A 1153433-nucleotide genomic window follows, 5' to 3' on the forward strand; every position below is an offset into this window, starting at 1 on the left:
TTTCTTGCTACAGATTGCTTAAGCTCTTCTAGGTCTCTTATTATTCCAAATAAATTTCATGATTGTTTTTTCTATTTCTATGAGGAATGTCATTGGGATTTTAATAGGAATTACATTAAGTCTGGATAATGCTTTTGATAGTATGGCCATTTTGATAATATTAATTCTGCCTATGTTTTATCTCCAGACTAAAGTGTTGTGTGAGGGTAGTGGAAGGTGAAGTTGTTTCCATGCCTGGTTACCTGCTCATGTGGACTAAGGGTGTGGATCCTTGTTAGATACCACATTTCTGTGACAGAGACAATATTTTCAGTACTAAACAGCCTCCTTTAAATTCACCTGCAGAGGATAATGATGACTCAACATCTGTGCAAAATAACAGCTCTGGAAATGAACAGAAAAAAATGGTTAAAAATAACTCACTTCCATTTGTGTGTGTGTGTGGGGGGGGGTGGGAGGTTACAACTCAGTCTTTCAAAGGGCTTACTTTTTCCAATATCTTAGTCTAGACCTAGGAAGTGATATAAATGTAGAACACAATATAGGGGTCAAATCATGGCTACATATTTCCAAATTGCAGTGTGTTGCATCTTGAGAATCAAATTCTTCTCTAAGATAGAGGTAATATCTAATTGAGAAATTAACATGAAGACTAAAACAGATAACACATTTGCAAAGCATTGTTCTTGGAAGACACTAAAAATGATCAATAAAAATATAAGTGATTATATATGTATTTCTCATTAGGAAAACCAGAAATTCGTCAGGGTGAGACCCACAAACTGATTCACGAGAAATAATAAAAGTAAGGTATTTGTGCTGAGAATGCATGCAATGGATGATGTCAGGTTGAAGTTGTTCGAAAAAGCTTCAATAACAAAGAACTGGAGATTATATGGTCAAGTGAAAAAAAAAAAGGTAATATTCAAAAATAAGAGTTCACCTTCAATTGGGTGTAGTGGAGCATGCCTGTAATCTTAGTGGCTTGGTTGGCTGAGGCAGGAAGATTAAGAGTTCAAAGTCAGCATCATCAAAAGCAAGGTGCTAAGCAACTCAGTGAGACCCTGTCTCTAAATAAAATACAAAATAGGGGTGGGGATGTGACTCAGTGGTCAAGTGCCCCTGAATTTAATCCCTTGTACCCCCAAAATAAAAGAGTTTGCCTTCATAAGAAAACAATACTACCAGATGTTCTATTAAAAAAATGTTATTAATGCCAGGTATGGAGGTGCATATCTGTAATCCCAGTGATTTGAGAGACTGAGGTATGAGGATCACAAGTTTGAGGCTCACTGCAGCAACTTAGTGAGACCCTGTCTCAAAACAAAAAATTAAAAGGGCTGGAATATGGCTCAGTGGTTAAGCTTCCCTAGGACCAATCCCCCAGTACCGAAAAAAAAAAGTTATTAACTCATGTTCAACTGTCAAGATCATACCCACATGTTTGGCATAGTTGGTGTTATGAAAATAGTGATGGCTAAAATGAACAAGGTACCTCTCTCAGTGAGCTTATCCTCCAGGAGAGAGTATAACAATGTAAAAATAAAAAAGACATTATGAACCCAACATTTAGTGATATGAACAATAGTAAGAGTTGCAACATAATCCAATTTATTCCTTAAACAATTACTCTTTCTATAGTGTGGAGAGGGATTTGGGGAGCGAAGAACGAATGAGTGAAGACCATAATTTCATTTTTTCTCAAACATTATTGAACACAAACTATTTGTTAGGCTTGGTATTAAATATAGAAAAAGGCAATAAATTCTTTGTCTTTATGTATTTTATAAGCTTGCAAGGATATGTATGAGAAAAAGTAAACAAGTAAGGAAATTAAAATAGATTTTTATTGGTGCAAGAGAGAAAACAAATGAGGGACCTAGATAGAACTTGGCAGAGGGTATTGCTGACTTAGAAAATCTTCAAGAAAGACCATGTGAAAAGGTGACATTTTAATCTGAGAGTAGTACTGTGGAAACAGCTAGACATGTGTAAACCATAGGAAATCTAGTTGGGACCCAGGAGAAGATGATGGTACACCAACACATGGGAAGGAGCATACAAATTTAGATACATCTTAGATGTATCAGTCAAATTGGTGATACATAGAAGAGCAGATAATGGAGAGTAATTTGCCAAGACTGACTCAGGTTTGTGTGTGTATGTGTGTGTGTAGGTAACGCAGTAAATAGTGTAACATTAGCTGATTGGTGGAAAAATGTAGGAAGTGATAGTTTGCATGGGAATATCAGGAATTTACATTAATTTTGAGAAAACTATGACAGTATCTACGAGTGTTTAGGTATAGGATTCATGAACCTGGAGTACAAAGGTTGTGTCCAACTTGCAAAAGTAATTTTGGAAGTAAGTGATTAACACTAGATGACTTTTCAAACCATGAAATCGGCTCCTAGTACTTGAGCAGAAATATATAGAATGAGTAGAAGAGAGCATTATGGGGTGAGTTTCAAAGGACTCCATCCTTTAAAGATCAGGTTAAACTAGCATTAATGAGTATAAGAGAGCTAAACCTCAGTCTTGAGGAATGAAGGTTTCACATGTTGAAATGAATTGCATAAGGATAGGAATAAGGAGTATCTATTGAATTTTTGAGTCCAAGATTGTCAATTCCCAGAGCAACTCCTATTTAGGTGGAGAAGAGTATATGGAAGCCAGATTATATCAGGTCAGGGCATGATGGAAACTGATATGACTCAAGAGACTTGAGTGTCCAAAGAAATAGAGAAGCAAACCTGAAGCTTGAGTGAAAGGTGAAGTCAAAGGAGTTCTTACTGTTCTTTTGTTTTCTCCCTTTTCATGAAGTGAAGTATGTTGACACTTATCATTATAAAAATCCATGAAAAAAAAAAACAACCTGAAAATTCATGGGCAAAGAGAAAGACCAGAAGAAACAGTACTGGCCAGCATCCAGATTTCTAGTTTGATCATCAAGGATATGCAATTTCAAATAGTATTGACATATTTTAACCCACATGTTGATCAAAGTATAATCAGGATATTGAATTTTTTATACCCATGGAACATAAAACTAATTCCAACGTGAACCATATCACAAGTAACATATACACAAAGAAATATCAGAAAAGCATAAAGATAAAATGATAAACTGACAGAAAATATATTAGTTCTGAAAATCATCATAAACAGATTAAACTTGCTGATTAAAGATAAAATAAAGTATGGCTTTGTTAAGAAAAAAAAAAATCACAGTTCAAATGTAAAAGAAAACCTAAAACAAAAGTCTTAGAAAATAAATTAAGCACCGGGCATTGTGGCCCATGCCTGTAATCCCAGTGGCTTGGGAAGCTGAGGCTGGAGAACGGCAAGTTAGAAGCCAGCCTCAGCAACTTTGTAAATCCCTCAGCAACTTAGTGAGACCCTGTCTCAAAACAGTTAAAAATCAAAAAAGGACTGAAGATGTGGCTCAGTGGTTAAGTATCTCTGGGTTCAATCCCCTGTACCATAAAAAGAAAGAAAAAAGAAAGTGAACTTTTTGTATTTGAGTCAGATAGTTTGATGCATTGTGCTTTGTTATTGAGAACTACAAAGTACTCCTTGTATCAATCTGTCACTCATATTTCTGTGATTTAGTTTTGAACTTATTTTGTATCAGAAATGCTCGACTGGAACTTCTTTATTCTAGAACCATGTTAAAAAAAAAAAAAAAAAAAAAAAAAAAGAATCTTGCAGTAGCTTCTGGGTGTCCAGCAGGGATTTTTGTTCCTCATGTGCATGGCTGGCTCTGATTCATGGTGCTGAAAGAAAGGAGGACAGTGTGTGCTGCCGGGGAGCCCTCAGGCTCTTCATTCATTCATCTCTTGCCTGGCAAGCAATTATTGTTTCATTGAAAATCTATTTACTTTTAGCTGATCTCCCCTAAATCAAATCCAGCCAACAATCAACTCTCATTTTCAGAGTGCCTGCTGTGCGTAGGATGCACTTGGAAAGCATTTTTTAAAAAGCAAAGTATAAACATTGGAGATATTAAGATAGTTACATATTTATAGAAGATGTGGAATCTTTCCCTCTCAGAATTAGCAAATTTAAAGTTCTTGAGGAAATATGTTAGACTTATTTTTTCTTCCTTTTATTAATGGCCTTTAGCAAACCTTCCTTATAGTTTGTTTAGAATTCTCTTTCTGCATTTCACATCTTGTTTCTGCCAGCAGGACACATTCTTGGTAAGCCCTGTTGTTTGTTTTCTTTTTCTTTTCTTTCTTTCTTTTTTTTTTTTTTTTGCCATTTGATAAAGGGTGTGGTATTATTGTGTATTTTTACAAGCAATGGGTGGACAAAAGTGATTTTGAATGTAGATGAAATAAATAAATTGGTATTTTGCAAACCAAAAATGTAGTAGAAAGTAGAGTTTGCTTTTCTTGATTTGTAGTTTTGTGTATTTTTGGCCACATCCCATTCCAGAATGACCCATGATGACAGAAAATACCAGACAACTAGATTTCTGGTTATTCATGCATGTGTCCTTTTGCAATGGAGATGCTTGGATTTGGCTGGTTGTGAGACTTGGAAACCTATGTTCTGAAATGCTAAAACGCCATAAAAATCTATGCTTAGTGCTTGCCAAGGAATCTTTTGGAAAAAAATGCTCCTAGTACTGAATGGATTTTCAAGTCTGGTTTTCCCTGTATCATCATCATTCTCTAAATTTAATCCTTTAAGTTCACTGAAATGTAAAAGCTCAACTAGAAATTTATTGCTTTGTCTCTCTTGTATGGCAATTTGAATAATACCAGAAGAAAATGGAAGCACAATTATGTGCTTTTGCTATATTCAGAACTAGTCGACGTGCTATTTTTATATGTATTGTTAGCTCAGAGCTCAGATAAAATTTAGTATTCAAATATAATCTCCTAGACACAAAAAGAGCCATCTGAACGTGAGTTTTCCATATCTATGGCTCACAAAAAGGGTTTGGATTAAAATAGTAGAGGAAGGTAGAGCACAGGAATTACTTTGTAAAGCAACGTCCATTAAATTTTATACTAGAAATAAAAGTTCAGTATGTGAACAATCACAAGAGTTATGAACAAGTACTTAAGAGTAAGGTAATTCTTCTATCAGCCTTAAAATAAATAAGCACTTTCTTTTTCCCAATCTCTTTATCCTCATTGTTCAGAATCACTTTTGGGTCATAATCACCCCCTAAAATATAGCAATTGAAAACCAATCTCCATTTCTTCTTACTTTGTACAAAACACCATGACATAACTGAGATTTTGTTGTTGTTTTGTTTTGCTTTTACAATTACCTCTAAAAAGTAAAGGGAGAATTTTTAAACTACAAGTACTAACAAAGTCTAGAGAAAAGAATAAATATTATCCATTAAAGTAAATGATGCTATATTTTATGTGGTGTGAAAGTATCAATACAAATCAATCCAACTATGTCTTCTGAGTATAAAACTTGCAATTTAGATTTAGATATAAAATGAGAATAAGAATCTGTTTACAACAAAAAGGCAGGTTTTTATTAGCTTTTTGTATGGAAAACATGATATAATTGCCCAGTAAGTAGAGAGATAAAAATCATATATATTTTGTATTAATTTAAAAACTGGGAAAGCACTTTCATACACACTATGCATAGCCCTGTGAAGGAGAAGCAGAGATATCACTTAGTTTTGTATGTTAGTTTCTTGAGACTCACAGAAAATATGGGGCTTGCATAATATATCATAGCTATAAGAGGGAAGAATTCTCTTGTGTTTTCAAACTCTAAAAAGCATTTTTCAAAAAATGTGCTTTCTTAAAAAAAAATCAACTCTTTCATTTGAACACCAATTTAAAATTTCAGCATATAATGATTTTAAAAGATTTTAGTGAATGATACAAATGAAGTTTTTTAAAAAATTATTTAAATGGAAAAATAATCTCTCTGTCTTATATAAGCACTATTTTTACCTTTAGAGGCTCATGGATGTTTACTTAAACCAATTTATTAAAAAAATTTCTTTGCAGGGCACAGTGATACACATCTATAATCCCAGCATCTAGGGAGGCTGAGGCAGCAGGATTGGAAGTGCAAAGCCAAACTCAGCAAAAGTAAGGCACTAAGCAACTCAGTGTGACCCTGTCCATAAATAAAATACAAAAAAAAAAAAAAAAAAAATAGGGCTGGGGATGTGGCTCAGTGGTCAAGTGCCCCTGAGTTCAATCCTCAGTAACTCCCCCCAAAATATTCCTTTGATTGGGAAGAACTTCCCAATCATATGGAGATCCTTCAGTAAAGTTTTTATTAATTTAAAAATGGTTAACATTTATGTGGGAATTATAAATATGCAAAAGATATGGAGTGCCACTTATAGATGGCAAATGATACTTTTGATCTGATTTTCCCCAATAGAGTTGATATGTTGAGTCATTAAATTAACATTCTAAGGGTGCTCCCAAATAACAGACTACAAAAATCTGCCAATTCTCTTTTTGAAATATGCCATCAGTGTAATTTTAAGTGTCTTCTCCCTGTCATAAGGCAGGCATGGTGTAAAAAGAAACACAATTTTTTAATTCAAACAATAATATTTTCAAATAAGTATTATCATTCTCCTATGAATAGAGGAGAGAACACTCAGAGACAACAAGACATTTGATCAAATCCTGTGAGGAGACATGGTGTAGCTAGAAGTCAAATTCAAGGTTCTTGTCTAGAAACCATGATCTTTCTTTTAGGTTCAGTGATGAAATGGTCACATAAATGGAGTACAAAGAGTTTCATATGATCCCACCTGACATGCAAATCATCGATGTCATTTTAATGCTAGCTTTTTAAGAAACCAAAAGGGCAACAAATAAAAGAATTATATATTATCTCAATCTTTAATTCAAATTGCAGTGTGTGTGAATGTATGTGTGCATCTATCTTTATATATACTTGGAAAATGATTGAAGAATTTTAAGCCATTTAAAAATTTTAAACTATGGGGCTGTGGTTGTGGCTCAGCGGTAGAGCACTCACCTAGTATGTGGAGACATTGGGTTCCATCCTCAGCACCATGTAAAAATAAATAAATAAAATAAAGGCATTGTGTCCAACTACAACATATATATATATATATATATATATATATATATATATATACATAAAACTTTTCAAAGAAATATACCTTTTTTATAATCTTTAAAAGGCTTTATGGTTAGAGATAGAAAACCCCAGGTAGAAATATTTTCTTCAACTTTTTTCTGTGATACAGTATAAAAGGAGCATGGATATGAATTTGACTTATTGCTATATTAGTTATGTGAACTTTGATCTTTCTTATAACACAGCAGTTTTTGGGTTGCAATGAGAATTTATTGAGATTCTATGTTTCAATTTTTTCCTACAATAATCTCTTAATATTTGAAAATTTTTTATATCTGTACAAAAGAATGCTTATATATTTTAGGGGAAATAATTGTTATGAAGAATATGATTTAAAAATTGTGGAAAATTTCATGGTAATTAATCATAGTTTGCAGAATAGTCATAATTTTTGTTATGCTTCAGTAACAAATAAAACCAAAATCTTCGTTGTTAAGCACAATTTTTTTTCTCTTTGTGAACATTAGTATTGGGAGTTGGCAAGAGAAGGAGGAGCGAAATGTTATTCTATAAAATCACTCAGAAACATATTGTAGCTGTACTTTCTGCAAAATGCAGTTTCCAAGGACATGGAGACGGAGAGGCAAAGCAATAGGCCTTACACGAGCAATTAGTTCCCCAGCCTGGAAGTGAAATGCCAGTTCTACTCACAGGATATTGGCCAGAGCTAGTCACTAGATTCCATCTCTCTGCAGAATGATGGGAAAGTGTAGAATTCTGTATGCTCAGAGGACAGAAGAATTAAGCATTGGTGACCTCCAGAGAGAGAGCGCATACAAGTGTTAGAAAATTTGCAGTGGTTTCTGCTAGCCTTGCCTTTAAGTCTCCTTTACATTTGAGAAAGAATTTTTTAATCAAAGAAATAAGCAAAATGTAGATTTTGCTGACTCACCAATTTATTAACTATATGTCCTCATATACATATCTGAAATGCCACAAATTTTGGTAATGATGAATTTTTAGAATGAAAAGAAAGATAGTCTTTGATTAAACAGAATTATGTAAGTATCATGTATTACAGTAGTATTTGGATCTTTTTCTATGCTTGTAAAATCACTGTTCATTTTTTAGGATACATTGTAAAAAAGAACCCCAACCCCCCCAAAAAAAAACAGATTAAAATTCTTTTACTTCTTATCCTGCATGTGTGTATCTATGACAAAATTGTTCTTCTATGGACAGGGTTAGATTGATAGCCTGATCATGGTTACAATTTTTGTCTGCCGCAGTCCGGCTGCAGCAAAGTAACGGGGGGGGGGGGGGGGGGGGGGGGTGGGGTGGGGGGGGTGGGGGGGGTGGTGATGAGCAACTTGTGTACATTGATACAGCAGGAGTAGGAGCCGTTTATTGTAGGACTGGAGGGGTATAAATACATTCCACACAGCTTATCTTAATTAACATAAACTAGATACAGCAGCCAACCAATAAGGAATCTCCACACTTAATGCCTCTCTGGCGTAACTTCACAAACCACTCCCTCTGGCAAAATGCCAGGCGCCATCTTGACTTGTTTAGGACCCTAACATTTGTCTATCAGACTTTTCCCATGTTGTGTAGTACTGTCACTTTCTGTGCTCCAAGGCCTTCCTTAGACTGTTTCCTCAGGTTCTAATGCCTTCTGCCGTCCAATTAAATGGAGAAATTCCTCCTTAAAGAATCATTCAAACTCCATTTTAAGAAAACTGTCCCAGTTCTCCGAGTTTCAAGCCCTCCCTGGGAGTCCTAGAGCACACATAAATCTAAACCTTTGATCAAAAGAAACAGGCTGTGAAGGGCAGGTCCCCAGGTAGAAATTCCACTGGGTAATTTGTCTAACTCAAATTTCACATTCTCTTCCATAGCAAGAAATACATAATGCAAAACAACAACAACAACAAAAATGGGTAGAGTGTCTGAACAGATGTTTCTCAAAAGAAGATGTACAAATGGCCAGAATATGTATGAAAAAATGCTAAGCATCAGCAAGCATCAGGGAAATACAAAATAAATCCATTGGGAAATAGCTCTTTATACCTGTTAGAATGGCATTTTTCAAAAAGATGGAAGATACAAATGCTGTCTTATACTGACATAAGGGAATGCCTATATGTTTGTTTTAACATAAATTAGTACAATCATTATGGAAAATAGTTTTGAATTTCCTCAAAAACAAAATAAATAAATCAATAAATCTATTATATAATCCAGTAATTCCTCTTGGGAGTATAGATCCAAATTATCTGAAATCATTATGTAGAAAACATATATACATTTTCAAGTTTAATACAGTATACTTTATGATAGCTAATATATGGAATTAAAAGAGGTGTACTTTCAGGAATGGATAGGTAAAGAAAATTTTAATATATATATATATATATATATATATATATATATATATATACACATATATAAAATGGAGTAATATTTACACTTTTAAAAGGAGGAATTCTTTCATTTGGGGTAAGACTGATGAATAGAATGCATATTGATATATAAAATAAACCAGGAGCAGAAAGACCTATAGTACATGATGTCACTTACACATAGAATCTTAAAAGAAAAAAATGAACTCATATAAATCAAGATTAAAAGATGGTTACCAAAGTTATGGGCAGGAAGGAGTGACAAACGGGGAGATGTTACTTAAAGGGTACACAGCTTCAAATAGATAAGAGCAGTAGATTGGAAAATCTTTTGCACAGCAGGTGAATATAGACATTAATTATGTATTATATATTCCAAAAAGACTAAGAGTAAATCTATAATCGCTCACCCTAAAAAAATTAAATGTGTATGGGCATGTCGTTTTAATTTTACAATTCCACCTTGTATAAATGTATCAAAGATCATATTATATCTTTCAAATTTAAAATTGTCAATCAGAAACAGTATCAATAATAATAAAAATTCTATTTGATCAAAGGTTTAATAATCATACTCTACACATGTTGTGTGTCTATTTTTACTGAGCTGATATATGATATCAGATTTTTAAAAATATTTTTCCATACTGGGATAAAAGTATCTCTCTGAATGTTTCTGTATTTTTTATGCATCAAAATAAATCCACTTATTTTACTTTTAGTTAACTGCTTATTCATCCTTTGTAGATGTAAAAAAAAAATGCATTTACAACCATAAGATTGTGTTTAATAACTAGATTTAATCTCACTAAAAGTTTATAGTTTAAAATAACCATTTTGCTGGTATTCAATAATGAGGCCATTAATTCATCATTGTCTTGATTGATGCATTTTACTTAATATAGTGAATATTTATACATTAAGACATTGAATATTTTCAAATTATAATAAAGGAAGTAGATATCATATCACTACATTATTAAAGGTGAGTGTACAATAGTCTCAGGGAAGTCACTTTCCTAGTTATTAAGCATTTAATTTTGTTATCTCCCCCAATTAATTTCATCATATTACAAAAAAATTAATTCAATCCTTTCTAATCCCACAGAACATTGAAATGATCTGTATAGAAAACTACAAGCATAAATTTCCTTTGCAAAATGAAATCTTGTGCCTCAACTTTGTGCCTTAATCCTGAGTCTTCTTACTTTCAATGTCCTTTAGCTCAAAATAATCCATATACCAAACAGGATACTTTGTGGTAGCATAATTTATTTCCCACAATTGAATGCGTGAGTGCTTTATGAGATTGTTTGGAAGCTTAAAAATCACCTTTTTGGGAAGCTACAAGCCAGGTTGCATAGTTATAGTCTCTGTGGTTCCAAATTCTTCAATTGCTTTTCTTTTTCTTTTTTTAAAATTTTCTTAATTTTTTTCATCAATTGCTTTTCTTCCAATGTATCATTGTGTATTATAATTCATTCATTTCATATTGTTTCCAAGTAATTTTTGATGCAGATTCTATTTTTTTCTTCTATAGATATTCAACCCTGAATGAATAGTTTGCTTAAAAGTAACTGTTTGAGAGGCCAATCTTCTCATGATGATGCAGGAGATTGGCATGGAGTGTTACTGCCTAAGCAGAGTCCTGAAGAATAAGTAGACATTTTGTAAGGAGCAGAAGACTGAGGAAGGGAATGAGCTAATTCACATAACTGTAACTGTATGGAAAGTTAGGACATTAACAGTTCCTTAGTTGTGCCTGAACTATTTCTAAGAAATAATTTAAGCAATTAATACCAGAGCTAAAAGTAATGAAATAGAATTTTAAAAATACATAGGATCAATGTTACAAATATTTAGTTATTTGCTGAAATAAACAAGACTGATAAAATTTTAGCCAAACTAACTAAAAGAAAAGAGAGAGAAGACCCACATTAATAAAATTGGAGATGAATTTCTGTACTGCTTTTCAGAGTGGTTGCACTAATTTGCAGTCCCACCAGCAATGTATGAGTGAACCGTTTTTCCCACATCCTCATCAACATTTATTGTTACTTCTATTCTTGATAATTGCTGTTCTGACTGGAGTGAGATGGAATCTCAGTGTAGTTTTAATTTGCATTTCTAGAGATGTTAAACATTTTTTTTTCATATAGTTTTTTGACCATTCAAGATCCTTAGAAAATGTGAAAAGGAGCAACCATTTGACCCAGTTATCTTACTCCTCAGCTTATATCCAAAGGACTTAAAATTAACATGTTACAGTGACACAGCCACATCAATGTTGATAGCAGCTCAATTCAAAATAACAAAGCTATGGAACAAAACGAGATGCCCTTGAGCAGATGAATGGATAAAGAAAATATGGTATATATACACAAGGAATATTACTTATCCATAAAGAAGAATAAAATTATGGAATTTGTCAGTGAATGGATGGAAATGGAAAATATGCTAAAAGAAATGAGCCACTCCCCCAAAATCAAAGGCCGAATGTTTTCTCTGATATATGGATGCTAACAGATAGATAAACAAGATAGGAAGGGAGGGAAAGTATAGAAGTTCAATAGATTAAAAAAAGGGGGATGAAGGAAAGGAAGTGGAGATGAAAAAAGGAAAGACAGTAGAATGAATTGGACATAACTTTCCTATGTTCATAGGTGAATTCACAACCAGTGTAACTCCACATCACATCATGTACAACCACAAGAATGGGATCCAAACTGGAATGGGTTGCACTCCATGTATGTATAGTATGTCAAAATACACCCTACTGTCATGATATCTAAAAACAACAAATAACAAATAACTAACTAAATAAATAAAAATAAATAAAATTAGAGGTGAAAATGAGATTTAAATAACAGACATCATTGAAATCCCTAGGATCAGTAGAGGCTATTTTGAAAACTTATATTTCAATAAGCTGGAAAATATAGAACAAATGGACAAATTTTAGACATATATGACCTACCAAATTCATATCAAGAGAATATAGATAATCTAAACAGACCAAACACAAGCAATGAGATTGAATCAGTGATAAAAGCCTTCCAACAAAGAAAATCAAGCCCAGGACCAGAGAGATCCTCAGCTGAATTCTTCAGACCTTCAAAATAAAAACTAACACCAATTTTACTCAAATTAGTACATTAAATAGAAAGGGGAGTACTTCCAAACTCATTCTACAAAGCTAGCATCACCAAACACAGAAAAGAACGCATCGAGGGAAGAAAACTAATATCTTTGAGGAACATAGATGCAAATCACAATCAACAACAACAACACACACACACACACACACACACACACACACACACACACACATATATATATATATATATATATATACATACTCATTTTATATATATATATATATATATATATATATATATATATATATATACCCACACACACATACATACCACGGAGTTCTGTTCACCCATAAAGAAGAATGAAATTATGTCATTTGAAGGAAATGGATTAAAATGGAGAGCATCACACTGAACAACAACCAAAAAAAATGCAGCCATACTCAGAGAGTCAAGGGTGCTAGGTTTTTTTTGATATGTAGAAGCTAGAAAGAAAAAAGTGGGAAAAATTGAATCTCATGAAAGGAGAAGGGAGACTACTAGGGTAGAGGAAGGGGATCGAGGTGACAGAGAAGGGGAGAGAAAGAGGATATTCTGAGGAATGGAATTGATCAAATTATGAGCATGTATAAATATATCACGATGAATCCCATGATTGTATATAATCATAATGCACCAATAAAAAGGAAAATAATCTTAATAAACATAATGGGCTAGATCCTGTTCTAAGTATGTTTCATCCATTGAGTGATGTAATAACTCTGACATCAATAACTCTGACATCAATACTATGATATCCATTTTAAACATATCAAAGCTGAGGCAAGAATATCATGCCCAAAGTCATAGAGAATATAAATGTCGGAGCCAAGGCTGAGCACAAATGCTGTATATTTGCTTCACAGTTGAGGAACTAGAATCTTACAGAACACAAAACTCTTCATCTTTCCAGCTCAATTTTAAATGGTGCTATATTTAATTTGGGTTTCCACATGTATATTATTATTACATATACATCAGAGATTGATTTTTGTGTGTTGATGCTTTCATCTGCTCCTTTGGATAACCTAACATTTTTTGGTAACCGGGAATTGAACTCAGGGTCACTAGACCACTGAGCCACATCCCCAGAACTACCTTGTATTTTATTTTGAGACAGGGTCTCACTGAGTTGCTTAGTGCCTTGGTTTTACTGAGACTGGCTTTGAACTCTCAGTCCTCCTACCTCAGCCTTCTGAGCTGCTGGGATTACAGGCATGTGCCACCATGCCTGCCTCAACTCAGTTTATGAATTCTATGAGTTGGGTTGTAGATCCCTTGGGATTTTCCAAATAGACTTCCATGTCATCTGTATGGAGAGAACTCACTTATTAATTCCAGTTGATTTATAAACCACTTGGGACTTTTTAAAAGGACTATCATGTCATCTGCAATTAGGAACCATTTTATTTCTTCATTTTCAATCATTATGTCTTTATTTCTTTTTCTTTCCTTATGATAATGACCAGAATATCCAGAAAACAACATTACCTATGAATGGCAAGACCATACATATCTTCCTTGTTCCAAAATTTAGTGGAGGAATACTCCATAATTTCACTTCTAAGTATGATGTTAGGTATAGGCTTTTGCAGATGATATTGATCAGGCAAAAAAAAAAGTCTCCTCTATTCTAAATTTCCTCAAATTTTTTATTATGAATATGTAATGTATTTTGTGAAATACTTTTCCTGCATCAGTTGATATGATTATGTTTTTTTTCCCCTTCTTTATCCTGTTGATATACTGGATTATAGGGTTTGATTTTCAAACAGTAAACTAACATTGCATTCCTGGAATAAATCTTCCTTGGTTAGGATGTTTAATTCATTTTGTACACTGCTACCTTCAACCTGAATACATTTTGTTTCAAAGATTTGCATATAAGATAATGGGTGATATTGATTTGTTATTTTCTTCTTCTCTCTCTGCTTTTCCTGTCTTTGGTTTAAAAAGAAAAACAACAATATGAGCCTCATAAAATGTACTAAGAGGTTTTTACTTCTCTTTTGTTTTTAATTATAACATTGATATCAATATTGCTATTAATTTGTTAATTCTCCTTTGAAAATCTCATGGAATTTTTTTGTGAAACCATTTGGGGCTAAATGATTTTTTGAGAGCTTTAAAATTATTAGTTGAAATTGTTATTGGGCTCTTCAAATTGTCTGTTTTATGCTGATTCACACTTAATAAGATTTGATTTGTGAGAAAGTGGTCCATTTCTTACATCATATTTATGAGCATAAATAAGTTTATAGTATACTCTTACTGGTCTTTTCAATGGCTATAGGATCTGTACTGATAGTCCTGATACTGAATATTTGTGTCTTAATCAATAAACATTGATTTTAAAAAATCCTTACTGTTTTGTTGATATTCTATATTGTGTTCCTATTTTCAATTTCTTTTGTTTCTACTCTTATAATTTTCTACCATGTGCTTGCTTTGGGCTGTAAGGGAGGAAAAATAAGTTTCCTTCTAACTTTCATAGTTGTTAGCACAAACCCCTGTAACAAAAATACAGCTTAACCAGAGAAAATCAAACAGAAGTGTATTAACATTTCTCTCTCAGGTATATATCTGAGATTCTCAGAGTACTGAACCACTCTTCAGAGTAGACCTTAAAGAGGTGACTTTGACCTCAGGCGTAAATAACTCCTTCGAAAAGTGCATAGCCACTTTCTCCTTCCTATGATGCCTCAAGAACTATTGCTAAGGACTGGGGTTGTGGCTCAGTGGTAAAGCGCTTGCCTCACATGTATCAGGCACTGGGTTTTATCCTCAGCACCACATAGAAATAAACAAATAAAGGTATTATGTCTATCTACAACTAAAAATATTTTTTAAAAGAAGAGCTATTGCTAAAATGAAGATGTAAGACAATAACTGGGGGTAAGTATCAGACCAGCTAAAAAGACAGCAATGTGCTATACACTCCTGAAGAGATCAGTATTTCAAATCTTTCTGGAAAGCACATTCATTGGTGTCAATGTTTTGTTCACTTGTGTAAATGTAAACTGTCAAGTTATAAACATCCCTGCCCCCACTGTTTCTCAACCTATGAGAAAACTTCCTTGCTGAAGGAACTTTGCAAGGTTCTCGAAGACAGAAGGAACATCTGTCCCAGATATGGGCTCTGAGGTAACTGCTGATAAATAAAAGGAAAGTTTGCTTTCTATTGAGGATAGATAGCCTCAACCAGATGTCCAACTTTGTCCATGAAATATCAAGGAATGTCCCCAACAGAAAGCTGTGCCTCTTCTCTAAGTATTGGAAATTCTGTCACAAGTTTGCAAATCTTGTGGACTTTATTTTTCTTCCTTGTTCAATTCCTGCTCGAATTAACTAATTTTGTTTTTGTCTGGAATAAGAAGCATGCCGTCTGGCATTGGCATATACACATGGATTTAACTCTGAGTATCATAGCTTTTAAAAAGAATCAGTACTTATGCAGATCATCTAAAGTTATTGCTTTCTCCAGAATTACCTGTTTTTAAAATTTAGTTTTGTAAGCTCATATAAATAGTAAGGAGTTAAATCTAATAGAAAAGGATAATCTATTTCTACCATATATTATTTTTATTTTTTGGTTTTTTGTATCAGGTATTGAACCCTGGAGTTCCTAACTACTGAGCAACATCCTCAGCGCTCCCTCCCCTTTTAAAAATATTTTTTAGTTGTCAATGTACCTTTATTTTATTTATTTATATGTGATGCTGAGAATTGAACCCAGTGCCTCACACATGCTAGGTAAGTGCTCTACCAGTGAGTCACAACCCTGTCCCCTCCCTTGTTTCTTTTAATTTTGGGTCTTGCTAAGTTATTTAGGGTTTTGCTAATTTGCTGAGGCTGGCTTTGAACTTGCAATACTACTGCCTCAGCCTCCTGAGTGGCTGTTATTATAAGCATGCGCCACTGCATTCAGCTTTCTATCACATAATTTTTATTCTCCATAATTTTTATTTTATAAAAAATTCATAATTTTTTATTCTCACTGTCATATTGTTTCAAAGATCTAGTTGTATATCTTTTGAATGTTTTATTTTTCCTGTGTTGATTTTGAGAATGGAATTTTAGAGTCCATTCAAATACTTGTATTTTTTTTAAGAGAGAGAGAGATAGAGATTTTTTTAAATATTATTTTTTAGTTTTCAGTGGATACAACATCTTTATTTTATTTTTATATGGTGCTGAGGACCAACCCAGCGCCCCACGCATGCCAGTCGAGCACGCTACGTCTTGAACCACATCCCCAGCCCCAAAAACTTTTAAATGAAACTAGTCAACCTGCCTAACAAAACAAAATCATAGTTTTACATGTGAAAATGTATGATTCTTTTCACAGTTTGGTGCTAAGAATTTCTGTGAATTCAGTAGACATAGTGCCACCATACCACAATAAAGCAGTTAAATTGCTCTCTCTCTCTCTCTCTCTCTCTCTCTCTCTCTGTGTATGTGTGTGTGTGTGTGTGTGTGTGTGAGAGAGAGAGAGAGAGAGAGAGAGAGTGCATGTGTTCACACACTTATGCACATGTAATCCTGAATTTTTTTTTTTTCAGGGAAATATGCAAGATAATGTCCGGTGTACTAGATGCAGTTGGTACTAGTTTGGAAGACAAAGTCAGTTTTAAGGGTTCTCACCCTTAGCTAAGATGATAGATCTGATAATTGTCAGATAACACCAAAAATTAATCTATGTCGGTAATGAGGGAGGTCTGCCTTCACATTCTGCAGGGTTTTGTCTTTCAGACAGATTTTATCACTGGCACAGTTGAAGCCGGTTGTGTGAGGATACAGCAAATGTGTAAATGGCAAAATCAGATAAGTCTTCAGTGAATAATATCATGATATGAACCAAACTTCAACTGAGCTCAGATGACTTTCAATTTAAAAAACATCTCTCAAATCAAAAAATATTTGGCTCAAAGTTTAGGAAGATGCAACTTGTATTTCCATTTAACTTTAAAGTGATTCTTACCCTCTCTTCACATAATATTCTTCCAAGTGAACGTGTCTGTTATGAACACAGATTGGTCTCATTGTCTAATTCATTGATGTATGGATCATTGTGCATTTTTAAATCAATATGCTCTAAGTTCATATTCTTCACTTACTGATGCGTGCAAGTGCTGTAATACAAAAATAACTTTAGTAGTCTTCTCATCATCATGATTCCAAATGATAAACTAAAAGCCTATCATTTAAAACCATCTGCAGCTCTGGGTAAATATCACTTTCACAACATGATCTACAGCCATTAGAGATCTTTTGTGTAAGAGCATTCAGTGGCCTTTTATTATCTCTACCAAAAAATGCATAAAATAATGATCTCCAATTAACTCCACTAACAAATGTTGTGAATGTCAGAAGAGACGAAGGTAAGTTTGCTGTTTATTCTTTTGGTAGCTATCCATCTACCACTTGCCAAATAAAGGTTAACATGTTAATGAATGAGGCTGAGTACATGGAGTCTACTAATTTGAGCACAGATTTAGATATAGCTATGAGCAGAACATAATTCACATTTGATATTTATCAATAACATTTCCTTTCAGACTGGTTCTTTGTTAGCATTTTCCAGCATTACTAATGTGCAAGGAGTCTTCACCTATTTTCAGTTACCCAGATTATAAGAATATAGTCATCCAAGGTGCAAGTGCCTTGCTTCCTGAACTCTCTGGAAAATCCAATAAACTTCATTATAATAAAAACAGGCTCTAGGAGAAGGGTCAAAGCCCTCAGTGTTAGTAGACCTTTAGTCATGTAACTCTGAAACATAATGCTTAACCTCTCTGAGCCTCATTTTCTAAATGGGTCAAAGGAGACATTTTGACTCTTGGTCAAAGTTGCTTCTTGGTGTTTAAATTTTGTAGCTCCAGCTACAAAATAAAATAAAAACGAAAGGACTCATGACTTTTATTTTCAGTGGAATAAATTAATGGAGATGCAATTCAGCTACTCTGGTTTAAATTGAATATGAGCATCAGTTGTAGAATGTGGTTAAAGTCAAGAACCCTAAGACTCATCCTTCACAAGCTCTGGTTGGAGAGAGAGAGAGAGAGAGAGAGAGAGAGAGAGAGAGAGAGAGAGAGAAGGAGAGTGGTACAAAAGAAATGTACAAAACAGGAAAAGGGTAATCCACCCTAAAAATAAGAGTTCACTAAAATCTGGGCAGAAACTGGAAGGAATGTGAAAGCTAGTTGCAAAGACATGATAAGAAAGGATGGGATGATGCAGGGGGTCTGTTAGGATAGTCACAGGAGTAGTGTGAACAGTCTCTTTCTGGCATAGATCTGCAGCATAGATGCCTAACTGGTCTTCTTTCATGCTCTGTCAACTTTTACCCAGCTCACACTGCTGCCTCCATTTCCCTAGCATCCATGGCCACATGATTACTCCTGGTGTTGCTATTCTTCAAAAGGTCCTGAAAATACTGCCACTGATCCAGTGGACACAGCCTCTACTACTCAGGGCATGTTTCATGGTCTTCCTGCCCTCTCCTGTTGCTCCACCATGTGGTTTCCAGATACCAGAAAGCTTCTCCCCAACAAGTTTTCTTTCCTTGTGCCTCCCTATTATCTCACAGGCTTTCTTTTTTGTCTTATTCATTAATCAACAATAACTTATTGCCATATATATATTTTTTTCAAATATTACATCCCTGTGAAATGTCTTGTACGTTTTCCTGCTTTATTTTGTTACTTGGACCTCTATGTTTCCAGTAGTTCTCTAGCATGTATCAACCATAGTGTGGCCATTTGCATACTAGATCATGATAAATGCTTTTGTTGCATCTTCTACAATTTTATTACATATTGAGATAAAGTATTTTTAAAAAGGTAGATTGATATGTAAACTTTATTTTACCAACAACATTTTCTACTTAGGAAGGGAACTAAGGATGCACACAAAATATAGAACCTGGTAAAATTTAATTTCCCATACAATATTTGGCAGGTATGCTAATGAAAAAGTTAACAGATTTTATTCAGAGATAGACTTTATTCAGAACAGCTATGATAACTACAGGGACTATTGCATTGTAGTTTTGAAGCAGGGAAAAGAGATGGATTCAACCAGGAATACAACAAGAAAAAACAGGAATTTTATATCCAATGAGCAGGGTGTGGGTTCAGTGGAAAGAATATTACTAAGAAGAAAAATCAGGGGTAAGGGTGATTCTGGGTAGACTGACTGAAGAAAATTCTTGCTGAAGGCAGGCCAGGGTGATCCAATACTACCTGGGTGTGGTGAAGACTCTGGTCAGATAATAAGGGTAATCAGAATATCCAGGGTTGGAAGATTCTAGATAAATCAACATAGAAGTACTTTTGCTTATTTGGGAGATGCAAAGACAAACATGTACATGGAAGCCAAAAAGTTTAGCTCTCCTTGGGAAGATGATACAGAAGAGACTAAAATTTGGTCTGGAGAGGTCATTTGTCACATATTTACACAAAGACAATTCAATCTTATCTGAAATTCAAATTCAACTGTGCATCTCATATTTTTATTTGCTAATTCTCACAAATGTCAGAGCCCACAAATGATTCTAAAGGAGCCAGGAGACTTTAGCATCCCAGAGGGTGGAGGCAGAAAGTTAACTGCAGACCTAAGTATGGGTTCATGGGCCCCTTGCTGCCTAGAAACACATCTGAGAAAGAAGTGACACAGCCAAGAGAGTACATTAGGGGATGTCCAAGTGGGCCTGGAAAGGGCCATATTTGCTTCATACACTGGCTAACGGGTCTTAAATATATTCATGTACAGAGGAAATCCTTAGCAAATTGCAACTTAACCTGTGAAGTAGAACTTGGCTAGATCTTTTATTTTCCTTCCTCTTTTATCATGGAAGATCCAAAATGGTACAGTGGGTGGGAAAAGGAAGGTGGAGCCAAAGAGTAGGGAGTAGTGGGAGACAAGACGGATGATGTTTCTTTCCTCCCCCAGCTTTCAGGCTAAACCCAACCAAAGGAGGGGAGGTAGGGCGTTTTACCATGGGCAATTTGACTCTGAAGAAAAGAATACTTTCTTTACAAAACTTGTCCTACAATAAAGTAGGCACATGCTTTGATATTCCTATGGTAAAGAGAATAAGCTTAAGAGAGTGAAATTGTCAGATGAGCCATGGTACAGAAACTTCAGAGAATCTTACAAAGTCATTAGAATCTCATGCCTGTATTCATTCAGTAGGCATTTCCATGCCTATTCCAGAATACCCAGGCACTGGACTGGTGATAAGGCTAAAGTAATGAACATAAACAGAGAAAGTTGTGAAAAAAAAAAAAAAACACAAATAATGGTTATAAAGTTTATGTAACAACATAGAAAATGGTGGGCTGTGAGGTTCATAGATATTGAGACACACAGGGTGACATTTTGTTCTAACTCCAACAAATGATACACTGCTACTTAGAGGATGAGAAGGTCCTATAGAAAAAAAATGGACATTATTTTCTTGTTATTCCTTTTATTTTGTACTATGTTCAGTTTGGTTTTGTTCATTCTTTCCATGATATAATTGGTAACTGTCAGTGAATGAATGTGTGCATGTGCATGTACAATATCACCATTACTCATGTAAGGGGTGAATTTATGTGCATTATAATAAGAACACTTCTTCTAAAAGAGTTGAGTCTTGAAGCAAAAGGACCAGAATAAGTTCGATCCATCAGGAAATGGGTAAAAATTGTGGGAGCTGCTTTAATAAAATAGCACGCAATACTTCTGTCTCCCCTCCAGGTAAAATCAATACATTTCCCCATGATACTGGTCTGAGAACACTATTTTCCAGATCTGGATTTGGGATTCCTGTGTGGCAGGACCAAGGTATACACTTGCAATATGGCCTCTGCCTGGGTTTTTACAATTCAATTGAATTGTTTTATAAAGAAATAAAACTTGTGGCACATAAACAAGTATCCGAGGTAGATTCCTATAACGATGCAAAAGTCAGAGGCTAGAAAAATGGGGTAAAGATAAAATGGAAGAGTGGGGAAATCAGAGGTTACCACCACCCTGAGGACAGTCATTATAATGCAGTGCTGGGATAGATCACCTGTAATGTCTTTGAGACTGGAGGAAGCTCTTGGTAGGACCCAATTAGCAAGAGCTCTGCAACCCAGACTTATCAGCCGCCTCCAGCAAACATTCCGCTCCCTCCATATCATTCGGCACAAGTTTATCTTCTCTCAGCATACTCCACTAATAGTGAAGGGAGTTTTGTAGTTCCAGATATTTCTTAGGGGGAAATGAGAGAAGGACAACCAGGGAAGAGCATCAAAATACTTTTATTGCCAAGAACAGTTTGGGTACATTCTTTTCTTAGTTTTTTTTTTTTTTTTTTTTTTCCTGAAACACACAGGCCTACATTACAATTAAATGCAAATTAGCTCAAAGAGTTACCATGGTGGGTTTTTTTAGACCTAAAAAGACAATTTTTTTTTTTAAATATGGCAGATGGAATTAATTCTCTGCTCCTTGAGGACTATGCAACTTTCTGTTATACACAGAAGCTTGTTACTATCATTCCTCAAACACCTTGCCTAACTAGAATGTTCTTTAAAAGAATAGGGCATATGCCAGGTTGTGAAGTCAGGTCTAAATTCAAAACAACCCATTTAGCTCTTCAACTGTATGGATTTTTACAAAAGCATTAAGCATATCTGAACTTTACCTTACCCACCATCAGTTGTTGAAATTTTTACCTAATTGTTAAGAAGTCTGACTGAAAAGATGCTATGGGTTACTTGTATCCATGCATAGAGAAAAAATTCTTTATACCTTGCTGCATTCTTTTCTGCCACATAACAAGAATTCACTTATGGAATTTTGCAATAGATCATATGGCCAAAACATGTAAATCAAGATCAATCTCTTATTCTAGCATCTTTTTCTTTCCTTCTTTCTTCTTTCACTCCATCCCTGAGTTCATTCCTCATTGCCTTCCTTTCTTTCTTTTTCTACAGAACTCCATATAAATTAGTGCAGAAGCTTTTGTTGAAAATATTACTTCTTCAAGTGAATAAATTGAATCTATATCTTTGTAAAAAAACTGAGGGAGGGGTAAATTAATGATTCAACAAAATCAACCTATTTAGTCTCTTAGAATCTATTTTGCATACTTAGATAATGACCAAATATCCTTAATTGTTGTAAAAGCTCTAGCATAAAAAAAATGAAAAAAAAAACTCAAGTAATATTATGCAGTTTGTATGAAATATATGTGTAACAAATGAGGAATGGAATGAAATCTGTCACATGTAAATATTTGAAAATGCAAATCCTGGAATAAAACAAACTATCTGTAAATGCTATTTCCAAACTCAGAACAAGATTGAAAACTTACATATGTTCAAAGTAAAGAGTGTGAGTACTGAGTATTTGAAGCAAAGTAAGCAAATCTCATAAACTTATTTGAAAATTGACAAAGGTTGAAAATGCAAAAACCTTGGAAATGTCTTTTATTGAACAATGAAAGTGTTAGTGGAAAAATTTTTGAGGCATTTATTTTTGTCTCCTGCTAATGATCAAAGTTAAAAAAAAAAAGGTTGGAACTTGCAAAATGATTGATTTGTTGTCTCTTTCAAATAATAGTGTTTGTTGTGGAATCATAGATATCATCACAAATGAAACACAGCAATTTTTATTCGACATGTAGCAAAGTCAATTGAATATGCCTGAATAAAAAAGATGGATGTACTGATAATCTGAACTCATTTAATCTTTTGTTTTGTGAATAAGTTATCAAATGAATTTAAAAAATCTATGAAGACATTTAGTAACAAACACATCATACAATTGAAGTGGAAAATTCTAAACTTATTATTGACTTCATAACAAAGTGTGAGCTATCAGGTTACAAAGAGATGGTTCTCGATGTATTTGCCCAAATAAATGAGCTTCTTCCACATATCTAAGTTATAGCTTCTAGGGCAAATCTTATAGAATTATATAGACACATATAAACATTGCTAATCTATGAGTATCTAATAATAAGAAGCACTTGCCAGGCATGGTGGTGCATGCCTGTAATCCCAGCTGCTGCGGACTCTGAAGCAGGAGGATCATGAGTTCACAGCCAGCCTCAGCAATAGCAAGGTACTAAGCAATTCAGTGAGACCTATGTAACTAAAATACAAAATAGGGCTGGGGATGTGGCTCAACTGTCGGTTACCCATGAGTTCAATCCCTAGTAACCCCCATCACCACCACCAAAAAAAGAAGCACTTAACATTTTTAAAGTTTTCAATCATGTTAAAGACAGATGCTTCCTAGTTAACTCTTTTAGCTGTCTGAAAAGAAGGACAATATCTACAAAAAAAAAAAAAGAGAAAAAACAAAAAAAACAACTGGATTACTGAAGATTATTGCTTTTTTTTAATGGAAATATCCTCATTCCATACAAACTGCAAATAAACTGTAGCATGGGGGAAAGACTTGAGCAAATTGGCAGTTTCCAGAATGTCTTGCTGAAATGTTTGCTCATTTGAACAACTTAAATTTATTCTAATAAAGCTCCATTCCATGAATATAATAATTCTGATAACTGCAAATTTGAAGCTAAGAGATAAAACAAGTTCATTTTGATGAATTTGATTCTTTTCATTGTCAGAACTGGATACTAACTTTCTGGAATATATTTTGAACTTAATGAAGAGCCCATCGAAAGACTTGATACAAATATAATAAGCATTTTCTTGAGGAAGTAAAAGCAAAACTGAATATAAAACATTTTCCTCTCATCGGTTTGCATACTTTATCAAATAGCTTAACCCTGCAGTGTTGATTTAGAGAGTTCTTCAGCTGATCTGTGGAAACCAGATAACACTGAGAATCACTTATAAAATTTTAGCTAGTTTTTTTCTTTTCTTTTTTTTTAATCAGAGGATATGATTATATCTGTATAATCATATGTATGTGTATTTAATATTATAGGAACAGATAATCAAGATATGGGATTTCCAGAGTTGCTTGATATGAACTTCTCAGAGAAGGTGAATCTTTTCTTAAATCTAAGATCTTTTTTTGTATAGATCAGTAAAAGCCATTTTATTCTCTTCATTGAGATATTTCCATTTATGAATTTTGTGTTTCAATTAAATTACTAGAATTTGTGTGTTGTTGGTTTGTAATATATTTAGTTTTATTTTCTATATTGGAATTTAATATCATTATTTGGTTTTCATTGTACTTATTTGCACCAGTAGCTACTGATGCTGTTTACATCTAGGAAATATGTGGGGATTGGTGAGTGATGAGAAGTTTGTTTCTTTGTACCTTTCAAAAGAGTTTTGACACTTGGAAACAGGTAGTTATCTTACATACAGAAAGTAAAATGCAAACAACCACCACAAGAATAATAACAAAAATGAAACAAGATTGGGGAAAAACAACCAAAATGAAATATAAACAGAAACAAATGCACGTAAATTTATTTCTGTTGAACAATAATTTACACTCAAGCAATTCAATAATTTATCCAAATTACTTTTGAACATGAGAAATACCCTTAAACTAAGCAAAAATGAACTGTTGACTCAGTTTGAACTCTTGTGCCTACTTGGTTTTTCATGGTTATATTGATTAGTAATTATTAAGATTGAGCAAATGTTGAGGTTAAGTTTCATTGTTAGAGAGGTGAAAATGTAATTGTATGATGTTAGGTTTGACTCAAATGTGCTGTGTAAGATTGAGAATGACATCATGGTTTTGACAGACAAATAGATATATACATGTGTGTATATATTTGTCTGTATATACATGCATACACATACAGGTGCACATTTTTTAATGTTGTTCTGCTGAAAACCTCTAGGATGAGGTATAGAAAAGTGCAGAGTTTGTAGTCTGCCTTTATGCGGCAGCCCATTGACTATGGCAGCATGGGTGTGTGTTAGTTTTAGGCATTTGGGACTCCATAGTCATTGTGGGTTTCCAAAGCTGAGCTCAGCATACAAGGTGTAAAGCTACCAGTTGACTACTCAATTTGCCAGACGCCTTACACCTTTGCCAGGAAAAGTGGCTTTCATGCCAGGAGGACCAGGATCACTTCCTGCCTCTTTTTTTAATCCTTCAGACTGCATAAGCCCCAAGGTCCAATCCCACAGAAAAGAAGTACCAAAACTGATTGAATCAAACAAAGTTGACTTTAGGAAGTAATTTAAAAAAGAAATAAATACAACTCCCATTAAAATAAATAGACTCATATCTTAATTTGTAGATAGCATTTCTCATGAAAAGAAGCCTAGACTCTTTGGCAAAATGGTTGATTTCAGTGCTGGGGCTTGGGGATATCTCACTGTCAAAAGGTAAGGATGCCATTTAAAAATGATATCATGTCAAAGTGAAAAAATATCAGTATTATAGAATTGACTCTGGATCCAGAAAATATGAATATAAAAATATATAATCAGATGAGTGAATATAATTCACTGTCTGAAATGGGAGAGGGAAGGAGAGGAAGGAGAGAGAATTAGTGGAACAAAATGCTAGCTTAGCTGAATTTAGGTAATAATACAAGGGAGCTCTTTGTATTATTGTTGAAACTTGTTCTTAAGTTTGAAATCATATTGAAACAAAAATATTAGAAAAGGTCTTTCAAGTCAATGTACATACATGGAGGGCATGCTTAAGCAGTGGAAGTCAGTTCAACAATAACTGAGGATGAAGCAGGAGACTTTAGGCCACTCCCTTCCCATTGGGTTTTATTTCCTTGTTATTTCAACATCATGCCACAGAAATTCAATGATGTGGGACTTCTGATGAGATTTCTCTTACTGTTCAATAAGAGATATAAAGCTTAGAGTTTACACTAGAAATGATTTTTAAAAACAGCTGGCATGTTCCAGTTCTGGATGACATTAAGTAATGATGCTTCACACTCACTCTTCCACTAAAGACAAAGATAAAACCTGGAGAGAATGTGTCTTTGGGAATCTTGAGGACTGAAAAGTAAATATGAAGATGAGTTTAACGCTCCCCCACTCTTTCTCTCTTACCTTCTGCCAGAACTCCACCAGCCAGAATCTGAGAGATGATAAGCACCATTACAAAATAATATGATTATTGGCTTACAAAATTACAAGGAGTCTATCAAAAAAATTCCTAGGACTAATCAATGGATTCAATAAGGTAATTGGTAACAAGTTTGGCACATGAAATAGTATGTATTTTTACATACAATCCATGCACCAATGGGGAGGAAATACAGGAATAAAGTCAATTTTTAACATCTTGAAAAAACCCACTTAGCTGTAGATATCAATACGTGTGTACCAGATTTATAGAAAACTGCAAGAAATTTATAAAGGAAATCAAGTAGAGGAAAACAAATGGAGATACTTATAATGAACTTGAATTCAATTTCTCATAGTAAAAAAAAATGTCAGTTCTAAGTTAATGTATAGATTCAATTGAGTAAGAATCAAAATCTACCAGATTTCTTCTGATATAGATGAGTTGATTGAAAATTCGTATAAAAATCAGAGGACCCAGAATAGCCAAAACCTTTCTTTTAAAAAGAAGAATAATCTGGGTGTAGTGGCACATGCCTGCAATCCCATGGTTTGGGAGGCCGAGGTCAAAGGATCACAAGTTCAAAGTCATCCTCGAAATTTAGTGAGGCTTTGAGCAACTTAGTAATATCTTGTCTTCAAACAAAAAATAAAAAAAGGGCTGGGGATGTGCCTCAATGGTTAAGCGTCACTGGGTTCAATCCCTGCTACCAAATTAATTAATTAGTTAATTAATTTGGGGAACCACTTGGTTTTTCAAGCCATTTAAAATAAAACAACAGTATTCAATAGTGTGATTTTGGTCAAGTGATACTGCTATATTTTGATGCAAATCAATAGACAGTCCAGAAATAGAACCCACAGATATGGCCCACTAATGTTTGATAAAGTTGTAAACATAATTCAGCAGATAAAGATAATCTTTTCAACACACGGTATAGAAATCTCCATGTATAAAACTCTCAAAGCTTTTAGAATAAAAACCAGGAGATGGGTTCTTAGACATTCCATGTAAAGCAATAAGAAGAAAACATTGATAAATTGAATTTCATTAAATTAAAAATATTTTCTCAGTAAAAGACACTATTAAGGGAAAAAAAAGACAAGCTATAGACTTAGAGGAAATATTTCCATGTCACATATCTACAAGTATATATGTCTCAGATGTAAAATTAGAATCTGTTTTTGTCCCTATAATGATTCTATCCTTAATAGTGATCATCTGCATCAACTAGCAAAAGGCATCATTATTGTCCAATGGGAGGGAGCTTGATGTGCGCCTGTTCTTCCTTTGGATTCTAGGTAGTAGAAGGATTTTGTCCTTTTTCAAAAGCATGTTAGCCGAATTTAGCTTTACCATGAATTTTAAAATGCATTATCTTGAATAAAATAAACCCAAACTAACCTAAGAATCATCTGATGTCCAATCCAGCATCAGTTTAGAAAGTCTTAGGAAAGGAAAATAGGAGGGAGCAATGTTTTTTCCTTCCCAATATTTGATGTGTAGTTTAATATTTCCCCTCCTTGTTGATTGTTATGAATCCTCTCCAAGTCTATAGGAACTTGAACATTTTACCTATCATATTAAACATATCAAGTGAATTAAAAGTGACCACCACGTGACTTACGTGGCACTTCTCTTGTCTTCTGACCACTGTCAAGGAACAAAGGGGGTATAGCTTTGTTATTAAATGAAAACTGTGTTTGGCAGAGCATAGTTGCACTCTAGCAAGTGTCAAATTGGACCTGAGCAATGGTGGATGGATGCTCAAATAACAAAGTAGAGTTCAAGAAGATTAATTACCTGAGGATACAGCCATAGCAATGTTAAAAATCAACAAAAAAATCTGCTTCAGAGAAAAATCTCAAGTCTCTGTAGTGGTAAACACATTTCGGGTCTTATGCCAACCTACCGTATTCCAATGTTGATACTCTTTTTTTTTCCTTCTCCCTAATGTGTGAGCTGACATGAAGTAAATGGTACTATTTTTGAAGAAGATAAATAACACAGAAAAAAAATCCACATCAATGAAAAAGGCATCCGTCCCTTAGTCCTAATTCTTCTTGACATTTAGAACTTTCATTTATGTGATGGGATCTTGCTACATAATAGACGAATTATAGGAAAATGTTTTATACTCATTTATCCTGATTTTCTGTGAAAAGCTCTTTGTACTTTCATTCTAATTCAATTTTCAGCAAGCCCTATTGACCCTTAAATATGCCCTGTTTGGGGATATAAATTATACTATTACCCTAATTATGAATTCATCCTTGTCTATATGGAAAGGTTTTTGTTCAGGATTCCCCTATCTCTAGATTTCAGGAGCATAAACAATCTATCCCCACCTCCACAGACAGCATTGTTCTTAGTTATCAGGATAATGCAATAGCTTCTGACTTAATAAGTCAATCTCATTGACTCATAGTAATTAAAAACTTGGCCTTTTAAGAGAGAGTGTCAAGGCTTCAGACTACGTTTTGTCATTCACCTGCTGTATAACCATGGACAAATTATTAACATCTACATAGTTCATTTCCCTGATCTGTAGAAGAGAATAATAACAGTACCTGCCTTGTGAAATTACTGAGAAGATTAAATAGGTAGCATATGCAATTCACTTTAGAAAGACTGGTGCCTGTTAATCAGAATATTGAAGTGATATTACCTTAAATTAATCCTCTTATGTGGCATCATTATATTTCAACAGGCTTCCAAAATGTGTTTTTCTTCACATAATCCTGAAAACATAACTATTAATTTATTCAAGTTTTCCATTGAACACTCAGTGTACCACCCACCTACTCATTTCCCTATCTCATGTTTAGAAGTTCATTTTCTCTGATTCAGCTTTAAGTTTTTTGCTTGTTTTGATATATATATTTTATTCATAGCTAACATATTTCTGTGTTTTGCTAGGCATTCACATAATAGCTGGATATCTTCAGGATATTACTCATAAAGATCAAAATCCTTTGTGTCTTAAAAGGAACATGATACAATGTGATGAAATTGATGGAAATGAGCACCTTCATGTTGCTAAGTTGATTAAACAGTTTCACATGCATAATGCCATATTTGAATTTCATGAAATTGCTTTGTGTTCAGAAATAAATCAGAAATAAAACTAATATATGGAGTATACTTGTGCAGATTTAAGTGAAGTATGAGAAAGTTGTTTCCAACTCAAAAGTTTCAAAGATGTACTGATCTAATAATTGATAAATTTCCCAACACTGCATGTCTTTAAATGTATTATGTGCATGGATAATCATTTGGTGTGTGTGAGAAGGGTGGAAATTACAGGATAGGTGGCTGGAACCATTGATAATTTTGAAGTCTCCTTTTCTGCAAGGCTTTTAATCCTCCAATACAAATAAATACATTTTTTAAAAAGTTTGTTATCTAGCGAAACAAGTGGTTATACATTTTTGAGAATGAAAAACATTTCAATTGAAAGATTTTTTTTTATTAAAACATATTTATTGTACATATTTACATTTTGATTCATGTGTGCATTAAAGAATAATCAAATCAGGGTAATTAACATATACATCACCTTAAACTTATCATTTCTTTATGATAAGTATCTTCAAAGTCCTCTCTCTTTTTTTTTTTAGCAATTGTGAGATGTACTATACATTATTAACTATATTCTCCCTACTATGCTCTCAGAAACAAGACAAAAATAATCATGCTGATTAGTTATCTACTTTTTAATCAGTCTTTTGAATGCAATGGTCAGTTCTCAAATTTAATTTAAACTGTGTGCTCCTTTCAAGCACAAGTGCAAACCTATATCTTTTTCTGTCCCTCACTGTCTGCAGGGAAATATTTGATGAGGAAGGCATCTGGCATCTACAGGCAGAGATCTGCTTTGATTGGTATGCGATTGCGGTCTTCTTTATTTCTGTACACATTACTTGAAGGGAAGTGTTGATGAACAATAAGTTGAAGAGTAGACCCACATGATTATTTTGTATTGGAGTGGTCCAAAGACCAAGGATAAGGCAGAAGTGATTAATTATCTTTTCATGATCATATTGGGTACCTTATACTCTGAAATAACTAAGAATCAGGATTGCTTTTATCAGTATAGGAAAGTGCCATAGTGACAACCAAGACTGTCTATTGGATAACTTCTCAAGTTGACTATTCTTTACTTTCTAGAGATTGAATCTAGAATGTTCGCTAAAGGGCAAGTTTTAAAAGCTTAGTCCTCAAGGTGGCACCCTTGGGAGGTGGTAGAACCTTTGAGGGACGAGGTGTAAAGGGAGGTCTTTTGGTTATTGGGGTGCATTCTTGAAGGAAATTGTGGGACTCCAGATCCTTTCTCTCTCTCTCTTTGTTCCCTGGCTCATTAGGTGAATGGTTTTGTCCTTACATATTCTGCTGCCATACAAGTACTGCCTTACCAGGTGCCCAAAATGAATGGGATCTCTTAATCATAGATTATTACTTCTAGAATCATGAACCAAAATTAACCTTTTATCCTCATAAGTTGCTTATCATGAGTATTTTTTACAATAACTGAAAACTAACGCAAGACAATGAGTAATTTTACCTTATACCAGTAAAATAAAATTATGGCCTGTTTGTTTTAGGGCAAGCCCTAACTATTGGATGTACTGTCAAGACTGGTCTGTGTTTTCTTAATCTCTTTTATCCTCTGAATACTCCATACATGATATGAAATGGAAAATACAGTCCAGTTTGTTAAACTCAAAGCACAGAGAGCTTTGCTGTGGAAGCGCCAGTCTGTAATCCAAGCCACTTGGGAGACTGAAACAGAGGAATAACAAGATTGAGACAAGCCTGGGCAATTTAGTGAGGCCTTGTCTCAAAGTAAAAAAAAAAAAAAATGCTTGGGGTATAGTTGAGTGGTACGGCCCTTGCCTAGCATTTGCAAGCCTCTGGGTCCAATAATAAAAGACTATCTTTTAAAAAGAAACCTTTCTCAATTACTCTCAATTTTTGAGACATACTAACAAAATTTTAGGAAAGCCAAATTGGGAAATAGGAGAAGCTTTGGCTTTCTTCCTGACTAAAGAGGGCAGCATCTCTGGGCAAACAAGGCAGGTGGAAAGAGGCAATTGAAAGAAAATTGGGCAAACATGTTTACTATACAGGTCACTCTGAGAGAAGGGACTCCAGGGAAGACAGAGAGAATGGCTACCCTGCAGCCTCAGGATGAATGCTTAATTTTTGCAGGTGTGTCATAGGGCAGAGGGGCACCGATGGGCCTCTGTGTGAGATGCATAATAAATTGTGTTGAATGGTGTGAAAAGCTAAGTATCATCAATCACCATTCTTGAAAACAATTCAGCGATTATGATCACAAATTAGTAAGCCGAGTATATGCAGCTCCCATCACTTTCCTGAGGTACCCTTTCATAAATCAAATTTCAATTACAAAATCCACCTGAATGTTTCATGAGCACATAATTTCAACATGTCCAAATTTGTCCTCAACCTCTTTGTCCCCACTCTGCACAATGCATCCCAAACTTTTTCTTTTCTTCTTTTTTTGTTGTTGGTGAATCTTTCAGATCTCTTCACTCAGGCAGGATATCGGCATCACTTTTAGTCCTTCCTTCTAAAGGTTTCTCTTCTATGGCTAATAAGCAATAACTCCTGTCAATGTTGTTGCAGTCTTTCTGCTCACTCACCATCAACACTTCTGTTGTCCCAGTTCAGATCTAGGATATTGTCTGCCCGGACTTGCAGTTAACCTTTACTTTGCACTCTTGAGTTGTTCCTTTCTGAATGGGAAGGTGATTGCATTCTCCCTATTCTTTCCCTTGCTCACTGACAGTTTTCTCAGAGGGACAGGGTCAGCTTTTTAAAGGATGCCATCCAGTGTTCTTTCTGCCCTGACCTCTCTCCACTTCCCCCACTTTAGTTGTGTGGTCTGGGTTTTTGTGTTGGAGTAAACCAAGCATTATATTCTCATGCTCCTTCTGCCTCTGAGTCTTAATAAAAATGCTCTTTATCTTTTTGTGTACCTCGCATTGTGCCCCCTTTGAACTTTCTCCTCCCTTCTGCAGCTTGAAGCAATCTTTCTCTTCATACCCCTAAAATCTTTTTTGATTATAACCACACTTTATATGAAACTACTTGTTCACTTGTCCATTTTTCTATTTGCCTGCAAGCTTTTGGAAAGTGAAGACTATGTCTCGCTCATATATCAAACCCTAGCTTCTGGCACAAAAGTTAACATGTAATAGAGCTTCAATAATGGACTGGGTAATTAAATTGATGAATAGATTGCAATAATTCAAGCATCTTTGAGTAAAGATTATATGTTGTTGGCTTAGTCTTTGAGTGTAGAATAGCTTTTGTAATCACATTGTGAGCCACCTTTGTCTCAGGCACCCCGGGTGCAAAAGAGGAGGGAATGTGAATGAGCTGCCCTGCTGCATTCCAGCTCCTTCTGTCATTACAACAGTCCTCCTGGGTGGCCAACTCTAAGCCAGCTTAACATCAATAACTCAGGGGAGATTGGGAGGAGAAAAATTATTGCTGGGCTCAAAGTTTCTAATTAGCACATTTATAGCGTAGTACCCCAAATAGCTTGGTTCATAAAGCAGTGGGTATGTGCAGAGTCAGAAAGGTTTGTTGGGGGTTATCAGTGGGGAAATAAATGCCAATTCTCAGGCTACCTATGACTAGAAAACCTGGTCTGGAGAATATTCAGACTATGAGAAGGAGACTCTCAGATAAAGAGAACCTGTTAAACACGTTGTGAGATCATTTCAGACAAGAACGGGAGGGCCTCACTTTACTTTGGATTCTGTTTCTGTATTATAGTCACTTATTAGTTTACAAAGACCACTAGAAAGAAATATATATATATATGTATATGTGCATATACACACACATATATGTAAATGTATATATATACACATATATTTTACAAAATTTTACATCTTTGTGTGCTTAAAACTAGGTAATAAAATTATATTTTCAGTAAAACACCAGTGTCCTCCTTATTTTTTATAGTAGGCTAAAGCATTTGTAAAAATGCAAAAAATAATTAGATATCTGATCTCAGCTTTCAATAAAAAGTTCTATAACTAAACATTGGAGTGAGAACATATCAGTGATTCTTGTATCTATATACACTTTTGCCTCTGTCTCTGACATTCACTAATCCTTTAATCATGAAACACTTATTCAAATTCTCAGAGTAAATGTCCTCACCAGGATAGATAGTGGATTAAACTCATGAGTGGATATGTAAGTATTATAATCCAGTTTCTGGATTATAGCAGGAAGTCACTAAATAGAATTTTTTGCTTTTGTTAGTTTTATTTTTCTCTTTTTCCTTTGACTATATTATTGAGTGATTTTTTTCTAAGTGCCACAAGCTGGGCATTTAGGGATTTCAAGCTCAACTCCACCATATTCATTGTCCTGTGAGAACCTGCTGTCTAATGGTAACAGACAGGACAGAAGCAAAGTAGCATGAAAGGTTGCAGGTGAGATCATGGGAATATGCATGTGGAGTGGCATGTTGGGGAGGCAGATGGAAACACCTGCCCAGATTTTCTTTTAAAATAAAAATATGTTTAATATATGACAAAGTAAAAAAACAAAAAGGTTCCATGTTAGAGAAATAGGCAAGAGAAAGGTCAGAGAGGACTTGAAGACTTCCTGCCTATCAATATGGGGGAATCCTAAACCACAAGGCAGGGAAGGACAGAAGGATACAGCAAGGCTTGCATAACAAACCATGGAGAGTATACCCACAAACTCAGGATATTTTCATTTGAGGATTCATTTTCATTAAATATACCCCCACATTTTCTGTACTTATTCATTCAATTAAAAAGTTATACATTTTATTAAGTGATCATTTTCATTTAAAATTATATATTGAAATTTATTGTGCCCTTATAGAAATAAAACAATGGAATATTTGAAGAATTGAACAGTATTTCAATTTTTAAAAATGTTATACTTAATTGGACAAAATTCATTCTCTTATTACCATTATCATTATTATATTCTAGCAGAGCATGATTGAATATATTTTAAAATCTTGCTTTAACACTTGTTATACAGAAAATTGAAGGTTTCATTCTAAGTTTGCTTTGTTCCATTGATTAAAATTAGTAGCTGTCATATCAGAAGAAGAAAATTTTAATGATATGAAACTATAAATGGAAAATAGGCATGGCTGATTTTCTGCACTACCAAATTTATACTTCAAGATGCACATTAGTATTTACTTTTACATCTTCACATTACTGAAGCTGTTATGTATTTTTTTCATTTTACTTTTTTTATTATTTTTTTTAATTTGTAGATGGATACAATGCTTTTCATTTTATTTATTTATTTTTATATGGTGCTTGCTGAGGATTGAACCCAGGGTCTTGCACTTGCTAGATGAGCACTCTACCACTGAGCTATGACCCCAGCCCCATTTTACTTCTTTTATCTTTTTTTTTACTTTAAAAAAATTTACATATCACAGCAGAATGCATTACAATTCTTATTATGCATATAGAGCACAATTTTTCATATCTCTGATTGTATACAAAGTATATTCACACAAATTCCTGTCTTCATGCATGTACTTTGGATAATAATGATCATCATGTTCCACCATCATTTCTAACCACATGCCCCCTCCCTTTCCCTCCAACCCCTCTGCCCTATCTAGAGTTCATCTACTCCTCCCATGCTCCCTCTCCCTATTCCACTATGACCCATTTTACTTCTTAATTCAATAAAATACAGCACTTTGAAAATTATGTTTTTAATCTCATTCCCCAATTATACAAACTTTTGATAAAATTTAGCTAGTAAATTATCATTACTCCGATGCTACTTCATTGCAACCTAATCAAATGGTTTGCTTCTTAATATTTTTCACAAATTAAAATTCCAATAAATTGTTATAGTTGGGAGAATCTTAAGCAAGTTAGATAATTCTGGTTTTGAATTATTTAGTGTGAAAAATGAGAAGTTTTACATTTTTTACATATCATTTTTAGCAACAAAATCACATACAATAAAATCGTTTTCAAATAACTGTTTTTAAAATGCAGTTTGTATTTTACATTTTACGTAACTTGAAGACACAAACTAAAGTAGGTCTTCTTTTCAAATTTTAAAACTGCATATCATGTGACTGACTGGATAAATAGAACAACAAACAATATCTTATGAAAGAAAAATTATTAATTCATATTTATATTTAATAACTCTTCCAAATACATAGTCATGAAGAATCTGAAACTCTTCATGGTTAAAATACAAATATCTTCATGACCTTTCCCCATCAATTGCAATATAAAATAAAAATAGCAATGCATTTAGAAGACTTGACTTTATTGCATTAATTCGTTGTATTTGTGCTTTTTTGATGACCTCAGCTTCTTCACATAAATACTTTGCCTGAGACGGCAAAGACTAACTGAGGCTTCACTAAAAACATACTATTATATTGGCCTAAGTAGGGAGACTATCTATTCAAGCCTCCAGCAGAGATTGTTAATTTGCATTTTTTGTGGCTGAATTTTATCTAATGAATCTGCACAGAAATGACTTTCTGCATTGTTCGATCTGGCCTATGGAATTCTCTCAATCTTAGTATTTTTCTTCCTTCTCAGTCAAGAATAGTAAAATTGAGGACTATGTTAAAAATGTGGGGGCCAAAAAATGATAGAGATCTGGTGTTCACCAGATCACCAAGTGGTCAAAACACCCACTGACAAGGAAACAGCTCACTGGTCTGTCAAGTAATTTAGAAACTTATTTTGTGTTTTAACCATTTGTGATTGATGGAATAATTCCTCCTCCCCTCTAAAGGGTTCCTACTTTTAACACTGGGAACCAGTGAATATGTTAGGTTTCATGACAAAGGAGAGTGAATATTACAAATGGAATTGAGACTGCTAATTATTTGGCCTTGGAATGTGGAGATTATTCTGGATAATCCAGTTGGATCCAGTATAACCACAAAATTTTTTTCTAGTGAAAGAGGTAGAGAGAAGTAATTATCTTGGAATGATTCACTATGAGAACCACTCAACTGTCATTACTGGCCTTAAAGATGGAAATAAACCACAAGTCAAGAAATCCAGGCAGCTTATAGAAAAAAGAAAAGGAAACAAAAACAAAAACAAAAACAGCTCACATTCTCCTCTGGGGTCTTTAAAAAGAACATAGCCTTGTTGATGCTAATTTTAGCTGAGGAAGATCCATTATGGACTTGAGCCTTCCAGAACTGTAAGCTAACCAATTTGTGTGTTTTAAATTACTGTAGTAATCTGTTATAGCAGCAGTAGGAATCTAATACTCACATAACATCTACCCTCAATGTCTATATACATCATGAAAATGGGTTTATTTAATAACTAAATTAGAAAATGATACTTTGCAGTATGTTTCTGCATCATCATAACATTCTTGGAATTATCAAATGGGTACGTGGTTCTGAGCTCAAATGTTTTCATAGTTTTGGACCGCAAACATTTACATTATGCAGGGAAAGCACATTCAGTTAAACTATATCATGAAATAATTTGGCAGATAGGCCGTAAGCCTGATAAACCTGCGGCTTTTAAGCGAAGTGGTTGGAAAGAATCAATAATATACTTTGAATGTTTTTAGTTGTTCTTAGCAAGGAATTATAAGAAAGAATTTTGACTAATGTAAGTGGCTTGTAAAGAAGAGACTAAAAGAACTAGAAAGTCCAAAGACTAAAGGGCTGTACATTTGAAGGATGACTGCTCTTCAGTCTATAGCTCATTAAAATCCCTTTAATGAGCTATAGACTGAAGAAGGCTTTGAGTGATAGAAACTTGATTGAAATATTGGAACTCACCCCCAAAATAAGAGTAGGACTCTGTGTTGGGGAGGGCAGAGATAGAGAGAGAGACTGGCAAGGACATTTCTCCCAGAAGCAGAATCAGAGTCTTGTCAAGGATTCTTCTCCATTCTCAGGTTAGGAACCTTCCTAATAACTGCCCCAGAGGAAATTATAATTTTGTAAACTTTAAATATGATAAACTAATATTTCCATTTTCCCCTTTTATTTTCCTTTTTTAAATGGGAATTCTTATTTTGATTCCTGTCTTTGCTACACTAATATTTCCATGTATGTTTGTGGCTATTAAGCACTTGGAGTTGGTGAAGAAGACGAACATTACCTGAAAATTCTAAGTCTTAAACTCTACAAAGCGACTGCCTCCCTGGGGAGAGGAAGGCAGTGTGCTGTGTATGTTAAGAAGGTTGCTATATGCATCTGGTGACCAATAGGGTAGTTTGGGACACTGTCTGGTTGTTTGACACAAGCCTATTCTCTTGAATATGCCCCAGCCACTCTTGCAGTCAGATGTGGCCTTGGACTGGGTTCAGCTGATTAAATGAGAAATAGTGCTGTGATCACTTTCATGTGTCTATCTTCTTTTGTGACTAGATGATGCTCAAATAGAAATCTTGCATTATAACATGTAGAAGTTGGCCAATTCACAAGAAGGAAATAAATTAGAGCTGGTGGTTGTTCTATGGAAGTTATAATGTTGACTAAGAAGACACATGGTAGATTCATAATGAATAAATCAACTACAATGAAGCCATGGTAGAAAGCCATTAAAATTTTGGTGTTTCTTTATTACCAGTTGTCATTACTAAACTAAGCACCCAAAAATGTTAAAGCATTTTTTTATTTGATGTCATCTCTGCATTCTCTGCATTATTATTATTATTATTATTATTATTATTATTATTATTATTTGGTATTTGTTGATTTGTTTCATTCTAGTCAAAGCAGTTGTACTATCATGAATTAAGTTTCCATATTTTTAACATGACTTAACAACTGAAACATCCTTTCTTTTTTGTAGTTTTGGTATAATCTTGATACTAGGTTTTAAAATATCTTGGTAGGGACTATGAATGTATCCCGGTGGAAGAAGTGTGAGGCCCTGGGTTCCATCCTTAGCACTGCAATAAGTGAATGAATCAATTAATAAATAAACAGTATGATAAACATGACTGAATTTATCTTACCATTAGCAAGTAATTTTAGGGTCTAAGTATGAAAGTTTCAACTTTAAAATTGTATGAAGTCATGGTTCATGAAACTTGTTATAAATACACATGTTGTATTTGTTAAATTATAGTGTTTAGTACCATTCTCTAAAAATCTGTGTTTTGCATCAGGCAGATAAGTTTTGATATGAAAATCACCAATTCTCAATTTTTTATGGAGTGTTAAACTTCACATTTTCCCCAATATTTCAATAGCTTTTTGAAATATTGTCTTGGTGGATAAAAGATTGTAAATATGTCAAGATTTCCACTTATGCCTTCTAACTATAAATTCCCTCACTGCACAGATCAGGAAACACTGTAAGGATACAGTAAGTAAATATGTATGGTATTTCTAACTATAGGTGAAACAATCATATGTGGAACTATGATCCCATTGTGTCAACTGTAGGACAAATATACAGTAAAACTACTATTAACTGACATTGTAGGATGCTACATTGGATAATGGATCATAGTGAGTTTTCAGGTCTCTAAATATTGATGTCAGAATGTTATTACTTTGCAGAATCTCTTGGTATTTTATTTCTTCTGTCCAGAAGACAAGATTCGAAAGAATATTCACAGTAAATAGCTGTGACTGTTTTGTGCAGTCCTTTGTTAAGAGGATCCAACCTTACACTCAGTCAAAGGCTTTTACTGTTTGTTGAACTTTGGTACCTGAAAAGATGGGTCTATCATGTGATGCTAAAGTCAAGTTTTAGGCAGTTTGACAGAGTGCTAAAAGAATGTCCTAGTTCAGAAGCAGTTTTAAAAAACAGAGAAGGTTAATTTTTCATAAGTTTGTTTCAGCATTTAAAAAGATCTCTGTTCAATTAGCATCTGTACCTCAAGATGAAGAACTAGATAGTTCAGTGACCACACATGAGTCTTTGAAGCAATAATTTGAAAACATCATATATAAGACAACTGTAGCCCTGAAAATCAACACAGTGAACTCTGAGAGATAATCTGCTATTCAGAGTCATCACTTAAATATTCAAAGTGTCCAGGTTTCAACAGCATTTTAATAGCAATTTACCAGGAATTTATAGGAGTGGAAAAAAAGGAGTTCATTTTAAAACAATGACAAAATAGATTGGCAGAAATTATTCTTTGGGAAAACTTGACTTAGAATATACTAGACAAAGACTTTAACTTAGCTATCAGACTCAAAGAATTCAAGGAAACTATGGAGGATGATACATGGAGAATAAGAGAATATCAATAAATAGAGCTAATTAGAAACTTTAGAATTGAAACGCACATTTGGGCAAGTAGAAGGAAAAAAACAGTAAATTTCAGATTTAGGGAAGTTGACATTAATCTGTCTGAAGAACAAAATTAAAAAAAAAAAAAAAAAAAAAGAGACAACCAGGTGCTGTATTGCCCGCCTGTAATCCAGCAGCTTGGGAAATTGAGGCTGGAAGATAGCGAGTTCAAAGTCAGCCTCACCAAAAGCAAGGCACTAAGCAACTCAGTGAGACCCTGTCTCTAAATAAAATACAAAATAGGGTTGGGCATGTGGTTCAGTTTGGGTGCCCCTGAGGTCATTCCCTAGTTAACCCCATCCCCCCATAAAAAGAGAGAATTGATTAGACACTATGGGAATCTTAACTATGGGAATCTCAGAATAAAAAAGAAAGGGAAAAAAATAATGTGTGTGAGTAGTATCTCACTGTGGTTTTAATTTGCATTTCCCTGTAACAAGAGACAGAATCTTTTTATACTTTTATCTGCTTGCTAGCAAATTTGCATACCTCCTTCAACAAAATGTTTATTCAGATTCTTTCTTCGTTTCTTAAGGTAGATTTTTATCTTTTAATTGTTGAACTTTAAGGGTTCTTGATATATTATGGATTATATACTCTTATAGCATGTATGATTTTTAGAAAATATCTAAATGATTTTAGAAAATATCACCTCCAAAAGATTATCTTTTCAAATTCTTGATCACATCTTTTCATATATGTTAGTTTTAAATTTAGATGAAATCTATTTTTTTTTCTTTTGTGCTTTTGGCACCTATATAAGATGTATTGTTAAATCTAAGGTCACAACATTTTGCTCCTGTATTTTCCTCAAAAAGTTTTATAGTTTTAGATCTTAGATTGTTGATTAATTTTGAGTTAAATTTTTTTACATGATGTGTAGTATGGGTCCAACTTCATTCTGTGGCATGTGTATATCTAGTTGTTCAACACCATTTATTAAAGAGGCATTGTTTCACCATTAGTGGTCTAGGCACCTCGTAAAAACTGTGCTCAAATAAGCATATCAGATAGAAATTAATATAATATGTTTTGATAATGATATGAAGAAACTGGAACCTTTGTGTATTGGTGGTGAGAACATATAATAATTGAGCCAGTGTGGTAAATAGCTTGAGGCTTCCTCAAAATTAAATATGTAACATGACCCATTAAGTTTACTTCCAGGTGCATGTAAAAAGAATTGAAAATGAGTACTCAACCAAATACTTGTACATAAATGTTAAGAGCAACACTCTTTATCAATAACCAAAAGGTAAAAAGAAGGCAAATGTTCATCAAAAAATTAATGGATAAACAAAATGTGGTATATCTATGCCATGGAATATCAGTCACAAAGATACTAATATGTGTGACATGGATGAAAGTTGAAAACATTACTAGGTACAAGAGGCCTGATAGAAAAGTTCACACATTATATAGTTTCAGTTTTATGATATTTATAGAATAGTTAAGTCCACAGAAACAGAAAGCAAATTGGTGGTTTCTAAGGGATGGCAAGAAGTCCAAATGTGGTCAACTGCTTAGTGGATTATCTTAGTATGTTTTGACTGCTATTGAAAAAACACCTTATAATAAATAGTTTATGAATAATAAAATTTTTTTTGCTCAGATCTGGAGGCTGTGAAGTCAAATATTAAGTTGTGGTAGGTGGGTGAGTACCTGTTCCTCACAAGTGGTGCCTTCCTCTTATGTAAGGATATTTTCCTGCTACTGTACCAGAATACACAAGACTGGGAAATTTATGCAGAACAGAGATTTATTCTCATAGGTCTAGGACCACAGAAGTCCAAAATCAGGCTCTCGGAAGCCTCTGTGTCTGCTGAAGATTTGTCACTTTCCAAGATGTTGCCTTAAATGCTAAATTCTCAGGAGGAGACAAATACTATGTGCTCCTGAGGAGAAAGGATGGCCATAGACAAAGCCTCAATAATTTTATAGGGTCTCTTCGAATACTTGTGTTCAGTTCCTCTTGTTATATATCTAAGAGTGGAATTGATGGATCATGGTGTGTGTAACATTTGAGGAAACTTCACAATTTTTTACAGTGGATGAATAATTATATATTCTCACCAGCAGCGTGAAAGAGCTCTGCCATCATAAATTAATCAGTCATCCTTGGTCCCATTTCTTAATATTATTCCATTAGAAATTAAGTGCCAACATAATTTTGGGGAACACATTCAGGCCACAGAATGATTTACTTCTTTCATAAGTACAGAGCCCTCATGACCTAAACTTCTTCCTAAAATCACACCATCATATTGGAGCTTATGTTGCAACATGAATTTTGGGCGACAGATCTTAGATAGGTGCCAAAACCATAGCATAAATATAGGGTTTTATTTTGGGGTGACTAAAATATATTGGTCTTAGAAAAAAGTTAGAGTTGCACATCAATGTGAATGTACTTGATATCACTGAATTTTCACTTAAAACTTTCCATTTGTGTTAAGCTATGTGAATTCATCTCCATTAAAAAAAAAATCATCAAACGATGATGTGCACACTCTGGGTGCACATTATAGTTTTTAAAAAAATAAAATGTGGTTCTTGGAAAAAATAAATGATCAAAACACTATGTCAAATGGTTTTTAAGCACAGAAGTGATTATTAACAAAATTATTATAAAATTAAGAAATAAATATCAAAACAGACACTTAAAAACACACGTTTATTTTGCAAAATTTTACACAAAGAAATCAGACGATCTGGAAAATATGCTTTCCTAAATAGCATGCAAGACGGTACGAAAATCTAAATGTCATCATAGCTCTACAATTGAACATCAAAACTTCCTTCTGCCATGTAACCACAAATTAATTAATCAACCTTTTCCCACCCTTCCCTCACCTCCCCCCTCATTCTTCCTAGCATTTGGTAGACACAATGTTACATAGTTTCTTTTCTTACATTTAGCTCTTTAATCCATTTTGAGTTAATTTTTACAACCTGTAAGAGACAACAGCTGTTTAATTCATTTTTTCTGCATATAAATATCCAATTTCCTAGCACCATTCATTGGAAAGACTGTCCTTTCTCCAATATTGTCAAATGTCAAAGATCAGCTGGCTGCAAATGCTTGAGGTCAGTTCTGTAGTCAGTTCTAGGCTCTCTATTCTGTTTCTTTGGTTTATGTGTCTGTATTTATATCAATACCATGGCATTTTCATCACTATTGTTTTGTAGGTTTGCAGTATATTTTGAATTTGGTTAGCACAATAACATGATGTACTCTGCTTTGGCATTACTATTATTATTATTATTTGCCACACAAATTTTAGCCTTATTTTTTTTTATTCATTGAAGAATGCCATTGATATTTTGGTAGGAATTTCCCTGAATCTGTTGATTGCCCTGGATAGTATGGACACATTAATAATTCTGACTCTTCCAATTTATGAACTCATGAGTATTAGATATCTTTTCATTTCTTTGCATTCTCTTTAATTCCTTTCATCAATGTTTTATAATTTTTATTGGAGAAACCTCTCACTTCTTTGGTTAGAATTTCTAAGTATTATTAATGAAATGGAATTGTTTCCTTGATTTCTTTTTCCAATAATTAGCTATTGCTGTATAGCAGTACTACTAAATTTTATTCTTTCTTTTTCATTTTTATGTATTATAGTTGCAAGTAATGATGGGATTTGTTGTTATATAATTGTACATGCACACAATATAACAATCTAACTTAGCCAATATCATTCCAGAACTTCACTTCCTATAGTGCTACTAATTTTTCTGTGTTGATATTATATTTGCAAATAAGCTGAATTTTTAAATTAGTTTTGATATTTCGGTGGAGTATTTGGGGTTTCTAAGTGTAGACACTCTTAGCTGAAAACAGAGACAATTTTACTTCTTCCTTTCGGTTTGGATGCCCTCTATTTCCTTCTCTTGTTGAGTTGCTCTGACAGGGGCTTTCCATTATTGCAATCAAAAAGTGGTCAAAATTAGTATCCTTGTCTTGTTTGAGACAAGGATACTTTCTCATAATGAAAGTTTTTAGCTTTCCACCATTCAGTATGATGCTAATTTTTGGCTTACTATGTGGCCTCTACTATATGAACTTAGTGTTCCAGGAGTGGTAGCATGAGGATATGACCAAGTGGGAGAATAGTAGGCAATAATAGCAAAGTGGATTGGCATAATGGTGGGCCTTAGAGAAGATAAGACATTTTGGATTTTTGATGAGTTTTAAGAATAGCTTAAGTGAAGACTGTCTAGAGAAATACAGACATGGAAATGAGACATGTTTGTAATCCTAGTGGCTCAGACATGGAAATGGTACATGCTTGTAATCCTAGTGGCTCAAGAGGCAGAGACAAGAAGGTTTAGCAATCAAAGCCAGTCTCAGAAACTTAGTGAGATCCTAATCAACTCAGCAAGACCCTGTCTCTAAATTAAATATAAAAAAAAAGGATGGAGATGTGGCTCAGTAATTAAGTGCCACTAGGTTCAATTCCTGGTACCCCAAACAAACAAACAAAAAAATGGTAAAAGAGTATGAATTAACTTAGGATAAAGGCATTGATAGAAGTAATTGAATTGAAATTGAATTCTTGGTAGATTTAAAAAGTAGTAACTCATTAGAATTTGATAATAGGTATAAAAATAAATCAGGAAATCTAAGATTAGGCATAAGCAACTGTAGAATGCTCTTTTACAGATATGTTCCTGCGGTCTTCAAAGAATAAGTTGTAGGGGAAAAAAAAAAGCAAGTTTTTTTTTTGACAAATTAGTTTAGCAATGTCTCATAATTCTGCAAAAGAAAATGTAAATACAAATTTAGACACATGAACTTTAAGTGGTAAAAATAGTTTATGACTTAAGGAGGAAACCATGGGGGAATTTAGGGCTTTGATATTAAAGAGATAATAAAAGATTAGATATAGGTAGAGAAAAGAAAGGGGTTGGTAGATTGAGCTCTAAGAAACACTAGTTTTGTTAGTCCAATTTCTATTGCTATGACAAAATACCAGAGATAATCAACATGAAAGAAGGAAATATTTTGACTCAAGGTTTCAGAGGTTTCTGTAAATGGTGACTTGTCTTCCAGGCTTTGAGCCTGTGCTAAGGTGAAACATCATGGTAGAAAGTGCATGGCAAAGGAAATAAGAAGAAATGCCATGAAAAACAGAAGAAACACAAAAAGAATAGTGTTGCTATTGTCGAGTGAAGTAAATATGTCAGCTAGAAGGACTGTTCAACTGTATCAAATGCTGCTGGCAGGATGAGTGTGATGAGGACTAAGCTATATTCATTTTGTTTTGAAGTCTGGATTTCACTGATTAGCTTTAATTGATAACCCAGATTTAGGTGCTGAGTATAAAGCAAAGAACCTTCTATTTAAACAAAGATATGCAATTTGGAGTAAACTGAGCATAAAGTGAACAGATTTATAGTTTGTAATCTTAAGGAAGAAAGTGCAGCAAATTACCAATGAAAAGGTATGTAGTCAATTGAAAAAAAAATTAGGATGCTATGACTTCTAATAAGCATATATTTGCATTACCCTAGATAATATGTAACTCACACAATGGTCCAGAAAGAAGTTAAGTAAATTACCCCCACTTTATAGATGATAATACTAAGTTGGAAATGGCTTTACTACATGCTTGGGATTATGAGGCTGTTATTATAACTATAGTCAGGATTCACTCACAGGGTTGACAATGGAGCTCAATGCCAATCAAAGCACATGATCATCCTGTATTATGAACATTTGTTTGCCAGGATCATATCTTCATGTTTTTCATATACCTCAAATCAGTGCCACAGATGCTTGTTGACTTTGGAATAAAGTAAGGCAAAGAAACTGAAATCGAGAAAGAAATAAAGCCTCAGGGACAGACATTAATAGAAAATTTTAAAAATGTAATCTTGAGACAAATAACCAAAGCCAAAGTGGGTCTTACAGTCACCTGTCTTTAGAATCAAGTTAAAAAACCACTGTGACAGAAGAGAGAGCTGGAAGCCAGACAATAGGCAATCCTCTCCTGATCTGAAAGATGTGCTCCCGAATAAAGTGGTCCAAGCAGGGTTATAGCCATAAAATCAAATGGCACATATGAAGGTTAAATTGATTATTCTGTCTTTGGAACTAATCATGGGTGTAGAAAGATGGAGATGAGTGTTCAGGGTGACAGTTCACTTCAGAAAATTCATCAGCTTTTATAACCAGGGTGGAAATATGGCAATGGAAAAAAGTTTACAGTTGCTTTTAAATGTTTTAGAGGCATTCTAGGTGCAATCTACTAGCAAATGACAACATTGGATTATGAACAAATTATTGCTAGCTTGCTACTGGGCAGGAAAACTACTAGAATCGGATCTAAGCAAGTAAGAGGAGATAAAATATATGGAATAAATTTATAAATGGTTTCCAAGAATTGCTCCAAGAATCTGGATTGCCATTCCACATAGCAAGGGTAAACTAACTATATTTGAGCTCTGATCCTTTGGTTAAAAAAAAGAAAAAATGAAGACATCACAATAAACTCATAGTTCTTGGGGTAGAGATGGAAGTTAGTTGAATAGAGCTAGAAAAAAATTTGATTTTGGAAGGGTTAAAATGTTAAAATTAAGTAATGTTTTTGATGTTCTGTATGTTTTTTACTCCTCATATAAGTCCTGCTATTCCAAGATTTGTTTAGTTATTAGATATTGTGTCTACTGGATTTTTTTTCAACCATCACAGAAAATTTAGCTTAGGTTCAGTGAGATTTTTGTCAGTGTTTTCAGACATTATTTCTCTTTTATTGTTCACCTCTGTTTATCCTATTATTTGATTACTCATTTCCCCCCTATTCCTTTGCATTGAAACATATGGAATCCTGACATTACTCTAAACAAATTGTATTATGGATTCTTAAGAGCAAATTGGCCTAGGAAAGAGAGCAGGGCTGGAGCTGTGACTCCAAATGCTTTGGAACCAGTATGGCACCTCCCCTCAGCTTCCCACCCTTCCTGGAAACCAACATTAACATTGTGTGTTGCTTCCATGACTGTGGTGGGGTAGAAAATAGTTGAGAGGCATCACTTTCTCCTTTTCAAACCCTTCACAGAAAACCCATTTTACTTCTTTGCCTGAAGAAAAACATAACCCCCCTTTTACATTCACTCATACTCAATTCCTGAAGCCCCCAAGATGACAGTTTGTTCTCCTGAGTGCCAATAATTATAAAATGCTTTTTATGAGATAAGTAGTCTCCTACTTCCCTAATGTAATTCTCAATCCATGATTGTTTCAGTTAAGCAGTAAAATATTTGTTGCATAGTTCATGGAATTCATGTAAACCCCTCTACAAATGATCTGGTGAACTATTCGATTCATGTAGTTTTTGATCAACACTCATTACTTCAGTGCCCAAGATGGTCACCATCTCACAGTTTAGTCTTTCAAGTGCTTAATTTCCCCATTTCAGTACTTTGACTCCATGAGAAAGCAATCTTCCTGCTGTTCCAAACTGGACTATTTCACACAGCTGGATTTGTGGAGGGAAGTGGCCCAGAGTAAAAACCATTTACTGTGTTATTTAACTCATAACACACGATCCATGGCCTTTACACTTTCTCATTCTCACACTCACCTTTTTTTCTTTGGCTTCTTGAAACTTCCAGACACTTCTTAAAATTTCTTCCAATCTTTCAATTGCATCTGAATTTCATTTCTGGCTCTGAGATATGGGTTTAAGGGTAACCAACCGAAAAAAGGAGAGATCTATAAAGCAGGTCAAGGAGAAATAAATACAGAAAGTATGAAATGAGAAAGGAGAACATGAAAGATATTTCCATCACCTAAAGCTGTTTTACACAGGAAAAGAGGTTAACAATTCTTCTATACAGCCTCCTCCTCCCGAGTCCCTAACCATAATTGAGAGACTTCTTTGCACAAACTGTTTATGTGTTTTATAAAAGTAGAGCAGAATCAATTACTATATTTAAAATATAACTTTCATATTCATGGGAAGAAAAGGTTTTGTTTGTACATTTGTTTTGATCATTGATGTATCTAGAATACCTGAACCATAGGGGACAATAAACAAATGCAATCTAATGAATGAATGGCTAGATGAGTGAATGCATAACTTTTCTTAAAGAGTGAAACAAGCTATTGTACCAGGAACTCTGCACATATCATCATTGATCTTTTAGTTCAACAGTTCAGGTGCACAGCCCTTTCTGGAATATCATTAATGGCCCTGGCAATTCTACTCCCAGGGGAGTCTGCTCCACATGCAATATGTGCTCAAGCAGAAAATAGATTAGAGGAACTGCTCCACTAGGCAGAACTAGAAAAAACAGATGGAAAGTATGGAGAGTTAAGCTTCAATTTGAAATAAAGTAGAATGTTCTAACCATGATAATATTTTTTAATGCAGAAAGAAAGGAGTTGGAATAGATGGAGAATCAAATGCATAATTTTCATAAACATTAGCTATTATATTTTTTGGGAGCACAGATTTTCCTCCAACCATTTTGACTTTCAGAAAGTTGTCCTTGAAACTGAACAGGTGCTAAAATTTTGGTAAAATTTGACCAATGATCTTCAAGCTCCACATCAGACTTCTTCAGATCTTCTTTTGATTTACTCCTTCCCCAGAATCATACATTTTTACTCAAATCTCTGTCTCATATATATAATATTAACAGAATGTATTTAATGAAATAGGACAGAGTCCAAATAATTTTTATGAGGTCAGAGAAAGATGCATTGCTGGCTATTCTCCAATTTGACTAGAGTTTTAGAGGGAGGCTTTGTAAAAAAGCATATTCCTTCAGAAGGAAGCTTTGATGAGCTTGTAAGTGAGAGGAGTCAAGGAAGAAATCTACCAAAGATGCGAAAGAGGTATATTCTCCTTTAAAATTTTGTATTGAGCCTAATCAGCACAGGAACAGTAGGTCCTCCTCACCAGCAAAGATTTTTTTCAGTTGCAATAGATCTCAAGTTCACCTAATTCATATTTTATAAATGAACACCTTTAGCTATCACAAACATAAAGTTTTTCAGACAATTATGTGAAAGTCAGATCATCTGCTATGTGTGTTCAATTATTTCACTTTTTAAAATATAAGTTGTTGAATTAACTTCCACTTGTGTGCTGTATACATGAATGAATTAGTCTGTCTTGAAAACTTTATTAACATTTTCAAAATAGTGATATTATTATTTACAGAATCAGATATAAATATTTTACATGTTTGACCTGCCCCTTATTTATTCACAATACCAATAACTCCCAGATCCTTAAAGAAAAAGAAACATTTCTTTATGTAAAAATAGGAAAATAAAATTGAAATGCTAATGATCATATAAGGCACATTACTTCACAGTGAAGTAATGGGGAATGCCTAATACCTGTTATTATTTTATTGTTGCTATGGCCCATGACTGTTCTCTGAAGCTATCAGTGAAATACTTACTTTTTGATTGATGGAAATTTTCAGAACATTTGTTGTTGTTCCCATTGTTGTTGCTGGATTATTTGAATGTTTTATCTCATTTAATTCCCATGAGGTCAGTGTTATTATGCTCATATTTCAAATGAAGTAACCAAGTATATAGGTTCATTTTCTGGTTTCCTTTTCTGTAACAGAAAACTGGTTAATTTATTGTAAAAAGAGATGTATGTAGCCCAGGTTCAGAGGTTGAAAATGTAAGATCTGGCAGCTCCATTTATTTGGCATCTCATGAGGGCGGTGTATGGCATAATGATGGGAGCACAAATGGAAGGGATCACGTGGTAAGATAGGAAACCTGAGGGATTTAGGGACCAGGCTTGCTCTTTTTATAATATCTTACTCTCTTGGAAACTAGCCAGGGTCCGTGAAAAACTATAGCAAATTTCTTCTAAGAGTGGTGCCCCCAATGACCCCCCTAGTTTCCACTAGGCCTCAATTCTTAAACGTCTCTTCTCCTTCACATCACCATACTGCGGATGTGACCTCCAACATCTAAAGCTTTGGGGGACACATTCACACAATATCAAGTGTTCCAAAATATAAGTCACCAATGTATTGTCACATATACCCTGCTGTTAAGGATTTCAAATATATCCGATGCTGGTCACTATGATCTCCAGTGACACTGTTTACACTCATGATTTTTGAATAATGGGAGGAAATCTAACTCTAATTCCTTGAATGCCTGCCCAAGACTCTCCAATGGTCCAGGCTACCCACTGGAGGATTACTATGTGTTTGCTTCTAATGGTGGGTCTCAACTCCACTTGGAAAGAGGTTTGGGGACCTTTGCAATGAGCCTTACTTCAACATCTAGTTTTTATTCTTAAGCAGAAAGAAAGTGGTTGCTGTGGTCCAACTGTTTCATTACAAATGCTCAAAGGAAGTCATAAGGAAGAAACATGGAAAAGAGTAAGCAGTCTAGAATTCTCCAGTGAGATGACCCCCTCCCCACTCTCTCTTCCTCCTCTCTACTTTTCCTCTTGCTTTGTGTTTCCCTTTTCCTCCTTATTCCCTTTTCCTCCTTATCTGCAGTTAGTTCCTCTTCCTCTCCCACTGTCTCTCTCATTTTCCTGGAATTACCTTCCCTTTTAGATGTGTTACAGTCACTGCCTCCTATGCTAGCAGGCATCTTTGGAAGAGAGATGCAAATTAGTGCAGGATCTTGCCTCAGTGCACAGTATCTTTAGCACCCCAGTTTCCTGCTTTGAGCTCGCCTCTGCATGTTAAGTATGGCTTGAACTTTTCCCCTTCTTTCAGAAATGTTGTTTCTTCCAAATGCTCATAAGCACTTCTAACCACTTGCAGTATGTTTTGATTTGCCAGCTGTTTCTTCCTGGCACTCATATAAGGATCCAGCCATCTGCTTGCCAAGCAGAAAAGGGGAGTGTTAAAAAGATGCTTTTCCTCCAGCAACACACATACTTTAACCTTTATTTCTAACCTTGCCCTCAAGCTTGGCCACTATGGGATGTACAGCATTTCTGTAAATATCCTCATTGAAATGGCAAGACATAACAACAATGACTTTTTCCGTGGGGGGAAAAAATTGCAAATAAGCCACCCTTTGTAATAATTGGGAAGGACATATAGAGATACGGGAAAGAACGGAACAAGCCTTTAAGCTGTGGGGTAAGAACTGGGAATGAAAAGCTGTGGTCTTGACTCCCAGAGTTGGCATTATTCCCTAGGTCTCTGAGTTTCTGATTTGAGCATGGGAGAGGGTTAGCAAGAATATTTGTAAAATTTCTAATCTTCTTTCAGGCCTCAAAAAGTTTTAATAGAAAGACCATTCCCTTGAGGGCTTAGATTTAAATAATGAATTCATTGGTGATTTAATCATTTTAGTATAAATTGTATGCTTATGTCAAACACTTGTATGCGAATTCAGAGAGAAAGCGATTTGTAATATTTATATGATAGTATGAGAAATAATTTAGGTCTGTGGACTCTGGAAAGTCAAGGTCCTTAACTGTGAAATAATGTTCAGAAAAGATATTTTCAAAAATATTCAAGTGTGTTTAATGTAGATATCTGTGCATATACTTCAGTTTTTATGGAATATAGGATCTCTGTGGGAGTACTGAGCACTCTCTTCCATCAACATTCAGAGATTTGCCTATCTCATGGATATTCAGAACTTCAGGATGGATAGACGGACAGCTGTACTGCAAAATATTTCCTGTAGTTTACAGCATATCTCCATTTCCATTGATACTGCCCTCATTTGGGTTGGTACTATCCTTAGACATTGGTCCTATGCTCTTGGATGGCCTAGGTTCACCTTTTCTTGTTTGTGCCCTAACTATAATACTACCATCAGGACTCAGTTTAGGGATATATGGGATTGGCTCAACCATTCAACAGAAGTCATATGCTCTCTTAAAGACCTTATCTCTGTTCAAGGATTAACGAGAAGATCCACTTGACTACTGAAGCTGGAGGATATTAAGACTCAGCCAACAATAGTTTCTTCTTCTCTTTCTTTTTATATTTTTTGAATTTTAAGGAAGAAACTGAACTCATGCATGTAAAACTACAAAGACGAAAGAGATTTCCACCCAGAATGTCTCTATGCATGCTACCAACTGATTTATTTATTTTATAGGAATGGAATTACTTTTATTCCAGCCTAACTGTGAACTACAAGAGTTGGAGTAATAGCGTTGTCATCAGTAATTCATTTTCATTCTTGGGTGCTTAAACTGTGAGCTAAAGCAGAACAGTTAAATATACTGAAACCATGCTTTATAAGATTAATTCCACATTTTCTAAAATTCACCAGACGAAATCATGCACTACTTAATTCATGCAGCACTTGAATTCTATTTAAGAGGAAAATAAATCAGAGAGCATTACCCTTGATTTCAAAGACATATGAAAAGATGCTGAACATGATGTTTCCTTTAAGCCAGAAAATGACAGAAGTTGCCTGGGAGGGATAATGGTGGAGAGAAGGCAGGTGTCAGCCTCACACTCTGAAGAAACACTCCTGAGTAAATCCATCTTCTCCAAAAGATAGGCCAGGACTGATAATGTGGCTTTATTTCCAGCTAAAAAGATTGATTGTTTGATTAAATCACTTGAGATAATTATTCTCCATCACTCTTGACTTATTTTCCTCTTATCAAACCAAATCTCCATAATCTTTACAAAAATTTTGTACCACCAATAAGTTCTGTAATGGCACACTTTATATTTGTAGGAATTAATAATCTGACAGCCACAGACAGGAGTGAATTAATACCTGTAATGAATCAGTTTATTGTGGGTGATTAATAGGGGGATTGAAACTCAAATACCCAAAACATGACATCTGAAATCATATCATTTCATTCTTTAAGAAAAATGAACTGTCATAACACAATATGTTTATGATTAGGATAATAAGTTAATTATCTAGGTGAGCTTAAGGCCTCATTTAATTGTACAGATACATGATGAAGATATGTAATGTGAATGTGAGTTTCTATTCATATTGGAATTTAGCATTGATGCAATTATGAGAATTAAGGCTAGAGAGGCCTGGGGTGCTGATTGATTGAGAGTGAACCCAAGTATACAAAACACCTTCCAAGTCAACTTTCTGCATCCTTAAAATTTTTATTGAACCTTCCATGTTTGAAGTCTATATGGGGTAGGGTTTGGGCCCTGTATGCCCTGGTTAGGCATATTTCACTACTGAAGTCCTTTAGAATGACGTGTGCCTGGTGACCATTGGTTGTTATTGCTGCGGGATTCTCTAAAGTCAATGTGCCCCTACTGCCTGTATCAGAGAAGCTATTCTCACTTCCAGCCACACAAAGTCCCCAACTTCAAACTGTCCTCAGGGTTAGAGATGAGGGTAGTGGTCATAAGGCACTTTCTCTGTCATTTAAAATCATAAACTGATTTTCCTACCTTGACGAGCTTTTCTGTTTTCTGAACAAGGAGGAAATCTATCTTATATATGAAACAATCAATGATAAACCTAAGTACAACAATAGCTCATTTATCTTGGTAAGTGATATTTCTCAGTATCACTTTCCTGCTTATAGGCCAAAATGCAAAAACAATGTGTTCTTCTAACCATGAAAAAAAATATAAGCTGCACTGTGTTCAGCATGCAACATGACTATTTTTGCCTAAAAATTTTGTTATGGTATATTGACATTTATCTGGTCAGTAGGGAAGTTATTCATAGAAGGTAATTTAATTGAAACTATGCATTTTGGAAAGCATTAAGTAAACTTTACACTGTTGCATAATGTAAAGTGCTATAATTATAAAGTTAGGATTTTAGCGCCCATATATTTACTCAGAACTGTAGAAAACCTTTTGAATTTAAATGGATATTTTTCTAAATATTCTATAAGTAAGAAAATCCTGAGGGCATTTATACATGAATAGAGAGAGGGAAATATTGCTGAGCTCTTGTTATTCTATTATTCTCATCTCTTTATTTTTTCCCTTTTAAAAAAATCTCATTATAATGTATTAATTTTTTCATTTCTGTATTTTTCTAGTGGACATGCTTTAAATGCCTACTAGGTTCCTGGTAATGATGGTCAAGTTATAGGTCAAGATCAGATCAGAAAAGCTTTAGGGATAATTAAATATTAATTTTATTTGAGGAGTACTATAGTTTGGATTAATGTCCCTCAGAGGCCCATGCATTGAAAAATAGACTGCCAATCTCTGGAATTAGTTGGAGGGGAGGAACCTTTAAAGAAGCCTAGTGAAAGGAAGTTAGATCATTGGGAATTTGCCCATTAAGGAGATAATGAGACCTCAGCCCCTTCCTTTCTCCTTTTGATTCTTAACATCATAAGCAGCTTTCACTGCCATGAGCTCTCACCATGATATTGTGCTTCTCCATAGGCAAATAAGCAATAGGGGAATGTCCCATGCACTAAAACCTTCAAATTTTAGCCAAAATAAATCATTACACTTTTTATTAGTCTTTACATGGTCTTATGTGTTTTGTCACAATACTGGAAAACCTGACTAATACCTAACGGGAAGTAAATGTGACTGCATTTCTCCATTACTTAAGATTTCTATTATTTAAGAGTCCATTACGCTATTACCTGGCCATCCAAAACATTTAAGTCTTTTGAGTGCAGTGCTTCAACATCCATTATCAAATTTCCATCATCAATGTGTGGCAGTATACTGGTATTCCAGTTACATAAATTCTTAAATTGTGAAGATTAATTTACTATACAATTTTTATATTAATTGCTAGGAGTAATGTGAGAGTTATTGTTGAATACTTGAAGTAAGTAAGGAGTCACTGAAAGACCCTGATTTGCCAGAATATACAATGTCTTCTTGCATGAGCCACAAAGAAGGGTGGAGGTAGAATAAGAATGGTATAATTTCAACTTAAATGAATACAATTGACAAAGATGACAGAAAGATAAAAGTAGTAAGCAGGAAAAGTCAGAAGTAGTAATCTCTGTGTTTTTAAACAGAAATTAAAAGATCCTATGTTGGCATCACTGAATAAATTCATAATGCTTGTCAAAAGTTCATAAGTGGATAAATTTTAAACAACTTCTTTGCTTTAGACTTCCCTATAGTTAATGAATATTTTAAAATGTTCCAATCATTGAAACCCAAGGTAAAAAGAAGTGATTCAAAAAGGAGTCATAAAAACATGAATGAAATTGAAAGACAGAAGTTGAATTCATTATAATAGAGATATATTATGCATGTAACCTTTCTAAATGGCCTCATTCATTCCATTGAATTTGTCCCCATTTCTCTAGTTCTGGCATACACAGCTTTCTCCCATGACACAGAAACCATGCTGCAATGTGTTACAGGCCAACAGAATTTAGATACTCTTTGCTCCTGTGTTGATAGCCTTTTATACAGGGAAGTGCAGCCATTTACATGCCTGAGATCAGGGAAGTAAGATCATTTATGTGGTTTTACTGATATTAAAAGATTGAGTGACAAGACTGCTATTTTAGTCAGTTTTTTGCTACTGTGACCAAAAGACCTGACAAGAACAATTTTAGAGGAGGTAAAGTTTACTTGGTGATCATGGTTTCAGAGGTCTCTCAGGTGGCCAAATCCATAACCCTGTGTTTGAGGTGAGGCAGAACATTCATGGTAGAGGACAGCATCTCAGGACACTGTAACAAAGAAGCAGAAAGAGAGAGCTCTGCTCACCAGGGACAAAATGTAACCCACCAAAGACACAATCCCAGTAACCACCTTCCTCCAGCCAAACCCCATCTACCTACAGTTATCACCCAGTTAAACCATATTTGTGGGATAATGTACTGATTAGGTTAAGGTTCTCATAAGTCAATTACTTCCCCTCTAAACTATCTTTTCTTACATATGAGCTTTTGGGGGACAGATCATATTTAAACCATAACAACTGCAAAGAATCAACTTACAATAGAAAGTCAAGAGGTTTTCATTGCTATTGTTGGAAATCTGCTTTTATTCAGAAGGAATGGTGCAACTGTCCAGTTGGACCTGAAGCAATGATGCTCATCTCCATGAAAAGGGAGACAGAAAGGTGGGTTATATAGTTCTCATAGATGAAGATGTTTCTTTTATTGTTCTGGCCTCCAAACTAAAAGACAGTGACTGATATATAAATAAAAATAAGCTGTGTCAGACTTTATTCTATCATAAAACAAGTATATGAATTAGAACTAAAGAGAGGGCAAGACAATTTATGGTGGATGCTGACAGGAGTTGAGCCTAGAAAGAGAACAAAATGAGTGGCAATGAGTATGGAACAGAAGACCAGAAACTGTAGGAAGATTATTTTAATAAATGGGAAAGAGGGGATTTTACAAGGGTTGTTCTGCTTACAAGAAGACAGGGGAAGAATATACATACTTTTAAAAAAAATCTTTTTGCCTTCTTGTATTCTCGGCTTTTTTGCACTAAGTCCTCAAATAGTATTAGATATTTATATTTTTTATGAATTTTAGCAAGACGGAGGTTTTATTATGCCATTTTGAATCCTAATGCTAAATATATATACTTACAATAATCATTTCTTGATAAAATTTAATTTAATGTAGAAAATTAAATATTTGATAAGTTCAACATTAATAGGCCAAGCAATAATGAATCTTTGTCAGAAAAATATCTGTCAGAGGCATGCATGATAATAGAATTGAACTCTTTCACTTTAGGTAATTTTAGCAGCTAATTATCTTCTTTGTATATGTTTGAGTAAATTTACAAGTATTATAAAGTTATTTAATGTATTGTACATAAAATACAATGAATAAAGAGGTTTCATTCTAACATTAGTTTTTAAAAAGAGAGATTAAATTCACTTATTTATCTATCTGTGAGAGGTTAAACCCATTCAGCACAATACATGTCCATTCACTTAGAAGGTAGCTGTAAGAACAAAAGAAGTGAAATTCTATTTGGTTATTCAAGATGGGTAAATAATGATTTCAATGTTATCTTAATCCTCTTCATGTGTCTCTGATGTCTTTGGATTAGGCATAATGCTCATGACCCATTCAGAGAGCTGTGTGACCCTGAGTCCATTGAGAGAGAGCTCCTGAAATTCATTTCCAGCAATTTGGCTGACTTTTGAATACTATGACCATCTGGAATTTAAAGAACTTTAAGCTCTGTAGGTCAATGCCATCGTTGAGATTCCAAACCAGAGTGGCAAAAATACTTGATGTGTTGGCTTCCAGGCTTGTGGGTGTTGGAGGAACCATTTCCATGCAACTGTGTGATAGAAGTCCCTGTTTTCTTGTTTGGTCACCCAGTGCCTGCTATTCAATTCTAAAGGCTACTGAAGGTCCTTGTCATGCAGCTTCCTCTTCTTATAAGGAGGGTATTGGCTACCTTCTGAGGCCCGCAGGTCTCTGACACTTTATAGGGATTCCTAATTACATCAGACACAAGCAAAATCATCTCCCTTTTGATTAACTTGATGTATACTGATTAGTATTCCAACAATGCAAGTGGCATTCCACCATATTCAATTGCTGTACCCACATTTATGGGTAAGGACAATACGGGGTAAGAATCCTGGGGTTCATCTTAGAACATTGTCTACCACAGACTGATTATTTTTAAATTTCTCTGAAACTCTAAATTTCTTTGATGCTGAGAAGTATTTAATAGTTCCAATGTTTCAGTATCTTATAGGTGAATTGGAATAGCTCTGGCTTTTGTTTGAGATGCTTGGAAGTTGGGTACTGACCTTAGCCTAAAACAAGAGGGACTAGTTAGTGAGTTACAACATGGTGTTTAAAGTTTGAAACATCTCTGGAGGCACCAAAGCATTTCTATATTTAAATGGTAATGATAATATTGGAGGTGACATATAGGCCATGGCCTATGTTAAGTGAGGGTATTGAAGACGAGTCCACTACAATACTTTGATAAAATACTCAAGTCCCAAAACTTGCCATATGCTCTGCGCTCATGCGTGATTCAGACTTATGTTCACTGGCTAGGTTTTGTTTTTACAAAACTTTCTCTTATACATGAAAATATACGTTTGGTATTATTACCTTATTCTTACCACATGCTTTCAAGTTCTTATCCAAGTGGAACTTGGCATAGAATCTGTGACTTGGGCTGAAAGAATTGGGAAGGAAATCAATTTATATGTATTCCTTTTATTATTTATTGATTACACTTGTTATCATTATGTGTCAAGCACATTTTTGTAAGTTGTGTAGGAATTTTACTTTGATACAAGAAATTTACTATGAAGATGAAAGTCTTATCCAGATGTGTTTCCTAGGCTTAGAGAACTTTAGTAACTACTTCAAGTTTTCATGGATTATAAAAGCTACCTCCTTTTGTTTCCTAAGACATACTTTTTATGAAGCTATTTTCTAAAGCCATATTGGGCAGTTTGAAAGGACTGTAACACCTGGCTGTTTAAAATTCTGACTGTATTCAGTATCTAGCTGAAACACCTGTTGGGAAGTAATTTTTTTTCATGGCATTTCTCTGCATTTGGGGGGCATTTCATTTGTGTAAAATTTGCCCTCTCAAATTAAATCTCCCTTTAACTACCATAAATTGGTTTAATTTATTCTCTGAAAATCCCCACCCATGCAGATGCTAGATGCCAGAACATATAAACATTTCCTGGACTTGGAAAACACCATCCCATGTTACTTTTTAAGTTTTTTTTTTTCCTTCTATGAGCTGTGTATTCAATTTCTCCAACCATTCTGTGTGTAATTCACCAGAATTTCCCATGGGGAAGTTCTCTTGATTTTAATCCTATGTGTCAAAGTCCCCCCTTCCATGTGGCACACTCAACTGTGCACAGTCCTCCCTATACACCCTGATAGGTAACCAGGAAATTTCCTGTGTGAACACTCTTTGAACATTTTGTGCACCCATTTGAACAACTGAGTCTCTCAAGGTCCTGGTATATATTTGTGGTCCTGTGTTAATTGGAAATCCAAGGCAAAAATATCAACTCATAATTTTATATAGATGGATAGGTAAATAGATATAATTGTGTATAGTTGTGTGCATATCTAGATATGTAGATATGGTGATGTAGTGAAATATATATGAGTTAGAGAAAAAGACAGATAGAGAACTTTCCAAATTGAGACAGTATGTCAAAACAATTTGCCATCTTGATTTTACAAGATCTTTACAAAAAGTGAAATCCTGTATCACTGGAAGGAGACCTTTTCAAGAAAGAGAGAAGCTAAACTTCAGTTTTTGGTATAAAAATGGAAGGGTAATTCAGTGGACCTTCTACTGTCAAATTAGGAAAATAATTTAGGGTTTACAAGATGTGCTAGTCAGATTTTTGTCACTGTGACCAAAACACCTGACAAGAGCAATTCAGAGGAAAAAATAGTTTATTCGGGGCTCACAGTTTCAGATGTTCCGTACACGGTCAGCTGACTCCATTGCTCTGGGCTTAAAGGGAGGCAGAACATCATGAAAGAATGGTGCCATAGAGAAAAACTAATCAGCTCATGATGACCAGGAAGGGGAGAGAGAGGGAGAGAGAAAGAGAGAAAGAGAGAGAGCTGGGTTGGGGGAGAGAATATAATCCCCAAGAGTATGCCCTCAGAAATCTACTATATTCAGCCATGCCCCTCCTGCCTACAGTTACCCCTCAGAATTGTAATCTTTCCCTGCCTAGGTCACAGTTCTCATAATCTAATAATTTTACCTCCAAACACTGTCTTATGAGATTTTTAGGGATTACCTTGTATTCAAACTGTACATAAGGAAAATAAGAAAAGAATAGCTCTAAGAAATATATGTGATTTGAAACTGTAAGGGTCCGGCGAAGCATCGGAGGAAGAGACCACCAAGAGACTGACTCATGCAATTGCAGAAGGGGATTTATTGAGGATCCAATTCAGTGCGCTGAGGCTCCAGGCTCACTCAAGAAGGGAGAGTAGCCTAGCCCAGAGCAGAGGTCAAGCAGTGCTTAAGTACACTTTTTGGGGAGGGCGGGGGCTTTGCATACATCAGAACAAATCATCATGAGGCACGGGAAAATTGAACAACAACTCTGAGACATGATTAGCACATTCATTGGCGGGAACAGGTCCGGGCGGGGGTGATTGGTCATTCCTAAGGGGGGTACACATTCAAACTGATTGGTTCGGGCCCTGTATGCCTATGTGACAAGCTGCACAGGGCCCTAGGCTATTAATCAACTAAATGGCCAGTAGGGCGTTGTCTTAACTCCCTCAGGAATTTCAGGTTCTGGGTGTAGCAGAGGAACTTAACAATACAATGCCAGGTCTTTTACACTTTAACTCAGGCTTTGCAGCTTAGAAGCAGCTTAGAAATTTTACCCTTACAGAAACTATTTGCTGAATTTTGCTTTAGAATAAAAATATACACACAAACTGAAAGTCACTGTAAAAGCATCTGCATGTGGAGCGCATGCATTGTGAATGAAATTGTGCACACAGTTTCATGAACTTGTCTTTATGAAGTCAGTCAGATGAGACTTTTCCAACTTTACTATTAATAGGATTTGTAGTTCCTCCTGCACTTGTCCATACTTTAACTGACTGTTATTGGAAATCCATACACTGATTTTCTTTCTTTTTTCTTTTTTTTTTTTTTTCCTTATTGATGGTGGGAAAGGTGAGAGGAAACCTGGAGGTCCAAATGCATCAATATATGTGAGTGAAGATGAAAGATAGTTTGGTCTCACTCACCTCTATCCAATATTCTCATCCCTTTTCCCCTCATTTTCTTTTGTTGAACTCTTTAGTTGGCTGGGCAGCTGCATTTTATCAGCTTTGCTGGAGCAGAGGCTTTGAGCTGTATGTACTTCCTCAACTCTGCCTGGTTGCCCAGACTCCAGCTTCTGTTTCCTTATCTCTTGACTGATTGAGCCTGTAACATTCTGGGACCATTCTTGGACTAGTGGAGCTATTCAGCCCCAGACACTCAGGATTTCACTTCATCGGAAACCCACCCCAGCTCCATTCCTTCCTCTTCCCTGCTCTGCTCCCTTGTGCCTCCTGGAAATGCATCATTTATAATTGGAGTGGTCAGCACCCTTAACTCAAGAGATGCTTCCAGACAACCCAAACTATCATCATTTACAATTATGAAAATTTTGATAATAAAGTGTAACTTCTGTTGTTCATTCTTAAAAAAATTTAAAAGCCTACTCTGTTTGATTAGAATGGGAAGGAATAAAGGTCATTTGAGAGAATATACTCAGCATGGAGGGAAGTCACTTTTGTAAGTATTCCTTCTTGAATAGTTGACATATAGAATCATATTAATGTTTCATATAGTATACACATACAGCAAGGGTGGGGAAAACCCCAAATAAAAATGCATTAATGTACTTAAAATGTATAATATTGACCATAATAAGGGCAAAAGTTAGAACTAAATAACCCAAGAAACACTTTTTTATATGTAACCTAAAGCTTGGTCCTTGTCCCCAATGCTAATTAATGACAATTTAATATTGAGGACATGATTTTTGAGGGAAAATAAAAGAATGTTTAAATGTTTATTGCTTTGCTAACAAAGGAGAAACACAGGGAACTACTGTCTGGAAGGCTAGGACTCTGCCCATGGAGATGGGGGGATATTTTAAAGAAACTCTTCAAGGATCATATTCCAGGTGTGCTCTGGTAGGGGGATCCCAAACACCCTGCTGGCTGTTAGGATTCACCTGTTAATTTGGGAGATATTAACTTCCCAGATCCCTCAGCAGGCATCTTTTTCCTGTAGTGGGTGTATTCAAGGGCAATTAACTAAGGGAAGAAAACATAACACTGTCTCCCTAATCTTGTTAGGAAGGGAGAGAGGGGAGAAAAGAGAAAAAAAAATTTTTTTTTTTTTTAAATAAGCCTTAGAGCAACTAGGGATATATTCAGAATGCAAAGGGACCACTGTTAAAACAGTAATTTGACTTGATTTTTCTCCGCTAATGTAAACAGAAAATTTTTTAATAACTATTTTTTCAAAACTATAATTTAGTTAATCTGTTTAAATTTGGGGCATGCTAATATTAAGCAATTAAGAAGCAAATGTATTGTGAATAATGGGAGTCATGTTCCTCACTGCTAGTGGTGCAGGGTTATGTATTAAGAAAATGTGAAAATGAACACTGTGAGGTTGTATTGAAGTCAAAGTCTCCAATAAGAACTCATGATTTTGTATAGATACATAGATAAATAGATTTAACTTTATATATGGAATTAATGTATAAAGACAGATATAGTCATGTATAGATAAAGAAATATTTATGTAACTCTTTAGATGTATATTTGCAAAATTAATGTAGTTATGGATAAAAATTAATATATAAATATGTCTCTCTAAGCTCAATCCATCAATGCTATCAAAATATATATTAAAGCAAATGAATATTTTTTAAAGCTGTGTCTTCTGAAAAAGTCTAAAAGCATAATACCCTAGTGGGAACTAGAAACTTTAGCACCCATCTTGATTGAAAGTTTCCTCAGAGAAAAGGTTCTAACCTGGATGGGGACAATGAAAGGAGACAGGTCTGCAGCAGCATTGTCTTTGTGGAAAAAGTGAGGAGGATGCTGAGAGCTTAAGGAATAATGTATATGCTAATATATCCCCCAACCACCATTACACACACCCCAGAGTTGAATATAAGGGATTCTCACTGGAAAATGCTGTTAACAATTTTCAAGTCAAAGCGAAATTATTTATTTGATTATTATTTATTAAGTAAAATAAAAATCCATGTGTTCATACATAGAGGAAAAAATAAGCAGATTAGTCGACAAATCATCATTGGTGGGGGACTTGTGACAACAGGAGTTCCAACTAATGTTTACATAAAGACTGACAGAATGAGGGAACTACCTTCTAGCATTCATCATAGTAGCTGCTCCAGCAAGGAACATCACTGGATCTTAAAGCTAACTGGAGACCCTTGACAGTAAGAGGGCATGGACACATTCTCAAAGTATCAACACAAAATAAATAGTTATTGCAAACCAAAAACTAAATTGAATGTGTAAAAATGTTAGTATTTGAAGAATATGTGGGAAAACACACTAGAAATTTCAGACTAGCCTTTCAACTTCTCTCTAAATATGAAATTAGGTAAAGAGAAAAAATATTTATTAATTTACTGTATTTCAATTATATTGCAAAATTTTCTTTTTAGTGTGTTGATCTTTAATATTAGTTTTTGCATTTTCTTCAGTAGAATTTTTGTTACGGAGTCTGGCTTAGATACTATGCTTGAAGAGTAATTTCTACATTGCTTGGAAATTCTTCTCCCACCAAAGATCAAGTTAGTAATTCCCTGCTTTTTTTCTTTACATTTCATTAAAATCAAGACATTGTGATTTTAAAATAAATAATTATATAGAGAATTATTCTATCACATGTTAGTCACCGGATGATGAGTCATTATTTTAATTTTATTATAATACTGAAGCACAAAGACATTAGAATTGAAGAAAAAATTATATATATATATATATATATATATATATATATATATATATATATATATATATATTCTTTTTTAAAAAAATTATTTTGTAAACATTCAACCAATTCTTCTAAAATGTATTCTGGTATATACTATTACAGGTTAACCTAAGGTTCTTTTCTCATCTGATTGTATAATTTTCTAGCGCTTCTTATTGTTTTCTTATTCTCTGTATCTGCCTTCAGCTTTTAATGGAGAAATTATGTTGATAATCAACAATCAAATTTTAATCTGAAATTTATTAGTTTTCATTATGATTTATACTTGAATATCTACTTTTGATATTTGATTTGCACTCCTGGGCTTTAACTCAGGGCTTGACAGCCATTAAAAGATGGTATAAGGGCTGGGGCTATGGTTCAGTGGTACAGCACTTGTCTTGCATGTGTGGGGTACTGGGTTCAATTCTCAGCACCACATAAATAAATAAAATAAAGGTATTTTTTTAGATGGTATAAATTGCTGTTTCCTGCTCTCCTACCTGAGGTCACAGCTTGTCAGGTATTAAAAGCTTGGTATGTGCCTTATCCAGCCCCTTTGAAGTACCTATCATCTTCAGAGAACAGGTGCATCATTATGGACAGAATGCTCTATTGCATGGCTCTCCCAGGATAAACAACATAAAGGACAAAAACTGTTTAGGAGCCATAAAAAAACAGCAAATCCCCATGCCCTTTAACTTGTTTTTTGCCATGATATGTGTTCTCCTCCATTTCCCTCTTATGTAATCTCTTAACAGCCACAGCAATTCATCCTTATCGTAAGACAAACATGTTTATATAGAATGTGGCCCTGATTGAAAAATTAATACTTGGATCTAGGATGACCCACTGACCAGGCCTTTTTCCATTCACCATGCCTTTGTCAGAATTAAAGTACCCTCAGAGCAAAAGATAAGCACTTTGAAAGGTACCCAAAGATCATTAATATTCCTAAACGTTAGCCCCCTCTCTTGTAAATAGGCCATCCACATGAATAAAACCAACTCCCCCACTTAGTTGAAGAGCCAGTCAGGGATGAGTCTCCTTTCTTTTTGGAAAAGCCCTAGTGAAAGCCTTGCCTATACATTCTGACCCTTGACTTTTCTTCATTTCTACTATCATCAAGTCAAAGTCCCCACGTTCGTCATCACTGGGCCATGACTGGCTCTTCTGTTGGCTTTCCACATGACTGCCGATTTAGTATAATAAGGTGAAATATTGAGCCACTCTAGAAGAATCTTCCTTGAATACCTCATTTTCTATATGTCCAAGAAATTTCCAGAAGAAATTTGCAATTCTTCCAAACAAGCGAGTGAGCCAAGAAGAGAATTCTGGTGTATTAATATAGCAACCGTACTTCCTGGTCCTATTATGTTGAGAAGAGAAAGGTTAGGTAAAGTTCTGAGAATGTACTTGATTCTCAAGGCAGAATTTCTCACTCATGGATTTCCACAAAAATAAAGACTGTTAAGGATAATACAACCATTAAATTAATTATACCAACGGAAAATGACACTGACTCTAAGTAATACTAATAGAGAAAACTGAGTCATACCATCTCCTGTGAGATGGATTCATGTGATGCTCCCTTATCAGTTTCCATTTTCTGAATGAGTTAGTAGACAAGGTCACCTGTGATGAATGAATGACAATACTGGGTATGAGGAGTGTGAGGAAGTTTTGAAAAGACATACAAGGCCAAAATAAATTATAGGAAGAATGAATAAATGAACATAGAAAAATAGTGGGCTAGGGACATTCAATTAAGAGCATATTCCATGTTTAATTAGCATTCAACTAAGAGCATACAGTGATAAAGCCACATCTTCAGATTGATTTGATTCCATATAAATTAGTCATATCAAAGATAAATGCTATTTCCTTCTATATTACCCATTGTACAATATTTGACAACTTTCTTGAATACTTAAAAATGACAGAAAAATAACTTTATGCTTAAAAAGATACTGCATAGTTAAACTTCTCATTTTTAAAATGCCCTACACTCAGGAAAAATACTTATTTTGTTCTTTTTGCCTGTTGATTTTGGGATCTGTTCCCTTGAACTTTATCATAATTTAATGTTTTGCTATCAGTCTTTTCTGGAAAATGGACATGTTCACTCATGACTGCCATCACCTTTGTGGGGGCGAGGAGGCAGCTCTATTTTAGGACATGTACTTTGTCCTTGGAGGGACACAAGTTTCTGCTTGTTGGTTTTTCCTGTGCTGTAAAGTACTCAAACTCAGAGTTCATTGCCACAGGGATCTAAACACAATTATCATTGAATTTCTCATCTTGACTAATTCATCTTATACTATGATATCTTACTTGGTATAAGAGGAATAAACTAAGACGCTTACAAAAATGATTTTAACAAAGAAGACAAAAAGTTATTTTATAAGAAATTTCAGAAACAAACAAAAAAGAATAGTACTGATGACTCCAGGCAGGATTCGTGCTTGCAGCTTTTTCTTCTATTCTCGCAGATTTAAAATAAACATGAACATTTTAGCATTAACTCAATCATATGCTAATTCAATATCTTGGGAGGAAATGAATAAAAAACATTCACTGATAAACATCTGAAAGTGCTTTATTTATATTTCACATACCTGGTATAATGAATAAAAGCCTTTAGACAGTGTGACTTTCCTTGGGAAAAGTGAGGATGTAACATATAGAGGAGGCAAAAAGCATAAACAGCAGTAGGTGTAAATCAGCCACAAAACTCAAGGTCTGTATGGAAATTGTTTACAGTAATCCTCCCATAAACCCAACAAAAAAGAAACGATTTAAATTTATAGTACATTTAAGTTAATGTTGCTATACAGGGTCATTTAACAAAGAGTTACAACTTCAAGGTATACTGTTAGTCTATACTATTTACTTATAATTTACTCACAAGAAATACAAAACCTCCAGTGTATCTGCAAGATCAGGAGGATATATAGCACTATGAGATGCAAGTCCTGAACATTGTAAAAGGAAGCTATTTGCTACCTGAAGTGAAGATTTAGAAAGTAGGCTGTATTCACAGATAATTTTTACCATTAGTATTTAGCTGAACAAATGAGAAATAATTATATAGAACTGAAGGACACCGAAGTATTTTCTCCCTACAAAGAAACAATGTAGAGCAGAGTACATTGAACCTAAATAATAAAAGCTTCTACTCTTTTCTCTTTGTTTCATATTTTAAAGCATACTTTATCTATTTTAATCAATTCACTGCCCACAGGAGAGATTTGGGGATATTTTCTACTTGTTTTTCTTCACTGAAATCAAAATTCAAGGATCAAGCAACCCTGGCCTATCATAGGGCAATCATCACCTGAGCTCCCCAAATCACTCTTAGTATAACTCAAGTTAACTGCAAAACATCCTTCCTTGGCTGGGTGCATCCCACTTGGAAAAATCCCTAAAAATTGCAGCAATCAACACAAGGGAGATAAACCTTCCTATTTTAATAATAATAATAATTTGCAAAGCTCCTCATTTTCTTTCTAATCAAACAGCCTACATTTTATAAAGTAATTTTTTTTTTTGTTAACCACTGAGCTACATCCCTAGCCCTTTCTATATTTTATTTTGAGACAGGATCTTGCTAAATTGCTCAAGGCCTCATTACAATTGCTGAGGCTGTCTTTGAACTTGCAATACTCCTGTCTTAGCCTCCTGAGATGCTGGTATTGAAATAATTTTGTTGTAACAAAAAAGCCCAGCAGTTAAACATTTAGAAGCTCTAAGAAATGTTCTATTTACATAATTTTATACTTACATTAAAACATACAAGGCACTTCTCTCTTTCTTTCATATGTGCACACATTCCAACACACACATGAACACACATAATTAAAAAGAAATATGTAAATGTCCATCATTAAGCAGTTGGCTATGCAAATTCCATAATTTATTAAAAAAAATATTAGGCAGTTGTACCCCAAAAATGTTTAACTATAGACTTCCACAAATCCTAGCATCCACTGCTTTAAAGCATTTTATATTGTGAGACAAATACTGCATTAGCAACAATTTTAAATAAATATTTTTTCTGGAATAATAAATTGCTCAAGGTCTCATTAGAATTGCTGAGGCGGCTTTGAACTTGCAATACTTCTGTTTAGCTTCCTGAGATGCTGGTATTGAAATAATTTTGTTGTAACAACAAAGTCTAGCAGTCAAACATTTAGAAGCTCTAAACTTAAAAAATAAATGTTTATTTCTGGTTACAGTTTTAAGTTAAATTTGGAGGGTTAAAATTTCCTCTTTTTTCTCTGTTATAAATAAAAGCTATAATTTATCATAAGTATTAAAGTACATAATTCTATGTTTTATAACATAGAAAACATACAAATATGGATAGAACTATTAATAGTTATCAGGTTTTTATAAATTTCCTTTGTCTGTTTTCTACTCCTTATTTTGTTTGTCCAGAATCATTTTCTTGATTCTTCTAGATGTAAGAATTTGCTTTCCTTGTTAGTATTATATGTGATACAAGTTCCTAGCCACCATCTGTAATGACCAGGTGGGATCATCAATCAGGTCTGAAGAATGCTTCTGGCCGCAGTGATTGCTCAGGCTTGAGCATGAGGCCAGGCTAGGTGAATCAGAGCTCCTTCGAGAACTCCCAGAAAGGCTTCTAAAAGTCTCTTTATGTTTATGGTGAGTTTGGGACTAGGTGTCCTCATTCTTGTCATGGAGAATGAACCTACATATAGAATGAGGTCAATCAGAGATTCTCAGTCCCAGTGCTTTTTCATCTTCTGAACTGACAGTGTAAACCATTTCAGAACACTTCCCACTGAGGTCAATGAACATAACTTAAGTTGGTCTGAGTTAAATTTGTGTCATTTGCAATGGGAAGACATTTGTTCATCTTCATTATTTCAATATTTATGTTGAATCAAATATTTATACTAAATTCAATATTTATATAGAATTCAATATTTATACTCAGTATTTCAGATTCACATTGTTTTTTATGTCATTAGTCTTTATCTCCATATGAGATTAAATCTTTGACCCATGCATAATAATTATATACTAACAAATGAGGACAAATATGCTCTTAATTCTATCATGTTATCTTATGGTTTGTTCTTCACGATTATATATATTTGATCTCTTGCATCTAATTTTGTTTTCCCTGTATTCTTTCTTTATCTTTTTGTATCCTATAAAAAAAAATATAGACTTAGAAGGTTCACGTGTCTCTCAAGCTGCTGACATATTTCAAGTATTTTTTTTTTCAGAAAAAATATATGGGTGTTATACATCCTTAGTTTTTGGTTCTCTGTGTCTCTTTGTGCCCACACATAAATGATAGCATGTCTGAAGATAGAATATTTACCTCATTATATAAAATGCTTTGAAGCAGTGGGTACTAAGATTTTTAGAAGTTTAAAGTCAAACTTTTTTTTCTTTTGTGTAAGTCTGTTTTTATACCTCCTGTATTTCTTCTTAATTACTTAAGTGTTCTACAGCTATTAAAAGCATCAAATTTGTAATTAGAAAGCACCCAAGAAGAAAATACAAAATATCTTATTTCAACAGTAAATTCCATTAAATTTTTAAATGAAATGGTAATAATATTCATTATCTCTCCAGATAGTAGGAGAAAAGGAATCATCCTTTAACACTTTGTTTTCTGATTCCACCATAAATAAGACTGATGTAAAGACTAAAGAGTACTATTTCTCTATTTTGCAATATGAAGTATATGCCACTAGATGAGCTCTTCTGCCTACAACCACTCTGCACCTGTAAAGATTATAAAAAGCAACTCTTTTTAAGATATTGGATTTTATGATTGATGGTTGATGTGAAACAAGCAAGAGATCAAGGTGCCTTTCTTTTTAGAGGCAATTTCTAGACTGCAGTACAGAGATACAGTGCGGAATACAGTAAAGCAACCTAGGAAGGTAAGCAGGCAGAGATGATAGTCCTGCAAGACTGGGGAAGCTGGCCTTTGTGCATCAGAGTCAGGAAGGGAATGCTGAACAGGAAGAGTTTCAGAGTTTTGGAGTTACCAAAACTTGGCTTCAGGCTTAGCTGAACATATAAAGTGATACAGTGAAGCTTGGAAGACAATATGCATCAGGACATTTAAAAATCAAATGCAACTTCTAGAGATAAAAATAAATAAACTGAAATAAAATATATACTTGATAAGATTAACAGTAGCAATTGCAGACTGCAGAAGAAAAGGTCAGAAAATTACAGGCATCACAATAGAAACTATAATAAAATGAAGCACAGAGAGAAATAAGATTAGAAAAATGATTAGAATCATTAGGACATCAACTGCCTATGGCAAAATAATAACTTAAAAAATATGTGAAATTGAAGTTCAAGAAGATGAAGGGAATATGTAACAAATATTTGATAGAATATCAGTCATGATTTTTGAAGTTAATGAAAATGATTTCATAGGCCCCCAGAATCTCAGTGAACCCCAAATATAGTAAAACTAAAGAGGAACATAAGAAGTCATAAAATAAACCCATCATGAAAAATCAGTGGTAAGGAAGAAAATCTTAAACAACATTCAGAGTAGGGGAAATGTCACATCACAGGGTTGGGGACATACTTCAGTGGTAGAGCACTTGCCCAAGCACTAAAAATATAAATAAATAAAAAATAAAAAATAAAGAAATCCTGTGATGTACACAAAAGTGTACCTAAGAATGGCAATAAACCTCCCATCAACAGTATAAACTAAGAAGACAATGGAGAGACATCTTCAACATCCTAGAAAAGAAAACCTAGAATTCTATAACTAGTGAAGTTTATCTACATGGGGCTGGGGATGTGGCTCAAGCGGTAGCACGCTCTCCTGGCATGTGTGCAGCCCGGGTTCAATCCTCAGCACCACATACAAACAAAGATGTTGTGTCCGCTGAAAACTAAAAAATAAATAAAATATTAAAAAAAGAAAAAGATTATAGCTCAGGGCTGAGAATATAACTTAGTCAGTAGAGTGCTTATTTTTTTAAAAAAAACAACATTTATCTACAAACATAAAGCAAAATACAAACTGTTTTAGATGAATACAAGTTTAGGAAACTAATTACCAGGAAACCAGCTGTATTAGAGTTCTCTAGAAGAACAGAATCAATAGGATATGTATATGTATGGTGATGAATAGGATCTATTAAACTGATTTACACAATCAAAAGGTGCATAGTTCCACAATAGCATCTGTGTGTTGAAGAGCCACAGGAACCTGTAGTTGCTCAGTCTGTGTGGATGTCTCTGAACAAGAGGGACCTTAGATGTATTCCTGGTCTGAAAATGAAGACCATCGGGAACTCCCTGGAGAACTGTTGATAAGCGTTCATTTTGAAAGAGAGGAGGAGCTTGGAGCCCATATCCTCTAATGACTGCAGCAGCAACAGAGGCATGACTCAAGCAGAATCAAGCCTGTATCTGCTGCAGCTTCCTCCTTCTTTCTCATTTTGTTCCATCTGGGATCCTGGAATAGTGGACTATGTTGCCCACCTTCAGAGTATGTCTCCCCCTCAGTGTGTCAATTATTTCTAAAAACACCCAGAATCTCTTAATCCTGGACAACTCTCACTGCAATTAAATTGTCAATCCAGATTACTGTCATACCAGCACTAGAAACAATCTCAAAGTAAGTCTTCCTGTTGGGAGCCGGGGGTGACACAGGTAGGAAATTTAATCTATAAAGCAATGGAAATTTAAATTTTAAATATAGTAATAAAAATAAAACCTGACTTTTTAAATTTTTTAATCTGTTTTGAATATAATTTTTTATAAAACTTTGTTTACTACATACATAAAACATTCATAAAATATAGTGTAATCTTAATTTCAGCCAATCTGTAAGTCTGTTTTTAATTGAAATGTTCAAGGAACTTACATTTAACTATCAATATGATGGAATATAAAATGTAATGTTCTATACCATATGCATATGTTAAACTGGCTAAAACATTGCCAAATATGTATAAATAAGTACTGACATATTTATGTGATAATAGTCTAAGGGATAAAGGAAAGGAGATGCAAGTACTATGGTATAACTCTCACCCTATACTCAGGAGGTATGATATTATTTAATAGTTGGTTATACTGAGAGAAAACTATGCTGTAAATCTTAAGCAGTTTCTTTCACAAACACACATACAATACAACAAGGAGTCCTAGTTTATGAGCCAAAGTTCAGATTAAATGGAATTAAAGAAAGGCTAAGTGCTGCAGCCTGGCTGGCTGGGCAAAATAACCGGGGGTGGTGGGGGGGGTGACGAACAGCTTGTGTAGATTGATACACCAGGAGTGGGAGCCATTTATTGTAAGACAACAGAGGTATTTATACATTCCACACAGCTTATCTTAATTAGCATAAACTAGATACAGCAGTCAACCAATAAGAAATCTCCACACTTAATGGCTCGCTGGCTGGCGTTACTTCATAAACCACTCCCTCTGGCAAAATGCCAGGCGCCATCCAGACTTGTTTACAGACTCTAACATTTGCCAGGTGCCATCCTGACTTGTTTACAGACTCTAACAGTTAAGAAAGAAATGTGATAGTAAATTTTAAACTCAGTCATATTGGTAGTTACATTAAATATAATTTCTCTAAGCACTGGCATGACACACTATCCAGTTGGATAAAAATTAAGATTCAACTATGCTTATTTTATACAGAAATATCCATTTTAAATATAAAGGCAGGTTAAAATTTGAAAAATTAAAAAAAATATGAAAAAATATTAAAATAATATACCACAAAATTTTAAAGTAGTATTTCATTAAGTATTATAGACTTCAAAACAAGAGACATTTCCATAGATTAAAAAGTGTCATTTCATAATAATAAAAAGGTTGATTTGCCAAGGTCATCTAATGATCACACACACACACACACACACACACACACACACACATTTTATACCTAAGAGGTGAACTTCAAAATGCGTGAATAAAAACCAATATAACTACAATAATACACCAAAAAAATTACAATTATAGCTGGTTATTTCAATATTGCTATCACACTAAATGATAGAACTTGGAAAAAAACAACTTTAGAACACCAAGAATTGGAACAACACTGTTCTGACTTCCATTTACTTAATACTTTACTTCATATTATTAGAATAAAATTGCACAAAAGAGTAATCAGGGAAAGGGCACCTAGAATGCTCATGGTGATAGACTGATTGCTTGGTTTATGTCAATTTGACTTCACTAAAGGATGTCCAGATTGCTAGTAAATGTTATAACAAGACTGTCAGAATCTTTCTGGGTAGTAGCATTTACATCAGTAGACTGAGTTCAGAATTTTGCTCTCACTCATGTGGGCTGTCATCATTTAATCCACTGAGGGCCAGAATGGAACAAAGAGGCAGAAGAATGAATTCACTTTCTCTTCTTGAGATGGGACATCCCTCTTCTCTTTCCCGTGGATAGCAGAGCTCTTAGCTCTCAGAACTTCAGGCTTCAGGACTTACATCAGCAACTCCCATGTGTTTCATCTCCCCACCCATTCCACCTCCACCATTGTTCTCAGTCCCTCAGGCCTTTGTTCATACTTTGGACTCCACCTGAATTACACCACTGGCTTCCCTGCTGCTCTGGCTTGCGGATAGCAGATCATAGGATTTTTCAGCCTCAACAATCACTAATAATAATCCTCTCTTACCCATCTCTATGTATCCTTTTGGTCCTGCTGCTCTGGAAAGCACTTGCTAAATACACACACCACAGTTCTGCCATAAAAATGTTAAAATCATGCAAAGTGTGTTCTTGGACCACATGGAAAACAAGAAAGAATTGATAAGAGAAAGATATCTGGAAATCCTTCTAAATATGAGCATATTAATCAGCAAAATCTTTTTTTTTCTTCATAATGGGTGTTAAACTCAGGGGCATTTAACCACTGAGCTACATCCCCAGGCCCTTTTATTTTTTTTTTAATTTTGAGACAGGGTCTCACCAAGTTGCTTAGGGCCTTAATAAGTTGTTGAGTCTGGCCTCAAATTTGAGATCCTTCTTCCTCAGTCTCCTGAGTTGCTGGAATTATATGTATGCACCACCATGTCTAGCTAATTAGCAAATGTTTTAATAACTTAGATATAAAATAGAAATCAACAAAATATATTTTAATATTTTTAAAGGAAGAAATGCAACATAAAACATACAATTGTGAATTGCATTTAAAGTTCTGCTTAGACCAAAAATTAGAGCATAAAAAGCTCATATGGAAAAAAAGAAAGGTTTCCAATCAATTATTTAAGCATGTACCAAGGGAAAATAGAAAAAGTGGGTAAAGGAAAACAAGACTCTGCACCATGTACAGGCAGAGGAATGAGAAGTTGTGCGCCATCAAAATGCATTCTACTGTAAAATAAATAAACAAACAAACATATTATACAAATAACTATGTATGTATGTTATAACTGTAGTTTGTATAATTATGAGTTTAATGTATATTAATATGCATTTAAATTTTTTTTTAGTTGTCAATGGACCTTTATTTTACTTATTTATGTGTGGTGCTAAGTATCGAACCCAGGGCCTCACACATGCTAGGCAAGAATTCTATCTCTGAGCCACAAACTTAGCCCTAGCCCCTTAATATGCATTTTATGCAAAATGTATATATAAACAGCAACAAAACAAAACAAAAAAAACAGAAATTAGTGCAGAAAAGTGCACAAGAAAAACAGAAATTAGTGCAGAAATTAATAGCATAAGAAATAAGGGTGGATACAGAAAACATTGAAACCAAAACCAATTCCTTGGAAAGATCAATAAAGTTAACATAAAAATAAATTAATCAGGAGAAGAAAAGAGTGGACACAAATAAATAAGAGGAGATAACTTCAGATATCCCAGATACTATTCAAATGAAAATGCAGGCTGTAAAATGTGACAAAGTAATTTTAACACATAATCTGACAAAAAGATACTGCACAAAAGGATACTGTGAATTAAGAAGAGCCAAAGTGCCAAACAGGATAGTCAGCAAACTCCTAGACAAAGATTCCCTAAACAAGGACATCTAAACGGTGATACACAAGAACAACTCTATTGTTGATACACAAGCTCAACTCTATTTCTGATCAGGGAATAGAAAACAACAACAGAAGCGGCAAAGGGCTCTCACCTCTCAGTTATACTTTTTAAAATACTTTTCAGGAGGTGAATCAATAGGTCCCCTTATACACTGCTGGTGTAAAAATGTTAACCAGGTTTCTAATGGGTCATGGTTTAACTTAAATTGTGACTCTGGAGCAGGTGTTCGTTAATAGAAACCATTGTGACTTTATGTTTAATTTTAATTTGAAAAGAAAAATTAGCTTCAAATCAATAGGGAAATCATTGTTTATTTAATTAATATTGTAAAGATAAATGAGCCAAGTTTTAGGAAAATAATACCTATCATATACTCAAGTGTATTTGATCATGCCTTATGAAAACATACCACTTATGACTCATTTGGGACTATTTATTAGCAGACAATTAGTAGAGTAGATTAAAAAGGGAAATAATGTTTATGAAATCTCTGGAGAGCTGCAGAAGCAAAAAGAACTCCTGGACCTTAGGATGGAGGGAGGCAAGACCCCCTGAGATGGGAGTGGACTGCTGACAGCCCATGGTGCATGTAAGCATGTGTCAGAGTTTGGCAAGAGCAGGACACAGAGTTGACACTAGCAGTGGAAATGGGGGATGCTGGGAGCCTTCAGCCAAGTAGGTATGACAATTTCCTTGCCAGCGTACCCCCATGTTTCTTTAGTGGAAGGACTCATGGAAAAAGGACGTTTTGCAGCGACATTGCATGTAAGGTGACCTTGCTCAAGGACCAGGGCGGATCCGAGTTTAGGGCGTTGCCGGTTTAGGAAGATTATTCCTGCCGGGGAATAGGGCGTATCCTGCTGCCTGAGTTCCTCTTGAGTTCTTAGGGTCAGACAGTATATTTTGGGAGACAGAAGCCCAGTGTGTGTGGATTTGGGCAGAGAACGTGGATTTCCCCAGAACGTGTTTGTAGACGGCCGGTGTGAGATCCGGAATAAAGAATTGCTGTTTGAATCTACAAAGCTGTGAGTGGCTGGTGATTTGTGCCCAGCCAGACTGCGGCAGGGGGACATGTAGATCAGCACATATCATGGAAGAGAACTGGGGAAGGGCTGAGTACATAGCCAGTTCACCCACATCCCCAAGGTATTGCAGAACACTGTAACTGTATGCCGATGAAGATAAATAAGCTAAATAGAAAGCTACTCTGAAGAAGGATAGAGATCTTAGGAGGTTCTGTGAGACTGAAAATAGTGATCAAGTCATGGCAGGGGAGCAGAGAGGAGTACAGACCATAACAGGCTGTTAGCTGAAATCTCCACAGGGCCAGGGTGCATTAGTCTAATTAGGGCTTCAATTCTGCCTCAATTTAGCCTCAGCTCATTATATTCAGATAAATAGGTACTATTCCTTCTCACTATGGAGGGAAGAATAAATCTTTTTTAGAGAAAAATAATTTCATCTGGGATGCTCTGTAGTTTTTACGTGTGTTGTCTGGTTTGATCAAAAATTTCAATGAGCATCAAAGCTAAAAACATCATTATCAAAAAAAATTTTTAAAAAATCCAAAGAAAAACTTCATATGAGTTATAGAAATTGCAATTAACATGAAGATATTTAAAGGGAAAACTATGATTAAATAGGCAAAAGGCTATGGAAGTATAAATTAGAGAATTTTATAGATAATTCAAAAATCTGTATAATCAAAAGAGTCAAATAGTAATACAAAATTCATAATACATTTGAAAATAAAGGATAATTAGAAAGTTTTAGCTGAATACTAAATACACCAAAAGGCAGTTGTTGTAAACTAATGGTTCAATAGAAAATATTCAAACTGAAGTGAGGTGCTCAGAATAGAAACTACATGAAACATAATTTGTACTATGAAGGATTCATGAGAATTTCTGAAACCAACTTAATTGGAGTCCTAGATGAGAGGAGAACGAATGGAGCATAAATAATATTTAAAGTGGTACTTAATGAGAATTTTACAAATATGTTGGAAAACTTCTACCTATGAAACCAAGAATCTTCACATACCAATAGAACAATTTACACAGATAACCACTCTTAGATATACCAATAAGGTTGGTGAAAGACAAAAAAAAAAAAAAAAAAAGAAAGAAAGAGGAAAATTATAAAAGCAAACAAAGAAATAAAGGTATACTACCAATAATGAAACAAATTAATGCTAGATTTTTTAAGAAAGGAAGAACAAAATCTAAAGCCAGAAAGCAATGAAATGACATCTGCATGTTTTGAAATAAAGAAACTGCCAACCTAAAACTCTATGCCCAGAAAAAAACTTTCAAAAACAAAAGAGAAATAGTAATATTTTCAGAAAAACCAAGACAGATGTAATTAACTGTAAGAAATACTAAATGGAATTATTCATGCAGAAGGAAATATGGGGATTCAGGAGTAAAAATATACTAGGAGAAGATTAATGTAGGTAAATATATATGTGCATGATGATAGTAATAGTAATGTCAGGGGGATTTTAGATACATAAAGTATAAAAGAGCACTAGAAGAATGATGACAGATGGGAAGAGACTAAATTGAATTAAAATACTGTAAAGCTTTCTCTCTGTGACATAGAAAAATATTTTTATTAGATTTTTAAAATACTAAGTATGCTTTAGCTCACCTCTGAAGTGCACCTTAAAACACAAGGAAAGAATGTATGACAAGTATAATCTATGGGAAAATCAATGAAACAACATATTAATCTAAAAGAAGGCACAGTGAAAACGGTAAAGCCAGATGGTCAAAGAAAACATATAAAGAAATAGAAAAAACAGCCATAAAACTCATTTGGAAAGAATAAAGATATTGGTCTGAAATTTTCTTTTCAATGTGTCTCTATCTTGTTTGGGTTTCAGGGTGATACCCAGCTTCATAAAATGAGTTTGGAAGGGTTCCCTTCTTTTCTATTTCATGGACTAATTTGAGGAGAATTGGAGTTAGTTCTTCTTTGAAATTGTGATAGAACTCAGTTGAGAATCTAATCTGTCTGGTTCTGGGCTTTTCTTTCTTAGTAGGCTTTTGATGGCATCTTCAATTTCATTGTTTGAAATTGATCTGTTTAAATTGTGTACATCCTCCTGATTCAATTTGTGTAGGTCATATGTTTCTAGAAATTTGTCAATGTCTTAAAGATTTTCTATTTAATTAGAGTATAAATTTTCAAAATAGTTTCTAATTATCATCTGTATTTGAGTAGTGTCTATTGTGATAGTTCCTTTTCCATCATAAATTTAAGTAATTTGAGTTTTCTCTTTCTGTTAGCTTGGCTAAGGGTTTATCAATTTTATTTATTTTTTTCAAACCAATTTTTTGTTTTGTTGATTTTGGGGATTATTTCTTTTGATTCAATTTCATTGATTTCAGCTCTGATTTTAATTATTTTACTGTATTCTAATGTTTTTGGTGTTGATTTGTTCTTCTTTCTCTAGGGCTTTGAGAGAAAATGTTAGGTTATTTATTTTTTGGCTTTCTATTCTTTTAATGAATGAGCTCAATACAATGCACTATCCTCTTAGTACTACTTTCATAGTGTCCCAGAGATTTTGATATATTGTATCAGTGTCCTGATTTACCTCTAAGTAGTTTTTATTTCATCCCTGATTTCTCTTGCTATCTATTCATCAATCAAGAGCATATTATTTAGTTTCCAGGTGTTAGAGTAGATTCTATTTTTTATTTTATCATTGATTCCTAATTTCATTTCTTTATAATCTGATAGGATTCAAGGTATTATCTCTATTTTTTTTTGTATTGCTAAAAGCTGATTTTGTGGTCTAAGATATTATCTATTTTAGAGAAGGATCCATGTGCTCTTGAGAAGAAAATTTGATGGATGAAATAGTCTATATCTATTTCTCTCTCTCCATATATGTATATATATATATGACTATCATATATGTATATATATATATATATGCTTATCATATATATGTGTTTTTGTGTGTGTTAAGACTAAATTATTAATTATATTTTTTAGTTATATAGCTTTTTTATTTAGTTTTCATTTGGAGGATCTATCCAGCAGTGAGAGAGGTGTGTTAAAGTCTCCCAGTATTATTGTGTTGTGGTATATTTGTTTCTTGAAATTGAGAAGCATTTATTTGATGTACATAGATGTTCCATCCTTAGGAGGCATAATATTTACAATTTGTGTTATGTCTTGTTGATATATAATTCCCTTAAGCAGTATGAAATGTCCTTCTTTGTCCCTTCTATTTAACTTTGCTTGAAGTTCACTTTCTCTTGTTTACAAAATCCATGTGAGTGATATGTATTTTTCCATCTTTCACCTTCACTCTGTGGATATCTTTGCCTATGAGGTGACTTTTTTGCAGACAGCATATTGTTATGTCTTGTTTTTTTTAATCCAATTTGCTGGTTATGCCTTTTGATTGTTGAATTAGGCCATTTACATCCAACGTTATTATTGAGATGTGATTATTATTTCCTATCTTTTTGATTAATTTCTGATTTCTAATTTGAATTAGTTTCTCACTTGGTTGACTAAACTAGTGTAGTTCCTCCCTTTGCTGTTTTTCACATTTATTTCTCATTTTTTTTGCATGGAATATCTTATTGAGTATGCTTTGTAGCATTGGCTTTCTAGTTATGAATTCTTTTGTTTATCCTAAAAGTATTTCATTATCAGTTCTGAAGCTTAAGTTGGCTGGGTATAGTATTCTTGGCTGGCATCCATTTTCTTTTAGAGCCTGATATATATTATTCCAAGACCTCTTAGTTTTGAAAGTCTTGAATTGAGCAATCTGCTGAGATATGGATTGATTTCCCTCTAAATATTACCTATTGTTTTTCTCTGGCAGCATTTAAAATTTTATCCTTACTCTGTATGCTGGGTATTTCCATAATAATGTGCCTTTGTGTGGGTCTGTGTATTTTGTATATTTGGAGTTCTGTAAGCCTCCTGATTTTCCATTTTATTCTTTAGGTTTGGGAAATTTTCTGATATTGTTTCATTGTAAAGATTTTGCATTCCTTTGTTTCTATTTCAGAGCCCTCATCTATCCCAATAAATCATAAACTAGGTCTTTTTAGGTTACCCCATAGTTTTTTTATCCCATAGTTTTTGGAAGTTCTGTTCATGATTTCTTAACATCTGTTGTCCACATTCAACTTTGTTTTCAAGATTATATATTTTGTCTTCATTGCCTGAAACTCTGTCTTCCAAGTGGTCCATTCTCTTGGTAATTCTTTGCAGTGAATTTTTAATTTGGTTTATTGATTCCTTCATTTTGAGTCTTTCTGATTGTTTTTTTTCCAAGAATCTCTACCATTTTATTGAAATGATTATCACTTCCTTTATTTTCTCTTATGTCACTCATACTGCCCTTTACTTCTCAGATCAGTTGAATTATGCACATTATAAACTCCTTCTCTGATATTTTGTCAACTTTGGTGTCCATGGATTCTGTTATTGGAGTGTCTTGGTTTCTTTGGGGCAATTTGTTCCCTTGCTTTTTCATGTTTTTTGTGTGTACACTTATCTAACAGTTTGGATCAAAGGCCATACAATTCCTACCCTGTGGACTTATAGTGTCCCTTGTCCCTGAAGGTTTCCAGTACCTCACTGTTTAGAGGGAGAAAAATAATAACAACAACCAGTGAAAACAATACATAGCATTAAATGAAATAATTCCTACTATGACATCTATAATATTCATTATCGCAATAAACGGAAATGATATGATGAGTTATTGCCAACAATAAAAACAGCAAGTTTGCAAAATGGTTTATAATTTCAAATGTAAGATAGGCTATGATTATTATGAGGGAGGAGGAGAGAGGATAGAAGTAAAATTAAATGAAGAATGAAAGAGAGAACAATAGAGATTTGCTATTAGTGAAGGAGAAGAGAATGAGAATCAGGGGAAACAGGTAGGTAAGAGTAAAAAAAATATGAAGTAAAAAATTTTAAAAATTAAAGATAAAAATAAAAAATTACAAGACAAAACTAAAATATACAAATCAAACAAACTAGTCATCAAAAAACTTACTCATGAAAATAATTGGCTTCAAAATGCTAGAAATGAAAAAAAAAAACAAATATGAGTAAAGTATAGATGCCTGTGTACCATTAAGGTTATAGATAAACAGAGAAAAGAAAACAACAACAAAAAAAAAAACTTGATGAAAATTTAAAGAATTTTTTCCATTGGAGTTCAAAAGATTCTCAGCTTCTCTTAGCAATTTTAGGTGGGTAATCTGGGGTGTGACACTCCACCTTCCAAATTGCTGGTGTGAGGTAATGCCATAGGCAAAATTCCTGGTAACAGGGTTTATGTTTAGGTGGATTCTCAGCTCCTCACTGAATGCCAATTGTTTTGGAGATTTTAAATTGGCACATCTCCAGGCCCCAGGAATTTCTGATCCATGCTGGAAGACTGTATCCTAGGGACCTCCCCTGGGTTCCACTTGTGTGGTGAAGGAGCCAATTCTTAGTTCCCTATGTCACCTGTGGACCTCCTGTTTCCTGGTCTTGGGTTCATCTCCAAACTCAATCTCTCCCATCTCTGCATTTCTGAATTCCAGGTCAGATGCATCTCTACCAGCTGGTCCAGCAAGCAGCTGGATTGGAGGTGAATGGGTAGATCTTGGTAGGTTTCCAAAACCAGTTGCACCCTATATAAACCTCTCCCCATATTTGATTTTCTCCTCTTGACTTAAGTACACTCTATGCTGTGCAGTGTGTGTTTACTGACCCTGTATTTCCGGTTTACCAGGAATCAGCACCCTCAGCTGCTGGCCCCCATGCTACTGCTGCAAAGTTGTTCCTTCCTTTGTCCTCCACATGTCACCTGGAGAGATATTCCACCAGCTTTTTATGATATAAATAACCAAAATTGTTGTTTGTGGCAAATCATAGAAAAACAAACAAATAAAAATAGATAACTGCATAATTCTTACCTGCTTGGAAATCATGCAATATACTTCTAAATAAGCAGCCAAGCAAGAAATTACAACAAATTAAAAGCTATTTTGAGCTAGACCAATACTGATGCTGTGATTAAATGAAAAGAATACAGCTATCCCTGCAGTTAAGCAAAAGTTTGTGACCCTGAAGGCACACATTTGACTAGCAAATTAAAATGAAAAATTTAAATGTCATTGTTAATAAGCTAAGAAAAATATAGCAAATTAAATTAAGAAGAAAAAATTAAAAGGGAAAAATGAGAAAAGCAGATATTAGTGGAAGAAAATATATATACAGGGCCCTATAGATATTTAAAATATCGAGAGGATATATGATCCAAGACATTTTGTGCAAAATGAACATCAGAAAACTGATGATATATAATATTACTTATGAAGTAATCTTATGGAAATAAATAATTATTGAAACAATGAGAAAATCATGTGAAAAGTGTAACGTCAATAAAGATGAGAGAAAAATCGGGTAGTTCCTATATTTATTAAATAACTTAAATGTAAAGTTAAAAACAATACAAGAAAACTCCTGGTGTAGGTAGTTTCACTAGTGATTTTCAAAGAATTAAAAAAATAACATCAATCATGCACAAACTCTTCCATAGAATAAGAAATGTTGGAATATGCCTCAACATTTCTAACAGAGACTAAAATAAACTTTAATACCCAAACTAGACTTGGATATTACATAAAATGTAAATTAGAACTCATCATTCTCAGGAACACAGATCAAATTTTTAAAATCTCAAGCAAAGAAGATGCCTTAGTAGGTTATCAATAGGTATGGTCCCTCCTATTTTTTTTTTTTTTTTCTGAATACAGCGGAAAATCTAGGGCATTTTGTACAAAACAAATATCAGAAAACTGTGGAAGATGAAATAGGAATCTCTACCCTGTGAAAGAACAATAGTGAGTTTCCTGAATTTTATTTATGCCCTGTGCATCAATACCTAGAGTTGAAGATGCTACCAATCTGAAAACAAAAACAAGTGAAGACAAACAAACAGACAAACAAAAAAGAAAGTAAAGAAAAGAAAAAGAAAAAGCAATCATCAAGAAAAGCCTGATTTCTCTTGCCAAATGACCAGGAAGAGAGACAACCTGACAATCCAAAATGATTTTAGACATAATTGATCTACCCCAAAAGCAAAGAGAGTATGGGTAAAAAAGAATTATGTTACCATAACCACTGAAATCACCAAGGACTTTAAGAGTGACTAGAATTCTATCCTTGCCAGATTGTAACAATTGTCTCCACCCAAATTTTCTGTTGAGATGATGCCAGAGGTATGCTATTAGAGAAGCAGGATTTTAATTACTTTCCAGGAATATTGTCCCCTTTGGTGTCAGGACACATAGGAAACTGTAATGAAGCACTCATTCTAGGCAATACTTGGTGGTGCAGTTTCAGAGGAAGTCAGCTAACAAAGATGGCTTTAAAATAGTATAGAGTCTCATAGCACAATACTCCAATTTTCTGGCTTTATAAAATTTGTCCATCAAACCAAGAATAAGAAAGATGAAATTATGAAGAAAAGTGATCAAAAAATGCCAATTGAGATTACAGAGATATTAGAATAATCTAATACTAAATATTAACCACCGTAAAAATATTTTAAGTAATTTGTGAGCAAGCTTGAATAATTAAAAAAAAAATAAATACCAGTTAAGAATGGAAAAGTTCAGCAAAGAAATCTGCATCAAACCATGTAAGATTTAACCTGCTGTAAAACTAAGGATAAAGAAAAATTATAAAACTCACAAATGAGAAGATAACATCATGCCTTTAAAGGGAAAAAAATAATTAGAATTATAATTACAGAATAATTTACAGCAAATTTCTTACTGAAACCAGGAAATCCAGAAAGAACTTGCGCAGCATTTTCAAATATTCTAAAAAAAGGTAGACTTGGAATCCCATTTTCAATAAAAATATTCTCTGAAAATGAAGGGGAAATTGACATACCCAGATAAAAAATACTAAAACCAATTTGTTACTTGCAGACTTACTCTAAAAAATGACCTAGCTTAAATTCTCTAAACATAAAGGAAGAGGTAAAACAAGCAAACTCTTAGAGAACTTGGAGAGACAGAAGAGTTTCCGTGTGGATTAGTGCAATAGGATTTCCTTCTTCTTTGGGGTTTACTGAATAATGTGTGATGTTTGTAGAAAAAGTTATGTGTATATAATGCAATGTCTAGAGCTACCACTGATAAAGCTACACAAAGAGTAAAAAAAAACTATAAATAAATCTAATAAATTCTGGAAAATATTTAACCAACAGAGAAGCAAGAATTGAAAAAGAAAAATGAGGGAGAAAAAAAATCAGGAAAAAAATAGCAGTTATAGTTCCCAAAGCATCAGTGATTACATTAAATGTAAATAATCTAAATGTACCAGTTAAGAAACATTAATTAACAATGATTAGAAATCATAACCTAACCTAGAAACTTACTTCAAATGCAATGATATATGCAGTTAGCATAAGAGTGGATATATCAGGCATTGATCAACCAAAAGAAAGTAAGACTGGCTGTATTTTTTTTTCTTAGTTGTAGATGGACACAATACCTTAATTTTTTTTTTTTTTTTTTTTTTTTTTTTAATGTTGTGCGGGGGACTGAACCCAGTGCCTCACACATGCTAGGCAACCACTGAGTCACAACCCCAGCCTCTGGCTGTAGTTTTATCAGGTAAAGTTGGCCTCAAAGCAAAGAAAATTATCATGGGCAAAAAGAGATGTTATATAATGAGTCATTTATGTACAAAAGTATATAATTGATTCACTTTATATGAAGACTAAATACATCAAGAAGATTTAGTAATCCTAAATGCACATTTGTCAAAAAGCAGGGATTAAAAATGCATGAAGAACAATTGATAAAACTACAAGGATAAATAGAGAAACCCAACTTTACTGTCAGAAACTTTAGAAACTTCTCAATAACTGAGTAAAAATGTCATCAAAGATGAAGAAAACTCAGCAACATTATTAAAACAACAGATGTCTAATTGACACAGAAGATTGCATCCAATAATATTGGGATACATATTATTTCTAAAGGGCCACAGAAACTATACTGAGTGAGATGACATCCTGGGTCTTAAACTACTTCTCAGTAAATTTAAAGTAATTGAGGTCATGCAGTTTGTATTCTCCAACCACAATACGGATGAAATACACATCAATTTCAAAATACCAGAAAAAAGTTTCTAAACACAGGGAAACTCAGTTGTGAACAAAAAATCCAGGGTCAAAGAGATAATCTGGAAATAACATTGTCAAAATGTTTAAAGGATCTGAAAGTTTACCTCAGTTGCAGTCTGCTAGGTACATGTGTTGCTGTTTCATTGATGCTAACAGAAGAGCAGAGCAGACCAGGGAATCAGGCAAAGACTGCATCCTCACAGCATGCCAAGCACTCTGAGCACCATGCATGTATCCCTTCCCTTTCTCCTCCAATCATGGAATGCTGATCAGCCTGGTGGATGCTGTGCACAATGAAGGCTTGCCTCACAGCAGAGAACCCCTGAGATCAAGGAACCTGAATGTTTTGCAGTGGTTGAAAGCAGATCTAACACTTGCCCTGGAGGGAGACATTATCTTTGTTATTGTAGAGAGTAAACAAATCTGCCCTTTCTCCAGAGGAAGATAATCTCTCTAGTTTTCAAGGCTGTGCACAATTCAAATGTCTCTGAAAAATTAGACTAGAACCAAAAGACAGCTGTAGATTACTTGTAGGATACTCAGGAACATGAAAACTCCATGGAAAATTTCATCCAACAAAGAAACTGTCCCTACTTTCATAAAATATTGCAATATGTGCCTTAGTCCTTCTAATGGGTTAAATAATAGGGAGGAATTGATTTGAATGTTACACAGGAAAGCAGAATTATTAGTACATGATATGACAGTGAACACAGAAAACCTAAAAAAACATGCTGTATGGTATCTTAATAAAAAGGAATATTAAAAACACCATGTCCTTGAATGCCCCTATTATGGTTTAGATGTGGTTTCACCCAAAAGCTCACATGTGAGACAATGCAAATTTTGGAGGAGAAATGATTGGGCTGTAGCCTTAACCTAATCACTGAATTAATCCCTCCTGGGATTAACTTAATGGTAACTGGAGGCAGGTAGAGTGTGCCTGGAGGAAGTGGTTCACTGGGGGAGTGGCTATGGGGTATATATTTTGTATCTGGAGAGTGGGGTCTCTCTTTCTCTCTGCTTTCTGATCATCATGTCAGTTGTTTCCCTTGGCCACACTCTTTGGCCATGATGTCCTACCTCACCTCTAGCCCTGAGGAATGGAGCCTGCTGACTTTGGATTGAGACCTCTGAAACAGTAAGCCTCCAAATAAACTTTTCCTCCTGAAATTGTTATGGTCAGATCTTTTAGTCTCAGTATTGAAAAATCCGAGTAAAACAGCCCCCTTCCCCTAAAACCTAATTAGGTTAAAGGTAACAGGGAGATCAAGCCTGGGCCTGAATGTCCAGATACCTATTATCTTGAAGGACCATACCTTTCTCTTGTGCTCATGGGGAGAACCTGGAAGGAGGAAGGAGTATGGTTGTATGGGTTGGTGAAATAGGCTTTCCTTATCCGTTGGAGTTTCAGAAATTATATGTGATGTTTGTAGCCAAAGTTACATGTATAAAATCTAATACCTAGAGCCACCACTGACAAGCTATACAGAGAGTCAAAAGCACTATAAATTAATCTAAATGAAATTCTAAAAAGTTTTTAACCAACAGGGACAAGTTAGTGTTACCCAAGAAAAGCAACTTTCTTGTATACATGCAAGATAGAATAGTTTCTCCTTGGGATATTGGTTATAACAGAAAATGAAGCAAGCTAATGCTGATGATGTCATTGCTTCTGCTGTCTAACATACAACACCCCTCTCAGTGGGGACAGAGGCAGAACTAAGGGTATTATGGAAAGGATGTGGGTCACTTGTTCAGGTGGCTGCACCCAGACAAAACATCATGAGAGAGGTATGCCAGGCAAAGTTCCATGAGTATGGAGGAGCACACTGCCAGTCTCTTGCCATTGAATTCTTCTTGGTGCAGCCTCTGATCTTTTGGAAGTTTTCCCCCAGCAAATCATATGTCTCCCATGCTGTATTCAGGGACTTACTTTAGCGTCTGCAACCTACCCCACTGCCCTGGCACAACTGGGCTGCAGACCAGACTAATTTATGCATAGGTATATATAATAGGATCAACGAGGAAGTTAGCAAAATGATAGAATTCAAGGCTAATATGCAAAAAAAAGTTATTTCAGTACTCTCTCCTCAATAAATGAAAACAAAATTTAAATTATAACACAATTCACATAGTATTAAAGAAATAAAATAGCTAAGAGTTAATCTGATAAAATATGTGAAAGTTCCCAAGAAAGAAAACAAAATAGTATCGTTAAGAAATATCCAAGGACAAATATATATCATCTTTAGAATTTGGGGAATTTAGTATTCTTAAGATGTCAATTTTACCCAAGTAGCCTTAAACTAAGTGTTCAGCACAGTCCTCCTCCAAATGTATTCCACATGTGTGGTGTGTATGTATTCTAAAATATATACGTAAATGTAAATATTCAAGAATAGTGAAGGAAACTTGGAAAAGAAAAACAAAGCACTTTCACTAATGGGATCAGGTCTTGTTACTAAGCTACAGCAGTTAGAATAATTTCACTATGATTTAAAAGAATAGAGCACATAGTACATTCATATGCTATAATTACTCATGACACCACCAACTGTGCAGTTTCAAGAAGCAGGAGAGAATGGTCTTGTCAATAAAAGTTGAATCCTTTGAATCTCAAAAACTGAACTTTACCCCTTGACTGTCTATGTAAACAAAAACCAATTCTAGTTGGATTGTGGTATAAAATCTAAATAGTAAAATAACACAGCTTTAAAAGAAAATATTAAAGAGCATTTTCTTAAATTTGGGGAATCCAAATATTTCTAAAATGGAACCTAAATCACTTGGTAATGAAAAAAAATTTAAAAATGGGCTTCAATAAAATTAAGAAGTTATATTTAGCAAAAGTCATCTAGGAAGGAAAATGGGAACAGCAGATCTATAGCTCTCTTGCTCTCCCTTTAGGAACACCTGAGGCAATGTCAACTTCATCAAATCTTGTGGTAAATAAGACAATGGTATTATAGAGCAGAAATATAACTGGGAGGATTTTGAACCCAAAATGCTTTACAGGATGTGCCTTGTGATCTAGAGTATTTCTGTAAATATACCAGAATTTTGTGGATTTAAGGATTACTTCCAGGAGGAGAATGCAAACTAGTCATGTCAACTCTCTAATCTTCATGCTTCCTTTGAATTGATCTGTACCACACAAATTGTGAGTGCTCATCTGTTCCTTCAAAGCCAGTATATGTCCTCTTTTATAGATAAAATGAAGATATTTATAATATATGTAGTAAAAAAAGTAATAGCATCCAAAATTTAAGATGTATATAAACAACAAATCAATTAAAAAAACTTAACCCAGTAGGAAAAAAAAGAGGGTCTCAGTTGTTAATATTTATATGTGAAGATATTCAGCTGGAAAGTACATATTGAAAGCATAAGATGATAGCCCTGAAGCACATCAGCATGAAAATCAATCAAACAAGTTATCAGCAAGGAAGCAGGACAACTGAAATTATCTACCCTAAGCTTCTGAAGTGGGTGTAACTTGACAAATTGCTTTGGAAAATGGCTTGAAGAGATCTAATAAAGCTGAACATAGTATACTCTGCATTGCAGGAATTTCATTCTTAGGTTATGTTTTTGACAGAATTCCTCCTGTGTTCAGCATGAATATATCCCAGTATATTCAAGCAACACTGCTTTTTAATTGCCCCAAACTCCAAACAACGAAAAACCAAATTGACACAGTTGCATGCTATTTTCACAAGCATAATATTAGGCAAACAATACAGAGGAATCCTGTCTGAAGCATACCATATAATTCCATCCATAAAAACAAGCAGAATCTTCCTTATAATGTTAATCATGAGGTTAATGGTTAGCAGTGTGGAATGAGTGGGTGAGAAAAGACTGGGAGGTAACTAAGGGATCTAAGTTTTCTTTTGACATCAGTGCTGGTTGCACAGACCCGTATGTTTAATATGTGATAGCCTATCACATTGCACTCATATAACTTAACACTATACATAAGTGTCACACACCAATTTGGTTTGCATTATGTTTTTAAATAAAATTTCCAATCATTAAACACACACCATGATTAAGAAATAATGGACTGGGGATGTGGCTCTCCTGGCATGCGTAGGGGCACTGGGTTTGATCCTCACCACCACATAAAAGTAAAATAAAGATGTTGTGTCCACAGAAAACTAAAAAATAAATATTAAAAATTTTATATTCTCTCTCTCTTAAAAAAAAGAAATAATATTTTAAAAACCAGCATAAATGAAGCAACACAAAATGTATTTGTTAAATTTAACTTCAGAAAATAATTTTTTAAAACTTTAACTAAAGGAATAAAATAACAAAATATTAACTCATTTGAAGTATAAAACTATGAAGTTATAAACAACCATGGGAAAATAAATGTCACATAGAAAAGGGTTAATGTCTTCATGAGACCAAGAAGTATTAGAACTCATTAAATATATGTAATTTTAACAAAGGAAAATGGATAGAAGCTATAAAATATGCAATTCATAAACGTGAAATAAGACAACAGAAATATAAAAAATAGTGGTCACAGCTGTAATAATGTAGTATTTTAAACAATTTACTATGAAGAGTTTTTAATCTAATTGGTGTTGCTTTATATATGTGTGCATGTGTGTTTGTTCATACTTAAATATGGGCACATGTACATTTGTGCACATGTTATATATGCATCTGCACATGTATATGTATGTGTATCTGCATATGAATATAAATGTGTGTAGATATATATGAATACATGTGTGTGTAGGTATATATGCACATATGATAATCATCAGAGGAGTTGTGGGTGCATTTCAATTTCCTTAAAGCAAAAATAATCTTATTCACCAGATAAATAAATTTATCAAATTATATAATCTTTAGGATAAAATTTCATCAATTAAAATGACTAATGATAAGGCAAGAACACAAAAGATACACCTAACAAGAGACTCTTAGAATGATACTAATGCAAACTATTATTCTTTCAAGAATATGGAGTTGGTGAAATAATGATATATCCCCACATTTTTTGGGCATACAACAGTTATTAAATACCAGTACAGAAATTAATATTAAATTAGAACTTTCATGGGAATAATTACATAAAAGTACAGTACTATATCTCCACTATCAAAAGATGTAGGTACATCTAATTATGAATGTATACAAAATATTAGCAACATTTATACTTCTGTTTTTTTACAAATTTTTACATTCATTAATATTTTGTAATAACTATAACCTATAGTCATTTATAATAATTATAGCTTTCTTATAAGAAAAAAGAATAAAATAACAAAATTATATATAACAAGTATTTGTCTTAGACATTAACTTATTAATATATATAACATGACATGCATTAGTATCCCTCATATGTAAGACTCAATGTGGTCAGAAATATCTGTGACCATAGTTTGATATTGATAAAGAGGATTAAAATCAACATAGTATAGATGAGAAAATATGAAAATGTTTCAACATATAGGAAAGTGGGCATAAAACCATAATTGGAGGTATCTTTGGCTTATAAGATTTAATTTTAAATAAATAAAATAACTATTTTTTATTCCTTTTAGTTACACATGAGAGTAGAGTATATTTTGATGTTTTTATACAAACATGGAGTACATCATATTTTAATTGGAATGCCAGTTTTCTAGTTGTACATAATGTGGTGATTCAATGTATCATATTGATATATGTACAAAGGAAATTGTGTCAGATTCATTCCTCTGTCTTTTCTATTCTTGTTCCCCCTCCCTCCCCTTCATTCCCCTTTGTCAAATCTACTAAACTTCTATTTTTCTCCTTCTCCCCCTTGTTGAGTAACAGCATCCAGGTATAAGAGAGAATAATTGACCTTTGGTGTTTTGGAATTGGCTTATTTTTTTAGTATAAGAGTCTCCAGATCCATCCATTTACTTGCAAAAGTCATATAGTTATTGTTTGTTATAATTGAGTAATATTCTACTGGGTATACATACCACATTTTCCTTATCTGTTGAAGGGCACCTAGTTTGGTTTCATATCTTAGTTATTGTGAATTGAGCTGGTATAAATATTGATGTCACTATAGTATGCTGATTTTAAGTCCTTTGGGTATATACCAAGCAATGGAATAACTGGGTGAAATGGAGGTTCCATTCCATGTTTTCTGAGTAATTTCCATACTGCTTTTCAGAGTGGTTACACAAATATGCTATCCTATCAGCAATGTATGAGAGTATCTTTCTCCCTACATCCTTACAAACACATGTTGTTACTTATATTCTTGATTGTTGCAATTCTGACTGGAGTGAGATAAAATCTAGCTCTAGTTTTTAATTTGCATTTCTCCAGTTGCTAGAGATGTTGCACGTTTTTTCATATATTTTTTGGCCATTCATATTTTTTTTTGGGGGGGGGAAACTGCCTGTTTAGTTCCTTTTCCCATTTTTTGATTAGGTAATTGGGTTTTTTTGGTGTTAAGTTTTCTGAATTCTTTATATTCTGGAGATTAATGCTCTAACTGAGGTGCAGGTGGCAAAAGTTTTCTTCCATTCTCTAGGCGCTCTCTTCATGCTCTTGATTGTTTTCTTTGCTGTAAAGAAGTTTTTAAGTTCCATACCATCCTATTTATTGATTCTGCATTTTATTTCTTGTGCTTTAGGAATCTTGTTGTGAAAGTCAATTCGTAAGCCTACATATAGGAGTGTTGGACCTACATTTTCTTCCATTATGTGCATGGTCCCTGTTGTAATGCATAGGTCTTTGATCAATTTTGAGTTGATTTTTGTGCAGGATGAGAGAGAAGGCTTCAATTTCATTCTGCTACATATGGATTTTCAGTTTTCCCAGCACCATTTGTTGACAAGGCTATATTTTCTCTAATATATGTTTATGGCACCTTTGTCTAGTATGAGATAAGTGTATTTATGTGGCTTTGTCTCTGTGTCTTCTATTCTGTTCCATTGGTGTTTTGTTCTTCTTTGTTGCTAATGCCATGCTGTTTTTGTCATTATAGCTCTGCAGTATAAGTTAAGATCTGGTATTATGATGCCTCCTGCTTCACTTTTCTCACTAAGAATTTCTTTGGCTATTCCAGGACGCTTATTTTTCCTCATAAATTTCATGACTGCTTTTTCTAGTTCTATGAAGAGCATCATTAAAATTTTATGGGAATTGCATTACCTCTGTATAGTGCTTTCAGTAGTATGGCCATTTTGACAATTTTAATTCTGTCTATCCAAGAACATAGGAGATATTTTCATATTCTATGGGGTCTTCTTCAATTTTTTTCTATAGTGTTCTGTAGTCTTAATTGTACAGATATTTCATCTCTTTGGTTAGAATGGTTTCCAGATATTATATTTTTTGAGGCTATTATGGATTGGATAGTTTTTCTAATTTCTATTTCAGCTGATTTATCATTGGTGTACAGGAATGCAATCAATTTATAGTTGTTAATTTTATATTCTGCTACTTTGCTGAATTTGTTTATGAATTTTAGAAGTGTTCTGATGGAGTTTTTGTGTCTTCTAAATATAAGATTATGTCATTAACAAATAGGGATAATTTGAGCTCTTCTTTTCCTATCTGCATCCCTTTAATTTCTTTCTTTTGTTCAATTGCTCTGGCTAGAGTTTCCAGGACTGTGTTGAACAGAAGTGATTTAATGGGGCATCCTTGTCTTGTTCTAGGTGTTAAAGGGAATATTTTCAGTTTTTTTCACTTAGAATGATGTTGGCCTTGGGCTTAGTATATTAGCTTTTATAGTGTTGAGGTATGCTCCTACTATCCCTAGTTTTTCTAGTGTTTTGATCATGAATGGATGCCATATTTTGTCAAATGCTTTTTCCGTGTTTATTGAGATAATCATGTGATTATTGTCTTTAAGTCTATTGATATGATGCATTACATTTATTGATTTCCATATATCGAAGCAGTTTTGTATTCCTGGGATGAAACCCATTTGATTATGGTGCACTATCTTTTAAATATATTTTTGTATGTAATTTGCCAGTATTTTATTAAGAATTTTTGCATCTATGTTCATCAGGGATATTGGTCTGAAGTTTTCTTTCCTTGATGTGTCTTTGTCTGATTTTGATATCAGGGTGATACTGGCTTCATAAAATGTTTGAAATGGTTTCCTTATTTTCTGTTTAATGGATGTTTTAGTCAGGTTTTTTTTTTTTTCTACCGTGACTAAACAGTAGCAAATTGAATAGCCATAGAGGAGGAAAGTTTATTTGAGGGCTCATGGTTTCAGAGGTCTCAATCCACAGACAGCAGGCTCCATTCCTCAGGGCTCAAGGTGAGGCTAAATATTATGGTGGAAGACTTTGCCAGAGGGAAGCAGTTCACATGATGATCAGGAAACAGAGAAGAGACTCCACTCTCAACACACACACACACACACACACACACACCCCTTAGCCCCACCCCCAATGAACTACTTACTCTGATTACAATCTACTTGCTTCCAATTACCACTCAGTTAATCTCATTAGGGATTAACTCACCTATTAGATTAAGGTTAGAACCCAATAATTTCTCCTCCAAAACTTCTTGCATTGTCTCACATGTGAGCTTTTGGAACACATCATACCTAAACCATAACAATGGAATGATTTGAGAAGGATTGGTGCTAGTTCTTTTTTGAAAGTCTAGCAGAACTCAGCTGAGAATCCATCTGGTCCTGAGATTTTCTTTGTTGGCAGTCTTTTGATGGTGTCTTCAATTTCATTTCTTGAAATTGATCTGATCTGCTTAAATTTCTATCTACATCTGATTCAATTTGTGTAGGTCATTTGTCTAGAAATTTGTCAATATCTTTAATATTGTCTATTTGACTTGAGTACAAGTTTTCAAAATAGTTTCTGATTATCATCTGCATTTCAGTAATGTCTGTTGTGATATTCCTTTCATCACAAGCTTTAGTAATTTGAGTTTTCTTTCAGTTGCTCTTCATTAGCTTGACTAGGGATTTATCAATTTTATTGATATTTTTCCCCAAAGGCTCACCTTTTCAATATGTTGATTTTTAATTTTTTTTGCTTCAATTTTATTAATTTCAGCTTTGATTTTAATTATTTCCTGTCTCCTACTACTTTTGCTGTTGATTTGTTCTTCTTTTTCTAGGACTTTAAATGTAATGCTAGATTATTTATTTGTGACTTTCCATTCTTATGCGAAATGGGCTCAATGCTAGGAACTTTCCTCTTAGAACCTTATTCATTGTGTCCCAGAGATTTTGACATGTATTATCACTATTCTTACTTAACTCTAAGTATTTTTTATTTCACTGCTGATTTCTTCTGCTTTCCATTGTTCATTCAGTAGCATATTATTTATTCTCCAGGTGTTAAAGTACCTTCTATTTTTATTATATTGTTGATTTCTAATTTTATTCCATTATGATCTGATAGGATACAAGGTATTATCTCTTTTTTTTAATATTTGTAAGTGTGGCTTTGTGTCTTCAGATGTGGTCTATTTTAGAAATGATCTGTGTGCTGCTGAGAAGAAAGTGTATTCAGTCATTGAGGGATGAAATATTCTATATATGTTTATTAAGTATAAATTATTAATTCTGTTTTTTAGTTCTATATCTTCTTTGTTTAGTTTTTATTTGGATGATATATCCAGTGATGAGAGAGGCATGTTAAGATGCCCAGTATTATTATTTTGTGGACTATTTGATTATTGAAATTTAGAAGTGTTTGTTTGATATAGTTGTAGGTTTGTTTTAATTTTGTACATTTGGAGTCCTATAAGCCTCCTGTGTTTAATTTTTTTTTCATTTCATTTTTGATCTTTGGGAAATTTTCTGATATTATTTCATTGAAAAGACTGTGCATTACTTTGGTTTGTATTTCCATGCCTTCATTTACCAGGATGAATCTTAAGTTTGGTGTTTTCATGTTATTCCGTATTTCTTGAAAGTTCAGTTCATGGCCTCGAAACATATTTTTCCCTGGTCAAATTTATTTTCAAGATTTTATATTTGTCTCTGCTGCCTGAAACTCTGTCATTTAAAGTGGTCTAGTCTGCTGGTGATGCTTTCTATTTTCTCTTTAGTTGGCATACGGATTCTTTCATTTTGAGAATTTATAATTAATTCTTCAGGATTTCTATTCTTTATTGAAGTGATCTTTCACTTCTTGGATTTTCTGATTTTACTCCTTGCATCATCTTTTACTTCACAGATCATTTTAATTATGAACTTTCTGAATTCCTTCTCTGACATTCTCTCAACGGTGATATCATTTTACTCTGTTAATGATATATTTTGGATTGTTTGGAATGATTTGTTCCCTAGTTTTTACATAATCTTTGTATGTCTATCCATTTATCTATAAGAATCTAAGGTACTAGAGTTTCTAATCTATGAATTTTTAATGTCCCTGAAGGTTTTTCTATTTTTTCTTGAGTATGCATTGCACACAAGAGTAGTAGTTGGAGGCTGTCCAAGTCCTCCTCCTTTATATGAAGCTAGTTGAGTAGCCCTTTCTCAGCTCCCCTTCTTGGCAGTATGAGGTAGGGCAGGTTGAAGAGTTTTGTGTTCTCCACTCACAGTGAGGGGTTGCTGTAGAATTTTCTGAGAAGAGTTCCTAGAGATGGAGCTCCAAGAGGCAGTGTTTGGGTCTAGCTTTCTTGAATGATGTTTGTTCTAAAGCTTTTAAATCAGCACACCTACAGAACCCAGCTGATTCTGATTCACGCTGGGAGTCTGTATCCCTTGAGTCTCCTCTGGACTTTGCTTCTGTAGTAGAGGAGCTGGTCTTTCGCCCACCCTACCTCCCATGGCTCCTGTATTTCCCAGCCTGTTGGCTCAGTCCCAAAGGGAGTGAAAGCATACATTCACTCCCCCCCATCAAGTTCATGATCTTCCCCAGCTGATCTTGTGAACCGCCAGACTCAAAGGGTAAGAGGTACCAAATACTCCAGGGTCTGAATGTCCTGAATCCCCCTAGGTACAGCCTCTGCTAGGTCAGGTTTTGGAACCAGCTAGAATTACACAGGTTTGGGCACCAGGGTGTTGACCTATAATCATTGGCCTCCACAGCACATCATGAAATAACGGAAGCTATCTTTGCTCTCTGTAGGCCCAGGAGATGCATAGTGTCTCTCCCACACAAGAATAGTATATCTGGCCCACTGTTTTAGTATGACCATGTCTTTGATCACTGATTTCTCCATTTTGAGACACTCCATGGTGCTACCTAAAATATGGGTCTTCTTAGTCTCCCTCTTCAAGTTGCCTGTGGTGGGTCTGCGTCAGGAGCTGCTGGTGCTGGTGGTGAGTTTTTTCCTTAAAAAAAAAAAAAATTAAATAATTTGTTCTAACCAAACTTCTGGGTCCCTAGGCTATTCTGAGAGTTTCTGGTATTAAATTGCAGAAAGGTTTCTCTTTTCACCCACCCCAAAGAAAATCTGTCTGTTCATTTTCCTGAGTCTACACCACAGAGCAGTTTAGAAAGTAGCCATCTCTATTCTGCCATCTCAAATATAGTAAATTATGATATAGTAGTAGATGTAAGTATTTATACACTGGTGGTAAAAACCTAAATATACAACTTAAAACTGTGTTTTGCAATCAAGATATATAATCAATACTTTAAAATGTTTTTGATATAGACCTGATTACCTCTATATTACTCTAGTTTTTTGCTCTAACAAAATGCCTGAGACTTGGTATGTTAATAAAGTAAGAAATTTATTTAGCTCACATTTTGGAGGCTGAAGATCCAAGATTAGATAGCTCCATTTGTTCAGCCTTTGGGAGGGCCTCCTTTTATTAGAGTATGGCAGATGGAATAACGTTGGAAGTATGGGGGAGAAGGAGAGATCACATGATGAGAAAATAAGTTCTAGAGATTCAGGGATGAAGCTCACTTTTTTAATACAAACACTTTCATAGGTTTCTGTGAAACCTACATAAATTCCTTCAGTGGGCAGTGCTTTTATTAACCTTCATGTCTTGAAAGTTCTACCATCTCTCAAAACTGCCATACTGGGAACCAACATTTCAGCTCATGAACCTTTGGAGACTCACTAAAATCATATCATCATAGCACAGCAACCTCACTGGTAGGAATTTATGCTGATAATTGAAAATTGCATTTTAGATGCAGAGGTATTTCTTGTAATAGCACTTTTAAGAGTGAAGCTAAATTCTGCCTCAGTGTACCCTGAATATGATTTTGCTTGACCACACATATCCCTACAGAGTTAGAAAATGCATTTTAATGATTATTCTCCACATTATGTGATAGTATAGAAATAATCTGATTAATAAATCACTTCAAATACTAGAAGAGTTAGAAAGATTCAAATTATGCAAGTACCATACATGAAAAGAGGAGGGAAACAAAAATTTGGGTATTTTTGGTTGTGAGATACAAATAAATATTTTCTTATGGTTTTCTCAATTGTCCTATTAAAAATTTCTTCTAAATTGAAAATCCAATATTTTGATACACAAATAAAATTTAAAGTTTAAAAATACATAACCTGTAAATGTAAGATATATTTATTTCAAACAGGTAATAACACAGAGTGCAGAGTTAGAAACGAACAAAGAAAAAAACCTTTCTAAGATGAGATAATTGAAAGTAGACTTGATTCCTATTAGGAATACCTTTTCCTTAATAGACACATCCTTTAAAGTTATGTGAAAAAAGTCCATCCACATAACAATGCCTTAAGAATTATCAAAGCATTACTAACAGAATCAGGACCCAATGTTCCTTTAGCATTATACACCATTTCACAGGAGATGCTAACATTTTCACTGTTGATCTTAAACCATGAACTGTTCAAAATCACCCATTTTAGAGTTGGAGCTCCTTTTGTTTGAATCTTGTTATAGTTAAATGATATATAACTAGAAGGATGATAGGGTTCACAATTATTATATTTTAATGAAACAGAAGATTCACTAATAAAATTATGTCAAATTTATATTTTTAGCACACTCTAATGAAAATACACTGTTTTATCATTGCTGATTTGGTCACTGAGTTGTCAAATTTCTAAAATTTTGCCCTCATTAATCATGGTAAAAAAAAAGGGGATAGAAAATAAAATTAAATATACCCTAGAAAATCCTATTAATTTAAATCATATTATCAATAGACATTCTTATAAAATAAATACTGTAGTAACATAATAGAGATATTTAACCTTATGAAATACTAGAGTCAACAAAGATAGATGGTAACTTCTAAAAAAGGGTCTAAATTGCATTTTGAACATGCTTTTAAAATTTAAAATCTCACCTAACTTTGAAATGGTAACACCTCCTTCCAGTGTTTTGGAAACACTTTACACTTCATAATATTTTTTTCAGCATTTCCAATAAGAAAAAAAATTAAAGTTGTCTTGCTCAGATAGTTCTACTGAGCAAAGAAACACTCAGCATTTCCTTAGAATAGAATTGATTTTTATCCATAAACAACATTGCACCTTATGGTAAAAATTAAAAAATAAAAACAAAAAAACAGGAATTTACAGGCAAAACAGATGAGACTCCTAACCTTTCTGTCTCTAATTGTTCATATACTCAATGACTGAGAGAGGTAAATCCTCTTTCATGGGATTTCTTACAAAGGGATATATAATATAAAATATTATATATATAATATATAAGATTATATAATTAAAAATTATATATATATAGTGATATATATACACATATATGTGTGTGTGTATATATATATATATATATATATATATATATATATGTATTATAGTAATGGAAAAGTGACTAACGGTGGAGTTCAAATATCCAACTTTAATTGCGGATAGGTATACAGAACTTTTCAATTTTGATATATTTTGGCTTCACATATTTTGAACATGTTATGTATGTGACACACATTTGGGATTATTTGCTCTTTTGGGGAATGTATACATTCATCATGATATATATTTCTTTTTATGGATGTATATTCCTTATTTTGAACTCTTGTCCCTCTGGCTTTCTTTGCTTAGCATTAGCATTATGGACTTTTTACATGGTGCATTTTTAAAGACAATAACAATTATGTGCAAATATTTAAAAGAAATTTCTACTAATTGCATATAGTTTAATTTTGCATTTTTATTAAGTATAAAAATCTGGCATTTAATGGATATGTTTACAACATTTATACTTAAGGAAAATATTAATAGGATTGTATTTAAGTCTATTACCTTGCTAGATTTTTGTTTTGTTTTTATCTATTCTAGTTTTTCTCCTTTTCTGCCTGACTTTGGATTAATGGAATGTTTTCCATGATTTAATTTTTCCTCTAATTTTTTATGTTTTTCCCTAAGGCTAACAATATAAAACTTTAGTAACTTATCATACACCTTCAAAATTATTATACTATTTTTATGTAAAATGTAAAGACTTTGTAGTTTTACTTATTTTTTTTACTAAATATTAATTATCTTTTAAGTAAATTAAAATGAAGAAATAGGTACTTTAAAATTTGTGTGAAGATGTTCACTTCTTTATGTATATATAAGTTCATATCAAATATTTTATCTTTCTGACTGAAGAAAATTCTTTAACAACTCTCCAGCTCTTCAGGAATAAGTATTCTGTTTTGTTTGTTTGTTTGTTTAGGAAATATTATGGCACCTTTATTTTGAAAGATAGTTACACCGAATATAGATTTTTTTTTTTTTTTTTTGTACTGGGGATTGAACCGAGGGCACTTAACCACTGAGCCACATCCCCAGTTCTATTTTATATTTTATTTAGACAGAGGATCTCGCTGAGTTGCTTAGTGCCTCCCTAAATTGGTGAGGTTGGCTTTGAACTTGCAATTTGCCTGCCTCACCCTCCCAAATTGCTGAGATTACAAGCCTGCACCACCATGCCCTGCTTGAAGTTTGTTTTTAATATTACAAAGATGTTACTGTAATTTTTATATTACATACTTTCTAACTAGAGCTGTGGTCTGTTTTTCATCTTTCTCTGTATAGTATGTCTTCTTCCTCCTGCTCTCTCCAAGCATTTCTCTTCATCTTTGCCTTGTTACTCTTCAAATACTATGTATATAAGAATTTTCTCCCTCAGGAGACTTTTCTCCCCTTTGGATTCTCTGAAATTCTGACATCTGTGATTTAATTTTTGTCTCACTTATTGTTTTAATCCTCATCCCTCTTTTCTTCTGTACCTTCTCCCTCTGATACTCTAAATATGTTAGGACATATTTTCTATTGTCTACCACTTGTGAATTCTTTTAAGTCCTAATTTTTCTAAGTTTAGGTAATTTTTCTTATTCTGTCTTCAAGTTCACTTATATTTTTTTTTCTTAATTTGAATCTGCACATAAGTTTATGAAAAAATATTCATCTCTAATGCTATATTTTATTTCTAGCATTTCCATTAGATTATTTTTGTAGCTTTCATTTATCTGCTGAAATTTAAAATTATTATTTTTAGGCATGTTTTCTAATTTTCCACTATATGTTTTTGATAAATTAGTCCTAAACTTAAAATATTGGATGGTTGAGTTGATGGAGTTGCCCAAGGCCCGTGTCAATGCCAGCGTGCTAGCTCAGTTCATTGACAGGACCGTCTGCTTCGTAGGAGGACTGGAAAAGATTTACCCTACTAGAAAGATGTTTATTCTTTCAGATAGAGAAGGAAAAAATGGAACCATTGAATTGATGTAGCCTCTTGATGAAAAATTGCTGGAATCATGGAAGTAGTTGGCAGAGTAATGGCAAAAGCAACCATCATGTGTGCATCTTATGTCCAGTTTAAAGAAGATAACAATCCTTTTGATCTTGAACTTTATAATGAAGCTGTGAAAATTACCCATGAGTTCCCTCAGTTTTTTCCCTAAAGGGTTACACAACGTGATTGATCTTAATGAATTTTCTTGTGGTTGCAAGTGGCTATGATGAAGATAATTAAAGGAGGCCCCACTTGTTTGAGGGAGAGACTCCTATGAGTTCTAAGATTTAATGTGCTCCATTTAATTTTTCATTTACTGAACTTTAGACATCTTAATCTACATTTTTGTTGAAACTGATATATTGACCGTTCTCACCCAAGTCCTTTTATAAACTATTGCCACTCCAGCATGTGGTCAGATAAGATATAAGATCAAAGCAGTTGTCAGGAGTCTAAGTTTCTATTTTATTAATAAAAAAATTAAAATAATACAAAAAATGTTGTTTTTCCTGAAAGTGATCTTTAAATCTTGATAGTTCCGTTTTCTTTGTCTGTTAACGAAAGGATGTTTTCCTCCCTCTCTCCCCGTAGTCCTTCCTTTGTTCCTTCATTTCTTCCTTCCTTCTTCTGACCCTTCTTCTCTCCCTCCCTTCCTTTCTCCTTGCTTTGCCTTCCTTGCAGATGCCATGTGCATAGAAAAATGATGTCTACAGGGGTGTTCATGCTGAATGGGGCATAACTTTGTTGTGTTAAAACAACAGTAAATGTGTGTGTGTGTGTGTGTGTGTACTAAAGTTTTGAGATGGGTAGGATTTCTCTTTCCTATGGTTATCTTTGTCTCACTACAGGCTTCATATTTTTCCAACTATACATTTTACTTTGAGTGTGGGCTCGGGGTTCCAGCAGGGTTTTTAAAATCTTTATATTCTTGGCTTTTATCTTCCCCATGTGACTATGAGAAAGAAGGAGCCTTCATCATCTGATCCTGAATCCCAAAGTAGACTGTTGTGACTTTATGGCTTTTTAAAATTATGTTGCTTTTTGGAATAGACTATTTTTAGATCAGTTTTATGTTCCAAGAAATATTAAATGGAAAGTATTAGGAATTTGCTACGTCTCTTTCACTCCCTTTCTCACACACATACACAACACATATATAAAATTTCCCCTGTTATTAGAATGACTGTGACACTTTTGTTAAAATGGATGGAAGAAGAATCATACATTAATTTACTCTTTTGTAGTACTTCCTGGGATTTTGACAAATGTGTGATAACACCCGTCACAATTGTGTCAAGAGGTGTTACACAGCCTAGCAATCCATGGGCTCCTCCCATGTCCCTTCCTTAGGTCTCCATCCTCAAAACTCTGACAACTACTGATATTTTTAATGCCTGCATAGTTTTGCCTTCTCTAGTATGCCACATATTTGTAATAACACAGTATGTAGACTATTAATATTTGGTTCTTTTACTTAGGAATATTCATTGACGATTTCTTCATAACTTTTGATATCTTGATAGTTCATGTCCTTTATGGCCAATAATACTCCCTTGTATGCCTATACCAGTCTGTTCATCCATTCATCCGTTGAGGCCTATCTTCATTTCTCTTACAGACGTCAATTTACAAAATCCTCCATGTTGAGCCTCCAGCCATTCATGAATCACAGTTTGAGAGTTCCCAGGGTTATAGAAAGATGCTTCCTGCTCATAGATTTCTGTCCCGAGAAGTATGCCTCTCTGTATTCACCTGTTTCACGCAGTGTTTGAGAAAGCTGTTTGCCCTGTGACCTCTTATCTCTGATGGATCTAAAAAGAGTTGATGATTTTTAATTTGTTCAGCTTGTGTTTTGAAGTCTGTTGCTGTGGTAATCATTGTTAGAAGGTAGGGGATTCTTTGTTGTCCTGGCTCATCCACAGATCTTATTATTCCCTGTATGCCTGCTCCTTGAAGATGAGACTCATTTCTTTCCCTCTTCCCAAGGGCAAACCAACTCTGTCAGCTATTGATGGCTGGTCATTTTGGGGAGACAGGTTTCTGCTTCTACCTTTCTGATGATGTTAAACTTATAACAGCAGTAGGTCTTGGGTTACAGTATTTCCTGTTCGTTTTGTATGTGTAAAGTGATTTTTGTTTCATCATCTCCCATCAATGATGGATCTTTTTCTGAATCTTAAGCATGACAAAATTTTCTGTTTCTTCTCTTGAGGCTTAAGTTGTTTGCTGCATAAAGGACAAGGGAGCCGGAGAGGACCGGCTTCATGCCTTCTGACAAGGTTGGCTATTCATTACAGGAGACTTTCTCTGGATCACAGATCTGCTTTCTAATATTCTTGTGAGTGTCCACTGAAGGATCAAAGGAAAAGAGACTGTGAGTGAGGGTGAATTCCTTTGGTGTTTCCGGAATTTCCTATCATGCTGACAAAGAGACAGAAAATAGCAATTTGTTAAAATGTAACTGCTTTCTTTCTTCCTATACAAATCGCATCTACTCTTTTCTTCCATGCTTTGCCTCAGGTTTTACACTCTGCAATACTGCCTCTCCATAAACTTCAGATTTCTGGGTTGGACTGTAGTTTAGCTTCTGAGGGTTTCAAAATATGTTGTGATTTTGCAGCATATCCAGCTTTGTGTTTTTGTACTTCTTGCTGTTATCATTGGCATCATACAGACTCTCTTTCTAGCTTCCTAAGCAGAAATAGAATCCAGGCTATATTTGAGAGTCTAAGTTGAGTTTTAATTATGGTAGCCTCAACCATCAGGATGTGCTCAGTAATGTCTCTGCTTTATTCATCTATCAATATAAAAAAGGTGATAATGTTTTATACTTTTTATCTGTGTGTCAAAATTAAAAAAAAAGATATAGTGTGACCTACAGAAATAACTACAGTATGTTATGGGGCTAAAAACAGAAAGAAATTCATGGTAAAGGATAATGAGGTGAAGAATATTATAAGGTCTTGTATAATTGTTATAGATGGAAGAGCAAATAAAGAATGTCCTCAAGAGAAGAATAAACCATTTTCTCAGGAAATGAACACAGAGATTTGAAGGGAAGTTACTCCCTTGAGTCATCATAAAAGAAGAAAATTGGAGTACAGCAGACAATACCCAAAACAGCATCCCAATAATAAATACAAACTTTAGGTGTCTATAGGTTTCTTATATGTTTCTCTATGGAAATTGAGGACATAATGCCCAAATTGGGAAAAGTAGCATACAAAGAAAGCACAAAAGCATACCCCCACCCGCCAATCCACATAGGTATTTCTGTTTCTTGATCTTTGAATAAGATAAAAGATATAGATAATAATGGAATAAAGGTTGTATGGACCATATGTTCTTTAAGTAGTGCTCTAAGCCTCTAGGGATATTGATTTCATAACTGAAATATTGGTTAATGTTGAAAAAATATATATACATCTCAAAACCCAGGAGAGAATGCAGTGTTTTGTAATGACAACTAGAAGAGATATACATTAAAATAGGCTTTTGTGAGCTAAAGTACTTTAAAAATTGGTGTGAACATATGTTTACCCCCATTTTGCATTATTAATATGCTGATAAAATATATATGCAGTGTACAGAACCCCTTGCTACATTGAAAATGAGAGGTGAAGGCCTGTGAACTTTATATCAGTGTTGTGAAAACTGTAAGCCACACTGTGTTTGAAAACTTTTCATTATCTGCAAATTTATTTATTCTTACTGGTTTTAAAACTCTTACTGGCACTTTGTATTTAATTTCCCTTTGTAAATTCAATAATATAGCTTTATGTCTTTTCTATGTCTTACTCTGTGATCACTAATGCAAATGAAAGTTTCCATATAAGACAAGGGGTGTTAGTATTTTTAAAATACACATGGACTTCCCTCTTCAAGGTAAGAAAACAGTGTTTTACCTAATGTACATGGACTGGAATAAATCCTTCTGTAGAGTTACAACATCAGGCAGATTAAACACACTTTAACCATTATATTTTTTTTTCCAAAGATAAATGAAGTTATTATTGGCAAAGTTAAAAGGATAATATTATCAGCTAATACCAGTTTATCACTTTTGCTTTGAGAAGTTAATATTCTTTGATGATAAATTAACAACCACACAGATCAATTTAAGTGAAGTTTGTTAGATGATGCCTTTATGTTTAAGACATAGATGGTAATCAATTTGATATCTCTGTTGAATGGGGAAAATGTACCATGGAGGAATGAAATTAAAATCATGTTAAATAAAGAATGCTGCATTTTTTCTTATTATTCTCCTTTTACCTCTGAGATATATTGTAATATAATTAGCTACCTATGGTGGGTCAAACACAAAAGCCTTATACTTTAAAATGCAAATTTCATTTTAAATCCCATAACTTGTTCTACTATTAAGTAGAGGGAAACTTGCCTTTAGTTCAGGACAATCATATATTTGATGAGAAAAAATTTCACCTGGAAGAAAGAAGTATAAATAATATATTTCTGATGTAGCCTACACATTTAACATGTGTAAACCCCCTGTATAATTTTAGAACGAGTGAGAGTCCAGGAGCATATCAATATTCAATATGAAACAGGACTGATATGTAGGTATTGGAGATACATTTTTGAATTACTTAGATAGTGCTCTGACAAAAGATTGTATCCAGTTGGTCACAGGTTTAAAAATTCAGTTCCAGTATTTTCCAACACTAGTTGTATTGGAAATACTACAGATAGACTTGGAAAATCCTCAAACCATTTGGCATGTTATAACAATCCTCTGTGAGATAGGAAAATCAATCATATCTCACCTCCGAGGAGCAGCTCTGGAGAGTAACAGCCAACATTGAAGATGCTTATTGTCGACAGTGCTGATAATATTAATAGAATATCACCAGTCTTATGGAAATACAGTTGCAACAGTTCTCAAGCCTTAAAGAAAACATGAATATTTTTCCACATGAAAGAAATAAGAGGATATGGTGTTATATTTTTGAGCATTTGAGGAAAATTTGCCAATGGAAATCCTGGTATAAAACTGGAACAGAAGGGTAGAAACCCAAATTTAAGGTCAACAAAGACATATTTGTATATTTCTTTGCTTTTTCTTCTTTTCTGTCTTTTGAACTTTCCGTCTAAGATAATATTTCTCCTGCCAGAAAACACCATTAATTATTTGCTTTAGGTCAATTCTACTGATCACAGATTTTTTTTTTTTGCCACATTTTGTTTGTGTGTAAATTTCTTCTCCCATTCTTTTGCTGGAAATACAGCTGTGATAGGTTTAAATTACAAATTGGAAGTTATTTGTTCTACTACTATGTATTATTTTCTGGGTTTCCTTTCTTAAAATTTTTGGCTTGTTTACTAAGTTATGATTTATTTTTTATTTGGAATGTATAAGCAAACAATAACTTCTCAATGACACATAGGGCATCAGGTTAAATCTGATCTTGCCTTCAGTTCTGATGACCTTCCATACACTCCCCAAATCATTGTTCCCTTCCAGGTCAGGGAATAGTGAGTGGATTGGTGGGCTAAAATTTCTCAGAAAACACCTCATTTTATAAATACCAATATTCCTAGGAAGTAGAATGATAATGAATTATGACAAAAAGAAGTCATAAATATGAGGAGGCAATAAATTTAAAGTATATTTTTTCAAGGTAATATCTTAAAACACGTACATATGTCTCTAACAAATGCTCCTATTAATTATGTCTGGAAAGTAGGATTACTTATATTATGTTGTTGGCACTTTGAATTCTCTGCATAGCAAAAATTTTATTTTGCAATAAAATTGCCTCCCTACAAGTTATTTTACAATCTTTGCAATATTATTTGTCAGCAAAATATCAATGTGAACTTTTTCTATGTGTATATTTCTTTAAACTTTTACAACCTTAATATGAGAAATATTAAGTAAAAATAACTTTTTTTTTTTTTTCATTTGAGAGAAAGCTTCTCAGGAAGAATTATCAAATTAGGAGTTCCTATGGATTAAAGACAGTTTCTGATATTGAGCTGAAAAATACAATGGTTCAACTGATTGGGTCCTTCATTTTGAATATATAATGCTTATGATATTTGTATGATAGTATTTAGAAGAAATTCACCTTTTTAGAGATATCAGTTTATTGACTATCTGACACATTTAACCTGATACTGACCTAACTAGCCATTTAGGAGTTAAGAGACTCTTTCAAGAAAAAAAAAAAAAAAAAAGACAGATGGAAGTAAATGTTTTTAGAATCACAGGGACCAATACCCATTTGTTTCACAATATTTTTAAAATGACACAATAGTGATGTACACACTTCAGCATCATCACTGCCAAATTCCCTATGCTGTCAATTTTTCATTATCTATCTGAGAACTGACTGATCATTTCTTACATGCTTTACAGAATTTCATATCCATGTAAATTATTTACAACACTTCCTATATCCTCCAGCACTACTAGAAGGAGTTTGGATTGAATTTTATATTTATGTGAAAATATCACCTCCAATGAGAGCTGTTGTATTGACATAATTAACCCTAGGGAATTTCCCTGGCATATTTCAATTTTTTTTTTTTTATGTTTGGAGAGATAGCCAGTTATTAGATTCCTCTCTAACCCAAAACAAGAAATCAATTTGGTATATGCCAGATGCTGGTGTGTGCATAGGGATGACTATCCCTTAGCATGAGTTAGATGTATGTATATGGTCTAATTTATTGTGAGGCAGAAAACTTGTAGAGAAGCTGATAATTCTGATTAGGCTTGCTTCTAATAAACATTAATTAAAGACCTCAACAAATGGCCATATTTTCCCTCTCTGCCTTGTGAATATATTTAAATAAAAAACCATTTGACTAATTACTTATTGATAAGCTATTTATTGTTTTTACAATTTTTTTTTTTTGTGTGTGTGGTTCTGGGGATTGAACCCAGGGTCTTCAAAATGCTTAGTGTGTGCTCTACCAGATAGTTCCACCTACAAGCCCACAAAGTACATATGATGAAAAAATTTTCCTTTTTGACCCAGATAGTTTCAGAGTTACCACTGAATAAACTTAAAAGATTTCTGCAGGATGTAAAGGATGGTGTGATTTCAGAACCAGCAATCTCTTTCTTACCTTTTACATGCAGCCATTCCAGAGTAAGGGTATCAAGATCATTTTAAAGGCATATAAAGGATTGCTTCACTCTGACAATTTTGAAGATTAAAGGCCAATCATTTTTCAGAATGTTTTCTGTTTCTCATGTTTTCTTATGATTTGATTTATTATTGAAATTTGGCAATAGCCTGGAATACATGGATCTTTTTACTGCATCCTATCTGGTAATGTGTAATTTCTATGAGTGCCGTGATCAGTAATATTAATTTAACTGAATGCTGAATACTTTGCATGAGATATTAGCCTGAGATACTCAACAGCTGGAAAACCTGGCATTTGGGGCCCTGTTTTCCTGAGAAATGGCTCACAGTACCAGTGTTGATTGTTGACTTCTTCTTCCATGAGAGAAGATAAGAATTTGACAAGCTTAACATAGCTATTAAACCATTTGTAAGTCTAATAAGACAAAAATTGTTCTCAATAGAGCAGCAGAGGCCCTGGAATCATCATCTACCATTAAACTGGGGCCATAATGAGGTTAGAGGTTTTTTTTTTTTTTTTTTTTTTAAATAGGACTCAGGGGATCTGAAGCACAGCTTGAAACAAAATTAATCCTTGATTCAATTATCTGGTTGTTAGATGACATACCTCTGTTTACCAAAAATTAAAAAGTAAACCAACTCTATATATTATTAGAAGATACTGATAGTTTGTAAGTTTGTTAAATGAAAGGACAAAATAAATGTCAATTCTGTACTAATATGCCAATGATAATCAGTATAATATCTTGAAAATCTCTACTTTTGATGAAGTTTCAATATTATCAGTTTATCAATTCTCTTTGGATTGATTTAGGTTGATTAAAATTGATAACAAGATGCAATTTTATATGGGAATAAAAGTGCAAAAAAGTAATCAAGACAGGTTATTTGTCTCTCAACATTGGCTTTTATTTCTCTTATATAAATGGCTAGGAGTGTGATTGCAGGGTTATCTAATAAGTGTACATTTCACTTTCTAAGTAACTGCCAAACTTTCTTCCGAAGCAGCTGCACCATTTTGCAATTCCATTTTCAGTGTTTAAAAATTATTCCACATCCATGTCAGAGCTCAGCAGTTTCATTTTTTAAAATCCACTGTAAGATATAAGTAGTCTTATCTCAGTGTGGTTTTAATTTGCATTTCCCTAATGCCAGGGAAGTGTTTTTAAGTAAACTTCCTAAAGAATCTAATAAATACATGCTTCATCCACCAAGAAATGTCTCTGATGAGAGAAGGTGACATTAATAGTACTAAGCTACATGGTAAATCTAGGATTTATTAAAAGCAGGTCTTGGGTGGAAAAATAGTATATAAATATTTCATTATTTGATTAAGTAGAAATAACATCTTAAAATGGGAGAAAAATAGTAAGAGATTAAAAATGTTTACAAGGCTATTAATTTATGATAGAATATAGATGACAGTCAAGAATATTATTTAAAGATGATTAAACAAATACTAGACACTGAAAATAAAAACAGTTGAGTGTATTATTAAAGGTGTTATTAAAGTCTTCTATTTGAAGTTTCACATAACCAAAAGGAAATAAAATTTAAATGAGAGAAAATCACATGAAGAAAAAATTATGATAAACATAGTTTAATACACAGTATATTTAGTTATCTAATATATTATGATATAGTTGAAGATAATTATGTTGGTTATTTTCATAAATTTCAATTTGCTTAACTCATATATTAAAAAACTATAATTGGCTCAAATAACCTATTTATTATATTTGTTATTTATAAGACACACCAAGCACATATTGACTGACAATAATTGAATTGGGACGGATAGTTTTACAGAAATTATGACAAAAAATTAAAAAATGTTTGACATAATATAGAAAAAGGAAAACCAGAACCTTGTGAACTTCAAAGAATGTTCTACTTTATAAAGGATAGAATTTTCACTGATGATAAAGGTAGTTATAAATACCCTTGCATCAGATAACACAGTGTTTTAGTCAATTTGTGTCTCTGTGTTCACAATATCTGCCAAGAACAATATAGAGGAGGGACAATTTATTAATGTCTCACAATTTCAGAGATTTAGGCCATTTAGACTCCAATGCTTTGGGCCCAAGGTGAGGCAGCACATCGTGGCCCAAGTCTGTGTTGAAGGGAGAGGAAAGCTGCTCCTCTTGTGACAGCCAGGAAGCACATTGTGATGTAGGGTGACCCAGGGAAGATGAACCTCTCCAAGAGACATCTCAGGGACTTGCCTCATCCAGACACACTCCACTTGCCTACAGTCACCATCCAGTCAGTCCATTCAAACTAGGATGGGTTGATTACATTATTCCTCTCCAAATCCAATAACTTAACTCCAAACATTCCTTCATTGTCACAGGAACTTTAGGGGGACAACTATGTTCAAAACATAACATGGTGTATACATTTCATACAGTGGAAATTATAGAACATGGAGTGGTAAATGAACAAGGAAAATGGGAATTTCAGTCCAAAATGTAACTAGAGAACAGATGCAAACAACAACTGAAAAGTAAGACATGAAAATCTGTAAAATAAAGGCCAGGCATAGTAACACATGTCTTATCTATAATCCCAGCAGCTTGGGAGGCTGAGGAAGGAGGACTGCAAATCAAAGCCAGCCTCAGCAGTTTATTGAGGTCCTGAGTAACTTAGTGAGACCCTGTCTCAAAACCAAAAAAAAAAAAAAATTAAGAAGTACTGAGGATATGGCTTGGTAATAGAGCACCCTTGAGTTCAATCCCTGGGACAAAACAAAACACCCTGAAAAACAATGATCATATGTATGTTTTCTTCCTATCTCAATAATATAAATAACCCCCACCCCAAATCTCAGCATTTCAACAGAGCACACATTTTTTTTTAATTAATTTTTATTGTTGGTTGTTCAAAACATTACATAGTTCTTGATATATCATATTTCACACTTTGACTCAAGTGGGATATGAACTCCCATTTTTACCCCGTATACAGATTGCAGAATCACATCAGTTGCACATCCATTGATTTACATATTGCCATACTAGTGTCTGTTGTATTCTGCTGCCTTTCCTATCCTCTACTATCCCCCCTCCCCCCCTCCCCTCTTCTCTCTCTACCCCCTCTACTGTAATTCATTTCTCCCCCTTATATTTTTCCTCCTTTCCCCTCACTTCCTCTTGTATGTAATTTTGTATACCCCTGAGGGTCTGCTTCCATTTACATGCAATTTCCCTTCTCTCTCCCTTTCCTTCCCACCTCTCATCCCTGTTTAATGTTAATCTTTTTCTCATGCTCTTCGTCCCTACTCTGTTCTTAGTTACTCTCCTTATATCAAAGAAGACATTTGGCATTTGTTTTTAAGGGATTGGCTAGCTTCACTTAGCATAATCTGCTCTAATGCCATCCATTTCCCTCCAAATTCTATGATTTTGTCATTTTTTAATGCAGAGTAATACTCCATTGTGTATAAATGCCACATTTTTTTTTATCCATTCGTCTATTGAAGGGCATCTAGGTTGGTTCCACAGTCTTGCTATTGTGAATTGTGCTGCTATGAAGAGCACACATTTTTTTGATAGTTCATTAATGTAGAAGAGAAGCTATATGTACATATCTGTAATCTTACCCACTAAGGGGGCTGAGACAGAGGATGGCAAATTCAAAGTCAGCCTCAACAACTTAGCAAGGTCATAAACACATTAGCAAGTCCCTGTCTCAGAATTTTTAAAAATGGAAAAAATGACTGGGGAAGTAGCTTAGTGGTAAAGCATTCCTGGGTTCAATTCCCACTCTGGAAAATAAGTCATAAATTCAACGAAGGTAGAAATATATAGTTATCTTAAGCAGTAAAATCAACAATGACAAAATGTCTAAAGTCGCATGTATTTGAAAGTTTTATTAGTCAATTTTTAATGTATAATTTAAACTTTCAAATTTTCTTAAAATGACAAAAATACCCTAGAAATCAGACTGAGTGAAATAATAACAAAGAAGCCTCAATGGTAATTAATAACCTTAATTAGAGAACTACAGTGATATCTGAGGAAAAATGAAAATAAAGAAATTAAATGCTCAATTCCATATCACTGGGGGCAAAAGAAAAGAGTAAAGAAGAAAATAATAAAGGCAAATGAGAAACTATGGAGGAAAAGGAAATTTGGCAGAATTAATAAATAATAATAATGATCTTTAAATTTTCAACAACAATAGATAAACCAGTAGATACACAGAAAGGGTAAAACAAATATTCAAGTGTGGGCATAGTAGAAAATCATGATTCAGACATGGGGAATATTTTAATAACAGATTAATTCAGATTTTTTTTTGAAAATACATTTGGAAATTTAAATGAAATGCATAAACTTGTAGAAAACTTTAGTATGCTACAATTAAGTCTTCTTAGTTGAAATAGTTTCTACGAAAAAAAAAAAACCAAGAGATTATTATTCAAGTACTTCTGTCAAGGTAAAAGAAATGTCTCTGAAGATGCATGCAAGTAGTTCTTGGAGAGAAGGAAACTCAACTCAGGATCACCAGGATTCTTGACAAATGAGAGGGAAAAGAATTTCAGCATGTGCCAGTCAAAGGAATAGACAGAAGTTTACTTACAAAAATCAATACATATTAAAGGGAAGATAGGGGTAATCTTTTGAGAATGACAGACAGCAGCGCATTGGTGTGGTGTGTAAATATATATAGAAGGACAGGTGAAGTCAAAAGCAGTTTCATAAAATTTTACACTGGTGTTCCCTGGGCTTGAGAATCATCCTCATATTGCATATAAGAACATCTGTCAGTGTTGTGGGCTGGGTCAGTTGTCACTGTTTATGGGTCCTATCTATATTTCAATGGCTCATGGGCATTTCCTTTGAGTTGCAGTAGTTCTTTCTCTCTATTGGATCACCAAATTCCTATCTCACTTCCATTAAAAAGTCAGCAAACCCAGAATTTTTTTAAACAAGAATACTACAAATCCAAGGACACATAAAAAATTTCAGAATTGAGGAGATGAAGAAAATTCAGCTTGACATGAAGCAAGTAAAACAATGATGTTCCAATGTGATAATGATAGCAAAATAGAAATCTCATTGTCAATCAAGCATTTGTATAGCATCATAAAATTCCTGATTAAAATATCTGCAAACAGAATTTAACAGTCTACTAAAAAAATAACATACCAAGATAAGGAAGAATATATTCCAGGAATGTAAAACTGGTTCAATAATAGGAAAGCATTAACATAATTCATCATATTAATTTCATCTAGGATAAAAATAGTACAATTATCTCCATAGAACTTGAAGAGGCCTTTAAAAATTTAAGTTATTCATGTTTAAAACACTCATAGAATAGAAATTGGTGGTAATTCTTCTATACAATAAATATGTTAATGTTCCTAGCTCAAAAGCCAACAGCCTATTTTGGGGAATATTGATGGAGGCTTTCCACTTAATTGTTTTCTTTAAAAAGTAACGAGGTCCACTATAATTCGATATTATTTTGAAGAATTTAGCTGCCATATACAGACATGACGCAAAGTGGCTAATAATTTCTTAAACATTAAAATAAAATTTAAAATTTTCTGTGGTCACATAATACAATAATATACCTGGAAGGTGCCAAGGGGGCTGGAAGTGGAGCTTTCCCCCTCCACGCACCTGTGTAGCCCAGGTAACTAAATCTCCAGTCACACACTTCCTGGCTTTTGTCTCCTTTTGTCTCTTCTCCTTTGAAAGCTGTGCTTGCCTTCAGAGATTTCAAAGATGAAACTTTTGAAACAATATATTTCTTTGATCTTTCTTCAAAGCCGACTCTGAATGAAACCTATTTTTCTACCAGTTTGGCTCAAATATTTCTGGAATAGTAGCCATTGTATCCTAGCCACTTCCCCTGGTGTCACAGATAACAAAAGTAAGTATAAGAAAAAAGTTTAAATTAAAAGAAGAAGTTATTGCAATGATAAAGAAAATTAACAATCCAAACATTATTTTTTGAAAATTTTGATTAAATTATTAAGCTCTTAGACTAAGTATGAGAAAGGAAAGGAACCCATAAGTTACCAATATTAGTAATGGAAGACAGAAAATTGCTACATATTCCAGACATTAAAATAATCAAGTAATATTAAGCAACTTTCACCAGTAAATTTGAAAACCTCTATAAAATAGATATGTTCATGGAAGAGCTTAGAAAAACCAAACCAGATAGAAGCAGAAACTCTGATATGCATACAGTTAATAAATTAATGATCAATATCATTCCATAAGGAATGCTGTTGTCATGATCAGCTAAAAAATCACATCTTCCTCTATTTTCGGAAAGACACTGTGATTTGGCATTGTTCCTCTTTATTTTTGTGGTTCACTTTTGAAATCATCTGCATCTGTCATTTTCATTATGGAAAAGAACCTTGATGTGGTGGGATTATCCTATCATCTGGATTCTAATAGAATCACATGAGCTCTTAAAAGCAGAGAATGTTTGTGAAGTTTGTCAACAAACTTCAAAATGAACAAGGAAATAGCTCCTACCCTAGAGTTTCTGTTAGAAATGAGGTAGCTAGATAGATATGAGCAAGGGAAGTAGGGAAAGGAAATTCAGGTTCTGCCCCTTGGTGGCATCCAACTGGCTATTAAAATGCTCTAACCCTTCTTTCGGTCAGACAGCTATCAGTCAGTCTGAAGAGAATGAATGCAGTCTATGCTGTACAAATTTCCAACATGGCAAAATTGGTGCAGACTCACGAAATCATGGCAGGAAACCACAGTAACCATACAAAATAAGTAATTCATGGGATGGGAAGATTCGAAGCAGGCCATAAAAGCCTACAGCCAGAAAAGGAGTGACTCTTTTTCTCTCAGAGGTGGTTCGCTCCATGAGCGAGTCCTTTCATTTTAGTACATAAACCTCTATCTTGACTGAAAACTTCCCTTTGGAAAGAGAAGAACCAAGGAAACCTTTGCCTAGTTAACACTTCCAGAGAGGAACATGGCCCTACTAACACCCTGATTTTGGCTAAACGCGACGTGAACTTTAGATCCTTGTACTAGATAATCTTAATATATTTTTTAACTCTGTTAAATTTGTGGTAATTTGCTATGGCAAATGTGAAGAAAACTACACCTACTCTCATACTTAAATTTAACAAAATAAACACACAGTTATTTCTAATATTGGAAATAATTCAAGGATGTTTGTCCTCATCACTTTTTTTTTTTTGAACTATTTTACAAGTTTAGTTACAAAGTATAAACAAAGAAGAGAAGTGAAAGTACTCACATTGGAAAGACATCTCTCTTAAGAGAAAGACATGGTGTAATCGTATAAAAACTGTTACTTTTTTTTTCTAGAATTAGTTGAATCTATTCTAGAGATGATATGACTGCATAAACCCACTATAGGTATGCAAGGAAATTCTGAAAAGAGAAACAAAGCCAAAAAACCTACAGAAAAGTAATAAAATTTACTTGGTTTAATTGCCATAACTTTTTTGGGGATGAATCTGAAACTATTTTGTGGGTATTCTAAAGTACAACTAAGGAATAAAATTATTGGTTTCTTGGTAGCTATTGTTTTTACAATGGGATTTAAAAAACATACAATGGGAAAATGAGGGAGAAAGGAATAGTGTTAGTTTGAACTCAAGGTGTGATTATAAATACATGGATTTTTTAAAAAATATTTTTTTAGTTGTAGATGGGCATGATAATTTTATTTATTTTTATGTGTTTTTGAGGATCGAACCCTGTTCATCACACATGCTAAACAGGCACTCTACCACTGAGCTACAGCCTAGCCCCTAAATACATGGATTTTAATTATATGTTTGGCTCTATCTGCTAAAATTGCTTAGAAGCAATGGTGGCCCATTAATGATGAGAACAACAAGATATCAGATAGTAAAAATTTTTGCATTTAAGAGAATCTAAGGCTCCTTGGAGAAACACTTTATTACAGGTTTCAAGCAGAAAAAAAATAATGTGGGCATAAAACTTTTTGTTATTTCAGAAAACAAGAATAAAATGATCTTTTTTTTTTTGTAGAATGATGCATGCCAATAATTCTAGAATAATTCAAAGATGCTAAAAAGTAATTATTTTCCATATGCTATTTAATATTTCATTGAAACAACCGTGATTAATGAAAGTCCCTGGAAAAAATAAGGAACTTATGAAGATAAATATAACCAATATCAATAATAAAAAGATAATATAACAACAGACTATAGAATATTGAAAAAGGATTAAGAGAATATTATCAGCAAATTTATGCAAATAAAATTGAAAAATTAGGTGAAATATATAGTATTAGATAAAAATACAATTTATTAAAACTGATCCAAAAAGAAAATATAAATATTAAAGAAATTAAATATTATTTTAAAACCTTAAGGAAACTACCAAGCCAAAATGAGTTCAATGATAAAGTCTACTAAATTTTTAAGGAATAATAATGCTAATATTTTATAAATTATAACACTAATATTTTATCAATTTCTCCAGAGAATAGAAAAAAAGGTAGAATTTCTGAGAGTTCAACACATACCATATGATTCAAGTTGTAAAATTCAAAGACAGCATGACTTCAACATGTAAATCTAAAAGAGATTATGAAAAATATATATTAGAGACTAATCTCATTTATAATGTAGGTGCAAAACTCTTTTTAAATTAATAAAAGAAATCCAGTAATATATTAAAACATGACATATTAGAAGTGAGTTAATTTATTTCAGGAAAAGTAAGGTTAATTTTACACTTGTAATTTTATTAATGTAATTTGACACATTAAAATAAAGAAAAATATTATAAATATGTTAATAGATAACACTTGATTAAAGTTCTTTCATCTGTAGACTAGAAGTCCGACAAGATTAACAGCACTGTATTAGTAAGGCACTCTAAATGTCACAGAAATAAGGAGGCATTTGAAAGTATTTTAAGAGGTGCCTAAATCTGTGTTCAATCATAAACATACCTTACGCCACAGAAGTTTTACTGGTAGGCATAAAACCAACGAATTGCATACATGCCTGCACAAAATATATGTGCAGCAATAATCAAAGCAGGATTATATGTACTAGCCCCAAACTTAACATAGCACTAAATCTATTATTAAATGCAGAAATCATTACTGAATTAAAATTTAAAGGGCCTGAACCAAAAATTAGATCTTATCTCCCTTGTATGCGAGCCAAGACTAATGGGACTCAGAGCAGATAATTTCTCTCACATTTTTACATCCTATAGACTTTTCTGAGGTTAGTTCCTCCTTGTCACCTACACTAATTGTGAAGCCACAGACAGTGAAATTACTATACTACATTGCATGATCTGTCTTTCCCTTGTTGCTTTCCTGCTGACCATGACCTTCACTCATTCCAATAAAGTGTTGATATCTTAATCTATACCTTAGATACTAAGACCTAGGTCCCAGATAACATATTTTCAAGTTTATAGTGTGCTGCCAAATAGCGATCTATGTGGATGGGTCATTTTCACTTTCTAAAATAGTGTAGTTGATTGAGTTCTGGTTATTCTACATTCTCTGTGACACTACTGTTGGTCTTTGAAATTTTAGCCAAAGGGTGGGCCTATTATGGTACTTAATTGTAGTTTTTATTTACATTTTTATGGTAACCAATGATGGTGAGAACCTTGTCATTTAGTTTAAATATAATTGTAGATATTTTGAAGAACTTCATCCTCTTGGTATTTGACAGAGATAAAACTCATGAGCAGGAGGTATAATGGCCATATCAATAGATGTTGGTTAGACAGTGGGTTTCCAATGTGTTAAAAATTTTTGACTCCTATATCATTCATAACAATCAGCCATAAATGAATTGCAGACTTCATTATTATGTTAAAGTTATAAAAACTAGAAGATATTTTAGGATCATTATGATCTTATGATATTTAAATGTACTTTAATAACAAATATTTAGTATCACAAGAATGATTATTTAAAACCACATCGAGGAACAGTCAATCATGATACAATGGCCAAAATTCACAAGTCAGAAAACACCACATAATGAGAGTAGAACAACAGAAACTTCCATATTCTGCCAAGGGAAATTTTAATTGGCACCTGCCAGATGGAAGATTGTCAGTTATCTAAGAAATTTGAATATAAGGAACTTAAGACCTAGTAATTACCTCTTAGAAAGAATCAATTCATATTTGTTTTAGATACACATAAAATAATTCTCCTGACAGTCAAAAAGGAGGGAAATTTTTAAAAAGGTTCATCAAAAGTTGAAAGTATAAACATATTGTTGTCTGTTTTTAGATTTAGGTACTAGGAGGGACTCCAACTACTTACATAAACATGAATGACTCAGAGTTTTCCATGGTTTTGCATGGAAAAAAGCAAAGAATAAAAAATAAAACACATACCATATGATTCAAGTTGTAAAATGCAAAGACAGAATAAAAACTCAAATATAATTTTCTGCGAAGCAACATGTGTATGATAAATTATTTCAAAAAAGAAAAGCAATTAAGGGATTATAAGAAATTTGGTGTGTTCATCTCTGTAGTGACTGTGACTGGGTTATATTTTATTCACTTTCTTCCTGTACATTGTCTGTTTTGTGATAGTAAGTAAACAACAAAAGGGTCTAATTAAGTAATATAAAGGTCTATAAATAAAAGACAAATATTAAAAGGTTTATATGTAACTAAGTTGGTTATATATGTAATACAAATAGTTAAAACTTGGTTGTTCCCTAAGGACAAATAATAATGTACTGATATATTTCTATGTTAAAGTGACAAAAACTTCTAAAAATATTAATTACATTATGTCTGTTAAGTTATATCCCCTAGAAAAAGAGAAATTAAGGTTTGTACATCTGTGCCTAAATAGCAACTGTTATTTTAAAGTATTGTCCTACATTACAAAATCTAGATTTTCCTTTAAAAGCTAACCTTGGTTAATATAAAAACATTAATAAAAGTGTGGTACATTACTCTTCTTTACAGATTAAATGTGTTCATATCTTTCAGGTATACAAGTTTATAAGATAAAAGTTTTAAAGAAACATTTTATCAAGGTGGTATTCTCCAAACTAAAATTGTCTGTAATGGTAATTTAAACTTATAAAGATAATAAATTTTATTGGGGATTTATTTATATTATTTGATGTTTTATAACCAAACCTTATGTTATCTTTTACATTGGGATATAAAAATTTAAAGATATTTTAAAAAGTTATGAGAGCCTAACCTATTTAAAGATTAATATTATAAAACATTTTGCCACTATTCCACATGTAAAAAAAATGTTAAGAGCTCTCCCCCTTTCCTTCATTAATATTTCAGATGTGTGTCATATTGTGCTAGTAACATTCACACAGAGTCAAAAAACAATATATGTAAACTTTATAAAATGATATCTAAAAAGAGAGACAAAGATCAGCTTTAAAAGTAAAACACTTTACCTAAGATTTTTAAAGAGCCCCACCTTACCTGATATAAGGCTCTGCCTCCCACCTTACAGCATGTCAGATGACTTCAAGTAGGCCAGATTTCAGTTAATTTAAAGTTATATTCAAAGATTAATTTATTGGAAAGATTACTGTGATCTCAAATAGAAAATATAATGTATAACTCAGCCAAGGTTCAAAATTATATACAAGCTAAATATGTTTTTACTATTGTTAATTTCACTTTGAATTTTCATTATAGATAAAAAATGTGACCAATACACTCAGAGCAACCAAGAGACCTTTACCATGATAGTGTCTGATTAACACAAAAAAAGAGAGAAAGGAAAGTGCAAAAGAGAGAAAGAGAGAAAAATGCAAGAGAGAGAGAGAGAAAGAGAAAGAAAAAGAGAGATGACAAAAAGTGAGAGGGAGAATGGGAGACAGGGAAAGGGAGAGAAAAAGGAGAGAGCAAGAGAGGAGGACCTGGCAAGAGAAAATTTTTATAGCCAAAATCTAATGGAGTCTCTGGGTCTGCAAGCTGCCTTGTTGGCATACAGTGATTGGATTCATACAGTAGATGCTAAGGTGTCATCTTCTGTCTTCAGGCAGATCTTCAGCATTACATAAATTAATAAACAAAATAAGGATATTGTGTTATGTAAAAATTAACTGTAAAGTTATAAACATTAAAGTTAAAGCCCAGCATTCTTACTTTAAAACTGGTAAAACTGACTTGCTGGATGTTTAAGGCCAAATTTAAATATTAAGGTTAAAATAAAGGGGCCATAGAAACCAAATTTGGCTCTTGCCCTCTAAGACAGCCTGAACCCAGGACAGGGGGAAAAGCTTTGCAACTCCAGGCCACATAACCTCCTGATAAGGGAGATTAATGAGACCCCTGGAGAACAAAAAGCCAATGAGTGTACATGCTGCAAAAGAGGAGGGTCATTGAAAAGGGAGATATGCCTGACGCTTCCAAGGGAAGCCATATGGTCAGCAAGACCTTGACCCATCCTAATGCAGATGACACTAACGGAGCTAAAATGCTACTCACACGTTCCCCAAGAATGTCCTCCAAGGAGACTCAGCTGACTCTTACCAATAGATAGAAACAAGGTCAGTTTGACCAGGTTGGTCTTAAACACCTAGCAAAAACAGTTAAAACCAAAGCATAGCCATTCCTGGACATTTAAAAAGAAACAACAGTTATTTTAATGTAACTTAAGATGTACACTTATGTTAACACCCCTCAAAATAAGTAAGACTGGAGGCAACAAAAGAAAAATTCTTAAGCAAAAATGCCTGATAACTCTCAATAAAATCTGCCAGAAGTTTTTAGTCAGTTTAAGGCCTACAGATCTTCCTAACTTTCTACACAGATAGATGTAATCAATGTTTATTAATATAATTATCTAGCCCTAAGTAACAAAAGGATCTTCACTGAACACAGAGGTCATTCCAAAAAGATATTTTACAAAAATCAGATGACATTAACAATAACTTAACTAAATGTTGTGTCTACATTCCTGATAATTCTGACAATGTTAAAGATTTATGTTTTCTTAAAAAAAAAAAAAAAAAAAGTGCCGTATTAGGCTTTTTTAGACCTTGTTATAGGGACAATTTCTCAGGTCTTCCACCTCTTGGTAAACAATTATTAATTTCTGTCTTGACCCACTCAGTTTCTAAAAAGGAACTCCAAACTGCTTGCCCACTGCACATCGCCCCCTTTCAGTTGGAAGTAGCAAGAACAGTCATTGCCCTTTTCCCTTACGGTAGTTGGAGGTCCCTAACATTAGAGAAAAAATTACAGTCAATATAGATGTTCACCAATATGTCTAGCTCAGGAAGATGTACCCGGGGAACTACTCCCAAGATCACCCTGGGTGATCTCCCATAAAGAGACACTTGTTTCCATAACCCAACTTATAAGTGGGACAATTCCCTATTCACCAAAAAATTGTGCTTCCTGGGTCCCACTTTGAACTCCTTGACTAAATCTCCAAACTGTCAATTACTCTGAACTATGTAACCTACTATTTTGATGGAGTAAAGGGAAAAGAACACCTAGACTTATTGAAAGTCCAGGCCCCACTGATTTATCAACATAGACTGGCTACCCCCTTTTAGTTCCCCTCCTGGCTGGTATCTACTGCTTTGGGAACTACAACTTTTATCACAGGCTCTAAAAACTTTAAGTCCCTCAGCCATCAAATAGATATAAATTTAAACTTCAGGCAATTGGTTCCAAAACCTATTCTCATGGTCCCCTTGGTTGACTACCATCATTTCAGCCATAGTTGGGCCCCTAGTTCTTCTCCTGACTGGTACTACTGTAAGACCCTGCCTCTTAAAAACCCTCCTAAACCATATACACAAGAATGTAGGTGAGGTCAGACTTATAGTCTTGCGAGCCCATTATAGGCCCTTAGACACAGAAGGGTGGAACAAAAACTGAGGGCTAATGATGTTCAAGATTGACATCAAACCTACTAAAACCAGTGGGGAATGTGATAGTAGGAGCAAATGTGACTCCATTTTGTTTTATGACTTCATCCTGTAAAACAACCATGCCAAGTAGAAGAGTCATGACTGGGGCAAGATGTTCTTTTCCTTTTGCTATAGAAACCTTTAAGAACACAAAACTACCTAATGGGATATTGTTTCTGTAACTAGGGTAACTGGGCTCAGTTTCTGTAACTGAGGTGACTGGGATAACTGTGATTGGTTAGGCTTCCCTCCGCTTGGCTGCACTGTCCTGCTTCTGTAACCTGGCTTGCTTGCGTTGACTAGACCCCCCAAACATCCCTTTTGTGGTTTTCAGGCTTATAAGGAGTGCCCTTGCAATTGTTCAGGGCTGATCAGGGGAACAGCTTTATGTTCTGGTCAGCCGCCACCGGTGTGCTTCAATAAAGGTTTGATTCAATTATACGTGAGTGGTCTGGAAGTCAGTTTATGAAACCCTGGGACGAAGCTTTAAGTGTAACAGTTTCACTAAAATATGTTAGGCAATATACAGTTACCATATGTCACCTAGTTCCAGAGGACCACAGACATATCTTCGAGCTTAGGACCTGTCCTGTGAAACTCCAGGTTATCTCATGCAGTTCAAATTTATGGCATGGACTTCAAAGGAAAGCCAACTCACTTCAGTACTGAAAATAGGATTCTTTCAAGGTGGACAAGCTGAATTATACCTCAAAATAAATACCACATAATTTTAATTAGGCAAGTATTGTAAAACAAAATATTCATAAAGTTTGTTTCTTCCCAAAATGTTGTCTTTTCACTATGGATTCAACATTGACCTTGCTCTTCCTATCATAAAGGGCAAACAACCATTGTTTTCCCCTTTGTGACAATGAAAAGCTCTGCATCTCTACCATGTGCACAGCATTCCTGAGATAATAAGTAACAGCTGGTGTTTTTTTCATAGTGCCCTAGGAGAAAATAATATTTCCTGCAATTAATAGTGATAATGATAATCACATGATGTATTGATAATGACATTTGGCGATTTTATAAGCCACCCCTGACCTATCCAAGTCAAAATAATAACCATGTGCCTACTATTTCAATACTATCCAAGGAGGAGCAAGATAAGACCTGAAATTTTAGTTTTCCGCAGTTATATATTATATAAAACTCCATTCAGTGAGATGAGAAATGTACCTTTCTGCTGAGTAAGATGGGTGGAGAGCACAAGCCATTCTAAGCATTAACATGGAACCTACACCTAGGTTTTGCTGGCCCCTTCATAGGTACGAATGACACTATGAGTGTTCTCTCTCTCTCTCTCTCTCTCTCTCTGTGTGTGTGTGTGTGTGTGTGTGTGTGTGTGTGTGTGACTGTGAATAAGCATATTAGAAAAAGATTCAAAGATGTATAACAAATACATTATGCATTTTATTCATGGTATTTTATTTATTTTTAAAAAATATTTATTTTTTTTAGTTGTACTTGGACACAATATCTTTATATTATTTATTTATTTTTATGTGATGCTTAGGATCGAACCCAGGGCCTCACATGTGCTAGGCGAATGCTCTAGCACTGAACCACAATCCCAGCCCTCAAGGTATTTTAATGTTAAAGAAAATAATTTTCAACTCATGTAAGAGATTAATATGAGAAATATTCATTTCTAGTTTGCAATGGTTCTGTGATTTGCCATTGATTCATTTTGTTTTATAAAATTTTGTTAATTTTATATCAATTTGGAAATGACATTATTCCAGTATTGTAACTTGCATTTACAGTATTTACTAAATATCCACTATTTTTACTATGTGTGTTTTTAAAAGATATTTTAGGGAACACATAACTATACAATTTCTGCTATAGAGATTTTAGAAGTTTAAGAACAAATCACTATGTTTTGTCTTCCTCTTCTTTCTTCTCTCCTCATAAACCATACTGATGGTTGTGTGCATAAATAAAATGTGTGATTAATTCCAATGCATTTGTACAGGGGCATAGATTTTAGTTTGGCTCTGGTAACAATTAAAGAAGAGAGCATGACCAATTGTCTCTTTTTAAAAGTAGTATTAAATAAAATTAAGACAACATTTGATTGTCAGCAACTCTTACAGCAACATGGTCTCTTACATTGAATGCTTATAAACATGTCAATGTTTACAAAAAAATGTGAATTTTTCTTTGTAAAAATTGCACAATTTTTAATAGTTTTTTTTTAACACAGGATCTTTAATCAAAATACAGTTAGCTTTTTTCCCCCATTTTTGGATGGATGAATGATGGGAGTTTCCAGTGTAATTGATGTATTACTGTTAGTTAAATGCTTGAATTACCATTTTCTAACATAATCAACTACTTACTTGGAAGTGTGTTTTAACTTCTGGTGTTTTACTTGTGTTGATATAAAACCAAGATATTTTAAAAAGTGTTTTAAAAATAATTTATGAAAATTTTTGGCAATTTCACTAGACCTCAGAAATGCAGAAAAAACCCCGGAACATATACACCTCTGCACACATCATAGGATAGCAAATTAGAGCACAGACATCCTACAGAGCATACCAAGGTATGCTAACCATCAAAAGTTGTGAATAAGAACGGGATAACAGCAAGATGATGCCCATGCACAAGGTGTGTAGGTGATCCCTGTTCATGTTTGCATATTTTGAAGGTTAATTTTATGTGTCCGCTTGCCTGAGCCACAGGTACCCAGATATTTGGTTAAACATTATTCTGGATATGTCTGAAAGTGTTTCCAGATAAGATTGACATTTGAATCAGTAGACCGAGTAGGGTTGCTCATGGCAATGTGGGTGGAAATTGTATAGGTAGTTGAAAGCCTAAATATAACAAAAGAGTAGGAAGGAACTACTTCTCCCTGACTGATGGAGCAGGAATGTCTATTTCCTCCTGCAGTTCTGTTAGGACTTACCACTGGTTTCTCTGCTCCTAGGTTCTGTGGGCTTGGACTGGAATTTTAGGATTGGCTTTCTTTTGTCTCTGGCTTGTAGATAGCAGATTGTGAAAATGTTTGGCTTCCATATCTTATCAATCAATTTCTTACACTAGATATCTTTAAATAGAATCAATTCCTAATAATAGAAATTCACAATCACATGAACATTTCCTTACAAAAATTTCTATAAATCTTGATTGATAAATAGATGATAGCTAATAGAAACAATACAGAAAGACAGAGATAGAGAGAGAGAGGAAGAGAGAGAGAGAGAGAGAGAGAGAGAGAGGGAGAGAAGTCAATATGTCCTGTTAGTTTTCTTTTCTGGAGAACCCTCTCTAATACAGATATATATTACCTTATAAAACCATTTACACAGGTAAGTTTCATTCTCTCAAGATCTCATTTGTTTAAAGCTTTTATTGACAAACACAATTTGAAGAAGTGTCTTTTGTGCATCATCATTTCTCTCAGGAAAATTTTGTTGTTAATAAATGAATGTCAACAATAAAAGGAAATATTTTTAAAGTTTCTCTCAATCTTGGGCTGGGGATGTGGATCAAGTGGTAGCATGCTTGCCTGGCATTCATGGGGTGCCGGGTTCCATCCTCAGCACCACATAAAAATAAAATAAAGATGTTGTGTCTACCGAAAACTAAAAATAAATATTAATAAATTCTCTCTCTCTCTCTTTAAAAAAAATTCTCTCAATCTCATCTCTCTCACTTTCTCTAATCATGTAATTCTCTCTTCCCTGAAAACAATATTTCTTTCAGGTAATTCCATATTTGCATAAACTATAACTACATAATAGAAATTTAAGGGATAATAAAGGGAACATTTGACACTGTATTTTCTTTTTATATATATCTGTTTCACTGGAAATATGAGATTTTAAAATTTAGCAATGTTACATTAATTTTACAGGATTGATGCATTAAGCTCTTGACTATAGGGTATATTTCAGAAACTAGAAATGTTAATTTTTACTAGGTTATGTCATTTACTAACTGAGAAAAATCACAATGGGAAACTGCCACATTATACTCCAGAAAATCTAAAATTATCAGGGCTACAAATATTCATTTTGGTAAAAATATGTATCAACAGTAATTCCTACATACTAGTGGTAGGAATATGAACTGCTATATGCACTTTGGAAAATCATATATCATTGCTTATGAAAATTAAACACAAGCACACCCTGCAGCCAAGAGAAATATTCAAAAAACGTACATGCACATACTTATCAAGAAATGCAAAATTATTTGTAGCAGCTGTATTTGTCAAAGAAAAAAGCAAATGAAATGGGAATCAAAGTGTGAAATATGATATATCAAGAACTATGTAATGTTTTGAACAACCAACAATAAAAAAAAAGCAAATGAAATTCCAAATGTTAAATCACAGTAGCATTGATAAGCAAATTAGTGTATATTCATACAATTCAGTAATAGAAAAGCAATGTCGATGAATTTGTAATATCATATGCCATGCAATGTGCCAAGAGAAGACAGAGAATATGAAACTTACAATTTTATTTTAATAATTATCAATTCCATAGTGTTAACACGTAGTTTGTAGGCAACATTCTGAGAGGAGAGAAAAGAAATGACTTTGAAAGGACATAAAACAAATCTTGAATGTTGGTGGTCACAATTTCTCAACCTGGGTTATGGTTGCTCTCTGTGATCATCTAATTCCATATAAATATGTATATAGAACATAGTGCAATGGAATCTTGATGATGACATTCCTTGGCCTTCTCTCTCAGCCTAACTATCCTTGGACCCAGGTGTCTTCCTCTTATTCAAGGAGAAGGTTTGATCTTATTCCTGCATTGAATAGCCTGTTTCCTGGATGCTTAGTGATGCTGTCCTTGATTCTTTCTCTCAGAACCTTCTATAACTTCTTTATAAATGGTACAACCCCTTGTAATAATAATTTGAAAGTTTACATTTCTGAAAAAATATATATATTTTAAATTTTACCACCATGCTCCTCAAAATATGCCTGAGGATATAATTCTAGGTTTAGTATCCTGTTTCTTAAGAATTTTTATTTATTTATTTATTTTATTTATTTAATTTATTTTAACTGATAACATAAAAACATTTTAAAAGGTACATATAAATATAGTAGCATTTCACATCATGAAATGTATGTACACATCATGAAAAATTTAGATCGGGTAAATCATATTCATCTCTTCTATTGTCAGTCATTTTTTTCATGGTGATAGCATTTAATATTCTTTCTTCTCTTTTGAAGGGCAATTATATTGTTTTCTTGTTCCTAGGATTGCCATTTGTATGTTTACATACCTCTCTTGCTCTTTCTTCGAAACTTTGCCAAATGTTCTATTTTTCATGAACACTCTAGATATTCCTACTGATGTACTTTGCTGAGAATCTATTTCTTCCAATGTGTGGGTATGTAAGAATCTTTTAATTGTGGAGGAAACTTCCTTATGGATTCCTTAACGATATATTCAACTAATTCAGGTTTTTTCTTTCTTATTCTAGATTTCTTATTATTTGAGTTTCGAGTTTCTGTGCAATTATATTATTCTATTTTCTATATTTTTTTGTATTTTTTTCCACTCTACTTATTCTAAGATATCATCAATTTTACTTTCCAAATTCTAGTGTTTAGTGTTTTTTAAAATTTCTCATATTTTTTATTTCTCAGGGCTCTTTTATGTTTTCTGTAGATCCCTGTTTATGTTTATATCTTGATCTCCAGAGCCCTCATGCTGGTCTAGAGGGATTGGTGTCACTTCAAAGACAGTATCTAATATTTCTTAAATGACTGATTATGGGGTTTTTTTGTCTGTGTGCAAAATGAAAAAGACAAGAAAAGTTGGAACTGCTAGCTATTCTCTGAAATCTCTTCTGGCACTTCTAGCCAGGCTCTGGGATCTAGTACTTATTTAATATTAGAAAATTCACAAAGCACATATATCAGATGAGGTGCTGTGATGGAGAAAAAAAAAAGGAATACCGTTTAAATAAACAAAACCAGTGAGGCCAAAATATTTATCAAATTCTCCCCTATGGATAACAAGAATTATTGCAATATTACACTTCTTTTCTGATGAAAGCTTTAGCACTCCTTCTGTTAAAAACAAAACCAAACAAAAACTCATGTTTTCTATTTTTTTTAATTTAAAATACATATTTTTAGGTGTCATTTGATGTCTTGCTGATGCATGTGCACTTTACATAATGTTTAAAACAAGAGTAAACATCTCTATCTGCTCAAATATTTGTCATTTTCTTTACAGTGAAAACATTCAAAATCCTTTCTTCTAGCTTTTTGAAATGCACACATATTATTCTTTTTAGTCTCCCTCCTGTGCACTAGCATACCAGAATGTTCATACTTTCATCCAACTACAACTTAGTATCCACTGACCAAGTTCTCTTTATCTCCCTCCCCTTCCCTCTCCCAGGCTCTCAACTTCTAGATCAACATTCTTTATCTTCCATAGATGAAGGAGTTCACATAGTAATTGCCTTCCTGTGTCTGTACTTATTTGATGATCTACAGTTCCATCCATGCTATCACATAAGACAGGATCTCATTCTTTTTTTTTTTTTTGTGGTTGAATAGTATTCTGTTTTGTGTATGCACCACATTGTCTTTATCCATCACCCAAGATAGAAAGCACCAAGAGGCCAACTTTAGAATTTATCTTATTTCCCAAAAATACCAAATGTGTAGGCAAGCCCTCCTTTCTTGTTCTACCCCCCAATTATTTATCAAAAGTTTAAATCTTATAATAGTTGTTATGATTAATTTTAAGTAAGAACTTGGCTAGGGCACAGGAGTCCCAGTATTTGATGAAATATTACCATTTTTATGAGTGTTTTACCATGCAACAGTAATATTTAACTTTTTGTACTTTAATAAAGCAGATCGCCATCCACAATTGGTGGGTGGGCCTTATATCTAATCAGTTGGCAGACTGAATAGAATAGAAGAACAACCTTCTTCTAGCAAGAAGAAATTCTGCCAGCAGATTTCTGTGGTGGTGAGATTAAATGTCCAGCCTGAAGATTTTGGACATTAACCTTAAAACAAACACACACACACACACACACACACACACACACACACACACACACAGTTGGTTCTGGGAAGAACCCCGAGCAATACAGCCCTCCTCTCCTAACACCCTCTTACCCAGACACTTCGTGGTTCTCCATGATATATAATTTCTCTTATTGTAGCAAATAGTGACCCCAACTTTGTTAACTGTAGGTATTGTTGGTCATCTTTGTACCCAGGGCGATAATGATAGTCACCCTAATGAATAGCCAGAGGTTTGTTGGCCACAGTTTGAAGAAAGCCTCAGGAAAATAACTGTGGTTATATTTTAGAGTATTTTTTTTTCTTAATGGGTGTTGATTTTTTCTCCCATGAGGTGTTCTAAATCCATGAGGTGTCTGTGTCTGGGAATATGTAAGATTTAACTTGTGAAATTTTAGCAAGGTTACTTCAATCTTGTATCTGTCTACCATTCATATAAAATATGTATAATAGTACCTCAGTATGCTGCCTATTATTTCTTTTCTGGGAGCCCTGTGATCACCACATATCCCTGTGGGCCAAATTATCCTTATTTCCAGATCTCATTATTTCCACGGAGACTAGCACAGTGTAGGTCCCCAGTGGCTTTGGCTGACCCAGTTCTCTCCCATTCTCACTTGTAATTTTAAAGACTAACTGCACAATATGCTGGAAATACAGTATCCTGAGATAAGAGGAAAATTGACTGGAACAGCCTGCGCTCTGTGCTTTTTTCCTTCTAGAATAGTGTGTCCTGCAGTGGTGTAGCCCAGAAAAATAGGTGAACCCTGGTGCATAAAAAGCTAGAGTGAAATACTTTTGAGGTCCCTTACTGTAATGCAATATGGGGAAAGACTCCATCTACCCTCAGCAGATTTCATGAGATTTCATGAGACCTCAGGGACTGGTCAGTTTGTCATGATCCTTAGGTTCCTCTTACTGTTTACCTGTGAGCAATAAAATTGCTTCCCTTATGTTTTAGTCAGCCTTTTTATTGCTGTGACCAAAACATTTGACATGAACAATTTGAGGAGGAAACTTTTCTTTGGGGGTCACAGTTTTAAAGGTCTCTATTGTTTCAATTGGGGAAGACCATCATGGTGGAATAGTTAACTAAGGAAAGAAGCTCAGGACATGACAAAAGGAGGCAGAGAGAGAGAGAGAGAGTTCACTCTGTTTACCAGAGACAAACTAAAAACTCCAAAGCCGTATGCTCCCTGTGATCTACCATATTTAGCTACATTGTACCTGCCTACCATTACCACCTAGTTAATCAATATCAATTGATTCCATCTATCAAATAAGTCACAACTATCATAATCTAATCATTTTAACTGAAAATTCTTGTATTGGCTCACATATAAGCTTTTGGGTGACACCTCATATCTAAACCATAATGTTCCCTTGGACCCCGAAAGCTCATATTCATTTCACATTGAAAAATACACTTAGTCCAGTTCAAGAATCCTATGGTCTTAATGGTTCTAGCATTGCCCAAAAGTCTAAGTCCAAAATTTCACCTAAGACTCAAGGAAAACTCTTAGCTGTGAGAATAAAGATCATAAGCAAGTTAAATAAATCCAATATATAATGGCACAGAGTAAACATTTTTGTTGTAAAGGGAGAAATTAGGTCATAGGGTGAAGGATGTGTATAAAGTAAAACAAAAATCCGGCTGGGCAAAGAAGTCCTGTAGCTCCATGTCTAGTATTTGGGACTCATAGCATCAAGATGTTCTTTCCAAAGAGATTTTGTAGCTCTACCCTTATGGCCTTATTGGTTGTAGCCCACATGACCTCTCTCTTTGCTTGTTTCTGCTGCACATTCCATGTTCTTTTTATCTCTTAATCTCAGTGTTCTGCTCACAACTTCCTTTTTACTTATTCACCCATCACCTTCTTGGGGACAGTCCACAGGGACTTAGCCTGGCCTCCCAGATTCCTTTAAAATCTCAATAAAATTCTCCATGAGCTCCTAATGCTAGTCTTCTACATTTCTATAGAACCAGCATCATATGGTTGTCGCCAAGGTCTACTATCATCTCAAGCAATAGCTAAGTCTCCTGGGACCACTTCTGTAGCAGCCTCTGAGTACCTGGAGGAAATGAGAAATCTGAAAAAGCTTCCTAGCCCTGTCCCTCCATGCAAGCAGGCTATCCCTATCATTTCTTCTCAAAAGAATTGTTAATTTTGCATCTTTCAGATTGAGATGGGTATAGTCTTGCCAATTTCTGAGATGACCTCAAACATCCTTCCTATTGTCTTTGGATAAAATAGCATCTATTTAATGGCTGTAATAGCTTTAACAATCACAAAAGTGAGTTTTACTCTCACTTTTCTGGCCAAACTGTAAATTTTTCAGATCCTTTTGTTTAGCTTTCTTTTCCTGATTATCATAGTAAACTTGGATAAAAGCTGATAGAAATACACATGCCACCAACTGAATGCTGTGCAGCCTTGAAATTTTCTTTAAGTTAGATTAATGAATTCATCTTCTTTAAATTCAGCCTCACAAAAAGAGTGAGGACATGACCAAAATGTAAAAACTCATTTTTACATTTGCCAGAATATTATAAAATTGACCTCTAGTTTAATTTCCAATTTGGTCTTCCCATTCTGAAACTTCATGAGCCCAGTCTTTACTGTCCAAATTCCTATCAGTATTCTCATCTTTGGAGCTCCTAACAGAATCACCAATTAAACCCTCCTGATAACAATCTAAAGGTTTTCCAGTTTGCATCTCTAAGCTTTTTAAAATTCCTCCCACAAATTTCACAAAGTTCCAAAAACTTTTGAACCACATGTTTGGATTAGTAACAGAAATGATCCCCTTCCTGGTACCAATTTTCATTTTAATCATCTTTTTTATCACTGTGATCAAAAGACCTGGTAAGAATAACAGAGGAGAAAGTTATTGGGTTTATAGCTTCAGAGGTTCATAGATGGCTGACTCCATTGCTCTGGGTCCAAGTTGAGGTAGAATATCTTGGAAGAAGAGTATCCAGAGAAAAGCAGCTTAGAATAAGCTGGCAATAAGGAAGCAGAGGGAGCTTGCTATGCTCAATGGGGACAAAATTATAAAACTCCATAGGTATATCTCAGTGACCACCTCTTCCAGATTCATTTCACCTGCCTACAGTTACCACCAAATTAATCCATACAATTGACTAATACACTGATTAGGTCATACCTCTCATAAACTAAAATCATTTCACATCTGAAAATTCTTGAATTTTTCTCACACATGAACTGTTGGGGAATGCCTCATAATTAAACACTTTAACATGTTGTACGAGTGCTCAGAGTCACCAGAGTTGTGCAAGAGGTAGAAACTGCAGAATGGTAACTGGTGCATGGTAAGCCTATTTCACAGTTACAGAGCCTAATTTCACTGAAGCATTATTACTGTTTACTTCTCTCTGAACTATATATGAGACCAAATGTTTAAGGACAGTGGAGAATTCCACACCAAAGTATTTTGCATTAATAAAGAGGATGTCTTGAGAACCACTTAGAGAGTATTAGTTTGAGGTGGGTGATCACCACATACTAATACTTTCAAATAGTGATACCTTTCAAATACTTTCAAACAGTGTTACCACCCTGAAATTTTGACTCCTCCCCCTAGGGTATGAGAGAGATCCTGGTTTTGCATTCTTATTTATATAAGCATTATATCTAAACTTCAATACATATGTGCTGGAAAGTAAGGGCCACTGTCAGGTGTTTGAGTACATATTAAGTTCTAAACCTAAAGTGATTGTGTTTATTTAAGTTAATCCAGACCCATTTAAACTTATATTTTTCTATTGCTTTTACAATCCACTAGCATATATACCCTGCAGTTTTCTGGCACTACAGCATCATGAAGTACTATAAATTTTTCAAAATGTGGGTGAGCTCTTTCTGTAAAAGGTCCTGTACTTCCCGTTGTGAGCTTTGTTGGAATATAAATCTACTATGGGGATGGAGGCAATGGAGAATGGTGGATCTGGGATTTCAGAAGCTTCTTGTAAGCAAGTACCCTTTAAAATAGTGTTGGAAATCATTTACGCAGGATGCTGTTTTCCATAGGAAGGTTGGTGTCTGGATTTCTCAGACTTTGGAGAGACCACTTAAATGTTCTCCTCTATAAATAATACAAAATATTGAATTAAGTTTAAAACTAAAGAGAAAATAAAAATCCCCCTTTGTGATCTCAGGATCCCTTTTAGCATAAATATCCCTCCCTCAGGCCCTGAATTAATCCTCAGATGTATCTGCTTAGGACTTCAAGGGATGAAGGATTCCTTCAAGCCTGTCATTGAAGGTTTCTGATTCTTCCTCTGTATTATCAGTCAGATTTCCAATTTTTTTACATTTTTCTGTCTCTTAGGTACTTGAGCCATCAAAAAGTACACTGAGGCTTCATCTTCACAATTGCTTTGGATATCATAGGAAAAGTTTTCTCAGGCAATGTATTTTCTATAGCCATGTGCTCTTCCTGCTGTGCATCTCAAGTGAGATCTACTGTAAGCCAGGGATCATCTGTGTTCTACCCCTCCTAACCAGTCAGTTGTCCTGCATTCAATCATGTAATAAATACAACTGCAGAATTCTGGAAGAGTCCATGTCCTCAGACAATCTCTAGTACCGATTACCAAATCAGGGACCTGACAAGATAGGAGATAGCATTCTGTATCTGGATGATTTGGGGAAAATAATGAAATTATTTGAAAATGGTAATTGATGGGTGGAAAACCAACAAGGACTGAAATTCCAGGATTAATAGGAGCGTACATCATCACGATCACAATTTTAGCCCTAGAAGGACAGGAAAAAGTAGTTCTTAAGGGAAAAAGAAAGAGAGAAAGGGGGGAGGTCCTTAGGTTGACTTCTTAACAGAACCTGTTGCTTTTGGTTAAAGAGCCCAGCCCAAGACGACCTACCAGGGATAGGACAAAAACCTGGCCCACACATTCCTCTTTTCTTTGTGATCCTCTTTGGCTGAACTCAACCACAATCCAGGTGTGTAGGATTCTATTGATTATATACATGTAGTTCTGCCTTGGGGTACAAAACTGGGTGGGAAGAGGAGAATGGATTGGTAGGAGTTAAGCAGTACATACCAGCTACTTAGTAACTCCAGGGCCAGTCACCACTCATCCATCTTCTTTCTAACATGTTTTTACATTTGCATATCTATCCTCTCTCAAAATAAAATGAAGACTGTATAAAGTTTCTGTCACTAATATTGTTACAGTAGATTGTCTTTCCAATGGGGCTTCAAAAGAACGGAGAGAAATAAGTCCACTAGTATGCAGTCCCAGGTTCCAAGTGTGCTTCTCAGTCATTATGCTTATCTGATGGGATGTGTCTTGTGAGAAGGATGTAGTTTTTAAAATTCAGGATCCAAAACCTATCATCCTGGTGCAAACTTTGTGTTAACCATATCTTATCTTGTTATAGAGATATATAGGGATCTGATCATCACTTCTTTTTCGGAACTGGACTTCTCTTGCATTTTCCTAGATTTCTGCACTGATCTCATTCATGCTCTTGGTTTTGGGGGTTTCTTTGCTTGTGACACACATTTAAATTTAGGCTAGTTTTCTTTTTACTCCTTCTTCCAAAGCTACATTTTGTTGTTGTAGCATTGGAACCACATGCATGCCCTTCCAACTTTTCAGAACCTTTTCCCTATATTATGTCACCATGGTAACTTCTGGCCATCCTTAAATCTCAGGTTCTCACATCCCTCATTGCTCCAACAGGGCTAAATTGTCCCTTTATTACAAACAGATAATTAATTTTTGTGCATACCCTAGAAATAAGGAGTATAAACCTCAGTCTATGGTGTTTATTTATTTATTGCATTACATAGTTTGTCATTGCATAAATTTTAGTTTGTCTTTATGGTCAGCCCAGTACTTTTAGGAAGGTCACTGATAACTGCTCTGAGTCTTTTTCTTCCAAGGACACTTTAAATGTCAGGAGCCACATATATTTTATGGCATCTTTAAAATATAATTTAATTCTTGCCTGGATATGTGTAGTCTTTGAATATTATTTTGTCATCTTGATAAAAGAATCATGTTCTGCTATCCGACTGATGGTGTAAAAAAGAAAAGTGAAACTTGAGTATGCAGATGGCATCTTGAACCACCTTTGTTTGTGGCTGGAGTGGGGAAAGTTGTGGGTCAATATTTCCTGAGTCTAGTATTATAGAGATATATAGAGATCTGATCATCACTCACTGGGCTGGTGAGTCTATCTCATTTACCCAAATACAAACTCGATTTCTTATCTGAGTGCATAGCTGCTTAATGTAGCTTGACTGGGTCATCTATCATTCCATAGGAGTTTACATTTTCTTGCAAATATATAATGGGAATGCCATCGAAAGAGAAAACACTAAAAACATCATTTTTCAGAGGAACTGCTAAATGTGAATACTAAGTAACATATGCTAATAGTTATTGAGGGAACATATTATTAAGTGATAGGAGTGAAAAATATTCTTAACTAACTTCAGGACTTTAATGGCTAGCATTTGAAGTTTTCAAGTAACCATAACTTTCCTTTTCTTTGGTTTTGTTTTTTAAAATGGTATTTTAGTTATGAGAGATGTTAAAACAAGTCTGAAATGGGTTTACATATAGAACTGTGATAGTTGCTTTGCCTTACTAATACTGATGAATTAGTATTAGTACATATTAGAATAGAATGTAAAAAATAGCTTTTCTTTTAATTTCGTATATTTCTCATGTATTATTCATTCAAATCTTCATTCTGTGTAAGAGTAATTCAGACATTGTTCTCAGAGATATATATAGCCAAGAGAGCAAATGTACTTTGGAATTTATTTATTTATTTATTTGTCTTCCAAGAAAAAAAGTTCTAAAACAAAAAGTATAAATAAATAAATTAATTAATAACAAGTAATTATACTTTAAGAATTTTAAGAAATGCATTATTTAGAATATATTTTAAAGAAATAATAAATGTGGTTATATTGTGCTCTTTGTAATATAAACTATAGCACTTGCAGAAAGTTCAGACATCTAGTCTTGGTACTTCTTGCTTTTTTTTGCTTTAAATACTTTCCTTTTATAGAATGCACAATATTTCCTACCCTTGGATCCTGCCACTCAATACATATTTTGGAAAAACTTTCAGTGAAGGGACCTTGGCCAATGGGGAGGCACATCACCTAGGTAAGGTGAATTGGGTGCCCCCTCAGAGATTTTCACGATGAGCTAAATTGATACAAGGACAATAGAGTGCCAAATTAACCAAGGCAAGGCCCTCACAACACTGTCCATTGGTTCTGATTAGTTCCTACTTGCCCAATAATTAAAATAAAAACTTGCTTATTTTTTTATTAGTACCAAATATTGAGCCCAAGGTATCACAAAAGCTAAGCAAGCAAGTAAGACACAGCTCTATCCTCAACCCTTTTATTCTGATACCGGACCTTGCTAAGTTGCCTAGATTGATCTGAAGCTTTTGATCCTCTTGTGTCAGCCTTCCAAGTAGCTGGAAGTGAATCACTTGACACAACTTATCAACACCAGTAATACATAGCTCTGTAATTCATCTTCTAGACATTGAAGAGATCAAGAAAGTCTGATTCATGTTCATGCTGAGAAAACTGGCATACACTATGGTTTGGGTAAGCCCACTGGGCCATCCAGTCCCTCTATTGCTAACTGCCTTTGTGAACCCAATTCAGAATTTTCAAGCACCATAAAATAGACAAACACTGGGGAACAGTGTTTAGACATATTGGCATACAGAGAACGTATTAGTTTCAGGAACAATTTTATCTTTAGCAGTTATTTAAATACTTAGTTACATTTTTCTTATTTATTTTACATAAACAAGTTGAAGCAGAAAAGTTGAAATGCTGATACTGTGACAACACATTGTAGTTCTTACACAATTAGTGTATATTTTCAAAGAGGAAAATCATCTCACAAGATAAATGCAGAAAACATTTTGAATGAATTATTCCAGCTTACAATCAATCAGGAAATTTAAGATGAAATATTTAACACATAGTTGCAATTCTGCACAGGCATCATTAAAATTTTGACTAAAAACCATGCAAACTTAGGAATTTATAACATTATTTATATATTTGGGATTTTTGCATAGCCCATTAATAATATAAATACAAATCACTTGATTTGTATATTTACTGTTCACATTTGCACTTTTTCGCTCAGTGTATGGATAAGACAGATATGCAATTGAGAGAGACATACGAAGAAAAATGGCAGACAGGAGAGAGAGATATATATCAATATAAACTATGGAAGAGAATAAAGGACTTCATCAAAAATCTTTGACTAAGAACATCTTTTCCAAATACTCAGAAGAAGATGCTGTATACCATTATGAATATGTGAAATAAACGACAACAAAAAATAGTTTTCTCCAGTAGAAGACATGCTACAGTTATGTTGTTTGTAATAATTTGGTCTGCTAATGAATATAGAATAAATGCATACCTTTCCAGAATCAGGTAGAAATGTAAATGTATAATTATATATAAAAGACTGCAAGATGTCTGAGCTTATCAAATTGGAGAAGAAGCACTATCCCCAACTAAAGACCTTAAAATGTCATCTCCAAATATCATTCAGGCCCAAAGAACTTCTGAGTAATAGGTATGGCTTCATAGCTACAAGTCTGTGGTTATATTTTTTTGAGAGGAGAAATCTAGAAGAAACCAAATGGACAAAAAATGGATATGCATTAATGAAGTGTGCACTAAATTCCTTACTGACATGGTCAGATGTTAGGTCATCTTTAGAAGTTATTATTCATCCTATTTCGTAAGTAAGGAAATTGAGGCTTCAAAGTTTTCAATTATTGTTTTGCAGTTACCCAAAGAGTTTATGAAAAGCTAATATTCTACAGAGTATTTTCTGACACTGAAATCTACACACATATGGTCCTAATTTCTTTTGTGTTCATTTCCCATGTTTAAAATCAATAGTGTGAAGAATTATCAGGCACTAAACATTCACAGTAAAATTCACAGAGACTAAAATTTGGTTCAGAATGAATACTGGCCCAAATCAGGAATTGCATTTTGATAGTTGGCAAATATTATTGGAAAATGTATGCATTTTGACTTTGAGAAAATAAAATCTTAAGAGCATTTGAGTAGTCTGGCAGAGTTGATTAAAAATGAGGTTTTAAACATCACTATAGTGTAGACCCCACTTGAATGGAAATATTAGTTGAATGGCAAGGTTTGGAGCTTCTAAAGCTGCTAAGATTAATGGAAGTGAATAAGCAATGTTTTCCCTAGGAATATGTTTGGGAATCAGTGAAGAATGAGTCTTAATCCTAAATAGATGTCCCCCCATTCTTTTAACACTATATTAAATATTAAAATTGTGAAAAATCTTTCTGTATCTCAGAATTCCTGTGTGTCTTTGATGCTATTGGATGACACATGTCTAAAGGTTGATTAAAAAGTTTCAAGAAACAACTACTTTCATTAAGGTCTGGAATCGTTTAAAACATCTTTAAACTCTGATCACCATCAATCTCTTTACAGTTATTAAAATATATTAAATAATAGGAAATAACACAAAGGAGGTAAAGAAAGCCATCTAGCTATGATGTTATGCCAGGCAATTTCTTTGGCTTGTTGACAAGCCAGTTTATATTTAGTTATTTAAAATTTATCCAAAGGAAGCAAAATGTGGAATGAAAATGATTAATCTCATTTTTCCAACAAAGGAACTAAGATTCAAAAGATTTAATCATTGTTCCTAAGTGTTCAATGAGTGAGTTTTGATAGAAGTATTATCTCAGGGAATAAAGACCACAGTGATTTTAAAACCTTCTTCAGTTAATGACCTAGCCAAATACCTTGGGTGTAGGCATGTGTAAACAAAATGACTTATTCACTTGCTCAGTAAGTTTCTACCCCTTAGACCATAATATAAAATACCCCAAATTACTACACATTACTATGTATAAAAATAAGTTTCGATATATTTTACATATTTATGTATGGAAGTTAAGTTTATTGACTGGATTGAATTTTATGTCAATGGGACAGAAAAGTATATCATGTAATACAAAGAAAAAAAAAGGAAAAACTAACAAGTGAAAAATAGCATGGAGTGTTCACTGTCCTCAGTTGTCTGAATATCCCACATTTTAGTCTAGGTGAAGAATAGTCTGCATGTAGCTTGAGCAATATTCCCAAGGGGGACACACCCTCTTGAGATTCTACCTAATTACAGGGTGAAAGGACATGACTACGAAAATAGGGAAGACCCCTGAAGCAGGAAGAGGTCTAGTTGGGGAAAGTGGGGAAAAGAGGCTCAGAAATGGCTTTGTTGCAAAGGAGAATGACTCTAAGCCCCATGGTTCACACCAACTTTTTCTTTTGAATTACCTCAGCTCCACTGGGTCAACTCTCTGCTAAGTCACCATAAAGGTGGAAAAGATGAGCCTCCAGGACCATTCAAATCTGTCTCTTCTCAGCTCACATAAGATGAACTGAGATGGTATTCAATCAAGTGGAAGAACTCCCTTCTCATGTGGAAGGCCCCTCATTCCCCAGTTTGTGAGCAATGAGTATACAAATGAGCCCCAGGGAGAAGATGCCCCTAAAGGAGGTGGAAACCCATTCATTTCAGAATAGTTAGAAATGCTGATTTTTAGACCATGAAATGAATACCCTGAGGTTCCCAACTCTTTTACCCTGTGTTTCTCATCTACTGTGGAAGTGAAGCACAATTTGTCACATGCATGACTATAGTCAAAATGCTTTACAAATGCCAGTTAGGAATTTGTTCCTTTCAATGTCTGCTGAGGGGAAAAGCAATATTCTTCCATGCTGTTTACCAACATTTAGAAATATTATAGATGATAATTCTTTGGGCAGTAACATTGTCACTTGATGTTTTAAAAACATACCTTCTAGAAATTGTAAATGATTCCAAGTGTTAAGACCACTTATGTAATAAATGGCCAATATATGAATGTATCGTACTGCTTAATTTGCTCACCATGTCCTTGAACACATGCTCATTTTTATTCTCTCTTCACTTTATTTTCTAATAATTGAATTTTATGTTTTTTTTTTGCTCTAGGAAAATACTACTTTACTATATTTCTATTTTCTGAATTCTATATTTTTATTAGTGCTAAACAAAATAATCTTTGCAAAGGACTGTGTTTCTGAATTCCAAAATGAATCCACTGTTAGTGTGATGAAAACTAAAACAAGTGTAAAAATTATTAGTAGGATTCTCTTCTAAATATGTTCTGAGTTTCTGAGCAAATAACCAATAGATGATGAAAAACATAGCAAGATATGTTTCAATAGAAATAAGTGTAGAACAGCAATTAGAAGTGTTTCTTGATCCAATCGTGGTAGTACATGCCTTTTGTTCCAGCTACTGTGGAGGGCAAGTAAGAGGATCAGTTGAGCTGAGGAGTTCAAGACTAGCCTGTGCAACATAATAAGGCCCTGTCTCAAAAAATAGTTATTAAACAATCCAATAGCCAAAAGAGCTGAAGGACATTGAGTCTTTGAACATCCATTCATCATATGTATTTGAAAAGCCAACAGAGATGACAAACAGGCCTGTTAGTGCTGGTCTGCCTTATGTGAGATTAATAAATACACATGTATAATATTTTAAGTGATTTCATGTGCCAAATCTATCCTTACAAGAGTATGAGCTCACATTAGTTAGTAAATTTATCATTGCTTTCAAAGTAACTTGAATTACATATAAGAACAGATTTGTTTGATTTCATTTTCCTTTGTAGGTGTAATCATTATAGTGTCCCATTGCCAAAATGATCTAAATGTGATTTCTCAGCCTTACCAACTCAGTCTATTTCTGATTGTAAACAGGACACCACAAATTTAGATAGTTACAGTTCAATTCCAGTAAGAATAATATACTATGGATCTAGATATTTTATTTGAGCTTAGCATTTTATTCTGAGAATGCATTCATAATCATACATAAAATTTAAAGAAATTATACTATAGCATTTATAATTATGTCACTTTACTGTAATTTTATGAGCTATTATGTTATTGAAACTAGAGGATTTTTGCTCTTGAAGTTTTGAGGCTGTTCTAAGTTTTCATATTATGCAAGCTGTATTTTAACATAATATTTAAGGGCCCTACTGAACATGATACACAGAAATGACTTGCAATAGTGCATTAAATATACTAGCACATATTTTCAGTTATAGGTATGCATTTTATCACACAAAAGACATGCAGTCAAGAAATCTATTTTATTTTTCCTCTCTTTTGAAATCTATAACGGAGACAAACATTTTAAATCTTGCTCCTGGGCTAATGCTGCTTTGGAAATTGGAGCCCATCTTGAACTCTCTGAGGTAAGGTATAAATTCATGTAAATTGGAATTTGTAATGGAAGCAGCATGATACTTTATTGTAAATGCGCAAGCCAAGCTTCACTTGGAAAAAATTTAAAACAAAGAGCATGGCAGACCACCCTCCACTGTGCTTTTATTAACTTTATATTTCCAACATAAGAGTGATCGTGATTGTGGCAGTACTGCATGCATTTCAGTTGACTTCCCTGAAAGCACTTTGCTTTACATTTGGAAGTCACTGAATGTGGCATTTTACTTCATCAGCCACTGCACTTTTGAGAGCTACTTGAATGTGAGAAACAATAGTCTAAGATTCAGTTCTCAGTAAATATGCAGAGAGATATATCTAACACTTCTGCATTGGATTGGAAGGCTGAACTTGACAGATTGTGGAAATAAAATAAAAGTCATTTTCTTTTACGTTCAAGAAGTATAAAGTTTCCATTTTCTGCATTAGTTAGAAAATGAGTAATATTAGGTAAGTGCAGGAATGACTTTCAGCCTCTTCTTGGGGGGACAATTATTAGGAAGACAGTATAGAATGTGATTAAATTTTTTAAAGCGTTAGTCCTGGTTACATTTGCTTATTATTTGATGGGACAGTTAGAAAGTTTCAGCAATTAGACAGCTTAAGTCTAGGGATGGTACAGTTGACAAACTCTATTGTAAGCTTTCTTCTAAAGTCATTGAATGGAAAGAAAAGAATATTTGTGTTGGAGTATAGGATAAACTAATAAACATGAAAAACATTGCATTTTAGCACAAATGAATCCCTGTTACAATATGGACTTTCAGTTTCAGCTCAGAGATGGAGCTAGAAAGACTGCTGCTCTTATCTAAGATAAAGTTGGGCATTTATTAAAATGGTGAGGATGTATTTAATCAGTACTATTCTAGCCATTGCATTGGGGGAAAGAACAGAAATTCCTAGCCTGAAGACCTGGGTTAACTATACTTTGTCATCACTAGGCTTAATCTGAGAACAAGAGAACACTTCCTTTCTACCCCAAAGACCACACTTACAAGCTCTGGGTGGAACCACTAATGGAATGTATCTGAAAGAACACCCATGAACACACTTTATCTGGGGGAAAGATCAAAGCCAAAGCCAATATAGACACTGGGGGAACTACAGACTATAAACATTCATTCTCACTAGAGAAATTTGAGGCCTCTGGAAGAATGAAGGTAACCATAACAGTCATTAACTTTAAACCTAGCCTACTTCCTAAGTAGATGAACATAACCTCCCCTCCCAGCAAAGCCCCCTAAGAAGGAAAATTACATGATCATTTTAAAGCACAACTTAAAACCTAAGTACTTACAATGTAACTAATTTTCAGTAAATAGAATTGCAAGGCATATAAATGAGTCATATAAATGGTACAATGTGCAGAGATGAAATAATCATCAGACCCAATCTGACCACAAGGAATGTTAAAACCATCAGGTAAGGAATTTAGCTAAGTATTTCTAATAGGTCAAATACAGGCTTTTATGGAGAATGTCAACAATATATACAATCAGATAAGTTTATTCAGAAGAAAAAGAGAAACTGGAAGAAAGAATCAGAGGGAGAGGCTAGAAACAGAAATCATATCTCTGAAATTCTCTTCAGTAAAACTACATAGTTACAGGGAAGAAATGAAACTATTTCAATTCACGGAGGACATATCTGCCTCTGTGCAAAATTCTAAAGAATCTACAAAGCACCTCTAAGAATTAATATGAATTTAGTGAGGTGGAAAGTTACAAGGTTGACATGCAAAAGCAAATCACATTGCTGTATGTTAGCAGTGATCAAGTGAAACTTGAAAAACAAAACTACTTTTCCTTGAAATAGCTAATTTCCATTTGTATTTTAGTTCTCTAGACAACCTTGAAAACTCAGCTTTTGCTGGACTCAAAACTTATAATTTTGCAGAATATTTTCAATTATTTTCTTTGGCCATTGGGAAAAAAATAATGTTTTCTTGGGATTTTTCCATGGTTTTTAATTTAAACTGTTTGTATTTAATGAAATAATGTCTGCCTTTTAATCCACAAGTTTGATGTCATATATTTAATAGATAAGATTGTTGGATAATCTTACTATACAGTTCACTTTACCAGTGTCCTCTGGTAAAGAGAATAGTGTACAAAATTATTAATATCTCCTTATAAATCTGGAGCAACACATTACCTTCTCTCTAAAACTCATTTTGAGAAAAAAAAATTGACCAAAAATCTTTGACTTCTACCAGTGCATCTACCACAAGTAGACTAAAACCTGGTAGAGAAGGGGAATGAATTAAGAGAGTCCAATATGCTATGTCATTTTCCCCCTTAGTGTATTTATGGCTATTTATGAAGAGATAATAAGGTTTGAGGTGTTTTCAGAAAGCACTATATAAGAGGGAAAGACTCTTGAGAATTCACTTGTTTCTTGGTGAAAAAGTTAAATTCCAGGAATGGGCAGGAAAAAGGGGTCGAATAAAACCTCTAGCTACAGGTTTTCTAACCTTGAAGGACTTCACCATAAGGATAAGTAAAATCCAAGTGTAGATTCATGCTCATAAAATTGAATCCATCTTTAGCTCTGTAACTACCTTTATTTAAATGATCCTGTTTTGAAGTAACTATCTGTAAGAAGCAAAAATACACATTTACTAGAGAAATACAACCATCACCCAGAACTTCTGTCATTCAAGAAAAAAATTCCTAGATATACCAGATGAAAAAATAGAAAGAAAAAGACACATGAGCAATGTACTCTTAAAAAATACAAACATTAAATTCATAAAAAAAATGTTAAAATAGTTATGGTTCAAATGATTTTTAAAAATTATATGTTTTTTTTCTAAATTTACCAGCAATTTGGCATTAATAAACAAAAATAAAAATTCTAAAACAGCAAAATAAGCATACAGTAACTAAAATAATGCACTCAATTGATGAGTTTAAAGGAAAGTGTATGTCATAGTTGAAGAAAAATTATAATTTTTAAAAAGTAGTTTAGCAGATGTTCCCAACAAAGTAGAGGGAAAAAAGGATTAAGATACATATGTATATATTAATATATGTATTAATATCAGAGTTTCTGACACACATATAATTGCTGTGCAGTCAAAGAAAATAAGAATTAAACTGAAGATAAAATTAGACTTACAGGAGGAGAGGAAAGCACAACAATAATACTGGAATTTGACATCTCAGTGAAAGCAATAGTAAAGCAGAAGATAATAGAATAGAATTATAACTTTCACATGTTAAAAGAAAATAGCTGCCTAATGAAAATTGTGTACAAAGTGAAAAGAAGAATAAAAATAAAATATTTTCAGAAGAAAACCTGAGAGGATGTGTTAATGGAAATTCCTCATTAAACAAAATTTAATGAAGATTATCCAGCTAATACAAAATTATTGCTAGCATAAGCCAGTAAATGCAGGGAAAGTGAAGAGTCATAGAAGTAGTAAATAGGTGAGCATTTGACACAAGCATATATATTGGATATATAAGGTGATAATGATAATATTTCTAAGAAAATCAAATATAATTGGCAATGAAACACTAAGAGCAATTATTTAACAGGAGGAACTGTTTTTACATTCTACAGGAAGTGATAAAACTAGCTATAAATTGGCTCTATTTAGTCAAGACTATAAGTTAACTACTAAAACAGTACTAAACTTAAGGAAATAAAGATCATGAATAATACATTATTACAGAAAAATAAACATACTGATTTGTGAAGAAAAAAATAAAATTGTATTTGCAGATGACACAATTGTCTATGTAAGACAGCTAAAAGAATTATACACATTCATGTACACACAAGCTAAAGCAAACTTGGAACTATTGATTATAAAAACTTATATATAAAATTTGCTTTCCCATATAGCAGCAGTGGTAAAGTGAACCTTGAAATATAACAATAAAATACTATTTTTAATCATTAACCACTAAAACATAATATTTAGGAATAAGTATAACAAAAAAATTGTCAGACTGTATATGAGAAAAACTATAAAACTCTGATGAATGAAACCAAAATATTAAATAAATGAAGAGATATTACATGTACATGGATATAAAGATGTATTAGTATCAAGCCTTCAGTTTTTCCAAATTTAATCTATAGTTTTGACATTACGTCAATAAAAATCCAAGCATGTTACTTTGTAGATACTGACAAATGATTTTATAGTAAAAACCCAGAGTAATTAAGGCAACATTGAAGAAAAAGAAAAAAAAACTGGAAAATTGATACTTTCAGTTTTTATAATCTAAACTACTGTAGTCAAAGCACTGTTCTATTGGTGAAAGAACAGACAGATTAGTAGAACAGGATACAGATTCCAACACTAGACCATGTAGATACAGTCAACTTGGTTTTGATAAAAGAACAAAGGAAAGCAATGAAGAAACAATAGTCTTTTAACAAACAGTGATAAACAGCTTCATGGAAACAAAACAAATATAAACAAAAACTTTACACTCCTCACAAAAATTATCTCAAGAGGTCTGGGTAGTAACCCACTGGTAGATTGCTTGCTTTATTTACATGAGGTGGTGGATTTCAACCCCAGCACTGAAAAAATATTTAAAAAAAATATTGACCTAAAATAAATTATAGACCTACATGTAAAATGCAATAGTATAGAACTAGAAAGTTAACACAGGTGAAAATACAGTACAGGTGCTTTGGGTTTGGTGATGGCTTTGTAGATACAACACCACTGTCAAATTCTGTGAATTTGGACTTCATTAAAATTAAGTATTTCTTCTCCGTGAAAGACACTGAAAACAGAAAGAAAAGAACAGCCACAGACTGAACATATTTGAAAGATACATCTGAGAAATGGATATTATCCCAAATATATAAAACTTTTTAACACTAAGAAAACTAAACAATTTTAAAAAAATGTTGAATACCTTAACAGACTCCTAAGCAAAGAAGATATACAGAGAACAAATAAGCATGTAGCAAGATGCTCCACATCATATGTAAACTGGTTAAGACATTAAGCTATATACTGATTTCAGTAGCCAAAATTGAGAACAATGACAACACCAAATGTTGGTGAGGATGTATAAGAGCAGTTTTCCAATTCATTGCTGACAGGAATGCAAAATTGTACAGGCACTTTGGAAGAAGGTTTGACAGCTTTTACAAAACTACTCATCCTCATACCATATGATCCATCATTATACTCACATTTATATGAGGGGGTTGAAAAGCTAAGTCCATATAAAACACTACATATGCATGTTTATATTTGCTTAATTTGAAATTATTTAACTTGGAAGTAATAAAAAAACAAAACAAAATAAAACTGTGGCACATCTAGATAATGGAATATTATTCAGTATAAAAAGGAGGAATGAGCCATCCAAAAACAAGGCTTAGACAAAATATAAAAGCATATTGAGATATGAAAAGAGGTAATCTGAAATTAATAGCCATGTAATAATTGGATCAACTTGACATTATGGAAAAGGCCAAACTATGGAAAGATCAAAGATATTAATGGGGGTTAGCAGCAGAGTGGGATGAATAGGCAGAGTATAGAGTATTTTTAAGACAGAACAATTCTGTATGACAGTGTTACACTGGCTATGTGTCATTTAAAATTTATGCAAATCCATAGAATATGCAATACCCAAAGTAAACTTAATGTAAACTAGGCCCCTGGTCACAATGAGGCGTAAATGTAGGTTCATCAACGGTAACAAAAGTACCACTCTAATGAGGGATGTTGACAATGAGGAAGGCTGTGCATGTGTGGTGGCAGAGGGTATATGGAAAATTCTGTACTGTCCTTCAATTTTCCTGTGAACCTATAAATTTTATACAAGTTTGTCTTAAATAATAATAATAAAAGAACCAAGGTAATTAATGGGGAAATAGAATAATAAACTATACAAATAATTCCCCCAGGAAAGGACAAGATAGAAGCCCAAAAGAATATTCAGGATAGAGATTTAAATTCTACTATATCAGTAGTTATATTGACTAACTTTTAAGGTAAGTAGATATACCATTACTGAATGGAATTGAGATACTTGATATCAATAATTTCTATTTAAATGCAAAAATCTAACAATTTTTATTTTGTATATACCTAATAATTCAGCTCCAAATATGTTTAACAACAATAGTAAACCCATAAATTTTGACAATAAATAATGAAATCCAAATTCACAGTAGAACATATTTCAAATATCTCTCATTTTGTTTTAAATATCTCTCATTAACTAATAAAATATTTTTGTAGGTAACCATTTTTTATCAAATCATTAATAAATTCTAGTTTCTATGTACATAAAATTTGGAAATTAATCAGTGAAGCCCCTGTACAACAGATTAGATCCAAAGAATGTAAAACAAAGTAATGCAAAAATCATAAAAGAAGAAAGTAATAAGATAGAAGCATAAGATAAAGAAAATGTAAAACATATTCCTTTGACATTCTCTAGAAACACTAATAAAGTCTCAGAATAATAGAGAAATAGAGAAAAAAACCCTAATAGAGAAAGGCTAATAATAATACTAATAAAAATAAAGAAAACACTAATAATGAATCAGATCTAACTTATTAAATTATGATAAAACTGGTACAATGCAATCATTTTTTTGGCAAAAATTTCAAATTTATTTTTTAGGTGATATTTAAATTAATGGGCAAAAGAATCTACTAAAACAAATTTTAAAATTCTTGGTCATCCTTTTATATAAAATTAAATTTTTAATATAAAAATTTGCTTTAAGAAAACTATAGGTTCAAATGGATTCACTAGTAAATTCAAATGATTTAAGAAAAAAATAGAAGAAAAAACACACAAATGGATGAAAATCACTAATCCTTTCCTACATTTCTAATTTAGAGTATTTCCCACCAAATTTTTTTGGATCAGCATAACATTGATACCACATCCTAGAAAACACATCATAATAAAATAAAATTATATGTCATTCTGTATCACAAGAAGAAGGACAAAATTGCTTTAGAGAAAGATGAGCAAATTCAGTATAATAATGTAGGTAACATTATAGAATTTATCATTATCATGCTTATCTCTTTTCTCTCTAAGAATTTAAGATTGTTGTCATGTTTTTAACTGGTTGATTTAATTTTATATGCTAACAATTTTTTTAAAAAAATCTGATCTTAGTAAGTATAAAAAAATTTTGATATAATTCAACGTTCTTTTATAATTTAAAAAGGAAATAATTTTTAGAATATTTTTAACACTATATATCTTCCCAGGAATGCAGTTCAAGTATACTTGAGGAAAAAATTGTAAATTATTCTCTCTGAGTTCAGTAATCAAAATGTTAGTTTAGATCCATCACATTTCTTTAGCTGTGCTCTAAAGAACTTAACCAGGACATTCAGTCAGCACAAATTAATGAGGCTTTTTATAACCATGTAACCAATTGACCCTTCAATACCCAGTCTGTATTGAACTCCAAAAGGTTCAAATTTTAACCAAGGAGGAAGAATCATTCACTCCCCATCAAGCTCTTTCCTCCTGTGCTATCTCCATCTCTCACTAGGTCCCTCTGTCTGTTTTTCCCTCTCTCCCTCTCTCCCTCTCTCTGCTTCTGTCTCCTTTTTTCTTTCCCATGTCACAAGACATCTTTGTTCCTGAATTGATCTCCTGAGAAAAGTATAGATTAAAAACAAAACAGCCATACTAGAGGGCAGGGGGCAGAAATTATAGGATCCTTTTCAGGAAAAAGGTGAGGATAGTTTGTTTGCTTTCCAGCCAAAAGCATTTTCTTTTTAAATTGTCTTAGAAAATATGTTTTTTAGGGCTGGGGATATAGCTTAGTGGTAAAACTCATGCCTATTGAGGCCCTGGATTGGGTCCTGACACTGGGGGTGGGGGGAAGAGGAAAGAAAAGACTATGTTTTTGTTTGAAAAGCCAGTTTCATGGTTATGTAGTGAAGCTCATCTTGCCTTTTCTCTGAAGTGTCATTTCCGCCTGGCTCAGGTGAAAGGGTCAATTGTAGGACAGAAAAGTTTCTCCAGGAAAAGTAGAAAAGGATTCCTTAATCAGTTTTATGTTCTTGGGCAAGTTACTTTGCATCTCTGGTTCTCTCCTTGGGCATCATAAAGAAAGGGGACTGGGCCACATGACCTCTGAGCTTCTTCCACCCCTGAAATTACATAGGGCTGTGATTTTCAAGCGAAAACCTGTTTATTGTCAGTAAAGGACTACTGCAAGCACAAAGCTATTAACATTGCAGATAAAGTGTTCCACTAAAAAGCTAGCAAGTTAATAACTGCCTCTAAGATTTTGCTTTAAGACCTATGCTTTTTTCTTCAATGGAAAGAAACCACAGCATTTCTACAATGTAAAACCAGGAAAAAATAACACTATTAACCAATTAAAACCATCTTAGATAAGAGTCACTCTCGGGAACATGATGTGTACTCTTTAGCCCCCTGCTAAATTTTCCAGTCTAAGTGACCCAGATTTTTCAAAACCAACCAGGCATAGTTTCTCTTTGGAGGAAAAACTCAGTGAAACTTAGTTTTTCTTATCTCAGAGATATTTGTAGAAGATATGAATATGCCATGTGGCAAAAACATGTTTTTTTGAAGTCATACTTGGAGTTAATCACATCAAACAAGTTTCTTCAACTCAAAGTTAGTTCACTCTCAGAGTCTCATTTTTCTTACGGCTAAAATGGGCAAAAGAGCAACTGCTCTTTGGCAGCTCTTCTTTCTGGAACAGAAGATAGTGTATGCAAATGTTTCTGGGCCTCATTAGTCACTCAATACATGGCAATTTTGTTGCTATTTTTGGTCCTGTGGATTTCATTCTATCTCTACTAGTTAAAAATCATTCTCTCCTCAGCATTCATTAGTTAGGCTATAACTACTTGAGACAAGATACACCAAGAATGAAGTAGCCTAAAAGTCATACATGTATACCTATTTCTCATGGGACTATCCAGGTAGATTGGGCAAGGGGAGGAGGTCTTTTGGTTCTTCTTCTCCATGCAGTCTATTCAGGAAGCCAAAGATAGAGCGTCCTAACTAGTGTCATTAACTGGGTTCCAGACGTACAACTGAATCTACTATTCTAGGGAACAAGAAGTGAGAAAGAAAGAGGTAGAGGATAAAGGGAAGTGAGTATTTCTTTTTATTTTTTCCCCCAATGCTGGGGATCAGACTAAGCGCCTCACACATGCTAAGCAATTACTCTAGCCTTGAGCTATAGCTCCAGCCCTAAGAGAGTGTTTCTCTTTATTTCCAGGGTCATATATCTCAGTCCAAGTGAGAGGGTTTGGACAAATAGCCATGACATAATTCTGGAAGAAGGAAAAAGGGAGAATGGATTTTGATGGAAGAAAATGACAACCACCTTTTGGGAAGTTCATGCTGTTGCTTCTCACATAGTGTGACAACATGTTCTCCAATGTATTTGTTGAGCAGTGACTCTCAATACCATTGTACTCAGAAACATGCAGACAAACTTATTTTCCAAAAAAATACGTGTTGCATCTTTGTTTCTCATTTTAAGCATTCACTGTGGTCTTAGTTTCAATATAAAATTCCAAATCCTGATTTTAGCTTTTGAGTCTCTTTTTATAATAGTTTGCTACACACAGATAATGTCTCACACATATGATTATAGCTGCTTCAGTCCTGGAACTGAGTTTATATTTACATTTATCTGTCATGGTCTGCCAAATTTGTGTCCCCCAAAATTACTCTGTTGAAACCTAATCCCCATTCATTATTATTAAGTGGTGGGTGCGTTGTGAGGTGATTGAGGTGATTTTATGATCATCAGCCTTATTAATGAAATTAATGCCCTTGTAAAAGAGACCTGTGGAGGTTTATTCTCCTCTTCCATCCTGTGAGAACATAGAAGATACATCAGAGACCAGGAAATGGATCCTCACCAGGCAATGATTTTTACTGGCATCCTGAGCTTGGACTTGCCACTATTCAGAACTATGATAAATAAATTTATATTGTTCATAAGCTATAGGAATTATGGTATTTTGTTATAGAGGGCCCAAAAGAATAAGACATTATCTAATGCATAATTATAATATTGGTCTGAAATAAGTAAATAAACAAACAAATGAAGAAACAGAGTTCCTAGACATTCCAAATAGGTATAATCCCATACTACAGACCTAGTTAATCAGTAATTTATTTTTCTTATACACTGTATATTTATTATCTCCTTCAGAGAAAGGCAATAAGGTCCATCTCTGCAAGTCAAAGTTCAGAATCAATAACTGAGCTTTTGGGTGGTATTCCTGAGTCAAGCCAAACCTTATACTTTTTATGCTAATCAAAAAATCTAATATTTTATTAAAACATGGTGTATAATTACAAAGAATATAAAATTCAGGTGCATTTTCAAAAAGTTTAAGAGATTTAAAATGAAATTTTCTGTATCAAGCTAGTGTTTTTTTGATCCACACTCTACTGTCTTGTAAGACTAATTGAGAGAAAGAAACTGCAGACTCATAACACCAGATTCTTGGGTGGCTGATACAGGATGATCTAAAATTCAAGACCAGCTCAGGCAGCATATTGAGACCACATCTCAAAGGAAAGAATAAAATAGAGGAAGGAAAACTGGTAGATGATGGGATGGGAAGATGCAGGTGGATTCATATCTGCTTTGTCTTCATCTTCATTTAAATCTCTTAATTTCCCCTAAGTTTAGCTCCTGTCAATGAAAGATAACCGATGCTACATTAAAGAATGCTATAAAAACATAATTTGAGATGATGTACTTTGAATAGCCCAATAAATGTTAGTATACTTCTGCACATTCAGCTGAACCTCCCTAAACATCCATAGATAGTAGTATTTGCCAAACCTCAAAAATGTTCTCCATGATATATATTAAAATTTTTCTTATTTTGCATTTCTGCATGTATATTGTTTTAATTTTATGCATATGTACTATATGATATGTATATATAAGTCAGTTATATATGAATCTTTTCTCATATTACATCTAAAAAATTTAGTTGTAGATGGACACAATGTCTTCATTTTATTTTTTATGTTTTTTATGTGGTGCTGAGGATTGAATCCAGTGTCTTACATGTGCTAGGCAAGTGCTATACTTCTGAACCATAATCGGAGTCCTCATATTACATTTTTATATGTGTCTTGTTTTTACTTTGTTCATGTATATCGCCACATATTATCAGTGTATTTGCAGTATTGTGTTCTGTTATACACATTTGTTAGTGATTACTGAGAATATTGAAACAGTATCATTAAATATAAGCATATAATATTAACAGATTAAAGTGTCCTGGGAAATTGATGCTGATAAACTTGCATATATGTGAGTATCCTCAGAAGGAAATTTTGGTGATGAAATAGGAATGTAGTTGATGAAAGCAATGAAATAAAAATCTTTTAACACATAAAAGCTGGCACAAATACTGACCCTAGGTGTCCCAAGAGCTAAACATCAGTGTGTGCAAACTTCATGAAAACAAGTCTCTTTCATCTCTCTCTCTCTCTCTCTCTCTCTCTCTCTCTCAAACACACACACACACACACACACACACACACACACGCCTACCCCTCTAAGTATATAACAATTAAGTCACATTAACTGGACTGTGTATGATGAAGCAGCAACCTGGCAACCTGTTCCTAGGGATACAGAAGACCAAGGAAAGCAGTCATTCTTCATCAAAAAAATAGCTTCTGGGAAACAGAACAGTAGAACTTAGTTCATCAATTTACAGTTTCAATCAGACAACTGTTGCAAATTATCAAAGAAGAATGCAGTGAAAATTAGAACAGTGAATATTTAAGTTTATGAATTCTATTGCCAATCATCATTAACCCTTCTTTTTCCACTTAGATAATGACTGTTTGTATTTCTAGCCTTATACTTTACTCATGGATAGTACATTTTTTGTGTGCAGCGTTAATATATTGCTATCTTTTGCATTTTTTAATCTTGACTTCCACCCTCATCCCTCCTGCCTCCAGAGGTATCCCTTTGCCTCCGGGATAAAAGACCCTGCAATGATCTTTTGATATGTCAATGTAACTAGGCTATGGTTTCTAAATGTTGCTATCAAGTTATTCTGTAAATGTGATGGAAGGTTACAATCCATAGTTATCTGATTCACAGTAAAGGGGATTATGCTAAATAATCTGGGTAAATTTGATTCAAGAAATTGAGTGAACTTGAGCAGGGTTGGGCATCTCTGAGAGAAGAAATTCTGGGTGCGGACAGCAGCTTCACTCTTTCCTTTCTTCTCTTGTACTTCCTCACAGACTGCCCTACAGATTTTGAAGCTGCCTAGCCAGTTCCTTGTAATAAATCCTTTAACACATATTTCCTTTTGATTTCTTTTTCTCCATTTGAAATCTGAGTAATACAAATCCCATAGAAGAAATGCAAAGAAAGGCATTGTTCCTCAGGGTCTGATAGTGAATAGGTTTTTTTTTTTTTTTTCATTCTGTGACAAGGCCATGAATTTACAGTGGTTCTCTTAAGGAGTAAAACTCAAAATCTGACAAATTAGCTATGATAATGACAATAAGCAAATTTGAAGAAAATTCAGGATGTGACTTAAGATAATATTTCTTAATTTTCAGAAGCATCTGTTCACTACGGTCTTTTAAAATTTATCTTCCGATTTTGTAATTCTAGATTGTGTTCCAAGCTTGTGCATTTCTCAATAATGTGCCTGTAACTTGGAGACTGATGGTCCTTGGGACACATTTTGAGTAGCAAGAACTTAAGGGATATTATGAGGACAGAGAAAATGTTCTGAATTCCCTTCCTTGATATCTTGTAAGGAGGCAATATGTTAATAATACTGAAGGGAAAGATGAAGGCTGCTGCCTTGTTTAAAATATGAACCCCTGGAAAAGTTTTTCATTGGTGCAGTGCTCTGTCTATGGCCACACTGGCAAAGAGGAGACTGAGAGCTGAGTTGTGTACTGGGGTCCAAGTTTTAAAATGTCTTTACATTTCTCTTCAGGGAATACAAGAGTCCTTCCTTCTCCTCTAAGATTCTTTCCAAAAGTCCATGGAAATACTGAAAACACAGAGTAACTGAAGTCTACAAGCAGAAACCCAAAGCTTTGAAACTTTGACAGATGTCAGGAATCTGACTCCAGTGATGGGTGACAATATCAAACCCTGGCTGGAGAGGCAGGAGTGGTGACATCTCACTAATCAGTCTAAACCACATAGATATGAGGCTTCTTTTCATTCAGCTTAAGCACATTAATGGAGGCCTTCCTAAATAACCAACATACCATCTTGAGGAGGATTTAGGCAAAAGAAAACCTGAACTACAAATACTCCCAAAGTAAGTAAAATCCCAACTTATCTCAAAGTGTAGCATAATTCCATACAGGAAAAGGAGGTGACTTTACATAGTTATAGAAATGTTATGGTTATTGTAACTCAAGGGCATTATGGATTAAAAAATGCTTTGCACATTGGCCTATAATCCTAATCAACATTTATTACTTTATTAGTTAGAGAACTAGCAAAAAGTGAAATTTTGGATCCAAGCCTAGTAAACTAGGCTTTAAATTGACAACATAGCTGACCAAATATCTGTAACTTGATTCAAATTAGAATTCTATTTCTGAAAATAGCAAGATGGATTATCTTGTAAGACCCAGGCTACTAAAGCAAACAAACAAATAAAAAACCCCTGAAAAATCTAGATAAAGTTGTTTCAGAGAAAATATGTATTTGCAATTTCTAAGACCATGAGGAATTAAAGGCTCAAAATCTGGGGCAGGTGGGAAGACTTGAATTATACCCCATTTATAGTCTCTCGCTTGGAAGCAACTGCCTCTGAATGTGGTGTGTGGGAGGCTCAGACACTTGGTAGAGCTCTGGAGAGATACACCTAACGGGGACAACAAAAACTGAAGTTTACAGTCTGTCAAGTTAGAGAATTCCTGGCCAAAATCCAAGGTCCCCTTCTAAGTGTAAAAGTGAAGGAGAGTAGACCCACAGGATCAAGAGAACCAGACTAGGGCATGAAGCTGTCATTAGGCATTTAATAATATGGCTTTAAATTAAATAAAACTTGACAAAATAGAAAGGGAAAAATGCATGATGATAATCATTATGTGAGATTTTAATACTCTTATTAGTAACTGATAGAATAATCCGGCAAAACAATCATAATAAAATAGGATATTTGACTAAAATAAATAATTAATCTAAGTAATCTAAGTAGAATACTGAATGCAAGCCTTCAGAATATGTGGTTCCTTAGCCTACCTGGAATGGTTACCAAAGTAACCCATGTGCTGTGCCATAAAATAAGCAGAAAGATTAATTTGGTAACTTCCTTATGTAAAGCAATCTATACTCTTATTTATATAGATTTAAAATATTATCATACAAAGAAGCTTGGTACTAAATTTAAACTGGAATTCGGAATATCAAGGATCTCATTCTTAATAAAAACTCTAATTCAAGGAAGAAAATACAAAGGGCAATGTTCTGTGAAAATTTAGAGAGAAAAGAGAGAAACATTGCTCCTATCAGGCAATATCTTCTATGATTGAATGCCTAGTATATGTCAGTCACAGAGTAGATGATGAGAGACAACACTGAAACAAATCATTCTACATTCAAGACTTGATTGTGACTATATTCTGATATCATTAAATTTCTTTAAAAATATGATGTTATGGTAGATTATTATTATTATTAGTAGTAGTAGTAGTAGAAGTAGTACTAGTGCTAGTAGTAGTAGTAGAGATTAAATCCAGAGGTGCTTAACCACTAAGCCACATCCTCAGCCCTTTTATCATGTATTTTATTTTGAGACGGGATCTTACTAAATTGCTCAGAGCCTCTCTAAGTTGCTGAGGCTGGCTTTGAGCTTTTGATTCTTCCACCTCAACTTCTGCAGCTGCTGGGATTATAGGCATGCACCACCATGTCCTGCTGATGGCAACATATTATTAAGTGTGTGTGTGTGTGTGTGTGTGTGTGTGTGTGTGTCTGGGTGTGTGACTGTGTGTGTGTATCTATATGTGAGATTTCCCATATCTTTGGTACATTTTGCCTAGTAAAACTGTTATATCTCATGTTCTAAAAAAAAAAAATATAGAAACCATGTCTTCATCTTATTATATTTTAGCACAAAATTTACTAAAGTAATGAATAAGAATATTTTAAATCTATATAAATAAGAGCATAGATTGCTTTACATAAGGAAGATACCAAATTAATCCTTCTGCTTATTTTATGGCACAGCACATGGGTTACTTTGGTAACCATTCCAGGTAGGCTAAGGAACCACATTCTGAAGCCTTGGATTCAGTATTCTACTTACATTACTTAGATTAATTATTTTTTTTTATTTTAGTCTATTTACAATCTAGGTGTGAGAAGATTGTCAGTTCACTTTCTTTTGATTAAAAAAGACAAAAACTTTATAAACTATATATGTAATGTTCACAAAAATATAAAAGTTATTGTTGAGTAGCTAACTTCATCATATACTAGGTGAAAAATACATTATCAGTGGAATTAATTCATGTCAAATATATGTTATTTTTAGCACTCTAGCCATGTCTTGATTCATTTATCTTAAAAGATTCTGCTTATTTCAGTGTTTCTGGGAGTGGATCAACTCACTAAATTTTTCTCTCTACTGCTTTCTTTTATTTCCTCGCTTTGCCGGGGGTCACTTATTAACTCAGAAAGAAAATAGCACCATTAATCCAAAGTCTACATAACTCTCAGTGAAGCATTCCCTGTCATGCATTCTTGCTTTCCAAAGTGTTAAAGTACATCACATCTTCGGATATTCCTTTTTGTGAAGAAGACATCCTCTAATTGAAGAGATTTATCATAATAAAACACCATTTCCTAGCTTTTTGTAAAACACCTATGAGAAAAAAAAATGCATATGTCTTGATATTTAAAAAAATCTCCTCTCAAGCAAATACAAAAGTCAAATAATCTAGAGGAAGATATCTTAAATGATAAACATAAACCTTGAAGTGAAACTAGTGAAAACAAATATTTTTTTTTTTCTTGTAAACACAGTATTCTTTGTCAGTTGATTGTTTTCATGTTTAGTTTTTCACCTTTTTTTGCTGGAGGCAAAGCAAACAGTGCTACAAGCACAATGCTATTCCTCCATTCTTATGTACAGCATGTAAATACTGTTCTATAATTGTTACTTAAATTACCATGTCAATCAGCCAATAAAGAACAAACAACATGGGAGTGAAAACACTGTTTGTAACAGCTTAGAAATTGTAGGATGGGACACAAGAGGCAAGGAGCTACTGAGAATTAAGCAGAAGAGTTTTTAACTTTCTAAAGATAACCAAGAAAAAAAAAGTCTTTTATTAATGACTAAAAAAATCTGTTTTCAAAGTGAGGTTGAAACAAATTATAATTCAGTTCTAATATGGGGGCACATCCCTATTTTGTTTCTTCTATCATTTTGGTTCATAAAACTGTCACAGTCCTATCAAGCTGGACTGTAATGCCATATAGTACAAAAATCAACATCCTAACTTCGTATACTTTCTGGTTCCTAAATATCTTTGCTGTTTCCATTGCTTTTGTAGAGGTTATGGCTGCTATTTTAGATTGGAATACACAATTGTGGCTTAACTGGTGCAATTTTGAGAGCTGCCTGCTGATACTTCCAAAATGATGTTTCCATTGTTCAGAAATTCTGAAGCCAAACAATACAAAGAATAATTTCCTTTAAATTTGAAATATTAATCCATTTTTCATGGTACCCTTGAAGTTCTGTAGTTCTAAAGCTTACAAAAAAATTAAACAGTAGAAATACAAAGTACCACAAGTGGAATGCTTTTGACAGATGAAAATTTCACACATGTAACACACACACACACACACACACACACACACACACACAGTGTTGAACATAATTGTTTATATGGAAACTACATTGCCCTTAGAAAAAAAGGTGAAGAGTTGGGGTAGTGGCTCAGTGGTTAAGTACTTGCCTAGCAGGTGTGAGGCACTGGGTTCCATCCTTAGCACCACACACACACACACACAAATAATAAAATAAATAAATAAATAAAGTAAAAATATTGTTCCAATCTATAACTAAAATATTTTTTAAAAAGAAAGAAAAATGTGGTGAAATAATGGAAAGTAGGTAAGTTTGGGAACTGAAAGACAGTCCATAGGAAGAGATACTTGTTGCTTCTGAATAAGTTGGGGTTAATAATAATGGAAGATTTATCCAGACCAGACATGGTGGCATCAGTGGTCAAGCAACTTGGGTTTTTGAGTCAAGGTCTCAACATACAATCAACAACTTGAACTACCTTTTATTATTTTGTCCTATAACTGATAACTATCCTCCATCTACATCTGTTCCTATCCTGTATCTTGCAGCCCATGTAATTAAATTTAGATAATCTCAGAATTTTTGTTTCATCACTTTTATTCCTCAGTGGTTAGTGGTTTCAGTTAATAATACTGTGAGCCACAAAACTTCTTTCATTGGAAAGTTAGCAGATGAAATGTTTTCTCAATTTTATTAATTCTTATTTTAGTCATCTTTCCCTTACTGTGACAAAAATCCTTGAGAAAATAAACATATAAAAAGGAAAGGTTTATTTTGACCCACATTATTGAAGATTTCAGTCTATGTTCAGTCATCATATTGCTTTTGGGCCTGTGGTGAGGCAGTCCATAAAGCTGGGAGCACATAGTGAAAAGAAGTGGCTCCTCTCATGATAGTCAATATGTAAAAGGGAAAGACATGAAGTGATCCAGTTCCCAATATCCTTTTCAAGGGCATGTCCCTAATAACTTAATTTCCTTCCACTGGGCCTTACCTCTTAAAGTTTCTACCACCTTCCAGTAGGGCCATGGGTCCTTTGGAGGACCATTCAAATCCAAAATATAGCATTTAGCATTATAGACTGGTTCCTAAAGGCTCATGTTCATCTCATAATGCAAAGCAGATTTAGTCTACTTCCAAGGGTCACCAGCATTTTAACTCTATAAGCATTGCTGAAAAAACCAAGTCCAAAGTTTTATCTGAGACTCAGGCTGAATTCAACTGAGGGATCCTCCAGAAATTTGAAAACTTGTTACACACATCCTGTAAAGGTAAAATTTCTAAGCTGTTTCTAAACTGCAAAGCCTGAGTTAAAGTGTAAAAGACCGGGCATTGTAAAGCTACAAGGCTTGGGTTAAAGAGTAAAAGACCAAGTATTCTTAAGTTCCCCTGCTACCCCCCAAAACTGTAATCCCTGTAGCTGTTAGGACAATACCCAAATTGCCCAGTAAATATTTCCACTGACTCCCGGGTTGCCTAATAACTTGGGACTCTGTGTAGTATGTCACGTAGGTATTGCGGGACCTAAACCAATCAGTTTGAATGTGTACCCTGCTTAGAAGTGACCAATCACCCCTGCCCAATCTGTTCCCGCCAATGAATGTACTAATCATGTCTCAGAGTTGTTGTTCAATTTTCCCGTGCCTCATGATGATTTGTTCTGATGTATGCAAAGCCCCCACCCTCCCCAAAAAGTGTACTTAAGCTCTGCCTGACCTCTGCTCTGGGCTCTGGGCTGCTCTCCCTTTTTGAGCGAGCCTGCCTGGAGCCTCTGCGCGCTGAATCGGATCCTCAATAAACTCCCTCTTGCTTATTGCATAAAGTCAGCCTCTTGGTGGTCTCTTCCTCCGACGCTTCACCGGACCCTTACAATCCAAAATGGAAGAATTTAAAAAAAAATGGTAAGGAGAAATCAGACCAAAGCAAGATCAAATCCCAACAAGGTCAACATTAAATCCTGGTGCTCAATGTTCAGAATCTAGGGTATACAGTAACAAGCTAGAATTCTGACTCTGCCATAAACTGCCTGGCCTCTCCATTTTTCTTTGGAAATCTTTCTTGTTAGAACCCATGACCGTACAACTCTTGGATTCTGCATGCTTTCAAAACCAGCATCACATGGATGATGTCAAGGTCTTCCTATTGGTATTACCTCTGCCAGAACAGCTTGGATCATGGCTATCGGGCCACAGAGCATATAACTGGCTGAATGCAGGGCAGTCCTGGGAGTGCAGGCTTCTTTGTCTTCCTTTCCAGAAAAATTCTGTCCTACAAAGATTTTTAACAAATTTCACATTTTGGCCTTTCTGAGCCCATGATGGATGGTGTGGCCATGCTGATTTTTGAGATGTTCTCAAGCCATCTTCCTATTGCCTCAATGCAAAACATTTGGATTCTCTTTTTCAGTGCTAATCTCATTTGCATCTGCACCCTCCTTGGTTGGACCTTTATGTGCATTCCTCCTCTGGCTGAGCTGAGAATTTTTAAAATCTTTCTGTTGTGTTCACATTTGTTCTTGATTCTTATTGCAAATTTAAATAAAAGCAGACAAGCTAATCATCAGTGTTGTAGCCTAATTGCTTTGTTGTTTTGAAGTTTCCTCCACCAGATTAATTAGTCTGTTAGCTTTAGGCTTGGATTCCTATGAAGTTCATGGCATGTACACAACACACCCAGATTCTTTGTCATGGATTAACAAGGTTGGTCTCTAGTCCAGTTCACACCAGAGTCCTCATTTCTGGCTCAGATTTCATCATCCTGCCCTTCAGCATATGTATTTCTATCAGCATTCTGCTCTTCAGAGACCTCTCCTGAATCACCCATTAAGCTTCACTGAAGCATTTCAGGTTTCCTCTCTCCTTTCTCTAACCTACTCCTCCACACTCATCCAACTCTTCCACATCATCAGGTATAGGTACAGTTAACAATACCACTCTCTGGACAAAATTTTGTTGTTATTTGGCTATCTGTCACTGTAATGAGATATCTGAGATAACTGAAAGAGAAAAGGTTTCTTTTGGATCATAGTTTTGGAGGTTCTAATCCAAGAGTCTAAGAGGACCCATTGCTTTGTGCCTCTGGTAGTTGTGCTGGATGGCAAAACTATGGAGCACATGGCGGAACAACTACTTACTCCAAGCCAGGAAGCAAGCGGGGAAAGGAAGAGGCCAAGGTTTCACAATTCCCTTCAAGAACACAACCCCAAAGACCTAACTTCCTTCCACAGACCCCCCTCTGCATGTTTCAACTACCTCCCAATAGTCATATCTTAGAGATCAGGCACTTAATACACAGGTCTTTGGTATATACTTACCCACACCAAAGAATGGACTCAAATAGGTATCTGTAATTCCTTCATCAAACTGAACACAAAGCTCTGATTGATTCCCTTAGCTACATGGAAACCTCTGTCTTTACCCTGCATCTATGTCAAGTAGGATAAAGGCCTTCATAACCTTGACTATGAAAATCTACTTGTCAAAAAATTTCATGTGAGTTATTTGAGAGGGTGTTTTAGTTGTGACACTATATAAAAGTTTCATTGTTTTATTATTTAAGAAGCAAACTAAAGGAACAGAGGGGAAAAAAAAAGACCCATTAGATACTTATGTTCTGACTGGTGTCAGTTTTTGTTCAGAAACACGCTCTCTCTCCCCTGCCCTGCTTCACTCTCTCCAACTGTAAATGTCTACTAGCTCCCGTCTTTATTATTCTCCAGCTTCACCCTTGGTTTTGTGGAACAATTTCATTCTCTTGTGTATTTACATACTCAGTTTTACGGAAAGAAAAAGTTATTATCATCGTGAAGATGTAGTGGGCATTTGATGGTTTCAATGCTACCATCAAAAATTTTATAACCTTACTATGAGGGAAAATTTTACATAATGAGACCTGCTGGAAAATAATCTCCTAACTTCTGCATTGCAAAGCTCAAATATCTGAAAATGAAACATGCAAACGAAGCCTATTTTTGTGAATTAAATATCTGCTGAATTGGCTGCTAGACCTTGGGGACAGGGAAGACAGTGTTTGGCACTCAGGAGAGCCTGCCCATATCTGTTGGTGCTTTCTTGCTGAATTTTCATTATAAATGAATAAATGTAGTAACCTTAGTCTTAGAAGGGTTCAGGTAATCAGGAGTACCAACGCTTCTGCTGATAATGCTAGAAATTTTGTCATAGTCCCACCATTCTTTGAAGCTGTGTTCATTTTAAAAAAATATTTTTTTTATCTCTGTTATTCAGCTTATGTTATTTCTACTCTATTCATTTCCAGCAACTCTGGATATGTCATCCACAAATAAGGTACTTTGGTATGGTAATAGTTTTGAACTGAGAGAAAACAGGTAAGGACTTGAGTGAGGTCCCTACAATCTGCCTAAGTCAGATTCTCCAAAAACTCAATGATCACTCATCTCCTCCCTGAGGCATCTTACCAACCAAAGAGACTGGAGGTTTACAGCACTCCTAACCAAGGTATCATTCATTCTTCTTCAGGTTGCTCCAAAATAACTCTTTTCTTCTTATCTGCATAAGGAGACAGGAATGTTCACCATATACCCAATCCCCCAAAACACTACTGATCTCCCTTAACTTGTTTCACAACTACCTCCAGAAGCTGGAAGCCTCTATTCCTTTTTATGGTTTGGGATGCTGTAAAAACATCAATAACCTAAAATGGATATTTCTGGAGCTCATATATCATTATGCTTTTCTTGGACTCTTATATTTTATGAGACTCCCAGGCATACATAAATACATAACTAAAATGCCTTTTATTCCTGTTAATGTGCCTCATGTCAATCAAATATGTAGGCCTGCTGAAGAATCCAAAAAGTAAAGAAGAGTAATTTTTCATTTGTACAACTTTGTCCTTTCTTGTCTCTAGTCTGGTAGTGTGCCTTTCTAGGAAATCAATATTTTCTCTTCTTCTTCTCTCTCCCTCCCCTTGCTCATGCCTTCTCTTATTTTCTTTTTCTGTTTTATAATTTTCAGTTGTAATTGTTTTATTGGGTTCATCTTTACAGCTTTTATTTATTTACTAAAATTTTCTCTTTTTAATTTATTTTAATGACTTCTTTGAATATTTTGTGAGAGCTGCTTCTATTTTTTGTCAGTAGTTTAACATTGGTATAATGTTGTTTTTGACATCTATAGAACATCTTTACTTTTCTATATTGATATAATCCTCTTTTCTTTCTACGTGAAATAATAATTTTGAATTGTACCTTGTATGTTTCAATATTATACCATAAATCTTGCTCAAATACTTTAGAAAGTATAGTTTTTTTTGTTTGTTTGTTGTTGTTGTTTTGTTTTTTTTTTTTTTTTTTCAAGCTGGTTACCAATTTAGTTAGGTTCACATTGCAAACTCCGACCTGCATTCTATGACTTCTGGTGCCAATGTGATTTTATTTTTCAAATTCATAGCCAGCATTATTTTGGTCTGTCTCATCTTCATGCATGCTATGTCCAGTCTGGGACTTGGATACTGCTGTCTTTTTTATTTCAGACCTCAAATTCAGTATGCTGAATATGGTGAGATCAACACAGAATAGCTTGCAGTAAGCCCAGGAGTCAGAAGCAACTGTCTGTGGTTGCTTTCCTGAATGCTTCCTTCTCCCGCATCTTGCCAGTTCTATCCAGTCTGTATGCTTCTCCTTGTCAGTTCCCTGTCCAGAAAGCCAGCACTTTGATAATCTTCTGATACACATTGCTTTGACTGTGCCTGGAACAGAAATAAATGACTGGAGGACATAGAAAGAAATATCTTAATGTGGGTTTCCCCACAATCTTGAGGCCACAGATATTTGACATGAGAAGAGGATTTGGTTCCATCAGAATTTCAGTTTCTCATTATTTGGAGATAATATCCCAAGAGAAGAAATAACAAAACAAAAATAACAGGGTTTCACTATGTCTCTGAGCATTAGGATTTCCTTTTCCTTCTCTTCAACAGAACTAAGAGTGCTTCTGTGCATACATCAAATGTTTTGGATTGTGTTGAGATTAGTCCAGGGATAGAGAGCAGAAAAAAATGTGGACACCCATAACCAATTAGGAGATATAATTCTGGTCTGTTTTGTTGTTGTTGTTGTTGTTAATTAACCTGATACTATTTACTTTTGAATTCTGAAATAATTGGCTTTTGTATTCCTTCCAGGTTTTATCCTATGTTCACTGAGAGACACAGTGTGCTTATCCTAACATACCTTGAATTAAAACTCTTAACATCTTAACATATTAAAGAATGACTATGGGATAATTGCCATTACTTTAAAACAGGTTATATTATTTCATGAATTTTTGTGTTATAATAATACATAGATCGTATTTTTTGGAAGTCAAATTTCCATATACAATGTTCAAAGGCTCACTTGAAAACTCGTAGGATGGAAATCTGCCACTGTTTCTGCTGTTACCCTGAGCATCAGAATAAACACCCATTGGAGCAATGTTTTGACGGGGGATGGGAGTGGGGGCTACTATCTTGAATTTGCAAATTTTTCCTATCTTAATTTAGTTAAAATATATATTTAACTACTCTACTTCTAAATTCTTCTTTTCTCTTTTTCTGTTGATGGCTTCAATGACTAAATGTGGAAGCTTTTAAATCCAAGGGTTAAATTTATCTAACAGAGCAATATTTTTGGGGAATAACTTGGCTTGGAGAACAATTTGTTTAGTAGCAACTTATTGAATTAACTTTGGCAGTCCTATTCAATTTTCATATATGAATAGACACAATAAAACAAGGAGTCAGAGGTTGCATGGAACTATGCATAGGTGTAGATCTGCAAGCTCCTTCTTATTCTCTAGGGCCTTGCTTAGAGGTCTTTTATCTTACTTATAAATTAGGCTTTTCAGCATTTCTCATGAAAAATTATAAGTCTTTCTGATCTATTTGAAATTTGTGGATATTTCATTCTCTCCTGCCCATGCCACTGGAGAGTTTCCATTTTATTCTTATCTTTACCAAACAGAACCACTGAGAACCTTTTAATTACCTTCATGTGAGTGAGAAATAGATCCTCATTCTCTCATATGCTCAGCCCCTTTCCAGGAACACACAGAGCAGAACTTAGAGTTTAGCAGCTAACCACCCATCCTGCTTTCAACAAAACCTCGATATCCACATGTGTCCCAAATCTTTCCATATTGAGTGTTGTCATTTTACCCACTTTCTTTCCTGGACAACTATATTTATGGGCCTTCACTAATAGTCACAAGTCATTAGCTAACACTCAAATGCTGAGTTTCTTAACTATGTTGTTTTAGGCTTATCTCTCCCTAGTAATTCAAATTCTTATTTATTTATTTAGTACCAGAGATTGAAACCAGGGGCTCTCAACAACTAAGCCACAACCCCAGCAGTTATTTTTATTTTTATTTTAGACAGGCTCTCTCTAAGTTGCTGAGGTTCATTTTGAACTTTTGATCCTCCTGCCTCAGCCTCCTGAACCATAGTAAACCAAATTCTTACTTCCTCTGGCCACAGTTTCCACTATATTCTAAAGTTTCTTTCAGGTAGCATATTCCTAAAAGAAATGAACATTTATTGCGGCTCAGAATAAAATGCTAATAAAAAATATCCCATCTTTTGCTCTCTAGTTATTAAAGAAGCCACCACACATCAATATTTTCAATAATTTAATTTTCATTTCTCTTCATTGGAAAAATATATCTAGAAGAAACAGGAAGACTCATTAAGACACATAATCATTGTTTTAGTCAATTTTTTCACTGGTATGACTAAAAGACCTGACAAGAACAATTAGTGTAGGAAAAGTTTATTTTGGGTCTCGCAATTTCAGAGGTCTCAATCCATAGACAGCAGGATCCATTCCTCAGGGCTCAAGGTGAGGCAGACATCATGGCAGGAGAGTGTGGTGAAGACAAGTAGCTCACAATGTTCAGGAAACAGAGAAAGGGAGATTATGTTCACCAGTTGCAAAATATATATTCCAAAGGCATAACCCCAATGACCCACCTCTTCCAGCCATAACTTACGTACTTGCAGTACCTACAGTTACTATTCTGTTAATCCTCTCAGGGGATTAATTCACTGATTGGTTAAGGCTCTCATAACATAATCATTTCACTTCTGAATGTTGGTGCATGGCCTCACACATGGGGGGACACCTAATATCTAAACCATAGCAGTCATTTATTCAAAAGAATCTTTCTGAACTTCTGAAGAATATATTTTCATTCTTTTAATTCCTATATATGGTGATCTACTTAAAGAAGAAAACAAAATTCCAATTAAAAAGAATCTGCAAAATCTATCATAACTTTTCTTAAGCAACAATATCAAATATCTGCGACTTTTAACTAGTGCATCATCCTTATTATTATTATTGTTTTAAATTTAAAGGGCATATTCTTTGGTTAAAAAACTCCTATTGCACTCAGGGTGTGGTAGTGCACACCTGTAATCCCAGCGGCTCAGGAGGCTGACACAGGAGAATTGCAGATTCAAAGCCAGCATAAGCAAAGGCGAGGCGCTAAGCAACTCAATGAGACCCTGTCTCTAAATAAAATACAAAATAGGGCTGGGGATGCAGCTCAGTGGTCCAGAACCCCTGAGTTCAGTCCCTGGTAACCCTTCCTCCCCCCACAAAAAAACCAGCAACAACAACAAAAAAAAACTCCTATTACCCATTTCTCTATGGCATAATATAAGACATTTTATTTTTTATTTTATTTTTTTATTGGTTGTTCAAAACCCTACAAAGCTCTTGACATATCATATTTCATACATTAGCATACATTAGCTTCAAGTGAGTTATGAACTCCCTTTTTTACCCCAAGTACAGATTGCAGAATCACATGGGTTACACATCCACATTTTTACATAATACCATAATAGTAACTGTTGTATTCTGCTACCTTTCCTATCCTCTACTATCCCCCCTCCCCTCCCCTCCCATCTTCTCTCTCTACCCCTTCTACTGTAATTCATTTCTCACCTTGTTTATTTTCCCATTCCACTTACAACCTCTTATATGTAATTTAGTATAACAATGAGGGTCTCCCTCCGTTTCCATGCAATTCCCCTTTTCTCTCCCTTTCCCTCCCACCTCATGTCTCTGTTTAATGTTAATCTTTTCTTCCTGCTCTTCCTCCCTGCTTTATTCTTAGTTGCTCTCATTATATCAAAGATGACATTTGGTATTTGTTTTTTAGGGATTGGCTAGCTTCACTAAGCATAATCTGCTCTAGTGCCATCCATTTCCCTGCAAATTCCAAGATTTTGAATATAAGACATTTTAAAACACAGCAAGAGATCCCAGTATGTTAGTGCTTAAAGTCGCAAGCATGCAGGAATAAAATAAAATAAAAATTATTTTAGGCATAAACACATTCTCTGAGTGTATGACTTGCATGTCACACATCAATGTAAGCCAGGTCTTAGTGAACTTGCAGTGCAGGGACCCCTCTGCCAACTCATTTAGCGTCTGTATTTTGTTTTGTTTCTAATAAATATTCATGTAAATTTCTTTCTACCTGGATCTACAGGAAATGCATAATAGGTAACCTTTTGACGCTACTTTCCCATTAAATGTGCTCTTTCAGGCACTCGCTTTGAGTACTTATAAAAACTTTTGTGTTGAAAGTAATATGCATTATTCCTATTTTATCAGTGAATAAACTAATGCCCAGGAAAAGTTTAAAGCATTATCTGCTTGTTATTAGTGGAGTGGAAACAGAACCCATCTCATATTTCTCCAACGGTGGTGATCTTCACTGTTTTGTTTTGCTTTTTATTATGTAATTTATTAAAGCAACTGGAATTAAAATCAAATTATTGGATACTTGGTCAATAATGATGCTTGGTTTATTTAAAGGATGTGAATAGTTTATTATAAAAAAAGAAAAATGTCAACTTTTCTAATGGTAATTTAGGAAAATAAGTTATTTTTTTAATCAGTTTTGATAGAACAAAATTGTGGACTGCATTGTTGATGTCAGATAAAGCACCTAAGAGCTTCCATCACCAAGGGCACTAGTGGAGAAGTGATAGACATTTTGTCTTTAAAATGCAAATTAGATACAAGTGAAAGAACACTATATTTAACATATGAAACCGATTCTGAAGTCTCCATAGCAACTACTAAAACATTAAGCATAAATTATGTGATTAAAGTTATCAAAGATAGCTTTCTTTCAGTGGAAGCACATATTCAAACCAGATGATGAGCCTGGTTCTTTTTCAGAATTTCCTACCAAGTACACCTCTGGATGATAATTAGAACAGCTTTTGTCTGATATGAAAATCTGATTAATAACTTTAGAAAAGAAATACTTTGCTTTAATATAAGTGGAATCTAGGACTAATCTCTGTATTAAAAAAAAAGAGAGAGGTTTATATTAGTTTGGTAGCTTGTATTAGTTTGGTAGCTTATGATGATCCTACATTGGAACAGGTAGGAGCAAAAGCTCCTTATTTTACCACACCATTTATAGATGATCCTCATACTTTAATTAATTTTATTCCTTACATTATATGTGTGTGTGTGTGTGTGTGTATGTGTGTGTGTCTGTCTATCTGTAACTGTGTTTCTGTGACTGTGTTAAATTCTTTTGCCTTAAGCAATTGCATGCTAATGGTTTTGAAGGGTAACAGAATAGGTTACCCCAAAATATGCCACTTTGGCATCAAGATTATTTTGGACTGGAAGTCAGTTGGGCAGAGAGTATGAGAAAAGCTCCATGACTTCCCCCTGTGTTCCCTTCCTAATGAGAAGAATGAAGGTTGATCAACACAAATGACTTTGGACCAATATTCACTTGGAAGTGACAGCAGAGGACTCTGTATGGCAATCTTTACTAACCTGCCTATCTCTACCTTGTGTTTATTTGCCCACAACTTGGCGTCCCTAGAGGCTTAAGGTTCTTCTTTGTCTTGTCACTTGTCTAAAAATGTATTCTTATTGGTTTTTTTGTTGTTGAAGATGCCATACAAAAGCTAGAATTCTAAGCTACTTCCTGAGGAATCATCTGTTTCCTGGGTAACTCTCATGTATATTTAAGATACACGTTAATGAGCTTTTTTTTTTTTTTTTCCCCTCATTAACCTGTTTTTGTTACAGAGATTCCAACTAAGAACTCATAAGAGTAGAGAAAAATCTTTTTTTCCTCCACTACCGTTTGGTTTCAGAGTCAAATAAAGAAGGTTATATTGTAAAGAATAAAATTACTGGTTCCTCATGGATTTCCAGAGCATTGTTTTGTAAAACATTTTAGGCTTGATCTATTAAAAGTCCAACTTTGCAACTGTACAACATTTAATACATATTTCATGCAATTATTTTGCCACAAATGAACTCACTATAACTCTGAAAGCTTGTGTATATTTTTAAAGTATTCTATTGAGCTCTGAGAGGTCTTGATGGATCATAGAAGTTGTCTAAAAAATTACCAATGTCAATAAAATTAGATGGAAAAAGTTATTAAATTTGGGTCAAAAATCAGCTATAAATAATGGGCCAAAATGGACAACAATACTTTGTGTATATGCATATCCCTTTTGTGTCAGTAGCATGAGAGTTTGTTACAAAAGCAAACCAACAAACACAGCGTCTGCAGAGAATATAGTTTTTGTTTTGTTTTGTTTTGTTGGTGCTGAGGATTGAAGCCAGGTATGTTGTGCTGTACCTCTGAGCTCCATCCCCAGTCCTTTAAAGTTTTTATTTACAGAACAGGGTCTCACAAACTTGCCTAGACTGTCCTCCAACTTACTGTGTTACCGTACGAGGTAACCCAGCAAGAAAAGTCTAATGTAAGGGCAGAATGAAATGTTTATGTGGTCCCTTGTTTACAAAAAAACAAAACAAAACAAAAAAAAAAACAAAAACAAAGAAAGAAAGAAAGAAAGAAAGAAAGAAAGAAAGAAAAGAGAAGAAGAAGAAGAAGAAGAAGAAGAAGAAGAAGAAGAAGAAGAAGAAGAAGAAGAAGTAGTAGTAGTAGTAGTAGTAGTAGTATAAAATCTCAAATACATCTAGTAGAACAAAAAACATCCGTCATTATGTTTTTTATGGTTTTTTTTACAACATTTTTTGGAAGAGTTCAACATTATTGAGAACAACTAATTACCTATTGTTTTTTGTTTATCTCTTTTACTTTTCATAGTTGCATAAATTATCATAGTAATAGTTCCATTTTCTTTCAGTAAGTAGTGTGATTGCCCTTCCTTAGATACCTCTTCAGGTATTGTTTTCATTCAGGGCTTGTCTTCTCATTGAAATCTTTCTTTCTCAAGTTGAACACTGTTCTTTCTCCTAATGCTTGCCATCTTTTCATTTTTTGGTAGTTCTGCCCTTTCTTTCTCCTTTATTTTTGGGCAGTGCCTTGAGTTTGTCTTAAACATTTCCGAATCATTTTTTTGAAGGATCAGTTTTGCTTTTACTTTTTTGTCTGCTGTTGATCTGAGTGGCCTTTCATTCTTTCAACCTGACATTCATTCCAGTTCTCATTTTGCAATATGCCCACCCTTTCCTTGCTTATGGTTTTCTAATTCTCCTTCATCAATACCACTATTTCTTTATATTTTATACCTTATATTTTGATATTCAGAGCACATAGCAGGAAGGATCTTTTTCTTAATCTACATTAAGACTTTATGTATTCTGATTACTGAAATTTTGCATAGCTTGTAGTTCCAGCATGGTATTATAAATCTCTTTTCATTGATGTAGATCTTACTTAAAAAAATTTCACTGTAGTGTGACATATTGTTCATCTCTCTTTCATTGCTACTACCACTTCCAATTTTTATCTTTTCAATGAGAGCTTGAAAATATTTTGCTTGTGCATATCAGACCTTTAACTTGAAAGTTGGAACAGTTGCAAAACCTTTTTGTCCTTTTTTTTTTTTTTTTGATGTACAGTGATCAAAGCTGAATACTTTAAAAAATAAAATTGAGTACTTATAATTAGGTTCTTCACATTACCCAGATATTCTTCTTAGTCATTTATAATAATTCATTCATAATGGTCCTGTAACATGGGTTTAGTCATTACCCAAATTGTTGAGATGAGACAACTGTGGTAGAGAGAGACTAGACAATCTAAGAATGCATAGAGTTACTGGCAGAAGAAAGTTCAAGTCTGTAACATGTGGATCCTAAGCCCAGACATAAACCTAACCCCAGGCATAAACACTCCGTCAAGGCCTTTCTTTCATTTTAGGTATCTGTCACGAATTTCTGAACCTTTGCTTTGAATGTGGCCTTGTGTTCTGGACACCTGCTCCATGATCACTTGTATTTACTTCCTTGAATGCTAGGAGATTCAGATTCTCATGGTTAAGTCCCACTGGCCACTGGTTAGAGATATTCTGAATAACCCTGTAAAATTAGGGTGACAAGGAAGTTTATTTCTTTATCATACTCCTCCATAGGACTATTTGCTTTTATAAATTATCATATTAATATTTGCATATTCTTGAATTGTCCTTCCTTAGATACCTCTTCAGGTATTTTTTTTTTAAATCTGTTCTTTGTCTTCTCATTGATATCTTTTCTTCTTAGGCTCAACACTTTTCGTCCTCCTCAGTACTCATTTCATGCCCCATGTTTCAGAAGTCCTCAAAGTTTCTGAATGTGAGGATGACAATGCAACTCCATTTAATTTGTTCTGTTGTTCTAAAACATTCAGACAACAGATGTGACAGTGGCATCCATCACAGCTCTCCTATCACCGCCCCCCCCCCCACACCATTATATTGACCCACATACACAAAACACCAACAACCTATATCATAGCTCTTGGAACATTGGCTCAGAGAATACTAAAAGGAGGAAGAATAGTAGCATTTGCTTGTACATGTCACATATCAGAAAATATTACTACTAAGACAATGTGCTAAAGACTTATTTGGAAGCAGAAGCACTGTTAAATGTTTTGCCAAAAAATTTTAAAAATCCACATTACAAATATACTTGAAGGGAATCATCAATGTAAATTATGAATTTCTGTAAAGAACATTTGAAGGTAAGTTTGCAAATGAGAAATACAAAAAACACAAAGTTCTAAAATGTGACCATTAGCAAAATGTTGATGGCTAGGGAATTGTTATGAGAGTTCATGGGAGCTGCCACATTTTGGGCAATGTATCTCTCCTTTTTTTTTTTTTTTTAAGATTTTGTGAGTAATTAGCATTAATTTCTCTTTAAATTTGTAGTAGAATTAAGAATTAAGACCTGGTCTTATTATTTTTTTCCTTTTGTAAATAGTTTTTTACTTATGCAATATTCCATTTGTTAAACATCTATTCAGATGCTTCTTCTTGAGTTAGACCCTGCAGTTTTTGCTTTTTGGTAATTTTTTCACTTTATTTACTTTATCTACTTTATTGGCATGCAATTGTACATAATACTTTTTAATGAAATTAACTAAATTAAATTTAAAATTAAATTTGAAATTTGTGCCTTTTGCTGTATGTCATTTTTATCTGGTTGAACAGAGTCTGCCTTTTGATTGGATTCAATTTAATGTTGTTTTTATTTATTTAATGTTACATCTAGTTGGATTTGTGTCTCTGTTGTACTTTCATTTTCTATAAGTATCATTTTATCTTTGTTCTTTTAGTTTTTTTTACTGCATGTTTTTGCATTAAGATTTTTTTGCATTAATATATCTAGGTTATCATTTCATTTAGTTGTTTTTTACAATATGGATTTTTGAGGCTTTTTTTGTGGTTACTCTAAAGTTTAACACATACATCATAAGTTTTCAGAATCTACTTCAGACTTATGATATCTAAATTCTAACATAATATTGACAAGCTATTCCTGTACATTTCTATATACCTTTTCCCTTTCTGTGATATTATTTTAATACATAATTACCACTATAGATGTTATAAACCCAAACATATATATGTTAATAATTAATACTTTATATAATCATGTTTTTATATACATATATATGTCGTTGATAGAGCTTTTTAAAATTTATTTATTTATATGTGGTGAAAAGAATCAAACCCAGTGCTTCACACATGCTAGGCAAGACCTCTACCACTGAGCTACAACCCCAGACCCCAAATATGTGTTTTTCAAAGAAGCCAAGAACAGAAAACAAGTACATATTTACAGCTCTTGTTATATTAACCTATTTAATTAACATTTCTATTTTTCTTTATTTGTTCCCTTGGATTCAGATTACCAACTGGACCCATTTAACCCAATATCGCATTGTTCTCAGTTTTGTTTTTTGTTGGCAAATAACATTTCTAATACTATAATTAAAAATAAATTAATATGCATATTGTTTTACACATTGTTTTAAAAATTGGACAAGAAAGGGGAATAAATATGTTTTTATAATTTTTTTATAATTATAAATCTTTTCATTTTTTGCACTTGATTTTAAATTACCATTAGGAGTCATTTGTTTCATTCTGAGAACTTCTTATAAGGTATGTTTGCTCACAAGAATAATTTCAGTTTTTACTTACCTGGCAACATCTTTATTCTATCATTATATCTGAAAGATAGATTTCCTGGATTTTAGATTCTGAGTTGGCATTTGGGAGGGAGTAGTGGTGTTTTTAAGTGCTTTGAACTCCACTGTTTTGACCTATATCCCTTCTGACAGTGGGGTCAAACTTAGTTTTCAGGGTTTCCTTTTAAATTAACTCATTTTTTTTCCTTTCTGTTTTTGAGATTTTTCTCATTGTTAGCATTTTCCTTATGATTTACCTGTTTATGAGTTACCTTCTTGGATTTTTTTTTTTTTTTTTTCCTGCTGGGGATTGAATCCAGGGCCTTTGGCATGGGAGACAAGCACTCTACCAACTGAGCTAGATCCCCAGCCCTGCTACTTCAAATCTGTTGAGCTTTTTCCATGTTTAGATTTGTGTTTATTAACAGATTTTTGACTGTTATTTATTTGAGTGTTTTGCCACCTCTTTCTGATGGCATGCTCTTATGTTAGTAACCTTAATTCACAACATCCCATTTTTTTCTGAAGTTCTATTTGTTTTTCTTCATTCTTTTTGATTTTTATTTTTCAGCTTATAGAAGTGCTATCAATATATCTTGAAGTGCACTAATTCCCTGTTTTTTTCCAATTCAATTAACTTTTGAGTCCCTCTAGTGAAATTTTCACTTGAGTTATGATTTTCAATATAAAATTTTCTTTTTCAATAATTTCTATCTCTTTATTGATATTCCTTTATTGATGACATATGATCATCATAATTTCTTTATTCTGTTGAGATTAGTTTTATTATTTTTTGAACATATTTGCATTGGATCTTTTGAAGTATTTTTCTGTTAACTCACATGTCTCTCTGTTTAATTTTACAAGCCATTTCTGGTGCCCTGTTTTTTGGTCTATGTGGGTCAGACTTTTCTGTTTCTTTTCATATTTCACAAATTTGTGTGGAAACTAGACATTTTATATAGTTGTTGTTGCGTATCTGAATATACCACCCCCCTTTGAGGATTGTGTTGGTTTTTACTTGTTTATTTTTCTTTAGTGATTGGTGGGATTCTTCTAGTGAAAATAATAATCTAGAGATTATTCTATCCTCTTGTCCCCACAGTGTGAATCCTGTAATGGATTTCCTCAATCATTGCAGTCTTGGGTATGGGCACAGTAACCCAGTCTTGAGAGCAGATTTAAGAGGCATTCTTTGAATATATCTTGAGACATCCTCCTATTAAGCTTCATTAATTGCTGGCTGATTGTTCTGTTGTTTCCAACATACATAGTTGGAAAACAATATCTCAAAAGAGTAAATTACATTTTTTATTTTTACTGATGTGAATATGGAAAATACTTTCTTTGTTCCTTTACTCTTTTGTACATGATTTTAGTATACCTGAGTGAATTATTTAGTGAAGACAAGTGAGATAAATAAAAAATGAAGGTTGTACTCCTGTCTCTGTTGCATATGTGTTATCACACTACAGACACTCCTCCTGGTTGGTTCCCTTTATTTAATGAAACAATGTGTGTAGTGTATGGCTTTTATGCGAGTCTCAAAATTTCATGTTCTAGATGCAGTCATATTTGCCCAGGGCAAAATATGTTGTCTCCATTTTATGTTGCAGTAAAGTATTTTGATAATTTCAGTTTACATGATTGAAGCACCCCATTATAACCACCTGACTCACCTTTGAAACTTCTCCAAATTAATTTTACATTTATAACTCATTTGAGTAGCTAATTTGGATTTCAAAACAAATTTATGTTAAATAGTAGTTTGCCATTACGCCTTCTGAACATCCAAGTGTTTCTATCTCAAAGCTATAAATAATATTAATGAATTGCTCCACATATTCAACAATGACATTAAAATATGGAAATTTTCTTAAAAGATTGTATAAATTTCAAAAATTTAATTAAGTTCAGTTACCATGTGTGGAATTATTAAATCCAATAGAGCTCTGTGCACATGTTAGATTAGGTAAAAGAGGTATAGCATTTAAAAAAGTGTGTGATATCACATATTTGCCAAAAAAAATCTCAAGTAAAATAATTTATGCACACATGGCACAGGGAAATGGTAAGTAGGTAATAGTAGGAAAATGCACCATTTATTAACAATCTCAAGTTAACTGAGGTCTGTTGTGGGTGTAGCAATTTTCTCTACCTCATCATTGCAATCAATCACACCTGTTTTTTGTTTGTTTGTTTGTTTTCTGTACTAAGGTAGAGGCCAATCTCATCCCATGTTACCTTTCATATAATCCATTAAGTAGCCTCTTAAAAGGTTTTCCTGCTCATACCGTTTCACTTCCTCCAATTCAGTCTACATCTTGGAACACAGTAAAAATTAGTTTGAAAATCAAATCCACTTTTCAATTAGAATTGCATAATAGGAACTGGTTCTGGCCCTGCCTCTTCTCCAAACTTGTCTCCTGCCACTCCACCTGTGGGTACTCATTCTAGTTCTTGTCTTCAGGTTGTATTATTCCTTCTGACCAAACACTCTTCCCTCATTATGCTGAGTTCTTAAAGACACCAACGCCAATACCTCTACGACCATCAGGGTTATTACAGGCTCTTCACTTTATCCACAGTCAGTCTTTAACTCAACACAGCATTTTATTCTATAGAGTAAGTTTTATTAAACTTATTTATTGATTGAACTAACTATCTACTACCCATCTTTCCTCCCTACGGTGTCTACCTAGGCATCTGTTCTTATCTCTTGATGTCCACAATAACAAGAACATTGCCAGATATATATTCGATGCTAATTAATATTTGCTTGTATGAACAATAAACTTATTTCAATTCCCATATCATTTTTATTACTCTGATGTGCTTTATGTCTTTTTAGTGACTTCACCAATATTTTTGTGAAAACTAACTGAACTTTTTAAATTTTCGGAATAAATGAAATAACTTTTATTCTACCCTTGGCCTTAAGGTGCTGAGAAGGGTATTGAAAAATCCAGGGGAGTTGAAAGTACATTACCAGGATATTCCTCTGATGTTTGATAATATTTAAGTGTTAAAAAGAGCATATGTTGTATAAGTACAACCTTCTCCCTCAGTCTTTTCAAAACAAACAAAGCTGAAATTTCACCGCTGCAATATCTAGTTTACTGTGCTATTCCTGGATGATGCTTTTTGGCTCATAGTCTTTGGTGTGCACCAAAATCACAGATGAAACTTTAATCCAAAGAATCTGCCAGGTTACTAAGCCTTGAAAAAAACATAGAGGAAACTTGAATGCATAGTACTATGTGAAAAAAAAGTCAATCTGAATAAACTATACACAGCATGTTTCCAACTATATGATGCTTCAGAAAGACAAATGTATGGAGACAGTTAGAAGATCAGTGGGGTTATTGAGGAGAGAGAAATAGTTAGAGCATAGAGAGATTTGAGAGCAATGTGTGGTTCTGTATTGATGGGTTTGTGTCATCATGCATGTGTCCAAACTGAGAATGTACAAGAGTTTGACCTAAAGCAAACTATGGACTTTGAGTGATAATAGCATGTTTGTAGGTTTATTAATTTTAATAAATATGCCATTATAGTGCAGTGCCGCAGTCCGGCTGGGCAAATAACCTGGAGGTGACAAGCAATTTGAAGGTTGAAATGGGAACTGCTTTATTATGGAACAACAGTGGTATATATACCCAACTGATTACACACAGCTTGACTCAATTAGCATCATCCAGATACAGCAATCAGCCAATAAGGAATTCTCACCATCTTAATGGCTCGGTGGCGTTGCCTCACAAACCACTCCTCCTGGCAAACTTCCAGGCGCCATCTTGACTTGGTTGCGGCCCTCAACAGTGCAGGATGTCATGAATAGGAGGGGCTATGCAAGCATGGGGACAGGGAATATAGGGGGATTTCTCTATCTTGCTCTAAGCTTTGTGTGACTCCCAAAATTCTATGGTGTTTCATAAATATGAAAATAAAGTAAAAAACAGTTTTACAAAATTAAGGATGTATAGGAAAAAAGAAGGCAGAAGATGAAGGAGGAGAAGGAAGAGGAGGAAGAAAAGGAATAGGAGGAAAAGATTTCGGGATTCTCCTTGGGCTCCTCTTTTTTGCTCTATTCAGCTGTTTGGGGTGGAATCGGGACCTCTGTAGGTTGACCGTGCTGCAAAGGTGGATCCATGAACACAGGAAGTTGAGAAACTACCTTGTATGTGATCATAGCTTCTCCACCAGGGGTATACTAGAACTACAGATTCCCTGCTCAGCTAGACATGGTCAGAAATGCTGTTAACTGAATTCACACATATTGAGTGTGAATTGAATGTACTAAGTTACCTTCAATGACATTTCCAACCATAAAGTCTTAAAAACAGATGCACAAAATTCTGGAAAGATATATCTGAACACTTACTTAAATATAACTTCAGTGATACTGCTGTTAGGCATTATCAATTCTACAGGTTACTTTAGAAGTGTTTTTCCTTCTAAACCCCAAATTTCATTTTTGAAGAAAGGTACCCAGAAGATTTAAATTTAAATATGTTCCTAAGTCTCTACATGCATCAAACTACCTTGCTCAAGAATCTCTCCCTGATCCTTTCACTAATCATTTTAAAATTCTATGTCAGATTCCTGTTTCTTAGAAAGATTATACTTATGTACCAGTTATGTGAAGCAGAATAGTGAAATAAAACCATGAATCTGAATCTGGCAAATGCACTAAATTTCAAAATACTTAACTTTACTATTGGTAGAAAGTTTATGTTATTTGAGATTAGAAAAATCATAACAGTATCCATGAGATTTGTTGCTAGAAAGATATCCTATCGCTCTTTTCTAAGCTCAATCCTTGCCTTCAGATATTCCCCATAGGTAAATGTATGGTTAGTGTTTGATTTGGGACTGTGATTGCAGGCTCTGCTTATATTTATTTTCTGACTGTGCCTTAGAAACCTATAGATCGTTCTCAGTTACTTGTCTTACTGCTCTTCTGTCAGTTTAAACCTCCAATCTATATACATGTATTCTGCTTTTTCACATTCTGATAACTAAACATTTTTAGTAGGCTGCCTAGTGAACTGAAAAAGCAAGTTTTATTTATTTTTTTCCTGAAATAAGTATAATCTTTATTCCCTGAGTGAGGTTAAGCCTGATAGCAACTTTTATCTTCATTCCTTGAATTTTAATACTCTCAATATTAATTTCTGTTTTAGGGAATGAGGGAGGAAAGTAAGGTTTATTTGTTTGCTTGTTTGTTTGTTTGTTTGTGGTACTGGGGATGGAATCCAGGGGCACTTTATCGCCACATCCCTAGCCCTCTTTACAGGATCTTATTAAGTTACAAATATTTCCACAATGTTGGTGAGGCTGGTCTTGAATCTGTAATCCTCTTATCTCAGCTTTTCAAATTGCTGGGAATACAGACCTGCACACCATCCTTAAAGAAAATTTTTACCTGAATTACCTTTTTAAATCATAAAACATTAGACAAAGATATTGTTTTGGAGACAATAAATTAAATAGATTTAAAAATAAAAGCAATAAAAATAAAAGGAATGAAAATTGGGGCAGTAAGAAGGTAAAGAAGGTGGGAATAATCTGAAAAAGAAGAAACAATTTGATGGAGCTCAATTGTGATGAATAACTTTATGTGTCAATATCAAGGGTGATTTGGATGGTGCTTACATTTAAATCAGTGTGCGCTGGGTGAAGCAGAATGTTCATAATGTGAGTGGGCTTCATAGAATCATTTGAAAATGTGAATAAAGTGTGACCTCTCTGAGGAAGAGGTAATTCTCCAGAAAACTGCCTTTAGGTACTAAATCTGCAACAATTGCTGCTCTTTGTTCTGCATCAATACAAATTTGGAACTTCTTGACATTTACAATTAGGTAAGCAAATTCCCTACAATCACTCTCTCTGTCTCTTCATCTCTTCTTCCTACCCCATCCCTCTTCCTTACTCTGAATAATTTCTAGGGTTTCTGGACTTTAATTTATAATCTGATTAGATTTAAAGACACCAATGACTATTTCAGTAGAAAATGACTATTTTAGATTTAAAGACACCAATGATTATTTCAGTGATCTGGCAATAAAGAAGCATAAACTATCTCCATTCTTCTCATCACTTATAAAAAACAAGGATATGAGTGGCCATTTGCAGAAGACTAACTGGTTGCTCCATTGTCCCTGGACAATATGGAGACAGGAAAGCATGAGCTCAGGAACTTGAATTCCCAGCTTACATGCCATATAAATAACCCGTAGGAAGACTGATGAAGCTGGGAACACCAAGGCCCTGGATTCAGAGGTGTCCTCCTTGCCATTAAAAATAAAATCTCCACCTCTAATCGAAAAATCTCTCAACCTTCTTTCGGGGATATTAACCCTGGATTACCTGAAAAACACATAATGGCTTTCTCTGTGGCCCTTAATGATTGTCTTTATGACACACAGCTCCTTTTTTCTTCCAGACCCCTTACCAAGGTCAGGTACCAGCAGTACCAAAGGTAAAGTGCAGTATAACTTATGAAAAGGTGTCCTATATTCCAAAAGAATTGCTTACCATCATCAATGTATATAGACAGAAATTTGGAAAATATATACAGAAATGCATATTGGGAGGTTCCAGAAGACATGCCTTTCACCAGGGTTCTGAAAAATAAATTTGTGAGGTAGAATGTTTGAAGAGCTCGGTGACTGCTCTTCTCTGTAGGCCAGACCTTATAGTGGGAACTGCAGCCTCTGCATTTGGAAATCGAATGCAACTGGAGTAATTGAATCTTAGGGTGGTAGGGGACAAGTGGTGGCCCTCACATCCCAAAGGCCATGGTAATTGTAATGGGACAACAGTTGAAACAGCAATCTGAATGGTCTGACTCACATACATATGGCATTCCCTAGGGGGTACTTTGTTCCTAGAAACAAAAGAGGGAGAAAACTAAATTTTTTAAGATTTGTGTAAACCTAAGAGTTCAAGTCAAATAAACAAGTCTAACCTGAATCATGAAAACAAGGAGTTGAAAACTGAAAAATTTTCTAGACTTCAGCCAGGTTACAGATTCAGAACCCCTACATCTCCTTGAAGAAAAGTGCTAATAAACTATTAATATTTGTGTTGTTAAACTTTCCCCTAATCTTTCCCAAAGGGACTTAAATAAGGAATGAGTTAAAGGAAATAATCAGAACTCTGGGGGGACTACCAGATGTTATCTCTAAACTGACACTATTTCCAGGAGGTGCAGAAAGTCACTGTGGCCTACCAATCTGTCCACAGGCTTATGGAAGTCAAATGACCAATGGAATTTTAGCTCAGGTCTGTCTCACAGTGTATCCAGTGGGTTATTTCTCTTTTAGTGGTTATTTCCTCAGTTCCATGTTTCATGATAGGAATATATGTACTTCTGCTAAAGCAGAAGGATCGAAACTTCAGAGGCAGCCTCAGCAATTTAGCAAGGCTCTAACATGCAAAATCCTCACATTGGTTCCAGGACTGTGGAACGAAGACTGTTAAGGTGGAAATGGCAACATGGCCGGCACTAGAATTGCCTCTATGTAAAAAAGTAGTAAACCAAAAGCAATACTTCATCCCTAAAGCCATTGAAATGATGAATGCTATCAAAAAGGTCTTGAAAGATATAGGGGTGGTGATTCCCTTCACATTCACATTCATCTCTCCTCTTTGGCCCATGCAGAAGACAGATGGACTTTGGAGAATGACAGTAAGTTAATAAGATTTTCTGAGTGACTCCAATTGTAGCTGCTGTAACCAGATTTTCTGAACAAATGAATGCCTTTCCCCTGGTATTTCGCATGCAGCTATTGATCTGGCAAATACTCTTTTCTTCATGCTGATTTGTAAGATCCATCAGAAAGTTTGCTTTCATCTTGGCATGACCAGCAATAGACCTTCATTGTTCTACCTACCTTTGCAAGGATCTTGATTGCCTTTTTCCATTCCAAAAGATACCACACTGGTCCATTACATTGATAGCATTTTGCTGACTGTACTGAGTAAAAGAGAAATAACCACTCTAGACCTGTTCACATTTATAAGTCAGAGGTTAAGAAATAAATTTGACTAAAATGCAGGACCTTCTATTTCACTGACATTCTAAGAATCTAATGGTTTGGGGCATGTTGAGACTTCCCTGGTAAGATAAAGAATAACTAGTTCCCTCTCTGACTCCTGCTAAAACATCAAAAACACACAATGACCAGCTAAGATGCTACAAAATGTGTATTAAAAGAAAATTGTTATAAATACCACTACTGACCATACAACTAAAGAAATAAAAACCATAATAGTCATAACTATTTCTTTTTAATTTTGCTATGAAGAAGAGTATCTGAGTATATGTCTATCTACCATCATCATGCTCATTTGTTTCAATTTTGTTTTCTTCATTCCCTGTGATGTAATACATGGCACATTTATTTACCTGATAGGATTTTGTGTCATTAACTTTGCATCATTATATTAAAGTTGCAGGATATCAAGAAGAAAATTCAACATTAACAAAGACTTTTCATGCTTTGTTGGTTTGTTTGCAGATGGTTGTATCATGTTAGGGACAAGCATGTGCTTTGTTATTGTTCTTATTTGCACATCAAGTGTTATTTAAGATGATATACATCAATCTGGACATGGTGAGTTATGTCTGTAAGACTGGCCACTCAGAATGCTAAAGCAGGAGGATTGCAAGTTCAAAGGCAGCCTCAGCAACTTAGCAAGGCTCTAAGCAATTTATCAAGATCCTGTCTCAAAATTAAAAATAAAAAGGGCTGGAAATGTGGCTCAGTGGTTTAGTGTACCTGGGTTTAATCTCATATACAAAAAAAAAAAAAAAAAGCATATCAATGCCACATTGAAGTAGGCTCATATGGTTAGTTTTATGTCAATGTGCAGGGTGTCGAGGAATGTGATTAACATTTCAATTGGTGAACTTTGGTTTAAAGCAGATTGTCCTCCATAGGAGGCCTCCTCCCATCAGTTGAAGAGCTGAACAGAGCAAAAAGATCAGCCAGTCTCCCTTACTCTCCAGCAGAGTTCTCTCAGACTTTGTTCCTACCATGGTTTGCCCAGGTGTCATCTTTCATCCTGATACTGCATTGACCTACAGAGTTTGGAAACAACAGCCAGTTACATAGACAATAACTATCTATACATATAAATACATCCTTTGGGCTCTGTTTCTCTGTAGAACTTTACAACACCACCCCACAGCCTTTCAATCAACATCTGAGAATCTCTCAATGAGGGATATTTGAAGAACTCAGGTGATTCTAATATGTAGATGAATTTGAAACTTCTGAATTTTAACCCTGTAATGTGCATGTATAGTTTCAGAGAGTAAAACCTCTATTTTCAAACCAAAAGAACTGAAAGATTTTATAAGTATTTAACTCTTTTGTTAAACTCTTATGGTGACCATAAGACAGAAAGCACAGATGGGTTAAATAAAAATAAAGAAAGCCAGATTTCTGCTAACTGGAGCACTGCTGCCATAAATAGCAAGTGTTTGAAATCTATGGTTACAAATGTGTGTGTGTGTGTGTGTGTGTGTGTGTGTGTGTGTGTGTTTGCAAGACTATGATGAAAGCCAATTAAACATTAGCTAGGAATGAGATTGGGACTTCATGCTTTAAATGGATCAAATTTGAAATATGTCAAAACAGTCTCTGGTTTAATTAAATTTTATCCAGTAACATTTTTGCTGTTAGAAGCTTATGTGTAATGTTGTTAAAGGGAATTTTATTTTTTTATCAATAATTGGTTAAAGCAGGAACACTAACTAATAAATGCAGTCCTAAACATTATACTCTTGTTGACATTAAAGCATTGGATTCAATAGCAAAGAATACACCTAAGTTATATTACATGTGACTGTGCCAATCCTGAAACATGGCCTAAATTTGAATCATTGTCTTAAAAATTTTGTGCTAGTTTTATTTGAAGATAAGAAAATATATGTGAAATAAGGATCTTTTCTTCTAGTTTGTGTCCAAAGAAGAGTTGAATAGCAAAAAAAAATAGTAACATTTTTCTTATTTTTCGTCTTTAATGGGGCATGTTAGAGATCAAGTCAATTAAGACTGATGAAATCCATGTTTCTGTATACACTCTGTGGGAAATCTAAGAGTAATAACTTTCTAATTCTATGTTGAAAATAATAAAATCCTTTAAGCATTATAAATATTTTAAAGTCAGGGTCAGAATCTGTCAATCTGACGGTGTTATACTGCAGTGGAAATGTTTCAGGTGTGTGGAGTATACTGATGGCACATTGGAAATTTCACCTGCTTTACACATTAGTATAGACATTTCAGGAAATTAGTGAGAGGCTCTGGAAGAAAATTAAATATGTGATTCTCAAAATAGCACATTTTTCACCAAATGTTGATGCTAGGAGCAAAACTTGTTGAGAAAGCCAGTAAACAGTCAACCTTAAAAGTAAATATGGTTCTAGGAACCAAAGTGTGGCTGTCTTCTATGTATTTATATTTTGTAACAGAACACCAGGTACATAATGTATTAGTAATGCAAGTTGAATCCAGCATGGAGCCTAATAGAACAAAAGCAATTTGCTTTATCTGACTAATTAGGGCATAAATAATTATAATGATCAGTCTTGTAGAAAATAAAAAAGGCTCATTAAAGGGAGGGTGTGAACAGGAGTGCAATGTTAATTTGGTTAACATGCCTAAACCCATATTGATTTTTAAATTGCCATTCTTGAATGTCCAAGGTTCAAGAATCCAGAAAAACTTGGCATAATCCTTAGTGCTTACATGCTGCAATTAACTAGCTCAATTCTTTTTAGTGAAGTAGTGTTTCGTGTATGTAGTTGGACTTCAGAGGTTAGAATTAATAACAATGAGATATTTATGATCCCCATAGGCAAAGGTCTTTGAGGAAATGTGGAGACTTGTAGCTAAAATGAAGCAAAGTATACCAGTTAAAGTTCAAGGTAAGTTAACGTACTAGAATGTAATACCTATGCCCTCCTAGAGAGATTCATCTTGGCTAGATGACTAAGATTCCACCTGTGTAAAACACTCTTAATCTTAAAACTTTTTAAGTTATTTTGCATGTCAATCATTCCTATCCAAGTGACAGAGCCATTGTACCTTGGCAGGATGATTTTCATGCTTTCTTGGCACTCCTTTGATAAGAAGCAAGCAATTGTTGATAATGTGCCTAATGAGGGGCAGATGACAAGGAAAGAAGAGGAAAACCTAGTGTGCTGTACAAAAATAATTTTACAACCTCTTATTTCCTATTTTTTCTTGGACAAAGATGGTAAAATCATAATGTGGAGCTTAGAACGATCTGTGGACAGGATAAGTTAGTAAACTGCACAGAAGTTATCAACAGAAATAGAGAATAATACATTTTAGAACCTGCCTCAAATAAGATGCCTACTATTCATGAGACAGACATTTACTGTGTTTTAAAGTTGAGGTATATTTTCTAACATATTCTTTTCTGTGATTGTATTTTTCATGAGTCCAGCCATAAGGTATGTTTGGATTATTTAAAGCCTGCTTCATACAGGAAGATGCTCTACTGAGGAACTTGATGTATAATTATGCTTATCATAAGATGGTTTAAGATACTGTCTATTAGGAGAAAAATTCCCAGTAACTATTTGGTGTGATTCTGGAACTGTGAAAAAGTAAAACAGCCTTCTGCGGGGAAGGACAAAAGCAGGCATTCTGCTGCTTTAAGGAGCTCACTTTTGTGAAGGAAGCAGTTTCTCTTTGGGAACTAGTTCTTCTAGTATACAGTCACACAACCTGAACAGTGGATGCATTTTGGCAAGGGCTGTGAGCAAGGTGATACCAGTTATTCCTAAAGAAGTTGAAGTCCACGTTGAGAACTCCCATCTGGACCATGATGTTAAGAAGATGGTCTAAGAAACAAGTGCCTTCGTGTTGGCAATGTAAAAAGAGAAGTAATCAAATACCTCAAATCTGGCACAGAGAAAATAGAATGTTTGTCATCATTAATTATTATGTATTTATTTGAAATGACTAATTTGTCTTGCACATATCTCAGATCACTGATGAGTAGCAGGAAAAAAAAAAAAAACTGACCACAGACTTTCTAGGATTTAAAGACCTTAATGACAGTTGAGTTTGGTTCCTGGGAAAGATCCAACCAGTATTAGCTGACTAAATGCATCTAAGAACTCTCTTGGTTCAGCTTTTATGGTCTTTGTGGTGGCTAGCCTTGTTCCATCTGATGATATGTTCAGTTTATTGTCACAAATAGGTTGTTCTGAACAGTCACTCCTGTATTACTTCAAGCCTGGAGCAGAGGGATGTAGGTTAAGTTTTTTTTCTCTCCAAGATTATGCTCTTAAATTGCATTTTAGGAGCATAAAGAGACACACAAACGGTGTTTTTAAAACTTTAATGTGTGTGGATCACCTAGAGATCTTGTTAAGATGTGGAGAATGTTCTTAGCATGTACAAGTCCCTGGGCTCACTCCTCCACACAAAAGGTAAACAAATAAATTAAAAAAAAATAAGAAAAAAAGTGTATTCTAATTAAACATAGTATTAACCTGATATTCTGCATTAACCTGAAAGCTTCCAAGAGATGCTAATGATGCTCATGTGTGGATACAGTGAGTACTCAGCAGGCAAGAGCACAGTAACAAGTGCATAGTTCTTTTTTCCTCCTAAGTACAAGCTAATTTGTTCTTTTTTAAAAGTCCATTTATTTATTTTACAAATTTTTATTCTATACCCATATGTACCTGATACTGTTAGGTATGTGTAATACATGCAAAAACAAAGAAGCCAAAAAATTCCTGTTTTATGGAGCTTACAATCTAGCAGGGAGAGAGAGATAATGAATAATAATTATAGTAAATATATAAGCTATATAATAAGACAGAAGGTAATAAATGCTAAAATAAAATGTAGAGATGGCTAAACAGCTTTAGGAGTGTGGAGTGGAATGCAGGTTGCATTTCAAATACGGTGGTTTGGAGCCCTTTGAGCAGTGGGAGTGAGGAGGAATATTTGGATTCTAGATATACAAAAGCAGAGCCCAAAGGACTTCTTGATGGATTGGATGTGGAAAGAGAGAGAAAGGGAGGCAAGATTCTAGAGGGAATTGATTTGGATGAAAGTGTCAAGGCTTGGTAAATGAGAGAGGCAGTCTATTTCTTTGGGGTTTGTGCAAATATTGAAAACACTGAGCAACACAGAGAGTTCTGAATTGCCCACTCAATAGTGCCTGCTATATTTCTGTAATATATTGCATTCACATTCTTCCACTTTTGTTGTGTTAATAATTATTTTATCAGAAACTGTTAACAGATGCCATTTTAAAACAGAAGTGTAGACTATTTTCTCCACTCTTTTCTTGCTTTTAAACATTTGAGGATTATCATATTTTCCAAACCTGAAAATCAGTTCCTGTTAAGAAAGACCTCAAAAAATGTGATATATTCAGAGAAATTCATTCAAAGTAGTTAGTTCATATATTAAATGTTCTCATGCAATTAGTCTCTGGAACTTGGAGATCCCATGACAATCTGACTAATGGCAAGTCAGATGTGGAGTGAAGCATCCTATAAAGGTTATAATTCGGTGCACTCAGAGTGAGTCTTAATCAATTCTGTTACAAAATTAGAAGTTACAGACTGTGATCATCTATTCAGAGACTTAAGAGTTCATGGAGGTAAAATTGTTTAGCAAACATTCTCTTACCTTTCAGTTCCCCTGGCAGCTGTAAGTCACTGGGGTAAGCTAAATGCTTACTTTTCAGTCTGATAATTCCAAGCAAGTGTGCCTACAGCCTATTGGAAAGCATCTGTTATTTTTTTAAAATTTTTTTTGCAACACAACCTTGGTAAATAAATGAAAAAGGGAAACAATGGAAACTCTCTTTAATTTAAAAAAATAAAATTTGAACAAATTCATACCCTTATTCATCTTACGGTCCAGCTGAGCAATTGTCAGAGACTAGCAATAAATCTCTAAGGTATAGGGGAATTTGGTAATGATGTGGATATTTTAATAGAAAAGTGAGTTCATTAAAAATAAAGCCGAAAGCTGCCTTTGTGAAAGATATTGAAGCCAGGAGAAATTGTCAATGGAGAATCCAACTCCAAAGTGTTATTCTGAGCAAGGAGCTCACTTCCCTACCCCACCTACACCAACATTCCTCCTTCTCCTTATTATCTACCTGGGACTGTATCCTCATCATGAGAAATTCTGCTTTAAATGTGCCCACACAACACTAATTCCTTGCTGGGATTTTTATCTTCTGATGACTTAGTGTAATTTCCAAAGCATCATAAAAGAATATATTGATGCAATACTAACTTTGTGGTCCCACAAAAGGTTTTGGATGACTGTCATTTATTATGGAATGTGGAAGCATCTATATTGCTCTGGGGCATGAAGATGAAAAAGAGAAACTTACATTTCTTCAGTCCTGAGATGCCTCTCTAAATTATATACTGCACCATATAAAAGAAAATTTAGTTAAGAATAAGCTTTTAAAAACCATTATAATTCGGAAGCAATCAATGCCCACCCACGGTTAGAAAAGGAAAATATATGTTCTGAGTCCTTGAAGGGAGACCTTCATCTTAGTTGATCAGTGACACTTTATACAAATAAAATTATCATGTTCCTTAAAAGATGTCAATACCACAATAATGAGCTTTCTCTCATTCCCTGGGCAATGTTTTCTCACTGTTCTGAGCACAATGCACTTGATCTGTATCTATGGTGTTACAATTCTTATTAGCAGCATCACAGATATTGCTAACTTCCTGCCATGAAGTTTTCCCCTAGCATTGCAATCCTGATCACACATACCTTGTTGGAACAAACGTAATTTAATTTTCAGAACTTCCCTCTGCTTAGGCCATTAAAATGTGCATCAGAAGGAATAAACTATTACTCATTCCCATACCTAACAAAAATCCAACAAGTAAAGTCTCATTACTAAGTACCAAGGAAAAGTCTATAGGTAGGTAGACAGGTCTGTGTATTGATAAGAAATGTATTTCTTAGGGGAGAGGCTATACAAAGCAGTTATTCAATAGTCTAGCTCAGAAATCAGGCTGCCTTGATACAGAGAGATGCTTCATTATTCACTAGTTGGGGCAAGTTATACAAATGCTCTGAATATTTGTTTCCTTGGCTGAAAACCAGTGATAAATGAGTACTCATGTCATATTGCTGTTCTAAGAATTAAACAACTTAGTAACTTATAAAACGTGAAAAACTGCTTGGCACAAAATATGCAAACAATAAATATTATCCACTGTATAACCTATTTTCCATGAAATTGAAAACTGCACAGGATTTTCTTATTTTTTTCCACTGCTAACTCACCAGAACATAGTGTGTCTTCCTTGTATCAAATGTTCAGTAAACACTGAAAGAACAAATGAGAAGAACAGGGACATATGCAAAACTTTGTTCTGAATAGTTTGAGGATTCAAATACATTGTGTTTTTGATTTCTGCCTTCAGAAACTTTAAGGGTTTATAGGGTATTATCAACATAATCCTTTTCTATAAAACCCAGACTCATTAAATGTAACTTTATTGGGGTATTTTCCAAGTGCATGTAAGAGAAAAATTAATTAACAGCTTCATAGTGACATTTATGAATAAAAACTGCATCGTGCAAAATCGCACAAAGTAATACATCTCCTAGATGTTGTCCTTGAAAGTTGGAATGTCTCATGTTTTTAAGAAGTTAGTAGGAAAAAATGGTTCTAACAAGGATAGAAACCTTCTACATGGGATGATTATTCTATCCAGACCATGACTAAATAAGGCTCTGTCAACATACTACCAAGATCTTTTTTTTTTTTTTAATATTTTTTAGTTGTAGTTGGACACAATGCCTTTATTTATTTATTTATTTATTTTTATATGATGCTGAGGATTAAACCCAGGGCCTTGCACTCTAGGTGAGTGCTCTACCACTGAGCCACAACCCCAGCACCCCCACCAAGAACTTAAAAACAGAAAGATCAAAGAAGGATGTCAAAGAATAAGGATTTAATCATTCTCAGGGTGGGGGTGAGAGATATTTATCTGAACAAGGCCAAAAATCTTTTTAAATTTTTAATCTTTCTTTTCCCTTCCTTTTTACTGGTGCATTTTAGTTATACATAATAGAATTCATTGTTACACATCCATATACAAGACATAATGATAGAATTTGGTCAGTATTATTCTCCAGTATTTCCCCTCCCCCTACCCTCCCTACCCTGGTACTTCTCTTCTACTCCAACAAATCCCCGTTTTTATGAGATTCTTCCCACCACCTTTCTTTTCCCTTTTTCTCTCTGGTGTCCACATGAGAGAAAGGATATGACCCTTGACTTTTGAGTTTGGCATATTTTGCTTAATATGATGCTATCAAGTTCCATCCATTTTCCTAAAAATGGCATAATTTTATTCTTTATGGATGAAAAGACTTCATTGTGTATATCTACCACATTTTCTTTATTCATTCATTGATGAAAATCTACACTGGTTCCATGCACTGGGAATTGTGCTGCTATAACCATGCCTATGCATGTATTACTATAGTACAATGACTTTAATTCTTCAGGGTAGATACCACAGAATGATTTAGGTGGGCCATATGGTGGATCTATTTCTGGTTTGTTGCGTAACCTCCATACTGATTTACATAGTGGTTGTCCTAATTTACAATCCCACCACTATAAAATAGTTCCTTTTATCTCACATTCTCCTCAGCATTTATTATTGTTTATATTTTTGATGACTGCCATTCTAACTGGAGTAAGATAAAATCTCAGTGTTGTTTTGATTTGCATTTCCCTGATTGCTAAAGATGTTGGACATTTTTTTCCTATAGTTGTTTGCCATTTCTATTTATGGATCAGTGTTGTTATTTCGAGAAGTTTCTATCTAGTTCATTTCCCCATTTATTGATTGAGATATTTGGTTTTATGGTGGTAAATTTTTTGAGTTCTTTATATACTCCGGGTATTAATCCTCTGTCAGAGGAGTTCCTAGTAAAAATTTTCTCCCATTCTTCACACTTTTACTTTATTTATTTTGCTGTTGAGAAGCTCCTTAATCTGATATCATTCCATTTATTAATTCTTGGTATTATTTGCTGAACTTTAGGAGTCCCATAACAAGTCCTTGCCTGTAACTATATATTGAAGTGTTAACCCTATGTTTTCTTCAAGAAGTTACAAACTTTCTGGTCTTAATTTTAGGACAATGATCCGTTTTGAGTGGACTTTTGTGAAAAGTGAGTTCGAGATTTAGTCTTCTTCTTCTATATAAAGATAATTAGTTTTCCCAACAACATTGTTAAACAGGCTGTTTTTTCCAATGCAGGTTTTTGACAGGTTTGTTAAGGATCAGAGGACTACATCTGTGTGGGTTTGTCTATGTGTTTTCTATTCTGTTCCATTGGTCTATGTGTCTATGCCTGTACTATATATATATATTTTTTCCCACTATCTTTCTGTAGTATAATTTGAAGTCAGGTGTTGTGATGCCTCCAACATTCTTTTGTTCTGTTTTTGTTTGGCTTATAATTGCTTTGGCTATTATGAATTTTTATTCTTCCAAATGTATGTAAGGACTGTTTTTTTTTTTCTAGTTCTATGAGGAAAGTCATTGGTATTTTGGTGGAGATAGCATGGAATCTCCAGATTGTTTTTGGTAGTATGGCCATTTCAACAATTTGGTTTTGCCTGTTAATGAACATGGAAGGTCTTTCCATCTTCTAGTGACTTTTTAATTTCTTTTTCAGGGTGGTCTAGTATTCACTGTAAAAGTCTTTCACCTCCTTGGTTAGATACATTCATAAGTAATTTCTTGTTTTGTTTTATTTTTTGAGGAGATTGTGAATGGGAATATTTTTTTGATTTCTTTCTCTGCAGATTCATTATTGGTGTATAAGAAAGCTATTGATTTTTAGATGTTGTTTTTATATCCAGCTACTTTGCTGAATTTATTAGCTCTAGCATTTTCTGTTGGTGCTTTTTGGACTTGTAAGTATATATTCATACCATCTGCAAACAATGACAATTTGACTTTTTCCTTTCCGATTTTTATCCATTTCATTTCCTTCTCTTACCTAATTGCTCTGGCTAAAATTACTATTACTATATTGTAAAGGGGTAAAAATGGAAATCCTTGACTTGTTCTGCACTTTAGAGGATGTGCTTTTAGTTTTTCTCCATTCACTGTTGTTGTCTTTAGGTTTTTCATAGGTTTTTGTTGAGAAAAGTTCCTTCTATCTCTAGTCTCTTCAGTGCTGAATTTCATCAGTCTTTTTTTCTATTAAGCTGACTATGTGATTTTTGTCCTTAATTCTGTTTATGTAATGAAGTATATTTTTGCTAAATCATCCTTGCAACCCCAGAGTCAAATCAACTTGATTATAGTACACAATCTTCTTAATATGTTGTTTAACATGATTTATTAATATTTTGTTAAGAACATTTACATCCATGTTCATCATGGATACTCGTCTTCAGTATCTTTCTTTGATATGTGCTTATCTCGTTTTGGTATTGGGGTAGTACTGGCTTCATAGACTGAATTTGGAAATGTTCCACCCCTTTTTATTTCATGGAATAATTTGAGACATGTTGGTATTATTTATTTTTTAAAGTTATGATCAAATTTAGCTGAGAATCCATCTGGTCCTGGGCTTTTCTCGGTGGGAAAGCTTTTTATTACCGTTTCTATCTCACTGCTAGTTATCAGTTGATTTAGGTTTACTATATTCTTTTGGTCCAATTTTGGAATGCTATATGTGTCTAGAAATATATCCATTACTCCTATCTTTTCAGTTTATTGGAGTATAAGTTTTCAAAGTAGAACCTGGTGACCTTCTTGATTTCTATGATGTCTGTATTGATGTCTCCTTTTCCATGTCTGTTTTGTGGATATTCTCTCCTTTTCTTTTGGTTAGTTTGGCTAAGAGTTTATCATTCTCATTTATCTTTTCAAAGAATCAACTCTGTATTTATGGGTCCTTTGTATTTTTTTCCCCTTCATAGCTTTTGGCTCTTATCTTAATTATTTCCCTCCTTCTATTGGCTTTGGAATTGATTTGTTCTTGCTTGTTCAGAGCAGCATTTTCTAGGTGTGTGATTAGGCTGTTTACTTGGGATCTTTCTAATGTTCTTATGTAGTCACTCATAGCTATAATTTTTCCTCTTAGAACTGCCTTAATACTGTTCTAGGTGTTCTGATATATTATATCACTATTTGTGCTTAAGTCATTTGCTGGTGAATTATGAACTTTAGAAGTGTCATGTTACCTGGATTTTCCATATTTCTTATATTGCTGTGTTGTGTTTGTGCATCTGTAGGGATGGATTTCTCTTGTACTTTTAGGTTTGTGACTTTTGGACCACAGCCTTCTCTTGGAAGAGTGTTCTTGGATAAGATGTTATTGTGAATTTTTTCAACATGTTTTCAAATGGGTTTTGTAGTGTATTTTACCTGATAGTTCTTTGATGATAGTATATTTTGATGCAGTGCAAATTGTGAAGGAGCTTGAAGATCCCACTTTTCCTATAGGTCTTACAAAAGTGGGAAACTTCTAGTGTATCTTGTATATCTGTGTTGTATATTGCACAATATGTGGGGTATAGACCTGTGATTTCTCTTTTTCACAAAACAACTCTGCATATTCCAAAGGGGTACAGGAGCAATCTGGATTGAGACCTGTTGTAGGTATGGTGTCCCGAGCCTTTGTCTTAATTCAGTTTTTGTAGGAGAGGATGTCCATGAGTGGGACCTTAGGACACCCCACCCCCAGACAAGGCTAAGGTTCTTGAAGGTTTGTACATCAAGGCACTCACTGTGATTTTCTTGCAACTACAAAGGGTACCTAAGGAAACTGGAATGCAAGACAGCACAGACACACCCTTTCTGAACTTCATGGTTGGAATCAAGGCGAAAAACAAAGTGTTACCCCAAAGAGTAAGTTTTCCATAAAGCTGCAATTTTTATTTTGAATGCATGGAACATATTAGGTATGCATTTCCTAATAAACTTTTAAAGCTATTCTTTTACTTGTGTGTCAGTAAGTGGTTTGGGTTGTCCCCTTAACTTACATTCCCTGTATCTCAGGGATGAAGATGAAGGCTTCATGTCAGCAAAGCTGATACCTCTTACTCAGTTACCTTAGATAGTCCCAAAAATAATTTCCTTGAATATAAACTTTGTTACTCTTTCAATGTTTTATTTTTAAGTAAGTTTTATTTTATCATATATCTGAGTTTATCTCCTTTCTCTGCAAGCTATGTGATTGTTGGTTGCTTTGTGGTTGATCCCTTCAAGCATGGTGTTAGATGTCCTGCTACTGTTAACCTTAAATTGATCATCACTATAAACCATATCTGCTAACTCAGAACTTATAAGCAGTCCATTGAGATATGGGTTATTTCCTGGTTCACTAATAGAGAAAACAATTATATAGCTCCTTAAATTCAACAGGGAATATTCCATATGTTATTACGAAGATATTTCTGAAATTATTTTTATTTATTTACAAATGTCAAATGTCAATAAATTTGCTCTGAGCATGAAAAGAAAATTTTACTCTATAGTAAAGAAAAAGACATTGTTACATAGGGGGCATAAGTTATTATTCCACATTTTTAGTCATTGGAATAGTGTATTAGAATAACTAATAACAGTTCAGATCTTCCACTATACACAAACACTTAATGGTAGGCAGTGGTAATTTCTGGCTACCTTGGAAATACAGTTAGTTGTTTGAAATAATGTATGGAGTCATTGTGAAATATGTTGTAAGATATGGCCTTCAATATCCAAGAAGGTTAACTGCATTTTTTTTTTTAAATGCAATGTACTAAGTTTTGTATGTCAGGAGTTCTTGGTCTTAGTGTACTTCATTTAGAAGTGCTTTTCTGTGCTAAGGATTTGGTAAGTGACTAAATACTTCAAAAATGACATTTTTTAAATATAGGTAAAGGCATTACCATAGGTGGAAGTGTTCATATATACCAAGGAGAAGACCAGAGTGAAGATAATATTTGGAGATTATTATTGGGGCTAATATAACTGGGGATAACATAACTAGTCATCAGTGGTCAGATTATTGCCAATAACAGACTCAATAAATTGACTTGGATTAATGTGGCAAACTGTGTCTTTTTAATAGTCTTTTAGGAAGCGCTGCTTATTCTGCAGAGAAGATCTTCAGAGTGTGACAAAATACATGATTTATGAGTCACCATTAGAAAGTGGTTTGACTGGCAGACCTTGGAATTTCCAACTGCTTCCCAGGTACAGTCTGGAGTTATAAACAAGGAATGGTTTAATGTCTTAATTGATGGGTCTTCTAGTCAATTAACAAGGTAATGAGGTAAAACTTCTTTTTGTGCAAAGATTTTCAGAGGCACTGTATTATAAACTATAAATACCAACTAATGAGAATTATAAACATGAGCACATTGGCTCACACACCCAATGGTGTGATGTTTCCTTCAAGATAATTGTTCCATGAAGTAAAAGATTAAGAACTGTGGGGGGTCTAGGGGCCTTAACAGGGATTCCCCATAACAGCTAGGCCACTGGACTTTGTGCTTTTGCACCCAGAGTTCAGCAGTGCCATGCAGTAAGAGAGTTCAGCCCTGAGTGATCTGTACATTGCCCCATCATGGAGGGTGTGCACTGGACAAGTCCACAGTTGAAGAGGCTCTCAGGGACATGTGAGGCATAGACTAGCATATGTCTGGGTGATGAGTGATCTTGGTCCACTGCAGCTGTGTGGGGAAAGGACTGGACCTAGAGGGAAAATATATGACGCCTAAAAGGACATTATCATCCATAATCATGCTCCTCCTGGCAAAGTGTTTTCATTTGTTTGGAAAGATGTTACAAATATTTTTTCCCTCTCCACTCCAGATTGTAGTTTTCTTAAGCACAAGAGTTTTGATTAATTCACACAGGAGTTGTCTGAGTCACATTTTATTTCAACAACCAAAATAAGGGCTGGCAGAAAGATATCGTATTATCAGAATAATGATGTTCAACTAATTTTTTAAATTCCATGTTTGAAATATCTGTGTTCTTGCCCTCACTATTTTTACCCCAGTCAACGAAAGGCAGATAACATGAATGTTGTGATCAAGAATTCCTTCTTCAATTCTATATTTGTTAAGATGAGTTTTTTTAAAACTGATGGGGAGGGAGTCCAGTAGTAGAAAAGGCCTCATCTCAACTCAGGCTTCCAGCCTCCAGAAGTGTGGAGAATTAATCTCTGTTGTTTAAGTCACTGAGCCTGCAGTCATATTTACTTCTTCCTTCTTTTCTTCCTCCCTTCCTTCCTCTCCTTCTCTTTCTCTATCTCTCTAGTAACACACACATACACACAGACACAGACACCCAGAGATTTTTAAAAGAACTGAATTATGTAATAGAAAATTTAGCACAGAACATAGAATCATAATATATATATATATATATATATATATATATATATATATATATATATATATATATTTTTTTTTTTTTTTGGAATGATCTCATAGAAAGCACTTATATTGCCCATTGAATCAGATACGTATGTATATTCCATGGCACTCTCCAAATTTTTAGTCCTTTAGGAAATTTAGTACTTTGAAAAAAAAATACTTCCAATGAAAACAAAGACTAACAAAAAATTCAGATGAGCATATAAAACTATAAAAGAATAAACACCTAACATTTAAAAAATCAGTTGGCTAATGTGAGAAGGCTAGCAGACTTTGGATTACCTACTCAGACTGGCTCTGGAGCTTAGAGTCCACTCTCTATTGTGACTACTCCTCTGATGCTTTGCCTGTGTCTCTCAGAAAATCATGGCCTCCCCCACCTTCCTCTCAGGCTTCCAGCCTCCAGAAGTGTGGAGAATTAATTTCTGTTGTTAAGTCACTCATCTTGCAGTCAGTATTTACTTCTTCCTTTCTTTCCTTTTCTTTTTCTCTCTCTTCTTTCATGCCATACCTAGCCAACCAATACAAGTTTCCAACACAGTCTTCTTTGAAAACATGCACTGTGCCACTAAAACAAGAAATTCAAAATAACAGAAAGACAAAACTGAATAAAACTAAGGATCAAGTAAGTCACAACACGGTTTATCTTCTTGTAGCCCTAACCGTCACATCACTCATGAAGATGTCTCTCCTTTTGCCAGTACACTGAAAAGCCTTCTCTGTCATAAATCAGATTTCTAGACAAACATGAAACTGTATCAGAGCTTCTTACTCTCTTTCCATGGTCCATTTGCCTCTTCCTGTAATGATTCCAACTTTCAAATATATAATGTATACTGTGATTAACACATATGAAGCTAAATTTATCCAAATTTATTTCTAAGAAAATTTCATTTATTATCCTCTCACTGCTTCAAACTCCTTCAATTTCTATATGCCTTTGGGCAGGAAATCTGATAAGTTAGATATTAAGTTACTGTTTTCTGCTTTACGTATTTTAGTTCCTTGTTTATAAGTGCTACATTCTGGGTATTTTTTTGTTTGTTTGTTGTAACCTATAAGATCTAATTTCTTGTCCTTTGATGTTTCTCTTCCAATATGTTGCTTTGTTGAGAGCCACAGCCGAAGGGGCTCCAGCAAACTTTCAGACTGCCAGCTGATGATTGGCTCACAGTGGCCCCAGCAACACCTAGCTGATTGGCTCCTCTGTGGAGATGCTCATTGAGCTGTTTCCCTGCCCTTTCAGACTACCAGCTGATGATTGGCTCACAGCGGCCCCAGCAACATCTAGCTGATTGGCTCCTCTGCGGTGATGCTCATTGGGCTGTTTCCCTGCCCTTTCAGACCACGGAGCTGCTCATTGGGGGACTTTTTTGGCTCCGCCCATGCAACCCAGCCAATCGGCCTCAAGAGCAGGAGGATGGTGGGAGGAAGAGGTTGTTGGAGTGTGTGGCTTGTGGGAAGCCGGTGGTGGCAGTTGGGCTCTGAGGGTTTTATTCCTGAGGAGCTGTTTTGTTTATCGTGTGTGGTTCTAAAAATAAAGTTAGTTTCTTTTGACAAGTGGCTCCTGAATTGTGCCCAGCCAGACTGCGGCATTGCTTAACATGTGTATTAAAAATGCTATGTCAATTTGCACATCTTTTTTCTGTTTGTTTGTTTAGATATTTTTTTAGTTGTAGTTGGATACAATATCTTTATTTTTATGTGGTGCTGAGGATCAAACCCAGTTCCTCACATGAGCGAGGCGGGTACTCTACTGCTGCAGTCTGGCTGGGCACAAGATCACGAGCCACTCAATCAGAAACAAATTTTATTTTTGAAATAGCCGCCAATACCCTGTACGCGCCCGGGAAGATTCCCGATCCACACACGCGGCGTTCCCCTGGTCTCCTCCCGGAACCCCAGAGCAAGTTCCTCCCCCGGAATTCCCTCCTACTGCATTTTCCCAACCAATGGGAACTCTCCAGGAGTCCCGCAGCAGGCCGAGGTAAACATCAGGAGTCCGGTATCCATATGAATGTAATTTTTAACATAATCATATCATCTCAATGGCTAGCTGGCATCACCTTTCAATCAAAAATGCCATGCATCATATTAATTGGCTGTGGCTCTTAGCATCTCCCCCCTTCTGTTTAATTAAGCAACAAGCAATGTGGCTAGGGACCGTGCCTGTTAGTTTTGTCCAATTCAACATATGGTTCTTACCCGTCATCGGAAAACTGACCTTTAGGCGTCAGCCTCCTGTCTTAGGTTGATACCACTGCAATTGGATCATACCCGTCACTGACTACCGGTCCAGCATACAGCCATACTTGTGGATAGGCCTATGCACCAGTGGGGGGGTGAGGTTCTTTGCCTCACCTCTGTTGGCCCCCAGATTTGGCCTTGGTGCCAGTGGGGGGGTGAGGTTCTTTGCCTCACCTCTGTTGGCCCCCAAAATTAGACCATCACTAGTAGAAGGGAGGCGGATACAGAAATGCCACGACACTGATGGCTCCTTAGGAAAAATTGCATCACTGGTGACACATCAGCAAAGATACGCCAGCATTACCATAATTCGCTGCATCAACAGATAGATCACAGTGCATACAAGTGATACATAGTCCAGGCAAGTTTTGTAAGCAGTTCAAAGTGGAGGAATCTATCAATATGTCCATTTCCTCCCAAGATAAATCGACTCATTGATTGAGCATTACTTGTTGAGTTATTATTCATTGATGTATCAGTTTATACAGTTTGTTGTGATAATTATCGAAGAAGTTGTAGTCTGGTTTCATCTTTGTCTTCACCAGCACTGGGATGAAAATAGGAATTTTGACAATGATGTTAAAAAAAAAATGTAACATTTCAACAGGTAACAAGAAAACATATTTTAGAACAATTTACATTATCCTGAACAGAATTATTAAATATAATGAAAAGGAAAGATGAAAGTAAACAAACAGATCTGTTAACCTGCTTATTTGTATACATATTAAAATAATCTTCAACAGCTGTTTACCCAATTTAAATTAAACCATTAAAATCACGTGAATAATAAAAAAATTTGGATCCATTTATTCATGAGCGCTCCTCATATATGATATATGGACATACGCACATACAGACATACAACACAAAACAGAAGTATGCACACGTAACATACAACACATAAGATAATAGTAAAGGCCTTGTAGCTTTATCTAGGTGAAATCTCCATTGCAATGTTAAAAACTCCACAGTCAAAAAATAATCTGATCAGAAAAACATTAACCTAGGTCTGTATGAGCTCAAAAATAAAATAGAAATTTATGATGTGGGAAAAAGCAATAATAAAATAGATATTGAAAAAAGCATCCTGGTTAATCACTGTCACAGATGTAAGAATAGCTAAGCTGGAGTTCTGGATATCAGCTTTTATAGATTTGAGTCAAATCATCTTTTTTTTGATCTGTAGAAATTGTTTTGGTTAATCTTTCTGGAATCCAAATCGGCTGCTGTTCTCCCTGTGGAAACACACAAACAGAGCCCCGACTCCAGACAATCACTGGGTCAGAACCTTTCCATTGTCCTGTTAGAATATCTTTCCAAAGTACCTTAGGCTTATGTACATTTTTTGGATACATATGTCTTTCTGCAGCACTAAGTCCTGATGAATCCAAATTTAAAAAGTTTAGAGTAAAAAGGGTTATTTTGAGTTTATCTTTGGGGAATATATACCCCTTTCCAATTCCCTCTTTTTGCTTTAATAAGTACGTTTTAATAGTTTGATGAGTTCTTTTAACTATGCCTTGTCCCTGTGGATTGTATGGGATTTTTTTTATATGAGTAATACCAAATGATGAGCAAAATTGTTTAAAAGAGGTAGAAGTATAACCAGGACCATTATCGGTTTTAACTGTTTAGGAACGCCCACAGTGGCAAAATTTTGTAAGCAATGAGCTATAACATCTTTAGTTTTTTCTCCGGCATGAAGGGAGCCCATCAAAAATCCGGAAGAGGTATCAACTGTAACATGTAAATATTTTAATTTTCCAAATTTTGGCAAGTGTTTGATGTCCATCTGCCAAATATGGTTAGGTATCAGTCCTCTAGGATTGACTTCAAGATTAACTTGTGGTAAAAAGGTCACACAATTTTGACATTGTTTTATTATATGTCTGGCTTGTTCTTTAGTTATTTTAAAACATTTTTGTAAAGTATTAGCATTGACATGGAACCTTTTATGAAAATTTATAGCTTCTTCTATTGTGGAGAAAATATGTATGTCATGTGTAGATTTATCTGTTAATTCATTGCCCAAACTAAGGGCTCCAGGCAATTCTGTATGTGCCCTGATATGTCCTATAAAGAATGGATCTTTTCTGTTCCAGATTAGACTTTGTATAGTGGAAAACAAAGAGAAAACAGTAGAAGAAGGGGAAATCCTACCAGCATCTTCAAGGGATACTATAGCATTAACTACATACTGACTATCAGAAAATAAATTAAATACAGAATTTTTAAACATCATAAAAGCTTGTAATACTGCATTAAGCTCTACCTTTTGAGCTGATTGTTTGGGTACTAAAAATGTAAAAGTTTGATCAGGGGTAACTACTGCTGCTGTACCATTTTTGACCCATCAGTGAATATATTTGGAGCATTCATGATAGGGTTTTTTTTTTTTGTCATTTTTGGAAAAACTACAGGATGCTTAGACCAAAAAGACAACAAAGGATTAGATGGTAAGTGATTATCAAATGCAACATTAGATTTACACATGATTATTGCCCAAGTATTTAACTCATTAGCTAACTCATCAATTTGATCCATAGTATATGGAGTAATAATTTTATTGGGAGAAATCCCAAATACTCCCTTTGTTGCTTTTATTCCTTTGAGTATTAATTGTCCTACAGCCTCAGGATATCTAGTAAGAATAGTATTAGGAGAATAAGATAAATATATCCACAATAATGGACCTTCTTGCCAAAATACTCCTGTAGGAATATTTTTTGTTGGTAGTACAATAAATAATAAAGGCAAACTTATATCAATTCTATCCAAATGCATATTTTCTAATGATTTTTAATGCCTTTCTTGCTTTAGGCGTTAACATGCGGGGTGAATTTGGATCTGATGGACCTTTTAGGATATCAAATAAAGGTCCTAGCTCTCCTATTGGTATGCCTAGATAAGGCCTTATCCAATTTATGTCTCCCAATAACTTTTGAAAGTCATTAAGTGATTTGAGTTGATCTACTCGTATTTGAATTTTTGGTGGATGGACAATGGTTGAGGATAGCAGAACTCCTAAATAATTAATTGGAAGATTTAATTGTACTTTATCTATTGCTATCTCTAGATTATAACTTTTTAATAAATTTGTAAGTGTGGCATAACATTCTAGCAATGTGTTTTTATCTTTATGTGCCAATAACCTATCATCCATATAGTGAAATATTTGTAGTTCAGGATTTTGATTTCTAAGTGGTTGGATTGCTTTGTTAACATAAATTTGACATGTAGTTGGGCTGTTAGCCATCCCCTGAGGGAGTACTTTCCATTCATATCTCTGATCAGGACCTTCATGATTTAGTGCAGGGATAGTAAATGCAAAATGTGGACTATCCTCAGGATGAATTGGAATTGAAAAAAAACAATCTTTAATATCTATAGCTAAAACATACCAGGTTTTTGGTAAAGCAGACAATTGGGGAATCCCTGATTGAGCAGGTCCCATAATAACCATCTCATTATTAATGGCTCTTAAATCTTGCAATAATCTCCATTTACCAGATTTCTTTTTAATGACAAAAATGGGAGTATTATGGGGAGATACGGAAGGTTGTATATGTCCCTCCGCTAATTGTTGTTTGACCAGGTCATGGGCTACTTGTATCTTTTCTTTAGTCAAGGGCCACTGAGGAACCCACACTGGTCTGTCTGATTTCCAAGTAATTTTGATTGTCTCAGTGGCCCTTTTTGAAAACCCAATCCATGTCTATTTATTTCTTGATCTATTTGAATTGGTGCTGTCATACCTTGTTCTTGTTCTCTTAATCTTTTTTCTTTCCTAAAGCCTTGTCTAGCCCTAGTAGTGGGCACATTAGGACTGATGTTATTTGTTAATGTCAAACCTAATTGATCTAGGACATCTCGTCCCCATAAATTTATAGGAAGATGATCCAATACATATGGCTGTATAGTTCCTTCACATCCTTCAGGATCCTTCCAATCTAATACCATTGCACTTCTATGGGGATTAGTCGCCACTCCTAGGCCTCAAAGCGTTTGAGTGGCTTGTTGTAATGGCCAATGTTTTGGCCATTCTTGACAAGATATGATGCTGAGGTCAGCACCTGTGTCCAGCAGCCCATTAAATTCATGTCCTTGAATATTTAGTTTTAGCATGGGGCGAGAATCTAAATTTAAAGACAGCATAGCCCAATCTACACCTGTGGAGCCCAATCCCCTGGTACCTCTTTCTACAGTATGACTGGAAAATTTATCATGTAGGCTGGGCACTATTAAAAACTGTGCTATTCTATCTCCTGGTGAAATTACTGATATACCTCTTGGAGAACTAGCTATAATTTTTATTTCACCTTCATAATCGGGATCAATTACCCTGGGACTTATCATAAGTCCTTTTAGTGTAGAAGAACTGTGTCCCAATAATAAGCCTACTGTTCCTTGGGGAAGAGGTCCTTTTACTCCTGTGGGAATGATTTGAACTCCCATCTCTGGAGTTAGTACTGCTCTTGCAGAGGTGCAGATGTCCAACCCTGCACTCCCACTAGTTTGTCTGATGAGGGATCTAATGGATAATGTGTCCTGGGCACTACCTTGATGGTGCTGCTGGGTTCCTCCATTGCCCCGTATATTTGTGGTTGTGGGCCCCAGAGCATTGGGCCCTCCAGTCCGTTTTTTGGCAATGGAGCCTGATGCCTTTCTCCACGATATCCTGGGTAAACACTTGGTCCTTGTCCGTTTTTTGATAACGGAGTGCCCTCTATGGTGGTTTGAGAATGGCATTCATTAGCCCAATGTCTCCCTCTACGGCATCGTGGGAAAATACCTGGTATTCTATTCCTTTGATACCTAGCTTTGTTAAACCCTCCTCCTATGGTGCAACTCCTTTTAAAATGTCCTGTTTGTTCACAATTGTAGCATGTTTTTGGCCTGGCATCAAAAGCCTGTTGTACTGCTGCCAAGACTTGCCCTTGTTCATTAATGTCTGTACATAATTTAATATATGTGTTTAAATCTTCATGTTTCCATAGTCTAATGACCTCTCTGTAGCAACGATTTGCTTGGTCATAAGCCAGTTGTTTTATAAATGGCATTGCCTGTTCTGTATCTCCAAATATTCTAGAAGCTGTCTGAATAAGCCTATCTACAAATTCAGTGTAAGGTTCATTAGTTCCTTGTATTACCTTAGATAACTGTCCTTGTAAATCTCCATGCCACTGTAAAGTTTTCCATGCCCTAACCGCATCTACAGCAATTTGTGCGTATACACCAGGATCATATTCAATTTGTTGCCGTTGACCCTCATAAGGTCCCTTTCCTAACATTTCTAGATTTCTTTGAGGGTAACTGGCTGCTGCATTTCGCCTAGCTGTCTCTGTGCAAAATTCCTCATTGGCAACCTTCCATAACAAATATTGTCCTCCATTTAGCACAGATCGACACATGTTAGCCCAATCTGCTGGTGTCATGTCCAAGTTGGTAATAGATTTGACCATACTTATGGTGAAGGGTGCTTGCAGGCCATAGGTTGTTACAGCCTCCTTTAATTGCTTCACTGTTTTGAAATCTAGAGCACGGTAAATTCGTTGCCCTCCTGCCTGCTCAAGTACAGGGCATGCTAATCTTTGGGGTCCTGCCTCAGGATTTTGTCCATCAACTGCGGGGGTTGAGGGCCGCTCAGCTGTAGGTGGAGCTGTTGGTTGAATTACGCCCTCTGGTGATAGAATGGAGTTAGTAGCAGCCTCCTGTTGTAATTCCCTGCCTGATGGTTGTTTTTCCTCTAAGCTTTCTTTCTTCAAATTTTCCTCTGTCTGACTAACTCGAGAGACCTTCTCTTTTGCTTGACCTGACATGTTTTTTACCACAGTCTGGACCTCTAATAATTTACTTAACAGTCTTTCAGTTTGTTTTTTACTAGTTTCTAATCTACTATAAAGGTAATGCAACCCAATAAGATAACATAAAACAAAACCAAAACAGAATGAAACAAAAACGGAGCAAAGAATAGTTGTATCAATTTTCTCTTTCTCAGGGCCGAACAACTTCAAACCTTGAGGCAACCATTTTTCCCAGTTTGCCTGAGAAAATTCTAGGGATAGGCAGCTTGAAACAAAACCAAAATAAATCAAAAGAAGAACACATTGTTTTTTGAAATGGTCACCCATTCTGTCGCCTTCCCTCAGGGGCGAGCAATTTTACTCACCTCCAAGCTTCAGGCGTCCCCCGCTCGGGCCACCAATTGCCGCAGTCTGGCTGGGCACAAGATCACGAGCCACTCAAACAGAAACAAACTTTATTTTTGAAATAGCCGCCAATACCCCGTACGCACCCGGGAAGATTCCTGATCCACACACACGGCGTTCCCCTGGTCTCCTCCCGGAACCCCAGAGCAAGTTCCTCCCCCGGAATTCCCTCCTACTGCACTTTCCCAACCAATGGGAACTCTCTAGGAGTCCCGCAGCAGGCCGAGGTAAACATCAGGAGTCCGGTATCCATATGAATGTAATTTTTAACATAATCATATCATCTCAATGGCTAGCTGGCATCACCTTTCAATCAAAAGTGCCATGCATCATATTAACTGGCTGTGGCTTTTAGCACTCTGCCACTGAGCTACAGACCCAGATCAATTTGCACATTTCTATTACTATACATATCATCAAGTTATTATTTAATTCTTCCTGGACATGTTTTCATTGTTTTATTCATAGACGTGTGCCAAGTGTTTTGTGGTTGTTGTTCTTTTATCTCATTTTTTTTTAAAGAGAGAGTGAGAGAGGGAGAGAGGAAGAGAGAGAGAATTTTTTTAATATTTATTTTTTAGTTCTCGGCAGACACAACATCTTTGTTTGTATGTGGTGCTGAGGATCGAACCCGGGCCACACACATGCCAGGTGAGCACGCTACCACTTGAGCCACATCCCCAGCTCCTCTTTTATCTCATAATTCAAAAGTGTCTGGTCAGAAAACCATATTTTTTTTGTTTGTGCTGATCCTCACTATCTTTATATTTTTGTGCTGAATGGTGAATTCATTTACTGCATTATATAAGAATGGTTTGAGGAATCTGGTAAATGTATGAATTTTTAGAGAAATTTAAGCATTTTCTTCTCAATCACATTTGGAAAATATGAATTTGAAATTATTTTACATGTTATTTATTCTGTTTCTCTGGTTTTTATTTGCCTGCTTGTAAAGAAAGCATTGTGAATCCAGGATCTCAAATCACACAAACAATGATTTGGATGGGGATTTCCAGTGGAGATTGTTTACCCTCCATTATCCAGAGCCATAGTTGGAATATGCAAGTTTCTTTGATGCTTCTCCTTATGGGATTATTATTATTTTTTATTATTACTATTATCATTATTATTATTGTTTGTAGTTCCATTGTCATCTAGGGCCAGGCTTACTGCAAAATGACAGCTTTATTTGGGATCCCAGATAGAACATCTGATCATAATCATTAAACCTAGAGTTACTTTACATCATGGTTTACCTTTGTTGTTCTGGATTCCATCAGATTTATATTTGTTCTGGATTTTTAATTTTTAAAGACAAAATAATATTATTTTTGGCAGATTCAAGAAAGTTACTGTAGTCTTGGTAGAATTTCCCTTCACGTTCACAGCTTCTGCTATGATCTGGTTGAGTAGTATGTGGGGTAATGTTTGAGACCAGGAAAACAATTCTTTTAGTACAAGGTTAAGTCAGAGAAATGACCTGCTCACCTGTGTAAGTTCTTCTAGACCCAACATAGCACACATGTTGTTTTAAGAACAGAATGCTGGGATCTTTCTGATAATATAAAATGCACTTGGCCATAAGAAAAGAAAAACAGGATGTGTTATTGTGAGGGCTTCACTACTAGAAAAACATTTTTTCTTTCAAAGAGTGAAATAACTGTTTTGTATCATGTCATCAGTTGCTAAAATAGAAAAATCAATTAATTCTAAGAAAGGTTTGATATTTTTTCCAGGAGATTCAAGAAAGCTTTTGAATGTTTATTCTGCCCAAGGTGAAATAGTATTATTGTGAATGTTTTTATAAATTCAAATGAAAAGCTCAATAATGTGTTTTACAATAGCATATCAGATTCAAATACAGATTTGGGTGATCTAAAGCATCAAGGAAAAGAGTATTGTTACATTAGGAAGCTTTTGAAGCAGAAATGAACTTGAATTGGTTGTTCTGAGGTATAATTCAAGCTGTTTCCAAAACAGCTGTACTATTCTACCAATGAAAATAAAATCTATGATTGTTTAAAATATTTAATACACACAAACACACTGCTCTTGTATACCAACTACATATCCAACAAATGTCTACAAAAACTAATGCTAAATTCCATACAAGAATAGATACATGAGCTGGGGATGTGGCTCAAGCGGAAGCGCGCGTGCCTAGCATGCGTGCGGCTTGGGTTCTATCCTCAGCACCACATATAAACAAAGATGTTGTGTCTGCCGAAAACTAAAAAAAAAAAAAAAAAAAAAAAAAAAAGTATTAAAATTCTCTCTATTCTCTCTCTCTCTCTCTAAAAAAAATATAGATACATAACAGATCATATGAATAGACATACCTATCTGTATATTTACTTAAACATGTACATCAATATGGAAGAACATGCTTACTTTTTTGCTAACTATCAATAAATTATTATTAAGGTATATCATCTCTAAAAACTTTCAAAAGTCAGCCTCGGTGTCTACAGTGGCATTGAACTATATTTAGTAAGAGTCCTCTAAAATCAGTTTATATAGTATTTAAATTCTCATTAAGTAACTGAAAACATATGTTTTCAGATTTAGAAAAGTATACTTTTTAAAAAATATTTATTTTTTTTAGTTTTAGGTGGACACTATATCTTTATTTTATTTTTATGTGGTGCTGAGTATCAAACCTACAACTCAAAGTCAATGTGTGTTCAGCTAAGAAATGGATGAAATGCATACTTGCTCAAGTTAATTAGAGAGCCCTAACTGTGGCAAGTTATTTGTTCTGCCTCTGTCTGAAAGAACAAACCCATGATGCTCTGGCCACCTCCTGGCTGCTCAGCCAAGTTTCTCACCCTCACTCTGGTTCTTGTAGCTAGATCAGCAGCAGGGATGGCCATTATGGTGGCAAGAACAATAATGCATATGACAATATGTATGCATTCAGGTGGTTTGAGCTTTACATTCCTTTGTTACTCTCATGATAAGATCATGTGTGAAACTCCTAGAAATCATTTGGCAGCAAGGAAAAAAGAAAGGAATCAAGGAAAACTGACTGTTTATGTAAAGGAGACAAAGTTAGGGTCTGGGAGTGTAGCTAAGTGGTAGGGCTTGTATCTAGCACATGAGGCTCTGGTGCCTTATCCACCATTGGGTGGGAAGAAAAAAGGGACAAGATAAAGATTTAATCTGGAAATTACTAAATTCCCTTGAAAAAAATGGCCAGTTTCACTATTAAGAAGTTATAGGAGTTCATAAGAAAATTGAACATAATTCAAATTATATTGAATTTCTTTACATTGAGGTTATTCTTTCTTAAATTCCAGTCCTACTCTGTATGTTTGTGTGTGTGTTTGTGTGTGTGTGTGTGTGTGTGTGTGTGTGAGAGAGAGAGAGAGAGAGAGAGAATATGAGTGACGGAGAGAGACAGAGAATGCCAAAATTATTAGGAGATTCTACATGTGATGAAATTTCAGGAAAATTTGATCTTGTATTTGATACATTTACCCATATATAATTTATCTACAATGTTATAGTACAAAGAAAAGTAAATGCTATTCTTTTTTAATTTTTAAATTTGTTTTAATGAGTTATACATGACAGTAGAAAGCATTTATGCACTTTAAAAATAAAAAGATATGACTTTGGAGGCTGAGGCAGGATGATCTCAAGTTCTAGGTCAGCCTTAGCAACTTAGTGAGCCTCTCAAAAACAGACCTTGTTTTAAAATAAAAAAAATAAAATAAAATAAAAAGGGATAAGCATATAGCTCAGTGGTAAAGAACCCCTAGGATCATTTTCCAATACCAAAATAATTAATAATAATACAAAAATCTCAGTCCAGTTTGGCATGTTAAGCCCAATAGAAGCAACACATATGGTAAATTTCACAGGAACATGAGTGTCTGAATCAAAATATGCTAAATCATGATTTGATTCATTTCTGGCTGATTTCTATCCTTGCTTTCTTGCATTTTTTTTACTTGCTTATTCTTTCATTTTGGTGACCCTTTGATTGACAGTCCTATAGGAAAGCTGATTCGAAAATCTCAGTAATATATAGGATTTGGATTGTAGCTGCCGGGGAGTGCAACCAAATACACAAATAAGCCAGCATCAGAAATTGTCAGTTAAACACAGTTACGCTGAGGTATTGGTCATTCCTGCCATGCTTAGACTTCCTGTAGTGCTTCTAGTTAGTCAACTGGCAGTATAAAATCTATTCCATTCCCCCACCCATTGAGATCTTCATCATAAAAAGAAATTGTTTAACTTTTGTGTTAATGAGAATTCCTTTCATGGTTATACTTCCCCAGCTTCAATGACACTGATCTCAGATCTATTCTGTGTAATTGAGTGGGAAATCACAGTCCAGCAATTTGTCAGTGGCTTTTGTGCCTTTCATGTTTGTACCATAACATTTGCTGGATTCAGATTAATAGATGGCTTTGGTCCTCTCAAAAGAAATAACAATGTCAACTTCACACTCATTTTATGATGGAAAATCTTTGCCATCATAGTTTTCACATGAAAGATATATTTGCCACTTCTCAACTGTCAAGTCTAATAGAAAGGGGATATAAATGATGTATTTCTTTTTAGTCATCAACCCTTTAAGGTTATGACATGATGTGACATACCTATTTGTCATGATAAAGTAAGCACTTTTATTGATGTCTTGAATTTTTAATGTTTTCCAGTACTGGACATATTCTGAGTTTATTCTGAGGTGTACAAACTTTTACAGCATGCTTCATGTGAGGGCTTGTTTAGAGTTAATTACATTGTTACTAGTGATATATCAAATAGTAAAATATTCACTGTAATTATTGTTAATATCTTGCATTAAATATTTCACTACAAAGCAATATTTATCTGAGCTTATGGTTTTTAAGTAAAAATAAGAATAAACTTTCAAAAATGACGAAAGAAATGAGATATAATCTAATAGACACAACACAGCTGGAACATTAGCTTTTTTTCTAAAAATATAGTTATTAAAATCTTTTATTTCATTCTAAAAAACATACATAGAACATGGCACTGATTTTTTTTTTTTTGTACCAAGGATTGAACTCAGGGGCACTAAACCACTGAGACACATCCCAAGCCCTTTTTTGTGTTTTATTTAGAGACAGGGTCTGAGTTACTTAGTGACTCGCTAAATTACTGAGGTTGGCTTTGAACTCGCCATCCTCCTTTCTCAGTCTCTACAGCCACTGGGATTACAGGCATGCACCACTGTGCCTGGGTCATGGCACCAATTTTTAAAATCAAATCTAGATCAAGTGAACATTAAAAATTCCCAAATTGAAATAGTTAATATTTTTGTCATGAGAACATCAATGGTTGTCAAGAAATATTATTCTAAAAATTTCAAATCATGAGATACTTTTTTATTTTTTCTATTTTATACTTTATTTTACTTTTTCCTTAATAATACATATATACATTTTCATTAGTCACCATTGCATTACTTCTTGGTTTTCCAAATAATTCTATTGTCACAGTCCTGTCTTTTGATGAAGTTGTACCAGAAGTTTGAAAATATTTATATTTTAATTTTCTGTGCTTTTGACCTCTAAATGAATTTGTTTTGCCAACTGTTCCAAATATGTGTTAGCGAAGTAGACATTTTCTTTTGGACATCACTCTACCAGTATTTCAAATATATCTTTACTTAAAATATATTTTAGGAAGTGTCTTGTTTTGTCTACTAGTCCTCTGACCTAGCATTGTTGCTACCATCTCCCACCAGGTCCTGCCCAACTGCCTTCTAGTAGCACGCAGAACCTATTTTTCATGAAAAACACTACAGTGCATATAGTGGTGTCCTCCTTATACAATTGAATCTACATGAAGGTGTGAATAACCACTGAGCTCTAGTGAATACTTCTTATTTAACTACTATCTAAGAGCTCCATTTCCCTACCAGCAGAAAGTCCTTGACCTTTGTTCTTTCTCCTTCTGACTGACCAGCTGAGACCTGTGTTGAATGGAGGAAGTATCATTTTGATGTTCAGAGTACTATGCCAGTGGGTATTTTGGTTGAACAGATTAGTCTGAGAATCATACATATGCATTTTGCACACATGCACACACACACACACACACACACGCACACACACATATTTATATATAATCATGCATATAATAAATGTAATTTATTTACAAATGAGGTTCAACACAAATAAATTATATTGTTGTGCATATTGAAAATATAAAACTTTGGAACCTTGCCTGGTTGGAATATGGTATCTGAGTTGTCTGCCGTCCTGCAATCCCTTGTTCTTCCTTTTGTGCATTTGCTTCTATCCATAAGATTGAGGAGTCAGAGTAAACTGCCTTTTTTGAATCATGATCACTTGGATGAATTCTTGTATTGGATCTGTTTCTTTTCTACTCTCAATCTTACAATATGTCTTGTTTGTGATAAGTTTTGTGTTGTGGCCAGCAGTGTGTCCCCACAAACTAGCGAGTGTTCTCAGTGAATATTAATAAAGAAAGGAAAGAGCCATTCAGTAATAACAAGAACAACCAAACCAGAATAAATTAATGATTACATTTTTTTAAGTCCAAAGTCTTAAGTCGCTTGAGGCATTTTATGTTAATTGCAAGTACAAAGCATTGCATTTCTACACAAATAATAATCATAGTGTCATTGACGTTTCTTTATCAGAAACTAGGGATTATGAAAATTATTTACCAATAACACATTCCTTATTCAATATCCACCCCAACCTTTGATGAAGGGGATTATTAGCCTGTACATAAATGTGGGCTGTATGAGTTGCTAAAGTTTGAAAACTAGTAAGCATCAGATCCAAGCTTTGCACAACGAATGGAGGCCACAGCATAGTATCTGAACCCTTAGATCGTATCACCCCTTCATATCACTGTATGCCCAACATCATGGTATTTTGTGATTACTAGAGATGGGCAGCAAATTGACCATTATAAAGCTTACTAGCTGGAGACTTTCTTTAGCTTTTTTAATTGATTTTATTTTCTTCTCTACTCCAGAGGAATTTCTTACTTTTGTTCTGGTAAAATTTGTCTTATTCTTCCATGTAAATTTCACTTGTGGGTTGCACTATCTTTGAATGAAGTATTTTAGTTGTGTTTTATTTGTTCCCAATGTTTATGTTTTGAAAAACAAAGATAAGATTTTAAATAAACTGTAACAATCAATTATGCCTTCTTAGAGATATTTTCAGATTTTTTTTTCATATATGTAACTCAATGGATAATAAATATGATCACTATGTATTCTACCTCTCAGGCACACAGTAATAGAATAAGGTGAGATTCATATTATAGACTGCTTCCTCCAGGAACTACCCAAGATTCAATTATTATGCAAGATAAACAAAGCATAGTTTGAAGATTTTGTCTGGGTAAATGGACAGAGCTACTTTTAAATTGTGGATGTTAATCCAGGATTTATATGTTTTAATTCAGTCTCTGGCAATAGTTCACAACCCTGGAATCCTTATACTCTTCTGCTATACGCAAATATTCTTTGGCAATATCAACCTTTATATTATAATTTCCATAGCAAGTGTTGCAAGCAGATGTTAGAAAACATTTTTTCACTTTGAATCTTCATGTTGTGTATCTACACAGTTATACCATACTCTACATAAAAATTTTGATCCTGGAAATAAGATGTTAATTTAAACATAGAAACCTAATAAATATTTGAAATTTACAGCCCTATTTAAAGTCACCTGTCATGAATATTTTAGAACTCAAATGATGACTTGCTCATATATATGATTAAAATTGATACTGTCTCTACACAAGTCATTTTAACTTCTTTTTTTTAAACAAAAAGTCATTTTCTCTCACAGATGTTCCCTCCATTCTTCAACATCTCTTGTTTGACAACCCAAGTATGTGTGTGTGCTTATGCATATGTATAAATTATGTATTATGTACATTTTTGAGTTCTGAAAAACACAAAAGCTTGTTATCAGTAACCCAAATTCTGAGGCATAGGATAATTAGAAGCAGATACAATTTCACTGATAAGAAAAGCCAACCAGTTGAGAGGATTTGAGATTTAACACAGAGAAACTATGAACTATGTGCTTGCCTTGAAAATAAATGTCCAGATTTTCTGACTTCCATAGGAACACAGGAAAAAGAATAGGACTTGGGGATAAATAGAGTCCCCATAAGCATAAAGAAGAGAGCAGCCTCCACACACTAGCTCCTCAAGTTCCTTAGTACTAGATGCTTTTAGGATCTTCCATCAGAAGACAGAGAAGCCAAGGAAGTGGAGCTGTATGTCAGTTAATTTCAGGTGACTGCTGCAAAGAGGTATACTGGATAGAGGACATATTCTGACCATAAATGCCACCAAGGATGAAGGATCCTGTTGAAATAGCCACTTAGAGGTCTATTCTGGTTTCACTTGGTTATTTATTTTTCTGACATAATGACTAAAAGGTGTTTTGTTATACTGAACTCTTTGCAGTAATTTAGATTTAAAAGCATAGTCCTGGAGGTGAGAGCTCATTTTTACTGCATAATGAAAGATGAAGAATTTAGAATGGGAGTGGTGGGCATAGAGAAGGAACAACTCAGAAACTAGAGAAGCAGGTAAAGGAAACCAGCAACTGTCAAGACCGTGGTGGGGCTGCACCTTGACTGGCACAATGGTAAGGGAGCCTGGGGCTCAGGAGGTTGAAAGGGCAGTAAAGGAAAAGGCCTTCTGATATTGAAGTTTTTTTTTTTTTCCTATTGATATATAAATTCACTCCAAGTCCTGAAACATTCAGCAAAATTCTCTACTTTCTTGAGTGCTTGATTTATCTGTGTTTATTGTTGTGTTGCTTGTTTATTTATTTTTTTCTTGTATGAAATCAAGGAAAGGGTTTCAGTGCTCCACTTAGGCTCTGGTCACATGAAGTAAGAATAAACGTACTGGACACTAAGATGATCCAAAATACAGTAGAAGCCAGAGCTCAGAAAATGGGAGATCTTTTAGGCTTAATATGTCATTAAATGAAGATCAAGTCAGTATTTTTGGAAATGAATTGGCATGGCATTTTCTGTTTGTGTTAGCCTGAACAGGTAAAATGTGACTCTGCACAGAAATTATCTACCTTTGCAGGAAATTTTTTCTTACATCCCTTGAGCAGCTACTCATGTAGAAAGAAGTGACAAACCTCAAAGGCCTTAGGAAATCACAGGTTCAGCCCAGGGTTTTTGTGGTACAAGCTGGAGGTTATGTGTGGAGGAATTCTTGACACAAATTTCTACACAAAGGCCTTGCTTGAGTGGACCCTGATCTGTGTCCCTCTGTTGGCTCCCTATTTATGGGCTGTGTTGAGAGGCTTTTCTGGGAGCTCTGCTTACCTTCTCATAGCACCTGGAATACCTGAGTGAAGACCATTCCTTTTAGAGTAGGGATACAGTCAACTTAATTGTTTGTTTATTTAAATACCAAATGGTTCTTTTATAACCTTATTCACATTTTTCTGTTGCTGGCTCCTATAGGATCCTACAATGGGGAGAAATGTGTATAATAACCTTAGAATATAAGGAAAATAATATATATTTATATTTTTCTTGTCTCTTCCTTTCTTTTCCCTCTGTTTCCATGCTGAGATATTCTGGAGTGAAACTGCTTCACAGGTAATGAAATGGTTGAAATTTGTGCATTGATTAATGGAAAACTATCAATTAAATTATAAAACATCAGTTATAGAAGGAGATATGAGAATACATGTATCAGAGAAAACAACTTTGAAATCACCTATCCAGTATTGTACTTATATCCAAATATACACAGTTCTCTTGAATCTCAAGAGTAAGAAAAAAAAAACAGTGTTATTACAACATGAGCAAAAGCACATGTATATTTATATAAGAACATAAAATAATGCTAAATACAAATATATTGTTAAGAAAATCCAGTTCACATCTACTAGAATGCCTAAAATAGGAGGAACCTCTGAAAAACCAATTTCTAGCTGGACTGTGAAGCAAGGAGAACTCCCATTCATTACTGACCTGAGTGCAAAGTGGTACAGCTACTTTGAAAGAAAATTTGGTAGTTTCTTAGAAAACTAAATATGACCTTGTAATACAAAAGGTAATGGTATTCCTAGGTATTCTTTCTAGAATTTCTTCTGATTTGAAGATATGTGTTTCCACAATAACCTGTGAGTGTTTACAGAAGCTTTAATTGTATTCTCCCCTAACTGGAAGCAACTAAGATGGATGTATAATCCAAATGTTGTCCTTTGATATGGTGAGATACCACTTAGCAACAAAACAGAATAAGCTATTTAACTAGAAAAAGGTGTAGATGAATTGTAAAATACATTACTAAGTGAAAAAAATCATTGTGGAAAAAAGTCAGTTATTATTCCATTTATATGTTATTCCTGAAAAAGCATAACAGAGAAACAGTGAACAACTCAAAAACTGTCAGGAGTCTAGAGCAGGGAATGGGTTCAGTAGATGAAACATACATGAATTTTTATGGAGGAGAAATTATTCCATATCATACTTTAAGGGTAATGATATATGTATATATGTAATATATATAATATTTGATACTATGAATTTGTCAAGACCTATTTAACTTCTGTATCTGTATATATACATACATTAAAAAACATGATGAGGTTTTCCAGGTTGTTATGCAAAATGTGACTAAATAATTTTAACTGGATTACAAATTCATTATACAACCTCACTAAATGGGGTGGGTGTACAGGTGTCAATCTACTAAATTTTGGAAGTCAGGGGAGTCTGAAAGACTAAAGACAAAAGGAACGACTCCAAACCAACCTACTCTAGCAAGTAAAATTGTTTCCCATAAATATATATCTTAAAAATTCTGAAACCTCTAATTAAACGATTAAATAAGTAGCTTGCAGATTATTAGGTTCAGATTTCTCACTTTTAAGGTAAAAAGTTACAGATAAGTCACAGTAAGTTAGAATAATCTATATATTAATGGTTTAGAATAAAAAATATCAATATAACTCAAGTTTAGCTTGAGGAGGACTGGTTGGGTATTCTGCAGGACATCCTTCTATTAGAATTTGTCTGGTATTTCTTTCATGAAAAGAGAAAATGCTTATGCATTTGGGTGACACTGACCAATAAATTACCATTCCATTTTCATCACATTATAACCGATGGATGTATATACTGTCACTCAATGGTTGCTGCTTTCGTCATCTTCCCTTCCCTGTGACAAAAGAATTGAGATAGACAACTTATAAGAGAAAAAGTGTACTTTGGTTCATGGTTTGCAGAGTTTCAGTCTACTGTCACCTGGCCCTGCCACTCTGGGCCTGTGGTGAGTTGGAACATCATGGTAGAGCAAAGCTGCTCACCTTAGGGAGAAAAGGAAGAAATTTTTAAAAATGAATGAATAAAAGGTGGCAGTGGGGCTCTGATGCTGATATTTCCTTCAAGGGCACACCCCCAGTGACATGAGCTCTTCCCACTAGGCCCTACCACCCTCCAAAAGAAACACAACCAATATTTAGCATATGGATCTTTGGGGGACATTTAAGACTCAAACTTTAACAGGTATGAGCTGTGAATAATGATTTCTGTTCAAAGAGTACAGACTGAAAAGGGAGGAAAATAGAGCAATTTTGTAGTGGAGGAACTTGATGAACTTCAGGAAGATGATCAACGTTGAAATCAATAGTCATGAGTCAGGTTGAGAGTATATGAACTTGATATAATGTCAGGAAAATGGCATTTTACCTCATTGGTCTCTTCTTTGCCAAAATCCATAACCATTTTCTCTTATCATGTGAAAAATATCAGACAAATTTTGATTGAGTGGTGTCCTATGGAATACCTGACTAGTTTTCATAAAAATGGTCAATATCATCAAAAATAAGGAAAGTCTGAGAACTGCCGCAGTCAGGAGAAGCCTAAGGAGACAAGATATAACAATGAAATGTAATGTGGAATTCTGGATGGGAGCCTGCAACCAAAAAAAAAAAAAAACAAAAAAAACCAAAAAAACAAAAACCAGATATTAGAGGTTTAAAAAAAAAAGAGAATCTAAATAAGGCTGGACTTTAATTAATAACAATGAGTCAATATTTCCTCCTCATCTAGAGTTTGTCTATTCCTCCCATTCTCCCCCCTCCCTACCCTACTATGAGTCAGTCAGATAGGGCAGAGGGGTGGGAGGGGAAGTGGGGGGAGGAGGTTATCAATGATGGTGGAATTTGATGGACATCATTATCCAAGCACATGTATGAAGATATGAATTGGTGTGAACATACTTTATATACAAACAGAGATATGAAAAATTGTGCTCTATATGTGTAATAAGAATTGTAATGCATTCAGCTGTCATGTATTTGAAAAATAAAATCAATTAATATGAAAAATGTTTCTTCCTCAATTGTAATAAAAAAGTACATTACTAATGCAAGAGGTTAATCAGGCCAACTGAATGTGGGACAAATAAAAACTCTCTGGACCCCCTTTTAATTTTTCTGTAAGTCTTTAAGTATTCCAGAATAAAAGGTTTATTAAAATAAATAAAGTACACCATATTATTTGTCTTAAATATGACATTTTTACCACTTTATATCTCTGTTTTCCTACAAGCAACTGGTAATTTGACTTCAATTAAAAATCAATGCATAAAAAAATCCCTAGCAACAATAAAGCAAACCCATGAACAACTCGGCTTTTCATGTAAATATTCTCACAGCAGTCTTCTCTCAGACATCATTTCCTAAAGGCTCCCCACCTCTGGATTCATTTCCCTACCTCTGTATTCAATTATCATCTCAATCACTCATTTTACATTTTCACTTCATTGCTTGTGTTCTCCTGCCATGCTGAGGGCCCTTATATTCACTGGTGTCCATTGGGTGCCTAACTTGACAGCAGGCCAGTGGATACTGACTTGATTATGCAAATATTCCTTTGCAGTTCAAAGTTTTTCTTTTACATTTTTTTTTTTAATCTGCAAGTTTCTTCTCCAAGTGCTTAGTCATAGGTGGCAGTAGCTGCTCCCTGTAGTGCACTCGAAAGTGCATATTAAAGGGATGAGTGTTTGCATAGATTTGATAGATTTCCCTCCTGTCTGTTGGCCTTTACTTTAGAACACATGGGTAAAGCTATTTTATAATTACCTTTTTTTTTTTTCTTCAACCATCAAGCCAAAGTGATGAACTTCAAATTAGTGTTGTCCACTAGGGCACATCTCCTCCCTTATATGAAATGGAAATAACTTTCCTCTTTACTCCAGATGAAATAATGATTTCCAAATATAATTGTAATCTACCAAAAGTACTGAACCTTAGCATTTCTATGATTCATTGGAACCAAGCTGGCTTTCCTATTTGAGTGGCAGTGGCAGAAAAGGCCAATCTTTGCAGCATGGCAATCCCTGCTCTTTGAGGGAGTTTGTTTTGATGCATGATTTTCTTTATAATACTTGCAGCTTCTAGTATATTGTTCCTTATGAGTTTTCTGTCAGGATCTTAAAATATCTGTTATAGCTCCCCACAAATATAAAAGTTTAAGCTCTAGATGCATCCTGAAAATTCCTAAATATCAGAGTTCAGTTTATGTAAATAGAAAATAATTTTTAAGAAAGACTTATCTATCACTTTTAAATATTGTTTTTACAGAGACACTTCATGACTCCAGTTAATCATGTGTTTGTTTTAGCTTGTACCAGACTAGTACAAAAAGACAATCTAAATTTTTGGAACATGTTTTCGTTACACTATTTATTACATAAAACATCTAAGGGCAAAATTCCAACATCTGACATATTATAAATTGGAGAGAAAAAATAGGGAAGAATCGTGTTTGATTCCATGTTTCAAGATGTGTTCATTAAATTTTTAGGAATAAAAAAATACTGAGAGACTCACTCTGGGGTTTAGGTCCTGGCCCAGGACCACCACTGATCATGCCTAGGACTACCCCTACCACCCATGAAGAAGCCCAGGCCCAGGTTACACCCAGGTCTGCCCAGCTGACTGGCAGATCCATGCTGGAGTTCAAGCCCAGATCATATCTAGCACACCGCCTGGGCTCACCTGGGAGCTCAGGTCTAACCCACCTCTATCTTAGGACACTGCAGTCTAGCATACTGTGACATGCTGCACAAGTGCTCTACCACTGAGCTACAACCCCAGCCCTCATTCTAGTTTCTTGATGTCTCTTGATTACATAATCCTTTACAACACACTTGGAAGAAATGCTTCCCCCAACTCTGACATAGCCCTCCCCACACAGCAGCCTCCATCCTGCAACAACAGACAGGGCCTAGAAGCAGCTGTGTCTTGAAACAGGTATCTCAAAGCCTTTGTAAGGCCCCTCCTTTTAGCCCAATCTATGAAAGTGGTTGCATCCATCTCGGAACATCCCCTTTAGTTGCAGTAGCATCCATTGTGGGGCACTGGCAGGGTCTGGAAGCCCTTGGTAGGTGGGATACAGATAATCTGCAGGAACACTATAAGATTATAGGGTAGAAACTATAATACCTTATATACACATTTCAAGAACAGAAGAAAACATACACAATATGAAAAAACAAGGGAAGAAAGTATCCCCAACAAACCAAGATACTACAATAATAGAATTCATGAATAGTCAGTGGATGAAATGTCAGAGAAAGAGTTCAGACTGTACAAAATTAAAATGATCTGGGAATTAAAGAAAGACCTGAATGAGCACATACAGGCAAAAATTGGTCACTCCAACAAAGAGATAAGAGAGCAAATAAAGGCAACCATTGATAATACCAACAAAGAGAAAAGGGAGCAAATACCGGTAGCAAAAGATTACTTCAAAAAAAAAAAAAAAAAAAAAGCACATCACATCGAATTAGGCCCTGACTTCCTGTACAAGACTCCTAAAGTACAAGAAATAAAATCAAGAATTAAGAAATGGGATGGACTCAAACTAAAAAAGCTTCTTTTTAGCAAAAGAAAAGATCAATGAGGTAAACAGAAAGCCTACATTTTGGGAGCAAATTTTTGCCACACACATGTCAGATAAAGCATTAATCTTCAGAGTATATAATGAACTCAAAAAACTTAATAACAAAAAAACCAAAAACCCAATCAATAAATGGGCTAAGGAGCTGAACAGAGACTTCTCAGAAGATAAACATTCAATCAATAAATATCTGCAAAAATATTCAACATCTCTAGTAATTAGAGAAATGATCTCTAGTAATTAGAGAAATGCAAATCAAAACTACTCTAAGATTTTATCTCACTCCAGAATAGCTATTATCAAGAATATAGACAACAATAAATGTTGGAGAGGATGTGGGAAAATAGGTGCACTCATACATTGCTGGTACAAGTTGGTGCAACAAATCTGGAAAGAAGTATGGAGATTCCTTAGAAAACTTGGAATGGAACCACAATTTGACCCAACTCTTCCACACCTTGGTCTATAGTCACCTTGGTCTAAAATCAGCATTCTATAGTAACACAACCATATCAATGTTTAGACAGCTCAATTCACAATAGCTAAACTGGAAGCAACCTAGATGCCTTCAATAGATGAATTGATAAAGAAACTGTGGTATATATAGACAATGGAATGTTACTCAACATTAAAAGAGAATAAAATTATGGCATTTTCAGGTAAATAGATGGAGTTGGAGAATATCATGCTAAATGAAGTAAGCCAATGCCAAAAAACCAAAGGTTGAATGTTCTGATAAGTGGATACTGATCCATAATGGGGGGGGGCATGTGAAAAATGGTGGAATTTTGATGGGGCAAAAGGGAGGGAGGGGTAGGGAGCTGGTATAGGGGCAGGAAAGATGGTGGAATGACATGGGCTTTATTACCCTAGGTACATGTATGACTGCACATATGGTGCAACACTACATTGTGAACAACCAGAGAACTGAAGAGTTGTTTTGCATTTGTGTATAATGAATCAAAATGCATTCTGCTGTCATATATAACTAATTAGAATAAATTAATCAATTAATAAAAATTTTAAAAAATGACTGGTGATGGGTCTCAGTGGTTAAGTACCCTTAGGTTCAATCCCCAGTACCAAAAAAAAAAAAATGTCACCAACTTCTAGATCCTCATTGTATGCTTAAAAAGCCAATGTTCAGAAACAGCAGAAATAGCAAACAACTTTGCCATAGTTATTAACATGTAACAATTTCTTTTAGCTCATGTTTTCATATCAGAACACTTTGGGGCTAAAGCAGGGGTGCAAATGATCATACTACTGTGTTCATCTATATGGGCTTTAGGAGACACAGAAAAATCTAACAAGTAAGTTTATTCACTTTGTAAAACTTTACATCCCTTCATAAAATTCATACAAATTTTGGCTCAGGACAGCAGAGGCTAATTCTCTAAACCTCCCTCTTACCTCCACCACAGGAATAGAGGGAAAGAGGCCACATCATATTCTCAAAGCTCTGCCAAGATCAACAAACAATCTTATCACACTAAATATTCCCTTCCCTGCTTTACATATTTTAAAGTAATCTTGTTAGTGTAAAAACCATGCACCACTGTGCTGCACTACAGACCAGGAAACTAAGACAAACTACTAGAGAACCTCACCTAGGACCTGGTAATCAGAATAATTTCAGGGACCCAACTGACCTCAAGCTCTATTTTGTACCATGAATTCATATTGCTCATTTAGTCCTGAACATATGGGATATAAGCCACTGCTTTTATAGAGGTGAAACATGTAGACTGAATTGTATTAGTTTCAAGTGTAATACTTGAAAATCTTCTCAATATGATTGCACATGTCTATGGTACTTAATGATGCTGTTTATGTAATAGCTTGAAATTTTCAGAAGATTTCACATGTACCCTCTAGCTATATTCCTACAATGCCCCTATGGTTACTATTACTCCTATTTTGCAAATTAGAGCACATTTCCAGGCATTTAAATGAGCCAATTAACAAGTTAATTAATTAATTCATTGGAAAGCAAAGAAACAGATTGTCTTCCACACTCCTGTATCATTGTACAAAAATCACATTTTATAACTGGCAAAGCCAACACAAAGGTTTAAAATTCTTTTCAATCTAGGTTAAATCACAAGCCTCAGGTTCCTGGAATATGAAACATGAACAACGGCTATTTCTTCCCTTTCCCTTCCCCTCTCCATACTTCCTTCTTTATCTCCCTACAGGCCTTTCATTACTGACAATTTACAAACTTTCCTCTTACCAGATTACAATTGGCTTTGCAATGCCTACAGCATAAACTTGGTTGCAAGCCTGACTCTCCTGTCACTAGCAATTCACATACAAACTTTCGTCTCACCAGATTACAACCATACAAACTTTCCTCTCACCAGACTATAACTGGCTTTGCAAAGCCTACAACATAAACTTTGTTGCAAGCCTGACTCTGCTGTCACTGGCAATTCACATAGCAGCAATATTGTAAAGCCACAGAAACTGCCATGCATTTTCACCTGCAATGGTAAGAAGCTGAGAAGCTAGCTATTGCACATCCCCAGGAGCTCTCCCTCCTGTAATCTCATGGACCTGACTGTCTCTACCAGAAAAATAACAATCCATTATGTGCTGTCTTACACCATCTCTTGCACCATGACACGGTACTCTTACACTTAAGTATGGGTATGTCCTACCTTCCTAGCCTACTTCTCATCTCTCCCTAGATAGAGAATGTGGAGCTGTTGTGTTAGTTGGACATGAGGAATATGCTGGCTTCCCAATTTATTTTAATTAATTTTGAAGATGAGTTATGTGTATTTCTGTTTTTAAAGTCAATATTTCAATCAGAGACCCAAGAGACTGAGAGTGACAGTTTTTCTTTGGAAGCTATGATCATTTATAGTCATATCTTAATTTCCCCCTTCATACTATAGCAATGTTTATATAAAATCAGTATAATACATTACACAGATGGCTTAAATACCATAAGAAATATGAGGTTTAATAAGATGATGTTTATAAATACTTTAGGAGCTCTCTGAAAGGAAGCAGCCATATTGACATATTTCATTATGAGAAATCCACATATATAAGCAGATACTTATATACTGAAAATACTCTAAAATATTAGAATCTTTAAATTACTGACTTATTCTATGATTTATAGTAATTTTAATTTCTGATTCAATAAGCTTTTAAAGATCAGTTAAACATAAAAATTGGATTTGCTCTGTGGCTTATAAATTGTTTGTAATAAAGTAAAATCTAAATATGAAAAAAAATACTGAGATAGAGATCCTCAAAAAAATTATTATTTATACTAAAGAAAGAATTCCTTAGAAAAGCAGCCAAATGTAGCTGCTATTGAGTAAAACAGAAATCATATTAACAAGTACCCCAGGTAGCTTCATTAGGAATGAACTCCCTCAGATTATAGCATTTACAAGGATTTTCCTGATGCCAAATTAAAAACAGAAATAATTAGAACTATAATAATAAAATACTAAAATTCTGAAGTTAATGTCCAACAAATGATCATTTATAGACAATGAGCCCTGATAAAAAAATAATTTTCATGTTTAGTATCTTCTTTCATTTAAATTCTGTAGATTGTGATTTAATTTCTTATGTTTTTCATGTAGATAATGGAATTATCCTAATCTATTATTTTTTATTCTTTTGTAATAATCATTTACCTTAAGTTCATTTTATGTCTTACTCATTGACCATATATTCCAGCATTATTGAAAATAATGATGATATTAGCAGTCATTAGTGATGCTAAATTTCAAAAGTATTATCTTTACAATTTTGCCATAGAAAACAATGATTGGAAATATATCTTCCTTATTGTTAAAAGGAATTATCACTGTGTGCGATCTTTGAAAGATTTTGTATATTATTTTTAAATTAGAGAGTACATTTAATTTCATTGAAAGGCTTCTGATATAATAAAATGTATCTGTTATTTTGATGTATTATAGAAATGGATTCCCAAATATATCATTAGAGTTTTTATTCTTGGATAAAATGATATTTAATAGCAGTAGATTATTTTTAATTTACCATTGAATTTATTTTTTTTTCTATTTTATTGTACTATTTTAATTTTTAGAACCATGGTCCCTAATTGCAATTGATTCATCGGGTTTTAGAGTTAGGATTGTACTAGTCTAGCAAAAAAAGACAATCTAAATTTCTTGAGCATGTTTTAGTTACCCTATTTATTACATGAATCAATTAAATGGCAAAATTTCAGTATTTTACTAGGATAGGAGATATTATATATAAGAGAGAGAAAAATAGGACAGAATAGGGTATTTGATTTTGAGTTCAAGATGTGTTCATAAAAGTTTTAGATATGAAGTAACATACTGAGCTAGAGATTTTAGTAATGTAAAAGCAAGAGCCAAGATCAAAATCCCAAATTACATTTTGACTCAAATAATGTCTGAAATTCCTTTAACACTGCACAATTGAGAAGCGCATTCCTGCTACGACTCGTACTATACCTGCTTGATCCTTTAAATATACACATCACTAAATTGCCCATTATTTCTATTTTGAACAGTTATCAGAGTAGCCCTTCATATAGAAATACATAAATGAACTTATGATGAAAAGGAAAATTCCTAACCTAACTTTGTCAAGTTCAAGTTGTTGCTATTTTCCAGAAGCAACATTTTTTTTTTTTTAGGTCATATGTACACATGTACCTCTATTCCTCTAAAAATATATTTTCCCACTTTTACTGGATATATTTTAATTCATCTACATTGCCTAAGTTAAGTTGGGGACATGCTCAACTCTTGGTAAATTGTGATCCCTTGAGAGTTAGGGTCCTGCCATGTGCAAACGAGCAGGCTGGACCAAATACCACAATACCATGGAAGTATGATTACAAAGGGGAGATTGATACATATGCAAATGATTTCAAATTAACTTCACTCCTCCTTTGGAGGAGCTAATGAAAGCAGAAGGATTGATACACTTTTGCTTTCAAAGAGTACAAGGACCACATCACTTGAGTTGTGCTAGATGAAAATTGTGCACAACACAGAGGAAGTATAAGTTAGCAAGATTAGACCAGTTCCCTAATAACATTTGGTGAGCATTCAGGGCCACTTGGACATAGAGATAAAAATTATATGTATGTATGTGTGTGTGTGTGTGTATATATATATATATATTGTTCAGTTAAAGGAGCCCAACATTCTTTATATAAGATAGTTTGTAATGGATTTCTCTTACTTACAACTGAAAAAAAATCCTAGCAAAAATTTGACTTTTACTGACTTTGTGAAAGGTAGAATATACATTTGGGAACTGATATAACTACAGTCACACACAAGGCAGTAGCAATTCTCTGAGAGGACTAAGTTGGTTAATCCATTATGTTTGGTGACTTGAATCTCCTGCCAGCGGACTGGCAAAGCTTAAGCATTGGGGATATAGTAGGAACAGTAACCAGTTGTTGTAACAAGTTGTTTGTTTGCTATAGACTTGAAAAGCATCCTGTAAGACAGAGTCAGGATTTAAGGAAACCTGAAATACCCTGACAGAGAAAGAAAACAACATTGTTGGTCATATGGAATACATCTGCAGGTAGTCAGGAGTCTTAAGGTAAGTTTTTGATTGTGATGGGAACTAAAGTCTAGGCCTTAAGTTAAAATTATTATAATCAAATAAAGTGAGGTAAAGAGGTGGAAGAGGAGCATGGCTTTATGCCTGGAGTAATAAGTGAACACTTGCATTTTCCTCCAGGGAAATGGTCAAGTTAGAGCTGAGACCTTACCATATGCTCCTTTATTCCAAGAGAATAAACTGAGAAGTTAATGATTCAACTGAGGGTTGGAAGAATCAATAGTGCCAGCATGTATTTTGCTCAATAGCTTAAACCCAAATACTAAGCTTCAGATTCAATGGACCAAAGTTTGACAATCTGTTTTAAACTTATTTTTTTTTCATAAACTCCAAAGATAACAAAAACTGTTTTTAGAATACTATTTCCAGAAAAATCCTATCCATTCCTGGCTCAAGTAGCTTATGCCTGGTTGGTTCCCCCAGATAATTTGTGGACCCCAGAGGTAAACAATGAGGTGTTGCCCATGAAGTATGCCTCTGCTCCCTGAATTATCTGTGGGTTTCCACAATCCATCAACTATTGATTTCGTCTTTCTCTTTCACACTGCTAAATTTGTTCTTGCGGTTGTTGGTCTGTTTTTATGTATTTATATTTCAAAGTGCAGGTAGCAGTTTATGGTTCTTTTGCTGTAGGGTACATAAATGTATTTTCTTCTAGGTCTTTATATTGATTGAGAAAGCTCCCTGAGACCCTTGGCTTGTTTATGGATTTCATCACAACTTCCCCAAATAGCACAAGAAGGGTTTTTCTCTTGGGAGTCCACTTACCCTCTAGGAGTTTTATTTCTACCTGGATAGATCAATCCATTTCTTTATCACAGGAACTTTAGGACTTTCCTAAGTGCTATTGGATAGATGGTTCCCAGTTTCATATACTATCATTCATGTGTACTGGCTGTGTTTGTTAGATTGTTTCCAATTGGTGTAGTCAGTCCTTTGTATCTTCAACATCCACTAATTTATTAAATCATGGGTTAAAAATGTTAGGAAAAAAAATTTCATCTGTATTGAGCATGTTCAGACTTTTCTTCATGTCATTATTCCCTAAATAATGGAGTTTAACTACTAATTGCATAGCAATTATACTGTATTAGTAAATAGAAGTAATCTAGAAGTGATTTCAAGTATATAGGAAGACATGCCCAGATTATATGTTTATACATACACACACACACACACACACACACACACACACACACATACAGCAGGACAAGCATCCACAGATTTGGGTATCTGCAAAGGATCCAAGAGCCAGTCCTCTACAGATACTGAGGGACAATTGTTACATTTCAACACATTGTAGTAGACTGGGAAAATCCTTGGGAAAAAGCACAATTGTAATACAGTCGTGCCTAAGGGGAGAAGGGAATTCTCTAGGAATCACGTGGACAATGGGTTTGGGTTCTGAGGCGAGACAATCATGAAACATGATGAACCAGACAGGGAGATAGGCACAAGATAATGCAGGGCCGATTGGTGTAATATAAGAGCATCTATCTTTACTAGATGAATTGTGGAAAGATATTTTTCTTTATAAAAAAATAACTAACTACACTGTGGAGAATGATATTGTGAACAGGAAAGAATTAGAGACCTACAATATAATTTATACTATTAATAATTCATAATAATTCAGGAGTGATTATAGGGCAAATGAGGGTATTTTATATATAAATTTTTTGAATACTGAGGTTTAAGTGGCTGATATCAATATGGAGCCCAGATATCTAGTTTTTTTTAGCCTGCTGAAGGCTATAAAATGAGATACAGCACCTAATGTAGTACTATTTAGGAATGGTAAAGGGAATGTCCAGTATAGTGTTGCGTATGTTGAACATGAAATGGTTTGGGGATACCCATTTGGACATGCTAAGTAGATTGGGTTTGCATGGGCTTGGATCTCAGAGGAGAGGTTTAGCCTGGGGAGAAGTGATATTGAGTCCATAGTATTTAGATGAAAATCACAGCATAAGGGCAGAGTGAAAAGACTACAGAGCCTGATGCACAGTAATAGTATTTCTGATGAGATTCAATTACTGCATGTGGCCAAAAATCAAAATAAAAATACTTAAGCAGAAGGTTTAATTCTTTCATGTCAAATATGCAATCAGCACAAATACATAGTCCTGGTATATCAATTAAAGTCTCCTTCCTTCTCACTACATGATTATGGCTCCAAATATGGGTTGATATATGACTCTGTAAAGGAAAACAGGCACTTAAATCCCAATGTATTGCTATCTATAATAGGGCGTCAAATGTTTAATTTATGTTATGTTGATTCTGTCTTGACATATGCAGAGAAAGTATTTGGGGATTTAAAGGCTCAGGGAAAATGGAAGAGCTCCTATTGGATGACTAGGAAATTTTCACAGCAAATAAAATAAACAATAACAACCTTTAGTGAGTACTTACTCAGGGACATCTAGTCTCTCAAATATTTTCTTAAATGAATTGGTTTGATCTTGACCATAGGTACATGTACTAAGATCATCCCCATTCTAGAAGAGAATGGTCCAAAATTTAAGCAGCACTGAAATCTTGTACCAACTAAAATTTAGTCTTCAGAGCAAGAGCAGAACCTCTCAAAATCTCACAGAAGCAACAAAATGGAAGGAGAAAAGCAGATTTGGCCAGTTGTTACCAGATAAATGTGCCCTTTTTACATTTATGAATATATATGAAAAAACCAATCCATAAATATGACTATTAACTGCTTATTACTTCATCTATGGACAAAGTACTGCAGAACCTAGGAGAATTTCTTTTTAATGTAATGCCATTAAAACTTGTCACCATATGGGCACTTGGTAATAGGACAATCTGAAGGCAAGGGACAAAACTCTATATCTTTAAATTATTGGTAAATGTCAACATAGATCTGTCTCTTCCTATTTCCTTTACATATATATGTTATACATACATACATATATATATATGTAATATATATATATATATATATATATATATATATATATACACATATGTATATATACATAAATGTGTGTATGTATATATATACATACACACATACATACCTATTCATTTTTCTGAGGAACTTCAAATCCCTGAAACCTGAAACCAGAAAGTAGAAAGTAGAGATTCATGAAACAGTGGCTAGGCACTGTATAGTGGGAGGTAAATTTGTTAGAAATGATGAAAGGAGAAAGCGGAGGCCTCCCATAGAAAGGCTTGTAGGTCTTTGTGAACTGCATCAATATAAAGTGTCAAAGAAAGAGACAGTAAAGATAGGAGAAATTGTCCCCACAGAGTTCCAATAAATGAAACCCTATTAACCTGAAAAACAGATTCAGGATGAGCACATCAGACTTACTGCAGACCTCTGTCTGGCCAGAGGAGTGAAACTTTTACATATGAACAACACAACATTTTTTCTGTTGGAAATCAACTGGTGTGGATAGATTCTTTCTAGGGATGTAATGAAAGAGTATCCCAGTGGGAGCAGGGATGAAAACATGGTACAAATAAAGAAAAGAACTTTATTCTAAAGACTCATGTCTTTATAACTCAGGTTGTAAAAACATCTTTGAACATACATTTTAGTGACATGAGAATGGAATTGTAAAAAGTTGCTATTCTCAATAAAATGCAAGATAACTTTCATTCTGTGAAATGAAAGCATGCTATAAGATGATATATTCCTAGTGAAACATTATTTCAGAAGTGTTAGAGTTAAAAATTCACATTGGGACTGTTAATCAGCTTTTCCTCATTGTGACAAACATCCAAGATAAATAACTTAAAACGAGGGAAAAAGTTCGTTTTGGTTTATGTTTTCAGAGGCTTGGTTCATTATTATTTGATCATTTTGCTTTGCCTCTTGGAGGGGCAGAATATCATAGTGGGGAGTGCACTGTGGAGCAAAGCTGCTCATCTCATGGGAGAGAGACAGAGGGGGAGGGAGAGAAAGAGAGAGATGCAAAGAGAAAGGGGAAGGAGCCAGGGTCCCAAAATATCAGTCAAGGGCATGTCCCTGATGACCTGTCTTCCCTACTAGGCCTCATTTCCTAAACGTTCTTCTTCTTACCAGTAGTAACACAGACTATGAGCCAATCAATTGACACATGAAACTTTGGGGGGCATTTATGATCCCAACCACAATAGCCTGAGATGAAATGTCCATATCATCCTTGGAGAAATCCAACCTGGGATATGGAGGGCCCATAGGACAATCAGCTATAAACAATGAGAGAGGATGAGAATATTGGGTAAAGGATGGTGGTTATACATAAGAATAAAAGTATTGCAAAAGACAGAGGAGGATGTTAACCTTTAAATAAAGGGGAGACTGTAAGAGAAAGAATTGGAGCATTGAGTAAGACTGGATTGATTTCATAAATTGCAAGGTGATTTTATAGCACTGGGTTCACATTAAAAAAGAAATCTGCCTATTTGGATTAGGAAGAAAAACCCGAATATATAAATGAGAAAATCATGCTGAATACAGAAGGGAACAAAAGACATCTATCATCTCCTTTTTCACCAAATAACATGTACACTGAAACAAAAACTTATACTAAAAGTGAAGATATTAAATGAAGATGCATATCCATATAATTATGATGCTTTTATGTAAGAAATTAAATAAAAATCCATTAATGTGCCAATATGCAGAATGTTTAAAATGTGTCATATATATGTGTTTGTGTGTGTGTATTTAAAAATGTTTTAAAATATCATAACTTATAAAGAAAGGCCAATATAGAAATAGGATATACCACATTTTATATTGCTTGAAAGATGTACTTGAAAATGTCTTCTTCATTTGCATCAGCAATGATCATTCAGACTCCGCAAGTGAATAAGTGGAGAATTGGACAAAAATTTGATATTAAAATTGTATTTAAAATTTGGCTTGCCAGGATAAAAAATATAAGTCTTTACTTTTTATTTTTATCATATTACAATAAACATAGCTTATATTTATTCTTGAATCATACTTTATCATATATAATTTCTTGCAATGAAAATTATATAAAGTTCTATGTATTTCTTTTCATGTACTACTAGATTATTTTGTGTTTTCTTTCTTTTTATCCCAAGTGATAGTGTGTATATTTTCATTAATAATTAATTGATTACTTTTAAAATTAATTAAGGTAAGTTTGGGATAGAAAATTAAAATGTTACAAAAGTCTATCCAGACAAGAGCAAAGTTACCTCTTTCTCATCTTCATATTTATTTATTTTTTTAATCTTTGGAAATTATTAATTTCTTATTTAAACTCCACAGTAGAATACTTATAGGCACTATTTTAAAAGCAATTTATTTTAAAAGTAAAGTGTTTTAAAAAATAAGAGTTTTTGTTTTCTTGAGCAAAAAAATATTATGCTGATAAAATTTTCAACATTTAATATAGTTTTTAACTTTAAATACTTTAAGAATGTTCCATGAAGTTGTTGTAGTTTCTTAATTGTCATGTAATTTATTTGTACAGTCTTGTTATTTACTAGCACAGTTAGTAGTGTGAGATTGGTATATGAGTTCAATGAAAGTCTTCAATATTTTCTGTTTACTCATATCCATATTAAATATAGTTATCTGCCTTTGGAAAGACTAATAAATTATTTAAATTGAACAGAAGCATGGTGGCTTCTTCTTCCCCTCCTGGATGTACAGCAGGTGGCTCTACTATCTTGGCATTACATGGAGACAGAACCACACCTGGCCAATGAGATGTGAATTTTAATGGTGTGAACTACTTCCAAGCTAATGGGTGAAAAGCTCTTGTCAAAATTTCCAACCTTTCTTCAGCTGGCATGATTATGGAAAAAGCCTCCTGATGAGGTTGAAAGGAAGTAAGATTCAATTTGCCTCCAGGGAGCAAAATTATCCTGGAGAGTGATGCAGACTCTATAGATTTAGCATGTACAGTTTTTTTTTTCTTTTTCTTTCTTTCTTTATTATTATTATTATTATTTTGTGTGTGTGTGTGTGTGTGTGTGTGTGTGTGTGTGTGTTGATGCCCTGAATTTTTGGTGCTCTTGGTTACTATAGAGAATTACTCCTACAGTTTCCCTTTTCAAATGGGAACTGATGTGTTGAGCTTTGTGTTTGTGCAGACAGCTTTTTCATATTTAAACTAATATGTGCATATAATTCTCCCACACACTGTTCTATATCTTGCTTATTCATTTGCATAAATATCTTTGAGATTGTTTTGTGAGTTAACCTCTTCATTTTTCCTATGACTATATTTTGTCTGGATATACTGTAATTTAACAAGGCTACTTAATAATGGATTTCTGGTATTTTCGAGCTTCACAGTAAAAAACAACTATATATAATTTTTAAATATGTCTTCTTAATTTGTTTGTATTTGTAGATAAATACTTAGAGGTAGAGTTAATGATGGGAGAGTGACTAAAAGATATGTGTGTTTGAAGCTGACTCTAAATTTTTTTTTCTGATATCTGTGTTCCAATTGATAAATGCACTAGTTCATTTCATGATGCTAGGAACACAAAACCACAGTCTAGGTAAGTTTTAAAGAAAGTAGGTTTATTCTGCTTGTGATTTTGGAGATGAGAGTTTGAAGAACAATATCCAGGGATTGCATTCTCACTGGCAGAATTCCAAGATGATTGAGGACATCATGTGGGAAGAGAAATGGCACACACATGTATATCTGTGTTAATTAGGTTTTTGTCACTGTGGCCAAAATACCCAACACAAACTACTAGAGAAGAAAAGGTTTCTTTGGCTCCTAGTTTCAAAGGTCCCAGTCTGTGGTATTCTGGTTCTATTGCTATGGGCCTGAGGCAAGGCAGAACATCCTGGCTAAAGGGCTTGGCAGAGGAAAGCTTCTCAGCTTATGGTAGCTGGGAATCCCGAAAGAGAGAGAAAAGGGGTATGGACAAGACATACCCTTCCAGGGCACAGCCTCATTGGCCTATTTCTGCCATTATTGGGTACAATGTTTATTCAGTGAATTAGGTTAAAATTTTTACTCATATTTTTCAAACCTTCCTGTTTTGTATGCTTCTTTGTCATTTAGTGAGGCATATGTGTTACAGTCTTTAAGACTGAAATTGTGTACTTTCTTTGAACTATTTTTCTTTAGATGTTTTCAAATTAATTTTTTTGTGAATTTTGATAGAGTATGCATAATATAAAACAAACCATTCAACCACTTCTAAATGATTTACATACATTCACATTGTTTGGCATCTATTGCCATCATTTATTTGTTTGTTTTTGTCCTGAGATATTGATTCCTTTTACTAATTAAAGATTAATTACCCATACCTCTAGCTCTAAGCCCTAATAATCAACCTGTGTGTATCAATTTGAGCACTCTAAGTATCCTATATGAGTGAAAATGCATGTCCTTTTGAGATTGGCTTATTTCACTTAGTATAATATCTGTAAGTTTAAGCCAAGTTATAATATGTGTCAATTTTTTTTTCTTTTTTAAGGATGACTACTCTTCTATTTACTTTTATTTTTTATTTTTTAATTTAATTTATTTTATTTAAAAAAACCACGACAGTGAAATGTATTACAATTCTTATTACACGTATAGAGCACAATTTTTCATATCTCTGTTTGTATATAAAGTAGGTTGATCCCAGGATGTAGGCTCCCTATTTACCTCACTTATTATTTCTCTTGCTGAGAAAAAATTTTTTAGTTTGAATATGTCCCATTTGTTGATTCTTGATTTTAACTCTTGTGCTATAGGTGTCCTGTGATCCTGCAATTTGTACACATGGAAAAATGAGAATTCATACCCTGTTTGAATCAAATGTATGATGTGTCAAGATCATTGTATTGTCTTGAGCAACTAATAAAAATAAATAAATAAAGTAGGTTGACACCCAATTTGTGTCTTCATACGTGTACTTTGGATAATAATGTCCATCACATTCCATCATCCTTGCTAATCCCCTGCCTCTTCCTTTTCCCTCCCACCCCTCTTACCTATCTAAGGCTGACTACTCTTCTATTTTATGTATATTTTAGGTTTTACTTATCCATTCATCCATTGACTAGTATTTGGGTTGCTTCTATGTTTTAGCTGTTATAAACAATGCTCCTATAAACTTAAGTATACAAATATCTCTTTGAGAAACTGCTTTCAATTATTTTTTTATTAGTTGCACATGACAATACAATGATCTTGACATATCATACATTTGAATCAAATGGATATAATTTCTCATTTTTCTGAGTGTACAGTTTGCAGAATCACATTGGTTATACAGACATGTATATACATACAGAAATACTATTGTCTGTTTTATTCTGCTGCCCTTCCTATTCCCCCTGCTTTTAATTATTTTAGGCATATACCTAGAAGTGGAATTGCTGGACTGCATTTCTTAACTTTTTAAGAAATTACCATATTTCTCTCTGTCATGGCTAAGCCATTTTATACCTCTACTAGTTATATACACGGGTCTAATTCCTCCAAGACCTCACCAACACTTACTATTTTCTGTTTATTTGTATGACCATTGTGATAATACCGATTCTAATGGCTGTGAAGAGGCTTCTTACTGTGGCTTTGATTTCCATTTTCCTAATGATTAGGGATGCTGAGCACTTTTCAGGTGTTTGAATGTTTTCTTTGGTGAGATATTTATTCAAGTCCTCTCCACATTTAGGAAGGGGGTTGGTCAGGCTTTTTGTTGAGGTTTAGGAATTCTCTCTATAAATGTTAATATCTTTTTAGATACATATTTTGCACATATTTCCTTCTATTCCATGTATTTTATTTTTTTTAAATCTAAAGCATATTTTCTGTGTTGAGTGTATATTTATTATATATGTGTGGGTAAGACAACTTATGTTAACCTTCATATAAATAAATCAAATGATTGTATGTTTGACCAGGTTAAACTGGTATCGTTTTTCTTAGAGAAGTAAAAGTTTAACAATTTGTGTTGTCAGGTTTTCATATAACAAATACAGTCTATCTTGTATATAATCTTGTAATTATAATAAAAATATTAAATACCCCATTAACTTTTATAGTTTCTGTATTTATTTCCTCATTGCCCAGTGGTTTTTCTCAAATAGTTTAACATTAATTTTTAAATCTATGACTATTTTTTAAAACACCTACATTGTCATTTGGAAACTCAGTGTTTTTCCATGTATTTGATGCCAGACTCTCATTTTCCCTTTAGTTAGAATATAAAATGATAGAACTTATTCACTGAGTTTATATTAATAGATGATAAGAACGTAATGTAAGCCTCAATTATTTTTAACTTGACAAGTTCTTCAGCAGAAAAGAATGTATTAAGAAATTATAGTTCATAATAAAATCCATTGAGGAATTCATTAGAGTACTTTCCATTTTCTTCATGATATATACAATTTGGTACCATGATAATGTAGGAGAGCTAAGAATATTTAGCAAGTAAAAATGAATAAATGGGAACATAATATTATTTATGATAGAATAAAATGCATCTTGTTATAAAAATCATTAACTACTTGAAGGTAGTTTTATAAAACTTAATTTGGAAACTTTATGCTTTGTGTCTGACATAGCATGTATTCATCTCCCTTTCCCATAAATGAACATTTCTCTCCATTTAAGATACTATTTTGCTAATTTGCTTAGCAGTTTCAAAGCAGAAATCTAAGAGTTTAATCAAATCAATGGGAGAAAAACAAAACTTCACTGACCTTGCCAAGAGCAAGAGTGGCCTGTTGAGTGGTGGAGGGACTGTATTTCTCCACACGGTGACCATTTCACCCACTGGTGGAAATGTCTATGGTTCTACTCTCAGAGTGAAGGATTTCTTATTTTTAGAAATGCACTAATAAAATAAATTCACCTAAGCTCTGGAGCAGAGTTTCACTTCTGGTAGTATAAAATTAGAAATCTTTTTGACCCACTTCCCAGTGAATCTAAAAAAAAAAAAAAAAAAATGAAAAAATTTAAAAGATCTAGAAATGGTCATTAAAACGGAGGACAAATTAAAAAGGAAAAAAAAAACTCTTTTCAAGGAAATTTATTAAAATAAAAGAATCTCTGGTGTTTGAACTAAGACTCACTTCCCTGCCCTTATCAATTAGAAAATTCACTACAAATGCTGCATCAAAAAGCACAGGATTCCCTCTGCCACATGCCAGTTTGAGGCCTTTCTTCCCTGGAGCAGAATTTCAGAGTTTCTCATCCTGCTCTAGGTTGCTGATTACTGAGGCTAACTCTTAGATGACTGCAGTTGACAGGTGAGTACTCACCTGTGGTGCCTAACTCAGACTCATAGAATGAAGGCTTTACCTTGGCAGCAGTCTGAGGAGATTGCTGTTGTCCTAATAATCATTGTCCTGGCTCAGGAAGTGGTGATTATTTGCCAGGAAAAGTAAGCTGAGAGCTGACTGCCAAGTGCTGACTCCTTGAGGTAGTCATTGTCCCCACCCGATTCTGGAGCAGAGTTTAGTTAGGAAAGGAAGCCATCTGTAAAGTAGATAGCTCCAAACTTATCTATAAAGAACGGAATTTCATTTGTAACAGAGAATTCAAATGTGCAAATGTTGTGAGAAACAGTGGAAGTTGTAGTAAGAGGACATGCAGACATCAAAGGAAAATACAGCATAGACTATAGGTTGGTTACTTTGCAGGAAAGAACTGGGAAGCAAAGATTAAGGCAACTGGGAGGATCCCTGCCAGGGTCAGAAAAAAAATAAATAAATCAAAGGAGCTAGAAATCTATTTCTTCTAAAGAGCTAAAATTAGATTGGATTTGTCAGAAATTTAGTCTTCCAAAGCATTGATGAAAATACTAGAGTCACTGGCCTACAATTAATGGCATTTAACAGCTTATTGTTAGTCAGAGAAAGAATAGAAGGGAGGCTCATCATTGCTATTGTGATCACAAGAGGACTGTAGGAATACCCCAACCTGTATCTCTCTGAGCAGAGTATAGGTGGCTTAGCCCTGAGCAGGGGAAGCTAGAATTTTTCCAAAGAATCCAGCAAGGCACTAAAGAAATGAACAAAAAACAGTAATAAGGCCTGGGGATGGGGCGTTTCACTACCTGAAGTTGCTGCTGTTTACTACCCAAAATATTCAGCTTCCAACAAAAATCACAAGGTGTGCAAAACAATAAATACTATAAGGCATGTAAGAAAAATAAATTACATGGCTTGCGAATTTATATGCCCCACATTTATATTCATTATATTATGTTATATATTTTCCAGTTATATGTGTAACATTGAACATAAAAAGTAGCATTTATGGAATATTCAGACCCTTTCAGGCAATATTAAATTTTGAGCAATTTTCTTTTACTTTCACTTGAAGCAGGCTAATGAACTATGAAATTACTACCAAACAAGTGTCTAGATAAGTAAGACAAATATGATAAATATGGCCAAAATACAAACATTCATATTTACTTCACTGAAATTGATACCTTTATTAGCAGCTGACATTTCCTTCCTCTTAGAGAAATATTTCAAAAGATATTTATGGAACAATCTATTAAAATAACTATATCTTCAAAGATTAATTCCAAATAAATATAACAGAAAATATACTGGGAAAAACCATAACTTCTTAGGGTCATGCCAGCAGTAATATAAAGCAGTCACTGTATAGGTAAAATTTCATGACATTTTAGAAAGGTAAATTGCACCTGCCTTAATTTTTTGATTGAAGGGAATTTTTGTTGTTATTTTCTTATTTTTGTTACAGGGCTGGGGTCTTCCAGGAAACTAACACTGTGAAGTTTCTCCTTTAAACAAAAATTCTTGTGGATAAAGTCAGTAAAATTTCAGACATGTTGCTGAGACTTATTGGCAGGAATCTATTAGAAGGAATAGGAATGAGGAAACGGACACTGTCTCAAGGGAGAGAGTGGGTCCTCTCAGAGAAGAGAGGGATGGCGTGCCTTTCCTGCTCTTCAGTTTTATTGGTGTTCATCTCTTGACATTTAAGTAGATGACTTCAGACTTTCAAGTCCCTCCTGCCATGACCACTCTATGTTACTTTGACCCATATTACTGCCATGGCCACTCTATGTTACGTTGGCCCGTATGGACTGGTTCTATTTGAAATCTGTTCTTACAGATTTTATGGTTCAGGGGAATTCTTATGTCCCTGAGTTCTGGGATCTGGTCTGTGTAAGGGTCACAAAGAATCATCCTTACCTGCTCCCTGCCTCTTCAGAGCAACTTGTGTTCTTCTTATCATTAGCATTTCAGCATTTGGGGCCTACATTTTTCCTGCAGATAATAGGTAGCTTGCTGAGGAATGTAACATATCCTGTCCACTTATGCCAGGCAGGGCTGCAGGTAAATTGCGTCTCAGGGAAGAAAGCATGTGGGGGTCAGCACAGTGGAACCCGTTTTGTAGAATTATTCCCTTGACCTCATATACCTGCCAATCACATCTGTCTGTCCCCTACCATTATGAAGTGGCAGTTTTGTAATAACAAATAAACAGTCAAGGTAAAGATAAGCAAAGAAGAAAGGTAAGCAACACAAACTGAATATTTGGAAAATCTAATGTTAAATTTCTTTATATACTTTCTTTTATATAGCATTTTTTTTTAAACTGGACCTATTCAATGTTCTGCTTTACAATAACATTTTTGTTTATTTGTGAATTTCAGGATACATCAACAACTATTATCAGAGATGTTATTTTTAAAAATTAGATAATACATCACAAAGCAGCAGCATTATTTATTTTCCAGTCTTGATCAGTGAACATTCAAGTTTTCTAAATATTTTCTATTGTAAAATATTTAAACTGAGACCTTCTGTATGTAAAAGTTGCACATGTATTTAAGTATTTATTTGGCCTATAATTTTAGGGGCATAATTGAATGATCAGTGGCAAGTAATATTTAAAGACTTTTAACATAAAATGATCTCTCTCCATTAATGAAGGTTTTGTGAATTTGTATTTTTTATCAACAACTTGACCAGATTTTCTAAGCCTTTAATAACACTGTATATTTTTATTTGTTTCCCGTTTGCTTTTTTCAGCTAAAATAGCAATTTTTTATTACAATTTGCATTTTTAAATTTCCCATAGAATTTAAATATGTTACATATTCTGCTTGTTCAATTAAGAAACCTCTTTTTTGTGACTTATCAGTTAATTTTTTTTTTACTTATTATTCAATGGGTGTATTGCTATTTTTTACTATTCATAAAATCTCTATATGAAGAATGAATATACTTTTCTATGCAAAATTCCATATTTTTATACTCAATAATTCAATATTTTTCTAGTTTTACCTTTTGTTATTAAAATTCTTCTATCCCCAGATTTAAATAAATATTTAAGTATACATATTATATATAATCATACCTTTGGATTTTTCAGGTTTTGTTTTGATTTTAGTACTGGGGTTTAACCCAGGGATGTTTTACCACTGAGGCAAATCTCCAGCCTTTTTTACAAGGTAGGGTCTCACTAAGTTGCTGAGGGGATTGTAGCTAAGGTTGCCCTTGAACTTATTATTCTCCTGCCTCAGTCGCCTGAGTTGCTGTGATTAGAGGAATGTACCACCATGCCCAGCCAGGTTTTTTTAAATTGTAATAAAATAAGCATAGCAGAATTTTCCATCTTATCCATTTTAAAGTATACAGTTGAATAGTGCTATGTTGATGTATATTGGTATGCAAAAATTATATATCCATCTTCACAACTCTTTTCGTCTTGCAAAACTGAAATTCTATACCCATTAAACACTGACTCCCAATTTTCCATTGCAGCAGACTCTGGAAACCATCATTCTACTTTCTGTCCCTAAAATTTTGACTACTCTAGGAAACTCATGTAAGTGGAGTCATTCAATATTTATCTGTTTGCTATTGGCTTAGTTCACCTAGCACATTTCTCTGAAAATTCATCCATGGTGTAGAATATATTAATATATATATATATATATATATATATATATATATATATATATATATATATATTTTAAGACTGAATAAAATTTCTTTATATGTATATACACAGTATAGCATGTTTTACTTATTTATCTGTCTAGAGCCTCTTAAATTGTTTCCACATTATAGCCGTTATGAATAATGCTGATCTGAATGTAGGTGTATTAAAAAATATTTGTTTGAGATTCCCCTTGCAGTTCTTTTGAACACAGTATAGTTGATGGATCATCTGGTAATGTTTTCGAAGTAAAGCAACATTGTTTTCTCCATTGGCTATGCCATTTAATATATCTACCAACAGAGCACAGGGTTCTGATTACTTTACAACCTCTCCAATGTGTGTTATTTTCTGGTTTTCTTTTTTTTTTATAGTAGCCATCATAATAGGTGTGAGGTGGTATGTTTTCCTGATTTTTATTTTAATTTCCCTAGTGATTAGTGATCTTGAGTATCTCTTCCAGTGCTTATTAGTGTTTGTATGTCTTTGTTGGAGAAATGCGTATTTAAGATCTTTGCCAAGTTTTGAATTGTTCTGTCTGGTTTTTAAATGGTTTTCTTTTATTGAATTTTAAGCATTTTCAATATGTCCTGGAAAATTGTGGTTTGGATCTGGAATGCCCCCCTCCCTCAAAGCTCATGTGTTGAAATCATGTTCAAAGTTCAGAAGAAGGGGATTTTAGGCAATGATTGGCTCACAAGGACTCTGATCTCATCACATTGAGAGATGAATGGCATTCTGAGAGATGGATGTAGGTGGTGAATTAGGTCCCTGAGGGCATGCTCAGGAAGGGTTTATTTTCTCCCTTACTCCTTCCCCCCTTACTCTCTACTTCTAAGTTGCCGTGAGCTAAGAAGTTTTCCTCTGCCATACCCTTCTGCCATGATGTTTTGCTTCCTATCAGGCCCAAAGGAATAAAACTGTCAAACCATGGACTGAATCCTCTGAAACAAAATCCTCTGATCCAAAAGAGTTCTTTCTTCCTTTAAGTTGTCCTTGTCAGGTATTTTGGTTGCAGCAATGAAAAGCTGCCCAACAGGTATATTAATACTTTATCAGATAGATAATTTGCAAATATAATCTCCTATTCCATAAGCTAAGTATTTTTGTCTATTAATAATATTTTAATGCATAAAAGTTTTTCATTTTCATGAAGTCCAAATTGTCTGTTTTTCTTTTGTTGCCTATACATATAGTGTACTATCCAATAAATCACTGCCCATTACAGTACAGGGAATCTCCCCACTATGTTTTCTGTTAAGAATTTTATAGTTTCAACTCTTTGATCCAGTTTGAGATAATTTTGTTGGAGTTAGTTAATTGCCCAACTTCATTATTTTATATGTGGATATCAGGTTTTCTGCTCCTTTTGTTGAAGATATTGACCTTTGTTTCATATAATGGTTTCAATATATCTATTGGAAATTATTTTCTCATATATGCAAAGCTTTATCTCTGGGGTCTAGTGTATTTCATTGGTCTACATGAGTACTACAGTTTCCATTATTGCAGATTTAAAATCAGGAAATGTAAAGCATCCTTCAACTTTGTTTTCTTTTTATTTTTTAAGAATTATTTTGGCTCTTCAATTATCTCTGAAATCAGATTCCACATCACTTTAAGGATGGCTTTTTCTAAATTTTCAACAAATGTCATTGGGATTTCTGTAGAAATTGTATTGAATCTATATATTACTTTTGGAAGCATTGTCTTTCCAGCAATAATCAATCTTTCAAATCATAGGCATGAAATTTGTTTTCATTTACTCATATCTTCTTTGATTTCTTTTAACAATACTGTGTAGTTTTCATTATGCAAGTGTACTTTCTTGATTAAGTTAATTCTCAGTGTTTTATTCCTTGCAATGCTTCGTGATTCTTCATTTTTTTTCCAAATTTCTCATTGCTAATGCATAGACATGACAGCTAAATTTTACACATGACTTTTTATTCTGCTGAATTCATTTATCATTTATTATTTTGCTACAGTTTGGACATAAGTATATGTGAAATCTTTGGAATTCATTACATGTAATAATTATGTCATCTACAAACAGAGATAATATGAAATCTAACTTTTAAATCTATTAAATTTGTGGCCTGACTTATTGTTGATCTTGGAAAATATCACATGGTAACTTGAGAAAAATGTGAGTTTTGTTGTTCCTGGTTTTAAATAAAAACATTAAATTAAGAAGTAAAGTAAACATTTTGGGAGGATTTTAGGTAAAAAAATTTTCCAGTTTCAACGGTAGCATTTTTAAAAAAAATTATTTCCATGTGCTTGTAAAATTTATATTTGTCCATTTACTCTGAAGTCTTAAAAGTAAGTATGTAAGTCTTTGATTATATATATATATATATATATATATATATATATATATAGTATATGCATACTGGTGTATATCATTTTTCTCTCCATATTTCCTCTTTGCAGATTATAATACTATAGTTTTTATATGCTTTATATTTTTCATTTTAGACAAAAGCACATTGGAAGTCTTAGAAAATATGCAGAACATATATATGAGGATAACAATAAAACTCTGATGAAAGGGAAAAATATCTAAATAAATGGAGGGACATTCCATGTCCATGAAGGCAGATTTAATACTGTCAATCTACCTATTTTTCCAGAATTGACATCTAGAGCCAGTGCAATTCCAAAAAAAGTCCCAGCAAGTGGTTTGTGCATACTGACAAGTTTATTCTATAGTTTATATGGAAACACAAAAGATCCATATTTGCCAACAAACCATTAAAAGAGAAAAAAAAAATCAGAGGGCTGATATTACTAGGCACAAAAGTCTCTAAAGCTGTAGAAGTCTAGACAGTGTAATATGTGGAAGGATGGAAGAAAGAGAATGAAAATAGACAAATGATCAATGCAAAAGAATAGAGAAGCCAGAAGTTCAAATAGATAAATAATCAGGATTGTACAGAAATAGAATCACACAATTACAGCCAATGGATATTTGGCGAAGGAGCAATAGCAATTCAGTGTGTACAGAAAATCTTTTGCAAAAAATTGTGCTGCAACAATTGGACATCCACATTCAAAAAAGAAAAATATAGCTAAACACAGATGATATTCCTTCAACAAAAATGAACTCATATTTGATTATAGAACTAAAAGCAAAATGCACATCATAAAACTCAGAGGATAACAGAGCAGAATGTCTAGATGATGCTTTTTGCTCATGCTGTATTTGACATAATTAATATTAGTAATGCTGTCCACAAAAGAAAACATGAGTAAGGGGACCCTATTATAAATCAAAACTGCTTTTCAAAAATGCTCCCTGAGATGTGCCACACATTGGAGAAAATCCTTATAAAATACACATCTGAAAAGTATTAATGACAATTTTTACAAAAATAAACTAGGAAAATAAGCCTGGCCTTTTGCATTTTTGTAACAGCAAAAGAAAAAACAAATGGCAATAATTGATCATCTAATTTTCTTCAACTTTAACCTCTGGTCCCACTTTATAGATCTGGATTTGAACATTTTGTGTCCATTTATTCTAAAAGTGGTTGATATTCCTTACACCACCTGAGCATGTTGGTCCCTCTCCACTCTTGGTTCCTAGATCTTTCGAAGAGGATAAATAACCTGTATTAAATTTGGGAACAAAACAAACTAACTTAAAAAAAAAAAAAAAGGATTCCTGCTGAGTTTTCTGGTCAGGGTTTTCTTGTTCTTCTTCTACTATCTGAACCCCCCACCCCCATTCATGGCTCTATCCCTCCCCAACACACACATCATTCTATTTATTAGAAGCAGCTCCATAGCTGATAGGTACACTTCTCTGAAAACTGTTATTAAAAAAAGAAATGTGCTTTCTTTAGCACTTTTCTAACTTGGGGAGAAAAGTGAGTACCCAGTCATTTTTATCTTCACTATTTTATCTTCATTAGATAAACTTTGACTAATACTTAAGATTAAGATATTTCTCTGATCAGGTCATGTGTCCAGTTCAAAGAAATGGCTTTTTAGTAATATTATAATGCCGAATATTCTCAATATAAGTGGAAGTTACTCTGTTTGTACAACTGCAGAGCCACTGTATTATCAATCTGTATATATATTATGGGCTATATATTATGGGCTTTGTTAAAGAGGTTTACCTATTATACATAGATATAAATTTTTCCACATTACTCAGATCTTCTTTATATTTCCTTGAAGAAATATGTTATATTAAGATCTTTCATCACATCTTTTCCTTTCTACAATTCTGAAAAACATGCAATACCATTATGTCTTCCATTATTTCCTGTTTTCATTTTGAAACTTATGCCCCAACAACATGAAACAACCCTCTGGTCTATTTTTGTTGTTGTTTTGCCTCATTCAAATGACATTATTATAACTGTACTTCCTTATCTTCTTATAATGTGTAAGATACAGCTTTCATTATTGTATGTTTGAGAAATGAATGGCAAAGCTTTGTTTTAGATGAGAACTTCATAAATATTCTAGTTGAATTTTTATATTTTACTATTTTGTGTGTTTTTAAAGGATTAATTTTTATGACTCATCTAATTCACTAATTATTTTTTAATTCCATCGTATTAAGCATTAATAATTTTTATATTTATTCACATTTTTTCCCAGAGTTGGAAAAAATACAGAAAATATTGTTTGAAGATTCTGGTGGTTGTATTCAATCATTTTAATGGTTTTCATTATTCTTATTGCATTATCATGTAGATTCTCTCTGATGAAAGAAAAGGCATTTCAATTTTATTCTCTTTTACTCAACCCCAATTAAAATTTTAATTTTAAGCTTTACATGCATGTAATGTAGAATCAATGAGTCTCAAACAATTTTTAAAAAGTGAAAAACAGCAGTCTCTGGATAGTTTCTTCCATATTCTATTTTACAAATATACTCAATCCATTTGGCTTTTTTTTAAAAAAATATTATTATTCCCATATTTTTAAACAGTATGATTAAGCTGGTGCAAGTTTTTCCCTTAGGTTTTGACATTTTCTATTGTCCACCATATGGAAGAAGATGATTTGTTTTTTCTCTTCTCCATGACTGAAAGGAGTGATACAGAGAGGGAAGCATGGAGACAGGAAAAATACAATAAAGGATAATTATTTCATGTTCTCCCAAACTCTTCACCACTATGAAATACTAATCACAGAAGAGCTAAATTTTAGAGAATGAGGTTTTTTATTTTCCCCAGGGTCATTTATCATTTCTGAGAATTGGATTGCTTATCATTTTAAATGACTTATCCCTTTCCCCATTGCTGGTGTCTCTTGATATTCTCCAGATCCTTTCCTTCTCCTCCCTTTGACAGCATTTCTTCCAGCAATTTCTTGAAGACCAGCTCCAATCATGACAAGACTTTCCTCAGACCTATACAAATGTGCTTTCTCATTTTGGTTGAATATGACTTTTACTATAAGTAATATTTTTTCACAATTTTTATTCCTGAAAATATTTTTGTTTTTTTTCTAATCATCTTGTGATAGTTTACTTGAATCTCTACTAGATTCTAATAATAATATCACATGGTAAAACATATCTTATCTAAAGTAGCAAACAGAACTGTTCCTTCTCAATCGTCAGATGAGTGGATTCTCTTATCTATGTTTATCATCAGGTACTTTCTACAATCTAGTCCTTTACATATGAAAAGATTTTGTATATGTGGATTTAGTTTATATTTCTTCATGAGTATATGCTAATGTTAACATATTGTCTAATTCAAAATAAACATAATATCCAAAATGAAAACAATAATGAGAAGTTTTATTTTTCATTGATTTCTTTGTTTTATATTAAAAATTTTTGTTAGTACATTATATTTATACATAATATTGGGGATCATTTTGACATAATTCTCTATATATGTAGATTATAATTTGCTCCAATTCAGTCCCTAGTCCTTCCCCTTTCCCTTCTTTGTTCTCTCCCCCATTCCTCTTCTCTGCTCCATGGTCTTTTATTTATTCAAAGATTTTTTTTCAAATTAGTACATTATAGAGACACATAAAGGTAAAATTCATTGTGGTATATTCATAAATACATACATATGATAGTGTGATCTTTGTTTTACTTTTCTTTGCCAATCTCTTTTATCTCTGGTTAAATATTAGAATTGGTTTTGCATGCCTGTTTCTACATTCAATTGTATACAATATGTTGCTTTCACTGAGTACAAAAGAAAACTTGACTTAACTCAGATACTTAGCAAAGGAGAATAATATTTTATGTTTTTTTAAAAAAATATTTTAATATACTTTTTGAATATAAAAAACTCAACAAGTAGTAGAATTTTAATGGTTAGGAGCATTGCAGATTTTAAATGAATATCAAGTTTTTTTTTTTTTTTATTCTCAGGTACAGTACAATCCATTCATTGGTTTATCTTATATTTTGAATAGAATATTTTACTTAGGTATTAGTTGGTGATATGTGTTAGTGATTTGGATAATGTTGGTTTATTTATTTATACATCTTTATTTATTTATACAACCTTTTTGAAGTTTTGACCATTTCAAAATACAATATAAAAATATTGTATTCATTATTAATATAGTTATCAATTTTATTAGAGCATTCTTTTAAGTTTTGGGAAGCTAGCTGTTAAGTTTATTGTGACCTATTCAAATTTTCAAAAATTATGATGTATTTTCCTTGTTAGGAAGAATTTTATCATTAGCAAAACTATACACACATCAACATGCACACGTGTGTCTATCATTTATCTATCATTTTTCTATCTATACTTGAAGTTGTTTTCCTACAGGTGACAGGCTCGCTTTTTTTATTTTCAAGAAAATTACCCCTAAATCTCCATGTCTAAATAAACTAAATCTGGCTGCCATTTGATGTTTCAATTTAAAATTAGAATACAAGAAAATCCGCTGGTTTAATTTACAACTCAATCTGCCAGTGCTTTTCATTGAGAAAAAAAAAATTGGGTTGTAGAAGTGTTTTACCTTTCATCCTGTTTTGTCCTACCACATATTAAAAAATACAGGTATTCAGGTTGTTTTCAATCATTTTAATATCAGATATTAAAAAGTAATAATTCTTACTGATTTATTAAAATTAAAGACATTCTAAAGTGAAATTGGCATCATTTTTTTCTTCTTATAAAATGCCAAATAACTACTGCTAAGAAAATAATGACTATTTGAAGAGTTTATTGTTATCATTATGATTTTTGCCAAAGAGTTCAAATCACACACATCATCGTTTCAGTAACACCAGAGAAAATGTAAACTCATGGAAAATAGCAAAAAATATCTTTAGTATTGATACAGAAATAATTTTGAACCTCTGAAATCTCCAAAAAGGTCATGGTGCCCTCAGGCATCTGAGGGAACATTTTAAGAACTTTTAATATTGATCTCAAATCTTAGGATGAGGACATTCATAATGGATCTATAGAAGTCATTTTTATGATTATCATGTTTTATTTAGAAGTATTTATTTTACAAATTAAAAGTGGAACAAAGTTTTTTTTTTCTTATTTCCATGTGCCTTAAGAATAATGTTCATTCATCACAGATAGCTTCAGTTCAAATTTTCACGTTTGTGGTCTTCTACACTTTTCCATATTTTTCTGGCTATTTTAATGAAGATCTATAGAAGTGGAATTGAAAGTAATAATCAAATGTCATTTTGAGCCAGAAGTGATTAAGCTCTGAGGGATAACATTGGTTCTGTACTTCAGCAAATAGGAACATGGGGAAGCAAACTTCAAGCTCTTGGAGTCAAGTCTCAACTCTATTTAGTAGTCTTGAGTACATTTTGACTTACATATTTCTTCACAATCCTTTAGTCATATTTCTAATGTTGAACAGGAACATGTCCATATTTGCAGAAGCAATACTGACATTTTATTATATCATATGCATTCCATAGCAGTTCTGTACCATAGTACAATAGGAGAGGGGCTGCAGGGATCAAGACAAAGGCAAAAGTTAGATAGATGGGTAGTTTGAAGTTTGCATCAGTTGAGAAACTTGTAACTTAGTGTATTTCTCGTCTGTTTTCTGGCCTTTTTCTCTCACACTTGAAATAATCCAAAACCTCAGTAAATACATTTTAATATGTAAACTATAATAAGCAGAAATGGGCTTTAAAAAGCTTAATGATACTTAAACTAATTATTTAGAAGTGCAAATTTCCACATTTATCCAAGATCATCAAGCCTCCAGGAATGACTGATTGGGCCACTCTGGGTGCAATGCCATTTAAATGCAATAACTTGAAAATATTCAATGAAATATGGCCTCTTTCCTTTGCAATCTATAATTAAAATGTCAATTTTATCTCAGCAATCTATGTAAATTTACATTTAGAATGAGCAAATTAAGTTTTTATTATAGCCTAAAGTATTTATTGTTCCTTTTTATGTTTGGGCATTTTTAAGGGAAAGAGAAAGAGTGTTAAATGGAAAAGCATTTGAAAAATAACCCTTGTAAGTGATAATAATGTAGCAAGTTCAGCTTTATCACATGACCCATAGGTGGTTATTCAAGCCCACTGCAATATCAGATGCAAGACAGCTTGTTTAAACAAGGGAAAGCCAATTGCACTATGAAGGAATATACTTACTCTACAATCATAATTTACATGCTATAAAGCCACCATCTCAGAAAATACGTTAGTATGCACTACAGATGACTAGTCAGAAGATAAAAATCAGCATAGGTTTTCAAAGTAACTCTATCTTCCTATTTAAGGATACTTTTCTAGTCATAGCAGCTGGGAAAACTCATTAAGTTACTGGAAATGAGCCTAGCTTTGCCTTTATTATCAGTACTGTGATAAAGCTTCCTGGACTGCATAAGAGAACTGTTAAAGAGAGAGTTTTGTGGTTTTCATTTTTTATATAGTTACATATTTTTGCAATAACAAATGTAGTAGTAAAACACAAGATGTTTTTCATTCCCAAACTGGTTGGGGGTGGGTCTTAGAAAGGGAGAAGTCTATGTTTGATGTAATTTGAATATTGTAGGAGGATGCTTTACATAGGTTTTCCCTTCTATAGGCCTAGTTTCCAAACAGTGTTGCTGCCAAGTATCTTTTGCCCAGTAGGATTGAGTAGAAATGGAAGAGTGCAGATGGAGTGAGAGCAGGACTGCTAATCAAAGATGAACCATTTCCCCCCATAATGCAAGAGTAAATTCATGGTGAGAGCATGGCTTTGGAAAGAAAACATTGATATGTACAAAGTGTTTCCAATTATTATTTGCATTCGAAAAATAAAGAAATTGAACTGAAGGGTATAATAAAATGCTTACACAAAAGTACTTAAAAAAGAAGGAAGATGTTGTTATGGTTTATATATTAGTGTCCCACAAAAGTTCATGTGTGAAACAATGCAAGAAATGATTGGGTTATGAGACTCTTAAGCTAATCAGTGCATTAATCCACTGACAGAAGTTTACTGGGAGATAATTGTAGGAAGGCAAGTTATGACTGGGGAAGGTAAGTCATTGGGAGCATGCTTTGGGGGTATATATTTTGTTTTTGTGAGTGGAACTCTTTCTCCATTTCCCACTGTACTGTGCTGAGTTGCTTTCCTTGGGCCCAGAGCGGTGGAGCTGGCCTTCCATGGAATGAGACCTCTGAAACCATGAGCACCAAATTAAATTTTTCTACTCTAAAGTTGTTCTTGTTGGGTTGTGACAGTGGCAAAAACAAATATGACTAAAAGAGATGGGTTCAAATCCATATCCATCTTATTCTGAAGTGCATGTACTCCCTGACCTATGGGAGTAGCCAGGAGTCCTCTGAGTTCTAACTCTAAAAATGTTAACAGAAATGCTGTTCATTTATCTTTACTCAGTGGAAATAAGTACTGCTTCAAATCTGGCAGAGTAGTATCAGAGGTACTGATCAGACAGCAAATCTTCTATCTCCTGTTTAATGGAACCAGGCAATATTTTGATTTACCTGCTGAATCAAAATCACCTTCTCGGTCTGAGAAGGAAGCTGAAATTCCATTTCCACTGGGTAAAGCAAATATTGCTCTCACTCCTCCATCAGGACATTCTCAGCAGAGCCCAATGTCAACTTGAATCTCCACCCCCACCTAGAATCAAGACTAACAAAGTCTTACAAGGCAAGGCACGTCACCACTAGGATAGCTACTCCAGTGTGATGAAGCTTAATGGGAGCTTAACCTACACATCCACGTAGCAGCAATGAGTGTGAACAATGAGCTTTTGCCTTCACCCTGCAGCAACAAGGAGGAATGAGTCATCCTGCCATGACTCCCCTTCTTGGCATTATTGAGGTCTATCGGGAGATTCACATCCTGCCTCTCATCTGTGAAGAAGCTATATGAGTCTGTATCCCATTTTGCTTAGGTAATTTGGGCAGGACCATCAAAAAGCTGCATATACACAATTATCTGGTCTGTCTCTCTCTCTCTCTCTCTCTCTCTCTTTCATCCTAACAGTGAAACTGTATTAAAAATAAAGATTAAAAAATATTCGTATCTTAATTTAACATCCAAAATGAAAAAAATAAAATAAAAAGTGTCTTGATATACAAGAAGTGGGTGAACCATGATTTTAATTAGAAAAAAAATTCAGTACCAAGATATCAGCACCAAGAAGGATCAGATGTTGGATTATTCTGTGAAGAATTTTAAAGCTTCCATCATTAAAATGCCTTCATGAGCAACAATGAATTCTCTTAAAACAAGTGAAAAAAAAACTGTAAAATTTAATAAAAATTGCAAAGTATGTAGAGATGGAAATAGTGTATAATACAAGGGTGCTAATTATAAAATGGAGTAGCTTTTAAATTGATGAAGGTCTGAAATTTTTCAGGAACAATAGAATATTCCTAAAAGAGAACCCTTTAGACAGAACTGACCTTTTAATAGAAAGAATGGCTGTCTGAAGGCAATGGAATGATATTTTAAAGAGCTGAAAGAAAATGACTGCTACCTAGAATTCCATACCAAGTGAAAATATATCTCAAGAATAAAGGTTTAAAAGAGGGCATTTTTTAAAAAAGCAAAAATGAATGAAATTCATTACCTATAAAATTTATACTCAAGAATACTAAAAGGAAAATTTGAAGAAAGGAATATTTTGGATAATGTGGTGATGAATTTTATGTTCCAAATTAACTAGGAAATAGTGTGTCCAGATATTTAGCCATACATTCTGTATAGGTCAGTAATGGTGTTTTGGATAAGATAAACATTTATTTTAATTAGTATATTGGATAAAGCATCAGACGGCCCTTCCAGATGTAGGTGGGAGACACTAAGCCACAGATCCAAAAATTCAGAGAATGTCAAGTGGGAAGAATGTAAATACTAAAAAACCAACTCCCAAAACAAAACCACAAGTGTGTGTATATATATATAAATATATATATTATATTATATTATATTTAAACTTCTTCCATAATTCAAGAAAAGGGAAAATATTGAAAGAAGTCAGGGAAAAAGAACATCTTATCTTTAGAGAAGTAATCTGATTTCAACAAAAATTCAAGAAAGGGAGTGGAGTGAAATTTTTAAAACAATGAATGTAAAAACAAACAAACAAAAATCAGCCTAGAATTCTTTGCCTTAAAAAAATTGCTTAAAAATGAAGGGGAAAATTTTCTGAATCTAGCAAAAATGTTTAGATTTGTGGCCAGCAACCTACTGTTATGGTTAGAATGTGAGGTGTCCTTCAAACCCTCATGTGTGAGACAATGCAGAAGTTTTAGAGAACAAATGATTGGGTTATGAGAGTCTAAACCCAATCAGTGAATTAATCCCTTCATGGGAATTAACTGAGTGGTAACTGAAGGAGAGGAGGGTGTGGCTGGAGGAGGTAGGTCATTGGGGTGTGGCTTTGGGGTATATATTTTGTATCTAGTGAGAGGAATCTCTCTCTCTGCTTCCTTTTCATCATGGGAACTACTTACTTCTACAACACTTCCATGATGTTCAGCTTTACTTCAAATGAGCCTGCTGTCTATAGATTGAGAACTTGGAAACAGTGGGCACCCACACAAACTCTTCCTTCCTAAAATTGTTCTTGTTGAGTCTTTAAGTCACAGCAGTGAAAAAGTTGACTAAAACACCCCCCTTTCAAAATATATTAAAAGAATTTACTCAGGAGGAACATAAAAGAGGTCAGAAACTCAGATCTACATAAAAAATGATGAACATCAGACACTGACTAAATTAATGTCAGGTAATTTTTCTTATTAATTGATGACAGACCAATGTTTCATGATATTACTAATAATTTATTTGACTATGTGAATGTTTTTATTTATGTTTAAAATTAATGTCATCAATGACACATGTGGAAGAAGGGATATATTAGGAAGTTAATTATAATAAGGTACTGACAGTAAAGTGCTATAGTATTATTTGTAAATAGCCTTGGGTAAGTTGTAAATGTACATTTCAAAGCCTGGGTCAATCACTAAAAAGGACAACGAATATAAATCAAGAACAAATAAAGTAAATAGAATTCCAGCTATATCAATAATCACTTTAAACATGAATAGTCCAAATTTATCAACTAAGAGATAGAGATTGTCAGAGTGGATTAAAAAAAGATCTAATTGTATATTATCTGCAACAAATTTACTTAAAGCATAAAGATACTTCTAGATTAAGAGTGAATGTAGAAATGATGTAGCATGGTAACATTTATTAAAGGGAAATGGGAATATATGTATTAAATTTAGCTAGAGAATATTTCACAGCAAAAAGTTATTAGGTGTTGTAGAGGTGCGTTATACAGCAATAATTGGGTAAACATTCTTTATAATCCTTAATGCATGTAGGCGTAACAATAGAATATCAAAATATATTACACAGAAATTGATAGAAATGTAAGGAGAAATAGATGAGTCCACTATCATAGTTGTAAATTTTAGCATACATTTATCAAAAATTGACAGAACCAACAGGTGGAAAATAAGTTAAGGATATAGTTGAACTAAACAGCATCATTTAGCAACTTAACATAATGGACATCTATAAACTATTTCACCCAACATTACCAGATTACATGTTCTTCTCAAACTCATACAAAAAAATTCACCAACATAGAGTATATTTCATATTATAAAACAGCTCAACAAACATAAGAGAGCAGAAATCATAAAACAAAAAACATTCAACAATAGTGGAATTAACCTAAAAATTAATAACAAAAATATAGTTAGAAAATGGATATTGAGTAATACACAGGCTCTCACACATGCTAGCCAAGCACTGTACCTCTAAGCTACACCCCCAGGCCCTCAAAACATCTTTAAAAATAAAATTTTAAAATAGATTTTTTCCAAAGCATAAACCACATCAAATATCCAAGAAAAGGCTTAACCTGAAAGTAGAATGTTTCTTCACATAAAGTTACTAAAAAGTCCTTGAGAAAACTATAGACCTTTGCAAACTAAAAGAATATATCATTCTTATTGCTTGGAAAACTTAGTTCTTTGAATATGTCAGAATTTCAATTTTCAATGAATTGACAATAAAGATCTCAATTTGACCTGCTGATTTTAACACTGCTGTATTCATGGAAAGGTTAAATCCTACAATTGTGAAGATAAACTAGAAAAGGCAAATACAAGGCAAATATATTTACTATACTAAATTTCAAGAATTAGTAGAAAACCATATTAAATAATTCAACATCAGATTACTTCATCATCAATTAACCTAAAGTAAAAGATGATACATGTATAGGAATTTTGATTAATGGCAAGTTTCCATTTCAAAGCAGTAGATACAAGATGATCTTTTGAAGAAATAGTGTGTTTTTTATTAAAAATCCATAGAGAACAAATAATAAAGTATGAACTCGATGATATACTATGTCATATTAATTCCAAGTAGATTATAGATCAAAATCCACAATAGAATAACAATTGTTCTAGAAGATAATGTAAGAGAAGATATTCATGATTTTGAACTACTAAATGAGTTTTATAAGAAGAGACAAAAATTGAGTTTTTGTAAAGGAAATTATCAATATATGAAATTGTATTAGAAATAGGGCCAAGAGAAACCATTAGCAGAAGGAGAAAGGAATTCACTGTTTGGGACAACATAATAGTACTAATATTATGCTTATAATAAGACAAGGGGAGTTTGTAGTTTATATTACTAATAATGACTAAAAATTTTATAAAGACAGGAAGCCCAAGTTACAATTGACCAAAAGCTTAAATAAGCAGGGACTTTAAAAAGAAAATCCTTTCTAAGGAAGAGGATACAGGGAGGTCGAATAAGAGGCACTAGAGAAATACTACGCATGCTATAGCCAAGTGGGGGGCACAGTTTTCAATAACTTCTTGCATATTTTATGAATACTTAAAGAGGAACTTAAGCTGGGTGTGGTGGCACACACTTGTAATCCCAGGGTTTCAGGAAACTGAGACAGGAGGACCACCATTTCAAGGCTAGCCCCAGTAATTAAGCAAGATCCTATGGCAACTTGGTGAAACTCTGTCTCAAAATAAAAAATAAATAAATTAATTAAAAAAAAATAAGCCTGGGGATGTGACTCAGTGGCGAAATGCCCCTAGGTTCAATTCCCAGTACTACAAACAAACAAAGCAAAAAAAAAATAAAATAAAATAAAGGAGCTCAAATATCCCAAACATCAAGTAAAAATAAAGAGATAGAAATGTTAATTATCTTGAATTGGTCAATACACATTTATACATGTATTGAAATACTGTTCTGTATCTCATAGTTTACAATTATTAAATATTTATAAAAAATTGAAAGACATCTTTATGGCAATGGAAATATTAAATACCCTAGTTTGATCATTATATATACTTATATATTATAAGACATTATCACACTATATCCCATAAACATGCAAAATTAAAAATAATTGATAATAGAAAATTTCTTACAAAAAATCACAAATAATAAACATATAAAGATGAATCAGAAATGAAAATCAAAACCCATAGAGATAAGCCATAGTAAAAGCACCAGCATGGCTAAAATGCAAAACAGACCATCTCGAGTCCTGGACCCAGTGCAGCACAACTTGATCTCTATATGTCACTGATAGGAATATAAATTGGTATAATTACTTTGGAAGAACTGGAAGTATCTGTTTAGTTGACTAATGCATATCCAATAAGTTAGCAATTCACATCCAAATCATAGTCAATAGAATTGCATGAGCATGTAGCAAAAATAGGGGCATAAATGCTCACAGAAGCATCATAATAGCCCCAACCTGGAATTACTGAAAAATATTTCCCATATGGAATGCCATGTAGTTTTTGTAGTAATGATATGAATGTATATCACATAATTATAAAAATAAATGAGAGTTATAACCAAGGATACAAATATTACAAATGTAATATCACATAAAAAGCAAATTAAAATGATAATAATCTATTTTTCATTTATATAAAATGTAAAACCATGTATATCTGAGACTTTGTTTTTTAAACTCAGGACAGTGGTTGCCTTTGGGGCAGAGGATTGGTGCTGCTTTGGGAGGGGACCACAGTGGGAAGGGAGACAGAGATACTTGCCTTTTCTCTTGCCTTTGGTGATGTTTCTGCAGACTGATTTGATTACATTACATTGGGCTGAAGTTTTTTTCATTCACTTTATATGGGTTGTTATAAAGAAGTTCAAATGTAAGTAGAATAGAGTCCTTTGTATTAATTATGCTTAATTAAACTTAAAGTTGACATAAAACTAGGTCTTGGGCATACAGAGTGAAGAAATGGAAGACTTTTTAAACCTAATGACTTGAAGAAAAAGAGATTGAGTGACTTGGGGGAAAGGAAACTTTTAAGATGTGGTCAGGTCTTCTTAATCACTCATGTGTACAAACCATCTATAATTAACAGAATGGAGGAAAGTGTTTTTAGTTTTTCATAGATTCAAGTCTTTTCAATAATTATTATGTGTTTTCCTATATGTTTAATAATTTATAAAATGCTTTAAGGTAAAAAGGTAAGTTGAAATTATTAAGACTGCCAAAAGTGTCACCAAATATTTGTAATGGCTTTAACTAAAAACAAGCAAAATAAAATAAAAATACTAATTTTTACTAAAAAAATTTAACTCAAATTTAAAAATGTAAAATAGTTAAGAATTTAAAACATTATTTAGTATGCTGACATTTCAGTCCTTTTTTTAAGTACTATATTCAATTTTATTGCTATTTAAATAGGCTCATTTTATGTACCTATTGTTGTATTAAGGTTTAAAAAAAGATGCCTTTTTTAGGATTACAATGTTATCTGCTTTTTAAAGTTCTTAATTCATTTTTTAATTAATTTTAATCAGTTATACATGACAGTACAAAGCTCTTCATTCATTGTATACAAATGGAGCAGAAATTTTTGCTTCTCTGGTTGTACATGAAGTACATTCACACCATTCGTGCAATCATACGTGTACCTAGGGTAATGATGCGTCTCATTCCGCCATCTTACCTACCCCTTTGCCCCCTCCCCGCTCCCCTTTGCCCTATCCAACATTCTTCCACTCATCCCATGCCACCCCCCATATGGATTAACATCCACTTATCAGAGAAAACTTTGGGCCCCTGGTAATTTGGGATGGGTTTATTTTGTTTAACATGATGTTTTCCAACTCCATCTATTTACCTGCAAATGCCATAATTTTATTCTCTTTTAATGCTGAGTTATAATCCAGTTTCTTTATCCATCTTTTGAAGGGCATCTAGGTTAGTTCCACAGTTCAGTAATTGTGAATCATGCTACTATAAACATTGAAGTGGCTACTTTACTGTAGTATGCTCTAAGTCCTTTGGGTATAGACTGAGGAGTGGGATAACTGGGTCAAATGGTGGTGCCATTCCAAGTTTTTTAGGGAATGCATCTCCATACTGCTTTCTGGATTGGTTGCACCAATTTGCAGTCCCACCAGCAATGTATCTGTGCCTCTTCCCCGGTGTCCTTACATGCCAACACTTACTGTTGCTTGTATTATTGACAACTGTCCTTCTGACTGGAGTGAGATGAAATCTTCAAGTAGTTTCAATTTGCATTTCTCTAATTACTAGAGATGTTGAATATTTTTTCATATATTTGTTGATCAAATGTATATCTTCTGAGAAGTGTCTGTTCAGCTCCTTAGCCCATTTATTGATTTTTTTTTTGTGTGTGTGTGTTTTAAATTCTTTATATATTCTGGAGATTAATGATCGATCTGATGTGCTAATCTCCACAATTCACTCTTATTTGGAGTAAGAGTTTTTGTGGATCATGCCTAAGTCTAGGTATCTTTTAAAGAAAAGCACAGCAAGAACTGTAGTTGTCACTGACTTCCACACAGAGTTAACCTTGCCTCCTCCCACACAAGTGGAGCTATGGCTGTCAAGTCCTGAGGACTGGAGGACTTTGCTTTGGTCTTGGTTTTCTGTCTTCCCTGTTGTCTCTGTTAGCATTTAATTCTATGAACTGGATCTTGTGCTGCTGCAAAACTGATAATTTGTAGATGAGGGTTTTGAAAAGTTGGGAGGCCTTTCATGAGTGTGGTAATAAAGTGACCAAAAGTAAAGGGATTAAAATTTGAGCAAGCATCTGTTATCAAACTAATATGTCCGCAGGGTGCAGAAGGACTTCCCCACTTACGGCTGTGTGGACACGCCAGGCAGAGAACCTGCAGCTTTACATTTTACAAATAAAGCAGTAAAGAATTTGATCATTAAAGTTTTGATCAGGATTATGGAACTACCTTTTGATGTAGTTGCTCTTTAAAATGAGCAAATAGGTCTGTTTTCCTCTCTGACAATTTATCTCCTATCTAGTATAGTGCTACGTATAGATCAGAGATTTTAAAATTCTCCTTGATTTCAGTGGCTAATGGCATTTACTTGGGGGAATTGCTGCAATTTTGGAGGCAGTGTTGATGTACTCAACTGTCTACAATTTAACATTTTTCTGTTCAGAATTATAGGTAAACATGGAGGGGAGAAATAAGAAAGAGTTGATCTGTGCTTTATGTAACCCTATAATTTTTAAAAATAGTTTCATATATTTTTTAAAATAAAAAACAGAAAGCAGGTATTCACAATGAAATAATATAAAGGCTTTAATTGTATCAGAAAGAATATGCCTTGTAGTCATAAAGATTTGAATCTCTGTTATTCGATTCTGCCACTTTCTACTTGTCAATTTTGGACAAATTATATAATATCTGTCTCTCTATCTCAGATAGAAAATGATTGATAGATAGATAGATGAGACATAATAGGTACATCATGATTATGGTATACTCTATTTACATATTTATATAGTTAGGTTAACTAGATATTATAGACATGCCTTAAAGTTATTATATCAGTTAAACTTAGATTATTATCCAGTTGAATATAAATGAAGTTGAGATAAGGTAGCTTAATCCTTTAGATTTTTATTTTTTCACACAGTTATAGAAGTCCTGATCTTGGTAGTCTAAGAAGTTTGTAGCTCAGGCACACTCTCATTTACCCAGGAACTTCTATATTTCTTATCAAATATATAACAGGTCATTTTAATCTTCATGATCACACAATGATTATTCCATCTCTAGGGGAAAAAGCAATATGGAAAAAGCCAATGATTATTCAATAGCCTTATTAAACCTTTTTTATCAAAGTGACATTGGTGATTCTAAAACACTAGTTTTTATTATATTAGTAGGATATAAAAGCTTCTCTCCTTTTATTGTTAACTAGGATATATCTCTGCATCTCAAATTGAAATATTGTTTAATAAGGAAAAAGACAACAATATTTAGTCTTGAACCACTAGTTTTGTATACAACACCTCACCATTGTGACTAACCACTGCCCATACCATTCCTCTTCTCATGAGTCATTTTAATTCCAAAGAAAACAGTTCTCAAGTCTCACCTGGAGATTGCACAGAGCTTGAAATGCACCATCTCTAGATGATATGAAAGCCCTTTCTTTGCATCATGATGAAAGTCGAACCATTAAACCTATTCATAATCATGATTATTTATTATTATTATTATATTATTATTCTTTGATGAATGCAGTAAGATTGAACTTCCCCATTCAAAATTCATGTGACCCAATGATATGAGAGGAGATGTCACACATACTGCTTCTCTTCTGGGTTCAAGGTTTAAAAGTCAGCACATGCTACACCATGAACTTCTTATCTCTAAAACAAAAAGGGCCTTTCACCTTGTTGACTCTTCTATCTTGGAAGATGCCATGGAACAGGGTTTCCTGATGGTTGTGCTGTGGGTACAATAATAATAAAAAAAAAATGTTGTGTTGCTTTTAACCACAGACTTTGGGGACTTGTTTGTTACCTGATTAATTTAGAAGTTGGCTCTTGATGATGTGTGTTTCTGTAATAGAATTCTAAAATGTGAGGCACTCGCTTAATGATCAGTTGGCAGGTGATAAGGAAAATTATATTACAGGCTGGCATAATGTGGATCCTTTTTTGCAGTGGGAATCATTTATTAAAACTCTTGCCTGAAATATCTTGGTAGAGAGATATGTACCCAATTTATTTGTAACTTTAAAGTGAGAGGTTGAACAAACAGAACATACCTGGTGTGAGATGATTACCATGCATTACAATTGAAAAGAATTTATAACAAACAAATTCAGAAAAGAGAGCTGGTTTTAGAAAGGACTAGAAAGAAATAGAGCAAGTTCAACTTTCAGAAGTAAGGTTCCATATGCCAGTTATATCATCAACCTCTTACTTGTAAAAAACAAAACCAAGCACAGTATTGAGTGGTGAAAACAATCTTTTTTTAAAAAATATAAAGTCTCTTTAGGCCAAGATAAAGTCATTCCATTCAATCCTAGTCTTTTTTCTTACCAATACAAGCAAACAAGAAAACAAACAAAAAAATCTGGACATAATACAAACCACCCCAGAAAAACTTGGAAAAATGGAAAGAGGAAACTGGGCTGCCTACATGTCTTGGGAATTAAAATAAGACATGGTAGTGAGTCCCTGTGTTTCCCTGTGGCCTCCTATAAATCCTACATGGGATGCTGCAAACACCTCCATATTTTAACACCCAACAGACTTCCAAGAAAATTTTCCAAGCCTGCTTCACTAGGGAAAGAATAGGGAAAATGGTGAACAAAAAAATAAATAAAAAATGACAATATGTGATCAACATACAGCAAACCCTAATAGAAACAGAAGATCCCCCTCTGAAGGCTTTCTGAGGCCAAGTAGAGAGCTGAGTTTTTACCCTAGGCAGGGGTGCTCTGATTTTCACAGTGCTGTCTGGAGAATGTGCCAATTTTTCCAGCAGAAAGGTCAACATCAACTGAAACATTAAGGAAGAAATATACAAGTATGTAATTGTCATTAGAAGCTTCTCAGCATTTGAACGAACAAGTAAACAGAAAATCAACAAGTATACAAAGCACTAAAGCAACACACTCAATCAATGTGATCTAAGACATAGAAAACAGTTCACAAAGCCACAAGTACATATATTTTTTAAAAGTCTATGGAGCATTTACCAATTAGATCATTTCCTAGCTCCCCATCACCTTCAAAAATCAAAATAATTGAAATTATACAAAATATTTTCTTTGACCATAAATAAATCAATCTAGAAATCAATAATAATAATAATAATGAATATAAGCAGATAAATTCAACCAACATATTTAAATAATCCATGGTTCAATAAGAAAATCTCAAAGAAATTTTTAAAATACATAGAAACTCAACAAAAATGAAAATTCTTTAAGTAAATTATGAGAAGCAGTCAAAGCAGTCTTGAGAATGATGTGTGTGGTACTCAGTACTTAAATTAGAAAAAATGAAAGTCTTTTTTTTTTTTGGTACCAGGGACTGAACTCAGGGGCACTCGACTACTGAGTCACATCCCCAGCCCTATTTTCCATTTTATTTAGACACAGGTTCTCGCTGAGTTGCTTAGCGCCTCACATTTTCTAAGGTTGGCCTTAAACTCACGATTCTCCTGTCTTAGCCTTCTGGGCTAACTGGGATTATAGGTGTGTGCCACCACATCCGGAAGTTGGAAGTCTTAATTAGTAAATTCTTCATAAACTTAAGTTACTGATTGAGGAAAGAGGAGAGACATTATAAATAAATAAATATAAAAGAAAAGCAAAATAAATTAATGTAAAACAGAAGGGAGGAAATAAAGCAGAATCAACAAGATTGAAAAAGAAAACTAATTGAAAAAAAATACATACTTTTATCCATAAGATAGGAAAAAAAATATGGTAAGACTGAATATTCTGGGTGCTGTGGCAAAAGCCTGTAATCCCAGTGGCTGGAGAGGATAAGACAGGAAGATCACAAGTTCAAAGCCAGTCTCAGCTATGGCGGAGGCGCTAAGCAACTCAGTGAGACCCTCCCTCGAAATAAAATGCAAAATAGGTCTGGGGATGTGGCTCCGTGGTCAAGTGCCCCTGAGTTCAATCCTCTGTACCCCCCAAAATAAAAAAGACAAATATAAAGATAGTGGAGAATAAATCACTATTATCATAAATTAAATATGAAACACTGCTACCAATTCTGTCATTAAAAAAATAAGAAAAAAAAAAAAAGGCAGGGAATACTTTAAATACCTTTTGGTCACAAATTCAACAACTTGGTAGAAACAGATCAAATCTTTAAACCACAGAGATACCAAAACTAAGCCAAGATGAAATTGACAATCTGAATGGTCTTATTATAGGCTAAAGAAGAAAGAATACATGAACATATCTATTGACAGAGAAAAATTTTTTGACAAAATTTAAAATTCAACCCCATTTAAAAAAAACACTCAATAAACCATGAAAACAGGAATTTAGCATAACTTAGAACGTCTATAGATACTAAGATTTAGCAATTAAAGTTTGAATGTTTTTATCCCAAAGATTGTGAATAAGAAATGAATGCTCTTACCATTATTTTTCATCATAGTGCTAGCATTATAGCCAGCCTGTGAAACATGAAAAAGAAAAATATGCATATTGGAAAGAAGAAATAAAATTGTCTTCATTTATACAAGACATGATTGTCTACAGAATCAAATTCTAAGATTGCTAATAAAATTCCTAGAATTATGTCAGGCACGGTGGCACATGCCTATAACCCCAGCTCTTTGGGAGGCTGAGGCAGGAGGATCAAAAGTTCAAAGTCAACTTCAGCAAAAGCAAGGCACTAAGCAACTCAGTGAGACCTTGTCTCTAAATAAAATACAAAATAAGGCTGGTGATGTGGCTCAGTGGTCAAATGCCACTTTGTTTAATCCCTGGTACAAAAAAAAAAAATTCCTAGAACTAACAAGAGAATTTGGTAAATTTCTAAGACACAAACTTAACTCATGTAAATCAATCACTGTTGTGTAAATAAATAGCAAGCATGTGGCAACCAAAATAAAAGACAATGCTATTTGTAATTTCTTAAAAATTAAATACATAATTATAAATCTAATATGCCATTTACACTATCTATATACTAAGAACTGTAAATAACCAATGATACAACCCAGAAAAGACATAAAGAAAGAGTGGATATTCTATTCTTATGCAAAAAAGTCAATATAACCAAGATAGCTTTTTAATCACTTTGTTCAATAAATTTAATGCTATCACTATAAAAATCCAAGCAAAGTTTTTTATAGGTATACCTATCCTGAAATTGACATGAGAAGACACACAATCTAAGTAGCTAAAGCCACCTTTATAAACAAGAATGATGCAGGATAAAACACTCTATTATATACTCAGAGATGACTTATAGCTGAAGTTATCAATGCATTTTTGCATTATTTATGTAGAAATAAACACACCGATGAATAGAACAAGATAGAGAACCTAGATAGACCCATGAAAATGTGCCAGACTGAGATTTTTTTCTTAAGACTTTTAATCATTTACTTAATTTTCTTTTCTCTCTTTTTTATTAATTAATTAATTTTAATTAGGTATATATGACAGCAGAATGCATTTTAATTCATTGTATACAATTTAGCACAACTTTACATTTCTATGGTCACACCATATGTACAGTCATACATGTACCTAGGGTAATGATGTCCATCTCACTCCACCATCTTTCCTGCCCCCATGCACCCTTCCTTCCTTCCCTCCCCTTTACACAAAGTTCCTCCATTTTTTCTCATGCTTCCTTCCTCCCTGTTATGGATCAGCATCCACCTATCAGAGAGAACATTCAGCCTTGGGGTTTTGGGGATTGGCCTACTTCACTTAGGATGATATTCTCCAACTCCATCCATTTACCTGCAAATGCCATAATTTTATTCTCTTTTACTGCTGAGTAATATTCCATTGTGTATTTATACCACAGTTTCTTTATCCATCTATTGAAAGGCATCTAGATTGCTTCCACAGTTTAGCTATTGTGAATTGAACTGCTATGAACATTGATGTGGCTGCATTACTATAATATGCTGATTTTAAGTCCTTTGGGTATGGACCAAGGAGTAGGGTAGCTGGGTCTAATTGTGGTTTCATTTCAAATTTTTCAAGGAATCTCCATACTGCTTTCCAGATTGGTTGCACCAATTTGCCGTCCCACCAACAATTCATGAGTGTGCCTTTTCCTCCACATCCTCTCCAACATTCATTGCTGACTTTTGAGGTACAAAAACACTCTGACTGGGAAAGGATAGCCCCTTCAACAAAAAGTGCTGGAGCTACTGGATGTCCACAGGCAAAACATTGAATATCATGAAATTACACCACAAATAAAAATTAGCTTAAAATTTAGTTACCTCAAAATGGACTATGAACTTAAATGTGAAAATAAAAAGCTAAAACTTTTAGAAGAAATTGGAGAAAAATATTAGGATCTAGTTTCAGGTAAAAACTTTCTAACCTTGAGAGCAAAGGATAATCTATAAGAAGAAAAATTGATTGACTGGACTTCACACACACAAAAAAAATTTGTTCTGCAAAAACATATGTGAAGAGAATAAAGACAAGCTATAGACTTAGAGAAAGTATTTGAAAATCAGAAATGACAAAGAAATAATATAGAGAGAAATAAAGAACACTCAAGTTTTTTTGAATTTATGATCTTTTTAAAAATTTTTTTGCATTACAATTCTTAATACACCATTATATCATAATTTATCATATCTCTGATCATATATAAGATATGTTGACACCAAATTCACATATTCATACATGTATTTTGTAGAGTGATGAGGGTCTCCTTTCACCATCCATGCTATTCCCCTTCTTTCTCCCTTTCCCTCTAACCCCTATTCCCTATCTAGAGGTAATCTTCCTCCCTTGTTTCAATAATAATGATTTAATTATGAAATAGGCAAAAGACATTTAACCAAAGAGGGCATTTGGATGGCAAATAATTCTATGGAAATATGTTTGTAACCATTAGTCATCAGAGAAGTGCAAATTCAGACTGCATTTACTTATATACCTATCAACATGATCAATAATGACAACCACATGGTGGTAGAATATGGAGAAGCTAGATTACTTGTGCATTGCTTGTAGAATAATACATAGTACACTTGCTTTAGAAAAGATTTTGGCAGCCTTTTCCAAAACTAAATTTACACTTGTCCCACTAACAATTCAACAGTGGAACATTTATCTCAGGAAAAAAAAGAAAAAAAAATCTTTTTCATGTAAGGAAAAACATGTAGGATTGTCCCTGGCAGCTTTATTTTTAAGAGCCATAGCTGGAAACAAACCAGCCCTTCATGGGATGAATAACTGAGGCACATACATGACACAGAATACTGCTCAGCAATAAGAAATAATGGATTACTGATACACATAGAACAAAAGGGTTATTTTGAATAATAGGAGGCAAAAATAACGAGTTTGTGCACTGTATTATTTTACTTACATTTTGCATTGTTAAAATTAAAAACATACAATTGGAAAACCATTTAGTGACAAGTTTAGGAAAATAGAAAGGGATGTTTTTCACTATAAAATCATAGCATGAGAAGTGTTTGAAGTGAAACTTATTTTTCTTGATTACATTGATGGTTCATGAATCTATACCTGTAGTAATGAAATGCACACACACACACACACAACACACGTGCATACACACACGAGTAGTACTGAAGAAGATGAGTGGATTATGTCATGCTAATTTCTGATTGTGATATTTTACTATAGTAATGCAAGAATTTACTCTCAGGGAAAATTGAGTAAGAGTATGTGGAATCTCTGTTTATTATTTCTGGTAACTGCTTTTGAATCCACAATTATCGCCACAAATTATTTTTAGAATACTTCATGCCAAAATTAAATTTTGGGTTTGACTAACATCTATTGCTAGTCCCCAAAGGAAAAAAAATGAACAATCTAAAACAGAAAATTATACTACAGTTTTCATTAGCAACAGTTAACTTGGCCAATCGGCCTACTGCCTATTTTATGAATAAAACATCAAAGCAAAATAATAAGAATCAGAAACTACTAAAGAATACAAAAACGTTCTGACTACACTGAGTTTTTAGTGACATGTTATACCAATAATGTACAGGTTTTAGTCACATAAAAACACAGTACTTTTCAAGTTATTTGATATGTCCATAAACAGTATATAGAATATATTTAAATCTTGAATAACAATCAATTGAAAGTATGGAGATAGGACTCTCTGATGGTGAAGATTAATAGAGGAAATGTTCTTTGCATTTGATAGATTAGGTAAGTCTACTTTATAAAAATCTCACTCATAAGAACTTTAGAAGTTTGAAATTAAGTGAAATATAAGCAAATATCTATCCTCTAAGAAAAAGACGATGCAATCATGATCCTTTAGTGTTACCAAATGGTCAAGGATAAAAGGCTGCTTTTAATTTTTTTTTTAATTTGAAAGTAAATTTAAAATATAAGCTGCAAATATCTTTATAATGGGAACGGTCATAAAAAAAAAGTCATTCTGTAGGCACAGAGTGTTTTCAAAGTCATATGGAAACCCTTTCATTTGTTTGAGTGGCTAAGATCAGCAAGCCAAGGCTCATAACAAGTACTTATTAGTCCATGCATTTCTTTTTAGGGCAGGTACTGGGATTGAACTCAGAGGCAGTAAACCTGTGAGCCACATTCCTAGACCTATTTTGTATTTTATATAGAAACAAGGTCTCACTGAATTTCTTAGTGCCTTTTGCTGAGGCTGGCTTTGAACTCACAATTCTCCTGCCTCAGCCTCCAGAGCCACTGGGATTACAGGTGTGTGCCACTGCGCCCTGCTCATGCATTTCTTTTTTATGCATTATACTACAGCATCTGCAGCAACATTTCTTGAGGAAGTTCTGGATATAAATGTAGTCCCAGTTCTCAAAGACTCCAGCTAGTAGTATGACCAATAATCAAAAAATAGTAGAAACAAGTCATGTTTAGTTAAAAGGGAACATAGAAATTTATCTAGTCAGAAATTAACTTGTTCACCTTTCTTTTACTCAAATCTTTCTGATGTTATAAGTTGAGATGGCAGGATCATTTTAAGAGATGCATAGAAAATTGTGTAATGAACTGATTACTTACCAGTTTTCTGAACATTTGCCCCATACATATGCAAATATAAAATTTGACATAGTGTAATTATTAACACTCTTTTGTTCAGTATTTGTGAGATTTGGTCCACTATTTATAACAAATTTAGCCTCAAAAATAGTATTTGTTCATTCAAAGTCATTATTTTTGCTCTTAAAAATTAGTATCACATTTTTTATATAAAGAGGAATTTATACCATAAATTTACACAAATATTTTAGTATGAACAGTATTTGCCATTAATAAGACAAGGTCTATAAGGCTCACTCTTTATTAACTATAGGAGACTTAATGAGCTTGAGTTAATAGAGATAAGTTTGGAAATACCATTATGTACAAATTGTTATGCCCAGCACTTTATTTTCTTGTGACAGTGATGTTGACAGACACACTTTAAAGATGAATGAACTTATTGTGTATTTGATAGATATATGCTTATTGGCACATAGTGAATAGTTGTCAGTAAAAAACTCAAAAGATTGCTGCCTTCAACATTGTTTACAATATACAACTGGAGTTCAGACCTCTCTGGTGGGGAATCAGATATTATATGTTTGCTATTCTTTCATCTCTATACATCTCCTTTAAACTGGATGAAAATTCTGTGGTAGACACTGCTTTAACAACTTTTCAGAAATCAGTACTTAAAAATTTTCAGAAACTTGTGATATCACACAAAAAATAATCTGGTGAAATGCAGCTTTAAACCAAGACTTGCTGAAGCCTTCTTGAAACCTAAGGCATGAGAATATTAAAGAACACTGATTGCCAACTCAGGAATGAAAAAATTGACATTTCCTAATCAATTTCTAGTCTGTACAGCCCTATTATGTGTTAGATTTAGGGATAAAATTGGGTAATAAACAAGAATTGTTTAAGAACAGAAGTTTCAATAGTAGCATTAGGCTTCTGCAACAACAGAACAAAGACTATTTGACCATAATATTTTGTTACAAAATTATTTTTGCTGGGGAAGAAAAACATAAGTGAAAATGAAGATATACAATACTTAACAAAAATTAAAAAGGAAAAAATCATTATCATCTTTTCATAAATCTGAAACAATTTTCAAATATTATATATTTCTTTCTTCTTGCATGGTAATTAGCTACTTAACATTCCTCGAATTCTATTTCTTTTTTTAATGCATTTCTTACTTTCTCAGTAAGCAAATATTTGTTGAATATGTACTCTAAGTATTCTGATACCCATCACTCAGAACTTATTTTGGTTTTTATCAGGTGGAGATTTGAATGTCTCATAGTTTATAAACTAATTGATATTGATATGAGCTTTCACTGAAATTGTTCTTTTACCAGTTATAAGTAATAAAACAGCTGTGGACTCTCTAAGGGGAAGACATTGGAAAATCAATCTCTCTCTCTCTCTCTCTCTCTCTCTCTCTCTCTCCATCTATCTATCTATCTATCTATCTATCTATCTAGATATCTATCTATATATATGTGTTTGTGTATGTGTGTGTGTGTGTGTATTTATTTATTTACTTATTTACAATTCATATCCTCAGGGAAAACAAAACAAATGTAAACTCCTTTTTAATTGGACTACACTGTGCCCAGAACCAGTGATTGATGCTCAATGGAGGTCGTGAGCCGCTCTCTGCTAGAGTGAGATTCATTTCTTCTCATGCCTTTCAGTTTCTTTCTTTCTTTCTTTCTTTCTTTCTTTCTTTCTTTTGGCTGAAAATTGAATTTGACTTGCTTTCAGAAAGAATACCATAAAATTTTTAATAAATACTATCTTTATGGTGAGATCCTACAGCAGAATAGAGATGACCCTTATTTTAGAATCTGAGAAGCCTGATTTGGAAGGTAGGCATTTTAATATGTTAGAATTGTGGACTGTTTCTTAACTTATCTATATCTCAAGTTAAGTCACTCAACACCTAATGACTGCCTTCAGGTGGCCTGCAATATAATAGGCTTCAGAGAATGAAACATCACCAAGTAGTCACTGTCCTGAAGGAGTTCAGATTTCAATATGAGAGGTTAGATTTTTCAAGCAAAAACAGTATTGGGCATTGTAAACACTAGTAATACCTAGTTGTGTATAGATTCAGCAGATTACAAAGACCAAAATGGATCCATACCCCTCCAATGAGAAAATCTTTCAAAGAATTAAACTCATCAACTAAATTATGCAAATAAAAATGAAGTGGACTCTTGGGAGAGAAAACAGTGTGAGCCATGTTGAGGCATCTTTACACACATTCGTTTGGTTGGGATATAGTGTTATGCATGTGTAGGAGAAGGTGAAAAAGAAAGTGGAGTATGAAGTGGGGAGGGAAGAAATGTAAGAATGAGATAGATGGTGGAGGAGAACTTTGCTGCCAGATTAAAAAGGGTGGGGGAAGCTTTGTTCTATAAGGCTTTGGGAGCCAAAGAAGATAGGAGTACAGTTAGTTGTACATGAAGGCATGGCTGTCTTGAGCCAGAAAATGGGCATTCTGAGAATGACTGTAGCAATGAAACCATCCACATGTTTAGGGATATGAAGATGAGCCAATTTATTTTGCAAAGGAGATGACATAATCATCCCTGTTATATATATGTATTTGTGGTGTTGATCATCCTTTTTGAGAGAAAGAAACAATGAGAATGACAGAGGACAAGAATTACATTCTGACTACCAAAAAGAACAGCCCACAGGCCTGATAGAATACATACAGAGCAACTGTCAAAAGACAACATGGGGTCACCTGAGGTTCCTTAAAAATAATTGGGAATGGCAAAAATCAATACAGTTTGTGATTTTCTATAGCAGCACTCAGATACCAAGCTTTAGGAAGGGAAGCAAATTTTCAAAGGATCCAAAGCTGCCTTGAATTGTCACAGTTCAGTCCACATAATCTTCGTCCTGTAAGAAAAGTTATTGCTGTTTGTAGGTCTGAAGGATTCTCTGTTTGCTCTAGATGGTTGATTACTAACCCATAATATTGATCATTGAATGCGTTTTCAGAGAATAGATGGTTCTATTTTGATTTTTTTGATTTAATTATTCCTTTAATTGAAGGATTAAATCTTTATTATATTTTAAAAACATTATTGTTAATTAATTGGCTTTTCACTTCAAAATTTAAATTTACATTTTATTGTTTTATCCTTGGTTTAAAATATTGGATTTTTTTTCTTTTGTTTTATTTCTCTTACTCAGTAGGATTAATTCAAGTCACAAGAATAATTCAATTTTCAGCTTTGCTATTCTGTTGCTTAACATTTCTAAGTTATTTCTAACTCTTGGTTAGCCATGGTCCTTAAGTTATTTTCTTTTATGAGATCCCTTTTGATCTCCCTTTTAATTTTCTTATGCATTTTATCTTTGTTTGTATTTAATTCATGCATTTTTCAGTCCTTCCAAATTAAAAAAGGACTTATTGAGAATTTTCTCCTTTTACTTTCAATACATGTTTTAAAGAATGGATTCTTGGATGGTTGTATGCCTGCTAAGCGGCTTTCCTTTGGCTGTAAAATATGTGCATAATTAGGATGCTGTTTCTTTTCATCTTGTTCATATTAATGTTGGCAGTTTCTTTTAGATATTTTGTGTACATTAACATGTTCTCTTCTCATTTTGCTGCGGCCTATTCTTCTCTCAACCTCAGCTTGACTGTGAGGAACGATCTTCCATGGCCTGTTTTCTGTCAAGAATAGATAAAAAGGTGAGCACTTACCTGTAGTTACCTTCAACTTTGTTAGCTAAGTAGGATATGGGAAACTCTCTGATGATTTAGGCAAATTTTCTGCTTCAGTGTGACTCCAACTTCTTATGCTGTATCTTGTCATGGATTCTGGGTCATTTAATTAACACAATAGGAAGAGATCTTGGCTGTCTCTTGTTGAGATGGCCTGAGTATTTCTAAGGTTTTTACTATGAATTCTTTGTTAATTTTTCTCTGATCTCCACACCTTTCCCACAGTTTGCATTTCTTTTTCTTAAAGTATGTTAATGAGGATTCTCAAATATTAACTTCTCTGATATTGTCCCCAAATCAGTAAGTAGATAAGTGGGAACACGCCCTACCTGAAATGTTAGCTCAGAATTGTCAATTTTGGACTAGAGCTATGTATTAATTAATTAGCTTTCTGTTGTTGTGCAAAAATACTTGAGAAAATCAACTTAAAAGGAAGAAAGAGTTGATTGGACTCACAGCTTCATAGATTTCAGTCTATGGCCCATTGGCCCTTTTGCTTTTGGGCTTGTGATGAAGTGGAAGATTATGGAGGGAACGCACAGAAGAGGTGGTCTGTTATCTCAATGGCAGCCAGAAAGCAAAAGGAAAGAGAAAGAAAGGGGCCATGGTTCCAATATTTCCTTCAAGGACAAACCCCCCGAGTGACCTTATATTCTTTCAGTAGGCCCTACTTTCCAAAGCTGATGCTTTCAATAACACCATCAACTGGGGACAAAGCCTCTAAAACTGAATTTTTGTAGGACATTTGTGGTTCAACCATAATAGGATGTCTCAGACTAGAGGTCCAAAGAATGTTAGAAATATCTGGTACTGTTGGTCTTGCCTGTGAATCATGAGTCCTGACTGCTGTGAGTACCACTAGGGAGTTCTCAAAAAGGTTAAGGAAACTCCTGCTGAAAAGGGTTTTCATTGTGCACATTTGTGGATAACTTTATCTTTTTGAAGTATCTATTTTAGGTTAATTTATGTCCCCCCCCAAAAAAAGTGTCTTGAAATCCTAACCTCTTGTACATGTAATAATGTCCTTATTTGAAAATAGGTCTTTGCCTATTTAAGTAGGTTAGAATTAGGTCATACTAGATTACAGTGAACCCTAACTTCAGTGACTGATGTCTTTATAAGCAGAGAGATTTGGAGAAACTGGAAGAAGACAGCTAAGCAAACTGGATGATACTGCCACAAACCAAGGATTTCTCAAAGCCATCAGAAGCTGACAGAAGAAAAGAAGGAAGAGTTATGCCATTAAAGTATTCAGAGGGAGTATGAGCCTTCTGGTACTTTGATTTTGAATTTCTAGGCTCCAGAACTGTTAGAGCATGCATTTTTCTGTGGTTTTAAGCCATTCAATTTATGACAATTGGTTAGAGCATCATAGGAAATTACTGCAGGGTCCCAGGGGTTTGCTATGAATGGGAAGCACTATACTTCCTAGTTAAAAGCTTGGTACTGCTAATACCTGTTTTGAGTTCAATTCTGCCAGTTTTCAAGAAGTAGATACATTCATCCGTAAGAATCCATGGAGGATTTGTCCTAAGATCTCCACGTTTATTGGATGCTTGTGTGTTTTACATAAAATGACATTGCATTGTCATAGAATATATTCACATTCTACCATATACTTTTAATCATCTCTGTAATACTTAAAATACCAAATATCATAAATTATATGTAAATAGATTTACTGTATTTGTTGGGAAAATTTCAGTACAGATAAAATTTTTTTGATCTGAATATTTTTTAATTTGCAGTGGGAATCCACAGATAAGGGACCCATAGATGCAATGGGCCATCTATATTGGAATAATTGATATGACCTCTTAAGGCTGTTTCTGTAAAGTGGGATAGCCAAGTCCAGGTCATGAAAGCACTGAAAGGGCATTTTTAAAGTGATGGGAATTGTGCTGTTCCTCCCCAAGTCAGTACTGGATAAAAGCCTTTATCTTTATGATGGGAATAGCTGTACTTCTCCCAACAAGCATTATGAAAATTAAATAAGATAAATGCAAAAAAAAAGTTGGCAGCACATATTATTTTTGTCTCCCTAAATTTCAGTTTTAACATCTCTAAAATTATAATTATAGCACTTTCCTTCACTCATTAAACAGGCATTTTATGAGCATTTATGATGTGCCACACATTATACTTGGCACCAGAAATGCAATGGTGGATTCCAGGGATACAGCCTCTCCTCCCATGAAGCTTGCACTCTGTTTGGGGGACAGGCAATTAAAGCCTACCAGAAAAAGCACAAATATTTTAATTACAACTTGCAACATATAATTCCCTCCAATAAAAAGAGATACTCTAAAAGACAATGAGGGGACCTACATTGGAAAACAAAATTTCCTGCTAACATGACCTTTAAGAAAATAAATGAAGCATTTTAAAGAAAGGACTAAAAGAATGGCCATGTGAAAAATGTTCAGACAGGAGGAATTCTGTGATGAAAAGTCTGAAATGGAAAAGAATATGCATCTGAAAGTGAGACTCATAAAAGAAACTAGCAGGTAAGGAGAAATGAAATGAGGTTGTGGTTTTCACTAAGAATCAAATAACAGGACTTTCTAAACCACAACACCAAATTGGATTTTATCATAATGATATCCCTTGAAGAATTTAAGTGGAAGCATCATGGTCCAACTTATTAATTAAAATAATTGTTCCTGCTCTATTTTCTATATGGATGATAGATTTGAGGAGTATACAAGGGGACATTGAGTTCAGGAAGAAGGCACCTGGTGGTGTACTTGGGAAAGGAGACAGCAGATGGATGGAAATCACTTTTAAGATAAAATATTCTTAATATTTGAAATGACCAGACTTGAAAAACTTCCTGAGAGGTGCAACAAAGAGAGCTATGAAGGATTATTTCTGTATTTCAGGTTTAAATAGCTGAGTAGATGGGACTTACATTCCCTGAGAAATGAAATAAATAAATACTGAGATTAGAATGGACCAGAAAGTGGGTGAATTATTGTTTGCGCATGATATTTTGAATGCTTATGGACGTCCAAGAGGACATGTTAAATTGAAATTGGATATGCACAAACAGAGCAATCAGGACATCAATATGAAATACTAAATAAGCCACAAAATTGGCCAAGATTACCTGTGGGAAATATAAAAGAGGAAAGAAGATGAAGCCACTGGATTGGGCAATAGAAAGTGGCAACATTTTACAGTAAGATGAAGTAGCCAAAAGAGGGTATTAAACAGAATCCAGAGAGCTTGGAAGGAAACTAGGAAAACACCTCTCCAGAGAAACCAATGGAAATGGCTATTGTGGAAAAGAGCCTAAGTCAACTCTATTGAAGCTGCATAGAAGTTCAGCAACTGCATAGAGTAAACTGTAATGTAGACCTGCCTACAGGGAAGTTGGTAGAGGTTGAAAAAAGCAGTTTCATTAAAATGAGGGGAAAGAAGCCCATTGTGGCGCTTTGAGAAATTAATTAATTAGGAAGTTCAGAGGTTACCTAGGGTGACTCTTTTAAGAAGGCTTATGGTAAAGATTAACAAAACATTTGAAATAAATATAAGGGAATGAGAGATCAAGATCAGCATATTATTTAATGAGAAGTATACTATAATTTATACAAAAGATTCTGGAATTTATTAAATAGGAGAGTAGCAGAGAACATGGCGATAAAGGAGAGGAATATTTTTTTATTGGTTGCTCAAAACATTACAATGATCTTGACATCGTATTTCATACATTTGATTCAAGTGGGTTATGAATTCTTACATTCACTAAAGACAAAATTGTAAAACCCAAAGGCACACCCCCAGAGACCTACTTCCACCAACTATACCCTATCTGCCTACAGTTAACACATAGATAATTCATATCAGTGAATTAATCCACTGGTTAAATTATAACTCTCATAGATACTTCACCTCCAAATATTCTCACACATGAGCTTTTGGATGATATTCCAGTCAGCTTATTTGCTGCTGTGATCAAAAGACCTGCTAAAAACAATTAGGAGAGGAAAATTTTATTTGGGGGCTCAGGCTTTCAAAGGTCTCATTCTGCAGAGAACTGACTCCATTTCTCTGGGTCTATGGTGAAGCAGAACATCATGGCAGAGGAGTGTGGCAGAGGAATACAGCTCAGTAAAGAACACAAGGAAGGAGGGAGGGAGGAAGGGAGGGAGAGGAGGGATTACTGCACTCACAGGAACAAAATATGTATCTCAAAGATATACCCCTAATGATATGCCTTCTCCAGCCACACCCTAACTGTCTTCCATTACCACCCAGTTAATCTTTATCAGGGGATTAATGCACTGATTAGGTTGGGGCTTTTATAACCCAATCATTTCACCTCTACACTTTCTTGCATTGTCTCATGAGCTTTTGGGAAATACCTAATATATAAAACATAATGAGCCAAACATCTCATATTTAAACAATAACAAAGAGTTTAACAGAAAGGAAAAAAGAAAAAAAAAGGAAGTCTGAGAAAAGGTAATAGAGGAAAACACAGAACCCATAGAGAAATAGATTTTGAGGGGAGAGATGGTATTTATCTCCATTTATCTCCATTTTAATATATGGAAGATATGGATGCTGCTGATGCCAGGGGCCTTAACCATTTTGAAGGAGAAAAAAAAAAGATACTTTCTGCTCAATGCCTTTATTTTCTATTGCAATATAGTTATTAGCAGTGAATGGGGAAAGTTAAAGACTTAATGCAACTGCCAAGTATTTTGTTTGTGATTCTTTTGGGTAGTGAATTCATCTGTGCTTCTCTGGGATAGTCCCTTGGTTTTACCTAAAATCATTGTGCAGATAATTTGGGATGCGTGGGGTAAAGAACCTCAATTACGTGACTGTTGGTGTGCATACTGGCTGGAACACAGGCTTCCAGAAGACTAGCCCTGGCTTCTTCACATGGCAAATGAATTCAAAAAACAACAAAGAAGACAACAAACTCCAGTGAGCTAGTACTTTTCAAGTCCCTTATCACATCATGATTATTCATGTCCCAGTGATAGAAACAATATAAATAATATTGTCAAGCTCAAAATAAGTTGAAAATTACACAAAAGCAAGAATATGTGAGATTATTCATTGGAAACCATTATTGTAATGACTTATAGTAGAAGAATTTGGTGTAAGCCTTAATGGAGGGCTGACTTAGACAATAAGAAGAAAAATATATTGCCTAGAGGAAGCAATAAGAAAAATGGAGAATACTGACGCAAATTTTGAGGGATATGATTTCTATAAAAGAAGAAAAAATGTAAAACATATACAAATACATGCAGATATGCAGATATATGTATATGTTTGTGTGTCTGTGTGTTTATATATATATATATATATATATATACAGAGTAAGAGAGAAACAGAGACAGAGGGAAGTGATATGCCTGGGACTAATCAAATATGTAAATTAAAGGAAGTAGTGGGATGTTCACTGAAACTTTCATGGAAAAAGGGGTTTGCTTATTACAATAAATGCAAATTTTAAAAATATGTGACACCTGATAGAGAAAGTGTCTGGAAAATTTTGATTGTCATTAATATGTTTGGAAAGGGTAGTATTAAAACCAAAGTCAGTCTAGATATCATAAAGCCATACAATGCTCCAAATCAATAATTAATGCAATAACCTTTGGATGAAGCTTCACCTGCAAAATTAATTCAATATGCGTTAAATATGAATCCTGACATTAAAAAGAATTGAAGTTGGAAGATCATTAATAACAGCTAAAATAAATGACAGTGTCTTTAGGAAGATAGTACTTAATGAAGTGTCACAAAGGCCAACAATACCTCAAATATTAATTAACTTTTTAATTAATTATATGATGGAAGGGATAGGCTTCAAATAAATGCAATGCTCTGTTGATAGGTAGTGAGGAATGGTGAAACATTAGTAAAGATGGAAAGTAGAAACTGATCTGATGAAAATGAAATCATTCATTTGGTAAATTTTACAAAGAAATCGTTGCTTTTATAGTTGACATAATTTGGACAGAATATAACCCAATATGTTGGGATTTAAAAAACTGGTGCAATTATTTTTAGATATACTTACATATCAAATTAAAAGAAAAAATCATGTCATTAAATATATTATCAAAAAACGAAGTAGAGGGCCCAAGTGTAATTTAAACATCAGATAATGCTTATATTTTTATTTACATATAAGCCTTTTATTTCAACTTGTAAGAACACAAGTTAGCAAAGACCTATTATATAGTCTTTATAATATATGTTAAGCATGAAGGAAGCTAAAGCCTGCATTGGGCTGTGGTTCCATAGTGATCATGTATATATAATATCTCTGGCTCAACATTGTTTAACAGAGGGATAAAATAAAAAAAGATTCTTTGGCTATATGCATCAGATGTGTATGTGTAAACAAAGGAAATACTATATTTTCCCTATATTTCCAATGATCAATTCCATCCATGATTTCCAGTCATGTCCACTGTGACCAGCCTGGTTCAGGTCATTATTTTGTGTCTGAATTACTGCAACCACCATTTAGTTAATACCCTAACTTCCAACATTACCTTGCAATGTATGTTCTATGCAGAAGCTGGAAAATTGAAAATGCTTTGTAGCATGGCAGCTTTCTGTGGAGTACTCTCCTGTCACTCCAGATCTCATTCAGAGTAATAGCTACATAGACCTGATGTGTTATAGCCTGAGTTTTTTCTGACGCCTTGTGCTCCCTCACACCCACTCAACTCTTCCTCACAAAGATGGAGCATTCTTCAGACTCAGGGCTTTCCTTCCTGGCTCTGACTCTCCCTGGAGCATTTTCCCTGAGAGCCATGTGTGGTTCATCATGTCTTTGATAAAATGTTACACTGAGTGACACTTTCCAATGCACGACAATTAATATATTACTCAAAACTTCTCATTTTCATTCATTACTGACAATTAAATTTAATTCTCAACAGACAAAATGTTTTATTTTATTATTCTTCCATGTGTATCTTCCCAGCTAAAATCCAAATTTTATAAAGGCAGGGCTTTCTACCAGTTTTACCTTCTCTGTATTCCTAGTGCTTAAAAGGAAGTCTGGCATACATTGGTCTTCAATAAATATTTTCAGTTAATAGACAAATGTAGAAGAGAAAGGATAAAATTGGTGGAGTGATGTTCTAAAGAACTAGATCAAAAGAACTAGATCTGTTTCATTAGTGGAATATTGGAATATTCATTTTTAGGCAAGAACAAAGGAAAGAAAGAAAAGGGAGGCAAAAAATGAGTCCACTTCTATTTCATCCATCAGAAGGCTGCAGTTTTAGTACTTAATTGTTTCCAAATGTAAATACAAGAAAGGGGAGCTATATATTGGCCCCCCAAAGATCTCAATATTTGGCATATGTACCAGGTGCATTAAGGAATAACATAGAATGTAAAGTAGTAAAAATCAAGCATGGAATTTTTAAGATTCTTGTTATGCCCAAGCGGTTCAGTCTTTGGCTTAATGTATAGATAAGATATTATGACAATGGCATTTTTTAAGAAGATCATATTAGACTAAGTTTAATTGTTTTAACTAAGGTATGAAACATCAGCCTTAAAACACATGGTAGAATGATCTCAACATTCAACTAATTACAACTTTGCCTTAAGATAATGGTTGTTTTTTAGTGGCCTGAATGTAAACACTGTGTTCAATCAAACATATCCATGAAATGAGCGCCAGGGTAAAGAAAGTGACACTCAGATTTAGAAGCCTCTGCAAAAACATAGATCAGAAGAGTCTTAGATAATGCATGCAGTGAGGATGCCTTCCAGAGGGTTGCCTATATTTGTAAACAATGCTATGATTAGTTCTTAGACCTCTATGTACTGTGACCTCTGGTGATGTGGCCAGGTCAAAGTTCTGGCCAAGACTGGTATTACACATAAAGAAAATGCAGAATTCAGAGTACTTAAACTTTCTATGCAGGTGTAGTCTTCCTTCACAAAGGGAGTTTTCTTACACCAGCCTCATACATACATATCAGGGGAAAAAAGGATATTTACATATCCCCTCCCAGATTTATTAAGGTCCTATTCACAAATTGAAATTGTTTACATTTATAATGTTCAATGTGGTATTGTCTTATATGGTTATATTATGATTAAATCAAACTGATGAACATATCCATTGCCTCACATACATTCATTTTTTTCTCCCTATTGTGAGAATATATGAGGTGAAATTGCTTGTCTCTTTTTGATTAGAATCAATATACTAAAATTCACCTGACCACGTTAGAAACTTTTCCAATAGAGCAAGTCTTATAATTTTGTAAGGTTTTTCTTCCACCCTGACTGGCTTAATAAAGTACCTGGATGGTAATTACTTTCTTATTCAATTGATAGAATGATGTCAAGGAAGAAGTTAGAATGGAGAAGCATTGGTTTAGGACATTTAAAATAGAGTCAAGACGCCATTGTTCAATCAGATCCTAGGTCCACAGATGAACCTTTGAACTGAGCTAACTTTGGACTGGGCCCAATCTCAGTTTTCAGAAACATTATTTGCTAATCTCTGATGATCTTCTGTGTAAGCAACTCCTTTCCCATCTAGGTTGAGAAGGGGCTCAATTCCTTTCTTAATGACTTAACTTTGTCAGCACAAATCATGATTCCCTCCTGGCAAGTGATGTAATTTCTGATCCCTCATGTGGTTTAAAACTGTTAATACCACTTAATTTTGTAAATTCTTGGGGCAAATTTTTTCAAGATTGCTTGAGTCTGTGTTTTTCTATTTTAAAATCCTAATTAGATCCAAATAGATATAATTTTCTTTGTTCTTAACTATATTGATTTTATCCTAAGTGGACAATATTTTTTAATTTAAAATATGCTATATTTCCTACATATGAAAACAATTATATAGCATACATGTAAGTAATAAAGCATAAAATAAAACAGACCCTCATAAATCCACCATCCTGCTCAAAAGCTAAACAAATGGTGTCATCAATGTTATTTGCTTGCCACTCAGATCCTTTTTGTGTGCCATCCAGATCCTATCTCCTGCTTTGTACTCCAGCCAAACTAAATACTATCCTGCATTTTATATTTATCATTCTTTATACTTAAATTGAGTCTTCATTCTTTTTTCAGTTTGTGCTTTTTAGATATACATGACAGTTAAGTGTATTTTGATATACATACATGGCGTATAATTTATTCTAATTAGAATCCCATTATTTTTTTTTGAGAGAGAGAGAGAGAATTTTTAATTTTTTTTTTTTTTTTTTTTTTTTTTTTTTTTTTTTTTTTTTTAGTTTTCAGTGGACACAACATCTTTACTTTATTTTTATGTGGTGTTGAGGATGGAACCCAGCGCCCCACGCATGCCAGGCAAGCTCGTTACCACTTGAGTCACATCCCCATCCCTAATTAGAATCCCATTTTGTGGTTGTACATATAAAAACCCAGAAAGAATGACGAAGGACCCTCCACAATTTTCATGCAGAACAATAAATGTGTTTGTTGTCCCAGCAAAATAATTTTACAAGCTACTTATGAATTCCCTTTCTGGTGAAAATTTATAAGGATGCCAAGTGTGTGTGTAGGTGAGAGAGTATTGATTTTTTTCCAGAAAATATATCCAGAAACATAGGTTCTATGATCATCAGCTTATGTTGATTCACAGTCTCTGAGACACAGCTAGGATTTGCAGTGTCTAATCAGGTGAATGAGGCTATGGTAGAAATTAAAGGTGAGACTAATTTGAGGTACTTCCCCATGCCGGTAAATTTGCTTTGGGTTAATTATTTTGATGGGGCAGATGGCTCTCCTTAATGCAATGACCTTCACTCAGTGGGTCAGAGAGCTGATATGGGGGAATTCGAGACTAAGAAAATAAACACAATATGGATCTATGAACCTCCTGGGATTCAGGATTAGAAAGTGTCAGGTCAAGGTCCAATTCTAAGTAAATTATCATTGTTGTGTTGTGGGTCTCTGAAAGCCATAAGCTCAGATGAATCTTAGTTTAATGGCTTGATGCTCATTTTCATTTCATGTGTTTTCATCATTTTATCACTGCCCCAAATCTATGGTTGCTAGATAAAATACAGGAAGCCTAGTTAAATTGAAATTTCAGAAAAGTAATTTGTTCATCAGCTTTCTGTTATTGAAGCAAATATCTGATATAAAGAAACTTATAAAGTGGAAAAGTTTATTTTGGCTCTAAAATTTTTAAGATTTAATCCACGGTCAGGGTACCTACTGCTTTTGGTCCTATTGCAAGGCAGCATGTCATGGTGGAGAGAAGATGGTGGAGCAAATTATTCCATTCATGGCTAGAACATGAAAGAGAGAGAAGAAGAGATGGAAATTCTATAATTCCCATCAAGGCATTCCCTCATTGACTAAAAACCTCTCACTAGGTCCTTCTTCTTAAAGAAGACACTATCTTTCAATAAAGCCACATTGGAGAAAAAGCCTTCAACACATGGGCCTTTGGGGAACATTGCAGATCCAAACTATAGCAATCACAACATGTTTTCAGTAAACTATTGCTCAGAACACACTTACATTAAAAAGTTATTTGATGTTTATTTGAAAATCTGATATCATTGGGCATTTCATTCCCCCCAAACTTCTACAACTGCAACCCTGTGCAGATCTGGGCTCCTTTCAAAGGCTCTTCTCCTGTGTCTTCTGGTTATCTCATATCATTTCATAGAATCAGTGCCATCTGCCCCTTTGAACCCCTGATTAAGACTTTTACATGAACAGGAAAAAAATTAAAGAAATTATCATGAATCAATCAAGAATGGGTCAAAATCCTATACAATTACCTTGCTTCAGAGAAATTAGAATGCCTTATTTACCTCAAATTAAGGAATTATGAGATGGGAAACAACATATTAAAGATGGCCAGGCCTCCAGGTAAACTCAATTTTCCTGGAGTCTGTCCGCAGTAAGTCACCCTGCTGCCTCAGTTCTCACACATTCCTCAATGTCAGTCAATATCTTCTTTCTCAGAAGTTGTATGTGAAGATAACAAGTAAAGATTTTCCATTGGAATTTAGATTTAATGTGGACACAGCATCAAGTTAAACCCAATTCTGTCTTAAACACACAGCTCAGGAGAGTGCTGTCATTGTAGTCTTCATGTAAAATTTAGGTCATATTTCTCATATAGTTTTAATGTGAAGATCCAGAGTGAATATATACTTGGTTCAACTTAGTAATATCATTTAGTGTTTTAATTTCTAAAAACTACTTCATTTCCTTGCTGTGACATTGTGTTGTAAATTGAAGGAGAAAACTTGGCTTTAGAATGAGAGGGTAATGGGCTCTAATCAATATTCCAGGTATCATCATTACACTGCAAGTTTCAAGTTATCCATAAAATGGAATATTGCAAACATATATAATTGTTGAACAATTCAATAAACAATCTTTGGATGATTATTTGCAGAATGACTAATAGTTGTTATAGGTGGTATTAGTCTTATTATTATTACTAACAGGACTCATTTTTCCTATGCAATTTACAAATAAGTTGCAAAGTAAATGAGTGATAAAAGAGATCAAAATAGTACCATCAGTTCAGAAATCCTATGTTGATTTTCCAGGCTAGTGGCAGAAGGCACATTCTGATATGAGGAGCACAGAATACTGACTCCGGGATCCTGCTTTTTCCTAGGGAATAAAGCAGGGCAAGTATGTCCAGGTTTTCCTTCCAAGCCTGCAAGTGAGGCATGGATCTGCCAAGTAAAGAATGGAGAAGAAAGAATGGCATGGGTGGTACCATAGACTTTCACCTAGATTACTTCTTCCCCTTCTTCAATTGCTCACTCTTGAAATCCAATATGTTTGACTAAGGGCTGATATTATGCCCCTTGGAGTTATCCAGTGATGAGCCCTGTTGAAATTCAGAGAGGAAAGAGAGAGAATAGGGTATCAATCACCCAGGGTTTCTCCCAAATGGTACTCTTGGACTATTTGAGTCTCCTCATTAAGGTCACTTTTCTTCTTAATGAAGTGATTACTTACACAAGCCTATGTTAGAAAATTTCTCCAGGGAAACTGAACCAATACAGTTGTTTGTGTATATATACACAGAGAAATAAAATTTTATGTATGATAGATATGTATTATATAATGTAAAATGTACATAGTATTTATATAATTAAATATTCTGCTATGTAAATAATAATTTATTTGATGTATAATTAAAATTTAAATTGATATGTGATATATTAGCATATACTATTTATGACATATATGTGTCATTTTATTGTATATTATGTAATATGTCATATATAATGAGTAATATTATTAAATATTAAATTATATATTATTAATAACATTTATAATAATTATATGTAGCAATATGTATATATAATATCTTCTTTAGAATATATGATTATAAATAAAATATTCTATTCTATTTTATGTATAGAAAAATACATAATGTGTGTATATATACGATATCAGTATGTATATTATGCACTAAAAGAATGAGAAATAGAGAAAGAAAAAATGATTGATCCTAAGGAACTGGAAGGTACATTGAGTCCCCCAGGTCTGAAATCTATAGGGCAGGTTTGAAGACCCAAGGAGGAATTGAAGTTGCCATCTCAACTCTGAAGGCCTTCTGAAGATAAAATTCCCTCTTTATTGAGGGACCTCCATCTTTATTCTTCATTCCTTTAACTGATTGGAAGAGGCCCCTCCACATTATAGATGGCGATATATCTTACCTAAAAGTCACTGATTAAATTATGAATCTCATCCAAACAACACTTTTATAGTGACATCTAAATTAGTGTTTGACCAAAAACTGGATAGGGAACCTTGAGAACACATGAAATTAACCACAGCAGCCACTCTCCCACTGGATTCCCTAACCCTTCATCCTGTCCTCTGTTTGAACCTACACATGATAATTGCTTGGCCACTCCTAGTTACAGGTTTATGCATGATCACTTGTGGTTCAATTGTGCTCCAGCATTTGTAAGGGGTCTCAGTATAGTCAACCCTCCTCAAATGACTGTATTTTCATGTACCATATTTTTTTATTTGAGTTTCTGACAAATAAATATAACAATTGGCATTAGCCTGGATCTGAGCATACAGACACTTGAAATTCTGAGATTGGATTGGTCATATATAAAAATAAATAATAAAAAGGATATATTGTATTGTCATATCTAACAGGTGGGATAACCTGAAGGAAGATGGGGAATATGTACTGTGTGTCATGTGATGGCCTAAGTTATTCTATCAGTGCGTTAACATGAGATGAAGTGGTCACAATGAGAGTCTCTTGCATGGCCAATACTCTGTATCTGAGGAAAGAACAGAAAGTATACACAGGGAAAGAGAAAAATAGAAAACTTTCACATAACCACTTATCTCTGGAGTAGATTTGAAAATGTCACAGGAAAGTGTAGCTGAGGAATAAACTCTGGAATTGTAAGGCATCTTTTTTATTTTTCCTTTTCTTAAAATAGCTTATTCCAAAGTATAAAAAATCAATTTCAAACAGATTTCAAATACATATGAATAAAAGAACAATTGTACTAAAATGGTCACAGTGTATCATTAAGAATGAGGTGGGCAAAATTGCCAAACTAATCTTCTGGAACAGATCACTTAGAAATAGAGCAAGTTGGGATGCCTTTCATCTTTAATTATGCTCAGACTCTGCTTTAGAGAAAATTTCTGAACTTTGATGGCTTTTAGAAGACCACCCACATCTGTTACTTTGCCCTCTTAACGTTTATGAACAACCAGGAAAAATACACCAGTGTTCTCAGAGAGACTGAATTTAGACCATTTAGACAGGATAATGCTGAGCTCCTATTCTGTGGACTATAAACCTATTTTGTGTGCAAATGTGTGTCAGTCAGTTCTTCATTCTTGTGACCAAAATACCTAACAATAACCATTTGGAAGAGATAAAGTTTATTTTGGCTCACAATTTCAGAAGTACAGCCCGTGGTCAGCTAGTTCCATTGCTGGGCCTGAGAACATCATGGTGGAAGAGGGTGGCAAGAGAAAGCCACTCAGTTCACAGAATCCAGGAAGGAAGGAAAAGGGGTGGGGGAAGTGGGGAAGAGAGAGGGAGAACACAAGCACAAAACACTAGAAACAAGATAAAAATCTCAAAGGCATGCCCCACCAGTGACCTAACTTTCTCCAGTTATGACCCACCTCTCTATAATTACCATATAGTAATCCATTAAAATTATTAACCTAACAAATGAATTCATCCACTGATCAGGTTATAGCTCTCATAAACTAATCATTTCATTTTTGAACACTCCTATATTATCTAACATGAGCTTTTGGGGCACACCTGATATCCAAACTATAACAAGTAGAATCCTATTGTATGCTCTATTTCAGTCACCTAGAAAATAGCATACTTCAAATGAAAGGGACTTTGAGGGAGAAGCATACATTGTTTTTTTCCATTTTGTTCTCACAATCCATCCCCCCAAGAACAACATAAAGGTGAACATGAGTCATGATATAATGAAAGGGGAAAGCTGTTGTATTCTTAATATGTAATTTAATGCTTTGTTAGGATCCAAGAAAATAATTTAGCTGATGAGACTGAGAATTCAAAATGCATTACAAAAACAAATCATAAATCACAGAAGAGCAGAGAGGAAAATTGATTAATCAATCTACTGCTGAAAATACCAAATAAACTCCTTTAAAAAAGCATCTCTAAAGTTCCAGTGAAAAAAGTTTGGCTTCATGTACTACATCTACCCACTAATTTTAAGTAAGAAGAGGAACAACTACCTTCTACTAAGACACTTGAGGAGATAATGGGAGCAAAATATAAATACCTTTCAAAAATCTTCCATAAGTTTTCTGATCAAACTAACTGCTATTAAATGAGATCAGGAAAAAGGTGAAGCCTACTAATGCCAGGGTTTAAACATTTGGTTGCAGATCTGTCAATGTAACTGACAAGAATATACTGGGCATGGCTCAGCCTTTGCTCCAGGTATAAAATTCATTGTGTATTTGATGTTCTTGTAATTTTAGGGGAAGAAAAGGAGATGATACCTTTCCTGCCCATCATTGTCAAAAGAGACACTGTCATAACAAGAGAAATTAATAAGAGAATATCATAACATATATTTATTATAATTTTACCCGACACAGGGGTCTTCAGATTGAAGACCCAAGAACCTATGGTAAACTATCCATTTCTATCCTTATATTTTTGAAGCTTAAACAGCTGTGCAAAAAATATAATGTAACAAAACAGTAGGGTAAAACAGTAATAGACTAATGGTAGTAGCCCAGCAAGACCTCTCTATTCAGGTTCTCCTTTGCCTCTCTGTGTGGCATTGATTTGTCTGAGTTTTAGGGCCAAACTCTGGATACAAGGACTTATGACCTATAATAAAATAAGGTAAGTAAGAGAATTTATGACAAATTCATATACAGGAAATATTTAGAGTAATATGTTTAGGTTTTATGACTAACTTTGGGAAAAAGAGGCTCTAGTTTCTACGATTCACCTTAGAACAGAGGGATTCTAGTTTTGGTGGTTTGTCAGGTGGGAGAATGAGGTACAAGAGTGCAGGAGAAGGTCAGAGAGGAACTTTGTTTCTGAGGCAATACCCCTCCACAATTAGGCATTGTTCCTGAGCCCCAATATCAGTATTAATTTACTCTATGAGAAATACCACCTGAATGACTTCAAATCTCTTGGTATAAATCTTCTTTTAATTTTATGGTATCACTGGCAAAAGAAAAAGGGTAACACTTTAAGAACATATAGCATGAAGTGGAAGACTGAAGTGATTTGGCTTTGACATTTGACTGTCTACTCTCAGGATTTAGGAGCTTGTAATTTTAAAACCCAAGATGTTGGTCTATTATTCTTGGCCCACTTGCTTGCAGTTTTTTCCCAGAATGCTGGCATCCAGCAACGAACCACACAAGTCAGAACATTAGTAATATTGATACAAATAACTCAATAACATAATCTATTTTCTAAAAAATCCTGCTGCATTAACAATGTCATAAATTAAGTTCCCACACTATAGAGTTGTTGCTAGCACTCTACAGTGGTTATTGACTAATGGCCTCGCACCAGGCACCATGTTTAATGATGGAGGATGGATTCCCAGGATACGTTTCATAAATCCTTTCTGTGAAACCTGTCGCATGTTGTTAGAATAATGCTGCATTTAATCACGTAAACCCGACTCCAAAAAGTAAGAGAGCTGCAGCCTTCACTCTTACGACAAAAGTGAACAGAGACAGAGACAGAAGGTTTCTCTGGAATGTGCCATGATGAATGGCATTAAATAACCCTTGTGAAGAAAAAAGAAAAGAATATGCTTGGATCAGGGAGGGAGTGGAGAAAATGCAGCAAGAATGAGTGCTTCGATTATAAATGGCATCTATTGCAGCTTTGCTAACAGTTCTTTTGTCTGGGGAAGCAAAGTCGCCAACTAGGTTGTTAGTAACAATGATTTCCATTACTTTGTCATGTGTCCCTCCTGGAGGAGAGTCTCTGCACAATTCATTACATAGTGTGGGTTTGTTCATTCTCCTTATAGAGTTTCTGTCAGATTTACTGTCATTTAGCTTGCCAGCTTTGTATCATGTTATTAAAGCATAGAATAAATGAGAATGATTTCCTTCCATACCCCTAACTCAAGGTCTTACAACATTTGTTTAGGTTACAGTATGTAATCAGTGAAATATCCTCCCCTAAAGCATAGGAAGGATTTTAATTTTAATCCATTTGTCAGGTGTCATGCATTTTTAAAAGACTATATTTAGTGCAAAAAGCCCTCTGGCTCTTCTCAACCAGCATATGACAGTGGAAGGAAGCAAATGTAATGTTAGAAAACCCTGTGGGATCACCAGAAAGTGTCTAGAAGATTCCTAACTGTGGAAGGAAACAATTTAGGGTTTGCCATCATTTTAATGTCATTACAGGGCAGTGCAGCTGTTGAGATCCATTTAAGAGGAACATCTGATGAGAGTGAAATGTCACGCTTCTGTGTCTCTTCCCCTGTCTCATGCCAGAGAACATCACCCTAAAGAGGAACATCACCCTGAATAGAGTAACTGGGGATTCGGGTAATTGAGACTTGCCGAAAGTCAAGGGCAGCTCTCGTCGCAGACTCTTTGATTGCATCCCTGTTGCTGGTGCCTGGTTCCTGATTCATCATTTCTTGCCCAGACTAGAATCATTTCCTCCTCCTTTTTTTTTTTTTTTTTTTTGTTTTACTTAAAAATCAGTGTTCCTAGTTTTCCCTCCTGTAGTTGCAAGGATGTGCATCTTACAGACAAAACCAGTACATCTCCTTGCTCTTTATTTTGGAAGATACAAGTAGTTGAAATATTGATATTTTATTTGACTCTTAAAATGACCTTGAAAAAAATAGGTGAGCTGTTATTGCTGCCCACATGAAAAATGTATACTTTGGAAGATCTATGTATAAACTGTTTGCTTCTAGACACAGAACTCATAAATGACATATGCTGTTGAAGATTTATTTTTTAAAGATTCTAGGTGTAAGATAATAAATATAGGAATAGATTTAGATTTGCAGGTGGGATAGTACAAACTGTGTTAGAAAAGTAAATATTTATCAATAAAGGGCAGTGTTTTCAGAAGCCACATTCTGTTCTTCATATTCATTTATTTTTTTAAAGATGGGCTACGGACGCAGCCTCTTTTAAAAATAAATCTAAATTTGGGCTGGGGATGTGGCTCAAGCAGTAGAGCGCTCGCCTGGCATGCGTGCAGCCCGGGTTTGATCCTCAGCACCACATACAAACAAAGATGTTGTGTCCACCGAAAACTAAAAAATAAATATTAAAAAAATTCCCTCTCTCTCTCTCTTCTCTCTTTCTCTCTCTCAAAAATAAATAAATAAATAAATAAATCTAAATTCTCTGAGACCAGTTATGTTTCAAATTACTGAAAGGTTGTTTCTCATGTCTCACACAAAGCCATGATAAGGAGTAACCCCTTTTCAGTAATTTTTCCATCTCCTGATTCTCAGTGATTAAAAGAAAAATGATCTATGTTCATAACCTGTTATAAATATATTGTCTGGGAATATAACCAGGTAACAAGCTGAATGCTTTTCTTGTCAGCTTGTCCTGACCCCAGATGTCCTCAAGAACATAGTAAGCCTAACATAGGACATAGGGTCAATGTAATGGCTCATGTATTGCTGTAGAACCCTAGTGGTAAATGTTCTGGCTTTTCTAGTAGCCATCTGGTGCGGAAGGATCCTCTTTAAATTCTCCTTGGTATACTGTGACATTTTGTCTTTGCCTTCCAAACAGTGAGCCACTACCTAAATTAACTAAACTTCATGACTAGGTTTAAAAAAAAATCTCTCCTTAATTTTCTCCTGAAAACTTTCAAAGGAAGATAAGTGACATTTCATGGGGCAGGCCCCAAGGCATGATGACTCTTGGTCCAAGAATGATGAAAAAGAATAAATCATTCTTGGCTGGTCTTTTCTGCCTATAAAGGACCTCATAACTTTTACTCAATATAATATTGATCAGGGATAGACACTTAAAATCATTGAATGTCTCTCAGATCACTACTAAATTGGTGAATACCTTTAAGAAATACTATATATATATACTATTCAAATAGAAACCATATACCAGGCAAAATAGCTGCTTTCATGTAATTTACCATGTACTGAGAAGCAGAGAAATCAAGCAGATAAATAAGAAAATAATATAGTAAATCCTATGGCATACATTATCCTGGTAAAGGGAAATAGGTGAGGAGATCAAATTTCATGAATAAAGGAACACTTATGTAATAGACTTAAAGAAATGAGGGAAGTGTTTCTGCTATAAGGAATACAAGTGTGAGTTCAAATCCTTGAGATTAGAGCATAATTAGTGTTCTGGAGAATAAGCAAGTAGGCTATTTGACTGTGATTGAATTCACAGAGGTTTTGGAGAGATAGAACATGAGGTCATATAGCCATTGATAGTCTTGGGCTATTTACCTGAAAATGCTGCAAAGCCATTGAAGAGTTGTGGTTTATGAACCAATTGATGCAAACCATTTCATAAGGATTGCTATTGCACTTTTTTGAAAATAGATTGAGCACTTGAATAGAACTAGACCAAATCAGAGGTGTCGTGAGAATAGATTAGAGTCCAGTAGGATCTTGCCAATCTTGTCAGGAGCACTTTCTGGTTTGAAGAACATTTACACATCTAATTTATAAAACTAAAAACAACTGACCAGACCAACAAACAACAAAGCAAAACAAAAACAAAAAGAAAGAAAACAAAAATGCTACAAATTATAAATGTTGTGGTGCTTATAAGACTAAAGTTGTTAAAATTTTATATTTCATGTCAAAAAAAAAAAAAACTTCCCTAACAGAAGCTACATCTAGGTAAGCCTCCATTACTCTATATTGGCTGTTCTCCTCTCCTATGCATAGCTTCTTGCTTTTTCCCATATTCTACTTTCACTCAGCTTTCAAAATCCCACCAAAGACCTGTTCTGACTACCATTTACAGATTGTAGTTTATAGAATTCACATAGCTCTCAAGAAGTTGCTAATCTTTTTCTACCACCATTTCAATTTGATAGATGAAATATATTCATTGAGACAGCTCCAGAAAAATGTGCCTGAGGCTTGCTCTTTGTTGTCCCCTCTAGGGTGAAGCCAAGCACTTCACAGAAGCTCTACCTATTCTTCCCTTGTAATGAAGAAGGTCTACCAGTTGGCCCAGAGTTGTGGTACTTTTTTCCCTTCTATCTAACCTCACAGAGGTCTGTGCTTTGTAGTGTTTTGCCAGGTCTTTTAACAGAAAAAAACAAACAAACAAACAAAGCAATCACCTTTTCTTTTCCTAGTTTCCTCTCACAGTCTGGCACTGAGGAGCACAGTGTATTATCATCCACAGGATTCCAGGTGATTTTTAGCTTGTGGTATTCATATCTAAGTGAATGCAATAGGATATGGCCCAGAGGCGCACAAAGGATATAGCATAAATATCTCACAAATAGCCATAGGATATAGCATAAATGTCCCACAGAGGCCAATGTGTGGAAGCCTTGGTCCCTAGCCTGTGATTATTTCGGGAGGTTATAGAAACTTAAGTATAAGTAAGTTAGGTCATGGGGGTGTGTCCTTGAAAGGGATATTGGGTCCCTGGACCTTTCTTTCTCTTTGCTTTCTGGTCAAAAAGAGAGACAAAATTCCGGCACCATGTGCTCCATGATGAGCTTTGATGCCATGGAACCAAAGCAACAGAGCCAATGGCCATCAACTGAAATTTCTGAACTATGAGGCAAAATAACCCCTTTCTCCTTTAAAGTTTATTAATCTCTGATATTTGTCACAGCAGCAGAAATCTGACTAACATAAGGTTTGAATAGCTTTTTTTTTTTTTTTTGGTAAAAAAAAATACTCCAAATGAGAGTTATTTGCCTTCATCTTAATTGAGTTCTTTGAAGATAAATGCTATGCAGTTTACAATCTCATGAAAAGTCAAATCCTTTCTAGAAAATATCTACCTCTTTTGGTGAAAGTTAAGCCATTTGTTTTCTGCAGCTGATTGGCTGAAAAACTACAGCATGTCAGGAAATTTATTCAGTTTTAAATTGAATATGGCAGAAACAGCCTTAAGAAATGAGAAAAACATAGGCCTAGACCAATCCTTCATTGAAGAGCTCATGTGCTGAGCAAGTCACCTGATACCCTGGAAAAGAATTAATAACAACATTGAAATTCAAAGGCTTCTCCAAGTTTTGGGTTCCCACTGGAGATAATGGTAAAGGTGACTTGGGGTCTAGAATTGTTCAGGAGTACCCTTCCTGTTTGCTTTCATCCCCCTGGGATTCATATATACTACAATTTGGGATCTCTGACTTGCTCATTCCCTCACTCTAAGTGTAGGCATACAATCACCATTCTGCTCAAACCTGCTAAACCTTGAGACCCCCTCCTGGACAGCCCCCGCCCATGGTCACACAGGCACAGAGAATGAAGTCGTGTCTGGTCCCTCTAGCCTGCTTTGCTGATTTTGATTTACAGACCAAATTATAGCCTTTGCTCATTCCATTTACAGAACATAAATATTTCTTAACCTCAAAGTATTAGCAGATAAGATTTTTTTTTCTTGAATGTCCCATTTATTTTGCCACCTACCATCAAAGATTTCTCTAAAGCATGTACATCAAGAAAAAACAGAAGTTACTAATATTGACCTTTTGATTTGAATGTCCATCATTGTCTAAACTGGGGAAATAAGTCCCTCATTTTTATTCGACTCAAGTTAGAGTTCAACTTTCAATTCCTAGTCTGGCAATCCATAGCCATAAAATTTCTGAATATCTTTAGGGAAGTCAAGTGGTATGAAAATACTTCAGTAGCTGGCTCTCTAGTGTCTGATTTAACTTGTACTTAAATTTAGCTTCTTAAGTATCTTCTTAAGGGAAAGTAGTTCAGCAGGAGCCAAATAAAATTGAAGTGCCTATTCTCATCGAGTTGTTAGATCATCTAGTCTCCATTTTACCCCCAATTCCTTCTTTTCTTTTCTTGTGAATCTTAAGTCTTTTTTTTTTAAAATCTAGATCTCAAAGGAAATCAGAAAAGACTTGGACAAATGCCATATTCTCCTCTATGAAGGATTTTGCATTGACTTTCATCATCATATTATAAATGAGACAAGTAAGTATTTCTTGAATATGTATTCTTTTCCTTGCCCATGCAATGCATTAGGTTGAATACAGCATGTGCACATAGGCTTTATCCCTATGTCCATAGCAATCTGCTGGGGAGATGAAAATATCATCATAGCTAACATTTATTTAGTAACAGGATGGGCTTTGTTTAAAATATTTTGCTTATGTAACTTATTTAATCATCACAACAATCTTAGAAAGCAGACACAATTATCTTCTTATACAGCTGTGGAAACTGCAGTTAACAAAAATAAGAACCTGCCTTAAACCTTTTTCTGTTGTTATAACAAAATATTTGAAATTTATACTTCATAAGAAAAAGAGGCTTATTTTCCCCACAGTTCTGGAGATTCGGAGCATGGTGCCAGAATCTGCTGTTTTGGTGAAAATCTGATGGTGAATAGCATCAAAACAGCAGGAGCAATGGTATGGAAAAGAAATGTTGGGGAAGTTCCAGATTCACTCATTAACAAACCATTCTTGTGAGAAGTAATCCAGTCCCACCAGATCTGATGCACTTTCTGCTTTAGCACATGGAACTCTGTGGAGATACACTATATCCAAACGATAGTAAACTTAAGGAAGATAAGAAGATTGGTAGAAAACTGAACATTTTTGTCAGTAGGGTAAACCTCACCTGTTGCCCCCCCAACCTCCCCCCACGAGTAATTAAGGCTTTTACAGCATCTACTGGTCCTGACAGTGGGATTTCAGAGAAAGGATATGGCTAGTGCGTATTTGCCAATATCAGGACTGATCATGTCCACTAAAACTTCCTTTCCTTAAACCTCCCCAGTACCTGATGGAGAACAGGGTTCTACTCTTATCTGAATTATCTCCATTTCCTATGCCATTGGTAAGGTTGTTCATTGCCTGGAAGATCTTCATCTGTTCCTGTCCCAGACCCACCTGTAGATTGCAGGTGGCATACTTTCTCCCCTGCATGCATCTTTTCAAAACTACTCACAGGTGAGCATATTTTCTCCCCTTGCAGCAAACCTTAACATCACTCAAATCAATTTCCCTTGAAGCAATGGTTATTTTGACATAAGACAGGACTGTGTAAAAGGCATTAAAATCAGGGTGACAATATTTAAGTTTAATCATCTATTTAATAGGACACTTTCCTAGGGTCATGGGAACTGTCAGTGACATTAAAAACAGTTTAACTGTTTAAAGGCCATTAATCTGGTAGGAGATGTACACACTATTTCAGGGAGAACCTAAATTGTTTTAGAGTTGCTTTGCTAAGAGACACTTAACCAGTATTGTTTATGAGACTACAATTAAACAAAAACAAAGAACCATGCAAAAATAACAACAACAACAACAAAAACAGGACAGGAATTGCTCTAAAACTTGCAGAAAGAAAAACCACCCATTTGCAGAATATAATTTCAAACAAATATTCTTTGTCTCAGTACCACACAAATTTAGTTCTGAAGGAAAGCTGATATACTATGAAATACCCCAGTTCTATGTTGAGTCTCATTTTTAATATTTCTTTTCATGCACATCTTGGGACAGGCTTCCATTCCTTTCCTTTCTCGAGGCAGAAGAACTACATGGCAGGTAGGATGAACATTATCTTCAGCTCTCTCTCCAGCCTCAAGCTTACAGATGTCTCAGTTCTTGAGCATTTGAGGCACACAGATGGAATATTTGAGATTTTGCTCCCCTAACTAATAGGGAAACATCTGAGTAAATTAAAACTTCAGGTCAAGAAGGGGAAGAGGAAAAATAAGAAAGAAATTGGAACAGGTCTACCAATGTCACAACTGAAGAGTGTATGCTTCATTTCCACGGAAAGTTTCATGGAATGATTGAGACCTGGCTTCAAAATGAATTGCTGCTTGATGTGTCTTTGCAGAGATTTCACACACCTCTCAGTTTAATTTCCATTCTAGCTTTCAGGTGAGCACAGGAGTAGGTGGGAATGAGGTACATCTGAAAGGATCAGGCAGCCCAGAATGAGCAGTCAATGATAATATAAGACTTTTGTGGCACATGACTAAGCATTTTTAGGTGCTTGTGTTTGAGCGAGAAGTTTGACCTCCATCCTTAGTATTCTAAAAATTAGACAAAATTCTATGCCAAGGAAAGGTCTGGAGGGGTTCTTCTCTTTCTCTAAGAATATGTTTCTAACCACTCTGGAGAAATGAAAATTCAAAATATAAGTGAAGTTCAGTCTTAGAAAAATAAAATTGTATTTTTCACATCCAATCTCTCAAGAGACTTCAAACCTACTATGTGCAAAAAGGACTCGAAGAAAAACATGTATACGACTGTTAATTTCACCACCCTGAATTAACTAACTACTGTTGACATGTCAATATCTTTTCTAATTCTCTTTCCTAAAGCACATAATTTATATGTTAATAATAAAAATGGCAGTTCAGATTCCTCGTCATCTCCAGTAAGCCTCTAAGGGATGTAGCAATATGTGCCTGCAGGTATGGATGTTTAGCAACACACTTTTACACACCTAAAGTGTGTGTTCTTAAAAGAGAGAAGAATAAGAAGAGTTGAGTTAGTTGAATTTTCTACTGCAGATTCAAGGGTGAATGGGAAGAATCTTGAAATCACAGTAAAATATTGTTCCAATAAGGACCTTAACAGGAATGAGAAATGTTCATTTTCTGGGAATTTTCAAGAAAATTTTGGGAAGTTCTTATTTCATGCACAATTGTAACTGGGTTTGCATGTTTTGTCACTGAAACTCCTCCAAGCCTCAGAAAATCATCTACAAATTTCCTTTTTGTGTGGTAACTTACATTGTATTTTTGGAGTTTTTTTTCCAGGTCATGGTCCATTAAAGGTCAGAGAGAGAGAGAGAGATGTTTGTTCCAGGATTCAGACAATAGTAAACAAAACACAGCAAAACAAGACAAAACTTGCCCACTGAGCAAAAAGCTTGTTCCCCCGCCCCTTTGGCTGAACGGACCCCACTTTGTTTTTTAATTCACTCCCCAAGCATGATATCTTATCTAGGTGTGATTAGGGCTAAAGATTTTTCAATCAATTCAATAAATGTTAGTTTGGACATAGACAGTGCATCCAAATCTGGCCAATCAGAACAGAGGAGAGATTGCTGGAAGCTTTAAAAAAAATTCTTTGGTCATGGCTGAGAGTTACCGAGTCTACCTTGTTCTCCTGGATATCAAAATGGAAAACTGACTCCCTAATTCTGCATCCATTTTCCAGCAGTGAAAGAGACAAGACCTCTGCCTCATCAGACAGCTCACAGGAGAGAATGAAGTGCCAAATACCTGATTCTACGCTGACTTCCCAGAGTCATGTACAGTCCAACCTGGAGCTATTCAGACCAGTGGCCAGGTTTGCTGTATGAATCATTAATGTTCTCTGGGAGTTTCATGCCAGGATTGCATTTAGTACTTAGGGTCAGCACTTCTATTCCTTGTATCTCTGCTTGATAGAGATGACCTGTAACACTCTGGTTTCAGTGTCTTTAAGAGTTGAACTGTTTATAAACATTTATAGTCTACTTCCCTGTTTAATTGTCTAATCTAATTTTGCTGCTAATTTTAATAAATGCATTGCCTAGAAAAATGGTTTTAAAACTTGTTGGAAAATAGTTCTGTGTGCCAATCTAAACTATTAATTCCTTCCTCATATTTGGTTATATTCTTTTTCTCATTCAGTGTTTTGTTCATATTTCTGATTAAATTTATTTGACATTTATCCCCTTTGTTATTTTTAAAGATTAGCATCTGATTTTAATTTTAAATTTCAAATTATTTTGTAAAACAAATTTTTCTCCCCCCCCCGTATTTCTCCTACTTGTCTTTAGTATTTTATTTCAATGGCTTCTTTCTTTGAAAATTTACTTCATTTATTATTTTTTTCCATGATAAAAACACACAAGATTGTGATCTTTTTCAATGGCTTACTTTTGGCAAGATTTCACTGGAATTACCTTATTTTTAAATTTTTTTTAATTAATAATTTATTTATACTTTTTATTGATTTTTTTAAAAAAATTAATGGCAGAGGAATGCATTACAATTCTTACTACATGTACAGCACAATTTTTCATATCTCTGTATATAAAGTATGTTGACACCAATTCATGTCTTCATAATGTAGTTTGGATAAAAAGGAAAACAATCTTTCTTAAGCTGATGGGCAAAGAGAAAGTAAATGTATCTAGCAATTTCATTAGTTATAAATGAAAATTTCTATACATGAAAATATTACACCAAATGAAAGGATAAGAAAGTAGGACTCTATTATCAGGTTGGGAAAAAATGCAGGGACAGGGAAATGCGTCTTCTTACAAAGATCCTAGGACAAGACACTGCTGGTGAATCAAAAATAGACAAAACAAAGCAATGAACACTTCAGACAATTGGCATTACTTTATAATATTCTTTTATTTAATCTTGAAAGAAGGACTGTAAACCTATAAATGTGAAAGTCTGCTAGTACCAATATATTGTGATTTCAGCCACTTTTAATGTCACATTCACCTTCCCATACAAGTTACATTCCCTGTCCCCATAGTTGCAACGTAGTGACACTTGGTCTTTGAATAAATGGAAAAATAGATGACTCTAGTAGAGAGAATAAATTGGTCAAGTAACATTGGACAACGTGGTTGTGGTGCTTTTTCAGCTTTCCAATGAGTATAGATGTTGCCTCGCTGGTATGTAGAGATAAAAATTGGTAAAAAGGTTACATTTTATTTTCCTCATTCTCTACTTGGTGTATTATGTTCTTCTAGGTACTTGACCTTGCTTTAATTAGGGTGCATCAATTTTGTAATTGTATAGGCTGTGAGTGAAATAACTCGTAACAGCATTCTAAAAACATGTACAGACTTTTCATTGTGACCTGTCATTGTGGTTCCCCTCACCACATCTTCCCATCTTTTCCATTCCCCAGTGCAGTCAGTGCTTTGGACCCATAATTAGAACCTTACTTGCAGTTTAACTGTGCAAGCTTATTAGGGTAGTTATTGTCAAAAATAGAAAGAAAAAAAGGGAATGAAGAAATGAAGGAAGGAAGGGAGGAAACAAGTATTGTTGGGTATGTTTGGAAAGTAAACTGGTACAACCACTGTAGAAAAAAGCCTGGTTATTCCTCAAGAATTTAAACAGAGAGCTGTCATATACTACAGCAATCCCACTTCTGGGTCTACACCCTGAGTTAGTAAAGCAGTAGTCATAGCAGCATTGTTGACAATAATCTAAAAGGAGAAAGAAAACAATTGTGGAAGAGTAGCTTCATGGATAAATAATATCTGCCATATACATACAATTAAAAAATTATAATTTAAAAAAATGTATTTCTGATACAATTATAGTGTTGATGAACCTTGAGAATACTTACCAACTGAATAACCTAGTCATAAAAAATATTGTATGATTCTATGTATATGAGGTTTCTAGAGTAATGAAATTCACTGAGAGAGAAAGCAGAATGGAAGTTACTGGTGGCTAGAGGGAAGGTATAATCAGTACTTATTTTTTCATAAGTATAGAGTTTCTGTTAGGGAAGGTGAAAAATTATAGAAATAAATGATGCTTATGATGTACTATATTGCGAGTATGTTTAATATCAGAGAATTATATATTTCAAAGTGTTAAAGTGGTAAATTTTGTGATGTATATTTTACTACAGTAAAAAAAATGATAATAAAAGTTGGTTTGGGTTCCACTTAATTCTTAGCCTTCTAAAGTACTCATGGGTAAGTCATAAAATATGAGTGCTTAAAAACATGAATGTAGTCAAAATGTCTCACTTCTAAGCATATTTCAGTGCATTGAGATTGAGATTCCTACTTTTAAACTCTTTCTGCAGGAAATTCTACTAATCTCATATATAAAACTGCAAGTTATGTATAGCTGTTTTGTGATTCTTGTTTCTGACTTGATGAGATATACTTTACTTTCATTGGTGCATTATCATTATACATGGTAGTGGGATTCATTGTGATATATTCAATTCAACATGAACAAAATAGAACAATATGATTAGGTCAGTTTCACTCTCCAGTGCCTGCTCCCCCATACCCTCTCTACCTCTACCACTTCTCTACTCATTTCTCTTCTACTTTCATGAGATATTTACCCGCACCTCCCACCTCATTTTTTCTTTTCTTCTTTTTTTTTTTTTTTTTGGTTCCACATATGAGATAAAATGCATGACCCTGGACTTTCTGCATTGGGCTTATTTTGCTTAACATATACTCTCAAATTCCATCTATTTTCCTATAAACCATATAATTCCATCTTTCTTTAAGGTTGAATAAAGTCCTACCGTGTATACATGCCACATTCATCCATTGATAGAAACATACGCTGGTTCCGTAATTTGTGCCACTTTTTTTTTTTTTTTTTGACTTAGAATTGCTTTGACTACTCTGGACCTTTTTTCTTCCATAAGAATTTTAAGACTGTTTTTGTTGTTTTTAATTCTGTAAATAATGTCATTGGTCCTTTGATAGGGATTTCATCGAATCCATAGATCACTTTTTGTAATGCAGCAATTTTACCAACATTTATTTTTCCTATCCATGACCAGAGGAGGCATTCCCATCTTCTACTGTCTTCTTCAATTTCTTTCTTTAATGTTGTATGATTTTTGTTGATGAGGGCTTTCACCTCCATGGTTAGATTCATCCCTAATTTTCTTTTTTCCAATTGGCTGCGTTTTTTAAAGGTATTATTCCTTTAACCCAATCTTTCAGGATATTTATTTGATACCTATTTTATGCTATATCATTATAGGAGTGCTGGTGATTTGGCAGCAAATATACCAGATAAAAATATCTGGTTTTATAAAGTTGATATTCTGAAGTGGGTAGCCTGGGGAATAACTTTGTAAAAATAAATAAAGCATATGATATTGCAAAGATTAACATATATTATAAAGAAGAGTAATACATGAGCACATTCATACGACAGTACCATATAGTTGTCACTAGTGTGGGGTGAAGGTACAATGGGTAGAGGGCATCTGGACAGGAAAGCAGTGAGAGGGCAAATCATGAAGCCAGCAGAAGGGCAGAGATGCAGGAGGAGGTAAAAAATCACATTCCTTCACAGGAGAAAACACAGCTGGCAGGTTTCAACACAGGAAGACAGTGTGGCTAGGGCAGTGGGCAATTGTAGCATAACAGAAAACGATGCCAGAGAAATGGGAAGAAGGGAGGGCATAGCAATATCTCTCTGGCCTTGGAAACATCTGCAGCCTCTTTAGACTTCTCACTCAAGGGAAAAGGAAATGTTAGGTTGAGGGTAGAGTTAGGAAGTTCAGCAGAAGCCCTAAAATTACCAAAATCTCAGTGGTACCTTGTTTCAAAAGATGTATGTGACAATTTCCCCATGTTTCTCTGCAACCTTACCTTGCAACTCCTAATATCAACAGGTGAGGTTAATATTCCCCCTGTTGAAATGGGGGCAGCTTGTGATTTATTTTCCCCAAAAGAATGTGACAGAAATGTCTTCTGAATCTGAGCTAAAAGGTGCTTTGTTCACCTATTAGGGCTAGTACTGCAAGAACAAAGTACCAAGAACTGGGCAGCCTAGCCAATTAGTTCTCAAAGTTCCAGAGTAGAAGTCCAGGTCAAGGTGTCGGCAGTTGATTTTTCTTGAAGCTCAATCTTGCAGCTTGTTGCTTGCCTGCTCCTTGGGTGTCCTCTTCTCTGAGACACCTCTGCTATCCCATCCTAGTGGACTTGGGTCTCTGCTTTTAACTTCATTTAAGCTTAATTGTCTGTTTAAAGGCCCTATTTCCAAATAATGTTACATTAGGGGTTAGGTTTAGGACTGCAATATAAAAATCTGGAGTGGACAAAATTCAGTACTTATCCGATGCCTTGCAACATCTCTAATGTTCTCACTTCCTGGGCCAGTCCTATAAAGGAAGAGCCTTGTCTTCTGGGATTCAGGTCTTTTGTAGGTTCACTGAGTCAGCAATGTCATCTTGGGTTTTCAAGCCTAGTTGATGCTGTACCTGGATGTGGAGCCCATTTGAGATCAATGAGGTATTATCTACCAACATAACAAATTTGAAGAAATAGGAAACTACTCTTGTTTTACACCAGTAATTTGTTGTTGTTTTTTTTTTGTTGTTGTTATTTTGTTGTATAAGAGCATTATAGCTACAGAAAATAGTTGACAAAATAATACACATATGATATTTTTATTTACTACATTTCAGTCCCTGACGTCGACTCCTTTCCCTCCACTTTTTTCTACTGTTTTCCTTCCTCTATTAATCTTCCTTTCACTCATTTATTTATTTATTTTTGATGGATGCTTCATTCATATACATAAGGGTAAAATTTATTGTGGAATATTCAAATATGCACATAGCATAATTTTATCAAACCCATTCCATTTCTCTTCCTTCCTCTCTTCTTCTCAATCTCCTTCTTCCACTCCACTGATCTCCCTTCAATTTTCATAGGACCCTACCTCCACCTTCTTTTCCCTTCATTTTGCTCTAGCTTTTGCATATGAGAGAAAATATTTGACCCTTGACTTTCTAGGTTTGGCTTATGTCACTTAACATGATGTTCTCCAGTAAGTCATTTATCAGCAAATACCATGGTTTCATTCTTTATGAGTAAATTCCACTGTGTATATATAAACACCATATTTTATTAATCCATTCATCTATTGATAAACATCTGGGCTGATTCCAATTTTGCTATTGTGAATTGTGCTTTGTGGTTGCATCCTTAGAATATGCTGATTTTAGTACTTTTGGATAAATAAAGAAGTGGGATAGCTGGATTATATGATGGCTCCATTCCTACTTTTTGAGAAATTTCCTTATAGCTTTTCAGAGTTCTTGTACTAATTTTCAATTCCACCAACAATGTGTGAGTGTAACTTTTTCTCCACATACTCATCAGTACTCATTATGTTTATTTTGATAATTGCCTTTATGACTGAAGTGAGATGAAATATTTAGTTTTGATTTGTGTTTCTATGATTGCTAGAGATGCTGAACATTTTTTCATAAGTTTGTGCTTCTTCTCTTGAGAAATATCTGTTTCATTCTTTTTCCATTTATAAATTGGGTTATTTGGTGTGTGTGTGTGTGTGTGTGTGTGTGTGTGTGTGTGTGAAGATTTTTGAGTTCTTCATATATTCTTGATATTTATCCTTTATCCGAGGAGTGGCGGGCAGATTTTCTTCTATTCTGTAAGCTCTCTCTTCAGGCTTTTAATTGTCTCCTTTGCTCTGCAGAAGTCTTTAAATTTGATGCCCATCCCCATTATTAATTCTTGGTTTTATTTACTGAGCTTTAGAGGTCTTGTTAAAGAAGTTGGTGCCTGCACCAATGTGATGGAATATTGTCCCTATGTTTTCTTTTAGCAGTTGCAAAGTTTCCCAAGTCTTTGATCAACTTTGACTTTTGTGCAGAGTGGGAGAGAGGAATTACATTTCATTCTTCTACATACAAATATCTAGTTTTCTATTCTTTTTTCCAACATGTATTTTTAGCACCTTTGTCAAGCATCAGATGACTGTCAGTATGTGGGTTCTTTTATTCTATTCCATTAGTCCTTATGTCTACTTTGATGCCAATACCATGCTGGTTTTTTTTTAATATAGGTTTGTAGTATAATTTGAGATCAGGTATTGTGATGCCTCCTTCTTTACTTTTCTTGCTCAGGATGGCTTTGTCTATTCTGGATCTCCTATTCTTCTAAGTAGATATTTAAGGACAGCTTTTTTTCCCCAATTCCATAAAATGAGTCATTTGTATTTTAACAAGGATTTCATTGAATCTATCCAGTGCTCAGGTAAAATACCCATTTTAACAATATTAGCTCTGCCCAACATGGGAGGTCATTGCATTTTCTTTCTTTTTTTATTTATATATGACAGCAGAATGCATTACAATTCTTATTAAACATAAAGAGCACAAATTTTCATATCTCTGGTTGTATACACAGTATATTCACACCAATTTGTGTCTTCATACCTGCACTTTGGATAATAATGATCATCACATTCCACCATCATTAATAACCCCATGCCCTCTCCCTTCCCTTCCAACCCCTCTTCCCTATCTAGAGTTCGTCTATTCCTCCCATGCTCCCTCTTCCTATTTTACTATGAATCAGCCTCCTTATATTAAAGAAAACATTCAGCATTTGTTTTTTTGGGGATTAGCTAATTTCACTTAGTGTTATCTTCTATAATTCCATTCATTTACCTGCAAATGCCATGATTTTATTCTCTTCTATTGCTAAGTAATATTCCATTATGTATATATGCCACATTTTTTTATTCATTTATCTATTAAAGGGCATCTAGGTTGGTTCCACAGTTTAGCTATTGTGAATTGTGCTGCTATAAACATTGATGTGGCTGTGTCCCTGTAGTATGCTGTTTTTAAATCCTTTGGGTATAGACCAAGGAGAGGGATAGCTGGGTCAAATAGTGGTTCCATTCCCAATTTTCCAAGAAATCTTCATACTGCTTTCCATATTGGCTGCACCAATTTGCAGTCCCACCAGCAGTGTATGAGTGTACCTTTTCCCCTACATCCTCACCAATACTTATTGTTGTTTGTATGCATAATAGCTGCCATTCTGACTGAAGTGAGATGAAATCTTAGATTAGTTTTGATTTGCATTTCTCTAATTGCTAGTGATGATGAACATTTTTTCATGTATTTGTTGACTGATTGTTCATCATCTTCTGAGAAGTGTCTCTTCAGGTCCTTGGCCCATTTATTGATTGGGTTATTTGTTCTTTTTTTTTTTGTGTGTGTGTGTGTGTGTTTAGTTTTTTGAGTTCTTTATATACCCTACAAATTAGTGCTCAATGGTCTTTGATTTCTTTGTGTGTGTGTGTGTGTTCTATAATGTTTTATTGCAGAAATCTTTTATTTCCTTGGTTGGATTAATTCCCACATATTTTATTTTTTCAAGGTTACTGTGAGTGGAATAGTAGTTTTCCTTCTCATCAGACTCTCCATTAGAGTTAGAAAAGCTACTGATTTATGAATGTTGATCTCGAATCCTGCTACTTTGCTGAATTTAAAGTAGATGCTCTAGATGTCTTTTGATGCAATTATTTGGGTTTCCTAGATATAATGCCATGTCATCAGCAAACAGGGATAATTTGATTTCTTCTTTTCCTATTTGTATCCTTTAAATTTTCTTCTCTTGCCTGATTTCTTTACACCTCTAAGGTTTTTTGTTTTATTTTGTTTTGTTTTTGTAGTACCAGGGATTGAACCCATGGGTGCTTAACCACTGAGCCACATCCCCAACCTTTCTTATATTTTATTTTGAGACAGGGTCTTGCTAAGTTGCTTAGGGCCTTGCTAAGTTGCTGATGCTGACTTTGAACTTGTGATTGTCCTGCCTAAGCCTCTCAAGTTGCTAGGATTACAGATGCCACCATGTATGGCTCCACCAATAAGTTTTGAGATTTTTTTTTACACAACGGATATCTAAATCAAAAATCTTACCCTAGAAATGGAATCATGCCATAAAAATATTTTAATACTGTGGTATTGTCTTTGGAGCCTGATTGTGGGCAGAGGCTAAAATGAATCTCTGAAAAATTTGAACAACTAGTTATATGAAATTTACCAATATAAAATCTCTGACTCTGTCTTAAACAACTTGATTAGAAAATGCTACACAAGGAATTTCTATGTAAATTGAAATTGCTGTTGAATGATGCTTCCTTTTGTTGAAAATTATTCTTTAAAAATTCTAATGACTCACATATGGAACATTTCAGCAGAAAGTGTACACTTGACCTGATTCTTACTTGCTGAATAACAAGTAGTAAACAGCTTCAAGAAATTGAATGAAAAGAAAATTAATTCACAAATGTGTTTGTGGTATCTAGATGGTTCTCCTGATCTCTTCTAACAGGAGCAGCTCTTGCATGGGGAGAAATTCAAGTAGAGCATGTCACATGATTTTTTAACATGATTTGTTCTTTCAAAGCAATACATAAGCCCACTTGGGAAAAGAATCACTCATATCATTTTATATTTCAAAGGCAAGTGGAATTTGGAACTAGGATGATGATATACTTAGTATGAAGGTTCTGATTACTCCAGCAACACTTTTTCTGTGCTTTCTTCTCCCTATTTGAATTAACAAAATAGGAAAATACTGGGAAATCTTGATTCATGTTTTGTGTACATGTTTCTACTTGCTTAATATGCCTTATCAACCTGGCAAACTCCTTCTGTTATTATTCTTTTAGCCTTAGTTTCAATCAGCATCTTTGCTCTAAGGAATTTTCTTTCCATTAGCTCTCCTGAGTCTTTTATACTAAGTAAGAATTTTTGTTGATGGTACCTCCAAAGAATTTTATATATCAACATTTCTTTGGGTTAAAATAGTGGCAATTGATATTTAAAGTTGCTTTTATATTATCTACACTTTGGTATACATGTGTGCATGAACACGTGTTTTTCTGTCATTACAATTACCTTAACCAAATATACTGTTCCTATTATCCTTGCTATTGAAAGAGGAAATCATCAGAAAGGCTCTCCAACCAACGATGGTAGGGTCTATTTTCTTTTTTGCCACAGAGTGTGTGCTATGATTTGAACATGGTTTGTCCTCTGAAACTGATGTTGATATTTGATTGCCCTTGTGGTGATGTTGGAAGGTGGGCCCCGGAAAAAGTGATTAAAGGTTAATGATTAAGAGATATTAATGCCTTTCACACAGAAATGAGTTTGCAGCAGAGTGAGTTCTTATAAAGCAAATCTGCCCCTCATGTTCTCTCTTCCACATGACCCACTTGTTTTTTTTTCTTTTAAGTCCCTTATCTGAAGTCTAGCAGGTGTCAAAATCAAAAGGTTTGAGCTACATCTGGGTCTTTGTTAGCTCTTATCAATGCTCATGAACTTCCCAGCTTCCAAAACTGAGCAAAAACCATCTCAATTCTATATAATTCACCCAATCTTAGGTATTGTGTAACAGTGGCAGAAAGCAATCCAAGACAGCTTTCCACATCCTTGATCATTCTGTCTGTTTTTCCTCTCTGCAACCAAATATAGTGAAGTCAAACTTAGCTGACTTTTTTGAAGTTCTAAGGTATCTTTATCTGTAACATTTCAAGGTCATGAACAAGATAACATTTCAAGGTCTACTCCAATGGAAAGCCTTCCCAACAACTAATTGTAATGCTTATCATTAACATTGTGTACTAATCATGTGGCACAACACTAGTCAAGGTACAATAGAATTCCAGGGTCACACTAATGATGTTAACATGCTGTGATTTGAGAAATGCAGAATTCTACCATCTTTCTGTATTATATTTTTTTGAATTTTGACCTTCTCTCAGAAGAGAAATTTGGGACTTTCTAGGTGTGACCTCCCAGGGGTACAAAGTAACAAACCAATACTGAAATTGGTCTGTGAATACCATTTGAGGAAATTCTTCTATTTATCACTCCTATGCTAGCAAACTAGTAGTCAGTTTTGTGGTTGTAAACCCAACCCAAACAGGATCCGACTCTGTACCCAATTTACTCTCCACATCCAGTTCCAAATCCATCACCCTAACAAGTTATATTTTAAATTAGAGTCACCATTATCAAGAAAGAGAGCAGATGCACTTCAACAAACATTAATGGCATTCCTGATGCAGGGATATTTGTCTTTTGGGCTTATTGTGATTCTGTTTTAAGTCATTGGTTTTCAGTGCTACTAAATTCCACCTAATCCTCACTTGAAGATCATCATTTGGTTTAGTATCCTTTTGAGGTACTTCTAGGGAGGACTTTGCTTAGAGCAACATGTTTTCTATCACTTTTATCATCAGTAAGTTAGCACATATGAAGACAACACAGAGTATAAAAAGTATATATGAAGATGGAAAAGAATCTTTAAAAATCTATCTTTGTCTAACTGAATCTTGGTCCACTGTTTCCTTTTTTCATACACATAAATATTTTATTGGGAGTAGTAATTTAAAACACAAAAACACACTCCCCCATATGTTCAAACACACACACACACACACACACACACACACACAGAGGAATGCCATGAAGTTAGTGGACAAAGTTTTGGAAACTGTTTCCTAATATATTTCCTTTGCAAAGTACTTTTCCCTTATGCATTCTCTGAAAATTCCTGCAGTGAACAAAGTGGTTCATCTTGATTTAATCTAATTTAGTTTCCAAAATTTATTTGAGCACTGATGAGGGACAAGATTATAGAATCTGTCTGCATACCTATCAAATTACCAAGAAAAAAAAAAAGAAGTACTGATGTCACCAGAAATATCACTGAATAGAAGAATCCTCTAGGACTAAAGAAGGGAAAGGAGGTGTATTTGCCTGCAAAGAAGGCTTGAAGTGTCCTTCTACTTCACCTCTCTGAGAGCTCACATTGAGGTCCAACTGATTCATAGCAATTATCTGAATATTTCCTCTTTAAGCTCCTTCAGGATCATCAATTGATATTTATTTCTCAGTGCTTTATAGACCCTTAGGATTTGTCTGTCAAATGCAAGCCCCCCTCAGAGAAGTAATAGGCACTCACAAGAGGACTACCAAAGTATTGTCACATGGTTGAGGAATTGTGAAGCATTCAGATCAGAGAACATGGAGAACAAAGTGTTTCTGGGGGCCTCCCCGCTGCAAGATTGGTCTGTGTGGGGCAGCATAAGAGCCAGAAAGACCCAAGAAGGCAAGTTAGGAGGTTAGTAGCCCCAACTAAAGGGGCAGAGGCACTGCAGATTCAGCTACTATTTGATATTGCTGAAGTCCAGCACTGCCTATAGTTTCCTCCAACAGAGAGGGGTTAAGCCTCACAGTGCCCCTTCTTATTGATTGTGTTATTGATCCTGCTCTTTTGTGTGTGTTTGTGTGTACATATGTGTGTGTGTATATACACACACATGTGTGCACACATACTATATATAAATATACAATAATATAACACATATTATTGGAAAGATTATTGATCCTTTCAAACATTATAAATTTTCCCCAGGAAAAGAAAGAAATTTGTGCAAATAAATTAAATTTTATTTCTTATAATATAATTTGAATTTATATATTTCAGAAATTCTGAATCTGTATATCTCAGAAATAGGACTGGGACTGGCCATTATAACTTAATAGAAAAAAACTTTTAAAATCATATTTAATCTTTTTTGGAATCCTTTATTAAATCCAAATACTGATTAGATTTATAGGATTCTGAAAACTTTCTCTTAATATTTCTTACTTTGTAATTAAAATTTAGTTAAGGCTAAATGTTTTTCTCAAGGAATGATGTTGCAGAACCAATGTCTTCTCAAAATACAACCATTTCAAAGATACATAGTAGATTTATTTTAAAAGTAAAACATTCTACTTGGTATTTTCCTCGGTATTGGCAAACATGTAGATCATTTGAAAGCATATGGTTAATGCTAAAGACTACGTTCATGAATGCCTATACCAAGTTTGGAAGTTTAACAGATGTTCTTAGTACTCCTGTTTAGAAAATGAATTGAATCAAAATTTGTTGAAAAACTATACTAAAATTACTATAGTGTGCCATTATGGAAGGCCAAATTTCATCAGAGAATGTTAACCATTCTTGCTGATTTGTGAAAGATTGTGTGTTAAAATTTATCATAATATATTATTGATAAAGTCTTCTGCTCCACACATGAAAGTACCACAAAAATAGCAAAACTCATACAGTAGATTCTTTATTTTATTTCAGAAATTCAGCCAACATGTTTTCCATGTGGTTGAAAGTAAGCAACATGAGTATGAGCTGGGAATATAAGGGAGGATAGGAGAAATATAACTTATAAGATAATTTTTATAAAATCCTAATATAGCTTCTATTTATTGAGTGTAGATAAGGCTTATGTCTCATAAGATGAAACTTCATTTAAATACTTTGTGTGGGGAGAAGAAGTATTACAAAACTCATGGATTTTCTCGTTTATTATAATATGACCGTATTAAGCTAAAAACATGAAAATTATTCTTTATGAGTTCCATTAATTTGCTATGAAAATATATCAAAACTACCTACATATTTGTGAGTAAATAATTCATAGTATTTTTTTAGCTCTTAATTTTTTAAACTCAAATTTTAAATTATTATTGTTAACAGTACAAGTTTATCTGAGTTGCAAATATTTTCTTTCCATGATTTTTTCCTTGTATTACTATGTTTTTCTTTTGTATTCTCCCATTCAGTCTTGGGTGTCACAGTCAGATACACAGAAAACACATAGATGCCTTTTTCTTAAACCTGTAGAAATCTATAGCAGCATCTGCCAAATTGATATATTAGTTTTTCTATTTATTATATCCTGGGTTTTATGCTATAGGTTTTTTCCACCATATACCATGCTACTAAGAAAATGGTTTAGAAGTGGTGTCCACCAAAACTTCATGTACAAAACAATGCAAGAAGGCTCAGAGAAGAAATGATTGGGTTAAGAGAGTCTTAACCTAATCAGTGAGTTAATCCTCTGATAGGGATTAGCTGAGTGGTAAAGGAAGTGTTAGGGCATTGCTGTAGGAGGCAGGAATTGAGGTGTGATTTTGGGTTATATATTTGTATCTTGCAAGTGGAGACCTCTCTCTCTCTGCTTTCTGATCACCATGTAAACTGCTTCCCTTTACCACTCACTCTCTCTCACCACAATGTTCAGCCTCACCTTGAGCCTCAAGGAATGGAGTCTGCTGCCTGTGAATTGAGACCTTTGAAACTGTGAGCTCCTAAATAAACCTTTCCTCCTCTACAGTTTTCTGGCTGGGTCTTTTAGTCACAGCAGGAAAAATGCTGAGGAGAACACCTATGATACCATGAGTTTCTAGTAAGCAAGAATCATATGATAAAACAGAAACAATGTACAAATATTTGCCAAATAAATAAGTTAATGAGGAAGTCTGAACATTACTCTCATAGCAACTTGATTTCTATATGTTGTCAAACACATCATATGATTTAGTATTATTCCTTTAGCTTCCTCACTATACCCATTATTAATTCAAATTGTAGATATTTTTTAATCACCACAAATATCTGAAAATTGGAAATGGGTAATTTATTAGACTTCTATTCCCCCCGTATTTTATTTACTATTTTATTAATATTCCATCAAATTGAAGTGCTGTGTGATTGAGCATATGGAAATGTGCCATAGAAAGGATAGAAAGTATTTGCATTCCATTTTTACAACCAAAATTAGTTTAATTGTTACTTTAATGACTACACAGATGCTATGTGTACTCACTTGCTATGGTTTGGATTGTGTCCCCCATGGTTTCATGGGTTGGAAACTCAGTCACCAGTGTGATGGTGCAAGGTTGAGGAACCAATAAGTGATGGGGGTCTAGTGGGTGATTACATCATTGAGACAGTGCCCTTGGAAGAGATTAAGTCCCACAAGATAGGATCAGTGTAATAAAATAATCAAGCCTGGCTTCTCAATCCCTCTGGCTTATTGTCTTACCATATGACTGCTCTCTTCCTCTCACACATATTCCTGCCATTGTGATGTAGCCAGAAGGTCCTCACCAAAAGCTGATCCAAGGGGTCACCTGAACTTAAACCTTCAGCCTCCATATTTGTGAGCTAAATCAAGCTCTTTCTTTATATAGCATCCAGCCTTTGTATCTTGCTATAGCAACAGAAAACAGACCAATATAATACCTATTTCTTAGTTTGTGTTCAAAACAGCTAAACATGGTCAAACTAAGACTATTTTTACCTTGTTCCCCTTAAGAAATTTAAAAAAAATATTCTAACAAGACCTGCAAAAGTATGGACATTAAAATTTTGTGCTGGGTGTGGTGGCATATGCCTGTAAACCCAGCAACTTGGAAAACTGAGGCAGAAGAGTCATGAGTTCAAGGCTAACCTCAGCAATATAGCAAGATCCTAAGCAACTTAGCAAGACCCTGTCTCAAAATAAAAATTTAAAAAGGTAGGCTGGAGTTGTGACCCAGTGGTTAAGTAGCCCTGTGTTCAATCTCTGTTACAAAAAATAAAATTAAAAACCTCTTTCAAACATTGTTAATCCCTTTATATCTAGGTCTAGAGTAATTTATTTTGCAGGATAATGATTTCATATTATCCCAAATCATAACATTATACATGTTTTCCTGATATGAATCTAGTTTTTGAGCAAATGGTCTTTGTTTTGTCCTATTTAAAAGGCACAGGGATATTTATTCCAAAGAAGTGACTCACCATGAAAAGTAACAAGCTAGCAGGCAAGATTGTGGAGTTAAGTCCACATTTCCATTAGGTGATCAAGCCTGCTTTCTCTTTGTTCACAAATCCTGTGCGACAGGCTCAAACTATTGGCAAGTTGCCCTACTTCAGCCAAAATAATAGGAGAAGGATAGATCATTAATACAAAGATAGCATGGCACTGAAAATGTCCCAATGCTGTCCGAGTAAGAAAAGCTTTCAAATTGGTACTGTTATGCCCTTGATTTGCCACCTGCGACTAGGTGTATGCACTACCTGTCTCCCAGAACATTAGTAGAAAACAGACTCTGCAGAGCACAGGTCACAGTGCTGCTCTGGTGGAGCTGCCATGATTAGTATTCTAGACGTTTCTGCTGAGTGCAGCAGACAGTGAGCACTGCACCTCAGCCGTTCAGTCTGGACCAGGAAGAAGGCTGTTTACATTTAGTTTGGGAAATTGATGTTTGGACGAAAGGAGGGCATGATGGGGTTGGAGAGATAAATAATGAAAAATACCATTTAATGCTATGGTTGTGAACATGGGCATTTAGACAACAATTTTGATGTTTCTGTTAGTGTGCCACAGGAGCAGTGCATCCAGAAGAGTGGAACCAAACACATTCCCAGTACAGGGTATTTTCTACCTCTTCCAGAATATATCCAAAGTCCAAGTTGCCTTAGATTTTACTCTCAGAAAGTCTGGTAACATAAAAAGCATGTGAAATTTGTAATTTTAAGATTGTATAGAAATATTTTTCTTATATTTTATATCAACACTTAGGAATTTCTGATAATGTCTGAAGTGTTTTTTCATTATGATATAAAATTTTAGTCAATAAAGTGTGAAGTACTTTATTTTATATATTCATTAATGCATTCACAAATGTGTATTTTCCACTTAATTTGTGCTGTGCTTTATTGTTACTGTAGGCTGGGAACATGACTACCAAAAACAATACCATACCTCTGCTCTTTCAAAACCTATCAAGAAGTCTAATGATTCCAAATAAAACAAGTTTGAAAAGGAGTATGGCATATGATGAAGCTGGCAACAATTCCACATTCTGAGAAGCTGGAAGGTTGTGTCCATCAGGCTAGACAAGATACATGTCTTACTACAATAACAAAGAACTCCTACTTCCCAGTGGACTGACATACTAGGACGTTATTGTTCAATGTCTCTGCTTGGACATCCTAGATCAGCAGGAGATTCTGTCACTAATCACTTAAAGACACTGAGTGGGCACAGAGAGAAACATGCATGGTCTCAGAGCAGTGAAAACCTTCAGCAGCTTGGTGAAAGCATGTTGCTCATTCACAGTCTTCTGGCTAGAATTGGTCCCACAGCCAGAAGCAGTCCCAAAGGGACCAGACATTCAGTCTTCAGTGTGGGATGGAAACAGAGTTAGACAGCAGGGGTCCCAGTAATGGCCGCTGTAGAAACCCTGCCCCACGTCCTTAACTCATCTGAGTTTCCCTCTAATTCATGATGTTTTATTTCCCCAGTTTAGACATTATTCAAAATCTCCTACAAATGGAAAATGTCTTCCCTGAGCCAAGATGGCACTTATTTGTTATCACTTAAATCATTTTAATTTAAAAGATTTCTTTTTTTTCTGCACCATATGCCCAGGTCTTAGCCTTCAGTAAGTATTTACTGAAGGAATTAATGTTTGGCACATTCTTTGTGCTTGATAACAATGAGACTCACATTTGTGTGTATCATGAATATTCCTCAACATTTTTACAAAGGCATATACCAAATAAGCTTGAAACAATTGGCAATGTATAACTCCTCTTAGACATCTATAATAAAAGGCATATAACAACATTTAATTTAACAAAAGGAGTTATGTTTTATGATATAGTAGCTTAAGGAATCATTTCATTAGTCAAGTAGTTTTTCTTTACTCCTAGGTCCTCTATTAATTTTAGCCAAAATTTTAATTTTTCTGATCCTTAAATTTCTATAATTGGATAATGATGACAGTACTCTATAGCTTATTGTGTTGTTTCTTCAATTAAAATATATAGCCAATACTTATTCAACAATAAAAAAGAAAGTTATTATTCTTATTTTTGTTATTGTTTTATAGTACTATAAATCAGAATGTAACTCAAATCCTTCTTGCCAGGAGACAAAATTTTTATAACTTTTAAGGAAAGTTATTCATACAGAACTTTTTTTTTCTATGCTCCCATGAATGTATTAAGAACTCATAAGGTATTTATATTTTAAAATTCATATAACAAAATCTTAAATCCTAATTAGAAAAATTAACATTAAAAATTAGAGTAAATAAAATTTATAAAAGGATACAGAAAGTCTAATAATAAATGCAAAATCAAGAAAAAAATCATTGGTAACATAGGACAAGCACAGCTTAAATCTCTTAATATACTAAACTTACAGATCAATTATAAAAATCACTATATCGATGCTACTCAAAAGAGACCAGTAATAAAACAGATAGAAATAAAAATCTTTGGGGATGTAAAATTATACTAAACCTTGTTAATAAAGAACTGCACACTTAGAATTACAGTGAGACTTTGTGTCTTCCATATTGGCTTAAATCTTCACATAAATAAATACATAAATAGCCAAACATTTAAAAACACAACCTATCTTACTGGGAAATTTGTGAAGTAATTCACTGGAGTTCTGATGATAGAGATTTCACTCATATGTGAAATCTAAGAAAGCTGAGTTCATACTAGTAAAAACTAGAATAGCGGTTAGCAGAGACTGGGCAGGGTAGGGGGATTGGTTAATGAGTTTTCAAGTCAGGGTGAATAAGCTCTAATGGTATGTTACTCAGAATGGTGATGATAGTTAACAGTGCTATAATGGTGATATAGTTATATATAATGGTGATATACTATAAGGGTGATTATAGTTAAATGTACTACAATGCATAATTAAAAACAACTTGAAGAGAGACTTGAATATTCTCATCATAAAGAAATGATAAATGTTTGAGATGGTAGATAAGCTAAGTAACATGAGTTGATTCAAACACTATATATACTTGTACCAAAACATCACATTGTATCCATAAAGATGTACAATTATTATGTTAATAAACACAGATTTGTGTCAGGATTAGAACAATTAATTGCAAAAGACTATATTATATTGACCAGCTTAATCATTGCCATTCTGGAAAGTACAGAATTGGAATTGTTTCTTAGGGAAAAATGTTGTATAATGGGAACAAGCAGGTTATTGAACACTGTGGGAAAAGAGATTATTTAAAACACCAGTAACTGTTATGTGATGTAAGTATGGAGATCATAGGCAGATGTCAAGATGCCATTTATTGAAAAGCTAGTTGAAAAAAAGAATAAACAAATTTGATCATATAATATTACTACAGTTCTGTAAATCACATAATAATAGAGTATGGATTAATAGGAATTACCCCTAATGTGTTTGGATGAAGAAAAATTAAGAGACATTTTGTGAATGTTCTTAATATCATATCATCTTCCTATAATAAATGTATAACTAAAAACCTATAAGGTAGGGTCAACTGATGATTTTCTTTAATATAATGCCTTATATTGCTGGTCAAGGTGGTGCATGCTATGATCCCAGCTACTTGGAAGGCTGAGGTAGGAAGGCTGAGGTTGCAAATTGTAGGCCAGCATGGGAAATTTAGTAAGACCCTGTATGAAAACAAACAAGTAAATAAAAAGGGCTGGTGACATAGCTTGGTGACTAGAATGCCCCTGAATTTAGTGCTAGGGCTGGAGGGGAAGCCTTATGTTATTATCATAGATTTTTTTTTTTAATTTTGTGTTTTTATTTTATTTTATTTTATTTTTTTCATCTTTCATACATTTGATTCAAGTGAGTTATGCACTTCCATTTTTACCCCAAATACAAATTGCAGAATCACATCCGTTACACATTCACAATGTTTACATAATGCCATATTAGTGACTGTTGTATTCTGCTGCCTTTCCTATCCTCTACTATCCCCCCTCCCCTCCCCTCCCATCTTCCCTCTCTACCTCATCGAGGTATAGCGATACCAGAGTTCAAACTGTACTACAGAGCAATAGTAACGAAAACAGCGTGGTACTGGTACCAAAACAGGCAGGTGGACCAATGGTACAGAATAGAGGACACAGAAACCAATCCACAAAATTACAACTTTCTTATATTTGATAAAGGGGCTAAAAACATGCAATGGAGGAAGGATAGCATCTTCAACAAATGGTGCTGGGAAAACTGGAAATCCATATGCAACAAAATGAAACTGAATCCCTTTCTCTCGCCATGCACAAAAGTTAACTCAAAATGGATCAAGGAGCTTGCTATCAAATCAGAGACCCTGCACCTGATAGAAGAAAAAGTTGGCTCTGATCTACATATTGTGGGGTCAGGCTCCAAATTCCTTAATAGGACGCCCATAGCCCAAGAGTTAATAACAAGAATAAACAAATGGGACTTACTTAATGCCGCAGTCTCTGGCTGGGCACAAATCACGAGTCTCCACACAGCTTGTAGATTCAAACAGCAATTCTTTATTCCCGAACTCACACCGGCCGTCTACAAACACGCTCTGGGGGAATCCACGTTCTCTGCCCAAATCCACTTCTCCCAAAATCACTCTCTGCCCAAATCCACCCGCATGGGCTTCTGTCTCCCAAAATATACTGTCTGACCCTAAGCACTCAAGAGGAACTCAGCAGCAGGATACGCCCTATTCTAAAGGGGGAACACCCTAATCTCCTATTATGCTAAACTGCCCTATTCTAAAGGGGGAACACCCTAAACACGGATCCTGCCCTGGTCCTTGAGCAAGGTCACCTTTCAGAAGTCCTTCCACTAGACAGCATGGGAGCAAGCTGGCAAGGAATTTGTCATACCTACTTGGCTGATGGCTCCCAGCAACTTAAACTAAAAAGTTTTTTCTCAGCAAGAGAAACAATAAGAGAAGTAAATACGGAGCCTACATCCTGGGAACAAATCTTTACTCCTCACACTTCAGATAGAGCCCTAATTTCCAGAATATACAAAGAACTCAAAAAATTAAACAATAAGATAACAAATAACCCAATCAACAAATGGGCCAAGGACCTGAACAGACACTTCTCAGAAGAGGACATACAATCAATCAATAAGTACATGAAAAAATGCTCACCATCTCTAGCAATCAGAGAAATGCAAATCAAAACCACCCTAAGATATCACCTCACTCCAGTAAGATTGGCAGCCATTAGGAAGTCAAACAACAATAAGTGCTGGCGAGGATGTGGGGAAAAGGGTACACTTGTACATTGCTGGTGGGACTGCAAATTGGTGCGGCCAATATGGAAAGCAGTATGGAGATTCCTGGGAAAGCTGGGAATGGAACCACCATTTGACCCAGCTATCGCCCTCCTCGGACTATTCCCTGAGGACCTTAAAAGAGCTTACTATAGGGATACTGCCACATCAATGATCATAGCAGCACAATTCACAATAGCTAGACTGTGGAACCAACCTAGATGCCCTTCAATAGATGAATGGATAAAAAAAATGTGGCATCTATACACAATGGAGTATTATGCAGCACTAAAAAATGACAAAATCATAGAATTTGCAGGGAAATGGATGGCATTAAAGCAGATTATGCTAAGTGAAGCTAGCCAATCCTTAAAAAACAAATGCCAAATGTCTTCTTTGATTTAAGGAGAGCAACTAAGAACTGAGCAGGGGGAAAGAGCATGAGGAAAAGATTAACATTAAACTGAGATGAGTGATGGGAGGGAAAGGGAGAGAGAAGGGAAATTGCATGGAAATGGAAGGAAACCCTCATCATTATATGAAATCACATATATGAGGTTGTGAGGGGAAAGGGGGTGGAGGGGGAGAACTGAACAACAATATCATAGATTTTTGTTGTAGTTTGTTTGTTTTTGTTATAGGGGATTAAACCCAGAGTCTCACATATGGTAACTAAGTGTTCTACCACTGAACGACATTTTTTGCCCTTCTTTCTTACTAATTTTTGAAAGGTAAATTTTCAGGTTAAGTGTTGCTTTGGATTTTTTGTAAGTATCTACTCCTTAGAAAATAGTCATTACCTGTGTGAGGGATAAAAATTTGCTCCCACGATGTGGGCTCTCTGTTCACCTCACAGATTGTTTCTTTTGCTGAGAAGAAACTTTTTAGTTTGATTCCATCCCATTTATTGATTCTTGGTTTTAATTCTTGTGCTATAGGAGTCTAATTAAGGAAGTTGGAGCCTAATCCCACATGATGAACTTTTTAGGGCCTACTTCTTCTTCTATTAGACACAGAGTTTCTGGTTTAATTCCTAGGTCCTTCTTCCACTTTGAGTTGAGTTTTGTGCATGGTAAGAGATAGGGGTTTAGTTTCATTTTGTTGCATATGGATTTCCAGTTTTCCCAGCATCATTTGTTGAAGATGCTATCTTTTCTCCAGTGCATGTTTTTGGCACCTTTGTCTAATATAAGATAATTGTAATTTTGTGGGTTAGTCTCTGTGTCCTCTATTCTGTACCGTTGGCCTACCAGTCTGTTTTGGTGCCAATACCATGCTGTTTTTGTTACTATTGCTCTGTAGTATAGTTTAAGGTCTGGTATAGTGATGCCACCTTTTTGTTAAGGATTGCTTTAGCTATTCTGGGTCTCTTATTTTCCCAGATGAATTTCATGATTGCTTTTCTATTTCTATTAAGATTGCAATTGGGATTTTGATTGGAATTGCATTAAGTCTATATAGTGCTTTTGGAAGTATGGTCATTTTGATAATATTAATTCTGCCTATCCAAGAGCAAGGTAGATCTTTCCATCTTCTAAGGTCTTTTTGATTTCTTTCTTTAGGATTCTATAGTTTTTATTGTATAGATATTTCACCTCTTTTGTTAAGTTGATTCCCAAGTATCTTTTTTTTAGGTTATTATGAATGAGGTAGTTTTCCTCTATTTCCTTCTCAGATGATTTGTCATTGATGTACAGAAATTACTTTGATTTATGGGTGTTGATTTTATATCCTGCTACTTTGCTGAATTATTTACTAGTTCTAGAAGTTTTTTGATGGAATCTTTGGGGTCTTCTAAGTATAAAATCATATTGATAGCAAATAGTGCTAATTTGAGTTCCTTTTTTTCCTATACATATCCCTTTAATTTCTTTCCTCTAATTGCTCTGGCCAGTGTTTCAAGAACCATGTTGAATAGAAGTGGTGAAAGGGGGCATCTCTGTCTTGTTCCAGTTTTTAGTGGGAATGCCTTTAAATTTTCTCCATTTATAATAATGTTGGCCTGATGCTTAGCATAGATAGCCTTTATGGTGTTGAGATATGTTTGTGTTATCCCTAGTTTTTCTAGTGTTTCAAACATAAAGGGGTGTGGTATTTTGTCAAATGTTTTTTCTGTCTATTGATGTGATGAATTACATTTATTGATTTCCATAGGTTGAACCAACCTTGCATCCCTGGGATGAATCCCACTTGATCATGGTGCACAATCTTTTTGACATGTTTTGTATTCAATTTGCCAGAATTTTATTGAGAATTTTTTCATCTGTGTTCATTAGAGATACTGGTCTGAAGTTTCCTTTCTTTGATGTGTTTTTGCCTGGTTTGGGGATTGGGGTGATATTGGCCTCATAGAATGAGTTTGGAAGTGCTGTCTCTTTTTCTATTTTCTGAAATAAATTGAAGAGTATTGATATTAGTTATTCTTTAAAGGTCTGGTAAAACTCGGCAGTGTATTCATCAGGTCCTGGGCTTTTCTTGGTTGGTAAGCTTCTGAGGGCCTCTTTTATTTCATCACTTGATATTGGTCTGTTTAAATTGTATATATCTTCCTGATTCAATCTGGGAAAAGCATATTACTTAAGAAATTTGTCGATGCCTTCAATGTCTTATATTTTATTGGAGTATAAGATTTCAAAATAATTTCTAATTTTCTCTGTATTTCTGTAGTGTCTGTTGTGATATTACCTTTTTCATTACGTATGCTGGTAATTTGAGTTCCCTCTCGCCTTCTCTTTGTTAGCGTAGCTAAGGGTCTGTCAATTTTATATAGTTTTTCAAAGAACCAGATTTTTATTTTGTCAATTTTTTCAATTGTTTCTTTTGTTTTGATTTCAGCTCTAATTTTAGTTATTTCTTGCCTTCTGCTGCTTTTGCTGCTGATTTGTTCTTCTTTTTCTAGGGCTTTGAGATGTAGTGTTAGGTCATTTATTTGTTGACTTTTTCTTCTTTTAAGGAATGAACTCCATGCAGTAAATTTTTCTCTTAGTAGTGCTTTTATAGTGTCACAGAGATTTTGATATGTTATGTCTGTGTTCTCATTTACCTCTAAGAATTTTTTAATCCCCTCTTTGATGTCTTCTGTAACCCATTGTACATTCAGTAGCATATTATTTAGTCTCCAGGTGATGGAGAAATTTTTACTTTTTATTTTGTCATTGATTTCCAATTGCATTCCATTATGATATGATAAAATACATGGAAGTATCTCTACTTTTTTTGTATTTGCTAAGAGTTGCTTTGTGACATAGTGTATGGTCTATTTTCGAGAAGGATCCATGTGCTGCCGAGAAGAAAATGTATCCACTTGATGCAGGTTGAAGTATTCTATATATGTTACTTCAGTCTAGGTTATTGATTGTATTATTGAGTTCTATAGTTTCTTTATTCAACTTTTGTTTGGAAGATCTATCCATTGGTGAGAGAGGTGTATATAAAAAACTCAAAAAGATAAGCAACAGAAAATCAAATAACCCAATCAATAAATGGGCCAATCACCTGAACAGACACTTTTCAGAAGAGAATATACAATCAATCAACAAATATATGAAAAATACTCATCATCTCTAGCAATTAGAGAAATGCAAATCAAAACTACTCTAAGCTATCATCTCACTCCAGTCAGAATGGCAGGTAGAAAGAAGACAAACAAAAATAAGTGTTGGTGAGGATGTGGGGAATAAGGTACAGTCATACACTGCTGTGAGACTGCAAATTGGTGCAGCCAACCAAGATGCCCTTCAGTGGATGAATGAATAAAAAAAAAAACATGTGGCATATTTATACAATGGAATTTTATTCGGCAATAAAAAAGAATAAAATCATGGCATTTGTAGGTAAATGGATGGTGTTGGAGAAGATAATGCTAATTGAAGTTAGCCAATCCCCCAAAACCAAATGCCAAATGTTTTCTCTGATATAAGGAAGCTAACTAATAGTGGGGTAGAGAGGGGGAGCATCGGAGGAGTAGATGAATTCTAGATAGGGCAGAGGGGTGGGATGGAAAGGGAGGGGCCAGAGGATTAGCAAGGATGGTGGAACGTGATGGACCTCGTTCTCTAAAGTATGTGTATTAAGTATGTGTCAAAATACTTTATATACAAACAGAGATATAAAAAATGTGTTATATATGTGTAATAAGAATTGTAATGCATTCCACTGTCATTTATTTTTTAAATCAATAAAATAGAAAATAGTCATTACTCTATATCCTGTATTTGTTCCAGACTTATTCCCACCAGAGATTTTCAGATATCAAAATCCATAGCTGCTCAAATCCCTTATATAAAATGATGTAGTATTTGCCCAGAACCTAACCATAATGATCCATATACTTTAAAACATCTGTAGATTTCTTTCTTGTCTAATACAATGTATGTGCCATAAATAGTTGTCACACTGAGTCCAGAGAATAATGACAAGTGGAAAAGTCTGGATATGTTCAGTAAGGGTAAAATTGTTCCTTCAAATATTTTCAATTGGTTGAACCCACAAATTAGAATACAGAGGGTTGACTATAAGTTAATAATGATAAATGGTTATAATTCAAATAGTTGGGATCCTTGTTTCTAGACTGCTATGAGACCCATCATCTAATTAGTTACCCCAAGAATGCTTGAACATTGCCCAAAATTTGAATTGTCAACCATCACAGATGGCCTTATAGCAGCTTTTACATTTTCTCCTAGAAATCCTGATTCCATCAGAATCTTCCCTGCTAGTGGAGAGGCAGAGGACATGACTACTCAATGGGGACAGGGTCAAGGACTCAGGGGACAGGGTTCCCTGGTCTAGTCATGCCTTTATTATTACTGATCTCCTACCTGCCCCATTCTTAAGGTCTCTGTTATCTACCAACTGTTTTTTTTTTTTTTTTTTTTTTTTAGCAATGACAAAGCTGTCATGCCTTTTATATCTCATGAATTCTCCTTCAGAGAATACCTTTCAACCTCACACGAGCTACCTTTGCTGTTGTTCTGAACACTGCTCTTCGAATTTGATTTTTTCTCAGTATAAATTTGCCTGTATAGCACTGAACTTAGCCCATGTGCTGCTCACTGCTCTAGGCCCAGTTCCTTGGCCACAATGAGGAACATTCTATATTCCCACTCACCCTCACTGGGTCAATCAGGTTTCATTTTCCCCCAGACCTTAATTTTGGTTGAGGTCATCATGGTACCCCAAACTCCTTGTACTGATAACTTATTTCAAGTAATGGTGATTTTTCAAAATCCTGTTCCCACCTCCTAATATTAGGGTTAGGATGATTTCAACTAAAAATATTGGAGGACAATTTAAGTCGGTTTGACCAATGCAGGAGTCATTCCCTCCTAGAACAGAGACATAGATGGAGCAGTTTCAGAGCCAGGGTACACAGCCACTCAAAGCTAAAAAGAGAGGGACTGGGGATGAAGATTTCATAGAAGAAAGCTGAAAGCAAGGGCTGGAGAAACAATTTCAATAATTAAGCACCTAAAAGAGGTAGGGAAGAAGCTGAGGAACACAGAGAGGATTGGATATAACTGCATTCTGGAAAGAGGAGAAGGTCTGGGCTGAATCATTCTCATTAGAAGGGAATATCAAAGAAGAGCTTGATGGAGCCATGACTTCTTTAAGGAAGAGAACCTGTCCAATTTGACCACCCCAGAAACCTGAATAGATACTGGAAGAAGCCAGATATATTGGAAACATGCCCTCACAGAGACCTTGCTGAGTTGATCCAGTAGAGGTTGAAAATGAATTTTTTTTTTTTATGGCAGGAGGTTGTGATCCCTGATGGTGCCTGACCAAGCTTGACTTGCCTACTGTGGCTGTCAGGCAGGTAAATGGTCCTAGGCAAAGGTGAATCAAGTAACATGCAGTATTGAGGGTAATGTGGAGTAAAAGGTACTTTTACTACAATTATCATATGTCCACAGTACCCCACTGGTAGGGTCTCACTGGAAGATGTCTTTGCATACCAGTAAAAATTAAACATCGTCATGCCCCTTTTGATCCAGCATTAACACAAATATATTTTTTCAAGTAAACAAAAAGGCATACATGAGGATGTTCATTGCATTGCTGTTTAAAATGGTAACAATTTGTAAACAGTACAAATGTCTTATAGTAAGCAAAGACTGGTTTAATAAATAATATCATCATCATTCTATAATATGCTATGCATCCAGTTAATATGATTAGATACAAATAAATGTTCCATAATGGAATAATGCCAAAATCTGAATATTGATTGAATGAACATAACAAGATGGGCATCAATGCTCATATCCTTGACAGAACTGAAGAATGTGTTTATATATCCACTTAAAATACATTCTGGAAAGAACGCAAGAAACAGGAAAGAGTTATTGCCCTTGGAAAGAAGAATCTAGGTTCCATTTGTAGTTTGTAAATAAATCATTAAATCTCCTACAAAACACACACACACACACACACACAAACACACACACACACACACACACACACATGCTTTTAGCCCCTTTTTCTTTCACCATTCTCAGAGGTTTTACCTTACTTTTCAGTTTTTTTCTTTATTTTTTGCATAATGATCATAGGCACTACTAACATCTCATTCTACCCAATATCAGTTTGCTTGAATGCAATACACAGTGCACATGCTTTTAAAATCTTTGCAATTGATATAAACTTTTATGGTTGAAAAACAATGGGAAACTTTTGAAAAGGTTAAAGTAGGTAATATGTCTAATTTGCACTTTAAATATATCTTTGTTGCTAGCGTAGGTATCAAATTAGATGGTTCATTATGACCATGGCAGGTAACCAGGTAAGACCACCTGGCTCAGTGTCACCAATGGTGATAGAGAACAGATTTTCTGGTAGTATTTAGGTGGTACGATCCACTGGCCTGGAGAAGTGAGTGAACACATTGGGGTCATTATGGGAAATATCAGGGGTGACACATGAGTTTGCTGCTGGCCATGTAGCATTGTTGATGTTTCCATTCACTTAACCCTGGAAACGTGGAGGTGGAAACTCACATTTTCTGTTTTGGATAACTAAGCATTCTATACTGATGAAATATTGAACAGATGATGATCTGAATTTTGAATAGTCTTTATTATGTTTTTAAACATACTATTCCTTATTACTTGTAAATTACACATCTGTGAATTTAACTATTCACTAAAATTTGTGTGTAATCCCTAAATCTATACATGTGGTGCTTTCACGGTCAGTTTAGACATGCACAGAGCAGCCAAAAATATATCTTGATGTACATGCTCCCAGCTAGGGTTGAACAAGAAAGCATTCTTCCTTCTTATTTCAGGTCTCACACCCTGCCAAAAGTGCCTTTTCTCCAGTTTATTTAGTGCCATGTTTTCTCACTTTTGTGCTTTTTGTTAGTGATTTTGCAACTCAAGATACTTCTCAAATGCAGTGTTTGGATGTGCTTATGGAGAAAATATAAATGTGAGATAAGTGTCATGGAAGTATGAGTTATAGTGCCCTCAACTGTTGAGCTCAATATTAGTGAATCAATATATATCACAAAAGGTATGTGCAAACAGAAACACACATAAAAGAAGGATTGTAAACCAGTTGATGAAAATGTGGCTGAAGGCTCATGAGCACTTGTGTATTTCTCTGGGAACAATGGTTCAGTATTCACTAGTTCAGGGTTTGGACAACTTTACAGAACATGACCACTGCAAAAAATGAAATCAAATACATAGGCATATTTGCCAGAGAATCCGTGCATAGAGATGAGTTTGCACTGGGGAGCTTATATAGTGAACAGAATAGTGACACCTGTGTTGATTGTAATGTTTATTGTGAAGCATTTCAGAATTTGAAGACCTGGCTGAGAATGTATAGCCTAACTAAGCATGCCAGGTGATGTATATATGTGGAGATAGAACACTTTCTTAATTCCTAACTTAGTCTTTTTGTACATAAGCATTCATAATAAATGCTTCTTGAATTAATTTTCAATTAGTTAAATTTTAAGGAATATTATCATACCTGTTGTTGATTGGCCTCCAAATAAATGAGCATACTATTAGGGTCATGAAATGTCCCAATTTATTCAAAGAATGCTATAAAAATAGCATTTCCTATTCAAAGTAAAAACTCACTCTTTTTTCCAAAAATTTTATTCAAGTGAATATTGCAAAATACTTTGTCAGTAGATTAAAAAAAAACAAGGACCCAAATCATAATATCATAGAAATGCATGAACATCTCTTTAACAACTAAATGTCCTTTTCAATCAAAAGTCTGGAATACTAGTAAAACAAGTACATCTGATTTGTAAAAAATAGTTCTGTAATATTGTATGTATTTTAAAAAACATTTAAATTTATACAATTAATATATACTAAAACTAATACATTAACACTCTTTCCTTTGGAAACCACATTAATATATTTTGTGTGAAAATATTTTGGGTATTTTTAGTATATTTTGTTTTTGATGGTTGTATACAAATTTTGCATAAATTGAAACATTGTTCCACTATCCCAATGGATCATTTAGAACTTACATGAAAATTTTTAAAATAGGCAACAATAAAGAAGAATAAGGCTATACTATGTTTCTTGAGGGTGTCATTTGACTATGTAAGTATGTGATTTTATGTATTCAATAAACTGGAAATCAAAACTAACTTGCAAGCTATACTGGTCTTTGGTGAGAGAAAGAAACACTGCTGTAGAGGCTCAAGTAATCTAGATGCTGCTGAGAACCTCCCTGTGGTTTTGTCCAACATTTCCACGTTTATCATTCCCTAATTGGTAACTGACAGGACCTTTTATACTACCTTTCCGTATGTACATTATTACCCAAAATACATTTCACTAGTTTCCCAAATAAATTTTGCGAAATGAAATAAAATGGTCTCATTGGCCTTCATTCTCCTGTTTTTATTTTTTCTTAAAATACTTTTTTTTTTACGAATACTCAAGTGGCTCAAAACTATAAGTATTTCCATGAGCTCATTCTATGTACAATTTAAACATAATTTATGTGAAACTTGACATAAATTACTCAGAAATTGCAAGGAAGTGATATAGGCATATAAACTATGTAAAAGAAAAATGCTATGAGTCTAGAATACACCATATTCAGTAACTGTTGTTATTCAGTTCCTTAAATATGGAAAAATCTGTGTGTTAATGAATGGACTCAACTGTGGTTTGACTTAAATTATAAAACAATACCAAACTTGAGGCTCTTACCTCAAGTTCATTCAAGAAAAAAAGATCTTCCTGGATGATCAGAGGTCCCAGTGAGATAGATGGGAGGAAGTGTCCACATGATCAAGCAAGCCCTTGGGAAGTGGGAGTAAGAGGTCTTTGTGCCATGTGCTTTTTGAGGCAGGTGTGCAAACGGTGGCCTCTTATCTCACTATTCTCATTTTCCTGCAGCACTGAGTAATTTCTTGACTGCTTCTTCTTCCTGGATCCACACTCACTGGAACTAATAACTCTTTCTTCACTTTGGTTGCACACAGAAAAACTTTCAATGCCAGGAATTACACAAAGACAATTCATATGTATATGTACTTTTCCATTTAATGATTAAGAGAGAAAAAAATCTAAACATTAAAAATTGTATATTATATGTAAATTCCAATGAAAATATATTTAAAATTAGGAACATAATTGGCCTTGAAACTATGATCAAATTACATATATTGCTTTTATTAGATGTGTATTGCTTCTGGAATATAATGCTCATTCATGAAGACTAATGACTCAAAAGCACTCCAAAGAAAATTCTTGCATTTTTTTAATCTCCATTAGTTAGATAATAAAACAAATAGTGATTATTAGCCATTGTATATCATAATAAAATTTTCAGATAAATATATAATAAATAGATAACATCTGTCTTAGTTACAATTCACATTTTCTTACAGTTTTCCCAGAATCACAGTTCATAGGTAATTCTTTTAAAGTAATAAGCAATGTCAAATTCTACTTCATAGCTTCAGGAAAGGAAGAAGAATTTACAAGTTTTATAACCTGTATTGTATATTAAAAATTGTATTGCAAAATCATTATGTATCAAATACAATCACTGGAATTATTTTCTTTTGGAGCTGTTGTTTCAATTTAAGATTTATTCAAAATATTTTCTACACATATTATCTTTAGTTGATACTTCATGTTATTTCAGTGACTTTTTTTTCTATGAGTTTTATGTTTCTTCTTTGTAAGTTTAATCACTCTTGATCTATGATAGGTTCTAGTATCTGATATGATCTTTATTCTTTCATTACTATTCTTTTTATTTCAGAATGTATTAAACAGTCTTACTCATTTATAGTTTTAATGAATTTCAGAATCATTTTGTCAGGTTTCACAAAGTATCTCATTAGGCTTTTAATTAGAAATGTGTTAGATCTATAATTTTACTTGGAAAGAGTTGTCATATTTTCATGTATTCTTTCAAGTTACAATTAGACAATCATAGATTTTCATGCCCATAGAGCCTATAAGAGTTTACTACTCATGCCTAAATCTTCTAATAAAGTATGTATTCGTAATATGCTTTAGAGCATGATTTGTTGTTATTTTTTTATTGATATTTGATGACATATTTTTCAGATGACAAAAAAATGATGGGAGTTCAGAGAAGGGACATCTGTCAGAGGGGGTGGAATTTAAGATCTGTGTGAATTTGAATAAAAATAAATGAAGGCTTACTTCATAGATGTGGGTTTTTAAAATAAATACCTAGCATGAGAAGTTTTGAAAATATCAGTAGGTTAAATTTTAAAGTTCTAATTCATTACATGTTAGAGAGTTTGAAACACATTTAAAAAAATTGAGCCAAAATCTACACAATTCTGTGTGTAGTACTGAGCACTTCCAGTACACCCTGGAGTAGTCGTGCTCAATGTCCACCATGGAACAGGACTTTGTCCCCGACTCCATTTTCAGCACTGGCATGTGAGGTGTATCAACTGTTAGTGTGCCTTCCTGTCTCTTTATGTAAAGCGCATGTCACAGGGATGTTACCATTGAGAGTCATTTTGAGCACCCTCCAATCAGCTCACATTATAGTTCCTGCTCAAAGTGGCCCACTAAAAGCTTTCAACTCTAATCACTTCCACGCTTACAATGAATCATTTATAAAAGTGTATGCTTTCTGTGAGATTTTGATATTCTTCGATATTATGACAAATAGTTTTCTTTCTGTAGCATATTATCATATTTTGAAATTTGTATGATGACATAGGAATCTGTGTTTTTTGTATATTCAGGATATTTTTTAATTTGGAATTTTCAAATAACTTCCATCAACCTAATACTACATCTTCATAATTTAAAAAAATCCCCCATTTATAACATTTGTGTCTAGGTTTAGGCTTTCTAATATCTTACTATATAAATAGCACATCTCCTAAGTAATCTTCAATTCCATATTTCTGCATCTCTGGGAATATTTTTATATTCATCATTTCTATTTTATGACATTTTTTATTGTGTTCATCATGTCTTATATATTTAATATGTTTACAAAGATGTAGTTCATACTTTTCTTTATAAATTTTACTGTTATTTAATTTACATGTTATTACAAAACATAATTGATTGATGCATATTAGTGGTAACTGTTGTAATTAGTTGTTAATTTTGTTAAATTTTTCATCATAAATACTTAGTAAAACAACTTTTAAATTTTTTATGTTGGTTTCTTAAGTGTCTCATTTTCATTTGCAAAGAATTACATATATTTTCTAATAAACACTGACAAATGCTTAGTAATTATATCTAAATAAGAATGTTGAAATCTTCTATGTTCTATTTATTTTCTCTACCTAATATATAACATACTGATATTTGTAAGTTGTTACTTACTAATGTTTTATACCTTCAATTACTTTGACATATTTTCTTTTAATTTATATTTTCTATATTCTAATGCTATACTTGGCATTATATAATAGGTACTATAGAGTATTTCTTATAAGTTGCCAAATTAATCATCTGACTGATTTTCCTTCAATTTTATCATTTTATAAAATTACACAAAGTAACTTTCTCACAATTAATATGGGAGAATATTTCCAGATTGATGATATGGTTGTTCATGTTGTTGTGAAACACACATTTTGAAAGAGAGAAACCCTTAGGCAACCTAAAACCTGTAATTCCTAAACTCTACTGGGTCCTGCTATGTCCAAAGTGCCCATTGGATGACAGTACCATTATGAGGATAGCAATATATTCATTTGTCAATCTGGCAATCTTTGCCCACCTGCTCTTTCTTTTAGTAGCCTCACTTTCTCCAAAACTCCTACAAAAAAATGTGACTTTGCCACTCTATTCAAGGTGCTTTTTCATCTTTAAGATTTTGTTCATAAGTCTGGTACAATGGTGAATGGCTGAAATCCCAGTTGCTTGGGAGGCTGAGGCAGGAGGATCTCAAGTTTGAGGTCAGACTTGGCCACTCACTGAGACCCTGTCTCAAAAAATTAAAAACAAAAATTAGAAGGTCTGGGATATAGCTCAGTAGTATAGCACCCTTGAGTTCAATCCCTATTACTGAAAAAAAATAGATTTTATTCATTAGTTTCATAAGTTGTTCCATTTTTTAACAACTAATTTAGAAATTTGTCAGTAGCTTAGGCTATTCAGTTATAGCTCCTACTTTTAGCTAAGATAATCAGGAAACTTGCCTAGAATTGTGGGCATGAGTCACAGGTTGAGTGTTTTTTTATTCTTATCAGTTAAATATGAAGCTCATAAAAACTATGCAAAGCCATTTTTCCAGACCAAGAAGAATGTCCATATTAGAGAATAAATATTACTGACAGTAAGAGTCAGGTTAAGTGGTCAGGGCAAGAGAGTCTTGTAGCCATTTCAATCTGTGTCACTTTTCCTGGCAGCCCAGCTATAGCCTTGTTCCTCTTAAGTTACAGAGGTCTTCAGATCCATCACTTATTTTTCCTTGGTCATTTTTAATTTTTTTTTTCTGTAAGCAAACAGATTTCTAAACATCTTCCAGTTTCAGTTTTCTCAAATTAATTCTTCTTTTGTCAATCCACGGCAAAATACACTCATTATCTAAATTCCTGCATCCTCTCTCTACCAAGTGTGGGTTGGGTTTGGTCACTGTGCTAGTCAGCTTTCTTTATCTTCAACAAATACCTGAGATAAGGTGACTTCTAAGGAGGAAAGTTTTAATTGGGCTAATGGTTTCAGCTCTTGGTTGCTTGGCTCTGTTTGCAATAGACCTGTGTCAAGGCCAGACATTGTGGTGAAGGAACGTGGTCAAGAAGGTCCGTTTACCTCATGGCAGATGAGAAACAAAAAGATAGCAAAAGAGAAGATTGGTGTTACTATATTGCCTCAGGCCACCTTCCAGTGACCCTACTTTCTTCTAAAAGGTCCCAGGTCCTAAAGGTTCCACCACCTCTGAATAGCAACAGAGGCTGGAAAGGAAACCTTCAACACATGAAACTTTGTGTGTGGGGCGGGGCACTATATATCTAAACTACAGCAGTCACTCACTGGAAAATCATGCATCATAGAAAGGGACAAATAGGAACTTTTCAGTGGAGAAACCTAACAATCATGATTGTAGCTATGTACCAAGGGTTAACATCATCCATGATGCCATGTGAGTATCAGGGACCCCTTGAGTGGTCCAATGCAAAGGAAATTCAACATTATTCCTTTCTTCTAAGAACTCCAAACCCTAGCCTGATCATGGAAAAAAAAAAAAGAAAGAAAAAGAAAAAACAGACACACTCAGATTCAGGACATTACAGGATACCCAAGTTATCCCCAAGAATATTAAGGTTACAAACATAAAAATAAGGAAAGACTGAAAATCACTCACACACCAGAAGAGACTAAACCTAGTTAAATGTATTTTAGTGCACTGGATGCCTCCTGAAAGAGAAAAAGAACAGAAATAAATAGAAAATTTGTAAAACCAAAGTAATGTGTAGAGTTTAATTAATAGTATTGTGGCAACATCAATTTTTTTAGTTTTGACAAATACACCTGCTAACATTAGAATGTATAAAAAATGAAAGTAATGAGAAGATTAGGTGAGGGATATACAGAAATATGTAACATTTTATTTAACATTTGTAACATTTTATCAGTCTAAAGTTATTCCATTTGTTTTAGAAAAAAATACCTAAATTAAGAATATGAGGGAATTTTATGAAAACTTTATAGTGGTGTATTTATTTCTTCTGATCATTGAGTTTAGTTATGAAGTTTGGTGAGCAAAAGTGTGTATTGCAGTGATTCAGATTTTTTAAAAATCTAGTCGCAATAGATTACAAAAATTCTAATAGAAAAAAATTAATCCAAATCTATGCATTAAGGTCCTGTGTTGTAACTGCATGGGATGAGGCTCAGTGCAAGGAAACTATTTCATATACACCCCAGAGATGTGAAAGAAAATGACAAAGAAAGAAAACTGGGTACATTTCCATCTCATTTATTGGTTCAGCACAAATTTATTGAGAACTTCTGTATGTAAATGGTGTTCCAGGAGCTGAGCAGATGGGTAAATGAGACAAACCCCTCTCACCCTTCCGGAGCTTTTTCTCCAATGGGAGAGACAGTAAGTAAGCAAACTAAGAGACACAAGATGTAGAGTCAGCTTGTAATTCATGATATCTAAGCAGAACAATGATAAAGTGTATGATGTGCCCATCCTGCTCTCTGTTTTCACTTTTTATGGGAATATCTCTCTTGTGAACATTAAGATCAGCAGAAGCTTGATCCAGCTTTAAGAAATCAATACAGGATGCAGTGAAACCTCAATAATAAGAATATGCAGATTTCAGAAGCAATTGCCAACTGAGAAGTCAGGAGCCCCTCCAGGAAACTAAGCTTAGAAATGCTTGTCAGTTTAACATGACAGAAATGAATCCATGGGACTAGGAAGAATGCAAACTCAAAGTGGAATGTCTTCTAATTTAATTTAAATATCTGTAGCTTTGGACAACTGCCCTTGTAAAGTTCATGGCTTACACATGCTCTCCACAGGAACCTTGGCCAGTCTCTTCAAAATTCAGACAATTGTCATAGTGATAAGTTGAAACCAAGGACCCCTTAGGGTATTGCACAAGGAAAGCACACACCATGGAGAAGAAGCAAGCTATAAAATAAAGACAACTACTCTGTGTGCTCATTTGTTTAATTGGAGGTATTTTTATTTCCTATTTACCTGGATATGAATCTCCTTCTATTAAGTTTTAGATCTCTAATCTGTTTCAACACCCTATGCAGTCTGTTATTCCAAGCAATCAGGATAAATATGTCTACAGATTGGTCATAAGAGGCAAATAATTTTACCCCATATGTCACTTTTAACCTATATCAAAATCAGCAAAACCTGCTATTTATATAGACATAAAATACCTTTCTAGTGTTTTCCCAGCATGAGGGAAAAAACGGGGACCTGAAATTCTACCTCTTTAATAACACACAATGACAAGCCCCATTGCCACCAGTAAATCAAAAGTACCAAATTACTTTTCATGTAGTGGTTTGTACGAATTGACCTCTCTCTCCCAGGCTCTGTACTCATGGCTGATGGCAGACATTTGTCAGAAGTCTAGCTGAGGTCAATGGCCCAGTCTGCAACTCAAGGACTAGGGCTCTCTCTGTGTGAAGCTAATGAGTTCTTTTGGGAGACTCACCACCCTGGCCCCAATAGAGCAATGTTCCAACAAACTGACATATCACTAATGATTTAGCATCTTTCTTTACTCCCTCAGACTGAGTTTTTGATGTAATGATTATTTTCCAATGATTTTGTGACAGTGAACCTCTGTAAATATATAGTGAAATACAGCAGCATTGAAATTAACATAGACTAAAATTGTTTTCTTCGATGCCCTGAAGGATGAAGAGGATAAAATAGAAATTGCAAATATCATTTTACTGTAGTCTATCTGGACAAAGATACTTGAAATTCCATCTGTCTTTTTCTTTCTCAAACCATATGAATGATAATTCCTATGTAAAAACAAAACAAAACAAAACAAAACAAAAAAACTCTCCTTTTGTATTTTCAAATTTTGAATTTTTATCCCAATGCCCTTTGTAATATTTATGGCCTAGATGTCAAAAAACAAACAAACATGGAGCTCCTTCATTGGTCCACCCATTTAATGTTGTGCTCTTTGTGCAAGATTTCTATTATGTAGGAGGTTAAAAGTCGAAGCTTAAAGTAATATTTAGAATTGTCATTGCTCATGTAGGCATCCCAGTTGGAAATTCATTTTGGTTAGAGTTTTTGACTTCAAGATGTTTATTTCTAAACTGTTTGGTTTTATGTTAATTTTAGTATCTTAATACAGGGAGGAATGGAGAGATTAGGTAGTGTGGACTCACTCAGGGGCCCTATTTTCTGGCTAGCCCTACAAAGAGGGGACTTTCAAGAAAAGTTGAATAATGTGTTTATTTAATGTCCCTGGGAAACTCAGGGCTTTTAAATAAGTCTCTGTACTGATAAAAGTAAAGAAGACAAATTCTTCCTGCTTCTACGTGGAAACCTGAAATGGCTTCAGAACAATGAAAGTCTCAAGAAACAGTGCCCGATTGAGCTCCCAAGTTTTCTATCCCCCTAGGACCATTGATAACACATCAGTCACAAGTAGAAGTCACAATGTGTGTCCAGGAGGCACACATTGTTAAAGAAAGGGAAGGATAGAAGTATGTGAAGAAATCAGGCTAGTGGCTCATATCGTATCACCCTGCACATTTCAAGAAATAACATGGCGAAAATAAAACTATTAAAAGGCTGTTCGTTAGTAGTTCTAGATTTTGAAGGTGATGATAGTTTTAATGAAACTTGGGGAGCCGGGCTTGAGATGTAGCTCAGGGTGTCTATTTATCACCTATGTCTGTCTTTCCATCTACTATCAATCTACATATGTCTGACTAGCATGTGTGAGTCTGTGAGTTTGATCTCTGACACCACATACATGTGCACACTCTCACACACATACACGTAAAATAAGAAAGAAAAAGGAAAAATTCGGATGCTGTTGTTCTTTTATGTTTCGTGTTTATTACAGCAAAATATACTTAATGTATATTAGAGATATGGATTTGATATCCTGCTTAAGGAACATTTCTTTTTTCTACTTCTGGGTCATAATAATATACCATATGCAATATTCTTCTAGGAAAATTATATTTTTAACTTTTACCCTTAGGTTTATGATCCATTAATTATTTTGTGTGTATGTATAGTATAAAGTAGGGTTTTCCCTATTTTACAATACAATAAATATTTCCATCTAACAGTAAGTGGAAGAAAACTAAAACACTCCCTTGTCAACCTGGCACCAAGGTTCCCATTGAAATGGGCATCTTGCTTTTGGTGATGTACAACTGTGGTAGGCTTGCTCAGCAATAAATCTTACAGTACTATATTTTTTCCATCTTCTCAAGCCTCAGCTGGGGATCCCACAGCAACAGTTACTGGTGTTAGCTTGTAAAGTTGGTAGAAAGTTCTGATGTAGGAAAATCTAACTCCAAAAGAAGAGAAAACGGAATCAAAATTTGAAATTATTTTCAAAAAATAAAACCATTTGTTAAAGTTTTCCCCAAAAAATATTAATTCCAGATTGAAAGAATTTACTGTTTTTTTTAAATAAAACATTCATGATAAAAATAAATTAAAATTTTCAAAAGTAATTCAGATTGAAAAATAAAGTGTAGCATCTTCTCATATATATATATATATTTTTTTTTGTACCAGGCAGTGAACCCAGGGGCATTGAACCAATGAACCACATCCTGAGCCAAATTTCTCTCATGTTTGCGGCTAGCATAGCTTGATATCATAACTCATAAATGCATAAGTAAACAACACCAGTAAAACTTGTTGGAGAAAATACTGAATAAAATATTCTCTACAGTGTAATAAAAAGGTAGAATTTCAAGACTAAATTTTATTTGTCATAGGATTGCAAGGTTGATTTATATTTTAAGTTAATAGATAAAATTTACCCCACTAGTAGGTATATGAATCAATGTGAATAAAAGCACACAGATATCATTAAGATATCTCTTAAAAATATAAGATAAAGTAATCAAAAAGGAAAAACATCTTTTCAAAGTTGATGAAGAATATCTCTCCCCAAAATAATACTATGGAAAAATGACATTAACGTAAAAGTGAAAAAAAAATTTCTTGTTTTAAAAATAATTTATTTAGCTACCATTTGCTTGAAGTAAAATGTATGTTAGTTTTGTTGAGTGTTTGAAACATCTATTTACCTACCTATGTATGTATTTTTCTATCTTTATCCAGATCAAGTATAGAATCTTTTCTCTATTTCATAGATAGTTTTATCTGGAAGGAGGGTCATCTGTTACTCCTTTTGGGGCATAAGAAGTATTTTTGATGTTCTCTGTTGAATGAAAATTATCAACTTCAATATAGTACAATTTGCTGACTTTTCTTTGAGATTTTTAATGGCTATAATTTTCATTAGAAATTTATCATTAATACATATCATAGTTTATCACTTTTCTGTCATGTTTAGTAAACATCTTTCTAGCTCTCAGCCTCTTGTCCTCTGTATTCTCTTAGGATAATTCTATTTTTTACTTTCACCCTTAGATCTATGACTTATCTCTGTGCCTCTGTGTGTCTACGTATATGTGTGTCTCTGTGTATGTGTCTGGTAAAGGTAGAATTTTCCTCAATGGCAAAACAAAACAAACAAACAAAACATCAAAGCATTATGAATGGCAAAATTTAGAAATAAATTTTCCTTTTTGAAAAATAAAATATCACGTAAGTGTACACATTGATGAACTGCCACTACAAGCATCAGTGGATAAATATAAATACCACAGTGAGCAGAAGAAACCAGTCACACATTAATACTGACACCTTGGTTTCATTTATGTGAATTTCTTATTAAAGCTGGCAAAAGTGAATAATGTATCTAGAGCTATAGGAACAATCTATTATAAAGAGAATAGTTATCACAGACCTGAGAAGTCATTATTGCTGAAGAGAATAAAGGAGTTAACAATAGTGAAAAGTAATACAGAAGACAATTAAGAGATCCTAATCAAGTAATTGAATATTTACATGTGTGTGTATATATATATATATATATATATGTGTGTGTGTGTGTGTGTGTGTGTGTGTGTGTGTGTAACAAATATGTTTTTTATATATGGACCACATACAATAAACAAGGTTTCTTGTGTTTTGTTTTCTGCCATGCTGGGATGGAATCCACGGCCTCACACCTGCCAGCAAGTGCTCTTCCATTGAGGGAAGATTTGTTCCAAGAGTGGATTTAAAAAATACAATCGTATTTAAAGTTGATATGAAAATAAATCTTCAAGGGCTGTTTTTGTTTGTGTTTTAGCTATCAGCATCTGTAAATATGTATTGATGCTATGCTTTGTCAGAAAAATGTTTTCTTTCTTTTTCCATTTATTCCCTAAGTCACTCAAGTAAGGAATATCTAAGTACACAGATTGTTCTGTTTCATAGTGCAGCAGAAACAAGAAGGCAAAGAATGAACAGGTTAAGTTAACAATAATTAAAATAGGCCTGTATTTCTCCAGAAGTACTCTGGGCCAGTAAGCTTGCTGCAAGTTCATAAGCCCAAAGGCACTAGCATTGAATTATATCAGCTTTTGGCATACACAACACATTCTAAACCCGAGTCTCAATCTCCTCAACTTCAAAATTAATTACATTTAATGCCTTATTGAATTTTTCAATTTGTGGTCATTCCTGGCCAAGAATCTCCTTTGAATTTTCAGCATGATATCATTCCTTTGTTTTTAAATGAGAAATTAGCACCTGCTTTTCTTTTCTCACTAATTTGAATGAGAAGTTGATTTCTGGCTTCTCTGGAATTGAAAGTATTTCTTGAAACACTGTGGTTCATTTCAGTGGTTCTAAAACATTGCCACAATTTGGAGTCACCTTCTAGTTTTGAAAAGTGCTGATGTCTGCATCTCTACACCAAGCAAATCAAATTTAATTGGTATGGGATATAAAAAGCCCTAAGAATTTTTGAAAGCCAAGAAGTGATTCTGAAATGCATTGAAGTTAGAGAATCACTGTTCTTCATTATACTCTCCACTATCTGATTATAAATACGGTAGATATTTAAAATAATCAACAATTAATTTCTAATGCATTGTCATTATATCTTGATATTGAAAAAATAGCTAAGTATATATTGAAATAAAGTCACTTTCTCTCTCTTCCTGAAACAGATGTTATTATTTGCAGTCTTTCATTAAATTCACTTTCCATCCAAGAAGACAAATGTAATTGTGTTTTAATTAGGGCTTTAGTTTGTGGTTTCTAAATTACTGAAAGTCATGTATTATATAATCAATAAGTGAATCTTAAAATCATCCAGAATTCTTCTATGTAATTTAAGAAAACATAGATTTCTATTGCCCTCACCTATTCTGTAGTAAACTACAAATACAGTCATATCTGGAAAGCCAAATCATAAAATTCAAGGAATCTTGTGTGCACAGAATCAATAGAAATGCCTTTTCAGTATGTCAAAGAGAAAAAATTCAATTGTGAACAATAGTAGTGATAATTAACAAAATATTTTTTTGTTTTTTTAATGATAACAAAATGCTAATTATTTTAGAAAATGCTAATTATTTTAGACTAGATAAATCCTTTAATGATCACAAACTCTTTAGATAATTGCTATGGATATATCCACTTTTGAAATAAAGAAGCCAAAGCTTGAGAAACTTACTTTTTCAAATATTTTGTATTTAATTTAACTGAAATATTATTTCATCCATTAATATACTAATGAGGTTTGGGCTTTCTCTACCTATTTCCTATTTTAGTTATCATGGATCTGTTTATTCCAGATGTGCTGTATTAAAGGTAAGGAGAATAAGATGTCTATGCTGAATGGGAAAAGATAATTCAGATACAGGACAAATTAAAACAAAATTATTATCATTCATTAAGTATTTAGTGTATAAATTGAATACTGTAAGCATTTAAATTTAGTAGGTGAGCTGGGTAGAACTGTGTTTTAAGTATGTAACCCATACTTATTGTAGCACACAACAACTACAGATTTCTATTGCTTTATTTAATGTTTTAATTTATTCGTATTAATATTATCAGTTTTGCTTTGATAGACATAATTCATGAGTAAGTAACATGCATGATTAATTGGTTTATAATGGGAATGTGTGGTATAGATATTTACTTTTCTTAGGTTTTTTTTTTTTTTTTTTGAAAGAACCAATATTCTCAGATATAAACCCTCTCTTTCTTAAGTTTACCGGTAGTTAGGTATGGAAGTCTATGAAATGTCATGATCTAAGTAGCTCTTCTTCCTGTCACAGATTTACTCATTCCAAGAATTTAATGCTGAATAACAGTCAAATCCTTGATGCGATATTTAATGCAAAGATTTTTTAAAACAATTTTATGTTCACATGTAGTTGTAAGAAATACAGATTGATTCTACGTGCCTTTTATCTAATTACCCAAATGATAACATTTTGCATAAATGTAGTGAAATACCATAATCAGGAAACTGGTATTGGTGAAATCTACTTATATTTGTTGAACTTCAGCAGTTTTCCATGCATTCACTTGTATGTATGCAGATTCATGTGACAAGAGATACAGTCAAGACTCACAACAGTCCATCAGGAAGAAGTCCTGTGCTACCTGATAGTCTCAGCTATTTTCCTCCCTTGTTGTCTCTCCATAACCTGTAGCAACCACAAATCTTTTTCCGACTCTTTAATTCTGTCATTTAAAGAAAACAATGGAAATACAATCATACAGTGGTTAATATTTTTATATTGGATATTTTCACTTAGAGTAGGTCCCTTGAGATGCATCCAAGCTGATATATCAGTAGTCAGATCTATTTATTACTGAACTGTATTATGGGGTATGGGTATAACTGTTTATTTAATAAACTGTTGACTCATTTAAGGATGTTGTTGGCAGTAGCATTATTTTCAGTTTTTGGCTATTACAAATAAAGGTGCTGTAGATATTCATGTGGGATTTTTATGGGAAAATAAATTTGTATATTTCTCTGGGAAAATTTCCAAAAATGTAATTGATGAACTAGATGGTAATCCACACATGGGGTTTTGTGAATACTTCCCTACTCTCTTTTTAGAGGGGCTATCATGTCTGAATGATTTTGTTTCTCTACATCCTATTCAGCAAATGGTGTTAATTATTATTTCATATATAATTGTTATGATGGATGTGTAGTGCTATATCAGTAACATTTAAGCCATTATATGACTTTAATTTGCAATTTTAAGTGGCTAATAATTTTGAGTTTCTTTTTACATGTCACCACTACATAGTCTTCAGTGAAATGCTTCTTAATATATTTAACCCATTGTTAAAGTTAATTTTATATGTCAACTTGACTGTGCTAAGAGATGCCCAGATAGTTGACAAATCACCAGTTTGGGGTGTGTCTAAGAGTTTTAATAGAAGAGTTTAACATTTGATTCAGTAGACTGAGTAAAGAATATTGCACACACCAATTGTGGGCAAGCATCATTCAAAATGTTGGGGGACTGCATAGAACTAAAATACAGAGAGAAAGAGCAAATTCATTCTTTCTCAGCTGAGATATCCATCTTCTCCTGCCCTCAGACACAATGTCCCCAGTTTTCTGAAGATTCATAATTCATACTTTGGACTTAAATACATCACTCATTTTTGTGTTTCTCCAGCTTGCAGACTAAATTGCAGAACTTCTCAGTTTCTATATTTGCATAAGTCAATCTCCATAATAAGTAAATAAATAAATATATTTGTTTATTGTGATATATATATGTACATATATAAATATATATGTATGTACTTTTAAAATTTTTTCTCTGAAAATATTAATACAGATTTGGTTACTAAAAGTTGTTTTAAATTGATAGAAATTCAAAAAAGACTATTCTGTATTGGACCTAGGATTTCTGGAAATGATTATACAAAGTTGTGATGACTTTATATCCAGTATTAAAGAAAGCACTGACAATCCATGGTGTAGATTGCTTATATAAACATACCAAATATCTGCATTTTATTCTGTAATTAATCACTTAATGAGAAGCAAGGAGCCAAGTGAATATAATGAAATATTCAAAAGTACATTATACTTTTGAACAGTTTTGGAAAATTAAGGAATATGACATTGATAGGCACTCCAATGTCACTGGAGTAAGTGGTGAAAGCAAAGGTGGAATCCAGTGATTTGCATTTTCAGCTTAAGTGCTGCATAAAACAACCTGAGTTTTTTATTGTGTCCCTAAAGAGAATTTGTTTTCCCTTATCTGGTTATTTCTTTGAAGAACTCTAAAACCTCCATTTTTAAGTGTTTGGAGTTTTTTTTTTTTTTTTTTAATTTAATCTAAGTTTTTAATACATTGGAAATAATGGTTCTGTGCTGAATATGTGATTTGTTAATATTTTCCCCAGTTTATAGCTTGTCTTTCACTCTCTTCATATAATCTTTCAAGAACAAAAGGTTTATTTATTATTTTTATAAAGTCTAATTATTTATTTATTTTTTAATTCATAGATTAAACTTTTGGTGTCAGGTCTAAGAACTCTCACTTAGCTCTATTTTTGCCTATATATTTTCTAAATGTGTTGTAATTTTACATTTTATATTTAACTCTGATCAATTATCAATTTTGTGTTAATTTTTTGAAAAGGTATCAAGTTTAGGTCAAGGTGGAATTTTATGTATAAAAACATCCAATTGCACATTTATTAAAAAGACTCTCCTTCCTCACAACCATTGATCTTTCACCTTATCCAAAATTAACTGCACATCTATTTGTGTGGGTGTGTTTTTGGTCTTCTTTTCCATTGATATGTGTGTCTATCCCTTTGCCATTTCCACAAATTACATCACCCTCAGGGGATTACAATGGCATATAAGAAGTATTCATATGAGGTACAGAATGACTTCTCCCATGTTTTTCTTTTCAATGAATATTGTTTCACCATGAAAGCATCTGCAGTTTTTCATAGAAAATTTTGAACAAGTGACTAATACACAAAAATGTTTGTAGAAAAATTGAGGATGATTGCACTTCTCCTATAGATTAACTTTTGAAAATTTTTCACCTTTACTATGCTGAATCTTCCAATTCACTAACATAATATGACTTTCAATTGATTGAGGTCTTATTTGACTTCTTTAATCACTATATTATAATTTTCAGAATAGAAGTCCCTTATATATTGTTTTTTTATGTATAGAGCAATGTAAGTGGCATTGTACTTTTTCTTCTCTATCTGTATGTTCATTATTACTGCATAGACTTAAAATTGATTGTGTTGATCATATGTCCTATATAAAACATACCTTTTCTGAACAGTTTTTAGTTCTAAAAGGGATTTATTTAGTTGTTGTTTAGATTTGCCTCATGTATAATTATGTCATCTGCAGATAAAAATTCTTATCAGTTTATTAAATTTTTTTCTTTCCTTCTTGCAATGGTTAGAATTTCTACTACTATGCTGCATAAGAGCAGTAAAAACATACATTTGCTTGCTCATCTTAAAAATAAATCACTCAGCCTCACAATTTAATTTGATATTTATTATAAGTGTTTTTGAGTATGTTCTTTAGTGTTCTGGCCAATTTTTTTTTTTTTTTGTCACAGTGATCAAAGGACCTAACAACAAAAAAAATTGGAGGAAGAAAAGTTCATTTTGGCTCATGATTTCAGAGGTTCAGTATACAGTTGGCAGGCTCCATGGCTCTGGGTCCTAGATGAGGAAAAATGTCGTGGTGGAAGGGTGGGGCTGAGGAAAGCATCTCAGAACATGACAGGAAGGAAGCAGAGAAAGAGAGTTTTGCTCACTAGGGACAAAATATAAATCCCAAAGCATTCCCCCAATGACTTATCTCCTCCAGCCACATCCTACTTTCCTACAATTACCACCTAATTACTCCATATCATTGGATTAATTCACTGATTAGGTTACAATTTTCACAATTCAAGCATCCCACCACTAAACAATTCTGGCATTGTTTCATGCATGAGTTTTTTTTGATATCTCATCTCTAAGCCATAAGATTTATTAATTTATGAAATTCTCCTCTCTTAGTTTCTAGAAAGTTTTTAAATTTTTATCATAAATGTGCATTGAATTTTGTCAGGTAGTTTTTCTGCTTCAATCCATAGTGTCATGTAAGTTTTATTCTTTAGTCTGTTGATGTGGTAGATTAAATAATTTGATTTTTTAAATATTAAAATAAAAATTAATATTAGATTAATAGATTTTTGAATAAATGCAACTTTCTTACTGTCTATAATTTTTTTATTCCTGGACCCATTTTGCATATATGTGTGTGTGTGTGTGTGTGTGTGTGTGTGTGTGTAATATATATTCAGCATCAAAATTCATGAGATAACATTCTATATAATGTATATGTACATATACATGTGTGTGTCTTCATATATATATATATATATATATATATATATATATATATTAAAAATTCATAAAAGATAACATTTTAGAGTTTTATTTTTGTTCTGTGTTTGCCTGGTTCTGGTATCAAGGTAAAACCAGAAGTAGAAAACTCATCTTCCCTCTTCTGTATTTTGAAAGATATTATGGCAAGGATCTGTTAAATTTTCAATTTTTGGTAGGATTCTCATACCAAAATATTTAGGCCTGGAAATTTTCATTTAGGAAACATTTAAACTAAATGTTTAATTTTCTTCAATGGCTCTAAGACTTAACAAATTGTCTGTTCCATCTTGGTTGAGTTTTGGTAATTTATGGATTTGGAGGAATCAGTGCATTTTACTGTTGTCAACCTTCTAAGCACAAAGTTTTTCATAGTCTCTTATTATTCATTTAGTGACTGTGAGATGTATTGATCCCCTCTATTTCATTTTTGAAAATTATAATTTATGTGTTCTTTTAATCTTTTTGTCATCATTGATAAAGACCTGTTTTAATCGTCTTTTTCATTGCTGTGACCAAAAGATCTAACAAGAACAACTTTAGAATCAGAAAAGTTTATTTGGGGCTCATGATTTTAGAGCTTTCAGTCCATAGACAGTGGACCTCATTGTTCTGAATCTGAGGTAAGACAGAACACCAAGGCAGGAACCTGTGATGAAGGAAAGAAGCTCAAGACATGGCAACATGACAGCAGAGAGAGCTCTCCCCAGCAGGCACAAAATATAAAACCCAAAGACATGCTCCCTGTGATCTATCTCTTCCAGCCACAGCCTTCCTGCATATAGTTACCATACAGTTCATCAACCCAAGTGGAATAATGCACTAAGTTTAGACTCTCATGAACCTAATCATTTCACCTCAGAAATTTTCTTGCATTGTATCACACTTGAGCTCTGGAGGACACCTAATAACTGTACCATAACAAGGCTTATGTTTTCTTGATTTTTTAAAAATAACATTTAGTGCACTGATTCTATTGTTTTCTTCTTCTTATTTCACTATTTACTTCTCTCTATTTGAGACTGTCTCTTTGACCCTTTTTTATTTAAATATGTTTATGTTAATTTCCATGTTTTTTGTTGTTGTTGTTTATTTTGTAATTAATTCTTAGTTTGTTTCCATAAAGGTCAAAGAATATTACTTATGGGCTTTCAGTTTTCTACAATTAATTAAAGTTTATTTTATCTCCCAGAATATGGCCTATCCTGGTTAATTTATAAGATCACTGAAAAATATATGTAATTGGTGTGACTGGGTGGAGTGATTATATGTGTATTTAAACATATTAGTTGATTGTGCGGTTCAGTTGCATATTTTCACTGATCTTCTGATTTCTGTTTCTTTTAACTTCTGATACTGAGATGTTTATATCTACAGCTATACTTATGAATTTATCTATTAAATTTTTCATCTCTATTGGCTTTTGGCTCATTTTATGTTGAGATGGCATAGCTTTTTGCCAAAACATTTTAAGTCATATGGCTCATTGCAAATTCAACTTTTCATAATTATATAACATCGTCTTTTCCTATAGTTTTTATATTCTTTATTTATTTTATTTTATTTATTTGTTTTAACTTACATTAATATTGTTAATTCTGTGAATTTTTAAAATATAGTCACTATAATTTATTAAGCTTTTTCTAAAAACTTTTTCTACCATTTTTCTTTCAACTGATGTCATTGTGTTTATGAGTTTAATATATAGTGTCACAGTTATATGTTATTCTGTATTGCCAAATATATTTTTAGTTTCTTCTATCTTTTCTGTCAGAAAAACAACAACAAAAACAAACTTCTACTTTTATAATTTCCTATATGTTTAAACAACTTGCTTCAGTAATTCATTAAGAATAGGTTGGAAAACAAATTCTCTTTGTTTTCTTTATTGCCTCTTTATTATTGATGTGTATTATAGGCAAATATTAAATTTGTGATTTTTTCTCTTTTGTTTCAGGAACTGCAGAATAAAGTGTTACTAATTTTTGTCCTCTATAGTTTAGATGACAAATCAGGTATCAAATTGGTTTTCCCCTAAAAGTCATTCATCATTTTTATTTGAAATATTTTCATTTTTATCTCTAATTTTAGCATATCAGTTCTAGTAAGTTTTGGCATTAACTTATTTTGTTTAATCTTACTGAAGATGTATTCTACTTCTTGGTGGTATTATTATTTTCCATGTTTGGGAAGTTTTTAGTCAAGATTTCTTTGAGTGTTTTTTTCAGTCCTATTTTCTCCTTCCTTTCCATATGGAACTGAGATCATATGAGCATTATATCTTTTCCCCACAGATTCCTAAAAAAGTTCTTTTTTCACTTTCATCCTATTGTCCATGTATTGTTAAAATTAGGTGAATCTATAGATCTGATATATAAAGTTCAATTGATTTGCTTCTGCCTTATCCACTCTACCATTATGCACATTGAGTTTTTATTTAAAAAACTGTATATCAGTTTCACAATATTAACTTAAGAATTTTTATAACTTCTGTTTCTTTGCCAACATTTTCTCCTGCTTTTTTTTCTTTTTTGTAAAATGATTACTACTTAATTATTTAAACATTTGTATGGTGCCTTTGAAATATTTTTGACATAGTTCAAATATATGTTTCAATTTTGAAATCTACTGACTTTTTCTTGCTAGCATTGTGATTTTCCTGTAAGATATGATATTTTATTTTTAAAAATTTGATAAGTAGGGTTTGAATCCAGGCTTTGAATCTTAGGCTGCTTCATTCCTGAGCTATATCACAGTCCCTTTTTATTTATTTTGTTTTGAGACAGAGTATCTCTGAATTGTTGAGAGTTTTGCTAAGTTGTTGAGCATGGCCCTCCAACTTATGATCCTCCTGCCTCAGTCTCCTGAGTTCTGGGGATTGTAGTTGTGTGTGGCTGTATGGAGATTTTATTCAATTTTAATCAGCTCTATTGAATTTACTTTATCGTATATGAACTTTAAATTCTACTTGACCTTTTTCTTTAAACAAAAAAAAGCAAATTATCTACTAAAGAGTTGCACAAGAGCTGGGTTATGATTTATACTCAGCTTCCACTGGCCTCTAATAACACCCAAAGTGAATTCACTTGACTTGTTGCAGGTAAATGGGGTTGAAGTTCAGCTACCTCCTTGGTTGTACTGATCCCTTCCTGGAATGTGTATGACACTAACTCTCATCACCTCTTTGCTTGTGTATGGAGATATTAGATAAGTTCTTCTTTGAGTCCCATTGCCACCAGGAAAGATAAGAGATAAACCAGAAAGTCAGTCATTCCAGTCTCACACCACTGCTTTCTCCTCATTAATGATGTGTGAGGATGGCGGCTCATCTCTTATTGGTAAATTAATCACTTCTTAAACTCTTAACTATGAAGTGTGCTTTACCTGGGACTTCAGAGGAAGTCATGGATGTTTGGCATAACAAGGGAGTGTGTGTGCTTCCCGAATGAATGCAGCAATTCTGGTTTGAATTTTAGATCTTGTGAACTGAAACATGGAAGTGGGAGGCAAAAACTTGTCATTGGCTATTATTCTCAAATGGAGAGTTGAAAACTACTGATATATATATATATATATATATATATATATATATATATATATACTATTATCATAACAATAAGTATTTATGCAATATTCCATAAGAATGCTATAATCTGGAAATTATAATTGAATCCCAAATTAAATTATCCTATGAAAAAAAATATTTTTAAAAGTGAATGATTCCCTGCCCCCACAAATATCACCATACAAAGCATTAGTAAAACAGTAAAAAATACACCACCCATACACAAGTTTAGCTGGCTCTGTGGCATGGAATGTCAGTAGGTTATTTATAGAATTTTGGGTACCTGGACTCAAATGATTTAAGACATGTATTTCATTCTACAGGATCAATAGCTGGGACTGAAAAAAATGTTATGATATAGCAATTTAGTATTGGTGAGCAAAGTTAGTTGAGAGATTCTTGATTCAAGTCCGAAGAACTAGACTATTTACTGTCTGATATGTGAGTTTCTTACTTGAAACTTATGGCCTCTAGAACTGTGAAAACATTTCTCTATTGTTTAAAACACAGGAAGTGATATATTGTTACATCAGTGCAAGCAGATAAATACATAGGTGAAGTCAAGTGTTTAATTATAAACAATGATAATATAAAAGGTTGTTGGGCATTAGAGGAAAATGTTGCATATGAGTCATTTTTATCATTTATGATAGCCAAATCACAAGGAGATTACAACTAAATATTGGATTCATCCCAAGAAATGATTAAGAAAGTGAGAAATAAGACTAGGAATTGAAATCTCGGGTCTTATTTGGTATTGGCTACTTGTAGAATGACAAACAAGGACATCTTATTTTAAGCCCATGTTATTCTTTCTTATATGGGATTTTTTTTTGGATGGTCACCATCTTAGAAGGCAATAAAACATTTAGCAATTATGTTAATTTTTTTCATTTTTTTTTGTGCTGAGTCTTAAAATTCTTGCTTCTACAGCATTTCAAAATTGGATAATGACACCAAAGTTGTCTAATTCTAAAATAACTCTTATCCCTTCCATTGTCAAATGGTAGTCTGTTGTGAGACAGATTCTTCTGTAAGGACAATTTTACTCTGGTTGAGAGGGGGATTTTAGGGGTGAATTAAAATCTGTTAAGGAGTACCTTTCCTGAGTAGTTCCCATTTCAGGCTTAAAATACGACCAAACCACACACAAGATTAAATCTAGAATTTTTAAGAGATGTCAAATAAATTGTGTTTCAAGGCACAGTAAATTCTCAGAGAAGAGGGCCATAGATTTTTTTCCCCCTAGAGTAAAAGAAGAGTAGTGTCAGGATCTGAAATCTTGCCACAATTGATAGAAATGTATAGGGAAGAAAGCAATTAGATTTCATAATATCTAAATGTGCATAATAAAAAGAAGTATATAGCACAAGGATTCATCCTGTTCAAGGAGTCATCTTAAAATTAAGTAGTACAAGTCTTTCTTTCTTCTCTCTCTCTCTCTCTCTCTCTCTCTCTTTTTTTTTTTTTTTTTTTTGGTACTAGAGACTGAACCCAGGAGTGCTCAATCACTGAGCCATATCCCCAGTCCTTTTAATTTTTATTTTGAGACAGGGTCTTGCTAACTTGCTTAGGGTCTTACTATATTGCTGAGCCTGGCTTTGAACTTGGGATCCTTCTACCTCAGACTCTGGAGCAGCTAGGTTTATAACCATATGCCATTAAGCCTAGCCAAAATTTCATTTCTTTGGTTACTGATTCTCTAACATTTAGACAAGATGTGAAGATTTTGTTCCTGGATCTAAAGAAAGGATAAAGGAAGAAACTGGTCTATCCAGAATTCCTTGGGGTTGAATTAGAATATCAAGGGTTAATTTAGATCAATGTATACAAATAAGGTGTAAAGATTTGTGATGATTAGGAAGGTCCAGAATGGGGGAGACAATGAGTACTTGATTTTAAGTCACAAAATATCACTCATGCTGAAGTTCTGGGAAGAAGCTCAATTATCAAGAATTTGTAATGTCCTTTGCATGTGATACTTACAGGGGAACTAGGGCCACATTACCTATAGTAGCCAGCCTTGCCTAGAAAAATCTCCAAAATTGTATCAAAATAAGCAGTCCTGAAAAGCTTTGAGTGACTTAGAATCTACCAGGATAGAGGTATCCTCTCAATTCTTTGAGATTAATCATGACCCATATACTACATGTTACAATTACACAATTATAAATTTTGTTTTGGAATTGTATGTATTCTGGGTTCAAACAGTGTGTGGATAGATGGAATCAATATTAGGAATCACTTTACCTTTGGAACATCACAAAATTTCATCCACACAATACATAAAGGTGCATTTAAGGTTTTTGTACTCCTGGTCAATAACCTGTGAAAAAGAGAAGAGTGTTTCAGTAAAGCTTTGAGGCATCACCATAGAGGTAAACAAGAAAAGCCGAACGGGTATTGATTTTCTTGGTCTAAACACCTAAAATAGCAGAACAAATACCTGAAGCAATAAAATATGAAGCTTAGGTAGATTATTTTTTACTATAGAACATCTTACACTTCAGAGGGTCTTCAAACAGTGCTTAATTAAAACACAAACATGCATGAGCCTCAATGTCTAAATTAGCTTTAAGCAAATAATAAGTGAGAGTACTCAAGGATCACAAAATGCCTGTGGAAGAGTTTTTATTTTGGAAGTTTTAGCTGACGAATAAACCCTGAAAAATGGAGATAGCAGACTTGGAGATCTCAGGAACAAAAAAAAAAAATTCAGTGAGAGTTCAATGGTGACAGTTACAAGCCGAAGGAAAATTGTGTGTCAGAGTCAGGCAGTGTGGTGGACACTGTAGAACTCTTATTAAATTTGTGAAGTATGAATTTCATCTTCCTCTATGTTTCCTGGCATAAAAAAATCCTAAAATTCTTTAAATCTTAAAGCGATGTATTTTTATATGGTCTTTTTATACGGTAGTGAGCTAACTGACGCTGGTAGCCCTCAGGTACCTTCAGGATGGCAGTAGTCACTAAGATGACAATGGCAGGATTTGTGGGTTGAGGGGTTGGGACTTTTAGGGGAGAGGGACAAAAAGTTGATCAACAGTGACCAATTATTTAATCAATAATGACCATGTGTGTAACAAAGCCTCCCTGTACACCCCCAAGGGACGGGTTTTGGGAACTTTCTGGAAAGTTGAGCAAGTGAAGGCTCCTTAGAGGGCCATATTCCCAGAGCGGGAATATAAGTGCTATGCCTCTTTCCCCAGACCTCACTCATTTCTTCATATTTGTCCTTTGCAGTACCCTTAAAAATGAACCAGTAAATAAAAGTAGATATTTTCTTGAATTCTATGAACCAAGTAAGTTAATTGGGCATTGTAACCCCAATTTCCTAATTTATAGACTGTCAGAAGTATATGATTTTTTATTATTATTATTATTATTATTATTATTATTATTATTATTATTTTGTACCAGCGTTGGAACACGGGCACACGGGCACTTAACCACTGATCCATATCCCTGGACCTTTTTTATTTTTTATTGGGAGTTAGGGTCTTGCTAAGTTGCTTGTCTTTGCTAAATGGCTGAGACTGGCCTTGATTACAGGCATGTAATCCTGCAGCACATTTTTTTTTTTTTTTCCGACTGGGATTTTAAGGAGGGAATAGTCTTGAAAGAACAGTCCTCAACCTTCAGGATCTGATGCTATCTCCAGGTCAGTATCACCATAACTAATTTAATAAGAAGAAATTCAGTTGGCGTACTCTGCAGAGTTAAATGCTGGTGAGGAGAAATCCCCACGTCTTTTGAGGTCACACAGAAATCTTCTGCATGGATCATAGTGTGAGAGAAATTGATTTTGAGCTTAGATTTTTTTCCCCCTTGTATCCTCAGAGTACTCTTACACTAAAAATTTGAAGGTTTTTCTTTAATATTTTAAAGAATTTATCCTTGTGAGTTTAAACCTGAAGCTAAAACTTAGACTTTAATTCTTCCTCAGAGGATGATAGACCTTCATTAATCCCCCATTTCATTCTATTCTTCTTCAATTTTTTAGCTAGTAGGAAGCAGTTATTTTTCTAATGACCTTTTTTTATAATATTTTTAAAATATTTATTTGTGAGCATTTTCGCCAAGTATTCCCCTTTTTTGATGCTGAATGTTTGGGGAGAGAGCATCTAATTATTTTATCATCACTATATTAGTTGTGAGATTTTGCTTACTTGAATTTTTTATTTTTGTATTTTTTGTGCTGTCATTCTAAACTTCTATTAAAAAACTGTTAAAAGGATTTTAACTTCTCTTTTATAGTCCCGTTTTTTGTTTGTATGTTAATTACTCTGTTTCTAGCTTAATTTATTCACAAAAAGTGAGTAAAGACCTGTGGTCACAATCACTTGAGGATCTACTCTTGAATATTACCTAAGGTTGATAAATACTCCTTCCCTAATATGAACAAATATTTGGATTTCTGCTTAAGCTATTTGTATAAAATGGCTTCAGAAACATTTCCTAAAGTATGTTGTCCATTGTTTACAACTTTTCTATATTTCTTCAAATCTCTGGATTTCTCTAGAATCTCTCTTCTTAGTATCTTTATTCCCAGCATTTTCCATCTCTCTCTCTCTCTCTCTTTTTTTTAATCTGAGATTCCTGCTAACAGCTAAAAATCATCAATACAGCTTTTGTAGCCATGGATGATGTATTTTGGGGTATTGCAAACTCATTTGTGTGTATATATATATATATATATATATATATATATATATATATATATATATATATCTTCCCAATAATATCCCCCTACTAACTCACAACCATAAGATGACTAGGATAGATATGAATAGCTTGAGGAAGGATAGGTATCAATCAGGGCTTGCTTGGCATGTCCACAGGACATAATGTGATATGGTTCAGTTTATATGTTCCCATATCAAAGTCACATTTAAACTCCAAAGTCCATGAAAGAGTCTAGTAAGAGACTGACCAGAAGTTGAAATGATTCAAAAAGTAACTAATTCTATAAAATACAGTGTTTTGAAATGGAATCAGTGAAACATAGAAAACAATTTCTGGAAAATAATCTAAAACAATGTTTCATCAAAATTAAAAGAGAAAATAAGTGGATAAGTTAAATAATAGTATACACAAAGCCAAATAGACTTCTTTTCTGTCCAATATAGAGAACAAAAGAAATAGACATATGTGAGAAATATTGAAGAACATGGAGAGTCCAAGAGAGAATCTAATGAGCTTCAGAATTATGAAAAAAAAATTGTGAGAGCAACAAATTGTTTTGTGACATAAAATAATACAGTTAAAATCACCCAACCCAATACGATAGAATGGAGATAAAACTCCAGGCTAGACACAGTCTTGTGTGATGGTGAAACAGCAAATGCCATCAGCATCCAAACATCCCCATAGACACAGAGCTGATTCCATACTTAGTAGTAAAAGAGCAAGTCACAAACGATTTTTTTCACCACTGACCTTAAATTTTTAAGCAAAAATAATTTTAATATACAAATTAGCAATGAATAGGAGATATAGATTAATTATAATGCACATTCTTGAAATTTTTATCATATATGTGTTTATGTGTATTTCTGTGTCTCTGTGTACTTGGTTTTCCACCAAAATTGTATGAAAATGTAGGGAAACATTATTATGTGCAATACATGAACAAATCAAAACTCTTTGGATTTTGACCACTGCTGATTTTCTTCTAAGTGGTAGGACCTGAGAGAATAATTCACATTGTTCTCTGTACAATCATATTAATGGTTCTTTAATGATACTATCTACAGGAGAGACATGACATACACTATTTTAAGTTTAAAAAATCATAATTAACATATAAGAAGACTATGTTACTATTAAGGAAGAATTCATATATCTGGGATAATATCAAAGTAGCAGAGTGACCTATAAATCTTATATTTAGCAAGAGAGAAATAAAGTAGAAAGAATTTCAATTTTGTTGCTTTTTTAATTTGTAGAACAAGTTTAAAGGATATTCTGAAAAAGAATGGCTGACATATTTGAAGTTTGATAATGAGAGTATCAGAAGAACTAAAAATGTCAGTAAGAACTGTTTTTTTCAGGAAGTGGAAATAGTGGTTGACTTACAATGTTTCTAAAATGGATGCTTTATTAAGAAGAAAATATTTAAGCCCTAATTAAATTAAAAATAAATTCATACAACAGTGGAATTGTATTAAAACAGTATTATAATCTGTATCGTATTTGGTACTATGCTGATTTTTGACTTACACACACATATGAACATGCTACGGCAAAGAGGTGAATTAGCTCACAGTCCCATGTTTTGTATATCTATTTCTACTGAACGTAAAGAAAAATTGACTCAATTTCAAGTATTTGGGTCTGTAGGGAGAAAGTGTTGGTCTGTCTTTGCATATGACGATCAGATCAGCCCGTTTTATTTCTCAGTTGTGTAACCCGAATGTTAGCCAAAGTCACCCTGTTCTTTGGAATTTAAGTTAAATTAGCTCTATGATGATATTCCTTGGGGGCTAGCAAGATCATGGTTATTTCTGTTTCTCCTTGTTCCTCCTGCACCTCACCTCTTAATCTCATACTTGCTTGATTTCATTTTCCCAGTAAATTCCTCTTATTTTGTTACATAGAGAAATTTAGGTCTTCATTTTGTACTTGTATTGTGTCTGGCTTTGTATATCAAAAGACTCTTTAAAGGTTTTGCTAAGACAAAAGGCTCTGGTGCTCACTTTAGAGCAGCAAAGAAATGGCAGGGACTTTGAAATGTAAAACTTTCATAATCTTTGCTCTCTTAAGTCCCTAAATGGAAATACCCATCGTGTTGAGAGTAAGTTTCAAAATGTATAAAATTATGTCACCCACCAAAACTTCATCACCCACACCTTAGTGAACAAAAAAAGCAACCATTTTTTTTTTTCTTTAAAAATCAATGAACTAAAAATCTTTAAAAATCCATTGAACTAAAAACTGATTAATATGGTAAGTAAGGCCACTGGTTGGCATTAGATACAAATATAGCAAGATTTTGCCTGAATTAAGAAGTGTTATGCTCGAATTCAGGACCCCCCAAAAGACCACCAGAGACCAAGATCAATGTAAGCAGCAAGAGGTGTTTATTGCGAGTTAGCTCCATCCTCCATTTGCACACAGCAAGCAACTGGTGACGCTGAGAGGCCCGAAGCCCAGGGTTTACAGCAGTTTTATATACTCTTTGGGGAAGGCAGGGACTTCACATACATCATAGCAACTCTTAGCAAATAATCACACACCCTGGGAAAATCATAAAACAATTCTAACACATGATTAGCACATTCATTGGCAGGAACAAGTTGGGTAAGAGAGATTGGCTAGTACAAGAGGAGGATTCGTTTGAACTGATTGGTTTAAGCCACGAGGGGTGTAAGTGCTGAGCTATATGGTTTCTCAACCTGTTATCAACCACCATAAACTATTGGAAGGTCATCTGGCATCCCAGGTATTTTCTCTGTCTCATGCTGATTGGTGGTTGCTAGGGGGTTGCTATGGGTCCTCACCTAGCCTGACTGAGTCAGGTACACCTGGCTCTGAAGATCTCTCCTTTTATTTGTAGATAAACAACTCAGCAGGGTGGGTATGTGCCTAGGAGTGCTCTGTGTGTCTTTCCAAGGACAAGGGTCACGCCCCCTTCCTTGGACAGGCTTTGCTCTGAAGTAGAGGCTGGTTTTTCAGAAGAGCAGGTGCAGGGCTGGGGATGTAGCTCGCTCGCCTGGGTTTGATCCTCAGCACCACATACAAATAAAAATATGTTGTGTCTGCCGAAAACTAAAAAAAACAAAAATTAAAATTCTTTTTTTTAAAAAAAAAGCACATGCAGTTGGAATTATTATATGTTTGGGTACATATGTATTGATAGGCTGTTTTTGAATTCTATTGGAATGACATTTTGAGGAGTGTATATTTTAAGAGAAGAGAGAATTGGACAGACTAGTTTGATCCAGTATGCACATGCTAGTCTTAGTCAGGAAGAGGCTAATATCATGACTGACACAGCAAATACTTATTGTATGAAGGGCTTGCACATTGACATGGACTGATCTCCTGGCTCAACAGTCTCTTCCATTTAATTATGAACTAGTGTATGATGAGATAAGGGGATGGTCAGTGTAGATGTCTGAAATTGGGATTGGAGCTTGCCCACCAGGAACAGCACATGCTTGGCTAATTCTTCTCAGCAGAGCAGTTTGTTCTATAACATTAGTGGCAATGGAAGATCCAAATGAGGACTGTGAAAATAAAAGGTAAGTTATATTCCAAACAGTTGGGAAGCCCCTAAGGATATAGGATTCATGCATGCCTCAAGCTGCTGACCAAGATGTGAACTTTGATAACCTTTCTCTTTGACTTGTTGATATGTGACGCAAGGAGACAACTACCTTGTGTCTAAAAACTCAAAAGATTTCCTTTGTGTGTGCATTCTTTACTTTATAATCTACTGGTCACATGGCCCATTTCATATATCTACTGTTCTTTCTCAACTTCAGTGAAGGTTTCAAACAAAATGACTTTTATTGCCTTGTAATAAATCTGCAATGCTTGCCTATGTAAGTTCTCATTTTCCTTATTCTCTTTGGAATAGTCATGGAGGGATCCAACTCTGTGTCTTCTAGTTTGCAATTCCTAAGCTCCCAAATAAAGTTATCTTATTTTTATGATTTCCGAGTTTGAATTTATTGGCAACTATGGTGTTTCTATAGGAAACGTAGGAATATTTTTTTCTAAATGATGTAAAAACTGTCGTGAAACTAGAAACCAGGAAGTGTGGTGTTTCCAGCTTTGTTCATGGTCTTTTGTGGTTCAATATGAAGATTCAAATTAACCCATATCAGATTCATATTGAATAAATAAATTAGAAATATTGCACAAGATAAAAACAAAAATAATATTAAAAATGTTAAATAATATTCAGAATAAATTTAGTTTTTCTTAAAGACTTGGAGATCCAGGCACTGATTTTAAGCATTTTTAATGTGTATTAACTCACTAAACCTTTACTATACTTTCAGTGGAGAGTGAGGGAACTGAGGGATAAAGGGCAGGCAGCATAGTTCCAGGGGCCAGGGCCTGAACTCTTAACCACAGTGCCATTCCACATAGATCTACATTAGTGTGTTTACAGTCAGAACACAAGAGCCCCGTGTACAGAAAAGCAACAGAACTATTATAAGGAGATAAATTAAATTCTATAAATTCCTGTCATCTGATGAAAGACTTTTATTCATTGAGGATAAAATGTAAGAGGTAGCATTAGAGAGCCATGACTTGTCAAGGTGATTGCCAATAATCCTGATAAAGAGTGATTCCTACGCTCTTTAGGGAAGTAAAAAACAAGCAGTCACTGATGAATCAGTTTACTGTTTTGGAATTTCTGGCAAAGACTTGATGGCTATCCTGTGACAGGGACTATTGAACTCAAGTCAATCTGATGCTTTCTGTTTGCACTATAAGTACACACATTTTATTACTAAGATGGAAACCAGTGATGGTTTCTCCATCTTGGAAATCTTTCAACGAGTGCATTTTATTTGAAATTTCAAATAAATGAGTCATATTTCTTATTCTGAGCTGGTATTCCATATCTGTAAAATAAAATAAAAGTTAAAATCTCAATATCATTAAAACATTGGCATGATTTTGACTTGTAATAATTCTGTCCTTTGTAAGTAAAAAGTATAGCATTGAATGAAAATAATTTCTTACATATCTTGACATAAATGATGCTACTTCTTCTGAGATATCCCTAAGAATTTAGAGAAACTACTTTGCTTGGAAAAATCAAAACAATGCTTTTTTTCATTCAGTTAAGTAATATAGTCTCACATAGTTTATTAAGAGAAACACATGTGCTTGAATTTGAAATTATAATATAGTGATTTAAGATAATTTTGCTATTAGTATTCAAGGTCAAAAATATTATCAGAACTGTAGAGAAAGAAGATTTAATAAACTTGTCAAAAATACAAACTTTACCATGAAAAGTTACTTATCACTAATTGGTTTGAAATATAGAGACATTAAGCATATGTTTAGTGGTGCTTAATATCAAAAACTTGCATGCAATCTGTTCATATGAATTGTCTATTAAAGACTTTGGGGGTGATTGTGTGTGTTTAATGAGCAGTGAATTTGAGTTTTGCCCAGCATGAAAAGTACACAGGTCAGAAAGTCTCACTGATGAGAAGTGAAAACATTTGGTCAGAAGTTCAATATGAGAGATGGAGTCATTTTCAACTCAGTTTGATCTTTTCAGTCTGGTTCTTCCATCTGCGGTGTTCCAGAGAACATGTCAATGTATCTCTTTATGACAAAAAGCCAGTTATGGCCACAATGAAATGAAAATTGACTAGAAGAGTCCATTATTATGTATAAAATGACAAGAACAATAAGAAACTGATTACTATAAAATTCTATAAAATTCTCACCTCACTCTCCATGAGTATAGTTTTATTTTAAGTAGCTTTTTTGGTATTTCCATCAATGTTTTATTTTTTTGGAGCAGGGGTGCGGACTGGGGATCGAACTCAGAGGCACTCAGCCAGTGAGCCACATTCCCAGCCCTATTTTGTATCTTTTTTAGAGACAGAATCTCAGTGAGTTGCTTACTGCCAAACTAAGTTGCTGTGATTGGCTTTAAACTTGTGATCCTCCTGTCTCAGCTTCCCAAGCCACTGGGATTATAGGTATGCGCCACGGTGCCCAGCTCTATAAATGTTTTCTTAAACACATATAAATAAATTAGAGAAAAAAGAAAACTAAATTTGATTTTTGATTGTAATATTTAGAAACTGAATGATTTGGGGTGAGTTGCTTAAACTTTCTAACAATGCAAATTCATCTATTGAAACTATTTAATCTGTGATTTTCCTTCTAAGTTTCAACTTTTATAATCATGTTCTTTGAGACTGGTGACAGTTTCATTTACATGAGTTTATTATTTTCCAATTTGAAGGCTGTGTGTCTAGATATAGTCAGAATGCAGAAATGACATTAGGCATTTTTAACAAAGGGTGTTTATAATTGAGCCCAAGAAGGGTACTGTATAGTTGTAGCAGATACTTCACATGAAGTCTTCTTGCCACCAGGAAAGACATGACTTTTCTCTTCACAACTTCTAAATTCCCTCTAGGATTGCCCTTTGGCTGTATAAAGCCTGCTGTCAAGAGGATATAGGAAATGGAGTTTGCAGTGATAAAGCCCAGTCCCAGAGAGTATAGTAGGATATGGTCAATGCTGACAAAACTGGGTAAATTTGCACAGGAAGAGAAGGACATGCCACTTTTTCAATGAGTCTACCTAACAATTAATGTTCTGAACACTGGGCCCTTAATTATTTAATACCCTGTGTGAAAATGATGAACCTAACATGACAAATTAGCTAATGAAAGGAATAAAGAACTCTGCCAAAAATTGGTCCATGGAATTCATAATATACTGCAACATTTTATGCTAATGTGAACTTTTGTGTCAACATAAGCCTGATAAATCAAATACATAAAAGAATCAAATTATCTTTCACTAAAAATGGAAATAAAATGCTAAAAAGGACTGTATAAACTAAAAAAATGCTTAAAATATACATATACATATTATCTATATATTGTATTGGGAAGCATAGTTCTTAGTCTAATAATTTTTTGATTGAAATTAAATTATTAATACTAGACTAAGTGATTGTCTCATGATATGAGTATGGTGACCCCATAGGTTAATTTGAACAAAAAAGTTTTATTTATTTTTTGGATCTGATAAACACCTATATGAGTCTACATAGGAATTACATTGTCTCATACTACCTAACCTTTCATAGCAGAGCACAAATTCTGCTGCTGATTTATTGATCTTTTATTTTATAACAAAGTTCTTTAACTCTTTTTGTGAAATAATGCCAAATAGCTGATATCTCAGATTTTGTACTCTTTATATACTTGGATACAAACATTTATGTGCTATTTTTGTCATATTTGAAGAACAATTGTTTAGTATGAAATAAAACTGAATGTATATATATATATATATATTTTTTTTTTTTAAGTGCAACTTGAAGTGTAGGTGAAAGCATCATGCTCTTTGTGCTCCACCTCTCATTTTCCCAAAGCAGCTCTAGACCTTTCTCCACTGCCTAAGGTTATGAATCTGCCTTACACAGCACTCTCATATGTTATGGATTATAGTTTATTGGGACAATTGTTGAAGATACAATAGCAACTAAAGGATTTTTAAACTGTAATTCTTCAGTGAGACTAATTTAGAGGTTATTAATTCTGCTCTTATTATTTCTGGAGTTATTATTAACTTGAATGCTGGTGACCAGTGATTCTATGTTCAGCCATGCACCAATCAGTAAAGTAAGATAGCTGTCCTGTTAGACACATTCAAGATGATGAACAGTTCAATCATACACATTCTCATGATGATTTAGTTATAACTGCCATGATATCTACTCTTTTCTCTTGATTTTAACTTATAAATTGTTTCTTTTCTACTTAAGATTAAATAAATATTTTAAATTATTTTTTGCAGTTGAGGTCAATTCTGCTTGCTGTGTCAGGAGAAATATGTAAAGAGGTATTTTTCTTGGGTACTTCATCATATTAGCAAATGTAAATGACTCCCTTTGGCTCCTCTAAAACTAAAATTTTTGTGGTATTTATTCTCTCAACTAAGAATGAGAATTTTCCCATTATGAATTTAAACAGTGATCATTTGAAAATGAATAATGTCTGTGCACTTCTGGAAGATATGCAGGCTCACCAATTCCTTCTGCACGCATAAAGGTCTCTTTTTAAAGTACTCCTCTTGATAAGAGTAAAGGTTAGGCAATGCATTTGACCTATAAAGTCAAAAGGAAAGGCCACTCTGAGGTCAGCATTGTCTTACTTAGATGGACATTCATCTCAGACCCTTGTATACCTGGGTCTGAGGAATATAAGCTCTGAAAGAAATTTCAGGTAACATTTCACAAAAATCTTTGTGACATTCTATTATACAAGGAGGCATGCTATGGAGTCCAGAGGAACAGAGCTGACATTAAGGGAAAGAATAGAATTTCCTCAGCAAATGCACAGTAGTTTTGCTGCCTTGATATCACAAGGACAAGGATTGTGACAAATACCAGGAAGTTGCATAGATAAATAACATATGTTTTCTTCAAGAGCTTACAATATAATAAGAGCAAAATTTATAATACTAGAGGTTCAAATGATTGATGTACCTATATTACTTATTAATTTTCTTAGTGCAGATTTGTGTCTCCGTTAGCCATTGGGAAAGAAGCTAATAGTTCAATTTCAACTTGCACAATTTGTAGTATTCTGAGAGAGATGGAGAAGACAGTGAACGTAGCATAAGCAAGGGCATGGAGATTAGAAACTGCAGTGAAATTTAGGAAGGAAAAGGCATATAACATAATGGTAGAAGCAGTTCATGAAGTTTCTGGGATTCCAGTAGTAAAAATAGACTTCCACCTACTGATAGAAACATTGCAAAAGAATTTTGAAGAGAAGGATGACAGGGCAGAGAGACGAGCTGTTACATAGATAAATTCTCATCTGCCGGTTCTCATCAACTATTCATCTATCTGCTGCAGAGAATTGAGAGCTTTTTTGAGCTCCTCAGAGACAGTACAGAGACAGAAATCATGCGATAGGATAATTCAGTGCTACTGAGAGCTGCTTTGCATTTCCCAATAATTCTGTAGCACTCAAAATGGAAGAGACAGCAGTGCTTATTTTCCTGACTTTTAGAGTCTCTCCACATGTTCATAGTGAATGTCAGCTGCTGGAAAGAAAAGCAGAGTAATAAGTAACTTATAGAGAGGGAAAGATACTAGCAGTCCTGATGCAGGAGACTTGAGGTTGAAAAGGCTGCAGAGCATCCAGGAACCAAAATGGAACAAGGCAGGTGCCGTTTTTGGCTTAAGCCCTCTACCTTGATTTGTTCACATTCCTCAAGCCTGCTTGATAAACCTTGTCTAAACTGCTTTTCTCCTATTCAGGCAATTTATTTGGTGTCTCATCTCCTGGCTCTATTCCAAATTCCAGTTCTCCTCCCCTTAATCAATGACTACCTTTCATAAGTCTCAATCACTTCTCTACCTTCGGAAATAGTAATGAAACAGCTAATAAGCTCTCTTAGTGTCAATTAATAGGAGTTGCCAGGAATGTACTGAAGCAAAGGATGATGAATATAAATAAATATTGGCGAGGAAAGTATATTAACATACAAGGTACTTTTGTTTATAATATATTGTTATAATAAGAATAATTAGTATGACATATTTTTAATATTTAATGTTTTTCTGCTTGTTCATTTGATGCATTCCAATTATTCCTCCTGAAAAAATTAAGATAAAATGGACCAAAAAAGGTGAGTTCAAACTGATTCAGTTCAAGAATTGTATCTTTGACTTCTAGAAAAAATATCAAGAATTTATTTCTCATAGTCTTGTGTAGTCCACACAGTAATTGCTTGATAATTCTCCCAACATCATACTGTAAGCTTCCAAACCAGAATTTGTTTACATTTCCAGCCACATTTTCCCCATGATACAATAATTACACAAATAACAATAATATATCTCACAGAGGAAAGACCAAAAGCAAGGAAGAAAGGGAGAGAGGGAAGCAGGAAAGATTGGAAGGGGAAGAAAGGAAAGAGGAAAATAAGAGGAAAAGAACAGAAAAAGGAAGAGAATAAAGGATCTAGTGGCCCTGCTCCTGTAGAAAAACTATCTTAGCTATAGAACAACTGAAGACCAGTATCAAGGATTCAATTCATACACCCTTTGTGAGTGATCTGACATATACCTGACATACACTCGACAATATTCTGGGATGCTGATGAACTGTTTTTCAAGAAAATTTAAAGGGTCTGTCAACAGAAAAACTAGGGCAGAATATTGAATGGAAATTCACTTATTAAAGAGAAAACAGACCTGGTACAAGAATAAAACAACGGAGTGAATCGTCATGGCATTTTAAAATAACATATCACATATATTAATTAACCATTTGATGTGTATTTCACATAGCCTGAATTTTTCCTGCCTTTAGATGTGAGAACTGCTGTCTTTATTGAACATCTGTGGCTCAGAAAGAGAAGGTGGTTTGGGTGTTTCCATGGCACAGCTCTTATGTAGTGTTCCTGTTTTGTTTCTATTGCGGATCTTTCATTATACTCATCTTACAAATGACAAAACTCAGATCATACAGATCTTGCTTATAGGATTCTTCAGTAAACTTCAGAAGTCATGATCTGTATGCACTGAACTCATTTCGATGCCACCTCCCATGTAGGATCCCCTGCTGCCTCTTCCAGGCTAAGATTAAGTAGCTGTAGCTCTATGCATGGGGGTCAGGTCAGAGCTCAAGAGAGCCAACAGGATGAATTATTCTTATTTAAGTCTCAGCTAATCTCACCATCAGAAGATTCACCAGGGCAAACCTTTTTAATACTAAGAAAGACTGCAATGCCAAAAGCAATGATTTCTGCTGTGTGACCTGTTTCACCTCCCTTTGTCTATTTATTAACAACAGTTCCTCCAAAAGAAGCAAAGAATAAGCAATTTTGAATGACCTCCCTAAGGTTTAATTTGGGGATGGTCAAAGCTTAACTCTTGTTTTCTATTTTACTTCGATGGGCCCTACCAGGGGGATCTTAGATCATGTATCTATTGACCTTACAATGATCAACAGAAATAATGTTTACAGCATTTTCAAAACTTTTTATGTGAAGTAGTTTTTTATTTATGGAATAGTTGCAAAGATAATACAGAGAAGTCTTATTATGCTTCTTATTTCTCCTAATGTTAATCATTTGAAACCATGCTAAATTTATCAAAATTAAGAAAGTAGCATTAATGAAAACACTATTAACAAAACTACAGGATATATACAAATTTCATAAGTTTTTTCCATTAATATACATTTTCTGTTCCAGGATTTAACTGAGGACATTGATTTGCATTCAATCACCATATCTCCATGGTCTCTTCCAATATGTGACAGTTTCTTAGTCCTCCCGTGGTGATTGTGATCTTGACACATCTGTAGACTATGAGTCAAATATTTTGTAGCATGTCATGCAATTTGTTTTTTTTTTCTGATATTTGTTCATGATTAGACTGATATTTTTGAGAAAAGTAGGACAAATACATTTTGCCCTTCTCATGGAATCCCAACATTGAATACATTGTATCAACAGGAATTACTTTAGCTGAGGCTAATTTTCTTCATTTGGTGGTATTGATCAGGTTTCTCCACTATAAAACTCCTACTAATTTCTGTGGTATTGATCAGGTTTCTCCACTATAAAACTCCTACTAATTTCTGTCCTTACATTCAGAAGTAATTCAGAATATCCAGCCTGCACACAAAGGAGAAAGAATTGAGCTCCACATCTTGGGGGGAGAATTATCAAAGAAATCAGGGTCATGTCTTAAAACCACTATAATGACTAAAAAATATTCTGGGAAAAATAATCTGATGTTATGTTATTTCCCTGTTTCCTTTTAGAGCTTTACCTGTTCATTTTAGTTATCACCTATTGGTTGATGGCAACTGTAACTGTGGTGTTCTGATATCGATCTTCTATTTTCCTTCTTCATTGAATAGTGAAATTTTTAGGAGAAAAATCTGGCTCTTCTCCCCTATTCATTCATTTACTTATTTATCTAATAATAGCCATATCCTTATTTGTATGTTGATATAATCCATATAAATAATCTTATTGTATTCTTTGTGTTATAATTCAATACTATATCTTAAAATGTATCTTATTTATGATTTTGACTGCTCTGTAACTTTAAAGGTGAGTATATACAGACCAATATCTTGCTACTAAATTCTATGAATTGATCATAGTGGCAGCAGCTCAGAAGGGATATTTCAGGAGAGAAGAAAGGGTGGGTTCAGGAAACCATGAGAAAGCCTGGAAGTCCATGTGTAGTTTGGGGTTCTTTCCATAGACCCAGTTTGTCACAAACTGCTTGATAATTTCTAGTGGACAGCTCCTTACATGCAGCGATTTTGAAGCAAATTCATCACTCTCTCCACCTCACAGATACCTGCATTCAATACCAGAAAGCTGATGGGACTTCTTTTCTCTCTCACCATCTGTACTTTTCAACTTCCCCACCATCTCCCTTCATCATGTGTTTACTGGATTATTGACATGCTCCCAGTTACAGGATTTTGAAACAGCATCTTATTAATGCTATGTAAAATCATATTAATCAAAGCAATGTGAAATGCCTCTAGAAGAAAGATGAGTTACAAACAAAAACTCCAAGTATTCATTGACAAATCATCTAATTGAGTATGATACAGGAAAACACTGCAAAGCACAGCCTTTCTCTCCAACAGTCCAGTGCAAACTTCCAAGACAGATGCTTACTAAATTTCAATATTACCTGTCTTTGTACATCAAGCAACAATCTAAGGGCCTGATGGAAAAGATTTCATTAATGCTTGCTGATGAATTGGAAATATGAATAAACAATTTAAGTTCTCAAAGTCATGAGAGAACAGAGACAAATTCTCCACAACTGGTGTGGCAGGACCTGTTCAAATCTGTGCCCTTTCAATCCCCTCCCAACAAATTTTATGTGACTCAAGTTACAGAAGCTGGCAGCACATTGGCAGCCCGGTCTCAGAACCTCTTTGAGAAAGTTCTCTGAAAGTCTAGGGAGCCTGTTCTGGAAGTTTTCAGTGCTCCAGAACTGTCTCCAGCTCCTACCAAATGTGGATGAATTCATTTAAGTTTTAAGGCAATCTGATTGCTTGATTAAATTATTCGTAGGAAGGTGTTAATTTAAAAAGATGAGGTTGTCAAAAGAGGTGACTTAATTGGAAGGATATATTTGGAGATATTTTGAACTGTATGGTTATTTATATAAACTCAGTTTATAAAGCCTCATCCTGTTTCTTTCAGATTCCTCCCACCCAGCAGTACTGTGGCAAGGGTAGTAACAAGTAGGTCCTAAAATTTTAATAGAATAATGTTGTTTTATTACAGTTGCTAATGGCAATCATTAAAAATATCTTATCTCCTGGTGGTTATGCCTTGAGAAAGATTGGATTAAAAATGATAGATATAGTGTGTTTTAAGTGAAATTAGGCACAGAAAGGCAAATACTACAAATACTCATATGTAGAAGCTAAAATGGTGATCTCATAGAAATAAAGAGAAATGTGATTACCAGAATCTCAGAAGGGTATGGGGCACAGAGAGATGGAGAATGGTTATTAGGGACAGGGTGCAGTGTATAAGAGGAACAACTTCTAATGCCCTACAACATTATAGATAACTGTGACTGGCCACATTTATTTTCTGTTTCAAAATAGCTAGTAGAGAGGATTATAAATATTCCCAACAAAATGAAATGATAATTGTTTGAGGTGATGGATATTCCAATTACTTGATATGATCACTACACATCGTATACATGCATTGAAGTATAACCCTGTACTTCATAAATATATACAACTATGATGTGTCAATTAAAAATAAGCAATGAATAAAAATTGATAGACACACCATGAAGATGTTCTAAGTAAATAATTATTATGATTTGTTGAAGGGCAAGTTTTATGAAAAGGGCTAAGAGGACTGTAGAAGTTACCTAACTAAAGGAAAGAACTTGGCTGATCATAGGGCCTAAATTGAGAGTATAGAAGGATTCAGGAAGGATGGTGGCTGAGTTGGCTCCTCTAATCCAGAGGTCAATCTCAGGAAGGCCAAAACAGATATATTCAAATAAAATATTTTATTATTTGTTTTTGTTTGTTTGTTTTTTGCACAAATACACATGCATCTGTGCATCTCAACAGAAATCCACAAATACAAATCACACATGTGTGAACACACAAATGTATATCACTCTCAACTTGACAGATTAGAAAACACCCCATTCACACATGTAAAAATTAAACACAACAATTATTATTCTACTTGCTTTTCAAAGTAATTTTATTCTGTTTTAGTATACTTATACCCATACTCTCTGTAAAGTGCCAAAATGGAATTTGGCTATAACTAAACAGGGGAACTATATTCACTATGGTAGAAATCCTTACAAATATACAGGAAAAAAAAAACTGTACCTGAAAAATTATGGCCAGAGCCCAGGATTTTTTTTTCAGATCTTAGAAACTTAAAAGGAAAAATTATTCTCTATGAGAAAGTAAAAAATATATATTATTCTTCCAAGTTTCCTTGGGAAACTACCAGATCCTTTAAGATCCTGAGAAATCAACAATTGGGAAAATAATTTAAAATTCCAACATACAGAAGTAGCAAAGAGAGTAATAAGTTTATTTTTCTACATGACCAGTATTAAATATTGACATATCATTGAAAATTTAGATATTCTGAAATCCATTCCTGGATTAAAGGATGAAAATATGCATGGATGCCAAAATGAATGCAGACAATAAACATTCTGGAGAGACAGGTGACCTTGAGAGTTATGGTATTTAAAGTCATATACTTATGGTTTTGTTGCAAAAATTGATTGTGAAGTAGGAACAGATTCAAGGAGAGTCCTGTGAGGGAACAAAAAGAACCAGGTATAGTGATCAGGAGGGGATTATTAGTGAAATAATCATATATAGAGAGCCTGATATTGTGGAAGCCAACATTATAATTTGAATGTGTTAATAGTGACAGATCATAGTGTTAGAGTCAGTGAAATTAAGTGTTACAACAAATTAGATAGAACAATTCCATCTGTGATTGGGAATGTAACAATTTAGACTTTTTCTTGTTTAGACCAGGGGATGAATCCAGGGTGCTTAGCTACTGAGCCACATCTCCAAATCTTTTTTTGTATTTTTATTTAGAGACAGAGTCTCACTGAGTTGCTCAGGGCCTCACTACGTTGCTGAGGCTGGCTTTGATATTGTGATCCTCTTGCCTCGGCCCCCTGAGCCTCTGGGATTACTGGCATGTACCACCTTGCCAAGCTGGACCCAAATCTTTTTTTTTTTTTAAGAACACATGGATTACTTTCATTAGTTGACCTCATTTGTAAGGGTCAAATAATAAGGTTAATATCTTACAAAATTAAAATACATGAAAATTCAGCTTCAAAAGTGAATGTAGCATAATACTAAAACCCTAGACATGTTGAGGTAGTAATGGAGTATATCTCTTTCATATTTGGGTGGAAAACATATTTAGGTAAAAATATTGTATATATGCACACACACATACACACGCACACACATATATATACACACATATACACATACATTAGTATGTGTGTATTGGATGCAGCTTATAGTGATGTAGTTTTGTTATTTATTGAGTTATTAAGACATTTAATTAATGTGTACATTTATAAAAATTCAGGTCTCAGAATATAAGTGATTTGCTAATTTAAAATTCAAAACTAAGCATGCTCTAATCCAAGTTAAAATGAAAACTCCATCAGTGGTTGAAGAAAGAGAACAATCAGTGCTGGTTAAAATAAAATAAAAAAAGAATGAAAAGTGGAAGGAAAAAGACTGTTTCCAGGTGACCCTATTCACAGGAGGTCTGCAGGAGCTATTAAAGTATCATTCAATGCCAAAATGTCTTTGCTGTTCTGACCCACAGGTCACTTTATTATCTGATTCCAAGAGTTGTAACCATCCATGTGCTGTTTGCTGGAAGGCACAAGAGGGCAAATTGCATTGCAGACAATGAAGAGTCAAGATCTGACACTGGAATAAATAGTGCATTTGTTAAAAAATATCCTCTAAGGTCAAATAATAAGTTTAATATTACTGCCATAAAATGTTAAGTTTGGCCAGCCACAGATCCTAAACAAGGAGTAAATATTGGGTAAGATATAGTACAAGTCTTATGTAATTCACAGTATGATAAATTAATTCTTGAGTCACTTACCATTTCCAGGTTGGTTTGCCCTTGGCTCACATAGCCTACACATACATTGCCTGAGTAAATAGAGGTGTTGTGGTTGCTTATTTTCTCATAAGTAGAATTTTTGGAGGGTACAGGGGAAGAGACTTATTTAAAGATGGGTGATAATTTAGCACTAGAATATCAAGAATTTGGAATATGAGAGTGCTAAAGTCCACAAATTTGTCTGAACATAGCATAAACACATGGAAAAAAACTAAATAGAGAATATATTGGATGCATAAAGAATTATATTCTTTCTGCCCTATAACCAAGAAAATAAACTTTCAGTACCAGAAAAAGAGAAACTGGTCCTAATGGAGATTTGCCTCCAAGACAGAGAATAATAGCATTGTATCCCTTTAGACACTCTCTACTGAGTTATCTGGAGAGTAGGAGACCAATTCACATTGCCTCAGCTGTGGCCAGTTCTATGTGCTTCCTTCTGCTTGCAGCCCAGAAATCCACTGAACTGATGCAGCTGTTTTTCTTGAAATCCAACAGAACAACAAAAGACTGTAGCTGAGCTGATACAAAAACCATTATAGACAAATCATTCTCAGTGGTTGTCATCCACAAATGCACTCATATAACCAAACTAAAAATAAGTAAATAATTTTATTTGGAAAACATATTTGTTTTCCAAAGCCAGAAACAGGGAAATATAACTCTGTGACATATTTCACAAAGAGCTTTTGCCTTATTGCCATTCCTAGGGTGAACCCAAGTCATCAGATGGTGAATGACAATACTGATCAATTATGTCATTTACTGATTAAGATGATCTTCAAACATCTTGGACAAATGATACATCAAATTTCTTTTACCTCCAACATACAAATTCCTTAGAGATTGTGTAAATATCTGTTCTTGCAAATTGATAGTGACAGGGATTGAATTATATGAGATCAGAGTAAATGTGAGTAAATGTTTCTACACCAAGCAGAGAAGGATTAAATGCCAGTTTTCTGGTTATGTCAGATAATTCTGTGTCTTTCAGGAAAATACAAGTTTTGACTATTGGTGAGACTCAGTACAGTTCCAAGATTGGAGAGCCAGGGTCAAAATCTGAGAATAGAAACTGTAGGTCTTAAACAATGGCCAAGAGCACTGATGGCTCATTTTAGTTCCCCACCATGAAAATCAGTTTAACTGTTAACCTTGACTTCATATTGGAGTTGCAGGGAGGCTTTTTAAAAATGGGGTATGTACAATTAGACTTTAAGGATTGGGCCTTGATATTTAAAATCAAAATATTTTTACAAACTCCATCAATCCCAAGATAGACTTACTCCATAGAGAGTATTGAAAGCCAGTAATTTGTCATGACAAGTGTTTGGGAAGCTTCCTTTTAAAGAAGAGAATATCAATTCCATGGTCATGTTTATGCTTATCACATAGTTTTATTTGAATGGCACATTTCTTTTCTGTGGTAATGTTCATCCCATTTCTAAATCTTGGTTTGTTATTCTAGCATCTTTTCTACCCATCAAGATTTTAATTATTCTATCCAATTGCTTAATGTTTAAGTTTTTAAAATTTGGACTCAATTAAATATAAAAAGATTTGTACAGTCATCCCTCAGTATCTGTGGGGTTTTAGACATTCTGTAGATACCGAAATTCCCAAATGCCCAATCCTTTATATAAAATATCATAGTATTTGTACATAAACTATGCACATCACATCTAGATTTCTTATACTATCTAATCCAAGATAAATATTATGCAAGTATATGTTATCCTGTATTGTTTAGGTAATAATGACAAGAAAAATATCTGTATACGTTCAGTGTTTACTTTTTTTCCAAATTGTTTTTATCCTTAGTTAGTTGAATGTACCAATAAACATAGATGGAGGGCCAATTGCATTCTATTTTAAGACATTTCTTTTTTAAAAACATATGATTTCACTTATTGAACTTCAAAACACACTATATAAGCCTCAATGAGAGATTTCATAGAAATAATAATAGTGTCTCATTAGTTAAAAAAGGCATAATGTAGAAACATTTGCAATACAGATGCCAGCATTCCACATATTACATTATTCTCACCAATTACTCATTATAGATTGAGAGAAAATATATAAGCTTATTGATAAATAAATGTTTATCAAGAAAAAAATCAAGACTAAGATTATCTAAAATGACAGATGTTTAAACTACTGACCCTAGATGCAATATTGATGTCATGAGAATATTTGAGAAATGTTTGGGATTCCTCAGGGGTGAGCTAAAAGAAGGATAAAATTATTGTTATAGAAGCAAAATATTTGTGTCGACTTCAGCACCCTGGAGAGCTCCATTCTCAGGCCCAATGTCCCTGCCAAATCACACTTTTCCATGCCAATTGGGTTCCACTGCATTTGTGTCTGTCATATTATAGCAGAAAGTAATCTCTAGTTGCCAATAGGAAAATCTAAAGCATTTGATTTTTCTTTGCTTTTTTGAGTTAGCTTCTTTAACCTCTACATGCTACAGACATCATTCTAAATGCCTAGTGGAACATATTTTGTGCCTTCAAAAATCCTGATTGTCCCCTAAATATTGCATAGCTCATCCTTCCCACAATTTTATGTTGATGGTACCCTTTTTCTTTATTTACATCCTACTTTTAGTGTGGTTATATATCTTAAGATTGAATACAACATGGTGTCAAATAATCACTTTTTAGACATTATGTGAATTGAACCAGCAAATGAATGTTTTTTTTCAACTAAGAAGCTACTATCAGCAATAAGAAAGAGTAAATAATGTTTTCCAGTTATCCATCTCTAACTTCCAGCCTTTAGTTCAACAGTAGTATTTTTCCCCTAGAATATTATTATGACTGCCACCAAAGATAAACCCTTTCCATGAAAAATTCTTCTAAAGATTTTCATGGTACTCATGTAGATCCTGTGATGAGTGAAGTTTCCACTCAATGTGTAACAAATATGTGCCAGTGTGTTCTGGCTTTTTTTTTTTTTGCTTTGTAAGAAATGATTTGCCTGTTTCTTTTTAGATTTCTTATTGGTCATTATAGAGGATATAGACAATTTTATCTGACTTATCTTAATGAGACTCACTGAATTCCTCCATAAATTACTAAAATTACCAATGAAAGGTTGACTTAGACATTCTTTTCTTAATGATGTTAATAATTCCTGACTTAAATATTCAATTAATATTGTTCAGTTAAATATTAATAGAGGTAGTCTATACTATAATTAAAACAGGATTAATATCTTAAATACTGTGAACACTGTTTCATTAGGAAAGGTTGGCAATCATGTAATTAAGAAAAGATAGGGTTTATGACAGAAAAATGTATAAGTAAGGAATGAGTGTTCACTTCTGCTGGGTAAGGAAAAGAGGTCTCCATGAGAAGTGTCATTTAAGTAGAGAGCTAAGGAGCAAATGGGCCAGCTATGCAAATAAATGGAGCAGCAGTCATTTCCAGCCAGAGGGGCTGAAAGTTGAATAGCACTGAAGCAGGAATGAACTTAGGAATTGCATCAGCAGAAAGTTCAGTGAATGAGGGAAACAGTGAAAAGAGCCAAAACCTATGAATTAGGCATGCACCAATTTATATATAGACAAATATTCCATTGTAAAGAGCTTATATTTTATATCACATACAATGGGAATGATTCCAAGATCTGCTTTCTATTTTAAGTTCATGCTGGCTGCTGAGTAAATTGATGGCAGGATGCAAGCCTAGCAGTAGGAATATGAGTGATGAAACTGTGCAGTAGCATAAGTGAGAAGTAATGTAATTAGAACAAAACGTGGAGATAGAGGAGAAGTGGAGAGAACAGATCAGCACACAGGTAAGAAGGAACTTTGCGACATATCTGATATGGAGATGGGTATAAGAACCAAATACAGCACTTGTATTTGCCATGAGTATTTGGAGTAATAAATGACTTGTGGTATCATTTGTCTAGTGCTGTTCAGACAAAATTGGAAGAGGAACAAGTTGGAGGAGGCATGGTGAAAACCAGAATTCCACATCACAACTGAAATAGCACTAAGACATCCATATGAAGAAATTCCAGAGACATTTTGGGTGGAGGCTACAATTAACTAAACCTACATATTACTAATAAAAGTGTTACAACAAATGCAACTAGTGACAAATTGAACATATACTCCTGAAAATATTCTTGGGTCAAAGCAATTCAAACCCAAATACTAAGCTTTTGGAAAATAATAGAGACATCCTATGTGTAGAAACATTGTATCTGAAATCTTTGCAAAAATGCGTTAGAGTTTTGCTGAGTAGGAAATTCTTACGATTAACTATTTTCAGAATTTCAAAGACAAAACTAAAACGTATAAACTGATTAGCCTTAGAAGAAAGTGCATAAAACAAATTACAAGGAAAAAAGGAAGCAGAAAAATCTCTCCCTCCTGTTCTGCCATTGTTGGTCTCTAGAGCTCTACTGGCAAAGAATGTTTCTTGAATGTAATTCATTCACATCAGAAAAAAGACCTTTAGAAAGGCCAGCACTCTCAACTGATGCTGATCCATGGAATGAATACTAGGACAAAATGGCAATTGGCTGGCAGCCTTTCAGGAAAACTCTTCCAAATTCCAAATAAAACAGTCCAATCATGAGAAAATTTGGAAAAAGAAACACTAAAATATAAACATGCCAGTCATCTTTATGGCAGAATATGGGACCCATCCAAATTCTTACACAGATGGAGTAGAATGAGAAAAAGGTGGGGGTGTGGGTGGGCTACCTTCATCTGCACATCCATAAACCTGAGGCCAATCCACAGAAAAAAATTTCTATCTCCCAAACACTGATAAAAGAGCTGTTCTTTCCCACTACCTCCTCCAGGTTCCTCTTTCTTACATTCTCTTTCCAGTGTGTTGTCATATTTCTTGATTTTCAGCTGATCCCATCACAAAATTCAGTGTTAGTTTTCATTTCTCCTTAGATCATGTTACCCTTTCTACCCCTTTCACCTACCAAACCCCACACCTCTATTGCAATGATACTCACACCATTAAGTGTAATTATATTTAATAATGATTCTGAGTATAAACAGCCAGAGAATAATTACAACTATTTCAGATGGTTTATTGCAAAACTTTCCTTTCTCTAGGCCCAGTTTTGACCCCTGTGACATTTAGACAAGCTATTCTTGAATCAAATTTGAGCTGCTTCCTGTATTGCATTCTTCTGTTTTGGTACAATCTCTGGATTTATTAAAGTTGAAATAGTTGGAACACTTTGTTTTCACGATATCCAAGGATCATTTGGGACCATAGAGGTGCTTATATGTGCTATACTTGAAATTGATGTGTAAATTGAAGATTTATTCATACTGCCTTAACATTTATTTTCTATTCTGAGAAACTACTGGTCTTTTAATTTTGAATTTTTCTCCAGTATTTAAAGACCTTTTTAAATCAATCTCTGGTGAGCTGCATACCAACAGGAAACCTGACATTCAAATGCTCCCTATTTTTTTCTTTGATGATTTTATTTTTGTTTTGCAGGATATTATGATACATTAACATTTCACACTTAGGGATTTGGTTGTGGATGTTTTTTCACTAATTTGTGCAGTCAGCTGCCTATTGACCTGAATAGCACAAGCATTTCCCTTTGTCTGATTCTTCATTTTCTTATACATCTACATGTTTTTATATGTTTATTTTCATTCTTTGGCTAGGGATATAGCCCAGTGGTATAATGCTTGCCTAGCATGCACAAGACCAGAGCAGGGGTTCCTTCCCCAGAGCCACAAACAACAACAACAACAACAACTAATAAGATTTTCACATTTTATCTCATGTTCTTTTTTCTTGTTTTTTTTAAACATAATTTTCAATCTATTTGATTAAATTAAGTTGATTTATTATAGAAACACATACATACAAATGTATAAATGTCCAAGTTCATTCTATGAAATAATAAATTCTTGGATTATCATATTGATTTATTTAGTTTTAGTCTGATGTTGCTTAATTCTTCTCTCTTTTCTGAATCTTAATAATTATTTTCTTTATGACTATTTCTCTCCCTTTTTAAAAAACTGTATCTTTTTATATATAATTGCCAACCCTTCTCAAATATGTCAATCAACCATTCACATTTAAAACATAACAAACTCATCCAAACTCCTGCATTAAGAGTTTTAACCAGACTCTAGCATGGCTTTTAGTACATTAGGACCATGTTCTTAATATGGCCCCATCTACCTTAAAAAAAAAAGCACAGCGAGGAGTTCAGGAGAATTTAATATTTGTTTCAACCCAAACCCAGGATTAGTCAGACAGGCTTGTAGAGCTCCTCTTAGAGCAGTTACTTTGGAAAATTTTCAGTTATGAATCCTTTCTCTGCCTCTTGAAAATATAAATCTTCCACCCCCAAGAACTGTCTCCTAAAGTGTCGTGAGAGTTTTTCTACTGAAAACAAACACTGAAGGAGAAAACTCCCTCTTTCCTAGTCCCTCTGGTGGAGAAGGGCCTTTAAATTTTAGTGGTCATCTGATTTCAGTTTGCACACTACCTCCTGCTAAAAATATGAGAAGTTTGCTTCTCTTTGAAAACACTGATTAGAAATCCATATGACCTAGCTACATGGACCCTAACACCCTAACATCCTCCAGTGCCTTTCCTTCAGAATATCTCCTGCTTTATATTTTGGCAAAGTTGAGCTGAGATTGTACTGAGTTTGAGTATCTATTTATGTTTACTAAATAAACTCTGTCTTTATTGCATTTAGTGTCTGGATTTTGCTGTCTTAAATAAGAGTAGAAAACTTTGATGTGAGGTATTACTGACTCCATATCTGTCCCAGACTTCTCTAGAAGTTCACTCAGTTCCTTAAGAGATACATATTTCAATATTTTGTCTAAGTACCTACTTCTAATCTATGCTGTTTTGCATGTGCTGGATCTAAAGCCAAAAATGACCCTTCTCTGTGTTGTATTGCATTTCTATGGGCTGGCCACTCTGTATTCCTGTGACTCATCCTTACACACATTCATAAGCACATCTCCAAACCTCAATCATCTGCCTTTTGCTGCAGGCTATGCTTTCACCTTTTCTCCTGCAGGCGTCCCTCAGCTCAGCATGTCCTCTAATTTAAGCTTCCTCTGTCCTGCTTCATTAAGGACTATTTTGGACCTCTGCAACCTCGTAGAAATCTTCAACTCACATATACAATTAGATTTGATTTTATACACTTATCCATTTTAAACAGCACACTACTATTTCTTTAAAACTAAGAAATGGAAATAATTGAAGTTTTAAAATAAAAGTATTTTATACACTCTTTTAGGTAATACTGTCCTAAAAAAATGTAAACCAATAGATTTGTCTTATGAAAGTTGAGAGATCAGTAACTGAAATGGAGATGGTGTAAGAACCATGTACAATGGTTGTATTTGACATGGCATTTAAAGTAATAAATGACTTGTGATTCCATTTGTTTACTGAGGTTCAGACAACATTGGGACAGGCTGGAGGAGGTGTGGTAGAAGCCAGAATTCCATATCACACCTGAAATAGCACTAAGACATCCATATGAAGAAATTCCAGAGATATTCTGATCACACATTTTTGCAGATTATCTTTTAAAAATGTTGTTTATACAGTTTTTTTAGAATTAATGATTCTAACCTGTTAGACCTAAGAATATAAAATATACATGATACAAAAAATCGAACAAAAATGGATAATTTCCAAGAGTGTTGTTTTAAAGGTGGTATGCTAGGTTATCTGATTTAGATTTGTAGGCTTATTAACATTTGTTTACTTCAGTGGTTTAATTCTGGAAAAGTATTTGGGTCTTTTTTGTTTTCCTTGATTCTAAAGTAATTCTAGGATTAAAGTCATAATTGACAAAATTCCTAGGTTCTTTTTAAAAGACCAAGTTCATTCCATTAATTATATTAAGTATCTGTGTAGTAAGAAAAATTGCTAAGGTTGATAAGAGAAGGGGTGAGGGAGATAGAGAAGGAGAGTGATGGAATTTCATATCCTAGAACTAGGCCTGAGATTGGTGGGCCCTGTGAATCCTCACTCTAAGTGCTCTTCTCTGGAAAAATGTAAAGATCTTATTTTAGAAAATAAAAGTTAAAAAATGTAAGAAGTAGTTCTGTGAAAATTAAAATAACATGTCTTTTTTTTTTTTTTTTTTGGTACCACGGATTGAACTCAGGGGTACTCAACTACTGAGTCACATCCCCAGCCCTATTTTGTATATTTTTTTAGCGACAGGGTCTCACTGAGTTGCTTAGCACCTCAATGTTGCTGAGGCTGGATTTGAATTTGAGATCCTCCTGTCTCATCCTTCCGAGCCCCTGGGATAACAGGTGTGCGCCACTGCGCCTATCAAAATGCATTCTTATATAATGCATCTAGATTTTCTTAAGTGTGAAAAGATAGCTTCCGTGTTCTTATTCTCAGTTATTTTCATGGACTAAGTATGATCGTAATATGAAAAGTCTTTGCACAGATTCATAGAAACTGCAGTAGGCTCTTGATTCTAACCACCAATTAAAAGTACCAAATAAGAGCTAGGGTTGTGGCTCACTGGTAGAGAGCTCGCTTAGCACATGCAAGGCTCTGGGTTCGATCCTCAGCACCACATAGAAATAACTAAATAAGGGTATTGTGACCAACTACAACTAAAAAATAAATATTTTTTTTTTAAAAGTACCAAATAAAATACTGGTAGACATAAACAAATAACATGTCAGAACTCTAATTTGCCCACTGCAGATGGATGTGATACCTAAGGAGAAAAAAGTAAAAATAGAAAAGTAATAAATAAAATAATTCAAATAAGAAAAATAAATTATCTTAAATGATGAAAAAGATTTTGAGTAAATTTAATATCTGTATCTTATTTACAGGGCTTTATGAAAAAATACTGATAAGTTCATAGACATATGCACATTTATATTTGAGTCTTTTTTTTTAATGGTGAAATTTTTTGAGTCTCTTTTTAAACTTATTAACATAATGCTAATTTGGAGCACATGATGTATGCATGTTTTATGGTGAACCATACAAAATTAACTATATTTATATCTTGACAACCCAAAATGGCAATCTTATATGCATATAATGTATAAAATTCCAAAGTAGTAACATGGGAAAAAAAATGTGTGAAAACAGTAATTACTAAAACCAAGGGATTTCTTAAAATTACCCAAACTAAAGAATGCAATTTTTAATATGATACAAATGCCCAAATCATTCCAAATCAAATAAATTTACGATTGAAAATAAAAATAATTGACAAAAATAATTAAGCAGTCACTATTTAAACAGTTGAAATAAAAATAACAAACTTTGAAATCTTTGAATATTTGATTTGAGATAAATTTATATATTTCCTAGATTAATGAGCTATAAGACAGTAAGAAGAAAGATGCTAGCAGAACAATAGACCAGCAGCATAAATTGACATATCATAAAACAGAATTATAAATGGCCTATTAAATATGAAAATAGTGGCTATAACATTCATAACAAGAAAAATGGAAATAAAAACATTAATAATACACTAATTTTCAAGTGCCAGCTTTGCAAATAACTGCATGTTGATTGGAGGGCAAGCAGAGTAATGTTTTAGGATGATAGTCTCACAGGTCGATCAATATTAAAAAGCCAACTCTCTTCACCTAGGAAATTATCCTATCAATTGGGATTTTAAAGTGTGAAAATCACATCCCTAATGATACTTCTTTGCTTACAATAGTAAACCACATAAAAATCTATAAATATTGAATTGTTTAATATATAATAGAATAACACTTAGGAGTTTTACAATGTTGATGTTTTCCATCCTGTGGACCCACAAGAAGTTATCTCTGAGAACTATGTATTTTTGTGAAATAACAAAATGTCAAACAGTGAGTAGTGGAGACTAATATAAATGAATGAAAATGTAATTATATAAATTTTATATATGAAAATTCATACAGATGATTGTGTTGCCTAGAATATATCTGAAAGAATATTAACTAACAGTGATTACTCCTGGGGTAGGGTATTCGAGATCTTTGACTAGAAAAGGAAGTTGAACTTGAACTCTGATCCACTGAGAGAGGGTATGATTCTCTTCAAGCCAGAACTGAGGGACAAGAGGAAGTCTAAGACAAGCAGCCAGAGTGAAGGTCAGCTACCTTTCTCTTTGTGACAGATGGTACCCCAAAGTCTTGTGGGAGAAAGAAAGGCCAAATGTACCTGGGGCATGAACAACTCTGGATTCTTGGTTTCCTGAATGACCTATGTGTCCAACTACCAATTATTCATGGTAGGGATCTTGTATTATAAAGAAATGACACTGATCACCTATACTGTGAGAATCATCTTCCAGAAGGAAAAAGAGGGAAGAACTTTACCTCTGACTGTAGTTGCTGTAGAGATCTGCAATCTGAAGCTGAAAGTCCAGAAGAGGCTGACCATGGGACAAGAGTTTCAATAAGCTAGTTCAGAAGGTTGGAGGTAAGTGATAACAACATGAACAATTGTGCAGATCACAGCCTGCATGCAGAAGAAGGCAGGTAACCAGTAGAACCTTAGAATATGAGCTAATAGAAGGCCCATACAGGAGGCCCATAGACTACCCATTATTGTATTGTCTGCAAGAGACAGAAGATCTGACTAAGTAAGCACAGGACACTGAGAGAAGGCAGATTTTTCTTCTATCGAATGCATTTGTTTTGCCTTATACAGAGCAGGATTCTTTATATCATTTAAAAATAATATTGTGAAAAGACAGTAGAACTTGGCAAAGGATACCAATAATTGAATGAACAGACTTGTTATGTTGGTAGGTGGAAAATATCACTATTGCAAACATGTCAATATGCTCCTTAACTTTATATCTGTATGTTACTTTTTCAATCAAACTCTCAATAGCATGTTTTTTTTTTCCTGTTCAGGACAAAATGATTGAAAAATCTATTTTGAAGAGTAAATATTTGAGCAGTCATGAAAATATTGACAAAGAGAGATAGTATATAATCCAGGAAACAGAATTACATCTATATAAATCTAACATCCGTATGTCTTAAAAAGTAAAGTGGGTTTAAGGGTTTAGAAATAAAGTACGAGGTCCAGTAAAATTTAAGTATCCAGACATTAGAATTTATCTTATTCTTGACTCTGTGTAGACTGTGTCACTTTTCATCTCTCTTTTCCACTCTTTGCACATGCACACACACCCCCCCACACACACACAAACAAAAGAAAATAAGTAAAAAAGGTTAAAAATCTCAGTTATTGTTTTATTTAAAAGTGCATGCATATAATGTTATATATTTTAAAAATGACTAAATATAGGTATATTTGATACTTTAGAAAATACTTGCAGTATCCATTAATATTAAAATTTCAAACCCAAAGCCAGAAAACTTCCAATAGAAAAATGTAGAAATGAATAAGAGTAAATAATTCACACACACACACACACACACACACACATACCATAAAGGCAAAATCAATGTCAATGTTTTAATATTCTCTGATTTACAGGTATCTAAACATGCATAATGCTTTCTAATCAAAAACTAATTTGAAATTAGCTTAATATCTTGAAATTACATATTTTCAATGATTAAACAATTTGACTTCTGGAAACCAGTCCTAAGAAAAACTCATGGTAGTGACAAAGATTTATCTCTATGAGACTTTTTACACAGTTATTTGTAAAGATAACAATTTGAATGTCTAAAAAAACCCAACTATGATTGACTGAGTAAAGACATAGTAGCAGTGTCAGTATCAACTCCAAAAATGTAAAATATGTATCAAACACAGACTTCAGTTACCTTTAAGTGGCAGAATTATGGTGATTTACATTTTATCCAGTTAACATTCAGTTCATGTAATGATGTACAGTAAGGTAAACGAAATTCTCCAAACACTTTTCACCAATTAATAACATGGGGCACAATCATACAAACTTACATAGTTTTTCTCAAAGGTACATACCTCAACCTTAATGTGTTCAATTGTGAAAACTTAAGAATTCTTAAAATTTTCCAATACATACAGATCTTTGGCTATTTGAATATTATGAGAAATTAACAATGGTTGTCTGAATTATTTGAAGATATACCCAGTAGTTAAATTCAGAGCTACCACTCTTTAAGGATTTGTTCTCTGCTTTCATTCTGATTGCAATGACTTCCAGAAATACATCCAGATTCCTCTTTTTACTTTGCTCTGAATACTGACTAGGAAGGTTTATTATCTTAGAATCACACCAGAAAATTGAAGCTTTTTATGTATTCTGTTCTCATAGCTTTATCTACTTAATACAAGCTGTTAGATTAAAAAGTGAAGTCTATAGAAATTTGTGGTTGGCAATAAATGAAAAGTACAAAACAATTGACCTAATAGTCTTAAATTTATGACAGTGTGCTGCCATGAATTATTACTCAAACCACAGTTTTTTAATCATGGTTTTAAAAGTATCTTAAAGCATCAAAGAACTATTTTTTTCCAGCCATAAGAGTGTTAGAAATATCTCCAGCTAAAGAAATATAGCAGTCCTCTGAAGGTATTATTTTTAGTTTACAATTGAATATTTACTTTCCTATGATGCGGTTTTATTTTCCTTCTAGGCAAAGAGTATGTGATCCCTGAAGAGTTTCTTGGCTATTCTATAAAATAATTGTAATGCTTTATTTGCGTGCTATATAAAATGAATAACATACATATATGTGTTATTTGTATATAATGCTCATATAATATGTAATTTATATGTTATCTTTATAATACTGGATGATTATAAATATCATCATATTAATATAAATTATCATCACCATATAATTCCATGTATATTTTCTCAATCATCATAGATATCCATTCTAATCATGACTATATAAAGGTATCTCTTATTGTATGTTCAAAATGTGCCAGAATAGCACAAGTAGCCTTTTAATAAAAAAAGAATAGAAGTAATGTCTAAAGATCTTTTAGTCACCCATGAATTTGCTCTTGGGTGGGCATGACTAAACAAAATCAGTAGTTCCCTCCAGTATGGGGCTTTCTCAGTTAGTAATATCACTTTTTGAAGTTGAAATAGTTCTAAGTTCTCTGTACATCCTGATCATTTTTAGTTTTTTTTTTTTTAAAGAGAGAGTGAGAGAGGGGGAGGGAGGGAGGGGGGGAGAGAGAGAGAGAGAGAGAGAGAGAGAGAGAGAGAGAGAGAGAATTTTTTTTAATATTTATTTTTTAGTTTTCGGCGGACACAACATCTTTGTGTGTATGTGGTGCTGAGAATTGAACCCGGGCCGCATGCATGCCAGGCAAGCGCGCTACAGGTTGAGCCACATCCCCAGCCCCATTTTTTGTTTTATATTTTTATGTATTTTTAGTTTTAATTTTTGTTAGTTTTATTTTTGTTCTTTTTCGTTATACATGACAGTAGAGTATAATTTGACTTATTTAAACAAACATGAAATACATCTTATTCTAATTACAATCTAAGTCTTGTGCATGTACACGATGTTGCAATTCACTGTGGTATATTCATATATGTACATAGGAAAGTTATGTCAGAATCATTCTACTAGTTTTCCTATTCCAGTTCCCTTCCCTTCCCTTCATTCTACTTTGTCTAGTCTACTAAACTTTAATTCTTCCCCTGCTTCCCCCCCCCATTGTGTGTTAGCCTCCACATATCAGAGAGAACATTTGACCTTTATTCTTTGGGGATTGGCTTATTTCACTTAACATAATAGTCTCCAGATTCATCCATTTACCAGAAAATGTCATAAAGTCATTCATTTTTTATGGCAGAGTAATATTCAATTGTATATATACCACTTTTTTTTTTTTTTTTTACCAATTCATCTGTTGTATGGCACCTACTTTGGTTCCATAGCTTGGTTCCATAGCTTAGCTATTGAGAATTGAGCTGCTATAAACATTGATGTAGCTGCAGTTTTTAAGTCCTTTGGGTATATGCCAAGGAGTGGGATAACTGGGTGGAATGCTGTTTTCATTCCAAGTTTTCTGGGGAGTCTCCATATTGCTTTTCAGAATGGTTTTACCAGTTTTTAGTCTCACCAGCAATGTTGGAGTGTTCCCTTTTCTTCTCACCCTCACCAACATTTATTGTTGCTAGTATTCCTGATTGCTGTCTTTCTGATTGAAGTGAGATAAAATCCCCCTTTGCCATATAACTCAACATAAACACAGATTCTGGGAAAGGACATAGACATTTTGGGATGATCATTTGCATCCTCTAATTGCTAGAGATGTTAAACATTTTCTCATATATTTATTTTTTCATTTCCTACAGTTAATTACCAAAAACTTAGTGGCCTTAAATAACACAAATTTATTTTCATCCCCTACTATAGATTAGAAGTCTATATCTCACTGAGTGAAGTTCAAGGAATAGCAAAGAATTTTTCTTTTGCTTTTTGTAGTCTTTAGAGATCACTTGTCTTCCTTCGCTCATGGCTACATTCTCTACTTTCTGACACTCTCTTCCAATTCTTACTTCCACTTTTAAAGACCCTTGTAAATTCATTCTGTCAATGTGAAATTCATTAAGTCAGGGAGAGCCCTCTCATTTTAAGGTCAGTTGATTAAAAATTTTAATTGCATCTGCAACCTCAATCCCCCTTGGCCATATAACTCAACATAAACACAGATTCTGGGAAAGGACATAGACATTTTGGGATGATCATTATTCTATGCCTGATATACTCTACATCATTCCTATGACTTCTTTGGTCTTTTATTGATAGAAATATTACACAACTCAAAATATATATCAATAAAGAAATATAAAAACAGAGAACAATTGAACTAGAAAAAAATACATCATATTGTTGGAAGTTGTGGGAAATTAAGAATGGGAAAAGTTTGATAAGGACTTAATTAAAGAGCATATTGAAAGAAAGACTGATTCAAAGGCATAAAGGCAGAAAATTGAATGAAGTTATGATTTCTCCTCACAGAAATCTCCTTGTGATTTCTCCTCCTTGATCCTAATGCCCTTTGTGTAGATCTCACCACCAGACACTGAGGGAGATGAGGTCAGCAGCTATTTGGAGGTGATCTAAGAAAGTTCACCCCTGTCTATTATTCTTCCTGAGACATTTGAGATTTGAAGAAGGATGTTGGTAAGATCCTCGGTAGAAATAAATACTCTTTCTCACGTGTAGCCTCACCTCTGCAACAGAAGAAAATGTACCTGAAGAGTCCAGTGTCTGTTGAACCTATTTAACAATTTCTCCTCTGGTAGTGCTGATGTCCTGCACTGCGAGGTGAGAAAGGTTTTGTTTAATTCATACGACCAAGTTTAGAACTCTGTAAACACAGTCTTCTCCCTCACATTTATTACTTCTGTTTCAATTCAATTTAACAGGCATTTATTTATACAGTAACAGTAGTTTGTAAAATATTCATGACTCCTGGCATTGCAGAGACAGGTTAATATTTTGCTTTTCCCTGGAGCTCTGGCCAGAGAAGTATGCATGCTTGAAATGCTGACCACTTTCTACACTTTGCAAATTTGCTTTCAGCTTGTTCATGATGGTATACATTAGTCATGAAGACCTAGGTATTCAAGCTATCAAACTCTTTTAAAGTCTTACTCCTGTGAGGCCAGACAGTTAGAGAATCCCAAATGAGTATGAGTCGTCACTGCAGATCAAATGCCTTATTATCTTGAAAAAATAAAAATAAAAACTCTGGCATTTCCAGAGATAGTCCCTCTGAGCTTTCTGATTTCTGCCAGGATAATGGCCCTGAAATGATCCTCATTTGACAGTCTTTTTTTTTGCTGACCAAACGTGCTTGCACAGCATAGAAGTAGGAGAAAATGTCTAATAGGGCACTCTTAGCTTAAGCTAACTTCTAACAGGGGTGTAGAGGAGGGAGGAGGCCAGCAAGAAGCAGCTGCTAAGATATTTCATCCTTAATCAAACAGATTCACCCAAAATACTGCAGCCCGATGTAACTGTTGGCTGTCACCACTATTCTTTGCATCCTCAGTTCATCTTCCCTTATTCTTTGTTCCTACCCATCTCCTTCAACTCTTCACCCATACCTACCCCAACTCTTATTTCCATTGTAAAAGCAACTCTTTTTTTCCTTCATGTAACTCCTGTGTTTATCCTTGATCTGATCTTTTGCACCTACCAATAGAAAGTCACTTCCCCATGTTCATGCCCCAGACACTTGACTTCAAGTATTCACGGTCTCTCTCTTCACCTTGCTCCATGTTAACCAAATCCTTTCTCAGGAAGACTGATTTTGATTCCACAGCATATTCTTTGCTCTAGTTTCTTAAAGTTATCTGCTTAATGGTACAAAAAGTTGGCTCTGAAATTTCACCCTTCTCCCAGTTTCAGGCTTTCTATGGAGCTCTGTTTTGTTGTATGGAGATAATTGAAGTTAGCCTCATGGCTCTATCTGAAAAAAAAAAAAAAAAAGTCATGGATGAGAGGAGTAGTGTTGTAGAGAACAAATATTTGCAGGTGTGAGAAGGGGATGGTGAATATTTGGAGAAACTAGGAAGAGAGTAATACAATGTAACATTAAATTACTCTTTTGGAATTATTTTTATAAGTTTGGATAATGAGGGATATTTGAGCAGTTAGTAATTCATTGGTAACTGTGGAAGACTTGTTCTAGGATTCTCTATGGATAACAAAATTCATGGATGCTCAAGTCTCTTATGTAGAATGGCACCAGACTTGCATATAACATATGAGCATCTTTTCTGTATGTTTTAAATAATTTCTAGATTACTTATAGAACCTAGTGCAATATAAACACCATGTAATAATCGTTATATAGTATTATTAGGAAATAATAGTAACAAAAAGTCTGTATATGTTCAATATGGATGAGAAAACTTTTTCCTGAATATTTGTTAACTCACAGTTGGTTGAATCTATTGATGTGGAGCTCATGGATACAAACAATTGGTTGTATAAGCCAAACAAGAACTCATGAATCTCTTTTCTCTGTCTTTTTCTTATTTCTTTCTTTATATCCCCTTTATTTATTTTTGCATTTAGCTTTCTAGTCATCCTTTTTATTATCCACCTTTCTTGTCATCTCCCACACATTCCTATTCAACCAATCTAGTGAATATTGCTTCAACTTCTTTTTCATATATTTACTTGCTAATTCAATGGTGTCAGAAGTACCCAATTTTGCATTATCAATTGTAGTATAACCTTTCCACAAATGAAAGAAAAGTCTCTTTCATGTAAGCCTGATTTCCAATCCAATAACTAAAAAGCAATGTCATTCTTAAATCGACTCTCTGTAATCCTCCAAATGAGGTAGAAAGATTAGAGAGGAGAGGAATTAACAGATCATGATATTGAACGAGTAAATGTTCTTTAACTTAATTCATACCTCAGCTCTGATGATCTCTGATAGCATTTGAAAGCTTAAGAATGGAAAAGTGCACAGGGTGAACACATTACTGATAACAGCTTTGAAGTCTAACACAGAAGTAAAGAAAAAGAAAAAAAATCTGTCGTGATGAGTACCAACATACCAGATCAGAGTACAGCCAAGAAAAACTTTTTAAAAACACTAGCTAGGATATTCAGCAAATGCCAGCCAGAAAATGATTAAAATGAGATGCATATTGAAAAACACACTCTCTTTACTAAAGATTTCAGATGCAAAAAAGAAATAAAAATGAGGACCAGGAAATTCAGAGGAATATACAATAGAGATATTTAATAATAATATACATATTTCATACACAACAGCATTTCCTCATTTACATAACCTATCTTCACATTATACTGATAGAGATGTAACTGATATTTCCACTTATGCAGCTACTTAAGAAATATCAAAATTATTATGCGACTCAATTTTTTTAATTTAAGCATATGATTTAATACTAAATGATTTCAGCATATACTTTTGTAATTGGTATACTGTAATTCATGATTTATTCTAGGTTGGTATAATTTTTGTATGCCCTCAAATACAAAAAGAAAATGTCATCATGCTACCTTGTCATGACTCTGGGACATGCAAATTCATTCATCCTATAATAGAGCTTCTTGAATGCGCATGTCCTTGCCTAAGGTTTAGAAAACATCTACTCTCTTAGTGAGACCTCAAGCACTTCTGTGTTGTACTCTCACCATGAAATAGAAGAAGTACTAAAGAAAACAGAGAAAAAAATCTGTGCATTTGCAACTAATTTCATATGTGCTCAAACCTTGACTCCTAAAACTGATAGCTAAGTGAAGTTAGTATAAAGTTGACTTGTCCCATTAGTTGCACAATAAATCACTATATTGAAACCCCTAATACTTAGAGTATCATTTAAATATTCCCATTAAAACATCCCTAAAGTATGAAGTTCCATATCTACTACACAAATGAGTTATTATTGTACTTTATTTTCACATTCACCTCTACAGTTCTAAATTTTGAATCATGTGTGGTAAGATTTCTTCACTAGTCAAGAAGTTCTGGTTCTCTGTTTTGGATATATCTAATCTGGATATTCTTATATGAGTGATATGAGACAGTATTTTCTTTCCTCTTCTTCTCTAGGACATCACCAAAAAGGTATAAAAATAAGGAGGAATAGCAGGCAGAGAAATCTACAGACACCAGTTTTGGCAAAAGTAGATGATATATACAATTTATGGACTTCAAAAATATTTAATGACCAGCCTGGCATGGTGGTGCATGCCTGTAATCCCAGTGGCTTGGGAGGTTGTTACAGGAGAATACCCAGTTCAAAGCCAGCCTCAGCAACCTGAGGCACTGAACAACTCAGTGAGACCCTGTCTCTAAATAAAATACAAAATAAGACTGGGGATGTGGCTCAGTGTTTGTGTATCCCTGAGTTCAATCCCTGGTATTGAAAAAAAAAAATAGTTAATGACAATGATAACCTGCTGCAATTGAGAAAATCTACAAGGGAGGAGGTATGCTGAAGTTGAGGTGGTGGATCTCAGAACCAGCAAAACAGGTACTGCAGAGATGAGGGGCTTAGTCCAGAATTCCGAGTCACTCCTGTAAATTTGGGGACAGATACAGAGATATGGTAACATCCATTAGAAGGAGATACAGTGGGCCAATAATAAAAACAAATTTAAAAACATAAAGAAAAGCTAAGACATGACCTAGAATTTATAAATCTTGGGAAGTGTCCATTCACATTACACTTCCTTAAGGTAAGGATTCTCTAGACAACAAACTCTGCAACTTGTATGTAACAGCTTGAGAGACTATCTTGATGAATAGGCATATCAGTAGAAGCCCTCTCAGAGCATTTTTTTTTCAGTGAAGCAGTGAATCTATGTTGAAGTATCAAAAAAAAAACACTATTTTTTTTCCTTTTTATAGAAAGTACCTATTCCTACAAATAGTGTGGAAGAAAGTAATAGGTATGAGAGTCGTGATATGATCCAGGGCTCATTGAAATGCAACATTTTGGGGGTGTAGGTAATAGAACATGGTGTTCCTTGGATAACAAAAGAGACCAGGACTGGCAAGTAAAACAATGTTCTCAACCTTCTTAATAAAGATTATATGATCTTTGGCCTATTTCCAGTTCTGAAACAGTTTTCAGACTCTGAGCCCATTAAATAATGGGAAAGCTGAAAATCCTTGAAGAAGGACCTGACAATACTAAATTATTTAGAGCCCCATTCATGGATGGCCTTCAAGGATAGCAGTAGTAAGGGAATATTCTCTCAATGTGCGACATTTGAGTTGAATACCAGTTTTAAACAATACATGTGAAGGCAAAGTGATCTGAAGTGCAGATAAACAGGGATCCATGGTATTAGTGAATGGCTTAAATTACTGGTAAAACGTTTGGAATGAGAAAGAATAGAACATAAATGAAAAAGTTATTTGAGGTATGTGGATGAACATATAAAAGACACATGAAGTGTGAGAAGCTCTGTATGTCAGTCACAACAATGTCCAGCAAAATCATAAGGGCAGAGACATCATAGAGCAAGTGTTATACAGAATTCTCACAGTGAATTCAAGATAAAGTGAATACCACAATCTCTTCCTGTGTGATCTCATCAATACACCTCTTCTTACCATGCTGAATCTAATGTTGATCTCTGCTGATTATCTAAAATGTATCCAAGAAAATTCCCACCAAGATATATATCAGGATTCATCTTAAAAACATAGATATGGTAGTATATCTCAAGGGGACAAAAATGCTGTTTGAGGTGTTAATTATATCAAACTTATTCAATTATAGGGATGAGGCAATTTTTCCTCAATTATAATTGAATCATAATCTGAACATGCCTTTAACCTTCATTATCAACAGTGCCTCTACCAATTCATTATTAAAGAACTTGCAGGCATTCTCATTTACTAATAAGAAATTGTAAATAGCATTGTCTGAATGATGGGCTCATTTTATGATGATAGGGGCATGAACAATGGATATATGACAAGAGAATTGACTTTCATTCATAGAAGCAGCTGTCCCAGTTAAGTGCAGAAAGTATTAAACACTCATTTAAGGCATCTTCTGGAAAATGCCATCTTAGGGGTATATTCCTATCTTTTAGAATGCAGGGCATATGTTGAAACTAAGTACTGAGTGTAGGTCCTCATGGATTACTTTGATCTGAGAACCAAATCAAGCGGGAACAGAATGAATTTGCCTTTGCTATCACATGCAAAGACACATGAAGAATTTGTGCTAATCTATTTATAGTTTCAGGTTCAATTTGAATAAAAGCGCTAATGTTAAGTAAGGAGGCATTTTCCCCAGAGAATATGGTTAGGTGTTCCATTTAATCTGAAGTTACTGTGGTTACTCTGTGGTGACAGGGTAGACCACAGTATGCAGGATTGATATGGCTACTATATATCCCCTTGACCCACTTATGAATTTTCTGCAACCACAATGAACAATTCTCAGTACTTAAGTGGTGAGCATACTGACTTGATCTGCATCTATCTCCACACATCGGGAGCTTTCTTTGGGACCTTAGAAATTTCCTAGTGAGACCCAGAATTTCTGAAAAAGTAACAGCTCTAGAAACAAGCCTGAGTCAATGAAAACCTAGATTTGATGGATAAACATGCTAGTCCACCCATCCTCCCATTCTTTATGGTTCCATTGAGAGCCCTCATAAGACTGAGCACCAGTTGCCAACAGTGGTACACTACTTATTAATACACACTTTATTGTCCTTTCTCAATTCACAAATTTATCTACTTCACTTCCTTGCCTGTGCTTTCTGGGATCACCTTGCAAATAAATCACTGGCATCTGAGTCTATATATATGGCACTTCTTCTGGGAAAACGAAAAGGACAAATAATTCAGAGCAAGTTTCCTGATATTAAAAAATAAATCTTAACAGTAAGTATTGAAAGTACATATTATATTCCATGAATCCCTTCTGGAAAACATTAATATTTTTACTAATTAATTAATTAATAAATAATTAATTTTACTAATTAATTAATAGTATAAGCTAAGGGTGAAATTATTTAAGAGGAAAAATAAACTATTTCTGAAGAAAAAATTAATGTAGTGACATTTTCTCTAGAGAAGTGTTTAATGCTAGAGGATAGTAGAATAAGATTTGGAAGACTCTTATAAAAAAATAAAGGTAAGAATTGGGGGTCTAATATGAAATGAATTCTGCCTTCAAGAATAATAAATTTAGGCTAAGAATTCCTAAACTGAGAAACTATTTTTCTAACAAGCTTCTATTCAAGAAGTTAGGAGAGCATAGATTCAATAGAGTGATGTCAGCTAAATGGCATACTAGGAAGCTCCAGGCCCTGTTCCCCTATGAAGACAGCATATCAACAGCAACACAGGGACAAAAACACTTTTGTGAGAAGTCCTGTAAGTTAAGGAGTTGCAGAATCCACACAACTGTATAATCTGAATCAGATCAGAGAGGTTATTGCCATTTGTCCCTCCTTCTTCATTCACCCAGCAAAGTGCAGATGAATCAAGGATAAATTCCAAAATTCCCAGGTCCTCCTGAGGAGATAACAATAGATACAAAATATGTATCTATTTTGATAGTATGAAGGCTACATAAAGGACTTATTTCTGTCTCAAGATTCTGACAGAAACCGTGGTATAGTTTGGAAGTTTGTTTGGAAGCTGCTGAAAATGAAAGCAAGTGCATTAAAACAGCATTAAGTCTCCAGTTCTGCAGGGGGACACATGGGGAATGAGAACTCATGAGCAGATAAATATATCATAAATTGGTAAGTACGCTTCTTGGAAAAGACAAGATTGTGATAATTAGGCTGCCATAACAAAATATATTGCATCCAGTCTGTAGACTGGATGGCTTAAAGAATATAAAATTTATACCTCACAGTTCTGGAGACCTAAAGTCTAAGATCAAGTTTCTGCCTGATTCTATTTCGGGTGAGAACTCTCTCTCTTTTTTTTTTTTTTTTTTTTTTTTGGCAGATGAAGGCTTCACATAGACTTTTCTTAGTGCATGCAAGTGGAGAGAGAAAGCTCAGGTCTTTTTCCTTTTTTTTGTTTTTTTTTTTTTTGGTTATTGGTCATTTTTTCTTCTCCTTGGACTTTTTAGATATACTTGACATATTATACATATGTGGAGTATGAGTTATTCTAATTAGGATCCCATTCTATCCTGTCAGTTTAGGAATTCACCTCTATGACCTCATCTAAATGTTCTCACCTCTTTATAGGCTCTGTTTCCACATGAGATCACATTGAGGGTTAGGTCTTCAACATGTGAACTTAAGAGCGGTGATTACAATTCATTCCTTAATACAAGAGCCTGAAAAAAAATTAGAAATAATATAACCAAGGAAATAAAAGTTCCTCCACACTGAAAGTTCCAAGATGTTGAAAAACATAAAGAAGATACAAATAAGTGGAAAGATATCTTATGTTCCTAAATTAGAAAATTTAACATTGTTAAATTTGAAAAATTTGGGGGTAATATTTACATTTTAACACTATTCCTATTTAAAAAGTTAAAAAGAAAAATAACTGAACACACCATAACAAGTAAGGAGAGGAAAGTTGTCATAAGTCTCCCATCAAAAAAAAAAAAAAAAATCCCCAGTATCATATGACTTTAGTTCTAAATTCTACAAAAAATTTACAGAAAAATTAATGCCAGCCATTCTCAGGTACTTTCAAAAAATTGAAATGAAGGATATTTCCAGACTCATTTTATTAAATAAGAACAGCATTATTTGGATACCAAAACCAGACAAACATACTACAAGAAAACTATCAATAAATATACCTGGTAAACATAGATGTAAAATTTTTTCACAGAATGCAAGTAAACCACATTCAATGACACATTAAAAAATCATTGACCATGATCAAGTAGGATTTATTCCTGTGTTGCAAGGAAGATCTAACATAGGCAAACCAATAACTGTGACTCATGAACAGGAAAAAGGACAAACCACATGTAATCATCTTAATAGTCACATAAAAACATTTTTTTCATGACAAGAACTCTTAACAAATAAGAAGAAACATTTCTCAACCCAATTAAGGCCATATATATCAAGCTTATAGCTAAAATAATACTCAGTGGTGAAAAGCTGAAGATTTTTCCTCTAATGACCAGGAATAAGAGAAGGATGCCCACTCTCATCACTTCTATTAAATAATAGAACTAGAAGTGTAAGTGTAAGCCAGACCTGTTAGGAAAAACAAAACATTAAGAAACAACCTTTTTATAAAGAAATTAAGTATAATCAAATATTTAAGGAAGAAGTGAAATTATCTCTCTGCTAATGACATGATCCTAGATATACAAAGTTCTATATACCAATGCATCTGATAAACAAAACTAATAAAGTTGAACAATACAAAATTACAAATATCAGTTTTTCTATACATTAACTATTATCTGAAAAGAGAATTAAGAAAATAATCCTGTTTTAAAAATCATTAAACAAAATAATTAGAAATAAATTTAACTAAAGAGATGACACATCTGTATAATGCAAACACAAAGATATTCATGAATGAAATCAGAGAATACAGAAATAAATGGGAAGATTTATCATGTTCATAAACTCGATTTCATATTGTCCAACAGTCCATATTACCCAATGGGATTTACGTAGTCAATGTAATCTTTATAAAAATTCCAGTGGCAGTTTTTATATAAATACAAAAGATAATTATAAAATTAGTATGAAACCACAAAAGAACCCAAATACTCAAACAACATTAAGCATAAAGATCAAAGTTAGAGACATCTAACTTCCTGATTAGAAGACATCACACTTCCTGATTTCAAACTATACTACAAATTTATAGAAATCAAAATAGTACTGAGATAAAACCAGAAACATAGACCATCAAATTTATAGAAATCAAAATAGTACTGAGATAAAACCAGAAACATAGACCATCATTGATAACCATGTAAAGAAAGGCAAATACCACATGATTTCACTTGTATGTAAAATCTAACAAAGTCAAATTCAGAGAAACAGGGAGTAGAATGGTGATTACCAGGGGTAGAGGGAGAAGTAGATGAGGAAAAGGGAGATTATGGGTATATAGGGTACAGAATTTCAGTTAGATGGGAAGAATAAGTAGTGGCATGCTAGTAAACAATACAGTGCCTATACTTAATAACCATTGATTCTACACTTCAAAGTCATGGATATTAATGTTTTCAACACAAAGAAATGTGTGTTCTGTGGTGAATATCTTAATTAGCCTGATATTATTAGTTTACAATGTATACCTATATTCAAACATCATGTTTTAGCTTATAAATGTACCTGAATATTCTTTGTCAATTAAGAAGATAACAAAATTGAAGAAGTAGGAAGATGGCAAAGCAGATCTTGGCAGCAAATCTCAAATCTTCCACAATCCAGAAATGAAGCAGTAAAATAATAGCTGATCAGAGAGGTAGGTGACAGTCTCAAAGTCAATATTGGACAGCTTGAGATGTGCAATTGTGGTTCCAGAGTAGAAAATAAGACAGAATTCCTTGATCCTGACCAGGGTGGAGTTGTGGGAGGAGGGGTAATAAAAAGAGAAGAGAAGAAAGCATATAACCTCATTTCTGTAACAATAGCTGGAAAGAGAAACAGACAAAGTTAAAATGGGATAGAAGTAGCAAATACGGTGAAAGAGATCACAAAACTTAGCTCAGATTGTGAGTTGAAAGCTGTGCTTGGTAGGGCAGCCAATCTATAGAATCTACAGGTAGCCTTCTTAGAAGAAATTAAATCAACACAGCTTTACTCACCTGCAGGTAGTAAGAAATAAAACGAGAGAGAATGCCTGTGAAACAGGTTGCCTCAATAATCTGTCTAGAAGTAACTTGTAGAGGCATTGCTGCTAGTTAAAGTTTCTCAAAATCCTGTCCATGTGACACAGAAATGCATAGGGTGGAGCTGACCAGATAGCAAATAACTCCCAGAGAGTGCTAGTCCCAATTCAGTGCTCCCCACCATCCTCCACAGGAGCTCAGGAAAAAATGAACCAACCAACACTATCTCCATCAAAGTATCATATAAAACCCCTGTGATCTGCAGCAGCCATGGTAGAGGCTTCTGTGCCATAGACTTTCCACCTAGAACTATGTTCATGGGCCCACAGTTGCAGACAGACATCAAATGCTTAGGTAGCACCACAACATAGAAATCCCAACAGAAGGGAGCAGAAGCTCAGTGTCCTACAGCGGTTAATGATAGCCCTGAGCTGTGTCCCCTATACCTAATACAAAGCGGCAGATACTTTACCTCCAAGCATGCAGACTTGGGCCTCTGGGCTGACTAATAAGCATCAGCTGGTAAGAAAACCATAGCAACCAGGCAAGTAGTTTCTATGTCTCAGTTCCTCTAGGAGGGCCCACAGCTTCAAGTCCCAGTGTTGTCAGTTAACTTAATTCTCATTCAGAATGAGACCCAAAACACAAAAACAAGACAATTCCTGAGGGTAACTCCAAGCAGTCAGAAGAGAATCCTATGCATACATATTGGCAATGTACTATAAAGAGACTTAGGAGCATCCCCCAGACACCAGATACCACCCAGTGTGCCCAGGTACAAGCCCATTAACTGGTGACTTGTGCACCCCAGAGCAGGCATCAGCATTTCAGCCTCACAGACCATTCAGCACCACATCAAATAGACTACAATACCTCTACCTCAGACTGCCACACCCTGCGCACTTCAAAATATACAAGGGGGAACCCACTCTTGATTTGACAGAGCTGAGTACACAGAGCTTTTCTTCAGGAGGGCACAAAAGACTGCATTCCTGACAGGGAGTAACCTGGCTGTTAAGTTACAGACATTAGGAAGCAATCCTGTAACCCAGCATAAAGTTAGGAAGTACCTGGACACATCAAGATTGGAGGGGGCCTCCAAGAATTTTATCAAAGATGAGTTGGTGTGATCACTACCTCCACATTCAGGGAAACTTACAGGTCAAGCCAAGCAGTGGTGGACATCTTCTAAAGGTCCTAAATTTGATGAGCTCTAAATTTAGAAAACTTAATAATAAATCTCCCCACCTTGGTATGAATAATCATAAATAGTTCTAGCATCAGTTTTGATCTTACAGATATTACTTTTGCATGGAATGGATAGATGTTATTAAATATTGCTGCTCTCAACCCATGTGGTTGCATTTATTTTAATGTTTTCAAGCATCAACTGGCATCATTCTTTCTTTTTGGTTTCCCTAGCTCAGGTTTACACTACTCCTCCTGTTATCTTTTTTTCCTCTTGCATTACCTGCTCCTGTTTCAAACTACACACCTATTTTTTTTTTCATTCTTTGTATTTGCTTGGATTATTCTTTTCTCTATTTTTTAAATTACTATAATTTTATACCCACATTAGAGGAAATGTGGAGAACGTTTTTAGCAAGTTTATATTTCCTAAGGTTTAATAGTAAATCGATTTTCTTTGAAATTATTGTAGTTCAATAAAAGCAAATTGTTCATTTTTTGTTTATTAGTGATTTATAGCTATACACAATTTCAGGTTCATTTTGACATAATCATGCATGCATGGAATGTAATTTGCTCCAAATCAGTCCTCAGTACTTCCCTTTTCCCTCCCCTCCTTCTTCCTCCTGTTCCCTTTTCTCTAATCTGCTGATCTTCCTTTTATTTATTTACAGTCTTTCTTAAATTAATGCTTTATATATATATACATCAAGGTAAAATTTCTTGCAGTATATTCATACATGTACCCAGGATAGTTTGGTCAATTTCATTTCACCTTTCCTCCCTTTTCCCATCCTTCCTCCAACTCCCTTCTTCCTCTACTCCACTGATCTCTCTTCTGTTTTCATGGGATTGCCCCCTCCTTTTGTTCCCCTTATTTTGGTTTAACTTCTGCATATGAAAGAAAACATTTGACCTTGATTTTCTGAGAGGTTTTTTTCACTTAGTGTGATGTTCTCCAGTTAAATCCATTTACTGGCAAATGCCACAATTCCATTCCTTTTCTAATTGAGTAAAACTCCATTGTGTATATCTACTACTTTTTTAATCCATTCATCTCTTAAAGGTACCTGGACTGGTTGCATAATTTAGCTATTATGAGTTGAGTTGCTATAAAGATCAATGTACCTATATCAACATAGTATGCTGCTTTTAGTTACTTTGCAAAAATACCAAGGAGTGAGATATCTGGGTCTTAGGATAGTTCCATTCATTTTTTTTTTTTTTTTTTTTGAGGAATTTCCATGCTGCTCTCCAAAGTGGTGATGCTGGATTGCCATCCTACCAACAGTGCATGAGTGTACCTTTTTCTCACATGGCTATGACAGAAGGAGTGGCGGGGGAAAATGAAGTGAAACATGGAAATTTAAAATTTTTTCCCAGGAGAAAAGAAACAACAGGAATTTGAGAAACAGAACTAAAGTCACCACAGTGCTTGAGATGTGTGTGTGTGTCTGTCTCTGTGTGTGTGTGTGTGTGTAAGAGAGAGAGAGAGAGAGAGAGAGAGAGAGAGATTGATTTACTGCAAGAAATTGGCTTGTGTAATTGTGGAGAATTGGTGAATCCAATGGGAAATTGGCAGACTATGCAGAGTCACATTTCAAAGAGAGTCTGGAAACCCAGAAAGGGCAGCTGAATAATCCCTTCTTGCTTGGGGATTTCTGCCTTTTGTCAGTTGGATGGGTAGGTCCACCCACATTCTGGAAGGCTATCTGCTTCACTCAACTTCTACCAATTTAAATGCTAATCTTATCTAAAACATCATCATAGAAAGCTACAGAATAATTTTGATCATGTAACTAGGTACAGTGTCTCTGTCCCAGCTGCCATAGAATTAACCTTCACATCAAATATTGGCAAAAACACACTCACACACAAACACCCCACAAAGACATTTTAGTCCACATGATGATGAGGTTTTAATAATAATGGGAAAAATAGAGATTTAAAAAAAGTTGTTTCTACACTTGAGAGAATCTTACTGTACATTGACATAAGTGAAACTTGGTTCTCTTTTCAGAGGCATTATCTGGGGAAGGGAATTGGGAAATGTCCTACTCTGTTTGAAATTGTTCAGATGTTGATAAAATTTAAAAGTTTTACTTTGTGAAGTTGTCATTTATGAGATTCAGCCTAATTCCTCCATATTGTTCAAACTCTTTTTGCTTAATAAGTAATGGGATCTTTTTCTCAATGGGAGTATATAGATGTAAGAAATCCTAGATGAGATGAGGTATGTGGACTAGAACCTCAGAATAAATGCTGTGGTGGACCCACCGGGTTATACTTGGTGCTTTACACCCTAGAACAGGAGGCTTAAGCGACTCATTGTCATTGCTACCACACTGGAATAAATTAAAATCCAGCTCTCCTGTTCCCAAGTATGTTCTCCAGTATGAATTAAGTTACCTTATGAATCTCAGATTTTTATTCCTAAAATGGTGATAATTAACCTATTTCATTTGGGATGCTATAAAGTTTGAAAGTGATACCTGTAAAGACCTTAAATCATTGCCTGACATATGGTAAGTATCAATAATGGATGCATTACTATTGCAAAACACAATTAAGTTAACGTGACTTCCAGAAAGCAATAAGCATGTCTATTAAAATATAGGCAATTAAGCTAATTTGAGTAAACAAAATTATGTTTATGTCAATCTAACATAACTAAATTATTTTCTCATATTTCACTTACATTTGATAACAATTCAGTCTCATTTCCTAGTTTCTTTCCCTTGTCTTGGACAAGTTGGGTGACACCTTGCCAAATGACAGTCCAATTTTAAAGAAAATTTATGGAGTTTTCATTACTTCTCAGTATTTACCAACATCTTTTATTTTCATTTGAAATTCTTACAAACCATTCTGCAATGCTGTTTTCTTATTCAAGGGCTCTATTAACTGCATATTTATAAAACTTAAAGTTTGTTGAATGACACTATTATCTGTAACTTATCTATTGTGCTCCTGGACCAAAACTGTCAAGCATACAGTTGTTTTTAAATCCCAGATTATTTTCTCAGAGTTAGATCTCAATCTTACAGTTTCAATTCAAAATATCTGCAGTTTTCTATTCTGAGATCTCAGAAAGCATGTCTAAAATATAGTAAATTACTTTAAAAATGAGAGTTAATCTGTACATCATGGTTTTTGCACTTCATCTTCTGACTGCAAATTGTATTTACATTTCAAGGTCCAAATTCAAGGTCCAAATATATCTCGATATATTTCCAACTTGACATGTACTCTTCATTTTTCACTCTGCATTTATATCTGTTTTATGAGAACCCCACTTTTTTAAAAACATGCAGCATATATTTCTAGACATGCTAATAATTTTATTGTAGTAATGAAATATATAAAATTGGTTAATACAAAAGTCAACATTTTAAATAGACTCTATTGATGTCAATAGTAGCACCTCTATGTTAGTCTTGCTCATTTGAAACCACATATTGGACCCCTAGTTTCTCTAAGCTATTACCAAACTAAATCTTATATCTTTTCTTCACTTGGGTGTATTGCTTTGCTAACCTATGGACAGAATCTAGGTATTTGCTATCTTGTGAATGTTATGTCCCTTCAAAACATATTTGGTAATACCTATTCCCCAATGTGTTCATATCATGAGACGGGAGATGACTAGGTCATGAAGGTGGAATCCTCATGATTGATATTAGTGCCTTATAAAGGGTGTCAAAAACTTGGTTGCCCTTCCCAAAATGTGAAGACACATCAAGAAAAGCAATTTTTATGAGGAATGGGAGTTTACCCAATATAAAGCCTGTTGGCAGAAATAAATTATAATCCACCAAAACTGATGGTTTGTTATAGTAGCCTAAACAGGTTAAGACATGTAGATATTAAAAACACATGTTCATTTAAAAATACATAGATATTTAAATATGCATAAAACTAATTTAAAATGATGCGTTCATTTCCTTACCTGACAAAGTCACAGTTGGAAACCTACTGGAATTTTAAATGTCGCATCATTCTATACAGATATGAATGTATTCCATACCCAAGGATACATATAACTGTGAGCGTAAACACACACAGACACCCACACATACACACATAGGCACCCACACATACACACACAGGCACCCACACATACACACACTGTGAGTCAGCTTTTCATTGTTATAACAAAATACCTGAGATAATCAATGTAAAAAGATGAAAGATTTACTGTGGTTCACAGTTTTGGAGGTTTCAGCCCAATGTTAGCTGGCCTTTTGTTTGGGGACTATAGTGAGGTAACATATAATGGTGGGAGTCTGTGGTCCAAGAAGCTCTCATCTCATGGCCTGAATAAAGGAGAGCAAGAGGAATAGTCTAGAGTCCTAATACTCCCTTCAAGAGTATGTGCCAACAAACAAAAGACTTCTCAGCAGATACAAATTCCTAAAGATTCCATCCCCTGAATTCAAGAGCACCATGGACTGGGGACAAAGCCATTAACTTATGGGCCTTTGGGGAATACTTACTCAAATCATAATGTACGTGTGCATATGCTCATACATACACTAGAAGATTTAATGTAAAGTTCTCTATTAATTTCCTTTCTGATTGTAATCATTATCCAGTTTCTATTAAAATACTATATGACTTCTACTGTTCTTTTCTGCTCTCTTTCCCAGGGTGGTTACAAACCCTAACAGGGACTTATCAGATTTGGGATATAATTTAAACTTAGGGTACATTTACACATTTGTCAAATTAATTTCCATGTTCCTTTTACTGAAATTCACCAACCATTTAGATGTTGTACCATTTTTCTTCTTTTTCTCTTTCTCTCTCCCTCTCTAAAACACGTGAGAGTAATTTGAAGGGCATACACCTTTACCCTCAAACTTCAATGTACATTTCCTAAGAAGAACAATAGTCATTCTATTGTAATTTCCTGTAAAATGGTGCTTCTAAATATGTCCTCAATAAGCCACTTGCTTTAGATATACTTGATGGGAAAGGATCAATTCAATATGCAGATTACTGCTAACAGAATCGTCAAAGATAGTACACAGAAATCTCGATATATTTCCAACTTGTCATGTACTACTTTGAGGGTTTTCAGCATAAAAACTCAAAATAACTATTCAACAACTTAAAATAGTACGTACAACATAGGGAGGCCAACAGATAGAGGGCAAAAGAGAGGTGAAGTGTTGCATGAAAAGTAGTTTAGAACCACTGAGTTAAATTTACTACATCAGAAAAACCCCAATTTGTTAAATGTTTATTTTATTTATTTTTATGTGGTGCTGAGAATTGAACCCAGTGCCTTGCACATGCAAGGCAAGCACTCCGCCACTGAACCCCAGCCCCAGCCCACAAAATTTTTAACATCACAAAAAAATAAGTGCTTATATTTCCAAGGTGATAGAAGAAATCCTTAAATCATAAAACTATAAAAATAATTCAGAATACTGAGTCAGAGGATTTTCATTGACTGCTCTGAATTCTGTACTGACTTTGTATTTATGATGATATTGCTAATAACTGTGAGTCCATGATGTATTAGCATACAGTGTTTTGTCCTGGTTTCTTCATGTCTTCTGAAATGGATGAACCAAAAAATGAATTTTATCTGTCATATATTGTATTAAGATGGATTTAGTAGTGGCTCTGGGGCTCTAGGATTTAGATTGTTTTTAAAATGAAAGCACCATCTGCAAGAACTGCCAATCAAGGGCTAAATTCATCTCTTCATTTTGGAAAATTTTACTCTAATGATGCAGAAACACATCACAGAGGGAGATTTCATGAATCCTTTCATTTTTTCTCCATGCCTTTAGAACAATAGATGTTAAAATGGCACCTTTTAACAAGGGGAGGGAGCAGGGCTTGGATGTGCTTTTTACCTAGAACCAGAGGCCCAGAATTAATCAAGTTGCTCAGAAGCGTATACAGTGGGAATTAAACAAGTATCTATAGAATGAAAAAGATTAATATGAAGTACTCAAATTTCTTGAATATTAACATTTTGTTAAAAAATGAAATAATTTATAACCAAAGAGATTTTGGGGATTTTTTTAAAGAGTAACATGGGTACATTCACATTTGGATTATTCCCTTTTCAAATGACCTATCATTTTGATATGGAAGTTCACAGAAATTATTTGTATAGTTTTTTAAAACTGTAATTATTATATATTGGCTTTTGTTATTTTATCAATCTAGTTTGGAATAGATTATTTTTACTAAAATAAATAAATAGATGAAATGATGACAGATCCTGGAAACAGATATTTGCTATTTTATAAGTATTTGTCAAAATATTTTTATTCTGAGTAAAGCTGAATTATTAGTATGCTAGGGAATTGATAAAGTGGGCCATCAATTATCTTTAAAAAGACACACTTTAAAAGTGATATTCAAAGCCAATGTTATTAGTTTATATGCAAGGTTTGTGGTCTTGGTGGTGGTGAAGAGAGAGAGACAGGAGAGAGAGTTTGCATTGGTAATTCGGGAGTATATTAATCTTTGTTGACATGCAGCTGTGTAATTGCATTTCTGAAGGCCAACTTGAGTTATCACTTCACAATGCAGTTATGTCACATTCTAAACTATTGGTAGTAGAGTGAGTTGTACCACAATGGCAAACAGAAGATTGAAAAGATATTTTGGGTTTTCATGTGTCAGAGTACCACTTTCCAGGAGTAAAATGGAGCAAAATGGATGGAAAATCTTTCCATTAGTCTCAAACACAATTTATCTGTTCTTTCCCAAGCTCTCAAAATAGCCTTCCAATCTCTTCACCTGGAGGAAACACAGAGACCTGACTTTATCTCTTAAGTATTTGGTTAAAGGAAAGGAAGAAAACAAATCCAAAGATAATTCATCATGGACTTTCAGTCACTTAGGCATCAAAGCACATAAGAAATTTTGAGACATGGGCTCAAAATTATGTCTTTCCAAGTCATTTATAATAATACCATATAGACTTGAGTAACTTGATCATAATTTGTCTAGATTGAACTGCATTAGTCTGTTCAGGTTGCCATAACAAAACTCCATAGAATGGTTGGCTTAATAAACAGAAATTTATTTCTGGAGCCTGGAAATCCCAGATGAGTGTCTTCAGGGAGGGTTTTCTGGTGAGGGTTCTCTATCTTCTTTGTAGACAGGTGCTTTATCATCACCTGACCTTTTTTTCTGAGCGCACTTAGGAGGAGAAAAAGGAATGTGGTAGACATATCTGTGTTCACTTCTTATAACTACTTAATCTTATGTGGGGAGAGCACAGTCCTTTTGACCTCATTTAATCTACATTACTTCCTTAGAAGTCCCATCTCCAAGTATACATAGAGGAGTTTGAGGCTATCATATGAAAATATGGTCAGAGGAAAAAATATTCAACCCATGTTATACTAGTCTCCCCAGACTCATGTCTTTTTCTAATGTAAAATATGTTCATTTCATCTGATCAGCCCCCAAATTCTTAACTCATTTCACTGTCTACTCCAAAGTCTGAAGTATGAAACTCCAAGTACAATTCACCTTGGGGTGAATCCTCTCCTTTGTGAACTGTAGAACTAGATGAGTGATCTGCATCCAAAATATGAAAGAAAGCTTCAAGAGGAAGAAAGGATAGAGGTTCCCAAGCAAGTCCAGAAGATACAAAGACTTGGTAATAATTTGGGAGTTAATAACTCTACTTCTGGACCACTGAGGTGATACTGCTGCTCCAGCATTTCTGTTGGGCTAGAGTTCCACCCCATCACTTCAATTGGGCAGTATCCTAGTCTGTAGAAACCACAATCATGACTCAAACTTTTTGAAACCAAAGTGCAAGCAGCCTGACCTCCAGAGGATATGGTAGGAGTAGCAACTCTGATGACCTCTTAAATCAACTCCAATGTCATTCTTGTCTTTTCTTAAAGAGTAAACTGTATTCAGATAGCTCTACAATCCAGTTTGTCTCTTTCATCCAAACTGGCAGTATTCTGCTGCTTAGTTTCAATTTGGCAGCATCTCTGCTGGTATAATCTCATCTATATTCCTGGCTTCTGCTAAAATAACTGGTCAACAACAGAGATAGTCTCTTTAAGGAGTGATTGTTCCAAAACACCCTCAGTGTTATCTTCTTATAATATTTTATTGAAATATTATTTAAATTCTAGTTCTTTTTATACTCATTCAATGTAATTTATCCTTTCACATTTACTCTAAACACCAAGGAGACACCAAACTGTTTCTTATACTCCTTGAATAGAAATCAGCTTATCTAATACCTAAATTCATAATTTGCAAGTTTATCTTGTACAAAATATTAGAAATAAATTGAATCAGGTTCTTTGCCACTTTGTAAAAATGATAGCCTTTCCTCCATTTTCTAAAAATCTGTTCCTTATTTCTCTTTTATTAGCATGACCTTTAATATCCTTATCCATATTTCTAACTGCATTCTGTTTATGATGGAATGTGGATGCTATCGCCAGAAATACAATTATATAAACTTAGGAATGCTAACCTACCATTTCAGACCAATGTAGTTCTCTTGACATATACCCCAAAGCACTCTCCTTACCTAGTCCACAGACTACTGATTAAAAACCTTCTGGGTTACTAAACACATAACAGAAAATTCCAAAATATCAAGAACTATGTGATAGTTCATATCTGAAAATACAAGTGAGAAAACTAAAACCCAATTGTTAACTTGGATAAATGATCTATTAACAGTTGATCAGCTATCATGAACAATTCGCCTATCTACTTTTGAATGTCTATGGTCCTGTGTCTGCTAGAATCATATAAAACCTGTATCATTCTTATAGTGACTTCTACTTTTGTTGCATTTTTCAAGGCAATTCCAACTAGCTATAGCTGTCCACAGAGACTACTATTCCTGGCAGTATAGTAGAAGGTCTAACTTTATCTTCTCATAAGCCTTATATAACTTTTTCTTCTTAAAAGCCTTACATAATAAATATTGTCATTTGTTTGCTCAAAATAAGATAGAACTTCATTTTTAAAAATCTCATTGCCTTATAAAATACACATTTAAATTATTTCAGCATATGTTGTATTGGTAAAATGATTTTGAATTCTGATGTTTATCTTTTTGTTCATGTACAAATATCTATATAACAATACACCAGAGGAAATAAGCATAGCATATACATTCTGCTAAATAATAAAACATGAACTTATCTAACTCTGGATTTATAATACCTTTAATAATCAAAGGTAATATAAACTATCTCACTCTTTTTAGATTTATCACATAACTGGCCCAACGGTGACACTTTGAGAGAGCACCATGTGAAAGGAGAAAGTCTTTGGTTTAATTCACATTTAGGTAGGTATAAGTATCTGTAGTACTTTTTCCCCAAGATAGGGATAAATGTGTATACAATCTTTAAACAACTGTATTAATTGAAAATAAATGACACAGACTTAAATACAGTAAATTCTGATATTACTGTTAAGGGAGAAATACATAAAGGTTTGTTCAGAAATGCATCTGGTGTTCACTGAAATAAAGAAATCTAGAAGCTGTTGAAGCTGCTATGAGGAGAAAGAAAGTGTGAGAGAGACAGAGAGGGAGAGCATGCACTGTCTTCAGAAAGAAAGAGCTCATTGTGTCTAGAGGCGATGATGTTTCCTCAGAAGGCCTGGAATTGTCCGAGTGGGAGAGTGAGCTCATCCTTGGTTGGAGTTTTGTCATTGTGTTTAATTTAATCAACATGACAGCATTGAATCTAGAGAAGTCAACCTCTGTAGTCACTAGCAAGTTCAGGACGGCCTTTCTCTGTCCATGCTTCTCTAATCAAGCCCCTGCTTCAGGATCTCATACCTGTTTACTAACACTGTTAGATATACTAATTTTTTTAGCATATAAGAAATTGTAATAAATAATGTGCCTACATATGAAGGAATTAGAAGCAATCATTTTCTTGGGTAAATAGTAGGCATGGGGAACTTAGTGTCATGTATTATAATATCCTCAAAGAAGTGGGACATCTTAGTTGCATATTTATTATTGGAATCTTACAAGTGGCTGAAGAGTTTATATTTGGGAAAAAGTGGTCCTGTGTAACTACTATTCAGTAATAAGAGTTCTGAGGATATTGTCTCTCATTCTTTTCAACAACTATCTTGCATAGCAGGGATATCCTCAACCCTAACATAGTGGACAGGACTTTCCAATAAAATTGTTATACTACCAGCTGGGAAGTCCATGGCTTCTGTAACCCAACCGCTATATCCTTTACCATTCAAGACTTTCATAAGTAAAGATCCACGTAAGACAAATGAAGCTGGGTTTGGATCTCTGCTTCATCTTAATATGTCATAGGAACTTCAATATATAAATAAGTTAACTTCTTTGAGCTCTAATTTCCTCATGTGCAAAGGGAATTAATGTGAACTCCTATTTCATATTTACTGTGAGGGGTGAAATTAGAACATTATCTGTAAAATACCTTAAAATACATGCCATATAAAAAGGGCTTTGAATAATTTCCATCATTATCAAATTCATCAAGTGAATGTCTGTGTGTCAAAGAGAATTACACTGAGGTTCATTAGAGTGAACAATTTACTTGGTCACTGCAAAACTACACATCTGTTGACTAGGAAAAGTAATCAAGAGAGACAAATGTTAGCTGATAATTAGGAAAATTTAGTCAAAACAATGCCCATATATCTTTAAAGAAGCATGGTAAAATCCAATCCACTGTTGAAATTTTGAAAACATACTTCAGCATTGAAAAATGTTATGGCTTTCAGCAAGTAGACATCTGATTTATGATGTATTTCCCTTATCTCCTGCTTTGCTTATATTGAATGAGTCCATGTGTCTAAGTGGCAAATGGACTTTGGTCCTTAAAGGTCAAAGCAGGTTTTTCATGCTCCCTCCCTTTTTTATAATGTTAGAAGCCTAGGAATAAAAAATGGTAGAGCCATACAATGGAAAGAGTTCTTGTTCCTGAATTCAGCATTTGATAGAAAGGCTACCATGATGAAATTACAACTAGAATTTCACCCACTAGTTTTTAAGGAAATGAGAGATGTGTTACCTATTCAACATGTACAATTTTTTAATAGTAATCAGTGTCTCCTGACCAATATACATTTTTTATTTCCTTGGAGAATTGGAATTTTTTTCCAATTAAGCAAATACCATTGAGGTGAAAAATTAATTTTAAAAGTTTATTGTGAGCTAACTTATGAATATTGATCACCTGAGTGCTATTTGAAGGCACTCAAGGTTCTCTATCACATCAACAATTTTGACAAAATTTTTATTTATTAATGGAAATGATGTTTGTATTTATTTCATGAACAATTTTCCTTAAGATTAGTTTAAAAACTTCAATTATTTATGATCAAGTTATGTAATTTTTTCAGAGAAGCTACCTCATCAATAAACTATGTGAGAATAATGTTGAATTAGATATATAAAATCTGAAGGAAAAATTTTGGTTTTATGTTTGGAAGCAGGGAAAAACAGTAACCATGGGCTCTTTTGATGATAGTGGAAATTAAATTTAGATTAAAAGCCAAAGATCAGTTTAGATCTGGATTACTTTCCAGGTTTGCTAATTAATTTGGTATTACTTGCTTCAATAAATTAAACTCTTAGGACCTCAATTCCAAATCAGTTAAACAAGAGTCTGGATAACTGTCATAATTAAATATGATAGAATATAAATGAGCTTGGAATTTCATAGGTATTCAATCGATATTCTTTTCTATTTATTTTCCTATCCTTCCCTTAAGATAACAACCTTTCAGAAAATAAACAACCAAAAACATAAAAGTAACATAATGATATATAAAAATAATAAACACTTGGAGGCAATTTTAACAAAATTATTTATTGAATAATAAAGTTGTGATCAAACATAGTTCTGGAATCCATAAGACCTATACTCTATTAGAGATAGAAGTGTTAGCAAAGTAATTGCAAGTAAGTTCACGGGAAAATTCAGGGAGCAATTATAGATAAAAATCAGGAAAATATCCAGGCAACAAGGGATTTCCATTGATTTTCTTATGTAAGAGGCATTTAAACTGAAGCATTAAGGATATGCAGATGAAGGCAGGATATGAACTTTTTAAACCTAAGAAACAGAAGGTGCAAGGGTCAGATTAGAGACAATGATGAATTTTGAAAAACTAAAAGTTAAGTTTGGTTTGCATGAAATGAGAGAAAAGAGGACCATGAGAACTAAGGATGACATGATTATGAAGCAAACTCAAGGAAAAGCGTCACAAGCCAGAGGGAATTTGGCATATGCTTCAAGGACACTAGGAAGTCATGTGAGGTAGATTTCAGTGCAAGCTTCTGAAGCTCCACTTCCCTTTGTCCATGCCTTTTGCCCTGTGACGTCATAGTGTTCACTTTATCCCCTGCGATTTGTTTTGGCTGATAGAATGAAATGGAAAAAAAAAAAATCTGTAACAGTTTCTGAACAGGGGCCTCAATAAAATCTGCATATTTTTTGTCATAATCTTGTGCTTCTGATAAAACGGTGAGAAAAATAAGTCTTCTGATAATAAGAATACATGAAGGGAATAGGGACTTGATTTTTCTGAGGTTGGTTTCCCAGCTACCTCATATAAATAAAGAAGATTCCTCAGATATCCATCACTGCCGAAAGAGAAGCATCTAATATGCATTCACCTGACCAAAATTAGCCAGGTCAGCAGAGTTCATCACCCAAGACATATCTAGTCAGTGAATGATACAGAAGTGTGGAAAACATGATTTTAGCCCTCTGTGATACTGAGGGGTTGTGATTTTTTTGCATATGGCAATAGCTAGGAACAAAGGCTTAGAATCCAGGCAAATACATTTTTTTCACAGTTGCAAGATAACTTTCAGTGCAATACTACAAATAAAACAGAGGGAATAAAACTATAGACAAATATAATAAAGAGGGGTTTATCAGGCTGTAATCACGAAGAACATGAAGACTCTTGGGGAGAGATATACAAAAAGACATGTATAAATTTAAGAAGAATCAAGGAATCACAGCTTGGTATATTTTCTGTGTGATACATTCCATTAAGGGATGATGGGAAAATCTGCTTCTGACTTGTGATGTTTATCTTAAAAATGAATACTGAAGAAGTAAAAGGTTGGGAGCACAAGGGAGAGTGAAATTATACATGGACCTAAAAAAATAGTAAAAATTTAATTATCCTGGAAGAGCTGTCATATAAACTGTCATAATAATGACTTTGGAATTGTGGCCTCAAAGAAGTATTTAAAAATCCTTCAAGATCAAAGTGGGTGACATAAAGATGTCTTGTAAATTAAGGGTGGAACTTGAGTTAGCTGATACAATTTTAAATATAATACCAAATAATTTGTTGTGGTATATCTTGATCATTAGGGATGTATTCTGAGACTTGTTCCAGATAAACATATGCATAGTGGGAGGCAGGGGTCCTTTGAGATAAACCAATAGTACAAAGGACACATCGTTCTGGGATTGTGTGTTAGTCAGCTATGACAAAGTACTGGAAATGATTGACTCATAAAGAGAAAAGGTTTATTTTGGCTCATAGTTTTGGAGATTTCAGTGTAAGGTCAATTGGCACCACTTCTTTTGGCCTATGGTGGGCATGTCCAATGGCAATGATAAGAACCATGTGGTAGAACAACTTGCTCACTTCATGGGCAGGAAATTTAAAAAAACGGGAAATGGAGTCTGCTCACACAGTCCCTTTTGAGTGCATATCCCAAATGACCCCCAAGACCTCCAACTAGAATCTATTTCCTAAAGGTTTTACTGCCTTTTGGTAGTGTCACCTTTGGAAACAAACATTTTAACACATGGGTCTTTGGGGGACATTCAAACTTACAAGCATATGTAGAGAAATACCCTGTACACATTTAGCTCTTAAATTCATTTTAAGCTATGTTTTCGTTAGATAAGCAAAGTGTCAACATATGGACCTCCTTGGATCCATTTAACACAATCTGAACTAGTTAATCTCTTTTAGAGCAGTTTTTCTCAATATTAATACAATTTACAGTTTGAGTTAGATAAGTTTTTGTTAGGATGGGACAGCATTCTTGTGCATTATAGGATGCTTAGCAGAATAATTGACCTCTACTTCCTGGATGCCAGGAGTATCCCTCTGATTGTGAAAAACAAAAGTGTCACATTGAATTAATCCATATGGTAAAATTCATTTGATCATTCAATAAATATTGATTCAGAAGGTAGGATTTTTATTTTTTGAGTATAATAAGTATAGATTTAACAAAATATCAAAGCCATGGAAATAATTCCATGTATTGCCCTTTAATGGTTAGTGAATGTTTACTTGTTAAAACATCTTAACAAAAGTTGACTTTCTGGATTAAGAAAAATGCTCTATATTTTGTTTGAGATATATAATGCATTAGCTAACTGAAATAAACCCTTTTGATCAGTGCATTTTAATGTATTATATTTCAAATTCTTAAGAAATGAAATTTCATTGACATTTAAGATTTTAAAAACTAACAATCCATTTTTAACAGCAAAGAATAATAAAATTTGACTAAGTGCACTATTGTAATATGAAGCTTAACATAATGTTAGTCTATTTCTGAGTTTAATATATTACATCTACAAAAGTGATTTAAATTATTTTGAAGGTTTTTTTGTTTGTTGTTTCAGCATATAAATTCTCCTTGGCAAACATGTGAATTCACTATTAAGAAAACCTAACTGTATGAAGTTTGAACTTTAAAAGCTAGAGGAGCTTGTACTTTTAAATTTCAACTTTAATAAATTGAAAATCAATGAAAAATCCAGTAACTCTAAATAAGCTTTTATATGCACAACAAAAGCATAAGTCAAGGACTCAACCACATTAAACTGTAAAGTACAAGAGCCAAAGGGACATTCAAGGAGACTGAACAGAAGTTGCAAAGATGTGGAGGAGAAAGCCTCTGAGAACAGAGTGGCAGAACTACTAAGAATGACATCAGAAATGGAATAAATACATTTCTAAGCCAATTACAGACAATTCTTGCTTTCTTTAGATTTTTTCCTTAGCTGAACAGTAGACAGTTTAAACTAAGGGCAAACTTTATAACCAAAAATTACCACACTAAGTGACAGTCATTTTTTTTAACACCCCCCATGAAACTGAGAAAACAGGCTGTTTTTCTTTTTGTTTAGAATAATAATTTTATTATTCTTTTTGCCAAAGAATCAAGAATAGATTCTCTTAATAAATCTAATCAAAGTAACTACCATGACAGAAAAATGAAAGATAGGACAGTCTATGGAATTAGCAAGCCTTCAAGAAAAATAATGACTCTCATCAAATTTATTATAAATAAAAATAAACAATCAAAAACAGATAAATAAACAACTGCCACGCTGATAGCTGAATTTTCATGCTTGGATCCAACATAGAAGTTATTAAAAACTCTATTTCTCTCTCAATGTGTCTCCTTCTCTAATTTGTAAATGCATATATTTGTCCATTAGCATATCTACCTATCATCTATTAGGACATTAAATTTATCCAAAATAAGGATATGCATGGAGAAATTAACAAACCTCTTCAATGCTTTAATCTTACCAAAACAGTCCTCAAACTTTTGATTGGAATTACATGTGTCAAATTCTGATTTCACATATCAAAAGCTATGTGAAGCTGAGCAAGTTGTGTTTGCTCTGATTTTTTGACCTGCTAAATGGAAATAACTTGTGGTAACTTGAGGACTAAATGATATAGTTCGGGTGTACAGTGTTCTATGCAGCAGAATCACCTGAGGACCTTAAATGCAAATGTCTGGGCCCCATGTCGAAGCTTGATTTTCAGTTGGTCTCAGGGGATATTTTTGAATATACTTCATGGTTTTGTCTAAAAAATTTTTGCCAGATATTCCTTAAGCAGTGAGTTGAGACTCTCCAGTAGGAAAACTAGCACATAGTAGATTTGCAAAAAAGGAGCAGTTATCATTGTTATCATCATTGTCATCATCAACTGTAATAAGTATTTTCTCTATTCAATTTTTAATTGAAGAAAATATATTGACTTTGACATACAAACACCATCTAAAGACAGATACAATAGATCACAAAACAACAACTGATTTTAAAAAATGTTCCAAACTTCGTGTTACAAATGAAATCCGAATCGTACAATCAGTGTGGATTATGATTGCACTTATTATTATAATCTGATTATTTTGGCAGAGAAAATATCATAGTGTGTTTTCCCAGTGAGTGATTATAATCTGAATTTAAATCCATACAATTTTAATTAAATTTAACTTTCTATAAACTATTATATTTTATAAGTAATATTATATGACATTTCTTGGAAGTATCAATTATTTTTTAATATACATAGCTAGGCATAAGAAAAATTTCATTTTACTAGATAAAGAAAATCAACACATGGCATTGTTCCATACTATTTATTAGTGATTTAGGTACTATTCGTTCCCAATAGAAAAAATATGTATCATCATAGCTATGTTGTAACTTAACTTATAAGTTAGAAACATTTAAAAATCAGAAATGTGTTTTGAAATCAGCAAAATAGTGAAATGAATTGCTAAATAGATAAATTATTACCTATATTTTGAATTATTATTGCCTTTAGGTCCCACAAATTTGCTGAACATTCTCACATTTTATAAATCCTTGAGACTGCATTTGCGAAATGTGGCATTTCAGATAAGCTCAGCCTGCATCATATACCCTGGGACAATGCAGATGATGTGCTAATCCTGTCCGCTCTCCACGCTGATGAGGACACTTGACATTTCATCAACAAGGCGTTCAAGGACCAGGTAGAAGCTGGCTAGATATCTAAGGACCATCAGATGCTAAGGAGTCCACTTGCAATTGATTGGTCTCACTAAGCAACTTCCCTTCTAGGCTTCTGACAGGATCTAGGATCTGGGCACTCTGTAAAGCTTCCTTCATCTCAGTTGATTTGTTGTGACAAAGGGAATAACTTTCTCAGAAAACTGACAAGTTGAATTTCTCAATACAGTGAAGCCTTTTAGCTAGATTTGTATTGAAAGTCACTAATATTTGATTGTTTAATATCAGGGAGAAGACATCTTAATGAGTCAGTAGTGGCTGTAGATTCATTAAACAATGGTGCCCCTCATCTGTCCTTAATAATCAGGGTGAGAAAAAGGGAAGTCCCACACATTATTCAGACTGTCCATTAGTGGCAGTTACTTCATCCCCTCTAGAGCAAGTTTGGACCAACAACTCTCTAATTATCAGTATTTCATTAACTGTTTAATTGATACACATCTTACATATTTTTAACCTACATCTCCTCACTCAATAGGGTATTCCATGGTAAAATTATAAAGGGTTATATTTCTAAAGGAAGGAAAAATATAGACAAGTTTCTTATTTAAAATAAAATATTTGTTTAGTAATTAAAATAAGAAAAATGCTCTATTTAGAAAATAAAACATTTGTTTAGTAATTAAAATAAGACAAAAAATGCTCTATTTAGAAAATGTGTGAAAAAATATAGCTACAAAAGTCCTTTAGGGCAGCAATCATGTTGTGCTGCCTCTGTTTGGTTGATCAGGTGGTCACTGTATGATCATTATAGATCAGTGCCTTTAAGGCAACATATATTGAGCCAAATGAAAAATTAGGCACATATAGTATTTCGGTCTTCATATAGTTTCAGAATGCATGAAAAAAGTCACTCAAATTTGCTAAAATATGAACCTTAATACACAAATGAGATATAATTTTACTCTAAAGCATCATTCTCAAATATAGATCACTGGTCACCAAGACTGCTATCTGGGCCAGGCCTAAAACTCTAGATTAACCCAAAGAAAATATTTCCTCTTTGAGAAAATATCTTTCTCTTTCCTTTATTTATTTAATTTTTAAATAATGTAATTCAATGTTTTTGCATAAGAATGATATAAGAAATATATGGGTCTCCTATTTTGTCAGGAGATAGCCATTTGGTGTAGATTATTTGGTCTGCTCTATGTCAGAGCATGAGACAATGCTACATGTGTTAAAATAGCTAATTTGGAGGCCATTAGATTGAGGCAACCCTTATGGTCTTGGTTCCCTAGCAAAACAAAACTTTATCTTAACCCATCAGAAACTACCAAGTAAGCTCCAACTAGGGATCTGCCATTGGAACAATCCAAATAAGGCTATTACTTCAACTTATCAAATATTTTCTGTCTTGCTATCTACTCAAATAAACTTTTCAAATTTTTGAAGTGCCAGAGTTTATCAATTAATACATATCATCCTTTTCCTACTTTGCTTCTTAGAAAGATGAAATCCAACTTTCTAATGGAACATGGAATATCAGACAAAACACAAATTTTTTAAGTTTTTTTTACGTATGTCTATTTCTGACTTCTTTTCTCTTCTTCTTGATCACTACTTCTTTAGTATTTTCATATTTTAAAATTATATCTATATATAGGAAACCAAGTCATTTTTTTAACTAGGTGAAATATTTTCTATATTGTGGGCATTTGCAAAATTTTAAAAAATTTTAATTTTTAAAAAATTATATGGTTGTCATGTGCATGCTGCAAATGTTAATGTTTGTTTATTTTAACCAATTAAAATAGATTGCTAAAATGAACACTTTTTTTCCCTCTTACTAAGAATTTTCTCCCACTTTTTTTTTTGTTGTTGTTGTTCCCAGTATTATACTGTTAACATTTAGGGGCCAGCTAAGTTGTTTTTGACTTTTATAAAATTTGTGATCTCAAGGAAATAACATAATCTTAATTCGGTTCCTTTAGTTTATATTCTGAAAAAAAATGGGTTTTAAAGATAAGTTTTCTTCTAGCTTTGCTGTGAAGAATAATTAAATTACATAATGGCAAGCTTGGAGTGACTAGCATGGCAAGCACCCAAGCATAAGCCATTATATGGCAGTCGGGTGACAGGCTATGCCAGATTTCTTTATGTGGAATATTATTGTTTCATTTATTGTATCAAATGGAAGAGATATTATTCCCATGCCTGATGCTTACATTCTTCTCTCAGAACCTTAAGTGTTAACATTCATCCATTGGCTAGAATAAAAATAGATGGTCACCTTGATCTTCACCTTGTCCTAGGCTGAGCTGCAGAGACTTCATGCAGGCCAAGGACCTGCTCTGAAAACATTTCCATCTCCATGAATCTACCACATTTTAATAAACATTCAGATGTTCCAAAGGTCTGTATTTTTGGAACACAAGCTAAGAGTCCAGTTCTAATCCAGGTGTGGATGTGAAGCAATAACAAGGCAAGTGACATCCAGGTTCTCACAGAGCTTGAGTCCTACTGGCAGAATGAAAATAGGTGAATAAATAATTACCAGTACAGTATTTTGCAATGTGTGCAAAAAGTAAGTTAGAGGGAGATAAGAGCCTGGGGTGATGCTGGGGCATGGATGGCCTTCCATTACTATAATATAACAAATTTGAGATAATCAATTCATAATGACAAAAGGCTTATTTTGGCTCACAGTTTTAGAGGTTTCAGTCTATGATTGATTTGCATGATGGTTTTGAGTATGGTGAGGCAGCATATCATGGCAGAAGTGATTGGTAGAATAAAACTGCTTACATTGTGACCAGGAAGTGAACATGAGAGGAAGAGGAAGTTGCTGAGGAAGGAGCTGCATTCTCATCCCTGTGTGAGAAATAGAAAGTTTGGTGGTCCATTTTCAGAATACAGCATTTAACCTTAAAAGTAAAATTACTGAGGATAGAAGACAATCAGCCAAACAGAAAATAGAATAAATGGTTATCAGCAGTTAACACCTGAGTAGGACAGAGTGACAGTCTCTCTACAAACAGGAAGTGGAAAAGAAGGAGCCAGCCTGTCCAACAAAGGAAAACTTTATGTGTCAAAATTTACTCAGTTCCAGAAAGGCCTTCCTGCAGAAAGAGAAGAAAGGGAGATTGGGACGACTAAAGGTATAGTTCTTTAAATAAACCAATAGGAGACAATAAAACTTAGGCAATGTGCAGGAAGATGTACACTGTGTAGAATTCAGCCAATAAGGAACCAGGAGAGGGACTATGCACACTAGGAAATAAAATGCTGATTGTAACTGCTCTGGTTATACCTAATTATCCACTTTTATAAGACCATCATTAAAAATTTTACTTTCTCTGTATCTTTTTGTCTTTCAGTCCATTCTTTGTGTTCGGACAGGTGAGTATGTTTTTCACACTCTTCAAAGGAACATCTGATTATCTGAAGACCTCCCACTAGTCCCACATCATAAGGGTCCCATTACCTCCCAAAAGGATCATGGGCTGGGATCAAACATTTAATACCTGGGCTTTGGGGGGGCATTGAAATGTTCTCACTACTACAATCTATATGCATTGTGACAGTAGCTTACATTTTTAGATTTTTTTTAAGAGTGAAATGAAATGGAATCTAAATAGTTCTCTGAGTCTCTTAAGCACCATGAGGCACATATCAAACTTTGGATCCATTAAAGGAACTTTCTTTGGATTTGAAGTGAACTCTTGATATAGTACTCTATATCATGAACACATCACATGTGAATTAATTCCTGCTAAAAATTCTCTTTAGTGTCCTTTGCTCCTGGATATGATGGCGAAGTCCTCTTGATATGAGTCTAAAGTCAGATTTGGGTTGTTTGTTTGTTTGTTGTTTGTTTTTGGTTCTGCATAGGAGTCCTCCCCTTTTAGGATCTGAGTAGAGTGAAAGTCAGTATACCCTAGAGAGGACAGGTACTTCTTAAGAATTTATGTAAATTAATACCTCTACATTTATGATGCATTGGCAGAAGCTCAAAATTTGTTTGCCAAAATCAGTGTCCAAGAGATTTAAAAAAAATAACTCAGAGGGGCTGGCGTTGTGGCTCAGAGGTGGAGTGCTTGCCTCTGGGTTCGATCCTTGCACTGGGTTCGATCCTAAGCACCACATAAAAATAAAATAAAGATATTAATAAAACTAACATAAGAAGAATACATGTTGTATAGGAAAACTTTTTAAAGAGTATTAATATAAAATGTCTAGTACACTAACTAGTCTACAGTACCCAGAAAGAGTCCATACAAATTTTAATGCTTTAGCTGGATTAATAGTACTTGTTCCTATTTACGATTATTAATTTAAGTATAAAAGAAAGAAAAAGGAAATATTAAGCCAGATAATGCAGTACATGCCTGTAATCCAGGCTACTTGGGAAGCTAAGGCAAGAGAATCATAAGTTAAGGCCAGCCTGGGCAACTTAGCAAGACCCTATCTCAAAAGAAAAGTTAAAAAGCCTGGGGGTATAGCACAATGGTAGAGCACCCCTGGGTTTACTCCTCACAACTGAAGAAAAAAAGTACTATGAACATAAGGAATGAGAATGGATCTCTTAGGGGGAAAGCCTGTAGATTTCTTGTCTCAAAAACACAATTTTTTGTAAGATTTTGGTGATAGAGACACTAAACCTAAGTAGAGAAAATATTATGGAAGAATGTATACAGACAAGGAGTTTGTTTCTCAAATTTGACAGTGCAGTACTGTGTCTAAGTTGGCAAAAGAATATGCTCCATCAGTTTTAACATTTCCTTCAGTAGTCAAAGTTTGGCTTCATTTTGTATTTTTTCCTCCTGACTGAATGATAGTGGTCCAAGTTAACATGGACCATAGGATTATTCAGAATGCTTGACCTTATTATTCTGAATCACTATGCCATTTTTAAAAGCATATTTATATTCTTTCAGTACATTATTCTGTTTGCAGAGCTCTTAGATTCCTTAATATTGAATAACCCATGCTATCTTTCCTGAAATTTGGATAATAAGCAAGTATTAAAAAGAAAAAAAAATATATAAAATTCTGCCAAGTCATGACAACCTTTTGATGCATTTTCTAGTGGTATTTTTCCATGCATACACGTGGCTAGATTTATTTTCTTATAAAATAAAGATTATACTTCATATGTTATATTTATTCATTATTGGTGAATAAGATCATTTCTAAATATTGAGCTAATATAATGACATTGCATAAACCATGACACATCATTCTTGTGTATCTCTGGTTATTATATAGGCCTATTATTAACAATAATGTCTTTAGGGCAGAAACATAGCATTTTTATTATTTATAAATAGTGCCAAGCACCTTTCTGAGGGAAGATAAAATTCTATTTTAAACTCATCACTTCTAGAGTTTTATATTTCCTAGGAACAAACTCTGAAGGTCAAGAACTCTGCTCCAGGGGTTTTCTGTATTTTGCAGGAAGACTGGGATTACAAAAAGAAAATAAAGCTACATTTTAATCATCAAAAACTGTCAGGTATAAAAAGAACTCTATTTTAGAATTCATCATAAAATAAATGAGTTTTCATGAATGAATAAACATCCCTTTACCCTTCACATTCCAAGGATAGTGAATGAAGCCAAGCTGAGCTGCTACAGTTCTCAATGCCATTCATTAATATTTTCAGAAAGGCAGTGACTGAACTTTGGGCAGATACCTTGTTGGCAAGATTCTTTTCCTGATTTGGTTGAAGATTCATTCAATCAGTCAAAATGATTAGCTAAGGAAAAATGTTCTGAACCTCCTCCCTGAGTCTTTCTATCATGCATATCATACAGTGATATTAGAACAATCTTAAGACTGACTGCTACTGGAGATGTCCACGGTGCCTGTCATTTTACATCTATGAGAAATAAAACAAAAGACTCCCATAGGCGTTGGGACAAAGTCACATGTTTATGATCATTAGCTGGAATTTTTTTTTTCCACATGGACAACTCCTGTTTCTCCCCATTGATTTCTCAGCAAAATCATCATGGGGAGAATTTTATAATCCATATTTATTTAAATTGGTATTCATTCCCCCCAAATAATTTTTCTCTAATTAAATGCTATCTTTTCTTCTTCCTTAGTACTTAACAAACCTTTTGTTTGCTTGTTTGTTCTATTTATTGTCTTCATTTTTGTTCTGTTTCATTATTTAGATAGTCTCTGAGAGGAGTCTTTATTATTCCCCAAAGCCTAATACATAAAAGATAATGAGTTTATAAGTGATACAATAAATCTTTCTTTGATGAAATATTGCACCAGCAAACTGTATCATTGAGGGTGATATTTTGACAACCTGCACTTATATTACTAATATTTTAAAATTGTAATCTTTGGTTTTCAAGGAACTACATCAGCACAGGGGAAAAAAAGAAAAAAAAATTAAAAAGTAAATAAAAATAAGTTATCATTAGAAATGGCTGTTGTTTACTGTAGGTAAATAAATTTACAATGAAATGCTTTGTATACTGTTAATGATAACTGTAAGGAAGTTAAAAAAAAGGTCTAAATTTATTTGAAATTTAACTTGATCAATCACTGGATTTTTCCTAAAGAATCATACTTAACATGCTTGGTGTTATGTTCTCTCTCTCTCTCTCTCTCTCTCTCTCTCTCTGTGTGTGTGTGTGTGTATTTGGTGTTATATTCCCTCTCTCTCTTTCTCTCTCTCTCTCTCTCTGTATATATATATGTATATATACATATATATATAAAATATATCATTGGCCATATATGGGATATATATATATATATATATATATATATATATATATATATATATATAGAGAGAGAGAGAGAGAGAGAGAGAGAGAACATATATATAGAACATCTTTGGCTATACAAAAAATTTGTGTGTCCAACTTAACCTTCAATACTCAGCTAGGTTTTCTTCTGATATTAGTTATTGCCATAAAGATACCTTTATGATCCTGCCTTTTCCATTTTTGTTTTTGCTTGATGCAGAAAAGTTTCAATAACATAAGCTCTACTTAATTATTATTATCTTATCCCTAGACATAAAACCCATTTGCTTTTTGTTTTCCTCAGTCTCTCTCCCTGCTCCCTTCCTCCCCCTCAGTCCTCCCTTCTTTCTTTCCTTTCTTTTTTCCTTCCTCACTCAATATCTCTCTCTACCTTCCTCCCTTATTTGTTTCTGACACACACAAACACACACACAAACATACATATTAACTTTTTTCTTTTTTTTCTTTTATACTGCCTTTCCATTTTTAAATATTTTATTGGTGTGAACAATTTGAAAGAATAAAACTTTGAACAATCCTCTCCTTTATACTCCCCCTTTTTCTTTCTACACACACACACACACACACACACACACACACAACATATTTTTGCTAATATACTTTCAATTACAGAAACCACACCACCTAAATCTCAAATATTTTTGCATATATTTCCAAGTAAAAAGTAAAAGTACATCCTCCTCTACAAACACGATATTCTTATCATATCCAGTTTAATAAAATGGATTCAATAATAGTAACCAAACCACATTCCATATTTATGTTTCTTCAGCTGTCCAGAGAATGTCTTTCCAAGCTCTCTCTCTTTTGTGGTTTTGGTCCTCATTCATCCTGTGTGAATACTATGTTTAATGTCTAATTTAGTTTTCTTTCATTAAGTTACCTGGCCAGTATTTTATTTTATTACTTAATATTTTCTTTTCATGACATTGATATTTTTAATGAATTCTGGCTATTTTAATTACAAAAATGGCCAACAGTTTGGATTATTTTGATTGTTTCCAAAGGTTAGATGAGGGTTAATTCTTTGTGGCAAGAAATCGCAATATCACACTTGTGGAAATTTCCTGTGTTACAATAAGAGGTGTGTGTTACTGGTTTGCTCTACTTTGAGTGATACTGTGTAGCCTTTTCCATTTGTCCTTCAGCACACACCAGTACAGTGACATGGAAGAATTTGAGCCTCTTCCGAGCACAAACCTCAGATCCCTTGCATCCTTTGTACATTCCTCATTGCATGGTGTTGCAGGTTGGGAATATATCCTGGAGCAAGCAAGAAAATAAATGTCTAATACTGTACTTCCTATGAGCGAGAATATTCTGTGAAAAGCAACTTGGCAAAGTAGGGAGAGGAGGTAATTAGATGGCATTAAGGGGAAAAGAGGGAAGCCGTTTGGCAGTGAGCTGGTAATCACTGTCACTGGGTAATGGGCCCATGGTGTTTCCTAGGATCTTCTGTTGCCTTACAACTATGTGCTCATATTTGTTTGTTTTCAGTTCAGTGTGTTCAAATCTGTTATTCTCCTCCTGTTTTTGGTGTTCAAATTAATGTTTCTTTTTAAATGTGAATTTTGAAATCACACTTTTATAACTCTAAAATAATATTTTTGCTATCTTAATTGTGTCATATTAAATATTTATAGTGTCTCAGGGAAAGCTGGCATCTGAATGTTTTGTCAATCTACCAACAACTAAAACATAAAGTTCTTTTCCATTTGTTTATATATATTTTTGTGTTTCTCAGAGTTGTTTCTCAGTTTTAAAGTTTTCACCTATATTTGTGCTTGTCTTCCTTATTTATTTTTATTTTTTTAATAATGCATGGAGTTTTTCTTGCTTTAGTTTATTTCTTTTGTAGTTTTATACAAAGGGTTTTCCATGACCTTAATCATTCTGTCATTATTTTCATTCATGTTATCATTGGTATTTCTTGTTTTCCAGCTATGTGTTTGCTCTACTGATTGTGTTGGTTGGAATCTCTAAGGCAACATAAAATTGCAGTATGTGTCTTTGCTATGTCATTGATTTCTCTTAGGAAAGTGTGTTTGTTGTATCTTCATTTCATAAGATGATGTCTCTAGGAATATCCCTCCATGAAATTCTAAATGTTTGTCACTCAAGGTCCATGGCTATTTGTAGAATCTGAGAGAAGGGAAGGTGGCAGAATATGAAATGTTTGTTTAACAAATCATATTCTTTGTACGTGAAATTAATTTTCTTTGAAAATTTTTTCTCATCTAATTTTTAATCTATTGTGTAGACAACTTTCTTAAACAAATATCCTAAAGTAAACAACAACAAAAAATACGTGTGTTTACTCACATGCACACATATATAGTCCCACCAACTAGAATGTGTTTATCTTAAAATATTTTATTGAAGCAATATGTGTGTAAAATGTACATATAATACTTTTGCATATCAATGAAGTTATATACTATAAATCCACCAATGGAAGCAAAAACCAGACTTAGATAATTCCTGACTCCCTGCAAGACACCCTAGGCTCCCTTCATGTCTATCTCTACCCCTCTCACAGAGACATCTCACACAGATGCAGCATAGAATAGTTTATGTTTCTACACTATAAAGTAGGAATCATAGATTATATATTTTGAGGGGTAGTCTAGTATTTTTCTCAACAATGTGTTTATAATACTCATCAGTATTTATGAATAAACTTGTAGATTTTTAAAACATCGTTGCTGTATAGTATTTCAAGTTGTAAGTACAGCAAATTTTACTGATTCATTCTCCTTGTTAGTTTTTTTCCCATTTTCTTCACTTTTTTCTCATTTCAGTTTAATGCTTTATTAATTTATTTGATTTCTATTTTATTTATTAAAAACAAAGATTTCATGCTCTGCCTCAAACTCTCAATCTTTACTGGATACTCTGCCCTGAATTTCTGAGGAGCATTTGCTCATCATGAACTCTACAAAAAATAATTCAAGGTACTATTTTAATTCATCATAAGTAAGAAGAGGAAATCAGGGTTACGGATCAGAGTAGTGTTTTATAACAGACAGCATCACAGACTTGGTCATGAAGGACCATGTAAAGTCCAGTGGGTAGCCAGGAGCCATAAAACAAATAAACATGCTAAACCAGAATGGCAGAGAGAGGAGCATAATCCATTGGATGTTTATAAGGAAGAGGATGTCTGCAAAAGGTAGAGCAGCTACCTTTATCTTGTTTATGTTTATGATGTGGTGATAAATAATAATCTTATACTGCTATTACCCACTACATTATTGATGTTAAACTCAATTAATCTGGATTCCAGGTGGAAAATTGTTTTAAATTTATAGGTGTCCTGGTTTCCAGTAAGATATATCCAGAAATGTAATAAACTGGATTTAGAATTCCATGTTTTATCATTAGTTCTGACTCTTGGTAGCTGTGTAAATTTGAGCAAGTTATTTATCTTTGCAATAAAACATAAAACATCCTAAGGGCATGCAATTAATCTTTTAGTGCTTAACTGAAAGGTAAATGCTTATAAATGTCTAATGAAATAAGTCATAATGTTTTTCCATGATCATCAATGCCTCTGGACTAAAACATCAAAAATGGGTGATGCTGAAAGGAGTTCATGAAAGATTAAATTAAATTAGATTAAAAGAAAATTATTTTATTTAATATATAACAGGAGTAAAATATTATGATATTTAGGCACTTGATTTTTTGAAAACAGATTTGTGAAGAAAATTAACTATCTACAGAAATTTATTAAGAAGATTAAAAAGTGATATCACATAACTAATTTGTTTTACATACTTTAATATATATTTAGAATTTAAAAAAAAGGTTTACTGTATAATATGTATACTACATTTATGTATGTTTTATACATATATGTATATTTTGTATATATGTGTAGTAGCAGTTGCATATGTACCTGTGTATATATGTATATATAAGAATGTCTCAAATTTATGACATTTTAAATTATACTTATAGAATTATTTTCAAAAATTGTGATTAAAGGTAAAAACTCATATTTTTCTTCAATGTAGAAGATATAATACAGATGAACATGTAAAAATGTAGGAATTAAATTTGAATAAAATGCTCAGGATTAATAAAAAATTCCAAGAAGAATTTTAAAATATTAGAATTTTAAAATAATCTTGCTGCAGATATTGTTCATTATATACTTGATATTGCCATCTATATTTTACTCTTTCTGAATAGTTATATTTGGTTTCCTGGAATTATAGTCATGAAATATCTCACTATGTGTATACATTGGGTAAAATTTGTATGATATATACATATATGTGTGTGTAAAATCTATATGAATTATATAATATATACACATAGATATATAGTAGTGATTGTGTGTGCATGTTTGTATGTTTGAGAGAGAATATTAGTTAAAAAGGCTAACAGCAACAGTTCAACAACTCCTATTTTAAAACCTATTCCATTTATATATCTATTCAAGTATCTTAATGTGCTGTCAAATATCTCATTAAATTTTTTTTTAATTAACAAGTCTTGTCTAGTTAAACTTCATGACTTCTACATATAGACACACACACACCCACACACAAAGTTACTTTGTGCTAAAATAATCAATAACAGCAGCAATACAGACATAACTTCTAAAAATATAAAGAATTATATAAAGTTCCTAATCACATATATTGGTATAAAATTTATATTGGTTTTAATGTTTCATATTAAAATAACAAAATGAGAATGAAGGTAGGGGAGAAATGATAGAGAAATAAAGGTGAAGGCCTGTAATCCCAGCTGCTTGGGAGGCTGAGGCAGGAGGATCATGAGTTCAAAGCCAGCTTCAGTAAATTAGTGAGGACCTAAGCATCTCAGCAAGACCCTATCTCTAAATAAAATATTAAAAAGGTCTGGTGATGTAGCTCAGTGAGTAAGTACCCCTGGTCATTACCTGGTACCCCCCCCCCAAAAGTGTTAGGATTTTATCAAAAATGGAGACTCACTTAAATAATTAATACCTCAAATCATTCTTGTCTTTGACAGTACCAGTAAAAATTGGGAGAAAGAAACTACACAGGTGGTCTTTACTATGGAAATGCAATATTTGGACTTTTAGACATATAATTCACATTATAGAAGGAGAGCTGTTTCCAGCTGGTCCATGACAGAGGTTTTGGTGGCACTGGGAAACCACTTTAAACATTGTGCTCTAAGTAATTCATGGTTTCTACAGTAATGCCTTAGGAACATTTTTCATTTCAATGGTTTGAAAATCAAGCAATCAGGGTAGGAGTGTGGGCCCCTATTTGCTTAAAGAAATCTGATCTACTCTCCATTTTCTACACTGGGACTCTGTATATAATTTTGTTGTTTGAAAATCTATTACTAAAGAGCAAGAAATGAAAAGCACTATTATGGATATTTTGGCATGAAATATTTCCATGGTCAAAACTTTTTAAAATGCTGAAGTACTTCAGTGGAAGTACTTTGGGAGCCAAAAACAAATGCATGTCTTAACATCTCTAAAAGAAAGTAGGAATATGTTCCCTCTGGCTATAGTTTAGGAAGATACAATAAAACCTGTTGAGCATACCATTAGAATGATAAAGGAGAACTTACAAACTTAGATTAAATTTTCCCAGGTTAGATGTATGTAACATATCCTCAGTACCATCCAAGACATTCCTCACATTGCAGGATGAAGGTAAGAGTGGGACCCCTCTATGAGAATAGTCTAGTTGAAACCTTGGTCTATTCTGTAGCCTATTAGATGAAAATCAGTGTGATTTAGGGGTAGAACATATAATTTTGTAACCAAATTAGTAATATAAACAAATTGGCAGCTCTGTGCCAGAGACTACCTCTCAGGCATTAGAACCGAAGAGAGAGAGAGAGAGAGAGAGAGAGAGAGAGAGAGAGAGAGAGAGAGAATGTCACTGCTGCTTGAAGATACTGAGATTCTTGTGTTAAAGTTAGCACAGAGTTAGGTCTTGATTTTTAAAATTAATCTGAGAATCTCTATTTCAAACTATTATTTTGGGACCATTTTCCATTGAAAGGATCTCTTGTATAGTAATATTTGCCTGTGGCACAGCGTAGCTCCTAAGCACCTCATACAAGTCCTGTATATTCAGTGTTGCTCTTCACAGGAGCAGCAGAGCAAACACTCACTTGGGGACTTTGCATTTGTGTTCCAGGATGTAGTTCACTCTTCCTGGACTCTCTCTCCCTTCATCTTTTTGATGCCTGCCTTTTAGAATGGCAAAGTCTATCTATCCTTTTCTTGCCCTACCTTTATTCTTTGAATACAAATCTAGTGTCTGGTTCTGCCAGTTCAGAGAAGAGGAATTGCCCCAGTGTGAGTTGCACCTTGGGTTTCATTCAAGCATGGCTTAGATGCGACTTTCGAGTAGACACTGAGATGAGTTAAAAATTTGGAGACTGTTGAGATACAATGAATGTATTTTGCATTCAAAAAATACATGAATTTGGGGAGACCAGGGTAGAATATTATGGCTAACTACACCCCCCACACACACACATACCAAATGGATATTAAATCCTTAACGCCATGTATGGCTGTATTTGGAGATGGGACTTCCAGGGAAATCTCCTTCTTTTTTAAAATACTTCTAAGGTTATAAGGGCTGCTCTCCTCACATAAGATTGGGTACTTATAAAAAGAGAACCTAGAAATATCTACCCCATTCCTTTTTCTCTTTTCGAGCGCACTCAATAAAAAAAGGCTGGGTGATGATAAATCACCTGTCTACAAAGCAGGAAGAGAACCCTCACCAGAAATCACTCTGTATAGACCTTCATCTAGGATTTCCAGCCTCCAAAAATCTGAAAAGTGTAGTTCTGTTTGTTAAGCTATGTAGTCTATTCTATTTTGTTACAGTAGCCTAACCAGATGAATGTAGTTTGGAGAAGATTAAACCTAATGAAAGAAAGTTAAAACTAAACATAGACCTGAGGGTCAAAACACAATCAAGGCAAGAGTTATAAGCATAACCAAGTCTATATAATATAATAAATGGATTGGAGAAAGCCCATATCTCAAAATTTCTTTTGCACTTTGAGGCTTGACTGAAATTTGATGATGAAGGGTTTTTTGTTTTGTTTATTTTTATTTTTTTTTCCTTTAACCAAATACTTGAGAGAAAGTCAGGTCTCTGTATTTCCTCCAGGTGAGGAGATTGGAAGACTATTCTGAGAGCTCCGGAAAGAATAGATATATTGTGTTTGAGACTAATGGAAGGAACTTCCACCCATTTTACTACTTGCTTCTCTTACTCTGGAAAGCGGCACTCTTGACAAATGAAGACCAGAGGTTTTTTTTTTATCTTCTATTTGCCATTGTGGTACTACTCACTCTACTGCCAATAGTTTTGAATGTGACATAACTGCATTGTGAAGTGATAACTCAAGCTGGCCTTCAGAAATGCAATTACACAGATGCATGTGAACAAAGATTAATATACTCCTGCATTACCAATGCAAACACACATGCGCGCACACATACACACACACACACAAACTCTCTCTCTCTCTCTCTCTCTTTCTCTCTCTCTCTATCCCCTCACCAGCACCACTACTATAAATATTGCATATAAGCTAGTAGCCATGGCTTTGAATATCTCTTTTAAAATGTGTGGGTTTTTTTTAGAAAACTAGTCAGTGAAAAAGAAATTTTCATAATTATGTATTTGTCTACTAAGTTCTCTTATATTTATATTCACCACATGATATTATAGTTGCTGTTTTATCCTCTCAATTAGAAGTATATTTAGCATTTTGTTCTTCATCATCCCAGACTGCATCTCTAAGCTTCTATCTGAGATTACATCACTTCTGTCTGAAAATTACCTTTAATATTATTATTTATTATTATTTTGGTATAATTCTGCTGATTAAAATTCTATCCATTTTGTTTTGTTTACACATCTGTAGAGTTTTCCTTCATTTTTAAAAGCCATGTTACTGAATATAGACTTCTTGAGCTTACTTTTCTTTCAACACTTTAATACAAACTTCTATTATCTTCTGAATTCATTGCTTGCCTTGACAACTCAGCTATTAGCTGTATTGTTTTTCTTTAGAGGGAACAGGGCTTATCCTTTTCAATTTTTAAGATTGTATTGTTTAGTTTTTCTTGTTAGGGTTCAGTAGTTATTCTATATTGTGTTCAATTCATGAATCCGTAGCTGACAACATTTTATAAACTTTGGAAAAATATTTTAACAGTTATATTAACTGTGCTATTGCCTCATTTCTCAAACTCTTCTAGGTGACAGATATCTGTGTTAGAAAGTTTTCCACATTCAATATACCTCTTTCACTTTTTTTAGGTGTTACATATAGTCCATTATTTTATTTTTCCAAGCTGCAAGCTAATGTTTTATTTTATATTATCTTCCTGAAAAATAACCTATTATTGTTTAAATGATGAACTTTACAGATTTATAGAAATATTGAGCAGAATATTCAAAGAGTTATTACATATTCTCTCTCTCTCCACCAGTTCATAATTTCCCCTGTAATTGCCACCTTTCATTGGTGTGGTACAGTTGTTATAATTGAGGAACAAATACTGATATATTAATAACTGAAGACTGTAGTTTGCTTTAGGGTCCACCATGGTACTGAACAGTTCTATGGATTCTGACAACTGCGTTCTTGTAGCCACCAGTACAGTTTCATGTCCTATAGTTTCATTTTCCTAAAAGTCCCTGATGCTTCCTCTGCTTGTCCCACGGACCATGGTTTCATAAATAATTTTTTCTTTCTCAATAACTTTTGTTTTTCATTATGTCATAGTTGGAACAGAGTCAGGCATTTTTGACTGGAGTCTTTCAATTGTGAATATCCACTAAAATTTGCTTCATATCTTTCAAATGGCTTGATGACACATTCTTTATTATTGCTACATAATAGTCCATTATATGAATTAACCATCATTTGTTTATTTGTTTCCTTCAACAGGAGAGCTTACTGAAGAATATTTTCATTATTTCCATAATTTGCCACTTATGAATGAATCTGCTATAATCCTATAATGAATATATGGGTAAATTTTATGTGAGCCTAAGTTTTAAACTCCTTTTAATGAACATTGAGGTATGTAGTCATTGTATCACATAGTAGAAATATGCTTACTTTTATAAGAAACTGTTTTAAAGTGGCTGCACCACTCTGCATTTCCAACAGCAATTAATAAGAAGGTATTTTTTTCCTTCTGTATATTTGCCAGTATATGATGTCATAAGTGTTTTGAATTGTAATTATTCTAACAGGTGTATAATGAAATCTCATAGTTGTTCAATTTTCAATAGCATAAGAACAAAGGATATCATGAATCTTTTCATTTGCTTATTTGCCTTCTGTAGGTCTTTGTGGGAGGTGTCTATTCACATTGTTTTCCCATTTTTTAATTGATCTGTTTGTTTTGTTCTTGATTTTCTGTAGTTATTGTTTTTCAGATACCACCTCTTTATCATATATGTGTATTATAAATATCTCCCTTCAGTCTGTTATTGGTTGTTTTATGTTATTTATGCTATCTTTTGAAAATCACAATTTATGATTTGATGATATCAACTTATCATGTTTTTCTTGCATGGGTGGTGATTTTTTTTTTAAGTTTGTTATATCTAAAACCCCGTTATCCAAGCCCTATGTAACCTTGGTTTTCTATTATGTCATTGCTAGGATTTTTATATTGTCACCTAGAAATTTATGCATCTTTCCTTTAGATTAATGATCCACTCTAAATTAATTTTTTGTGAAAGGTATTAAGTCTGGATTTGTTTTTCTTTGCACTATTGTTTAGCAACATTTGAAAACATATTACATTTTCTACTTTACATTCTTCTGATTTGTATTTCTTAGTTATCATGTTGGCTATTTGGATCTTTGCCTTTCCATATCAACTTTATAATCGGTTTGTCATTAGCTTTGCAAGTTTCCTGCAAATAAACTTGCTGTTGTATTTACAGGGATTGTTTAATCCAGAAATCAAACTGCAAAGAGCAGGTGCTGATACTAATAGATCTTTCCCTCTGCAAATGTGAAATGTTTCTCTATTTAAATATCATTTGATTTTATAGAATTCCTCATAGATTTAGTATGTATTTTTAGCTTTATATTTACATATTTCATTTATGGATGTGTGTGCTAATGTGAGTTATACTATATTTTTGTATTTAATTTCATTTGTTCATTATTGGTTTCATTAGGTTTTTATCACCGTAAAGGAAATACTTGACAAGAACACCTTAGAGAAGGCAAAGCTGATTTTGGCTCCTGGTGGGCTGACCTTGTAGAAGAAAAGGGTGGCAGAGGGAAGCATCTCAGTTCATGGTAGCTGGGAAGCAGAGCAGGGGGGAAGAGAATACAGGGAAGATGAACCCCTCCAGAGCATGCCCCTAGAGACCCATTCCCCTTCAGTTATACCCCACCTGATTAGAGTTACCATACAACTAATCAACTCAAACTAGGATAGACTGATTAGGTTACAGTCCTAATAATGTAATCATTTCACTTATGACTATTCCTGTATTAAGCGGGAACTTTGGGGTAACACCTTTTATCCTAACCTTATACAGAGATCAACACCACAGTGTGCATTAACTCTTTCTCTTAATACTTTGACATATTCACTTTTTAGTTCCATGTGTTGCTGGTGGTAGAATTAGATAATTTTTGGAGATTTTCACATGAATAATTAGGTAATCTGCAAACAAAGATTTTATTTATTCCTTTTCAGCATGTATACTTTTAATTTTAATCATTTTTTTCTGGATTCTCTGGTTTTATTCATTTCATATGTTTTTGTTTTGCATCCTGTCTTAACATATCAACTATACTTCTTAAAATGTTTTATGTAATAGTTCTAGAGTTTACAGCAGTTTTTGTGACTAATCCAAGTCCAGTTTTAAATAATATTATATCACACCACAGTCAGTGCAATTTCCTGTAACAGATATTCCCAGGTCTTCCCACCTCTCCTTTATAACATTGCAGTTAATAATTTCACTTTCCAATAAGCTATAATCATCAAATACTTCCTGTAATTATTTTAGACAAAATTGTTATCTATGGCTAAATTAATAATAAAAAATAAAAATATTTTATAAGCCAATCCCAAAGAACCAAAGGCCGATTATTTCTCTGATATGCAGATGCTAATTCACAAAAAACAGGGAGACAATGATCTTCCTTTATTTATGTAGGTATTGGTTTCCAACTTACATAATTTTTCTTCTTTTGGAATAATATTTTAGAATATTCATTTTGTTCTACATGCAACAGTTTCCCCTTTGAGGAATAATTTCACCAGTTATAGAAATCTAGATTGGCAGGGTTTTTAATTTTTTTAAAATATTTTCAATACTTTATTTTGCTCAACTCACGTTTGTATGATGTATAAAGAGGGCATCTCTTTATAGTTAAAGTTTACTTTCTTTCTTTTATTTCCCTCCTGGTTTATTTCAAAATTTTATCTTTGTCCTCCATTTCTTCAGTTTGAATATAATATGGGTAAGTACTGATATATTGTGTATTTTTCTCACTGTTCAGAGGTTCCTGAACCTTTGATTTGGTATCTGTCATTAATTTTTAAATATTGTCATCTATTATTCCTTCAAATATTTATATTCCTTTTCTTTCTACTAGTATGTCATGCTATTTCTAGTATTTTATGCCTTTTATAATTGTCCTAACTACCTCATTATTCTTTTTAATTTAAAAAATTATTTTTATTTCTCTTTGTTCTTTAATTTCAAGCTTAATAATTCTTTCCTCAGTCCTGTCTACTAATTAGCTGACAAAAGGCATTCTTTCTTTCTCTTACAGTGAATTTTATTTTTTTCTTTTAATCCTTTCTTAGATTTTCTATTTATCTGTGTATATTGATGATATATTGTTATGTTTTTCCCACTTTTTACATTACATCCCTCTGCATATTCATCATAGTTAATTTATTTTACATCTCTAGTCTTGGAATTACAAAATCTCTACCATACAGACATCTGGTTGATTTTTCTCTTCCAAATTTTGTTGCTTTTTATCATGCTTCATTCTTTTTGGATGAAAGCTACATGTGAAGTATCTGGTTAATTGAACTGAGTAAGATTGGTCTTTAATGTGAGGAACTGAAAGTCCAAAAAGAAGTCAATGAGACCATTCCCATATATGTCAAGGGATAGACCCCAAACTTTGGAAATAGAAAGTTTCTACTCTCAATGACACAATAATACAAAGTAGTCTTTGGTTTCTCTTCAGAATTAAGTATTTTGAAATTTAAATTAGGTTTATCTATTGTCCTTGGAGCTTCAATATTGAATCAACAATTTTTATGAGAATTGAATTTGGAGATCTATGAATTAATTACATTAAAGTTATATTAAAGTTATATTGTAATTTTATATTTCTTACATAATATAATTTTATATTATATTTTTTATTATAAAATTATATCATATTATTATAATATTATTTTAAAATTATATTAAAATTAACAATGTCTGGATTCCACAAAACATTAAGAATTCCATGAGACATTAAGTAGTATCATGGAATCCGAAGTCTTTAAATAAATCTTTAAATTATTTATCTTTAAATTAATTATATTGTCAGGGTTTTTTGATAATATCTAGTGATGCATATAATGCCCTACTAGAAAATATTATATTGTCTGTTTTCCAATAGACACAACTGATGATGAAAGCCAGCTGATTAGGCTGTCCCCAAATATAAGAAGTTCATATTCATAAAATTGATTGAGACAGAATTTCTCTCTTATTAAAAAGAGCATAAATATTGACCTATGCTTTTCAGAGGAAAACTAAAATAACTCAGATAAAATATATGAGATTATTACTCATTTTGTTCAAATATAAATTAATCTAATAGTGGATTATAAAATTGAATTATAAACATTTTGCATTCATTTCAATGAGTCAGAAGTCAGCACACTGGCTTTAGTAAGTAATAATGTTTTCTTTTATTCCCCTAAACAAGGGAACTCTTCTGGTGCTTAATTGCAACATTTCTTACATCCTCTTATGCAATGGTATTGAGAATGAGGCCTAGAGCATCAACAGCTAACAGACATCACACAGAATCACCCTTACCTGGAATGTCTGTGGGTCTCAAATTATACCAAACCCAAATTAAGCAATGTAACATGGATGAAAAACTTTCACCATGCTTCAAGTTTGTCTTTGTTATTCTTATAAATAATTTTCCCACACCACTTTCAGCAACTTCTTTGGTAGGTCTTTTTTTTTATTACTTCCAATTTTTTTTAAAGATACATTATTGTTAAAAACTGGTTCTACCAGTAGCTATTCTCTTAAGTCACCTTCTTATGTTACCCAGAACTTGTGATAGCATTGTTCTCTTCCAAGGAAGAATTTCCCAAAATTTCACATTATGTAATTGTATCACTTTAAACATTTTTAAAACTAGTTCATACTGGACTTAAATTTAACATATTTTTCTTTGGGATATGTAATCCTTTCTTCTTTTTCATGACTCATAACCTATTCATTCATACTCTTTTTTTAAAAAAAAAGCCTATTCTGATTAAATAAATCTCTCTTTTATAACCTCTTCTTTAAAAATATAAATTATTGACAAACTTTCTTGTTTTTTTCCCCATGAATTCTTCAAACAAGTTGCATTCATTTATAGTTACTGTAATTAACATATCCACTCACTGGTAACTACAAATTTAAACAAGTGGCTTATACTTCCACCTGAACTTTTCACAGAACTACTGATTAAGGAGGCACTATCACTTCACAAGCTCTTCTAGCCATTCCTATAGACCTAACATCATGCTTAGTATTAAATTTAGCATATATAAAAATGATTGGGCATTTAAAATTTTGCAATACAAACAATGCTATATCATGTCAACACTGTTGTTGGCAAGCTAAGTTGGTGACTAAAACTGGGAATTCACCCCTTCATCTTGAAAGATCTATTAATTGGTCTAGTGAATCTACTTGATGAGTCTAATGACATTCTATGTGCTTGTTTTATTGAAAGTGTAGAAAGTTTTATTGAATTCTATGGGGACTACCTAGTATTAGGAATATAAAGCACTGACTGTCTCACATGCTGATTTGCTGGCCTTTCTTTATGGACTTGCATATATATAAAGAGACAAATCATACACAAAAGCCAGGTTATCAGTGCTCATGGGAGGATTGTTGCTAGATTCCCTTGGAGAGCTGGGAAGGAAAACATCTTTCTCCCTTTGGTGCCTCTGGGGACTACCCAGGTAAGAACTTCAGGGAAGAAAAATCACCTTGAAGCTTCAGGATTTAACTCATTCAAGACAGTAGTCAATATAAACATTGGAAGAAACATCAGCATTTCCCCATGGATCTTGTAATCTGTAGGCATCAATTCATAGGAAAAATGAAGGGGACTAAAATAATCTGGTAGATCAATTTGCGTTTTATTTAAAGAGATTGCTTGGTGATATCCTGGCATTTTGAAGTGTACTGAGGTTTTGTGAAGTGAAAGTTAAATTTGAGTAACTAAGTAATTTAATTTGATTTTTATCTTTGGGGTGGGTAAGCATGAAAATATGTGTTATTATATCATCTTATTTTACACTCATTTGCATTGTGGCTTTACAAGTGTGCTGGAAGCCATTTTTATTTGAAAAAAATCAGCCTCCTGATTAAATTTTTTTTCAAGATAAATATAACTTAAAAATAAACTTATGTAAAATAATTAACTGGTTTTTAGAGAAGCTTCAGCATGCATGTTTATTATAGTGCTAATTGTTTCCTTTCTTGACTTGGTGGTATTTGAATTAAGAGGGTGGGGAAGGAATTTCAGGACATATTAAAATTATAGACTGTATAATTTTTAACAAAGGCTATACTTTTATCTACAGGAATCTTGATACTTTAATCTGTACCTTCATTGTTTAATTAACCATGCATTTGTTTGAACTCCTGGCTATACCAAAATTTTTAACTTACCAAAAATCACTCTCATGAGTCAATTAAGATCAATAGTGAGCTTTCTCCAATTAGGCATTTAAAAGTTTCATCACTCTCATGAACCTAAAAGTCCTAAAAATTGAGACAGTAGATGAGAAAGATCAGGCAAAAGCACATCCAACAAACAATTTATATCACTCACATTTTATTTTGACCATTAGTCCAATAGTTCTATAACCTTGAAAAGCATAGCACAAAATTAATTTTATCTGTCAAGGAAGTATTACATGAGTTCACCATTTCCAAAGTCTCAAAGACTCAATGAAGTATCAGTCTTCATTCATATGAAGGTATTAATAATGTTTCCACTTCATGTTGACAATGTCCTACAATGTTGAGTCATTTAAGAGGCCACATTAGATACATTTTGGGGGTGTAGATGATTCTGAGAAGGTGAAGAAGAAATGATGAGACTGCTGTCATTTCAGTCATTGAAAAGGTCAGTTAGCCACCATTGATCATCTAGCATCTGGCAGTATTAAGTCAATTCATAGAAATATTCAATCAGAAGATTAATTCTCTTACTATGTGCTTTCCACTAAAACCTAGAGTGTGCATAAACCAAAACATTCTTTGCCCAGAATAGTTACATTGCTACTTTTTGGGTTCAGTAAGGAATATGGTCTCCAGATATATTTCTGTTAGTTATGTACTGCAAGCAGCATTTTACAAGTGTATAATGTTGGGCATTTTCTACACTTTATTCCTTAGCAAAACCATGCCTTACTCAAATATTTCTTTACTGAGTCTTAGCCTACTCCAATTACTACATGAAAACAATTTATTTTAATATATAGCCATTTCCAGATAAAAATAGTTTAAAAAGGAAATGAAAATTATGAGAAATATTAAAGAGAAAACTGAGGATTAGAATTGGAGAGGCTAGTCTGGGACTATATACCAATACTCAACAAGAAAAAGAGAGTACTGAAAATTAGCCACTCACAGGTAAAAGAAAAGCCTTAAATGTTTTTAGCAGTTATTTTCCTTACCTAGTGGATGCTTGTAAGAGAAAAAGATGAATGTTATTCCTCTATTCATTTAGTCTCTGAGGAAACATCTTATAACTTGGAATTAATTCTCTATTTGTAGTCATCACCAATGGACAATTTCTAAACCAGGGTCTTGGAAGAGCTATTCCTGAGCACAAAATACATGTTCATTGCACTTATAACTATGTCCTTAGAGCTGCCCCTACCTGCTGTAGCATTTTGAATCATCTTCAAATGTTTATTATTAAAATGCTAATTATTATGATTATATCAAATTATTTATGAACATTAAATTTAGTTCAGGCAACCTTCTAAATTCTTCACAAATATATTCAAAGATACCATTCATGTCTGCATTGAAATATGGGAAAGTATTTGTCTCCATATTTTGGTAAAAATTGTGACTCTTGTTTCCTCATCAAATATATACAGCAAATCATCCTCATCTCAGCACTATTAAGTAATGACCAGAAGTGTTACTTCAAATAGATTGGCTGATAGCTCTTCCAGGGGAAGATCCTAAGCCTGTTTAGGAAGATACTTAGAAAAAAAGAAGTGATAATGGATAATTTACCCAAATGTATTCATGGAAGAAATGGACAAATGAGAATAAGAACTGCATGTCAGTTCAATCCTCAGTACCTACTCCCTACCCTCAAAACAAAACAAACAAACAAACAAAAAACAAACAAACCTGCATGCTCTACCAGTTGGGAGATAAAGTTCAGGAAAGGAATAGAATAGGAAGGGGGTATTTTCTTCTATGGGTTAAGGGCAAGGCCCTGTATTGATGCTTCTACTTGGCAGAATTCTAATGAAACCTCCTTTCCCCCAAATTTGTCTCCTTGTTATTCAATCATATATTAATCTGGATACTGCTATAAAGGGACCTTGCAGATGCATGATTGCTAATCAGCAACATTAAGACAGGGCTTGTTTTTGTGGGCCCAATTAACAGTATGCGCTCTTAAAAGCAGAAGAGTAAATCAGGCAGCTGCAGCAGGCAAGGACATCAGAAAGACTCAATGTGTGAGAGGACTTGACAGGCCATTCCTTACTCCCACATGGGGAGGATGCCAAGTCCCCAAACAGGCCTCTAAAGAACAGAATAGCCCTCTGTTGATGGTCAGCAAGGAAGTTGCTATCTCAGTTCTACAAGTATAAAAATTTAGATCCTGTGAACTTTCTGGGCAATCTTGGAAGCAGATTCTTCCTAAAACCTCTTGATAAGAGATGACCAACAACTTGATTTGGGGAATAATCATGTTTCAACTTGAAGAGCAGAAACTGGTCCCTGGTTCTGGAACTTCTCAACTATAGAGCTGTTATGATATATTTTGTTGCTTTAAAATGAAAAACATGTAGTAATATTTTATAACAGCAACAAGAATAGCCTAATTAATATTTAGTATTTCTTCTTTCCTTGTAGAAAGTTAGAGAGGGGCTAGGCCAAAATCATACAGTTGCAGAGAGAAGAGCTGCATTTCTTTATTTAGTTTTGAATTAGCTTCAGTGTTTTCATGCTCAGCCATTCCCTTATTGCAAAAACAAACAAACAAAAAAAAACATATACTAAATAATGTTACTGAATAACTAAATGTATGGGGATTTTTCTATAATATAAATTTTTTGTAAAAATTAAAGAATCAAATGATATGCATGCATTTAGATGACTTTATAATTTTTGTTCTACAACAATTCTGCCCTTAAAATTTTCTTTTACAATTCTATCCAGATACCCTTGCAATAACACACTACACACTCGTGATTTGTTTGATATAGCATAGATCCCTGGAGTTTGGAATTCTATGTCAATAGGTATTCAAAATGTATATGTGACAGTGTATGTATGTATGATAATCTAATTCTTCTTTTTAAATTTACCTTATAAAGGTAGAATCAATAGATTCATTAAGAAAATGTCACCACATAAAACTTTTTTTTTATAAATTTGTAAGATACATGTGCTCAGACATGGTAATATATTTTACATTGCTTTTAAATTATTTTATTAAGTAAATTTGTTATTTGCTTATTTATTTATTTGGTCTATAAGTCTACTGGTTTATACAATTGTGTCTGTTGGCTTGTAGGTACTAGTTTTACCTTAGTCAGTACTTACTTGATGGGGGTTTGTTTTTCCTATGTAAAGAACTTCATTCTGATGAATCTCTCTCTAGGCCTACAAGTGCTACCTGATTCTTTAACCAGTGTCTAATACGAGATCCCACCCTCTAACATATGAAATGTCCCAGCAGCTCACTCATCTGAAAAATTCACAGTGCCAAAGAAAACACTTGTCTTTATTTTCCTTTTAAGCATACTTGAGATGATTTCTGAGTATAGAAGCTCATTGAATATAAATAGAAGTGATTGTAAAAGATCACATGATTCCTCATGCTGATGTTTGCCTCTACAAATGATGACTTGTGCTTTAGATATCTAGAACATTTCACAATGTCTTAACTATTTAATCATATATATATATATATATATATATATATATATATATATATGTTAATTAGTTTCATGATTTGACCTTTCATTTCTTGATTAGAAAGAATTATGTAACAGGTTTCTAAATATTTCAAAAATATTCTCCTGTCCTTTACTCCCAACTATTTGTTTTGTAATATTAAGAAGCATATTCATTTTTTCATCCTTAATCTAAGTATCTTTACCAAATATATTATCCAAATACACAGACTGATGTTTCTTGCCACATATTGTCTCATAGTTATATATCTATTTAAACATATACACTATTGCAAATTTATAGTAGACTTTAATATATTTTCTTTAGGTTTTAAAATTTTTGAAGCATATTTTGAAAACTTTCATTTCTTTTTCTTTTTATTGATTTTTTAAAATAAATGACAGCAGCATGCATTACAATTTTTATTATGCATATAGAGCACAATTTTTCATATCTCTGGTTGTATATAAAGTGTATTCACACCAATTTGTGTCTTCATACATGTACTTTGGATAATGATGTCCATCACATTCCACCATCATTGCTAACCTCCTGTCCCCTCCCTTCCCAACTTCTGCCCTTGGACTTTCCTAACAAATATGTTCCCTTAATTTTTAAGTTTGCTCTTAATTTCATTGAGACTCTTTAATAAATTGTGGACATATTCCTACAGTCTTCCCTGATGTTGTGTACCTATTTTTTTAAAAAGAAATTTAGATATTTTTCTAGTGCATTGCATTTTTCTGAGAACTAATAATATACACAAATATAATTTCTTTTATTTTTTAGGTATTTTTCTAGTGCATTGAATTTTCTGAGAACTAATAATATATACAAATATAATCTACTATATAAAATTGAAAGTGTGGTTATAAAAGATACAATTATATCTTTTATAACCACACTTTCAATTTTATATAGTAAATTTCTTTGGAAAATAATTTTTATTCAAAAGTGTTTTTCTATTTTCTCTTTTAACCTTTGTTCTCTCATAATTTTCTCTTTATCATCCCCTGCTCTTACAGTTCAGGAGCTCCATTTCATTGATTCAATTTGTAATAGTTTGTTTACTGCTCATGGAATATAATTTGCTTGCAAATTTTTATTTCTTGCACATTTCTCTATATCCTCAAATATTTGATTCAGTCTCAAATTTATTTTTCTTCTCTTCAGTGCATTTTCCTCCTTTCCTGAGGAAGCAAGATAGTTTCCTATTGAACATGCCACATAATGCTGTTGTAGCTATTGTTATTTCCTGAATTGTGCAAAAAGTGATTTCAGAGGGTCATGAAGAGGATATTCTTTTACATTATTCTGAAGTGAACTTCATAGTTCACTTGAAGCAGTGATTATTTTCTATTATTACTCACACTCAACTAAAGATATTATTATCTTTTCTTTATTTTGTCTCAACAAATAATGTTTTGGCTCTCTTGTATTCTTATGCTTTGGTATTTTCAGTTATGGCCACAATTCCTTCTCAGCTGTGTTTTGGGTAGAGGACCTGCCCATCAACCACAAGCAGCTTCTGAGACTGACAGAAGACATCTGTACAATCAGGTAGGTGGTATAACCCAGAAGCCAATTGTTCCCAAGTAAACAGAGAGTCCTGGAAAGTTCATGTCTGTTTAAAATAATTTGTTCATTTTTTTTTTAATCAGGAAAGTCAAAACACTTCCAAAGACTGAATATTGTTCCAGGGCTGATGTTCTTTGTCATCTCTGCTTAAACCAGCAGTACAAAAATAATGCTCAGTTACTCAGTAATATAAGTATCCTTGTAGAAAATATAAATCACTCTATATATTTTAAGGAAAGCAGATTACATTTGTATTTTAAGTGTGTACAAGATATTTGGATAGACTAGAAGAGCAGAAGGCAGGTAGCCACCATTGGAACAGCTCTATTGTGATCATACCAAGTAGCCCTGAGGCAAAGATGGAGCACTGCTACTTCTGCCATCTTGGTAAGGCTATTTGTGCCTCCTCACACTCACTAGCTGATGACAAACTTCACAAAACTAAGCCTGGATCCCAATTGCTCCAGAATATTCAAGTGTCTGGGACCTTGCTCACTGTGAGAAAAGGTAGCTAAAGGAGAGTTGACTCCTTCTTCCTCCATATAAATTCCTGCCCATGTTATTAGTTGACAAAATGGAGTTTTCATACCAAAATTGTTCTGTAAAGAGTTGTAATCTGCAAAGAGATATGATTCATATCTTTCCACCTTCAATATAAAAAACATACCATCAAAGAAGGCCCCAAATGAATTGAATGATCCATTCCACACAGCTTTCAAGTCTGACTGTCAATATCTACATCTCACACACGTTAACTCTGGGCTCTATTTCTAACACACCATGATCTGATGATAAACTCCTCCCTGTCCTCCACTCGGGCAAATTTATCTATATAGATATAGATATCCTTTGTTTGACTTGTTGTCAGTCAGTTTCATGGTACTTTAAAGAAATAAAGTTATGTACTTATAAAGAGGAAGGATTATTTTAGTTTGTGATTCTGAAGACTTCAATTCGAGATCAGGAAGCTCCACAAGCTTGGACCTCTGGTATAGGCAGCACATCATGGCAGGAGTATGTGGTGGAGCAAACCACTTACCTCAGAATCCAAGAAACGGAAGGCGAGGGAGACAGGACCAGGGAAGGGGTGTTTCTTGTGTCTTAAAATACTTGGTCTTGGTGTGGTATCACATGCCTGTAAATTCCAGAAGCTTAGGAGGCAGAGATAGGAGGATTGTGGGTTCAAAGCCCAGCCACAGCAACAGCAAGGGACTAAGCAACTCAGTGAGGCTCTGCCTCTAAATAAAATAGAATGAGGATGAGGCTCAGTGGCTGAGTGTCAGTGGCTGAGTGTCCCTGAGTTCAATCCTCAGTACCCCCCTCCACACCAAAAAACAACAAAAAAAATACTTTTGTAGGTTTCTGAGAAGCTTCCATTACTCTTTTCTTTGAGGTACACTATGCATTAGTGTTTCATTGTATCACCTTTTCCCCAAACTGAAAATCATTAATTTCTCAATGAAATCTAGATTGAATTTAGTGGGAAAGTGAATTACAGGCTCCAATATGGGTCCCATTCCCTGCTGTAAATGTGCATTGGTACTGGTATGGCAAGTCTTTACCGTATTTATCTATTAATCTATCTGTTTTTTTTCTTTTTTCTTTCTTTTTTTTTTTTACAAATCCTGACAGGATGCTTCCAATCCAACTTAATTGGAGGCCATGTCTCCATTTCTATGATGTTTTAATTTTGACAGTTTCCTTGCAATACTGACTACTAACAATATTTACATAATAAAAAAACTTATAATAGCTTTCAAATGCTAGTGCTGGATGTCTATAATCAAAACTCTTGTGAACAAAATTCAAAATTTATTTGTTCATAGACTGTATGACGCTAATAATTTATGGTGAAAATATGCTGGAGTTTGGAGGTGCCATGACTAATCTTTCTTGGGATGATTTGATAAGTAATTTGATAATTGGAAAGGTTCATTTATTCAGTAGGTCTTATCATGGATCCCTGTTATTGCCTCCGACTCCGGTGAGATAATCAGATAGTCCTCCCAATGGTTGTGAGACTTGTAGAGCTGCTATGGGGAAAGTTTAATTCTGCATCCCTGCAGTCCGGATTGGGCTTATATTTGCTCTGTGAGTGGAAGTGACCTGAGCCACAGTTGCAAAGAGAAGTGGCTGTGCTTTTTTTTTTTCTCTTTATCTGTCACAGGAACATCCTTCCTTTATTAGTTTTTTTTTCCTCTTAGCCTATGGTCCTATTATAAATAAGTCACAGCTGACCTGAAGCTGATATGGCAAATAACATAAACAAGTGAATCTGAATCTGTTACTTTAAGCAACTGGGATCATATGCACATAAACAAGTGTTTGCATCCAACTGTGCTCTTGCTTTCCAAAGCATTCTCTTTCTTCTTCTAATATATCATCCATTAGTTTCAAATTTAACCACACAGTGTTTTATTTGAAATCAGGTGAATAGCTAGATTAGTAATTCAGATGAAAGGTACTCCACTCAATGCACTAATAATGAATCAAATTACTTAAGCTTCTCTAACTTTCTTTGTTCTAACTTGCTAAATGAGTAACTTTCTGAGCTACATTTTTTTTATCTAATAAATTAAACTAACTACCAGCATGAAATATATCAAACTCAGTATAAGTATAAATTGTATATGCAAATTAGGGCCTTTATTAGCATATGTCAGGTTCTTGAAAAAAGCCTAAAAAATTCCAGCTTTGTGCCTCTTGGAGTGGTGGTTCTATGGGACTGCCCTACAGTGACTTGATTTTCTTTCAGCATTTCTTCTAAGCACACCACCAGTTTGTATAATTCTCCTTGGAATGCCCTTGGCCTTTCAAATGAGACCATCCTTTAATTGCCCATGAAGGATCAGTCAGGGCAGAACAAGCCTAGTTAACTAGTTCTTACAACAACAACAACAAAGCAAATTTCCCTTCTAAACCAAGAAAGATAGAGAAAAGAAACTGTTCCTTTTTGTACTCCACCTTCATACTTGAAGAGGAAGAAAGTGTTGATTTGCATTGAGTGCAGGTTAATTTGGGGTGGTGATTTCAGCATGCTTGTGAGCAATTGTGGTGCTCTTTCTCAATAAGGTGCTGAAGGCAGAGACGCCAGTTTTCCTCACTGTAAATTGAGAAAGTATTTCAAAGCTAAATAAAAGATGGCAAGAGTTCTGGAAGAAGAGTGTCTCTATATTACATCCATTTCTTTTAAACTTTCTCTTTCCTATACTGATTGGTAATAAATATCCTAAAATGGATGTGTCTTTTACCAGGAAACTTTAAAGAATCAAAACAGAAAAGAAAGAGGGAAAGGTCAAAGAGTGTTCATATGTACTGAGAAAAGAAATCAGACAAAGACTCAAAGTTTGAGTTTTAAGCAAAGATAATGATTCACTCACAGAGGTCCTGAGAGTGGAATTGTCTGTAAGCTGGAGCTGCTGAAAACACCATAGACTATGTGGTTTAAATAGCCTATATTTATTTTCTTATAGTTTTTGAGGTTAGAAGCTAAAGGTGCGGCTATCTTCCTAGCTCAAAGACAGCTGCCTGTTTTTTTTTTTTTTTTTCTCCCATGGCCTTTCTGTGGGAGATCAATATCTCCTTTTGCTTATAAGGCCACCAATCCTATCAGATGAAAAACTCACCCTTATGATCTCATTTAATTAATTACCTCCTGCAAGTCCTACATCCAAATACAGTCATATTGGAGGTTCATTCTTTAACACAGAGATTATGAAAGGGGTAGGACTAGCAGGAGGAAGTATCATAATTCAGTTCATATCAAAGGTTTGACAGCATCAAAAAAGAAAAAAAGAAAAAGAAAAACAAGCCCCAGACAGTCAGATGAAAGGAGGATCATCTATATATTATATTTCTTTATCACTTTTTAACCTGCATTTCTAATGACAAGACTATGTGGCTATTATTTTAGAAACACATACATATATACACACACATCTTACAAGGATATAAGAGAAAAAAAATATATATATATATTTATATGGACATACATTATATATGTGAATCCATATATATAATAGATAGACATATACATATATCCTATCACTGGAAATGGGTTTACAAAATAAAGACAGACATTGAAATCCCAGTATATTCCTAATCACATTGAAACCAGAGTTAAAAAAAAATAATACACCATGTGAAATTTCATCTTAACAGGAGAAAAAGGAGATGAAAAGAGTTATACATACTTAGGAAAGTTGTTTTTAATATTAGAAAAAATTAGAAATTTCCAAAATTAAGAAAGTATATTTTGAAGGAAACGATAGGAAATATGAGGGTAGATGGGAATCGAGTTGAGTCTCAGAATGCTAAGAAGTGAGAGGAGATGCTAGCACTGGTAGAGGAAGAGCAGGCTTGGTGTAGAATACAGAAAATTTAATTTAATAAAAATCAATCACCTTGAATCTAATTTATTTTTTTTCACTAGCCACTCAACTGAGAAGCTGTTCCGAAACATGACCAAGAAGAAGGGATTTTCAATCAGACCAAATTAGCTTTACTTTCCCCTTCTTCCATTAAAATCTTTGTGAATGTCACTTAGACATACCTCCACACTTCATCTTCACATGGGAATAGTAATAGCTGGCTATTCATTGAATTATTGGGAGATTAACTAATGCCTTTGAAGCACTTATCTGGCATCTGCTTCACCTAAAGTGACTAAAAAATATCAAGTTATCATCAAAATTCATGATCATAATCATTACATCTATTTTAACCAACTGAAATGATAGTAAAAAAAAATAAACATGAATTGTTATCATTAAATAGTAAATTCAGATGCAGCACTTAAACTTTTTTCCACATGATCATTTTATGTTATATAACTTAATTCTTATGTATAAACACATAATATATGGGCTACAAGCAATAACGATATGAATACGATTTGTTGATATTTAACATCTGCAAAACCCCTTGCATTGGTTAGGTATTCTCTTCTTGCTTCCAATTGTGTTCATCCCAGCAAGAATTTCCTTTTAAGGGTGGGGAGAGGTGTTGTAATTATCAGTCAGATGGTTCATGAACTTCCTCTGGTGCTATTTAGCTTCACTGCCCTGCATCACTGCCTTGGACACGTTTGACTTTCTTCATCTTTTGCTAACATTTTTTCCCTTTGTCTTATATCAGATGATACACTGGGAAAAACTTCCCCTCAGAGAGAGCTTCAAACATAGCACTTCTTTTATAGCAAAACTCTTTTTACTAGTTGTATTTTTCACAAGTATAACCTGTCTTTAATCACTGCATGACCTTGACAAGATTTAGGATCACAGGACCTTATCATTCACAGGGACCCTTAGGGATAGATACCCATTTGAACCCAATACAGAAAATTTCTCTCAAACATTGCTGACAAATGGCCGAGCAGCCCTTGAGTATATTTCTGCACAGACAGTGTTCACAATAACTCATGAGGCAGCAAACCCCACTGTTAGCTAGCCCAAGGAGCATCTTATACTTAGCCAAGATATGCCTCCCTACAACTTTAACCCAGGCAATAACTCAGGGCTGAAGGACTGAAAAGCATACTATGGAGTCAGAACTCTCCTTAAAGTTTGAAATGGAGTTTTCAACTCTCAATATTTTCCTGTACTTAACTATGGGTATTTAGTCATCATCACTCTTGAAAGTGGCTCAAATTGAACATTCTACATATCTCCGGGTAGACAGGAGGCTATGAGACACTTAAAAAAACTTATGTGCCATCCATCAAGTGCTGTTCTTTCAGGCTCCATTGATTTTTATTATTAAGCACTTATTTCATTTATTTTCCAATTGTTTTACAGACTTGCTTCCTATTAAGCGTGAGGATAACTGAAGTTACTTAGAACAGTTCTATGGTTTCCTCATTTATGAAATTAGAATAATAGGTCTGGGTTCAACTTTATGTAGCAGAGGATATTATTCAAATGTGTAAGTGCTTAAAATATTCCTATACTCATCAAAGTATTATTCAAAATAATATTAAAACATACGTGTGTGAGTTTATAAGTAAAAGCTAAATATTTTTCTGCAAAAACAAAATGTTGGAATTTACACTTGATAGCAATTGTTAGTGTGCTTTAATTTTTATTAGTGCATTGTAATTATACATATTAGTGGGATTCATTATGCCATATTCATGCATGCATATTACATAACTTGATGGATTTCATTCTCCAGTACCTTCTCTGTCCCTTTCCTCCCTCCCAATATCTGCTTGCTCTGCTTTACTGATCTCCCTTCTATTATTGTTTTTATTATTATTAATTAGTGCATTATGCAGGATTCTTTGTGTGATGTATTTGGAAATAGCATAATCTGGTAGATTTCATTCTCCACTACTGGCCCATTATTAGTGTTTATAGATATTTGTTTTTATCTCTTCCATTATTTCTATTGGTTGCACAATATTTTATCACACACACACACACACAAAAAAAACCCACTTATGCTCCTTTTAGAGAATGAGAAAAATTGATATATGGAATGAAAACAGCAGAGATGATGTTTGAAAACAGTTTCAGGTTCTCAAAATTCCATGTCCTTAAACTTTATGTTAGACTACATTTTATAGTAAGCACAGGTATTTTGCTTTTTGCTTTCAGGTGAAGAAAAATTGTGAGTTTATGGACAGCAACGTTGGGTGACAGGGGAACTGTTGTGGATGCTTGTAGAATAGAAAAGAGATTCTGAGGTCTTTCTTGGAAAACTCCACATGTTTTCTTCTTACAGCATAGCCACCTATTCTGAGGACTCTATGTCTTCATTTAGTTAGTCCCAAATATGTGTCCCATTTCTTGAATGTTTCTTGGAACCAAAATTTTTTGAAGTTTTCCTGAAATAAACTTTAACAAAACTATTAAAAGATTTTGTAATCTTCAAGTTACATAATGACGAGTTTCAATCACTAGTTGGAAAAAGAAGTTTATCCCTCAGGCTTTAAATCAAGGCGAAAGAGTGAAATTCCAGTGTTTAAGGTATTCTTCAATTATAAAGCATAGTTCAAAGCTAACTTACTTCTCCAATGTTCATAATCACAGTAGGTCATTTTTCAGACTGCTAGGTACTACATGTCATTCTAGTTTTTAAGAGCAGGAATGCCTTAGTGGTAATGATTTAGACTATTTTTGGTGAATATTATTCTTGAGTATATTGAACATGCATCAAGACTGAAAGCAAGGACAAAAAAAACCAGTACCTCATTAAATGCATAATCAAAGTCTGCATTCTAGATTTTATTTTGCTGACTTTCCAATAAGCAATATTTTACACATTTACTAAGGTTCATGATTTTACTAGGAATCAAGAAGTATGTCGCATTTAAGTTGGGGTTAAACTTGACCTGAGCACATAATCCCTTCAAATACAATTTAGGTAAATAGAAGGTCATTTTTCCACTAATACTCTCACTTGAGAAGTATTATCTGTACTGTCAGTTGATCTTAGATGGGTATACTCTGGTCTTGCAGGAATTCTGCCAAAAAGTCTTGTGTAAGTCAGAGAAGTCACATGAGGTTGAACAGCACCCAAAACTGACTATTAAAGGAAGCAATAAACTATCTTAAATGTAAAGTTTAAGTTTAATACATTCATTTTAAAAGTTAATATTTGGAGAATAAAAGAGTTTTACAAAATATAAATTGGTAATGTCAATTATACTTGCTAATTTTAGGCCAAAATTGAGGAATGATTTCATTAAAATAATTTTTAACTATGCCTAAGACTTAGCCAATATATCTTACAATAAGCTCACTCATGAGTAATATTAAAAAGGTGGCAAGATTTCCAATTAATGACACAGTGAAATATGATTGAACCATTTTGATCTAATAAATACACTTCTATCACATCATGTCATGTAAATTGTAAAGATAGATTTGCTAGCATTCTTTTCCATTAAAAAGAATTTTGGAATATGAAAATACAGATGGTATTGGATAAACCACCAATCTGTGGCTCCATATTGCTATATAAATTCTTCTAAAACAGTGGCATTCTAATAAAAAAAGTCCAAAAATAATTCATGCTAGACTGCTTGCCTGATATTCAGAAAATACTAAATTAAAATGATATATTGAATTTATAGCTATCTCTACATATCTATCATATAAGAGATGCCTATTCAATTTTAAAGGTTAGTAAAAAACTTATTGGCTTCATGGTGAAAGCTGTTACATGCCATACAGTGCCCCCTGCCCCAGATTCTGTGTATACTGCCAGATGATAGACATCAGGTACAGATTTCTTTGGGGATTCACAATTCCAAGTCCACAGTTGTTTTCCTGGCCATATTCTGTTCAATACCAGATCATCATGTGAGGTAAAGATTGAGCCTTCACTGAATTCTAGATGAGTCACACTGACGTCTCAGCTGTAGAGACTCCCATTGGCATGACTTAAGTACTGCACTGTGACTTATCATTTCCCTGTTCTAAAGCCTTCCATCTCTTTCAAGATGTTAATCAAATCATGCACCCTAATGAGCATCCTGCATGCTAATTTCAACCTCAGATTTTCCTACCTGAAAGACTGTAAACCATAACAGTTGGTGCCAAGAATAGTCTAAATAAATAAGAGGCTAAAATGGAATTTTGGAGTTTTGCCATCTCCCTCCAGCTGGCAAAGATGACCCCAATATTGTCAGGTGGAGCACAAAGAATTCCTGTGCAATTGCAAAAACATTTACCAGTTGTGAACTACAGTTCTATACCACTGGCAAGGACTGCAATAGATGGAACAATTTGGCATTTGAGAAATATGTGGTAAATAGTAACCATAAGGATGGTGAGATTGAGTGGCTTTTGCAAAGCTTGAGAATGATTAATTGACAATTTAAAAACTAAATGTTAAAACCAGAAGCCTCATTGATTGCATATAAAGAGACTCTACTCTCATGCAGTTGGAAAGCAGAAAAAGCTGAAGAACAGACATCGTCCAAAATAGCTGAGCTTAAAAAAAAAAAAAAAAAAATCCAACGAAGGCAGTTCTGTCAGGCTAAATACAGGACCCTGGTTTGATATATACAATGAGAATATCTGAATGGATGCTACAAATATACTTAATCTCCAGATTTCCTAAACATTCTGATCTTGCAAAAATGACCTATCTCTCCCTATTAAAACAGTACTTTCTAGTAAACCTGGGAACTCTCCCTTGCTTGATAGAGAGGTATGTGTATAACAGGACAACATGCACACATCACAGTTTCAGCCCTTACCTTTTAACCTAGCAATCGGGTCAATTAAAATAGGGTTTTCTTAGAACAAAACCCAAATTTGTATCAAATAACAGCATGAGTCATCTGACAAAACAATGGAATGGTCTGTGTAAAGATACAGTTGATTCTCTGAATTAGAAACATTGTTGGCTAGAATGAGGATCCATCATCCACATTGCATCATGCCCTTTAAATTAATGGCAGTTATATAGTATTGCTACCTAAACAAGTAGAATCCACACATCCAAGAAGTGAGAGATCAAAGTGGAAGTCTTCTTACTTACCATCACTTTCAATGATGTATTTGGGAATTTGTGCTTACCCTTTCTTCAGTTCTGTGTTCTGCTGCTTAAGAATTCATCATTACCAAAGGAGTGACACTTCCTTCAGGGAAAATCAACAAGAGTCTCTGTTATGGTTTGGGTGTGAGATGTCCCCAATAAACTCATATATGAGAAAATGCAGGAACGTTCAGAGGTGAAATTATTAGATTATAAGAGCTATAACCGAATTGATGGGTTGATTCATTTAAGGATTCATAATTTGATGGACTATTGGCAGTAACCATAGGCAAGTGAGTCATGGATAAAGGAAGTAGATCCCTGGGGACATGCTTTGGTGTTTATATTTTGTTCCTGGTGTCTCACTTGCTCTCTGATTCCTGGTTGTCTGATCCGAACAGCTTTCCTCCACTATGTACTTACCCCATGATGTTCTTCTGTCTTGAGGCCCAGAGCAATGGAGTTTGCCAACCATGAACTAAAACACTGAAACCATTAGCCAAAATAAATATTACTCCTCTAAGTTGTTCTTGTTGAGTATTTTGGTCACAGCAATGAAAAGCTGATTAACACAGTCACTTGAACTCTTAACACGTAGCTACAATCTGGGTATTTCAGGATTTTCATGCCAGAAAACCAGTGAAGAGAAAGGATAATCATGGTGGCAGGCATGGTTCACCTTCATCATCAGGAGGAATCAAGACTTTTAGGGGGCAGGTTGGAGGATATCTAGCGCTTAAGTGGTTGATTTGTGTTCTTTTTCCTTCTTAATGCAACTGTTATTCAATGTCTGCTCAACATGGCTCTACCACTCGACCTCAACTCTAAGACCACTGACATGACATCCTCAACTTTAAAGCTCCCCGTGTAATTAGCATATTATTTCACCAGGACTGAGCAGCACTTCAGCATCCTCCTTGTGTACAATGCTGATACATTCTCTTCCCTTCTAAGGGTATAAATTCCAAGATCCATTCCTAAAATACACTCTTCTAACTAACCTCCATAGCAGCCTATTTTCCAGGGAATCAAACCTGTGTCCTGGATTTTTTCTTATAGAAATCATTCCCATTATTTATCATCAATCTTTGGCTGAGAAACTGTTTCATTTCAGTTATTGTCATTTGGGGTCTAAAAGTTGAATTTTATTTTTTTTATAGTTTCTGTATATGAGACTCCCTATGTCTTCACATATTAGAATTATTTACGTATAATTATTTAAAACATTTATACCATTTATTTTGTGTTTGTCTAGAAATTCCAATTCCTGAGACATTAACATATACATTATATAGTATACCTTCTTTTTCCCTCTTCTTTCCTCCTCATCCTCCTCTTCTTCTTCTCCCTTTTTTGACTATAAGCTGAAGTTTCTTTTTCATTTGTATTTCTACTGATTAAAAATATAGAATACTTTGGTGTGAAAACTATAGAAGTAAATAGAAAAGTAGGGGAGATCAATGGAGGAGAGGAAAGGAATCAGGGCAAAGGAGGAGGAGAAGTACAAAGGAAATACTTAGGTATGATATTGGCAAAATTATATTGTCATATCAGGTGTTCATGTACAAATATGTAATAATGAATCCCACCATTATGTAGAATGATAATGCACAAATAAAAAATTTAAAAAAACCTATTTGATATTTTGGGAACCACAGTCAATGTAAAGAATCTGGATCCTGTTAGCATCTTCAGAAAGTGTAGATTCATGTTTTAGCAGCCAGATCCATATTTTCTTGATCAATGAGTTAAAGCAATGCTATAAGGAAAAAGTGTTGATATGCATTGGTTTAAGAAGAGAAAATCTATGTACATTTAATGAGACATTTACATTTAGGATAAAGGGAAATATATTAACCCATTAAAAGTACTTACCATAATATCCTCAATCAGGGAGCCTCCAAAGCCTATGTCTGATCAATAATTTCTTGAATTTAAGTGAATTTGGCTTTATGACCAGTTTGTAAAAATATATAGAAATTCAAATTGTTTTCTAAGTCCTGATAACTTCAATGGACACAAATTCCAATTTTTACCTTCTCTGACATTTTGTAAAATTTAGTTTGGATTTTCTAGTTTTAGATGTCAAACATATTTCACTCTCAGATATGGTTCATACTGCCTTCCTGGTCATCTCACTGCCAGAGATGTTCATGAGGCTCCAGTGAGCCCAGCTTACTGTCTCTGTTCTGCTTTCTTATCAATAGCAGCTAGCTGGATTATTCTAGGTGACTATCCTGCATAGGTGCATGTAAAAATGTCTTTTTTCCTTGAACCTGTAGGGGAGCCACACATGGGTTCCCTACTTAGAGGATATCATGTTAGTACTTTTAATGGATTAATATATTACCCTTATTATATCCTAAATATAAATGTCTCATGAAGTTTTCATAGATTTCCTTTTCTTTGTAAATCAATGCATATTAAAGACTTTTCCCCTTTTGTTTTCCTATAACTTATCAAAACCTCAATTATATTTCATTATACAGAGATTATTTTTGAATTATTGTTTTTTTTGTTTATTACTGATTTTTGATATTGTGTAACAACTCTTACAGAACAGTCTGTTCAGTCTGTTTTCTTGTATTTTTTTTAATCTGTTTTTTTGGAAATAAGGATTCTACGTTAACTGGCAATTGTTGAAGCCATGTTTTGCACAGCTGGATGTTGAGGGCTGCCAGGATTGTTTGTTATAGACTATTATATTTTGAGGATATTTTAACCTCTGTGTTTCCCACTTTTGAATCTAATTGAGGAATTGTGAGACTCTGAAAACTATAGTGCAAGATTAGCAGAAGCACCAATTGTTCAAATAAATTTATTCCGATATAGTTTCAGAGGTACATCAGATTTTTCAAAGTACTGTACTTTTTTTACCAGTCATGAAAATACATTTGAAAATATGGAAGAGAATAGCATCCACAAGAAATATCCCAGAATAAGTGAGTACGGAAGGTGAGTTTGGTGTAATATGAAGAAAAACAGCTGGGAGTGGTGGGGAATCCCTCCAATCTCAGCATCTTGGGAGGCTAAGGCAAGAGGATTGCATGTTCAAGGTCAGTCTCACAGAAAATTACTGAGACCCTGTCTAAAAACAAAAAATAAAATAAAAAGGGCTGAGGATGTCTCCTAATGGTAGTATGCCCCTGGGTTCTGTCCCCAATACCATGGGAGTAGTGGGGAAGGACAAAAATTTGATGAAGTAATAGGTTGCAGAAAATCTTCCACTTCTTTCTATTTGATCAATCCCTTAAGTAGGACTCAGATCTGGAATATCTCTGGATTCTCCTTCCTTCTCAACAAGATACTGTTTTCTTACTTTGTGAGGCTAATGCTTTCTGCTTGCTCAGAATAACTTTCATCTACTCCCTGCCCCTCTTTCTACCTGATGCTTGTCAATCTAAATATGAAATACTGAGAGGGAAAGAGTCAGAGACAGAGAAAGAGATGGGAGAGATAGAGATACAGAAGGGGGATAATATAAACATCATGATAATATAAACATCATGAAATCAGTAGTACAGGCATTTCTAATTTTGTCTTCCAGAAAGTAATGACGGTCTCCCTCTTCTTCACTAAATACATGACAAAACAAAGAGCCCAGTGTTTTCCATGAAAGAAGCTTAAGAATGATGCAAAAAAGCACTAATAGTAACTTGTAGAAAGAAGCAATTAATTCTGCATGAAACAAACATAGGAGAAGGCACCTATTTGCAAAGTTTATGACTTGCTGGCATTCAAGTTGTACATTGAAAGATGTAATTCTTCATTTTATGAAATCCATTCATACAATAAATAGTTATTGGATATATACTTAAATTGCCTCAATACTGAAAAAATAATGATGAAAAAAGAAGTGTTTCACCTATATTGAAGGAACTTGCTTGGATATGGGATACAACATTTCTGAAGTAAGCATGCATGTATAATGAACAACATTTTGAAGAGCCATGCAATCAAAATATGATGTCATGGCAAGAAAACTGATCTTGATGGAAATTTCTTTTAAAAGGTGAGATTGGGTTAAGATGTGATTAATGAGAAGCTTTACATTAATGAAAGGAAAGGCAATGGATACACTTACAAGCAAAGACTTCAGAGTGCAGACAGAAGATAAACTTTGGTTGATGGGGACTCAGGAGAGCCCAGACCACCAAGGCATTAAGTCAATGGGATATCTAAGGAAGAAGGTGTAGAAAACAAAAATGTTCAATTAAAAAAAAATTAGAAACAAAGTCCACATCTTTCTAACAGAATGGAGATAGAGGTAGTGCTGCTGGAGTCAAGGTTATACAAAAGAGTCTTTTGATTCTGGAATAATAACAGTGATTACATCCCTTTTGGCTATCAGTACATAGTAGTAAACTTTTGTGTGTGTGTGTGTGTGTGTGTGTGTGTGTGTTTATTCTTACAACAGTTGTATGAACTTGGAATTGCTTGTATTCTTTTGCCCATTGGAAACTAAACCTCAGAAGTCAACATTTACTAGCTACATATCTTGACCAGTGTTTTATATCTTGTGAGAAAAATCTGTCTAGATAGAAAGAAAAAGAAAATATTTCCATTTTACTGGAAAAATGTTTGCTTGATTATTGGTATTTGTCCTTAACAGACATCAAAACAGGATCATTCTAGGACTGGGGTATAGCTTAGTGGCACAGTGCTTGCCTAGCATATGCAAAGCCCTGGTGAATTCCACCCTAGCACCATCACCACCACCACCACAATGATAACAAAAAGCAGATCATATTCTTTTATGTGAATGTAGAAGTTATTTATTTACTAAAGAATCGCATATAAATGAGAAAAGATGTGCTCATTTTGACTCCTAAGCAGAATTTTTTGCAACTTTGTGGTTTTTAAAAAATAAAAACAAAAAAATGCCATATTTTTGTCAAATGCATATGCTGTCATTACATCTCAAAAATGGAGAAAGCCCACATCAAGTATAAGCATAAGCCACAATGAATAAATATGATCATACTATCTGGAAGCAGCACTTTATGAGCATTCTCTACCTGCTGAGAGAATCCCAGTCACAGAATAACACATTGTCTTTCAGCTGCTAACATTTGATTTTATAAATATTCTTTTTTTGTATGTGAGTGAAAATACAAATGTCTCTTGTTGGATTCTTCTCTCACCTTGGATGCAAATAACGATTTCCAAACCTATCTGTAATTTCAGTGTGAGATTATAGAACTTTTACAAAGAAGAAGAAGAAAAAGAGTGAGATTCAAATTTGGAAATGCTGTGCTGTCTTGATGTCAGACAGACCAGGGTTTAAGTATATGCTTGCGTCTGCACTAGATGTTTAAACTAAGGAAAGTAATTTTGTTTCCTGAAGCATCTAACTTCAGACCTAAAAATAAACATGATAGCATCTTGGAGAAATTTTTGTTAGGTGTGTTTTATATGTGCAACCTACTAACATAGTACTGATAACATCAAAGGCACTCGATAGCAATTACTTCATTTATTGGTATCATTGTTTTTAATCATAGAATAACAAGGTTCAATTTTGTGTTTTAAGAAAAGGAATTTCTTTTCCCAAAAGGTTAAAGAGTAAAACTTATTCTTACAACCTATAAAAGTATGTTTCTAAAAAAAATTGTTCACCTATTTAAATTACTATCTTTCTATTAAAAATGATTACAATTCTATTTAATATTCTAGTACATTTTTAAAGATATTATCTTACCTGAACACTATTTTTTTGTATCTGCCTTATTTTTCTAGAAAAATAAAAGAAATAACTAATAATTATAGGATGTCAGTCCTGCAGAAAAACATTTACCAAATATAATTGCTGTCTATAAATCTGCATATGTCATTATATCTGAAAAAAATATATGTAGTGCATGTAAATAGCTTTGCAATTACATATTTTTTATAAAAGTCATATGAAATGTAGAAGAAATTCTGAAAAGGATACTATTTTCAATATTTGATACAGTGTTCTTGATCAAAGGATAAATTTAAGTATTTAAAGATAAGTGAAATATTGAACACAGTTTGAAGTGAATAATCTATGTTTAAATATGTCTGCAATCCTATCAACTATTCATTCTATAATATTCCCTAGGATACCTATAACATATTCTCTCAAACAGTTTGGCTTAAAATAAATTCAATATTCTCTTGTTATAGATGTCAGAAGCCCAAAGTCAAGGTCCACATTTCCTCTGGAGAATGCAGGGACTATATCCATTCCCTCTGGCAGCTTCTTGGGGTTACCCACATTCTTTGGCTTGTGGCTGAATTTCTGGTTCCATGGATTTTTTGTGTGTGTCTTTTCTGTGTGCATTACCAATTTCTATTGGGTTTAGGACCATCTTGAATGATCCAAGTTCATCTCCCTTTCTCAAGATCCTTAATCTATTTGTTGCCATAAAAATCCTTCTTTCAAGTAATCTCCACAGTCTCCAAGGATGATCACTCATCCCATTACAGATGCTATTGAGTGGCTTTGACAAAATGTTTCTGAAGAAATGATTTTGTGGATTATCCCATTATCCTCAGTAAGATTCTCATTGTGATGTAAAGAAAATGGTGTCACATGTTTTGATACAGTATTTACTAAACATACTTATCCAAGAAAGTATTTTTCTAAGACAAAATGCATACTAATATCTTTAAAGGCAGTATACATGAAATACATTTTTAGTAATATCAGTCAACTTCCATATATACAAATATGACACTTAACCTTCTTAAAAATATGTGAATTTAAATTGTACCTACCAGAGTATTATAGATATTTTAAAAATATAAAATCCTTAGCAAGAAGATTTATGAATATAGATAGGCAAAATCCTTCAAATAACCAAAGTCCCTAATGATTATTAAAAAATTATAATAAGTGATATGGTTCTCAATCAGGTCCTTAATTTACAATGAATTACAGTGAGAGATTTATTTTTTTTTAGCAAAAGTAATTGCTAGGAATATTACTTTTGGAGATTTTAGAAAACATAGCACAAATTTTGCTTCTTCTACTTAATTTTTATTTTGACATTACTCATTCTTAAAATATAAGCTAAGTTTTCACTGAGGACTAATTTATTACAGTCTACTACAGACACATTCACTTACATGAAGTGACATTGTACATTTTTGAAAATGGTTGTTGATCAGTTAAGAAGGACTTATATGTTTCCTTGCATCATTTAAATAATCATTTCCCCGCCAACATTTTTGATCATTCACATCCTCTAATTCCTTTATTCACAATAAATCTGAATCTCTACAATGTACTTTTATGATGATCCTAACCGTTTTTTTCAAGGAGAGAGATAATAGAGAATCTGTCCAAACCTACTTGTACACAATAGGATTTTATCATTCCTTTTTTGTGATTTGTGTCTTCTCAGTGTGTTTAGCTAGAAGGTAAAGAACAATTAAAAATCGTGCTAAAATAATATGGGTTATAGATGAAATAGTTAAGCAATGTTTTCTCTGTGAGCCCATTCACTTCAGTGAAATGAAATTCTCTATATGAAACCTTGATAGGTTTTAGAGGTACAAAAGTTGAAAGTTTATTATTTCTGCCAAGAAAGGGCTTAAGTTGAGTCTAAGGAAACATTAAATGCATAAATTTTCATAGGGCAACTGATAGGGTTCTGGCATTTACTATCTCTACTTCCTCTTCAATGATCTGACTGACTAACTATTCAAATATTCAGTAACCTAATGGAAAACAATTGACACTTTGGTATATCTGTGCAACCGATGCTATGTAGTACACAACTCAAATTGCTAACTTCTCTGTGCTGCAGACCAAAGCAGAGATCTTGGGTCACACAAATAAGTGTTCCCGCAGAGAGTGTAGAGTTAATGAATATTTCCAAAATATAGAATTCCTAGCTGCATAGAGAAAAGACAGAAATAAGGTCACTCAACCAATTTTCCCCACTGTAGAAACAAGCAAGCACAATAAAGGGATATCTTGGATAAAGTGACCTTACATGGGTTATGCCCTGCAAGTGACATTGGCACCAGTGCCACATTGTGCTGAATATGAAAAGTAAAAGATATAGTGAAATGCCTGATTTAGGCACAAAGCCCTGAGTTCTATTAAAGATCTGATCAGATATTTTTCTCTATGCAAAAGAAATGTTTTATCCAGTAGCCCCCAAGTGAAGAGAAGAAGCAGAAGTCCCATGTTCTTAGTCTTTTTCACAGGATAGAAACTTGGGTAACAGCAGGATGGACTCCTTCCATAGTGACATGCCATTCAATCTCAAACTATAGTAGGAATGCACTATTATTATTATTTATATTGCATTATATTATTAATGCAAATAATTCTAATGTTCATAATATTGATCTCTACACTATACTTCTCTCAATTACAATTCACTGTGATCAGAATGTCTTTAGAAGTATGTAAGATAAGAATCAGCACAGAGAAAACACACAATGGTTTTATCTGTAGAAAATTCTGTAGGAAAATCCAAGATATTTTCCAGGGATGGTGGTACTTGAACTAGGAATTTGCAATGAAAGTCTAACAGAATTAACTTTCTTGGCTGACTTAAAAAATTTAGTTTGTTTCAATTCTTATTTAATGGACAGAATTAATGGTCTTTGATAGCATCTTCATGAAGTAAGGGGACAAAACAGAGGATAGAAATGGCAACAATCATCATGTCCTACAAGTTCTGTATGCCTAAAAACTTCCCTTATCCCAGGCTTGACACTCCTCAAAATGCAGAATTGGAGCTTCTCCAGCAGCATTGGTCAGCATTCGCTGTAGGGGCACCTCTGTCTGTGGATAGTCCTATTGTCATAGGCAGCTTTTGTCCATGGCTCACCCAGAATATCCATAAGTGCTCTCCACTCTAACAAAACGAACCAGTATCCGAATGTTCTCTTTCACTCAGGGCTGTACATCAGATAGTAAGTTGGTGTGGGAATTATTGACTTGCTGTTTTTGTCAGTTTTTCCCCCTGCTGTGATGAAAAGACCTGGCAAGAACAATTTTAAGGTGGAAAAGTTTATTTGAGGGCTCATAGATTCAGAAGTTTCAGTCCATAGGTGGCTTGCTCCATTCCTTAGGGCTCATAGTGAGGCAGAATATTATGGTGGAAGAATGTGGTGGAGGGAAGTGGCTCACATGATGATCAGAATGCAGAGAAAGAGATTCCCCAAAGGTGCACACCCAATGAACCACCTCCTCCAGTCACACCTTACCCACCTTCAATTACCATGGACAATGTTTACACCTCAGGCCTTGCTTCTCCTTCATTAACTTAAAATTGTGGAGATTTGATTTATACTTGCTATTGTGTTTTTTTTTCAGGTTTAATTGCATATGACTCAGGGGATTAATTTACTGATTGAGATAAGGGTTTTATAACCTCATCATATCCCCTCTAAACTTTATTGCATTGCCTTACTCTTGAGCTTTTAGGGGATACCTCACATCCAAAACATACAACTTGCATTTTTCCCAAAGTCTTTTTAGTTGAAAATATAAGATGTTTTTTATTATTAATTATTTTGAGATGAACATAATAACTGAGCCTTATTGGAGTCCTAATATCAATTTTCCCAAAGTTAATAAAATGAAAGAAATATCTATGTGAAAAGATTTTCCTGAACATCTCATAATTCAATTTTCTTTTTTCAATCCCAACTTTTACATTTTACATTTGTACATTTGTGAAAGAAATATTTGTATAAAAATATTTGTTCATCAAAATTTGCCAGAGAAAAAATTCTCAGATAAAATAAAATTTATGTTCAAAATCAGAATTAACTAGCAATTTATATGTGTGCATGTGTGCACTTGTGTGTGCTTTTGCAGGTATATTTGTTTGAAAGTGCTGGAGTCATAAATGTTTTAAAGAGATTATTCAGATAAGGATAAAGAAAGAGGACAGATAGCTAAATTAAAGAACCTATATCCATGAAAATGAGTTTGAATGATAATGTTTGGAGAATTTTCCTCAAACTGAATTTTCCACAGATTAGAGGAGAATAAAATCAGTTTAATTGGTTGCAACCAATATGCTTTAATTAAAATAAAAACTAGTAGAATATACCAGGATTTTCACAAAGAGTAAGAGTGAGAATTGGTTTATAATCTTTTTTTCATGATAGATGATAGATTAGTTGGAGGATAGATTATAGATCAACAGATCATATGTTGGTCACAGGATCAATCAACTGATAGAATCACTATTTGTGTTATTCTGGCCCTTAGCATAAAAAATATTTTTTGTTGTTCAGATGGAAAAATGTTTGAAGATTGCCTGTATAGATAGTTGAAAAACAAAAAATCTAGTTCCTATTTACATTAATAAATTAAAAATTACTATGAGACAGTCATGTTCAATTAAATCCGGGGAAGAAAAACAATAGCAAGTATGAATCAAACCTCTAAAATTTTAAGTTGAAGGAGAAACAAGGCCTGAGGTGCAAACATGGTCCAAAGTCACACAAGTGACAGTCTGGAAATCTGTGATTATGTTCAGGTAATGCTTTCCATGTCTGTTGTTACCTGGATTCTATGAAATTCCATTGTATCAAAGTTAACTCAAAAGTTGTCTTAGCTAATACAAATAAAGTCTCTGCTTTTTATCTATAACACATGACAATTTCATTTTTAGGAAATAATGACACAAGGGGATAGGGAATTATAGCAATAGAATGCATGCTTAGTATGATTGAGGTCCTGGGTCTGATCCCTAGCAGCAATGCTCAATCCTGCCAACAATAACAACCACCACCACCACAACAACAGTAACAAAGACAAATAAATAATGGAAGAGATAATAAATTCTTTAATCTATATTCTACATATATTCAATATTCTTTTTATTTCCAGAATTGCATGTTCCCATGATCACTTTAACCACAATCTGTCGATGTTTCTATTATCTCATTTGTTGGTGCTCTGGGCATTATTGTCAATTTGAATCCCTTATAAAGAGATACCACTTGTGTATAAAGCTAAGTAGTATGGGTTTAAATAGTAATTTAAATGGCAATATTGAATTTGAGATTATTGCTGCAAGTGTTATGAATTATTATTTTTTCTATGGGCAACAACTTGACCCTGGTAACTAACACAATTCATCACCTGCTGGCAGCCAACCTAGAACAAAGAACAAAATTTTTTTAAAAAAGAAGCAATTGGAAAAGATACCACCATCTATGAAGATTTATGGGAAGTAATATATGGAAGAATATTGAAATAATCTCCCAAAATAAGTCATAGCATAGCACATACTTCTATAAACCAGGTTTGATTTCATATATAAGAGAAAAAAGTTTATAATAGGAACTGTTTTATAATAACTGTAAATGATCCATATTAAGAGAAAAATTTGTTATAAAAATTTGCTGCAAACAATATATTATTTCAGATTTAGAGATATAACCATTGAGAAAAAAAGTTTATAATAAGATATATTTTATAATAACTGTAAATGATCCAAAGGTAAGAGAAAAATTTGTTACAAATTTTTGCTGAAACAATATATTATTTCAGATTTATAATATATCCATTGATTATATTATGTTTTCTTACAAAAAATGCAACAAATAGTAAATCTAACTTTTAGAAAGCTGTGCAGAAGTTTCTTATTAAGTTAATTTATAGTCAAAATTAAAGTGTAGAAAGTAACTCATTTTTGTTTTACATACATCCAAGGTAAAATGTTCTAATTTAAATTTATCTTTTCTGTGTGTAATATAAGATGGAGCTACTTCATATGATTACACAGAAAGAGAGGAAGTGTGTGAACAGAAAAGTTGTTTCATATCAGATGACAGAAAAAATAATTTTGTTGAATTTTATATTATTTCCAAAATGCAGAAAACCTTAACTATTATCCTTAAAAAGTCTGCCTTAATTACAGAAATGTTATCAGTCACTATTTTATACATTTACATTGTATTTTTGAAAGAATGAACACTTTTGCCCCCTGCTTATCAATAAAATTTTTATTATTGGCATTTTATTGACAAAATGTTGACCATTTCATCATCATGCTGGATGTATTTTTATTTCCAGAATTGCACGTTCCCATGATCACTTTAACCACAATCTGTCGATACTTCTATTATCTCATTTGTTGGTGCTCTGGGCATTATTGTCAATTTGAATCCCTTATGAAGAGATACCACTTGTGTATAAATGCTCAATACAATTCCAAGAGTCAAGAAGGCTCCCTCAGGCTCTGCCCTGGGAATCTCAAGTCCTCCAAATTTATCTGAATTTTTCAAAACACTTCTTTCTTTAGCTTTTTTATTGTCACCTTATGCATTTAAAAATGTCATATTTGAGGGAATGCAAGATGGCAGCAGGAGGAGGCACTTCCCATTCTCTGTGCTATTTGGAATTTCAATGACAGGAAGAAATATGGCATCATAATGAGGTAGGTGTGTGGAGAAAACCATTATATATAATTATATGTCTGTCAGATTTTCAGAAGCCCAGTGGTACTGGTGTAATGAACAGAAGGTGTAAGAGAATACACATGAGCCTGGCAGGGACAATGGTGCTACGTCACTGAGAAACAAGGGCAACCCAAATGAACAAAGAAAGGCAAATTTGGCATACAAAAGGTGCTCCATGTTCCTTAACTTTTAAGTGAAGAACAGATGTGGAGACCAAGCTCAAGAAGTTAATGCTGACCCTTTTCCTATAGGAATCCAAGAGTCCTTAACAAATACTTCTGCTCCAGCTCAGTCAGTGCTTAATGCATGGCTTAAAGTACACCTGGAAATCAAAATCTCCAATTACAGAGAATAGTAGAGCCAAGGGAATTCAAGACAGAGGTACAGAGTACAATCTGTTATTCTATTGAGCCTTGCACTTCATGAAAGACCACAAGAAATGGATTTGGGAAACTGTCCAAGCAGGCATGATTACATTGGAGTCAGGAGAATGTAATCTGGTTCTCTTTTAATCTATGTGGTGCCATGACTAGCTGACCTCTCAGCTGGTCCTTCATCAAGGAGTTTGATCAGGTGAATGTGATATTCAGGGACAGAGACTTGGAAATTCATATTTGTGTTGTTGGTGGGTTACAGAAAACCTGTTGTGCACCATCTCCAAGAGTGGTCTTTCACCCTTCCCTATGAGTATAATTCTGGGGAGAAGGTAAAAACCCAGATGCTCAGCCAAGATCTACATCTGCATAGCCCTAACGGTGCAAGAACTTAACTTCTCCAGAGTATGTCCCCCAAAAAAGTCCAAAGTTCCATTTAGAACTCATTCCCAGCAGCCAGAATTTCCCAAATAAATCTCTGTATCACCCTAATCAGGAACAGCATCAATCTAAGATATCTGGACAAAATCTCAGAAGGTACTTCCAATTCTATTCTCCTCATACTGCTGAAAAGAGAACAATTTCAACTGGCTAAACTTCCAGTCCATTCCAGAAGTTTTAGTGGTGAAAACTACAAAAGGAAATTTTATTTAATACCACTCAGCCCTGGATCCCTCTAAGAGGCATGTATCCTAAGAAGTAAGGACAGAAAGATAGTCTGGAATATTGTAAAGATTCAATTTTAGTTACTTCGGTGAAAAATTTTAGGCAATATTAATTAAGAAGTTTAGTTTCTTTTTTTCCTTTTTTTCTTGTCAATATTTGAGTTCTTGTTCTGGCTATATTTGCTGTTTGGCTCATACATACACTATGGTTATTCTTTTGTCTCTATTATTTCTTTTCCTTTCATTAACTTTTACTATTTTTTCCCTTATTTCTAAGAGCTGCTAAATTTTGTTTCTTTTCTAAGTTTTTAAGTTTTTGTTTTTTTCTTTGTAGTTTTTTTTAATTTTATTTATTTCATACACAAAAGGTGTATTAAGAATTGTAATGCAAAAAAAATCAATAAGACAGCTCATATATAATGGCATAATTTGGCATGAACATACATTATTTTCAGTTATGAAAAATTGTGCGGTGAATGGATAATTATGAATGTAATGTATTCTTTTTAGTTTAAAATTTGATATTATAGTAGTTGATGTTGCTTTGCTCTACTTGTTTGTTGTATTGCTCTTATTATCCTCATTTCTCCCTCTAAGAGCAAACAACCTTGCTCTCTTTCTTCTACTTCTTTGCTTCCTCTGTCTTTGGAGTCTTCATGCATGACCTTGCCTGCAATTTCTCTTCTCTCAGCTTTTGAATATTCCAACCTTCTTTTTTTCCTCCTATTCTAACTTATTTACTATTAACAGACTATATTTTTAACATTGTTTTAATCCCTGTAGTCTATCTCTTTGGGAAATGAAATAAGACAGTTCACAGGAAACCACACTATCATTGCAACTCCCCAAGACTAAATTAAAACAGCAACTCAGCACCAGGAAATTGAATCTACAAAGCTAGGAAAAGTGAAGAAATCTTTTACCTGAAACAGGCCATCTGGGTTCTGGAATTGGGAGATTGGATGACACTGAGGTGTGCAAAACTGAGACCATCAATTTTAGACGGAATCTCTTGAGCCATGATCAACTCTTTAAAGTCTAATTACTAGTGTGGGAAGGGGCCAAAGGGTTGCTGCATTTCACTCTGCTCACTCCAGCACATGGTCTGAGACTCCCATAAAAAGGGTGACATCAGAGCTTTTCAGCTAAGAGGGAAATGAAATCCTATAGTAAAACTGCATAGACTCCCCTAAACAGTTTGACCAATTTTGGTCAGAGAATAAGCAAACTGTGCAATAACATAAACCATGGAAAGAAAATATCCTCCTCTAAAGCCTTATGATAAACAATAGATTAATGGATTGCTGAATATCATTGTTAATGAGTCTTGTTTTAAGAAAAGATTTATTTGAGCCAGACACAGTGGCATATGCCTGTAATCCCAGCAGCTCAGGAGGCTGAGACAGAAGGATCCAAGTTCAAAGCCAGCCTCTGTAATTTAGAGAGGCTGTAAGCAACTCAGTGAGACCCTGTCTCTAAATAAAATACAAAAAAGGGCTGGGTATGTGGCTGAGTTGTTGAGCACCCCTGAGTTCAATCCCTGGAAATAAATAAATAAATGGATAAATAAATAAATAAATAGATTTAATAATGCCATGCCTCCACCTTCTCCTCCAACCCTTCTGGCCACTTAGAGTTAGTCTATTCCTCTCATGCTCCCTCTCCCTATCCCACTATGAATCAGCCTCCTTATATTAAAGAAAACATTCAGCATTTGTTTTTTTGTGATTGGCTAACTTCATGCATGTACCTGCAAATGCCATGATTTTATTCTCTTTTATTGCTGAGTAATATTCCATTGTGTATATATGCCACATTTTTTATCCATTTATCTATAGAAGGGCATCTAGGTTGGTTCCACAATTTAGCTTTTGCGAATTGTCCTGCTATAAACATTAATGTGGCTATGTCCCTTTAGTATGCTGTTTTTAAGTCTTTGGGGTTTAGAGTGAGGAAAGGGATAGCTGGGTCAAATGGCGGTTCCATTCCAAGTTTTTCAAGGAATCTCCATACTGCTTTCCATATTGGCTGCACCAATTTACAGTACTACCAGCAGTGTATGACTGTACCTTTTCCCCTACCTTCTCGACAACACTTATTGTTGTTTGTATACAAAGTGCATGTATAAAGACAAATTGGTGTGAATATACTGTGCATACAACCAGAGATATGAAAAATTGTGCTCTATGTATGTAATAAGAATTGTAATGCATTCCACTGTCACATATAAATTAAAAAAAGAAAAGCAAACAAATAAAAAGATTTATTTGTCTTAATAAGACATTGTTCTGAAATGGTGGTAATTACTAAGGCTTACTACCTCCTCACAGGGTGGTGGTAGACTGGATTTAGTAGTGAGTTCTATTTGAGTAAAAATTTGGCACCAATACATTTGCTCAATGTAGGACATAAGAGAAAGAAGCTCACTAAAATGTCCCTTATATAAAAATAGAAGAATCATTACAGAAGATAGGTAGAAATATTAACAATGTTAAAAATAAAAGGAACAACTCACCCCAAATAGCTCACAACACAACTAACCCCATGAACACCACATGAGAGGAAACGCAAGAAAAGAAATTTAGAAAGTTGATAATTAAATTTTCAGTGAACTAAAAGAAGATTAAGGAACGAACAAAGTGAGAATATATAGGAAGTAAAAGAACATTTCCATAAAGAGAGAGAGAGATTCTGAAAAAGAATCAAACAGAAAACCTGGAAAGGAAAGTCTCAATTAATCAAATAAAATTCAGGTGAGGATTATATCAATATATTAGACCATTTTGAAGACAGATTCTCTGGTGTTATGATTTGGACATAATGTGTCCCCCAAAAGCTCTTGTGTTAGACAATGCAAGAAGTTTCAGAGAAATGATTGGATTCTGACAGTCTTAACCCAGTCAGTGATTTAATCCCTGATGCGTTGACTGATTGGTGATTAGAGACAGGTGGCTTGAGGACATGGTTAATTGGGGGAAGTGGCTATGGGGTATATATTTTGTATCTGGAGCTGGAGTCTCTCTCTGTGCTTCTTGACCACCATGATGTGAGCAGCTTCCATCTGCCACCATGATTCTCTGCCTCACCTCAACCCCTGAGGAATGGATCCAGATTTCTCTGGACAAAGACCTCTGAAACCATGAGCCCTCAAATAAAATTTTCCTCCCCTACAGTTGTACTGGTCAGATCCTTTAGTCATAGCCCTGAAAAAGTTAACTAAAACATCAGGTATCAGACATAAAGTGTGCATATGTGTGTGTGTGTGTGTGTGTGTGTGTGTGTGTGTGTGTTTGTATATATATTTGCATATATATGTGTGTGAGTGAAAATATATATATATATATATATATATATATATATATATATATATAATATGTTTGTACTAGGGATTGAACTCAGGGGCACTCAACCACTGAGCCATATCTCCAGCCCTATTTTGTATATTATCTAGAGACAGCATCTCACTAACTTGCTGAGGCTGGCCTCAAACTTGAGACCCTCCTGTCTCAGACTCTCAAGTCTCTCGAATTACTAGTGCGCATTATTTTGGTTCGAAGTTTCAGAGATTTCTGTCCATGGTCATTTGACTCTGTTGTTTCTGGGGTTGTGGTGAAGCTGGACTTCATGGAGGGGAGTATGTGATAGAGTAAGTTAACTGCTCATGAAGGCCACCAACAAAGAGAGAGAAATAACTAAGGACAAGCTACCACCTTCAAAGACACACCACCACTGGGGACCAAGGCTTCAACACATGAGACTTTGGAGGACATTCCAGATCCAAACTGCAACATGGTACATATTTCAAAACTAAGACAGCAATGTGAAAACTTTATTATGAACTAAAATCCACATTCTATTCAGATTTGATGACTTTTACACTAAAATTGCTTCTCTGGTCTATGGTTGAATAAAAGGCAACATGTTAAATGTGGTGATTGTGACACCTCAGTCTCTTCTGTGTCCATTTCTCAGTGTTTTTTCCCTTTTCAAACCTGGACACTTTTGAGGAACAGCATTTTGTAGATTGCTCTCCAGTTGTCTGGTGTTTTCTCATGTTTGGAACATAATTGAATTATATATTCTAAGCAGGAGAAAATGAAAGTTCCTGCTACTTTCTAAGCAATTCTTGAGTATTGTAATTAACATAAACTGTGTTAATTTCATTTATTATTCACAAAAAATGCTGAGTAAGATTTTTTATTGTCATAATTTTACATAAAGAAATATGAGTCACTGTGGGCTCAAAGGATTAACTAAAGACAGAATATTGATAGATAAACCTATATTTGGAAAATTTTCAAACTCTCAATATAATTGTTTCATTTTATATTTATGTACTTTAATATTATGATTTAGGTGCATAAATTTTGATGGATTTTATATTTTTTATGAACTGTAATTTTTAGTTGTTGAGTAATATGTTTGATAGAATTGCAAATTCTTTTTATTTTAGATTTTATTTACTCAGAAAAATATGTTTTCAGTATATATTTTCTCACATAGTATTGCTAAAACATCTTTCTTTTATATTTTGATTATTTGATATATTTTTTCAGCATTTATAATCCTGTGTTCAACTTGTAGTAAGTTTTCTTCAAAAAAGAGTTTATCATTTATTATTTTATTTGTTCTGACTGCCTTTTTTCTCAAATGGATCATTTTTATTAGTTAGCATTATTTGTGATTAAGACATTTCTATATTCTTAATTTGCATTTTGAATTTGGTTCTTTATAAAACATTGCTTCATTTCTAGCTTCCTATTAGAATAATAAGGTTTGATTAATTCTGTTGGATAAGTAAAATAATCAAACCTAGTTTTGTTTTTATTAATTAGATCCTTTCTTTTCATTTGACACATGTCTCTCATTTAATGCAACATAAGTTAATCAATATTTCTATTTTCCCCAAACAACATGAGTCTATTTGTAAGTTTTGACTAAACTCACTCTTCTCATCTCTCATACCACTATTACATAGATTTCGTGCTCAATATGCTTTCGAACTCCCAAACTATTAAAAATTGATGGATGCAATTAACATCTTTTTAAATTTAACATATCAATAACAACTGATTTACTCACTAATTTTCTTTATTGTCTTCTTACAATATTATTCTTTATTGTTACTCTTCAGCGTGTTTATATGAATACAAAGCTAATTATTTGCATAATTCATTAAAATAATACTTTGGATGATTCTACAGCATTATCAAAATTTCTAGGTTTTTCTATATGTTATTTTTTTCCAGCAGGGGGTCATTTTGATTTTTTTTTAATTAGAATTGAAGATTTTATTTCATCGCCACAGGCATTTTGGTAGTTGACAAGTATGCAATTAATCTCATTGCCATTTGTGTGTAGCTCATTGGTCTTTATTTTCTGATAGCATTTGTTAAGTCATTTAATTGAAATACAGCACAAGAGCTTATAGACCAATGGTTTTCAAATTATATATATATATATTCTGCTTCCAGAAGAAGAAATTAGAGATCAGTTCACAGAATCTCCCTTCTGTCAGCCTTCATATTTCTACTTGCAAGGGTACCCACTCTCCTAATTTCAAAAGCATCCACTAAACACACATATTAGTCACCTTAATATGAAGGAAAACATTTGTTGGATTTTGCTTGTTAGTTTATTTGACTTTTTTTACTAAACAATGTTTGTGAGATCCATTCATGTCACCGTATATAATAGTTATTCATTCATTGTTATTGCTATCTTGCTTTCTATTTTAAGAACATACTGTACCTAAGCTATCCATTCTACTATCATATTTGGTTATATACTACTCAACTTCTCATTTTATTTAGTGTATGAAGGGATTGATTATGAATCCAAATAATCCAAGATAATATGGGAATCCATTACCAATTCAGAGAAAAGAAAAATATTACATATGTCAGAATTTTTTCTTGTTTTGAAATTTTTCAGGGAACAAGAGCAGTATTGATGTCAACTTACAATAGACAAGGAATTTTGATGTTCTAAGATGGGGTGAATTTAAAACTTATATATCCAATGCATAACTTGTATGATGATCATGGTAGGACAAATGTAAATATGGATAAATAGAGCTCTATTCTCTATAATATATACTCCTATTAAAAAACTTTATAAGTATTAATTAATTTTATTTTAGTAGAATCATTTAGCAATATTTTTCAATTACTGTGTGAATTATTGAGGTATAAATAGTTTTGGTGACATGTTTTAATTTCCCTATATTGATATGCTTTATTATACAATCCTTACAATTCATTATGTCTGTTCTCGGCTAAAAATTATATGGAATCAAGTTGGACCAAGGGAAGCATGTGAAAGCCATTTTTTAAAATAGGTTCTTAAGTTAAATGGGGTTACCCTTTGCTGAACTAGCAATGAAAAGGTCCAGGAGGGAAGCCACAGGAAAAAAACATCGAAATTTATTCCTTTCAATCTCTTCATGTCAGTTCCCTCTGTATATTGTGGAAATACATCATTTTGTAATGGCTGTGTTTGCAATTTGGAGACTCAATGAGAGAATACTGGTAATTAATCAGCTCCCATAAAAAGTAATTTTAATTTTAAAATTCTTTATGAAAAATTACCTCTGTGATTTGGGGTTGGGGTACTCTATGACATGTCCACATCATCAGTGTTCCAAATGAAAATTCTATTTACTCCACTCTATTATCTTATGAGAGGCAGTTGTTTCCTAGTCCCACTAATAGTTACCAAGTGCATTCAATTCTATGTCCATTGTCTGTTCTGTCAGAAATGTGTGGCTTATTCAATATTTTAATTTTTTATTTTTTTTTAGTCCCCAGAACCCAATGTAATAAGTGTCTAGATCTTTGTAAATTCTCAACAATTATTTGCTGATGGCCTCAGTGACTTAATGGCTAAATTAATGAACAGTCAGCTGGTTCAATCAATTAATCTATTTGGAGTACAGTGATTCTCCAGTTTTCATGCCTATTTTATATCTGAAGTCTACCTTCTTTGAAAATAACTTTTCCCCCTTCATTTTCTCCAAAAGTTCACCTCTGTTTTTCACAATTTCTGAGTGAACAAAAAACATTGGCCTATAAGAATCTATCAGTTAAATCAACCCTGGGAATCACTGTGGAGAGAGATACACTGAGACTCTCTTCCTTCAACCACTGTTAACATAATTGCCTTTAAGATTAAACAATGTGCCTATCCCCAGCCCCACAGGTCAATTGTTCAAAAAAAAATCAAGAAAACTTAAGACTCAATAATAATTTTCTGACTTGATGTAATAAATGTTAACATACTCTTGAATATATTAGTCAAGAAATGTCTCTGCTATTGTCTTTTATCTGCAAATTTTACCAATATTGACATTCTCTTTGATATAAGAAATATCTCTGCTGTTGTCTTCAGTTTTTTCTTTACAAATTTCACAAATCAATATCAAAAGAATCTTTATCATTTAACCACTTAAAATTCCCCCCAAACAGGCAGTATCACATTACTCCATGATACTTTCAATGATATTTGCATTTGAGCTCATATTTAAAGGCACTTAATGATATTCCCAAACTAAGTTATCTGATTTGTAAATGAAGATAATAAATATAATAAAAATATATTTGGGCTAGTTAGAAAAAAAATATTCTTTTAAAATATTTTGTGATTTTTCTGACTTCACATTGAGTTTTATTTTTCTGGATCAATAACTAGCTCAAATATTGTTACATGCTTTTCATTTATCTTAAAAACTTGTGTGGTATTCTGAAATGTCTGAAGGTCAAAAGTAGAGGGTATTAGGTCCAAGGAAAAAAATAGCAACAATAAAATGTATTTGTAGACAAAATAAAACTTTTTTAAAATGCAGGGGGTGTAAAAATTCTCTAACAAGAGTGAGGTCAAGAAGTTGCAAGCTCAGAGTTAAAAGATATTGAAGAGAGCCTTGAGACACTTTTTGAGGGAGGAAAATCAATTACAGTACAGAGATGCCTGTTAGCCTCTTCATTTACTGATGCTAAACAGTGGCTTTCCTTTTTTTTTTTTTTGCAAGCATAAACAATGATACAGGAACTAAAAGGGCAGGTAAGTATTTATTCTGTAAGAGAAGCAGGAAGTTTGTCATCCCAGAAAAGAAATCAGTATAGCCCATACTAATGTCAAATGGTGAGAGATGAGTAAACAAAACTTGGAGTTAAACATTGGTCTTTATACATAAAATTCAATGGAAGTTCCAGCATTTGAGAAGAGTACCAGGAGAGAAAACTATTAAGGCAAGAACTAACACCTGAAGAAACAGACTTGATGAAGGAATCAAAAGGTGATCAGGCTCTGATTAACATTTGTATTTGAAAGATTTATATTATACATATATAGAAATTATTGAACAAAAATCAAAAGTATAATTTGCACATTATAAATTTAAACATTTGATTTATGAAAACCTCAAAAGATTAGTGATTAGCCAAGTATCAGAGCAGAGACAATTAGTAATTATGCTGATTAAGCTGATCACATTGTACAGGGCAAAGATGCAACATTTCTTAAAATATGCATAACATAGATATTATATCCAGAATATATGATGTGTGCTAGTAATTCCAGAAGGAAGAAACACAGAAAACATCTATAAAAGATGGCAAAAAATAAGGGGATATTTATAGTCTGAGGACTTGATCTTTGGAATAAAAATGAATACAAATTCACACATGTATCTCTACATTTATGTGAAATTAGTGATTGATGTGCTATTAGTCTACAAATGTCAGACAGATATTTACCATTAGAAATCTGTATGGTTTAGATGGTGGGTGAGAATGATGGACTATTGCGACAGAAAGCACAGTACAACATAAGGTTAACTTAAAATTAATTTTATTTAAAATTTTATTTAACTTAAAGTAAAGTTTTTATTTTATTTTATTTTATTTATTTGATATCAGGGATTGAATCAGGGTTGTATAACCACTAAGCAACATCCCCAGTCCTTTTTTTTTTTTTTTTTTGAGATATGGTCTCACTAAGTTGCTTAGGACATCGCTAAATTGCTGAGTTTGGCTTTAAACTTGCTATCCTTCTGTTTCATCCTTCCAAAGCACTGAGATTACAGGCTTATGCCACTGTGCTGGGCAGTTATTTATTTTTAAAGGGAATTGTAAGCACTGATTTTACCTAAAAATAATTAAATACATCTGAATATATGTGTTAACATTTAAGAGTTAACACAACCCAAATTGAAATATACACATTATTTCTGAAATAACCTTGGGAAAAAGGATTGATAATTTCCAATAAACTAAAAAAGATAAAATCCATGGATAAAAAGATTATCCAAAAAACCATAAAATATCAGGAAAGATGAGACAACTGTAATATATATCAAGATAAAATCCACCTTTTAGAAGAAAATCTCTGGTTTTGATAAAAATATGATTATATTAGAAATCACACACAAAAAGTTTTAAAGTAGAGGAATGTAAATAAATGCCAAATGCTAACAAACATGTAAATATAGCTATTTAATGCAGAGAAAGCATAACTCAATTTAAAATTGAAAAGAAAGAAGAAATATGTGTTAATTTTTGATTCCTCAAGAGTATATTAGAGTCAACATCTTTGGTACTTTCAAGGTCAAAGCTTCAAAACATACCCAGAAAAAAATAAGAAACAAATTGAGAAACTGATAAATCATCAATGAAGAGTAGTTTTCACATCTCTCTTTAAAAATAGATAAATTAACAGATAAGAGGGAGTTAAAATTGTTAAGAGTTTTGGGGATCAAAATGACCTGGGTCCAGCCACCCATCTCAGTGAATGTCAGGCAAGCAGTGAAGGCAGGAAAGGCCCTTTAATCAGTACAGCTGTATGGAAAGACAAGGGGTTCATAGCCCTCCCTTAGGAAGAACTGACATGAGCTTTAGGGTTAAATAGAGGAAGAACTGGGGCAGAGGTTAAGATATATGCATAATTAAGCAGTATTGGTCAAACTGTGGTCTGGTTGATCATTATCTCAAGTCTAATTTTCAAGGTCCTTGAGAAGTTATTATCACCATCATTTGGGGGTACAACCAGGTTTCTTTGAGATGACTGTTCCTGCTTAGGCTGGCAGAGTCAATTTCTATCATGGGCTAATTGCTCCTCTGAAAGGTGTGATCTATTTGTGATACTCCACTGTTCCTGGAATCCAAAGTGACTATGGGTTTAAGACAGTGACTGGAGGCTTCTAGGTTCTTCTCTTGTAGTTATGGAAGCAGAATGTCCCTTCAAACCTTGCAAATATCTTAGTAACTCTTTAACTTGCTACTTTCAGCCTGAAAAGGGGAGCATTATTGACATCAGATGAACATTCCATAAATGATTAACGTGCCTATGTGGAGGTTGAGCTGGATTCTGAACCAAAGTTTAAAGTAATAAAGGAGACAGGTATAAAATAAAGATAGAAATGCCAATCTTTAATAGGACCAAGTGAAAAATCAATGCTTTTAGCAAAAACAATCTCTAAGTCCCTGTTATAAGGTTTGATATATTATGGTCAAAAGTTTTACATTACTACATGGATACTTTTATATGAAATTATTTATATTTTATTTTTAATACTTATGTTAAAATTAACTATCAAATTTAATAGCCAAGGTAAAACTTTCGAATAAAAGTGAATTGATTAAATGAAAAGAAAAATAAAACAAATTATTTTAAAAAACTAGAGATGAGAAAATATATACAACTATAAAAGACATTTTAAATATTTTAAGAAAATATGTACACCATTGTGCTGGGTGGCACACACCTGTAATACCAGCAGCTCTGGAAACTGAGGCAGGAAGATCATGAGTTCAAAGCCCACCTCAGCAAACTTAGCAAGACCTGGCTCTAAATAGAATACAGAATAGTGATCAAGTTCCTCTGAGTTAATCCCTGGTACAAAGGGGAAAAAATTATACACACCATTGTGTTAGTCTTTTTTTGTGACATAACATAACACCTCAAATTAGGTAATTTATAAAGAGTAGAAAGTTATTGGCTTATATTTCTGGAGGCTGAAAAGACTGAAAAGATCAAGGGTACTCATCTGGTGAGGACCTTCTTGCTGCATTATAGCATAGTGGTGGAAAGCACCACATGAATGAGATGGAGAAAAAGGGAGGGAAGAATGCTAGGATCATGATCTACCAGTGTGATAATGAACTATGCTTGAGATAATGGCATTGATCCATTCACAAAGGAAGAGCCCTCATAAACTAATCCCCTCCTAAAATTCTTACCTCTTAATCTTTTGCATTGAGGGTGAGTTTCCAACACACAAAATTTGGAGGGCATATTCAAACCATTGCAAACATGATTTCAATAAATCTGAAAATTTGAATAAAATGCATCGTTGTATAACTTGATCCCAAAGAGGTAAGCAATTTGAATATACCAGCAATTACTTAAAAATGAAGACATTAGAGACATTTTCTCAAGGAAATTTTATCAAGCTTGTGGAGTTTTCCCAATAACAGGTGAAGGAATACATTTTTTAAGCTAAAATTTGTCATAGAGTAAACAATAACTACAAAACATGGAAAGTATCTTAAAGTTCAAAACTAATTTGTGAAACTGCCATGACTCTACCTGAAATGCAGAGGATGGTTAGATGAAAGGTACAAACATCCTAAATAAAACATATGGTCATTTATACTGAAAAGATAGAGGGATACTACTCACTAGAGTACATGTCTTACTCCATAACATTGAAGTAGAGAATAATAGCTAAATTTCAGGGCAATGAATGGAAATTTCCAAGGGATGAGTTTCTGAGTGTACTGCATTCAAACTGCATTCAAATCATACCAATTTAAATTCCTCAAAGAAAATGTGAAGTTAAGAAACAAAAACAACATGCATATATATAATTGAATCCTAAAAATTAAAGTTATATCATTATTTATTTTTAAAATTCATAGATGTTAAATACCACAAGTCTTTAAGTAGCTCTGAGTGCTCTGCAATCCCCAGGAAACACAAAACCTGACAGCTGAAAATTGTTTTTGCTTGTTACTGTGTTCTCTCTTTTTTATCCTGCAAATGTCTGCCTGATAAAGCCCTCATGAAAACATAAAATGAATACAGAAGCAAGTAAGGAATAAGACACTCAGCAGAGCTCCATTTTTCTTTAGCAGAATTCCTTAGAATATATGCAGGCAATACATATTTCTCCTTGTCATTTATGAATGTCATATGTCTTTGTTCATCAAAATCAGGCAAAATGTGGCCTTGAGTGAGAAGTAAAATTCTTCTTCTTTCAGAAGGCACAGGATGCTGATTATGAAGACTGTATGGCAACACCTTCTATAGGAGTTCTAGAGACATTAAGGAGCCTCATTTTACAGACATTCCCCGGCTCCTTTTCCTAGACACTGAACTATTTCATTGTCAGCTTGGATGCTCTCTACTTGCTTGATGCTGTGGGGGCAAGTATAAGCCTCTTGCTCAGTGTTGGAGTTGAGAGGCTGAATTGGGGCAAGCTGGGGTGGGGAGTATAATCTTCATTAGCCCAAGCAGCTGCACAGTCATCTCCTACCTGGATCTTGCCTCCAGATTGCCAGCTGGGCTGAGGGCTCTGTCCTTAGTCAACAGCATCATCTCTCACTCTCCATTCTTCTGGATACCTTCCTACTGTGCTAATTCCTGTCTGTTCTACCTTTGACTTCACAGATTAATGGTTTCTGGGGGAATTTATTATTAGTTCAAGTTCAAGGATCTCTTCAGACCTTGGGTTTAATAAAAGAGCATCCTTTAGTAATGCTATATCCAATCTTTTGACCCAGAAAGATGAATAATACACGTTTTCTAAAAGAAGAAAAGCTATCTGATTAGTCATACTTGTTACATTAAATTTTCAATAGCTTGTCTTATAAAATAGTCTCTGCAATAAAAATGAAAATCTTATGAGCTATAGGAGAAATATTCTCAAATATATTATTCTTCCAGCCTGATTAAAATAGTTGGTAAATTTTTTTAAAGCATCTCTCTCTCTCTCTTTCTCTCTCTCTCTCACACACACACACACACACACACATACACACACACACATACACACACACACATTATGAATTTCATGGAAGTATAAAGTTGGCATGTTCAAGAGAAACTGTATAGCATATAATGTACAGAATAATGGAATATGCCAGAATTACTTCCATTTTCTGAATTATAAATTTTATTTAATTAAGTCTGATTTTGAATATAGTGGACTTCAAATGAGTTTTCAAAAATATCTTCCAACTGCTTACCATCCTTTAGATAGAATGCTATATTTTAGATGCATTGTGCTTAAAGAATATCACATTTGTTATCTAAAGTACACGAAGAAAAGAAGAAATAATTTTTTTTCCACAAAATCACCACAAGCAAAGATCATTTTTCAAATTAATAAATTCTTAATATTTTCCAAATAATGGTTAGGGAAAATCAAAGAAAAGAACAGTAAATACTCTTATATGTGCAGATATTATTAGATACATATAGTATTCACTAAGTATTTATAAAGATAGCAGCTGTGCATGAATTTAAATCAGACTGCATTATTTAGGATTTTTCAGGTTGAACTGATTCTACTCTCAAGAAAGGCCAGACAGATACTAATGTGTTTTTGAGAATGATATGTTTTCAAATACTCTTGAAGTTAAAACAAACAAAAAAAAAATACATTATACAGAAAGTCATTGTATGACCTTAAAATTTAACAACTGCTTCTGGGATTACTTTTTTTTATACCATGATGAAGTCACTGCTCATCAAGGCTGCATTCTCTGTAGAAATTTAGGGGCAGGGTCATTAACAAAGTTAATGAAAACACTCAGAGGAACTGGGAATGCTCTCATTGTGAGATAATTCAGATTGAATGATGCATCACAAGACTTGTTAATTATGTTGGGACCTAAAAATATATAACTTTCAAAGTACCATTTATTATTGTCTCTAAAATTTAAATGTTTGAAATAGTAAAATGTTGCATTTTACAAAGAACTTCCTGAGCATAGATAGCACAATGCAATTTGGGTTTGGAGCCAAAAGACCTGAAGTTTTGTCTTTCCTTACTATTTATTAGGATATTAAACTTAATTTGATCAGGATTCTAGTGGGCTTTCCATATCTTTATACATACTTTCCTCTATCCTCTGCTTTAATTAATGTGCTAGGCACTTCATGGATATATTTTATTAAAATAGGTGCTTATTAATAAAATATAATTCTATTAAACATAATATTTATTGTAATTAAATATAATAATATTTATTATTTAATAATACTTATTATTAAGTGTAATAAATTATATTTTATTAAATTATATTTTATTAAAATAGGTGCTGTCAACAACATCACATGACAGTAGTATTTCCATTCTATAGAAGAAGAGACAAACTCAGGAAGACAGGATTTACCATCAATTTATTCAGCTTTTAAAAAGGGAAATCAATGCATCAACTCTCAGGGCTCAGATGAGCTTCCATTCATCATGGGCAAAACTTTTAATGGCAATATCTTTCTCTGAAAATTGTTAGGAGACTAAATCAGATATTATAAATTATGGTGGCTTATGGTATATGTAGTGTGACACAAATATTATTTTTTTGTTTTTGTTTTGGTACTAAGGATTGAACCCAAGGACACTTTATCACTGAGCTACATCCTGAGTCCCTTTTTAATTTTTTTTTCTCAATTTTGATACCAGATATCACTAAGTTTCTGAGACTGGTCTCAAACTTGAGATCCTCCTGCCTCAGCATCCTGAGTTGATGGTGTTACAGACATGTGCAACTGCACCTGGCTCAAATATTAGTTTTTATATAAATGAAGACCTTAGTCTTAAATCCTAATGTTCAAGATAAATCAGAAAATAAATATCAACCACTTTGTTAATTAAATAATTAACTGAAAAGGATCCTAGTGTAATAAAATGGTGCCAATCTTTGGATTAATCTACAATGAGATATTCATATCCACTCTAATTTTTACACATATTTTCAGCTTGGCATGGTGCGGCACTCCTGTCATCCTAGTGTCTCTAGAGGCTGAGCCAGGAGGATTGTGAGTTCAAAGCCAGCCTTAGCAAGTTACTAAGGTCCAAAGCAACTTGGTGGGACCCTGTCTCAAAATAAAATATAAATAAGGCTGTGGATGAAGCTCATTATTTAAGGAACCCTAGGTTCAATCCCTGATATGGGGGTAAAAAAAAGCAGATACTCAGTAGCTATATAAAGGAATTGAAAAGAATTTAGAAACAACTTTGACCTTTGAAATCTAGAACAAAAATTAAACTTTATAATTCAAACCAGAAAGATATTTATAATTAACTTGAAGGGACAGACTGGCTCTCAGTTCAACAACATGGAATTGAAAGATAACATTAATAAATATGAAAGAAGATATATTCATCAGAAAGAGTTTGGTCAACCTTAAGGACACTGAAGAGTTATAGATTAAGCTGTTTATTATTATTATTATTCTGGTTGATACAATACAATAATTGATAGCAGATCTCAAATAGGATTACAACCCTATTTTGGTTTGAAGCAGAGTGCAATAATAGTAGGTAAAATTTTTATTTTTCTTTTTTTTTTTGTTTTGCTTTATTTGTGTGTTGTTGTTTAATTCATTGTTTTCAGGTGAATCACAAAGTCAAATAGTGATGAATAGCTTGGGTTTTGTGGGCAGGTATCCTGTGTAGATTCCTTTTCAAACCACACCAGCTGCCAGGTCCTTTCTCAGATATAATGTATCCATTCCTCATTTGCAAGCTGAGGATAGCAATAATGTTCTCAGTAAGGTTATTTTCAGTATTTAAGGAGATATTCTATTTAAGGTTTAGCTAGTTTCAGAATATACCGAGAAAGTATTTCATAGATGGTGTTCATTTCTCTCATCCATAATAAGCAAATTTTTGAAGTTTAGATTTCTCATGTGAATCTGCCTTTAGAAAGAGAATGTGATGACATACATTCTTCTTAATTAAAAATACTTAACTGCCAGAAAACACAGTATTCTAATTTGATGAATCAGGTTAACAGACTTTAAGGTTTGTTATACTGAAATTGCCAAAGTGAACACACACATTATTTCCTTATATGCACTCTTGAAACCTCTACAAATGATTCTATATTTCAGTGTTTAAGAGATTATGAATATACATGAACATATTCCTGATATTTTACACTAGAAGTTATTCAATAGATGATACAATTAATAATGTAATAACCATAACAAAGTATATGTCCATAAACATCATCAACACTTCTAACTTAATCATTCACTGATACAGGAAGAAATTCCTATGTTCACTGCCCGTATAGGTGATCTATTTGTGCTTAGGAAAAGCCCAAATTGGGTAATCCTTATTGGGTAAATTTTATCTGGGCCTTCTTATTGTCCAAAAGCTACTCATATAATGCTTGTTCTTACAGAGCTGTTCTCTTCCTTGTACAACTTGTCCTGACAGAGAAAGTGGTACTTGTGGCAGAAGGAAGAAATTGTTCCCAAATTTCAACTCAGAAAGAACTGCTCTATAATCTTGCTCAAAAACTGTAGCCTGTAGGGCTATAGCAGTCTTGATATTGGCATAGATAACAAGATCAATACTGTCATATAATTTAGCACTGCAAAATTGTAGAAGAAATTATGTTCCTCACATCATTTTCTAACTCAAATTACTTTGTTTTTCTAGGAAATATATTTCCAGAATTCCTCCAGTTCTGGGATGTGCTTGAAAGGGACGTGGGTCTTATGTTGTCTACCATTAATATTTTAAAAGTCACAATTTTGAAGCTCTACTAGTCTACCATAACAGGCAATAGGGTATCCAATGAAATATGCTTAAACATTTCTGGGTTAATTTCCTCCTTGTTAAAATGATAGGCTCTTTTATTAAAGAATACTAATATTCTCTGACTTATCATGAATAACTGTAGATTTGACCATTCACTCAAGTAGCTGTGCCAGTGAGATGACTGCACACCTGTCTGTGACTGGTCACTCATCTGGTACACTCATTCAGGAGTAAACATTAAATCTAATGAGAAAGAGGCTAATGTTTTTTTCACTTTAATTGCACATTCACTTCAACTAAAGAATGTTGAGGAAATATCTGTATTCTACAAATGTTCTCCAAATATGACAGAGAATTGTGTTTGGTACAAATATTTTAACTAAAATTTGTCCTTCTATTCTCCTTAAATATATAGTTGAATATCAGTAACTTTGGAATATTTTTGTTAGAAATATTATACTAAAGTTTTTCTCAAATAACAGAGATTAAAAGATACATTTTCACTTATTAATTAATATAAATAATTAAGAGTATGTAAAAATAAATATTTCTGCTGGACTTTTGGCTTCAATATTGATTTTTGTTAATTGTCTATTAATTTTTTTAAACTAACTGTGGGTGATTGGATAATGGAGTCTGAATTCATCAGAAATATTTTGTAGTGGTTTGGTATTCTAAAACTGAATGATCTTTCACTTCATATAATTTACATGTTTTCTGAGAGAAATTCTTTCCTTTTTTTCTTTGGAAGCTCATTTTAAGAATAACAAACCCCTCAGATAAGGCATTAATGTCTAGGATATATAAAGAGCTCACAAAACTTAACACCAACAAAAAATAACCCTATCAATAAATGGGCTAAGGAACTTAACGGACACAGAATGAGAAATACAATTGATCATCTAATATATACAAAAATGTTCAACATCTCTAGCAGGTAGAGAAATGCAAATCAAAACTACACTGAGATTTCATCTCACTTCAGTCAGAACGGCAATCATCAAGAATACAGGCAAAAATAAATGTTGGTGAGGAATGTGAGGAGAAAGGTACACCCATACATTGCTGGTGGGACTGCAAATTAGTACAACCACTATGGAAAGCAGTATGGAGATTCCTCAGAAAACTTGGAATGGAACCACCATTTGACCCAGTTATCCCACTCCTTGGTTTATACCCAAAGGACTTAAAATCAATGTCCTACAGTAATGCATCCACATCAATGTTTATAGTAGCTCAATTCACAATATCTAAACCATGGGACCAAACTAGGTGTCCTTTAATAGACGAATGGATAAAGAAAATGTGATATGTATATTCAATGGAATATTACTCAGCTTTAAAGAACAATGAAATTATGGCATTTGCCAGTAAATGAATGGAGTTGGAGAATATAATGCTAAGTGAAATAATCCAAACCCCAAAACCCAAATGCCAAATGTTTTCTCTAATATGTACATGCTAACTCACAAAAAGCCAGGGTGGGGAGGGGAGGATACTAGAGAAGAATAGAGTTGGTTTCCTTAGATAGGTAGAGGGAAGTGAAGGAAAGCCAGGAGAGGGAATGTGGGCATAGGAAGGATAGTAGAACAAAGCAGACATTATTATTTTATGTATATATGTGACTGTATTACTAATGTGATTCTATAAAATTTATACTCAGAAAAATGAGAAGTTGTGTCCCATCTATGTATGATATATCAAAGTGCATAAATCCATTCTACTGTCATGTATAACTAAATAAAAGAAATAAAAATATTGTGAAAAATAGCAATGCTCTCAAATAAAAAATACAGAAAGTTATAGATATTTGCTTATATATATGTTCACATAAACATATATAAAAACCAAATATGAATAGATAGGTAATAAGTAAAAAATACTTGGTAGATAAAGATATAATATAGTACTTAAGCATATATATGCAACATGAATTGGTATTTTGTTTTTTTAAACTTCATTGAATGAAGGTACCATAATTTACACACACACATTCTGCATTTGGTGGCTGTTTAATTTGTTTTTAATTTGGTTATAGACAGGAGAGTCTATGAATGCATGTTTAGTGAACATAAATCTTCATAATGTACCCTGAGATTGAGTTGGTAGGTCACAGGTCAGACATATGCTTCTCTACACTGGGTAATGCAAAGTATTTTCCAAATCTATCCTTTCATTAGCAATGTAATATAGTTCTAGTAGTTGTACATCCTCACAGAGCAATTGGTATTGCCCATGCTTATAACTTTAGTCACACTACTTGATGGGTCATGCTAATTTCACTGCACAAAATTTGCATTTCCTTGAGAAGTTTTGATAATGAGCATCTTTCATTTGTTTATTCAAAAGTTTAATATCTTCTTTGTGAAGGGATGTTCAAGTTTTTCTCCTTTTTTAAAATTTGGTAATGTGCATTTTAAAAATTTGTAGGAGTTCTTTATATAAGTCTAAATAGTTTTTTTCTTCAGATATGTATAGTGAATATCTCCTTTCATCTTATAACTTATTTTTATTTTGTCTTTCTTAATGATATTTTGCTAAACAAAGCTTCAGTTTTAACTTAGCACAATTTATAGTTTTTTTTTTATAAATTTTGTTAGATTTCCTGTTTTCTTTCTTTCTTTTCTTCTTTCTCTTTTCCTTTTGTATTCTTTTTGCTTCCCAATTCTTCATTCATTTTCTTATGCTTCCTTTTATACTGTGGATGTTCGGGTTCTGTAATTTTTTCTCAAATTAATTATCTTGCTCATTTAAAACTAAGATCAAGGTCTGTTCCCTTTAATATGGATATTTAGTTGTGCCAGAGTTATTCATCAAAAGGAGAAAAGTTTTTGCCTTAAATCTTATAACCAAACATCTGTAAGTTTATTTCTATATTCTTAATTTTACTCCATTGGCTATACACGCTCCCCACCCACCACCCCTCTTTCTCTCCCTCTCTTTTTCTACACCAGTATTAACCTTAGTCACTTAAGCTTTAAAGTTCGGGTGTTCGTGTATAAAAGTTTTGTCCCTAGGCTTTTTTCTTCCTCAATATTACTTTCCCCTCTGTAGGTCATTTGTCTCTTCATCTATGTAAGTATCAGCTCCCCAGCTTAGATAGACATACCTGCTAGGATTGACTAGGAATTGCACTGAATCAGTAGTAAGTTGGAGATGTTGCATTTCAGCTCAGTTTTTATTCTATGAGCATAAATGTATTTCTTCACTATTTTAGACATTGTCAAACAAGTTTCAAATAATATTTTTTAAATATGCCATTTTCAGTTATTTGCTACTAACATATATTAATACACTTTATTTTGGTATATTGTCTCTGTGTTGAGAAAACTTATAAAATCACTTACTATTTATACTATAGTGTGTAGATTTATACTCTTTTTTTTTCTTTTGCACATACACAGTCATATCCATTATGAAAAAAAATCTGCCTTATTTATCTTTCCCCAATTTTTCCTTGCTTTACTGGATTGGCTGCAATGGCCAGAACAATGATGTCTTGTGTACAAATTCATGGGGAAGCTATTTACTATTTCAATATATGATATAGTTTTAATTCTAAAACATTTTATATGAACCCAATTTATTAGATTTGTAAGCCTCCTACTTATACTTTGTTAAGAGGTTTTACCCTTTAATTTTTATATGGGGAATTTAATCAAGTAATATTTAGTGCATATATCAGGTGGAACATACTCTTATTTTATGTATGTATGTATATATTTTTTATTGTTGCTGAAGACAAACCCAAGGCCTTGTATATGCTAGACAAGGTTTCTACCATTGAGCTACATCCATAGCCCTTCTTATTTGTTTACAGTCTTGCATTAATTAAGTTTTCTATGTTACAGCAACCTTGCATCTCTGTGGTAAACCTCTACAGGATATTAATATATTTTGCTTTTTATATGTTCCTTGATTCAAGATACTATCTTTTCTGCATCTGAGTTTATGAGATGTCATCCTGTTGTTTACTTTCCTTGTCCTTGTCTTCTTTTTGTATTCATCTGGCCTCATAAATGAATTGGAAAGTATTTCTGTCTTTCTTTATTCTGGAAGAGATTGTTTTCTTTCTTTCATATATTTTTAGAAGAACTCATCAAAGAAAACCCTAGGCCTAGACTTTAATTATAACGATATTTTTTCCTTTAATGATTCAATTTCTTTGGGCTTTTCTAATGAATAATATGTCAATTTTGGGAAATTACATTTTTCAAAACTTTTGTCAATTAGCTCTAAATTTGGCAAAAATTTTGCTCATAGTATCATCTTTATAATGTGTTTAATATCTGTAGTGACTTTCAAAAATCTTACTAATTGGTTATTAGTGTTTTCTGTCTTATTTCATAAAGTATTGCTAAGATCTTCTAAATTTGATTCATTTCTCAAAGGAACAAAGTAATTTATTGTTAAATTATTTTCCATTATATATCTATTTTCTATTTATTTCTTTTCTTCTTTTTTTTTTTGCTATTAAGGATTCTTTTTTATGTGTGTCTATGTTCCTGGAGTTTAATTTGCTGTGCCTTTACTAGCTTTTAGAGATGGGAACTAACGATTTTCAGTCCTCTATTCTAAAAATATTCTCTTAAAATGAAAAATTTCTCATAAAGCACTACTGTAAATGAATTTTAGAAATTTTAATATCCTGTTTCATTATTATTTAGCTGAATGATTATATATCATTTGTGACAACCTAATTGATCCAAGTATTATTGATAGATATACAAATTATTTTGTACACATTTAGAAAAATCTCAGTGTATGTATACACTGTATGATATTAATGCTTTAAACTTTAGATGACTCTTTTTTGCCCAGAATATAATATATAATGTCAAATTTTCTACTGCACTAAAAAAAGAATGTGTGTTCTCCTCTTTTGTACACAAAATTATATATTTAGCAATAAAGTCAAGTTGCTGTCATGTTCAAAATCACTCAATTCTTCTATATCCATACCAACTGTTTCTTCTCACTTTGTCAGTTACTATGGTGGTAAATATTTCTATTTCTCTTTTAATTATATAAACTTTTCACTTATATTTTAAGGCATAGTATAGTATTCAGGTGCAAACCTGCTCAGAATAATCATGTTTTTCTATTATTAAGTTGATTATTTCATCATAATGATATGTCCCTCTTGGTCTCTAGTTGCCTTAAAATCTACTTCTGTTTGATATAGACATGATATATTCCTCTTTTTGTTATTTTAAGCATATCAAATTTAATGTGGATTTTGTGTGTAAATGGAAAATTATGATTTTTTTTAACAAAATACAGTTTGACAAGCTTTGTTCTTAATCTATCTTATCTTTAATTGTACTTAATACAATTGATAATTAAATTGTGTATGTAAATCTACTATTATTCTCTTTTTAATGTTATGTTATAACTTACAAAATACTTTATAATATTCTTACTTATTATTTAAATAATTGTAAATATTTATTAACACAATGTACCATACATATATTATTCTTTTCATATCAACATTTTTCTTTTTTTAAATTCTACCTACAAATTCATGATAACTGTTTTGCATGAAAACTTTAGATCTGAAATTATCATTAATTATTGCCATCATTTTGCCTTGAAATATTTTTATGAACCATGTGAATACTTCAGAGAATTGCAGCAAGTGTAGCAGAAGGAAACATTTTTCACCCCAAGTTCCATGTGAAATATTCTACTATTTGAAAGTTACCTTTGGTTTGTATTGCTTTCAAAGAAAGCACTTCATTTGTGTTACTGGTTTGCTGGTCTGAAATAGGGTCAGATCCTTCATGTAATTCTAAGTGCATTCAGTGGAACACAAAAAAGTAGAGACAGGCAGTCTGTGAATATGTAGAGCTTCCAGAATTTTAAGGAACAAGTTAATGGAAAAAATTATGTGCTTGCTTTACAGACTTTTGAACTTTAAGGTATATGCAAAGGATGAATAGTTCTGAAATGTAACAAGGAACAATGGAATCCTAGACACATCCTTTCCATAAAAATAAGAAATAATTTTTCTCCTCTAGGAGATTTTACTAGATTTAAAGTATGGAAATTCAAATATGGTACAAGCTCTATACATGTACACTGATTTTTTTAAACTATGGGATAAAATAAATTGACTTTTTGACTTTCTCAATATTTTTTCTGTGTATATCATTGTTAATACTGCCCCCCACTCCCAATCCTTATAGCAATTCCATAAAGAAAACAATTAGAAATAAAAGATTAAATCTTTGACTTTAAAATGTTGTTCAAAATTTAAATGTTAATTTAAAAAACAATATGTAGGTAGTTTTAAAATATTTGGTTACATATGGGGAAAATATTCAAATCTCAGTATCAATAGATAAACACTTTTAATGACTTAGTGTATTCATGAAGGACACACACACACACACAACACTCACATACATATAGGCAGACATAAAAAAACAGAGAAGTTGAGAAACTTGTGCAAATCATGCAGGGATTAAATAGATAATGGAATTTGTACAAAGTCAGAAACCTAGAAAACAATGCACTAGTTTTCCCACAGTCTTCTGCCTCTTTATTTCCATAGATTTAATTAGAACATTCTGTTTTGATCACTTCTTATTCATTTCACTGCACTTCTTACCTTATCTGGTGAAAACATTTGTACATTCATGTTTAAAATATGTTCAGATTGTGCTATTATTCTTTGTAATAATTACCTAGTTTATCTCTTGTCAATATTTTCCTGCCTCAGTCTGGCTGGGCACAAAATCATGAGCCACTCAAGCAGGAACAAACTTTATTTTTGAAACTGCTGCAAATGCCCCGTACGCTCCCGGGAAGATTTCTGACCAACCCACGCGGCATTCTCCCGGACCCCAACAAGAAGTCCCTCCTCCGGAATTCCCTCCTACCACACATTCCCAACCAATGGGAACTCTCCAGGTGTCCCTTAGCAGGCTGAGGTGGACAGCAGGAGTCCAATATCCATATGAATGCAGCTCTTAACATAATCATATCATCTCAATGGCTTGCTGGCGTCACCTTTCAACCCAAAATGCCATGCATCATATTACTTGGCTGTGGCTCTTAGCATCTCCCCCCTTCTTTTTAATTAAGCAACAAGCAATGTGGCTAGGGACCATGCCTGTTAGGTTTGTCCAATTCAACATATGGTTCTTACCTGTCATCAGATCAACTGACCTCTAGGCGTCAGCCTCCTGTCTTAGGTAGATACCACTGCAATTGGATCATACCCGTCACTGACTACCGGTCCAGCATATAGCCATACTTGTGGATAGGCCTATGCACCAGTGAGGGGAGTGAGGTTCTTTGCCTCACCTCTGTTGACCCCCAAATTTGGCCTTGGTGCTGGTGGGGGGGTGACATTCTTTGCCTCACCTCTGTTGGCCCCCCAAATTAGACCATCACTAGTAGAAGGGAGGAGGATACAGAAATGCCACGACACCAAGACAATAGATGGCTCCTTAGGAAAAATTGCATCACTGGTGACACATCAGCAAAGATATGCCAGCACTACCATAATTCACTGCATCAACAGATAGATCACAATACATACAAGTGATACATAGTCCAGGCAGGTTCTGCAAGCAGTTCAAAGTGGAGCAATCTATCAATATGTCCATTTCCTCCCAAAATAAATCGACTCCTTGAATGAGCATTACTTGTTATTATTCATTGATTCATCAAATTATACAGTTTGTTGTAATAACTATCGAAGAAACTGTAGTTTGGTTTCATCTTTGTCTTCACCGGCACTGGGATGAAGATAGGAATTCTGACAATGATGCTAAAAAAAAAAAAAATATGTAACATTCCAACAGGTACTAAGAAAACAATTTTTGAACAATTTACATTATCCTGAACAGAATTATTAAATATAATGAAAAGGAAAAGTGAAAGTAAACAAACAGAACTGTTAACCTGCTTATTTGTACACATATTAAAACAATCCTCAACAGCTGTTTACCCAATTTAAATTAAACCATTAAAATCACGTGAATAATAAAAAAAAATTCGAATTCATTTATTCATGAGTGCTCCTCATATATGACATATGGACATACGCACATACAGACATACAACACAAAACAGAAGTGTGTACACGTAAAATACAACACATAAGACAATAGTAAAGGCCTTCTAGCTTTACATAGGTGAAATCTCCATTGCAATGTTTAAAAACTCCACAGTCAAAAAATAAAACTGATCAGAAAAACATTAACGTAGGTCTGTCTGAGCTCAAAAATAAAATAGAATTTTATGATGTGGGAAAAAGCAATAAAAAAAGCATCCTGGTTAATCACTGTCGCAGAAGTAAGAATAGCCAAGTTGGAGTTCTGGATATTAGCTGTTATGGATTTGAGTCAAATCATCTTCTTTTTGGTCTGTAGAAATTGTTTTGGTTAGTCTCTCTGGAATCCAAATCAGCTGCTGTTCTCCCTGTGGAAACACACAAACAGAACCCCGACTCCAGACAATCACTGGGTCAGAACCTTTCCATTGTCCTGTTAGAATATCCTTCCAAAGTACCATAGGCTTATGTACATTTTTTGGATACAAATGTCTTTCTGCAGCACTAAGCCTTAATGAATCCAAATTTAAAAAGTTTAGAGTAAAAAGGGTTATTTTAATTTTATCTTTGGGGGATATATACCCCTTTCCAATTCCCTCCTTTTGTTTTAATAAGTAAATTTTAATAGTTTGATGAGCTCTTTCAACTATGCCTTGTCCTTGTGGGTTGGATGGAATTTCTATTATGTGAGTAATGCCAAATGATGAGCAAAATTGTTTAAAAGAGGTAGAAGTATAACCAGGACCATTATCTGTTTTTAACTGTTTTGGAACGCACAAAGTAGCAAAATTTTGTAAGCAATGGGCTATAACATCTTTAGTTTTTTCTCCAGCATGAAGGGAGCCCATCAAAAATCCGGAAGAAGTATCAACTGTAACATGCAAATATTTTAATTTTCCAAATTCTGGCAAGTGCGTGACGTCCATCTGCCAAATATGGTTAGGTATCAATCCTCTAGGATTGACTCCAAGATTAACTTGTGGTAAAAAGGTCACACAATTTTGAGATTGTTTTATTATATGTCTGGCTTGTTCTTTAGTTATTTTAAAATGCTTTTGTAAAGTATTAGCATTGACATGGAACCTTTTATGAAAATTTATAGCTTCTTCTATTGTGGAGAAAATATGTATGTCATGTGTAGTTTTATCTGCTAATTCATTGCCCAAACTAAGGGCTCCAGGCAATCCTGTATGTGCCCTGATATGACCTATAATGAATGGATCTTTACTGTCCCAGATTAGACTTTGTATAGTGGAAAACAAAGAGAAAACAGTAGAGGAAGGGGAAATCCTACCAGCATCTTCAAGGGATTCTATAGCATTAACTGCATAGTGACTATCAGAAAATAAATTAAATGCAGAATCTTTGCACATCACAAAAGCTTGTAATACTGCATTAAGATCTACCTTTTGAGCTGATTGTTTGGGTACTAAAAATGTAAAAGTTTGATCAGGGGTAACTACTGCTGCTGGACCATTATTTGACCCATCAGTGAATATATTTGGAGCATTCATGATAGGGGTTTTTCTTGTCATTTTTGGAAAAAACTACAGGATGCTTAGACCAAAAAGACAACAAAGGATTAGATGGTAAGTGATTATCAAATGAAACATTAGATTTACACATGATTATTGCCCAAGTATTTAACTCATTAGCTAACTCATCAATTTGATCCATAGTATATGGAGTAATAATTTTATTGGGAGAAATTTAAACACTCCCTTTGCTGCTTTTATTCCTTTGAGTATTAATTGTCCTACAGCCTCAGGATGACTAGTAAGAATAGTGATAGGAGAATAAGATAAATGTATCCACAATAATGGACCTTCTTGCCAAAATACTCCTGTAGGAATATTTTTTGTTGGTAGTACAATAAATAATAAAGGCAAACTTATATCAATTCTATCCAAATGCATATTTTCCATATATGTTTCAATGATTTTTAATGCCCTTCTTGCTTGAGGCGTTAATATGTGGGGTGAATTTGGATCTGATGGACCTTTTAGGATTTCAAATAAAGGTCCTAGCTCTCCTGTGGTATGCCTATATAAGGCCTTATCCAATTTATGTCTCCCAATAACTTTTGAAAGTCGTTAAGTGATTTGAGTTGATCTACTCGTATTTGAATTTTTGGTGGATGAACCATGGTTGGGGATAATAGAACTCCTAAATAATTAATTGGAAGATTTAATTGTACTTTATCTATTGCTATCTCTAGATTATAATTTTTTAAAAAATTTGTAAGTGTGGCATAACATTCTAGCAATGTGTTTTTATCTTTATGTGCCAATAACACATCATCCATTTAGTAAAATATTAGTAGTTCAGGATTTTGATTTCTAAGTGGCTGGATTGCTTTGTTAACATAAATTTGACACATAGTTTGACTATTAGCCATCCCTTGAGGGAGTACTTTCCATTCATATCTCTGATCAGGACCTTCATGATTTAGTGCAGGGATAGTAAATGCAAAACGTGGACTATCCTCAGGATGAATTGGAATTGAAAAAAAAACAAAAAAAACAATCTTTCATATCTATAGCTAAAACATACCAGGTTTTTGGTAAAGCAGACAATTGGGGCATCCCTGATTGAGCAGGTCCCATAATAACCATCTCATTATTAATGGCTCTTAAATCTTGAAATAATCTCCATTTACCAGATTTCTTTTTAATGACAAAAATGGGAGTATTATGGGGAGATACGGAAGGTTGTATATGTCCCTCTTCTAATTGTTGTTTGACCAGGTCATGGGCTACTTGTATCTTTTCTTTAGTCAGGGGCCACTGAGGAACCCACACTGGTCTTTCTGATTTCCAAGTAATTTTGATTGTCTCAGTGGCCCTTTCTGAAAACCCAATCCATGTCTATTTATTCCTTGATCTATTTGAATTGGTGCTGTCATACCTTGTTCTTGTTCTCTTAATCTTTTTTTTTTCCTAAAGCCTTGTCTAGCCCTAGTAGTGGGCGTGTTAGGATTGATGTTATTTGTTAATGTCAAATCTAATTGATCTAGGACATCTTGTCCACATAAATTTATACGAAGATGATCCAATACATAGGGCTGTATAGTTCCTTCACATCCTTCAGGATCCTTCCAATCTAATACCATTGCACTTCTATGGGGTTTAGTTGCCACTCCTAGGCCTCGAAGCGTTTGAGTGGCTTGTTGTAATGGCCAATGTTTTGGCCATTCTTTTTTTTTTTTTTTGCTCTTTTTTTTTTTAATTAATTTTTATTGTAGGTTGTTCAAAACATTACATAGTTCTTGATATATCATATTTCACACTTTGATTCAAGTGGGATATGCGCTCCCATTTTTACCCCATATACAGATTGCAGAATCACATCAGTTGCACAACCATTGATTTACATATTGCCATTCTGGTGTCTGTTGTATTCTGCTGCCTTTCCTATCCTCTACTATCCCCCCTCCCCCCTCCTCTCCCCTCTTCTCTCTCTACCCCCTCCACTGTAATTCATTTCTCCCCCTTATATTTTTCCTCCTTTCCCCTCACTTCCTCTTGTATGTAATTTTGTATACCCCTGAGGGTCTCCTTCCATTTACATGCAATTTCCCTTCTCTCTCCCTTTCCCTCCCACCTCTCATCCCTGTTTAATGTTAATCTTCTTCTCATGCTCTTTGTCCCTACTCTGTTCTTAGCTACTCTCCTTATATCAAAGAAGACATTTGGCATTTGTTTTTAAGGGATTGGCTAGCTTCACTTAGCATAATCTGCTCTAATGCCATCCATTTCCCTCCAAATTCTATGATTTTGTCATTTCTTAATGCAGAGTAATACTCCATTGTGTATAAATGCCACATTTTTTTTATCCATTCGTCTATTGAAGGGCATCTAGGTTGGTTCCACAGTCTTGCTATTGTGAATTGTGCTGCTATGAACATGGATGTAGCAGTGTCCCTATAGTGTGCTCTTTTTAGGTCTTTAGGGAATAGACCGAGTAGGGGAATAGCTGGATCAAATGGTGGTTCCATTCCGAGCTTTCCAAGAAATCTCCATACTGCTTTCCAAATTGGCCGCACCAATTTGCAGTCCCACCAGCAATGTACAAGAGTACCCTTTTCCCCACATCCTCGCCAGCACTTGTTGCTGTTTGACTTCCTAATGGCTGCCAATCTTACTGGAGTGAGATGGTATCTTAGGGTGGTTTTGATTTGCATTTCTCTGACTGCTAGAGATGGTGAGCATTTTTTCATATACTTGTTGATTGATTGTATGTCCTCCTCTGAGAAATTTCTGTTCAGGTCCTTGGCCCATTTGTTGATTGGGTTATTCGTTATCTCATTGTCTAATTTTTTTAGTTCTTTGTATATTCTGGATATTAGGGCTCTGTCTGAAGTGTGAGGAGTAAAGATTTGTTCCCAGGACGTAGGCTCCCTATTTACCTCTCTTATTGTTTCTTTTGCTGAGAAAAAACTTTTTAGTTTGAGTAAGTCCCATTTGTTGATTCTAGTTATTAACTGTTGTGCTATGGGTGTCCTATTGAGGAATTTGGAGCCCGACCCCACAGTATGTAGATCATAGCCAACTTTTTCTTCTATCAGACGCCATGTCTCTGATTTGATATCAAGTTCCTTGATCCACTTTGAGTTAACTTTTGTGCATGGCGAGAGAAAGGGATTCAGTTTCATTTTGTTGCAAATGGATTTCCAGTTTTCCCAACACCATTTGTTGAAGATGCTATCCTTCTTCCATTGCATGCTTTTAGCCCCTTTATCGAATATAAGATAGTTGTAGTTTTGTGGATTGGTTTCTGTGTCCTCTATTCTGTACCATTGGTCCACCCGCCTGTTTTGGTACCAGTACCATGCTGTTTTTGTTACTATTGCTCTGTAGTATAGTTTGAAGTCTGGTATAGCTATACCGCCTGATTCACACTTCCTGCTTAGCATTGTTTTTGCTATTCTGGGTCTTTTATTTTTCCATATGAATTTCATGATTGCTTTCTCTATTTCTACAAGAAATGCCATTGGGATTTTGATTGGCATTGCATTAAACCTATAGAGAACTTTTGGTAATATCGCCATTTTGATGATGTTACTTCTACCTATCCATGAACAGGGTATATTTTTCCATCTTTTAAGATCTTCTTCTATTTCTCTCTTTAGGGTTCTGTAGTTTTCATTGTATAAGTCTTTCACCTCTTTTGTTAGGTTGATTCCCAAGTATTTTATTTTTTTTGAGGATATTGTGAATGGGGTGGTTGTCCTCATTTCCATTTCAGAGGATTTGTCCCTGATATACAGGAATGCCTTTGATTTATGCGTGTTGATTTTATATCCTGCCACTTTGCTGAATTCATTTATTAGCTCTAATAGTTTCTTTGTAGACCCTTTTGGGTCTGCTAGGTATAGAATCATGTCATCTGCAAATAGTGATAATTTGAGTTCTTCTTTTCCTATTTTTATGCCTTTAATTTCTTTCATCTGTCTAATTGCTCTGGCCAGTGATTCGAGAACTATGTTGAACAGAAGTGGTGAGAGAGGGCATCCCTGTCTTGTTCCAGATTTTAGAGGGAATGCCTTCAGTTTTTCTCCATTCAGAATGATGCTAGCCTGAGGCTTGGCATAGATTGCTTTTACAATATTGAGGTATGTTCCTGTTATCCCTATTTTTTCTAGAGTTTTGAACATAAATGGATGCTGTACTTTGTCGAATGCTTTTTCCGCATCTATCGAGATGATCATATGGTTCTTATTTTTAAGCCTATTGATGTGGTGAATAACATTTATTGATTTCCGTATATTGAACCAGCCTTGCATCCCAGGGATAAATCCTACCTGATCATGGTGCACCATTTTTTTGATATGTTTTTGTATCCGGTTCGCCAGAAGTTTATTGAGGATTTTTGCATCTAGGTTCATTAGAGATATTGGTCTGTAGTTTTCTTTCTTTGAAGTGTCTTTGTCTGGTTTAGGAATCAGGGTGATGTTGGCCTCATAGAATGAATTTGGAAGTTCTCCCTCTTTTTCTATTTCCTGAAATAGCTTGAAAAGTATTGGTATTAGTTCCTCTTTAAAGGTTTTGTAAAACTCTGCTGTATACCCATCCGGTCCTGGGCTTTTCTTAGTTGGTAGTCTTTTGATGGTATCTTCTATTTCCTCAATTGATATTGGTCTGTTTAGGTTGTCAATATCCTGCTGACTCAATCTGGGCAAATCATATGACTTAAGAAATTTATCGATGCCTTCACTATCTTCTATTTTATTGGAGTATAAGGATTCAAAATAGTTTCTGATAATCTTCTGTATTTCTGAAGTGTCTGTTGTGATATTGCCTTTTTCATCCCGTATGCTGGTAATTTGAGTTCTCTCTCTTCTTCTCTTTGTTAGCGTGGCTAAGGGTCTGTCGATTTTATTTATTTTTTCAAAGAACCAACTTTTAGTTTTGTCAATTTTTTCAATTGTTTCTTTCGTTTCGATTTCATTAATTTCAGCTCTGATTTTAATTATTTCTTGTCTTCTACTTCTTTTGCTGTTGTTTTGCTCTTCTTTTTCTAGGATTTTGAGTTGAAGTATTAGATCATTTATTTGTTGGTTTTTTCTTTTTTTAAGGAATGAACTCCAAGCAATAAATTTTCCTCTTAGAACTGCTTTCAATGTGTCCCATAGATTCCGATATGTTGTGTCTGTGTTTTCATTTATCTCTAAGAATTTTTTAATTTCCTCCTTGATGTCTTCTATAACCCATTGATCATTCAGTAACCTATTGTTCATTCTCCAAGTGATGCATGATTTTTCCTTACTTCTTTTATCGTTGATTTTCAATTTCATTCCATTATGATCAGATAATATGCATGGTATTATCTCTACTCCTTTATATTGTCTAATAGTTGCCCTGTGACATAATATATGATCTATTTTTGAGAAGGATCCATGTGCTGCTGAGAAAAAAGTGTAACTGCTTGATGTTGGGTGGTATATTCTATATATGTCAATTAAGTCTAGGTTATTAATTGTGTTATTGAGCTCTATAGTTTCCTTATTCAACTTTTGTTTGGAAGATCTGTCCAGTGGTGAGAGAGGTGTGTTGAAGTCTCCCATGATTATTGTATGGTGGTCTATTAGACTCTTGAACTTGAGAAGAGTTTGTTTGATGAACATAGCTGCACCATTGTTTGGGGCATATATATTTATGATTGTTATGTCTTGTTGGTGTATGGTTCCCTTGAGAAGTATGTAGTGTCCCTCTTCATCCCTTTTGATTAACTTTGGCTTGAAATCTATTTTATTTGATATGAGTATGGACACTCCTGCTTGTTTCCGAAGTCCATATGAGTGATATGATTTTTCCCAACCTTTCACCTTCAGTCTATGTATGTCTTTTCCTATCAAATGCGTCTCCTGAAGGCAGCATATTGTTGGGTCTTGTTTTGTGATCCATTCCACTAGCCTGTGTCTCTTAATTGGTGAATTTAAGCCATTAACATTTAGGGTTATTATTGAGATATGGGTTGTTCTTCCAGCCATATTTGTTTATTTATGTTACTAAACATGGTTTGTTTTCCTCTTTGATTATCCCCCCCCCTTTACTGTACTACCTCCCGCTGTTGGTTTTCATTGATATTTTCCATTTCCTCTTCCTGTAATATTTTGCAGAGGATGTTTTGAAGAGATGGTTTTCTAGCTGCAAATTCTTTTAACTTTTGTTTATCATGGAAGGTTTTAATTTCATCTTCCATCCTGAAGCTTAATTTCGCGGGATACACGATTCTTGGTTGGAACCCCTTTTCTTTCAGTGTTTGAAATATGTTATTCCAGGATCTTCTAGCTTTCAGAGTCTGTGTTGAAAGATCAGCTGTTATCCTGATTGGTTTACCCCTAAATGTAATCTGCTTCCTTTCTCTTGTAGCTTTTAAAATTCTCTCCTTATTCTGTATGTTGGGCATCTTCATTATAATGTGTTAGGTGTGGATCTCTTATGATTTTGCACATTCGGCGTCCTGTAGGCTTCTAGGATTTGGGATTCTGTCTCGTTCTTCAAGTCTGGGAAGTTTTCTCGTATTATTTCGTTGAATAGATTGCTCATTCCTTTGGTTTGGACCTCAGTACCTTCCTGTATCCCAATGACTCTTAAGTTTGGTCTCTTTATGTTATCCCATATTTCTTGAATGTTCTGCTCATGGTTTCTTAACAGCTTTGCTGAGCTGTCTATGTTCTTCTCCAGTTGAAATACTTTGTCTTCATTGTCTGATGTTCTATCTTCTAAGTGTTCTACTCTGCTGGTAGTATTCTCAATTGAGTTTTTAAGTTGGTTTATTGTTTCCTGCATTTCCAGGATTTCTGTTTGTTTGTTTGTTTTTTATAACCTCTATCTCCCTGTATAATTGATCTTTTGCTTCTTGGATTTGTTTATGTAATTTATTGTCAAAGTGGTCGAAGTGGTCTTTCATTGTCTGATTTTGCTGTCTAATGTCTTCCTTGAGACTCCAGATCATCTGAAGCATGTATATCCTGAATTCTTTATCTGACATTCCATCTGCTGCAGATATTACCTCTTCTAAAGTTGAGTTGACCTGCATTGCTTGTGGTCCTTTCTTTCCTTGTCTTTTCATATTGATCGCGTTTCTTTCTGCTTGGTGAAACTGTTGTGTTATTGATTTTTCCCCCTATATATTTATATTGCTCTTGTATAGCTGCAAAGTGTCCCTCGCAGGCTTTTGCGGTGGTTCTGCCCCTCCTCCAATTGAGGCAATGTGCCTACCACGCCGGGAGGCCGCTGTGCCTGTACTTTCGATGGGCCTGTTCTTTCGGTGGTCACAGGTCCGCCTACCTTGCAGGCGTGAGCAGCGGCTTTGCCCCTCCGCTGGCCACTAGGCCTGTTCTGTCTGTCGGTTGCAGGTCTGTCTACCTAAAAGGCGCTGGTGGCGGCTCTGCCCCTCCCCCAACCGGGGCGATGTATCTGGCGGGCCACTGGGCCTGTTTTGTCAGTGGTCACGGTTCCGCCTACCTTGCACGTGCGTGGAGCAGCTGTGTCCCTCCGAGAGTTGCTGGCAAGTGCGCCTACCTTGCAGGCCCGGGGGTGGCTCTGCCGCTCCGCGGGTTGCTGGGCCTGATATGCTGGTGAGATGCAGGTTTGCCTACCTTGCAGGCGCCTGACGGCTCTGCCCCTCCCCCAACCGGGGCGGGGCGATGTGTCTGGCCGTCCTCTGAGCCTGTTCTGTTGGTGGTCAGGGTACTGCCTACCTAGCAGGCTCGTGGGGCAGCTGTGCCCCTCCGCAGTTTGTTGGGCCTGACCTGCTGGTGTGTGGCAAGTGCGCCTACCTTGCAGGCCCTGGGGTGGCTCTGCCGCTCCGTGGTTGCTGGGCCTGATCTGTTGGTGAGTCGCAGGTCTGTGTAACTTGCAGGCGCCCGGCGGCTCTGCCCCTCCCCCAACTGGGGCTGGGCGATGTGTCTGGGCGGCCGCTGGGCCTGTTCTGTCGATGGTCAGGGTTCTGCCTACCTAGCAGGCTCGTGGGGCAGCTGTGCCCCTCCGCAGTTTGTTGGGCCTGACCTGCCGGTGGGTGGCAAATGGACCTAGCTTGCAGGCCCAGGGGTGGCTCTACTGCTCCGTGTTTGCTGGGCCTGATCTGCTGGTGAGTCGCAGGTCTGCCTAACTTGCAGGCGCCCGGCAGCTCTGCCCCTCCCCCAACAGGGGCGGGGCGATGTGTCTGGCTGGCCTCTGGGCCTGCTCTGTTGGTGGTCAGGGTTCTGCCTACCTAGCAGGCTCGTGGGGCAGCTGTGCCCCTCCGCAGATTGTTGGGCCTGACCTGCCGGTGGGTGGCAAGTGCCCCTACCTTGCAGGCCCGGGGGTGGCTCTGCCGCTCCGCGGTTGCTGGGCCTGATCTGCTGGTGATTCGCAGGTCTGCGTAACTTGCAGGCGCCCGGCGGCTCTGCCCCTCCCCCAATCTGAGCGATGTGTCTGGCAGTCCACTGGGCCTGTTTTGTCGGTGGTCACAGTTCCGCCTACCTTGCACACGCGTGGAGCAGCTGTTTCATTAGTGCCTGGGCACACTCTCCTTGTTTGCCTCCCTCAGGCCCTAAGTTTGTAGAGCTTGGGGCTGAGAACCCCCAGCAAATTTGCTTACCTTCTGGTAGCCACGCCCCCTCAGTTGTCAGCACTGGTGGGAGCGGTAGCCGTGAGTTCCACGCCAAGGCGAGTCGGTGTAAGAGACCTCAGTTGTCAGCACTGGTGGGAGCGGTAGCTGGGAGTCCCGCGCCGCGCAGTTCCTGCCAGCTCCTGTGCCAGCGCCGCCGCGGCTCCCACCGGCTCCCGCGCCGCTGCTGCGGCTCCCGCCGGTTCCGGCCGGCTCCCGTGCCGCTGCCCCGGCTGCCGCCGGCTCCCTCGCCGCAGCCGCAGCTGCCGCCGGCTCCCTCGCCGCAGCCGCAGCTGCCGCCGGCTCCCGTGCCGCCCTCGGTCTGGCTATTGCGCTCACAGGAGAGCTGGGAGGGGCCCTTAAGTTTTCCCCGCTGATCTATAGCTGAAAGAGCTGTGATCAGTCAAAAAAAAAAAAAAAAAAAAAAAAAACAGAGATGATGACGTCAGCTCTCCAAGATGGTGGCCGCTGGCTTCCTCTGTAGTCTCTTTTGGCCATTCTTGACAAGATATGATGCTAAGGTCAGCACCTGTGTCCAGTAGCCCATTAAATTCATGTCCTTGAATATTTAGTTTTAGCACTGGGCGAGAATCTAAATTTAAAGTCAGCATAGCCCAATCCACACCTGTGGAGCCTAATCCCCTGGAACCTCTTTCTACAGAACGACTGGAAAATTTATCATGCAGGCTGGGTATTATTAATAACTGTGCTATTCTATCTCCTGGTGAAATTACTGATATACCTCTTGGAGAACTAGCTATAATTTTTATTTCACCTTCATAATCTGGATCAATTACCCCAGGACTTATCATAAGTCCTTTTAGTGTAGAAGAACTGCATGCCAATAATAAGCTTACTGTTCCTTGGGGAAGAGATCCTTTTACTCCTGTGGGAATGATTTGAACTCCCATCTCTGGAGTTAGTACTGCTCTGGCAGAGATGCAGATGTCCAACCCTGCACTCCCTCTAGTTTGTCTGATGAGGGATTTAATGGATAATGTGTCCTGGGCACTACCCTGATGGTGTTGCTGGGTTCCTCCTTTGCCCCGTATATTTGTGGTTGTGGGCCCCGGAGCATTGGGCCCCCCTGTCCATTTTTTGGCAATGGAGCCTGATGCTTTTCTCTACAATATCGTGGGTAAACACTTGGTCCTTGTTCGTTTTTTGATAATGTAGTACCCTCTTGGTGGTTTGAGAATGGCATTCATTAGCCCAATGTCTCCCTCTATGGCATCGTGGGAAAAACCCCAGTATTCTATTCCTTTGATACCTAGCTTTGTTAAACACTCCTCCTATGGGGCAACTCCTTTTAAAATGTCCTGTTTGTTCACAATTGTAGCATGTTTTTGGCCTGGCATCTAAAGCCTGTTGTACTGCCACTGCCAAGACTTGCCCTTGTTCATTAATGTCCCTACATAATTTAATATATGTGTTTAAATCTTCATGTCTCCATGGTCTAAAGACCTCTCTGCAGCAACGATTTGCTAGGTCATAAGCCAGTTGTTTTATAAATGGCATTGCTTGTTCTGTATCCCCAAACTTCTGGAAGCCATTTGAATAAGCCTGTCTACTAATTCAGCATAAGCTTCATTAGTTCCTTGTATTACCTTAGATAATTGTCCTTGTAAATCTCCATGCCCCTGTAAAGTTTTCCATGCCCTAACTGCATCTGCAGCAATTTGTGCGTATATGCCAGGATCATATTCAATTTGTTGCCGTTGACCCTCATAAGGTCCTTTTCCTAACAACATATCTAGCTTTCTTTGAGGGTAACCAGCTGCTGCATTTTGCCTAGCTGTCTCCATGTAAAATTCCTCATTGGCAACCTTCCATAACAAATATTGTCCTCCATTTAGCACAGATCGACACATGTTAGCCCAATCTGCTGGCATCATGTCCAAGTTGGTAATGGATTCGACCATGCTCACAGTGAAGGGTGCTTGCGGGCCATAGGTTGTTACAGCCTCCTTTAATTGCTTCACTGTTTTGAAATCTAAAGCACAGTGAATTCGTTGCCCTCCTGCCTGCTCAAGTACAGGGCATGCTAATGTTTGGGATCCTGCCTCAGGATTTTGTCCATCAACTACGGGAGTTGAGGGCCACTCAGCTGTAGATGGAGCTGTTGGTTGAATTACGCCCTCTGGTGATAGAATGGAGTTAGTAGCAGCATCCTGTTGTAGCTCCCCCCCCATGGTTGTTTGTCCTTTGAGCTTTCTTCCTTTAAGTTTTCCTCTGTCTGACTAGCTCGAGAGACCTTCTCTTTTGCTTGACTTAACATGTTTTCTACCATAGTCTGGACCTGTAACAATTTACTTAACAGACTTTCGGTTTGTTTTTTACTAATTTCTAATCTACTATAAAGGTAATGCAACCCAATAAGATAACATAAAACAAAACCGAAACAGAATGAAACAAAAACGGAACAAAAAATCGTTGTATCAATTTCCTCTTTCTCAGAGCCAAACAACTTCAAACCTTGAGCCAACCATTTTTCCAAGTTTGCCTGAGAAAGTTCTAATGATAGGCATCTTGAAACAAAAACAAAATAAATCAAAACAAGAACACATTGTTTTTTGAAATGGTCAACCATTCTCTTGCCTTCCCTCAGGGGCAAGCAATTTTACTCACCTCCAAGCTTCAGGCATCCCCCGCATGGGCCACCAATTGCCGCAGTCTGGTTGGGCACAAAATCACGAGCCACTCAAGCAGGAACAAACTTTATTTTTGAAACTGCCGCCAATGCCCCGTACGCTCCCGGGAAGATTTCTGACCGACCCACGCGGCATTCTCCTGGACCCCAACAAGAAGTCCCTCCTCCGGAATTCCCTCCTACCGCTCGTCCCCAACCAATGGGAACTCTCCAGGAGTCCCTTAGCAGACTGAGGTGGACAGCAGGAGTCCAATATCCATATGAATGCAGACCTTAACATAATCATATCATCTCAATGGCTTGCTGGCATCACCTTTCAAACCAAAATGCCATGCATCATATTACTTGGCTGTGGCTCTTAGCATTTTCCCTTGCATTGTTATTTTGTTTTCACTCTGTACAGTTCTGTAAGGGTAAGTAGTTAGCTTTACCTACTGTTAGGTTAATCCACTGGCTTCTGTTTTCATGATATGATTTGTTCTTCACTTATCTGGTTTTGTGTAGCTGTTCTTTCCTTGTTTTTAACAGTCCTTGCATTTTCATTTTTATATTAATGATATGGGGGTTGTAATTAGGGTAACAATTCTTGATTTTTGTTTCTTTTTATGTATACATGAAAGTAGAATCCATTTTGATATAATATACAAGCATGGAATATATCTTATTCTAATTGGAACCCCATTTTTATGGTTATACATGATGGTGGGATTCACTACGATGTTTTCCTATATGTACATAGAAAAATAATGTCAGATTTATTACACTGCCTTTCCTTGGTTTATTCTCCCTTCCTTCCCTCTATTCCCCCTTGTCTAATCTACTGAACTTCTATTCTTCCCCTCCCCCCCATTACTGTGGGTTAGTTTCCACATTACATGGAAAACATTCAACCTTTGTTTTTTGGGGATTGTCTTATTTCCCTTAGCATGATGGTCTCCAAATCCATCCATTCACTGGCAAATGTGATAGTCATTCTTCTTTATGGTCGAGTAATATTCCATTGAAAAATTATATTTTATTTATTCTTTTTAGTTATATATGACAGCAGAATTCATTTTGATATAATTGTTCAAGCATGAAGTATACATTATTCTAATTAGAGTCCCAATCTTATGGATGTACATAGAATTCTCTGTGTTTTTTTCATATGTGTACATGGGAAAACTATTTATGTGAGATTCATTTTACTGTCTTTCTTTGCTGCTCTCTCCTCTCTTTCCTCCATTCCCCAATGTTTGATCTACTGCACTTATATTCTCCTCACCTTGTGTAGGTTAACTTCCACATATCAGAGAAAACATTTGACCTTTGGTTTTGGGGACTGGCTTACTTCACTTAACATGATACTACCTAGATCCATCCATCTGCTTGCAAAAAAATCATTCTGTTTATGGCTGAGAAACACTCATTGTGTAAAGAGTGTTTTTTCTTTATTCTTCTGTTGAATGGCACCTAGGTTGGGTCCATAGTTTAGCTATTGTGAATTGGGCTACTATAAACATTGATGTGGCTCTGTCACTGTAATATGCTGATTTTAAGTTCTTTGGGTATAAACTGAGGATTGGGATAGCTGGGTTAAAGGGTGATTCCATTCCAAGTTTTCTGAGAAATCTCCATACTGCTTTCCATAGTGGTTGTACTAATTTGCAGTCCCACCAGCAATGGATGAGTGTATCTTTTCCCTCACATCTTTGCCAACATTTATTGTTGCCTGTATTCTTGATAATTGCCATTCTGAGTGAAGTCAGATGGAATCTCAGTGTAGTTTTATTTTGCATTTCTCTAATTGCTAGAGATGTTGACATTTTTTCATATATTTGCTGACCATTCATATTTCTTCTTCTGTAAAGTGTCAGTTCAATTCCTTTGCCCATTTATTAAGTTGTTATTATTAATTTTTGGTGTTAAGTTTTTTGAGTTCTTTGTATTTACTGGAGATTAATGCTTTATCTTAGGTGCCGGTGGCAGAGATTTTCTCCCATTATGTAGGCTCTCTCTTCATGCTCTTTATTGTTTCCTTTGCTGTGAAAAAGCTTTTTAGTTTGATGCCATACTATTTATTGATTATTGAGTTTACTTCTTGCACTTGAGGGATCTTATTAAGAAAGTCAATTCCTGAGCCAATATGTTAGTGTTGGGCCTAACTTTTTTTCTAGTATGTGCAAGGTTTTTGGTTTAATGCCTAGATCCTTGATTCACTTTGAGCTGAGTTTGTTTGTTTTTTTTTTTTCAAGATGAGAGAAATGAGAGATAGGGGTTAAATTTCCTTCTACTACATAAGGATTACAATTATCTTTTAAAAATAAAATATTCTTGGTCATGGTCTATGTTAATAATAAAATTTTTGTACCATAATATGTGTGGACTGATCTTTGATATTAATTCTCATCAAGAATTACTAATTATTATTTATTGTCTATCATCTATATATCTCCATATATAGCTAAGGTTATTGAGCTTTCTACAACTACATTGGCAGCTATCATTCTTTGGATGTTGGCTCAGTGCTCTAACCCTTTCAGGTATTCTCCACTGCTTTCTGGTCACAACATCACAATATCAGGGTAAGATGAGATGTGTATACTATTATAAATTACTTTTTTTTTACTTTTTCATGTTGTGAATTATAAGCAAATAATCTCAACAAAATATTAGTTGAGTAACATTTCAGTGAGATGAAAATACTGTATTATAGTGATTATACTTTAAGCAAAAAGACCGAGAAATCTATTGAAAGAAAACAACTTACCTTCTGAAGTTTTAGTGAGCTAAAAATGATTTATTTTAAGATAGAGAAAGTAGATTATAATTATTAAATAAGAAATGTCATGCATTTAATTAGCACAATAGCCCATCCTACAATGTTTTGTTGGCTCAGGTGAAAAAGACTTTCTCCAAAAGAAAGAATCTGAATTGTATTTTGAAATATGAACACAGCACAGGTTCTCTAGGAAAATTGGTCAGATGGTTTCTACCATTTTGAGTACTCCTGGTGCTAATAAACTTAGATCAATTTCTAGCTAAGCCTATGTCAGTTCAGTTATTTATTTAATTTTAATCAAAACTTCATCTAATTTTAAATCAGATGAGTGAGTTGCCCAAATATTGATGCTTAACCTTTCAAAATCTCAGGTCAGTGTCAGTTGATTTCACAATTATGATTCCTATATTGATTAAAGAACCATTTTGGACTGGGGATGTGGCTCAAGTGGTAGCATGCTTGCCTGGCATGAGTGAGGCCCAGGTTTGATGCTCAGCACCATATACAAACAAAGATGTTGTGTTCGCCGAAAACTAAAAACTAAATATTAAAAATTCTCTCTCTCTCTCTCTCTCTCTCTCTCTCTCTCTCTCTCTCTCTCTCTCTTAAAAAAAAAGAACCATTTTTTTTTTCATGATAAAATCCAGTTAGCATTTTCTTCATTGCATTGCACAAGTATTTTTTTTGAATGTGTTTACTTGTGTTTTACCAAGCTAGGTCTACTGTGACTTCTCCTTCTCCACCTTAGTTTTCCAGAGGAGCTTGAACCATCTGGTTCTGAGAGGTGGTGCATCACATCACCTCCCTGGTGAGTGCCATTTGCTAATCAACAACCATCTACAGGACATTTTAGGAGCTGGTATTTGGCATCACAAATGCACATATAAGGAATTTCTGTTCTTTACACTAACATTTTGCAAGTACCTGGCTTGTTCAAACATGCTACTGGGAAAAACAATCTGTTTTGCTAATGCTTTAAGCTCTTTAGAGGGTAACTTCTGTGCTTTACATGCATGGTTTATTTTATATCTTATCATAAGGGAAGCAAAGAGAAAAAGTTGTGCTTGTGTGTTGTTACACATGCAACCATAAAAGAACTCACAGCTGACCTGTTTTTACTAACTTAAAAAAAAGCTATGTTGAGGCAAATACAGGTGGACACTGGCATAAATGTCAAGGAGTGCGGTTAAAATGTGAATAAGATTTCTTCAAATAAAAAAGTTTTCTTTTGGCTTCTCTTTTCTTTTTTGTATTTGTATGTATGTGTGTGTGATGTTCTAATTACCTAATCTTTTTTTTTTTTCCCGAATGAAACTGTAAAAGAACCATATTTGAAATGGATAAGTACACTGTCTTTGTTGTTAGGGAGAAGACATATTTCAATATAATCATCTTTGATAACTGCATTAGTCAATGGAAAAGTATTACATAAACTGGAATTTTCCATTTATCTCTTATTTCCAAGATTTCAAGGGAAGAATCAAAGGTATGCATCCATAATAAAATGCAAACATATAAACACTCAAATTAGAAGGTATATTAGAAATAAATGCCTTGCACATCTCTAAATACTGAGCATTGATTTTTCTGTGAATCTTGGGAGCATATTGTATAGAATTGGACAGGTTCAAGAGCCCTGATTAACTTCTCATATAAGCTTGACATATTGTACTTTTGCTATTGCTGAGAGCTTTATTTTGTTCTGCTCCATCTGAATCTTATAAAAATCTGGTGGGTTGCTTATTACTATGAACTCCCTTTCCTGGATATTAAAACGAAGACCCAGATTAAGCCATTTATTTAAAGCAATATTGTTAATCAGGAGTAAACTGTGAACTTGTGCACTTGCCTTGAGTGCTTCTGCTTCTGTCAACCTTATCAACAAACATAAATAAACTCCTGAGTACATACATGCCCCAGGTACTATTACTATATTACTAATTATACAAAAGACCCTTAATCATTTTGTTTTACACATAATTTTATCAGTGATGAAGGGCTCAGCTGGAGAATCCTTTCTTGGGCTCTCTCATATAATTACAATCAGTTGAGGTTGCAGACATCAGAATGCTCCACCGGGCTAGACTAAGATGACTTATTTATCTGACAGTCAAATGATGCTGCCTGGCAGCTTGGAGCTAACCAAAAGTGAGAGTGGTTACTTATGGACTCTCAAACACAATAGCAATGCCAAGTTCTATACTTCTTTTGAATTAAATTCTTCCAGAGTAAACATCCCCAACAAACAGAATGTATTTTATGAGCTATCTTTACAATAAGATAGCATGATTTTATCATTCTCAATTAATCAAAGTACACACAACCCACCCAGAGTCAAGAGGCTGGGAATTAGATTGCACATAATAATAAAAGGAATGTAAGATTTTTACTTATATTATCCCATATTGACTGAGAATATTGTATTCATTGGTATTAATGTTTTGTTTAATAATCAACACTTACTAAGAATTTATTACATTGAAAAGAAAGGTGAAGCTATATAAATATTTTACAGTTAATTAAGTTTATATAAAAATATAAGACCATCTTCAAGATTATGGATTTCACTGCATAAGCCGCATTTGTCTGACATGTCTATATCTATCTATCTATCTATATACATATATACCATCTTTCAATGTTAACTGATGACAAACTACTTTACAATAGGCCTCATTTTCCATTAGTGACCATATGTAAAGGGCCTGTCACTGCGCCAGGCAAATTGAACACTCCATTAACATACGATGTCTCTACATGCCATTCAAGTGTTCTTTTCTTTGAAATACTTCATGTTATGTTGTGAATCAATAATAATACCTTTTATTTTTTCTCTTATATGAAACATCAATATCTTTCAAAACTGTATTATTTTGTTGGAATTAGGTTTTGAGATCCTACTTTAACCTCCACTTAATTGTTCAACTTTGATGAAGAGATAATAGTTGGACACATCCAAATATATAAAAACCCATAGTTTATGTCATTCAAACCCACAGTTATGTCATTCTTCTCTTTGTCCCCATTTTTGGCGAATACATAAAACATTCTATAAGTTAAAACTAATAATAAGAACTATCAGGGAGGCTTATTTACTACCTGGTTCAAAATAAAACTGAGACAATATATCAAGAAGTGCAGATCATTGCTTTTTAAATGTATTTGTAAATATGTGTTTAACCAAATTACTACCTACACATGTTTGGGTATCAAATACTACAGAAAAAATTTACGTAGAAAAGTGTCTCAGTTCTACATTGTCCTTTCACCTGTCTTTGATCCACAATCATTATTTAGTTCAGTCGAACTATTTCTACCAGAAAAAAATATTTCTATTGTTTTACTTGTTGAGAGCTTCCTCCCAAACTGTCATCTGTTTCTGGTCCATCTTTGTGTGGTCCGTTTGAATCCCTACTTTTATAAAAGATATTAATGTTCCTACCTGGTCTTTCATCTTTAAATCCTCACTTGGCTAACCTGTGCTTTCTACCCAAACACCATATAACCAAGCCCTTGGTGCTTTTATATACTAAAGTGTACATAGTCACTAACGACTATGTTGGCATTACTAAATACCAAATGACACTGATTATAGGATTAATTTTTATTTCTGAGTCCAAGTCACAGATCTAAAAGGGAATGTTCCTTTACAGAAAACAAATAGAACATGTTTTTTTTTAATTTCTAATAGTCATTAATATTGTTCTATACATAATAATTTACTATTTTTATAATATTTTTGAATTAGCTTCTTGTTTTACTGTAACAACTTAGCACCTATTTAGTAGCTTAGAGCTATAATAATTTATTATTTTACAGTTCTGGAGGTAAGAAGTCTGACACAGGTCTCACAGGACTAAAATCAACGTGGAAAACATCAGGGCTGTTTTAGTCTATGGAAGCTCTAGAGAACAATTTGTCCCTTTGCCTTTGACACTTTCTATGAGTCTTCAACATTTCCTGGCTTGGGTCCTCTTTCCCCACTCTACAAATCAGCAGTGGCTGGTGGAGTTTCCCTCACACTGCACGTCTCAAGGTGGATTCTATACTCACATCACATTCTGCATTTTACCCTGTTCTACTATTTCAAAGACCCTTATGTTATTTTGCTATCAAACAGATAATCTAATCTAAAATAATCTTGATTTTAGGTCAACTGATTCATAATCTTAATACCACTCTCTCGCATAACATAAAATATTCATAGATTTCAGGGATTTGGACAGGGACTGTAGGCCATGGCAGGAGTGGGCAACAGGTTTCTAACTATCAAAAGTTTATTTTGCCTGAAATTTTAAATCTCTTTTATCTTTCATTAACATAACTTATTGTATAGTCAGATCTTCCAAATCCTATACACCTAATCTATCATGCCCTTTTATAAAAATATTTTTAGAATCAACCTTTCTATGGCTCTTGAATCTCACAGTAACCATATCATAATAATGAATTAAAAATATCCTATGGTGTGAATTTATTATCTCAGGGACTAAAGTTCCTAAAAGGAGGTAAGATTTGATTGAGTCAAATGAAGTAATTAAAAAAATCATATCAAAGTTTGTGATTCTCTGATTCTTTGAAGAGTTACATATAGGAATGTAAATTCAAATGAAAAATAAAGGTATTCATTCCTGATAAAATGGTCTGCTCTTCACAGGGTCAGAACTGGATCACATAATTTTGGAGGGATCAAAATGTATTGAGGCTGCCTAGACTCAGAAAATACTTTCCTCCATAGCTAATCATAAATAACTGGATTAGTATCTAATCTGTGCCCTCATGAGTCTTCAAGCAATGCTGTTTTACCCAGTTTAATCACAGACAAGTTGCTGCACTTTTTAAAAAAAGAAAAAGCAGTGACCAGTGGCACCCACCTAAATCCCATCAGCTCAGGAGGCTGAGGCAGGAGGATCACAAGCTCAGTAATTTAGAAAAGCCTTCAGCAATTTAGTGAGATCCTGTATCAAAATAAAGAACAAATAAAAAAGACAGGGGGTTATGGCTCAGTGGTTAAGCAACTCTGGGTTCAATCCCTGGTACAGAAAAAAAAAAAAAAAAAAAGTAAAAGAAAAAAGAGAACTGGAATCCAGGGATATAATTTGAGCATTTCATTTGAGGGTGATATTTTCTTCAGCTTGTTAACTGTATTTAGTTGACTATGAGTCTCCTTCTTGGACCTGCAAATTCTGGTATAATATAAGATAATTTCTGTAGTTTTAAACAAGTTTAACCTAATTACACGTTGTCCCCTTACTTTCTGGCCTGTGCCACGGAGATGAATGCTTTAAAGCAAATTCAGAAAGCAGAGTGGAGAGATGTGATGAGTCATAGCTTACTCTCTACAAGTAGAAAATGAAAGTTATTCCTCAGACACAGAAAAATCATTCTACTGCTCATTTAGGTTACCTAAGTCCATCTCCTGTCCGGAAACAAAATGTGAGTTCAATTTTGAGAAGGGCTTCTGAGAGCTTTCTGAAGCTTTCCTACATGGGTTAGGGATTCCGTTGAAACTTTTGTAAAAATACATAAGAGAAAAATAAAATGGATTTACAAATTGTGGAAAGGAATACCACTAGATATGTAAGGCAACCCGCCTGCCTTTAAATCTGCTTCTGGGGCTTTGAGGGCTGAAGTTTAACCTTTATCACTTCAGCTTGCTTGAACCAGGCAATTCTACATTTCCATTTACTGTTCTAAGTGCTCTCAGGAAAGATAGTGCAACACATTCCCTTTGTCTTAAAATGCTGGTGTCCTGATATAGAATTTTACTTTATAGTAAAGTCACCTTTTTTTTTTTCCTTTGCAAAGGATGCTAAGCAATTTCTGCATGCAAGCAGACACTGTGCATATGTGCATACACAGATTTACATAGCTTAGGTCTTTAGAAGTGGAGGAAAGACAAAATTATTATTTGCACTTTGTATCTCCTTTTGGCATTCTTTTTCAGTGTGGTGTTTTGTGTTTGACGTGCTAAATTCAGTTAAATTTATTTTTCTACCCCAGCATAGGTTCACATTTATTTTTCTCTCAACAGCCTACTGCAACTCAAATACAGTGAAGATGGACTTATCATGTCAGAAATTGTAACATTAAATTACTCTAGGGAAACGTGCAGGTGCAAGACATGTTGTTTTTTCACGCAAATTCTAGAATTCTAATCCAAACACAGCTCATTACATATTACCACAAAGACTAAAAATAAAGCTCATGCATTCAAGATTTTTGTGTGTGTGTGTGTGTGTGTGTATGCATATATGCATGTTTAGATTCAACTCAGTTAAAGACATTGCTTTGGATAGGAATAGAAATGTCTAAGGTTTTTAATGTCCTAGATCTTGATAATTTGTATACTAACCATTTCTAGGAGTAAATTTAATGTCAATAAGAATATATGTTTTCTAAAGTCTGAATATGAAACCCAACCAATTATATTTAGGAATAAAAACTCTGACAAATGTCACCATAAGGATAATTATACAAAGAGCAGTAGGTTATTCTTTTTGAACACCATTGATTTCTTTTTCAAAGCTTCTCTGCAAAATGAGAAAATGTTTTCAATCCCTGTGAAATTCTAAAAAGAAACTGCAAAAATACATGTATTACTGGTCATCATATTTTAAATGTTATTTCATCTAAAACATTGGGACATCTGACTATGTATTTCCTTTTTTGTATAACATAAGAACATCCAATATTAATAATGTGACACTAATCTTCAGAAACTCAAGATTTAGAAAAAAATGTCTAGCTTTATGTTCATCTGCGAATAACTGCACACTATGAGAGAGAAGGAGAGAGAAAGGGAGAGACTTGAGGTGATGTTCCAAGGAATTTGATCCTGGTGTAGCCTTCGTGTCACCTTCTGTGGGCAGATAATTTAGCCCAAAGTTAAATGAGAAAACTTGCAAAGTTGTTTTTTCCCCACCTCATGAGATATCTTCATAATCTTCCTCAGGGGCATTGATAGTATAGTAACTGGGAGAGAAAGGCAGTAGGCACTTCACAATTCAAAACTGTGAATAGTAAAAGGAAAAATCACAATAGTGAATGTTCAAATGAGGCATGTGTGTGCATGCGCTTGTGTGCGCTCGTGTGTGTGTGTGTGTGTGTGTGTGTGACTTTGTAAAAGAGAAAACTGTGTAACTATAAAAGAAGGTGAAAGAAACATTGCATTCAATGAAGATTTCAGTAAAATATATTTTCTGGTTATATAAGAAAAGTTTCATGGTCTTAGAATTTTGTAGGTTTTTGTTGTTGCTGTTTGCCGCAGTCCGGCTACAGCAAACTATCCGGTGGGTGACGAGCAACTTGTGTACATTGATACAGCAGCAGTGGGAGCCCTTTATTGTAGGACAGGAGGGGTATATATACATTACACACCGCTTATATTAATTAACATAAACTAGATACAGCAGTCAACCAATAAGGAATCTCCACACTTAATGGCTTGCTGGCGTTACTTCATAAACCACTCCCTCTGGCAAAATGCCAGGTGCCATCTTGACTTGTGTACAGACCCTAACAGTTGTTTGTTTGTTTTTAGATTTTAGACTTGTGAGTTTCTACATTAAAAACAATATTGAAATAAAAACAAATAAATAGCAAAAATCATACTTATTCTAAAAGATAAGAAGATGATATAGAAAGGAATTATGATTATTCCATTTTCTGCCCCTGAAGTCAGTAAATTATTCCAGAATTAAAAGCACATAAAATGAACCAATAGGATTAAAACAAAATTTTGTCAATTATAATTTTCTCAATTATATATGAGAAAGTAAATGGAACAACCACATCGACAAAGTTACTCAGAATGTAGTAAAAAGAAATACAAGTATGGAATTTATGAAATAATGTTAAGAGCTGTGGGAAAAAAATGAGAAGCTTCAAAATAAAGTATTAAGGAGAACAAAAAGGGTATGTGGGGGAGGCCATATTAAAAGGGATATCAATGATGAATTTTTCCAAATTTCATGTAGTTCATAATCATCAGATTGGAGAAAAACACCAAATCCCATGGAAGGTTAAATAAAATGAATCCTCAGAGAGAAGGTACAGAATATCACAAACAAAGAAAAAAATTACAAATAAGTACAAATGAAACATAGATAACCTTCAAAAGTTTCACAAAGAAACAATAATAAAGAACAATAATAAAATGAAAATTCAAACTTCCAAACAGTTCAAAGCCAATATATTTCAAAGGAATATTACCAAAGAATTAAGGAAAAAAATCAAATTATTGAGGATTCCATTCATAAATTTTTCATTACTGTGAAATACATACTTGAATAGTAAGCAATTTGATCAAAAATTATAAGAGGCTATCAGGAGCAATGGCAATTTATTGTTCAAATAAAATTGAACATTTACAAAATTTGAAATACCCTACTTCAAAAAAAGGAGTATAGATATATTAATTTATGTGCATATAATAAAATAATATTGAAAAATAGGGAAAATCACCTATAACTTATGTAAATCATTTGAGAACTTAAAAAAGGAAACTACTCGATAATTAGCTGATTAATGAAGAAACTATACAACATATGTAAAACATGGTATCATTGCATACACAACACTTAAAAATTCATAGGATAAAAAATCCATTATGTAGACAGGATTTATAGCAAAATATTCTATCAAAGAACAAGGAACTGTGAATATTTACTGACAAATCATTCAACATGTAAATGATAAAACATATCAAATAGTAATTCTGAAGATACTACATACATATCAGAGCAAAATACATGACAATTGAAAAAATTGCACTTGACTGCATCAACAAAATTAAAAGCTAGTTGCTTGGATAAATGAATAAAATAAATAATATGATAGCAGTCATTGATAAGGGGAAAACTAGAACTGACTAGAGGGACATTTATACAGACCTGTGCATATTACTTTTAATTTTCTAAATAAAATATAAGCAATCTAAATGGAAAAGATCTTTGTATATATGTCTCTAAAATATTCTCAAAGATAGTATGAAAAAGAAAACAGACCAAAAAGTAGTCATTCATTGTGTAACAAGTAAAAAAAAAAAAATGGAAAAAGTAACAGGTGCCACATATGGATTTTTTTTTTTTTTTTACACTTTCTGTAAGTAACTATTGTGCTAACTTTTCTAGAACACAGAGTCTCACAGTGAATTTTCTGGAGATGATATTATCATGAAACCAAAACTATATGAGATCAGAAAACTGAAACCAGCTGTCATTTGTAGGCATTGATTTCCCTTTAGAAACATGTAGCAAGATCTGCAAATAATAATTTAAATAAAAGAAATTGTTAACTGCCTACCTATTTCATAAAAATGTTGAGCATTGAGTCCGTTCAATACCAGCAGCTAATTAAACTACTTCCTAAAACTAAGTAATTCCATTAAGATAGCAACAAAGTCCTTATGATAGCTAGGGCAAAAAACTTATAAAATATTTGATTGTATGAAGAAAATTATAAATTAAAATATATAACAGATTTTAAAATATATAAAATGAAATATACTATTTCTGGATAGTAATAATGTGACAAAAGTTGTGATTTTTGTTACAAGACAAACTATAAATTCAATCTTATTCCATTAAAAAACCTAAAACAGCTTTTGTGAAACTTGCCTAGCTAATACTAAAATAAATATTGATCTTTAAGGAATTGTTTTAAAATATAATTTTGAAAACATAAAGAATTATAAATGGTCCATGTTATCAAATTTTGCAGTAGTACTAAAAAAGAAATAGTTGTTATTGGAAAATGAGAGAAAATAAATCAATGGAACATGGAATAAAATAGTCAACTAATCAAATGATATTAGGATAATTTGTTAACTTCATGTTAAAAACATCAAATATTATCTGAAATAGTCAAAAATAAAATAAACACTATTAATAAAACACTAGGTTTGAAGTAGAAAATTATATGACTTTTGAGATTATATATGTAATACATGAGGAAGATAACTATAAGAGATATGAAATCAAAAATTATAAAAAATAGATCATTGTATTTGAATATAATATACATTGGAAGTTGTTTTATTACCTTACAGCACTAAAACTAAAATTTATGAGAAAAAGGAGTCTAAAGTGTTTAACAATAATAATTTTCTGACAAAGGATTAAAATTAAGAATGCATATACATTTAATATTGTATATCATGTATCTTATCATTTATCATATCAGACATTATTATTTATTTTCAAACATCTTTGATTTGCTTTTGTACAAATGCAAAACCAACAAAGCAGTTATAAAAAATGGGAGGAAATATGTACATATAATTCAGAAATTAGGAAAAATAGTCAATAAAAATAAGGTAATATTCAATAATACAACTATAAATAAAATTTAAGAAATATACTTCATAGAAAAAAATTAGGACAAGGTCTGATTATAAACTTTTTCCTAGGGATATGGGAAATGAGCATTTTCATAGAATAAAGTTTGGAATGTAATAAAATTTGGAATGTAAAATGACACATCTGCTTTGATGAAACCATCTTTGTCAAATAGGTCGCAATAGTCTATGTTTATTGCCTATGATTCAGGAGTTTCCTAAATACACATTGTATGGCAATGGTGATATTTGTTGATGAAGATACATGTATAAGTCTTCATTGCAGCATAAACACAGCACATCATAAGAATGTGAACTATGGAAAGTTATAAAATGCAAGATTATAAACAAAAGTAATTATGTGAAGAATTTATTCATCTATCAGTAATAATAAATCTGAAACATATGATATAATAAAAAGTGAAATTTCAAAGAAATTATGTCCAATATTATCACATTTGTGTGAAGTTATTTTAATACTCAAAAATTACTAAATATTATGTCTAGGTGTGTGTGTGTGTGTGTGTGTGTGTGTGTGTGTATGGATGTATGCACATGCATGTGTAAAATAAAAGAATAGGACTTTAACCCAACTCCAGGAAAATAATGGTAGAGGAATCAGTTACATGAGGTTCCAAAGGAAACTCGATGGTCAATTATACTATAATATTTTACAACATCTTAACCTTCTTTTACAAAAGATACAAGAAATAGACAAGGACAAAAGTAAATATTTCATAAGTACATTCTGTACATTTTAAGATATATCATAAAGAAGGTTTCATTTACCCTGATGTTACATGTTTTACTTCTTCCACATTAAATTGTATCATATCTCCCTTAAGTATTTTAATATTTATTATAAATTTGTCATATATGATATATTTTTGAAATTTTTGTTCTTTTTAAATGTGGATTTTTTCTCTTTTTTTAATGTTTGGTACTATTTTAATTCTATTGTTTGATAAAATAAGAAACTGGCAATCCTACTTTGTTATCCATATTAACCTCCCAATTTATTTACTGATAAATGCAGTAAATAATATTGTATCTACTTTCTTCATATTATTAAGAATCAGTCCTTGGTACAGAATAAGACTGACAGATGGCATCAAAAGTCAAAACCAAATAATGATATGTAAATTTGTAAAATAAAATGCAGGAAGAACCCAAACCTATAAACAGTCAAAAGCAACATGTGATATGATAAACATAACAGGGTTTAGTCATAGTTAACAATTTTCCCAACTATAACACTTTGCCCAGATATTTGGACTCAGAACATACTCTGTATAGGTTTGTAGAATAAAATGAAGAATATATTTCTAATGGAATTCACAAAATATGTTTAATTTTTCTATTTTCTTTTTATTCTTCATGACTACTGCAAATAAGATCCTAATTTAACTGATAACTTGAAAACTTGCTCAGAGTATTTCTTTTTCCTATCAGTGTGAAAGACAATGTTCTTATAGCCTGATTTTGCTTATTGGAACTGCGTCTAGATCTGCCATATTGACCTGATGACCTGCAGAAAGAGAACAGCTTCAAGTCTTTAGTGTGTCATGGCTCTGCCTGGGTACAGGTTGTGTCAACTTTTCTGACATTCTGAAACTTTAGGATTAAAATGCAAAGCTTATCAAAGTGGAAAGAAACGCAAATGTCTGCAGCCTTGGGTATGTCAGGGTAAATCTCTTCATGCACTTCTGGAATGGAGGATTCACTGCAGATAGTGACAGGCTCCATAGGGAGCAGAAAGTGATAGCTTATACCTTGGATGTTCTCTCTGTCTTAACCAATATCAATGTAATTGATTATGTCCTCTTATAGAATCCCCCGGAATGTACAGAAGCTAAAAGATATATGGCACCATTTGGAAAAACAAACAAAAAGAAGCCAAATATAACATCCACAAAAAAAATATATTATCACAACTTTGTCATATGCTGAGCTTTTGTGAGGATTATTTGAGATGTGTGCATGGAATCTTCACTAAGAACCAGATGCATCGTGTGTAAAAATATAAACAAGTCGGATTTTAGACAATTGACAGTAAATATGGCCTTCGAGACAATCACTTTAGTAGAATATTAGAGTTGACACCAGAAAATGTCACTGGTTGGGAAATGATAGTCCTTGGTATTTTCTATGATTTCACTATGGTGAAACGGGATAAAGGTGGAGGTAAGTACACTCACATCTCAGGACAATGTTATGATAGGAGGTAGTGATTAAAAGATCTATTGAATTCTTTATTGCTGAATTCATATATGTGTAGTGAAAAGCAATGAAATGCAGGGGCTGATTACTCAAAAATTAATGGCTTAGTGTGAAAGCCAGCAGAGTTCTTGACAAGATATAAAATATTTTCTGCAATGAGCAGAAATAAACTAAATAATTTAATAGCAAAATAATTTTCAGAGAAATAACAGATCCCCAAACTAGCTGGTCTGCTATATTAATGCCAGGGCAATGATTGGGAAGAAATGGGATCCTGAGACTTGTGATACAGCAATTGCGAATGGTGCAGTTGAGAATCCTGACTATTCATATACTGATGAATCCTCTGTGCTTCAGAAATCAATGGATAGTGCCATCTGCTTGAATGAAGAGGGTAGGTGAGTCCTTGACTTGCTACAACTCAAAGGTGTATCAGGCATAACTCCTTCTACATGGTGAGAAGTTTGATGAATAGTATGAAGTCAGATCATAATTGAGTACTGAATGTTCTAGGTGTGCTAAAGGGAATGTGCCTATACATGAAGGGCCTTCAGGACATTTCAGATATGCACTAGCAGGAACAAGAGGAGAATTTCTTAAACTCGATATTGAGAGTGCTGAACAAACTGGGGTAAAGTATTAAGTTGGAGAATTTAGGGAGCAGCATCAATAAAATGATAAACTAGTAGGTACTAAATTTTTTCCCTCCCACAGAAACAATGATTTAATAAATATCCATGGATAAAAACAGCTAAGAATTCTGAAGTACAACTAAGAAACTGTAGTAATCCAATGGAGTGGTATGAGTAAGGATGACTACATCAGGAAATGTTGGAAGTAGTTTATCTGCACAACTCAGCCCCAAGAAGACCAAAGATCCAAAGTTCCACAGTGCAGGAAAAGGAGAGGGGAAAGAGACCTTAGCAAATTTCTCTGCCAAGAACTACAGCAGACATTGCGGCAACCACAAACCCACACAGACTTGTTACTGTAGACCCCTGCAGTATTTTCTGATGCAAAACCCAATGTTTAGAATGGCCTGACCCCATGCTATTGCAGGCCCTGGAGCCAGATCTACATTGTATCTCCTCAAGCCAATGCCAATACCACCCTGAACCTGCCACTACCCCCATGCAGCCACTTTAGCCATGGCACCAAACCCACCACAAATGCTGAAACAAGAATTCCTGCACATCCCCAGAACCAGGGACACTATGTATCTTACACGTCCTGTACCCTCACACCTACACATATGTAGGCAAAGACCTTACTCTACCAAAGCCAGCATATAAAGTCTGGAAGGGGTGACTATTTCTATGAATGTCAGTAACCAATAAAAGACCACAAGGGACACAAAATATTAAAGGAAACATGCATGAACAAAAGAAAAAGTTCACCACAGAGACCGAAATCATAAACATGATTCAAAAAAGAATCCTGGAGCTAGAGAACACGATGACTGATAAAAATGCAGATTCAAATAAACACACTTACAGAGACACAACAAAGACAGTGAGAGAACATTTGAAATTATCTATTCACTCAAAGTGGAAAAAAATGAATATAAAAAAGTGATTAAGACCTTTGGGACGTAAGAGACACCATTAATAAACCAATATAACAATAATGGGAATAATAGGAGAAAATGAGAATGACACAAAAGCAAAATAGCTTGTAGAGAGGATTTTTAAGGTTCCCAATACAAAGAAATGTGTTTGGGGTGATAACTATGCCAATAATTACACACTGTATACATGTATTGAAATATAATGTTGCATCCCATAATCACAATGATGTGTCAATTCAAAATAAAATACAATCAGTTAAATTTAAAATAAAATAACTTAGAATAAATTAATTTTGTGTAAGGCATCAATAACCTTATCTTCCTTAGTCTCCACAAAGAAATGGAAACCTAAATTTAATAAGCTTAATTATTCTAATTAGGTTTAACATAAAGAAATCTACCCTGATACACATTATAATACAGTCATACACAGATAACATTTTGACCATTAGTGGACCACACATATAACAGTGGCCTCATAATATTATAATGGAGCTGAAAATATTTTCAATTGACTAGTGAAATCACAACACTGAAGCACAATGGACTACCTGTTTGTAAGGACACTTGTGTAAACAGATACTTTAATGTCAGTCATACAGAAGTATAGCACTTACATATCTGTTAAGTACATAATACTTGCTGACCATAATAAATAACTACATAGTGTATTTTTATTATTAAAGAGTGCACTTCTACTTGTAAAAACATTTACCTTAAAAGAGTATGCTGTTTTACTAGACAGTGGTCAAAACCTTGTGTTTATTGTGTTTATCCTTAGATCAAAAGGCCATCTTGAGTACTTCATCTAGCTTTGCGTAAATATATTTTAAAATGTTTGCATAATGATGAAATTGCCTAATAAGACACTTCTCAGAACATATCTGTTTTTAAGAGATGCATGGTTGTATGTCATCTTTCTTTTTGTGAGAAATAAGTGGTTTTTAAAAATACATTTCGAAAATATCTGTTTTATGACACTAAAATATAATAACATTGTCTTATTGATCCATTAATCACAATTTTAGAAGTCTTATAACTTTATTTTAGTTGTTACCATTCAATCTAATCTGGCCACCATAACTTGATCTTGTTTCATATAGTAGCTTCATTGGTGTCCCTTTCTTTTACCAAGTTTTTACTTTCCTATATCTCTGATAAATGAATAGCAGCGGTGCCTATCCTATGACAAGAAAACTAAGGCAACTCTACAGGTCATTTCATAAAGTCTTCTATTTCAAAATTTCTACCTTTATTGTTGTTGTGGTGATTCCTGTCAATCATGAGCAAGGAGGGATATGGTACAAAGATAGAAATTCTCAGTGATTTCTTGCTCCAAAGAATTTTGTCTCCTTGACAACCCCAGTCAGGTAACTGTCCTCCTTTGGACTAATTTTGTCTAAAAAGTATTTTAATAAGCTGTATTTTTTTCAGACAAGTCCGGTTTTCTCTAAAAATAAAATAAAATAAAGAAAAAGAGACCTTCACTCTTTTCACACGAGATATTCTCTCAATCTATCATCTTCAGTCTGTTTTTATTTCTGTCTAAAAGCTGTCAATTGGGCTGGGGCTGTAGCTCAGTGGTAGAGCACCTACCTTGCATGTGTGAGGCCCTGGGTTCAATCCTCAGCCCCACATAAAAATGAATAAATAAAGATATTGTGAGTCCATCTACAACTAAGTAAATATTTTAAAAAATAAAAACTGTCAATCATTTTCTATCCATTGGAAATGTCATTATTTTTAGCATATTCATTTAAGTTCTTATGAACTCCTCACATGCCTTATTTATTTTCAACAATGTCCTATTGGTTTTTCTAACTTCAAAAATAATAATTTCTATTACTTTATCCATCTCACTTTAAAAATCTTCTCCATCATGCTTTCTATAACCCACCCAATATCTTGGCATTAGCAAGTCTCTGCTATGAACCAACAGAGGACCCTGGTTTTGTTCTTAACTAAGAGATATATATGTAAGTTTGAATCTTTAAACTTTTACAGATCTTCTGATCTTTGCTTATATTCTACTTTCTGCTCAATGTTTTGAACCGTAAATTCTGCAGTTATCTTAACTAATCATTTGTGCAAGATGAAGTCACAAGCAAAACCAGCTTCTTCCTCTCACAGCCCTGATTCTCTCCAAACTGGCATTTTCTTTGAGTAATTCTTCTTACTCTACTTTGCCTACTCGTGTGTTAAACCATGTTGAGTTTACAGTATCTTATATCTTAAATTAACTCTTCATGTTCAGTTCTACCTCAAGAACTCTCCATTTTCAATTCTACCTCAAGAACCACTCAGGTATTTCTCATTTGAATGTCTATAGAGATAATGCATTGTTATATTTAAGGACATTTTTCTCCTAGAATGCTAACATGTGTACTTGTGGTGACAATAGCTTCTCCATAGTAAATTGTCATTTTATTTCTTGAGTAAAAAAATTGAAGGAAATTGAAATATTTTTAACTTGTTTTTCCATCATATGGGCATACTATAATTGGTTTGTAAATTTTTCAGTTAATAAATGATTGATATTTTTAACAATTTTGGGCTACAATAAATAAATCTGCTATGATATTTTTCATACAAATATTTGTGTGGACGCCAGGTTTTGATTCACGTGAGTAAATACATAAGAAGAAAATACCTGATTCATATAATCTATGATTATCATTTAAGGCACTCCTCTATTGCATTATTAGTTGCTCCAAATTTGTGTTTTTAGGATTAAAAGTGACCTAGAGTTTCCACATCTTCAAACTCACTAGGTATTGTTTTTTAGTTAAAATTTGAGACATTTTAATAGATTTATGACAGTATTACCTTAGATTTAATTGACATTTCCTTAATGACTAACAATTTGAAATAAAGTATTGTGCTCATTTTCCAGATGCATATCTACATTGATAATATAGTGGATTAAATATTCAGCCTACATTAAAAAATTATTTTGTTTTACTATATTTAAATTTTGAGATTTTAAAAAATTGAATGTTAATATTCTGTTATTTTTATTACTTAAAAATAGTTTTCCAAGTATTGATGAAATATTTCTTGAGAAATGATAGTGTACACTATAATTCCAGCCACTTGGGAGGCTGAGATAGGAGGATAGCATGTTCAAGGCCAATCTGGCAACTTAGAAAAACTTTATCCCAAAATAAAGTAAAAAGGGCTGGGAATGTGGTTTAGTGATAGAGTACTTACCTGGCATGAATCAGATCCTGGGTTCAATCTCCAACATCAAAACCACTTCCAAAAACATGTATATATGAGAATGTGGGGAGAGAAAGAAGGAAGAAAGAAGAGAAAAAATACTCCAAAATCCTAATGGTGGGTTATCTCAAGGAAAATGTTTTTTAAAAAAGTACTTTTTAACTTCAATTCTTTAAAATAGTCATCTTGTATTTCTCTTAAATTTTCTTTGTGATGATTCATCTACTTTATCATTGTCTTCATGTAGTTTTTGCCATTTTATATCAGTTTAGCTATATTATTAATTTCTTTGTTTCATCATTTTAATGCTGTTTTTTGAAAAATTAGAATTTAGTTATTTTATTTACAATATACTTTTAGGATTTTTTAGAATTAAATATCTTACCAGAGACATTTAAGAAAAAAAAAAAAAAAAGATCAGTAACATGAAAAATAATCTTAGATGAAATTAACATACATATTCATGAATTAGAAAAAGAATCAATACCTATGGTATAAAATCTTTGAAATATTACATATTCTGAAATAAGAATTATAATAAAATGTATATTTTAAACAGAATTTGAATTATTGAATTAAGAAACTGCCTTTAAAACTAAGAAATATGTCAGGCAACCTTTAAAAAGAGAGGTTTTTAATATGTATATTTTTATTAATTTCAAGGATAAAAAAGGACTTCTTGGAAACATGTTTCAGAGAAATTCATATCAGATTTGCTATTAATTTCTTTTTTATGCAATTTCAGAAAAATATCTATCAACACTTATAGAATGGCTATGAAAAAATGCGATTTTAGTTTTTCGAATAATTTAAATTTCATTCACATACAAAGGTGAAACATAAACATTTATACTGCTCAGGGCTGTTTGTTTGTTGTTCTTTGTTGGTTTGTTTTAGTTTGTTTTTTGGCACTGGGGTCTTAACCCAGGGCACTTTACCACTGAGCTATATCCCTAGACCTTTTTTTTTTTTTTTAAATATTGTTTAGTAGACACAATACTTTTATTTATTAATTTTTATGTTGTGATGAGGATTGAACCCAGAGCCTCTCATGTGCTAGGTGAGCACTCGACTGCTGAGCCACAATCCCAGCCTCCTAGCCCTTTTTATTTTTATTTTGAGACAGTGTCTTACTAAGTTGCTGAAGCTGGCCTTGAACTTGTGATCCTTCTGCCTTAGCCTCTCAAGTCATTGGAATTACAGGCATGTGCCATTATTCACAGAATAATGCTCAGTTTTACCTGGGTGAAAGATGTCCTATCTGTTATAAATCTTTCACTTCAACAGAGACTCTGAATTTGAACAATGAAATTCAATCTCATCATCACCTACATAGAGGTGATTTGTTCTCAAGCATTCTTTCAGTCGCCAAATATTTATTAAGCTCTTCTTATGAGTCCTGCTCTATTTTAAGTACTGGGAATAATCGAATAGTGCATAAGATGTGCAAGGTCCATAACCTACAGTTTTTTTTTATTTTGGTAGATGCTTAAGTGAAAAATAAATAAATAAATGGTTCAGCAATTTTAGAAATATTTAGGGCTTGTCAAAAATATCTATTTTTCTCTATGTCAAGTTAATTTCAAACACTTTTGTAATATTTTAATAGCCTACAGGTTAGCAATTGAGGCTGTGCATTGAGATGCTTGGTGTATCTGAGCTGTCTCCAATAATCACTATTTGTGTTACCTTGGGCAAGTGATTTGACCTCTTTATGCTTCGCTAATAAAAGTAAATATCTTGAAGGCTTGTTTCCAAAATTTGGTCAGATAACTTATGTGTGGGCTAAGTAAATCCCTGCCAAGAATATAGTAATGCTATTATAATTTTTTAAAGGAACCTCTAAATTGATTCATGTTAAAACTGATAAACAGTAACATGAAAATTAAAAAAAATAATAATTTCTAATATCACCTAAAACGTGTAAAGGAATGCTTTGTTTTCCTTCCTATTCCCTTCACATCTTGGTCTAAATGGAAAAGAAATGATCTAATATATGAAAGTCCATGATTATGTAGGTGGGTCAAAGCAGATGTTTTATATCCAGCTCAACCCAATACACTGTATACAATTTAGTTCTCTCACCCTGACATGAATCAAAGCCTTGCATATTGAGATAATCCTGTTATTTGTACACTCCAAAGAAGATACAGGCAAGAGTTTCAAAGAAATATCTTTCTCATACATCTTGAATCATTGCTTTCCTATTTATTATAAACATTGATCTAGAAAATGCTACAATCACAAAAAAATCTAAAACGGAGCAAAGCCTCATGTAAATTACAGATAAGAGAATCTGATTCTAAAGTTGAAATAGAGCAAGAGTTGTGGAGAAGCTGTAAGATTCATTACCACGTGTCAAAAATGATTACCCAGATGGCAGGGAAGATCCATCACACTAAGGTAGAAGGATTTGAACAGCTTGATGACAGGGTTTCATAATTTTGTTTATAGTCTTCTGAGTTCCAAACTGAGTTCAGAAGGTTGATTAATTGAACTTAAAAGGTTTTAGAGAGAGAGAGCTCCTTTGTTGGTTCAAAAGTGAGGCAAAGAAGCTTGTATATGACCATCTAGAATAGAAAAACTATCAGGGGCACTTGCCTAAAGGTAACAATGGTTTAGCTCTGGTGGGAAAGGATGATGCAAAGAAATCATAAGAGAGGGGAGTCTCTGTGCAAAGGAGAATCTAAGGCAGGCCAAGGGGTTGCTCTCCAGGGTGATAATTGAAAGAAAGTACTATAGAATAAAGTCATGAATACCATGTTAAACATCATTCAGACTTTCAATATCAACTAAACCTCGATCTGTATAAGATCTCTCTAAGATCTCACATAGTTGATTATGAGAAATAACACTGCTTCATTGTCTTGTGCAGACTCAATTAGTAAATGCATTGTGGGCACATGATACATATTGTAAGCTCCTGATTAAATAGTAAGTATTGTTATTGTTATTACTATTATGTAATATGGTGGAAGTCCTGTGGCCAACTTGCCTCCTTCATAGTGGTAAAACGGCTAGTCCTGAAAGTAGAGGTGACATATATGATCTTGAATATGGCTATTTTTTCAAATATTAATTAGAGGTAGAGTTTGTCAATTCCCCTTTAAATGTTTTAATTTTAAAATCTGTGATCTGACAACAGTTATGTAACATCTCTAAAGCCTGCCTGCTAGAGGACAAGCTCTTCAAGGGCAATAGTAGTAGTACAGAGGTGGCCTGATGAGACCAGGCAGGGAGCAGTTCTATTTCAGAGGAGTCAGTATTTGACAAGCATCGAAAGTCCCAACTTGGCTCTGGAATGAGGTCTAATCATTTCCCTGATTGCTTTCTAATAGTTCTGAGATGGAGCCCGGAGGGCTGCTGGCAGGCTTCCCATCACAGGAGTGTGGAGCAGGCTGCCCAGGTGACAGGGCTCATTGTGGACTCACAAGACGCAGGCTCAGCAGAAAACCCAGCAAAAGACATGCTGGCCAAGGGGGCTCACTTTGCATTTCTTAACTGAGAGTCCATCATTCCCATCTGTTTTCTCTTTGTGTTTGTTCCTTTCTTTCTTTTGAGAATGCATTTAATTTTCATTCTATTCATCAAAATTTTAGCTTTCTTTCTATATGGATTATATCCACTGGCTACAGTTGTAGATCACATTCTGACTTTCAAAGAAATGTAGACAAGTGAGGTTCTTATCAAAATATGAATCAGGGACTCATGTGTGCTGGGTTAGTGCCGAGTTTACACAGTGAATTTCTTCTTAGGAAACAAATGTATTTGAACTTATATAACTTGATTTTGCTGAGGATCTAGAGAAACTCTTGGTAACTGATTCTGCCAGTGGTAAATCAATGACAAGGACATTTGAAAACATTGCCAGGCATCCTTGACTAGGTGATATAAGAAACTATTTCTATGCTTTCATTTTAAATGTACCCCTACAAAGTTGAAAGACCACATGGTCAGTTTCTAAACACCCTGGTGTGAAGAACAATCACTATCTTTTCAGAAATAGAGGTCTTGGTCAAATTTCAAATGACTGCTCTTAAATTTGGACAAAATGGTTTACTTAACCTAAATGTGCATTGCTATTAATAGTGGCTAATTAATTAATAGCTAGTTCTATTAATCCCAAATGGAGTATTTAATGATATAGTCCAGTCTTCCAATTATTTGATACTATCAGATGATTAATTTTTTTCTCAAAGTTACAAAAAAGTAAAAGAAAAACTTCTTTTCTAAACCATTTCAAAGTCTCAGAAATATTTGCTGGTTTAATTTGATCTTTTCAGTATACGTTTAGTATCTTCAACAAGGTTTACCTCAGATAGATTTTTTAAAAAATATTTTTAAATTTTTTTTTTATTATTAGCTGTTCAAAACATTACAAAGTTCTTGACATGTCATATTTTTAAAAGATGGACCCAATATCTTTATTTATATTTATTTATATTTATATGTTGCTGATGTTTGAACACAGGGCCTTGCGTGAGGCAAGCACTCTACCACTGAACTACAACCCCAGCTCTCAGATTTTTTTATTATCATATACTTTAGCACAAAAAATTGTGGTCTTATGAAAGAGCAGAGTCTGTGTTGTTTTTATCCTTAAGCAAAGCCCCATTCCTAGTCTTAATTTTTGAAAATTAAGGCATAGGTATAGATATATATTGTATGTGTGCACACAGGTACATGCATACACACATTCACGTGGCACAATTGTCTATATTTTTCTTTGTTTATCTCTGACTTTATTGCAAAAAAAAAAAAAAAAAAAAAAAAAAAAAGTCCTAATGGAAAATCCTGTCTGGTGCAAGATCTCAAATTGTTTGTTTATATTAACTTCTACCATGTTGCATATTTTATCACTTATTCTTATTTAGTTATGGGAATTACTTGAAGTGAAATTTATAGTTTTTATATACAGAATAATATTCTTTTGTGAATGGAATCTTCTCTGTAGACAATTTTGTTTGTTTGTTTTATTCCCTCTGAAATTAAATATGTGAACTTAAAGTGAATAATAATTATGATATAAACTTTTCTTTGTGGTTCCTCACTAAAATTATAGGACCAGGAAAACCTCACTTTGGGATTCTTTTATTTAAATAATACATTAAATAATCCAGAAATTTTATTTATAATAATCTTGCAATATGTACTTTGTTAAATATGATTAGTTTCAACACAATGTATCATATTTGTGAGGCCTAAAGAGAGTCTCAGTTGCCATGCTATTGATAGTTTGCATTGTGGATGAATAAAATTCTCCTTGGTCAAGCTGTAATTAGCCAAAATGTTATCAGACTTCCAAATACCCATGTTGGGTACAAAGTCATTCCCAATGGACAAGTACTACGATAAAGAATGTGATAAAATGAACACCAGAATCGTTCCCCTCTCACCTGAAGGCATTACCAACCTCATCTACCAGAATCCCTGTGTGTCTCTCCCATCTCTCTCATTGTGTGTCTCTCCCACCTCTCTCACTGTTCCTCACAAATCAGAAGAAACCAACTTTGTGAATTCTGTGTCTTTGTTACCTTAATTTTATCCATATATAGTTGTTTTTAACACATTTGTTCATTTTCAAACATTTTCTAGTTGTATACATTTTTATAATTTATAAATGTTAAATCATAAAAGTATAGGTCATATGCTTTTGCAGTTTATAAATAAAAATCATAACATTAAGTGCATTGAATCATGAGTGTGATATTCTGTGATTCACTTTCTTCCACTGATATCACTAGTTTCCTGAAATTCAACAATGTGTTAACTGTAGCTGGACTTTGATGACAGACTAAACCAGTAGCATTTGCATTCCTCATGGTGCTTTGCAAAATAGTATCTTCTTTTTTCTAAAGGCGTTTTGTTCAATTGTGGCTGACTGGATAAGTGAATGTATCCTCTCCACATTGCTCTTGATTCTGTGCTAGTTTACATTAAGAGAGGGGTTTTGTATATTAGATTGTGTAAACAGTGACATTTATCAGTATTAGCTTGCTTACTTTGCTTATATGACCAGTGTCTGAAGGAAGTACTGTCCTAGTGTACATGCAAGAAATTAATTTTCTACAAATAACATTAACATGCCCTCAATCCAATTGTGAAAAAGAGAAATCCAGTATCCTTCAACATAATATGTACCTGGACTTCCCAGTTAAGTCTTGCTCTTATTGTCCTGCGAACTTGGCTAACATGGGGGGTACTAAACAGGGGGACTTCCAGGATATAGTGTTGTACTGTCCCCTTCTCCTTTAGGGAGGATACATCCTTCCAAAGTCTGAGTACATGCTAAGTCCCATGTTCATGACTCCTGGTTCTTCTTCATCCTCATAATCTCTACTCTCTCCTCCTCACTTTGTTCAAGGGGCACTGTCCTTACTCTTCTTAATGATGAGCACCAGATCCAATTTGTATCACGTCTTTTATTTCTTCTGTTTCTGTTTGATATATTGTTTTTTCTAGATCACGTTTTTCCTCTTTCTCTCACTTAGTACACACATTTGTTCAATTTATAGAATCATTTCTTATTTACATGTCTGCCTCACTCCATGGCATTCCTGATCTCGTCCTCCTACTCTGTCATTTATTTTTTTAGTTGTTGTTGATTTTTTGTTTAGTTTTTCATCCATTGCATTTACCATCTTTTAATATGCCTATATTTGGGGAGTATACAAATAATAAATAATACAGTGCTCCTTAGGGTGACTATTCTATTTTAGCCACTGACTATGATAAATGAAAGTGCTCCATAATTACTTTTTAATAAAGAATAAATATATTAGTTATTGATGGTTCTTTTGAATATGTATATGAAGATAATAATTTCACTGCTTATAATTACTGTTCTGCTTGTTATTTTCAAATCCTCAAATGTTTTCTTTCTCTCTAGCTTACTGTCTCATTGAGGAATGAAAAACACTATTAAATATTATTCATACTATAAGTTATAGTGTAAATACCCATTATCACATAAAATAATTCTTTGCTCCTACTTTGCTGAGTTGACATTATGAATATAAATATACATTATTGAATTTTTCATGCTTCTATATATAAATTTATCTTTTATTTTATAATCATTATTGTAGCAATGCACAATTATGATTTTCTGAATGTTACAATCTAAAGAAAATATATTTATATGTATATTTTTTACCAAATCAGCAATTGATTTAGTGGTATTTGTGGAGTGTCTCCTGCTATTATCTTTTTGTTTATGAATTCTGTTTTTTATTAGTTCTTTTTAGTTATACATAAAATTAGGGCTCATTTTAACATAATTATAAAAGCATAGAATATGATTTGCTCCAGTTCAACAATTGCCCTTTCCCTCCCCCTGCTCCTGTTCGTCTTTTCTACTGTATTTTCTACTATGAAATTATATATCAAGTTGTATTTTTTAAATGAAAATATTTTATAATAGACTTTTAAATTTAGATGGGTTATAAATTTTATGTATACTGTGATGTGACTACCTTTTTGAAAATAATTTCTATAAATGTTCTTTATGTTTATTATCAAACTACATGAACAGACACATGTATATACATATATAAAGATAATTGGTAGAATGTTATCAGTGGTTATTCTGCAATTATATTTTAAACATTTCATTTATAGTTTTGATGTTTAGATTATGACTTGAATTTTCTAATATATTTTATGATGTTTGATTAGGAATTTTTTTTCCTTGAATGTTTGATAAAACTCAAAGTAGTACATGAGTGTCATACCTTTTTTCTGGGAAGAGTTTAAATTTTAAACATTCAATGCTTTTCATGGTTCTTGGCCCATTCAGCTTCTTGGATTATTTTTAATATATAACATAATAAATTAAAGCATTTACTCTAGATATTTTGAAGTCAGCCCAGCATTGTTCATAGCCATCTCTAATTTTTTATTATCACTTGTATTATTTTGAGATATATTCCCCTTTTAAATCCTTTATTATGTGTTAATTCTTTTATTTCTCTTATTTTTTTCTGTAATTTTCCTACAGCTTTGTTGGTTACTTTCATTTAAAAAAAATATTAAAACATTTATTTACTTTGATAATCTCCTCTGATGTATATTTTTTTTCTCTCTATTAATTCTCACTGATACATTTATGTTTCTTTACTCATGAGTTAATTTAGTTTTTGGTTTTTCAAAGCTAAATCATTAGATTTAGCCTTTCATTTTTATTAATGAAAGTATTTAAGGAATCTCATTTCTTTCAGTGCAGTATTCTAGCAAAATTCTATAAGTTTTATCCTGGATGTGCAAGGAGCTAAAGTTAATCACCTGTGATATCTTCAGATAATAGGTAGCAGCCTGAACCTTTGACACATCCAGATCCAGAGTTCACACTCTTAGTCACCAATCTACACTGCTCATCATCCATCATGTGAAAGTGTTTACCAAATAATTTTCCAGTACAACCTAATGTGAATATTCAGATCAGAAATTCTTTTTTGAAAAGTAGGTACCAAGTATATAAGTGAAAATACAAATTCCCACTTGACTGTTACTTCCTTAACTTGTTTATTAAACTTTCATTGATATATTCACATGACTCACAATGATATTTCTTGCCAAAGTTATTTAGTGAAACCATATTGCATTACTTGACAGAATGTGATTTTAATTGTAAATAAAATAATTGAAGTTCATATGGATATAAAAATTTATTTTTCTGCTTATTTTTTCCCTTTAAATAATTTCATTGAGTTGCTATTTGGAAAGACAATGACTATTAATATTTTTCAACATAAAGTTATTAAACAGAGAACCCTATGTTAAACATGTTTAGGAAAAAGAAATAAGAAAAAATTTAGAGTAAAATGGATTAAAGATTTGATTCATTATCCAATTTTTTTCTGTTATACTTTTACAATGCAATAAAATATTTTAGAGTTGGTAAACAAATATAAACATATTAGAGTTTTAATCTTGTTTCTATCAGTGAACTTTTGGTCTTGAATCATTCTTAAATATAAAGCAAATAAATTTATTTCACATTATCCAAGAAAGAATCTCATTTTGTTACAATGAAAATGTGCAACTTTAATAAATTCGCAAGGTTCACAAATCAAAGGCCAAATCAAATGAAATTCAAATTTGGACATTCTTATTGACAGAACAGAAAGAAAATGTGATTTAAAGCTTATTTTAGAATTCTAGTAAGCATCTCTTAAGAGAAATAAGCATTGCTATGTGGTTTATTATATAGAAAGAGTAGATACAGAGATAAATAGATGAAAGGGTGCATGGAATAATTGTTACCTCATAATTGGAAAGTAAACCAAGAGATCACAAAATCCATAATATTGTTCAAAGGAAAATTTATAATTCCTATTTCAAGAATTCTTGAGCTGAACTAAAACATTTAATACTAGGAAAGAGTTTGTCTTTCCTGAGGCACTGAATTTTCTTTTCTAATAAGATAACAACTAAAAAAAATACCAAATTGTGTGTACATATTTGATTGCCTATCAGAAACCTCAAATGAGATTCTAGCTTCAAGTAAAGAAAGAAAAATGTACTTCTTCCTGTTGGCATGACTTTATTCCCTAGCTTTTACTATTTGGGGGATTTTAATAGATTTACTTTTCTAGGCAAACAGCTTTTTTTATTCAGACAAAACAGATAGTGCAAATACTAATTTGGGGAAATTTCTACATCCTCAAACTTTAACTACAGTTTAGAGCCTTAAAACTCTCACAATCATGAATAGAGAGCACACATCTTAAACAGTGGCCTGCCCCTTTCCAACTTAAGGTTTAAGATCTATATCTCATTTTTTACTACATTAATTAATGGTTCACTTTAATTTGCTTAATATGGACATATTATAGGAGCTAAATTACAGAAATAATCATGGTGTGGTCCCTACTCAAAAAACAAACAAAACAAAACAAAACAACAACAAAAAAAACATATATATTCTATTTGTGTTCAATATAGCAGTAGTCTCCGGAAGAGAAGATGGAAAGGAATCTCACTCCTTCTGTGAGTACAGGAGTCTAAATGGTAAACACACTTTTGTTGATGTCATATTGAAAAGAAATCTGGATGTTTTTGCAGAAGAATATGACTCATAGGGAATCAAGTTTTGGGTGAGTGGTCTTACTTTTAGTATCCAAAATTTTTACAAAGAAAATTGCATAACACTGTTTGCACTTATGTGATCTATTAAAAGGGACAGGAAGATTCACCTCAGTGTGATTTGCTTATTATATAAACCAAGAAGAAAGTGACACAAAGTTTAATGAGAAATATTTTTAAAATACATCTAGCATGTCTGTTATGATTATCAATGCTATCTATAGAAACTACTAAAGAACTGTGTCTTGAGCCTGGGGTGGTAGCTTAGTGTGGGGCACTGGATTTGATTCCCAGCACCGCATAAAATAAATTTAAAAAAAAAAGGTCCATTGACAACAACAATTGTTAGAATCTGTAAACAAGTCTGGATGGCGCCTGGCATTTTGCCAGGGGGAGTGGTTTGTGAGGTGGAGCCAGCAGCCATTAAGTGTGGAGATTTCTTATTGGTTGACTGCTGTATCTAGTTTATGCTAATTAAGATAAGCTGTGTGGAATGTATAAATACCACTCCTGTCCTACATTAAACGGCTCCTACTCCTGCTGTATCAATACACAAGTTTTTCGTCACCCCCCAGTTATTTTCCCCAGCCAGCCGGGCTGTGCCAGATGGTGGCCCGTTATGGGGAGCCCCGGGACACTTGGGGGTAAGTGACAAAAAAAAGCTGCCCATCCATAGATAGGACGGGAGCAATATGCTCGTCCCTAGGCAGATAGGGCGAGAGGAAAAATGGTCATTTTGAGAAAATGGAGAAGATTGATACAGTATGTTTGTGTCTTGTTTTGTCTCAGCGTATTGTATTGTCTTTGTGATGAAACTATGGAAGGGGTGTTAAGTAAATTGATAAGGGAAGAAGGCACCCCAGTGGAACCAAGAATAGTTAGGGCATATATTGATGGAAGCCCAGGAACTCTAGTCAGAAAGAAAAAGAAAGTTCAGAAGAAAAAGGATTATCAGGAAAAAAGTTGCAGCAAAAGGCTATTACTAAATACTTTTCGTTACTGGAGGGTATATGAATCTGAACAGTGGCTGCCACCTGCCCAAGCTGGTCACAGCGCTGCAAGGATTTTCCAAGCAGCAGTTGCTGGCTCTTCCCCGCCCCCCTGCCCGGGGGAGGGGGGGGGAGTGGGATGCCACTGCGAGAGCCCAATTTAGACCTGACCTGGAGGCACAGTCTAGCAGGCTCTTGCTCCCTGTGCCCGGGAAGCAGTTTGAGTCTGGGACTCTCCCCAGGGCCATCTGGGGCTGCTGGGACACTGCAGGCGAAAGACGGAAGAGGGCCCAAGTCCCTGAAGTTTGATCATTTCCAAGGCCAGTAACAACAATGGTTCTCCCACACCTGGAAGCTAATGAGTAATGAGCACTATTAAGGCTTATTTCAAATGTAAAAAAACCTTGAGATAATGTACTAAATTGTTCAGAAGGTTGTTTTCTTAGCGCCTGCTGGAATACTACAGGATTTTCTTTAACATCATTGCCAGAGTTCCTGCCTTCGTCCCAGCACCAGTGAAGACAAAGGTGGAAGATTTTCCAGTGTTGCTGAGAACTGGACGAAACTTCGGATCAAGCTAGCTGCCTGCAGAACTTACCTGGACTGTGATGTAAGCTAGCTGCCTGCAAAACTTACCTGGACTGTGATTTAAGCTAGCTGCCCGCAGAACTCACCTGGACTGTGATTTACCTGGACTGTGAGTTAATCTATTGAGACACTGCTTTACCTGGACTGAGACAACAAACTGTAATCTACAACAAATTGTAACTCGGTATCTTTGCTAACAGTGTCATTGCTGGTATAATTTTTCCAAGGGCTTCTTGCATGGAGCCAACAAATGGCTTGGTATTGTGGCATTTTGTATCCTCCCCTTCTGCTTGTAGCAGATTATTTATGGTGTTTGTGTAAAAACCACTATTGTCGTTATTTAAATTAAACAAAAGGGGGAAATGTTAGAGTCTGTAAACAAGCCAGGATGGCGCCTGGCATTTTGCCAGAGGGAGTAGTTTATGAGGTGGAGCCAGTGAGCCATTAAGTGTGGAGATTTCTTATTGGTTGACTGCTGTATCTAGTTTATGCTAATTAAGATAAGCTGTGTGGAATGTATAAATACCTCTGTTGTCTTACAATAAATGGCTCCCACTCCTGCTGTATCAAGGTACACAAGTTGTTCGTCACCCCCCCCCCCCCCCCCCCCCCCCGGTTATTTTGCCCAGCCAGTCAGGCTGCGGCAAACAATAACAAAAAAAAATTTTTAAAGAATTCCCTTTCTCTCTCTTTCTCCCTCTCTCTCTCTCTCTCTCTCTCTCTCTCCCTCTCTCCCTCCCTCCCTCCCCCTATCTCTCTGCTTGTGTGTGTGTTATGGTATATCAGTGCCTACCAAGCAAACACTCTACCACTGAGCTACATCCCAGCCCTTATGTTTTGTTTTCTTGTATTCACCAACTTGCTGAATAAAATTCTTCCTCTCACACACACTCAAGCTCCCACACTCCAGCCACAGTGGATCCTTCTCCATTCTGGCTGCTTGTTTTGCAACTACATCCCTTCATCTACAATGCCAGGCATATTGACAATCCAAGCTGAGACTCTTCTAACAATATATTCCTGGATACCAGTCCTGAGCCACTTTGAGTCCTATCTCCATGTATTTTCTTTGGGGGAATAAGCCTGGTTCTTAAGTTCTCAGTAATACAGAGACTTATGCATCCATACAGAGTTGCATGAAAACTCCCATTCCCCTATTTATATGTGAGCCTGTGGCGACTCACATTATGAAACAGACTGTATTTTCCATAATTTTCCAAAGTTAGAGATCTAGTTCTACCAGTGACTTATTTCCCAAGCCTGCAAGAAACTGTGAAATGAGATGTAAAATTGGGTACATTTTAATGTCCTTTGTACCTTCTAACATTCGAGACTCTTAGCCATTTTCCACATTGTTATGAGGGCACGAAGATCCTGAGAGTAGGTGTCTGATGTGTAGTCTGGGGTGGAGGGAAGAGAAAGAACTTTGACATTTAAAACACTTTAATTGGTAATGTCACCTATTTTAAATTTGATTATGCATAGACATTCACTTTGTACATCCAGTGTGCCAAGAGGCAATAGAGTAAAATAGAGGTGATCTGTACTTGGTGGTGCTTTGATCTATTTGGGGAGCATCAGGCTTCTCTTCAACCTGTCAGAGTGCAGGATTTCTGGATACTCATGGGCTTGTGAAACACAACATATGCTCACAGTTCCAAAGGCTGAGCAATTGTGACTGCATTAAGTTCCATAAGAGAAAATGAAAATTTCAAATTAAAAATAATCTTCTCCTTGTCCTCAATTGACCCTAGAAAAATAAGAAAAGAAACTAAATTTAACGTGGGAATTAAGTGAGCTGGTAATTTAGGAGGAAATACTTAACTATTAACAGAAATTCTCACAGAAATGCAAGTATCTGCCCAGATGGCCTGAAATAATCCTCACACACTTTGGTCTAGAAGCAGGAAGACACTTTGGCTCTCCTTTCAGGCTCATCAAGTTAACAGTCCACACCCTCCTCTTTCAAGAAGCAATACCATCAAGTGTTTCACAAGGGCTGTGCTCACAGGAAAAGCTGGTTAGAGTGGCCAGGGAAGGGGAAGAAGCCAAACAAGACTCCTTCCAGAGTCTTAGTCTGAAGCTTCTGGGGGACTCTGGAGCACAAAATTCCACATGTAAGAATGGCACAACTCAAGAAAAGAGAGCTGGGTGATTGTATTCTCACATACATATATCATTGACCAAAGGCTACAATGGAGAGCTGGAGAAAAGATAAGTCCTCAGGCTCTCTTAGATCTCCACAGGTTGAATTGAAAACTCTCCCCAGTAAACCTCTCACCTTCCTCTAATGAGATTAGCATGCACAGGACATAAGAAACAAAATGACCCAAAATCTGGAGAAGGAACTCAACAGACTGCTCAAAAGAAACCCAAAGAGATTTAGGTGACTTGGCAACAAGATTGCTACTAATATCCAGGCACAGACCCTTTAGCACTTCATATATATATATATATATTGTTAGCATAACTGAATAAATCCAAGATCTGAAATTTGTGTTGGAAAGTTAAGTGTCCAGGATGCTTAATTTTATGTGTTAATTTGTGTGGGTCACAGAGTGTCTAGATATTTGTGCAAGTATCATTCTGTGTGTTTTTATGAGAGCAGTTTTTATGAAATTAACATTTAAATAGGTAGACTGAATACACTGTCCTCTCCAATGTGGGTGGTCTTGATTCAAACTGTTGAAGATTCAGATAAAACAAAATGATGACCCTCCTCCAGTAAGAGGGAATTCTTCCTACCTGAAAACATTTGATCTGTTACCCTGACATTTTCCTTGCTTGATATTCAGACTGCAACATTGGCTTTTTGGAGGATGAGCCTATTGGCCCTCAGATGACAACTATGCCGCTGGCTTTTCTAGTCGTTAGACCCTGAACTCAGTGCAACTGTATCCTTGAGTTTCCTGGGTCTCCAGCTTGCCAACTCATCCTAAGACATTGAGATTAGCTGGCTTCCATAATCATCTAAACTAATTCCTTATAAGAAATCTCTAAACCAATTACTTACGTAATGTAAGTAAAAATAAACATAACGCACACACACACACACATGAACAACCATATTCTTCTGGTTTTGTACCTCTGGAGAGGTGATGAATACAGTGGCATGCCAATGGTGAATTTCTGGGACAGTTTTTGTTAGACTCCTTGTATATCTCCCTTTGACTAGGTTCAAGTAAAAACGAAAGGTGAGCATTTCACTGTTTTGCATTGATAGATGCTTTCAGAGAATAATTTTCTTAATGTTGGCTATAGGGAAAAAGTTGAACTATCTAAGAAGAAATTGTAATACTACTGCCCAGTGACCCTTGGATTTCTTATCCAAGATCCATAGAGAGGGAGAAGATGTTTTGGTCAGCTTTTTCAGTAGTGTGACAAAAGACCTGACAAGAACAAGTTTAGAAGAGGGAAAGTTTATTTGGTACTCATGGTTGCAGAGATCTCAGTATATAGGCGGCTGACACCATTACTCTGGGACCAATGTGAGCAGAACATCATGACAGAAGGATGTGGAGATGGAAAACTGATCTGAACATGGCAGTCCAGAAGCAGAGAGTGTTCTCCTCACTAGATACAAAATATCACACCCACAGTGACTGACCTCCTCCAGTCACACTGTACTTGCCCACAGTTACCACACAATTTTATGACACTCATATCCTAATCATGTCATCTCTGAATGTTCTTGCATTATCTCAGATGTGGGCTTTAGGTGGACACCTTATATCTAGATCATAACAAAGTTGGACATCAAATGAATGGTTGCAAGCCCCATTTTGGATGGTATCTGTGAACAACTCAGATGGGGGGTAGAAGATAAGAGAGAATTATCCACTCTAGGAAAGAGAGGACAATGAAGGATTCTTGAAATTATATAGATGGCCATAGAAACAGTGATGGTTGTAAAAATTCTCATGGCAGTCACAGGGGAGTACTGCCAGCCAAACTTATAGGTATGTATGGATCTAGTGTTATCCAATCCTCAGGCCAATGGCAAAGGGAAACAAACTACCACATTTCATGAACAACTGAGTAAGCAGGAAAATTAAAACCACATTGAAAATTCCATGTATCTGTGTGTGTGTGTGTGTGTGTGTGTGTTTTGGGGGACAGGGTCAGGGAGAATTTTGAGAGAGGGAGATAACCAAAAGCTGTCAACCATAACAGGAAAGTTAAGAGAAGAATCCTTCTCTGTGGTTGTTTTGTTGTTTGTACAACAGGAAAGATGTCAGGTGAGGAATCAGTGTTATTCACAGGGACAAAAATTTGTGTGGTAGAAAGATCTTATGGATGACACAGAGCAATATCTTCAAGAAGTCAAGAGTGTCAAGAGGATTTTTTTTTTGCACAAAAAATGGGCAGTAAATATATTTCATCAATCAGGTATATTTCCATGGGTAAATGCCTCGAAGGCCAACTATTTGTAAAGAATTTCTAATTCATTTCTTCAGCATATTTCCCTTTGGAAACTGAGATATTTATAATTTTGCTATTCTGATGACACTAAAAGTTTCTTTTTTTTTTCCTTATTAAGGATGAAAAGAATGTTTCTCCAATAGAAAGCCACATCTTATAAGGCCTAGGTAATTCTTTAGCTTGGTGATTATCATCTCCCCTGTCCTTTTGCTAAAAGAACCTGAAAAAAAAAAAAACTGTTGTTATTCTGAGTGTAGGCTTTGGAAGTCATATACTTATTCACTATATTGCTAGATTCAACTTGTGGAATACTATAAAAAATAAGGCCACAAATTTATCCTCTAAATCTAGTATGTCTTCCTGGTTTGTCTGTACAAATTTTACTGCTGGTCCTGCTATTGACAATAAAGACAAATTTACATTGAGCTAAACTGACAAAACCCATGAAGACCTTCCCAGTCACTTAAACTATGGACTAAATTTTGTTCCCTTCTCCTTAAACTCAAATTGGTATGTTTATAAAGATACTAAAAGAAAGAAACTAAAGTCTCAAACAAGTCCCTTGATCCCCTGACTTCCCTTTGGAGATAAACTCACAAAAGCAGTTATACATTCTCCATCATTTCAGAATATATTATTTGAATGGTTCTTCTTTCCTTTGTGGGAGTCCTGGACTACCAGTGGACTAATTCCCTTTGGGCCAATATCATCAACTTACCTTATTTTTTTTTCCCCTTGTACACTTTTGTAATAATGAAGTACCAGTTACCATTGAGGCTGAAATCTTGTTCATTAAGGAAGATCCTCTTAGGCTTTTCCCCTCCAGTAAGTATACTACTTCATTGATTCTATTACCAGGAGGAGGCAGTTAGTAACTGTGTTGAGAATGAGAGAATGAAGAAATTCAATGATCCATTCTGTACTCTGCCACTTTGGATGGAAAGAGCTGGAGGGAGAAGACAATAGACACCATAGTATTATTCTGTGTTAAACATCGTGCAAGTATCTAAGAAAGCAAACTTTTATGGATTGTTCTACATTGTCAGCCTGAAATATTTGTAGTTGTACATCCAAATTTTTAATAACTCCTATAATGGCAGGAAAATGGGACTTTTGTCCTAAAAATGGGAAAATTTCTACCTATGAAAATCAAACAAGTAAAATTTTAATTTCTAAAGCCCAAGCCTAAGAGAAAACATAATATTTTGGCATTTTTAAATAAATAATTCTATGTTATTGGAATCCAAATTTTTTAATTAACTAAGTATATTGACTTAATTTTTTTTTTGGAATGTGTACCTTCTGAAATGATTCATCATGCCATATTCATACATGCAAGTAACATATTTTTTTTAATTTCTTTGTAAATGAGACACATATTCTGAATTCCTATTTATTCCAGTTAATTCAAATGCTATGATTTTTAGAGGGAACACGAGAGGAATAGATGAACTCTAGATAGGGTAAAGGTGTTGGAGAGGAAGGGAGGGAGCATGGGCTTACAAACGATGGTGGAATGTGAGGACCGGTATTATCCAAAGTACAAGTATGAAGACACAAATTAGTGTGAATATACTTTGTATACAACCAGAGATATGAAAAACTGTGCTCTATATGTGCAATAAGAACTGTAATGCATTCCACTGTCATATATAAATTTTAAAAAAGACAAACAAAAATTCTAAAAACTACAAATACAAATAGCTATGGGTTTGGAGGCAATTTATCAATAGAATTCTAGATCTTTAGTTTCAGGAGTTTAAAAAATTGTGTGCTGGTATACCTGCCATGTTCATTAATTCTTCACTCAGTTATTATTTATAGGATTAAATAACAGGTATGAATAATGGTATTCATTGAGTCCAACTCTTAAGGAATCTTTACATGTCCAATATATGAAAAGCTATCAACATTTGATTCTAACAATAGAGTTCACGTGACAAAAGTGAAATCCATATTAAAAAGAATATCCCCTGAAAACAGCATGTACTTTATCAACAAATTAGAATTCATTAGTAATAAAATGATTATTTAAAAAAAAACAAGTGAGACTCTATTGAAGATGAACATGTCTTATAGAAGAATGTGCTATTCATCTATAATCACAGGCAGCATTTTAGGAAACCTTATTGTTATGGCTAAATAATGATTAATTTATATTGGAATTTCAAAGAAAATGCATTTATAGCACATGACAGAAAGTATCATAATATTTTAATTAATATTTATATGCATTTTAATATGTAACAGATTTAATATGTAATATCATGTTATGCTTGAATGCCCTTTTCATCCCAATTCAGATAAATGGTAATTTTGTCTAGAACAAAGTTTATAAAAACAATGAAAATATTATTCATAGCTGGCTATGCATTGAATTATGATTACTTTAGAAAAATAATCACAGAAAAATGGGAACACAAATTGTATCGAAAAGTAGCAATGCCTCTTCACCCTGTCTTGTGGTAGAATCATTATTCTACTTCTGAAAATAAGAAATTTTTAACTGATGATCATATAGATACCTTATGTTTTGCTTATAAATCACAATCGCCAAGTGCTACTAGAACATAGATTTCATAAGTTTATCAACCTTCATGATTTTCATCAAAAATATTTTTGACGTAATGAGTTGGTTATTAATCGAATAATGAGTTGGTTATATAATGGAATACAGAAAAACAGTAATAATATCTAGAATAATTGTCTAAGTGTTTACCATACATCAGGGCCTGATCTAAGTGTTTCATATGCTAACTCCTTCAAACTCCTAAGAATGCCTTGTTATTTTTTAGTTTGCCGAAAACTACCTTTGAATGCTTTATATAGACAACACAGCATAAGGGAATGTCCATTAGTTTTAGCCTTACTTTTAGGGCTTAATGTTCTTTCTCCATTCAGAATGTTTACTTGGACAAGATAGGCTGGCATTTGATGAAAATTGTCACCTCAGATGTGGTCATCACAAATGATTCAATTTACCATACCTCCAACAACACCAGGTGTTTAACTACTAAAACCTAGATACAGAAATGTTCATATCAGAGAATCAAAAATATTTAAAATTTTCTTTTTATATTCTAAATTTATCTTAATGGACATGTATTTCTACTAATATCAACATAACAAAATATTACTTTAAAAATCAATTTGGGCTTTATCCCAGTTCAAAATTTAGAAATTTTAGAAGAAAATTCTGAAAATATGTGAAAGAGCATCTAGTGGTTATTTCCCCCCCACACACACTCAGTCAAAACTTTGATTAATTATAACAATTCCTTTGTAATATTTCTAATGTGAGGACATCTAGGTGTCTTGATGTCAAGTGCTTAAATATTTTCTGCTAGAGATAGCCAGCAGTCAACCTGATACCTACTACTCATTTTACAGTTTAGCCACAATTTTAATTGTAGATCTCAGGGCAGGAGAGAGGTATGGAAGGCCACTTTTTACATGAAAGTTCTATCAGTCCTGCCCTGAGAAATGTACAGGGAAGACCTCTTTCAGACTGGCTAAGAGAAAGAACTTGGTTAAAAAAAATATTCTTGCTAAATTATTGTAGTCATTGAACCTAATTTCAAGGGCATGACTGTATCTCCTAAAAGTTTTAATTCATTTTTTGGAATAGTATTTATGGTAGTTAGAGAGGGAAATTGTTATTCCAGGACATGCGATTGTCATTTATATTTTTCCATTCCCTTGTTGCTATATAAGAAACATGTGCATGCACCCATAATCACATGACTTTAGATGATAATTATATGCTAAGAAACTTGATTTGATTATTTTATAAATTATGGCCTGTAAAATGTTTGAAAACCTTTCATGATGGATGCTAGTATCCTGCCGCCCCCACCCACTCCTGTTACTAAGTTCTGAAGTATACAGTAATTCTGGCTTTGATTCCATGAACTATGAACACAGTCCCTTAAACAAAACTGAATAATACAATTATCCTAGATTTAGTATAGGCTTAGCTTATTTGGCATTTATTCTTCACTTTGTTTGGATTATATTCTTTAAAAAGTGTTTTTTAAACACTTTTGTGATTTGCACACAAAAAAATATTCACTTTTTTGTCATTCAGTTGGAGGAAGTGTTACAAAGGCATCAATTTGTGTTGACACCACAGAAAGGATATCAAAGAATTATAACCCCTGAAAAATTATTCATGTGACACCTATGTGTTTAGACCACCCTCTTGCCTAATCCCTGCTGCCATTTACCTGTTCTGTTTCAGTACTTTCTGTCTATTTTCATTATACCATTGTCATTATTTTATGCTACTTCAAATTCTTTTTTTTTCTTTTTTTATTAATTTTATTTTTTTAAATACATGACAGTGGAATGCATTACAATTCTTATTACACATATAGAGCACAGTTTTTCATATCTTTGTATATAAAGAATGTTCACACCAATTCATGTCTTTATCATGTACTTTGTTTTTTGTTTTGCATTATAATTCTTATTACATATATATATCACAAGTTTTCATATCTCTGTTTGAATATAAAGTAGGTTGACACCAATTCGTGTCTTCATATATGTACTTTAGATAATGATGTTCATCACATTCCACCATCCTTGATAATCCCCTGCCTCCTCCCTTACCCTCTCTTCCCTATCTAGAATTCATCTATTCCTCCCATGCTCCCCCTCCCTACCCCACTATGAGTCAGCCTCCTTATATCAGAGAAAACATTTGGCATTTGTTTTTTGGGATTGGCTAACTTCACTTAGCATTATCTTCTCCAAAGCCATCCCAAAACCAATAATCAATAAATGGGATGGAATCAAACTGAAAAGTTTTTCTCAGCAAAAGAAATAATCTGTGAGGTGAACAGAGAGCCTACATCCTGGGAGCAAATTTTTACCCCTCACACATCAGATAGAGCACTAATCTCTAGGGTATATAAAGAACTCAAAAAGCTAAACACCAAAAAAACAAATAACCCAATCAACAAATGGGCCAAGGACCTGAACAGATACTTCTCAAGAACAGGATATACAATCAATTGTCAAATATATGAAAAAACGTTCATCATCGCTAGCAATCAGAGAAATGTAAATCAAAACTACTCTATGATATCATCTTACTTCAGTCAGAATGGCAGCTATTATGAAGACAAACAACAATAAGTGTTGGTGACAATGTGGGGAAAAAGGTACACTCATACATTACTGGTGGGACTGCAAATTGGTGCAGCCAATATGGAAAGCAGTATAGAGATTCCTTGGAAATCTGGGAGTGGAACCATAATTTGACCCAGCTATCCCTCTCCTTGGACTATACCCAAAGGACTTAAAAACAGCATACTATAGGGACACAGTCACACCAATGTTTATAGCAGCACAATTCACAATTGCTAAACTGTGGAGCCAACCTAGATGCCCTTCAGTGGATGAATGGATAAAAAAAAAATGTGCTATATATACATGATGGAATTTTACTTAGCAATAAAAGAGAATAAAACCATGGCACTTACTTCAAATTCTTAATACAGATTAAACAGATAAAAATGAATTCAGGGGGGCTTTTTACATAAACTTGAGACAAAAATTGATGTTACTTCCACAGTCAACATTTATAAAATAAATACAATGTCCTGAATCCACTGCTGGTTACAAAACTTGTTTAAAATTATTATTTTTATTGTAGCACCATAATCCTGTAATCACATGTAATCACCTTCAATATACAATACACACTTTATAATTGCTTTGTATAAAATCTTTATTTTGAGGTAATGATAGGCTTGTATCCATTTTTAAGTAATAAGGTAAAGACCGAGACATTGCTTGTACACTTATGGAATATAAAGAATGCAACCAAATCTGAAATAACTCTCATAGGCTAAGTTTACAAGACACACATTTGAGTAAAAATTCTGTAACTTCCCAACAATAATAGAGAAAAGAGATTTTGATAATTTACCTCAAGGAAATACTTATGTACCTATAATATTTCTCACTGTGTATATTTGCATACATTATTTTAAAAAAACTCCCACAATATTTTAAAGTAAATATAGAATTCACTGTGTGATTTCAATAAGAATATTTTTTCCTTTTTATTAGTGTATTATACTTCCACATAATATTTGAGTTCATTTTGACATAATTATACACCATGGAATGTAATTTGCTCTAATTAAGTTCCCAGTATGTCCTGTTCCCTTCCCCTCCTTCCTCCTTTTGTTTTCTTTCCTCTGAAGTTTTAAAAAATGCTTCATAGCCTTAGTTTATACTCATTCTATAGTTGGAATAAATGAACAGCTTTAATAATTCAATAATTTTAGTGATTGTGCTTTACAAACATTCTCTTTTTTGGCCAAATTTTAATCAGGTTCCTCTGAGCTTTCTTATCAATTAGGTCTTTGATCTTAGTCTTTTTGTGGACATCCTTATAAGTCAGGAACTTAGGAGAGACTCCTGCTAATGTGACTAGATCATTCAAAGGAGAAATTATGATCTTGGTCCACTTGTTGAAATTTAGTTATTCATCAATATATGGATTTATTTTGGGACTCTGAATTTTATTCCCTGGATCTATATGTCCACATTTATAACAGTTTTGATATTCTAGGTCCCTTGAATCTCTATATAAATTTTAGTATCAACTTGACAATTTCTGAAAAAAAATGTAAATGTAACTTTGATATGAATTTCAGGAGCAAGTTGACTGTTTGAATAAAATAATAAAACTTTTTAAATAGTTTTTTTAAAAATATTTACTTTTTAGTTATAGGGGGACAACATATCTTCATTTTATTTCATGTAGTGCTGATGATTGATGCATGGTAGTTGAGCACTTATTAAAAATACAGAAGCTTATTAAAAATACATTTACAGCTTTCTATATTTTTAATAAGCATTGTATTATGTTTGTAGTTCATTCAGCTGAATATTGTATTCTAAACAATATCAGATTTTTAAATTCATGAATATTGGATATTTTGCCATTGATTTAGGACTTATGTAGTTTTATGAAGAAATGTTTTGCAATTTTGCGTATAAGGTCTTGCACTTCACTTGTTACATTTAGTCATATTTATTTATTGTCTTTGAAGACATTGTGAATGTAATTGTTTTCTTAATTTCATTTTCATATTTTTCTTTACTATTATATAAATATGAAAGTGATTTCTAAATATGGATCTTGTATTCTGCTATCTTTATTAATTTATTTTTTAGTTGCAACAGCTCTTAGTAGATTCCTTAGAATTTTCTATATGCAAGATTGTGGCACTGGTGATTACGGAAAGATTTACTTTTTCCTTTCTTCCCATATGAGTGAGTTTTATTTCTTTTCCTCCTTTCTTCCTTCCTTTTTCTTTTTCTAATGGCCCTGACTTCAGTCACTAGTACAATGTTGAAAAGAAGTGGTGAATGTGGGGATGATGGTTTAGATTTTGAATTTTCCTCAAACATCCATGTGTTGATGATTTAGTCCTGAACCTGTAGTGTTATTGGGAGTTGACCAAACTTCAGTAAATGGGCCAAATGGGAGGAAATTAGGAGTCATTGAGGGCATGATAAAAGAAGATTTGGGTACACTGGCTTCTTGTCTCTTTCTTTCATTGCTTGCACTATGAGTTGCCCAGCTTAATCATGCATTCCTGCTCTGATGTAGTATGCTGCTACAGGCCCAAATCAACAGGCAAAATGATCATTGGACTGAAACTTTTGATACTATGAGCCAAAATGAAACTTTCTTCCTTTTAAGTTTTTTGCTTCAAGTATTTCTCATAGCAACAAAAAGCTGACTAACAGAGTGAGCATCCTGTATTTTTCATTTCAGGGTGAGGTAATTGTAAGGATGTCCACAAAAGGCCAAGTTCAAAGACCTAGTTGAGAAGAAAGCTCAGATGAACCTGATTAAAGTTTAGTTAAGAAGAGAATGTTTGTCAAGCACAGTCATTAAATTTATTTAATTATTGAATCTGTTCAGATATTCTAACTATAGAATGACTAAGGCTATATGAAGCACTTTTTAAAACTTTAGAAGAAAGGGAATAGGAGGAGGGAAGAGAATTCATAAAAAGCTTTCAAATAAATTATTTGTATCAAGTTGAGGAGGCTATTGGTATTAGTTTGATGAGTGTTTTTATCATGAAGATGTGTCGTGTCCTATATATTTAATTGATTATGTACTTACTATCACTTTTTCTATTGTTCTTTATTATTTTGTAATTAGTTCTAGTCTATTTACATGGTGTTTTACAGTAATTAACTTTTGCATATGAAACCAACCTTGCTTTCCTGGGCTGAATTTCACTTGACTATGGTTTAGTATCCCTTTTTAAGTGTCATTTAATTTGATTTGTTAATGTTGTGCTGAAGGGATGTGAATCAATATACAGAAGAAATATTGGTCTGTAGTGTTATGGAATATTTTATTTTCATCTGGAAAATTAGGTAAATAACTAATATTTTGTCTCCAATTATTTTAAAAAATTCAATAGTAAAACCACTTGGGTTTGAATCTTTTCTTTGTGGGAAAATAATTAATTACTAATTCAATTTTTTTAAAATTTTATATCTTGGAATTTTATTCACTTATTAGTTCTAGCAGGTTTTGGGTGGAAACTTTAAGGTTTTATATATATATACGTGTGTGTGTGTGTGTGTGTGTGTGTGTGTGTGTATATATATATATACATATACAATTAAAATATATAATATACATATATATAATATATATTATATATATATATAAAAATATATCATGAGAAAATTTCACCTCTTTTTCTATTTGTATCACTTTATTTCTTTCTTTTGCTTAGTTACTCTGACAGGGACTCGAAGTAAGAGTGAGCATTCTTATTATTTTCCTGAACCTTAGAGCATTGTTTTATCTGAGTAAATATTTCATGTTCACCACTACATTTTTATCCAAAAGTGTATTCTCATTTTATTTTTTGCTTATTTGTCTCTTTTATAACTTATCATGTAGGATTATATGTTATTTAATTTGCACTTATTTGTAAATTCCCCCAATTTTCTTTGTGATTTTATTCAACTGTGATTAGAAAATATATTTTGTATTCCATCAATCATTTTGAATCATGAGCATTTAGTTCATGGAATAATATATAGTATATCTATGACAATACTTAATGTTTGTGTAAGATCAGTGTGTACTCTGCTGTCATTGGGTAAAGTCTTTTGTAGATGGCTGTTTTATATCTTTTATCTGTAATATTATTTAAGCCTTCCATTTCCTTATTGTGTTTTGCCTAATTGTCTGCCTATTCTAAGAGTGATTATACTTTTTCCTTTCCCTTGACAATTTTTCTTCATGTGTTTTGAATTTGTTGTTAGTTGGGTATGTGTTTATAATTATTAACTTTTTGATGAGTTAATATTATGAGATTATAAACTGTTCCTACTTATCTCTGCTAACATTTTTGTCTATAATCCATTTTGTCTGATTTCATTATCACCACTACAGATCTTTTGTTTATATCTAAATCATGCTGTGACACTTCCATCTTCCTTCATTGTTTCAGTTTAAAATTTGCTGTCCTCAGAATTGCTGCCTATTTTCAAATCATTGTCTTAAGAAGTCCATATATAGTAGTTCTTGGTGTGATTGTTTGGTTTTTATACGACATCGGACTCATTCAGTATTTTTATTCCTTAGATTTATGCTTCTTTCCTCTTTTTTTAATTCTACCCTTTCTGTCCTTATTTCCTTTACTTTCATTATATAAATGTTAACTCTTTGCTTTTGTCCCAAAGTTCCTAAACTCTATTGACTTTCTTACTATGTGTTCTTTTTTCCTTTGTATTGGGTAAATTATCTTGCCTATCTTAAATTGCATTGATTCTATCCTCCATCTTTTTTTCATATTATTGTAATTATCCAGTGATATTTCTTCAGTTTTAGTAGTTTTACATTTTCAGCTCTACAAGTTCCGTTTAGTTCTTTTTCCTAATTTATATTTCTTGTCTGAGTTGTTTTAAAAGTTTTTCTTAGGACAACTTGTAACTGCTTAATGAATTTTACTTTGCGTTGTTGGATGTTTTAAAATTCTCATCCAATAATTCTGACATCTGATTCCAATTATATTGGAATTTCAATTATATTTTTTTCCTTTATTTAAGTTGTGATTCTCAATCACTTATTAATCTTAATAATCACTTATTAATCACTTGTCACTGTTTTAATTCTTTAGTATTTTTTTAAAGATATAATATTATGTATGAGAGGACTCTCTTTCATTTTTTTTTTTTTTTAAAGATCCCTGTTAGGATGGACCCATCAAGATTCATTTTCTGGCTGGGTTCTATTGACACCACCTTGGTTACAGTGGAGGACTAATGTGCAGGATTTCATTGCAGAGGGTGGGAAGGAAGTTTCGCTGTCCAGTCATTCATGCCCACTCTTTTAAAGTAGGTCACCTACTTACAATGCCTCATTGACTCTCAACTGAGATGTAAACTCAGCTTCACGGTGGTCCTTGTTTCTGATACAGAACATGTCAAAACAAGAAGAAGGCTAACTTACATTTTTGTTGTTGCAAAATTGGGTTGGCAGCTCAGCTTTCGGAGGTTCCCTGCTAGGAATGTGTAGAAGAGGCAAGGGAAATAGAATGCCAGTTAGTTTTTCTTCTAACCATCTCATTCTGCTTCATCGGTGCCATGAAGGCAGGCTCAGCCCTCTACTGAGTCTCAGCTATTTGAGAACTGAGTGAGGATCCAGAATATTAATAAACCCTTTTTTTCCCCCACTGTATTCCATCTCTGCTAAAGAACTGGAGTGGAGGTTGAGTCCTTTACTATGTCATACTAACACCCTAGTTGGAGGCAGAGTGAAATGATGAGTAGGTTCATTACACAGGACTTTGTTCAGACTCATTAATGCCAGGTGCAGGTGTACACACAGTTCATAGTTCTACTCTGTCACTCCACCTTTGTAAGATAATTGGAACACTGCCTGATTCCATTAAGCAAGAGATGAATGAGAAGTTCCCATCTTGTCCTGCTGCCATCACCTTGGCAGCAGAATCAGAGTACCAGTGCCTAAGTCTTCTGTGTGTCAGAAAAAGACTGATTTGCTACTTTGCCTATTGAACCACTCCATAAGGAAAATTAAGTACAGTCACTTACACTATGGATCAGAATGATGGGATAGAAGATAAGTGTTGACCCCACTGAAATTGTGATGTATTGAAGAACTGTGAGGGAATTGTCATATTTCTATTGATATTTATTGGAATTGGGTGGTTGCTGTGTATTCTCTTTGTCCACCTTTTTTCTTGATTCTTTGACTAGAGTCAGTAGGTTTTCTTCTGGCTGCTACTGTTTATGCCTGTTGGTAGTTCCTGGTTAAAGGCTTTTGAAGTATCTTGTCCAGAATGCAAAAAGAAAACCTAGAATACTCTTACTTTTATCATTTTTTATTCCCTGAGGTCTCTCAAAAGCTTTCTTCTTTCTTAAAGTATTCCCAGGATTATTTGTTGTTCTATAACTAAGTATTTTTATTTTTATTTATTTATTTTTTAATTGATTTAAAAAAAAAATAAATGACAGTGGAATGCATTGAAATTCTTATTACATGTATACAGCAAATTTTTTTTCATATCTCTGGTTGTATATAAAGTATGTTGACACCAATTCGTGTCTTCATACATGTACTCTGGATAATTATGTCTATCACATTCCACCATCCTCGCTAACCCCCTGCTTTCTCCCTTTCCCTCCCACCCCTTTGCCCTATCTAGAGTTTGCCTATTCCTCCCATGCTCCCTCTCCCTACCCCACTATGAATCAGCGTCCTTATATAAAAAAACAAAACATTCAGCATTTGTTTTTTGGGGGATTGGCTTACTTTCTTAGCATTCTCTTCTCCAGCTGCATCCATTTACCTGCAAATGCCATGATTTTATTCTCTTTTATTGCGGAGTAAACTTCCATAGTGTTTATTTGCCACATTTTTTTTATCTATTTATCTACTGAAGGGCATCTAGGTTGGCTCCAAGTATTTTTAGATATAAGAGGGAGGACCAGAAAAGAATAGCGCTACTCTATCTTTGCTAGAACCGGGACCATACCCTATCCATTTTCATGCTACATATGTTTCCTCCTTTCACCAACTTTGGTCCTGAAGCAAGATGGGGTTGCTGTTACTATTGAAAGCAGAGTTAATATTAGGGAGAGCAGAAAGCCCACTTCATTTCTCTGGATTGCCATTGAGGGAAAAAATTAATTGCAACACATAGTTACAGTTTTGTGAATTGCATGACAATGGACAGTTTTGTTAAGGAACTGAACAATTGTGATCTGCGTGTGATATGAGATGGTCTATTAGCAAAATTGGTAAAGATGTAATAAGATCTGCTAGAATATTTCCTGAGGCAAGGAAGGAATATCCCCACAGAATATAACTTAAAGTGACAGAAGAGTGAAAGAAGATGCTTTATAAATGGCAATGAATTTATCTTGTTCAACACAACAGTTAAAAACTGATAAAATATTCAACTGATAATGGAAAAAGAACCTGTTAGAAGAAGCCTTATAAGACAACTTTGTAAGAAAGGAATAAGATAAATTTTTAAAAAAATAAATATAATTACCTATTTTAGGACACTAAAATATTCCATTCATATAAAATAAACAGAACATATTTATAACCTTAAGCAACTAGGCAAAGTGGTGTTTTCCTGTAATTTGAGCTACTTGGGAAGCTGAGGCAGGGAATCAGAAGTCCAAGACCAGCCTTGGCTACTTACTGAGACCCTATCTCAAAATAAAATAAATAAAAAGAGCTGGGAATATAGTTTACTGGTAAAGCACCCCTGGAATCAATCCCCAATACTGCAAAAGATATAAATTAATTAATTAATTTTAAAATGTTAAAAAGTGGGCTTAATTTAATCAATAATTTACTTTTTTTGTTTTAATTAAACAAGATATCCAAATGTTTTGTTTCAACTGAAGTTTTTAAAATGTCATCCAAAAGATAGCTAAGGGACTTTTAAACAGGAGTAACCAAAACAATTATTTTTATTTTATTTTTTTCCCGTGGAGCTTACCTTAATTTTAATTTATAGATTTATACATTTTACGGTGGTATAAATAATGGCTGTTCACTCAGTATTTTGCTCTAAAATCAGATATGTAGGCTGTCAAGTGAGAATGTTCTCAAGTTTTGCAATAGTGATCCATAAATTCTACTATTTGAGCTCCTTATAGCCTGAGCTTTCAACTAAAATCCTGAGACTTTCAATGTTTCAAGAGAGTTTTTTATTTTTTATTTATTTTTACTTATTTTTTTATTTTTATAAAGTACTTATTGTTTGAATATATATTTGTACATATACACATATGTAAATATATAATCTATTTTGCAGGTTTATGATTACAAGTATTTTAATGTGTTCACACATAGAAATAAATTTGAGGAAAAAAATTATAAAACAGTAAATAAACAAGTAGAACAAATTATTTTCTTAATAGAAAATGTAATAAAATATAATTTATACTTATATATAAAATGATACATTATATTGAATATGCATATATCTAAATTGACAAATGCATATATAGTATGGTACATTAACTATAGTCCATTCTAAAAACACACTTAAATTTTAATATTTAAAAAGTGGAAAAGATCAATGTGTACTCAATTTATGTGAAACTTGAAGTTTATTGTATTTCTAGTACACAATAAGAAACACTAACCATTTGTTGTCAATTAGACTTACACAAATCTTTTTTTTTTTGCTTTTATATTATTTTTCTGAAACTAAATTTCAGAGAAGTAGGAAAAACAGGCATTCATATTTTAAAGTGATTCTCCTAACTTATGCAATCACATTTAAGATTTTTATCCTCTTACAAATAGAGAAAAATATACCCTTGAGCTAATGTTGGAATTTGCCTGTTTTTCAAAAACTTGATGAAAAAAATATAAACATTAAATTATGAATCAACATCTAAAATGAAGACTTTTGGTAAAATTCTATTTGTTTTTGTGTATGTTTGTGTGCAATTCAAATGACACATGAACACAGAAATATAGTCATTGCCACTGTATTTAAAGATACCTTTCATATTGAAATATTTACAAATCATCTTACAAAGTAACAGAAATCATAATTAATATAAATTCTAATGTTTATTAAACAGTGATAGATAAAATCATGTTTTTATCTCTACAATGTGCACGATGATCTGTGTGGCTTTGTAAGGGAGAGCTGTTGTTAGAAGAGGGATGGAGTCAGTTCTTTGGCTGGTATGGGAGCAGTTGAGATACATTCTAGATCCAGCAGCATGACCTTTTCTGCAAACCAGTCCTTCCAACCTGTGCTCAAGATGTTTTTAAAATTACATAAGTGATAGGAGTTTTAACAACCCCTGCCTGTTGGGGTGGTCAATGTACTAATATCTCCACTGTTACCAGATCACCCATAATAAGTGAAAAATGGGATAAAATAGGACATTGTGTGCCCTGGTTGTTTGTAGTGACCAGAAACGCAATGTTTATAGTGCTTAATAGAAGTTAATTTTCCAGATACACTTCTGTTGCCATCACCTTACTCCCATTGATATTTCTAAGCCTGTTAGAAGTTCAACTCTCCATTAAGTATGGGGAACACTTAGAGAAATTTAAATGGGTTTCTATACCATAAGACTTTTATTATTTAATATACTAAAGCAATTTCCAGGTCACCAAAAGGGGAAAACATTTCTATATAAAATATGAAACTTATTTTAGGAATCAAGTATTGTTTTTATGGAGTTCGCTGTCCTATTTTTCAAAAGATAGATTTTTTTCACTTCTACCGTCAAGATGGAACTGAGATTTGGTCCTTGCAATAATCTCAGGTGATAAATCAAAGGTCACAAAAAGCATGAAGGAGTTCTGCCAAGGGAGGACATTGGGACTTTTCCTCTGATGTGTTGGGGGGACAGTCTCTGATATCTCCAGGGTTGTAATAGTAGAAATTTTACATATGTGTCCTTATGTCTTTTAAATATATACATGTATTTTCTTAATTACTCATTCATAATAATTACTCCTATTAGGATTTTTGTGATTATTTGCTCTATAGATATTAAATTTGTTCACACTTTATCTCTCATACATACTATTTGTATCTTCCTAAGTATATCTCTTAATTGTTCTTATTTTCCACAGTGCAGACTTTTTATAAATCTCATGTATTCAGATCTTTTTTTCTGCAAGTTTTCTTCTTTTATATTCATACTAAAGCCAGTCTCTTCCCAAGGCTACACAGTCATTTGCTATATAAATGCTTTCTTCCTTTATTGTCATACATTTATGTATTAGATGAAAATAAGCTGCATTATTTATTTTATTTGGCTTTTCTTTATTGCTATGTATTATCTATTAGCTAAATCTAATAAAAGCCAAAAAAAAGGAAAAGACAAGTTCAATTTTGCTGCTATGGTTTTGTAATTTTATTGTACATCTTATTTTACATATATTCAGTGATATGCTACTTCATGTTGTGAACAATAGAATTATCACTGAGCTGCCTCCACAGCTCTTTTTATTTTTATTTTGAGATAGGGTCTCACTAAATTACCCAGATCGTACTTGAATTTGTGATCTTCCAACCTCAGCCTCTCACCTTGTTAGGATTATATACCTTATGCCACCTAGCCCAGGAGACAATTATTTTGCATTGAACTGGGAACTAAACTCAGGGTCTTATATATACTACGTAAGCACTATTAACACTGAGCTATACCCACAGTTCCTATTTTATTAGTTATGTAAATTTATGGTAGTTATACCTTTTAATCATATTAAAATGATAATTTACACATCTTTCAAAGCCTTCTTTTATTAAAGGAATTTGGTTTCATATACTTCCAAAATATTCAATGGAACATAAATCTAGAAGATTTGATGAGTGTATTTATTTATTTATTTTTTAAATCTCAGATGTCAGTTAAAGGTTACATGGGGGGAATAAAATTTTTATTTGCATTAGAGGACCATTTTAGTGTTCAGTCTTGTTTATGTTTTTGTAACACATTCAAGAGGATAACTGAAATAATTTATCCCATAGATTCCCACCCAAGTGTCAAACTTACAAAATATCTAAACATATCAAATGCCCAGACTAATTAATTCATTATTATTTAAAGGCTAAATGATTAATTTCTAAAAATTTCAATTGTATTTAAGATTTGTATTGTATTGAAGATTTTTAAAAATATCTAAATACAAATGCATAAATGTGAGGTGACTAAATCCTCACACTTCAATTACAGATTCCTAATGTTCACCAGGTTTATGGAGGATTCTAGATATAAGGCCCTTCATACTGACTTGAAGACTATGAGGTCTTAAAAAATTTATCTTACATATCTGCAGAAAACTGTTTTAAAACTCCATTATATTTTGGTCAGGTCTGGGCCTATTGTTTAACTGAGCTAGTGTTTAAAGGCAGTCTTTTTTTTTTTTCCACAGCAGCATTACCTGTTATTCTTGTTTGTTCCTGGATAACTTCCTAGGAGACATCTTTCCACTATTCAGAAAGGAAATTGGGACTCATTTTCATAATGAAATAAATAAAGCTTAATTATAAGTCACAGTAGCTTTAGTAAAATCACAGGATCTAATTTAGCAAGGAGCAGGTATTTATGGAACAACTTTTATGAACTAAGAGTAAAGTTTGGCTTCCATAAAAGTACAAAATGCCTGCTTTGAGAAAAATATGACTATAACATATAATAATAATAATATCAATAATGAAATTAAGAGGTATTATCAATAAGTATAAAAGAAGCCAAATGATCAAGGGAATATTCCGTTCAAAGTGATGTTAAAACCTTACCAAAAGGAGAGAATTCCAGTTGGACCTTGATCCAATTTGCTCAAAGGAAAATGCAGACCGTTGTGAAATTATCTGTGATTTTAGAGCATATTGAAATCCCCTTTCAGAGATTCTGTCTATGCACAGAGAGTCATTATATTCACATGATATAACTAGAGTCTTCCCAGTAAATTATAGGCCTTTTTAAAATTTTTTTCTTTGACAATAAAAAAGATAGGTTACATTTTGATGTAAGTGTATCCTATCATTTAGGTGAACAGAAATGTAACACTAGAAAGGCAGCTATATTTGTACAAAGATGTAGTAAATTATATCTTCATAAGGATATTAAAAATAAAGCACAATATAACCTGAGAGCTAATGCTGCCTTTTATGAGTAAAATAGGTCAAATTTAAAAACTCTAAATATTCACAATATGCCCAGAAAATAGTGTTGATAAAACTGTTTATATAATTTCTAACTATCTAGCAGAGACAACTGGACTACTATTCATGCACTAGGTCATCACTGATCAGAACAATTAGAAGGACCATTCTTTAGAGATTCAGCAAGTCATTCATTATTCATTAATTGTTAGCTCAGTCAAGGAGGCAGAAAGCTGCTTATAAACATAACTTTAAATGACTCAGAATGGAAAGAGAAAAATTAACACACAGGAACCCAGACACTCAGCAAAGTTGGACAGTAAATCCAACAATACAGGCCGCAGAGCTCCATAGAAGTTGGTTGGAGTGAAGTGACTGAGTGGCTAGAGTAAGAGGTACTAAAAATCCTCTTAACAACAAAAGAGGACTAGACACATAAAAGAGGTTTGCATTGTGATTTGCACCAGTAATGGACTGGATTCAGTCCTTCTAAAATTGATATGTTAAATCCTTATCACCAGTACATCAGATTGTGACTGTATTTGAATATTGGGTTTTTATAGAGGTTGTTATATTAAAATGTGATTATATGGATGGGCCTTCATCCAACACAACTGTGTTCTTATAAGAAGAGAATATCACAGCACCACATGCACAGAAAGAAGATCATGGAAAGACACAGCAAAAATGTGTCCACTTATAAGCAGTGAAGCTAGGTCTCTTAAGAAACAAACTCTACTGGTATGTTAATCTCAATTGTCTGTCTAAAAAAACTGTGACAAAATACATTTCTGTTGTATAGGCCACTCAAGCAATGCTATTTTTTATGGCAACTTTAACAAAATAATACAATAACCCTTCTGAAAGTTTAAATTTTTGGATCTTCATGAGTTATAGCACTGTATAGTATTAAGAATCAGACTTTGGCTACAGGTAAAGCAATAAATATCTTAAAATAAGGTTCTCTAGAGTATAATCCACTGGATAACAAAATGGATTATGTGTAAATATTCTCTTAAAAGTACATAATGTATTTTTAACACTCAATCATAGAGACCCAACATATCTATATACATATTCTTTGTAATATCCTTATCTTAGGGTTTCATTTTCTATCAGTTTTTACTCACAGTGTATGTAAAGTTATAGGAATAATATTTTAGTAGGTTTTGAGCAGTTGAGATATTTTGCTTAAAGGATGTAAGCAGAAATATAGAGAAAAATTCAGATAACATTTCTTCCATAGGCGTTCACCGAACATGAATGGATATAGAATTGCATCATTTCAAGAGATGAAACAGCTATGATGTAAGAAGTTGATAGGCTTCCTAACATAAAGGTTAGATTTTATGTTATTTTCTGAATTAAAAATAAACGAGTGGACAGAGTTCTAGAGAGAAAGCCTGCCAGCCCTGTGCCATTGTGGCTCGGAGTTCCAGAGGAGAGCCACCCACCTTGTGCCTGCATGGAGAGCCACCCCATGCAGGGCTTTCTTATTCACCATAGCATGGATTTCACCAACCAACATCAGGGTATGTATAGGCTTGAGGCTGCCATGGCTGCAAAACTGGGATAGCACCACTTTTATCAAGGAACAACAATAAGGACCTGGTAAGATGTCACCAAGTTCTTTGTGGGCCTGGCTGTATCAGAGGTTTCTCTACCAGGGGTGCTAACAGTTATCCTGTTGCTGAGGTAACAGGGAGTCTTGCATGGTGTTGCCTATCTCTTGTTTCTCCTACTAACAGCAATCTTCTTATGATTATCCTTTAACTAGTCATATAATCTAATACTTCTATTTCATCTAACCCCCTTAGTTCCCCCTTCCACCATCAAAAACTGTAAATCATTACACAAACCTTTTGACTATATGGTAGAAGATGACTGAATTCATTGTTTTTGATTATAGTGACCAAAATGTAAATGTAAATATAGAAGCTAACCGATATATGGCTACACACTGAGTACATTGAGTGCTGTAATATTGATCTCTCTCTCCCTTAAAAATAAGGTATTGGTAACCTGTAGGGACATTATAAGACAGTAGGCCAGAGGCTGTAATACCTCAAATCTACTTTGCACAAGAGAAAGATACATAGACATCATGAAAAAACATGGGAGAAAAGTGCCCAAACAGATCAAGATAATACAACAATAGAATTCATTGAAGACACAGTAGGTGAAATGTCAGAGAAGGAGTTCAGAATATACATAACTAAGATGATTTGGGACTTAAATAAAAATCTAAGTGAGCAGCTACAGGCAAAACTTAATCACTGCAACAAAGAGATAAGAGAACAAATTCAGGTGGCCATCAATCACACCAACAAACAGAAGAGAGAGCAAATATAGGTTGCAAGAGATTATTTCAAGAAAAAATAGAGATACTGAAAGAAAAAAAAAGAAACCAGAAAACAAACATAAATCCTCAAAATGAAAGAAACAATAAGCAAACTAAAAACTCAATAGATAGAATCACCAACAGAATGGATCACTTGGAAGATAGGACCTCAGACAATGAAGACAGAATATAGTATTGAAGATAAAGTTGACCTCACAGTGAAGATGGCAAGAAACCATGAACAGAACATCCAAGAATTATAGGATACCATCAAAAGACCAAATTTAAGATTTATTGGGATAGAGGAAGGTTCAGTGACCCAAAACAAAGGAATGCACAATCTTTTAATGAAATAATATCAGAAAATTTCCCAAGCATAAAGAATGAATTGTAAAATCAAATACAAGAGGCCTATAAGATGCACAAAATTACAACAGATCTACACCAAGATACATTATAATGAAAATTCCTAACATACAGAATAAGAATAGAATTTTAAAAGCTACAAGAGAGAAAAATCAGATAACTTATAAGGGAAGAACAATTTGGACCTCAGCAGAATTTTCAACCCAGGCTCTCAAAGCCAGGAGATCCTAGAACAACATATACAAAGCTCTAAAAGATAATGGATTCCAACCAAGAATCTTATATCCAGCAAAATTAAGCTTTAAATATGGTGATGAAATAGAAACCATCCATGACAAACAAAAGCTAAACAAATTTACAGCAGGAAACCCTGTGCTACAGAACATTCTTGGTAAGATATTACATAAGGAAGAAATAAAAAACAAAAATGGAAATTCAAAGGTAAGAAATACAATAAAGAAAGCCAACCAAAGGAGAAACCAAGTCAAGCTAAATACCAAAAATAAACAATAATGACCAGAAATACAAATCATATCTCAATAATAACCCCAAATGTTAATAGACTAAATTTTCCAGTCAAAAGACATGAGCTGATAGATTGGATTAAAAAATACCCAACAATATGCTTCCCTCATAGGAAAAGATGCCCACAGACTGAAGGTGAAAGGTTGGGATAAAATATACCATTCACATGATCTTCATAAGCAAGCTGGGGTTTCTTTCCTCATATCAAATAAAGTAAACTTCAAGCCAAAGTTAATCAAAGAGATTAAGATGGACATTTCAAACTGCTCAAGGGAACCATATATCAACAAGACATAACAGTTATAAATATATATGCCTCCAAACAATGGAGCATCTACATTCATCAATTAAACTCATCTCAAGAATCAAATAGAGCATAGCACAATAATTTTGGGTGGCTTTAACACACTTCTTTCACCACTGGATAGATCTTCCAAATAAAAGCTAAACAAAAAAACAATAGAACTCAATAATAAAATCAATAACTTAAACATAACTGACATATATAGAGTGCATTATCCACCAGTGAGCAAATAAACTTTTCTCTAAGCAGCACAAAGCAAATCCAGGTAAATACAAAGAGAGAGAGAGAGAGAGAGAGAGAGAGAGAGAGAGAGAAAGAGAAAGAAATACTACCCTGCATTCTATCTGACCACAATGGAATGGAATTAGAAATCAATGATAAAATTTTAAAAAAAGCTACTCCAACTCCTGAAGACTAAATAATATGCTATTGAATGAATTAGGGGTTGGAAAAGAAATCAAGGATGAGATTAAAATTTCTTAGTGGTAAATGAGAACACCAATACAATATATTGAATCTGTGGGCCACTATGAAGGCAGTTCTAAAAGGAAAGTTCATTGCATGGAGTTCTATCCTTCAAAGAAAAAAAAAGTCAACAAATAAATGACCGAATATTACATCTCAAAGCCCTACAAAAAGAGGAACAAATCAACCCCCAAAGCAGTAGGAGACAGGAAATAATTAAAATCATATCTGAAATCAATGAATTTGAAACAAAAGAAACAATTGAAAAAAAATGACAAAACAAAAAGTTGGTTCTTTGAAAAAAAATTGATAAACCATTAGCCATACTAATGAAGAAAAGGAGACAGAAAACTCAAATTACTAACATCCATGATGAAAAAGGAAATATTATGATGGACAATACAGAAATACAGAAGATAATTAGAACTTATTTTGAAAATTTGTACTCCAATAAAATAGAAAATATTGAAGGCATCAGAAAATTTCTAGAGGCTTATGATATGCTCAAACTAAATCAAGATGATACATTCAATTTAAATGGATCAATTTCAAGCAAGAAAATAGGGGATGCCATCAGAAGTTTACCAACCAAGAAAATTCCAATACCAAATGTATACACAACTGAGTTCTACAAGACCTTTAAAGAAGAACTAACACCAATACTTCTCAAACTATTTTGTGAAATAGAAAAAGAGAGAACACTTCCAAACACATTCTTTGAGGACAATAGCACCCTGATATCAAAACCAGACAAAGACACATCTAAAGCAAGAAAACTTTAAGCCAATATCTCTAATAAATATAGATGCAAAAATTCTCAATAAAATTCTGGCAAATTGATACAAAAGTTAGCGCACCATGATCAATTAGGGTTCATCCCAGTGATGCAAGTTTGGTTCAACATATGGACATCAATAAATATAATTCATCACATCAATAGACTCAAAGATAAAAATCATAAGATGATCTCAATAGATGCTGTACAAGCATTTGATAAAATACAGCAACGCTTCATGTTCAAAATGCTAGAAAAACTAGGGGTCACAGAAACATACCTCAACATTATAAAGGCTATCTATGCTAAGCCCCAGACCAAGATCATTCTAAATGAAGAAAAATGAAAGCATTCTCTCTACAAACTGGCACAAAAGAGGGATACCCTCTTTCACTACTTCTATTCAACATAGTTATTGAAACACTAGGTAGAACAGAGAGATGAAAGAAATTAAAGGGATATGGAGAGGAAAAGAAGAACTCAAATTATCACTATTTGCAGATCATATGATTCTATACTTAGAAGATGCAAAACATTCTACCAGAAATATCCTAGAACTAATAAATTAATTCAGCAAAGGAGCTGGATATAAAATCAACACCCATAGATAAAAGACATTGCTGTACATCAGTGACGAATCTGCTGAAAGAGACGCTAGGAAAACCACCCAATTTACAATAGTCCCCCCCTCACACACAAAAAAAAACCCTGGGTAATAAATTTACTGAAAGAGGTGAAAGGCCTCTACAATGCAGCACAATAAAGAAAGAAATTAAAGAAGATCTTAGAAGTTGGAAACCTATCTTGCTCTCGGATAGGCAGAATTAATATTATCAAAATGACCATACTTCCAAAAGCGCCATACAGATTTAATGCAATTCCAATAAAAATCCCAATGACGTTTCTCATATAAATATAAAAGGCAATTATGAGATTCATCTGGAAAAATAAGAGACCCAGAATAGCTACAGCAATCTTTAATAACCAGAGTAAATCTGGTGGCATCACTATACTGGACCTTAAACTATACTTTGGAACAGTAGTTTAAAAAACAAAAACAAAACAGCATAGTATTGGAACCAAAACAGACTTGTAGACCATTGGTACAGAATAAAGGACACAGAGTCTAACTTACGTAACTACAATTATCATATATTAGACAAAGGTGCCAAAAACATACATTAGAGAAAACATCCTCTTCAACAAATGGTGCTGTGAAAACTGAAAATTCACATGTAACAAAATGAAATTAAAACTTTATCTCTCACAATCCACAAAACTCAACTCAAAGTGGATCAAGGGCCTAGGAATTAACCTTGTGTCTATGGAAGAAAAAGTAGGTCCAAATCTTCATCATGGCAGATTAGGCCCCAACTTTCTTAATAAAACTTCTATAGCACAAGAATTAAAACCATGAATCAATAAATGGGATGGATGCAAACAAAAAACCTTGTTCTCAGAAAAAGAAACAATCAGTAAGGTGAATAGAGAGCCTACATCTTGGGAGCAAATCTTTACCACAAGCACATCAGATAGAGCACAAATCTCTAGGATATATAAAGCACTCAAAAATTGTAACACCAAAACCAAAAAATCCAACCAATAAATAGGCCAAGGAACTGAACAGACACTTCTCAGAAGAGGGTTTACAATCAATCAACAACCATATGAAAAACTTTTCAACATCTCTAGCAATTTGAGGAATGCAAATCAAAACTACTCTAAGATTTCATCTAGCTCCAGTCAGAATAGCAGCTATCAAGAATACAAACAACAATGAGTGTTGGTGAGGATGTAGGGGAAAAGGCACACTCTTTCATTCCTGGTGGGACGGCAAGTTGGTGCAACCAATCTGCAGAGTAGTGTGGAGATTCCTTAGAAAACTGGGAATGGAATCACCATTTGTTCCAACCATCCTACTCCTCAGTTTATACCCAAAGGTCTTAAAAACAGCATACTACAGGGACACAGCTATATCATTGTTTATAGCAGCACAATTCACAATAGCTAAATTATGGAACTAACCCAGTTGCCCTTCAGTAGATGAATGGGTAGAGAAACTTTGATACACACACACACACACACACACACACACACACACACACACATATACAATGGAACATTACTCAGCATAAAAAAGAGAATAAAATCATGGCATTTGCAGGTAAATGGATGGAGTTGGAGATACAATGCTAAGTGAAGTAAACCAATCTCAAAAAAACCCAAAGGACAAATGTTTTCTTTTAAATGAGGTTGCTGACTCATAATGGTAATGAAGGGAGAGCATGGGAAGACTGAAGAAACTTTAAAAAGGGCAAAGGGGAAGGAGGAGGAGAAAGGAGGCAACGGGTATGAATGATGGAGGAATGAGTTAGACATCATTACTCTAAGTACATATAAGATACAAATGGTGTATAAATACTTTGTGTACAATCAGTGACTTGAAAATTATGCTCTATATGTATAATATGAAATGAATTGCATTCTTCCATTGGGTATAACTAATTAGAATAAATATATAATTTAAAATACACTACAAATTGGGAAGTTTTTAAAAAATAAATTAAGTAACCAAAACAAACAAACACTATAAATTTCAAACAATAAATTATTATTAGGATAAATGAAAGTATGACCAATAAATAATAATAATATTATGATGGTTATAAAACTTTCTATAAATGATCTAAGTGAACTTGTGAAGTTGAGGCTAGTTATTCATCCACTTCTATTCTATTGCTTGTTCCATGTGGTGAATCTCTATAGACATTCAAAAGAGCCCTCTCCTTTATGCCTTCACCGGCAAGATACCTGTGAAAAGAATGCCAGCATACCGAGGCATGCTACCCATGGATGGAACATTGGCACCATCTAAATCTGTTACTGAATACTTTTCAAATAATTATCATGTCATATTTTGGCTTTCCTTTGAAGTTCAGTTAAAGATTCTCACTGACTGAAGCAGATGTTTGCATATGTGGGCTTAATTTCTTTAGACACACAAAACATGATCTAAAACATAATCTGAAACATTCACTGTCTCACATGCCTTGTCTTAGCAGGTAGCATTGCTGGAAAGAATCTTCTGTGAATAGTAAATGGGAAATATACAGAAAGTATTCCATCTCCACAGAAGGTGAAGAGACCCTAAAAACCACCATGTTCACAAACATTGAATCATTGAGTTCCAGTACTTTATCTAGATTGATAATTGACATGGGTTTTATGAGTTGTTATTTCAGAATTTCATATGGACATTTTATTTGCAGATTCATGAAGTGTACTGTGCCAGATATGCCATGATATCTGTCTTGGAGTTTTCTTCTATCTTATCTTCTATCTAGCTGTCTTCTAGGTGATGACTACAGAGTATCTAAAATTCATTGTATAATAGCTGATATTGTTACCTCTTTAAAATCACAAAGATCTATGAAATCATTGTGCAAAAGTAGGACATCATGATAATCAAATACTAAAAGTCAAGAAAAGGACTGGGCATACCAGCATGGTGACCAAGTATACTATGATGTCACTTGAAGTAAATAATAGTGAGCATTGAGTGATTTTACTATTCTTTGCTAATGTCTATCTATAATTCAATTCATATATATTCTTAAAATGTGCCCATAATGCTGATACTGAAACTGTCAATTTTACAAGACAGAAAACAGGCCTTAGGATTTCAAATTTCTTGCCCCAAAGTTCTTATTTAAGTAGTTAAATCAGAATAAATTCCAAGTCTGTTAGACTGCAAAGAGATTTTTATTTATTTATTTATTTTTATTTAGATTTTTTTTTTTTTGTAAAAGTGAAGAGAAGAGATTAGTGCTTTGGAGTTTAGAAACTATGACAAGAGAGTTTCAGGATTCTCAAAAATGAGGAATATCCTGATTCCTATTTGCCTGGAAGAAGCAAGTTTGGTGAGCTAGGTATTAATCGGATTTTAAATGTTTTTAAATGTATGAGATATGTGTGCACCCAACCTTTATTAATGTGAACCATCAAAACACTTGCTGAAGTTTTAAATCCTATAAGTACCGATGAAAACTTCTACCCACTGTTTGCGCTGTCACAAAAATTACCATGTGGAATACCTGTAGGTGTTTCACAGCTTATTAAACTATAATCGTGGATCTGTAATTACAGCAGATGCTCTACAATACCTTGGATTTGGAAAACAATTTCCCTTAAATCATAAAAGAAGAGCAAACTTTACATATTTTCTCAGCAATGACATGTCACTATTAAAATAAAATCCTGCTAGAGGTGCAAAACTCATTTTTCCAACAAATATGACAAATGATTATGTTATCCATCACTTAAGATAAACACATTCATATTAAATCACTGCTGAGAAAAGACTCAGAACCAGAAACACAGTGTGCCAAAAGCATTCTATATTCTTAGATATTCTTATAAATGTATTATTTTATAGGTTATGAAAATTAATTTAGGCTAATAAGGCAATTGTATAATATCATGTCCCTACATTCACAAGTGATTTTTTATTCTGGCTGCAACAACCTACAACTTATTTTTAATATGCATATTATAAGAGAAAACAGGTCATCTGCCTTGGTGAAACAAAGCAATGCTATATACTCTCCTGACAAAAGCATGTCAGATTTCTTTCATCTTCCCAAAGAGCAGAGAACATAAGACATAGAACTCAATTTCATAAGAATCTACAGTTTTCTGCCCAATTGCCCAAAATATTCAACTCATCTTCAACAGCCACTTTGAATCTTTTTCAGTGTAGGGTGTGGGAAAGCTGATGAATATGATAATTATTACTTCAAGTTTCCATTAATGTGGGGATTCTCTCTTGGTTGAGGTCAGCATGTCACCTTAGATAGATGATTAAAGAAATCATTTTATATTTTGATGGGCTTACTCTTCCTTTCTAGGTTTTGACTCTAAATAGCAGATAATCAAATTATTTCCTCTGACTTTTGGAAATATTTAAATATTTAAAAAAATTAAATATTATCATTTTTATGTTAGAAGAAACATCACCCATTTACTTCAACCATTCCATATAAGAATCAGAAAAAAACATCCCAAGAGACTATTTATAATCACATGAAGTTCACATGGTAATGGTGAAATTGTGGTAAGGTTGAAATTTGGAATAAAGCAAAGATAATGGTGTTGCAAAGATTGGGTTTCCTCTGAAGTACAATGGTTTGACACAAAGAAACCTCAATTAAATTTTGGAATTACACATTTTCAGATTTACTAATATTGTATTTGTAAATTAGTAGCTGTGTTTTCTTGTGTAAATCTTTTTTTTGTGTGTGTATTCCAGTTTTCACATCTTTAAATGAGAAATAATAACAGGCAAATGAGATTTATATATAGTTTAAATTCATTTAAATATAGTTTGAATTAAGAAGATAGATAAGAATAAATACTTTTAAGAAAGAATAAGTGAAATTGAATAACAAAATTTATAGGAAGTTGAAATAAATACATTTAAAAAATAAGCTTTTCAGGTGGATGCACTAAAAATATAACCATGATCTCAAGACATATGCAGGAACTACACTATATTCTGGAATAAAGATGCCTGGTTTGTTATATTCAGTTTAAATTATTTATGGTAACAGAATGCTTCCAATGGCTGTATCCTCTGAATTATATGGAAATTAAAAATATCTTTATCATTGACTACTTCCTTTCAACTGAGTAGATTCTTCCTTTCTCAATCCACCTCATTTCTTTTATCATCTTTCTTTCAAGTTGTTTGTAGCCAGTAGTTGAACATTATTACCTTTTGTTAGTGTTTCTACTTTTATTTTTGACCTCCTGCCTTCTCCTGTTAAATTAGGCTTCTAAAACATCATTGTAAGCAGCTTACAAACCTACAAAACGTTGCTCAGTAGCCCCCATTTGCTAATGAGAGACAGTATTCCAGAGCAGAGCTTGACTTTCAGCAGTAGGAAAACAAATCTTGTCCATTTGCTGCCTGTTGACCTTGTACAAAGGACAGAATTTGCCTTCACTTAGTATTATTACCTTTGGTTGGATCTTAATGAGGATTAAGGAATCTCATTTTAACTCCTTATGAACTAGTATTCATTTTATTATTTTCTATGATCTACTAACTTAAAGTATACTCCCAATGTTCTGTATACAAGCTTTATTTACAAGCTCTTTGTCTACTACTATCATTTTATAGTTGCCTTACACTATACCTAAAATATTCTACTCATAATCTCCTTGTCCATATTTCACAGATACTGATTCCTATGCCAAAATTGTTCAACACTTTAAATTTGATGAATGATTATTTTTAGGTACATTTTCATGTATATTTCAATGACCTCCTACTTCTGTGTTATTGATTCTGCATATCAGCATATTCAGCCTGCTTGTCCTCTTTTTCACTGGTACATCTTCTGTCAAGATTGATACAATTATTGTTTCTTATTAACCACGATAGACAGGAGAGGCAGTAAAAGTGTCTTAACCAACTAAATATTCCAATCACAGTAATTATTTTTCCTGAAGTGTCTAGTAATTTGTGAAAATGCGTTTTCTTCTAATTATCTTACTATTTAATAACTGTTTGTGTGTCCATCTTTGCAATTACATGTTTATCAATTCAACAGATATTTATTCACCATCCACAATATATTCTAAGAGCTGTTTGGAGCAGTAGAGACACATGAGTTTTTATTTATTAAAACTAATAAAAATGCTACTTACATCCCTATAATCCCAGAAACTAAGGAAGATGAAGCAGGAGGATCACAAATTAGAGGATAGCCACAGCAACTTAGCAAGTCCCTGTCTCAAAAATAAAAAATTAAAAAGACTAAAGATGAATTCAATAGTAAAGTGTGCTTGGGTTCAAATTCCAATGAATAAATAAATAAATATCCCAACTTTTATGGAGATAAAAATAAACAACAACAACAAAAAGAAATTAAATATAAAATACTAATAATAAATATTATGAAGAAGAGTTCAGATGGGAGAATTGAGATTTAAAGTAGGGCAGTCAGGAGAGATCTAATTGAGAAAGTGATATTAGGACAAAACTTTCAAACAAATGAGTCAATGTGCTCTACTGGTGCTGGGTGAAGGCTTTTTTTTTTTTTTGAAAGGAATAACAAATATTAAGTCTCTAAGGTGGGACTAGGTTAGTCCTGCTTAGTGTGGCTAGAAAGAAAAAAGCAAAAGAGAGAGGGAAAAGAGGTAAATTTAAAGAGGTAACATAAAATATTTTATTTATTTCTTAAATTTTTGAATGTTTCAAGTGTGATGTCTTGGATCTAGAAGGTACCCCAAAGATTTACATGTTGAAGGCTTGGTCTAACCCACCAAAGTTTTGGGAAGTGATTGAATTATATGGGCACTGATGTCTAAAGTGGTTTAATTCACTGGTGGATTAATAACTCCATGAAATTAATGGAACATAGTAAAATCTTTAATAGGTGAGGCCTAGTTAAAGGATAAAAGGATGCTATCAAGAGGAGTTGAAATGAGATTCTTTAATCATCATTAAGATCCTCAATAAGCAGCATGGAGCAGAGGCAGGCCTAGGACAGCCCCGCCAACACCTGAGGGATCTGCAGTGGGTCCGAGCTGCATCTTTGAACACATCGTCCAATGCCACCACCAACCCCACATGACCTGACACTCTATCGCTGAAAGCAGCTGCCCCCATCTTGAGACACCTTTGTTGCCATCTTTAGTTGTGGCAACTCCCAGCTTGGAACACAGGCTGGGCAGGTATCCACAGTCCTCAACTTCCTCATCTCCCTAGCAGCTGCCAACCCCACACAGTCACTGCCCCATACAAAACAGCTCTCTGAGACAGGTTTGTAACCCCCAGAGCACAACCCACAAGACCTCCTGAGAGAAAAGTCTCCAATTAGGAAGTAGAAAGGGAGATACAGTTTACAGGCTAATTAGAGACCAGAAACTGTGAGGTCCGTAGGTGATATAAGGAGATAAGGCCAAGTTCCCACATCACATGAGAAGGCCCAAAAGGAGATCCTTGGGGTACAGTCTTTTATCAGGGACCAGCTGGTGCCATATTCCACTTTCAGGTGCCTTGCACCCAAGACCAACCCCGCCACCCTGGTAACCTTCAACATCCCGAGGGTGGAGATAACAACAAACAACAGAAAACATCACCTATTTGATGAGAAGGGAATGAGAAAAGATACTGATCTCCAACCAAAACAATTCTTGTTTCTTCCTTCAAGACTTTTTTTCCCTCCCTCTCTATTCTCCTGCCCTCACATTCCCAACATTTGTAAAAGCAAATACTTTGCATGAATTAAGATACTGAGGACTTGGATATCTGAATAGTATATTAAAGTTGTGTTGTATATATTTTTTTATCTTCTATTTGCACATTTTAAAAAATTTTTGTTTTATATACTCTAATGTCTTTCCACTTACTTGTCTCCCCAAGATCACTTCCTCTCTCTTCCCCTATACTAACCATATTCTTTAGATTTTTTTTTCATACTTCCTATGATCTAATAACACTATAGCCTCACCTAGAAGGAAAGACACAGAAATAACATGAAAAAAACAAGGGAAAAAAGTGCCCCAAACAAATCAAGATACTGCATTATTAGAATCCATGGCTAGCACAACAGAAGAAATGACAGAGAAGAAGTTCAGGAAGAGCATAATTAAAGTGTTCTGTAAATTAAAGGATGATATATAAAAACAAATACAGGCAGCAAAAGATTATTCTGGTAAAGAGCTACATAAGCAAATAAAGGAAGCAAAAGATTACTTCAGTAAGGAAATGGAGGCTCTGAAAAGAACCAAGCAGCAATCCTAGAAATAAAAAAATAAAAATAAATGAATTCAATGCTCAAAAGAAAGCACCACCAATATATTATACCACTTGGAAGACAGGATTTCAGACAATAAAGATAAAATATATAATCTCAAAAAGAATGTAGATCATACATTGAAGATAGTAAGAAACCATGAACAGAGCATTCAAAAAATATGGGATAACATAAAAGAAAAAATTTAAGAGTTATTGGGATAGAGAAAGTCGTAGAATTCCAAACCACACAAATGAACAATCTATTCAATGAAATAATATCAGAAAAAGATTTTCAAACATGGAGAATAAATTGAAATACTAAATACAATAGCTTACAGTACACCAAATGTACAAAATCAAACAGATCCACACCAAGGCACATTATAATGAAAATGACTACAATACAGAAAATACAGAATAAGGAGAGCAACTTAAAAGCCACAAGAGAAAGGAATCAGATTACATATAGGAGGAAACCAATTAGAATATCTGCAGATTGTTCAACTCAGACCCAGAAAGCTAGAAGATCCTGGAACAACATATACCAAGCTCTGAAAAAAAAATTGATGTCAACCAAGAATCTTATATCCAGAAAAATTGAGCTTTAGATTCGATTATGAAATAAAAACCTTCCAAGATGAACAAAAGTTAAAAAAATTTATAGCTAGAAAACCTGCACTACAGAATATCCTTGGCAAAATATTCCATGAGGAGGAATTGAAAAACAACAATGAAAATCAGCAAAGGGAGGTATTACACTAAAGGAAAAACTAATCAAAGGAGAAACTAAGTTAATTAAACACCAAAAAATAAATAAACAAGAATGACTGGAAATACAAATCATGCCTCAATAACAACCCTGAATGTTAAGGGCCTAAACTTAACACTCAAAAGACATAGACTAGCAGATTGGATTAAAAAAGGAGACTCTATAATATGCTGCATCCAAGAGACTCATTTCATAGGAAAAGACATCCACAGAATAAAGAGGAAAGATTTGGAAAAAATACAGCACTCATGTGGACTGCAGAAACAAGCACGGGATTCCATCTTCATATCAAATGAAGTAGACTTCAAGTCAAAGTTAATCAAAAGGGATAAAGAAGGACATTTCATACTGCTCAAGGGAACCATACATCAACAAGATATAACAATTATAAATATACATGCCCCAAACAATGAGGCATTTACATTTATCAAAAAAAAAAAAAAAACTCTTTTCAAGTTCAAGAGTCAAATAGACTACAACACAATAATTTTAGTGACTTCATATACCTCTTTCACCACTGGATAGATCTTCCCAACAAAAGCTGAACAAAGAAACTATAGAACTCAGTAATACAATCAATAACTTAGACTTAACTGACATATATAGACTATTTCATCCATTATCAAACAAATACATTTTCTTCTCAGCAGCACATGCATCCTTCTCTATAATAGACCATATACTATACCACAAAGCAACTCTTATCAAATATAAAAAAAGTAGAGATACTACCCTGCATTCTATCAGACCACAAAGGAATGAAATTAGAAATCAATGATAAAATTTTTTAAAAAAGTTACTCCAACTCCTGGAGACTAAATAATATGGTGTTGAATGAACTAGGGGTTGTAAAAGAAATGAAGGAGAAGATTAAAAAATAAATCTTAGAGGTAAATAAGAATACAGATATAACATATCAAAATTCTGGGACACTATGAAGGCAGTTCCAAAAGGAAATTTCATTGCATGAATTTCATTCCTTCAAAGATGAAAAAGTCAACTAATAAATGACCTAATATTACATCTCAAAGCCCTAAGGGAAAAAAAAGAAATTCACAACAAAAGAAGTAGAAGATAGAAAATATTTAAAATCAGAGCTGAAATAAATGAGATTAAAATAAAAGAAACAATTGAAAAAATTGACAAAAAAACTTGGTTCTTTGAAAAGATTAATAAAATTTATAGATACTTAGCCATGCTAACAAAGAGAAGGAGAGAAAAAACTCAAATTACTAATATCTATGGTGAAAAAGAAAATATCATGACAGAAACTAAAGAAATAAAGAAGATAATTATAAATTATTTTGAAAATTTGTACTCCAGGAAAATAGGAAATACTGAAGGCATTAACAAATTTCTAGAGTCATATGATTTGCACAAACTGAACCAAGATGATATACATGATTTAAACAGATCAGTTTCAAGCAACGAAATAGAAGATGCCATCAGATGCCTACCAACCAAGAAAAGCCCAGGATCAGATGGTTAAACAACTGAGTTCTACAAGATCTTCAAAGAAGAACTAATACCAATATTATTCAAAATATTTAATGAAATAGATAAAGAGGGAACACTTCCAATCTCATTTTATGAGGCCAATATCACCCTGATTCCAAAACCAGACAAAGACACATCAAATAAAGGAAACTTCAGACTAATATCTCTAATGAATATAGATGCAAAAATTCTCAATAAAATTCTGGCAAATTGAATACAAAAACATATAAAAAAGATAGTACATCATGATCAAACATGGTTTATTCCAGAAATGTAAGTTTGGTTCAACATATAGAAATCAATAAAAGTAATTCATAACATCAATAGACTTAAAGGTAAGAATATGATCATCTCAATAGATGTGGAAAAAGCTTTCGACAAACTACAGCACCATTTCACATAAAAAATGCTAGAAAAACTAGGGATAACAGGTATTTATCTCCACATTATAAAATATCTATGCTAAGCCCCAGGCCAACATCATTCTAAATGGAGAAAAATTGAAAGCATCCCTCTAAAAACTGGAACAAGACAGGGATATCCTGTTTCACCACTTCTGTTTAACAGTTCATGAAACACTAGCCAGGGCAATTAGAGAGATGAATGAAGTTAAAGGGATATGGATAGAAAAAGAAGAACCAAAATTAGCACTATTTGCCAACAATATGATTCTATACACAGAGGATCCCAAAAGTTCCACCAGAAAACTTCTAGAACTAATAAATTAATGGATATGAAATCAACACCCATAAATGAAAGGCATTTCTATATATCAGTGACAGATCCTCTGAAAGAGAAATGAGGAAAACTACCACATTTACAAGTTTAAAGAAAAGAATACTTAGTAATCAACTTGAAGAAAGAAGTAAAAGATTTATATAATTAAAAGTGCAAAACACTAAAGAAAAAAATTAAAGAAGATCTTAGACAATGAAAAGATCTATCTTGTTCTTGGATAGGAAGAATTAATATGGTCAAAATGACCATACTACCAAAAGCACTAATCAGATTCAATGCAATTCTAATCAAAATCCCAATGGCATTCCTCATAGAAATAGAAAAAGCAGTTATAAAATTCATCTGGAAAAATAAAAGACCCAGAATAGCTAAAGCAATCCTTAGCAAGAAGAGTGAAGCAGGTTGCATGACTATACCAGACCCTAAACTCTACTATAGAGCTACAGTAACAAAAAGGCATGGTACTGAGACCAAAATAGACTTGTAGAATGATGGTAGAGAATAGAGGACCCAGAGACAAACACACAGAAATAGACTTATCTTATATTAGACAAAGGCACCAAAAATATATATTGAAGAAAAGATAGCCTCTTCAACAAATGGTGCTGGGAAAACTGGAAATCCACATGCAACAAAATGAAGTTAAGCCCCTATCTCACACCATGCACAAAACTCAATGCAAAGTGGATCAAAGACCTAGGAATTGAACCAGAAACCCTGCACCTAAAAGAATAAAAAAGTAGGACTAAATCTCCATTATGTCATATTAGGCTCCAACTTCCTAAATACGACTCTTATAGTGCAAGAATTAAAATCAAGAATCAATAAATGGGATGGATTCAAACTCAGAAGCTTCTTCTCAGCAAAAGAAATAACCAGTGAAGTGATTAGAAACCTTACAGAATAAGAGCAACTTTTACCACATGCACATCAAATAGAGCAATAATCCCTAAGATATATTAAGTACTTAATAATCTTAACACAAAAAAAAACAAATAAACCAATCAATAAATGGTCCAAGGAACTGAACAGATACTTCTCAGAAGAGTATATACAATCAATCAACAACCATATGAAAAGCTGTCCAATATCTCTAGCAATTAGGGAAATGCAAATCAAAACTACTCTAAGATTTCATCTTGCTCCAGTCAGAATGGCAGCTATCAAGAATACAAACAAGTGTTGGTGAGGATGTAGGAAAAAAGGCACACTCTTACATTTCTGGTGGGACTGAAAATTGGTACAACCAATCCAGAAAGCAGTATGGAGATTCCTTGGAAAACTGGGAATGGGACTACCATTAGTATATAGCCAAAAGACTTATAAACAGCATACTACAGGGACATAGCCACATCAATTTTTATAGCAGCACAATTCACAATAGCTAAATTGTGGATCCAACCTAGATACCGTTCAGTAGATGAGTGGATAAAAAATGTGGCATACATACACAATAAAATATTATTCAGCAATAAAAGAGCATAAAATCATGGCATTTGCAGGTAAATGGATGGATTTGGAGAATATAATGCTAAGTGAAGTTAGCCAATCCCCAAAAAACCAAAGGCCAAATGTCTTCTCTGATATCAGGATGCTGATTCATAATGGGGATGGGGAGCAGATGGGAGGAACAGATGAACTTTAGATAGGGCAAAGGGGAGGGAGGAGAAGGGAAGGAGTATGGGGGTAGAAAAGATGGTGGAATGAGACAGACATAATTATCATAAGTACATGTATGAAAACATGAATGGTGTGCCTCTACTTTGTGTACAACCAGAGACATGAAAAATTGTGTTCTATTTGTGTAATATGAATTGAATTGCATTCTGCTGTCATGTATAACAAAGTAAAATAAATAAAATAAATAATTAAGATCCTCAATAAGATTTCGGAGTGTTTGTCTTCTCCCAAGCCCCCTTCCCTACCCACCCCCTCTGCTTCCTAGCTGTCATGAAGTGAACAACTTCCCTCTGTCATGCCTGTTTTCCTGATGTCTGATTTGCCTCAGTCCACAAATACAAGAATAGGTTAAGCATGTTCTGAAACCTCAGAAACAGTGATCCCAAATAAATCTTTCCTCCTTGACATTGTTTATATCACAGTGGTCATAGTGGCAAAAAGATGATTAACATAATAGACCTTGTGAATTAAAAAAAAAATGTTTGTGATCGTAGATGGACAGCACACCTTTGTTTTTTTTTTTTTTTTAATGTGGTGCTGAGGATTGAACCCAGTGCCTCAACCATGCTAGGCAAGTGCTCTGCCACTGAGCTATAGCCCCAGACCTCCATGAAATTTTTAACTTACACTCTGTGTGATAGGGAAGAATTTAGAGAGATTTTTGTAGATGAGGGCACTGATTTGACTTTATATTTTTACATGATTTTCTGAAAGCAATGTTGAGAATGTCCTATAACCCAGGAAAAGGATACAGGAGTCTTGGCAAGATGGAGGCATGCTAAGATTGTGGATAGGATATTAAGTTAGAAGCTAGAGGGTTTTCTAAATGAATGTAATGTAAACGTAAAAGAAAAAGAGAAGTCCAGAATGAGTATAGAATTTTCATTAAAAAGCCTGGAAGAATGGAATTAGCCCTGAGTGAATCAGGTGTTTGGAGGAGAAGATGAAGCAGTTTTACTTTAGGAATTCCATTTAAATGTCTATTAGTCAAAGAAGATTACAGAATTCATAAGGATCACTACAGTTTGGATCTGGAATGTCCCAAAGATCTGTGTGCTGAAGATTTAAATAATGTTCTAAATAATGGTCCTCCAAAGCAGTCCAAATCCAATTTCCAAGAACTGAAAATGTTACCTAATGGCCAAAGGAATTTTGTATGTGTGGTAAGTTAAAGATCTGAAGGTAGAGGAATTATCCTGGATTATCTGGAGACATCCAATGTAATCAAAGGAATCCTTATAAGGGGGTTGTAAGAGGCTTGAGTTAGGGATAGGATATATAACAGCAAAACTAAAGTTGGGAGAAATTCCAGAACAGTTCATGAGCCAAATGTAGGTGCCTCTTGAAGCTAGAAAACACTAGTAATGTATTCTGACCCGAGCCTCCAGGACCAGCCAGACCTATACCATAACTTTAGATAATACCTCAATAAATATAAGATTATACATTTGTGTTTTTTTTTAAATACTTACTTTGTGGTAATTTGTTATAGCAGCAATAAGAACAAATGCAAGGGACATAAAAGCAAATCATTATGCTGATGGGAAAATTTCAGGAGGGAAAATTTGAGAATATAGGAAAGACAGTGGGAGACTGCTATAATATTCTCTGAGAAAGGAAGAAGGAATGGGTCTTTTTCAGAAGTAGAGTCAAAGTACTGTCTTTTCCTACAAATGTTAAGGTTAGTCATAAAAAGGCAGAGTGTAAGGTATCTTATCAAGTGGATGCAAAAAATACTTGGGGACGTTCTTTTTGGACTGCTCACTTTTTTGAAATAAAACAAAAAGCCTTGGTGATCTATTTAAATATGTGCACAGAATTTCTAGATGTTTACATTTAACCAGTGTTGAAACTTAGCCAGTTGAGTATGATAAGGTTTGAAAGGAGAAGGTAGTTTGAGCTTGTATGTGTGACCAGGGAAGTCAGTACAAGAGAATATTGAGAAAAAGTGAAAATGTGGTAAAATCTGTGGATTGCAAAGACTGCTTCAGGGACTGCTCAATGAAGAGTGAAGGAACATATATTTGTACTTTCTTTCCATTAGGAAGAGAAGAATAATGATATTTAGAGTTGATGAATATTAGGAATATCTCATAACACTTAAGCCTATGTTGATTTGCATTGAATTATTATGCATTGAAATTTACACTTGTAAAAGATTGCAAACACACAGAGGAGTAATGACTAGCCTACACCAGGACCAGTGCATTAAATAACTTACACTTGTGTCTCCTCTTTTATTTGTCTATTTATTTTTCATCACACACTAGTCATCTGTTCAGATTCAGAGTAGATATGGCCTCTGTGTACCTATTTGGGGAGAGGGGTACAGAAGGAAAGATAAGATTTTAACTGGAAAAAAGAAACTATGGGATTATTGAATGTGCTAAATGAGAAAAAGGCACTCCACCTTCATGACCCAGTAAATGAGCATAAAGTAGCCCAGGTATTCAAGAAATTTTCAGAAAAGAGAAACAAAGAATGCACTTGAGGTGAGCTTGAAGGATGAGGATTTTTTCAATTTGATTACAAACGAAACAGAATTCAAAATAGATTAAATGGTAATTGTCACTGAGTATTTACATTTCTTATTTATATTTTAGATTTAAAATCAGGAATGTATATTTTTGCATAAACCAAATATTTTGTATTATATTTTTAATGCAGTATATTTTTCTGTCAATTTTTATTTAGAGTTTATTTGCAAAATAATTTTCTTAGAAGCATCTGGAAACAAAAGGACTCGTTAATGAAAATTTTAAATGCTCATAATTAAGTCATTAAATATTTAATATGTTTCATATACCCATACTCAAAAAATTTACACAGGCAGGTGTGGTGGGGCACATGTATAATCCAAAAAACTCAAGAAGCCGAGGCAGAAGAATTGCAAGTCCAAGGCTGTGCCACAGTGTGGCTGGGCACAAAATAACCGAGCCACCACAAAAGCCTTGTAGATTCAAACAGCAACTCTTTATTCCTGAACTCTCATGGGCACTCTACATGCACTTTCTGGGAACACACTCTGCCTCCACTCGGCTCCGCGCACCAATTCTCTCAGCACCCCGGGAGAACTCAACAGAGGCAGCAGGATATGCCCTAATCCTGGAGCTGCCCTATTCCCAGCAGGGTCCACCCTAGACCCGGAGCCACCCTAATCCCTGAGCAGAGTCACCTTTCAACCCCAAAATGCCATGCATCATTCCTACTTGGCTATGGCTCTCAGCAGTAACCAGTGGCCTTTGTGTGGCTAACAGGTTTCAAATATCAGTATGTATCCTACATGACATGTGCAAGGGCTGGCCACCGCCCCCTTCGGACACCATGACTTGTGGACGACACTTCATGTTTTTCTTCCACCCACTGCTCTTGAGTCTCTGATGTCAACTCTTAACTCCTGAACACCCAGTGCCCTTGGCGCTCAGTGCCCAGAGCTCTCCAGCATCTAACCAGTTCCCCTGGTGGTTTCGTCTGCTCCCCAAGTCTTAATACCATACACACACTGAGGCTCCCACACATCAGTAATTCTGCCCTCTCTCCTGGACACCCATGCCATTGTTCACTCAACAATTCCATGTAGAAACCTAATAAACACTCACTCCAAGGTCATCCAAATGTAAATGTCCCCCACCTACCCCCAATGCCTCCCTCCTTTGGTTTACTTCACCTCAGTTATGAGCAGCTCTTACTAGTCCTCTTACCAGCTGTTTAGGCCAAACTCCTAGAGTCATCCCCGGACTCCTTCATACGCCACACCATTAGCAATATCTGTTGGAATATCAACACCCTTTGTTTCCAGATGCTCCTTCATAGGCCACACCATTAGCATCTGGAAACAAAGGGACTTGTTAATGAAAATTTTAAATGCTCCTAATTAAGTCATTAAATATTTAATATGTTTCATATACCAATACTCAAAAAATTTACACAGGCAGGTGTGGTGGGGCACATCTATCATCCTAAAAACTCAAGAAGCCGAGGCAGAAGAATTGCAAGTCCAAGGCTGGCCTTGGCAACTTAGAGATACCCTGTCTCAAAATAAAACATAAAAGGAATGAGGGTGTTGCTCAGTGGTAGAGCACCACTGTGTTCAATCCCTAATTCTGGGTAGTGTGGGCATGTAAAATACAGATTGGGTATGTCAAATACAGTCATTTATCTCTGGTAACATTTGTAAAAATAGGCACTGATACATGTTACCTAAAATATTTACCCTCTGGAATTGAGATTAAAGTAATTATTATTATTTATCATCCTGTCTTCACAAAGTAACTGGCTGCTAAGACATGAGGAATTGAGGGTGTCTCTATTTTTAATACGTTCCTCATATCTATTTCAAAATAAGAAATTGGTAATCAAGGTAGAGTGCAAAGTTTTGGAGGTAACCTTTATCTTATACTGGTCATCAAAGGCTGTATATATCGTTTTTTATTATATTTCTTATTTTCACAGTCTGAAGAAGATTGGAGTTCTGGCTTAATTGAAGTACAGCTCTCAGGAAAAGAGAATGTGTTGTGAGGGAGTTCAGAATTGTCTAATTCTCCCTTAGAGGAACGGTATTCATGTTTTACCATACCCCATCCTCAGTTCAGGGTCAAGCTCTCATTCCTTAAAAGTCAGCAAAAGCCACAGGTAACAAGCATCTGGTTCTGCTGCAAGGACAATCCAATTCTTTATCCTTCTTTTCCTCTCTTGTCCAAATGACTGCAGCAAAAATATTACTTTTGCAACATTATACACATCTTTCTTAAATCTGCCCTTTTGTTCTGGGCATGCACTTTTGATTCCCCAGGATGGTCTTAAATTCAATCACACATCTATCACAGGGAAAACAAATTAAATGGAGTACCTGAGCAGATAACGCAGAGATGCTCCTGACTCAGATGAGAAGGAGTAATGTTAATCCCATTACAAATGTTGTGCTGGATGTCACGTAAGGAAAACAGATGGCTCTTTCAACTCTATTTTTCATTTGTCATCCTCCACTGTGAGGACTCAGCCATCATGGGTTTAATATCTCCCCTGTAATATCCTCTTTGAATAGCAGTGGGAATTCTTGGAACTAGAGCCAGATGTGCTGTGGTTTGCAAGATCTAAATGCTGCAAGTGAAAAAATTCTCAGGAAAAACTGTTGGAGGTTTTCTTTCTTTCTTTCTTTGAGGCTTTCAATATCAACACTGTGGCTACCTTTCTCTTGGTAGGTGGGAACCACATATTAAGCAGATATGCATGTGGGGTTAGTAATGATGGCAAAGATATGTCTAGGGTACAATTTCATCCTAAACATAAAATATGGAGGTTTTCTGTGTAATTATTGTTTCTGATGGGATTGCAATTATTAATACAGCAAGCTTCTCTGCCACACATGCTCTTGCCTGACTGTAGAAGTTCTTAGACCAGATTTCTTCTTTTGAAGCCCCATATGAGCATGTTGTGAAACAATTGTGATTTTTGACAATCATAGTTAAATGTTATCTAGAGAGAAAAAAATTCCTCAAGATTATTCAAACAGCAGATGGATTAATTTATTGAAAAATTAAAAGTAAAATTGAAAATATCCTGCCTACAACAGTGTTGTGGCAGTAAAAAAGAATGTTAGCTTTAGTGAATATTCTTTTAACATATAATTAAATAATTGATTTTTAACAGTTTTATCATAAGAAGACAATATGTTTGCTTGTAAAGAAATAATATGCATTTATATACCCCTAATTCTTGTGTACTTGAATAGGAATGTAAAATAGTGAAATCATAAATAGTAATGATTCATTTAATAACATAATCCAGAAATAACCTGAATATCCAGAAATTTTCCCTGAATACTTAAGAGATGTTCCTACTTATAACAAAATTCACAGGATCTTACCAAATAGATTATAAATTCGATGAACATAATAACATGAACATGGAATTGTTCTAAGCATGCACTAAGTGTTCAGTGAAATTTTGTCTAGCCTGACTATGTGCTTGTTTGTGGGAATGTGCAGAAAGAAAGAGAGAAAGAGAGACAGAAAATAGACTAAGTATATTTCTAAGTAATTAAGAAATTGTTTTCCGCAGGATGTAAGGGTATGTGGGGCAGGGTATGAATGAACTGAATCAGAGTTCTAGGGTTAGGGGGCACATCCATGATTTGTGGTTTTTGTGGCACATTTTAAGAAAAAGAATCTCATTTGCATTCACTATTAAGCTCATTACAAGAGGTAGTAAGAGTCATGAGGGAGAATGCAACTTAAAGTTCACTGGCTTTATGTCTTAGCCAACTGAACAACTCATAGAATGAGTGATTTAAGCAACAAACATATTTCCCACAGCTCTGTGGGTGAAGTGTGAGGTCTGAATACTGATGGGGTCTTCTTGGCGAAGACCTTCTTCCTGGTAACCATCACCTCGCTGAATTCTCACATGTCAGAGAGAGTAAGCTCTGATCTCTTTATGAGGACACTAGTCCCATTTCTGAAGCCTATACTTCTATGACCTAACAACCATCCCCCATAAGATCCCACCTCCAAATACCGTATACTCTGGTTCACCTTAAACAAAATAATTTGAGGAAGACAAGAACATTCAAATAGTCAGCCTTTAGCACTTAAGAATAAATCCCTCTTTGCAGCTTCTACTTGGGGTCCATTCACTCTGTCACTCAAGATTGACTTTAGTGCACGCTACCTCTCTTCTTTTTCTTTGCCATGTGAATTGCAACAAATTCATTAACCCCCATGAACCTTGGTTTAGCATGATCGAACAATGTACTCACTTAATAAGTGCCATGGATATTAGAGAAAACACATATAAGGTATTGTGTACGATGCCTGAGAAATGCATGCCCAATAAATAGTATTTCCTACTAAAACATTTGTGAGGTTCATAAAATATAACTTAAAAAAGTTATAAACATATACTGAGAGAATTTTTGTTGTTGTTGTTCATTGCTGTCACTTTCATCATCTTCACAGACAGCCTGGGGAATGATGACTGGAGATTCCCTCAGGGAAAGCACAGATATCAGTGGGAGGCTGATGGAGTTGGCTTTCCTCTGGCCATAAGTCTTACTGCCATCCTGTCTTTAAAAAGAAAATCTGACTTTGTATCCTACTTCTGAAAAATGCATAAAAGCAGGCATGATTATAATTTTAGGGACTTGTTACCTCTAACAAAATGAAGTCAAGGCATCTATTGCCTAATTTTGAAATCATGCTAGAAATTAGGAAGTGGGCATCACAAAGTTAGATGTAGCAGAGACCTTGGTAACATTTTTTCTTTGCTCCCTCAACTTTCGGTAGAGAAAATTAAACCTGAGAGCAGAGAATCACAGAAGCAAATTGCTGAAAGTCCTATTACTTAGAACATGGGATAAATCTTCCCAGTACTTCTCTGCCTACAGAGCAGGTCCTGGTGATAACCATTAAGCACACCTTTTATAAGTTTGATCTAGATCCTACTTATCAGTAGGCCTGATAACAGCTTCCTTTTGGAGTTGCTGTTCACTGTGCAACTCCTCTGCTGCTTACATTTTCATATCATGTGCCTATGCCTTTCCCTCTAAGTTGGAATACAAATCATATGTTTTGGGTGGTAATAATGACAGTGCCACTTTTTTTGGCAGAAAATACCTAAAATGAGCCACAATCTTTCTGATTATTACAAAATGCAATCACGTTGATGTTATTTGGTTTAGGGAATATGTTCAGACCCATTATCTAATACTATGATTCATGCAGTATTAAGAAGTTGTTGGAATTCTTACTTTAAAGACAAGAAACTTGAACAATAAAGATTTGAGGGACTTAGCCAGGATCATGTTGATTCAAACTTTATCCACTGATTTTTCAAATTGATGCCTTTCCTCTCTATAGTGAACAATTCTAGGCACTGGTAGGGGATTATGAGATGCATTGGTTCAATCATGTTAATTGAATATTTAATGCTTGTTTTATTTCAGGAACTATTTTAGGTGTTGTCAGCAATGAACAGGACAAAGATTGACCAACAATTTACATTCCAGAAATGCTATGCCTCACTCTATGGGACTCATCTACCAGGAGAGAGGTTTACAGGCTGCAATTTAATAAAAAGTCCAAAGAAAGTATAAAAGTAAAGTATGCTTTTTTAGTATATAAAAGATGAAAGAAAATAAGAGAATTGAGTAACAGGATTGTAAATGAAAATTTCATTGAAGTAGAGCAAATAGCAGAATATATATGTGTATAACATATATAGGATAGATGTACACTGAATGTAGATATGTATACACATATTGTAATTTATAAATATATTGTATATATACAAATATTTACATATACATATTTATATCTCATATGTTTGGTTTATAGGAACACATATGTTAGACATATATTTACATTTATATCTATGTATCTATGTTAATTCATTATTAGACAAATATCCTTGGCTGATTTACCTGACTTCAGTATCATCATTAATAAAATGAGGGTTTTAATTCCATTAAAATTATAGGGGTTGTGTGTGTGTGTGTGTGTGTGTGTGTGTGTGTGTGTGAAGCTTGAGTGAACCAATATAAAGCAGTGAACTTACTATGTGGCCCAGAGTCAGCCCACAAGTCTTCATTGCCATTATCATTATTGTGATTGCACCATGCCATACTTTCCCATTTAAGGAGATTACAAAGTCTGATATTTCTAAGTGTCTCTGCCTTTATTCTAGGAATTATTGATTTAAAAATTTCATAAATGAAATTTATAATAATAAACTATTTGAAACAAGGAAGAAAAAACTGTTATCTAAGGAAAATCACTGCTTCTTCCAATACAAGATGTAGACTTGAATTTCTCCATCTGTGGATGGAGAATCAAATGTGACAAATACTTAAAAAAATTGAAGAAGGAAGTATCTGTTTTGGTTCTCAGTTTCAGAGGTTTCAATCCATGGTCATCTGGCTCCATTGCTTTGGACCTGAGGTGAGACACAACATCAGGTAAAAGGGGATGGTGGAATGAAGTTATTTACCTTATAGCATCAGAAAAGTAGGGAAGAAAGATCCAGGGCCAAATAGAGTGCTTCAGAACCCACCCTGAAGACTTACTCCTTTCAGTGAGTCCTCACTTCCTACAATTTCCAATACCTCCCAATAATCCATTCCAATTACTAAACCGTTAAATGAATTAATCTACTGATGAGGTCAGAGCCCTCATGATCCAATCATTTCCTGAATGTTCCACCTCTGCAGATTGCCGCACTAGGGACCAGGCCTTGACACAGGAGACTTTGGCGGACACTTCATATCTAGAACATAACACCATTCTTTTCCAGAGTGTGTTACTCTCAAGCCATCTGCAGAGGACTGTTTTACTGAATAAATATCCACATAAAATTAACATCTATGAATAAGAATTATGCTTGGGAACTGATCAGAACATTGATGCAGATGATGGTTTGATATGCTTACTTTAAGAATGTACTTAAAATGGGATTTTGAAATAGGGCCTTTTTCTCTCCTACGAGAAGTTACCCAAGGAGTTAGCCAATACTACATCATTAAACTGGAATAACAAGACAGCTAAAAGTGAATTTATTGGTGTGGGCAGTCATTTTGGACTACTTTGTTGATGGCACCATATGTTAGCTACAGTTGGCATTCTACAGGGAATTGCAAATGTTTACAGATGCTTTGAGGAAGCGGTCCTTTGTGTTTCAGAGCTTGCCATGTGGAGAAATTTGCCTAGAAATGATTAAAAAAGGCATATTTTTATCAAATTTTGTCTGTTGTATTTCCCATGTTTATCACACTTTATATATTTGAAAGGTTTAGAGACTGAAGATAAAAATGCATTCTCCGTGCCCCTGAGTCACTCATCTTTTGGCTTCCTACCATCTCCTAGTATGTACCAATGATTTTGAAATTTTCAGACAGTATGAAAAAAAAAAAAAACTTGTTTGAAATTAAGTTCAATTTGGGTTCCTTGTTTCATAGCAGTTGCTCTTTTAAGCTCTTTTCAGTCTATTTTAGAATTAAATTTTGGGTTACTCTGTAAAATCAGTATGTCAACAACATGGAATTCTTGCCCAGGAAGACACAAAATATATAATAATTGTTAAGTTAGAATTAGAAACTGAAAACAAAAATTGTATATGTTGTCAATTCTTTTCCTGAAGTCTTCAGTATAAAGATTTCTCATGTGAGTTTAGTCAGAAAAGTAAAATTTGAAGATTTTTTTTTTTTTTTTAAATCTGGTTAACCTATGACAACCTTGAAAGTTGTCCTACTTTGGAAGATAAATCAAAAGCCCATCCTAGTCATAGCACAAATTCCTTCTTTCATCCCAATTTCCAGCTATGTTTTCCTTTTCAACGGTTAACTATATAATAAATAAGTGACTAAACTTAACCTCTATCCAAAAGCATTGCTCTAGTTTAGGTCTTGAATATCCCCTTCAAGCCCATGTTTTGAATATGGATCCCCCAGCCTATGAAAATATGATGAGATCAGGGATCCTTTCAGAATTAGGCACTAGTGGAAAGAAACTGAGTCTTAGGCAGGTGATGGGAGGTATGACTTGGAAGAATGGGATATTGGGACACCAGCCCCTTCTCTTCTGTTTTTCACTTCTTCGCCATAAGGTGAACCTGGTCATTTGCTCACCACCAAAATGTGCAGCCTCACCACAGCCTCAAAGCAATGTGGCAATGGGAGCAACCAATCAAGAATTAAAAACTCCAAAAACAATGAGCTCAAGTAAATTTTTTCTCTTTATAAGTAGATTTTATATCAGGATTTGTTATAGTAATGGGAAAGTGATTAGCACAATTTTGTATCTTGTTGAGATTTTCAGAATTCAACACCAAGAGATGGAATAGTTATTTAAAATTATCTCTCTAACAACAAATGTGGGTGACACAGGCCAAAAAATTTATGTGTTCATATCTCATTTTTATCATCTATAAAATTTGGAAGTTGGAAAATTATATTTAATATGTCACTATAGTGGCATCTAGTTACCAAAATTTGTGTTCTCTTTCCATTGTACAGATATCTAGAAAAGTAGTTGTTCAGGTGGGAGAACTTTTTACAGCCATCTTTGCATCTGTTGAAGTCATGTAATCTGCTTTTCCAAACAGAAAGGGAGTTGTATCTTTAAATTTGTCTATCGCTATAGTTGTACAAATTCGGTAAAACTCTTCCTTTATCTTTTTTTCTCATCAACTGGCTAGTTATCACTGGTTCTAAAGAACACAGATTGGATGAACCTTTGTTCCTAAATGATCCTAGGCTAAGTCACCTAGTACCTAGTCAACTAAGAAGCAGCTTAGGCTTTAGATAATATAGACATAATATATATTTACATATATATTATATTTTTATATTCTATATAATAATATAGAAATAAATTTCTATATTGTTCAGCCACTGAAATTTCCAGAATAATTTATATAACAACAGCCAACAAATTGCAAATTCTTTTTTATCCAGGAGTCTAACTTGAAATTTTTTTCCAATAGCCATCAACATTTTCACTTAAATCCTTTCCATTCAAAAGAATTAAACTTAAGAAAACAATCTATCTATCTATCTATCTATCTATTTATTTATTTTGCTGTTTGTTTTTACTTTGGGGATATTTGGATATGGATAAAGAAATATATGGTTCACAAGAAGGCAAGAAGGGTCTTATCTAAGATAAGTTTGAGCTTTTGTAAGATGAGAAATAATGTTTAAACAGGAAAACTTAAACCTCAATAACATGTTGAGAAAAGGAGTAGGATGTTTTATTTTTATGAATAACTCATACTTGAGACTGTCAAAAATTCAAATTAAAAGATAGTGTAGGTTTAGAAACAAGGGGAAATTTCTAGCATCCATTCAAAATTCTATTCATTGGGATAACCATGGCAAGTGCCAATCTGAAATCTCTTGCTGTTCAAATCATAATCAAAAACATCTTTAGTTGAAGGGGCAGGGCTGTGTTATAGAGTTGTAGAAACAAAAAGATACAGGGATGCAGCACTTTTAGATAAAACAATATCACACAGTTAAGGAAATAACAAAAATGAATTAGTAGCTATTCAATTAAGGGCATAAATAGAAGACAGAAATAAAAATCCAAAGCAGAAGAGATTGAAAATCCATTCCTAAGATTATTGAAAGTGCATTCAAGGTAATAAAGAACAGAGAAGATAAAATGAGAATCATATTTTAGATATAGAAACAGTAAAAGGAGATGATTTTAACTCATACAGTTTAGGATTTAACCAATGCCACTGGATATGTCATGTGAAAGTAACTCAGTGTGTCATTTTAGAACCCACACACATAGGTGTATATGATTTTATATTTTTTTCATAAAGATACTTCCTAGATATGATATTTGGGTAAATTTATGTAAAATTTACTTTTTAGTATGAACTTAATGATATTACATACCATTTTTATTTTCATAATCCAGATTTAAATAAATACTCACAATAATTCATGTAGCTTCCATTAGAAATGCTTTGTGTAAAATGCAGTAACTTTCTTGATAACCAGTGTTGAAAGGTCAAGTACAATCTTTACTTAACAAATATTTGGTGTACAGGGCAGATAACATCACTGTTGAGTACATTATTATGCAATTAACCTGTTTCAAAATGCTTGCTTGATTATTTTTGTGGGCGTATGTAGCATTGTATACAAACACACAGACATACACTCACTCATTCAATCCTTGATATGAAACTTATTTAAAAATATTTTCATATAAAAAATTTAGAAATTTTTATTTACAAAGTGTTTAAAGGAATCAGTACATTGTGTTCAGGAGAACTAATTAAAAATTTTTGGCAAAATAGAAAATGGAGAATAACAAGTACATAACAAGAATCAACAAATTTGCAAGGCCCTAAGCAACTCAGAAAGACCCTGTCTCTTAATAAAAATATAAAAATGGTCTGGTTATGTGCCTCAGTGGTTAAGCACCTCTGGGTTCAATTCTTGGTACCAAAAAAAAAAAAAAAAAAGAAAAGAAAAAAGTTAATTAGAAAGGAAAACAACAGAAGTACAGTAATAATGAGTAATAATGGATTCCTTGACAATCTATGGTTAATTGACAAGACTTGAAAAACTCTACATTAAAAAAAGCATCACTTTCTTATGATTAGAATTAAAGTAAAGCAAAACTTCTTAACCTCAGTTAGAAGGTAATAAATATATCAAATATATCAACTATGGTTACTATTATTATATGTCATCAAAACCTAAAAACAAAATTATATCTGTCCTCAATGTGTAATAAATGAACATATCATTACTTTTTTCTGAAAATAATCATTAAAACTAATAATCCAAAGAACATTATTATCTGGCCATTGAGCAAGAAACTAGGAAAACTTAAGAAGAAGGTTTATAAAGGAGACATATATAGCGATATACCTCCCTTCAGAAGAAGCTAAGCATCTCTGATTCTATTTCTCATTGAAGTTATTTTTGTGAGAAGCCAGAATGAGATTCAACATCTAACCTGAGGCAAGGACAAGCTTAAAATTTGTTGTAATGAATGGATAGAATTCAGGGAACCTTCGATTTTCAACTTTCAATGACATATTCCATCAATCACTAGTCCTATTTACTTTTCCTTTGGTGTGCTTGTTGGCAAGAGAGAAGGTAAGAAAACATTCTTTATGATTTAATATTTTTAACTGAAAAAGCAACAATAAAATAGAACACCCTTTATGCCACCCCAATTATTACCACCACCCTCTGATTAAAGACAGTCCCTACCCAGGTGAAGAATTGGTCAAAATTATAATGAGTAATGGCTATAAGATGTAGCACATTAATCTGAAAAGTCACAAATACAATCTCCAATGCACTTAAGCAAATAAGTCAGGCAGTCACTACAAAATCTAAAAGGAAAAAAAAAATAAAGAAGAATTTTAACTTACTCCGTAAGTTGAATTTTCATGTCAATTTCCCCATGTAAATCTTTCAACCTATAGCCACTTTTCAAATGAAGACATCATTTAATGATATTTTAGGTGCAAAATAAATGACCTTTTGGTCTTAAATATATATGAAATTTAAAATAGAATTGAATGTTTAGCAAGTCTTTATATAAACTTGTGAAATTTGTTTTGGTTCTCTAAAAATACAGAGCTTAAAAAGAAACCCAGGGCTGGGGATGTGGCTCAAGCGGTAGCGCGCTCGCCTGGCATGTGTGCGGCCCGGGTTCGATCCTCAGCACCACATACAAACAAAGATGTTGTGTTCGCCGAAAACTAAAAAATAAAAGATTAAAAATCCTCTCTTTCTCTCTCTCTCTCCCTCTCTCACTCTCTCTTAAAAAAAAAAACAAGCCCAAATTATTCAAAATGAATTTATTATTCTTAAAATATTAAATTCATTTATTTTATAAAAATTCATTTGCTTTATAAAAATATACATTAACAAATAAAATTGCAAAAATGTATTATTAACAATCCAAACTATAAAGTGAATGGATAAAAAAAAAAAAAACAGATGTCAAATGACTCAGAGAGCAACACTTTATGGGAGTTGTCAATGAGAGAATTCGTCATTTGGATAGCTGTCTTTGGGATTCCAGATATTCTGTGACCCTGTCATCTGGGTCCTTTGAACTCCTAGCCTTTTTTTTCCTGCCAGCCTTCCTGTGATGGTGAATTTTGCTTGTCAACTTGGTTAGGTTAAGGGATACCCAGATAGCTGGTGAAACATGTCTGTGTGGGTGTTTCCACAAATGACTGGCACAGTGTGTGGGTGTTTCCATAAATGACTGGCACAGTGGAAAGAATATTGCTTGTCCCAGTGTGAATGGGCACCATTCAATTCAAACTAGAACAAAAAGGGTGAGAAAAGGTAAACTCTCACCTTCCTTGTGCTGAGATATCCATCTTCTCACGCCCTTCAAGGGCAGAGTTCTTGAGTCTTTGGACTCCAGAACTCTTTCTTCTCCAATAAACTTGGGCTGAAATATATCCTACTGACTAATGGTTCTCCAGCTTGCAGATATTGTATAGTCGTACTCTTGTCTATAATTTTGCTAGCTAGTTCCTATCTCTCTCTCTCTCTCTCTCTCTCTCTCTCTCTCTCTCTCTCTCTCACACACACACACACACACACACACACACACTTTTTTATTAATTGTGTTCCTTTGAAGTCCTGGCTATTAAAACTCCCCATTATAGTTATCTGTTATGACCTGCACTGAATCCATAGAATTTAAATGCTTGGAACCACTTGCCAAGAAGTTTACATCTTCACAGTTTCAGCAGCAGCTGTGGTTTTATTTTAGCCACTGTCACATCAAGCAAAGAGATATTATACCTTGAGAAATCATAAACATAAAAGAAATTTTCCATATCATTTGCATGCCCTTTGGATCATCTGCAGACAGGAAATTCTTCTTGATATCAAAATCTCAAAATCTTTTTAGATCATGCTTCTCAACCCTTTTTCTATGATGAGGGAATAATTTGTTCCACATGTTTCAAAAAATTCCTTATTGGTTGACTGCTGTATCTAGTTTATGCTAATTAAGATAAGCTATATGGAATATATAAATATCGCTCTGGTCCTACAATAAATGGCTCTCACTCCTGCTATATCAATCTACACAAGTTGTTCGTCACCCCCCGGTTATTTTACTGCAGCCAGCCGGCCTGCAGCATTTCAGACTTATACTTTTATAAAATAAAACAAATTAAAATTGATATCTTAAAAAATTCAATAGATTCACCATTTTTTAAAACATGAGATTAAATAAAATGTGTATCCTATTAAATTGCTATAAAAGTCTCTCAACTTTGCTGCACTCACTCTGTCTTTGTCACCAATCTGTTTGAGGACCAGCACCCATCAGCAGGCCATAGGAAGATATATGCCTTCTGTTTTAAGAACTATTCTATTAAGAATTATCTTACTCAAGTATATATCATCTTTATCAGAATTTTGATTAAGAGACAATTTTCCTTAAATAACCAAAGATATTTCAGGATTGAACTTGAGAGACTACATTGCTAATCAAATTGGATTTTTAATTATTGAAAGTTAATTATTGAAAGTTTTTAGGAGATTAGTAAAAATATTATATTGGAAACTTTTGTAGTACTTAATTTACTTTCTATAGAAGATTAAACATTTTCTCCTAAAAAACAATTTTAGAAAATTCCAAAGAAACAAATGCTCCAGGGATGCTGTGGCAGAGATTTGAGAACATTATTTCAGCAATAAACAAACAAATAAATGTCATTTTCCTAATGATTGTTTGCCTTACACATTAAAAAAAAATAATGTTGATTTTAAGTGATACTCATTCCTGGTGGTCCTGCCAGAAGAAATAGAGTATCGCTACTGAAGACCAACATTGCTGAAGACCAACATTGGTTTTCTACATCTACTTCAATATTGTGGATTGCATGCCAACTAGAAGCTTTGGGTTATTTTGATTTGTTTTTTGGGAAAAAAATAGATAATAGAATCACAGATTTATTGAAGCCACTATTAGCTCCTGGTTAATTAGTATTATAAAATATGAAAACATCTCTTCCTCTCAATCTTCTAAGACAGGGATAAGGATGGTTATGGCTGTAAATGACCTTATTTGAGTCTAGATACCTATTAGAAAGACACCCGTGTATGTTTGCATCCATGATTACCAAACATCCAAGTCAATACCAAACTCAGAGTGTTTATCCAGTGGTGAAACTGGAAAAATTCCTTACTCCTTTACTATTTAGAATCTCATTAAGCTGAAAGAGCATATAGCACTAATTAATATTGAACAAGATACACATCAAATTCACTGGAATTTCTTCAAAGCTATTGAATCATGATGTGAGTAATAGTACTTTGTGATTTTGAAAATAAGAAAGTTTGCAACAGAAGTCCCAAAAAAAGTGTGCTCTGGTGAAGCTAAGACAGTAATGGCCGTAAATGTTTAATAAGTATTTAACTTTATAAGTGAAGTCATTTACCATGTTTGAAATCATAATTTGAACTTAATATGTTTGTTGTCTCCCTCAACTCAACACACTACTCTGCAGAGACTGCACAATGTGGTTCTTCCATTTGCCCTTTTCATCCCATATATCCAGGTGTTTTTTTTTTTTTTCATTTGACTAATAATTACAAGGCATCCTGACTCCATAGAGGGTTTTCTTAGTTTCAAATAAGAAAAACTGGAGGGGTGGGGTGAGGTAGTTTTCTGAAATTATAGAATGAGGATTTCTTTGAATTCATTCTGGGAAGAGTGTCACTGCCCGCAAGAATAAAGAAACTCCAAGCCTGGGTACTGGAGCAATGGCTTTCTCAAAGATAACTGATGGATGCTAATTACATTATAGTTAAGGATAAGAGCTGGATCCCAGTTCTTCTATTGCTCTTTTAAAATCACTGTCTTCTTCCTTACAGGGAGAATCATAGTCTGTGAAGAAGTAGTCCCTGTTTTCCCCTTTGCTAGCAAATCAATACTACTTTTTTTTTTTTTTTCAAAACATTGTCCTTATTTTAAAACTATTGAAAGATTTTAAAACACTGTCATCCTGAATGGATTTATATCCAGGGAACATACCATCTCACTACCAGAGGAAACACTATCCTCAAGAATACACGAAAGACCCAAATTTCAAATCATTCAAAACATCACATTAATAAACTAAAGAATAAAACTGCAATGATTATCTGTATAGACACAGTAAAAGTATTTGGAGAAATTCAGCACCCCTGCCTATTTTAACACTCAATTAATTTTTTATAAAAGATTATTTCCTCAAATATAACAATAGGCATCCATAAAAAATTTATAGAGAGCATTGTACTGAAGAGTGAAAAAAACTGAATTTTCAAGAACAAGGCAAGGATACTTACCCTTTTCATTTCTATCCAGATAATATAAAGTTTAAGCAGTCTAATTTGGCAAAAAAAAAAAAAAAAAAGAAAGAAAGAAAGGAAGGAAGAAAGAAAGAAAGAAAAGGAAAAAAGAAAAGGCATATAATTTAAAAGAAAAGGCTAAAAATTCCTTTAACAGTCATATTCCGCTAAATAAATATTGCAAAAAATGTATTAAAATGACTGATACAAATATATAGAAGAAATTTTAGATATATGATCAGTAGTAAAAAATCAAATATATGCCATATATCAAACATAGGAAATATAAAAATGAAATTAAGTATAAATAAAAATAAAATATTCAAATGAATTTTTGAAAAAAAGAAGAAAACATGTATTCTGAAATTTTTTAATACTGAGGGAAATTATAGAGATCTAAACAAATATCTCATTATCTTGGAATGAAATATTTGGTATTTTTAATCTGTCATTTCACTTCAAAGTTGATGTATATTTCAACAAGTAGGCTGTGAAAATATAGATTAAGTTGCTAAAATATATAGATTTCTATGGATTGGTTACATATATTATTACTATTTGTCACTGACAATGTTGATATTGAGTATTGAGCCCAGAGTGCTCAACTACTAAGCCACATCCCCAACCCCAACCTCTCAACCCAGGGCTCAAATATATATATTCGTTTTTTTTTTTTTTCAGTTATACATGACAGTAGAATAAATTTTGTTATATTTAGACAAACTTGGGGTATATCTTATTCTATTCAGGATCTCAGTCTTATGGATGTAGACAATGTTGAAATTCACTCTAGTGTATTCATACATGTACAAAGGAAATTTATGTCAGATTCATTCCAATGGCTTTCCCATTCCTATCCCCATCCCTTTACTTCATTCCCCTTGGTCTAATCTACTGGATTTATATTCTTCCCCTCCCTCACCTTTGCTGTTGGTTAGCATCCACATATCACAGAGCACATTTGACCTTTGTTTTTTTGGGATTGGCTTATTTCACTTAGCACTAGAGTCCCCAAATCCATCCATTTACTGGCAGATGTTATTATGGCTTGGTAATATTTCCTTGTGAACATATATTTTTTTATCCATTCATCAGTTCATGGGCATCTAGATTGGTTCCATAGCTTAGCTATTATGAATTGTGATCCCCAACTCTTTTTATATTTTATTTTGAGATAAGGTTTTGCTAAGTTGCTTAGGGCCTTGCTAAGTTGCTGAAGCTGGCTTTGAACTCACAATTCCCTGCCTTAGTCTCCCAAGCAGCTGGGGATTACAAGCATGTACCACCACTTCTGAATATGTTTGTGTTTCTGAATATGTTTGTGTTTTAAAATTAAAAAAAAATAATCAAGATTTCTAATTCCCATATGAGGTACAATGAGATGGAAGTCTTAATTCATCATACTAACATATAAAAAGAACAGCACTCTAAAATGAAGTCACAGTGTGCCACTGTTCCCCAAATTGATGGATACTAAAAATCATAACAGAAAACCAAGAGCAGAAAATTCTGTAGGAACCATTTCTTGAACTATAATCTACGAACTGTTAGAAGCTCAATGTGAACATGTGTGAGAGATAAAATATACCAGAGGAAGCTCCAGCATTCATTGAGTTTTACTTTCTGGAGTGTTACCAGGTTCTCACAGAGAATATGAAAGAGAAATCACTCTGGGCTTCAGGCAGGTGTATGGGGGGTAATTAAATATATCTTATGCCCTGTATCTGTCACCTCTACATCAGTGGATTCCAACAATCAAAACTGAAATTATTTGAAAAAATAAGCATCTGGCTGAACATGTAGACCTTTTTCTTGTCATTATCCCCTAAGCAATACAGTGAAAAAAATGATTTTCATAGCATTTACATTGTTTTAGGTCTTATATGTGGACTAGCAATGATTTAAAATGTACCAGAGGGGCTGGGGATGTGGCTCAAGCGGTAGCATGCTCACCTGGCTTACGTGTTGCCTGGGTTCCATCCTCAGCACCACATACAAATAAAGATGTTGTGTCTGCCGAAAAATAAAATTCATTCTCTCTCTCTCTCTCTCTCTCTCTCTCTCTCTCTCTCTTTAAAAAAAAAAATGTACCAGAGGATGTGCATGGATTATATGGAAATAATTTTCCATTTTAGATAAAGGACTGGAGCATCTGTGATATTGGTATTTGGGAGTCTTGGTATAAATTACCAGTCACTATTGAGGAACAACTATAATAAAAGTTGGCTTTGATTTTTTTTTAATCAGGCAGAAAGGAATTAATGAAATATCTGTGCCCTCAACCAGGAGTCTGAAGTCTTGGTCAAGTACTGGAATGTAACAGCTTGGCATTCTACTGAAGCATGGTAGGACAAAATCTCATTTTTTAATTAAATATTTATCTTCTAGTGGAACATATGGAGAAGTGAATATAGAAATGATATGATCATTAGTTAAACATGCTAAGTCAGTGTGAACAACAGGATCTGAGGTGTACAACTAGACACTGTGACTTTCTCATCAGATTCTTGCTGCCTCAGAAATTATAACCTTTACACAGTGGAATCTGGACTGAGGAATAGGGGTGGAAGAACATTTGAATGAGCCAAAAGTGTCACAAAATTCAACATTTTTAAACATGTTACCTTCTGATATATAATAGACACAAAAATAGATATAGATGGGTTAGGTTTTCCATGAAATGTAATACAGTTAGATATGCTTGCAATAAATAGGTATTGTCTGGACAATAGGTAACAAGTTCTCTTAGAATATATTTAAAAAGAGATCCAGTCTAGTGATACAATTGATAAAGATTCCATTAAAGTCCATACATAGACCCAATATAATCTAAATAAGGAAGAAAATTCTGCAGTTATAAGAATTCTAAGCAAGCACATAGCCTTTCCATTGAGATATGGGAAGTAGGCTGTAAATAATAGAGCTGACAAAAGATAAGAGTATTAAATAGAGATGATTTTCGTGACCATAGTGCTGTATTTCTCCAAGGCTGCCCCCAAGCTGTAGCTATGTTAGAAGTTAATATTGGAATCCTAGTAGAGGATGTTGTAGTTATTCTGTGTCAAAATAGGTATATGCAGTGTTTGTGTTTCATATAATTAAACTACTCCTTAAATTGCATATACTTCTCATTTTGTTGCATAATTCCAGTTATCCAAAAATAATGTTTCTGTGTGAAATTTAATTATGAAATACTGTTGGATATAATAAAGCAAAAACTGGCTCTGGTCACTTAGGTCCAAATCAGAAGCTATATGGAGGTTCTAGACATCCAAAAAGAATGAGCAAATGCACAAGATGTTTTCTAAAATACTGTGTGCTATGGTGTGATGGTGTTATTACTCTAACAAGTTGAATCATACATACTAAGTAAACAGGTAATAGTTATTCAGTTGACAGTGTAATTGAAGTTTTGCCACATTGGCACAAGAGTATAACTTACTTTGTGTACAACCAGAGATATGAAAAATCATACTCTAGATGTGTAACATAAATAGGCATTCTGCTGTAATATATATCAAATTAAAAATGATGATAATAATAAAAAAGAAAACCCCGTAATGTTAAAGTACATATGTAAATGTAGAATTAATATCTTTATTACATTATTACTTTATTGAAAATTGAGTTTAAAAATATTCACGATTAGGCCATGTGAATTAGCAGATATTGTTTTCTTTTTATGTCTTCAAGTGTGCGTAAAAATGATTATTGGAAATTAAATAAACAAACAATAACAACAACACCAAAAAATAGTATAACTAACTTCATTGTATAACTAAAAGTTGCAAAAATAGTAAATGCTGGCTTAAATATTTAATCTAACATTTGCGATACCTATTTCAGCCTTGTATCTAAAGGATATTCGGTTTAATCTCTTTGGAACTTGAACCTCAAAGTATTCATGTATGTATTCATACATACTTTAGTAAAAATCAATATTTAATGAAAAATTATAAAGCTTTAATTTCCTCTTAATGTAATATTTTCTAATTATATTTTCATCTATCTAGTGGGACTAATAATACATAAACACCCTATACTGAAGATACATGGTTTCCAAGTCAGTACTTCTTAAATATTTTCTTACTCCAGAATTAGCAGAACAATTTCATCAGTAATGGTGACTAACTATGGCAATAATTTTTATTTGCCCAAATTAATTTCAGTATAGGAAAGGTATATGTGGTTTAAAACATAAATTATTTGAACTAATTTAATTACAGTAAAGTACAATATTACTTTTTAATTTTATCATTACTATTTTAAAATTTATAATTGAAATTTTACATACATGATTTATATAATTTAGAATCATTTAAATATTTATAAATAATTTTTAATACTTATGTTTAGTAATAAATTTAGTTTCTTTTTTTAACTGGATTATTTAATCATTTCATTAACAATATACATTATTAAAGGTTTATTAAGATACTTTTTTTCAACTTAACACCTGTTTGACCCAGCTGTCATAAAAAGGTATTGACAGATTTTCATCATGTACCCAGTTTGTCTGAAGAGAATGTTACAAATCACTTCAAAAGTTACTGGTTGTCTCTGTGAAAACAAACACAATTTAGTTTTAAAAGTTCAGACCCAACAAAGTCACAGTGAGAAAGTTATAGTTCATTCTGTTTTTTTCCAGTAAAGGGAAGATTGATTTTATCCTACTAGGATGTAAAAGTAGGATTGCAGGGAATTTAAGTATTATCTACCAGATGTTGACTCCACTAAGCTATCTTTTAAGCTTATGTTAGGGGCTTTTGATCACAGTTTGCTGGAAGTAAACAAATGGCAAAGTAACTCACTGCCTCTAATACCAGCAGATGTGCCCAGTCTCAAGGAAGCCAAAGGAGATGGCAGCGTGAGTGCCCAGGGAAACTGGCATGCGAGTCCTTCCATAGCGGGGCATCACTTCAGGTCCAGCTGTGATCACAGCACTGTGGGTGGGTGTTTCCTCAATGTCACAGGAAAAGTCTCCTCACATTTGCCCTTAGTCACGAAGAGATATTTTAATGACCTTCGCCATTTTACAGATTTAGCACTATAGTTTGATTTTTAGTAAGCTAAAGAGACTCTCCTCGAAATGGATGCGTCCAGAGAGCAGGATAATCAGGAGATTAAGGATCCCTGGGCTTCCTCTGACTTGACTTTCTGTAATGAACACAATTCCAACTGAATTTGACAACATGTAGTTATATATATAAAATAATAAACTTAAATGATAAAAGAATTTTAAGCAGGCACGGAAAACACAAGAAATTTACATTTCAGGTATTTTTTTAAGAGCTTTAAAATGTACATTTATTTAAAATATGTATTTATTGCTCATTCTGCCCAAATCCTCATACCATGTCCTGGATATCAGTATTGTACAGTGAGATGCACATGCTACACCAAGATCAGCACTTCTAATTACTTGTACAAATTTTGGCAAATAATATAATGTTTATTTCTTCTATTTCTCTTACATATTGTGGAGATAAATACAGTCCCTCCTTCATGTAGATATCATGTAAATTAAATTAGTTAATATTTGTAAAGTGCTTAAGAATGATCTCTGGCATAGGCAAGCTTTGCTATTTGTTAATCTAGGTTGGTAGGGCAGGTGAAATCTGATCCTCTTTCTCTCTTTAGGTGGATGAAATGGGTGCACAGAAGATTGAGAACACAGAGAGATAAAGCTTTGATCAGTCGCTATCTATTTGTTGGAGATGTCCACACTGGAAGTCATTGTTGGCATTCTTTGTAAGGGGAAAGTCTGTTTCACACACAATGAAACTGATTTCTTTGGGTTGCCCCTAGCAACAGTTAGTTCTCCCTTTGTTAGGGATCAAGTAGATGGTTTAAAAGAATCACTGAAAAATAAGTTTGAATAGAAGATCATCAGGTTTCATCACATCATTTTAAAAAAATATATTTTGAGAATATGGCTACTATAACCAAAGAAAAGGTGAAACAAATAGAACATACTGGAAAAGATTGTGTGTGCCTTCTCTATGTGAAAATGGTATCCTTGACATGTGCCAGTGAATTCCACAATTATGAGTTATTTTTATAATACTGGAAATCAATCCCAATCTATCTGTAACTTGTTTAGTTCCTGAGTTGCTGCCTCAGTATGTTGCTAAAGGCAATCATTATTCCGAAAACGGGTATTTCATATACGGGTTGAAATCCATTTGCCATACCTGCTCTGAACACTGAAAGAATTTATACCCATGTGTGTGTTTGCCCATACTTTTATATCAGACACTTTTATTAACATGATGTGCCAGAAAGAAAGATTAAGGTGTAAACATTTTTCCTCTATATAGAAAAGAAAATTGAGACAAGTTAACTTAACACAAGACATCTGGAACAAGAATTAATATCTGTTGATAACCAATACAACAAATTTTCACAAGATATACACACATATAGTGTAAAGCCAAAATTTCTACCCCTCTCAGTTTCTTCTTAACATTACATCCTAGTTCCTCATACCTAAGATCCTGAGTTATTGCTTTAGAATAGTGCCCCATTGCACCTACCTGTCAATTTAGATGGCATAACTATATCATCTCTCTTTGATGCCTAATAAACACTACAGGATTCTTTGTACTATATTTACTTCATATTATAACCCTAGTATATTGTTCATTTACTACAGTTATAAGCTATATAATATTTTCCCCCAAAATTTCCTTCGAGTTATTTTCTGCTGGATCTCATTCCAGCCACAGGATTCTAGTTAAATATAAAATATGAGCTTTATCAAATGCATTGCCATGGGCTAGGGCTGGGGTTCAGTGGTAGAGCGCTTGCCTAGCACATGTGAGGCACTGGGTTCGAGCTTCAGCACCACATAAAAATAAATAAATAAAATAAAGATATTGTGTCTATTTACAACTAAAATTTTAAAAAATCATTGCCATTATTTTATTTCATACTTTTGTTTTTATTGCCCAATAAATACACTATTAATGCAAAGAATGTATGTGATCCTCATGCACATATGTCTATAGTGTCTCGTTTCTTAAGTATACAGCTGTTGTGATTTATTGGCTTAGATATAAATTTTTCATAAATATTTGTTAAAGGAATGAATGTCAAAATTTCTGGATTTCATGATGTCTGGATTTCAAAATGACTGAATTTCATGACATTCAAAGTATGATAACCAGGTATTGGATTACTCTTTCCAGTGGAGTTTGGAACTCCATTGAGTTTTTATGATAGACAAAATAATCACTCTTCTGATCACTACCATTTTATTATGCCTTTGTCATCCATTCATAGGAAAAAAATCAGAACATTATAATGAAATTGTTATGATGCTAGACATTCTATTTCATGAATTTAACCTCCTAAAAAATTATGTTGTTTCACATTTGTTTGTTTGCTTGTTTAGAATAGCTTTCCTTTATTATAAAATGAAGTTCACAGTAAATTGCAGCAGTAAGTGAACATGCTAGGTGTTGGTTGGTTGACTATACTTGGACAGATGCATTAGTATATATTCAAGTGTTCTTATTAGGGAATAAAGTATTGAGAATCCTATATAAATTCCCAAATATTTTATTGAAGCACTGATGATTGTAAATCCCTAATTCTGAAACAATTGTAATGCAGAAAAATATAATCCTAACTATCCACATGGGGTAGGCAGCTTGTATTTAATCACTGTTTCCTTCCCATTCACACCCATTCTCTAATTCATTAGGATTCAGTCTCACCAGGAGAAAACATACTTTGTTCTAAGTTTGCACCTTTCACAGTCTGAAGGAATGGAGAACCCTTTTTTTTTTTTTTTTTTTTTTTTCCAATTAAGCGGCAAGTGGACTGCGCTGAAGAGCATCTGAAAATCAATCAGGGAACAAGGCACACAGAGCAAGCCTGTTATCTTCCAAGATTGCAATTCAGGGCTTGAGAATTCTATTTTGTGTCAGCCAGAAAGTTTTGGTGAGCTAAGTATCTTTTAAAGTTTATAGGTACAAATGAAATTGGCACTTTGAAAAAGATTCTAGCAAATAAAGCAAGATGGAGCAACCCCTTCCACTTTAAAATTCTATAATTATTTTGATGAAGTGAATCTCCTCTACTTTCAAAGAGAGTGGCTTTGGAGGAGTAGCTTCAAAAAAATGAATTCGTGAAAAAAAAATTTTGATGTATCACTAAAATAAACCAGCTATATCTGACAGGAAGAAATAAAAGTGTCCAGTACCACAAACATTTTTCCACAACATATTTCTAAACAAAGCAGCTGATACAAACTATTGAAAAATATTTAGGGAAATTAAAGAATCAACGGCATTTTTAGTTCCATGCAAGTTATGTGTATTTGTTTTGGTAAGATCATTTTATGTTAAATAGTAAAATAAATATTCTTTCCAAAAATTTAAACCATTATAGTTGGTTTTAAGTATGGACCACAGTCTAAATCTGGTCTTAATGTCTCTCAGCCACTAGACAAGTTTCAATTAACATCTTGCATGTGGATTCTCTTCATCTGCAAAATGAGAAGAATAAAAGAAATGCATAAGTTTGTTATATAGATGAAGCAATTTTGTATCAGCCAAGGGCTTACATCACAGAAAGACTTGCACTCATTCTCCTAAGTTCTCTCTACAGCTGTCTTAATCACTGGGGGAAAATTAAAACAAAAACAAAAAGCAAACAAAAAAAATAATCATACCAAAGTTTTGCAAACCACCCAACAACAACAACAACAAAAAGCCTTCTATAAAAGGACATTGTATTTATCTAAATACCATTGGTTATGTAGACAAAATCGTAGGCAAGTTTTATTTAATGCTCAAATTAAAAAGGGTCTCATTATATAATCTAAAAGAAAATCAATAATGAATCTAACAGGGCCTATGAGAATACATTTTCTTACTATACACTTCCTCAAAACATTTCCCATCTAGTTTTCTTTTATGGCTAAAAGTATTTAGGTCAGTCTGCAGCTGGGGCCATTTGGGGAATATCTATACCATAGATAACTGCTTCTGGTATGGTCAGTCCCTCTGCTTTCCATCTTCTGATCTGCTTCTACTCTAGATTATTAAACAATTTTTTTAAATATATTTTAGTTGTTGATGGACCTTTTTTTTAAAACTTTTTTTATTTTTTATTTTTCAGTTTTCGGTGGACACAACATCTTTGTTTGTAAGTGTTGCTGAGGATCGAACCCGGGCCACACGCATGCCAGGCAAGCGCGCTACTGCTTGAGCCATATCCCCAGCTTTTAAGGCCATCAGTTTGAACTAGTCATACCTCGAACACACATATGTTTTTCTCTGTTGGTAATCAAGAATAGTGTTTATTAAAATGAAGAAACATGCAATTTGAAACAGGAGTAAAGGGACCTGGACCATCTGGAAACAGCAAGTACCAAACGGGACACATAATGAAAAGTCAAAACTTTTACTCCTATTGAAATGTGAATTAGAAGAAAAGAAAAGGGGAACATAAGGCCTAGAAAAACGTGGGAGCATTTCTGTAATTTGGATGTGGAAAGTCTCCCGAAGGCCTATGTGTTCACACCTTGGTACTTCAGTTGGTATTATTGGAAGATGATGGAACCTTTAAGGGATGGGGCCAACTAAAGATGTGTTCTGGTGATCGGCAGCATGCCAATGAAGCAGACGGTGGGACTCCAGTCTCTTCCTCTGTTTTTTTTTTTTTCTATGCTTCAGCTATGAAGTAAGCACTTTTGGTCTAAATACACATTTCCACCATAACATGCTACCATAGACCCATAGTTATGGGATCAACCAATCATGATCTGAAACCTCTAAAACCATGAGCCAAAATCAATATTTTCTCATAAGTTGATTATCTCAGGCATTTGTTCCAGTAATAGAAAATTGACTAGTATAGAAACAGAAAAGGGAGTTTGGCATCAAAGACTACATATTATTTGAAGAAGGGAAGGGCAAATATTTTACACAACATAGTTGCATTCAAAGCCCCTCAGATGGTTGTTCAAGTCTGACAAGGATAAAATGTCAGCAAACCTACTGAGGGATATTTAGAGTTGCTGTGGCATAAATGTACTTAGAGCTTAACAAGAAAGAAATGTTTCTAAAGTTTTATCATTTAAGTAACTAAGTCTTCCATTTATGAGTTTTTTTCAAGTATCCATTTTCCATATATAAATTCATCTTAGAAGTAAGAGGAGGAATTGATTCCCTTAAGTACCTAAAGGGGATTCCCTCCTGTATCCATCACAACCTATATTTTTTCATATAAAGTTTTTGTTAGAAATGTTTTCCCCATAGTTTGGAAAAGTGTCTCAACTGTTGCAGTAAAATCATTCAAATCTCTGTAACACCTATTCATCCTCTGATATGTTTCCTTGAGTTTTTCTGTGGGTTAGAAATATTTGATATATGCTATATATAAGAAAATTTTTAAAAATTGACCTATGTGAACTCTACTTCAACATGATATTTTATATAATGACTATTAATAATAGATATAAATACCTCTATTTATAAAAATGTATATTATATGCATGTGTCAAACCTGGTGTCATTTGGAATGTTTGATTCTTGATCACCACACCTTTTGAAGAGCTCTTCTGTATATGATAATATGATAGAAGCAATTCGTCAATAAAATGCATCATTTGACAATGATAATCACTGTGAGCTTGATTGGTTTGCCCTTTTTTTCTAATGATTTGTACCTTAAGTTGACAAAGAACTGTTAGGTCTATGCATAAGATAGTTAATGTATCTAGATATGCCTTCAGTCTAAACTCCCAACGAGAAAGATTTGCAACAGATGTTCTCCATATGATAAATATGCTGCCATATGATAAATGTGGCTCACTTTCTAGAATACCCATTAATGTAAAATAATTAAATATTTTGTTCAATAGATACAATAAGTAAGAGAATGCAATTAAGAGGTTTTTTTTTAAATAAAACCTAGATTTGGTTAGATTCCATCTGAATTCTGAAACTATAAATTCTCTTGATTCTGCCCTCAAAGTAATTTTTAGGGAGACTTTGTGGGCCTTGTCATCTTGTACATTCCTCAACTTGATTGATTTTTGACAACTTTTATACAGCCCAAGTGCACTTTTTGCACATTATTATCCAACATACTACCCACTAAAATGCCCACATATGTATGCACAGTACCACCACCAACAGTTTCATCACCTGAGGTATTCCTCAGGGACTCGAATGAGAATGAATGGGAGAATCAGCATTTTTAATGATGGTATAAACTGGATATTTCCTGAAACATTTTCTCAGCTGTGAATCCCTGAAACATTTCTTGATGACTTCTAATTCTCCACCAACTTCCTATGTCTGTTTACTCCTTTCATATAAGATGTTTACAAATGGCACATATTTGTAAAATTGAGCACTTTACCAAATGGGTTGAAAAGAAAACTGTGATTCTGAAACTGCCACTAGTTTCAACTTCAGATACCCTCATTGAGAATTGTTTTGAGTCTATATCTGGAAACTACCTGCCAGTACACATTTATTCCTGCTCCTTCAATCTGTTTTCAAATTGCAAATATTGGGTATTCTCTAGAAAATTTTCTTTAGCTCATTTCTCTTCTTATTTTTTAATTCTTTGTGTGCTGTTGTGTTTTTCTAAACAGTACATCTTTAAGCCACTGAATATGGTTTATAGCAGGAGCTGGGTTTGTGGTTGGAGAACATGGTAGAGACAGATGGACAGGCAAATGTTGTCAGTGGAGGGTTCTTTTTGAATCACAGATCTAGTTTCAGTGAATAGGAAGAAATGGTAAGGAATCCTTGTTTCAAAGTTTATTAGGAGACCAACAGAATAATTCAGGATATTACCTTTTCTGACTAATGTTTTGAAAGTATCACTTTCGAAAGGAGGCATGGCTGAAAATTCAGAAAGTTGAAAAGTCTAGTGACCTGGATAGTAGTGGTTAAACCAGTGAAAAATGTTGAGACTTAGAATATCAGCATATGCTGACATATTAGAAATTGCATGTGACTTTTTTGTCATAAATAACTAAGAAAGGTTATATTATTTAGTGGGTAATGGAAACCACCATATATATTAGGTTTAATGTAAAAAGTAATCTTTTGGGACAACTTTAATTTTGAGAAAAATACTAAACAGTTTTATAATGTGCAGATGCTAGCCAGAAAAATGCATTTGAGGATTATCAGCATATATAAAATACTTTATAATAAATAAAAGAGTCATTCTTCTTTATGGCTGAGTGATACTCTATTATGTATATATGCCACATTTTCTTTATCCATTCATCTGTTCAAGGACACCTAGATTGGCTTCATAGCTTACCTATTGTGAATTGTGCTGCCATAAACATTGATGTGGCTGTATCACTGTAGTATGCTGATTTTAAATCCTATGTATATATACTAAGGAGTGGGATATCTGGGTCAAATGATGATTCTGATTTTAATTCCTTTGTATATATACTAAGGAGTGGGATATCTGGGTCAAATGGTGGTTCTGAAAGAACAGAAGTTCTCTGGAGTAGTCAAAGGGGGAATGGAGCATAATAGGAAAAACAGTGGAATGAATTTGACGTAACTTTCCTATGTACATATATGAATATACCATAGTGAATCTCACTAATATGTACATCCACAAGAAACTAATTTTAAAAAATAATTGTATAAATCTCAGAAAGATCAATAGTGAAGGGAGCAAGGGTGGAATGGGAAGGGGGGGTGCTGGTGATTGAATTAGAACAAGATGTATTCCATGCGTTTATAATTATGTTAAAATCTATGGGCTGTAGATGTGGCTCAGTGGTAGAGTGCTTGCCTAGCACATATGAGGCAATGGGTTGGATCCTCAGTACCACATAAGAATAAATAAATAAAATAAAAGCATTGTGTCTCTAAATAAAATAAAATAGGACTGAGGATGTGGCTCAGTTGTCAAGTGTCCCTGAATTCAATCCCCAGTATCCCCCCCCAAAAAAATTCTACTGTCATATATAACTAAAAAGAACCAATTCCATAAATAAATAAATAAATAATGCCAGCAAGATAAATTCAAGTGAGATTATAGAGAGTGAAGAATTGATATTTGAGCGATAAGTTTTAATTTCAAATTTATTTACAGCTCCAGGTCTGGAGGAGGTGGTGCACACATGTAATCCCAGCAACTCAGGAGGCTGAGGCTGAAGGATTGCAAATTCAAAGCCAGACTCAGCAAATTAGAGAGGTCCTAAGAAATTCAGTGAGACCCTGTCTCTAAATAAAATGTAAAAAATGACTATGGACATATATGTATATGTATATATATATATATACACACACACACACATATCACACACACACACACACACACACACACACACAAATCAACCAGCTTGATCAAGAAGCACAGCAGGCAGAGCATGGTGGTGCAAGCCTGTAATACCAGCAGCTCTGAAGACTGAGGCAGGAGGATTGCCACTTCAAAGCCAGCCTCAGCAACTTCATAAGGACCTAAGCAACTTAGTGAGACCCTGTCTCAAATAAAATATAAAAATGGGGGGGGCTGGGGATGTGGCTTGGTGGTTAAATGCTCCTGGGTTCAATCCATAGGAGAGAGAGAGAGAGAGAGAGAGAGAGAGAGAGAGAGGAGGGAGGTGTGCACAGAGGCAGGAGATGAAAAGGAAAAAGACTTTAAATAATGAAAGAATTGAAGAGCTGTCTGCTGAGTTAGTCTCACCACTTGTTGACAAGAATGAATGCTCACTGCCTGCCTATGCCAGATGCCGTTCTTTTCATTTCTTCTTGAGCTATGAACTCCTTAGAGAAAGCAAGGGCTTTGGGTTGTTAAACCTTGCCCTTAGTGTTGTCACTCAGCTTCCAGCTGGAGGGGCCTGTAACTGAAGCTGGTTGAGGTATCTCTCGGCCTCCCATATCATCAGTACAATATAGGACTTAATGGGAAGTCATCTTATTGGAGTTGTGTCAGGAAAGGCTAGATTCCATATCAATGAGTTCTGAAGGAAATTCTGGTGGCTGGGCTTAGCTCTGATCACATCTCTAAAACTTTTTGGGTGGCATCTGCTCAGAGATATTAGATAAACACACCTCAAGGATGAGGCAGATGCTGACATTTTCTAAGTGCCTGGCTCTCAGGGGTCTTCCCAAAATGCTATTCATAGGTTAAAACAATCAACCCTTCATAGGTCTCACACACTCCATCACTCATTAATATGGCCTTCACAGCCTCAGTTCCCTAGTGCAACTGTGACCACCTGTACAGTTTCTTGACCCACTTTAGCTGGTCACCCAGGAAACCAGACTCAAGGGGAAAGTCAACTCAACTCCCTTCATACCTCTGACTTAATTACCCCAAGTACAATCTCTCTGTACCCATTTCAATCATGTTCTGCTAGATGTATCCTAGGCTACACTGCAGGTGTTTGCTGGGATAATGTAGGAATATTTGCTAAAATCTATAAGGCTTTTGCTGTAGCAAGGTGCACTGTGGCCTGCTCAAGTTTGTGCGCTGCCTCAGCTCTCTGCTTACCAGTTGAGGAACTCAGAGCATTTTTCAAATATCAGGTCACTGTGCATTCTCTAGTCAACAAAATTTAGACTACTTATTATTTTTTTTTTTTTTTTGAGAGAGAGAGAAAAAAATTTTTTTAATTTTTTTTTTTTTTTTTAGTTTTTCGGTGGACACAACATCTTTATTTTACTTTTTTTATGTGGTGCTGAGGATCGAACCCAGCGCAGTGTGCATGCCAGGCGAGCATGCTAATGCTTGAGCCACATCCCCAGCCGAAGACTACTTATTTTTTCCACAGGTTTTCCCAGGCAAATTTGCCCTTTGTGTTTCTCCTTTTTTGTTATCCCTTCCCTCTGCAGTAAACTGGCATCACTACTGCTGATAATACAAGTTTGTGTCTAATGTACTTTTTCTTGTGATTCATTCAAAGCACCTAATTTTTTGGGGGGGTCTATGAGTCCCTAATTATCTGATATTAAATTGCAGTAATTCCCTATGTCATGCACCTTGTTGAGAAATAGTACTTTCACTGCTCAAACTCCAAGCCATGGAGCAAATGCAAAATGCAGCCTTCCCCTAATCTACCATCTTGAGTCTCCCAGACTCATGCTCTGAATGTTTGTGTGCCTCCATCCCCAAAGTCACATATTCAAACACTAACCTCTAAGATGATGGTATTAGGAGGTAGGGCCTTTGGAAGAGAATTAGAAAATGAAAGCTCCACTTTCATGAAATAAATTAGTGATATTATACTTTATTTCTGAGGGAGCCTTGTTGTCTCTACCAATGGGAAGACACAGAAAGAATATGTCCTATATGAATCAGAAACGTTCTTCACCAAACATCAGTTTTGCTGGTGTATTGATGTTTGATGTTCCAAATTCCAGATCATTGAGAAAGAAGCTTCTTTTTGTTGTAAGATGCCCAGTTCAATTTATTTTACTCATGTTCTTTTTTTCTTTTTTTTTTTTAGTCACAGAAACTGAAATGGACAAGACATCCACAAATTATAGTTGTGTAATCAACTAAAAGCATAATCAATAATGATTAAAACAGGCAGAGAAAGGTTTCAGGACTGATATAGTCTCTATTTGACCCTCTCTTCTCAGGACTATTTAAGAGGAAAAAAAATATCATTCTTTTGGGTAAGGAAACAGAGATCAGGTGGGAGCTATCGGAGTACATAAGCCTCACAATTACTATTTCTGTAGCTAAGTGAGTGAAGGGATTTGGAATCTCACTATTCTCCACCAGATTGATTATCACTTAATACCCCTATTATCTGAATTATCTCCGTATCTTTCCACTCAATTGTGCCTGGAATTTAATCCAAACTCTTTAGCAAAGAAAGTGAAGACATAAAGAGATTGGGTTCAGTGACAATGCAATAAAAGAAAATAATTAGCATGGAAGTCTCTGGGTGTGAATGACTTGTAAGTGAACCTACCAGTTAACTGAACAGATAAGAGGTGATATTGAAAAGGCTATGTGTTAGTCATCTTTCCATTATTGTGACAAAATACCTGATAGGATCTCCTTAGAAAAGAAAAGATTTATTTTGGCTCATGCTTTTAGAAGTTTTAGTCCATGGTCATTTGATCCTACAGCTTTGGACCTTTGGCAGGACAGAACATCATGGTAGGGAGAAGACGGAGGAGCAGAGCTACTCAGCTTCTAGCAACTATGGGAGAGATGGATATTAAATAAATAGATGAATGGATAGATAGATAGATATGGCAGTTCCAACATTCCTTTTAATAAATAATATACTCCTGATTACTCAACTCCTCCATCTAGGTCACCCATCTTAAAGCTCTTCCCCAATAGTACCATTGGCTTGAGGTCAAAACTTTAACATATCAGTCTTTGGGGGACATTCCAAATTCAAGATTACTTCAAACAGAAAGGTTGGCATGGTGTATTTCATGAGAATAACTCCAGATTCTTCCTCACTCCTCATACCTAATTATTCCTCCAATTCTATGACTAAAGACCTCTAATTCTATTGCTCGGCTGTCTCTTATAGCCAGGCCTCCCTGTCTTTTTCACTATCCCACCTCTAACTTTGATTAATATTTTGTCTTTAATGACTTATTAAAATTATCACCTGAATTGGTTAACTTTCCTATCTTTAAAATAACTAAATAAAATATCTACCTTCGAACAAAATTCTTCTGCTCTGTATTATATGAATCCTAGTCTATTGGATTCTCTCCTTGTTTGTTAAGTTTTTCAGTGCAAGTTTTTTCCTGTGTCTCTAATTTCTATTTGATAGCTTATTTCTTTAAAAATTTGTCAGTATTGTATTCCATTAAGAGATAAATATTTGTGTCAAAAGCTTATAGAACAAAATTGACTATCTTAATCATTTCCAAGTGTATGGTTCAACATTATTATTTACTACATCTACTAAGATAACACACTTCTAAACATTTTCATTTTGCAGAACTGAACCTGTACAGTGAGCAAGCACTAGCTTTCGACTTTACACTACACTATACCATCAACCCCTAGCTAACTGATACTCTCCTCTCCGTTATCTGTGATTTTTGACTGTCCTAAGTATTTCTTATAAATATTTTTCTTCTTATGATTGATTTATTACATTTAGCATAATATCCCCAAGTTTAATTCATATTATAGCACAATAAGATTTTTTCTTATTCCTTGAGGCAAATAATATTTCATTGTATATATATATATATATATATATATATATATATATATATATATATATTTTTAATTCATCTATAGGTATATTAGGGCTGCTTCTACCTCATAGTTATTATAAATAATGATGGTGAATGGATATAGATGTGAAAATGTGTCTTTCAAATTTTGTCTTCAAATCTTTTGAACATATGTCTAGAAGTAGAGTTGCAGGATAATGTGTCAATTCCATTATTAGTTTTCCAAGGAAATTCATTAGGCTTTCCATAGTTATTGCACATTTTACACAACCACAAGCAGTCTGCAAGCTTTCTACTTTATGTGGATCGTAATCAACACTCTCCTTCTTCTTTTCCTTCTCTTTCTCTTTTTCTTGTTTTTGTCCCAGTTTGATAGTGGTAGTCCTAAGTGATATAAAATATCATTCATAGTAATATTGATTGACATTTTGACATGTTTTTCTTTTGCTTACTGATGTTGAGCATATTTTCATATTCTTGTTTTCTATTTATGTATCTTCTGTAGAGAAATGTCTATTCACACAATTTGTCCATTTTAATAAGAATAATTTTTAATAAGAATACTTTATTTGTGATTTATTTATAATAAAATGTTTATTTAATAAGTATACTTTTTAATAAGGTTACCTTTAAATAAGTGTGCATTGTATGACTTGTATATTAATCCCATATGTAGGTTGTCTTTGAACTCTATTGGCATTTTTATTTAATGCCTACAAACTTTTAAACTTGACATGGTCCCATTTATATAAGTTTACTTTTGTTCCCTATGTTTTCCATGTCATATCCAAAATTCATTGTCAAATCTAATGTATTAAATTATCTTTGGTTCCAGTTTTATAGTTGCAGATTTTATTTTATTTGAAATAAAACTTTATATTTGGTAGTAAGGGAAGAACCCACCTTCACCCTTTTGCATGAGGATATATTGTAGTCAAGACTATTCATTGAAGAAAGTATCCTTTATCCATAGTGTTCTCAATACCCTTTTCAGAGATGATTTGACTGTTTATGTGGGAATTTACTTCTGGTTATTCTATTCATTATTTAAAGTTGGATATTGATATTTCCTATAGTTATTCTGTTGTTTATTTTTTTCATTAATTATGTAAATATTAAATAAATATATTTAAAGATTCTGAGATTGGGTGAATACATATTTATAATTTTCATATATTCTTGGTGAACTCACTGACCCTTTATCATTGAACAGGGCCCTTTTTGATCTTTTGTAACAGCTTTTAATTGAAAGTATAGTTTTCTGATATACTAGCCCTGTTCTCTTGTTTTCACCATTTGCATGGAAGGTCTTTCATTATTTAAAACAACAACAACAACTAGTAATGCATGCCCTTAGATATAAACTGAGTTTTTTTTTTCATTTATCCAACCTACATCTTTCAAATAGAAAGTTTAATTCCTTTGCATTTAATTTAATAATTGATAGTAAGAAACTTAGTATTAACATTTTGTTAAATATTTTCTGTATGTCCTTTTTCCTTCATTTCCTCTATTAATGTCTTACTTTGTGTTTAATTGAGCTTTTATAATAATTTATTTTGATTTTTTTTTCATTGTCTCTCATGCATCCTCTATTGATATATTATTGTCTGAGGAAGATTAGTGAAACATGTTAAGGTTGTAGCTATATAATTGAGATTTCATTTTTTTTATTTCTTACATACATGACAATAGTGTAATGCATTACAATCATAATTATCCATTCATAACACCATTTTCGTAACTCTGTATATAAAGTATGTTCACGCCAAATTATGCCATTATACGTGAGCTCTCATTATTTTTTTGCATTACAATTCTTAATACACCTTTATAACACAACTTATCATATTTCTGATTGTATATAAGGTATGTTGACACCAAATTTACATCTTTATACATGTATTTTGTATAATGATGAGGGTCTCCTTCCACCATCCATGCTGTTCCACTTCCTCCTCCCTTGCCCTCCAACCCCTATTCCCTATCTAGAGGTAATCTTCCTCCTTTGCTCTCCCTCCAATCCCATTTTAAGTCACCCAACTTATATCAGAGAAGACATTTGGCATTTGTTTTGGGGGATTGGCTTACTTCACTTAGCATAATCTTCTCTAATGCTATCCATTTCCCTGAGATTTCATATTTTTAATATGAATTCATTCATTTACACCATTTTTAAGCTGATAGTATTACATATTGTATATTTTTATACTATGTATATTTTAATATAGATTTACTTTAATGCTTTCATCTTTTCAATATTATATCAGCTTTTTCTGTGGGATGGACCAAAAAGCAAGTGATTAAACTCCCTAAGTATTTATTTATCTGGAAAATTCTTGATTATTTTCTTCACTTTTGGAGGGAAAAACTTCTAGATATAGTATTCTTGGCTGACCATTTTTGTTGTTGTTGTTTTCTTTGTCCTTTTAGCACTTTGAATATCATTCTTCTCCCTTCTGTCATGGATGATTTATTCAGAGAAAACATCTATATTTTATATGAATTCCCTTAGATGTCACAAGTTTTTTTTCTCTTGCTTTTAAGATTTTTTCTTTGTTTTTAACTTTTGACAACTTAATTATAATGTGTCTCAGCTTGATTCTCTTTGGCTTAATTCTAGCTAAATTTGTTTCAGTCTTTTGAATTTGTATGCTCATTTTCTTGCTCAAAATTTGGTAGTTTTCAGCCTATTGTTTCTTTCAACAGGAGCTGTGCCCATTTACTCTCTGTTATTCATCCCATAATGTTTATATTGGTCCTCTGGATGGTGCTCCATTCCTTTGGCTCTCTTCAGTTTTCTTTCTTTACTTTTTTCTTTTTATTCATTTTGTTTGTGCATAATTTTCCTGATTTATTTTATTTGTCCATGTTCTTTTTTAGTTCATTGAGCAATACCTGTGATAGTTACTTGTTATTCTTTTTCAAACAATTTGTGTGAATTACCTTTCTTTAGAATTGTTTATTTGGATATTTACTTATTTCTTCCTTTGATTGGGCAATGTTCTCCAGTTTCTTATATGTCCTGTATCTTTTGCTGAAATTTGGGATTTGAAAAAGCAACTAACTACATCTCCTGGTATTTATGAACAATCTTTGTGGAAGGGGGAATCTTTCTAAATCAGCCTGAGTAGAAATTTTGGAAGAGGACTCTGTCAAACCATTTCTGGGAAATAAATTCTCTAAGATTTGCATGTAATTTCCCAGTTAATGAAGTTTGCCTGTTTATACTCAAGTGTTCCTTTGGTATTATTCTGTGGTTTTACAATCTGCCTGGTGCTGTAGCAAGCATAGTATTTAGTTTCCTTCTGTTTTCTCTTGGTACCATGTTGCTGTGGTAACAATCTGTGAGTTTTCCATTTTTTTCACACTGGAATATAATGGGAAGGCACCTTTCTCAGCGCCCCAGTCATCTGAGGGAGAGAAGAGTTTCTTTGGCAGCCCTCCAAAAATTCAAAACTTTTGCTGCATAATATTCTACCCATTCTTTCCTTCATTCAGGAGTCACTTTGATTTGGATTGTTTTTCCCCTGAGTTTACAGTAATGTGCCTGAAAGAGAACACTCCTCATAGGTAAGTGCAAGAGACTTTTCAGACTGCTCCAATTTGACCCTTATTAGCCTTGAATTCATCTCAATTAATGTGATTCCTCAAATGATTTTTTGGAGTTCTCTCAAAGACAATAGGTTTAACATATTGTTGGGAAGTCAATATTTCTATGAGAAAGCATGGGCTGGAGAGTACTGTCCCTTATTCTTTTAAATACTATTCAATTTGTTCAATTTTTGCCATAGCCCTCTGGTTAAATATAAACCAATTTCAAAATTTATTTAATGGTAGATGAGAGCTGATAAGGAAAGTTTCAAAAGAAGGCAGGCTTTTCTGTGTTATAAATTAAACATTGCCAACTTCAAGGTATTTTCAACATGTCCCAAGAATTGGATTACACTTTTCTAATTAACTCAAAATTTACAAATCTTTTTTAAATGATTTTTCATTCACTCTAAAACCTTAAGACTCTTTCTCTTAATTTATAGCAAATATCCATTACTATACTCAAAACACAGAAGCTACCTCCCCAATCTCTTATATTTGTTAAAATTGAATACAAACCTACTTGAATCTATAAACCACCTGTTCCTTTTTTTCCCCTAGGATATATGAATTGCCCTTTTTCAGATATAAATATATAGCTAATCTGTGCTTTGAATATAATCTGCTCCTATCTCAGAGCCATTTTTTGTTTCTCTATCAAGAAATTACTCTTAAAAAACTCACTGATACTTGTTAAGTTAAAGCCTAAAAAATGAGTCACATTTGCTCATTCTTCCTCCTGTATGTATATAACAATAATTTAAATTAAAATCTAAAAAGGATCTACATTTTAATTTCTTTTGTCATAATATTTTATTATTTTTTGCTTTATGATTATTGTTGATTCTTTTTAAAATCACAGGAAGTGCATTATGGATTTTTTTTTTTACTTTTTAAACCTAAAACATGTCTCCCAGCTTTTTTTTTATTTATATGATATTTTTAGGAATCTAATAATCAATCTTATGAATTGTTCATGCTCTGTTTTTTTTTTCTGTTTTATTTTACTTAGTTACACATGACAGTACAGTGATCTTGACATATCATACGTTCGAATCAGATTTTATATATATATATATATATATATATAATATATTATATATATTAATTAATATATATAATATATTATATATATATATATATATATATATATAATTTTCTCATTTTTCTGAGTATACAGGTTGCAGAATCACATTGGTCATGCAGTCACATATATATATATACACACAGTAATAATAATGTCTGTTTCATTCTACTATCCTTTCTATCTCCCCAACCCCTCCCCTCCCCTCTCTCCAAAAAAAGAATAGCATTAGCCTAGATTAAGTAGACAGATCTGGTTTGTTCTTAAGAACACTGTACATATGATGCAGTGCATCTCATTTTGTATGTATCAAAAGGCACAAAATGATAGATTACTCCACTGTTAGTAATGGTTTCATTTGATCATGTGATTAAGACATGCAATAATAAGATATCCTTAAAAAGGAAATTGTATGAACAAATCTTTGGAGTGATATTTTCAGTTCATGAAATTATTATGTTCTCCAAATAACATTAAAACTCGATAGCTTTATTGTGGCTTGATAGAATCTATTATATCATTTAAATTCAAATTGTGATTGTATATTTTATCAGTTAGTTTCTAAATTGGAAATTTCCTGTGAGAAAAGATTTTCTTATTTTCTCATTTTTTTCTTCTTGGAAGGGATTTACTGAATATTCCTAATCATTTATATTTATATAATATATATGTATATGTAATATAAATGTGTACATCTATATTATATGCACATTTCACTCAATAGTACTATTATTAAGTTTAACTTTATTTCCTTCTGCACATGCTAAGAACTTATTTTATCATTATTTAATTTTTCACTGTTATCCTTTTGTGAAAATAACTTATTCCAAGATTCTGACTTCACTATTTGCCTTTTCCCTGATGAGGTTTTTGAATTCACATTTCTTGCAAGGAGCATCTGCTCACTGTAAATTTCCTCAGTTTCCATTTTGCTGAAGAATTTTTTATAATCATTTGAATATGAGAGTTAATTTAGCTTGATATAGAATTCTGTGTCTACATGTGCTTTGTCAATGCTTTAAATAATTGTTTCCACTCTCTTTTTATTCAATTATTTCTGAAAAGAAATTCACTATACTTTTTCTTTTATTCATCTTCAGGTAAAGTACCCCTCCTTCAAGATTTCCTTTGCCTTTACATCTCTGTAATTTAAATATGATAAAAACAGAGATAAGTGTGTATTTTTTTATCACTTATCTAGACTAGGGCTTTTGAGCAATCTGTCTCTGGTTTGTAACTTTCACTAATTTTAAAACTTTGGATAAATTATTAGTGTGATTTTCTAAGTAATTTTTACTCTTTTCTGATGTTTCAATTATGCTTATGGAATATTTTTAGGAATCTAATTAATCCATCAATTTTAAAAATTAACACACTATTATGAGATATGCTGTTCTGTAGTCTTTTTTATTTTTCATTGTTTTATTCTTTATTGTTCAGTCTTGGAAGTTTCTTATTGATCTATCTTTAAGCTCACTGATTTTTCATTGTTCATGTCCAATCTACTGAGAAGCCCAGTAAAGGCATTCTTCATTTTTGTCAGTATTTTTGCTTTCTAGCATTCTCCCCTTTGAATCATTCTTACAATTTCCATCTGTCTGCTTTTACTTCCCATCTGTTTTTATATGTTTTATATGTTACATACATTTTTTTCCTTAAAGCCTTAACATATTAATTTACAGTGATTTTAAATTCCCTCTTTGAAAATTCCCAAGGTATCACACCCAAATTTGCTTGCTTTATCTATTCATACTCTTTTTTTAAAATTCCTGTCGGCATGTCTTTTAATCTTTTGTTGAGAGATACAAAAATGTATCAGAAAAAAAGTGACTGAGGTTCAAAGAAAAAAACTTTAAAAATTTATATTATGCTGGTTAGGAATCAAGCTTGTTTAATATTTGCTGTAGCTCTAGGTGCCAAAAGATTTTAATCTCTCTAGAAGTTTTTTTTTTTTTCTATTCTGCTATTTTATTTTCCTGAGTATTATTCTTAAGATTCTTAAATTAAGAAAGATTATATATATATTTTAAATTTAATTTGTTATTATATTGGAGCTTCTGTATAGTGGTAAGTTGTGGTGGGAGGCAAGGTTTCTATAATTTTATGATCAAATCCCAGTATTTTACTAGATTATACTGGTCCAGGACCGGGATTGCCATGATAATTTCTCCAGTGCTGCAAATCCCCTCACTCTGCCTCCTCCTTAGTTGGGATAGGAATGCTAAAGGGGACTAGTACGGGGTAAAATCCTATTCTTCAGGTAGATAGACTCTGATAATGACTCCAGGCCTGGATGGCAGACTGTTTCAATGGAAACATTGATGACATGTTCTCAAGTGTCATTAGTGTAAAACATTTCCTTCATTGGCTACAACCATAAAGGGCTTATTCTGTGATACTTATTATGAGGAGATTGTAGAAAAATTGGAAGTAAAAGCTCAGAGAGTATACTAAGACTGTAGTCCCCAGGAGCTTCTCATCTCAGGCAGTTCCCTATTCAACTTCCAGAAAGTCATCAAAATTACCAGTGAAGTGTCTTATCAGTGTATGTGTATGGTGATTTTTACTCCAGATAACTAGTTCTTGCATCTATCTTGACTTTCTAGATTTGCATATGTCTACAGATTTTACAGTTGCAGTTTCCCTGAAGTCTCAGTTCAATTCAACTTAATTAACTCAATAAACATCATTAAATTTAATCTGCTTAGAAATGCCATCTCTTTACATGTGGTCTAATCTGAAATAGATTAACTTAATTTTTAATTTATGGAAATATTTGGTATAACATTTTACTGTGATAATATAAGCATAACTATTTTAATTGTACAATTCAGTTACATGAAATATATTCTATATCCAGAATACTAGTGCCTTTTTTCACAATTATTAATCATACCAAGCAAAGACTATATATGATATGTCATGGTTTGGATCTGCAATGTTACCAAAAGCTCATGTACTAAAAAACACGGTTCCCAGTGCAGCAAGATTTAAGGTAGAGCTTTTAGGCAACGATTGGATTATGAAGGCTCTGACCTCATCAGTGGATTAATCCTTTTAGAGAAATTAAAATCTTGATTACTGAATTCAGGGGAACTAGTTGGAGAAAGTACGTAATGGAGTCCTGGGGGAATGTGTCAGAAGGGTTTATCTTCTCCTTTCTCTCTCTCTTTCTCTTTTTTTGGTCATACTGGGGATTGAACCCAGGGTCTTATTGGAGGTAAGCACTCTACCAACTGAGCTATATCCTCAGCCCTCCTCTCTTCCCCCCTTCCCTGTCCCTTCTTCTTCCTTCCTCTCTGTCTCTCTCTCTGTCTACCATTCTCTCTCTCTCTCTATCTCTCTCTCTCTCTCCCTTCCTCCACTTCTCCCCCTCTCTCCCTCTTTCCCTCTCTCCTTTTCTCCCTCTCTCCCTCCTTCTTCTTCCCTCTGAGGTATATTCCTCTTCCTCCCCCACCCTCCATCTGGCCTTCTCTCTCTCTCTCTCTCTCTCTCTTTCCCATAAACACTTTCTCCCTCCCTCTCTCTCCCTCTATCTCTTTCTCTCTCCCTCCCTCTCTGTCTCTCCATCTGCAGTGAACTGAGCAGTTTCCTTCACCATACCCTTTTGCCATGATGTTTGTGCTTAGAAACCAGCGGAACATGGATTGAATTATCTGAAATCATGAACAAAATAATTCTTTCTTCTTCTAAATTGTTCTTATCAGGTATCTGGGTCACAATGACAAAAATCTGACTAACACACCATGAAAAAATAATTTCCCATGGAACTTTCCTCTAAGTCTTATTACTCTCTAAGAATTTGCTTGTCTTAAGTCCCTTAATATAATTGGAAATATTTGTGATTTTTTTAGCTTCTACTATGTTGTAACATCATATATCAAAATGTCATTCATTTTATAATCTGTACTTACTACATTTTGTTTATATATTCATTTAATGAAGGACAATAGACTTTTTCTATCTTACGTATAGTGTATAGTGAGTATTTCTGCTACAAAAACTGGCATATGTATGTCTGTGTTTTTGCATTTAGTCTTTCTGGATATATATCTAGGAGTGGAATTAATTGATTAGAATTCTAACATTTTGTTAAACTGCCATATTATTTTCATAGGTGCGGTTTCACTTTACATTTCTCCCACCATTACACAAATGATCCAATTTTCCCACATTCTAAGCAACTCATCATTTTTTTTTTTTTAATTTACTAGTCATCCTAACAGGAATGAAATGGTAACTTATAATTTTTTTAGATCATTATATTTATGTCAAGTAATTGGGTACATTTTGATAAAATCATGCAAACATTGAATTTTATTTCAATTCCCATTCCACTCTACTCTCCCTCTCCTCATCCATCTACACACTGACTTTCTTCTCCTGATTTTTCTTTCATTCATTTGTTCATTTACTTTTAATTAGTACTTTCTTCATATACAAAAGAAATTTCTTTGTTACATTTATATATATATATATATTTAACATCATTTTGTTAAATTCATTTCATATTTCCTTTCCCTTCTCATACTACTTCTTTCACTCTCATTCTCCTCCTTTTTATTTCTGTAATGTGTAATGGTGTTGAGGGCCTTTTTATGCTCTTATTCACCATTCTTATATCTTCTTTAAATAAATGCCTATATTTCAAGTTCTGTGCCAATTTTTAATTGAGTGTTTGCCTTTCAATTGTTAAATTATAGGAGTTCCTTATCATATGAGTGATATGTGGAAGCTACCATGAAATAGGTTGAAATTCACTTACCTCTTTATCACACTCTTTCCTCTTGCTAGAAGCATTTCAACTATGCTCCAGTGCTCCAGAATTATTATTTCAGATAGCCTCTGCAAGGTAGGTGAATGGTCATTTACATGAAAGAATAGATTTAGGAACTTCTTACTCTGACATTCCATGGTATCATGCATTATTGTTTGGAAATATTACTTCTACTTATTATTTTTATTGTCTTTCTTCAAATGGTTCCAATTATAAATATGTTGGATCCTCATTTCCTATGCGTGTTTATGTAAATTTGTGCACATATGTGTGTGCAACTGCATATTATATAAATTTTGTAATGTGTAATTTTATCTCTTTCTATATTTTGGTTTTTGTTTGTTAGCTTCTCTCATTCTTCTCAATATTCCCCATATTTTTAGTGAAATCTACATTTCTTTGACTATTTTATATTTGGCTTTCATTTATGAGTGATTTTTGGCAAGTAATTTTTTATATTTGGTTGATTGTCATATGATTCTGTTTGTCATCTATTATTTTTATATTTGTTTTTTTAATGAATGCTTTAAAGATTGGATATTATATGAGAAATTGCTTATTATTTTCTATGTAATCCATGTTAAAGTGTTTATTTGTGGTTCTTTTCCTTCATGGTTGGCCTTTTGAATAATATTGCAGTTGATTAATTGTTTAAAAGCATGACTTTATATTTTCCTGATAGTAAATGTGTGTTTAATGTAGCCTAATGATTTCTGTTTATTTGGGAAATCACAACTGAATGAGCAATAACAAATATTTTCACATAGAAGTGTGAGGATTTTAGCTGAATTAGTAACATTATTTTTTGTTTATCCATAGCTTTCTTCATTTACATGAATTGTAGTTTTTTGTTTGTTTGTTTGTTATTATTTTTGTATAGTTAGAGTTTATTCTGTAAATAATTATTTTGCCTTCTGCTTTTGTGAATATCACCATATACATCTCATTTGATTAGCATTATGATATTAATTATATCATTGTTATATTTTAAGCTCAAATTGTTCCAGTTTGGCTATTCATTTCCCTTTAATTTAATTCTATGTCATGGTGTCTTATCAATTCCTCAATAATAATATTTTGCCATCTTTATGATTGTTTCTCAATGAAATATACCAGGATTCCCTTGTTCTTCCTCTATAACAAACCAGTAATTATTCAGAGTTATAAATATCTTTATATCTTTTGATTATGAAAACATTTAAAAGTTATGCATCAATATTGATTTTACTCATGTTTTCTTTGTTCAGTGACTTCATTGAGACATTAGTAACTGTGTTTTTAAAATTGTGAATTCATTTCATAATTTGCATTGTTTGTAGTTTATGAAGATTAGAACTCAATTAAATTTGATAGAATTTTTGTTAATATAATTTCATTGTGTAGAATGTACTTTAGAAATAGTTATTATTTTTTAAACATTTATTTTTTAGTTGTGGGTAGACACAATACCTTTATTAATTTTTATGTGGTGCTGAGGATCAAATGCAGTATCTCATGCATGCTAGGTGAGTGCACTACCTCTGAGCCACAACCCCAGGCCTAGTTATTAATTTTTAACTAAATGTTTTATTCTAAATTTTACTTTTGTTAACTATATAATTAAAAGTAATTTATTTGCCTTGAAAAGTATAATATTCGTCTTTCTTTATTTTTAGAATTTCCAAGCCTTTCTTTTAAAAATGTGCCTCTTTTATGTAACAGAGGGCTTAATGCTGTGTTATAATCCATTCTGAATTCTTTTTCTCTTTAGTAGATGACTTCACTCTATGTGAAAAAGGAAAAATATTTATATTTCTGGTATGATTGGAAAATTTGCTTTTCAATGAATTTCATTTTATACTATCATTAACATAATGGTAATTATAACAAAAAATAATTTAAATGAAAACTAAAATGCAACAAAAATCTTCACCTTTTTAAAAAACCATATGGGCTGCATTTACTTTTATTTCTATAATTTTATCATGCTGTGTCACTATATTTCCATGTTATCTTATGTGTAAACTCTTTGAGAATTGGGAGCTTTTACACCTTAGCATTATTTTTGGTTTGCTAGCACATTTTGGCAACTAGTTCTTTCAAGAAAAAATCCTTTCTTTTTTTTTTTTTTTTGAAGCATTTATTGATATTCCTGTTGGGGATAATTTTACCACAATAGTGTACATACTATAATATTATGTCATGTAAGAAAAAGTTAGAAAGTGATTCGTACAATATATAATTACCAGAGCCTATCTTTACACATGATTCATAATAAAATGTTCATAAATTCATTATGTAATAAAACTATTTAAAATATATAATATTCAGCTTATTGATAGACTACCAGAGATATTGTTGCAGGAACTCTTTTATTTTTTTAAAAAAATGATTACAACAAATTCACTTCTCTTAACCTACAATTCAGCAAAATTGAAAATTTGATTCTCAAACTTTTGTGTGAAATAACATTCACTGGAGGCATTGGTAGAGCACAGTTTACTGGACTCCACTGCCAATTACCAATTCAGTAGTTTTGGGGCAATGTTCACAATTTTTCATTTTTATCAAATTCCATGTGATACTAATGGTGCTGTTTAGGAATCTTGATTTTAGAAACACTAATATAATGGATAATGTAATAAGTGAGTTGTTCCTTTTACTCGTTGCCATTATAGCACATTCTTCTAATGCTTGGTTTATATTTAAAACATATAAATTTGCATATAACTTCATTCTGTATGTTTAAATATATAGTAGGCAAGGTAATGTGTCTGCACAAAATGTGTATTCCTAATCCCCCAAAACAGTGACCATAAATTTGCAGATAGGATTAGGTTAAGAATACTGAGATAGGGAGTTTTGATTATCTGATTGTGCTGAAATATAACCAAATAAATCATTAAAAGCAGAGAATTTATCTCAGACTGTTCAGAAAGATGTGATATGGAAGTGATCCCACACCTTTGCTGGCTTTCAAAAGGAAAAAGGGTTTCACAAGCCTAAGAATTCAGATGGCCTCTAGAAGCTGGGTAACACAAGGAAGTGTACTTTTACTTGGATGCTCCAGAATGCAAATGTAGCTCTGCCAACATCTTGCTGTTAGTCTTTGAGACTGATTTTATTCTAGAGATCTCCAGTAATACAGGATTATAAATTTGTGTGGTTTAAGAACTAAGTATGTGTGGGGCTGGGGTTGTGGTTCAGTGGTAGAGCTCGCCTAGCAGGCATGAGGCACTGGGTTCGATCCTCAGCACCACATAAATGTAAAATAAAGATATTGTGTCCACCTAAACCTAAAAATAAGTAAATAAATAAAAATAAAGAACTAAGTATGTGGTAATTTTTCTAATAATAGTAGAACTCAGATACAAATCACTCCATAACCCATCTGCAGTCCAAATTTTATAGCCACTCTTCAGTATGTTTATCATGCATATCTTAAAGGAAATAATAATGTTAATAATAATAGTATTTTATTAATAATAGTAAAACTAACAGAAATAACCTATAGTAGCCATTTCAATTATTCTAGTGAAAAATTTACAATGTGTTATATTAGAAAGATATATTTTATTAAATACTTATTCTGTCTTAGGATATCCTAACACTACTATATGTCTTCAAATACTGAGTCTACTATTTTGATCAAATATATTTTAAAATTCTTATATACTGTGTAGCAAGAGGAACTTTTTCAGGGCAAACCTAAACCACATTTGTAGATTATTTAATAAAAAGGCAATTTCTGCTTTGATGCTGTAACTCTCTGTGCATTTTGAATAGGTATAAACTTTTGTATATGAGTTGAGACCAATTATATTTTGTTAGTGTTTGTTTCTCTATAACTTTTCTTTTGAGAATATTTTGATGAGTGAATAGTCTTTAGGGGAAAGAAAAACTCATGAATTTCATGCCTTCCACAGTCTCTGTGGAAACACCCCTGTCTAGCATACATAATTGGGGCAGGGTTATTGTCATAGAAGGATAGAGAAACATGTTTCACCTTCTCCAGAGACCACTCTTCACAGCAGTGACATAGCAATTTACTGGCCTGAGAAAATTTTTGTAAAATTTTTCTAAAACTGTTTAGCTTTTTGTTTATTTCACTCTAAAATATGTGAAGAGAATGCACACAAAAGGAACTGGTCCCATGAAAGAAAGACCCACTTCTCTGACTGGGTTTGTGTATCTACACAGGTAGAACTACTTGATATAATTGAACTTTGGATAGTAAATATTTGGAAATTACATAAACCATTGCATTAATTAATATGAGCTTAGATGCCTATGCATTAGTTTCTGTATTTTGGAATATTCACGTAATAGAAATACAGCAAAATACATATAAAACACAATTAATAGGTTCTTCACTGTCAAATGATAATTTTGAATTCCAAAAAATGTTTTCAGTTTTTGACAATTTATTATATTTGTCATGAATCGTTATATATTTTTCTCAATAAAGTAATGAATGACCTGAACCTACATATTTCAGATATTTTTTTAACCACTATTTTGGCCAATTTCTTTTTGCTTTAAAATACAGTGCTGATACTGAAAGTGGCTCTCTGTGCTTAGGACCTCCTCAAAGCCTGGCATTGAGGATATTTGGGGGAATCCTGCCGAATCAAAAAGAGAAAATGAAAAATGTTCCCTTATAATCTAAAATTATGGGCAGTCTAGCATTGATTAAAAAATAATCACAGAGAAAAGTAAAGGTTAAACTATGAATAATTGTATCATATTATGAATGGCCACAAACATATTAAACTTCCAGAGTTTTTTTAGACATGTTTTAGTTGTTGATGAAACTTTATTTTATTTATTTATTTATATGTGGTGCTAAGAATTGAACCCAGCGCCTCACACATGCCAGGCAAGTGCTCTACTGCTGAGCCACAACTCCAACCCAAATTTTCAGTTTTATTATTCTATATTCCCACTTAAAAATATACATTTTCTGTTTAACTGTTGAATTTATATTTTCACTTAATATTTGACCTTGTTATTTTTCATGTTGTGCTATAGTGTTTTATTTTCATTGTAAGCTTTTATTAAAGTTATTTATATGAATTAAAATAAAAATCACTCCTTCATGTTAGACACACACACACACACACACACACACATCACTATCAGACCTCCTCTCAAGCCTTTATGCTCTATTATGCTTATCATAACTTGAACATCAGTAGATATTTCTCCAAATATCTACCTGCGTTTGTAATTAGCATGTGTATAGTAAAATTTTTGGATTAATTTTGCAGTTCTCTATTAGTAACTTGTTAAGTTATAAAATAAAAAGTTTATTTAGGCCTTCATTCGCGCGCGCACACACACACACACACACACACTTTCACCTCCCATTTCTATGATTATAAACTCTTTATTGTAGCTATAACACAGTTTTTGATTGTCATATCCAGTGTTCTCATTATTATGACAAGATCTAAAGAGTTTATGGTAAGGCATGAAATTAAATTTGCATTTCTTTCTAGTGCAGTTTAGTTTTCTCAGAATAAATAATGTCTTAACTTTTATTGAGTAGTTTTATACACATTTATCATTAAATCATTTTCAAAATTTAAATAAAATTTTACTCTTCTTTCAATATGTAGAAAAATATCTGGAATTTTATTAGTGTGACTTGTTTATTTGATTTTGCAATTAGAATAAGGCTAAGACACAACTTCTAGGACCCAGTACAAAATGAAAATTTAAGACCCTTCTTCAAAAAATATGAAAAGTGCCATTAAAAGTATTGAAATAAAAATCCATTTCATTAAAAGCTATTTGGTTACTTATAAAACACGGTGAGGTAATAATTACATGTGAGTAACAACAAGGAGTTGCAGATTGTAAAGGTACTTCAAGTACAAATTTAAAATAACTCAAAACAGTATTTTTTTATTAATATGACAACTTGATTGATTGATCACAAGATTTTGCTGCCTTTCTTTCCTTTGAACTTTTTTTTTTAATTCAACAACATATTCTTTCAATAACTTCATTTTCATTCAAAAGGAGAGAAAATGACTTTATCACTTCTGGGCAAATAGAAGATCCCAATAATTTTTTATTATTTTTAATGAGAAAGATCCTTGTGCTGAGGCAACTGCCATGTGAGCTAAAAATGTTTTACAACCCAAGTTAACATTGGAATAGATTCCAATAAATTATTTCAAATATAAATTTTAATATATCCAGAATTGATAGGTCTAAAGGGTACCATTATTTTCTGAAAAGACTTAACTTTTTATATAAATGACTTTCATGTAAATCTGACCTTAATTTGACATGTAAATTTAAATAATCACATTTTATTGTTTTCTCAGTATTTCCTGTAACTTTTAGTGGTCACACAAGAAGTAGAAAATAGCTGTGTGAATTTTACATAATGAAAATTTAAGTTGATGCTTCTATATTTTCTGCTACGAGTGCTACAACATGAAAAATATCTTTTTTTCTATAAAATGTGACAATATAAAATTTTAATTTTATTTCCAAGACCATAGATATGTATTTTACAATTTTGCATCAGTTTTTAAAACCAGAGACAACTGATTCTATGCATCCTCTCTCTGGGGGCAAGATTACTCTCTCTCTCTCTGCTAATATTGCTGGTGTTGGTGCTGCTGCTGCAAAATTCAAAACTTAATTCCAGCACCTGTGTGCATGGAAAGGTCATCAGTCCAAGTCCTTGATCTAAACATGTGCTCTACCATCTGCTATAGGCCATGCCTGAGGACTGAGCCCACATGTGCACACACAGCCACCTGGTGTATCTCCCCTGTTCTTGCACATGCTCCATTGTTCTGTCAGACTTCACTTATAAAACATGTGTTTAGAGATAAAATTATTAGAAATTTAATGACAAAACCAGAGCATTAGGCCAATTGCAGCATGCATCCAAAAGTGGAACCCTGTGAGACTGCAAAAAACACCAGCCCATGAAGCCAGCTTTGAGTAGGACTAATATCTAGTCAATAAAAAACAATCTAACTATTCATCATATTCACAGCTTGCATCCATTATGATTGGGCTGGCATTGTTTCTAATTGCTCAATGCTGATGGCATATGACTTGCTAAATAGTTTGAATCCCACACTAAATGTTTTTTTGTTCCCCAGATTCAATCTTGTTATTGCTCTAAAAACCAGCTGCCAGCTCGTTTTCCAAAAAGCTTCTTTTCAGCATCATGCTAGAACCCTGCTGTTTGATCCTGTGACTTACTTCTTGTAAGTCACCTAGCTCAGGTGGACCATTTTCTCCAGCAGTTTTTGAGAAATGCTGCATTGATGTACCTGAGAAATCATTATTATTTTAATTTAATTTTTACTTCTGTTATGCTTTAGTCTTTTTTTTAAAGAGAGAGAGAGAGAGACAGAAAGAATTTTTCAATATTTATTTTTTAGTTTTCAGCGGACACAACATCTTTGTTTGTATGTGGTGTTGAGGATCGAACCTGGGCCGCATGCATGTCAGGTGAGCGTGCTACCACTTGAGCCATATCCCCAGACCATGCTTTAGCCTTAATTTCGCTAATATTGATTTCTAGTTTGGAAGGCGTTTTATCTTATCATTGTGAATGCAATTTTACTTTTGTCTTTAATTTTCTATTTAGAAGTCTGATGATATTCTTTGTGATCGGTTCATTCTCTCTCTAGCAGTATATGAAGATTTGTTTTTACTGTCTTGAACTGAAAAACTCAAAAATCTGGCACTTTCAACAGGATGTAAATGCATTTGTCTTTCAAATGAAGTAGTACAGAAGTATCAAAGTAGACATTCAGAGGCACAGAATCTAGTTGAATTTTATTTTTATTGCTGCCATAACAAAGTTCCACTGCCTGGAGAGTTTCAACAAGCAAGGACCCAAATTGTCCAGATACTCTCTTCACTCTGGTTCATCAAGTTACATTTATGGCTATTTGCAGGAGAGAAATAAATGTAACTTGATGAATCAGAGTGAAGAGAGTACCTAAGGAGAAAATCAACTGCTCTGGAAATAAGGAGAAGACAACTGTGCCTCTGGGCCTGTAGCGATATCAGAATTCCTGGCAACCTCTAAACCAATGTTAGCATCAGTCTTCCCTTTTTTGGAAAGATGATGCATATTTGCAAGTGGAGAGTTTTATTGGCGCATTCTGTAGAGTCTCAGAAGCCTGAAGACCTCAGAAGAATTCCAGAATTCTCAAAATCCTCAGAAGTCTTCTGTAGAACCCCAGAACCTGAAATAATCCAGAAAGCTGGATGGATTAATGCTGCTCAAAGTACTGATCACTCTCCCACACATTTTACAGGGGTACAAGCCATCAGAAAAGAAGCTTCTCCAAAGACCTGTTCTCTATGCAGCCCCATCTCTATTATCGACTTCTGCTTGAATGCCTAATTGTATTCATGCACCAAGCCCTGTAATCTCTTGATCAAATTGTTACTTGTCTACACCCTGAATGTTGTCCCCAGATCACATTTTCTCTTTTTTTCAGATAGGTGAGGACTTTTCAAATACTCACATTGTGTTACCTTTAGTAATTCTTTCTTTAATTTAACTCTCTACTCTCTTATTTTACTATAAGCAGCAAAGAGAAATCAGGTCATGACTTCAATATTTGTTGGGAAATCTCAAAGTTCATCATTTACAAATTCTTCTTTCCACAAAACACTGGGAGACAATTGTTAAAGTTCTTTACACTTTATTACAATGATCACATTTCTTCCGATATCCAAAAGCATGATTTCCATTTCTGTCCAAGACATCACCAAAAACACCTGGAACATATTTATTTCTATCAATATGTTTTTCTATAGTGATACACTGTATTACTTCAATACATGATGTAAGGTACTTTATAAAAATATAAGAGGTTTGTTTAACTTTCAGTTGGGAAATTCAAAAATATGAAACCAAAATCTGCTCAGATCTGGTGAGGGTTTCATGGTGGATGGTATCACAATGGCAAGAGCATATGCAGAAGAGGTCACACAATAAGACAGGAAGTCCAGAGAGTTACCTGAGAACACCAAACTTGCTTTATAACAGTGCATTCTTGTGGGAACTAACTACTGCTTGAAACGATTTCTTTTGAGATGTCTCACCATGACTTCACCACTCTCCACAAATACCTACCTCTTAATGTCTTCCACAAGCTCAGGACCACTGAGGACATAGATTCTGGCATAGGAAGCTTTGTTTGACAAACTGTTGCCGCAGTCTGGCTGGGCACAAATCATGAGTCACTCACAGCTTTGTAGATTCAAACAGCAATTCTTTATTCCCGATCTCACACTGGCCTTCTACAAACACATTCTGGGGAAATCCACGTTCTCTGCCCAAATCCACACCTCCACTGGACTTCTGTCTCCCAAAAATACTGTCTGAATCCCTAAGAACTCAAGAGGAACTCAGGCAGCAGGATATACCCTATTCCCGGCAGGAATAATCTTCCTAAACTGGGAACACCCTAAACTCGGATTATCCTAAACCAGGAACACCCTAAACACGGATCCGCCCTGGTCCTTGAGCAAGGTCACCTTCCAGGAGTCCTTCCATCCACTAAGCAACATGGGGGTACGCTGGCAAGGAAATTGTCATATCTACTTGGTTAATGGCTCCCAGCATCATCCCCCTTCTGATTTATTAAACAACAAGTAATGTGGATTAAGGACAGTGCCTGGTAGGTTGTCCAATTCAACATATGGTTCTTACCCGTCATCGGAAAACTGACCTTTAGGCGTCAGCCTCCTGTCTTAGATTGATACCACTGCTATTGGATCATACCCGTCACTGACTACCGGTCCAGCATATAGCCATTGGCCCCCAAATTTTAGACCATCACTAGCAGAAGGGTGGAGGATACAGAAATGCCACGACACCAAGCCAATTGACAGCTCCTTTGGAAAAATTGCATCACTGGTGACACCATCAGCAAAGATATGCCAGCACTACCACAATTCGTTGCACCAAACGATAGTTACATAGTTCAGACAAGTTCTGCAAGCAGTTCAAACGGAGGAATCTATCAATATGTCCATTTCCTCCCAAAATCCGTTTCCTCCCAAAGTAAGTTGACTCCTTGATTGAGCATTACTTGTTGAGTTATATTCATTGATGCATCAGTTTATACAGTTTACTGTGATAGCTATCATAGAAGCTGTAGTTTGGTTTTATCTTTGTCTTCACTGGCACTGGGATGAAGATAGGAATTCTGGCAATGATGCTAAAGAGACATTATCCTGAAAAGAATTATTAAATATAATGAAAAGGAAAGGTGAAAGTAAACAAACAGATCTGTTAACCACCTTTAAAAAAAAATCCTTAACAGCTGTTTACCTGATTTAAATTAGTAAACAAACAGATCTGTTAACCACCTTTAAAAACAATCCTTAACAGCTGTTTACCTAATTTAAATTAAGCCATTTAAATCACGTGAATAAAAAAAATAATAATTTGGATCCATTTTTCATGAGCACTCCTCATATATGAAATATGGACATACGCACACACAGACATACAACACAAAACACAAGAGTACAACACATAAGACAATAATAAAGGCCTTGTAGCTTTACCTAGGTGAAATCTCCATTGCAATGTTTAAAAACTACACGGTCAAAAAATAAAACTGATCAGAAAAACATTAACCTAGGTTTGTATGAGCTCAAAAAATAAAAATAGAACTTTATGATGTGGGAAACGGCAATAATAAAATAGATATTGAAAAAAGCATCCTGGTTAATCACTGTCACAGATGTAAGAATGGCCAAGCTGGAGTTCTGGATATCAGCTGCTATGGATTTGAGTCAAATCATCTTCTTTTCGATCTGTACAAATTGTTTTAGTTAGTCTTTCTGGAATCCAAATCGGCTGCTGTTTTCCCTGTGGAAAAACACAAACAGAACCCCGACTCCAGACAATCACTGGGTCAGGACCTTTCCATTGTCCTGTTAGAATATCTTTCCAAAATACTTTAGGCTTATGTACATTTTTTGGATACATATGCCTTTCCGCAGCACTAAGTCCTGATGAATCCAAATTTTAAAAGTTTAGAGTAAAAAGCATTATTTTAAGTTTATCTTTGGGGGATATATACCCCCTTCCAATTCCCTCTTTTTGCTTTAATAAGTATGTTTTAATAGTTTAATGAGCTCTTTCAACTATGCCTTGTCCCTGTGGATTGTATGGGATTCCTGTTATATGAGTAATACCAAATGATGAGCAAAATTGTTTAAAAGAGGTAGAGGTATAGCCAGGACCATTATTGGTTTTTAACTGTTTAGGAACGCCCACAGTGGCAAAATTTTGTAAGCAATGAGCTATAACATCTTTAGTTTTTTCTCCGGCATGAAGGGAGCCCATCAAAAATCCGGAAGAGGTATAAACTGTAACATTTAAATATTTTAATTTTCCAATTTCTGGCAAGTGTGTGACGTCCATCTGCCAAATATGGTTAGGTATCAGTCCTCTAGGATTGACTCCAAGATTAACTTGTGGTAAAAAGGTCACACAATTTTGACATTGTTTTATTATATGTCTGGCTTGTTCCTTAGTTATTTTTAAACGCTTTTGTAAAGTATTAGCATTAACATGGAATCTTTTATGAAAATTTGTAGATGCTTCTAGTGTAGAGAAAATATGTATGTCATGTGTAGTTTTATCTGCTAAATCATTGCCCAAACTAAGGGCTCCAGGCAATCCTGTATGTGCCCTGATATGTCCTATAAAGAATGGATCTTTTCTGTCCCAGATTAGACTTTGTATAGTGGAAAACAAAGAGAAAACAGTAGAAGAAAGGGAAATCCTACCAGCATCTTCAAGAGATACTATAGCATTAATTACATACTGACTATCAGAAAATAAATTAAATACAGAATCTTTAAACATCAAAAAGGCTTGTAAAACTGCATTAAGCTCTACCTTTTGAGCTGATTGTTTGGGTACTAAAAATGTAAAAGTTTGATCAGGGGTAACTACTGCTGCTGTACCATTATTTGACCCATCAGTGAATATATTTGGAGCATTCATGATAGGGGTTTTTCTTGTCATTTTTGGAAAAACTACAGGATGCTTAGACCAAAAAGACAACAAAGGATTAGATGGTAAGTGATTATCAAATGTAACATTAGATTTACACATGATTATTGCCCAAGTATTTAACTCATTAGCTAACTCATCAATTTGATCCATAGTATATGGAGTAATAATTTTATTGGGAGAAATTCCAAACACTCCCTTGGCTGCTTTTATTCCTTTGAGTATTAATTGTCCTACAGCCTCAGGATACCTAGTAAGAATAGTGTTAGGAGAATAAGATAAATGTATCCACAATAATGGACCTTCTTGCCAAAATACTCCTGTAGGAATATTTTTTTGTTGGTAGTACAATACATAATAAAGGCAAACTTATATCAATTCTATTCAAATGTATATTTTCCATATATGTTTCAATAATTTTTAATGCCTTTCTTGCTTTAAGAGTTAACATGTGGGGTGAGTTTGGATCTGATGGACCTTTTAGAATATCAAATAAAGGTCCCAACTCTCCTGTTGGTATGCCTAGATAAGGCCTTATCCAATTTATGTCTCCCAATAACTTTTGAAAGTCGTTAAGTGATTTGAGTTGATCTACTCGTATTTGAATTTTTGGTGGACGGACCATGGTTGAGGATAATAGAACTCCTAAATAATTAATTGGAAAATTTAATTGTACTTTATCTATTGCTATCTCTAGATTATAATTTTTAATAAGTTTGTAAGTGTGGCATAACATTCCAGCAATATGTTTTTATCTTTATGTGCCAATAATACATCATCCATATAGTGAAATATTTGTAGTTCAGGATTTTGATTTCTAAGTGGCTGGATTGCTTTGTTAACATATATTTGATACATAGTTGGACTGTTAGCCATCCCTTGAGGGAGTACTTTCCATTCATATCTCTGATCAGGACCTTCATGATTTAATGCAGGGATAGTAAATGCAAAACGTGGACTATCCTCGGGATGAATTGGAATTGAAAAAAAACAATCTTTAATATCTATGGCTAAAACATGCCAGGTTTTTGGCAAAGCAGACAATTGAGGAATCCCTGATTGAGCAGGTACCATAATAACCATCTCATTATTAATGGCTCTTAAATCTTGCAATAATCTCCATTTACCAGATTTCTTTTTGATGACAAAAATGGGAGTATTATGGGGAGATATGGAAGGTTGTATATGTCCTTCTGCTAATTGTTGTTTGACCAGATAATGGGCTACTTGTATCTTTTCTTTAGTCAGGGCCCACTGAGGAACCCACACTGGTCTTTCTGATTTCCAAGTAATTTTGATTGTCTCAGTGGCCCTTTCTGAAAATCCAACCCATGTCTGTCTGTTCCTTGATCTATTTAAATTGGTGCTGCTATACCTTGTCCTTGTTTTCCTAATCTTTTTTATTTCCTAAAACCTTGTCTAGCCCTAGTAGTGGGTGCATTAGGATTGATGTTATTTGTTAATGTCAAATCTAATTGATCTAGGACATCTCGTCCCCATAAATTTATAGGAAGATGATCCAATACATATGGCTGTATAGTTCCTTCACATCCTTCAGGATCCTTCCAATCTAATACCATAGCACTTCTATGGGGATTAGTTGCCACTTTTATGCCTTGAAGCGTTTGAGTGGCTTGTTGTAATAGCCAATGTTTTGGCCATTCTTGACTAGATATGATGCTAAGGTCAGCACCTGTGTCCAGTAGCCCATTAAACTCGTGTCCTTGAATATTTAGTTTTAGCACTGGGCGAGAATCTAAATTTAAAGACAACATAGCCCAATCTACACCTGTGGTGCCTAATCCCCTGGAACCTCTTTCTACACTATGACTAGGAAATTTACTATGTAGGCTGGTTATTATTAACAACTCTGCTATTCTATCTCCAGGTGAAATTACTGATATACCTCTTGGAGAACTAGCTATAATTTTTATTTCACCTACATAATCGGGATCAATTACCCCAGGACTTATCATATGTCCTTTTAATGTAGATGAACTACGTCCCAATAATAAGCCTACTGTTCCTTGGGGAAGAGGTCCTTTCACCCCTGTGGGAATGATTTGAACTCCCATCTCTGGAGTTAGTACTACTCTGGCAGAGGCACAGATGTCCAACCCTGCGCTCCCTCGGGTTTGTCTGATGAGGAATTTAATGGACAATGTGTCCTGGGCACTACCCTGATGGTGTTTCTGGGTTCCTCCACTGCCCCGTATATTTGTGGTTGTGGGCCCTGGAGCATTGGGCCCCCCTGTTCGATTTTTGGCAATGGAGCCTGATGCCTTTCTCCACGATATCGTGGGTAAATACCTGGTCCTTGTCCGTTTTTTGATAAGGGAGTACCCTCTATGGTGGTTTGAGAACGGCATTCATTAGCCCAATGTCTCCCTCTACGGCATCGTGGGCAAATACCCGGTATTCTATTTCTTTGATACCTAGTTTTGTTAAACCCTCCTCCTATGGGGCAACTCCTTTTAAAATGTCCTGTTTGTTCACAACTATAGCATGTTTTTGGCCTGGCATCTAAATCCTGTTGTACTGCAGCTGCCAAGACTTGCCCTTGTTCATTAATATCTCTACGTAATTTAATATATGTGTTTAAATCTTCATGTCTCCATGGTCTAATAACCTCCCTGCAACAACAATTTGCTTGGTCATAAGCCAGTTGTTTTATTAATGGCATTGCTTGTTCTGTATCCCCAAAAATTTTGGCAGCCGTTTGAATTAGCCTATCTACAAAGTCAGTGTAAGGTTCATTAGCTCTCTGTATTACCTTAGATAATTGACCTTGTAAATCTCCATGTCCTAGTAAAGTCTTCCATGCCCTAACTGCATCTGCAGCAATTTGTGCATATATAGCAGGATCATATTCAATTTGTTGCCGCTGACCCTCATGAGGTCCTTTTCCTAACAACATTTCTAGATTTCTTTGAGGGTAACTGGCTGCTGCATTTCGCCTAGCTGTCTCTGCACAAAATTCCTCATTGGTAACCTTCCATAACAAATATTGTCCTCCATTTAGCACAGATTTACACATGCTAGCCCAATCTGCTGGCGTCATGTCCAAGTTAGTAATGGACTCGACCATGCTTACCGTGAAGGGAGCTTGGGGACCATAGGTTGTTACAGCCTCCTTTAATTGCTTCACTGTTTTAAAATCTAAAGCACAGTGAATTCGCTGCCCTCCTACCTGTTCAAGTACAGGGCATGCTAATCTTTGAGGTCCTGTCTCAGGATCCCAATTATCAACTACGGGGTTTGAGGGCAACTCAGCTGTCTCTATCGGTGGGGCTGTTGGTTGAATTATGCCCTCTTGTGATAAAACGGAGTTAGTAACAGCCTCCTGTTGTGGCCTTTTTCCTAACAACCCCTTTTCCTTTAAATTTTCTTCCTCTGTCTAACTAGCTCGAGAGACCATCTCTTTTGCTTGATCTAAAATGTCTTTCTCCATGTTCTGAACCTCTAACAATTTACTTAACATCTTTTCAGTTTGTTTTAATCTACTATAAAGATAACGCAACCCAATAAGATAACACAAAACAAAACCGAAACTGAATGAAACAAAAGCGTAATAAAAAATTGTTGTATCAATTTTCTCTTCACCAGGGCCGACAAACTTCAAGCCTTTAGTCAACCATTTTTTCCAGTTTGCCTGAGAAATTTCTAGGGATAGGCAGCTTGAAACAAAAACAAAATAAATCAAAAGAAGAACACATTGTTTTTTGAAATGGTCACCCATTCTCTCGCCTTCCCTCAGGGGCGAGCAATTTCACTTACCCTGAAGCTTCATGCATTCCACATACGAGCCAGCAAATGCCGCAGTCTGGCTGGGCACAAATCACAAGCCACTCACAGCTTTGTAGATTCAAACAGAAATTCTTTATTCCCAATCTCACACTGGCCTTCTACAAACACGTTCTGGGGAAATCCACGTTCTCTGCCCAAATCCACACCTTCACTGGGCTTCTGTCTCCCAAAAATACTGTCTGAATCCCTAAGAACTCAAGAGGAACTCAGGCAGCAGGATACACCCTATTCCCGGCAGAAATAATCTTCCTAAACTGGGAATGCCCTAAACTCGGATTATCCTAAACCAGGAACACCCTAAACACGGATCCGCCCTGGTCCTTGAGCAAGGTCACCTTCCAGGAGTCCTTCCATCCACTAAGCAACATGGGGGTACGCTGGCAAGGAAATTGTCATACCTACTTGGCTAATGGCTCCCAGAAAACTGTACCAAAACATACCATTTCATCACTGACCCCCTAGGCTCATGGTCTTCTCAAAGGGCAAAAATAAACCATTCTTTGTGTTAATAGTTCCCAAAGCCTTAGCTATTTTCATCATTACTCAAAAGTCTAAGTCCAAAGTTTCATATGAGATTGAAGGTAAATTCCCTCCATCTGTGAATATGGAAAACCAAAATAAGTCACAAACGTCTCTAATACAATGTCAGAACCCAGAGGTGATATTCCTGGGCATAGTCCAAATGAAAGGATACATCCCCCACACCACCACCAAGGCTGAAACATGGCAGGTCAGACATTAAATCTTCAAGTGCTAAGTCTGGCATCTTGTACAATCTGGGTTGTGTTGTGGGCATCTATGGCCTTGGACAGACTCCCCCAAAGATTTTGCTGGTTGCAGCCCACGTGACTATTGTCACAAACTTTGAATACTGATACTTATGGTATTCTGAGACTAGCATTTTGGGTGGCTCTGCTTTCCTGGATCTCAAGAGAACAGCTTCCTTTCTCAAGATTCACCTAGGCTTTATAAAGGAAAATCACTATGAATGCTCTCCCTGTGCAGTGGCTATGTGTGGCCACTCAGCCTTTCCTTTGAAAGCCACAAGGATCCCATAGCTTTTACATTCTGCCTGTGTACAGAACTAGCACCACATGAACATGGACATCACCAAGTTTTGCCACTAGCATGATTGTGCTTTCCCACATTTGAATCACACCTGGAAGGGACACAGATCATTTCACCAGGAAACAAGAGAAGAATCCCAAGGCAGGCTTGCACAGGTCTCTTTCACAAAAGCATTTTTTGCTTCTGCATTTGAGGGCTTATCATAAGAAAGGCAATCTTAAAGTTTTCTGAAATGCCCTCAAGGATTTTTGTTGTTGTTGTTTGAGGATTGACATCTGGTTTTCTTTTGTCCATGCTAATCTCTTTGGCAAGCAGTTGTAAAACTTCTTTTCTAACCCGGAGCACACTTATTTGCTCAGGTGAAAGTTTCTGAATTTTTTCACTCTGTTTCCCTTTGCCCCAAAGTCTCATTATAAATCTCAATAAAAGAAGCTATAATAACTAAATAGCAACCTGAATACTTTGTAGTTTTAGATATATCTTCTGCCAAAGATTCTGTCCATTGGTTCTAAATTTGGCCTTCATCCAAACCATTGGGCATGGATAAAATGCAGCTAGGTTCTTAAGATGATGTGACAAAGATGCCCTTTATTTCAATATTCAAAGGGAATAGTCCTCATTTCTATCTAGTCATGAACACTTATTTCATTTTTAAGAAGTTCAGTGCTCTCTGTAGTCTTGCTTCCTGATTCCTCAGAATAAACTGTAATGCTTCATTTATAGCAAAACAGGCCTTTTATAACCCATTTATTAAACTCTAACTTGTGTTTATTACCAACTTCCAAAGCTGTCTCAACTTTTTCAGGTGTAATTTTACCAACAATTCTATTTCCTAAGAATATTTTCTAATATGCACTAGTCCAATCTGTGTTTTATACAGAATAGAGATTTATTTAATTCACAGTTTGAGAGATCCAAGAGCATGCACCAACAATTTCTTAGCTCTGTTGAGAGCCTTCTTGCTATATGGCCACATGGCAGATGGCATCACAATAGAAGTGCATGAAGAAGAGATCATACGGTAAGACAAGAAGAAACGCAACCAAGGGCGCCAAGCATTGCTTGATAATAATATATTCTCATGGAAGCTGTCTCTGTGAAACCAAGATTAAGTCCTTCTGTAGTGCTGACCCCACAACCATGAAACTACCACTAATTCATTTTGAGATGTCTCCCCATGAATTCACAGCCCTTCACTTGTCCCTACCTCTTAACATCTTCCACAACCTCAGGACCACTAAGGACAGCCTAACCACATTCCACTGTGCCCCAAACCTAACAGGTCCTACTCCCTCAAAATTGACACATTGGGTGCCAAGTTTCCAGCACTCAAACCTTTTAGAGACAAACCATATAGCAAACCATACCATGTACGCATATTTCTAAGACAACAGAAAACTTCTCTAGCTCTTTTCTTTATGTACCTTCATTAAAATTCCATTTAAGATCAATATTTTTACCAGAAATCTCTTCAAGGCAATCCAAATATTTTTAACATGTATTTGAAAATTCCTATAGCCTTTATTCATTACCCAGTTGTGGTTTTTTGTTTCGTTTTTGTTTGTTTGTGTGTGTGTGTGTGTGTGTGTGTGTGTGTGTTGCTGTGGATTTAACCCAGGGCCTTGAGAATGTGAGGCAATCACTCTTCAAACTGAGGTATATCCTCAGCCCCCATTACCAGTTCCAAATCACCACTTACATTCTAGGTATTTCTTGTAGCAGCACTCTATTTCTCTTTACCAAAACTTATGTTACTTTGCTAGGATTGCAATAACAAAGAATGATAGAATAAACAATTGGAATTTGTTTTCTTGTAATCCTAAAAGTTAAAGTCCACGATAAATTGTCAGTAGGGATACAGGTAGTTAATTCTGAAGCCTCAATTCTCAGCTGATGGAGTTGCCTTCTCCCTGTGTCATTGTATGATCCTTCTATTTGTCTCTCTTCATTTCCTATTCTTTTAAATATTTGTTCTAATTATTTATACCTGACAGTAGAATGCATTTTGATACAAAATACATAAATGGAGTATACCTTCTCATTCTTCTGGTTGTATTTGATATAGAATCACAATGATCATGTAACCACATATGCACAAAAGTTAATAATATCCAATTCATTCTACTATCCTTTCTACCCTCATAGCCCCTCCCCTTCTTTCACTCCCCTCTGCCAAATCCAAAGTGCTTTTATTCTTACCTGGATCCCAACCCCTTATTATGAATTAGCATCCACATATCAGAGAAAACCTTCTTCCTCTGGTTTTGTGGAATTGGCTTATTTCACTTATCATAATTTAGCTCCATCTATTTATTTTCAAATCCTATAATTTCATTCTTCTTTAAGGATGAGTAATATTCCATTGTGTGTATATACCACATTTCATTTTATCCTTTCATCTTTTGAAGGGCATCTAGGTTGGTTCCATAGTTTAGCTATTGTGAATTGCGCTGCTGTAAACAATGATGTGCCTGTGTCACTGTGGTATGCTGATTTGAACTCTTTTGGAGTATAAGCATAGAAGTGGGGCAGCTGGGTCAATTGGTGGTTCCATTCCAAGCTTTCTGAGGAATCTCCACACTGCTTTCCATGGTGGATGCAACAATTTGCAGGCCTACCAACAATGTATGAGTGTACCTTTTGCCTCACATCATTACCAACATTTATTGTTGCTTGTATTTTTGATATTGCCAATCTGACTGAAGTGAGATGAAATCTTAGTGTAGTTTTAATTTGCATTTCTAAAATTGCTAGAGATGTTGAACATTTTTCTTTAATCTGTTGATTGATTGTACTTTTTCTTCTGTGAAGTGTCTGTTCAATTCCTTAGTCCATATATTGATTGTGTTATTCTGTTTTGTTTTGTTTTGTTTTTTTGTGGTGTTTTTTTTTTTGTGTGTGTGTGTTAAGTTTATTGAATTCACAATATATCTTGGAGATTACTGTTCTATCTCAGGTGCCTGTGCTGAAGATGTTCTTCAATCTGTAGGCTCTCTCTTCACGTTATTGATTGTTTCCTTTGTTTGGAAGATCTACCCAGCAGTGAGTTATATGAGTTAAATTCAACCAGTATTATTGTGTTGTGGTCTATTTGGTTCTTGAAATTGAAAAGAGATTGTTTAATGTATGTAGCTGCACCATCTTGGGGGGGCATAAACATTTACAATTGTTATATCTTGCTGATCTATAATTCTCTGCAACAGTATGAAATATACTTTTTTTGTCCCTTCTGATTAAGTTTGGCTTGAAATCCACTTTATCTGATATAAGTTGGATACCCCTGCTTCTTTATATGATCCATACAAGTGATAAGTTTTTTTTCCCATCTTTTCACCTTCAATATGTGGAGTCACCTCATAGGCAAAGACATTATATTGTTGGGTCTTGTTTTTCAATCTGCCAGTCTTCATCTTTTGGTTGATGAATTTAGTTCATTAACATTCAAGTTTATTATTGAGATATGATTTGTATTCTCAGTCATTTTGGTTCATTTAAGTCTTTTAGTTTAAATTAGTTTCTCCTTTGATTAATTATCTCTTTAGTGTAGTTCCTCCCTTTGCTCATTTTCATTATTTTTCACATTTCATCTGCATAAAATATTTTGTTGAGAATGTTCTCTAGTACAGGCTTTCTACTTGTGAATTATTTTAACTTAATCATGGAAGTTTATTTTATTTTCATCTTTAAAACAGAAGCTTAGTATTGCTAATTGTAAAATTCTTAGTTGGAATCCATTTTCTTTCCAAGCTTGATAAATGTTATTCCAAGACCTCCTAACTTTGAGTGAGTTGAGAAATCAGCTAAGATTTGAATTTGTTTGCCCTTATTTATAATCGGATATTTTTCTTTTGCGGCCTTCTAAATTTTATTCTTATTCTGTGTGTTGGTCTTTCTCATTATAATACATGTTGGTGTGGGTCTGTTTTAATTTTGTACATTTGTATTTCTGTAAAAATCTTGTATTTGATTTTTCATTTCATTCTTTAGTTTTGGGATTTTTTTCTGATATTATTTTATTGGACAGATTGTGAATTCTTTTCGTTTATGTCTCCATGTCTTCAACTATCCCAATAAATCTTAAATTTGGTCTTTTCATGTTACCCCGTAAATCTTGGTAATTCTGTTAATGGTTTCTTATCATATACATGGTTTACTTTATTTTCAAGAATTCTACCTTCTACATTGTGTAGTCTATTGGTCATGCTTTCCATTGAATATTTAATTTTTTAATAGATTCCTTCATTTCAAGGATTTCTATTTGTTTTCTTTTCAGAATCTGTTTTTATTGAAGTGATCTTTTACCTTCTAAATTTAATCTTTTATTTCCCTCCTTATATCATCCTTTATGTCCTGGATCAGTTTAACTAAGTACATTCTAAACTCTTTCTCTGTCTTTTCTTCTACTATGGTGTCAATGGATTCTATTATTGGAGCATCTTGGTTTGTTTGGGGTGATTTTTTTTTCATGTTGTTTATGTATCTTCCCATCTACAGTTTGGATGTGAGGCAGTACAGTTTCTACCCTATAGACTTATAGTGTCCATGAGGGTTTCCAGTACCTCCCCTTTAAAAAGGAGACCAATATTAACAGCAACCAATGCAAACAATATACATCCTTAAAGCAAATAACATTTATTAAACCATGTACAGTTTAGTCATACATGGTGTGTTCAAATACTGCCTATAATATAAATAGTAAGTTTGAAAAAGTGATTTACAAATTTCCAATGGTAGACAAAGAGAGAACACAATTGTAGAATATGATGTTTATGAAGAAGGAGTAGATAAGATAAAGTCAAAAATACAGAAAGAATGAAATAGGAAGAGTGAAAAAGGAATTAATAGAGGTTGACTGTTAACAGGAGGGAAAAAGAAAGATAAACCAGAGAAACTGATAAGTGAGAGGAAAAATGCACAAAAAGCAAAAGGAAAGAAAAAATAATACACAACAAAACTGTAATCCATTATTTAGACATCCCATTCCTCAATAAACTGATGCATGAAAAATAGTTGGTTTCAAAATGATAGAGATGTGGGGGTGTGTGTGAAAGAATGATCTCAATGGAATATTGAACATTTGCAGCTTCCCTTGTCAGCTGATGGGGAGGGGGTGGTGGCTGAAATTTGATGGTTGCTTTACCCTCAGGATGGTGAGGGTGTTAAGATGAGATTGCAATAAATTACCAAGTCGATCTTAGAGCAGGAGATGGACACTTTATTCACCAGTTGGCAGTCTGGATTCACCAGCTGGTGGGCCAAGGGGTAGGCTGCAAGTCTATACCCTGTGACCCCCTCCCTGGGTTTGAGTATACATTGTATAGTCCAAAACCATATTAAAGAATAAGTGGCTGTTGCTATGATTCAAAACCATAAACAAACATCATGAGATCTAAAATCACAAGCAGAAAAGGGAATGGGCCCAAACACCCCTAGCTGTGTATAAGTTAAAAATGGTTACTGACATCTGGACAATCAATCTCCCACCGGGTACATTGTCCAAGAAAAATGAGAAACAAAGTGAGGACACTTTTGCATTGCATAAGATTTGCCATTTTGTGTTGCCAAATATGGTATGCTAAACAATTGTTGATGGGTACAGAGATAGGGCTTTCCCTGGGAGAAGCATTTCATATGTGATGTGGAATCTCAGGGCAAAATGGAGTCTGGTTGGTCATTGCCCATATAGCCTGGCCCATAACAAGCATTTCTAGGGTGGAAGGGTTAGTACTAGAGGCAGAACTCCTGGAGACAGGGTTTAGAAATTACTGGTTCACATTGAAAGACTGCACCTGAACTCTTTTGGGTTCCACTCATGTGATGTAGGGTCCTGAAATTAGGACTTTATGTCACCTGTGGACCCCAAAATTTCAGGTCTTTGATTTAGACTCCAAACTCAATCTCTCCTGCCTCCAACCTTTCTAGTTCCTTCAGGCACTTCTCTAACAAGTGGTCCTGAGGCCTGGGACCTAGGAGCTGTGCTCCTGTCTGGGAGAACTGTTCCATGTCAGGCAGATCACAACCAGGCACTGAAACCTGCAGGTCAGCCGCATAGCCTCAAGTGCTGGGCTGGATTTGGAGCCTGGAAGGGGTTGGAAGACTGGGTATTGGGAAGCTGGAGTTCTCTGTTGGGTGCCAGGCTGATGCTGGACCTGGCGGGATTTGGGAATCAGTGGATGTGGGATTGGGGACGGTGACAGAGACCCCTTTCATCCCTTCCTGCTTCAAGACTTTCTGAGCTGAGGAGGGCCCAGATTTCCCCAGCCTTTCTAACCTGTGTTCTCCCCAAGGTGAAATGTGTCCAGTTTCTAATCTCCATGTTATTGCTAGGCTCAGACAAGCCCACCCAGACCTACCTGCAAACTCACAGGTCTGGGTTTTGGTTTCCATAAGCTCTACCTTGCTGCATACCGAAGATGGATCCTGGCTCACAGATGATCAATGAACTCCAGGGGAGAGGTTTCTCCATTTTTTTTTTTTTTTAATATTCCACTGAGTCAAGCAGTCCATGGTTTGGCTAGAAGAGACTGCCCCTCCAGTCTCAGGATTTTTTACTCTAAGCCTTGGGGAGACATGGTATTCCTGCTGTTTGAGTTCTGCGTAGTCAAACTAAGAGAAACACTGCATTATTCCCCCATCTTTGAATCTCTTATTTCCTATTCTTAAAAGAAAATCAGTCATGTTAGATCAGGGCATATTATAATGAGCTTATTTTATCTTAATCACCTCTTTAAAATCCTTAGTTTCAAATGCATGCACATTCTGAGTTTCAGGAGTAAGAACTTCACCATATAATTTTGATAGGAACACAGAACAACACATACACTGGCATAATGTTATTGTAGGCCCATAAAATCATCCAGAAAGCTTTTCACAATCCTTCCAGTTCCGTCATCCTTCCTTAGAGGGCTTTTTTCTTTGTGATACATAATGGCAGCAGGGTTTCCAGTTATTACACGTGACATAATCAGTACACATTTAAGATATGCCTTAGAAGGAAAACATAACGGACCCCCTTTTGTTTAATAGAATTTCTCAAAGCCAAAGCACATTTCCATTGTGTTTTACTGACCAGAATTTAGTAACATTGCCACATTTCTGAGGGTTCTAGAAAATGTCATTTTATTCAGTGAAAATGTTCCCTCCTATGCAGTGAGGACCTGTACAAAAATTTCTAGGAAAAATATGAATGTCAGATTAATTCATAACTATTTTTACATATTTTTTTTAGTTATACATGGGCACAATATCTTTGTTTGTTTATTTTTGTGTGGTGCTGAGGATAAAACCCAGTGCTTCACATGTGTGAGGCAAGTGCTCTGTCACTGAGCCAAAGCCCCAGCCCCAATTCATAAGTATTTAATGAGTCAATTATTTGTATACTATGCTAGAGAGACTACATATGGTATAAGTGAGTCATACTTCTTGCTCACTGCAAAGTGAACTCTAATCAGGTGAGCAAACTTGCATAAAAATTAGTGTGAGGAAATAAAATGCAACTGAAGTACCATTCCTAAGGTACATTATTTATCTGAACAATTGAAAAAAGATGCAGGATAACAAGCAGGAAAAAGATATTAATCTTGGAGTATATAGTATTCAGAAAATTCTTGAGGATTTATAACAGCCTATCGGGTAGACAGGAGAGACAAGATATTATTGTTGAAAAAAAATTTAACCAATGTTAAGGAATCCTAAGATACTCAGAACTGGTTGTTCCCACTATGACTATAACTTTTCACTCTTTCTTTCACTTTGTTAATAAATAAAAAATACTCTTGCTTTTTCAAACCTGTTTTCCTCCCTGAGATTTTTTTTTTAACCTAAGGTCATCTTCCAATTTCAAGGTGCTCAAAATATTATTAACCCATGTTTGATTGGAGTGACTTTCAATTATATCTAATTATTTTATTCAATTTAAAGCCATGGATTTTCAGTAGTGTTTCTGACCATCATCATATTTAGAAATAAAAAAATTTCTTTAAAATGAATTTTGGTAACATAATGTTCCTTACATGACAAATATTGGAGATTAAAACATTCACTCCTTTCTGTAGGTTTTGTTTTCCAAAAATTCTATAACAACTATCAAATTAGAAAGTTTCAAAAGCTATAAATACATAAATAAAGCAATTTGTTGTTTATGGGAATATTGCATTACAATTAAATGTACTTCTGTGTGATCATGATATATAAAGAAGTTTCGAGTCAGCTATGTAATAGACATGCTAAAATGTGCCCAATTCACTGTGAAAGATGAATTTAAATTCTTTATGAAATCAGACATTTACCTTCATTTTTGATACTTAATAATAATGTTTACAAATATTAAAAAAAGTGATATATTCTCTTTTTATTATCTTAAAAAGAAGAACATTATTGGGGTGATTTTTTTAAAAGTCACCCTTATTAGAACCCTATATCTTCTTTCTATTAAGATAGGATATTAAAAGCCATAAAACTTTTGAATAGTGAACTAACTATTCAAACTAAAGTTAGCTATTTTTAAATCAATGGCAAACAAATATTCAGATTATAATTCTACACCATTTTTAGATCTTTTGTTTTATTTATTTTGCTTGAATAATTGCTTGACCCAAGGTTTATTTTATCTTCCTAATGTAGAGGGATACAAGTTGAACTCAGGAAGAAGTAAAAATATACAATGAATTCATAAGAACATAGTGAAAAATAGAGAAAACTGGAATACAATCAAGAGTTATTTATACATGAAAGCTAAGGAGAGCTTTTGAAAATGAATTATTGGTCAACAGTCCCTCTAGCTATTACAAAAAATTGCATGTCCCAGCCAGAATCATAACACATTTAGCACATACATGAATTTTCTACTCCACTGATATAAACTATGTACCTACATGCAAATAATATGTTAATATGTACATACATTTAATGTTAAAGAAAACTATATGTAAATGCATATCAAGAAAATTAAAAAAATTATATAAATTTCCAATAACTTTAGCTTTTATTATCACTCTAGATTTGGTATATTGTCATAGATATTTCTTAAACTTTACCTACAAAGGGAACTTAATTTAAACATAATGTGTTATGTGCCTATAGTCAAGATTAAAGTGTTTACTTTTGTGAGAATGATGTTCTCTAATAATAATATTTTTGGCAAAACATAAAAAAATATTAGTCTTCATGTGATTTTCTTCTAAATGCTAAAGAGCCGAGAGAATCTAACCAATATATTGAATGTGTTTCATTTTCCATATAAGCAGGCTCTGAAATTCAGTTTTCACATTGTTGGCACAAAATCACTTACACAATAAAGTTATATTGTCCCAATCATACTATGATGAGTAGCCAAATATTGCATCTAGAAATAAAAATTCAGCTGTTGCCTCAGAAGTGAAATCACATGCATTTTTAGTACCTTAATTCATAATTAGTCTGTTTGAATTGCCATTAAATGTCTCAATCAAAATATTCTTTTACAGTGCCCTATTTCACAGATCTCTCCTTGCAGATTTGCATTGGCATTTCTATCCCATTCTCTTTGATTTCAGCATGGAGTACTGAAGTATAAATCACTTTGGCTGCTTTCCCACAAAGTAATGAATGTTTCATCATATCAGCCCATAAGCTTTTTTTCCCCTTTTAGTTTGTTTCTTGGGTTCTTTTTCTTCTTCTTCTTGCTTTCCTTTAGTCTATTATATGTTGTCATTGGTTCTTCCCATCTCAAAAAGCCATATGAGAAGTGCAATCAGATGGAGCTAGTCTCCAATGGTGATCCACAGCTTACTAATATTTTATTTATTTGAAGCATGTATTGTTGAGTTGTTAATGTTTATCAAAGTAAGTCTCATGTCATGTTTTTGCAGAGTCTGAATAACAAAGTAACTTTGCTATTTCAACACCTCTTCTGTGAAAGTTTGAGTCTGAAATGCTTTATTACATGGCTCCTTAATAAATAGATGTTTCTCCTCCAGCACAGAAGAGGGTAGAGTATGTCAATGAGTATTATTTTTCTGGGTAATGAGAATGGGTATCTGCATAATACAAAGACGGCTGCCAAACATTATTCATAATCATAAAATTATTATTTCATGTAGCCTATGAGCAAAAAGTCACCTTGAACATGTTCTGTATACAATAGAGTCACATGAGCTCATCAATTAAGGCTGTCAATAGAAGGTAAATCAGGTCTCTAATACATGGACTTTGTGTCAATTGTTTTTAACCTGTCTCTCAAGGATAGAACAATTTTTACTCTACAGACTTAATCTATTGCTGTATTTACAATGAGAATGCAGAAAAATTAAGTCTATGCATATCTTTGCAGGTCAAACAATGTAACATCAGAATATATAAATCAATCAATCTGAAAAAATGTGAATACATAAGAAATAATACATCGAATATTGATTTTTTCCTAAGTATTTGAAAAATTCTACCAGGGAAATAAACATTAATCCACAGTTGATAAAGTATGATGCAACCATGTAAGTCAGTCCACAACACAACACCGAAGTGTCTACATTCATTTCTAGAAGTGTCCAAATTTTCTCTTACCGTTCCTCTCCTTTTTTTTTATTTCTTTCTTTTTTTTTTCTTTTTTGTTATGGTAACTTTTCTGATAATCCATGTCATTAAATCCACTTGGTAGAGGCATTTTATAAAGGAATAAAAAAATCTTATTTCTTTCAAAAACATTCAAATTTGCAAAGTTCCAAGATATGGAATCTCACAGTTCTTACCTTTGGGCTTTGAACATTGTTTATGCAACACAGTGTTTCCACAGAAATAGGAGACCCCCTCAATGCCCAGATTCTACCAGAAATCCCTGAAGTTATACTTTTTTAGTCATGATCCCTTTAATTTACTATTATCCTTTTTCTCTATGTGTAAGAAATAGAATAAAGGATCAGATTAGGAAAACAGCACCCCCATTTTCTCATTGTTGCTACTCTCAGAATTATCACTCTTGTCTTTTGTTTTTCCTAATTTTCCAATCAACTCGTCAACTACATGCTGCTCTTAAAGGAAAAGTCTACCAGAAAAAATAGACCTAAAAAACAAAAACAAAATACTCTGCTTTAGAGTTACATGGAAAATTTGTGTTTAGAAAAATAAACTTTTACATTTTACACTTACAGATACCCAAAACTGACACATTTACAGCAACTGATCATTCAAAACGCATTTTTAAATTTTTTTTTACTCTATAACCACTGAAGAAAAAATAATTGGAGGTCAAAATTCTTTCATTAAAAAGTTTTACTGAGCCCCCCACTAGGTTTTAAATGTTTTAAAACAAATAGATGTATGAGATATTTCTTTCCAACACAAAGAACACTTTGAAACATCCCAAAAATAATCATTTATTTTTGTGTAAATTGCTTTAACATATACTCATTTGTTCAGCGGGATTATTGATCACTTCTTACTCAACAACGAGTAAGGCAAGAAGAGATGAAGGTGATTGCTTCCTAGATCTTTGACATGTCACTTTTTTTTCTTTTAACTTTTTAAACTATTGGTTCTTTTTTAGTTATACATGAGTGCTCCATTCTCTGTGGAGATAATGTGATAATTCTGCTTCAAAATGACACCTCTGCACACTAAAGGGACATATTTTTGGACATGCAATCAGCTGACAAATGTCAACCGGCATTTGACCTTGCTTAAAAGATGAGTTTACTCTGTGTCCTCATAACATGTGGCAACCACTTCATCTAATTCTCCTAGATTTGCAAAACTTAGAAAAAAGACATTTGAAAAATCATTAACATCATATTAACCAAAATAAAGCACTAGAAAGAGGGAAGATAAGGTCACAGTATGAAGGACTCTAGAAGAAAAGATGGCATTTATTGAATTCAAATCTAAATGTTGTTAGGTGAGTACACAATTGTCAATGTTAACTTACTTTTCCTTTCTCTACCTACTGCTATAGTGACTAAAGAGTTTTTAAAGTCCAGAAAAAAAGGTTTGTTAAAACTCTCCCTATCTCCTGGTGTCTATAGGTTTCATTTTCAGCCAGTGAGACGTAGAGGGAGAATTTCTGGGGACTCCTGGGAATATTTTACCTCCCATGTAAAAGAGATGCATGATAAGAAAGCCTTTTACCCTAATTCATTCCTTCCTATATGAGAAGCATTCTTTTTTAAATTAATTTATTCCTATAACTATGGATACCAAGAAGCAAGTTCAACACACAGATGCTAAGTCTCCAACACACTGAGAGGAATAGAGATATATGGGAGAAAGTGCCGGAGTCTGGACACACCACTGTTTTCTAACCAGGGCTGGATTTCCTTTCTCTGGACTACTAATTATAGAAACAAAATAGATTTTTCTGTTATAAGCTGAAGACATTGTTTACTGGGACAGAAATATAATAATAAACATAATAGGTAATATGTTTTATGGATACACTGAATGCAAATAACTTTGCTAAGTACATGGTATACTGTCTCAATACTCAGAAAAATATACAAAATAAGTACTTTCTCATGGGGCATAGAGGCTTTGAGAGGATGAAATTAACAGCTAAGCTTTCTCAGCTATAAAGTAGCATCTTTAACCTTCAATATTAGGCAGTCTAACACAGAATATAGGCTTTGGAATAGAAGAGGAACCTCTAAAGAGAATTGTACATGCAACGCTGTAATCCTTAAAGTAAAAACATGATCTTAAAGTATCTGCAATATTTTACTCTTTGACATATTGAAGTAGAGAACCTGTTCTACTTTAAGGCAGCACCAAAGAGACTTTGAAGTTTCTTCTCCGCTAATTAAGCTTCAGAATCCCCATCTAACTTTTCTGGATAATTTATTGCTTACAATTCTGAATTCTATCAGGGATAACCAACATTCCTTGGAGGACTGAACCAGAATCTACAAATGGGATGTTGAACATGGTGGTAATGATTTGAGCTTAATTTTTAGTCTTTAAGAAAATTTTTAAAATGCAGTATTGGGGATTAAGCCCAGGGTACTCTGTCACTGAACTACACCCCAGTCCTTTGTATTTTTTATTTTGGGACATGGTTTCACTTATTTGCCCAGGCTGGCCTCAAACTTGGAATCCTTCTCACACAGCCTCTAGAGTATGTGGGATTACAGATATGTACCACTGTGCCTGGTTATTATTTGGGTCTCTTTTTATTTGGGGGGGGGTGTACCAGAAATTGAAATCAGGGACATTGAAATCAGGACCACTGAGTCAAATCCCCCGCCCTATTTTGTTTTTTTTTTTTTATTTAGAGACAGGGTCTCACTGAGCTTCTTAGTGCTTCACTTTTGTTAAAGCTGGCTTTGAAATCACAATCCTCCTGCCTCAGCCTCCCAAGCCACTGAGATTACAAATGTGTGCTGCTATGCTGGGGCTTATTTTATGAGAAAATTTATGTAAACATTCCCGACAGCATTAAAGGAAGTTTCTGAGCTTTAAGTATTTCTATTTTTCAATAGACTGCATGGGTTAAATAAATTTGAGAAAAAAGTATTGAAATGCAATTTGATAATAATTCTATCTATCAAAAAACTATAACTAATATAGGAAGGACTCTGAATATTTAGGAAGGACTCTGAATATTTAGGAAGGACTCTGAGTATTTGCTCTAATTGAAAAAAATTGTCATCTAGAAGTTTATAAAGAATATTAAGACACAAAAATATTAAGATACAAACATATCAAAGTCCATTGATAAGCAATTATTCTTAGATCATTGTTTTCTGTTCTCCCCATGTGGTTGGTATATATTTTATGTGAGTTTTATTAGATATTTTTAAATAGATGGGAAGATTATGACCAGGTCACACTATTAATTGTGTCTAATTTCCATTAGAAAGGTAGAAAATGAAGAAAAAAATTAATTTGGCAGTTAATGCCAGGGTTTGATTAAACTCTGCATTGATGCTGTGACATATAGAGTGAAATGATTAATCTCTCTTTTCATTGTATCAAGAAGGAAAATTATTAAGAGATTTGACAGTTATAAAAAAAGATGAAACATAAAACACATTTGATTAAAATATTTGTTCCTAAAAATAATTAGAGTGAATTGGAATAGAGGATAGCTGGCCTTATTATTTTCTCTCTGGAGAATGGCTAGATAGTACCATAATCCCTCCTTTATCTTCAGTATGCTTCCTGTTCTTAAGATCCAGCCCTGTGAAAAGAAAGAATAAATGGGAGAGTTTCAGTTCTTCGGAAAACAGTATTTCTGAAAATGCTGTATAAATACTTAAGGGCTTTTACTTCATCTACTTAGATAGCAACTTGACTAAAATTCTCTCTGTGTGCACTTTTAATAAGAACCAAATATTTCCAGAAAATCCTGAGAAATAGGGGAAATAATTCTACTTTGAATGCTGGTGCTCCGTACCCAATTTTTTTAAATAGCAGATAACATACTTGATCTTACACAATCAGTGTAACAATTGTATTTTTCATCTTCCTCTTCTGTTAATTGTGACTGTAGAAACAGAGGGTCACCAAAGGACTGAACAACTCAACCAGGTAGAACCACAACATTGGGACAAGCATTGGCAGGAAAGCTATTCACATTGCAGGATTATACATTTCTTTGGTGTTTCTCCTTAACTATTATCACAAAGTCTTCATGGCACCCATACTGAGAGACTCCCAAGACAGGTTCTGGTCTTCCTTGCTCTCTTGTTCTATAGAGCAAGTGCTCACCTGTACAAGTCTTCTGCTGCCTCACTTTTATGCCTTAATTCAGTCTATTGTCTGATAGCTGCACCCCCAGCTATCTTTGCTTATCCAAATAACCAGTTCCTTAAGAAGCAAATCTTCCCTTCTCATGAAGCCTTTCTGATCCCTGGCCAGTAGAGTGATGTTTCCTGGTTTTGCATTTTACTTTTTTATTTTTAAATTTTATCAGGTATATGAATTCAGATATACATATGCTTATTATATATCCATTACATATACATGCATATACACACATATATATATTTATAATATGCATTGTTTTATAGGTCTATAAATGTGTGTATGAACATTTACTCTCTGAATTCTGCATTCTTGTTCAGTGAATTCATCTCTTTTCCACTGTTCTGCAAAAGTGTAATCTTTTTTGTTTAACTCCCCTTGTATATAATTCCTCTGAAAATTGTAATGAGCTTACCTATAAATGCAAACCCTTTTAAAACACATGCATATCATAAATTTAAAAAAATAATTTAAAAATTTGCTGATATACTGATCTTATGTTAACAAAAATAGAACTAGAAATAATGAAAAAATGAGCAAAGTGTGCAGAGAAGTAATCTATACTATACCAAATCTTCTGAAAAACTAAATACATATGTGTAATTATAGAAAGATATAATGAAAAGGAAAAAGTACATTTTTATAGTTTGATTTCTGGAATAATTACATGATGATATAAAAATAATTGCTTACAAATCTTTTATTCAACTTGTTAAGTTTATTAGTTTACTGTAATGACAAAAGTAAACAAAAAAGAACTACAATTTTTCTGGATAACAATGAAAAATGACTTGATATACATCTTCTAAAGTTATATATTTGAATATAATTATTTATAACTTATTATCATAATAAGACTTTAGAAAATTAAAATATATAGCCTATAGTAAATACACTAATTTGAAGATCTGCTGTCTTAGAAAATACTTTGTTTTTTTGTTTATTTTTACAGATATTATTTAATGTTTAATGAATTCATAAACATTCATAATTTTTAATGTTTAATGAATTCATATTGTGTCCTAGTTGTTAAATTGATTTACAATTCCATTTTATTTAAAAGAGAATAATTCTAAATTCTTATACTATTCAGATTTTTTCTTTCTTCATCTAGATTAGCATCTTTTTTTTCTAATTTTAAATCAGACATTTATCTATCTTCCTGAATAATTTGGAGATTCTTTTCTTAAAGATATACAAAATATCTTTTTACTCAGGGTAAGAAAATATAGGTCTTAGTGCTTACCAAAGGAAAGAGAAAAAATTGCATTTAATAAATTATATATAAAGAATATATTAACATAATGTGAAGAAGATGATTTTTATTGGATTCTATCCAAAAAAGAATTGAAAAAAGAGCTGATTCCTTCCCAAGTGAAAATAACATCAAATCTGAAGGAAAAGGAAAAATCTTGAGTATATCTAAAAGTAACTCAATGATAGAATGCATTGTTAATACTAGCAAAGGGGAATTACTATGAAAAAAGACCAGGGTAAGTTTGGGAGAGAAGACAACATCACCTATTTTCCCACCTAATACTGTCACAATCAGGAATGATCCATAGACTAGAGGAAATGCCCCAGGTCCTTGCCCAATTCCCTGTGTAGTGGAGGTAGGTTATAGCGGATTAATGAGCTTGAAGCAGATCTTCCTACCAGTGCTACAAAATGAAACACAAGTGATCACACTCTTTCCCAAAGAAAACAGAGGGATGTGCCAAAGATCTCTTTAAACAAATCAGTGATAACTTATTGGTTTTATGTAAATAAAATGATTTATATTTTTCAACCATAATTTTGGGAACAACCCAATGTAGCCTTTATTTATGTTTGTGGATAAACCAACATGGCACCCTTTCACTGAGATATGAAAGAAGACCTTGGACTGCAGCTATCCTCACAGCTCTTAGCAATTCCATCCTTCTCATCTGTCTTGTTTGATGACCATTAAACTGATTTCATTTGGCCAAAATGGATTTTTCGGCTTTCTTAAGCAATTCATGCCCAATCAATCAAAGATCCTATGCAGTTGATCCAATTTGGCTGTTGAGATGTACATAGATATGACTTAGATATCACACGTCTTCATGTTTGTTGAACAAAAATGTACAGGTGGGAAGTTCTCTTCTTTATTTAATTTAATGAAAATAACACATTTATCTTATAGCTTATTCCTAAAATTGGCACTTCCAGCAACATTCTGTTTTAGCTTTATTTCACCTGGAATCACCAGTTAGAATCTAATTGATATAAGAGGGAAGCAGACGAGTATTTCCATTATCTGCATGAAATGACTTATTTAATTTTAAATCCATGTCTTTCAGAGAATTCTGATCCAAAAGGATCCTGTCATAGTCATTGAAGACAAAACTCTTTTTAAGGTGGCTTTAATTGATTAGTCATTTCATTATTAGAATATGCCCCATCAAAGAGTTTCATATTTGTTTATGTTTTAGTTATTGAGGAAGAACTAATTATCATCTTGTTAATTAAATTCAAAATAATATTACAAATAAATTTAACTCTTTGGGGAAGCAACTGTGCTACAGACGAGGTAGAAGTATATTAATAATTCAAATATATGGATTTGTGCTTTTACAATAAGTATGTTTCTGTGAGTCACTGTGTAGTTATCTAAGTCTCAAGTTTTTCTTTATAAAATTTATAATAAAAGTGAAATTTATTAAGAATATTGTTATAAGAATTGAGATAGTTAATATATGAAAAATTACTTTTATATAATACAGTATGTAATACAATTAAAATATTAATTGTAGTTTCTTTCTATATGATCTGAATATTTTAGGGCAAAACTGAACATCATATTTTTGTAGACATACTATCTCCTACTGGGCCTTAGAAGTTTTCAATAATCCTTGTTGCATTTAAAAAATTTGCAATGAAAATATAGTAGCATATATTCAGTTTTAATTAACTTTCTTTTGTTGTTTATTATTTTAATTTGGAGTTGTTAGTGTATCAACTCATTTGATAGATGAAGAGCTCAAAAGATGGCAGAATAGAGGGTTTGCTTCCCTGGTGGCTCTTTTGCATGAACCAAGAAAAGCAGACATGCAGCTTTTTAGCAAGGTGAGTAAATGATCAAGAATTAGGGGGGACTTTATAGGAATTTAATACTGGATACTGAAAGAGATCAGGAACTCAGGAGATCTTTTATAATAAAATAAGAGGGAAAGATCCCTAGCCCCATAGCCATGGCAGCAGCTAGATACACAACCCAAAATAATCCCTCTGTGAACACAGTAAAGTGATGAAGGAATTAATGAAATTCTCATTCCCAAAAGACTGAGCTATGTCAGATTTGGAGAGCTTAGAGATCAGAGTCACAGCACCAAAAAACTGTAAGTTGTGCTGCACAGTGTCTGTGTATGGGAAAGAAGTCTCCATCTCCCCAATGATGTGCATGTAGGACAGAGGAAGGAATCATTTTTCAGCTGCAGCATGGACAGGAGAGCCAATTACTGGCATACCAAAGTCTGGCTTGGAAGACAAGGCAGGAAAACCTGAGCTAAGTGAAAAAGAGTGTGCATAAGTGGCCAGGAGAAAAATCAAATGTGAAGGAGGTTTATACTGTTTGAGGAAGCCTACCTGTCTCCATTTTCCCCTTTTACTCTGTCTGTTTGCAGGACTGGTTGGTAGAAAAGTACCTTATTGGGATTCAAAAGAGCAGAGATGGGAGAGATTGAGTTGGGAGACTGAATCAGAGATCTGGAATCATGGGGTCTGTAGGCAAAGTACTGGGCTAAGAACAGGTTCCTACACTACCTGAGTGGAACCCAAAGGACATTCCTGGAGTGCAGTCTTCCAGCATGAACTGGCATTTACAGGTCCTTGGACATGCACTGACTTAAAATCTCCAGATCAATTGGCAACAAATGATAATACTGGATCATACCTAAGCCTGCACCCTGCCTCCAGGAGCTCCACCTCTAGGACCAACCCTTTCACCCTAACAACCCCACTCATCCTGAGTTTGGAGCTAGCATCATATTCCAGACAACCCCACCTTCTTGTTGAGAAGGGAAGTTGAGAAGCTTCTGAACACCAACAGAAACAATTCAATTTTTCATTGAGATTTTATTTTTTTTTAAATTTTTATTTTTTCTCTCACATTTCTACTAATTTTAAACCAAGTATTTTTCTTTTCTTTTTCTTTTTTTTGGGGGTGAGGGGTACCAGGGATTGAACTCAGGGGTACTTAGTGACTGAGATACATCCCCACCCCTTTTTGTATTTTGTTTACAGACAGGGTCTCACTGAGTTGCTTAGCACATCACTTTTGCTGAGGCTGGCTTTGAACTTGTGATATTCCTGCCTCAGTGTCCCAAGCCACTGGGATTACAGGCAAATCCAAGTATTTTTCATGCATCAATTTATTGTGTACTGGGATATCTGAATGATATATAACAGTTTTGTGGTGTATTCTTTAATTTTAACTTTTTCTTTCTATTTTTAATTTTTAAGAATGTTTACATTATATTTATATATACTTTTCCTCTCACATCTGTTTTTCTGAATTCTCTTTCTTTCTTTCCTCCTGTTAACAGCCAACCTCTATTAATTCCTTTTTCACTATTCCTATGATTTTTTTCCTTCTATCTTATCTTCTCCTTCTTCATAAACATCATAGCCTGCACAACTTCTGTTCTCTCTTTGTCTGCCATTTTAAATTGTAAACTCTATTGCAAATGTATTGCTTATATTGTAGACATATATGTGTATTGTGATAAAACTGTAGATGTTTTAATAGGAGCTATTTGCTTTAAGGATGTATATTGTTTACATTGGGTGCTATTAGTATTGATCTCTTCCTTAAAGGTGAAGTACTGGAATCCTTCATGGATACTATAAGTCTATAGGGTGCACATTGATAGATGGAAAAACACAAAAACAACATAAAAATATAAGGGAACATATGATCCCAAACAAACCAAGATGCTCTAATAACAGAATTCATTGACAACCCAGTAGAAGAAATGACAGAGAAAGAGTTTAGAATGTACTTAGTTAAACTGATTCAGGACATAAAGGATGATGTAAGGAAATAAATATAAGACGAATCTCTGAAGGTGAAAGATCACTTTAATAAAGACAGATTTTGAAAAGAAATCAAACAGAAATCCTTGAAATGAAGGAATCGATAAAAAATAAAATTCAATAGAAAGCATCACCTATGGACTAGATCACTTGGAAGACAGCATCTCAAACAATAAAGACAAAATATATAATCTTAAAAATAAAGTTGACCATGCAGAGAAGATGGTAAGAAAATATGAACAGAATTTCCAAGAATTTGGGGATAACATGAAAAGAACAAATTTAAGATTTATCAGTATAAATGAATTCATGGAGATACAAACCAAACAAATGCACAATGTGTTCAATGAAATAATACCTGGAAATTTCCAAACCTAAGAATGAAATGGGAAATCAAATATAAGAGTCGTAGAGGACCCCAAATTTATAAAATTAAAACAGACCCATAAGACACATTGCATTAAGAATGACTGATATACAGAACAAGGACAAAATTTTGAAGACTCAAGAAAAATATCAGATTATGTAAAGGGGCAAACCAATTCAGATGTCAGCTTATTTCTCAACCTATATCCTCAAGTCTAGAAGGAACAATATTTATCAGGCTCTGAAATAAAATGATACCAACCAAGAATTCTATATCCAGCAAAATTAAATTTCAGATATGAAAATGAAATAAGAGCCTTCCATGAAAAACAAATGTTGAAAGAATTCTCAACTAAAAAACTTGCTCTACAGAATATTCTCAACAAAATATTCTATGAAGAAGAAATTTTAAAAATGTGAAAAACATCAAAGGTAGGAACTACACTTAAGGAATAGTTAGTTAATCAAAGGATAAAATGATTTAAATTAAAAGCCAGAGATAAACCAAAATGTCTGGGAACACAAATCATATCTCAATAATAACCTTGAAAGTAAATGGCCTACGTTCATCAATCAGAAGACATAGACTGGCAGATTGAATTAAAACACAAGGACCAACAATATGCTATCTCCAAAAGACTAAAGTCATAGGCACAGACATCCACAGACTGAAGGCTAAAGGATGGGAAAACAATCCACACACAGGATCACATAAACAAGCTTCGATTTCTATCTTCAAATCAAATAATATGAACTTCAAGGCAAATTAATCAGAAAGGACAAAAAAGAACATTTCATACTTTTAAAAGGAATTACTCATCAAAAAAACCCATAATTATAAATATTTATGCCCTAAACAATAGAGCATCTATATACATCACACAAACCTTACTCAATTTCAAGAATCAAATTGACTACAACACAATAATAGTGGATAAATTTAACACACCTCTCTTACCTCAGGATAGATACTTCAAACAAAAACTAAAGAACGAAACTATAGATAACTAAATAGTACAATCAATAATTTAGACTTTACAGAGATATATATTATATTTCATCCATCAATGACCAAATACAGTTTCTTCTCAGCAGCACAAGGATCCTTCTCTAAAAAAGACCATATATTATGCCACAAAGCAACTCTTAGAAAATAAAAAAAAAAATAGAGATAATACCCTGCAGTCTATCAGATAATAATGGAATGAGATTAGAAATCAATAAAAAAATAGAAGCTACAGTAACACCTGAAGACTAAATAATACACTATTTCATGACAAATGTATAGCAGAAGAAATCAGGGATGAAATGAAAAAAAATACTTAGTGGTAAATGAGAACAGTGGTAAAAATATCAAAATCTCTGGGACAACATGAAGGCAGTGCTAAGAGGAAAGTTTATTGCATTGAGTTCATTCATTAAATAAATTACCTAACATTGCATCTCAAAGCCCTAGACAAAGAACAAATCAACACCAAAAGCAGTAGAAGACAGGAAATATATAAAATCAGAGCTGAAATCAGTGAAATTTGAACCAAAGAAACATTCAAAAAATTGACAAAACATAAAGTTTGTTCTTTGAATAAATAGATAAAATTGAGAAACCCTTAGCCAGGCTAGTGAAAAGAAAAATTAATAAAATTTGTGATGAAAAGGAAATATCATGATGGACACTACTGAAATACAGAAGATAATTAGAATCTATTTTGAAAATTTATATTCCAACAAAATAGAAAATCTTGAAGACATTGAAAAATTTCTAGGGACATAGGACATACCCAAACTGAATCAGGAGGACACACATAATTTAAACAGATCAAATTTCAAACAATGAAACAGAAAATGCCAGTCAAAAGCCTACCAAAGAACCAATCAGAATGCTTTCTCTGGTATGCAGATGCTAATTGACAATAGGGGGATGAATACAGGTACTTTGGATTAGACAGAGTGGAGTGAAGCAAGAGTAGGAGGCTGGGTGGGGTAGGAAAGATGATAGAATGAATTGGACATTATTATCCTATGTGCATTTATGATTACACAACCAGTGTAATTCCACATCATATACAATCAGAACAGTGAGGCATTATAGTCCATATAGTCATATGTCAAAATGCATTCTACTGTCATGTTTAACTAATTAAAATAAATTAAAAAATACATTTGATAGACGTTCATCTACCTGATTTTTATTCTACCTCTTCTTTTCTGCTTCTAAAAGATGGACATGATTAAAAGCATGCTAGTATATGAGCCTGAACATGAGGATTTTGATTATTTAAAATGAATTAGACTTATTTATCTGGCTGTTTAGAAAAATTACCTTAAAAATAAAGAGAAAATGTGAAAAAAATTGATATTTGTCCACGATTATTCTTGTGAATGATATTTGTAAAAATAAAAACACAGGAAATAACCATGATATATTTATGATAACTAAGAATTTAACATAAACTGCAAATTTCATTAATATTTCACCAAGTTTTATAAAGATCCATACCAGTGATCCCTTAGTGCCTTTCAGTCTTTCCTTGTCTTGTATTATCTCAGCACTTTTGAAGGGCACTGGTAACAGATTTTGTAAAATTAGTTTCATATTGGGCTTCTCTGATATTTTCAACTGAATATAATAGGGTTATGGGTTTTGAAGAAGATTGTCACAGAATATCTCTCTCTCTCTCTCTCTCTCTCTCTCTCTCTCTCTCTCTCTCTCCTCTTTTATTTTTGTACCAGGGATTGAACCCAGCTTAGAGCCTTGCTGAATTGCTCAGGCTGGCTTTGAACTTGTGATCCTCCTTGTCTCAGCCTCTCAAGCTGATGGGATTATAGGAGTGTGCCACTGCCCCTGGCTCAGTGCTCCCATTTTAATGATTACTGTATGAGATCAATATGGTTATTACATGTGATATTAACATCTTTCAATTGTTGGCCTGATATCTCCACTGCAACATAGTCTGTTCATTGTAACACATTTCCCAACAGTATTTTCATATTTTGACTTTAAATGCTCTCCTGTTTGTTCCACAGATGTTAAATAAGGGTAATATTTCCCATGTCCTAGCTCAAACGCATAGATTAAAAAATAAACTAACGTTTTTACAATTAATCCATTAAAGTGATAATGGTTTACAACATTCTTGCCAAGGAGAATAAATATTAGAACAGAAAATTTATTATAAAACACTATTTTTCAATAGTTTCCCCAAGTTTCTAGAGATGAATAACACAATTGCCAAAAAATTTTAAAAATAAATAAATAAATAAGTAAATAAAACCACAGAGAAGGAAATTTGATATTTATAAAAGTTCTTTGAGCCTAGTAATTCTAATTCCAGGAATAGTTCTATGTATGTAAATGTGTATACACAAGAATAGCCAATAAATTATGAAAGAGAAGCATTTTTTTTTAAGATACAGAAACAAAAATAAGATTGAGAAGATCTCTAAGACATTACAAAATAATTCATAGCAGCACAATTCACAATAGACAGACTGTGGAACCAACCTAGATGCCCTTCAATAGATGAATGGATAAAAAAAATGTGGCATCTATACACAATGGAGTATTATGCAGCACTAAAAAATGACAAAATCATTGAATTTGCAGGGAAATGAATGGCATTAGAGCAGATTATGCTAAGTGAAGCTAGCCAATCCTTAAAAAACAAATGCCAAATGTCTTCTTTGATTTAAGGAGAGCAACTAAGAACTGAACAGAGGGAAAGAGCATGAGGAAAATATTAACATTAAACTGAGACGAGTGATGGGAGGGAAAGGGAGAGAGAAGGGAAATTGCATGGAAACGGAAGGAAACCCTCATTTTTATACGAAATCACATATACAAGGTTGTGAGGGGAAAGGGGAGGGAAGGGAGAGAATGGAACAACAACAGATGAGGTAGAGAGGGAAGATGAGAGGGGAGGGGAGGGGGGATAGGATAGGAGGGGATAGGAAAGTCAGCAGAATACAACAGTCACTAATATGGTATTATGTAAACATTGTGAATGTGTAACTGATGTGATTCTGCAATCTGTATTTGGGGTAAAAATGGAAATGCATAACTCAAAAAATATGGAATGAAGGCCCAGCTTGGTGGCACATGGCTGTAATCCCAGTGGCTGGGGAAGCTGAGGCAGGAGGATCATGAGTTTAAAGCCAGCCTCAGCAAAAGTGATGTGCTAAGCAGCTCAGTAAGACCCTGTCTCTAAATAAAATACAAAAAGGTCTGGGGATGTGGATCAGTGGTTAAGCACCCCTGGGTTCAATCCCTGGATACAAAATAAATAAATGAATAAATAAATACATAAATAAATAAATATTGAAAACAAATAAACAAACCTATGAAATGACATGTGCAGGGTCATCTTTCACACATTTTTTAAAAAGTATCTGTAAAAGTATATAAATACATTGAAAAGTAAAGTAGGTACCATGGCAAGGATCTTTGGTAGAGGACAAGTATGGGTTGAGAGAATAAATGAAAACTTTTGTGTTTTGCTCTTCATAGGCTACCTTATTTAAATCTTCTTAGATGAAAATGTAATCCTATAAATATATATAATTTTATGTATCAGTGAAAACTGAAAAAGAAAATATACTCATGAATTACCTTTACAAAAAATAAGATTAACATGTCCAAATTGCATATTACAAATATTTTTATTAAAATATTTATATTCTTAATCCCTTGTTCATAGCTGTTTTATTTATTGTAACCAAAAGATGAAAGCATCCCAAGTGTCCATAGACGGATGACAAATGGGTAAACAAAACGTGAAATGAACAAATTCAGATTGTTATCTGCATCAATTTTTCAAAAAGTGAATTAAATAGATATGAGTTATAGGTTGACATGCAATGAATGAAAATGGCAGGTTAAGAAAGGGCTGTAGCTTGAATTATAACAAATGTAGTAAATTTTTCTTTGTTAAACCGATTCCCTATTATGAGTGAAATATTTCCTTTTATCACAATATTTTAAGTTAATGAACAGTTGGCATTCCACTGCTGGAACACCCAGGGTTATTTTTTTTAAATAATCTCCTCTTCATTTGATCATCTACAAAAGAAAGTTATCAAATGATTCTTGAGATGTCCAGGTGTGTTGCCATTTTAGGCCTTTTGAATAGTCATTTTGCCTACATTCTCATGTGCATGTTGCTGGGCATATTTTCATCATTTCCCCTAGTTTCTTGCTACAGGTATAGACAGACTCATTTAATTTGTCTTTAGACTCTATAGCCCCTGGTTATACTAGACATAATTAGTTCTACAAGGAAAAACAATGGCAAATTACCCAAGCCAAATAAAAGGCAAATAAAATAAATCTTCCAATGTAAATCATAAGAAAGAATACAATTGAAAACATAAGAAAATTTAAACTACAGTTTTATTTGGTAATGACTTTCATAATTAACAATTAACTATAATGTTAATTATTTCATACTATATAATGCATCTAAAAAGAAAAATCATAATTACAATTACCAGAAATATTTAATATAAATGGTAATCAAATATACAAAATTTAGCCTAAGAAAAATTATGATTTGCCTTTAAATTACAAAAATATTGAAGATATTTATTAAAAAGTGATGAAAAGATCTTGGTAGACAAAGACTTTCTCATATGTCAGAAATACTATTGAAATGTAGTGCAACATTTGTGAGGGCAGTATCCTCAGATCACTATAGATGTTTGTATTCTTCCAAAACTGTTTAATCTCTGATTATGAGCAAAATATATAAAGACTTAAGATAATTTTTCCATTACAGTGTTTTTCATGATGGGAAGACTCTAAACAACATAAATACCCACAAGTAAGAAATTATTTGACATAAGTATAATACTGTTTAGTCATTAATATTTAATACGTGCATAATTATGTAAAATTATAATATCAAAAGTAATAAGGAATTATCAATTTTAAATGATGAAATACATCCAAAATGATATGTGTACTTGAGTTGAATTTACAATATTGACTGTGGTAAGTTTTTGACAAAAACTTGTGATCATACCACAATTTTGTAGTTTAATTTGAAAAGGCAGAGGCTGAAAGTTGAAAAGTTCTAAGAAATAGATATCATAGTAAGAAATTTTCCACCCAAGAGTTCTAAAGGCATCCTTTCTCAGTCCTTTACTTCCTTCAAATTTCAAAGATGTCTTGGAATCCTACCCCTAATCACATCTCCCTGGCCTCACTATCTTACTCTGTGAATGCTAGTGTACTGCTCAGTTTTTCATACCTTTGAGGTTATCCACCCAACTTTTTTTAAAGGGAGAAAATAAAGATTTGTTTTCAATGTGGAACTCTTGCATGGTGCTAGTGGGAAGGTAAATTATTATAACCAGTACAGAAATCAGTATGAAGTCCCTCAAAAAATTGAAAATGGAACTACCACATGATTCAGCCATACCACTCATTTGTTTCTGTTCAAAATAATTAATGTCAGCAAACTTTAGAAATAGGTACATCCCCGTGTTTATTGCAGCACAATTCACAACAGCCAATGTTATGGTTTGGGAATTAATCCCCTGATTAATATACTAGACAAAGACACCAAAAATAGCACATTCACAAATGGTGCAGGGAAACTAGAAATCCATATGTAGCAAGATGAAATTAAACCTCTATCTCTCACTATGCATGAAACACAACTCAAAGTGAATCAAGGACTTAGGCACTAGAACAAACACCCTGAATCTAATAGAAAAAAAAATGTAGGCCCAAATCTTTATCATGTTGGCCTAGGAGGTGACTTCCTCAATAAGACTCCTAAAGCACAAAAAGAAAAATCAAGAATCAATAAATGGGATGGATTCAAATTAAAAATCTTCTCAGCAAAGGAAACAATAACATGAAGAGAGGGCCTATAGAATGGGAGAAAATTTTTAACACACACGCCTCAGATAGAGCACCAATCTCTCCAAGATAATATAAAGAAATCAAAAAACTTGACACCCAAACAACTTAACACCAAAAAACAAATAACCCAATTAATAAAAGGGCTATGGAACTGAACAGACATTTCACAGAAGAAGAAATTCAATCTATCAACAGATATATGAAAAATGTTCAACATCTCTAGCAATTAAAGAAGAGCAAATCAAAACTACTCTAAGATTTCATCTCACTCCAATCAGAATGGCAATTATCAAGAATACAAACAATAGTAAGTGTTGACAAGGATATGGGGGAAACTCATACATTGCTGGTGGGACTGCAAATTGGTGCAACCACTGTGGAAAGCAGTATGGAGATTCCCTGCAAAACTTGGAATGGAACCATAATTTGACCCAGCTATTCCACTCCTGGTTTTATACCCAAAGGACTTAAGATCAGCTTACTACAGTGATGCAGTCACATTAATGGTTATAGCAGCTCAATTCACAATAGCTAAACTATGGAACCAACCTAGATGCCCTTCAACAGACGAACAAAGAAATTGTGCTATATATACACAATGGAATATTACACATCGTTAAAGAAAAAGGAAACTATGGCATTTGCCAGTAAATAGATGAAGCTGGAGAATATCATGCTAAGCAACATAAGCTAAACCCAAAAAACAAGAGGCCAAATATTTTATTTTAATAAGAAGATGCTGATCCTTAATAGATGGGAGAGAGAAGAATGAAGAAACTTTGGATTGGGCAGAGGGGAGTGGGAGGAGTGGAAGGGGTTGGGGATGGGAAGAATAGTGGAATGAGAGGAACATTATTACCCTATATACATGTACATGATTGGTGTGACTCTGCCGCATATACTGCCAGAAGAATGAGAAGCTGTACAATGTTTCAAAATGCATTCTACTATCATATAAAATTAGAATAAATAAAAAAGAAAAAGCTGACTAAAACAGCCAACCCATAGAACAGAGTTTTATTCAATCATAAAGAAGAAAGCAATTCTGTCATTTTCAGGAAAATGAATGGAACTGGAGAGCATTATGGTCACTGAAATAAGCAATATTCAGAGAGACAAGTGCTATAGGTTTTCACTCACATGTGGAAGTAAGAAAAATAGGAGAAGATAGGGATCTTATGAAAATTGAAGGGAGACCATTAGAGTAGTTAAAGGAAGGACAGTTGTACAAGGGGAGATGCTCAGGAGTTAAATTGATCAAATTATGTTATATGCATATTCAAATATGTGACAATGAAACCCAATATTTTATATAATTAATATGCACCAATAAAAATTTTTAAAAGGAAGAAAATAGTAATTTTTTATTCTTACCTTCTATTTTTCATTTGGTACATTAAAATATGAGCTTCCTCATTTTTTTGTGATGGGCATTTCAGTATTAAATGTGTAACTTCCAAAATTAGTGTTAGTAAAGAACAGCAAAGTTTTGGTGTCCCATGCTCTCCCATTTATGATTTCCAGAGCCCACACATTCAAAGCTCCATCACTGCCAATAAGAAATGATGATAGTCTTGGCCTGCAAAGAAGATTTATTGTATAGTTCTCTCAACTTATGATACACATCATAAAATACTGTAGGAAAATATTGATCAATAGTACTCATGTCTGAGTAGTGTAATTATGAATGGATGTCATAAATATCTTACTTGATTTATTTATTAATTCTTTGAGGATCTGCTGTGGAACAATCATTTAGTTCATTTGTGGGGAATATAATAGTTAGTAAAAACAGATCCACCCTTTATGTTTATGGAGCTTAAAACCTATTGATGAGATTTTAAAATATATATATTTTTAGCTGTAGATGAGCACAGTATCTTTATTTTTTATGTGATGTTGAGAATTGAACCCTGTGCCTCAAACATGCTAGGCAAGCACTCTACCAATAAGCCACAGCCCAAGTCTACTGATGAGGGTTTGCATATCAGAAAAAGAATAGAATTGTAAACTCTAAGTCCTACTTAACCTTGTGGACACAATAATTCCATAACAATATACAGATCAACTTCATTTGTAAGCAACTCAGAAACCAGTTGAGAAGATCGTGCTTTACAGGTGAATTGTTAAATCTCCCACATTAGAGCCTGTAGGAAACCCCTAGATACCTTCTTGCCATATTTACTATTCCTAGCATATATTGGTATATATACACATTGGTATATATACACAATGTTGTGAGGAAATACCCACTTCCCAGCTTCTCCTTGAAAAGAGAAGGAAGGCCTTAGACAATTTTGTCAAAACTTCTGATTTTGCTGGGGGTTTCTAAATCACCAGCTATTGTCTACTCTGTCTTAGAGTCTTTATGGGACATGACACAGTATTTGGGCCATGGGGAAAAAAGAATCACAGCCTTACTCTTGATTCAGGGCAAAAGTAGAAAGCAAAATATCCCAGCTTTCCTTAGAAAATAATAGAACAGATTGGACCAAATGGCCAGAGGTCTGATCTCTCTGGCTTTTTAGGAGACTCTAAATTCTGACTCACCAGACTCAGAACGCTGACATAATATGGCATATTTGAGATGCTCACAGACCACTGACAACAAAGACTGATACTTGGACTAGGCAAACTAGGACTAGGATTTAACACAGCACATTCAGCTCTCAGTTCAGTGCAAAGAGACAGAGAAAGAAAAAAAGGGTTAACAGTTTCTCTCTGAATGGAGAACTCTTCAATATGTCCAACAACCTGGTAATTCCAAGGATTAATCAAAGAACTAACTTTTGTCTCACTTGTATTGGAATGATCAATGGACCCAGTACACTTAGCACTGCTAAGAACAGAGATGGTGTTTTGGATAAAGGCTTGAGATATTCTCAGAATCTATGACTGGACTATTCTGATGATGATCTTTTGTGTATCAGGTCAATCTGTAAAGACTATGAGAAGTAGTTGTTTTATCTAATAAACTTCTACCCACCCAGAGTCAAACAATGTGAAGAGTTAGACAAAAAATCCCCAAATCAAGATAAATCTCCCCAAACCAACCCTGATGAAGAGATATACAATTTATCTGACAGTGAATTAAAATTATGTGCCATAAAGATGCTCAATGAAGTCAGGGCAACAATGAATTTAAAAAAAAAGTGAACATCACAAAGAGATTAAATACATAAAAAAATTCAACCAGCAATCATGGAGCCAAAGAATATATTGAGAGAACTTAAAATTTAACCAAAGGAATTCTTCCAAATTAAAGAGAATAAAGACTGCAAAATTGAAGAGAGATTAATGGAAATTGAAAACTAAAAAAGAGAAAAAAATTAATGACCCTATAGTACATGAAACAGATTAATATATGCATTACTAGAGTCACTGAAAGAGAAAAGAGAGAGTGTCAGAAAGCTCATTCAAAGACATAATGGTCAAAAATTTCCAAAATTGGGAGAAGTTGATACCCATTCAGATCCCCAATTAAAATGGATCCTACAAAGGTAAACTCAAAGAAATGTACACTGAAGCACAAAATAATTAAATTGTCAAAAGGTCAAAGGCAAAGTTTGTAAAAAGCAGATGGAGAAAAGTGACTTACTTACAAGGGTACTTCCATAAGTCTGTTAGGTACTTATCAGCAGACAGGGAAATTGTTGATAGTTTTAAAGGGCAAAAACAAAGTTGGCAGCAAGAATACTGTAGCTAGCAAAACTATCCTTCAAAATGAATAAAAGCAAAGCTTCTCCAGACAAATAAAAGCTGAATTATGCCTGTCTTATAGGAAAGGATAAACATAGGTCTTCAAGTTGAAACAAAAGGAATTAAACTGCAAAATAAAAGCAAATGAGACCATAAAGTATTGCAATGGTGGTGAGTAAATTATTTTAATTCTAATATAAATGCTTAAAGATTAGAGTTTGAGAATAAATACAATCATAAAAATGTACATGGATACAGATTAAAAAAGATGAAAACTGGCACCAATAAAATAAAGTGCCTTTAGGGGGAGTAAAGCTCAAGGTTTTGTATTTGACTGAAGTTACCTAATCAGTTTAAAATGCACTGTTAAAACTTTAAGCTGTTTAATGTAAACCCACAGAAACCACAGAATTAATATATTCAGATACTTAAAAGAAAATGAGAAAGGAATCACAGAATACCATCACACACACACACACACACACACACACACACACACACACACACAAGAAATCAATGAAACACATACACAAAACAGTAAGAGACCAAAAGAGAAACAAAACGATTACAGCACAGAGAAGAAAGAACTGACAACATGGCAGTAGTAAGGTCTTTTCTGTCAATCACTTTAAGTGTATTCGATTAGATTCTCAGGTCTAAAAAAGTACAGTGACTTCATGGACAGAAAAACAAGATCCAACTTATACACTATCTGTAAGAGATTCACTTTAGATTTAAGTACACATGAGCTCAAACTGAAAGTGTAGAAAAGAGATATTATATGCAAATGGCATACAAAAGAGATGAAGAGAGGTTTTGCTTACACCAGACAAGATGAACTTTAAGTCAGTAACTATCACAGCAAAGAAAAGCATTATAATGAGTCAATGATGAGTCAATTCTTCAGAAATTATATATATAGCAATTATATATATATAGCAATTATATATATATATATATATATATATATATATATATATATAAATGTAATGGCCCCCCAAAATATTACACAGACTTTGATAGGAGTGGAGAAAAGACAGGAGAGCAACACAACAATAGAAAGAAATTTAAAAATTTTCCATTTATTACTGGATAAATCAACCTGATGGAAAATCAAGAAAGAAACAATGTACTGGAATAACACTCTAGATCAAATGGAACATATACAGAGCATTCCATCCACATGGCAGCAGAAAACAATCTTAAAAAGTACTGACAAAAGATGTTCTGGATAGATTATAGTTTATGTTACAAAAAGAAGTCTTAAAATTTACACACATGTGCACATGCACATGCATGCATGCGCACACACACATACACACATCAGATGCAAAAATGAACTCAAAATGGATTGAACATTTAAATATAAGACCTAAGAATATATCATGTGATAACAATTTCATGAAGATTTGGAAAGAATGAGGCTCCTCGTATAATGTTAGTGGGAATGCAAAATTATGCAGTCACTATGAAAAATAAATAAGAAAAATGTATAGTATTACAACCCTATTTCTGTGTATTTATCTGAAACAACTGAAATCAGTATCTTGAAGAGATATTTGTCTCATTATTCCCAATAGCCAAGATGCAGAGTCAACCTGAATTGCCAGTAACAAATGTTCCAATATGGAAAATGTGATGTGTGTATACAATTGAATATTATTCCCTGTTAAAAGAATAAAGAAATTCTGCCATATGAAATATCATGCACCAACCTTGGAGGGTACTATGTTAAATAAATTAAGCCAATCCCTAAAGGATAAATACTCCGTGACTCTACTTTTATTCAAAATAGTTAAAAACAGAAAGAAATTGCACAAGAGTGGTTGCCAGTCTGAAAGGCACCTGAGAGGAGAAAGTGGAGAGTTGCTATTCAAATAATATAAAATTTAAGTTATGCAAGATGATTAAATTCTATAGAATTGGTGTCTAACATGCATCTTTGGGTTAATAATATTGTATTATATACACAAAGATTTGTTAATAGATCTGACATTAATTGTTATACAATAAAGTCACAATATTTAAATCACTTGATGAGATTAACATCAATTTTTACAAAGTGTTAGTTACTCTGATGAGGCATCTGGAATCCACATTGAACCATAAGTTAACATTAAGCAATTTAAAATAAGTTATCCTCATTGACAATGGTGTGGGGGTGGGATGCAGTTTTCAAAATGCAAATACCATTAAGAAAAAGAGAGAAAGAAAAGAAAGAAAAGCAGGAAGGAAGTAACAGAAAAGGAAAAGAGACAACAAGGAAGGGCCAGGACCTGGGAAGGAAGGGATGCAGATGGGAAAAAGAAATGGAGGGAATTGGGGATGGTGAAGGAAAAAGGAATAAAAAGAAAAGAAAGTCAGAGAAATGATGCAGCTTAAAGGGGAGGAAAAGAGGAAAACCCAAAGCAATACTTGAACCCAGACAATCCTGTACTGGAGAAAAAAGAAATTACCAAGTAGCATCTGATATGACATGTTAAGTTGACTGACATTGATCTCTACATTGTGGTTAGATAACAGAACATCCATATTTTAAAAAAAATGCACTCTGAATTATGTAAACACAAAGACCCTCATTAAAAAATTACATATACAATTGATAAAATATTAACACTATGTTAAAGGGATAATAGGTGCTTTTAAAATTATTATTATTTTAGCCAAATTACTGTGTAATATTATTTCTAAGCAAAGCATTTAAAAAAACCATAGTCAAGTTAAAACTTATACATCAAATGAAGTCATTGACTAGCACTCCCTTGGTACTTTTAAATACTTAATTAATGTGTATCTTTTCCTCAAGTAGCATGAAGCAGACTTCACTAATTAAGGAAGCACAAGTCTAAAGCATACATGGAGCCAAATAGAAGAGACAGTAGCAAGCATATGAAAAAGTCCCTGTACAGAAAAGAGGTATGCAAACAGGACAGAAAAAAAGAACAACATGTAGTTAAACAAGAAATTCTGGATGGCTGTGAGGCAGGAGTAGGCTAAGACCTAGGGGAAGGATATGGCACCTACAGCATACAAAGCCTTTCATACTGTACCAAGTATTCCTATATATCTAGATTTGAATCTAAGTCACTATTGTGCTTTAAGACACAGTGGTAGTAGTTCTATAATCAGAGATAAGTTTCAAGATATCATTTGGATTGCAGAATTAGTTATGTCCTAGAGGAGGTTTTCTGTAACTATAGCAAACCTGTTAGGAGATGAAACATTTGCTATGGAAATAGAGAGCAAGGGACAATTTCTAAAGATGTGTAACCATCATTGTTATATATGACAATATGCATGAACCTGGAGGGCATCATGTTAAATCAAAAAACCCTGACACAGAAAGCCAAATACCATAGTATCTCACTTAATATGTGCCAACCAAAACCATTGAATTCATGGATAAAGAGTAGACGATAAGTTACCAGGAGCTGGGAGTGGGGAAGTTTGGTAGGAGAGATATAGGTGAACAATACATTTCAGTTAGACAGGAAGAGTTAGTTTAAGAGACCTATTACACCATGCAGTCACTGCAGTAAATAACACTGTACTAAAGTTTGAAAATCATTAAAAGAGACATGATCTTAGATGATAATCATGTGAGGTGATGCCTACATTCATTAGTTTGTTTAAACCACTTCACAATGTGTACATATTACAAAATATTATGTCATATTTCATAACTATATTGAATTTTTGTTTGTCATTTAAAAAAAATTAAATGATGCATAGCAGTGCAACTGACAGATTTCATTTCTAATGGACCCATTTGACTGGTTATGGGCAAGCAAGGGGAGTTGAAGCTGTGAGTTATTATTTTGTTTTGGTGAAATAAACTGTGAAGTGCAATGCAACACTGAGGGAGGACTGGTACTTCACTCAAAAAGAAAGAAAGAATGACAAGTGTTGGGTCATGGTGACCTTGAAGAATACTTCAGATTTTCAGATACTTAAGGAGGATATTTCAGATAAATTCCTACAAGTACAGGTCTAGAACTCAGAGGCAAGCCATGAAACACAGAAAAACATTATTGAGCCATCTGACTACATGCAGCGATCAAAATGTGAGTCATGGATGAGATGACCCAGGGATAGACATGCAAGAGAAATTTCAACTGCTGTCAGATCTTCAGAATACATTCACAGAGGACAAAAGTAACAATGGCCTGAAAGTAACAGACTAAACTAGAAAGAGAAAAATTAGTGGAGGAAAGGCAGAGCCAAAGCAAGTGTCCATTCAGTAAAGGTCAAAGCTTTTGAGTCAATTGATAGGTCAACAAAAACTGTTGGTTTTGGCAGCATTATTATTGTTGTGCTGCTGGTGAGATATGAGTAGGATGAACAAAGAGAGAGAGTGAAGTCATGGAGGTTGAGAAGGGGCAGCTCCTTCAGAAGTGGAAGCTCTCTCTTCTCCTTAATATGATCCTCTCTTCTGATTTTTCCATATGCGTAACAAAGGATAGGTGTTTTTTTATTGTAGTTTTTTTTTTAACCAGAGGATATATAACTCTTTTCAAAAAGTTAGACATGATAATATTTACACAGTACTTACTTTTACATTAAAGATATGCAAAATGAGGAGATAACAAACATTGTTATGATTTAAATACAAAGTACCTCCTCAAAACCTCATGTGCTCAAAACAAGGTATCCCATGTGGCAATGTTCAGAGGTGAAAATGTTAGATTCTGAGAGATGTGACCTCATCAATGGATTAATTCATTTAATGGAATAATAGTTTTAATGTACTACTGTGTAGTAACTGTAGGCAGTTGGGGTGTGGCCTGAGGAAGGAAGAGGTCACCAGGGTCAGGCATACCCTTCAGGATGATATTTTGTCCATGACTCCTCACCTCTCTCTTGCACTATCTCTTGTACACACTCTCTCTCTGTAACCCTTCTTCTTCCCTCCTTCCCCTCTCTTCTTTCTCTCTCTCTCTCTCTCTCCCCCGCTTCCTTGCTGCCATGAGCTGAGTAGTTTCTTCTTCTCTGGCCTTCCACCATGATATTCTGTCTTATCTCAGGCCCAGAGCAAAAGCCAGCTGACCAAAAACTGAACTTTTGAAACCATGAGCCCAAACTAAACTTTTCCCCTTTTAAATCTAAGTGATTCTTGTCAGGCATTTTGATTACAGCAAGGAAAAGCTGGATAACACAAACTTTAAATATTTTGCTAATGTTGGTAGGACAATTTAGGAAAAATAGGACTGGGAATAAAATATGAACACAATTGTTGAAATTAAGCAGAATGAAGTTAATAGTTTGGTTTCATGGGTGACAACTAAATATATGCATGTTTCTAAGGGCTGGGGATAAATAAATGCTTTTTTCTTCATTTTAAAGATAGGTATAAGATCAATAGAATCTTAAAAATGCTTTAGCAAGTACATGATTTTATTTAATTATTATGCTCTGAAAAAAAGGCAAAGCAAAACATCAGTAGGGCCTCCCCTTGTGGATTGATTCTTCAGAAGGATCCATCCTGAAGCCTGAATACTGATCTACACAGAGTGCAGAGATTCAGCAGTGTCTCAGAACTCCATTCAGGACTCCCTGATCCGTTGGACCATTAGCTGGGCCTGGGAAGGAGGAATGCAAGATTAAGCCAACTTCACCTTCAGAGGGTCTGGTGACACCAGAATTCACTGGATCAAGTAACTCAGAGCATTTAAGAGAAGCATTAAGGAAAGAAAAGGTATCCATTGAGAATAGGCATGAGATATTCTTCAACATGATCTTTAAGAAATCACTTTAATTACTTGGAGAATAAGAGGACCATTTATCTTCAAACAGATGAAGTGCTCCCTTATTCCACAGGACCCTGGAGAACAGAATTAGGGACAATAGAGCTATATCCTACTACCAGAAAAATGTGAAAATGGAACTCAATGCATTACAGAAAACTCAAGTCTCCATCGGTAGAGTGGTTATAGTTCCCAATAACCAGTTGAATAGTTTATGAATAACTAAAACAGAGGAGGTTGAAGGTTCTAAACCAGAGTGATGAGGAGATGGAAATGTTACAAACCCTGATTTGATCAGCATATTTGTTCAACATGTAATAAATTATAACAAAACATCTCATAAATACTTATACTTAAAATTAATGAAAAAATAACAATTTTAAAAAGCTTAAGTGGTGGCTGGAGAGCCAATGAAATATTATGTTGGTTGTGGTTTATCCTTTTGATTCTGAGACTGCGTTTACAAATCCACAGGCATCAAGGAAACACATGTCACATCTGAAGGAGGGTCTAGATTTTGAATTTCTCAGGAGAAAAATCTCATGCTCTGTAGCATTTCATTTTGAATACTGAAATGAACATTGATCCTTTTGCTCCTGGCAACATGAGGTGAAATCAATATACTATGTTGTGTGGACAATCTGTTCATAGTTAGTACAATACACATTCTAGGGGTGGGCCAATCAGTCTCATTTAAATATGAAATAGGTGGCTCAGTGTGAGAAGAAAGGCTCCCACTGACTAACCTCAAAGACACAGTGAGACACAGTAGCTGTGCCTGCAGGGAGCTGCCATTGTCAATATCAAAAGGCAGCTGTGAATTTCTGGGAAGAGATGGTCAAAAGCATCCCACTTCCTTTCAACCTCCTTGATGGGTCACAGACAGAATATGAGCAGTTCTGCACTTGAAAGAGTTGATCACACACCTGTCTGTAGAACCGGGTGGAAAATCAGGATCAAAAATCCAACCACAAGGAAACATGATTATGAGCATTTTCATCTTCACATGCCTACACTTGTAATCTCTCACTCATTCAAAGTCCGTCTTGAGTGAATTTTCTACTAGGTTTCCACAAGGTAAGTGTAGTCAAGCATGGAATGCAATTTTCTTATTATTTTTTGCCTCTGCTTCTCTCGTATCCTCTCTTTTGATCTATGCTTGTGGCCTGGAATGAAATGAAGTAAGAAAACTAACAGGCAAGCCCTGCTTTTTGAGACATATTCTTATGAGCTTGTCAGCCCACAGAAATAGATTCTCTGTTCTGTTTATTTTTATTTCATATTTTTAAAGGTCCATTTTTCCTAAGTGCTGCCTGCCCTGGATACCTGTGTATGCTTCTCAACCATTGTCCATTTTATGTGTGCTTACTTTCACAGAGGATGACACTGATGTCCCTCTGTGGCTCAGTGTCTTGGAATAAAGACTGAGGGACTCACCATAAACCATAGTGTCCAGCAGAATCTGGTTGGCCCAGTCACCTTCATACAAAATCACCACCACCTAGTGCTCTAACTTTGGCTCTCATCATCACCACAGGTCACACTGACCACATTAGTCTTTGATCCTCCCACATTAGGGTTGCTTTCAGCTCTCTTCACCATGAAATCGTTCTGGAATTTTATTTATTTAAAATAAATAAATTGAACCCAAGGACATTAAGCCACATCCCAGCCATTTTTATTTTTTTTATTTTAAGAAAACTTCTCATCATGTTCCTCAGGACATTGCTAAATTGTTGAGGCAGGCCTCCAATTTGTAATCCTCCTGCCTCAGCCTCCGTAGTCACTGGGATTATAGGCATTCACCACTATGATCAGGTCTATATTTAATTAAAGGCCAGAAGATAGAGAAGATAGGAAATAATTCAGCTACTAGGTTTAGGCACACCGAAAAAAAAAAAAAAAAGAAAGAAACAAATTTGTTCATTCCTTTGTGTGTGTTGAATCCCTTGAATCAACCCCAGGGAGCAGGACCATCAAGATGTCTACAGATTCTGCTTGCAGCTCCACCAATCAAAGAGAAGCAAGGGCTTCTCCTCACAAACTATCCTCCTATCTAAAAACTGTCCCACTTTTTGGTGCTCTGCCCCATTTACCTGTAGGTTCAATGTAAGTAAGTCATGCATTTTTCTCCCCCAATTTTCATTTAAAAATACTGTTTTTAAATACATTTTTAGACACTACAGTTTTCCAAGCTCAGCCAAGCTCCTGATGACTTATGAATTTGTTCAGGCAAGCATGTATTATGACTCAATAATTGTTTTACTGCAGAGATCCCTTGGTCTCTAGAATTTTGGTTTGATGTCATTCTTATCTGAACACCTTTATGGTTGATTCCCTTGATAACTTGGCTCTTGTGCTCAGGTATTCCCTTTCCACTGAGGCACAACCTCCTGGCTCAGGCTCTCATACCTTGTTTTGTGTGTTGTTGCTTTCGCTTTGTCATATCACCCATCATCTTTTATGGTTCCACACAACTGAAGTATTTTTATCATTTCTAATGCCCTGTGAGGAAGGAGAGAGATCTTGCTCTGTATTTTTTTTTCTATTTTTTTTCCTAATGAATGCTTCCCAAACTTTTGGAAAGCACATATATATATATAGGGGCACTCGATGAGTTTTATGGAAATTAATATATTAATGAATTAATGAAAATGGAAAACTTGTTTGATGACTTGTTGTTTAGATTAGATGTCCCCCAAAAGCTCTTGTGTGAGACAATGCAAGAAGATTCATAGGTCAAATGATTGGGTTATGAGAGCTTTAACCTAATCAGTGCATTAATCCCTTGAGATTAATGGGGTAGTAAGTAGCTATATGCAGGTAAATTGTGGCTAAAGGAGGAAAGTCTTAGGGTATATGCCTTTGGAGATATATATATTGTGTGTGTGTGTGTGTGTGTGTGTGTGTGTGTGTGTGTGTGGTGAGGAGAGCTCTCTCTCTTTCTCTGCTTCTGGTGCCTTGTCCTGAACAACTTTTCTCTGCCACACTCGCCCACCATGATGTTTTGCCTCACCTGGAGCCCTGAGGCTGTCTATGAACTGAGACCTCTGAAACTATGAGCCCCTAAGTAAACTTTCCCTCCTCTAAATTTTTTTTTGTTCAGTCTCTTGGTTGTAGCAGTGAAGAAGCTTACTAAAACAATGACATCTCATGTTTCTACACAGGGCAAAAAAAAAAATTGTATATAATAAAGACAAAAATTATATGCATAATTTCTAGTCTATCTATAGAAGACTATTTACTCGAAAAGATAACAAAACAAAGAATGACCATTGTAATTCTTTAAGTGCAATAACAGGTGTGGGAAGAATTTCTATGGCATTGTAGATATGGAGAAATTAACTTTTGAGGAATAAACTTTTTAGACAAGATAATATTAAAATGTGGTCTTGAAAGTTTATTAAATTTTTTCTTGTTTAAGAAATAAGAAAAGAAAGCAGAATCAAAATACTAGATCTTTTTATTTTTATACCTCAAAATCTTAAGCATATCATTTACAGGAAAGTTAATTGCATATGTTTCACGGAATAATTAAAAAATAAATGTTGAAGAAAAATGAATAATGCTGGCTTTCTGCAAAGGAATGGACAGGTAATTAAGAGATATTTAAAACAAAGTCACATATATAGGAAAGTTTGTTTAACCTTCAGGGAAATTAAAGTGGTATAATGCTGCACAAAAATTTATCAAGGCTCAAATTTGTGAATTTTTTAATAATCTGGGAATAAGAGGAGTATAATGTGGCCAAAACATGGTATAAGAAGAGAGGAACACTGAGATAATCAAGCATCATAAGTGTCTTTCTTGGGAAATCATGTTTAATTTGACAATCAATAAGAATTCCCAAAGATTTTTAAAGAAATTAGTGAGTTAATCAGATCTATAATTCATGTAAAGAATTGACTAGATTCTCAATTTGGGATCAGAACATCAATCAAAAAATAAAAAGAGACCTTGTATTACAGGTTGTGTGCATGTGTGTGTGCACATGTGTGTGTGTGCACATGCGTGTGTGTGCACATGCGTGTGTGTGTGTGTGTGTTAGGTGTAATTTGCCTATTCTACACATGCAGTGTGAACAGCTGGTACAATTCTTTAGCAAAATTATTTGTGCCTGGGTGATATTTTTACAAAATTTCAAGGGTGAAAATCCTGACTTTTCACAAAATCCTGACTTTTCACTTGGTCATCTCTGATACCAACCAGCAGGGCAAATGTCAGTGCTGTCGTATGTTCTCCACTGACACCAGGGTTGAGGATGACCTCCTTATGACTCAGAGAGAAGAAATTCCCATACTCATAATTATTCTTCCCTAACACCATCCTGGCAAGAGGGTTGGAGGTGCCTTGTCATGTAGCCTGGTAAGATAGAAATATGATCTCTTTACTCTTATATATGTCTTGTATATGTTCACTACAGTATATGTTGATATGCATAGAGTCTGACCACAATTACTCTTGCAGAGTTTAGTTCCAGTAGAGAAGTTACTATGTAAAGGGTTCTGTGTCACTGGGTTTCCTCTTTCTTGTTCTTTAATGTTTCTGAATGAATGGCTCCTTTAGTTCCAAATGTGGGATATATGAATTAAAATAAAAATAAAAATTAGGGAACTCAGATCATATCAGCCCTAGTGTCTTGAGTTTCTCAACTTGTCTGTCTTCTCTCCATACTTTTTTATTCTTCTTTGGGCAATTTTAGATGTATTTCCAAGGCTCTTAGTTGTGCTTAGTGGCAGGAATAAATAAAAGTATATTTGTGCCATCATCCTGGAAATGGAAACTGAAAAACCATTTAACAAAGAATATTTAAGAATATATTCATGGTCAGTGTATAGAAATATGTTTTTATTTTTAGAATTTTCAGTAGTGTAATATAACTGTGCATTATACTGAGATTCATTATGTTGTACTCATACATGCACATAATTTGTTCTATCTCCTTTCCAGGTATCTTCCCTGTCCTTGCCCTCTTTCAGAAACATGATTATCAAAAGACAATATATAAATACTAATAATTAAATAAACAAGTGAAACATTGAAATCATGTTTTTAAGAATTCTTGACTGCATGACCAATGTGATTCTGCAACCTGTACAGTCAGAAAAATGAGAAATTATATTCCATCTGATTCAAATATATGATATGTCAAGATCATTGTACTGTCATGTGTAACTAATTAAAACAAATTAAAAAAACTAAAAAAAATAATTCTTGGTTATAAAATTACAGTATAAGTGAAATAATAATCTAGAGTAAGTTTTCAATATATGTAGCCAATTAAACCTCATATACAGCATATAAAAATAACTTGAATAAATCAATATGAAAAGTTAGTATATTCCATAGGAAAATAGGCCAATAACTTGAAAAACAAATTATGAAAAGCAAATCTAACTGGCTAACAAGCCACCATCACATATCAATCACATATTTAGAAGATAAAGCAACAAATATTACTCTGCCATTTTTGGAGTGATAAATCCTGAAATTGGAAAATATTAAATAGAGATGAAGATTTAGAGAATGAGGCACTATTGTACATTGGTATTAGGAGAATAATTATCACAACTGATTTGAAAATAGTATCCTATTATATACTAAAGATATTTGCAAGCTATGTCTAGAAATCGTATTAATTTTATGTCTTGATGGAGGTATCTGTATGCAACAGCACACATGAATAAGAAAATTCACAGTAGGACTCTATAGTTCCTCAAAATGGAAAAATAATACTTAATCATCAACAGTAATATGAATAATAAAATTATAAGACATTTGTGTAATAGAATATTTGATAACCATGAAAATAAATGTTATAAGGTCCTTGGTTACTTTCTGGACAGCCATTTTAAGTGACAGCCACCATCTTAAGTGACAACCACCATTTTAAGGAAAAAGTTTCACTTCCCCCTGAAGGTTGATTCTGAGAAAGGCTCAAGGCTCCCTCATACCAACCGAACCCTTAATCCCTTAGGACCTACCTGGCTCTGATTCCCAAGCCTCCCCCATAAAAGTCCCAGAACTCAAACCTATAGAGAGAATTCATCCTGACCTTTATTTGTCAGCTCTTACAAATAAACTCTCGCGTGTATCTCTGCCTGGTCTCCAACTTTTGTTTCTCCCTTACCTGTCTCTTGTTCCTTGCTTTCCCTTCAAATGTTACTTCTCTCTACAAGTAAAAATATGTCTGAATCATCAAAACATCTCAGCAGAGAAAAATAATTTCCAAAGGAATACACAAGAGTTTTATCATCTTCATTTCACACTCAAAAGAAAGCAAATATGAACTGAAAGGTGAGTGACTCATATGAGATGGAGATTCAACCGAGAGATTTAGTGGGGAGGGGGGCTGCCAGAAAGGGAAGAAAAGGAAAGGTAGAGTGCTGGGAGCCATCAGCCAAGTAGGCATGACAATTTCCTTGCCAGCGTACCCCCATGTTTCTTTAGTGGAAGGACTCGTGGAAATAGGACATTTTGCAGCGACATTGCATGTAAGGTGACCTTGCTCAAGGACCAGAGTGGATCCTTGTTTAGGGTGTTCCAGGTTTAGGATAATCTGAGTTTAGGGCATTCCCCGTTTAGAATAGGGCGTATCCTGCTGCCTGAGTTCCCCTTGAGTTCTCACGGGATTCAGAATATATTTGGGAGACAGAAGCCCAGTGGGTGTGGATTTGGGCAGAGAACGTGGATTTCCCCAGAACGTGTTTGTAGAAGGCCAGTGTGAGTTCGGGAATAAAGAGTTGCTGTTTGAATCTACAAAGCTGTGAGTGGCTCGTGATTTGTGCCCAGCCAGACTGTGGCAGTAGAGAGCAGAGAGAGGAGAGGAGGAAGGCAGAGAGGAAGAGGGAGAGAGCAGAGAGAAAGAGAGCAGAGAGAGGAGAGAAAGAGGAGGAAGAGGGCAGAGAGTGTGAGCTTGCTAGCTTTGGCTTAAGAAGTGTTGTGTAGGCAACGTGGCAGGTGCTGAATGACAGGCTGACTCAGGAAAGGAAACTAAACATTGTGTCCCATGGGGATTGGTCAAGAAAACATTTGAATTTGGTGCCCCTGGGTTTGGAGCCCTCCGGAGAGGAGGGGGAGGAGTAAGGGATTCCATGATGTTCTCGCAAGATGGAAACTTAACTTCAGCGGGAAGTCTCCCACACACCCAACATGAACTATATTGTTTAGGGTGTTATCCATATGGGATGGTTAATTTTGTATGTAAACTGAATGCCAGTAAAGCCAGCTTCAGTATTTCATCTAAGTATGTCTGTGATGCTTTATCTAGAAGAGGCTGATATTTCAATCCATGAACTGAGTTAGGAAGACCTACCTTCAATTTAGGTGGGCACTACAAAATTTGTTGAGGGTCTGGATAGACTACAAAGGCAGGAGGGAGGCAAATTTGCACTTTATTTGCAACTGGGAAGCCTTTCTTTTCTGCCCTTGGATATCATAACCCCCTTTGAATTCTAGGACTGAGAACAAGATTGCCAGTTTCTCAGGCCTTGAGCCTTTGATTGAGAATTAAAACTCTGGCATGCATAGTTGTGAAGACTTTGATCTTACACTGAGCCAGTCTACTGAATTCAGTGGTTCTTCAGCTTACAGATGGCCTACTGTGTGTCTTTTCAGCCTCAATAATTGTATTAGCCAATCCCCTAATAAAATCACCTCTCATGTATTTAATTTGCTCTCTCTCTCTCTCAAACTCACTCTCTCACTCTCCTGCCCCCTGACCCTTTGGTTCTGACTCCCTGGAGAACCTTGAATAATGACATCAGATGCAGGTGGTAAAACTGAATACAAAGTTCTGGTAATGATTAGCATTGTATAGAGAAAGAAATCAAAATTAAAAACATAGAGAGTTTTGTGTAGTTTGTGATACATCTCTGTCCCAGAGGCTGTGATGCTGCCTTTAGGGAGATCAGCGGGTTTTTATAGAGGTCTTTCAAAGGCTGCATTCCATGGGCTCTGTGTCCACAGTTGTAATTCACTTGTTAATTTGGGAAATAGATAGTCATTTCTGAGATCTTCTGGTGCCATTTCTAAAAATCCAAATTACTTCATTTCTGCGGTTGTGTGTGCTCAAGGACAGATAACTATGCTTAGGATGAGAAAGAAAGGTAATTCTGTTTCCCCTGGGATTGAGGGGCCCAGAGAGATTAGGAAGAAGGAGAGAGAGAGGAAAAGAAAAAAAAAATGTCTTTTTAAAAATAAGTCACAGTTGCAGGGGAGCAAGGACTATATTCAAAGTGTAAAGTGGACCACTGTCACAAGGTAAGAATCAAATTCCTTTTCCACAGATGGGATTGCTTCGTTATGTACTTTTAGCCATTCCAGAGGGTGTATATTTGCACCTCGATGTGATTTGATTTCGTATTTCCCTGATTATAGCTTTGATGGAGCACCTTGTCAAATAATAATCTATCCTTGGAGTGTGTTTTGTGTGAGTGTATATGTGTGAATTTTCTGTTTGACTCTTTCTCTTTTATTTTTCAATTGAGCATTTTGTCATTCTTCAGTGATTTGCAGAACTTTATCATTTAGCATTTTGTCTCTTTTATTACTTAACATAATTTTCCTCCAATTTCTCTTTCCCTTTGCTTCCTCTTAATGAGCAGAAATTCTCAACTTTAACATAGTTGAATTTATCAGTCTTTTCCTTTATGTTTATATATTGTGTAATACTTTAGATACTAGGTGTGCCCCAAAAGGTCAGGTGTGAGAAAATATAAGGAAGTTTAGAGGTGAAATGATTGGGTTATAAGAGCTTTAAACTAATTAGTGTATTAATGCCCTGATAGTGATTAACTGGATGGTAACTATAGGTAGGTAGGGTGTGGCTGAAGGAGGTGTGTCCTTGGGGGCATAACTTTGAGGTATGTATTTTATCTATGGTGAGGGTAGCCTTTTGTTTTATGGTGGCCATGTCCTGAGTTGCTGTCCTCTACCCCAATCTTTGACCATGACCTGATTCACCTCAGGCCCTGAGGAATGGAGTTGGTCAGCTTTTGCCTGAGACTTCTGAAATTGTGAGCCCCCAAATAAACGTTTACTCCTGTAATTGTTCTTATCAGGTCTTTTGATCACAACAGTGAAAAAGCTGACTAAAAACCCTGTCTTTTCATGCTTTTTGTTTCTTGTGACTGGGTCTTGCTTTGTTGCACAGACTGGCTTTTAATTTATAATCCTCCTGCATTAACATCCAAAGTATGTGGAGTTACAGGTGTGTGCCACTATGCCTAGCTTGCCTATACCTTCTGCAAAGTATTTATATACTGTCATATTTTCTTAAAGATGTTTAATAATTGTGCTTTTAGCCTTAGATCAACAATCTTGTTGGAATTATATATATGGTATAAGTTTGGGGACATACTGTACTTTCCTTTTTGCTGTTGAATTAGCCAGTTGTATCAGCAACATTTATTCTAAAATAACTTTTTGGCACACTGAATTTAAAGGCCATCCTTATTATAAATCTAGTGTCCATGTGTATGCACAGGATTCTGTATTAGTTTTCTACTGCCACCATAACAAATCATGCACAACTTGGTTTAAACAACTCCTTTCTTTATTAACAGTTCAGAAGGTGTCAAGTCTATGTAGAGCAGAACTCATCTATGTCCTCAGCTTAGTCTCACACTACTGGAATCAAGGTAATGATAGAACCATTTCTAGAGTATCTGGAGGTGAAATAACTTCCAAGTTTATTTATAGAGCACAGTTTCTAGTAGTTGTAGGATGGAGGTGATTGCTGCCTGTTGGGCAGTGAGGTGGAGGCTGTTCTTTGCACTTAAACCTGCCCAGGTCCTACTCATGCTTCTATGAAGCTCAAATTCTACAATAGCATGTCAAGTCTGTCTCATGCTTCACATCTCCCAGATCTCACCTTTTGCCATGTCTCTCTGAGTCCAGCCAGAGAGAGTTATTTCTTTAAAAGACTTATGTGATTAGACATAACACAGCTGGATAATTCAGGAAAATATACCTTAAGATACGATACTTTAATTACATCCATAAGTTTCATAGTGTCTTGTAAAGTCATGCATGTATAGGTTTTGGAAACCTCCAGGATAGGGTCGGTCATGGATTTTGGTTCTGTATCCATGAGTGAGAAGATATGCTTTCCAATAATCATTCACATGTCTTGCTATTACAGTTATGGTAACCTCAAAATGATTTTCAAATTTTCTATTTTTGAGAGAGCTTCCTTATATTTGTATTATGTCTTCCATAGATGTTTTGTATAATATAACATATGGAGTTTTCCTTCAAGTCTCCTTTAATTATAAACTTTTCTCAATACAAAAATAACAACACATTTTATTATATTCATTAAAATTCCAAATGTTTCTTATGCTACTTTGGCAAACTTTTATTATTTTCAGTATTTTTTCTATTTCAAGTGGTTAATATCTGAGTAATTAGCCATCTCATTCCTATTTATAATTTATGCTAGAATTTTTATACTTGTTACCATGGATATAATCTTATACTCATTTGCATAAGTAAGACATCTATAGTGAAGTCCCTTTACTCTTAAAGTTGATGTGTCTTTATTTTCTTAAAAGACATATATTTCATCTTTTTCATGGGAGAGATTTTTGGATAGATGTAGAATAGAAGATTGACTTTTTTTTCTTTCTTCTTTTATGTCTCTGTGTTTTTTCCTGTACTGGTACTGGGGATTTAATCTAAGTGAGCTCTACCATTGAACTACACATCCAGTCTTTCTTAGTTTGAATTCTAAGATAGGGTCTCACTAACTTATCCAGGTTGTCCTAGAACTTATAGTCCTGCCTCAGCTTCCTGAGTTGCCAGTATTTCAGATGCATGCCACCATATCCACCTTCCATTTATTTACTTTCAACACTTTAATCTCCTTTAACTTCATACTTCTGATATTTCTGTTGAGGTGGTTATATGAATTGACATTTCTTTTAAATTATATTTTTTCATATCCTTGTAAGTATATTTATATGCATTTTTTTCTGATAATTCCAAATAGCACATTCTCCCTGAGGCTTGTTTAATTCAGTACTTTTGCATGGTATATTTATGTACCTGATCATTTTTTTAGTATTACATGAGATAATGTTTATAAAATAGTCTTTAAAAATAATTTAACCAAGAATGAACAAGCACTTGGTGACACTGACATTTCAAAATAAACTTAATCTTATTTTGGCAACTGGAATAATAGAAAACTGAGCTGCAGGTCTTATAGTAGCTTGTCTAATTATGGGTCATCCTAATACCTAATGGCATGGTTTGGATATGAGGTGTTCCCTCAAAATTCCCATTAACGCAGGAATATTCAGAGGTAAAATGATTGGGTTGTGAGTGCTGAAACATAATCAATCCATTCTACTTTGAATGGACTGACTGACAGTACGAGTAACTAGATGGAGCTTGGCTGGAGGAGATGAGTCACTGCGGGCAGCTCTGGAAAGGTGTCTTATTCTTCTGGCCTTTGCATCCCTGCTTCCTGACACATCTCACTCTTTGCTTCCTGACTCTGCCATGAGTTGAGCAGCATCCCTTCCACTGTGATGTGCTGTCTCATCTTGGGACTGACCAATAAAGTCAACCCTCTATGTACTGAGAATATGAATCTATGATCCCCAAATAAAGTTTCTCTCTTCTAAGTTATTCTTATTCTGTGTTTTGTTTACAGTGACACAAAAGCTGACTAAAATAGAAATTGGTATCAAGAAGTGGAGCCCTTGCTCTGTTTAACCTGACCATATGATTCAGAAGCCTTGATTTACAGGAAGAATATTAAAAAGTTTAGAGATAAAGGCTGGAAAAGTTTTAGAATATTTAAGCTGAGCTTAATGGGCAATTCTGGTGGGGACTCAGGAGACCAAGAACGACAATATGAGGACTGTTCTCATGAGGTTTCAGAGGGAGATGAAAACTCTTGGAATTGGATGAGAGGCCATTTGTGTTAAATTTTTAGCAAAGAACATGTCTATGTTTCGCTTATATGGTGATACTTTGTATGAGCTGAATTTAAAAGTGATAGACTAATAAATCTGCCAGAAGACATTTCAAGGCACTAAATCATTTAGTCAATGGCATCAGTGCTGTTGGCAGCTTTTAGCCAAGATTACTGTAAGAATTGGGATCAGAGTTAAAGAATGTTAAAAGCTTGCAGTTTGACCAGAAAAATGCCTATAAAACTGGTGCCAGGGAAAGTGCTCTCATCAAAGAGATTATGACCTCTGAGGATATGCTAAGCACTTTGCATAGAGACAATAGGAAAGATGGCTTGAGGTCATCTCAGGAATTTATAAGACCATACCCTCTATAGGTTCCAAGATACAGAAGAAAAATATCCTTTGAGAAAAGATCATGGGGTGCTGCTTGGCCCCCATCCCTTCTTTCTTTTCTTGTATTCCTCCCATTCAGAATAGGAATGTTTACTCTATACAATTTTATATTGAATATATGTAACTTGTTTTTGAGTTTTATAGGGATTCATAGCCAAGAGTTTGCCTTGAGTCTCAGAAGAGACTTTGATTTTGGATATTTGGGAAATGATGAAACTTCAAACTGTAGGATTTTTAGAGATGAACTGAATGCATTTTACAAGGCATGAGCTTATGAGACCAGCGGCACAATGTTATTGTTTGTATATGAGAAGTGGCTCCAAAGCTCCTGGTAATGTAGGAATATTTGAATGTAACATGATAAAATTATGAGAGCTGAATCCTACTTTAAATGTACTGTCTGAGGATAATTTTAGGTACATAGGACATGGATCAAGGGAGTGGAGCCCAGAGAGCAAGCTTGGGAAGGATGCATCTTCCCTGAAGCCCTTTTCCCCCTGACACACACTCTCTTGCTCCTTCCAGATCCTTCCAGGAGCTGAGCAACTATCTTCTGCTTATTTCTTCCCTATGTTCTGCCTTACATTAAACCAACAGTAATGGAGCCAACCATCTGAATACTGAGAAGTTGTTCTTTGTCAGGTATTTTAGTCACAGCAATGCAAAAGCTTATTAAAACATAGGGTAGGATTCTGAATGGAAACATTCCTTTTCATGGAAACTCTTGGTTACCAAGCTATAAATGTTGGTTTCTACATAATACAAACAGCATGATTTTGGTGCTAGAGCTCTCATTGGTCTCTCAGGATGTGACACTTGTAGCCAATGTTAGACAGATAATTATTTATTATCTTGTTTCATCTTAAATGTCTACAAAGACATTCAAAACATTGTTCAACTTTGTAAAAAGGTTTTTATATAAAAAATTTTGGTCTTTATAAACTAAATTAGTCTACCACAATCAAAATCTTTGGTTCTGCCTGAAAAAAAAATTATTCAGCTGAACAACCCCTAGCTTCATAACTAACATTTATATGCCAATGGAAAAATTTCTTCATGTTAAAATTTAGTTGTTTGTGTGTTCATTCATTATAATTTCAACAAAGACATATAACCCTACGTTTTTTTTAAAAAAAGTGATCCTTTCGTCTGCTCTCACAGGTGGCTTAAAACATATAGTCTTGAACACACATGACATTTTCATTTTAGATTAGAACACTCTTGATGTAGATGTTGTATAGAGAACATAGCATATTTAATGTGGATAACATGTTAGATTTAAGATATTTGGGATCCTGTCATTCTATAAAATTTTCAGTCAAGAAATTAATTTAGTAAAATATTCTCATTTAATAGTAAATTTATCCACTTGTTTTTACTCATAATATGTAGAAAAAATAATAAAAATACAATATTGTCTGAGGCGCTCCTTCAGAATGAAGAAACCTTGACTTTAAAAAAAAGTTTAAACTTACATTCAGCAATTATCAATTTCTTGTCCTCCATCATCATGTGGTCTGAATTTTCATTGGCTTCAAATTGTCTTTGAACTCTCTAAATTTTTCAGCAAATAATTATTGAGAAGGTACTATGAGAAAAATATTATGCTATGTTTTAAGAATATAATTATGAGCAAGACAACTATCTGAACTTACATTGTGATAGAAAATATTAGCAACAAACAAATAAAGCATGAACTAAGTGTAGTATCACAAGCCTTTAATCCCATCAAATTGGGAGGCTGAAGCAGGAGAATCACAAGATTGAGGCCAGCCTCAGCAACTTAGTGAAGCCCTAAGCAACTTAGCGAAACTCAGTCTCAAAATAAAAATTAAAAATATATGGGAACATGGCTCATTGTTTAAATGGTATTGGGTTTAATCTCTGGAATCAAAAATGTATATATCTATACCTATGTAGATAGATGAAAAGTAAACATAAAATTATTATAAATTATAATATAGATTATGGCATAGATAAAAATAGAGTCAAGAGATAGTTATTTACTCAGATACAACCTTGGTCAGGTCAGATACTGCTGGTCATAAGGCTCTGTGACTGGGTGACTTTGAACCTAGAATTAAAGATGAAAATAATTAAGATCAACAAAAACATTCTATATAGAGAAAAAGCACTGAAAACTAAACATGTAGGGAGAAAAGGCTTGGATCCCTAAGAGGCAGGAAAACAGAAGATAGCATGTACAGCAAGAGGAAGGACTGATACACCATGAAGAAGCCATGTCTTGTCTCCTTTGTCAAGCGGTATGAATTTTAATTTAAAAAACAAACAAACAAACAAACAAAAAAACGAGAACTCACTGAAGCTTTTCGGCAGAAAAAAAATCATACCAGGTTTTAATTTTTTCAAAGATTTCTTTGACTGTATGGTACAATATGTGCTGTTAAGATAAATGTGGGTATGGTGAAGGTGTTGGAGGTAAATGGAATGTTTCATACTTTAAAAGAAAAATACTGCTTCCTTTACTATCAAACAAACCACCCAGCTGACATGCATGTACTTGCTCAGAGGTAAAGGTCTGCAATCACCATAAAGTCTGGAAGAGGTATGAACCTCTTCCAAAGCACAGATATAAAGCAATGCCACAAGGTGAAAGAAAAAAATAAAAGAAGCATGATATCACCAAATAAAGATAATAATTTCCAGCAACTGGTCCAATTAAATGAAAATTAATGAATTGGTTGACAAAAAATTCAAAACGATTGTTTTAAGGAAACTCAGACAACTTTTAAAGAACACAAATGGAAAACTCCACAAAATAAGTAAACAGCATGTAAACAAAAGAAGTTCACCAAAAATATAAAAGTCATTTAAAGAAATTAATGTGCAAAATAAATAAACAGGTTCTTCTCAAAAGAAGAAATACAACTGGCCAACCAATGTTGGCCAAACAATGTTCAACAAAATGTTCAAAAAATGTTCAACATTTCGAGCAATTAGAGAAATGCAAATCAAACCTCAGTGAGATTTCATCTCACTCCAGTCAGAATGACAATTATCAAAAATATGAATATAATAAGTGCTAGTAAGAATATGAGGGAAAAGAATAGATACATACATTGTTGGTAGGACAGGAAATTAGTGAGATAACTCTGGAAAAGAGTACAGAATTCCTCAAAAATCTAGAAAGGAACCACCATATGATCAAGATATCCCACTCCTCAGTATATATCCAAAAGATCTAAAATCAGCATAGTATAGGAATACAACCACATCAAAATTTATAGCATGATGATCCACAACAGCCAAGATATGAAACCAATCTAGGTGACCTTTACCAGATGAATGGATAAAGAAAATGTGATATATAGGCATGCACACACACACACACACTCATACACACACATATATACACAAAGTGAAGTATTACTGACTTAGAAAGATGAAATTATGACATTTGCTGTTAAATGGATGGAACTGGAGTGGGGGGGGGGGAGAGACAGAGAGAGAGAGAGAGAGAGAGAGAAGAGGAGGAGGATTCCATCGAAATGGAAGAAAGATTGGTAACTAGATGAAGGGCTTTGAGGGGGATAGAGAAGGGAAAGGATTAGGAAAGAACAGTGGGATGAATCTGACCTAACTTTCCTATGTATATCTATGAATACACCACATTGAATTTTACCAACATATACATCCACAAGACACTAACAACAACAACAACAATAATAAATAGCAGAAAAATTAGTAGAGGAAAAGAACCAAGGGGAGGTATAGGAGAGGGAAAGTGGAAGCACTGGGGGCTAACTTAAAGATAATTATGTTTCATGCTTTCATAATTATGTTAAAATGAATCCTTATGTTATACATACTTAAAAGGAACTGATAAAAAAGGACAAAAAATAAACTACTGGAATTGAAGAATACAAAGAATAAAAAGAAATATTCAGTGGTGAGATCAACAACAGTCTTGATCAAGCAGAAGGAAAAAAAATATGAATTTGAAAGAAGTCATGTGAAGTTATCCAGTCAAAGGAAAATAGGATGAAGAATGAAGAAAGTCCCTAGGATATCTAGATTATCCTAAAGAAAACTGTAGAAGACATTATGAGCATCCTAAGAAAAGAATACAGAAGAAAAGTGCTACAACGTTTATTTAAAGAAATTATGAAAACTACCCATATTTGGGGAGGGGGAGTGAAAATAGAGATTTATGAACTTTAAAGCTCCCCATTAGAATCAACTGAAATACACCCACACCCAGATAACTTTTTAATGAAATTGTCAAAAGTCACATGTAAGGGAACCCCAACAAAAATATCATAAGATTTTATAGCATAAACTTCTGGCAGCAGAAAGACATTGCAATGATATGTTTGAAATACTGAAAGAAAAAAATCTGTCAATAATATATATTGTATTTAACAAATCAATCCTTTTAAAATGAAGAGGAAATAAGGTTTTTCCCAGACATTCAAAAACTGAGGGTATTTATCAACAATAGACCTGCCTTATAAGAAATGTTTAAGGGCGATATTTAAATTGAAAGTAAATTCTAAGTAGCAATTTAAAAACAGATAAAAGCATAAATGTTACTGAAAAGGTAAATATATAAACAAATGCAGATTAATATGTTACAGTACTGTGGTAAGTAAATACCTTTTAACCCTTAATGTAAAAGTTAAAAGATAAAAAAATGTATTAATCTTTATACCACATATTGTCCTTCAATTACATCTGTATTTGCTGCAAATTACAGAATTTTATAGCTGAGTAATATTCTAAAGTGCATTTATAGGTCATTTTCTTTATCTATTATCTGCTGATACTCAGGTTGACTGTATATTTCAGCTATTGTGAATAATGCTATAATAAACATGGAAGTGCAGGTAACTCTCAGGTAGAATAATTCCATTTTCTTTGTATATATTTCCACAAATGGAATAGCTTAAACATATGATAGTTCTATTTTAATTTAATTTAATTTTGAAGTGTTAGGAATTTAACCCAGATCCTTGAATATTCTAGTTAAGAGCTCTGTAACTGAGGTACGCATCCTGCCCTAATTTTTAAGTTGTTTTTTTTTCTTTTGTCAAGAACATCTCTTTTGTTTTCCATAAAACTGCACTAATTTGCATTCCTAGCAACAATGTATAAGGTTCACTAACATTAAGTAACCCTCTGATTTTGATAAGAAGAGTTAAAATGATAAGAAGAGTTAAAAATGCCCATACTACTTTAAGCCACCTACAGATTCAATGTGATTCTTATAAAAATTCCAATAGCATTATTTACAGAAATAGAAAAACAATATTAAAATTTACATGAAACCACAAAAGATCCCAAATATTTGGGGTAAACTTGCAGTATTACACTTCCTGAATTCCAAATATATTGCAAAACTATAGTAATTATTAAAATAGTGTAGGACTGGCACAAAATAGACATACAGAGAAATACACCTGAATAGAGAACTCAGAAATAATTCTATACATGTATGGTCAATTGATTTTCAACAAAGTTGCCAAGTACATGCAATGGGGAATAGCAGTCTTGTCAATAAATGCTTTTGGGAAAATTAGATATTCATATGCAGAATAAAATTCCCTACACTTTACTGTGTATAAAATAGTTCTAAGTAGATTAAAAACTTAAAAAATAAGTCTCAAAACTTCAAAAATGCTAAAAGGAAATATAGGGAAAACCTTTTAAGCATTTGTCTGGGGAATTATTTCTTGAATACAAAACCCAAAGCATATATATCAAAACTTAAAACAGATAAATGCATTATGCCCCAACTAAGAAGCTTTAGGTCAGCAAGTTAAACAATCACAAGGGTACAACAATATCTTACAGAATGGGAGACAGTGTTTACAAATCATCTATCAGACAATTGGCTAATATAAAAAATGCACATGGAACTCAAACAACTCAACAGCAGTTATAATCATCAGTATCATTATCTAATTAAATATGGGCTTAGATACCCAGTAGATGTCTTAAAAGAAGACATAAAATGGTCAATAACTATATGAAAATGTGTTGTATGTTACTAAATATTAACCAAAACCAAACTTAAATCAGTTCAAATGGCTATTGTGAAACCACAAAGGACCCCAAATAGCTAAATAAACAAAAAGATAAATGTTGCTCAGGATTTGGAGAGAAGGAAACTGTTGTACACTTTTGGTTAGACTGTAAAATGGTATATACATTATGGAAAGCAGCATGAGATTTACTGAAAAAGTTAAATGAAAACATTTTATGATGCAGTTATCCAAGTTGTAGAAATACATCTTAAGAAAATGAAATCAGATCTGAGAGGTATCTACACTTTCATGTTCATCTCACCATTATTCCCAGTAGCCAAGTTAAGAAAATCACCTAAATTTCCATTGACAGATTTATGGATAAGAAAATATGGTGTATGCATATTTATGCATATTTGTATGCATGTCCTCGAAAATAAAAGGTAAATTCAACATGATGAACCTGGAAGACATTTTGCTAAATGAAATAATCAAGAAAAGAAGTAAACCTAGACTCAGCTTATGAGAATATCAAAAAGACTAAGAAAACCAGTAAGAATCAGAAGTATTAAGCCACTGACCAAACTAGTAAATTAACCAAATGAGAATCTGAGGATAGTGGCTGTACATCAAGGAAAGAACTATGTGTGTGAGAGAGCCTTGGTAAGCTGGGGCACAAAGAACCTTCAGGTGACTCACAGTAAACATGGAATATAAACATGGGATATTTGCACACTATTGTCAATGGCACATTGGATTTCTCTTTTTAAATAATCATCACACTCATAATTATGTGTGCAATGTCCATCACATGTTCTCTTGCAAACTTAATGAGAGTAGGACTGTGTCTTGTCCAATAGCACATCCCAGACTCAGTACATTATCTGCCAGAGAGTTAGTACTTATATCCTTGTCCATTGAAGTAATCAGTGGTAGGTACATAAATTCATATATCTACTATCTCAAATACCATGATATAAAGTCGTATTCATTTTCAGATGTTTTTAGGGTGACCACTTTATGTCATCAGATGGCATATGTTCAGAGAACTTATAAGGTAAATTTCAATACTTACCAAAGAAGTATACACGTAATTCGCATATATTTCAAATTCTTTTATTTATCAAGTGCACCCACACAAGGAGAAACAAGAGAGCTCAGAAGAAAAAGAAGATTCATTATACTCACAATCCTAGAGACACGAAGCACAGCCCACTCTGTAGAGCCCCACGGGAAATACACCGTGGTGGTCAAGAAATTGAAACAAGACTGAGGGGAAAGTTTAACCCACTGCCAGTGTCAGGATTCCAAGAGGAAAGTGAAGCCCAAGCAGGGAGAACAGGTTAGGTTTGGCTAATTTGAATAATTTGGAAGGATTTGGGTCCAGGGTTATCCACAGTTGACTTGTACCTAAATGTTATGGTCTGGATCTGGAATGTGCCACATAGTCTCACCGGCTCAGAGAGAGGGCTTTTTGAACCTGATTAGATGGTAAGACTCTGACCTCATCAGTGTTAAAATCCATTAGTAGCCCAATGGACTCCTGGGAGGAGGAATCTATTTGTAGAAGTAGTCCCTCCAATAGTCCCTCCAAGTGAGCCCCAGAAGGGATTTTCTCTTTCAGAAACCTTCCTCTTTTTCTCTGCTTCCTGGCGGCCATGGGGATAAACAGCTTTTCTCTACCATGCCGTTCTGCTGTGATGTTCTAATTCACCTCAGCCTCATTGAAATAGAGCCAGCTGACCATGAACAAACCCCTCAGAAACTATGTGCAAAAATAAGTATTTCCTTCTATATGTTGTTCTTGGTAGATGTTTTAGCTACACCAATGAAAAGTGGACTAACACTGGCCCTTCCTAGTATTAAAGCAGAGGAATATTCCCTCCTGGGGTATATAAGCCAGATGAAGGATGTTTGAATCTAGCTTGGAAAGTCTGTACATCAAAGGCTCAAACAGCCTTTGTATATTTAAGAATTTTCTAGGCCCAAGAGGTGTAGTCAATCCCCAGTCAGAAAGCTATTTTAAGAAGTTAGAACATGAGATACAGAAAATGGAAAAATATATATTTGAAATGGAGTGTATTATATAAATTGTTATGTTCTGTCCCCATGAGCTCATCCCAAGGAAGGAACAACAACTCATACTCTTGAGAGGGTACATTTATGCCTAAACTTTAAATCTAGTTAGAGCAAAGAAAATTCAACCCAAACTGGGAATGTCTTGATCATATTTCTTGGGGACAAAGATTTTGTTTCAATTGTCAGCATCAATAATTTAACTACAGGAGAAAGAAATAGTGAATAAAAGGTGGCTAATATGTCAAAATAGCTTTTAAAGATGTGCATTATTTTCATCTGCAATAAGATAGAAATAAGAGCAGAATGATGAGACAGAAAGAGGCAAATGTTAATAAACTTGAAGGAAATCTTATTGTATTCTCTGTTATTGTATTTATGGATCTCTACCTACATGGATTAATTAACTTTTGATGGGTGCCTATTGAAAGCTTATGTTAACTAAGTAGGTAGATTTGAGTAGTTAGTCCTTAAACAACAACAACAAAAAGCAACAATAACAGGAACTTGTTTACATAGAGATTTAGGAAAATGAAAAGAAGAACTCATCTGGGTCTAGGTTGGAAAAGGACATATCAACAAGGACAACCGGTGACTTCAATGAGTATAGCTAGAGGAAGAACCAGGGATTACTGAGGAGTGATGCTATACAATAAAGTATCTCTTAACCAGGACTAGACCATATGAAATGATGCTTCAGCACTGAAATTCAGCTAATGGATAAAACTCACCCCTCAAGACTTCCTCTTTCTATATTGCACATTGTTGTACAGACAATGGCACTGAACCTTCAACAGCGGACATTTATTCTAACTTCAAACCTACCACACACCCTATAGTCCTAATCTAATCTAAGGTAGGATAAAAGGCACGGTGCCTGAGATGTTCCATCCATGGGAGGAATTATAACTGTTGTTTTCCCTTCACAATTCTTTGTTCTTATCAAATAATGTTTGTAATGTGTAATCTTCAAAAAAGAGAGGAAATTACAAAATAAAATCAACAGTAATTTCATAACAACCTCCAGAAAATCATGTTAACAAACTATTATTTTAAAAGTTTAAAAATCAAAGCCATTTTCTTAAAACCAGGGATTCCTGAACTTCCAGGTCACAGGTATGAAGGACCAACACAAAACCTCTGCTGATACTTTAGCTCCAGAACAGCAAAGGGTGCCATTGGCCTACAGCCTCTGGCAAACAACCGTCTACTGAGGGTTCCACATCCTTAGAGTCAAACAATCTTGGGTCAAAAATATTCAAATAAGAAAACAAATAAAAAACTATTATCTAAACATTAAAATATAAGAAATATTTATATAGCATTGACATTGTATGAGATATTATAAAGAGTAATGTAGGAATAAAATGTGTGTTAGGTTATATATAACCTAAGCAAACCCTAACACCCAAGAATACATAGGCCATTTGTATTATTAAATAAATACATATGTCACTTCATAAGAATGGCTTGAGAATCTGGGCTTTTTGTTTCTGCAGAGGATCCTGGAGCAAATCACTTGTGAATACCAAGTGGTGACTGTATTATGTGTGCCGGCAGAATGATCTGATTGAGTCAAAGCCAGAGAATCAGGAGGGCTTCCAGTCACTGTATTGGCATTGCCTGAACTCCAGGACCTCGGAAGCAATCTTTAAGAAAGGTACCTCACAAAATGAGGAAGATTAAGATTTCATCATACAGGCAGCACAGGAGCTTGAATTAGATGTTAGAAAAAATTCATGTAAACTAAACTAAGATATAAACATATTTATATCTACAGGTAGAGAACAAATGTTAAGGTAATTGACTTTTTGTTTTGTTTTGTTTTCTATATAGACACACTATTTCCTGTTTCTTTCTTAATTTCCAATTGGTTTCATTAGTAAATTTTGACCTGTTACTTTATCGTCTTTAGTTTTTAATTTTTTCCCCTCTTTTGTTTCCTGATTTAGTATTGACGATTACATTTATTTGATACCCTGGTAGGCAAATGTTTGCAAATATTACCCCAGACAGTGTGAATATAAAGAAAGAGTCTATTAGAGTAAACTCTTGTTACTAGTTTTCCACTTCATTATGGTCTATGTCTTCAAGAAACTGTCCATAAAATAGGAAAACAGGGAAACTATTAAGGAAAATGATTTAAATATAAACATGAAACTAGAGTTTGCTTCTAGTGCTTTAGGGCAGCACATAGATGACACATTTCAATTTAACAGGATGTTCAGGGATGCACACCTACGTCTTGATGGCACTTAATAGTAAAAATTAACAAGAAGAGTGTTCATCACACCCCAATGTTTTCTCACAAGAATTACCAAATATTTATACAATTAAACAAAATTCTCTATGGTTTAGTAATCTAAGGTAAGGGTAACAAATGTTTTCAGTAAAAGCCAGGATAGTGTACACTTCACGATCACATATTATCTCTGTTTTATATTCACCTGTGGGTATGTGCTTATAATATTTCAGAAACATTTTAAAAAATCTCATTTTAAAAGTCTACAAATGACTCAGGCCAAGGCTTAAAATTTGCTAAGTTCCAAAGGTATATATCACTATTAACAATTCATAAACACTGCTAGCATCTCTCTAAATCCCATGAACCTTGATGTTGTGGCAGGAATAGGTGTTACTCTATTACCTTCCATAGTGGGTGCAATTGACAAGGAATATTAGCAGTGCTTCAGTAAATGTGCAAAGAAAAAGGATTTTATTATTTCAGGTGAGAATTAAAGAAAAAGGGTTTTATTACTTCAGGTAAAGTATCATATGGAAATTCCTGCATTAGAATGAGATCAATTGAGTACTATTTGTACTATTTAAATGAATTGTCATAAATTTTGGTAGAGTCAGAAATAATGATCAAGATAGCAATGGAGGAGAGAGTTTATATGACAAATCAGAGTACAGTTCAGATTGTCAGTGTCTAGTTAGTTGCTATTACTTTCAGTGGTTGGAATTTCTATGGGCCTTTCATAATCTACTTCTTATCAATCTTAATGTGTCTAATGTTTGATTAAATTTGGTTTAAATTTTTCTCCATACTGGGGTAATAAAGTTTGTTCATGTGATGCCTCTATGTCTAGTTAACTATACCCTACCTTGATACATAAACAAATGTTGAGTTTATCTTTGTCACAAATCTAATAATTCTCAGTCAATTAAACCCTCAGCTAGTCAGTAGCTGATGGCTGTCTAAACATGCCCAACTGAGGCAAATACTGAGGTAATTTTTATGTGTAATTTCCTGGTTTTCTGACTCTAAATACTGTTTACTAAGCCATACCTTATACATGAGGCATTTGAACCACCTTAATTCAACATTTGAAATGTTGCCCAGTTCTAGAAACTTCTTTCTTGTCCAACTTTGGTAGTATAATTCATCTTAAGGAAAAAAAAAAAAGCTGTTGCCTCTGTTGGCCTCAACTTCCATGAATCTTTCATCATCTATGCTTCTCACAAGTTTTAATATATCTAAGATTTAGCAAATTTTTCATATAAAATAGTCTCAAATAAATCTTCTGGTAGTCAGCTCCAAAATCAATGAGCTATACTAACATTGTAGGAAAACCTATGCTGGACTTACTGAGAGCAAAAGTTTACTGATATGAAATTTGTGACATAGTACCTTTTAAAGGCATTATCAGAAAAAGTTTGCCTCATGCCATTTTATCCTCATGCATTGACTTCATAATTTACATGTACAAATAAAATACCACTGAACTGATTTCCTACCTATGATGGAAAGATGAATATTCATTCACTGAATGATCAATGTAGGAGACATCAATGTATGAATCAGCATGAATTGCTGGGGACACTGCCATTCCAGCAGAAATATTAAGGTGAGGTCAAATGTTTGACAGGCATAATGAGAAATACTGGCAAAGGCGAGAATTCAGTTGTAGATAAACTGGCAAATATGACTATTGCAGAAGACCCAGTTTGGAAGTAGAAAAGATATGATTCTGGAAATACACTTGGTGAGCAGATAGACTCATCTAGAAATTTCAGGTTTGGAGAGTTTAATATTACTATATTTCTTTTGATACATATGTTTTTTGTGCATCAATATATTTTATATATTTTTATAAGTAACTTGAAATCTATGACTCAATGAAAACAAACGATATTATGATAACTGGGAAAAGAGCCAATTTCTTAACTTTTGAGTCCCTAGATCAAGCTGAGGCAGTCATTGACATATGCTTTCAGTCACTCACCTACTTTGCATTAATTTAGCTCCAATTATGTGTCAGACTCAAGGTAGGTATGAAATTCCATGGGAAAAATAATTAAATATCTAACAATGTCAAAAATTGAATATCTGAGGCCTTTCTCTAGAGTGAGAAATGATCTCCTAGATAGACTATTGACCTTCATTGTGTGTATTCTCTGATTTCAATACAATTGCACATATCAATGATAAAATTTTAATTGAACCCTCAGATCTTATGTAAATGATTTGTATAGACACAAACATCACTGTATAGGTTCCTACCTTCTTGAGTCAGTGACTTTACTCATATTTATCTCCAAAAAATAGACCTTCATTCACTGAAGTAGCAAAAATCATTTCTTAAGTAAAAATATCTTTTAATTCAGATCAGGATTATTTAGCAATTTTTAAAAGGCAATATTGAACAAGGAAAATAATATAATTTGGCAGTAACATTATATTTTTGAAGCTGCTATAAGTATCCATATGCTCTACCATTCCTTTACTATCTAATGAACAGCAGGAAGCAATTTCTAAAGTATAAAATTAGTAGTTCTGAAACATATTTAACCTTTAAAATATACCTCTTAGACAACTGACAATTCTTGCTTTGTTACTGGAAACTCACTACTCTGAAAGGGCAGTAGAGATCTTTTATTTTTTTAATGCAAATCATAAGGTTATTATTTCCTCTAATTTGTGTGATTTTGTTGTTGAAGAATACATATTTCTTCCAAGGCTCTTCCAGGAAGCATAAAAGCATCGGGTCATTTTATTAAGGTGCAAGATAACTTGTTCAAGAGAAAATTCTTACTTGTGAATAAAGGTAATATATTAGCTCAGGCATATGCTATGAAATAGATAGGTTTCTCATGAAATAAGGCCCAAGAAAGAAGCAAATTGTCTTTTCAGAATATCTAAGACTGGATAATTTATAATAAAGTTTATTTTGGCTTATGGTCTTGAGACTGAGAATTCCCAGATCAAACTGCAACATCTTGGGATGGAGTTTTTCTTTGTCAACTCAATGGAAAATTGAAGTGCAAGTAACACAAGGTTTTGTGTAATTATTATTATAATTATTATTATTCACTCAAGAGAAAAAGGCATTAATCCATTCATGAAGGATCTGGAGACCCTCATGACAAACACCTCCCACTAGACACCACCTTCTAACACTGTAGCATTGAAGAATTAGAGGTTCCATCACATGAACTTTTCGTGAACTTTTGGGAGACATTCTGAAATCAAAATACATATTAATTCCCTATTCTTTGTTTTTATAATTATCCATCTTCATTTTAGTTATCATAACTTGAATATTCTGCAGCTTGAAAAATTATTTAATCTAAACATATGCATATTTATTATTTTGCACAAACCCATGGAGGACCATATTCCAGTTCTATACTCTTAAAACAGTAATAACAACTGTGTCGATACAAATTTTACTACTTGAAAAATGAATATAAAACACTGTGATAATTTTTCAGAATAACAAATAAGTGGATATTCAGAAATTAATTTGCACTCCAGGAAAAGAGCCATCAAGGGTATTTGTACACATAAAGACTATTTATTTACTTATGTATTAAGAACACTTTCCCTGAACACATGCTACAATCCTTGAAGCTATGTAGATATTGATGTGGTGCAGATCCAGAAATAGGCTATTTCTACTCCTATGATCTTAATATTTTAATGGGAAAGACAAACGGTGGACAGGTAATTACCTTCTCTGGAATTTTATAAAGGAGAAGCTTGTTTTGTTAATACAGAATTTAAAAGGAGAATGTAAATAATTCAGTGTGCTCAGTGAATACTTGGTGGAGGAGAAGTTAGGTAGGAAGAGGAGGATGATCAATGGGTGTCATGTGGATGGAAGCCATCTGTGAAGGAGCTGAAGTAGGAGAGGGCAAAGATGTAAGGAAGCTACACATGGCTGGAAAAGACACAATGGAGAGTCTCTGTAGGAATGACTGTGTTCACTGATTTCCAAGAATATTTCCAGTTTGCATTTTTTAACCTTAGTATGTAATGGCATCATCTCTAACTTTCTAAATGACCAATATTTGACATTAAAACATATGATCACTGAATTTATTAGGGATTTGACCTAGGAAATCAAGAAAGCCATTGGAGACTTTTACAGCAGTTTATTCACATGAATTTTCTTGGTGCTTTTGTGAGTTTTGTACTTGATGCTTTTTCTATCTCCTCTTTTCTCTGAAGTATCATTGTTCATTAGAAGCAAGCTATAAATGCACTTTTAATTTTCTAATAGACACATTAGGAAAAAGAAAAAAATAGGTGAAGTTAACTTCAATGAAATTTTGATCCAATATGGCAAAAATATTATCATTTTTTACAAATAATAATTATAAAATTATTATGGAGGGAATATTTTAATTTTTTTTAATTTAAAATTTTTATATTCCTTTTACCTTATAAAAATATCAATTCAAGTTGGTCGTATTTAAGTGCTCAATAGCCTTACATAACAAGTAGCTATTATATTGGATAGTGCAGTTTCTCATAATAATTTTTCACACTTTTGATTCAACTGTGTTCTTATAATATTTTCCACTTGAATCTATTAATCAGCTCCTTCTTTCATTGTTGTTTTAGCAATGGAGTTTTGGAAGTTGAAGAGTATTCTGTTTCTAATTTACAATGATTCTGCAGCAAAGGATCAACAATGACACAAATGTCCACATCTCCATCAATATCTTGGAAATGGATTGCTCTTCATTTTGTTTCATGAATCACAGAGACACAGTCACATAGATGAATGCAGGAAACTTGACCCAACACTTAACCTGGTAAGGAGAAAAAAGTGTCGTAAAGCCTACCACAAATTCAAGAGTTAGAAATTGTTCATGTTTTGTTGTTCACATTCTGACAGAGTGCTAATGGACACATTTGCAACTCAGGTTAAGTTAAAATTAAGAATTAAAATATAAATACCTGAAGTGCCTGACTCTGAAAGTTATGGAAAGCAAAGTAAGCCAGTATTTTTGTATGAGAAGTGTTATTTTTGTGATGAAAGTGTGAATAAAGTACATTAATTTTAACATTATGATTTTTAAATGTCAAGAATTTGTTATTAAAAACTTTTATCATCAGTTCATGAAGGCCAACTTTCAGATGCTGTTACATTATTTCAAAGCATTTTATTCTTAAAAATGCACTTATATCCTTAACCAAAGTAGGAAATGATCCCTGATTAACATTTGTCTTTGCTCACAAAAGAGTTACACTATGAAGCTGCTTTCACAGTCTTAGGAGAGAGGGAAAAAACCAAAAACAAAACAAAACAAAAAAGACTATATTTCTTAAAGAAGAATTTCATAAACTATTTTATAAATAAATTTTATATATAAATTTTATTTAATAAAATACAATTTTTTTTACTTAATGTGATCTTCCTAGTGAAAATAGGGTAGGTATAAAATATAGTATGGATGATTTAATTAAACATGTAATTCTATGTCTCACGGGCAACACTTGCTGCACTCACAAAATACTTCGATTGGAGAATCATCCATAGGTAGCCCATAGTAAAAAAGACTGTGTGAATTTGAATTTTTCTCTCTTTTTCCCATTTCATCATGACCTTACTAGTCATGGATTTATTGCTATTATTTATTTTACAGATCATGGTTTTAGATGAAGCCAGTTTATATTTGGGGGGAGAGAGGATACCAGTGATTGAACTCTGTGGCACTTGACCACTGAGACACATCCCCCAGCCCTATTTTGTGTTTTATTTAGAGAAAGGGTCTCACTGAGTTGCTTAGTGCCTTGCTTTTGCTGAGGCTGGCTTTGAACTCACAAGCTACTGTATTACAGGCATGCGCCACTGTGCGCTGGCAAGGCCGATTCATTCTTCAGTCCCAAAGTTCTCTGGCTTGGGAACCATCTGTGGCACTGCTTATGTAACCTATGAGTTTGACTTAGCTCTAAGTAATTCTTCATTCCTATATTTTTGTACTTGCTCACTGGTTTCACTTCTTTTAGAAATATCAGTTTTTATTGCTGCAAAATATACATAACATTAAATTTATGATCTTAGTCATTTTAAAATATGCTGTTCAGTGGCACTAAATGTGTTCATGGTATTGAGTGACACTCACCATTATCCATTTCCAGAATGGTTCACCTTTTCAAACAGAAACTCTCTAGTCATTAGGAAGATACAAATGAAAGTCACAATTAGATACCTCTTTGCACCTTATACCATAGTGTTTTAGTTACCTTTCTTGTTACTGTGACTGAAACACCCAACAAAACAACATAGAGAAGGAAAAGTTTATTTGGGACTCATAATTTCAGAGGTCTCAGTCCATAAACAGCAAGTTCATTGCACGGGGTGTAAGGAGAGGATGCACATCATGGTAGAATTGCAGGGGAAAGGGAAGCTGCCCCCCTCATGGCAGCAAGAAAGCAGAGATGGGGAGGGGCCACAGGGGAGCTTCACCTATCCAGGGCATGTCCTCAGTGACCTACCTCCTTCGACCACACCCTACAGTTACTACCCTGTCTGCCAATTCAAAATAGAATGGGATGTTTAGGTTACAGATCTATAAAGCAATCATTCAGTCTATGAATAGTTCTGTGTTAACAGGAGCTTTGGGGGCCACATCATATTCAAACCATCATAGACGAATATATAAAACAAAATATAGCAAAGCTAAAATTGAAAAATTGCAAGTTTTGGCTACTTGTGGAGGAGTAAGAACCCTGCTTCAATGGTGTATCCACTATAAAAGAAAAGTCTGGTAGTGCTTTAAAACATTAAACATAGAATTACCATACAATTCAGCAATTCCACTTCTAGCTATATATTAAATATAATTCAGAGTAGTATCATGCTCATTCTCAATCAGGCCTATTTCTTCACTCCTGAATCACTCAGAATCACCAGTCAAGCTCCATTCATGGCGGCTGCCTGCCCAGAGAATCAAACCCGTACTAGGCTCCTGGAGCTCAACTCATTACTCCAGGATGAATATGGAGTTCTTAAAATCGTTTTATTCTGCCTCACCACTTTGAAAAATGTGTCCTTAACCCTGAGATCAACAATTTTTCAGTTTTCCCAAGACTAGATGGTTTCATGGAGATAGGCTTTCAGTTCTAAAATGTAAAATGTTTTGAGCCATCCAGGATGAGTTACTCATCATAATTTGGACCCCAAAGAGGATAAAGTTCTTAGGTTCATTTTCTGTTGTTCATGCTTATCCGTTTAATTCTCAGTCAGAGTGGTCAGTGTATGCCCAGTGTCTGTTCTATTGCTAGAGATATTATCTTGAAAGGAGATGGGTTTAATAATTCAACTACACATTACACATAAGCCATTGGCTCCAATTCAGATTATGTTGCAGTGCATTAAGCAAGAGTCATCCCAATAACTTGTGGTGCAAGAGCATAAGCATACCTATTTAACAAGGAAATCACACATAGACAAATTCAAAGTCGGTTCCAAAGAGTAACATTATGGCCCAGCCTAAGCTCTTAGTCTTTCCACCAGTGTTTTATTTCATTCTTTTCTTTGTACCAAAGTGAGCTTCACAGGTCCAGATCATATTCACCATACAAAATTATTTAAAGCAGGAATTGAGAAAGTGCTAGGTAAAGATCCTTGTAGGAAAATATCATATCAAGAAACAGAAAACCTTTTCTGTGATTCTGCCAAGACTCTCTCACATTTATCTTCTTGGCCAGAACTCAGTCTTTCCCAGTGACCCAAGAGCAAAAAAAAAAAAGAAAAAGAAAAACAAGATTGCATGATTGATTTTGACCAGAGTTTATCAACCTTTTGTCTTATTATGACTCTCTCCATATAGTCTTTTTTAGACATTTTTTCTCTATTCACTCACTATGGACTGTTAACATCACTGTGCACCTTCTTGTGTACTGTATCTCTGCTTTATAAATAAAATCATAAGTTATTTTGCTTCCTACCAAGAATCAATTGCCATCCCCTTGGTGTTGATGTCACCCTACTGTGAACTCATAGTTAAGATCAATCATGATTCAATTTCTGTGCTCAATTGAGTGTATTATTGCAACAGCTAGCAAGTTAACAAAACAACAAGGAGAAGAAGCCCAGGTAACATTGAACAGTATCTGCCAGAGTTTCCTTTTGAGGTCACTACTTCAATTCAGTATTTATTGACTATTCACTTATAAGCATCATTGACTATATACTACACATCAAGTCTTAAACAGGTGCTAGAGATACTCTGGGGAACTAAACAACTTAAGTCATTCAATTTTACTGAAGTTTGTCAGGACAACTTCCAGAACAAAAATACGGCTAGTATAACGGTTTGGATGATGTAAAACCAGACTTCTCCCACTTTCTCTTTGAAAAATAGGTTGGAAGTTAAATTATGGTTACAAATACTTAAGTTCTAGTGTTCTTTGACCATTAAATGCAATATTGCACATCATCATCATCATCATCATTTTACAAAGTGTGCAATGTGATACCATTCTAAAAGACATTATGATAATTCTAGATTTGAGAGTTCATCATTTTTTTCCTTGCTCAATTACTTATTTTATCATTTTAGAGAATTAATAAATCAACAAATACTAGTCTCATCATTGAATAAAAACTGTGAACACCAGAAATGATAACTTGTAATTGGTAAGAATAATGTTTAATTCATTCTTTGCTTTTGACCTTTAAGTGTATAAATCTGTAATAATTGTATTTGTTTTTCTTGTGCAACTTACTTAAGAATGTGTGACATTTCAGAAGAATTATTAAAAATATCTCTCCCTAATGCCTGCTTATGTTAAGAACCTTTCATCTAATCACAAAAGAAAAAAAAGTTTTCCATTCCTATTTACATTAAAGAATTTTATATTGTGTTTTGTTTATTATGCTATTGAGTGAACTCAGAGTTTGTGATGATCAGTTAAGCAATTGACAACCATTATCAAGCTGACCATCCATTGGGTTTGAACATTGGAGGACAGTCTCCTATAACATTGCTTATCAATTAGGCAGATGTGACAGTTTGTGCAATAGAAATTAGAGAAGGAGAGAGGTTGGTCTGTACTATGCATCCTTCAAGGATGCTGAGACAGAAAGTCAAAATTCAAGCCAAGGAATAAATCATGGAAAAAGTGCTACAAAAAGGTCAAATCTTCACAAGCCATTTTCCTTCTGCCATTTTTGAGGGAAGAACAGGCTGAAGGACACAATTGAGCAGGTGTTGGCATATTGTTGAGTGTTCAATTGTAGTTCATTTACTCCCCTCACCTCACCGTGCTCTACTTTAGGAAGTTGAAACACCCCACAGGCCAGGTTTTTCCAGCAAAGAAATTAAACATTTTTACTCCAAGTCTATGTACCCCTTAATGTGTCTTTTTCCCTTATCAAGTAAAGTAGCCTTGAAGGTCCTTTGAACCTTTAAATGTATTTGAATGTTAAGGAAATTGGATTCAGGCATCACTAATGCATCCTGTTGCTTTGCAACTGAAGAGTACCAGTATATGGGATGCCGAGAGTCTGTCTGGAACCTCTTAGTTTCCCTCTGTGCCTACTGGACTAGAATGTTCTGTATTTTAAAAGATTTGCTTTATCTCAAATCTGCAGACATTCATCACCATATGCAGAAGCTTGAAAAATAATCATATTCAAAAGAAATGGAGCATTTCACATCACACTGCCAAGCAGAGATTAGAGGGAAGCCTTACAGGCTTATTGGAATATCCAGATTTCCACACACTGAAGGTCAGATATTAAACATTTCTCTATACTATTTTTTATCAATTTTATATATTTTATATGAAATGTTACATTTATACTAAAATATTTTTTAAAATACATAAAGTTGATCATAGAAATGCTGAATACCTGTTCAAACTCACTTTTTGGGTAAACATTTTCTCCTACAACTTACCTTTGCACCCTTGTCATACTGTGTGCAACTCACCTGCCTGGTTTAAAATCGTCCAAAATCTCCCATCCACAAGTATGCGATAGAAAAAGGGCAGTAATTTTCTTCTAGCCCTGTAGTGCTGGGAAAAGACTGTTTCTCTCCTTTTAGAAGCTGAGAATGATATCCTGGTAAAATATCCTGAGCAATTTGCAAATAAGTTTGAATTACTGAAGACTGACAGTTGTTTCAGCCTGAGATACCAATATGATAATACCTGAAAACTAGGTGAGTAGACATCAAGATGAAAAATCATTAAAACTTGAGAGCTGAAAGAAACTGAGTATCCATCCAGAGCATACATTTACTTCACATGTAAGAAATCTGAGATATAGACTATTGCATGATTTATCCTACAAAGATCTAATGTAAAAATAATTGTTAGAGGGGCTGAGGTTGTGGCTCAGTGGTAGAGTGCTTGCCTAGCACACATGAGGCACTGGGTTTGATCCTCAGTACCAGATAAATGTAAAATAAAGATATTGTGTTCACCTAAAACTAAGAAATAAATATTTTTAAAAAAATCATTGTTAGAGCACAATACCACTTTTATACAAGTCTTTAACTAAAATATATGGTTTCTGTATAAACTCAAGAGATTTCACCATATTATATTTAATTAGATGAAAAGTTTTATATTTAATTAGATAGTTTTGTATTTAGTTAGTTTTATATTTAATTAGAGAAAAATAGATTGTTAAAAGGTTTTCTTTTTTAACTTTTGAATTTTTGATAATAGAATTCAGAAGTGAAACTCAGGAAAGAAAGGCTACATAAAACATGCATCACATTTCATGTGAAAAAAAAAAATCAACCATATCAGGGAAATGGAGAAGGTGAGGCAGTTACTGAGCATGAGATGATTGCTAGGTAATATGAATTTCAGTCTTCTTTTCAGTTTTATTAACAGATTGTTAGAATTTACCATATTTTAAATGCATTAAACATCTGTGAGCATAATGAAAGGAATGTTGCTAAATAGTCTTGGTCAATGTCACACAATCTCTAAATCTCAAGTCCTTGTTCTTCCCACTAGGTCTATGTTGCCGCTGAACAAAATTTCAAACCTTGGTTTGATTCCCCAATGTCAATGTCACTTGGTAACAATTAATTTAGGTTACAGTTGTAGCTGTTGCTATTGTTTTTACTAATACTCTGATATCCAAGCCTTCTGAACTTCTGTCACTATGCAACCCTTTAGATATTTACTTAAATTTGACATTTATATAGGTGGTTGAAAGAAAGAGATTGGCAGATAGTTCTGTGGCCTTCCCTGCAGCCTCTGTGACACCTGAGGACTTGTTCCTTGATTAATCCAACAGTAATTTGTGGAATTGCAAGGATTATTCTTAACCCAGATCCAAAATAAATGAGAACCTTACCAAGCACGTCACTTTTGAGAATATTTATGTAGAAAGGAATAATTAGAATAAAAAGATGTGGCTGTACTGCACCGTGAAAACTTGTTGTTCAGTCTGTGTGATTAATAGGCACAACAGCTGAAGACTCCCAGAGCCCAGGACTTCCCGAAGCCCAGACAGGCTATGCTTACTTCTGTGCTGGCATCTGTTAATCACATTCTGTGTGCTAGGCACAGAATGATGGCTACACCAGAAACAGAATTTGAAGTTGCAAGATTTTGGTTATGCATTTCCTGGGTATACTGTATGACATCCTGCCTTCTAATCTTTTATAAAGCTTCATCTATTTAAAGCTGCATGAAGCTTACTGTTTCTGAGGGCAGAGTGACTGTGCATGACATATTCAAAGCTCCCTCTGAAAGCCCAAGTGTACACAGTTCTCAGAATATATCACAATATTAATTACGGCCATCATCCAGATTTTTAAAAATATATTTGGTGGCTCTCAATTCCTTGATCTCTTAATTTCAATAACCATTTTTTTTCACAGTTTACTCCTCTACAGAGTTATGCCCTGAACCTTATCATTGCCCCGGAGATTGTACCAACATGAAGTCATTATTTCAAACAAGTTACAACCAACCTATTTCAGTGCACTTGCTCAGAAACACAGATGAATTAACCTTTAACTTCATGAACACTCATGAGGCAGTGCCCCTGTGTCTTTTTATCTGCCAATTTACTTCTTTGCTGCCCCAAGCTTCTTTTTTTTTTTTTGTATTTGTTCTTTTTTTAGATATACATGACAGCATATTTTGACGTATTACTATAGACATGGAGTATATCTTATTCTAAATGGAACCCAAAGCTTCTATTAGATTAGATTGCCTGGTTCATCTTTATAGCCACTTTTGCAAAATCTTTCAAGCTTCTTATTTTGGGTGAAATTTTTGCTCTTCCTATCCCAGATAGTGAGATGAGGGATGATCACACTCATGTAAACCTATTTGTTTATTTAAGAATAAATTTTTGAGGCACAGAGCTTACAACAGAGAATCACCAACAATTCAAAAATCCTCCTTGAATTCTGTTCTGTATTTGTGCACCTCTTCCCTGCAGTACAAGAAAACTTATATGTAAAGATTTTAAGCTTTATGGGAATAGAATCATACATAACGTTACATTGCATATGAGTCCTTTTTGCTCAATACTGTGTGTATGAGAGAGACTAACAGTATTGAAAATAGTTGCTACTTGTTCATTCTCAGTTGTATAGAATTTCATTTTTAAAATAACAGATTTAATTTAATAATAATTTTTTTGGAAATTTAAATCACTTCTAGATTTTAGGATTATGAAAATACTGCTATGGGCATTTTTCTGCATGTGTTTTTGTGATCCCTATATAAACAGTTCTTTTTTGTTATTTTAAAAAGAAAGAAATTAAGGTACCCATAAGTTTTGAGAATATTCAGCTTTAGAAAGTATTATTTACTTTGTGTTTTGAAGGTTCATTTGTATTATATAAAGGTGTTTCTAGAAACTCCATAATAGTGTTTTATCAAAGATGAGGTCATCACAGAAATCATAATATTATCTACAGAACAAATGTCAATAATAAAAACAAGGGCGTGCCATTTGTATTTTTTGTATATGAATATCCTTTATAAATATATGTAGGCATTTATAATGTAACATCAATGAAAGTTCTCTTTACATGCATTTTTTTCTGTGAACATTTTTTTCATTTGATTGTAGTGCAAAATTTTATTTACTCAAAGAGAAAAATTAATTAATGAATATAGTGAAACTTGTTAATTTACATTCAAAATAATCATTAAGATCTTTAAATAGGAAATCAGGTTGGAGTCAACACAAATATTGGTAATGTGTAAAATAACACAAAGGATCAAATCATTAAATTGAACCCGTGGGAATCTTCGATCTTATCCCATCAGGTTGTACTTGGTGGCACAAGAAAATACCAGGAGAGGAAGAGGAAGGAGAGCTCTAGCTGACATAGGAAACCATGTTCTTTCTTGTCACTTTAGGATTAACTTTGGCTCAGATTCAAGTAAAGAGGTTTCTAGATAATGAAAACTTGCAAATACTACTAGTATATTTACCAAACAAAATGTCATTAACATGTTACAAGAAGACATGGTCAATTGCACTTTCTCTTTTTTTTTTTTCCTGGTTATATTATTCCTGGTAAAGGGAAATAATGAATTATTCACCAACTACTAATTCTTTCCTTCTTATGACATTAGATAGAATGACATTATAAGAATATGATGATACCTTTAACCCAAAGTGTTAAATTTATAAAACATAATAATGCAGGGAAGAAAAGTAGAAATTAAATGAATCATAACTATAATGTTTTTAATAGTTTGTTGTTTTAATGCCCAAAAAATCACACATAAGAAAGTTTAGGGGGCTGGAGTTGTGGCTCAGTGGTGGAGCACTAACTTGGCATTGTGAGGCACTGGGTTTGGTCTTCAACACCATGCAAAAATAAATAAATAAATAAATAAGACATGTTGTTCATCTACAACTACAAAATTAAAAAAAATTAGGAATTTCAGACACATTTCTGCAGTTAATCCCACTTATGACATATAATTTTAGAGATAAAAAGTTTTATTTTCCAACAACACAGATATATAATATCCATTTTGCTGTTTCAAAAAATTTACATAAAGAATGTCATACCTATTACTAGAGGCCATGATAATTTAACCTTTATATCAACATAGTGAAGAATATAAGTTTGTCAATAGACGACAAACATTTCAGAGAAAAATATGAATCAATTTTCTTCTTTCTTAAACTTCAAAAACAATAGACTTTAGACATTAAATTACACTTATAATTTTCAGTTAATGGAATCTTGTCAAAATGCTTTAGAAATGTTCTTATTTTGGGTTATTAAAGTCTAGGGATTTTTGAAATAGCCAAATTTTGCATCTTAGTGAAATTTTTTTTTTAAAAAATGTAACCAAAAAGCATAGTGAGGAATTGAATTATTCAAAAAGGTACAATGATATTTTTAAATATAAGGACTATTTTATAAAAAAAAAAAAACCACACATAGGTCTCGCTTTTAAGTTTAATGATATTTCTTCCTTTAAGATGCTGCAGTTGACATTTATAAAGTAAATGAATAGAGTCAAACAACTGCCATTAATTCATTTACTGAATACGAATTGTGTTTCTCATGGTGCTAGGCACGGTTGTAGCCCTGTGGATAAAGATGGAAAATAAAACAAACAAGCAAAAATAACAATAATAAAATAAAATAAACAGAATCCCGACCTATGGATATTTTATTCTAGAAGAGATGCATATGGTATAAATAACTGAACAAATAGATCGTATGTCAAAATGACATTAGCATCATGGTTTAGAGTAATAATATCACCAGGATTCTCAGGATATCAAAACTGTGAATTTATTTACTATTTTGAACAGAGTGATCATAGTAGGACTCCCCAAACTCTTTCATTCAAGTTACTTGTATGATCACAAAGAAACACTGTTTTTCTGGCAGAAGAGATAATAATATGCAAAGGAGCTGATATAACATCCTGTGTGCCTTGTTGAACAGACAATGAGGAGAACCCTGGGGATGGTGGTGGGGAAAGAGAGAGAAGATTTCAGGAAAATCACTGCCAGTGTGCCGCAGTCCAGCTGCAGCAAAATAACGGGGGTGGGGGGGAGGTGACGAACAACTTGTGTAGATTGATACAGCAGGAGTGGAAGCCGTTTATTGTGGGACAGGAGCGGTATATATACATTCCACACAGCTTATCTAATTAGCATAAACTAGATACATAAGTTTAACCAATAAGGAATCTCCACACTTAATGGCTCGCTGGTGTTACTTCACAAACCACTCCCTCTGGCATTTTGCCAGGCGCCATCTTGACTTGTTTACAGACCCTAACATTTTTCTGGCAAAATGCCAGGCACCATCCTGACTTGTTTACAGACCCTAACATCAGTGGTACCTTCTTATGAGGGTCATGTGTTGAAAATTTCACAGAGACCAACTTGAAATGGCTCAGTCAGGACTTCTGAAAATTAACTTCTCCAATGAAGCAAGGAGAATACTGGCAAACATTTTCAAATCGATTTTTTTTTATAACTCTTGAAATTAATCAAAGTTTGCTACATTCAGAAGAAAATGTATTCAAGTTAATGTCTGAATCTTGACAAGAACAGGGTGCTTTCATCATGTCAACGGACTCTATCCTCCAGTCCTGTAATATACTTTAAAGGTAAAGGTCATGAAAACACAGGATCCATGAAAACCCGCAGCTACTGCATAAAGCAGAATAGGCTTGGAATTCCTCAGCAGCTCCGCCCCAGAGAACTGTCCTCATATAACCTGCAAGTTCCCTAAAACTCCCTCTTGCCGATCTTGAATATTTAACACTATTCACAAGTCACTCATGCAAATTGATTTTCACCTGGGTGTCTGTTGAAAAAAAAAAATCAGTCATAGGGTTTTACATTGCAGGCATCTGAAGCAATATATATAACAGGGCTATGAAGAAGCTGATCTAAAAGAAGCAAATCAAAAGAAAAATAGAAATTGATACATCTGTAGGAACATTTGAAAAGTTCTGATATATTCCCAGGACTCTAGGAGACAACAGCGTTGTGCTGGGCTATGTACATGCCCCCAAAAGAACCAAGAAAATCTTAATGACTCAAAAGAGGCTAACCATGAAGGTCTGTTCAGGGAAGAAGGGAGAGGTAAAGGATGGTTGTAAAAAGGTAGCTACAGCATTAAAAAAGAACTTTTGCTGACACAGGCTTCTCTAGTGTAATTCTATTCTGATGATCAGCACCCAGAGTTGGCATCAGACTTCACACAAGTGTAAGGGAAGGGTTCCAAAAAAGACTGCCTGAAACTCAGATACCAATCAAGTAGAGTGCCCAGGCCACCCACAATTTCAAAAAAAAAAAAAAAAAAAAAAACTGACTACAAGCCCAGTATATTCCCTCAAACACCTGTTTCAATATTTTACTGTATCAATTCACAGAACTTAAGAAAGTATATATTATAAAATTAGTTTTATTATAAAGGATGCCAATCAAGTACTGCTAAATGGTCAGACACTTTGTGTGAGGTTCTGAATATTCCCAAATGAGTTTCCCTACTCTCTCCTTATGGAATCAAGGTGCATCACCCTCCTGGTACCAACCAAGAAGGTGCACTGAGCTTTGATGTCCAGAGATTTTATGGGCTATTTATAATGTAGGTATGATTAAGTAGCTATAAGACTAAACTCAATCTTCAGTCCTCTTTGTTTTACTCGCTGAAAATTAGGTTTTCTCAGTGCTCCAAGCTTCTAATCACATGTGTAATTTTTTTGGAGACCAGACCCTTCCTGAATTGTCTTGTTACCATAAAGTTAAGTATAGCACAATGATACTCTTTGAAATTGTTTGGGTGTTAAATGTCCCCAGAAGTCCCATACATACACTTGGTCACTAGGGTGGCACAACTGGGAGATGGAGGAACCTTTTTGGAAGTGGGCTAGTTGGATGTCCTGTGGTCATTGGGATAATGCTCTTGAAAAGGATAGTGTGACTCTGGTCCCATCCTCTTGCTCTCTTGATTTCTGGCCATAAGTTGAGATATGTTGCTCACCATATGCTCCATCTCTGACACAGTCTCATAGCAATGGAGCAAACTAGTCATGGACTGGAACCTCCAAAAGTGTGAGTCAAAGTAAATATTCTTCTTGAGAAATTTAATTATGTCATATTTCATTAGAGGAGAGCTGTTTAACACATTCTTTCTATTCATTAACCTGGAATAAAGATCAGAAAATTGTGTATTATTACAACAGTACTTGTACACAAAGAATCTTTTTACATGGGTGAAAAGCTTATTAAATAAATTTCCATCCAATTATTACCTGACCACTAAGCTATTCATAAAGATAATTTACTAGCTACACAGAACAAATAATAAAAACTTAAGAAAATTAGTTAAAGAAAGTAACTAACCAACAAACACTATCACCAAAACAACAAATCCTGGATTGGAGCATCTGTTTGTCAGAACTGTTACTTTATATTACTTAAAATATTCCATGTTCAACATTTCAAACAGTAACAAAAAGTGAAACTAAGAAGAAAGATAGTCACCTACATATAAAAACAATCAATAGAAATTATCCCAGAAATAAATGCACACCTTGCATATATTGGACAAAGACTTTAACTTAACTACTTAAATATATTCAAAAAACAAAGAAAAACTGTGTTCAACAACTAAGTAGAACTAATAGAATTATATCCCACCACATAAAGAATATTAATAAAAATATAAAATTATGCCAAGGTTTTCAATATTGCCGCAGTCTGGCTGGGCACAAAATCACAAGCCACTCAAGCAGGAACAAACTATTTCTGAAACTCCAGCCAATGCCATGTACTCTCCCTGGAAATATGCCGAACCACACATGCAGCATTCTCCCAGGCCACACTACACCAACAGACAAATCCCTCCTCCGGAAATTCCTCCTACCGCACTTCCCCAACCAATGGGAACTCTCCGGGAGTCCCACTAGAGCTCCAAAGTAGCAGGCTGAGGCGGACAGCAGGGGTCTAATATCCATTTGAATGCAGATCTTGACACAATCATATCATCTCAATGGCTTGCTGGTGTCACCTTTCAACCAAAAATGCCATGCAGCATTCCTACTTGACTATGGCTCTCAGCACAATATAACACTGGAGATGAAAAACCAAATAACTAAAATTAAGTCTATTAAAATCATCCATCCTGAGGAAAAGGAAGAAACATGAATGAAGAAAAATTAGCAGAGCATTAAAGATTCATTAGATACCATTAAGCTTACCCATGTGCACACAGTAGAACTTCCAGGACAGAAGAGAGGAAAATGAACAGAAACAGTATTTGAGCAAATAATAATCACAAAGTCCAAAGTTTAATAAAAAATATATTTTTATACATTAAATAGACTAAACAAACTCCAAGTTGGATCAACACATCGTAACTACCAATGCAAAGATGAAAAAAAGAGATGCATAAATATAGAAAGAAGTAAGCAATTCATCACAGAAGAGGACTCCAAAATGAAAGAAAACCATGTCTCATCAGTAACCATTAGGGTTAAAAGTCAGTGGGATAATATATTCATAGTGCTGAAGAATAAAAGATAAATATTTAAGACCTGAAACCATAAAATGTCTAAGGAAACATGCATGGCTTTAGTGTGGGCAATGACTTTAGATTTTACTCCAAAAGAACATGTAACAAAAAAAGGGAGTAAAGTAAGATTACATCAAAATAAAAAGAGTCCCCATATCAGAGTAAATAATTTAAAAGTGAAGAGGTACTCTAGGGATTTGGAAAAAAATATTTGCAAGTCACATATTGAGAAGATATTAATAGCATTTATAGAAGGAACTCAAACAACTCTATGGAAAGAAAAAGTCCATAGGTAAAGGACCTGAATAAACATTTCTCAAAGACAGGTATACAAGTATCCAATAATTACATGCATAAAGGGTTAATCTTACAAGTCAATAGGAATCTGAAAATTAATATCACAATGAAATATCATCATATACACACTATGACAGTTACTGTTAAGGAGACAAAAGGTAGCGAGTATTAGAGAAGATGGATAAAAGAAAATCCTTGTAAACTATTGGTGGGAATGCAAATTGCTGAAATTGTTAAGGAAAAATACATGGAGGTTCCATACCAAAAAAAAAAAAAAAAATAGAATGATCATATAATCTAGCAATCCCACTTCTGCATACATATCCAAAAGGAATGAATCAATATATTTTTTTAAAAAAACTGGAATCCCATGTTTATTTCAGAATTATTCACAATGGTCAAGGTATGAAATCAATATATAGGTTTCTTGAGGGATTAATGCATACAGAAAATGTGGAAATTTACTCTTTAAAAAGAAATTATGTCATTGTAAAAACATGCATGGAATTGGAGTGAATGACACTCAATAAATATGTGAAGATGAGAGGGATATACTGGGTGATATCATTTATAAGAAGAATCTAAAACTATTGAGCTTAATGTAGTAGAGAGTAGAGTAGAAAGCTAGTTATTAGAGTTAGGAGGGCAGAGGAAATGGGACAAAGTATTCAGAGACTATAAAGCCGAAATTTGGGAGAATAAATTTGAAGTTTCCTTTTTTTTTTTTTTTTTTTTTTTTTAGAAAAATTGCACAGCATAGTGTAAGTAAAATAAAACCTCCTATTTCAGTAGTGGAGAAGACAACCAGGTAACTGATAATGGAGAATATAGAAGATATGGAAAACACTCTCAACAAACAGAACTTTGTTCAGAACAGAAGTATCAACAAAACAGAATCTTTTCAGCAACACATTTGACACACATTCTGAGGCACCCAACAAGAGCAGAATCAGAATTCTGCTTAATTCATCTTAAACGCACATGAGAAATTCATCAGAATAGAGCATATATTATACCACAAGGCAGATTTAAATAAATTTTGAGGAAATTTAACTACACAAATAATGTTCTTCAAACACAATAAAATGAAAAATAAATAGAAGAGGTAGAAATTCAAAAATAGGAATTAAACAACAAATGGGTCCAGAATAAAATCATAATAGAAAACATGAATTACATGAATTAAAAGAAAAAGCACAGTGTGTCCAAACACGTGATACAGGAAAAGTATTGATTAAGGGAAATATAAACCTATCCACATCTGTGTTAATAAAGAAGAAAGAATTCAAATCTGTAGCCTGACTTACCAAATTAAGACACTGGGGGAAAAAAGAAGATAAACTAAACACAAATGAAGCCAAAGAAAGAACAGGGAAAATAAGTAAAATAGAAAAAATAGAGAAAAATCAATAAAATAAAAGTCAGTTACTTGAAAATATTCACAACATTGACAAACTTTCAGCTAGACTGACCATGAGAAAACTGTAGAAATTGAAAAAGAGGGCAAAAAGTGGCACAGAATAATAGATAAAAGAAAACAAGAAAAATTTAAAGGATAAAAGAGATAAATGAAGGGCTAGGAATGCAGAGTGCTTACCTAGCATGCACAGGCCCTGGGTTTGATTCCTAGCATAGTAAAAAAACAAAGAAAACAAACAAAACATATAGACAAAAATTCCAGATTGAAGAGGAAGTAGTATTATATGTGTATCTATAGATATTATGATTTTACATATAAAACTCTTATAAATATCCATGAAACAAGTTAAAATTAAAGCAGCTCAGCAAAACTTCGTAATTCAAGATCAATATTTAAAAAGTAAATTGTTTTTTATATTAGCAAAAAAATGAATATTAAAGAAAATTTAAAATACCTTTAAAAATTTTCAGCAATACATTTGACAAAAAAATGTAGTAACTATGCACTAAAATGATGATACATTGCAACAAAAAGATCCAATTGAAAGACATTCAGCATATAGATTTGGGGGGAATATCAAAAGGATGGCAATACTCCTAAAAATATTTCATAGATTCCTTATAATCCCTGTCAAAATACCAAATGTTATTTTTGCACAAATAGATAAACTGGACTTCAAATTCATTTGGAACAGCAACTCAAAGAGCACAGCAAACAATCCTGATAAAGAACAAAATTAGAGTAGTCAAGTCTTACTTATGATCCCACTATGTTCCTTCTGTACCATAGTATATAGGTGCTGTAATCAGATTAATAGCATAATATAATGTTTTATGGGACAGTGTGGTACTATGAAGAGAGACACATCAATGAATTTCGCATTGATAGTCCCCAAATAAATCTTTACATTTATGGCCAATTTTAGACAAGGATGCCAAGACAGTTCAATGGATAAATAAAATGTATATCCATATGCCAAATAAAGTGAGTATCCATATGCACAATTTAAAAGATAAATAAAGTGGATATTGAGCAAAACTTATACATCTCATCATGAATAAAAATCAAATTCATATGAGATCACATATCTAAATATAAAAATTATTGATCTAAAATTCACAGAAGAAAATCTAGGTGTACATCATTCTGACCAGGGATTGGGCAATGGTTTCTTTCATGTGATAACAAAAGTGCAAGAAATTTTTTAAAAAGTGGATAAACCTAATTTTGTCAAAATTGTCAACTTTATTTAATTTTTGTTTGTATAAGTTGTCCAATAGTGAGAGAGGTGTGTTAATGTCATCCAGTATTATTGTGTTGTGGTCTATTTGATTCTTGATATTGAGAAGGGTTTATTTAATGTACATAGATGCTCCACTGTTTGGGACAAAATATTAACAACTGTTATGTCTTGCTGATGTATAATTCCCTTTACCAGTAAGAAATGTCCTACTTTGTCTCTTCTAATTAACTTTGGCTTGAAGTTCATTTTATCTGATATGAGGATTGACACCCCTGCTTGTCTACATGAACCATAGGAGTGATATGTTTTTTTCCCATCCTTTCACTTTCAGTCTGCAAATGTCTTTGCATATGAGATGAGTCTCTTGGAGAAAGTGTATTATTGGGTCTTGTTTTTCAACACAATCTGCAAGTCTATGTCTTTTGATTTATGACTTTAGGCCATTTACATTAATGGTTATTATTGAGATGTGATTTATGTTCCTAGTCATTTTGGTTTATTTCTGATTTTTAATGTGAATTACTTTCTCCATTGATTGATTATTCCTTTAGTGTACTTCTTCTTCCTTTTACTGGTTCATGTTTGTTTGTTTGTTTGTTTTTAAATTTCCTCCTCATGGAATATTTTGTTGAGAATTTTATGTACTATAGACTTTTTTTTAATTGGTTGTTCAAAACATTACAAAGCTCTTGACATATCATATTTCATACATTAGATTCAAGTGGGTTATGAACTCCCATTTTTACCCCAAATACAGATTGCAGAATCACATCAGTTACACATCCACATTTTTACATAATGCCATATTAGTAACTGTTGTATTCTGCTACCTTTCCTATCCTCTACTGTCCCCCCCTCCCCTCCCATCTTCTCTCTCTACCCCATATACTGTAATTCATTTCTCTCCTTGTTTTTTTCCCATTCCCCTCACAACCTCTTATATGTAATTTTGTATTACAATGAGGGTCTCCTTCCATTTCCATGCACTTTCCCTTTTCACTCCCTTTCCCTCCCACCTCATGTCTCTGTTTAATGTTAATCTTTACCTCCTGCTCTTCCTCCCTGCTCTGTTCTTAGTTGCTCTCATTATATCAAAAAAGACATTTGGCATTTGGTTTTTAGGGATTGGCTAGCTTCACTTAGCATAATCTGCTCTAGTGCCATCCATTTCCCTGCAAATTCCATAATTTTGTCATTTTTTAGTCCTGCGTAATACTCCATGGTGTATAAAGGCCACATTTTTTTTTTATCCATTCATCTATTGAAGGGTATCTGGGTTGGTTCCACAGTCTAGCTATTGTGAATTGTGCTGCTATGAACATCGATGTGGCAGTATCCCTGTAGTACACTCTTTAAAGGTCTTCAGGGAATAGTCCGAGAAGGGCAATAGCTGGGTCAAATGGTGGTTCCATTCCCAGCTTTCCCAGGAATCTCCATACTGCTTTCCAAATTGGCCACATCAATTTGCAGTCCCACCAGCAATGTACAAGAGTACCCTTTTCCCCACATCCTCGCCAGCCCTTGTTGTTGTTTGACTTCATAATGGCTGCCAATCTTACTGGAGTGAGATGGTATCTTAGGGTGGTTTTGATTTGCATTCTCTGACTGCTAGAGATGGTGAGCATTTTTTCATGAACTTGTTGATTGATTGTATGTCCTCCTCTGAGAAGTGTCTGTTCAGGTCCTTGGCCCATTTGTTGGTTAGGTTATTTGTTATCTTATTGTCCAATATTTTGAGTTCTTTGTATACTCTGGATATTAGGGCTCTATCTGAAGTGTGAGGAGTAAAAATTTGTTCCCATGATGTAGGCTCCCTATTTGTGAATCAGGCAGTATAGCGATACCAGATTTCAAACTATATTATGGAGCAATAGTAACAAAAACAGCATAGTACTGGTACCAAAACAGGCGGGTGGACCAATGGTACAGAATAGAGGACACAGAGACTAATCCACAAAGTTACAACTATCTATCTTATATTTGATAAAGGGGCTAAAAGCATGCAAAGGAGGAAGGATAGCATCTTCAACAAATGGTGTTGGGAAAACTGGAAATCCATGTGCAACAAAATGAAACTGAATCCCCTCCTCTCGCCATGCACAAAAGTTAACTCAAAATGGATCAAGGACCTTGATATCAAATCAGAGACTCTGCGAGCCTGATAGAAGAAAAAGTTGGCTCCGATCTACATATTGTGGGGTCGGGCTCCAAATTCCTCAATAGGACACCCATAGCACAAGAGTTAATAACAAGAATCAGCAAATGGGACTTAAACTTAAAAGTTTTTTCTCAGCAAGAGAAACAATAAGAGAGGTAAATAGGGAGACTATAGACTTTCTAATTGTGAATTCTTTTGAATTTTGTTTATCATACAAGATTTTTATTTCACCTTCAAATCTGAAGCTTAAATTTACTAGATATAAATTTTTTTTGGTTGGCATCCATTTTATTTCAGAGCTTGAAATATATTATTTCAACACCTTTTAGCTTTGAGAATCTGGACTGAGAAATCAGCTGAGAACCAAATTGGTGGCACCCTATACATAATTTGATATTTTTCTCTCACAGCCATTAAGTTTTATCTTTATTCTCTGTGTTAGTTCTTCTCATTATAATGTGCCTTAGTGTAGGTCTACTATAATTTTGTACATTTAGGGTCCTGTAAGACTCCACTATTTGACTTTCCATTTCATTTTTTAGTTTTAGAAAATATTCTGATATTTTGTTATTGAAAATATGTGCATTCTTTGGTTTGCATCTCCTCGCCTTCATCTATCCCAACAAATCTTAAATTTGGTCTTTGCATTTTATCCTATAATTCTTGGAAGTTCTGTTCATGATTTTTTACCATTTTTTCTGCATGGTCAACTTTAAGATTATATATTTTGTCTTCATTGCCTGAGTTACTGTCTTCCAAGTACTCTAGTCTGTTGGTTATGCTTTCTATTCAATTTTTAATTTGGTTTATTTGGACAAATCCTGCTTGCTTTTTTTTTCCCTCAGAATCTCTATCTCTATTAAAATGATCTTGTACTTCCTGCATACTTTTCTGATTTCACTCTTCATATCATTCTTTATTTCATAAGTCAGTTTAACTATGTAAATTCTGAATTCCTTCTCTGACATCCTCTCTACTGTGTTGTCAAAGGGTTCTGTTATTGGAGCACCTTGCTTTGTTTGGGGTGGTTTGTTCCATTGTTTTTTCATGTTATTTTTGTGTCTACCCATCTAGCTTTGTGAATCTGAGGCAGTAGAGTTTCTACCCTGTAGACTTATTGTGTTCCTAAAGGTTTTCAGTACCTTATCTTTCAGGGGGACACAAATATTAACAGTATCCAAATGCAAACAATATACAGCCTCAAAACAAATGTCTACAGTGTTGTCACAATAAAAATAAATAATGTGCTCATTATTGTGTATAATATAAACAGTAAATTTGCAAAAGGGTTTACAATTTCAAATGGTGGGTAAATAAATAACAGAATTGTTGTAGGATGTGATATTTATGAGGGAGGAGTAAAGAAGGGAAGTAAAAATTTATAGGAAGTGTGAAAGGGGAATTGATAGAGATTGGCTTCTAGCATGAGAAAAGAGAGAAAGAGAATCCAGGGAAACCAAGAAGTGAGTGGGAAAATATGTACCAAAAAATGTAAAAATATAGGAATACACACAAAAACTGTAAAATACTATTAATACTAATGCTCCTCAAATTATTCCATAAAATAGAAAAGGAGGAAACACTTCCAAACTCATTCTATGAGGCTAAAATCACCCTGACACCAAAACCAGACAAAGCACAGGAAGGAAAGAAAACTTCAGACCAATATTTCTGATAAACCTAGATGTAAAAATTCTGGCAAATCACATACAAAAACATATTTAAAAGATAGTGTACCACCATCAAGTGGGGTTCATCCCAGAGATGCAAGGTTGGTTCAAAATATGGAAATAAATAAATGTAATTCATCACATTAATTGACTTAAAAACAAGAATCTTATGATCATCTCAATAGATGCTAAAAAAAAGTATTTGACAAAATACAGCACCCCTTCATGATCAAATGCAAGAAAAACTAGGGATAATAGGAGCATACCTATACCTCAATATTGTAAAAGCTCTATATGCTAAACCCAAGACCAATGACTTTCTAAATGATGAAAAATTAAAAGTGTTCACTCTGAAAACTAGAACAAGACAAGGAAGCCCTCTTTAACCAATTCTACTTAACACCATCCTTGAAATTCTAGCCAGAGCAATTAGGAAAAAGAAATTAATGTGATACAAATAGAAATAGAAAAAGAAAACTCAAATAACTACAATTAGTTGATCCAACATGATTCTATATTTAGAAGATCCAAAAAATTTCACCAGAAAACTTCTAGAAATAATAAATGACAATAAGATAGCAAATAACCCAATCAACAAATGGGCCAAGGACCTGAACAGACACTTCTCAGAGGAGGACATACAATCAATCAACAAGTACATGAAAAAATGCTCACCATCTCTAGCAGTCAGAGAAATGCAAACCAAAACCACCCTAAGATACCATCTCACTCCAGTAAGATTGGCAGCCATTATGAAGTCAAACAACAACAAGTGCTGGTGAGGATGTGGGGAAAAGGGTACTCTTGTACATTGCTGGTGGGACTGCAAATTGATGCGGCCAATTTGGAAAGCAGTATGGAGATTCCTGGGAAAGCTGGGAATGGAACCACCATTTGACCCAGCTATTGCCCTTCTCGGACTATTCCCTGAAGACCTTAAAAGAGTGTACTACAGGGATACTGCCACATCGATGTTCATAGCAGCACAATTCACAATAGCTAGACTGTGGAACCAACCCAGATACCCTTCAATAGATGAATGGATAAAAAAAAAAAATGTGGCCTTTATACACCATGGAGTATTACGCAGGACTAAAAAATGACAAAATTATGGAATTTGCAGGGAAATGGATGGCACTAGAGCAGATTATGCTAAGTGAAGCTAGCCAATCCCTAAAAACCAAATGCCAAATGTCTTTTTTGATATAATGAGAGCAACTAAGAACAGAGCAGGGAGGAAGAGCAGGAGGAAAAGATTAACATTAAACAGAGACATGAGGTGGGAGGAAAAGGGAGAGAAAAGGGAAATTGCATGGAAATGGAAGGAGACCCTCATTGTAATACAAAATTACATATAAGAGGTTGTGAGGGGAATGGGAAAAAAAACAAGGAGAGAAATGAATTACAGTAGATGGGGTAGAGAGAAAAGGTGGGAGGGGAGGGGAGAGGGGACAGTAGAGGATAGGAAAGGTAGCAGAATACCACAGTTACTAATATGGCATTATGTAAAAATGTGGATGTGTAACCGATGTGATTCTGCAATCTGTATTTGGGGTAAAAATGGGAATTCATAACCCACTTGAATCTAATGTATGAAATATGATATGTCAAGAGCTTTGTAATGTTTTGAACAACCAATAAAAAAATGAATTCAGCAAAGTAGCAGGATATAAAATCAACACCCATAAATTAAATGTGTTCCTATACATCAATAATGAATCTACTGGAAGAGAAATTAGGAAACTATCCCATTCATAATAGCCTCAAAAACAATATAATACTTGAGAATCAATCTAAAAAATGAGGCAAAAGACCTCTACAATGAAAACTATAGAACATTAAAGAAAGAAATTAAAGAAAATCTTAGAAGATGGAAAGATTTTCATGATGTTGAATAGGCAGTATTAATATGGTCAAAATGGCCATACTACCAAAAGCATTATACATATTTAGCATAATTCCTATTAAATTCCCAATGGCATTATTCACAGAACTAGTTACAATCATAAAATTCATTTGGAAAAATAAGAGACCAAGAATTGCAAAAGCAATCCTTATCAAGAAGAACAAAGCAGGAGACATCACAATACCAGACCTTAAACTATATTACAGAGTCATAGAAAAAAATGGCATGATATTGGTATCAAAATAGGTATGTAGACCATGGTTCAGAAGAGAAGAAACAGAAACAAACCCACACAAACATAGTTATCTCATATTAGACAAAGCATCATATACATTCACTGGAGAAAAGATAGCCTATTCAAAAAATGGTACTGAGAAAATTGGAAATTGACATGTAACAATATGAAATCAAACCCCTATCTCTCACCCCACTTAAAACTCAACTCAAAGCAGATCAAAGATTTAGGCACTAGAACAGAGACCCTGCATCTAATAGGAGAAAAAGTAGGCCCAAGTCTTCACCGTGTAAGCCTAGAATCTCACTTCCTTACCACAATGCCTAAAGCAGAAGGAGTAAACCCAAGAATTAATAAATGGGGTGGATTTAAACTAAAAAAAAAAAGTTTCTTCTCACCAAAAGAAACAATCAAGAAGGTGAAGACAGAGCCTACATGCCTACCACATGAACTTCAGAGAGATCATTGATCTCCAGGATATATAAAGAACTCAATACCAAAACAAAAACAAAACAAAAATAAAAACCCAATCAATAAATGGGCTAAGGAACTGAACAGACACTTCACAGAAGAAGAAATTCAATTGACCAACAAATATATGAAAAAATGTTCAATATCTTTAGCAATTAGAGGAATGCAAATCAAAACTACTCTAAGAATTCAGCTCACTCCAGTCAGAATGGCAATTATCAATAATACAAACCACAGTAAGTGTTGGCGAGGATATGGGGGAAAATGTACACTCATACACTTGTTGGTGGGACTGCAAATTTTTGCAACCACATGGAAAGTAGTATGAAGATTCCTGAGAAAACTTGGAATGGAACCATCATTTGACCTAGTTATCCCATTCTTCATTTTATACCCCAAAGACTTAAAATCAGCATACTGTATTCACATAGCCACAACAATGTTTATAGCAGCTCAACTCATTATTGCTCAACTATGGAACCAAACTTGGTGTCCTTCAGCAGATAAATGGATAAAGAAAATGTGGTTATATAAAAACAATGGAATATTACTTAACCTGAAAAAAGAATGAAATGATGGCTTTTGCTAGTTAATGGATTGATCTGAAGAATATCATGCTAAGCAAAATAAACCAATCCCAAAGAACCAAAAGCAGAATGTTTTCTCTGATATGTAGATGCTATTTCACAATGGGTGGGGTGTGGCTAGGGAAGATTAGAGTTACTTCAGATTGGGTAAAGAGGAGTGAAGGGAGGGAAGGGGTATGTGGGTAGAAAGGATAGAGGAGAATGTATCGGCATTATTACCCTATATACATATATACCTACTTGTCCTATGTAATTCTACTCATGTACATTCAGAAGAATGAGAAATCATACTCCATTTATGTATGATATGACAATGTGCATTCTACTGTCATGCATAACTAATTAGAATAAAAATTCAGTTTATGCAGAAGAATTATAAATCTTAACACACACCATCAAGAAGTGAAAGACAATGTACAATATAAAAACAAATATTTAAATAATATATGTAATAAAAAATTGTATCTGAAAAAAAATTATAGACTGACAAATGAGAAAAGCCCTGTATTAAGAGAGAAGAAATCTGAATAGACATTTCTCCAAAGATGATATAGAAGTGATCAATAAGCTCAAACACACACACACACAATTATTATTCATTATAGAAATCAAAAGCTTTTTATTTTTCTCCTTCCTTTGCCTCCTGCAGAGATATTTCCGAAGCTGTAAATTTAGGAATATCACTTCTGTGCAGTATAAACTGTACCTGCATTGAAAAAAGGTATTAAAATGTGCTAATTTTTTTTTTATTTATGTTTCCTTTATTTTGAATAGAATTTGGAATTCCTCTCTTTTTTCAAGGGATAATTGTCAAGATCTACAAAGTAACATTGACAACAATTAAATTTAGTTATTTTCATATTGTTGAGTAAATGCACTCATATTCACATGTATATATTGGTAAATTACCTTGAAGGGGATAATGAATAGACAATCTATGGTTAGCAAATATAACTTCCTAGTAAATCTGTTTTCAACAACATGCTTCAAGTGCATTCATGTCTTTCCCATCTCAAAATCAATATTATACACTACACTGGTTTAGCATTAACTTGTCCAAGTGGCATGAGGATGACCACAGCAGTGCCCCCATCCACATTGTCATGTTTAGTGTTTCTGTGTACAATGACTAACAGCAGTGTAATCTATGGATCACATCTTCAAAAGAGAAAGCTATGCATTTTGAGAGAGAGAGAAAACCACATTCACATAACTTTTATTGCAGTTTACTGTTATAGTAATACTATTTTCTTATTAATTTTTGTTAATCTCTTACTGTGTCCAATTTATAAATTAAACTTTATTGTAGGTGTGTATAGGAAAAACAACATAGAGTTTGGTGTTATCTGTGGTTTTGGGAATCCCCTGGGTGTCTCAGAACCCATATCCCATGGATAAAGGACAGCTACTGTATTTACATTTTTTATATATTTTTTAGTTGTAGATGGACACAATATTTTTATTTACTCATTTTTATGGTGCTAAGGATCGAACCCTGTGCTTCACATGTGTGAGGCAGGCATTCTACCACAAGCTGCAGACCCAGCCAACTATATTTACTTTTGTTATATTCTTTTTCATAAACTGAAAACCTCCTCTCACAATTGCTCATAGGTATATCAGCATAAACATACTTACACCAAGGTATCATTGAATGTTAAATTTTATGTTGCTTAGAATTAATTCATTTTATACTTGACAGTTCCTTTAAGTACATTTAATAGCAGCAGCTCACATTTGAACCTTAATATAATATTTCTTACCATCCAATTAAATCATATTATTAATTAACACATGGTTCATATTGCCTAAATTCATCAAGTTCCCTGCTTCTATTATGGAAACCTTCAATATATTATAAAATTCCCTTAGAGAAATATATCTGAAACAAGGCTGTCACTACATACCCATTTCAGCAATGACTACAAAATCTACTTTGCTTTGCATATTTTTCATATGATGAATGATATAAGGACCAAAATTTATTTATGAAGGTTTATTGAATTTCTTGGATGATTAACTCAGTCAGTCTTCAATCTCATGATTCAGAGCAGCATTCAAGGCAGGGAGTGTTGATATGCATCTTCAAGCTATCACTCTGAAAAATTTAATTATCAACAAAAGAAAAACCTGCAATGAAAAATTGCAGTTTTTGCTTACACTGTTTAAGATTATTCATGGTACTCTAGATCGCCTTGATAATCTTGTAGAAAAAGAGAAAAGAAATAAATGTGTACCATTTTTAGCCATTTGATTCTTTTTACATCAATTTCTTTCCTGTGTCTTTTCTATTTGTGTAAGATATAGCATCTATTTTAATATAGTTTTTCAAGCACAACAAAAATCTTCATTACCCCAGCTATCTGTGTGATATTTAGCATGCATTTAAATTTAAATTCATAAATATGAAAGAAAAATATTTTCATATTTGAATGTTAAGTAAAATAATAATTAAGCATAATATAGTAGGCTACTCTGTATTTTAAAATTATTAAATACAAATTGAAGTAGCCATTAAATATCCTTCAATAGTGTTTACCAGAGACTCTGAGAATACTGGGGAGGATGGAAGGGAAGAGATCAATCAACACATACATTGCTCTTGTTGGAAAAGCAGAATAAATTTTGATGTTCTATGGCACAATGTAAATATTCTTGACAATAATGCATAATTTACTAATGATAAAGAAGTGACAGAATATTAAGGTAATGAACATGCTAATTACTCTGACATGATCACTATCCAGTATATATAAGAATCAAAACATTACATTGTAATTCCTAAAAAGGAGCAAATATTATGTGCCAATCAAAAAGACAACCCAAAGATTATAAAAGCGTATCTGAGTTACAAATATTTATTATTCTGCTTCTCTTATAGATTGGTGAAATAGTAGAACCTTGAAGTGTGCATCAAAATATTTTTTTTTCAATTTAAGAGGTACAATACAGTTATTTTCTAGCAAACACTACAATAATAGCAATTATGTTTTCATTCATATTTTCCGTAAAACTTATATTTTATCAGTTTCAAGACCACACTCCTTTTTAAATTATAATGTGGAAAATTTATAATCATCATATTTCTTTTATAGATAATTTCTGCCTTTCTTTATTTCCAATAGCTGCCCTCTCCTCATGCAATCTGTATTCATGGGGTGAACCATCAGGGGAGTTGCAACAATGACTTACCTCTTATTTCTAGAGGACCCCTTCAATTCCTTGCCTCAACCACCTTCTGTTCAGCCAATGAATGATCCAAGAGGGTCAAGTTTAGCCAATCAGTTTTTATTATTATAAGTTGTGTAAATCAAACTGAAAGGGAAAAAAAGTTAATTCCTTCTTAGAAAATTGATATAAATAAAATTCTAGTGTAACTCGATCTGTCTTTTAAGATATCAGGTGTTCATACCCTTTTTGTCTCCAATTTTAAATTTAATTCCCTTACTGTCATTTACCTAATTATTAATCAATGGCCAACTATTTCAGAATTTTTAAGAACATTTTAAATAAAGTAAATTCACCACTTAAAATTATAATTGAATGACACTTAATGATGTTTTGCAACCATCATCTGTATTTCTAAATCATTTTTATGAACTCAAAATGCTTCCCTAAATTGAATAATATGCCACAGCCTATCTTCCTTTGCCCCTGCCCCTGGCAACAACTAATCTGCTTTCTGTTTCTATGAATTTTAATATTTCTGGGTGTTTCATATGAAATGCAATCATACAGCATATCTTTGTGTCTGATTTTCTTTCACCTAGAATTTTTTTCATCCATGTTGTAAAATGTAACAAAACTTCATTCTTATTATTGCTGAATAATATCCCATTGTATAAATTGTAATTACTTTATTCATTCATATATTAATGGGAAATCTGTTGTTTCCACTTTTGGACTAGAATGAATATTGCTTTTACAAACATGTGTGTACAAGTGTCTGTCTGAGTCTGTTTTTGATTTTGTTTTGTATAGCAGTAGAATTTATGGGTTATATGGCAGTTCTTAGCTGCCAGATGTTTCCTTGGAAGCTGAATCATTTTACATCCCCACAGTAAGAAAGAGGCACAGAGTCTCCAGTCTCTCCATATATTCATCAACACATGCAAGATTTACATATGTACCTATGTACTTTAGTATAGTCATCCTAGCAGGTGTCTCAATGTAGTATTGAATTGCATTTCCATAATGACTAAAGATATTGAGAATCTTTTCATATGCTTGTTAACTATTTATGCATCTTCTTCAGAGATACATTTTAGGGTTTTAAATTAAATTAAGAGAAAGTAGCTGTGGGTAAGGAAACTAGGTAAGAAAGTAACAAAAGCTACTTTGACAACTATGAATTATTAGCAGGTGAAATTAACCAGAGGAGAAAAGATAAAAGAAAAAGTCTTCTGTGATTTGTTTTAACAAAGTGAACTTTCAAAGAAAGAAATCATGAACCTGTTGAAAAAAGTTCTGAGACTCTTTGAGCCTAAAACAATGACCCTTGGGTCTATAATCTGTGATCAGAAAAATAAGCTTTAAAAGTATTAAAGCCCTCAAAGAAAGTATGTGCTTTTATGCCCTTTTCAAAAGAACACAAGGGGGATACTAGAAAAGGAGTTACTATCCCAAAGTAGAATAATAGACGATAGAAAATAAAAGGGACATTTCCAAAATTGACACATGATATAATGAACCCTCATATTTACTTCCAAGATAAGATGGTTTTCCAGGGGAATTTCAGAATCCTCACAGTGTTCCTTTTTTTTTTTTTTTTTTTTTTTTTTTTGGCTATTGCTTATTATGTGTTGGCGATGGGGTAAGAAATTTCCCATAATGTGGTTTTTGGTTATCTCATCCTCTGAACCAGCGTAACCATATATGACTTGATAGAGTTGTCTACAAGCTCCTCAGCTTTGAGCTGAATACAAAGATTACCTTGGAATTGAATGTCATCTTCTCGGTAGGAACTTCCAGTGGTTTAAGTAAATGTTCACAAATTTCTGATACTCCTCACTTTAAAAGATGAAATTTAATTCTATTCCTCTTAAGTGTTGGCTAGACTTCGTTATTTGCCTCTACTGAACAGAATCTGATGAACATAGTGTTGTATCATTTACAAAACTAGGTGGTAAAAGGTGTTGCACCTCCATGCTGGCTCTCACTTCCTCTGAAGGAACAACTGCTATGTCATGAGAGCACTTGGATAGCCCCATGAAAAAAAGCTAGAAATGGAGGTCTTTTGCCAATAGCCATGTGTGTACCATTTTGGAAGAGGATACTGTAGCTCCAGTCAAGCATCCAGATGACTTAGCTCCAGTGATAACTTGACAGCATTCCTTCAGAGACCCAGAAAAGTTCCTGAGTCAGAGAATCTAGAAAAGATGACAAATGTTCATTGCTTTCCACTGCTAAGTTACAGGGTAAGCTGGCACACATCACCAAACAATAATGCAGGTTGCACGTACTTTTTTGAGAGAGAAAGGAACCAAAGAAATTTCTAAAAGATAAGAACATTGACTCATCTTTCTTTCTCCATCCACTTTTCTCATTTTTAAACCTCTTTCAAGGAATTAAGTGGATGACTAGTTCTATTCAGTCAGCTTTAATCAAGAGTCATGGAAGCACAGAAGAATGAGTAGGGCAAATCAACTTTACCTCTGGCCCTGGTAAACTTGGAGGCCACACATGTGATGCTGGGTCCAGGCAATGAAATAAGGCCAAGCCTGTTAATAACTCCCCAAGAGAGCTACTGAACTTGAAGGGAGTGAGAAATGTTACCATATATATGAAGACTGTGAGATTTCTTCATTTTTTTTTTTTAATTGCAAAGTGCCTAATGAACTTTTTATGGCAATATAACTGTTCCGGCCAGGTTAAAGTGGAGGCTACATCACCATCAGATACAACAGTGAACTCAACATTGGAACCAGGAACACAGTTCTCAAAGGGAAGACGTAAAACCCAGAGGCTTCATTGCCTCTCTCAAACACTTTGAAATTCTGTCACAGATATGTTTTTATTTATGAAAGTCACTTTTAATAACGATCCTCTAGGCAAATAACACTGCAGAAAACTATATCAAATGAGAAAGCAGAGACCCCTGGATGATGGGATCTTCTCTAATTGAGTTTAGGTTCACAGATTACTTGCAGTCTCCTGTAAATAACTCAGAAAGATAGGAATGATGATTAGACTGAAACATACAAAACAATTGCACTTTGTGTGTGTGTGTGTGTGTGTGTGTGTGTGTTTATGAGCTTCACTCTGAGGCTCTCTGCTCTAGTCTGTGATTGGTGATAAAAACAAACATCCTAACAAAGTCCACAAGGTATCTTCTAAGGAACTCTAACCCTTGCAATGTACAGATGCAGTGGTTGCTTCCCCACTGCATCTTGTTCCTCTGAAGTAGGGGTTCACCTCTGTCCTCCTTTGGAGCAGCTTATCTTCCCATTCTGGTGCCTCAGGAGTCCTGCAGAAAGCCACCCAGACAGGCAATCCTAATGCTGGGGAGACTGAGATACCGGCCGAGTAAGACAGGGACCTGTGATCAGCTCCTCGAAGACCTCATAGCCTATACCAAATTCCAGCCCATTTCTACCATACACTCTGTGCTAGGGGGGAGATGAAGGGTGTGTGGGAAGGGCTGAGATGCTCCTGGCAGGTGCAAGAAAGACCCTAAAAGAAATTCACTCACCCGAAGCTTTTTGAATAGGCACAGAGAGTCCCATTTCCAAAAATTGTGAGTCAGTGCCAGTAGCAGCAAATCTCTGACCACATATGAATTCTCTCATTTAGTGCTATGAGAGCCTGAAGGAGATTAAGGTTTAGAGTCCTGGAGTGTCCCCAAGGGGCCACAAGGGTTATATTAGATATGTCCACAGGCTTAACAGTCACCATTAATTTTGATTTTATTATTAAGTATATGATTTTAACTGAGAAACAATAAATATGACTTTTTTTTTGCTTATTTTTAAATGTTGCTTCTAATTGTTTTTTTTTTCCTCTACAGAGATATTAACAGATTTTTTTTTTTTTTGTAATCCAATGGATGTAGAATTTCTGCTGCAATTATTAGAGAAAATGGTAAAGATTAATTAGTGGAGAAAAATTAAGAAGTGAAAGAGCCATGAATGGATTTATTAAAGATGAATATTTGACTGTCAGAAGGATTAGTCTATACTTACACTACAGACAAATGGGCAATTTAATGAAAGGTAAAGATGAGAAAGCTAAGTTAATGGTTTACAGGTGCTGGTGAGCTCTCAAACATGGCCCTCTATGGCAGAACCTCAAAAGATCCTTCAGTGTCTTTTGCTAATAGGTGCATCTGCAATGTCATGTGCAAAACCAACCAATGTTTTCTATGCAACATTCCTTTTGTGCTTCTTTTGAGAATAAGAGCATATTAAAAATGATATTTGCATCATGTTCTCTTGGTAATAAATTTTATTCAGAGACATATTTCTAATCTAAATATTAAGTAATGCAGTTTGTTTTGTGGGTTTATACAGAACGCTCTGATATGTGATAAGGCACAGAACAAAATTAAAAACAGAGTGAAACAATGAATAAAACCCTAGCTTGCTTGATTTCTTTCATAATAATTTATTAACATAAATGTAATCCAAAGTCTAAGGTGAAGTATGTATGATATTAAGACCAAGAAAAAAACAACCAAAAAATTCTTCATGGAAAATATACACCATAGATGGAGAAGGGGGGAAATAAATAATGAAAACAACAAGTTTGCATGAAAAAAGAACAAAAGGTTTATTGTGAATTTCTTTGAATAATTTGGCCTCTTTGTCTTAATGGTTTCCATTACTCACCTGGGTCTATCTCAAATGAAATCAAAGCTTAGAGAAATCCAGGACAGCACAGGTAGCCTGTAATGCTATGAAAAGATTTGAGCAGCTCATGTTACTATTTGCCCAAATTCCAAACTAAGAGAACACATGCAGTCTGTCGAGAAAGAATAGAAAACTGTTTATGAAGCAAGTTTGTGCTGCGTTACAAATGATCACAATTATAGCTGAGCAAGCTGCGCATGTGTCTTCAGTTTTAGGCTTGCCATGCATTGGTGAGCGGTCCATTAGAGAACAAAGGAAGCATTCCAGCTCTCCCTGTACTATTGTTTTCTCTAACACTCCAAATCAGTCAATCACTGTGTTACTAGAGACTAGGACTTGCAATTTGCCTTTCCTAAAGGAATATTTTATGCTGTGAGAAACCATCAAGAAATGCACCGAAAAGGCAAAAGCTTTTTCCACTTCTTCTCTGACATCCCTGTAAATCTCCACGTGTTTGTGCACAGCTCCTGAGGGACCCCTCTTCTCAAGCACTTCATTGTTCTTTTCAGAAAGCATACATTTTCTGTATTCAAGTTTGTGTAATGAGCTCAGAATGGATTGTCGTCATTAGTCATCAGCTCTATGTGAAACTCTTAATCTTGCTGAAGATATTTCAAGATAAATTCCAAGAAACGGTCATTGTTGGACTTTGGTATTTATGGAGAAGGAGAAGCCATTGACCTATACGTCCTTGAGAGAGGTAATTGAACTGAGGACATTTGACTCCTCTTCAGTGATTCATTAATCATGTGAGTGATTCAAATGTGAACAGAGGATACTTTCCATTTCAGCAAAGGAAGTTGTTCTGAATTGGAAAAGGGATTATGAAGGAATTGTGTCTAAAATTCTATTTCTCTAAGACACATTGACTTGCTTTAAGCCCCTCTTATTAATAAAAGAGCTCAACACACTAGTCTTTTTTGATACTGGATGGATTTTGTCATGTAGCAGGTGCTCTGTCATTCTGCAGACAGAGCATCCTCGTGACGTAGAATAGGGATTTGGGGATGTGTAAAAAGAGAGATTATACTGAGTCTCAGAAGAGTCTCAGGAAAGGTGGAAATGTAGGAAATGCACAAGAGCCATTGGGATGAAAAACAAGAGACTCTGTGAGTAGGAGTAACCCAGCCAGTCGGCATCTCTGTCCCACTAGTGTCCTAGCTAGCAAGAAGTGACAACACAGGGCAATGTGCAAGCACTAGAAAAACTGGTAGGAAATCATGAAAGTCTATCCTGACTTTACTTCTAATCTAGTTTTTAGGTACTGTCCCTCTAAATATTAACACCCCAGACCAAGGTGCTGCTGTGTCTCCTTCTGGACCTAGCCTGCATTCTCCCTTAAATGTGAGTTCCTTACTTTACTCTGAAAGATCTCTCTCTCTCTCTCTCTCTCTCTCTCTCTCTCTCTCTCTCTCTCTCTCTCTCTCGCCTCTATTTCCTCTTAAATGTGTATCTGTTTTCCTAAGTAAATCTCTGTCCGAGCATCTGATAGGTATGGGCTGGGATTCTTTACTGTCGTATACTCCAAGGATCCCCCTGTCCCCCTGTTACTGAGTAGAGTTCCCCCTCCCCAGGAACTCCTCTGGTGACACTCAAATCCTTCGACAATAGACATTGAGCTTGAATTAGCGTATTTTGTTTTTATTTATGATTTATTTATTGGGCATCTTACCAGCACCATCTCATCTAAATTTCACAATGATCCTAAAGCCGTACATTCTTATTAGTATCATACTGAGCAAGGTCTCACAGTGGTCCTGGGATAAAAACCCAGAGCCACCAGTCTCTCTGGTGTGACCCATTTCTCTTCTACTTGATATCCTGGCTCCTGGAACTGAGGGATTTTTGTTTGCTGTTTATCTTAAAACGTCAAGTCTCTGGACATATTTCTGCTTATGAAACTGACCACATTTTGCTGCACACTACATGTTAAATATGGGTATGTTAGTGTCCTCAAATTTTTACTTTTCTCTCTAGTGATCTCAGAAAGTAGATACTCAAAATGCCATGTGACCTAAGGAAGAGTTTCTTTTTGTTTGTTTGTAACTAAACTAATCATTCTTCATTTCTACTGATACCCTGTGCAGCAGGAAGTTTCTTGGTTTGCGGGGAATGTCAACTCATCACTTCTGAAGAACTTTATTGGAATGAGAGGCCATACAGAGTTATATTTACTGGAGATCCATTCCGAATTCAAATCATGGTTCTGTGACTCTATAATAATACAAACACACACATTATTTAACCTTTATTCATTCTAATCTCCTGCTCTTTATGGTGAATAATATGATAGCTACTCTATGAGGTTGTTATATGTTATAAAGACCCATCATTGGGACTGGTGTTTGCTACTCAATGAACAATAGCACTCGATTTTATTTCCTCCCTTCTCTCATAAAGAATATGTCACAGAGGCCTAGGAGAGGCTGTGACAATGCTAATTGTGAGTAGTTCTTTGTCATTGTAAATGGGAATATCCAAGGTATTCCAAAGTCCTCAAACACTCTAATACACTAGGGGAGAGATGTTAGGCAACCAGCTACCTAACTGGCGAGCAAACAAAGCACTGGATTGTTTGAATGTAGTTATAACTAAAAGTGGTGAAGTTGGAAATACCTTTTCCCCCATTAAACTGTTACTTTACATCTTATAGCATTTTAACACATACAAGCCTTTCTTCCCCTCCTCCTCCTCCTCCTTCTCCTTCTCCTCCTCCTCCTCCTCCTCCTTCTCCCCTCCTCCTCCTTCTTCTTCACTCTCTCACCTCACTCTTTTTCACCTCTCTTTCTCTCTTTCTATCTCTATTTCTATCTCTCTATGAATTAAAGCCGGGGCAAATCATTGAGCTATATACCCATTCCTTTTTATTTTGAGACTGTTCTAAGTTGCGCAGTCTGGTCTTATATTTGCTAACTTCCTACATAGGCCTCCCAAGTAGCTGGAATTAGAGGTATATGCCACCACACCCAGTTGTAAAAAGTATTTTAATGCATGTTATGTTACCTTATTTATTGTGACCTTCCATAAATCAAATAGAACAAAGAAAACACATATTTTTTTTAAAAAATTAAGAGTCATATAACATAAAATAGCTATTTTTTAAAAATGCGGTTTTTTTTAGAGTTTCAGTTTCAAAGCAAAATTGAGAGGGAGATATATATTTTCAACATGTCTCTGGCCAATATACATGCACTAGGAACATCACCCATCACAGTGACACATTGGTTGCAACTAATAACCTACACTGACACTTCATTATACTGTAAAGCCAATGGTTTACATTAGGATTCACTAGATTCTGGAACAATGTATTCCTTGGTTTTAGAATAATTTAGAATCACATGTATTCCATACAATTTATGTGTTTTTTTTCACTTAGAGTACCTTTTTGAGATTCATATATGTGTAGCATATATTAGTACCTCATTATTTTTATGACTGAATAATATTACATTATATATAATGCCACAATTTATTAATTAATCCATTAATGAGCATTTAAATTGTTCCTGCCTTTTGACTATTATAAATAGTGCTTCTTTGAATATGTGAGTAGAAGTACTTTAGTATCTATTTTCAGTTCTTTTTAGTATATACCAAGCAAGTGCAGCATAGAGATTTGTTTGGTCAATAATTAGTGGCTGTCAAAGATACTTAAGGTGTAAAAGTTAATTGAAGAAGTTACAATAACAGATATTTATTAAACAAACACATTAATATGCACCCATGTAGCCTCTAGAGTCCAATGACTGTTTAACCTTGGTCCTTTTTCTATTGACACAATGTCATTCTACAGGCATCATGCAGTCAAAACCTTTTAATGTAATAGCTGTGGATAGGGTGACAAGGGATCAAACTATGAACATGCATTCCTAAGAATACATGGGATAGATCTGGTGGACTATTACATCCTATTCAAGTAGAAGTCAAATAGTTTCTAAACTCTTATAATCCATCCGTTTGTCTTGATTAGAACTAATTTTACCAATGAGAATCTATTTCTAGCATTCGTCATTTCAACTAATAAGTCGCCAGCTATGCTCATGAAACCCATTTTTACTTTTCGTTTTGCAAATTACCACAGTTTTGGGGTTTGGTCCAGATGCTGATAGTAAAAATTCTTTTTCAGACCATAGTATAAGGATAGCTTTATTTTTATATGATCTTTGAATTACCAATTAATAATAGATTAATTTACCAACCCTAGGATTAAAGCTCAAAAATTGATGAATACACAGTGTCACATAGGTTGTACTAAATGTTTTATATAACTTCTAAGATTAGTCATGCAGCTCTGAGATAGGTAGTTAAGCTGTGCTTGATTTTCGTAATTGAGACAAAATGGTTCACAAACATAATTTGCTCAAATTTATACAATGAATAAATAAGAAAACCAGAAATTTTGATTACTTGCCCAGTGGCATCTCAACCTCTGTGTTTTAAAAACTAAAAAGACAGAAATACACATCACTATATCTTCAAAACAACAACAACAAATAATAAGAACAAAAATTCTAACATGTTTATTACCATAGAAGCTATACATCTGTGATTGAAAGAGATAAAATTTAGAATAAACAAATTTAATTTTGCTACATATTAATAATTATATGAAAAAGTTTTTACTATATATGTTAGTAATGCAATTTACTAAACTTCTGCCAGTTTTTCTTTCTTTTTGTTGCGGGGGTAAGGTATCAGGGATTGAACTCAGGGGCACTCAACTACTGAGTCATTCCTCAACCCTATTTTGTGTATTATTTAGAGACAGGGTCTCACTCAATTGCTTAGTGCCTTGCTATTGCTAAGGCTGGCTTTGAACAAGCAATCCTTCTGCCTCAGACTCCCAAGCCATTGGGATTACAGGCATGCGCCATGGCGCCCGGCCAATTTTCATTTCTTAACTGAACAATATGAACAATAATACTTGTGATGTTGGGTTTTCAGAGTTTGTATATAAAATTTCTAAAAAGTTTCTGGCACAGAAAACATGCAGAAAATATGATCTGAATTTTAATTATCATCTCCTTGTCAGTAAGGCACATGCTTACATTCCTATTTCTTCAAATATATAGAGTGGTGCTTTGTTTAAAAAAAAAAAAAAGATGTCTGATAAGAATTTTGGTAAATCAGAAATTCAGAGACCCTTAATTAATGTGGGTGGTAAACAAATTCCATTTCTAGTGTTTCTCCATTCCTTAAAGTGTTCTTTTTCATAAAAAAATGTAAAAAACATAGCTGAGAAAAGGACTTCAACAGTGATCTCAGAGGATGCTTTGAGAAATCCTTCTAATTTCCATCTGCACACATGAGATGTCCTTTGGTATTCTATCCAACCACTGCAAAAAGCATATAATCCAAGACATACTAATCTGTTAGCTCTAAAAATAGAGAAAACAAGTCTGATTTCTGCTCCCTAATAAAGTATTTATGATATAAAAATGCATATGTTAATCTACTTTAAATGAATATACCAGAAAGGGAAATATACTGATACTAATCTTAAGAAATTAAAAATCAAATTCAACATCACCAGCTTCTGTTTATTCTTTCCTCAAAAGCTTGTGGTTGTTGACCATTCTTTCTGATCCCAGTTGTTAAACTGCTATCAATATTAAAATACAAAATCATGTAATTGGTCTGGATTTAGTCTGTTTGGCCTGCTATAACAATACAATAGACTAGGCTGTTTAGCAACAGAGATTAATTTCTCATAGTTCTGGAGAATGGAAAGTCCAAGGTCAAAGATCCAGTAGATTTGATGTTTAATGACAGATGTCTTTCCGGTTCATAGATGGTCTGGTCCTTGCTTTGCCGTGTTCTCACTTGGCAGATGGAGCAAAGGATTTCTCTGAGGCCTCTTTGGTAAGGACATTAATCGAATTCACAAGAGCTCCAACCTTACAACATAATTGCTACTAAAATGTCCACCTCCAAACACCAACACATTTGTAAGTTCAATATGTGAATTTGGGAGATACACAAACACTCAGGCTATAGCAGTCCAGGGATAATTAAGTAATGCTTAATGAGGTAACATAAAATAATTTCAAAACTCAGATTTAATCTTTCTCAAAAAGTCTGCAGTATATTCAGTTCCTACTGCCTACTAAGTTTTAACACCCTATTCTGTAGAGAGGCAAATAAATCAATTATGCAAATGTGCAGTATTGTCATTATTGATAGTGTCCACAATATTACTTTTATGTTCACTTCTCCACAGATGAAAATCTGCTCTTTATTACTTTCATTTGTACCACTTTTCTGAAACATCTCTATTGTACAAAGACCACCAAACTAAATAATGTATTAATTATAATAGCAACAATAAGAACTTCTCCCAACATCTTATTGGCAACTCAATAACTTAATACAGCATAAGCACTATTTTCTTTGGGAAACAACTTCTATGCATACATACTTTAAGATCACCTTTCTCCTATTTTTGATGATTAGACTCTAGATTACATATTTGAAGAAAAACAAGAAACAGCCTTCCAACCTCTTATTATGGTTCTTTAAACTATTTATTTGCCAACTCAATCTTCCTTATTTCCCTCAATTGTATGTATGACATGCTCTTGATTTTTTTTATCATTTTTACCACACATAAGTGTTATTCTAGTTTTATAAGGTTTTTACACCACATAGAAGAGTTACACTATTCTGAACTTGTATTTCTTTTTTTATTGTTTCATATCTCTAAGAGAATAATATTATATTCATTTATCTAAACTTGTATAGTATATTCCCTTTATGAGTATGTCATGCAATCTGTTATGTGCTATGAGATAGCATATACACACAAATATATATAAATAATTAATTTCACTTTAACAAGATATTTTTATCCACTATCATACAATTGTATTAAGTTTTGCTACTATTTTTTAATATTAATTTTTTAGGTGGACACAATACCTTTATTCCTTTCACTTATATTTTTGTGTTACTGAGGATCAAACCCAGGGCCCTGTGTGTGCTAGGCGAGCGCTCTATTGCTGAGCCACAAACCCAGCCCAGAGTTTTGCTACTATTAACAATGCATTTCCAGAATTCATCTTTGACTCTTGCTTGCTATGCTATAGATTCTCAAGGGGTCATACTTAAAATTGGAAAAGAAATTATGAATTACTTTTATCTTCCAGTGTATTGGTTGATGATAACTTATTTCTACAGTAGTTGTGTTAGCTTATATATTCATTATGCAATATTAAATTTTGTTCAGGTGTCGAGGAGAAAATGATCTAAAGGTTTTTGCAGTTACTTCACATCCTCATTATAATATGTTACTGTTCACCATTTCAACTTTTGCCCATTTTGTGGCTGTAAAGTTGAACCTTCTTTGTCATGTAATTTGAACATTCCAACTTTTAATAGGGTTGAGTATCATTTCATATTTTTAGTTTTTTATGTATTTCTATGTAAATTGACTGTTTATGTGTACGAAGAGTAAAATGTATACATCTTAAATGTACAAATCAAGAAATTTTTACACATGTATCTGCTATCTAACCAAATTCTCTATCAAAGTATAAAATTGTCTATCACTATTAAATTCTATGAAATATTTCAGAATAGAATAATGTTCTTTCAAAAATCTTTGAGAAGCCAGGCACAGTGGTGCATGCCTGTAATCCCAGCAGCTCAGGAGGCTGAGGCAGGAGGATTTCAAGTTCATAGCTAGCCTCAGCAAAAGTAAGGAGCTGAACAACTCAGTGAGAGACTGTCTCTAAATAAAGTACAAAATAAGGCTGGCAATGTGGCTCAGTTGTCAAGTGCCCCTGAATTCAATCTCTGGTACCGCTCAAAAAAACTTTTTTGGCAAAATAATATATTATTTTAAATATCAGCCTATGAGGACAGTGTAATGTTGCTATAAAGTAAGAAAGGGACATTATAAAAAAGGAAAATTAAGATGATTATTGATCTATTATGTTTCAGAAAATCATGCACTATTATCAGACCAAGAGTAGTGATATAAAAGAATAATGGGGACTATGACAGATTACTTACTGAGAAATTGATAAAACATAAAAAATTAAGGTGTAAATAGTTGAAGATATTTACCATGCTTATTTAGTAAAAAATCTTCATACTACAGCAACACAGTCACATCAATGTTTATTTTAGCTCAATTCACAATAGCTAAGTTATGGAACCAACCTGGGTGCCCTTCAACAGATGAATGAATAAAGAAAATGTGTTATATATACACAATGGAATACTACTTAGCTTTTAAGAAGAATGACTTTGTCATTTGCTAGTAAATAAATCAATCCGGAGACTATCATGCTAAATGAAATAAGCAAGTTCCAAAAAGCATAGATCAAATGTTTTTGCTGATATAACAAGGGGGCAGAGGGGAAAAACAGATATTCAATAGATAAGACAAAGGGGAATGAAGGAAAGGGAGGGGAAATATGAAAAGGAAAGACAGAAGAATGAATCTGAAATAATTTTCCTATGTACATATATGAATACATCATAGTGAATCCTACCATTGTGTATATCCACAAGAATGGGGTCCTAATTAAATAAGATATATTCCACACTTGTATAATTATATCAAAATGAGTTCTGTTGTCATGTAAAACCAAACACACACACACACACACACACACACACACACACACACACCATTTTCAATTTATAAAATGAATGTACAGGTATTGAGTCAAAAAGCCGAAACATAATTTTAAAAAAGATATTTGAAGTTTTCTTCTCTAGAATATTATAATTTGTTTTAAATAGTTATAAACTTCATTATAGATAAAAATATCTTTGATTAAATAAATTGAAACATGAATAGTCAAGAATATCAAAGAAATCTTCTAAGTTACAGATCATTGGTTAATGTGACTGAATATTGGTAAAATTTTGGGTTTTTTAGCAACAACAACCAAAAGTAGTTTCAATTGGTGTCCACATGTAAAACTGTAAATTGAACCCTACCTTATGACATACCAAAAATCAGTTCTGAGGATTGTGTTTACCTAATTATAAAAACTTAAAACATTAATCTTCTAAAAGAAGGATCTGCAGGAACATGGAATGTGTGAAGTTTTTTGTTTGTTTGTTTGTTTGTTTGTTTTTAATCTGAGTAGAAATATCCCACAGAAATGATTAGTTATTTCAAATTTAATTATGTGATGTGAGTAAGGAGTAAATGCAAACCATAAAATGAGATATCATATGTATTTGTTACAGATGACTCTTCTCTCAAATACAGAAAAAAATTCTCCAAATTAATGAGACAAAAAGAAAAAAAATGCAATAAAAATACAAGATATTTGAAGATGTATTCCTTTTCAAAACACATATACATATATTTGATAAATTTCTGAAAATTGTTCTACTAAATAGTCACCAAGAAATCTCAAATTTAACCACAATGAAATACCAAAATACACACATAGTTCAGTGGCTGAAGCTAAACGGCAATCATATCCAAGTATTAGATAAAATAGTAATTAGTTTAAGAAATGAAGTAGGAGAGAGCAATGCAAAGGCACAATGAACAGAGATGCGGATGCTGGCAATGCTCTTGAACTTGACCTAGGTGACTGCACCTTGTGTGGTTTTGCATTTGAGCAGATGCAAATTTTTGTGTTTTGATTAGCTTTTTAAATTTTTTCATTTTATAAATGTAGATTGTATTTAAACTACTATGTCCAATATGAATTAATAGTTAAGTAGCATCTCATGTTCTCTGAAAGAATACATAATTTTGTCTATTTCAGGAAAAATTTACTTTCATAACCTCACTTATTATTGATTACTGATATTGCTTTATACAGTTTAAATTTACATAGATTTACTTATGTTATTTTTATTCATTGCTCTTTATTTTTCTTGTAATTGAGAATTATCACCTTGGGTCATTTTCTTCTCTTTGAAGTACAACTCTTAGAATTTTCTTACTAAAGTACAATTAGTTATAAATTTATTTACTGTTGCCCTTATTATCTGATCTGATGGTATCTTTATTTGTCCTAAGCTCTTGAAAGATAATTTTAATAGGTGTAGAACTTAAGATTGATATTTTCTTTCTCTTCATATTGTATAGGTATTTTTGATGTTTTTTTAAACTATCTGCCAGGTTACTATTTCTCTGACATTTCTAATAAAGAATATAATAAATCACTTTAATTTATAATTTAGTTATTCTATAATTCATTTTTTGAAGTTCTATATTGTTTCATTTTTAAACATTCACTTCATCTGATAGTCTCTTTTATTCTTGACAATACTTACAGCTTCCAACATTTACTTTAGGTTATTATAAATCCTTGTTATTGTACTTATATTGTCATTTCAATATTTTAAAATGCTTTTTTTTATTCTGCACCATTTTTTAATTGTTATTTCACATGTATGCACATTTATAAACAAAAATTAATTTAGCAAAATGGATACACTAACACTTGGGGCATCTCCATAATTTTGGATTTGTTAAAATTTTAGGTTTATAGATTCTCAAATTGCTCATCTCTAAATATTTATGTATATTCTAGAACACTTGGATATTGTAATAATTATTTTGGTTTTGTCCAGAATATTTGGCATTTTGCTATAAATATGGTTACTGTTAGATATCTGTTCTATCACATTCTGAGAAATGTATCTATTTGTAATATCATTTAATGCATGCTGTATTTCTTTTCTTGTGTCATAATTGTTTACCTTGTTTCATTAATTATTTTCTAGACTCACATAGATAATTGAAGACAAATATGACCTGAACACATAGGTATCACCCTTGAATCTTTTGAAGCTAAATGGGCCTGGGAGATTCAGAAGTGAAAATAATAATTAATGATGATACCAAAAATAAAAGTACAAAATCTTCTGAAAAGTCAAACTGACTTTTCTACAGTTTAAGTTGCTGTGAATCCAAAAATCTAACAAAGGGCGCCTCACAAACAGATAATACTCTTAGTCTATGGCACAAGAGAATAATCCCATGGAAAAGCACCAAGGCTAGCAGATCAGCAAACCTCAAAGGGTGACATTTAGTCCCAGGCAAATCCTGTGCTTAAGGATTTGAACTATCCAAGTGAATTCTCGCTATATATATAAAAAAAAATAACCCCATCACACGGTCTCTTCTCATTTGGGTCATATTTTCCTATCTTTTGCCATTCCACAAATCTGCTAGTATGATCAAGGACAAGACTCTCTTTCCAAAATGAAGTGAAAAACAGTGTAAATAATTCACAGATGACACCAGCATTAGAATAAACATAGAATGTCTTTAAATAACCATGACTAATATATTTAAAATTACATAAAGCAGAAGAAATCAAAGTAAATCATGAAGAACTTTCTGAAATGATTGTAATCTATAAAAATGTATGTTAGAAATTAAAGTACTGAAAATCACAATCTCTGTCATTAAGAAATACCTGGATTTTTTTAAAGCAGGTTTTAAGCATTTTCACAAGGCAAAGGTAAAGGCTAGAAGAAAGGCCAAAATCACATTTCATAGCAGAAACAAAATGGGACAGAAAAGCAGAAAATTCAGGAAGAACCATAAGACACATGAGACAAAGGAAAAGTATCTACACAGTGTGTTGGGTGTTGTGCATTGTTGAAAGACTTTAAAGCAGGTAACAGACAGCAGCCAATAGATTCCAAAGGGAAAGAAATAAAAAGAACGGCAAATCTAGTTAACTCAGAGTGTGAGAAGCCTTATTAATAATGTCCTTATATATGTACACTAATTTGGCTAAACATTTATGAAAATGTGGAGTAGAACTTGATATGTACTTGGTTTTAGACATATTGGCTGAAATTAAATTATAAGCTATTTACCTCGAATTTAATGATTCTGAATTTAATATTCACAGAAAAAATAATATTTATGATAATTCAAAATAATGGTGATATCTACTAGTTTTGTCACATGAGCAGATGGCAAAAATTTTTTATTCAATGTTAAAAATAAATTAGACATTTGGCATTTTTTTTTTTTTTTTTTTTTAGGGATTGGCTAACTTCGCTTAGCATAATTTGCTCTACTGCCATCCATTTCCCTGCAAATGGCATGATTTTGTTATTTTTTAATGCTAAGTAATATTCCATTGTGTATAAATGCCACATTTTTTTAATCAGTTCATCTGTTGAAGGGCATCTGGGTTGGTTCCACAGTCTAGCTATTGTGAATTGTGCTGCTATGAACATTGATATAGCTGTGTCCCTGTAGTATGCTCTTTTTAGGTCTTTTGGGTATAGTCGGAGAAGGGGAATAGCTGGGTCAAATGGTGATTCCATTCCCAGCTTTCCAAGGAATCTCCATGTCTTCTCGGATATAAGGGAGGTGACTCAAAACAGAGAAGGAAGGAAGAGCATGAGAAGAAGATTACCATGAAATAAGGAAAAGAGGAGGGAGGGAAAGGGAGGGAGAAGGGAAATGCACGGAAGATGGAAGGAGACCCTCATGGGTTCACAAAATACATATACGATGGTGGAGGGGGAAGGGTAGGAAAAAAAGAGAGAGAGAGATAAGTGTCACAGTAGAATGGGTAGACAATAGGGAGGGAAGGGGAGGGGAAGGGAAGGGGGATAGGGAGGGCAGCAGAATACAACTGACACTAGGATTACTGTATGTATACACATGGATGTATAACCAATGTGATCCTGCAATCTGTACACGTGGAAAAATAAGAATTCATACGCTATTTGAACCTAAATAAATAAATAAATAAATAGATCAAGATCATCAATAAAACAATGTTGTTAAATTTTAGTGTAACAGAAAAAATAAGACTTTTAATCATATTTCATCAGTTAAAATAAGAAAATTTGTTGTCAATGTAAATTATTTCATGTTATATTTATACAACCAAACTATATTTAAAAACACATATTTTAGTAATGTTGGTCTAAAATTAATTTCACATTTCCACACCTGTAAATTAATTCCAGTGAAGAGGTAATCAGGCTGAAGACAATTTCATCAAATCAACTGGTCTGCCTTAATGTGTATATGAAAATTATGTGTTTATTCCAAACTGAAAATAAAGGGCTTAAATATTGGATTAACCAAACAAAAACTGTTTTACCCTTTCTCTTCCCCAAATATACTGATGTTTAAATATAAACACAATCTATTTAAATACTGGAAAATCAGTTTGAATTATTTGTATAATATTGATTAACATAAATCAGAGAATTAAATACAATATTTTTCTGAATAAAAGCTAATCTCAAAATTTTGTTGTACTGTTTTGAAAATCAATGACCAAATGAACTATTTCTACAAACTTTTAGGACTACCTTAGAGTACTTCTACTAGTTTATGTGTTTTTGTCTGTGTTTGTATTTTAGGGATTTGGAGGATAGGGAAACAGATTCTGAATCATAGATACTTAGGAATAACACTGGAAAAATTGAAGACACAATGAATGAATATTCACTGATAAAAATTATTTTTCTCTAAAGGATCATTTCAATGAGTTTTTGCATAAATACCAAAGAGAAGGAGTTTCAGCTTGTAGTGGGCTTGGCATGTGTTCTCAGATATTTTAATTCCTTTCCTCAAATCTTCCTGTTAAAAAATAAAAAGTCTAAAATAGGGCCAGTCATCTCTTATAATCTCAGGACAGGTGTCAGAGCAGGATTCAGACTTGCTAGTCAAGGCTCCCTTTTAATATCATGGAAGTGCTCTGGAAGGAACTTGGCCTGGCTCGGAAGGTCACATTCAGATGTGAGGTGAGAAAACTTATAAGTAGAACTTTCTGGGATGGCACTTAATCAAGTCTGGTGAGATTCTCTGGTTGGAATTTAGAGAAAATACCTAGACAAGCAGTTATTTTTTAAGTCAGAGCTACCTTGATGTTGGTGATATGCAGATGATTTAAAGAATTTCAAGTTATGCCTAAATATTTCTAGGTCAGTATTTATCATTCATTAAAAAAGTGTGTGAAAAAAGTGTTATGGTTTTGATATGCAGTGTCCCCCCAAAGCATATATATGAGACAATTCAAAAAGGTTAAAGGTGAAATTATTGGGTTATGTTAACCTTAACCTAATTAGTAAATTAATCTCCTGATAGGGCTTAACTGAGTGGTAATTGAAAGCAGATAGGTTGTGGCTAGAGGAGTTGGGTCATTAGGGACATGCCTTTGGGATCATTAGGACATGCTTTTAGGGTTTATATTTTGTCTTTGTAGAAAAGAACCCTCTCCACTCCCCGCCTTTCCCGGTGCTATGTTCCCAGCTACCTTCCTCTGCCACTCAATTCTACCATCATGTTCTGCCACATCCCAGACCTTGAGAAATGGAGTTGGCCATCCACAGACTGAGACCTCTGAAACCATGAGCTCCAAAATAAACTTTTCCTCCTTAAAATTGTTCTTGTCATGTCCTTTGGTCACAGCATGAAAAAAACTGACTAAAGCAAAGAGGGGCACTATAGTTGGGGAAAACATTTTTCCTACTGAATCTGATCATAAAATCCTACATATGATCCTGTGATGATTAGTCTTATATGTCCATGGGGCACCTAGATATTTGGTAAACCAATGTTGTATGTCTGTGAGGGTGTGTCTGGATGGACTAGGAGACTGAGTAGCGCAGATTGTCCTCCTCAGTGATAGGTGAGCGTCAACCCGTAGGTCAACATTATTAATAAAATAAAAGTTTGAGTAAGAAATAAATCTTTCTCTTTGCCTGACTTTTCAAGCTGGGACATTGATCTTCACTTTCTTTTGGACTCAGATTGAAAATGGAAATCATACAATCTCCTGATTCTCAGACCTCTGAACTCAGACTAGAACTATATTATCAGCTGTTCTGGGTCTCCAGCTTCTCTACTGCAGATGGGTGTCTCAGTCTCATAATCACAAGAGACAGTTTCTTACCCCATATATATGGGGTTTTGTTTGTTTTTGTAGTTTGGTCTAATGTTATTTTTCCAGAAAGTAGCTATAAACTCTACACCTACCTTAATGAAGTCAATGGATTTGGACATGGATGTTTGCAATGTATCTTTCATGGGTTACTTCTTTATTCTGGCAGACTTTCTGAAATCTAAATGTTCAAACCATGACCAGGTGTTTCTCCTACTGGATCATTATTCTGGTAGAAGCACTTGTGGCTCTTGTTTTAACTGTTTTTAGTTTATAACTACGGAGACAACCATTCTCTAAAGGAAGCCTGACCAGGAAAGAAATGAAGTTTGCTTGTGTCAGTCAGGTGAGACATATAAGAAGCAATTTAACAAAATATATAAAATGGCAGAACCATTTTATTATTTGCAGGTACATGAGAGAAGAGGAATGTAAGTGATAGCTGGCTGGAGGTGGGAAGACAGCCATCACAGGCATGCTCAATAAATAATTAAGGAATAAGAAAGAAAGAGATGGATCTGTGGACCTAAGTCTTTCAGTTTCTGTGCTGGAATTGAATCATATACTTTGTTTTCTAGGAGAAAGAGAATTGTGCTGCCACCTTACTGTGTCTCCAATACTATAATACCTAATCAATTTATTTACTCTCTTCTTTTCACCTCAGCTTCTGGTATTAGTTTCTAGGATTTATTGTTGTGCTTAGCCACAGAAGAGCAAGAATAAATAAGTCTATCGCATCTTATCCATATTGAAAGTAATAATATTTTTATTAGTTGTCTCACATATGTCAAAACTACTTTTATGTTTGTGTCTGCATTTTAATGGATTTTATTTATTTATTTATTTATTAGAGCAGATGTAGATTCACACCAAAATGAGAAAAAAAATCACAGGGCCATTTACAACCTACACTCACTTCAGCCTCCGCCAAATCAACATTATCTATCAAGTTGTATCTTTATCACTAGAGATGATCCTACATTGACACAACATTATCACCCAAAGTTCATAATTTATATTAAGTTTCCCTCTTAGTATTATACATCCTATGGATTTTGACAAAAATGTAACAGCATATATCCACCATTACAGTTTTATAAGGCATAATTTCATTGCCTTAAATATGGTCTGTGCCATACCAATTTATGCTTTTTTTTCCTCTGACCCTTGACAACCATTGATCTTTTTACTATTGTCATGATTTTACCCTTTCCAGAACATTATATAGTCAGCATCATACAATATGAAAACTTTTCAGATTGTTTTCTTTGGTGCCAAATATATTTCACATAGATTTTTTTCTTCATAGAATAATAGTGTTATTGTTCAATTTTCTACAGAGATAAAAGAAAGATAATGCAATATTTGTATAGACATAGAGGATCACAGTTCATTTTTTAATGTGATAACTCTTAAAAATTCTTTTCAGTTTCAAAAACTTTTGGAGTAGTTTTTATAATCTCTTTCATTTTAATCTTAGGCCCTTATGTGTAATGAAAGATAGAAATTTCTAGAATTGATTACACTAACCAGCTTGACAGCAAGACAAAATAGGCCAATGTTTGATGCTGCCTATTATGAATTTTATGTTACCTTCAGTGATGTAATCATTGTAATCCAATGAAAAACTAAAATATTTTCCCAACATTTTATATTGTTCAACCCTTTTCATTATTTATGTTTGAAATTATTTTCCTCCTTTTACTGAATTATTACTGTTATCATAACTGAATGTCTGAATAGTGTTTTATGATTACATTACTGTTCTCTTTGAGGTACTTCATAAATCATTAATTTTCACACAAATTACCTTTCAGTTATTCACTAAAAAAAAAGTTGAAAAGCATCCCTCTATGATCTTCTAATTCAGAATTCTGTAATTCCTCATTGTTTTTACAAAAAATCCCAATACAAATTTCTACTTTATAATCATCTAACATGTAATTAACAGAATTTTCTTTCATTTGGATTTTAAAGATATCTGTGAATACTTAAGTGCTATATATATGACATATGACAAAGAATAAATGAAATAAAAATATTAATCATCATCATCAACTTAGCCCATTTCTGTTTATCAATTACAAATATAAGCACATATGACTATGAGGACACAAAGCTATCCCCATTCTTAGGGCTTTTGAAGAGATTGGTGTAGAAGAGGGCACTTGAGGTTGCAACTTAGAGGAAAGCATATTGAGTGTAAGAGAGAAAAAGGATATTGATGTGATTGGAAAGAAAACAGAGATTTGGTCAAATGAATTTATTAGGATTAAGACCATGCAGGACCTTATAAGTCCATGTTTTTATCCCAAGCACTGGAAATCTATTGACAGAGTAAAATAACAGAGACCCATGTCAGGCATAAGTTTCCAAGTGGAAATAAAGAACAAAAGGACAAGATGACTATGGAGTGGACTGGATTATAGATGAATGAAATGCAAATCCATGGAGTAGATATTAAAGATGTCTAGTAGAAGTCAATAGCATTTGAATATTGAGCATGTGGGGGATCAGGAAAAGGGGAAATTTTAAAATATCAATACCATTAGAAATTGAAGACTAAGAAAATTCAGGGAGGTTTTTAAAAAAGAAAAATTTTAAGTGATAATACTAGCTTTCTGGTATATTCAGCAATAACAAATGGTAGATCTTTTCCTGAAATCTAGATCTCTGAATGCTATTAGCATAAAATCAATGCATTTAGTCCTGGTTACATTAAGTTTTAGGTGCATTTGAGTCAGCGAAGCTGTGACTCTACCATGAGGAGGACACTGTTTTGTCATAGTTTTCAATATCAAAATCTTCTTTATCTTTATAAATATTTCATATTTAAATATCTATGAACTCTTATCATTTTTTAAAGTTTAGTTTTAAATTCTATTTTCTGAGTCTTATCACTAAAAATTTCAACTCTTTTGGACTCACTACTTAGAGTCATTTTTTCATATCTTTTTATTCCTGTAACATCTATTTGTAATTTAAACATGTTTAGATTTTTGACATTCACAGTTAGTGAAAATAAATTATCTACCTTATTATTTAGATGAAATAAGAGTAATCTTTAGATATAAATAATTATTTTTCTGAAGTTTTTGAAGTCATCAAGAGTTTTGTTTTTTTTTTCCTAACAACAACAACAACAACAAACAGTTCTCAGGTCAATTATAAAAACAAGTAATGATGTATAATCAAGGTACATTTCCTCATATTTGTCACGCTAATTTTGAAAGCATGAAACAGAATTAAATATGATTAAAATACTTTTCTAATAACATTGCTATTAAAAATGTTTCTTAATCATCAATATATTACTGAAATTTGAAATACAAGTCAATGTAACTATGTTAAACATACCACTTTAGTAAAAAACTCATCAATTTCTACTAATTCAAGGCAATTCTAGATTTTCTGGGTTTCTCAAATCTGCTTTACAGCTGTGGTCAGTGTAGTACTTGATCTCTGGCTTCCGCAGAAGATGCTTTAGCTTTGGTTTACCTGAAACTTGAGAGGATTTGTATTCCTATCAGGTTTTCTGTTTTTCTCAAGTCATGTCAGTTACAAATGTGAATGGTATGTGAGCCTCAAAGAAGCCTGACACTGAATAGCACACCCTCTCCACTGTGCTAAATTCAGCAGATTTTGCTTTGTTGCATATGTGAGTGGGGTTGGGACTCATGAGAGTAGAGTGGCAGAGGGTTGCATGGACTGGAGTAAGGTCAGTGAATAGTAGTCGTGGGAGCAAGTTCTGTGTGAAGGCTCTTGATCCACTAGACCTCAAACACATAATATTCTGCTGGCAATGCATCATTCAGATCAACTAATAGACACTACTCATTGCTTTTAGACTCCAGACACTGGCAAACTTTTGCATACATGCAAGTACAAAAAAATCAACTCATGTCTTATGACATAGAGCTGTCAGTGAACTTAAAGGATGCATAGACATACACTGTTCACATGTATTAAGGATAAATGGTCTGTGATATCCTAGTACATTTTAGGGGGAAATTCACATATTTTATAAACCCATAGACATAAACCAACATGGGATATCTGAATCTCTCCAGATGATGCTACTCAATTCTTACTTCTGAAAATTCTTTAGAACTAAAATTATCCTCTTTTCTCCTTCTCCCAAAGTATTTCTTTCCAAACAAACATTCACAAGCAAATCTGACATTGAAAATAGTTTATCTCACAACACATTCCTGTGAGTTAAGAAATTTTGAAATCAATGAATAGGGAAAAAATGAGGCTAATGACATCAGAAAATTTTAAAATTGCCTTTTGCTTTTAAAATTGCCTTTTGTTTAATTGAATGTTCAATTAAACATTGATATTCATTAGTTTTTTTTTCTGCCATGTATTCTTTGTTCTTTGATCTACTGATTTTCTGTAGCATGTATCTCTTATCCCAACAGAGTCTCTGAAAAAAATTAACAATGTACACGGATTAATCAAAGGCTTGAAAAAAAATATGAACACTATTTTTAAGTTACTCATGGAATATTATTTATTTTACTTATGTATGTATGAAGAAGACACTACTCAGACTCTCATTTTAGAAAAATATATAGAAAGGTGACAGAAGCTGATAGATATGGGTAGATGAGAGATGAATAGGCACTTTTCTAAGGTACTCTGCTAAATGACTCAGATGTATTTAGTTTTTCGTGGCAATTATATAAGAAAAGGTATGTTTTATTTAGACTTTTGAAAGTGGAATTAAAGTAACTATTGTAAGTTGATTAAAATAACTTCTATTTTTTAATATATGGGAATGGGAATTAAGTCCCACTTTCACACATACTCTGAAAACACTCCACCACTTAGCTCTATCCCAGCACCATAACTAAATGTTTTAACTATTGAATATTATGGGGTATTTCATAGGTTGTGTGAAGGTGAAAAGAGAGATTAAAAGAGCTTTGTGTAATATGGTAGGTATATAATGCCCCTGGAATAAAATAAATGAAAAATCTTACTGCTGCAGTGTTCAGATGACTCTTTCAAATAAGGAATGCAAAAATGTAATCTTAGGCTAGATTGCTGTAAAATCAGCACACCTCTCACAATGCTGGCTTCTTAAACCACTTTTTAAAAAGTGCCTTTTTAGGTGAATTATTAAAAACAGTAACTGGGTTCCCAAGCATAGCTCAACATAGAGCCAAAGGAAGAGATCACCTTTGAGAAGTGAGGTCAAATGAGTTTACATTTAAGGAGGTTTGAGTTCAACACGGTTAAAAATCTACTGAGAAAATAAACTCCCATATTTTGAAAAGAATTTTGGTAAGAAAGCTGAGATTACATAAAGGTTAAGATAATTACTTGAGCCCATTCTAAACCTAAGATAAAACTATGTCAACACATTAGTTTGCATCCTATATACAGATGCAAACTAACACATAATATTTTGATTTAGTTACTTGACTTCATGATTATTGAATTTGAACTTTCCCCTGGTCTAGCAATATGCCCTGTGATAATCCCTAGTAATGCTGGACAGCATCAGCCACAGCTCTCAGTCAGCCTCAAAATCCTAAGAGAAGTAAGATTCCACAGTGGACTGCACTAATTAATCAGGATGTGCAGAACTAGGCATAATAAGTGTATTTTTGACTTGTGATATTTGGTATTTTCAATTTATAATGGTTATGGGGCTGGTATCACTGTGGTAAGGTGAGGTGCATTTGGATATAGAGGACTGACAAATTGAAAGATAGAGTGGATATCCCTCCTCCTCCTCCTCCTCCTCCTCCCCTCCTTCTCCCCTCCTTCCCTCTTCTTCCTCCTCCTCCTCCCCTCCTCCCTTCTTCCTCCTCTCCTTCCCTCCTCTTCCTCCTCTCACCTCTCCTCCCCCCCTCCTCCTACCCCCTCCTCCTCATCCTTCTCCCCCTCCCTCCTCCTCCTTCCCCTCCGTCTTTCTTCCCATCCCTCCTCCTCCTCCTCCTCCTCCTCCTCCTCCTCCTTCTTCTTCTTCTCCTCTCTCTCTCTCTCCCCCCCTCCCAGAAAAAAGAACCTTCATGCCAAAGAACAGCTCAGACAACATAGTGTTTTATCTCACTCATATATACCCAATAGTCGAGCAGTAGAGAGCAAGTCTAGGGTGGATAAAAATGTCTCCAAGTAATTTTTTCGTAAAGTCAGAACTCTCCTAATTTTTATGGCTCCATTCCTTATCATGTTGCTTTAAGTGTTTCTTTATTTGCAATTTTGAAGCAAGATTGAAGCACCCCCCACACATACCTGCTTAGGTGCTTGGGATTCAACCCAGGGTCACTTTCCTACTTAGTATAGCCCAAGTCCCTTTTATTTGGAGACAGGGTCTAAGTTTTGCTGAGTGTCTTGCTAAGTTGCAGAAACTTACCTTGAAGTCACAATCCTCCGACCTCAGCCTCCCCAGTCATGGGGATTACAGACATGCACTATATCTATATAAGACTGAAACACTCTTGCATTCCATCTACATTGATGAGTGAAGATAATGGGGTGAGCAGTGTTCTTACAAACACAATCAAGATATTGCACATAGAAATTTTGGTCACCTTTCATTCATCAAAATAGACATACAGTCCTACAGCTGCACTTGCTGCAAGGGATTTGGGAAATGCAGTTTTTTTTTAGATAGACATGTAACAGGCTGGAACTAAAGAGAAAGTGATGACTCCATCTTCAAAGAAGGTTAAGACCCAAGGTGGACAAGTGGCCATAGCTACAGCAGCCAATATGTGATCCTTAAATAATAACATTGTCAATGGATGGTAATAATGTTGATATCTAACCCCCTTTTATGTGCTTGCAAACTGCAGCCTTCTCTGAGAAGCAAAGCTACATTCCCTAACTCACACAGTTATAATTATTTGTAACATAATGGTGGCTCCGTGCTGCTATCCTTTATAATTTTGCTTAAACAATAGTGACCCGATGTAGACATGTAAGAATGTTGAATATTGCAAGACAATACCATTACAGTTGGAAAAGTGTAATCTTGATGGATTTGTAATAGATTAAGCTGGTTAATTTGGATATATAATAATGCATTTATTCTAAGTATTCTGCCTTGAAAAACTGCTATGCTGTAGATAATATTGCCAGAATTTATTCATCCCGTCTTAAAAAAGTGTTACACTCTTTGATCAACACCCTCTTCTACCCTTCAAGCCATAGCAATCATTTCTACTCTTTGACATTTTTTAGACTGTACATGTGAGAGAATGCACTAGTTACCTTTCAGCGCCTGGGTTAGTCTTATCTATTCATTTGTCCACAGAAATTTAAGCTTGATTCCATATCTTGGCTATTGTGAATAGCCCTGCAATAAACCATGAATCCAGATGCCCCTTTGACATACTAATTTCATTTCTTTGGGATATAGACCCAGAAGTGAGATTGCTAGATCACATGGTATTTTGTTGTTGTTTTCATTTTTGAGGAAACTGTACTTTTTCCCACAATAGTCATTCTACCTTACATTTCTAAAAGGAAAAAAAGGGTTCCTTTTCTCCATATTCTCACCAATTCCGGACATTTTTTTTTCTTTTTTCTTTTTTTTTTCTATCAAGAATTCTAACATCTGTGAGTTGACAAATAATTGTGGATTTTGTTTGTATTTTCCTAATGATTAATGGCATTGAGCAATAAATAGGATTGGAAAAACTAATGTCTACAATGCAGCAAAATGAAAGTAGACTCTTCTCTCACATAATATTTTAAAAACCTCAAAATAAATTAGATATATAAAGATAAAACCTGAAACCACAACAGTTTTGGGGGAAAATATGCAATAAAATCTTCTTGACATTAGTCTGGACAATGAATTTTGGGGGGTACATCACCAAAACCACAGAAAAAAATGTAAAAAGAAACAACTGGGATTTCATAAATCTAAAAATCTGCACAGCAAAAAACCACAGAGTATGAAACAGACTACAGAATAGTAGAAAGTATTTCCAAATCATGCATCTGATAAGTATTTGATATTAAAAATATATAAAGAATGTAACTCAATATCAGATAAACAAATAGTCTGATTTTTATAAAATGGGCATAGAACATAATAAGCATTGCTCAAATGAATACATGCAAATTGCTGGCAGGTATGAAAAAAAACCTACAATTAAAAAAAATCATGCATAGTTACCACAGTTATCTAATGGAGAAAATAGTGAAAACTTTCTTCTGTCAAAATTCAAACTTTTTTTAATCATCTTGAAATCATTGGGAGCAAAATTGCTTAATGAATGTAAACATTTAACACATGCTTTCAAGTGAGTAGGCAATTGAGGGTTGCAGTTCTCACTTTCCATTTAGTTTTAAAAGCATTTAGAGCCTGAGCTTCCTTTAAATTCTTATTGAATTTTAAAACAGAGCCAACATTTATTATTCCTTTGATAGCATAAGTTGAAAATAAAATGTTGAATTTACAGCTATTTAAAAATTTAGGAGTTATGGAAGATACTTCCTCTCCATAAACTTCTATTTCTTTTAAAGTAAGGACACTTCTGTAAATTTCTTTTTACACATGCTCCTTAGCTTCTATTTCTCCTTTGAATGTATTTAAAGGATTAAAGTCACTTCAAATCCCAAATTCTTGGAAAAGGTGCTTATTTTTCATTGAGCAAAATGTCCATAATTTTAGGGTTCAAAACAGATACTGTCATGTATACCAAAGCTTCCAAACATATAAAAATGAATGTTTTTTCACTCTACACTGTTTTGTGTGTGTGTATGTAAGTGTGTGCGCCTGCCCAACTATAGGTTTTTAGAAATTGGGAAATGAAATTTATTTCTCACTTTCATTTGAACTTCTAAAGGTTGTTCAATAAAACAAGGCTGAGTCCATCTTTTGATCTATGCACATGAAGTACTCCATCACCAATGGCAGCCTTAGGGTGAACTCCTCAAACTGTCCCCTAAGCTTTGAGTTAATCACTAAGTTGATTGCACAAAAGTGTTGAGACAGAAGATGCTGATGGTAAGTATCTTTGGGGGAAAGAATTGGGGTGATTTGAGTGAACGGAAATCATTTCCCTTCACCTCAGGTCTACTGAGGTCCTGGTACATTTCATCTCAATAGTGTTTTATGGGAAGAGTTTTGTTTAGAGGGAGGCTGTGGCTGGACCTACCTGCCAGGAAGAAGCAAGGAAGGGGTACTTTTGTGTAAGCAGTTACGTGTCTACCACTTAGTGAGCTAGTGGGTGCATGTATTTGCATAGACAAATGGATACCACGGATTGTGATCAGAGGTGAACCTCCGGACATGATGATAAGCAGAAAGAGATTCTGCCACTTGCCGTTTGTGTAAGATTAGAAGAGTTTTGCACAGGGTCACTATTTATTTGGAAATTCCCAAGAACACCACAAAATTAAAGATAATAGAAAATAAAGTAACAGTTTAAAAGAAAACCAACAAAGAGAGCACAGTGTACCTCTTCTTAACCATACTTCCTCTTACAAAAGTTCAGGAGAACAGGTAAAAGATACAAGGTACATCCACAGATCTTAAGAGAGCAGTAGACTCTCATTAGATGGTGACAACCAAGAGTCTACCTAGGAAATACATCTATAGAAATAGAGCAATGGATGGGTGATTTAAGTCATTCCTCCATTCAGTTAATAATATGTTGAGTTTTAGATATTGAGGAAGTAATAGTGTGCAAAATTCACACAATCTGCAATGTAAACAGCAAAACCACCAAATGATGAAACAATCTAACAGATGAATAACTTTAGCTGCTCAAAGCTACACATGAGAAGAAATGTGTTTAGTGGAAGAGACTAGAAGAGTCAAGGAGACAACAATTTGACTGACATATGAAGAAAATGAAACTATTGAGACTAGGTGGAGAAAAATGGAAATGAGTATACCACAAAGACAAAAAGGCACTGATGTTTTGTGTTGGGAGGAAGCAAAGCTAAATATTCATAGAAATGAAAGTCCAGTGTAACTACACTACAGAGTCGGGTGTAGATTAGGTCTCTTATTTTGAATGAAAGCTTATAAATACAATGCCTCCTTACTGACAAAATACACATCAATTCTGATTTGAAATATTCCCAACTCTATCATTTATTTGATCCACAACACATAATTTTGATACTTCAAATGTTACTAAACTTTTGTAACTAAGGACAGAAAAGGTGCTTTAACAAAGACTTTTTTAATCTAAAAAGCTATCCAATATTGTCCTTTAATAAATATGAGCCTTAACAGCACACCACAGGGAAATTGGAAATTATAGGAGTAACGCTATTCTCTGTCATTACAGGCTTGTACTTGACAGGTAGAAGAAATGCATTAAAATACAAAGAAACAAGGGTAAAATGAATGTTCCATACAAATAAAAGCAATCTCAAAGAAGAGAATATAGCTGAAAACACTATCAAAATCTGTGCAGTTCTTTCATTAAGACTGTCAGATAAATTTTCACTGAGAGGGAGATTTCTTTTTGTTTTGGCTTTTGGAGCAGAGTAAGTTTCATCTGTTTCTTGTTGGTTTTCTCCTTGGATTTAAAACTAAACCTAACCAGTGATGTACATTTTTTTTTATTAAGTGCTAGTATTTAGGAATTACAGACAAACTATTAGAACAAGCTTCTACATAGATGTATAAATAATTCACAGGTTATGTAATTTGCACAATATCATAGGGAATATAAACTTGGCACACATCAAGGTAAGCATGATGATTAATTATTGTTAAAATGCTGAATGAGAGAGCCTTTTTCTAACAAAGCAATCTGTGACCAAACAAATTGTTTGGTTGGTTTGTTCTTGAGAATGTACTGAAGGATGAACCAAAGTAACTCAATTCCTTCTAGTTACTGATATAGGAAATAATGTGAATGGGTGACCCATGAAGCCAGCATCTATGGAAGTATATTGAAGTATATTGAAGTCAGTCCTGTACTGACTTCAATATCTGCATAGAAAGAACCTGCAACCACACAAGCTGTGATATCTGGTGGTAGATTGATGAGCTACAGAAGGTATCCCAGCAAGATGGCATGATTAGTAAACATGAAGAATTTTCCCCATGTTACTAACCATGTAAAATTCTATTTCTGAATGTCCATGGTTTATGTCATGGTTTCCACTTTTCTCATGGCATATATATGTGGTTGCAGTATATTTAAACAAGTAATTTTTATGATAGGTTTCTCTGATGTTTTAGTTTTAAGAAACCTGAAGAGTGATATACTACATAGATGATTTTGGGGAGAGGCAGATGAATTCAATCTGATTCCATGTATGTGTTCTTCAAACAGTCTACTAAAAAATAGCTTTTTGTGTGTGTTTCCTAATACTATTTTTGTCAGTTTAGAATAACTGGTCAAGCGTGTAGATATACAAATAATTCTTAGACATTTGCAGATTGTGAAAATTGTGTGCAAAGATGTCCACAAGGATTCCTTTCATCCTCATATATACAATTTTTGCTATGAGATGTTACCATTTCTCCTTCAAAGGAAGAGTGTTAATTGTCCATATTGGCTCTCCAGTTCCAGATTTATTTTGACCAGTGGAATATTGTGGAATTGATAGCTTGGAAGTGCTGAATGTTGGCCTTCAAAGGCCCTAAATCTTCCACTTTTCCTGCCTGGAACACAGTAACACGATGGGAACATATTTGGTTTAGGCCCCTATGAAGAGCGAGATTATAGGGAGAGTGACAGAGTCAGATGATAGTGAAGGCATTTTGGAGCAACTTGCCTTAATCCAGTTCCTGATGATGACAATCACCTGAGTGACCCCACTCTGACCAACAGAAAACTTCCCAGCATACCTAGGCCAAAAGCGCAGAACTACAAAATCATAAGTAATGCAATGATTACCATTTTAAGCTACTGAAGCTTGTATGTCTCTGTTTCATATCTGCAGCAAATAATGGATACCTTGATAAATTAGCCATAAAAAAATCTTTCTTATTTCCATAATTTAGAAAACTTCCTTGTAGCAATGTATGATTTTAGAAATAGATTATTCTGCTTGTAAATTAGCAACTTCTCATATTACTGAGCATTTGTCTACTCACATATGTGTTAATCTATTAAAGTATAATAAATTCAAATTTACAGAAAAATAGTTAATTTCCAGTATTTTTCTTTCCTTTTCAGTCTTCCTAGATTTCTACCATTAAAAATTCTTTAATTTTCTTCCTGAATTAAAATATAAGTAAATTTTTAATTCAGGGTATCATTTTGTATTTTCTTCAAAAGCCTAGTTTTATATTATTTATATTGAATTTAAAGGAAAAATCTTAGTATCTTGTCTTTGCCATAAACTTCTGCACTTATACATGACTCTAATACCCCAGGGGATGTAGAAATGGCAGGTGAAAACATTTAGTTTTCAGAAACATTACAGATTTTTAGTACATATGTATTCTCACTTATCTTATTTTGAAATATCAGAAAATGTATTTATTTCTATATTCATATTCACAATGAGAACACTAAGAATAGACATTATATTTATATCAATTTTCTTTTCAAAAGATGAATTTTTGTTTTTAATCCTGAGATTTGGCTGAATGCTCTGCGTTACTATAATTTTTAAATTAGAGTTTCCCTGCCAACCTGCATTACTAATTTATTATAATTGCTTTTTGTTCAGTTAATGGCATCTTCCTTTTATCTGAAAGGATTTGCATTCTTCATTTAGCTTCTCAGGAATTGTGGACTCTCAATCTGCCTTTAGACACATTCATTACTTTTCAAAGACAACATGCCAGTGTGCAGACTCCTTGCTTAAGGATAGGTAAACACTGGTTTCCTTCTTCCTTCTATCGAAGTGCCTGACCATCTTTAATGGATATTAGCAAATATTACGACTGAGTTAAAAGTGTTTTCAGTTCTGAATCCAGAATATCACAAATCTAATGTGAATCTCGGTTTTTCCATTAATGAAGTTTATTGACCTTTAGTGAAAAAGGAAATGATTTATCATTCCCTCATTTCTTAAGCTAAACTTTCTTGCTATTTTTGAGGAATTTTGATCATCCATATAAATTATCTGTGCCTGACACAAAGTAGTTGAATAAACTGTGGATATTATAATGGTATTATAACACTGATCAAGCAGGCAGGGCAGCAGTCATGCTGAAAGTCCTGTCTAGTTTCATCATCAGAATTTATGTGGCTGGCTCTGTGAGAATCGCTCCAGCTTGGTAATGTTCTGTCATGTATGCTACTCTGCTCAATTTGTCAACATCTCACATGAGTCTCCAATTGAATGATGAATGAACCATTGGTACTGAATCAAAGGAAAAAAAATGCCACAAATCAAGCAGACACTCTCCTGTCTTCCTATAGTTGCTGTTTCCACGAGAGACAGAAATTTCAATGAACACAGGAATCAGCAATTGACAAGGATGCATTTTCAAATGACACGTTTCTCTTCAAGCATCATCAAATAGCGAGTGTCAATTTAACAGAATAGGATAGTTGAGCCAAACTGATTTCAGAAACCATCATGGGGAAGCCTCAGTAAGCATGAAAGCCATTGAAATAAATCCAATTAACAATTATGGGAAATATATGTATAGAAGGAGATTTAAATATTATGAACTATAGTAAGTAGAAATATAAATACATTTCGGTGATAAAAAAATAACTGAAAATAATAACAGATTCAGTTAGTAGAGAGTAATGAGGGGTGGCCGAGGGATTGTGAGTTTGTTAATTTTCTGCTGAAACACCTTCACTTGTAATTGCAGAAGAAAGATGAAAAAGCTTAATGAGATAATGTCTTTAATGTAGTCATTAGTTTTATAAAAAACTAGCTTAAAGTTGTTCAAATAAGCAGAAATGTTCATTAAAAACACAAAGCTATTTAAATGTATAATATAAAGTAAAATTAATGCCATCAAAAAATAAAAGGAGCTGAGCACGATGGCACATGCCTGTAATCTCACCAGCCCAGGAGGCTGAGGCAGGAGGATCCTGAATTCAAAGCCAACCTCAGCAAAAGGGAGGAGCTAAGCAACTCAGTGAGACCCTGTCTCTAAAGAAAATACAAAATAGGGCTGGGAGTGTGGCTCAGTGGTGGAGTGCTCCTGAGTTCAATCCCTGGTACTAAAAACAAAGCAAAATAATAAAATAAAATCATGATATAATTGAAGATGAAGTCTCAAAAAAATCTATGGATTAAAAAATATAAAGATTATCAATGTAATTTGTAATTTATATTATATGTAACTGAATAGATCCCAAATCATATTATAAAGAACATCCAACTCTAATAAAAAAAATTACCTGAAAGTTGAAAGTAAATATATGAAAATTAAAGCAATAATCATGGTATCAATCACATGTAAGTTGAAGTTAAGGCAAGCTTTAAATAGATCACATAGTTAAAATAAAATAGAAATAAGGAAGAACTAAATAACATGTAGTCATTTACATACATAGACATGCATGCATATATACATTAAATGTTATTTACTGAAAAATGGCAAATATTATTTTAATTACCCATAAAATACTTACAAAAATGACCAGGGAGTTAGGTCAAATAGTAAACATCAATATATTCAAAAATATAAAAAATAAAGCAGTAATATACATTGACTTTAATTTTAAAAATATTAATGAAAAGCAAATCTATAGCTATGTGTATGTTCTTTGCAACATTTGAGCCAACGATTTGATCTAAACTATATTGAAAATTTTAGAAAATCTTAGTTATAGAATTAAGAGATAAATATCAGTAGTGAAATTATAAATTAAAGATAATGCAGTATTTTTAAAAGTTTACAAATAGTAAGTTAAAAATAAATTCACCAATTAAATAAAATGAAGTCTAATGAAATTGTTCTTAACATTTGAGGAATAGTAAATTACATAAAGCAGAAATAAATGGTTGAACTTACAAACAGAAATGTTAAATCTAATTCAAATCTAACTCTCCTTTTGTTTAAAATAGGTAATTCAATAAATGTATATGAACAAATGCAGACCAAAAAAAGTGATTTAAAACAAGAAATTTTTTTCTTTCTTAAGTTAAAATGTATTTAAGGATGCTAGAGAGTGCATACTATTTTTTTTGTTTTTTAATATACTTTTTGACACTTTATAATTGTTCATACCTATGAGCTATGTGGTAGTCAAGTGTATATATGCAATGTGTAATAATCCAATTAGGGAAATTAGTAGTTTCATCTCTTTAAATGTCTACCATTTCTGAGTTTGGAGCCTACTAACTTCTCTCTTTTAGTTCTTTACAAATCACTACGTACTTTCTCAAGCTATAGTTATTCTCCTATGCTTTGGAACATTATAGCTTATTCCTTCCATCTACCTGTATTTTGGGGCAATTATTCAACATTCTTGCTTCTCTGTTATCCCAACCTATCCTCGCCTCTAGTAATCACTGTTCTGCTTTTTCCTATGAGAACAAATTTTTCAACTTCCACATGTAACTGAGATCATATGGTATTTTTCTTTTTGTGCCTGACTTTTCTCACTTAATGTACTCCAGTCCCATTTATTTTGTTGCAAATGACAGGATTTCATTACTTTTTATGACTCATTTATATTCCATTGTGCACAAACACCACAAAAAAAAAAATACATTCACTGTGACAAAAAAAGAGAACATCTTAGTAACTGAGGAAAACAAGCACACAGGATAAAAGAAATAATATTTGAAATAAAATAAAGAAGAAATAGTATGTGTACATAAACATAGCATCTGCTATGCTGTTCAGTGAAAATGACTGCCAGAAGTGAGTCATAATTTTGTCACTAAAATTCTGTTTCAAAAATGTTTTATTGGTGCATATTAATAATACATAAGAGTGAAGTGGGATTCACTGTGATATATTCATACATGTGCATAGAATAAATTAGCCTATTTCATTCCCGTGTAATTCCCCTTTCTCACCCACAATCTCCTTTTTCTATTCTATTGGTCACTCTTGTGTTTTCATGAGGTCCCACTTGTTTCTGTTTTCATTCTAAGTTTTAGAGCTTATCTCATATATGGTTTGGATCTATAGATATCCCCTGAAAAGTTTGTTTTAAAAGCATGATCCCAATGCTTAACTTTTCAAGATGGGTCTTTTAGGCAATAATAAGAATAGTAACTTTGTCAATGTATTAAAATAGTTAATGGATTAATAAGTTGAATCGATTGCTAGATAGTAACTGTAGGAAGGTGGGACATGGCTGGAGGAAGTAGGTCACTAGGGGTGTGTTCCTGGGGACTACATCTTTTCCCTGGCTCTTCTCTCACTCTTTCTGCTTCCTGGATATCATGAGGCGAGCAGCTTTCCTCCATCATGCAATTTTGCCATTACATTCTGCCTCCTATCAGGCCCAGAGAAATGAAGTCATCCAACGATTGACGGAGACCTGGGAAACCATGCACCACAATAAACTTTTCTTCCAAGTTCTTCTTGTCAGCTCTTTGTATCACAGGGATGGAAATCTTACTAAGACTTCTTACGTAGCATAATGTTCTCCAGTTCCATTCATTTTCCTGCAGAAAACATAATTTTGCTCCTTTTTGTAGCTGGATTTTTGAAACTCCATTGTGTGTATGTACCATACTTTCTTTATTCATTCATCTGTTGATAGACGCTTAGGTTTTTTTCTTAACTTGGCTATTATTGTGAATTGTGCTGCTCTAAATATGGGAATGTATATATCGCTATAGAATGCTGACTTTAGTTCTTTAGGGTGAATACCATACTTTATAACCATATAACTGGATCATATAGATGGTGGTTCCACTCCCAAACTTTTTAGGATCTGTTTGTTTCTCTATACCCTAATCAATATTTATTGTTTTTCATATTCTTAATGACTGATGATCTAACTAGACTGAAATTTGATTTGTATTTATCTGATTGCTAATGACAGTGAATATTTTTTCAAGTATTTCTTTGGCTGTTTACACTTCTTCTTTTGTGAGATGTCTGTTTATTAGCCCATCTGTTGATTGGGTTAAATATCTTTTTGGGGTGGTGTTAAGCTTGTTGGTTTGCTTATATATTCTGGATATTAATTCTCTGTCAGAAAAATAGCTGGCAAGGATTTTTCTCCCATTCTGCGGGCCCTCTCTTCATGCTCTTATTTCCTTTGCTCTGTATAAGCTTTTTAGTTTGACACAATACCATTTTTTAGTTTTTGTTTGTTTGTTTCATGAGCTGTAGGGTGTTCTTTAAAATTTTTTTATTAGTTGCTCAAAACATTACAATGATCTTGACATATCATACATTTGATTCAAATGGGGTACGTAATCTTATTTTTCCACGTGTACAGATTTCAGGATCACATTGGTTATACAGCCACGTTTATACATACAGCAATACTAGTGTCTGTTGTATTGTGCTGCCCTTCCTATCCCCGATACCCTTCCCTCCCCTCCCATCACCTCTTTCTACCCAATCTACAATGACACGTTTCTCTGTCTCTCTTTTTTCTTCCCCCTCACACCATATTATATGTAATTTTGCATAACAATGAGGGTCTCCTACCATCTTCCCTGCAATTCCCTTCTCTCTCCCATTCCCACGCACCTCTTGCCCCTATTTAATGGTAATCTTCTTCTCATGCTCTTCCTCCCTGCTCTGTTTTGAGTCGCCCCCCCTTATATCAAAGAAGACATTCTGCATTTGTTTTTTTTAGGGATTGGCTAGCTTCACTTAGCATAATCTGCTCTAATTCCATCCATTTCCTTGCAAATGCCATGATTTTGTTATTTTTTAGTGCTGAGTAATATTCCATTGTGTATAAATGCCACATTTTTTTTTTATCCATTCATCTATTGAAGGGCATCTGGGTTGGTTCCACAGTCCAGCTATTATGAATTGTGCTGCTATGAACATTGATGTAGCTCTGTCCCTGTTGTATTCCCTTTTTAGGTCTTTTGGGTATAGTCTGAGAAGGGGAATAGCTGAGTCAAATGGTGGTTCCATTCCCAGCTTTCCAAGGAATCTCCATACTGCTTTCCAAATTGGCTGAACCAATTTGCAGTCCCACCAGCAATATACAAGTTGAACCTTTTCCCCACATCCTCGCCAGCACTTATTATTGTTTGACTTCATAATGGCTGCCGGGACATACTCAAACTAAAAAGTATTTTTCTCAGCAAAAGAAACAATAAGAGAGGTAAATAGGGAGCCTACATCCTGGGAACAAATATTTACCCCCTCACACTTCAGATAGAGCTCTAATCTCCAGAGTGTACAAAGAACTAAAAAAAATTAAACAATAAGAAAACAAATAACCCAATCAACAAATGGGCCAAGGATCTGAATAGACACTTCTCAGAAGAGGACATACAATCAATCATCAAATATATGAAAAAATGTTCATCATCGCTAGCAGTTAGAGAAATGTAAATTAAAACCACTCTAAGATAACATCTCACTCCAGTAAGAGCTGTAGGGTCTTGTCTGCATCTATATGATGGAGTTTTGACCCTATGGTTTATTTTTTTCCTACTAGTTGCAAGGCTTCTCATCTGATTCCTAAGTCTTTAATCCATTTTGATTTGACTTTCATACAGAGTGGGAGATAGGGATCTAGTTTCATTCTTCAATATTTAGATAACCAGTTTTCCAAGCACCATTTCTTAAAAATACTATCTTTTCTCCAGTGTATATTTTTGGCACCATTGTCAAGGATCAGATCATTGTATCTATATAGGTTTGTCTTGGAGGCTCTTCCATTAGTTTTAACTTCTGTTTTTCTGCCAGTATCACGTTTTTGTTAATGTAGATCTATACTATAAAGTTGAGAATCATGATGCCTCTAATATCACTGTAATTGCTTAGAATTGCTTTTGTTATTCTTTTTTTTATTCTTCAGTATAAAATTTCAAACTATTTTTTTGTTTTGTGAATAATATAATTGATGGGGATTACATTGAATATCCAAATCACTTTTGGTAATATGACTGTTTTAGCAATATTAATTCTATCTATCCAAGAACATGGGAGATTTTTCTATTTTCTAGTGTCTTCAATTTGTTTCTTCAGTATTCTATAATTGTCATTACAAAGGTCTTTCATGTTCTTCTTAAGATGTATGCCTAGGTATTTTTAGGTTACTATGGATAAAATTATTTTACTGTTTTCTTTTTAAAAATTTATTGTTTAGAGATATGCATGACCATAGGGTGTATTTTGACATATTATATATACATAGGATGTAACTTATTACAATTTTGATCCCATTCTTGTGGGCTCAACATAATGTGGAGCTACACTGGTTGTTTATTCATATATGAGTATAGGAAAGTTATGTCTGATTCATTCGACTGTTGATCCTATTCACATCTTCCTTCTCTTCCCTTCATTCCCCTTTGTCTAATCCAATGAACTTCTGTACTTTCCTTCCCTATCCTCCCTTGTTATGGGTTAGCATCTGCATATCAGAAATAACATTTGACCTTTGGTGTTTAGAGACTGGCTTATTTCACTTAGCACGATATTCTTTAGTTCCATCCATTTACCAGAAAATGCCATGATTTCATTATTCTTTATAGCTGAGTCATATCCCATTGTGTATATATACCACATTTTCTTTATCCATTCATTGTCAAAGGGCACCTAGGTTGGTTCTATAGCTTAGCTGTTGTGAATCAGAATGCCACAAACACTGATGTGGTTGTATCATAGTATGCTGATTTTAATTCCTTTGGGTATAAGCCATGGAGTGGGAAAGCTTTGTCAAATGGTGGTTCCGTTCCAAGTTTTCTAAAGAATCTCCACACTGCTTTCCATATTGTTTACAACCAATTTGCAGACCCACCAGCAATGTATAAGTGAACCTTTTTCCCTACATCCTCACGAACATTTATTGTTACTTGAATTCTTGATAATGGCCATTATGACCTGAATGAGATATAATCTCAGTGTAATTTACTTTGCATTTCTGTAATTGCTAGAGCTGTTGAACATTTTTTCATATATTTTTTGACCATTCATATTTATTCTTCTGTGAAATATCTGCTCAGTTCCTTTGCCCATTTAATTATTGGGTAATTTTTTTTGTGTATTAATTTTTTTGTGTATTAATTTTTTTGAGATAATGCTGTATCTGAGGTGCAGGTGGTAAATATTTTCTCCCATTTTTGTAGACTGTCTGTTTATGTTCTTGATTGTTGCCTTTGCTATGAAACTTTTTAGTTTGATGCCATCCCATTTATTGATTCTTTATTTTACTTCTTTCTTGTGATTTAGGAGTCTTACTGAGGAAGTCTGTTCCTGTACTGGTATGATGGACAGTTGGGCCTACTTTTTCTTCTAGTATATGCAGGCTCTCTGGTCAAATGTCAAGGTCTTTGATTCACTTTGAGTTGAGTCTTCTGCAATGTTTGGTATAGGGGTTCAATTTCTACTACATATGGATTTCTAGTTTTCCCAGCACCATTTGTTGAATGAAGCATACTAATGTATGCTTATGGCACCTTTGTCTAGTATGGGAACTATGTTTATGTGTGCATGTCTCTGTGTCTTCTATTCTGTTCCTTTGGTCTTTAAGTCTATTTTTCTGCCAATACCATACAATTTTGTTACTATAGCTCTGAAGTATAATTTAATGTCTGGTACCATGGTATCTCCTTCATTGTTTTTCTCATTATTGATTGCTTTGGCTATTCTAGGCTTCCTATTTTTCCAAATGAATTTCATTCCCTAATTTTGTTTATGGCAGATTTATCACTGGTGTATAGGGAAGCTATTGAGTTTTGAATGTTGATTTTTTTATTCTACTACTTTGCTGAATTTTTAAAGTCAGATTAAGAAGTCTTCAGGTGAAATTTTTTGGGTCTTCTAAGTAGATAATCATATTATCTATGAAGAGTAATAATTTGACTTCTTCCTTTACTATTTTTATCCCTTTATTTTCTTCTGTGGTTAAAATTTCTGGTAATATATTAAATGGGAGTAGTGAGAGTGAACATATTTGTCTTGTTCCTGATTTTAGAGGACATGCTTTTAGTTTTTTCCCATTCAGTATGATATTAGCTTTGATTTATCACATAGCCTTTATAATGCTTTGCTAATTTCCTTCTTTCCAAAATATCTTCAGGGTTTTTAACATCAATAGGTGCTATATTTTGAGAAAAACTTTTTATACATTTATTGACACGATCATGTAATTTTTGTCCTTAGGTTCAGAACGTTTTCTAAAATTATTTAACTAAAAATTTGTTCACACAATTAGCTTGTATCTTGATCCCTTTCCAATCTCAGTGATTTTTATATTTGGTCTCTTAACGTCCCTTTCCAATCTCAGTGATTCTTACATTTGCTCTCTTATAGTTGTACTGGAATTCTTGTATTTTCTCATCATGGTTATTTATTTTCTATTCATTATTGCTGACTGAGTTTTCAAGTTTATATAAATAACCTTCAGTACCTGAAACTCTGACTTTTATATAATGAAATCTATTGGGAAGACACTCAATTAAATTTTTATGTATTGGATACTTCATTTCCAGGGTTTCTGCTTTTGTTGTTGTTTGTCTGTTTGTTTTTAGAATCTCTCTTTATTGAAATGCTCTTTCATTTCCCACACCTTCTTTCTTAGTTTATCCATTAGATCTTATTCAATAATTTTAATGATCAATTTTATAAGAAAAATATTGTCTCTGAGTTTTTCCACATCAATAATTGTGAATTGATTTATTTTAGGGAGGCCAGTGTTTGTGGCTTTGGGTGGGGCCCGAGCTTACATAGTAGACTGATAGTTGGAAGAGGTGGTACTATGCCTCTGGCAGGTGTCTGATTGTGATAGGATTAGACCCAGGATTACTGTGAGCCTTTATTTTATTTTTAGGCCTCTTATTGACCTGTTTTCCCATGTATCTGATGCCCTGTTTTGGGACATCTGTTGAGATGGATTCCTTTTCCTAATTTATATGTAGATCCTTTAGTGTGTAGTTATTTCTTAATAATAAACACCAGACTGAGGGTTTATCTTAGCATTGATGAATCTATTCTGAATAATCAGTGTTAATTTCAACCACCATTACTCCTTTGAAAACAGAGTAACTGTTAGTAACATTGGAAATCTAAGACAAAAGCAACTATATTTCATTATATGATATGCAATATATTTCTGACCTCTTTAATTCTATGGATCACACTGGAATATGGATGAGACTCAACTTAGAATAGGCTCAGAAGATTAAAAATTAATAATAGTATACTAAATTGTATTGAAAGAAGGTTTATAAAATAGAAAAATCAAAACCTAGAGTAAAAAGAGTAAGGAAAAATGAGACAAAAAGAATGAGGAAGGGAGGCCCAGCCGAGATCTGCACACACCAACCTGTGCAGGACCCAGGGTCACAGCAATCCTGGATCTATCCCGCCACCCTCAGACACCCACCAGAGGGACAGTACCACCTTTTCCAACTAGCAGACTACCATGGGAGCTCAGGCCTGGCCCAAAGCCACAAACACTGACCTGTGAGGGACCCAGGCTCACAGTAGGCCCAGGTCCATCCTGCCCCCAGGAGACACCAGCTAGAGCTCAGGCTCAGGCACAGGATCTTCTCTTCAGACCATCAGACAACCATGGGAGCTAAGGCCCGGCCCAAATCTGTCCACACTTACATACCCGGGACTTAGGCCCAGGGTAGATCCGTGTTTGCCAACCCCCACCTGGGAGCCCAAGCCTAACCCACTTCTATGTTGGGACACTGCAGATATTACTATAGCTTTCCCATGCAGTTGCTCCTAACTTTTTGACAACACACATAATCTAAAATCAGCTGCATATCAGAGCAGGCATCAAAAAGACAGAGTAAGGCCGACCCTTTCAGCCCCATCTCTGTAAAACATTGCATCCATCCTGGGGCACCTCAACTATTATCTCGAGTTACCTCGGCTATTGCCGTCACCACCTTTAGTTATAGTAGCACACATTGAGGGACACCAGCAGGGTCTGGAAGCCCCAAATTAAGGTAAAGTACAGACAATCTGCACAGATACTAAAAGAGTATAGGGAAGAAACTGTAATATCGTAGATCTACACTGCAAGAAAGGAAGACACATAGACACATGAAAAAACGAGGGAGAAAAGTGCCCCCCCACAAAAAAAAAAAAAACTAGAGCATTATAATAACAGAACCCAGGAACAGCAAAGTTGATGAAATGTCAGAGAAGGAGTTCAGAAAGTTCATAATTAAATGATTTCTGAATTAAAGAATGACCTAAATGAGAAAATACAGGCAAAAAATGATCACTCCAACAAAGGGAAAAGAGAGCAAATACAGGTATAAAAAGATTACTTCAAGAAAGAGATAAGACTCTGAAAAAACAAAAGCAGTCAGAAATCCTTGAAATGAAGGAAAGAATAAAACAAATAAAAATATCAATAAATAGCATAACCAACTAGACTAGATCACTTGGAAGAAATAATGTCAGGTAATGAAGACAAGGTATACAATCTGGAAAAGAAAGTTTATCACACACTGAAGAAAGTTAGATACCATGAACAGAAAATCCAAGAATTATGGGACAGCATCAAAAGATCAAATCTAAACATTATCGGGATAGAGGAAGGCACAGAATTTCAAACCAAAGGAATGAACAATCTCTTCAATGAGGTCATATCAGAAAATTTCTCAAGCATGAAGAATGAATTGGAAAACCAAGTTCAAGAGGCCTATAGGACACCAAATGTACAAAATTAGGACAGATCTACAACAAGGCACATTATAATGAAAATGCCTAGCATACACTACAAGGATAGAATCTTAAAAGCAGTAAGAGAGAAGAATCAGATCACATATAGGGGGATACCAATTCATAACTCAGTAGATTTTTCAACCCAGAACAACAAGACCAGGTGATGATTTAACAACATATACTATGCTCTGAAAGAAAATGGATGCAAACCAAGAATCTTATATGCAGCAAAATTAATTTTCAGATTTCATGATGAAATAAAAACCTTCCATGATAAACAAAAGTTAAAATAATTTACAGCTAGAAAGCCTGAACTACAGAACATCTTTGGCAAAATATTCCGTGAAAAGGAAATGAAAACCAATGATGAAATTCAGAAGAGGAAGGTATTATACTAAAGGAAAAACTAATCAGAGGAGAAACCAAGTAAAGTTAAATACCAAAAATAAACAAAAATGACTAGGAATACAAATCATGTCTCAATAATAACCCTGAATATTAATTGCCTAAACTCACCAGTCAAAAGACATAGACTAGCAGATTGGATCCAAAAAAACAAACAACAACAATATGCTGCCTCCAAGAGACTCATGCCATAGGAAAAGACATCCACAGACTGAAGGTGGATGTCCATAGTCCACTCAGATGGACTATGGAAGCAAGCAGGGGTTTCTATCCTCATAACAAATAAAGTAAACTTCATGCTAAAGTTAATCAAAAGGTATAAAGAAGGACAGTACAAACTGCTCATGAGAAAAATACACCAACAAGACTTAACAATTATAAATATATTTGCCCCAAACAATGGAGCATCTACATTCATCAAACAAACACTACTCAAGTTCAAGGGTCAAATAGACCACAACACAATAATTCTGGGGTACTTTAACACACCTCTTTTACAACTGGATAGATCTTCCAAACAAAAGCTGAACAAAGATACTATAGAACTCAATAATATAACCAATAACTTAGACTTAACTGACATATAGAATATTTCATCCTTCAATGAGCAAATACACTTTCTTCTCAGCAGTACATGGATCCTTCTCTAAAATAGACCATATATTATGCCACAAAGCAACTCGTAGCAAATATAAAAAAGTAGAGATATTACCATGCATTCTATCAAGTCATAATAAAATGAAATTAGAAATTGATAAAAAAAAAGAAATAAAAGCTACTCCAACACATGGAGAATAAATAATATGCTACTGAATGAATAATGGGTTGCAGAAGACATCAAGAAGAGTAAACAAGTTTTAGAGGTGAATGAGTACACAGATACAACATATCAAAATCTCTGGGATAGTATGAAAGCAAATCTAAGAGGAAAGTTCATTTCATGGAGTTCATTCCTTAAAAGAAGAAAAAGTCAACAAATAAATGACTTAACATTACATCTCAAAGTCCTAGAAAAAGAAGAACAAATCAACACCAAAAGCAGTAGAAGACAGGAAATAATTAAAATCAGAGCTGAAATCAATGAAATTGAAAAAAAAAGAAACAATTGAAAAAATTGACAGAACAAAAAGTTGGTTCTTTGAAAAAATAAATAAAATTGACAGACACTTAGCCATGCTAACAAAGAGAAGGAAAGAGAAAACTCAAATTACTAACATTTGTGATGAAGAAGGAAATATCACAACAGACATTACAGAAATACAGAAGATAATTAGAAATTATTTTGAAAATTTGTACTCCAATAAAATAGAAAATATCAATTTCAAGCAAGGAAATAGGGAATACCATCAGAAGCCTACCAACCAAGAAAAGCCCAGGACCAAATGGATACACAACTGAATTCTACAACATCTTTAAAAAAGAACTAATACCAATACTCTCAAATTTATTTCAGGAAGTAGAAAAAGAGGGAGCACTTTCAAACTCATTCTATGAGGCTAATATCACCCTGACCCCAAAATCAGGCAAAGACACATCAAAAAAAAAAAAAAAAAACCAAACCAAAACAAAACAAAACCTTCAGAGCAATATCTCTAATGAACATAGATGTAAAAATTCTCAATAAAATTCTTGCAAATTGAATACAAAAAACACATTTTAGAAAAAGTACACCACGATTAAGCAGGGTTCATTCCAGGGATTCAAGGTTGGTTCAACATACACAAATCAATGAATGTAATTCAATACATGAATAGACTTAAAGATAAGAACCATATGATCATCTCAATAGATGCAGAAAAAGCATTTGACAAAATACAGCACCCCTTCATGTTCAAAACATTAGAAAAACTAGGGATAGCAGGGACATATCTCAACATCATAAAGGCTATCTATGCTAAGCCCCAGGAAAACATCATTCTAAATGGAGAAAAATTGAAGGCATTCCCTCTAAAAACTGGAACAAGAAAGGGATGCCCTCTTTCACCACTTGAAACACTGGTCAGAGTAATTAGACAGACAAAAAAGTTAAAAAATATGGATAAGTAAATAAGAACTCAAATTAGCATTATTTGCCAATGATATGATTCTATATCTAAAAGACCCAAAAAATTCCACCAGAAAACTTCTACAACTAGTAAATGAATTCAGCAAATTAGCAGGATACAAAATCAACACCAATAAATCAAAGACATTTCTGTATATCAGTGACAAATCCTCTGAAAGGGAATAAGGAAAACTACCCCATTTACAATAGCATAAAAATAAAATAAAATAAAATACATGGAAATCAACTTAACAAGAGGTGACAGACCTCTACAATGAAAACTATAGAATGCTAATGAAAGAAATTAAAGAACACCTTGAAGGTGGAAAGATTTACCTTGTTCTTGGATAGGCAGACTTAATATTGTCAAAATGACCATACTACCAAAAGCACTATACAGATTTAATGCAATAAATCCAAATGATATTCCTCATAGAAATAGAAAAGGCAATCGTGAAATTCATCCGGAAAAAAATAAGTAACCCAGAATAGCTAAAGCAATCCTAATCAAGAAGAGTAAAGCAGTTAGCATCAGTATACCAGACCTTAAACTATACTACAGAATAATAGTAAGGAAAACAGCATGGTATTGGCACCAAAACAGACTTGTAGACCAATGGTACAGAATAGAGGACACAGAAGCTAACCCACATAATTACAGTTATCTTATATTTGACAAAGATGCAAAACATACACTGGAGAAAAGATAGCCTCTTCAGTAAATGGTGCTGGGAAAATTGGAAATCCATATGCAATAAAATGAAATTAAACCCTTATCTCTCACCATGCACAAAACTTAACTCAAAGTTGATCAATGACCTAGGAATTAAACCAGAGACACTGTGTCTATTTGAAGAAAAAGTAGGCCCAAATCTCCATCATGTTGGATAAGGCTCCAACTTCCTGAATAAGACTACTATAGCACAAGAATTTATATCAAGAATCAACAAATGGGATGGATTCAAACTAAAAAACTTCTTCTCAGCAAAAGAAACAATCAGTGAGGTGAATAGAGAGCCTACTAATTGGGAATAAATTCTTACCATAGGCATGTAAGATAAAGCACTAATCTCTAGAATATATAAAGAACTCAAAAATCTCAACACCATAAAAGCAAATAACTCAATCAATAAATGGGCCAAGGAAATAAATAGACACTTCTCATAAGAGGACATACAATCAACAAATAAATGAAGAAATGTTCAACATCTCTAGCAATTAGAGAAATACAAATTAAAACTAAGATTTCATCTCATTCCAGTCAGAATGGCAGCCATCAAGAATACAAACAACAATAAGTATTGGCAAGGATGTGGGTGAAAACTCAAACTCATACATTGCTGGTGGGATTGCAGATTGGTACAGCCAATATGGGAAGCAGTATGGATAATCCTTGGGAAACTGGGAATGGAACTGCCATTTGGCCCATTGTCCCTCTCCTGGGTCTATACCCAAAGGACTTAAAAGCAGCACACTACAGGGACACAGCCACATCAATGTTTATAGCAGTACAATTCACAATAGCTAAACTATGGAACTAACCTAGATGCTCTTCAGTAGATGAAGGGATAAAGAAAATGGGTGTATATACACAATGGAATATTATTCAGCATTAAAAGAGAATAAAATTATGGCATTTGCAGGTAAATGGATGGAGTTAGAGAGTATAAGGCTAGTGAAATTAACCAGTCCCAAAAAACTAAATGCTAAATGATATCTCTAATTTAAGGCTGCTGATCCATAATATGCCAGGGGTGGGATGATGGAAGGATTAAATGAACTCTAGATTATAGGGCAATGGGGAAAAGGGGAGGGAGGGAAAGAGAGGGGCATGGGGATAGGAAAGATGGTGGAATGCGATGGTCATCATTACCCTAAGAACTTGTATGAAGACATGAAGGATGTGACTCTACCTTGTGTACAACCAGAGATGTGAAAAATTGTGCTCTATATGTGTAATATGAATTGTAATGTATTCTGTTGTCATATATAACAAATTAGAATTTCAGAAAAAGAATGGGGGAGGGAAGAAAGACAAAAAATAAAATGTGGTGAGTATTAAAGATTAGAACAAAGGGAATGCACTGGAGATGGAAAAAAAGAAAAAAGTGAATAAGAGGGGATCCAGTTAAGTGAAAAATACATTATATTAAAAATACTTACAGCAAAACAAAGTTTATGGAGACACTAAGAATCTGTTAATATCACACAGTTGGTGCCTATCCATCCTGTAGAAATTATTTTTATTTATTCATTTATTTTCTTACCAATGTTTTTGATAGAGAGGTTTTTCCAGGGTTTCAATTTTGGAATCTCCTAATAAAATAAAGCATTTGTAATATAGGAACCCTGGTGCTTATTTGTATTAAACTCTGACCTAATCTAGTGAAACTTGTTAGGGAAGTCTATATGCTGAGTGGGTACCCCTTCCTTTGCCTAGCTAACACTGTCGTACCTCTTGTTCCCTGAGCCTCAGTTCATGTGCTTGGGGAGGTATGTGTGACAGACACCCCTCCAGTCCCTTCTGCTCTTGAGGAAATGCACACACATCCCCCCAAAACACACATTATCAGCTGTTCTCCTTATCCTAAAGCTCAGATCACCAAATTCAAATAAAAGTGCCCTTCACTCTGCCCTACAATCTGTAGTCAATCCCTGCAGTGAGGTGAATTTCCTGAGTTTCTCCCCAGTATGTGTTGGAATCTTTCCTTCTATGCCCTGACTAACTCACAGCATGGGAACTCACTGAACCAGTGAATAGTAGAGCCTAAATGGCTGTTGATTCTGATATTCACAATGCAAGCATTCCAAGAAACAGTCAAAAAGGAAAAAGAAAGGAAGAGGGAAAAAGAACAAAATGGTGAATGAATATGGAACACAAAGGTAATCCTATGGGAATTTCTAGTCTTCTGCTGCTGAGGAAGTCTTTGTAAGCAGTCCTGGCTTCCCCACTTTGACTCTTCCCTGGGGTGTGTCAGGTTCTCCCATGCCTATTCAGCTCACTACTTTTGAGCTTATTTTCTTCTCAGATTGCAGTTATCTGGACTAACATCTGCTTTTATTAAACTTAGTGAGAGAAATGCTTAAGTCTCATTGGAAGACATATTCCCCTTCCCCACTGAGTTGATGCTGACTGGATGTTGCTGCCATCTTGGGCTTTTATTAATTATCTTTCTAGTCTAGAAACCAGTAGGTTGTTATCTCTCTGGGTTGCCTACCAGCATTTTCTTAGTTGTCTAACAGGTATTTTAGTTCACTCTTGGAAAACTGCTATGATATTGTGGTTTTCTCTCTTCTACCATCTTTTATCCTTCTTGCCTGTGAAATTCTTCAAGACAATAAAAGTGAATAATTACCACTAGTTCTGCTACAGGTTTCTTGGTTTAGCCTCAACACGTAGAGAACATGGAACCTCTTTGTTTTAGTTAGCTGTTTTGTCACTGTGACCAAAAACCCTGACAAGCACATTTTAGAGGAGGAAAAGTTTGTTTTGCACTCATAGTTTTAGAATTCTCAGTTTATAGACAGCTGGCTCCATTGCTTTGGGACTCTGATGAGAACATCATGGTGGAAGAGTGTGGTGGAGGAAAACAGCTCAGGATATGACAATCAGGAAGCAGAGACAGATAGTTTCTCTTTCCAGCAAAACATATATATACCTCAAAGGCTTGCCCTAAAGACCCACTTCCTCTAGCCTCACCATAGCTGTTTACAATTACTAACAAGTTAATCTGTAAGGGAATTAATGCCCTGATTAGATTAAAGCTTTCATACTACAATTATTTCAATTCTAAATTTTTTTGCCTTGTCTGACACATGAGCTTTTGGGGGACACCTAATATCTAAAACATACCACTGTTATTTCTATGATTATAATAAGTGTAAGAGCTGAATAAATTAAAAATCAATGACTATTCTTGGATCAACCAGAAACCTGAAGTCAAAGGACAAACCACTGCCTAGAAATCTGAACAGACAGACTTATCCAGGAAGACAGATGTGAGATGGAGTTCTCTCAATAGACATCTCTGGAGTTATATACTGGCAGGAACACTTGAATAGAAATGTTAAAGAATTTCTATGTATTAATTGTGAATTAGCATGAAAATAAGGGAGTCAGAACTTTAAAAGAAGAACCAAAACTTTGTGGATTTTACCTTAAGAGACTTTACCAGGTTTTCATGGCAAAGACACACTTCTATGCCTCTAGCAGGAAGATAAGAAAAAAAAAAAAGTGAATAATGTCTAAAGTGTTCTCCTTAGTATAGAACATGTTGTAGGATAATGATTTTGCCAAGTCCTGTCTTAACTAGGAAAAGGACATTCCTCCTACTCTGGCTTCCTCTAACCTTCTTGCTGTACCTATGATGAGGAGCAAAACTGATCACCTAGAGAGAAACACACAACTGCCATACCTCAGAGGCACTGGCTCAATGTAATTGTAGGAATATAGAGACCATTCTCCCTTAGAGACACACCAATAGGATTCAAGTATGATAAGAGTCAACTGTACCTAAAAGACCTATAAGACACAGAATTTATCAGCTGCCATCAATTCAACTGCATTTGTTTGGTATTTATAGAATGCTCTATCCAAAAACATCAGTGCACAAATTCTTCTCATGCTTACATGGAATAGCCACCAAAATAGTCCATGTCCTGAACCATAAAACACATCTTAGCACATCTAAGATAATGCAAATAATGTAAGGTTTATTTTCAGAAGAGCAGATTTAACAAGAGATAGCACAAAAGAGATCAATAACAAAAGGTAGCACAAAAATCCTCAAATACTTAGAGATTAAATAACCCTTTCTATATAATGCACGGGGTCACAAAATATTGCCTGGCGTGGTGGGCATGCCTGTAATCCCAGAGGCTTGCAAGGCTGAGGCAGGAGAATCACAAGCATAAAGACAGTCTCAGCAATTTAGCGAGGCCATAAACAACTTAGTGAGACCCTGCCCCAATATAAAAAATAAAAAATAAACAGGCTGGTATTGTGGCACAGTGGTTAAGTGTCTTTGAGTTCAATTCTCAGTACCAAAATAAAAATAAAAAAGAATAATTAAAATATTGAACTAAGTGAAAGTACAACATAAGAACATTTGTAGGCTGCAATAAATATAATACTTAGAATCAACTTACAGCAGTAAATACACGTTATGTAAAAAGAAATCTAAATTTATTAATGTAAGCTTCTACATTAGGAAAATATAGAAAGGAGTTAAATAATTCTAGCAAATGAAAAGAAACAAGCAAAATTAAGGTAGAAGTTAATAAAATTGAAAACAAGAATCCATAGAGAAAAATCAATGTAGCCAAAAGATATTTCATTGCAAAGATCAATAAAATTGATAAAATGTACAATAAAGAAATACTGTCTATAGACTGATGCTCATGAAGCTGATAAATTATTTGAAATGAAGAATTTTCTTGAAAGACACAAAGTATCAAATGTCACACAAAGAGAAATATATAATTTAATAAGGCTGTATCTATTAAATCAATAAGTAACAATCTTCCAAGAGAGAAATGACAAGATCAAGAAGATTTCCTGATGCACTATTCCTAACGTTTAAGGTCAAGGTAATACCCAATTCTTCACAATTTCTTTCATAAAATGCAAGTGGTAAACAACAATTCCTAACTCATTCTGGAGGTCAGAATAATGCATGTTGTGGGGATTATAGTTGGAGAATTCAATATGAAGTTATGTTTACCTTATTGTATAAAATTTCATACAAAGGTATTTATACATAAGTTTATGTAGAATATTTACAGGTATGTGCTTATGTTGAAGTTAATAAACACATTACTGTCTCCTTACTTTACTAGCAGGGGACCTTTGCTTCTCAAGTAGCAACTACATAGTCTACTAAGAAGAACTTCATTTTGAATACAATTCCCCACATAGGGCAAATTCTAGAATCAGGGAAGGAAGCATATAAAATAAACCTAGACATCTTGTGTTGTCAAAAATTAAAAAAAAAATGTTTAAAACCAATAACAAGTGAAATTAAAATAAAGCACCATAATTAGGAGGACAAAGGAATGAAAGGGACACAAAAGATGGAAAAATTCCCAATGGTCAAATATAGACCAACTTGAGTAAAATAATGAAGTAATATTGGATTATAATCTGGGTTATAAATATCCAGGCATAACTATCCATGCAAATATACTTACATAAATGATTGTTTACATGAGTAAATAGACAAATATCCCTGGCCAAAAAAAATGTATATATGTTTCAACTAATTTAGGTAGGTACTTTAATTTCATGGGGGACATAGGCATAAATCTGTACTTCTTATTGTAGTTTCTATGTAGTGACTTCCTTCCAGAAAATAAAATGTATAAGGGATACAACTTCATAGAGCAGAAACCTAAAAACACTACTTCAGACAGGTGATCAAGATTAATATCAACAATGGTAATCCCATCTAATGAACTAGATAGGATGCATCTTTGATGGGCTATAATGAAAACAGGATTTTTATCTATGTATTCTTCCTCCCCCAAACACATGATATGAACAAAGTGTAATCATGATAAAACATCAAACAAATTCCAAAGAAGGACATTTTACAGAGTATCAGGTCTATACATCTCAAAACTGTCAAGGCCATGATAAACAAGGAAAGTCTGAACAACTGTTACCTCTAGAGGAGATAAAGGAGACACAGTGATTAAATGTAATGTATTCTGGCTGGGATTTTGCACATTAGCTAAAAACTGAGGCAATCTAATGATATTATGTATTACTTAATAAAAAGAAATCAGCATCAGTTCATTAATCATAGCAAATTATAAAATTTTAATATTGAGGGAAATTGATTGTAGGGTATATGGGAATTCTATATTATATCACATTTTTTCATAAACCTAAAGTGATTCTAAAATACAACATCTATTTATAAAATCACATAAAAGTAAATCAAAGTTTCTATTCACAACCAGATAATAAAAGTAAATTTCCCACAAGTATACATAAAAATGTGTTTTATGTGAACTGATTGTCTATACTTAATATAGGCTAGTGGGGTAAATTCTACACACAATTCTACAAAACCCATTTTACAGGATATGAAAATTCATCATGCAAATCTATGTATTTTAATAATTATCTGACTTAATTATTAAAAATAAATTTCAACTGAGTTTAAATATTTATGTGGAGTGAGAGACAGATCAAGAGGAAACACTTCAAGGTTATACTTCCTAAAGAATAGGTTGATGATACTTTCCTGTTACTAAATCCTGTTTTGAAAATAAGTGACATCTTCTTATGGAATTTGATAAACTAAGAATAGTTATTTATTTTTTTTTTTTTTTTACTAATGGATTCTATTATCCCTATTATTCTTGAATAGAGTTAGGTTCAGTTTGTTTGGGTGAAGAGAGATTTTCTCCAAAATGTTAAATTTTGTCACTCATATATTTCATTACTGACCACAACATATTTTTAAATTTATTCATTATTGCTGCCTGGTGCATTATTATCCCATCTTTGAGAAAGTCTTTGCTAATATTCATGTTAATTTCTTCTCAGGATTTGATACCAGTTTTAATTTGAGTATATATATATATATATATATAACTGATATATTATATATGTGTGTATATATGTATGTATATATTGTACATTTAATTAGATATTTATGTATTGATATTATTCAAATATTTGCAACAAATGAATTATCATAAATAGTTCTTTATATATTCAAATTCACTTACTTTCTAGAGCAGAAACCTAAAAACTGTGTCTTTAATTTTTAATTTTGCCTATGACAATAGTTGTATTTTAGTACATTTGTAAATTTCAATAATTTTTAATTCCTGAAATTATACATATAAGCTTTAAAAAATATGATAAACCCATTTACACACAGATAACTGAAATTGAAGACTTTTTATGTGTTAACCTTATTTCAAAGAGTGGTACCTAAAGAAATAAAACATGTAGAGTTTCACAAAAATCTCAAGTTCCTTTTACACATTTTATTTCACAAATATAAACCTCAAACAAAGCATTACTGGGTGATCCATATAGACATTCTCAAATGTCTCATAAAAATAAATTTAAGCCTTTTTTCTAATTTAAACCTTTAGAAAAAAACTAGATCTAAATCCAGTATTTAGATCTGTGACAATCTTTTTATCACACAAAGCTATGGAAAAAGTTTTTAACAATTTCTAATCTACACATGTAGTCTAAGGATTGTTAGGCATACATGCAAAATTAAAAAAATATATATTTTTAGAAATTTTAAACCTGTAAGAATTTCAAATGTAAAATATACTTACAGATGTGTTAATACTTTTATTATTTTACATATTTATCACAAAATAATAACTTTATATTGCATCAATGCCACCTTTCTATTTTAAATAATTTAGAAATAAGAATTGCATTATTTAATAGAGCATAATAGTTGATGTTATAGAGGAATGACAATATTCCAGGCTATAAAAAATAATTCTCCAGTCCTGAAGTAAGAGAAAATAAGCTAATATAGATAAGCAAATACAAAATGAATTCCTATTTCCTTATTCTTGAAGCATATTGCTAATCTCAAAAATAACTAGCAATAGCTAGTAAACTTCAAGTTACTCTTTGCTAGTAGAAATGGAAAATGTGGTTTCAAAGAAAAAATAGCTGAAGTAAGCCTAGAAATCCCAGGATTCTACTACAATACATAAAGACCCAAAATTCTATTATTTTGGAATGAGGTAATTGCTAAAACATACTTGCAGAAAATACCTTGTCTTTATGAAAGTCTTTCTTGTTGACTAGCACAATTTTCTTTGTTTTGTTTTGATTCTTCAAAGCACAGGTGCTATGGTAGTTCTGGGTCCTCAAGGATATGATAATTACCTGTCAGGTGGAATGTGAAGGAACAGACTCCAGGAACCTCATGCCTAAGTACTTCTAGGTGGAGGTGTTCAGAGTATTGGAGGAAGTAATTTTATCCTAGTCTCCTTGAACTGTATGAAAAATCTATTCAGAAATATAGTGAAATAAAAGTCAAGGAAAGTTTCTGTTATTACCTGAAACATGATGTTCTCTACAAAATCTGTGCAAGTAATTAATCTATTTGTGCCTCAATTTCTCATTTACACAGCAGGAAGCATACTGCCAGTTAGTTGGGCTATGTTCAATTAAATGCTTCATCTCCTTCTGCCCCCAGCTATAAAACAACTAAATCACGCTATCAGAAAGCTCTAGTTCAGACAATCACTAATCAATACTTATCCACCTGTTCAATTGGACCTGGATGCTGGCTTTTTATGACTTTTAGTTTAAGAAAGAGGGGCTCTTTCAATATCCTGGCTCCAGTGTGTTCTTCTCAGGCTACATGGCTCTTTGTCCCTTACCATCTGTTCTATGTCTGTCATTAGACTAATAGGGTAGGAATGTCAGCAACTCTGTTTATAAGCTAGCTATGATTATTTGGTTAAAAGATGTGTAATACTTTCATCAGATTAATTGTAGGCATTCATCAAATATCAGGGAAAAGAAAATTAATAGAGTCTGTATGTAAAAGTTTAGTTTCTTGCTTTTGGGGAAGCCACCATAGCTTTACAGAAAGATTTGTCTTGGCATGCTGTCCACAGGATATAGGGAATAGTTAGTTACTTTCAAGACATCTGTGATGCACAAAAGGTTGATTGATGTTGGATAAGAAAAATTACACAGCCTCCATAGGATGGTTAATGTCACTTGATGAACACTGTAGTGGTATTACTGGAAAATTAGACTGCAAACATATTGATTGACTGAAGTAGAGTTGGCCAATTAAAATGGCTTAAGGGAGATTCTGTCATATATGAGCAGATAGAATCACACAAAATATCAAAACCTCATTGTTTTAGCAAGTGATATTCAAAGGCTTACAATATTTTCAAACACTTTCACTGAATGCTCTGCATTTCCCTTTAAACAAACTCTGCTTTTAATCCGTTGTAAAGTTAGATAAGTTATATTTTTATTTTCATTGTATTTGAAACATTTTTAAAAAGTTCTCTTAACTCTTCTTTGACCCTGATGCTATTTCCAAGCACGTTTACTAATCTTCATGGACGTAGGGGTGAGGAAATTTCAAGCTATCTTTTTGTTATTGATGTCTAGTTTTATTTTATTGTATTTGGTGAATTTACTTTGAATGATTCCTATTCTTTTAAATTTGTTGATCTGTGTTTTATGGCTGAGAATGATGTCTACGTTGTTGGGTGTTCCGTAAGCACTTGAGAAGAATGTGTACTTGGTTGATGTTTGATGAAACGGTCCATAAATATCATTTAGGTTCAATTGATTATAGTACTGTTCAGTCCAACTGTGTTCTTCCGGATTTTCTGCCTGCAGGATCCAGGTCCATTTCCAAGAGAGGAGTGATGGTGCCACAGTTATGATAGTGGGCAAGTCCTTGCTTTGAAGTTGTCTTTCTCTTTAATTAGCCTATATTAATTTACTCTTTCTTTTAATTAATAATTAAAATTAAATATCCTTCTCCATACTTTTACTTTTAACCTATTTGTGTCTTTACAGAATGGGTTTCTTATAAGCAATATATACTTGGATCTTGTCTTTTTTAATCCACTCGCATGGTATCTCCGTTTTTATTCATGACTGTTGATTTTTAAAGGGATTATTGATGGAGTTGAATTAAAATTTTCTAGATTTGTTAACAATAATAATTTATTTTTTTGCCTTTCTAGTTTTAACTGGGCATCTCCCATGCTTCAATTTATGCTGTCAATTTTCTCCTATTTTAGCATATAAGCTAAACTTATTTTTAATTTTTAATTGCTCCTGGCTTTGCAGTAGACATTTACAATTAATGCAAGTCTCCTTTTAATAGTATTATACCATTTAATGGGTAGTAAATGTACCTTAGAATACAGTATTCCCTGTCACTCCCTTCTGTCCCTTATAACTTTGTGATCGTTCATTAATTTTCCAAAACCTATAATCACTGAATACATTATTCCTATAATTACCTTAAGAACTGCTATCTATTAGAGCAATTAAGAATAAGAAAAATACAATATGCTATGTTACCTCCCATATTCCATCTTTAATGCTCTTCCTTTCTTTATGTAGATTCAAATGTCTGACATAGAATGTTCCTTATTTCTGAAGAATTTATTTCTTGTTAGGCAGGTCTTCTAGAAATTCTCTCCATTTTCTTTTGTCTTGGAAATTGTTTGCCCATCACTTTTAAAATGTAATTTCACTCATACAAATTTTTTGATTGCTGAATTTTTTTTCCTTCCCCAAACTTTAAATATTTCACTCTGTTCTCTTCTGCTCATATGGTTTCTGAAGAAAAGTCCAATGTAATTCTTATCCTTGCTCCTTTACAAATAAGTTGAGCCCCTCAAACCTTTGACTTTCAAGATTTTCTTTGTCTTTGATTTTCTGAGGTTTGAATATTATACATCTATGTGAAGATTTTGTGTGTGTGTGTGTGTGTGTGTGTGTGTGTGTGTGTGTTCACTCAGTCTTTTGGATTCTGAGATTCCTATGTCTCTGATTTGGTGTCTATTATTAATTTTGGAAAATTCTCAACTCATTATCACTTCAAATACTTGTATCCCTTTTCTGTCTTCCCCTGGTATTCCTATTTTTCACTTAGTCCAGTTTCTGTAATCATCCTTTAGTTCTTGGCTATTCTGTATTGCCGTTTTCTTTCTACTTTCTCTTTGTATTTCAGTTTTGAAAGTTTCTTTTGACGTTACTTGTAGCTCACTGATTCTTTCTCAAGTTCAGTATAGTCTTTTGATGAGTGCTGTTACAATGCTTTTTATATCTAGAAGTTACTTTTCATTCGTTTACATCACTATACTTTTGTTCACTCTCTCTTCTTCCTTGTTTTCCTTCTTTTACAGCAGAGGTCTTGATAGACGAGTGTTGACGTACACAACTATGATAGTGGGCAAGTGCTTGCTTTGAAGTTGGCTTTGTCTTCAAGTAACCTATATTAAACCACTATTTAATGATTAAAGGGCAGAAAACACAAGCTGTGGCCCCAGGAAGTCTACCATTTCAATGCTGGTCTGAAGTGGCAAGCCAGGGAAAGACGTATGCCAGGCCATACTGACTAGGCACTCCAGAGAAGCCCAGCCTGAGTCCAATGTGGATCCCACTCCACACAGTTCAATGACTCTGAACTCCTACACCTATACAATATGCCAACCTCAACCTCCTAGGAAGCTAGGGTTACAGGCAAGCTGTGATTAAACAGAGAGGGACAAACCTGAATGGAAGTTCAGACTCAAAGATTAACCAATATCATTGGTACTTTTTCAAACTCTGATTGGCATAAATTTGGACCAATAGTGTTGACATAAGTGCTTATAAATCCCTAGAGTAGCACACCCAAGCAGCAACCCCTTTCTAGTCCTCTATTGCCCTGCAAAAGTTCTGTTTCTATTCACACTTAAATAATCCTACTTTTGTACTCACTCATCCTTGTCTATCGATATGAAACAAGAACTCAGAAAGGAGAAAGCGGCAGTGAGCTGCTGGGGTCTGCTGCAACAGTGAAGGGCACAGTTTGCCATTAAGAGCTGCAACATATTTCTTGGCTCATGCAGACCCCACCTCTAAGCAAACCTGGAGAAATTCTGGTTTCATTAGAAGCATGTAAACATAGCCATTTTATATTTCCAGTCGGATAATCCCAAAATCTCTGCCATATCTGAGTCTGGTTGTGATGCTTGACCATTTATTCAAAATGTTTACTCTTTAGTTTGCTTTGTGATTTGTTGTTGGTATAAGTCACATATATTGCCCCAGGTAAAAAGAACCAGGTAAACAGCTTTTAAGTGTAATATTTTATGTTTATATGTCTAATAGTTAGACTGCGTATGTTAGTATGGTTTTGGTTGCTGAAACAAAACACCAGAGACTCAGTAGTTTATAAAAAAATAGAGACTTTTTAAATTCTTGTTTTGGGAGGCTGGGAAAGTTCAAAATCATGATACGAGTGTAAACTCGGCATTATAAATGAAGAATGGCATCACATGGTGAGATAGAACAAGTGTACATCAGATTTGGTGTCTCTCCCCAGTCCTACAAAGCCCCCAGTCCCCTCACAGTGGTCCTACTCCAAAAACCTCATCTAATCCCAGTTAACTCCCAGAGATACTGCTTCAAAATACCATCAGTGTATGAATTTGGGGGTTAAGTTTCCAACACATAAAATTTGAGAAACATTTTCAAAACATGCACTATTTTACTGTTTATTATAGCTATAGATATCAGGCTAAAATTTTCTGTGATGTCTTTTTGTTTGCCTCCCCTGTTTGCCTTGGAGTTCTCTCCACGCTTCTTAAATAAAGTCTAAGATGTGAGTTCTATCAGTTGTCCTTGATTATGCTCATAATGAATTTGTGTCCCTGGATTGTAATATTCATGGGTGTTTCTCAGTCCTTTTCCTAAATGAGACAAGGTTTGAGGGGGTTGGATTTGACTATTTCTTTTCCCCCAGATCAGCTAGGTTCTGGTAAAAACCCAATTGGTTAAAAATTCCAGTGCATAAGCTCTTACAATCTCACAAAACAGTTTCTAGTAAGGTTAGGACTTGCTTGTTTTTAAAAAAAAAATGCTTTGGGTGTATTTCAAAACACCTACTTTTTGCAGGCTGAAAGCATGAGAGGATCTTTTGTTTGTTTGAGTGTCCCCATGAGAACTTGGTTAGACTCCTACAGGTAAACCTCAGAAAAATGTGAAGTCTCCTGTGGAGTTTTAAACTCAAACTCACATACAGTGAGCTGCAGTCAAATTATCAGTTACCCATTTGGTTTTCCTTCTGCGTGGCTCTCTCTTGCACAGTGTTCTGATCTTATGCTTCTGCTCTGGTGTGCTGATTCTTTTTGTCCCTCTACCTTTGACATCACCAGTTTTCCCTGTGTCTTCAATTCCTTCTCAGATCTAAGGAGAGTTGTTGATTTCCATTTTGTTCTGCTTTTTCCTGTATAGACAGGAATGACATCTTCCAAATTCCTTACAAGCTGAACCAGGTATTATTGGGAGCCCCCACATCTCTCCTTGATCATTGCCGATCCTGCAGTGTGGATCGTGGTTAAAATAGGAGAGTCTGCTCAACTTCCTGTGATGAGTAGATGTCAATGAACACCTACCTCATCTTAGAAAGGGGATCCTAGTGAAGACTTTGTACCAAACCATGGGTAAAATCAGGCACTTCCACATTCACTATCCAACTTTATTTGCCATAACAGCCTGTATTTAAATAAAGCTATTTTTTTCTAGACAGTATTTATAAGAAACTGAGTGAAGGGATGTGTTCATTTTAAAGTTAGTAAGCAAATTTAAAAATACAGAAAATGAGTAAAAGATTTCAAATTCCATCTGAACTCTTGCTATTAATGTCTTTTATTTTATTTAAGAGAGTTTGACATCTTATGGCCTTGTGGACCCTGGGGAGGGACTGCCCCTTTCAGGCTTTATGAATTCTGAAAGAGTCAGCAATTTGTCTTGGAGTACATTTTCATATGAAACTCATCAATCCCAAATCAACATTCTTCCATTCTCTCCCTTTATTTAATTCCTACACACCAACCCAAGATTGTTCCTGACATGAACTGCTCCAAAGCCAAGTGTTTGGACAAGCAGAGATGACTTAGCTCATCACAAATAGTAAGATCTATGCTCTAGAGCCCAACGGAATCATGCAGACTATCCACTCCCAAGCTTGTGCTTACTGGGCCTTACCATTTTCTTTGCATAGAAGCCATGAAAAACTCTCAGGCCCATCCTTTCCCTTGATCCTTCTGCCTCCTATCCAAAGCTGGAGCTTCCCATTTGTTCCTATGCAGTGAGGCCTGTCCCCTCCACTTGTCCTGTAAATGATAAATTCTCGTTTCAGTGGTATTGAGCTTCCAGTGCATCTCACCTTACCACACCTGATCAAAAAGAAAATAAGTAAATAAAAGAAAAACAAGTATCCTGGTACATTTAAAATATATATATTTTTTATATGAAATTTCAAAAACCACAGAACTCAACTTTCTTTTTCCTTCATACAAAGCACTGAAGACTATGATCTAAGAGTGGTTATTGTTTAAGAAAGTTTGACTTTTGTGGGGAATATTCATTTTACCCTCAGAAACTAAGCTAAACTTAGACTTTCTCATCATTATATAAAAGTAAGAATTGCAGAAATTTTTCCTTTTATCTTTATCCATTTGACAGATATTATGTTATATATTACCTCAATTAATCAATTGAACCAATACTATTTATTAACTACATATGCTTAGTATGTAAAACATTGGTTAAAGACCAAAGCAGATTCTAATAACCTCTATGCATTTGTATTTTTGTGTAACATGCCCAAGCTTTACTGAGACTTCTAAAATGCTCTAGAACGTGTAGTGTATATAAAAGTAAAACATGCATTGCACCACATTGTAAAATGAAAGAACAGCTCAAATGAAATATTTAATGAGCTTTTTAAAGTAGGGCTAAGAATGCTTTTAAGAATTGCATTCTGTCTGGTAGAAAAATGTATCAACTTTTAATTTAGAAAATGATCAAATTAAAAATTATATAAAACTGCCAAGGATAGCAGGGATAATTATAGTAATAATTACACTGTGCTCAAGATATTAACTGGGAAATATAATGGAACTGCTATTTCTGTCATCTCAGATATTGAATTCAACAATTCCTAGAGCTCTCTTCCCAAAAGTAAGAAAGTCTTTCTATTTTCTTTATTCTTCATTTATAAACACATAAACTCATTTTAGTGACCTAAGGAAACTAATTTGTTCCCTCTTCTATTGCTTTCTTCCTCATATTAACTTCTTTTTTCATCCTTTATGTCTTAAAATCTTTAAAAACTAGTTTTTATTTAGTTAAATTTTCAGAGTATTTTATTAAAAAATATTTGTGCTCTGTGTACAAATGTGGTAGTTTCTTAATTTGAAAAGATAATTTTATTCTTATTAGCATTTGGGTAATCAGAATACAAACTTCTAGGATTTTACTTATAAAATCATGTCCTTTCATTGAAGACAAGATATGAAACTGTGACTGTATAGTGGTTAGTGTTTTGTGAAGAAAACACATACCCAGTTTTATCCAGATATACACCTAATATAGTTATGGCATTTCAGTTCTATTTATATGACAATTTGAATTTTAAATAAAGTGAGTTAGATACTCAGTGACTTAAATGTTATTTAATAAGTATATGTGTTACACTATTTAAGATGCTGTTTTAGTTACCTTTGTCACTGCTGCAACTAAAATACCCAACCAGAACAAGAGTAGAGGAGGAAAAGTTCATTTGCAGGCTCACAGTTTCAGATGTCTTCAGATGTCTTCACAGAAGGCCGCCTCCATTTCTCAAGGCTCAAGGTGGGGCAGAACATCCTGGCAGAAGAGTGTGGCAGAGGGAAGCAGCTCAGCTGCTGATCAGAGAGCAGAGAGATCCACTTGTCAGATACAAATATATACCCCAAAGCTACGTCCCAATTCCCATCTCCTCTAGCCACACCCTACCACTTCAGTTACCACTCAGTTAATCCCTATCATGGGATTAATTCACTAATTGGGTTAAGACTCTTACAACCCAATCATTTCTCCTCTGAATCTTCTTGTATTGTCTCACAGGTGAGCTATTGGGGGACACCTAACATCCAAACCATAACAGATGCATGAATATAAGACTGGATTTTTTAATGGAAGCTAGGTTATGAATGAAATTAGACTTGTCTCCCATGACTGAGAGAAACTTAAATAACCCTTCCCAGAAGTGTAAATGCCTAGACCAGAGCAAGCCATGAAAACTGAGAAAGAGACAGAAGTCATAGATATGTCAATGTTATTTTACTTTATGATCATGACTTCTTCCTTTTTCATAAGCTCTTTAGTGTTTTCTTTGTGAAGAGATAGGTGAGGGAATACTTTCAAACATATGAGATTGGACTCTGATAGACATAAAGTTGTGAACTATCAGACAACACCATGAAAATATTGACTTTTTGGAATATGCACAAGCCTTATGAGACTCAAGAATTAATTCTTACCAAAAAAAAAATATATCAAGTTGAGTGCCAATTAAAGATAATTTTTCTAACTTTTTTTTCTTACCTTTCTAGCTCTTTCATTCAATACACAAGTGTGTTCCAAAATACTTTGGATAAAATAAAATAATAGCAATCAATTGTGTTCTGTAGCTATTGCCTTTTCACTTATGAAATATGCACATAAGAAAAAATATTGTGATGGCAATTTTATCAGTCACACTTTATGAATAAGGAATGATTTAAAATATATACTTTGAAATTTTATTGCAACTTAAATAGTTCCATTGATCACTAGATTCATTAGTAGTCTTAACAATATATGTTCTTCATCCATTTTGTAACTGATCGTCCCTTTGGATACATGATAATAGAACATCTGCTGCTTTTCCACAGTTCTATGTAGGTTATACCTAAGCACCTACAAAGATAAATATTTCTCAATTAACATTTTTTTTTCTCGAATCATTAGTAACTTCACCTCAGCACAAGACAGACACGACTATGGATGTTTTTACCTTGTGTCCTATTGTATATATTCTAATTTAAATGTACTGAATGTATATTATTATATTTTGTCACAGCCAATAGTCTTACTCTTATCTTAAGTCACCATTTCATCTTCATGTTTATCAATATCAATATCAGAATAGCAAAAACTTAGAATTTACCCGGTACCAGGCACCAATATGTTGGCCTAATGCATACAAACTAATTTCATTTTCAAAATAATACTATGATATTATTGTTGTTGTTGTTGTTGTTATTATTATTATATCCACTATACAGAATGGAATGCTAAGACACAGGAGCAAAGTAACTTCCTGAAGGTCATATAGCAAGTGAATGACAGAAATGAGACCCAAGACCAGGCCATCCTGTTCCAGAGTACAGGCATTGGGTATGTACAAATTCCCAGAATTTGAAACAGTATGGAATGAAGGGTCCTGGTTTTTCTTTTCCACGTTGACGATACAGTATCATCCATTTCTAGGTTTCTATATTGTCTGATAACTGATGGTCCTAAGTTCCATAGAAAATTGTTCAAATGAAAACTTGATTTGAGTTTTAAAAGAGAAAAGTCAATAGTAGCTGGTATAATTTTACAATTATTTTGATGAAAATTCGACTTATGATTTATTTGGAAAATGTAAGATTTGACTAGTTGGACAAGGTTCAGGGTCTGATGACAGGGTGTCTCTGGCTTAGCCAGAAGAAAACATGAAAAAAAATGCTCCTTAAAATCAGGAAAAATGCTCCTTAAAATCAGTTTAAAATCAGAAAATGGAACTCAGAGGGGTCCATTGATTCTGAAACCATCTAGAAATCTAGGAATAAAGACGTTGGATTGTTAATGTGGAAAGAATACTCTACAGCTCACCGTTCTGCAGATTAAGAATTGTTCACTCCAATAGGATGCTATCAAAGTTTACTGAGAATTCAACCAAAGAGAAGAGTAGGCTACAGGACAGATTTCAAAGCCATTAGCTAATAACTTCATTAATACTCACCATACATACACTCTTTAATAAATGGACCAGATGACACTTTTTTCCTCTGGATAAACTGTATCATCTGCATTTGACAGACATATTTTCTGGCCCAAAAGAGAAGTAGAAAGTAATTTGAGATATTTTCATAAATGGATAACCACCAGGAAGGGAAAATGCACATAAGAAGAAAGACTATTTGGGTTTTTCCACAGGCAAAGTTTACAGGAGTTCTTATCTTTTAAGAGAATGTTCTGTTTTGTCAACTAGAATTTAGGTTTGATTTGGGCCCAACAGCTCCCAAAGGGAAGTGAACAATGAACAGGAAGATCTCTTTCTGCAAAGACTACTTACTGAGAAGACCTCCAAGGAAGGTAGAAAACTACCTGAAAACAGGTAATGCCATCTCTGTAGGACACTGAAAAGAGACATTTTTTTTTTAATTTCTACAAACTATTTTGTAAAGACCCAAAGAATAACTACTTTAAGGCCTAAGGGTTATGTGGTCTCTTTTGTATATTTCATGTTGAGTAAGGAAAGCTGACATAGATAATAGGTAAACGAAATGGCAAGGCTGTGCTAAAGCAAAGCTAAGCGAAACACATTTATTTACAAAATATATACTGGACTGGATTTGGTCCAGATGCAAGTTTATTGACCCTTGTATTTGTGTGGGCTCTCTCTCGTCCAGCAATGAGGTCCACAAAACAGGTAGAGGAGAGTGTGACTGCAAAGGAGTCACTAATCAGACCAAGCAGGAGGCAGGTCTGATTTTATTGCACAGTAACCATGTATATATACTCAGGCAGTAGCTAAGCAGATTACAGGCAGCCACCAATGCAATTTCTGCTAACTGTCCTTGCAGCAACCAATTGAGGAGCAGGCCATGGAGCAAGCACAGGGAACAAAACACATGGCCTCATGCCCAGGGCTGTTCCTACAGGGTAAGTGTCCTGCCGCCCACTCGCCAAAACAAGGGGAGTGGCCTGCCACTCAGATGCCCTTAACATATGCCATGTATGCAATACTCCATGCACTTGTCCCCACATGTATTTATTCTTAAACATGAAAGAAAATTAAAGGATTAACAGATATTGAAGGAAAATAAATTGGGTAAAAGTGAAAGACCAAGAACAAACAATGCAAATGAGACAAAGGAAACAATGTATTGAAAATAAGTAAAGTTACTGAAAGGCCAACACATACTCTCAAAATAAACAGGCTACATAAAAGGAAAAGAATTATACAACAAGAAGTGATATTCAACTTAATAGATTAAATATTGCATTGCAATTTAAAAAACAAATAGGTTGAACATTAAAATGAAAATGACCTAAAATTTAATATAAACAGAATTTTAAAAAAGAGTATGTAATAAACAGGAGAAAAATATCAGTGGCATAGCCTTTAATTCAAGAAATACAAATTTGAAAATTGAGAAAATGATAAATGAATAAAGAAAATTCTCCAGTACTGATGAAAAACAAGAAATAGAAAGATGACCAAAATATTATCACCAGCAACTATGTGTGCTAGAAAATACTGGTGAAGCACCATTGATACATGGAGAAAATAGTTTTAGAATTAAATAGGCATCTATGCTGAGCAGAAATAGTAGTCAAGTCCAAGGACAAGATAATTATGTATTTTTTTCAATTACTCAGAACTCCTTTCTATCTTATCCAAACTTTCTACATCCACATTATCTCAGGAATTACTTTAGAAAAAATTAAATAATTTTCACACACATAATATGAATACTTACATAATATCTATTATATATTTATCAAATATAAGAAGCTTGAAAACTAAGAATAGCATAAAGGAAACAATAAATGTAAAGAGAAATTTGAACGATATATACCTAGATTAATCTTCAAAAGATTAATCCAAAAATAAATACAAAGATGCACTTTGTATTAATTTTTGGATTAACCTTTAAGAATACACGTTTGCTCCTTGATGAATTGAATGCTATGTATCTCTTTCTAAATAAGCACATTGACTTATTTCTGAATAAATTGAGTCAGACTCCTTCTTCCTGTAGTTATCCAAGAGCTAAGGCTGTTGTTAATGAACTGAGATATTCTACAACACACAAGCAGACAGATCATAGGACACCCTATTAAGTGGCAAAGAACAAAAGATACCAAAAAGAGTACAAAAATAACCTCAATGAAGAGGTAAGGTGGGGAGAGATACACTGAGGAATCACATAAATTTAGAAGCAGAATACTTTTGGGTTTTATAAATAACAACAGGCTGTTTTTAGAAATGGGGATCTGGAGATTTAACCCAAAAGAACTTTACCACTGAGCCACATTCCCAGGACCTATCTATCTATCTATCATTCTATCTATTTATTTATATTTTGAGATGGAATTTTATTAAGTTGCTCAGGGCCTTCGTAAATTGCCGAGGCTGCACTTGAACTGTGATTCTCCTGTCTCAGCTTCCCAAACCACAGGGATTACAGGTGTGTGCCAACATGCTGGGCAACAAAAAGCTCTTTTTGCTTTTTTTAATTTCTTGCAGTTTCCTTAATTCATGAGTAGTTTCTTTGAGATTTTAAAAATTAAAATTTCTAAAAAGATGAGGTTTTAGGAAAGAAATAGATTATTGACACTATGCAGGCTTGTTCTCTGCCTCATGGATGGCACCTTCCTGTTGTACTCTTACATGGTGGAAAAAGAAACAAGCTTCCTGGAGCCTCTTTTATAGGTACACTTTTATGCGGGCCTCTAAAAATCAGCTTCAAAAGACTCCATTTCTTCATACTTATTGTTTCAGGCAATAGGTTTCAGGTTTCAACACATGAGTATTGAGAAAACACAAACACAAACACAGCAGCTGAATTCATTTTTTTACCCCTAACCTTGAAGTGGTATTACTTTAAGTTGTCTTTCTAGTGTCACTCATAGTCCAGATAACTACAACTGCATGTATTCATCTTATTTCTGCTTATGATAACCCATATAGATCACATTTCATTTGATTCATCCAAATATGGATTATATAACTTCACTGAAAGTCTTAGACAAAGAACTCAATTCTCCGGACAGCACAGATGGTCTGGGAAGCTGAATACAGTTCTAATATTGTTGTCTTTACATTCTCTGCATGCAATTAGCAGCATAGAAAATTACCACTGTACCTAGTGTACTGTTTACCACATGATGACTATTTGAATATACCACATGCTGTTTCTTATTAATTGCTCACAAAATATTTTAATTTTTAAAATAATAACTGTCCCCACTTTTTCCTTAACTCTCTATACTCCAATCCCACCATGGACTTGCTCTCTCAAATTTTGGAAGACTTTCAACTTACCAAACCAACATGATCCTCTGTTACCCACACTGATTTTACTGCAATCGCTTGTTTTTTATTGGTGTTTAATCTCTTCCTAACTTGAAACCTTCTAGTATTTGGTTTTGTACAAATCTGAAGTCTTCTATTTTCTCCCCTTGAATACACATTTGACTCTGCACTAGGCTTCTTTTCTGGCATTGTAACAGAATGCAATGGGTTTGCTCCTTGATGAATGCTATGTACCTCTTTCTATAAATCAGGAAATTCAAGTTTACTGGTCCCATATTCTTGGACTTCCCAGCTTCCAGAACTGAGAGAAACAAAATCTGTTATTTTTAAACCACTAAGTTCAGGTGTTTTGTTACAGCCACCTGAACAAATGTCTCAGTTTGTAAGAACTTCTGAGTGTTTTCTGACCTCCTGTCTTCATTTTTGGCAATGTCATCTTAGCATGACAAATAAGTCATTCAAGTCCTTACAAAATGCATAATGATGCAACAATTAAGTACAAACACTTTAGAGTGCCTGCTAAGTTTCCCTACATTATGTATTTCTATCTACTCTCATTTTCTATAAAACACCTAGTCATGCCCAAAATCAAATTCAGGTTTGCAACTAACTGAATATTTCTTTTTTCTTTCTTTCTTTCTTTCTTTCTTTCTTTCTTTCTTTCTTTCTTTCTTTCTTTCTTTCTTTCTTTAAGGGAGGTACCAAGGATTGAACTCAGGGGCATTCAACCACTGATCCACATCCCCAGGCCTATTTTGTACTTTATTTAGACACAGGGTCTCACTGAATGGCTTAGTGCCTTACTTTTGCTAAGGCAGGCTTTGAACTCGTGATTCTCCTGCCTTAATCTCCCCAGCTGCTGGGATTACAGGTATGCACCACTGCAACCCACTCTGAATATTTCTTTATTAAAACCAACATAGGTATCTCATTGACACTTTTCTGAAAATACATTGTCAATATCCTGCCTTGCTAATCAAAGAAGGGCTTTGACCTTTTCCTGGACTCTGATGCACTGTGAGAATTCACTGTGATACTTTGACATATTCTAATATCCTACAGGAAATTAAGGCACAAATGGAATTTTTTTGACTGGTTAATCATTTCAAACTTCCATGCTTTGAATTTCCTTTCTGAATTATCACAGTGATCATATATTTTTTTTCTTCTTTGCAAAAAGGTCAGCTATTGTACTGCTGATACAATGGCCATTTGTCCTAGTGCCAAATTTCTTCATCAAATTTTCCAAGGATTTGGAAATACAGAATTCAGCTTAGAATGATAAAATTTTATAATACTAAAGTTTTTTAAAGTCACTGCCATGGTACATGTTAATAGGTTCTAAGTAAAGATAAATCAACTCTTCATGAAATTCATATCACTTTGCTATTTGTTTTTACTTTTTAGAAAACTTTGAAACATTTTTTTCCAGTGCTCTGCTGTATTAAGGACTCCAGAGCACTAATAACCATGTATTGGAACTTTCAGTGTATGATATAAGAGATGACATAGATCAAATGTTTATATAATATTTATTCAGTGCCAGGTATTTTTTGAAGGGTTTTACATACATTAACTAATTTAGTCTTACCACAATCCTGTACAATAAGTACTATTACTATACCCATTTTCAGATCAGGAAACTGAGTCTCTGAGAAGCTACAAAAGTATACCAAGTTCTCATGTCTTATAATTGACAGAATTAAAATGCTTGCATTCAGAATTTAAAACTCTTTTCTATATTAAATATAAATACAATGAAATTTGCCTATGTAGGTTAGATTTTAGTCACCACTTTTATTTCTTTGTCATTTTGTTTTCTGCTTCCATCATCCTTGAATGCTTGTGTTTAAGTATCTGATTATTTTAGGTTGAACACGGGAGCCTAACAACCCTTGACAATTATTTTTTTTTTTTCATTTTTAGTTCACTTCACCTTCTTTTTTTTTAGAATTTTTTTTAAGAGAGAGAGAGAGAGAAAGAGAGAGAATTTTTAATACTTATTTTTTAGTTTTTGGCAGACACAACATCTTTGTTTGTATGTGGTGCTGAGGATCGAACCCGGACGGCATGCATGCCAGGCGAGCAGCTACCGCTTGAGCCACATCCCCAGCCCAACCTCACCTTCTCTAAACAGAAGTGGGTTATACTAACAAAACATGAAAGTTAAGTATTTGTTCCAAAATTCATGGTATATTTCTGTGGCTCACAAATCTACAATGAGTTCTACAATTTCTTTGCTGTCACTTAGAAAACATGTGTGCCCTTGGAGATAAAATTCCTACCCACACATTACGAATGAGAAAATAAACAAATACACAAATATAATTTCCACAAGTTCAGACCCAGAGGGTAATGTCTGACCTGTGATTGTGCCTTAGTCTATAGATTAATCATTAGCCTCCAGATGTGGCAAAACTAACTTGAACAACCTTTAAATGCACACACATACACATGCACAGTTCCCAACATTATTATCTGATTTTTTTCCAATTTAAAGTATAAGCTGATTTTTTAATGGTTAACTTGTCATTCAAGAATATTAATTTTCATGCTTTTTATGGTTACATTCATTTTGGAATTGTAATCCCATTGTGTATTTCTAATCCATTTTTCAGCTTAATAGATCTGATAGATTTCAAATTGCATTTCGGTGAATAGTTCTCTTCTCATTTTCAACCTCTATTTAATGTTTCCACTTTGATGGAACAACTTACTAAGCAAAGTGCCTTTAGCCCTTCTGTCAAGATTTAGTAACTTAATCTGGATTTCTGCTAAACTGCCACTTATAGCTGAACATTTAGGTAGACTCTGGCTGAGGTTTCACAGCTAAGAGCTAATTATATACTGATTAGGAGAGAAACAAGCCTGGGGTCTGTTACAGAACAAATGCATCATCACATTTATGCTTAGATTTGCACCAAAGAGACAGAGAGAGATAGAGATAGAGATAGAGATAGAGATAGAGAGAGAGAGAGAGAGAGAGAGAGAGAGAGATCATGACTTAATAAGTGGAAGACTCAAGCAGAAGATAAATGATAGAATTTACTGGAGAGCGAGAGGACTCAGCCAAGTTAGAGCGTATCTCAAATCAATGGAGGTAAAGATTAAAAACTCTCAAGTATGTTGGCAGGCCACCAGAGACAAATATCATATGGCCTGACTTTGATACTCAAGATAAAATACAATATTAAAACTGAATAAATACCAGTTCTTCAATCTGAGTATCATTTTATCTTTTTTTTTTTAACAATGATCTGGGAATTTGTTAGAAGCAGAACTTAACCACTAAAAAGTATACACTAAAGAGAATGTATTGCTAGTGAAGTCAAATGATTCTGCCATTATGGTGCTAAATTGGGTATTCTTATATTTTTTCTTTTTCTTTTTATTATTTTTTAATTTACTCATTTTTGTAGAGCTAGGGAGGGGTCAATCCAGGGCCCCATGCATTATAGTGCAATTCTTTATCTTACTCAATGGTATAACTAAAGAAGGATGTGGAATATGGGGAAAGATTTAGTGTATTCCAACAAAATTATGTAATGATATGGAAAGTTTAGTTTATGAGATAAATAAATGATTTTGTCTCCTACCATAAATAAGTTGAAGAAATGATTGATTAATATTATTCAGGTATTACATAGGCTCAGTTTTTAAAGAAGGTATTTATCTGTAAAGGGTGGATGAAAGGAACTTGACTTAAAATGAAGGAGAAATAATTTAAACCACTTGAAGTAACAGTTTCTCAGTTTAAGTGGTGTGTATACTATTAAATCTGTCTGCCTAAAAATCTACTAATAAAAACTAATAACCACACATTTATTTAGATTGAGTTCTAAGACTTTAACTACTTGATATCATATATTATGAATTTGCATTTAGTTACACTTTGCTGTAGATCCTAAAATAGAATGTCAAAATATATGACTACTTCAAAGTTCCAAGCTTTGAAGTATTTTTAGCAAGTCTGAATATTCTCCACTAATGTGTCACAGATTAAATAATTCCAAAACACGTACTTGGCACGATTCTTAGTCAGGGGTGGGCATCAGTTCAGCTAAAAACTAAGCTTCTGCCCTGTAAGACATACTAAATATAATGTGATATGAACAGGATTTGGAAGAATGAGTTTAAATTTCTCCTATTTTATCTTGAATATATCTCCTAGTATTTTTTAGAAATGTCTTTTCCTAGAAGATAAAATACAGATGATGACTTTTATCAAAAATTCTAGGGTGAGAATGCATGCATATTTATTTTCTTAACAGTGAAATCATAATATATGTCAGGTTTCCAGTGGCTCTACCTTCCTAGAGACTTCCAGAAACACTTTCAAAGAGAGTAATGAGGCATCTTTGAGCAGGGGAGGGAGGCTTAGTCCTTCCCCTCTGACAAGTGAGGTATTTGTTCACCCTTGTTCAGCCAAGGGTGTGTGTGGATTTCATAGGCCTAGGAAGCTTCTAAAGTCTGTTTTTTTTTTTTTGTTTGTTTGTTTGTTTTTACCTTCAGAAATACTTAAAAGAGGATGCAGCCCAGTAGTAGTGTGCTGCCTAAGATGGGCAAGGCCTTTGGTTTGATACCCAATAATTGTAAAAGAAGAAAAAATATAGCAGGCAACAGTGGTACATAACTGTAATCCCAGCTACAGGAGAATCACAAGTTCCAGGTCAGACTTCGAAACTTAACAGAATAGGTCTCTGTTTCAAACTACAAAAGTAAAATAAAAAATAAAATAAAAGGGATAGGGATGTAACTCAGAGTAGAATCCTCCTATGTTTCATCCCCAGTAGAAAAGGAAAGAAAGAAAGAAAAAAAAGGGAACACTGCATTAAGCGAAGGTAAAGTTTGCTTAGAGATTTTCATGTTGAGACTCACCTCTTATAGCTTCCTAAAGTACCAATGCACATGATGGACCTCTGGTGGATTGTAGTGTCATTTCACAATTACTGATAGTCTATGATGAAAATCTTTTCATATAATGTAGCCTATGTAAGGCCACATTGATTCTATATACAGAGTCATCACACTGAACACTGGTTAAAAGTCCAGTAAAAATATTTCCCACTTTTGAAAAGAATCAGGAGTCAGGATGGAAGGCAGACTTTAAAATCTTTCCTTTAAACAATAAATATTTCATAATGCCTGAACCATTAATTTGATTTTATCAGCCTTCATACTGGGATTAAAAGAAAAAGAAAAATTAAGTGTGGTATGTTTATTATAAAAATACATTTCTTTATTTTGTGTATTTTTCAAACTCATTAATATAAGTTTTATTGTAAAATAAAACACAATATATCTAAGAATCAATATTTACTAAATTAGAATAATGTTAAACTCACTTCATTTTATGAATTTTTATTTATTTTTACTCTTATATTCATTTCCTCTTTGACCCAAGAACTAAAATATTGCTTCTTCTTTCTAAATTTTTTTATATATTCCAGTGTATATACTACTTTTGATCTTCAACCTCAGCCTCTCTTTCTCTCTCTCTCTCCCCCTCTCTCCTGGTCAAATACTATTCTCTAGCCAGTTTTTTAATGGGTCACACATGGATAAATATAACAATCCAGAAAACAGCAAGCATACTGTCTGATCCCACTTGAAAATCTAGATATATAATGTCAAATGCTCCCTAATAATCTTTTCTCCCCTACTCCATCCTCAGTCACATTCTTTTAGACAATTTCATATTTGCTCTTCTCTCCCGGAACCTTTAACATCACTTCTCTCAATCTCGCTCTTTCACTTTCAGGAGGGAAGATATAAAGAATCAATATCTCTCTCTCTCTCTCTCTCTCTCTCTCTCTCTCTCTCTTTATATATATATATCAATCAGAGAAATTCACGAGCTCTGTTATTTAACTCTATTTAAACATACAGAATCTCTTTCCATGTATTTGACCTCCACTTCTGTTTCTCCATGTCACTAGATATAAAAGGTCATTTTGCATTTCTCATCACCCTTGAATTAGCAGCAGCATTTGAGAGAGCAACATGGGATGTTTTTCTCTGAGGACAGTGCAGATACCACATTGTCTGGCTTGTCTTCTTCATCTCTGACTGCTCCTTCCCGCTGCTTTGCTGGCTTCTTCTCCTATCTGGGATGAGACATGGTAGAAAATTCCAGGAATCAGGCTTCCAGCTTCTTTCTTCCATTTTTATGTGTTGAAGCCATCTCATTCTACATCTGACATTTATATCCCATCTAAGGCTGATGTTCCCCAGATTGATATTCTAACATTGGTTGTCTTTCTATTTGATTGTTTTTTAATTCTCTCTTTATGTTTTAATGTGCTTTTGTTTTATCAACAAATTCTAATTCAACTACTTTCATCTACTGCCAGCATTGTGCTATATCCCACCTCTGCCTTAACTATTAGTACATTTGTGCTATTTCTCATGCAAAACTCTTCTCAGTAATGTTGTGACTCCATCTTTTACCCTTAATATTTATTTACATTATAGTGGTCCTAATGGTAGTGATCTTTTAAACATATAAATCTGCTCTGACCCTTGTCTGCTTAGATCACTTCAGAGGTATATCATCTCACTGGGTGAAAACACCAGAATGCATACAGTGGCTTGCCCCTCATGTGAGCTGAGTTCTTTCCAATTGTCTGTGTTCAAGAATAGTATAATGCTACTCCCATTATCCAGTCTCATGGGCTTCCCTACTGTTGCTTAAACACATTTTGTATGTGTTCACTTCAGAACCTTTGAGTTTACTGACCCATCTGCTTAGACTGGTCTTGATATCTTACTAGCCACTTCCTTCCCTTCTGTCTTTAAAATCACGTTGTAAAGCCCTCTTTGATTCCTAACTAAAATGACAAGATTTTCCATAATATTTCAAGTTTTCAATTCTGCTAGTTAGCATTTATTAGTATCTACTGTCATTTATTTACGTATTTATTTTGCTGTTGCCTGTTCCTTCCATAGGCTGTATGATGTGGGCAGATGCTCTTATATATTAAATTCACAGTTTTCTCTCCTATAAGAACCTTGCCTTGCACAAGTGTCTAGAACTAAAGTAAAGCATTTGAAATTCTTATCTCAAAATTAAAATCTTATTATTTATTTACACTACAGAAAAGTTGCAAAGAATAAAAGACAGTGGTCTTAAAGCTTTACAATTAGAAAACAAAAATGTGTCATGAATTTCTTACCATGGTAATCAAGGAGTTCACAGCTATAAGCAAGATTGTGTAAGTGAAAATTATCCCTTCATCTGATTCAAAACTACATATATGATTAATACTCTTGGAAAATGGAGTGAGAAAGAGAAAATCATAGACTCCAGAGCAATCATGGATGCCAATACAATTGTTTTGGAAACCAAAATCCTGATACATGCATTTTAAATGGTCACAATAATTATTAGAAAATCATAAATTTATTGATAAAAGTTTTGATTGATAAAGGACAAAATTTTTAAATTGTATACAAATATCCAATGAAATAAAACTTTTTTCTCATATAAAGGGAGATAACACTTGTCCTCAACTAAATGCTGGAGTTCAGATTCAGATTTTAGTCATAAAAACAAGGTGATCTGAGAAAGGTTACATCGGGCCAAGTTGTTTTTCACGTGTGAAGGAAATAGAATAAGATTTTCAGATGTGAAAAACCATAGCTCACCTATGTATCTTAAATGAAACAGGAGAAGGAAAAGGGGGAGGAAGATGATCCAGTCTTCTAAAAGATAAAAGAAAATGAAAAGCAAGCAACAAATATTCAAGAAGATAAAGAGGGAAGGAAACTGAAGTTCTTGAAGTGTTGAACTACCCTCTGGGGCTGTCTGTGTTCATAAAACCTTCCAATAAGTCCTACAGAGATTCATCATTTCATTAAGGTTAATTTTAATGAAGTCAAAGGGTTGGCTTTTTATTTTTTAAATCATAGTGAATTGTTAATTCCTGGTTATGGGTGAAAACTATGTAATTGGACAGGAGAAATTTTTTGAAGAAAAAGATTTCAGGTGGGAATTGTTCATTTATTCAAAAATGTAAGCCAAGAAAATTATAGTTAAGAGGGTAAAATAGATTAAGAATAAAAAGAAGAGACTTGGGAGTCATAATAGGTTCATGAGGTTCTGCTTGAGTAATAAGTCTATATTTATTTTTATATTAATCTAATTTATTTAATTTCTAAATTATTTTTAATGATCACATGATCCTGTATTAATTAAAAAATCTTTCTTTTAATGAGAAAGATTAGCTTTTATAAAAATATTAGGTGTCATTCAAACTGTGCCACAGGGATGTATAAGCTCTGAAAAAGGAAGAAAATGTTACCTCAAGGAAAAATAGATAGGGTTAAATAACTTGCAATATCTTTAAGAAAAAAAAATACAAATGAGATTTCTTTAAAAAAACAAACAAAAACATTTAAATGTACAGAAAAAAATAAAACACAGTTGGATTCCAATATAAAAATGTAGAGAAGTTGTCGGTCAGTTTGGGCTGCTGTTGTGGTAGGGGCACTCCTAGAACAAAAAAAAAAAAAAGGCAACCTGTCAAACTTAGTGTGTAAACCAACTCTGCCATAAATCTGTCTTGACTCTGTCTTAGCTCAGTTATTCATGAAGCAGCTGCAACTTTGTTACAATTCTATATTATAAGAATACCAGAACAAAATGTGTATTACCTTATATGGGAGACAAAGAGCTTTCAAGAGGCCATGACTCCTTGCTTTCAGTACTCAGCCTACGGATGTAATTCTGCCGAGTCCATACTGTCATGAGATAAACACTGCTTCCTGCTGAATGCCTGGTGCCCTGTCTCTTGGTGCACGAATCCTACAGCATTATAACAGAGTACTAGACAAGGTGGTTTACACAATAGACATTTATTGCTCACAGTTCTGGCCAGAAGTCTGAGATAAAGGCACTGGCAGATATTCTTTCTAGTGACAAAAAAAACCTTCCTGTTCATAGACGGCCATCTTTTTATTGTGTCCGTGTGTGTTAGAAGGGGTCAAAGAGCTTCATCCAATCTCTTCTTATTATTCCATTAATCCCATCATGAGGCTCCATCATCCTGATCTGATCACCTCACAAAGATCTCACGTCCTAAAACCTTTCCACTGGCAGTTAGCATTACAGTATGTGAATTTTGAAACAACATGAAAATGTATTCCACAACACAAATAGAATCTCATGTCACTTATGGGGCAAGGTGACCTTGAGAAAGTCCTCAATGTTGCATAGCTTTCATTTTCCTATTGATCACACAATATACAATGTGTTAAATAGTTACTCTCTAATATAGATAATACTCAAGACACTGATTATGTTTTTTTTATTATGATAATGTTTTCAACCCTGGCTGTACGTTAAAGTCTTCTATGCTTCATTTAAAAAAAAGTAACCAAAAAGCACAATTCCAAATTTATTAATTGTAATTTTTTTAATGTTTCTTTAGTTGTTAATGGACCTTTATTTTATTCATTTATTTATATGTGGTGATGAGAATTGAACCCAGTGCCTCACACATGTGAGGCAAGTGCTCAACCACTGAGTCACGACCCCAGCCCTAATTGTAATTTTATAGAACAGAAACTTTACATTTATTTTTTCAAAGCTCTCTAAGAAATTATGGTACACCAAAATGTTAAGAAAATAGCAACAGCAGAAGGATAAAGCTTTCCCATCAGAAGTTATATGTATGTGAAATGGCTAATTTTATTTTGCAAAGTCTTTTTTTCCAACTTACTAAGATCTTATTCATGTAAATCATGTGGATTAATAAAGGAAGGTAGACATAGATTTTTAGAGCCTGTGAAATAGAAAATACGTACTTTATTCCTATAAAATCTGAGGTGCTTACAAGCTATTTTTTATATATTCACACATAATTTAGGAAATGTTTATTGCACTTTCCTTATGTTTGCATTTTAGAAGGAGTAAAAGTGACTTTGTGTTAAATCATATACTTTATGGATGTGTCTGTGCTTGCTATGCAGGCAGGAGGTAAATGAATACACAGAATTACAATATAGCAAACAAAGTAGGTTTTCTTTTTAAGTGCCATCTCCTGGAGAGAGAGAGGTCAGGCTGGTAAGTGCCCTCTATTCTCACTTATCCTTTATACATTCCTGTATTTTTCATGCTAGACACCTATTCTCACATTTTTTTAACTTGGATTTTTTTTCCCCCTACCTTATTTATTTATTTATTTATTTTTCTTGAGTTTATTTCCAGTGTAAGAATAAAAAACAGACCCAGTTCAGTTTAGAACTATATATACATGCTACATCCATGTTCATAGCAGCACAATTCACAATAGCAAGACTGTGGAACCAACCTAGATGCCCTTCAATAGACGAATGGATAAAAAAAATGTGGCATTTATACACAATGGAGTATTACTCTGCATTAAGAAATGACAAAATCATAGAATTTGGAGGGAAATGGATGGCATTAGAGCAGATTATGCTAAGTGAAGCTAGCCAATCCCTTAAAAACAAATGCCAAATGTCTTCTTTGATATAAGGAGAGTAGCTAAGAACAGAGTAGGGACAAAGAGCATGAGAAGAAGATTAACATTAAACAGGGATGAGAGGTGGGAGGGAAAGGGAGAGAGAAGGGAAATTGCATGTAAATGGAAGGAGACCCTCGGGGTATACAAAATTACATACAAGAGGAAGTGAGGGGAAAGGAGGAAAAATATAAGGGGGAGAAATGAATTACAGTAGAGGGGGTAGAGAGAGAAGAGGGGAGGGGAGGGGGGAGGGGGGATAGTAGAGGATAGGAAAGGCAGCAGAATACAACAGACACCAGAATGGCATTATGTAAATCAATGGTTGTGCAACTGATGTGATTCTGCAATCTGTATATGGGGTAAAAATGGGAGCGCATATCCCACTTGAATCAAAGTGTGAAATATGATATATCAAGAACTATGTAATGTTTTGAACAACCTACAATAAAAATTAATTAAAAAAAGAACTATATATACATGAGAAATATTCTAATAGAAGAATGTACAAAAATGTAGTTAGAATTCAGTATATGAGAATTTTTGTTCATATTGGACAATGGGAATAAAGCAGTCTTAACTAATATATTTTGATCACTTTTGGCAGAAGGATGAAGGTTTTTTGTTTTTTGGTGTTTTTTTTTTTTTGGTATTGTGGATATTGTACTCTTCACAATTAAATAGTATAACTGATTTTTCTTAAATAACATGCAACCACACCCCTCCATTCTTTAGTATGTAATTGTAAATTCATGTGATATGGAAAATAAAGCTGCAAAATCGGAATGTATGCTCATTCATCCGGTATTCCTTGTGTAATTCTTGTCTTTCTGATATCATCTTTCTGAATGGACAAGGTGAAAAAGACACAGTCTATGTCTTCATGGGACCTTACATGACATTTGAGGAGACAGTGAACAAAATAATGAGTAGGAAATGAAACTCTTAATTTTCTCATCTAAGAGAAGAGGAAAATAAACAGGGACCTGCATACAAATATATAGTGAAAGAATTATTTAAGAATCTCTTTTTCAAATTAAGTGGACGGAAAACTCCCGCGTGAAGATGTAGAAGCTTAAATAGGTAGACAATATGGTAGTATTCACTCAGACTTAATTTATGAACTGATATTTCCACTCCCAGAAGGCTTCTAATGCATTTCTGACAGTACTAGTTGGAATGGAAACATAGCATTCATCACTAGGGAAGAAAGAAGGCTACTGAGCAAAAGGAGAATTGGGAGGGGGATTTCTATGAAAGAAGAATATGGGGGCTTCTGGGCATTGCTGGTAGTCCCTTTCATGACTTGAGTAGTGGTTACATGGTGTGTTTCCTTTGTGGTGATTCATAAATCTGGAGGATTTTGATGTTTGTCCTTTTTGGTTTTTATATTTTACTCAACAAAATCAAGTATCTCAAATAAGTAATGGAGAGAAGCAGGAAGAAGAAATTAGAAAGAGACAAGAATAAACTTTATTGGGTAATGGATATTCCATTGTGTAAATATTGGATGAATTCACAGGTATGTATATTTGTCAAAACTAAATTCTGTACCTTGAATGTATGCTGCTTGTTGTATGTCAAATATATGACAATAAGATGAATTTAAAGCCAAAGTTAAAAGGAAACACAGAATTGAATAGGCAAAATAAAACATACTATTTTTAAAGAAGGAACAGCCTGTGACAAACTGATTAACATGAAAAACTTTGATCCAAAAGGGCTGGGAATCTGGTCAACGAATGGAAATAAAGTCATTGTGTTTGGAAACCAGTTTTAGCAAGAATGAGTTCTGAGTAAGGTTTTAAAAATAGAGAGGAGCTATAACATATCAGGTGCAATCTATTTTAGGGGCAAAGTGAAGCCTTTGAATACCTTTGTCAAAAATCAAAAACATATGACCAGTGACCTCTACATGTCATTTCAGTTATGTTATTTGGCTACAGGAACAGGGGTGGCAGCAAGGAAAGAATTGGAGGCCTCCCATGGAATGCTGGGTAAAAGACAATAAAAATTCTGTTCAAGTTTAGTGGCAGTGTGCTTAAGGAAATATTTTAGATATATTTGGGAGAAAAATCATCAGACTGAATTGATAGATTAAATGACTGTTAGTGGGAAAATGGAGGAATCAAAAGTGATTGCTATTTCTGACTTAGGCAACTAAAGAAAAGAAATTGTATCAACTTATGGGGAAAACTATAGATGCATGTGCTTATAAGTTTCAATATGAACATGTCAGTTGATGAGATGCCCATAAAATATTCTAGTACAGATACTTTTTAGGGAATGAAGTATATGGGCATCAGATGAGGAATCCAGAGTGGGGACATGAATTTGGGTTTCTCAGTATTTGGATGAAATCTTAAGGCATTAGAGTGGATGAGATATTTCAAGAAGAGAATATAGGTAGGAAATGTAGGGAGTGTAAGGGTTAGCTTGAATCAACAGCTTGATTGGATTAAAATGTGCCAAAGGTTAAGAGGATTCTGTGTGTGTCAGTGAGGGTGTCTGGGAATGAATGTGAATGGCACGTGGGATAGCAAACTGAAGTGGAGACGCTTCCTAAGCATGAGTAGCAACGTCCAATAAGTTGGAGGCTTGGATGAAATAAAAGTTGGAAGAACAAGGAAGCGGCAGATGAAAACTTGATTCTTCCTGAGCAGGTTCTGATTGCTACTAGGATCCCCTGAGGATATCAGACACTTGCTACTTCACTTTTCCAAAGCATATCCTGCCAGTGATTCTCCAAGGAGTTTCCAAAAGCCTTCAGTCTTGGACTGGGGTACCATCATTGATCACTCTTGTTCTGAGGCATCAATATCTTGGACTGTGCAGCTATTGGTTCCTGCTGCTTTCCAGCCTGCAGATGGCCATTGTGGACTATCCAGCTTAAGGTTGTATAAACCAAGCTAATAAATTCCCTTTGTATAATCATATCTCCTGTTGGTTCTAGAGAACCCTGACTAGTACAGGGGGCCCTGGTGTACCAGGCAATTTAGTTTTAAAAAGAGGAGTCAGCAATAGAAACTCAGGCTAATCAGAGAAGGAGCAAACAGGAACCATGTTAGGTTGCATTACAATAGCGAATAGCTTTGGAATATTATGCTTAAAGACATCAGCTTTTACTTCTCACTTATGACATGTGACCTGTAACCTTTTCAGGTCAGATTAAGAATTACTCCAAAAAATCACATCATGTTCAGATATGGTTCCTCTTCCTCTAAAGACCTGTGAACCCAAACAATAACTTACTTGGTCCAAATGAACCCATAATGCATTGGTGCATCAGAGTAATCCATAATCTCCCTAAAACTCCTACTTGTACAGGCAAAGAAATTCTTCTGCAAGTCTTTCCTGATCTGATTCTCCTCCCTGAAAGAGGCTTTTCAGTCCTCAGTTATCCCAGAATGTTGGCTATCAATTATGGGAGTTCTTTCTACCATCCCCTTAGGGCTCTCTGATCTGATCTGAATTACACATTGAATAATATGTTCTCCTTGGAAACTGAGCAGGTTTTTCTGTCTGGTTCTTGCCCATAGAAAGATAGGGTCATACTGCTTCCCTTAAATCTTGAACATTCACACTTTTTAAAAGTCCTTTTGAAGTACAATTATTATCAGAGTTCTAGGCCAGAGGCCTCAATCCAGGGGTTCCAACAAACCAAATCTGGCTATTAAGGCCAAAACTAAACAGGAAAAAAAATGGTGAAAAGAAGAAATAGAATTTTAATCAATATGGGAAGATTGGGAAGGCAAAGCACCATCCAACAGCTGAGTACTGCCTTTGGGTATCAAAATGCAGCATGAGGCAGGGTGAGGTCAGAGATATGCAGAATTAAGAAATCTTGGTCAAAATGGTCTGTTTTTTTGTTATTTCAGTTCAGGTTCTGTGATGGAGCACCAGAGAAGTCTTTATTGTTTGAGGTCTCAAATTCTACTTGTTGCTGGGGATATAGCTCAGTCAGTAGAGTGCTTGCCTTGCATGCACAAGGCCCTGGGTTCAATTCCCAGGAACACACACACACACACACACACACACACACACACACACACAATCTACTTGTTGCTGGGGAAGTTTATCTATCAGAACTTTGATCTGGGAAGGGGAAAATTCAGTTCTCATGAGTTAAGTGGCCACACTTAGGGTATAAATCTTATTTTGGGGTGATGTTCTGTAGAATTCCATTTGTAGGACAATAACTGGGGAGTTCTAGGTACCACTTCAGGGGTTTACAAGTTTGTTGCAAATCTTGCCTCATTGTTGAATTGAGACAACATGGGTTAGGTAAATTTAGGGCTAATAAACCTTGTATTTAGCTTTAGATGAAAACTCCTTAAATGATTAATATGCCTATATACAGAGAGCTAAGCTTGTCATAAAGTTTAAGGTAATAAAGGAGAATAATACAAATTGGTGTCAGAGCTGCCAATCTTTATCCTGCTTTTAGCTACTCCTAGGGAACCTGTATGCCTCAGTAGAGAGTTTCTGCTTTTAGCAAAGGCAGGATCTTTAAGTCCTATTATAGTACTGCTTCAAAAACATAATAAGCTTCTTGTTTCTTATTCCTGTGAGTTGTATATGTCAATTCATGTAAGACTTGTCCAGGCCCCACTCTTTCATTTGTTCAAGATATTTTAAGTCTATCAGTCTGTTTCATAGTGAGAATAAAACCATTTTCTTTATTTCTTGAGTAATTTTGTTCAAATATTATCTACAAGGATAATCTTGACCTTCACAGTACTGAGCATTTGTAACAGCCATCTGGATAAAATTGACATATTTACATTTTTAAAAACTTTTAAAGTTATTTTATAAATAATTTTTATGAACAAATAAGTAATTTAAAGAATTAAGAGCAATTCAAAAGGCAACTTCATTAAGAGTTTTAATGAATTTAGCATAGTAAACCTGTGCTGCTTGTATTTTTTTATGAAGGTGCATACACATACAACAATGTCTTTGAATGCAACTTATTGCTCATCAACTCACATGAAAGAACTTGGCACATTTAAATCTTGTAAACATTGACTTCTATTTTAAAATTTTGAAATAGATTGCAGCTTATGATTACTTCTGGTTCTTCACATTCTTATTTCATCAAAAAATAATGCTTTAAAAATATTGAAAGCTCATAATTTTTCTGTAGATAGTTTAACCATCTTGAACCATAATTGCAAAATATTTCTCATTTTTAGATTTGTAAGTATAAAGTAGAGTGATCAATTAATACTGTATATTACTTCCACATAATACCTTTACTTCCAATTAACTTTGTTCTGTATTATTAAGATTTTATTGGAATAATTGTAGGTGTATTAGTCAGGGTTCTGTAGAGGAACAGAATCCATAGGAAGTACAATTATAAAAAGGGGACTTATTAGGTCTGCTTATGCCCAGAAGCTGCATAGTTCACAGTGGCCATCTGCAAACCATAGAGCTGGAAGAACCAGGAACTGCATAGTCAAAGAGGCTGAAACCCCAGAACAAGTGGGATCAATATGCTACCCTCATTTAAGACTGAAGGCTTCTGGAGACTCACTGTCAGAGTCTGATTTGGAAGAGTGAAGAAGCAGGAGTCTGATATCCTCAGAGGATCACAGCAGCAATCAAGAACCCATTCACAAAGAATACAGCGTGCATCTGTTTTCTTGTTCTTCCAACTTTTATTCCATCCAAACCATCATCCTATTGGACAGTGCTCCCCAAGCTTAGGGAGGGTCTCCATTTCAGTTGGCTATCCCACATGCTAATCATTTCTAGAAGTACCCTCATTGACACACCCATAAACTTCTTAATCCTTGGCATCTCTTAATCCAATCAAATTGACTGTTATAGTGGGTTCACACAAAATCGAGAAGGTACAGGGATTTCTCCCGCCCCAATCATGTTCATCCTTCCCCATTACCAACATCATCCGTTAGAGGGATATGTTTGTTATAATTGATGAACCTGCATTGATACAACATAATCAAAGTCCATAGTTTACATTTGGACTTCCTCTTTCAGCTTTAAATTCAATGCATTTGGACAGATGTGTTATGACATTTATTCACTGTTATATTATATGGAATATTCCTGAGGTAGGATATGAGAAATGAGAATAGATAAAAGGGAGATAAATAGAGAAGGAAAGAGGAATTGTAGCTGTAAATCTAAAACCTTCATGAACACCCTCACCTTCACCTCCCAGGCCTGTCTTTCTCCAGGCTTGAATTCTTAAAAGATCCAATAAAGCTTAGAGTACTATAAATCCAGTTAATTAGTGCCTATATATCCTCTTAGCTTACAAAATGTATTTTAGACTCATTCAAAGAAGTCTAGAGAGAGATGTTGTCAAAGACCCATGATATAGGAACAATCCAAGTGCTCATTAATATATTAACAAGATAAACTCTACCTAATGATTCAGGAAGAATCAGAATACAAGACTGCCGTGGCTGGCTCTGTGCTCCACAGTGAAAGGGATTAAGCTCATTAGGTTGAAGCCACCTCCATTTGCTCCTCATAGAAGAAAACTGAGACCCCCAAAGTGTGTCTCAATCTTGAGCACCCACACTCCTTCTCCCTTTGAGTGTGTATGTGTTCTACTTTTTGCTTTCTAAATAAATTCTGATTTCCTAAATAACTCTCTACTTGTAACTCTCTTGACACACCTTGAGATTCCTTTCTGTAGTGTAAATCAGAAACATGTGAGGGGTGGGGGTCTCCCCTTTTGGGAACCTATTCAGAACCTGCCTGATAATATTCCCGTTGTCTTAATATCTCTCTGCATTTAAGCTACCACCCTACTCTCTTCCTTTGGCAACCACTGATTTTTTTTTTCCTCTTTCCACAGTTTTGCCTTCTCAGAATGTCATATTATTGGAATTACACAGAATGTAGCCTTTTGACACAGATTATGTATGAATGTGGATTTAAATTCCTTCCATGCCTTTTTCTATCTATCTATCTATCTATCTATCTATCTATCTATCTATCTATCTATTTTCCTTCTGTGGTTCTCAGGATAGAAACCAGGGTTTCAACCTTGCTAAACAAGAACTCTACCACTAAGTTACATCCACAACCCTTTTTAAAATTTTCATTTTGAGACAGTTTTCCAAAGTTGTCCAGACTGGGCTTGAATTTGTGATCTTCCTGCCTCAACTCCCCAAATACCTGGAATTACAGTCATAGGCCACAATGTCTGGCTCCAATCTGTCCTTTTATGACTTGAGGGTCTATTCTTTTTAGCAACGAATATTTCATTGTAGAGATGGAACACAAATTTGTCCATTTACCTACTAAAGAGTATCTTGGTAGTCTCCAAGTTTTGACAATTATAAATAAGTTTTCTATAAACCATTGTATGAAGGTTGTTGTGTGGATATAAAATTTCAACTTCCTTGACTGAATACCAGGAAGTATGATTGCTGGATTATACATAAGAGTATGTGTAATTTTATCTGGAAAAAAAAAACCTAATATCTCTTTCAAAGTAGTTGTAAAATTTTGTATTCCCATCAGTAATATAAGAAAGGTTTTTTGCTGTTGTGAGTGATCTGTATTTGGGGCATTCTAATAAAAGTGTAGTGTTATCACACTGCTGTTATAATTTGCATATCCTTGATAACATATGATGTAGAACATGATCTATGCTTACTTGCCATTTGCGAACTTTTTTTGAGGAAGTGTCTGTTAATGACTTTGGCCCATTTTTTAATTGGGCTATTTATTTTCTTACTGTTGAGTCTTACAAACTCTATGTGAATTTTGGATTATAGTCTTTTATCAGTGATATCTTTTGAAAATATGTTTTCCCAGTCTGTGTCCTCTTATTCATTTGCTTAATAGTATCTCTCACAGGGTAGACATTTTTAATTTGAATAAAATCCACATTATCAATTCTTTCTCATGGATTGTATGTTTTTATGACTTTAAAATGTCATTGCCAAATCCAAGTTCACCTAGATTACATTTGTAACTTGAATCTATATTATTATGCAATTTGTGCCAAAATATTGTGTGAGAAATTTCGTTGTCTTGAATTTTTAGTTGAAGATATCACATTTTATTCCCATTCTTAGAGACGTGTTGCTCACTCATTTATTCTTAAGTTTGAGGAAATTTATCTAGGATATTCTCATCTGATAACATAATTTCATTTTCATGATGATTTTTGCCATCATTCTTAGTGTCTAAAGTGCTAGTCTCTGTTTTGTTGAATTCACATTTGATTCTTATAACAATTGCTATTTTGGTAGAATTTGCTTCTTAAAATTTTTATTTCTCAAATGTGTTTAAAAAATGTTACTTTAAGTGAGTGTACAAGATTGATTTTCAGACATAAGTTCTTGAAAGATGAGGAAATAGTTTAGACAATTAAAAACCTGAAAAATGATACAGTATTAATGATTTGTTTCACCATTGCATCATTCAGGAGACACAATTTCATTTTTATTTTATTGTTAGCACAGGTGGCAATAACTCATGAGTAATAGTAAAATAATTTCAAGGATGATAAAATATGTAATAAAGCAACATATAGTTTAAACATAATTATCGATTCCTTATAATGCACATCAATTTCTTTTCAAGTGCCCAGTGGGCACATAGTAGGGATAATTTCTCTTATTTGAAATTAACTATTTATAGATGTTAATTACATCAGCAAAAAACTTTCATGCCATTTGTTTTTTAACAAGGAGTATTGCATTTTCTGTTAAATTCAAAGTGATTGCTTTCTCTTTTGGCTTTGGTAAACTATGAAGAAAGAATAAAGGTCATGAAACAGTAATCCTTACAAAGAGTTTAACTGCAAATGTGTATTCATATTTAAAGTTGGGTTTCAAGCATGATATATCTGTTAGTATAGCATCTTCTATTTATTTAAAGAATAACAAGGTATGTAATATTCATATCTCTGACTGGACCTTTTGCAATAAATATTTTTTTCAGCGAGACATACAAATAGCAAAATATACACATTTTGTTACATATCTTTACATGCTGAGCACACTGTCTCCATCACTCACATTAAGAAGGTGAATTTCCCCAGCACATGAGGAGTTCTGCTCTTGACCCTACTTTCCTACTCTTTTTAGCTAAAGGTTCCTCTGAATTCTATCCCCATAGATAAGTTCCACCTGTTTATTAAACTTCCACAATTATGCAGTATGCCTTCATTTATTTCATTCTTCTTAAGATCAGCATTATTTCCTCAATATCATTAGAATCACTGTAGTCTGCTCATTCTATTTTTCTATAGTTCCCTTTTGTGAGTATAATACAAAGCATTTGTCCATCCTTATGATGACTGAAAAATTTTTCACTCTGTGATAATATTACTGCTATGAACATTTTTCTATATCTTTTGATAAACATATACAGGTATTTGTATTGACGTTAAGTGTGATTCAACTTTTGTTAGTATGGTCAGTTTTAAAAAACACATCAAATTTTATTTCTATCAATAAAAAGAAATATATGAGATTTCTGAAACAAACATTTTCAGCTCTTATTTTTTTTAAGCTCTTAGTTTTTTTTGTGTATTGTCTTTTTGTATGTGATGAATTTTTGAATGAATAATGAAAAAGGAGATTTGCCACATGCTTTTGTTAACCTTTTGAACATCCATTTTGTAGAAAATATTCATACTTTTGCTTATTTTTTTGTGGGATAGTCACTGTAGCTTTTACTGTATGTAAGTTTCTTTTGTGTGTTCAGGATATCAATCTTTGGTCAAATATGTGCATGAAAAATATCTTCTATCACAGTGAGAATTTCTTCTTCACTTTATAGATATTATCTTTTTTATATTCAGAGTTTTAAATCTAAATATGATCAAATTTATCCACTTTGCTTTGTGAGAAGTTTGCCTAAACTTTCATCATTAAGTTTCTTATTATATATGTTTATTTTGTGGTACTAGGGATGCAACTCAGTACCTCATTAATGCTAAGTAAGTACTCTTCACTGCATTACTTACCTAACCTATTATTATTATTATTCAGAGAGCTATAAATGTAGTCATATACAACCATGCTTGGCATATTCATGATGTTTTTATTTGAGTTGTTACTTGGTTATATATTTCACTACTTAGAATATGTAGATCATTAGTAAAACATGGGTCACTGGATATCAGCTTTCAACAGTGATTTCCTTGTTGCCCTTGTTGATCTCTAAGCCAATGCCATATGTTATGTTTTATTTTATTTTATTTAGTTTAGTTTGGCTTGAAGCAGCACCTATTAATGACCAGCAGTTCCTGACGAACAAGAAGTAACTAGTTTATATGACCTACAAAATAAATATAGCACCATCTTAATGAAATGTGTCCAACGGGCCAATTTTTATTCTCACCACATCTATTTGGTTCATCTGGGATCTGTTCCAAATGTCCTCAATCTAGAACTCAAGCTACAAAGACAGGTAACAAATAGAAAGTTACTTCCTATTGAAGCAGAAAGAGATACTAAAGGTTCTTAAACAGACAATTCCATGACCGGATTTGGAGGTGTCACATGCCCTTTTGATTGTGTTCCATTGGGTGGAGCTTGCTACATTCCTAATCACCATATGGGTGCCTGCAGGTATAATCTATGCTGATATGGTAATGGTGAGTTGGCATCTCCCATGGCCACCATGGAGAACAAATACAGAATTGTGGATCTTAAGTGAACAGAATATTCCTTGAGGGAAACAGTGGTTTCTATAAATAATAGAATAGCAAGTCACATCTTCCATACCAAACTATAGTCATTGTTTATAACCCAGCCTACCACTTGTGAGCAATAGTGGTTTCCTTGTTGCTCCATGAGAATACAAGCAAGCCAGCAAGCACTTAAGAACTCAGTGCAGAACCTGACACATGACAAGTTCTCAATGAATGCATGAAGAGTCAGTGTTGCTCAGCTTAAAACAGAAATGAATGCATTTATATATATTTTTTAATATATTTTAGAGAACTAAAAAAGTGAAAGAATTCTCAGAACAATGAGAACACTTTTTGCTAGTTTTTTCTCAAGCATTATTAGGCTGAAGAGAATCTTATAAATAAGAATCAATTCTTAACTACAACTTTGAATGGAAAAATGTGCAGTCTCAATTTTAAAACCTGAATTAATTATCTCATTCTAAAAATCTTTACCCACATGTCGTTAGGTCTCAGTGAAGATAACTAGTTTGAGAAAAATGAACTCAGGTACCTGGCACATGGTGGTTTATGGTTTTTTTTGCAAAATATAGTCATGAATCTTATAACCATATTTCATTCAATGAAGAACAGCATATACAACTGTGATCCCATAAAATTATAATGGAATTGAACAATTCCTATCACCCTATGAAGTTATAGCGCCCCCTACCATCTTAGCCGACTATATTGCATGTTTGTGATGATGCTGATATAAAGGAACCTACTGTATCTGCCAGTCACATAAATATTTAGCACATACATATATATTTGCAGTATATAATACTTAATAATGACAATGAACCTATTTCTGGTTTTAACTTTAATCATTATTTTAAAGTACATTTCTCCTATTTGTTAAAAAAATATATTTTTTTGTAAAACAGTATGCTCTGGTAAGTTGGCAACCCCCTCATACATCTCATAATCATCTGTTTAGTTTTTTGAATGATTGACTTATAGGTTTGTGAAGTATACTGTAAATTCTTCACACAACAATGAAATCACCCAACAGTTTTCTCAAAATATATTCCTGTCATTAACCAATATATGTCTATACATAGCCACATTTAATCCATACAAATGAAAAGGATATTATTTTACCTAAATCATAAGATAAAAATATGCCCAAAATAAGAGTGAGCCTCAGACATATGTTTCTCATAGACCATTCATATTATAATTGCAAATCCCAGAAATCCTAATGTGACCTAAAATTTAACATTAAGGGAAAAAACAAACAAACAAACAAACTAGCATCCCCCTTTTTTGGCCCACTCTGTTAGTTTGGGCCTAAGGCACCAAGACATGTTTGACATGTAAGACGTGTAAGATATCTACTGGGAGAAACACCTGTGAAGAAAAAAGGATAAAGCCATTGGGGAACTTCTAAATGCTTTGTTTCACCAGTCTGTGGAAGCAGGAAAGGAAAAGGAGATAAGGAAGAGTTTCAGAACACAGCATAGTTCTGAGAGTGGATCTCCATGGTCAACGAAGGCCCCTAATAATGGAAAGATTACTCTCCTTTATGTATTGGATACATGAAATAACTTGTTTTTTGTTATAGGATCTCACACTGAGAGTCTCCTCAGAGAAGACTTTGAACTTGGATTTGGGGGCAATCCTGGAACTATTAAGACTATGGACTTGCAAATGGACTAAATACTTTTTTGCATTGTGAGATGAGCATGAGCTTTTCGTTGCTAGAGCAAATCTGAGGTGTCCCCCAAAAGCTCAGGTGTGAGAAACTGCAAGAAAATTTGTAGGTAAAAATAATTGGATTATGAGAATCTTAACTTAATCACTGCATTAATACCCTGATAGAGATTAACTGGGTGGAAACTGTAGGAAAGTTGAGTGTGATGGAGGAGGTGAATATCTGAGGGCATACTTTGGGTTTATATTGTGTGCTTGTTGAGCAGAGCTTTCTCTCTTCTCTGTGTGTGCATCCCAGTGCCTTGGTCCCAGCTGCTTTTCCTCACCACACACTTAATCCATGGTGTTCTACCTCATTTCACGCCTAAGAAATGGAGGAAGCTGTTAATGATTCAATTGTCTTCACATGTTATTTGACCACCTCTTTTCAGTTTCATCTCTCACCATTCATTAAATCCACCCTAGCTTCTAGTCCAAGTCCACATGTCTGCTCATGTAGGCAGATGAGTGAACATACAATAGTGAGGGACCATATGAAAAGTGTCTCTCTATAGAAGAAGATCTTTTGAAAGCTATTGCCTGTCAAACAGATCATGGCTGGAAGTAAAACAAAGATTAGAGCTCTGGTTCCCACCAAGAAGGCAAACTGGCCTGGGCTGTATCTATCAGATAGAAATAGGGCCTAACCTGCTGCCTTCAACCTTCCCTCTCTACTCTTGTTCCCCTAATCCACTAAATAACTGTTTTACAACAAAAAGAGATCAATTCAGTTTATGCTTAAAATTATGAGAAGAACTTAAAGAAGGCAATTTGATCAAATACTTGTTTGCCCTGCTGGGAGTTAAGAGAGCGATTAGTACATCTTTCCCTTAAATTGGCTGATTTAAAACATAGGTCTTTGCTCCCAGCACATTGCAAGATATTATGTAACAACAAGAGGAACATGAATTTGCTGGACCAAATAAGTAGATAATTGGGAAATAGAACTGCTTTGAGTGATTGACAATTAAGGGGGGAACATAAAAGATCTCTGTGTAAAAAGGACAAGGAATTTTGTAATGTAATAATTATATGTAAAGAAAGAAGATGTTATAATGATATAAACAGAATCAACACATCAAAATATCTGTTTACTTTGAACAGGAAAAATAAAATAATAGCAAAAAATTGATAGATGCTAAAATAGATAAACATGACTAAAAAATTGAATTAGCAATTAAAGATAGCAGTTTACAAGGTAATACAACAATGTTGAAGGATAGAAATTATAAAGAAGTATTTACAAATATGGAGAATATAGATGAATTATATATAATATGTGAATGTCTAAAAAGTGTTAATGCCTCTTTAATAAAATCCCAGATAGAAGAGAAATTATAAGATGGAAAAAAGAAATATTTGAACATATAGAATGGGAATTTTTATTTTGGCTTTTTTGAATCAGTGTAATGCCTTTGGAACCCGTGTAAGCTGTTGTGTTTATTAAAAGTTTGTTCCTTTTTATGTCTGAGTAGTATTCTGTCATGTGAAAGTACCACAGCTGATCCTTTTGCTCCTTGAAGAACTCTTGGGTTTCCAGTTTTGGCAATTACAAATAAAACTGCAGTGAACCTATATAGACAGGATTCTGTGTGTATATATGCTTTCAAATGCCAGGCATAGCAGATCAGATTTTAAATAACATCATGAATCAACATCTTCATTTTAGGGAATTGTGTATATACAATCAACATAATTAACATAAGGCACAAGGACATTTTTAGTAATTATTGTCTAAAATCTTCTTTTACACAGAAACTGAACAGCAATTTCTGCATGAGTTTTAGTAAATTTATGTCCTCTATTGGTATTTTTTATAAATGACTTTTGTATAAGCCACACTATAGTTAAAAAGTGAATGAAAACACATACAAAGTTTTGCTAGATATTGTATGACATTTAAAAATGTCCTTTAGTTTCTTGCTGCCTTCTTTATTAAAAATTAAACAATTTAAATAAAAATTTCCATTTTTTCTTGTTTTTGTTTATTCTGCTAACTATAAACTTTTTGTTATCTGTATTTTCCTAAACTTTCTCAATAATTGTCTCGATAACTTTATAGCTACTGGAAGTTTTCTTTGTTTTATAGTTCTTTTTTTTTAAAAAAACACAAAGAATTGAAGCATTTTCAAGGTTTCAGTGCTTATGGATTCTTTGCGGACATAAGAAGTCTTTTTCTGTTATAATTACTATAAACTGAGTTCTCCCATTCTCTCTAATTTGTCCATAAGCCATTCAACTGCCTTTATAAACTATCTGTGGCCATGAGGTGTCTTTGATTTTACTTAACATGTTAAATCAAAAGAAGAGTTAGAGTAAAAGAAATTGGAATTGGAGCCCCAAGGAGGTTTCAAAAACATTACAATTAGTCCAAAGAAATTTTCTCATACACATGGGCTTCAGATGGAGAAGTTTTGTTTTGTTTTGATTTAAAAAAAAATCAGCAAAAGACAATTTAGTGAAAAAGAGACCCCAAAAATAAAATCTTTGAAAAAAACATTTATCATGATGTCTTGCTACATCTCTTCAAGCATTATTTTTCTAAAAGTGAAGAGTGGTCATGATAAACACAGCAATTCAAATAACATGGTACCAAAATAAAATATATACAAATAGACCAATGTAACAGAATAAACAGGCCAAAATGTTTTCATTCACTTTTTAACTACAATGTGGCTTACACAAAAAGTCATTTATTAAAAAAATACCAATAGAGAACATAAATTCACCAAAACTCATGCAGAAATTGCTGTTCAGAGATATTCACATCGATGGTCATTTTATTTTCAATGAAGATGCCTAGAATACACAAAATGGAAAGGACAGATTCTTCTATAAATATTGCTGTCCAAACTGGATATCCACATGCAGAAGAATAAAATTAGGTGATTATTTCACATATACAAAAATCAATTCAGAATAAAATTAAGATGTAAAAGACCCGAAATTGCAATACTAATAAAATAAAAAGAGGGGAAAATGCAATGTCATTGGTCTGGACGGTGATTTATTTATTTATTTATTTTTAAAGATGATACCAAAAGCACAGCCAAAAAAGCAAAAATAGAAAAATAAAACCACATCAAATTAGTAATATTTTGAACAGCAAAGGAAAAAATCAATCAACAGTGTAGGGACAACCAAAGATTGGAGATGATAACTGATAATCATATACCTAATAAGGGATTAAGTTACAAAATATATTAAGGAATCCAATCAATTCAATGGTAAGTCAACAACACAATTAAAAATAGGATAAACATAACCTGAACAGACATTTTGATAAAGAATATATACCAATGGCCTATAGGTATAAAAAAAAATGCTCCGTCTACCAGGGATATATAAATTAAAACCACAATGCCATATCATCTCACAATTATTAAAATAGCTATCACCAAAGGCAAAGATGTGGAAAAAAAAGAGATTTCTTACATACTGTTTGTAGAAATGTAAATTAGCAAAACCAGGATGATAAACAGTATAGGGATTGCTCAAAAACATTCAACAGAATTATCAGAGGATTCCAAAACTTTAATGCTAAGTATATATTCAAGGAAATTATAACAATACGTGAGAGGAATATCTGCATCTTTGCTTTCCTTACAACATAGATCACAAAAGCCATGATATAGAATTAACCCTAATTATTTGTTAGTAGATGAGTGTATAAAGAAAATGTGTCATATATACAAAGTATAATAGCATTCAGTCTTTAAAAAGAAGGGAATACTGCATATAATTTATAACAGGAATGAAACTGGTAGACATTAAGTGAAAAAATCCACATACAAAAGACAAACCTATATAATTGCACTCTTGTCCAATCTAAAATGTTTGACTTTATAGAAATCAAGAGGAGAATGGTGTTTGACAAGACAGGGAAATTATTGAGGAGATTATTCCATATATGATAAAAGCTTATAATATTAGTGTTGACATTTTCTTTATATTATTTATTAACTGGGCAGATATAAATTGATTGTTCTTATGGTATAAAACATGACATTTTGAAAGATGTATATGTTGTAGAATGACTAATCCAACCTAATTAATACCTAAAAAATGCATCCTTAGCAATTTTTAGTACAGAGTAGATTGCTATTAGCTATAGTCATCATATTGCACAATACATTTGTTGAACTTCCTTCTGGCTAATTGACATTTGGTATCATTTGATCAATGAGATATTTTCCAACTGTAATTGGAGTCCATCACCTCATCATTCTTGGGCAAACTCTGTCCTTCTGTTCTAGGGTAATGAAAGCCTTTAACACTAGCCTGTTTAAACTCTTTAACACTTCTAAGCATTAGTTTGGCTACAAATTTTCACTGTTTCCATTTTGTTCCTGTGTTCTTTCCCTTGGCTACACTTTTTATTTGCTTCTGAACAAAAATTTAAGGATACTCAAACACTAAAATAAAAAACAAAAAAAATTATTTCCAAGTGAAAAGTTTTATTCAACTATTTTAAGGGCTCCATTCAATGACTTTTAGTAAATTCTTTTTAGTTTTCCGGGCTGCATAAAAAAGCACTTTCAAACATTTCTATAGTTGTTCCACATTCTTGCTCCCAGTTCCAGACAACCACTAATCTCATTCTGACACTACAGATTTGTTTCACTTGGACGTTTCACAAATATAGGATCATAAAATATGCACTCTTCATATCTAGCTTCTTACACCTAGAATAACATTTTTATGGATTCATCCAAGTCATAGCACATAATGTTTCATTTCTCATATTGCTAAACAATGTTCAATTATATGGTTTAATCATAGCACATTACGTTTCTCTATCCAGATATTGGTGACCTTTGGATTATTTTAAATGACTGAGCATTTGATATAATGCTTCTATAAATGTCTTAGTATAAGTCTGTGCATATGACAACATAAGACATATATTTTAATTTTTCTTTAATGTGTACTTAGGAGAGGGAGTACATATCCTAGAAGGAGATATCTCTTTGTTTAGAAAACTGATTTTTAGCTGTTTCATAAAATGACAAAAGTGGTTGACAAAGTGGTTCTAGCATTTTAACATGCCATTAGCAAGGTTACTCACATCCTTATTGACACTTACTAAATTCTACTATTGTACCCATGCCAGTGTGTTAAGTGATATGCTTACGTGTCATTAATCTGCATATGTCTAATAACTGATTAAGGTCTATACCTTTTCAAATTTTCATCCATCATTTATATATCTTACTTAGTTTAATGTCTATTCAAAAATTTCACCAATTTTAAACTGGATATAGATCAGATAAAAATATTCTAAAATTAATATTAAGAACCAATTAATTAGAAGATCAAAAATTATTTTGAAAAAGAGAATTAACGGTGCAAGAATAACACTACCAATTTTTAAAACACATTAACATTACATTAATTGAGGAAGTATACCATTTGCAAAGGCCCAGACATAGTCTAATAAAACAGAATATAGTAGTAAGTCCAGAAATAGATCCATATGGATATAGTCAAGAAATATTTGACAAAAAATTTAGAGAGAATTCAATGAGAAAAAAAGTCTTTTAAAAATGACATTGACATTACTGGTATTCATATGCAGAATGAATAACTTCATATTAAATTTCATATTTTCTATAAATTTAACTCAGAATGAATCCTAGACCTAAATATAAAACAATATTTTAAAATATTCAGAAAAAAACTAAATGAACATTTTCATAACCTAGAGTTAGAAAAATATTTCTTCATACAAATCAAAAGTTTCATTCATTCATCATCATCCTATCATTAATTGGAATTAATGCAAATTAAAAACTTGTATGAAAGTCACAAAAAAGCCTACTAAAAATAATTTAAAGATTGAGAGAATGTTTTCTAATTATATGTCTAATAACAGATTTGTCTTTAAAGTATTGGAAAAAAACATTTAAATATCCAGATTAAGATAGCAAACAACAAAATTACATATTGGACCCCAAAATTGGAAAAGATGTTTGTTTTCAGCTTTAAAATATATAAATAAAAAAAAACATTGTGAAACACCACTGCACACCTATTAGATGACCAAAATTAAACATAATGAACAAAGTCATCCTGGAAAGGAAAACACCAGTGGTGATAAACAACTGATATTCATATATTATTAGAATTTGCAAATGCTACATCTGGTCAAGAAAGCAGTTGGCAATTTCTTGTATATTTAAGTAAATACATATATGACTCAATAATACCACTGATAGTTGTTTTCCCTACAAGGAATGAAAATGCATATTCATTTAAACCCTGAACATGAATGTTATACCAGCTCTTCTCATAATCATGCACACATGGAAATCATTCAAATGATTTTTCTTCCAGGAAGTTTTACTTTTTTATTGGTTCTTTTTAGTTATACATGGCAGTAGAATATATTTTGAAATAATTGTACAAGCATGGAATATTCCTTGTTATAATTCAGTCTCAAGTGCCTCTTAAAATATTGAATAGTTAAATAAATCATAGGATGCACATTCACTAGAATACTACACAACAATAAAAAAGAGTGAGGAATTATTACCCACACTTTGATCAGAGGAAAGAACTCTGCTGAGCAAACAAACAAAAGCCCATCCAAAAAAGGTTATATATGGCAAGATTCCATTTAATAATACTCCTGACAAAGTAAAGCTATTCTGATATAGAATAGATAAACAGCTCCCAAAATTTGGGGTAAGGAGAATTGTGACTCCAAAAAGATATACAAGGGAAGCATTTAGGATGAAGAAAGATTTAAGCATCTCATATATGGTACTGGTTGCAGAATCGTACATGTGATAAAATGAAAAAATTATACACACAAAAATCCATTTCTCTTTAGGTTAATTTTTAAAACAAAGCAATTAACAAAACAAAAAAAATGTTCAGGAGTGGCCAGATAACAGAAAATATTGTTCTGGGTATTGTTAAGTCTTTCTCTTCTTTCTCTTTCCTGAATCTACTGCTTTTTTGTCTTTGTCATTTTCTCTTCTATATGTAGAGTTCCAAATGTATGTGTGTGTGTGTGTGTGTGTGTGTGTGTGTGTGTGTGTGTGTGTGGTGTATGTGTGGTGTATGTGTGTGATTTCATTTTATTTATATAGCTCCATTTATTTAGCTGTTCACCCTTTCAAGAAAATTTTTTATGTGGCAACATTTAGAAAAATAATACTTTCACCATTACTGAAAAGCATACATTTCAAATTCTGTCTCTCCCCAACACAAAATATGGATATTGTTTTTAAGCAAAAGGTATCATTTAAAAATTCTGCATATTTTGCTATAAAAGTATTTTTTCCACTTTTAGATAGTGGTATACAATACTGAAATAGATTTTGGGAAAATTTGAAGCCTAAATTTTAATTCAGGGCTTAGTCTAATCAAATCACAACACAAAAATCATCATTAGAATAGATATGCTGTTCTTCTCTTGGAATTATAGTAAAAACTTATACATATTTGTATGTATTTAATGTGCCTCATGACTGTTCATTTGCTTCTTCTCTCAGCTTAAGCTTTTCACAACTAATTGCATTTTTTCAAAGAGTAACTCAAACAACTGAACCCATAAGAAGATAGGATGCTTCAGGAAGCCATTTTGGACTTAATTTTTAAGTTCCCATTTGTAACTAAAATGCTTCTGGGATCTGTATTTTCTTTTTTTTAATGATTGAAGAAAATCTACATGTGAAAATATACTCACTTTAGCTGGGTGTCAAAAATTAAGGTGTCATCTGGGTTCCTACTTTATAGCTCCATTTATTTTCTCTTTGGCTTAACATTTGAGCAGGGAGAACTCTATTTCTTCTTTCCAGATGAACATTATATATGTATATATATTTTGTCATTGAACACTTTCAGTTATTTTCCTTCTAATCATAGGATTATTCATCTTGATCTCTTTCTGAGATTAAAGAACATAAGTATCCCTATTATTTTTCCATGCAAAGCACATAGGATTTGCTTAGTGGCATGGCCTCAAACATTCACGTATACATTTGTATAACAGATATTTAATGGGACATATTCTCAGGAAGAACTTTAGGCTAAAAGAGAAGTCGAAATTAGATGAAGTCACCACAAATGTCTCAGAGGCTTTTACAGGGTGGTCTCAGTCCAAACAGTTCCCTAAAATTGTCTTAATTGTGATAAAGTTATGGCTTTCATACTCCCTTTATCACTCTGCATTGGATAAGGCTATGTGAAGAAGAAAACAGACCTCCAGTCAGCCAAGCTTTTGAGCTGAGAGTGATTCAAGGGATTGACCAACTTCAAGCTCTTGGATATTTCCTATGCTGATGGCTGGAGGAATTGGAGGAGCAAGAAGGGAGAATATTGAAATCAAATGAATGAATTCACTGTATTCTTACAAGAAACCAATAAATTAAAATTAGAAGCTTATTTTGAAGTTACCTCTTGTATACTTTATGCTGATACCAATACACTAATAGTTTGATTTTGAAAAGAAAGATAAATTTGTTTTATGTTTTGCTTTTAGCCTTTTAAAAATTACTATTATGATTAGTCATGGTTGGCATCATTATCATTCCTAATATCATTTTATTTCTAGTAGGCAAAATTCTCTAGAATGCAATATTTCCCTGAGTTGATTTTTTAGCTTATTATTTCAAATTTGATACTAAAATTATCTATTATTTTATTTAAAGTTTTCACTGTGTTCTCAGTACTCTATTAAGGTTAATAGGAAACTGGTAACATGCATGATATATATATATAATGCATGATATATATATATATATATATATATATATATATATATATATATATATATAATGCGAGTGAAGATAGTAATGAATGCCTGAAATCTTTTATCTGTCAAATAATAAGACTCCTGTTAAATCTTCTCTTACCTGTCATGTTGGAATACTGATGTTATTTACCCTTTACTTAGGGCAGAAGCAATAACATACTTAAAAGAAAATTAGCACACTGAAATTCCAAGGGACTCATGCATTATGATGGTTATCAGATAATCTGTAATAATCTGTATTTCCCCCTTTAAAATATATATAAATATAAAGTATTCAAAATCTGCTTTACTGAAGAATACAACATGATCACATGAGGTTTGAGAAAGAAAAGAGTAGTATTTCTGACTTGCCCAAGACTTACAAGGCACCTAGGAATTTTCAATTTCTTGAACCACCCTCCAGCTAATTTTAAACTCATCAGAGGGTAGAGGAAAATGTCTTCAGAGAAACTAGCTGAATTAGTTTTCTTGCTACTGAATAAAAGTTTCCTAATATTTCCTTACTATGGTCACATAATTCAATTGCAGGTGTTTTTCAAATAAGCACTCGCAGTGGTGTTTTAAGAATTGGGAAGTAGAAGAAAATTCTGGATCATGTGGCCTGACCGCAGGGAGTTGAAATGCTAAGAGACAGTAGTTGACACCTGAGTATTAGAGATGACAGAAGAAAACTAAAGGAAGGGGAGTGTGTAACCAAGAGTGTGTAACCAAGTGCATAAACAGAAAAAAAATTCTGTTTCATTAATTTTCATAAGAATCCTCCTCACATTAGCAATTTTCAAAACTAGAGTAAAGGGACCAAATTTTAGAAAAGGCACCCTTCTTTAAATTGAGCCAGAAAAATCTCACATCACCTCAGGCACCACCTAATACCATGGACAGCTCTTCTGATTGTTGAAGGACCAGGAATGCTTGAATTCTGTTATTTGTTCCCTGTCACTAAATAATAACCCTGTTTCATGTACATTGTTGTACTAGACTGTCTGCCCCACTGTGTTTGTTCCAGTAGTAGGAATTGGTACAGCTCAATGTGCAGTGTATGAGTTCAGTCTTTTACTAATCAAAATGAAACACCCAAATAATCATCAGGAACTACTGATGATTAGAGAGAATCTGACTTACTTTGGGAACTGAAATACATCACATGTTGTTCTCATTCTTCACGTGCTTCTGATTTCATTTCAAATGTGCTTTCCCTGCAAAATTTCCTATGGTGTTAGTCTTTTCAGAGTCTATTAGTAAGTTGATAAATATGCTGCTACCATCAAAAACTAGTGTGCTAATGTTTTGATAGTAAATATATTTGCTAGTTTAATAAAATATCCTAGTATCTTCTAGTTCTCATTTGTTATTATTTATTTATTTAGTACTAGAAATTAAATCTAGGAGTGCTTAACCACTGAGCCAAATCCACAGCCCTTTTTTATTTTTTTTATTTTTGAGACAGGATCTCCTAAACTGTTTATGGCCTTGATAAGTTGCTGAGGCTAGCTTTGAACTTGTTATCCTCCTACCTCATCTTCTTATTTCCTAACTAGTGGCTTTTGATATCTTTTAGTAAGACCAATTTATGCTAAAACTAGACAGGTAGGGAAAGGATGAAAGTTCAAGACATTCTCAAGCTAAAATAATAACAATAATCAGTAATTGAACACTGACTTCACCAAATAGAATTTTTGAATCATTGTTATTAAATCATCACTATAATCCTGAGAGCTATGTAAATGCTATTACCATTTTATAGATGAAAGTTTTTAAGATTTACAAAATTAAATAGTTCTGTGTAATGATAACACTAGTAGAGAGAGGGGTCAGGATTACAGTCCAGTTTTTCTTAAATTGCAACCAATTTTTAAGAGAAAATCAAATAGATCGTCCACATAAATCTAAAGCAGCCAAAAAGACAGAAAATGAAGAAGAGTAGATGACATTTATTAAGCAGTGATTGGAAGCACTTAACCTCTTCCTATTTTTACCATGTTCAAGCATTCTTGGACACCCAGAGAGATACTTGCTTAATCAATCTCCATTTACCACCAGCAGTAGTGTTTATTGAACAAAATTCAGTCTATATAAGGAATTATAAGAGAAGAAGACAAGATCTCAAGATTTTTCTCAGGACCACTATCTGTTAGATAAAAATGATTCAGGACTAAGAATTAATCTTATACTGTATAGGGTGTGGGTGAGTGAGTGTGTGTGTGGGTGTTTCCTATCAGATCCTTTATAGGACAAAAATATGCATATATAATTTTCAAATTTTGAATTTGGGCTTCCACTGGAATATGATACACAGTTTTTATTATTGTATGTGAACAAAAAGATTAACCAAATGAAAATGAATGGATAAGATAAATCTGATTAATGCATTCGCATGAAATTATGAGAATGGGTGAGAAAAACAACAACATTAAGTATAAAAATAGAACCAAGGACAGAGGAGAAAGAAGAGGAAAATAGACCCAAAGTATGTGGGCAGGAAGGCAGGGGGAACAAGGGAAGGAGGGAGGAAGGGAGGGAGAATGGAAAGACGAGATAAGCCAAGAGAAAAAAAAAATTGCCCCCAAGTCAGCTAATATTGCTGAGAATCTGAAATGGCAATATTTGAAAGAGTATGCTGGGTGATATATTGAAGTTGAAATGCCATTCTCTTTGAAAAAATATATATATATATATCTCAAGCTATTGTGGCATGCAAGCAAAATCATAGATTTGGCTTAGCAAAAGATTCATTATAATTCAAAATATACTTGAAAGGAAAAAGATATATATTATAATTAAAATCTGAAAAAAAACTACTACTTCATGTGCCTCCTATTTTGTTTCTAATCAAATTTTTCTTCTAGACTAAGACAATATTGTGAGTATTCTTGATAATTTCTTTGAACAATTTTAGCGGCATAATTGTCTTTAAGATAAAATTTTGAGAAAAAGAAACAACTGAGCAATTCTTAAAGGAGTCACTAGTTAGACACCTCAGTTTTTGACACCCAGCTAAAGTGAGTATATTTTCACATGTAGATTTTCTTCAATCATTAAAAAAAAGAAAATACAGATCCCAGAAGCATTTTAGTTACAAATGGGAACTTAAAAATCAAGTCCAAAATGGCTTCCTGAAGCATCCTATCTTCTTATGGGTTCAGTCGTTTGAGTTACTCTTTGAAGAAATGCAATTAGTTGTGAAAAGCTTAAGCTGAGAGAAGAAGCAAATGAACAGTCATGAGGCACATTAAATACATACAAATATGTACAAGTTTTTACTATAATTCCAAGAGAAGAACAGCATATCTATTCTAATGATGATTTTTGTGTTGTGATTTGATTAGACTAAGCCCTGAATTAAAATTTAGGCTTCAAATTTTCCCAAAATCTATTTCAGTATTGTATACCACTATCTACAAGAGGAAAAAATACTTTTATAGCAAAATATGCAGAATTTTTAAATGATACATTTGACTTAAAAACAATATCCATATTTTGTTTTGGGAAGAGACAGAATTTGAAATGTATGCTCTTCAGTAATGGTGAAAGTATTATTTTTCTAAATGTTGCCACATAAAAAATTTTCAGTAATGCCCTACTAATTGACATAGGGTTATGCCAAATTTTGTCTTCTGAGAATTCCTATAATAATATAAATCATTTCAATAATTATTACTCAGAACTTATTAGGGTTTTATGCAAATTCAGCACATTTTATGCATCATCTTACCTAATTTTCTAAAGAATACTTTGAGAAAGTCTTCTTTTTCTCTTTATAAAAATGAGGCAGCTGAGATGTGGAGAGATTTTCTCCTTTCTGGGGCATCATGACAGGGGAGCCAGGCTTTGGACTCAGGCAAGGAGCATGCCTCTTTATGATGGTGTCCTCGGGATACCATGGTTATGTAATGAAATTGCAAGAGCTATGTTAAATAGAAGTGGTGAAAAAGGGCATCCCTGTCTTATTCCAGTTTTTAGAGGGAATGCCTTCAATTTTTCTCCATTTAGAATGATCTTGGCCTGGGGCTTAGCATAGATAGCCTTTATCATGTTGACATATGTTCCTGTTATCCTTAGTTTTTCTAGCGTTTTGAACATAAAGGGGTGCTGTATTTTGTCAAGTGCTTTTTCTACATATATTGAGAGGATCATATAATTATTATCTTTACGTCTATTGATGTGATGAATTACATTTTTTGATTTCCGTATGTTGAATCAATCTTGCAACCCTGGGATGAATCCCACTTGATGGTGGTGCAAAATCTTTTTGATATGTTTTTGTATTCAATTTGCCAGAATTTTAGTGAGTTTGCATCTATGTTCATTAGAGATGTTGGTCTGAAATTTTCTTTTTTTGATATGTCTTTGCATTGTTTTAGAATCAGAGTGATATTGGCCTCATAGATTGAGTTTCGAAGTGCTACCTCTTTTTTTTTATTTCCTGAAATAAATTGAAGAGTACTGGTATTAGCCACATCAATGTTTATAGCAGCACAATTCACAATAGCTAAATGTGGAACCAACCTAGATGCCCTTCAACAGATGAATGAATAAAAAAAATGTGGCATGTATGCACAATAGAATATTACTCTGCAATAAAAGAGAATAAAATCATGGCATTTGCAGGTAAATAGATGGAGTTAGAGAAGATAATGCTAAGTGAAGTTAACCAATGCTAAAAAAACTAAATGCTGAATGTTTTCTTTAATATAAGGAGGCTGACTCATAGTGAAATACGGAGCAGGAGCAGGAGCATGGGAGAAATAGATGAACTCTAGATAGGGCAGAGGGGTTGGAAGAAGAGGGAGGAGGAATGGGGTTATTAATGATGATGGAATGTGATGATCATTATTATCCAAAGTACGGGTATGAAAACATGAATTGGTGTGAATATACTGTGTATACAACCAGAGATATAAAAAAATGTGCTCTATATGTGTAATAAGAATTGCAATGCATTCTGCTGTCATATATAGATAAAAAAATTTAAAAATAATGAACTATAATTATAGTAAAAAAGAAATTGCAAACAAATGATCAGATACAGCAAAAATTGGTAAAGAAATAAAAGAATCAAATTCTTCAGTATTTTTACTAGCATTTAGACCAATTATTGAGTCTTCATATACAAATGTTTTCCATACACACACCAGATCTTTTGTGAAATGTTTTCCTATAGTTCAACAATTTATATAAAAATCTTTTTATTTTTTTAAGAGAGAGAGAGAGAGAGAATTTTTAATTTTTTTTTTTTTTTTTTTAGTTTTCAGCGGACAACATCTTTGTTTGTATGTGGTGCTGAGGATCGAACCTGGACCGCATGCATGCCAGGCGAATGCACTACCGCTTGAGCCACATCCCCAGCCACAAAAATCTTTTTAAATTCTGACTTTCTGGCTGGATCTGTAATCCCCCAAATCAATGTTATTCTGATATACTATACCAGTATCATTGCCAACCACAGTGTTGAGGGAAGACTTGCTTTGGTTTAGCTTTGATATGTAGATATTCTAATCTCAACTGCACATACAAATTGGACAACAAGCATGAAATTCCTGTTGAGACATTTTAGAACCTTATACAAAACATACATGAAGAGAATCAAAATTATTCTCATTAGAGTTGAAGAGTGACTGGCTTCCTTTCAGATTATATGAACTGACCCTTGAATTGTGTTTGTGAGCATGTGTGTTTTGTACATGTCTATCCTACCTCTTGCTAGAGGTGATTATAATTGGTTCATTTTTGTTCTCACAAATAAAGGAGTCTGAGACTTATTGTCAGTGAAACATCTGCATTTGGGGTTCTGATTCCTGTCAAACTGGTTTGACAAACTGGGATACTTTCCAGTTATTGGGTGATAATAGTAGTTCGAGCCTTTCTACATTTTGAAAAGTTTAAATTTAGCATCATAATTTACTGTCTACTGTAAATTAAAATTTGATGTTCATGGATAGGATTCCAAATCCTTTTATGAAATTTTCTCTTCCATATGTACATTATCTCTAATCACAGGAGTCTCAAGACATTTGATTATTTTACTCCCCCTCATTCCTCCTTCTTTCTTTTCTCCTTCCTTTCTACCTTCCTACTGTTACATTTCTTTCTTTTCATCTTTAGGGGATACATTTTGTAGGGTGAACTGTAATATGTGTTTAATTGTCTAGTTTTCAATTCTGGAACACATTCATTAGTTTAATAAATATTTGTTCATTTTTTTTAAACTGTTCTTATCCACAAACATCCATGAAGAGAAATAAAAGTTTCTACTAAGGTGAGCTAATATGAGAATTAATGAAAATAATAACAATAACAATAATAATAATAATAATAATAATAATAAGGAGAAGAAGAAGAAGAAGAAATTAGAATGGTAACTTGTCCTTCTATTATTATTAACTTATCATTATGATGTTCTTATTAGCAAATATATGCTGAATGGCAACTATATTATAGCCATTATAGTGATAAAAAATTGTCAGGGTTTCTACACATGTATCAATTGAGAGTTTGCTGGATTGTTTATAGAAATGGGCAGAATTTCCCCCCACCTCCATGGCCAGTATCCAACACCCTGGCATTTAAATAGTTCATTTCCACATTTTCTCTGGGCTTGGTCATATGATCTATTTTGAGTCATAGATCAAAGCCAATATGATGTAAGTATAGGTTTAAAAAGTGCTTGTACATTGGAGCTTGGCCTGCTTGCTGCTTTCAGTAACTCAGCTACAAGCAGCATGGCAACCATTTAGGTTAGCCTTCTCATTACTTGACAGCATATGGTTCAGCTTCTTCCATGGCTCAGATTCTTTCATCACCCCTGCCAAGTGCCAGTATTCTAGTGATCCACCAACACACATAAATCACAGACAGCTTCAGATGACTGAAAACTTTTACTAAGCCCAGCAGATACCACAGGGAACAGAGATCAGCCATCCAGCTAAGCTGAGCCCAAATTGCTAACCCACAGGATGTCAAGCTTCAAGGTGGTTTGTTTTTACCAAATGATAACTGGTATGATTGAATTATTTGTCTGTTTTATTTTTATTTTTTTTGCTGTGAATTCGTGCTTGATGAGGGAGTCCTATCTAGCCCAAGAACTTCTTCACAGTCTTCCCATATCATCTCAATATCTGTTATTAGGGGAAATTCTGATACAACTCAAGAGTTTCTTTTCATCTGTAATCTTACCAAAAAACATTCTTCTATATGAAGACATGAGGTCTTTACCCTTCTCTAGTTCCTAAAATTTAAGTTATAGTATCTAATGGAGGGTACTATGGCATCCTTTGATGGAATCTATTGAATGACAGTATTTTAATTGCTTTTTTTAGGCATATAGATGAGCATTTGTAGGGTTGAAGATTAAGTACATATGGTAACATCACCCTAGAATATGAAAGTTTCTCTTTTATTATATAAATATAAAATTTACTTAAATACACAATGTTTCTTGTAAACTCTAGTTTTACATGATTTATTATGTTTATGTTTCAAAAAATAGCATTTAAGAAATACCACTAAGTGACCTTCCTTGCTTTCTTTGTATTCTTTGCATCTGTTTATCTTATTTGAAAAAGCACTATAGTTTTGTATGTGGTAGAGAACAAACCCTAGATAACACAAGTCTCTTTGTGTTATTCAAAGTTTTACTTCAATTAATTATAAAAAGGCAGATCCTTTTTATACAGATACAGAAGGATGAAATTAAGGAAAAGGCCAGATTAAGAAAAAAGAAAACTAAATAAAAAGACCTTGGGTAAGTAATATATTACACATTATAAATGTATTTCATATATGTATTTTATTTGTTTCTCACAATAGCCCAATGATATAAGCATTGTAATATCATTTTTGAGACACAATGATTAAGATGCAAAGAGACTTTTTAACTGTTCATGCCCTATTGACAGATATTAGTGGGAACAAGGTTTTAATGTTCTTGACTTCTATTTTCTGTCATAGAAGGCTCATAAAGAAGACCCCAGAGGATCATAATTTAAAGAACAATACAAATCATATGCCATGGAGTGAATTGTGTTAACTCCACTCAAAATGCATACATTAAAGCTCTAACCTCTAATGCACCTGCATCTAGAGATAGGGTTCAGGGGTAATTACAGTTAAATAACATCATGAATGTGACTCATAGACTTAATGAGCCATGTCAGCAGAAACCAGGACTTAAGATGGGATTATATCAGCAAAGGCACAAGCAGTTTAAACCAAAGAGGACAGAGAATGAAGGATGGAATAAAAGAAGGCTGTTAGACTTCTGATACTAAAGGCCCAGACCAAACAGTCCTTTAACTATAGACATGCATTATTTTTCAAGAAATGTGAAAAATCACCCTGGTGATCCAGCAACCATCCAAATTATCCCCTTGCTTTCAAAGGATGGGGCCATTATCTAGGTTTTAACAGGCTAGACAGCCTCTAATCAAAGCTTCAAGGCCAGGTACACTCCTTTAGTGGGTTTAAATGTGGGGATGTCACCCAGTGACTACAAAGGGCAGAGCATCGAACCAGGGAGGATCATTCCTGAGCATAATGATACAGTGGAATTTGCCTTGTTAGCTTTTGGATTTGTTTGACATCTATCAACCCTTTCTTCTTTCCAATTTCTCCCTGTTGGAAGGAGAGTATCTGTCCTGTGCATGTACCACCACTGTGTTTTGGAAGCACATTAACTTGTCTTGATCCATAGGTGCACAACTGGAGGAGAATTTTGCTTTAAGTCCCATCCATACCTAATTTAGATGCTATTTAGATGAGACTTTGGATTTAGACTTTAGAGTTCATGCTAGAATTGATGTATTTTGCAAGCAATAATAACATGAATTTGGGGTTACTCGGGCCAGAAAGCTGTGACCTGATTGTGTGGCCATCAAAATTCTCATACTGAAGCCCTGCCCTCCAATGTGATGTATCTAGACATAGATTATTTAGGAAGTAATTAAAATTGAATGATGCTATGAGAGCAGGAACCTAATCTGACAAGAGTGTAGCCTTGTAAAAACAGAAAAGAAGGAAGTCTTTTTTCCACCATGTGACAACACAAGAGTGGGCAGCTTTCACAAGACATTAAATGAGCTCTCACCAGGAACTGACCACTGCTCAACCTTGACCTTGGACTTTCCAGCCTCCTGAACTATTGAAAAATACATTTCTGTTAGAGTCTGTAAACAAGTCTGGATGGCACCTGGCATTTTGCCGGGGGGAGTGGTTTGTGAGGTGGAGCCAGCAAGCCATTAAGTGTGGAGATTTCTTATTGGTTGACTGCTGTATCTAGTTTATGCTAATTAAGATAAGCTGTGTGGAATGTATAAATACCTCTGTTGTCCTACAATAAACGGCTCCCTCTCCTGCTGTATCAATCTACACAAGTTGCTCCTCACCCCCTGGTTATTCTGCTGCAGCCGGACTAGGGCACATTTCTATTGTTTGATTTACATAGTCAATGAAGTTTTGTTATGGTAGTTTATGCTAACTAATCTATGTCATGCCACACAGATGAATCTGCAATTTAAAATTGAGTTGAAAGAGAAAAGGTGGCAAATGGAAATGTTCTGTACAAAGGAATACCATACAGCTATGAACACAGTATTAATAGGAAGTCCCTAGGAAGGACTCAATTCCTGTAATATATTTTCATATAATAAATACTACATATTATATTATTCAATAACTGTATATATGCATGTAGATCTACTTATATACATATGTGTGTTTCTGTATAAGTATACATTTATAGTGTTTGTACCTCTGTATTTTGAAGATAGGATTTCTAGTACATTTTTTGTGCTGATCTATTTTAAGTCCTCTTGCTATATTTTTTTCAGTAATTAGAAGGAGTAATATTGAAGAAATAAACATAAAAATTTTATCTTAATATACTAAGTAACTTTGGAGGGCATAGCATGGTTCTACATTCCTGGTAAATATAAAAAAAAAATACTCTAATGTTGACAGACTCATGCTGAAATGTTCAGACATTGCTATTGTCATTATACACTGTCCCCTGCTTTTTGGAGAACTATTTCTCAACAATAAACAAAATGAATCAAAATTGATATATCTATTGTTTCTTATTGTAGCAAGCAATAGGTTTTAAAGAAAAGTAAGATCAGCTGAGGAGGGATAATTATTCAAACATATTTATAACAATGCTTTTGAAAACAATGAACAATTGAAAGCAGCTCAAATTCTTCCATATTGGAGCAAAATATAACTAAAATAAATACTATGCCTCAAAATTCCACCTAAGTAGAAATGGTAAAATTAAGTATGCCAACTAACAATAGTATTGTGTGAGATTTATGTGCATTTAAAAGAAACTGGAAAAATATGTTTGAAGTTTTGAGGTTTCTTTGTAGTACATTTCTTAAGTATACAGTATAAGAATATTTAAAAATACATCAGTGTTACCATAATATGTGATAAAATGATAAGTAATTTTAAATATCAAGAATTTTAGAGTCAGGACAGTATAGTCAATAAACATTGATGCAACCAATTTTTTTTTTTGCTAATTAATGACCTTGAATAAAAATAATTAATCGGTGTTTGAATGATCTTTTTCCTTGCTTGTATATAGAAAATAAAAGGCAATGAACAAGGAGATGAAAAGAACAGTAATGAAAATACGAGGGACTGTGAATATATGCTTCTGAATTGTGGCTCCTGGTACACACAAATAACAGCCTGACATACTCACGACCTTGGCTGCATGCTTTTGTTTATGAACCATAGAAGCTGCTTATTTTCTCCTTTTCATGGTGGCAATAACCAATTTTTTTCTACTATATTTATGATGCTTTTCTTTCTTTTTAAAAAAGATTTTTTTTATACCTGGCAGTATCTAAATGTTGTGCCTAGAATTTAAATAAGAGAAACTGTACTTCAGCCTTAGCTAGATAAAAGAAGCCAAGCTCACTGCCAAACCAAGGGTGATTATCCTTAAAGGAATAATATGGGAGGTTCATTTATTGAGTACTATTATTACTTAGGTGTCTTACATGTATTATCTGCAAAATAACCTGAGAGGTAGGAGTGATAATTCTCAGTCTCCAGCTAAAGAAATAGTAGGAATGGACGTGCTTTATCTGGGTTGAAACCATTTGGGGGTTTATGAGATGACATTCAGGATTTATTCTTAGATGACATTAATGTCTGTAGATGACATCCAAGGTTCATTATAGATTAGACAACACTTAAAAAAGATCCCATGTCAAGTACTTCAAAATGCTGGACAGAAACACCCCTTAGATTTCCATACTCATAGGTCTAGGGTTCTTCTTTAGGACATTAAAATTATACCTGTATTATTTTCCTACAATTTTAAGAAATTGTGATATGAGTCAGTTGAAATCTAAAATACCAGTAATTTTTTTATGAAAAAAGAAACTAATAACTTTTAAGCCATCACTTATCAGGGAATAATAAAAACATTTGAAATGAAACAAAGTTTATTTATTTTCCCATTGTTCTCTTGCAAAACTGTTGCAAGTGGAGAAAATGTTTTTATTTATTATAATATTGTAAAGTAGAAGCATTGCTCTCACTATAGAAAAACCTATGAAATCTATTAAAAATTAATATAAATAATAAGGAATGTTAGCAAGTTTCCAAGACTAAGGATGACTATATTAAAGTCTGTAGTATTTTATAAATTAACACTTAATAATTGGCTACTGTATTTTTTTGGCGGGGGGCAGGGAATTGAACCCAGGAAAGCTTAACCAGCCTTAATCCTAGCCTTTTTATATTTTATTTAGAGACGGGGTCTCAGCGAGTTGCTTAGGACCTTGCTAAGTTATTTAGGCTGGCTTTGAACTGGTGATTTTCCTGTCTCAGACTCCTAAGCTGCTGGAATTACAGGCATGTACCACTGCACCTGACAGGCTATTGGATTTTTAATGCGAATTATACTACTATTAAAATATGAAATTTTTAGGCATATCAGGCAAAGGATGTTCAAGATTTCAATAGTAAGAGTTTAAAAACAACAAAAGCTGAGATAAACTAAGGAAAGCATAAATAAATAAGTAGACAATTGCATGACTCATGAGTCATAGATTCAATATTACTGTCAATTCTCATAAAATTGATCTATATCTTCAACAAAACACCAAGCAGCATAAAACTTGGCAAACTGATTATAAATGCCCATGGAAATGCAAAAGTTTCTGAATAACCAATGTAACTTTGGAAATGAAAAACAAAGTTGGAGGAATAACATTACCTGATTTTAAAATGTAATATAATTGTGCAGTTATCAAGGAAGTATGATATTAGCATAATATATAGAAATAAATCAACAGAACTGGAAAGTCCAAAAATAGATGCACACACATATATGTAAATCTGATTTTTAATAAAGGTACAAAGATAACTGAATAGAGGAAAGATAAGCTTTTCAATATATATTATGGAAAATTTCATATGCATTTGCAAAAACTTAACTTATACCTTCTACAATATATAGAGAACATAAACTCAATATATATCATAGGCTTAACTGAAAATATAAAACTATAAAATATCAAGAATAAAATCTTCAGGATCCTAGGTTAGGCAAAAATTTCTTAGATATGACGTCTAAAATATAGCAACCCATAACCCTTGACATAAGTGTTACAAAGCTCCAAAGTAAATACAAATAATAAAAATTCCATTCCTGCCAATACTGTTGACTACCTCAGCAGAAAAAGGTCCTTTATTTCTCATTAGAATTGTTTTCCCTTTTTTAATCTCTCCACCCATTTTTAATGTATATTTTACTTTAATTTTAATTTTCTTTTCAAATTTCATTTCATTTTAACTTTTTTTTATTTTTGCAGGATTATGGGGGGATGGGTATGTGGGTTCTCATGGCATGGATAGGTTTAAATATATATATTTGTATAATTCATGTGAAATATATTACATTGTTGTGATGTGAACTGATCTATATAATCAATAAATCATAGATATAGCTTATAGATTATAGGTATAAGGCAAGAAAACAAGATAATCAATAAGTCATAGGCTTAGGTTATAGACTATAGGAATAAGGTAAGAAAACATAGATAAGCAACAGTAAGACATAAGTAGATAGATAACTTCATCAGGAGTAAGCCTAAGTAATAGTAGTAAAAACATATAAATGTAAGACATAGGATTTAAGACATAGGAAAAAGATATAGAACAGTGAATGGTGATAAGTCAATATGTCAGTAGAGTTTATAAATATATAACTTGTAGTTTATAAATATAAGCTTGTAGGTTAATGTAGATATAGATAAGTTTAGATCAATGTGGTCATGAACAAATATATCAACTTGATCTTGTAACCTTGAGTAGGATAAAGGACATAAGGTTTATAGATATCAGTAAAATTATAGATAAATAGTGTGTGTGTAGGCCATAAGATAACTGTAGTTTCAAGTAGGCATCAAATAGGTTACTAGGACTGAGTGTGTAAAACAATTGCTATGGTAGAAACTCATTAATCACAATTCCCGCCTTATTTGGGATAACGGGAATGGAGTCACTGTAGTCATAGGAGCAAAAAGATGTAACTATAGAGACACCATCTTAGCTGTTCTAGACCCAATCTTAGTTTTCTGTTACTGTTCCTGGGAAGAGAGAACTGCATGACCCGTTTCTGGGAAACAGAAATGAAGGCTGTTTTCTTTCTTATAAAAAAAATACGTTTTTCTGTACTTTGTACCCCATAAATTGTACCCTACTTAGGATGTGGCGGTGGTCATAGTGAGCTACATCTTGGGTTTGAGTGCACTTGTGGGTCTACATGACTTTGAAATAGATTTTCGTTCCCACAGACCCCTGCTCAAACTCAGGAGACGGTTGTCTAACACCTCCTCAAAACTGACTGAAAAATTCCAATCCTGCTTAGAGCCCACAGGTCCTGCTAATTAATGTTTTAATTTCTGTGATTGGCTTGCTTACATGACTCTAAACAAGTCACTAAGTTGTGGGTTTTGTTCTTAAATTCTCAAGACACAAACCAGAAGGTTGCTGTTCTCCCACAGAGCTTGAGTCTCTACAAGTGGGTGACAGTTCCTGGCCAGGTAAATAAAGGTCTCTTTTGATTTAAATTCATACTTAGAGTGTTTTCTGAAGCGGTTCCCTATAACAATATTCATGTCACTTTGCTTTACTTTAGTTTTATTTATTTGTTTAAGGAGTTATAGGGGATTGAACTCAGGAGCACCCAACCACGGAGCCACATCCCAAGCCCTATATTGTATTTTATTTAGAGACAGGGTCTCACTGAGTTGCTTAGTTCTTCATTATTGCTGAGGATGGCTTTGAACTCATGATCCTCCTGCCTCAGCCTCCAGAGATGCTGGGATTCCAGGCGTGCACCACAGCACCTGGCTGCTTTTATTTTAATTGCTTTCTTCTGTAACTGTTCATTATGTAGTCTTGGTTTGACCTAGGTGGGGTAAAATTATATGTGAGTTTTAGTTGTTTTGATTTTGCATTTATTTGTATCTTTTTTTTGTTTTTAATGTTCCTGTTATCTCTTACTCTCTGTCATTGTTTATTCTACTCTTCCTTCTTTATAGATGTTATCTGGAACTATTGCCTGAATCACCTCTGTTCACTTCTTAAATAATTAAAATTTTCTCTTGCCCTTTCACTTTATTTTCTATTCATTTAAAAAAAAAAACCCAATAACTTGAAAAGGGGATCCAAGATGGCAGGCCAGAGGGAGGCAGCATTCTGTGTTGCTCTGTGATCTGGGACTCAAGTCGTGAGAATACTGCTTCTCTGCAACTGATATTCCTATTCCCACTCAGGAATCATGTCCACCATGCCCTTTCAGGGCTCTAGGACTCATCATCAGAGTAGGTCTCCCAACTACTCACCCACACAGGAATAATGGGTACCCCAGCAGGACCATCAGAGGTGGCACCAGTATCCGTAAAGAACTTTTAGCCACCTACCTGAGCAGAAATCATGGATGCTGCTCCCATGCAGGATACATGGAAGCTTCCCACACACAGGAACCCTGGGCACCACTCTCATGTGGACCCCATCTACCAATGTGGGCCTTCTCTAGTTGCCACCATCTTGGGACTCTGCAGCAGCAGAGATGGTCCCCTAAGTGCAGTAGCCTGCCTGTACACTTCACACAGGCTCTGAAGTCAGTCGACAGCCACACAGTGCATGCCACAGAGCTTGTCTCTGAAACCATCATCCAACGCAGTCACCCGGCTCCCCCACCCAACCCAATACCCCATGGCTAAAAGCAGGTGCCTCCATCTTGGGTCACCTTCATCACCATCTTCAGTGGGGGCAACTCCAGTTTAGAACTCTGGCTGGCCAGATATCCAGTTTCTAACTCCCCCCTCTCCCTAGCAGCCACTAGCGCAGCACAGTGACACCCTGGTTACCATCACCATTATGAGGGTGGAGATACCAGCCGACAACAGACAACCTCACCTATTGGATGAGAAGGGAAGCAGGAAAGATACTGATCTCCAACCAAAACAATCCCAGTTTCTTTCTTCAATATTTTTTGTTTTTCTTCTCCCTCTCTATTCTCCCACCCTCACATCCCCAACATATGTGAAAACAAGTACTTTGCATGAATTAGGATTTTGAGGACTGGGATGTCTAAATAGTATATTACAGTTGTGTTATAAATTCTTTTTTGTTTGTTTGTTTTCACTTTTTTCCACCAATTTCTACTATTTTAACCTTTATTATTTTTCTTAATATATATATATATATATACATATATATATATATATATATATATATATATATATATGTTTGTTTTATGTACTCTACTTGCCTTCTTATTTTCTTGTCTACCCAAAATTACTTTCTCTCTTTTTTCCTGCTACTAATCATCCTCTTTAGATTTCTCTTTCACACATCCTAATAACTCTATATGCTCACCTCCTACTCCTCTGCATATCATCCTACTCCTTACCCCCGGTTCTTTGTCCACCATCAGAAACTGCAAACCATTATACAAAACTACTGAGTATATTGTAGATAATAATTTAATTCATCATTTCTGTACATTGTGACCAAACTGTAACAGTCTTAATAACAAACATTTGTTTTTAGGGTGTATACTGTTTATATTAGGTTCTGATAACTTTGTCCTTCACCTCAAAGGAGAGCTATTAGATCCCTAAAGAGGCACTATTAGCCAATAGGGTAAAAACAGTAATGCTTTCAATCCACAGTGCTAGAAGGGAAGACACACAAGCAATATAAAAAGAAAAGGGAAGAAAATGCCCCCCAAAAATAAAGATACTAGATTATCAGAATCCATGGCCAGCACAGCAAAAGATAGATAGAGAAGGAGTTCAGGATGTACATAACTCAAATGTTCTGTAAATTAAAGGATGATATAAGAGAGCAAATACAGGCAGCAAAAGATCATTTCTACAAAGAACTACATAAACAAATAGAGGAAGCAAAAAATTACTTCGGTAGGAAGATAGAGGTTCTAAAAAAACAACAACAAACAAACAAACAAAAAAACCCCCAGAAATCCTTAAAATGAAAGAAGCAATAAACCAAAGTAAAAGCTCAATTGAAAACATCACTAATAGAGTAGATCACTTGGAAGACACAACCTAGGACAATGAAGACAAAATATATAATCTTGAAAAGAGTGTGGACAACACAGTAAAAATGGTAAGAAACCATGAGCAGTATATTCAAGAAATATGGGATAGCATAAACAGACCAAATTTAAGAATTATTGGGATAGAGAAAGGCATAGGGTTTCAAACCAAAGAAATGAGCAGTCTATTCAATAATATTATTCAATAATATTATAAAAAATTTCCAAGCATCAAGAATGAATTTGAAAACCAAATTCAAGAGGCTTACAGGATGCCACATGTACAAAACCACAACATATCCATGCCAAAGCACATTATAATAAAAATGCCTAACATACAGAATAAGGAGAGAATATTAAAAGCCATGAGAGAAAAGAATCAGATTACTTATTGGGGGAAAGCAATTAGATTATGAGCAGGTTTTTTAATCCAGACCCTAAAAGCTAGAAGATCCTGGAATAACATATATAAAGCTCTGAGAGGAAATGGATTAACACAGCAAAAATAAGTTTTAGATTTGATGATGAAATAAAAATCTTCCATGACAAACAAGTTAAAAGATTTTACAATTCAAAAGCCTGCACTACAGAAAATTCTTTGCAAAATATTCCATGAAGAGAAATTGAAAAGCAGCAATGAAAATCAGCAAAGGGAAGTATTACACTAAAGGAAAAGCTAATCAAAGGAGAAACTAAGTCAAGTTAAATACCAAAAATAAACAAAAATGCCTGGGAATACAAATCATATCTCAATAATAATTCTGAATGTTAAGATTCTAAACTTACTAATCAAAACACATAGATTGGCAGATTGGATTAAAAAAAAAGACTCAGAAATATGTTGCCTCCAAGAGACTTATCTCATAGGAAAAGACATTCACATACTGAAGGCGAAAGGTTTGGAAAAATTATACCACTCACATACACTGTGAAAGCAAGCAGGGTTGGCCATACTCATATCAAGTAGACTTCAAGCCAAAGTTAATCAAAATGGATAAAAAGGATATTTTATTCTGCTTAAAGAAGCATTCATAAACATGAAATAACAATAATAAATTTATATGCCCCAAACAATGGAGCATCTACTTTCATCAAACTAACTCTTCTCAAGTTCAAGAGTCAAATAGACCACGACACAATAATTCTGGGTGAATTTAACCTACCTCTTTCACCACTGGATAGAGCTTCCAAAAAAATCTAAACAAAGAAACTATAGAGCTCAATAACATAATCAATAACTTAGACTTAATGAACATACATAAAATATTTCCCAGTTCCTGGTCTCTCTGTTAGGAACTGGGAAATATTTCATATATGTCTTTTAAGTCTAAGTTATTGATTTTATTATTGAGTTCTTTGTTTAGATTCTTTTTTGTTTCTTCTCAGCAAAAGAAACAATTTGTTAGGTGAATAGAGAGCCTACATCTTGGGAGCAAATTTTTATCCCTCACATATCAGATAGAGCACTAATCTCTAGGGTATATACAGAACTCAAGAAGCTAAACACCAAAAAGATGAATAATCCAATCAATAAATTGTCCAAGGACATGAACAGACAGTTTTCAAAAGAGGATATTCAATAAATCAACAAATATATGAAAAAATGTTCATCATCTCTAGCAATTAGAGAAATGTAAATCAAAATGACTCTAAGATACCATCTCACTCCAGTCAGAATGGAAGCTATTATGAAGACAAACAACAATAAGTGGGGGAAAAGGCACACACATACATTGCTGGTGGGACTGCAAATTGGCAGCCAATTTGGAAAGCAGTATGGAGATTCCTTGGAAAACTTGGAATAGAACCACCATTTGACCCAGCTATCCCTCTCCTTGGTCTATACCCAAAGGATTTAAAAGCAGCATACTACAGAGACAAAACCACATCAATATTTATAGCAGCACAATTCACAATAGCTAAACTGTGGAACCAACCTAAATGCCCTTCAGTAGATGAATGGATTTAAAAATGTGGCATAGATACACAATGGAATATTACTCAGCAATAAATGAAAATAAAATCATGGCATTTGCAGGTAAATGGGTGGTGTTTAAGAAAATAATGCTAAGTGAAGTTAGCCAAAAAAACAAATGGCAAATGTTTTCTCTGATATAAAGTGACTGATTCATAGTGGGGTAGGGAGAGGGAGCATGGGAGAAATAGATGAATTCTAGATAGGGCAGAAGAGTAGAAGATATAGGGAGGGGGCCAAGGGTTAGCAATGATGGTGGAATATGATAGGCATCATTGTCCAAGTACATGTATGAAGACATGAATTGGTGTGAGTATACTCTTTATACAACCAGGGATATGAAAAATTATGCTTTATGTATGTAATATATAACAAAGAAGAATGAAAAATTAAAAAAAAACAATAGCTCTACTATCTGATAAAATTATATAGTTTATGTGATTTCTGTCCCATTCATGTTATTGGGATTGTTAATAAAGTGGATGATGTAGTAAACACTGGCTGTTTAGCATCTGATCCAGTTCAAGGTTGTTTGTTGGTGATGATGATGTTAAATGCTGACTCCACCATTCCTATACAAGTAACAATTAGAGTTAAAGATGTCAAGGTAGACACCAGACATTTATCTTAAGGCTGTACATCTATACTAATATTATTGTTATTCCTTGTTCTCCCTTTCTTCTAAGAGGGCCTGAAAAATACACAGAATAGACATTCTGCCCCCAAGGAATACTCACAACTCAGCAGTGTAACAGATAATCTCACTCTACTGTAGCCCCACTTGAGCTTCAACAATACTTAAACTCATAAAATAGGAGAGAAAAATACCCAAAACCAACAACCAGGCCCCTTTAGGAACAACTGCCACTACTGGACATCTATTCATAGATCAAAAACGGAAAGACATTCAAAAGCAAAAAATATAACTACACACAAAAGACAAAGTTAAAAGAGGAAGGGGAATAAATTTCAACTGATGCACAAATCCTGTACCTTTGAAAACATGAGAAAATAAGCAAACAAATCTCCCTTAAATTTACCAAAAAATCCCCCAACAAAGAATCTCAGAGATAAAAATGTGGATAAAATTCCAGAGAAAGACTATTAAAAAGTTGATTATTAAAATGTTCAGTGAACTAAAACAAGATCAGAGAAATTAATTAAGGAAGAAAATACAGGAGATTAAGACCACTTCAATAAAGAAACAGAAACATTTAAAAGAAAATACTCAGAACTCTTGAATATGAAAGACATAAAGATTCAAACTAAATAATTCACTTGAAAGCAAAGATGATACTAAATAGAAAATAGAACTTCGGGCTTTGAAGATATGGTGTATAAACTTTAATACTCAGTATGCAATAAAGAAAAATAAAAAACCATGATTAGAATATACAAGAATACTGGGACAGCATCAAAAGCAAAAACCCCCAGACTCATAAAAATATAGACTAAGGGCATAAAGACAATTTTCAGTGAAATAATAACAAGAACTTTCCTCATATTAGAAACAAAATAGACATATATGCAAACAGGAGAGAAGGGGAAGGCACTGGAGCTTAAAATGGAGTAAATCAAATCCTATGCATGTATGCATGATTTTGTCAAAATGAACTTAATCATTACATATAATTCTCTAATAAAAAATCCTTCTGATCTTAGAAAGTGCTATTAAGAATGAAGAGACAAATTTCTGTATAAATACTTCCAAACCTTGTTAAATATCTGTACCTAAAATATATAAAACTCCCAAAATTCAATAATAAAATAACAGTAAAATTTGCCCAAACATTTAAATAGAATGTCACTAAAACATTAAACAGTGTGTGAGCATGTGAAAATATCATTACTTATTGGACAAATGTAAACTAAAACTATAATTAGATGACATTATACGTCTATTGGAATGGATAAAATTAACAACACAAATTTCAAAGTGTGGGAAGAAATAGCAACACTTATATACACTTGGTGGCAATATTAAATGTTAAAACCAATTTGAAAAATAGTTTTGATAGTTTCTTTAAAAGTGTTCACCTACAAAATTATTCAGACATTCAATTCCTAGATATTTTTCCAAGATATGTGAGAGCATATGCCCATACAAAATGTCCATATGCAATGCCACTTATAATAAGATTAAAATATGAGATTCTGAAGCATATTTGACAAATGGTATTCAAGATTTGAATAGTAAGAAGTAGAAAACAACAAAACCTCAGATAAACTAAAGAAGGCATGAATAAATGAGAAATGGAAAAATGTCTATTGTAGCATTAGTAACTCATGCAAAACACTTGCATTCAAATTATCAATGGCAAAAACCTGAAAACACTCTAAATGTCCATCAACCTGAAAGTGGATAAACATATTGGGATTTGTTGACATTATGGAATACTCAGAAGAAATGAGCTATTGATCCGTGCAACAACATGGAAAAATTCTCACAAGAACCAGACCAAGTAAAAGACACCAAAAGAAAAAGACATAATGCATGCTTTTATTTACATAAACTTTTGGAAAATTCCAGCTAATCTTCAGCAACAGAGAGCAGAGGGGTGATTGCCTGAGGATGATTATGATTGTGTGTGGAAAAGCAATAAGTATTTCCAAGTACATAAGAAAATATTCTGGGTGATGAGTAAGTTCATTATTTTAACTGCACTAATAGTTTTGTGGATATACATTTTATGTCAAAATTTATGAATTTACATACTTTAAATGGAGCTTATTGTGTATCCATCATACTTCAATAAAGTTGAAATAAAGTTACAAAGTCTCCCTATTTAAATAGTATAACAATTCATGCAAAACACTTGCATTCAAATTATCAATGATAAATAATCTCAGTTTTATCTAAAGTCAAGCCATATAAATAGCTTCTTTGTATACACAAACACACACACACACACACACACACACACACACTCAGGGCAAAACATTAAAATCTTTCATTAAAATCTATGAAGACAGGCTTCATATTCTCAGGTGTCAGTAGAAGATGTGGGTAATATTCAAATCAGGCACCCTGCATTCCAGTAAACAAGACATCTGACTTCCAGAGCTTAGGGAAAGCATTTGTTTGCTATGTCTAACTTGTCCTGAATTGGAATCACTTGACTACTAATAGAGAAATTATAGAGATTATATGTCCTGGAAATTGAGAGGCCTTTAACGCTTCTTTGTTAGGGAAAAATAGTGATATTTTAAGAGGAGAACAAAAATAAAATGTAAAGGAATGCTCACTGCCTTCTATTCTAGTATTTAGCATTCATTTGCTTTTGTCTTTTATGTGTAACTCTTTTACACACATATGCATGCACACACACACACACACACACACACACACACACACACACACCTTTTGGTTCCAATGGTTCATCATATTCTAATTATTTCAAATGTCAAAGCAATTCTCTCTCATACCCTACTTTGCCTTATCTTTGAAAATCAAGGTATTTTCTTTTAGTCCTTCTAAAAGAAAATACATTTTGAGAGTACAAGTCTCAATGTGTACCTTCTGAGATGTTTACATAAAATATTGCAAATCAGGCTTAAAGGCAAACATGCAAGGACCAATGAAGTATCAAGTTCTATATTTTTGTATTTGCTAGGCTGGAATTCACAGGTAAAACTGCATTTAAAAAAGGATATTTTTGTTCTAGTAATGAAGTTGTTTTTTTTTTTTTTTTTGTATAGAAGCATTGCTGGGATCTTTGGTACTCGGATGAGTGAGTCATCTCTAAATGGTAATACAGATACTGCACATCAGGATAATTATTATCTTGGAATACTAAAAATTTGGTGGAAACAAATTTTTGCTCAACTATTTATTAGCCATGAAGGAGAGGTTGTTTAAATATCTCCAAGTCTTATTTTTTTCTAATTTTAACAGGAAAAAATATTATTTTATTTTCAAAGGACAAACAGAAGTTTATGAAAATGGTACACTAATTTGTGGTAAGGGCCTATTACAAAGTGACTCTCCAAGTGTCCATGATCGTGCTGACCCTCATGCCCTCTAGATTCTAGTTCTAATACGTTGGATGAAATCAAAAGTATCTTTCACAGTAATGAGGGTAAAACTGGCCAGGGATAAGCAAGGCTGGGGACCCCAAAAATCTTTGTATAGTGATTGGTACAAGGAATAAGCATGAAAGTGAAAATCATTTATACCCTTTCCTCAGGTTTTCCACTGCAAAAGGGAGAGAAAATTCTCTGTGAAATGATTTGAACCATAATCCTCGAGTGACTTTGTTCTTTGGGGCCTTAAAATGACTTTATTTGCCAAAGGAAAGAATGCATGCGATCCACAGATTGAAAGCAGTGTCATTTGTGCAAGTAGTATTTCAGTCCAGGGTCCTATTTCTAAGAAAAAGAGATTTTTCTAGAGGCTGAGTTTTCAGAACTGAGTTTTCATATCAGAATAGCAAATGAAAGACATCAATTTATGAACAATCCAACTGCAAAAGGCAATACCCACACAATAGTCTGAGATGAAAGACCAATGATGCAAACATAGTGGTAAGGTTTCTGTGGTATTTCTTTATTTTTATTTTTTTAGTTGTTGTTGGAACATTATTTTTTATTCATGTATTTATATGTGGTGCTGAGAATCAAACCCAGTGCCTGACACATGCCAGGCAAGCACTCTATCATCAAGCTACAACCTGAGCTCCTCTGTGGTCTTCTTTATAAAACTTTTCTTTCAATTTTAGGAAGCAATTATTGTCAATCCAATGAGGTATTGTTTTGTTTCAATCAGTTTCATTTAGTTTTTTTAACCAATTTTTTTCTGACTAATATATGTTGTTTTTTTAATGCCCATCCAAATATTTTTCATATAATATGTGCTTTAGCATGATTCTAAGCATCCTTTAACTATTATAATGAGTAATTTTGTTTCTGTGTAATAGATACAACATCTACAACTGATGTATCCTTATGATTAAGAGACCACCACACTCCATGTTTACTGTAGCACTCACTATACATCCTGGTCAAGAAATGGAAATAACTTGAATCTCCATCAACTGATAAATGTATAAAGAAAAGGTGGCGTATACCCATAATAGAATACTATTCCACTATACAAAAGAATGAAATCCTATCATGTATAGCTACATGGATAGAACTAGAAACATTATGTTAACTAAAATAAGCCAGGCACAGGAAGACAAAAACTGCATTATCTTACTCACATGTACAATATTAAAATGTTTATTTTATAGAAATTGAGATTAAAATAGTGTTAACCAGGGACTTGTTAGAGTAGGAAGGAGGGAAGGAGGAGATGAGGTTGATTCATGGCTACTATGATGCCATTACGTAGGAATTAGTATTCTAGTGTGCCATTTCACAGAGGCTACCTATAGATAATGAAAATGTACTGTTTATTTAAAAACACTCAAAGGATTTTGACTTTTTTTGTCATGAAAAAGTGATATATGAAGAGACAGATATATTTGTACTGATTTAAACATGACAAATTGAACACATCAAACATCACCATGCATCATTAATACCTATAATTTTTGTTTCTACATCTCAGTTACAAATACATTTCATTAAATAAATGAACAGATTTAAAAATAAAATATAATAAGAATACCATTACACAGCAAGATTATTTATTAAGGACCTAATGTTATTAAATATGTTTTTGTACTTACACTAGTTTTCATTTATGTGACATTCTTTTTTCCACTGCTAGGCAGCCTGTTAGCAGATGGGAAGAAAAATGGATCTGATCTTTATGGGAATTAGTGGAATATTCTAGGCCATGTCTACAGAAAAGACTGTTGTCAGAGCAGTTGAAATTATTGCATAGTAATCACATGCCAGGAGGTGAGCAAAACTCCATAGCAGTAGGGGTCTCTGGGGGCTGGACTCCACCTGCCTGTCAGGTAGGTTTAGGGATCATTAGTCAGGATACAAATGAGATGAAAGGCAGAGTAAGTGGGAGAAATCCAGAAATGTGAAAGATTGTGGGCACAGAGTGTAGTTTTATATTGAGAGAAAATGAAAGTAGAGAATTTCCCAATTCCAACAATGGGGATATAGAGAGGAGAGTGAAGCCTGATAGAAAGTTTTGAGATTTAAAATCTCTCCATTTATTTACCCCATAACCACTCAGCCCTAGGCATTGTTTTAGCAATAGAGGAGCCATAAATCCTGAAATTTAGGATCATCCAACCAAATGAGGCTTAGCAGTTAGAAATGAATTTTACATCACTGTTCTCTCATCCTTCTCCCATCCTGCAGGTTAATTATTATCTGCAGTTTAGAAAGGAGAAAACTGAGACTTTGATGAGTTAAATTAAATACCCAAAGTCAAGAAACTGGTAAGTGTCAAACTCTCTAGGAGTCAAACATAGGTCTGCTTAACAGCAAATCATTCTTTCTATTATTGCTTTCCCAGCAAGAAATCTTCTCCAAATGGGAAAATAGAGACGTGTTGTATGCTGATATCATGTCTAATAGTAATGCATTTTGAAGAGATAAGATTATAATAAAATTAAGTATCTGGACAGAAAACTTTCTAATACATTCAATGTGGCAAATGACAAGATATACTGTATCCTCGGAGTTTTTCAAAACTTTAAAAAATGAAGCCAGGTGCAGGGGCCACAGGCCTATTATTCCAGTGACTCAGAAGACTGAGGTAGAAAGACTGCAAGTGTGCAAGTTCAAGGCCAGCCTTAACAAATTAGTGGGACCCTGCCTAAAAAAAAAAAAAAAAAAAAAAAAGACAATCCACATGAGTCAAACAAGTCAAACAAATGTCTTAAGGATTTTAAAACAAGAAAATATCATAGGAGATACCCTGATAGTTGGCATTTAAGACACAGATGTAAATTAGGAGAATGTTTCCTTTCATTCAATCCAGCAAACATTCTGTGTCTGGGTGAGATGATATGCTGGTCAGTGGTATAGGTGTGGGGTATGGAACTCCCCCCTGATGATATTCCACATATTATCTGATTAAATATATGAACTCTCTTTCCCCAAAATGCTCATATGTAATTTGCAGACTCCAAAATTTTCAGATTGCTTATATCTATGTAAAATTTTGGTGGATTAAAATAGAATCCTTTGTTGATACCCTAAAAGTTAAGAGTGTGAGATCATATGCTTATCAGTATTTTAATATTTATTTGTTTGTTTGTTTTTATATTCCTGGAGATGGAACCCACAGCCTTATATATGCTGAGCAAGTGTTTTGACACTGAGCTACATCCCCAGTAATATTTGTTCTAGTACATGGCATTTTCAAAGGACAGAACATGGTACTAGACTATCTTCATGCCCTGGCAAGCTATGTTTTCTACCAATGAAAATAGGGAGGTTTCCTTGAAAGAGAACATTCAACTGAGTAAGTGGAAATGATTGTGCTAATGACTATGAATTCATTTATGCTCCTATATATATAAAATACGTCATTCATCTTGCAAATAACTTCGTTGTATATAATTTCAATTTTGAAGAAATTTGATTTTATTAAGGGTGCCTAAACTTTGTAAAAAGGAACAGATGATCTATGTATGTTTCTCTATTTCCTTCTTTGTTTTTTTTTCTTTCTGGTAACTGATTACAACTAAATTAGAAATTTAAAGAGCACATATTTAAATGGTCACAGTTTCTTTGTGTAGGGAATAAAGGCATGTCTGAGGTGGATCATCTCACTGGGGTTTCATAGACTGCCATAAAGGTATCAGGAGGGGCTGCAGTATTCTCCCTGACCATAAATGGATGAATCAATATTTGTAAGAGAACTTAACCAATGAAAGGATGTTTTTCTTTTGCAAATTATTTTTATTGAATTTAGATTCATTTGAAAAAATCTTACTGAATTCATTATGATATGCCTGAATTCACATATGGGCATAAATTAATATAAATAAGTAAAAGCAAAAATGGCATAAAAGTTCATAAATAAGACAGACGGTAGCTTTCTCATCTATTCTCTCTGCTGTGTGTTGTACTCCCTTATTGCTTTACCAATTATTACAAAGTTGTCTTCAATGATTCTATTGCACTAACTCTTTGCACTCAGAAAATAGCCACAAGATGCTCCCAAGCAGTCTGTTAAACTCCCTAAAACACAGAGCTGCGGGAGTCCCTTCAAATCTAAAGACTTCTGTTATGGTTTGGTGGGAAATATTTCCCCAAATCTTCTGTTAATGTAAAAATATGCTTAGGTAAAGGATTAGATTAGGAGAGCTATAATCAGTCCATCTTAGTTTGAATGAATGAATGGGTAGCAACTGTAGGCTGGATGAGATGGGTTCAGATGTGCCCTGGAAGACTGCATCTTCCCTGTGGCCCCTTTCCCCCTGTTTCCTTATTGCCATGAGGGGAACTGCTTTTCTCTGCTGGGACCTTCCTCCATGATGTGCAACCTCACCTGGGGCCCAAGGCAATGGTTTCAGCTGTCTATGGATCAAGACCTGTGCAACCAGGAATCCTAAATAAACTTTTCCTTTTGTAAGATTTTCTTGTTCAGTAGTTTGATCACAATGATGCGAAAGTTAACTAAAATAATTCTCCATTTAAACTCTCCATTTTTGTCAAAAGACATGTGATCTCTCACCCTGTTTTCTAGCTACCATACTAAAAATTTACCTTGTATTTTCAGTATTATATCTAGCCATGTCTTACCTAGCATGAGCCTTTCTTGTGCCCTGTGCTTTCTAGAACCTGGGGTCTTGTTCTGATAGTCTTTTCTGCTTTTGACCTGTTTCTATATGAGCCCAACTCAAATTCTATTAGAATTTTTCTACTTTTTTCTTTCAGTGCATTTCTTTGTTCTCAAGTTATCTATCCTTCCTCTTAGTTCCCAGATATTTATTGCTGATGATATGTCTCTCATCTAAATCTCTGAATAATGATGAGATCTTTCAGGTGCAGACTACATTGGATTCAGTGTAGTACAAACCTCTGCATCATGGATTGCAAATTGGCCTCAACTCCTATTTTTTCTTATTAAAAACAAACTAAAATACAAACCTGCTTTGTCACTCATGATACATTTGAAAACTAAATAAAGAAAGTTAACGGCAGAAGATCACAAAGATGCATAAAAATTGAATATGAAGGACTTTATTTGGGGGATTATGGAGAGAAGATAAAATCAAGAGGAATAATGAAAGAATTGGGAAGGTCATGCCCACAGAAGATACACAGATGGACAAAGAAGTTGTATAATGCATAAAAGAGGAAAGGCTGGAATTAACTGATGAATGGCAAGATAGTCCTCTGTGTCAACCCATTCCACATCTGCAAATTCAGCCAATTATAGATTGAAAATATTTTAAAAGATGCATCTGTATTAAACATACACAATTTTTTAAGATTATCATTATGCCCTAAACAATACAGTATAACAACTGTTTACATAGCACTTTCATTGTATTATGAGTAATCTAGAGATAAATTATATGGGTGGATATGTGTGGACTATATGCAAATACTGAACCATTTTATACAAAGAAAATGAGCATTCATAAATTTTGGTAACAACAAAGTTTTATAACCAATCTGATCTCCTACAGATACCACGGATAACTATAATTTTATTTATTTATATATTATGTTATATATAGCTTTATATTGATTAGATTATTGTCACATAGTTTAAATATGCACTGAGAAATATTGAAATAATACAAAATGTAGAAAACAATTGGTATTTTAATACCTAGATAAATAAGTATAAAACTGACTTAAAACAGGTATACTGGCATAAAACAAATTATATATTAAAGGCAATAAAATAAGTGCTTTGTATGTGAAAGAAGTTGACAAATTAAAGACAAGGAATTAAAGTTTGCTTTATACAATGAATGTATATTAGCATAAAATATCACCTTGAGGCTGAGGTGTGGCTCAGTAATAGAGCATTTGCTTAGCACGTGAGAGGCCCTGGGTTCAATCCTCAGCACCACATAAAAATAAATAAATGAAATAAAGGTGTCAACAACTACAACTAAAATATAAATATTTAAAAGAAAAAATATCTACCTTGTCTTGCTTTCAGTATGTTTGAAAATTGCAATTTTTAATATCATTTATTAATTATAGCATTTCTGACAGAAGTGTTAAAATGTGCCATTGAATTCTATTTTCCTTATGAAAACTGGGTTATTTCCTCCATATTATTAAAATGGAGACAAACACTTTCCCTCCAATTCTATAGGATTAAATTTACCCTGTGTAATGATAGTGTAGGTATCCATTGAGACGGAGTTTTTGTTTGTTTGTTTTAAATCTGGTTAGGCGTTGTCCATCATTTTATGTTTACAAGGACTCATGAAGAAAATTTTAAAAAAAGGAAGCTGTTCTAGTAGAAGGAATCACATGGTACCTTTTTCAATTGTTACACTTTATCTGACATGTTTAATAGCATATGAGAAATGCTATAGAGCCAGAGATGATGCAGATAGTTACAAAGGGCATTGCATTGTCAATGTGCAGAGATATGCCTTGGAAACAGAGAGAAGATGGAGTCAAAAACTTAACCCTCTGTACTTCAACTTATCTGAAAATCAGGGTCAATAATAGTCAACAACACTGTTAAAAGAATTAAAGTAGTTACTATTTGGAAGATGCTCAAGATATTGTCTGGCATGTAGTAATTACCACCTAAAGTTTTGTATGACAAAAATACTGAGCTGACAAAGCTAATAGTCACATTTCAGACTACCAGCACTGAGAGTTAGGACATTTTAAAAACAACTGGTTTTTACATAGCAACTTCTGATATAGTAACTTCCTATTGCTCAATAAATTTAAAAATCATTGAAAGGAGAAAACTGTCAAAGCATCAAAAATTAACATTATAAGAAATATTACCTCGAGAATAATAATAATATGAAGAAGCGTTTGCAGTAAGTCCAAAACAACGAAACAGAATAGGACCTACTTGTCTTCATGCCACAAAACAAAACCCACACTTTTTGGTTTAAGACCTCTTAGATGAAATATAACCAGATGAAATAAAACCAGGCAGCTCTTCTCTGCCTAGGAATCAGTGCCTTCAAAGTAACTTGTAAATTCTTTTCTTTCTTCATTTTAGTTGTTCACAGACTCTCCCCCACTTTTTTAATGCAATGGTAGTAATCAAAGTCAGTGCCTCAAACATGCTAAGCAAGAGACCACTACTGAGCCACAACCCCAGCCTTCAAGATAAATTTGTAATGGTTTCCTCATTACTCCTTATCTTTGTAGATCCATTTAAGTCTAACAAAATGTCTCAGAAATATCCTGGGACATTTTGAGATGAAGGTGTGTCAAAACTTACTGTTGTCAGGTATTATTTTCATAAGTAAAACAGAAAGGCAGAGGATTATTAGAAGTTTCACTTTCTCTAAACTGTATCATTCTAATGTAAGAAAATAATTAGCAGTTATGTAAAAACCAGGAAAAATTAAGCACATTGACTAGTAGATCTACACTGGGAGTTGCCTAGGAATTCCATATGTAAAGATATTCTCCGACTTTGACTCTGATCCTCCTATTTAGTTAAACCTGAGCTACAAACCTGGTTCATTAGTAAACATGAATATCAACATGAACTCATTACATAATGGCTGGAATGTAAGATCACACACATGTGTGTGCACACAGGCTTTTGGGAAAAAAAAATACTGTCAACTACAAAGCAAATGTCATCTAAGGCCACCTGCATGTCTAAAGAGATGCCTCTCATGATAAAAGAGCTCCCCCCCCCAAATTTTTAGAACAACTGAAAAAAAAAAAAAATAAGAGCATTTATTAGTTCAATTTTATTGGCTTACCAAATATTTATTAAGCATGATGCATATGAGTACTGTGACAGAATTTGAAGTCTGAAGGAAGAAGCTGGACCAAGTCCATGCTCCTGAGGTGCTCACATTTTAGCAAGATCAACAGAAGACTTCATGGTGCTTTCATTCTACTGCATGTTGTTTTCATTTGTTTATTCAACAAATGACTTTGAACATTAATTATGCATCTAGTCCTGAGATTTTTTAAATTTTAAATTTTTATTTTTTGCTCCTGAATTAGTTTGTTTTTATTTCTGTTTCTTTTAATCTTTCTTGGTAATTTTAAATTTCAAATTTAGTGAATGAGACAGACTAAAAGTCAAGCACAAATATAAAATTAACATTGAGTTTCTTCATAGGAAGACATAGAAATAATACCCTGGAAATGTACACAAGTATGATTTGACGTGAGATATGATGAAGAGGAATTATTTGCCAGGAAGTAGGGGAAGGGAGGTATAAGGTATTTAGGCAGGGAGTGAAAAAAAAATGTGCTATGAGGTTGAGACAATGAAAGAGGTATAAAGGCCAGAAATCAATCAAGTAATCAAATAATAATCATGAAACCATCATCACTTATAATTTCTACGAAGTAGGTAGAAGATGGTGGGAGAGTATAAAGAAGTATGCAGTTTTAGGTGGACACCTGGTTTAGTCTTCTTTCCACCTTCATTTCAGCCAGTTGTGAATATTTGACTATTCAATGGCATTTTAGGGGAATGGGGAAGGGGCATTTTATGAGACACTCCCTTAAACTGGACCAGTCTCACTTACAACCTTTCTCTCTTCATCTCCCTATTTTCTTCTGCTGCTTACATTACAGACTCCAATGGATTCACATTGAGCAATGAACACAGTGTTTGAGGAACATGAAATTGGAAATCTCAAACACACCTGGTGCTATCAGTTGGATGTCGAATGCCCAACAAATTTCTGTGGGTTAAAGGCTTGTGTCCAAAAGTGGTGCTATTAGGAAGTGTGCAGACTTCTAAGAAGTGGAGCCTATTGGGAGATCCTCAAGTCTTTAAGGGCTTGCCCTAAGAGAAAATTGTGGAAACATGGCCCTTTCCTGTCCTTTTCCTGGCTCATGAGATGAGTGGTGTGTCTTCCACATGCTCTTGCCACTTTTAACAAAGATCCAAAGCCAAAGAGATCACCTAATCATGCACTGGAACCTACAGAACATGACAAATAAAACTTTTCTCTTTATAAGTTAGTTGTCTCAGGTATTTCTTTATGGCAACATGAAGCTGACTAGCTCATTTGGACTCCATATGAGTTCATGGAATAAAGACAATACCTTGATTCTAACCTCATATGTCTGTGCTTCTATGTAAAACAATGAGTCTTGAAATTCTGTAAACCACTCTAATTTGAGAGTCCAGTTACTTTTGGTCACATTCTTAATGTAGAATTTGATATTGAAAGCGTGACAGTGAAAGTCACTGTAACAAAGAATTGATAAACTTTTTTTTCCCTACACTAACTGTGGAAAATGTTGGGAAAATAGTAGAAAAATATTAAAATTTTGTTGTGTGTTCAACTTCTTCAATACTGACTATTCCTGCCGAGAAAGATATAGTGACTCCTATGAAATTAGGATCACTGTTGTGCTGTGTACTGTGGAGCATACCTGTTATCCCAGCAACTGGGGAGGCTGAGGCAAAAGGATTGCTAATTCACAGCCAGCCTCAACAACTTAGTGAGACCCTGTTTAAAAAAAAAAGTTGCGGGGAGCGGCTGGAAAGGTGGTTCAGTGTTAAAGTACCTTGGGTTTAATCCTCAGTACACACACCAAAAAAAAACAAAACAAAACAAAACAAAAAATACCTGTTGCTTTACATTCTCCCTTTCTTAAATAAGAAAATTGAAATTGTGTTCCTAGTCATATAATTTTCTTATTTACAAAGAACTACATCTGGGCATAGTAAAAAGTTCTGGATCTTCAGCAGAATGTGATTTAACATGAACCTTCAGAATTGTTCTCCACAGAAGTGTGTTAACTGTGTTTATAAATGGAAACTAGAATTAAAGAGGAGACTCTTATTGTGTATTCTGAGATAAAGATAACCTCACTCAACAAACTTCACTCACACCTGATAAAACTCTTTCAAAATGTGCTTGAGAAAATGTGTTAATAAAAGTTAATGTGAGTAAATCAGTGATTTTTAAGTAATCAGGTAACCAAATCCTCAGGACTATTTTTCTAAATATTATTAGACTTTTCACCTTATCAGAAATAATTATGTTTCTTAATCCAACTCATTCTATGAAACAAGCATAAAAATAATATCAAATATCAACTTTTTAAAGAAAATCTGGAATATGTTATGTAAATACAGTGGATATTAATTAATACAGCTGCTTGAATTACAAACTGAAGACACTAGAAGATCATTAAGATGTTTGAATTTGGGACCAGGCAAGGTGGCTCACACCTATAATCCCAGAAACTCAGGAGGCTGAGATGGGAGGATGGTGATTTCAAAGTCAGCCTCAGAAAGGGTGAGACGCTAAGCAACTCAGTGAGACCCTGTCTCTAAATAAAATACAAAATAAGGTTGGGGATGTGTCTCACTGGTCCAGTGGCCCTGAGTTCAATCCCCGTACCCTCCCCAACAAAAGATGTTTGAATTTGAAAGATGGAGCTATACAAAAAAATAAATAAATAAATAACACAAAATCACAGGAAAAATATATTTAGGGAAAAAAATATTCTTGAGCAGAGAGCATCAGTAGCTGATCTTCCCATTGGACATTCTCATTTCTTTAGTTTTTGTGACTGACATAGTTTTGCATGAGAACAGATGATTTCCCATGTGTAAGCTGAAGACCACTGGAAATGACTGGAATAGAACTGTAGTGAATATTGACTTTCAGGTGATTAGAGATGCCCATAAGTACTTATCATTATAGAAAATATTACTTCAAGAGATGAAGAAGAGTTTACAGTAAGTACAAAACTATGGAAACATAGATGCTACCTATGACTTCAAGGAAATATTTGTGTTCAAACATAAAACTAGAAAAAGTTCAAGAGTGAAATTATAGAATGGGGTGAGAGGGAGCTGATACAGAATACAAGTGAATTTTGAAAGCTGAAAAGAGGGTTGAAAATTAGTGATTTGCATAGAGGACAGGGCTGGGGCAGATATGAGAACAGATGAAAAAGTTGAGGGACCTTGGGGACTAGATCAGACTTAGAAACCAGAAAATTCTCAGGAAAGATGTTCTTGGTGGAGCTGTCAAAACTTGCTTTCATCACCATGGGGTACCTTTCTGAACTTGATCTTAAATGGACTGTATGTGCTGTCATAATAAAATAGGAAAACAATTACCCAGAAATACACTTAAAGACATATATAAAATTGGTAGTAAGAAGATTGTTACCCTATAAAATCTGACAGGGTAAAAGAAAACTAAAAGAAAGCTTGAAAACCCTCACCAATTTGCATGTCTATGCTGAAGTACAGATGTGGCTGGTGTAACATGAAACAATACAAGCCATATAGAAGAGAATAAATATCTAGGATGATTTAATAAGACAAGCTTCTGAAAGTCCCATTCATATTGTAGAAAAATGAGTAATTGTTAATACTAGTTAATAACTAGCAGTTATTAACATGAAGTTGATAACTTTTCTAAATAACTTTTCAATTTTCTAAATTGTAGATGTCCATACCTATTCTGAAAATGTCTGTTCCATCAAATGCATTTATTAATGTTCTGCATTTGTCTACTACTGGTGACAAGCGCACCTGGAGGAAGCAAGTCACAGGGGCACGTTTTGGGTTTGTTTTGTCCCTGGCACCTTGATCCCTCTGCCTCTGGTTACCATGAACTGAAAAGCTTTCCTCTGCCATGCCCTTCTGCCATGATTTGCTTTACCTGAGGCCCAGAACATTGGAGAAGGCTGACCATGGACTGAGAACTCCTAAACTGTGAGCCAAAACAAATTTTTCCTCTAAGTGATTCTGGTCAGGTATTTTGGTCATAGCAACACAGTAGTCAAGGAATTTTTGCATATGCTGACAAGCTGCTTAGATGAGTGGTAGGAAAGTAATTTTCCTTGTATGTATATTTTTTCATCCATATTTATTGCAAGTTCTTCAACCTATTTAGTTCTATTTATCTTCCCATGTTTTTCTGACATTTCTTTGCCTATCTAAAATAATCTCTTTCCTTCTCATTTGTTGACTCTGCATTCTCCAGCATGCTGCTAAATAATATTACTTCATTAAGTTTTCCTAACAACTACTACATTTCCTCATAATGGGGCATTTTGTTTCATTTGAATCTAATTTTTTGCATTACTTTGTGAATTAGACCCATATAATCTAGGTTACAGTTATGCACACAGTAGGATGTATATTTTTAAAAAAAGAATTGCTTTGTGCCATTAACAATGTATTTGTTCAAACTAAAACCTAATAATGGAGACAAATTTAATAATATTATCTATAATATCACAAAATGTGTTTTATTGATAAGGCAATACCACAGATGTTTTGCTTAGGCATTAAAAAATTACAATTTATTGACATTACTTATTTTTGAAATATTTTTAAACTAAAAGTTAAAGATATTAAAAATAATTGTTTAATTAACCTATTACATAGTCTATTAGAATATCTTATGATTTACTAGTTTAATTATTCATGTTCAAATATGATATGATACAAAATTTCCAAATGAATTTGATGAATGTTTAAGAAACAAAAATGCCTGATTCACACCAGGCATAAAAGTATCTCTGTCTTTGGATGGCAGTTATTTTTAGCCTGTATACTCTTCTTTTCTTTCTTGTCATTGAGCTTGTGTAATAAAAATAAGAGAATATGGAGAAAATTAAAGGTGCAAGAGTTTAGGAATTTTCCTTCTTTTTTTTTTTCATTTGATTTTAGATCAGTTTGCTCATATTATCTGTGCTCCTATCCACTTGCCCAACATTTTTCTCAGTGCTGATGAATCCTGTGACTCACTGTTTACATATTTGGAATAAAAACCATTGAGTAAAATGCCATTTATTTCAAATGAAATTTTTAGCCTGGTCTTTTCCATAGGCAGTTGATCACAAGAGATAAGCTGCTCAAAGGTTAAGTGAGAAAGCATGGAATTACTCTATTTACAGTACCACATTCTGTCTCTCCCTTGAAGCTGCCATCTAGGATTTAACAGTTAATAATTACTTGTGGGGAACAAGTTCATTTTTCATAACTGCAGAAGCCCAGTCTTATGATTAATAATAAGATTCCTTGTTATAATGACATTGGCCATTTTACATACTTAGGTATTAGGTGGATTTACATTTCTAGAAAGTTAAAGAAATTATATTTCACTTTCTTTTGCCTTTAAAAATGACAAGAATGGGTGGGGATAAGAGCAATGAAGGAAGCCTACAACTTAAATTTTAACTAAAATTTTCATGAAAAATGATTAATGATTTTAATTATAAAATAACTATCCTTAATTTATTTTAAAATAAAAAATATAATTCAACATAAAGTTGGATGTCATGAATATACTAATCTAAGGAATCAAATTATACTACCTGCATTCTAATATAAAACTTCCCTCACTGGTCCTTTTGCTTCTCAATTCCTCCCTAGTGGTAAACGTTTACAGATTTAATTTTTTGTATGGTATTTATGTCCATATTTCTATATGAAACTCTTATAGAGCTATTAAGCTTTAGGTGTGTCCTACTCTCCTTCCAATTTGTAAATTTTAGCTTTTTTATATGCGTATGTCCTTACAACATGAAACACACACATACACAAATACATATACACACACACACACAGACTCACTTCATTCCCTCTACCATTAGAGGGTTGTACCTGTTTTTATTTTGTTGTTGTTGTTATAAAAACAGTGGTGGTAATATCTGAACATTTTTTTAAGAGATAGAGAGAGAGAGAGAGAGAATTTTTTCAGCATCTTTATTTTTTAATTTTTATATGGTGCTGAGGATTGAACCCAGTGCCCTGCGCATGCCAGGCAAGCGCACTACCGCTTGAGCCACATCCCCAGTCCCAGTCTGAACATTTTTTATAGCTTTATCAAATAATATACTACAATTTTCTTTTAAATATTTTAACTTGTAATTAATAACTGCCTTAGGTTTTCTTTTACTTAAATTATTACATTTATATTAGTTAAAATAAAAATGAATGTATTTAAATATTTTTACATAATTTAACTAATGAATTGTTTGATATTTTTTCTTGGAACCAGCCATCATTTTACACCAACCTTCACTGGGTATTCTCTGAGTCTGTCGCCCTTTGCTTCTCCATAATTGTCCCCTTGCCAACTTAGTGGGTGGTCTAATGATCCCTCTCCTATATTTCATGTCTCCTTTATGGATACCATTATTTTCTTTTTTGGTTTACTCCTTTAAGCTGAGGGTACCCACTAGTAGCTTTTGAAACCATTTCACAAGATGCATATTTTTGGAGCTCTGCATATGCTTTCATTCTATATAAAGTTTAACTGGTATTGATTTATTCTTTTGAAATCATTTTCTTCATTATCTTAAACACTCTTTCTCCATTATCTTTTGTCTTCCAACCTGGCTACTTCAAAGACTGGTGTCAATAAAATCAGTAATCATCTCTGTTGGAATTTTACTTTTTCTTCTCTGTAGATTTTAGGATTATTACATTTTTTCTCCAGTATTCTGGATTTTCAGAGCGTTAGACTATATAATGGGTGGTATTTTGATATATTTTTGTTTGTCTTGTTTTTTTATTAGAAGAAAAACTGTGGAAGTCAAAGGTGCCATTCTCCGATCATCATTCCAGGTACATTTACTCCAAAAATCCTCACTGGTATACCTCTTCAACCTCACTGGTGCTCAGCTTTTCCCAAGGCTGTACCGAAACAACCTTCATCAGTAAATAGCTTGAATTGTGTGATCCATCTGTAACTTCCTTGTGAATTTCAAGTTTTCTCTTTCTTTATACCCTATGTCCTTATCTGATGATGCAATACACAATGACACCTCTCATCTTTTTGTGCTGTACTTTCCTGTGAACAATTGAGTTTTGATAGATCAAAGAATTCTGCTTGATTTTTCCCAGAGAATATTATTTATTTTTCCCTCTCCTCAAATATTTTTTATTGGTGCACATGTGTACTTCACCTCTGATAACTTTTCTTCTATTATTTCTTGGATTTCTTGAATAATTTCCCTTTTACTTCCTTTCTTCCAACTCTCCTATTATTTAGATATTTAATTTCTTGCATTAACCCTATCTCACACCTTTACTTTTCAATTTGCCATATCATTTACTTTCTAATTCTAGAAGACTTTCTGAACAGTTTCTATCAATTTTTTATTTCCTAATGTTGTATTTTTAATTTAGAAACTCCCTTTTATATGTTTTTTTTTTTATTTTAATAGTATCTCATTTCATGGATGAAAAGTTTTAGCTCATTGATTGCTTATTAATTTTTAAGTGGAGTATTTTTTGTTTTCATTGTTTGTTGTATTCACAGTCATTATTTCCTGATATTTTGTGACTAATGAATGCTCTTTGGCATAGAGAAAAAGAATTTCTAAGAGCACATTGGGAAATATGGGCATACTTGTGTGCATGATGTGACTGGTCAAATGCTGTATTTTACCATATGTGATTAGGCAAAGTTATATTGTTCAGAAGCCCCACTTTATTGATATTTTTGAGTATTTTCTTTTGTAATCATTAGTTATCTCAGAGCAGAATGTTCTACCATCTTTCCTCCTCACTAGTATTGGTTTCCACTATCCCAAGAGATAACTATGTGGACTGGAGTTACTACATTTAGTAGGTATTCAACTTTTTTTTTTTTTAACTTCTTTTGTGCTGGTGTAGCCAAGTCAAGGTATCCTATAATTCAAATCCACCACCCACCCTGCAAAAAACAAGGAAAAAAAACTCATCTCAGAAATTGATGCCTGTATAAGTGAAAGGAGGATTGCTGGCTGCTGATTGAGTTGAAAAGAACGTAAAATTCCCTCCAACAGACAACCTCCCTTTTGTAATGAGCTGGTTAGCCACTTTAACTACCTGCAGCTGGTGCCTCCAGTTTCAAAGTCTTCCTAATCTTCTGCCAGAGGGATCAGCTTGCTTCTTACTGTCATACACTCTGAATTTTTATTTTTTTTCTAAGATAGTTACTAACACCCATTCACTTTAGCATCAACCATATTGAATAATTCTCTTTTGTTATCTTTTAGAGCTTCCTATGAGCTCCAAAATTTATGTTGAAAATTAATCAGAAAATTCATACATTGATGATATTTGGAGGTACAGACTTTGAGAGATAATAAGTATGAGATGAGATTATAAGGGTGGATTACATGAATACTTTAGTGATTTTAAAAGAGGAGGATGAGACTTAAGTCAGCAAGCTTGCTTTGTCTCTTCATGGGATGCCCTCTGCATGTCACAATCCATCAGGAAGACCCTCACAGGATGCCAAGCAAATATCAGCACATATTCTTGGACTTCTATAACCACCACTATGATAAATATATTTTCCTTACAAAATTTTCTGTGGTATTCAGAAAATGGACTGAGAGAGGATTATGTATTTATTTTTCTTGGCGGCATAATATTTTATTTCTTTCAAAGAAGTTGAGAGAAAGCAGACATAAACTTGTGCTCCAATTACTGTGTTTAAATACAGACAGAGATATCCATATATGCCATCAGCTTATCTATGAACTTTAATTGGTTCTATATCCTCAAACAGCAGTGAATTAGCCTATGAAGTTTGAGTGGCTTCAGGTGTGCCTGTTAAAAACAAGAAGCTCAAGAGCTGAGAAAAAGTTGGCCTTTACACAATGCAGCAGCGATTCTAAATATATGGTCTGAGACCTACTAAATCAGAAGCTCTGGGTACAGGATGGGGAGAAAACCACTGTTTTCTGGCCTTCCATCTGGGTTCAATTCCCACCTGCACAACCGCAATGCCTTGGTACATTTATTGAGCCACAGTACCTCACAGATAGGTATGGATTTTTCTAACATACACTTTTCTAACTTATGTTTTTACTAGAAAACTGCTTCTAAATGAGTTATGTGTCTTAGTACCTCTCTATTTTTTAAGTACCCACCAAAGGTCTTGTAAAATGTGTAAGAAATTTTATTCCTCTTTTAGAAAACATATTTACTTTCAATAATTGATAGATGTTGGTACCCTGCACCACAGTTCTTGAAGTACTTTCTGATTTTTTTTTTCTGTGATAATACCAAATATATTTTTTCTATTGTTCTGGTGCTTTTCAGTTTGGCTGATTTTTCTATAATTGTTGAAATAGTAGCTTCTCAGGTCTTTAATTAAGTAAAATAAATAATGGTAATTGCTTAGACTCTTGGTTCACACATTTTGGAAATTTAAGTTTTATCTAGATATAATAAACCCTTTACAGGATTTCTGTGGCAATTCTTGTAAGAAAAACATATTCTAACTTATTTATTCACTCATTCACTTAATAAAAAGAAAAGTGTTCTTTCTAAGTTTCAAACACTAGACTGGATGTTGACTTTAAATTAAAAACAATAGAAGTGGTTGAGAGTTGGTAGATATTTTTTTAAAAAATGTAATGACATTGTCAGAGGAACTGAGAATCATCCTATTACCTTGAACATACATTTGTTTTCAGCAAAGATAATGATATTATTTAGAACTTTACTATTTCCTCCAAGCTTCTGATTATTTCTATGATTTAATGTCTTGTCCAAACTACCCAACACTCAGAAGAAATTGGTTCAGGGGGTCCAAGAGATATGCTTTTCTTCTTTCTAAACATCCTCCCAAACTTATCCTGAGAAAGAGTAGAGAAAAGTGAGAAATAAATTATACAATGTTATGGTATGCATATGAGGTTTCCCCTCATATGCAACTGAAAGACCTGACCTGCATAACTGTAGAGGAGGAAAAGTTTATTTGTGGGCTCACGGTTTCAGAAATCTCAGTCTAAGAAGTCCACCACCATTCCTTGGGGTCGAGGTGAGGCTGAACTCATGGGGAAGAGTGTGTTGAGAGGAAGTGGCTCACATGATGATCAGGAAGTGTAGAGAGATAGAGAGCTCTACATGCTAGATACAAATACATACCCCAAAGCCACACCCCCAGTGACCACCTCCTTCAGCCATACCCCACCTACCTCCAATTACTACTCTATTAATCCCACCAGGGAATTAATTCACTGATTGAGTTAAGGATCTCAAAAACCCAATCATTTCTTCTCTAAACTTTCTTGCATTATCTTACACATGAGATTTTGTGAGACACCTCACATCCAAACCGTAACACCCCAAAAGTTCATGTGTAAGATAATGCACAAATATTCAGAAGTAAAAGAATTAGATAATGAAAGTTATAACCTATTCAGTGGATTAATCCACTATAGTAGTTACAATAGCAATTACTATAGTATATAGTATATATTAATTCAGTTACTAATATATTTATTACTATAATTATATAGTAATATAGTTACTATAGTAATTAACATAGTAGTAAATATAGGCAGGTAGGATGTAACTGGAGGAGGTAGGTCGCTAGGGATTTATTTGTTTTGAGGTTTATATTTTGTCTCTTGTGAACAGAGCTCTCTGTCTCTTGATTGTAATATTCTCAGCTGCTTTCCTCTGCTACAAGCTTCTGCCATGATGTTCTGCCTCATCTTGGGCCCAGAGGTATGGAGTGCCAACTATGGCCTGAACCTCAGAAATTATCAGCCCAAATAAACATTTCCTCCTCTATATTGTTCTTGTCAGGTCTTCATATCCCAGTAATGCAAAGCTGACTAAAACATATATTTAGGGGTTTTTAAATAAATGTTTTTCAAAATTACTCTATAATCATTCATTAACACTAAAGGGTCAAAGAGAATGGAGTTATGATTATTTCAATAGCATATTGCTCTCCCACTGAAATGATAAAAATGAAAAAGAAGGTCATTAATAGAATGAAAATTGGCACCCAAGGTAGATGAGACACAAGGGAAATAATCATGTAGAGATGTTGATTGAGATGATGTCATAATATGGGACAAAAACAATATTATTGGAATATTGCCAGTAATACAACAAAATCAATAAATTTACTTAATTGACTTTGGCAAAATTGAACGCACGTAAATTTATTTCTTTTACACTTAGGAAACATGCTCCAAAGTTGGATTAATAGAAGAAACTAAGTTAGTATTTTTAAAAAATAAAAGTTATCTTCTCTTCTGTTTGGCTGTCATTTTTCTTTCTTGTTCATAGGGTGTTAGTGAAAGATAATAATGCTATAAAACCTATTTTATAGCACAAAGAGATGACTATATGTCATCGACCATGTTTTATAGCATGTGTCAGCCAAAGCTATTGTTGGTTTGACTTTATGTTTCATGTGGAACATATTTTAAAATTTAAAAAAAAAGAGTGTTAGCATAAAACAATGTCTGAGAGCCTAGCAAGCATGTTTGCTGTATTTGTAAAGCAAAATCCATTGTACAGGAGGGAACAATGTGGTTATCACTAGTGAAACATATCTAGTCTCTTTTTTTCCCTTCATAGGTAATCATATGTTAGTGATGGCTTTGAAAAAATTTTAATAACCTTGGTGAGTCCCCTCAAGGGTTGGGAAATATTATTAAGCCTAAAATGGATTATAAGGGTCTCTGTCTTTCTAATATTATTACTTACTTATAGGTAAAACAGCTTTATCTCACTGTCAGAATAATTCCACATTCCTATTACTCCTATATTTGGAATAGTGGAATCACCTGATTGAGTATAGTAAATGTGCAGAAAATCTTTAATACAATTTAAAGAGAAACTGTATCACAAAGGAAAATAAGAATCTGGGTTAACATAAGGTATTGGAAATACTGTGAAAAATCTTACATAATTTAGGTGATTTACTTGAAAATGATATTAAAAGATGGAAACATACAAGATACTAAAGTCTGTGAGGTAAATTAGCAGATTGGATCCCTGGGTCTAATTGTGCTACTAATTAGCCACCAAATTTGAAAAGTTATTTTTAAAAGGAGGACTATGACCCATGATACCTGTGCCCTGGAGCTTGACCATGTAGTCTACCAATTAAACTCCATCTTTGGTATGATTTTACTTCATGGTGAAACAACTTCAGTACCTATTTTTTCTTTATCTTTCCAGTCCCCTCCCTGAAATAAGTCGGAATCCTGGTTGGAAGGGAAGATCATATTCAACTGGGTGACTAGTAATGAGTTCAATAATGCTTACACCGGATTAGCAAATACAGAAAAATTTGCACTAAGGAATATGAAGAGCTCTGGACTACTACAATCCCCATGTTTGAAGGAAAAAGCCAAAGAAGTTATTACACAAAGTGACAGTGAGAGGGAGGAAGGAGATGGTGGAGGAGAGCAAGGAACAGAGAGAAAAAGTATAAGAATTAATGAAGCTTGTTCTTCTTTCTTTTGATAAACCTAAATAAATGGGAGGCAGAAATCAAGGAAATTACCCACATGGATCTGCATCCAAAAGCATAGAGAGAGGTTACTTTTGTCAAAGGTTACTTTTCATCTTCATTTTCTGAGAGACAGCCACCTCAGATCAACCATACCTTAGGTATGATTTGACTTACCACTTCTCAACTTTTCATAATGCCTCTTTTACCTGTACTTCAATTACTAAACAGCAAGAGCTTTTCATATTTCTTAAGTATTTAAAAACAGAAATATGGCTTGCCTTTTCATGTGTACTTAAATAAAGAATCCAGAAAAACTATATTTTTCAAAGCTGGCAATACAAATATCATAAAATAATGACAAATAACTTATTTTAACTATATTTTTGAGGAATTATATGCTCATTTATTATTCTCTTCATATTCATATGGTATAACTGTGGATAAGTAGGAAATTTTAAAAATATAGAACACATAATTAGATGTACATATTTCTAGACACTTGATACAGGAAGAGGTAACATTTAAGATTAGAAAAACCCTTTCATTAAAGGAGTTAGTTCCAGTCAGATTCCCATAGGAAAAATAAATCTTAAGCCCTTTCTCATTCCATATTTAAATTTTAATGGTAGATGCACTACGATTTAAAGAAAGAAAAAATAATAGAGCATTAGAAAACACATCATATTTCTATAACCTTGGGGGTACAAGAATCTTTATTAAATAAGTCTCCAAAAGCACTGATCACAAGAAAAGAACAGATAATTGGAGTCTAGTAACATTTAAGATGTCTATTTATTAATTTTCTTTAAAGTTAAAAGAGTTAAAATGTGAACCACAATTGGTAAAAGTGTTTGAAACTTATTTATAATCATCTAAAGCCTTGTTCCCAGAATTATAATTTGCTCCTAATAATTCAGAAGAAAATGTTAGACAGTTGAAGAGAAAACATTGATGAGTCATAATAGAGGCTATCAAAAGGCTTGGTAAGCCTACAAAAAGAGAATATCATTAATAATCAGAGAATGCACACTAACGTAAAAAAATGCATTGATCTAAAACTTCATAATAGTTGAACTTGAAGACAGACAGTGCCAAGGTGCTGAGTTCTAGAAATAATGAGAATTAACTTCATGCACTGATGGTGAGAACATAAGATGGAAAATTAGGCTATATTCTAAAACTAAACATAAATATATCTTATTATCTAGAGATTTCACTCTTAGTTTTATAGCCAATAGTGTGCAGAGTAGGATACATGCAAATGAAGTTCAAGCAACATTATTCATATAGTCAAAACTTAAATCAAACCAATTTCTTTCTATAGTATATTCAATAAGTATATCTTATAAAGTGATAACAATGAAATATATTTTTATTCCAAATATTTAAATCAACACCCTTTATCTCCTACAACTCTACAATCAACCTAAGTTTTTACCAGTCACAATTCGTTCATCTTACTTGGAATGTAATTTATTTTACCTAAAACTTTAATTTCCTTTTGGAAGATCTCATCTGCCTGTTAAACATGTTTTCTCTGACTTTGCTTATCTTTGTTCCTTGCACTGAACCTAAGTAGACATCCATATTCTGTTAAGTTCAGTGCTTATTGCAACTCTGAATTTATTCTTGCACATTAAATTTGTAAGAATACAAGTAATTTCTGCTCTTTCTTGATTACCTATATTTCTTTAATCTCTTTTACCAGGTCTTTTTAAACAAAGGCTTTCCTGTGTCAGTTGTCTAATTTACAGGAATGTTTTAAGCTGGACATTTAGCATTTCATATTTGGAGGCATCATAATATTTTGATGTGTATCGCAGCTGGAAATCATAACATTATCTTTGATTTCTAAATCTTTTTGAAAGCTGTCTTCCTAAATTGCAGGAAATAGATCACATTCTTTCTCATAGGTTACTTTTCATTTTCTCCTTTAGCTCTGGTCACTTCTCTCAGTTTTTCTATGTTCTACTGAATCTGTTCACAGTAAAAAACTTTTTAAAAATGGTGAAATATAATATTTTTTTTCTAAACAATGAGTATCAAGTTGCTATCCCCACTTGTAGTTATTTATAGAGGAGGTTAAAGCCACAGTATTGCTTCTTAGGCAGGATATCTTAAACAAAATTTCATTTTAAAAATAGTTGGACTGTTTTCCAATAGCATTCATCTTTAGAAGCTATTCCCTCTAAAAACTGGAACAAGACAGGGATGCCCTCTTTCACCACTTCTATTTAACAGTTTTTTAAATTCTACCCAGAGCAATTAGACAGACAAAAGAAATTAAAGGGATATGGACAGGAAAAGAAGAACTCAAACTATAACTATATGTCAATGACATGATTCCATACCTTGAGGATCCAAAAAATTCCACCAGAAAATTTCTAGAACTAATCAAGTAGCAGGATATAAAATCAGCACCCATAAATCAAAGGCATTTCCGTACATCCATGACAAATCTTCTGAAAGATAAACTAGAAAAACCACCCCATTTGCAATAACCTCAAAAAAACAAAAAACAAAAAACAAAAAAAAAAACTTGGAAATAAAAAAAAAAAAAGGTGAAAGACCTGTACAATGAAAACTACAGATTACTAAAAAAAGAAACTAAAGAAGACCTTAAAAGATGAAAAGACTCCCTTGTTCTTGGATAGGCAGAATTAATATTGTCAAAATGACCATACTGCCAAAAGCACTCTGCAAATTTAATGCAATTTTAGTCAATACAAATCATTTTTAATAATCAACCCATACATATCCTAGGCATTTTCCAATCTGACTTAAGTAAATATTATCACTTCACTCATTTGATTGTATCCTTTTTCCCCTCACTTTTCTGCTGCTGCTGTATTATTCTTGAAATGAATATGAAACACCTTGGATTTTTTTCATGCCTGTTAACTTTTTTGTCCTATTTTTTTAAATCTCTTTATCCTCCCAAATCTAACTTATTAGAGATAATATTAGAGATTTATTGCTTTCAAAATCACTGGTGTAACTCTTAATATCATGCAATTAATAAGTGTAGTGTTCTCTCCCTCCTTTATTCCATTATTTTATTATTGTTTTCTGTTCCAATAGAGCTTTCAAGTAGTTCTTCTTTTTAAAGATCAACATTTCTCAGTCTTGACACAGGGCTAGATCATTCTATGCTGTTGGGGACTCTCCTGTGCATTGTAAGATGCAGCATCCCTGGATTTTTTTCTACAAACTAGAGGCCAACAGAACGAATGTGCCCTCAGACAAAAGTGTCTCCTGGGATAGGAAGAAGGCTGAGCAAAATCCCTCTGGTTGAGATTCATTGTTATAAATGCCTTACGAAACTGAGGGGTGTTATTATACACACTGAACTGTTTAAACTATCCCAGTAAGCTTAAAGTATCTTTGATTTTTCTGGTGTCTGTTGTTCATTTCTTGGGACCCTTGACTTAGCTTAGAGGTCTGCTAATTCCTGACTGTTGGTTCCAATTTATGAATGAAGTTCTAAATGAAACACTAGACGGAGCTGTACAGGTTTTGTACTTTGAAAAGAGGAGGACCAGCTCTAGACTCAAATGATTGTGTCCTTTTTGAGCAAGGAAGTCTTTTTTAATTTTATTTTTGTATTTTTCATTCATTCTTTCTGATGGAGGCTGAAATCAATGAAGCACTGCTCTGGATCTCAGTGGACATAACCTGTCACTCTGGCCACATAGCTTTGATGCTGTAGAGTCATCTAGAAGGAGCTTGGGACTGGGAAGATCCAATGGAGGAGGAAAAATGGAAAAATGAAATGGGCTCAAATATTATGACTTTGGTTTGTATATGGAAAAGAATACCTATCAGATTGTTCTCTCCTGTTGACATATTTATCCCTTGTAGGCTTAAAAGACTTGGTTTGGGGTTCTAGTCTATTTCCCTCCTCTTTTTCAATTTTTTTTTTATGTTTTGTATTTGTGAAGATTTTTCTCTTAGGTTCTGATAGTCCTTATGCACCTGTTCTTGTGTGCTATTAACAGTCTGTGTCTCTTATGTATGCATGCACAACCAAGAAGCAAAGTCAATAGATTGCCTGCAACAATTTTATTTTTTAAAAGGGAAAGGTACAAATAAGATCTGTTGCAGAGCCCTGATTATGCTCTCTTATAGATGAAACTCATTTCATCTTCCATGAAGTAATGCATATGGGGAAACTGAGAACCAGGAAAAGTCAAAAAAAGGTTGCAGAGTCAATATGTTGAATAACTGGAAGAAAAGTGTTTAAAAGACTCATTAGCATCATCCCAAAGCTATACATGAAAGTGCAGAGACACAATGACTTGGCTGCTCTGTACTAGAAAAATCTGTATTGCTTAGTACTCATGATAACTAGGGAGACATTCTGATCTTGTTAGGTGAAATAACTGCTTATCTCCTCCAAATCTAATTATTTCCAAAATAAATGTAGGAGATAACATTTCTCCTCCACAATTCAGCTTTCGTTTGCACTGGAGTTTGCATCCTCTTCCACTAAACAGCTTCAGACTGACAAGTCACAGCTTGGGAGCATCGCTCTTATCCTTTGCACACTTTATTTTCAAGGTTATTTGCATATCATCTACATAAATCTGCATAATTGCATTCCTTTGAGGGTCCAGAAATGGATTTCTTTAATCAGGAAGCAGCTCTCAAAATCTCTCTTGTTAGTGGTACCATGTAAACTTGTACCCTCTGTGAAATCACTTTTTAAAACTATAACATATTATTTTGATAATTTTAAGCAATTATCTAAAAATAAAAGTCTTCATGGTGGGGTTCAGGATATTTTAGTCATACCACGCTAATATGCTACTTGGAAAAATCTGCCTGCCCTCCTTCCCTCTCACACTCTTTATTGAAAATAACTATTATCCGTAAGTGAAACTCATTGGTCCTGACCTGTGCTTCCATCCTTAAACTTGGCCCCAAAGGAGGGAACATTTAGAAAGACTTTTGTGTGTGTGTGAAATAATATGAGTGTACCTGCCCAGAGTCAAAAGAGCCATTCTGGCCTTGCATACTCATCTACCCAGAAAAAAAGGAGTCCTAGCTAAATTTCTTGTCATACCTTTTTTTACATTGGCATAACATATACACTCAAAATAATTCTAGTAAAGAATTTACCACTCAAGGCTCAAATGCCTAGCATTGACATAGGGAAAATGGAACTTGGGGTCTCATATTTTCTGAATACACCATCAGTACAGCAGGAAACATTTTTGTATATCACTGACCCTAGGCAATGGCTGCAACAAAGGCTGCAAAGTGTGTGGATTATGCAGTGATAATGTTGAAGTAGACCAATGATTCAAAGTGCGGGAGACCACAAATAGTGGTAGAATATCGAGAAAAGATCAGCAGGGAAAGCAACAACCTCATTTCAGAAAGTGGCCATGTCCTTGGTTCCTGCGGAACTGGTGGGCTTCTGCTTAGTGTTTCTTCTCCTGTTTCAACAACTAAGCAGGTGAGGCAGTATAAGGTCACACTGCTCCCATGGTGGCAGAAGCCACTCTGTTGCTTGAATCATTACATTTTCTTCCAACTCATACATTATGAGCTTGGGTGTCCCATGTATGAAACATGAAGCTGGTTATCACTGAGTAAGTAGGTGACCATGAATGTTTCATTCTTATGAAATTTTTATAAAGGTCTGTTGTTTTTCAAAGCAAAATGAAATCTCAGCTATTTAAATGTTTTGAATTAAAACCATATAATGATAATTTGTATTTACTTTTGAATTTTTATAGCAAAAAAAGAGAGGTATAATTAACATACAATAACTCATTGTATAATTTGAAAAAAATTGAAATATTTATACAATACATATAGGTACACACACATACGCAATGGTGTGAAACCATCACCATCAATACCATCAATATTATTCTTGTGTAAAACATATTCCCTTTGCCTGTGCCCTCGTACCATTACTTCTAATCTGGTACTGAAAAAAAAACACTTTCCTTGTCTCAGATTTGCATGAATTCCAGTTCTGCTCCTTTCTTCTAGATAGGCTTTTCCTGGGCTATGTACACAAACATTCTCAGAATTAAGAAGATTCCTATCAGCCACAGAATCACATCACACTGCATTGTGATGTGTGGCTAAGTTGTGTGGTTTTCAGGTTTGGTTTATTAAAGGCACTTCTACCTTTTGATATTTTCAATTTGTGGTGGGGGTTCTTGGCATGTAACCCCATTGGAAGTCAAGAAGCATCTGTAGATTTCTCACATCTGAACTGAATATAAAGGCGGATCCTCATTAGATCATTGAGTTTCCTTGCCTATGAAACTCTCCCCCTATATAATTTAACATGAGAATTTACCCCACTGTTCTCCCCCAAGTCTCCTCCACCCAGCTCATTTTCAGAGTTCTGCACCTTTGCTGTCTGCATGCAGAAACTTGAACCTTCTACAGTCAGCTGGACAGTGCTTACCTCACTGTTTCTTGTCTTTCAAGGATCACTGTACTCCATTGACTAATGTCCATAGTTTTCCCTTTTTTGTTTGTTTGTTTGCCTGATTTTGTTTTAGCTGGAAGCTGTTTTTTTAATTTGGTTCCCATAACTCCATTGTAGCTTCAGTCAAAATCTGCTTTTTTAATTTTGGTAATTTTGATTATTTTAGAAGAAATATAAATTGAAAAACACATGTAAATTATTTTTAACATTTTATTTTCCCCTTAACCTTACTTTTATGCAACATTATTCTACTTCTATTCACTTCAAATATTATTAAATTTACATTTTAATTCCTTAGATCATTACTGACAATATCACAAGTTATTTTGAACATTTTGGTTATAATTACATAATTGGCAAGTTTGTTGAAATAAAGATGAGGAAATAATTCTCATGGGATACAGATAAAGTCATATAATTTATGTTTGTCTGTGTTTTAATTAATACTCATTTAATCATTGTCAGTTCATTGCAAGATACAAGCAAAAATGATCTTTTAGATTTTATCCATTTCACTTCTTAGAAAATGTAGCTTAGTAAACATCGTATAATTTTCTGCTTCTGGTGAACAAAATAATAGAACTTGTTTTATTTATCAGATATTAGTTTGATTTATATCAATGTTCGACATGTTAAACATGTTCTATGTAGGTCTCTGTCCTGTTTAGTTTGGACTGCTATAACAAAATACCATAACCTGAGGAACTTTTCAAAATCAGAAATTAACCAAGCACAGTAGTATGCACTGAAGGTCCTAGATACTCAGGAGATTGAGGTACCTTTACATGGCAGAAAAGAAAGAAAAAGAGAAAGAAAGGAAGGAAGGGAGGGAGGGAGGGAGGGAGGGAGGAAGGAAGGAAGGAAGGAAGGAAGGAAGGAAGGAAGGAAGGAAGAGCTCTCTGGGTCCCTTTTATAAAAGATCAAGCCTCACCCATGGGATCTCCATCTATCTTCAAAAGATAATCACCTCCCAATATGTCACCTTGAGCATTAGAATTTCAGCATAGGAACATTGGAGAGGGACACAAACCTTCAGTACTTTGCCATCCTATTTGTGCACATACATGACCCAGGCACAAAAGTAAGGGGCAATGTTCTCACTGGCCTTGTTCACCTGCTCTGAAAACTGGCTCACTCTGTGGCTTTAACATCCATTTTGAACTGTTCCCTACCCTTGCTCCAAATCTGAGGAACTAACTTGTCCTTACAGTTCTTGAAAGACCTCATTCTTTTAAGACTTATGGTTTCTGCTCCTGCACACAACTTAAGACTAAGATTCTTATTTCTACCTGCTTACATCTTACATATGACCTGCTTTATTTTCTGCCTTGTTGTTTATCTCTGATCCTCTCTATGTGACTGCCTGAAATTCCCAAGGCCAATATCTACCAGGATGAGTTACAGCATCCATTACCCATCTTCCGTGGATGAGGCACTTCATGTGAATTTCCTTATTTGGGCAACAGAGGCTGACTTTCAGCATGCTGTTATCTTGTACAAAAATCCCTCTGTTGACTAGACCTTATCACTTTTTTTAAGAAATTCACCAAGATAGAATAACTATTTAATAAATTTTTGTTAAAATGACAATAGATCTGTTTTGCATTCTAGGGGCATATACACCTTGAAAAGTTAAAATAATCAAAATTGTGTAGGGCATTTCAGTATGGTATCTTCCTCAGTCTTCCCTATTTCAACATAATGTCTCATGTATTATATTTATCAAGGTCTAACCTTGTAATTATTTTTAGCTTCATTTTTAATCTCCCATCAATCTCTCTGATTAGATATATTAGTAAGTCCTCTCAGCTTAGCTTACACAATATTTTATGAATATCTCCTCTTCACATGCACCATTATCACCAAGTCAAGGTCATTTTCACAGCCATTTCTCACATGGGATCATCATTCCAGTTTTCACAATATTCCTCCTGATTTCTCTCTCCTACTCTAATGTATGCACAGAATTAGAATAAGTTTGTTAAATAACATATCAATCAAATAGTTAAAATTGAAACTGGAAAGAAAAGGCATATTTTTAGTAAAAATATGTCCCAAATATTGAACGGGGTATATTGTGTTCTGTGTTTTTATTTGCTAAATCTGGCAGTGCTAAACAAGAGTGATATATTTTTATCTGTCATTAAATGTCATTATCATTTTGTAAAAAAAATGGAAGAGGGGGGAAATGTCATGAAGGAAGCTTCCTGGAGAACATTCTATCTAATTCAGAAAGATTATGTATCAGACACATTAATCAGTATTCCCTCTGACTTGATGAGAAATTATAACGGTGTAATATTTACACATAGATCTTCACCAGAATGGATGGAAGAGATAGTCATTAGAATTTATTTGTATAAACATTTTCTCTAGTTTTTTAAATACTTGCTAAATGATGAGAAAGGGTAGGGGTCTGAGTTAAAACATACCAAGTGGTTGTAAATCAGTATGTTAGGAAATAACAGGTATATCAATATTGATGTCCATGATGGATGGAATGATGAAGTGATATCCTTTAAGCCAGCAGCCAAGTTTTCTGCAATGTCAGTGAAAGTGCTAAAACTCTGTAAAGGTGACCTTCAAGGTATAAAAGTAGTTAATCAGCCTCTTTATTTTAGTGACCAAATTTTAATTGAACACTTTGTACCTCTTCAATTGAGCTTACTACATCTAAGTGGTGGTCCTGACCCTGAGGCTAAGAGGCTGCTACGTAGGGGGGAAAATTAAGAAGGAGAAAACACTTTCTTGTTTTCCTGTTCTATAGGAAAAATATAGAATTTTCGTGGTTTGAAACATATGGAAGGTGACAAGAAGGGAATGAATTCAATACAGTGCTTCTCATTTGAGGAGACTCAAACATAAGGGTATCTATGACAGTGGTACATTTTAACTAGTATCTCTAAATAATAGTTTGCTATTACAATTTAGAGTCATTCATATTTAAGTGGTATTAGTCACAAAAGTTCTGACTTTGTTCTTGACAAAATAATTGAGCATTTTTCCTAAAATCATTAGTGTTGAACAAGCTATTGTGAAATTTGAAAAACTGAGAATAGAAATAATTTACATGTGTTCTCCTTCTTAATAATATAGGCAAGTTCTGCAAAACTATTCACGAAAAAGAAAAGTGCTTGTAGAACTCTGTAAAAGGAGGCCTAATAAAATCCTAAGCAATTAAAAGCTGTACTGGCATCTACACCTACAATCACAGTCAGCCAGTCTCTCCTAAACTACTTCAGGGACCTCAGTCTGGTCTCACAATGCTGAGAAGACCATCTAGAGATTAAAAATCCAAATTAAGGTCTAACATCCTTCATTAGCCCATTGTTACTAAAAGGAAGAGTAGTTGTTGAAAACATAAATGGGCACATTATTATATAACATCACTTATATGTTGCTATGGATCTTAAATGCCCTGCAAAGGCCTAATACTAAAGGATTAGTGACCAGCAAATAGTGCTATTGAGATATGGTGGGGCCTTGAGGAATTGGGGTATAATGAAAGAAGTTAGGTAATTGGGGATGAAACCTTGAAGGAGATATTTGAATACCAGTCCCCTTCTCTCTCTACTTCATATGCACTTCCCATCATGCTGAACTGGGCTATATTGGCCCAAAGTAATAAGGCCAAGTGACCAAGGACTGAAACCTCTAAAACTATGAGCTGAAATAAAAGTTTGTTCCTTTTAGTTGATTTATCTTAAGTGTTTTGTCATGGTAATAAAAATATGGCGATTATATGATCTTTATTGATCTATACAATATACTATATTCATAGCACACCCTTCATCAAGTTTTGATGGAAACAGAATATGCCACTTTTATTTTCTGAAAGTTTATTTGCAATCGAAGACAGGTTAAGTGATAATCAGGGTTGTTCTCATGGTGATCAGAAGGCTGAAAGATCATGAATGTATATTTCTCATGGTGATCAGAAGGCTGAAAGATCATGAATGTATTCTTAGCATTGAAGAAGAATTAAAAAGTGTGGAATTTTTCTTCAGGGAATGTTCTGGTTAAAGGACCCAGGAAGTCTCCATATCAAGCTTGGAGCACAGACAGCAGAAAAATACATTAATTTCAATTATCTTAACTCTGTTTGGGGATTTTGGTAATTATGCAGATATTCAAGGAAGAGAAATAAGGAAGATTGGGTTTGGATCCTTAATGATCTTTCTGACATTGGACTAAACAATTTAATCCAAAAAAAAAAAAAAAAGACTAAACAATTTAATCCCCGCCCCCCAAAAAAGGAATACCTAATATTTGACAGTGTCTGCCATCTCACCATCTAGCCATTTCAAGGAATGAGGTTTTTTTTTGTTATAATAATTGTTTCAAATAGAATTATAATTAATACTTATGAAGCTTGTAACAGCAGACACAGGCCTATATACTGAGAATTTAAAGCTAAATAAATTTTAAGTCTTTTATCTTTTAACATTTATAATTTAAATTTAGTGAGCTGTTTTTTATAATTTTAAAAGTAACACAAAATCAGGAGTATATTACTAAGTCTTAGCCTTTAACTATCCTTTATCAATTTCATCACTAATTTTTTTCTTTTCTTTCAGAACTGCAAAAAACAAAGTATTTTAAAATTTGCATTGTTTGGTATTTAAGCAATTCCTTGATTCTTGCTCTTCTACATTCAAAAAGCTTTTTATCTACTTCATCATAATCTCGCATGTCCTAAAAAGTTTATGAAGTAAATGCAAATATTATTATCACTTTGTGAATGAAAAAACAAGGCATGAAGTACCAAGGTCATGTAAGCAATAGCACATCAATAATAAATGAGTCAGGATGTGAGTCCACAGGCTGGGTCTTCAGAACCTGGTGTTTTAGGTCAGAACTACTTTGCCTCATGCTCAAGGAACATGCACTATTTGCTCAGTTCGTCTCTCCTAGCCTGTTTTTTTTTTTTTTTCTTTTTTCCCCCTTTCTGGTAACAGCACTATTCTGCCCTGAGGAATAGGTTTGTTCCATTCCAAGCATGTCAAGTTGGTTGGGGTTCTATTCTTGAGGTCCTGTGGTTATAGATGTGGATTTTATTTTTTTATATCAATATTATTTTGTGGTTTTTATTTTTAATTTGTTATTTTAAGGTATACATGACAGCAGATTGTATTTTGACATACTATACACACATGGAATATAATTTCTAATTCTTATGGTTGTATATGTGGATTTTTATTCTCATACAAATTGCCTTGGTATTTGTTCTAAGAAGTGGTCAAGTGAACCAGGTTGCACCAATAAGTTTGCTTCTCTGTAACTTTATTTAAGTAGTTAGAAGCTAGATATATCATCTTTGAGTTATCTAAGTTTGAGTTATATGTTCCCAGGACTCAAATGAGATGTATTCTCTGATTTCTGGAGAAAGCCACATGCAGAGTAAGAAAACTTACCACACATGTGGGTGAGACTAAGAGAAGCCAGAGAGGTCAGTACCCTAAGGTCTCAGGTGTATCTCTTTGATTTCTATTAGATACACCAAGATTTTTGCCACACATCCCCAAAAATAATTTAAAGAAAATTGTAGGATTACGAATGTTTTTGTTAAATCATTTTACAAAATTAAAATGTTTTCTAGAAAATCATGCATCAAACCTTTCAGTTAATCTTATTTTAAGTATGACATATTTGTGGCAACAAGTTCCAAAGGTGGGAAAATATGACTACAAATGGCAGCTTCCTTGGTTCCCTGTTTCTCCATGTCCAATAATATGGGGTTCATGATGTGGGACTCAAGATGTCAATTTGAAAGTAAACTTACGAATTTAAGCATATATAAAGCACCAGAGAGAATGGCCTTTCAACAGTAGACTCAATAAATAAAATGTCTATTTTATTTATATTGTTATCTTAGGTAAGAAGAACTTTGATTAAATTTTCCAGAATTCATTTTAGTAAAACTGAGAGTATATCCTCATATGCTCAGTTTCCTTGTCTCATAACTGAGCATTTTTCCTTGTCTTCCTTCAGAAAACAACAGACATTGACATTACAATGTAATGTAGATAAGGAAGTCTCTGATTCTCCAAGAGGTATATGAAAGAGATAACTTTCTTACTACCTTTCAGGATAGGATTTCTATGTGGACATGCGTTTTTACCTCAGCTTAATAAATACCTGTGAGTATTTTGTCAGGTTGTAAGATAAGGATGCACTTAGCTTTGTAGGAAACTGCTGCCCTGTTGTAACAAATGACCCAGCCTTTTGCATTCTCACCAAAATGCTGATGCTCCATCACCTCCAACAAGTGGTTTGACAAGTTTATCACTCAGTGTTTTCCAGAGGAAAAGAACCAATCAGATTCCAGAAAGAAAGAGGAGATTGATATTTTAATGGATTGTCTCATGTGACTGTTGGATTGGTCAAGTTTTGAAAACCACAGGACAAACAATGAAAGAGAAATAAGAAGGAAAGTATATGTCACTGCCTTTAGTCTGAAATGTTCAGGGCAGAAGAATAGGTAGACCAGAAACTTGGATAGGGATTCCTTGTTGCATTCTTGGGGTCAAATCCCTGTTCTTCAAGAAGTTTGTTCTTCTTAAAGAAATCTCAGTCTTTTCTCTGAGAAACAATTTCAGTTGATTGATTGACTGCTTTTCACCTGGTTTATTGAGTGCATTGTTCTTTATTAAAAATCTATGATGTACATGTTAACCACATCTAAAATATACCTGCAAAGAAACATACAGAGAAATTGCCTAAGCACCATAGCCTGGTCAAGCAAACACATGAAATTCACCAACACATCAAGGTTTGGATTTACTGATTATAATAGGTGCATAGTGTTATCTCATTATTATTTGAATTTATAATTCCCTAATAACTTCTTTCAAATACTTCCAATATGTACATTATCTTTGATGAAGTGCCTATTTGTATATTTGTGCCTATTTGCACATATTTCAAATTGGACTATTTGATTCTTATTATAAGAGTTGTTTACATGTTTCAGATACATGTCCTTTCTTAGAATAGGAATTTTGCAAATATTTTCTCCACTGAGTCAGTGGTTTGTCTTTTCATTCTTTCAACAGCATCTTCTGCAGGACTGATTTTTTTTTTTTTTACTTGTAACAGAATCCAAATTACCATTTTTTCTTTGTATATGCATGTTTCGTCTAAAAAGGTTTTACCAAATCCAAGTTGTTCAAATTTTTTTTCCTGTATTTTTTTCTCTTGTGGAAGTTTTATCTGTTTGTTGATAATAAACACAGTTTTGATCCCTGGTCCATTCAGTCTATGGTCAATTTTGAGTTAAATTTCATGAAAAATATAAGAAAGTTTTGTGTCAGTTTGAATTTTGGCTAGAGATTATCAAATCAGCTTAGAAACATTTTTATTTTTTCAAAACAGTAACTTCTGCCCCTTGCTTCTTGTCAAAACTCAGTCAAATAGATTTAAATGGGCTGTTTCTGAGATCTCTGTGTCTATTCTTTTTCCAATATGATTGTTTAATATTTGTAACTTCCTTTGTTCTTGAAATTGAGTAATGCAAGTCCTTTAGGTACCTCATCGTCCTAGGTATATAATTCTTTTTTTAAAATATATTTTTAAAATTTAATTTGGTAAATCTTGTCGAAATTTTTTACATCTATGCTCATGACATGTATCTGTCTAAGGTGGTCCTGTTTGAAATGTCCTATCTGGTTTTAGAACGAGGGAATACTAGGCTAGTTAGAATGAGTTAGAAAGTTTTCTTTCCCTCACTTTCTCTCTTTTAAAAGAGATTGTGAATAACTGATACAACTTCTTACATAGATGTTTGGTAGAATTCAACATTAATGTCTTATACTTCTTTCTTCGATGGTTTTTCAGTAATGACTCTATTACTTCTGACTGTATATAGGCCTATCCAAATTATCTAGTTTTCCTTGAAATTAAGCTGGGTGTGGTGGTCTCAGCTTCCTTCCAGCAACTCTAGAGGCTGAGACAGGAGGATCACAGTCCAGCCTCAGCAAATTATGAGGTCCAAAACAAATAAAATAGAAAGAAAAGGACTTAGATGTAACTCAGTGTTAAAGTGCTCCTAGGATCCCCCCAAAACAGAATTAAAAAAAAAATTGTTTACCTTTATTTGTTCCTTCTCTGATATACTTCTTTTGTTTTTGAACATCTGAATGCATTGCCTATATTATTATTTTTATCCCTAAAGGATTTATTTTAATATTACTTTAGTTACAATATCTAGTGGTAATTTAATCTGTTTGTGTTAGCCTGAAAAAGTATTTCTCTTTCATTACTAATGGAAAATTTTCTGGTACAAAATTCAAGACTTTTTAGTTCTTTTATTTGCTATTTTTTATTGTTTTCTGCTTAAATATTTTACTGTCCTCTTTTCTTGCTTGCAGAGTTTCTGATGAGAAGCTTGATACAATTTATGCCCTTGCTTCTCTATAGGCAAATTGTCTTTTTTATCTGGTTATCTGATTAATTCAAGATTTTTCTACCTTTAGTTTCCTGGAGATTGAATGTGATATGATTCATCTATGTGTAGATATTTTGACATTATTCTGCTTGAATTTTTGGATCTCTGGGTTGGTCACCATAATTAGTTTTGGAAAATTCTCAAGCATTTTTATTCAAATCATTCTTGGCATTTCAAAGACACATACATTATTGATAATATCCCACATTTCATGGAAATTCCATTCTTATTTTCACTCTGTATTTCAGTTTGAGAAGTTTCTGTGGGTCTACTTTCAAGTTGGTGATTCTTTCCTCAGCTGATTGCAGATTACTAATATCAGAAATAAGAGAGAGAAAGGCCTTTGAGAAAATCCAGGGACACTTAAAGTTGAGAATAAGCATTTGGAAATGTCCAGGTGTTATACAAATTCTTATAGGGAAAGAGATGGTGGTGAAACCATGGATTTTAAGAGTGAAATTGTGATGGTTATTTTACTGTATCAAACTGACTGGTATAAAAGATGTCTAGATGCCCAGTAAAAATAGTTTCTGAGTCTATGAAAGTATTTCTGGAAGAGATTAGCATTCAAATTGGTAAATGGCATAAAGAAGATTAAAGTTAAAATGTGTATGGATGTCATTGAGTCTATTGATGTCCTGTTAGAACTAAAAGGTGGAGCAGGGACCTAAATTGCTCTCCTTTTGACCTGGAACATCCATTTTTTTGCTGTCCTCATAATCTGTGATCTGGTTCTCTGAACTCAGTTCCTCACAAAAGCACTTGAAATTCAGCTGGAACATGCATCACCAGTTCCCCTGATGAAGTTCACCAGTTCTTCCTGGGAGAAGACTCTCAAGTCTTCAGGCAGAGATTTAATTATGTCACCTGCTTTCCTGGATCTTCAGCTGATGGATGACAGATCATAGGACTTTTCAGCCTTTGAAACTACTGCATGAGCTAATGTGTGTGTGTGTGTGTGTGTGTGTCCATTTCTGTAAAGAATGTTGACTCATATGTAAATATTTAACATTCTCTTGCTAAGCTTTGGCTCTCTCATTGATTTTCACTAAAAGTTTCACTCTTCTCTGGTGAGGGTGGAATATATTTTTTTTTCCTTTCGTAAAAATATATTACAGGATGAATACAAAATGTGTACACAGAATCCATATACTTCTGATTGACACCACATACAAAAAAAATATTTTTTGCTGGGCACTAAGATGTGTGCTTCATACACAATTAGCATTTACGTCCACACAATGATCATTTGAAAGAGGGATCCTAACTGTTGTTATATTCAAGAAGCCAAGACTAAGAATAAAAATGTTGATGTAACTTGCCTTAGGCTTTGTAAGTGAAGAGCAGCCCATGCTCCACAAAATGTTCCTAACAACACTGCTCTGCATGGAAAGAGGGGAGTTGAGGAAGGGAGAAAATAGGAAGAACTTTGTTTCAAATATGCCATTTTAGAAAGTATTTCCTTTAACCATTGTTAAGAACTATCCCTGAAATAATATTTTGGCATTTTGTTCAGGTGAGGCTAGTTTTTGCTATTGTTGAAACTAACTTCACATCTCAGTGTCTTCACTCCATTAAGGTATATTTTGCTATATGTCTGAGCTGTGATCTGGGCACTAAATCTTTAAAACTTGCCTCCAGAAGATCTGAGTTGCCACTGCTGCTATAGGAAGGGGAAAGAACCAGAAGGTCCAGGTCAGCTCTCTCATGTGCTCCCCTGAGTATGGCCCATATTACTTTTATCTGCAGCATATTAATTTGAACTTATCACTTTGTGCTCCCCAAGTAAAATGGGACTTGGAAATGTGAGAGTAGATGAAATGTTGGGTCAATAGATATGTTTGCAACAGTGACAATGACTATTATTTTATTCATGTTCTTTTTAAAGAATAACACATTAGAAAAAATTGTGGCCATTTTTATTTTATAATTATTTTTGAAAGAATACATTTTGTTTACTTTTATAACCATGTATGCATATACTTTCTTTTAATTAAGAGATATATGGTAAAAAAATTCATAATATCACTCCATAAGTACAAAATGTAATAAAATTTTTAAATTGTACACAAAAGCACTGAAGTGTTGTTTTTCTTTTTTATTATAATTAGTTATATATGAACGCAGAATGCATTTCAACTCATTGTACATAGATGGAGTACAACTTCTCATTTCTATGGCTGTACATGATGCAGAGTCACACCATTCATGCAATCCTACATGTACATAAGGTAATAATGTCCATTTCATTCCACCGTCCTTCTCACCTCCACCCCTTCCCCTCCCCTCACTCCCCTCTGCCAAATCCAAAGTTTCTCCATTCTTCTGAAGTGCATACCCTCCCATTATGGATCAGCATCATATATTAGAGAAAACATTTGGTCTATGGTGTTTAGAGATTGGCTTATTTCACTTAGAATGAGATTTGATTCTCTAGCTCCATCCACTTACCTGCAAATGCCATTGTTTCATTCTTCATGAAGGCTGAGTAATATTTCAAACAAGATATCAACATAATCCAAGGACCTTCATACTATAAAAAAAACTATACACTGCTTTCACACACTTATATTTGTATTTCTGAACTGGCACAAAGTAAAGAATATCTTTGAGAAGCATAAAAATAATCTACATTAAAACCAGAGCTTAAAAAGGCAAATAAACCCTACAAACAGGAGACTAAGGTTTGGGAAAATACAGAGTTGATAAAGGAGAATTTGAAAAAAATTTAATCATAAACTAGAGGTTTTGAAGGCTGGTTAAAGTGTTCCCCTCTGATTTCACACACAAGCAAATACAGCTTCTCTTTGGAGGAAAACTGTCAAAAATTGTGCTGCTGATTTTCCAGAGTGACTTCAACCATGTATGAAATAGAAAAAAAAAATCTCAAAAACATAGGGAAAAAAGTAATTTGAAATAGTCTATGTAAATAACTCAGTTGTTTATCAGAATATAAAATAATTTTAACTGAAAATGTTAAAAAGATACATCATAAAACCATACATTTGTAAAATTCTACATTCCAATGTTCTATTAAATGTTTGACACAGGATAAAAATAATTGATTGGCAGGTGAACATAAAGAAAATTCAACAAGATGATTAAAATATGAAATAGAATGGAAGAAATAAAACCAAAAGAAAAAATCATACTTGTATCTAAGTATCAGGAGTAAAGAGAGAATGTGAGAAGTTAAAGTATTCCAAAAATTTGTACTAAAATTCTGAAATTAACTACTAAAAAAGCAGAAAAGGAATTAATGAGTTCTAAGTTGGCTGAGAGAAAAAAGATATAGGAGACAAAACTATTGATTTGAAAAATGCTGAAAAGGATTATAAAAACATACCATGTAGAAGGGAAAATGACATATATATACCCACACACATATAAGTATGCATATATGTGTCTGTATATATATGTAAATGACTAACTTTAAAATTAAAATCAGATTTCCTAACAAAAGCCAATAAAATTCTTAGTCCTGTAATATATTTAACAGCTGATATAATTGAAATATAAGCATATACATCACCAAATATTACATACTGCTCATCAATAAAAATAAGTTAGCAGGAGAGTATAGAGGAATGTCACAATCATAATGTTAAGCAAAATAAATCAGACACAAAACTATACACATTTTTCAGTTTCATTTATGTAAGTTTCAATTGCAAGCCAAATTCAATGAAAGCATTAGAAGTCACAATAGGAGTTAACACTGGTGCGTGTGCAACAATTAAAATGGGGAAAGGGAAGATTCCTGGAGTTTGGTTGGGTTCTGTTGTTTTGAATGTGGGTGTTAGTGACATGGATGTGTTGAGTTTGTAAAAACTTATCAAGTTTTAGATTTGCCTGTATAAGTATTCTACTTCAATAATACATTTTAAAACAACAAGAAAGCTATGTGTTACAACATGAAGACTTAAAGGCATTATTATGGGTTAGATGAACATATATATATAAACTATAGAGTGGTATACAACTAAAAAATGATACCTACAAATCTGTTATGAAATTAGGTGCTTTCAACATCTCTCTAATTATTGAAGTTTCAAGTTGATTAAACTTGAGTTAGACTAGAGAAAATATAGCAAACAAAATTAACAGCAAAATTAACAAGGCTTGCTTTATTAAAATATACAGCTAAATCCCTTTCAATATGGGATATTTACAAACTTTAACTGTACCAGGCAATATGAGAAGTGGAAAAAATTCAAAGATGTGATATTAATGAGTCCATAATATAATTAAATTAGAAACTTATTAAAAAGGGATAAATGAAAAGTCTCCACATCAAAGGCATAAAAAGCACGCTTTCAAGTAATGCATAAATGAAAAGGGGAATAACAATGAAAATATAAAAAATATACTTGTAACTAAAAAGTAATGAAAGTAGAATTAATGCTAAGAATGTTGAAATTCTGCTAGACTTATAGAACAGGTCATTAAACATGTTAGAAAGAACAAAAGTCTGTAAATTGAGCATAAATTGTAAAAATCTTAAAAAAAACAAATTTCAAAATACCTGATGATGGGAGATAATAAAGAATATTAATGAAGTAGAAAACTAGTCACAAAAGGGAAATCAAGAGGCTGGGCACAGTGGCACAGACTGTAAACCTCATGACTCTGGAGGCTGAGACAGGAGGATCGCAAGTTCAAAGTCAGCCAGCAACTTAGTGAGGCCTTAAGTAATTGGAGATCCTGTTTCCCAAATAAAAAATAAAAAACGCCAAGGATGAGGCTCAGTGGTGAAGCACCTCTGAGTTCATTTCGCAATACTACCCCATACCCACAAAAAAAGGAAATCAAGAGAACAAAAACTGAATCAAAACAAAAATTTATAAAAGAAATAAACCTCTACCAAGTCTGATATAGGGAGGTAGTAGGACAAGGATCAGAAAAAGGAGAATGGGGGACAAATGAAAAAATTAGGAAAGAGGCCAAAAACAACTACCATGAAGAATGACAAGTGGGAAGTAGCATGTGTTCATTAGACATTAATATTTTAATAAAATACATGCCAATGCATTTGGAAACTTTGACAGCATTAAACATTGTTTTTTAGAAAAAAAGATAATATTCTCTAAGTCACATAACCATTAAATAGGGTGAATTGGTAGTTAAATCATCCCATGCAGAATATACTAGGAGCAAATATTTTAAAGTTGCATTCCACCAACTTATAAGGAACAGATTATTCCAAAATTACACCATCTCTTCCAATGAAAAGAAAAATGGCAACTCGGGACACATTTTTTCAACAGGATGGTGAGAAAGGAAATCCCCTGCTTGTATTCACCTACTGTATGAATAATAATTTTTTAGCTATTTAAGGGGGTAAAAGTTCTTTTGTGGGAGTTTAGGGGTTTAGGTAGGTTGTTGTGGGAAAACCCAAGCTCAAACTTAAGTGACAGGCTCATTAACTTGGTTTCAGGCACAGATGCGGCCCTATCCTCCTGCGGGTTTGGTTAATTCCTTTTCAGCCTTGGACCTGCCACAAGAACCATAAGCTAATGGACCACAGAAGAGTCAAGCCTACTTTTGCCTCCAGTGACAGGGCTGAAGAATTTGGAGTCAGCTATGGATTCTAAAGTACTACTGAGAGGTCAGCTACAGAATCTCTGCTGCTTGTTTGAGAAGTTTTGCTGCTCTGAGTTCCTGGGGTATATTTGCCAACCTCAGTGCCACACCAAACCTTGAAGTGACCCTGAGAATCAGCTCCAGTTCCTCTTGGTTATACTGGGAACATGCCTGCCTACACAGAGCCTGGGAAGAGAGGTTCTGGCTGGAATTCCTGGGGCAGATTGACCAGCTTCATTCCCCCAGCAGATTCTGAAATGGCCTTGAGACTTGGCACCAGGCCTTCTCAGCTGTATTTGCAAGTCCATCAACTGTGGACCTCACTGCATCTCCAGCAACAGGCACAGGATCTGACTCCAATGTAAAACTATGATTTATCAGGGCACTCTTATAAGTCTGGGACTTAACAGAAAAAAAAAAAAAAAAGAGAGAAAGAAAAAGAAAACCCTTTACTTGCCAAAACTTGTGCAGACTGTAATATTTGCTTGCTCCTTCAAAATGCAAATATAATAACACAAGACTATTTAGATAATGAAGAATCAGTCAAACATAATAACAAATATTCATAAATGTATATACCATATTAATAGACTGAAGGATAGAAGTCATACTATCACTCAAAAGATGTAGAAAAAAGTTCAACAATGCTCAACATCTTTTCTGTGATGAAGATCTCTCAATAAATTAGGAATCAAAAGTTTGTATCTCAACATAATTAAGGGCATGGGTTACATGTCCACACTGACACCATACTCAATGGCAAATGGTAGAAAGCTCTTCCTCTAATATCAAGAGGAAGACAAGGGTGTCCACACTTATCACATTCATTCAATATAATTGTAATAGATGTACTTTAGCAAGTAGTCAATAAAAAATGTAAATACCATCCAAACTGGAAAGGAAGAAGTAAAATTGTCTCTGTGGATGACATAATCTTTTACATAGAAATCCCTAAAGACTTCACCAAAAGACTGTCAGACTCAATAAAATTTCAGGACAAATCAATATAGAAAAATCATTCATGAGGCTGAAGCGGGAGAATGGCAAGTTCAAAGTTAGCCCAGCAACTTAGTGAGGCCCTAAGCAACTTAGCGAGACCCTGTCTCAAAATAAATAAATATATAAATAAATAAATGGATAGATAAAATAAATAAATAAGTAAAAGGGTCTGGGGATGTGACTCAGTGGTTACACACCCCTAATTCAATCATTATTACAAAAAAAACCAAAGTCCTTCAGGTTTCGTTACTAATAATGAAATATCTGAAAAAATAAGTCAAGAAAACAATCTCACTTATAATAGACTAAAAAATAATAAAATATTTGTGCACAAATTTAACAAAGAATGTGAAAAATATGTACACTGAAAACTAAAAGATAGGGACAAAGAGACAAAAGGAATGATATAAGATTACATGAATTAGAATAATAGTGTTAAAATGTTCAAACTTGAAGACTATAGATTTAGTGCAATATCTATCAAAATGACAATGACATTTTTCATACATACAGAAAAACCTATTCTAAAGTGCATATGGAACCACAAAATACACCAAATAGCCAAAGCAATTCTGAGAAAAGAGAACAAAGCTGGTGGCATCACACTGCCTGGTTTCAAACTACATTATAAATGTATGTCAATGAAAACATAGCATGCTGACATAAAAGCAGCACATAAATCATTGAAACAGAATAGAGAGCTCATAAGTTAACCAATGCATATATTACACTTTGGAAATGGCAGTAAAAACACATAATGAGGAAAGGAAAGTCTCTTCGATAAATATAGAGTGTTCTGAAAACTGTGTACCCACACACAGATGAAAGAAATTGGCCCTTGCCTGAAACCATACACAGCAATTAACTTGAAGTGGATTGAAGACTTCTATGTAAGATCAGAAGACATAACACTTCTTGAAAAAGTGTGAAAAAGCTCCTTGCCCTTGGTCTTGGCAATAACTTTTTATGCATGACACCATGTTCACAGACAACAAAAGCAAACATAGACAAAGAGAACTACATCAATCTACCAAGCTCCTCTACAGCAAAAGATACAGTCAACAAAATGAATAGGCAGCCTATGCAATGAAAGGAAATCTTTGCAAGTCATATATCTGATAAAGGCTTAAGATAAAAAAAATAAGTAAGGAACTCATGAACTTAATAGTAGAAAAGCCAATATCCATTTAAAAAAATGAAAACAGACCTGAATAAACAAGTTCCCAAAGAAGACATACAAATGACCAACAAGTATATAAAAAGGTGCTTAGTATTACCAATCATTAGGTAATTCAAAACAAGAAGATATCAATTCAGTCCTATAAGGATGCTATTATCAAAGAGAGGAGACAAAAGGTGTTGACAAATGTGTGAATGGAAGGGACACTTGGACATTGCTAGTGGGAAGATGGATTTTTACAGGCATTATGGAAAATGGTATGTAATTTCCTCAAAGGGATAAAATTTGAACAATGAACAAGGAATCTCACTTCTGGGTGCATATCCAAAGAAATGATATCATTACCTTGAAGGAATATCTGCACTTCTATATTCATTATAGTATTGTTTACAATATTTAACAAACAGCCTAAATGTTCATCATTAAAAGGATGGATAAAAATAATTTAATATATTTGTACTATAATTTACAGTGGAATATTATTTGGCCAGAAAAAAGAAATCTCATTGTGAAAACATGGGTGAATCTGGAGAACATAATGCTGAATAAAATAAGCCATAGATTGAAAAGCAAACCTGCATGAATTCACTTATATCTGGAATCTAAAAGGTTGAACTTAAGAAAGAATAGAGTATATTAAGGCTGAGAAGTAAGAGAAATGGGGAATCTTGGTCAGAGAATACAAACTTTAAGGTACAGATGAATAATTTATGGGTATCTCAGCTACCAATTGGTTAGTAACAGATGAGCTAATTAATTTGAGGTATTCATTGCATAACATATATACACACTAAATTATTACTGTGTAAACCTTGAATATATGCAATATTTATTTTCCGGTTAAATATTTTAAAAGTAAAAATAAAGAGCTATATTAGGAAAAAAAAACTAAAGTCCATTTCTTGGGACCAATAAAAGAACACTCTCAAACAAGTCTAGAAGAATTAGAAAAATGAACACTAGAATAAGTAGCATTTATACCCTGCCATTTTCAAAACACATAGAATTATTAGTAATACTAACATTGATACTGATAAATAATTCATTGAGCACATATTGGTTCAATTGTTCTAAATGCTTTATGTATGAAATATCATTTCACTGTCACAAGAACAAAAGAGATTGATGTTGTGTTAGTCCATTTTCTGTTTGAACTAACACTATACCACAGACTGGGTTGTTATAAAGAAGAGAGTTCGATTTTTGACTCAGAGTTTTGATCCAATGTGGTGAGGCTCGATGTGGTGATGATGTTGCAAAGAGTCCTGGTATAGCTCCAAGAATCAGAGAATGAGAGGCAAGGAATGCATGTGTTCTAGTCTCTCTCCCTCTTCATGTAAAACACCAGCATCCATTGGCAGGGCTCCACTCTGTTGCCTTATCTAATTATAGTCACCTCTCAAATGCCCCACCTCTAAACAGCGGACTCAGATTAAGTTTCTATTCTTTTGCTTCCCCACAATAGACATCAAACTCTAACATGAGGGGACATGGAGGGGATGCACCACATTCAGACCATAGCAGGAATGGCCTTCATTTTAAAGATAAGAGGCTTAAGAATCATGGCTTATGCTTGACCTTCCCAAAGGCCACAGAAGATAGAACTCAACTGCAAGCCCAAGGAATCTACTCTGGATCCATACTCTACCACTACATCTTTAGGTATTGCTCACTTTTTTTTTTCCTATCTAAGCAGTTTATTATAATAATCTTTAGAATAGACAAAACACACACTGTTTGTACCAATAAAAGAACCCATTGCCATGTTTTACCCATGATAACAGATAAAAAATATTTCAATTATCATAACATGCTATTTCATAGTTGCTGTCTGGTTTTTATTTCTTGACACCTTTTGTTTTTACTGGGAAGTGGTAACCATTTTATCAATACATTTTTCCAGTATACATTCTGAGTAGAGATTAATATAAAAACAGACTACACTAGAAAGCAGGATTCAATGATTACAATAAGACACCAGGCTCACAGATATGTTTGTAGATAGTCATCAGATATATTTGTTGTGTGAAAAGGTGGATATGTGTGATTTTCATATTAAAGCTGCAAAAGTCTATGGTTTAATTTTTAATGATTCTGTGAATTATGAACTGCTGTCAGGCTATTTTCATAGTAAAAGAAATTGCAGTAGCATTAAAGATGCCATCTTCTGCAAAATTTCTTTTGAATGTACTGCAATGTCATAGTTCTTTGTTTTCATTTTGAATGTTTTTGAATGTGTGTTTTTGGATTACTACATTAAACTTCAGTAATCTTACCAAGCAGTGATAAAAAGGCAGGTCATTCCAAATTAATGAAAAAAACCTGATGTGTATACATCTTATATGAAATATATTTTCCTACTTTCATACATAGTAACTGATAGAGCTAAAACAGAGATATCTTGATATAGTTTGGTTTGATGAATACAAACAATGATTAGACTAGTATGTCAAATTATAGATATAGATTTCAGTCACCCATACTTACATAGAAATGTAGGTCTTTCTTTTTTCTCATCAATGGCTAGTTACAATTTTACTTTCAGATATATCTGTAGCACTTGGTTCTGTACTTGAAATCAGTGGTGAGCAGATAGAACATTCTTTACTTGTTCCCTAGCTTGAAAAATAACAAATCTTGAAAAAGCAGAATGGAGTTATAGCTTTAAATAATGTTCCTAAGATATTCTACTAAGAAGAAAATGTTAAAAAAAATAGTCAATTTCATGATGGACAGTCTGAATCCATGTACTTGTCTGAAGGTCGTATATAGTAGTTGTACTGAATTCTACATACTGAAATTATATCTCATGAATATTCACAAAATGGATTTATGTTGCCTTATGCCCTCTTATCACTGACCACCAGGAAAGATAAAAACATATACTAGTGATTTCTGTGTCCCAAATATCCTTGGCAGGGAAATGAATGAATAAATAAATTTCAGAAAACTCAAACCATTTTCCTTGAACATCCATGCTCAATAGAGCAGGAAGGGAAAAAGTTACATTTGAAAATCATTTATAGTAAGGCATGTGGAAAAATTCTTAGTACTAAGAACCTTTTTAACTCTCTATCGTATATACCCCACATGCTAAGTCTTTGAGAGAAACACATATTTAAATACACTAGCCTTTTATTATTTATTACTCATAATTGTAAAAAAACAAATATTTCTCTCCTTCAACTTTGAAAAATACTTTTCAGTACCATATAAATTTCAGCCACTACTGATGATGGAATTTCATTAGACCAATGAAAACAGTTTACATCTGGAATGTCCTCCAAAAGCCCATATATTGAGGTTTAGTCCTCTGCTTGGTGATATTGGGAAGAGATGGAACCTTAAAGAGGTTAGGACTAGTGGGTAGTCTTTGGTCACAGCGGATGTGACCTTGATGGGAACTGTAGGACCCTGGGTTTTTTTTGTTGTTGTTGTTGTTGTTTTTTTTTTTTTTTTAGAGAGAGAGAGAGAGAGAGAGAGAGAATTTTCTAATATTTATTTATTTTTTTTTTAGTTTTCGGCGGACACAACATCTTTGTTTGTATGTGGTGCTGAGGATGGAACCCAGGCCTCACCCACGCCAGGCGAGCATGCTACTGCTTGAGCCACATCCCCAGCCCCTGTCACTTCTTTTTCTATTTTTCTATTTCCAGCATTGAGACGAGGCTTTTGTTCTGCCATGTACTCACTAATAACGATGTGCTCCTTCATTATAAACCACAAAGTAACTGACCCAATTAATCATGGACTAAACCCTCCAAAAGTGCAAAACAAAAGAAACCTTTTCTCTTCATAATTGATTTATCTCAGTTATTTGTTATGTTTCTGGAGAACTAAGACAGTGATAGCAATAAAGTGTGATAATCACTTTGACAGAGTAACTTAAGAATACACAAAACCAGGACTATGGAGTGGGATTTGTAGAAGTGTTGAGAGAGTTTTGTGAAAGAAAGTTGAGCAAAATGAAGATACTACCAAGATTGCCTCAAAGGGCAAGTAATCCAAAAAAAAAAAAAAAGTAATCCAAAAAAACAAAGAACAAGTAATCCAAAAAAAAAAAAAAAAAATGGGAGAGAAACTGTTGCCAGATGGGGCAGATCCTGACACACTGATATCATAGCTTCACTTGGAAATGAGACTGAGGTCAGTTGTGTTTAAAAAAGGAGGAGGGGCACTTAATGAAAGAACAACCAGACAAGGCTCATCCTCGGCGACCAAACTCAAGCTGTCTAATGACCAACTCTTAAGGATCCAGAAGTCTCACTTTGTCTGAGGTTTAGAATATTAACTTTGAGTAGGAAGAGTGCTTAGAAGTCATGGGTATGGGGAGGTTCAGGTGACCTGCAATTGCTTGTCACCCTCCCAGCATGGGTAGAAGGTTGATGACTGCCTGGTGTTCCCTATGGAAACATTATGATCATCCTTGAATTGCAGGGAGTGAGAAAAATCTCCCAATGAGTACAATAATTATTTCAATAGATGATAGGTAATCTTTTAGTTTGTTTCAAACTTGTAGCACTAGAAATGTGTTTCCAGTGGATTTTTATTAAAATTATTATATGATATCAGAGGGAAAAAATCCCATTGTCTACTTTTTTTAGATATTTCTGACAAAATACTAGGACTTTATAAGCCATTATATTATATAAATTATATAAAGTAAGGTTGCTCTTTCTCTTTCTTCCCATCCCTGGGAGAACTCTTATAGAGAATCTTCAATTTTACTAATCAAAGTGACTTTCTAGTAGCTGCTACACAGTTGGCATTTCCTGGGAACATGCTATAAAATAATGAATTTCAGGTTCTTTCTAGGCTAATAGTGTCATGTTAATAAATATCCCCCAAAATATTTGTGAGCACTTTAACATTTGCAAATCACTGAGCTACTTTAATCACTTTAAAAAATACAAGTTTTTGGACTCCACTCAATATTCAAATTAAGCAGAGTGTGAGAGGTAAGCACTGCAGTAAAAAAATGTAAAGCTTTCTGGGTGAGTCTAATATGCTGCTAGGATGGAGAACCTCTAAGATAGAAACAGTCTTCATTTTGACACAGAAGGAATGAAGATAATTTCTGACTTTTCTAAGCATATGTGACAATTTTTTGTCACAACCAGAATCAGACACAAAGTAACATATTACCAGGTACATTCCAATTCACTGAAAGTGAAAGACACATTGAAATGAGATGAGATCAGCGTGCAAAATCATATAATAATAGAGAATTAAAAATAGTATCTATTCCAGAAGTATTCAGAATAGTATTTTGATATTCCAACAAACTTCAATTCATACTGCGCCAGAAAGAAAAAAGATGCCTCATTTGTGTCAAAAATGCCTTCACAAAAATAATTTTGTAATCTTTTAGTCCTTATATTCAAAATTAAAGTTTTATAAAATAGTCCTCCCTTTCATAACATTATATATAAAATGGAACTTTGGTATTTTCTCACTGTTTTACAGGCAAGACATACATCTAATAACAAATGGATAGATTTTTTTTTCTTTTGTATCAAAGTACGAGGTTCTAACAAAGAAACAATTCCCTCTAATATTTATTCATTGCCTTAAATTTATCTCTTACCCTTTCCTCATATGTGTGAAATCAGTTGATATGATTGTTCCCAGTTTCATTTTATATGCAATATAATTTTTTGATTTATCTTGATTTCATTTCAGAAAAGAATTCTTGTGCAAGTAGTTTTTGGAATGAGTGTTTTGGAGGCTCAGCATCTTTCTCCATGTAAGAATCTTAGACTAAAAAAAGCATTGTCACATTACAAATGTCTACAAAGCCTTATTATTTCTCACTCTGAGAGGTAGCAATAGTTGACAACAAGTGAGCAACCTCTCTCCTACTGTAACACATTAATAGCAGCAATAATATCACTCATTTTAGCCATTTCTTTAGTAGACACCTTGCCATCGCTGTAAAGAACAGTCCATGAAGAGCTTGTGAGACTAATGTGAAGGTAAGTCAATACAGGTTGAGGTTGACTGGCTATTTAAGACTATTTAAATTAGTCTGGGAAAACTCTTGTAAAATTAATATATTTTTAATATAAATTATATCAATGAATTTATAAACTAAGTTTCTAACATGTTACTCATAAACTTAATAAATAACTTATATGTTTGTCCATTTTACTCTTCAAATCCACCTCAGACTAATTGATCATTTGCTACACAATAAGAAGTTAAGAAAAATGGTATAAAGAGGACCTTCCTTGAAATCTGAAGAAACTTGATGTAAACTGTGTCTTTGTTCCTTATTGATGAGTGAAGCGGCTTGTTACTTGGTTTCTTCAAGCTGTTTTTCACAAAGGTGAGAAATGGAGACAAAAGCTATAACTTAACATTATAATAGAACTATAGGGCCTTGCTACTGTTGTCATATAATCAATGGTAATTTTTTTGAATCTTATTGAAAAAAAGGAACATTTAGAAGCTGAAAACTGTGGAGAGAGAAAAAACAGCTTGTCATTATAAAATCATAGCTTTAAAGTGAGAAGGAAAAAGAAAAGGGAGAAAACAATTCTTTGTGTCTGAGAAGAAGACAAAGAAAAGAGAAAGGAGCAGAGACTTTACAAAGGACTTCCAGGGAGTTGTAAAGACTGCTAGTCTACACCATCATTTGTCAGAGACTGATTCTCAAACCTGTTCTCAGATTTATCTAAAGAGAAGAGAAGAGAAGAGAAGAGAAGAGAAGAGAAAAGAGAGAGAGAGAGAGAATTATACCCTACCTTTAAATCACTGAAGTACTAGTTTTGAGATTGATGAGGACTAAAACAATGCAAGAAAATACTGATACTGAGTGAAAACAGTTTAGAACACTAGAGATAAACAAAGAATTTAAAGAGTTCTAGTGAAATAGATCAAATAAAGGACTCAGTGATCAGAAATGTATCAGACTTCTTGATAGCAACCTTGGAAGCAGGAGGTCAGCAGGACAATGCTTTCCAATACAGACAGAAAAATGACCTACAACTTAAATAGCCAGTCAAACCCAGGGGACACAGCGGAGTATGACATCAGAACATTTCTGGATATGCACAATCTCTCACAATTTTTTCTCTTACTACCTTTTCTAGAAAGTGACTTGAAATGTCTCCCTCTAAAAAGAGATGATATACCAATGAAGTAGTTCAATGAATGCCATTCTCAAATATGCCACTTTGCTATGCTGTTTCTTCTAACAAATGCCACTTGGGGAACACAAATGTATGGAAAGACTCTGCACGAACTTCCTTTGTCTGTCTATGGACTGATCCACCAAAAGGAACTTAACGGTTAAAATCCCTCTTGGATCTCGTCAACTAGGTCAACACCACACTGAAGCAGGTTTTGTCACAGGATGCCACCTATTCTTCTGAAGCAAGTTTCATCTTTTCTCCAAAACATTTCTCTGTTCTATGTTACTTATACTCCTCCTCCCTTCTTCCTTGTAGAGAGGGTGTATAAAATTCTAGATCTCTCCTGGGTTGTACATTATTCACTTTTTGTTCCTATGATGTACTCAGGCAAGTAAACAATTTGTACATATATTTTTGCTAATTTGTCTGCTGTCAGTTTGTTTCATAGACTCAGTTATCAAACCCTCCGAGGGTAGAGGAAGATTTCCCTTCCATACAACAGGAAAGAGGAAGATATGCAACCCAGAATGTGGGATATTCAACATAAGAAATAAGAAAACAAATGGGAATAGGAAAGACAGTAGAATGAACCAGACATAACTTTCCTTGGCTCATTTATGAATAAATGACCACCGTAACTCCACATCAAAATGGGAAGTTATATGCCATGTATGTAAAATATGTCAAAATACACCCTACTGTCATGTGTGTCTAAAAACAATAAGTAAAATTTTAAAAGTTAAAAAAAAAGAAAGAAAATGGCAATGAAACAGGAAAACAAGAAGGCAACTGTGGACCAGGCATACAGCACTGTTAGTCCATTTAGGGCAGTGTGCTACAGGAGACAGGTTGAGTGTTCATCACCACAACTTCTACCTTTGCATCTTTTTAACTTGATGAAACTACTTGAAACTGTGTGCCACCAAAACAATAGCATAGCCAAGAAAGAAAATTTGATATACAAGAAATGAGCTATTTCATCTAGGATGGCAATGAAGTGAATTCAAAGCTAAACAGCTGGTCTACAGAGGTAGACCATGCAGGACAATAAAGGCCTCCAACAGAAAATTCTAATAAAGGAATTTGGAATTCACAAGTTACTTAATTTTATGACTTTTTTTTAATTGCACTTAGCATATAATAGAAGGCAAATCGAGATTTAATAATGCATAATAAATCTAGGAAAACAAAATCAAACACGCAAGAATTCTAAACTTCAGAGAAAAAGGAATAAAAAAGCAAATGTAATCATACTAACACAATGATTGTTTTTTTAGACAACATAACCTCTGCATGTTGCTTTAACCCCAAATTTTAACAGGATTATACAAAATAGGAAAATGAAGGGTATGAAAGAGACTTTCAAAACAAGAGATCTAAATCCTCTTTTGCTATAACAGGAAGTCAACTGATATTCAAAATAATAAATCCAATGACAGTAATTTATTCATTGTCTTTAGGATTATGAAAACTAAACAACTATAAGAAGGCCAAGAGTGCTTGCTTTTGGAGACAAAGACCAGGGTGAGGGGTGGGGAAGGAGTGGTGAAGCAGAGAGTCATTTGGTTTTAATCCTTTTAGTTTTACTACTTAACTTTTTAAGCTATTGTGCATGCATTACTTTGATAAAATAGAATTTAATGAAAATATTTATGATGCAGGTTTTAAGCCTCTTTGACATTATCAGGCTTACTTCTTTGGATGGCATTCATCTGTTTTACTCTGTCCACTTGTGTTTCCATCTTGACTTCTATGCAGCACTAAGACAGGTATATGCACATGGGCATGAACACTGCTAAGCAAACCGTATCCCACCATATAGATTCACAAGGAAATGTATAGAGGACAAGGCGTTATTTTAAAAAGTCCATAGATAAAAGAAATTCTGTCTTTTCTCTGCAAACAGGAGGCTGCCTAGCAACCATTATCCTGCAGAAGGAGCAGAGATTAGACCACACATTTCCATTTCTGTACCTATGATGAGAGTCAGCCTATCAAAAATAAAAACTTACATCCCTGATTAGTTTGGAACCATTTTACTACTCTTAAATCTAACTTTCTTATGAATCAGTTATAGGAAAAAATAAAAAATGCATTTAAGGAGAAACAAGTGCATTAAATTGCCTGCAGTGTGTAAACATTATTTTTCTTTCTAAATGGTTTAATAGTGTTAAAATAATGTGTGCAAACCCGATGCCAGACAATAAGCCACTGATGTAAAGCATATGTGGTTCGAAGTTGAAGTTGAGTGAGTTCCATTATGTTTCACTGCATTATGTTTCATTGCATTATCCTTTCCACTTGAGTAAATGTTCTGTACTCAATTTGGACTTAGTCATGCTGTAGTTTGCCTGTCAGAAAATTTGCATTTCTGTGATCAAAATGAAAGATGTGTTTGAAATTTATTGGAAAAGTGGGTGCAGAAAAGGCTTTAAGTGCTTCTGAGATCATTTCTCTTTTATGATGATTTGTAAAGAGCTTTAGAGACAAGGTACAAAGCTTCTAGGAGTGTCAGGAGTAAACCTCTGTCCTCCTGGGTGCAAGATTCCTTCCCAATTAGCACACACTCCATTAACTCTTTAGAAAGAATGAGTCACGACTGCTTTTCTTTGGTATGAAAATGAAAGGATAAGAAAATCAAGTATATTTTATTCTCTGGCTCTCTCTCTTTCTCTGAACTTTGGGCATCTGATAACTAATAAAAAAATCATGAAACAATTAAAAGTCTCAAACTTTCTTTTTTTTAATTTATAAAATCAGTAGCAGTTTATGTATCCAATTAATCCAGCTCCACACCCTTCCTCTGCAGGTGTACTAAACCAGATCAGAATGAGTTCAAGGAAAATACATAAAACACTTTATGGCTGTCTTATTGTAAGTCTTTGGCTAAATCTTTTTCTGAGGCTGCCTTCTCTCTTCAGAGTTGAACAATAATGTTCTTGAGTGTTCTAGAAAATAGATGCCCCAATTCTTTTCAACCAAGTCACTTTGTCTCCAAAGAAAGTCCTGTTTCGGGCAGAGGTTAACTCCGATTTTGAATTAAAAAATAATTCTGTCTCCTAATATCACCATCAAAGTTCATTTTCTAAACCTATTGTGAAAATGATATAAGACTAATATAATAACCATGCACCATGTGGAAACTCTTAACAGCCACTATTAATGATAACATGAGCTAAGTCCCCATTCTTCCTCTTGGACCTTAAGGGCAATTGTGATGCCAGAACTTTTGATCTACTAGCTATGCATTATTATAGCAAATGAGTATTAGTCCTAGGAAAATGTAAGGATGTGATCTTTTGTCAGAAAAAGAATGTACAAGCAACTTGGGTTCCATGTTACTGGTTCAGAGCTCTATGGAAGCCAGCCCCCTGGGAGGGAGGAAAACAAGTACAGCTGGAATTTTAAGACTCATCCTAGTTTTTCATTTCCAATAAAGGGATACAATTACTTTCCCTTTGACAGAAATGACATCTTGTTAGCTAGTTATTGCTGGAGGTTTTGTCCTCCTGAGACTCCTTCTTGCTATTGTGTAGCAAGCAGCAGGCTCCATATTAAACTGTTACCCTCACCCTATGAGGAGTAAAGTCACTTCCCCAGCATCCCAGCCTCATGCCCCAAACTCCTTTCACCTCAGTGGGGATCCACAATAGTAAATCAGTCTATGCTCAGGACTGCCAGGGTGAACAATAAATCACAATAATTCTCCTACCGTTCAGAGAGTTCTCAATTCTTAGGAGATTTTTAATCATAGTGGGAAAGCAAGGGTGTTAATGAGGTCTATAAATTAAGTTAAAGCAGGGTAATTACGTCTTATGTTGTAATAAAAGCTGGGGTGGCCAATATCATTAAGGCAAATTAAACACTTTCTCAGATTGTGAAGATAAAGTGAATAAAAATATTACTGTAAACAAGGGCCTAGTTTGTTGTACTACATACTAATTATGGCATGGAGGCTACAATTGCTGCCTGGAGTTCACCAGAGCTTAGGAATGGCTGTGAGGTTTGAGATAAGCCCTGGGCTGCATGTGGCTGGTAGGAAAGGGGAGATAGCATTATATGAGTGCTTCATGAGCAGCTATGGTCAGCCTTACACAGTCCATAAAATTGTAATCAAAATCCTAAACCAGAGGCCCGACTCAGGAGATCCCAACTCTCCAGGTCTAGCCACTTTCCCCCAAAAAACAAGCAGAAGAGATAATGTGAAAAGCAGGAATGAAACTTCAATCAGTATGGACATATTGGGAAGACAAAATGAAACCTCAGCTTTATCTTCTGGTTGCTGACATGAAACGTAGGTTCATATAAAAGAAGAATTGGGACAGGGTGAGAGATATTCAAAATTAAGCAGTCTTGGTCCAATTGTTGTCTGGTCAAATTCTTCAGTTCTGGTTCTTCTAGGTAGCTCCAAAGAAGTTTGGATCATTGGGGATCAATTTCCACTTGGCACTCGGGGTTTTTAACTGTCAGACTTGGGATTCTGGAAGAGAGCAATTCATTTTCCATGAATCATTGTTTCTGTTGTGGGGAATTCTCATTCTGAGGTGATCTGGAAGGTGTATGACAAGGACTGAAGACTTGTATATGCCAGTCTAGGAGTCCAAAGCAGGATGCTGGGGATCTCCCTGCATTTCTGGCTTCAGTGTTAAAGGTCGATGAGATATGTGAGGCAAATTTAAGGTTAATAAACTGAATTTCTAGTTCTTAGACAAACACTCTTTAAAAATAATTCACGTGCCCACTTGCAGAGCTGAGTGAGTACCCGACCCAAGGTTTAAACTAATAAAGGACACAAATACAAACAAAGGCAGAAATGCCAAGAATTTTTGAGCATCAACAGGCCAAAGAGACACTGCTTCTTCTTTTTTTTTTTTTTTCTTTTTCCTTTATTTTTTTTTCTTAGTACTGGGGATTGAACCCCAGGGGCACTCAACCACTGAACCTCCTCTCCATCTCTTTTTTATATTTTATTGAGAGATAGAGTCTCACTGAGTTGCTTAGAGCTTCAATAAATTGCTGAGGCTGGCTTTGAACCTATGATTCTCCTGCCTCAGCTTCCCAAGCTGCTGGGATTACAGGTGTGCGCCATAGCTCCTGGCTAAAGCACTGCTTTTTAATAACCACAGGTTTTCTAATTCCCTGTTACAATATTACAATGGCTTCCTCTTGCTCAGTGACATGTACATATCTTATTGAGATGGGTATATATATACCTTTTAGATTGCTTATTGGAGTCATATTGATTCATGAGCACATGACAGATATTCTAACATGCCAGTAAATGAGGTAAATAGATGAGACCAAAAAAGAAATGGAAAAAAAAAATGCATCCAGATGCATTTACCTCCAGGGTAAACATGTTACAAATGATTGAATAAACAAAATTCTATATATCTCACATTTGAATATATTTGTAATATGAGAAGTGTTTTCTAAAGACTGTTCTAATTGCATCCCAGAATTGAAAAACAACACTACAAATGAAGTATTGTTTCCAGTATACTGAAATGGAGACTGAGGTATTGATAAATTGCCGACCATGTTAAAATGACAACCACTGCTACAGGTTGCACTTATATTCAAAAATAAGCCTTTCTAATTCCAAAACCCACATTGACAACCACCACATGACATGGCATATTAATCACCATCAGCCATCTGTGAGCTGCTCATACAAAGCAGGAAAAGTGACAATAAAGGAGCTATCCATATTCTAGAATTAGAACCAGAAAGGAAAATCATGGAAGTCAAATACTTAAGAATCAAGCAACAATATGCTAAGAAACCCAGGACCTAAACAGGGGGCAGGGTAGATCCATACATGTGAGATCTAAACATATCAGTATTTTTTTTCTATTTCTAGTATTTTTTGAATAAAATGTAGAGACAGTTAATTTAATAGTGTAGTTATGAGTACAGATTCACCAGTGCCAAATTCAAATCCTAGCTCCATTTTCATTATAGTTAAGTTTGGGGAAAATTATTTAATCTCTTTTAACTGTTCCTTCATATATAGGTTGGTTATAGCATTTATAACTGACACCTAATGGTTGTGTGGAAATTAAGTGAATTAACAGATACAAGGCATCAAGAAGGGTGTGGATATACAACTGTTATATAAGCATTTGTATTTTAATTTTTGACAATCTTATGCGGACATTTTTTTCTAATATGTTTATATCAAATAGTATTACATTCCCTGAGATGTTTTTATCTATTTTTTCTGTATTGATTTTGCTAAAAACAGTGGATTAGATCATAATCCCTCCCTTTTTTTTGGATAAATAACTATAAAATCCAAAATAGTAGCCAATTCCTTGTGAAATGCAGTGCCCACTCCTGTAGGTTATATCTGTTCTTCAATTACAATATTTACCATGTAATTGAAGAACAGATATGACCTACATTTTCCAAATGAACACAATGGATGAGACCCTTCCCTTGTGCTCATTTGCAATATACTCAGCAAACCAAAAAAACAATCTGTCCAAAAAGAAAATTGCCTATTCTTTCTTCTTTCAAATTAAATATCATAGAACATTTTGCCTTTTTCATAACATTATGCTGTTTTTTTTTTAATTTTATGGGTCTTTTTTCCTACACTTGTTCCCTGATATTTTTCACCAACATTTCCATCTCTTATCTATAATATTATATTAATCAATGCTCTCCAGAGAGCCAGAACCAATATGATACATAAATAAACAGAAGGAGATTTATTGTAGAAATTGGCTCAAGCCATTATGGAACCTGAGAAGACCCACAATTTGCATCTACAAATTGGAGGCCCAGGAAAGCCAGTGGTATGGCTGTATTCCAATCCCAGAAACCTGAGAACAAAGAGAGCCAAAGGTATAATCCAAGTCCCAAGTCTGTAGGCCCATGAACTCTGAGTACCAACATCTTTGGGCAGCAGAAGATAGATAGGTACCCCAACTAAAGCATAAAGAGGAGTTTGTTCTTCCTCTGATTTGGGGTTCTATTCCAGCCCTCAAAGGACTGGTTGATGCCTGCCTGTATTGTTGGGGCAATCTACTCATTCTAGTGGTTCATATGTTAATTTTTTTCAAAAGCCCCCAACAAACAAACTCAGAAATAATTTTTTACTAGTTTTCTGGGAATCCCTTAGTTGGGTCAAGTTAACAACTAAAATTAGTCAACAAGATATGATTAAGGAAATAAAAGAGACACTGAGAAAAAAAAAAAGATATAATAAAGGGACATGACATGGTAAGTAAGTTCCATAAGGGCAAGGATGATTTTCTACCTTGTATAATGCTTTATCTCCACAATGCCTCACACAGAGTCTTTTAATGAATATTTATTTATATATTCTTTTGTGTGTATCTCTACAACCACTCTCAAACATTCCTGTCATAAATATAAAAATAAGTAAAATTCTTCTGCTTGTTTAACAGAAAGCATTCTGTGTCCTTGAAACTCTATAAAATAAACATTCAACTAACTATTGCTGGGCATCATTAGCTCCAAGTATAAAAAAAAAATTAGGTCAACAACTTCAAAATTTTAAATTTCTAGGCATTTTTAAAAGATTGATAAGAAACTCATACTAGAAAAATAGTTGACATATAATACAATACATAAATTACATTTACATGTGTAATTTTGAAACAGCATAAACTAAACTTTAGTAAACTTAATTACTGCATTGGAAAATTAAAAGACACATAGATTGAATTATAAAAAATAAAAATAAAAATATCCACCAAGCTGGCTTTATGAATTACAATTGTAGTAAAACTTTTATATGAAGTGAGAAACCCAATTCATATAACCTGAGAGGACATAATATTCTATTTTTAGTTCACTCTAGATTGGTTTTAACAAAATTCTTTCTAGATTGGTTTTAACAAAATTTTTTATTCTCTTTAACACAACTATAAGTTGAGATTCTATAAACTATAATTTGATGATAATAAAAAAATTTTTTGAGCCAATAGGAACATCTGAATTTAATGAATATTGAGAGCTGTCCATTAGTAGAGCATCATTAGGTACAGCATTATAGTTTTGTGAGATCAGATCTACCAACACTACACAAGAAAGGTTTTGTAAAGTTCTGCAGCATGAATCCACAGTGAAGACTGGCTAGAGGCCCTGCATTCACAATCCATCCTCATGGCACAGCTGGACTTCATTATCTCCCCACCTTTTATTTAGACTGGTTCAGGTAAGCAGAACTCATTGATGGAGGGAATATGTGTGGTGGTGTCAGTTCCAGGCATAGGCAGTTAAGAGGAGCAGTAGCTTCTCAGTACTGTCACTCTTTTTCCGTCTGTTTGTGACCATCAGCTATCTTGGCTAAATAAATGTCGAGCCTCCATCTCTGAATAACCATGGGAATCTGAGTCTCCAAATGAAACTAAATAGTATCTCTGTTATTGGAAAACAAAATTGTATTTTGTTATTGAGAGCGGAGATTTTATTACAGCACTTAGTATCTTTACTAATATACTTTTTATTCTTTTTAACTAAATGGAATCACATTTACTTTTATTTATTGACACAACAAACTACTTATATGCCAAGTACTGTGGTTGGTACATGGAAATTCACCATGCATCAGCCTGAACAAGTTTAAGCCATTCACAGTGTAACAGTCAGATGTTATGAGAAAAATCTTAGAAAATCCAAATCTTAATTAACACAAATATCAATTAATATTTCATATACTTGTGATTAAAATTCAATTCTAAAAAGTATTTTTTTAAAATTTTCTCCTTATTGAGTAATTGTGAAAATGGAAAATCAATATCAAATCCCTCGATTCCATCTCAGACCCAGGACCTGGTAAATAAGAGAAAATATGGAGAAATGTAGCTAAAGCTCCTTTTTCCCGCAGCTGGTACAAAAGAGTTCTTCACATTTTGCTCTTTGCTCTGCTTTTCCCTGCCCGCATTCTTACATTAGTTAATGGATTGAAAGCAAGGGAGAAGGGAAAACAAGATATCTTAGATGTTTTTTAGTCTATGCTGGGAAACTGGGGGGCACATTTTTCCACCTAATCCGACATAATTGGGCGAGGGATTCTTCTGGAGTTCAAGAATCATAATTTACACTAAAGACCTTTCCTGACTTTCCTTTTGTATGTGTTCCTGGTGACTGGTGTGGTTGATTGGTCACTCAGCTACCTCAGTTGCGGGGGTAGAGACTTGATATCAACACACGGACACCGGGAGCTGCTGAGAGCTGGCAGGTGACAACCTCAGTCAACCTCCAGGCAAGCTTGTTTATTTTTGGAATGCATACAGCTGTTATAGGGTTCAGGTAGGGGGTGCCCACCAATCACACAAAAGCAACTTAACATCTATAAACCAATCATCTTATGCCTAATATAATCTCGCACTATGAAGAAGCACTAAATATTGCTGTGGCGACAGAAGGCAGTCTGGAAGGGTCTTTGTCCCTAAGGGAAGGGGGCTTTATGAGTTGGGGAGTTTCATGCTCTGAAGTATCTTTGGTTTCCTGACCTGGCAGTCTGGTAGCTTGGCAAAGCTGACCACAAGTGCTAAGGATGTGGTTTCACAGATGGCTTGCTAGAGCAGAGCACCCCATCCTGCAGGTGTTCCTGTCAGGCCTGTATAAGCATAGGTTTTCCTACCACTCTAAGCTGCTCATAACTACTAGCTGTCGACAGAAAGTTACTCCAACATCCCTTAGCTCAGATATTTCCCATAGGTAACTGGTATAGGTAATGGGTTGACTAGAACTAGACTTTGGCATCAAAAAACCTGTTCTCTTCAGTTTTAATGATCTCTACTTCTGCATATTTCCTGGTATTCTTTGTAAGTACTGATTTGCTCACTTTGTCCATATGGATGCTATTATTTCTTCTAATAATTTTTCTTTGTCCCATGTCAAATCTAAAATGCATAATAAATCTAAGACACCTGCAGGTATAAATTACATCAATCCCCTTTTATGAACATTTTTTTTTTTTTGGTTTATAGGTTTACATGCATTTAACAAAGTATTTGACCAACTTGCCTTGTATTCTCTTGCCTAAAATGAGACTCCATGGAGGAAAATGTTCTACTACTACAGAAGGGAGCCACAAGGCTCTGATTCCTTCACTTTGTAGAATTTAGTTCTCTTCCTTTGTTTTTAATTTTTTTTGGGGGGGGACAGGTAGTCGTAGATGGACACCATACCTTTATTTTATTTATTTTTCTTTATTTGGTGGTGAGGATTGAACCCCTGTCCTAACCTCTACCACTGAGCCACAACCCCAGCCCTCAGTTCTCTTCTTTAGTTCCATGAACATAATTATTAGATTAAAGGCTGTTGTTATAGTTTTCAATTACAATTTCAGAATCAAATTTTGACCTAAGGAAACAATAAGATCTAACAACACAAACATTAAATGCCATCTACTATGTTAAGACATAGGTAACTACAGCCACAATTCCATCTCTCAAATAAGTCTCAGCATTTAATATCTATGAGAGTTTAACAGGCAACATGAAGATAAATTATAAGGTCATGATATTGTCATACTATATTGGAATAAGGCCCCCAGATGAGGGTGGGAAAATGAATTCTAATTCCTCATAAGCTAATACAGTTGGAATGAAGCATTCAAAATATGAAAATGGGGCCTATGGTGTTTGCAATTAATGATGATTTCCTCATTTAGCATTTGTTATTTCCCCCCAATGCCAAATGTAAGGATTTGTGTTTGTCATCATTAAATATTATTTTAACATATTTTCCTTTACTCCAAATTGTTTATTTTAAAAACCTACCTTATCCATCATAGGTAGCACATGTTTAAATTGCTAACTCCATTTGTTTTTGTAATTTTTCTCTAATACAAGTGAAAACAAATACATCTTCATAATCTAAGTCAAGGACTAAGCCTGAAAGCATAATTCTTAAATTCTTTCTTACTAGTTTGCTATTACAGAATTAGTCACATTTATGTGTGAATTATCTGTTTTTAAATAAATTGAAAGACTCTCTGCTTTGCCAAAAATCAACATAACCAATGTATCTAACAGCAATTTTATATTCTGAAATACTGTTCTACTTTGTTTTTAAATTATATTTTTCTTACAAAAATTGTCAGCCAGTACTAGCTCTGGGATAAACTACTATCAAATTTAAGTATTCTGAACTCCCATTTCATAGTCCGTTCTAGTTGGGAATGAGACTTTGAGCTAAGGCCTGTTGGCCATCACTTCCTTCTCTGGCTCCAATCCCAGATACAACTGTAATCTCCAAAACTGGGAAGAGGAACACTTGTGGGCATTAAATAGAAAAAGATTTCTGAAAGAGACATCCAGGCCAGGCCAATATAAAAAATATAATAAAAATGCTAAGGATCATTGCATGCTTTGGTATGATGTATTTAAAACTTTAAAAATACTGAGGTCCTACTTACATTTTCTCCTCACTGGCTGACAAGACATTGTCTAACAGAATGCATACAAAAAAGCATTTTAGAGTCTAATCAACTGTTTAAGATGCTAGGGGAAAAAAAGTGTATTCCCCTGGCTGTTGCAATCTTCACCTCTAGGAGTAGAGGTTGAGGGAAATTGCTCTTGTTATTCATAAAACCACTAAGACATTATAGCCCAGATGAAGATGGGTTGTTGCTTGTTAGAACATGTTTTGTTTTTCTTGGTGTACAGCAATTTATCAACAGAGACTAGGCATATCCTCACTATATCTGTTCATGGATATTGAGCAAAGTAAATGCTGAATTAAACTAAAATTAAACAAAAACATTTGCCTCAGAGAAGTTATTTCACCCTCAGATAAGAAACCTCTGTGAGATAAAGATGTTCTACTGGAACTATCCACATTGTTTTTCTCCCACCAAGTTGCCTGGATGAGGAACAGACCATGGACTATTATAGCAATCAGCTTCCTGGTGAGATGAAAGTAATAGCAATCAGTAAGGCCATGAGGAAACTGAGGCAAATCTTTTCAAAATGTCCTGGGAAATGACCTCTTGACTTTCAAAGATTATTAAATAAAAATTAATGTATGTATAAACAAGTACAATGTGGAATTAAGAAAATATTCTAAAATCTTAAAATATGAATATAATAAAGTTAATATTTTGATAGTTTTTGCTTTATATTGTCCCTAATAAAATTATAGCAAATGGGCACAATGAAGATTTCCATCAACCCTCCAACCTCTGAAGTCATTCCCTCTCTCTTATCAAAATAATGCTGTCTGAGCCTCTTTCCACCTCTCCATCACCTCAGGAAGCTGAAGAGAGACCAAAGTCCTTATGGAAATAATCATAGATGTTTGCAACTCTGTGACATTATAAATATATCTGCATTTAACACTTAAAAATAGTGTCTACATTTTCAAGATATGTAGACAAACATCAAAACATGAGCCATAAGTGGTTGGTCAAAACTATGGCTACAGAAATGTGGTCATTTTGTTTTTTTGTTTATTTTACTCTGGGCTTGAGCATACAGATAGTCTTAATTCTAATGTTAATTATTAGATATGTGTTCCTTTTATTAACTTAAGATTTATTATATGTATCATATACATACATACTAGTCATATAATTCAGATATCAAAAACTATGAAACCACAAAATAGAAAAGAACACAAAAAACATGAGACAAAATCATAGAAAGTTAGACTTAATTTCTCCAGAAAAGACAGATCCTAAAGTCAGGTTAAAAATGCCAAATATATACTAAGTGCAAAAGTCATATGTAAAATAAAATAAGTAAGTGAAGATGATGTGTACAAGTAGGCATGATAAATTCAAAAAATGAAGAAGCAATGATTAGATGAAGACAAATGCAGAAAGAATATTTCTGTTAAATCCAAACCAAAAGGCCACACAGAGAAAAATTAAAGTATATTTAGATTGCTAAAACTGATGTTAGATCTTGATAACATAATTGTTCCCTATATAAATTTCATTAATACTTATTAACCAAAGCTTTCTAAAACCATAAGCAATGGCTACACAACTTTGGGTGGTAGAGAAGATGTACTGAAGATACAGGTGGCTGAAACAACTGCCAGCAGGCAGGTGACTCTCTTCCATCTGGCAGGCCACAGGTACTTACTTAGTCCATCTTGCTATGGACTTTGGACAAGTGGGAGGGGCTGTTGTTGTCAATCAGTATACTGCATATGTCAATTGATGCTTTCTGATTCCTCCACTGTTATATCAACTACAGGATGACAAGATTTTTTTTTATCTGTTTACTTCTTTGTTCTTAGAAACATGTCTAGCAAAATGGAGAATAAGACCTGATTATTTTTTGAAAAGGAATAAAGTGATAGATCTCTCTACAGCTGTCTTCTCTGCTCCACCCATTGTACTTCCCCAAATCAATCCAACTCCTTCCACCTTCCTGTCCTTCAAGAGTGAACACACCTGCAAAGGCTCTCCTGCTTTCCCCGCCTTCGACATAAACACCCTGTTTATTTATTTTAATAGACTCTATGTTTTAGAGCATTTTTAGTTGCACAGGAAAATTGAGCAGAAGGTACAGGACTGCCATGTGCTCTCTGCCCCCATGTGTGCACAGCCTCCCTCATTTTCAATGCCACTTTGCTTATTTGCATTTTGTCACATGGCCTAAGTTTGATTTCTGTCAGAATTCAGTTTTACCCTTTCATTGTGCTTCAATCAGCATTGGCCCAGATCAGCCCCCTAGATATGATGAGACCAAAACATAACACAGAAAATGGGAAAATTAATGTGCCATATATTTAGATATGTCAATCATAACCTCCATTTGTCCCGTGGTGTACATTTTATTTAGCCATACCTGTAATTGTAAATGAATCATTATACTTTTGCCTTTTTTAAAATTTTTCAAAATTGTCAAGTAAAAAAAAATAACCAATAAAGATTATAAATTGATATTTAAAAATCGATTCTAAAGTTCTTTCCTATAAGCTCTGAGAGCCCTCATTCCCAATTTTAGGCCCACTCATACTCTATTTTTCATGACTTATAGAGAAAAGATCATATCATCTCTCCTCTGATATTTTCATATCTCAAATGAAAGGCAGTGTGGCTCTCAGTGTGCACATTCTGTGTACAGTAACTTACCAGCATCTGCCTAGTTTCCGTTTAAAATTGAAAACTATCATTTTAATTCTTGAGGACCTGGGTTCATCACTGGAGCAGTCTTGGCAGTCCTCCCATGGGCTCATGTGCTTCACATCCTGAATACTTGTCCAGCGACCCTCACAACAAGTACATTTTCACTCTAAAAATACATAAGAACAGGATATGTTTAACCAAATGAAAGCATAAGACAGATCAACTGTCTCATCTTGCAAAGGATTCAAAATGAACATCCAGCGCACCGATCTCTTATTGCCTCTTTCAGGAATTTTATTTGTCGATCGCCTAAGGCAATATGCTTGCTGGTGTTTTTATTACTTACTTCAATCAACAACCTGTTTCATTGCACATTATGTGGATCTCAAATTGCACCTTGGCTGTGGAGCTGTGGATGTAAGCACTCCTGGCTGCAGCCTCCATCTCCCGTTTTGACGGTGCCCTGAATCACAAAAGCTTTTGAGGTAGTGTGGGCTCTCAGGAATCACTTGGGTTCTCAAAAGTTTTCTTGAGAAGTTTCACATTTTTATATGAGCTTACAAAGATTTTGTGGAAGCACTGGGAACAATTTGACATAGAGCTGGGTGAACATGTTTCCCCCTCACTTTTCAAAAGAAATAAGCTTAAAACTCAGTGAGTCCTCTCTGCACCTTCCATGTGTGCCTGTTTACAAGTCTCTATTCTCCAGATTTGACTAAGGCAGGTTAGCAAGGGGTGCTTGCAGCACTCCACTCAAGGTTCAAAGGGATCTTATGCAATGGAAGTACATGTCATTTTTTATTGGATCAAACCCCAATGATTGCATTTGCAATTTAATTAAGGCAGGTTTATTTTTAGTGTTTGCTTTGAAAGACTGGTAGGAAAAGAGGCATGTTATTTCCTCTCACTAGCCAGGAAAAAACAGCAAATCAAAGGTGGGAATGAGTAAGAGAAAAGCAGCTAGGTAAATGATCCTAGAATCAAATATAGCATCAAATTTCACTCTGATCTGCACTATTTAGAGGAAGGATAAAAACAATATATATATTTTTTCATTTTAATACTTCTTTAGCTCCCTCTCTTAGAAATAATTTAGGCTTTGTTCAAATTATGAAAATTTGTACTACACAGTATGAGCTATTTGGCCACCAAATGTGACAGAAGGCAATGTTTTACTTTTTCTGTTAACTTTTATGTGTTCTGCTATCTTCTCCTCCTTTGACTAAGTGGAAACTCCTTCTTTAGAGTCTAGTAGGATTTACATTCAAATGTTTTTTTTTTTTTAAATAATTTTAACTATACTCTGTATAAATTACAAGCCTTTGTCCTTTTAACAAAGGCAATTTAACAATTTGGAGAAAAGATTTGCACAGAGATATTTTCTGGCAGTCTTGAAATTAAAACAATTAGGACCAGCCTGTTCCTCTGATTCATGGTGGACATGGTTACTCAGGCTGGCCTCAGAGACAAAGCAATTAAGTGCCGGGCAAAGGTGATAATGAAGTCTTCTACCCTGGGGTCCTTTTACAGGCTCTACTGTCCAGATTCATCCTGCTTTGACTCCAGAGTATCTTTTGAAAATCATTTCTGTTTTTTGTCCTTTCCAGACAATCTGAGCCGTCACCACCTTCCTGCCTAGGAAAAATCAGGAACAAAGTTTTCAGACTGTCTGCCTCAGGGAGCATGATGGTGAGCTGGGCTCTTCCAACTATGTACAAATCAGTGTGAGATCTTCAGCTCAAAAGGGAAGGGCATGTAGAAGATAGCATTCAGGGATTATTTCTTTCCCAGAAGTAGAGGGACTGCTTCCTGCCAAGGTATTAAGGGAGAAGTCCCTGGCAGTTCAGCCAAATGCTGAACAGAGCTGATGTGTGCCATGTTCTGTGACCAGCAGTGGCTGCCATGATGATGTGTTCACTTGAGCACTGGCACTTAGTATCACTGATCTATGATAAGATATGTACAGAAATTGAGATGCTAAGAAGCTTTTAGAGCAAGTTGTAATTGCTCCAACATCCAAGGACACACTCAAATGAATGGGATACCAACCAGGGTTTTGTCAAATGCACAGTTGAGTCATGTGCAGTGAGAGCTGTAAACCAGGCAGTCTGTGTAGGATCATGTAAAGATGTGTGTGTCATTTTATACCAAGAAAGGTATAACAATATGAGAAAATGTGAGTATCATTAGAGAAAGACAAAAACCTGAAAGACTATTGTTTCTGCATATTAATGTACTGTATTTCATGCTTTTCCATGGGTTAAGGGATGACTCTGACAGTGTACAACTGAGAAAGGTTATTAAAGGATACCTAATAAAATTTGATAAAGTATTGTATTTTACATCAAAGATCCATAAATAGAAAGTGAGTGGACTTGGAATCAATTTCTCCCTTTAAAAGTAAAGACAACTATGACTTTACACATTAAATTATTGAAATTGGCTACTGATGAGGATTAAAGCTCAATTTTGAAAATCGGTCAACACTTTTCTCACTGGTGGCCAACTCAATAAATATTCAATTCAATATTTTGTGAATGCCAAAATTGCTTTGAAATATTATCTTTCATTCCAGTATACCACCTCAGTGAGACTGTGTTTTCTCTACAATGAGCTTCTTTAAAACAAAACGTTGAAACCATTCATATATAAATTACTTCTCAAGAGGAACATTGTCATCAATCAACTGGAAGTAATTAACTCTCAGCAAGATTATCCATCCCATTAAAAACTTAAGTATTGATATACATGATGTTCATTCAGTATGCGTGTACAGGTGTTTAACATGGCAATCACTGGTTCTTTCCTAACTTTTTTAAAAATTAAGATTGTAATAAACAAAAAGTTAGCAATAATGATTCTCCAAATTAGGCCCTTAAATGCACAATGGCAATGAAAAAAAGTATAGAAATAATTATTTTTTTCTATATTAATGACTTAGATTTATTCTGATTATATTTTCTGGAATGCAACTCATGTCTGAAGATCTAAGAGTGAAAACTTTAATTTTATATTTTCTGTGCTTGTCAAAGTTTGTTTTTCAATAATTATTTGTTTTGCACTTTATAAATGTATGCTTCCTGACTGAATCACTCCCACTATTTATTTTATTACTCTCCTGGACATTTTTTTGTAAGTTACTCCATAAGACCATCAAATGCATTCTATTTCTGGTTGGGATACCTGAAGGGGGTCTGTGTTTTTGTAGCCTAGGCTTTCTGATACTATTTTCTAATACTTCTTTCCCCTTTTATGCCTTTTCTGTATGCTGTGACTTAGATAATAATTCACAAGTTGAAGTTTTAAGATATTATCTTCTTTTAAAAGATCTTTTAATATTTTCTCATTACTATTAGAAAAAAAAAGAAAAAAATGTAGTGTGTACTATAAGAAAAGAATGGTGACTTCTTTTTTTTTTTTCTCCACGATTTGCCACTTTCCAACTTATTTTTTGATGTTCCATCTACATTTGTTTTTTATTTTTATTTTTATTTTTATTTTTCTCTAGTTTCTCAAAGAGTCCATAGTGATTTCAAGCACTGAGCTATCTTTGGGTCAGCTGAAAGTGGTTTATTTTCACTTATTATTTAATTTATCTTATCTCTCCAGATCTCAGGTCAAAGGACACTTGCTCAAGGAAACATTCTTTTAACAGCCTATGTTTGGTTTACAACTTGTTTCAATTTTGCAGAGCACTGTACATTTCCATTTCCTATTATTTGAGGAATGTAGCTTATGAAAAACACTTGGACTCTTCCAGAATAAAATAAATAACCAATGAATTATTTTTTACATTGAATCTTTACTACAAAACCTATTGCAAAACACAAAGAAGACATTCAAAAGCTGCAACAAAACCACCCGCCCACCCACATATGCTACTGATGCAATAGATTGTAATAAACCTCCTTGAATGTCAAAGAATATATATTTTAAAGTATTTTTGAAGACCTCAAAGTATTTAATCATACATGAATACTATAGTATATTTTCAATTAACACATTATAATATTGTTTTTCATTATTGATATTCATAAATGCATACAACATAGTTTGCTCCATTTCAATCCACAGTACTTGCTTTTTCTGTTCTTCCAACCCCTTTCTTCCTCTATTGGTCTCTCTTTTATTTATTTATTTTTAAAATTGGTACTATAATTATATATTAAATTGGAATGCATTGTGATATGTTCATATATGCCCATAGCATAGTTAGGTCAATTTCATTCCCAAATTCTTTCTTTTCCTCTCTTTCTCCTTCCCTCTCAGTTGCCCACTTGTACTCTACTGATCTCCTATTTTCATGAGATTTCCTTTTTTATTCCTTTTTTTCTCTCCAGTTATCTACACATGAGTAAAAACATTCTAAGTCTGGTTTATTCCACTTAGCCTGATGTTGTCCATTTCCATCCATTTACCAATAAATGCCATAATTCATTCTTATCACTGAGTAGAACTCTATTGTGTATATATACCATATATTTTTTAATCCATTCATCTACTGACAGACACTTAGGGTGGTTCCATAACTTGGCTATTGTGAATTGGGTGCAAAAAACATTGGTATGAATGTATCTCTATAGTATGCTGATTTTAATTCTTTTGGATAAATAATAAGGAGTGGGATAGCTGGATTAATTGTAGTTCCATACCCAATCTTTTGAGGAATCTTTATACTGCTTTTTAAATTAGTTACACTAATTTTCAGTCCCACCAAAGATATATGAGTTTATCTTTACCCCTACTTTCTTGTTAGCAATTATCATTATTTGTATTCTTGACAATTTTCATTGTAATTAAAGTAAGATGAAATTTCAGTGTAGTTTTGAATAGCACTCCCTGATTGCTAAGGATGTTGAACATTTTTTAAATGTTTTTGTTGGGCATTTGTTCTTCTTTTGAGAGAGGTCTGTTGAATTAATTCAGTTACCCATTTATTGATTGGGTTATTTGCTATTTTTGTTGTTAAGTTTTTTGAGTTCCTTATATCCTTTCTCTACTCTGCCATCTCTCCCTGGCATAATGTATTTTAGTAATATTTTAATGTTATTTTGAGGTGCTGTGGTCATTCATAGAATAATCACCTATAACAGAAGCTGGTGTGTTCACAGTGCCAGATTTTTCCATATCTATGACACTCCCATCTGAGAAGATGAGCTTCTTCCTCTTTTTTTCTTCATCAGTTTGCTTTCCAAATTTAATACACTTTTTATTTTAAGTTCAATGTAGGTTTGTAAAATATTTCTAAAGATAGTACAGAGAGTTCCCATATTTCTGCACTGGGTTTCTCCTATTATTAATATGCTTTGTAAGTATAAAATATTTCTGACAACTGATGACCGCCTAATGGGCTGACAGTTCTTTAGATTTTCCTTCTTTTAGCCAGTTTAGATATTTTGAAGGAGTCCTGATCTGGTATTTTGTAGAATATCCCTCAACTGGAATTTATCTGATATTTTCCTCATGATTACACTGGGGTTAGGGGTTTCAGTGAGGAAGATCACAAGGATAAAGTACCATTCACATCAAAGTTATCAAAGGTTTATTCTGCCAGCATGGCTTAGTTTTAGTGTTAAACTAACCAAGTGGCTTGTGTAGTGTTTGCCAGATTTCTCCACTGTGACTTAACCCTTTACATGCTATACCTTTTAGAAGAAAGTAACTATGCCCAGTATTAAGTCAAGGGATAAGGAATTAGGTTCTGTCACCCTCTGGAATGATTCTACATAAATCTTAAAAAATTATTCTGCATACATGGAACATTTATCCTGCATCTCCCATTTATTAATTTATTTGAGGAATCATTTATACCAGTGTGGGTTCACAGATTTTTATTCATATTTAGCACTATAGTCTAGTATTACCTTTATTGGTTGCTCAAATTGTTCTAGCTTTCACCACTGGAAACTTTTACCAGCTCCTATGCCCCTTTGACATTCCCTCATTGTGGAGTTTTTCTTTGTCTTGCTTTGGGCACTTTCTTATTCCAAACTGCTTCAGGTTCATCATGTGATTTCTACGCATCAGGCTTAGAATTAGACATTTTTCAGAGAAGCCTTATTTCTTTTTACTGGATAAGGATATTTAAGAACCAAAATCTGGGTACAGAATCACCAGGGATTTGTTGCCTCCAGGCTTTATTAGATGACTGAACAATGAAATCCATGTTTGCATATTAATCCATGTATACATACATATCTGTAAATACATCTGAATGTTTCTATATCCATATTAAGCTAAACATAAGTTCATGCTGATATCTTCAATGACAATCCAATAACTCATTGATTATTCTGTACTTTTCCCTTTGATTTTCTGTAATCTCTTACTCCAATAGTGAAAAACCTGACTCCCATTATCTGCCATTTCCTTTTTTAAGTTCCAGAATATTGATATCAAAATTATTACTCAATATTTCTCTGGGAAACAATTTTACTTACTATAGTACAGAATTTATATTCCACTTATTCTGCCACTAGTCTTACAATGTCTACTCATGGCCAAAATTACTTAGGTCAGAAAATTTTCTCTCATTCCTTTTAGTAAGGTTATTTTATACATTTATCATGCAATTTGATTCTCCTGTCACAGTTTGAATTCTATTAAAATTGCCTAACCTCCTAAATAATTTCTTCTAAATTTCATACAATTATATCCATTCATTATGCTATAAAGTTCTGTGAGTTTTGTCAAATTTATAGTATCATGTATCCAGCATTACAGTATCACATAGAACAATTTCCTCACCCTAAAATATACCCTGTGGTTCAATTTGCCTTTGAAAAACCCTGGAAACAACTAATCTTTATATTGTTATTCTAGTTTTTGGCCAGTATATCACTTTTTCAGAATGACTTCTTTCATTTGCAGTATATTTTTAAGATTCACCTGTATTATTATTTTTTTTTCATGGCTTGAGTATTATTAGTCTGATTTCTGCTGCTGAAGCAGAATATCACAGACTGACTAATTAAAAAGAAAATAAATGTATTGATCACAGCTTTAGAAGCTGGGAAACACAGGAACATGGAGGAATCTTCTAGAAAGGGTTTTATTGTTTTCTAGCAGTGTAGTGGCCAAAATAACATGGGAAGAGAATGTGTGTGTGAGAGATGTTTTATAGCAAGGCCACTCCCATGATAACTAGCCTGCTCCTGCCACACAGCATTAATCCATTCAGAGGGCAGAGTGCCCATGATCTACTCGCCTTTTAAAGATTCTACCTCTCAGTATTGTCACAATGTCAATTAAATGTCAACATGAGTTTTCCAGGAGACTTTCAAACCATGGCAGCTTGATAGCTCAATCCTTCTCATCCTTGAACTCAGCTTCCTTTTATCCATGCACCACAGTTCATTTAGACGTTCACCTGTGGAAAAGCATTCACCTATTTTAGTTGTTTCATGTTTTTGTCAATTATGAACCATAAAGCTGCTGTGAACATTTGTGTGGTGGTTTTTCTGCGGACAAAAGTTTCCAAATCAGTTGGTTCAATACAAAGGAAAGTGAATATTGGACCTTAGGATTAAAAGTATATTTAGATTTATAAAAACTGTCAACTAAAAGGGGCTGAATCACTTTGTAAATCTGTCAGCATGGAATGAAAATTTCTGTTTTTTCTGCAAATCCAGAAGCAACTGATATCACCAATTACTGAATTTTAGCCATTCTAAAAATTGTGTAATGGTTTCTGATTTTAAATTTCCTTCATACAAATAGTGTTGGTAATTTTTATATATTTATTTTTCACTTATATATTTTATATGGTCAGGTGTCTGTTCAGATTTTTGGCTTTTGTTTTTCTATTTTTGTTGTTGGGAATTGAACCTAGGACCCTCTGCATGTTACTTAAGCACTCTGCTGCTGAGCTAATTTTCTCTACTGCTTGGCTATTTTTGAGTATTTTTTGTCTTATTTTGTAATATTTGTGAATCTCCTCCTCCTCCTCCTCCTCTTCTCTTGTTCTTCTTTGTGTGTGTGTGTGTGTGTGTGTGTATGTTTGTGTGTGTCTGTATGGTACTAGAGATTGAACCCCAACATGCTTTCCATGAGCTATGTTCCCAACTCTTTTTTATTTTATTTTGAGAGAGGGTCATGTTAAATTTCCCAGACTAACTTCATAACTTCAAACTTGTGATGCCCCTGCCTTAGCCACCTAAGTAGCTGGGGATAATGGTGTGTGCCATGAAAAGGCTCACATTTTTTAATCTTAAGTGTTCTTTGTGTTCATTTGGATACAAATCTTCTGTCAATATATATTTTGCAAACATTTTCTCTTAATATCTGGATAATCTGTCTTATTAGCAAGTCCAACTCTCAGCTGCTTTAGAGGCTGAAGGAGGAAGATCACAAGTCAGAACCCAACCTGGGCAACTTGGCAAGATCATCTCAAAATAACCTTGTTGATTTTTGACATTATTTTGCCTATTATTTATTGAGAATAAATTATAGAATCAAGTTGCTGGTAACTTCTCACAATACTTGCTAAAATTTTAACATTTGTGAAAATTTTAATTTTAATGTACAGATTCAAATAAGAACTGACATTTTAACAGTGTTGGGTTCTAAAATCCCATGAACATATATGCTTCAGTGTTTCACAGTTCTCCATATATAGATCATGTAGGTACATAAATTAATTCTCTATAATAACAGATTCAGTAGGAAAAATACTCTGATCTTATTAATAAATTCAGAAAAAACTTTCGACAAATTTTAATACTTATTAATGATAAAAACCAAGAAATATAAATTGAAAAGTTCTTTAATAAAATAAAAGAGATATGTTAAAAATTATAACAAATATTATAATTGAAACTGAGAGACTGATACTCTTCCTATAAGAATTAGAGACTATGAGAAAATTCTTTCTTACTATTTCTATTCCATATCAAACTACAAACCACAATAAGTAAAATAATAAAAATATGCAAACTGAAAATAAATTAATCAGATTGTTTTTAGTTTCAGATAACTTGGTTATCTAGGTAGATATCCCCAAGAATAAAATATAATCACTTAGAACCAATAAATTACAATAGCAAATCTCATGATGCAAGATTAATAGACAATCTGTAAATAAGCAACTAAATGTAGAATTTAAAAATTCAAGTATAAGAATAAACAAAATATGTATGCATATTCCATTAACCATTGATTTGTATATGATTTCATGAGTAGAATTTTTTTTACAGCTATCTCTGTAATTTTTAGGATGCCTTCACTTGAGTATATTTAAAATCTCACCTGTTACATATTATTAAATAAAAACCCAGATTTTTTTTTCCTAATCCTGAGCAATGCAGGGACATTTCTGATTCTAGCTTCATTGTCAAAATTGAATTTACTCAATATTTTTATCAGTTCATTCCATGATAAATTAATATTCATCATAGATCTCATGCCTTGTACAAAGCAAAATATGTAAGCAGTAATGTGGGTAAAAGGCATAAACTATCAATTCATTAAAGACCTAGAATATAATTTTAATCTAGTAAAACTTGTCCAAATAATTGGTAGCCCCCCAAAAGTAATGTGAATAGCAGAAAATGATATACAACAATCATTTTTTGCAAGGATATGTATATCTAGGCACTCTTTAGACACTGCTGGTGATAGCAAAATATGACTCAAGATTTCCAAAAATAATAGGTGGTAATCTACATGAAACTATAAAGTGCATGCAATGTACTCAAGACATTTCACAATGGGCAAATGAAGATGTTCAACAAATCATAATTTGAATATAAAACATCTTTAAACAATTTCTTTTTTTTTTTTAAAGAGAGAGTGTCAGAGAGAGAGAATTTTTTTTAATATTTATTTTTTAGTTCTCGGCGGACACAACATCTTTGTTTGTATGTGGTGCTGAGGATGGAACCCGGGCCGCACACATGCCAGGTGAGCGCCCTACTGCTTGAGCCACATCCCCAGCCCCATTTAAACAATTTCAATACTATGATTGTTGGCTGAGAAAATAAGCATACATCTAAACTCTGCAATACTTTGCAAACACTGAAAAGTATCTTGTAGATTTATGTGGCTTTATATGAAAACATGTCCACAGTAGTGTAAATATTATGTACTTAAATATATACATATGTTTTAAAATAATTATTATTTTAATGCATTGCCCAATTTATTTTAAATTTTATGATTGCATCTGTCTATGTGTGCCAGTCAGTGTGTTTGTGTATAAAAATAGAAAGACAGGGACAGAAAGAATTTTATCAAAACCTCTGGCATAAAAGCTTTCAGGTGATTTTTTTAATCCTTCAGCATGTATTATTTTATTATAGGAGAAATAATAATGCTCTCTTTTGATTACAAACTACATTTATTAATTTTCCTAAAGGAAAGCACTAAAAATGAGCATTAGTGTATTTTCCCTTTTCCTCCACTTCTTAATTACAGATATTTAGTGTTGACACAAATATTTTAATTCAGTAGTTTTTCTTTTTTATACTTATCCTTGGCACAAAAATTGGCCTAATTCTCTGTTTAATTGTTTCCAATACTCACCATCTGTCCTTTTCAATAATAACTTCTCCATTCTCGACATATTTAGAGATGTTACCAGGACTCAGGGAGAATTCAGCTGCCCTGAACTTATGCAAGAACTGCTTCTCATAATGAAAATAAGAACTTCTCAAGATGAAAAATATGAAAAAGAAATCTCCCATTAAGATAAATAGGGAGTTTTCTGAGAAGAAATAGTAGCATCTGCTTCATGGCATGAGGGAAACAGGAACAAGATCAATATGATGAGAATGTTATCAATAATCTGAAAGACAGGTGTGAGACATGTTCTTTACATTTAGAAAAGAACAACTGGGTTAAATGATGAAGCTGAATACAAAAAAACATCGAGGGAATATCATTAATAACTGGAGTCCCAGAAGAAGAAATGAAAATAACAGGACAGAATGAATTATGGCAAAGTTGTTCCTCACATGAATTTGCAAATATAAAGCACCCTAAAAGCACTAGAGAAACTTCCCTTGTGTGGGTGTATATCTATGTACATATAAGGTACTTTAATTTACTCTTGAAGATGTGTTATTAAATCATACTGAACATTTATTTCTGCTAATTTCAAAGGAAAAGTTGTGATGAATTTTTTATTGCAGTGATGAAATTTTATCAATGAAATGCATCTGCACAAAAATAGCCATTTAGTAAACATAAACTGAGTTTGTTCAGGTCACAATGTTCCTTGTACTTATTAAGCTAGAAGGAGAGCTGAGCTGACAGTGTGGAATTGTGGTGTAAAAAGGTTACAAAGAAGATGGTGCAAAGTGGGTGATCTACTTTAGGTTCAATTCGCAGCTGTGTTTAGTGATAATTTTCTTTTCTTTGTGAAGTTTACACTAAAAGAGAATCAAAACAGGCTTTGTAAAAAAAGCAACATCAAAGTTTTCTTGCCTTGTTCATCTTCCATTTTGAAGAATCCAAGAGCAAATGTGAAGTCATTTTTTAAAAAATTTCTTTTTTTTCTATCTTTTTTCTTTCTCTCTCTCTTTTGGCTTTCTTTCTCTTTTTTTTTCTTTTTCTTTTTTTTGTGTGTGTGCGTATGTGTGTGCTGCACTGTCTATTAAATCCAGAACCTAGTGCATATCAAGCATGCATGCAAAAGTGTTTTGAATGCATTTGTCAAACTCTTTTAAGGCCTACAATAAAAGCACACTTCACATTTAGAAGAGAACAGCTGGGTTCAACAATGCATTGAACTGCATTTAAAATACAAATTTAAAAAAATAATGTAAAAATACCCTTGACATAAAACAACGGGAAAACTTCCATGTAACCCTTGAAACATGGAAGTTTACCCTTTGCTGAGGAGATTGTAACAGCAATGAATGCCTAAAACAAAGTGAAAACTTTACAAATTCTACTTTTTCATTCTTCTCTCTTGGTGTCCATATTAAAGTATAATATTTAGGTCCAGCTAGACATGGCACACATTTCCATTTTTTTCACCAGCCTATTTCTCAATAGAAGCTGTTAGGGTGAGTTTGTGAGTGTGCCTTTGTGTAGAAATTACAGTGTCTAAATATCACTCTATGCTTGTGTTCACTTAGCCTCTAGGATTGAAAAAGTAAGTATATATATAAAAAATAGTAATGTAATATTGGTGTAAGTTCTCAGCTATTCTTGTGAGGAAAATTTGCTAATTAAATTTTTGTTTTCTTTGAGAAAACACACCAAGTGATCTCATATTTAATTTATGTAATATTAAGTACTTCTTCTGATTAAATAAGTTCTATGACACTAATTAATCATTTACATTTCAAATATTTACATCCCAGTTTTCATACTCGCTCTTAACCTGAACGAACTCCTGGTCACATTTTTTCCCTGTACTACCTTTGGATAGGACAGCAATTACCAAGGAGAATTCCCAGGACTCCCCTACATTGTTTTTGGCAAAATCTATGCAGAACACACACTATGTAATGACATCTTTAGCCATTTTTTTCAGCTTAAATGCATGGTTTTGTCCTCATACTATAACTTTGAGTAGATAAATGAAAAGTCTAGATATATTTAAACACCCAAGTTATAGCTGCCATCTTCTCACTTTTATATAACATATAAAAGTCAAAAATGTTTGCTATATTTACAAAACTATATCAATATGAAGAGAGAGTGAGGCAGAATTGGCACTGATGCCCAATTACAGCCAGAAACCATGGAGTTTAGCTGGAAAGCAGGAAATAGATACAGGTGGGTCCAGAATATTTTAGATTAGAGCAATCAGCCGTTTCAAAAGTAGATTTCATGTACCACGAAAGATATGGGAAGCACAAATGTCTTTAGAAATTGCCAACTGTGATAATTCTAATTAGTACTGATACACTCTTGTTATAACAACTGTGATATGTATATTTACCGAGAGAGAGAGAGAGAAAGAGAGAGAGAGAGAGAGAGAGAGAGAGAGAGAGAGACAACTTGCTTTGGACTACAGAGTTCTCTAGAGCTGTATGTAATTATGTTTCAAGCAGCAGGCAACTAGTAATTTTAAGGAAGTTTGTTTAATAATAAATGATAATATAACAAAATCTATTTAGAATCATGGATTGTTCAATTTCTTCAAAATCAATTGGTGGAAAACAGGGAATGTTAGATAGAAAATAATGAAAAATGTCACCAACTTGATAGGGCATGCATTTTTGATGATAATCACCTCATTTATATACTTTTTTAAATTAGTGTTAATTGCTTGATTAAATATTTACTATGCATCATTTACTTGAAGGTTTGGGGACCCATGAACAGTATCTGTTACACTGAAAGTGTCAATACTTTTAAAATGAAGCAATTTGAAAATATTTAAGACATTAAATTAAAAGAATGGAATAATGTGTGTATAAAAGGATATTGCTATTCCAGCACTAATAAAAACTTTCATACTTAATTTCTTACAAAAACAATAAAACATCAATATCCAAAGCTAAAAAATAACAGACAAATTTGTAGCTAATATCTTAATATGTGATAAAATCACAATAATTGCGTTAAAGTGGATATGAATAATACACCGATATATTTCAGTACTAGGTTATAAGTGGGAAAACTTGAAGATAGTAGGCACTTGAATACCTACCATGAGTAATAATGATTTTTGCTTAATAGACATAGATTAAATGTTAGAAAGGGAATTCTGAGTATGAGAAATGGGTTCTACTCTATCAGCGATGGGGAAAAAAAATTGTGTTCTTTCCATGGAATAAGATGTGGGAAAAACAGGAAAGGTGAGGAACATCAGAAAGTGCTGACTAAATGAATGACAAGATCAAGACAGCACTGGGAGACAGACAGGAGTAAGCATGAAGCATAGTGGCTAGGAAAGAATGATTTAGTTTCAGCATTGATGTTACAAGGACGGTTCAGTTAAAAGTTGCAAAGTAGCAGTGATCTTCCTTTCTTAAAACGTCTTCTTTAACCTGACAACCAAAGATGAGGAGGAGAGGGCTTAAGGCACCTTTGGCCTAAGGGAAAATGGAAGAGACTTGACAGTGACTTTTTGGTTTCATTTTGGTTTTATACTGTGATTGTCCCAGTTGATAAAAGTGAATCTGTGCCTTTGTCATCATTTTGTCATGCATTTTTTTTCCCAAATTTTTTTTCTGATGTTTGTCTTGCAATAAATTTCTACAGACTATAGCTTACTCAGTGAAAACAATATCTTGCCAATTATATGGTTTTTCATGCAATTATCTAATATTTTAATTCATGTTTCTGCCTCAAGTTTGCAGTCATTGATCCAGGAGACTTATTAAATCTACTTTTATGGACTTAATGAATATATGTAAGGCCCAGATCACATCTTGATTTATTTTAAATATTGCCACGCCAGTTCAGAACATAAATTATGTTTCTGAGCACTTTAGTTCACAATCCTTATATCATAATAAACAGTCTTTCCAAAGCCAAATTAAGGCTGTTGTTATTGTATATCCTGTTTCTTATAAAAATTCTCCCATTTGTATGACCCCATGTTCTCTCATTAATTATATTAAAGTCATTATTGCAGGGCTTTAAGCCATTAATCTGAAGAAAGTAGCTAATAAAAAAGATGATATATGTACAAAACTGCAAGGTCCAGATACATAGAATAATTGGAAATTTTTATTTTTTTCCCTTTGATTACCTATCTGGACATGGTACTGTGTCAGTCAATTAGATAATGAAATATAATTTACATTACATAAAGGAAATTTCAGTGAAACAGAAGAAGTGAGCAGACCTTTAAAAACATCATAAGTTATAAACCACATTTTGTTATAACAATAAAAACAAAGTATTTCCTTATACATTGTAAACTGTGTTCAGTACTGTAAATGCACTCCTGTTGCTATTTGTATGGTGAAGGGATGATATATAAAATGCCTAACAAATTATAGCACAGAATTATAATTTGGAAGAAGGTAAATTATGGATACCTATTAACCCCATATCAAGTGTTAAAGTTCAGTTGCTGGATTTGTAAGTACAAACTAGAGACTGGGCTGCCAGAATCCAAGCCCCTCAGGGAAAACCTATTCATTATGTTAAGGATGGTATGTATGATTGACAATCTGACTAATACATGATTTATTATTTTTTCACATTTTTCAGACAATGAAGACTTGAGGCTAAAAAAAATTGTTATTACTCCATGGTCACATAGGTAGAAGGTGCTAAAAGTTGAATAGTATACTGACTCCAAAGTTTATACTTGTAAAGTCTCTAGTATGTGATACAATCCTCCTAGGATTACAGGGAAGAAGAAATCATCTTGTCTGATAAAGAGATTGGAAACTGCAAAGATGTGAAAATATATCTAGTTCTTAAAGGAAAAATCACCTTTCAGTGCACATTTATATCCAAAGGGTAATTGATGGAAGATATTTGAGGACAGTCATTTTCTACAGATTTAATAATTCAAAGCTTTAGGTGAGTCATGTATTCATGCCTATGCCATGATTAAAAGAAATTTTCTTTTGTACTTAATCCCAAATTAGATATCCCTAAACTCAGTTTTTAAGAGGCAAAATTAATTTGATACTTGGATTTAAAATCATTTGGTGTATTAACCTCAATCTTTGCAGTGTTTAGAAGTAGATTCTAAGATGCACACATTTCTGAAAGATGCTACCTATGAAACTTATCTCTTTGTATTAAATAAGGGTAGACTCCAAAATGCCAGGACTGGGGAGGAAAAGGGCAGTAGATGCTGGCTTGAGTTGTAAATCTAATTCATCTTTGGCTCTGCTCTCTGTGGAGATGTGGCCATTCCTACAACATGGCTGGTCAATTTCTCTAGCCTTTGCCTCTGTCAGTACATTCCCCAGGACTGAGCTCCTTTGAATCTCTGCATGCCCAAAGCTGCTCAAAAGCTTTACAGCTATAATTTTCTGGTAATGGGGAAATTCTTTCAGCTCTTAAAATATGTTTCAACCTGTTTCTTTTGCCTCTTTTTGTGATTGTAATGTTCTCAGAGCTGTGATACGAACTCCTCCAGGGCACTAAACAAATCTGTAATGACATGATGTGTTACTGACGAGTGCTTCTATATTTGTATTAAATGGAGAAGTGATGTCCTCTCTGTGTTCAGAAGAACTGAGAACCAGAATAGAGGGCCTTTACTCATGTCTAGTGGGATTGCTGTTTAGATGAAAATATTTGCATGATTTCTTTTTCTTAAATTTGTTTTGTTCTAGATGAAGACAATATCTTTATTTTATTTATTTATGTGGTACTGAGGATTAACCCAGTGCCCCACAAATGCAAGTGCTCTACCACTGAGCCACAACTCCAGCCCATGCATGCTTTCTTGATAAAGTAATGCTTGCTGTCTGCAACTGGGTTGGGAAGGGTTTATCATTTAGATAAGGTTGTTCTTTGCTCAGTGTTGTACTTGTCCAGATATTTAACAATTATGTAAACCTGGACATATCTTAGGACGAGTCAACCAATGATCAATATCATCATTGGGTTTCCTGGCTATTTTTGGAGATAGCTCTTTTCAGCAATTGAATTTCCCTGGCAGTTGCCATATCCACAGATTTATGGATATAAATGTGCACTGAAAGGTGATTTTTCCTTTAAGGTCTAGATATATTTTCACATCTTTGCAGTTTCCAATCTCTTTAGTCATACGAGATGATTTCTTCTTGAGTATTCCATCTAACCTTATGTCACACATCACAGATGTACTGATGCTCCTAGAAAAAAAAAAGACAAAATAAGGACTATCCAGCCAATGTGTACTGAGAGAGAAATATAGGTGTATTGGGGGGCAATCAGTAGTGAATGGTAAAATAAAAGTTATTACAATAACTTTTTGGCCAAAGTAAGTTAGAGGACAGCTTATGAGAACCACAAGTGTGGTTAGTATATTTTCTGGTGCTAAAAAATCATCTTATTTATTTTTGTGTCCCCAGACTCAGTCGCAATGGTTAGTATATAGATATCATTCAATAATTGCATGTTAAATTAGGCTGATGATATTTGAATAAATTTGTATATGCAAGAGAAGATACCAGCAGAGCAATGAAAACCAAGAGTCCAGGGAGAGAAAAAAAATGAATTTGACAGGAAGAGGATATTAATTAAATATGCATAGGTGAGGAAGAATAAACAAGCCACAGATAGGAAAATCATGAAGCAGCGATCCAAAGGAATTAGAATCAGCATTACAATATGTCGAGACACATGTGACTCTTCCTACTACCCACAATTACTGCACTCAGAATCTCAGGCAGGAATAAAGACAAAAAAGTGGATGTGAAAGCATTAATCAGAATAAAAAACAGAGAGGACATACATTTGTTGAAAATGACTAACCTTAAATATTCACAAATATATCTTCTGAATAGTCACACATAAAATTTCCATTGCACTCAAAAATATCAAAATGTAAGTTATCTTCTCTGCCTCTTCTAAACTGACTTAGCAGAATTATCCTTCTTCCAGCTAGTGTCAGCTAAGTAAAGAGCATTATAATTGCATTTAAGGTCCACAGAGTCACCTGAGCAGGGGATCACTATGCTGTCTCACAGATGAGGCAATGAAGTTTATGGAGGTTTAGGATGTTCAGTCTCCTTCTTTGTTCCTCCCCAGGTCAATGACATTGACTGCTATATTAATCTTTATTTCTCTGGTGTGATCCAAAGCTGTTTGTTTATACTTGTATCTTAGTACACATTGAGGTTTGCTTGGATTCTGAATTATTTCTACAGTTCTTTCTCTAGCTCTTCTTGAAAGGTTGCTTGAGAGTAAAAAAGAAGGAACTTTGCCTAAATTTTGTTTGAAAATCCTTAGCACTTGGAGGGATAATTTGCATACATTAAGTTCTCATAATGATTAGTAAATGAATAAGGTAATCATATTATTATAAGCATCATAGGAAACTTTACTTGACAACAGCTCCAGATTCAGTTAATCTATGTAATAAAACTGAAAAATAAAATTTGGGAACCAGTGAGTAGAACTTGATCTCATTCAATCCTTAAAGCAGCTATAGATTGCTTCTTATCTAATGATACATCATAAATTGGCATATGATTCAGCATTTCCTCATTGCAACCGAATAACTGATATAATTAACTTAAAAGAGGAAAGCTTTATTTTGACTCACATTTTCAAAAGTATGGGTCAACAGTCAGCTGGCTCTACTGCTTTCGGCCTGAAGTGAGCTAGTACATCATGGTAGAATGAAGTGGCAGAGGACATCTGCTTAGCTCCTGGCAGCCAGTGAACAGAGAGAGAAAGAGAATGGGGCCAGGAACAAGAAATAACTTTCCAGAGACCTGCTTTCTTTAACCAGATGCCACCTTCACTGCCTCCATATAATCCATTCATCTATTAATGAGTTAATGAACTCAGGTTCATAACCCTCATGACCCAATTGAGTCACGACGAAATATCCACTTCTGAACATTGCTATATTGGAGATCAAGCATTCAACACATGAGTCTTTGGGCAACACTTTGTATCCAAAGCATACTGTCAACAAGGTCAAATAAATAAAATGGAGAAGACTTGCCATCTTTGGAACACAGAGCTCTGAGACACACAGGGCCCCTTTAATGGAACTATCCCTATGTTATTTGCTTTAAATATCATGCTGCTATATTCCATGAATAAACTATTTCAAAAATAGATACTTTTTAAAGTCCTGCTATTGAACTTTGGTTCACAACTCCAAGGAGAGTCTTATATTATTAGATTACTTACTTACAAAAATATATATTTATGCTTTTCTCTATCTAAAGGCTAAAACAAGTCCTTCTAGCTCCTTTTCCCAGTATCAGAAATTGATTATGACATTCTTAAGACAATGCATTAAATGTGTGTGTGTGTAAAGAAAATAAAGTTGACTTCATATATTCTAATTATTCTTATACCTAATAAAGTATAATGCGTAGTACCATGACTCAAATCTTTTCTTGACCATCAGTAACATCAGAGTTATCCCAGAGGCTCAGGAGGCTGAGACAGGAGGATCACAAGTTCAAAGCCAGCCTCAAAAAAAGCAAGGAACTAAGGAAATTTGTGCAACCCTGTTTCTAAATAAAATACAAAACAAGGCTGAGGATGTGACTCAGTGATCAAGTGACCCTGAGTTCAATCCCTGGTCCCTGCCCAAAATAATAGTAGTAATACTACTACTACTACTACTACTACTACTACTAATAATAATAATAATAATAATAATAATAATAAAATAACATCAGAATTATATTTGAAAAGCTGGGAAAAGTTTCTACCACCTATAGAAGTTGGAAATTGCAGCCAATAAGCATCATTTTATGAAAAGTAAGGATTGTGTTCCATGCAATCAAAGACTGACTGACTGAATTTCAGTAGACTCAAAGTGTCTGTTTTATACAATTGCAGTAATAATATCTCACTATTGTCTTATCAATTACATTCTCTTTTAACATCTCAAATCTATCAGATCTCACTTCAATCCTACCCACTCTTAGGTAGCATGTAACATGTATACTAGGCCAGTGGTGTGTTGCTTTGTGACATCATGCCTTGCATAAATTCCTGTTGGACTTAGCTGGAAACTTTCTACTGACTTGAACATAATCCATATTCCTTGAAGATGGAGCCTGGCCTTTCAAAATTGCATAGGCCCTTTCAGGCCTAATCAACTTGGATATATGAGGTTGTAGTTTATGACATAAACTATTAAAACTGCTTTGGTTTCTAAAAACAGGACATTTTAGTCCTACAAATATTCATAAATCAGGCCCCATGTCAGTATGTTAGCAATTACATTAATTGAATATTGACCTTTAAAGCAAATCCTTTTAGTGAGGCTACCCATCTCATTTATAAGAGAGTTCTTCCTCCTATAGTTTTATCTTGACTCAAAATAAATGTTACCTTAAGAAATTATTATTTTTCCTCATATTGCTTTCTATATTTACAATGCTAATTACTTCTTTTAGCTGCTTTCATTTTAGAAATGTGGTACCTTCCCTCTATTAGACCTCTCTTTGTAGTTCTTTGTTTTTCTGATGTGCTGTCTTTACAGAGCCTTGGTCCATATGACCATTGGGATGGCAGTGCTTTGTAACTTAGCTTGTCTAATTCTTTTCCTGTTTAGTTGCTCTCTTCTTTTGTGTAGGATTATATTTACACAATGATAGGCAAGGAGCCTCATACAGAATGGTCCTTTCATGGTACAGTGTCTGCTAGTTCAGGCCTCTGCTGTATAAATTGAGCAGAGGAACTCTGAGCATAAGTAGAGTACAAGAAACCTAAGACTGGGAACCAGATCTGTAGATGTTTTTCTTGCCTGAAATTTTGTAGCCTTAAATATTTCTTCCTTTCAGCACAATATGTGATGGTGCAAAATATATTTAAAGATGTTAAATATTACCTAGCTTGACATTTAAATGAAAATATGCTTGAAAAAAATGCCTTTGTAAGTCTTGCTTTGTGAATGTAATTCCTTCACTGATCATACTCGTCTTGGTGAACCAAGGGTTACCTGTTTCACTTTATTAGTGTGATTTTCTCTGATTGCTGGAGATCAGTTTCTATATGATTTTTCCAGTTTAGAAATATCTGGTGTTGAATAAAATGCACATGTAGAGTTTGGAAGATCATTTCAATTTCCTTAAATAAGTCTATTTCTTTAGCTGTTTCATTTCAGATCTTTCTAATCTCATTGCCTCACTTTTTGTCCTCAAGGACACCTGTTATCACTGGTCATATTCACTTTCTCTGTAGGTTTTTGCAATGGTCACTTTACTATTTCCCTTTTGCCATATTTCCATTCACCTATTTGAATCAATGTTTTTCTACCTCTGCTCCAATTCCAATTCTGTGTGTGTGTGTGTGTGTGTGTGTGTGTGTGTGTGTGTGTTTCTTATGCAAGTGAACTTCAGTGTTTTCAGTTCCAGAAAAAAAAATTACTCATGTATGTTACTTGACTAAAATTCTTCCCTTTTACAAAATAAAAAGTAATAGCAACAGGAAGAAGAAAAGCCATGATATAAAGTACCCAGGATTATAAAGCAAAGAACAGGATCAGATCCTGAGGAACTTTAAGCCTGGCTTTGCCATCATATTGGGTATGATTTTATGTTGATCATTGAAATATGACATTCCATATTAACCTACCCATTTCTATATAACTCTAAAGTTGATTCATGAGTAAATATATATAACTTTAATTATTCAAAATAAAATTCCTTAAGACATAGTCACATAAATTGATAGTAAGTGTTTCAAGAAACCACAATGATGAGAATGAAAATCCAGCAACTCTATTACATGCTTTCCAATCATTAAAATAGAAACTGACATTTATTAACCTTAATTTTAGTGAGCTGCTCCTTGAATGTCAGATTGGGGATTAGGTAAAGAGAAAAGATAAAAGACATTCTTTGTTTTTTATCCTCTGAACTCACCTGGCTCAGAGGTGATGGATTATTCTTATGCTAGGTTGTATTAATTTTTTTATTTGTCTTATATTTTTATGTGATCTTCCATAAATTTGACAGAGTAAGGCAAAATACAAGCATTTAAATCAAGGCTTATTGGAAAATATACAACTTTTAAAAAGATCATACCATTAAGGAAATTTCCTACAAAAGTACAAAATATTACTGTACTGAAAAAAGTGACCAAGAAATTGTCAGCAAAATGGAAGAGGATCTATCTGTGAGCTCCCATCTCCTGACAAAAATATAAAAAAATCAGCAGAAATTATCAGAAATCACTTTTTTTGAGCTCTGGATATTGATCAAGTGTTTATAGCAAGTAGATTAATAGGGAATCTAGAAAAAGGGAACTTAAAGTTGTTAGAAAAACTTTTCACCATTTTTATTTTTTTGTGCATATAACTTAGCTAATATTAGTTACATGTAAACTGGAAGAAGAAACTGAATATTATGTCCAGATACCAGTACTTTTACTTTTTCCACATTTTTCTATTTTGACAGCAGTTTTTATACAGTAGCCTGTGTTTACAATATGGCCTGTAGAATAGCCTGTGTTTACAATATGGCCTGTAGAATTGCAGTCCCTGGTTTTAGACGGAGGATAAAATATATCTATCTGCAAGTTACTCTATAGATCTATTCTGACCTTGCAGAGTAATTTCTTATACACTATGCTGTATTTTGTCTAACTTAGAAATAATGGCAGAACAAAAAATAAAAGAAGCATTGTTCAAAAACATTTTAAGGGAAAAACATCACCCATAAATGCCTGAGGCAAAAGATTACAGTTGAAACATAAAATAGACTAAATAAAGTCTGAAAAGTCTGAGAGCAAAAGCTGATGAAGGAATTTCTTCAGGAAGTTAGGTTACTCAAAAACATCCTTGTATATGGAGTAATGTAGAAATCCATACATATTCCCAGGTCAAAAAACATGCTTAGAAAAGATGTGAGAAGACATTTAACATTTTACTTCAGGCTTTTTACTAGGGTCAGTGCAAAAATCTGAGTGAGTATTGAAAATCCCAAGCATAGAGATATTTTTAAAGACAGCTGGTAGTTTGGGTTAGTATATCTTTTTCCAGCTTCTTATATTCAAGAAATTATCCATCAAAGTTCTATTTATACACAAATTAGTGAACAGAATATTTAGTGACCACACATGAAAAGGAATACAGTCTGAAAAAATGGATGGAGAAATATATTATTCAAATGGAACATTATAGCCTCAAAAGATTTTTAAAAAGCAAGTGGAGGATAATTATTTCCAATGCTAATGTATCATAATATACAAAAGTACAATTTTCAACAACAACAAAATATCACAAGCATGCAAATGAACAGAAAGATATGTCAATTCAACTGAGCAAAATAGACTGATACAGATCAGGGAACCCAACTTGGGACTTGTTAAATAGACCATTTAGAACAATAGTCTTAAATTGTTCAAAAAGACTCAGAAGTTATGTCATTGATGGCAAATTAGGAAGCTCCAAATCATATATACCAATGAAAACACCAAGTAAATGGCAACATGCAGGCCAAAGTAGCTGTGTAAGAGGGGTAGAGATTTGTTTAAAATTTTTAGCAACAAAGAAGAACTCTCCAAAGAAGAAAAAGTCTCAGTATAAGAAGGAAAAAAAATGGGTGCATTCTTGTTTTATTTTTTTTTACCACCCTCTATACTGTTCAGCTTGACAAGGCAGGGTGGGAAATCATCTAATTATCCATTCCTTTTTTTCAGAATAGGTGAAAGAATTGAAACCTTTCTGTAATATTCGAGATTGTTTCACGTCATCAGAAAAGATTTGTTTCCATCTTGCCTGCCTAAGAACACAGATAAGGATGGTGCCATAGTTTTTGTCTCAAGCAGGAGGCCACTGAAAACTGTGATGAGCATTGTGACAATATGAGGTACAGCAAACCTGCAAATTTGTGAGAAACTGGGGCAATAAATTGCAGGCAAACAAATGCAAAAAAGATCTAAGGTCCTGAGAAAAATGAATAGAGAGACACATAGGGACACTAAGACATTTAAAAACATTCATTTATGTGAGAGAATTAGGAAATACACGCAGATTTAGGAAAAAGACATACCAAGTAAACATGAGTAAAAGTCGCAAGCCTTTATGCCAAGGTAAAAATGAAGAGTTTTTCCATGCACAGAGCTAGACTGCAAGGACTGGAGCAGGAGGTTCTTAATTCAAATGTCTACTTTTTTTTTTTTTTTTTTTTGGCAACAATTGCAGGACTTATAAAGAAACAGGGAAACATGGCTCATGCAAAGGCACAGTTTGAAACTGTAGAAACAGCACTAAATACAACACAGTCCTCAGAATTATTTGATCAATAATTAAAGTAAATGTCTAAAATGTGCTCAGTGAGTTAAAGGAAAACACGGAGGAATAAGAAGAATAAAACTATGCAATAATAAAATAAAATAAAAAATAAGATAACATAGGAGATAAATAGGAATTATAAAAAAGAACCAAACAAATTTTGAAACTAAAAAATACAAACTCTAAACTGAAAATGTTACTAGAGGGATTCAATAGCATGTCCAATGTGTAGACAAATTTTGTTCAGCAAACTTATAGACAAGTCATTTTAAATGATCAAATCTTATGAATAATTAGGCAAATAAATTAAGAAAAATGAACAGATTTTAAGGAATTTTTGCAATGTGTTTAAGCATACATGCATATAAGAGTCCTAATAAGAAAAGACAGAGAATAAATTTTCTTCCACTATAAAATTTGTAATTTTCCTCTGATTAACAGTTTGGGGAAATGATGTTCATATTCATTAGGTCAATAGGAAATTCTAGTGTGTGTGTGTGTGTGTGTGTGTGTGTGTGTGTCTTTTGATATAGAGAAGTAAAGATACACACACATACATACACACACACAAACATACACACACACATACACACACATAGAGGGTGGGGGCATATATTTGCTCACTTGGTTATGACTGCAAAAGTTCCAGGATCTGCAGATGAGTTACAAATTTGGAGATCCAAGAGAGCTGAGAGTGTAGTTCCAGAATGAGTATAAATGCTTGAGAACTAGGAGAATCAATGATTTAGTTCTGATCAAAATGTCAGCAGGTTCTACAGACAGAAAAAACTGATATGACATTTTGAGTGTGAAAGCAACAGAAAATTGACATTCCCCAAAATTTATTGCTCTATGCAGATCTTAAAATGATTGGAAAGTGTAATCTAATTTACTCAGTCCAATTATTTGTTAATCTCATTCAGAAAACTCTCAAAAACATCTAAAATATCATTTGACAATCACACTTGTAACAGGTTTCTGAGTGAAGGGCAGACTTTCATTTTTAATTCTCCATGAATTTTAGTCCTTGAAAAATATCATTTGTTACTGACTTAATCTCATCAGTCTAACAGGGACCAATTCCCTAAATATTGACTAAGCTCATTTAGAAATAGAATAGTATTGCAATAATAGTATATATGCCATAATAAATTATGAATGCATTCAAGGAGAGAATTTAAAAGAAAAAGTGAGGAATATATATATTGATTAATATATATATATATATATATATATATATATATATATATATTAATCAATAATCCTTAGCCAATTTATTAAAAATTGTATAAGTCTGTGTGTCCCTTGCATAAGATTGTGGTTCTAGCAGAGTACTTTTGTGAGTAGTTCTTATTGTCAGGCATATATGCATAAGATCTTCTTCTTTATAACCTTCTGGCTTTATTGACATATTTTTGGTTAGGGCTTTCACAAAAATGACTCAATTTGTATTCTGATAACTTTCACAGTCTGGTTTAGCTGCTATTACAAAACAGTATAAAATTGGTGACTTATAATGTCATAAATTTATTGCTCACAGTTCTAAAAGCTAGAAGGCCAAGATCTCCAGCACATTTTTTTTTCTATTAAGGGCCACCTCATTATAGATGGCCCCTAATGGCCATGTTCTCACATCTGTGGTGGGGGAGGGGTCTCTCTGAGACTTCTTTTTTAAAGGTATTAAATCCCTTGCATAAGAACTGCATCTGCATAATCCAATGGCTTCCTAAAAGTCCCACCCACTAATACTATCACCTTGACAGTTAAAATTTCAACATAAAACTTGAAGGGAAAAAATTTATACCCCAGGAGTTTCAGTTTACCTACATATCATTTTTCAATGAGGGCACATGATTTTTCTGTATTTCTATTATTTCTAAGAAGTCTGAACCTCCTGTCAAGCATTTCAGAAGAAATGATCCTGGGTACACCTGTGTACTTCTACAGGTAGTTTTATTAACTGCAACAGAATTCAACTGTCTCAATTTAGTTTATCAAACCTAATTTAGGTCTAGAGAGTACAGGAACTGAGGGAGGCCTAAAGTCCAGTCTTTTAAGGTGCCACTATCTGAATAAAATTTTCAAACTATGTCTGGTTCAATGTTATACTTTGCTCAAGACTGAAGTCAAAAGAAAAATATTTATAATGGCTTGGATTGCTCTCAACCAGGAAAGAAAGAGCACTGTTAATGAGAGTCAGAGTTTACAGAATGGCAGAGGGGTCTTTCTTTAAAAAAAAAAAAAAAAAAAAAAAAAAAAATCTGGACACTGTGGCTCGAAGAAGGAGCTTACATGATTCAGTGGTTAAAAAAAAAAAAAAAGAAGTATCTTTGTCTTCCCTAATATTCTATTTTATATTATTGCATATAATAAATATAATTGATAAAATACTGATATGTTAAATTTAAAATTATTTCATTATAATCATTATCATCTCAGTAAATTTTCCTCTTTCTTGACATTACTTTTTTTGTTCTTTTCAGATATACATGACAGTAGAGTATATTTTGTTATACATAGGTGGAATATAACTTATTCTAATTAGGATCCATCCTTGTGGTTATACATGATGTAGAGTTTCACTGGTTGTGTATTCATATCTAAACATAGGAAATTTATGTCTGATTTATTCTATTGTCTTTCCTATTGCTATCCCCACTCCCTTCCCTTTATTCCCCTTTGTCTGATCCACTGAAATTCTACTCTCCACTCTTCTTGTTGTGCGTTAGCATTCATATATCAGAGAGAACACTTGACCTTTGATTTTTTTGGTATTGGTATATTTTACCTAATATAATAGTCTCTAGTTTCAACCATTTACTGGCAAATACCATAATTTTATTCTTCTTTATGCTTGAGTAATATTCCATTGTGTGTGTGTGTGTATGTATATATATATATATATATATATATATATATATATATATATATATATATATATATCACATATTCTTTATCCATTTATTTGTTGAAGGTCACCTAGATCAGTTCCATATCTTAGCTATTTTGAGTTGAGCTGCTATAAACACTGATGTGGCTGTCACTAAGGTACGCTGATTTTAAATCCTTTGGGTATATACCGTGGAGTGGCATGACTGGATCAAATGGTTGTTCCATTTTGAGTTTTTTGAGGAATCTTCATACTGCTTTGCATAGTGATTGTATCAATTTGCAGTCCCACCAGCAATGTGCGGGAGTACTTTTTTCCCCACATCCTCACCCACATTATTTTTACTTGTATTCTTAACAATTGCCATTCTGACTGGAAATGAGATGGATTCTCAGTGTAGATTTGATCTGTATTTCTCTAATTGCTAGAGATGTTGGATTTTTAAAAATATATTTATTGTTTCATATATTTCTTCTGAAGTGCCTGTTTAGTTCCTTTGTCCATTTATTGATTGGGTTATTTATTTTGGGGATGCTACATTTTTGTTTAGTTTAGTTTTTTTTTGTTTTTGTTTTTTTTAATACCAGGGATTGAACCCATGGGTGCTTAACCACTGAGCGTGCGCACGCCCAGTCCTTTATATATTTTAGTTTGACACAGGTCTCCCAAAGTTGCTCAGGACCTCACTAAGTTGCTGAGGCTGTCTCTGAACTTGCAATTCTAATTCTTCAGCCTCCTGAGCCCAGCTGGTGTCAAGTTTTTTGAGTTATCTATATATCCTGGAGATTAATGGTCTAGCTGAGGTGCAGGTAGCAAAGATTTTCTCACATTCTTTAGGCTCTATCTTCAAGCTCTTGATTATTTCCTTTGCTCTAAGAAGCTTTTAAGTTTTCTTTTGTGTTTGCATTCTCCAGAAAAAAAATGGCCCTAGTAAGTTTTTCTGTGTAACAAAAGATTTCAAAACAATTTGCTAGTAAATATATTTTCTACAATCTAAATTTCTTCAGAAGGAAGACTGTGTGATATCAAATTCAGATGGTTCACATAGTATTTACAAGGAGTTTATGATAGCTTAACCTTTAAATTTAACTTTTTATTTTCTCCTTTTCCACAAATAGACTTAATGTTACTTGTTTCAAATGAATATTATTTGACAATAACTGAATTCATTCATTCTTGTTAGACAATACAATTCTAAACCCCAAAGTGTTGGGAAAAATATTTAACGAAATCACAAAAAAATGTGTAATAAAGTTTTACCCTATTATAAATGTATTGTCAAATCAGTATTAGAACTACTAATCTCTTAATGCAGTTAATATTTTTGTACTCTAAAAGAAAACTTTTAGAGGATAAGTTATTATTCATTAATATTATTATTTTATATGCTCTTGAGTTCAAAAGAGTGGGAAAACAAATAGAATTTTAAATGCTTCAAAGTAGTAATTCTAAATGAGATTGCTAATAACTCTCCTAGTCATATTTACTTTTCAATGTTATCACCAATTTTGTCAGAGAAACAGGAATTTCAGTGTCAATGCAAGTGTCATGGTAATGTACCAACAAACAAGGTTAGAGCTACTGGTGTTTGGTCTTAAATATTTAAGTTAATGTATCCATTTTTCTGGTGATTTTAATAGACTATCAATTAGTATTTACATAGTCATTACAACCTAACCTCAAATAAAAAATAAATGAATACACTTGGTAAATATAAAAGAATATTAGGAAAACCAAATACTTGATCATCCATTCATACAACATATATAAGATTATTAACTGGACATACTTTTCACTAAGCTGAAAGATTTCTTACTTCTGAGATAACAGAATAACAAGAATATACCAATAAGGCTAAACCTTAAAATTTTTATAGCATAGGAACAAAGAATTCTTTTTAACTAAATATTTAATAAATTACATTTTTTAATTTGTTCTAATTAGTGATACATGACAATAGAATATATTTTGACACATTATACACAAATGGAGCACAACTTTTCTTTTCTCTGGCTGAACACAGTGTAGAGTCACATGGGTAGTCATATAGGGTAATATGTCCATCTCATACTGTTATGGGGAGTGGCTTCATAAAGCACTCTAAGTCCAAATTCAAATCAAAAGAGAGCTTTATTTACCTGGCCAGGGACTGTCAGCCATCCATAGGGACTCAAGCTCTGTGGGAAGACAGTAGCTTCCTGGTCCCCCCAAGGAGAATATAAGGACAAAAACCAAAACTGAGCAACTTGCTTATTATTATGTAAGTTAGCCAATCACAGAAATTAAGACATTAATAAGTGGGACCTGTGGGCTCTAAGCAGGACTGGAATTTTCTAGTAAGCAAGCAAGCAATAAACAGAAGCTAAAAAAAAAAAAAAAAAAAAAAAAAGCATTAGCTTTGCAGTTCAATTGACCACAGTCCCGGGTTCAAATAAGAGCTAAACATGGGTCAGTGGGGTGGGAATCTACTTCAAAGTCAGGTAGACGCACAAGGGCATTCAAACCCAGGATGTAGCTCACCACAACCACTGCTGCATCCTGGATAGGGTACAACTTGTGGGGTGCAAAGTATAGAAAAACATTTTTTTTTTAATAAGAAAACAGCTTTAGTTTCTAGTTCCTAGAAATGGGTCATGCAATTCTCTCTTCATAAGGACAGTAACAAAGAATCTAAGATGGAGTTTCTATAGTCACATCTTTTTACTCAAATGATTACAGTGACCCTATTCCGTAATCCCGGCAAAGCGGGAATTGTTGCAAGTGACTAATGAGTCTCTACCAGATCAATTGCTTTCCACACTCAGTACTAATAACTTATTTGATACCTGCTTAAAACTACAGTTATAACTTATGGCCTACACATACATTTTCATCTGTCATGTTACTAATATCTATAAACCCTATGTTCTTTATCCTCTACAAGGCTACAAGATCAAGTTGCTATGTTAATCAAACCTTATCAATATTAACCTACTTGCTTATTGATTATTCTATCTTGCCTTATACCTATAACCTATATCTATGACTTATTGATTATACTGGTAGCTCACAACAGAACAATACCACCATCCTTCCCATCCCCATACCCCTTCCCCTCCCCTCACACTTTCTGCCCAATGAAAAGTTCATAGAATTTGTCAGTGTGACTAATGTGCCTAATTTGTACTTAAAAAATTAGAAGACATTCAACTGGAGACTTTGATTGAATTATAATGGCTGCTTGTCAGCCATGCTCCAAAGCAGTTTAAATAACAAGGTCATGTTAAGAAACAAAAGCTTGTGTTGGTGTTTGTGTCTTCAGCTAAGGGCTGCTGTGTAGAAAGAAAAATTGATAGAAGGAGTGTAGAGAGGTAGCTGATTTGAGGTCAGCAGAGTTGTGTCAGGGGTTGTGTGTGTATGTGTGTCAGGAGTGTCGGGGGCGGGGGTGAGAGAGACATTGAGAGAGAGGGAGAGTGAGAGAAAGAGAGATGTTGATCGACGGTTGTTGCCTGTGTTGAAACAAAATCCCAGCCCATAGTTCAAATGAAAGGGATAGATATGAACTTCTCAGAAGAAAGAGGAGATAGGTCATCCTGCCATATCAGCCCTGGGAGGTTTCAGGGCAAGTTGAATTGAAACACTGGCAAGGAAACAGGGCAGAATCTCCTTCCCCAAAAATTGGAGGTTAGAGCCCAGTTTATGGAAGGAGTTTCAGGAGCTCAACTTGCATATTTCTGGCTTAGGACAATAGAGTAATCCCAGAATTTCATCTTCTAGACAAGGTCTTATATTATAGTGCCATTTATTTTCTCAATGACTCAGACTATAGTTTGTCGTGAGCCTATATAAATGAGCCTAACCCCTCATTTAGGCTGGGGTTCAAAAGGACTGATAACAGGCAAGAAGTAAATTGATGTACACTATTAGTTATATGAGAGAGTTAGAGATTTATAGGAAAAACTGAAAGCATGAGTTGTGTGCCTTCTCACCAAACCCATTCCTTTTCCAAAGTTATTCTTCCCTCATTGTGTTTGATTAATTGAAGCACTATGCCCTTCCTCATCAGAGCTGGAGACCTGGATGGTCTGTAGACTGCCAATTCTCCTAATTCTTCAGACCTAGCTGGTTTCTAGTCTTGCTAATACCTATTTCCTTCATATAGCAAAAATTGCTCTGCTTTCTTTTTTCATCATTCCTACTGTCAAACTCAACCTGGGTTAGAAGTGGAGGGTTGCTAAGTGTACTCAGGAACATGGGTTTTCATCCATATTGATTTATATCATATTTAGATAAGCCTTGGGACATCTGACTTTAAAGTTGAAGCTGGAACGAGTTGAGACCTTTGAGACTGTAGGATGGAAGCAATGTGATTTGCAAGCAATAAGGTCATAGATTTAGGGAGAGAGGCAGAGTGGAATGCTATGGGATGAATCACACACCTCCAAAAATTCTGATTTTGAAGTTGTATCTCACAATTGACTCTACTTGGAGACAGGTCCTTTAAGGAGATAACTAAAGATAAATGAAGCCATAGGGTCAGGGCCTTTGTCTGGTATGATTGAAACATTAGAATGAATCTCTCTCTCTCTCTCTCTCTCTCTCTCTAGCTCTGTGCATGCACAAAGATTTCCTGTGAGCACACAGTGAGATGGTGGCTGCCTACAACCCAAGAAAAGAGACTTTAGAGAAAAATACTACCCAGCTAGACCATGGACTTGAATGTCGAGCCTCCAGAACTTTGAGGAAATATTTTTGTTATTGTTGTTTAAGCTGGCATTTTGTATTTTGTTAGAGAGCTTAAGCTGACTGATGCAGATTTTGGAAAATAACATAGTTCCCTGTCCTTGCCTATTACCATATCCCTACACTAACATTGTCATTTGCCATCTAAATTTCTCACACCTCTTCAAATAAAATGCACACAATTTTTTTTAAAAAATATGTCCTTTTTATATGGCATCAGCCTTTTTCATTTTTGCCTCTTAATAAATAGTTGCTTAATCCCTTAAGACCCAGATAAATTTCTTCCATCAGTCTAAAGCCATTTGGTCAATTCCTCATTTTATTTTTCAAATAAATCTATTGAACATTTAAATCATGAGATTGTTCATTTACAGGTCTATTTTCTTTGCATTAGACTATGAGTTTCTTGGTACAATATTCTTGAATTTGAAAGACGTATATTCAAACCCTAACTCTGTGGCAGATTATCTTTCTAAGTTAAACTCTCCAAGTAAATTGAATATGATAATAACTACTTGCTATGTTAACATGAAGTTTAATTGAGATCACATATTTCAAGTACCTGTCAACATATTCAATAGTAATAATGTTATTTTAAAAATTTATTAGCAAAACATAAGCATTGCCCTATCTTCAGTTGGCAATAATTGTAAAACTGAGTAAATATATTAATGCAGCTTGGAAACAGTTACAGAAACAACTTTAAGAAAGAAAACCAATATAGACAGGAAATTGGAAGTGACTCTGAAGGATTATAGGAAACAGGGTCTGCCAGTCATAATGGTGAGCAGTTGAGTTTTAAAGTAAATAGTTGGTCTGGTTTCCCCCACACTTCAAACACCAGTAGCAGGTTTTTGCATTGTGTGTTTATTTTGTTCTTTATTGAATTTAATGTCCCACCTACTCATATCACACATTCCTGAAACTCATTTCCCTAAACTAATTTAAAAGACAGTTGAGGTCTCAAGGAGAGTCTGAAATTGATTAACTTTTTAAAAATTACAAACAAGTAAACAGCATTTGAAGACAGTGGAGTAGAGGCCAATATTGGCTGACAGAACAGATATGTTAGAAGGTAGAGTTTTCAAGTTTGTTTTTTGAACAAGTAGAGTGCTTTACTTACTTCAAAAGAAATTCACTTAAATTTTCAATGATATTAAGTTAGCTCACAGATCTATGCATAAGGGAATATTTTATAGTTCTCACAATTTTCAAAAAACGTTTAATAATTTTTCCTTCTTCTGGAAGTATCAACTAACATCTTATATCTAGCCTATTTTCACTTCTATGCTTGTTTTTAATATCACACTTATCATATTACATTTAATTGATTCAGAGTACTGATGTTGTGTAGGCTGAACCACATATTTTCAGTATTTTATTACTTGGATGTTACTGGATAGCACAGGCCAGTCAAAAGTTTTTTGAGCAAAATTTAAGGTGTGCAAGTAAAAGAACAGTTGCATTGTCATGCACAGATACTGTGGCTAGTGTGCTTGCTGCCTTTCCACATTGACATGAGCCAGCTCTCAGGCCTGTGATAGCTCCATCTTTCCCTGGTCCTCTTGCAGCTTCTCCAACTTTTGGGATAATTGTTTGTGTCTAGCTACGTGGTGAAGGGCCTTGGTTTCTGCAGAACACCCTTACCAATGAAGTCTGTGAAAAAAGAATTTACATAAGTTTTAGTTCATCCTCTTGGGCTTCAGTTCATGCTTGGGAATTCCAGCTAGTTCTCCCCAATTCACACACACTTTAAAACTCTGCCTCCATCCTCCTTTCCAAATTGTTTATCCTGTGAACCTCATGTGCCATCATCAAACACGAAGATCACAGCTTTAGCATCATTGCTTGATCAGCTCCTACAACTGCACAAGGCCAAGGAACTAACAAATTATTTCATAGATATGTGTATATCGCATATCTATGTGACACATAAACACACACACACACACACACACACACACACACACACACACATGCATACTTCCCATAGGTTAAGCATCCATAATTTATTTATTTGGTTTTTGTACTTTGTATTTTTAAATTAATTTTTAAAAATTAATTAACAGACTTTATTTTCTTAACAGTTTTAGGTATACAGAAAAACCTGAGAAGAAAGAATAAATACTTTTCATAAAAAATACCCACTTATATTCCCTAACCCGAAACTACCCAGTCTCCACTATTATAATATTTTTTATTATGGTACATTGATTACAATTAAAGAGCTAATATTGATGCATCATTATTAAAGTCTCTAGTTCACAAGAGTTCACTCTGTGTTGTGCATCACATAGGTTTTGACAAAAGAATAATTATATTTATCCACAATTTCAAAGCATATTACAAAATCTGAAATGTTCTAAAATCCAAAACATAGTGAGTGATGACATAATACTGCAAGTGAAAAATTTATCACCTCACTTTAAATTTCAGATTGCAGTCCAAACATATGTACAGAAAAATTTTGTTCCTTACTTTATATGGCAGGTTGTGTCAAAACAAAGGCATGCTAAAAGTGGAGTATGTAATTACCTTTCAGTTATATATATATACATATAAACCACAAATAAACTACATGTTGAGACTTGGGCCCCATCCACAAATATCTCATTGTGTATTTGCAAATATTCCAAGATACAAAAAGTCTGAAATCCAAAACACTCGGCGCCAAGCATTTAGGATAAGGAATACTGACCTATACGCACATGTATACACACATATGTAATGTATATTTATCAGAAAAGCTGAAGAACCACATATATTTGTATAAATATGTATAAATGCATGTATTTATGGCTATCAGCATACCCTCATTATAATCACTGTGAACTGCTAAGGATAAGAACTCTAGGGAACTGTGTTTATATCACTCTGTTACCACGAACTAACATATTTCCGGATTCTTAGTAGATGCTACACAAAATATAACATTTAATTAGTTTACATTTAAAAATACATTTTAAAATAAGAAACAACTACAAAATGCAAAAAATGGAAAATTTTCCCCAGGAAAATTCTTACAACATAAAATAATGTAAGGTCTATATACAAGAAAACATAACCTAGAAGTATCCATATAAGACAACTAATTTTTATTTAACCTTTGACATATATAATGCTTGATTTAAGAAATAAGCCAGTGCCAAGGTGCTGATGTATAAATCATTTGAACTCACATGGTCATGAAAGCTATAGGCATAAATGAAAATAAATATGGTGAACATAATCAAACATTAGGGTTAAAAACTTGGGGTAACCAATATTTAGAGGCAATTGAACAGTCCCAAAATGAGATACAGAATGAAGACTGGAGAGGCTGTTGGAGAAATAAATTTTACAAAGAAAGAAAAGATAATAGTATAATAAAAGTAAAATGAAGAGGAGTGATTAATAGATTTAAATATAGCAGAAGGAGCAAATGAAGGAAACATGGAGGAGTTTTTGTTCAGCACACGTTTTCAGAGCCTAGAAAGAAGCATTTGGTGGAGTGGTAATGGCAAAATCCAGATTGCACTGACATATTGAGTCAACTAGCAGCAAGTCATTGAAGATGTCATGTAAACTAGTTCTTTAAGAAATATATTTTTAAAAGTAAAAACAGAGAGAATGCAACATGCTACAGTTCCAGAGTCAGTAATTTTTTTTTTGTATTTTAAAGCTTAGAAACTATTGAGAATATATATTCTTTGTTAGTAGAGGTTAAAAAAAAAGAGAGAGAGAGAGGAGAATGTGAAAGACTTTGAAACGTAGAAAAATTTAATAGAGAAACATCTCAGATGCCTCAAGGAATTAGTTATAAAGCATTGCAGTTTTAGGAGGTTAAATAATAAAATCCCTCTCCTACACCATTCTAACTTAGTTAGCATCATCCATGGCACAAAAAGCTGACATTCTATATACCTTTTGATATGGCACAATAATAAATACCTAAAATTATTATTCAGGAGGGCCGAGGCTGTAGCTTTGTGATAGAGCACTTGCCTCGCAGGTGTGAGACCCTGGATTCAATCCTTAGCACCACAGAAAAATAAATTAATAAATATATTGTGTCCACCTACAACTAAAAAAATTAAAATTACTATTCATGATTCTTATCATAATGGTTTAATTTAGATGTAATCCTGATTAAACTATTAAAAATATATAAATTAGAGGCATCTGCTGCTCAGCTGAATGAAACCTTTAAAACAGTGGTTGTCATGAAAAACAATTCAAATAACTCACCAATTAAATAAATACCATGGTAAGACTGCTCTTCACAAAATGAACAAAGGCATCATAATAATCATGAGCAGTGTGTAGACTTTGGGTTCTGAAATAAACACTTTATTTAAAAAGTAACATGTTTTTAAACATCCATATTTATTTGAATATGAATCGCATATTTTTTGGATGAAAAAAACCTAAATTTTGTCATTTTTAGACACAATCATGGCACTGAGGTCTGTAGGAGACTTGTTATTAGAAAATGTTTGGTTAGTTCATCAGGAATGAAATGTCAGGATATAAACAGGTAGATGAAGACAGAATTAGCAGATGTGGCAAAATGTTGTCACCTGGTAAGTTCTGATAAGAAGTGTATGTGTTGCTGTTACTTAAATTTTCCTTAGTTTCCTGAGTTTTCAAAATAAAGCAATGGAGGAATATAAAATCTCTGCCTTCTCCCTTTCTGAGCTGTGATATCAATTAAGACATGGAGTAAGATGTGGAGAGGAAAAAAGCCATTAATAAGGAGACCTTGCTGTTGTTCACCAATTCTGTATTTGTAAATTCACCTGTGTGCTAAAATTTATTTGTAACTCCCCATATTGACTCTTGGGGCATTTTCATGGTCTTTCACTGACATTCGCAGAGCACTGAAAAACTTGAGTTGTCAAACGTGAACATTCCCCACTGAGATGGTAAAAAGGGATACTCTGCCTTATTGTCTCAGTTCAGACTATGAACAAGTGTGCTTTCCATGATCTATGTAGAGCTCTGGTTCTCAAATTTACATACTTTTGTTAGTGATGTCACTGTTTAAAATGCCCCCTAAGTATAGTGCTAAAGAACTATCTAGGATTCCCAAGTATGCCTTATGGAGAAAATAATGTGTCTTAGATAAAGTCTGTTTAGGCATGAGCTATGGGGCAGTTATCTGTGAGTGCAATGCTAACAAATCTAAAAAGTAAATATTGAATAGGATGTCCTCAAACAAAGATATATGTACAACAAGGCTGTATGTTGTGATTAGAGGTCCGCAGGAATTGCATGTCCCTAAGAGAAATGGCTCAGTCCTCACTAATTCAGTGTTCACAGCCACTCTATGGAATATAATTACCGTGAATATGAGGACCAGATATTCAGTCAATTACATGGGGCTTTGGAGTCAAATGGACTTGCATTTACCTTAATTAGGTTTTTATCCATACAATCGCTCTCTTTCCTCATCCCAACCAGAACACAGAAAAAGACAAGGACAGGGTGGTCAGTCTTGAAAAGCACAGATGCCAGGTTGAAGGAGCAAGTGCAAGTGCGTCAGTACAATGGCTTCCTGCCAAGAAAAAGGCAAAGTCAAGGAGGGACCTCATTGTCCTTTAACACAAAACACTGGGAGTTTTTTTTTTTTTTTCTATTGAAAGACTTCAAAAATGTTTGATAGTGTATTTCTTTTATTAATATTTATTTTTTAGTTTTTTTAGGTGGACACAATATCATTATTTTTATGTGGTGCTGAAGATCCAACCCAGTACCCCAAGCATGCCAGGCAAGCACGCTACTATTGAGCCACATCCCCAACCTTGATAGTGTGTTTCTATGGTTATAGATATGGTTATAAATCTGAGGCCACTAATGTAAGTGTGTCCCTCCTCCAGTGGAAGGACAGGCCATGGGTAACAAGTATGGTGGACCAAACACAGTGCCCTTCTGCACTAGTGATGGGCTGGCCAAATGCAGTGACAGATGGAATAAACTACCTGAGAGTGCCTACAGCCCAAAGTCCCCAGAGGGCCTATGCATTGGTATGGACATTTTGTGGTCAGGTCAGAGGCCCCAGGGGCTTTGCCTTGGAATCTGGCCTTCCTCTGTGAGATCAGAGACTTGGTCTTCACAGGTGTGGATGATGGACTGGGCCCCTGACAAGGTCTGCTCAGACTCTGGTTGGACAACAGAGGAATTTAACAGAAATTCGTCTCTGTGTTAGTTTTTCACAGCAGGCATTTCCAGGGAAGAGTTTTGCCCCAGGTTTCTGCCCCCGGTACTTATATCCTCTTCAAGGAGGCAAAGTTCTAGAACGCCTCAGGCTTCCTCTGTGGCATAGAGCGCAATCCAGGATGGAAAATGTGACTGTTTCATATTTATATGTACTTTAGGCAGAAAGACTGCAGTACACTTGGTTTTACACCTAGATATTAAAAAAAAAAAAAAAAAAAAAAAACCCTTCTTACTCACTTTTAAGAGTAGTAAAGTGGCATTTAATTCAGCAGGGTCACTCAGGAGGAGGTAGGTAGCTTCCCTCTGGGTCTGAGACAGAAATTAGTCTTGGGATCTGGGTTATGCTAACAGCTGGCCACTACGGGCATTGGCTGCTCCCTCCTTGACATTCAGAAGCTCCCTTAGTCCCGTTAGCTGAAGAGGAAACATTCCAGGATCCCAGTGAATGCCCCAAACTAAAGAGTACCAATTTCTTGCATATGAAGATCCTCCTGTACCTATGAAGAAGTTTTATTTATAAATTGTGCACAATAGGAAATTCACAGTAACAAATAATGAAACAAAAAATATTAACAATATACTATAATAAGGTTATTTGAATATGATTTCTCTCTCTCTGCAAACCTCTTATTGTTCTGAAATCCCCTATGATCTTTTTACTTTCCTTATGAAGTAGACAAGTTTCACCTAAAGGAGGCACCTTAGGGCTTCCCTTAGCCATACACAAATTACAATATCACTACTCTCCCGCTTTGGGACCACTGTTAAATAAAATAAGCATTACTTGAACACAAGCAACTACCATGTCATAAAAGTGGATCTGATAGTCCTAATTGGCTACTAACTGAGCAGGAGGAGTATGCTACATGGACAAATGGACAAAGGAAGGATTCATGTTCTGGCAAGATGGAAAAGGATAGTGCAAAATTGCATTCCACTACTCAGAACAATGTGGAATTAAAACTGATGAATTATATTGGAAAATTTCCATTCAATATTTTTGAAGTACAGTTAACTGTGGGTAACTGACACTCCGAAAATGAAGCCATATCTAAAGGACTACTACATAGGAAATTTAGAGAATTTATTCAGAATATGTTTTCTTTGGCTCTTCTCCACCCCTCCCCCCAAATTTTATATTTATATCCTGCAGTATATATTCATTAAAGAAGCAAGTGACTGTTACATATTCCTTAGTGGAAAGAAACAATAGGCTTGAATTTATCATCATAAACACAAATCATCCTACATAAAAGAGCTTTTTTTTCTTATTTGATATGACAGAAAAGGCTAATTGCCTGCCCACTGCCAATATCACACCCCCCAAAACACACACACATACACTCACTCATCTCATTCTATCACCTTTTACCTTATATCAGAAACGTGCATGCAGATGACCAGGATTGACAATTCACTACCCTGCTTCACCGGTCACGTGGAGGAGTTTACCAAGGAGCTTCCGGAAGAGATTTGCTTCTTTAGTAAACAGCTGCCCTCACTTTTGTTTGTGCTGGGAACTGCCACACTTCTATGCCCATGAGAAAAACATGGCCAGATGCAGATGCAGGGCAGATAAACAGGCAGCACTTGGTTCCTGAATTCATCAACCCAAGATCCACCCACTTCTGGATTTCTGGATACAAGAGTTAATGAACTCTTATTATTGCCCTTCTTGTAACTGGATCGTCTGGTACTTGCAGCTGAAAGCAATTTTATGATTCAATTTGTCTTTTGTAAGAAAGAACAAAAGGAAATAGAGCAAGAACAGATAACTTGCTTTATTTGCACATTTGCCTAATCTCAGTGATTACCATGATGTATGAGCATATGTATCTCTCAGGTTGAAGGACAGTCTCAGTAACCAGAAAGAACATATTCTATTTATAAATTTCTTGGTCCAAAATTAAATTTAAAAATGACCAAATGACCCTGAAATGTCAGGTAATGTGTCTATTCATTCCAAAAATATACTCAATAGAATACAATGACTACATGGAATATTTTGATAATGTTTTAAATGTTTATCATAGTAATATGTTCATGGAAGAAGTAATGAACACTCCACCGTGTGTGTGTGTGTGTGTGTGTGTGTGTGTGCATGTTTGTGTGTAAATAAAAAACTGGCAGTAATACTTTACAAAGTAAATTAAAGTCATAATCAGGGAGAGAAAAATTGCACAGACTCTAATGCTTAGCATACTGGAAAAAAATGTCTTTTAAACCACATAGATGAACAAAAGCCCTTTAGAAGCATTTAGACTGCGAAGCCTCACATAAAAGTTTGAGGTTTTTGAAAGCAGTCTTTGTTATCAAAGAATTTATAATACTGGATTACTACTATACTTCTTGAGAGATCTTTTTTGTCAACTCTTTCAACTTATTTTTCATTGTCTTTTCTCTTAATCCTCCCAAATTCTTGGACTTTTCAAAATATTTCCATTTTTAAAAAAAATTAAAGTTAATGATGCCTATACTATTTAAGATTTGTCTTTAACTCCTTTAATCTCCTTCCTCCCTTCTTTTCTTTTCCTTTTTCTTTTTTTTCCTATTATCTCTGAGCTACACATCAAAGACAAAAAGAATATCTACCTACAAAACTCCAATGAGACATATATATATACATACATATATATATATACACATATATATATACATATATGAGAAATCTTCTATTTCCATCTGCTGCTTTATATCTCAGTTTTCAAGATAGAATCACATTTGACTTTTCCTCTTGGCCATCTTTAGGAATTGTTGAACTTGGAATTATAAAACTTTCAGCTCTACTTAAATGCAGATCTAGAGTCAATATAACAAAAATATTTATATTCTTTTGAGTTATTTATACACAATGTATTAGGTTTTGAAAACTATAAAGTGGTCTTACTTTTTTAGTCTTGTTAAGTCTTATATAATAGTTTTTGATTTTTAAGTATCATTGAAGATTGGTCATCTTACCTTTGAGTTAGGAGGAGACTACCCATTCAGGTTGTTACTCCATCATTTAAACCTTTTGCCAGTTGAGAATACTGTTGTATTTAATCCATAATTTTCACTTACATAGTAATTTTAACTATTGTTCGTAAGATTCACTAACTCCCTTGTGTCTCAACATATCATTGTATGAGTGATTTTATTGATTTTTAGAGTGTTACTTCAACTCACAAACCCAAATGTTCGTGGTTAATTTCATATTGTTTTACTTTATTTTCTATTATTGATGAACCAATTTTTCCCTTTTATTACTTTGTAAATTCCTAAGAATGGAAACCATGACAATTGTGGCCCCAAACTTCTAGGCAGAAATTCAACCAAGTGATGCTTATGATGTACCTTACCATGATGTATGGAGGCTTTAGTAGCCTTCTCAAGCATTTACGAACACATTTCTTTTTTGGTTCTCTAACTCGTTTTATACCAAGAAAAACATTTGTGTGTGTGTGTGTGTGTGTGTGTGTGTGTGTATGCACGCGTGCACGTACGCACATACTCACGCACACATTCCTTCGTCACACACTTAGGAAGGGGTGGAGGTGGGCATCAATTGAAGGGGCTTATCTCAAGGCCAGGATTTTCCTCCTTGGAAGAATCACCTGCTAAGTCACCTGAGTGACTGAAAGAATACAGGGTCAGATTGAATGAAAAGTAATCAGACATTAAAGTTCTTCTGAAAACCAAAGTAAGAAAAAAGCAACCTCATGGGAATTGAGCCAAGTTACAAGCAAAATCTTCATAAAGACAATATTAGAATTTCCAGTAAATCATGAAAGGTGCTATGCTTAGACCTGAACAGAGTTTAAGACATGCTTAGACAATGTACATAGCAAGGTGCCACATCTTACATTTCATGTTGGTAACACTGAAAAGGACTGTAATATAAGATGTTAGATAGATTTGGAGTACTGTATCTATGACTATTAGTGCAGAATGTTTGCTAGTTTGTTTAATAAGAAATTAAAAATCTAGAAATCTAATTCAGTAACATGCAAATGAGGACATAGTGACTTATTTATAAAGATATTTCTTGCAGCAATTGGTTATACTAGGAATAAATAATTAAATAACGTAAACTATTTAGAGTGTATAAGGAAACAGTACATTCATAGGTTATTATGCAAATGTAATAAAAACCAGAGATGTATAGATATGGCCTTGGAAACATTGTCAAGATATGTTGTTGGATAAGAAAAAGAAAAAGACAACACAGGCGTCCTCTTGTTCTATCCTTCACTATCTTTATATGCACAATCACACACATAAACATATGCACATGTATTTATGATCTTCCAGAATAAAAATTGGCTTCAACAAACAAAATGTAACATGTGTTTTTACATGCTTGAGAGGAAGGTCAAAATGTTTACACCTCTACATAAAGGAATGGGAGTGGGATTGTCAATTTTATCTTTTGTCCTGATACTTTGCATAATTTGGTTCTGTGTTGATTCTATCAAGATAGATAGATAGATAGATAGATAGATAGATGATAGATAGATAGACACATAGATAGATACATAGATAGATAGATAGAAAGATAAATGAATAAACAACCACAGCAAAAGTTTATCTGGTGGTCTAAGGGAGGGAGTTTAAATCCATGTTAGCCAGGAGAGGGGACAGAATCCAGGTGAGAGGCAACAGAGAGTCCAGTCTCTGAGATACCAGAGGGAGAAATGGAGCATGGAGTGTAAAGTCTGGCGAGTGGTAGACAGGTTTCATATGGTGAACTTGATTCTTACTTTTTTTCTCTTATACTATACAAAACTATATTGACCTTCAAAAAGAGATAAACTAAGCCAGGTTCATTCCTGTAATCCCAGCAACTCTGAAGGCTGAGGCAGGAGGATTATAATTTCAAGACTAGCTTTAGCAATTTAGCAAGACCCTGTCTCAAAATAAAATTGTAGCTCAGTGGTTACTTGCCCCTCGTTTCAGTCTTCAGTACAAAAATTAAAACAAACAAACAAAAACAACAAAAAAAAAAAGAGATAATCTGTACTTACTTTAAAAAAATTAACAAGATATATGCAATTGGACCTCAAATTTTCTTAACTGAATTAATCTCTTTTCATCAGTTGATTGAAATAATCATAGAAATCAAGTCCAAAAACCATTGGCATTTACATATTCAATATTTGAGCTTTTAACAAAATAAGGGAACTATTCTCTCATATAATTATTTGTGATTTTAGTTAATGTTTCATGTTCAACAATGTGCACTTAGACCTTGGAGTTTCAACTAGCCATTTACAGTTTCTCCCTTAAGTTACAATCTGTTCTCTGACCATGCACAATAAAGAATTGAATATTTGTGTGCTCTCAGTAACCGCTATGTGAAGATGGCCAGAAAGCAGCCATTGCCCACATGCCAGGGAAAGACCACTTGCCAGAAACTGAATTATTGAGAATCTGATTCATGCCTTCTCTAGGATCTAGATGTAAAACTAAATATATTCTGTTGTTTAAGCCACACAGGGTATTGTATTTTATTATGAACAATATAATCTTGTACACATTTTGTCTGATAAATTAATGCATCACTGATATGAAAGATTTACAAAACATGTTGGAGGATTCTCTATTGTGAATGTAAAAGACTTATTTACTCAGATACTATAAGAAGAAGTTACAAAAGTTCTTCAGCCTATCTTCAAAAATCATTCACGTAAGTATCCCCCAATTGAGGGAAAAATAAAGATGCCAAAAACTGATAATTAAAAGAATATAATATTAATAATAATTATTATTTTCAAAAAGAGTGGTATAAGATACATTTCAAGCTGGGCATAGTGGTATACACCTATAATCCCAGCAACTTGGGAGTCTGAGGGCAGGAGGATCACAAGTTTGAGGCCAGCCTCAGCAATTTAGTGAGGCCCTAAGAACCTTAGCAAGACCCTATCTCAAAATTTTAAAAGTAAATAAATAAATAATTTTGCTGGGGATATAGCTTGGTTCAATTCCTGGGTTCAATCCCTCATATAAAAAAAAGACAGAAAAAAAAAGATACATTCAAAACTAAAATTAAGGATGTAAGGCTTCATCTAAAAAATCTAAAACTAGTACACTGCTTAGGACAGTTCTTTACAGTCAAAGAAAAATAAAACTAAATGTATTAAAGACTTAAGATAAAACATTACATTCTAAGCAAAGCTTTGAAGAACTGATCACGATCAATAAAGTCCTGTCAAGAGACTGTTTTATGGCAGTAATGTGACCCACTTTCATACTCATACAGAATTTCTCTTTGAAAAAGAATGGGGAAGTAGACTGAATTTCAATGGCATCGAACAAAAGATTCATTGTATTTGCTTAATATTTTTTAAAGGTCTGTGTCTAGAGGCTTTTTCTGCTTGAAAATAGAGTTCAAGAAACATATTATAAGAAGGGTCTTCTCTTTTCTGTTATATTGCAAGCGTGCTCCTTTTATTTCGCGTGGCTTTGCACCTGCTCTTAGGTGAAGATGCTGCTGAGCTTTCTGAATACTTTTTTGGAGGAAAAAGTTCCCTGATTCGCTCTACAGGAGTCAAGTTGACATTATTGATAGACTTTAGGCAAAGACAAGATGACTTGGGAGTTTTATGTCCTATAGGAGTTTTTGTTGCCTGGGAACCCTCCCAGATCACTTAACCAGCGCATTTTGTGCTTAGTTTGAGGGGTCTTATCCGACTTACTAAGACATTTTCAATGCACTTGGCAAATGTTTTTACTGGGTAAATAGAGGTCACCAAACCACTTGATTTAAAAATGCTTATTTTAGACTCATTGGTACTTTCTTTTCTTTTAGAGTAGTTGCTCATTTTATTATCAAAAAAGGAGTAAGACAAATATTCACTGTCAAGTTGAAATTTTAAGTATTGCTGTAACTGAGAGATCCATGCATTCTTTTTTAAAAGAGTTTTTGTTTAAATTTTCACTTGATCTTTCTTCATACCTTTGTATAGGTTTTGAGTTTCTCTTTATTTTAGTTTCCTGTTTCTTCCTTGTGCATCTCTATGTTTGCTTTTAGTTTGTCCACATTTAAACTATAAAAAAGACCTGTTTACTTGACCTTTAGGGTGCATTTGCTTTGAAAATCAGGTACTTTGATTATTGTTCTATTAGCAAACACTTTGTTCTACAATTTCAGGGATATATATTCTTACTAAGAGGTCAGAAAATCAGATTCTTTCCAATTCAAAAATTTCCCCTACTATTGATTTCTAAGTCATCCAGTGTATCACATTTATAAAAATTGTTCAGGCCTTCCTTTAAACTGAGAAGAACAGGTGCAGTTCTAGATAAGACATGTCAGTAGATTTTCAAATGACCAAGATGCAAATGCAAATTCTAATTTTTCTTGAGAGATAGAAAATATTGTCTTTTCTATTTGGAATAATTCTTCTCTTAGGAATGAAGTTCCTCTTTGGGGGTTCTAAATCCTTTACAAATAAATCTTTGACATTTTCTTCATTTTAGGAGTCTGTCCCATGAGTATTCACTAGCCTCCCGGAATCAGAGTAAGTTGTTTGTTTCTTACAGTTTTCCTTTCAATACATTCAGCTGACATGTAAGGTAGTAACCAGATTTTTCTATCCTCTCTGTAAACAGATGTCTTGTTCCTCTTTCAAAAAATCTAAAGATTCTTCACTTTCCTAACCCAAAGCAACATTTTGTTGTTGTCTTGATAAACGTCTAGCAGGTTAAATATCTTGGTTATTCTTTGGCATGAAATAACTATGAAAAACTGATATTTGCTAATGTCTCTTTCATTTCTTTCTGTGTGTACATAAACACACACACACTATCTTGTACGTTGTTATGAAATGACATTTAAAGATATCCTTTTCCTTGACCATCTTCTTCTGCCGTGGTCACTACTTAGTCACCACCTCCACTACTGCCATGTCCCCACCCACCCAATGCAGATACTCTGAAAGGCTTTCTGACATCTAAACAAATCTAATGAAGCTTGTGCCTAGGTCCCAGCCCCAGCCTTCATGTCTGTGGCTCCATCTCAATTTCCAGGAGACTTCTTTGACTACATTCAAAATATTCCTGTATGTGTTCCCATTGGTTAATTGAGAGGCTATGATCACTAGGTTTTTATTATAGAGTACTTGGGTAAAAGGATGACAGGAAGTATTAATGGCATTTTATATGCTCAGATATTAGCAACAGTATGCATCAGATTTAGAGTGATTTTCTAAGCTAACTAGCTGAGAAAAAAAAAAAAAAAAAAGGAGATGGATATGGTATCCAGAGGAAGAATTATAAGGAAAGGGAGATTGAGAGGCTATTTCTTTGTGAAGAATTTGGAGAGATTTGGAAGACACTGTGATTAAATCAAGCAGATTTAACCTGAGAGAGCAGATTTGGAGGGAGAATTGATGTGTAATTTTTGCACACCAGTGTGGCATATACTGTGTAAAACAGACTCTTTTTAAAAATTTTGATTTGTTATATATGATAACAGAATGCATTACAAGTCATAGTACACATATAGAGCACAATTTTTCATATCTCTGGTTGTACACAAAGTAGAGTCACATCCTTTGTGTCTTCTTACATGTACTTAAGGTAATGATGATCAGGGTTTCACATCTTTGTATTGGACAGATAAGTCCTTCCTCCTGCCTATCCCATACATGTGCCTTTTCACAGCTTCTTCTGAGATTGAGATACTGAGATTTCTTTATCATTATCTGTCTTCCTCCCTTAACTATACACAGGCTACCAAAAAATGTAAAGTAACTAAAGCTTGTCGTTGGGTTATATAAAGGGTAAGAAAATAATTTTCTTTTTCTAAGAATTTGTTTAAAGAAAGAAATTGTAGCAATTTTCTTGCAGCAGCAGGATCCACATTTTTTTTCCAATATGTAGAGCTTTACCCTGAAAAGTTCCCATTTTTTTTTTTTTTTTTTTTTTTTTGGTAGTAGATGTGATTCTTTTAAAAAGTGTATGTCGGGGTAGGTATTTGAGACCTGGGATTAGGGTTCACCTAATGCCAGAAACTCAGCATGGACTCACTGTAATTTCCAGATGAGATTTGTGTGCAGTGTAAGAAACACAGAGATGGGAACAAGGTCACTAAAGTAGAAATAAGGACTATTGCCCTCACCTGCCCTTAAAACCTTCCTGTGCTCCAGAAGTTTTGGCGAAGCTCTATGTGCTAGAATTATAGAAAATTAGCAGGGATTTCACGTGTTGACTCTTGGAAGAGAAGCAATTCATTTGTTTTCATGCACCTGGCTTTTTAATTGAATGGAAACAAGGCTCTTTTCTTTTTTATCCTTCACTCATAGGCAGCAGAACTTTCTCCAGTGAGGCCTCTTTGTTATACTAGGTTTGGGATATCCATGTTGGCAGAAACTCCCAGCGCTGGTACACTGCAGGCATGTTGTGTGCTGAAACAATGCATGGAAGAATGAATAGGTAATGCCATCAGATTCTGAGCTCAAGGAAGCAAAATAACACTTTTTGGCACAACAAACACCAGAGGACTTTTACAACCAAGCACATCTCTTTCTGGGGCCAGTAAGGATTTTTAAGTCAAATCCTGATCCCTGGAGAGTATTTTCTTTTTTCTTGAACAAACAATTTCAATTTGAAAGTTTAATATTCCTAAGCACCATTTATACGAAGGTATTACAATTAGGATCGTTCTTAGTGATCCATCAGCATTTTGATGTTTTATAAGAGAATGCCTGTCAGAAGAGAACTAACTACAGAAATTTGTTATCCAGTTAGAAATGATCACTCTATTCCAAGTTTTCTAAGGAATCTCCATACTTCTTTCCATACTGGGTGCACCAATTTGCAGTTCCACCAGCAATGTATGAGTGTGTATTTTTCCCCACATCCCAGCCAACACTTACTGTTGTTTGTCTTCTTAATAGCTGTCATTCTGACTGGAGTGAGATGAAATCTTAGAGTAGTTTTGATTTGCATTTATCTAATTGCTAGAGATGTTGAACATTTTTTTTCATATATTTGTTGATTGATTGTAATCATCTTCTATACCACTCCTCAGTCTATAGACTCCTCAGTCTATACCCAAAGGACTTAAAAACAACATACTACAGAGACACGGCCACATCAATGTTTATAGAAGCACAATTTACAATAGCTAAACTGTGGAACCAACCTAGATGCCCTTCAGTAGATTAATGAATAAGGAAAATATTGTATATATGCACAACAGAATATTAGTTAACAATAAAAAGAATAAAATCATGGCATTTGCAGGTAGATGGATAGAGTTGGAGAATATAATGCTAAGTGAAGTTAGCCAATCCCCCAAAACCAATTGCCAAATGTTTTCTCTGATATAAGGAGGCTGATTCATAGTGGGGTTGGAAGGGGGAGCATGGGAGGATTAGAAGAACTCTAGATGGGCAAAGAGATGGGAGGGAAAGGAAAGGGACATGGGGGTAAAAAAGATGGTGGAATGAGATGCACATCACTACTCTTAAGTGCATGTATAAAGACACAAATGGTGTAATTATACTTTATATACAACCAGAGATATGAAAAACTGTGATCTATATGTGTAATATGAATTGTAATGCATTCTGCATAACAAATTAAGATAAGATATAAAATTTAAAAAGAAATTATTGCTCTAGCTGGGAACACACACAATACAATGTCATCTTAAACAACTTCAACAAACTAATTTTTAACATGACCAGATATAATCCTATGTATTGGGGGATTAACTGTATCTTTAGAAACTAATTTTCCAAGGTTTAATGGATGGTTATTCATAAATGGAACTTGAAATCTGATACTGTAAAATTACAATTCCATCATAATTTTAAAAGGATTGCTACAGATAGACAAGAGTTAGGTTCTGGTACATTATGTCTAATCCATCATCTTCAGCACAGTCTGTATAAATATAACTCAGTAAGACTAATGTGGAGGGAACTCTCAGATGCCAACACCCTTGGTAAGATGTTTTAATCTATTGTATTATGCAGCTTATGACCATGCTTGACTCTGAATTTTTCTCACCTACCTCACTACTCCACAATTTTCTTCTATCCACTAACACAGAAACTTACACCTCAGCTAAACAGACATTTTTATACTATAAAACTGTTGTACGATGCGGCATGTGATCTACAGTATAACTCTGACTTTAAATTTATACAAACTCATTTTATAAACTTAAAAAAATTAGAACTTAGAAGAATATAAGATAATAAGTCCAAGAAATCCATATTTTCATTACTTCCCAGTTTTAACTATCAAATATTTACCTTTAAACCTTCTTTGTAATAAACATTTATTAGGTGCTAAGTATGTACAAGGTATATTGTAAAACTGCAAGTGGCAACCTGACTTCTAGAACCATAGCAAAACAAAAGATAAAATTTGATTATGCAAAACTGTATTGCACAAATAACATACAAAAGAAAAAATGGATATTGCTATGTTAAGTGATAATAAAAATGTAAAACACTATGAGAAAAGAAAAGGATTCCACTATTTTTAGCTAAAAATATTACAAAGTTCATTTGCTGACTTTAATGGAGTGGAATATTGTACAACTAGAATATGAAACTGGAAGAGAATTTATGAAATTTGGGCAAGCAAGGACCCAGATCTGGTGGGACATCCATAACTTGTTCCATCTTAATAGAGGCTGCATAAAGCAACGAGGTAATAGTGAGGGAAGATAACAGGAGACTATGGAGGGTCTTGGATCAGTGAAACATTAAGGTACTCCCAAAGAAAGATGTAATATGTTAAATTAAAATAAGAATAATTTGATTATTATTATTATACATATTTTCACATATAATATAATGTATGTAATTACTAATAATTATTATTAATCTTCTTGATTAAGGCATGAATAGTAGATGGAAGACCATTGTGACTATCCAGACAAGAATTACTAAATTCTTATTTGAAAAATTGATAGAATTAACACAGAGAATGAATGCATGACAAAAAGAGACAGAGGAGTTTTAGACAATCTAATAGGGAAGAAGTGAGATTTTCAGCTAAATTTAAATTTTTCCATCCTTTCTGGGTTGCAATTTATCTATTAACAGATAAAGAAGAACAGAAAGGACGAACCTATAATTTTTGACAATGAGTTTTGTGAAAATTTAGATTTATATGAAAATTTTAAGATGTCAACATAGTACAGAGGTCCTGTATAATCCCACATCCAATATCCCTTGTGTTAACATCTTACATTAGTAGGTACAATGGTCACAACTAAATAAACCAATGCTTTGCTATTAAATAAAATCTCTTTGATTCAGATTTACCAGTGTATACCTAATTTGCTTTTTGGTTCATAATTTCATTCAGGATATCATACTGTATCAAACCACCATTTCTCCTTAAGCTCCTTCATATCACCAGTATCAGATTTTCCATGTGTTTAATGACCTGGACAGTTTTGAGGATCATAGGTCAGATCTTATAAAATAACTCTCAACTGGAGTTTATTTGATTTGTTTTTTTCTTATGAATCCACTTGGGAAAAAAATTTGAGGCAGGAAGACCATACAGGTGGAGAGTCATTGATTATGTACAGGGGATATGCAATCAACATGAATTACCATATTAACCTTGACTATATGGCCAGGTACTATTTGTCACTGTCTTAAAAATCTCTCTCTCTCTCTCTCTCTCTCTCTCTCTCTCTCTCTCTCTCTCTCTCTCTCTCTCTCCTCCCTCACCCTCTCTCCTTTTTCCATGGTGCACCTATTGGAAGAAAGTCACTGTGCAGTCTACATTTACATGGTGTGGAGTTATGATCTGCCTTGTCAAGATGATAAATTCGAGTCAGGTTTGGTGGTACACACCTGTAATCCTAGAAGCTTGGGAGACTGAGGCGAGTGGATTGAAAGTTCAAAGCCAGCCTCAGCAACTTAGTGGGGTCCTAAGCAACTTAGCAAAACCCTATCTCAAAATAAAAAAATAAAAAAAGGACTGGGGATGTTGCTCAGTGGTAAAGCATTCCTGTGTTCAATCCCTGGTATTAAAAAAAAAAAAAAATGAGAGTACTTTGGAGTTTTAGAGTTGGTATTTCAAAATGAAAAAAAGTAGCCTATTTGCTAAGTAGATCAGTGGTCAGTCTAAATTAAGTATAACTTTTCCATCCATATAAATCATGAAATTATCCACAGAGGACAACAAGCAGAGGTGGACATTAAGGCTATTTAGGATCCTGGTTAAATGAACACTCTCATAACAACTGTGTGACACATCATTTGATTCTCTAGAATGAAATCAGAGATAAATAGCCTATGAAAGAGCAAATTGTGTGTGTGTGTGTATGTATGTATACATAACACATATATATATCTGTGTGTGTATATATATATCCCTACAAATGTCATATCCCTACTAATTATACATATATACACATATAATAAAATGTATGTAATTACTAATTATGATTCAAAAGAAAATCACATAAAGTCAATTTACAATAAAATGATATATGATTTAATATGTGAAGGCTAAAGCACAGACAACCTAGAAGACAGTAAACTAGGTTATAATTTCATCATTAATCAAGTTAAGTACCACCAGCTGCTGAACCAAGAACCTTTAATTCACAACAGCTTCTCAGGACTGGTTTCTCTCATAGTCTGTTCAAGCCCTATACAGTACTTTAGTACCTATATTTTAGTACCTATATTTAGTACTTTAGTACCAGGCCTATACCCTGCAGAGAGTCCCCTATTCCAGGGCTCAGCTTTCTTCACAGCAGCCTGTCTTTTCAGGAGCCAACAAAGGACACATGCTGGGAAGGCACCTGCTTTGAACTCCTGGCTGTAGAGGGTGCATAGGATGAGAAATGCTCCCAAGGCCAGACCTGACTCAAGGGAGGCTGGGAAAAACAGTTCAGCTGCTCAACAAGGAATAAGAAGAGAGGTGGGATTTGATCAACATGGAGCCTGTTATGGTTTGGATCTGGAATGTCCCCCAAAAGCTCCTGTGTTGAAAGCATAGTCTCCAAGGCAGCAAGATTCAGAGATGGAGGTTTTAGGCAGCGATTGGATCTTACAGGTGAGAGTATGCATACACTTGACAGATGAATCCATTGATGACTGGAAATAATATTGGGAGCTGAGACCTAGCTGGAAGAAGTAAGTCACTTGAGTTGTGCTTTTGAAAGGTTCACCTTCTTTACCTTCTCCCCAGCCCTGTCCCACGCCCGCTTCTCTCCCCCTTCCTAACTGCCATAAGCTGAGCAGCTTTCCTCCACCACACCCTACCACCAGTGATGTTTTGTCTCATGTCATATAATGTCCAACATAATGGAACCAGCAGACCATGAGTTTTTTGAAACCACAAGTACAAAATCTTTCCTACTGTTAGTTGTTCTTGTCAGATATTATAGTCACAGCCATGAAAAGCTGATAACACAACCTATGTCTGCCACTCACCTAAAACCTGGTGAGTAGAGTGGCTACCAATGTAGACCAATATAGATGTACTTAATGGGCAATTCAACATCTACAAGGATTTCTGTTAGTGGGTTTTTTGTTGTTTTTTTCCTGAAGTGGAGATGAATAGTTGTTAAAACTTGCAATAAAATGATGGTGGAATGTGAAGGACATTATTATCCAAAGTACAGGTATGAAGACATGGATGGTGTGACTTTAGTTTGTGCATAACCAGAGATATGAAAAATTATGCTCTATATATGTAATAAGAATTGTAATGCATTCTGCTGTCTTATATAAATAAAAATAATTTTAAAAAAAGAAGTACAAGCTTCCACTGACGTTTGTGGTATTTGTTTTAATGGAAGATTCAGTTAATTAAAACTATACAAGATATTTCATACTTATATGGAAAATAATCTGATCCTACACATGGGTAATTATAATCATACTTTCACCTACATTATTGTCCTTGTCTCTGCTTACAAAATGCCAGTGGGATTACTCCTTCTCAGTTACTGAGATAAAGTAAATTGTACTCTTCAGTTTTCAAAAGCCCGGTGCAGGTGTTAGTATCTTGACTGTGAACTACCGGTGCAGGTGTTAGTATCTTGACTGTGAACTAAAGAGTTGGTAAGAAGAAAGAGGGGACAGACAGAGGTCAAGAGAAAAACAGAGTAGACAAGATGAAACAATGTTGTAATTTGGCAAAAGCCAAAAAGACACATTTGAGAAAGGAAACAATGAGAAAGTCCAGTAGACCTTAGAAGATAGAAAATGAGATATAGTTTTTTTTTTTCCAGAACTTTACTTAAACTTGAAACTAGGTCATTAATGCCAAATAACATGTTGAATATCTATGTGCTATTCTTGTCAATAAAAATATTCAAATGATGCATTTCACAGGAAAGAAAAACACTAATTCCACATGCAACTGTACAGTCTAATATTAGTGAGGTCCTTCTAAATTCTATTCATATTATGGAAACATTATCATAGATGGCATATATGCCTAGTTTTGACCACAGACATATTTGGCAATACCATAATGCTGCAACTTTGAGTTAGCACAGACCTGATTGCCCTAAATACTTCCCTCTGTTATCATTTTGTTTGGATTTGCACCCCTTTATTGGGTCTCACTTCTGGTTTAGGCTTCCTATAAGAGTCAAAGTCATGAAAAACAATAACTTTTATCCCCCCACTACACTCTTCCCTGATCTTTTACTGAAGCAAATCACTTTCAAAGGCAGAAAGAATAGAAAATATGATTTTGAAAATATAACTCATGTCAAGGACAGAGGTTTTGTTGTGTCACTATTTGTACAGCACGTGCCAGGCCCTGGGTTCAATCCTCAGAACCACATAAAAATAAATAAAAAATAAAGGTATTGTTGTTCAACTACAACTAAAAAATAAATATTAAAAAAAAAAAAAAGAATCTAGGGGACAGAGCTGTAGCTCAGCGGTAGACAAGAGATTTGCATCTGTGAAGCTTTCAGTTCTATCCTCAGCCCTAAAAATTAAAAAAAAAATAATAATTTATAAAAAGAAATGAAGGAAGGGACAAAAAAAGGAGGTAAAAATAATTTGGTAGTCAAGTCTTAATTAAAGTGTGCTTGTTTAATTTATCTATTAAAATTGCCTCAGATTGATATAATGCAAGAGCCCCTTGTCCAGTTCTTTACCTTTAGAGTTCTGTGAAGTTGCCTTCTGCCCTTCCCTTCTCCCGTCATCTATCGCACACATCTATCTTTCCTCAGAACCTAATAGGACCACTGGGAATTAGTGTGCAGCATTCCAGGCAGGAAGCAGCTTGTCTGTGCTGTGTTGAGAGGGGATGGCCAGCACTATGAAGGACTCGGGGCCATTGATGGGGCCTCAACAGGAGAAGGCAGGACAGGAGGGTGAGGCAGGTGTGCTGAGCAGAGTCCATGGGAATTCCACACAGGACAAGTACCCATGGACAGATTCCAGGGAAAAGGTTGATACTAAAATGGAGGCACTCCAAAAGTGTCTCTCACTTTGAGGATTCTCATTCAGTGGAACTTTGACCCTCTTCTCTATGCTTCTTTTATATTTGATTAACTGGTTTACAAGAAAGTCAATGATATAGCTTTCTCCTAAAATGCTGGGAGTAAAGAAGCAGATGGTCAAGAGGGATCCTAACCAATTAGCAGAGTTATTTGACATAAAGATGAGAAGTTTAGTTCCTGAGTCAGAATTCAATATTGGCATTAGAGTATTCAGTAAATAAATAAAAGTTCAGTTTGCAGAAGGTGTTTCATTAAGCAGAGCAAAATCTCATTATTTCAGACCCTACTCATTCAGAATAAATGACCTTCATTCAGGGATGATAGATATTATACTCATTTGTCCCACTTTTTATACAATCTTCACTATATTTTTTTCCATGAGCATACATAGAAACCCAAGTAGCTATTTACTTACAAATAACTTTCTGAATGCAACAGATGATGATTATCCAGAGAGTAGAGAAAAAGTGAGAGAAAAAAAAGAATTCTTTTATAAAAGGAGGCTTTAAAATTTAATTTTAGAATTTAACCTACAGTAAATTTGAATATTTTTGTGTGTGCAATTCTAAGAATTGTAAAACATGTGCAGGCTACTCATGCAACTATCACCAAAGCAGTTCCATCACCATGACTACCAGCTTTTTTTCTTCCCTATGCAATCCCTTTTTAGGACACTCCAACTTTAAGGTTGTCCATCACTGTTCTGTTCTCCATGCAAAGATATAAAACACTGAATACTAGCTTCTGTCACTTAGAATAATACCTTTGATATCCACTTGGATTTCTTAGAATATTAACAGTTTTCTCCTTCCATTGCTGTGTAGTGTTTCATTCTATACATTTACCATGCTGTGTTCTCCATTTGCATATTGAGGACATTACATTCCAGATTGAAGCAATGATGAAGGGAATTGCAAAGATTCATTCACATGCAGAGTTTGATGGGACTATAAATTTTTATTTTTCTAGGATAAATACCCAGAATTCTATGACGACTGTGTATTCAACTGTATTAGGAACTGCCAAATGGTTTCCCAGAGTGGCTCTACCTGTCCATATTGACTAAAAATGTATGAGGACTTCCTTGCTCCATGTTCCTACCACAGCCATTTTCAATACTTTATATACTTGTCATTCTAATGAATTTGATTACTGGTATCTACCTGTCGTCTTGAGTTGCATTGCTAGTGAGATTAAACATGTCTTCAAGTGGTTGTTATCTGTCATACATCTTCTCTGGTGAAGGATCTAGTCAAGGTTTTTACTCATTCTAAATTTGAAGTCTTTATTTCCTGATGAGTTTTGAGAATTTTTCTTCCTCTATTTTATTTTTCTTAATTCTGGGTATAGGACATTTGTCAAATAAATAGTTTGCAACTGGCTGCTTCTTATCTATAGATGATATTTTCATTATCTCCACAAGAATTTCACAGAATAAACAGCTTTCATTAAACAAAGCCTGATTTATGGTTGTTTATAAGGGGCTGTGCTTTTGGTGTTATGCCTCATAATCTTTACTTGAGACAGGATGGTATTCCTCAGTTTTCTTCTTAAAGTTTGATTGTTCTCATTTTATTTTTAAATTCACAATCCATTTTAAAATTGTCTTGACTACATCTATAAAACTTCATTTTATGATTTTATTTATAGTTGTGTTTAATCTGCAGTTTGGTTTGGAGTTGACCCTGTTATTATGGTAAGTGTTCTAGAACACTCTGTCTTTAAGGATACATTCAATTTATCCCAGGTATTCTTATATCTTTTATTAGTATTTGTGGTTTTCACCATATGGATCATATCTATATTTTGATAGAATTTACTTAAGTATTCCATTTTTTTTGAAACTTTTGGAAATCTTAGTCATAATAGTTTAATATATTTTCCAATGTTTATTTCTAATATAAAAAAATTAAGTTTTATGCATTGATCTTGAACTCTGCAATTATCATAAGCTTATATATTAGTTTTAGGATATATACTTGCATATTTCTTTGGATTGTTCATGTACATCATTCTCATTGTCTTGAAGAACAGTCATTTTATTTCTTCATTTCTAATCTGTAGGCCTCTATTTATTTTTCTTACTTTATATTGTCTAGAACTTTTTTAACTTTTTAAAAATTGATTTAAATAAATAAATAAATGACAGCAAACAATTCTTATTGCACATATATACCACAATTTTTATATCTGTTTGTATATAAAGTATTTTGACACCAGTTTGTCTCTTCATACATGTACTTTGGATAATGATGTCTTATCATATTCCACCATCCTTCCTAATCTCCTACCCACTCCTTTTCCCTCCCACCCCTCTGCCCTATCTAGAATTCATCTATTCCTCCCATGCTCCCCCTCCCTACCCCACTGTGAGTCAGCCTCCTTATATCAGAGAAAACATTTGGCATTTGATTTTGGGGGATTGGCTAACTTCAGTTGCATTGTCTTCCCCAGTGCCATCCATTTACCTGCAAATGCCATGATTTTATTCTCTTTTATTGCTGAGTAAAATTCCATTGTGTATAGATGCCACATTTTTTAAATCCATTCATCTACTGGAGGGCATCTAGGTTGGCTCCACAGTTTAGCTATTGTGGATTGTGTTGCTATAAACATTGGTGTGGCTGAGTTCCTGTAATATGCTGTTTTTAAGTTCTTTGAGTATAGTCCCAGGAGAGGCATAGCTGGATCAAATGGTGGTTCCATACCCAGATTTCTAAGGAATCTCCATACTGCTTTCCTTATTGGCTGCACCAATTTGCAGTCCCACCAGCAATGTTGAGTAGAAGTGCTAAGCATAGACTTCCTCACCTTGTTGCTGTTTTAAAGGGGAAGACATTGAGTATTTTGGCATTGAGAATGACAAAGGCTGGTAATCCTGGGCACCATCTGGGAATGATGAGCAACAGAGAAAAGTAGCTCATGGCATGGGTGGGAAGTTCCTTTTCTATTCTATGGACCCAATTGTGTAGAATTGGTATTCTTTCCTCTATTCAAAAATCAAACAATGTATATCCATAGGTATATATATGAAGGTTTTTAACTATAAATTTAATATGAAGGTTTTTAACTACAAATTCAACTTCTTTAATAGTAATGGTACAATTTGGTTATCTGTTTCATCTTGGATACATTATGGTAGTTAGTGATTTTTTTTTTTTTAATTTGCTTTTTGTTTTTGTTCTGGGTATCAAACCCAGAGTCTTGCACTTGCTGGGCAAGCATTCTGCCACTGAGCCACACCCGCAACTATTTTGTGAAGTTGTTTCATTTCATCTATCTTGTTAAACCTATATGTTGAACCTTTCTATTATGTTGAACCTTTATATGAATTAACCAGCGTTATGTGATTTCTGTCTTTTAAAATGGGTTAAATTTGCTTTTTGCCCAGGATGATCTAACTTGGTTAATTTTCTATGTGTACTTGTAAAGAATTTGTATTTTACTGTTTGTGGTTGTATTGTCAGAAAAATGTGAATTAAATCCTGTTTGATAAGGGTGCACATTTCTTTGTTGTACTTGCTGATTTTCTGTCTATTCATTCTATCAATACTGAGAGAGGAAACATTCAACTAGATGGTTGATTTGTTTGGTTTGTTTCTCTTTTTAGTTGTAGGGTTTTTGTATTAGGTTTTTGATTATGACTTTGTTAACATGAAATGTCCTTCTTTGTCCTTGATAACTTTCATTTCTCTGAAGTCTAGTTTATCTAGTACTAATATAGGTGATTCCAGCTTACTTTTGATTTGGGGATTCTTTATCTAATTAAGTTTTCATGTTAAATATATTACATATATTATAAAAGAGCTTTTTACAGGTTTAGGTTTGCAGGTAAACTTAGGGTAGAAATGTAAGAGACGTCCTTATGTGTTCCACTTACACACATGCACAACTTCTCTTGCTAGCCACATCCCATGCCACATCAGTACATCCTGACTATGGATGAACAGATACTGACATATGATTATCACTCAAAGCCCATGTTTTCCATTAGGGTTCTTTCTTGGTGGTGTACATTACATTAACTTCAAGAAATGTATGCTGACATAATATATCTGCCATTGTAGTATAATAAAAAATAGTGTCAATGACCTAAAAATCCTTTGAGCTCTGCCTGTTCATTATTATAATTACTGACAAGCACTGATTTTTACTTCTCCACTGTTTCTCCTTTCCAGAATGTTAAGAAGTTATAATCATATAGTATGAAGAACTTTATAATCATATAGTATGAAGCACTTTAAGATTTTTTTTCACGTAGTAATATGTATTCAAGATTCCATGCCTATTCCTGGCTTGATAAGTCATTTATTTTAGCACAAAATAATAGCCTTAAATAATATTCCATGGATATAGCAGTTTATCTATTTAACTATTGAAGGATATCTTGGTTGCTTTCAAATTTTGACAATATGAATAGAACTGTTATAAACATTGATATGCAAGAATTTGTATGAACATAAAGTTTTCAATACTTATGAGTAAATAGCAAGGAATGCTGGATCATAGAGTAAGTGTTCAGTTGGATATGAAAATTCCCAGCTGTCATCCATAGTGGCTGTATCATTTTGCATGACTGCCAGCAATGAATTGGAGTTCCTATTCCTCCACATCTGTGTAAGCATTTGGAGATGTCAGTGTTTTGAATTTTCACCATAATAGCAATGTACCAATATCTTATTGTTGTTTAAATTTGCAGTCTCCTGATAACATATGATGATGATAATTTTTCCTGTACTTGTCTAATCTCTGGTTATTTTCTTTGGAGCAGAATATGTTAGGCCTTTTGCTCATTTTTCTGTTGTTTATGGTTTTATTGTGGAAATTTTAGGAGTTCATCATATATCTAATATAACTGTCAATTATCAGATATGATCTTTGCAAATAGTTTCTAGTGGTGTGCAATGAATCTTTTTATGACATTGTTTTTCACAAAGCAGGATTTATTTTTAATAAATTCCATCATATCAATTACTTTTCTCATGATCATGACTTTTGTATTATATCTGAAAATTTATTATTATTTCCAAGGTCTTCTGTAGTTTACAACAACTTTATATCTGCATTTTACATTTAGTTCTTTGATACATTTTTAGTTGTTACTAGCTTTTTCTTATTTCCTTTCTTTTATTTTTCTTTCTTTCTTTCTTTCTTTTTTGCATGTTTATCTTCAGTTGTTATGGCATGTTAGTTGTAGAGGTAAAAACACTGTACTTACTTTTGTTTCTTTGAAACAGCAGTTGACTAGATTTATGTGGTTCTCTCTCTTTCTGAACTCTCTGTACCCTTGGTTGATTTCTGTTTTTCATTAGTAACACACTGTATTTATAACTGTAGCCTTATTGTAAATCTTGAGGTTGGGAACTATCAGTCCTTCAATTTTGTTATGCTAATTAATTCAATATTAATGTTTTCTATTCTTTGCCTTGTTGCTTCATAAGCATTTTATAATCAGTTTGTCAAAATCCACAATATAATTTGCTGGAATTCTGATTGAGAATGCATGGAATCTATTGATCAACTTAGGAAGAACTAACATCCTGGCAATACTGAATCTTCCTATCTATGGATATACAGTATAACTCCACTTGTTTAATTTTGCCTTGACTTCTTTTATCAAATTTTGTAATGTTATCATAGAGATATAACACATGTTTCTGCTAGATTTACATGTATATAGTTAATTTTTGAGAGGGTGCTAATGTAAATGAAAGCATGTGTTTAATTCTATATTGCATTTTCTTGGTACTGGTATATAGAAAATGATCGAATTTGTATATTAATCATATATTTTACAATCCTGCCCTGATTACTATTATATTCCATTTAAATATGTTTACTTTTTCACTATGAATAACCATATATATGAAATAATTTTCCTAAAGAGAATTTACATTTTTATATTGTTTGGTGTTAATTTTAAACTTATTTTTATACTTTCTGACTTTCAACTGGTGTGCTAAGATCATTTTAATTTAATGTAACATTTGATGTGATTAGGTTCAATTCTTCTCTTTAAAATGTGTATTTTAGTATTCTCTCTCACATTCTTTTTTTCTTCTATTTTGGTTTGGGTTATTTGAACAACTCTTAGCACTATATTTTAATTTAAAATATTTTGTATGTTTCTTTAAAAATATTATTTGTTGAACAAAAACAGCATGATAGTGGCATAAAAACAGACACATAAACTAATGGGACAAAATAGAGGTTCTGGAAATAAACCCACACATGTAAGGTGAACTGAGTTTTGAGAAAGTTTACATTGGCAAAAGGACAGACTTTTTAAATAAATGGTGGTGGGAAAACTGGATATTCAAATGCAAAAGACTAGAACTTGTCCCCTATTTCTCTCTCCTAGTCAGAAGTTAACCAAAATTTGTCAATAAATGTCAGACCTGATACTCAGAAAGTACTACAGGAAAATATTATAATGGAAACACTTTAAGACATAGTTAAAGATAACGATTTTCTGGATTAGACCCCCAAACCACAATGGGATATCAAACTAAAAAGCTCTACAAAGCAAATAATCAACAGAAAAGTCCACATATAGAATTGGAGGAAATCTTTGCTAGCACTTCATGTGACAGAGGATTAATATACAGAATATAAAGAAAAAATTCAAAAACTTAACAAAAACAAGTCATCCAATTTAAAAAAAATAGACAAATTATCAGAATAAGACTCTAATCAAAAGAAATAAATATAAAATTTCAATAATTACATGAAAAACATTCAATATCATTAGTCAACAGATAGATGCCAATCAAAATTACAAAGAAATACCCCCTCACCACAGTCGGAATGGTTATATTTTTAAATTTATGTTTTTAAATAACATAAATTTATTTTCTGACAGTTGTAGATGATAAAATTCCAAGATAGTTATTGATAGTTATTTCTTCTGAGACTTCTCTCCTTAGCTTGAAAATGTTCACATTTTTTTTTTTTTGGTGTTTATTTAACATTTCTTCTATGTGCATATATCCCTAATGTCTCCTTGCATTTGCATTTTCAAATTTCCTCTTCTTATTTTTTGTTGTATTTCCTTTTCCTTTAAAAATTGTTCTTTTTAGACATACATGAAAATAGATGCATTTTGATATATTATATGAATGTACATTATAACTTATTCTAATTAGGATCCATTCTTTTGTTGGACACAATCTGGAGTTTGGGTCATGTATTCATAAATGAACATAGGATAGTAATGTCTGATTCATTATACTGTCTTTCTACTCTAATCCCCTTCCCTTCTCTTCATTCCCTTTTGTCTAATCCAATGAAATTTTATTCTTCCTCCCTTCCCCACCGTATTGTATGTTAGCATCCACATAACAGAGATACAATTTGGCCTTTGGTTTTGGGGATTGCTTTATTTAATTTAGCATGATAGTCTCCAGTTCCATCCATTTACCAGCAAATGTCATAATTTCATTCTTCTTTATGTCTGGGAGATATATATATATATAGATATATAGATATATAGATATATATATATATATAACATTTTCTTTATTCTTTAATCTGTTGAAAGGAATCTAGTTTCATTCCATAGCTTAGCTATTGTGAATTGAGTTGCTATAATCATTGATGTAGTTTCATCACTGTAGAATGCTGATTTTATGTCCTATGGGTATATACTGAGAAGTGGGTTAACTGGGTCAAATGGTGGTTTCATTCCAAGTTTCTGAGAAATCTCCATAATGTTTTCAAAGTAAAATTACACCAATTTGCACTCCCACCAGCAATGTATGAGTGCATCTTTTCCTCCACATCCTTGCCAACAATTATTGTTACTTGTATTCTTGATAATTGCCATTCTGAATGGAGTGAAAAGAAATCTCAGTTTAGTTTTAATTTGCATTTATCAATTGCTACAACTGTTGAACATCTGTTCATATATTTGTTGAAAATTCATAGATAACTATATTTATGTGGTTTTGTCTCTGTTTCTTTTATTCTATTCCATTGGTGGTTACACCTGTTTTGGTGTCAATACCACACATTTTTTTTTTTAACTATAGCTCTTTAGTATAAATTAAGTCTGGTATTGTGATCCCTCCTGCTTCCTTTTCTTGCTAAGGATTGCTTTGGCTATTCTGTGCCTCATTCTCCCAAATTAATTTTATGACTGCTTTTTCTATTTCTATGAAGAACATCATTGGAATTTCAATAGGAATTTCATTAAATTGGTATAGTGCTTTGATAATTGACCATTTTGACAATATTAATTCTGCATATCTAAATATAAGGAAGACATTTGCATTTTCTAAAGTCTTCTTCAATTTTTTTCTTTAGTGTTCTGTAGGTTTCATTATAAAGGTCTTTTACCTCTTTTCTTTTTTTTGATTCCCATGTTTTTTTTTTTTTTTTTTTTTTTTTTTTGTTGTTGTTGTTTTTTAGGTTATTGTGAATGGGATAGTTTTTCTAATTTCTCTTTCAGCTCCTTCATCATTGCTGTGAAGGAACACAATTGGTTTATGGGTGTTAATGGAATATCCTGCTATTTTGATGAATTAGTTTGAGTTCTAGAAATTTTCTTGTGGAATCTTTTGGGTCTTCTAAGTATAGGGTCATCTTGTCAGCAAATAGGGATAGATTAAACTCTTATTTTCCTATTTGTATCCCTTTAATTTATTTCTTTTTTCTAATTACTTGGGCTAGGGTTTCAAGGACTATGTTGAATAGGAGTGATGAAAGAAGGCTTCCCTTCATTTTTCCAGTTTTTGGAGATAATGCTTTCAATTTTTCTCCATTTACAGTGATGTTGGCCTTGGGTTGGTATATATGGCATTTATAATATTGAGGTATGTTCCTGTGAACCCTGATTTTTCTAGTGTTTTGAACATGAATAGATGCTATATTTTGTCAAATACTTTTTCTGCATCTATTGATATAATCAAGTGATTCTTGTCTTTAAGTCTACTTATGTGACGAATTAATTTCCAAATGTTGATGATGGTGCACTATCTTTTTAGTGTTTTTGTTTGTGATTTGCAAGTATATTATTAATAATTTCTGCATCTATGTTTATCAAGGATATTGGTGTGATATTTTCTTTCCTTGATGTGTCTTTTTCCAGTTTCAGTAGCAGGGTGATTCTAGCTTGGTAGAATGAATTTGGAAGGTTCCTTCATTTTATATTTTATGGAATAAAATGGGTAGTATTGGTGTACATTCCTTTTTGTAGATCTGGTGGAACTCAGCTGACAATTCATGTGGTCCTAGGATTTTTTGTTGGTAGACTTTTGATGGCATCTTCAATTTCATTGCTTGAAATTGATCTGTTTAAATTTTCTATGTCCTCTGATTCTATTTGGGTAGGACATATGTCTCTAGAAATTTGTCAAGGTCTTCATAATTTTCTATTGTATTTTAATATAGATTTTCAAAATAGTTTCTGATTTATCATCTGTATTTCAGCAGTGTCCATGGTGATATTTCCTTTTTCATACAAATTTTAGTAATTTGAGCTTTTTCTCTCTTTTTCTTCATTAGAATGGCTAAAGGTTTATCAAGTTTACTTATTTTTTCAAAGAAAAAACTTTTTGCTTTGTTAATTTTTTGACTTTTTTTTCATTTTCATTAACTTCAACTGATTTTAATTATATCCTGTGTCCTACTGCTTCTGGAGTTGATTTATTCCTCTTTTTCTAGGTTTTGAGAGGTAAAGTTAAGCCATTTCTTTGGTGGCTTTCTAGTCTTTTAATGAATGAACTCAATGTAACAAACTTTCCTCTTAGAATGCTTTCATAGTGTCCCACAGATTTAGATATGATGAGTCACTATTCTCATTTACCTCTATGTATTTTTTTATCCCTAATTTCTTTTCCTATTCATTGATCATTCAATAGCATATTATTTAGTCTGCAGAAGTAGCTTCTCTTTTTTATTTTATCATTGATTTCTAATTTCATTCCATAATAATCTCATAAAATGCAAGGCATTATAATTTCTTTTTCTTTTTTTGTATTTCCTAAGAGTTTCTTTGTGGCCTAAGGTATGGTCTATTTTAGAGAAGCATCCCTGTGCTGCTGAGAAGAAAGTGAATTCAGTTATTAATGGATGAAATATTCTATATATGTCTGCTAAATGTAAAATATTAATTATATTTTAGCTCTATTTCTTCTTTTTAGTTTTTGTTTGCAGGATATCTCTCCAGTGATTAGAGAGGTGTGTTAAAGTCACCAAGTATTATTGTGTTGTGGTTTATTTGATTCTTGAAATTAAAAAGAGTTTGTTCGATGTATGTATATGCTTCATTGTTTGGAGTATAAATATTTAAGATTGTTATGTCTTGTTGATATATAATTTCCTTGAGTAGTGTGAAATAGACTTTCTAGTTCCCTCTGTTTAGCTTTGCCTTGAATTCCACTGGGTCTGTTATGAGGATAAAACATCTGTTTGAAAGATGTTTTTTCCCATCCTTTTTTTAAACCTGTAGTCTGGGGATGTCTTTTCCTATGAGATGAGTCTCTTGAAGGCAGCACGTTGTTGGCTCTTGTTTTTTTTTTTAATTCAATCTGCCAGTCTGTGTCTTTCAATTGAGGAGTTTCGTCCATTTACATTCAATATAATTATTGAGATATGATTTTTAAAATTTGTTCTAATCAATTATACATGACAGTAGAATGCATTTGGCATATTTATACAAACCTGGAATATATCTTATTGTAATTAACATCCCAGCCTTGTGAATATACAAGATGTTGAGAGTCACTGTGGTTTATTCATATACTACCTACATAGGAAAGTTATGGCAAATTCATTCCATTATCTTTCCTATTCCCATCCCTTTCCCTTCTCTTCATTCAGCTTTGTCTAATCCACTGAACTTTTATCCCCTGCAACCTCCGCCTGGCCCTGTTGTGTGTTAGCATTCACATACATGAGAAAACATTCAACCTTTGGGTTTGGGGGATTAGCTTATTTTACTTAGCATGATAGTCTCCAGATCCATCTGTTTACTAGAAAATGTTGTAAAGTCATTCTTCTTAATGGCTGAGTAATTGTCCATTGTGTATATATACCACATTTCCCATTCATCTATAGAAGGGCACCTAGATTGGTTCTATAGCTTAGCTATTGTGAATTGTGCTGCTATAAACATTGATGTGGATGTGTCACTGTAGTATGCTGATTTTAAATCATTTGGATATAGACCAAGGAGTGGGATTACTGGGTTAGATGGTGGTTCCATTCATATATATATATATATTTTTTTTTTTTTTTTTGAGGAAAGACTATAATGCTTAGTAATTGTACCAATTTGCAGTCCCATCAGGAATGTATGAGTGTACCTTTTTCCCTACATCCTCACCAACATTTATTGGTACTTGATTTTTCATAATTCTCATTCTGACTGAAATGAGTGGAAATCTCAATATAGTTTGGGTTTCCATTTTTCTAATGGCTAGAGTTGTTGAAAAAATTTTTATATATTTGCTGACCTTTTGTATTTCTTCTTTTGAGAAGTGTCTGTTTAGATCCTTTTCCCATTTATTGATTGGGTTATTTGTTTTTTGTTTGTTTGTTTTTGGTGTTAAGCTTTTTGAATTTTATTTATATTCTGGAAATGAGTGCTCTCTCTGAGGTGCAGGAGGCAAGACTTTCTCCTGTTCTATTATGTTTTGGATCTTAAATGTTTCCCCAAGGCTCATGTGTTGAAGTCTTGCCCCCTAGCTGATGATCCTATTGGGAGGTGGCAGAATCTTTAGAAGGTAGGCCTAGTGAAAGGAATTTAGGTTATTGGGGGTTACATCTAATGACCCTAATTCTTTCTCTCTCCCTCTCTCAGCTACCAGTCCACCATGAGGTAAGCAGCTTTGCTCTATCCTATACTTCCTGTCAATTTGGCCTCATCACAGGCCCAAGATAATTGGGCCATGTAGCCAAGGACTGAAACCTCTGAAACAATAAGCCTATTTTTAAGGTGTTTATCTCAGGTATTTTTCAGAGACAAAAGATAACACAGTCAAAGAAAGAAAAAGAAAGGAAGAAAGAAAGAAGAAGAATGTAGAAAAGAAAAAGGAATGTTTAGAAACTGTTAATGGGAATGTAAGTTAATACTGGCAATAAGGAGATTTTTCAAAAAAAATAAAAATGGAACTACCATATAATCCAACTATTCCACTTAGTGTGTATCTAAAGGAAATGAAATCAGTATGCCAAAGAGATACATGCATGCCCAAGATTATGGTGGCACTATTCAAAATAAGACATGAAATTATCCTATGTGTCCATCAAAGGCAAAGGGATAAGGAATATGTGCCATATATACACAATGGAGTATTACTCAGCCATAGAAAAGAATGAGGTCCTGCATTTGCAGCAAAATGTATGGAAGGGGAAAACATTGTGTTGGGTTAAATATGCCACACCCAGAAAGATAACCGCTGTATGTTCTCATATGTGGAGACTAAAGAAACTGTCAACCTGAAAGTAATACAGTGATTACTAGAGATAGGAAGAGTATAGGAGGGTTAGGGTTAAACAAAGAGAAGTTGTACTTGATCAGTGCATGTTATTATCACACTAAACATTCACGAATATGCAGAATTAATGCATGTTAAACTTAAATTGATTTTTAAAAATATAAAAGGAAAATATTTCTCTAAGAATTATAGTCACATACTTTACCCTCACAGTTTACTTACCATAAATATTTTACTATTTAAGTTGAATATAGAAGTCTTACAACCATATAGGTCTCTGTACCCTTCCCTCATACATGTTGTAGGCACTTAGGCATCAAGTCGATATAAAAACTTCTAAAACTAAAAAGAACCAATAAAATATTTTAAATGTAAAAAATAAAAGCTTTCTGCAAAGCTATTTTTTTTCAAACTTCTTTTATACTGTAAAGATCTCTGTAAGGGAGTAATAACATACATTATTTCCCCAGATATTTACCATTTCTGCTGCTTTTCCTTCATGTCTGATGTTCCAAGGTGCCTTTTGATATTATTTCTAACTGAAAAGCTTGATTTGCTAGTTATTTAGTATCAAATATTCAGACAAAAAAATTGTCTGAGTTTTCCTATTATTGAAAATTTCACTCTAACACCTAATGGTTATTTTTGCTGGATATATAGTTTGAGGTTGAGAGCTGTTCTTGTTTAAGCATTTAAATTTTTTTTTCAATTCCTTTTGGTCAACATTCAGTCATGCCATTTATATCTTTTTAAAACAGTATTCCTAATAACCAATGTGCCATTTTTCTGTTTAGAAAAAAAATTAATTTGCCATTATTCTTCAGTAGTATGGGGATGTTGAAATCTTGAATTGGTATGTTTATGTCTTCTGCAAAATTGGGGGGAGTTTTGTTCTTTTTTTCACATTTTCTTCAACACCACATCATTGATCACTTTTGTGATTTTAATGAAAGAAAAAATAGATATTTTGATATTTTCCCTTAGGTGTCTTATTGTCTGTTTATTTTTCTTCTACCTATTGTTCCTACTGAATAATTTATTTAGGTCTACCTTCAAATTCACTGACTGTCTTCATTCAAATAGTGGCCCTGAGGAAAGCTATGTCCATGTCCTTATTCACAGATTCTGGGAGTATGATCTTATCTGGAAAACGGTATTTAGAGATATAGCTAAGAGACTTCAGAGGATTTTCCCATGACTGTTATCCTTAAAAGAGACACATATATAACAGGTGGAGCTAGTTGACAAAGGAGGCAGAGAGTAGAGTGATAACAACCACAAAATCAGGACCTTCAATCACCAGAAGCCACAAAAGTCAAAGAACAGAATCACTCACTGAGCTTCTCAATGAAGCACAGCTCTGCTGATGCCTGGATTTTAAAATTCCCACTTCCATAACTGTGAAAGAATAAATTTCTGTTGGATTTAGCCATCAACTCTGCGGTAATTGGTTACAACAGCCACAGGAAACTAATGCACTAAACTAACTCACCAATCCAATGTTTCTTTTTGAATCTTTGTTATTCTTTCTCTTAGTGTACATTTTAGTCAGGTTTCATTGCTGTGACAAAAAGACCTAATATGACCAATAAGAGGAGGAAGATTTATTTTGGCTCATGATTTCAGAAGTTCAGTGAACAGTAGGCTGACTCCACTAGCTCTGGGCCTAAGATGAGGCAGAACACCAAGTCAGAATGGCATGGCAGAAGAAAGCAGCTCGGGAAGTAGCAATGAGGAAGCACAGAGAGGGGACACCAGGGACAAAATATAAACCCCAAAGGCACACCCCTCAGTGACCCACCTCCTCTAGCCACACCCTACCTGCTTATAGTTACCACCCAGGTCATCCTTATCAAATCAATCTACTAATGAAGTTTGTGGTGTAACGATTTCACCTCTGGAAATTCTTACATTGCCTAACACATGAGGTTTGGGGGACATATCATATCTAAATCCTTCCAGTGTATATTATAAGTCTACAGATTTCCACTTGGATCCACTTTTGAATTGCCCACAATTGGCTCAGCCTTCAAAGCCTTTGCAGTATTGTTCATATCTGATCCAATTGAACACTACCAGTAGCCATTCTGTGAACTATCTCCATAGTTTAGTTCTGAAATTCTATCAGTGCTGCTAAGAATTAGATCCACTCACACATAGTTTGGGATGAAGTCACCAGTAGTTCAAGTCTAACATCTGGGGATCTTTTTCTCAAGCTTTACTCTTTCTGCAATCCCCCCAGTTTTTTCTGGTTCTTTTAGTCTTATCTTCCTGTTGGCATGCCAGCAAGTTAAGATTTTGATTGTCTCACACTGTTGTCCTTTTCCTATGAGGGTACCCATATAAGGGACTCAATGACAGGTACACAAGGAGAAAGATACAACAACAGAGTTTCTCACACTTGTTGCATAGCTCCTCGGATCAGAGCAGAGAATTTCTCTGTAGAGTTTTGAAGCTTTTGTCACTATCAGCATCATATTGATGAGTGGCTAGGGTATCAAAAATGAAGGTGGGGAGAAAAGAAGAATGCATGATAACCCTCATTCTCAGTGAGCATTAGGAATTCTCATTCCAACCCCTTGTGTGAGAAGTGGGGAATTTCTTCCTCTGCTTTCTATGGCAAGCTCTGATGCCCATGTCTGGGTTTAGGTGAGGCTGTGTTCAGGATAATGAGTACCAGAGGAAACTATGGTAACTATCCTCACAGTTCACTTACAGCTTCAATCCTGGTGTCTCCCCCAGTCTCTCTGCTATATTTACATTCCATCATCTCCATGGCTTCTCCATGTATTCTGCCTAGTTTTAGAGCTATATTCAATGGGGGAGGGATTTAATGTGAACAGTAAATGTATAATCCAACAGGATACAAGTGGGAAATTACTGACGTTGCAGTGATATCTATGCTATGCAGATTGAAATGATGAGGGTGCCAATCATAAAGGACTGAAGAAAATTTTCTGTGAGAGCTTCTTTCATTTGTGAAAGTCTCCTGAGTTTCAATGGTTAAATATCATCCACTTCAATGAAGAAACCACTAAAGTAGAAGAGGCTAAGAGAAAAAGTTGAGATCTTAAGAACAACCAAATTGTACAATGTCACATGTGGACCTTTATAATACAACTACTAAAACATCTCATCATTCTCATTCCAAATCCTGATTACTGTCAATTCCATCATATTAGTGTCTCTAGTCCTGTAACAAATTTATATATATATATATATATATATATATATATATATATATATATATACACATAGAGATAGTATATAAATACAATTTAAACATATATATGTGTGTGTATATACTGTGTATATACAGTATATAAATACATACAGATATACTTACACACAAATATGTTACAGGCACACACACATCACATTTAGATATAGAAAGAAAAATAGAGAGAAGCTCTAATTTTTACTATTTTCAATAAATGTGTTTTAATTGTTTTTCATTTTGAGTACTAACCAAATAAAATATTTGATTTATTTCTGATTGTTAAAAATTTGCAATTTTTTTTTTGTTTTTAATAATTTAGTTGTGATGGATCCTATTAGTTAATGTAATATCTTCATGTACTATATGTAAATTATGTCATTTTATATTGTGTGCACTGTAACATCTTTTCTATCACAGTGATTATTGTGTGAAGCTATCTAAGTATCAGTAATTGAAGACAGATAAATAACTGTATATTCCTTGGGAAAGATAGTTTATTATTTTGATAATTAATATCTCTTAGTAAAATAAGATTTTCTAAATTCTCTCCTAGGGAAAAAAAAAAACCTTCAGATATATACTTGCAAATGGAATGGTCTTACAGGTTTCATCTATTTAAAATTCAAGAACACTAAAATTGGATTTCTTTCCACTCCAGTGTAATTCAGATTTTTAACTAATTTAAACTGCCATCTCATTAGTCCTGGATTTCTGAATCTTGATTATGCTTGTCCTGAGTCTCAGTTTTAGTTATTGTGCAGTTCCAAAGAATAATCCCGTGCTCTACTAAGCATTGCCCTGTCAACCCTTGAGCCGTTATCTTCCAACTTTAAAGATACCAGTTCCAGCAGCAACTGCTGCTTTATCTGAGGAAGAGTTTTTAAGATCTTCTTCAGCTGTGTCACCTCAAATTTAAACCGTCACCTCTGGTCAAAAATTTGGGCTTTAAAGCCAGAAAATTCTACAAAGTTATGAAAACAGTATGCAAGAAAGCAAGAAAATTTCTAAGATGATTTCCCCCATGTAAAGTGCTACTATCTTCTCTGTTGTGCACTTGGCATCAAGGTAACAGAGGACTTGAGGTTTTGATATTACTTGGTCAAACTGTCAGAGGAAGGGGAGAACAAACCTTGATACTAAGAAACACCATTTCGTAGTATATGCATATTTCTGAAAAGTCTTATCTAATGAAATTAAGTTTTGTAATTTAAAGGACATAGTGTTTTGACAATGTCTTCTAGCTTTCTAAAATAAATGCAAATCTGAAATTTGTCTAACACAAAGGAATATTACCTAGTCAATTATAGTTTAATTTAAAAGACAGCAAGGATACACATCAAGTCCTCCATTGAGCTTTGTCCCAAAATGACCTTTTTAGTAACTCTGCTGACGTTTACTTTAAAATCTCTATCATCACTATCAGCAGCTAAGCTGGTCAGAGTTTTAAGGCTCAGAAAGTTGTGGAAAGTAGCAATCAACCAGGGGAGAGGATGTCCAGTTAGGATAGAATATTAATTACTCCACGTGCTTAAGTGTAGAAAAAAACGTAAACTCCAGGGCAGTCACTGAACAATCTAGAAAAATGGCAGTGGAAATGAGAGAGATTCCAATCAAGAAGGGGGAAGGCGTGGATGGGTATCATAATGGAGTATAATCAATATAGGATTAGACATTTATAAATTCATATAGCTTGCACACAACCAGTCTTGAATTTCTACATAAGACAATTTGAAGTTAATCACTCATATCTTACAAACACACACATAGCTCTCCTCACAAGCTTGCTGAGTCAAAACTCAACTGTAAAAAAGTCTAAAGCATCAACTGTCATGAATGCATTCCACTAATGTGCAATATTAATATGAGAAATCAAGAGCAGGTGGGAGAAGAGGTATATAGGAACTCGGTAATTTCCACTCATTTTTTCTATAAACCTAAAACTAAAAAAAAAAAAAAAAATGTCATTAATCAGTTAAAAAGGAATAATCTAAGACAGATGTAATCCATGGGATTTTTCTCAGAATAAACATTTCTCTAGAATAACATTTTTTTTTTAAAGCCAACAATCCCATTACCCAGTGCCATTAGCATCTAAGCCTTTGGGGCATGCAATGGACTATGGGTTGAAATGTGAAAGCCATTTTTTTTCTTTTAATTTAGTTTGGTTTTCATGGAAAAGCAGCTGTGTTATTTTCTAGCAGCCATCTGTTTTCCTCTGAAATAATCAGCAGTGACTTCCTGGTTGATAACTTTAAGTTATCTATTTGTGACTTTTCTACTTGCAGAAGGTGGTCTTCCAAAGGAAGAACTTTGGAAATTGTACAGACTTTGGAATGAGAAAAGGAAAGAGAACAAGTATTGAGAAAAACCCTGTGCCATGACGAAGCCTCACCAGGGGTGCAGAAGGTGCTGGGGATGTAGAGAGAACCATTCTATGCAATATTGTATGATAGACATTATGAATAAGCAAATACAGTGTAGTAACCAGTGGAACTAGCCTAAAGTGTGGAAAAAAATAAACTACCTAAAGGGTATTAATAGCCAAAATTAATTACTTCTTTAAAGTATGAAAGCATAGTATGCTGTAGACAGGGAGAGGGCCCTGATGAGAGTAAGTTGTATCGTCCACAGATGCTATCAGTAAGTATTAGAACCCCCAGGTTAAATCTGTTTAGTGAAACATTTGAGCATCCCTAATCTGAAATCTGGAATGGCTCAAAGTCCGAATTTTTTTGAATCCTGACCTGACATAGCAAATGGAAAATTCCATCACCTGACTTCATGAGATAGCTTGCAGTCAAACTGAAATATGCCAAAAATATTGGATAAAATATTTATGCAATATTACCTTTAAGCTGTGTTTGCATCTGGGTTCATGGAGCACAGAGTACTCACAACAACCTTGACATCTATGCAATATTTATATTCATTCTCATTACACAGAAAAAGAAGTTAAACTCAGAAATGTAGAAAAGTTAAGTCAACCAGCCTAAGAATACAGAATTCGAATATTGTCATAATTTGTATCTATATGACTCCAAATACTTTTGTGCTTGTGCAAGCTCAGTCCTGACTTCCTGCTTGTCTGTATGTGTATGTATAATGTTTGATTTTTATAAATTTTCCCATGCTATTTCATTTCACTTAATTCCTCTGAAGCTCTCTCTTTCTTGTATTACAAGTCTCCCCTATAGAAATGTCTATTTTAGAAGAATTCAGTGAATATGAAAAATCATGGATGTAAAAGCCTTGGTACTGGGTCTTCAATATCATAGGTGGTCATTAGTTGGTACTGAATAATTAAAACAAAACAAAACAAAACAAAATCCTGGCCTTCCCAGTCCTCCTTTGTCTGGATAAATTCCTTTGGAAAGGATGAGCATACTACTCTGCTTTTTCAGTGAATTAGTCCACAGTGTTTGGACCTCAGTCTTTTCTTCCATTATCTCAAGATAGGTTAGTCTCCTTCTCCTCTGTAACTTGAAATAGATTGAGTGCTATCAATTGCTAGTCAAGTCACTTCACTTTCTGATTTGGAAATGGAATGAGTTTGTAGATCTTTATCTGTTTCTAAAAGGAGCTATTATTTGTGATTCTACTGCTTTAACTTTATTTTCCCTAAATGGTAACCATTAATATTACTTAGAGTGATTTCCATTTAAATAGCATTTGTAACCTGAAGTGTGTGATTCAGTTTTCCTAAGATATTTTCTTTAAAAAGACAAGTGTCTTTTAAGGTTAAATGTTAATTTTATCTTTAAAAGTTATTTTTATGGTTTTGTTTTGCTTTGTGGGATTATTTTTGATGAAATCTGGACTCACTGATTTATCACAATGAATAAAAATGTAAATTCCCCCGTGAAAATATTTTAAAGGAGACAGTAACAGTATACTTCTTGCAAAATTCATTTTCACAGTTCTTTAAAAAAGTTCTGAATGAATTAGCATGGTCCTATAAATACCAAGATAATTCTACACAATTCACAGCATTCCCACTGTAAATATATTTCTTATCAATATTGCACTTTAATATGAAGAAATATGCTAGATGATATGATTTATACTATAATGTTTTGAAATATACCAAGTCCTGTGTTTATATGGAGAAAACCAGTGTGTTGGAAAATCATCCTGTGACTTTGGAGTAGACAGACTTCAACCCTAGGTCTGTCGTTTACTGTGGGCCAGACCCTAAGTAGGTCACTTAGCTTTTCTGTTTCTCAGTTTCTGTATAGAAAGTTCATGAAGTATTTAGAATAATGCTATCCAGTTATTATTAAGTGGTGAATGAGCTGTCTTTCTAAAGCAAAATGTCTTTTCTTTAGCATGACAGGGTGGAAAGTGGTTTGTGAAGAATGCTGCAGAATACAGGGTCCTGTGTCCTCATAGAAGCAGGCTGAGGTAAGAGCAAAGCTTGGGTGGGTACTGGAGGAGGATCTACCCTGAGTGCTGGTAGCCTGGCCTGCCTGGGGTTCAGGTGCCAGGAGACCAGTCCTTAAGCAATCTATTCACACCTGCCGCAGTCCGGCTGGGCAAAATAACCGGGAGGTGACAAGCAACTTGAAGATTGAATCGGGAACTGCTTTATTGAGTGGGAGCCACTTTATTGCGGGACAGCAGAGGTATATATACCGAACTGATTACACAAAGCTTGACTCAATTAACATCATCTAGATACAGCAGTCAGCCAATAAGGAATCCTCACCATTTTAACGGCTCACTGGCGTTGCTTTACAAACCACTCCTCCTGGCAAACTGCCAGGCGCCATCTTGACTTGATTTGCATCCCTAACACATACCCTCACTGGGTCCAAGTCTGGGTAACATGGTGCTGCTATTTTTGCTTTTCATGGATTTCATATATTATGGTAACATATAGACAAAACATGCTACTTTAAACATTCTTAAGGATATAATTCAGTGGCATTAATTATAGTTCTATTGTTTGTTCAACCATCACCTATTGTTCAATCTTCACCACCACCATGTCCAAAATGTTTTAATGTTTCTAAATACAAAGTCTGTGTACATTAAGTAATATCTACCCTTTCCCTCTACCCATTCCCTCATGATCTACTTTCTATCTTTAAGAATAAACAAAAGGTCCAATCAGCCTATGATGCACCTTTGTGTGGAAGACTCGGAAGAAAATGTTTACAGGAAGGTGAGGAAATACATTTATTTACATATAAATAACTGCATACAAAATAAACAACTGAAGAATAAAATCAACAGAAACTTGATTACAGGAGAATTAGAAACAAAGAAATGACTGTCCAGCTTGTTATTATTAGTATTTGATTATGAGGGATGTGATATATTTAATATATAATATATATATATATATATAATATATATATATATATATATATATTATATATATATATATATATATAATATCTGTATTTAAACTTTTTTACACTTCTGGCTTGGGCTCAATTCAAGAGATGGACATGGGGAGAACTGTTGAGAAGTAGATTGAAAAGTGTAATTAATCAAGTAGATCTACGAGAAGAATAGAGAAGTCCTAGGAATAATCCAGAATAGTGATGCATCCTGAAATTTTGGGTACCTATCAAAATGTGAACACTGATATGGAAAACATGATCCTGAGGACAAGAAGAGGGATATATGTGAAACTGCAAAGCACAGTTACTGGTGTATCCTATGTGATCACCCAGAAGTCACTGCCTCTTCATTCTTTATTTCTTCCTTTTATTTTCATGTAAAAAAGCCAGTGAGAAATCTACATCAGCTACAGCACACAGAAGTCCATTCTATTGGGGAATATAGAGCAGCTACATCCAGTGGAGTATGTTATTGGAGGTTACTGGATTGTCTGTCGAGTTCTATCCATTTATCCTTGTAATGACTTCTCTTTGTTTTTGGTAATTTTATTACTCCTATTCTTTAATCATTTGATGTGAATGGTGGCAGAAAAGGTAGGCACCTGCCCTTCAGAGTGTGAGCTATGGAATCCGAGCAGGCACATGATCCAGTATGGGCCAAACCAAGTTTCTAAGGGCAGTTTAAATACAATTCAGGGAAAATTCAATCCTTCCCCATTGGAAAAATTGCCACTGCATGAAACCTGAAAGCTCTTGTTGTGACACTTCCTTCCATTATAGATTAATCTTGATTAAGAGAACAAAATTGTGTATAGTCCTAAAAATGTGGAAGTTTCGACTACTGTTTTAGCTTTCTTAAGTCTTATAATGGGGCCTCAAAATACTTTCTTCTTCTAATTTAAGCTGCTTCTATTTGACATTCCCTTCATGCACCTGAAGTATCATATATAATATAAAAATGTACTTTCTATCGCCTTGTATTTTGATTCTAGTACTATGAATTAAGCAATTCTATATTGGTGTAGTCTCTTGGACTGCCAGTCATTCTAATATTGAAATCATTAATATCTTCATATTTTTCTGTAATAATTTGTCATAGAATACCGTTTACAAATATTTATTCCCTAAAAAACTCTCTTTGAATTTGATGTGTCTGCCAGATCTCTTGGCCTTCATCATATGGTCTGCTTTAGTCACCTTTTAAACTTTGGGTTATAGCTCTTCTATACCGACTTTCTGTCTGTGATCTCATCTTGTTCCTGACCCAGAACATCAACATCCATACAAAATAGTAATTTAATATTCAATATTAAGATTTGTATTGCTTTCCAAATCCACAAAGTTGTGCAGAAATAAAACTTGCTAACTTTGTTTACCCATATTTTATTTCTGTCCTCTCAGACTTATTAAATTCTTTATAATCCATCAAATCACTCAAAATCAGACCTTCAAATAATATCAGCTTTTTTTCAATCATGTTCCTCATCTGAATTACAGAATACAGGAAATTATTTTATTTTCTCCATTATCTCAAAGATGATAATAACTATACCACTCTAAATGTTAAGATATGCTAATTAATTTCTACTCTGAATATCTTAAGACATTAAGACAACATATCATAGAAATCCAATTATCAATATTTGTTTTACCTTAAATATTATTTTATTATTTTATTACCTCTTATTTCCACTGCTATGACTTTGGCAAACTTAATTAGTTTCTTGAATTAGTGAGTCATTTTTCAATATAATATCCTTGTCATGTCTCACCCTCATCATTTATCAGAATGTTATTTCTAAATCCAAAATTGAATCTCCCATCACAAATCCTTCAATGGCTCTATAATGGTATAAAATAATCTACAAACATACTCACCCTGTAATTCACTTCTGGCTTATTTATTTTTATCCTATGGTGCAATCTTTTTAAAATTGTCTGAAATAAAAGTACACACCATGCATATGAGAAAAATTTTAACCCAAAACTTTGAACTCCCAAATTGAAAATATTCTTTTTCAAGACTTCTGATTTAAGTTTCTGTATTTGATCATGTTGATGTCTGGTGTTTATAGGTTTTGTTTGTTTGTTTTTGTTTTTGCTTTGGTAAATAATATTAAGCCCTATCATTTTCTAGAAAACAAAGGAATTAACAATATTCCAATTGAAGGATCAAAGAATCAAAAGGTTGACAATTCTGGGGTTGATTTTTAGGCCTTACAAAGAGCAAATAGTTTTAGTAGCATCAGTCTGAACACAAGAATCCTTGTAAATTTTAACAAAAGCAGAAATTATTAGAGGTATTTTGTTATCTTTTCATTATAGTGATCAAAATACCTGACAAGAACAACTTAAAGGAGAAAAAGTTTATTTTGGCTCACAGTTTCAGAGATTTCATCCATGATAAGACAACACCATTGCTCTAGGCCCAAGTTAGGCAGAACATCATGGCATAAGGTTGTGGTGAAGTGTGCTGTTTCCACTATAGCAACCAGGAAGCAAAGAGAGAAAAGGGAATAAGCTAAAGGGAAGGTAAACTCTTCCAGGGCACATCTCCAGTGGCCTACCCCTTCAGCCATGGTCCACAAGCCTATAGTTCCTACCCAGCTAGTCCACTTGAAGTAGGATGTACTGACTAGGTTAGAACTCTTCTAATCTGAACATTACATCTCTCAATGTTCCTAAATTAAAAAGGGGTATTGGGGTGATTCTTCATTCCAAACCATAACATTATGGTGAAGGTAAAATAACTATTGGGATAGCCATAGAACTAGGCTTTGGAAATTGTCAGGAAACCAGGGCAAAGGATAAGCCTAAGAAAGAGGCTGTTGCTGTTCTTGCTCACCCCAGTCTCCTCATCTCTAATGTGCTGTCCTAGATGAAAGTTCTACCATGGGGATTTCATTTGGTACATTTTCAATTTGTGCCCATGTTCTAGGAGCTAGGCTTAAAGGCAGGCATTGTTTTTTTTTTTTTTTTTTTCCTTCTAGAATGGGAAAACACCCTTTCTTTTACTGAGACACTTATAATTTTGAATTTTCAAGAAGTTGCAGTGTTCTTTTGCTGAGAAGGAGAAATAAAATATCCTCTGTAACTCACCTCCTGTAATTAAATATCCACTTATACATTTTTTTCTATGCTATTGTACTCCAAAAATGTACTTCAGTTAGTTTCATGGCAACTTCCCTTCTTGCTTGATAGCCTCCCAAAACCAGCACATGTTTGGCAAAGTGACAGTCTCCAATAAAAAATACAAAGCCTTGGGATGTTACCTATTCCTTATTACACATTATTATCTCATTCCAATATCCAGAAAACATTGGAAGGGAGAATGTTAAGAGTTGCCTTTTTCCCTTTCACAAAGTTTCATTTCTCTTTTGCTTGTTATTCAATGCCCACGGACTAAAACTTAACTTCTCTGACTTTTTCTCTTTTCTCTTCCCAAACTGTATCCCAAATTAACAGCACTGAACAGACTCAATTTAACTTCCAAAATGTTTAATTCTATTTTCTTTCTCAATGAAGAGGTGAATTAAGATAATTTTGTGGACATTCACCCCAGTAAGTAGGAAACACTTTTCTTCCATTGAGGCCTTCAGCTCTTCTTTCACTACAAATAATAGAGGTCAATGTTCTGTGTCATTTTATATTGCATGATTAAATCAGAACACTGCCTGTACCACTCTTCCTCCTTTTCGGAGAATTAAAATATTCGTTGTAGGGGCTGGGGATGTGGCTCAAGTGGTAGCACACTCGCCTGGCATGCATGTGGCCCGGGGTTCGATCCTCAGCACCACATACAAACAAAGATATTGTGTCCGCTGAAAACTAAAAAATAAATATTAAAAAATTCTCTCTCTGGGCTGGGGATATGGCTCGAGTGGTAGTGCGCTAGCCTGGCATGCGTGCGGCCCGGGTTCGATCCTCAGCACCACATACAAAGATGTTGTGTCTGCTGAAAAACCACAAAATAAATATTTAAAAAAAAATTCTCTCTCTCTCTCTCTCTCTCTCTCTCTCTTTAAAAAAAAAATACTCATTGTAGTTGATACTGAAGTAAGATGCTCTATCAGAACAGAAGAGCATATTCTACCAGCTGGTTACACCCAGGGTTCTTTGCCTCTACATGTGCTTTTCCTGAAGAGGCACACGGCCCTAAGTGGTGAGCAAAAAGGACAAGCTCCTCATTGAAAAGAAAAGGTTACCAATAGCAATGTTGAAAATTGTTACAAATTCTTTCCAGGGTCAGCTTTCTTCCCAAGATACATCTATTTGGAGAGTAAAGTGACTCAGTCCCTTATCTCAGTCCTGAATTTGAGACAACTCTGTTTGCCATGTTGGTCCAGAGATCTGCATAGATCTCCTTATTGAAACTGCACCCCTGCTCAGCCCTTTTTTGGTAAACCTGCTTTCTTCATTCCTTCATAGATAGTTTCCAAGGGCACATCAGTATGTTTATTGCATGTACATATCCATCCCATAGTCTAGCAGCGATCTTGAATCATAACAAAAAATGATTTAGCTTTTTATAAAAATATAAAATATGCATAAGACTGATAAATTTATCTATCATATTGATTTTTTAAAAAAATTTTTGGAGTTGTGGATGGACAGAATGCATTTATTTTTTTTATTTTTATGTGGTGCTAAGGATCAAACCCAGTGCTTCACACATGCTAGGTGAATGCTCTACCACTGAGCCACAGCCTCAGCCCTGATTTCTTATTTTTGTGATATGATTTAATGACAATAGTGAAGCTCACTAATTATTTTTGTTTAATCCACAAAATGTCAATATTATATAAACTTTTGCAGATAATGAAAAAACAATAGGAAATACTTCTCAATATTTCTCAACTCATTTTATGATGCCAGCATACATGTGATACTTATCCTTGACAAGTGTGTTTAGGATAAATAAAATTACAGGCCAGTGTTTTTTTTACAAGCACAGATGCAGACATCATAAACAAAACCCATAAAACCAGAACATATCAAACCATGTTGAGTTTATTTCAGGAATTATATTTTTCAACATATACTTTACAGAAATGAGATATGAATGTAATAAGAATACACACACACAAAAAAAAAACAATGACAATCATGGAGGCATTAATTGACATAACCAAAAAAACAATAGAAAATTTAACTAAAATGTGCTGTAATTAAAATGGAATAATCTGCAGCATTGAAAATAAATAATAATTATAATACACCAACACAGATGAACTTCACCACATAATTTTAAATGACCAAGGCCATACACCAAAGAATAAATCCTTAGTGAATTCCAAATTCTGTAAAGTTTAAAATTGAACACACAATATATAGGCATAGCAGTGAGAAAAACGGTGGCTGACAATAGAGAATGGGTTGGCTAATGGTTTGGAGGTGGTTATACTGCAAACAGAATAAAAAAAATTCTCTGCTTATGAGGCTTATCATCTAACTGGAGTTGACAGGCAATAAGTAAGAAAATAAATAAAATATGTAGGCTGCCAGTTCGTGATAAGGAGAAAAAAATATACCAGGAAACTAGAAAGTACAACATGTCAGGGTGGAAGTAGGGTGTGAGTGGTGTGCAAGCTGCCTGCTATCATTAAGTTGTCAGGAAGGACCTAACTGAGAAAGGTAAATGTACATGGAGACCTGATGGAGGTGAGGGAGGCAGCTATGTGTGTTTGATGCAGTTGAACAGTTACAAGCAGAGAAGTGCTACTATTTGGCTCATGTTTTCAAGAGCTTGACTCTGGCTGTTCTGATGTGAGATGATGGAAGTGAGCTTTGTACAAGACTGAGATGATAAAGTTGAGGAAGAAATAGCAAAATAACAGAGAGAGTAGGCATATGTGGAAAATATACAACTGGTAGGATTTCATGGTGGATTGGATATGGAGGATAAAAGAGTAACCAAGAACAAACATGAAGTTTGTTTCACCTTAGCAACTAGATTGTTTCCATTTCCTGGCAGGAAAGTCAGAATTTGGGCTATGGACCAGTGGAGTTTGTGATGTCTACTGGACATTCAAATGAAGATGTCAAATTTCTATCATGTAAAATTTAGATGGGGTTTGCACTGAGATAAAAATTTAGCAATTATCAGCAAATAGCATGTAACATCTATGACAACTACGTCATTTAACATGGTGGAGGTGGTGACAAAGGAGTAAGATAGAGAAAACAAGTCCCAAGAATTTATCTGTGAGATATTTGAAGTTCAAGTTCAGTCAGATAGAAAAAGACAAGCATTTGGACTGAGAAGAGAAGGTAGTAAAGAACAGAACAAAATTCAAAAAATATAATTGCTTTACATGAAAGCCAAATGAAAACCCAACCTTTTTTTAAAAAAAAAAAAAGTAATATACAAATAGTAACAGGAGGATTAAAGAGTAGACATTGGGTTGATCTATGTGTGAACAACTGGTGATTCTAACAGGAGTGAATTTTGTGTAATGTTGAGTGTAATGTGATGAAGAATAAATGGGAGGTGGCACATTGGAGACAGTGAGTATAGGCAATATTTTCTAAAGATATGCTTTAACATGAACCAAGAGATGGTGAAGTAGATGGAGGTAGGTGAAAAATCCAGAAGGTGTTTTTTTTCCCCAAAATAGAAGAAATTCTGGTGCATTAACTGATAAACATTAACGTTAGAGGGGAAATTCAGGATTTAGGTATAACAAAGAAGATAGAGTTACTAGTGTAATGGGCTAAAGTGAGATGAGAAAACTAGTATTTAAAGACAGGAATTGCCTTTGGGAGTAGCATGAAAAATTCATACGCAATCACAGCAAGAAAGTGAAAACATATGACTACAGAGGTAAAGGAATTAATATGATAGCAGGAAATATTTCTACTTCTCTTCCAGTGTTGTTATCTCTTTACTGTACTTCAAATCACTCAGATTTTCTCCAGTCCCAGGGATTTTTGATTGTTTGTTTTGCTGATTGTTTGCCACAGATGCTTGTATGTTTGTTTTTTTTTTTTCTTTTGACTCCTTCAAACTTCTACACATCTTGTTCCAATCTTTTTGAGACATCCTCTAGCCACCATACAGATAATGGCAACCTCTTATTTCATTTCCTGCTTTATTGTTTTCTTTATCATTTTTTTAGTATCTATGTAATATATTGCATTCTTTTATTGTCTTATTCAATGTCTATTTCCTTCATCTCATATTGAATGAACAAATAAATGATTTGGCCATAGCTCTATCCTACATTATTGCTACAGAAAGCATTAACCATGGGATAGTCATATTTGGGCATGCTTATTTATGTCTGGTTATAAGTTATTATCAATAATAAACAATATTTATATTGATTAGTTAAGCTATTCCAGGATGTATCAGGAAATGAAATTATTGTATATATCCCAAAGAGACTAGCTAAGCATCATCTTTGTATAAAATGAGATATAGCTCCAAGAAATGAATAGACTAATTACACATTAATAGAAGTTTAGAAAACCAAAATAATATTTAATAAACATTTGAAAGATAATAATGTGGGGTTTTTTTTTGGCGGAGGGTAACCAGGAATTGAACCCAAGGATGCTTATACATTAAGCCACTTCCCCCAATTTTTTTTTCATTTTCATTTTGAGACAGGGTCTTGTCAGTTGCTTAGGGCCTTGCTGAGTTGTTGAGGCTGGCTTTGAACATGCGATCATCCTGCCTCAGCTTCCTTAGTTGCTGGGATTATAGGCATGCACCACTGCACTGAGCATTGTAATGGTTTTTGATAAAGTGGATCTTATAGCATTGAAGTTGAATTAATATATTAAAAAATAAAGTTATTATCTTTAATCATAGATATTGAAAATTACATGATAAAACCAGCATCGATTCCATACTTAGGTATGCATTTTTATAATGAAACTAAAAAGACAATTTAGCATGTTAAATGGATCTTACCTGAAGCCTACAGTAAACATTAAGTTTAATATTCAAACATTAAAGGAAGCCACCAGAATAGCAAGTTTAATGTTAAAATAGCGATTCAATACCTAACTCACCATTCTGGTCACTGCAATAAGATCAATTTAAACAACGTTCTATAAATATGGGGATGAAAGAATTAATATATAGTTAATTTGATTGATGAGATTATCTACCTAGAGAGGAAAGACAGAAAGTTATAGGATACCTAGAATAATTTTAACCAGTGTTGAGCTCTTCACAGAGTTCACTTAAAAATTTAGTCCATCGTTTTCTTTTAAAAATTTATGGAATGTTATATTCTCTTCAAAAGTAGAAAGATTTATTACTTTAATATAATATTATCTGTAAATTAATATTTGAATTCAATTCAATTTCATTCAAACTCCTCTCTCCAAAAGTCTTTATCTAGAACAGAGATCAACCAAATATTGCCTCTGGACCAAATCTAACTCATCAATTTTGTAAGTTAAGTTTTACTGGAACAAAGCCATGATCATTTGTATACATATTACCCATGCCTGCAATAGTAAAATTGGAAAGTTGTAATAGATACTATGAACTCTGTAAGTCTAAATATAATTACCTAGCCTACACAGAAAATATGTGTTAATCCTTGATAGAGAAGTATAATGACTTCACATAAGGCAAGGTCATGCATGAAGAAGAATACCATATTCTTTTCTAAGACATGATGCTTTAAAAATTAAGAATACCATACTCTCTTTTAAGACATGATGCTTTAAATACATGAACTATATAAAGATTAGTCCCATTTTAAAAAGACATAAAATCCAATATATAAGCAAATATTTATCTATAGGAAGAATGGAGATGGAATTGGTTACCATTGGAGCATTAGTACATGTGGAGAGTGGACTGAAATCTCTATCTTAAGTGTCTTTATTGTTTGATTTTTTGTTTGTTTGTTTTCTGACCATCTATTTACTTCAAAAGAAAGATGATAAAAAGGGAGATTGCCAGTTTATGAACATGGTTCTTTTTTTCTCTTTCTTCTAGCACCTGGAGGACAGTGTGTAACTCACATTGCCCTTTCCTGTTGTCTGACCAGAGCTCTCACCCTTCACTCGTCCTCATTCCATGCACCTAGAGTGGAGCAGAGTGCAGAGGAAGGGTGTGCAGCTAGAACTTGCCTTGCAGGGTGCTATAGGGCCTGTTTTCAGTTCTCAGCAGCTCTGGGAAACTGTGTTGTCCTCAACAGCCTCATACCCCCATTGGCTCAGTTAGTTCTTTGAGGCTAAAATTCAGGGAAATTTGAAGTGACACTCTGTCATTGCTTCAGGTGCAGAAATGCCCTTCAAGGATCTCAAATAGCTAATGCCTCCGACTCCTGGTGCCAAGGACCCATTCAGTATTACCTGATTATCTCCACACTTTTCACACTTTCAACAAAGATCTCTGGGAACACCTTTTTTCTATCAGTCCACAGAGGGGAAAAAAATCTAAGACTTAGAAAATTCTCAGAATATTTCATAGTCGTTTTATGTTTGAGCACTAACCATCAACTATTCCCCTCGCCTTATAAGAAAATCCATTTCATTTTAAGAAGTTTTATTTACAATAAAATTCTCCCCTAAAGTGATCAGAAACCTATCTATCTAGGACATTTACTGCTGGTTATATACAATTTGAGATTAGGATCCAAAGAGAGTGCAGTTGCCTATCTTCAGAACAGATGCCCAAGTGTCTGTGATGGTCATTGATTGCTCAGAGATTTTTCTTTCCCAGCTTCACCTTCCTTGGTTTTCTCCAAACTCTCTCTTCTTTCACCTCATATTCCTGTTCCTTTATTTCCTAATTCATATTATTTTTCATTTCTCTCATCATGTGGATTTACCTGAACTGGACTCAGATTCTTGGCCTTTATACTAGGAAAATTAAAAATCTGTTCTTTCCAATAAGGAAAAAAAATAATAATAGTCTTTTTTTTAAAACCTAGTGGCTTACCAAACCAAATACCAGACATGTTGGTAGGAGGTGAATTTTTAAGTGGCAGGCTAGATGTGATTCTCAAAGAAATGGGCCTCTGGCCTTGAACAATAAGTTGAGAGTTTTATGTGTGATAGTTTATAAACTTAGCTAAAAGAGAAATGATTGTTTATCTTTAAAAGAAACATGAAAATTCCTGTCTTGGATTGGGATGATCAAATGACTCTCTAGTCTCCAGTTACCACAGTGGCTGTGTCCTGGCTATGTCCTGAGAGCAGTTAGGAAGAAAAAAACCTGATTCTCCTACTCTCATATGTTCTCCCCAAATCATGGGAATCCCTTTGCATATGCTGTTGAATAAGAACAGTTGGTAGTCAACAGTCAGAAATAGTGGGCCCCAACTGAGGTCCTGTTCAATGCAGAAACCACACCAAAGGTTAACCTGTAGGTAGAAATATTAATGAGCACCATCAAGGCCTATTTCAAGTGAAAAAGACCATGAGCCTCCCCTCCTTTGTCCCCTCCTTTGTCCCAGATGTGGGAAAACAAAGGTGTGAAAATGGGATGTGGGGGTAAACCCAAATGGAAATTGATAGGAAGGATTAAAACTCCAATGCAATAGCTTTGGTGCTGTTTTTAATGCCAGTTTTATATAGATTTTGCTCCATGCTCTACCCAGAACTATATAAACCCTTAAATTAGCATACCAAAATAGTTCTTTTTCTGCTATCAAGCCCCTCCCACATGGTGACAGTTCTCTCTCTTCTCAATTAAGTAAATCCTGCTTGGTTTATTCTTTCTGTGCCTTATGGATTTTTTCTTCAAATTTGTGAGACAAGAACCCAGCAAAAACTTGGCAAAGCAGGGAATCTAGTCTCATTTCAAAATTCTGGTTTCACCTCCTGCTCTCAGATGTTCTCCCAGAGTCTTGGAAATCCTCTGTGCATGCTGGCATGTGGGATATCTGTGGGTCTAAAAAGCCCTGGCCCACATTCGCCTAGCTCCCATGTGAACCATTTGGTTTTTATTTCTTATTCACTTTATTCTTGAATTCCCAAGGAGCAACACTTAGTCTGTTATTACCTAATTACTTGTGATCAGATCATGCTTTTCTGAGTCTCTCTGCCTTGCTCAAAGTCCCATCACCAGTGAATACCAATGGCTAAGCAAAAGGAATTACAGTATTACAGTTTCCCATAAATGTGGATTGGAGATGGTCAACATACACCACACAGTTGTTTTTTTTTTTTTTTTTTGGTCATATTTCAAAGCATGATAGCAACACAGTTGCAAACTACAATTCTATATTCCTATTTTTTGGCAATATGCAATTCTTAGTAATGTAAAATCTATATCTGTGTTCCACTGTTTTAAACAGTAAAAGTCTCCAGTTTGACTTGAATTTAATATACTGAGTTTGTGTATCTTTTATCTTGTTTTAAATACAGTATAATTTTTCTGTTGTTTCATTTGGTAACATAGTTTTTCTCCATTAGGGAAACACCATATGTTTAAGCAATAAAGTTTACTTCCCAGATGTTTTTCTTCTTTAAAATATAGCAGCTAATTCATTTCGACGTAAAGATGTCTGAAAAATTGATCTTGCCAACTTCAAATAGAAAATATAAATCTCCCTTCCACTGTAAAAAAAAAAAAAGATGGTAAATCATAGTCAGTAAAGGGCTAATGATAAATAATTTGCATTGTAGTTTTGGTGTTTGAACTCAGACAGAAGGTAACTTGGTGAGAGATTTTACACTATGCATCTGTAATGTTCCCAAGCCAAATAGAAAACTTTACATATGTTGTTGGCCCTGACTACTCCCCATGCAATAAATTGAATTCTGCTCCCTTTCTAGAATAATTGGCTAAAGTGTTAGAATACAAAGGCAAACATGTGCTGATCATCCTGCCAAAGAATGCCAGAAGGAGGAAGGAGATGGAGTCTATTAATAGGCATAGATTTGGGGCAGCTCCACTGTTGGATCTACACTCTAAGTGAGATCTGCTTGTGAAGAGAGTTGAGATCTATGCTGAGAAGAGCACAGGTCAAACATTGGTAGTCACCATAGTTTGTTTATGCCCCTGCCTCCTTGGGATGTTTTAATTGCTTCACTTCTTCTTAAACCAGAGAATGAATGGCAATCTCCTTTGAGCTTCATCCTGGAGGAATTCTCTTTTCTTCACAGAACCAAACTGTTATCTTCTAAATATGACAAGAAGCAGTTATTTATTAGTGAGGACTATAGGTCTAGGAGTGTCAAGCAAATTTAAATCACTATCCCCTGACAGAAAAAGAAGGAAACCACAGAATCATGAACATGCAAATGAAATAACTAAATTACTGATAATCATCCATAATGATACAGCACCCAGCCTCTTGAATCAAGGCAGAGTTGATGGAAAAAAAAAATAGTCAAGGGCATTAGTCTTTTCCAACAAAACAAACAAAAAGACACAAAACTCCAACAAAGAACTAAAATTTGAATAAGACCTATTAGGGTACAATAACTAGATGCATGATATCATTAGGAAGGAAATATGAAATTCAATATTTACAATTAGAAGAAAGATAGCAGACTTTTCCTATACACTGAACTTTTAATGTTGTAACATGCATCGCTGATTTAGGAGCAAAATATTTCAGTCTGTGTCCCCATGTGTTTTCTATCATATGGAGAAATCATGATATCTACAGGAAGCAACAAAAACACAAATCCTTTAGGAATGACAATCATAGACACTGATCACTTATAAAACTAGGAGTCATTGCTATTGTTATAATTAATGCATTCTATCAAGTGCTTGCTGATATCATCCCATAACATCTTACTAATGATGTTGCTGCATTTTCACAGCAAATTTAATATATCTAATTTAAGTTAATGCCATTTGGGGAGAAAAATATTTATTAGTGTAGTTATATTTATTAATGCAGTTGTTTAATTATTTTCATTGACAAATTTTTGTGTAAATAGTCCTTTAATAGTATAAAAAATAGGATATGTAAATTTCAAACTGTTCAAGCTTAATACAATTTTCATTAATCCTTTATTTAATTCTTACTATTGACATTCCTCAAATAAGTATGAAACAATTATGAAAAGTGATCATGTAATTCCAATGAAGCAAACCTTAACCTATTTCAAAAGGTAGTATAAATTATACCATATTCACTAATCACAATGAAATTAGGATTGACATAAACATTAAAATCAAATCTTTATTGACTAATAATAAAGCATGCATTTCTATGGAGTTTTAGAAAACACAAACTCTAATAAAAATTCAAATACATAATGAGAACTAAATGATTAAAATATTTCAAATGTATATTCAATTAAAATATTAGATAGAAATTCATGCATCTAAAAACTTTTTGAAAACTAACAAAGAATAAAATCGATCAGCTAAGTCTCTCTAACAGAAAAGTTAAAAAAACTAACCGAAGAATAAAGTGAACTAAAATAAATATAAAATTAATAGAAAGACTAAAAAATTAATAGTTTGAATATATATAAACAATATTGACAAACCAAAACTGTGATAATAATAGTAAATAAAGAGATAAAACATATATTGAAGGCATCATGAACCTCTGATAATTTAAAAAATATTAATAAAGACTGGGATTAGTAGAAACCTCTAATTGGAGCTAATTAGGAGGCTAAGGCATAAGAATGCAAATTCAAGGTTAGCTTCAGCAATGTCATGAAAACCTATCTCAAATTAAAAAGTAAAAGGGGAATATAGCTCAGTGGTAGAATGCTCTGGGTTCAATACCCAAAACTGCCAAAATAGATTATCATAAATAGATAGGTAGAATTATGTATATAGATATTAATAAAATATTGATGACCAAAACCAGCAAAATTAGAAGTATTTGGCTTATGATCAAAGTTGGCATATTATTAGAATATCTACTACTGTAATCCATCATATGAACCAGTTAAAAGTTCATGTAGTTTATAATACATACATATATTACATATATACTTAACATATGTATATACAAATATACTATATGACTGTATAATAAATGGAAATAAGATTAACAAATTTAAATGGCAATGCATGAAACAGGAATTTCCTTTACAGATAGAGTACCTATCCAAATTCAGGGCAAGTGTTACAGAAAAAAGACAATAAGCCTCTATGTCTCAAATTTTGGCTCCTCTTTAACAGCATTCTAGAGAACCCAGACATAGCAACCAAAAATTTTCTTTCCAAGATGATTTAACTTCCAAGATGATTTAACATGCAAAATCCAAATAAATAACAAATGATTCTTATAATTAGAGAATTTTGTCAAATTTCTGAAAATGAGATAAATCCTAAAATATAAAAAGTAGTTGCCTTTTTACTCATCTAGACCAAAAAAAATGTAATTAAAAAAATAATAATATCTAACTATAATAAACTCCAGGAAATGAAATGGAGCCATCGAGAAAAATTGAGGTCTTTCTTGCACATCTATTTTTTAAAAAGATAATACAGAATTAATAATACTCAGATTTCCATTCAGAAAAATAAATAACATATAATTTTTCATGCAAAATACAAAATTCAAGTCTAGGTGTATTGAGGTGTTAAATATGCAAGGCAAATCTTCAAATAAGTTAGAAGAAAATGAGCTTATTTTGATCACATCAAAGTCACTATAGATTTCTGACCAAGATGCAAGTACAACAATGAATCAAGGTAAAGACCATCAAGCACAAATCTCTTTAAATAGTGACCTTGTACTATAACATGATATTAAAAAGAGTATGAAGGACAGCCTAAAGCAGAGGGAAATTACTTCCCACAGATAAAGTAATAATAGACCTAACGATGTTAGTGTCTTAACAAAAAGAAATTTTGTTGTCACTTATGTTTCAGTAAAATTTCTTATTTGGCATGTGGTCTTGAAAATGGTGATTCAGAAAATAAGTTTTTCATAAATGGTTCACCATAACCTGGGACTAAATCCTCCAGTAGGTCTTTTGGATGCTGTTGGATGATAATTGTTGTGAGCGAGTTATCAGCAACACAGACCAAATTTGTTTGTGACAAACTACAATGTCAGAATTTATTGAATAACAATGAACTCATAGGCTACACCTCTTTCAACAATGGCAGTTCACTGAGTGCTTATGGGTCACTTAATAGACATAAGTCAGGCAATCACAGATTCTTTTATTCCACTCATAACTACTAAAGTCAATAACAGTCAAGACATATATCTTGCTTTACATATATGTATGTGTGTGTATACATATGTGTGTGTATATATACACACACATATATATAATCACCTTGGAAAACAATTTGAAAGTATGTAGTAAAGTTGAATACATACGTTAATACTCTGCAATTCTACTCATAAAAAAAATTTAAGAAATTAGGCACTGAGAAAAAAATGACAGAGAATGTTGCTTTCCTTGTTGCTTTGTGGTATGAAACCAAGAAACCAGATATGCAGCTTCTTAGCAAGGTAAGAAGAGGAAACTTCACTGGGAATTAATTCTAGACATCCAAAGCACATTGGGGATTCAGGAGGTTGGCTATAACAAGGAATTTCCCAGTGCTGCTGTTGAAGTGGTGGCACCTGCCAGTGCAATTTCCTTTGTGCTAAAATAGTGAAGGAATCTCACATTTTTAAGAGGTCTGAGGCATTTCTGGGTATGGAGAGTTGGGAGATAAAAGATACTGCCAAACTAACCTGAAAGGGTTCCTGCACAGTATACTTGAGAACAGAGGAAAGAACCATTTTGCAGTTCTTGGGAAGGGGAATAGTAGCTTTAGGAAATGAATCCTGGCAACTGTGCCTCACTCAAAACACAGGTCTGGCAAATCTACACGGCATGGCACAGAGTGTGTCTAAGTGACCAACAGAAAATCAAACATGGAGAAGGATCTATACAGAAGAATACTGGTTGTGAAAAGCCACACAGCTTCTCTCCTCACTCTCTAGACTGGGCACTTGAAAGATCAGGATGGAAATTCAAAAAGTGCTGGAAGGAACTGAGTTCAGAGTCTGAACCTGAGAGTCTAAAAAACACAAATTCACAAGTGACTGAGGGGAACAGGATTGGATCCTCCACTGAATTATTAAAACCTAGGGTTTTTCCTGGGGGACAGCCTCCCAGCATGGTCTAGCAACTGCTCTGCCAGGGAAGTGTGCTGATTTAAAATTTTCAGACCAATCTTTATTCAAGGAAGAACCTGCAACTTACTTAATTAAGCCTAAACCCCACTGCCAGGAGACCCATAAATGGGGTTTCCCTTAACACTTCAGAAAGTGCATATAACACACCTGTGAAGGGAGCTGAGAGCCTTTTGAAATCAAATGGAAACAATAACTCATTAAATTTTCATCAAGATCCTTTTTTTATCTTAATTTTTCTTTTCTTTTTTCTTCTCCTTCTTCAATTGTGACTTGAATCATTCATGGACATTTTAGCATATTCATATCTGTTTCATTTTTCCCATTCCTAGCAGTTTTTGATGGCAGTTATTTTTCATGGATCAGCATTTTGAGGACTAATATGCTTGATTAGTATATATCAGTGTTTTTTTTATTCTTTTATATTTATTTTTTCATTATTTTTAAATTTTATTTTATACATTTTTCTCTCACTTATCTATTTTACCTTGATTCTCTTTTTCTTTTCTTCTACTAACAGCCAATCTTTATTGACCTCTCTTTCATTCTTCTTTATTTTTTATTTCTATTTTCTCTCCTCCTCCCTCACAATCATCACATTCTATATCACTTCTTTTTTATGACCGTTCACCGCTTAAAATTTTAAACCCCATTCAAATTTACTGTTTTTTCACTATGGGCAATAATTGATGTTATTTCTGTTTATTGTGACAATTAATATTATAGATGCCAAATCAGAAAATGTTTTGGTTTAATACTGTAAATGTTTGCATTGGTTGTTGTTATTATCTATCTTCTGATAAACTGTGATGTATTGGAAACTTTTGGTGATACAAAAAGTCCACAAAGAAGGACCAAAAAGTTCTCAAACTCATAGTTTAAATGGATAAACAAACAACATGAAAAAGCAAGGGGAAAAAATCATCCCCCCAAAACCAAGTTACTTCAATAACCAAGTCCATTGATGCCACAGTGTAAGAAATGTCAGGAAAACAGTTTAAAATATTTATAGTTAAATTGATCTGCAAGGTAAAAAATGAAGTAAGGAGTAACTTCAGGGGAAAATAAAAACAGAGAAAAAGCAAAAGATCACTTTAAAAGAGATAGAGATTCTGAAAAAAAAAATCAAGTAGAAATACTCAAAATGAAGGAATCAATAACCTAAATCAAAAATGTTAAAAATTAAAATTCATTAAAAAATAGACTAGACCACTTGGAAGATGAAGTTTTAGGCTTATAATACAAAATATGTAATCTTGAAAATAAAAGTTAGCCATGGAGAAAGGATATTAAGAGACCATGAACGGAACTTCCAAGAAATATGGGATAACAGGAAAAGATCAAACTTAAAATTTATTAGGATAGATGAAGTACTGGAGATACAAGTCAAAGGAATGAACAATCTCTTCAATTAAATAATATCTAAAGTGTCCCAAACATTTAGAATAAAATAGAAAATCAAATATAGAAGGCATAACAAGAACCCAAATATAGAAAATAACAGACCCACTCCAAAGCAGATTATTATAAAAATGCCTAACATATATAATTTTACAGGCTGACTGATAAAAATACTGGTCACATTTATAATGAAATCAATCTGGATGTAGCAGACCCTCAAAGCTAGGAGATCATGAAATAATATATAACAAGCTCTGAAAGAAAATGAATGCCAACCAAAAACACTATACCCAGCAAATTAAGCTGCAGAAAAAAACAATGAAATAAAAACCTGCCTTGACAAATAAATTTGAAAGAATTAACTACTAGAAAGCCTACACTGCAAAACATAATAAGATATTTCATGAAGAAGAAATAAAAATTAAAAGTGAAAACCAGCGAAGGGAGGAATCAGAGTAGAATAGTCAATCAAAGGAGAAATTAAATCAAATTAAAAACCAGAAATAAATCAAAATGATAGGGAATAAAATAATATCTCAATAATAACACTGAATGTAAATTGACTAAACTCATGAATCAAAAGACATATATTGGGTTTAAAATAAGACCCAACAACATGCTGTCTCTAAGAGACTCACCTCATAGGCAAAGATCTCCCCAGACTGAAGATAAAGAATGGGAAAAAATATATTATTCAATAGATCTCCTCACAGAGCAAGGACTCTATTGTTAGACCAAATAAAGTGTACTTCAAGCCAAAATTAAACAGAAGGGACAAAGAAGGCCATTACATATTGTTTAAGGGAATTATACATCAACATGACAACAATTGTAAACATGCCCCACACAATGGAGCATCTACATGCAGCAAAAAACCTGCTCAATTTAAAAATTAAATAGATAACAACAAAATAACACTGAGTGACTTTAACATGCCTCTGTCACCTCTGATAAGATCCTCCAAATAAAATCTAAATAAAGAAGCTACAGAACTAAAAGATACAATTTACAATTTAGACTTAAAAGACATATATAGAATATTTCATCCATCAATGACTGAATACACTTTCTTCTCAGCAGCATAAGGATGCCTCTATAAAACTGTCCATATGTTTGGCCACAAAACAAATCTTGAAAATACAAAAAAAATGAATAAATAAAGACAATACCTTGCATTATTTCAGATTATAATGGAATTAAATTAGAAATTAACAATAAAATACAAATAAAAGCCACTCTAACAAGTGGAAACTAAATAATATGCTATTGAATGATCAACAAATAGTTAAAAAAAATCAAGGATGAAATGAAAAAAAAAAACACATGGAAGTGAGAATAACATATCAAACAAACAACATATCAAAATCTGTGGGACACTATGACACTATGAAGGAAGTTCTAAGAGGAAAGTTCATTGCATTGAGTTCATTCATTAAAAGAATAGAAAGTCAATAAATAAACAACCTAGCATTAAACCTCAAAGCCCTAGTAAAAGAAGAACAAATCAAGACCAAAAGCAGTAGAAGACAGGAAATAATTAAAATGAGATTTGAAATAAATAAAATTGAAACAAATAAAATAAACTCAAAAAAAAAAACATTGATTCTTTGAAAAAATAAATAAAATTGATAAATCCTTAGTAGAGCTAATGAAGAGAAAGAGAAAACTCAAATTACCAAAATTTGTGATGAAAAAGAAATATCACCATAGACACTACTGAAATACAGACAATAATCAGAAACTATTTTGAAAATTTATACTCTAATAAGATAGAAAATCTTGTAGATATCAACAAATGTCTAGAGACACAGCCTACCTAAGTTTAATCAGAAGGACATAGAAAATTTAAACAGAACAATTTCAAGCAATTAAATTTAAGACACCTTTTAAAAGTCTGCCAACTCAAAAGCCCAGGCAGATATATTCTCAGCTGGCATATACCACACATTCAAAGAGAAAACAATACCAATCTTTCTCAAATTATTCCAGGAAATACAAAAGATGGGAACCCTTCCAAACTAAGTCTATTAATCTAGTATTACCATGATAGCAAAATCACACAAAGACATCAAGGAAATAAAACTTCACACCAATATCCCTGATGAAAGTAGATGCAAAAATTCTTACTAGACTACTGGCAAATCACATATAAAAACATATTACCAACAACATGATTCTATATTTAGAAGACCCAAAAAACTTCACTAGAAAGCTTCTAGACCTCATAAATAAATTCAGCCAAGTAGCAAACTATAAAATTGACACCCATAATTTAATTGTGTTCCTATATACCAATGGTGAATCCATTGAAAAAGCAATGTATCCCATTTGCAATACCCCCCACCAAAAAAAAAAAAAAAAAAGAAGAAAATACTTGGGAATCAATCTAACAAAAGTAGATTGATTCTACTTTTATAAAAACTAAAGAACACTACAGAAGAAATTGAATAAGACCTTAGAAAATGGAAAAATAATCCATGTTCTTGTTTAGGCAGAATTAAGATCATCAAAATAGACACACTACTCAAAGTCCTATGCAGATTTAATGCAATATCTATTAAAATTCCAATAATGTTCTTCATAGAAATAAAAAAAAAAGGATGAAATTCATTTGGAAAAACAAGATGTCCAGAATAGCCAAAACAATCCTTAACAAAAAAGTTAAGCAGAGGCATCACAATACCAGTCCTTAAATTATACTAAAAGCCTATAAAAACAAAAACAGCATAGCACAGGCAACAAAAACAGGCATGTAGACCAATGGAACAGAATAAAAGACACAGAGACAAACTCACATAATTATCTCATTCTAGACAATGGCACCACAAACATACATTGGAGAAAAGATAGCCTCTTCGACAAATGATTTTTGGGAAAACAGGAAATCCATATTTAATAGAATGAAATTTAATCCCTGTCACCCTGCACAAAACTCAACTCAGAGTGGATCAAGGATCTAGGCATTAAACCAGAGACCCTGCACCTACTAAAAGAAAATATAGGCACAAATCTCCATCATGTTGGCTTAGCAACTGCCTTCCTCAACAGGACTCTTATAGTGCAAGAAGTAGAATCAAGAATCAATGACTGAGATGATATCAAACTAAAAAGCTTCTTCAGAACAAAGGAAACAATCAAGTTTTCAAAGAGAGTGCCTAGTGAATGGGAGAAAATCTTTGCCACCTACACCTCAGATAGATCATTAACATTGGTGATATACAACAAATTCAAAAAACTAAACACCAATAAAATAAAATAAGATCAACACATGAGCAAAAGAACTAAACAGGCACTTCACAGAAGAAGAAATATGAATGGCCAACAAAATTATGAAAAAAATGTTCAATATATCTAGCAGTTAGAGAAATGCAAATTAAAACTAGAGAGATTTCATCTCACTCTAGTCAGAATGGCAAATATCAAGAATACAAGTAGCAATAAATGCTGGTGAGGATGTTGGTGGGACTGCAAATTGATGTAATCACTGTGGTAAGCAGTATGGAGATTCCTTAGAAAACATGGAATGGAACCACCATTTGACCCAGTTATCCCACTCCTCATTTTATACCCAAAGGAGTTAAAATCAGCATACTACAGTGACACAGTCACATAATATTTATAGAAGCTCAATTCACAATAGCTAAGCTATAGAATAAGTCTAGATGTGCTTCAGCAGATGAATGGATAAAGAAAATGTTATATGGACACAATGGAATATTGCTCAGCCTTAAAGAAGAATGAAATTATGGCATTTGCTAGTAAATGGATGGGTCTGGAGACTATCATGGTAAGTGAAATAAGCTAATCCCAAAAAAGCAAAGCCCAAATGTTCTCTCTGATATGTGGATGCTGACACACAATAAGGTGGTGAGGGGGGGAAGTATAGAAGTTCAGTGGATTAGACAAAGGGAATAAAGGGAATGAATTAGACATAACCTTCCTATTTTCATATGCATATACAGGACCAGTGAAAATCCATATCCTGTACAATAGCAAGAATGGGATACTAATCAGAATAAATTACATTCCATGTGTATAGAATATGTTAAAATAAACTACTGAAATGTATATCTAAAAAGAACAAATAAATTTTAATAAAGAAAAAATATAAGTATTTGAAAAATTTATAAAGAGGAAGTTAGATACATAGATTTCTTTGTAGTTTTGTAAAAGAATCAAAATACATTTGGGACAACAAAATTAATGAAAGGAAACTGAGCAAAACCCCTATGTAAAAAGTATCTTAGAATATAATAGTATATTATGAAGTGAAAAAAGTCACAAAAGCATATGTATAGTTAACATTAAATTATAAATCACACAAACATATTTTAGCTATGTAAAAGCAAGAGAACAAATAAGCATTCATACACTAACATTTAACTCTTGTGAGGAATGTAGATGGAGGAAAATGAACAAGAAATACATAAGTAGGCTTCAGTGATGTTACTACTGCTATTCTTTAATCTGAGGGCTTATTATACATTTTTTCATTTCTTACAGAATATACCTAAGGCACTTATGTATTCCTCTTTTTATAAGCCTCAAGTAGTTTTTTTTTTTAACTAAATATTGTCCAACTGTATGAGAGAAACTGGCTGAATATATGAAACAGAAAAAGGGACCGAGAGTTTGAAATAAATGTACATTATGAAAGTCAATTTATTTTTGACCAAAGTGTTAAGACCACAGAATGGGGTAAGGGTTGTATCTTCAATAGATGTTGTTAGTAAAACTGTATGTATACATACATAATACCAAAATTTCAGTCTTTGTCTCCATGACAATTTAATAAGGAAGACATGATTTTGAGAAAAAGGAAAAAAGAGGGTTTATTTCTTGCTAACAATAGAGATGCACAGGGGACTTCTGTCCTAGAATCTGTGATTCTTCCCCTCCAGAAGAAGAGAGGGTTTTTAAAGAAGTGATCCCTTCTGGCTCTTCCCTGTTGGGGATTGTGATTCACTTCTTCATTTTCGGAGATAGCCATTCTTCTGGCACCATTTCTAAAATCTGAATTACTTGATTCTTTGGTGGGTGTACTCAAAGATAACATGGCCTAGGATGAGGGAAAAAATGTAATCCTGTTCCCTGATCTTAGATTAGGGTGGGGGAGAGGAAGAAGAGAAAAACAAAAACATGCCCCTTTAAAATAAGTCTTAGAGCAAGGGCTATATTTAAAAGGTGAAGTGGAGCAGTGTTACATACAGAAGAGTGTAGAGTATGTTAAAATAAACTCTAATGTATATCTACCGTAATGTATATTCTTGCTTCAAATCATATGAAAAACCAGCCACAAATGGGTTAAAGATTTAAATGTAATACATGAAACTCCAGGAAGAAAACATAAAGGTAAAGCTCTGTGACATTTGTGTGAGTAATGATTTTTTGGAAATGAACTCAAAAGCAAAGTCAAGGAGAGCGCAAACAGACAAAAGGGATTGGATCAAACCAAAAAGATGTTGATCAGCAAAAGAAAGGAATTGACAAATTAAACTGAAAATATTTGAATACGTATATCTGAAAAAAAAAGGTCAATGTCCAAAATATAAAAGGAACAGAACTCAATAGCATCAGTTAGATTACAAATAGGGCAAATGATCTACCTGAATACCCATTGGTCAAAAGAAGACATTAAAGTGACCATGGGGAAATGCAAATCAAAACTATAATGAGGTGTCATATCACACTTGACACAATGGCTACTATCAAAATGATGGAAGATAACAAATGTTGGTGAGGATATGGAGAAAAGGGAAGGCTTGTGCCCAGTTGGTGGAAATGTGACTGATTTAGCCATTATGGTAAATAGTATGGAGCATCCTCAAATTTTGAAAAGAAAGAAGCCCTCAGTATTCCAGCAATCTCACTACTAGATATACATACAAATAAAATAAAATTAGAAGATTAAAAATATTTCTGCCCTCCCATGTTCATTACATTATTCAAAATAAAATTTCCAAGATGTAGAAATGGCCTAAGTGTCTATTAAAGGACCAATGGATAAAGAAAATGTGTTGTATATGGAATAGAATTGAATGGAATGTTCTTCAGCCTTTAAACAGAAGGAAATCTTGTCATTTGCAACAACGTGGATGAACTGCGAATAGCTTATATTAAGTGAAATAAGCCAGGCACAGAAAGACAAGTACTTCATGCTGTGACTTATATGTAGAATCTAAAAATCCTTAACTCAGAGCAGCAGAGAATGAATGGTGTTTTCTAGGGGATGGGTAAAATATCTGGCTCATACTCAAAATTGCTAGAGTCATTAAAAAAAAATAATAAACTGTCATAGAAACAGGGAGACTGAGTTGACATGATGATTAAACACAGTGTGGTATCTGGATTGGATCCTGGAATAAGAAGTGGAAATTAATGAAGAAACTGTACAAATCCAAATTTACTGATAATCTTTAGATTAGATTGTAGTTCAATTAGTAATAATGTACCATTGTGGGTCTCTTAGTTTTGCAAATGAACACAATGAGGTAAAACTGAAATTGAGTGAGGTGTATTTTAGGAAACTTGTGAGAGCTCCTTGCCATCATTTTTGTAAATTGCAGACTATATTTTAAATATATATTTTTAAAGTGAGTTTGCAAGTAGGAGACTAGATAGTTGTCTGGGTGACAGGTGCCTGATTTTGGAGTACTTATTCATGCTTGTGTCGATGTGTACCTTAGGTAGCACAAAATATTTTATTTGGTGACAAAATTTTTTTTAAAGAACTGAGAAGCAAGAAATTTTTGTTGGATATCTTCAGAGATTTAATTGTATTAGGCTTGAGGTGAGGTAAAAGGTGGTATTGCAGATGACTGACAAGTGATGGAAGATGAGGAGCAAATGAAATGTTGGTAGGTGAGGTGAACTAGAGTAGCAATGTTCTTTTTGTCAATAATGGGTGGAGGAATTTTCCAGAGCAAGCAGGCCTGCAACCCATTCACCAACTAAATTGGTAGAAATTTTAGAGTAGGAATTAAAATGAGAGGTACCACCATTTGAGAAGGTTACAATAGCAATGATGAAATGAAGAAAGTCAGAGAATCCAAAAAAACATTGGCAATGAGGACTCAATTGTCATAGCCATATTCACAATAACTAAAATTTTTTTTGTCTGTTAGTATCTTTATCCTTCCCATGATAAATATAGTTGATGTATGTCACAATAAAATCCTATGGAAATAATCATTTGTGACTTCTGAGGCTTGAACTAAATCATCCTGCCTTTCACTTTTACTGTACCTTTGACTTTTTACTGTGAAGGAAACCAGCTACCATATACCATCATCCCTGTGGAGTGGTTGTGAGGAGAGAAGTTGCCACCTCTTTCCAAAGGCCACAGACAGCTCTTCAGAATCATGAAGAAGCCCATGGGATGCACAGTCTTGGTCAGACTCTAACTGGCTGCTATTTCACCAACATGCAGACAGCCACCTTGTTCAGATCACCTGGCTAAGTTGTCCCAACTGAAACTGTGTGAAATCTTAATCATTGTTTTTATATTCGACTACTTTTGGAGGATGAATGTATTATGTGGGGCCCAGATAACTCACAACATATAGGGGAATGAATGTATTGTGGATTCACAAGTCACAGCTGAAGTATTCCAGAGACAGGAAAGTTTGACTTTTGAGTTTTTTTTTAACAAAGTGAGGTGATTATTTTGGACATTTGAAATGTTCCTTTCAACTCCATCATTTTGTGATTCAATTTGCTTTTATTGGGTGTTAAATGCACTCACTCTAATGTTTACTACTACTGAAACTTGCCCTTTGATTCTCATGCTTGATTGATGATAAAGTCATCTTTGACTTAGGCTTTGGTTGTCTACAAACCTCCTGGAATGTTTTTGTTTTCTTCGTTTTATTTCTGCCTTATTGTAATTTAAATCAGCTATTATCCTTTCACTGCAAGGAATATTGTTGGATTGTATTTTGTTAAATGGGGACTAAAGCTTAGTTTCATTATACTGATCAGAGATAAGACCTACAAGTGTTATGAATATATAACTCCCAATCAGAATTTGAATGATGTTCAATGAATGCAGAGAGATTAGGCTAGAAAGGCTTTTAAACCTAAGTGGTTAGGGAAATTCTAAAAGAAACAGCTATTTACATTCTGACTTATTTTAATGCTAATGGCAAATAGAATCAAAAGATTTTTAGGGTCTTGAGAAATCCTTTGCTCCTTTCATCTCTCCTTCTTCTATAAAATTGATGAAAATTTGACCTTTTTGGAAAGTACTTTAGGTGGAAATTACATTCAAGTTAATAAACGACACAGATTTTTTTGCTTGTTCAAGCATTTGTCAAGTTTCTAGAACTTCTCTTAGGCCCAACAGAGCAATTCCATATAAAAATCCAATTTTAGGAATGAACCTATTAAATCAGTTTAACAAAAACTCTCAACTTAATTGTCTTATCAACCTCCATATCCATGTGGGTTTCTCATTCTCTACCATTCCCCAGGTGATTTCCCATTACATTGGCCTGCATTCAGCAAGAATCCCAATTAGGTCAGTCCAGACCCTCCATTACCCCTTCTTCTGTATGGTGAAAAATAAAATATAACTAAAGTGTGATTTTGTGAATGAAACAGGTAACAGACACACAGGTAACTTATATGTGGTAGTGAGAAACTGATGTGACTCCATTTTTGAGAAATCAGCCCTCTACCTCAGAGCAAAGCCTGTCCAAGGAAGGGGGAATGACCTTTGTCCTTGGAAAAACCCACAGAACACTCCTAGGCACATACCCACCCTGCTGAGTTGTTTATCTACAAATAACAGGAGAGATCTGTGGCACCAGGTGTCCCTGACTCAGGCTAGGTGAGGACCCATAGCAACCCCCTAGCAGCCACCAATCAACACAAGACAGGGAAAATACCTGGGATGCCAGATGACCCTCCCAGTAGTTTATGGTGGTTGATAACATGTTGGGAAACCTCCTCATAGTTCAGCATGTACTCCCTTTGTAGCTAAAACCAATCAGTTCAAATGAATCCCTTTCTTTTACTAACCAATCACCCCTACCCAACTTGTTCCCGCCAGTGAATGTGCTAATCACATTTTAGAGTTGTTTTATGATTTTCCTGTGGTATGTGATGATTTTCTAAGAGATGCTATGATGTATGTAAAGTCCCTGCCTTCTCCAAAGAGTGTATAAAACTTCTGCAAACCCTGGGCTCAGGGCCTCTCAGCATCATCAGTTGCTGTGTGCGCAGAGGACCCAGCTAGCTCACAATAAATGCCTCTTTGCTGCTTACATCGATCTTGGTCTCTGGTGGTCTTTTGGGGGTCCCGAACTCAAGCATAACAGTAGTAACATGAGGTTAAGGAAATAATTTTATAAACTGGGTCCACTGTGCTGAACCCACATGCTCTTTTAAAAAAGCAAGTTACCTGCATCTGTGCCTGGTTTAAGTCATCAGGTTATGTTATATTCCAAAGCAAACAATGCATTATCTGCAGGAGAAATTGCAGGTCTGAGAGGTTCTTTCCTGATAGTAAGAATGTTAGGGAGTATTTAGTGGTTAGCAGTGCAATACTTGGCAAGTTCACAGGTTTACTTTAAGTTAGTCTTACAGGTTTTGTTGTTTTCTTTTTTGTTTTTTTAAGTTTTTGCCAAGGCATAGGGGTAAATAATTTGTAGCAGATAGCCCATGGGAAAACATCAGTACACAATCCTTGGGGAGACAAGAACAAAAGTAGAAGAGAAAATTGGGAGAATACCTCAAGACAGAAGAATTTATGGAACTAACTCTTCATAGGACCCATAAAAGTAAAGATAAAACTAGAAGTTGTGATCCCAAGTTTCTCTTACTAACTCAGGGGTAGGATTCTTCAATGACACAGCTCTGTAAGGTTACCTCTGACCAGTCACTGACCATAGTACCTGCATTAACATAGGGTTGACTTGTAGATGAAGCCCCCCTGCGTTTGATGGCCCTCATGACAGTTCCAGAGAGAACCACTTAGGGTCAAAAACTCCACCCCTCAATGTGAAGGAGGAGTTGAAGTCCAATTGGTGAAGGTTGCTGAAGGAGGACCCCAATTCTCAAGGCAACCTTAAAAACAGCAATACATATGGAGACAGCACTGTTTCTTATGTCATTCTCTGCTTGGAGATGGTTCACTCTCTCCCTTGAGAGAGCTCTCTGATTGAACCTTACATTGCTTTGACTTTATTTTCACCTCATTTCCACTCTACTGTCATTTATAATACAGTTCTTTTGCATGGTTTTTGGTGTCTGACTTTAAATGTCTTTCATGAGAACTCAAGAACCAAGGTTTAGAGTTTCAGCTCCCTGCTTTCCTGTGACAAGAACAGAAGCTACACTAAAAGGGTGGACTTCTGTGACCCTTAAACAAACTAGATACCAAAAACTAGGGAGATAAGAATAATTTTCCCTAACCATAAAATCTGGAAGAAAAAGTTCCAATTAGAACCAGTCAGCATAGACCAAAGTGACTCAGAGTTGCCTTGCACTTTTACCATGTGCCCATGGGGACTTGGAAGGCCGATGTCAGCCTGCTGTCAGTGAAACGTCAAGAGGCCGACCTGTATAAAACTCAAGACTTCCCTGGGACTCCTGCTAAAACAGGAAGGCAGGAGGGGAATGCCATCATCCTCTTTGAGAGAACCTACTCTCTCCCTTGAGAATATCCAAATTTCCCTTTTCCTATCCCTTCTAATAAGTTTACACTTGCTACTCTGGACAGCATTTCTAAAATCTTTCTGTCATTATTGCAAGAATTCATGAGAATCCCATAGCACGCACTTGATCTGAAATAACAAAATTGTTTGCCCTACAAAGAGAAATTTTTCTTAACATTCACAACACTTAAAGAGGGAGAGAATAATGTGAAAAATTTCATGTGGCATACACTCAAGAAACAAGGCATATTGATCACATAGTATACTACAAAATTATTAAAGGCTAGTCATTTAATTAGGATCACAGCAGGTCTCTTTGGAAAGATCTGGAGGACTCTGAAAGTCCCTGGATCCTGGAGGGGTGGTACTATTACTAGAGTCCTAGACCAGAGACATGATTCTCATTATACAATTAATCAGTTCTGGCCTCTTGCCACAAGAACAGAATCAAAATAGTAATGGTGAAAAGCATGAAAGGAGAATTATTCAGTGTGGTTATACCAAGAAGACCCATGTCTTTACGTTAATGGTAAGGAGGAGAGAAAAAGAAAAAAGAAGGTTTATTGCTTTGCTAGCAAAGGAGAAACACAGGGGATTCCTGTCTCAAAGGCTGTGATTCTGCTTGTCAGCAGAAACAGGGCTTATAAAGAGGTGATTCAAAGCCTGCATTTCATGGTTCTCTGTTGGAATTTTAATTGACTTGTTAATTTGGGAGATAGTCATTTCTGAGATCTTCTGGTGCTATTCCCAAAGTCTGGATTAGTTTATTCCTATGGTGGTTGGGTATTCAAGGAGAGATAAATCTGCCCAAAATGAAGAAGAAGGTAATCCTGTTTCCCCTGAGATTAGGGAGGGTGAGAGATTAGGTAGGAGCAGGGAGGAAGGAAGAGAAAGAAACATGTCCATTTTAAAAACAAGTTGCAGTTTTTAAAATGTACATTTTAAAAACAGCAGCAAAGGCTATCTATTTATTCAAAGAATAAAGGGGACCGCTGTTATACCTAACCCTGTTTTGAAGAGCTAACAATGACATTGAGATTTTATGCAAACAGAAATGAGGGCAGTGGTGGAAAGGTTTGTGCTTGTTATCGGATGAGGAGTCCTGCTTCCCCACATGTTGAAGTTTGAACATTGGAGAAGCACGCGGAGGCAAGCTTATGAACCAGGGTTTATTTAAAAAGGGATAACACAGATTTCTCCCACGAGGGAGAAGAGTGCCATAGCTGGTATCCTGATATCCCAAGAGGCGAGGTCTTCTGCCCTTTTTATATGTCCTAGGCTTCCTTTGTTCTCCTGCCTTTTCCCCCTTATCTTTCACCTTCTTGTGAAAGGGACTAGGCCCAGGGATGCTCAGTGGGTGGGGCCAAAAGGTGGGAAACCAGTGGGCTGAAGGGGAAAGGGCAGGATAGAGTAGCCAAGGACACATAAACAACCTTATAGCTCCCTGTAGGGAAGGGAAATTCCTGGGACAGGTTATCTTGGCAACTGGTTGGTGCAACAGCAAGTTCCTGATAAGATCCCTCAGGCAACAGTCTCCAACTTCCCAGACTCACTCAAAATTGGCCTCCTAGATCTGACCTGACTCAATTTACCTATCTATACTGACTGCCTATCTAATTCTGGCTTCAGCTGGAGTTTTTTCAAAGCTGCCAAAGCAGGTGATCTTGATCAGGTGTGTTCTGATCCATCATTATCTCAGGATTGATTAGGTAGGGCTTATCCCAGGTAAGAAGGTTGCTATTGCCTGAGGGGTGGCTTGCACTTATCACACAATGTTTATGTTCTCTATCCTCCCAAAAAGTAAAAGAGATTCATCAAAAGAAGTACATTAAAAGCACTTATGGATCTCAAAAATTGAAAGTCTTCAGGAGGAGGCAGTAATAGATATGGGGTTTGCTGCCTAGGTAGGAGTTAGATTATGACAAAAGTAACTTTAGTGTGGGCAAGAGTATACACACATAGACATCCTGGATGAGGCCATGTGCAAAGATACAGATGTGCACAGAGTAAAATATGTTCACAATTTACAAAGAGTCAGAAGAGAAGAGAATAATGTGGTAGATACAGTGTGAGACTGAATCCATTCAGTAGGCCAGGTGCCATATCATGAATAGCTTTATGAACTTGGAGTTTTACCCTTTAGTTTATAGTGAGGGTTTGAGAAAATAAACTATGCACCTAGAATAAAGGAGAAACTGAAGAAATGACAAATGAAGAACAAAAATGGTCAGAGAGCATAATCAACAGTGGTGAGGCATCCATCAGCTTCCAATCCTTCTCCCTATTTCCTCTAGATACTCATGTATGCCCAATTTAAACCAGGTATAGTGGTGGATTCAGGCTTTTACTCTGTCTGGAAAGTGTTTCTTGAATGGGCAATCAAGTTAGTCAAGGCTTAGTCATGAATGAGGTCATGCACTTATATTCAGTAAGTGATGTTTAACAGCTTGCATAGCAGTAGCAAGCATTTGCTCCATGGTTTGGATCAGATACCTGAACTTATTGCTATCTCCTTTGAGAGCTATTAGTTATCTTCCCTTTCTTGTTTCTTGTGAATGAAGGAATTTCTAGAATGCCTTTGGGATCAATCTGCATTCATTAAACTCAAATATTAGCTACTTTGTCTAATTGGAATGTAATGATACAGATCCACCTTCCACTTTATCTTTTCTCTTCTCTACCTTTATCAGGTTATATGAAGTAATTAACAATATTGTGGTGGGAACTAGAATCCTGTGAAGTGTTTTTTCCTGCTTATCACATCAGAATCCCTGCTATGTCTCCTTTCAGAGAGCAGGTCAAACTGAGGAGATTTATAAGGGAAAAATGAAGGATACTTTTCCAAATTCAGGTGTCAGTATTCTGAGATTCAGCAGATGAGCTAGAAAAGAATGAGCAGATCTGTCATTTAAAATTGTAAAAAATTTCACAAATAAGAGCAGAATGACCAAATCCTTTAGTCAAATAAACAACAGCAAAATGTCCTCCAAAGATATCCATATCCTAATTCCTAGTGTCTGGGAAGAAGCTGTTATGTGGCGAGGAGAAATAAAGGTTATAGTTTACCTAATCTGATGAACTTAAGATTTCACTATCCTATCTATCTCAGGAAGCCCAGTGAGTATCAGAAGATATTCTGCCATGAACAATGAAGTCAGAATCAGAATCAGGGAGTGGCATCATGAAAGAGCATCAGTTGGTCACTGAGGATTTCCAGAATTGATGGAGACTGCAAGCCCAGAAACACAAGCTTCCTCTGGAACCTGGGAAAGGCAAGTCAATGGATTCTCCCCAGAGACTCCATAAGGAATGGAGCCAGCACTCACCTTGAATTTAGCCTAGGTTGATCCTGACTAGAATGCTGACTTACAGAACTGTACAAGAATAAGTGTGTGTTCTTCCAAACCATTTGATTTATGGTTATTTGTTATAACAAAAACAGAAAAAAAATAAGAGTTCTCCATAAATTCATATGTTCATTTAAAATGTTTTACTAGGAAAAATAGTTTACACATCTACTTACATTCAGAGATTATCAAAATACATGAAGTTTATGCCATGGTGGTTATGAAGTTCAATAATTAATAATAAGTTTAGTAATATATAAGTTTAATAACTGCCACATAATTTAGGTAAAAGAATCTATTGACTTTGATGGAGTTCAGGGCAGGCCCCCATAAAATAAGGCATTTTGACATTTGAGAAAACAGGAATAACAGGAAGGTAGCCTTCATCTTCTGCTGGCCCTTGCCTCTAAAGCAGGTCACAAAGACCCTTGTTCAACTGTGCCTTCCTTATACCTATAGGAAAGAAACATCTTTGTCTTTGAAGACACAGAGCACAGAGTTGAATCTGAACAGACTTTGCTAAATGTTCCCCAGTTTATCACCACTTGATCATTTCCTTTTGTTCTCCAATCATATTTCCCATGATTTGATTCCTTATCAAATCTAAGCATAAAAATGTATGTTTACTTATTTTTTGAGTGCTTACTTGCACACTTACTTGCGTGATTTAAAGCTTGTATTAAATAATTTTTATGCGGTTTCTTTATCAATCTATCTTCTTCTATAGGGACTTCAGCTATGAACCTAGCAATGATCAAGGAAAGGAAATTTTCTTTTTCTACACAGTCTACACAGTCATATCATTGCTTCATTCCATGAATTTATTTTTGTCATCTCTTCATTTTACCTACTCCTTCAACATAGCAACACAACAAAAACCTCCTACAGATACTAGCACAAATGGGAACAGTGGCACATGTCTGTAATCCCAGCAATTCAGGAGGCCAAGGTAGGAGGATGGCAAGTTGGAGGCCAGCCTCAGGAATTTAGCAAGAACTATCTCAAAATTTAAAGAAGAAGAAGAAAGAGGAACAAGAGGAGGAGGAGAAGAACAAGAAGAAGAGAGGGAGGAGAGGAGAAGGGAGGGGAGGAGAGGAAAAAGAACAGGGAATGTAGCTCAGTAGTAAACCTTCAAAATTTAGTCCCCAATTAAAAAAAAAAAAAAAGTAAGAAGAAGAAAAACAACAACAACAACAACAACCAACCAACCAAAATAACGGCACTGGATAGTCAGAGTTTTTTGGACTCTATGGGGAGTACGGGGAATTCATGGATTATATCATATTCTTCCCAGGTTCTGAACATACTGCCATGTTCCTTGAGAGGTATGTGTGTGTAGCCTAGTCTCAAAGTCAAAGCCTTGCATATAGCCAGGGAAACGCTCTGTCAATGTACATCCACAGTCCTTTTTTAATTTTATTTGGGGATAGGGTTTGGCTGATTTTCCCAGGCTAGCCTCAAACTTGAGATCCTTGTGCCTCAGGCCCCAAGTAGATGGTATTACAGGAGGCTTCAGTGCACCTGCAGAGACCATTTTTACTATGAGTTTATCTGAAATATTTAATGACATGTTATCATTGCAGGAATCCCAACTACAATAGAATCCAATAGAGAAAACAAGCTATATCCATGCTGTTGCTACATTTTAGGTTTTTTAAAAAAATTGTTTATTTTCTCTTAGTGAATCATAAACTCTTCCTTTAAAAGTTTCACTGCTCAGTAAAATTGATCTAAACATTACTTTTTAATGGTTACCCAGGAACTCTTTTATACTTACATAATTAATACAATAAACAGTAATTGATCCTGCAATTCACTTTCATCAGTCCCTTCGAATGTTTACAAAATGTTCACTCACATGTTTTAAAGTCATTTTACTTTACACTTAACTCTTCATTATTCTTCTTGTTGATACAGAAGTTATCTTAATGAAGATAACTGTGGATGTAAGAACTTTAATGGAAAACGGCACTTTGAAGGGAAAAATGGGAGCATTTTTAGTGGTCGATTATTTCAGTTCAAGGAGAGAACAGAGAGAGAGAGAGGAAGAAGCCAAGAAGAGACCAGGACTCGAACAGCTTTGCAAATATTTCACAGTTACGGTGAAAGAGTTCAGGAGGGGAATTTTTTTTCCAACTATAAATGTAGTTTTAGATTAATTATATTCAAATTTGGTCACTATGATTAGGTAAGAGTGTTAAAGTACTGTAAACTTAAAGCTAGATATACAAGAGAGGGTCTGGACAGATTTCAGGATTAAAAAACATCAACATCATATTCTATTAAGAAATTAAAGGGGAGGATGAATTCACAAATTGAGAAACAACAACCTCTTCTAGAAAAAAATAGATTAATATGCTTTCTTACCTAGCCATTGACAAAGTTTATTTGCTACTCTAACATAGTACATTCTCTGAGACTGCCTTCATCAATGAGTGCATGCGTACTCGCGCGCGCGCGCGCGCGCGCGCGCACACACACACACACACACACACACATATATATATATATATATTCTTAGTCATTATATGTATACATATGCTTTGGTTTCCATAATAAAATCACAATAAAGAGGAAGCTAAAGAGACATAGACAGAGAGAGAGAGAGAGAGAGAGAGAGAGAGGAAGCCTAACAATAGAGATTTTGTTTTCCATATATCCAAAGGTTGGAAGTCCAATATCCAGTGTTTCCAGGGATATTTTTTACTAAGGTTTCTCTTTTCACCTATGGACAGCTGCCTCTCCCTGTCTTCACCAGATCTTTGCTCTGTGTACCTGCATCCCCAGTCTCTGCTGGAATAAAGATGATTAGTTCAGAATTGAACTCTTGACTTAGGAAGAATCAATTCACTTTTTAGCTTATATTTTTCTGTTCTTGCATATAACTGAGATATTCAAGATGGGCATTTGGAGATATATAGGGCCTGAGTAAATAAATTTGAATCTCTGGGCTGAGGAACCTATGATTTAAAGTCCATGCATGAACATGTTTGCCTTGTGCAGACAAGCAGGGAAGTGATACCCATAAACAGCAAAAACCAGGCTGAATGAGCAATTGCATTATTCCCAACGGATCCTCCTATTTTAGAATACCAAGACAACCCCTGAAGAATTTTAAATACATCTATTATTTTAAAATATCATATTCTTTTGCTTAGGGTCAACTTGGCTAAGAAGCCAAAGATGAGAGAGGAAGAAAGGGAATACAATCTTCTGGTGAAATTAGGAACAGAATGTATACTTTCTTTTAACTTCAGAGGAAGAAACTTGTTTCTGCCAAGATATGAGCTTAAGTCCTAGTTTCCTTTAGACATGAAGTATTGACAGATATTTGAAGGGGATACATGTTTATTATCTGTTTTAATGAGTTCATTAATTTGATTTCCACTGGGAATGGGGACTTAGGGAGGAAAAATAGGCAAAACCAATTCATTTATATATATATAAATATATATATTTATATATATATATATATATTTAATATATACAAGTAAGGAAAATAAACTCAGCTTTCTACCTATTATTTAACTCTATATGAGCCTTAAAAGAGTAACTAAGAAATAACAAACAAAATCAACTTCATACATGAAAAGTGAAAAACCAGCCAAATGAACAAAAATAAAGTTCCCTCAAGTCTGTTATGCTTAAAGAAAAGAAAATGATGGAAAAATATTGACCAACGTATTTGAGTTAGATAAATTCACACCATAATGGAAATCTATGATATCAAGCATATAAAACATGGAGGCTTTGAATCAGAGTACCCAATTCTCTGTCACCTATACATGCCATCATCTACATATTATGTACAAAAATTCTATATGTAAGCATAACTGGTGTTGCTTATATTCACTGAGTTGGGAAACTCCTTAATGCATTGCCTCTAAATAGTTGATATTATCATGATGTTTTTTCAATCTTATTTTGATTTGGTACTCCTGCTAGATGGAGTCTACCCTGGATGGACTGATATATTGAAGTTTTTGCACTATTTGGCCTTTGGCACTGAGTTAGACATAGTGCATTCTCAGGAAATCTGTCTGTTCGTTTACGAAGGTTCTGCATGATCCTTTTTGCTGCATCTGTTGTTCAGTGGTGTATTTCTTGGTTTTTCTGAATGTGAACACCCTTGAAGTACTCTAAGTGGAGAAGAGAATAGGGCAAACTTCATGGGGATGTTGAAGCCTACCTCAGCTGATTGCAGCAGGACTGACAAACAAAGCCAGGTTCAAGTGTGCCTTGCGATTAATGAAGTGGTACCATTAGTCAAATGTGATCTTATGGGGTGCAGGGAAGAACTACAGTAAGAGGAGCACTTGGGGGCAGGGGAATGAGAATAAAGGAGGATAGGTCAAAGCAGCTGAAGCAGGAGAGGAAGGTAGAGGTCATATCACTGAAGTCTTTGTATACAATTCAAAGGAGTTCTAACTTTGTTCTATAATTCAATGTTTTTCATTTTTATTTGATAGCCAAGCTATGTTTTAGCAAAAGAAAGGTTATTCATATAAGAGAATATATTTCCCCAAACTTAGTTTTCACTTTTTTTTTTTTTTTTTTTTTAAGAAACAGTCAATTACAGATAGTGAGAAATACTAAGAGGAACTGAAACAGGGTTATATTATCAGTTGAGAAAGGCACTTAATTTATCTTGAACTTTTATAATACTTCAAATGTGTGTCTTACTTGCCTCTGTGTGACAATTGACCAATATTGAAGGTTTACAGATCCCATATGCATCACTGAACTGGGGGATGACTCAAGAGTATATTACAAGCAGCAAAGTATTTTCAATGAGAAAGTACATTATCTTTAGGTAATCGGGCAGTTTCTAAACTGCATTATTTTTCCCTATGTTCCCATCATCATTTAGGTACTGATCGAAGTTGCAGGTGAACCTTTTTCTTTTCCTCCTAGAATTGTGCTATTGAGTTCTGACATTGTATGACCTCATGCCTCACATTGTAAAAATATAAATGTGATCTTAGGAGGTTATTCTTGCTGGCTAAATCCAAGTAGCATCATTGTCCTTTGTCATTCTTGTTAAGGCTGCAGGATGATATCAACACAGACAATACATCAGCTAGGACTCTGATTGGGCACTTCAAAGCAGACAACCTTTTGGGCTACTCATTCTCTTCATTGTTTCTGTGCACACATTCCCCTTCAATTTCAATTTAAATTTAAAAATAATTTTCTAATATTTCTAATAAACATAAAATGTATTGTGCAGCACCTTTTCAACAAGTCATTTGAAAATGTATTTCAAACTAAAATGAAATGTTCTTATTCTTCACTAATAAAATTTTAAAAGATTGAAATATTGATAATATAGTATTATGCATACTATGTTACTTTTGAATGTCTTACCAGAAAATAAATAAAAATATCAGTTCATTAAATGAAAAAAAAATAATTCGCTTCTATAATCAGATTTTTATTCACTAATTACATGTTTTACTGTTTAGTATGCTACTTTTCATATTTAGATGAGTAATATTTTCTGTGAACATTAGATTCATTAGCAATTACAAATTGGTGTAGCTTAGGATAACAAAAGGTCTTTGGCTCTAAAATATATTCCAATTGTAAGTATGATCATTTCCTTTTCAGTGATTAATGATGTTGGCATTTGCTTCATAATGAAATTGTATTACTTTGACTTTCTACAGCATTCTTTTTCTAAGAATTTCGAAGTGCTTTTTTGCGTGTCCTCAAGAAGTAGTACACAAGCATAACAATCTTAGTTTTATAATAGTTAAGTCATTAGCTACATTTTTAGAAATTTATGCAATCTTTTAAATAATTCAAAACAGAAAAATAGTCCAAACCAAATAATTTAGAACTTTTGAGTGCTAAAGGATATATATATATATATATATATATATATATATATATATATATATATACTGATTATATAATAATTGTATTTTTTAATTTAAATTCAATGTGTAAACTTTTTTAAAATTGCAAACTGAAAACATTCTTTGCACAAAAGGTGTTAATACTTGTCCCAGAAAACTTTGAAATAACAGGAGGACTGGGTTATGGCTAATTGGTTAATCGCCCCAGGTTCAATGGCCAGTATGAAATAAATAAATAGTAAAAAGTAATGTGCTAGCTATTTTGTATTGAGTATTTGGGTCCTGTGTAATATATTTTCCCAATAAATATACAGTTTAATATTCCTTACTAATAGTGTTATTCTAAATTTGCAATATATCACTATAAGAAAATATAACTATTATATTTCATATAATATAAATGTTCAAGAATGAATACATAAATTATACAGAAAATAATTTTTTAGGTACTTTTCCAAATGTTCTGACAACTGAAGGGAAAAATTTATATATCTACCTGCAAATGGATAAGGTTATTTCAGTGAATGAAAAATAATTATTGAATTAAAAAGCATGTATCCCATGATACAGAAACCATGTAAAAGTGTCACAAGAGAGATTCATATTGGCTAAGTCAAGAATATGAAGTGTTCTGGGTACTAGCATAATAAGTAGTCAAAAAGTATCAATTGAATTCATTGGCCTAAGATTGTTAAGGTTAGAAAAAAATTTTTTAGAACTTCAAATGTTCCAGAAGAGATATTGATAAGGATTGAGAGAATGAACAACAAAAAAGAAAGATACTGGTACAATTATGAGACAGGACGAAAAGTCACGACGCAATTTGAACATCGGCAGAGTGACAGGCATGGAAAGTATGATGGAATTCTTTGAATGTACCTTCGCTCAGCAATTTAATTTCTTTCAATTCATCCCACCATCAGACACCAAATGAAAAGAAATGTAAGGAAATGCTATTGTATTTGTGTTTACAGAAAAATAATGTAATTAGTGGTATGAATGTTTCTCATCTTATTTCTTATTCTGAATTCTTAGGCTATGTATTATAATCTGAGTGTTTCTTTTGAAAGTAGATATAAATGGAAAAAATGCTATAATTTGCATATCTTGGAATTTAATTTGTTTAATTCTTAGCCCTGAGTTTTATTGCCTGACTTATTATGAGGAGATAGGAAGAAGAGGTAAGTTGAATGATCATTTAATAATCATAAGAGGCTAACTGTTTATTGTAGCAGACATGCCCTTTCCCTGCCCTACATTCCAAACTTATGTTCAAAAGAGCAAAGTAATTTCTCATGAGTATTTCTACCCCATATATATTTAACCCACAACACTGAGAAAGATTGACAGAATGTGCATTGTAATGGGTTATTGGAATCTTCATTTCTCCTTGACTCAAATACACTGTCAGAAAATTATAATGGATGGCATAAAATTATCTTTGAAATGCTGCAAAATTATAAATAACATTTTGCTAATTTCTGAACAATGATCATTAATAATTTCTTTGCATTTATTTTACAAAGTCAGAGAAAATATGGCAATATTCTTTGAGGGAAAAATTTTGCAGCTAGGTATGATGATGTACACTTGTAATCCCAGCAACTCAGTAGGCTGAAGCAGGAGGATCACAAGTTCAAACACAGCCCAGCAAGTTAGCAAGACCCTTAGAATTTTAGCAAGATAGTCTCTCAGTGATTTTTAATGTGCTGGGTATATAGCTCAATGATAAAGCATACCTGAGTTCATTACCCCATATTTAAAAATACGAATTCAATTATATATATATATATATATATATATATATATATATATATATATATATATATCAATAAGTATAAACAACACCTATAAGAACCATAATGTAGCAAAAATTTTCTTTTTACAATTGCATGATTTTTAGGTCCCCCAAAAATGAGACTTCAGGTATCAGAATATTCATTATGGTGAGAATCTGTCCCCTGCCTATATTAATTCCTTACACATTCCTTAGGAAATTGGTGGATTTTAGGATACAAAGAGTTTGAGGTGTTTCAGTTCTAAAGCAGAGTTCAGATCTGATACTTTCTGAAAGTTTCATTGGCTTTGAATGAGCACACATATGCATTAAATTATCAGATGTCATGAGGCTTATTTTGCCAGAGTAAAAGGCAAGAATTTTTTTAAAAAATGAGGAAAAAGTGATAGAACTTAGCAATAACTGTTGAAACTGTAAGAAAATGGTTGACTCTAAATTAAGAATGTTAAAAATGAAAGTAGAATATAATTAAGTATTAACATAGAATATTTTCCATGAAATGACAACAAATTTTGTCTATCCAAAGGTAATGTATATCTTGGTCAAGTTGTTAGAATTCAAAATAAATAATTATTTATTCATGAAGATAGAAACTGTTATTCTCTTAAAAGGGGGGGAAAGGTCAGACTGCTCTCAGTGTAAATATAACAGATGATCAGGAAACACAATAGCTAAACTGTAGAGCCAACCTAGGTGTCCTTCAACAGATGCATGAATAAAATAAAATGTGATATATATATATATACATAATGGAATATTACTCAGCCTTAAAGAAGAATAAAATTATGGCATTGGCCAGTAAATGGATGGAGCTGAGGAATGTTATGCTAAGTGAAATAAGCCAATCCCAAAGAACCAAAGACAAAATGTTTTATATGATATGCAGATGCTAATTCACAATCATTGGAGGAAGGTGCTAGGGAAAACTCGAGGTGCATTGGATTAGACAGAGTGAAAAGGTTAAGAATGTAAGAATTAAGTTCTGTTTTCCTGGAACCTGAAACTCATGTAGAAGTTGAAAACAACTCCCGGAAATGCCCACTGATCATCTGGTTGCTCCACGAAAACAACCCCTCCCAGAAACCGTGCAATGATTGGCTATGCTGTATGTGAAGTCCCTGCCCTCTCCAAGGAAAGTATATAAGCTCTGCTTAAGCTGTTCCCGGGGCTCTCTCTCTGCTCTATTCAAGTGAGCTCTGAGCCCCAGCATGCTGGACCCCCAATAAACCCTTTGCTGTTGCATGAGACATTCTCTTGGTGGTCTCTTCCTCTGACGCTCGTCCGACCTTTACAAGAGGGGAATGAAAGGAGGGGAGGGGATATGGAGGTAGGAAAGATAGTAGGATGAATTGGACATTATTATTATATGTACATATATGATTACATGACTGGTATAACTTTACATGTACAACCAGAAGAATGAGAAGTTATACTCCTGTAAAAAATGTATAATGTGTCAAAATGGGCTCTACTGTGATGAGGAACTAATTAGAATGAATATATATATATATATATATATATATATATATATATAATAAAAATTTAGAAACAATCTAAAAATTAAGTGCAAGACAATGTGTCAAAAATGCTGCAAAGGGGAACATCAAGCTATTAGAACTTGCACCATGGAATATAATTTTTTTTGCTGTGATTTCTTTTGTTTTAAGCAAAGTGCAAGCATCCAAGAGATCAACAAGAACACAGGAAGGAACACACTGTGAAACTAGCATCAGGAATGATGAACACTGCATCACTATGGATTCAACCCATGTTAAGAGTATATTATGAATAATCTGTCACTAGTTGGCAAGAAAGATAAAATTGATCATTTTTTTTTAAAAGCTCAACTTACCAAAGATGTAAAGGGGAAAAAAAATAAAAATCTGAAATTTTATCTCTTCTTAAAGATTTTCTCTAAGTTAAATTAATTAATAATGTCTTCTAAAAATTTAAAGAAAATTACATAAGCATTGCACAGTCTTCTGGAGAATGGGAAACAATGTTTTGCTACTCATGTAATGAGGCCAACATACTTTGACATCAAAATCTGATGATCACTTTACAATAAAGAAACATTAAGGAGCTGGGGTTGTATCTCAGTGGTATAGCACTTGCCTAACAAGTGAATTTGATCCTCAGCACCACATAAAAAGATAAATGGATAAAATACAGGTAATGTGTCCAGTCAGAACTAATTTTTTTTAAAAAAAGAAACATTGATGTCAAATGTATGAACATAGAGACAAAGATGTCTCAGTGAAATATTCTAAAAATAAACCTAGCAACATATAAAAGTGATAATTCATCAGGACCAAGTGTAATTTATTCCAGAAATGCAAAGCTTGTTTAATGTCATAAAAGTAGTTCATACAATTTAACAGTTAACAAAATGAATAATAATAATAACAATGAAACAATAACAACCAAAAAAAATCTTATGATTAACTCAGTTGATGTAAAAAAGGTTTCTCACAAATTTCAACTATTTTGAGTAAAAAGAGTCAGAATCATAAAAGGGACTTCCGAATATGACAAAGAGAATGTGTTATAGAACCTACAACTTACATTATAATCTATAAATATTGAAAACACAAGGATAACATTATTACACTTTTAAGAAAATATTCTGCTTTGTCAGCAAATTACATATATAAGGGAATTTCCTCAACTTGATAAAAACATCTTTGAAAATCCTACAGCAAACATCATATTTAACATTGAGGGACTTGATGTTTCCCCTGTATGTTCAGGAAGAAGGAACTTTTTTCTTCTCATTATACTAAGGTACCTAGTTCAATAGAATATGAAAAAAGAAGTTAAGAAATAAAATTGTTTTGTTCATAGAGGGCTTGATTGTCTGCAGAAAACATGAATCAACCAAAACACCTTCTGAAATGAATAAGCAATTATAGAAAGGTTGCAGTTTACAAATTTAATATAACATGCAAAAAAGGCAATTGCTCTCCTATATAATAGCAATGAACCAGTAAAATTTGAAATTAAAAACATAATACCATTTGCATTAGCACAAAATAATGAAAATTTTAGAATAAATCCAATAATCTACATGATGAAAAGTACAAAAGTTTGGTGAAAGAAATAAAAAAGAACTAAATAAATGAAGAGAACTTTTAGATTCATGGATGGGAAGAATTTATAATTGTCACAATGACAGTTCTTGCCAAATATACCTACAGATTTAATGAAATTCAGTTCATTATCCCAACAAGTTATTTTGTGAATTTTTAAAATTAATTTATTTTAATTAGGTATATATGACAGCAGAATGCATTTTGATTCATTGTACACAATTACAGCATACTTTACATTTCTATCATTGTATATGATGTAGCATCGTACCATATGTGCAGACCTATGTGTACCTAGAGTAATGATGTCCATCTCATTCCACCATCTTTCCTGTACACCCTCCTTACCCTCCCTCCCCTTTGCCCAACCAAAGTTCCTTCATTTTTCCCATGCATCCCATTTTCCCTTTATAGATCAGCATCCACTTATCAGAGAGAATATTCAACCTTTGGTTTTTTGAGATTGCCTTATTTTGCTTAGCATGATATTCTCCAACTCCATCCATTTACCTGCACATGCCATAATTTTACTCTCTTTTAATTCTGAGTAATGTTCCAATTGTGTATGTATATTTCAATTGTGTATATATATATATATTCATCCATTCATCTATTGAAGGGCATCTAGGTTGCTTCCACAGTTTAGCTATTGTGAATTGAGCCGCTATGAACATTGATATGGCTGTATTAATACAGTATGCTGATTTTAAGTCCTTTGGGTATAGACCAAGGAGTAGGATAGTTAGGTCAAATGGTGGTTTTATTCCAAGTTTTGTAAGGAATCTCTGTACAGCTTTACAGATTGGTTGCACCAATTTGTAGTCCCACCAGCAATGTATGAGCATGCCTTTTCCCCCACATTCTCGCCAACAATTATGGTTATCTGTATTCTTGATAACTGCCATTCTGACTGGTGTGAGATGAAATCTTAGAGTAGTTTTGAGTTGCATTTCTCTGCTTACTAGAGATGTTGAACATTGTTTTAGATATTTGTTGATCAAAAGTATATCTTCTTCTGAGAAGTGTCTGTTCAGCTCCTTAGCCCATTTATTGATTGGGTTGTTGTTTTGTTTTGTTTTTGGTGTTAAGGTTTTTGAGTTATTTATATATACTGGAGATTAGTGTTCCATCTGATGTGTGTGTGCAAAAATTTTCTTCCAAAAATGTAGGCTCTCTGTTCACTTTATTGATGGTTTCTTTTGTTGAGAAAAAGCTTTTTAACTTGAGTCCATCCCATTTATTAATTCTTGATTTTATTTCTTGTGCTTTAAGAGCCTTGTTAAGGAAGTTGGGGCCTAACTTGACATGATGAAGATCTGGGCCTACTTATTCCTCTTAATTACATACAAGACATATTAAAAAAATAGTGCACCCTGATCAAGTGGGGTTCATTCTAGAGATGCAAGGTTGGCTGTACATATGGAAATCAATAAATGTAATTCATCACATCAATATACTTAAGAATCATATGATTACATCAATTGATGTCGAGAAAGCATTTGACAAAATACAGCATCCTTTCATGTTCAAAACACTAGAAAAACTAGGGATAGTAGGAACATAACTCAATACTGTAAAAACTATGCTAAACCCAAGGCTAACATCATTCTAAATGGAGAAAAATTGAAAGTGTTCCCTCTAAAAACTGGAACTAGACAGGGATGACCTCTTTCACCATTTCTATTCAACATAGTCCTTGAAACTCTAGCTAGGGCAATTAGATGAAAGAAATTAAAAGGATACTGATAGGAAAAGAAGAACTCAAACTATCATTATTTGCTGAGGACATGATTCTATACTTACAGGATTAAAAAACTCTACCAGAAAACTACTAGAATTAATTAACAAATTCAGCAAAGTAGCAGAATATAAAATCAATACCCATAAATTAAATGCATTTCTATACATCAGGGATGAATCCTATGAAAGAGAAATTAAGAAAACTACTCCATTCCCAATAGCCTAAAAAAATAGAATAAAATAAAATACATGAGAATCAACAAAGAGGTGACAAACCTCTATAATGAAAACTACATAAAAAAAGTTCAGGTGCAAAAGTAAATGATGATTTCTTCTGGACAATAAATAGGAAAGACAGAATTTAAAAAAAAAAGACACCAAAGAGAGTAGTTTTGTGTTTGGTCAACAGTTTCCTAAATTCTTCGCTAAACTTAACAGATGCTGTGGGAGGTACAAGAAAAGAACTAGATATGATCCCTGACCTCTTGAAACTCATGGCCTACTGAAAAGAAAAAAGCTTTAAAAGGAAACAACAAAAGCAGCTATAAGTATATCCCTGATTCCAGATAAGAATTTTCTTTTTTAAAAATATTTTTTAGTTGTCAATGGTCCTTTATTTTATTTATTTATATGAGGTGCTGAGAATCGAACCCATGCCTCACACATGGTAGGCAAGCACTCTACTACTGAGCCACCACCCCAGCCCCAAGAATTTTCTTGAAGAGTAGAGAAGGTTGCTCTCAGAACCAAAAAACAAGTAGTAATATAAATCATAATAAACTTTTCAGCAATTAGATAAATGCACTTAAGATTGCATTTAAGTTGTATCATTCTCAAAAACAAAAGGAAGCATTCAAGACAATGAAGTGAATGCTCACTTTCTTTAAATCCAATTTTACTAAATATAAAAGCAGTACATAATATTGCTTAGAATTAGGAACAATGGCCGCAGATGATTTGTGCACCAAATTGCCTGTTGGCTATATGAACAGTTCCATTCTACAAACCCCATGCATCCAAACAAGAGATAGGTTTCCTTACAAATTATTCTGTCTCCTTACTGACACACATTACTTTTTCTCATTTTAGTTGCCTTTATTTTGACAATCTTTAAGTTTCCAATGATCATTTAATCCAAACTGGATTGTCAATTGTATGCTAAGTATTAAGTCTCCAAATCTGGTCTTTTTTGTGTGCGCCAATTTTACTGTTGTTTAATTTATATCAAATTGTGATTAGTACAGTTTTGGAGTACTGGAGTCCTTGCAAATGAGTATCTAGGGAGCCTTTAGGAAAAAAAATCATAGTAAGACAGATGTAGTGTTTATTCAAAGGTAAATAGTTTGCAAATCATTCTGTGCTCCCAATTCTTTAAATTTAAAAATTTGTGAGTTATGTGTTCACAAATTATTATTTTCCTAAAAAACTAAAGCTTAATGAAAATTATTTGGAAAAGTATCAATCAGAAACATAAAAACAGGTCTATATATAGAATAAGAATACCACCAATAGAAAAAGAATATATGATATATAATTACTAAAAATATATATAAAGGGCAAGAGAATAATGATACATATTTGTAGATAAAATATTTTAAAATATTATTTATGCTCAAGATGTTCTAACATAGAAATCTATCTGTTCTTATCTAGCCATGCATATTACATACTAGAATACAAAATAAGAGTTAGGTTTTCCATACACTCAATGAATCACACACACACACAAAATCAGGTTTTCCCTTGTGTTCAGTATGCAAATATCATATAAGAACTAACAGAGTAAATACATGAATAAATTATTGAATTATAAGTTGAATTATTAATAGACATGAAAACTAATTCACAAATTAAAATTATAAAATAAAAAAGTTGCATTGCATTTTAAATAGAAATTGCAGTTCTTATGTATTTTAAAGATGGTTTATGGTAGATTAAGAGCTAATGTGTTTTTTGTTTGCTTGTTTGTGTTTTGTTTTGTTTTCTGCAGTGTTGAGGATTGAAACCAAGGACTTTCACATGCTAGACTGAGCTACATCCTTAGTCCAAATTAATTTTAAATAGAAAAAAATGCATATCTTTCTATTAAAAATGAACGATGTTAACCTTATTAAGGATGGAAAAGTATATGTATTCATTCATAAATACACAGGTTTTCTGATGTGTTTACAAAGTGCCACAATTATTGACCCTGATTAGATTGAACTCAGTGGTAGACATAATTGATTGCTTATCCTGCAGCTATTCTTCTTATTTTGTCCTTCTGGCAGAGCAGGAGCCTTCTTTCTCATGCTCAACTGCTCCGAGCTCATGGACAATGGCCACTTTCTAATCCCAATGTGCAATTTTTCTTAATCTAAATCCAATTATGATAATTCTCTTTATTTTGGCAAAGAATAGTTTTGCCAAGATTTGTCAATGTGATTATCACCCTAGCCAATTAACTACACGAAAACTTCTTCTGATGTTGTGTAAGAATTTTTTTTTCTCCCTGATAAGATATTCTTACAAAAGAAAAAATGTTCTTTTTGCATTTTGCTTGAGATTTTGAACATCTTATGTGTGGTGTTGTGGACTATCTTTTAGTTAAGAGAAGGCAAGACTGAAGACACACAAAATACTGAGGATGTAAAACAAATATCATTGGCATCTAAGTTTCTGATGTTGTATGTATTGGTCGGTTAACTGATTCTGAAGTTGTATTCCCAGGGCTTCTTTTGATCTATGACATTAAATTCTTCATTGTTTCAAACAATAACTTCCTTTCAGGACATCTATTACTTGTAGCCCAAAACATCCCAACTGGTAAAACAACATAAGAAGAAGAACAGCAATACACAGAATAGTATAAGATAGGCCAAATTATGAAGAAAATATTTACATTTAAATTGATTTTTTATGCCTTGTTAAATATTATATGATAATATAAGACTATATAGAAGTGGGGAAAATATAAAATATTCCTAGTCTTCTAAAACTATTAAACAGGGTGCTCTGTAGATTGATTCATTCACACACAGGTTCAGAAATCATGATTCCAAGAGGTACTTTTGGCTCACATAAAGCTTTTAACTTGCTAGCGTTGAAGAAAAAAAAAATGCATCTATCCCAGAATCAAATGCAACACTGAAATAATGTAAAAGAAAATCTCACAGGAGACAGCAATCTGATATTGTTACTCTTGACTAATAGAAACTTAGGTGGTTGGTATGTTGAGCTTTCATGATTCTCCAGGAGGACTCACCAGACCACACACACATTTGCTCATCCCCATGGCTAAGATTTATTATGACAAAAAGATGGAAAACAGATTTAACAAAGGGACAAGAGTCCTGGGGTGAAGTCTGAGAAAATTGAGGCTTTCTTAGACTGATCTCAGTAGAAGTGCACAGGGAGACTGGAAGCTCATAAGGGATTTGGTACCCTTGGTTCTTACTGGAGGGCTCCTCATATAGACATCTTCTGCTTGGCAATTATGAAAAATGTCAGAAACTCATAAGAAGGTTTATTCAGAGTAAGTTATGTTATTTACACAGTGTAGCCTATATGAGTCCCTCTGATCACTTCTGGGAGTAGAATCAGCCTTATAAGCAGGCCATATTAAGAATAAGCAGTTATGCCTGATTATCTTGCGATAATTAAATTATATATGACTGAGCTAGGCTCTCTGCGGATTAAAGACTATTTCTGCATGATTCTGTGAGAATGGTTTAAAATGAGGTTGACATTTGAATTGGTGGACTCAGAAAAGTAAGTTCCCCTCTCCCATGGGGAATCATCTGATCCATTCAGGGCATGAAAATCTATTTATTTTAAAAAATTAAAAAGCAGAGGAAGAACTTCATCCCCTTCATGGCTCCCTGCTTGAACCAGAAAACACCCTTTTCCTACCCTAGGATTGGGATGTACACTGTTGGCTCCCCTGGCTTTTGGGCCTAAAGATTGACTGAAACTACACCATTGGTATTTCTGAGCCTACAGTTTGCAGATTCAGATGATGTACCTGGGTGTCTCCTATTTATTGGTATCTCTTTAATTTCAGATTAACATAGCTTTCTTGTTTACAGTGAGGAAATAAATAATGGAACTTCAAAATATATATGAAGTAGATCCTCATTTTTTTAATATCTTGGTTCACTTTTAGTTTTCCACACTTACATTGCAATTTTTATGGTAACATTCCATAATTTAGCACCCAAGCTTTAAAGTGCATTGAAAATGTGAAAAATGAAGAATCCATGATGGTTTTCATAGTGAGTACTATTTAGATGGAAAAAAGGAAATAAAACAATTGTATTCTGGTATCACAGAAAAATGTATTAAGTATTTTGAAATACCAGACATAGGGTCTGGTAAGTAAAGTGTTTAAGGATATCTGAGTGGCTAAAATATTCCATTGCAATTCTTAACAACTTATCCAGCTAACCAAGTGAGCCTGTGTGCCAGGATCTACATGTAATTTCTCCTGCTCTGCAAACTCAGAGCTTTAGTTTTGAAGTTACCTACCAGTTCTTGACCTGAGAACATCTCCTACTTATTGAAATTGTTCTTAATGTTGTTACCTCTGTGATATTTTCCTATGTTAAACTTTCTTTTTTCCTAACTTTGTGTTAGGTACATGTCCCACACAACCAATCACTCAGAGCTAATTAAGTAAGATGAGATACAAATCTCTCCTTTTGGACAATCATTAAAGTTATAATATTGTTGGCAATTACACAAGGAAACAAAAACAAAAACTTGTAACAAAGAAAGCAGAAATGGCCTTAAGTCACTTTTTTTTTTCAGTTTAGAACAACCTTTAAAATCTTACATCCATCTACAAGCATGTGAACATAGAAATATAATACGCTGCTGTGGATACTTTAAGAATTCAGAGCTTTGCATAATTATTATATAGTCATTATTGTCATTGGTAAATTTACAAGGAAAAACAAATTATTGCTAAGCAATTATGCCTGAACTCTGCATTAATTGGTGATTTTTGTTTATTTAAATATAAGTAGTTCTTATATTTCTGTGCTAATTACTCCATACTCAAAGGAGGTGATCTTATATAATGGCATTTTAAGGGATAATGTTTACTTTTCCCTGCCACATGCTTACAGACAGGCTTTTACTTTTGTTTCTCTCTTAGGACACATGCACAAAATGATAATGCTTTCCCACAAATTATTTGGCAGCTGGTGGGGAAATATTTAAGTCCATTGAATTAAGAAACCATTTTCCAAGCCCCCCTCCCCAAATTACACTATAAAAATAAGAGTAACAGTTCATAAAGCAGGGTTTTGCACAGAAATAATTAGATTCTGAATTTGAGGGCTTAACCAAACATAAACAAATCATTCTTTTTAGTTTTGCTTCACAACAGGAAGTTATTGCTATGGGGTAAATGGGCCCACATTAAAACTGCAAATTGATTTTTGATGAAATAAAGCTACCTGTAACCTAGAGCAAATTTGATGCCTTACTAAAGACAGTGTTAAGCAGAAAAGTATACACCATATTCACAGTATAACACCTGTGAAAAACACAATTAAGAGAACTGCCTTTAGTAAGTTTGTTGTTGGTATGTACACAAATAGTGTGATTCATTAGTTATTTTAGAAAAATAGCAAGGTAAAGACAAAGATAAAAAGGGATTATTCTTTAATAAAAAGCAATGATACAAATAAATCCTTGAAATTCTTTTGTGCTAAAAATGATAGGCATCCAATTCCAGCTCTGACATTTAAAAAGATTAGCAGGTGTATCATTCCCATCCTGAGAATAACAATACACACTATAAAAAAGAGAAAAATTACAATAAAAGCAACATTGAAAGAGCTTTTCAATAGGGAGCAGAGAGGCCATCAAGGGACAGGACTTTTGCATAATTCCAGTTGTTGTCCAGAGTGTGAACTTTGTTCCCTCCATCATTTGACCCCATGCTTCCAGAAGAAAGTGGTCACATTGTGCCCAGAGGCTCAAGATGCACAGTAAAAGATTGTCAGAATCCAGTTTTTTTTCTGTTTATTTTTTTTATTGGTTGTTTAAAACATTACAAAGCTCTTGACATATCATATTTCATACATTAGATTCAAGTGGTTTATGAACTCCCATTTTTACCCCAAATACAGATTGCAGAATCACATCGGTTACACATCCACATTTTTACATAATGCCATATTAGTAACTGTTGTATTCTGCTACCTTTCCTATCTTCTACTATCCCCCCTCCCTGGAAATTTTCATTCTTCTTATGCACAATTTTCATCATCTTCTGTCTTAAATCCCTCTTTTTTCTTCTCAACATTTAACAAGCCATATATGTCCGACTTCACCTGTCTTCCTCTGAACCAGATAGCTCTGATCAGAGTTATCTGAACCTGACTTCATTTTTTGTTGTTAAAATTTTCCCCCCTTTTTAATTAATATATGGCAGCAGAATGCGTTACAACTCTTATTACAAATATGGAGCACAATTTTTCATATCTCTGATTGTATACATAGTATATTCTTACCAATTCGTGTCTTCATACTTGTACTTTGGATAATAATGATCATCACATTCCACCATCACTAATTGTCCCATGCCCCGCCCCTTCCCCTCAAACCCTGTACCCTATCTAGAGTTCATCTATTTCTACCATGCTCCCTCTCCCTATCCCACTATGAATCAGTCTCCTTATATCAAAGAAAACATTTGGCATTTGGTTTGGGGGGATTGGCTAACTTCGCTTAGCATTATCTTCTCTAATTCCATCCATTTACCTACAGATGGCATGATTTTATTCTCTTTTATTGCTGAGTAATACACCATTGTGTATATATACCAAATGAGAAGCACCCTGATCCCTTAGAATATAAGAAGCACTCATAAATTTTTGACATGCAGAAGAAGCAACTCTTGAGTAAACCAATCCATATGTTCTCAGCCCATGCCCTTGGTCTGAGCCTTTGACTCATGCCCTCACACACTAAAAGTAACATGAGGACAACATGAAAGGCCTAGAAAAACTGGTGCAAAATTGTATCCTTCTATGCTGGCTGTCAGAATAGTAGTCAGATGCAAGTAAGAAAGTTGGGAAAAGAAAATTCAGACTCTGACCCTGAGCCTAAATGGCCATTACACTGCCCAGGGGCACCCATCCTGCAATTATACAGCTTCCTGTCAATGTAGAAAATATGGACATGGTTTATTCTGGAAAAATTCAAACATGATAAAATTGTTGCATGCAAATTAAGCCATGGCAGGGAACCACAGTTACCACTCCTAAAAGCATAATATATGAGGAGCTAGGCTCCCAGATCAAATATGAATTTTCAAATGCTGGGAGACCCAAGATATCTTCTTCTCTTAGAGGCAGCCTACTCCACGTAGAGGTATACTTTCAACTCACTATTATGTCTCTAGACAAAATCTTTTTTGGGGAATACCAAAATGGAAGAAACCCTCTATAGCTCCAGCTTTAGTCTAGCCCATGTCTCTAGAAATATCAAATTCTCGAAGATTCAAATTCCTCTAGTGTTTTTGTTTTTATTTACATGTTTTGATATCAGGCTTCCCCAAGTAGTCCTCCTCATAAAGCATTCAAGTGTTACAGCTCTTCACATTGCAATTCTTTGTTTATTGTGCAGGATTTGTGTTGGTGGGGTGCCACCATGTCAGTGGGTGGCTGTCTCTCCGATGGCCCACATTCACCTTTAAATGTGTGTTTCTTACTTTACTCCAAAAGACATCTTTTCCTGAGATTTGGCCTTTTTTTCTAAATGTATATCTGCTTTCATAAATAAATCTGTTTTTGTCTTCGACTGGCATATACAAAAACTCTTTTCCATCATGTATGCCAGGACTTGGTTTGTCCTGTGTAGAGGATCTCCTCTCTAGGAACTCCTCTGATGACACTCTAGATACCAAATGAAGTCCATTTTACTTTTAAAGGTTCTCAGTTAAGACTGATCATTGATAAATGTAAATAAACAGAAACTCAACAAATTTTCTTTGGCCCATGGGGGAAATGAGATGATAGTACAAACCATCATCCTTAACTTGGGAGAGATAAGTGAATCCAGAGAACCACAGCTAGAATTTCTTTAACTAGAATTGTTAGAAATATAAACTCACAGTGACATTTAAATGATAATTTTGAAGAACTCCTGAAGGGTGTATATGTACTAGTCTTGTAGAGAAAAAAAACTGGGTTCCAAAGTTTTAGGGAAGCCCCTATACCTTTGTGGGTTTAACCATCAGTCATTTCTTCAGAATTTCATAATAATGATCCAAGAATAAGATTTCCTATCTTTGACAGGGGAAGAACAAGAATGATCATTGTGGTCACAGTGTTCTATTCTTCAAGAGAAAGGACTTTATAAAAACTTTGTCCCATCTGTAGGAAACCCAGCCCCATTAATCTTATAAGGTCTAACCTAGAGGTAAGAGTGGGCTATCCCACTGCAGAAACAGGTAGGAAGCTCTGTCTCTAGAGGCACAGGCCCTTTTAAATACTAGGTTTTAATCATGAGATAAACTAATAGCATTATTCCCCTTTACCTTAACTACCACATCAATACAAATTCTGCACAATAACAAGGAATAGCAATGTGAAGAACTGTAATACTCAGGTGCTTTCTAAGTAGGATTATCAGGGAAAGCCCCTCCCTCCCCCCCAAAAAAAAGGTAAATGAAAACAAGAACATTGGAGGAATTTGAATATTCAGGCATGTACCTCATGTACCTCTAGTACAGAGTAAATTCAGCACATCTCTAATAAAGATTAATATATTAAAAATCACCTTAGGGACTATAAAACCCAGTTTCTACAATGCAATAAATAATGCCCCTTCAACATTATAATGCATGCAAAAAATTCAGGAAAAACAATTTAAAAAACAACAAAAAGGAAAAATCATTAGAAGGAAGCTCTAATATGAAATACATTGAACACATTTAAGAATTATCAGAGAACTTAATCTAATCATGATTTATAGGTTAAGAACTTCAGTGAAAAAAAGCAAATATGCAAGAATTAGTGGGTGGAATAAAGAGAATTCAAATAATAAACAAAAGGTAATGCTAAAAATACAACACACAATAGGAGAAATAAAGAATGTCTTTTGATAGTTCTTCAGTGAAGTGAACATGGCCAGAGAATCTGTGTGTTTAAAGATTTTTCTAATAGAAATTTTCAAACATGAGTACCTCTTTTTACCTTTTCTCTTCCTAATCTTTTTCTAGCATTTTACTTACATAAACAGAAGAGGTCAAAGTTCATTATGCCAGCCAAAAAAACAAACAAACAAACAAAAACTTGACACACCTAGATGACAGATTACATTTGCCATTGATCAGTCTTAACTGAGAAACTTAAACAAGGCCCAGCATCTGGCCCTCCTGCCTTCCTGCATGTGGTATCTCCTTTTCCTTCATCACATAAGGCCTTTGCATTTCTAAAATATGGCTCGGCACTATCCTAATCTAGAGCTTCCCTGATATAGAGCTCTGAGAGGCTAGTCCCCTCTATTTTCTGCAAAGCTACATTTGAATAAATGTAATGTCTTCACACCTATTTGATTCATGAACTTTGGTCACTTTGAGCTGCAGATAGCCCATGTATTTGATTCCTGTATTGACTCTTTATAATGCAAAGGGAAAACAATATAAAGAATTAAAAATCTATCAGGTGCAGTGGCACACACTTGTAATCCCAGCAGCTCAGGAGACTGAGGCAGGAGGATTGCAAATTCAAATCTAACTTCAGCAACTTATCAAGGCCCTGAGCAAACTAGCCAGAAACTGTCTCAAAATAGTAAAAGGATCTGGGGATATCTCTCAGTGGTTAAGCACCCCCTGGCTTCAATTCTTGGTACCAAATAAATAAATAAATAAAAATGTAACAGAACATCCAAGAACTGTGAAACAATTAAAAAAAAAAAAGTTGTATCATAAATTTAACAAGAGAACAGAGCAAGAAAAATATATATTTTAAGTGGCAATATTGAAGAATTTTCAAAAATTATAAACAGACACCAATCTACAGATCCAGAAAGCTCATGATATACCACACAGGAAAAAATAAAGTTAACATGTACATATATCATATTCAGAACCACTAAAAACAAAAGAGAGAAAAATGGAAGATCTTGAAAGAAACCTTAAGAGGAGGAGAAAAAGTGACAAATAAAGGAGAAATTTTGAGATGCCTTAAATATAATTTCATTAGGAAAAGGTGAGAGGATGAAAAAAAAAGATGGAGAATTTTCAGTAACAAGTCAAAAATAAAAGACTCTTTGCCCTAGAAGGTGGGTTAAAGCCTTCACCCAAGCCCTATTAAGACACACCTGCTAGGTGCTGCAGCATTCTTGTTTGCAGCACTAACCAATACAGATGCAGAAATTGCTTCTCCTTAAGAATCACCCAGCTAGCCCAAAACTCTCTGTATTTCTGTCCTTTTCCACACTCAAGATGGGTTCAATGTAAACAAATTTTGCCTTTCTTGCCCGATTTTTCATTAACAAATAATCTGACTGTTTAGATCTGACAACTGTGACTTAGCCTCGCTGGGTCTGTGGGAACTTCTCCCAGTGACACAGAAGAAGAGATATCACAGGAAGAGAATACCCAGGAATGCCTGAAGAAGGGGGGAATTCAACTCAGGACAAGTGGATCCTTGATGTAGGTACATGACAGAAAAGAATTTCAGCAGCAGAGACACACGTCCCGTCAGTAGAAACACAGAAATTTATGTTGGAAAGCAATGAATACACATTCAGAGGAGAATGTAGGCCATATTGAGAGTAAGAGGTGCATTTTTGTAATTTCTAGATCTTCTTTTAAAGGCAACTTGGTAAGAGGGGGGTTATAGGAAGGTATATCCAAGATGACATCAGTCTGGTCATTCTCAGGATCCTTAGACTGATGTGGTTTCCATTATCTAATCAGATATCATTGAAAAGAGCCCAAATTTAGAGGCTTCTTATTCTTTATTTATTGTTGGGCTAACTAAAAGCATATAAGATCATTTTCATAAGTGGGTGAATTTACAGTGACTTTAATATTTACATATTTCCTAGAAATTTGAGAGAGGCCTTAGAGAGACTTACTTGGGAAGTGATAGGCCTAGAAATGTAGAGGGAGCTTTTAAATTAAAATCATTTTTTTCTAGTTCTTTATGCCTTCTTTCTATTTTAAAAAATTTTCATCTATCCTACCTTACCAGGACTAGTCTTTCCTTTCTTTGTAACATTTGTGATGGCTCAATAAACCCTTTTATTTCAGAGGTATCTCCATCTTTAGAGTGTGGTATTATGCATTATAACTATAGAGGAAAAAGATAAGAATTATAGTGAACTTGCATCAGAAACAATGGATGAAAGAAATTAGTGGAATCAATGTTTATAACAGCACAATTCACAATAGCTAAACTGTGGAACCAACCCAGATGCCCTTCAGTAGATGAATGGATTAAAATACGTGGCATATATACACAGTGGATTCTTAGAGAGAGAATTTTTTTTAATATTTATTTTTTAGTTATCGGCGGACACAACATCTTTGTTTGTATGTGGTGCTGAGGATCGAACCCGGGCCGCACGCATGCCAGGTGAGTGCGCTACCACTTGAGCCACATCCCCAGCCACACAGTGGATTCTTACTAATCAATAAAAGAGAATAGAATCATGGCATTTGCAGGTTAATGGATGGAGTTGGAGAAGATAATGCTAAATGAAATTAGCCAATCCCCCAAAACCAAATGCTGAATGTTTTCTCTGATATAAGGAGTCTGATTCATAGTAGGGTAGAAAGGGGGAACATGGCAGGAATTGATGAACTCTAGATAGGGTAGAAGGGTGGAAGAGGAAGGGAGGGGGTATGAGGTTAAAAATGATGGTGGAATGCAATGGACATCATTATCCAAAGTACATATATGAAGACATATATTGGTGTGGATATGCTTTGTATACAACCAGAGATATGAAATTTTGTGCTCTATATGTGTAGTATGATTTCTGCTGTCATATATAAATAAAATTTTAAAAATTAAAAAAAAATAGTGGAGCAAAAAATTTAAAGCATTAAAAATATAATGCAAATGTAACTAATTTAGACCTGCTTTTTAAAGAAATTCATGTTACCAAAACCTTATTTGACCTGGAGAAACATCAATTAAAGAACTCAAATATCTTCTGCTATTGTGTCTTATGTAAGAGAGAGAAAAAAAGAAGAAGAAAATAAAACCCCTGGCATTTTCAGTTACAGCAAACTTTCAACAGGGGCCAAGTCCTAGAAAGATTATTTTAAAATAGCACAGTAAAAACTAATTATCTTAGATACTATTACCTGATGTGTTTTATCTGATTTACAACACAAAATTGTCAGGCCTGCTAAGGCAAGAGAAAACACAATGTGACAAGACAAAGCAAGCATGAGAACAAGAATCTGACATGGCAGAGAAATTAAAACTACCCAACTAAGTAATTAGAATTCATAGTAAATATATTAAGGGATCTAATAGAAAAAATTTACCATATTTTCAAACACATGGGTAATGTATGTGTACAAAGGAATTGGCAGAAACCAAGAAGGTTATAACAGATATGAAGACTGTTATAATGGACTCATTTATAGACTGGGCACAGATGAGGAAAGAGAGAATCTGATTATATGAAATAGAGAGGTATAAGATCCATCCATAGAAGGGGGGACAAGATGGTGGGCCAGAGGGAGGCAGCATCCTGTGTCACTCCGTGATCCAGATCTCACCTAGTCAGAATAAGCATCTCCGAAAGTGTTAGAAGACCCCTATATAGCTGCTCTCTGCAGAAATCACCAGTGCTGTGACACCGAACTGAAGTTCTGGGCCTCAGCATTCAAGTAGGATGCCCAACGTTCGAGCAGGACCCAAAGCCTGAAATTCTAGCCAACGCAGTGCTCACAAGTGCCTTAGTAGAATCACCTATCACCACATCTGCAGATCTCTAAGACTATGCTCCACTCCCATGCAGGTCACTCAGATGCTACCTACCCACAGCACAATGCCATCACCCAGCTCCCCCAACCTCACCAGACACCCCATTGTTGAAGTCAGACTGCATCAATTTGGGCTTAACATTCTCGCCATATTAGGTGGGGGCAGCTCCCAAATTGAATCTCCAGCAGCCAGGTACCAGGTTTCCAACCTTCATCCCTCCCCAGCAGCAGTAAGCCAACAGAGGAGCTGCCCAACATAGCTGTGCAGTGTGACCAGAGAGCTGCCCATGGATACCCTGGAATGAAAGGTTCCTCAATTAAGAACTGCTAAGGGAGAGGGACATGGGGCTAAAGTTTGGAGCCTAACAGAGAGACCAGGAACTGGGAAATCTCCAGGCAAGATAGGAAGATAGTACTGGGCACTCAAGTCATATAACGGGTTCCAAAAAGAGACTCGTGAGGTACAGTCTCCATGCAGGGACTGGTGGGTGCCACTGCTGGCTTCCAGATGTCCTGTGCAAGGACCAGTCTTCCCACCCTGGTTACCTTCACCATTCCAAGGGCAGAGACAACAGCTTACAACAAACAGCCACACCTATTGGATAAGAAGAGAAGCAGGAAAAATATGGATCTCTAAAACTAGCAACAACCCTGGTTTCTTCCTTCAAGTTTATTTTTACCTCTTGTACCCCTCTATTCTCCAGTCCTCACATCCCCAACATACGTGAAACCAAGAACTTTGAATGAAATAGGATTTTGAGGACTGAGTCATCTGAATAATATAATATAGAGGTGTTGTACATGCCCTTTATTTTTCTTTTACTTTTTCTTCTTTCATGTTTCTTTTCCCCTCCAAATTTTATTATTTTAACATCTGTATTTTTCTAAATACATACATGTGTTTGTTTTATATACTCTATTCTCTTCTCAAGTACTTGCCTATCCTAAATTACTTCCTGTCTATTCTCATGCTTCTAATCCATTTCATTAGATTTCTCTTTTACATTTCCTAAGATATATCAACTCTATATCCTCACATCCTACCTCCTCAGCATATCGTCCTATGCCCCACCCCTAGTTCATTGTCCACTGTCAGAAACTGTAAAACTTTTTACAAAACGACTGATTATATTTTAGACAATAATTGAATTCAATATTTTTGTATATTGAGACTAAGCTGTAAATGTCTTAATAACAAAAATTTTTCACAGTTGGTATATTATTGATATTGGAATCTGTTAACATTGTTCCTCCCCACAAAGGAGAGGGCTTGTAACCATAAAAGAGCACTACAAATCTATAGGGTAAAACCAATAACACTTCAGACCTCAGAGCTGAAAAGGAAGACACAAGCCACATGGAAAAACAGGGGAAGAAAGTGCCCCAAGCAAATCAAGACACCACATCATTAAAATCATTGGCAGCCACAAAAGAAATTACAGAGAAGGAGTTCAGGATGTACATGGTTAAAATGATCTGTGAACTCAAGGAAGATATAAGAGAGCAAATACAAAGATCACTTCAACAAGGAGCTACATAAACAAATACAGGAAGCAAAAGATCACCTCAACAGGGAAACAGAGGTTAAAAAGGAAAAAAAAACAAAAACAGAAATACTTGAAATGAAAGAAACAAAAAACCAAATTAGAAGCTCAAAAGAAAGAATCACCAACAGAATAGATTATCTTGGAAGATAGGACATTAGACAATGAACACAACTTATATAATCTTGAAAAGAACGTAGATCACACAGCGATAATGACCCTGAAAGCTAGAAGATTCTGGAACAACATATATCAAGCTCTGAAAGAAAATGGGTGCCAACCAAGAATTTTGTATTCAGCAAAATTAAGCTTAGGACTTGAAGATGAAATAAAAACCTTCCATGATAAATAAAATTTAAAAGAATTTATAGCTAGAAAACCAGCATTACCAAACATCCTTGGAAAAAATATTCTATGAATAGGAAATGAAAAACAAAGAAAATCAGCAGAGGGAGGTTGTACCCTAAAGGAAAAACTAATCAAAGAAGGATATTAAGTCAAGTAAAATAAACAAATATGGCTAGGAATACAAACTATGTCTCAATAATGACAATGAGTGTTAGTGGCTTAAACTCACCAATCAAAAGACATAGGCTAGCAGATTGGATTAAAAAAAAAAAAAAAGATCCAACAATATGCTGCCTCCGGGAGACTCATCTGACTTATCTGATAGGAAAAGACATACACAGACTGAAAGTGAAAGGTTGGGAAAAGTTATACCCCTCACATGTACTGTGGAAGCAAGCAGGGGTTTCCATACTCATATCAAATAAAGTAGACTTCAAGCTAAAGTTAATCTAAAGAAATAAAGATAGAGATTATATACTGCTCAAGGGAACCATACACCAACAAGACATAACAATCATAAATATATAGGCCCCAAACAATGGTGCATCTATGTTCATCAAACAAATTCTTCTCAAGTTCATGAGTCAAATTGACGACAACACAATAATCTTGGGTAACATTAACATACCTCTCTCACCACTGGTTAGATTTTCCAAACAAACACTGAACAAAGAAACTACAGAACTCAATAATACAATCAATAACTTAACTGACATATATAGAATATTTCAACCTGCATCAAGTGGATACACTTTCTTCTCAGCAGCAAATGGATCCTTCTCTAAAATAGATCATATAATATGCCACAAAGCAACTCTTAGCAAATACAAAGCAGTAGAGATACTACCATGCATTTTATCAGATCATAATTGAATGAAATTGGAAAGCAATGACAAAATAAAAAAATAAAGATTACCCCAACACCTGGAGACTAAACAATATGCTACTGCATGAACAATGGGTTGCAGAAGACATCAAGAAAGAGATTAAAAAATCTTAGAGGTAAATGAGAACATAGACACAACATATCAAAACCTCTGGGACACTGTAAAAGCAGTTCTAAGAGGAAAGTTCATCGAGTGGAGTTTATTTCTTAAAAGAAAAAAAGTCAACAAATAAATGACCTCATATTACATCTCAAAGCCCTAGAAAAAGAAGAACAAATCAACATGAAAAGCAGAAGGCAAGAATAATGAAAATTAGAGCTGAAATCAATAAAATTGAAACAAAATAAACAATTGAAAAAAGTTGACAAAACAAAAAGTTGGTCCTTTTAAAAAATAAATAAAATTGACAGACCCTTAGCTACGCTAATAAAGAGAAGGAGAGAGAGAACTCAATTTACCAGAATACATGATGAAAAAGGTAATATTACAACAGACACTACAGAAATACAGAGTATAATTAGAAATTATTTTGAAAACTTATACTCCAAAAAAAAAAATAGAAGATAGAGAAGGTGATATGAATGTCTTAAAGTAATCTGACTTGCCCAGACTGAATCAGGAAGATGTACACAATTTAAACAGACCAAAATCAAATGATGAAATACAAGACAACATCAGAAACCTACCAACCAAGAAAAGTCCAGGACCAGGTGGTCACACAACTGACTTCTACAAGACCTTTAAAGAAGAACTAACATCAATACTCTAAAATTTATCTCAGGAAATAGAAAAAAAGGCAGCACTACCAAACTCATTCTATGAGGACAATATCACCCTGATTCCAAAATCAAGCAAAGACACATCAAAGAAAGAAAACTTTAGACCAAATCTCTAATAAACACAGATGCAAAAATTCTCAACAAAATTCTGGCAAAGCAAATACAAATCATATCAAAAAGATCATGCACCATGATCAAGTGGGATTCATTCCAGGGAAGCAAGGTTGGTTCAACATACAAAAATCAATAAATTTAATTCATCACAGCAATAGACTTAAAGATAAGAATCATATGATCATCTAAATAGATGCAGAAAAAGAATTTGACAAAATACAGCACCCCTTCATGTTCGAAACACTAGAAAAACTAGGGATAACAGGAACATATCTCAACATCATAAAGGCTATCTACAGTAAGCCCCAGGCCAACATCAATATAAGTGGAGAAAAACTGAAGGTATTCCCTCTAAAAACTGGAACAAGACAGGTATGCCCTCTCTCACCACTTCTATACAACATAGATCTTGAAACACTGGCCAGAGCAATTAGACAGATGAAAGAAATTAAAGGGATACATATAAGAAAAGAAAACTTAAATTAGCACTATTTGTTAATGATATGATTCTATACCTAGAAGACTAAAAAAGCTCCACCATAAAACTTCTAGAATTAGTAAATGAATTCAGCCAATTAGCAGGATATAAAATCAACACCCATAAATCAAAGGCGTTTCTGTATATCAGTGACAAATCCTCCCAATGGGAAATGAACAAAACTACTCCATTTACAATAGCCTCAAAGAAAATAAAATACTTGGGAATCAACTTAATGAAAGAGGTGAAAGATATATACAATGAAAACTCAGACAGAACCCTAAAGAAAGAAGATGGAAAGATCTACCTGGTTCTTGGATAGGCAGAATTAATATTATCAAAATGACCATACTACCAAGGCACTATACATATTTAATGCAATTCCAATAAAAATCCCAATGGCATTCCTCATAGAAATAGAAAAAGCCATCATGAAGTTCATCTGAAAAAAAAAAAGAGACCCAGAATAGCTAAAGCAATCCTTAGAAGGAAAAGTGAAGCATATGGCCTCACTGTACCAGACCTTAAACTATACTATAAAGCAATAGTAGCAAAAACAGCATGGTATTGGCACCAAAACAGACTGGTAGATCAATGGTACTGAGTAGAGGACACAGAGACTAACCCACAAAACTACAATTATCTTATATTAGCAAAGGTGTCAAAAACATGCACTGGAGAAAAGACAGCCTCTTCAACAAATGGTGCTGGGTAAACTGGAAATCCACATACATCAAAATAAAATTAAACCCCTATCTCTCACCATGCACAAAACTCAATTCAAAATGGATCAAGGACCTAGGAATTTAGCAGAGACTCTGTGTATATTAGAGGAAAATGTAGGCCCTAATCTTCATTATGTGGGATTAAGCTCCAAGTTCCTTAATAAGACTCTTGTAGCACAAGAATTAAAACTAAGAATCAATAAATGGAATGGACTCAAACTGAAAAGTTTCCTCTCATCAAAAAAAAACAATCTGTCAGGTGAAGAGAGAGCCTACATCTTGGGAGCAAATCTTTACCCCTCACACATCAGATAGAGCACTAATATCTAGGATATTTAAAGAACTCAAAAAGCTAAGCACCAAAAAACAAATAACCCAATCAATAAATGGGCCAAAGACATGAACAGACACTTCTCAGAAGAGGATATACAATCAATCAACAAATAAATTAAAAAAAGTACATCATGTCTAGCAATTAGAGAAATGCAAATCAAAACTACTCTAAGATACCATCTCACTCTAGTCAGAATGACAACTATTATGACGGCAAACAACAATAAATGTTGGTGAGGATGTGGGGAAAAAGGTACACTCATACACTGCTGGTGGAACTGCAAATTGGTGCAGCCAATAAGGAAAGCAGTATGGAGATTCCTTGGAAAATTGGAAATGGAACCACCATTTGACCCAGCTATTCCACTCCTCACTCTACATCCAAAGTACTTAAAAGCAGCATACTACAGGGTCACAGCCACATCAATGTTTATAGCAGCACAATTCACAATAGCTAAACTGTGAAACTAACCTAGATGCCCTTTAGTAGATGAATGAATAAAACAAATGTGGCATATATACACAATGAAATATTATTCAGCAATAAAAGAAAATAAAATCATGGCATTTGCAAGTAAATGGATGGAGTTGGAGAAAATAATGCTAAATGAAGTTAGCCAATTCCAAAAAAACAAATGCCAAATGTTTTCTCTGATATTAAGGAGTCTGAATCATAATGGGGAAGGGAGTGGGAGCATGGGAGAAATAGATGAACTATAAATAGGGCAGAGGGGTGGGAGGGAAAGGGAAGGGGCAGAGGGTTAGCAATGATAGCGGAATGTGATGGACATCATTATTCAAAGTACATGTATGAAGACATAAATAGGTGTGAACATACTTTATATACAGAGATATAAAAAATTTTGCTCTGAATGTGCAATAAAAATTATAATGCATTCCACTGTCATGTAGTTAAAAAATAAAATCAATTTTTTTAAAAAAGATCCATCTGTGAGTGTGCGCATATGTGTGTGGTATGTATACAAATATGTATATATGCACATATATACACACATATGAATGTCACATATAACACAGATATATGTTATATCTTTATGTATATTAGGTTTGGTAGAAAGAGAAGGAAATAATAGATGAAATACTTGAATTACTACTAACTGAGAGTTTTTCATAATAAATAAAATATACCAAATTATTGGACAAAGAAACCTTTGAGTTTTCACCAATCAGGGTGAAAACCAAAAAGGAAAAAATCTATATTTAGGTATAAATCATACTTAAAACTTCTGGAAACTAAAGGAAAGAGAAAATCTTGATATAAGTCACTTGAGGAAAAAGGGTACAGAATTATTGTAGAAGAACAAGAATAAAAATTGTATCTGACTTCTCACCAGAAGTTGTACAAATAATAAGAGAATAGAGTATAAAATAGAAAATATTGGAAGAAAAAAAAAAGCAAGTATGAAGTCCTAAGATCCAGAATTGTCAACACAATGCTGAAGACTAGGAACAAATTTGAAGGAAAATTACTACTCAAATAAAAAAATTACATTGTTACTAAAAATCAAGATATTATAATACTGGTGACAAAACAGTTTCATAGATAAATAGCCTAAATTTAAATCCCCAAAGTAAACTTTCCTAAAATATAATGAATGGTTTTTTGAAAAAGAAGGGAAAGCATTTTAACACAAATTGAAACAGTTGAATGTATATACCCAAAATAATATACTCATACAGATATCTGAATGAACCTTTCTCAAAAATTACCACCAATGAATAATAGACCTAAAATAAAAATATAAACTTAGGAAACTCCTAGAAGAAAACATAAGAGTAGATCTATATAAATTTGAGTAGGTGTGAGAATTTTTAAAAATTCTACTAGTTTTTCCTCTGAGGGCCTTGAACATGCTAGCAAGTGCTTTGTCACTGAGCTATATTCCCAGCTTGAGGTATAAATCTGAAAAGCACAATACAAAAGAGAAATAAATAAATAAATAATTCATACATACATAGTTGAACTTCATTAATAATAAAACTTCTCTATAAAAGACACTATGAAGAAACTGAAAAGACCTACATAAACAAAGAGAATATATTTCAAAACATACATATGAGCCAAGTCTCATGGAAAACACCTGTAATCCCAGCAGCTCAGGAGGCCGAGGCAGGAAAATCATGAGTTCAAAACAGCCTCAGCAAAAGTGAGGCACTAAGCAACTTAGTGAGACCCTGTCTCTAAATAATTAAATACCAAATAGGGTGGGGATATGGACTCAGTAGCTGAATGTTCCTGAGTTCAATCACAGTACAAAAGAAAAAAAAGTGAAAGAAAACATTTTAAAACACACATATGACAAGAATTGGTATCAAAATATGCAAAGAAGTCTCAAATATAAATAATTTAAAGCAAACAACCCAATTACATTGTGGAGTAAAAATATGACACTGATCACTGAGGGATATAAACAGATGGAAAGTAAGCATAAAAGATAAAGCTTAAAATGATTTGTCATTAGGAAATTTCAAACTAATATAACAATGAGAAATCATTATAAATTATTATTATGCCTAAAATTTTTAAGAACTGACAATACCAATTACTGGGTAGGTTACTGTACAATAGGAATTCTCATTCTTTTCTTGTGGAAATGAAAAATGCTACGACTAATTTGGAAGATAGTTTGGAAGTTTCCAACAAAGTTGAATATTGTCATCATACAATCAAGCAATTGAGCTTCTAGATACTTATTAAACTCATTTCAAAATGATTCCACACCAAATCCTGTAGTGATTATTTATAATAGCTTTCTTCATAATTACTAAAACCTGAAAGCAATCAAGATATCCTTCAAAAGATGAATGGGTAAGCAACTATGTTACATTTATAGAATAGAATATTATTCAAGAATAAAAAGAAATGAACTATCTGGTCATGAAAATTAATGAATGAACCAGGCATGGTGGGGCATGCCTGTAATCCCAGTAGCTAGGGAGGCTGATGCAGAAGTGTTGTGAGTTCAAAGCCAGCCTCAGCAATTTAACAAGGCACTAAATAACTCAGTGAAACACTGTCTCTAAATAAAATACAAAATAGGGCTGGGGATATGGTTCAGTGGTTGAATGCCCCTGAATTCAATCCCCAGTACCAAAAAAAAAAAAAAGGAAGGAAGGAAGGAAGGAAGGAAGAAAATTAAAGAATGAATCTAAGTGAAAGAATCCCAACTGAAAAGGCACAGATTATATATCAATGATATGACATTCTAGAAAAAGCAAAACAAGAGACAATATGAAGTTCAGTGCCTGTCAGAGATTAAGGGGAAGAAGAGAAAAATGAAATGAGTACAATAAAAATTACTTGGGGTGGTAGTGGTAAAACTCTTTTCTATTACATTATAATTCTGAGTTCTCAACACCATGGAAGCCAAACATCAAAAAAAAAAAGCATGTCCCTTAAAGTATACAATTTAAGAAAAACTAGAAATTTGTATGATTTCATGATGAACTATAGATGTGACAAAATATTCTAATTCTGTTGTAAGTATTGGAAACAATCTCACTGAAGAAATTGGAGAAAAAATTGCTGACCCAAGTAACTGTGGTATTGAGTGGCGTCTGTAATACTAAGTATATAGATATATACCTATAACTATATAAATATACTTGTTGTATCAATTGGAAGGACCTAGCAACAATAACACTCTAATAGTCACGAGCACTACTTTCTTTCAAATATATGTTTCTAGTTCCAATTACCCAATTTAAGAAAAAGTGAGAATTTCTTGAGAAATGACAGATTATAGAACTGGTCCAGGAAATGTATAAGATATGCCTGGTAACTTTCTTGTGCCAGAATATAAGGAAGTACTTAAAACAGGCAAATAAACAAAACATCTACAATAAAGGGAATGTATCAAAGAATCATGGATGTCAACTAAAATTTCTGCAATAATTAAAGCTGAAAAACATGGGTCAACAAAACAAAGTAGTATTTGACTCTAAACCAAAGAATAAAATAAACACACGATTTCATAGGATATAAATAAAAGACAGAGTAAATCAATAAAAAAGAAAACATAAATCTCCCATGGAGAAGATATATTCATATAGATATTCCACTTTTAATGAGATGAAGCATATCCCTCTGCTCTAATTTGGGGCATTATATTGTAACTCCTTCCAAAGAAGATAGCAAAGAAAAGGTAGAGAAAGAATTAACTACAATGAAGAATCCTAAAAACACTATCTCAAACCGGGTGATGAAGTTAACATCAACCATGATGAATCATAAAAGATGGTATGTATCCTTGATACAAAGTGATTACAAGAACACTTTCTTTTATATATGTATTGTGTTTTCTTCTCCAAAACATATTGTCCCACACTCAACATGATTAAAATATCATCTCAATAAAAGACCTTCTACAAAATATCTAAGCAGTATTTTTTAAAACTGTCAAGGTAATCAATTTTTTAAGTGTTTGAAATATGGTCATTACTAACAGCAGCCAAGTAAGAACAGATGACAAAATTGAACTGTTGTAATGTGAACTAATTAAATATAATCAATATGAGTAAAAGCTATAGGTTATAGATTAGTAATATATATATACATATATACATATATATATGCATATATATGTATATATATATATAATAGATATAAGATTTTGATAAGTGAGATAAGACAATTGTAAAGTAAGAACTGTTATAGACAGGCCTAAGACTCCATTGTGCTGTCTTTTATTAAAAAATTGTTACAAGAGCTGTTTTTGAGAAACTGAAATAAAAGCTGTTTTCTTATAATATATTGTTTTCTGCACTTTGTGCCCTCATGACCATTTTCTGCCCCTCCCTACGTTTTCTATAGAGCTAAAAATTTGAAAAACCTAAAACTGCCTACAGAGTGCTGTCCAGCTTCCATTGTTTGAAGGCCCCAGAGGTGGGTGATGGATTGTCTACCCGTGGCCTGAATACTCACCTACTGCTCACCATGCATGTCAGAACATGTGCCTAGTGTTGTCTATGTAAGCCAGGCTGCCATGTAGGGATCAGCCCAGTTACCTGTTACGTAGCACACCACCCAGCTACTGTGTGTGCCAAGTCATTTACTGATTGTCATGAAGACACCCACCATGAAATGTACCCCACAAAATGTACTCAACCCAGGATATGATGGTCTTGGTGACCCAAGACTTTGAAGTAGATTCTTGCAACTGCTAACCACCTATTTGAACTCAGGATACAGTTGTCTGACACCTGCTCAGACCCAAGATGCAGTTAACTGAGTTGCAGGCTGACTTCTTTTTAGCTTCTGTAACTTGATTGCTTGCTAACTGGAAAATTCCAGTTCTGCTTAGGGCTTACAGGTAACTACTGTTTTAGCTTCTGTGATTGGCTTACTTGCATGGCACTGAGAATATCCCTGAACTGTGGTTTTTGTACTTAAAATCCCAAGACACAGCCAAGAAATGGCTGTTCAGAGTTTCAATCTCTATGGGTAGGTGACAGTCCTTGGCCAGGTAAATAAAGCTCTCTGACTTAAATTCAGAGTGTTTTCAGAAGTGGCTCCTCATAACAGAACATGTTACATGATGAAACAGAAAAAAAGAGACATAACGAGAATGTGGGAAATCTGAATAAAGTTATAGAATTTAGCCAATTTTGAGCATAGGAATTTCATGTAAATTTGAGATGGGCAAATGGAGCATTTGTGAATAAAAGGAATAATGGTAGAAAGTTATCTACATAGTCAACATTTTAGCCATCCCAAACTAATCAGAGTCAATATGCACATGAATCAGTCACATTAACGTGATCACTGTACAGCCCTACATTTTGCAATTGTCCTATTAGACACTGCTTTGAGTCATAGCTCTATTTCTCTTCTTGATATCCCTCTATCCCTTGCTGTGCAGCCAGTTTTTAAGCCATAAAGCATATCACGCCTTCTCTATGTAAACATGATGAGAGGCTTTCCATCCTACTCTAATGATATTTCTGGCATTCCCAAGGCTGCAAAGACGTACGAGGTCTGAGCCCCCATTAATCCTGTGACTTGACTGCTCACCTCCCTTCCTAGCCCACTTAATCCCAGCTATACTTGCCTCATGGCTTTCCTTGTAAAGGCCATGCACCTTCCTAATGAGAAGCCCTTCTTTGATTTCACTCTTCCTTCTTCTAGTGAAGATTTTTTGATTTCACTCATCCTTCTCCCAGTGAAGATTTTCTGGGTAATTCTATCAATATTTTACATACGTCACTCAGGCTTCTCCAAAAATACCACCAGTTCTGTGCTTTATCTCTTCACTTGTTTTCTTCTGAGTTGTCATTATTTTTATATTACATATGAGTCTTTATCACTTATCTCTTAGTCACTTTTTCCCTCATTAGATTGAAATCCTTAGAGAATTTTTCTTCTTTGTTTATTAATATAGTTTCAGCAATTAAAATAAATAACATCCTCAGCAAAATTGTGCATGAGGGCTTCATTCTATCTTTGCCATATTTGGATCTAGAGCATCCTCCAAATTCCTATGTGATGCAGTCTTGTTACCCCACATGGGGCTGTTGACAGATGGTGGAAGCTTTTAGGTGGGGGTATAGTGGGAGGGCTTCTGGACACTGGGGTCATGACCTTGAATAAAATTGGGGGATGTCAGTGCCTTTCAGTTTCCCACTTCACATCAAGAAGTGGAAAAGTGATTTCTCTCCACCACACACCCCTTGCCATAGAATGCTTCCTTTCCACGGACCCAAAATAAATATCCAGAGGTGGTGGTGCAAGTTGTCATGAACAGAAACCTCCAAAACTATGAGCCAAAATGAATCTTTACTTTTCTCTTTACAAGTTGATTACCTCGGGTATTTGTTACATTAACAACAACAACAAAAATAGCTGACTTGCACTGCCTTTGACTGCTAGGAACTTTACAATGATAAGACCATCTTGTGCTAGGAACTTTACAATGATAAGAATTCATCTTAGTCCAGAGAAGTGCCACTTACTGGAGGAAATGTAAAGATTAGTCAGATTCTAGATGTCACATAATGTTGTTTGATCACAGACATTTATCTCAGGGCAAGAGTATCAGACAGGGGTTTCTGGAAAGAAAGTCTCAGACAAACACAGAAAGAAAACAAACAATAAAATCTCCTTTTCTCCATTTTCACACTTAAACATAATTGCCCTGAAAAAAGTCCCCCTTTCAATAAAAAAGGAGAAACTGATAAACACATCCGAAATGAGAAATAAAGAAAAGATAATTTTTAAATATTTTACTACACAAAAGTAGAAAGCATCCAAAACAAATTTTAAAATTGTTATTTGAACAAGCATTTCAATACAAAGGGGGCCTTTCTGGAAGCTTCCAAATTATAGGTTACTTTGTTTTCTCCAGTAAGTCCTAATCACACTAAACATATCAATTGAATTAATTTATATCAAACAAATGCATATTTTACTTCCACTCTACTTCCTGGTATGTTTATGTCACCATGTAAGATAAAGGCATGGAAAATTAATAATAAAAAAGGTCTTCATAATAAGGAATACTGACAATATAACTATGTAAAGTTAAAGAATTGGGAAGTGAATGGCTATCATTACAACTGCAAATTGGTACTCATGGTAACTTATATAGGCGCAAGCACTGCACAAAATACCAAGAAAAGAAAAAAAATCACTTCTGAATACAGAAATAGACAAAGATTCCACATTGAGCTGTTAATATTTTCTTTCAGTACTAGAGATCGAACACAGGGCCTCATACACACGAGGCAAGCTTTCTACTACAATTGAGCTACATCCTTAGGCCTTGGGCTATTATTAAAATGTTATATTCAACCAGCAGAGAAATGGAGATGAGCACTGATAGATTAACAACTCAGTGGAAGAAAGCCAAAGAGTTATTATGAAAAAATGTGTGAGGAAGTCTACTTACAGCTAGAGTGGATAACTAGTGGCAGACAGATGCATCTGAAAAAGAACAGAAATATAAAGTGATATACATATTTGATGGCAGTGTGAAGATGCTAAAGTTGAAAAGTCTTGAGAGAACAAGGACCAAGATCTCTGAGAAGAGCTGGGGAATGCTATTTGAAGCCATTTTCACTCAGTGTTTCTTAAAATCTGGGCATGTAAAATTTAGGCCAAAGACACATTCAGAATATCACCTTTGTCATACAAAAAAAAAAAAAAAAAAAATTAGTCAGGCTGAGGACCTTCAGAGAAAAAAGTGAAAGACAAAGAAATCACTCCAACCTCCTATTGGCTTGTTGCCAAAATTGAAACTAAGTGGGAGAGGGTAATAAAAAGCAAAACAGGAAATTCTTAAAAATGCTCTAAATTTTTTAGCAGTCTTGTGGTACTGAGGAAAGAAATATTAGAGTTTATAACACCCATAAGTGGCACAGAGACAAGGAACATTCATGCTCTTAATTGTAAGATTTAGGAAGGCACACAATAAAAGACACATGGATTTAAAAAAAAAAAAAAAAAAAGTTGCCAAAATGTCAACACTACCTTGAGTCAATTGTATTTGCCATACTCTTTCTGTCAGGTGGAGAGCAAGTAAAATACTCCTATTCAGGAATTTCAAGGAGTTCATAATTGAGTGTCCCAGTCATTTGTAGGCATCTTACAGCACTATATAAATTGTGCACAAGGAAAAGACATCTGGTGATCAATTTTTTTATATGAAGGTATACAAAGATCAAGATCAAAATGCTTAAAATTAAGAAATTTAAAAAATGCAAGCTAATTGTTTTATGATGTACATATGTATTAACAGGCAAAAGTTAAAATATATGTAGATAATATATTTAGAAAAACAAAGAATAGTAATTATAGGAGAACAAAGGATGAGTTAAAGAATTCATAGCTGCTGCAGAACTAAGTATTTTTAAAATACTTTTTAGTTGTAGTTGGACGCAATACCTTTATTTTATTTATTTGTTTTTATGTGGTGCTGAGGATCGAACCCAGGGCATGTGCTAGGCAATCACTCTACCATTGAGCCACAATCACAGCCCCGGGGAAGTATGTATTTTTTTAATTAAGAGAGTAGATAAGCAGAAAATACCCATATTAATATGTGAAAAAAAATGTAAGCTGACAAGGACTGGGAAAAGGCTTTAGAAATACATGGGACATATTTAAAAATCAAACATAGCACATTATTAAATATGCACTAGGAGAGATAAGACTGAATGTGGAAGAAAAAAGATTTAAAGCTGTAATGGGTGAATATTTTGCAAAATTGATGAAGTATATAAAACAAGAAATAAACAATTATATTAAATAATAATGATTTTTTAAAAAAAACACACACATACACACATGTATATCTTCAGCAGAATCTAAAGCTTTGAAAAATGTAAAAATATAAAAAGTAGACAGAGGAAAAAGATACTTTTTTTCAAAGCTATGATAGAAAGACTAAAAAAATCAAAACAAATGTAAGACAGGAAACAAAAAAATGACTTATAGATTTAAAATATTCTTACAAATAAAACTTCAGGTACAGATGACTTTCTAGTGAAATCCTCCACATACATCTGGAGGAAAGAGCCCTAAAATTACACAAATATTTTTATATACTAGAAAGTTAGAAAAAAAAAAATACCCTAGTTAGTTTTATAAGAAGACCATCATCATGCCTAAGCATAACATTGATGTTAAAGGGAAACTGGAAACAGAATTTACAAAACTTTACAGACATAGCTACACAGGAATTAACAATGAATTGGGAGGCTGAGGCAGGAGGAGTATGTGTTCAAAGAGAGTTTCAGCAACAGCAAGGCACTGAAACTCAGTGAGACCCTGTCTCCAAGAAAAGTACAAAAATTAGCGTTGAGGATGTGGCTCAGTGATTTAGTGTCCCCAAGTTCAATCCCTGGTACCAAAAGAAAAAGAAAACTATCCCCAAAATGGATGTCAGATGACAGCGGAATAGAGGAGGTCAAGTTCTTGACTGCCCCAATGCATGAAAGCAGACATGTAGCTTCTCTGCAAGATGGGTGAACAACATTAAGCAGGGAGGGATACTTTACTGGAACCTAAAACTGGACATTCAAAGTAGATCAGGGACACAGGAAGTTGGATAATAAAATAAGGAAAAAAATCCCAAGTGGCACAGTCACTGCCATAAACAGGCCAGAAGCACCAGTCAGAGCAGTCCCTCCATGAGCATAGTGGAGGGTAAGAGAATTAAAGGAACCTGCATTTGGGGGAGGCCTGAGGCATGTCTGGGTACAGAACATTTAAAGACCAAGGACACTGCCCAACAAACCTGAAGGATGTTTTGCAGGATATCCGCATGTGAGGAAAGAAGCCGCCATCTCTTCAGATCCTGTACAAAGGACACAGCTGTGGAGCTGGGCTGGCAACTGAGGAAGTAGATTCCTGGCAAACCCAAGTTTAGCCTGAAGTATATGTCCAGAAACACATGCTGCATAACATAGAGGGTGCATAAATGACCAGAGAAAATCAAATGTGGAGAGAGGTTTATATTGGGGACAATTGGTAACAGAAACCCACCTGGCTCTACCCCTCCCCCTCCAATCTGATTGCTTGCAGGACAGCTGGGAAGACAAGTCTGGCTGGGAACTCAGAAGTTGGGGGGAGATATTCTTTGGAGACTAAACCCAAGACCAGGAAATGTGGATAAAATCCTCCAGCACAGACCAGCAAGTGCTTGGTGCTGGAGGGGCGTATGATTTAAAATCTCCAGACCAATTAGCAATCAGCAAAGAGCCTGGAGCCTGTCTAAACCTAAACACTGCCTTCAGGACTCCACCTACAGGATTACTTCTCCCCTTCTATCAATCCAGAGGGTGGAGCATCACACTCTACAAGATCCCGCCTAAAACTGCTGAAAAGAGAAGCTGAGAATATTCTGAACTCCAAAGGAAAGAATTCTTTAACTTTTCTTCAAGATTTTTTTCTTTTCTTTTTTATTCTTATTCACTGTTTAGTTGTGACCTTAATGGTGCATGAACATTTATACAATATCCTATTTTTTTCCTTCTCATTTTTAAAGTCAGTTATTTTACATGAATGAGTTTTTTTGTTTTTGTTTTTGTTTTATAAACTAGGATGTTTGATTAGTGTATTTTAGTTTTTCTTAGTATTCTTGTATTTTTATTTTTAAATTTTTGGTTTTTGTATATTTTTTCTCCTACCTGTTTCATTTGATTCTCTCTATTATTCTCTCTTTCACTCTTTCTTTAATCTTTTGCTTCTGACTTCTCTCCTTCTCCCTCACATCCTATATAATTTCTGTTCATTCCCTGTCCACCATTTGAAAATGTAAACCCTTTTGCAAACTTGCTGTTTTTATTATAGGCAATGACTGACTGTATCATTTCTGTCTATTGTGATAATTAACATTATAGATATCATAGTGGGGATTATTTGGTTTAATGCTATAAATTGTTTGCATTGGTTGTTGTTATTATTTGTCTCTCCCTAAAGAATGAGGTAATGGAAACCTTTAGGGACACTATAAGTCCACTGGGTAGATCTATTCTGTTAGATGGGTAGACACACAAACAACATGAAAAAAACAAGGGAAAAAATCACCCCAGGAAACCAAGAGACTCCAATAACAGAATCCATTGATACCACAGTAGAAGAAATGTCAGAGAAGTAGTTTGGAATGTACGTAGTTTAACTGATCTGCAAAGTAACGGATGCTGTAAGAGAGCAAATACAAGTAGCAAAAGACACTTCAATAAAGAAAGATTCTGAAAAAAAAAAAAACAGAAATACTTGAAACAAAGGAAACAATAAGCCAAATAAAAAATTCAATAGACAGGATCACCAATAGATTAGACCACTTGGAAGACAGCAGCATTTCAGGCAATGAAGACAAAATATATAATCTTGAAAATAGAATTGACAATGGAGAGAAGATGTTAAGGAACCATGAACAGAACTTCCAAGATTTATGGGATAATATAAATAGACCAAATTTAAGATTTATCAGGATAGATGAAGGCACTGAGATATAAACCAAAGGAATATACAATATTTTCAATAAAATAATATCATAAAATCTCCAAAATCTAAAGAAAACCATTCCCAAAATGTATGAAAACAAGAAAACCATGTAATTGAGAGTCTGAAGCAAGAATAATGGCAATATATTTTGTGTTTTGCCATTTGTAAAGTCAAAAGATTGGTCTATCATATCACAAAAATGTAGGTAAGAACTTAAGAATCCACTCTTATACATTATTTGTGGAAATGAAAAATGATACAGTCTTTAAAATGGAGAATGGTGGTTTTGTATATTTGCAAAACAAGTCAGCAATCCATCTTTTATATATTTACATTAGTGCACTAAGAACATTTGTATATAAAGTAAAAAACTGCATGTGGATATATAAGGGTTTTATTAGCAGTTATCAAATATTGGCAACAACTCAACTTTTCTTCAGCTTGGGAAGTTGTTGATCAAGCTGTTCTTAATCCCTACAATCCATACTCAACAAACTATTAATACAAGTGATAGCATGAGTCTCAATCTCATGCAAAATACTGCTTTTCATAACAATTGTTGCAGATTTTTTTTTGTCAAACATTTTTGAAAAAAAATATGAGCATTATATAAAGCTTTTTTTGTAATTGTGTTGATATTGCTTAAGTATCATTTATTACTAAACTGTCTTCAATGCAAGATTAGAATGCATTAACATATATACATGAGTATTCTATGCATTCTAATCTTGCATTGAAGACAGTTTAGTGGTGATGGTTATGCAGTTAGACACTAGGTAAGTTAAATTCAAAGGTAGACAATCTATGGCTCCATTTGCATAACATTTTTACTAAGGCAGAACTTTTTGACATAAAAGGACATAGAATATTGTGATAAAGTGATCATAATTTTACGCTAAATGAATTACCTTTTTTCTACATGCAAATATACCTAAATAACAACAAAAAAGGTGGTGGGGGGGCACCATTAAGGAAATGAAAAAGCTGACCACGGGATAAAAAAGGATTTTTATAAACAATGAAAACCTGGTTTCTGTAATTTAAAAACCCTGAAAAATCTACCAGATACATTTGCCATAATTTTTTTTATCTATTCATCCACTGAAGGACATCTAGGTTGGCTCCACAGTTTAGCTATTGTCAATTGTGCTGCTTTTAACATTGATGTGACTGTGTCCTTGTAGTATGCTGTTTTTAAGTCCTTTGGCTATAGTCCAAGGAGAGGAATAGCTGGGTCAAATGTAGTTCCATATCCAGTTTTCCAAGTAATCTCCATACTGCTTTCCAAATTGGCTGCACCAATTTGCAGTCCACCAGCAATGTATGAGTGTACCTTTTTCCCCATATCCTCACCAAGACTTATTTTTGTTTGTCTTCATAATAGCTGCCATTCTGACTACAGTGAAATGGTAACTTAGAGTCATTTTGATTTGCATTTCTCTGATTGCTAAAGCTGATGAGCATTTTTTCATATATTTATTGATTGATTGTATATCCTCTTCTGAGAAGTGTGTGTTCATGTCCTTGGCCCATTTGTTGATTGGGTTATTTGTTTTTGGTGCTTAGCTTTTTAAGCCCTTTATATACCCTAGAGATTAGTGCTCTATCTGATGTGTGAGGGGTAAAAATTTGCTCCCAGGATGTAGACTCTCTGTTCACCTCACAGATTGTTTCTTTTGCTGAGAAGAAACTTTTCAGTTGGAGTTCATCCCATTTATTGATTCTTGGTTTTAATTCTTGTGCTATAAGAGTCTTATTAAGGAAGTTGGGGCCTAATCCCACATGATGTAAATTAGGGCCTACTTTTTTTCTATTAGACACAGAGTCTCTGGTTTAATTCCTAGGTCCTTGATCCATTTGAGTTAAGTTTTGTGCATGGTGAGAGATAGGGGTTTAATTTTATTTTGTTGCATGTGGATTTCCAGTTTTCCCAGCACCATTTTTTGAAGATGCTATCTTTTCTCCAGTGCATGTTTTTGGCACCTTTGTCTAATATAAGATAATTGTAATTTTGTGGATTAGTCTCTGGGATCTCTATTCTATACCATTGGTCTACCATCCTGTTTTGTTGCCAATACCATGTTTTTTTTTTTGTTTGTTTGTTTGTTTGTTTTTTGTTACTATTGCTCTGTAGTATAGTTTAAGGTCTAGTATAGTGATGTCACCTGATTCACTCCTTCTGCTTAGGATTGCTTTAGCTATTCTGGGTCTCTTTATTTTTCTAGATGAATTTCATGATTGCTTTTTCTATTTCTATGAGGAATGCCATTGGTATTTTGATTGAAATTGCATTAAATCTATATAGTGCTTTTGATAGTATGGTCATTTTGATAATATTAATTCTGCCTATATAAGAGCAAGGTAGATTCTTCCATCTTCTAAGGTCTTCTTTGATTTTTTTTCCTTTAGAGTTCTGTAGTTTTCATTGTATAGATCTTTCACCTCTTTTTAAAGTTGATTACCAAGTATCTTTTTTTTTTTTTTTAGGATATTGTGAATGGGGTAGTTTTCCTCATTTCCTTCTCAGAGGATTTGTCACTGATATACAAAAATGCCTTTGATTTATGGGTGTTGATTTTATATCCTGCTACTTTTCTGAATTCATTTACTAGTTCTAGAATTTTTCTGGTGGAGTTTTTTGGGTCTTATAGGTATAGAATCATATCATCAGCAAATACAGCCAATTTAAGTTCTTCTTTTCCTATATATATATATATCCCTTTAATTTCTTTTAGTCAGCATTAAAAAAGAACAAAACCATGACATTTGCAGATAAATAGACAGCATTAAAGAAGATAATTCTAAGTAAAATCAGCCAGTCATACATAGATGGGATATATGTATAAATTCTACTGTTATGTATAACTAATTTAAAGAAATAAAAACTTTTAAAAATATATATTTATTGTCATAGAATGAGTTCAGTAGGTTGAAAAATTGGGTTATAAAACAATATAATCCTATTATGTTTATTGTAAAAACAAATCTACCAGATATATGAACAAGAGGCATAAGCACACTCTTTGTATTAAGCCTGTCTTTTTGTTTTCTGTAAATCAAATGTTTTTTGGAGCCTTTCTGTATTTCTAACATCTGGGTCTGGCTCACTGGAAGTTCTATACCTCCTGGAATTGCAGTTGATCAATACCTAGAGCTAGTGAACAGTTCCCCAGTGAACACATCTTTCATATTCAAACCAATCTATCCAAAGACCACACCCCAAACACCTCCTTTTTCAGGTTCTCACACTGATGCTGTCCCCATCCTAATTACCCCAGAACAAGGTATCAGGCAAGTAGAAATAAATCCTATGCTTTAGAAGCTGCTGAATTTATTTCAAATAGCGAGTCCTAAGCCTATTTATCCTTTCCTTTCTTTCCCCTTTTCCTTTCCTGTAAAAACCACCAAAAAAGAAAAAAAAATATGTATATATTCACATATACATGTGTGTGTGACTGTGTGTATGTCTTGCCCAGATATCCCCTCATTCCTACTTTCTCCACTCCCATGGACAGCTTCCTCTTCTTGGACTCACTGAGTAACAAATTATTGCAAGATGACAATTGGATTCTGATTTGTCTGATCTGTTGGCCTCAATATACATGGATATACCTAAAACCTATACTTTAGGAAATATTTTATACATTAAGTATATTTATCCAAACTATCAGCACATGCATAGGAAGATTCTCAACATGATTAGTCATCAAGGAAGTCAAAAGCGATACTCAATGATATAACTTTATGCACCAACTGAAAAGGTTAATTTAAAAGCAACAGATTATCCTAAGTGTAGGATTAGAATACTCAAACACTACTGGTGGACATTCAAGTTAAAATAATTCCAGAATAATGTTTGAAGTTATCAACTACAGTAAATAAATGAAGCTACTGATGCACATATATATTAGATGTGCAACAAAAATGTGTGTATATATTCACCAAGTGCAAATAAAAGAGAATGTCCAAAGCATCACTATTTGCAATGTACCTGAACTGAAAATGGTTATGTTTTCACCAACAATGAATAAGGCTTAGGGTGTAGCTCAATGACAGAGTGTTTGCCTACCATGCTGGAGACCTTGTGTTTAATCTCAACACTGAAAAAACAGATGAATCAATAAGAAGTGGCAGCACATATGAACAAAATCCTTCCACATTCTATAATAATACAGTAGAAAGTGCTAGGCAAAAAGAAGCATCTAATATGATTTCAATTATGTAATTTCCCCCAAACAGTCAAAATGTCTTATGGCATTATAAATCAGAATGATATTTACATTGTTTTTAATTACATTTGTATAAGGTTATTAATGAAATCCAAGTTGGAAGATTTAATGACATTTTTGAAGCACCCACTACTATGCAATATATACATTAATCAATGAAAAACAGTAGGTTGAACTTTACAAGTGTATGTGAATATATTTGTAGAAAATAGGAAGCTTTTAAAATATTTAATTGATGCATAGAGTTGACATATTTTATGAAAATAGCTGATGATAATATCAAGAATGAACTATATTAGAAAAGATAAAGAAACATATCAAATGATATAATGTCAACTTCTAACCCTGGTGATTAAAAGAATTTTTACACCATTTGAAAACATACAGATGTGAGAAAATTTGATTTAGCATAAACTTAGTCAGGATTTGGCTAGAGATACTGTTGCTACACAGAAAATTACCCGAGAAAAGTAGAGACTATCCTGAGGGAGGCATGAACAAATTTATTGAGAAACATTTGATAGTTATGTAGGCATTTAGTGAATGAAAGTATATAAAGAACCCCAAAACTCTATATATAGTCCATCATCATTATTCATGGATTCATTGTAAATACACCTACTTGCTAGAACAGATTTGTTACCCCTCACAAAAAAATAAATAAATAAAAATAATGTTAGTGCTTTCATGGTCATTTGTGAACATGTACCAAGCAACAAATAATTATAGCCCTTCAATATACATATGGCAGCTGAGAGGGAATAAGGTAGAAACCCTACTTTCTTTTCTCCACTCTCATACTATTAAAGTTTCCTTTTCATGGTCTACTTAATGCCACGTTTTGCACATTTTTGTGCTTTTTATTGGTGATTTTTCTACTTTAAATACCCCTACTACAAAAATGTTAAGTAGTGTTCCTACATGCAGTAAGGCTGTGACGTGTAATGCTAATGGCTATAAGTCCAGTGCTAGAGAATTAACAATATATACCAAATAAGTTGTCTGGAAACAGAAAAATGAAAAAAAATGCAAGTTTATGCTTTTATCCTTTCACAAAAAAAGTGGTGATCTGGGGTTCAAGGGAGCACCACACATGTTTCCTCAAAGCAAGTCTATATTTACAAGGTGGGTTTGACAGTAATGAAGGGGTTCTTAGATGTAACACTTCAGAGAAATTGAGTAGCCAGGGCCAAGACTGCAGTTGATCCCCACACAGATCTAATTCAGTGGCAACCATACCTAACCTGTTTTATTGAAAAAGGCTCGAAATCTACATTTTCAGATGGCCTAGGGAGATAGACATTGTACTTGGACTATAAATATTAGCAGAACATCCATGTTGGCCAACCACCAAGTGCTGAGCCCAAAGAATAATGCATGTATATCAAGGGGGAGGTAGGTATGACCAGAACCTCATCCTAATGGGTTGGGGAGAGCTGTTTATTAAGAAAAACTGAGATTTTAGAGTCTAATGAGAAAAGAGAGCTTGATGATGGTGATGGAGGAAGGGGTTTTATACCTACAATCAGGAAAGCAATTTCACTAGAATGTTGATGGAAAAAGTGAGATTGTTATAAATTCAGAATCAAATTATTAATAAAGGAGATTAAGAGGAGTGTTTAGAATTAAAAAAAATCAGAAACAGAAGTGTGAGGAGCAATTTTGACCCTGACTCAAGAAAATATGCTCTCTTAATATAATTTTAAAAAGAAAAATACTATCAGATTAAAAATGTTAGGGCAGGGTGCGGTGATGCAAGCCTGTAATCCCAGTGGCTTGGGAGGCGGAGGCAGAAGGATCATGAGTTCAAAGCCAGCCTAACAATTTACAAAGGCACTTAGACCCTGTCTTTTAATAAAGTACAAAATAGGACTGGGGATGTGTCTCAGTGGTTGAGTGCCCCTGAATTCAATCCCCAGTATACCCTGCACCAAATAAAACATGTTATGGTACTATATTCTTACATGGAGATGAAAGAGGGTTGAATCCACAGCAGGGCCATAGCATTGAGTATGGATCTGCTACTTCTATAATGGGAGTGAGGGATGAAGGGGTATGGGATAAAAAAAAATGAAGTCATTTAAAAAAAGGAAAAGATAAACATAAAGAAATAACAAAAATAAGTTTTGTAAAACTATCAAATGTCAACATGGTCATTGATATCACATTGTTTTAGAATAAAGTCAGTAAAACTCTACTATGTAATTATTATTTATTAGAATGTGGGAATGCCATTAAAAAAAGATATGGAAAGGAATCAAGTCTTGGCTCTCAAGTTGCACAAAGCATGAAAGGTATGAGTATAATAGCAACAGGCTCAAGGTGGTTTTGCAACAAACAGTGGCTGCATCTACACCAGCTTGGGGAAATATTGCAAGAAAAGGTATTGCTTGAGGCCAATCTTAAAATGTGTGCAGGAGAGAGCTAAATGAATAAAAAAAACAGCAATATCCTAGACAAAGAGTATTCAGAGGCAAGGAAATATGATGAAGCATAGATAGGTGGAGAAACTAAAGCAGCTGCAAAAAAATTAAAATGTAGGATCTGTGGGGGTTTGAAGTTAGGAGCTGGGAAAGTGGGCTGCAACCAGATGATAGCAACAAGGAGTGAGGTGATGAATTTTGTTTTTATTTTAGAAACATCACACAGATGGTAGATTGTACAATGTCATCCATCTTCATAGTAAAATAGATAGAAGAGCCTTTACCTGAGTGTGGAGGAGAAATCAGTTGGGGATATGAAAGCAGAGGAGAATATTTTTAACAGCTGCTAAGAGTTTTAATGGGTCAGTTAGAGAAGGGGGAAAGAATTGCCAAGTGTCCCTCAGATGCTGGCCAAAGTTGCCTTGTGCATGAAGTAGGTGTCAGAATTATGTCAAGAACGGGCTGGGATGAGTATTAAGAAGAGAAGGAAGAGAAAATATTGCTGAATTATGGTGAAGTGAGGTGCCTGGTAGATGAGGAGGATGAAGGGCAAAGACATTAAAATGCTGAATCTAGGAGTCTAATATGGATGTGGATGGAAAAATAAAACCCTGAGTGAACTCACAACGCAGAAAGAGACAGTCTGATGGGATAACTGTCCAATGAATGCAGAGTGAAATAAGGGAAAGAGTCTTACACTTCAAAGAGGAATTTTTCCTTGCAATAAGGTTGAAGAGTAAAGTCAATGATAGTCAGTGGCCAGAGGTGACAATTGAAAGTCTGAAGAAATGAGAGACTGATAGATAATTAATGGTGGTAAAGCTAAGCATTACAATAATTGATTAGAATAATCCAGGGTGGAGTCACCTATCATAAGGCCACATTGACAACTATATTTTTCTTGTTTAATGAAAGAACACTTGCATAAATGTTTAATGAATTTCATTTCCAATCACTAAGAATGAAATATGATAGAACATATTTTTTACTTGTGTTTTAGTAAATTGGAGATATTACAGACTTAAAAGTCTTATTCTCTAAAGGTTTCATCAGAGTATTTACAAAGATTGTAATTCAAGGTATATGAAAATTTTCTTCCTTTTCTTCTCATTTTTGTATATTCTATAACATAATAATTATCACTGGCACTATTTGTAGGCTCTGAGTTGCATGGAACAATGTGCATAGATTGTTATCTGTTAAAACTGTAATTTTCTAGCATGGACCACAGCATATTCAATACTCAATCATATTTGTAAAATGAATGAATTAGTTTGAGAATTGAACTAAAAGTTCAATTATGAAATTAAATCTCTGTTTTGTCATTTCTACCTTCCAATCATTGACCAAATGTTCATATTATTTTGAGTTTTGAATCTTTTTATGCAGTATTGATTATATAATAACAGATTAAATAAGAAACAATATAAAATCAAAATATTGAAGTGCCTCATAACATTTTTGAAAGATTTTACCTGAATTAGACATTTCTTTTGTGTTTTACATTGCTAAGTAAGCTTTAGATAGATAAAATTGTATATTTTCAATGATGCCTTCTTTTTTAAAAAAATTTTATTTGTTCTTTTTAGATATACATGCCAATAGAGTATATTTTGATATATTTATACAAACTTAAAGTATATCTTATTTTAATTAGGATCCCAGTATTGTGGTTATATGTGATGTGGAGATTCATTGTGGTATATTCATATGTATACATAGGAAATATGTTTCAGATTCATTCCACTGTCTTTCCTATTCCTACTCCCTCTCCCTTCCCTTCATTCCCCTTTGTCTGTTCCTTTGAATTTATATTCTTTACCCCACACACACATCTGTTGTGTGTTAGCATCCACATATCAGAGAAAACATTCAACCATTAGTTTTTTGGTACTGGCCTATTTCACTTAACATGATAGTCTCCAAATCTGTCCATTTTTACCAGCATGTGTCATAAAGTCATTCTTTTTTAATGGCTGAGGATTATTCCACTGTGTATATATACCACATTTTCTTTATCCATTTATCTGTTGAAGGGCACCCAGTTTGATTCCATAGTTTAGCTATTGTGAATTGAGCTTCTATAAACATTGATGTGCTTGCATAAGTATAATATGGTGATTTTAAGTCCTTTTGGTACATGCCAAGGAGTGGGATAACTGGGTCTAATGGTGCTTCCATCCAGATTTTCTGAGAAAACTCCATACTGCTTTCCAGAGTGGTTGCATCAATTTGCAGTGCCCCCAGTATTATGTGAGTTTACCCTGTTCCCCACATCCTCACCAAAATTTATTGTTGTTCATATTCTTGATGATTGACATTCTGACTGGAGTGAGATAAAATATCAGTGTTGTTTTCATTTGCATTTTTCTAATTGCTACTGATATTGAACTTTTTTTTCATATATTTCTTTTATACTAGTAATTGCTAATGCAAATACTTTCCTGGATTTAATCATAATCAATCACTTTTTTTGTTTGTTGTTTAAAAAAGAGATATGATTATTAAGTAGTGGAAATATGAATTGTTAAATATGTAACTATAGCATTTATACTTGCCTCTGTAAAATCATCATTGAGATTATGACACAGAACATCTCTATTCTCCTAACTAAATGTCTGTATATGTCCAGAACAGCATAGTCTTCTAGGTTCTGTGAACACATCTGAACACTTGTTGAATTTATTGGCAGATTGTTCCTTTCAATTTATTCTTCAGTACTGCCTTGTACAAAGGACAGATGGTCATTTTTCCTACTGTTGATGGATATTTGAATATTTTCTTATTTTGTTGTAAAGAATATTCTTTCACCAGTCTTTTGTAAATGTATTTACAAAGTAAATTAGGAAGTGTTTTAAATTTAATGATAATGAAATTAAGACATGCTAAATATTGAGGGTCCCAGCTAAACCATGCTGAGAAGTGTATATATATATATATATATAAATTTGTTCTCCTTAGTTATACATGGTAGTAGAATACATTTTGACTTCTCATTCTTCTGGTTGTACATGATATAGAGTTACACAGGTTATGGAGTCATGTATGCACACAGGGTAACAATGTCGGATTCATTCTACTATCTTTTCTATCACCATGCCCCCTCCCCTCCTTTCACTCCCCTCTATCTAGTCCAAATTACCTCACCCCTTATTGTAAATAAGCATCTGCATATCAGAGAAAACATTTGGCCTCTGGTTCTTTGGAATTGGCTTATTTTGCTTAGCATAAGACTCTCCATTTTCATCCATTTACTGGCAAATGCCATAATTTCATTTCTCTTTAAGGCTGAGTAATATTCCATTTGTATCTACACCACATTTTCTTTATCCATTCATCTGTTGAAGGGCACTAAGATTGATTGCATAGGTTAGCTATTGTGAATTGAGCTGCTGTAAATTTTAATGTGGCTGCATCCCTGTAGCATGCTGTTTTTAAGTCTTTTGGGTATAAACCTAGGAATGGGATGACAGTATCAAATGGTGATTCCATTCCAAGTTTTCTTAGGAATCTCCACACTGACTTCTATAGTGGTAGTACCAATCTGTATTACCACCAATAATGTGTAAGTATACCTTTTTGCCTACGTCCTTGCCAACATTTATTTTTGCTCCTATTTTTGATTATTGCCATTCTGACTGAAGTGGATGAAATCTCAGTAGAGTTTTGATATGCATTTCTGAGAGGTAATTTATAGTTTTAAGTGGAAATGTATCAAAACAAAATCCCAAAATAAATAATATCTGCCTTGATAAGTAGGAAATGATAAACAGGAATTTAATCGCAAAAGAAGTAGTATTAGATAGTTTTGGTGAATAAAATACATGACAGTTGATCTTTTAACTTTCAGATAAACAGTTAAAAACTAATATAAACAGGTTTCAATATTGCAGAACAATGTATCTATACTGAAAAATACTATATATATTAATTTGTATTTAACTATAGTGGCAGTTTTTTTTATTTCTCCTATGTTTTAAATTTGGAAAGTTAATAACTATGGTAAGATTGCTAGTAATGAAACAGAAAAAAATACATAATAAAGGTAAATATACATAGTAAAGGTATCAATGAAAATAAAAGCTATCCTTTCAATAACTAATAAATTTGACAATAATTGAGAATCTTAGAGAAAATTTGAACACATATAGGAACAAGCATACTCATGTAAATAAAAAGATAAAAATTAGAAGAGAATAATATAATCAATTTTATGTCCCCAAATTTATAATATTAGATAAATGGCTGAATCCCTAGGAAAAAATCATAATGAGAAAATGAAAATATGAACTTAAAATTTTTATTGAATTTTTGGCATGAAGAAACTTTAACCCATAATTTCGAAAATTTCCCTCAAAAATATATGGCACATTTACTTCTTAACAAATGTTTATAAAATAAATAACATAAATCCTAGAAAAAACCTTTTGTAAATTAGAAAAAGAATAAACACGCCAATTACTTTCTGAAGATTAGCAGAATTTGATGCTAAAATCAGACAATTATTCAAAAAAGAACATTGCCATTTCTAGCTCTTAAATGAGAACATAAAAATAAAAGAACAAATTAAATCAATATATCAACATATAAAAAGAATACTTCATCATGATCAAATTCATTTTACATTAGGACCTTAAGGTTAGTTTGGCATAAGTATTATCTGAATAGATGTGTAATAAAGTTGTGTAGTAAACTAGGACTGAAGAGAGATATTTTCAATCTTGAAAAACAAAACTAAAAATACAGAAAAGAAAGTTGAGATGTTTAGCCTATTTCTGTTGAGAAAACAAGAACATTCCCTATCATTACTTGAAGGTTTTAAAAATATTAAATAAGATAGGAAAAGACACACAACAGGGTTCATGATGAAAGAATGATGTCCTATTTTACAGAAAAAGTAAATTTATAAATCGACAAAAGCATATAAACATACATTTTAAACAAATGACCTAGTACACATATTTTTATTGAGCTCAACAACAAAAAATGTCATATCTCTTTAGTTATATTCTTTCCAAATACATTTAGCCTGCATCGAGTTCCAGGCAAAAATAGAGCAGAGGACATTCTTCAGAATAACATGTCTACACCTTTCTCAAATTTGTCAGTTAAAAAAAAAAAATTGTTGTTGTAGTAACAATTTAGATTCTTAAAAGAAACATATAGAATCATACATCAAATGAAAAGAATGAAACCACAATTGAGTATTAGAGTAAAAAACAACTATAAACCACATTTTAGGACTATATATAGCTCCATTTAATGATGTTATTTAATTGATATCAATTTCTTTGGTTTACATAGGTAGAGGTCCTTGTTATTCAACATTATTCTCTTTTTTTGGATGGGGCACTGGGGATTGATCTCAGGGGCACTCCACCACTGAGGCCATCCTCAGCCTTATTTTTTTGTATTTTATTTAGAAACAGAGTCTGACTGAGTTGCTTAGTGCCTCCCCATTGCTGAGGCTGGCTTTGAACTCATGATCCCCCCTGCCTCAGCCTCCTGAACCACTGGAATTACAGGCGTGTGCCACCACGCCAGGCTGTAACACTATTCTTGAACATTAGAAGATGTGAACAGGCACTTAAAAGAAAGAAAATACTAATGGCCAATGACCAGTGTCCCTAGCCTTAAAAAAATCTAAAAATACTAGTTAAAAATGTAATTTAATAGCACTTCAAACATACCAGAATGTCAAAGAATTGTAATGTAAAAGACTTGTAATTCTAAATGTGTCCAAGAATGGGAAGCAGCTACAACCCCATATATTGCTAGTGATTGCATCAACCACACAACACCATTTTGAAAAATCATTTGGCATTATTATTAGAGTTGACTATTACCTAGCAGTCTCACTTATTAGTCTGAAACCAAAAGAAATGTAGACATATGTATTTCAGAGATGCCTAGAGAATTATTCACAGCTGACTTAGTCATAATAGTTAAAACTGAAAACAAAACAAAAAAACTGAAAACAATATAAACACTTTTATCAATAAAAAGTATCTATAAATTATGGTGTATCTACACAACAAAATTGTGGAAAAAAACTAAAATTAACAAATTGCTATTACATGAAATAGGAAACGAAGTCTAAAATATGTTAAACCAGTGAAAGTGAATAAAAATTATTACATAAGGTATGCTTTTATTCACATAAAAATTTTAAAAATAGAAAAATGCATCAATTATGCTAGAACTCTGAATGATGCTTTACTTCTGGGTGGGCATGGATTTAGTAGTGACTATTATATCAGGTCTCCAAAGGACTTAGTATTTTTACTTCTCAACTAAGACAATAATTATATGATGCATTCACTTTGTAATGAATCATCCTGTTCAATTTGTGCCTCTTCCTTTAGGCTTTACTGAAAGATGAGAGGTTATTACCAAACAAGCTTTGCTGTGGTCTGCAATGCCATGGATTCATAACAGAGAGCATATCCATATCCCCAGCAACCTTACCAGCTCTCCTAGACAGTTGGTGTTTATTTATCACAAGAACACAGTGGTAAAAACTGCTCATAAAAATCTTTATTGATCATTTTAATTATAAAAGAAAAAGTATATTTTCTAATGAAATTCACATGTCTAAATTATTTCATATCTGAAAACTTCAACAGAGGGTCAAAAGGAAAGAAGTAATCTCTGAAAAGCTGAAATGAGATTAAAATGATATTTGATCCAAAGTCCCTTAGATTCCTGAATTATGTCTTTCAAAGGGCTGTTTTCTCAAAGAACTCTCTAAAGAATGTACAGGACACAAGGTACAGTGTGACCTATAATTTACTTCCAAACCCCTATTTCAAATCCGGTGGAGTGAGGGTGGACTACATGGAGAATTTCTACGCTGAAACAAAAGATGTTCCTTGAACCAGAACCCAATTACAGACCAAAATACTTAGCTTCTTTTCACACATTTGAACTTTAAACCTACTACTGCACCAAAAAGAAAAAAAGAAAAATATAAATGGATGGAAGGGGTTTTGAGCATGCTAGCAAATGAGGTATGAGAAGGGAAATGACAAGAACACAAAATCCAGTGCAAGAGGGGTGTCCCAGCTCCCACAGGCATCCCCAGATCAGGGCTGGGAAGCCAGAGAAGATACTTTTAAATATATATATTATATAATATAGTACTTACAAGTATATATACATAGGTATATATGTATGCACATACATATAAATGCATATATATATATATATATATAAGATATATATGCATATATAGATTTCTTTCAAAATATAATTTTATAAATTTTAACTCTACCAGTTTCTGGAACCTGGCTAAGTAATTGTAACTTCTGCCTCCTGAGAGTGTGTGTATGTGTGTGTGTGTGTGTGTTTATTCACATGCATGTGTGTGTGTGCACTTTAGTGTGTAACACACTGAGGAGCTGAAAGTATCCTCTTGTGCTTGCTAATGGAATGCAATCAAATTTCTCTCAGGTTACTATTGAAAGAACAGTGTTCCTGTGAACTAAACAGAACTGTCCCCACATAAAAATAACTCAAGCCACATAAGAAATTATCCAATTCATGTGTTTATTTTTAATTGTTGTTGTTTGTTTGCTTGCTTGTTTTTTGCTTGTTTTTTTTTTTTTTTTTTAAATTTGGGAAAGATTCTACTAAGTAACTGAAAATTGAGGACAGGATCCCATTCCCAGAGCAAATGAAGTAGGTAAGGACTATGTAACTCAGGGTTTCAGAATAGCAAATGCACTCAGATCAGTCTATGTGGCCATATGCTTTCCATGTTTTCCATCTTGTCTAAAAACTGTGCAGTAATATGGTATAATCTAAACTTTCATATGATAGTTGATAGCATTGTTAGGGACACTGGTGGTTTTTTAAATTTTTTTATTTTTATTCTTTAGACTCAATGAATCCTGGGTACTTTAACAGTTTGACTCAGTTTGTATTTAATCATCAAAGACCTTGTCTACTATGCATCCTTGATCACTAAACACATTTACTGATTTATTGTTTTTTTTCAGAATTGCATTAATCTGTCATTGACTCCCTGCTATAGCCCATTAATGAAGATGTTAAATGAGATTTGAATGAACACCATTCCTGGGAATGGCTCTGTGTAGAGCAATGCACAGTGATTTAGTAATAGCATTTAATTTTTTTGCCCCTATTGGAGTGTGTATATGTAAATCAATTTAAATTAATGTCACAATATTAATATTTCATGAAATAATGTATTAAACTGTGTACTAAGTTGCCTAAATAGTACAACTCCCGCTGTTGACTCAAGCATTAATCTGGGCAATTTCACTTTCAAATGTCAACTTGCAAATGCACATATTTCCTTAAGAACAGGCAATGGGACAGGTGGGTCTTACTTCTTTGAACTCAACTGGTTTGAATACAAATGTAAATTCCAGGCATCTCAGTCAGTAGAAGAGCATTTATTGAAAGTCAATCAAGCAGATCACTAAATCCAATGCCCTTTACACAGACCTGTCATAGGACTTTATACCTCCACCCAAGGAGCATGCTGTGTAGCTTGGATTTTACTGTCAATGACCCCTCCTTGTCCCACACAACAAGGTCAAAATAACATTAGAAAAAGATTAAGACTATTGTCTTCCTTTTTCATTTTTTAAAGAAATAATATCATAATGTCATTATATCTTGACAAAGTTCATTTTATTAAAGTAAAGCTTGCAATTATATGACATTTGTCATTTAACAATGCTTTCCTTTGACTTACTCCTTTGGCAAAATTTGATTTATTTTTTAAAGAGCTGTGAGCTAGATACACAACATGCTTTCAAAAAGATGGTAAATGTCTAATCACCAATCTTTACACAAACAATGAAAACCAATGTAATACGCAAGTTATCAAAGGAAGTAAAACATTATAAAATTATATACAAATATTATAGAAGGTTGCTGTTTCTCCGTTTTAATTATTAAGAACTAAAGTTGAAGATATGACTCTTACAACATGAAATAATGCTTCAATTTAACTCTTTGTTTCAGAATTCTCTCCTTTTTGAGACATTGAATTCAATGACTTACTAAACATCTTGGTCACATGGTTGCCTCAAACAAACACCTGGAGCAAAATTTAGTTTCTCCTTGTCATTTGAAGCTTTCATTTTTCGGTCCTTATTTTGTTGAAATGAGTTATAATGCACCTAATTGTCCCTGTTGTGGCTTATTTTTAAGGTATCCCCCCAAAAGTTCATGAGTAACACAATGCAAGAAAATTAGAGGTGAAAGATCCAGTTATAAAAGATTCTTAACTTAATCAGTTTTTTAATCCAATGACAAGGATTAACTTGATGGTAACTGTAGACAGGTGGGGTAAGTTTGGAGGAGACAGTCACTAGAGGCTTTCCCTGGAAGGTCTCATCTTTTCTGTGTCCCCTTCTCTCTTATTTTGTCTCTGTTTTCTGGTTCCCACTCACAAGCTGAGCAATTTTCCTCTACTTTGCCTTTCCATCATGAGGTTCTCCCTTACCTCTGGCCCAGAGCAACAGATTCAGCCAACTATGAACTGAACCTCTAAAACAGTGAGCCAAAATAAAGTTTTTCTACTCTAAATTGTTCTTTTCAGGTACTTTGATCACAGTGATGAAAAGTTAATACAATCAAAACTCCTTGGTAAGGAGTTTTGTATTTTACTCTCCAATCCAATTTATATTGAGTTTTTGAGTATGATAAAAGATAAGGAACTAATTTACTGTTTTACACACGAATATCTAGTTTTCCCAACACCATTTGTTGGAGAGATTATGCTTTCTCCACTTGTGTACCCTTGGTACCCTTTAGTGGTATTTCTTCAAAGAAGACATGAAAATAGCCAACAATGACATCCTCTCCAGCCTTACCCCACCTGCCTGTCCTTCAAACTAGGATGGACTAATTAGGTTCCATTTCTCATAATCCAATCATTTACCTCTAAATATTCCTGCATTAATGAAGGAGCTTTTGAAAATTGTCAATATGAATGTTCATCACTGCTATCATCAGGGAAATGCAAAACAAATCCATGAATCATCACACCAAGAAGGATGAGTATTGTAAAAAAAAGTTGGTAAGGATGTGGAGAAATAATAAGCCTTGCATACTGTTAGTAAGAATGCAAAATAATGGCATCTCTTTGGAAAACAATTTGAAGGTTCCCGAAAACATTAAAAATAAAACTACACATGGTCCAGCAATAATTTTCCGTATTTATCCAAATTAATCGAAGTAAGGATTCCAAAGAGATGTTAGTACTCTCATGTTCACTTCAGTAATATAGGTATTATTCATAATACCTATATACAACCCAAATTTATACTGATAAATGGATGAAAGAAATACAGTACATATGTATGCACAATAGAACATGTTCTGCCTTTACAAAAAAGAAAGAACACTTTGCAATATGTGGCAGTATTGATATACTTTGAGGACATCAGGATATGCAAATTAAGCAAATCACCAAAAGAAAAATGCTGCCTATTTCTACTTACATGATGTATATAAAACAGTCAAATTCATGTCATCAATGATTGGGATGCTGTTTACCATAACATGAAGGGAGAAGGAAATGTAACATTATTAATCAATAGACATAAAATTTCAGTTAAGATGAACAAAATCTAAGTCAATGTTGTATAACAATAATTATACACATAAACTTTTTAAGACAATAGATCTCACTTTAAGAGTTCTTACTTCAATAAATACATAAAAAGAAAAAACCTGAACACATTTCAAAATGGAAACAGAGGAAAAATGAGACTAGAGAGGATCTGAATAACACTCTTAACAATTTGAATTTGTGAGTATTACATTTTCTTTTCATGCACATAAACAATGTTTATTTTTGAAAAGTCACATCATGGGATACAACAAGATTAACTTCTCCAGAAACAAAACAAAACAAAACAAAACAAAATTACAGAACATGTGTTTGCCAACAATGCAATAAAAATCAGAACTCAATAAAATGCGACAACTAAAACAGAAAGAAAAGCTACACATTTTTTTGGAAGTTTAAGCCATTCAAAAGTTTAAGCTGTTTATTCTTAAAAGAACAAAAATCTGGATTGACACTGACAAAAAAATGCACAGTTTTTAAAAACACTGTTTTTTTTTTTTCAGTTGTTGATGGACCTTTATTTTATTCATTTATTTATATGTGGTGCTGAGAATCAACTCTACCATTGAGCCACAACCCCAGCACCCCTGCTCCCACATATTTTTATGTAGAAATAAAATGGTGGATATGGAAATTTATAAGTTAAAATGTATATATTTAAAAAGTAGAAAAGCTGGTACACAGTTCAACTTAAAAGGTTGAGAAAACAATTGCAAACAAAAAGTTGAAGAAATAAAAATTGCAAAAATTATATCTTATAACTAGAGCAGCCTAAAGTAACTTGACATCACTAATTCTATAACGCTTATCTTATAATCCTGTTGTCCTTCCTGTTTCATCAATCTATATTTTCTAATCCTGATTTATAACCTATAACTTATTTAACTGTATTTATTAATTCGGACCATAACAGATGCATGCTTTATGATGACTAAATGGTTTTAATTTATGGTATTTTTAATATGTTTAAGGATAGTATCCCAATTTCAAGTGAACTCAAGACTATTTGCAATAATCCTAATAAAAGTAGACCCAGCTGTCAAAGAGCACATACTCCAATGCATTCTGATGCCAATACCTGTGGCGCTCATCTTTCTTAAAAGCTACAAAACTCTGTTTCCTGCTGTGACTCCAGGGCACCAAAGAGCTTCTCTGGAAATCACCCTTTCATTATGTCTTTGTAATTACTGTTTTCTGTCTGATGAATCTTACACAAGCTGTGAGACTTTGAATTATGGATCTAGGAGTTACAAGAACTAGCTGCAGTTTGCTCAGCTGTGCCTGTCTGTCCTTACAGCCTCTGTCACAGCTCTCCACTCCACATCTGTATTCATCTTCAGTGAGTTGATCACAATTCTAACTTACAGGACCTTGGGGTGAATTTCTCATTTAACAAGCGTTGTGTATCCATGGCGGGGAAGGGATTGTATACAGCAACACACAAGAGACATAATCTTTGCCCTTAGAACTTTCATTTTCTGGAAGAAACAGCGCAGCGTGAAATATCACTTCTATTTTTATTTTATGGATTGAAAGTTTGACTCTAGAATTTTATCTTAACCGGATTTTAGTAAATACACATTTTGTTCCAAATTACTGGATGCATAATAGGAGCTCAATCAAGAAAAAAGAGCAATGACTTGAAGCCTTTTTCTAAAACAATGGAAATATAAATCTAAAAGTGAATTTTCTTAGAAAAGCAGCGTTCATGAGTGGAGGGTAAATTTTGAATGTTTTCACATTGCAGGAAATAGTCTTTCAATAAACATTTATTAAGTGCCAACACATATACCACCTATTATATTTGATACTGGCTTCACAGTCTGGTGATAGGGAATTAATTTATGAGTCAGTGCACAGTTTTGAGTTTTAATCACATTACACAGTAGTACAGCAGACAAGTGTCATTTTCCTGATCAAAGGTCAAATCTTTTTATGAATGAGCATGCTTCTCTAACAGAGCACAGCTGTGGACAAGTGAACAGAGCAGGATGGAAGGAAGAAGCTGCATACAGGAGCAAGTCAACTCATAAGTACACCTCCGCCCTGCAAAAACTGGGATGATAGAGGTCACAGCACACAAGATATCCCAGGGCTTTTCTACCAGGATGAAAATCACATTCACTAGGAGGGTTTGAAAATATATTTTATACATATTCACAGAAACTCCTGAAAGCCCTTTAAGTTAGAATAAAAGATAGAATAGAATAGAAGGTAGGACATGGAGTTTTGCAGGTCGTTTTAATGTGCATTTGGAGCTGAGAATATTGGAACTGCACATCTCAAACTTTAACATATACATGTTCCACCTGGGGATGTTAGTATCATGCCGATACTGATTTAATCGTTCTGAGCTAGAACTGAAGTTCTGCGTTTCTAATCAGCAGCCAGGTTATGTCCAAGATTGCTGGCTCTTCAATAGCTTATTAACTGTTAGAAATGCACAATTTGGGGGCACACACTAGTGTTACGAAATCATAACCTGCATCTTCGCAATATTTCCAGATAACTCAAATGAATGCTAAATTTTGTGAAAGCCTTCTTAAATGTACATTTTATACCAAAGAGGATAATAATACTCAATGTACTTTAGATGTTACATGGTATTCTCCTTCCACTTAATGATGTAATATAAATCCATATAAAACTAACAAATTCCAGGTCCTAAAACCAGATAACATACAAAATGAAGCCTATAGCTGTAGTTTTCATAGTAGGGTACCCAGCCAGCACAATCAGCATTACTGGGAAGATGACAGAAGTGAAAATTTGGAGGACCCACCCGGGCCTAATTTGTTTCAGCAAGACCTCCAGGTGATTATGATGTTACATACTTGGTTTGAAAATTACTAGTTTATAAAATTACTGTAATTATAATACTATTGTAATGCCATAATACTAAAACTATAAAATCATCATAACACTATTGAACTACTAGTATATAAAATTATTATAATACCTCTATAATGTAGAAGTTAAAATAATTTAAAGAACACAAACTCTATTCATATGTTCACCTTAACTCCCTTAAAATAAAAGTAATTCAAGGAAATAGTATATTGATTAGTGTATTGTAAAATGAGATGGGGTATCATGAATGGATGTTTTAGAAATCCCCAGAAAAATGAATGTGATGAATCATCAAGCAAACAAACATATACGTGCATTCACTCATACAGGCAATAGAGTTTTGACTAAAGTCAAATCCATATCCAGAGAGATCACAAAGCAAACAAAGAATTTTAGAAAGTTCTATAAAAATTTTTGGAAAGACTAAAGATTAAGACTAAGATTAATATAAGATTAATACTAAGATTAATCTAAGACTAAGATTCCTGTATACAGAACCAGTTTCTCTCATTCCCCTTAAATAATGGGTAAAGTGGGAATAGACATAAATTTATGAAGTTACTCAACCAAATGGTGAATGAACTATGGAGGGTTTTCAAGATTAGGAAGTCAATGAACTAGATAAAAAGAGTTAGATATGGTAAATATCAAGTTAATTTTGAATTTGATGATCTACCAACATCTAAAAACTTTTAAAAAAATCTTTAGAAAAAGGAGTAAACTACAACTACTGTGAGTTTCTCAAAAATATATTCAAATTGTATGTTATGAATGTGCTGGTATATGTCTATACATATATGTCTTCATGACCTTGGGTTTAGCAAATATTTTAAATTAGATTTCACTAAATTTAAAAGTCTTCTTTTGCTTTGTTGCAAAAAATATATTCAGAAAATCCATAGAATGGTAAAAATATTTGAAAATTATATACAATCATAACATAAAATGAACACTCAAAAACAAAAAAAGATAAAGAAAACAGTTATAAAATTGAGAAATAGAATAGATATTTCTTCAAAACAGAAATGTAAACGGACAATAAGCACAAAATCTGTCCCACACCATTAATCATTAAGGGAATACAAATTCAAATTACAATGGGATATCATTTTATATAAATAAGGAGGTCTAGAATAAAAAAAAACTCAGAAAATAATCAGTGTTGGGGACAACGCAGAAATACTGGAACTTTCATACATTGCTGGTGAGAATGTGAAATGGTCTGGCGGTTTCCCGAATAATTCAATAAAGAGTTATATAATGTTCCAGAAATTCTACCCTAAAGTATAAACCAAGATAAATAAAAATAGTTGAGCAGAAAATGCTTATACATAATATTTATTGGAACATTATTCATAAGCTTTGTAATGTTTTGAACAACCAATAAAAAAAAATGAAAAAAAAAATAAGGACCCAAATATAGAAACAACCCACAGGTTCGCCAACTGATGAAAGGATAAACAAATGTGGTATAGACAGCCATACAATGGGATCATTTTTTAACATAAAAAGGAATGAACTGTATGCTTGAACATAGATAACCATGAATGTGAAAGTAGTAAAAGAAATCAGTTACAAAGGGCCACGTGTAGTACAATTCCATTTCTATGTAGAGACAGAAAGTACATTAGTGGTTGTTTACATTTGAGAGTGGGGATGGGTAGATAGCAAAGTGGCAGCCATCTGGTATAGGTTTCTTTCTTGGTGATGAAAATATTCAAATTTACTATAGTGATGGGTACACAGATCTATGAAAATACTAAAAGTATCAAATTCTAAAGTTAAATGGATAAATTGTGTGGTATATGAGTCATATTGCAAGTTGTTTTAAAGCCAGATGTGGTGGCACATGCCTGTAATCCCACCCACTCAAGAGGCTGAGGCAAAAGGAATAGCCCATTTCAGAGTAGCTGGATGACTTACTGACCCGTTTAAAAAAAAAAAAAATTTAAAAACTAGGGGGGCGTGTAACATAGTGGTAGAGTATCCCTGGATTCAATCCCAGGTACCAGGGGAAACAAAAAGACAAAAGAAAAGCTTTTCTACAGGTTTACTAAAGAACACTCCCAAGTCAAAGAATATATGAAAACAGTGGTCAGAATTTGATAAAGAGTTATTGAACATAAAATTACCTTTACAAGCATGAAACAAAGTAAAGATCCCAGGCACAGGAAAGACACACAAAGAACAAATATATAGTTAACAGGACTCAGGGAAAAAAAAAAAAAAAGGTAAATTATTAGGCAAGATTTCTGTCAGAAAAAAAATGTGATTAGTGATATGTGTGTACTATTTTTTCAATAAGAGTTTTAGAATGATTTAGCACCTTAAACTCTCTGAATGTATGATATAATTTAAACATTAACATTAAACAAGTTTTAAAAAATTTTTTTAAAAATTTGAGCACTTATAGACTTCTAGATAATACCTGACCAGTATTCTTCAAATGTATCATGGGCATAGAAAACAAGGAAGGACTGAGAAACTCAGAGGAGACTAAAAGGAATTAATTCATGGAAAAGAAAAGGGAATGAAAGGAAAAAACAGTGAAATCCAGAATCTAGAGTTCACCTAATAGCATTGAACAGATATTAATTTTTTTTTAATTTTGATAAACATACCATAGTTATATGATGACATCCGAGAAAGTGTGTAAAACAGAGATTCTCAGTCTTTGTGGTATCCACATGCATCAGAGGGTAGTATGTGGTGCACTCCAGGACATTTAGCTGCTTTCCTGACACGTACAGATTACACGTGCATAGTATACCCAACCTTGGAACTCCAGCCCTACATCAAGACCCTGGGTGGATGGATGCGGGGTTGGACAGTGAAGTCACCTTTAATTGGATACCACTGGACTACATTAATTTCTAATATTAGCTACCCAGAAAAAAAAATCAGAGAGGTTCCATACCTATGAAAATCCCTCTTAACATTTCCTAGTGAAGGTACATTCAGATGTGATTAACTTACGGCTGCCACGGCGGTTTTTAAGAAAATTTATGTACAAACCAAAATGATACCTATTAGTTTTTACTGCAAATAGGACATAGAAAGCTGTTGAACTGAAAAGAAAACCTGGTTTTCTTTTCTTTTTTTTTTTTTCTTTTTTTTTTTTTTTAAGACCTTTAGAGTTGTATATAGTAGTTGGGTCAGGAAACGTGTATTTTAAGAAATCCATACCCTACATTAGCTGTCCACTATGATGATAATACCACTGTAAGAAGTTTCATAGCTATAAAAGGCATTGTCATTATCAAGAAATACTTTGTTAGGAAAATTAGAGCTTGGAATTTAATTTTATTTCCAAAATCATGTTACTTAAGGAATTGCGGATATGAAAACAAATTCACTCCCAAGGGAAAAGTTGGGGATTTCATTCTGCAGAACTCTTCCTTCCTCCTTCCCCGACAGTTGGCTCCTCTCTGGACTGTGGAAAACTTGTAAACTTTCTTATTAAGCATGTCCATGCCATTCACTGGTCTCTCAGAACCTGCAAGAACCTGTTTTCTGCTCTTAGGTTGGGTTCCTACTCTTCCAGCCTTTTACTTTCTGTCCCTCAGCATTGAGGACAGCTCAAGACCTGATCTCTGTACACCCTTCTGAGGAAAATGTTCCCAAGAACAGTTTTATAGAACCTTGAACAACTTTCCAACTTGATCACTATAATCAATTACCCAGTATCTGTCAAACACATTATTTTTGCAATCAGTTCTTTTTAACCGACTTTTATAGTAGTGATTTTTTCTAGTCTGAATACTATTAGTCTATTTTCTATTACTCTAATGAAATAGTGGAGACAGGTTACTTTATGAACAAAAGATATTGAGCCCAGCTTCTAGTACTGGGTTGAAGGGCATGGTGCTGACTTCAACTCTGCTCTGGTAAAGATCTCATGGTGGATGCTATCACAAAGTGAGATCACATATAAGACAGAAAGATCATATCTCCAAGCAGGTTCCCAGAAAGGAAGTCAAAGAAATAGGACACAGCCATGGTCCCTAATAAGAACCCTCTTGTGAGAACATACTTAGGAGTCTTGTGAGAACAACAGGGAAGACACACACCCAACTATCTAAAGGACCTCCCCCAAGCCTCACCTCTTAGCATGTCATCGAAGACAAGCTTCCAAAACATGCATCATTGGGAGAAAAATCTAAGCCATACACAAACCACAACACATAGATTACTAGTCAAACAAAAAAAGAAATGAAAAGAAAAAGAAAAAAGAAAGAAAAATGCATTAATATTCAGAGAAGAAAATCTGTATACGAATGTATGAAAGATTAAAATTATGGAAGCATCTACTTAAAACATAAACCATAGTCTACCACCAACATTTCCTTAAGAGAAAAATTGCAAAAGTGATATTAAGAACCATAGTAGAAGAAGAAAAATGTATCCCACTTACGAAACAAAATCCTCTATTTATTTTTCCTTAAAAGCATTCAAGTGAATTATACTCATTTTTTATAATTATGAAAGAAAATGTCCTTCTGTCAATAGCCTACATGCAATTTTTATGAACTGCAGAAGTTTATACTTTCTCTCTGTAAATGTCAAGTACAAAAATAAGGCAACTTTGATGGTCAGATGTAACATGATACAGATGCTGATAACAGTTCAGTAACTTCTTAAAAAGATAAATCTAGAGTTACCGAATGAGTGAGCAGTTCTGCTCCTAGATTCATACTAAAGAGAAAGGACGACATTTGTTCCCACAAAATATTGTATATGAATTCTTACAGCACTACTATTCATAGTAGTTCAAGGGTGAAAACAGGCTAAATGTCCATCAAGTGATGAAAGGATAAACAAATACACTCTATCCGTGCAATGCAGTAATCTTTGGACAGAAAGAAGTACATGGCACAACAAGGTCACTATGCTAAAGGAAAGAAGCCAGTCACAAAAGACCACATCCTTTAATATTCTATTTATATGAAAGTCCACAGAGGGAAATCTGTAAAGACTAAAATGAGATTTGTGATTTCTAGGGCTGGGAGAAGAGTTAGAAAGTTATGGCTATGGAGTGCAGGGTTTCTTCCTATGAAATGTTTCATATTTCTTATATTGACTGTGATGATGGGTGTGTATCTGTGTATGTACTAAAACCCCATGAATTATACACTTTACTTGGTGGAGAGTATGAATGGATGGATGGTATGCGGATGATATGACAGTAGGGATGTTAGAGAGAGACCAAAAAACAGACACAGGACACAGAAAAGAGTTGTTAGCCCCTCGGTGGGAGACAAACAGTTGCTATGAACAATAGGGTGGGTTGAAAGGGAAGAGGCTTGAGCCTCAAGTTTCTTGCACAGGGCCAGCTAACCTTGGCTGTTGCAACGCTTGGGATCCTCCCCTGCGCGTGTCTTTGGCACCCACCTGACGCGTGGTCTGGGTGTGTGAACCGTTTCAGCGTCCACCACCAGTGTCCATGCCCCACGCGCTTTCCTCGTGCCCAGGTGCCAACGGTCACCCGAGCCCTGGGCACTTTGCCTCTGGCCGCGTCTGCAGACATAGGGAACTTCTGGAAGCAGAATCTCTACTAGAGGCCGGGACCCTGTCACCCGGTTCCCATGGGCAGCACCCTGAGTTCGCCTCAGCCCGCGCCGCCACTCCGGGTCCGGGGACGCCTGAACCCTCAGCTCCAGTTGACCTCGGTTCCAGCTCTGGACCCTGTTCAGCATGGCCACAGTGATAGCTGTGTCTGGAGTGGGCCGGTTCCCAAGATGCCACTGGCCTGGAACTTCACCAAGCCAGAGAAGGAAGGCACCCAGTCCTGGGGGCGCCTCTCTACCCCAGAGACCCTGATGGGGCCGGATCTTTCCAGCGCTTGGGAGAATTACATGAAGCGGCAGCTCTGGAATGCCCGGAACCCAAGACGAACCTGGAGCCCAGTGACCATCAAGATCGCTGCTCCTCAGCGCAGGGACGGCCCACTGGCATCCCAGGGACAGGGAGGCCCCTCTGCTGGGCGCAGGGTCTCTGAAGAGCGCCCAGACCCCTGCTCCAGGGAGAGCGTGCTGAGAGCGCTCAGCGAGTGCAAGAAAGGGAACAGGAGGTTTGATGGACCACTGTGGTTTGAAATCCCAGAGATCAAGAGCAGGAGGCAGAACCCAGAGCCCAGGCCATCTGCCTTCAAGCCTCGAATAAAAAATGGAGTGGTGCCTGCCTTTGTGCCAAGACCTGGGCCTCTGACTCCAAGTATCTACACCTGGAGCGTTAGTCTCTGTGATATGGAGCCTTCCTTGTCTGCCCCCGAGCCTGGCCAAGGGGCCACAACCATGCAGGGCACTGAGTCTAGCCTGGAGAGCTGGGAGAAGACACGGCCTGAGCATCAGAGAGGTGCCTGTAGAGCCCCAATCATCCCTGAGGGCACCCAGTCTACTGGTCCTTTTGGCTTCTGAATCCAGCTCTGCCAATTCCTTCCGGAGACTTCAGTCTATGTATCTACTGTCACCTTCTGACCCCCAGGTTCCACCATAGCCTGGGACCCTGACGCTCCAGCTTACCAAGTACTTACTGTTCCATCTTCCTTACCAGCCAACCCCCGGGACCAGCCTGTCCTTACTCTGCAAACCCACACTGGAGAATTGTTCATATTGAAACCTTTGCCTCCTCTGTGCCTGCCCTCTCCTTCCTGCCCTTTCTTCCCAGACATTTCAGAAAAGCATGTTTCTTTCCCCCCTCCCATTTGTTCCCCTCCCATTTGCCTAATTTGTATAGTTAAATATTTGATCTTATTAAAAACTAGTCAATAAAAAGGAGCTTTTCATGCAAAACTAAAGGGAAAGTATATTGCAGGCAGGGAAAGCGCCAAGGCCTGCATTAGAATAATTTATAATAAATAATTTATCTAAATTCAGTAAAGCTGGAGAGTAGTGAGTGAAAAAAATGCTGTGATGCACTATGATGGAATATTGCAGGTGCAGGGTCCATAGTGAATAATATGGATTGTATTCTAAGAAGTATGCACTCTAGGCAGAAGGAAGATAGACATATGGGTGATATATATATATATATATATATATATATATATATATATATATATATATTGGTGATTCTGGCTGCTGTATGAATAGTACAGGATCCAAGGGTAACTATTGAAACAGAAACAACTAAAGTTAATACAGAATTTCAAACGAGATGAGCATGGCTTGATCTGAGATGGAAAGGAAGCATAAGGGCTGAATTAAAGGTGTATTTAAAAGATAGGCATTATGGTGTATTAAGAATTGTAATGCAAAAATAAATAAACAAATAAAACAGAAAAATAAATAAATAAAATATGTAACAAAAAAAATTAAAAAAATAAAAGATAGGCATTATGGACTTGCTATTGCCCTAGATAAAATCTTTAGGAAAGTGAAAGAATCTCAAGATGTTATTAGTTCAAGAAACAGGATAAATGTAATGCCATTTATTGAGATGTAAAATAAGAGAAAATGTTTGGAGAAATGAAGATATTTTTTATTTGTTTCTAGAAGAACTAGAACATATTTTATGTCAGTGAAATTTATTAACAATGCTGTTGAAAGAAAAAAAAATGAGCCTAGAACTCAGTTTGTGAAGCTGGAGAAATAAATTTGTGAATCATGAACATTTATGTTCACCCATAATAATGGTCCTTAAATCAATAGGCTACATGAAATAAACAATGTAGAGAAAACACAATCAATCATGAAATCCATGGTGTTCCAATGTTTAGAACATGAAAGGAAGAAGGAGACAAGAAGAAACCTGAGAGACAATAGTCATTGAGATGGGAGGGAATCCAGGAGCAGCAGTAACCCTGAGAAGATTTCCATTGGCTGGAATTTAACAGTCATATTAGTTGCTTGAGAAGTTAAGAAAAGAAATGTCTCATTATTGACCTTTTTTTAATATTTATTTTTTTGGTTATAGGTGGACACAATGTCTTTATATTTATGTAGTGCTGAGGATCGAACCCAGTGCCTAATGCATACTAGGCAAGCATGCTACTTCTGATCCACAATTCCAGACCCATCATTATTGACTTTGAGAAGAGAAATTTACATAAAATTTTGAGAGCAGGAAGCCTGAATTTAGTGGGAAGAGGCAAGGAAGGTTGGATGTGGAGGAAGGAATTATAGAAGTCATTAGCAAGTACCAAGTTGTGAAGTAAAGCAGGCAAGTAAGAATGCTGGAGGGAAGAATTTTTTTAAGAATAACAAAAGTTTCAGCAGTCAAGCATTTTTTTGGAAAGAATTGGAGCAATAGAATGATCATGGAGAGTGGGTGGCACATTGATTCATTATAACTTTAGGGTTGCACAGAGTCAGAGTTGCGGAGAGGCCTGACATGGTAAAGTCAGTGATGGGACCTGGAAAAGATCTTTATTTTATCTATAAAGCAAGATTGTTAGTAAAAGGAGAGTGGAAAAGAAATATCAAAGTTTGGAGACAAAACTAAAGATTTGAATAGAATTCTCAGAATGGGAAAAGAAACAGAGTGGGAAAATTTATTAGGATTATAAGAAAATATAATGTGACCATTTCAGATTGGATTTTGAAATTATAGGGGAAATCAGTAAATATGTTTAATTTTCTCTAGATTTTGTTTTATTTGTATCAGTACAAACATGGAATGAAGAAACAATCTGTGGAGAGGGAGAAAATATTTGTCAAGCAAAAATATAATAGGTCAATATTCAAAGGAACTAAAAGGATTTAATAGCAACACCCAAATAACTTGATTTTTAAAAAATGGACAAAAGACCTAAATAATCATTTCTATAAAACACCCCAATATCCAGCAGGTATATGAAAACAGTGCTTACCATCTCAAATCATCTGGAAATGCAAATTTAAACTATAATAAGTTTCTACAGTACACCTTTTAGAGTGACATCAAAAAGATGAAAGATCAGTGGTGGTGGTGATGGAGAGAAAGGAAACCCTTGCATACGCTGGGGAAGGGAGACACAAATTAATACATCCATTCTGGAAAATAGTATGGACATTCCTCAAAAATTAAAGTATCACATAATTCAGCAACCCCACTTCTAGCTCTATATTAAAAGGAAGTAAAATCAGTTTGTCAAAGAGATATCTGTTCTCCCATGTTCATTTTGCCATCATTCACAAGAGCCAAGATATGAAAACAAGTGTCCATCAGTGGATGGATGAATATTAATTTTTTAAAGTGTCTTTTGACCAAGCCATCTGCGCTCTGGAATGCCAGAAAAGCGGGGTGTGGCTTTGCTTCCAGCTAAGGGACATTGCATAGCCAGTGTTTGTAAGGGGAGGAGCTGATGAAGAACATCTACAGGAGATGAGAAATTCAGTGGGAATTTCCTAATCATGAGTTTCAGAAGATACTGTGACAGGTTTGAAAAGAATTGAACTAGAATTCTCAGAGTGGGGAAAGAAACAGTGGAAAGACAGAATGGGAGCTACCGTAAGAAGTAGAATAGTCTTAGAGGGCCTGATGTTCTTAGAATGAGGTTCCTAATGATGTTATTCAAGGCGGTGTCCTAGGCCTATCAATCAGATTATACTATACAGTAGTACGTTTTGTCAGTCAAATTATAGTACACAGTATTTATCAGGAATATAATATAAGGACAAATCTCACTAAGGGCATACAACTTGCACCTTGTGAGCCAGTACTGCTTAAGTACTGATTCCACTGTGAATAACATGAGGCCCTCTGTTCTTGTGCATAAGACATGAATATACAATCCTTGGGATAGAACAGAGATTCTGAAGCAAGATATCTAAAGTTTAATATATGATCTTGACATCTTCTGGAATATGTGTGAAAATAATTAACTGGAAAAGAAATTGAAACAAGTGGCTATCCAAATAGATATAAGACTGGATTTATATCTACATATATAAGGTCCTGGATTTCTAAGTGTTCTGTATCCGAGGATTCAATCACCACAGACCCAAATTTTTTTAAAAAAAAATCATGTCTGTACTAGTGTGTGCAGATTTTTTTTTTCTTGTGATCATTCCCTTAACAATTCAACGTAACAACTACTTAAATAGAATTTACTTAAATAGAATTAATAATAGAATTAACTACAGTATATTCATATATATGTTTTATGTATATGTATATACATATGTATAAACACATGTATATATTCATATATATTATATGTATATATATATGAATTTTCACTCATTTTTCAAAACAAGGCCTGATAATATCTAATAATTTATAACTTATTAGATATTTTAGGTAATCTAGACACTATTTAAAATACATGAAAATATGTGCACAGGTTATGTCACTTTTATATAAGGGACCCAAACATCTGTAGGTTTCAGTACTAGAGAGAGTCTTGGGGCATTAATCTCCAAAGGATGTTGAGGAATGATATGTATAATTAGGAACTCAATCTCTTTTATCACAGACATTCTTTGATATCCCAATACCCTTATATTTCAATTTAATTGAATTTCACCATAAATTTTTTTCAATGTGCTATAAAAACCGTAAGTAATCTACTTATTTCATAGAAGAATGAAATATAAGTGCAGGAAGGGAGTTGTTTTTCTCTTTAAAGTTAAAATTAGTAATTTGGAAAGTCTTAAGTAGAGTTTCCAAAAAAAATCCTTCTGCATTAGTTGTGAGGAAGTTATCTATAAAACATTTGGAAAAAATCTACAAATTATAAAAACTTTAAAAGCAAGTGACACAAGGAAGGAGGCTACATTTGTGACCCTCAGAGAAAAACATGGATTATTCTTTCACAAATGTAAGAAAGTACTAAGCCTTAGTAAGAAAAATAGAATAGTACAAATATAGCTATACAATTCATATAAGAATAAGTCAAATTATTAATGACCTATAAAATATTCAAAGATATTTCATTTATTCAAAAAATATATAACTATAGTATATTCATATATATGTTTTATGTATACATACATATATACACACATATATATTCATATGTACATATGTGAATTTTCACTCATTGCCCAAAACAAGGCCTGCTAATATCCATCCTTGGCAAGATTGTAGGAAAATAAGTAATCTCATATAAATCTGTTATATTGGTGAGAATGAGTGTCTATAAATTCTCTTTGCTTGTACATTTGTAGTTATTCATTTATTTTAGCAGTCATTTAATTTTACTAAAGGATGCAATGTGCAGCAAAGCTATGAACCATGAAAGAGACTAAAAATATATTAATAAAACTAATAATAAGAAAAAAAGGAAAAAAAGAAAATCAGAGGAGTCATTCTTATAATTTACATCAAAATGGATAGCATGAAGCAGAAATGGTTATGGTTGATAATGATTCTATAATTTTGAAAGTTTGATTCAGTAACATGTATGTATGTGAGCTTTATGACATATTTTTTCCTATTATTAATTTCCAGGTGTCCCGCCTTCTAAACCACATGCCCATATTATTGTTAATCTTTGATGATACAGGCAAAGGAAAGGAACAAAGAAATATTAACAAAAGGAAAAGAAAGATCCCTCAAACCTGCCTGTACCAAGACATCAATATTTTTCTTCATTTTCTCCTAAATCCCATTCCTGTCTACTGGGATTTCAGAGAATAGATTTTATTTCAGATGACAAGAGATCTAGCACTATTTTACTGGAGCTAAATTTTAATAAAGTAGTGCACAAAACATTATATAATAATATATAAATAGCATATGGGACACACAATTACATAACAATTACATAAATAAAATATTTGAAGTAATTATTACTTAAAACAAGGAAGCTTAGAAAGTGTATGTTTACCCTTATATTGCACATACAATTTACGTGGACATGTGTATAGATGTGTATGCATAAGTATATATAAAAACACAATTCTACTACCCTCAGTGTTGGATAGTTAATCTGAACATTTGTTTAAAAAAGGAATCGTGAAACTATATTGCTTTAACTTCTAATTTAAATGTGTATATGCCAAATTTTTTAATTAAAAACAGATTTTTTTTTCATTACATTGAATTTTACTAATTGCAATTCTGCACAAATTAGTCCCACATCAGGTCTTCTGTTTCTTTTCCTGATTTCTTAAACAGTGAAGCCAGAATTTAAATATTTCCAGAATAATAGGAGAGCAGATTGCTTGCAAATTTTTCCTAGTGTTTTATAGGTGACATTTTCTCAACTAATTCTGAAGGAATATTTTGGGCTACTTTAATTAAACCTTTCCAAATTATTAAACTTAATTTTACAAAACAATTTTCTTACTGTACTTGTAATTCATTTATCTGTAAAATAATTAGATTAATGGAGAGGAGGCTCAGCTAAACATCATCACTCCAGAGAGCTCATATATACATATTTATGTACTTAATATACTCTAGATATTAATAAAATTGGAAAACAGCACACTAGAATAAGAATGATAGTAAAAGCCACAACTGTGGAAGCACTTGTTAAGGAAGAATATAAAGAAAAAGAGATCAGAAAAAAATTTAAAAATCAATAAAACTAGAATAAGTTTCTGAGGTTAATTTATAGATGTTGAATAATAATATTTGAATAATAATATTCCATAAAAAATTAAAATTAAAATCTAAAATTGTACTTTGAATATTAATTTGGATTTTACATTTGCAAAACTAAATATTTCTAAAATATTTAACATATAAGAGATAATTACATTAAGATCAGCAAATAATCTTCCCTGATTTTTGATAATGCTCATAAATAAGAATTAACTTTATTGTTTATCTTCTGAGTATTTTCTGACTCCAGTATGCCTTGTATATGCTTGTTTCTGTACTCAATCTACCACCTGTGGCCATAAAAAAGCTCAAAAGTCTATATTTCAAAAACAGTTATAATTTTGTAGCTATATTTCAAAAGGCTATTTAAAACTAAGGCTTTTTGTTTTCATTTGCAGAACTTTTATAACCTAGTTCTAGTTTTATCTAGGAAAATGTTCTGAAACATATTATTATGTTTTATAAAATGTAAAAATGAGGGTTGGAGATGTAGCTCAGCATAGTAGCCCTTCCCTAGCATTTGTAAGCTATGGGTTCTATCTCTAGCACTCGAGAAAAAATAGAAAAGAAAAAAAAAATTGTTGGCCCAGTCACACGGGAGCAGGAAGACGCCAGCTGCCCAGCCACACCAGAGGAGGAAGACACCAGGCGCGGAAGTCCGGCCCCGCCCCGAGTGCTAGTCTGGAGGAAGCCCACCAACCCTTAAAATCCATCAAAGGGGGTGTGGCTACCAGCATGGTTCTGCAGCTGATCCAGGTACCCGGTTTCCAATTCCCCCACCCTTAGCCGCGATAACTCAAAATATTTCCCACAAGTTTTTGGGGGGTTGTAGCTATCAACGCAAAACAACAACTGTACAGGAACGTGGTTTCTACCTCAGAGACTAGAGTAGGGAAGATACAGGTGGAAGCTCATTTCCTTTCACACTGGCTATACCCACCACCCTGAATACAGAGGCTCAAGCTAGGAATAGACAACACCACCTACTGGAAACAAGGAAAACAGTGTTCTGAGAGTCTTTTTTTTTTCCCCTCTCTCTTTCTCTTTTCTTCTCTCTCTTCCACAACTTCAGCATATGTGAAACCAAGAACTGTGCATGAACAACTGAATTACCAAAGTAATATAGTATAGAGGAATTGCATATACCCCACCTCCCTCCCATTTTTTTTCTTTATTTCTATCTTACTTCCCTTTCCCTTCTATTATTTCTCTTTTCTTCCTTGTTATTTTTTTTCTTTTTTTTTAAATTCGTATTCTCTCTATCCCACTTTCAACCTCCTAACTTTTGCTATCTATACATAGGGTAACTATCTAAATATGAGGTTGAGTCTATACATTCTTCCATAAATTACCAGTCTAGTGGTTAGAGTTCTCCAAAGGTGCTAAGTTAGTTTAACCTCATAGCCTCACTCCTTTCTCTCTAAGTATAACATCCTTCGTCTGAAATTAAGTTTTCTATATGCCACCAGATATGGTACGCCTTTTATGAAACTAAGGAATATATTCTTAACTAATAATTAAAACCAATATCTATAGTCTTAGAATCTAACTATAAATATATTAATAATGAAAACTTGTGCTTAGATAATGTACTGTTGATATTGGGATCTGTTAACATTGTCTTTCTCTGCAAAAGAGGGATTTTGGAGCTATACAAGAACAATACAAATATATAAGGGGAAAAACATTTGCACAACAGTTTCACAAAGCTAGAAAGAATCATGAGCAGTATGAAAAGACAAGGAAAGAAAGGACCACAAACAATACAGGTCAATTCAACATTAGATGAGGTAATATCTGCAGCTGATGGAATGTCAGACAAAGAGTTCAGTATATACATGCTTCAGATGATCTGGAGTTTCAAGGAAGACATTATTCATCAAATTCAGACAATGAAAAATCACTTTGACAATGAATTACATAAACAAATCCAAGAAGCAAAAGATCAACTCTATAGGGAGATAGAGGATATAAAAAACAAACAAACAGAAATCCTGGAAATGCAGGAAACAATAAACCAAATTAAAAACTCAATTGAGAGTATTACCAGCAGAGTAGAACACTTGGAAGATAGAACTTCAGACAACGAAGACAAAGTTTTTCAACTTGAAAAGAACATAGACAGCTCAGCAAGAATGTTAAGAAATCATGAGCAGAACATCCAAGAATTATGGGATAACATCAAAAAACCAAACCTAAGAGTTATTGGGATACAAGAGGGTACAGAGGTCCAAACCAAGGGAATGAGCAATCTATTCAATAAAATAATACTAGAAAACTTCCCAGACTTAAAGAATGAAAAAGAAATCCAAATACTAGAAGCCTACAGGACAACGAATGTACAAAATCATAAGAGATCCACACCAAGACACATAATAATGAAGATGCCCAACATACAGAATAAGGAGAGAATCTTAAAAGCCACAAGAGAGAGGAAGCAGATTACATTTAGGGGTAAACCAATCAAGATAACTGCTGATCTTTCAACACAGACTCTGAAAGCTAGAAGATCCTGGAACAACATATTTCAAATGCTGAAAGAAAAAGGGTTCCAACCAAGAATCATGTATCCAGCGAAATTAAGCTTCAGGATTGAAGATGAAATAAAAATCTTCCACGATAAACAAAAGTTAAAAGAATTTGCAGCTAGAAAACCAACTCTTCAAAACATCCTTGGCAAAACATTACAGGAAGAGGAAATGAAAAATAACAATGAAAACCAACAGCGGGAGGTAGTACAGTAAAGGAAAAACTAAGCATAGAGGAAAAACAAATCATGTTAAGTATCGTACATAACCAAATATGGCTGGAAATACAAACCATATCTCAATAGTAACCCTAAATGTTAATGGCTTAAATGCATCAATCAAAAGACATAGGCTAGTAGAATGTATTAAAAAAAAGATCCAACAATATGCTGCCTATAGGAGACTCATCTGATAGGAAAAGACATACACAGACTGAAGGTGAAAGGTTGGGAAAAGTCATATCACTCATACGGACCCCAGAAGCAAGCAGGGGTGTCCATACTTGTATCAAATAAAATAGACTTCAAGTCAAAGTTAATCAAAAGGGATAAACAAGGACATTACATACTGCTCAAGGGAACCATACACCAACAAGACTTGACGATCATTAATGTATATGCCCCAAACAATGGTGCAGCTACGTTCATCAAACAAACTCTTCTCAAGTTCAAGAGTCTAATAGACCACAACACAATAATCATGGGAGATTTTAACACACCTCTTTCACCAATGGACAGATCTTCCAAACAAAAGTTGAATAAAGAAACCATAGAGCTCAATAATACAATTAATAACTTAGACTTCATTGATATATACAGAATATACCACCCAACATCAAGCGGATACACTTTCTTCTCAGCAGCACATGGATCCTTCTCAAAAATAGACCATATATTATGTCACAGGGCAAATCTTAGCAATTACAAAGGATTTGAGATACTACCATGCATTTTATCTGATCATAATGGAATAAAATTGGAAATCAATAATAAAATGGGAAAGGAAAAATCCTACATCACATGGAGATTAAACAATATGCTACTGAATGAACAAAGGGTTACAGAAGACATCAAAGAGGAAATTAAAAAATTCTTAGAGGTAAACAAAAACCCAGACACAACATATCGAAATCTTTGGGACACTATGAAAGCAGTACTAAGAGTAAAATTCATTTCATGGAGTTCATTCCTTAAAAGAAGTAAAAGCCAACAAATAAATGACCTCATACTACACCATGAAGCCTTAGAAAAAGAAGAACAAATCAGCAGCAAATACAGTAGAAGGCAAGAAATAATTAAAATTAGAGCTGAAATCAATGAAATTGAAACAAAAGAAATAATCGAAAAAATTGACAAAACTAAAAGTTGGTTCTTTGAAAAAATAAATAAGATTGATAGACCACTAGCCACGCTAACAAAGAGAAGAAGAGAGAGAACCCAAATTACTAGCTTACGGGATGAAAAAGGCAACATCACAACAGACAATTCAGAAATACAGAAGATAATTAGAAATTATTTTGAAACCCTATACTCTAATAAAATAGAAGATAGTGAAGGCATCGATAAATTCCTCGAGACATATGAACTACCCAGATTGAGTCATGAAGATATGAACAACCTAAACAGACCAATATCAAGTGAGGAAATAGAAGAAGCCATCAAAAGACTACCAACCAAGAAAAGCCCAGGACCGGATGGATATACAGCGGAGTTTTACAAGAACTTTAAAGAAGAACTAATACCAATACTCCATAATCTATTTCAGGAGATAGAAAAAGAGGGAGAACTTCCAAATTCATTCTATGAGGCTAATATCACCCTGATTCCCAAACCAGAGAAGGACACCTCAAAGAAAGAAAACTACAGACCAATATCCCTAATGAATTTAGAGGCAAAAATCCTCAATAAAATTCTGGCAAATCGTATACAAAAACATATCAAAAAGATCGTGCACCATGATCAAGTAGGATTCATCCCTGGGATGCAAGGCTGGTTCAATATACGTAAATCAATAAACGTTATTCACCACATCAATAGACTTAAAGATAAGAACCATATGATTACCTCAATGGACGCAGAAAAAGCATTCGACAAACTACAGCATCCCTTTATGTTCAAAACATTAGAAAAATTAGGGATAACAGGAACTTACCTCAAAATTGTAAAAGCTATATATGCTAAGCCTCAGGCTAGCATCATTCTAAATGGAAAAAAAAACTGAAGGCATTCCCTCTAAAATCTGGAACAAGACAGGGATGCCCTCTATCACCACTTCTATTCAATATAGTTCTCGAAATACTGGCCAGAGCAATTAGACAAAAGAAATTAAAGGCCTTAAGATAGGAAAAGAAGAACTTAAATTATCATTATTTGCGGATGATATGATCCTATACCTAGAAGACACAAAAGGGTCTACAAAGAAACTACTAGAGGTAATAAATGAATTCAGCAAAGTGGCAGGATATAAAATCAACACGCATAAATCAAAGGCATTCCTGTATATCAGCGACAAATCTTCTGAACTGGAAATGAGGAAAACCACCCCATTCACAATATCCTCAAAAAAAAATAAAATACTTGGGAATCAACCTAACAAAAGAGGTGAAAGATTTATACAATGAAAACTACAGAACCCTAAAGAGAGAAATAGAAGATCTTAGAAGATGGAAAAATATACCCTGTTCATGGATAGGCAGAACTAACAGCATCAAAATGGCGATATTACCAAAAGTTCTCTATAGGTTCAATGCAATGCCAATCAAAATCCCAACGGCATTTCTTGTAGAAATAGATAAAACAATCATGAAATTCATATGGAAAAATAAAAGACTCAGAACAGCAAAAGCAATTCTAAGCAGGAAATGTGAATCAGGAAGTGTAGCGATACCAGATTTCAAACTGTACTACAAAGCAATATTAACAAAAACAGTATGGTACTGGTACCAAAACAGGCGGGTGGACCAATGGTATAGAATAGAGGACACAGAAACCAATCCACAAAATTACAACTATCTTATATTCGATAAAGGGGCTATGAGCATGCAATGAATGAAGGATAGCATCTTCAATAAATGGTGCTGGGAAAACTGGAAATCCATATGCAACAAAATGAAACTGAATCCCCTCCTCTCGCCATGCACAAAAGTTAACTCAAAATGGATCAAGGACCTTGATATCAAATCAGAGACTATGTGTCTGATAGAAGAAAAGGTTGGCTCCGATCTACTTATTGTGGGGTCGGGCTCCAAATTCCTTAATAGGACACCCATAGCACAAGAGTTAATAACAAGAATCAACAAATGGGACTTTCTTAAACTAAAAAGTTTTTTTCTCAACAAGAGAAACAATAAGAGAGGTAAACAGGGAGCCTACATCATGGGAACAAATTTTTACTCCTCACACTTCAGATAGAGCCCTAATATCCAGAGTATACAAAGAACTCAAAAAATTAAACAATAAGAAAACAAATAACCCAATCAACAAATGGGCCAAAGACCTGAACAGACACTTCTCTGAGGAGGACATACAATCAGTCAACAAGTACATGAAAAAAATGCTCACCATCTCTAGCAGTCAGAGAAATGCAAATCAAAACCACCCTAAGATACCATCTCACTCTAGTAAGATTGGCAGCCATTATGAAGTCAAATAACAACAAGTGCTGGCGAGGATGTGGGGAAAAGGGTACTCTTGTACATTGCTGGTGGGACTGCAAATTGGTGCGGCCAATTTGGAAAGCACTATGGAGATTCCTGGAAAAGCTGGGAATGGAACCACCATTTGACCCAGCTATTGCCCTTCTTGGACTATTCCCTGAAGACCTTAAAAGAGCATACTACAGGGATACTGCCACATCGATGTTCATAGCAGCACAATTCACAATAGCTAGACTGTGGAACCAACCCCGATGCCCCTAAATAGATGAATGGATAAAAAAAAAATGTGGCATTTATACACAATGGAGTACTACGCAGCATTAAAAAATGACAAAATCATGGAATTTGCAGGGAAATGGATGGCATTAGAGCAGATTATGCTAAGTGAAGCTAGCCAATCCCTAAAAAACAAATGCCAAATGTCTTCTTTGATATAATGAGAGCAACTAAGAACAGAACAGGAAGGAAGAGCAGGTGGAAAAGATTAACATTTAACAGAGTCATGAGGTGGGAGGGAAAGGGAGAGAAAAGGGAAATTCCATGGAAATGCAAGGAGACCCTCGTTGTTATACAAAATTACATATAAGAGGTTGTGATGGGAATGGGAAAAAAAATAAGGAGAGAAATGAATTACAGTAGATGGGATAGAGAGAGAAGATGGGAGGGGAGGGGAGGGGGGATAGTAGAGGATAGGAAAGGTAGCAGAATACAACAGTTACTATTATGGTATTATGTAAAAATGTGGATGTGTAACCGATGTAATTCTGCAATATTTGTAATGTTTTGAATAACCAATAAAAAAAAAAAAAGAAACATCGCCACACAAAAAAAAGAAAAAGAAAAATTGTTCAAAAAAAACCTGGCTTAAATTTTGTATGTACTTAAAGTACTATGTTTCTAGTTAAATACATGACATTTCTCCAAGAGACATGAAATTATTATATTGTAAAGCAAAAGTTTCTAAAAAATCTTTTAAGCAATTATAGCTCCCAACATTTTTTGACTTTGGAAAACAATAATTATGATAATAGCATACATCATAAGCTCAGGATCTTACATTATAATAAATTAAACATTTTATATTAAGCTTTCAAAATCTTGCAAAACTGATTATTTAAGTTAATAAGATATTTAGAATGTTTTAATTTTGAAAGTCCAACCATTGTGTGTTTGTAGTGTGTGTGTGTGTATGTTTTGCTGGAGATTAAACCCAGTGCACTCTACCACTGAGCCATATTCCCAGCCCATTTTAAAATTTTGAGACAAGGTATTGCTAAGTTTCCCAGGCTGGCTTTGAATTTAAGATCTCCTGCCTCACCCTCTTAAAGGGCTGGGATTACAGATGTGTATCACCAGGCTAGGAGAAAGACCAACTAAGTTTAATTCCAGAGTCTTTTCATGGAATGTGGACTTGCTCTCTATTGAGTTTCTATCTTCCCTAATACACTTAGTCTCAGGAGTAGCTTAATATTTGTTGACAAGTATGAGCAGACATGGAGAGGAGCTCAGCTAAACATCATCACTCCAGAGAGCTCAACAGTGAAGTTCCTTTCTTTGTATTTTGTCTCCTTTTTCACACTGATCTGTGTTAAGTGACAAAGACATTTATCCAGATGGTCACGTTATAAAATATATATTAAAAAGGGGATTAGGAAAACATGCTGTGAAATGAAGAAAAGAGCCTTTAAGGTGGGTCCATGTGTCCCTCAGAATTAGAACTGACATAGACAAATTATATCCAAGGAAAATGCTCCCCAAAGTGCCTGCCTTTAAATCCTAGTTCCTCTTTCAGGTCTGATCTTTGGTTCTTAAGGTTTTGAGCGCAATTGTCCAAGCTGTTCCTGTTGGGACCCTTTTGCCTGTTTAGTATATGGCTTTCTCCTTGCTCTAATGCTTCTCCTTAAACAGACTTAGTGTTCATGACACACACTTTACCTTCCACCCTAGGATTCTAGGTTACTTTCAACTCTTTATTAAAAATTAATTAATTAATTAATTAATTAATTAGTTGTCAGTCTGGAGATGTAGTTCCTTGATACAAAGCTTGTTAACATGTGATGCCCTTGGTTTGACTCTCCCTGAACATCTATGAAGTAAATGAATAAATACATAAATAATCTAAGAAGCTATGGAAAGAAACAAAGGAAATTTATTCATTTGTTTGTTTATTTATTTTTGTGGTACTGGGGATTGAACCCAGGGCCTTAGGCATGTGAGGCAAGCACTCTACCAACTGAGCTGTATTCCCAGCCCCAAGGAAATTTCAATGTATATTACCATGTGAATGAAGCCATTCTGAAAAATCTATATATTGGATGATTCCAAAAACATAATAGGCTGAAAAAGAAAAAAAAAAAAAACTATGGAGACAGTAAATAGATCAGTGGCTGTCAGGACTTGGAGGAATGAATAGGCAGAGCATAGAAGGTTTTTAGGACATAAGTAATATCCTGTATGGAACTGAAATGTAGGATACAGGTCATTATACATTTGTCTTTACTCATAGAATGAACAGCACCAAGAGTAAACACCAATGTAAGCTATAGATTTGGGGTAACAATGGTATGTCAACACAGGTCATACACTTTCACAAATGTACCGCTCTAGTGAGGGTTATTGATAATGGGGAGACTGTGCATAGGTGGGGGCTCAGAGAGTATGGGAAATCTCTTAATTTTTCTATTAATTTAAAACTGCCCTAATAAAAATGTTTAATAACAAGAGCAGTTAGTATTGATACATTATTATAAAGTGAGATCCAAACCGTTTAGATTTCACCAGTTTTTCCATTAATGTCTTTTCCTGTTTCAGGCACCAATTCAATATACCTTGTTGCATTATATATCATCATCTCAGATTAGATTCCTCCTCTAATGTGTAAAAAATTCATCAGTTTTTTTTTATTGTTTTTCATGACACTGTCAGCTTCTAAAATGTCTCTTGATTTGGGAAAGAAAATATTTTAAATAAGTTTTAATGAGTTAAAAAAAAAGTCTTGAAGGAGACAGATAATACAAAAAGAGTTCATGCTTTAAAATATGGGATTAAGGTACAGTTTTAAAAATTATAATCACATTTGTATGAGTGGAACTTTTTATGCATATTAAATGTGGCTATACTGTCAGTGCAAATGCAATGCTGGTAAATGATAATGCCGCTAAATGAGAAGGGAAGTGGATAGAGTAAAAGAATAATGCATTACTATTGACAGGATGGCAAAAAAGCTGGCCTAGGGTAGAATTGTATTAAGCCCAGTAGAGGAATTTAAATTTAATTAGATTAAAAGGGAATTTAAGTATCTGGGCAATTATATCACTCTGACTGTTGTCAGTATCACATTCATTTAACATTTCTAAAGTATTTATGGAGCATCTATATTGACCCTAGGCAGCAGGGATTTGATGGTGAATGAAATACATAGGAAATATGAGATGTGTGGGAAGATACTACAAGAAGAGAATTCAATGCAGCTTGATAAATTTGATTATATAAGCAGGAAAAAGTTTCTTTTTTTCTGTCTGGTATTGGAAATTAAACCAGGGACACTCTACCACTGAGCTACATCTCCAACATATTTTTAATATATATACATATATATATATATATATATATATATATATATATATATACACACACACACACACACACACACGTATATATACACACATATATATACATACATACACATATTTTTTTTAGTTATATATGGTAGTAGAATGCATTTTGACATATCATACATAAATGGATTATAATTTCTCATTCATCTGATTGTACAATATGTAGAATTACAGTAATCATGTAATCATATATGCACATAGGATAATAATGTCTGATTCATTATACTGTCTTTCCTATGCCTATTCCCTCTTCCTTCCATTTATTCCCCTTTGTTTAATCCAAAGTATTTCTATTCTTACCTACCCCTCACCTTATTGTGAATTAGCATTCATATAGAAGAGAAAACATTTGACCTTTGGTTTTGGGGGGGATTGGCTTATTTCACTTAGTATGATATTCTCCAGTTCTATCCATTTATCAGCACATGCCATAATTTCATTCTTCTTTAAGGTTGAGTAATATTCCATTGTATATATACACATTTCCTTTATCCATCGTCTGTTGAAGAACACCTAATTTGGTTCCATGGTTTATCTATTGTGAATTGAATTGCTATAAACATTGATGTGGCTATGTCACTGTAGCATGCTGATTTTAACTTCATTGGGTATAAACTGAAGAGTGGGATAAATGGGTCAAATGGCAATTCCATTCCAAATGTCCTGAGGAATCTCCATATATTGCACCAATTTACAGTCCCACCAGCAATGTATGAGTGTATATTTTACCCCCACATCCCTGCCCAGCATTTATTGTTACTTGTGTTCTTGATATTGCCATTCTACTGAAGTGAAATGAAATCTCAGTGTAGTTTTAATTTACATTTCTCTAACTTCTAGAAATGTTGAACATTTTTTCTTGTATTTGTTGACCAATCCTATTTCTCCTTCTGTGAAATCCCTGTTCAGTTCTTTTGCCCATTTACTAATTGAGTTATTTGTTTTATTGGTATTATGTTTTTTGAGTTCTTCATATATCCTAGAGATTAATGCTCTGAGATGCAGGTGGCAAATATTTTCTCCCATTCTGTAGGCTCTCAATTAAAACTAGGGATAGTAGGAATTACCTCAAAATTTAAATCTCATATTTTCTAAACTGAAGGCAAACATCATTCTAAATGGAGAAAAATTGAAAGTATTACCCCTAAAATTGAAACAAGTAAAAGATGCACTTTTTTAACACTTTTATTCAACAACATCCTTGAAACTCTAGCAGAGAAATTAGAAGAAACAAAAATACTAAAGGGATACAAATAGAAACAGAAGAATTCAGACTATCGCTATTTGCCAATGACATGACTCTATATTTAGAAGATCAAAAAAAAAAAAATACCAGAAATTTCTAGAACTCATAAGCAAATTCAGAAAACTAGAAAGATAAGATTAACACCTGTACATCAATTGTGTTCCTATACATTAGTGATGAATCTACTGAAAGAGAAATTAGGGAAACTGCCTGATTCACAATAGCCTCAAAAAAAAAAAAATGGGGGAATCCATCTAACAAAAGATATGAAAGACCTCTACAGTGAAAATTACATAACATGAAAGAAAGATATTGAAGAAAGACTTAGAAGTTGGAAAGATCTCATATGTCCTTGGATAGGCAGAATTAACATTGTCAAAATGGCTACACTACCCAAAGTGCTATAGATTTAATGCAAATCTTATTAAAATCTCAATGAAATTCTTCATAGAAATAGAAAAGGCAATCAGTAAAATTAATTTGAAAAAATAAGAGACCCAGAATAGCAAAAGCAATTCTTAGCAACAAAAGTGAGGCAGGAGGCAGCACAATATCAGACCTTAAGTTATACTACAGAACTAGCAAAAATAGCATGGTATTGGCACCAAAACAGACTTGGAGATCAATGGTACAGAATAGAGGACACAGAGAGACAAACTCACATTATTACAGTTATCTCACACTAGTTATCTCATTCTAAATTTTTTAAAATTTTTTTCAAATTTTTTTTTTTTTTGAGAGAGAGTTTTTGATATTTATTTTTTAGTTTTCGGCGGATACAACATTTTTGTTTGTATGTGGTGCTGAGGATTGAACCTGGGCCAAACGCATGCCAGGCGAGTGCGTTACCACTTGAGCCACATCCCCAGCCCGGTTATCTCATTCTAGATAGCCTTGTCAACAAATGGTGCTGAGAAAACTAAAATCCATATGAAGCAAAATGAAATTAAACTCTTTCTTATCTCTCGCCCTGACCAAAACTCAAAGTGTATTTTAATCATTAGTCCAGAGACACTGCACCTAACAGAAAAAGTAAACCAAATCTATGTAGACATCATGTCAGCTTACGACATGACTTTTTTTACAAGGCTCCTAAAGTGCAAAGAGTAAAATCAAGAATCAACAAATGGGATGAAATCAAACTGAAAAGCTTCTTCCCAACACTTTTTTCATTTTTTATTTTGAGATAGGGTCTTGCTAAGTTGCTCCAGCTGACCTCAAAGTTGCAATCCTCTAGCCTTAGTTTCTCAAGATGCTGGGATGACAGACACGTACCACAAACGTCCATGTGAATATATATATATATATATATATATATATATATATATATATATGAGAATTTTTGTTCTGTGGACAATTTTATTAAAAAAATGAAACTTATAAGTAGATGCTGAAACAAAGTCATGAGGGGGAGAAAGGAAACAAAACATAATATTGGATGTGTTATATTTAAATTGCTGTTGGGTCAAGGATGAGCATTGATGGGGTTCAGAAGGCTGAGTGTGTGAATGCAAGTGCAGACCAGTTTAATACATGGTACTTTTATAGGACAGTCTCAGTGAACATTGTTTGATCCAGAACAATATGTTCTGGTTGTCATCCAATCACCTTGGTTGGGATGGCAGATTATATACACAGTCTTAAGACATTTTGGCTTATACTCTATATATAGCAGGGATATATGAATTCAACTGGGTGGGTACAACTAGAAGTAAGAAGAATAAACAGGAGTATCCTGGTTTCTTTATTTTGGATTATTATGCTTGAGGTTCTTTTGACACATTCATGTAGAAAGACCCATTGGATAATTCTATATCTGACAGTAATAAAAAATTCATGAGGGGTGTTGTGAAGAGGAAATATATATTTAAAAAAAAAGAGTGCATCTCAGACAGACTTTAGGGTTGATAATGACTAAGCAAACAGATTTGGACTTGGTTAATTATGTCTCTAGTTCATCATTCCTAAAATAGGCCAAATATTATACAATTCACAGTATTCTCAAGATGCAATGAAATAGCACTTAAGCCCCTGAACTCAATTAGAGATATATGCCACAAATGAGATTCATCTATATTCATGTAGTTATTAATGTAGATGCAGCTACCATTTCTATTCTCGGGTTTCTTTGGTAGAAGAAAAAGAACAGCTTCTGGAAAATTCCCGTATGTGAGGTCTATATTTTGCCATCAAGTAACTAGGGATTTAAAACAACAGGGCTGATTTGTTTATTTATTCCACAGGGTAGTTTAGGTAGGCCAATGTGGCTGAAGGCAGAATAAGTAGGGATAATAATAGACCCATGAAATAGCTCTCTCTGTTTTTGAATTTTGTCTTTGATTATGCTGTATCTGTGTGTCCTGATTACAGAGACCTCAAAGAGTCTGGGTCTTTTCAGCCGCCTTAATGTCCCTTGCCAGCTAAGCCTGTAAAAGCATGCTTAATAAGATTTAAAACGAATTACCTGAATTCCTCAAACAAAACAAACTCTAGTCAGAGGTGGCATATAGATTTTTCTTTCAAGAGATAAGTAAAAAAAAAGAAGTAGATGATTAAAGGCAAAAAAGATCCAAGGGTCACTAATATTCTGGAGATGCAGAGTATACAAAAAGAAAAAAAGCTAGTTAACCACATTTATATCTGAAAGAAATAAAACAGGGACACTCATCCACATAAAGTTTGAACAAAAGAGTCCATATCACCATTTGGTTTGCAACTAAAAAGAGGTTCAAGAACTGACTCAGTGACTATAGAGCACATTAAAAAAATCAGGGTGGATTTTTCCTCCCCTGCAGCTCTAATGACTCCATAAGAATTAAACTTTAAGAAACCTAATTAAAAACTCATGTTTGCAGGTATAGTTCCATGGTACAGCATGTGCTGAGCTTGCATGAAGCCCTGGGTTCAAAATCTAGCATAAATGAATAAATAATAAAATTAAGCTTTTTTTTCCCTTTTGTAGGTAAAGTTGACAGTTTTGTAACAATAATTTGCTAAACAGTATTTTGCATAATCCCAGGCATTTGTTAGTTCCACTTTTGTGAGCCAGCAAACACCTCTCAAACTCTGAGAAAAACTATCTTTTTTGCTAACTGGTATTCTGTTTCAAAAAACTACCTGGATATCTACTTGACTGGTCAAACAGGTAGTTCTGTAATAACTATAGTACACTAATTTTAGTTATTTGGGGTAAATATCAAGGAGAGATGTGGTGGTTCTATTCTTAGTCTTTTCAGGAATCTCTGTACTTATTTCCAAAGTTATTGTGTTACACTGCCAAAAATGTGTAAGTGTACCGTAACTCCCACATCCTTGCCTGTGATTATTGTTATTTGCATTCTTGATGATTTCCATCCTAATTGGGGTGAGATGATTTTCATCTCTTTGATTGCTAAGAATGCTGAACTTTTTTTTTCATGTTTGTTGGCTATTTACATTTCTTTTTAGAAATGTTTTTTGCAGATCTTTCACCCATTTATTCAGTGGGTTGTTAGTTTATTTATTAATTTGGGGGGGTATCAGGGATGAACTCAGGGGCACTCGACCACTGAGCCACATCCCCAACCCTATTTTTTATATTTTTTTAGAGACAGGGTCTCACTGAGTTGTTAAGCATCTTGCTTTTTGCTGAGGTTGACTTTGAACTCGTGATCCTCATGTCTCACCCTCTCCAACTGCTGGGATTACAGGTGTGAGACACCGGTTATTAGTTTTTTGATGTTAAGATTTTTTAGTTCTTTATATATTCTGGTTATTAATTTTATATTGGAAGAATAGCTGGCAAAGATTTTCTCCTCTTCTTTGGATCTCTCTTCGCACTCTTGTTTCCTTTATTATGCTAAAGCTTTTTAATTTAATGTTATCCCATCTATTGATTCTTTTTTATATATTTTTTTAAAGAGAGAGAATTTTTTAATATTTATTTTTCAGGTTTTGGTGGACACAACATCTTTATTTTATTTTATTTTATTTTTATGTGGTGCTGAAGATTGAACCCAGCGCCCCGCACATGCCAGACGAGCACGTTACCGCTTGAGCCACATCCTCAGCCCCCATCTATTGATTCTTGATTTTATTTCTTGAGCTTTAGGAGTCTTATTTTAAAGAGAAGTTGTTGAAAGTGCCAATTTGTTAGAGTATCGCTCCTATGTTTTCTCCTCGTATTTTCATAGTTTCTGGTTAATTCTAGGTTTTTGATTCATTTTGAGTTGATTTTTTTGGGTAGGGCAAGAGTAGGGATCAAGATGTGAATATCCAATTTTCCCAGCACCATTTGCTAAACAGCTACTTTTTTTCAATGTAGGCTTTTGGCACCTTGGTCAAGGATCAGGTGACTGTATTTATGTTGTCTATGTGCCATTTAGTTTATATCATTGGTCTTCATATCTGTTTTTATGTCAATACCATGCTGGTTTTGCTGATGATATACATTTTAAATTTCTCACATTTTCTCTTGGGTAATAGATGAAAAGTATAAAGTGACAGTGTATATCCCCAGGAACCCATCTCAGTATGTTTTATCCAAATCATCCTAAAATTCACAAAGACCTCTAATGAACATAAAAGATATATAAGAGCTGAAAATTCATCCCCTCAATAAATAGGAAAAAGAAGAACCCTCCATTATCCTACAATTTGAACATTAATACTTCCTTGATATATTCAAACCCAAATTTACCACTCATTTTATGTTGTTGCCTTAAAATTATATAGGATGTAAAAGAATTCAAGAAAAGTTTTTGTTTCTTTCTTATTTGGAATAATTTTCTGATTTTTGGTTCTCCTATCTTTTTTCTAGACCTACTTTCCTGCAGCTGAATTTTTTTATGAGGGCTTCCAAATGACCTCCTAGTTAAGAAAAATGCACCACATATTTGGGATAGATGGAATAAAGAGGAGAATCTATTTTGCCTAAAAGTTTTGTTTCAAAAGAAAGACTCAAAGTTATTCTTATTTCACTCTATAGAAAATGGCCCTGCTGGGCACTGTGGTGCACACCTGCAATCCCAAGGAGAGATTACAGGAGCCTCCTCAGGAGGCTAAGGCAGGAGGATAACGAGTTCAAAGCTGGCCTCAGCAAAAGTGAGGCACTAAGCAACTCAATGAAACCCTGTCTCTAAATAAAATACATAATAGGGCTGGGGATGTGGCTCAGTGATTGAGTGCCCCTGAGTTCAATCCCTGGTACCCCCAAACAAACAAAAGGATCAAATACCTAGGACTGTTGATGAAATTTATACATACAGCCTGTTCCATAAAGAGTTGAAGTATCAAGGTTCAAGGTCTACTGACAAGTTAAGAGTAAGCCAAATATTGAATATTATTAATGGATGTTCTGTAAGGTATTCAGTGGTGATGGAGCTGGTTCTAGAAGTTTGTCCTCATTCTGAAAAAAAATTAACACTAAATTCTATCATTATGCAAGAAGAAAGCTATATCATATAGTTTTATTTGTAAGTGCTTTGTATTATAAAAGTATTTTTTAAATTTGAAAATATAAAAATAAACAGCATTACTCACAATAGCCAAAAGGTGGAAGCAATCCAAATGTCCACCAACTAGTGAAAATAACAAGGGACAGAGTGTTGATACATGTAAAAAGTTGATAAGCCTCATAATCATTATGCCAACTTAAAGAAGCCAGACTACAAAATCCTTATAGAGTATGACCATTTCAGGAAAAAATCAAAGCTATGGAGACAGAAATAAGAGTATTAGTGATTGACTAGGGGCAGAAATAATAATTCATTGTCAACCAGCACCAGAGATATTTTGAAATAATAAAAATGTTCTAAATTTGATTTTATATAAATTTTCTAAACATAGTAGAGTTTTCACTTAAGAGAACTTCAGAATATATGAATTTCTTGTTAATAAAACTGTTAAATATGATGAGATACAGTTTGAAATGTCCAAAGGAGCTATTTTATTTTGATTTTCGCCACAGCAACATTCCCCTTATTAAGGTGAGGGATTCTATTATCTTCAGGAAAGTTTAGGATTATTAATATGTAAATTTAAATGTAAGGTATTAATAATAAGTTTCCAATACCAAAGTTATAAATTTATACAAGATAATAATATTAATTGTTATTATATTATTATAATGTTGTTATAATATTGTTGGTTTGGAGACTTTTCAAAATTTCTTTACCTATTATATATATTAATAGCTAAAAAGAGTCACTAATGATTGGTTTTGCCAAATCCTTGAGCCAAATCTGCTTGCTCCCTATCTTTGCTAAAAAAGAAAATAAAGAAATAAGAAGCTAACCTTTATTGGGATTCAGGCTTGCCAATGGATGGCACAATTTATACATTGTATGTTGGTGTTTTAGTGCTACCAAGAGAGACCAGGCAGTTCATGAGGCCTAAATTGTAGTTCACTCTTTGGTCCATTAAGGAAAAATAATGCTGACCCTAAGCTAGACAGAAGATGGTCCAGAAAGAAACTCAGCAGCTTTCATCCTGTGAGGTTGTTTAAGGAAATGAAGGAGAGTCACACCAGGTGTGGTAGTGTTTGACTGTCATCCCAGCATCCCAGAAGGCTGAGGCAGGAGGATTGAGTTTGAAGCCAGCCTCAGCAATTTAGTGAGGATTTAAGAAATTCAGTGAGGCACTGTCTCTAAATGAAATATAAAAAAGGACTGGAGTTGTGGCTCATTGGTTAAGGCACCTGGGTTTAATACCTGGTACCAAAACTAATAGCTTTCTTTCTATGGGGAAACACAAAGAGAAAATTTATGATTAGCTTTAAATATTTAAATTTTGGAAAGGGAATACATTTAAAAAGTTCAAAAATCAAAAGATGAAAAAGTGTTACTCTTACATTCATTTCTTTGATTTTATACCTCATGTCTACATACCCCTCTGAAAGCCATCCAGAATCATAGTCATAACTTACTTAAAATCTTCCATAGCTAATATATGCATATATCTGACACCAAACATACCTGCAGCTATTTGGTATTTTGTTGTAATTAATTCAAAATTTTCCAGACTAATAATGATGTATTTTTAGGTTTTTTTTTCTTTGAAAACACAAATAATAAATGTAATAGTTTTGTTTACATGACATTTGGCCCATAAATGAGTATAATTGTTTGTTAAATTTCTGGAAGTAGAACTGCTGAAGCATAGGGCACATGCAACTTGTATTTAAAGATATGACTTAATTACCTTCAAAAGTGGTTTACAAAATTTAAGCTATTATCTACTGTGTTGGAAGGTGTGTATTTCTCCTCCAAACTCAACAACATAGTATCTCACCAATGACAATAACCAATGTCAACACAAATGGCCAGGTTTAGACCCCTTCTTTTTTGCTGAGATGAAAACAGAATATTGCCGCAGTCCGGCTGCAGCAAAATAAAGGGGGGGGGGAGGGGGTGATGAGCAACTTGTGTACATTGATACAGGAGGAGTGGGAGCCGTATTATAGGACAGGAGGGGTATATTTTCATTCCACACAGCTTATCTTAATTAACATAAACTAGATACAGCAATCAGCCACACTTAATGGCTCGGTGGCGTTACTTCACAAACCACTCCCTCTGGGAAAATGCCAGGCGCCATCTTGACTTGTTTACAGACCCTAACAGAATATATATTCATTCCACACTCATCTATGCATCAGGGAGAAAGGGCATGAAGTATAAAAGATTGAGAATTGATATAAATAAGCAAAATCATCCAAGACAGACATTTTAAGCCCAATATATGAGGTTACTAAATTTGGAATGAACAAAGTGTTTGAATGAAAAAAAGTTCTGAATTAAGAAAAATCCTGAAGCATTCATTCCTTGAAGAGTCTAAATATGCCCTGAAACTGGCCAGGGATATAATAAATGATAGAACATACAAAGGAATACAGGAGATATAGCAAGTGACTTTTCAGAACTGGCCATAACTCATTATGGAATGCTCAAAAAAAAACAACTTAGGTTACAGCATCCATATAGGGAATTCACCAGAAGCTCAGTAGGAAGCTGCTTTAAGCTTTACATGTTATGGGTGGGGGGTCAAAAGGTCCCTCAGTGTAGGTAAAGAATAATTGGATGGGATTGGACAGGAGCTGGTTCCAAAGGAAAGGGAATAAAATGTTGATACCTTTAGAACACTTTGCCTCCTCCAAACTGTTGCCAAGGTTACCTGCCTCCAGGAGTTAATGACTAGCCCTGGGTGAGTTCCTTTCTGCCTGTACCCCTGGGCGGCTTCATTTCCTGCCCTTGGATCACTCGACCTTTGTGGTCAGGTAGTCAGGATGGGAAGAGAGGGCATGAGAACAAAGGAAATCTAAAATGTATAAAAGGGGTAGGACACCCCCACTTCCTCGGGCACTACTTGGATACCCTCCTCTGCGAGGAGCCTCTGTCTATCTCTCTGTTCTGTCCTTTAAATAAAACATTTTGTGCTTGCTTCAGCATTTCTCAGGTATTCAATCTTCAACACCAAGGGAACAGGACTTGTCCCTGATTCTCATCACCAGTATCACTGTGTGCCCAGCTCCGTCTACTAGTGTGTGTAAAATAACTTCTCATTCTCCTTCATCTTCCACAGAGGGTGTGAGCACATCTTGGAGACACCAACCTTAAACCAAAAGGCAAGTGGGATTCAGAATTGTTGTCCTCAACTTCTCCAGAATAATGTATTTTTGGAACCATTCTTAATGAAGATTTTTCATTTTTCTTAAGACTGTACGTGAACAATTCCAACGGCTTTTAATGTTTAATAAGCCCATGATTTTTATTACTTTTTCTAGCCAATGCAATATTTTTGGATATATAGCTTTTCTGATGTTTCCACTAATATAAATGTTTTTGGAAGGGATATACTGATATTTTAACATTCTATCCCTAATGGTATCCTTTTTAGATACTCCTAAAAAAAATGAAATTAAGCAAAAGAGAAGAAACATTTTTTAAGAATAAAATAATTTACAGGAGTGGATAAGAATATAATTTCCTAATCTGTTTCTCAAAATGGCTCCATTTTAGAGACACTATGTATATTCATTAAAATAATTAAACTATATATATATAGTATATATACAAGATGCACTGCTAACTTAATAGAGAAATAGTTCCATCACATCTCAATGTAAATGTTTTTATTATTAATGAAGCTGAGCAAATTTCTTATACTTATTTCTTTCATTTCTTTAACACCTTAAAAGTGCTGTATTATAAATGTTATAAAATGTCAGGGGATAAATAATAATGATAATGGGTTTTTTAAATGTATGGTTTTTGTTTTAATAATTTTTTTTGCATTATTTAATTTCAAGCTTTATTCATTCTACTTAAAGGGATAATAACAAGGGTGACAATACTGATGATGCTGGTGTACCATAGTAATATTTTTCAACATGGGGACTGGAGCTGCAATCAGGAGAGAAAAGATGAGTTCTTTGAAGTCTCCAAGCGATTCTGGAAGTCTTTCTAGGTTACAAATTACAGTTCTACTGGCATAGGTATAATAGCAAGGGTACCTGGCATGCTACTTATTTAGGAATATAAGCATGTATTTCATCTCCTAAAAATAAAGAAAAAGCAAAGTCACATATTTTGTATGATCTTACTTTCTTTTTGAAGAATAATAACTTAAGCATAATAACTGTATATTTACATACATATATGCAGGCATATTATATATGTACTTACTTGTACATAAAATATTAAAGTGATACTATAATTTTTTTTTTTTACAAGGGAAAGACATTTTCAAACAATGTTTGGTGAAGAGCTTTGGTTCAACTTGAGAGGACCTGAAACTAGTTCCATTGTAATCAGATTCAGATGTTAAGCAATTAGTAGGAACATTTGTTTCAATGCAGTTCAACAAGAGTTGTAAAATTTTTATCTCTGAAATATGCTTGTGAATATAACGATATTCCTGTAAAGAAATTTGGGGTAAGTCAAACAGATTACTGGCTTTCTCCACCGGAAAATTATGCTTTGTTTTGAGCCCACTCATTCAGGTTGCCTTTCATTGCCTTCCAGCTAGATTATAATTTTGTAACTTGTTTTAATTGATAGCAATGACAAATAACTCTTGATATAGAATCATAAATTTATTGTATTCTCTGGAAATTCTGTTAGCTCCCATTCAAGAGTATCTTCAAGCAATAATCCCTCACGACCCTACCACACACTACCTTTCTGTCAATTGACAGAAAGTCAATTTGAAGTCTTTATATAATCATGTTTTCTCATCTTTCTTCTATGTCTATCACTATCTATCTATGTAACTATCTACCTATCAATTTTGCAAGCATGGTCATACTTCAGGTAAAAGTTCAAATCTGTTTTTTATAGAAAGTGATCATTATCAACATAATCTTCATCACCTGTTTTCATTTGCATAAAAGCAAAAGCTTACTTATAAATAATCAAAATGACTTCATAGTAAAGATGTGTCTAGGATCCCCCATCCCAGTGATCTCAGTGTGTCTTCCAGCTATATTTGCATATCATTAAAAACAACTTCTTCATGTTATCCCAAATTAGCCTGAATATTTACAATTATTTGTATTTCTTAAAGCAAGATTTCTACTAGAGCCATTGGCAATTATATCCTATAGTAATTTAAACTAATGTTCACATATAATAGAGATGTTTTAGGATATTGAGGTACAGCCAAATAATAGACTCTTCAAGAGAAAATGTATATAAATAAATATCTACCTATGTCAGAGATGTTTGGGAGGCATTCAGTTTGAAAGCAACAAGCTTGCATGGAATTAGTCATGTGTTAGCATATTAAGTGTTGATAGGACAGGAAGGGTACCCTAGGGTGGGGAGGTGGCGAGCAGGGGGAACACAGGCCTTTTCTAAGAAGTTCTTAATGGGATGAAGTGGCTGTGGATCTGACACTTAACAGCTGGCGCCTCATTATGTAAACCAATTAAAACTACTAAATTAAAGATACCCTGTTGCTGCTATGACAAATTGGCAAAATGATGGAGGAGGCCAAGACAAGGACATAAAAACTGCTCAGGAGAATTTGTGGAAAAATAGATAAACAAATTGGGAAATCGTTGGGTAAAAATATAATTAGACTGGAGAAGAGTCAGAGTGGCATTTAAGATGCAATTTTAAATTGGGAAGTTTTATTTGTGCAGGGAGATAGTTCAGAATCTCTTAACAGAGTCTGCTGGGTCCTTTGGGCTGAAGGTGAAGACCAAAACAACTCTACATTCTTACTCTTGTGTCCTGAGATTGACCCTGAGGCAGGTGCCTCAGGAAACACAGCACACTGGCTCCCTGTGGCCTTCCTCTCCCCTGTGACACAAAGGGCTGGTCCTACACTCTTGTGTATCTCAGAAAACTGAAAACATTACCTTTATGGTGAAGACAAGACAGTGCTATTCTCTGTCTTGCTATTCCTCTGGCTTTTGCTCTTGTCTTTCTCTGCCTGGCCCCTCCCTCTCTATTTTCAGATATAGAGAAAACTCAGGATTGACTTAAATCTCTATGTTCATAGTTCACAAAAGTATTAAAACTTAAGCTGGTGCCTATTTATTGTTAATAAGCTCACCTTTCATTTTTATGCAATTTTGAGGAAATTTTCATTTGATCTCCACAGTAACACTGATGGACTCACCAGATTACATTTGTAGCAAAATTGAAGCAAAATTGTTATTTTCTTTTTTTTTTAATTAATTTTTATTGTAGGTTTTTCAAAACATTACATAGTTCTTGATATATTATATTTCACACTTTGATTCAAGTGGGATATGAACTCCCATTTTTACCCCATATACAGATTGCAGAATCACATCAGTTGCACAACCATTGATTTACATATTGCCATTCTGGTGTCTGTTGTATTTTCTACATATCTCTAGATCAAAATACTAGGATATTTTGAAGACTATTCTATTTTTCTATTTTTGAACACATCGATGAAAATACATTAAAAATACTCTTAAAGATATGATTTTTCTGACATTTACCCATTTATTCACAGTGATTCAGCACATATTTTCTGCTAGGTAGCACAACACACTGTAAATAAATTCAACCAAATGTTTCCCATGAAATTTATGTTCTTAATGAGACAAAACTGTAAAGAAATAGCCACACAAATTCAAAAGAAAATTATAAGAGACTGCTAAAATCAATAGGCATTTGAAGTGGCAGGGGCATAATGATACCACATAATTTAAATATTTTCTATATTATGTAACAGATTTCTTGGGAATTTACAGATAGGATAAGAACTCTATTTCTCATTTTCTTTCTCTATTTTTTTTTTTTTTTTTGTGGTTCCAAGGATTGAACCCAGGGCCTTGTGCATGTGAGGCAAGTACTCTACCAATTGACCTATGTCCCCAGCCCCAAGAACTCTATTCCAACATAAGCTAATTTCTACACATGAATTCAAAAAGCAACAGAGAAAAATTAGCTCATTACTACAGCATTTCATGAATATGAAGGGTAAGCATATATTGTTGATAAAGATTATAATGAAATTAAATGTTAGTTTCAAGTGAACCTTACTTAAAAGTGTGTTCAGTCAGTGGTAGGAGAGATATAGGTGGGTGGGTGATATATTTCACCCTCCCAAGCAATCTCAGAGTGAGATTTTAAAGAATTCCAGCATTATCTGCCAATTCATTTCTTTGTGCAACACAATTTATAATATGGCTATTATTTTATTGCTGGATTCCCTCCTTTTGGAAAATTTTACCTGCAGTAGTGAAGGCAGGTAGGGGAAATGGATTAATGCTACGTCTTACATACTGATATGTCCCCTCTGCCTTTTCCTTAGTGAGCTAACTTAGTAAATCATGGAGGGAAAGCAAACAGCTGTGAAGGTGACAAACACAGGCATCTGCCCCTTGGCATCTGATGATCCCCAGGCAAGCAACAGAGCCAGAGGGAATGTGTGCCCTGGCGGTTGGGAAGCATTTTCAATGTAATGTCTGCAGCCATCTGTGAAATATTACAGGTCATTGCTATCCACATATTGTATTTTACATCTGGCTTAGGTAAACATCTTATCCTTCATTTTAGGTTTACCGACTGAAGCGACTGAACCATGGATTACAACTGTCTTCAAAATTTACTTGTGGTCTGCAAGTACACCTGTGGGGGTTTTTTGTGCATGTGCTTGCTAAGAAATCACCTGCCTGAATCCTTCCCAAATTACAAGGAAATGTGTTTCCTGAAAGAAAAAAAAAACATTAAATTTGAGGTCAACATTTTATATGCAAAGAAGACAATTTTGAAAAAACACTATGGTATGGTATAGTTTTGTGCATATTTTGCTTTTTGAATTACTGTAAAAAAACCAGAAACACTGGGTTTATGTAATGAGTAAGTCAGATATCATGAAAGGAATAGATTTAGGATGTTTAAAAATAGCATAAATATTTAGCTGTGGAAGGAACAGGATTTATATACCTATTCCTATAAAATTCTACGTTCTCATTTCAGCTCTACATTCCAGCTCCTCATTCAAGCTAGCATGTATATTCCATTTCAATTGTGAAAATATTAATGCATTTTCCTTCAGCAGGTATTCATCCCCCATATGGTTTACTGGGTGCTAAGTATTGTAAATGTTGATGCTGATAAGAGAGACAGGAACCTTATATTTCCTCTTATAGTCTAGAGGGAAACAGCTGAATAATCAATTACTTTGTAAAGTAATGAAATAAGGTTTCTTCTGTGGAAGATGAACTTAATTGTGAGAGAACACAGCAAGAGTTGTGAGCTCAGTATAGGGAAGTTCTAGAAGTCTTCACAATAAAAATATTTTCTAAGATGAGATTTGGAAATGTATCAAAGGAGATGGGTAAAACATATGTTCTAGGCATGTGTAATGATATGAATATTTGAGAAAATGAAATATATAATATAAATACATTTAAATTATGACTAATCCATAGGATTCAAGAATAACATAGATAGTTGGAGAGCCAACCAAATGCAATTTGGAACATTTTTTTATAGGTGGTAAAATGTTGCTTTCAGTTAACCTATGCTTATGCCAGAGTGCTTAGGATAATATAATTGGACAAAAAAAAAAAAAGGAAAACCTACAAAGGAAGTGAAGAATTGTAGGTCAGAGAAGCACCCAGGAAAGAATGACATGAGAATATTCTGATAGAGCATCAGGGGAGGAATATATTTCGGAGGTTGAGAGTAGGCAAGATGTACAATTATATGGGGAGATCTTGCAAAATAAGAGTTAAAATGTGTCCACTGTAATAATTCATTCTCAAGTATCTCAGATTTCAAGAAAATGGTTTCAGTAAAGTGTCTGGGTTGTGTTATCACGTCAAAGAAAGAGAGTCAAAGAGTACAAAAGTGGAAAGATATAGCAGAGGGAGAAATGTAGGGCATAACTAAAAGACAGACTTCCCAGAGAGGTCATTTGGGGAATATCAGTACATAAGATGCAAGTAGTCTAAGATTGGAGAAGAGATATGTAGTGAGACTAATTGCAAAGCAGGTCTATGTCTTCAGTGTAGTATGTATGTTTTTCCCCAAAGGCTCGTGCCTTAAAGGCTTTGTCACCAAGGTGGCATTTTGGGAGGTAGTGGAACCTGGAAGAGGTAGGACATAATGAGAAGTTCTTAGGTCATGGGTAGTGTTTCTTTGGAGGGGAATATGGAGCACTTGTCTTTTTATCTTTTTTGCTTCCTTGCCATGAGATGAGTGGTCTTGTTCTGCTGTGTACTGTTTCTAAGATATGCTGCCTCACCACAGGTCCCAAATAACAGGACCAACTGACCATGGAATGGAACCTACAAAACTGTGAAACAAGTTAACACTTTTTCATCAGTTAATTATTTTTTGTTATAGCAACAGAATGCTAACTTGACAAAGCTATTGGTGGTTCCATGAAGTGCAGAGAATTCCTTTGTAGATGGTTCTTTTTACCTTTGTTAATGCAAAATATGATAACTTCAGAATAGGTATGGATATCAATTGAATTGGAATATTTGAAGAGATTAAACAATTGAAGTGTTTTGTGGAAAAAAGGAGGGGAGATAGTAATGTAGAAGTGGTATTACCGTAAATATATATTCAACGTATACTACATAGAGCTAAAACAATAGTGACTTAACTTATATATAAGTTTCTTTCTCTTTTATCTAACAATTGAAAATTACTTTCAAACCATCGATGTTGAAGAGAGAATTTTTTTCAATCTGTCACAAAGATAGTTTTGTAAAATATAATAAAAATTTATCATCAAAGTCAGGTTGCAATAGACATTTCTAAATGCTATCTCCCTGCTTACTAATCCCATCATGGACACTAGAAAGGGTGTCCAGGTCATCCTTTGTTAAAGGATGTGATCTGTGATCTAGGACGAAGGAATCCTCAAATGGCATGGTATCTCTACTTTATCAGCTTATTCAGGGACCCAGGCTCTTTCTGTCTTGGGGTTCTTCATTGCCTCCTAAACACACTGTTTTAGTTGGCTTTTCATCACTGTATTAAATGCCTGAGATAATTAATCTAAAAAGAGAATGAGTTTATTTTTGCTCACAATTTTGGAATGTTCAGTCCATGATTGATCAGTGCCTGTTGTTTTATATTTGTGACAAGGCAGTTCATCATGGTGTAAGTGTGTAGCAGAGCAAAACTATTCCATTAATGGAAAAGAGGTAAAAGAGAATACAAGAAGGGAGCACAATCCCACAATCTTTTAAAAATCACACCCACAATAGCCTAAAGAACTTCACAAGGTGCCAAATCTTGAAGGTTCCTCCATCTCTCAATAGCATCACCCTTGGGAGAAAGGCTTTAACACATGGCCCTTTGGAGGACCTTAAACACTCAACTTGTAACACTTACCCAAAAAGAAAATCAAGACACTAAAGGAACAATTCAGTCTCTGTTACAGAAGGATAAAAGGTGTGAAAACTCATGTGGATTATCCTACAGTGTTGAAGAGCATGATTTAGAGTGACTTCATTTTTAATGAATATAAAATTTCCATCAACTTTGCTGGGAAACCCAGGTATAAATATGTAGACAAATGATCATTGGGATTCTTCAAAGCATAAATATTAACAGACATCAAAAGAGCAATGAAACAGGAGAGGTTAAGTTTATCAATTGTGAGATTAATCTTCTGCACTTAGGGGATCTAAGTAGACACTATAGGGGACTGTTATATGCGCCTAAATTGGACAGGTTGCTACATTAGTTTTCATAAGAACGTGCTCAAATAGCACATTGGGAATAATTTATCAAGTGATCTGTAATCGAGGAGGTTGTGACCAGAGAGTGGGACGTATGGATATCCTGATTCAAGTAGTGACAAGAAGATAGTATGAAGGTGAAATGTGGGCAAATGAAGTGGGACAAAAATTGACTGTGATAGGGATACTAGAGAAAAGGGAATAATCACAGTGACATGTCCAAAATTGTTGAATAACTTGTGTGTGGGTCTTCAAATCATTCAGGATGATTAGAAGGGCTGTTAAGTTCAAGTCTAAGAGATATCTGCTGATTTTGTAATGACTAAAACAATATATATCCCACATGGAAAGACAGTACAAAGAAGAGTACTGTGTAGCAAAATCCATTTTTTAAAATGAGAATATTTATGTACGTTTTATTTGTTTGCTTATTTGTTTAAGAGAACAGTAATAGTCTGAAATTGGCAACAATAAGCAAGTGGATATCTTACTTCAGGCAAAGTCAGAGGGGGATCATTGGCATGTTTATAAACATTGAAGTAATTGGGCTGTGTTAAATGTCAAATCAGGGTTTTCTCTCCTTGGCCAGACAAAATAATGATTCTTTCATTTTGTGATGATGTTGAAACAGTGACTCTCCACCAACTCGCCTTTTTAAACACTTGGTCTCTATTAAATGTAGTTAATGAGCAATATTCTTTCAATCCTGAGCTAGTGATGCACATTAGCTAGTATATCTCTAAGGACTAAAACCAATAATGTTCTGTGATTGAGGTTGAAAGATGATTTTTTGCGGGGGTAATCTATATCAATACACATGTAGGGTATTGTTGATTTTTGTTATAGTAAGTAAAAATAATTTCTTCCCTCCAAGTCCTTTTATTACTTTTAGCAGGGCAAAATCAGTGAAACCTAATTGCAAATTATTTTAAATTTATTTTTGGTACTATTAGAGCAGTTACATACATACAGACTATTTAAATGGGAATTCTCCATTCATAAAGTAGATATGAAAGATTTATTCAGTGTTCTTGATAACAAATGTTTGACAACACACCAGAAAAACATGTGTGTATGTGTTTATATACCCACAGTGATTAAACATTTTACTGATTTTAACAATGTTCAGCAGTGAATTTGTGAGATTAATATTGTATTAATTAATATTAGTATATTAATATTATACTAATGTATAATTCCTATTGCCAGTTGATTATATAATACTTTCATTTATTTTTGGTTAATTCTTATTTGTGTGACCAATATATGGGGCAGTTCAACCTTATTTAATAAAAACAAAGTAAAAATAATTGCTTGATTACTATTTAATTAAGTCAATCATGCTATCCATGAATGAGTGTCATTTTGACAAATATTCTTTGTTCCTGTCAGCAAATATAATTAAAGTGAAAGAGGGTGGATGTATATTAGAACTTCACTCATTTTCCAATGACATGTTATTGAATAATATAAAAAGTTTTCTTTTTTTCTTTGGGGAGGGGGTTACTAAGTGTGGGAAGCCACTCCAAATGAACGCACCTTTAAGTCTTGATGCACCATGGGGATTTAAAAGATCACTGTAGTATGGCATAGTAGTGTAATGACTCATGACTTGGTCTTTTCCCTCACTCAGATAATAAGGTGTGGCCCTGGGAGTGGCCCTAGGAGTAAACAGCACCCAGAGGGGTTGAACTACACTAACTTGTTCCCTTGTAATCCTACCCCTCGCTTCACTTGAATGGTTTCTTCCCAATAAAAGGGTTCAGCACATGTTCTTCTTGCTCTCTTTCCACAGACCGCTAAGGTCAGAGGAGCCTTCACAGGACCCAAATAAAAATGTATTTCTCTCTCTCTCTGTGATAATTTCGTGCAGCCCAGGTCCCCTGGAGTCACCCTATGTCAAATATAATTAAAGTGAAAGAGAGTGGTTGTATATTAGAACTTCACTCATTTGCCAATGACATGTTGTTGAATAATATAAAAGGTTTTCTTTTTTGGGGGGTGGGTAGGGTACCGGGGATTAAACTTGAGGTTTTCTTTCTCTTTTTGTGGTGCTGGGGATCCAATCCAGAGCCCTATGCAAATTTTCAGATATTAAAATAGTATCCCCTTACCCTTTTGGTGCTACTTACACATATGCGTATAATCCCAAGAACTAAGGAGGCTGAGCAGGAAGATCTCAAGTTCAAAGCCAGCTTCAGCAACTGTCTCAAAATAAAAATTTTTAAAAAAATTTTTTAAAGTATAAAAATTTTTAAAAAGTGCTGAGATATGACTGACGGAGTGGTCAAGTATCCCCTGGATTAATTCCCTGGAGCCATAAATAAATAAATAAATAAATAAATAAATAAATAAATAAATACATCAGGAAATTTCTTTTGTCTCTAAAGAAAACTATTTTTAGAGTTTTCACTGAATATTACTAGAATTTTAGGTATTAACAGTTGCATATATTACCCAGAGACATTTCCAGTTTATGCCCAACTCTTGCATGTATATCACTATATCTAACTAGATTTTCTTTTTCCTTCCTAAAAATGCTATCCAGAGCAAAGTATAGGGAATTATATGCCTCTATTTTTATATGAGATTCAAAACAACTAAAAGGGAAATCCCTGTGTTAGTTATTTAAACTTTAAATTAAATTTATTTTAGCTGATTATAAAAGTGTAGAAATTATACAGAGTAATGGCATACCATGTGATGTTCTCATGCGCATTTGCATTGGGTAATAATTAAATCAAGCTAAGTTTAAAAAATCATAAGTCAGACTAATTATGTCTGTCTCTTCAAACATTTATTATGTCTTTAATGATGGAAATTTGGAATATCTTTTCCTCTAGCTCTTTGAAGTATACAGTACATAATTTTTATCTATACTCACTTTGCTGTGCAATAGACCCTGAGTTCTTGCACTTGCAGCATTAGAAGATCATATATTTACTTACTTTATTACTCATTATAAACATTCACTGATTTTTTTCTTTCCATCAATAAGTTTAAATTTACCCTCAAAAGTACATGACATTTCTAATGCTTTGAATTGATTCTAAATTTGGTTTTCTGTGTTCTTTTTAAATTGTCTTCCGCTTTTGACAATGGTGTTCAGTAGCCAGATAATTCAACTTGAACAATATTATCAACTCCAGGATACAGCATTTGCATATCTAATTATAGCCTTTGATTATTGTGACAATTAGTTCAATTGTTTCATGATGAAATTAATGTTTCAAATAGAATCTGTACTGTGGTCATGGCTCTTAATTGGAGCCAGAATTGAAGTTGATGAAAGGAACAGAAATCATTGCACTACTTCATATTCATAATTGTAACTAACTTTGGCTTCTCAGATGCCTAAAATTGGAGTTTATTAGGTAGGAACAAAAATGACTTAAAGTTTGACAGTCTCACAGACTTGCTATAAAGATTTAGACTTTAGATTTTGACATACACCACGTAATATAGGTAAACATTGCTATATAAATATTGCTGGCTGTACTTGGTTTTATTTATTTTAGTTTCCTTGTGAAGAGGTAGAGAAAAGCAAGATGGGGAGAGAGAACATGTATGTTATTACCTTTCCTTCTTGTCCTTCTCAAATGATGTGGCAAGTTCCAAGGTATTATCAGGTTATACAAGTTTTTAACATCGTCAACCAGAGTTCTAGAAACTTGATTTGTTAAAATGTAGTTTGCAACATGTTTTATAATGAGTTTATCTCTTACGTGCCATTATTTCCTAGGAATTACTAATACAATTCATAATTAAAGATTTCTGCCTCTCAGCCAATGATCAAAGAGTTATAATTTATGACTGATTCATCCATTTATTCAACAACTGGGTCAACTATCCAACCTATTCCTGTTTCCTACTTATATACAGCACATTTAATTCTTCTTAAATTTAAAGTTATCCTATGCAGTTTCAAGTTAGACATCAACTACTATAGATAGGTACATGCTATTATTCCCCAATTTTTGTGAATCCACTGGTAATTCTTGCTATTACAGTATACAACTGTTATTTGAATTCAATTCAACTTTTTGCAGGGGGTGGGGGACAAAGAAGGAACAAACAACAAAAACAGCACAATCATATAGGGAACAAAAATCCAGCCTGTTTATACCTCCTACAGCTAAAACTAAGGAGGAAATACTAGCATTTTTGGTAGATTCAGATGCCCAACTTAGCTCATTAGCATCTGTAAGTGGAATTCCTTACTTGCTCTGACTACAAATGTTGGGGTTTAGTCAGCACAGTGTTTGTTGTCTTTTCCGAGACTCACTCATCATTATGACTTGCCCTTTTCCCATAACAATATTATCACCTGGCCAGCTGCATGACTGTGATACTCTCCAGCCTCCTGAGTGGAAGTCATTGGCCAGCCTCCACAGATCATCTGTCCCACCACTCATGAGTCTCCCGTACACAAACATGGGTAACAAGCAGAACTGGACATTATAAGCAGAAAAATGAGTAAAAGTGGGAAATCCACTCTTGAGGGTTTGGTTTCTATGCAGAATTATTCTTGTTTGGGTTGGGTATCTGCATGAGTTAATCCAGTGTTTATGTTCCAAGGCACAGGGAAAGAGCAAATGAAAAGAAAGTAAAAATAAGCTACTAATTAATTACAAAATAATGAAATATTTGAAATATTGAAAGGAAAATGAAACTGCAATAGGAGTTTAGAGGCTACTTTTGCTAAATGTACTGATTTCACTTGGGCCAGAAGATGACTGACAGATGGCTTAAAATAGAACAAAAACCTGTCATCTCTGCCTTCATTTTGTATCTGCCTCCTCTCTACCTTAAATTTTGGGTCAAGTTACTGCTCAAGTCTGTATTTAGACATGTTAATCATTTAAGGAATTTTACTCTAAAACTTATAATCTTCTCTGTTCAAGGCTAACTAAGATTTGTAGGGATATCATAATCAACAGATTGTCAAGTATCAGCTTTTAAAATTATTTTTTGCTCCTGACCACTGTAGGGGTGCTCAGATGTCTATAGTTATTGTTCTAAGCCTTAAGGAATAAACTCCATCTTGTCTTTCTGACTTGTCCTTCTCTCCTGAGCCATCCTCTCCTGTACTGACTTTAGATTCCAAGAGCAGAAAACCTTGCTGGCAGATCACCCCATGATGAGACTACCTCCCTTAAGCAGGAAAAACTACTTCATAACAAGAAGAGATATTGTCCCCACTAATCAGGAAAAAATCATCTCATGATCTGAAGAAGAATACCTCCACAGGTGATAGCACCTTCCTTGGATCCAGCAAGACTTTAACCAACCCAGACATTAGATAATGATAAACCAGACCAGTTTGACCAAGGCAGCTTACCTATGTATACTTCTTATCCCTGCTTCTGTTCCTTCTCTATTTAAAATTGAAGCTCTTTTCAGTATGCCCAAGACAGTGCTAAGGATACTGGTCTCCTGATCTTCCCAGTTTGGCGATACTTAGTAAATTCCTTTCCTACTTCACCACTACTTTCTCTACTTAATTTTTTAGGCAAGTGACCAGACCTGGTCTGTTAGGATTTCCCATAGTCGAATCTCCCTCTGGCTTAGGAGTCCGGTTATAAAATAAATGCAATTTGCTTTCTAGTAAGAGGGATGACTCTGGTTATTTCTATTTAAATGATCATGCAAATCAATTGAGTCTTTGTAGGTACATTAAGACAATAATTATTTATATCAATTGGCTTTTCTTATTACTGTATATGTGAAAAAAATCTCTTCTGAACATGACTTTTATATTATGAGGTTAATTACATTTTTACTTAGACTCACCTGGGAAGGAAAAATCCAATAATTTATCTAGGACAAGTGTGGAGCTTGGCACAGATTGTGTTTATTGATGTGCAATAAGAAAGTCTCTTAACAATTGGACCTATGTGTATTGCTCACTGTCTTCTTACCTACTGGTTTATAATGCAATGATTCAGTACCAAAGCCTCATAGAAAGATATCAGAGAAGTAGTTAACAATTTGTTTTGAACTCCATCATCTAATATCTATTTTCTAAAGGTGACATTTTATTTCTATCTTGGTGTTGCTTGGTACCTATCATTTATCAACTGTAGTAGTCCTCTTTATCCAAGGTTTTCTTTCCTCAGTTTCAGTTACCCACTGTCAACCATGGAGAATACCAAACTTTTTATATAACCTGCAATTAAATATTTTGAGACAGACCATGTTTACTTATTTTTCTTCTTATTAGTTATTTCTATTAAACTCCTATTGTATTTAATTTACAAATTAAACTTTGTCATAGGTATGTATGTATAGGAAAAAATAATACTATCAGGTGGTTCAATAGTGTGCATGATTTCAGTCATCTGCTGGGGTTGTGGGATATAGTCCCTGAGAATTAAGGAGGTTGGCTGAATGTGTTTATTCCTTGGGATCATAAAACATCCTAACACACATTATTTCAAATTCCTCAGATATTAGTCCTTGCTATTCACTCTCAATATATTGATTAAATGTTAGTCACTAATAATTTATGAATCTACAACAAAAATGTAAATACAAGTTCCTGACCTATAATAATATGGGTAAGAATAAATATGAATAAAGATACTAGCTAGTCAGGGGGACCGGGTTGTGGCTCAACGGTAGAGTGCTTGCCTCGCACGTGAGAGGCCCTGGTTTCGATCCTCAGCACCACATAAACATAAATAAATAAAATAAAGATATTGTGTTCAACTACAACTAAAAAATAAATATAAAAAAAAGATAGTAGCTAGTCACCATGGCGTGTGCCTGTAATCTCAGCAGTTCAGGAGGCTGAGGCAGAAGGATTGATATTTCAAAGCCAGCCGCAACAGCTTAGTGAGGCCCTAAGCAACTCAGTGAGACCCTGCTTCTAAATAAAATACAAAAAAAGGGCTGGGGATGTGGCTCAATGGTTAAGCGCCCCTGGGTTCAATTCCCAATACCAAAAAATTTTAAAAAATATATATGTATGAATGCTATTTGTTTTATATTTATTCTTTCTGAAAACAGTAAAGTTAATAATACTCCTTTTGGACCCCAAATTCTTCTCTGAAAATATAACTAGTTATATCCATTTTCAGTAATAATATATTATGAAATAGCTCTGCCTAAAGTTTTTATAATTCTGTTGGAATTCTCCAGTTGTTTTGGTACCAGGGGTAGTCAAGAAAAAAATCATGAGATTTTCAATTTTCTTTTTATGTATAGGTTTTAAAAGTATATATTAAACTGAAAACTTACTAAAACTTTAATATAATTATGTGAAATATAAAAACTCAGGGTAACAGCTTATGGTACCATGTATAATTTTAGCTTATATCAAGGAAATCTATTTTTTTTGTTGTTGTTGTTGCTGTTGTTGGTTTTGCCAAATACTGAATCATTTAGCCAGGCTCCATAGTGTATACCTGTAATTCCAGCAACTAGGGAGGTTGAGGTAGAAAGATTGCAACTTCAATGCTAGTCTTAGCAACTTACAGAGGCTTTTAGCAAGTTAGTAAGACCCTGTCTTGAAATAAAAAATAAAAAGGGTTAGGGATGTAGCTCAGTGTTAGAGTGCCCCTATTTTCAATCCCCATTACATTCATCATCATCATCGTCATCATTATTATCATTATCCAGTTAATATTTAATAGCAGCAAAATTATTGTTTTTAAATTAGATTTAGACATGAATAGCTTCAGATAACACTAGGTCTTCTTCATGTAAAATAACATGACCAAATTAAAAATTTCTATGTTCTCTTACTGATTAATATCCATGTCACTCCTAAAATGAAAGTGGGTATGGACAAAAAAAAAGGGTGTGCATTTTTATCATAAAGGAAATAACTAAGTTTCTCTGGCCCCTCCAATCACAGAATGTCCTTTTGGGCTTCTGAGATAAAAATAAAAAATTCTACTGCCAATTTAAACAATGCTGTCATCAAGGCATTGACCAGACCTTTTCCCAAACAGCAAAAATGACTAAATATCCACCTCTATCTTTTTCTCTATCTTCATTGAGTTATTATTGCTGCTGAACTAAGGACAACTCTAAGACTTACATTAATTCCCTTATCTCCTAGATAAAAGATTATTGAGAGAATCAAAGTGAATTGTCTGAATGTTGACAGTACTAACCCACCTTCTGAATCATCTAAACCAAATAAAAAGTGCTTTCCAACTAAAAACTATTTAAAAAATGAAACAAAAATAACTTTTTAACTTATAGGTATGCTATTGGTAGCCTTTCGTGGGTTTACTTCCAACAAAATATATATATATATATATATATATATATATATATATATATATATATATATATATATTCATACATACAAAATATATAAATAAAAAAATCAGGTAATATAAATTCTCCTTCTCATCTTCACAGCATTTCTCCCATTTCCCTGAAAGTATCTCTTTTCATTCTTGTTTCTTCCACATTTCCAGGATGACTTAGAGAGTTGGAAAACTCTAGATGTTAATTGTGGAAAGATAGGTCCCTAATATATATGTAAAATGGTAATAAAGACATCCTGCAAGTACTGTCATAGTTCTTGGAATTCCAGACTATTTTTTACTGTGTAATTGCAATTTGATAAATGAAGCTAGGCATTGCTTTACTACTTTTCCAGTTCCTGAATCTCCATCAATACCTGTCCCATCCCACTATATCACATACCCTATGTAGATGGACAGCTCAACACAATTGTTTTGTTATACATATAATTGCACACTTACAAACAAAATTTATTTGTTCTATTACCATGTAATATCTCTCAAAGATCTTTGTTTTTATTAGATATGGTAAGATGAGTTTAAAGTCATCCAAGTTGCCTAATCTAGAAGCCAGCTGAGATTGGTGCACTACATAGCAATTAAGAACAGTACACCTAAACTCAGCCCCCTGAAGCATCTATAGTTTCCTCTTCTAAAGAGAACAGTATGATATCAGTAGACCCCACAACTTATAGCTGCTGAGATAATGCTCCAGTGAATCGTTTTTACTATTACACACCTGGCCTGTATATCCTCAAGGAAACGCATTTTTTTCTCATCACCACATGATGAATAATATATGGCTTCAGTGCAACATCCATTCCTTCAAACAATTCCCTATCTCCCTGGAGTTATGGGGAAAGGAGAAACTATGTTTCCTCTTTTTGATTGACCTTGGTCAAGGAAAATTCCTCTTTTCCCCCCAAAAAAATCCAATTTCTAAATCTGTGGTAGAATTAGTATAAGACACTAGTATATGGCAGGTAGTGACCTAGGGAGGAAATGCCTTCATGCATTAGTAGGTGGAGAACTCCATCATAATTCTAGGGACTGGAGAGTATACTACATTGTAAAGTAATTAATTAATAATTTTATTTCACATTATATTTTAGTCTCAATTGAATACACACTTATATCTTTTCATATAATTTCCAGATGTGATACAAGATAACTAATTTTCCTAAGCAAAAAAAAAAATTAAATTAAATTTGGGATATTGATCTCCCCAGGTCTTCAGGCAGAATTTATCAAGGACACTCATTTCTCTTCCATTAGAGCAATTTATTTTACTTATTTTCTAAATATTTAGTGTTCCTTTTAAAGGTAGTTTTGAACATTAAAAATCAAACAGAAGAAATTATACTATGGAACTACTATACCCAGGTACATTTATTATAAACTTTTCATCATGTTTTATTCCAATAGTTTTAAGCTTCATATTTTGCATAGCTATGATAGTAAATATTTTATTTTGTTAAGTGTTTTTTAGTTTTAATTTTTAGTGCAATGCCTTTTGTTTTGGTAGAAATTCTTCTATAGTCATTATTTTAAATAGCTTCATAATATGGAGTTCTATAGGGTGTCATAATCTACTTAGTCATGATTTGGAGATATACATATGACCTAGAGAGAAAATACCTTCATGAATTAGCAGGTGTAGAGACCATTATAACTCTAGAGACTGGAGAGTATGCCACATTGTAAAGTAATTATTTCCATGATTTTTTATGTAATTTTTTATTACTATATATATATATATATATATATATATATATATATATATATATATATATAAGCGGAATGCATTACAATTCTTATTACATATATAGAACTCAATTTTTCATATCTCTGGTTGTATATTCACACCAATTTGTGTCTTCATACCTGTACTTTGAATAGTAATGATCATTACAGTCCACCATCATTAATTACCCCAAGCCTCCTCCCTCCCCCTCCAACCCCTCTACCCTATATAGAGTTCATCTATTCCTCCCATGCTCCTGCCCCCTATCCCACTACGAATCAGCCTCCTTATATTAAAGAAAACACTCGGAATTTAGTTTGGGGGGATTGGCTAACTTCACTTAGAATCATCTTCTCTAACTCCATTCATTTACCTGAAAAATGCCATGATCTTATTCTCTTTTATTGCAGAGTAATATTCCATTGTGTATATATACCACACTTTTTATCCATTCATCTAGTGAAGGGCATCTAAATTATTTCTACAGTTTAGCTATTGTCAATTGTGCTGCTATAAACATTGATGTGGTTGTGTCCCTGTAGTATGCTGTTTTTAAGTCCTTTCTCTCCAAGGAGAGAAACATCTAGGTCAAATGGTGGTTCCATTCCCAATTTTTCAAGAAATCTCCATACTGCTTTCCATATTGGCTGCACCAATTTGCAGTCCCACCAGCAGTGTATGAGTGTACCTTTTTCCCCACATCCTCGCCAATACTTATTGTTGTTTTCGCCAATACTTATTGTTGTTTGTCCTCATAATAGCTGACATTTTGACTGGAGTGAGATGAAATCTTCGAGTGGTTTTGATTTGCATTTCTCTAATTGCTAGTGATGATGAACATTTTTTCATGTATATGTTGACTGATTGAACATCATCTTCTGAGAAGTGTCTCTTCAGGTCCTTGGCACATTTGTTGATTAGGTTATTCGGTTTTTTTTTGGTGTTTAGCTTTTTGAGTTCTTTATATATCCTAGTGATTAGTGCTCTACCTAATATGTGAAGGGTAAAAATTTGCTCCCAAGATGTAGGCTCTCTATTCACCTCACTGATTGTTTCTTTTGCTGAGAAGAAGCTTTTGATTCTAACATTTTATTATAAATAGTAGCATAAGGAATACATTAACACATGAAATATTTTCTACATTTTAGACATTTTAAGAAATATTTTTACTGAGATTGTCAAAATAATTAGAACATTCCATTGATTTATATTGTCCTTTTCATCTTACATTCATTCATATTTTACTTGTCCATTTCCATCAATGTGTTTCTCTTCATACCTGCAGAAACACACACACACCACAGAAAAAATACTTCAGAACATTTACTCATTTTGATTTTTATCTCTTTTGATTGGCTCTGAATGTGAAAAAAATTAAATATGGACTAGAGGGTAGAGTATGAATAATAAAACCCAGAAAAAATAGAGATATAATTAGTAAAGCATGGGATAGAAATTAATTTATTAGTAATAATGACATACTTCACAGGTGTCTTTTGGGGCACAAATGAGATGATGATTGCAAAGGACTTATTGGGACTGGAATGTATTAAGCACTTGATAAACTATAGGACCTGTTTCTGTCTTCTAAGACCTGGTCCAAATCATGCCCTCTGAAACAAGGCGGAGTAATTTCAGATGTTGCTTTGCATGATCATCAGTCACATGTTTGAAAGTAAGTGTCATGTCTCCTTTCAGTCATTTTTATATTCCTTCAAGTCTCCCTCATAAAATAAATTTCCTGGGGATTCATTCACTGAATGTTCCATAAACACACTTTCTATCCAGAATGACCATGCGTACATTATTCTATACATCTGTCTATTCACTCTAAAATTGTTTTACTTCCAAAATTATGAACACAGCAGTCTTAAAGAAGTCTTATCTATGATATAAAATCAACAAACATATTTTCCAAAAATCCATTGTGAAATTTTATTTAAATCAAATTCTAATTCTCTGATATGCATTATATAATATGTATTAATAATCTTCTGGAAAATTATATTAGGATAACAAGTTATTTGTCTTATGGATTTAAATCTATAATGTTAATTTTAACATGATTATATGCATTTTTTGTTAAAAATATAAAAAGGTCATTCATTCAGATGTTGGACACTAGTATCACATTTATTTAAAGTTGTCTTATTAATTTGATTTTCAGGCAATGGGTTGAATTCAAATAAAAATAAGATTTAAGGTAAATAACATAAAAGTGATCCTGAAAAAAGCCATAACTCACTTTTAAATATTACTAAGAAATAAAATATTAGTAAAGAGAGTTTATAACATCATTTTGAAAATAGTACAAGATGTTAATGTGGTATTCATAGCATAAATGTAGGGATAGTTTTACTTTAAAGGACTCATCAAACTAATCACATAATTCACTATGTCAATTGAATTAAGGGAAAAATTCACATGATAACCCTCATAGGTGCTGAAAAGAACTTTGTCAAAATTTAGCATCTAGTTCTGATTAAATTACTCAATAAAATAGAAATTAATAAAAGTAACACATTCTTTCATGTACATATAACCTGTGACTTATTTTTAGCTAAGATTACATGTTTATGGCAAAAATGTAATTAAGCCTATAAGCAAGTTGCCTTTGAGTTGATAAAAATGGAATTAATTTGAGGTAAGTGTGATTAATTAGGTGAAAGACATAAAAAGATATGCTTCTGCTGATTTTTTAGAAATAAATCACAGTGTTAATGGAGGGCCACATGACTGGGATGTGAAGGTAATTTCCTATTGTTTAGAGCAACCCAGAGTTTGACAGGTGGTGTGAAAACAATCTGTTGTATCTCTGCATCCAGTACTGGTTCTGAGGTCAGTAAGGCTGGTTGTTGCCAATGGAAGATAGAGGTAAATGGCTGGGATCAAGGTAAAATGGGAACCCATGAGTTAAAACTGCAGACAGATTTTTCCCCTATAGTATCAAAAATGCAAGTGAACTCCAGGATAAGTACGTTAGTTTCATTATAGAGTAGAAAATTATCCAGGCCCAAGATTTAGAGCATGTGAAGAAAGAGATTCATTAAGAGGAAGAGAAAAAGTTGGTTTGTTTAGCAAAGCAAACAGTAAGGGTCAATAGGTCAGTAAAATGCATAACCCCCTAAAACACCATATATGAACATACCACAGTGAATCTCACCTTTATGTATACCCACAAGGTATCAATTTAAAAGTAATTATGAATAAATAGAAGGGAGACCAATAGGGTAGAGGAAGAAGAACTAGAAGAAGTAGAAAGGATAAGTATTGGAGAATAATTTAGAGAAAATTATATTCCATTCTTTTATAATTATGTCAAAATGAACCCCACTTTAAAAGCATAAGCTTCACATCATAAGCACAAGCCTTCAGTTCATAAAAATGTTCACTTATTGAATCCCAAATTCCAAATCTTATGTAAATTATGTCTGATATTCAATCTTAATTTGGAAGCTTGTAAGAAAGAAGAATAAGGGCAACTGCAATTCCAGCACAAAGCCATCACAGATGCCAACGAAGAGATATAAGTTTCTTACTCTAGGGAATTATAAGAGGTGTAGAAGAAAAATGGAATCATGCACAGGAAATACATTCTAAAGGTTTCACAGCTGACAATACATCATGTTAGCAACATCTCAAATAATTCAGGAATACTGAATAATTTCTACTATACTTTTAACTCTATTTTTGATAATTTTTTTAAAGAATGATAATCTAGAAAATGAATTCTGGAATGCTGGAATGAGAATAATGATGACTCTTCCTTGTAAAAAATTAATAATTTTTGGCAATTTGGCAAAAAATTGCTGAGTCAAATATTTCAAGTGAGACTGGAGAGGGCATAGGCTAGTTGAACACAAAAACATTCTCCACACTTAATAAGCACCAAGGGGTGGAGGGTGAGAGGGCTGGTAAAAAGTCAAGGATGAAGAATACCTATGCCAACCACTGGGTAGAGGAGAAGAATCACAATTTATGCTACCTGAATATTCAAGTTTCAATAAGAAATATGAGCTTCTTAAAGAAAAAGAGTGTGAGTCAGAAAAAATAATAAATAAAACCACTGTTATAAATGATTTTATCTCTAAGCAGTTCAGGCATTGAACCTTAGCAAAGGCTTCAAGTCAGCTATTACAAATAGTTTCAAAGCACTAATGAATTTAATATTTAAAGAAGTAAATGACTGTACAGTGACAATTAATCATTAAATACAGAATGTCCAAAAAGAAATAAACACCATGAAAAGTAATTAAATGGAAATTATGGAGACGGGAGGTATAATGCTCAAGGAAAACTTCAGTGAAGGTGTTCTCAGCAGAATTGCAATTACAGAGGAAAGATCAGTGGAGTTCAAAATAGATCAATAGAAACTATCCAATCTGGAGAAAAGAAAAATAGAATGAATAAATACTAACAGAACCTCAAAGAATGATGGACACCATCAATAACAGTAACATAAATACAATGGCATTCCTAGGGGTAGAGTGGAAAGAAAAAAAGAGTACCAATGTTTTTTTAAGAAATGTGTCTAAAAACCTCTTGAATTTGATGACAAGCACTAATTTATGAGTTCAAAAAGTCTAATGAACTTCAAAAGACAAAGAAAATTATTTAATGCAAGGGAATAAATGACCCTTCACATATAGGAGTCCTGTGACATGGTCATCAGCTATCTTCTCATGAGAGAATATTGTTGCTGACTTGCCTAAAAAGAAATATTAAGAGAAGTCAATCAAGCTGACAGAACATGAAGTTTGATGCTAGCTGAAATCTACACAAACTAAAGAGCAATGAAAAAAAAAAGTATATAGGGAATATAAAAGACTAAACATAACTACTTCTTTCTGTCTCTTAATGATTAAAAAGAAAATTTCTTTAAAAAATCTATTCAACTATAAGAATAAAACATAAAGAAGCGATATATATGATAATAACACAGAGCGAGAGAAAATGGGTTCTCCTAAAGCAGTTGGGTTGTTAGTTTTAATCTGAAACAGACTTTAGTAATTTAAAATATATATGCTATGTCAAGATCAATGTAATGTTTTGAGCAACCAATAAATTTCTGATGCTTAAAATATATATATATATTGTATTTCATACATCAAACTTTAAGAAAACAAAATGTTACAAAACAATATGCAAAAAAATTAAAGTTTTGCAATAGGGTATATCCACAGAAAGCAAAAATAGGAGTGCAGGTAGAACAGAGAAACAAAAGTACTTGAAATATATAGAAAATATAACAAAATAGTGGACAAAAATACAGCAGTTGCAAAAATTAAGAATAAAAGATGAATGATAACTACTGAGCCTACAGAAGTTTAAAACATAACAACATAATACTGATAACAATTATATGCCAACAAATTATGCAACTTTTAAAAAGGTACTATAAAAGATAAATATCAGAACTTTCTCAAGAAGAAACAGAAAAATCTGCACAGAATTGTACTAGATAAAAGAATAATTATCAATTGAGTATCTTCTCACAAGCAAAAAAAAATCCAGGTGACCTCCTGTGGTGATTCCTATCACAGATATATAGAAGAAATAATATCTATCTCACACAAACTCTTTTAGAAAATAGTTTCACCTTAAATCCAAAATAAAGTAACAATACTAGCAAAAATAAAAACTGATATCACCCCACATGTACATGGACAGACAAAAAAATCAGAAAATAAAACAAAAAAACCCAGAACTACATACACACACACACACACACACACACACATACACACAAACACAAACACTAAAAAGGACTTTATAACATGATCAGATGTGTTTCACCCCAGGAATATAATGTTGTTTTAATATTAGAAAATTTGTAAATGTATAGCTCATATTTATACAATGAAATAGAAAACAGATGAGCATTTCAATAGATGGATTAAAAGAAAGTGGCAAATTCCAACTTGTTCAGGATGAAACCAACATGCTATTTAAAATGTATGAATTGTTTATTTCCAGAATTTCCCATTTAATATTTTTTGGACCACAGTTGACTCGAGATAACTGAAACCACAGAAAGTAAAACTTTGATAAGTACAGACTACTGAATATTGGAATATATAAGAAAAAAATTATATAATGTTAGTTCTTAAATACCACTACAAAAATGATGCTTTCATGAGAAGGGTAATATAAGATCAAAAGTTATGCACCAAAAGTTAACATTGAGAAATGGGTAGAAGCTAGAGAGAAAAATAGGAGAAAAAGCGGGGGTAATTTCATGAAAACTGAAGAGGGTAAAGAGGAGCAACTGGAGAAAACAACTGAAATGCTATTGTGTGCATGTATGAATTCGTGACAACAAATCTTCCTATTTTGTATAACTATGCATCAATAAAAATACATTTTGCATGGAAAAATGTAAAATTAATCAAGATAATGATACAAATTATTTTCAAATTGTATTTGTGTGAAAGAATTTGTACTGAGATTTTAAAAACAATTTTTAACTCAGTAATAAAAAGTCAAATAACACAATTGAAATATTGGGAATAAACATACAAATTATTTAAAATAAAAATTAAATACAATTTTTTGAAATGCAGATAATGAAGGAAAAATGAAAATATTCATAATACTATGCTGAAAAATTGTCTCAAATCTATTATGTAAGTTTCTATGTCAAAAAAAAAAAAAGGTGGGAGAAATGGGGAAAAGAAACAGAAAGGACTGTGGATATAGCTCAGTTAGTAGAGTGCTTGTCTCACATGCACAAGGCCCTGGGTTCAATCCTCAGCACTGCAAAAAAAAAAAAAAGAAAGAAAGAAAGAAAGAAACAGAAAAGAAGAAGTTGAAAGAAAATGATAAGAGTATAAATTGTTGAAAGTGAACACAGAAGGAAGGACAAAGTGGTGGTCCAGAGGAAAACTTGTAGCTTGGAGACCCAGATTCAAATAGCAGGAATACTGCTTCTCTGTGAGGTGGGTGTAAGAGGGATTTCACTCAAATTCAATACTAGACAGTCAGAGTGCCTTAGAGAAAGCTGGGGGTACATTAAACAAGAAAAAAGGGACAAAATAGAGCTGGGCTGCTGGTAGAAGCAGTAGAAGTGGCACATAAGGACAAGAAATGTTGAAAAATACATTGGACAATCAGCTTGGAAAATCTTGTTTTCAGAGGCTCATCCTGCTTTAGACCAATCCAGGGGCTGTTAGGCATATTAAATTGTTACAAGGCAAATGCCCCACGTTTAACAACTGTCCACAGAGAGCAGAGGCGGAACCCATCTTGAGCTGACCATACTGCCACAGCCAGCAGATACAGGAGTTGAAAACTAGGATCCAGGAAAAGGAAGCTGGCTTCAATACACAGTTGAGGCAACAACAGTCATGTGACCTAGATGGAGCCTAGCAAGATTGGAGGAAATTAGGCAAGGATTGTATTTGGCCTTGGGGAATACAAGTTCAGGAAGCTGGTCCCTTCAGATTCTTAACCTTTATAAGTAGGACATCACACAGGACCAGCTGTGGTTAGCTGGTCAGGAGTCTGAACCAGCAGGTGTATCTGTGCACAGAGACTCCATTGACACTACAGTGGAGGAAATGTAAGAAAAAGAATTTAGAAAGTTCATAGTTAAACTGAGCTGTGAAATAAAAAATGATATAAGAAGTAAAATTAGAGAAAATACAAGTAAAATATCACTTTAATAAGGAGATAGAGATCCTAAAGAAGAATCAATAGAAAGTCTTTGCAAGGAAGGAATTAATAAACCAAATTAAAAATTCAATGAAAAGCATTCCTGATAGATTAAACCACTTCCAAGACAGAGTTTCAGGCAATAAAGATAAAGTATACTATCTTGACAATAAAGTTGATTATAGAGAAAAGATGTTAAGAGACCATCAACAGAATTATAAAGAAATATGGGATATCATTAAAAGGCCAATTCTAAGATTCATATGTATAGATGAAAGCTCTGAAGGAAAAACTAAAGGAGTGCACAAATTTTCAATGAAATAATGTCAGAAATTTTCCCAAAACTTAAAGATAAAATGTAAAATTAAATAGAAGAGGCATACAGGATTCCAAATATAAAAACCTACAACAGACTCACCCCAAGGCACATTATTATGATAGCATTTTACAAGCTGCTAGAGAAAGATGATAGGTTACATTTAGAGGCAAACCAGCTTAGAGCTCAGCTGACTTTTTAGCTTCGACCTTAAAAGCTACTTCATTCATACCAAGCATGAATGAAAATGGATGGAAACCAAGAATAATATATCCAGCAAAATTAAGATTCAGAATTAAATATAAAATAAAAACCTTATATGATAAACAAAAGCTAAAAGAATTCTTACCTAGAAAGCCATCACTATACAACATACTCAATAAAATATTTCATAAAGAAGAATTGGAGAATAAAAATAAAAACCAATAAAAGGAGAAAGTACACTAGAAGAATAGCCAAATGAGAATTAAGTTTGATTTAGCATTAGAAATAAATCAATCACAACAAGACAAGGATGCCCACTTTTACTTCTATTCAACAAAGGTTTTAAAACTTTAACCAGAGCAGTTAGGCAAAAGAAAGAAATTAATGGGATATGAGTATAAAACAAAGAGCTCAACCTATTTATGTTTGTTAATGACATGATTCTATATTTAGAAGACACAAAAAGCTCCAGCAGAAAACTTCTAAAACTCATAAATACAAAAAAAGAAAACAAACAAACAAATAACAGCCACAAAAAAAACCCAGAAATCATTTGTATTCCTATGCTCCAGTGATGAATCAGTTGAAAGAGAAATTGAAAAACCGTTCCATTCATAATAGCCTCAAAAAAAAAAAACAAAAAACTTGGTAATCAATATCTAACAAAAGAGGTGAAGGACTTCTAAAATGCAAACTACAGAACTCTACAGAAAGAAATTAAAGAAGACCTTAGATGATGGAAAGACCTCCCATGTTCTTGGATTGCAGAATTAATATTGTCAAAATGGTCATACTACTGAAAGTGGTATTTAGAGTCAATGCAATCCCCATCAAAATTCTAATGATGCTCTTCACAGAATTAGAAAAAGCAGTCATAATTTAATTAGGAAAAATAAGAGGCCCAGAATAGCCAAAGGAATCCTTATCAAGAAAAACAAAGCAGGAGGGATTACAATACCAGACTTCAAATTATACTAAAAAGCTATAGTAGCAAAAACTGCAAGGTGTTAAGACCAAAACAGGCACAAGCACCAATTGAATAGAAATAAGAAACAGACAAAACCACATAAATACAGTTATCTCATTCCAGACAAGGGCAAAAATAGCATAGATTGGAGAAAAGATAGCCTTTTCAACCAATGGTGCTGGGAAAAATGGAAATCCATATGAAGTAGAATGAAATTTAACCCCTACCACTCAACCTTCAGAAAACTCACTGAAAGTGAATCAAAGATCTATGTGATAGATCAAAAACCTGTATCTTCTAGAAGAAAACATAGGCCCAACACTCACTTCAGTACATCAGCTCAAGAACCAACTTCCTTAACAAGACTCCTAAAACACAAGAAGCACAATCAACAATCAATGAATGTGATGGCATCAAATTAAAATGCTCCTTCTCAGAAAGGGAAACAATCAAGAGCATGAATTAAGAGCCTACAAAATGGAGAAAATCTTTGCAAACCACACCTCAGAGAGAGCTTTAATTGCCAGGATATATAAGGAAGTTAAAAACTTAACACCAAAACCCCACAAGTAGCCAATTAATAAATGAGCAAAGAAAGTGAATGAACATTTCTCAAAATAAGAAATACAGTCAACAAATATATGAAAAAATGTTCAACATCTCTAGCGATTAGGAAAATGCAGATTAAAACTACTCTGAGATTTCACCTCACTCCAGTAAGAATGGCAATTATTAAGAATACATGCTACAATAAAGGTTGGTGAGGATGTGGGGGAAAAGGTTCACTCATATATTGCTAGTGGGACTGCAATTTGGTGCAACCACTCTGGAAAGTGCATGGAGATTCCTCAAAAAACTAATAATGGAACCACCAGTTGACGTAGTTACTCCACTCAGTATTTATCAAAAGGATTTAAAATCAGCATACTACAGTGACACAGCCACATATATGTGTGTCGCAGCTCAATTCACAATAGCTAAGCTTTGGGACTAACCTAGATGTGATGAAACAAAAGGAGACAGAAGCAAGATGCAGAGGCAAAAATGCTACTCGTCTAAGCTGCCGTCTTTATTTATACCATTCAGTTACATTAGGTCATTGGCACTATTAGTACATTATTGTTCATTATATCATTAAGCAAGATACATTAGGTTATTATGTAAGATGTTCTTGCTTATGATTAGATATGTGTTCTGGCCAATTATGTATTAATTATCTTAATAGCTTCTGAAAATATTGCAGAATGTTCCAGCTGTGGAAAACAGGATGTCTGTTATTCTCTGTGAGTTTGCTCACCAGAGAAACTCACTATCCTGTACTTTTCCACAGTCAGAACCCTTACACCTAGGTACCTTTCAACAGAAGCAGAATAAAGAAAATGTGGTGTATATACACAATGGAGTACTACTGAGCCATAAATTGATGGAACTGGAGACTGTCATGCTCAGTGAAATAAGCCAGTTCCAAAAAAAACGCCAAAGACCAAATGTTTTATCTGATATGTGGAAGAAAGCTCATAACAATGGGTCTGGAAGGTAGGAATCAAAGTTCAGTAGATTAAACAATGCAGTATAGAGGAAAGAGAAGAGGGATAAAAAAGGGAAGACAGTGAAATGAACCTGACAAAATTTTCCTATGTACATGTATGAAAACATCACCAGTGAATTCCGCCATTCTGTACATCCACAACAATGGGAATCCTAACCAGAATAAGATATATTCCATGATTGTATATTTATATCAAAATGCATCTTACTGTCATGTATAACTAAAAAGAACCAACACACACAAAAAAATAAAAAGATGTTATCTCCATTATCAGTACCTAGAACACAATTTGAGTTATAGGAGGTATTAAATGCTGAACTCATGGCTAAATAATAAGCAAAGGAGGTTCACATATTCTCTATCAAGTTAAGCATAAAAGTTAATGAGTAAAACCTTGTTTTTCAGAACTGAAGAATGCCACATTAAAAAGTAAGAAAAGAAATCTGAAGTTTGGCATAATGTGGATAGTGGGATTTAAGTGACATATTTAAATATAGTGACTATTTAAATATAGTCTAACCTTATGTCACTTAGAACGACTGGATAAGTTGACTCCCTGAAGACTAGAAGTAAATGATCTATTTAGTTAAATTTATTTAACACAGTCACCAGAATAACTTAGCACAAGATGCTTTGTCCTCTTTAAAACGTGTGCTTTTGTTATGTAATAAAAGGTTTAAATGGATCATATTCATAGTTTTATGTAAGAAGAATAAGCTGAAAAAAAGAGCAGTTGCTAGCAATATTGATTCTAATTAGTCATATGAGTTGGGATTGTTAGAAATTTTTGATAACTTTCTGTGGCCTAAATCATCATTTAATCTACCAGAAGGAAGAACAATAAATTTTAAAATAGGTGCTTCATTAAGAAGACTTAGAGAATAACTATCTTTCAGGATAAGAACTAAAAAGACCCCCATGTAGCTCAACCCTTTTGATTATGTGCCTTATTGAACATATACCCAAAATATGCTGGCAAGGTAAACTGTAGATATTTTAAAACTAAAACTAATTTTGTGAAATTCAATTATGTTGTTTCTGTTGCATTTTATCACGTTCATAAGTAATGAAATAGTTATCTGATTTAACATAAATTGCTGAGAATTATATATTATAATCCGAAGCAGACTAAAAGTTATTAGAAATAGTTCCTAAGTCTTACCTTAAGAAAGGTGACCTAGGGTATTCATAACATTCATTAATTTGTATTTTTCAGCTACATGAGTTGTGCAAACCAGAGTTGAAAAAAAAAATATTACCTACTATTTAAATGTGGATGTTTGCTTCCTTGTTATCTACAACAGATTCTCTAGCATCATAAGCCAATTATCCTTAACAAAAACACACATTGGTGAGTTTCAACAGTTTGACTCACTGAAATTTTGCTTTTGGAATTTCTTTTCTTTTCTTTTTCTTTTTTTTTTTTAATTTGAAAATAAAGTTACACTGTTTTGGGGGGCAGAGGGTACTGGGCCTCAAACCCTAGGCCTTATACCTAGAGCATGTGCTGTACCACTGAGTATAATCCCAACCCTTGAATTTGTACCTCCTCCCTGTGCAGCTCTCTTCTGAGTGTTCTGCTCTGGGGCTTAACCCAGAGACCAAATATAATATTTTACACAATCTATCCTACTAACTTACACTTTTCTAACCTATTATTTAAAAAAAAAAAAAATTCAACTGTGCAGTTAATTTCAGTTTGGGGAGCTACGTATTTTGAAGACAGCATGGTATGGTTTAGTTGAATCAAAATGGTTTTTATTTGAAATGACTGAATTCAAACCCATGGTCAATTATTCAGAAACTATAAGGCCACAAGCAAGATGCTAAAAGCATTAAGCCTGGTTTCCACGAACTACAATATAGAAAATAACATTTGTCTATCCCCATTGAAACATTTTTTTTGAATATTGAAATGAGAAAATGACATGAAAGAGCTTTGTAAGTGGAAATGTTGTACAAGAGTACAGTATATTTGGAAGTTAAGGTACTAGGGATTCAAGTTTTCACCAGAGATGCTTTCCCTGGAATTAGCTATGGCTGAACCTCATGGGGATCTGGTGAATGCAAATGAGTTAGAGAATTATTGGGCATATCCTTTCTATGAAAACTCTTGGCCAACATTTTTTCCAATGGGAATAAAATGTTAAAAGCATACATAAATTCAAGGGAAAAAAGGGCCAGGGGCAAAGGAGTGGTTCAAAACACACAATCGTGTCTGCCAAATAGATTGGCCTCTGCCCCAGCCTCAAGTCCGTTGAGTCTAAGGGCAAGAAAGGTGCCTAATAAAATAGTCAGTAAAAGCAAAAAGAGCTTTTCCCTGGGCTACTATAGAATGCTAAGAACAGAAAGCTTTCAAAATCATTCACATCAAAAACTTTGAGGAGGCGACATAGCAAAATCCTAGGGATAGACGTTATTGTTTAGCTTTAGCCCAAGTAGTTCTGTGTCCAGAGTTTTTACCTGTGAAGCAATCAGGTTTAGAGGTGATAAATTAGCATAAGTTAAACTGAAAGCACCAAGGTAGGCTTTACTCATTTGCAGGGTCTAGTGAAGCATTGTTGATTCCTCAGAGTTTCATAGATTTCCATAGTGTTGCACCTGAGGAGAATCAGAATATGCAGTACAGATGGGAAGGGGTCATTTCTTTACCTCTGGAACCTTCAACAATAGGCTCTTGCCTTTTTATGGGTGGGGGTACCGGGGCAAAGGTGAAGGGTGGACTGAGGGTATAAACATGCTGAGTCAGAGTAGATAAAAGTTCCCCAGACAGGGCCCCAAGGAAGAGGCTGTCAAATGCAGGTACCTGAGTTAACAGTGCAGATCCATGAAGAGGAGCACAGCTGGCCAGAGGGACAAGAGTCTGTGAATGTGAATGTGAGATGTCAGATTCACCCACTGAACGCTGCCTGCCAAAGCCTACAGTCAGGCATGAAAGATGGCATTTAGGATTTTGATCTTTATCTCCCTGAATGATGAGTACCTGGGCCCTGGTTCTCTCAGCAAGGACATGGTGCCCTGACAACATTCATCTGCAGCATTTGTGATTTCCAGATCAATGTCCGTACTGGTAAATATCTCATTAGTGGGCACCAAGGACGTAATTGGAGCACCCGTTGTTGGCACTTGCTTGTGATCTAGTATGGGAGCAGGATGGAAAGGAATGTTATAGAAGCCTCCCTGGTGCACCTCAGAATGTTCTACCATGAACTTAATTGAGGTTGAAATTCATCCAGCGCTGGTTGAAACAAAAATAAATATTTGAGACAATGCTCAGTATTGAGAGGTTGAGGGTCAGATGTGGATTTATATACCTGCTGTCTGTCAGTTAAGATCTGGAAAACCAAAGGGGATTTCATCATCTTCTCTAAAGCTTCAGTTTCTGCATCTTGAAAACTGGGATGATAGAAACATCCACAAACATAGGACTGTTGAAGGGATGAAAATAATACTTCATGTGCTTCGGAAGTGAAAACAACGTCAGGTGAAGAAAAACTAAGAGAATTTATTGTCTGCAGACATACTTTAAGATAACACTGTAGCCAAAGTACTCACCCTATGCCTGGCATAATAAAGCCTCAATACAATTCAGTATTAGATTGTGACCTCATTTTCCCCCCAGATATGTGACTTTGGAATGATGTCACTTTCACAATTTTACATATTTGCTTAATTCCTTGAAAAAGTCCTTGCTTAAAAATGTTGATACTCTGACACATATTCCTGATATTAATTAGTGACAAGAATAAAACCTTCCCTGCTCTCAGTTTCCTCAGTATTGAGTTTAAAATAGACAGTCTCTATTTTCCCTGGCAAAGGATACTCTAAGATTCCATTAAAATGCACTTCATTTTTAATACTTTTCCATCCTTCTCTTCAATATTTAATCACTAAAGTCACCCATCAGCCAGGTGACAACCACTTATACAGTCACAGACTCTAAGTTGGAGTGAGAATGGGGGATAGAGCAAAAGAAAAAGGAAAGAAACTGACTAAATTTGGCAGCATTGATAGTTTGCATGCCACCAGGAAGATGGAGATTTCATTAGACAAATGAGGGCATGTTGTTACAGATTTTAGAACAGAGTGTGATTTTGTGAAGATAGAGATTTGTAATTGGAAAGATTAAGCAGCATTTCTTTTAAGACTATGAGAAAATGAAGATAAGAGTGGAGAAGAACCAGTCATTTAATAAATGTAATTGTACATTCTCCAAGTACTTTTCACTTATTTAATTTTAATTGGAAAAATAAAGAATACTATAGTACATGTTCAGTTAAAAAAGATTATATTGCCTAACCCTTGAACAAATTGCATCAAGATGTAAAATTGGTGGACGACATACATAAGGTAGACAGGCCTGGAGCTGTCATTAATGATGGCTTGTACCATCCACTGGTTCCCCTCTGTTTTGTTTAATGTTAGGATCATCTGGAGGGAGAACAATTTACCAAAGGAAAGTAAGACATTATAAAGGAGTTTTTGAAATTTAGTTTACATATTGAAGAATCATAAAAGGTTTTCATAATGTTTGGGGGCTTCATTTTACCTTGAAACACTATTGTAATAAGATTAGGTGTATTTTGTACACAGTTATTTCTTTATTTTTTAAAAGGCTGAGACTTTGATGGATTGTGCAATCATCCTTTTACTCACAAAGTGAAAATTTACAAGGCAAAAATTATCTTTGAAATTTAATACAAAGATTCCTGTTGTTTAGGTATGGTGACAGTTTTCATATCCTTTTATCACATGAAAATTCAGAACCAAACACTGGAAAATATTTTCTTGTGTGATTTATTTTAAGTTATATTGTAAAAGTAAATTCTGTGGTAACTTCCACCAGATTGCATGGTATTGATTTCTATATTGGGCTCATATACATATTTATTGTTTCTCCTGGCTTGATCCACTTTTCAAGACTAGAAAATGTCCCCCTTCTCTAGTGAGATGGGTTTAAGAAGTACATGAAGCAAGCAGAAATTTTGCTTAGACTCTTACATAAATGAGAACATTTCTCACTACAAGAAAATGTAAAATGGCATACAAGAGTAGCTCTTTCTTTTCTATTCTCAGAAGACCTATATTCTCTGTAGCAGATGGGAATATCAAGCTCATTTCCTCAAACATGGAAATGTAACTGAATTATAATACATGATATTTAAATGGAACATAATGGCAAATACATCTGAGCACAAGATTTGATAAGCTACATCAGCCCATCAGCCCATAGCTGCATTATATTGGCTACGATGACTTAGTTCTACCCTTCAAAGGAAGGTGAAATATTCCATTAATGCTCTCTATAATTATGGCAGGATGTTTCTCTCCATGACAATCAGCTAGAGTTCTCAAGCATGAGATTTGATTACCATTGTTTTGGTATGGAAAGCTAAAATATAATTGTCATAAAATTTCCAGCATCTCTTGTTTAATGTTCAATAGCAATCACATTTTCATACCACAAGTACCAGAAGGTGCTTTATTGAGTATTGACATAAAATTCACAGCAATACACAAAACATAAAAATAAAAATAAAAAGTCATCCTTCAGAAAATAAGAATTGAACAGTAAAGTACATACATTTATTTGTGTTTTTCTAATTTAGATAAACTACTTATAAAAGACACAAAATAATTCTTTTTCCTGTCTTTTTTTTTAAATATAGGAGTCTAATATTACAAGCAGGGTTTTGACAGTATATGAATCCTCGTGATATATTACATGGTGTTCACATCCATCCAGAAACTCACATTCTTATTTATTTTCCCTTTTTCTTCTCAACAAAACTTGATGTAACCTCGTTGAACATTCTCACAGGGTAGCCCTTCTTCCATGGAGACATTATTTCTGAGTCAAATGGAATTAACCAATCTCCTAAGTTTTCACAACAATGATTTCATATTTTACCTGTAAGACCTTAATTTGTAATTTATAATAGTTTCTGCCTAAATAACTATACCATCAGTCCTTTGTCCTTGCGTTCTTTTAGTGTCCCATGCTGTCTTGTTCATAGTATGCTCTTAAAAAAAAGAAGCAAAAGAAACCATGGATGAAGAAAAAGATGCTACTTCACATGTCATTTTAATAAAAGCTTTCATGTGAATACTTCAAGAAAGAAACCACACATCAGTTATAGAACAGCATTTCTCAAACTCCAGTTTCCGAAGACCTGCTTCACAATTACATGAGCATACTGCTACAACTGCAGATTCCAGAGTCCTTTTCTAGACTTATCAGAATCTTAGACAATGGAGCCCAAAAAAACAATACTTGAACATGCTTCCTTACTGATGTTCATACATACAGAAACAAACTGGAGATCACTTATGCTAATATGGGAAAATATTAGAGATTTATTTTATATAACTAATTAAAATATAGGATATTATCACTGGTCTATTTGACATTCTAATCTTCAATTCTTGAAACTTTTCTAATTTGTACATGTGAAATATAAACATAGTCTTGAATTATGAATGTGTGCCACAGGTACAGTTTTTCCAACAATATTTTATTAGGCTACTAGGATAAGTATATTAAAATGTTAGGAAAATCAAAATATTAGTACATTAAGCCTTAGGATTAAAATGTCTTGCATCTGTAATGTAAATATTGAATGTGTGTGTGTAATATATAATTTTTTAACTTTATGGGGAGTTACTTATCAAATTCCTAGGCTTTTACCATTGTAATAATTCAAACCCAGTGAAGGAATTTGTTATTCCTCTACAACACTGAAGTTTTCTCTAAATATCAAATATAGATTGTTCCACATTTTCAAATCCTCTATTTCAGCTAGAATTTTTTTTTTTTAAAGGCACATTCTACCATATTCTAGTACTAGGAGTATGTTTAAGGGGACCGGGTTTTCTCAGTTGGGTGTGGAATGTTTGAGAACTACTTGCCCAGCTCAGCAGCTGTGCCTCAATATTCCGTTTGTCCCTGAGTAGCCCTAGAGCAAAGAGTCTGCACTCAATCAAGCCAGTTATTATAGTCACTTCCTCACTCTTTCCTTATCATTGCACTTATTACACATTTCCTTAGTCTTACTACTTAATTAGGACTAGTTAATTCTACCTGGAAGATGCAGATGTGACCTGGCATTATTAGAAAGCTTTAATCTTTAAAATATTTATGTAACAATTAACCAATTAATCCAAATATTGATAAATGTTTTTCCTCTTCTAAATTAACCTGGAGAGTTTGTTCCCCAGCCTTTGAGAGAGCCTACCATGATGGATAAAATGTGCTTAACTAATATGGCATTTCATTTGCAGCTCACAGTGTAGCATTTGCTACTCTGAAATCCTCTCACCCATTTGGCTCATAATGTCCTGAGTTCCTAGAGATACATAAAGGCATGATCAAATGTGACCAGATTCAGGCAAAGATTCTTAAGTTTTGTTAGAAAAGAGTTTCTCTCTAAAGACAACAGGAATAAGGCAATCAGGAAAGGTCAGGAAACCCAAACTCTCAAGCGTCACCTGAGAAGGAGATGGAGAAAGGTCCTTCCCAAAGAGACTTCAGGATTCCCATATAGTGAGTAAAGAAGAAAACAATATCTGTGGTTCTCCAAGCGTTAGATGTTACAAAACCCAATACACAATTTCAATTCATCCTTATACAAATACTTTGACTTACAAGAAACATCATAGTAATGCTATAGATATCTGGGAAGATTCATTTAGCCTGAGAAGAGATTCTGCTATCTTAGATTACAAAGAAAAGATCAAACTTTACATACTCAAACTTTTATACTTAGTTTACTTAATATTATTTTTTCTTAATTTCATTTTTATCTTTGATACTAACTCTAATGTTTTTGATTATGAAACTAGTAAATTCTTATTGTAATTCTAATTGTACTTAAGTATATAAGGCAATTTTAAATCCACCCATGACTCTATTACCAAGAGTTAATATTTTGATGAGTGTTTTTCCAATTCTAGTACTCTTATCTGTACATATACTTAAATTATTAACAATCTAAACATAATAATTTATAAATTGTATTTCTTACACTATATTATCGACATACTTCATATTTGTAAATATTGCTACATATAATCATATTTTGTTCCTGTATAGAATTTCATTTTATTCAATTGCTATTTTTTTCTTAGAAATTCCAATCACATGTTTATGACATTATCTAATTTACTTAGAATGTATTCTAGACTAGAAATGTTGATGGCCAAAATCATTTCTTGTTTTCCCTGTTAAGTTTCTAATAAAACTTTGAAATCATTTGGGATTAAAAAAATAGAGAATATATCTACATGAAAGCATATACTGTGACAGGAGAGTCCTTCCAGTGGCCAGCTAAAGTGGTGCCATCATTTGTTTCAATTTAACATCAGAGGAAACATGAGAGACTTGAGTAAGTCAGTGACATGAACATCATGTATCAAAAGGGGTACAAAATAGCAATTTCTTTCCTGACTGCATTTCCCTTATAATAAATACTGTACCTTAAATTTTTTTATCTTATAAATCTTATTTTTAATTCTCTTTGCTTTAATACCTCAAGTGCATTTATAAAAGGATCAAGAGATATGTATATCTCAATATCCTTTCTTGCAAAAAACTAATTCTTGACACTCTCAGAATTGGGAGACAAGTCTTCATTAAGATTCCACAGATTGGAGGACCCACTGATGTTAAAAGAATGAAAGTGGACTTGTGAAAATGAGTCCTTACTGTACTGTGTTCAGCAGCGAAGATGAGCTGGGAATTCATACTAATTTCCAAGAGTCTGGTCAGCACTGTGTATGGAGTATGGCATCTTCTTATATTATCTAAAGAGTCCCATCAAATTATTCTTATTTGCCTCAACAGGTAACAAGCCCTTTGTTTTGAAGTAGAGGAAGCAGGCTCAGCTGTTCTGTTCAGTTCCTCCTTTATACTCTTTCCCAATTGACAAGCTGCAGATCATATGCTCTTCATATATGTGATCTACTTAAGACATTTGTGCACGTTTCCTTGTTAATGAATGTGTCAATGCCTGAGTCAAATGTCAAAGTCAATATGTGAAATTTGGATGAAAGTACTTTAAAGACTGTGCTTACATAGAGCATAATCCATGTACAAATTAATACTTAAACACATCAACCTAGGGACCATAATACTATCAGCATACCTAGGGAAGAGCATTGTCTCAGCTCATTAAAGGCACACTCAAACATGCACATGTGCACACATAAACATAAAGAAAGAACCATGTTTTTAAATCAAAGATGATAATTTCTCAATTCAGATTACCCTTTATATGAAGTCCCTGGTTTTTCTCAAATTATAAACTAATCTTGTTTAGGATTAATAGGTAACTCTAGAGGAAATCATCAACATCATTCAGTGTTTTATCATTGTATGAAAGAATATTAGTTTATCAGAACAAATGCATACTTTCTGAAAAACATTGTTATATGACCACTAAACAGTAAAAATGATACTTTAGAAGAAAGTATTTTAAAAATTCAGACACGCATAAAGTCTTGGGTGTAATGTCTCACTCTCTGTTCAAGTCATTCTGTGAAAAGCCATGCAGCACAACTTTCTTCTGATGTGACATATTTCTGAGTTAAATCTTAGAGCATCTTGAAAGATAGGAAGGAGATGAAGACATCGCTTCTCAAACACCTACGTCAAAAACCGTGTGAGAAGCAGTGCTGGGTAGTGCTAAAAGTGATGACAGTTCTGGAGCTCAAATCCAGACTGCGCATGTAGCTACAGCAAAGGTACTAGCACTTCTGCATATGGAATTGAAATAGTGTGCTGATCTAAATAATCAGTAAGTACTTATGCACTTTCCATTATTAGTTTTATTCACATCTTGTTTGATAACATTTCAATTCATTTAAATTCACTTTGTTGATCTTTTATAATAAAGGAGCTGAACCACATCAACATTAGGTAACCAGTATGTCAGAGCTAAATGAATTAATGCAAATCTGCCAGATGAATTAAATTTTTTTGTTATTTACATTCACTTTGATTGTCTCCTTAAGTTAGAATAACTTCAAGTGGAAGAAACTCCAGAGTTCCAAACATAAATGGACTTTAATTTGAAGGACAGAGTGGAGAATTTTAAAACTTTATTTTTCCTTTGCATCATAATGTTCTAGGAGCTTTCAGCTAATATGAATTAAAATCTCACAATGACACTAACACTATTGCCATCATCATTTTCTCATACTTCTGTTAAAAATGTCCTTGTAGTAAGTCTTCTCATACTTTAAGAGTTGACAAATAATAAAAATAATACAGACTATATTAGATATAGTTTAAAATTTGAGAAAAAACATTGTGGCTTATTGTTTTGTAAGCTATAAATAAACAATCCTTTACATTTAAAATATAATTGAAGATATAATTTCATGTTTACTATTTTTCTAACATATAACATTGTATATATTATTAGGGTTCAATGTCATCTTTCAACAAATGTGTACATTATGCAGTGATCGAATACAGCCTCCCTCTTTTCCACTCTCCTCATCTTGCCATTCCCAATTTCTAATGCACAGCAATATGAAGATTCCTCAAGAAATTAAGTCCCAAGATATTGGACTTTCTCTTCAGTGTCTTGAATTCCCCTTGTAGTAACCCAGCTTCCTCCCTTTAACCATAGACTGCCTCATTTTCTGCTCACATTTAGGTGTGGCTAAGGGTCCTAGGTGGTGGTTTGTCTTTTCTATCTCTTCTGCATGTCCTATCTTCTACCTAACACTTCAGAACACTGTGCCTTCTCCCTTCAACTCTGACCTGAAACAACCAAGAATCAATCTTCTAACAATTTGCTTCTAAAATATGCAAATTTCTCCTCTCTCTCTCCCCTTCCCTCCCTCCCTCCTTCTCTCTAAGTCATGCTCAATGTTGCCTGCTTCTCTGTTGCCTGAAAAAAAGTATGAACCTCCTGCCACCATGATCATTCTTAGTAGCTATAGTTACAATGAGGCAAATTTGAGCGTGGCTGCCAGGTTGATAACAAAGTGCTCCCATCAGAACAAATAAGACAAAGTTAAGACAGTTGCCTGTGAACTTTTCCGGTAATTAACTGCAAGCACTTTCCCAGTTTTGTCCTTATTAAGAGGCAATCAGGTGGGAGACTCATTGATTTCCCAGTTTCACATCTAATTTGGTTACTGATTCCCATGGACTTCCTTCAGATCACATTAGTAAGTCCATGGATGCTCATCCTTCCTTTTCCAGAAAGCTGTGTCTGTTGGGCATCAACTCCATCTCTGAGATTTTATTCTACATTCAAGCTATCAAATTAACCAGCTTAATTTCATTGGTGCTTGCAGAAGGTATTTGACTTCTGAGTCAGAGGAAAAGGCTTTTATTAGAGTCACAGTGAAAGCCAGAACATCAGGTTGTTGTTGTTGTTGTTATTATTATTATTTGCATCAGTTTTCTTGGCCATGTTCTAACAGTGTTAACAAGAACACCAGTAGGTGATACCTTCAACCCTTGTGGAGAAAAACGCAAAGCTTCTGAGTTGTTTTTTTTTGTTGTTGTTGTTGTTGTTTGTTTGGTTTTTGGTGGTTTTTTTTTTTTTTTTTGAGTGGCAAGTAAGCAAACCTCGCCTTCATTTTGAAGGAAGATGTCAACTTCATTATATTAGACAGTAAGCTACTATTTGCTCTGGGCAAGATGCTATCTCAATCTTTCAAAGTTTTCCACTATACAAACATTCTTGAAAAGATAATTGCAGAACAAAGGGCAGCCACTCCTCAGAATAGCCCTTAGAGATTTATCTCCCAAAGTGAGAAACTGTTTTTTTGGTTTTTTTCCCCCTGTTTTGCTGGGATAATTTGCTTTGGACATCAAAATTGTAATTCTATGAAAGAAAGAAACTACAACATTTGGTATGTTGAAAATATCTATTTTGTCAAAATATTTTTTCTGTATTTTGAAGAATGGTAGAGATTTTTGCTAATATAAAGCTTTTGATACTATGTACAGGAAATAATTACTGATCACAGAAACATACATCTGGAAGGTAAAGACAGCTGAAACATAAATCTGGAAGGTAAAGACAGCTGAAGCATAACATACTGAATGTGAAAATCAAATGTACACTTCGAGAACAATTAAAATAAATGACCATCTGCATTCTTGATGCATGAAAATTTCCACAGACTTGGAACCCTAGAAAAACATCCATAGCTACTAATTTTGTATGTTATTCTGTTGGGAATAAGATGAGAGTTTTATTTACCTAATAAAATAAATAATATAATGACCAAATTAAAAGTTTGTAGGGTAGATTTTACAAAGAACAACAATAGCTGTTTCAGGTACTGTTATCCATGTGATTTTGAGATGTGTCTTGTGCTTCCTACTCCATTCTATTTTTCACTCCTCCCCCTGATAGGAGCCTGATATTTCTAGACTCTACCAACTGGCTTCAACTTAACCCCTGGCTTAGGCTTGGTTCAGCCAATGGTGCTTACTTTCCATAGATGAAAGGTCAGTTGGAGAAAGAGGTCTGGTTGCCTTCCTGTTGAGTTACAGCCTGGGCATAACTGCATTACTCTACCAAAAATGATAATTCCTGTTGGGTTGCCTCCCTCTGTTGGTTCTAACAGGTTTAACCTAATTCTTCATATTTGGGAATGGAAAGGCTTTCTGATTTTAATAATACAGGTGTGCTTACCTATACCTTTGTGAATAACCATTGATTTTAATGTTTACCAATTTATGAAGCAAATAAGCAACTATCCTCCCTCTAGCAACCTTATACAGATAGCACCAGACAGAAAATTAATTTCTGAATTTTATAACGCTTAATGTTATTGCCAATTCCTGTGGTTCTGCAGTGCAAAGAGTTTAATTTAACAGATTTCACCATTTCATGTTTTAGGATTCTGCTTTGCTGGTCCTAATATGTCAGTTAGTGCTTAAACTTCTGACTTTTAATTTTCATAAATATATTGCAATTGTTTTATTTAAAGTCAAACCCAGATGTGTTGAGTCAGGTGTGTTGGTGCACACTTGTAATTGCAGTGACAACACCAAGAACTTGTCTCAGTATTTTAAAAAAGAAGCCATTTTGCAGCTTAGTGGTAAAGCATCCCTGGGTTAAATCTCCAGTGCCTAAAAAAACAAATAAAAGTCAAACACATTCTTGTGGGCATAGGTTTTTGTAAAATATTATGTGACTGGAATTATATCAAGTAAATGTCAAACCAGACAGCTCTAAGCTCTTATTTCATACAGAAACACATACAAACAAACAGCCACAACAAAACAGCCAGAACTTTTTCTAAACAAGCTCTGTAGAATTCTTTGAAACACCTAAATAAATGGTGAATTTTAAAAAGCCATTCTCAAAAAATTGTGTTAAAATTTTCTCACATCTGTATTCACACTTGCCTCACCTCTTCCTGGGCAAAATGGAAATCTGTGTTGTGAATGCTTACCAACCCAGTGCCTGGTTATACCTTAGAACCAGAGGCAGCAGGAAGACCTATTCTATACAGTAGAATTAATATACATATAACCTATTCTATACAGAATTAGTGTGTGTGTGTGCGTGTTGGGGGATAGGTGAAGGACTGCTGTGAACATTTCCTGTTACTCAGAATGCAGGCACAGCTGTGGCAAGTACTACCTATAAAAGCTGCCATGGAGAATACAACTTACAGACAACTGGTGAGGGATTATTAGTGGAAATTACAATAAATCATCCAAGATCTCAGGGAGAAGTTGGGGTAGGAAGCTTTGGGAAGTTGAGAATTCCAAAGCAGCTATGCATATGAGGAATATAGAAATCCAGGCATATACCCAGCTATGATTTGTGCTCAAAGAGCCCTGAGAAGAACTTCAGATTTCTACTTCGACTTGTCCCTAGGCTCAAAGGAGGCCCAGAGAAACACTGAAGTTCCTCAACACAGAACTAATCTGCAAAGACTGGTAGAGGTAGCTGTCTCTTCAACCTCCTCCTGTATTTACTGTATGTTGCTTCATCTCTTTTCATTCCAAGGCAAACCTGTGAAAACTTTAAACATGAGATAAAGGAAGAAAGGCTTTAATGATCACACATGACAAGAAAGATGCTTTTCAAAAATAGTTTTAAAAAGCATCCAACAAAATGGCATGTGACAATTTTAAAATAAAATGGCAAAAAGGAGAAAGGGGAAGAATTTGGTTTTCAGAATTATCACATTAAAAAGGCCCAATTTTGAACAACAACAACAACAAAAACCCACAGGGAATATAGAGAAGCATAGAATACATAGAAACATGAAAACATGGCCTATATAAATTATCAAAATAACATAAATCATACTACAGGAAGGACAAACATCAAATCTATTAAACACCAATGGAACAGAATAGAAGACACAGAAACAAACAGAAGAGAATAATACAATTATCTTACATTAGACAAAGATGTCATAAATATGCACTGAAGGTAGCCTCTTTAACAAATGGTGCCAGGAAAACTGGAAATCCTTATGTAGCAGAATGAAATTTAACCTCTATCTCTCATCCTGCACAAAAATTCAACTCACAGTAGATCAAGATCTAGACATTAGACCAGAGACCCTGAATCTACTAGAAGAAAGTGTAGGGCCAACTCTCATATTGGCTTAGGAACTGAATTCCTCAACAAGACTCCTAAAGCACAAGAAGTAAAATCAAGAATCAATAAATGGAATGGTATCAAATTCAATATCATCTTCACAGAAAAGGAAGCAAGAATGTGAAGACAGAACCTACAAAATGAAAGGAAATCATTGCCACCTGTACCTCACATAGGTCAGAAATCTTCAGGATATATAAATTACTCAAAAAATTTAACAACAAAAAAATGCAATCAATAAATGGGCAAAGGAACTGAACAGATCCTTCACGAAAGAATAAATACAAATAGTCAACAAATATATGAAAAAATATTCAACATCTCTAGGAATAAGAGAAATACAAATTAAAACTACACTGAGATTCCATCTCAATCCAGCCAGAATGGCTTTTTTCAAGAATACAAGTAACAGTAAATATTGGCAAGGATGTGGGAGAAAAGGTACACTCATACAATGCTGGTGGGACCGAAATTATTTGCAGCTACTCTGGAAAGCAGCTTGGAGATATCTCAGAAAACTTGGAATGGGAACACCATGTGACTCAATTATCCCACTCCTTGGCATACCAAAAAGACTTAAAATTAGCATACTACAATGAATAGATGCCCTTCAACAGATGAATGGATAAAGAAAATGTGCTATATATACACATGTTGGCGTAGGAACTGAATTCCTCAACAAAACTCCTAAAGTGCAAGAAGTAAAAGCAAGAATCAATGAACGGGATGGTGTCACACTCAATATATACAATGGAATATTACTCAGCCATAAAAAGAATGACTTTTGCTGGTAAATGGATGGATGTAGAATATCATGCTAAGTGAAATAAGCTAATCGCCCCAAAAACCAAAGGTCAAATGTTCTCTCTGATATGTGAATGCTAACACACAATAAGTGGTGGGAAGTAGGGAAGAACAGAAGTTCAATAGATTAGACAAAGGGGAATGAAGGGAAAGGATAAAGGATGGGAACAGAAAAGACTAGAATGAATCAGGCATAACTCTCCTATGTTCATACATGAATACACCTGTGAAACTTCACATCATGTACAACTACAAGAATGAGATCCTAATTAGAATAAGTTATACTCCATATATGTATAATATATCAAAATGCACTGTGCTCTTTTGTATATCTGAAAAGAACAAAAAATAACAAATAAAGATTATTAAAACACTGTCTTAGATATTCTCAAAGATCTAAGGAAAGACACACATAAAACTAGAGGAACTCAGAAAAATAATATTTGAATAAAACAAGAATATTAACAAAAGGAAATTATAAAAGAGAACTCAATAAAAGTCTGAACCTGGGGAATTATAATTGTTTAAAGAAAAATTCACTGAAACTGTTCAATAGCAGATTTGAGGAGCAAAAGGAAAAATTATCAATTTTGACATGGAGCAACTGAGATTATTTAAGTTTAAGGAGCGTGAGGAACAAATGCAAAATGCAAAATGAACAGGAGACTTGTAAAACACCATCAAGTGGACCAACTTACACATAAACTGGTATCTCAAAGGATAACTGAGAGAGAAAGCGATAGAAATATTACAACCAATAAAAAAAATATTTAAAAAAAATATTACTGAGATAAACATAGCTGAAATCTTTCCATATTTAAGGAAAGACATGGGTATGTAAATATAAGGAACATATAAACCCCAGGTAAAGGAAAGTCAGAGACTTACAACACATGTTGTAATTAACCTCTCAAAAGTCAAAAGTAAAGAGAAAAGTCATGAAAGCAATAAGAGAAAGGTGTCTCAAAATGCATAAGGGATCCACATAAGATTATCAGTAGATTTCTAAGAAACCTTACAAATCAGAAGACACTAGAATAATGTATTTAAATTGCTGAAAGAAAAATAATCAACTGAGAATTCTACATAGAGCAGACATTCCTTCAAAATGAGGGACAAATTAAGGCATTCCCTGAGAAATAAAAATTTTACAAAAATTTATTTTTATTTTGAATGGGGTGAAATGAAAAAAAAAAACAGACAATATTTCAAAACTGTATAAAGATATAAAGATTTCCAGCAAACCTAAACATATGGACAAAGGTAAAATTCAGTATTATTATAATTTTGGTATGCAATTTTTTCTAGAGCATTTCAAAGACAAATGTTAAAAATAATTTTAAATCTATAGTACGTGGAACACAAGTATAAAGATGTAATTAGTAACATAAATGACATATTGAGAATAATGAGTTGTATAGGGTAAAATATTTTATATATGATTGAAGTTGATATCAATTTCAACTAGACTATAACAACAAATATATAACAAGTAATCCTCTTGGTAACCACAAAGAAAATAATTTTAGAATATAACAAAAGGAAATGAGAACAGAATTAACACGTGTTACTACAAAAAATTAACTAACCGAGGAAGAAGGCAGGAGTGGTGGAAATAAGGAACAAAAATACTATAACATTTATAGAAAATAAGTGTCAAAATGGCAAAAATAAGCTCTTTCTCTCAGTAATATCTACAAAAGTAAGTGGATTAAACTCTCCAAATACAGAGCAGATTTAGGCAGAATAGATGAAAAGAACGGGGGAGGGTGATAACCCAGCTATATACTGTCTACAAAAGATTCAATTTAGATGAAAATACAAAAATTGGTTGAAGCTGAAATGGTAGAAAAATATAGGCCACGAACATCATAACTAAAAAAGAGGTGGGGTAGTAAGTTATCTAATATCAGACAAGGTAGACTTCAAGCCAGAAGCAGATATAAAATACTTGAGAATTTTATACTGTCAGCTTGGGCTGAAAAAGACAAAGAGATGGTAAAATGAAAGAAGGTGGTCAAACTCCCAAACTTCTATAGGCAGGAAATGAACCAATGGCATAATTTAGCTGCAAACACAAGCTAACCCTCATGGGTGTGCAGGGGGCGGGGGAGGGAATAAAAGGAAGGGGAAAAAAGGGAAAGAAAGGGGAGGAGATAAAAGGGTGGAGTAAAAACAGTAGGAGGGTGGAGTAAAAAATACAGATAACCATTCCCTGACCTTGATATTTGTCACTTAAGTGAGTTGCAAAATTTCTTGGAGCTAGAAAGTCTTTTCTTTCTTCAACATCCTCCATCTTTGATAATGTTTCTTACTGTTATCTTCTGCCTGTCTCATGAAGTATTTTGGAAAACAATGGTTTGTTTCTTGAGTTTCTCAGATTGACAGAGAGGAATTTTGCCTCAGAATAAAGCATATCCAGAGACTCCCCTGTATTTAAAAGATAAAACCTGGAATTTTTGAATTGAGATTAGATAAATTTTTAAATTTCGAGTTGATACTGGAAAGGTTTGAACCTTTTGCAGGGATTGGGATTAGATGAACACATTTTTCTTGTAGATTATATATGAAGCTTTGGGGACAAAGAGTGGACACCCCTAAAAAAGTCCTGTCCTAATTCCCATAATCTGTGAACATATAACCACATAGGAAAGTTAGGTCAGATTTAGTCCACTGTTTTTTCCTTATCCCAACCCTCCTCTCTCCCCTTCATTCCCCTTCATCTATTCCACTGATCTTTCTTTCTACTTTTCATCCCCCTGCACCCCCGATCCCCCCCAGAAGCCCTCCCCCCCGACTTTGGATTAGCTTCCACATATCAGAGAAAACATTTGGCCTTTGATTTTTAGGACTGGCTCCTTCCACTTAGTTTATTTCTATTTATTTATTTTGTGTATGGTGTAAGGTCCTTGCTTAGCACCTAGGTGGCCATCCAAATTAACAGCCACCATTTTCCTGCCCAAGGGCATATTACCACTCCCGCATACCAGGTCCACCCTTAGTCACCTACTTTAGGACCCACCTGGCTCTAATCACTGAGCCTCCCCATAAAAGCCCAAGGACTCAAGCCTCTCTGGAGGCTTGAGAGAGTTTTCTCTCTCCACTATGGAGGGATGTGCTCTATTTGTCAGCTCTGACAAATAAATTCTATTGTATGTATCTCTGCCTTGTCTCCATCTTTCATTTCTCACTCGCCTCTTTCCCGCTTTCTTGCTTCCCTTGTGTATGGTACTAGGGATTGAACCAAGGAGGCTCCCCTACCACACAGCTACATGTCCAGCCATTTTTATTTTGAGACCAGGTCTTGCTAAATTGCCTAGGCTAGACATAAATTTGTAATCCTTTTGCCTCCACCTCCCAATTCTCTGGAATAACAGACATACTCTATTGTGTGCAACTAAGAAAACAACTTTTTATATATTGTAAGAATGCTTTTTTGTATGCTATTACAAGGTCATCCTTTGTAATAGCATAAGTTAGAAATTAAAAAAAGAAAGATATCTCTCAAGAATAGCAAATTATGCTTTACCCTTAGTAGAATAGGCTACAGGAAAAAATAAGACTATGGAAATTGTTTTTGTGTATATATATATATATATATATATATATATATATATAGCATTTGTATATATATATATAGCATTTGTATATATAGCATTTATATATATATATATATATATATATATATATACACACAGCATTTATATATTTATTTATGTGCATGTGTCTATAGGATAAAGAAAATGTTGAGTAAATTGTTTTGAAAGTTGTGATATAAATAGCAGTATGCTACATTTTGCATAAGTTAGTATATTGCATATCTGTATATTTTAAAATATTCACTAATCTCAGAAGAAGATACAGAAACAAAAACAAACATTACTTTGGGGATGGTCAAGGACTGAGGGAAATGGAGGAGGGAGCTTATCATTAGGAGTATTAGTCCATCTTCCATTACTAAAATAAAACATCTGAGGCCAAGTGTAAGTAAAATAGACCTATTTGGCTCACAGTTCTGGAGGGTCAAGGGAGTGGTGCTGCCTGTTGCTTGGCTCTGGTGAAGGCAGATGACATCATAGAGAGGGGGTTCATATGAGAAGAACTGATAACATGACAAGGAAGACAGAGGTACTATGCCTCTGGAGGACACATTGATCCCTTCTGAGCAAGCATTGGCACCCTTGGTGACCTAATGACTTCCTACTGGGTATTCCTCAATCTCTTAAAGGTCCCACTACCTCTTACCCTTACCACAGTGACTGCTATAACCTTCACCTGTGAAAAGAATTCTTATATAATACTTGAAACAAAACAATTGATTTTTCCTTAATTAGTTTAGCATTAATCTTAATTAGATTATTAGATTAGCATTTGTATTTTGTTTCTCTATCATCTTGGAAATTATGGCAATATTTTATAATAAAATTAAAAAAATAATACTGTCACTGAAAGTTTGGTCCCTGTCCCCAGTGCCAATTTAATAATGTGGACACGGTTTTAAGAAAAAAATGTATTTGCTTTTCTAGCCAAGGAGAAACACAGGGGACTCTGGTCTGAAGGGTAACAGTCTGGGTGTGCTCTGGAAGGGAACCCCAGGGCAACATGATGGCAGTGTTAGGATTCACTTGTTAATTTGGAAAATATTCACTTCCTAGATCCTGAGCAGGCATTTCCTTCCTGTAGTAGGTGAGTTCAGGGCAATTAACTAGGGAAAGAAAAGATAACACTGTCTCCCTAGTCTT

At 34.0% G+C, this 1153433-nt stretch overlaps 1 protein-coding gene and 1 pseudogene across 1 annotated transcript; both read left to right on the forward strand.

Moving 5' to 3' along the window:
* The first annotated feature begins 100051 nt into the window (after positions 1–100051).
* Positions 100052–100413, forward strand: LOC143406075 (replication protein A 14 kDa subunit pseudogene; annotated as a pseudogene).
* A 978077-nt stretch (positions 100414–1078490) lies between these two features.
* Positions 1078491–1079321, forward strand: Pom121l12 (POM121 transmembrane nucleoporin like 12). Its single transcript, XM_076854361.1, has one exon. It carries the CDS (start codon positions 1078491–1078493, stop codon positions 1079319–1079321), a length of 831 nt encoding a protein of 276 aa, XP_076710476.1.
* Positions 1079322–1153433: the final 74112 nt, after the last annotated feature.

Source organism: Callospermophilus lateralis, chromosome 1, assembly GCF_048772815.1.
Source record: "Callospermophilus lateralis isolate mCalLat2 chromosome 1, mCalLat2.hap1, whole genome shotgun sequence".
In the NCBI taxonomy this organism is placed as follows: Eukaryota; Metazoa; Chordata; class Mammalia; order Rodentia; family Sciuridae; genus Callospermophilus; species Callospermophilus lateralis.

What these genes read in the sequence shown, in the direction of transcription:
- Pom121l12 (XM_076854361.1), top strand. Translation starts at nt 1,078,491, where the DNA reads ATGGGCAGCACCCTGAGTTCGCCTCAGCCCGCGCCGCCACTCCGGGTC.